The 1082092-nt window shown below is 44.2% G+C and overlaps 4 protein-coding genes and 1 pseudogene across 8 annotated transcripts in view; 2 read left to right on the top strand and 3 right to left on the bottom strand.

Annotated features, from left to right (window-relative positions):
- The first annotated feature begins 31924 nt into the window (after positions 1-31924).
- On the top strand, positions 31925-152772 carry LOC137379647 (adiponectin receptor protein 2). 2 transcript variants are annotated; one of them, XM_068050774.1, is made up of 8 exons: positions 31925-32068; positions 48898-49132; positions 108154-108267; positions 130483-130654; positions 138796-138982; positions 141142-141329; positions 148997-149190; positions 149826-152772. In XM_068050774.1, the coding sequence occupies exons 2-8, from the start codon at positions 49046-49048 to the stop codon at positions 149952-149954; spliced, it is 1071 nt and encodes a 356-aa protein (XP_067906875.1). In that variant the 5' UTR covers positions 31925-32068; positions 48898-49045; the 3' UTR covers positions 149955-152772. The 2 variants fall into 2 exon arrangements, with proteins under 2 accessions (XP_067906875.1, XP_067906874.1); XM_068050773.1 differs by lacking the exons at positions 31925-32068; positions 48898-49132; positions 108154-108267 and adding an exon at positions 108869-108956.
- A 99985-nt stretch (positions 152773-252757) lies between these two features.
- On the bottom strand, positions 252758-948427 carry cacna2d4a (calcium channel, voltage-dependent, alpha 2/delta subunit 4a). The gene is given in 39 exon segments (XM_068051265.1): positions 252758-253386; positions 254584-254671; positions 256540-256652; positions 362304-362421; positions 363399-363419; positions 367587-367642; positions 390886-390938; positions 392692-392767; positions 395481-395551; positions 414953-415015; positions 415128-415172; positions 424628-424642; positions 437023-437084; positions 635306-635386; positions 644030-644157; positions 652911-653006; positions 654171-654264; positions 663415-663512; positions 672758-672803; positions 685254-685321; positions 690732-690793; positions 696846-696917; positions 700413-700499; positions 726948-727022; positions 728772-728852; positions 733810-733887; positions 754848-754981; positions 766944-767022; positions 783831-783944; positions 790604-790693; positions 797950-798024; positions 800432-800582; positions 806428-806488; positions 830496-830627; positions 832918-833080; positions 868229-868288; positions 899266-899382; positions 947808-947889; positions 948291-948427. Coding segments are annotated over 39 exon segments (3474 nt in total). The 3' UTR covers positions 252758-253154.
- On the top strand, positions 544917-552008 carry lrtm2a (leucine-rich repeats and transmembrane domains 2a). The gene is made up of 4 exons (XM_068051126.1): positions 544917-545216; positions 545711-545786; positions 547403-547993; positions 551569-552008. The coding sequence occupies exons 1-4, from the start codon at positions 544917-544919 to the stop codon at positions 552006-552008; spliced, it is 1407 nt and encodes a 468-aa protein (XP_067907227.1).
- LOC137379768 (maternal DNA replication licensing factor mcm6-like) lies at positions 585663-589125 on the bottom strand (annotated as a pseudogene).
- Positions 948428-1070714: 122287 nt separating the features above from the next.
- The window catches only part of dcp1b (decapping mRNA 1B), a 144066-nt gene continuing 132688 nt past the window's right edge, over positions 1070715-1082092 (bottom strand). For all 4 annotated transcript variants that reach the window (XM_068050770.1, XM_068050766.1, XM_068050769.1 and 1 more), the window contains 2 exons: positions 1072691-1072951; positions 1070715-1071089 (listed from right to left, as the gene is read on the bottom strand). In XM_068050770.1, the coding sequence (XP_067906871.1) occupies positions 1071009-1071089; positions 1072691-1072951 (342 nt within the window). In that variant the 3' untranslated portion in view covers positions 1070715-1071008. The remainder of the gene's footprint in view (positions 1071090-1072690; positions 1072952-1082092) is intronic.

Here is a 1082092-nt window from a genome sequence, read left to right as displayed (position 1 = left end):
TCTTAACATCAGTTTATAGGTTTTTGTTGCTACCAACAATTTATAACTAATTGGACTATCTTACTTAGAGAAACCATTAAAATTAACCATTAGTGAATGAGAATATTATAATACTTCAGAACAGGTTTCTGTCCTTCACATCACCTAGGGTTAAGACAGATTGTCAGTGCTGTTTGGATCAGATCTATGCTGTAATGAAGTAATGATGTGCTTGATGGGGTCAATTTATGCAAGGACAAAAATTGTTCCAGTCCCTACCACTGCCATCCTTCTCATCATTTATAAACATTGTTTAGCTTCAGGTACACACTAGAAAATTATTCAGTCCGTTGCTGTAAGACCAAACCAATTGGGGTTGCACACTAATACAAAAACAAAAATACTACAGATGCTGGAAATCTAAAATAAAAACAGATAATGCTGGAAATATTGAGTAGGTCAAGCAGCATCTGTGGAGAAAGAATAGAGTCAACAGGCTGGAGTTTCCCTGTGGGCTTCTGAACCCCGCTGTCTGGCTCAAATGGGGGTCAGAAGCCCACACTGTGTGAGGAAATAGTCACTCAATGTGATTTTCTCTGGAGCGGCCAATTAATGGCCAGAGGGCAGGCATGCTCTTGAAGCTGGAGGGCCAATCAGAGGCCTTCCAGCTTGAAAGCAGCAGTAGGATGCCATATCAGGTAAGTGAGGGAGAGTCCTTCAAAAGGGAAGCACCTTCTCTCCAATCTTTTCAGAGTTTAAATAAAAAATGGCCTTTGCAGTCAGGCGACTACAATGGGGGTGAGGTGGGGGGGAACACGGTGGGGGGAGCCCCTCTACTGAGCAGCCTGTAGCTGCTGCTTCGCCCAGGTAGGCAGGGAGGGCCTCGCTCAGGGTCTGCTGCTGTGAGGCAACCTCCAGGCAGCTAAACTGTCCCCTGCTGCTTCCGGGAACCTGGAGGTCAACTGGAAAATCCCAGTCGACCTCCTTCAATTCGCCTTAAATGGCTCTTAACAAGTTAATCAGCTGTTGCCCCCCTGATTCCCCCACCACCAACCTGCCTCCAGGGAAATGGACCGGGGGGTGGGATGGAGGCAGGGAACTGGAACGCAAGGCAGTCGCGCTATTTTTAGTGCCTGACGGCCTCCGTTCTCGGCCCTGGTGGGGCTTAAAATCCAGTCCTACATTTCAGTTCGATGGCCTGATGTTTTGACAAAAGGTCATTGACCTGAAATGTCGGGCTGAATTTTCATTCAGCTGCAGAGGCTGGCGGGCCAGCAATTTCCCGCTACTGATCAACGTGCCAGTTTTCCAAAAGTGGCGGGTAGCCAAATAAACATCTAAAGAATCTACATTAAGGTGACTCTGTTGATGCTGACTGATCTTTGCTGATCTTTGAATTTATAATTTTGTAAAAAGTCTTCAGAGTGCGCCTCTCTTTCTCCTACCTACATCGGTGGCTCGCTCCTCTGACAGTGGAACTGCCGATTTTTCTGCTGGAGAGCTTCCTATTGTCCCCACAACCTCAGGAGCCTGCCCACCATCCTTTATTGTACCACTTAATTGGCTGCCTCCTCCAAAATTGCTTCCAGGGTCCCACTGCCAGCCTCTCCGGGTTCCCGACCTGGAATTCATCCCGGCATCAGGATTGGGCCCCTGGAATGAAAATCCGGCCCGTTAACTCTTATTTCTCTCTCCACAGATGCTGCCTGAATATTTGCAGCATTCTTTTGTTTTTATTTGGGGTTGCACACTATTTGGACTGGCGATTTATCTTTGGATTAGCAATATCATCGTGCATGCTGTAGACACAACAAAATCGAACTTGGCGAGAGAAAGCAGTAACACTGGAAGCCAGTGAGGGAACAGCTTTGGGACCTGATGGTCAGTGGGGCAGAGATTGATCTGCAACAATAGTGGACGAAATAGGTAAGGTACCTGAAACAGATGTAGTATGGATGATTAATCTGGTGTGGCTTTTGTAACATTGGATTGTACGGTCTACTTTGATTTTTTTTGCCCAAAGTAAGCAATGCAAATAACATAGCACAGGAATAATTTCATACTGGTGGAAAAAAATATAAATAATGACCAATTCAGATTGTGACTTTGAAATTAAACGATTGGACTAAATTTGGAAAAAAATGTAGTATTAAAATCAGTAATACCACATGACACTATGGATATGGGTGACAAGTGTCCAGGACGGAATTCCTTTGGTACACATTCCTTGTGTTCGATGCTGCACTAGGGTCGTACTTCTAATTTAGATTTAGTTTGCTTTCTTGAACAAATTAAACATTTTTCAAAACTATTTCTTCATCTTGGTTAAGAGATTTGCTCAATTAACCTGTCATGCAGCTTCTGGCACCCATTCTTTAATCTCTACAAATTAGTTCTATCTATCCTAAAGTACTCTACAGTAATTTCTTTGCATTGTGTTTCTTACTATGTTAGAGGTGTTTGGTTGTCAAAAATGCTTGGCTCATGGCAACTTTTACATAGAGGTTGAACTATGATGTCAGTGTTTTGGGAACCGGATCAGTGCATTGGCACATGCTGAACTAAATCAGTACAATTCGTCCTCTCTCTGCCTCACTCCTTTTTGTGTTTCTTCCAGCCCTAATTTCCCTGATTGTTGGCTCTGTATACTGGAGGTGGGCATTCTTACACAAACAAAGCTTGGGTGGGTATGTTGATAGGATCGAATGCAAGATGTGGAAAAGAGTACATGGTGGGAGAGAAAAGAGGAGGGTAAGGGGTGAGAATAACATGCGAGGGCAAAGCATGGCAAGCACAAGGGTCGAGAAGAGAATGGATCAAGAAGGGATGGGGAGTGGATGGCAGTGGGAAGAATAATCTGAAGGAATGAGAAAAGGGGAATGAAAAGGGAGAGAGTACAGAAATTGATGACAATAAAGAGGGAGGTAATTTCGATGCCGGTAAGAGAGAAGGGGAATTGGATGGTAATAAGTGAAGAAGAAATGGGGCAGAATTTAGGACATGCTATACAGCAAGGGGGAGAAGCTAAGCACAGCACTTTGGGAAAAGAGAGGAGAAACTGAAAGCAGTAATTTGGAATGGGGCCGGTGGTGGTGAGGAGAGTGAGTTTTGGTATGAACTTAGAGGAAGTGGGGAGGGAGGAAAAGTGCCATCAAGAACTGAGGGGAGGAAGGGGAAACTACCACCTTGAACAGGGAGAGTGGAACAAGAGCACCAAGTGAATTAAGTTGGCGGAAGAGAGAGAAGAGTGCAGATATGAATTAGGATTAGTAGAAGAGAGTGCTTCTGTGAAAGGACAACTAAACTCCCTCAATTCCATCTGTGCCCTATTCACTGTCTGCTGGGAAACAGCATGGAAAGAATCTAGGAACAAATAATCTGAAGGTACATGCCTCTGTTATGGTGTTGCAAAGTCAACCTCCCCCTCAGCAGCCCTCTCACCACACCCCACGTAAATTTGTGTGGAAAGCATGGGTTGTATGATAATTGAAATAGGCTATGGAGCGTGAGAATGCTACACAACTTGACCTCCCTTCCTTATGGCCCTCAAAGCTCATATGTCTCTTGAAAAACCACCAGAGGAGAACTGGTTAAAAGGAGAAATGGCAGCATTGCCCAATTCCAAACTTTGCATGGGGCACCAATTCAATCCAATAGTACAGGCATAGTAATGCAGCAAAACTTCTTTAAGTCTGCATTATTCCCCATGGAAGTACTTTTTAGAAGCAATGCTATTAAACTTATTATTTTAGTGCCATTCAACTAGGTACAATACAGAGCATTCGTAGAAATTGAAACACAGAAAGAGGTTATTCAGTTCTTTGGACATGTGCCCATGCGATATTCAACTATCTTCTCTAATCCAATTTCCTTAATGTTTCCCTGTACCCTTTTGTGTTCTTCCATATCAATATATGTCCTTGCAAAAATCATGAGAACAAAATGTACCAAGACATAATGAAAATTTATGTGACGATTCCAAAAATACAACTTACTTAAAGTTTAGTTTTAAATTATTCTGTACCACAGCTCAAGCATGTATTTATTATGCTGGTTACTTTTTCACCTTCATGTCAGAAATTTCTAATGTAAAAAAAGTGATGGCTTGGAAATATCTAACACGATAGCAGACTGAGAGTCCAGCACAATGTTTCAAAAGCTCTAAAAGCTTAAAACTATACTGTAGACTTCTTTAGAAGGAAATGTGCTAAAACAAGATGATTAACAAGATGGTTGTGGACAAATGAAAGTAGGCCATTGATAATAGCAATCACTGTAATCATTCATGTTTACAATAGAGTATGGAAATATGTCTTTAAGGGCAGGCCATAATTTTAAGACGTTACTGTGATGCAATTTGTCCTTCCAGTAATCAACCTACTAAAGTAGTATTGCATTTAAGCATAGTTTGGTCAGGCAACTCATTTGCCTGGCTAATAAAATGGCCCAAATATTGCCTCAAAAACAATGGCAAGTTCACGTGCACAGAGTTATTAATGCACAAAGCAGGCAGCAAGTTCAGGCGAAGAAGAGATACGCTGTGAGTTACAAATTGCCAAAATTTGCAGGTCAATTTATGCCGCTCCGCTGTTTGCCATGCACAAAAAGCAGCTCATCCTCACCCTCCCTGTTACTTTAAATAACTTGCTGGATTTGCACATTCATTTCTAATTCAATTCACTGTAAAAAAGTTAGAGTTGGTATTTAACAATGCAAGTATCATTTTAACAACGTTATTATTGTTAGTGCAATGCCAATCAACCTCTCCAGTCCAGAAAGAGATCTATTTAAACAGTTGAGTCTGATTCCTCCTGCATGTAGTACATTCTCCTTGGAAATTTTAAAAAAATTAATTTATCTCATACTTTTCCTTTCACTATATTTTTTTCTCTCTTAATTCAATCTTTCTTTCCCTCTCTTTCTGTACCTGATTTGACTTTAATAACCTGCTCTAATTCATCCCCCTTCTCTGTCATTTCACTGTTTCTTTCTCATTCTCATTTAAATCTCATTGGTTAAAGAGATACACATTTGGTCCCAGATGCTCTGTTGCCCTTGCTGTCTCATTATTAGCTTGCACTTCCAGCAACTTATGCGGCAAAAAAAATTTGTGTTGGAGAGTGCAGCAAAAAATCTTAACTAATGGTGCATGCTGTGCAATTGTGCTGCTCCGGCAAGATTTGGGCCTATGTATACTTGATCAGATTGCAAAGTTAAGACAGGGTCAAAGAAGGTGATCTAAAGCTATCTGTATTTTTCTCATTAAGAGCTGTGTATTGAACTAAAGGCATGTAAATAAAAGGGGATTTTTAACATTTGCACGTACCATAGGTTGTACATTAGCTGTCATGATCTTTTAGATTGTAGACTGAAACTCTATAGCACTCATGCATGGAGATAGAGTATCCAGGGGAAGACATAGACTCTACATATATTATTTCTGTAATACTTTATTTATCTACATTTTTATTCTGAAGGTGGCTTTGATTTTCTTGGCTCTCTCTGATATATCTTTTTCAGCCACCTGAAGGTTACTATTAATTGTACAGAAAGAGACAGGCACTCTTGTAAAACCTACATGTTGTGTAGCTCACTGATCATGTCCTTAAGTGCCATAGATACATTTCTAGCTGCATGTATTATCAACATTGCAGATACCACAAAGCTTTAACTAGATGCAGACATGTGTTTGAATAAATTTGTGAACTATTTTTGTTCAATGGCTCTGACGAGCAACAGAATTTTAATGATGTGTAAGTCTCTGCAAATTTTAAAAATGAGTTCTGATGTGCTTTTGTATCCTTTACATTGAAATTTTAACTCTGACATTTGTCTTTATGCCTGCCATTCATTTTGCATTTACCTATCACATTTAATCTATTACTTCTAAGTAACCTAGTATCATTTGGTTTTGGTGTGTAAGGACTCAATGCTGATTGGCTGTGCACTGTTGTGGGTATAACATTCACCCGGCACTCATATTGCTTGTAGGTCTGTCATGTTTTACTGACACATAAATCTTAGGGACAGAAATATGTTTGTGTTTTGTTCAGTTTTTGGGCACAAAATTGGCATTCCACTTACTTTTTTGACAGAACATGCTGTGCTGGATGCATGCACAAAATATGATGGCCAGTATATTGGTTAATGATGGCCTCTTTAAAAATATTTAAATAGGGGTCCTATACTTGCATTAGGACCCTTTTGGAAAATTGGTGCCGGGGACATTTTGATTAACTCATTCTTAAGCCTGTCCAGAAAAAACATGGCATGACCACTCAGGAAGCAGACTGAAGCAGCAATATTTAAATGGATCTACCCCTATTCCTCACTTACTGTAAGTCTCTGAATAGATGTTTTTAGCTGCTGGGGATTTTTGGATCATTTTTTATGGATGCTTTGCCTGACTTTGGAAAGTCCTTCTTACCAAGTAGCTGTTTCAGAGCTAACTTTTTCAGGGCTGCAGTGTACCCTGTCACTTCACTTCTTGCAGGAACACTGGAAAAGATGGGAATGTTGCTGAAATTACCACTGAGACTGTATCGCAGCAGTAACAGAAGCTGCAGTAGTGGCAACAATAGTAAGCATGGCAGCATAGACCTGTGAGACTCAAATAAGAGGGTGAAGGAGGTCTGACAGCATTGTGAGTATTTTGCAATAGGATGTCTTACCTCAACGTGACAGAGGAACAGTGTACAAACAGACTCTGCTTCAGCCAGCAGGCAGTCACTGACCTATGTCGCCTGTTTGCAGTAGGAATTGGAGCCAAACACCAGGGCATGCACAGCACTATCTGTGGCTATGAAGGTTAAGGTGAACTTAAACCTCTATGAAACAGGCACATTCCAGGTGGTAACAGGTGGCATAAGCAGTATCAGTCAGTTTGCTGTCCATGTAGCCATCAAACAGGTCACTGATGCCCTCTTCACAACAAATCAGCAATACATCACCTTCCCAATGCAAGCTCTGATCAGGAAAGAGCTGTTGAATTTGACTGCATCACTGGTTTTCTCGAGGTGCAAGGTGTAACTGACTGCACACATGTTGTCCTGCACTATCCCTGTTAGGAAATGTTTGGTTTGGTTGACATAAAAGACAATTTTCGTCATTCTAACCTGTGCTCCATTCTGTAAGCATATATCTTTATTTTCCTGTGGGTGTGTGGTCCTCACCACTAGAGGGAGCCAATATATTACAATCAGGTGAAGAGGGGTCGAAGGGGCTCCCCTCTTGTCCCTATCATTGTTTGACCACAACAGATTTATTTCTTTTTTAAAGTGGATACACTTATCAATTCAGTGAATGTTTAACTATTTATATGCTATGATCATAAAAGAAGTTGCTCGTGGGAGTGGTGTACAGGCCCCCTAACAGTAACCACACAGTAGGACAGAGTATAAAGGAAGAAATAATGGCAGCTTGTCAGAAAGGTGCGGCAACAATCATGGGGGCGTTTAATCTACATCTAGACTGGAAGAATCAGCTGGGCAAAGGTAGCCTAGATGAGGAGTTCATAGAACATTTACAGGATAGTTTCCTAGAACACAATGTTCTGGAGCCAACCAGAGAGCAGGCTATAGTAGACATGATATTGTGCAATGAGATAGGATTAATTGATGACCTCATAGTGAAGGCACCTCTAGGTAGCAGCAATCATAATATTATTGAATTTTACATTCAGTTTGAGGGAGAGAAGAATGGGTCCAAGACTATTTTTAAAACTTAAATAAGGGCAATTATGAGGGCATGAAAACAGAGCTAGCTAAAGTGAACTGGCAAATTAGGTTAAGAGATAGGTCAATAGAGATGCAGTGGCAGATATTTAAGGGGATGTTTCAGAATACACAGAATTCCAATGAGAAAGAAAAATTCCAAGGCGAGGACACACTATCCGTGGTTAACTAAAAAAGTTAGAGACAGTATCAAACTTATCGAAGAAGCATATAATTGTGCAAAGATGGGTGGTAGGTCAGAAGATTGGACAGAATGTAAAAAAAGCAAAGAATGATTAAAATATTGATAAGGAGGGAAAAATTAGAGTACAAGAGTTTCTATAGATATTTAAAAAGAAAAGAGTTAACAAAGTGAGTGTTGATCCCATAGAAAGTGAATCTGGGGAATTAATAAGGGAAAATAAGGAGATGGAAGATGAATTGAACAGGTATTTTGCATCAGTCTTCCCTATAGAGGATACAAGTAACATCCCAGGAACAGCTATAAATCAGGAAATGGAAGGGAGGGAGGAACTCAAGAAAATTACAATCACCAAGTATTGAACAAGTTGTGGAGCTGCGGGTTGACAAGTCCCTGGGTCCTGATGGATTTAATCCTAGGGTCCTAAAAGAAGTGGCTAGTGAGATAGTTGATGTGTTGGTTTTAAATTTTCCAAAATTCCTTCGATTCGGGGAAGTTTCCATTAGATTGGAAAATAGCAAATGTAACTCCTTGATTCAAAAAAGGGAGACAGAAACCAGGAAACTACAGGCCAGTTAGCTTAATATCTGTCTTAGGGTACATTTTAGAAGCTATTATGAAAGATGCTACGGCATGGCACTAAGAAAAATTGAAGGTAATCAGGCAGAGTCAACATGGTTTTGTGAAAGGGACATCATATTTAACCAATTTATTGGAGTTCTTTGAAGAAGTAACGTACTGTGGATCAAGGGGAACTGGTGGATGTACTGCACTTAGATTTCCAGAAGGCATTTGATAAGGTACCATATCAAAGGTTATTGTGGAAAATAAAAGCTCATGGTGTAGGTGGTAACATATTGGCATGGATAGAAAATTGGCTAGCTAATAGGAAACAGAGTAGGCATAAATGGGTTAATTTCTTGCTGGCAAGATGTAACAAGTGGTGTGCCACAGGGATCAGTGCTGGGGCCTCAACTTCTTACAATTTATATAAATGACCTGGATGAAGGGACCAATGGTATGGTTGCTAAATTTGCTGATGACACAAAGATAGGTAGGAAAGTAACTTGTGAAGAGGACATAAGGAGGCTACCAAGGGATATAGATAGGTTAAGTGAGTGGGCAAAGACCTGACAAATGGAGTATAATGTTGGAAAGTGTGAAATTGTCCATTTTGACAGGAAGAATAAAAAAGCATATTATCTAAATGGTGAGGGATTGCAGAGCTCTGAGATACAGAGGGAACTGGGTGTCCTAGTGCATGAATCGCAAAAGGGTAGTATGCAGGTTCAGCAAGTAATTAGGAAAGCTAATAGAATGTTATCGTTTACTGTAAAAGGAATTGAAAAGTAGGAGGTTATGCTTCAGTTATACAGGGCATTGGTGAGACCACATCTGGAGTACTGTGTACAGTATTGGTCTCCTTATTTAAGGAAGGATGTAAATGCATTGGAAGCGTTCAGAGAAGGTTTACTAGACTGACACCTGGAATGGACAGGTTGTCTTATGAGGAAAGGTTGGACAGGCTAGGCTTGTATCCGCTGGAATTTAGAAGAGTAAGAAGCGACTTGATTGAAACATATAAGATCCTGAGTCTTTGGAACTCTCTTCCTCAAAAGGCAGTGGAAGCAGAGTCTTTGAAAATTTTTACGGCAGGGGTAGATAGATTCTTGATAAGCAAGGGGGTGAAAGGTTATCGGGGGTAGACGGGAATGTTGAGGTTACAATCAGATCAGCTATGATCTTGGTGAATGGTGAAGCAGGCTCGAGGGGCCAAGTGGCCTACTCCTGCTCCTATTTTGTATGTTCGTATGTATGTTCATAACCAATCGCACAGAGTTTCTTGAGTTTAACAAAGAAGGTTAGCTTTATTGTACTTAAACCGATCTAAGTAAAATAATAAACTACACTCCAACCTTCACACACACACACACACAAATAGGTTACAGAGTGGGGAAGGATAGATTGGTAAGATTAGAGTCTGGAGCAATGAAGGAAAAGGTATAGAATCTGTGACTTGGTGACTTGGCTGGCTTTAGGCTGAACTCAGTGGTCCTGAGGCTTCCAGTATGTAGATGTGACCATCTGATTCTGTGGTTCTTCTGGAGACAACTATACAGATGATTTCCTTTGCGGCGTCTCTGTCTGCAGCAGTGATAAGCCTAGGTGGTTACAGCCATCAGGCAGGGTTCGAAGCTTGTAAGGTGGACTGGAGAGAGAGCTAGAGGGAGGAGGGACCTCACTTGGGTCTTCTCTTGTCACTCTCTAGCTGCTGCTGAGAAAACACCAGCTTAAACACATAGATGGTGGGCTGTCACATGACCATCACCCGGTGATTCAACATGATGGCTATTGGTGTACTCCCTTTTGCAACTTAATCAGTTCATGTCTAGGAATTCCTTTATATCAACCAGGTTCCATTGTTCAAGTGATTAGGTTTGAGTGGTTCATTTCCACTAGTTTAATGTCTTGCTCATGGGAGCAGACAGGTAATTCACTCAAATTCCCCAGGTCACTGTTTTTGAGGAGACTGGGCAGACAACTCGTCTTCACCTCGATGCATTGGAATGTGGAATATAGTGATGTAAATTAGGGTGGCCATCTTAGCTGCCAGTAAAGTAACCTTTTATCTGTTCCTTTTTCCTTTTTTAATATTTAATTCAGGTTTCCAGCTGGCGGGTTAAAATAAATTATCTTTCAGCATAGTACGTTTGTGACAATATGCTCACAGCAAGTCACACACAGGGTCTTGAAGTTGCCTGCTCTGGTTATCACAACAGCTCAGCAAACAAGTCATATTCTCCTCACGGACTGGCTGGAATTTTACGCCGCCCTAGTGGGTCGCATGGTGGCGTGGGGGCGGCGTAAAATTGAGCGGCAGTCTCCGGGAGGCCAACTTGCCCCGCTTCCGGACAAGTTTACGGTGGTCAGGCGGGGGGTGGGAAACGGCTCGCCCACCCGAGGCCAATCAAGACCCTTAAGTGGCCGCCCAGTGATAGCTGCTGGCCTTTCCATGCCCCGGGGTGGGGGGGCATGGTAGTCACACACAGGGTGCCTGATTGAGGGCCGCCCCACCTCCCAACCCATCCCTGGGACCCCAAACGACCACTCCAGCCTCATCAGGGAAGGACTGATCCCTCTGGTGAGGCCTGCCCCTACTTACCTCCCTCCAGGGTCCCTGGTGTCGGCTGAGCCGCAGTCCCAGCAGTGGCTACCGCTCCCGGTGTCGCTGCTGGGACTAAGAGCTGCCGGCCCGCTGATTGGCCAGCAGCTCACTGAGGTGGGACTTCCTCCCTCAAGTGGGTGGAAGTCCTGCCTCGGGACAAATAAAGCCCAGGGATTCGTAAAATACGGGACGGATCCCTGGGCTAGGCGGAAGCGGGTTCGCCACCAACTTTCACGTTGGAGTCTGGCTCCCATCCATCCACCGAAAAATTCCAGCCATCATAACAGAAAGGGTTACACTCCTGAATGTCCAGCTGATCTGTGACCTCAAATAGTAAATAATGCAGATCTATGCCTGGTTTTCTGGCAGTAGTCATGATGCCTTCATACTCCACTAGTCCTCAATTCCTCCCTGTCTTTGGGCTTTGACAGACCAGCTACAGACTGTTGTATCTAGATGCAGCCAGGCCAATCTGGGCCAGCTGCCTCTGCACAACAAACAAAGGCACTGGGTCAGGGGCTGGTGGGGAGCAGGTGTTCTATCAACCTCAGAGAAGACAGCTTTTGAGCTCCTCCCATGAAACCAATGCCACTGTCTCTACACTCCCTCTGCTTTGAATGAGAAGAGACTGCTGGATGTAGTGATACTTCAGAAATCCCTATTCATGCTTTCCACATTCCAATCCATGCTCTCCTTTGTGGATTAAAAAATTGAGATGCTAGAACCCAGAGCTGCAATGGCAGCAGTCTGAATTACCGTCGAAGCTGTCAAGAGCTGTCATCAGAGGCTCCGTCATTATGGGCTCCATTGCAGTGTTCATAGAGCTCACTCATTCCATGACTAACTGCAAGTTTTCAGTGCCATGCTGGATGACCCATCACAAGCTACAGCTGGAATCTGCTATACTTTCTACCAAACTCGCTGACAGGCTACCTAGTGCCCTTAACAGGTGCTGTTGTATAGCAATCAGTCTTTTAATGTAGGCTGTACCCTCGAGATCTTCATGTATGCCCTCTGCAGCAGGGCTAAGATATGAGTTCTCCCTCCAGCAAGCTGCTTCCTGGGGCTATCCCTTTTCTTTGTAATGCTCCTGCTCAGGGAGTTTCCCAGTGCAAACACAATTAGGATTAACATTTAGTGTCAACGATAAGCAGAGACATGAGAAGCTAGTGAAAGCAGCTACACTTTGTCATACGTAGGGCTGAATTTTGTAGTTCTGCTGCTGAGAGCGGCAGCAGGCACGGAACATGGCATTAGGAACAGAAGGAAGTGTGATGTAGTGAATGAAGGAGAGTGCTCGTAAGCTGGGAAGGGAAGGGTTGTGATTGCTGCAGCTTCAGGTAGTGCAGAGTTATATAGATCACTAAACTGTACTGCAGCCATGTTTTAGGAGAAATGCGCCTGGCACTGATGTGCACTGCCCCCATGTTCATTCTTGCTGAGCAGATTGGTAAGATACCTTCCTGTTGACTGAAACAGGATGTCCCTCCTCCTGTCAACCTCCTCAACCAAGAAGTTCCTTTCCATTTGGCTGCAGCCAAAGTGTACCTCCACTTTAACAGATACAGGCTGCCTTTAAATCATATTAAGGAAGCCCAATTTTAATGCCTTCCTCAATTAAATAGACAGGTTTGCAGCATTAGTCACACTGTTGATTGGCAGCTCACCTATTTAATGATTTGGGAGAAGGAAATGAGGCCAAACCACAGACCTACATGAGCCTTGTTTAAATAGGTCAAGATGTGTGCCAAATTATGTGACTTTCAGTAAAGGTTTGCCCGCAGCACGCACCTTGCCCATACAAAATGGAGACTGTTGAGGCTTTGCTTGCTTAAATAAGCATCTTGAAGTAAATTATAGGAGCAGTTACTGGTAAAAGTAATTTTTTGCATTTTAATTACATTTTTCTGCATACATTGGTTGGTTTTGTTGGGTAACCTTCCATTTCTTTTCCTGACAACACTTCCTTTCATTATTCGTTATTTCTACTACTATTTAAATTGCAAGGACAGTAATTCCTTTGGGAATGCCAAATATGTTGCAAGATGAGGAAAAGACATTCAATTACGGACAACTCACATAGCTCCAGTAAAATCTGTAGTTTCCACTTTGGGTGCAATTGGGAAATTGTGCCCAAAGTGCACTCACAATTATGTCTGCTAGGTCACAGCTCAAGTTTCTGATAAAATTCACCTGCATCTTTAAAATGTTCAATGAACCAGTGCAATCAATAAACGTAATAGAACTTATTTGTTTCTTCTTTCTTCTATCCATTAAAATGTATTCCTTGATGTATTGAAGAGCGGTAACCTGGTGCAGTTTTATTAATTCAGCTGAAAATAGGTTTATGACCAAAATTAAGCATTTTTAATAAGAGTGTCCAGTCCACCTGTGAGTTACCTGGTTTAAAATCACTGAAAACGACTTTAAAAACTATTATTACGATCCTGTTAGGGACCGTTAACTTTTAAAAAGATAAAGTCAAATTCCCAGTTATTACCGAAAGAATTATGCTCCAAGATTTTACGTTTTAAACAAAAACTTTACTGTACAAGAGTTAAACAAAGCAAAATACTACTAACAACACCACAACTTGAGACATTTATATTTTAAACTTCAAATCTTATACAACACTTCCATTTGACTTTTACTTCCACCCCAGGAGTTCCCTACACTTCTCCTGGGACCAATCCAAATACACCACAGCTCTTAGGAATTCACTTCAATTTCCTTAATTTCTCAGCTGTCTTCTGAGGTATGAGATCACCTCTGAATCTGGACTTCCCAGCTTGAGCATGGGCCTGCCTCAAAACAGATACGCCCCTAGTTCCTGATGGCCTCTTTGCTCCTGAGTCCAGCTGATCTCCAAAAGCCAACTGACTGATCGTGTCAGCAAGCATATCGATCAAAAATAACAACAGACACCCCTGCATCATCCATCTCCATAGCAATCTGATACACATGGGATGTCCCAGATAGCAATTTAAACTAATTATTTGCACCTCCAAATCTTCTCTTTGATCTGGGAAATTATACAAATAATTTAAACCCCTGACAGAGGTAGATGCAGACACACCATCTCCATCAACAAGTTAAAAGGGGTTCCCATTGTTTAGGGTCTTTACACTTCCTAACATGACCTTACTAAATAAACATGGACCACCCTTTGATTTGCAACAACCCTAGGTTTGTTTTCCAGCTTCTCATTTGTCTTGCATTAAAAAATTCAATTCCGAAATTAAAAGTTACTTTCAGAAAATTGCTACAAAGCATGAACCAGATGATCATAACACTATAGTGAACTAATTAATTTCATTGGCATACACTAATTAGTTTTGTGGCAAATAAAATATTTTTTGGTATGGAAAGACTTTTTAAATATGTGTACTAGTGCCTGTGCACCTAAGAAAATGAGTACAATTTGAAGTACCTCCCCGAACCAATGTAATCAGTGGAATCTTGCAATTTTGGATTGGGGGGTATGGACAGTTTTGTGGGCAGGGCCTTATTTGGGCAAATTGAATCTTCAACCATTATAAAAGATTGTGAATAACACAAAGGTAAGTGGTTTTGGATGTAACATATGTTTAAAAATCCCAATCTTTTGCACTGGTTTGGCTAATTCTGCCCAGATTGCGCTGATATTACTATTCTACTCCAAGGTACCTGGATTGCTTATAAACCAATTCACGTGCAGTAGAATTTTGTGACTTAAATCTATTTAGCCTGGAAGGCATTTTATTTTCATTCATGTTATATTGCAGTAAGGATCAGATTCAGCTTACAAGTATTAACTCCCAAAGATACGCAAGCCATTTGGAATGTTGATTGGCTCCAGACAGAAGAGCCATCAAGCCATGTATTTTCTCATGCTATATCAGCTGTGAGACAATGGAACATCTCTGAGTACCTTCGTACTTAAGATCCCCTGATATGAATAAATTACATTTCTTGAATTTCTATGCACTTTATGTCACACTTTCTTACTTTCTGTGTCACAATTTTGTTAAATTTTGTGGCACTTAGCAATGTTTAAAAATAACACCTGCTCACATTAGTTTTAATGGGTAATGAATGCCTCCTTCATAACACATGCCTTTCAATCCTCCTACACTAGGTGGTGGCACTACCGTTCTCTCTACTACCTCTAATTACCCGAAACATCTTTCCTCATTGCAACAAAGTTCAATGTATTTTATTTTAAATGGCCTGTAAATAGTTTAATTGATTTGTAAAGTTTATCACTCTCAACAAATATTTATATGACTCAGATTGCCTCAGTTTCTTCATATCTTTATACTTCCCATAAATAAATCAATGGTGTGTTGTTGTCACAACTACTGCCTAATGCTATATAAAACAGATCAGGAAAGTTCTTTCGGCATTAGGAGACCCTATAAATAACATTTATTGTATTTTATTTAATTTGCTGAAAAATAATTTTGTCCCTCATATTACTTAATTTTCAAAAGATACATCATGCGAAACTTACAAAGCGAAAGATTCATACTTCACCTTGGAAATTTCTTAAATAACAACTTGTATTTTCTAGTACCTTTAACATAGTAAAATGTATCAGGGAGCTTTGCAGGAGTATTATCAAACAAAACCGAGCCACCCAAAGCAATAGTAAGGCAGATGACTAAAAGATTGATCAACGAGGCAGGTTTTCAGGAGTCTTAAAGGAGTGAGAGGTGGAGAAGTTTATGGAGAAGATTCCAGAGCTTAGGTCTTTGACAGCTCAATGCACAGCAACCAATTGTGAAGCAATTAAAATCAGGGATGCTCAAGAGGCCAGAATTGGAAGAGTGCATATACCTCAGAGGGTTGTAACTGGAGGAAACTGCAGAGTTAGGGAGGGGTAAAGCCATGGAGGAATTTGAAAACAAAGGTGAGGACTTTAAAATTGAGGCATTGCTTTACCAGGAGCCAATGTAGGTCAGCAAGCACAGGGGTGCTGGGTGAACGTGACTTGATGCAAGTTAGATCACAGGTGGCAGGGTTTTGGTTGACCATACTCAAGAATAGTATATAGGTCATGGTATTTATCATGAGGGTTTAAAGGTTTCAATATATGGACTTCAATGTTCAAATTAGCAAATAGAAGGAATTCGTATTGTTATTTTCTGATTCCTTTTAAAATATTCACATTACATTTCTTTTCTTGTCAGATTTAGTATATATGATTACAACATTTTATTTGTTTGTCATCACTGATGATGCCTACTGATAATTTTCAATTACACCATTGAGGAAAATCAACTTGTTTCACTGTATGAATGGCAGTGTGAAAGTTTGTCAGTAGTGTATTGTGGTATGCTTATTATTGGTGCAATTAGGGTGGACAAGTGGTGTTGTCTGGTGTGCACAAACACAATTTTTTCTAGTTGCGGGTGGTGGAGTTGATACTTATTGCTTTGTTTGGGTTGAGTTTTTCTATTGTAGTTCTGTAGTAACAAAAAGAACAAAATAGCATTACACAGTAATTAAAGTTCTGCTAATTATTACGTTTTTTGATGTGTGTTAGAAATTTTGGGTCTGTATTAGATATTCCCTTATGTTTAGCTTTACTCGTCTGCCCTGTAAGAAGATCCCTCATCCTTTATGATCAGAAGCCTACCTTTCGTACACAATTGTCTAGTCATACGATGACCCCATGCTGTAACAATGAATTTGATTTGAACTTGATACTATAATCACACATCTTCCACCACATGTGTTTCTCTTATCTTTCAAAATGCAGACTGATTAACACTCTAGTGAGATGAGGTCAAATATAAATCAATAAGAACATAAGAAATAGGAGCAGGAGTAAGCCATTCGCTGATTTATTTTTCATATAATATGTGCATGAATAGAGTAACAATTTGCAATAAATTACAACTTACTTCTTAACACTCTTGGTAATGTAGAAAAGATAACAAAAGCTTGCCACACTACCCCAATGAGATGGCAAAATATAACTCACCTGGCTAGTATTCTCATTGAATCTAGTCAGTCCACTACTTAATGAGTGTTTTTTCTTTTTATTCTTGCTTCTCTACTAATCTTGCACACTGTCCCTGCAGATCTTTTGTTTTATTTGTGCCAATCTGAACAGGAAACCAAGAGCTGGACCTCTGATGCTCTTTTAGCTCTCTGTGTATTGGCTTGCTGCACTACCAATGAAACTACCTGTTGTCCCCACCCTTCCTCTTCTAGGTGAGGGTTTACTGCTAGCTATCCTGTGTTGCCCTTGTACGAATAGGGCCAGCCTGAGATAATAGGTGTAAATATTTATTGGGATATCTAAATATCACATTCTTTTGGAATATTGGTTCAATTGGCTCGTATTAAGGTAAAATGTTCAGTCTTTGTTGTTAAATTGGTTCAATATTGTAATTACATTAAGGCTTTATCATCTAAACCCTTTACTTACAATTTTTTTGGACATATGCCAAAAAGGTTTCCCCCACTGAATAGCTGTGCTACTCATTTCTCAATATTTTACTGATAAAAAATCAAAATACAATTTAATAATTTTCCAAAGGGCCAAAGCTGTTGTATCCACATCACTTTTTCAGTGGCTGCCATACTCCAGGACTTTGCTGTTCTGCTAAGTTCCAGCTACCTAAGTGAGTTAAAACCCCAGAACCCACAGGATCATGTGCCAAACCTCAGAACCCTTCTGCAATGCAAAATCTCAGGACCTGCTCTTGAAAAAAATCTACGATTCCATCACAGTGCTACCATCTTCCATGTTCTGCTAAACACAAGGTACAGTACATACTTCCAAGCTGGTAATTTTGCCTACCATCTTGTTTGGAGAAGACAATGCAAAAATGTCAGCATACCGAGATTATCCTCATCAAAGTGATTTGTTGCCAACACTCACAAATCCACCCAGGGAAAATAAAACATGTGGACTCCAATTTAAATTTCACCCTCCATGTTTTGGATCCATCTTTGAAAAGACCGTGCTTCTCCCATTTCATGTACTAATGCCTTCACACATTCCCCTGACTCCGAGAACCACACTAGAGTTTGTTTTGACCTCACCTTCCACCCAACTAGTCTCCAGATTCAATGGATCATCCTATGCAATTTTCAGCACAATGCCACCACCAAACACATCTTCTTTTCCCCTTTCAGTATTCTGAAGGGGCTGTTGCCTCTGCGACACCCTGGTCCACTCTTCCAACACCCCCTCCCCTTCCCACGCCACCTTCCTGTACATGCACAGGAGATGCAACCTCCTCCCTTCCCACCGTCCAGGGCCCCAAGCACTCCTTCCAGGGAAAACAGTGATGTACTTTGACTTCTTTTAATCTAGTATACAGCATTCGTTGCTCATGATGTGGTCTCCTCTACAGTGCAGATTGGATGATTGCTTTGCTGAACACTTCTGGTTGCCTACCATTATAATTATCCACCCACTTTTCACTCTGACCTCTCTGCCCTCAGCCTCCTACTCTGTTCCAATGAAGCTCAATGGGAGCTCAAGAAATAGCAACTTATCTTTTGATTAGGCACTTTGCAATCTTCCAAACTGAACATTGATTTCAATAACTTCAGCTCATTACCACTGCTCTTTTTTTTTAGGACAGCAGATGCTGCTAATGAGTTTGCTATTACCATTTACCTGCCCCCCTCCCCCCACAGCTATCTTTTGTTTCTTTACTTATCCCATTACCACCTCCTTTTGCTTTGCACCATCATCCCTTTTGTCATTTAATCTCTGCTGCCTTCCACCCTATCACGGACCCGCTGAGTGGTTCCAGCATTTCTTGCCACAGATGCTGCCAGACCTGCTGAGTGGTTCCAGCATTTCTTGTTTTTATTTCAGATTTCCAGCATCCGCAGTATTTTGCTTTTATATTACTATCACAGATCTTCCCTTTTGTTCTTTTCTCACCTCCTCCTCCTGTTCCCCTCAGCCCCTGCCTCTGTACTTGCTTAAAAACTGCTACCGCTCTAACTTCTTCCTATTCTGATGAAAGGCCACAGACCTGAAACTTTGGGCTGGATATTCATTACGGAGACGAGAAACAGGAACCGGGTTGGTTTTGGGTCAAAAACCTGCCTCCGGTGGGAAATTGATTCAGATTCAGATATTCAAATTGGTAATCCCTTAATTGGCATGGAGACTGGTTTCCTGTTTACTTACAGCCAGTGTGGGGCTGGGAATGGAGGTGAGTCAGATCAAGTGTGGGACTCATGTAGGCTCCCATAGCAGCCATCACTGAGGCCACTAGTTATCCTGAGGGAGAGCTCTGCCTTCCACAGCACCAGAGGGAAGCGAGATATCACTGGGGAGTTGGAGGCCTGCACTAGGGGCAGGGCAGACCCTCTCTTCATTGATGCAAACTGGATCTAATACTGGAGGCTGTGAGGGAGGGGAGGGAGGTCCTCCTCCCAGAGGTCAGCAGGAGGAGGCCACCTTGTTGTGCAGCAGGGGCACCTCTCTGTTCAGTGTTATCCCACTCCAACTCCTCTTCCCCCTCCTCTCTTACCTCTGCTCATTCCCCAACGAGCTATCTCCTTCCAGGACCTCTCTGTCCTCAAGAATCCACAATTCTCTGGAAGGCCATATTATGGAGAGTGCAGCAGACCATCACAATGACAGAGACCATTGCAGGAGGGTAGTGGAGGGCACCACCAGACTGATCCAGACTCTGGAATTGCATCCTCAGAAGCCTGCTGGCCCGCTGAACTGTTGTCCTGCTGAGCAGGTGGCATTGATTGTATCGCCTCTGTGCCTCTGTCTGGCGCTCCCACAGAGGGTCAAAAGCCATCTCTTCAAGGGATTTCCCTTGTACCCTAGAATCCATCCATGCACTTTGGGAGATGGAGTGAAGATCTGAGGCAGCCTGGACTGGCAGAAGATGAAGAAGTCATGGCAGCTGGCAGGAAAGCGAGTGCACACATGGAGGAAGCTCTTGTTGAGGTCGCAGACCAGTTGGACGTTGAGGGAATGGAAGCCCTTCCTGGTGTCTTATCTCACTAGCTGGTCACCGCGTCACTTGATGGCCACATGAGCTCAATCGATGATGCCCTGCACCTGGGTGAATCCAACAGTGGAGGCGAAATCCAGTGCCCTCTGTGCCTGTACAGGCCTATCTGTGTCAAAGTGGACGTAGTCCCTGCCCTCCTGAATGTGGCATCCATGACCTGCCTGATGGAGTGTTGAGCTGCCAAATGCAAACTGCTACCTAGGTCCACAGCTGATCCTTGGAAAGACCCGTTTGTATAGAAATTCAGGGTGACTGTGACCTTGACGGCTGGAGGTAAGGGACTGCCATGGGGGATGCGAAGCCTCAGGTCATTGTGGATCAGATTACAAAGGTCCGAGACAATCTGTCTGCCTCCTACGAAACTGACACTCTGTCATTTGCAGGTAGCTGACTCTTGGATGGTAGACCCGATGTCCTCTGTACCCCCTTCTTCCCCTTGCAACTCCTGCTGTCCAGGGGGTTGCATCAGCTGAAACGCATCCTGGCTCATCCCTCAGCTGGGCTTTGTGCATTCACCAGGCCTTCTAACCCTAGCTACCTAAGTGATGCCAGCGGCCTCCTGTCCCTCTCTAGATTCCTACCACTAACCACTGAGAAAAGCATGTTTTCCAGCTCCAGCAAAGGCTACTCTGTGGCACCTTTGGAACAGCTGAACTATATTTTGTGCCTCTGCATTATTTTAATCAGCCCTTCCCAAATCCCTCATGGCCCTCTGCATTGTTCATGTCTCCTAAACCCTGCTATGGACCAAACATGACATCGTCCCCATTCCCTTCCTTAAAATATTCAAAACTGCTTCTGACAAGCCTTTTTAGATCTCCTCAAGGAACTCAACAGGCACTTAATTGGAGGCGTGTGAGGTTGCCGGTCCCTCCCTCCCAGCATCCCTTTAAAAATGGCATCACGTTCCTGAGATGGCAGGATCCAGTGTTAACCTCCGAGAACGGGATGTTTAAATCGCACTGGCACCTCCCCCTGCACCCAGCGGGCTTTAATAATCTGGACCCTTAACTCTGATTCTCGTTCCACAGTTGCTGCCTGATCTCCTGAGTTTTTCCAGCATTTTCTCTTTCTATCTCACAAATCCTTTATGTTCATCCACAAATGTTTTAGAATGCTTCTGCAATAAATGTGGAAAGCGTTCATACATATTTGATCCAGACCCTAGCAGACATGGGTTTATAGACCAAAGCTGTCCTTAATTTGGCACAAATTGGCAATCTCATTCAGAGAGGCCACAGAATGGCTGCTATGAGAAATGGCTGAGGATGTCTCACGAGGGTGCCCTTCTGAAGTTGAGGCAGAGGCACATTGTTGGGTGCTGAGTAAGAGAAAGATTTACTCAATATTTGGCTGTTCTATTCCTGAGTCGAAGTGCTTATGTTTTAAACACTGCAGGGAATTGGCTGGTGTCCCAACGTCACCCTGCCTCCTTCCATTTTTCCCAAGGGCGGGTTGTGCACATTGTTGGCAACACACGCAGCAGCAGTGGGAAGGCAAGAAGTAATTAAGGAGCCAATTAAGAGCCATTTTCCCAAGGCAATGGCTCCTTACCAGCAATACACGGATAACCGACAGTGCCTGGAACTTGGCAGCTTGGAGGAGGTGAGTGAACAGCTGAAAGGCATTGAGACACTAAACTGACAAGCACTCAGTACTATAGGGGGAAAGCAGCAAGCCTAAGATTAGCCATAGGCAGAGGCTTGCCATTACAGGAATAGCTCATTGAAACTACTGTTACTGATAGTGTTCGGGGTAAAGAAATAGTTGAAAGTTCCTGCAACATTATTTGACACCTATGGACCCTTGTGTCTTTGAGCCTGCACAGGGACATGGTGTTCACCATTCTGAGGTCAGGTGGACCACTGAGGAAGGGCTGCAGTGTCACCCAACACAGCAGCCATAAGGGGAGGGCCAGCAGTTGCAGCATGCAAGGGATCCACATGGAGCTGGATACAGCACAGTGGTTGGACGAAGGCCAGGAGACAGAAGAACGTGCTACCCTCAGCACAGGGTTTACAGGCAGAGCATCAGCCTCTTGAACCCCACATGGCAGGTGGTTGCAGACCTTTGCGTCCTTTTGGAGGAGGACTTGAGGTCAGAAGGGGCAGATGGACACCCATTGCCTGTAGCTGTCAAGGTGACTGTCACACTGAATTTCTTTGAGTTTGGATCATTCCGGGGTTGACTGCTGACATCTGCAGAACCTTGCAATCTATCATTCATAACTGCATCACTCAGGTGATGGATGTTTTGTATGCAAGGGCATTAGACCAACATCAGGTTTGAAACTGATGCTGCAAGTCAAGCTCAAAAGGCTGTTGGGTTCACCTCCATGGAAAGATTCCTTCAGGTGCAGGGCATCACAGACTGCACCCATGTGGCCATCAAGGCACTATCAGGCCAGCCAGGTGCATTTGTAAATAGGAAGGAATTCCATCCTTTAACTGTGCAGCTGGAATGCAACTACTGCAAAAGGATCCTGCAAGTGTGTGCCATGTTTCCAGGTAGCTGCCATGATGCATTCATAGTGATGCAGCGTCAGGTTCCTCAACTCTTCAGCCTGTTGCACAGCCTCTGAGGATGGCTCCTGGGTGACAAGGGGTATTCGCTGAAGTCATGGCTGATGACATCAGTGCAGAACCCCAACACAGAAAGTGCCTCTGTGTTTTGTTAAATATATTTTTTGAGAATTCAGTTTTGAATGATTGAAGAAAAGTTAAACTATGGGGTTTTCAAAGGGGGTCATGTAAAGGCCACTTGACTTTGAAAAACAATCCCTGGAAATGTTTTTAAAAGGGGCACTGAGCATTCTTGTGAGGAAAACAAGCCTTTCCGGGAAAGCATCTGACTTCCAGCAACAACAACAAACCTTTCCAGGAAACCACCTGACTTCCAGTTCAATAAACAACAGAGAACTTTGGACACCTGGAGAAGTTGTTTACAAAGAAGTGACAGGTCAAGATTAATGAAGATCAAAAGGTTGACCTCCTGTTGGTTTTGCTTTTGAATTGTTTTGAGTTGGGGTTGAATTGTATAAAAAGGGAGAGAACTTCCAAGGGGAGAAGAGAACTTCCAAGGAGAGAAGAGAATTCCCAAGGAAGAAGAGAAGACCACAACCCAGCTCAGCTTTCCAGCACCTCTCTAAAAGACCTTGAGAAGTCCACTGTGTCAACTCATCTCATCTCCTGCCTTTGAAGAAAAGCCTGCTAGATTAATTCTCAACGCCACCTGAAAAGAACTGTTCTAAAAGATCCCAGTGACCTGCCTACATTTACTTGGAGGCCAAACTGTTACCAGTTTTGGAACACACATATCTCATCTGCGGTTTCTTCAGGAAAGAGCAGGTATTCAGCCCAAGTGTTTTTTTGTCTGTAATAGAGCTCTAAAAACAAAAAAATCCCTTTATTTTTCTGGTTAACCAGTGTATGTGAGTGTTACGGGGTTGAGGTAAAAAGGGAATTTTAATATTTTCATCTGTGTGTTTATGCTTTACTTAGTTACTGGTTAAGACTTGTTTTTATAATAAACTGATAATTTTGTTGTTTAGTAAAGAAACCTGGTTGGTGTGTTTTACTCTGGGATGAAAATAGAGTCTCTGACCGTATCGGTAATTGGGAAAAATTTCAATATATGTTGTGACCCGTGGAGAAGTGTTACTAGAATAAACAGTGCACTCCTCCCGTCTTGATCGTAACAGGAGGCAGACAAGAAATACAATCAATGTTATTTGACAACCAGGGCAACAATTAAGCGGGCCACTGATTTGCTGAAAATTTGATTCCAGTGCCTTGCCCTGGGACTGCATGTCAATATGGCCCTTCAAGGCTCTCGTGCATCGTGGTGGTATACTGCACTCTGCAGAGGGGAGTGGAACCAGCGCTGGACGATGGCGCTGCATGCTCAGTATCCTCAGAGGAGGAGAACGATAATAATTAGCCAGTGCAGCATTCCCTTCCAGAGGTCCCACTGGTTTCAGTGCCCATTGACCTGAATGCCAGGGAAACCAGCGATGCTCTCATCCAAGCAAGATTCACCTGAGCGTGGGGTGTGCAGGAATTCACAATTGGCACATGTACCCTTATGGCAGTAGTTGTTACCTCAAGTAGAACCCCATCCCAACATACAGATCCCCTTGCCTCAAGTTAATCCAAGCTGCCACACCTCCCAATTAACACTAACACCACATTCATTGAGCTCACATCCATTCAGCTCCTAAAGGTCAACGTGCAATGGGGCATTAAGAACTACACTTAGCAGGTGGCCAAGACAAACGGTTTAATTGTAATAAAGTTACTCATCATGACACTGACATTAATGAAGGCACCCAGGTGAATCTCATGTGCAACTAAGAGCACTTCTGCATTCTTTTCCTCGTACTTCTATGTGGTGCTACCCCTGTGGCTGGAGCAAATACGGAGGCACCCTGCTCGTTTCTCTGCTCTGGCGAAAGAGATGCCCGTGGCGCGCTTCCTCTGGGTTGCAGTACCTGTGAGGGCTCCGCCACAGACTGTCTCATCTGCATCTGTGCATGGACAGCTTCGGGCCTGGGGGCAGGATGCAGCTCTGTCAAAGGGACCAAGGGGGTGGCTAAAGACTGGGTGGCACCTTGAGGAGATCCTCCCCCATTGCCATCAACCAAGAACAGTTTAGCACCTGGCTGCATTTCCATGCAGTTCTGAGCCATTACTGTAACCGACCTATAAATGATACTCAAGGTTGCTGACATACTGTGCAGCCCATAGCACTGATCCTGCATTCACTCATTGGCCTGTCGCATATGATTCTCCATGAGGGTGGGAACTCTTTCAATGGAGGAGGCCATGTACTCATATGCCTTAGTCATCATGGCACTCATGGCATGGATGAACTCCTCCATCTTCTGCACAAGATGTGCACTGCCTTAAGAAACTCTGACAGATGACCACACATCTCCCTTTGCTGCTCCAGATGCACCCGCTTCATGTATACCCTCCGAGACTCAGCATCTGTCTCGAGCTGAGCATGGTTGGAGCTGTCCTCAGTCTTCCGATGAGGACTCCCCACAGCTGACACTGCCTTCATCACTTGCTTCTGCTCACATGTGAAGTGCTCCTCACCTTGTGTCACCTGTTCTATGTGACTGAGACCCCCACGGAGGTGAGTGTCTATGCGCTGGTGGAGGTTTCTTGTGATGGTGCTTCCTCAGAGTGCTGCTCCTCCTCTGAGGTCTGCGCTGCCTCCTCATGCAGCTCCTGCTGTGCCTTTGGCATTGCCCCTGCGGGAGAGATAAGACCCCAGTTAGTGAAGCTTGAAATATATACATAATTATCTCAATTGATCTCTGCTGCATCCCTATTCCCTTTCAGGGACTGCCTGCCACCCTGCCAATTTCCAGGCTTTCTTCTCCATTGGTGCTAGGATTGCCAGTAATGGGACTCTACCCCTGTTCCGTACCTCTCCCGAGAGTTATGCGTTCTCTTCTCCTGCAATGGGAAAATGAAGAGTGCTAGGAATATGAGGGATGCAATGTGCAGATATGAGGCACTTCCACATTTGATGAGCTTCACTGTGGAATGGGGTGCACAAAGTCATCACTTTATAGCTGAATAGGAGTGATGTCTGTATATGAAGGGTAATGAAAGGACCTTGTGAGACATTCCTCTGTGTTGCTGCAAATTGTGTGCCTTTCTACCTTCCTGTGCTGGGAGGACTGCTAAAGAGGTGAGAGAGTAATGGCTGCCAACTGAGAGCTGCAGAGCACTCACCTTGCCAGCCCTCAAGAGGTTATTGAAGCACTTTCTTGAACTGTGGCTGCTGACCTCCTCAGCTACCTCCATCCATTTCTGCTTGGTCATGTTTACAGGCCTCCTTCTCCCATCCTCCAGAAACAGCACCTGCCTCTGTGCCCTCACCACCTTCAAGGAGAAGTCGGCGAAACGTGGTGCAACCCTTTCCCTTTTCCTTCTCACTTTCATATCCTGCAGAAGTCGCTTCTCCAAATCCACCCAGCATTAACCCCACTGTAGCCACTGTGAAGGCTGCTGGCAGTCCTTTAAACCTTGAGCGCTCATTTGCGCTCCTGACCTTTCATCCCGCCCGCCGTCCCTAATTGGATGATGATTCTGGAGGCAAGTCCATAATTGGACAGCCTTGGGAAGATTGTACCAGAAGTCCTGCCAATCACGTGTCTGGGTTTCTGACCCAGAAATGACCCCGCCACCTGTGAAAAGCTAAGTTGGCAAGATTCCACCCATTTTGACTGAAATGGGATAAGTTCCATTCCCAGAACTATTACCCTAATCTTGATGAGCAGCACCTGTTTTTTAAAAAGTGATTGCATGGATATGGTGTTTGATTATGACTCTCCTTGATCCAGAAATATTTCAAATTGTATATGAACCACTCTCTAGGATTCAACTTGCTGTTCCAAAAGGTTGGACACTCCTGCATTTGTATATGTAGAAACAAAAGTACTTTAAGCATCCAGCAAAATATGAACAAACAGTTTTTTTATGTTCACTATTAGCTTTTCAACCTGTGTCAACTTGTCAGCAATGTGCAAGAAAAGATTTTTTTCTGTGGAATTGGAAGTTGTACCTCCTCTAAAGCCTTTCCTTTCCTAAATTGTGGTGCTCCGAATTGACCACTATACTCCAGCTGAGGCCTAACCCCCATGGTCTTTAATTTTACTTACAAGTCTTGCCAAATTTGAAAGCACAAATACACAACATCAATTATACTCTCCTCATCAAACCTCTCAGGCTCGAGGGACCGAGTGGCTTACTCCTGCTCCTAATTCATAAGGTCGTATGTTACTTCATCAAAGAACTCAATCAAGGGTCAAACACGATATGCCTTTAACAAATCCATGCTGGCTTTCATTTATTTGCACATCACTTTCCATGTGTCAATTAATTTTGTCCAGAATTATTGAAGGAGAAATTGGTTAACCTCTGAAAAGAGGCATTGAGATCCTGGTACGTGATTAACCCCTTCCTGCTAATAGCATTGCAGGTCATACATTGAATCAGTGGTGCTTGCTGCTCAACATGATTTCTGCATGGAGCCAGCGTTACCTGTACTGTTCAATGGCTGCATGCCCCAGCAGAGGGCCCAATATGTGAGTGGCTAGTGCTGCTTAAAGGCAGCTTGCACATCTTAAAAGAGATGCATTGTGGCTGCAAGAAGTGGTGGGAATTTTTCTCAAAATACAATCTGCGCTCTGATACTAGGCAACCTCTGAACATGCAAGAGAGTGAGCACCAAGGTTTTCAGACAATGCACTGGAGATTTTGGTGGAAGAGATGGAAAGGAGAAACATCATGTATCTGCAGGGGGCGCAGGAGGCCTACCAGACAGATGCTCAGGAGGCGGAGGGAACAAGTATTGGTGGAAACCATTGCCAGGAGTGTTGCTCCAAGGAAGAAGTTGAACAATCTCATACAAATTGTCAAAGTTAGTGAGTTCTTCTTCAAATGGCATACCCTGCCACTCGCCTCATCCACCCTACCCCTTTACCTGTTGCATGTTAGCCGCTACTATACACAAAGCACTGACCACTCAAGACGGGATCAGTTACGCAGTAATGTGGACTCTTTATTTAAGGATGGTTCTGCATGTACAGATAGGTCTTCACTGTACAGGTACTTATTTAAGACTGCCCCAACCCAGAGATCACATGGTGTATTACATCACAGCTCTTACACTGCTGGCCTGATAACATAGCCACACCCCTTTTCCCAAACAGAAACATATCCACCTCAAATAGGTATAGGTTAACTATATACAATTCAACAACTGTAATATTAACTATATACATGGTACAAAACAGCAAAATAAAAGCTGTGGATGCTGGAAATCTGAAATAAAAACAGAAAGTGCTGGAAATTCTCAGCAGGTCTGACAACAACTGTGGAGAGAGAAACAGAGTTAACACTGACGCTATTTCTCTCTCCACAGATGCTGCCCAACCTACTGAGAATTTCCAGCACTTTCTGTTTTTATTTATGGTATAAATCAGTAATAGAAACATGCAAGTACATCAGTCAAGGTAACGCAAGGCTGGTTTAATCAAACGGCCTGAACCCTGGAGACTTGTGCACTACTCCATGTACCCATTACTAGGATTCTGTATCATGACCTGTTGTCCTACTGCTAATTTGGGAAGTTCATTCCCAGCATGACTATCGTGCACTTCTTTCATCTTTCCCCATTGCTGTAGAAGAGTGTCCCTAACTTCAGGGTAAATTATTTTTACAGGGGTGGGCTTTGTTTTGAGTGACTGTGCACCGGGCTCTGAGCTGGAAATACTGTAGAGTGGGCAGTAACAGGCTGTACTTCTTTCTCAGTCTCTTTAAGGTCCCTTGAAGCTACATGATGGGCAAAAGTTGTAAACAGCTTCTATCTTCTGGCCACGTATGGGCAAAATTTAAAGATCATTCTGAGCCTGTGGCCTTCCGAGTCAGTGTCTAAGGCCTGGAGGGAGGTGGTGCTTGCTGCTGCCTGATGTTATGCATCATTATTAGGCTCAAATCCTTGCACACCTGTAATCCAGCGATAGCAGGTCCAGCCATTTGGACAATATAATGGGTGGAATTTCCAATCCGAATCACTGTATTGGCATTTAATCTTGATGGATCCTAAACACGGGATCGGGGACCCATTGTATGCAGTTAGCTGGGCATTCATCAGCGTCACCATAGCTCGCCATTTACCCGGATACATGCCTTTTAAGATGCATAGTGGTAAAATATTCATGCTGGCACCTGTGTCCACCTTCGCTCAGAGCACATGCGTGCCCTCCTTTTTCAGACAGAAAACATGAATAGATGAAAACCCCCTCAGTGGCATAATCGAATCAATGTGTTCGGTGACATTGACAACGTGAAATGACCATTCCTCTTGCCCACTTGAACTCTCACCATCATCATCACGAGTGTTGATGTCATCCACAACCTTGTGGATGCATCGGTTGTGATGTGAACTACGACTGCGAAGTTTGTCAGGGCCTGAAGCCTTCTTACGGTTTGCCCAACTGTAATCAGGACTCTTACCAGAGCATTTGTTTTAGCTTTCCGACACTGATGTTTCCAGTGACCCCTGACACCACATGCTTTGCAGATGTCATTGAATGCTGGGCAATATTTAGGCATATGCAAGAACCCGCGCCTTTTACATTGTTTCCTTACTCAATGCAGCAATGCTCGTCACAGCACATAGGGCTTGTAAACTCCATTGACCCGCAATGATGGACTCAAATTTTTGACCATCTTTGAGAAAGGCGTCCACTGTATACCACTTGAGGTTCTCCAAAAGATCCCTCTGGTATGCCTCTATTGTTGAGGATGCAGTCACAAGCTCGACAATGCGGTTTGCCAGCTTAGTCTCAGTGAAGTCACATTTGCAGCCCTTAGCTCACATTGACTGACAAACTGATCGATGGACTCAGTCGGCTTTTGTCGAAAGGACATGAATTCTAGTCACTGGACCCGAAAATTCAGGCAGAAAAGTAGCAAGTGGAATTCAATCTGGAGAAGAATGAGGTACTGCATTTGGAAAGGGCAAACAAGGCAAAGGAACAAAAATAAATAGTAGGAAACTGAGAAGTGTACAGGAACAGAGGGGCCGTGGAGTGCATGTCCACAGATCCCTGAAGCTAGGACAAGTAGACAAGATGTTTAAGAAGGCATATGGGATACCTTCCTTTATTGGTCAAGGTATAGAGTATAAAGCAGGGAGGTTCTGCTAGAACTTATAAAACACTAGTTAGACTGCAGTTAGAGTACTGCATATAGTTCTGGTCGCAACATTACAGGAAGGATGTGATTGCACTAGAGAGGGTACAGAGGAAATTTATGAGGATGTTGCAAGAAATGGATAATTTTAGCTATGTGGAATGATTTTAATAGGCTAGGGTTGTTTTCTTTGGAACAGAGGAGGCTGAGGGGAGATTTAACTGAGGTGTATAAAATTATGAGGGGCCTAGACACAGCGGATTGGAAGGACCTATTTCCATTAGCAGAGAGGTCAATAACCAGGGGGCATAGATTTAGGGTAAGAGGTAGGAGCTTGAGGGGGGATTCAAGGGAAGTATTTTCAACAGCTGGGGATCTGGAACTCACTGCCTGGAAGGGTGATCGAGGTAGAAACACACACTGCATTTAAAAAATACTTTGATATGCACTTGAAGTGCTGTAACCTACATGGCTACAGATCAAGAGCTGAAAGTAGGATTAGTTTGGACAGCTTTTTGGGCTGGCACAGACATGATGGGCTGAATGGCCTCCTTCAGTTCTGTGAATTTTCAATATTTCTATGAGGGTGTTTTTTTCAAAGAGGGATAATGAAAGAGAAGAGGATAGTACCTGAGGAGCTAGTACCATTTTTGGTGTCAGTGAAGCATGGGCACCAGAAAAAGAAGTTGGTTGATCAGCAGTTCGGTAGGAATGGGGTTAGGCAAGCAAGGAGTGGGTTTCTTGAATAAGATGAGCTCAGAGAGGGCAAGTGAAACTAAAGAAATTGCAGGTTCAGGGCTAAGACAGAGGAGCATCTTGGGCAAGGTGGAGGAATATTGTGTGTGTGTGTTTACCATTTACAATACAAAATAGGGGTATAGAGTACAAAAACAAGGAAGTTATGGTAAACCTGTATAAAACACTAGTTCGACCTCTGGAGTATTGTGTCCAGTTCTGGGCATCATACTTTTGGAAGGATGTTAAGGCATTAGAGAGGATGCAGAAAAGATTCAGAAGAATGGTTCCAGAGTGAGCAACTTCAATTACGTGGATAGATTGGAGAAGCTGGGTCTGTTCTCCTTGGAGGAGAATATTAAGAGGAGATTTGATATAGGTGTTCAAAAACATGAGGGGTCTGGACACAATACAATGAGAGAAGCTGTTCCAATTGGCCAAAGGATCCAGACCCAGAGGAAACTGATTTAACGTGATTGGCACAAGAAGCAACAGTGACATGAGGAAAAACTTTTTTTACACAGCGTGTGGTTAGGATCTGGCATGCACTGCCTGAGTGTGGTGGAGGCAGATTTAATCGAGGCCTTCAAAAGAGAACTGGATAATCCTATGAGGAGAAAAAAAATTGCAAGGTTACTGGGAAAAGGCAGGGGAGTGGGACTAGGTGAGTAGGACTAGGTGAGTAGCGGCACCGCAGCCTCACAGCTCCAGCGACCCGGGTTCAATTCTGGGTACTGCCTGTGTGGAGTTTGCAAGTTCTCCCTGTGTCTGTGTGGGTTTCCACCGGGTGCTCCGGTTTCCTCCCACCACCAAAAGACTTGCAGTTGATAGGTAAATTGGCTGTTATAAATTGCCCCTAGTATAGGTAAGTGGTAGGGAAATATAGGGACAGGTGGGGATGTGGTAGGAATATGGGATTAGTGTAGGATTAGTATAAATGGGTGGTTGATGGTCGGCACAGACTTGGTGGGCCAAAGGGCCTGTTTCAGTGCTGTATCTCTAATAATAAAAAGCTCTTGCAGAGAGCCAGCAATGGGCCAAATGGCCTCCTTCTGTCCTGGAACCATTCTATGATTCTAACCCATGTAGCTACTTATTTACACACCTCAACTCTGATTTTGAGTTGTCAACTTGTTTGAAGCTGTTGGGGCGGTTTTTACTAGTTTTCTGGATTGGGGCTCATCCCATCTTCGTTTTACTTTAAGCAAACAAAAGAACTCATTTTTCGGCCATGTGTTTTGTGAAGCAAAAATGAAGAATCCACTGGCTATGTTGTGAACAGTAAGAAACCATTGCAGTCTTTACGAAAACATCTGACGCTCCAACTCTCAAATAGCTTCCACCACTTCCTGTCCCTCCAGCCACTAGGCGGAAGTGATGTAACTCCTGGCGCCAACGATGCATTCCTATTGGCCAGGAGCTGCTCAGGAGATGTCTGACGCTACGGAGCAACCGAGTCAAACCAAAAGATTTAAGGATATGGAGCAGTGACTGGCCGCAGTTGTTTTTTTGTGCTTTAGAGGAAGTGGAATATAGAGACAGTTAAAGGCCTTTTTTTCGGAAAGGTAATGTAAACTTCCAAATGTATTAATAATTATGAGTAGTCAGTGCAATCGCATTGACGACTTAATTAGGTAGATGAAATTAGTACGAAACGGGATTCATTGTTGCTGAGGTCAAACGGTCTGAGAGAACCAGCTGTCACAAGGGGAGTGCGAGGGAGAGCACCAATTGTCACGAGGAGAGGGAGCGAACCAACTGACACAAGGGGAGTGCGAGGGAGAGCACCAATTGTCACCAGGAGAGGGAGAGAAACAGCTGTCACAAGGAGTGTGAGGGAGAGCACCAGTTGGCACAAGGAGAGGGAGAGAACCAATTGACACAAGGGGAGCGTGAGGACCAACTGGCATAAGCTGGGGGGGGGGGGTGGAAAGAGGGAGGAGTGTGAGGACCAACTGGCACAAGTGGGGGTGGGGGAGTGTGAGGACCAACTGGCACAAGTGGGGGTGGGGGAGTGTGAGGACCAACTGGCACAAGGGGGGGGGGAGCGTGAGGACCAACTGGCACAGGGGGGGGGGGGGGGAGCGTGAGGACCAACTGGCTCAAGTGAGGGGAGTGTGAGGACCAACTGGCACAAGGCGGAGGGAGCGTGCGGACCAACTGGCACGAGGAGGGGGGGGGGGAGCGCGAGATGAGATGGGGGAGGGAGGGAAAACAGAACGGGGACTGTGTCTGTTTGCAACACAAGTAGGGTAGACCATATTTCTGATTCCTCCTCTTGGAGAACAAGACACCCAACAGTTTGTATAGCATGTGTAATTTGATCTTGTCTGGTGTAAAGTAATTCATTCTTCTCTGCAATGTTTAATTTGATCGAGTCATTATCAGGTAGTCTGTAGAGTTCAGATAAGGCACAGTGCTAGCATTACTCCTTTCGGAGGACGCATGGTGCTCATGCTGACGAGTTCAGACCTGTAGGGGTCAGACTAAGGGATTTCAACATGAAGATGAAAATTTTAAAATCATGCTGTTAGTGGACTGTGAGCCAATGTAGGCCAACAAGCATGGGGTGCTGGGTGAACAGGAAAAGCTGTGAGTTGGGATACGGGCAGCAGAGTTTTAGAACATAAGAAGTAGGAGCAGAAGTAGACCAAACAGGCACTTGCCTGCTCTGCCATTCAATACGATTTTGGCTGATCTTCCACCTCAATTCCACTGTCTTGCTTGTTGCTCATATCCCTCGATTCCCATAAGAGATTAAAAGTCTGTTTATTTCACTCTTGAATATACTCAATGATAGAGCGTAAGAAATACGAGCTGGATGAGCTCAAGTTCATAGAGGGTGGAAACTAGGAGGCCAACCAGGATAACAGAGTAGTTGAATCTGGCACATACAACACACCAAGTGTTGGATTTTACCAGCCCTCGATGTCGGCTATTATGGTTGGCGGGGGGTGGGGGTGGCCCAGAAAATACCTCTGGGAGAGACCCGCCACGGGCCTTGATGCTGGGAAGGTCCCGCCTGGTTTTACTGGCAGCAGTGAGACCTTGTGGTGGCCCCTCCACTGCTTAGCGACAGGACTGTCATAAAAATATTTAAATCTATTCAAATTAATGAATTAATACTTGTCGCGACGGCTGTCCTGCTGCGATATTCTGGCTGGTTGCCGGAACTCCCATGCCTTCGGATCTTCTTCTGGAGATCCGAGGCAGAACGCTGGTTGGGAGGGGGGAGCAGGTAAGTTTTCAGGACAGGGGAGGTGGGGAGTGGGGAAAACCATTGCGATTGTTGGAGGGGATGCTGGGAAGGGGTTGAAGGTTAAAGTGACGACATTACGGGGGGAAAGGTTAGAAGCGCAAGTTTACTTTTATGGGGGGGAAGGGTTATTAATAAAGTGTGTAGTCATTAGTGGGAGGCGAGTGGGAGAGTAGACTGAAATGTTTAATAAACTTTTCCTTTTAATTTTTCGGGTCAGGTACTTTAAATATTTAAATTTAAATGAAGGGCTGGCAGCCCTTTAAAATTGGTGCCTGTGCAGTGGCGCCGGACGCTGTTGCCGGGTCCTAGCGCCCACCCCCTCTGTGTCATCGGGGGCAGTCGGACCGCCCTGGCCATGTAAATGAGTTGCCGCACTAAATATCACAGTGGCTCCGTGGCGCACATCTCACATGTGCGCCTCGCTGTTTTTGAACCTCGCTGCTGACTGGAAAAATTAAGCCCATAATGTCATCCATGTTGGTAGGACTGACATGGTGTATGTGCTCATTTAAAAAAAAAAAATTATATTTATATTCATTCTTGGAGTGCAGGCAATACCAGCATTTATTGCCCATCCCTAATTCCCCTCAAGAAAGTGGTATTGAAACTGCTGTCTTGCACTACTGTGGTCCATGTGATGATGGTGCTGTTAGGTAGAGATAGTCAGGAATTTAACCCAGTGACGATGAAGAAATGCGATATATTTCCAAGTCAGGATGCTGTGTGACTTGGAGGAGAGCTTGGAGGTGGTGGTGTTCCATATGCCTGTTGCTCTTGTCCTTCTAAGTGGTAAGGGCCGCTGTTTGGAAGGTACTGTTGAGGCCTTGGCAAGTGCAACTTGTAGTTGCCACATATGCCATTGTGCACTAGCGGTGGAAGCAGTGAATGTTTAACGTGCTGGATAGGGTGCTAATCAAGTAAGCTATTTCATCCTGGATGGTGTTGAGCTTCTTGAGTGTTAGAGCCACAGCCATCCAGCAATGTAAAGTATTCCAACACACTCCTGACTTGTGCTTTGTAGCTCGTGGAAAGGCTTTGGAAAGTCAGGAGGGGAGTCACTTGCTACAGAGTACCTAGCCTTGCTCTTGTAACCACAATATTTATGTGGCTGGTCCAGTTAAGTTTCTGGCCACTGATAGCCCTCTGAATGTTGATGGTGGGGGATTTGACGATGGTAATACCTTTGAATGTCAATGAGGAGGTGTTTAGACTCTCTTTTGTTGGAGATGTTCATTGCTTGGCACTTGTATGGTGCGAATGTTACTCGCCACTTAACCACCTAAGCCTGGATGTTGTCTAGGTCTTGCATGTGGGTACGGGCTACTTTATTATGAGGAATTGTGAATGGAACTGAACACTGCAATTATCAGTGAACATTCCCACTTCTGACCTTATGATGGAGGGAAGGTCATTGAGGAAGCAGCTGAAGATGTTTGTGCCTAGGACATTGCCCTAAGGAACTTCTGCTGTGATGTCTTGGAGCTGAGGTGATTGGCTTCCAACAACCAACAGCATCTTCCTTTAAGTCAGAGGAAAGTTTTTCCTCATTCCCAATTTTACTAGGGCTCCTCAATGCCACACTCTGTCAACTGCTGCCTTGGTGCACCTCACCTCTGGAATTCTCTTTTTTTTGTTCTTTTGGATCAAGGCTGTAAAGAATTCTGGAGCTGAGTGGTCCTGGTGGAACCCAAACTGAGCATTGATGAGCAGAATATTGGAAAGTGTCACATATTAGCACTGTCGATAATGCCTTCTATCACTTTGCTGATGATTGAGAGTAGGCTGATGGAGCAGTATTTGGCCAGATTGGATTTGTCGTGCTCTTTGTGTACAGGACGTACCTGGACAATTTTCTACCTACTGGAATACAAGCGCCATAATGTAGGGAATTGCCATAAGCAATGAAATTGTAGCAAATATATTTGATCATAGCATAAAGACTGATACTTGCAGGCTATTATCCATTTTAGGTGACTTTTTCAAAAAAGTTCATTCATGGGATGTGGACAACACTGGCAAGGTCAAGATTTACTGCTCTTGAAGGTGGTGGTGAGCCACCTTTTTGAATAGAACTGATGGGTTGCTAAAGGGCAGCTAAGAGTCAACCACATTGCTGTGAGTCTGGAGTCACATGTAGGCCAGACCAGGTGAGGACAGCAACTTTCCTTCTGTAAAGTGAACCAGATGGGTTTTTACAACAATCTGGTAGTTTCATTATTCATTCGTCATTAATGATACTGGCTTTTGTTCCAGATTTATTTAGCTAGCCGAATTTTAATTTCACCCACTGCCATGTATTTATTATTTAAATACATATTTATTTAAATGCAGGGAGTATAGCAAATAAAGCCGATGAGCTGAGGGCACAGATAAATAAATGGCAGCGTGATATCATTGCTGTAATGGAAACTTGGCTTAAGGAGGGGCAAAAATGGCAGCTCAACATCCTTGGATAAAGAGTTTTCAATAGGGGGGATAAAAAAGGAAGGGGTGTAGCATTATTGGCTAAAGAATCAATTACAGCTGTGAGGAGGGATGATATGCTAAATGAATCATCAAATGAGGCCATATGGGTTGAGCTCAGAAATAAAAAAGAGGCAGCCACACTACAAGGAGTGTACTATAGATCCCCAAATAGTGAGGGAGATAGAAGAACAAATATGTAGGCAAATTTCTGAGTGCAAAAACAATAGGGCAATAATAGTTGGGGATTTCAACTACTCTAATATCAGTTGAAATACAGATAGTCAGGGCACAAAATTCTTGAACTACATTCAAGAGTTTTTTTTAGCCAGCACATAACAAGCCCAATGAGAGGGGGCACAATTCTAGATTTAGTCTTCAGTAATGAAGCTGGGCAAGTGGATAAAGTAGCAGTGGGTGACCGTTTTGGAGATATTGACCATAATAGTTAGATTTAGCATTATTATTAGGATAGAACAGGAGCAAAAATTCTAAATTGGGGGAAGGCAAATTTGACAAAGCTGAGTGATGATCTGGCGAAAATGGACTGGATACAGCTACTTGAAGGAAAATCAGTGGCAAACCTGTGGGTGGCATTCAAAAGCAAGATTCTATGGGACAGAGTAGACATGTCCCCACAAACGTCCTGCCAAATCTATAGCCCCCTGGTTATCTAGAAGCATACAGGGTAAGATGAAGAAGAAAAAGAAAGCTTATGACAGTCGCAAAAAACTTAATATTTTAGAAAGCCTACAGGAGTATAGAAAGTGCAGGGGTGCAGTAAAAAAAGGAAACTAGGAAAGCAAAGAGAGGACATGATAAAATATTAGCAGGTAAAATCAAGGAAAACCCAAAGATGTTTTATCAGTACATTAAGAGCAAGAGGATAACTAAGGAAAGTAAGGCCTTAACGAGTACTTTGGCCGGAATTTTACACCACCCCAGTGAGCCAGATGATGGCGGCGGAGGGGGTGGTGGTGGGGAGAAACGGGCCGCCTGCCCCAGGCCAATTGTGGCCCTTAAGTAGCCGCTTAATGGCCACTTAAGGGCTTTCGCCGCCTCCATGGGTATTTTACCCGTGGCAAGCGGGTGTCCGGTTGACTTGATAGGCCGTCCAGTGATACCTGGTGGCCTTTCCAGTGCACTGGGGATGGGCCTGACAGTCGGGCATAGGGTGCCGATTGAGGGCCGCCCCTGCTTGCCTAACCACCCCCAGGACCCGAGACGCTGCCCTTCTCTTTCCCCCCACCCCCCGGCAAAACAAAACAGCCACCCTTGCCTTGCTGGGCTGCAACCCATGTGCCCAGTATGGCAAACCAAACTTACCTCGGTCCTGGCTCCATGTCCTCGGCTGGGCTGCAGTCCCAGCAGTGGTCACCGCTCGCGGTGGTGCTGCTGGGACTAAGAGCTGCCTGCCCGATGAATGGCTGGCAGCTCAATGAGGCGGGACCTCCTTCCTTAAGCGGGTGGAAGTCCCGACTCTGAACAGTTACAGCCCAGGGATCCGTAAAATGTGGGTCTGATCCCCGGGCTGGGTGGATGCGGGTTTGCCATCGACTTTTACATCGATGGCCAGCTCCAGAAGAGGGATGATGCAGACATTGTCGTAAAAGAGGAGTGTGAAATATTAGATACGATAATGAGAGAGGAAGTACGAGAGGGTCTGAAATCCTTGAAAGTGGATAAATCACCAGGGCCAGATGGATTGTATCCCAGGCTGTTAAAGGAAGCCAGGGAGGATATAGTGGATGCTCTGAGGATCATTTTCAAATCCTCGCTAGATACAGGCGAGGTGCCAGAGGATTGGAGGTTTGTGAACATTTACCATTGTTTGTTTGAAAAGGGTGCCAGGGATAGATCAAATAATTGTAGGCTGGTCAGTCTGACCTCAGTGGTGGGAAGATTATTAGAATCAATTCTGAGAGATAGGAAATGCTGTCATGAGAAAGGCACAGATTAATCAGGGATAGTCAGCATGGATTAGTTGAGGGAAGGTCGTGTCTTACCAACTTATTTGAATTTTTTAAGGAAGTAACAAGGGGGATTGATAAGGGTAGTGCAGTGGATATTGTCTACATGGATTTTAGTAATGCATTTGACAAGGTCCCACATGGCAGGCTGGTCAGAAAAGTAAAAGTCCATGGGATACAGGGGAATGTGGCAAGTTGGATCCAAAATTGACTCAGTGACAGGAAGCAAAGGGTGATGGTTGATGGATGTTTTTGCGAATGGAAAGTGGTGTTCCACAGGGCTCAGTGTTGAGTCCTGTGTTGTTTGTGGTATATATTAATGATTTGGACTTAAATGTGGGAGGCATGTTTGGGAAATTTGCAGATGACACAAACATTGGCCGTGTAGTTCATAGTGAAGAGGATAGCTGTAGACTCCAAAATGATATCAATGATTTAGTAAGTGAGTGGAAAATTAGCAAATGGAATTCAATCTGGGGACGAATGAGATGATGCATTTGGGGAGGGCAAACAAAGCAAGGGAATACGCAATAAATGGGAGGATATTGAGAGGGGTAGAGGAAATGAGAGACCTTGGAGTGCATGTCCATAGGTTCCTGAAGATGGAAGGACAGGTAAAGTGGTAAAGAGGGCATATGGAATGCTTTCCTTTTTGGCCCAGGTATTGAGTACAAAAGCAGGGATATAATGCTGGAACTATATAAAACACTGGTTAGGTCACAGCTGGAGTATTGCGTACAATTCTGGTCACCACGTTACAGGAAGGACATAATTGCTCTGGAGAGAGTACAGAGGAGATTTACAAGAATGTTGCCAGGGCTTGAAAATTCCAGCTATGAGGAAAGATTGGATAGGCTAGGGTTGTTTTCCTTAGAACAGAGGAGGCTGAGGGGTGACTTAATTGAGATGTACAAAATTATGAGGGGCCTAGATAGAGTAGACAGGAAGGACTTGTTTCCCCTCATGCAGAGCTCAATTACTGGGGGCACAGATTTAAGGTGATTGGTTGAAGGATTAGAAAGAACATGAGGAAAAACTTTTTCACCCAGAGGGTGGTGGGTCAGCAAGCACAGGGGCGATGGGTGAATGGGACTTGGTGCAAATTAGGACACTGGCAGCAGAGTTTCAGCTGTGCTCCGGTTTACAGAGGTTGGAAGATGGGAGGCCGGCCTGGAGTGTGTTAGATTAGTCAAGTTAAGAGGTAATAAAGGCATGGATCAGGGTTTCAGCAACAGACAAGATGAGGCAGGGGTGGAGTTGGGCGATATTATGGAGGAGGAAATAGACAGTTTTGGTGATAGCATGGGTATCTGGTCAGAAGCTTATCTCAGCATTGAATAAAACACCAAGTTTGAGAATGGTCTGTTTCAACCTTGATGGTTGTCAGGAAAGGGAATGGATTGGTGGCCAGGCAATAGAGTTTGTGGTAGGGACGGAAAATGATGGATTCTGTCTTCCCCCAATGTTTAGTTGGAGGAGATTTCTGCTGTTCCCGTACTGGATGTCGGACAAGCAGTGTGACAGTTTAGAGACTGTGGAGGGGTCGAGAGAGGTGATGATGAAATCGAGTTCTTATCTTCAGCTAAATGTGGAAACTGGCGTTGTACTTTCAGATAATGTTGCCAAGGGGCAACATATAGGTGAGAAATAGGAGGGAGCTAAGGATAGATCCTCGGGGGACATGAGAAGTAATGGTGTGAAAGCAGGAAGAGAAGCTATTGCAGGTGACACTTTGGCTATGACTGGATAGATAAGAATGGAACACGGCGAGGACAGTCCAGAACAGCTGGATGACATGCCAATTAGCTAGATCTATAGCGAAGACATGGCGCGGGATTTCAATTCCAGGATTGGGATCCTAATGTGGGTTCACTTCCAGGTCCCAACCCTGCACCATGTTGGCAACCTGTACACGTTGCTATTTTAATTGAAAATGAACTTAATTGGCTCAGAGCTGCATTCACCTTCCAATTAGGGGCGGCAGGCGCAGGAAAGATGCAGGACACAGGAAGCAGCAGGCCCGATTTAAAGGGCAAGCAGCAGCCGTTGCTGTTCTTGTTACTGATGGAAGGAGGAGCTGAGCAGAGGGCAGTGAGTAGGGAGGGCCTCTGTGCCAGGACAGCTCTCCTTCGCCTCTGTTTTTCTGACTCCTCTGACTTGATGTGATGCTGGAGGTGGTGACAGCACAGAGACGCATCTTTTTCCCTGCCTGTGGAACAAGAAAGCTTGTAAAGCAGACCAAGAAAGCATGGCTGGAGGTGGCTTATGAGGTCAGCAGCAAAGAAAAAACTGGGCCCAGTGCAGGAAATGTTTCAGTGACCTGCTTAGGTCTGGCAACGTGAGTCCAAAGTTAGACCCAGATGGCATGCCTCCTGGTCAGTAGTCAACAGGATGCAAAAGAGAGGGGCATTTTGAGGGCACATAGCATTCTCCTGACCATAGGAGAGATGTGTGTTCAGCAGCATTGATGACCTATAAGCATAGTTGCTTTTGGACAGTAGGCTACAGTGAAAGCTTCAATATCTTAGGTGAAGGAAGATCTACAATTGGTGAGGGAGACAGGTATAGCCCTAACAGCATCTATCTTCACCTTTTAGGCCAAGTGGGAGGGCCCGTCTGGATGGTGGGGTTCCCTAGCTTGTGTCATTGATGCATTTTGAGGAGCTGGCACTTGATTTGTCCAGAATGGCAAGCCACTGGGACATTGGAAACGGAGAAATGGGAGTGCAACATATACAGGGTGAAAAGTTCTCGGCGACGTCGGTTTCAGGAATGTATGGTAATCCTCCTGTGCAATGAGCTGTCAATGCATAAGCTGTCATCTCATTATTTTAAGCAGCAGAAGCATCTGTTGATTGTGCCAATTTAGGGCGGCACAGTGGTTAACACCGCAGCCTCACAGCTTCAGCGACCCGGGTTTGGTTCTGGGTACTGCCTGTGTGGAGTTTGCAAGTTCTCCCTGTGACCGTGTGGGTTTCCGCCGAGTGCTCCAGTTTCCTCCCACCGCCAAAGACTTGCAGGTTGATAGGTAAATTGGCCATTGTAAATTGTCCCTAGTGTAGGTAGGTGGTAGGAGAATGGTGGGGAATATGGGATTAATGTAGGAGGGGATGTGGTAGGGAATATGGGATTAATGTAGGATTAGTATAAATGGGTGGTTGATGGTCGGCACAGACTCGGTGGGCCGAAGGGCCTGTTTCAGTGCTGTATCTCTCTATGACTCTATGATTTCAGATGACCAGCTTCTGCTATGTCTCCCACAAAGCCAGCTGCCAAGGGGGAAGAGTTGACACAGCATCAACATGTTCTGGTCGAGTCAGAGGAGGAAGACACATTGGAGCCTGCACCAAATCATCTTGCACACCCTCCACCAGTGCAGACACTTGCACCTCAATGGGTCCTCGCACAGTATTAGAAACAGTGGCACAGGGTGAAGCGCATGTCACTTCAGGGCAAGAGGATATGGGAGAGGCAGTGTCGGCTGTGGGCACTCCCCCTTCCGAGGATGGAGAACTGGCCCAGCCCTGCTCAGCAGGGTGAAGGTGCAGAGCCTCGGGAGTCATGAAACAGTTAACTCTACCTGGAGAATCAGCGTGAGATGCGTGCCCATATGTCAGTGCTAGCTGAGCCACAGTGGAATCATGGGATGAGAATGGAAGAGTCTATGCATCTGGTGCTCCACAGCATCTCAGTGCTTTGAGCGTATGATCTATATTGAGCATTTGGCCAACCTCATGGAGAGCCATATGTGGCATCACTGTGGATATGAGAACAGTGCACTGATATGCACGGAATGCAAGCTGTGGTTAATAGCATTGGCGCAACAAAGTGTGGGATGGATGCCAGCTGTGCCCCTGCTGGTGGTTCCCTCTAGCAATCAAGGGTGCCATGAAAAGGTCAAGGAGGTGCCAAATGGTGATGAGGGGAAACCCCTGATGGGACTCGGTTGTCATCATCCGCCTCCATTACCCTTACAATGGATGAAGCATCTGTAGAGTTACATCCTGTGACAGAGGCTGCCCCTGCAGTGATGCTGGTGCAGCAACCTTTGAACGTGCCCGCCACCGGCACCCCCACAACAAGGCCAACCACCACGGGCATCTCAGTCCCAGACGGACATGAGTGAGCAGTCTGCCTCCACCTCATCCTCAGCCACAGGGGGAGCAACTTGTAGGATTGTCTGTGATTGGAGGCCATCGTGTCAGTTATTTCACTGTCGGTCACTTGTGTGTTTTTGTTGTGAATGATATTAAACTGTTATGCGATAAAGCACTGGACATGTTGTTACACTAAGGCTGACTTGTGTGTTTCCAGTTCATCATGCCAAAAAGCAGGAGAGTAGAAAATATGGGTTAGCAAAGGAAAGGATTATGTTGGGGAAGAGTGTGTGAGCTGGAGACTCTGGAGCCTTGGCAGTGTTTGTGCTATTGGAAGGTTGCTGACTTTTTTTGTTAAAGGTTGCTGCTATCACTGAGCTGAAGGAGAGTCTCCTCTCCAAATGTCCAGCAGACCGAGTCTTGCTTAGGTGAAGCATGTCTGGATTATAGTGGCCCTAATGTCCCTGTCATCCTGATAACCACTCCACCTCCTGACCCTACCACAATGACATCCCTGCAAAACATGGAGAGCGTTCTCCAGTTCTCCTTCAGCCTCCTCCTCCCTGTCTTCCTCCTTTCCGTAGCTACACCGTTTCAGCGCTACTCCCTTTTCAAGGCCCACACCCCTCTCTAGATGGCTGTATGAAGAGCTGTGGCACCTGCTATTGCCGCAGGATGAAAGTGTCATGGCAGCTACTAGGATAGTGTGTTCACACCTGCATAGAGTGCTTGTTGTGGTTGCATACTAGCTGAACGTGTAGGGAGTAGAATCCCTTTCTGTTGAGGAATCTCCCTGGCTGGTCAGTTGGTGCCTTGATGGCCACATGCGTGCAATTGATGATCCCCTGCACCTGAGGGAATCCAGCGAGGGAGGCAAATCCCATTACCCTTTTGACCTTGAGTGCCACTATCCACCTTGAATTCAATGTAATCCCTGCCCTCTCCAACCGGACATCCGTTGCCTCCGTGATCCAATGATGTGCTGCTGCCTGCAAGATGCCACCAATGTCTGTTGCTGCTCCTTGGAAGGAACCAGTTGCAAAAAAAAGTGCAAGGTCATTGTGACTTTTACAGCCAGGGGGAGGCCATGGCGACAGTTCCTGTGAACCCTTGGATAACCCTTAACGAAGGTACACATCAGCAACCATCTGCCTGGACAGGCGCAGACTTCTGCGGCACTGGTGCTCTGACATGTCCAGGTAGCTTTTGCTTTGGCGGTAGCTACTATGCTGAGGGTATCACCTTTGTTGCCTACCTGCTTCTCGTTCCTCACCCCTGTGCTCCTGTTGCCCAGGGGTCTGCCTCTACTCCTGCAGATGCTTCCCCTCAGCACGAGTCAATCCAATCTCAGAGCAGCTTAATCCCATTTCCTGTTATGTCCTTCCTTTCAATTGGAATATGGAGTCTTCCTGAACCCCACCCCCAATGAACCCGAGACCTGTATGCAGAAGGACCTATTTCACCCCCCCCCCCCCCCCCCCCCCCAAAAATGCACTTGTCAAGAGTGAATGGATATTACAGATAATTGTCTTGATGTTGTACCACTGGTTACCTATGATTGAGCCTTCCCTCTTCAGTGGTGCCTCTTGCTGCTATCCTGCTGTTCTCTCTCCCCGCTGTGACCCCACTTCTTCCTCCCTGTCATGGTTGAGACTCTGCGTGGATTCCATACATTATAAAGAAAATTCCAAACTGGCCCTTGTTAAGAGTCTTAACTGGCCATTTAACCATTTCGGGCAGGTTGTCTCCTCCCTCTGTCCTCTGAGCCTTTTAAACTTTGTGTCGGTTTTGTGTTGGGAAATGGCATGCCGACCCGAGGGCCGGTATAAGCAATCGCCACCTTCGTTTCTGACCTTTGTATTTAAAGTAAAACCCCATCCATGGTGTGCATTAAAAGTGTAGTAAGTGTTGCATAATCATGCAGCACCATTGTCTTTCTGTTTGCATATAATACAAGAGTAGTTTGACATTTTTGAGTTAGATTTATAATTGGATCAAATGGCCATGGATCCACGCACTAGTTAAATATCAAAAGCTTTTGTTGTATGTAATTGCTTTATTAGAGGGGTTTTGGGGAGGGGCGAGGGGGAAGAAAGATCTATTTTAATGTACAAATGCTTTTCTGCAGTGGGCGTACTTGTATCTTTCCATTCTCTAAACTGACAACATTGCAGATTGTCAGGGATGAGTGACATTGCGTTCTTGATCTGGATTAGAAGAAATTAGAATAGGGCGGTGCAGTGGCTAGCACTGCAGCCTCACAGCTCCAGAGACCTGTGTTCGGTTCTGGGTACTGCCTGTGCGAAGTTTGCAAGTTCTCCCTGTGACTGCGTGGGTTTCCTCCAGGTGCTCCGGTTTCCTCCTGCATGCCAAAGACTTGCGGGTTGATAGGTAAATTGGCCATTGTAAAAATTGCCCCTAGTGTAGGTGAGTGGTAGGAGAATTGAGGGAAGGTGGGGATGTGAGAGGGAAAAATGGAATCAATGTAGGATTAGTATAAATGGGTGGTTGATGGTCGACACTGACTCGGTGGGCCGAAGGGCCTGTTTCGGTGCTGTATCTCTCTATGACTCTGACTCTAAAGTCTGATCAAACAGAAGGGTTCCACCTGAAGCATTTAACTTATTCACTTTTAGATGCTGAGGCAAGTACTGTGCATTTTTGACTTCTTTTTACTTTAATAAAATTTGGTGTAATTATGGTAATATCCTGATGCTTGTCTGTCTTCACTAGAATTTATTAATCTGTACTATGGAAAGATTACTTTGAACATTGCTATTTAAAGGTCTATTGATACAGACACTATCACAACCACTATTTAATAATTTTTCAGATCCTTTCAGTGCTCCAGTGTTCTTTTTATATGTGAATTGTCTCTATGGTCGCCCATCGTCAGTTGGAGGATATCTGTTTTTATGACAATAAGGTTAATGTAATTTTTTTCAGCAGGGACAATAGTTAGCAGTGAAGTTGCAGGTTATTTTTTAAAGTTAGGAGCAGCAAACAGTTGTTGAAGTTAATGAGTGCATATTGCAGAAGAGGGAACAGGGCTGGAATTTTGGAACTTTTTTTTAAAAACAGTAAATAGCACATCTTGGAGTAAGGTTGCAATTTTATTTCCAGGGCTGGATGATGCCACATTTCAAATGGAGACAGTGTATGGGGAGTAGGTAAAATCTTTCAAGATAACTGGTTAAAGAGTAAACAGCAGGACAACATTTTTTTTTTCCTCTAGCTGGAGCCACCACGAATGCTGAGTGCTTTGTGACTGGGCTGGTTTAAAGCTTTTTTTCTGTTGGTATGAATGCAGATCATGTGGATTTTTTTTTCTACAGGTACAACAGTCAGTGTGTCTATGATGAGGCCATAATTTGTATTTTTTTTAAGAGGGAATCTGGGTTGGATTTCTAAAGCTTATTTTCCAGAGGCATCAGGAAATTGGTAGCAGGCTTGGATAAGGCTGCATGGGTGAATTTTTTTTTGAGGGAGGCTGGGCTAAAGGCTCGCAGTTTAAAACATTTTAAGGAACCAACTAGCAGGAAATAGGGCCATAGGATTCAGTTAGTAGGAGCAGAGTGGAACTGTAGGCCTGAAGTAGGTTTTCTGTAAAGAGCCAGCTAGCAAGAGCTGGTCCATAGGCTGGAAGTAAACTCTTTCTTAAAAAAAAAGTAGGGCATAAACAGATGCGGCTTAAATAGAGTGAGTGTTGGCAGGCGAGAAGGGCCAGAGGTACAGTGTATAAAAGTTTGAAAGAGTTGTTAGTGTTGAGTGGAATGGGAGAATAGGGCCAGGCAGCATGAATAATGAAAATAATTAAATATCATTTTTATAAAAGTGATAATGAAATTAAAATAAAATTTACATGTGGAATGAAGAAGGAAACAAAATAGTGCCACCAGTGGTGGAAGGCTTGTAGCTACATGGTGACAGAAACTTAACAAAGGGATTCCCATTGAAACTATTTACATATAAATTTCCATTATAAATGTTTATGCAAGCAGTTTCCGTTTTAAATGTGGACATTGGGATTTATAAGGGGGGAAAAGTGATGGGGTTTATGCAAATACAAGATTTTTTTATTATATTACAATAGATTGCTCAGTGAGTCAAAGATTCATTGCTTATGCAACGGGTGTTTTTGCCATATTGGGAGGAACATATGATCACTGACTTATAGTCAGATTTCATTATTATTGTGTTCTGATATTTTACTGATACTTTTGGGGATTGAATTTCACCACTGTATCTATTACACTGTTAAAAATGCTTCAATTTCAATGTTTCATTTGTACAGTTACCTGTATTTTTAATCCCTTACCATATTTAAAGTTGAGAATACGCAGCAAGATGAATTCTATGGCACTAGATATCTGATATTTGGCAGTATTTGCAAGGAGAAATGAAGTTTAGCAGCACTTGGCGGCAGTCCTGTGCTTGGATAGCACCAGGGAGTTGTCATCGGGTTTGACAGTTGGGACTGATGGAGTTTGGTTGCACAGAGGCTCCCTTTGATCTGGCATCACTGTGGAGGGTAGCCTCAGCTTTGGGAGAACAGAGAATATGACATTTGTTTTGATGAATTCCCAGTGTGTCCCAGCAGTGAGGGGAGGGATGGTCACGTGCCTCAAAACAGTGGGTGTCTTTTGGGGAGATTCAGTGTGTGTGACAGCATTGGTTTGTGATTTCTAATGGATCTCTATAAACGTTGAATTTGGTGTTCTGTGATTGGTTCCTCAGTATGTGCGTTATGGATATCTGTGTCTCATTCTTTGTTTTTCTTCAGTGTAATGCAAAGGCATGTCAATTATAGGTCCTTGATTTGATTCCCAGGCAATGGTGAGAAAACTGATCTCATAGAGGGTGCTACAGTTGCCCCTGCGATAGGCAGGAGGAAAATAAGCAGGATTCGTGCTACTAATTTCTATCCAGTGACCCCTGTTCAAAAGTTCTGAAAAACGTGTGATACCCTTCAACAGCGGAATAATTTGCTGACACTCACTGTGTAGGTTTACAACCAAAGTATTGCTAAGTTCCAGAGGGCTGTTGACACCAAATCAGTGCCTTTAAGAGAGAAGGTTTGGGAAGAGAGACTTTTTATCGGGTAATGAAGTAAACCCACTCAATAGTTTGGATCCCTTCATCACACTGATGGAGAATGCCTGAGAAGTTAACCCTGTATTAAAATCAGTCTTTTTCTTTTGTATGAGAACAGAAAGTGCCGGAAATACTCAGGTCTGGCAGCATCTACATAGAGAGAAGAACTGACAAAAGTTAGAAATGTAACAGTCTTTGAGCAAGTGAAAGGGGGGAAGAAGAACATGAAGGAAGGACTGTGATAGGACGGAGGGGGGGGCGAGATTAAATGACAGTGATGTCTTGGAACAAATGCAGTGCTAAATAGTTATGGCGAAAGACAAGCAGAGTCCAGAGAGAGTGCTAATGGCAGAATAATGAAAAGCTCTGTAAGAAAGCAAAAACATGAAAAATAAGTTTAAAGTTAGCACATGGTTAAAAAATAAATAAAAAAATATGTATATTTAAAAAAAAAAGTCAGCATCCCGAAGGGACTGTTCCCTCTGTGACACCCTGGTCCATTCCTCCATCACCTTGTCCCTTTCCCATGGCACCTTCCCATGCAATTGCAGGAGGTGTAATACCTGCCCTTTTACCTCCTCTCTCCTCACCATCCAAGGCCCCAAACACTCCTTCCAGGTGAAGCAGTGATTTACTTGTACTTCTTTCAATTAAGTATACTGTATTCACTGCTCACAGTGCGGTCTGCTCTACACTGGGGAGACGAAATGCAGATTGGGTAACTGCTTTGCAGACCCCACCTCAGCTCGGTCCGTAAGTATAATCCCGAGCTTCTGATTGCTTGCCACTTTAATTCACCACCTTGTTCTCATGCCCACATTTCTGCCCTCGGCCTGCTGCAGTGTTCCAGTGAACATCGATGCAAGCTTGAGGAATAGTGCCTTCTCTTCCGATTAGGTACTCTACAGCCTTCTAGACTCAATATTGAGTTCAATAATTTCAGACCATTGTCTCCAGAGTCTCGTTATTTTTTGTTTTTATATATATTTAACTATTTTTTAACCACACGCTCGTCTTAAACTTATTTTTCATGTTTTTGCTTTTGTACAGAGCTGTCTGTTTGTTCTGCCATTAGCACTGTCTGGACTTATGCTTTGTCTTTCACTGGAACTATTTAGCACTCCATTTGCATTCTGTTCCATGACACATCATTTAATCTCTTTCCCCCTTCGTCCTATCACAGTCCTTCCTCCTTGTTCTTCTTCCACTGCCCCCCCTCCACCACACTTTCACTTGCTCAAAGACTATTACATTTCTAACTTTTGTCTGTTCAGATGAAGGGTCACAGACCTGAAACGTTAACTCTGTTTCTCTGTACACAGATGCTGCCAGACCTGCTGAGTATTTCTGGCACTTTCTGTCCTCATTTCTGAGCTCCAGCATCCGCTGTATTTTGCTCTTATTTCTCTTTTGTATGATTAGCAACAAAAGATAGTCCCAATACTAGTACAGTATTAGCTTACTGCATGTAATAATACGAAATAACAAAAAAATTGTCTTTTCTTAAACAGGCTTTTGAAATCAACTGCATTTCTGAACAAAAAAAACCCAGTTATTTTTAAAGAACGACTTTATATTGTTAACAAACTGGAAGGCCCGTGGTTAGACGAGGACCTAAGCTCAGGCTTAAGGAATCGGAGGGAAGGAGTAAGAAACCTGATGTCATCTCAAAAACAGTGCGACACTCCAAGCTCAGAATTGAATGAAGTGAATTCATTTGTGAAACATGAATCTGACTTGCTGGATGTGAGTATAAAATGCAAATAGAAAATATTGTAACCTGTTGTTTTGTCAGTAATATGTATCATTTTAAATGATGTTTGATCCATTAAAAAGCATGATGGAGAATTTTAAATATAATTTAAATTACATGGCAGCTGATTTGTTGGTTGGCCAAAGGTTTAGGGATTGCAATATCCTGTGTTGAGTGAGTAGGGGAAAAAACAACTAGCTACCTTCTTTATTTTTATGAATACTATTTTTCAGTATAGTTTAATATTGAATCAGTTCAGCAAGTGTGTTCTTGGATTTTGATTGACATATTCTTGCAAAAGTGAGAAATACCCAGCTGACAAACCCAGTACTGCATCCTTGATCAGTTATTGAGTGATCTAATTTTAAAACAGACAAATCTGTTTTACGTGAAATTGAGGTTGGTTTCTAATGTGTTCTAAAGTGTAAAATTAGATAATTTTAGAATATTACATAAGGAATTAGACAAAATGTATACAAAGTACATTGTATGTAGTTTACTGAAAACAAATGATTCCTCTTTGTAAGTGAAATTTGGGCAGATTTGTACTTTTGGAATAATCTCATTAACAAAGTAACAAGTTAGTTTATAAATAAGTATATATTTTACATTTCTTGTGAGAATGCTTGAGCTTTTTTGTTGAATTGCTATGAAATAATTCTTGCACAAGATTTTTTTTTTTATCCCCCTTGAGTCTCAATGCATCATTCCTTGCTGAGTAGGTGCTTCCAGCTCTGTCACTGCTACTCTGAAGCTGCCTGCCATGGGTAAATGGAAGTAGCTGAGGGTCATTTCCTATTCCCAGTGGAAAACTGTCTGACCTTCAACTTGTACTTCCCAAAATGCTGTAGGTGGCTTTGAGGACGTATTGTTGGGAGGAATGCAGGGATCTATGCTTGTGGGATGCAATACAATTGCAGTTCATTCTTTAAGGTTTGCAATTTGTGACTTTTTCCTGTTTTGAAAGTCATTTTGACACCATGAAGAGGATAACTGAGCATAAAAGGGTAATATAGTAGATATAGTATATCTAGATTTTTCAAAAGGCTTTTGATAAGACACTACATAGTAGATTTAGAAGTAAGATTAGAGCATGTGGAGTGAGAGGACAGGCAGCAGAATTGATAGCAAGTTGGCTACAAAACAGAAAACCAAGAGTAGGGGTTAAGGGTAGTACTTGGACTGACAAAAGATGGGAAGTGGTGTTCCAAAGTCCTTTATAGATAATGAAGTACTTTTTGAAGTGTCATCAGTGCTGTAATGTGGGAAAAATGGCAGCCAATTTTTGAGCACAGCAAGCTCCCACAAACAGCAATGAAGTAATGACCAGATGATCTGTTTTTAGTGATGTTGATTGAGACATGTGAATAATGGTCATGACACTGTGATAGCACCTCTGCTCTTTGAAATAATGCCATGGGGTCTTTTATGAATACTTGAGATAGCTTCAGTTTAACATCTCATCTGAAAGACAGCACCTCTGACAGTGCACATGCTGTCAGTGCTGCACTGTGGTGTGTTACGACCAGGTGAGGAAGGGGTCTACGGCTCTCTTCTCGGCCTTTTCCTGGTTTGGCTGTAACAGGGTTTAACTTTTAAAACGGTGTTTTAGCTTCCCCTCAGTGAGTCCTTGTTCACTGCTTTCTAATTGTAATTGTAAAGAAATCAACCAGACACGTTTTCTCCGATTTAAACAAGAAAGGTGTAAGTTTATTAACCATAAAACTCTAGCTAAGAATATGCGATGCGACCACGCTGGCATGCATACATGATAAACACACACACAAATAGAGACAGAGGAGGAGAAAGAATTAAAGGGGAAAGGTTTGAAGTAGTAGATGGAATTCAGTTACTGGTTTTGGGTTGGATGTCAAGTCTTTGATTGAAGTTAAGTCTTGCAGTTCTCGTTGGGGCCCAGTGCACACTTTCAAACTTATTTTGCTGGTAGCAGAAGGTTGCATTGGGTCTTCTGTCTTGAGGCTTAAGTTACTGTATGACTTCCGTGGGTCCCTGGAGCTTTGCGTGAGAGAGAGAGAGGTGCTTTCTTCTTGGAGTTCAATTGCAGTCTCCCTCAAAATTTTACTGTGAGCACAATTCAGTCAACTCCAGGTTGGCTAGCAGGTCAGTCATGTGACTAGCTCCTTGTTTAAAACAGCCTCTCGTGCGAAGTTTGTGGATTCCTCCAAGCTTACCCGACACACACGGTGGGTGGGTGGGGTGGGGATGGGGGGGAAACTGGACGGGATGGGTGGAATGCTGGCACTTACACATATAATGACTGTCAATGTCTTTTGATCGTCAATATTGACAAAACCCATCTGGCTGATTGAATCAGGGAGTACTTCCGTTGTCTCTCTGGGCAACTATCTCTCAGAATGCAAATGTGCGGACATGTTTTCAGCCACTTAGTCCTGTGGTCGTTTTAAAAAAGTTTGTTCAAGGTTCAGTACCAGTTCAAATAATGTTCCATATGACAAAATTAATATGTTTCCATTTGGCAAGTGTTGTTTCCGTTACAGGTGTCAGCCTAGATTATTGTTCTCAAGTCTTTGGAGTGGGACTTGAACCCACAACCTTTTGACTTAAGTGAGAGTGCTACCAATACTCTTCTGCCCAAGAGTGGTGACAATGTGGAGTAGTTGAGGAAAGTAGCATAGATGCATTTAAGGGGAAGCTAGACAATAACATGAGAAAGAAAGTATTAGTAGGGTATGCTGATAATGTTAAATAAAGATGGGTGGGAGGAAGCTTGCGTGGAGCATAAACACCAGCATAGACCAGTTAGGTCAAATGGCTGTTTCTGTGTTGTAAGCTCAATGTAAAACTATTCACTCACTCTTCAGGTGAAATATTGGGTAGCTTCTCAAAATTTTAATACAGAAATTATGTTCCATAAATTGTGATATATCTGAATGTTATCAGTTTTTTTTTTAGGGAATTGCTGAGATGCCACTTCCTCTTGCAATTAATTTGCATTGCGATAATTCCATTGTATAAAGTGGTGGGTTGGATTTGGTATTTGTAATGTCCTCATTTGCTAGCCTGAATTTTAGCTCGGCCTTCTGAGCGTATAGGAGCTGGAATTCAAAACAATTTAAGAATTCATCTGGAAGCCAATGGTTTCCTATTGGTAACATTCGGGCTATTTTTGATGATTTCAGCATAGAATATGGTATATGGGCTGAATTGTTTCTGATTACTGAGCATGTAATTACATTTACAATCAGAACAGGTAAATGGCTTGCAAAGTTAAACACTATAATGTTGCTCATTACAGACAATGTGGAAATGAAGTAGTGGAAATCTGGGTGATAACACGCAACTATATTTCCCAATCCCTGTTGTAAACTTATTTAATTTTCAGCCATTGGAAGCAAAGCAGCGCTGATGGTATGGATCAACAGCTGTGTCTCTCGTAATGCTTAAAGTGGATTTTGTTAAGTCACATTTGCTCCCCTGCGACTCTGACCGTACCCAAGAACTTGGTCATAAGTGCTTGGTCGAACTCTCAAAATGAGAGCAGAGTAATTTATTAAAAATGTAACAAGTTTGTATTGATCTATCAATAGAAATTTCTTAGATTTCATGATATAAATCTAAAATCTTTTCATGAATTTATCAGCATACATTCTTCTTCTTCTTTGGCCTCCTTGTCTCGGGAGACAATGGGTAAGCGCCTGGAGGTGGTCAGTGGTTTGTGTAGCAGCGCCTGGAGTGGCTATAAAGGTCAATACTAGAGTGACAGACTCTTCCACAGGTGCTGCAGATAAAATTGGTTGTCGGGGCTGTTACACAGTTGGCTCTCCCCTTGCGCTTCTGTCTTTTTTCGTACCAACTGCTGAGTTTCTTCGACTCCCCAAACATTAGCCCCGCTTGTATGGCTGCCCGCCAGCTCTGGCGATCGCTGGCAACTGACTCCCACGACTTGTGATCATTGTTACAGGACTTCATGTCACGTTTGCAGACGTCTTTAAAGCGGAGACATGGACGGCCGGTAGGTCTGATACAAGTGGCGAGCTCGCTGCACAATGTGTCCTTGGGGATCCTGCCATCTTCCATGCGGCTCACATGGCCAAGCCATCTCAAGCGCCGCTGACTCAGTAGTGTGTATAAACTGGGGATGTTGGCCGTCTCGAGGACTACTGTGTTGGAGATGCGGTCCTGCCACCTGATGCCAAGGATTCTCTGGAGGCAGCGAAGATGGAATGAATTGAGACGTTGCTCTTGGCTGACAGACGTTGTCCAGGCCTCGCTGCCGTAGAGCAAGGTACTGAGGACACAGGCTTGCTACACTCAGACTTTTGTGTTCCGTGTCAGTGCGCCATTTTCCCACACTCTCTTGGCCAGTCTGGACATAGCAGTGGAAGCCTTTCCCATTCGCTTGTTGATTTCTGCATCGAGAGACAGGTTACTGGTGATAGTTGAGCCTAGGTTGGTGAACTCTTGAACCACTTCCAGAGCGTGGTCGCCGATATTGATGGATGGAGCATTTCTGACGCCCTGTCCCATGATGTTTGTTTTCTTGAGGCTGATGGTTAGGCCAAATTCGTTGCAGGCAGCCGCAAACCTGTCAATGAGACTCTGCAGACACTCTTCAGTGTGAGATGTTAATGCAGCATAGTCAGCAAAGAGGAGTTCCCTGATGAGGACTTTCCGTACTTTGGTCTTCACTCTTAGGCAGGCAAGTTTGAACAACCTGCCACCTGATCTTGTGTGGAGGAAAATTCCTTCTTCTGAAGACTTGAACACGTGTGAGAGCAGCAGGGAGAAGAAAATCCCAAACAGTGTAGGTGCGAGAACACAGCCCTGTTTCACGCCACTCAGGATAGGAAAGGGGTCTGATGAGGCCCTGCTATGCTGAATTGTGCCTTTCATATTGTCATGGGATGAGGTGATGAAACTTAGTAGCTTTGGTGGACATCCGATCTTTTCTAGTAGTCTGAAGAGACCACGTCTGCTGACGAGGTCAAAGGCTTTGGTGAGATGAATGAAAGCAACGTAGAGGGGCATCTGTTGTTCGCGGCATTTCTCCTGTAGCTGACGAAGGGAGAACAGCATGTCAATGGTCGATCTCTCTGCTCGAAAGCCACACTGTGCCTCAGGGTAGACACGCTCGGCCAGCTTCTGGAGCCTGTTTAAAGCGACTCGAGTGAAGACTTTCCCCACTATGCTGAGCAGGGAGATTCCACGGTAGTTGTTGCAGTCACCGCAGTCACCTTTGTTTTTATAGAGGGTGATGATATTGGCATCGCGCATGTCCTGTGGTACTGCTCCCTCGTCCCAGCACAGGCAAAGCAGTTCGTAGCGTGCTGAGAGTATGGCAGGCTTAGCACTCTTGATTACCGGGCAGCCCCCGGTCAATAAGGTTCTGTCCCACCACAGTCCACCTACTTCAATGGGTGCTTGGAGCTCAGGGTCATTGCCCGAAAAGTGGACTGCAACACCGCATCAAACAGCATGAAAAAAGGAAAGAAGGTACCAGCCCTTCGTTTTGCAAGCTGGAATGTCAGAACTATGTGTCCTGTCCTGTCGGAAGACCTTGCACAAATCAACGATTCTCGGAAGACCGCCATCATTAACAACGAGCTCAGTAGGCTCAATGTGGACATTGCAGCACTTCAGGAGACACGCCTCCCTGTGAGCGGATCTCTAACAGAGCAAGACTACACCACCTTCTGGCAGGGTAGGGATCCTGAAGAACCAAGACAGCATGGAGTGGGCTTTGCCATCAGAAACTCTTTGCTCAGCATAATAGAGCCACCTTCAAATGGCTCAGAACGCATACTGTCCATCCGACTGCTCACCGCCTCTGGTCCAGTACACCTACTCAGCATCTATGCTGCAGCACTCTGCTCCCCACCTGAAGCTAAAGACCAGTTCTACGAGGAACTCCATAATATCATTAGTAGCATCCCCAATACTGAACATTTGTTCCTGCTAGGGTCTTTAATGCCAGGGTTGGGGCCGACCATGACTCATGGCCCTCCTGCCTTGGGCGCTATGGCATTGGAAGGATGAATGAGAATGGACAGAGACTGCTTGAGTTGTGTAACTATCATAACCTCTGCATCACCAACTCGTTCTTTCACACTAAACCCTGTCACCAGGTTTCTTGGAAGCACCCAAGATCACGTCGTTGGCACCAGCTGGACCTCATTGTCACAAGGCGAGCTTCCTTAAACTGTGTTCAAATCACACGCCGCTTCCACAGTGCGGACTGTGACACCGACCACTCCCTGGTGTGCAGCAAGGTTAGACTGAAAGCAAAGAAGCTGCATCACTCCAAGCAGAAGGGCCACCCGCGCATCAACACGAGCAGAATGTTTCATCCACAGCTGTTACAAAAATTTCTAAATTCAGTTGAAAAAGCCCTTCAAGTCACTCCCACAGGGGATGTAGAGACCAAGTGGGCCCACATCAGAGACGCCATCTATGAGTCAGCCATGACCACCTATGGCAAACGTGTGAAGCGGTTTGCAGACTTGTTTCAATCTCACATTGAAGAGCTGGAACCTGTCATAGCTGCTAAGCACATTGCACTGTTGAACTACAAAAAAGCCTCCAGCGAATTAACATCCGTAACACTTAAAACAGCCAGAAGCGCTGCACAAAGAACAGCCAGGCACTGCGCAAATGACTGCTGGCAACACCTATGCAGTCCTATTCAGCTGGCCTCAGACAGCGGAAACATCAGAGGAATGTATGATGGCATGAAGAGAGCTTTTGGGCCAACCATCAAGAAGATCGCCCCCCTCAAATCTAAATCAGGGGACACGATCACTGACCAATGCAAGCAAATGGACCGCTGGGTTGAGCACTACCTAGAACTGTACTCCAGGGAGAATGTTGTCACTGAGACCGCCCTAAATGCAGCCCAATCTCTGCCGGTCATCAATGAGCTGGACGTACAGCCAACAAAATCGGAACTCAGTGATGCCATTGATTCTCCAGCCAGCGGAAAAGCCCCTGGGAAGGACGGCATTACCCCTGAAATCAGCATACATAATGCGTTGTAATTAAATGTGTCTGCATCCATAAAAAAAATCTGTACCCTCTTTCATATAGCCTCTCCCCTTTAAATAAATAAATCTCTTTCAATGGAATAGTCAGCCTTGAAATTAATTCATCCCAGCTTTGTCCTAAACCCAAGTTCTTCGAATGCTAACTGGGAAGGTGTTATTGTGGAGTTGTATCTGATTGGTGGGGGTGCATTTCCCACATTCAGTCTAGCAGCAAAACGGATGAGTGCAAGAGTGGCACTGTGGTGGGCGTGTTTTGTCTCATTAAGAAATGCTGCTGCCAAATTTGCATGCCTTAAGAAAGTTGTTTCAATTATGTCTGTTTGGCATATGTCTGCAGAAACCTGTTAAGGGTTGAAACGATAAACTTAATTACCCACTTTTAATGGGAAGTCATTGGTCTGGGAGTGCATGTAAGTTTCAGGATGAAGAAGGTGTGCAAAGTCTTTTTCTAATCATGCAACATCCAATGCCAAAAGAAAAAAGGACAAATTTGGAAACCTGGTGAGAAGATCAAGGCTAGTTACTTTAAATACTCTGATTTGAGGAGCCAGCAGTGTCTTCGACTCCTTGCTCTCGTGGTGTTTGCAATTGGAATTCCAAATTTATTTTGGCCACAGGTAGACTAGGATCTCTATCCAAGTTAGACATTGCTTCCACTGACAACAGGAAAAATCTGCAGCCAGATTAGTTAAGTTATGAGCATTTACTTTGTAGTAACTGCACTAAGGCCCTGCAGAAAAAATGAGTTGGAATGGGACAAGGTGTAATCAGTCTTTAATATGGTGGGAATGCATGGAGGATGAAGAAAATTTATTTGGAGCTTGGGGAGAATGAAAACAAAGTTTAAACATTAAATGACAAAGGTAGTTTATTTATATAAAACAAAAGACAAACATTGTTTAAAAAAGATTAGATGCTTGTGAGAGAAGGATCTGCTTTCAGAGGACAAGCTGCTAGCTTAATGTATCCTGTACTTATTCATATCCAAGCTGCTGAATTCTGCTTCCTTATCAAACAGGACTAGGTATACAAATCATTTGTTGATTTGCATTTTCACCAACATTTTAATGTTGGATTTTTTTGAAATATTTTTGTTCCTGTTTTGAACTCTGATCTTGTGCCTGCAGAAATGGTGCAATGTTGTTTTGCCTAACAGGCATATATATCTTTCTGTAGTGCCTGTTCATCTGCAGCCTTGTTTAGTCAGATTCTTTCTTTGGCACACTTGAGACTGAATCGCTTGTTCAAGGGCATTGGTGATAGCTGGAATCTGCTAATGTGGTGATATCCTTTAAGAAAGTTAAGGTGAATAGTTACTGTGTGTTTACAATTTTAAAGCTTAACCAAACTATAATATAACATGAACTGTACATAAAATAAGTTAAAATGATTAAAGAGGAACAATACGCTCTCTCTTTCCCTCAACAACTCAACGCAGAAAAACCTTGTCAAGATTTGAATACTTCTGCCTTATCTGGAGAGGCTTTTCTCACCGCTGTTACACTTCTGGACGTGAGGAAACAAGTGTTTGATCTTTTCCTCTTTTTCATTTGAACTCTTTCTTTATCATTCTTTAGTTTTATCTATAATACCATGTATGGTTTGTACGTTTGTGAACTTTTCAGCTCTCATTGTTCCCGAGCTCCCAATGTGCCATCATACGTATGGTGTTCCTTCTCATTGTGTTCATGCTCTGTTGCATTTAGGCTCATTATGTTGTTTTCTCACTCCCAGGACCTCAAAACTATTGAATTCCTTAACTTCCTCAGCTGCCTTCTTCCAGTCTATGAACGTTTAACGCCAAGGCTGCAGGACTTAATCACCCATGTTTTCATGACCTTTTTTCATCCTTGGTGTTGCATTTTGGGTCTGTCCTTTCACTTAGATTTCACAACTTTGAAATGTACAATTTAAAATTTGATGCAATAAAGACAACAGGGTGCATTTTGCAAGGCTGTGTTCCCAGTGCTGAGACTTGCTGTCCAGAAACTAGATTTCTCAAAGTACATGTAGCCATTTGACCAGCAGATTCCTGTTGCTCCTCCTCTCACACTGCCACTTTATCCTTCTCACCTGTGCACTGTACCTCAACTATTACTCCTTTCTCAAGCTCCACAATTTTCTGTTATGTGTGCAACTGAGGTGGATGCTGGATGCTAAGTGTCTCTGTTCTGGGTCACCAGTAGAGGAGCTGCATTTCCTGGCCTACAATGATGTAGAAGGCACAAAGGTTATACTGATGGCTACCTGGTATGGATTAAAACAGAGCCTGTATTGCAGGATACTGAGAGATATTTGTGTGGATGTGTGAATGCCTGCATGAGAGTGAATGAGAAGGGGGACAAGATAACTGCAGGTACTGTTGCTTCACCTTTCCCTATTACTTCATGTTTTGATCTGCCAAAATGTGAGTGTGGCATCTACCAAGGGACTTCAGGGCTGTGATTTGTAAGTCTGACCTCAGTTGACATATGCTCCTTGAATTTTGTTTCATTTTGATATGCAAATGTGTTTAATGATAGATATGGTCAACCTATGTGTGAACAAGTGATCATACATAATGCAACAAGATTGTGCTATATGATTTGATATATGAAGCTGTTGAAAGATGTCAGTGTGACTAAGCTATAATTTGTAGGTTGTATTCTGAATTTGCACCCTACCTACGTATACTTCTGTATGAGGTGGAGACAAAGTGTGAGCGGGAGGATCCAGTTGTGTGGTCCACGTAGGAACCAGTGACATAGGTAGAACTAGGAATGATGTTCTGCTGAGAGTTTGAGGAGTTAGGGTCCAAATTAAAATGCAGAACCTTAATGGTAATAGCCTCAGGATTGTTACCTGAGCCACATGCCAATTGGCATAGGGTCAATCAGATTAAAGAATTAAATGCCTGGCTCAAAGAGTGGCTTATGAAGAATGGGTTTTGATTCATGTGGCCCTGGCATCAGTACTAGGGAAAGAGGGAGCTGTTCCATTGGGATGGGTTCCACTTAAAACGGGCTGGGATCAGTGCCTTGACAAATTGTATAATTTAGAGCTGTGGATAGGCCTTTAAACTAAAAGGATGTGGGGGGGTGGGGTGGGGTAGTGATCAGGTGAAGGGAGATTTAGAAATCCTAAAGAGAAAGGTTGAGGCAATAGCGAAGTGTAGCGATTTGGGTAAAGACAAGCAGAGTGGAACTGGAAGGGACAGAGAGCTAATGGTAATGCATCAATGAATAAGGTTCATGTAAAGAATAGTAAAAAAAAAAATTACAGGCTCTTTATCTGAATGTGCGAAGCATTCGTAATAAGATAGATGAACTAGCGGCCCAAATAGAGATAAATGGTTATGATCAAATCGCAGTTACAGGGACATGTTGCAAGGTGATCAAGGTAGGAAAATAATTATTCCAGGGTATACAACATTTTGAAAGGAGACAGGATAGAAAAGGAGAAAGTTGCCCTTATAGTAAAAGATGACATAAGGCCAGTAGTGAGAAAAGATCTTGGCTCAGAAGATCAGGAAGTAGAATCAGTATGGGTGGAGATTAGGAATAACAAGGGTCAGAAAACGCTGGTGGGAGTTGTTGATAGGCCCCCTAACAGTAGTTGTACCATTGGATAGAGCATGAAGCAGAAATAATTGGAGCTTGTAACAAAGGCTATGTAATATTCATGGTGTCTTTAATCTTCATATAGACTTGACAAATCAAATTGGTAAAGGTATTCTGGAAGATGAGTTTTGTGGAATGCATTTGCAACTGTTTCCTGGAACAATAGATTGTGGAACTAACTAGGGATAAAGCTATTTTAGATCTAGTAATGTACAATGAAGCCGGTTTAATTAGTAAGCTCATCATAAAAAAATCCTCGGGGGAGGGGAGCAAGTGATCACAATATAGTTGAATTCTGTATTAAGTTGAAAGTGACATGCTACGGTCCCAAACAAGAATCTTAAAACTGAAATAGCTAATTACATGGGTATGAGGGGAGAGCTGGCTAAGGTTGATTAGGTAATTAGACCAAAGGGTATGGCGGTAAATAAGCAGTGGGAAACCTTTAAAGTAACCATTCAAAATGTTCAACAAAAATAAATTCCATTAAAGCACAAAAAGTCAGCAAGAAAGATCACCTGTGGCTTACTAGGAAAGTTAAGGATTGTATTAAATTAAAGAGTAGGAGTAAGCCTGAAGTTTGGGAGTGATTTAGAAACCAGCAAAGAGTGACCAAATAGTTGATGATAAGGGGAAAAATAGAATGATAGTAACCTAGCCAAGAATATAAAACAAATTTTAAAAGCTTTTACAAGTATATAAAAAGGAGAGTGGCTAAAGTAAACATTGGTCCCTTGGAGGCGGAGACACGAGAAATGATTATGGGGAATAAAGAAATGACAGAGATGTTGAACAAATATTTTGTGTCTGCCTTCACAGTAGAAGACACAAATTACATATCAGCAATGGAAGGTAACCAAGGGCCTAATAAGAGTGAGGAATTTGGGGGGAAAAGTATTGAAGAAACTTAAGGGATTAAAAGATGATAAATCCCCAGGACCTGACCTGATGGCCTGCATCCAAGGATTCTAAAAGGGTTCTAATTTTCCAAAATTTCCTAGATTCTAGAATGGCCCCAGTGGATTGGAAGTTATCCAATGTGAAACTGCTATTCATGAAAGGAAGGAGAGAGAAAACAGGGAACTACAGACCAGTTAGCCTGACATCAGTCATCTGGAAAATGCTGGAATCTATTACTAAGGAAGTCTTCACAATGCACTTCGAAAATCATTGTATGATCAGACAGAGTCAACGTGGTTTTACAAAAGGGAAATTGTGTTTGACAAATTTATTCAGAGATTTTGAGGATGGAAAGGGGAATCAGCAAATGTAGTATACTTGAATTTTCAAAAGGCATTCAATAAGGTGTCACAGAAAAGGTTTATTCGCATGATAAGGGCTCATGGAGTTGAGTACAAAATATTTGCATGGATAGAGGATTGGCTAAGGGACAGCAAGCAGAGAAAGGGATAAACGGGGCATTTTCAAGTTGGCAGGCTGTGACTAGTGGAAGCTGTAAGGATCAGTACTTGGACCTTGCTATATTCAATCTATATTAATGACTTGAGCAAGAAACTTAGACCGGGATTTTTCCCTTAGCGGACAGGAGCGGTCCACTGACTGAAAAGTCGGTGGCAATTCTGCCCCTTCCAGGCCTGGGGATCCAGTCCAGATGTTACAGTCCCAAGGCCCTTAATTGTGTCCTGCCTAATGGAGCTGTCGGCCAATCAGCGGGCCTGCAGCTCTCAGGCCCAGCGCCACTGGGAGTGGTGACTACTGCTGGGACTTCAGCAAGAACAGGAAGGATGGCTTCGAATAGAAGGTGAGTTTTTGAGGCCTCACCAGGGACGATTGGTCGGGCCCTGGCAAGGCAAGTGGAGTCAATTGGGGGGAGCGAGGGGCGTGCTGGGTATCGGGGGCGACCCAGGCCATCAGAAAGCTGCCTGCGTTTGTCAGGCGACTTTTCTCAGCCTTGGACCGCCCGACCAGACAAGAGTAAAATCCCCGTGTTGGCGGGTGGAGGCCCTTAAGTGGCTGTCAGCTGGCCACTTAAGGGCTTTGTTTGACCTGGGGCGGGCGGGCCGTTTCCCGCCGCCGCCCTGCGTAAAATGGAGGCGGGCGCAGGTTGGGAAGGGGACCCGAGCCTCCCACTCCATTTTACGCCCCCGCCACCAGCCTGCTCTTCTGTGGGGTGTAAAATTCTGGCCTAAGTAATGTATCCAAAATTAGGTGGGAATGTAAGCTGTGAAGGAGGACAAGAGGCTGCAAAGAGATATAGACAGGTTAAGTGAGTGGGCAACAAGGTGGCAGATGGAGTATAATGTGGGGAAGTGTGAGGTTATTCACTTTGGTAATAAGAGTAGAACAGCAGAATGTTTTTTAAAAGGCGTGAAACTTCTAAATATTGACGTTCGGAGTGACTTGGGTGTACTCGTACAAGGAACACAAAGTTAGCATGCAGGTACAGCAAGCAATTAGAAAGGCAAATAGCATGTTGACCTTTAATGCAAGGGGACAAGAATAAGGAAGACTTGCTACAACTGTAAATGTCTTTGATGAGACCACACCTGGAGAGTTATGCGCAGTTTTAGTCTCCATTTCTTAGGAAGCATATACTTGCCTTGGAGGTTCACTAGATTGGTTCCTGGGATGAGCGGGTTGTCCTGTGATGAGAGGCTGAGTAAATTGGGCCTTTACTCTCTGGAGTTTAGAAGGATGAGAGGTGATCTCATTGAAATGACAAGCCTCTGAAGGGGCTTGATCGGGTAGACACAGAAAGGTTGTTTCCCTGGCTTGGGAATCTTGAACATCTAAGTGTCAGGATAAGAGATTAATCACTTAGGACTGAGATGAAGTGAGATTTCTTCACTCAAAGGGTTGTGAATATTTGGAATTGCCTACCCCAGAGGGTTGTGGATGCTCCATCTTGAGTATATTGAAGCCTGAAATAGATTTTTGGTCTCTCGGAAACCAGGAATATGATGAGTGGGCAGGAAAAAGGAGTTGAGGCAGAAGACCAGCAATGATTGAATGGCGGAGCAGGATCGAGGGCTGTATGGCCTACTCTTGCTCCTATTTCTTATGTTCTAGGGTGCAATGAGAAAGTTTGTAAGATTTTTAGGAGGCCTTGCTTTGGGGCGCGCTGTAAAGGTGGAATCAGTTGGCAGGCAATACTTAGTAGTATGCAACTTTGGGTCTTTGACCTTGTAAACAGTACTGTTGGTTTGTCTCATCTTGCTGCATTCCTTAAAATATACTATTTTATCTCACTTCTATTCTGGCAGCCTGCACAGATTGTTGAACTTGGTCACTGTTCTTGCAGGGCATGTTGTACTCCTGTCCTCTGGTGATGATGCCAACTAGGGCAAACCCTCTTGCAGCACCTTTTGCAGGAGCTGTCTACTTTGCCAGCTATCAAATAGGTAGCTAGATGCTGCAGTGCCTTGCCGCTTGGGCACAGACTCTCGTCTCTGGCTTTGTATTGGGCGTCCTTTTACATCGGTAACTTTCCCTCATCATCCCCGAAACTTTGGAAAAGACAAATACTTAAAAGTTCATTTTGAGACTGTATAAAATGTGCCCCTGCATTTATTACAGGCCTGCATGACATGTTACTTCTCATGCTGCTTTCTTTAAAGACTCCATGCTTTTCTGCCAGTTTCTCAGTTTCTTGCATCTGCTCTGAAATGCACTTTTTGTTTATCAGCCACGCTTCCATCTCAGTGGTTAACAGGTTTCACAAGTCTGACCATTTCCTGTGCATCTGCTGTCACACCACCTCACCCCTCTACGAAGCACATCTTCCCCTCCTTTTGTTTGCTTTCTGGAGGGACTGTTCCATCCACGATACTTCAGTTCACTATGCAACCATCTGAACTTCTATCTGCCATTCCCCTGGCACTTCCTTGTAAATAAATAAATAAAATAAATAAAACTATAGCAGGTATAATATCTATCCATTTAGCTCCTCTCGCTTCATTGTCTTGGGCCACAAACACCCCTCCAGTGTGAGAGGGCAAATTACATGTCCTTGCACTATTCTAGTATTCAGTCTCCTGTATATTGGGGTCCTCAATGCAGAATAGATGCTCGCTTTGCTAAACAATTCTTTTTCATCTGAGAGCATGACCCTGTCGTCTTGTGGCTTGCCATGTTCATTCCCTCTCCTATTCCCATTCCTGATCTGACCCCTTGTTCTCTGGTCTTGTTTACTTATTTTATATTTAGAGATACAGCACTGAAACAGGCCCTTCAGCCCACCAGGTCTGTGCTGACCATCAACCACCCATTTATACTAATCCTACATTAATCTCATATTCCTACCACATCCCCATCTTCCCTCAATTCCCCTACCACCTACCTATACTAGGGGCAATTTATAATGCCCAATTTACCTATCAACCTGCAAGTCTTTGGCTGTGGGAGGAAACCGGAGCACTCGGCGAAAACCCACACGGTCACAGGGAGAACTTGCAAACTCCGCACAGGCAGTACCCAGAATTGAACCCGGGTCGCTGGAGCTGTGAGGCTGTGGTGCTAACCACTGTGCTGCCCCAACATAACAACTAGCCAACCAACCACAACTAAGCTTCAGGAACAGTATCTGGTGCTTCTGCTGGGTACTGTGCAGCCTCCTGGTCAGAACACTGACTTTATTATGGGGATTAAAGAAATGGCTAACCAACTAAATGCATACTTTGGTTCTGTCTTCACAAAGGAGGACACAAATATCAGACCAGAAATGTTGGGGAACACAGGGCTTAGTGAGCGAGAGGAACTGAAAGAAATCAATATTAGTAGAGAAATGGTGTTGGGGAAATTGAAGGCCGGTAAATCCCCAGGGCCTGATGGTATGCATCCCAGAGTACTTAAGGACGTGGCCCTAGAAATAGTGGATGCATTGGTGGTCATCTTCCAAGATTCTATAGACTCTGGAACAGTTCCTAAAGATTGGAGGGTAGCTAATGTAACCCCACTATTTAAAAAGGGAGGTAGAGAGAAAACAGGAAATTATAGACCAGTCAGCCTGACGTCGGTAGTGGGGAAAATTCTAGAGTCCATTATCAAAGATTTTATAGCAGAGCACTTAGAGAACAGTGGTAGAATCGGGCAGAGTCAGCATGGATTTACGAAAGGGAAATCATGCTTGACAAATCTACTAGAATTCTTCAAGGATGTTACTAATAGAGTTGATGAGGGTGAGCCAGTGGATGTGGTTTATTTGGACTTTCAGAAGGCTTTCATAAGAGAACCCACATAAGAGATTAGCATGTAAAATTAAAGTGCATGGGATTGGGGATAGAGTATTGCGATGGATAGAAAATTGGTTGGCGGAAAGGAAACAGAGTAGGGATAAATGGGTCTTCTTCCGAATGGCAGGCATTTACTAGTGGGGTTTTGCAGGGATCGGTGCTAGGACCCCAGCTGTTCACAATATATATTAATGTTATAGATGAGGGAACTAAATGTAATATCTCCAAATTTGCAGATGAGACAAAATTGGGTGGGAGGGTGAGTTGTGAGGAGGATGCAGAGAGGCTGCAGGGTGATTTGGACAAGTTGAGTGAGTGGGCTAATGCATGGCAGATGCAGTATAATGTGGATAAATGTGAGGTTATCCACTTTGGTGGCAAAAACAGGAAGGCTGATTATTATCTGAACAGCTGTAAACTGAGAGAGGGGAATATGCAACGAGACCTGGGTGTTCTCGTACACCAGTCGCTGAAGGTAAGCATGCAGGTGCAACAGGCAGTAAAAAAGGCAAATGGTGTGTTGGCCTTCATAGCGAGAGGATTCGAGTACAGGAGCAGGGATGTCTTGCTGCAATTATACAGGGCCTTGGTGAGGCCACACCTGGAATATTGTGTGCAGTTTTGGTCTCCTTATCTGAGGAAGGATGTTCTTGCTATAGAGGGAGTGCAGCAAAGGTTTACTAGACTGATTCCTGGGATGGTGGGACTGACGTATGAGGAGAGATTGTGTCGGTTAGGATTATATTCGCTGGAGTTCAGAAGAGTGAGGGGGGATCTCATAGAAACCTATAAAATTCTAACAGAACGCAACAGTGTAGATGCAGGAAGGATGTTCCCGATGGTGGGGGAGTCCAGAACCAGGCGTCATAGTCTAAGGATACAGGGTAAACCTTTCAGGACGGCGATGTGGAGAACTTTCTTCACCCAGAGAGTGGTGAACCTATGGAATTCGCTACCACAGAAAGCAGTTGAGGCCAAAACATTGTATGTTTTCAAGAAGGTGTTAGATATAGCTCTTGGGTCGAAAGGGATCAAAGGGTTAGGGGTGAAAGTGGATGATCAGCCATGATCATAATGAATGTCGGAGCAGGCTTGAAGGGCCGAATGGCCTACTCCTCCTATTTTCTATGTTTTTATGTTTCTGCGTTTAGCAACTTGAGACTTTAACTCGGTTTTCCCATTTTCTTTAACACAAAGCCTGCTGGTGATGGGGAAATGGGGCTGTCATAGTCTTGACGTTTTTGATTTGACTGCAGCTGGTTGTTTAGTTGTGCTGCTTTTAGTAGTTTTCCAAATGATTCGAAGCTGAGTTATTTTGAGAACAAAAAGAAGTCTTGCGTTCGAATGTTGTTCTGCTTCATGAATGAACAGTGGGAGCCTATGTAATAATTCAGCAAGGTATGGTAATGCTGGACAAGTACCCTGTGTTGTGCAAATTTATGCCTGACTCTATTGTTTACACTTGACTGCAGTGGGCGCTGCACATTTACAAGCATCATAAGGCTCCTGCTGAGGGCATCTAATCAGTTGTTTTGATGCTTTCATGCTTTTCCGACTGGGAGGCGACTTTCAGGCATTCAGTTGCCATCTTGATGACATTAGTTGGCAAGTTGTCGTCAACTCCCCAATGTCGCAAGAGGCACCTCACTTCTTCACTTGACATCTCAGGAGGCCATTGAATGGATAGCCAAACTAGACAGCCCATTATAAGCTTTTCCTGTCATACAAAAGTTGTATTAATCTTCTATGTTCTGGTGTCTGTGCATTGCGGTGTTGGCAGTGGGAGCATTTGTGATCAGTGTTAGTTTTTACTGGCTATATTTGCTGTGTTTGGTTTTGAACTGTCGCCCTTCTTATCTTGTCAATAATATGACTCTCAGATAGCTTTCTAGCTCATTTTTGTCAATGGCTGTAACCTCATTTTATAAATGCTTAACATTTACCATTTTGCCAATTCTGGGACATTTGTTTAAAAACTGCTACGTATGTACTGATAATTGGGAGCTCCAGTATCTATTCCAAAGATGCAAAACTTGTGCTCTCCTCCTAACAGTTATATTTCAAATATCTTGAGTGTATCATGAAGTGTCTGTGCTCTGTAAACATTTAAGACCATTTTAAGTTTTTTAAAAAAAATCCGAGGTAACTTGAAAACCTTTTTTTAAAAAACAGGTTGAACAGTGTTCTCCAGGTGGTGCGTGATCCATGTAATTTGAGACCGCTTCCTTTAGGAATAGGACTTGATTCCAGAGTAATGCTGCTTCACTAGTATTGCTGCAGAGCACAAAGCACTTTGTAGATGTGTTATAGTACAGTATTAACACATCCTTAGACTTGCAAAAAGAACTTTGAAATTCTTTAGTGTTTGAAATATAAATGAAAATTGCTCCTAATTGTGGATGTCAGGATATGTGCAATTTTTTTTAATTCTGTAGGTGTAGTGCAAAAAAGACAAGCAATTTTTCAGTAATGCTAAAGCAAAATATGCATGCTAGAAATCTGAAACAAAAACAGAAAATGCTGGCAATACTTAGCTGTTCTGTCAGCATCTATGGAGATGGAAACAGAGTTAATGTTACAGTCCAATGACCTTTTGGCAGAACTGGAAAAAGTTAGAGCTGTGACGTGTTTTAAACAAGTATGAAAGCGAGAGTATTTTAATTTTTAATTTTAATTTTTCATTAAATCAGTTGTGGAATAGTTGTCTTCATTAACTCTGTGACATGAGAAACTGAAGGGGAGTCTTGGAACTTCAATGAGGGTGCCAATTTGTTTTAGAACAAAGCTACTGATTTTTATCCCCTCCACAGATAGCTAGAATCCACAGATTATAATAGTGCCCTGCCAGTGCCCATTTCTACATGTTTGAGCACATGCCTTTCCAGTTCAACCTCAGAGACTTTTCTACTTGCTGTAAATACAAGATGCGATTTGATATTCCAGCTTGATAAATACTTGTATAGGTACCTAGACAGGTAATGTTTGTTTATATCTTGTCTGGAAGGCACTACCTTATACTCATTATGATTCCACAGCTCTCTGGTGCTTTGCCTAAGTGGTCATTCTTCTTGTGAGTCCAGATAATGAGTGACAGAATTCTGTTTGGGATGCATTTTATTCAAGCCTGTTGCTGTCCACGCATTTAGTCACCAGCAAAGGCCTGTGGATAGTGATCATAGGGGTCCAATTCCTCCTAATAATTATAGCAGAAAAGTCTCCATGACATTTTTGTTAAAATTATTACATGGGAATTTCGTCCCCAAGATTTGGGAATCCTGTTTAGTTTTAAAAAGTTTTTTTATTCTTTCATGAGTTGAGTGTCACTGCCAAGGGCAGCATTTGTTGCCCATCCCTAATTGCCCTTGAAAAGCTGGTGGTGATCCGCTGCCTTGAACTGCTGCAGTCCGTTTGGTGTACATGCACCCACAGTGTGAGGAAGGGCATTCCAGTATTTTGACCCGGCGACAGTGAAGGAACAGTAATATAGTTGCAAGTCAGGATGGTGTGTTGCTTGCAGGGGAACTTGCAGGTGTTGGTGTTCCCATGCATCTGCTGCCCTTGTCCTTCTTGGTGGTAGAGGTCGCGGGTTTGGAAGACGCTGTTGAAGGAGGCTTGGTGAGTTGCTGCGGTGCGTGTTGTCGAAGGTAAACACTGCTGCTGCTGTGCGCTGTTGGTAGAGAGAGTGAATGTTTAAGGTGGTGGATGGGTGCCACCTTTTCCATCTTTTCTTTCTCCTCCCTCCCCCCCACCCCCCCAATCCCCACAAAGATGGGGTATTCATCTCAATTGTAGCAACCCCACTGCCACCTGACTGAGATCCACCAATCCTGCATCAGGATTTAACCTAGGATTTTCTTGGTCTCTATGGTTGAGTACCATATCGTGTGATTTCTGTGAAGTGTGGGAAACAGGTAACTGATGAGGAATGTAGATTTAACTATCATTCTAGAAATGTGACCGTCATATGTTTTAGTGTAACAGTTTGCCAGTGTAGGTTTCTTGATTACCTCCAATTTAATACCATGATTTGTCTGGGTACAGTAATGTAGTGATTGTTACTGGACTAGGAATCCAAACGCCTGAACTAACATTCAAGAGCACGAGTTCAAATCCCAGTTTTAAATCAATTAAAAAAAAAGGAAATAAAAAGCAGATATCAGTAAAAGTGACCATGAAGCTGTTAAATTGCTAAAAACCCTACTGGCTTACTAATGTATTTTAGGGAAGAGAAACTTGCCTTCCTTGGTTTGGCCTATACATGACTTCAGTCCTGACAAATGTGATTGACTCAATTACCCTGTGAAGTGCCATATCAAGCTACTTTCAAGACAACTAGGGATGGGCAATAAATAACTTTTGCCAATGACTTCCCCAATCCAGAGAATGAATTAAAACATATGGGAAATGTGACGAAAAGCTTTGTGAACAGCTTTCAGCTTGCATGCAATTCCAAACCTCTTGATTTTATTGAGAATTGAACTTAGTGAAATATGTAACCAGCTCAAATTCATTAGTTGAAGGCTGCTTGTTGAAACACTGCATATTTTTAATTTATAAAAATACCAAATTAAAGCTGTGATGGTTTATGCAGTCAACATGCTAAATGTAACTTGGACATTTAACCCTTGTAGCGCTGGGAGCGCCATGCTGCCTCGATAGTCCATTTTGAATTTTCAGCGTAGGCACAGATGCTGCAACAACCCCCAGTATTATGCCCACATTACTAATGTCAGGAGCAGTTTTGTCATTGTGTTAAGTATTTAAACTATTGTATACTGTTGCGACCAGGTGAGAAAGGTGTCCAGGGGTCTTTTGTTGTCTTCACCTGGTCGTCTTGTAACAGGGTTTATGTTTTTAAACGCACTGTTTTGAGGTTCCCCCTTGGTGATTATAAGGCAAGGAAATGAGCACAAACAGGTTTTCTCAGGTTTAAAGCAGAAAAGTGAAACTTATTCAAACTTAAACTCTAATACGGTAAACACCTATGGATATACGCCACGCTCCACACTAGCATGCATACGTGATATACACATGCAAATAGGGACAGAAAACAGCAGAAGAAAAAATAAAGTAAAATAGTTTGGTACAATCTCTGAAGAGTTTTTACTGTGCTTCGAGCTCGCTGTAGTCCTTGATTGTAGGTAGTCTTGTTTTTCATTGGGGCCCAGTATTCTTCTTAAACCTTGTTCACTGTAGGAGACTTTTCTCTCTTGGGGTTCACGTGTCTTCAATGGGTCTTCAGTTCCGTGAGAAAGAGATGAGAGCAGACAGGAGAGAGGTCTTTTCAGTCCAGGAGCAAAGAGCTTTCTGCCTTTCAAACACTCTGTGGCAAGCTCAAATTCAAACAGCCAGTTAGTAAGGTGACTAAACTGGCCTGACCAGGTCTTCTGTGTATTAGAGAAGCAGGGACTGGGTCCTTCGTTCCAACACTGTCTGCCAGGATGCAAAGAAGGTCTTTCCGGCGAGGGGCCTGTCAATTCCTTGTGATAGGCCCTCTTTTCTTCCCAGCAGCAATTTTAAGTTTTAATGTGGCGAAATAATGTGTGCCTCATTCTAGGCAGGTGGGGGCCTGCATGACACCTCCACACCTAGGGGAATGAAATGCGATTTGAAAAAAAGAATAGTGCATTTCATTACAAGGTTTGAGAGAAATATAAGAAACAAAAAGAAAAACCATGCATTTCTCTCATTCATTTCCATTTATTCATCAATCTTAAAACCTATTAAAAATGGTCATTTCTGGGTGCCAGTGCTGCTTTAATTTCCCCCTTTTTTTGGCATCCCAGTAGCCATGTGGTTCTTAAGTGAATATTTTCTTTAGCTTGCCCATTGCCATAACTGCCTAGGGTTTTTTTGTTCCTGTTGAGGTCATTTTTTTTTCAGGAGGGTTAGGAGTGGGCGGGTCTATCCTGAACTCTGAGTCATGCAAAGACATTTGACTTCAGGGGATGGGTGGTTCCCTTTTCCTCTGACTGGGGGAGGATTCTTTGTTAATTTCCCCCGTTGTTCTCTAAGACACTTCTACCTGCAGGTATGTGTGCAGACTTGACTGCCCTCTCCTGTGGCACTTCGACTAGGTGAGGCATTCCCTCATGGTTTCTGTCCCCCCTAGTGGTCTCTCTTTGTCCTTGCAGGTTCCTGTAAATGCTGTTAGCAACTCAGGTGGGGTGCTTCTAAAGTCTGCATTTACGTAGGAGGATGTGGTGTCTAACTTCCATCCAAGTACTAAACCAGTTAAGTGTGCATCATGTCGGGGAATCCAGGTTTAAAATTTGAAAACATTTCAAGTCTATTGGGCTATCAATGTTATTTATCAGCTTGTTCAAGTCTATTGGGCTATCAATGTTATTTATCAGCTTGGTAACTAGGTTTCTTTATCAACTTCAAATTGTATGCATTGCAGCTTCAGAAAGTAAATTATGAAAAGTGTTCCTTCAGTCTTTTACCCAGTTTATTTTTAATGCAATTGTACTCCCAAGTTTTTTGTGCAATCATTAAACGAGCTCAAAATAATTGAAGTATTGCAGCCATTCTTCATTGATCATGTATGTGCTTGGAATGGATCTTTACCAAGTATAACAACAAGTTTTAGATAATGACAGACCTGCTGTAGTCCCTTTTGTCAGTGTTGATTTACTTGCTTTGCACCAACAGTTTCTTTTTCCCACTTGAGTGTGTTGATCTTTCCAAATAGTTTACTTTGAGTTGTGTCATTAAACCTGTGATGACCTTTATACACAGTGAACTTTGTTTCTGAAAGAAAGTTCAGTGATGTAATCTGTATGTTGTGTGCAAATGAATTTATTTCACTAAGCACCAGTGATTTGGCATTTTGCATGTATTGCTGAAGACATTTAATATCTAACAGCACTAAGGATGAGCCTCTGATTGCTTCATGTCCAGAAGATGATTCACTTTCTTGGACAAATTTCTAATGCAAGCTGTCCTGGGTTTTTTTTTTGCTTCATGAAGTGATTTAGGTCAGGGTTGTCCAACATATGGCCCACGGGCCAGAGTCCAGCCCTCCAAAGGTTTCCATCCGGCCTGGGGATGTAAACTGCCAGAATGTTAGGCACCGCGGCAGGCAGCTATCGGTTTGTTAGGACCCCGCTCCCACACAATATGGCTGCACCCAACAGAGAGGCAGTGTTCATAGCCTGCCTCTATAATCCACGGTTATGGTGAATGGGGAGCGGGCAGTGGAGAGCGGAGAGGCACGCAGAAAGCGAGGAGGGGGAGGGGGAAGTGAGAGACAGAGATGGGGAGAAGAGACAGACTGGGGGGTTGGGGGGGTGGTGGAGAGGAGACAGACGGGGGTGGGCGGTGGTGAGGAGAGGAGACAGAAGCTGGAATTTTACATTGGGTGGGTGGCCCTGCCCACCTGCTTCCGCCAGGCCTGGGGAGCCAGGCTGTGATTTTTTGCTCCCCGGGCCCTTAATTGGCTTGGGCGGGACTTCCTCCTCCTCGAGGCAGGATGTTTTGCCTAATGGAGCTGCCGGCCAATGAACGGGCCAGCGGCTCTTAGTCCCAGCAGTGCCATCAGGAGTGGTGGCCACTGCTGGGACCATACCCAGCCACCACAGCAAGAGGAAGGATTAGGTTTTTGGGGCCTCGCCGGGGACAATTGGCTGGGACACAGTGAGGCAGGGGGTGGGTGGGGGGGTGTCAGTTCTGGGGGGTGGGGGAGTGTTGATGGAATACTTTCCGCTTGCCTGGATGGGTGTAGCTCCGACAACACTCAAGAAGCTCGCTGTCATCCAGGACAAAGCAGCCCTATTGGCAGCCCATCCACCACCTTCAACACTCACTCCCTTCACCGCTGATGCACAGTGGCAGCAGTGTGTACCATCTACAAGATGCACTGCAACAACTCCGCAAGACTCCTTTGACAGCATCATCCAAACCTGTGATCTCTACTACCTAGAAGGACAAGGGCAGCAGATGCATGGGAACACCACCACCTGCAAGCTCCCCTCCAAGCCGCACAAAAATACTTGTAACTATATCGCCGTTCCTTCACTGTCGCTGGGTCAAAACCCTGGAACTCCCTTCCTAACAGCACTGTGGGTGTACCTACACTCCAAGGTCTGCAGCAGCTCACCACGACCACCCTCTTGAGCAATTGGGGATGGGCAATAAATGCTGGCCAAGCCAGCAACACCCACATCCCATGAATGAAAGAAAAAAAGACAGAGAGAGAGAAGTGTGGGGGGTGGTTGGGGGGCCGAGCGAGCGAGCGGAGGTGGGGCCGAACGAGCGGGAGGTGGTGCGAAGAGAGAGAGCAAGAGATAAATTTTTAATTCCTTTATCTCTGAAATTTTCTCACTGGCCCCCTATCTTGGGCAAAAATTATAATGTGGCCTCACACCCCCCCCCCCTCCCCCCCCATGCACTAAGGTTGGATATCCCTGATTTGGATCAACTTCCTTGCTGTTCTTTAGAAGGAACCGCTTGTGTCCACCTGAGAGCACATGGAGGGCCTTGGTTTAGTGTCTCCTCCTTCAGTGCAGTACTGTGGAGGTGTTGTGCTGTTGAAGGTGACGCTTTTGGATCTAGGATGTATACTTTCCTAACCAGTCTTTTTATTGTTCCCCCCATACTTGGGATATGGATGTTGCTGGTTAGGATGGCATTTATTGCCCATCCATAATTTCCCTTGAGAAGATGATGGTTAGCTGCCTTCTTGCTGCAGTTTGTGGTGAAGGGGCTCTCACAGCACTATTAGGTAGCGAGTTCCAGGATTTTGGCCCATCAACTATGCAGGACCAGCAATGTATTTCCAGGTCAGGATAGTGTATGACTCGATGGTGTTCCTATGTGCCTACTGCCCTTGTCCTTCTAGGTGTTTGAGGTCCTGGATTTGGGAGATGCTGTCAAAGAAGCCTTGGTGAGCTGCTGCAGTGGTACTTGTAGAAGGTATGCACTGCAGCCATAGTATGCCAGTGGTGGAGGGAGTGAATGCTTAAGGTAGTGGATGGGGTGCCAATCAAGCAGGCTGCTTTGTCCTTGATGGTAACCCAGCATGATGTTGATGGAGGAGGATTTGGTGATGGTAACACCATTAAATGCCAAAGGGAGGTGGTTATTCTCTCTCTCAGAAATGGTCGTGGCATGAATGTTGCCAGCCAATTATCAGCCCAAGCTTGAATGTTGTCCATCTCTTGCTGCATGAGGGCACGGGCTGCTTTGTTATCTGAGGAAGTGTGAATGGAACTGAGCGTAATAGGTGATTTGATTGAAACATATAAGATCCTGAGGGGTCTTGACAGGGTGGATGTGGAAAGGAAGTTTGCCCTTGTGGGAGAATCTAGAACTAGGGGTCACTGTTTAAAAATAAGGGTTCGCCCATTTAAGACACGGATGAGGAGAACTTTTTTCTCTGAGGGTCATCAATCTTTGGAATTCTCTTCCTCAAAAGGCGGAGGAAGCAGAGTCTTTGAATATTCTTAAGGCAGAGGTAGGTAAATTCTTGATGAGCAAGGGAGTGGAAGGTTATCGGGGGTAGGTAGAAATGTGGAGTAATCAGTTCAGCCATGAACTTATTGAATGGAGGAACAGGCTCGAAGGGCCGAGTGGCCTACTCCTGCTCCTAATTAGTATGCTCGTATGTTGGTATGTTCATTTTTCCAGTCCTGGCAACATCTTCGTAAATCTCCTCTGTACCTTCTCTAGTGCAATTACATCCTTTCTGTAATGAGGTGACCAGAACCGCACACAGTACTCAAGTTATGGCCTAACCAATGAGTTATACAGTTCCAGCATAACCTCCCTGCTCTTATATTCTATACCTCGGCCAATAAAGGAAAGGATTCCATATGCCTTCCTAACCATCTTATCGACCTGTCCTCCTACCTTTAGGGATCTGTGGGCATTCACTCCAAGGTCTGTCACTTCCTCTACTTTTCTCAGTATTTTCCCATTAATTGTGTATTCCTTTGCCTTGTCTGACCTCCCCAAATGCATCACTTCACACTTCTCTGGGTTGAATTCCATTTGCCAATTTCTGCCCATCTGACCAGACCATCAATATCTTCCTGTAGCATACAGCTGTCCTCCTCGCTATGGCCAATCTTTGTGTTGTCTGCAAACTTCTTGATCGTGCCCCCTACGTTTACTTCCAAATAGTTAATATATTGTCATGCTAGGCCCCCACCTGCCAAGAATGAGGCACATTAATTTTGTCATGCACATTGATTTTAAACTGTTACTGGAGTGAAGAAAGGACTTGTTAAACAGATCAGCCATGGCTGGAAAAGACATTTGCATATTTAACAGACAGTGATTGGAAGGACCATTCCCTGACACATTCAACAATGGACCTTGATCACCAGGTATTGTGGGCAAGAGGAGCATTCCAGAGACTGCTAAGGCGATACAATCCAAGACGTGGTCAGACTAGTTAGTAACATGATTAACCTGCTTGGCAAGATGGGTTTTTTTTTGAATTGTACAAACCGTTTGAACTCGGTGTCTGTTTGCTCCTGGACTGAGAGGATCTCTCCTGTCTGCTCCCATCTTTCTCACAAGCCTCTGAATCAGCTGAAGGCACATGAACTCCGAGAGAAAAGTCTCCTACAGCAAACAAGGTTTAAGAAGAATACTGGGCCCCAACGAAAAGCAAGGTCTACCTACAATCAAGGACTCTACAGTGAGCTTGAAGAACTGTAACAAAAACTCTTCAGATATTGCCTCAAATTTTTCCACTTAATTTTTCTTCTGCTCTGTTCTGTTTCTATCTACATGCGTGTATCACGTATGCATGCCAGCGTGGTTACATCGTGTATCCGTAGGCGCCAACTAAATTAGAGTTTAAGTTTAATAAATTTCAACTTTTCTTCTTTAAACCTAAGAGAGCCTATTTGTGTTGGGTTCTTTGCCTTATAATTGGAAAGCGGTGAACAAGGATTCACCAAGGGGGGGGGGGGGGCACTAAAAACACGGTGTATTTAAAATTAAACCCTGTTACAGTAAGACCAGGTGAAGGCTGAAAGGCAACCCTAGACCTCTTTCTCACCTGGTCGTAACAATATACTACAAAAAGCAGGGGACCTAGTACTGAGCCCTGCGGAACGCAACTGGAAACAGCCCTCCCCCTCCTTTCTTATCCCCCTCCCTATCACGTCTGAAAACCCTGTAACCGGGAACATTGAGCTGACATTCCTGTCCATCCTTAAGCCATGTTTCTGTAATAGCTATGATATCATACTGCCACGTATCTATCTGTGCCCTCAGCTCATCTGCTTTATTTGCGATAAAGGCCTGCTACCCGACCCAAACCCGACAGGACCCGACGACGTGTCTGGTTTGGTTTGGGTCGGGTCGGACCGCTCTTCCGGGTCCGGCCTTCGGGGTCGAATCGGGCCGGACCGGGTCCAGTTCGGGCCAGGTCTGGGTCGGGGACACACGTCAAGGTAAGTGATAAAAGTTAAAAACTTACCTGAGCTGCGAGTCCAGGACATTATGCAGGGAAACTCTGAGTCTGCGCAGTGAGCGTCTCTATGACGTCATCACGCTCATGCTGCAGCTTCCAGCAGATTCGGAATTGTAAGGTAAGTAAACGGAACATTGCAGGGGTTGGGGCGGGTGGAGTTGGGTTCTGGGGGAAAATGGAGGGACTCGGGCCGGGTCAGGCTTGGGTCCGATGTGGTTCCGTCGGGTTCGGGTTGGTTTTTTTGTGACTTGAGCAGGCCTTTAATTTGCTATACTCCTTGCATTGAAATAGATACCCTTGAGCACTTCCAAACTCTTTTATTAAAAAAAAATGTTCTAGTCTTTTTTTCCTCTGTCTTCCAGACTCCTCCGTTAATTTTCTGCCTTCCATTTTCATTTCTGATTTTGTCCCAACTGAGTCTACCCTCAGGTCCCCATCCCCCGCCAAACTAGTTTAAACCCTCCCCAACAGCATTCGCAAAACGTCCGGCAAGGAACTCAGTCCCGGCTCTGTTGAGGTGCAACGCATCCGGCCTGTTCAAGTCCCATCTCCCCCAGAGTTGGTCCCAATGTCCCAGGAATCTAAAGTCCTCCCTCCTGCATCATCTTTCCAGCCACGCATTCATCTGTCTTATCCTTCTATTTCTATACTCACCCGTGATATTGGGAGTAATCCGGAGATGACTACTTTTGAGGTCCTGCTTGCTAAATTCTTGCCAAGCTCCCTAAATTCCGATGTGGATCACGATTGCTGGCTGTTCACCCTCCTCCTTCAGGATGCTCGGCAGCCGCTCAGTGACATTATTGACCCTGGCACCAGGGAGGGAACACACCATTCTGGATTCACGTCTGTGGCCACAGAAATGCCTGTCTGTTCCCCTGACTATTGAATCATCTATCACTATGGCTCTTCCAGTCTTCCCTGTACCCCCACTGTAGTCTTGTTGGCCCTTCTTAATATTTCTCTCCGGTACCTCAGTGGCACCACTATCTGGTGAATTACTGTCCACTCCTTGCTCTCAGGTCTGTGAGGAGAACTCCATTTCCTCATCAGTACCTCATTCTTTAAATAGTAGCAGTCAGGGACTCCCTCTGCTTCACTTTCAGACTGGGCAGCCTGTGCTAACTCTTGCAATACTGGCTGAGTCGCTGAGCTTCACCTAGGGAAAATCCATTTAATTCATTCCCTGGGACTTTTAACTTTCCAAAGAAAGTCTTGGACAGGCAGACACCTCATGGTCATCTGCCTGCAGTGCCAATGCAGTCTCCTCTGGGGGAGCTGGTTTGATCATGGTCTGATCCACTGTACATTCAGGGAAACTGCAGGGGTCCATCTCCTGCCACCGCCCTGTCTCTGTGACCTGCAATCTTTCTTTCACTACTGGGGGTTACCACCTTCACCCCCGCCAGATCATTTTCTAGGAGCAGGGCAACCCCGTCCACAGGCAAACTAGGGACAATCCCTATGGTCACTGGTCCCAAAACTAGGTCGCACTCCAGGTGCACCCGGTGTACAGGTACAGGCATACACTGCCCTCCAATACCATTCACCATTCTGGTGTTCACTCTTGGGGGTGAAGGTCAGGCCTTTTCCCAGTAAAAGGGATCTCATGGCCCCTGTGTCTGAGAATCACCAGGCTTGCTTGCACCACTCAAGGGATATGGGATTACTTTCCCTTCAGACACAAAACTCTGATAACCTTCAGGAATCCTATTAAATTTTCCTGCACTTGCAGCCGTAAGCTTCCTGGGTCTCACTCTTGCTGTAGTTAAATTCACACCTTGTTCTGTTCTGTTTTCCATCAGGGTCCCTTCTCTTTCACTGAACGGGCATGCTCTGATTAACCCTGCAAGTTTCTCCTTTAGTTTCCAGCAGTCAGCTTTTAAATGCCCTGCTTTAAAGCAATGGAAGCACACGGGTCTCTGGGTCTCACTCTTGCTCACAGCACCTACCTTTTTGGCTAGAGGAGGGCCCCCTGTGTCTCCTGCTTTCCTTTCTCTCCCAGGATTGTTTGGGCTGCTATCAGCTTCCCACCCTTTGTCCCTTTTGGATTTGTGGGGGTGACTAGGAAAGGTTCTCCCCTGGGAAACTGACATAAATTAAAGAAAACTCGTCGGCCAGACTGGCCACTTGCCGGGCTCTCTGGACCCACTGCTCCTCTACATGGGTCTTTATTGAGAGTGGGAGAGAGTGTTTAAATTCCTCTAACACAATTATTTCTCTGAGATACTCATAGCTGAAATGTACTTTAAGAGCCCTTAGCCAGTGGTTAAAAGCCAGCTGCTTACTTCTTTCAAACTCCAGATAAGTTTGATTAGCTTGCTTCTTGAGGGTTCTAAACTTTTGGCGATAGGCTTTGGGTACTAATTCATATGTCCTGGGGATAGCATTTTTTGTCAGTTCATAATTTGATGAACTTTCATCTGGCAATGGGGAATAAACCTCATGGGCTTTTCCAGTTAGCTTGCTTTGCAGTGAAAAAGGCCAGGTCTCAGCTGGCCATTTTAGCTGCCTTGCCAGTTTCTCAAAGGACACAAAAGTGTCTCTACATTTTCCTCATTTAATTTTGGAATTAGTTGAGCTAGTTTTAACAATTCTGTACCCAGCCCTGAGAACATCAAATTGGGTGGGATGGTGGTGGTGGTGGGGGGTGGGGGGGGCGTCATTCCGCCACCATCCTGCCTCCAGCTGAAATTTAGTCCGGGGCGGGAAGGCCTGTGAATAGCCTTCCTGCCCCACTGCCAATTGATGCTCTTAACTGGGTAATTAACCTCCAATTAAGGGCTTCTTTCCACCGCAGCCACAAATACCTCTGTGACGGGTGGTTCTGTCACAGTACGGGAAGCGTGGCACAATCAACTGTGCGGGCTGCTTCCTCGTTCCTGGAGGGGTGGTGGGCAGCCTTGTTCAAAGACACTTAGTGCCTGACCGAGGGACCTAGCATCGGGAAGGGGGGGCCTGCTGAGAACCACTCCCCTGCCCTTGCTGTCACTCTGCATCTCCCCCAAATGTCCAGACCTACCTGAGGCCTGGCTCCAGCGATACTCCTCAGCCTCCAGTGGGGTGCAACTACAGCAGCAGCCACCGCCTCCGCGGTGGTACTGCAGCTGCCTACCTCTGGCTGGCAGCTCTGTAAGATCGGGACTTCTGGTGACAGGGTCCTAAATCCTGTGGAAGGCCTGCTGTCCAGTTAAGTGCCTGATTGGCACTAAATTAGGCAGGCCTTCCATAGAAGAGGCGATACGGGGATCTTTGCATTGGTTTCCTCTGACGTCGAGACCTCCACAGCCAGCATAAATTTCCCCCTGCTGAAACTAGTCGAAGCTGTTGATTAATATAGAAGGGTAGGATGTTCAATGTATTTAATAGTATAGCTATTACCTCATAGCAAATTGGAGTTGGGACTTGAGCTTTCTAGCAGAGGACCTGTACTTTGAAAGCTGTAGTCAGAGAAAGTTGTTTTAGTGCTATCTGTTTTTGGATAGCTTTAAACTGATTAAATAACTAAATATATACATGCCAATCATACTACAGGGTTTCTGAAGATTTTTGTGCTTTTAAAATTACTTATGGTGTAAATAGTAAACAGAACAAATTCTGTTCCTATTATGGCTCAACTGGTTGTAACAGAATATCTGACCATCCAGAGCAGGAAAAGTGCTAGGTTCAATCTTCAATCTGTGCCGAGTTCTCTTGTGTATTGCTGAGCTGTTGCAGTTTTGTATGCTTGGCTAATGACTGCAGAATTGGTCAATGATCCTGATCATAATTGGAAATGCATGAGTGGACATCAGATGAGTATAGGATTGGCCTCGGCTCTGATGCCATCACTAATGGAATAGCTTACTGATACTCACTGTTAATGATTGCACATGAAGAAAGGCTGCTTGAACAAGGTAATGCAAGGCAACTAGAGGCCATGGACTTGTAGCCCAGCAAGGAGTTTTCCATCTTAGTGGAAGGGAGATATCAAACAATTTTTGACTCAAAATTGCTTTTAAAACATCCGTTGTTGCCCTGCAAAAAGCTTAATTTTGTTTCTGGTGTATTGTGCATTGTCATTTCCACATTGGCTGTAAAAACAAACACTTTTTCAATAGAATATGCTTGTTTTATAACCATGCAAAGTGTGATAAAGCAGATTAAATTTATGCTAATACCTTTTTTTATGCTGTCTGCGATGGAAAATATAGAAAAGTCATTAACATTCTGCTTTTGGGCAAAACATCACTTAGACATCAACCGGTTTAAAATTTTAACTTCAAAGATAGCACTTTATATACCCAGGAGGAGAAAATTGCCTTATGTCTAAAGTATGTGGCAAGGCAGCAGAGAGGCTGCTGTGCATGCTGGCCTGAGACCTTGGCCAAATTTGGCATTGCAGCTCATCTGAATGGATGTAGTGAGGTGTGGGGGCCAAATGGGAGACCATTTGCCCGTATACAGACTTGCATCAGAAGGGCCTTGGGGCCTAATGTATTCTGGCTGGCTCCCTGTAGGTAGGTCCTTGGAAAAGTGAGGGAAAACCAAGGGGGAGGGCCCAGGCTACCAACAACCCATTATACCTTTGTGGAAAGGGAACCATTTCCTAGGAGACCGCACATTTATGTTAACTGTTAATCTATTTGCCTTTTATATGATCCAGTCTCCGTTTCTGTTAAGAACTAGCCCAGCTTCTTCTTGAAGACTTTCTCAAGCCTGCATCCCTTGGATTTGAGAGCTTAACCAAGAGGAATGACTGGATGAGACGATGGAGGTTTTGTTGTGAACGAGAGCATTGAAAGTGGTCTTGAGAGTTCAGCAAATAAACATTTACAGTCGTAATGTGGTGAATGAAGGCCCTAAGGCGAGACAGTTGGGACCTTGAAAGTGCAGTTGTAAGTGACTTGAGGGAGTGTTTTTTTTCCCTCAGGTTGCATTCAGCAGGAAAGAGGTTGAAAGAAGGTAGGGGAATGTGGGTGGTGACAGATACATGGAAGTGGTTGAACATGACCTCATTGCTGATCGAGACTATGATGGTGAAGTTGAGAGGATGACGTGAATATGGGTAATGTATTTTCCCAATACATTAAAGCCAATTTGCCCCTCATACCTTCATAATTTCCTTTGTTCAAATTTAAGACCCTGGCTTCAGATTGAACTACCTCACTTTCAAACTTAATGTAAAATTCTATCATATTACGGTCACTCATCCCTAAAGGTTCTTTTACAACAAGATTATTAATTAACCCATTCTCATTACATAAAACTAGATCTAAAATAGCCTGTTCTCCAGTTGGTTCCTCAACATTCTGCTCTACAAAACCATCCCTAACACGCTTCAGAAACTCGTCTTCCATAGCATTAGTGCTCATTAGGTTTACCCAGTTTATATGCAGATTGAAGTCACCCATAATTACTGTATTGCCCATGCTACATGCTTCTCTAATCTCCTGATTAATACCATGCCCACACTACCACTACTGTTTGGTGGCCTGTAAACAACTCCTACCAATGTTTGCTGCCCCTTGCTGTTTCTTAGCTCCACCCAAACAGATTCCACATTTTGTTCTTCCGATCTGAGATCCTCCCTTACTAATGTACCGATCCCATCCCTTGTTATCAGCGCAACACCACCATCTTTTCCTTTTTTGCCTGTCCTTTCTAAATGTCGAATATCCTTGAATATTCAGTTCCCAGTCTTGGTCACCCTGTAGCCACGTTTCCGTTATGGCAATTAGATCATACTCGGTTACCTCTATTTGGGCCTTTAAATCACTGATGACTGACTTACTGTAGCTTACATTCATTTCGATTGTTCTTAGTTATATTTCTTTCTTTGCCCCATTCTTGTTCTCTTCTCTCGTCTACCCCCCAACCCCCAAACAAAAAGGCTGGCTGCTTAAACTGAATATTGTCTTTTCAGATATGCACTCATAATAGTCAAAATGTTCTGTATTTTTCCACTGCTTTAGCAGAATGCTTCACCTTTGTGCATATCAGTGTTATGAATTTCTAATTACTTATGAGCCACAATGTTGTAACGAACATTTTAAGTGTGTGGCTTTAACTTTTCCACCTATTCAATCGATAAATTTCATCTTTCAACAGGGCAGCATCTAATAAGTGGAACATAATGGTAAGATGCTGAAGAGTGGGCACATTAAAAAAAAATCTAGGATTTGTTTTGTGCTGTTTCTGGCTGGGGTTGATGTGTGGCTATTTTCTTAATCTTAACTGAAAACAGATGGTGAGATAAAGAAGAGGTACTTTGAGGTACATAGTTGCAGTATAAAGTACAGTAAAACTTTTATTTCCTTTTGTTGTGTGGGAATTTGGCAGGTAATCAAGCCCCTGAATTTTGGTCTAGCCAGTTTGATTCAGCAGTATCTTAGGATGGAAAAGATGTGTGCAATAGAAATAAGGATGTTGAAACAATGGAGGAGGCATAGTACAGATTCACTGGGATATTTCTTGGTATGGGGAAATATGAATGCAAAGAAAAACTTGAAAACTTGGAGCTGTCATCGATAGTATAGAGATCAAGAAGTGATTTAATAAAGATGTTTAAAATTATGACGGGATGGGCCAGACCAGATGGAAAAAAAAATTGTTTTCAGTGATTGAGGTGACTTAAATCTAAGGTTAAATGCAAGACAGTTGGGACTAAGAGTAGGAGAAACCTTTTTTTAAGCAAAGGTTTGTGAAGCTGTAGAATGATCTACTGGAGTTAGTGATTAAAGCAGGGATGATGAACGCATTTAATGAACAGGTTAGGTAAATGTTTGAAGGAAAATGGGATTAAGGCAACCGAGTGCACGGAGGATTAGGACAACTGCTTACATGGAGGATCAATACCAACATGAATTGGTTGGGATGAATGGTCTGTTTCCGTGTTGTAATTACTATGTAATTCTGTGTAATCTTGCCATAAATCAGCTTCACCGCTTAATAAAAATTTATGTTAGATAGGAAATTAATGTTGGACATCTTGCACAAGATTTTGTCCTGTGAAATTCTGGAGGATGATTGGGGAGGTGGACAACTTGACAAGGCTTATTTGTGATCCACTTTATCTTTCTTTGCCTTTGGTGCAAAGTTTGAAAAAAAATGTAATTACTACTTAATCCTACCAATGTTTTTTTATCAATCTTCAGCAGCACACTCGCCCCTTAACCCATCCCTAAAGAGTATGTGATATTTCAGGTCTGGTAATGTGGCTCTTGTGTTGGGGAATGAACCACAGTTTTGGATTAAAAACAGAAAATGCTGGAAATACTCGGGTCAGGCAGCATCTGTAGAGAGAGAAACAGGGTTAATGTTTCAGGTTGATGACCTTTCATAGCTGGGAAAAGTTAGAAATGTAATCGGTTTTAAGCAAGTGGAAGGGGGGAGGATGGAAAAAGAATAAAAGGAAATGTCTGATAGGGTGGAAGACAGGAGATATATGACAAGTTGGTGCTGCAGGGCCAAGGGAGTGGTAATGGGCCAAGTAAAGAAACAATCTATGTGTTTGAAGGAGTCGTGAATGGCAGAATGATGAACAGCTGTTGTCGGAAAGCAAAATAAAGGGAAAAATTTGTCTACAACTGAAACCTGCAACGAAAAAGGAAACAAAATAGGGGCAGAGATTATAGCCTGAAATTGTTGAACTCAGTGTTGTCCAGAGGGCTTTAGAGTGCCTAATCAAAAGATTGTGCTGTTCCTCGAGCTTACAATGAGCTCCAGTGGAACACTGTAGAAGGCCAAGGGCAGAGATGTCAGCGTGACAATAAGGTGGAGAATTAAAATAACAGATGACCAGAAGCTTGGAGTTATGCTTGCATTCTGAGATATTCCTCAAAGCGGTCACCGAATCTGCACTGGGTCTCTCCAAGGTAGAGCAGACCGCATTGTGAGCAGTGAATGTGGTAGACTAAATTGAAAGAAGTACACATAAATTATTGTTTCACTTGAAAAGTGTGCTTAGGGCCTTGGATGTTAAGAAAGAAGGAGGTAAAAGGACAAGTGTTGTATCTCCTGCACTTGCATGGAAAGGTTCCATGGGAAGAGGAGGGGTTGTTGGGTGTGATTTGAGGAGTGGACCAGGGTGTCGCAGAGGGAATGGTCCCTTTTGAATTGCTGAAAGGGGAGAGAAGTTGGATATGGTGAAGGATGATCCATTGATTATGGAGGCTGGTGGGGTAGAAGGTAAGGACAAAGGGGAAACCCTATAATGGTTCTGGGAGGGAAGGAAAGGTTGAGAGCAGAAATCTGGGAAATAGGGTAGACGGGTCAAGGACCCTGTCAACCACAGTAGGGGATAAAAGGCGCCATATCAGAAGCGCTGGTATGGAAGGTTGCTGTCATCAGAACAGATGTGACGGAGAAGGAGAAAGTGGGAGAATAGAATGGAGTCCTTACAGGAAGCAGGGTAGGAGGATGTGCAGTTGAGATAGCTGGGAGTCGGTGGGCTTTATAGCTAATATTCGTTGATAGCCTATCCGTAGAAATGGAGACAGAGAATTCGAGGAAGGGAAGAAAAGGAGATGAATCATGTGACGGTGAGATGGGTGGAAATTGGAAGCAAAATTGGTGAAATTTTCCAGTTCAGGGGAGAGCAGTAAAGGGCACCGATATAGCCATCAATTTAATGGAAAAAGAGGTGAGTGGGAGTTGGGGGGGGGGGGGGGGGGGGTCCCTGAGTGGGACTGGAACAAGGAATATTCCACATATCCCATAAAAAGGCAGACGTAGCTCGGACCCATGTGGGTACTCATAGCAACACCTTTTATTTGGAGGAAGTGAGTGCAGTTAAAGGAGAAGTTTTGGATCAGTGTTCAAGTATGTGAAGGATATGAATCATCATCTGTCCATTCAGTAACATACTGCTGAACTTGTAGTTTTATTTGATCTGAAATGTGGAGTAAAGATTGTAGGGTGGGATCGAGTATTTTAAGTTTGAAAAATAACATTTCAACACCCGTTCAACTCTTCCAACCTACCCCACATCAACTTGCAGGCCTTTCCCTTTTAAATGAGCTAGAGATCTAGATATTGCAAAAAATTCTTTAGTACATGTATTAGGAAATCAGTTTAGCTACATTAGTAGCACCCTTGCATCTGAGTCAGCGGGTTCAAGCCTCATTCCAGTACTTGCAGATCTGTACAAGACTTGAACAAAGCTGGAACCGATGTCCTTGCATGGCAATTAAATAGTGGTGTGGGGAGATTTTAAACTAATTTGGGAGGGTAACCTGGTTATACCCGCAGAGACAAGGTGTATAGAAAACTAGGAGGGACAAACGGCAAAAGAATAAAGAATAGTGTAGGAAAAGCAGGAATAAGATGGAGGGAAAAAGTAAAGCGGTCTAGTAGAGTTTTGGAATGCATGCGTTTTAACACTAGATTGTTACTAGGTGGATGAGCTGTAGACACAAGATGCCTCATGAGGTTAGCTTTCACTGGTTATAACTGAGACCTGGTTTAAACATGGGCAGGAATAGGAAGTGCCATTCCTGGATACAATGTATTGAGGAGAAACGGGGAAGAAAAAAAGAAATGGAGGAGTGGCGGTGGCAGTATTGATCCAAGATAATAATGCAGTTCTGCAGAGGGACAATTTACCAGAAGGTTTAAAGACTGAATCGGTTTGGTTAGAGTTAAGGAATAGAAAAGTAACTGTTACATTGCTGGGTTGACTGTTTACTATGGACCCCCAAATAGTGCAAAGGAGATAGAGGACCAAATCTGTAGGCAAGTTTCAGCGAAATGTAAAAATAATAGAATAGTTAAAGTAACGGACGACAATTACCCAAATAGAGACTGGGGAAAAAAAAGGCAGTAAAGTGCCAAAAGGGTGAAGATTTCTTTAAAATGTTTACAGGAGATCTTTCTTAATCAGTGTGTTTCTAGCTCAATGAGGAAGAAAAATGTGCTGGATCTACTTCTAGGAACGAAGTAGAGCAAATGAAATGTGTTTCAGTGGGAGAGCATCTGGGTAATAGCAATCATAATCTAATCAGGTTTAAAGACGTTACAGAAAGGGACAAAGAAAAATTAATGGTGAAAATGACCAACTGAAAGAAGCCAATGATTTGAGAAGGGATCTAGAAGTGGACTGTACAACAAAAACTTGTATTTATATTGCACATTTAATGTAATAAAAACATCTCCAGATGCTTCACAGGAGCGTTAAAAGCAAAGTTAGACGTCAAGCCACATAAGATGATACTGGGGCAATAGCCAAAGGCTTGGTCAAAGCGGTAGGTTTTAAGGAGTGTCTTAAAGGAACAGAGAGAGATGGAGAGGTTTAGGGAGGGAATTCAGAGCTTAAGGCCTAGGCTTTCCAATGATGGAACAGTTAAAACTGGGGATGCTCAAGAGGCCAGAAGTAGGTGAGCGCAGATATCTCGGAGGGTTGTGGGGCTTGTTACGACCGCGGTGGGAACAATGCACTGTCAGTTAAATCCCGTCATTTCACAGGTCGCTGCATATTAGTAAGCTTTCACACCCAATCAGAAAACAGCCAAATTAAACACTCTAGTAACCCCAGAATGAAACAGACCAAACTCGGTATCTTCAGACAACAACAAATTAACTATTTATTAAAAAACTAAATCTTAAACACTATTAAGATAATCTAATGACTAAAGACCTTGTAACTTATTTTAACCTAACTCCCGCATTCTCTTACACTCAAAAACTAATAGTTAATCGGTTTTAAAAGTGGAGTTTTTAAAATTAGCTGTCTCTTAAGAATAAATAAAAGTTCGGTTTTGTAGGTTACATTCCTGATGGATGAGGTCTTCTAATGTGGAAATAGTCAAATGCCACTCGAAGTCTTCATCCGGATTTGATGAAAATAGTCCTTCAGTAGATAGGCATTCAATTCTTCGGCTGCAGCAAGCATTAAACATTTCTTTGAATGATGAGCACAGCAATACTAACGGTTTCTTGAAAAAGAAGGCTTTTCTTCTTTACTCAGGGAATTAACCTGGCTTGTAGCTCATTGTAGAATTTTTGCTGAGAGGAAATAGACCGCTTTCTTCTCTTCAGTATGCTTTGCTGGAAAGTCTCTCAAATCTAACTGGTTTCTGTCAGTTTTACACATGGCCAGGTGGAAACATTACCATGTGACCTGTCCCCTCTCCTGCTGTTGCCTAGGGTAGCAAAGATGCAGCTGTGACACACTGTGTCTCCAGAACTTACTCTCCCTTCAAGGTGCACTGTTTATAAGAGTCTTAAAGGCGCGTACACACTGTTTGTTTTTAATCCAAGGAGAAAAATAGTTACAAGTCCGTGACACCTCCGCCCTTGGCAAAATGAAATGCCATTCCTGAAATGTATTTCATTACAGTGCAGAAAAAAAAAGAAATTGGAAAAACACTCTGACATTTTTTCGCATTCACACACCATTCACTCTACTGATAATTTACAGCATTTTCTTTATACCATTGCCACCCATATAAGTTAACATGGTTAAATTCATTAAATGTCGGCAATAACATTATTTTTCCCCAAAATATGTATAATTTTTATATGATAAGGCTGTAACAACAATCTCCATCTAAATATTCCAGCATTTTGGTTTTTAAACATTTCCACAAACGCTAATGGGTATGGTCAATGTATATTAGTATTTCTTCATAGGCAAGGGCAACATATACTTCAAAATGTTTGCGAGCCAGCAAAAGTCCAAATGTTTCTTTTTCCACAGTGGAATACTTTTTTTTGATGGCAATTTCATTTCCTTGAAAAGTACCCTACTGGCTTCTCTATGTCCGATTTGTCATCCTGCAATAGGACTGCACCAACCCCTAAGTCGCCAGCATCGATCGCTATTTTAAAGGGTTTGGCAAAATTTGGAGCAGCCAACACTGGTTCATTAGTTAAGATTGCCTTTAGCTTTTCAAAAGCTGCCTGGCGTTCATTTGACCATACTATCTTTTTTTTTGTAGCAAATCGGTTAATGAAGCAGCCACAGTACTAAAATTCTGTACAGATTTCCTGTTAAAAACTGCATATTCCTAAAGACCTCATTTCCCATTTAGATTTAGCGATAGGGAATTCTACTAAGGCTTGTACCTTTGCCGTTTTTGGCAATACCTGTCCTTGCCCCATTATGTCTGAGGTAAGTTACTCTTGCTTTTCCGAATTCGCTTTTTGCCAGATTTATCACTAAGTCTACGGCTTGTAACTTTTTAAACAGAATTTTTAGTTGGTTGAAGTGTTCTTGCCAAGTATTACTGTATATTAGTACATCATCAAGATGCACTACACAGTTGGGAACACTGGCTACCACCTGATTCATTAATCTTTGAAAAGTGGCTGGGGCATTTTTTAAGCCGAATGGCATCACCCGGCACTGATGGAGACTGCAGGTGTTACAAAAGTTGATCTCTCTTTGGCTCGAGGAGTCAAAGGAACTTGCTAGTATCCCTTTAACAAGTCGATCTTGGTAAGAAACCTAGCACTGCCCACTCTGTCGATACAGTCTTCTAAACGAGGAATTGGGCAGCAGTCTACCACATTGACTTTTCTGTAGTCTGTACAAAATCGGGTTGACCCGTCAAGTTAGGGTGCTAGAACTATTGGTGAACTCCAGCTACTTTGACTAGGTTTGATCGAATTATTTTCCAGCTTGTACTGGATCTCTGTTTTTACTTGGGCCTGTTTGTCCGGACTGAAGTGGTAAGGATGTTGTTTTGAAGAAATGGTTTCCCCTATATGCACCTCATGTGTGGCTACGGTTGTATATCCCGGCCTATCCCTACAGGATAAATGTTGTGAAAAGCCTGGTTTGGTCTTCACTTTGTTTTGCCTCTAAGTGCAAAAGCATGTTGTCCAATTTTCCTAGCCATTCTGTATTCGCGAATCTAATAGTTGGAGGTTCAATCTCAGAATTTTCTAGGCCTGCTTCTGCCTCATCCTCACTATCTTTCCTTTTCAACAGTCCCGATTACCTGACATACCTATACTGGCTTATCCTCCTCCCTGCGATAATATTGCTTTAATATATTGAGGTGACTCAACTCATTCTTCCAAGCAATCAGGGGTGTCAATAAAGTAATCTACCTTGCCCACTCTTTTGATCAGTCTATATGGGCCACTCAACCATGCTTTTAATGGTTCTCCCTGTAACGGTAGCAACACCAATACTCAACCCCTGGTTGAAAATTGTGTGCTTTTGCATTTTTGTCTGCCCATTTTTTCATATTGGCGTGGGATGCTTTAGGGTGTTCCTGAGCTACACCACAAGCTTTCGTGAGCCTTTCCCAGAACCCAGATATATAGTTCAATATTCAAGATTCATTCTTTTGTTCCAAGAATCTGTCTTTTATGAGTTTTAGAGGACCTCTTACTTCATGTCCGTAAACCAGTTCGAAAGGACTGAAGCCTGTAGACTCATTCGGTGAATATCTGGTGGCAGACAAAGGAAAGTCTTGTCCTTTATCCCAGTCATGTGGATATTCGTGACAGTATGTTCTAATCACTATTTTGAGAGTTTAGTGGTATCTCTCTAAAGCTCCCTGTGACTGTGGGTGATATGCTGAAGATTTCAACGGTCTAATCCCCAAATTGCCCATGACTTTTTGAAATATCTTAGACATGAAATTAGAACCTTGATCCGATTGAACTTCAGGTGGTAACCTATATCTCGTAAAGAATTGGGTTAACTTTTCTATTTTAGCAGTAATTGTCCTTAAAGGAATGGTCTTTGGAAATCGAGCAGCCATATCCAGGATATAGGAGAAACTAATACTTTTGATCCAGTCAAATCATTTCCTAGGAGTAGATCTATTCCCTCTACTGGCAAACTGTGGACAATTCCTATGTATTGATGTCCCAGTTTTGTTTTTGGCAAGGGTCCTACACAGTCTGCCAATACCCTGCTAAATGATTCCTCAATCACTGGTATGAGAACTATTGGTGCTGGTTTTATGGTAGGTTGCGATTTTCCCACCATTTGACATGTATGGCATGCGCTGCAAAATTGTCTCACATCCTTTGTAAGACCTGGCCAGTGATAATGTTGGCTTATGCGTGATTTAGTCTTCTGAATTCCCCTATGTCCTGCAAAAGGAATGTCATGTGCTAACCTTATTAATCCCTGACGATATTTAGGTGGCACCACTATCTGTTCAACAACTGTCCAGTCTTCGTCCACAGGTCTATGAGGCAGTCTCCCTTTCCTCCTCAAAACCCAGTTTGCCATTTAATAGCCTTCCGGAACTCCTTTCACCTTAGCTTCTTTCAGAGCTGTCTGTGCTATTCATTATATCTCTGGATCAGCTTACTGTGTTGCAATGATAGAAGATCTGTTAAACATCTCATTTGGATTATCTAAATCTCACATAAGGTTTCAGATACTTGGCTATCTGCTTGTGGTGCCACTTTTACCTCTGACAATGGATCCTGTTTAGCCATTGCTCGGGCAACTGCACACGCAGGAAATATTCCTGGAACTTGTTCCTGTAATTGCTCCATTTCCTTAATTTCACTTGGTTCCTCTGTGATTATAGGAGAAACTGATACTTTTGATCCAGCCAAATCATTTCCGAGGAGTAGATCAATTTCGTCTACTGGCAAACTGTGGACAACTCCTACAGTTACCATTCCAGATATTAAGTCACTCTCTAGGTGTACTTTATATAAAGGTATGGGTATATACTCCTGCCAATTCCATTAACTAAAACTTTAGCGTTCAAGGCGCTCTCTGGTAGAAACGTTATGTTTTTCCCCAGCAAGAGTGTTTGGGTTGCTCCTGCATCCCTGAGTGTAATAGGTTTTCCTGCCTCAATTAAAGGAAATGGAGTTACTTTCCCCTTTGATAAAAATTCATTATAACTTTTGGTTATCTTATTCGTAATCTCTCCACTCATTTTAGTTTTTGTATCTGGTTTTACAGCTGCTGTTAAAGCGAAAGCCTGGTCTGCTGTACTCTCAGTAAGAGTCTTTTCCTCTGCATTAGCTTTGCATATCCCTAACGAGTCCTATGGGTTTACCTCGTAATTTCCAGCATTCTGAACGAAGATGACTCGTTTTATGGCAATGATAACACGTTGGCTCGTGGACCTCACTTCTACCCTCAGCACCTTCCTTTCTGGCCTGAGGAGGTGATCCTGGGGCATTCCCAGCTGTTCCTTTTTGTCCCCGGCTATTTGCCTTCCTTTCACTATCCCACTTTTTATCCTTCTCAGGTGTATGGAGATGATGGACAAAAGGTTTTGGCTTATTCACAAGCTCAAAATCATCAATTTCTGCTACTTGCCTAGCTTTCAAAACTTCCAGGTTATCTACATGAGTTTTCACTACTGAAGGCATGGAATTTTTTAATTCCTCCAAGAGAATCAACTCTCGAAGATTCTCATATGTGGCTTCCATCTTTAATGCCCGTATCCAACGGTTAAAATTAATTTGCTTCACCTCTCAAATTCTACATACGTCTGCCTAGCCAATCTCCGGAAGTTCCGAAACTTCTGACGGTAAGCTTCAGGACTAACTCATAGCGAGAATAGCCTTTTTTGCCATCTCATAATCTGCAGAAGTCTCTTCAGAAAGCATGGCATAAACTTCATGAGCTCTGCCTACTAACCTGTTTTGCATAAGCAGTGTCCAATTTTCCTTGGGCCATTTCATCAGTTTGGCTATTTATTCAAAAGATATAAAAAATGCCTCTACGTCCCTTTCCTCAAACTTGGGAAGTGCTTGTATAAATTTGAACAGCTTTTCTCTGGGTCCTGAGCTGAATTCAGATTCTTCCTGACCAGAATTTTCCCTGGAGTCAAGACCACCCCTTTGTCTTAGTTCCATCTCCTTTAGCCTAAATTCCCCCTCTTTTTCACTTTCTGAAGTTCAAGTTTTCTTATTGCTATTGCCTTTTCTTTTTCCCGTTCCCCTTTTTTCCAATTCAAGTTTTTTTCAAGTGTTGCTTGACTAGAAGCTTACGTAGGTCAGCAAGCACAGGGAACTGGAATTTGGAGCACAAACTGAAGGTAATGGCTTCAGTCTTTCCAATGTTTAATTGGAGGAAATTTCTGCTCATCCAATACTGGATGTTGGATAAACATTCTGATTATGTAGCAACAGTGGAGGAGTTGAGAGAGGTGGTGGTGAGTTAGAACTGAGTGTTATCAGTGTATATGCGAAAAATAATGCTGTGCTTTTGGATGATGTCACTGTGGGGCAGTGTTTAGATGAGAAATAGGAGGGGGCCAAGGGTAGATCCTTGAGACGTCAGAGGTAATGATATGGGAGCAGGAGGAGAAGTGATGCTCTGGCTATGATTTAGATAGATGAGAATGGAACCAGACAAGAGCAGTCCCACCCAGCTGGATAGTGGTGGAGAGTTGTTGGAGGAGGATGGTGTGGTCAACGATGTCAAAGGCTGCTGACAGCTCGAGTCAGATGTGGAGAAGAGTTTACCTGTCATAGAGTCACATAGGATGTTATTTGTGAATTTCACAGCCATTTCGGTACTGTGGAAGGGGTGGAAACCAGATTGGAGGGATTCAAACATGGAGTTCCGGGAAAGATGGGTTCGGATTTGGGAGGTGACAGAATGTTGGAGGACTTTGGAGAGGAAAGGGAGGTTGGAGATGGAGTGGTAGTTTGCATGGACAGTGAAATCGAGAGTTTTTTTTTGAGGAAAGTGATATCATGCCAGATTTAAAGGAGGGAGGGACAGCACCTGAAGAGAGAGAATGGTTAACAATATCAGCTAACATGGGAACCAGGAAGGAAAGTTGGGTGGTCAGCAGTTGGGAATAGGGTCAGGGAAGCAGGAGGTGGGTTTCATGGACAAGATGAGCTTGAGGTGAGATACGAGAGAAACTGGAGAAAGATATGAGTTCAGGACTTGGACAGGGGGGGATCATCAGAGGAAGTTTGGCAAGGTGGGCTAGTGGAAGGGAGGAAAGTGGCAGAAGCAGCTGATTGGATAGTCTTGATCTTGGTGATGAAGTTAAGGAGCTTTTTGTACTTGTATAATTGGAGGGGTTTGAGAAGATGGTTTACAGTAGCGAAAAGAAGCTGGGGTTATCTTTGCATTCCAGGTTGATCTGGACTAGTGAGAGTTTTAGCAGACAAGAACAGGATCTGATGGTGCTTTATGAGGTCCACCATATTTGTCGGTGAATGGCGAAAACTAGTTGTCCGCTTTTCAAGTCTGTGTCCCTGGGACTTGAGGGAGCGGAGATGAGGACCAAATCGGGGGAACGGTCAGAGTGAGGGTGAGATGGTATTGGTTTTATTGGGGACTTGGGCATCAGCGGTGGAGTTGAGTGCAGTTGAGCAAATCAGTAACTGCAGAAATGTTGTGGTGAGCGAAGACCAAAGATTGGCCAAGAAAACAGTACATGAGGAATGGGAGGATGTCAAGATGGAGATAGGTTAAGTACAAGCCAAGCATGTTCCCATAAGAGGGAAAGGTAGAGCATCTAAAACTAGAGTTGCCTGGATGACAAAGGAAATAGAGGTTTAAATAAACCAGAAAAGGTTGTTTATGTCAAATGTCAACTACAGAATAGAGTAGAAAACCAGGCAGAACATAGAAAAATCTGGAGAAAATTCAAAAAGGATATGAGAAGGGCATGGAGAAAATGAGAAAAGATTAGTGGGTAACAAAAAAGGAAACCCAATAATCTTTTATAAACATATTAAAAAGTAAAAGGATAGTTAAGGAATTGGTGAGGCTGATTGGGACAGTAAAGGAAATCTTCCTGTGGAGACAGAGGGCATGACTGAGGTACTGAATGTATCTATCATCATAAGTGGATGACGTTAATATTACAGTAGAAGAGGAGTGAGTAGATATTGGATAGGGTAAAGTTAGAAACTTATACGAAGTTAATAAGTCATCTGACACATATGGAATGTACCCTTGGTTGCTGAGGGAAACCAGGGTGGAGATGGCAGAAGCTCTGACTACAATCTTTCAATCCTTTTTGGATATGATAATTGTGCCAGAGGACTGGAGGATTGCAAATATTACACTCCTATTCTAAAAAGGGAAGAGTAATAAATCTGGTAACTACAGGCCAATTATCTAAAATCAATAATGGGGAAAACTACTGGAGACCGTTGTCAAGGACAAAATTAATTCTCACTTAGAAATGCATGGGTTAATAAAGGACAGCCAGCATGGATTTGTTCAAGGCAAATTGTGTAATTTTTAGACATAGACTGGTGAAATGGGCAGACACATGGCAGATGCAATTTAATTTGGGTAAGAATGAAGTGATGCACTTTGGGAGGAACAACACAAAGAGGCAGTATAATCTAAATGGTACTATTTTGAGAAGGGTGCAAGAACAGAGGGACCTGATTTGGGGGTGCATATTAACAAAGCTTTTAAGGTGGCAGGGCAAATTGATAAGGCAGTTAAGAAAATGCATAGGATACTTGGCTTTGTAAATAGCGCATTAAGTACAAAAATAAGATGTCATGCTAAACCTTTACAAATTACTGGTTAGGCCTTAGCTGGGCATACTTTTGAAGGTTATAATTTAATCTGTATCCACTACCTGAAAAGTGTGCATTTCAAATCCTAACTACTCATTGCGTGAAAAAGGTTTAACTCATGTCACCTTTGGTTCTTTCGCCAATCACCTTAAATCTTATTATTGACCCTTCAGCCATTGGAAACAGTTTCTCTTTATTTGCTTTAAAATCATGAAGGGTTTAAATATAAACACAGTTCTCAAATCTCCTCTGTCTTTTGTGCTTTAAGGAGAACAACCCCAGCCTGCCCTCCATAACCGTTGACTCCTTTGTATATCAAAAATCTAACTCCGCCTTGAATATATTCAATGACACAGCCTCCAGTGCTCTCTGGGGAAGACAATTTCAAAGCTTAATGCCCCTCTGAGAGAAGAAATTCCTCCTCAAAAGGGAGACCCCTTATTTTGAAACTGTGCACCCTAGTTCTAGATTCTCCCACAAGGAGAAACAACCTCTCAGCTTCTACGCTGTTAAGCCCTCCCTCAGAATCTTATCTCTCATTCTTCTAAACTCCAAAGAGCACAGGCACAACATGCTCAACCTTTCCTCATAAGACAACCCCTTCATCCCAATAATTAGCCTTGTGAACCTTCCCTGAACTGATTCCAATGCAAGCATATCCCTTGTTAAGTAAGGAAACCAAAACTGTACCGTTGCAGCAAGACTTCCCTACTTTTATACTCCAGCTCCCTTGCAATAAATACCAACATTCCATTTGCCTTTCCAATTACTTGTTGTACATTCATGCTAACTTTTTGTGATTTCGTGTACAGGGACAAAAGAACAGCACAGGAACAGGCCATTCGGCCCTCCAAGCCTGCGCCGATCTTGATGCCTGCCTAAACTAAAATCTTCTGCACTTCCGGGGACCGTATCCCTCTATTCCCATCCAATTCATGTATTTGTCAAGATGCCTCTTAAACGTCGTTATCGTACCTGCTTCCACCACCTCCCCCGGCAGCAGGTTCCAGGCACTCACCACACTCTGTGTAAAGAACTTGCCTCGCACATCTCCTCTAAACTTTGCCCCCCTCACCTTAAACCTATGTCCCCTAGTAACTGACCCTTCCACCCTGGGAAAAAGCTTCTGACTATCCACTCTGTCCATGCTGCACATAACTTTGTAAACCTCTATCATGTCGCCCCTCCACCTCCGTCGTTCCAGTGAAAACAATCCGAGTTTATCCAACCTCTCCTAGCTAATGCCCTCCAGACCAGGCAACATCCTGGTAAACCTCTTCTGTACCCTCTCCAAAGCCTCCACGTCCTTCTGGTAGTGTGGCGACCAGAGTTGCACGCAATATTCTAAGTGTGGCCTAACTAAGGTTCTGTACAGCTGCAGCATGACTTGCCAATTTTTATACTCTATGCCCCGACCGATGAAGGCAAGCATGCCGTATGCCTTCTTGATTACCTTATCCACCTGCGTTGCCACTTTCAGTGACCGTGTGGACCTGTACGCCCAGATCTCTCTGCCTGTCAATACTCCTAAAGGTTCTGTCATTTACTGTAAACGTCCCACCTGCATTAGATCTTCCAAAATGCATTACCTCACATTTGTCCGAATTAAACTCCATCTGCCATTTCTCCGCACAAGTCTCCAACCGATCTATATCCTGCTGTATCCTCTGACAATCCGCATCACCATCCGCAACTCCTCCAACCTTTGTGTCGTCTGCAAACTTACTAATCAGACCAGCTACATTTTCCTCCAAATCATTTATATATACTACAAAGAGCAAAGGTCCCAGCACTGATCCCTGCGGAACACCACTAGTCACATCCCTCCATTCAGAAAAGCACCCTTCCACTGCTACCCTCTGTCTTCTATGACCGAGCCAGTTCTGTATCCATCTTGCCAGCTCCCCTCTGATCCCGTGTGAATTCACCTTTTGTATCAGTCTGCCATGAGGGACCTTGTCAAAGGCTTTACTGAAGTCCATATAGATAACATCCACTGCCCTTCCTTCATCAATCATCTTTGTCACTTCCTCAAAAGATTCAGTCAAATTAGTGAGACACGATCTCCCCTTCACAAAACCATGCTGCCTCTTGCTAATAAGTTCGTTTGTTTCCAAAGGGGAGTAAATCCTGTTCCGAAGAATCCTCTCTAATAATTTCCCTACCACTGACGTAAGGCTCACCGGCCTATAATTTCCTGATTATCCTTGCTACCCTTTTTAAACAAAGGAACAACATTGGCTATCCTCCAGTCCTCTGGGACCTGACCTGTAGCCAATGAGGATGCAAAGATTTCTGTCAAGACCCCAGCAATTTCCTCCCTTGCCTCCCTCAGTATTCTGGGGTAGATCCCATCAGGCCCTGGGGACGTATCTACCTTAATGCTTTGCAAGACACCCAACACCACCTCCTTTTTGATAATGAGATGACTGAGACTATCTGCACTCCCTTCCCTAGGCTCATCATCCACCAAGTCCTTCTCTTTGGTGAATACTGAAGCAAAGTACTCATTTAGTACCTCGCCCATTTCCTCTGGCTCCACACATAGATTCCTTTCTGTGTCCTTGAGTGGGCCAACCCTTTCCCAAGTTACCCTCTTGCTCTTTATATACATATAAAAAGCCTTGGGATTTTCCTTAATCCTGTTTGCCAATGACTTTTCATGACCCCTTTTAGCCCTCCTGACTCCTTGCTTAAGTTCCTTCCTACTGTCTTTATATTCCTCAAGGGATTCATATGTTCCTAGCCTTCCAGCCCTTACGAATGCTTCCTTTTTCTTTTTGACTAGGCTCACAATATCTCGCGTTATCCAAGGTTCCTGAAATTTGCCAAACTTATCCTTTTTCCTTACAGGAACATGCCGGTCCTGGATTCTAATCAACTGACGTTTGAAAGATTCCCACATGTCAGATGTTGATTTACCCTCAAACAGCTGACCCCAATCTAAATTCTTCAGTTCCTGCCTAATATTGTTATAATTAGCCTTCCCCCAATTTAGCACCTTCACGCGAGGACTACTCTTATCCTTATCCACAAGTACCTTAAAACTTATGGAATTATGGTCACTGTTCCCGAAATGCTCCCCTACTGAAACTTCGACCACCTGGCCGGGCTCATTCCCCAATACCAGGTCCATCCCTAGTTGGACTATCTACATATTGTTTCAAGAAGCCCTCCTGGATGCTCCTTACAAATTCTGCCCCATCCAAGCCCCTAGCACTAAGTGAGTCCCAGTCAATTTAGGGGAAGTTAAAATCACCCACCACTACAACCCTGTTACCTTTACATCTTTCCAAAATCTGGCTACATATCTGCTCCTCTACCTCCTGCTGGCTGTTGGGAGGCCTGTAGTAAGCCCCCAACATCGTGACTGCACCCTTCCTATTCCTGAGCTCCACCCATATTGCCTCGCTGCATGACCCCTCCGAGATGTCCTCCTGCAGTACAGCTATGATATTCTCCTTAACTAGTAATGTAACTCCCCCACCCCTTTTCCATCCCCCTCTATCCTGCCTGAAGCTTCTAAATCCTGGAACAATTAGCTGCCAATCTTGTCTTTCCCTCAACCAAGTCTCTAATCGCAACAACATCATAGTTCAAAGTACTAATCCAAGCTCTAGGTTCATCTGCCTGACCTGTTATACTTCTTGCATTGAAACAAATGCACTTCAGACCACCAGTCCCGCTGTGCTCCGCAACATCTCCCTGTCTGCTCTTCCTCTTAGTCTTACTGGCCTTATTTACTAGTTCCCCCTCATTTATTTCACTTGCTGTCCGACTGCTCTGGTTCCCACCCCATCTTGGGTAAGATGAAAAAGATTGGAAAGTGAATTATGTGGAGCATAAACTGTGGCATGGACCTGTTAGACCGAATGCTGCAATATTTTGTAATGTTTGGAGAGATTCAAGAAATATATTTGCAAAATGTATAACTATTTGTTTTAGGTCACAAAGGGATTTTGTTGAACATCCCTGGGTCCTGCTGTCATGCAGTGTAAGTCAATGACTATAAAGGAAAGATGCTTTGACAGCTTATGGGAGCGACTAACACCACTGAACCCCAAAAAAGTCAGATTCTCATTCATAATTGTGGTATTTGTCGTCTTGCTACCTGTACTGTGACATTTAAATCATCTGTGTGAGAGCTGATAAACTGGATTTATCCTGTTCCATTTCAAACTTTGAAGTGGTTTAGAGTAATATATTTAAAACTTTATATTAAGCATTATTTTATGTAAACTTCTTGCTATTATGTAAATTTTAGCATTGCTAGGAAATCTTTTAGCTGTTTATGAATCCTTGTGACACCTTTTATAGGAATAATGCTGAGCATGCAGAATAAATACATTCCCCAAGCCAGCAGTTCCAATTAAGTGAATGCAACCTAAATAGATTAACAAACAGAAAAAACGGCTTGTACAAATTGTGCAGGGAAAAATTGGAAGGTACATACGAACATTTTGAATTAGGAGCAGGAGTAGGCCACTCGGCCCCTCGAGCCTGCTCTGCCATTCAATATGATCATGGCAGATCTGATTGTAACCTCAACTCCACATTCCCACCTAGCCCCAATAACCTTTCACCCCCTTGCTTATCAAGAATCTATCTATCTTTGCCGTAAAAATATTCAACGACTCTGCTTTCACGGCCATTTGAGGAAAAGAGTTCTAAAGACTCACGACCCTCAGAGAAAATTTTGCCTCCTCTCTGTCTGAAATGGGTGACCCCTAGTTCTAGATTCTCCCTCAAGAGGAAACACCCTTTCCACATCCACCCTGCCGACCCCTCAGAATCTTGTATGTTTCAATCAAGTCACCTCTTACTCTTGCCTAGCCTGTTCAACCTTTTCTCATAAAACAACCCATCCAGGACATTAGGACACCCAGATCCCTCTGCATCTCAGAGCTCGGCAATCTCACGCCATTGAGATAATATGCTTTTTTTATTCTTCCTGCCAAAATAAACAATTTCACATTTTCCCACATTATACTCCATTTGCCAGATCTTTGCCCACTCACTTAATCTATATATATCCTTTTGTAGCCTCCTTATGTCCTCTTCACAACTTACTTTCTTACCTATCCTAGGTGCTTGCTGGAATTGAAGTAAGAGAATGCAGAAACAGTTAAAAGGGTAATCAGAGGGGCAAAGAGAGACCTGACAAAAGACATAGCAGCTGAAACTAATGATAACTGGCAAAGAAACCAGAGGTGCCACGAGGAATTAAATTTTTACACCGCAAGTTTTGATCTGGAATGCAGTGCCTGAAAAGTTGGTGAAAGCAGAGGCAATAATAACCTTCAAAAGGGAATTGGATAAATACTGGAGAAAAATTTACAGGGCAGTGGGGAAAGAGCAGGGTAGTGGGACTGATTGGATAGCTCTTTCAGAGAGCTGGCACAGGGACGATGCGTCGAACCACCTTCTTCTATGCTGCATCATTCTATGATAACGTTAACAAGAAATCCTTCAGCACGACAACAGCAAGAGGGCAGTTACAGAAGAGGTGAATCTGTAAAAGATGAAAGAGGGCTTGAAACTGAGGATCATAAAATAGTGACTGACTACGTCCTCTGAATATTGTTGTGGCTAGATGGGTGATGGCGTGGTGGTTTCCACTGTTCACCACCTGAGTCAGAGGCATGAGTACTACCAACTGAGACATACTGATACATGGAAGGCTTAGTCTCCATCAGTTCAGTTGTCCCACTCCCCTGCCACCCCCCCTTCCCGCCTTTCTTTAAGGAAAAAGAATAAACATTGAACACTCATTTGGAGCTGATGGCAAGGAAGAACTGAGTATTGTAAGGGACTTGGATTGTCGAACAGTCATGAGTCTCCCCAACATCCTTTTGCAGGAAGAACAACAAACTGATTTTTGGTACAAATTCACCAGCTTGTTGATGTGAACCTGGTCTTTTGGAAAAATTAACAGCTTTATTTTAATTGGATTTATTTTGCATGTGACCGAATATTTATCTTAAATCGGAATGCTTGGTGCTGACACTTGATGCTAATATTTGGGGAAAAGTGTGGATGTCAAGTGACAACAGGATTATGCAAGACTGATGTCACTACCATCAATCTCATTTCTTGATTGTAAGTTACTCAATAGTTTCCTGATGATCCATGTTCTACTCGTACCATGGCTGTATGAAGGACATGAAAAACCCATCTGGTTCACTAATGTCCTTTAGGGAAGGAAATCTGCTATCTTACCTGGTCTGGCCTACATGGGACTCCAGACCCACATCAATGTGGTTGACTCTTAACAGCCCTCTGAAATGGCCTAGCAAGCCACTCAGTTGTATTAAACCGCTACAAAGTCAATAAGGAATGAAACCGGATGGACCACCCGGCCATCGACCTAGACACCGGAAACAACAACGGCAAACCCAGCCCTGTCGACCCTGCAGAGTCCTCCTTAGTAACATCTGGGGGCTTGTGCCAAGTTGGGAGAGCAATCCCACAGACTAGTCACGCAGCAGCCTGACATCGTCATGCTCACGGAATCCTACCTTATAGACAATGTCCCAGACACTGCCATCACCATCCCCGGGTATGTGCTATCCCACTGGCAGGACAGACCCAACAGACGTGGCGTCACAGTGGTATACAGTCAGGAAGGGGTTGCCTTGGGAGTCCTCAAAATTGACTCCGGACCCCATGAAGTCTAATGGCATCAGGTCAAACATGGGCAAGGTAACCTCCTGCTGATTACTACCTACCGGCCTCCCCTCAGCTGATGAATCAGTACTCCTCCATGTTGAACACCATTTGGAGGAAGCACTGAGGGTGGCAAGGGTGCAGAATGTACTCTGGGTGGTGAACTTTATTGTCCATCAGCAAAAGTGGCTCAGTAGCACCACTACTGACCGAGCTGGCTGAGTCCTAAAGGACATAATGCTAGACTGGGTCTGTGGCAGATGGTGAAGGAACCAACAAGAGGGAAAAACATACTTGACCTCGTCCTCACCAATCTGCCTGTCAGAGATGCATCGCTCCATGACAGTATTGGTAGGAGTGACCACCGCACAGATCTTGTGGAGATGAAATCCCTGAAGGCACATAGAAAATAGGAGCAGGAATAGGCCGTTCGGCCCTTCGAGCCTGCTCCGCCATTCATTATGATCATGGCTGATCATCCAACTCAAGAACCTGTTCCTGCTTTCTCCCCATATCCTTTGATCCCTTTTGCCCCAAGAGCTATATCTAACTCCTCCTTGAAACATACAATGTTTTGGCCTCAACTGCTTTCTGTGGTAGTGAATTCCACAGGCTCACCACTCTCTGGGTGAAGAAATTTCTCCTCATCTCAGTCCTGAAAGGTTTATCCCGTATCCTTAGACTGTGAACCCTGGTTCTGGACTCACCCACCATCGGGAATATCCTTCCTGCATCGACCCTGTCAAGTCCTGTTAGAATTTTATAGGTTTCTATGAGATCCCCCCCCCCCCCCCCCGCTCACTCTTCTGAACTCCAGCGAATGTAATCCTAACCGACGCAATCTCTCCTCATACGTCAGTCCCACCATCCCAGGAATCAGTCTAGTAAACCTTTGCTGCACTCCCTCTATAGCAAGAACATCCTTCCTCAGATAAGGAGACCAAAACTGCGCACAATATTCCAGGTGTGGCCTCACCAAGGCCCTGTATAATTGCAGCAAGACATCCCTGCTCCTGTACTCGAATCCTCTCGCTATGAAGGCCAACATACCATTTGCCTTTTTTTACCTCCTGTTGCACCTGCATGCTTACCTTTAGCGTCTTGTGTACGAGAACACCCAGGTCTCGCTGCATATTCCCCTCTCTGTTTATAGCCTTTCAGATAATCTGCCTTCCTGTTTTTGCTACAAAAGTGGATTACTGCACACTTATCCATGTTATACTGCATCTGCCATGCATTTGCCCACTCACTCAACTTGTCCAAATCACCCTGAAGCCTCTCTGCATCCTCCTCACAACTCGCCCTTCCACCCAATTTTATGTCATCTGCAAATTTGGAGATATTATATTTAGTTCCCGCATCTATTTCATTAATATATATTGTGAATAGCTGGGGTCCTAGCACCGATCCCTGCGGTAGCCCACTAGTCACTGCCTGCCATTCAGAAAAAGACCCATTTATTCCTACTCTTTGTTTCCTGTCTGCCAACCAATTTTCTATCCATCGCAATACACTACCCCCAATCCCATGCGCTTTAATTTTACGTGCTAATCTCTTATGTGGGACTTTGTCGAAAGCCTTATGAAAGTCCAAATAAACCACATCCACTGGCTGTCCCTCATCAACTCTACTGGTTACATCCTCGAAGAATTCTAGTAGATTTGTCAAGCATGATTTCCCTTTCGTAAATCCATGCTGACTCTGTCCGATTTTACCACTGTTCTCTAAGTGCTCTACTATAAATCTTTGATAATGGACTCTAGAATTTTCCCCACTACTGACGTCGGGTTCACTGGTCCATAATTTCCTGTTTTCTCTTTACCTCCCTTTTTAAATAGTGGGGTTACATTAGCTACCCTCCAATCTATAGGAACTGTTCCAGAGTCTATAGAATCTTGGAAGATGACTACCAATGCATCCACTATATCTAGGGCCAGTTCCTTAAGTACTCTGGGATGCATACCATCAGGCCCTGGGGATTTATCGGCCTTCAATCCCATCAATTTCCCCAACACCATTTCTCTACTAATACTGATTTCCTTCAATTTCTCCCAGTCACTATGCCCTGTGTTCCCCAACATTTCTGGTATGATATTTGTGTCCTCCTTTGTGAAGACAGAACCAAAGTATGCATTTAGTTGGTCAGCCATTTCTTTGTTCCCCATAATAAATTCCCCTGTTTCTGATTGTAAGAGACCTACATTTGTCTTCACCAATCTTTTTCTCTTCACATACCTATAGAAACTTTTACAGTCAGTTTTTATGTTGCCTGCATGCCTACTCTCATACTCTATTTACCCCTTCTTGATCAATCCCTTGGTCCTCCTTTGCAGAATTCTAAACTGCTCCCAATCCTCAAATCTGTTTTTTCTGGCAAATTTGTATGCCTCTTCCTTGGTTCTAATGCTATTTCTAATTTCCCTTGTAAGCCATGGTTTGACTACCTTTCCTGTTTTACTTTTGCGCCAGACAGGAATAAATAATTGTTGCAGTTCATCCATGCGCTGTTTGAAATGCGCCATTGCCTATACACTGTCATCCCTTTAAGTAACGTTTCCAAATCCATCATAGCCAACTTGCACCTCATACCTTCATAGTTTCCTTTATTAAGATTCAGGACCCTAATCTCAGGATCAGCTACATCACTCTCCATCTTGATGAAGAATTCTATCATATTATGGTTGCTCATCCCCAAGGGGTCTCGCACAACTAGATTGTCAATTATTCCTCTCTCATTGCACAATACCCTATCTAGGATGGCCTGTTCTCTAGTTGGTTCCTCAATGTATTTGTCCAGAAAATTATCCCGTATACACTGCATGAATTCCTACTCTACTGTCTTGTGACTAATTTGACCACCCTGCTAAATGGAATAGATTTCGAACAGATCTAGCGACACAAAACTAGCATCCATGAGGTGGGCCATCAGCAGCAATAGAACAGTACTCAACCACAATCTGTAACCTCATAGCCAGGCATATCCCCCACTCTACCATTACAATCAAGCCAGGGGATCAACCCTGGTTCAATGAAGAGTGCAGGAGGGCATGCCAGGAGCAGCACCAGGCATACCTCAATGAGGTGTCAACCTCGTGAAGCTACAACCCAGGACTACTTGAGTGTCAAATAGCATAAGTAACATGTGATAGACGGAGCAAAGCGATCCCACAACCAATGGATCAGATTTAAGCTCTGCAGTCCTGCTACATCCAGTTGTGATTGGTGGTGGATAATTAAACAACTGACAGGAGGAGGAGGAGGCTCCACACATATCTCCATTCTCAACGATGGGGGAGCCCAGCATATCAGTGCAAAAGATAAGGCTGAAGCATTTGCAGCAGTCTTCAGCCAGAAGTGCCAAGTGGATGATCCATCTTGGCTTCCTCCTGAAGTCCCCCAGCATCTCAGATGCCAGTTTTCAGTCAATTCGATTCACTCCATGTGATATCAAGAAACAATTGAGGGCACTGGATACTGCAAAGGCGATGGGCCCTGACAACATTCTGGCAATAGCACTGAAGACCTGTGCTCCAGAACTTGCCGCGCCCCTAGCCAAGCTGTTCCAGTACAGCAACAACATTGGCATCTACCCTGCAATGTGGAAAATTTACCAGGTATGTCCTGAACGCACAGTGCAGGACAAATCCAACCCTGCCAATTACCGCCCCATTAGTCTACTCTCGATCATCAGTGAAGTGATGGAAGGTGTCATTGACGGTGCTATCAAGCGGCACTTGCTTAGCAATAACCTGCTCAGTGATACTCTCTTTGGGTTCCGCTAGGGCCACTCGGCTCCTGACCTCGTTACAGCCTTGGTTCAGTCGTGGACAAAAGAGCTGAACTCTAGGTGAGAGTGACTGCCCTTGACATCAAGGCATCATTTGACTGAGTCTGGCATCAAGGAGCCCGAGCGAAAAAAAAGAGTCAATGGGAATCAGGGAAACTCTCTGCTGGTTGGAGTCATACCAAGCATAAAGGAAGATGGTTGTGATTGTTGGAGGTCAGTCATCTCAGCTCCAGGATATTACTGCAGGACTTCCACAGGGTAGTGTCCTAGGCCCAACGATCTTCAGCTGCTTCATCAGTGACCTTCCCACCATCATAAGGTCAGAAGTGGGGATGTTTGCTGCTGATTGCACGATGTTCAGCACCATTTGCGACTCCTCAGATACTGAAGCAGTCGATGTGGAAATGCAGCAAGACCTGGACAATATCTAGACTTGGGCTGATAAGTGGCAAGTAGCATTCACGCCACACAAGTGCCAGGCAACGACTATCTCCAACAACAGAGAATCTAACCATCTCCTCTTGATGTTCAGTGACATTACAATCACTGAATCCCCCAATATCAACATCCTGGGGGATTACCATTGACCAGAAACTGAACTGGAGTAACCATACAAATACAGTGGCTACTAGAGCAGGCCAGAGGCTAGGAATCCTGTGGCGAGTAACTCACTGCCTGACTCCCCAAAGCCTGTCCTCCATCTACAAGGCACAAGTCAGGAGTGTGATGGAATACTCTCCACTTAACTGGATGGATGCAGTTCCAACAACACTCAAGAAGCTCGATACCATCTAGGACGAAGCAGCCTGCTTGATTGGCACTCCATCCACGAGCATTCCTGCGACCTCTACTATCTAGAAGGGCATGCTGTTGCATGGGAACACTACCACCTGCATCTCCTCCAAGCCACACAGCATCCTGACTTGGAACTGTATCGCCGTTCCTTCACTGTCGCTGGGTCAAAATCCTGGAACTTGCTTCCTAATAGCACGATGGGTGTACCTACCCCACATGGAATGCAGCGGTTCAAGAAGGTGGCTCACCACCACCTTCTCAAGGGCAATTAGGGATGGGGACTAAATGCTGTCTTCGCCAGCGATGCTCACATCCCGTGAATGAATTATAAAAAAAAAAAATGAATGGTTCAGAAATGGGTAACGTCTGGTTCTTAGTGTGTATTAAAATTACCTTGGCTAGTTTCACAATTACCCAAGACTAGAAAGTAAATTAAAGCCATACTGTCCAGGAGCAGCAAAACTGCAAACTGGTTTTGTTTCTGGATCATGCATCACAGCTGTATTAATTCATGGATATAGTGCCATTGCATTGCATCGTACAATTTGCAGAATTTACATTCCGTAACAGACACTGATATTGAGGCTGAATGGAAGCCTGTTCGCTGATGTGAAGGTGGCTCTAATATTTAGTGCCTAAATAGGTTACTTGCTACAGTGACTCATTAGTATTATTGATGAAATGCGATTCTGATTGCTTTAGGATGCAACAGTTCATTTATAATGCGGTTTAATTCACCTTATACAGCCTTGAGATATTTCGGTTGTGACTGTTTGATTCTCCGATTTCAAAAATTATGTCTGGGGTCTTTGACGAGCGTTTGCCATCTGTTTCTGCTAAATGATCTTGTGAAGCCTGCTCCAAATAAACAAAATCATTTGGCCCAACTATTTCCCTTGCTTGGTCTAGAATATTGTGCAAATTTGTCTTTTCTAGGTTCAGAGATACAGCAGTTTTGAACGATTTGACCACGAAGCACACCTCCAGCTGCAGGTCCAATGAGTAATCCAGTGCAAGTCAATTTGTGCATTGTGCAAACAGCAGCACTCTGAGAAAGCTGCCCTAGCCAAGCAGCATTCTGTGTTGTTTTGGCCTGGCAGCAACCATTAAAACTTGTGATATGAGTTGCTCACAAAACAAAATCGGGTATTTTTTTCTTAAAAATCTGAAGGCAAAGTCTAAATCAACACAATAACACTGTAGATTGACAATTCATCACTGTGGTTGGGAGATATCAAAAAGTGTGCTTAAAAAAGAAATGTTGAAAATAGGTTTTTATATAGTGCATTTTTATTAATAGAGCCTTAAACTACATAGGTTATCTTGATGATTTTGTGGAAGCTTGCTGTTGTCCATTTGAAACTGCCTGAATACAAACTACTGTTTAAACTTAGCATCCAATGTAAACTTGATATTTGTAAGTAATTGCAGTTCCTATAACTTTCACAAGCTCACTATTAAGATTAATGCTATTTTCTAATTCCTTTTTTGTAAACAATATCCTGAATATTTGAGTATACATTATTGTGAATGTCTTGCCCGTATCCTGCTATTTAATGGCAAAAATTGTTCTGTTTGTGGCACTGTAATCGACTAATCCCCAATAATTGATCAAACTTGGCATCTGATTACTGCTCGGTACTCTTTAATCCTTGATCGTATCAGGAATGATTTCCCTCCGGTTCCCATAATTTCCATATGAACATACGAATTGGGAGCAGGAGTAGGCCACTCGGCCCCTCAAGCCTGCTCCGCCATGCCATAAGATCATGGCTGATCTGAAAACTGATCTGAATATATGGTCTGTGATCGTCTCAAGATTTCCAGTCTGCCCAGTTTTTTTATTTTGGTATGAAGCACCTTGAGTTCACAGGATAAATGATCTTGGTGTAAAGCAGTTGAAGTGGAAGTTATGACAACAGACAAGGGGCCTTAATTGGGAATTTGAGGAGTTTTGTAGAGATTTTGAAGGATTGGGGAAAGCATGTTTAACCTAATAGTCTAAACTATGCATAAATAGGATTTAACAAACTGCTGCTAAGAACTGGTTGGAACCAGGGTTTTGGTAGCATTTTTGAAAGTATGCTGTTGTCTTTCAGAATAACACTGAATCTGAAGAAAGTGAAACCATTGAAGAGGAGGGGTTCATGAGCATTGCACCACTGCTACAAGCCCATCATGCTATGGAAAAGATGGAAGAATTTGTTCACAAGGTAAGTTGTTCTAAGTAAAGACATGTAAATTCCATCATTCCTAAAGAATAATTATTGTCTTCAGTGAAAAGGATTTTTTGTAATTAGTTACATGAAATGCTCTTGTTGGGTGCTCTTCTAATAAACCCTTTTTCAAGAACAATGAGTATTCTAAATTTACCTATCGTTGGTATTATCTTGAAATGTTTGTTACTTTACATTATTTGTGTACTCTTAACAGTAATTTTGATTTTTAAAAAAGTGAAATATTAACATATCTAATTCTGCTTTACATGTTGCTGCTGAATTTCTCAGGAAAATCAATTTTGCAGATGAAAGTTTTATGTATTTTGTCACTGATGTGAGTCATGACTTATCCATGACTTGATGTTGGACAAGCAGACTGACGCTGTCAAGGTTGACAAAAATGGAGAGGTAGAGCTAGGTATCATCAGCATGCTTGATGTCCATTCCATCAATGTGAAAAGTGTTGCCAAAGAACAGCATGTAGGTAAAAGTGTGGATCCTTGGATCTCAGAGGTGACATTTGTGGGGTGAGAAGAGAAGTTATTGCTGGAGATGTGATAGCTGTATTCAGATAAGTATGAGGCTGAAGAAGTGAAACCATTGAAGAGGAGGGGTTCATGAGCATTGCACCACTGCTACAAGCCCATCATGCTATGGAAAAGATGGAAGAATTTGTTCACAAGGTAAGTTGTTCTAAGTAAAGACATGTAAATTCCATCATTCCTAAAGAATAATTATTGTCTTCAGTGAAAAGGATTTTTTGTAATTAGTTACATGAAATGCTCTTGTTGGGTGCTCTTCTAATAAACCCTTTTTCAAGAACAATGAGTATTCTAAATTTACCTATCGTTGGATGCAAGGATAATCCCTTGGAGATGCTCAACAATGGAGATGCTTGGAGGAGAATGGCATGGTAAACTATATGGAATACTTTAAAAGATGGAGGGAAGCAAGGATAGATTGTTCACAAGAGTATGTTGTCTGTGATTTTGGCTAGGGCTGTTTTGGTGCGATGAGAAGATCAGAACTGGACTGGACAGATTCAAACAGGAATTTTCAGGAGATATGGACAGAGAGGTAGGAGGCACAGATGTTTGAGGTCTTGAGAGGAAAGGGAGATGGGACAATGGTTGAAGAGTGCGATGCTGATGATGGTTTTGAAGGAGAGAGGAACAGTGCCTGAAAAGAGTAAATCATTTAAAAGTACATCAGCTTAGCATAGAGGCCAGGAAGGGAAGTTGAGTGGAGAGGGGATTGAGGGCGCAGATGATTTATTGTGAATAAAATGAACTTGGAATGGTCGGGGGAAGGTGGAGCTGGAATATGGATAAGAAGCTGCAACGAGTCAGGAGTATTGGTCTGAGAGTGCGAGCCTGGCAATGGTTGGGGTTTGGGAAGGGGAGGAAATGACAGAGGCAGCAGTATAAATGACCTTAGTGAAAGCAGCTGCACAGAAGTCTTGGTAGCCTGATGATGAGGATCCTAAGTCTGGCTGAAAGGGGAAGTTCAGCAGGTAGTTGTGGTCAAGGGTAACTGGTGGTCTGAACCTGTTAGGAAGTCACTCTGGCTGGTAGTGTGAGGCCAAGGGCTGGCCTTACAGTTTGGGCTCTGTTGATGATGACAAAATGCAGAAACAGAAGATATTTTTAGATGTATATATTTGGCTCTTGTAGCTTCTGTTCCTCCTGCTCTGTAGGTGAGGTTCCACTCAGCTGTTGAACTCTGTTCCATATGTACAGCAGCCAATCAAGTCTTGCATAGATCCAGTTGAACTAAAGAAAGTGAGTCTGTCCTGTACCTTTTTCAGCTTAGTCTCTCTTCCAGAATGCCTTCCAAGACAATGTCACACAATCATTTGACCCTAAATGCACATAGTTGCATTTTGTTTCACTTGTAATAAGGGAAAATAATAGCTGGGATAGATAGAGGACGAAAGACAGCTACTTCAAGTTTGGTCTGTGGTCAGGGACAGAAAGGTGTGACTGCAAGTGAGGCAGGTCTGGGGGATTCAGAAGGTAGCATTGGAGGAGCCTCAGCCTTTGCACGTCCAATAGGTATGAGGTTCTTGCAGCTTGTGTGGATAAAAGCAGGGGGTGCAGGGTGGGATGAGCAAATTGACCACCGCATTGTGATACAAGTGGCCATTCAATTTGGAGGAGCAAAAAGGAATGTCGTAGTGGCAGGGGACAGTATAGTTAGGGGGATAGATACTGTTAACGAACATACAAATTAGGAGCAGGAATAGGTGAGTCCAGAAGGCTGTGTTAACTGCCCGGATTAAGGATATTTCCTCGGTCGGAGACTAATTTGGAGTGAGAGGGGGAAAATTCAGTTAGGACTAAGGAAGAGGTTCTGCTGAGGTAGTATGAGCAGCTAGGGGTTAAATTAAAAAGCAGAACCACAAAGGTGGTAATCCAAAGAGCAAATTGGCATCGGGTCAATAAGATCAGAGAGTTAAATGCATGGCTCAGAGATTGGTGTGGAAGAAATGGGTTTCAATTTGTGGGGCACTGGCACTAGTACTGGGGAAAGAGGGACCTATTCAATGAGAACAGGTTTTTCTTGAACTGTGCTGGGACCAGTGTCCTCGTGAATCGAATAATTAGGGTTGTAGAGAGGGTTTTAAACTAAATATTTGGGATGAGGAACGGGTTCAAGTGAAGGGAAAGTTAAAGAGAAAGGACAAGGCAATAATGCAGGGGAGTGAAATGGGGAATGATGACCAGAGTGTGACAGGAAGGGACAGAGTGTATCAGCAAATAAGATCAGAGTAGGGAAAATTGGTAAAAAGACACAACTATAGGTTCTTTATCTGAATGTACACAGTATTTGTAACCAGATAAGATGAATTGATGGCACAAGTAGGGGATAAATCATGCCCGTATATTTCTGTCACCCCTGTGCTCACTGACCTACGTTAGCTCCCAGTCAAACAACATCTTGATTTTAAAATCCCCTAACTTGTTTTCAAATCCCTCCATGGCCTTGCCCCTCCCGATTTCTGTAATCTCCTCCAGCCCTTCAATCGTCCAGCATGCCGACGCTTGTCTAATTCTAGCCACTTGTGCATCCCTGATTTTAATTGCTCCACTATTAGTGGCTGGGCCTTCAGTTGCCTAGGCCCCAAGCTCTGGAATACCTTCTCCCTACCTCTCCACCTCGCTTTCCTTCTTTAAGATGCTCCTTAAAACCTACCTCTTTGACCAAGCTTTTGATCATCCTTTTGTGGGCTGGTGTCATACTTTGTTTTACAATGTTTCTGTGAAGCATCTTGGGACGTTTTATTACGTTAAAGGCGCTTTATAGATATAAGTTGTTGATGATCTCTGCTAATAAAGGATGAGAACAATACAGTAGTAAGAAATGATCCTGGCTTGGAATGTCAAGATGTAGAATCAGTTTGGGTGAAGATTTAAAAAAAAAAGCTAGGGAAGGAACTCACTGGTGGAGGTAGTCTATAGGTCCCCAACTGCTACACTGCAGGACATTGTATATATCAAGAAATAATGGGGGCTTTTAAGAAAGGTACTGCTGTACTTGTGGATGAATTTCATCTTCATATAGATTAGACAACCAAATTGGCAAAGGTAGCCTTGAGGATGAGTTAATAGAGTATATTCGGGACAGTTTCTTAGAACAATAAGTCGTGGAACCAACCAGGGAATAGGCTGTTTTAGATCTGGTAATATGTAATGAGATAGGCTGAATTAATCTCATAGTAAAGGATTCTCTAGGGAAGAGTGATCATAATATTATAGAATTTCACATTCATTTTGAGGGTGAGAAACCTGGATCTAAAACTAGTGTCTTAAACTAAAAGGCAATTAATTACAAGGGTATGAAGACAGAGTTGGCCAAAGTGGACTGGGACAATAGATTAAAAGGTAAGATGGTAGATAAACAATGGCAGACATTTCAGGAGATATTTCATAATTCAAAACAAAGGTATATTCCATTGAGTAAGAAAGACTACAAGAAGGATGAACCATTGTGGCTAACTAACGAAGTTGAGGGTAATATCAAATTGAAAGAAAAGGCATACAATGTTGTGAAGATTAGTGGTAGGCTAGAAGATTGGGAAAATTTTAGAAACCGATAAAGGATGACTAAAAATAATAGGAGGAGAACGTAGATTGAGAGTAAGCTAGCAAGAAATATAAAAGTGGACAGGAAAGGCTTCTACAAGTCTATAAAAAGGAAAAGAGTAGCTAAAGTAAACGTTGATCACTTAGAGGATTGAGACTAGGGAATTAATAAGAAACAGGAAAATGGCAGAAACTTTGAACAAGTATTTTGTATCTGTCTTCACGATAGAAAACACTAAAAGCATCCCAATAGTAGAAAATCGGGGCAAAAAGGAGGGAGGAACTTAAAACAATCATTGTCACAAGAGAAAAAGTGCTAGACAAACTTATGGAACTAAACTATGAGACCTGATGGCCTGCATCTTCAGGTCTTAAAAGAAGTGGCTGCAGAGATAGTGGATGCATTGATACATATGGCAGATAGCCAGATGGCAACATGATATTGTTAGAACGGAAACTTGGCTTAAGGAGGGGCAAGAATGGCAACTCAATATCCCTGGATATTGAGTTTTCAGGCAGGATAGAGAGGGGGGATAAAAAAGCAGGGGGTGTAGCATTATTAGTTAAGGAATCAATAACAGCTTTGAGGAGGGATGATATGCCAAATGAATCATCAGATGAGGCCATATGAGTGGAGCTCAGAAAGAAAAAAGGGGCAACCACACAACTATGTGTGTACTATAGACCCCCAAATAGTGAAAGGGAGGTAGAAGAACAAATATGCAGGTTAATTTCTGAGTGCAAAAACAATAGGACAATAATAGTTGGAGATTTCACTACCCCAATATCAAATGGGATACAAACAGTGTGAAGGGCACAGAGGGGACAAAATTCTTGAACTACATTCAAGAATATACACATACACAGGTATATTGCTTTGGATACTATTGGGTGGGGGAGGGGGGGGTGACCTCCCAGGGGAAAGCAGCAACAGCCAGGTCCGTGGCACCATGGATGGTTCTGCTGCACATCAGTGGCAGAAAAGGGTTGAAAGAGCTATAGTGATAGGGGATTCTATCGTAAGGGGTGCCGATGGGTGTTTCTGTGGCCACAAACGAGACTCCAGGATGGTATGTTACCTCCCTGGTGCTCGGGTCAAGGATATCTCGGAGTGGCTGCAGGACATTCTGAAAGGGGAGGGTGAGCAGCCAGAGGTCGTGGTCCATATTGGTATGAACAACATAGGCAGGAAGAGAGATGACGTCCTGCAAAGTGAATATAGGGAGTTAGGCAGAAGGTTAAAGAGCAGGACCTCTAGGGTTGTAATCTCAGGATTACTCCCTGTGCCACGTGCTAGTGAGGGTAGGAATAGGAGGATTAGGCAAATAAATGCGTGGCTGAAGAGCTGGTGTAGGCAGGAGGGCTTCAGCTGCTTGGATCATTGGGATCTCTTCTGGTGCAGAGGTGACCTGTACAAGAAGGACGTGTTGCATCTAAACTGGAGGGGGACCAATATCCTTGCGGGGATGTTTGCTAGTCCTACTCTGGAGGGTTTAAACTAGTCTTGTAGGGGGGTGGGACCCAAAGTAGTAGTCTCTCCGATGAGATAGTTGAGGCAAATGTAGAGGTACAAGCAAGCAAGTCCAGTAGGCAGGCCGGGCAGGGGCAGGACAGGGAACGTGGACGGTCTGATGGGCCAAACTGCATTTACTTTAATGCAAGAAGCCTTACAGGTAAGGCAGATGAACTCAGAGCATGGATCGGTACATGGGATTGTGATATTATAGCTATTACGGAAACGTTGTTGAGGGATGGGCAGGACTGGCAGCTCCATGTTCCGGGGTGCTGATCCATCCGGCGTGACAGAGGTGGTGGTAAGAGAGGAGAGGGAGTTGCACTATTGATTAGGGAGGACATCACGGCAGTACTTAGAGAGGATATCCCGGGGGGAATGTCCAGCGAGGCCTTATGGGTAGAAATTGGAAATAAGAAAGGGGTGACCACTTTGATGGGATTATACTATCGGCCCACCAATAGTCAGAGGGAAGTGGAAGAGCATATATGTAGGGAAATCACAGATAGGTGTAGGAATTATAGGGTTGTAATAGGTGATTTTAACTTCCCTAATATTGACTAGGACTGCCTTAGAGCGAAGGGATCAGATGGGGAAGAATTTAAGTGTGTCCAGGGTAGTTTTCTGAAGCAGTATGTGGATGGCCCTACTAGAGAAGGGGCTACACTCGACCTCCTCTTCGGAAATGAGGATGGGCAGGTGGTTGATGTGTCAGTGGGGGAGCACTTTGGGACCAGTGACCATAACTCTATTAGCTTCAAGATAGTTATGGAAAAGGATAGGACTGGTCCTCAGGTTGAAGTCCTAAATTGGGGGAAGGCTAGTTTCGATGGCATCAGACAGGAACTCTCAAAAGTTGAATGGGAGAGGCTGTTTACAGGTAAAGGGATGTCTGGCAAGTGGGAGACTTTTAAAAGTGAGATGGAAGAGTTCAGGGCCGGTATGTTCCTGTTAGATGATAGGGCAAGGCTGGCGTTTAGGGACTCTTGGTTGACGAGGGATATTGAGTGTCTGGTCAGGACAAAGAAGCAGGCATATGTCAGGTATAGGCAGCTGGGATTGAGCGAGTCCTTCGAGGAGTTTAGGGGATGTAGGAGTACACTTAAGAAGGAAATTAGGAGGGCGAAAAGGGGCCATGAGATTTCCCTGGCAGATAAGATAAAGGAGAATCCTAAAAGATTCTATAAGTATATTAAGAGTAAAAGGGTAGCTAGGGAGAGAGTAGGTCCCCTTAAGGATCAGTGTGGCAATCTATGTGTGGAGTCATGGGAAATGGGCGAGGTCTTAAATGAATATTTCTCGTCCATATTTACCATGGAGAAGGTCATGGAAGCTAGTGAGTTCAAGGGAGGGAACAGCGATATCCTGGAGAATATCAACATTACAAAGGAGGAGGTGTCGGAGGTTTTGAAGCGCATTAAGGTGGATGAAGCTCCAGGGCCTGACCAGGTGTATCCTAGGATGCTATGGGAATCAAGGGAGGAGATTGCTAGGGCCCTGGCAGAGATTTTTGTATCATCGTTAGCCACAGGTGAGGTAACAGAAGACTGGAGGATAGTTAATTTTGTGCCTCTATTTAAGAAGGGCAGCAGGGATAAGCCAGGCAACTACAGGCTGGTGAGCCTTACATCAGTGGTGGGAAAGTTATTGGAAGGGATTCCGAGAGACAGGATTTATATGCATCTGGAAAGGCATGGTCTGATTAGGGATAGTCAGCATGGCTTTGTGTGTGGGAAATCAAGTCTCATGAATTTGATTGAGTTTTTCGAGGAGGTGACCAAGAGGGTTGACAAGAGCAGAAGGATGGACATTGTCTACATGGACTTTAGCAAGGCCTTTGACAAGGTCCCGCGTGGTAGGCTGGTCCAGAAGGTTCAAACACATGGGATCCAGGGTGAGCTAGCAAATTGGATACAAAATTGGCTTGGTGATGGGAGGCAGAGGGTGGTAGTGGAGGGTTGTTTTTCAGATTGGAGGCCGATGACCAGTGGTGTGCCGCAGGGATCAGTGCTGGGCCCTCTGTTGTTTGTCATAGAGTTGTACAGTGTAGAAACAGGCCCTTTGACCTACCGTGTCCATGCTGACCATAATGCCTATCTATACTAATCCCACCTACCTGCATTAATTCCATATCCCTCTATGCCTTGCTCATTCAAGTACCTGTCCAGATGCCTCTTAAACGTTGCTACTGTTCCTGCCTCCACCACCTCCTCGGGCAGCTCATTCCAGATACCCACTATTATTTGTGTGAAAAATTTACCCCTTTGATCCCCTTTAAACCTCCTCCCTCTCACCTTAAATCTATGCCCTCTAGTTTTAGTCACCCCTATCATGGGAAACGGACTCTGGCTATCTACCCTATCTATGCCTCTCATAATTTTATATACCTCTATCATGTTCCCTCTCAGCCTGCTTTGCTCCAGGGAAAACAGACCCAGCCCATCAATCTCTCTCTATAACTCAAGCCCTCCAAACCATAAATATACTAAACTAGTCTACTGAGACTGGAATAACGCACCTGTGTCAGGAACACAGCCATAAAAAGAGATTTAAATGCCCGTTTTAAGTGTTCAAGTCTTAATGATATAAAAACTTGGAATAAAAAACCTCATGATCATCTCTACATCACACACATTTCACAAAATTCAAACTACTCAATATATTAATGACTTGGATGTGAATGTAGGGGGCATGATTAGTAAGTTTGCAGATGACACCAAAATTGGTGGTTTAGTGGACAGTGAAGAAGGTTGTCTAAGGTTACAACAGGATATAGATCAACTGGGAAAGTGGGCAAGGGAGTGGCAAATGGAATTTAATGCAGACAAGTGTGGTGATGCAATTTGGGAAGTTAAACCAGGGCAGGACAGTGAATGGCAGGGCCCTGGGGAATGTTCTTGAGCAGAGAGACCTTGGGTGCAAGTACATAGTTCCCTGAAAGTGGCAACGCAGGTAGACAGGGTGGTGAAGAAGGCGTATGGCATGCTTGCCTTCATCGGCCGAGGCATTGAGTACAAGAGTTGGGACGTCATGTTACAGTTGTACATAACATTAGTTAGGCTGCATTTGGAGTACTGTGTGCAGTTCTGGTTGCCGCACTACAGGAAAGATGTGATTAAGCTAGAGAGGGTGCAGAAAAGATTCACAGGGATGCTGCCTGGTTTGGAGGGCTTGAGTTATGAAGAGAGATGGGATAGGCTGGGTCTATTTTCCCTTGAGTGAAGGAGGCTGAGAGGGGACATGATAGAAATATATAAAATTGAGAGGCATAGATAGGGTAGATAGCCAGAGTCTGTTTCCCATGTTAGGGGTGACTAAAACTAGAGGGCATAGATTTAAGGTGAGAGGGAGGAGGTTTAAAGGGGATCAAAGGGGTAAATTTTTCACACAAAGAATAGTGGGTATCTGGAATGAGCTGCCTGAGGAGGTGGTGGAGGCAGGAACAGTAGCAACATTTAAGAGGCATCTGGACAGGTACTTGAATGAGCAAGGCATAGTGGGATATGGAATTAATGCAGGCAGGTGGGGTTAGTATAGATAGGTATTATGGTCAGCATGGACGCGGTAGGCCGAAGGGCCTGTTTCATTCCTGTACGACTCTATGACATTCAAGAGAACTTTTTTAGCCAGCATGTAACATGCCCAACGAGAGGGGGCACGATTCTAGATTTAGTCTTCAGTAATGAAGCTGGGCAAGCGGAGGAAGTAACAGTGGGTGACCATTTTGGAGATAGTGACCATTATACAATATATTTTAGCATAATCATGGAAAAGGACAAAGATAAAACAGGAGTGAAAGTTCTAATTTGGGGGAAGGCAATTTTTAAGAAACTGAGAGGTGACCTAGCGAAAGTGGACTGGATACAGCTACTTGAAGGAAAATCAGTGGCAAACCAGTGAGAGGCATTCAAAAGCTAGATACTATAGGCACAGTGTAGACATGTCCCCACCAAGATAAAGGATGGTACTGCCAATTCTAGAGCCCCCTGGTTATCTAGAAGCTTACAGGGTAAGTTTAAAGCAGAAAAAGAAAGCTTATGACGATCACAAAAGTCTTAATATTTTCGAAAGCCTAGAGGAGTATAGAAAGGGCAGGGGTGAAGTAAAAAAGGAAATTAGAAAAGCAAAGAGAGGACATGGAAAATTATTGGCAGGTAAAATCAAGGAAAAGCTGAAGATATTTTATCAATACATTAAGAGCAAGAGGATAACGAAGGAAAGGGTAGGGTCTATCAGAGATGTACAAGGGAATTTGTGCATGGATGCAGAAGATGTGGGCAGGGTTCTTAATGAGTTTTTTGTCTCTCTTCACAAAGCAGAGAGTTGATGGAGACATTGTAGTTAAAGGTGAGGAGTGTGAAATAGTAGATACAGTAAGCATAATGAGAGGGGAAGTACTAGAGGATCTGACATCTTTGAAAGTGGATAAGTCGCCAGGGCCAGATGGATTGCATTCCAGGCTGTTAAAGGAAGCAGGGAGGAAATAGCGGATACGCTGAGGATCATCTTCAAATCCTCACTAGATACAGAAGAGGTACCAGACAATTAGAGGTCTGCGAACATTGTACCATTGTTTAAAAAGGTGTGAGGGATAGGCCAAATAATTATAGGCCGCTCAGTCTGACCTCTGTGGTGGGTAATTGTTCGAATCTATTCTGAGGGACAGGAAAAACTGCCACTTAGAAAGGTACGAATTAATCAGGGATAGTCAACATGGATTTGTTAAGGGAAGGTCATGTCTTATTTACTTAATTGAGTTTTTTGAGGAAGTAACGAGAAGGATTGATGAGGGTAGTGCAGTGGATGTGGTCTACATGGACTTTAGTAAGGCATTTGACAAGGTCCCACATGGCAGACTGGTCAGTAAACAGAAAGCCCATGGGATATAGGGGAATGTGGCAGGTTGGATCCAGAATTGGCTCAAGGCCAAGAAGCAAAGGGTAGTAGTCGTGTTTGTGTTTTTGTGAATGGAAAGCTGTTTCCAGTGGCATTCCACAGGGCTCAGTGTTGGGTCCCTTGCTGTTTGTGGTATATATTAATGATTTGGACTTAAATGTGGGAGGCATGATTGGGAAATTTGCTGATGACGCAAAAATTAGCCGTGTAGTTGATAGCGAAAAGGATAGCCGTAGACTCCGGAAAGATATCAATGGTTTGGTTGAGTGGGCGGAAATGTGTCAAATGGAATTCAATGCAGAAAAGTGTGAGGTAATGCATTTGGGGAGGGCAAATAAAGCGAGGGAATGCACAATAAACTGGAGGATATTGAGAGGGGTAGAAGAAGTGAGACACCTTGGAGTGCATGTCCACAGGTCCCTGAAGGTGGCAGGACAGGTAGATAGAGTGATGAAGGCATATGGAATACTTTCCTTTATTGGCTGAGGTATAGAATTCAAAAGCAGGGATGTAATGCTGGAACTGTAAAATGCTGGTTCGGCCACAGTTGGAGTATTGCGAGCAGTTCTGGTCACCACATTACAGAAAGGACATAATTGCTCTGGAGAGAGTACAAAGGAGATTTACAAGAATGTTGCCAGGGCTCGAAAGTTGCAGCTGTGAGGAAAGATTGGATAGGCTAGGGTTGTTTTCCTTAGAACCGAGGAGGCTGAGGGGTGACTTAATAGAGGTGTACAAAATTTGGAGGGGCCTAAATGGAGTAGACAGGAAGGACCTGTTTCCCCTCATGCAGCGCTTAATTACCAGGGGACACAGATTTAAGGTGATTGGTTGAAGGATTAGAGGGTACATGAGGAAAAACTTTTTCACCCAGAGGGTGTTGGGTGTCTGGAAGTCTGGAATTCACTGCCAGGAACGGTGGTGGAGGCAGAAACCCGCAATTCTTTTAAAAGGTACCTGGGCATGCACCTGAAGTGCTGTAACTGGCAAGGCTATGGACCAGGTGCTGGAAAGTGGGATTAGATTGGGCAGCTAGTTTTTTTTCGGCCGACGCGGACATGACTGGTTGAATGGCCTGCTTCTGTGCCATAATTTTTCTATGGTTGTTCTCTTCTAAAATTCCCTAGATTCTGGAAAAGTCTTGGTGGATTGGAAAACAGCAAATGTAACACCTCTATTCAAGAAAGGAGGGAGACAGAAAGCAGGCAACTGTAGGCCAGTAGTCTAACATCTGTCATTGGGAAAATGCTGGAATCCATTGTTAAGGAAGTACTGGCAGGACATTTAGAAAATTATACAGTTAAGCAAAGTGAACCTGACTTTATGAAAGGGAAGTCATGTTTGACAAATTTATTAGAGTTCTTTGAGGATGCAAGAGCAGGGAGGATAAAGGAGAACCAGTAGATGCAGGGCATTTCGATTTCCAAAAGGCATTCAAGAAGGTGCCACATAAAACGTTACTGCTGAAGATAAGAGCTCATGCTGTTGGGGGTAATATATTAACATGGATAGAGGATTGGCACAGAACACAGAGTCAGGATAAAAGGGTCATTTTCATGTTGTCAAACTGCAACTAGTGGGATGCCACAGGGATCAGTGCTGCGGCCTCAACTATTTACGATCTGTATTAAGGACTGGGATGAAGTGACCGAGTGTATAAAAGCCAAATTTGCTGACAATACAAAGATAGTTGGGAAAGCAAGTTGTGAGGAGGACACCGAGTCTGCAAAAGGAAATGGAAAGTTTGGTGAGTGGGCAAAAAATTGGCAGATGGATTATAATGTGCGAAAATGTGAGGCTATCCACTTTGATAAGAATAGTAAAGCAAAATATTTACATGGAGATTACAGAATGCCGCGGTACGGAGGGATCTGGCTATCCTTGTCCATGAATCAGAAAAAGTTATCATGCAGGTACAGTAAGCAATTAGGAAAGCACATGGAATGTTGGCCTTTATTTCAAGGGAGATGGAGTCTAAAAGTAGGGAAGTCTTGCTAAACTGTATGGGACGTTGGTGGGACCACACACACAGTACTGCATACAGTTTTGGCCTCCTTTATTTAAGGAGGGATATACTTCATTGGAGGCAGTTCAGAGAAGATTCACTGGGTTGATTCCTGAGACGAAGGGGTTAAGGCTTTGTATTATGAGGAAAAGTTGAGCAGGCTGGGCCTATACTCCTCGGAGTTTCGAAGAATGAGGGGTGATCTAATTGAAACATATAAGATTCTGAGGGGGCTCGACAGGATAGATGCTGAGAGGATGTTCCCCCTCAGGGTTGCCCATTTAAGACAAACGAAGAGGAATTTTTTTTTCTGAGAGTCATTAATCTTTGGCATTCTCTTCCCCAGAGAGTTGTGGAGGCTGGGTCATTGAATATATTTAAGGCTGAGCTAGTTGTTTGTTCCATGAGGGAGTCGAGGGTTATGGAAGGCAGGCAGGAAAGTGGAGTTAAGACCACAATCAGATCAACCATGATCTTATTGAATGGTGGAGCAGACTCAAGGGGATGGCTTACTGCTGCTCCTATTTCTTCTTATCCAGTGTTTACAACAGATCACATTAAATTGCATCACCAATTGAATTTCCTGTGTCTGCATTTCCATGAGCAGGCTTCTTTTGTGAGTAATAACAATGACTATTCATTGTAATAACTAGAATATGATTGCATCTTTTAATAAAAATGACTGTTGTCACAAGGTTTTATTTTTGTACTAAAATTTTAGAATTCCGTGTGTTTTAAAAACACTGAATAAAGGATTTTCAGTGGACATGGACACCTGCAAATAGCTGAAATTTTTGGATGCTGACTTTGTATGCAAGAATAGGAAAAGCAAGAGGTTTCAAGGAAGCCAGCCTGGGGTTTTTGACCTCCTCAAAGCAACACTTTGAGCAACAGGGGAGACACTGTCTGGTCAGGTGGTTGGCTCAGGAAGGTTTACTTTTTTTTCCGGACCCTTTTTAAAGGGGCGGCGCAGTGGTTAGCACCGCAGCTTCACGGCTCCAGCGACCCAGGTTCAGTTCTGGCTACTGTCTGTGCGGAGTTTGCAAGTACTCCCTGAGACCGCGTGGGTTTCCGCCGGGTGCTCCGGTTTCCTCCCACAGCCAAGACTTGCAGGTTGATAGGTAAATTGGCCATTGTAAATTGCCCCTAGTGTAGGTAGGTGATAGGAGAATGGTGGGGATGTGGTAGGGAATATGGGATTAATGTAGGATTAGTATAAATGGGTGGTTGTTGCTCGGCACAGACTCAGTGGGCCGAAGGGCCTGTTTCAGTGCCGTATCTCTCTATGACTCTATAAGAGCAGGGAGGTTATATATTTTTAAAAAAACAGTGAGTTGGGCAAAGACCAGGCATTTGAAATTCAGTTTGTGACCTGCCTGGACATCAAAGTGGAAGATCCAGAAAAGACCTCTCTCTGTTAAAGAAATTCACATCTCTTGAAAAGAAACCCTGTATTTGAAAGGTGGAAGATTGCTATTGCCTCCTGTCTCTGAAGACTTCCTGCATCCAGTGTGGTTCCTGTTTCCTCCTGGGTTTTGGGAAATCCTGGAAGCTGAAGAAAGTTTCTACTGCTACACTGCTGCTGTGAGTCCTAAACAGACCTGTTGTTACACCTCTGCTGAAAGACCTATGTGATGTCTGCTATAGCCAAATTGCTTTGAACCCCTACCCGTAACAATCTGTTAATCAACGTCTCCTGGAGAGACTTCGAGTGGCATTCGACTCTGGGCCACCTCGCCCAACCGAAGAACTTCCTCCCAGAACATGACAAACGGAATTATTTTATTATTTTTATTCATATGAAACAGCTGTAAACCAGAATCTTTTTATTCCCCGATTAACCGTTTTTTTCCCCCCCAATGTATGTATGTGTGCATGAGGATCAGGGAAATGAGGATCTTTCATATATATATCATACATATATACATATATATATATATATCCTTATAGATTTATCTCATTAGTGGTTAAGACTTATTTTTTTTTTATAATGAATAGTTAATGTTTGAAGAAACCTGGTTGGTGTGCTTTTATTCTGTGGGACAAATAGTGTCTAATTGGCTATTCTTCGGTAGGTGGGAGAATTTATTAATCTGCTGAGACCTGTGGAGAAGTGGGACTGAATTAACAGTGCATTACTCCCGCCTTGGTTGTAATACTGTTAAGTGGCGATTTATGTGTAATCTGTTCCTGTATTCCAATAGTTCATATCTGTTTAGAAATGAATTCATGTCCAATTGTTCCTCTTCATTAAAAAAAAAAGCATTATGCTTAAAAGTTCATGATCAATAATTTGTACAGGCAAATAGTAAACGTCGTGAAACCTATAAACTATTTGTCTTTAGGCTTGCAGCCAATTTGATGGCGGTGTCAGTGTCTTCCTTGTACTGCAACGGTCTCAAGTTCAGCCAACAGTCATAGCAAAATGATTCTAATTCCATTCAGTTGCTGCACACTTAAATCACTGGTTCCAAAGTAAAATAAAATAGTCTGTTGCTGCTTTTGTCTGTATCTTGCAGGAGTGCATAGTGAAATGTACCAAAAGGGTTCTTATTTATACCATTGGATAAGAACTATTTATTTAAAAAAAAATTATGTGAAGGACCATACCTAAAGCTAAAGGAACTACCAACTGAATATGTTCCTCCATTTTTGTGTAATCCTGACTTTTGTAACTAAACTGCCATTTGCCAGTTTTCTCATTTATGCAGTGCACAAGCATTATAAATATTTGGACTTGTTCTGGCATGACCAATTGATAGGCACAACACTGTCACAGTACCAGGAAGGAACTGATTAATTGATTGCAAGGCCAAGGACAAATAATTCATACCTTTAATAAAGTTCATTATTTGTAGACTTCTCTTTCCAGGCAATTGAATAGCAATGAATAAAGTCAAGTCCTCTTTAACTAAGGTGGGATGCAACTATTGATTTTTTATTGAGTTGCTCAACTGTATTAAAATGGTGTAACCAAATGTGAGTGGTGTTTAAATCGATACATTGTATTACATAACTGATGTCATTCTGTTGAAGTAAAAATTGGGTGTGGGAGTAATCTTGATTTGGATTGCCAAATTGTGGGAATGATTCCCAGGAGGCTTTGTTGTTAAGAATACCATGATCTGTCCTGAAACAAGATCATGAGAAATGCAACAGCAATATTGACCCTGATAGAATTAATCTTAAATATTAATGCTTAATCTAGGCAAATACCACTTATTTTAATAGTAGTTTGGGGCCGTGTGTTATCAGTTAGAGAGTGGGGACTGGCAGAAGATGGATTGTTTCATGTAAGGGAACCCACTGCATATTTCTTCCTCATAACTAGAGCACTCATTATGTTGAGGCCACAAGTAAATGACCCAATACTGAGCCCTCTGAATTGGTGATAAAAACTGCAGATAGATATGGCAGGGAAGAAGTTGTTTCTCATTCAAGAAGTAAAAAGTTGCATATCTTGTGAGAAGTGCTAATCTACACTGGCAAAGGAGAACATAAATTGTTTGGGAATAGCACCAGCTGGACCTCATCATCACAAGGCGAGCCTCTTTAAACAGCATTCAAATCACACGCAGCTTCCACAGTGTATACTGCGACACCGACCACTCCCTGGAGTGCCGCAAGGTTAGACTCAAACCAAAGAAGCTGCATCACTCCAAGCTGAAGGGACGCACGCGCATCAACACTAGCAGAATTTCTCATCCACAGCTGTTACATAAGTTTCTAAATTCACTTGAAAAAGCCCTTCAAAACATTCCTACAGGGGATGCAGAGACCAAGTAGGCCCACACCAGAGACGCCATCTATGACTCAGCAATGACCACCTATGACAAATGTGTGAAGCAGAATGCAGACTGGATTCAATCTCACTCTGAAGAGCTGGAACCTGTCCTAGCCGCTAAGCGCATTGCACTGTTGAACTACAAGAAAGCCCCCAGCGAGTTAACATCCGTAGCACTTAAAGTAGCCAGAAACGCTGCACAAAGAACAGCCAGGCGCTATGCAAATGACTACTGGCAACACCTATGCAGTCATATTCAGTTGGCCTCAGACACCGGAAACATCAGAGGAATGTATCATCATACAAAGCATTAAGAGAGCTTTTGGGCCAACCATCAGGAAGATCGCCCCCTTCAAGTCTAAATCAGGGGACACGATCACTGACCAATGCAAGCAAATGGACCGCTGGGTGGAGCACTACCTAGAACTGTACTCCAGGGAAAATGTTGTCACTGAGACCGCCCTCAATGCAGCCCAGTCTCTGCCAGTCATGGATGAGCTGGACGAACAGCCAACAAAATCGGAACTCAGTGATGCCATTGATTCTCTAGCCAGTGGAAAAGCCCCTGGGAAGGATGGCATTACACCTGAAATAATCAAGAGTGCCAAGCCTGCTAGACTTTCAGAACGCCATGAACTGCTTTGCCTGTGCTGGGATGAGGGAGCAGTACCACAGGACATGGGCGATGCCAATATCATCACCCTCAATAAGAACAAGGGTGACCGCAACAACTACCGTGGAATCTCCTTACTCAGCATAGTGGGGAAAGTCTTCGCTCGAGTCATTTTAAACAGGTTCCAGAAGCTGGCTGAGCGTGTCTACCCTGAGGCACAGTGTGGCTTTCGAGCAGAGAGATCCACCATTGACATGCTGTTCTTCCTTTGCCAGCTACAGGAGAAATGCTGCGAACAACAGATGCCCCTCTACGTTGCTTTCATTGATCTCACCAAAGCCTTTGACCTCGTCGGCAGACGTGGTCTCTTCAGACTACTAGCAAAGATCGGATGTCCACCAAAGTTACTAAGTCTAATCACCTCATTCCATGACCATATGAAAGGCACAATTCAGCATAGCGGCACCTCATCAGACCCCTTTCCTATCCTGAGTGGTGTGAAACAGGGATGTGTTCTCACACCTACCCTGTTTGGGATCTTCTCCCTGCTGCTCTCACATGCGTTCAGGTCTTCAGAAGAAGGAATTTTCCTCCACACCAGATCAGATGGCAAGTTGTTCAACCTTGCCCGTCTAAGAGCGAAGACCAAAGTACGAAAGGTCCTCATCAGGGAACTCCTCTTTGCTGACGCTGCATTAACATCCCACACTGAAGAATGTCTGCAGACACTCATTGACAGGATTGCGGCTGCCTGCAATGAATTTGGCCTAACCATCAGCCTCAAGAAAACAAACATCATGGGACAGGGCGTCAGAAATGCTCCATCCATCAATATCGGCGACCACGCTCTGGAAGTGGTTCAAGAGTTCACCTACCCAGGCTCAACTATCACCAGTAACTTGTCTCTCAATGCAGAAATCAACAAGCGCATGGGAAAGGCGTCCGCTGCTATGTCCGGACTGGCCAAGAGAGTGTGGGAAAATGGCGCACTGACATGGAACACAAAATTCCGAGTGTATCAAGCCTGTGTTCTCAGTACCTTGCTCTATGGCAGCGAGGCCTGGACAACATATGTCAGCCAAGAGCAACGTCTCAATTCATTCCATCTTCGCTGCCTCTGGAGAATCCTTGGCATCAGGTGGCAGGACCGTATCTCCAATGCAGAAGTCCTCGAGGTGGCCAGCATCCCCAGCAGAAACATCCTACTGAGCCAGCGGCGCTTGAGATGGCTTGGCCATGTGAGCCGCATGGAAGATGGCAGGATCCCCAAGGACACATTGTACAGTGATCTCGTCACTGGTATCAGACCCACCGGCCGTCCATGTCTCTGCTTTAAAGACGTCTGGAAACGTGACATGAAGTCCTGTGACATTGATCACAAGTCGTGGGAGTCAGTTGCCAGTGATCGCCAGAGCTGGCGGACAGCCATAAATGTGGGGCTGAAGAGTGGCAAGTCGAAGAGACTTAGCAGTTGGCAGGAAAAAGACTGAAGTGCAAAGGGAAAGCTAACTGTGTAACAGCCCTGACAACCAATTTTATCTGCAGTACCTGTGGAAGAGTCTGTCACTCTAGAATTGGCCTTTATAGCCACTCCAGGCACTGCTTCACAAACCACTGACCACCTCCAGGCGCTGACTCATTGGGTTTCTAGCCAAGGAGGCCAAAGAAGAAGAAAGAAGTCCTAGAGAAAGTGGTATCCAAAAGTCTGACTGGGTAATGTTAGTGAAATTGAAAACCAAATTGTTTATAATGTCATAAGAACATTTACGGCACAGAAGGAGGCCATCTCGGCCCATTGAATCCATGTCGGCTCTCCATGGAGCTATCATGTCGTCCCACTCCCCCACTTGATTCCCATAGCCCTGCAAGTCTAACTTCCTCTTGAAGTCATTGATTATCTCTGCTTCCACCACCCTTTAGGACAGCGAGATCCAAGTCATTACCACCCACAGCTTAATAAAACTTCTCCTATTTCCCCTGCATCTCTTGCCCAGGGCCTTCAATCAGTACCTCCTAGTTAATGGGAACAGTTTTTCCTTGTCTAACTTACCTAAGCCTATCATAATCTTGTAGTCTTCTATTAAATCTCCCCTCAATCTCGTTCTAAGGAGAACGACGCCAGCTTTTCAAATCTAACCTTGTAACTAAAATCATCCATCCCTGGAACCATTCTGGTAAATCTCCTCTGCACCCTCTCAAGGACCCTCACATCCTTCCTGAGGTATGGTGACCAGAACTGGATGCAGTACGTCAATTGGAGCTTAATCAGAGCTTTATAAAAGTTCAGCATAACTTCCTTGCTCTTGGGCTTCATAAATAGAGGCATTGAGTACAAGATCCCAATTGCTTTACTAACAACTCTCTCAATATGTCCTGCCACCTTCAAAGATCAATGCATGTGCACCCCCAAGTCCCTCTGTTCCTGCCCACTCTTTAGAACTGTGTCATTAAGTCTATATGGCCTCTCCCTATTCCTTCTGCCAAAATGCATTACCCCTCACTTGTCAGTATTAAATTCCATCTGCCACCTGCCTGCCTATTCTGCTAGCCTATCTATGTCTTGTTGCAGGCGGTTCATATCATTCTCGCTGTTTGCCACATCTCCCAAGTTTGGTGGTATTGGCAAATTTTGAGATCCTACTCTGTATTCCAAGATCCAAGTCATTTATGTATAGCAAAAAAAGCAGTTTAATGTCAACTGAACTCAACTGAGTACACTGGCAACAATTTGTGAAGATGAGGTGCTGGAACAATTCGACAAAGAAGTTAAGATGGTGCTGAAAATGGTAATAAACAGGTGGTTATGAACAAAGCAAAGCCTAAAAAGACAATGAAGTGCGAATAAGAAATAAGGATGAAAGAGGAAGTTGGAAAAATCTTTATATAACTCAATACAAAATAAAAATGTTGTGCGTTGTGGATTATAACTCAGCTCACAACTCAAAGTACAGAAAAAGCATTAAGCTTGATTGCTAACTGGAGCACAACTTTTCTAAGGATTGGCCTGGTTTTAAAGATGATTAGAATTTATTTATTTTATTTATTTAGGGATACAGCACTGAAACAGGCCCTTCGGCCCACCGTGTCTGTGCCGACCATCAACCACCCATTTATACTAATCCTAAATGAGTAAGAGGCTTGAGGTATTTTGATTGAATATCAAAAGAGAAATGGGAGAAAATATTAAACAATTTCAAAACTATTAGTTAAGATAGTTCAAATTTTGTGGGTCCGGAGGCTTGCAAAGGACTGATTTTAGCATTGTTGTCTCTTTAGTGGATAAGTTCTAAATCAGAGCATTAAAATCTGTTATCAATCTGAAATAAATGGAAATTATTGAAACGCAGATTTGCAATTTATTCGTGGCACAAATGCACATAAGTAGACAAAAGCTTGGACACAATTTTCCAATCCCTGCGTACAAATGCTGTGCTCCTGGATACACTGAGGATCCATGATGGCCTACATATTATATTCTATGAGGATTTCTCACCATGCCACTCTGCATCTATCTTTAAAATGTAGATATTGTTAGTCTCCGCACTAAACTCTTGCAAGAATCAAACTCTGCTTACTCACTTTGCGCAGATTAATTTGAGGGAAAAGCCCCTGTCCTACTAAGAATATAAGAAGGAGGAGCAGGTGTAGACCATATGGCCCTTTGAGCCTGCTCTGCCATTCAGTACATTTGTGGCTGATCATCTGCCTCAACTCCACTTTCCTGCCCATTCCCCATATCCCTTGATTCTCGGAGAGACAAAAATCTCTGTCTCAGTCTGAAATATACTGAGCAATGGAGCATCCGCAATCCACTGGATGAAGAAATTTATCATTAGTTCTAAATGATCAACCACTTATCCTGAGACTGTGCCTCTGTGTTCTAAATTCCTCAACCAGGGAAAACAACCACTCTGTGTCTACCCTGTAAAGCCCCTTCGGGATCTTGTTTGTCTCAGTGAAATCACCTCTCCTTCTGAACTCCAGAGAGGATAGGCCTAATTTACTCAGCCTCATCATAGGACAACCCCCTCATCCCAGGAACTAATCTAGTGAACCTTCACTGCACCACCTCCAAGGCAGTACATCCTTCCTTTAAATATAGACACCAAATCTGCACCCAGTACTCCAGGTGTGGTCTCACCAAAGCCCTATACAATTGTAGCGACTACACTTTAATGCTGAGATCCCTCTAAGCTTAAACTCTTTTGATAGTAATTTCCAAGTTCTTATGGCCTTTCACTGTCCAGTGGTCTTTTGCAGTTTGAGATTGATCAATCCATACATTTCTAAATGTTCACTAGTTTTAGCAAGTTATTGATTGAAAGATTGTCCAAAGTTGATAAACCAGAAAACTATAGATCAGTTAGTCTATCATTCTCTCCTTTCTTGAACAGGTTTGTTACTCTACTCTCCAGTCAGAATGACATAATCTGCATATTTAAGGAGCCTTTGCTATCTCCTCTCGGACTATCAATGGTCTAAGGTGCCTGTTGTCGGGTCCCAGTGACATAAACTACCTTGAGTTCTTTTAATTTTTTTCAGAATCAATACTTTTTTCTATAGCTATCTCTAACAATTGTCCCATATTCCCATCCAGTACACCTACATTCTGTTTTTCACTGGCTATCACATAAAGCTCAATTTCTGTAATGGTCCAGACTAATAATAGCAGGAAGCCAAAACTGCCACATTAGGCAAAGAATCAATGTTTTCATTCCTAGGGTCTTCAGTCAATATGTGGAAGTGCACATATTTCACCATGTAAGAAATGAGCTAAGTTTCCTCAAACTAGCAACTGAGAGTTATAATGTTTTGCATACATGTATTGCACTTGATTTTTGCAAATTTCTCTGATTTGTGCAGAAAATGCTGTTAATTTGGTTGAAGATAATGCCTTTTCTTCAATCTGTAAAGTTTTGTTTCCTATCAGTTTATTTGTGTATTTTGCTTAAAATATGGAGTAAAGTTTGCACCTTACAAAGTTCACTGACTCTTGTGACTCATTTTAATATTTAAAATAATTTTTAGACTGATCCAACAACTGATTGGAAAACGTTGCTCTTTTTGACACATGAAGATAACATTCAACTTTGCTACCTGGATGGTTGCCTGGTGGAGGGGGATCACCTGCCTGATTTCATTCCGTTGATTTTGTTGGAGCTAAAATTAGGCACATTCTACAACAGGTGGATGATCTCCTCCACCAAGTTAGTTAAAAATTACCCTCAATCTCAGAATTAGAACTTGGAAAATAGGCTATATGTACTAAAGGGAATGTTACAGTGCTGTTTATTAAAGCTGTTCCTGTTGCAGGTGTGGGAGGGGCGATGGCGTGTCATCCCCCATGATGTGCTTCCTGATTGGCTGAAGGACAATGACTACCTCCTGCATGGCCACAGGCCACCTATGCCATCTTTTCGTGCCTGCTTAAGAAGTATCTTTAGGATCCACACGGAAACCTTAAACATTTGGACACATCTCATAGGTATAGTATACAGCAAAGCAGCTGACTCGGCACTAACCTACAAACCACTGGTGCATAATCTTAGAAGCGGCAGAATATAATGAATAGTTGGCATAGTTTGTTGGATTTTGTCAGTCTTGTTAATGCCTTAATCTAATTTTAGATTTTTAGATTTTTATGGTGTAATTTTGGGAGCCAATCAGCTGATGGAGCTGCAACAATAAGAACAAATGGCTCTGTAAAGATCGACATCCTTCTAGACCTGGATTCCAGTTCAGAGGCAATTGAGGGGGAATTTTCAGTACTGGCTGTGTGGTGCATTGGAGAAGAAGATTAAACCTGCTGATATCTGCTCTGAGATGAATGAATTCACACAAAATACTTGTTATGCCACAATTAAGGTTACTGTACAGCTTGGGACATCTCATTATATAGAAAGAACATTAATGTGATAGGGAGGGTACAGCATAAATTTACCAGGATGATGCCCAGGGATGGGAAACTATAGTTGAGGACAAATTTGAGATATTGGCCAATTTCCAGTGGAGCAAAGAATACAAAAGTAAGATTTAATGGAGATATTTTAGAATTTTTAAGGGTTTTAATAGTGAATAGGGAACGAATATTTATTATGGTTGGGGAGTCAGTGACAAGAGGTTAGAAGAAATATATTTACACAAAGGGTGTTCGAGCATGGAATGCTTTGTCACGGAGTGGTTAAGATAGAGACTATTGAATCTTTTAAGGGAAAATCAGTTAAACATTTGAAGCGCATGAAAATGCAAGACCGAGAGGTGAAAGTGTGGTAGTGGGATTAGTTTTGATGGCTACAGTGAAGACCGGGCATAGACACAATGGGTTAAATGGCCTCATTTTCTGCTGTAAACTACTACCATGGTTCTTGAATTGTCAGCTCGGCTCAGTGATAGCACTCTCACCTCCAGAAGATTTTGGGTTGAAGCCCTATCCTGGACTTGATCATGTGATCTAGACTGACATTTCACTGCATTGTTGAGGGAGTTCTGCATTTTTGGAATTGCCACCTTTTGTCCCATGGTACTATTGTCCTGTCCAACATTCATCTTTCAACCAACACCAGCAAAAAACAATTAACTGACCAGTTATATAATTGCTGTTTATGGCACTATTTTCTGTGCACAAAAGTAGCCATTATGTTTGTTTACAGAACAGCAGTACTATCCTTCACAAGTAATCAAACTGGTCTGTAAGGGTCAGTTATTCTTTGGATAAGCTTTCTGAGCAATTGATAGAAAACCTGAAATCAAGATATTTTTGCCATTTCAAATTCATCAAAATATCCAGTTTCAGATTCTAAAGGTGAATTGTAAACAATATAAATTTAATGGCAGCAAAGTAAGAAGTAAAACCAACTTAAACTTTGAGTCATTTAATAACCTAATTCAGCTTTCCAATTTCAAATGACTTATTTTAAAAGATTCTGTCATTTATATCCAAAAGCACAATTTATTGGGGAGAGTCTAGATTTTCCAATGTACATGTCTCACTAGGTGATTTAACCACTGGCGTTTGTAAAAATTGAAGTGATCTGGGAATTTTTAAAAATTCCTTCATGGGATGTGGGCATCACTGGCAAGGCCAGCATTTGTTGCCCAACCCGAATTGCCCTTGACAAGTGAGTGGCTTGCTAGGTCCGTTCAGAGGGCAGTTAAGAGTCAAACACATTGCTGGGGGTCTGGAGTCACATGTAGGCCAGACCAGGTAAGGACAACAGATTTCATTCCCAAAGGACATTAGTGAACTGGACTGGTTTTTACGACAATCAATGATAATTTCAGTAATGGTGCCATGAAACTAGCTTTCAACTCCAGATTTTTATTTATTATTTGAATAGTACGGGAAGATCTAGCTGAGGTAGATCATCAGTTATGATCTTATTGAATGATGGAACAGGCTCAAGGGGCAGAATGGCCTACACCTCCTATTTCTTATGTTCTTGTGTTCTTATGTTCACATTAACACTTAAATATTATGACCTATTAATGTGTGGCATAGAAAATCTCCATTATAACATTAAAATTTGTCATGCTGATTTGGTAGTGGGAAAAAGAAATGCACTGTACCATTATGCAGCTGTTTATTTCAATTGATAACCCATGGGAGAACTACATCATTGCTTATTTTGTATTTAACAATGACATTTGCTGCACGACACAAAACTAACTTTGTGGGTGGCGCAGTGGTTAGCACCACAGCCTCACAGCTCCAGCGACCCGGGTTCAATTCTGGGTACTGCCTGTGTGGAGTTTGCAAATTCTCCCTGTGTCTGCGTGGGTTTTCGCCGGGTACTCCGGTTTCCTCCCACCACCAAAAGACTTGCAGATAATTTGGCCATTATAAATTGCCCCTAGTATAGGTAGGTGGTAGGGGAATAGAGGGACAGGTGGGGATGTGTTAGGAATATGGAATTAGTGCAGGATTAGTGTAAATGGGTGGTTGATGGTCGGCACAGACTCGGTGGGTCGAAGGGCCTGTTTCAGTGCTGTATCGCTAAATAAAAAATAAAATATACATAGTGAAAATTGCATATTTTTCAAGGAATTCCCTTCATCTACATGGAGTTAATCATTTTAGTATGCAATCAGATAAACTGCTTAAACAAGACACGAGTTGAGTATTCCTGAATAGTAGATGATGATGAATCCAAGCCTGCTTTAACAGTCTTGTATTATGATCAGGTGAGGAGGGGTCGAAAGACTCCCCTCTTTTCCCCCTCCTTGTTCGACCACCACAGATTTTATTTTTAAAGTGGATATACTTGCCAATTCAGTGAGTGTTTAACTGTTTACACGCTGTGATCATAAAAAGATACAATCAGACATGTTTTCGTGGGTTTAACAAAGAGGTTATCTTTATTGTACTTAAATCGATCTAAGTAAAATAATAAATGATGTTCCAACTTTCACTCGCTACCTCACTACCCTCCCCCCACCTCGCTCCCCCCACCTCGCTCGCTCCCCCACTCGCTTAGTGGGGGGGGAAGTGAGGTGGGTGGGGAGAATGTCCAGCCATTGGAATTTCGTAGGCTGTTCTCAATATTTCCCTACAGTACCTCAGTGGCACCCCTGCCTGTTGGACCACTGTCCGCGCTTTGTTCGTAGGTCTGTGAGGAGGTCTCCACTTCTTCATCACCTCATTCTTTAAATAGTAGCACTCTGGAACTCCCTTTCCTTCAGCTTCAGTTTGGGCAGTCTGTGCTAACTTTTTTAACACTGAGTTGGCTTGCTGAGCCTCGGCCAAGGAAAACCTGCTTAACACTTCCTTTGGTTCCTCTAACTTCCCAAACAAGGTTTCGGATAGTTAGACTGCAGGATCATCTGTCTGCAGTGCCAGTTCAGCCTCCTGTGACGGAGCTTGTTTGGCTATGGATCGGGTCACCACACAGTTAGGGAAAACATCAGGGACCTTTTCCTGTAACAGCTCTGTCTCCCTGACCTTGTTCAGCCTCTCTCAGACCACTGGGGAAGCTACCACCTTCACCCCCACCAGGTCATTACCAAGGAGCAGGTCGACCCTGACAACAGGTAAACTAGGGATAATCCCCACAGTTACCAGTCCTGAAATAAGGACGTACATTCGATATAAAGGTGGGTTTTTATGGAAAGGGGAAGCAAGTTTTTGAGCTCCTCAAGGAGGATCACCACTCTTGAGGTTTTCAAAGGGGGACTTTATTTTAAGCAACTGTATACATTGGCTGAAAGCGAGTTGCTTAACCATTTTGAACTCTATGTAAGTTTGTTCAGGCCGTTTGGAGAGTTCGGAATTTTTGGCGGTACGCCTCCAGTACCAGCTCATATGCACTCAGGATACCATTTTTGGTCATCTCATATTTTGATGAAGTCTCATCAGACAATAGGGAATAAACCTCATGGGCTTTTCCTGTTAATTTGCTTTGCAGTAGCAGGGTCCAGTCCTCCAATGGCCACTTCAACTGTTTTGCAATCTTTTCAAGTGAGATGAAAAATGCTTCCACATCCCCCTCATTGAACTTTGCTATCAATTGGGAGATCTTGGGTGGCGCAGTGGTTAGCACCGCAGCCTCACAGCTCCAGGGACCTGGGTTCGATTCCTGGTACTGCCTGTGTGGAGTTTGCAAGTTCTCCCTGTGTCTGCGTGGGTTTTCTCCGGGTGCTCTGGTTTCCTCCCACAAGCCAAAAGACTTGCAGGTTGATAGGTAAATTGGCCATTATAAATTGTCACTAGTATAGGTAGGTGGTAGGGAAATATAGGAACATGTTTGGTAGGAATATGGGATTAGTGTAGGATTAGTAAAAATGGGTGGTTGATGTTCGGCACAGACTCGGTGGGCCGAAGGGCCTGTTTCAGTGCTGTATCTCTAATCTAATCTAATCTAATCTTGAAGAGCTCTGCACTCTGTCCTGAGCTAGGGGTAGTTCCCTCACTAGTGGTGCCTTCACTGGGCACTTGGATCTTCCCCTATTCATGTCAGGCTGCCTTAACTCTCCTTCCTACCTCTCCTTCTGGAAAGCTCTTTCTTTCTCCCTTTCCTGGAATTCTCTCTCTCTGTCTCCCTTCCGTTCCCCTCTCTCTCTTTCCTAGACCCCCCAAATTTCTATTATGATCAGGTAAGGATGGGGTCAAAGGGCTCCCCTCTTTTCCCTCTCCTTGTTTGACCAAGACAGTTTTTTTAAAAAGTGTGAATGGGGTGATTCGCACCAAAGTGCCAATTCAGTGAGCGTTCTACTGTTTACAAGCTGTGATCACAAAAAGAGCCAATCAGACAGGCTTTCTCGAGTTTAACAAAGAACGAGGTTCGCTTTATTGTACTTAAACTGATCTAAGTGAAATAATAAACTACGTTCCAACTTTCACACGCACACGCACACACACACACGCACGCACACACAAACACACACGTGAAATAGGTTACAGAGTGCGAAGGATAGATTAGTCAAATTAGAGTCCAGAGAAATAAAAGGGGCATACAATCTATGGAGGTTGGTGACTCTGCTGGCTTCAGGCTGAATTCGGTGGTCGCACAACTTACCTTTGGTGGTCCTGAGGCTTCCGATTTGAAGACAGCAGATTCGCTGGTTCTCCAAGAGGCAGCAATGCAGCTGATTTCCTTCAAGGGAGTCTCTGTCTGCTCTGTTTGGAAACTTCTCAAAACTTACTAGCTCCATCCTCAGGCTTAAGTAATTGAGCACAGTGGACATCGTTCGGTGAACAGACTAACACAATCAAACATAAATCAATTAAACCACTGATCGCTACAGTCTGCAGCAGGGGATATGCCTTGGTGATCACAGTCAGCAGGCAGAGTTCAAAGCTTGCAAGGTTTGAGTGGTTCGTCTTCACCAGTTTAATATTTAGGTTTTCAGTCGGATAAAAAAAAAAGCCACCATTCAACATAGCACGTTTTCGTGGCACTTGATTTTCTCATTCTTTTGCATCATTTCCTAACAAATGAAAAAGTGGATACATTGTTTCTGGTCCATTTTACTGTTAGTTGAAAGGTGAATGAGACTCTAGAATTGTGAATGCAAACCCATATAAGTCAATGCTAGTCATTGCTGCACATAGATGCATGCCAACTGTTAAACTCCAGAAAGCTTGTTTACTCCGTTTCACATTTATTGTGCAGTGTAAAAGGATTACAAACATATAGCTCCTCACTCAAACCCTCCACCAGTCTCACTGATTGTCTGCTTATAAGTGCTGAACTCAGACTCCCAATTAACACCCTTCACCTACATATAATCAAACCATTGATACGCAATTAACAGATTAACACCAGTGGCCTAATGGGTAAAGGCACTACTGTTTTGAGAGTTAAACCAAACAGATCTTTGGGTCCCACGTTCATTTTCTGCCCTGTGCTAAATCTGCTATTCTCAACTGGCCCGGTAATTGGGAATGCTACAATTAGCCTCTGCATTCCAGGGTTAGTGAAAGGAAAATAACCAAAGGTTTTTACTTTTGATTCATTCCAATTTCCCTGCTGGAAAGTGAATATCTTGAAGTCAGCTGCACTGCCTTTCACAGTCAAGTAGTTTAGACTTGCACTTGAAACATGGCCACTTACACAGGTGAACGTTCGGAGAGGGGGTTACTGAATAGCAGAAGAAAACACCCTAGCCAGTTTCTCCCTTTTCCAGCAAGGAAACATTGAGATCAATTGTAGCACTATGTTAGAAAATAACTTGTATTTATATAAACATCTAATTACATCCTCGTGATATCCCTAAAGTACTTCACAACCAAGTAATTACTATTAAAGCCTAATCATACTAGTGATGTAGGCAACTGCAGCAGCCAACCTGTGTAAAGCAAGTTCCCACGGTCGGCAAATGAGAGCGACTGACTAATCTATTTTTGATAGTCAGATATCAGGCGAATATTTAAACTGTAGAGCCATAAGAGAATCCGTTTGTAAAACCTATCTGAGCCAGTGTTTGAACTGAATTAAAATGAATTGTCGATAAAGCACCTTCTGTTTTTCGATAATATTGATGCCTTCTCTTTAACAACAAAACTACGAAACCATATTCTTCTATGTTACTGTTATCATTATGAAAAAGTAATACGCAGAGATCTGTCATCTTTATTTACAAGGCCTTGTTAATTACTGTGCCTCTTAATATTTAGTAGCTGAAATAAAGAACTAACCTGATATTTCTTGGGGCTAGGACCTATGAAAATAATGATGCTGTCGTCATCAGAACTTAGATTAATGAAACGTCATGGATCCCTTTCCACTGATCTGCCCCGAATTGCTGTTTGATCCCTGCTTTGCCTGCTACGCCATCAGTTCCTTCAGTCACTAAGCCCCTTGATGTATTTTTTTTTCCAAATAGCTTCAGCTTGGGTGGGAGCCTACATTGGAATACTGTGCTGGCAGGGCAGTCTGCATCCTTGGTGTCTGCCATTTATTCTTCTCGTGCTGCTGGATTCTATTCCGATTTACTAGCTTTTCCTGTTTCCATTTCAGACCTTCCTTACCTTCTAACACAAAAACAAAGTACTGCGGATGCAGGAAATCTGAAATACTCAGCAGGTCAGGCCTACTGCATCTGCTATTTCATGTTTTCTGTGTCTCTTAAATGTCTCTAATCACTTCAACCATTTAACTATTTCTTGTCTTTAAAGACCTTTACAGGTTTCCTCTCTCGTATGTGTTATTTTCTCTCCCTTCATTCTGTTTGATTATGATTAGAGATACAGCACTGAAACAGGCCCTTCGGCCCACCGAGTCTGTGCCGAACATCAACCACCCATTTATACTAATCCTATACTAATCCCATATTCCTACCAAACATCCCCACCTGTCCCTATATTTCCCTACCACCTACCTATACTAGTGACAATTTATAATGGCCAATTTACCTATCAACCTGCAAGTCTTTTGGCTTGTGGGAGGAAACCGGAGCACCCGGAGAAAACCCACGCAGACACAGGGAGAACTTGCAAACTCCACACAGGCAGTACCCGGATTCGAACCCGGGTCCCTGGAGCTGTGAGGCTGCAGTGCTAACCACTGCGCCACTGTGCCGCCCTTTTTAAATACTGTTGATTTGTAATTTTTTTTTCCAGTTCTGATGAAGAATTACACCTGGAAAGTTAACTCCAGAGATACTGACTGACCAGCATTTTCTGTCTTTGTTTTGGATTTCCAGCAATTTCAGTTTTTTTGACTTTCTATTGAACTTATTTTTCTTTCCTCTGTGCCTTCAGGAGCCTTGTAAATTATCTTCTCTATGAACTGACTTTGGGTCACTTTCCACCCAATGTTTTCGTCATTGCTCACCTTTTTACCTTGTTAAGTGCTCTGAGACTTTTCTTCTGCTGTGAAAAGCGTTGTTTAAATAACACAATTTCTGAACTTTTTGTATAACTATTTGAGAGATTCCACCTAGTTACCCTATTTGTTTTACTGGTGTGCTTATAAATCCATGTCCATTATCTCCTCTACATTCAGTAAGCATGTTACCTTCAATAAACTATGAAATGTGGTTCCTAAAATGTTTATGTACCACAAAATGTTAATCAACTAAATTATTTCTTTAGAAAGTATTCATTGATATATGGTGCCATCCGTTGCTTATTTCTGAGTGTTTTTGTTTACATCAGTTTACTATACATATTAATCCTTTCTTTTTCAGGTTGTCTTTTTTTCCTGGGTCTTGGAATTTTCTACATGTTTAGGCCGAACATATCTTTTGTGGCTCCTGTGCAGGAGAAAGTTGTATTTGGGGCATTCTTCTTGGGGGCCATACTTTGCCTGTCTTTCTCTTGGTTGTTTCATACATTCTACTGCCATTCAGAAAATGTTTCACGTGTATTTTCCAAGTAAGTAACCATTTGTAACATGAGAATTTTGAAGTAAACCGATAACCTGGTATTCGTAATTTTAAATTGCACTTGAGAACTGTACAATTGAGGGATATTTATTCTGGATATTTTAAACAGATTAAGGATCACTTTTCTTTTTCTGAAATCTACCTTGAATTGAAAGCAGAACATTTGGCTGTGGTTGACGAAACAAAAGCTCCACAATGATCTGTGATTTTTCCCTTACTTCACCCCCTCCTTCTCCCCACTGCCAAGAAAAGAAAAAAAATGTTTGGGCATTGAGCACCTATCATCTTACATTTTGCAGTTAATCAAGCCTGGCAATAGAAATTAGATGTCCATGAACAATGTTCTGTTATTGAGGTGTTATTGGATTTTTCAATCCAACTTTCCAATATTAACTTTGAACTATTAATGTACCTACTTGTAAGTGCTGCATGCAGAGTAAAATCCCCTTTGGGTGTGCATGCATAATTAACTAAATTTTAACTATTACAAATGTTTGGGTGTTTTTGGAACTTTGCTACTTTCTAGTTGTTCTGCCTAATTTGTGTTAAAATAATGGGCTGAGCTATAGACCTTCCCCAACATCAAAGAGTCTTTTATTGGTCTTTACTGCCACTGTTCTGTGGCCTATTCCATAGAAAATCTGTAAACACTAAGCTTTACTGATTAGGAGCTGCAAATTTGATTGTAGTCTTGCCTGTCACCATTACCTCCTGCCCTAATGCCTCAGTATGATGAGCTCCAACGTGCATGTTGTGTACCATTTAATACAATGTACCATGATTTCTCGCTAAGGTTTGTCAGTTTTTTTAAACTGAAGTTCAGTGAGGTAAGATTCAATACAGAGAGTGCTGCAAACTGATCTCCCACTGCCAGCATAATTTTTGTTTTCATTGATTGAAAAGGGCTGACTATCCTTATTGACTGCTTTGTCACTAAGTGTGAATGGTGGTTTAGTGAGCCATCAAAATTTGTTTTCACTTTAAAGCCTACTATTTTTGGGTCGGCATCAACATCTTGATTCTAATGGCCTTATTTCTCCTTTTGTGAGAAATTTCACATCTTAGTTTTCCTACTTGCCTACATTTCAGTAGCTGCCATTAATTCACTATGTTGACATAAGGCTGTAATATGGCAAGTTGAAACCTCGGGCTGAATTTTCCTGAGCTCCCACTTCTGGCTCCATGGGGTTGGGGGGGTGTGCGCGCCAGAAGATTGCAGCAGCCCACCACGGAGCCCAACACCAGGATTGCTGGGCCTGCTTTTGCGGCGGCGAGGTTCTGTGGTGGCCCTCCCCCATCCAGCAACGGGACCCAACTTTAAATATTACAATAAACCTCATGAATACATTTACCTTCAATTCCCCGCGATCTTACCGGCTGTCTGGGATCTTCCATGTGACGGGCGGCACTCTTGCCTTCATTTTGCAGTCCAGGGAAAGCTGGTGCCACCGAGGTGGGGAAGGGGGAGCTTAGGATTTTAGTGTAGTGGGGGGAATGGGGTCAACTCTGCATTTCTAGTGTAGTGAAGGGGAAAGGGTGACCTCTCACTTTGTGCAGTTGTGGGGTGGAGTCAACTATGCAGTTGAAGTGTTTTGGGGTTGTGGGGAACAGGGTGACCATTTATTTGCAGTGTACTGGGGGGGCAGCTGACTGGTCAGAAATTGATTTTCTGTGGCGGGGGGGTGGGGGGTGGTGGGTTCAAACCTACAATGTCTATGCAGGTCTGGCAGCCTTTTAAAAATGGTGCCAGCGCCTGCGCAGAGCTGCTGACGTGTTTACGCATCACAGGGCCTGACCCCACCATGTGATTGGGGAGGGTGACTGCCCTGCATATTTAAATGAGCCGCTGTGCGCTACATCGTGGTGGAGCATGGGTCGTGCGTGCGGTCCGCCATTTTTTTCGAGCGGCGGGGAAAGAAAATTCAGCCCATCCAGTTTGAACCTTGATTTTTTTCCCACTGTGATAATAAAATGAGTTAGGATTAGAAACCAGATATTTTAGAAATATTCACTGCAAAATGTGGTTGAATTTGGAGTTTTTTTCATGGGTTGCCTATTTTAATTTTTTTGGTGTTTGCTTCTCATTTGCACACAAATATATTCATTGCTACAATGAACCTAATGTATGTTCCTCTCTTGTTTCCTCAGATTGGACTATTCTGGTATAGCACTTCTAATAATGGGCAGTTTTGTGCCATGGTTGTATTACTCCTTCTACTGTAACCCCCAGCCATGTTTCATTTACTTGCTTGTTGTCTGTGTCCTTGGCATCACAGCAATTATAGTCTCCCAGTGGGACTATTTTGCAACACCACAGTACAGAGGGGTACGAGCTGGTAAGTTAATTGGAATTTCATCCTACTTTTTATAATGTTGTTTGCTGATGTACTCTTACCTATCTTTGAGTCTTCTGTTATATTATCACCAGAGTATTTATTATGAAAATGTAAATTTTTTTGAGGGGGAGTTGGGTTGGGTGAGGCACATTAGTTTTTTTGCCTTGTTTCAAAATGCTAGACTATATAAAAAAAATTGTTCGAGAGATTATTAATTCATGATGCAAGCTTGAAATGTTTAAACAAGTTTAATGTATCAAAGTCCTATACAATTTTTGAACTACCTCTATCAGGTCACTTCAGGGGGTATGATAGCATGTTGGTTATTTTACTGGACTAGTGGTGCAGAGGCTTGGACTAATGATCCAGAGAGACAAGTTCAAATCCCACCACGGCGGCTGAGGAATTTAAATTCAATTAATTAAATAGGATCTGGAACAGAAAGCTAGTATAGGTAATGGTGACCATGAAACTACTTGATTGTCGTAAAAGTCCATCTGGTTCACTGTTGTCCTTCAGGAAAGGAAATCTGCCGTCCTTACCTGACCTGGCCTACATGTGACTCCAAACCCATGGAAATGTGGTTGACTCTTAACTGCCCTCTGAAATGGCCTAGCAAGCCACTGAGTTGTATTCAAGAAGGTGGCTTACCACCTTCTGAAGGGCAATTTGTGATGGCCAATACGTGCTGATGTCCGCATCCCGTAAATGAATAAAAAATACTTTTGTTTAATTTTGTACAGTATTCTGGAATAATGTTCGAGCACATTATACACTGGAATAGGGGACAGAGATGATCTAAGCACTCAGCTGCATTTTGTACTTCTGTGTCATGCTTCATTGTAAAACATGTTGGTGCACGCAATTTAAAAAAAATAGTTAAACATATTACTTTTATCAGTAACACCTGCCTCAACTTCAGTAAAGAGCTGTAGTGTAAATGAAATTTCTCTGCTGCCACTGTCGCACACCCCAACTTCACAGAGTATTACTTCAATAAATGCTGTTTAGCTGGTTGCCTGAAGGTAGCAGTGCATCTCATAGCAAGTGTGACTGGCAGTTGTGCCATTAATTTTTCTCTGTCTGCTTAGCTTACCCCACAGTCTAGGAGTAAGATTTTCACATTTCTGTTCTAGACTTCCCCATCCATCTGGAGAGGTCTGGAGGGTAGAAATGAAGCATTTGATTTAATAAAAACACTTGTATACTTGCACATGGAATAAGGAAGAAGCTTGTGTGCTTGATGGTGTCTGTCAACCTTGTTCTATATTATGCTTTACAATTTCTCATTGCAATGTAACTGTGGTGTAGAATTCCCTCTGAAGTATCATTATGGAAGTATGGAACAGTCAATTTGTCCCATCATGTCTTCCCTTGTGAAAATAGAGTGGACAGAAGAAGTAAACACAAGTGATCATCTTCAGAAAGTAGTCCTTTCAGGTGAAATAGAGTTGATTTCTAAATTCAGTCTGTGCTTTCACAGTATTACTAAGTGTTTACAGCCTCCACATTCAACGAATCATCCTCCGGCATTTCTGCGATCTCTAGCATGGTGTCACCACCAAACACATCTTCCCCTCCCCTCCACTTTCAGCATTCCAAAGGGACTGTACCCTCCGTGACACCCTGGTGCACCTTCTCTTGCAAGCGCAGGAGATACAAAACCTGCCCTCTCATCTCCAGGACCCCAAACATTCTTTCCAGGTGAAACAGCAATTTACTTGTAATTCTTTCCATTTATTATACTGAATTAGCTTTTCACAATGCCGTTCCCTCTGCACAGGGGAGACCAAATGCAGATTGGGTGGCTGCTTTGCAGAACACTTCAGATCAGTCTCCAGGTGTGACCCAGAGCTTGCAGTCACCTGTTGTTTTAATTCTCCACCCTGCTCCCACTCTGCTCTGTAATTGGCTTCCAACACCCTTTCAAAGATGCTTATCATAAGCTCGAGGAAGGATACTTATCTCTTACAGTTAGACACTTTACAGCCTTCTGGACTCTATATTGAGTTCAACAATTTCAAATCACAACCTCTGCCTCCATTTTTTTGGATGGCAGCTGTTGATGATTCTACTATTCCCATTTACATAATCTCTATACCCATCTTTTTCTTTTTCTGACAATGCTGGATCAACATCCCACACAGAAGAGTGTCTGCAGAGACTCATCGACAGGATTGCGGCTGCCTTCAACGAATTTGGCCTAACCATCAACCTCAAGAAAACGAACATCATGGGACAGGACGTTAGAAATGCTCCATCCATCAATATCAGCGACCACGCTCTGGCAGCGGTTCAAGAGTTCACCTACCTAGGCTCAACTATCACCAGTAACCTGTCTCTCGATGCAGAAATCAACAAGCGCATGGGAAAGGCGTCCGCTGCTATGTCCAGACTGGCCAAGAGAGTGTGGGAAAATGGCGCACTGACACTGAACACAAAAGTCCGAGTGCATCAAAACTGTGTCCTCAGTACCTTCCTCTACAGCAGCGAGGCCTGGACAATGTATGTCAGCCAAGAGCGACGTCTCAATTCATTCCATCTTCGCTGCCTCCGGAGAATCCTTGGCATCAGGTGGCAGGACTGTATCTCCAACGCAGAAGTCCTCGAGGCTGCCAACATCCCCAGCATATACACCCTAATAAGCCAGCGGCGCTTGAGATGGCTTGGCCATGTGAGCCGCATGGAAGATGGCAGGATCCCCAAGTACACATTGTACAGCGAGCTCGTCACTGGTATCAGACCCACTGGCCGTCCATGTCTCCGCTTTAAAGACGTCTGCAAATGCGACATGAAGTTCTGTGATATTGATCACAAGTTGTGGGAGTCAGTTGCCAGTGATTGCCAGAGCTGGCGGACAGCCATAAAGGCGGGGCCAAAGAGTGACAAGTCAAAGAGACTTAGCAGTTGGCAGGAAAAAAGTCAGAAGTGCAAGGGGAGAGCCAACTGTGTAACAGCCCCGACAACCAATTTTATCTGCAGCACCTGTGGAAGAGTCTGTCACTCTAGGATTGGCCTTTTATAGCCACTCCAGGCGCTGCTTCACAAACCACTGACCACCTCCAGGCGCTTACCCGTTGTCTCTCGAGACAAGGAGGCCAAAGAAGAAGAAAAAGAAGATACCCATCTTTTTCTTATTTGCCTTTACCAATTCCTTTTGCCTTGCACCATCCACCCCTTTTGTCATTTAATCTCTCCTGTCTTCCACCCTATCTCAGACCTTCCCTTTTGTTCTCCTCCCCTCCCTCCACCTTCTCTGTACTTGCATAAAACTTGTTCCATCTCTAACTTTTTCCAGTTCTGCCGAAAGGTCATAGACCTGAAACATTAACTCTTTCTCTCTTCACAGATGGTGCCTGATCTGCTGAGTATTTCCAACCTTTCTGTTTTCAGATTTCCAGCATCCGTGGTATTTTATTTGTGTAACTGAGTTGCTGAGTATCAGTTTGGTAATTGCCACAGTGGCATTACGATGAACCTAAATTGGTATTCCATTTGCTGTGTTGGGACATGAAGCTAAATCTCATTCTCATGATGATTGGATGTTTTGCTCACCCTATATAGAGTTCTAAACACTTGGTAGAGCAGAGCTCTTTCTGTTCCCTAAACTGACTCTTAACAGAGCATAAACAGTTTTCAGATGAGTCAACTTGGACACTGGCCCAATCAAGACTTCCTTTATATTACAGAGCCACATTAAGCAGAAAGTGGTTCTATAATGTGTTGAGACTGCTAATGCTGTGATGTCAGTCACTTACATTACAGGATGAATTCCCACTCAGCCGTGCTGCAGCAAGTCCTGTTTGTGCTTTATTTTACTACTTTATAGTCATCAGGTGGATGGAGAAGATCTCTCTGTCACCATACTGAAAACCTCATTTCTAGCCTGTTTGGGTAGTCTAAAATATGATGCACACCCAATGACACCTGTTTACACTGGCCACCAGATGTGCTGCTACCTGTAGAAGACAAGCTAAACACCATCTTTTGAGGTAGTGCTCCATGCCTAGTGTATCTAGGCCAATTGTAATTCATAAACATTGATCACTTAGGTCTCTAGGCCTATAAGCCATAATCCAATTCTAAAGTTATCAGACCAACCACTTTATAATGGATTAAAATCTATATAGCATAAGTTATGTTTGATCAGATTATTTCTGTAATATCTAGGGAGGATTTTGTTTCCAGTTGCTTCCCTGGTTTCTTATAAGAATTCAAGCTGTTTAGCATTGTCGCAATTGAGCCCCAGTATAAATACTGACCCTATTTTAAGTGATATGTCTAACCAGCAGAGTAAATTAGTCTTTTTTGGTGACAGTTGATCACCAGGTTGCTAACATTGTTGTTCATCTGTATCTACATCTCTGTAGTGTAGATCCTTACAACGATCCTGCGTGAGCTGTATAGAAGTGTATATATATGGTGTTGGTCTCCAGTAGTAGAATTTACCCAGAATTGTAATCCAGTGCAAATTTTCACTTATAGGAACATAGGAACAGAAGTAGACATTTCAGCTAATGTGGTCCCACTATTTAAGAAAGGTTATAGAGATAAACCAGGGAACTATAGACCAGTGAGTCTCATGTCAGTGGTAGGGAAACTATTGGAGAAAATTCTGAAGGAGAGAATCTATCTCCACTTGGAGAGGCAAAATTTGATTAGGAATAGTCAGCATGGCTGTGTCAGAGGGAGGTCATGCCTAACAAATTTGATTGAATTTTTTGAGCATGTGACCAGGTGTGTAGATGAGGGTAGTGCAGTTGATGTAGTTTACATGGATTTCAGCAAAGCCTTTGACAAGGTCCCACGTGGGAGACTTATCAAGAAAGCAAATGCAGGATACAGGGTAACTTGATAAGGTGGATTCAAAATTGGCTTAGCTGTCGGAGACAGAGAGTGATGACAGACGGCTGTTTTAGTGACTGGAAGCCAGTGTCCAGTGGCATACCACAAGGATCTGTGCTGGGTCCCCTATTGTTTGTTATTTATATAAACGACATAGATGACTATGTGGGGGGGGGGGGGGGGGGGTGGGATCAGTAAGTTCGTGGATGACACAAAGATTGGCCGAGTGGTTAACAGTGAGGTTGAGTGTCTTGGGTTACAGGAAGATATAGATGGGATGGTCAAATGGGCAGAAAAGTGGCAGGTGGAATTTAATGCTGAAAAGTGTGAGGTGATACACTTTGGAAGGAGTAATGTGACACAGAAGTATTCAATGGGAATACACTGGGAAGTTCCGAGGAACAAAGGGACCTTGGCGTGTTTGTCCATAGATCTCTGAAGGCAGAAGGGCAGGTTAATAGGGTGGTGAAAAAGGCATATGGGACACTTGCCTTTATCAATCGAGGCATAGATTACAAAAGCAGGGAGGTCATGTTGGAGTTATATAGAACTTTGGTAAGGCCACAGCTGGAGTACTGTGTGCAATTCTGGTCGCCACATTATAGGAAGGATGTGATTGCACTGGAGGGGGTGCAGAGGCGATTCACCAGGATGGTGCCTGGGATGGAACATTTAAGCTATGAAGAGAGGTTGGATAGGCTTGGGTTGTTTTCGCTGGAGCAGAGAAGACTGAGGGGTGACCTGATCGAGGTGTACAAGATTATGAGGGGCCTGGACAGGGTGGATAGGGAGCAGCTGTTCCCCTTAGCTGAAGGGTCAGTTACTAGGGGACACAAGTTTAAGGTGAGGGGCAGAAGGTTTAAGGGGGATTTGAGGAAGAACTTTTTTACCCAGAGGGTGGTGACAGTCTGGAATGCACTGCCTGGGAGGGTGGTAGAGGCGGGTTGCCTCACATCCTTTAAAAAGTACCTGGATGAGCACTTGGCACGTCATAACATCCAAGGCTATGGGCCAAGTGCTGGCAAATGGGATTAGGTAGACAGGTCAGGTGTCTTTAATGCATCGGTGCAGACTCGATGGGCCGAAGGGCCTCTTCTGCGCTGTATTATTCTGTGATTCTGTGAGTTCCTCGAGCCTGTTCTGCCATTCAGTGAGATCGTGGCTGATCTGTATCTTAACTCCATCCACCTGATTTGGCTCCATATCCTTTGCTAGCAAAAAAGTCTATTGACCTCAGATTTGATTTAGTTGAGGTCGCATTTACTGCTTTTTGGGGCAGAGAGTTCCACACATTGAAAGCCCTTTGCCTGAAGAAGTGTTTCCTAACATCTCTCCTGAATGGCTTGGCTCTGATTTTAAGGTGATGTCCCCATTTCCTAGACTCCCTCACTCTCTATCTACCCTATCAAATCCTTTCAAAATCCGAAACACCTCCATCAACTCCTTAACCATCTATATTCCAGGGAATACAAGCCTAGTTTATGTAACCTTTCCTCATATTCTAACTTTTAAATCTCTGGTAACATTCTGGTGAATCTGCGCTGCATTCCTTCCAAGGCCATTATATCCCTTCTAAGGTGTGGTGCTCAGAACTCTGCACAGTACTCCAGATGTGTTACAACGAGGGCTTTACATAGCTGCAGCAAAACTTCCTTCCATCTATATTCTAGCCCTCTCGCTAAAAAGGCTAATATTCCATTAGCCTTTTTGATATTTTTTGTACCTGACTATTGCATTTTAATCATCTGTGTACATGGATGGCTCAATCTCTTTGGACCTCCATTGTTCCTTGCTTTTCACCATTTAAATAATACTCTGATCTGTCTCATTTTGGTACAAAATGGATGACCTCACACTTATCTGCATTAAATCATCTGCCACAGTTTCACCCACTCACACTTTATCAACGTCTCTTTGTAATTTTATGGTCCTGTCTAAAATACTATGTCATTACTCTTTGTGTCATCAGCAAGTTTGGATATATGACTCTTATTGGGCTATCTAAGTCATGAATAAATGTAGGGAACAGTTGAAGACCCAGGACAGATCTTTGTTGGACACCATTAGACACTTCCTTCCAATCGAGCACATATCCATTATCCCTATTCTCTCTCTTCTACCACCTAACCAGGTTAATAATTTGTCTTCAATTTCATGAGGCTATAACTGGAGATATTATCAGAGCAGCAAGCTTGAGTTCAAATTGATTTAACTCTCATTTTTAAAATTCCCTAACCAACATTTCTGGTTTCAACTGATGCGTGCCCATAGAGTCATCAGTTTTGTGCATTATCATGAAAAATTAAGATCATAACTTGCATTAATTGTAGATGTGAATAAGCTGCTTAAATAAAAGATAGTACTCTGAATTGGAATGAAGAGGTTACTTCTAAGATCATATGTCTATTTAGCACACCTTTGTAGTAGAGGCTGCAGGTTGGGTCAGTAAGAACAAATAAGGATTGACCCTTCGAAAGATGTGGCATAAAGCCTGTAACCTCATTCTGGAACTTGTCCTCTGGGAAGCCCAAATGTTCATCTAAAACTGGATTTGATGCCTGCTTTCTTACCTTGGCATCTTCACGGTTGTTCCCCAGATTGTTTTCGACAATAATTCATGTTGCAATACCACTGCTTTGTTAAATAGATATAAAACACTCTAATTCAAATTAAGTATCACTCCTGGAATAGTTGCCAAGCATCTGATATTGGTAGTACTTGGATAAGTAATGGGAAGCGAGTGGTTTAGCAATAAAGCTGTTCTAGTTTGATATTTTTGCGTTTAAACTGTAACTCATTATCTGTCTTCTGTTTACCACCAGGAGTATTTGTAGGATTGGGGTTGAGTGGAGTTGTGCCTACGCTGCACTTTATGATATCTGAAGGATTTTTCAGGGCTGCTACAATTGGACAGATTGGCTGGTTATTCCTAATGGCAACATTGTATATCACAGGAGCTGCCTTATATGCTGCCCGTATTCCTGAGCGTTTCTTCCCTGGAAAGTGTGACATTTGGGTGAGTAATTAGTAATTACTCTATTTGGCCTTCTGTTTCATTTCTGACTTTATAAATCTTTGGTACATTGGAGAATTTTCTGCTAAACCGTAATGGGTAGGCATCGCACAGAAATAAACTTTTATAATTCCAGAAGACATTTTTAAACTGTTCACTTTTTTTGGTGAAGTTCTAAGTAATCAAATCTGAGTTCCCCCACCTCGTTTCTGATATTTCCCTTAAATAGCATCTCATAGAGTTATACAGAACAGAAACAGGCCCTTTGGCCCATTGTGTCTGTGCCGGCCCTCTTACTACCTTTACAGAATGACCTGAAGCTCCAGTGGGCTTTGTATCAGTCACAATTCATGATATCACTAAAGAGGCAAAATAGGTGTTTCTCACATTTATCAGTTTTATGATGGAAAACACAGGAAGAAAAGGTTAACTATGTAAGAGTTACTATAGATATCTGAATTTTTATAACTTTTAAGTTCAGGTTCATATAAAAATTCAGATACTCTTAAGATGTTCGAAAACTAACTTATGGTAGAAAAGCTGCAGATTTAAAATTGGTGTGCTGCTTGGTCAGATAGAGACATTGATACCTTAGTTATGTTGAATCTTAACTGTTGATTCTGCTTTTGTTTCTACAGTTCCATTCTCATCAGCTATTTCACGTTCTGGTTGTAGCTGGTGCATTCGTCCACTTTCATGGAGTCTCAAACCTTCAGGAGTTTCGTCATGGTATTGGTGGTGGATGCACTGATAATGACTTGCTATGAAACTGATTTTCGATTAGATGTGTGGTGGAACTTTGATCAATGGTATTGGAATTGGTGATAGAATAACTGGAAGACCTGTTCTGATTCTTACCACAGTTGTAATTTGGGTCAATTAGACCAATATTGCGTGTTTCACGACTAGTGTCAATTTTCTCACCTGTTTTGGATGATGCTGTAATGTCCATCTGCACTAGAAACTAATGGTAACCAGATGAACAGGAACCAATTGGAAGGGTGAATAACTAATTTGAGCTTCATCGGGAATACAGGACTGCAGCTGCATCAGAATGATGTTTTCCACGGTGATCATAGGTGTTCAAAGGAAGCAATGCTTATAGTAGAGAAGGACAAAGCCATTATGCTTGAAGTCAGCAAACGAAGGGTTACCAATGCAATCGTCCAACTAGTCGTAAAGTTCCAATTAAAATGTGTAAATTATAAATGATAAGCTAGTATGTAATTTACATAATTGAATCTGAAGCAAAGTTCTGCTTTTACTGAATACCATATTTATTTCTATGAAAAAATATAAAGTGGAAGAAAAATTTGAAGGAGTTATACTTCTGAGCAGGGTCTGCTACTTATGACAAAAGAAGTTCTTGTAAATAAGATTTCTAACTTTCAGTTAATTAGAAAATTTATATTATAAAAGACTTTTGTACAGAAAGCATTCGCAAGAGTACCACACACTGTTAACTTACATTGCACAAATATTGGTAGACATCACTTCAGGTAGTAGAAAGATGCTAGTATACGAAGCAATGCAAAAAGGCCTTCCTTGTGATGGCTTGCCCACTAAGTGTGCTGTGAAGCCTGGTAATTTTATTTTCTATTCTGCCATATGCTATGTTAATAGATAGCAGTGACCGCTGAAATCAACTTGAAGTAGGCGTGCACAAATTTCGACTGTGCACCCACTTCAACTTATAAGGAATTACGTGCATATATATGTATACATATGTTTTATATACATATTCATGCATATAAGCAATTTTATTTTTTACTGTTGTGATGTTCTGTGCATCGGATGGGGTGGGACTTGTCACTACATTTGTTGGTTAGTTTGTAAATGGTTGGTGTAATGTGATGTAACTGGACTGATGCAGTTTGCTTTCAGGTTCAGTTAGAATTGGAAATCATCAGCTTTAAAACATATTTTCAGTTTATTTTGTCACTGTGTGGATGTTCCAGCAAATCTAAAATAAAGAAATAGGCAGGCCTGTTTATGGTTTCTTTTACTGTTGGAGTACTATGGTGCTAAATTGCTTCTTTACTGCTCTGGTCGGAAATTAGGAGTGAGGAAACTAAGCACCAAGGTTTCCATTTAAGATGCATGTTTTGAACAAATCTGAAATTTTTTTGAATCTACCCACTTTAAATCATTTAACTCATTCATTCCACTCCTATTGCATTCAGGTGCAACAGCTTCTGTTTATGTACACATCTGTAATAATTTTTTATGGTTGGAAGTTTTCAGAAATGAAGATTTTTACTCTGACAAAGGATTGTCTAGTTACTCAGTATTGAAAGATGATTAGTGTTTGCTTTGGCGCTGGATTGCTATGGGTAATTTTACCTTTTCTTCCTTCCCCCACTCTCTTCCACTTCTTCCTGAATTATTGAAGTTGCCCTTGTGTTTGGATTGGTTCAAGCTGGACTGCTGAGTAGAGTGCTTACCATGGAGGAGAAAAGACAAACCTAGTTTCTGTCTGCTGAGCATGAAGTAATATTGACTGCAATTATGAAGAAACTTGGAAAACTGACTAAAGTGATGCATTATGGGCAAAGGGGAGGGATAAAAAAGAGGAAGTAAAGAACTAAAATCTTAGCTCAGTAATTCCAACAATATAAAGTACTCTCAACTTAGAGGTACTTGGATCCAACTCCCACCGTCTAAAGTCAGCAGGTTCATAAAATTAAAATAAGAGGTGAGAGTGCTCTTTGAGGGGACTTTATCTTGGTTACTCTAACATATAATATACCTTGATCATCTTGTTTCCTTCTGCTCCACCCCATCTTAAAAAAAAAAAGAGATCATATATCATCCTGTCATGAAGCTAGAATGAGTGCTGGTGAAAGTATCAAACTTGGAATGTTGTCTTTAAACCTTATCCTACAGGGACAAAAAGTTGGTGTCAGGTTTTTGGCAACAGCAGATCTGACATGAATCTGAGCATTACATGTAATGGATGAATTCCTTATGTTGCACAGAATTGATTTGAAATGAGATATTGAGATATCTTGAGAGATAGGTAAAAATGTTTACAATCTCCTCAAGCGCCACTTGTACGCGCAAAGAAAAAATGGCACTTTTAACCCGTGTGAATTACCCGAGAGTAGGTAGTATCTGACTATTTCAAATCTAGACTTTCAGTGTTTTGGAATGTTGCCATGCTGTTTCCATGAGCGATCTGAATGGATCCCCGTTCTTTTTTGTCAAACACTACCTGGAAAAAAAAAAGCCTGCACATATGCACATCTGGTCTGGAAACGAATTACCTATGTTGAAAATGAGAAAATTACCAACAAAATACTACTGTACTGGTTTTCTTGTATTACATACACACTTGCTGCTTAGCTTGGATAAGATGTCCCAAGAGTTTGCCTTATGCCTTATTTGGATCAGTCTTTTGCTTGCTGTGAGGAGTGTTTTTATAGTTAATAATATTTCATTTTCAAATAAAAGGAGGCCTTGTTTATTTAATTTCCACTGCTTTAATTCGAGTGTCTCTAGATTATGTATTGGCTGAGGGTGCATAATTGGATTTTTACTTGATGTAACATTTAATTCATCTAATAAAAAAAATTATTATTTTTTTGTCTGGTTTTGTGGCATCAATTTGACTTAATAGCTACCAGTACTAATATATCTGGTAATTATTGAACTTATTGTCCTAGCTGTTCTCTTTCTCCTCCCTCCTCCAGCAAATTCCCAAATGTACAGTTATGAGCTCAAGCAAAAAATTACTTCCCAGATCCCAATGTTGTAGTAGAGGAGGAGGCAGGAGTAGAGATATTGGTTCGGATAAAGATAGATTAAAAAAAAGAGATGCTAAATAGGTTGATTTTACTCAGTTAATAAACCACCGGGTCCAGATGGGATGCATCCTAGTTTGCTAAGGTAAACTCAGATTGAGATGTCAGAAACTCTGACCACAATCTTTCAATCTTCCTTGGAAATGGGAGTAGTGCCACAGGACTTAAAGGATTGCAAATGTTGCACCACTGTTCAAAAAAAAAAAGGGGAGAGGGATAATCTTGGTACCTGCAGGCCACTTAGTCTAACATCAGTGGTGGGAAAGCTACGAGAGAAACTGGGATTTTTCTCCCAGTGCAGAGAAGGTTAAGGAGACACCTAATAAGAGGTATTCAAAATATTGTGGGATTTTGTTAGAGCAAGTAGGGAGAAACTTTGGCAAGCAGGTCAGGAACCATAGAGTTAAAATAATTGGCAAAAGAACTAGAGTAGAAATGAACATGTTTTCCACACACAAGGCTGTTAAGATCAGTGTAAGATTACTAGGTTGCTAAAAGTCTGAAGGAACAAGACACCTTTTTGGGAGTGTCTATCTTATTTGGAGGAAAAGCCCTGGGCAGCCACAAGACGGAAGTCATACAGCGACTGCCTCTCCCTGTCACCAAAACAGCAGTCCGTTCATTTCTGGGACTAGTGGGGTATCAGAGAAATGTCATCGTGGGATTTGCAGAGATAGCTCTATTGCCTGCTAAAAATAATGACAAACTTAAAACAGCTGTTATGCAGGCTGCTTGCCTCATTACTCGGGATCCAACTCAGCCCGTCCACCTTGAGGTAGGAGCTACCGACCAGGGTATCACTGCAGTTCTAGCAGGAACGAGTAGACAGGTTACAGACGATAGTGTTCACCTCTCTGATTCTTCGAGATCCTGAGATGACTTCTACTCCATGTGAGCGACATCTACTTGCGATGTTTTGGGGTGTGTGATGCTTCATTTGCATCACTGGTATACAGAGCCTGGTTATACACTCACCCCATTCACCATTAAACCTGCTACTAAAACTAAGGAACACATTGGTCTCACAACGGATCAGCAAATGGGCTCTGGCATTGTTACAAAGAAATATTGATATCACGCTGCGACAGACTACGCTTTTACCTGCGCTTCTGATGTATGAAGGGGACCCTCACGTGCCCACTGCCCCTAATGAATTTTGAATCACGCCCTGTTCAGAAGGAACCCATCACTGATGCCCCAGGTGTGTACATTGATGGATCCTCTTATGTGCGTGGTTCACCCCACACTGGATTTGCAGTTGTAATGCAGCATAAATGCAAGTGTCATTCATCACCATGTGCAGAGATTGCTACACTTGTAACTGCTTCATGGAAGCTGCCGATTGTGCTGTGAACATTTGGTCTGATAGTGCCTATGACATCAACACAATGGTATCTCTTCCCCTATATAGTAAGAATGCATATTGCACCATAGATGGGAAACCCTTCGTCCATGGACCATCATTCAGGTTATTATGGACATCTTTAAAGAACTGAATTCAGCCTTGTTTTATTGGTAAAATCTCAGCCCTGGTAATGCCCCACTCCTTCTATTGACCTGCACACTCTGCAGCAGCAGTACCCACCATATACCGCAGTGATATTGTGGCATAAGCAAGGTAGGCCTCTGCCGCAGCCCACTTTATGGGCCTCAGACACCATGCTGAGCCCTATTTTTGACTCCAGTCCCCAACTATTGATGTTCCAAAAGTTAGTCAGTGCGTTATGAGTGGCGTGTGTTCCACTGATGGTGGGAGAGAAACTGTTATTCTTTTTCCATTCACATCTGATGGGCGGCCATTATTCAGCTGAGACAACTTGGCAGAAGCTTGCCAAGGTCGCATGGTGGCCTAACATGGAGTGTACTGTGGAATCTGCAGTCTCACGGTTTGTCAACAACACAATCCCACTCCCAATACGAACCGGGCTTTCCTCCAGAGTGCCCCACCGCCAGAAGGACCCTGGGCGCATTTACAGATTGATTTCATTGGCCCCATGCTCCAGACGCCAGGAAATCACACTTATGCTCTGGTTGTGGTGGACCAGTTCACCAAATGGATTGAGGCCTTCCCTTGTCGTTCTAACACCGCAATCACTGCTGCGAAAATCTTACTGAGCGAGGTGATCTGCAGGTAGGGAGTGCCATTACAGGTTGATAGTGATCAGGAAATGCATTTTACTGGCGAATATTTCACTCACCTTCAAGAAATAATGGGGATAAAGCATAGACTACACATCTCTCACCGCCTCCAGTCTTCGGCAGCAGTGGAGAGGGGCGATAGGACCCTGAAGAACATGTTAAAGAAGCTATGTGCAGATCACCCCACTCTGGACTAACATGTTACCAATGTGTTTAATGGCAATCTGCTCCACGCCACATTTAACAACTGGCGTGTCTCCATATCAGGCTATGACTGGGAGAATGATGAGAACTCTGGGACATCTGACATTGCTATGTGCAGGACCTTTGCTACAAGGGTCATGTAGTTCTAAGTTGGCTGGAGCAGGTAATAGAACACACTCATCAGATTAATCAGTTTGTAGCACAAAAGCTGGGGAAGTCGAAGCAGCAGATTAAGAAATACTTTGACAAAAAAGTACGGTCCTTTGAAGACCAAGTGGGAGACATGGTTATGGTCCTAAATTATGGCAAAAAGGAGCATTCCTTTGAACTTAAATGGCAGGGGCCATACCCAGTTGTGGACTGCTTGAGCCCCTCAGTTTATCTGATGCATTTCCTAGGGAAAAGAGGTTTAAGGTGCATAAGGTGGTACCATATAAATCAGCTGAAAACTGTGGAAGAGTAAATACTTCATAATTTCTGTTTACAGATCAACAGACATCCAGACTCATCCCAGGACTGATAATGATCATTAACATCATCCAGACAACTGGTGTCGAAATCATGAGGCAAGGATCGACTCTACGGTACAGGAACACATCCGCACAAGAAAGCCAGGATTTAAAGAGACTACGGGGTTTTGACTCGGGATGGGTGTGATATGACAATCTGTTGTGATCAGTGCAGATGGGCGAGGCCCAATGTTAACGAACTGTTCATAGCATAGGTTCAAGAAGGGGAAGGAGTGAAGGTGGCATATCAATGTGCCAAAAATGGTATAAGGGTAACACTAAGGTTCCGACTCGGATGGGGGAAGTGGAGAGACCCGGGGTTTGGTTTCCTAAATTTTACCAAGATCACCCCAAAAAGTATGGGTATTCCATACTTAGGACGGGACCAGGAGACACTAAACTGGCCAATAACAAGCAAAAGAAATAAAGGGATGGTAGGATGTTTTAATGCAGAGTCAGGGAATAGACAAGGAGAGATCCAACAAATTGATGTATGCAAAAAGGAAAATAAAGGCAATGGAGGCTAGAAGGGAAGTAAGATAAAGACAGAGAAGTGTCCACAATTGAGCAAAGGGCCGGCAAACAGACTAATAGTTACTCCCAGTCGTACACGATTATACAACAATGTGAGATATGAGATAGTGCCTGCGATACTTCATTTTGGGGAGGCCCCATTTCCCCACGGATTGTGTTCTAAGCGTTATGAAATGTTTTACCATCAGTCAGTCAGGAAGGTGGTTGGGGATTTCTCGTTAAAGAACCAGGGACAAGACAGGTGGAGAGCCGGAACTGCAGATGAAATTTCAATAGAAGTAAATTCCACGGGACCACCTAGTAGAAAGAAAAGAGGGCTATGGGAATGGATGGGTTTTGGGTGGGCAGCAGGAACTGCTGCCTGGAATAGGGTAGACATTGAGGATATGTGGGAGCATAATGAGGCTATGAGAAGACAGCTAAAGGGAATCCTAACTAATGAAAACAAGGAGGATCAGGATGTGATTAAGGAGTTATCTTGGGACCTATTTACAGTTAAAGATGAGGTGAAAATGTTCTCAGAGATTCAGGCTAGCATTAACATTTTGATTAAAGACAAAAGAGAAGCTGAGGCAAATATATCCAAGGCTATTGTGTGCTCAATGTATGGGAGTTGTATGTTAGATCAAATAGTGACTGGGTTTGAAGATATTGGGAATAACTGTATCCACCCTTTTGTAAACGATAGTATGCTTAATGGATGGCTGAAGAACTACGATTATGTTTCGGGGCAAGACAGCATGGGTTGTCATACTTGGTTAAAGGAGACGGAATATGGGAGTGAGGCCATGGTTCCTGTTGTACTGTGGTTGCCCCGCCTATGGGTAGAAGATGAGTGGGAGATTTTAATGTTGAGTCAATTGGGACTATGGACCAAGATATTCACACCTCATATGAATCCCATCCATCCCTCTTAATCAAAAGGAATCTAACATGGGACAGTCCAAACATCGAGTGTTGTTCAGAGAGGGGAGGGCCATATGTATGCTGGTGTGACATCAGGCATCCAGAAGCCAGCATGCGGGATTACCTTGGACCAAGAGTCAACGACATGCAATATAAGTATCCACAGGTGGGGTAGTCATAGCACTAACTACATTTACCTTCGGATGGGCACATATTGTGTTACAACTAATGCTCAGACAATAGTCATGGAAGGAGAGAATGTCCCATTTTAGAGTCCATCTTTTGTTTTAAACCCACACAACTACTATAGGCGGTCATGTCATGTTTCTCGTAGTGACTTACAAAATGTCACTGAGCTAAGAGTTAATTTCTCCATGCAAGCAGAGCCCTTGGAGCTGTCATGAATCGTGGGCACCCCATACCTCTGTTGTCCCTTAGCCTACGGTCCATAATAGAAAGGACCACCACCTCACAGAAACACTTGGTAAAAATGATGCAGAACAATGACCGTAGAATGCAGGAAATACAACGGCTAGGCGACCACCAGTGGTGGGACACTGTATATAATGTAAGTCAACACCCATGGCTCCGGACTCTGTCCATGTTTCTGATACTAACCCAAGCCGTAGTGTTAGTAGTAGGACTCTTTATGCATTGCTATTTGAGGTGTCTTGTGCAACAAATGCATTACAAGACACGAAGCTTAGAGTTTGCAGCTTTTCTTGAAAATAGTAAAATGAATTAATGTGGGGTCGATAAGGATATCTCGCCCTCAACCGGGGGAATGTAAGATTATTAGGTTGTTAAAAGTCACTCAACAGTATACCAGTTGTTAACATCTAGCTATTACAAACTAACAAATGGCTTGTTATTATAAACTAACATTAAGCTTTATTAGAATCCTTCTCTGTAGTATAGTAAAGTGGAAAACTTAGGAAATAAGGTACAGTATGGACAAGATGTCAAGGCAGAGGGATTCTGGGAGATTATGTCAAGTTTTAAAATGCTTACTTGCAGCAAAAAGTGTTGGACCATGAGAACGGACAGTGCTGCATAGTTTTGTCTCGTAGTGATATAAGGCATCCTCGGGAAAGTACAAGCATTGAGATAAGGCTTTTTCTATGTATTAATTGCATAAATGAAAATCATCACAAAATGATCCTTAGGGTTGGTTAAGGAAAACGTCCTTTAATATAAGACTGATCACTGAGTGGTATGAGGGGAGGGTTAACTGGAAGGTTGCCAGAATAAGTTGGCTGGCGACTCTGCTCTTGCCACAGTGGAGAACAAGAGAAACTGCACGAGAGAGAAAGAGAGAGAGAGAGCCTGAGAAGCTTGTGGACCCAAAAGGCTGCAAAGAGACTAGTCGTGCTCTCCACCATCCAGCAACTAATACAGGTAGTATCTGTGTTAGACTGTTAATCACTGCCTGAATTTGTTAAGAATACTTGATCTGAGAACTTAACAAATTTGTCTTTATCTTTATCTCAATAAACAAGCTGTTGTGCTGTCAAGTCTATTCCCACCTTAGAAGGAGGCATAAAACACCCTTATCTTATCAAAAATCTTACATCTGGAATGCAGTACCTGATGGGGTGGTGGAAGCAGGTGCCATGGAAACTTTCAAAAGGCAATTGAACATGTGCTTGGAGAATTTGCAGGGTTATGGGGGAAAATATTGAGGCATGGGGCTAAAATGGAAAGGTTTTTCAAAGAAATGTCACAGGCATAACTGGCCAAATAGCCTCCTTCTGTGCTGTAAGATTCTATGAATCTGTGTTATGATTCTAGGTCTCTATTCCATTGTTTGTCTTGAGGCAAGTCCTTACAAGATGGTGCACAATTATTTTCTTGCTAACTACCCTCCCTGCATTCCTAGGACGAGACTGACATCGGGAATTCCCACAGGAGAGTTGCTGAGATAAAAACACGATCGGCTATTTTTGGGATGTTGTGTTGCTTGAGTAATATAATGTAGATCATGACAGTCCCTACCACTCAAAACGTCCATTAAAATGGGCAGTCATTAATCTCGGCCAAAACGTAATGATCATTAGCAATTTGCATTTACGTCAATTTCAACATTGCCAGTTACAGTGTCTTGGTGCTCCATTTATTTTGCGTAGAAACAGCTGTGTTTACAAATCTTGAAATACTCTACCCACTAACAAGCAATGTGAGGAATGTCAATCCTGAGGAACAGAACACTTGGCGAAGGAACCTGGTATTGGTTGGGCTAAAAGACCTTGAAGCTGGCAGATTGGTGTTAAAACTAATGGTGTTTACTAATGTCCTTTAGAGAAGGGAACCTGCTGCCCTTACTTGATCTGGTTCCTATCTCACGTGGTTGACTCTCAACTGCCCTCTAAAGTAGCCTAGCAAGCCATTCAGTTGTAACAAATTACGAGAAAGAACAAAATCAGACTGGCTACTCTGTTGTGACCTGGGCATTGAATCAGGATCTGATAAAGACACACACAACACAGTTGACCCTGCAAGGTCCTCCTCACTAACATCTGGGGACTAGTGCCAAGATTGGAGAGCTGTCTCACAGACTAGTCAAATAATAGCTTGACATAGTCATACTTACAGAATCATACCCATCTGCCAAAGTCCCATTGGCTGGACCGACTCAGAGGAATGCACCGTGGTAGACAGTTGGATGGGAGTGACTCTGGGAGTCCTCAACATTGACACCTGACCCCCATGAGGTTGCATGGCTTTAGGCCAAATGTGGGCAAGGAAACCTACAGCTGACTAGCACCGATTGCACTCCCTCGGTAAATGAATCGGTAATTCCCCATGTTAAACACCATTTGGAGGATATGCTGAGGGTAGCAAGGGCACAGAATATGCCAAGGGATGGACAATAAATGCCAGCCTTGCCAACTAATCCTGAGAATTAATTTAAAAAAACAGATTTCAGAGTTGGTTGCTTTAGTGACTTTTGAATTTCTGTAAATCATGAAATCTTACAGCACAGAAGGAGGCTGTTCAGCCCATTGTGCCCTTGCTGGCCTTTTGAAAAAGCTATCTAATTAGTCCCACTCCCCTGCTCTTTCCCCGTAGCTCTGCTGTTTATTGAAGAGAAATAACACCACTCGGGGTTCCCACTCCTATTCCCTACCTTTTTGGAGTAATTCAGGACAAGCAATAAATGCAACCTTGCCAGTGTTGCCAACTACCTGAGAACAAAGCTTTAAAAATCTGCCTTGAGGCATTATTTTCAAAGAGACACATTCAGTGAAGTATAGTAAAATAGTCAAACTTTTTCTTGTCAGTCTTATTTCTTCATAAAATGTATTTCATGTTTTGGTTTTGTAATCCATGGTGTGTCAAAGTCTTACTTGACTATCAGTCTGGCAGAGATCAAGAGTGATATCCCAAGCTGTTCCCTAAGCAAGGTTGCAATTCAGCACAATAATACTGCATTGGTGATTGTGCAGATGGACTTAGAGCACTAACCTCATAGGTGGAGATTGGAGTGCCACGTTACCCTGATAACATATCAATTCATGAGGGGTGCCTGGTACAGTGATGCTTCAACGCATATCTCAATCATGACCAGCAGTTTATATTTGTTAGTTGTTCTACGGAAGAATGCAAGGAGGTCACATAATTAGCACATTAGTTGGCAGCAAATCAAGAGCCACAAATGGCACACACGTGTTTGTGATGTGAGTTGGCCAAAGGGCAAACCCAGACAACGTGGTGCCATTACGATAACGCCTATAGTCTTGTCGTGTGGCATAAGTCTGCAACAAATGTAATGTGCAGAGGTTGTTGTGGAAGCTTGTCTTTTACTCATGATTTCATTTTTCCAGTTCTAGCATTTAAAGGGGTACTTGCCTGAGCAAGATGCAGGAAGAACCAGAGAATACCACCCCATAGGGAATGGATGTGATACCTCAAATCTGCCCCATTTAATATTATAAGAATCTCTATTTTGGGGGATTGTAACTGCTGGTTTGTGAATCTATTAAAGTTGGTTACTATTTGTTGGGAGTAACTTGTCAAATTGCATTATGTACTATTTGAATCAGGGTGCAAACGTCAGTTCTGATGACAGGTCACAGACTTGAAACTTTGACTCTGTTTCTTCCTCCAAGATGCTGCCATACCTGCTAAGTATTTCCAGCATTTTCTGTTTTTATTTCAGATTTCAATATCTGCAGTATTTTGCTTTTGTGTTGACATCACTCATTATATAGTGTGATTTTGGATTCCTTCTTAATTGCTTTTAATTACATTTGAGCAAATACATAAGAATGGGAGTGGCTCTGTGGAATGAAGGCTGTAAATAGAATTGTAATTACTTGTTGCATCTTCCTGTCAAGAAAACATGCTACAGCCAATAAGGATTTTTAATTCATCAGTTGGAAATCTAGATTAAATGATTTTTTAAAGAAGGAGCTGGGATCCTAGTTAATTTTTTTAAAGCTGGCAGCCAAGATGGCCACGACAATTTGCATCTGAAATACCTCACATTCCAGGATATCGAATTGGAGAGACATGCCTAACAAGAATCCCATTCAGGACAATGCTTTGGCTAACTGAGTAGATTATCCATATCACCCTTATTAGTGGGACATCCAAAGCCATCTTGAAGTATTCATGAGTGGGGACATCCCTCCAGAGGGTAACACTGACAATACCACCTGAGAGAAGTTTGGGTTTTAGACTTTGGACCTCATTTAAAAAAAGGGGATTGAGAGGACCATGTGACAGTCTCCCCAGGCTGTGCAAAATTGGGAGTTTCGTTACACACAGCAGACCAGTTCCTGAGACTTTGAAGCAGACAGGCTTCGAGTACAAACCGGGCAGAACCCCAGGGGGGCTGTGTGTATATCTCCCTCCCTCTCCAGATAACATCGCAAGTTTGAAAACCGTCTGTGACTGTGGACAGACAGACCCCAGGGGAAGAAAGCCACCGACAATTCTGTCTCCAAGAAAGCCCTGAACCAGGTGGACTGTGGTGCAATTTGACCTCCGACAACAGTACTTGTTTAGCCATTGCTTGGGTCACTACACATGAAGGAAAAACTCCTGGAACATTTTCCTGCAACTTCACTTGGTCTTTCTGTGACTACTGGAGAAGCTACTACTTTCGTTCTGGCCAAGTCATTCCCCAGGAGCTGGTCAACTCCGTCTACAGGCAAACTATGGACAACGCCTACAGTTACCTTACCAGACATTAGGTTTTAGACTTTGGACCTCATTAAAAAAAAGGGGATTGAGAGGACCATGTGACAGTCTCCCCAGGCTGTGCAAAATAGGTTACACTCCAGGTGAGCCCGATAGAAAGGTTTAGAAAAGTATATACTCCCTGCTTATACCATTCACTAAAACCTTGGAATTCAGTGCGCTCTCTGGTGGAAAAGTTATGCCTTTCCCCAGCAAAAGAGTTTGGGTGGCTCCTGTATCCCAAAGTATAACTATAGGTATACCTGCCTCACTTGAGAGATAAGGAGTTACTTTACCTTTTGACAAGAATTCCCTATAACTCTCAGGTATCTTGTTCACATCCCCTGCACTCACAGCGGTTTTTGTACTTGGCCTTTCAGCTGCAGTCAGAGCTAAAGCTTTCTCTGTTGTACTCTCGGTCAGGGCCCCTTTCTCTGCATTGGCCTTGTGTACCCCAATAAATCCCATCGGTTTACTCCGCAACTTCCCATGGTATCCCACCTCGTGGCAATGGAAACATTTAGGCTTGCAGGCCTCACTTCCATTGTCAGCATCTTTCTTTTGGAAAAAGGTTTTGGGCTTGTAAACAAGCTCATAATCATCAGCGATCTCAACTGCCTGTCTGGCTGTTGAAACCTTCTGGTTCTCTACATGGGTTTTTACTAACGGAGGGAGTGAATTTTTAAATTCTTCCAGGAGAATTATTTCCCTAAGGGTCTCATACGTGGTCTCTATCTTTAGTGCCCACATCCAACGATCAAAATTAATTTTCTTTACCCTCTCAAATTCTATATAAATCTGCCCAGGCTGTCTTCGGAGGTTCTGCAATTTGTGCCTTTAAGCTTCATAAGCAGCGAGAACAGCATTTTTTGTCATCTCATAATTTGCAGAACCCTTTTCAGAAAGCAAGGCATTAACTTCATAAGCTCTGCCAATCAACCTGCTTTGCATGAGCAGTGTTCAATTTTCTTTCGGCCACCTCATCTGTTTAGCTATCTTTTCAAAAGAAATGAAAAATACCTCTACAATGCTTTTTCTCAAACTTCGGGAGGGCTTACACAAATTTAAACAACTCTCCACTGGGTCCTGGGTTGAAGTCAGATTTTTCCTCCTCAGAACTTTCACTGGAGTCAAGGCCACCCTTTTGTTTTAGTTCCAGCTGTTATAATTCGAATTACCTTTCTCGCTCCCTTTCTCTCTTCTGCCTCTCTTCTCTTTTCTTTTGAAATACTCTCTCTTTTTTCTTTTCCTCTCTTTCTTCCTTTTTCCTTTCTCCTTCTCTTTCATGTTCAAGTTTTTCATTTCTTTTTCCTTTTCAAGGTGCTTCATCTGCAACTGAATCCTAGCTAATTCAAATGAACTACCATCTGGTTTGCCTTTTCCTTATTCCAGTTTCAAATGCTGTGCTATTACCTCAATTATGTCTCCTTTCTTAGCTCCTGGTTTTAACTCTAAGTCCAACTTTTCTGCCAATGCTTTTAGCATAGCCTTGGTTTAGAGTTGCAAATCACTCAGGGATAAATCCTTCCTCTCCAGAAACGTCATAGCAACTGACAAAGCCATTCCAGTAGTGTAAACTTTACTCTAATGCATAAGAAACCCAGTGTTTTCCATGCCCCTTTTACAATTATTATTATCCTACATACAACTGCACATCGTCGGCTTTGGGTTATCGCACACAGAGACCCCAATTATATGTTACGACCGAGGCAGGAGGAGCGCACTGATTTCCTCTAGTTCCACTTCTCCACGGGTCACAACATTATTTAATTTATATTATATTTAAATGTTTACCCAGTCAGTGATACGGCCACTTATATACTCTATTTTTATTTCAGAATAAAATCCACCAACCAGGTTTTTTTAAATAAATACCAAAATTATTAATTTATTATAAAACAAGACTTGTTCAGTAAAGATGTAAAGCACCCTTTAGATTACCCTAACACACACACGCACACACACATACACACACACAGGCTGTCACTGGCATCTTTTTGGAGCCGTTCTCTTCAGGTGACATCAAGGATTATTCTGGCAGGCTTTCCAGGAGAAATATATCAGGGGTTTCAACTCACATTGGATTCTCAAGGTTTCTCAAAGAGGTGGAGAAAAGATGAGATGGTGCCTTCTCTCTTAGCAGGCTGATCCCCAGCTGACTCAAAACAATCCAAAACGAAACCAACTCTTGACCACCATAAATCTTGACATGTCACTTCTCTGTAAACAACTCCCCCTAGTCACCAAGGCTTCTGTCGTTTATATAGCTTAAGACATGTGACATTCAGTAAGGGTTGTTTTTAAACAAAGGTCCCAAGCCCAAGTTTTCTTTTGAAAAGAAAAACAAAAGGCTGAATTTTACCTCTCCCCTGCCCCCCTCAAAGAGCGGGATGGTAGTGGGGGGGGGGGGGGGGGGTAGCATAAGATGGAGCAGGAGGTTCCAGGAGCCCCTCCCGATCCAGTCCTGCCTCCGCCGCCACTTTATGCAGGGCAGCAGTTGCGAAAAACGGCCCACCTGCCCCAGGCCTATCAAAGTCCTTAAGTGGCCAAATAACGATCACTTAAGGGCCTTTGCCCGCCTCCACGGGGATTTTACTCGTGGCTGGTTCAGCGGCCGAGGCCCGAGAGAAGCCGCCTGACAAAAGCAGGCAGTTCTCGAACGGCCCAGGGGTGCCCTCATGACCAGGCACTCTGTGCCCAATGGAGGCCCGCCTCCACTACCCCAACCACCCCTAACACCCAACACGCCCCCTTCCCCCCAATCGACCACCCTTGCCTTGCCAGGGCCTGACCGATTACCCCTGGCAAGGCGACCAAAACTTACCTTAGCTCCAGGCTCCCCGACATCTTTCCTTTGAGCTGGGCTGTAGTCCCAGCAGTGGCCACCTATTCCAGTGGCACTGCTGGGACAGTTAGCTGCCGGCCCGTTGATTGGCTGACAGCTCTATTAGGTGTGATTTCCTGCCTCAAGCACGTGGAAGTCCCGCCTCAGAGCATTTAAAGCCCAGCGACCGGCAAAATATGGGTCGGACACCCAGATGGGGCGAAAGCGGGTTCGCCACCAACTTTTCAGTTAGTGGCTGGCTCCCGTCTGCTTTGGGTAAAATTCTGGGGTACTGTTGTCATCGCTAAGATAATTGTTTTGTTAATTTACATGGTTCTAATCTTCTGGTAGATACACCTATCTGTTTGATGATTGTTTATTATTTCTGTGCATGTAAAGAAGCAAGACAGCTTTTGTTAGCTCTTGACACTGCTGATATCACTTCTGCGAAATGATAACCTAAAGGTACCTAAACTAATCAAAGGGTAACGATCGCTGAATGCAGGACATAGTGTAATGGCCTTTCAGCTGAAAGATAAAAGTGAGACAATTGCAGGAAGACCCCAGGGCTAATCACCCTGCGACTGAGTTCAGCCACTGTAATATGAGATCTCTCACAGCCTTTGCATTGTTGTGTGTGTTGTCTGTGAATATCATTTCCTCTAATAAATATCTTTATAAACAAAAGACTGCATCTAAAATTCTTATTCCTAGCAGAGACACAACAGCTCAAGTATTAATATAATATACATGATCTCAGTGAAGCTGATATCCTTGGACCCATTTCTGGGCCGGAATTTTACTGGCAAGCCCTGGTTCTGGTGGCCGAGATCAAGTGGTGGTTCCGAACCCACATGGACGAACAGCAGGGCCGCAGAGAAGATGTTAGCAGCAGTGGCCAATCAAGAGGCTGCTGCTGGGACTGCAGTCCTTCCCTCTCCAAGCTGCTGGACCAGTCAGAGGGCCAGCAGCTCAGCAGTGCTACCGATAGAGGTGGCCGCTGCTGAGGCTGCAGGGAGAAGGAGAGGCCGACTCCATGTTGAAGCCTACTTGGAGAGAATGTTTTTTAATGTGCTGGTGCCAGGCTGGCGGGTCCCGGCAATCAGAGGGGTGAACACTCCAACTGCAGCAGTGCCCCTGGAGGGGCCTTCCGTGGGATATGGAGCCCCTGGGAAGGAAGGCTGCCTCCTGGGAAGCTTCAATGTACCTGGCAGTCTCTCCTCATGACAGGAAGCCGTTCTGATGCTGGTAAAATGCCAGAGGGACATAAAATGGTGTTTAATAGGCCAGTTAATTACAATTACAATTCTGTTTTCAGCCTTCATTCCACAGAGTGATCCCATTCTTATGTATTTGTTCAAATGTAAATAAAAGCAACTAAGAAGGAACCCAATATTACATTATACAATATGAATGATTTATTTTGACACAAGGCAAAGTACTGCAGATGCTGGAAATTTGAAACAAAAACAGAAAATGCTGGAAATACTCAGCAGGTCTGGCAGAATATGTGGATCTTTCTGATATCTTGAGGCTGCATTGATCTCCAGGGCTGCCCAGTACTGTAAGTTAGCTATATAATGTAATTTAAATTTGGGGTACTAAAAAGCTGTTTTTCATGCATGGAACATGCCATAAGTAATCCTGATGAACGAAAAAATTAGATTATTTTCTCTGTTTTATAGCTGGTTTTCCTACTTGTTATTATTAGTAACCCTGAGGTCATCAGTTCAAATCTCACTAGAGCAAATTCCTGGGTACAAGGTGTTTAGAAAAGATAAGGAAGGAAAGAAAGGAGGGGTAGCATTTTTGATGAAAGGGGACATTACAGTACGAGAGAGAAAGGATGTTCTAGAGGGGTCAAGGACAGAATCTCTTTGGTTAGAAGTAAGAAAGAATAAATGTACCATGCCATTGCTGGGTGTATTCTATGGGCCACCAACTAGTGGGAAAGATATATAGAGCAACAAATTTGCAAAGTAATTATGGAGCGATGCAAGAATTATAGAGTAGTTATAATGGGGGACTTTAATTATCCTGGGATAGTAGTACTGTAAAGGGCAGAGAGAGGCAAGTGTTTCTTGAGAATGTTCAGGAGAATTTTCGACATCAGTATGTTTCCACTCCAATGAGGAAGGAAGCATTGCTGTGTTGTGGATGAGACTGTTGCCCACCTCCTTCTGGAATGTGCCTTTGCAAAGCAGGTGTGGAAAGAGATGCAATGGTTTTTGTCAAGGTTCATTCCAAGTAGCTCTGCAACACAGGAGCCTGTGCTCCACGGGCTGTTCCCACCGAGATAAACATCAACTGCTGCTGGAGGATTATCAATTCGATGAAAGATGCTCTTTGGTCTTGCTGGTCTTCCAGAGCAAAGAGTTGTCCATGACAGAGTGTTGCAGACTGGCACATTCCAAGGTCCAGGACTACGTGCTGAGGGACGCACTAAAGTTTGGGGCAGCTGTCGCAAAGGCTCAATGGGGAAAGACCACTGTGTAAAGTGCTCCCACCAAAGTGAACTGAGGGGCTGGACCCATGGAAAATTCCTCGGGCTGTATACACCGAATATGGTTACAGTTGACATCAAGGCAGCATTTGACTGACTATGGCATCAAGGAGCCCTAGCAAAATGGAGGTCAATGGGAATCAGGGGAAAACCCTGCACTGGCTGGAGTCATACCTAGCACAAAAGAAAATGGTTGTGGTTGTTGGTGGTCAATCATCTGAGCTCTAAGACATCACTGCAGGAGTTCCTCAGGGTAGTGTCCTAGGCCCAACCATCTTCAGTTGCTTCATCAATGACCTTCCTTCAACCATAAGGTCAGAAGTAGGGATGTTTGGTGATGATTGCACAATGTTCAGCGCCATTCGTGACTCCTCAGATCCTGAAGCAGTCCGTATAGAAATGCAGCAAGACTTGGACAGTATCCAGGCGTGGGCTGATAAGTGGCAAGTAACAATCGTGCCACACAAGTGCCAGGCAATGACCATCTCCAACAAGAGAGAATCTAACCATCACCCCTTGACATTCAATGGCATTACCATCGCTGAATCCCCCACTATCAACATCCTCGGGCTACCATTGATCAGAAACTGAACTGGAGTAGCCATATAAATACCATGGCTACAAGAGCAGGTCAGAGGCTAGGAATCCTGCGGCGAGTAACTCACCTCCTGACTCCCCAAAGCCTGTCCGCCATCTACAAGGCACAAGCCAGGAGTGTGATGGAATACTCTCCACTTGCCTGGATGGGTGCAGCTCCAACAACACTCAAGAAGCTCGACACCATCCAGGACAAAGCAGCCCGCTTGATTGGCACCCCATCTACAAACATTCACTCCCTCCACCACCATCGCACAGTGGCAGCAGTGTGTACCATCTACAAGATGCACTGCAGCAATGCACCAAGGCTCCTTGGACAGCACCTTCCAAACCTGTGACCTCTACCAACTAGAAGGACAAGAGCAGCAAATGCATGGGAACACCACCACCTGCAAGTTCACCTCCAAGTCACACACCATCCTGACTTGGAACGATATCGCTGTTCCCTCACTGACGCTGGGTCAAAATCATGGAACTCCCTTCCTAACAGCACTGTGGGTGTACCTACCCCACATGGACTGCAGCGGTTCAATAAGGCAGCTCACCACCAACTTCTCAAGGGCAATTCGGGATGGGCAATAAATGCTGGCCTGGCCAGCAATGCCCACATCCCATGAATGAATAAAAAAAAGCTGTAAAATGTGCATGGCATGTAAAATGGAATGGAAAGGTTGTGAGGCAACTCACTCCTACATTTAAGAAAACTGATTTTCTTTGCACTTTTTGGAATGTCAACTTGGTACTGTTTTGTAATGTATTGTTTACAGATTTTTATAAATAAAGTATATTTTTGGGAAAAAAAGCATTGCTGGATCTGGTTCTGGGGAATGAGTTGGGTCAAGGGAATTAAGTGTCAGTAGGGGAACATTTAGGGGACAGTCATTATAATACCATAAGGTTTAGGTTGGCTATGGAAAAGGACAATGAGCAATTCAGAGTAAAAATAATAAATTGGAGGAGGGTCAATTTCAGTGGGATGAGAACAGATCTGGCCCAAGTGAATCGGAATCAAAGATTGGAAGGCAAACTGTAACAGAACAATGGTCCGCCTTTAAAGGAGAGATAGATCGAGTACAATCAAGGTACAGTCTCACGAGGGGGAAAGGTAGGACAAACAAATCCAGAGTCCCCTGGATGACGAAAGAGACAGAGAGTTAGTAGAAGTAGAAGAAGCATATGACAGATGTCAGGCGATAATACAATTGAGAACCAGGCTGAATATAGAAGGTTCAGAAGGAAAGCGAGAAAACAAACGTAAGCAAAGGGAGAGTATAAGAAGAGACTGGCAGCTAAGATAAAAGGGAATCCAAAAGTCTTCTTTAGGCATACAAATAATAAAAGGGTGGTAATAAGAGGAGTGGAGCTGATTAGGGATCGAAAAGGGGATTTACACATGCGGGCAAGGGGCATGGCAGAGGTAATAATTGACTACTTTGCATCTGCCTTTACCAAGGAAGAAGATGCAGCCCAAGTCATAGTGAAAGAGGAGGTAGTTGAGACACTGGATGGGCTAAACATTGATAAAGAGGAGGTATTAGATAGACTGGCTGTACCTCAAGTTGATAAGTCACCAGGACCGAATGAGATGCATCCACGAATATGAGAGAATTAAGGGTGAAAATTGTGGAGGCACTGGTCATAATCTTCCAGTCCTCCTTAGATATAGGAGTTGCGCCAGAGGATTGGAGAATTGCAAATGTTACACCCTTGTTCAAAAAAGGATGTAAGGATCAGCCCAGCAACTACAAGCCAGTCAGTTTAATCTTGGTGATGGGAAAGCTTTTAGAAATGATAATTTGGGACAAAATTAACAGTCACTGTACAAATAAGCATTAGTTAATGAAAGCCAGCACGGATCTGTTAAGGACAAATCATGTATAACTAACTTGTTTGAGTTTTTTGATGAGGTAACAGAGTAGGTTGATGAGGGTAATGCAGTTGATGTGCTGTACATGGATTTCCAAAAGGCATTATTTGATAAAGTGCCACACAACAAGTTTGTCAACAAAGTTAGCGCACATGGAATAAAAGGGACAGAAGCGGCATGGATGCAAAATGAGCTCAGTGACAAGAAACAGAGAGTAGTGGTGAATGGTTGTTTTTGGACTGGAGGAAGTTATATCGTGGTGTACCCCAGGGGTCGGTTTTAGGACGCCTGCTTTTCTTGATACTTATTAACGACGTGGACTTGGGTTTACAGGATAGAATTTCAAAAGTTGCAGATGATATAAAACTTGGAAGTATGGTGAAATGTGAGGAAGATAATGATAAATTTCAAGAGGACATAGTCTGGTGGAATGGGTGGACAAATGGCAAATTAAATTTAATGCAGGGAAGTGTGAGGTGATTCATTTTGGTCGGAAGAATGAGGAGAAGCAATATAAAATAAAGGATACAATTCTAAAGGGGGTGCAAGAGCAGAGGGACCTGGGGTATAAGTGCACAAATCTTTGAAGGTGGCATTGCAGTTTGAGAAAGTAGTTAATAAAGTATACGGGATTCTGGGCTTTATAAATAGGGGCTCAGAGTACAAAAGTAAGGAAGTTCTGATAAACCTGCAAAAAACACTGGTTTGGCTTCAACTGCCGTATTGTGTCCAGTTCTGGGTACCACACTATAGGAAGGATGTGAAGGCATTACAGAAGGTGCAGAAAGATTAACGAGAATGGTTTTGGGGATGAGGAACTTCAGTTACATGTATAGTTTGGAGAAGCTTGGGCTGTTCTCCTTGGAGAAAAGAAGATTAAGAGGAGATATGATAGAGGCGTTCAGAGTGATGAGGGATCCGCACAGAATAGATAGCGAGAAACTGTTCCTGTTGGCAGAAGGATCGAGAAGCAGAGGACACCGATTTACGGTGATTGGACAAAAAAAAGCAATGGTGACATGAGGAAAAACTTTTTTACGCAGCGTCTGGTTAGGATCCGGAATGCTCTCTGAGAGTGTGTTAGAGGCAGATTCAATCAAGGCCTTCCAAAGAGAATTGGATAATTATCTGAAGAGAAAAGATTTGCAGGGCTACGGGAAAAAGACAGGGGAGTGGAACTAGGTGAGTTGCTCTTGCAGAGAGTCAGCATAGACACGATGGGCCAAATGGCCTTCTTCTGTGCTGTAACTTCTATGATTTTATGAAATTGTCAAATTGAGTTCAAATGCAAATGAAAGGTCTGTGATTAAGCAAAGGCTTCCTCATTAAAAGAGCATTGACAACTGCTTATGGACAGAATGGACACACCACCAGTACCAATTAGATTGGGGAGAGGGTTGGAAGAAGCATCACTAGCCATCACTCTTTGTTGTGTAGGTGCCACTGGTATGAAGAAATTTGGATTGGGCACATTTGCCTTCCTTACACTGGGGGCTAATTCCTCCACCGAGCTGGTAGCCTCATTTTGTCCAGGACCAGCCCTGGACCCTCAGGCAAGTTTTATAGTCACCAGCCAGGTGGCCAATAAGTTTGTTTTATTTAAGAGTTCCAACAACCTCGGCTGGTGTCAACAAAACTCTGGGAGTTATTTGGGAGTTCACTTCCCCTGGCCATGCACCCGCTGATGTAGGGGACTTAGAATGAAGCCAGTCCCCAATGCCATCTAATCCCAACCCAATTTCCAGGCTTTCCATTGAACTAATGAATTTACACTGGTAGTGTGCTAGAATGTTTGTGGCCAGTGTTTTACTTACCCATTGCAGGTTGATAATTAATGAAATACCACAGTAATACAGAGAAATCTGTACATATTCATGGAATGATAAAATCTTTCTGTGTTCTTTGGAGAAACAAAAATCAGGCAGCTAACACAACCATCTAGAATTAATTCCACTGAAACAGGGTAGTAGTCCTGAGGGATGGAAAGGAAATTCACTTAGGAGTGAGAGGAGCCTGTCTCTAAAACAGTAAAGAAATACATTACTGTTTTAATGAAAATCAATTGCATAAAAAACCGACTAAGCCCTACCTCAAAAAGGATTCTAAAATTTAAGCTCCCGCTTATTTGAAATAAATTGGGGGAAAAAAATGGTACTATTGCACATTTCTGCATATGCTAAGACTATATCATCCTGGGAATTGCAGGTGTAATTCATAACTTGTTTCAGCTGATGGTGATAGTTTTGACCTTGTGACTGGGGTTACTGCCTCCAAATAAAGATGTTATTAAAGGTATCTAAATTATAATTTTATAGAAAAGTTCATTATGCTACAGTGAAACCTGTTTTTTGTTATATTAGAAACATTATTTTGAACTCTAGAGTTTTGAATTTGTGGAACAAGAAAAGTGAGAGATGAAAGGTTATTGAGAATCCATTTTGAGCAATTTGGATCAGTTTCTATTCTTTCATTTGTTGGAGGATTTGTATCATTTCTCAAGGCTTCAGAGCTCTAATTTATTGTTTTATGAAAATGATATTTGAACCAATCAGAAGTGTGAAATCAGAGAGATAGTATTTACTAGTATTGCTTATGATAAACGACTACATTTGTTTTATAACAACTGGTGTGTATGCCATGTCGAGCACAGCATAGTTGTGGTTCATGTCAGTGCCAATGTTATCGGAAGGAATTGAATTAAAGTCCTGCAAATGGAATTTAGGAATTGGGGGTAGATTAAAGAATGGTACCTCAAGGGTAATTATGTCAGGATTGCTATTGGTGTTATTTCCTTGTTAGTATAGCAATAGTATAATGTGCTGGAGAGATAATGTAGAAAGGAATGGTTCATGTTGCTGAAACAAGACTGCCCTGGGTAGAATACACAGCCTTCAACTGAACACTTTTGTTGTCATCATCCTAGCCACAGTCCCAAAGAACCATAGGTATTTCTCTCCATTAGAGATGGACAGCTGGATAGCTTGAGGGGCACCACTCCTCAAGTAAGGGGCAAGGCAAGGACACAAGCCTCCATGAACTACAACAGCCAGTACACAGATTGAACCCATGCTGTTGGCATATTCCTGCATCACACACCAGCCATCTAAGCTAACTGGCCCCCTTGAGCACTGTTTAAGGAGAGGGGAAAATACAAAGAAAGAAGAAGAGCGAGGGCAGTATTAATCAAAGATTCCATTATAGCACTAGAAAGTAAGGATGATACAGGAGGTGGTGGACAAGCTGTATTAATTTAGCTAGATTTAGGGAATAAGAAAGGAACTGTTACTCTATTGGGAATATATTATAGATTGCAGAAGAATTATATCTTCCATAATTAACCCACCTAAAGGCCCATTGGATTTCCCTCCCTCCCATATGGTGAGGTCCCTACAAACTGTATGTTTAGCACTGGCAGCTTGCCACCTATATTTAAATGAAGCTGAATGATCAAAATAATTAGGCCTCCTGCAAGTGTCATTGGGCAGGTGAAGTGGAAACTTCACCCTAATTCACTGCAAATGAAATTGTCCCCAGAACATCTTACCTGAAACAATGATAGAAGCAGAATCCACGATTGCTTTTGAAAGTGATGTGGATAAGTATTTGAAAAAGAAGAAAAAGATTAAAGGATATGGGGAAAGGGCAGGGGAAAGGGACTAAATGACGATCTCCTTTAGCGAGCCAGGGCAGGGTCCAATGGCTCAAAGGGACACCTCTGCTGTAAAATTCTATGATTCCATTTACTTGTTTCATTTTATTAAATCTTATGTGATAACACGCATTTAGACGCTAGTTGTGAGCTTTAATGCAATTATGAAATGGAAAAATCATCTGAAAATGCCAATAGTTTTTATGATTTTCTAGTCATTGAAACAACAGGCTATGGAACTCAGACTTTTGCTTAGTGACATAATGCACACCTGGTTGTTGGCTGAGGGTATAACAAAAACAATTTGACTTACGTTTGAGCTATTGACTGTAGTCAGTAGTTATACAGTATGCACTTTGTTCAAAGAAACTACTCAGCTCAATCACTATTTAGTGAAAAGTTACTCTGTGAATAATTTTCAAACATTCTAGTGGTTTCCTTTCTAGAAAGCAGTTTGCTCCATTTCTGAGATTTCCACCAACATTAAGGTTACAGTGGGTGATCAAAAGAATCCTCACTGAATTTCCAGGTCCCCATGATTCAGAATGTTTATTAAGTTAGCAGTTGAGATATCAGGATCAGTCCCAAGTCTGTGCAGATTTAGATGATTAGATTTACAGAATATGATAAAACATAATCGTAAACCTCATGTAGGTTAAAGTTTTCTTTTGAATTTTGAGGTTAAATTATACTATTTACTGGAGATAAAGGGAGATGCATTGATATGTACAACGTTGAAATAAACCATCTAGTGCTCAGAAACAGAATTGATATAAAAACACTAAGGTAGGAAAATTGGCCTCTGCAGCACCACTGGTGTCATTGCTACAGCATCCCGGAGGTGCGACAAGTGGCAACCATTCTGCTTCCAGCCACTTCCAGCACAGCCTGCATGGTGTGCCATGCTTGGAAATGGGCATGCTGTGTGTATGCTGGAAAAATGTAGAGTGGGCAGATTGTGACGTCACTCAACATCTAATGTTGATTTGGCGCCTCATCTGCCATTTTGGACTTCACAGGTCCTGTTAAAACCCTCTCTAAACACTCTCAGCTGAGCAAGGAACTCCCAGGATATGCAGGCACCGTGTCTCAATGGGGAGATGTACCAGAACCGCAAAAGGTTGCCACTCGACCACACGTAGACGGTGTTTAGTTTAGTTTAGTGATACAGCACTGAAACAGGCCCTTCGGCCCACCGAGTCTGTGCCGACCATCAACCCCCCATTTATACTAATCCTACACTAATCCCATATTCCTACCGCATCCCCACCTGTCCCTATATTTCCCTACCACCTAGCTATACTGGGGGCAATTTATAATGACCAATTTACCTACCAACCTGCAAGTCTTTTGGCTTGTGGAAGGAAACCGGAGCACCCGGAGAAAACCCACGCAGACACAGGGAGAACTTGCAAACTCCACACAGGCAGTACCCAGAATTGAACCCAGGTCACTGGAGCTGTGAGGCTGCGGTGCTAACCACTGCGCCACTGTGCCGCCTGTGTGTAAAACAAAAGTCATGCTGCCACTAGGAATGTTGTGGAACAAACCATTGGCATCCTCAAATAATGGTTCAGCTGCCTGGACTGCTTGGGGGTGCCCTCCAGTGTTTGCCGGATGGGTCTCCAAATCTGTGGTGGTCTGCTGCGTTCTACACAAACTGGTTCTCATGAGGGTGCAGCCCTTGCCACCAGGCCTTTGATGACAACATTGGGAGGAGGAAAAGGAATAGGGGAGGAGAAAGGGTGAAGGCATTGGGACACCATGGCTCTGCATGGGCTGTCCGTGAGCAGCTATTCAGTCTCTGGTTCCACTGAAAACATTCCCACAACACTGTTACTTCACAATTCCCCACCTTTCCATCCCTCTGCTACAGACCATCACAGCACCCTCTTGGCCAAAATCATGCAATAAAAATCACCAAACAAAAAAAATTCCATAACAACTTTATCCAATAGTACATCCAGTAATACATACAAAACTAAACTATTCACCCTTGTGCATTCCCTTAGTGCCCATCTTATAGGTATCTTCTCCTGGTCTCATCCTCCTACACAGTGCAACCCCAGTGGCTGCAGCAAGGTTGGTGGAAGGCTGCTAACCTTCAGTGGATGATGCAGAACACCTTCGAGTAGCTCTGGTCTTCGGCTTCGGACTTCACCACCTTGGCATGGGTGGCAGCAGTCCGGGCTGGCTGGCTAAAAGGCAAGGGCACTGGTGGTGTGGCTGAGTTTCAAGGACGAATGCTGTCATCCTGAGAGAGCCACTGCCATTCGCTTGGAGCAGTGCCTCAGCCATCGCAGTAATCTGTTGGAGAAAGGTTGCTGGACTGCTGCAGAGTCTGCAAAGCTCTTTTAGCACTGACATCTGCAGCCATGATGGCGCAGTCTGAGTCTGCACGGCACCAAGCTGGGCTGGCATGGCAACCAGCATCGATCTCATGATTTCAGTCTGTGCGTTCACTGCAGCACTGAGTTGTTGGGTGGCTTCTGCCTGTTCTGCAATGGAAGTTGAGACCTCAACCACCAGACACTGCATCGTGGCTGGGTCTGCAAGTACTGTCATGGAGTTGGATATCACTTCCACACTGGGAAAGGATGGGCTCCAAGGTCTGTGCACAACACAGTGGAGTAGGACTCCTCCATGCTCATTGACAGTGACAACACTCTGTGGCAAGTGTGCCAGTGCATCAAACATCTCTGTATGCATGCCATCAGCATTCTCTAGTATCCTGCCCCATCAAAGTCCTCTGCAGCAGAACTCGTCTGTGACCTTGCCTGCTGGGGAGCTGGCACAAGCTCCATCCCTTCCGCTGGCCTGGCTGCAGCCCATTCATACCTGGTGATTCACCATGAGGTGATCTTGCCTCTATACTACCGTCTAAAGTACGCGCAGTTCCTGAATCTGAGCAACTGGCTGCGAGTGCCATACCAAGTGACGGTGCTTCTTCATCAGAAGTGTGATTTTGCTTGTGTCCTGCATGGTGAGGCTGCACTGGCAAGCCAAGTGGCAGTTCTTGGGTATCCGAAAGCATAAATGCAGAAGGGGCGGGTTGAGGAGAGGGAAGGGGAATTGGGTGGAAAACAAGAGGTCTATGGTCACACCATTCTGCATGGAATTGTGGACCATGGCTTATAGAACAAAAATAAATCTGGCTGCAGTACCAGCATAGGAGTTCAGATACAGGGTAAATGTTCAGAGTTCTTTTTGCATTTTTTCCAACTCACTCGATACTGTTCTTAAATTTTATTTTTTTTCCGGTTTCATTGAAGAATATACTTGCCCCAGCCTCCTAGATTTCATGTGATCACACATCAATTACTGATTGAAGGGCTTCCCAGGCCTCCACCAATGCCACATCTAAGCTTGCAATCAGAAAATGTACAAAATGCTGCCTTAGGTAACATGCTTTTGGAGCCTCCTCCATCTGGAAAGGTCAGACCGCTTCTCCATTGTCTCCTCATAATTGCGCAGGCCAAGGTTGGAATTGGCTCATACTAAAGGGCATGAACCCAAATTCTACTAACCATGGGACAGTGCACCGCAATTAATAAAATGAAACTTGAACTTAAATATAGATACTAATAGCCTCCACAATTAAACACTCATTACGTAAAACACATATCCAGAATGCCCTATAGCACAGACAGTGGACACTAAATGATGCTCTGTCAGCATTGTCCACATCCTGAGAGCAAATTAAAAAAAGGCCTGATCATGTAAAGTCAATTTGCTCTGTACAAATTACTTAATTTATTGTCACCTTTCACACACCAGATATTTTCTTTACCCATAGCTGCATGAATCTGCACAACTGCTAATTAGCTGCTCATGATCCTGTTTGTCAAAGCAAACTTTGCATTGCTGGGGTTAAACATTTCTCTAATTCAGCACCAAGGCAAGCAAAACAAAGTCTATTTTTAGGAGTAGGTGCTCTGCAGGGACAGCTGTGTACATGCAGCGACATACACACACTGTTTACCAGTTCCCTTGCACAGGCACATTGTGGGCTGGATTTTGTTCTCCCCCAGGCGTCAGGGTCTGTGGAGTGGGGTAGGCCTGAAGGTGCCTCCAGGAGAGGGCCGCCACACACCCCGATGCCGGATGGCCCAGCCTGATATTACCAGCAGCAGCGTGGCCTCGTGCTGGCCCCCCACCGCTCGGTTACGGACCCCCATCTGAATACTTAAATAAATTAAAATGAATGAATAAATGATACTTATGTTGCCGCCTGATGTCCCGCTGCTATCTTCGGCATGGTGGCTGGCACTCCCGCGCCTATGGATCCCAGTCCGGGGAAACGACGTGCCACACTGGTGGGGAGGGGGGAGGAAGTAGGTTTATCAGCGCGGGGGAACAAGGTCAAAGTAATGTCATGGGTGTAGGGGATAGTGGGAAGGGTTGGAGTTTAAAGTTTATGCAGTTTGTGGTGGAGGGAAAGGTCAGATGGACAAGGTAAGTGCTTTCGGGTGGAGAGGGCAAATAGTTAATTTAATTGTTATTGGGGAGATGGGAGAGAGGAAAAAGAAATGTCTTTATTTATTTTTATTTACTTTATCTTTAAATATTTAAATTTCCCGGTGGGGCTGACAGCCCTTTAAAAATTGCCGGGGACGGACAGCCAGCCCTCTCCATGTGATGGAGGGTGGGGGGGGGGGTGGGGGAGGAGGGTGGGGGGGGGGAGGGGGGAGGAGGGTGGGGGTGGGGGGGGGAGGGGGGTGGAGGGTGGGGGGGGGGGAGGGGGGCGGAGGGGGGGGGGGTGGGGGCAGCAGGCCGCCCCCGCTATTTAAATGAGCCACTGCACGGAAGATTGCAGTGGCTCCGCGACAGGGCGCCGTTTTTCTCGAAAACCGCCATCATCGGTGGCAGGCACAGAAGATTCAGCCCTGTAACTGCTCAGCACATTCTGATATCCTCTTCAGAAGTGGGTCTCCCTGTCATAGGTTCCAAACAAGTTGACCGGTAAGAGGAAGAGGTCATACCTGACCTCTCACTCATTCTCGGAACCAATTTCTGCAACATATTCAAAAATAATGTTTATTTTATTCCTAAAACACCATGGGTCTTATTTCGCTGTGACCTCACAAACATAAATAACTGCTCAGTTATAAATGAACCAAGAATCAAATATATACCAGTCCATTGTCTGTAACTTACTGCTGCGAGTAACTTCAACCGTAGCTTAAATTATTACAACATCTTTAACAACTTGGAGTGGCCAGTCCTATTGGCTTAATAGGTGAATGCACTACATTGGCTGTAAAATATCAGCCCACTCTTTGACATCGTTCGTATGGGGCAACCGACACCTCCTCCAAAATTTGAAAAAATGTACCAATAAGATCGACTTTTATAACTTCTCTATTAAGTAAGTAATATGATACAGCAAAGTATTTGACACCAGGTGTAAATTGTCCACTGTGCAAAATGAGTTCAAACCCTACCATAGCAAACTATGAAATTGAATTCAATAGATCCAGTAATCTATGGACAGGAATCAGATAAAATGACCATGAAAGCTGCCAGATTGTTGTAAAATTGCAACTCAGTCGCTGATATCCATCAAGGAAGGAAAACTGCCATCTCTACCTACATGTCCTGCACTATGTGGTTGACTCAATGCACTTGGAGCAACCAACAATGGACAATAGATTGTGGTTTGCCACAATCTTCCACATCCTGAGAGCAAATAAAAAAAAATCTGCCTGATTATGTAAAGCCAATTTTCAATGAATGATAACCTCGTTTACTTAAAAATAAAAGTTGCTGCCACTTCCAAAATGGATAGTATGAACAGGGAGGCAGAAGCATTAGAATAATTTCAACTTAGGAAAGTAAAAACAAGGTTAGAACAGATGGAGTACTGTATATCAGTTAGAAGTGAACATTAGTTAAAATTAAGGACAATAAAAGGAAAAAGAGAATGCAAAGGGAAAGACTATGAAGTAACTATACAACCATAAGTAAAAACCAATTGGCTCATTGAGCCTATCCTATTATATTATGGTGAGATTTCTACACATCAGCACCCCCATTTGCTGCTGTCTACTTCCACTAACTCTCTCCCCAACTCCCTCCCCTCGACTCCCATGAACCAGACACAGAATCACCTGAAATAAAAGCAAAATACTGCAGAATCACCTGGGTGTGTTATAAAACAGAGAAAAATCCTAAGCCAATTTACAAATAAATTCTGAGAAATTCCTCTCTGAGCCCTGATGGCAATCAAATAAGTTCTACGATACAACATTAACCTTTTTTACACCAGGGTTTCCAAAATGTTCCCAGTCTTGCCTTGTTGAGGGAGTTTGCAATAAAGTTAAACCATAGGAAAGTATTACTAAACATAGCAGCACCTCCACTGGACATCTCGTTGGCAGTCTCTCAATTTCAAGTCTAGACATTCTGAGCCTATAATTTAGAAAGTAAAGTTTAGCATTAGTACTGACTGAAATTATGACAGTTTTTGGCTCTAATATATGATTCAGGGAGCACAGCAGAGAGAGGCAGCATCCTCAGTGGAAAGTCATTCTGGGTTTTCCCAGCTTTGGAGCCTCCAGGAATATCTCAGGTTTCAGTCCTGGAGAAAATTTGTGCTACTGCCTGTGATTGAAATACAAATCAAATAATGATAATTTTCAAAATCTACTGCTTTTTCCCTTTATAATTATTATTCTGCAAGCAAGCAATACAACATCTACCTTCATCTTTCTTTCTCACCCCAAAGGCCAGATGATGTTCCAATGCACTTTGTACTTATTTTATTTTGATGTGTGTCTCAGATGAGGATAAACTCCTAATTAGAAAATCTGCTTCAATCTTATCCTTCCTCAGAAAGTGCACTTCCTTTTTACTGATCCTTCCTGAGCTGTCATATGCTATAAACATATTGTCATTTCCAGTTTACATTAACTTTAATAGACCAATATTTTACTTATCTGTGTGCTTAGAATACTGTGATATTACAAATGACTAATGGGCATAGGGCAAGAGACTCTCCAGTGAATGCCCCACAATCCAGGTGATTGAAAACCTTCTTGTTATATATTCCAGCACTTGATTAGTAATAAAATCACTTGAGGACCAAGGGGCAGTGTGTGCCTCTAACTCAACACAGAGGATATGTGAAATTGGTTCAAAGTCTCCGTCACAACCTCAGTGAGACTGTTAACATTAAAAATACAAGATCTGAACCTCCAGGCCAGTATAAAGAATTACACAAGATTTCACATTTTAAGACTTTTATGATAACAACTAAACTAAAAGAAGTCCCCATTAACTAAATAGTACTCTGTAAGTAGCTGTGAGTACAAAGAAAGATATTTTCTTTTCTTATTAAAATACTTGAAAACCTCACACCACGTTATGGTAATGCAAATAGGGAGCCGGGAGACTGCCTTCACATATTCTATCTCAGCAGCTGGCATTGTGAATGCAATAAGTCGTGCATGCCGTGAAGGGGAACTGTCAACCTGTGGGTGCAGTCGTGCTGCCAGACCCAAAGACATTCCCCGGGACTGGCTGTGGGGAGGCTGTGGGGGCAACGCAGAATATGGCTACAGGTTTGCAAAGGAATTTGTGGATGCTAGGGAGAGAGAGAAAAATTACCCAAAAGGCTCAGAGGATCATGCTAGGACACTGATGAACCTGCAGGACAATGAAGCTGGTAGGAGGGTAAGAAATGGATGGAGATGAGCGCTGTTTTATTATTTACTCTTCATTTGTAAGCAAGAAATCATTTTCCAACTCCATTAGGTTCCACAAACTTTCATCTGTCTCTCTATTTACCTGCCATTTTGTCTGTTTTGCTATTTCCTTATTTGTTTGGACGCTCTTCTATCTTTGACTTACCCACCTTTTTCCCTTTAACTATCTATGCATCCATCGATCTCTACACTTTTAATTTTCTGGTATTGCATTTTTGCTTATTGTGATGTGGGATTGTGGATAGTTTTGTTTCTTTCTACTTTGACACATTGTCCGTCTAAATTTTAGTATTTTCTCTATCTGAAGATGCACATTTACCATAGAATGTAATTTTTCTATGATTTTTATCTGTTTACTAAGTTGTTAAAGCAGATTAAAGTTTCACCAGGGTGTGAACTGCAACTTACCTATTAGCAAATGCAATGTTTGATTTTCCTATTTGTACATAACATGTATATGTTATCAACTTTTCATTCTATCCACTATTCTCTCTGAAGGAGATTTTATATTTTATACTGAAACCTGTTTATCATATGCTGCTTATGATTATTTATTAGTGTCCAGTCTATCCAGAAGTAAATATGTTGGATGTGGCATTGGGTTTGCATTTTATATTCCAAAACCTGATACACTGAAATTTAAAAAAATCAGAACTTAATTCACACTGGGATTATATACATTAGGGCATTTATTAGACGATGATTGAATCAGTGTGTTTGTTGATGTAATAGTGGGTGGGAGCGTGCAGGTAGAGATGCACCTTCTCTGAGGTTGTTGCTGAACTTCGTCACAATTATTGTGATGATTGGACTAGGTGATGATATGCTCCCATCTTTCCTCTCAGATCAATCTATTCCTCCCTATGTGGGATGCACATGTACTTCCGCTGGAAAAGGAGTTCTTACAACTTAGTAGCTTTTCAACCTAGGGTGGATGTCAAACATTACTTGTAATGAGTGCCATATGCCCTACAAATGCTTTCTTCACTTGTTTCTTGCTAAGTGAAAGTTGTGCCAATTGTGAAGACAGAGGCTTGTTATGGTCTTTGTGGCATCTTGTACTGATGTCCACAATGGCTGCATTTAGGGACAGGACCGAAGAAGTGTAGAGAATACTGGCTATTGCCTGTCCTGCACTTGTCACTCGGGTAGGATTATAATCTATGGAATATGTTGGGTGAGGTATATTTGGGGTACAGTTTAAACTGATATCCCTGAATTTTTACTGCATGTGGAACCCATCTGGTTCACTAATGTCTTTTAGGGAACGAAATCTGCCATCCTTACCTGGTCTGGCCTGTATGTGATTCCAGACCCACAGCAATGTGGTTGACTCTTAAATGCCCTCTGAAATGGCCTAGCAAGCCACTCAGTTCAAGGGCAATTAGGGATGGGCAATAAATGCTGGCCTAGACAGCAATGCTCACATCCCATGAACGGACAAAAAAAAAGTCCTCTTTGATGGTGAAATCTTTGCATTTAAAAGACCCAAACTCCTCCCACTCGCAGTGGGTTGGATCTCCCAAAATTTTTCAAAATCAATCGCCTCTTCGCTCACTACTCCAAGCACTTTTGACCTGGATGTCCATGAATAAGGTGATTTCTGGTGATCCTGCTGGTCTTCTACTTCTCTGCAGGCCTTAACTTTCAAAACAGGTTCAAGTCTTCACAGCCTTTCACTGTATCAGTGTTCTCTGACAGCAGGTTTTCCGTCTGTCTCCAAGGAAATTTCCTGCTTGCTTTTATTTTTTGTCCTTCTCTTTAGATCAAATATTTTCCTTCCAGATTGCCTGTTTTGCTCAGAGACCGGTTTCCTAAACAGTTGAGAATTACAGCAGAAATTTGAACTACATTTGCCTTTCTCCTTTTTCCTAACTTGCTACTTCCTCTGTTCTGACCCTGGTATAAAACAGTGTTACAGGGCAGTTTCCTCTTTCCTCCACCATTTGGTGACTGTCACCCTTCCACGGATTTCAACTGCTTTTGTGGTGTCAAGAGTGGCAACAGCTCTCTTCAAGAAAGTAATCATTCCTCATGACAGTGTTGGAAGACTATCCAATCATGAGGGACATCAGAGCCAAGCCTGATTCTGCTCTCACCCAATATCCACACACACATGCTTTCCAGGAGGAAGTCAATGGATAGTGATCAATAGTGGGAATCTTGGGTGAACGTTACTTAGCTTAGCGCAGAGATATGCAGACCAAGTGTATTGCTCTCACTGTCACTTTGGCCGAGATCAACAAACTCAACATAGACAAGATTTTGAATGTGGGAATTTTTCTGTCATACACTCTATTTTCTTACTAAGCTTTAACACAGGGTTGTGTGCATTGAAGTGATTTAGTTGCTTAAAATAAACCAAACAAAACTAATAAGCATATGTTTATTTCCAGCTAAGAAAAAACACTCAAAAGCAAACATTTGGTTAAGCCATAAATTGGGAAGTGTGATGATCGGATGTGGGATTACAGATTCACAATGGTGTCCTGGCTCAGTAGTATCAATGAGTTTAATGAAGATTAAAACTGTCTACTCCATTGTTATTGTAGTTGACATCAATGACATATTAATGAATTTCTGCGGCAAATTCCATTTCAACTAGGAGATATTGACATGGAGAGTGCACTTAGCTTAATTTAATTTGATGGAATTTTATTACAATACTGTTCCCAGTCATTATCACTAAAGAGCTCTGTCAGGAACCTGTGCTTAAGAGGAGGTTACTAAAATATATTTTGAGGACAGAATGAATTTGCCACTGAGCTGTGCCCAGGCGACAAACTATCTCAATCCGAAACAGATGTCTGAATACACCATTACGAATCTAACCCTGTCCATCTGTCCGTCTGAACTATCTATCTCCATCCACCTTTGTCATTATTACTATACAGTACTGAGGCCTGAATGGACTCACTAATAAACTGTCTCTATTCATTGGTGTCTGCCTTTCCATTCATATGCCCATATGTTTTCTTACCTGTTTGAATATTGGTATGTATGAGATGCTTGAAAGATGGCTTTTTCATGACATGGTTACACAATGCATACTTTACTTCTCTTGACTATTTAAAAGGGGAATATCATCACTGTAAAGTGGCTTGCAAGCCAATTTATCTTATTAGCAGATGAAGAAGAGAACAAGTCTTACCTTATCTTAGTGCTACTGATTTATGTCACTGTTAAATTACTTAGTTTTAAAATTGGGGCAATGCCATAGGATATCAAAGCCCCAGTGTACTGCAGGTACCAGGGACATCTGCAGATCTCAGCTGTGATGCCAGACAAAAGCGAATAGAAAGAAAGGAAACATCACAGGAAGAGTCATTATCAAGCCCCTGTTGCACAGATCCTGATAGGTTTACTGCCACTGGATGGCTGGGAAATACAGTTTAAGAAACAATTGGATACTACAATGGGAGAACTTGAGTGTCTTTCTGAATGGACGAAACAAAAGTTCGGAGAGAGTAATGCATCAGATAATTTCAATCAGCCAGTTGCATTGCGCACATAGTTTGTGGCCTCAGTTGAAACTCATGGTGTGTTATTCCCTTTGTCTCCACTCTGGTCTATGTGTTACGCTACATTCCACATACTTATTGCATCCACTACTAGAGTTGTCTTATCAGAAAAACCGAAAAGATCTTATGAGAAGTATTCAAATAAAAATCCTTTAACTAGGAAATTGTTTTCCCTTGTAAAAGACCTTTCTCAGGCCTCATTTGGAATACTGTCCAGTTTTGGTCTCCTCACATGGTAGGACTTTGGAAAGGGTGCAGAGAAGGACCACTAGACTAATTCCTAGTTTAAAACATCTTAGTTATCAAGATAAGTTAAAAGAGTTGTGATACTATGCTTTAGAAAAGCGTAGACTTAGGGGTGAGCTGATTGAGGTTTATAAGTTGACGAAGGGAATAGATTGTGTTCCAGTTGACAGTTTTTTCCAATTAATTAAGTTTGGGAGGAAGAGAAGGCACAATTTTAAGTTGTATAAGGCCAGATCTAGATTAGATGTCAGGAAGTGATTCTTTTCCCAGAGGATAGTGGACCTCTAAAACAGGCTGCCTACTTGTGTAGCGGACACTGATTGACTGAATTCATTGAAGCATGAGCTGGACCTGCTTTTGGTTGGCCAGAGATCACCTTGTAAAGAAGGTAGGTAACAAAATTAACAGGGCCAGAGTGATCTCGTGGATTCATTAGGGGGAATCAAAGAGAAATTTCCCAGAATTTATTTCCAAAATTTGCCGGGTTTTTATCTGATTTTCATCTCTCCCAGGAAATCACATGGTTTTGGGTGGGGTGGAGAATGTATCACAATTTTGTAGGACAGGCTGGATAGACCAAATGATCTTGCCCTGTGTGTCATACATGCATGCATAAATGTTACAGGTTAATAGTCAATTGATGTAGGGAACTTATCTCCATGATCCTATCTTTTCTCTTGCATGCCTGATTTGCATTATTGAAATTCATTCTGTCTTGAAGAAGTGTGTTGTCCCACTAGAATTTCTTAATGACCAATCAATGGAGTGTGGATGCGATGAAACATCGAATGTTTTTTGGTTTTTAGAGCTGAGGATCAAATTTTATGTAGGCTGTTGTTCCTCCACATTCAATCTAAGCCAATGTATATTAAACTAATTGAACATCTATAAATTAGTTATAAATCTAATTTATCTAAAACGGGAGGCAGTGGCATCGTGATATTTGTCACTAGACTAGTAACCCAGAGCCCCAGGCTAATGTTCTGTGGACATGGGTTTGAATCCCACCACAGCAGTTGGTGGAATTTGAATTCAAATAATAAATCTGGAATTAAAAAGCTCGTCAAGTGGTGATCATGAAACCATTGTTGATTGTTGTAAAAACCCATCTGGTTCACTAAAGTCCTTTAGGGAAGGAAATCTACCATCCATACCTGGTCTGGCCTACATGCGACTTCAGACCCATAGCAATGTGGTTGATTCTTAAATGCCCTCTGAAATGGCCTAGCAAGCCATTCAGTTGTATCAAACCACTACAAAGCCTAAGAAAAGGAATGAAACCGGACAGACCATCCGGCATCGACCTAGGCACCGGAAACGACAACGGCAAACCCAGCCCTGTTGACCCTGCAAAGTCCTTCTTAATAACATCTGGGTGCTTGTGCAAAAATTGGGAGAGCTGTCCCACAGACTAGTTAAGCAACAGCTTGACATAGTCATACTCACGGAATCATACCTTGCAGACAATGTCCCAGACACCACCATCACAATCCCTGGCGTGTCCTGTCCCACTGGGAGTGACTGGGAGTCCTCAACATTGACTCTGGACCTAATGAAGTCTCATGGCATCATGTCAAACATGTGCAAGAAAACCTCCTGCTGATTACCACCTTCTGCCCTCCCTCAGCTGATGAATCAGTGTTTCTCCATGTTGGACACCAATTAGAAGAAGCACTGAGGATAGCAAAGGCACAAAATGTACTCTGGGTGAGGACTTCAATGTCCATCACCAAGAGTGGCTCAGTAGCACCATTACTGACTGAGCTGGCCGAGTCCTAAAGGACAGAGCTGCGAGACTGGTTTTGCAGCAGTTGGTGAAGGAAACAACAAGAGGAAAAACCTACTTGACCTCATCCTCACCAACCTGCCTGTCGCAGATGCAGCTGTCCATGACAGTATTGGTAAGAGCGACCACTGCACAGTCCTTGTGGAGATGAGGTCCCGTCTTCACATTGAGGATACCCAACATCGTGTTGTGTAGCACTACCACCATGCTAAATGCGATAGATTTCGAACAGATCTAGCAACTCAAAACTGGGCATCCATGAGGCACTGTGGGTCATCAGCAGCTGCTGAATTGTATTCAACCACAATCTGTAACCTCATGGCCATCAAGCCGGGGGACCAACATTGTTTCAATGAAGAGTGCAGGAGCAGCACCAGGCATATCTAAAAATGAGGTGTCAGCCTGGTGAAGCTAAAACCCAGGACTGCTTGCATGCCAAACAGCGGAAGCAGCATGCAATAGACAGGACTAAATGATCCCACAACCAACGGATCAGATCTAAGCTCTGCAGTCTGTCACATCCAGCCGTGAATGGTGGTGGACAATTAAATATCTGACAGGAGGAGGAGGCTCCACAAATATCCCCATCCTCAACGATGGGGGAGCCCAGCACATCAGTGCAAAAGATAAGGCTAAAGCATTTGCATCCATCTTCAGCCAGAAGTGCCGAGTGGATGACCCGTCTTGGCCTGAAGTCTTCAGCCAATCCAGTTCACTCCATGTGGTATCAAGGAACGACTGAAGGCACTGGGTACTGCAAAGGCTATGGGCCCTGACAACATTCCGGCAATAGTACTGAAGACTTGTGCTTCCTAACTAGCCACACCCCTAGACAAGCTGTTCCAGTACAGCTACAACACTGGCATCTATTGGTAATGTGAAAAATTGCCCAGGTATGTCCTGTGCAAAAAAAGCAGGACAAATCTGACCGGCCAATTACCGCCCCATCTGTCTATTCCCGATCATCAGCAAAGTGATGGAAGGGATCGTTGACAGTGCTATCAACAATAACCTGCTCAGTGACGTTCAGTTTGGGTTCCGCCAGGGCCACTCAGCTCCTGACCTCATTACAGCCTTTGTCCAAGCATGGACAAAGGAGCTGAACTCCAGAGGTGAGGAGAGAGTGACTGTTCTTGACCTCAAGGCAGCATTTGACAGAGTGTGGCATCAAGGAGCCCTAGCAAATCTGGAGTCAATGGGAATCGGGGAAAAACTCTCTGCTGGTTGGAGTCATACCTTGCACAAAGGAAGATGGTTGTGGTTGTTGGAGGTCAATCATCTCAGTCTCAGGGCATTACTGCAGGGGTTCCTTAGGTGGTGTCCTAGGCCCAACCATCTTCAGCTGCTTCATCAATGACCTTCCCTCCATCGTCAGGTCAGGTGGGAATGTTTGCTGATGTTTGCACAATGTTCAGCACCATTCTCCCCTGCTCAGACACCACCTGTGTCCACATGCAGCAAGACCTGGACAACATCCAGGCTTGGGCTGATAAGTGGCAAGTAACATTCACGCCACACAAGTGCCGAGTAATGACCATCTCAAACAAGAGGGAATCTAACCAACCCCCTTTGACGTTCAATGGCATTACCATCGCCGAATCCCCCACTATCAACATGCTGGGGGTCACCATTGACTAGAAACTGAACTGGAACAGCCACATAAATGCTGTGGCTACTAGAGCAGGTGAGAAGCTGGGAATTCTGTGACGAGTAACTCACTTCCTGACTCCCCAGTGCCAGTCCACCATCTACAAGGCACAAATCAGGAGTGTGATGGAGTACTCTCCACTTGCCTGGATGGATGCAGCTCCAACAACAGTCAAACAGCTCAACACCATCCAAGACAAAGCAGCCTGCTTGATTGGCACCCCATCCACTACTTTTAACATTCACTCCCCCTACCACCGATGCACAGTGGCAGCAGTGTGTACCATCTACAAGATGCACTGCAGCAACTCACCAAGGCTCCTTCGATTGCACCTTTCAAACCCGCGACCTCTGCAACCTAGAAGGACAAGGGCAGCGGATGCATGGGAACACCACCACCTGCAAGTTCCCCTCCAAGTCACACACCATCCTGACTTGGAACTATATCGCTGTTCCTTCACTGTTACTGGGTCAAAATCCTGGAACTCCCTTCCAAACAGCACTTTTGGTGCACTTACACCCCAAGAACTGCAACGGTTCAAGAAGGCAGCTCACCACCACCTTCTCAAGGGCAATTAGGGATGGGCAATAAACGCTGGCACAGCCAGCAACGCCCACAACCCCCAAACAAATAAAAATAAATAAATAAATCTAATAATTTATTGTATTTTTATTTATTTTATTTAGAGATACAGCACTAAAACAGGCCCTTCAAGTCTGTGCCGACCAAGAACCACCCATTTATACTAACCCTACAGTAATCCCATATTTCCTACCGATGCTAGGGGCAATTTACAATGGCCAATTTACTTATCACCTGCAAGTCTTTGGCAGTGGGAGGAAGCCGGAGCACCCGGCGAAAACCCACGCAGTCACAGGGAGAACTTGCAAACTCCACACAGGCAGTACCCAGAATTGAACCCGGGTCCCTGGAGCTGTGAGGCTGCGGTGCTAACTACTGCGCCACTGTGCCACCCAAATGAAGGAAAGTTGCATTTGGTATGGTGGCACGCCACAGAGGCTGTTCAGTATGCTGTTCCAAGGCTCACTGAGATTCCCTCAGAGATTGAAATTTAGCTTTCCTTAAGTACAGATGCCAAATGTTTTCCGACAGGGAGGAAGAGAAAATTGGTGGATGTATCACCATGCACTCATCTCCTGCATTGTTGAGCGGTGGCTAAAGACTAGTAGTGGCAGAGATCTGGGAGATGCTCAACTACTCCCTTCATGGAGTAAGATAAACTTTATTCAAAGTTTAATCTCCGATCCTGCTGTCTTCACAGTCCAGAGTGTCTGCAGCCACGGCATGCGGTAAGTCCATTGAGGTGAAGAAGGAGCTGCGGGACCCGAGAGAAGTCCTGTGAAAAGGTGCCCCGAACACCCAAAACATCCACGAGCGGCCTCCCCGGCCGCAACTTCAAAGCGCCCGCGGGAGATGGCTCGGAGAGCATCTGCAGCACACTGTCGGCAATGCTGCATGCCTTTATTTAAACCACTGCAAAAAAAAAAAACCCTTAGCAAATGTAATCACCTCTAAGTCTGCCAAATGATGCTTCACCTCCCGAAGGACGTAGATGAGCTTTCCGGACGTCGATGGTGGGCACTGAGGAAATGGCTTATTACCTGCACCAGATTCCACCCCCCCTCCCCCCCCCCTTTACCCCCCTTCCACCTCCCCCCCACCCCCGTCCCCTTCCCTGCTCCACCCTCTCAGCTCACCCCCTCACAACCCCGTCCCAGCCCGCCCCCCCCCGCACCATCTTCACCCCGCACCCCCTTCCCTTGCACCCCCCCCCCCACCCCCTCCCTCTACCCCTCCCCCTTGCATCCCCTCCTCCCACCGGCACCATCCTACACCTGTGTAGGGGCCCCAACAACCCCACTGCCTTGTGGGCGTCTCGGGAGAGACCAAGGCTAAGGGAGTAAACCCTAACAGAAAATCCGGAGCGGAACCCCGTAGGCGGTCATGTGTCACCTTTGGCATGTTTCCGGCAGTTCCTGCAGCCATACTGGTGCCAAACGTCGTGTCCTGCACTCCTTTGGACCCCACCAGAAAGGCCGAGAGGGGGGTTTTGACGACTGGGCAACTCTCAACCTCCATAAATTTGCCCAGGCATGCGCCATGGAGAGGTCACTCCATAGTTGCCTCACAGCGACTGAAACAACACGGAAGGCAGCAGTTACGGGTTATAAGTCCAGATAAATTGGCGTAGAAACTGGGCGCCACGGGTTGCCTTTGTCGGTGGGAGAGGTCATTGCACCTCACTGGACAGCTACCGCCCGCCTCAAACCGGGCAGCCCCCGGTCAATAAGGTTCTGTCCCGCCACAGTCTGCCTGCTTCAATGGGTGCTTGGAGCTCAGGGTCATTGCCCGAAAGGTGGACTGATACACCGCACCAAACAACATGAAAAAAGGAAAGAAGGTACCAGCCCTTCGCTTTGCAAGCTGGAACGTCAGAACTATGTGTCCTGGCCTGTCGGAAGACCTTACACAAATCAACGATTCTCGGAAGACCGCCATCATTAACAACGAGCTCAGTAGACTCAATGTGGACATTGCAGCACTTCAGGAGACTCGCCTCCCCGCGAGTGGCTCTCTAGCAGAGCAAGACTACACCTTCTTCTGGCAGGGCAGGGATCCTGAAGAACCAAGACAGCATGGAGTGGGCTTCGCCATCAGAAACTCCTTGCTCAGCATGATAGAGCCTCCCTCAAATGGCTCGGAACGCATACTGTCCATCCGACTGCTCACCACCTCTGGTCCAGTACACCTACTCAGCATCTATGCTCCAACACTCTGTTCCGCACCTGAAGCTAAAGACCAGTTCTATGAACAACTCCATAACATCATTAGCAGCATCCCCAACACCGAACACCTATTCCTGCTGGGGGACTTTAATGCCAGGGTTGGGGCCGACCATGACTCATGGCCCTCCTGCCTTGGGCGCTATGGCGTTGGAAGGATGAATGAGAACGGGCAGAGACTGCTTGAGTTGTGTACCTATCATAACCTCTGCATCACCAACTCGTTCTTTCACACTAAACCCTGTCACCAGGTTTCATGGAGGCACCCAAGATCACGTCGTTGGCACCAGCTAGACCTCATTGTCACAAGGCGAGCCGCCTTAAACAGTGTTCAAATCACACGCAGCTTCCACAGTGCGGACTGCGACACCGACCACTCCCTGGTGTGCAGCAAGGTTAGACTCAGACCAAAGAAGTTGCATCATTCCAAGCAGAAGGGCCACCCGCGCATCAACACGAGCAGAATTTCTCACCCACAGCTGTTACAAAAATTTCTAAATTCACTTGTAACAGCCCTTCAAAACACTCCCACAGGGGATGCTGAGACCAAGTGGGCCCACATCAGAGACGCCATCTATGAGTCAGCTTTGACCACCTACGGCAAAAGTGCGAAGAGAAATGCAGACTGGTTTCAATCTCATAATGAAGAGCTGGAACCTGTCATAGCCGCTAAGCGCATTGCACTTTTGAACTACAAGAAAGCCCCCAGCGATTTAACATCCGCAGCACTTAAAGCAGCCAGAAGTACTGCACAAAGAACAGCTAGGCGTTGCGCAAACGACTACTGGCAACACCTATGCAGCCATATTCAGCTGGCCTCAGACACCGGAAACATCAGAGGAATGTATGATGGCATGAAGAGAGCTCTTGGGCCAACCATCAAGAAGATCACCCCCCTCAAATCTAAATCGGGGGACATAATCACTGACCAACGCAAACAGATGGACCGCTGGGTTGAGCACTACCTAGAACTGTACTCCAGGGAGAATGCTGTCACTGAGACTGCCCTCAATGCAGCCCAGCCTCTACCAGTCATGGATGAGCTGGACATACAGCCAACCAAATCGGAACTCAGTGATGCCATTGATTCCCTAGCCAGCGGAAAAGCCCCTGGGAAGGACAGCATTACCCCTGAAATAATCAAGAGTGCCAAGCCTGCTATACTCTCAGCACTACATGAACTGCTATGCCTGTGCTGGGACGAGGGAGCAGTACCCCAGGACATGCGCGATGCCAACATCATCACCCTCTATAAAAACAAAGGTGACCGCGGTGACTGCAACAACTACCGTGGAATCTCCCTGCTCAGCATAGTGGGGAAAGTCTTTGCTCGAGTCGCTCTGAACAGGCTCCAGAAGCTGGCCGAGCGCGTCTACCCTGAGGCACAGTGTGGCTTTCGTGCAGAGAGATCGACTATTGACATGCTGTTCTCCCTTCGTCAGATACAGGAGAAATGCCGTGAACAACAGATGCCCCTCTACATTGCTTTCATTGAGCTCACCAAAGCCTTTGACCTCGTCAGCAGACGTGGTCTCTTCAGACTACTAGAAAAGATCGGATGTCCACCAAAGCTACTAAGTATCATCACCTCATTCCATGACAATATGAAAGGCACAATTCAACATGGTGGCTCCTCATCAGAGCCCTTTCCTATCCTGAGTGGTGTGAAACAGGGCTGTGTTCTCGCACCCACACTTTTTGGGATTTTCTTCTCCCTGCTGCTTTCACATGCGTTCAAATCCTCTGAAGAAGGAATTTTCCTCCACACAAGATCAGGGGGCAGGTTGTTCAACCTCGCCCGTCTAAGAGCGAAGTCCAAAGTACGGAAAGTCCTCATCAGAGAACTCCTCTTTGCTGACGATGCTGCTTTAACATCTCACACTGAAGAGTGCCTGCAGAGTCTCATCGACAGGTTTGCGTCTGCCTGCAATGAATTTGGCCTAACCATCAGCCTCAAGAAAACGAACATCATGGGGCAGGATGTCAGAAATGCTCCATCCATCAATATTGGCGACCACGCTCTGGAAGTGGTTCAAGAGTTCACCTACCTAGGCTCAACTATCACCAGTAACCTGTCTCTAGATGCAGAAATCAACAAGCGCATGGGTAAGGCTTCCACTGCTATGTTCAGACTGGCCAAGAGAGTGTGGGAAAATGGCGCACTGACACGGAACACAAAAGTCCGAGTGTATCAGGCCTGTGTCCTCAGTACCTTGCTCTACGGCAGCGAGGCCTGGACAACGTATGCCAGCCAAGAGCGACGTCTCAATTCATTCCATCTTCGCTGCCTTCGGAGAATACTTGGCATCAGGTGGCAGGACTATATCTCCAACACAGAAGTCCTTGAAGCGGCCAACATCCCCAGCTTATACACACTACTGAGTCAGCGGCGCTTGAGATGGCTTGGCCATGTGAGCCGCATGGAAGATGGCAGGATCCCCAAAGACACATTGCACAGCGAGCTCGCCACTGGTATCAGACCCACCGGCCGTCCATGTCTCCGTTATAAAGACGTCTGCAAACGCGACATGAAATCGTGTGACATTGATCACAAGTCGTGGGAGTCAGTTGCCAGCATTCGCCAGAGCTGGCGGGCAGCCATAAAGACAGGGCTAAATTGTGGCGAGTCGAAGAGACTTAGTAGTTGGCAGGAAAAAAGACAGAGGCGCAAGGGGAGAGCCAACTGTGCAACAGCCCCAACAAACAAATTTCTCTGCAGCACCTGTGGAAGAGCCTGTCACTCCAGAATTGGCCTTTATAGCCACTCCAGGCGCTGCTTCACAAACCACTGACCACCTCCAGGCGCGTATCCATTGTCTCTCGAGATAAGGAGGCTCAAAAGAAAGAAAGAATTCAAAGTAAAAATAGTCATTTTATGATTTTTTTTCAATTAAAATTTCATTTTGTACTGTGCACCAAAGAACAGCTTAAGAGTAGAAGTTCTCTCCTGACATTTCAATGGAGTGAAATTCCAGCTGACAAAACTATTGCATTATATATTATTAATGATGTAATAAGGCACTTTATCAATGTACTTAAGTTAGTGTTTTAACATTGTAACTGCCTGATGCAAATAAAATTTGGGAATGTGTGATGGTTGTCTTTTCATCTCAGGGATCTAGGTAAAGATCAAAGTCAGACAGAAGGGATGTAATGAAGGCATCCTCAAGCGAGTGACTGTAAAGTGTATGGCACAAGCTGCATTACTTTAATGTTTCCTTTGATGCAATGCAGTTTATAGCCAGCTCCTTTTCATTGTTGACACCCTGCACATATTTAATTATTTAGTCAAACTCCTGGTTTCATTACACATAGAACCACAGAAACCACAGAAATTAAAGCACAGAAGAAGTCCATTTGATCCATCACACCTGTGCGGGCACTTACCCTTCAAATGGAGCTATCTACTCTTATCTCATTTCGATGCCCATTACTCATATCCGTTTACTGTCTTTCTTTTCAAATACTTATTTCATTGCCGTTGAATGATATTATAGTCACTGTTTCTGTAGAGACTAGTGGTGAAGCATTCCATGCTCCAATAAATCTATGTAACTCAAAGACCTTTTCTTTTAAATAGAATCATAGAATGATTACAGCATATGAGGAGGCCATTTGGGGCATAGTGACTATGCTGGCTCTCTGCAAGAGCAATTCACCTAGTCCTATGCCCCTGCCTTTACCCCATAGCCCTGCAAATTATTTTTCTTCAGATAATTATCCAATTCACTTTTGAAAGCCACGATTGAATCTGTCTCCACCACACTCTTAGACAGTGCATTCCAGATCCGAACCACTCGCTATATAAAAAAGATTTCTTCATGTCGCCTTTGGTTCTTTTGCCAATCACCTTAAAAATTGTGTCTTCTGGTTCTGGACCATTCCGTCAATAGGAACACTTCCACTCTGTCTACTCTATCCAGACACCACATGATTTTGAGCACCAGTTTACCATCTCCTCTCAACTTTCTCTTCTCTAAGGAGAACAGAACCAGCTTCTCCAATCTATCCATGTAACTGAAGTCCCTCATTCCTGGAACCAGTCTCGTAAATCTTTTCTGCACTCTCCACATCCTTCCTAAAGTGCGGTGCCCAGGACTAGACACAAATACTCCAGTTGAGGCTGAACTAGTGTTTTATAAAGGTTCACCATAACTTCCTTGCTTTTGTACTCTGCCTCTATTTATAAAGCACAGGATTCTGTATGCCTTATTAACCACTTTCTCAGCCTGCCCTGCCACCTTCAATGATTTATGCACATATACCCCAGGTCTCTCTGTTCCTGCACCACCTTTAGAATTTTATCTTTTATTTTATATTGCCTCTCATTGTTCTTCCTACCAAAATGTAACTTCACACTTCCCTGCTTTCAATTTCATCAGCCACATATCCGCCCATTCCACCAGCCTGTCTGTATCGTTGAAGTCCATCACGATTGCCCTCACAGTTCACAATACTTCCAGGTTTGATGTCATCAGGAAATTTTGAACTGTGCCCGCACACCCAAGTCTAGGTCATTAATATAGATCAAGAAAAGTAGTGGTCCTAATACCAACCCCTGGGGAACCCCATCATATCCCTTCCTCCAGTCTGAAAGACAACTGTTTGTCACTATTCTCTGTTTCCTGTCATTCAGCCAACTTCATTTCCATCCCCGTTTATTCCATGAGTTTTGACTTTGCTGATAAACCTGTTATGTGGCACTTTATCAAATGCTTTTTGGAAGTCTATGTACACCACATCAACTGCATTACTCTCATCAACTCTCTCGGTTACCTCATCATTTTCGTTAAATACGATTAGCCTTTAACAAATCCATGCTCTTCTTTGGCCTCCTTATCTCGAGAGACAATGGATAAGCGCCTGGAGGTGGTCAGTGGTTTGTGAAGCAGCGCCTGGAGTGGCTATAAAGGCCAATTCTAGAGTGATAGGCTCTTCCACAGGTGCTGCAGAAAACTTTGTTTGTCGGGGCTGTTACACAGTTGGCTCTCCCCTTGCACCTCTGTCTTTTTTCCTGCCAACTACTAAGTCTCTTCGACTCGCCACACTTTAGCCCTGTCTTTATGGCTGCCCGCCAGCTCTGGCGAACGCTGGCAACTGACTCCCACGACTTGTGATCAATGTCACAGGATTTCATGTCGTGTTTGCAGACGTCTTTAAAACGGAGACATGGACCGCCGGTGGGTCTGATACCAGTGGCGAGCTCGCTGTACAATGTGTCTTTGGGGATCCTGCCATCTTCCATGCGGCTCACATGGCCAAGCCATCTCAAGCGCCGCTGACTCAGTAGTGTGTATAAGCTGGGGATGTTGGCCGCCTCAAGGACTTCTGTGTTGGAGATATGGTCCTGCCACCTGATGCCAAGTATTCTCCGGAGGCAGCGAAGATGGAATGAATTGAGACGTCGCTCTTGGCTGACATACGTTGTCCAGGCCTTGCTGCCATAGAGCAAGGTACTGAGGACACAGGCCTGATACACTCGGACTTTTGTGTTCCGTGTCAGTGCGCCATTTTCCCACACTCTCTTGGCCAGTCTGGACATAGCAGTGGAAGCCTTTCCCATGCGCTTGTTGATTTCTGCATCTAGAGACAGGTTACTGGTGATAGTTGAGCCTAGGTAACTGAACTCTTGAACCACTTCCAGAGCGTGGTCGCCAATATTGATGGATGGAGCATTTCTGACGTCCTGCCCCATGATGTTCGTTTTCTTGAGGCTGATGGTTAGGCCAAATTCATTGCAGGCAGCTGCAAACCTGTCGATGAGACTCTGCAGGCACTCTTCAGTGTGAGATGTTAAAGCAGCATCGTCAGCAAAGAGGAGTTCCCTGATGAGGACTTTCCGTACTTTGGACTTCGCTCTTAGACGGGCAAGGTTGAACAACCTGCCCCCTGATCTTGTGTGGAGGAAAATTCCTTCTTCAGAGGACTTGAACGCATGTGAAAGCAGCAGGGAGAAGAAAATCCCAAAAAGTGTGGATGCGAGAACACAGCCCTGTTTCACGCCACTTAGGATAGGAAAGGGCTTTCCTTAATTAATCCACAATTGTCCAAGTGACTGTTAATTTTGTCCCGGATTATTGTTTCTATAAGCTTTCCCACCACCAAGGTTAAACTGACTGGTCTGTAGTTGCTGGGATAAGAGCAAAATACTGTGGATGCTGGAACTCTGAAATGAGAACAGAAAGTGCCGGAAATACTCAGCAGGTCCGGCAGCATCTGTGGAGAGAGAAACAGAGTTTATGCTTCAGGTCTGTGACCTTTCATCAGAACTGGCAGAGGTTAGAAATGTAACAGTCTTTGAGCAAGTGAAAAGGGGGAGGGGTGAAGAAGAACAAAATAGAAGGGCTGTGATAGGACAGAGGGCAGGAAAGATTAAATGACAGAGATGTTTTGGAATAAAAGGCAAACGGAGTGCTAAATAGTTGTAGTAAAAAAACAAAGCATTTGCTTAGAGAGAGTGCTCATGGCAGAATAATGAACAGCCCTGTCCAAAAGCAAAAACATGAAAAACAAGTTTAAGACGAGCACATGGTTAAAAAATAAATCAAATATAAAAAATTATAAATAAATAAAAATGAACCCATGGTCTGAAATTATTGAACTCAATATTGAGTCCAGAAGGCTGTAGAGTGCTGGGCTTGCTGTTACACCTTTTTGTGAACGAGGTGTAATATTTGAAATTCTCCTGTCCTCTGGAACCAAGGAGGATTGGAAGATTATGGCTGGTACTTTTGCAATTTCCACCCTTACATCCCTCAGTATCCTTGGATGCATCTGATTTGCTCCTGGTGACTTATCAACTTTAAGTATAGTCAGCCTTTCTAAAATCTCCTCTTTATTAATTTTAAGCAATCATCTATCTCCTCTCTCACTATGACTTGGGCAGAAGTCTGTTTTCTTCCCTCATTTCTGTGGAATTCTGCAACGTTTATGGTGCTAGCAGCAACTTGGTGTAATGTTGTTGTCTGGATGATAAAAAAAATGCCTTCTGATCTTCTGACATCAATGGTGATGTGCCATATGATTGGCTGCCACAGATTTAAGAATAATCAAGTTCAATTACACTAAGGGGAATTCATCCAATTTAAAATAAATTCTAAATTTTAAGTTTGCAATTTCAAGGTGCCTTCCCTCCCTCCCATTGAAAAACATCATAATTGGAGAAGAGATCAATATTCATTAGGATCATAGTTAATCAGGGCTCTTTGAATGTGCATTAAAAGAGATCATGTAACTGGGGCATTCTGTTCAAGATCGGTTTTGGATTTGGCAAAAGGTAGAAAGCCAAATTAAATGTGAGCGAAATGTAGCAGCAGTAGGTAGCTAAGGACTGGGACTTCAGGAAATTAGAAAAAGAAACTGACAGATTGGAGGAGGCTCGAGGAAGAGACATGAATAGTGATGGTACCTAACCTGTTGGGAAGTTGCTTTGCTGTTCAGCTATGCCAAAGCACCTTCTCCCCAATGAGATGTTGAGTGCTATTTACCAACACATTTAGTGAAAGAGGGAGAATCCTGATAAAGCATCTTCATAGTCTCTCCATTCTAAACTTCTAGGCTAGGGCATCGTTGTAGAACTAAAATATGTTAAGTCATACTAAGTTAAGTCATACTTGTCCTACATCCAAGATAAAATATGTTACATTTTCAAGTCTACTCTTCTGTCTCCCATTGAAAACCAACATAATTTGGGATGAAACCAACATTCATCTGGGGTGCAGGAGCAGGAGCAGGAGCAGAGGGACCTGGGGTATAAGTGCACAAATCATTGAAGGTGGCAGGGCAGGTTGAGAAAGTGATTAATAAAGCATAGGAGATCCTTGGCTTTATAAATAGGTACACAGAGTACAAAAGTAAGGAAGTTATGATAAACCTATAAAAAACAGTGGTTCAGCCTCAATTGCAGTATTGAGTCCAGTTCTGGGCACCACACTATAAGAAGGATGTGAAGGCATTGGAGAGGGTGCAGAAAGATTAACGAGAATGGTTTTGGGGATGAGGAGCTTCAGTTACATGGATCGATTGGAGAAGCTGGGGCTGTTCTCCTTGGAGAAGAAAAGAACAAGAGGAAATTAGATAGAGGTGTTCAAAATCATGAGGGGTCTGGACAGAGTAGATAGAGAGAAACATTGGCAGAAGGATCGAGAACCAGAGGACACAGATTTAAGGTGATTGGCAAAAGAAGCAACGGCGATATGAGGAAAAACTTTTTTATGCAGTGAGTGGTTAGGATTTGGAATGATCGCTGAGATTGTGATGGAGGCAGGTTCAATTGAGGCCTTCAGAAGAGAACTGGATAATTACCTAAAGAGGAAACATGTGCAGGGCTACTGGGAAAGGCAGGGGAGTGGGACTAAGTGAGTTGCTCTTGCAGAGAGCCAGCACAGACACGATGAGCCAAATGGCCTTCTTCTGTGCTGTAACCATTCTATGATTCTATGATTCATCAGGGTAACTGGCCTGGAAGGGGGTGGGGAGCTGCAATGCCATGAAGGGATTTAAACATGACGATGAGAGTTTTAAATTGGGGAGACAATATAGGTCAGTGAGGGCAGCTGTGGTGGGATTGGATATGGACAGCAGAGAATGTGCGGAAGTATCGGGTGGAAGATGGGAGGCCAGTGAGGGAAACATTGAAATTGTCAGTTCTGGAGGTGACAAAGGCATGATTGAGGGTTTCAGTGGTGGTTGGGATGAGGTAGGGGTGGAGATGGAAAAATGCTACCTTGCTGGAAGTATATGGTCTTTTGTGACAGAGGGAACAGCTTGAGCTTGAATAAGATGCCAAGTTTGTGAGCAGTTTAGTTCAGCCGAGACAGTGGCTGAGAGGGGAATGGAATCATTAGCAAGGGTACAAAATTTGTGGTGGGTTCTGAAGACAATGGCGAAACATATTGCACTGCACCATTTATCCTTATTTTCATTGGCACACCAAATAATGTCCATTATTCCTGAAAATACAGATTTATTTGCTGATCCGAACATGAAAATCTTTACTTCATTGAATTAAACAATTATGGAAACTCCTGCTGCATGAACATTCAGTATGCAGGTAAAATACATTCAGCAGAATGACATGCCTTCCATTTTAATACTGGGTCTCCACAGCCTCTGATTTAAGGCACAGTAGGGACAATTTTCTGAATGTGCATTCACTGCATGAAACCTCGCTTTCCTAGAACACATATCTGGAGATCTGATATGGGTTAGACTCTGTGTCGGGAATTCATATTTGGAAAATTGTCCCTAATATTTGTGGCTTCTTCAGAAACAGAGAAACAATTCAACACCCTTCTCTGTAATACACCTCTACCATTAATATGTTTTGATGCATACAATCTCTTCTATGGGACACACTGCTTATTGCTTCACCTGTGTTAGAAACTAGGTAACACTTCCTGTACCACAACAATCACTATTGGAATACTCTCTATATAAGTTAATTCACTAAGCATAGTTGCAAAACTCAGCATGAGCATAAAGCGAACTGAATAAGATATACCCATCTATATCATTAAACTCTGAACACAATAATAGCAATTCTTTTATAAGAATACCTCAATAATACTCTTTTTAGGTGGCTGCCAAAGAGACTGTGAAGAAGGTTCTGGTATGAATAAATATTTTAAGGATAAATTTACACTTTTCTAACTCCTTTCATGGAAAGATAGTGCAAGGGAAATTGCTCTTTAAGTGCTCATATAATGGTGAGTAAGATACAATTCATACCTGGAACTCTCTGCGTATTCATGACTAATTTCATAGGGAGAGATATGTGACATCCGCAGGTTGATTGCATCCCTCTGCAAGCTACATTTTCCTCTCTCAGTCTTATGCTTTGCCTCATTTCACCTTGGCTCCATCATAGTACCTCAGAGGGGATTTGCAGGAGCCCCATGACAAGTCACCCAATAGCACACGTGCTATCCTTCGCCCCCTACCCTGGTTGCAGCCTACTTGTGCCCGGTGACTCAACATATACTGATCCCGACACTATAACACCCTCTAAAGTGTCAGTATCTGAGCTGGTGGCTGCGAGTGTCAGATCAACTGATGGTGCTTCTTCATCAGACGTCTGCTCCTCATGGCGAGGCTACACTGGCTGGCCAGGCAACAGGTCTTGGGTATCCAAAAGCATAAATGCAGAAGGGGAGGGTTGGGGTGAGGGAAGAGGGGGTGGGTGGAAAGCATAAGGTCCATGGTCGCACCATCTGCAACTTGCACTTCATGCCAGATTACAGGATGAGGGTGAAATGGGATTTGAGAAGGTGCATAAGTCAGGAACATACCTTCATCCTGAACATTCTTGGTGACACTAGTTACAACAGCCTCACTGTTTGCCAGCCCTTTAGTGCGGAACATTGTCTCCTCCATATGGCTCAGGAAAAGCAGTCATTCCTGTCCACCCAGTTCTCTGCTGCTCCTTGTGGTTATGTGGAACTTTGTCCTGTAAGAGAGAAGGGAGAACTTCAGTGAGTATACTGTAATGTGTTTGGGTGATTTGTCTGCTATAGCTGAATAGCAGAAAGTATGTGGAAGCTGCGAGAGGTGGGTGTGAGGCTGACAAAAGTCAGGTCCCGGGGCCAGACTCCTGAGATTCACCTCCATGGCCACCTGCTTCCATTCCTTTCACAGATTATGCCTTGAGTGTCTGCTGGTCCACTGTGGAAATATGACCTCTCTTCTCCTCTTGATCTCCTGGACTAAAGCCTCCAGTGCCACATCAGAGACGTAGTTCCATCAGTTGCTTTGGCATGAGTGAACCTCCCCTTTAAAAGGGGCAGGTTGCTTTGAAGAAGTGTTGGCTAGCTGCATGTCATGTTAGCCATGCCTGCACTAGGGCCCCCTGCTTGGCATGCAGCCAGTTAGCAGTGTGTTTCACACTGGGCTGCACACCAGAATCATTGAATTGAGCAGGCAGCACAAAGTTTGTGTGTTACCTGTCTCAACTCTCCTGAGCACAGGGTGATTGTGCGTTGTGCTCTCCACGAAAAAGCCTAATCGAATTTTAAACCTTTGGTTTCTGCCGTGTGGCAACATTCCATGTTCTCAACATCTCTCTGCATCAAGAAATTTCTCCTAATCTCTGTCCTTACTCCTTTAGTAACTCTTGTATTATGTTCTTTTTTCATTCGCGCAAACATGAGACCTGCTTATAAGTATTTTCTTGCCTTTGCATCTTGTGGGGATGAAAATAGCAGAACAGATGTGTGAGCTCCCCCATTTCCTAACAAACACCCTCTGCAAAATCGTGGCTTTTGTTTCTGAGGACCTCTGCTGGGGGAATGAAGACATTTCCAATATGAATCTTTGAATTTGTCAGAATTTTTCAAAACAGGACAACATGCAATGTTTTGTAACAATTCATTTGAATTGAATTGTACACATTTACACACTTTCTAAGATTATGCAATGTTACCAAGTACATGCTACAGTAAATGCTGCATTTGATGGGACAGTACATTTACAATCTGGTTACAGAGCTGCATGACATCAAGAGAAAGACCTGACAGCAATGCAATATCAAAATTTCAAAGAGGCCTCCAAAGGAATACTGAGTTCAGCTTATGGCTGGAATAAAACAACAAATGCAACAACAAGCACCTCAGATAAAAGAACTCCTTCTCCCAGCTCCACATTCAGGTAAATTTTTTGAAGAATTTATCTTTTCGGTGGTGGCCTATAGCAATCCCTTGTTGGTTTTGCTGAACACAGCCATTCCAGTGCCAGTTGTGTTCAGGGTAAATCAGGTGGGTAAAGGAGATGTTAAAAAGGCAGTAGATCCCTTATTTGCATATGCAAAAGTTGAGATGCCTTTTTCAGGAGTGGGCCCTGGGAGCCTCTTTTAATGCTTATGCCAATATGGTAGAGGCGCAGTGCCAGTTCAGAATGTGTGTTGTGCACTCCACCTGGAATATTGGATGTTTCTGCATCCATTTTACACCTGTAAAATGGGCACAGTGTCATCAGATTTCTAGGCCTATGAGTTGTGCAGTGATAGGCATGTTATATTTTGTACAATGGATCAGCACACTGTCAATCCAAAACTGATAGAATTAAACTCTTTACTATATAATGTGGAAGAAACTTCCATCAATTGTGTCAATCTGCAATCTATCAACCAGCTGGTTGGGACTGCACTCTCCTGGTTCCATTCTTACCTAGCCAATCGGAGCCAGAGAATCGCCATCAATGGCTTCTCGTCCCACTCCTGCAGTTACATCTGGTGTCCCCCAAGGATCTATCCTTGGGCCCTTTCTATTTCTTATCTACATGCAGCTTCTCAGCAACATCTTTCGAAAATATGTCAGTTTCCACGTGTACTCTGATGCCTTTTGCTCACCACCACCTCTCTCAACACAGTCATTGTCTCTAAATTATCAGATTGTTCGACTGACATGCAATACTAGATGAGCAGAAATTTCCTCCAATAAGTTATTGGGAAGGTTGAAACCATTGTCTTCGGCCTATGCCACAACCTTTGCTCCCTCGCCACTGACTCCATCCCACTCCCTGATGACTCTCTGAGGCTGAACCAGACTGTTCGCTATTTCGGTGTCATATTTGACCCCGAGATGAGCTTTCAACTACATATCTGCACCAACACAAAGATTTTCACCTCCGTAACATCGCCCGTCTCGACCCCTGCCTCAGCTGTTCCGGTGCTGAAACCTTCATCCATACTGTTGTCACCTCCAGACTTGACTGTTCTGATGGACTCCGTGCCGACTTCCCACATTCCACCCGCTGTAAACTTGAAGTCATCCAAAACTCTGCTGCCCTTGTCGTGACTCGCACCAAATCCCGTTCACCCATCGCGTACTCGCTGACCTACATTGGCTCCCAGTTCAGCAATGCCTCAAATTTAAAATTCTCATCCTTGTTTTCAAATCCCTCCATGGCCTCGCCCCTCCCTATCTCTGTAATCTCCTCCAGCCCCACAATCCTCCGAGATATCTGTGCTCCTCTAATTCCTGCCTGATACAATCAGGGGTCTAGGGTTCCCTCTCAGCCTTCACCTGGTCTTACCATAACAGGGTTTAATTTTAAACACACCATGATTTTTTTAGCTCCCCCTTCATAAATCCTTGTTCACTAACTTCCAATTATAAGGCAAAGAAACGAGCCAAACAGGTTTTCTTAGGAAAGAAAAAAGGTTGAACTTTATTAAACTTAAACTCTAATTTGGTTAACGCCTACGGTTACGCAATGTGCCCACACTAGCATGTATACGCGATACACACATGCAGATAGAGACAGAAAAGAGTAGAAGAAATAAAGTGGAAAAGTTTGAGGCAAAGCTGAAGATGGTTTTGGTTGCTGTTCTTCGAGTTCGCTGTAAAGTCCTTGATTGTAGGTAGGTTTTGCTTTTCATTGGGGCCCAGTATTCTCCTTAAACCTTATTCGATGTAGGAGACTTTTCTCTCTTGAAGTTCATGTGTCCTCAGTGGGTCCAGAGGCTTGTGAGAAAGAGATGGGAGCAGACAGGAGAGGTCTTCTCAGTCCAGGAGCAAGCAGTCTTTCTTTTTCCAAAACTCTGTGGCTAGTCCAAAAAACCCTGGGCCGGCCAGTTAGTCATGTGACCAGCTGGTTTAACAGTCCTGGCTTTTGTGGATTGTATCACCTAAGCAGTCTCTTGAATGCTCTTCCTTACACCTTCAATGTCTGGTGATCAAAATCTATTGCGGGTTGAATGTGTCAGGGAATGATCCTTTTTGTCTCCACAAGCACTGTCTGTTAGAGAGGAGCTGTGGGGAGAACGCCGAGAGCGGAGCCGATAAATTGAGCCCGAGGATCGAGGCCCAGTCACTTACCTTCCGGGAGAGCAGCGGAGAGCAGTCCAGGCGCACCGGTGTTTGAAAACAAAGTGAGCAGTGACGTCACAGGAAAGCAGCAAGCTGATTGGTTGGTGAGTAACTGCTGTTAGGGAATAACTGTAAATAGCTGGGTAAGTAACTAAAAGTAAAGGGAAAAGTCTACAGTTTTTTTTAATATAGTAGGTAATTTTTTTTAGGGAATCAAGGTCCCTAGTGCAAAAAATCTAATTTTTGGGTAATTTAAGGGGATAAATTAAGAGTAAGTCATGGCAGGGCAGCTCGGCAACATGGAGTGCTCCTCCTGTGCAATGTGGGAAGTCAGGGCGAATACATGTGCAGGAAGTGTCTCCAGCTGCAGCTACTTGAAATTTGCGTTTCGGATCTGGAGCAGCGGCTGGAGACACTGTGGAGCATCCATGAGACTGAGATCATAATGGATAGCACGTACAGGGAGGTGGTCACACCACAGGTAAAGACTGCTCAGGCAGAAAGGGAATGGGTGACCGCCAGGTAGAGTAGAAAAACTAGCCAGTTATTCCAGGAGTCCCCTGGGTCCATCTCCCTATCTAACAGATTTTCCATTTTGGATACAGTTGGGGAGATAGCTTCTCAGGGAAATGCAGCGAGCCAAGTCTGTGGCACCACGGATGGCTCAGCTGCACAGGAGGAGAGGAAAAAGACTGGGAGAGATATAGTGATAGGGGATTCTATCGTAAGGGATACAGATAGGCGTTTCTGTGGCTGCAAATGTGACTCCAGGATGGTATGTTGCCTCCCTGGTGCTAGGGTCAAGGAAATCACAGAGTGGCTGCAGGACATTCTGAAGAGGGAGGTTGAACAGTCAGAGGTCTTGGTACACATTAGTACCAACGCCATTGGTAGAAAGAAGGATGAGGTCCTGCAACAAGAATTTAGGGAGCTAGGTAGGAGATTAAAAAGGATCACCTCAAATGTTGGAATCTCTGGATTACTCCTGTTGCCATGTGCTAGTGAGTAAAGGAATAGGAAGAGGAAATGGTGCAGGAGGGATGCTTTAGTTTCCTGGATTACGGGCTCTGTTTCTGGCAAAGGTGGGACCTATGCAAGTTGGACGGGTGGCTCCTGAACCGGAATGGGACTCACATCCTTGCTGGGCGGTTTGCTCGTGCTGTTGTGGGGGGCGGGATTTAAACTAATTTGGCAGGGGGATGGGATACAGAGTGGAGGTACAGTCGGGGGTGATGCACAGTCAAATATAGAAGAGAGACTGAGTCAGTCTGGAAGGCAGAGCAAATATAGACCTATTAAGGCACAAGTGAAAAATGCAATGCTGGATTGTATCTATTTTGATACAAGGAGTCTTACTAGTAAGGCAGATGAATTGAGGGCGTTGATTAGCACATGGAAATATGATATTATTGCTATCACAGAGACATGGTTGAGGGAGGGGCAGGACTGGCAGCTCAATATTCCAGGGTATAGAATCTTCAGGCGTGACAGGGGAGGGGGCAAAAGAGGAGGTGGCATTGCACTGTTGATTAAAGAGTCAATTACTGCAGTAAGGAGGGATGATATCTTAGAAGGTTCCTCAAATGAGGCCACATGGGTAGAACTTAAAAACAAAAAGGGGGCAATCACTTGGCTGGGAGTGTACTACAGGCCTCCAAACAGTTAGGGAGAGATAGAGGAGCAGATATGTAGGCATGTCTCAGAGAGGTGTAAAAATAATAGTAGGGGATTTCAACTTCCCCTATATCAACTGGGATAGTCTTAGTGCAAAAGGCTTAAAGGGGGTGGAATTCTTAAAATGCATACAGGAGAGCTTTTTGAGCCAGTATGTAGAAAGTCTTACAAGAGAAAGGGCAATCCTAGGGAATGAAGCAGGACAAGTGGTAGAAGTGCCAGTGGGGGAGCATTTCAGGGGTAGTGACCATAACTCTGTAAGATTTAAGGTAGTTATGGAAAAGGACAAAGATGGACCGGAAATAAAGGTACTGAATTGGGGGAAGGCCGATTTCAATATGATAAAACAGGAATTGGCTAAAGTGGACTGGGAGCAGCTACTTGTAGGAAAGTCTACATCAGACCAGTGGGATTCATTCAAAGAGGAAATAGTGAGAGTTGAGAGCCAACACGTACCTGTTAAGGTGAAGGGTAGGGCCAACAAGTCCAGGGAACCCTGGATGTCAAGGGATATAGAGGATTCGATCAGGAAATAAAAGGAGGCTGATGGCAGATTCAGAGTGCTGAAAACAACGGAGACACTAGAGGAGTATAGAAAATGTACTTTAAAAACTAATTAGGAGAGCGAAGAGGAGACATGAAAAAACACTGGCGGGCAAGATATAGGAAAATCATAAGGCATTTTATAAGAATATTAAGGGAAAGAGAATAACCAGGGAAGGAGTAGGGCCCATTAGGGACCAAAGTGGCAATCTGTGTGTGGAGCCGGAGGGCATAGGTGAGGTTTTAAATGATTACTTTTCATCTGTGTTCACTATGAAGAAGGACGATGTAGGTGTAGAGATCAGGGAGAGGAATTGTGAAACAAAAACAAGAAATGCTGGAATCACTCAGCAGGTCTGGCAGCATCTGTGGAAAGAGAAGCAGAGTTAACGTTTCGGGTCAGTGACCCTTCTTCGGAATTGTGATATACTCGAACAAATTAGCATTGAAAAGGAGAAGGTATTAGTGGTTTTAGCAGGCTTAAAAGTGGATAAATCCCCAGGCCCGGAAGAGATGCATCCCAGGCTGTTATGTGAGGCAAGGGAGGAGATAGCAGGGGCTCTGACACAAATTTTCAAATCCTCTCTGGACAGCGAATGTGGTACCATTATTCAAGAAGGGTAGCAAGGATAAACTAGGTAATTACAGGCCAATGAGTCGAACATCAGTTGTTGGGAAACTATCGGAAAAATTCTGAGGGACAGGCTTAATCTCCACTTGGAGAGGCAGAGATTAATCAGGGATAGTCAGCACGGCTTTGTCGGGGGAGATCGTGTTTAACTAACTTGATTGAATTTTTCGAGGCGGTGACTAGACGTGTAGGTGAGGGTAAAGCAGTTGATGTAGTCTACATGGACTTCCGTAAGTCTTTTGATAAGGACCCTCACGGGAGATTGGTTAAGAAGACAAGAGCCCATGGGATCCAGGGCAATTTGGCAAATTGGATCCAAAATTGGCTTAGTGGCAGGAGGCAGAAGGTGATGGTAGAGGGTTGTTTTTGCGAGTGGAAGCCTGTGACCATTGGTGTACCACAGGGATCGGTGCTGGGACCCTTGCTGTTTGTAGTGTACATTAACGATTTAGACGCGAATAGAGGAGGTCTGATCAGTAAGTTCGCAGATGACACAAAAATTGGCGGTGTCGTAAATAGTGAGGAGGAAAGCCTTAGATTACAGGATGATATAGATGGGCTGGTAAGATGGGCGGAGCAGTGGCAAATGGAATTTAATCCTGAGAAGTGTGAGGTGATGCATTTTGGGAGGACTAACAAGGCAAGGGAATATCCAATGGATGGTAGGACCCTAGGAAGTACAGAGGGTCAGAGGGATTTTGGTGTATTTGTCCATAGATCACTGAAGGCAGCAGCACAGGTAGATAAGGTGGTTAGGAAGGCATATGGGATACTTGCCTTTATTAGTGGAGGCATAGAATATAAGAACAGGGAGGTTATGATGGAGCTGTATAAAACGCAAGTTAGACGACAGCTGGAGTACTGCGTACAGTTCTGCCACCACACTATAGGAAGGATGTGATTGCACTGGAGAGGGTGCAGAGGAGATTCACCAGGATATTGCCTGGGCTGGAGCATTTCAGCTATGAAGAGAGATTGAAAAGGCAGGGGTGGTTTTCCTGAGAGCAGAGAAGGCTGAGGGGGGGCCTGATTGAGGTATACAAAATTATGAGGCGCATTGATAAGATAGATAGGAAGAAACTTTTTCCCTTAGCAGAGGGGTCAATAACTAGAGGGCATAGATTTAAGGTAAGGGGGCAGGAGGTTTAGAGGGGATTTGAGGAAATTGTTTTTCACCCAGAGGGTGGTTGGAATCTGGAACACACTGCCTGAAGAGATGGTAGACGCAGGAACCCTCACAACATTTAAGAAGTATTTAGATGAGCACTTGAAATGCCATAGCATACAAGTCTACGGGCCAAGCGCCGGAAAATGGGATTAGAATAGTTAGGTGCTTGATGGCTGGCACAGACAAGATGGGCCGAAGGGCCTGTTTCTGTGCTGTTTAACTCTATGACTATGACTTTATGACTCATTCATGGTAGGTGGAGGGCCTGCATGACACTGCCTCTTGAGCATCCCGATTTTAATCGCTCCACCGTTGGTGGGTATGCCTTCAGCTGTCTAGGTCATAAGCTCTGGAAATTCCCTACCTAAACCTTTCTGTCTCTGGACCTCCTTTCCTCCTTTCCTTCCACTCTCAATACCTACCTCTTTTGGTCTTCTGCCTTAATATCTCCTAATGAGACTCTTGTCATATTTTGTTTTATAATGTTTCTGTGAGGCACATTAGGACATTTTATTACGTTAAAGGCGCTAGATAAATACAAGTTGTAGTTGTTGTACTAAGTTGACCATCTAGGTGAATTTGGCTGGATAATAAACACATCTTTGCCCCTAAGTATGAGGCTGGGAGGAGCCTGCTCCATGGCCTTTGCCTCTGTTGCTCTGCGACTGACTGTTCGGAGATGGACCAGAGGGTCATGGTTATCTAACCTCCCCTCTGGTTTGGGAGGCACCAGCTCTTCTTTGCTGTCTTCTCACTGGGTGAAGAGACAAGGCACAAACCCAAGCCTGTGTATGGTTGCTGTATAAACTGAGAAGACAACTGAGCAAAATATATTTAGCTTGTTTATCTGGACTGCAGCAAACACATCACAAAGGAACTGCCATTAGTTGGTTCAGCCCCAGGGGAGTGAACAGAGTGCCTTACAGCAGGGGCTCTGTGAGCTTACACAGAGCCTTTGTCTTAAAGAGCTTCACTTGCTTTCTGCCAGTTGGCTGCACCAAAACTTTCAAACAGCCTTTCATTATTATACCATAAATAGCCAGAAGTTTGAAAAGAAATCTGATACTTATACAGTTTTTAAAGAACTGAGCAGCTTAACTCTTATCCCAACATGGACTTTAAAAAACACTGGTGGGTGTGGAACTTGAGCTGCATGGCTGAAGCTTTTCTGTTTTATTAAAACCAAACCAGATTGGATTCTTGCTATTTCGCAAGTGAATTGAGCACCATTTAATCAGGCTTTTAACAAAGGAGGGAATCTTTCTTTCTTTCTTTTGGGCCTCCTTATCTCGAGAGACAATGGATACGCGCCTGGAGGTGGTCAGTGGTTTGTGAAGCAGCGCCTGGAGTGGCTATAAAGGCCAATTCTGGAGTGACAGGCTCTTCCACAGGTGCTGCAGAGAAATTTGTTTGTTGGGGCTGTTGCACAGTTGGCTCTCCCCTTGCGCCTCTGTCTTTTTTCCTGCCAACTACTAAGTCTCTTCGACTCGCCACAATTTAGCCCTGTCTTTATGGCTGCCCGCCAGCTCTGGCGAATGCTGGCAACTGACTCCCACGACTTGTGATCAATGTCACACGATTTCATGTCGCGTTTGCAGACGTCTTTATAACGGAGACATGGACGGCCGGTGGGTCTGATACCAGTGGCGAGCTCGCTGTACAATGTGTCTTTGGGGATCCTGCCATCTTCCATGCGGCTCACATGGCCAAGCCATCTCAAGCGCCGCTGACTCAGTAGTGTGTATAAGCTGGGGATGTTGGCCGCTTCAAGGACTTCTGTGTTGGAGATATAGTCCTGCCACCTGATGCCAAGTATTCTCCGAAGGCAGCGAAGATGGAATGAATTGAGACGTCGCTCTTGGCTGGCATACGTTGTCCAGGCCTCGCTGCCGTAGAGCAAGGTACTGAGGACACAGGCCTGATACACTCGGACTTTTGTGTTCCGTGTCAGTGCGCCATTTTCCCACACTCTCTTGGCCAGTCTGAACATAGCAGTGGAAGCCTTACCCATGCGCTTGTTGATTTCTGCATCTAGAGACAGGTTACTGGTGATAGTTGAGCCTAGGTAGGTGAACTCTTGAACCACTTCCAGAGCGTGGTCGCCAATATTGATGGATGGAGCATACCAAACCAAACCAGATTGGATTCTTGCTATTTCGCAAGTGAATTGAGCACCATTTAATCAGGCTTTTAACAAAGGAGGGAATGGTTATAAATAATTAACAAACAAAAGCAACTCTCAGAGCAGACTGTGCTGAAGGACCTCAACAAGTTCACAATCAAAACAGGTGGGGGCAGCAGAGCTGAACAGGAACAGGTTTACATCACAGTGAACAGTAAGAGAAGATAAAGAGTGTGTAAGAAAATTAACAAAAACTAAATGAGAGATAACTTCACGACATCTAGAGTTCAGCACTATTCAGAAAGGGTGTGCATGACCAATACTGAGGCTCCAGCAGGGTTAAAAGACAAATGGTTCTCTATCACGAGCCTGCAGACTGCAGTCTTTCTGAGTAATGTGATCTTTTCTTCTTTTCCTCTCTCCAGGAACATGTTATTAATTTGATGGAGGATGACGTTATTTTTATAGCCCAAAGTGGCTAAATCAGTCATTTGTTTGGCCTGTTCCTACTTGTCAGCTCGACTGCTGATATTTGATAGCATATCCCATTGATTCAGTTTGACAGATCCGTGTAAAGTACAAACAGTACTTTTTTAATTATAACCATGACAACATTTTATAAATCCTAATCAATGACAGCTCCAGCACAGAACCCAGAGCTGTCAACAATGGACAAATTCGAGGTGTGAGATTTTCAGTCACAAATTAGCCGCATAGCCACGGTATCACCTTGTGCAAAAAACATGAAAATGGTTGAAAACGGATTTATCACAAATATCTCCGAGTTCAGTGCCTAGTTTATGAGCTATTTTTATTCGTTCATGAGATGTGAGCATCACTGGCAGGGTCATCATTTGTTGCCCATCCCTAATTGCCCTTCAGAAGGTGGTGGTGAGCTGCCTTCTTGAACCCACTGCATCTGGTGTAGGTACACCCACAGTGCTGTTAGGGAGGGAGTTCCAGGTTTTTGACCCAGCTATTGTATAAGAATGGTGATATAGTTCCAATTCAGGATGATGTGTGGCTAGGAGAGGAACTTGCAGGGCGTGGTGTTCCCATGCGTCTGCTGACCTTGTCCTCTTAGGTCAGGATTGTCCAAGCTTTTCGTGTGGGGGACCACATTATAATTTTTGTCTTACATTAAAATGTATCTTACTATTAATCAAAACAACAACAAATGTGCATTTTTGTGAAGAATCTTTAAATGAGAAGATTAATTTATTGACTTACTTTCGCATCACTATTTTGGACACTGATTTAATGAGACACTTGGCATTTTTTTTGTTTGCACAAGTAGTCCATGTTTGCCCGCACACTTGTAGCGATGCAGAGTATTCTGGATAGATGTCCATCAGTCAGCAGTGATATTGATCACTGTCTCTCTCTCTCTCTCTCTCTCTCTCCCTGTGTCCCCCTGTCTGTGTTGTTTCCCCCCTCTCTGTGTCCTCCTCGGTCTTTGTGTTCCCCCTCTCTTTGTGCCCCCCTCTTGCTCGCTCTGTCCCCCTCTCACTCTCTGTCCCCCTCTCTCTCTTTCTGTCCCCCTATTTCTCTCTCTGCCCTCCCCTCTCTCTCTCTTTCTGTCCCCCTCTCTGTCCCCCCCTCTCTCCCTCTCCCTCTCTCTCTGCCCTCCCTCTCTGATAATTGTGGGGAATGGGAGCGCTCAGCACAGCAGCTTTGTGGGTGGTCAGTTTTTTCAAAAAAAAATCACTTTCCCAGCTGACAGGTGCTGACATTGTGGACAGCAGTTTCTGAACTTCAGCCAGATTTGGGGTTTTCAGGCTGGCTTTTAAAAAAAAGTTGGAACCTGACGGAAAACCCCGAATCTGTCCGAAATTGGGAAACTGCTGTTCCCGATGTCAGCACTTGTCAGCTGGGAAACTGACAGCATGATGTTTTAAAAAGCCAGTCTGGAAGAAGAAGACAATGGGGAAATTTTTCATCCCTGAAATATATCCATTGAACGAGGCCTGCTGAGTTGCTGCAGTGCATCTTGTAGCTGGGACACACTGATGCCACTGTGCGTCAGTGGTGGAGGGAGTAAATGTTGAAGGTGGTGGAAGTGGTGCCGATCAAGCAGGCTGCGTTGACCTGGATGGCGTTGAGCTACTTGACTTTTGTTGGAGCTGCACTTATTCAGGCAACTGGAGAGTATTCCATCACACTCCTGAGTTGTGCCTTGTAAATGGTGGACAGGCTTTGGGGAGTCAAGAGGTGAGTTTCTCGTCGCAGAATTCCCAGCCTGTGAACTGGTGGTGCAGTACCTTTGCATCCAACCAGTTTAGTCCACGAGTCAATTCAGATAAATGTTTTTTACTGTCCTGTTGTACTCTCCATAATTGTTTTCTTTATAAAAGCTAATTAAGTTAGAGATGATAAACAATATCATCACATTACAAATCATATTGTGAGCTCCTCTTAACACAGAGTAGTTAAACTTTTAAAACAACTTGTCTTCACCCCCGACCCTGATAATTCTTGTGAACTGGATTCAGTCTGAATAGGGCTGAAAAATATCTTGAAAAGTTGGCATAATATTGTTACACATTTGAAACTAAATCACAGGATCACAGAATTGAAGGTCATATTAAACTTTATACATTCTGCAGAATGTTTATCTATCTGGGAATTAGCTTCTTGTCCAATCCAGAGGCATGATGTTTGCACATTGCGCTTTGGGACAGGATGTTTGGGTCCCGCTGAGGTCAGGATGGAGGCGGATGGGACCTGAAAATACTGGCACCGGCTGGTCTGCTGGTTTACTGACCCTGTTCACGGCATCGACCATTTTGGCCATAGCAGGTTCAGGGCCAGCAAGACTGTCTGCCCCCTCGAAATGGGAAGCCAATCAGGCTCATTAAGAGCCATGTTAATGGTAGGTAATGGAGACCAACTGGGATTTTCCAATTGGCTTCCAGTTTCCGTGATGAGCAGTTCAATTGCCTGGAGGTGGGCACCCAGCAGCAGGCCAGCGTGGCAGCTTTGGGCAGGCCTACAGGCCTCTGTGCCTGCCTGGGTGTGGCTGCAGCCAAAGGCTGCCTTGTCGAGGGATTGCCCCATCACAGTGGTGGCCTGGCTGCTTTTGCTATTATTAAATTAAATGTTTAAAGACATTTATGAGAGAGCACCTTCAAATTGAAGCCTCCTCGTAGTTGCTTACCATTCATTGCAGCCGGGTGCTTCTCTGAAGCTGGAAGGCCTCTGATTGGCCCTTCAGCTTCAAGAGCCCCTGCCCATCTTTCTTAATTGGATAGGGAATCTATCTCCATGCCAATTAAGGGGAACTCTGGTCGAAATTCCAATAAGTGACTGATTCCAACCTCCACACCCCCGCCCCCGCACCCACCCCACCACTGGGGATGGCTTCAGGACCTGGAAACAGTCCCAGCTCCTGTTTCCCACTCCTAAACAAGGAATTCAGCCCTTGGAGAGAGAACATGCCACATCAGGTCAGTAGCTGCAGCCCACTGAGGATTATGGAGATTAAAAAAGGCAAGCACAAATGATATTAAAGCAATGGAGCCACTGGAAGAGTCATTGGGCACAAGGCACATTCAGAGTCCTTCCCACATCCCCCACACAACTCACTCGTGATCCATTAAAATGCAGATGTATTGTAGAATTCATGAAGAAATAGGCCCATAGAATGTTAACACACTGCAATAATAATAATGCAAATCATAACTCAATGCAGAGAGTCCCCATATTTGCATGTGGTATGATAAATAAGTAAGTTTGCAGATGACACGAAAATTGGTGGTGTCGTAAATAGTGAGGAGGAAAGCCTAAGATTACAGGACGATTTAGATGGGCTGGTAAGGTGGGCGGAGCAGTGGCAAATGGAATTTAATGCTGAGAAGTGTGAGGTGATGCATTTTGGGAGCACGAACAAGGCAAGGGAATATACAATGGAGGTAGGATCCTAGGAAGTACAGAAGGTCGGAGGGATCTTGGTGTACTTGTCCATCGATCACTGAAGGCAGCAACACAGATAGATAAGGCGGTTAGAAAGGCATATGGGACACTTGCCTTTATCAGCCGAGGCACAGAATATAAGAGCAGGGAGGTTATGATGGAGCTCATATAAAATGCTAGTTAGGCCACAACTGGAGTACTGTGTACAGTTCTGGGCACCACACTATAGGAAGGATGTGATTGCACTGGAGAGGGTGCAGAGGAGATTCACCAGGATGTTGCCTGAACAAAGAACAAAGAACAAAGAACAGTACAGCACAGGAACAGGCCATTCGGGCCTCCAAGCCTGCGCCGATCTTGATGCCTGCCTAAACTAAAACCTTCTGCACTTCCGGGGTCCATATCCCTCTATTCCCATCCTATTCATGTATTTGTCAAGATGTCTCTTAAACGTCTCTATGGTACCTGCTTCCACCACCTCCCCCGGCAACAAGTTCCAGGCACTCACCACCCTCTGTGTAAAGAACTTGCCTCGCACATCCCCTCGAAACTTTGCCCCTCTCACCTTAAACCTATGTTCCCTCTGTTCCTATGTTCCACCCTGGGAAAAAGCTTCTGACTATCCACTCTGTCCATGTCGCTTATAACTTTGTAAACCTCTATCATGTCACCCCTCCACCTCCATCGTTCCAGTGAAAACAATCCGCGTTTATCCAACTTCTCCTCATAGCTAATGCCCTCCAGACCAGGCAACATCCTGGTAAACCTCTTCTGTACCCTCTCCAAAGCCTCCACGTCCTTCTGGTAGTGTGGCGACCAGAATTGCACACAATATTCGAAGTGTGGCCTAACTAAACTTCTGTACAGCTGCAGCATGACTTGCCTATTTTTATACTCTATGCCCTGACCGATGAAGGCAAGCATGCCGTGTGCCTTCTTGACTACCTTATCCACCTGCGTTGCCACTTTCAGTGACCTGTGGACCTGTACGCCCAGATCTCTCTGCCTGTCAATACTCCTCAGGGTTCTGCCATTTACTGTATACCTCCCACCTGCATTAGACCTTCCAAAATGCATTACTTCACATTTGTCCAAATTAAACTCCATCTGCCATTTCTCCGCCCAAGTCTCCAACCGATCTATATCCTGCTGTATCCTCTGACAATCCTCATCACTGTCCGCAACTCCACCAACCTTTGTGTCGTCCGCAAACTTACTAATCAGATCAGCTACATTTTCCTCCAAATCATTTATATACACTACAAACAGCAAAGGTCCCAGCACTGATCCCTGCGGAACACCACTAGTCATTTCCCTCCATTCAGAAAAGCACCCTTTAACTGCTACCCTCTGTCTTCTATGACCGAGCCAGTTCTGTATCCATCTTGCCAGCTCCCCTCTGATCCCATGTGACTTCACCTTTTGTATCAGTCTGTCATGAGGGACCTTGTCAAAGGCTTTACTGAAGTCCATATAGATAACATCCACTGCCCTTCCTTCATCAATCATCTTTGTCACTTCCTCAAAAAACTCGATCAAATTAGTGAGACACGACCTCCCCTTCACAAAACCATGCTGTCTCTCGCTAATAAGTCCATTTGTTTCCAAATGGGAGTAAATCCTGTCCCGAAGAATCCTCTCTAATAATTTCCCTACCACTGACGTAAGGCTCACTGGCCTATAATTTCCTGATTATCCTTGCTACCCTTCTTAAACAAAGGAACAACATTGGCTATTCTCCAGTCCTCTGGGACCTCACCTGCAGCCAATGAGGATGCAAAGATTTCTGTCAAGGCCCCAGCAATTTCTTCCCTTGCCTCCCTCAGTATTCTGGGGTAGATCCCATCAGGCCCTGGGGACTTATCTACCTTAATGCTTTGCAAGACACCCAACACTTCCTCCTTTTTGATAATGAGATGACTGGGACTATCTGCACTCCCTTCCCTAGGCTCATCATCCACCAAGTCCTTCTCCTTGGTGAATGCTGATGCAAAGTACTCATTTAGTACCTCGCCCATTTCCTCTGGCTCCACACATAGATTCCTTTCTCTGTCCTTGAGTGGGCCAACCCTTTCCCTGGTTCCCCTCTTGCTCTTTATATATGTATAAAAAGCCTTGGGATTTTCCTTAATCCTGTTTGCCAATGACTTCTCATAACCCCTTTTAGCCCTCCTGACTCCTTGCTTAAGTTCCTTCCTACTGTCCTTATAGTCCTCAAGGGATTCGTCTGTTCCCAGCCTTCCAGCCCTTACGAATGCTTCCTTTTTCTTTTTGATGAGGCTCACAATATCCCGCGTTATCTAAGGTTCCCGAAACTTGCCAAACTTATCCTTCTTCCTCACAGGAACATGCTGGTCCTGGATTTTAAGCAACCGACGTTTGAAAGACTCCCACATGTCAGATGTTGATTTACCCTCAAACAGCCGCCCCCAATCTAAATTCTTCAGTTCCTGCCTAATATTGTTATAATTAGCCTTCCCCCAATTTAGCACCTTCACCCGAGGACTACTCTTATCCTTATCCACAAGTACCTTAAAACTTATGGAATTATGGTCACTGTTCCCAAAATGCTCCCCTACTGAAACTTCGACCACCTGGCCAGGCTCATTCCCCAATACCAGGTCCAGTACGGCCCCATCCCTAGTTGGACTATCTACGTATTGTTTCAAGAAGCCCTCCTGGATGCTCCTTACAAATTCTGCCCCATCCAAGCCCCTAGCACTAAGTGATTCCCAGTCAATATAGGGGAAGTTAAAATCACCCACCACTACAACCCTGTTACCTTTACATCTTTCCAAAATCTGGCTACATATCTGCTCCTCTACCTCCCGCTGGCCTGTAGTAAACCCCCAACATCGTGACTGCACCCTTCCTATTCCTGAGCACCACCCATATTGCCTCACTGCATGACCTCTCCGAGATGTCCTCCCGCAGTACAGCTGTGATATTCTCCTTAACCAGTAATGCAACTCCCCCACCCCTTTTACATCCCCCTCTATCCTGCCTGAAGCTTCCAAATCCTGGAACATTTAGCTGACAATCCTGTCCTTCCCTCAACCAAGTCTCTGTAATAGCAACAACATCATAGTTCCAAGTACTAATCCAAGCTCTAAGTTCATCTGCCTTACCCGTTATAATTCTTGCATTGAAACAAATGCACTTCAGACCACCAGTCCTGCTGTTCTCCGCAACATCTCCCTGCCTGCTCTTCCTCTTAGTCTTACTGGCCTTATTTACTCGTTCCCCTTCATTTATTTCATTTGCTGTCCTACTGCTCTGGTTCCCACCCCCCTGCCACACTAGTTTAAACCTTCCCGAGTGACGCTAGCAAACCTTGCAGCCAGGATATTTGTACCCCTCCAGTTTAGATGCAACCCGTCCTTCTTGTACAGGTCCCATCTGTCCCTGAAGAGAGCCCAATGGTCCAGATATCTGAAACCCTCCCTTCCATACCAGCTGTTCAGCCACGTGTTTAGCTGCACTATCTTCCTATTTCTCGCCTCACTGGCATGTGGCACAGGGAGTAATCCCGAAATTACAACCCTAGAGGTCCTGTTTTTTAACTTTCTACCTAACTCCCTAAACTCCCCCTGCAGGGCCTCATCACTCTTCCTGCCTATGTCGTTGGTACCGATGTGCACCACAACCTCTGGCTGTTCCCCCTCCCCCTTCAGAATTCCCCTGTCCGTTCAGAGACATCCTTGACCCTGGCACCAGGGAGGCAACTTACCATCCTGGAGTCTCTTTCACGTCCACAGAAGCGCCTATCTGTGCCCCTGACTATAGAGTCCCCTATAACTATTGCTCTTCTGCGTTCTGTCCCTTCCTGCTGAACAACAGTGCCAGCCTTGGTGCCACTGCTCTGGCTGCTGCTGTTTTCCCCTGATAGGCCATCCCCCCAATAGTATCCAAAACGGTATACTTGTTCGAGAGGGGGATAGCCACAGGGGATTCCTGCACTGACTGCCTGCCCCTTCTAGCGGTCACCCATCTATCTGCCTGTAACTACTTCTCTAAAACTCCTGTCTATGACGCTTTCTGCCACCTGCATGCTCCTAAGTGCATCCAGTTGCCGCTCCAACCGATCCATGCGGTCTGTGAGGAGCTGCAACTCATTAGTTAATTAATATAAAATAAATAAATGCTTATTAAATCCTTACGAAATTGTTATAATTAACTATATGGTCCCTAGTGCTAGATTCCTACTATAAATATTAAATGCTAACTAAATACAGTATTCTCCTCCCTCTGGTTTAGTTACTCTACTTATTAATTAGTTAATAGCCTGGGCTGGAGTATTTCAGCTATGAAGAGAGACTGAAAAGGCTAGAGTTGTTTTCCTGAGAACAGAGAAGGCTGAGGGGGGACATGTCTGAGGTATACAAAATTATGAGGGGCATTGATAGGTTAGATAGGAAGAAACTTTTTCCCTTAGCGGAGGTGTCAATAACCAGGGGGCATAGATTTATGGTAAGGGGGAGGAGGTTTAGAGGGGATTTGAGGAAAAATTTTTTCACTAAGAGGATGGTTGTAATCTGGAACGCACTGCCTGAAGAGGTGGTAGAGGCAGGAACCCTCACAGCATTGAAGAAGTATTTAGATGAGCACTTGAAATGCCATAGCATACGAGTCTACGAGCCAAGTGCTGGAAAATGGGATTAGAATAGTTTAGGTTAGATTAGAGATACAGCACTGAAACAGGCCCTTCGGCCCACCGAGTCTGTGCCGAACATCAACCACCCATTTATACTAATCCTACACTAATCCCATATTCCCAACAAACATCCCCACCTGTCCCTATATTTCCCTACCACCTACCTATACTGGTGACAATTTATAATGGCCAATTTACCTATCAACCTGCAAGTCTTTTGGCTTGTGGGAGGAAACCGGAGCACCCGGAGAAAACCCACGCAGACACAGGGAGAACTTGCAAACTCCACACAGGCAGTACCCGGAATCGAACCCAGGTCCCTGGAGCTGTGAGGCTGCGGTGCTAACCACTGCGCCACTGTGCCGCCACTGTGCCGCAAGTTAGGTGCTTGATGGCCGGCATGGACATGATGGGCAGAAGGGCCTGTTTCTGTGCTGTCTAACTCTATGACTCGATGACTCTATGTGCTCCTGGGCATCGGCCCTAAAAACCTGTGTGTTAATCTGCTCCCAACACTGGGAGTGGATGGGTAGAGGAGCAAAGAACCACAGCAGGGACTTGAGGCAGGGAGAAAACATCAATGACTTGGGGTTATGGTACATGAGTAGAACATGACTTGTTTGCTGTACTGTACCTTTCAGACTTTGAGTGTGGCTTGATGTGAGTCTATTTATATTGGCTCCCTTTAGTGGCAAGGGCCACATACCGACAGAAGTACAGACAGAATAAAGATGGAAGCTTAGGGCTGAATTTTATGAGCCCCCCTGAGATGGGATCAGAGGCAGGGGGGCCCATAGAATTGCAAAGGGCGGCGGCGGGGTCGAGTGGTGGTGGAGGGCCCATTGTCTCCCTGTCTCAATGCAATTTTGTCAGGGGCGGGATAGCTGATGACGTCTTCCCACTCAGAGGCCAATTGAGACCCTTAAGAGGCCTATTAACAGCCACTTAAGGGCCTCTTCCTCGTCGCTGGCACGGGGAGGTCATCCAGTAAAATGAGGCGACCTCCCGGCGGGCTTGGCGGGCTTGGGGGGGCGCCCCTCCTCCATGGCCAATCTGTGGCCCACGGAGGACTCCTGCCAGCAAACAAAACACTCTCTGTAATCTCCACTGTACTCAAAGCGCACCCTCCCCACCCCATCACCGGGGCCTTCTGGACTGGCCCTGATGACCCCGCCTCAGTTACCTGAGGTCCAGGTCTCCAACGCTGGGCATGGGTCCAAGGCCTCTGCAATGCCGGCAGTGGCCACCACTCTCAGTGGAGCTGCCGATACTGCAGAGCTGCTGGCCCTGTGACTGGCTGGCAGCTCTTGGAGGCAAAATCCCCTTTTTTGAAGAGACAGGATCCCGGCTGTTAATTAGCCTGGCGCCCACGCCAGTGGGGGAGGGGGCGGGGGGGGGGTTGTGGGGGAAGGCTCCAACCGTCCAGCTAGCCAAAGTGGGATTTCCCCTGCCTTTTCAACCCAGTGCCAGGCGTCCAGCTGTGGGCAGAAAATTCAGCTCTTACATTGAGAAGCACTTGTTAGAATGCTGAATTGCGTGCGGTCTTTTTTGTGACAACCAAACCAAACTTGGTGTCAGAAATGGCAGATTTCGTTGAAAATGTGAAATTTTAGGATATTGCTGACATATCGGGAGCAGAGCTTTAGCAGCCTGAGTGATTTGCATCTTTTTTTTAATATGAAGTTTGTCAGGGTAATGGCGCATTGCCAGATTCCGGCACCTCAGCTGACATTTTTAAGTTTTTAAAGGATCCTGGCAGGATTATCTATTGGCTACAAAACTGGATACGAAGCCAAGTCCAGGTAGTTTCCCTAAGAGTTTCCCCCATGGGTCAGGAGTGCAAAAGGTGGTTGAACATGCTTGTATAAGTGGGGATGATGCAAAAGAACCAAGCAAGATAATTGACAAATAATCTGAACATTTCGCAGCTGCCGAATGAGAGTGTTGACCAGTATGTGGTATGTTTGAGATGGTTAGCTGAGCCCTGCAAGTTTGGTGTTTGGGATAGAACTGCAATATTCTGCACAAGTGTTTGGCTAGAAGGAAGCACAACAAGCAGGTACAGATGGCCACTGGAGAGATGTCAGCTGAAGATTCTGATGAATCACTATACACCATTCAACAGGTGGTTCAGCCAGGTCGATAGGTGATAAATGGCTTGTGACTGTTGGATGATGACTGCAGAAGGAGAACATCAAGTCAACATAAAGTGCCAGATAGACACCAGTGCGTCATGCAACATCATGACCTTCACTGACCTGTGCAAAGTGGCTCAACATGGCAATCCAAAAATGAAGCCCTCGAGAGTAAGGTTGAGGATATATGATGACACCATACTAGTGCCAAGAGAACAAGTTACTCTGAGAGCCCAATGCAATGGCAAGAACGACGATCTGGAGTTCCAGATCATAGACGCCAAGCAAAAGCCACTCATCTCAGCTGGAGCAAGTCTAAAGCTTGGACTGGTAACCCTCAACGTGCAAAAAGAATCTGACACGTGTCACAGCGCACCAAACCATTGACTGCGGAACAGCTCCTAGAGGAGTACAACGATGTGTTTACAGGTTTAGGATGTCTTCCTGGAGCATATCACCTCAAAGTAGATGAGCAGTTCAGCATCTGCCAAGGAAAGTTCCAGCTGCCCTCAAGACCAGCCTGAAAGACAAGATAGAAGAGCTGGAAAAGAAGGGAGTAATCAAGAAAGTGACAACCCCTACAGAATGGATTAGCAGCATGGTAGCGGTGAAAGCTGAGATATGCCTCAACCCAAAGGATCTGAATAAATCTCTGAAGAGATCACACTACCCCATGCCAACCATCGAAGGAATTTTGCCACAACTTGCAAGGCAAAATCTTCACTACCCTAGATGCGAAGGATGGTTACTAGCAAGTGAAGTTGGATGAAAGCAACAGCTTTCTAACCACATTCTGGACACCATTTGGGAGATACAGGTGGTTGCGCATGCCATTTGGCATTTCCATGGCTCCAGAGGAGTATCAACGCAGACAGCATGAGATAGTGACCTTCCCAGAGTGGAAGCTATAGTGGATGATCTGCTAGTTTATGGATGCGGAGACTCAACGGAAGAAGCCATTGCTAACCATGATCAAAATCTAATGCGACTGCTGGACAGAGCTCGCCAGATGAACCTGAAGCTGAACAAGAAAAAATTGCAATTAAACATGCCAAAGTCAAGTACATAGGTCATGTACTGACAGCAAAAGGTCTTCGCCCAGATCCCAAAAAGGTGAGAGCAGGAGCAGCGATGCAGCAAACAACAGATATAAAAGCTGTGCAACCATTTGTTGGATTGGCCAACTATTTAGCAAAATTCTTGCCCAATTTGTCGTCGGAGTGTGAACCATTACGCCAACCACTGCCAAGGACGTGCAGTTGTATTGGGGCACAGAACAAGAAGCAGTGTTCACTAAAATCAAACAACTAGTGACTGAAAAGCTAGTGCTGAAATACTATGACAGAAAAGATGAAGTTATCCTGCAGTGTGACACCAGCGAGACAGGACTTGGAGCAACCCTAATGCAGCAAGAACAATCAGTTGCATTTGCATCCAGGGCATTAATGCAAACAGAATGATGCTACGCCCAGATTGAGAAAGAGCTCCTGTCCATTGTCTTTGTTTGTGAACATTTTCATCAATACCTACTTGGAAGAGACAAAGTGACTGTCGAGTCTGACCCCAAGCCACTCTAAAGCATTTTCGTCAAGCCACTACTATCTGCTCCAAAACGTCCGCAAAGGATGTTACTCCGGTTACAGAGATATCATCTGGATGTGACATACAAGCAAGGGAAACAGATGTACATCACTGACATGCTGTCGAGAGCTGCACTCCCTATGAAGAAAGTAGTGGATGCTATGATGGAGTGTGAAATCTTCCAAATCCAACGTGAAGCTGCAGCTCGACATGCTGTGGACGTCATCATCCCAGCAGAGACATTGAATCTGACAGACATGTGCTTTGCTCAAATCAAGCGAACTACCCAACGAGATCCAACTCTACAAGTGTTGCAAGAAGTAGTGATGAAAGGATGGCCTGACCTCATCAAGGACACTCCTGTGGCCACAGGAGCGTATTGGGCTTATAGAGATGAATTGACAGCCCAATATGGCATCTTGTACAAAGGAAATAGAATCATTATCCCTAAAGAGTTGAGAGGAGAGATGCTGAAACGCATCCATGCAAGCCACCAAGGAATTGAGCCGAGTCTGAGGAAGGCAAGAGAAGTGCTCTACTGGTCAAACATGAGCAATGAAATCAAGGACCACATCAGCCAGTGCAGTGCGTGCAATGAGTACCAAGCTAAGCAAGCTAAAGAGCCGCTGATGACACATGACATCCCAGACAGACCTTGGATGAAGCTGGGAGTAGACCTCTTCACTCTCGGAGGAACTGATTATCTTGTCACCGTAGATTCCTATTCTGACTATTGGGAGGTAGACCAGCTGATCTCAATGACTGCCAGTGAGATTGTAGAATGCCTGAAAGCACACTTCAGTCTTTACGGCATTCCAGACATTGTGATGACCGACAATGGCCCTCAGCTCATGAGTGAAGAATTCAGCTGCTTCATAAAGGATTGGGAAATTCAACACCATACATCATCTCCACGCTATCCCCAGTCAAACGGAAAGGCTGAGGTGGCAGTGAAAATCACCAAAGGAATCATAAAGAAATCGAGCAAATTGGGCACAGATATATTCAAGGCAATCCTCGAGTAGAGAAAGACACCTACAGAAGGCATGGAAAGTCGTCCGGTACAAAGACTAATGTCACGCCACACCCAAACTACTCTTCCACTAGCCAAAAAGCTACTGATACCAGAAGTAGTAACAGGCGTGAGTGGCAAAATCAAGGTGAAACGGCAGAAAGTCAAATTTCACTTTGACAAAACTGCCAAACCATTGCCAGAATTGAGCATTGGAGAGCCAGTCAGGGTACAAACTTTCAATGCTCTCAACAAGGGTCGGCCCAAGTGGCAACTTGGGGCCTGCGTAGAGCAGTTGTCACCTCGATCGTATGAGGTGGAAGTGAACGACCAGATATACCGTCGCAACCGCAGGCACATAAACACAACTGGAGAAGCTGTTCCATCAAAGCAGGAGACCAATCAGGAAGATGTGAGCTCACCAACAGCACAGACCACAGAGCAACCATCAGCCCCAGAGGTCCACAGCACCCCAACAATGGAAATGGAGCAACAACAGTTACTGCGGCAACAAGTGACAACGGAATGACAATTGCCGGAGAAGGAAAATCAACCAGATGAACAACCAAGAACAACACACACCATTAAGAGATTGGCACAATTTAATGACTATGTGTGCAATGCATGTGCAGAGACTGACAAGAATGGCGAACTACTAATGCATGAGAACAGTTGAGTGCAAAGGGGCACAGTGGTTAGCACTGCAGTCTCACAGCTCCAGGGACCCGGGTTCGATTCTGGGTACTGCCTGTGTGGAGATTGCAAGTTCTCCCTGTGTCTGCGTGGGTTTCCTCCGGGTGCTCCGGTTTCCTCCCACAAGCCAAAAGACTTGCAGGTTGGTAGGTAAATTGGCCATTATAAAAATTGTCACTAGTATAGGTAGGTGGTAGGGAAATATAGGGACAGGTGGGGATGTTTGGTAGGAATATGGGATTAGTGTAGGATTAGTATAAATGGGTGGTTGATGGTCGGCACAGACTCGGTGGGCCGAAGGGCCTGTTTCAGTGCTGTATCTCTAATCTAATCTAATCTAAAAAAAAGTGGGTAACTTGGGCAACTCACCGTGTAAATGAAGATGCCTGCAAATATTTTTTGTTTTTTGGTATGAAAAGGGGTTGCTTGGGATAGAAATGCAATACTGTCCTAATGTGCCTCCTGGCTTGCCGTAATCATGTGATCACTACCATGAGGCACTCTGACTGGGGGCAGTCATCACAGGGAGTTTCATTAAAGACAGAGTCCACACCAGACTGGTGTCCTGTGAGCTCATAACATTTGGTACGCTACTTGATGAGATGTTGAGAGATTGGCTGGTGCTGGACTGTTGAAATCTCTAGAAGTCTATTGCAGTCCTTGAAGTTAGTGAGGCTGCTCATCAGCAACTCAATATTGTTGGAGGGCAAGAAGAGGTGCAGTACAGCCATGTCAAGTTACCTTCCAAGCCCAAGACAAGGTCAGCAGGCTCCTCAAAGCAGACTTATGGCGTGAAGAAATGTTAGCAAAAGACATCACACAGCCTAAGGCCCACTTACAAAAGCCACAAGATTTCCAATATGTGTCCCTACTCTGGAGGAAGTCATGGAAAAGAGTGAGAAAAATGTCCGCCATCTGGAAAAGTCTGCAGGAAATGTGACAAGGCGAACCATTTCCATGTTGTCTGCAAAAGGAAAGCTCTAACACTACATCAAGTATAGGATGATAATGACATGTCTGAGTCAGAGGATGAAACATGAGATGGAGGAATTTGGAGCTCTCCACATTCATGATGACAGAAAGAAATTGACCATACCATTAGTTTTCAGCAATCAAGTGATAGAGTGCCAAATTGATACAGGAGCAACATGCAATGTCATCTCATTCAGGCAGTTGTGTGAGATTGTCAAGGCAAGACAGCCAATGTTTAGATCTGGCAAGAAAAAGATCTGATTTTATGAAGGAACATCTACATCCATGTGACCTTGAGCAGAGAAATCAACAATCACATCTTTGATGGCAGCGCAGCAGAGATGGCCAACTAAATCTACTAGATTGAGGTAAAATATCAAGATGCCAGGCAAGTATGAGCAGTTTGTCAGCAAGTGAGCTAAGCATGCCTAAGAGAGCATTGGGAATTATTTTATGAAGCTCAAGTTTTTTTGAAAGGGTCTATCCAGGTTTGAGAACATGTTCGTCAAACGCTAAAGAAAACACTGGATACACATTTATTGATACACAAAGACTATGTTTTAATGATTCATTGAACGAAAAACAGCACGATAAACACTTAAGGACTCAGTTGAAAAAAACATATATTATACACATATACATTTGTTGCTTGTTACTGTGCTGTCATTGGAATCATTGCACAATTTTATTTTTATTCCTTTGGACAAGTAATTTAAAAAAAAAGGGAGATGTTATAGTATGTGAGTAGAATGTGACTTGTTTGCTGTCTGTATCTTTAGGACCCTGAGTGTGACTTGATGTGAGTCTATTTATATATAAACAGTTTGGAGTTTGGCAATAAATTGCCTTCACCATATGAGGACCTTTAATTTGATTGTTTCCAGTCTGAGGTTAATTCACTTGAAAGAGACAATGTGACTTTGATACAATGAATATCTGGCAGTTTAATTTGGTGAATGATTGAGGCTCGAGAAATTCAATTGCAATGCACGTGCTTTACAGATGTAAAATGAGTTCCTGTATAGCAGGTAGTGCTGAATGTACACTGGCCACCTTATTGGATTGTGCTGCTCAATAGGTATCCAGGTGTATGCAGGAAGTTTTAAAAATCCGCATTATAGTATTAAAGTAAGGTCCTTGGCTAGTTGCAAGATCCCTTTGTGAAATTTGTCAGTCCCAGTGTCTGACTTGCCACATGATAAATTTGCCCAGCAACTCAGGTTGTCAATAAAAACAGAGAACGTTGGAAATATTCAGCTGGCAGGGCAACATCTGTGGAGAGGGAAACAGAATTCAAGTTTCACGTCAATGACTTTTCGTCAGAACGTCTTAGGCTGCTGGTTAACTTCTGGGTAATCTTTTAGCTATTTTCATTGCTCCACAAGTCAATTCTGCACCCTGGGAACTTTGTGCTGGTACCAAACTGCTTTTATTTGCTTTGGAAAGATTTTTATTCCAGTCATAGGTGGTCAGGTAGGACTGCCTTTGGGGCTGAAGCACAAAGAGCAGGTAGGAAAGATAGAGGAGCAGGGCATTGTGCAGGTGGCCGTATACATAGCAGGTCTTCAGGGAGCACTTCTCATTGCTCATCTCACCAAGGAGTAATGTAAGATGTCTTCACCAAGGAGGCTGTCAAAGAGCTATGTCATCTGTTGCAGTGACATCTGGAACCTCAAATCAGGGCATGGGCAGCACTGCTGAGGTCAATAGTGGTGAGTAGGATGTGTAGAGTTTATGAGTAGGAGGAGATGAATGTGGAATAAAGTGTGTTGCCTGACCCATTACAATGAGCTGCCAGCATGAATTCCATGTTGTCCCTGTGCCCATGTCAACAAGCGTGTACGCCAGTTTTCTGACCTGATCAAATTTCCAGGCCTGGAACTTTCCACTACACTAAATCTCTGTCCCAGACTGCCCCAGGTGCAGAAACAATAAAATTGTAGCACTGTAAAGCACATTGCTGTCACTCAATAGTTTCAAACCCAGCATGTATCAAATGACAAGAGCAACTGTGAAGAACACCCAACATACACCCCCACACCAACTCAGCCACAGTCACACACACCCACACACATACACACATGCATACACACACGTGCGCATACACACAAACCCATGCATGCACACACACTCATTCACACTGACACACACATATATACATGCACATATAGGTACGCATGCACATACTGACTTACCCACACAGGCAGACCCATACACCTACATACACATATTTAATTTAACGTTTTGACAGGGCCATTAATCAACACTGTGATGGTTTGGCAGCTAACGTTTCCTCCTGGGGACTTTAACAACCATTTGCCATCAATAAAAATCAGCTGTTTTATGAAAAGCAGAAGAATGTGAAACATTTTTAAGCCAGGGTCCACAGGGATATAATTTACCATCATTTTGAGATTTAATGCCAAGGCTGGTTATAGATTTAAAATGAGTGACTAAGTGTAATCTACTGGGTGCAATTTATGAAAACATTTGATTTCTGAAGCAAAATGTTAACTTGCCTATGAAGCACAGAATCCGATGGACTTTTAAGGCTCAGTGCCATAGTGTGAAAGAGGTATTTGCAGCTTGTCAGTAGTTTTGTTGTCATGTTAGGGGTTGGTAAAACGGAGACAAGCATGATTAAGTTCTATACATCGTTCATAGTGTAAACTCCCTGATTGTGCACTGAAGCATTTGATGACAATTGGAAATGTCTGCTGTCAGCTGTAAAATCCTATGCACTAGCTGAGTAGTAACTGTAGTCTTCTGGCACTGCACGTGGATAAGAGGATAGGCAAGAGAAGTCACCCAGAACGGGTGCGCAGGGGCAAGGGCACCAGGGAGTAGGACGGCCCACGAATCAGCTCACTTGAATGAGAGCTCGCTTGCTTGGTACAGATAAACACATTGAGGGTGCGTCATACACAAAAAGATGATGGCAATCCACAGGGATTTTGTAAGTTCACTGGGCTGCCTGCCAGTGAGGTCATGCACAATGTTGAAAAGTATGGAAGGGTCCAGTTCCAACATATGTGCTGTCTTTGTGCGTGGATTGAGAACATGTGGTCAGCTCTGTGAACTCTGCAGGGGCACCCACAGCCACGAAGCCTCTGGTGACTGACTTGTCATGCACACCAGAAGTGCAATGATATAACAATCATGGACTAAACTCTGAAGAGTTATCAAAACTGACTTTGTCTTTTAAAAAATGGACCTTTATTTTAAAAAGTGAACAATGCATCTAAAATGACCACCAAAGTATTCAAACTGTTTGACAAGGACAAGGGACAAATCTTCAAAGATAGGAGGTGTCAATTGAACTCATCCTACACCCATCCTAAAACATTCCAGAATTGAATGTCTTCTTCTGAAACAACGAAGGTGTGAAGTAGCCACATCCTGGGCCATTGTGCGATCACCATGGGAGGAGACCCAAGCGTGTCCTACCAGGAGTTGAGAAGTAACCCAGCTTAAGCCTAGAGAGGGAGAGATGCCAGAGAGAGAGAGAGAGAGAGCGAGAGAGAAAGAGAGAAAGAACAACACCCAGTAGCTTGTTTTCCAGCAAGCCAGAAGGCACGTGCCCTGCTGTAGAATCCCACATCTATACTAGACAGCAGTGAACTAGAAGTGATCCACCCTCTTCAACAAGAGAGAAATCTGTAATTATCTCAGCACTCATCGTGACCTCCCCCCTCCCCACTAAAAATCAATTTCCCTTTTTTCCCTCTCTATGTGGTTGTTGGCCAGACTCAGTGGGCCGAAGGGCCTGTTTCAGTGCTGGATCTCTCCATGGCTCTGTGTGTTTCTTGTGTGTGTGTGCGCCAACAAGTGAGTGGATGCGAGTGCGACAATTTCGGGATAGGCATATTGATCAATAAACAATTGATTTTTTGTTTTTTAAATGTACAAGAAAATCTGTCACAGTCTGTTTTTTCACCAAAAGGGTGAAACCCTAATACAAAACACACTTTCTGCGGTCAGGTGGGGAGTTGAATAGTGGGAACCACCCACATCGCACCACGTGGCCGTAACAGACTGCTTTGATGGAAGGTCAGATTGCTCCCATCTTACCTCTGGGGTTCACCCTCATTTCCACCTTACAAAGCCTGAAGGAGAACATGGATAGGGGTTTCGAGAGCTTCCCATTAGGCCTGTGAGCAAATCTCAGTGTTATTTCTTCCTGTTTGTCAGCCTCCATGGAGAAGGTAATGAACTGTTGTAGTCTCACATACATGACCTGCTGGAACACTGCATACACAGCAAATTGACAGCAGTAGCTGATGCTACCAGAGCAGTTTGGAAGGAGCGAGAGGCGTAAAAATTTGGAGCCAGGGCAACCTTCACTGCCACAGACAGTGAACTTCTTGCCCTGTCTTCCAGTCAAAACACAGCCACTTTACATGCTACTCCTCTGTGAGGTTCAATCATGATATTTATTCTTGAACATCCACATGCTGTAAGGCTTCTTTTGCCCTTTTCTTGCAGCTTGTGCAAGTCATTGCTGCTACCCTTGCTGCTGCTGCTGTTCCTCCTGATTTGGGAGCTTCAGCAGTAAATCCACCAGCACTCTCATGTTTAGCAATTCAGAATAAGCAAATCCTATGATTTAGTTCTTGTCCTCCACAACCTCACACTGCAAAAATATTAAACTGAAAAACAGCTGCCAAAATATCCAAAAAATCTGGCCCAAAACTGCTCAATTAGCCTAAACTGACTAACCAGAGACTTAACTGGATGGAGGTGAAGGTTCCATTAGTTGCTGTTTCTGAAGGTTTCCTACTGACTGTTCCCAATGTGATTTTCTGAATGGGTTAAGGAAGTGATGTTTCAGGTGGACACAAACACCACTTTATCAAACAAGCCCTGATTCAGGCACAGGACCCTTATTATCATATTTAAATGATACCTATGCTTGTCGCAGGCAGACCCGTGGACAACCGTTGAACATCCAGATCAGTATGGTGTCATACAAGCTTCAGGTTGCCTTACGGTGAGAAATGTTGCATTGTTCTATTGGACTTTGTGGTGCTGTTTCAGATCCTGAAAACATGTGAGATGCATCGTGATGTTTACTTGACCGTCCACTGGTAGATCCAGGAATACAATAAGAGGAAATTGTTTCAGATCTTCCCAAGCAAAGCACGATGGAAATGGAGAAGTGTGAAAACATGGGAGAGAGTGAAGATCATAAGACAGATGTTACCTGCAGTTAAGGTACAGCTTTAAGTAGGAGTAGAGATTGCACTATTATCAGGAGCTTCAACCTTTCTACTTCATGGCATCACCTAACTTCAAGCATTCAGATTTTCTTCCCCTGTGATATTCCTTCCAACTTTCCCTCTCCTGAAGGCAGTAATTTATCCTGAAATACATTTCGGTTTGGTGTGGGCAGTGAGGCGGGAATGTGTGGGTTGTGTGGGGTGGTGTGGGATTTCTGACCCGCTCAGGACTTGACAATTCAATAACGCAGCAAAGCACCAGCTGTTTCAAGGCAGCTATATACATGAAGAATCTCAGGAGGCAAAAAATATTAATCCTAGTCACTTTTTTTTGTGTAGGGATGAGGTGGGGGGAGTGCTCCTGCCAACGAGAAACAATTTTGGAGCCTTGTCCTACCCAAGATGTAATGAATCTATCTTTATAAATCTGTATTTTTTGTGATTGATTAGTTTTCCTTGCAATAAAGTCAAGATCCTTTTCCTGAAGGCTTCTGATTTCAACATGTGTGCCACATGGATCTTTGAACAATATATGGCATTGCAATTTGGATCTTATCCATGGAAAATAAAAAAAAGCTGTTAATCTAAACTGCTGGAGTATTCCCATTAAACTTGGAGGAAAAAGTCAGGCTGAGGATTGAGTAAGAAAATCAGGACCATGTGCAGGGTGAATCGCTGTGATGACATGTTAAGTGTCAAGCAAAAACTAAATATTGTAGAAGCTGACATTGCTGTCGATTTTACCAGTGTGTTTTAATTTTTCTTAGCTTGAGGAATTGCATAACTAAAAAAAAAGCCTTGGGAAAGCAATTGTATCATGACAGGACTAGCTGATATAGCTGAAATTAGCCAAGTAAACAAAATGATTCACTACATGGGTACTAAAGCAGAAGGGATTCTTGTATCATTCAACTTGACAGCCAATGAATGTCAAACACACAACACACTAAAGGGAAAGTTCGAGAAATTGTTATTGCTCCAAAAAGGTGAATTCCTCATGAGCATCGCATGACACATGTCTATACATCCAGTCAAGTATACAGATGAAAAAGGAATAGTGTCAAGCCCAAGGAGATTTGTAATAAATCCAGCAAGTGTAATAGATGTGGCTACCCAACATAGCAGGGAGAAGCCCCATTCATAAATATGCAATCCCACAAGTATGGGGGAAAAGTAGACATTTCGCAATTGTATGTTATTCAAGCAAAAAATAGGTATACCAAGAGGAAATGATCCACATGTTGCCAAGAGAAATATCTTTAAATAAACTTGTATATTGGCTCTTTGTTGAAAATGATTATAATTGGTTTGAAGCTCTCGTGATTGGCAAACTAACACTGAGTTCAACACTCAGGCCAATGTCTTGATACAAATTTAACATGAAATGGCTCTGATGACAAAGACAAGTCATTGGGACCATTGCCTATGTTACGACCGAGGCAGGAGGAATGCACTGTCTTTTCTAGTTCCACTTCTCCATAGGTCACGACATATATTTAAATGTTTACCTGGTTATCAGTACAGCCAATCATACACTCTATTTTTTATCCCAGAATAAAATACACCAACCAGGTTTCTTTAATAAACAACAAAATTATCATTTTATTATAAAACAAGACTTAACCAGTAACGAAGCAAAGCATTAACACATTGATTGAAATATGAAAGTTCCTTTTTTCAAAATTCCCCAATTAAACTCACATACACACTGCAAAAAAAATAAAAGTTCTCTCTGCAGAGGTCTGTTACAAAAAAAAGACCAAAAAAAACTACTTTGGCCAAATACGCATTAATTCTTGACGGAACAAATAAGAGAAGGTATGGTCAGTTGTCTCTTTTTTGGTCTGACATTGGGTATATGGGTCACTGGGATTGTTACAGAAGCAGTCCATTCTGGAGATGTCGAGAATTATTCTAGTAGGATTTCTAGGATAAATGTGGCATCAGGGTTTTCTGCCAGCACACATTTGAATTGCAGGATCTTTTCAGTTTCTCAGGAGCATCAGGGATTTTAGCTCTCCCACACTGGATCTTTGCAGAATTTCTTCAAAGAGGTAGAGAAGGAGGTGAGCTGGGTGGTTTCTTTTTGTTCCCTGGCAGGTAAACACCAACTGTCTTCAAACAGTTCACACCCCAGCTGTACTGAAAACAATGTCCAAACCCTAAACAGAGAGTAGACCTCCTGATCTCCATAAACCTTGACATGTGGCTTCTCTGTAACCATTTTTCCCCAAGTCACCAAGGGTTCTGTGGTTTACTGAGCCCAAAGCACATGTCTTACAGCACAGGTGGCTTTCAAACAATGTCTCAAGTGTCCTTTTGGTGAACTTGGTTAAAAAAACACATCCATGGAATCTTTTCAGTTTTAACACAAGTCCTCAAAAAAATTTTTTTTAAAAATGAAAACACTTTCCTAACACCTACTAAACTTGGATCCAACACAAAGTGAGGCTAAACAGAGAAAAGAAACTGGCTGTGATCCACTGGGGAAAAATGTGTTTTCATATTTCATGTTAGTGAACTGTGACATTAAAGTGATTCTCAGTCAGAAATAATGTGTGGAACTAGGCATAGTGAGATGAGATGTAAATGTCGACCAAGTTCTTAAAACTTCACTCAGAAACACATCTTAAAAATACTGTAGTTTGGCTGATGGTTTTGGCTATATCCCAGCTGAAAATAAATGAAGTGAAATCCAGGAGTGCTATAAGTAGTCCACACTGTTGGAGAGTATTCCTAGTGCTTTGTGGGGAAAGAAGAAACCAGAATCTATGACATGAATGGGCAAATCAAAAGGTAACAATGCCAATATCATGGTAATGGTGTATTGATCCCAAGGACTTAAACTATTCAGTGCCTACAGTTTAAGGCATTACGTATAAACTTCCTAATGTTTAAGTCTTTTCCATTTTTGACGCGGTCAGGATACTGGCAAGGAGCTCTCGTCAATGAAAGCAGGAAGACAACTACATTAAATATCTTCTTTGGACAAAGGGGATTCACAGTCATGCTATTTGCAATCTTAGTACAGGAAATAATGAAAGTTTATGAAGCCCTAGTAGGTCTTAAGGATGGATTTAGGTGTTTGGAATTACATAAGAAACATGTGACAGAAGCACTAGAGAGATGCCTAGAGTATAGCATCAGATTCAATGAAGGCAAAATGCAAGTTGCAGTTCCAAAGTAATTTTGGACACAGATAACAGAATTTTTACTGATCAGCTGCAGGCAGAGGGTCAGTGAGAAAGCTGAGGGGAATCGGCAATTCAGAATTGCCCCACATGCTGTGGAGTTTCAACAGGTTACTGATCAGTTCCCTGCTTGGAAGCCCAGCCTAATTGACAGACTTGAACTCCAGTCAGGCTGGCAGCCAGTCAGTAACAGCCACAACAATCGACCCAACCAACCCAAACCTGCCTTTTTTTTAGGTTAAAATTTAGCCCATAGTTTTTTTATTTGTTCCTGGGATGTGAGCATCGCTAGCAAGGCCAGCATTTGTTACCCATCCCTAATTGCCCTTGAGAAGGTGGTGGTGAGTGGCTGCCTTGAATCGCTGCAGTCCATCTGGTGTAGGTACTCACCAGGTGTAGGTGCTGTTTGGTAGGGAGTTCCAGGTTTTTGACCAAGTGACAGTGAAGGAACAGTGATATAGTCCCAAGTCAGGATGGTGTGTGACCTGGAGGGGAACTTGCAGATAGTCGTGCCTGTTGCCCTTTTCCTTCTAGGTGGTAGAGGTCCTACGTTTGAAAGGTGCTGTCGAAGGGGCCTTGGTGAGTTGCGGAAGTGCAACTTGTAGATGGTACACACTGCTGCCACTGTGCGTCTGTGGTGAAGGGAGTGAATGATCAAGCGGGCTGCTTTGTCCTGGATGGTGTCGAGCTTCTTGAGTGTTGTTGGAGCTGCACCCATCCAGGCAAGTGGAGAGTATTCCATCACACTCCTGAATTGTGCCTTGTACATGGTGGACAGGCTTTGAGGGGACAGGAGATGAGTTTCTTGCCATAGAATTCCCAGCCTCTGACCTGCTCTTATAGCCACAATATTTATGTGGCTTATCCAGTTAAATTTGTTGATGATGGGATTTCAGTGATGGTAATGTCGTTGAATATCAAGGGGAGATGGTTAGATTCTCTCATGTTGGAGATGGGCAGATTCTCTCATGTTGGAGATGGTCATTATGATGGAGGGAATGTAATTGATGAAGCAGCTGGAGATGGTTGGGCCTATGACATTACCCTGAGGAACTCCTGCAGCAATGTCCTGAAGCTGAGATGATTGGCCTCCAACAACTACAGCCATCTTCTTTTGTTCTAGGTATGACTCCAACCAGTGAAGAGTTTTCCCTCGATTCCCATTGACTTCAATTTTACTCGAGCTGCTTGATGCTACACTTGGTCAAATGCTGCCTTGATGCCAAAGGCAGTCACTCTCACCTCACTTCTGGACTTCCGCTCTTTTGTCCATGCTTGGACCAAGGCTGTAATAAGGTCTGGAGCTGAATGACCCTGGCAGAACCTAATATGAACTACAGTGAGCAGGTTATTGCTGTGTAAATGCCACTTGATAGCACTGTTGATGACACCTTCCATCATTTTGCTGATGATTGAGAGTAGACTGAAGAGGCAGTAATTGGCCGGATTGGACTTGACCTGCTTTTTGTGGAGAGGACATAGCTGGGCTGATAATGATCTTAAACCAGACCATAAAATAATGAAACAACTGAAGTTATCTGAAAAACGAAACACCAAAGATAAATGCAGAACAACAACATGGGGATAGTGAACTATCTTATAAAATCTGCTCCAAGACTCAGGAAGGTGACAGAGCCCTCTTTTCAACGGGTTGCCAAACTTTATACAGTTATCAATGAACCAAAGTAACTTGTGTCATTTTGGCTCAGTTGGTCACACTCTCACCTCTGAATTAGAAGGTTGTGAGTTCAAACCTCCACTAATTTTTTGTTATTTGTTTGTGGGATGTGGGGGTCACTGGCATGGTCAGCATTTATTGCCCATCCCTAATTGCCCTTGAACTGAGTTGCTTGTTAGGCCGTTTCAGAGGCCAGTTAAGAGTCAATCACATTGCTGTGGGTCTGGAGTCACATGTAGGCCAGACGAGGTAAGGACAACAGATTTCCTTCCCTAAAGGATATTAGTGAACCAAATGAGTTTTTACAACAATTGACAATGATCTCATGGTCACCAGTAGACTAGATTTTTAATTCCAGATTTATTAATTGAATTCAAATTTCACTATCTGTCTTGGTGGGATTCGAACCCGTGTCCCCAGAGCACTAGCCTGGGCCTCTGGATTATAGTCTAGTGACATTACCACGACATTACTTCCTCCCCTCCCAGGGCATAATCTAGGCTGCATATCAGTGGCATTCAGGGCATTATCCTTCAGATCTGATGTTAAACCAAGCCCAATTTAGGTGGATGCCAAACACTCCCACTCCCACCATTCGATTAAAAAAAGAACAGGGATCTCTCCCAGCTAACATTTCTCCCTCAACCAACAGCACAAAAACACATTGATCATTTATCAAATGTTCTATTTGTGGGACCTTGATATGTGTTATTTTGGTTTCTGTTTGCCTATGTAACAACAGTAACTACCAGTAACACTGGCTCAAAGTGATTAGCTTGAAAAGACATAATCTGCAGCCTTACCACAGCTGAAGAATTATGCAAAATTCTGACATTGAAATTCAGCATCCACAGTTCCACTTTCCAACAACTATTAAAGGAGAGCGATCAACAGTAGCAACTACGGCTGACTTCAGCTCATTGAAATTGAATTTACTGTTGTCTTACCCATGCCTTGAACCAGGCTAGAAAGTTCCTGTTTCTTTTGATATGATCCCCATGGAGACCACCAACAAACCAAAAGAATCAAATCCACCGACCAACTCCAATTTAGGAAACAAAACCAAATATTTATAAATTTTACTTTCACACTCAAGCCAAAACCAACATAAATTAAACATGAAACAACAGACAGATCACAGTCATTATATATATTACAAATTACACCTTAACTATCAGATGCAACAGAGATGGATTTCACTGGGCAGTCCACCCAGCACATATGGCACCAAATTACAGTCACACCGTTCTTCACAACCTTGAAGTTCCTCAGATAGATTTTCAGCTCCTTTCTTCACGGATTTAGCCACTGTTCTTCTTCCTACAGTAGTTCCCCCTCAATCCGATCTCCACATGTGCAGTCTTCACCACAAAACGGACACTTCTCTAGAACCTCCTCAGCTCTGCTCACGACAGCTTGATGGCTTCCCTTTATCCGAATCCTTCAGTGACAACCTGTATGGCCGGGTGTAGTTAGTCGGCTACTTAAAGTAACAGAAACAGCTCCTGGATTCAGTCTTCACTTTCTGCTGCTTGTCAGTGCTCCACTCCAACCTGATCTGCCTCATGTGCCTGGTCTGCCTGATCTGGAGAGGACTCTATCTCCTTTTATCAGGTTCTGCAGTGTCAGTTTCCCTTCAAGTCTGAAGTTGTTTTTCCAGCGTTTGTTTCAGTTTTTAGGTTTTGTTTCTGTTTTAATTCTAGTTTTCCTCTCCGTTAGGGTCTAAAAAAAAACAAGCTTTGCAACCACAGATTCCATCACACTTTTCATATTAGTTTGACCTAAAAGTGCCAATCTTGTTGGGCAAGTTGCTGTTGCTTGATTACAACCCAGCAGTTTACTGTGGGTGATACAGTGGGTTTATTCCATCACTCTCCGTGTAGATGACTGTAGGTGATACAGTAAGTTTATTCCATCAATCCGTGTAGATTACTGTGGGTGATTGTTACAACCTCAGTGAGACTGTTGTTGTTAAAATACGAGATATGCGCCCCAGACCAATTTAAGGAATTACACAACAATATTTCACATTTTAAGACTTTTGTTATAACAACTAAACTAAAAAAAATCCCCATTAACTAAATAGTACCTTGTAGGTAGCTGATACCCCAAATTACAAAGAAAGGTATTTTCTTTCCTTCTTAAAATGCTTGAAAACCTCATGCCACACTTACACATTACACAGACCTCCTTCCTAGTTGGATCTCCCAGATCTTTTCAAAAATCAATATCCTCTTTGCTCACTTCTCCGAGCACTTCTTGAATGTCTGTGGATAAGGTGATTCCTGGTGATTGTGCTGGTCCTCTACTTCTCCTCAAGCTTCAACTTTTAAAACAGGTTCAAATCGTCACAGCCTATCACTGTATCAGGCTTCTGAGAGCAGGTGTTCCCTCTCTCTTTTTCTCTTGAGGCTTCCACTGCTGGTTGTCTTCCTTACAGCCTACTTGGAGGCTGCAACTGCTGGTGGCAGGGGGTGGGGGGGGGGGCCTAAAATTGAGCGGGAGGCTCCGGGAGGCCTTCCTGACCTCAACTGGCTTTTCCAAAACTACTGGAGATGCCAGTACCTTACCCCCAGCTAAATCATTCCCTGGCAACAAATCTATCCCTTCAATATGCAAATCTGGGATGATTCCCACTGTTACTGGACTGGTGACTTAATCACATTGCAAATTAACCTTATGCAATGGAATGGATAAATAACCCTCCTCAATGCCCCTTACCGTGATGTTCGCATTCATTGCTCTATTTGGGGGAAGATCTATATCCTTTGCTATCTTTAATGACTGAGCTGCCCCTGTATATCTATGCAGCACAATTGGCTTGCCTGCCTCATCTGACAAATATTGGGACACTGTACCCCTGAGCACAAAACTTTTATACCCTTCAGGGACCTTACCGAATTCATTAGCACCCAGGGGAGCACATTTCTGTTCATTGTCCAACATTACCAAAGCCACTGGCTTGTCAACAGCGCCACTTATTGGGGCATCCTATATAGTACAGGCTTTTGGTAAACCTACCAGAGCTACTGGCTTGCCCTTTAACTGCCAGCAATCTGATTTTATATGTTCTCTTTTATTATAAAAATAATACTTTGGTCCTTTTGACTCAATCCTAGTCTCCTGACTATCTGTTTTTTACAACTCTGAGGGTTGCCTGTATCCTTTCTCTCACCAAAACCGTATCTCATTTCATTATCCACCCTCCTATCTTTCCAATTCATCTGAAAGTTTCCAAACTGGGGCCTGTAACTAGTGCTTTTGTGGGTCAATTTGTAATCACCCACCATTTCTGCAGCATTCCTTATTTTATCAACTTTATATTCTTCCTAGTTGGAACATAACTTTATGTTCTTCCCGGTGTCCTAGGCCCAACCATCTTCAGCTGCTTTATCAATGACCTTCCTTCAATCATTAGGTGAGAAGTGGGAAGTGGGGATGTTCGCTGATGATTGCACCATGTTCAGCACCATTTGCAACTCCTCAGATACCTAAGCAATCCATGTAGAAATGCAACAAGACCTGGACAATATCCAGGCTTGGGCTGATAAGTGGCAATTAACATTTGTGCCACACAAGTGCCAGGCAATGATCATCTCCGACAAGAGAGAATCTAACCATTTCCCCTTGACATTCAATGGCATTACCATCACTGAATCCCCCATTATCAACATTCTAGGGGCTACCATGGACCAGAAACTAAACTGGAGTAGCCATATAAATACCATGGCTACAAGAGCAGGTCAGAGGCTAGGAATCCTGCAGCGAGTAACCCTCCTCCAGGCTCCCCAAAGCCAGTCCAGGCACAAGTCAGGAGTGTGATGGAATACTCTCCAAGTGCCTGAATAGGTGTAGTTCCAACAACACTCAAGAAGCTCGACACCATCCAGGACAAAGCAATCTGCTTGATTGGCACCCCATCCACAAACATTCACTTCCTCCACCACCGACGCACAGTGGCGGTAGTGTTTTCCATCTACAAGATGCACTGCAGCAACGCACCAAGGCTCCTTGGACAGCACCTTCCAAACCTGCGACCTCTACCAACTAGAAGGACAAGAGCAGCAAATGCATGGGAACACCACCACCTGCAAGTTCCCCTCCAAGTCACACACCATCCTGACTTGGAACTATATCACCGTTCACTCACTGTCGCTGGGTCAAAGTCCTGGAACTCCCTAACAGCACTGAGGGTGTAGCAACCCCACATGGACTGCAGCGGTTCAAGAAGGCAGCTCACCAACACCTTCTCAAGGGCAATCAGGGATGGGCAATAAATGCTGGCCTGGCCAGCGACACCCACATCCCATGAATGAATAAAAAAAACCTTATTCCTGAAGGGATAGGTTTTTAAAATTCCTCCATTAGGATTACTTCCCTAAGGTTTTCAAAGTCCTGTTCAATTTTCATGGACTAATGCCAACAATCAAATATCCTTTCCTTTTCTCTAGAAAATTCCATAAATGTCTGACCCTGTTTCTTTTTTAAATTCTTGAATTTTGTCCGTAAGCCTCTCGTACCAACTGATAAGCATTGAGAACTGCAGTTTTAACCACTTCATAATCACTTGACTGTTCCTCTAAAAGTGTTGAATCTACCTCAGTGCTTTCCCCACTAACACACCTTGTAATAGAATTGTCCAACTTCCCTCCAGCCATTGCAACTTTGTCGCAATTTTTTCAAAGGACACAAACTACGTTTCAACTCCTTCCGTACTGAATTTAGGCACTAAACAAATATCCCTTTCCAAATCAAAACCAGGAGTTAAACTGGATTCATCCTTAAACCTCTCTGTCAATCCCTGTACACGTAATCTTTAGCTTTTCTCTGTCCAGTGCAAATTTCCTGGCTTCTCTTTCTTTTTGTAACTCTCTTTTTCTTTCTTTTCAAGTTCAATCTTTGTTGTTTCAAGTTGTAATTGTCTGACTTTTCCCCTTTCTTTTTCTTTTCTTCGAATTCAAGCTTTCTCAGTTCAAGTTGTAATTGTCTGTCCCTTTCTCTTTCCTTTACTCTTCCTTCTTTTCAAGTTTCATTTGTAAATGAATTCTAGCTAACTCAATCAGAGAGCTACCAGAATCACCCTTTTCTTCCTCAAGGTTAAAATGCTGAACCAACAGTTCAACAATTTCCGCCTTTTTAGCTTCTAATTTTACACTGACCCCCCACTTGCTCTGCCAGAACCATTAACATATCCACTGTTAACTGTGTTAAATCATTGAGAGTCAAATCTTCTCTCTCCACAAAGGCCTGAGCATTAAAAGTAGCCAAGCTGACTTTTCCCTACGAGTATAGCAAAAATAATTGTGAAATCTTGTTTGTTTAAATTCTAGAAAATTCCAATGTACCCATTATAGAGCCTCAGAATTCGTATCCCGGACCCGAGTCCTCAGTTTGTTATGACCTCAGTGAGACCATTAACATTAAAATACGAGATATGCATCCCCAGCCCAATTTCAAGAATTATAAAAGATTTCACATTTTAAGATTATTATTCTAACATGGAAACTAAAGAAAAAATAACTAAATAGTACTTTGTCCCAAATTATGAAGAAAGGTATTTTCTTTACTTCTTAAAATACTTGAAAACCTCACACCACACTTATTTGTTACACAGTCCTCTTTGATAGTGAAATTTTTGCAGTTAAAAGTCCCAAACTCCTTCCAGTTGCAGTGAGTTGGATCTCACAGACCTTTTCAAAAATTAATGTCTTCTTTGCTTACTTCTCTGAGCATTCCGACCTGAACGTCTATGAATAAGGTGATTCCTGGTGATCCTGCTGGTCTTCTACTTCTCCCCAAGCTTCAACTTTCAATACAGGCTCAAGTCTTTGCAGTCTTTCACTGTATCAGGCTCCTGAGAGCAAGTGTTCTCTCTCTGTCTTTTGGCCACTGCTGCCTGGTTGTCTTCCTTAAAGCCTGGTCAGAGACTGCAACTGCTGGGTTCCCTTCTTACAACCTGTCTGCCTTTCGAAAACCAGCTAAATTTATCTGGTCTCAAAAGTCAACAGTTTATTATCCTGTTTCAATATGCAAAGCCTCGATGTCTGGTTTCACAGAGCCACCTGGGCCTTCCGTTGTTCCCAGGTGTTAACAGCTGCTTGGTGTCAGAATATGAACTATGTTCCAATTTATTTATCCATGCACATGTAACAATCAAGTGTATTTTGAAATCTTGCTGTCATATTTTTATACGCCATATTCTTATACATTGTTATACATCCTTGTTGTTATATGAATTAGCTTCTAGTTTTGTATTAGTTTTGAGATTACGTAACTTTTGGCATGGCTGAAAATATTATTCGCCCTTAATAATTTCATTTAGAAGATCATATGAGATGTTCAGACCTTTTCTTGGAAACCACATGATCTCCTCAGAGTTCAGATTCCTGGAAATCATGTGGTCTCCTCAGTTTGCAGTGATAAGCAGGATTCCTAGAAATCACATGACCCCAATTCCTGTAAAACACATGGTCCCTTATCTCTAGAGAACAAAGAGACAATGGATATTGCTGCCCTTGGTGTCTGTCACTTTAAGAAACTAATGACAGAGTGATCACACGCACATAAGACCAATCAAAAGAACTTGGGAGGGTCATTCGGTTAGGTTGTAAACCTCCAGGAAAGGGTTAAAAGACCATGCCCAGTAGCCTTTGGTACACAGCTGTACTGAAGAAAGAGGAAGAAAAGAAGAAAGAAGTATGAAGAGGCCAAAACTAGCATTGATCAGTGTCCAAGCGTCTGGAGAGTAAAGGCTGTGTATGACTTGAAACTATTGTCTTGTTGTTAGTTATAATTTTGTTACTTAACAAATCCTCTTAATTTGTTTCACCGGAACTACTGTCTGCAACTGTTTTGTCTTGTCCAAGAACCCAAATAGGGTTCAGATCCGCCCAGATCCTCTACATTCACATCTTCAGAATCACTGACTCCTTGTTTACAACCCGAAAGTCTGGGAGGGTGAAACCCATTGTTCTTCAGGTGTTACCCCTGCAGTCTCCATTTTTCCAAAGAACGTCTTTGATCTGTGTTCTTTGTTGTCCTGGTAACCAACATTTCTGTCTTGCCCTTTAGCAGAGTGGGTGTGAGGTTACCTGACCTTCTGGACTCCATTTTAAACTTTTAAAAATCACAATTTTTAAAACATAATGTTGTTACAAAGTCCAGCATTCATAACAGTGATACAATGTGCTTATTCTGTCACTCTCTGTAGACTCTATTATTGTGGGTGATACGGTGGGTGAATGGAGAACAGCGGAAATAGAATCATTTTGTGATTTCTGTCACTTTCCATTAGTTATGTCCTCACCTACTCTGTGAGTGCAAAGATATTTTCAATAAGTTACCTTTCTGTTGTGCACATTGGTCTGCCTGTTTGCTAAAGAAATATTATTTTACATCCTATCTTGTGCTGCAGGTAGATGAAGTGGAAACATTTGCTTGATTGTTTAGGTTCAACATGCTATTTTGTGTCAGATAAGGAACAAAATGCATTTCAAGAAAAATCATTTGGGTTGAGTGTTAATTAATGGTCTGTACCGTTCAGCCTGCTGTATTAAGCCTGCCCTGTCAAAATTGGCCCGATTTCCCATTTTCCATGGAATACTGGAAATTCTGCTGCTCCAGCGGGGACCATAGCCTCTTCTTTTTCTGGTGCCTCAAGAATGGATGTTTACAGAGAAATGGCATCATTTGCTGTCCAGACATTTTCTGTCTCTACTTTATGTGAACTTCAGGAATGTGCTCAGTAAAAACTCAATTTTTATTTTTATTTAGAGATACAGCACTGAAACAGGCCCTTCGGCCCACCGAGTCTGTGCTGACCAACAACCACTCATTTATACTAACCCTACAGTAATCCCATATGCCCTACCACCTACCTACACTAGGGGCAATTTATAACAGCCAATTTACCTATCACCTGCAGGTCTTTGGCATGTGGGAGGAAACCGGAGAACCCGGAGAAAACCCAGGCAGACACAGGGAGAACTTGCAAACTCCACACAGACAGTACCCAGAATTGAACCCGGGTCCCTGGAGCTGTGAGGCTGCGGTGCTAAACACTGCGCCACTGTGCCGCCCCATAAAGAACAGAGGAGGATAATACATGTTTTGATCGCAAGACCATGTTTTCACGAATTCCAGGAATTTAAAAATACTTTTCCCTGAATCAAAGCACAAAATTAAAGCAAAAGCCCCTGACATCTTCACACTGTGTAAAGAAAAACACAATAGACTCTGATCTTTTTGCTTTTTCTCTGGAATGGAGAATGACTAACTGCAAACAGTTGCATGATCTGCTGTTGCGTTGGCTGTGATGGGGGATAAAAACTTTAGAAATTCCCATTACTAGCGGGGAAACTGAAGCAATATCTGACCTTCTCAGATATGGATGAGCACCAAACTAAATGGAAAATACAAAAATGCTTGAATGGATTTTAAAGTAAAAAGTAGTACTCATATGATGGGGTGAAAAGCCCACCTTATTTTGAAGATACCATTGCCTTCATTGTACATAGCAACAGGCAAGCACAGCATGACCAAAGGTGCCTCTGTGCATGTGCAAACTCATTCACCATCTTTTCCAGAGTTCATAGCAGTTGCTGTATATTAGGCATTGACAGATTGCTCCCTGCTGTAACACCATCCCTCATGTGATGCACTCTATTATTTTGGGAATAATGGTTTTGGACATTTTGAGGGCTTTTTAAATTTCCTACAGTTTGGTACATGATATAAATTTGCAAGTGATTTTTCTTGAGTTTGCAGTTACATTTTTGTTTTAATTGTTACACTAGTTTATGAAGCTGCTGCTGCTAACTCATTGTTCGTGCTTTACTCTGGGTTTTGATGGCAATTTCCCTATTTACGTTTTACTCTTCTCACTCCACGACCGGAGCAAGCAAAAGGAAACCGAAGCATCTCACTGCACAAGTCAGAGAAACTGAGAGTACAAAGGATTAAGACTGGCGTGTGGACCTAACAGTAATGGTCACAAACTGTCCTCACTCAGAACAAAATCTGGAGTAGATTTTAATACTGAAACTCCAGTGAGTGGGAGCACCAAATCTGCATCTGCAGATCTGGCCAAGTCATTAGCCCTTATTTTAACTGTGGGCCAGTTTTCAGTGGGTGAGTTTGATGTCAGTTCAAAATTCAACCACTGCAGCAAAATAGAGGCCTGGGGTATTTTAACTCCCGGGCCTCATTTAAATTTCCTCAACAGACTTCCCACCTGTTTCAGGCAATTAGTTAGCAGGAAGCAGTCGACTGCCCACTTAGACCAGGTGAGTGGTGAGGTCAGTAGCTGCACTGTCCCGCTGGGACCTCATGATCAGGAAGAGGGAGAGATTGTGGCAGAGGAGGGCTAAGCTTTCATTTTGGGACCTGGAGGAGCACTCTGAAACCCAAAGCACTCAGTTCTATTTGTGTTCATACTTCTAATTTGCTGGTTCATCCTGTTTATATGTTGGACAGGGCCATTTTTACTGATGTTGCTTCATGGCTGGATAAATTCTAAATCAAGACTTGTTAGGATCAGCTTAAGACATCTGCAATTTAAAGGGAACATGGATTTAAACTTTTAGAAGGCCCCAAAACTTCATGATGCATAGTTTGCAGCCCACAAAAACAAAAAGCTTGGACACCCCTGAAGTAAGTCATCTGCTTCAACAGTTCCACGGGAGTGGATTTTCTGTTGGCTTTTGTCTAACACTTCAGAGATTACATACACATTAAATTTGCACAACATTATACAAGTCACCACGAGTGGAAAGGAAGTGAATTCCTTCCTCCGTTGCTGAATTTTCTTAGTCATCCCTTCATCAATCAACTGAAAAAGGATGTGAAAAACTAGTTGCCAGTAGAATTGTGACTGCTCTTTTATTTAAAACCTTAGTGTGTAGCAGGTGGAGGTCCTTATTGTCATATGTAACTTTTGCCTGTATTTCCAGAATGTTTTGGAAGCAAATTCTCGTGTTTTACTCACCGACCTGATTTCTAATGTAAAGTTCCACCTGCAATAGTTCAAAGAGTTAATTCCTGAGCTGTAAGTTTATTTTTATCCAGTTACTTATTTTACAGTTGGAAAATCCAAGCCCAGTGGCCTTGATACTCTAACCTGTCCTTTCAAGCACAGCTATCCGTTGGGAGAGTGAAATCATGGAATTGTCCCTAATATGGCTTTTAAAATACAATTATAGAGATAGAGATGGAACAAAACCAGATTCGCTCCGCAGAGGTACTACTTTGATTAGGTGATCTCTTTGCCTAAATTTTCAATTTGACTAACAGTTGAGTGGTGTAGATGAAATACCCTCCTAACCTTAATGCATTGACCCCCACATAGAATTTCATGGTCAACCTCATTAACATAATTGAGGTGAGCTTCTTGCATTGCAAATGTCTCTGATTTGGAGCTTGCCTAATACAAGACAGGAAATTGCCTGCTGTTGCACAATTTAAAAACCTGCAGCAACTTAAAAGGGGTATCCTTGTGGCTTTTGGCTTTGCAAGGCAGCAAGGTCCTTTCATGCTTCACAATGTATGGAAAGAATTCAGCGGCTCAGGAACATTCCAGTTTTCAGTTGAGGCCATGGGAAATCTGCTCCAGTAAATAAGTTACAGGAGGAAGGCTCTGTTTGTGTTGGAGTGCTGCAGGACCCTCAGGTGAACTGCACAATGAGAATGGCAGGAAGTGGCTACCAGAGTACATGCTATGAACATCATATTGCACGCCTGGAAATAACTCTGGGAGAATTTTACCAGGACAGGTGACAGAGTAATTCACTGTTACCTTACATTAAGGTAGTGCACTAAGCAACTCTGGCACTTTTTGTTCCCTCTTCCTCACTCTATTTTAACTTCAATGCATATACATTATAAAACAGGAAACACCGCCACATTCTTGCAGGCATTCAGCCAATGTAGCATAGCTGCATAATGCAGGGACATGCCAACATGCCCACCACAGGCTCATACTGACCCCTGAGCAGTGCTGTATATCATTATTTTCTTCTACCCATGTTTCAGAACCAGTCAGCCCATAATAAATGAGAGAACACACTCAAGAGGAGGATCCCTTAATATTTATCCTGCAGGATTGTTGGTAGAGAAAGAGAGGGTTGAAGAGCTGGTGAAGAGGGCTGGCCCCAGTTTAGATTCATGGTAGAATGCTTTCTCTTCTCACACTATTCCCTTATTCAATCACTGATTAGACAGATACTGATGCATTTTATCATGTTAGACTTTCTACTACAAACGTTCTGTGGAGGCTGCTCATAAGGATATCAATGTAATCTCTGCTACTCGCTGTTGCTCTAGGTGTTTCACAGGAACTGGAGCCAGGGCTCACTATGTCTAGCCATCGGGAGTTTCCTCGGTGTCCCATCCAATATTTATCCTCTAACCAACATTTGTACTATAATCCTTAGTGAGACTGCATGGCAGGTCTGCCACAAATTTGTCCAAGCATTTGAAGAGTCAATGATATGCTCAGTGATTATGCTGGTAAACGCAAGCATATCATTATACTTATTTACACTGGGTGTCTTTAAATACTGCAAACATGCCAACAGCAATGGATATGGAAAAGTTAGCCTTGATTTCCCAGAAACCATCCATTGACTCTGCAAGTCAAATGTTGGTGGGAGATGGATTGCCCTGAAATGAAGACATGGTGGTTAGTTCCCTTGAAGTGAATGTAGACTTACTGTGATGATGTTTGCAATCCTGCTGGACCTTTGAGAATCCTGCTACTTTGCAAAATTGCACAGCTATCACATGCTGTTGCTGGCTGTCAATGGGAAAGGGGATGAAATTATCTTCTTGAACAAACAAATCATCTGCCATTTTTCTACCATCTACTGTAGAATGACCAATGTGACTGATGCAACCAGTGAAATGATCCCGATACATAGTACTTAAAGGCTGTCGTGATCTTCATAGCCACTGTGTTATTAGATAAGTTTGGTTGCAAGTCACTTTGCAGCACACACACAATTCTGTCAATTTCTCTTGTGAATCATAGCCTGCACAAACATTGCTTCTCTGACAAATCAATGTATGTTCACCTTAGTATGTTAGTGCAGGTATGATGATATTGGTAAGTGAGCACTAAGTGCTTCTGGTGTAGCCTAAGTTACATTTCAACCCTCCATTGGTCCTCCTCTTCTATAAAATGCAAGTATAGGATACTTATGGGAAAATCCACTCTTACTATTCATGAATTGTGCCAACAATAGCATTAGCTTAACATTTGCTATAAAGATACCTTAACAGCGAAGTGAAAAGAAAAAAAACACAAAACAATACAGATATGGTTTAAATTCTCATTGCAGTCCTCAGGCAGGAACCTTTAAAACAAAATTCCCTCAATAGCTTTGGCTGTAGTAACCATGGAGAATGTGGATTTTTAAATGAATGATAACGTGCCGAGAATTGCACAAAGGATATTAATGTCATTCAGAGCTCATTTACATATCAAAGCAGTTGGATTCCAGAAAGAAATGCTGGCAAAAAATTGCTTAGGGCACTAAATGGATAGAGAACTTGCAGAACAGTTCTCCACCCCTATTTTCAGTCAGTTTTGCCCAATATACTTCCTGTTTTTGAGCAAATTTGGAAATCAAAACTCATATGTCCCCATGTGCTGCACTTATATTGTGGTGGTGCTACCAGAGGAGGCCCAACTCCTGGGAAACACTATAATATAAATAAGGCCACACTAGTGCTTTCAGTAACATGAGGAACCTTTTCTTCTTAGCATTCCCGAAACCCAACAAAATGTCTGGAATGAAGGGCAGGTGGTTGAATGGATGTACAAGCCCTGTGTAATTATTAGAATTATTAGCGATGCACCTAAATGTTGGAATGCAACTAAATGCAGAAAGAATGCTTGACCTGTCAACAGGTTTGTTATTGGAGTCAGTAGCCACGATGCCCCCAATAGCCCTCTTCTTCAAAAATATATCTGCCAATAATAAATCTCCTTCAAATAATGCAAGCACCATAGACTGCTGCACACTGAAGGCATCATGGCTTTTTCCTGGATATTAGTCACTGAGATTGCTAATGATGTTTATGTGTTCCGATACCAGCTAAACATTAATTGAGTGTAAACATCTTCTGTTTATAGAATAGTACCGCACAGAAGAAGGCCATTCGGCCCATCGAGTGTGCGCTGGAATTGCTACCGTTTGCTGGAAATTATTGCTCTCTTTTTTGAATATGTAATATTTTTAATGAGTTGCATTGACAGTATCATAGGGAACTGTTTCAGCAAATTATGCCATTTGAATTGCATGCATTAATTCAGCTCCATCACACCACTGGGCTTAGTAATTCTTCTCAATCTATTTCCCAAAAAGGTCACCACGGTGATCTTATTGGCATTATTTTAAGTGGCTTAAAAATGATGAGGAAATATATGCATAATTTAAAAAAAACTTCCATGTAAAATGATCATGAAGGACAGAGTCTGATCATATTCCTTTTTCAATGCTTGGTTTTTAATAGAGGCCCTTACGGAAAGGCTCTAGCTTTAGTGTGATCTTCAAATTTAGTTCTAAATTAGTTAGTCCATCTTTAAAGAAGGGAATACTTACATTTACATCGCATCTTTTAATCTCTTAGACACATCCCAAAGTGCACCACTCAGAATGAATTACATTGTGCTGTTACTCTTGATATGTGGGTGACCATCGCAGCCATTTTGCACTCAGCAGAATTCCACAACAGCAATGTGATCACTGACCAGTTTCTTATGGTTATTGTTTGGAAGATGTAATCATGGATGTGCTGTACAATGTAAATCAACTTATATCTTTTTGTGCAAAAAAGGATGAAAGAGCAAAATATCATCCAAATTACGGTAACTGTGCATTAGGGAACTGAGACTTAGAACCATGATATGAGCAATCTGCAAAGGTTCAATTTGCACTCTTAGCTGCCAAAATGAGCTGTGTCGAACTTTGAGACTGCTCCATCTTTTTGCAAGAGGTGGAAACACTGGTGGGGTGGCTGTTTGGCAGCAGCTCCTGATGGCTGATCACAGGTAGAATTGGCAGTAAGCTTGAAGCAGGCTAACTGTCTAGTCTTTTGTCAGCAGCAGTGGTTAGGCAGGAAGACGGTAGATAATTACAAAGAAGTACCATGTGTGATATTTTGCATTTGAGAAAACACTATTGCTATACCAGGTGAGAAAGGGGTCTAGGGCTCCCCTCTCAGCCTCTTCCTGGTTTGGCCATAACAGGGTTTAACATTTACAACACTGTGTTTTAGGTTCACCTCAGTGAGTCCTTGCTCACTGCTCTCTAATTGTAATTGCAAAGAAATCAACCAGACAGGTTTTCTCAGATTTAAACAATAAAGGTGTAAGTTTATTAACCTTAAAACTCTAACTTAGTTAAAACCACTAAAAATACACGATGCAACCACACTAGCATGCGTTTGCGAAAAACACACATGCAAATAGAGACAGAAAAGGAGAAAGAATCAAAAGGAAAAGGTCTGAAGCAATAGCTGGTGTTCAGTTACTGGCTTTGGGTTGATGTAAAGTCTTTGATTGCAGTTCTCATTGGGGCCCAGTGCACACTTTTAAACTTGCTTCACTGGTCTTCTGTATTGAGGCTTGAGTTACTTCTGTGGGTCCCTGAAATTTTGCGTGGGAGAGAGGGAGAGAGAGAGAGGGATGCTCCCTTCTTGAAGTTCAGTTGCAGTCTCTTCCCAAACTGTTCTGTTTCAGGCACAATTCAAAAAACTCCAGGTTGGCTAGCAGGTTAGTCATGTGACTAGCTCCTTGTTTACAGCAGCCTCGCCTGTGAGATTTCTGGATTCCTTCAAGCTTACCAGACATTTTCAGTGGTGGGGGGGGGAGGGGGGGGGAGCGGGGGAACGGGGTGGAATGGTGGCTCAATGATTTTCAATGTCTCTTGATCATCTCTATTTACAAAACACATCTGGCTAGTTGAATCAGGGGAGTACTCCCATTGTCTTCTTCATGCAACTGTCTTTTAGAATGCAAATGTGCAGCCATGTTTTCAGCCACTGTTGTGGTCTTTTTAAACAAGTTATTTCAAGTCCAGTAACAGTTCAAAAATAATTTTCCATACAAAGAAATTAATATGTCTCATTTTGGCAGGTGTGGTTTCCGTCACACAATCATCCTGTGAAAGCTGTGTTTCCTGCCTGGTTGATTCTTCCTTTTCATAGAAAAATTAATGAAGTTATTCCCACTCATAGACATAGCATTTAGTATTTGCTTGATATATGTGTGGGCTTGCAGACTGCCTGATTTGACAGATCTCTTCTATGGTGCTTTGCAAGGATCCAGTAACATGAAAGCTTGCTGCTGTGGTAAACATCACTTCTGTTAGAAAAGCTGTCCCTGATCCGGATGTTGTTTGCAACAGGGCATGCTGCTGATACAACTTTGTTACACAGCTTGTCTTGTGAAATGGAGGCACCATGGGCAGGGCTGTGCCAAATGAGCTTTATAAATATAGCTCTGTGTTTAAATGAGTTTTCAATCTGTGTTATACTCTCTGGGCTGGATTTTGTTCCCAGCCCAATGTCGGGTTCCGTGGCTGTGGTGGGGTGGGTGGGGGGGAGGGGGTGGGTGGGGGCGGAAAATCAGAGCGGCAGCAGCTGTCACGGAACTGGGATTGTCGGGTACAATCTTCTCGGCAGGGGGGATGTTCTGTGGCGGCCCCTCCACTGTTCAGCAACAGGACCCGATGTAACTTATTTAAATAACATATTTGCATGAATTAAAATATAAACTGAAGCAATCTTACTTTCAATTCCCGATCAGCAGTGTGACGAGCGGCACTCACGCGCCTTCACTTTCCCTTCCAGGGAAAACTGGTGCTACCAAGGTGGGGAAGGGATGAACTCTGCACTCTGATGGGTGGGGGCGGAAGGGTTAACACTGTGAACGGCGTCGCTGAGGTCGCCCACGCCACATGATTGGGGGGGCGGCCGTCGTGGTTATGTAAAATCAGTGCAGTGGCACGGGTCCCATTGGGCACGGCCGCCACGTTCCGTGCCCGCGGTGGGAATACAAAATCCAGACCTCTGAGTGCAGCGTTACTTAACACTTCCTCAATTTTGAAAACACTGTTACAAAAATGAGAATGACAAAAAAATGTCACACATAGAATTTATTCTGTGGAAAGACTTAAGCTCATAGTGAGTGAAGATTTTCATATAAATCTTCCCAGAACAAATGAAGGGAGCAAAGGGGAATTTTCCAGGTTCAATCCACACTACTGGGAAGAACAATTTGTGGTAACTCTACTACAGTATTACACACCAACAGGCTCTAGAAATAGAGCCACTCAGTTATCAAGCAGACAATATTTTCATTGACCAATAACAATTAATTTTCACAAATTAGAATCCCTTCTTGAGATTGTTGCTCCATGTCTTTGCAGGGAAGAATCCTTGTGCCGTTTCTCCAATTATACTATTCTGAAGGTAGGAGGAAAAAGCAGTACTTTGGTGAGCAAGAAAACAATTTGAAGTCAATCTAAGAAAGCTCTTTTCTGTCCTTAGCCCATCTTGTCAGGCCAATAGCATATGTTTGTTAACAATTCAATGGATAGGCTTGATTGATCTGTCTTGTGTGCAGCCGTCACAAAAACTTCTAAAACAATGTGGTGTATGGTAGTCATCATTTTGGCTTCATCATCTTAAAACAGCAGCAGCCATGCCCAGATTAAGTGCTAGCAATGCTCCAGCCAGAGAGATGCCTGATGTCCCTCCACACTCTTCTGCATTTTCCTGTGGAGATAATGGAACTTCCATTAAAACATTAATTTAAGATCCTATCCCTTTCTCTTACAATTTTCTTCTGCACACTCCTGAAGATACTGACTCATGCTGAGATACAATTCTGTGGACAATGGCAGCCCACCAGCACCTCACCTGTTCAGCATGCATCAGTCAAGATGGTGAGTATTGGCAGCCTATTCAGTCATGGACAACAATTAGAGCCAAGCTTGTTCCTGAGTCAAGATAATCTCATCCGCACAAATGGGGAAAAAAAATTGACAGGTAGTGGATCATCACTGATGCGGTTCCCAGCCCCTTGTTCAGAAGGCATGGAATAAGTCACTTGCCTTTCATTTTCCCATGTCTTGGTCAATGCACATATGTAAGGAACAGACAAAACTTGTGCTTGTAAGTGACACTGTTGAAGTGGCTCCATCCAAACTGCTCTTCTTCTCATGGAGACAGAACCTTTCACTTTACTGCCCATACTTGATATCTCTTAGATAAGAATTAAAGCACAATGTGCCAGAGAATTAAGGGATGGACAGGAAACGGTGCCCTTTTCATGGTGTTTAATCTAAAGGCCTGCTCGGGTCTGTAAAAATGAGACCCGAGCTGAGCCCGACAGAACCCCATCCGACCCCGAGCCCGACCCGGCCCAAGTCCTTCCATTTTTTCCCGCACCTGACCCGACCCGACCTGGCCCTACCATCAGTTAACCTACCTTCTGTTTTTCACTTTGTTCCTTATCCGCACAAGCTTAAAATAACTGTAGCAAAACCACCATTAAAGTCCAAAAAGTAAATTAACATTTAAGTCACTTACCTGAGGTGGTATTAGAGCATGTCCGATCTGGCCCGACCCGACCCGACCCGAGCCCGAATGCCAGACCCGGAGGTGTGACCCAACCTGACCCGAACCCGACACGTTGTCGGGTTCCGTCGGGTTCGAGTTGGGTAGCAGGCCTTTAGTTTAATCCACCAACACATTGATCCCCAGATATCCTCAGATGGTGTGCTTTTAAATTAAAAGTTATGTAAGATTTATAAAAGTGTTTGTCATGCTTTGAACACTAGGGTAACACAGCTATTAAAAAAACCAGCACCAAAGAGACAACTGCCAGATTGTAACACTATTTCACTTCATTGCACTCTATGCATGTGACTCTACTTTATGTGGTAGAACTGAGTTTGTCCTGAATTACACCTTACCTCAGGATGGAATGCATGACAGGTATTGGGTCGACGCCTTAGCTTTTGTGATCGCATACGGTCACACTTAACCGATGTGTTATTTACACTGGAGTTAAGAAAGAATAGTGGAATTATTGGAGATTATTAGTATATTAGTAGAGATTATTGGACATTTAACAGCACTGAGCCCTATACTGAGTTTGTCAAGATGAACACTGTTCAACATGGGGCTGATTTTTGCATGCTGCAAAGTTGCCTTATGTGCTACCGCATGGTACCATCCCTGTAAGCTTACACTGTACCATACCTGGGAAGAGATAAAGGCAGCTGGCTTGTAATGTCACTGCATTCCCAAGAAGTAGTTGACATACCTCTGCAGCTGGCTCTCTCTCAGGCTGGACCCCGTGAAAACAGCTCCCTCAGTTGTTGCCAGGGCCAATATCTGCAAATATGATTGATGGTATTTTGAGATGAGCAGCCAAATCAAGCTTTATGATCGTGGCTTCTTTCATGTTGCACCAGTGAAGGTATGATGTACTGTAATTGATGTGCTTCTGAAGAACCATCCAACATTATGTTTAATTAAGCATTCACATATCCTACTGGTGCCATTGGTATACCTGTAAGTCGTCCTTTAAGATTATCTGCCAAAGTGAGGTCTAGCCATCTATATATGTAAATACAGTTGTATCATATATGAGGATTTCAACTGGAAAACCTGTCGGTGCTAGTAATGCTGCTGAGGAAGGGAAGTACAATAGTAAGTACAATAGGCTCATGAGAACCTAAGTGTGAACAAATGAACATTGCAGAAATGGCCTTAGAACTCTTGAATGAATCTTCTTATTCGACTCTCAAAAAAAACTTACTGACATGCACCACTCAGCAACTAGCAACCCTGGACATACATTATTTCTATATGGGGTGTTTTAAAAGCATTGCTCAGACATTATTTTTAGATGGGGTTTGCATCTGGTGCTGACCCAGCATATTGGCCAAGAAAAGCTTTGTTATAATAATAGTATGAAGCTCTGGCCTGTTTCAGGTGGGATTTTCCTGCACCTGTTCCTCCACCTTCCAGACCACTAAGGGAGATTTGTATATTGCATGATCTTGATTTGCTTTCCCTGGTTAATGATTTGATAGCAGAACTGATTTTATATTTGATCAGCTGGGTTCCTGAATCTGCCTGGAACACCGTCATTGTGTCTAGGGATCGGCAAACCAAACTATTTAGAAATCCACACCAATAGAGTTTCTGTATCTATATATATAATACAGACTGCACACATTCTGCTGTATCGGCATGCCCCACTTACCTAAGTCCAAAGAGATTATGTGGAAGTTGGCATGAACCAAGGTCTAGGGACCCCACAAGTACGTGCAGTTGTACTGTTGGAGTTTACTGTCTAAACTGTGCAGCCTACTAGGACAAAACACTGGTTACCTTGTCACTGAACTGAATTTACCACAAGTGACTCAGGCATAACGCAATAAATCCACAAGCAGCTGATCTTTGAAATTGTTTTAAGTTTACTAAGGTAACTATAGTTGTAAATTTACTGACACAGTGCCTGTCAAATTACTTTTCAGGGGAGTGGGCTCTTCAAAGGAATGGCTTTTGATGACTCCTCTGTCCTACTTCATCATTCCTTTCAGGTGAGGGGCCTAATAGAAGGAATATCTCTCAGGTCAACCCATTGTGTGACTCTATAAGCAAAATACCGGCAAGGAAGTGTGTGTTAATTGGTTGAGTAAAGTAGTAGGACGTCCACTGAAATCATTTTTTGTCTAAATAAGCAGGAGATGGCAGTTCTGAAATATTTTTGCCCTCTTATTTAGGAAGAACAGGACCAAAATAATAATTCAATTTGTCACAGGTGGACAACAGATTCCACCCCTCCCCCATTTCTTTTGCCAATGTATGTTTTACATAGAGTTGTTGAGATATATGTTATATAAAGGATATATTTCACTTCTTTTGGTTCCAGCATGACTGGTGGGAAGATGCTGCAGTCACAGTATGACTCAGTCACCAGGAGAAGTAGATTACTGTTTTCAATGTGCTGGACCACAAACATCCTGGAAAAGAGAAAAGCACATAGCAACTTTTAAGCACAACATTTATCAGGGATGTTTTCAATAATGCTCCTATTAAGTATTCAGAACCATATTTTGCCTGAATTACTAATTACTCTCCCCATTTTAACTTCCTACTGTTATGTATTCACCAGTTTGCTGGATATTTTATATATCTGATTTGTCTCACAGCAATGCAGAGATGACTGTAGTTCTAGATCAACAACTAGTTTATTTACAGTACTGTAAAATATCTCAGCACTTACAAGATTTCAGCACATTATCTGTACTAGAACTCAGGTCTCTTTATCTGGAACCTTCTCAATGGTTTCCATTCAATAACTCTCAAACTCCACCCACAGGCTTAAGTAATTATGCACAGTAAACACTGATCAGTGAACAGACTAACATAATCAAACACAGATTAATTAAACCATTGAACACTCCATCTTTTCCCCCTTTTGACTAAAGGCATTATTTTTAATGAAAGCATTCTGAACAACAAACATATATACATAAAGTCTTTTCTTCGTGTTCAACTTGTCTGTTTTCTCGAAGTACAGAGGTAGTCTTTGAGATAGGAAGGTCTCTTTGGTCTGCGACAAAAGATTCGTGAATTTGAGTTTGTGATCCTGTGTGATCAGCTTGATGAGGCAGATGATCAATCTCACTCATGGGAAAAGGAAATATATTCTTGTAATCACTATCCTCAAAATATCTTGGTCTGCTCCCTATCAAGAAGTCTCACATTCCACTTGGTGTTGTCATCCAACAGATAAGCATTGGTACCTAACAAACACTTAATCTGCTTTGGACCTGATACTGATGAAGCAAGTTTGTGGTCATGATTTGGCCGTTTGATTTGAACCCAATCTCCAACTTTAAATCATGGTTCCCTTGTGCCTGTATGTTTATCAAAGTGTGCTTTTGCTTTACCTTGTCACCTTGCAATTTCATTTGCTTACACTCTGACATTGTATTATAGAGAGATACAGCACTGAGATACAGTGGCCCTTCAGCCCACTGAGTCTGTGCTGACCATCAACCACCCATTTATACTAATCCTACATTAATCCCATATTTCCTACCACATCCCCTCCTACATTAATCCATATTCCCTACCATTCTCCTACCTACACTAGGAGCAATTTAGAATAGCCAATTTACCTATCAACCTGCAAGTCTTTGGCAGTGGGAGGAAACCAGAGCACCTGGTGGAAACCCATGTGGTCACAGGGAGAACTTGCAAACTCCACACAGGCAGTACCCAGAACTGAACCCTGGTCGCTGGAGCTGTGAGGCTGCAGTGCTAACCACTGCGCCACTGTGCCGCCCCATTCTCATTAACTGGTAGTGTTAGCTTAAGAATGGTCAGTGGCATGCAAAAGTTATGACCTATCATAAGTTTGGCTGGTGTCTTTCCAGTCAGAGAGTGTGGGGTGGATTGATATGTGTGGAGTAGGATGTGAATGGATTGTTCAATTGTGTTCCCCTCCGACATACTTGCTTTCAGACTTTATCACCCTGTTGAATTATTCAACGCTACCATTCGATTGCATGTTATAGTGTGACATTGGACGGAGATGAATTCCGTAACTTGCTAGGAACTCAGTAAACTGCAGTTCATTGTTTGTAGTGATAGTCTTCGGCAAACTCCATTTTGTAAACAACTTGTCTGGAATGTTAATGACTGAAATCGTTGTAATGGAATTTTTTGTAGCGATTTCTGACCATTTGCTACGCAGATCATGAATAAAGAGCATAAAACGTTGATTCCTAGGGGCTGCTTGCACTTCTCCAAAAATATCAACTTGGAATTGCTGCCATAGTTTTGTTGGCCATGGGGTCGGTTGTAGAGGTGCGGGACACGGTTTAACAGATTTTTCACTGAGTGTATAAGCTATGCAATTCCTAATAAACTCTTCTTTACAATAATCTATTGCTGGCCACCAGACTGCTTCACGGGATCAATGTTTCATCCTAATAAAGATGTCCTTCTTGGGCAACACACAATACACTTTGCTGTAGCGCCTTTGGATTAACTGCTCGAGTTCTGCATGCAATATAGTTATCACCAAACAATGCGAGTTCATTGCATGCTCTGTAATACGGGACCAGTTGTAACCCTATATCATGAGGCCACTCAGTTTTGAGGTACTGACCTACATGCTGCAGTACACTGTCTGCTGCCGACTCTGTCTCCAACTCCTCTCGCATAACAAGATTCGCTGTTGCACGCGAAAGTACTGCGATCACGTAGTTTTCAACGTTGCTTTGCTATTGCTAACACTGTCCACAACAATAGTAACGCTAAGCATATCAGCTACTCAGTTGCGTTAACCTGCAAGATACTAGACCTCAAAGTTATACTGATGTAGACGATCTGACCATCTGTAGATGCTTAGAGGTCAATGACCTGATCCTGACGTAGCTAACATTGTAGTGAACGTTCGGTGATCGGTGTGGAGAGTAAAGATAAATGTGCCAATGTTCACATGCATAAATGCAGGCTAATGTTTCCTGCTCTCCAGTAGAGTATTTATGTTCAGTTTCCGACAACAGGCGTGACACTTAAACTATTGGTTGTTCACATCCTTCAATGGCCTGTGAGAGTACAGCTCCAATTGCAATTCCTGACCCATCTGTTGTGACATATGTTTCCATGTATGGGCTGAAATGCGTGAGGACTGGCAGAGATGCTATCTTCGCCTTTAACGTCTCAAAAGCTGTTTGCTGTATGGTTGTCCATTCCCATTGAGCATCTTTATGCAGTAGCTTCTGAAGAGCCGCCGCGATCTCTACGTACTTAGGAATGAATTTATGATAAAAGTTGGTAGTACCGAGGAATGATGCCAACTCTTATGGTGTTGGAAGCACGTGAAGGACTTTGACATTGTCGTGTGAAGGCTATACTCTAGCTGCTGTCACTCTGTAACCTAGAAAGTCAATTTCGGGTGCATTTGTCCTTGTTGAGCATCAAATTGTGTTTTGTGAGTCGAGTAAGCATAGTTGATAATCATTGATCATGTTCTGCTTTGTCCCATCCGTGGACAACAAAGTCATCAAGCAGGTTGAGTGTTCCCTCAACATCCAACAAGACTGATGAAACGATCTTCTGGAATGTGGTAGGTGCTGAACTTAGTCCATAGGGAATTCTGTGGTACTGAAACACACCTTCATGGGTAACAAAAGTTATAAGATATCAGCTTTGTCCTTCTAGAGGTATCTGAAGTTTGCTCTGTCGCATTTCGAGCTTTGTGAAGATTGTGGAATCATGAAATGATGCTGACAGTTCTTGGATTGTAGGAAGTGGATACTTGTCTGGTATGATAGCTTTGTTGACTGCCTTAAGGTCAATGCCTAGTCTAAGTTCGCCATTATTTTGTCGTGCAATTACCAGATTTGATATCCATGGCGATGAGTTGATTTTCTCAATGATACTATCTGTTTCTAGTCATTTCAGCCCCTGTGACTCTTCGGCACAGATTGCAAACGGTAACCATCTCAAATTTTGTGGAACTGGTTGAATTGATGTGTCAATGTGACGAGCATGACAGTACCCTTTGATCTCTTCAAATCCAGTAAATAAAGAAGGATACTAGCGTATATAATCTGCATCATCAGTCCCATTAATATGTGCTCCAGTGGGGTCTTCCAGTTTGAATCCAAGCCTATCAAAAAGGTTTTCCCCCATAAGGCTTCGGCCTTTGGCTATATCGAAAGTGAACCTGTCTAGGGTGACTTTTTTGTAGCATACTGGAACTGCGATCGTCCTCAAAACGGGAATAATAGAGTCGTCATAAACTTGAAGAGTGTCTGTTGCACGAGTGAGAGAGAATTGTGAAAAATACTGATGGTAGAGATTGTCACTCAAAAGAGACACTTACGTGCCAACATCGATTAGAAGTGACACTGACATGCCTGTGATCTCAAATGAAACTGCTTAAAGTGACCTGGTGCTTTACTTTTTGTGATGGTAAATACATGTTGTACCTCACTCTCAGGAAGAGACCCCCCCACGTGTTGAACCGATGAAGTCTTTTTCTTTAACAACCTGCACATCTTTGCAAAATGGTTCCACTTTAAACATGAGTTACACTTTTACCCTTGAGCGAGAGACGGTGTTGTGACACAATGAGCATTTCCACGATTTTGGCAGTTTCGAAGGTATCTGTGATGGGACACATTTTGATGAGCTTGCTGAGATCTCCTTGTCCATAACCCTTGCACTGAAGCTGGTTGGGCAAGCTGTGTCTGCAACCCTGAGTCTAAGGGTGCATGTGTGTGTAACCTCTTTGAATCTAACATAGCAGATGCGATTTGGACAGCCAAGGTTATGGCTTTTTCCAAGGTTAAATCATCATCCTCCGTGAGGAGACATTCCCTAGCTCGTGGAATTGAAGTTTTTTCAATTAATTGGTCACGACTTCATTTGTTTATTAACGTGCCAAATTTACATGTAGAAGCCAACTGCCGCAACACTGCCACGTATTGTTGAATAGGCTCACCTTATCCCTGTGATCTCTGGCGGAATGTGTTTCGTTTGATCATCACACTTCTCTTTGGCCCAAAATATTTCTTGAGAGCATTTACTGCTGTATCAAACATATATTCTGTGAGCTGCTCGAATATTCGCTGGCCTTCTGCTCCGAGACAATGTACAAGTAGCGCTTTCTAGCGGATAGCTGCTACATCTTGACTATGCATCCCCGTAGCAGGCAAGTGAGTCTTGAATCCCAGAATCCAGTGCTTTCAGGACATGCAAGGATCCCCCAGCGATGAAAGAAATCGTTCTAGAGCTGATAAAGTTAAACTTATCTCAGCCATCCTCGTAGCCAGTTTTTGTTATGTATTCCATTCATTAACTCTCAAACTCCACCCACAGGCTTATACAATTAAGCACAGTGAACACTGATCAGTGAACAGACTAACACAATCAAATCGAGATTAATTAAACCATTGAACACCACACCCACAAGACATCATCATGCTATCAACATCCTGGGAGTTACCATTGACCAGAAACTGAACTGGACAAGCCATAAAAATTTTGTGGCTATAAAAGCAGGTCAGAGGCTGGGAATTCTGCAGCAAGTAACTCCTCCGGTCTCCCCAATGCCTGTCCTTCATCTATAAAGGCACAAGTCAGGAGTGTGATGGAGTATTCTCCACTTGCCTGGATGGGTGCATCTCCAACAACACTCAAGAAGCTCAACACCATCCAGGACAAAGCAGTCCGCCTTAATGGCATAAAAACAAGAAATGCTGGAATCACTCAGCAGGTCTGGCAGCATCTGTGGATTCCACAGATGCTGCCAGACCTGCTGAGTGATTCCAGCATTTCTTGTTTTTATTTCAGATTTCCAGCATCCGCAGTATTTTGCTTTTACTTCCGCTTTAATGGCACCCCATCCACCACCTTCAACACTCGCTCCCTTCACCACCGACGCACAGTGGCAGCAGTGTGTACCATCTACAAGATGCACTGCAGCAACTCACCAAGGTTGCTTCGACAGCACCTTCCAAACCTGCAACCTCCATCACCTAGAGGGACAAGGGCAGCAGATGCATGGGAACACTACCACCTGCAAGTTCCCCTCCAAGCCACACACCATCCTGACTTGGAACTATATCGCCATTCCTTCACTGTCGCTTGGTCAAAATCCTGGAACTCCCCCCCCTAACAGGACTGTTGGTGCACCTACATTCCAAGGACTGCAGTGGTTCAAGAAGGCAGCTCACCATCACCTTCTCAAGGGCAATAGCGATGGGCAATAAATGCTGGCCTAGCCAGCGATGCCCACATCCCACAAACAAATTAAAAAACTCAGGGTGGGAAGGAAGGCAGTTAATTTAGCCTGGGAATGTTAGACGAGGTCACATGGGAGGCTAAGTGTAGAATGAGATGGAAAAAGACCTTAAGCCACAGAGGATAAGAAAGTAGCAGTGAAAGAATCAGAGGCAGATAAAAAGTTAAGAAAAACCAAACAGATGAGGAACATGTTTTCAGCTACTGTAGGCTTGCAGGTGGCTTTCATTTTGTTTGCTGACGATGGTGCTAAAACACCTAAATCATCGAATATATCTGGGCCATATGAGTGAAGCACACATTGTAGAGCTAACTGGTGACAGTAGAGAAATTGATGGCTATGGTAATAGTATAAAAAAATCAAGTTAGGCCAAGTTTTGAAAAGAATGCATCATGACAACTTCCAGCATATCTTGCATTGCCATGTAGGATCCATTACAAGTTGTCAGACACAATCTGTACACTCAGGGAGTGCAACCCTTCCTATTGAGGTCTCTGAGGAGTTGACTGTCAGAGCTCACAAAGCTATGCAGGTTGCACCTTGGGAAAATGAGCATCCCTGTAAAAGTGGGTGGCCCTAGGTTGCTGCTGCTTTGCTATGCTTTCAAAGGTGATGTATTTGCCAGATCTGCCGTAAATGTGTCAGCCACCCAAAAAATGAATGTTTGTTTTATACCCTGACTAATTTTATTGGACTCCCATGGCTGCCTGAAATTAGCTTGTCATACAAGTTAACTGTGGTGGTCACCTTCATAGTCACAGAAATGGCAGTGATGAAAGATATTTGTGCCTTTGGGTCTTCATCTAGTTGGTGATAGAGCTCCTCTATTATCTCTTTGGAGAAGCTCATTCTTTTTGTACACATGTGACGGAAATCACACATGTCCAAATGGAAATATTAATTTCATTTGGAACACGACTTGAAACTTTTACTGGACATTGCAAAAACTTTTTAAAAACAGAACTGAACTGTTAAAAAAATGGCCAAGCACATTTGCATTTTAAGAAGACAAAGGCTGGCTGAGAGACAGAAGTAAAGTACCAGCGTAGCTGGAACAATGGGGGTGCTCCCTGATTCAATGGGTAATCAAAAGACATCAACACCCCTTTGACTTTTTAAGAGCCAAACTTCATCCCCACTGAGTATGTCTGAAAGACTCTGAAATTCAAACAGTCCTCCCTCCCCAGGAACGGTTGTTTCAAACAAAGAGATGGTCACATGACATACCTGCTGGGGTAAGACTGAGGATTTTGAATTAGGCCAAAGAAAGCAAACAGACAGCATGTGAACTGGAAGAGAAAAGTCTCTCTGTCTCTCTCTCCAGCAAAGTCCCAGGGAAACCACAGTGGCAGCTTCTAAACCATAAGACTACAGAACTCTACAGATGCCCACCAAGCTAACAGTTGAAACCTCCCTTCGGACTTCTGGAACCAGAGAAGCAAGCCTGAAATTGTGCATGTGTCCCCCAGCGAGGACTCCTAGATTTTGACTTCAATTAAGGACATTACAACCCAGTACTTGCATCCCATTTATTGCCAACTTTACTTCAACCTCCCAACTCTTCCTCACCCTTTGTATCTATTTGTGTGTGTGTGCGCCTCTAGTATGCATGTGAGCATGGATGCGTTGCGTATTTTAGTAATTTTAACCGGTTTAGAGTGATTAGGTTAATAAACTTAAATCCTTCTTGTTTAAACTCAAGTAAACCTGTCTGATTGGTTAATTTGGAATTATATTTGAGGAACAGTGAGCAAGGGCTCACGGAGGTGGTAAGCTAAAATCACTGTGTTTAAAAAGATAAGCCCTGTTATGGCCAAACCAGAGAAGGGGTGAAAGGGGAGCCTGAGACCCCTTCCTCACCTGGTCATAACACACATCTCCTCACTAAGGTTCTCATATGACCTGTGTCACCTGTAATTTCTATGGAAGGGGTAATATTTGATGGTTTGCATCCTCCTTATATGCTGTCAAACTTTCCTTTGCTTCATCCTGTGCTGCTCCTCCTCCATGATAATTGAATACAAGGTTATGCCCTTAGGCAATGTCATAACTGTTCACGAGAAGCTCTCAAGTGGGAGGTGGAGGAGTGAAAATTTCACTGTGTTCTCACACTGTCAAAAGAAGGTCCAAGTCTGTGTAGGCAGAATGTTGAAACATTGCTTCAAAAAGTTACTACCAGCAGCAGAAGCTGCTACCAATACTCTCCACACTCTTTGGATTCACAAACTCCTTTCTCAGCTGATCCTGAAAGAAGCTGTATCTTATTCTCAATCTAATTTATCGCAAGTTCTGTGCGCGTGTAAAAGCAGGAAACGTGCAGCTGTGAAATCACTGGTCTCCAGTGTTATCTGTGGCGCAGCTGGTAGCACTCTCACCTCTGAGTCAGATGGTTGTAGGCTCAAGATTTGAGCACAAAAATCTAGGCTGATGCTCCAGTACAGTACTGAGGGTGTGCTGCACTGTTGGAGTGCTGTCTTTAGGATGAGATGCTAAACAGAAGCCCAGTTTGCTCTCACAGGGGGTGGACGTAAAAAATCCCATGGCACTATTTCAAAGAGTAGGGGAGTTAGCTGAGTGTCTTGGCCAATTTCTATCTCTCAATCAATATTACTAAAAAACTGATTATCTGGTCATTATCACATTGCTGCTTGTGGGAGCTTGCTGTGCAAAACTGGCTGCCATGATTCTTACATTACAATGGTGACTGCACTTCAAAAATACTGCACTGGCTGTAAAGCATTTTGGGACATCCTATGGTCATGAAAGGTGTTACATAAATGCAAGTCTTTCTTTCTTTATAGTACATGTAAGTGAGCTCACTTGCTGTTAACTGTATATTGTGTTTAATTGCATGGTGATGGAGGATAACTAGAGATTCACGTGCTCCTTTAATAGGAACAGAATTAAACTGGGGTTGTTGGGTTAGGAAGTGCAAGTTTGTAATGTATATCTCTCTAAATAAAAGGTTATTAAAGTGTAGAAAGATTGGCTCCAGTTCTATCCTTCATTGCTGGGCTTTCTGGAATGGAACACTTGGAACCTGTTGGACAGTTCGCAGGAAGGTCAAAAAAGCCCAAGGGAATTTGGGAGGATCAATCCTGGAGTGGAAAACAGTCAGAAGTGGCTTTGGCCACATTTTGCTTCCAACAAATTACTTGTCCTGACCTTACACTGAAATTATGTTGAAAACAATGTGAAACATCGAAGCCAAGGAATCTAAGATAATGACTGATCTGGGACATGTCTACTTGGTTCAGTACAGGGTGCTTTACTGAGGTTGGAACTAAAGCCTGTCAATTGAGACTGAGATGAGGGTGCTTGCAGCTGCCGATACTACGCCTGATCTGAGAGTATTTGTTGCTGACACTTTAAATGAGAGACTGTTGCATTCCCTGATGCTAACACCCTTTATCTTGATGAGCACAAAACAATTACAAAGAATAACATGCATTATGCTGGCTAATTAAATACAATCAAAATTAAATACTATTAAAGAGAGAAGTTTGATTTTGACAAATATTTCCTTCGACTGATTTCCTAGCTGTAACTGTTGACATTCAGTTCTCTGAGGACATTAGTGTTATTAGACATTCCTACAGCTGTGATATTACCCAATTTACCACATTAATCAGCTAGGAGGAAAAGCAATGGAATGTTTCCTATTTTTTTTAGTGCAGACAAGTTGTAAGTGGTTTTACTGCTAGACTTTGATCAGCTGCCCATTAGGACCTTTGCTTGCAGGGTGTGAGTGAAATCCGTCCAGCCACATCCTCCTGTAAACATTTTATAAACAGATATTATCTTTTACAAGCCAAGGTCCAAGGAGGCAATTTCCTTGCAGTGCCATGCTGCGGACAGTTTAGGAAATTCCTGAAATTGCAAACATTTTACTGGAACCTTTCAACTCTGCTTTTAAAGGAAGGAGTGTTGTTAAAAGGACCAATTACATCTTTCGACATAGGTGCAAGAAGGATAAATCTGCTGCAACCTCTGCTTAATGGAAGTAGATATTTGTAGCACAACTATGTACTTTTCACATGATTTCCCAATCTAGATTTCCTCTGCCACGAGATGGCTTTGCTATAGTTGAGTGTGAATTATATTTTTATTTTATATTTAGAGATACAGCACTGAAACAGGCCCTTCGGCCCACTGAGTCTGTGCTGACCATCAACCACCCATTTATACTAATCCTACATTAATCCCATATTCCTACCACATCCCCATCTTCCCTCAATTCCCCTACCTATACTAGGGACAATTTATAATGGCCAATTTACCTATCAACCTGCAAGTTTTTGGCTGAGGGAGGAAACCGGAGCACCCGGCGAAAACCCACGCGGTCACAGGGAGAACTTGCAAACTCCACACAGGCAGTACCCAGAATTGAACCCGGATCGCTGGAGCTGTGAAGCTGGGGTGCTAACCATTGCGCCACTATGCCGTATTAATTATTAATGTCTCCACCAAGTTTGAAAGCAAGTAGTTTTAGAAAAACAAATCTCTGAAATTGTTCACCTACGCCTTTAGTCAAAAAATTCATCTTCTGAATAGCACCAGCAGGCCAAACTGAACCATAATGATAGGAGTAAAATATTTTGTAGCAGGCATGTGCTTTGTTACAGCAAAATCATGGCTAATTCCAGGGTTGGCTCAAAATACGGGCCACACTTACATTGGGTGGTGAGATGGCCCCGCTGGATCCTGCAGTTTCAGCTAATTTAAATAATTTTTAAAATCTCCTTGCATGTATGTTGTAGGCAGCGAGAGTGCTGAATCACCTTTTAAAGGGCTGATGCACCAGTTTTGGTGGAAGATGACTATTGTTTCCAGCAGCTGGCTAGTGGAGCTGCAAGAATGGCTTATTTACTTACAAAAGCCTGAAAGGTCCTGCTGAAAGAGGTGGCGCATATATTTTTGGCAGAAAGAAAACCTCCTAATTGTTACTGTGCAACAGATATGACTATAGTTGGCCAATTATTTAAATGCTCCCTCCTCTGTAAATTGCTTATGGAAGCAAGTGAGGAAATGTTTTCTGGATTGAGGAAGTATGCCAAGGTGGAAAAAACCAACTGGTCCCTACACAAAGCGAGGGATGAGGCACACAGTAACTACATGATATGCTGGCAGTTCTGTAATACAGCACTGACTGTGGGCTGGATTGTTGGGCCCCTCCCAAAGTTGGGAATGAAGACAGTGGGGGTTTTAGGGGGGTGGGGGGGGGGGGAGGGGTGCGCGAAAATACAAATGCTAGCTGCCGTGTCAGTTTCAGGATGCCTTTCCTGGTGCCGCAATGTTCACCAGGACAGGGCAGGATAGGGATCCCGTTCTCCTCCCTATTGAGGCCAATTAAATTAGTTAAAAAGTTCACTAAGAACTTGATGGATGGGGAGGGTGGAATATTTAAAAGGGCACATGGTTTTCAGGAGCTGTCAGTTTCTGATTAGCTGAAGGGAGGTGGGTACAGAGTACGGAGCCAGCCAAGGCTCCCCAGGGCATCACCTCAGACCTATAAGAGGGTCAGCAAGGCAAAGGGGGACTCAGAATTTGGTAAAGAGATGCCCTTGGCACTGCTCAGGTGATGTGGAGAGTGGGCACTCAACATTCGGGCATTGAAAGGGGTCATAAAACTCCCTCCAAGCATTGTGGGGCAGAAAAGCAGGGAGCAAGGCAGCCAAGGACAGTTGGGTCCTGTTCAAAAGGAAGGCTGCAGCTGGCAATGGGGGTACGACTATCAGATTTTGGGCCCAGTGGCAATGAAGGAAAGCACCTCTGCAGGAAAGGTGAAAGCCCTAACAGCCGGAGGACATGAAAGAGGAGGGGCACGAAAGTAACGGCAGCCATACCTTTAATATAGGATTTACCGACAAAGATGGAGCTACCTGCAGATGATCAAGACCCAGGTTCGCAGAAGACTCTGACTCTCCAGGCAGATAGTCACAGACATTTGTGACCTTGTTGCCAAAGATCTCGCACTTTGCAGTACTGGACACCATGCCCTGCCAGTAGATGTCAAAGCCACTGTGGCCTTGAACTTCTTTGCTTCTGGCTCCTTCCAAGGATCAGCTGTGGACCTTATTGGCATTTCGCAAATGGCAACACAACACTGAATCTTGCTGGTCACTGATGCCCTCTTGGCCAGAGCTGGACAGTACATTCATTTCATGACAGACATGGCCTCACAGTGACAGAGGGCATTTGGTTTCACTGCTATCCATTGCTGGAATCCCTCAGGTGCAGGCCCTCATCGATTGAATCCATGTGGCCATCAAGGCACCCAATGATCGCCCAATCAGATTCCTCAAGAAGAGGGTTTCCATTCTCTCAACGTTCAACTGGTCGGTGACCACAGCAAGAACTTCTCCCATGTGTATGCTCACTTTCCTGGCAGCTGCCATGACTCCTTCATCTTCCATAGTCCTGGCTGCCTCAGATCTTCACTCCAACCCCTAAAGTGTGTGGATGGATCCTAGGGGACAAGGGCTATCCCTTGAAGAGATGCTCCTGCCCCAGATAGAACGAATGCCAGTTGCTCAGTTGGACAACCATTGAGGGGCCATTGGGCCTTTGAAGGTGTTCTTCCGGTGCCTGGACTGGTCGGGTGGTGCCCTCCACTACCCTCCTGCGAGGGTCTCGGTCATTGTGGTGGTCTGCTGTACTATTAATAACATGGCCTTCCAGAGAGGTGTGGACCTTGAGGATGGTGAGGCCCTGGAAGGAGACAGCTCATTTTCAGCAGGAGGTGAGAGAGGAGGAGGAGGAGGAGGTGGAGGGCAATGACACTGAACAGAGAGGTGCTTCGCTGCACGGGATAGCCTCCTCCTGCCACCCTCCGGGAACAGGACATTGCCTCCTCTTCCTCATGGCCCCAAACATTAGCTCCAGGTCAACATCGATGTAGCAGGGGGTAGCCCTGCCCTGGGTGCCAGGCTTCTGGCTCTCCTCCGACATCTCACTTCCCTCTGGTGCTGTGGAGGCTTTGGCACAATCAGCAGATTTCTCCATTAGTGTCGGAAGCCATGGGGTGTCTAAATGAGACCCACACTTCATCTTACCCAGCTCTATTCCCATCTCCACTGGCTCTAATTGGACAGGAAACACGTTTCCATAGCAATTAAGGGCTACCTTATGCGAAAATCTTAACTTTAATCAGTGTCCCACCAGAGGTGGGTTTCTGACCCAAAAATAAACCCAACTTTTATTTCCCGCCTCCGTGATGAAAATTCAGCCCTATATCTTACACTTATTAATCTAAATACTAAATCTGAAGCTGCACCTATAGCTTGCTAAAGGTATAGGTTTCTCTTTCACAAGTCTTGTGTAGTTCCTCACCAATTCACTATATAGCTCTGTTACAACTTTGAATCTGGATCTGGACTTTCTTGTGATCTCTTGCTATCATTCAATCCCACAAGTGGTTTGAACAGCTTACTTTTTTATGGAAGCTGAAATACACTGTCCTATATCTACCGTTATAAGAGCATAACCAGCGGATGTATCAATAATATTTTCTTGTGACCTGAAACAGATATTTGTGTACTTCACAAGAATACTTCTTCAATCTCTCCACAGGTGGACCAAGTAAATGTTTGGTGAAATGAGCTTTGATATGAATTGTTAATCTGCTCAGTTGTTTTATTTCACAGTGAGTGAACATGCAACGATATGATCGGCTTCACTTAGTTTGACCAGAGCACTCTTTCTTTGTGTAACGATATAAAACAAAGAACATGCTATGCTTCTCCACATCAGCAGGTCATCTTATTTGAAATAAACAAGATGTCTTCTTGGTATATTTCAGCATTTCTAACTTCTTTGGTTCAGCAAAGGCCCTCATTTGTTCCTCTCAAAGAAAATCTAACCACCCTCTCAGTCTGTTTCCAAGAGTCTGAATCTAGTGACATCATTTAGTCAAACTGACTATCCCAATCCATGAGTGGAATTCACCAACCCAACTTAGCGATTATCCCTGCTGAGTTCAAATTTCACCAATGAGTGTGAATGACCACACTATTTTTCAATGTCTCCAGCGTGCTGGTTTAGATATCCAATCTGAATTCTAATCTTCAACTCTTATCCTTATTCTTCTGCGAATGTAACCTGGAGAACTGAGATTTGCTCACCATTTAAAAAATATATATTACAACAATGTCCCATTGTAACAAAATTCATGAAATATGACAGGCTTCTAGAACTACTTGAATTTTCTCTGCAAACCCTCTCACATTGGTCCATATTTTCCTTGCTATAGTGTGCTGAGCCTTTGGTGGCATTTCCTATGCTAATACATATTCCCTTCCTCTTTGTGTAGGCATCTGCCAAGATAAGGAAGCTGATACCAGAAAGCAGCCCCATCACATGAGCACTCATCAAACATTCCAAAATTCACAAACACCAGGCCAGAAATATACATTTTAAGGGAATTACACAGGCAAATTCTGAAAGGAGTGTTGAGTGAAGAGCCAAGTACCAGGAAGAAGGAGCAATTGGAGATAGCACCAGAGTAGGGGACGGTTTGGGGGTAGTGTGGCAGCTGCTAAAGGACACACAGAATTTTACCTTACAGGGCTGCATGCAAGGCTGTACTGATTAATCAGGAGAAACTGTTCTTGCAGCCCTTCAGGAACCTTGAGAAGCTGTTTGGAATAGTGGACAACATGTGACAGTGCTACTCTTCATACGTGCAGACAGGAAAGGGTTTTTGACAATTTGTAGAGCATCGTGGACTTTGAATAAAGTGGTGTGCGGTCAGTCACAGCAGCTTCACCAACAGTCAATGGAGGATAATAATAGTGATGCCAACTCCATAGCATCCGACAGGGGTCATAAAAGCATTGCTGTAGCTTTGCTTATCATCAGTGTGTGTGCTGCTATTGAGACTTTGGGCTCCAACGAACAAGAGACTTTCACTTCTGATGTGGAATCGTAGAATAAAATCATAGAATCTTACAGCACAGAATGAGGCCATTCTGTCCATCAGCTGCCTGTTTGCAAGAGCAATTTAGCTAGTCTCACTCCCTGCCCTTTCCATATAGCCCTGCAACTTTTTTCCCACAAAGTGCTTATCCAATTCACTTTTGAAAGCTATGATTGAATCTGCCTCCACCACACTCTCGGGCACTGCATTCCAGATACTAAGCACTTACTGCATAAAAAGATTTTCCTCATGTCACCTTTGTGCTTTTGCCAATCACTTTAAATCTGTATCCTCTGGTTCTTGACCCTTCTGCCAATAGGAACAGCTTCTCTCTAACTACTCTGTCTCGACCCCTCATGATTTTGAACATCTCTATCAAATCTCCTCTTAACTTTCTCTTCTCTAAGGAGAACAGCCCCAGCTTCTCCAATATATTCATGTAACTGAAGTCCCTCATCTTTGGAAGCATTCTTGTGAATTTTTTCTATACCTTCTCTAAAGCCTTCACATCCTTCCTAATGTACATGCCCAGAATTGGACACAAAACTCCAGTTGAGGCCAAACCAGTGTTTTATAAAGGTTCATTATAACTTCCTTACTTTTGTACTCTATGCTTCTATTTATAAAGCATAGCATCCTGTATGCCTTTTTAACTGCCTTCTCAACCTTCCCTGCCATCTTCAACAATTTGTGCACATATACCCCCAGGTCTCTCCATTTCTGCACCACCTTTAGAATTGTACCCTTTCCTTTATATTGTCTGTCCTCATTCTTCCTACCAAAATGTATCACTTCGTACTTTTCTGCATTAAATTTTGTCTGCCATGTGTCCGTCCATTCCACCAGCCTATGTCCTCTTGAAGTGGATCACTATCCTCCTCGCAGTTCACAATACTTCCATGTTTTATGTCATCTGTAAATTTTGGAATTGTGCCCTGTACACCCAAGTCCAAGTTATTAATATATATCAAAAAAAGCAGTGGTGCTAGTATGGATCCCTGTGGAAGACCACTGTATACCTTCCTCCAGTCCAAAAAACAACTGTATACCACTAAAACAACCATTCACTGCTAAAAAAAATGTTTGACACTACTTGTTAGTTGATAGAGAGAACTAAGGGACTTTGCCTGGAGTCAGAGAGTGAGCCTCAGCTATTAAATATAGAGATTACGAGATCCAAATAAATGAAGGTACAGACAAATACTGATTCATATCCACACAGCACATTTGTTCATTTAATAGTCTGTTTGTTCCAAGTATCTGATCTTACCAAAATTCCTCGAGTCAGGTAATTTGCTTAAAACAAGCTGAAGTTTGCATCAGTATTAATATCCTACAGCAGGGCCTCCAAATCTTTAGTAGCATAGTGAGTGACGTTGTCCACCTATCCCCCTTGCTGCCCACATTAATCCACTTTTCTGTCAGCTCAACTCTTATAACAGTGAACAGCTGACACATGGGGTTTTACATTTCCCATTTCCCATCATGCTACAGACCAGCAAGCTCCCTAGGCAAACAGCCAGTAGCCTATTCATATTAGGGAGTGGAACTTCCATTGCAAAAGTTGGCATGGCTAGCCTACTGCGCTGCTGTTGCATGTGAACCTGTGTAGGCCAGATAAACCCTATTTTTACCATCGCAAAATCAGGGATAAAATGTTCATGAAGAAAGAAAGCTTTACTTTTCAGGAAGATGATTTCCAAGTGAAAATTCTTATTTTTCAATAATGTATTGCAGCATAACTGAGGACCCTTCTGTAAATAGGTAATATATTGTAATTAATTCCAAATATAAAGAATAGCTAGGTCAGAATGGAAGGAAAGATGCCTGTTTTGTTAAGGCTGATTGTGTCCATTTTGATTCTGTCCCTATCACATGAGAACTGAGTGTGTCGGCAGCGCATTCAAAGCATTTTACAAAAGAGCCGCAAGAGGTTCACATCCCCTGCTCTATGGTCTAGTGGGTTCTCAGCTGGAAGAGTGCAGTCCAAAAGCAATACAAAGATGCTTTATATTGACTGCACTAGACTGTGAGGTATGAATACAGGCCAGTGGTTGTTAAGAGGCAAGGTCAGTACAACACTGCTGAAAATGTTGAAATTATACTTTTTTCTTTTATAACTTTAATTATAAAGGGAAAATGCGAATAATTTTAACCTAGGTGAGGTTAAAACTGAAAAAATAAGAAGCAAAATACTACAGATGCTGGAAATCTAAAAATAAAATAAAAAAAACAGAACTCATAGGACTGCTATAGCTAAAATGAAGTCAGGGTGTGTGCACAAAAGCAGATCAAATTATTTGATCTTCGAATTAATGAGATAAGGGGAAACCATATTTGTATAAAGGGGTAGGTGATTCATTGTCTACAGCATTTAGTAGCTCCTTGAAATTTGAGGACTAGATAAGGTGCAAATCTGGCACTTCAGATGTTCAAAATGCTTCATGAACTAAGTCTGATGGACAGCCTGGAGACCTCTTAGACTGCAATAACTACAAAGGGTTACAGAAACAGAAAAGGTTTGAAATACTCAGCAGGTCAGGCAGCATCTATGGAAAGAGAAAAGAGTTAATGTTTCAGGTCAATGACCTGCCATCAGCATTGGAATTACAAATGGTTGCTGGCCAGCTCTTTCGTTTACATATTTTACCGAGTAAACTCCATGTCTCAGCAGTACAATGGAACACAAAGTGTCATGTTGACATCTACCCAAGTCTGAGTTAAAGGACTCTGAAAAAAGACAAAGATTCTAAAACATTTTGGCCCTGAATTTTTTTTGCTATCATCAGCACTTACTCTGTTATTATACCATTATAGCTTGAAATAGATTGAGGAAACCTATGTTCAGTGCATTATTCAATTTAAGTGCTGTTGATGTGCTCGATGTCAAATTCCTCAATCTCAGCTGGTGCACTATGCTCAAGAATTTCCTCCTTTTATGCCATTGCTGCATTCTAGGAAATTTAGACCCATATAAAACAGTCGCAGCTGCTCCCCCATTCACTATTTCAAGTGGAACTGAGGAGCTTTGGGAGCATTGAAAAGTCCTCCAAAGTCCCTTTGCTGATTTCTGGCTTCTGCTATGATCCTGTAGTTTTTTTGGAAGAATGTGTGTGCCTTTAAGGCTGGAAAGGGAGCAGTACTGCTTTAAGGCAGCAAGCTCTAAAAACTGAGTCAAAGAATACATTCTCGTTGCCCCAGGATACAGCCATTCAGAGACTGTGAGTCAAAAAGTGCATTCTCATTGCCCAGGATACAGCCATTCAGGGCCAGAGACTGAGAGATACATTGTTAGAATTTAAACTGGCTTATCATGGAAACAGAGTACTCTAACTCAGAGACACAGATAGACAGCTGGACCAGTAGGAACGGAACAGAGATTTTTTTTTATTCATGCATGGGATGTGGGTGTCGCTGGCCAGGCCAGCATTTATTGCCCATCCCTAATTGCCCTTGAGAAGGTCCATCCCTAATTGCCCTTGAGAAGGTAGTGGTGAGCTGTCTTCTTGAACCACCGCAGTCCATGTGGGGTAGGTACAACGACAGTGCTATTGACTTTGTATCGGTTAGATACAACTCAATGGCTTGCTAGGCCATTTCAGAGGGCATGTAAGAGTCAACCACATTGCTGTGGGTCTGGAGTCTCATGTAGGCCAGACCAGGTAAGGACAGCAGATTTCCTTCCCTAAAGGACATTAGTGAACCAGATGGGTTTTTACAACAATTGACAATGGTTTCATGACCATCATTAGACTAGATTTTTAATTCCAGATTTATTAATTAAATTCAAATTCCTCCTTCTGCTGTGGTGGGATTTGAACCCATGTCCCCAGAGAAATACCCTGCTCTCTGGGTTACTAGTCCAGTGACAATACCACTGCGCCACTGCCTCCCCTTAAATAATAATTTAAACTGAAGGAAGGGAAGTTAGACTGTGACAACCTTCAAAAATTCTAAAGCCAAATTGATTCATTAAAAAGTGTTTGCAAGTTATTAATTGTTGAAATTCATCGCTGGAGAAGGAAAGCATCACTTACTGCTGAATTAGTCTACGGACTGTTCTACTGTTGAAGAACCTTTTCTTTTTCCCCTATCGGACAGATTTGAGGACTTGAAGCAACCTTGGACTATTCCACATTGGAAGATTTCACTTCGGCAGGAGCGTAATGTGCAAGGACTCTAATTTTTCTATTTTTAAATGTTGTTTATATCTTAGTAGTGTTTAAGAATTTAGTTTTTCTAATTAAATAATTAATTTGTTGATTTAAAGACACCTGGTTTGGTTAGCCTCATTGGGTGGGGGGAGGGGGGTGTTAATAGATGATACAATTTGGCTGGGTCTTTCTTTAATTTGGAAAGTTTAAGATGATATGTTAGGTGATCTATGGAGGGACAGGATTGAATTAACAGTGCGTTTCTCCCATCACAATCAGAATCATATATTTTGATTGGGGGCTTTGACTGGAGTGGTCGGTCATAACACTTCACAGATGATTTTTTGTTTTAATCCATTTTTTCGCAGCTTTGCTCACTACAACTTGCACTTGACACTCCCTATCATAAACAACAACAACAACTTATAGTTATATAACACCTTTAACATAATAAAATGTCCCAAGGTGCTTCACAGGAGCATTATAAAACTAAGTATGACACTGAGCCACAGAAGGAGACATAGGCTGGAATTTTATGGCTACTCAATGAGTGGGCTGGTGGTGGTGGGTTTGAAAAATTGAGTGAATTTGGGGGTGCTGTTCCCGACGCCTTCCCGCCACTGCAATTTTATGCGGGGCAGCATCAGCCAGAAATGGCCTGACTGCCCCAGGCCAATCAAGGGCCTTAAGTGGCCAATTAACTGCCAGTTAAGGGCCTCCTCCCACCACTGCTGGTATTTTACCAAGAACACCGCCAGCATTCTTGCTGGCTGGTGGTGGGGGTGGGGGGGGGGGGTGGGGGGGCCCTCCTGATTGGGCAGCCTGTGCCCCACAGAGGACTATTCACAAAGCCCAAACCGCCCCCAACGCACAACACTCACCACCCCCCACAACCCCCCCCAACCAACCCCTCTTGTCTCACCAGAGCCCGGCTGCTTGTCCCTGGCAAGGGCTCAAATACTTCCCCAAGGCCCCAAGGGCATCCTTCCTATTGTCTCCGATGGCTGGAGTGGCCACCGCTCCCAGTGACGTTGATGCGACTAAGAGCTGCTGGCCCGCTGATTGGCCCACAGCTCCATTAGGCAGGAGTTCCTGTCTCAAGGCAGGAAGTCCCACCCAAGGCCAATTAAGGGTCTGGGGAGTGAAAAATTCTGGCATGGCTCCCCAGGCCCAGCGGATGACTTTTCAGCTAGTGGGTGGGGCCTCCCGCCCAACGTTAAATTCTAGCCATTAGGTTAGATGACCAAAAGCTTGATCAAAGAGGTAGTTTTTAAGGAGTGTCTTAAAGGAGGAAAGCGAAATGGAGAGGTACAGCAGTGTAGGGAGGCTATTCCAGAGCTTGGGACCGAGGCAACTGAAGGTGCAGCCACCAATGGTAGAGCAATTAAAATCAGGGATGCACAAGAGGCCAGAATTAGAGGAGCGTATTGTGGAGGGTTGTAGGGCTGGATGATATTACAGAGATAGGGAGGGGCAAGGCCATGGAGGGATTTGAAAACAAGGAAGAGAATTTTAAAATCATGACATTGCTTGACTGGGAGCCAATGTAGGTTATCGAGCACATGGGTGATAGGGCAACAGGACTTGGTGTGAGTTCAGACATGGGCAGCAGAGTTTTGGATGACCTCAAGTTTATGGAGTGTGGAAGTAGGAGACCAGCCCGAAGTGCACTGGAATAGTCAAGTCTAGAGGTAATGAAGGTATGAATGAGGGTTTCAGTAGCAGATGAGCTGAGACAGGTGCAAAATGGGGCGATGTTGCGGAGGTGGAAATAAGCAGTCTTGCTTTTGTTCCCACTCCCTTCCCTTACCTCAAACGTCCCCTTTCTGATTTTTTGCGATCAGACATTGAAAAACTTCCCAGTCACAGGACACCAGGAGGAAGAGTGTGAGCAACAGCACAGCACTTGTGAAGAGGCCCCGCTACTTGATCTGACACTCGCAGCCACCAACTTGGTGTGCATACTCATCAGCATTCGCCTGTAGGCCGCCCCATCAAGGTCCTCACCTGAGACAGTGGAACAAAATACATCTGATACCTTGCTCTCTGATGAGCTGGCACAAGAACTATGTGCAGTTACTGGCACTGCACATACCTTAGAGGTAAGTATAGAGTTGGGATCTGCACTTAGTGAGCCAGTGGGCAAGTGTGGGCTGCAGCCAGGCCAGGGAAAAAGGCCAGTTCTTGTGCCGACTCATCAGAGAGCGAGGTACCAGATGTACTTTGCTCCAATGTCTCAGGTGAAGACCATAATGGGGCAGCCTACAGGTGAATGCTAATGAGTATGCACACCCAGATACTGGGTCCATTAGCTGGCCTGCCAGACAGCCTCCTGTCACTGTCAAGGAGCAGCGAGGAGTCTGTCTCCAACTTGGCAGAGGGCATAGTGCTGAACTTGCCCTCTTTGCAGCCTCTGCTTCATAAGAACATAAGAAATAGGAGCAGGAGTAGGCCATTCAGCCCCTCAAGCCTGCCACGCCATTCAATAGGATCATGGCTGATCTGACCCAGGCCTCAACTCCTCTTTTGGGCCTGCTCTGCATAACCCTCAACTCCCCGAGATTTCAAAAATCTATCTACCTCCTCCTTAAGTACATTTAGTGACCTAGCCTCCACAATTCTATGAGGTAGAGAATTCCAAAGATTCACCACCCTCTGAAAGAAGAAATTCCTTCGCATCTCAGTTTTAAATGTGTGACCCCTTATTCTGTAACTATGTCCCCTAGTTCGAGATTCCCTCACCAGTGGAAACATATTCTCAACATCTACCCTGTCAAGTCCCCTTAGAATCTTATATGTTTCAATAAGATCACCTCTCATTCTTCTAAACTCTAATGAATAAAGGTCTAACCTGCTTAGCTGTTCTTGATAAGACAACCCCTTCATCCCGGGATTCAGCCTAGTGAATCTCTTTTGAACTGCCTCCAATGCTAGTATATCCTTCCTTAAATACGGGGACCAAAACTGTACATAGTACTCCAGGTGTGGCCTCACCAACACCCTGTACAATTGTAACAAGACTTCCCTATTTTTAAACTCTAACCCCCGGCAATAAAGGCCAAAATCCCATTTGCCTTCCTAATTACTTGCTGCACCTGCATGCTAACTTTTTGTGTTTCATGTACAAGAACACCCAGATCCCTCAGTACTTCAGTATTTTGCAATCTTTTGCCATCTAAATAATAATCTGCCTTTTTATTCTTCCTACCAAAGTGGATGACCTCACACTTTCCCAGATTGAACTCCATCAGCCAAGTTTTTGCCCACTCACTTAACCTATCTATATCCCTTTGCAGATTCTTTGTGTCCTCATCACAACACGCCCTCCCACCTATTTTTGTATCGTCAGCAAATTTAGATATACTACACTCTGTCCCTTCCTCCAAGTCATTAGTATAGATAGTAAATAGTCGAGGCCCTAGGACCGATCCTTGTGGCACCCCACTAGTTATGGCTTCCAACCTGAAAAAGACCCATTAATCTCGACGCTCTGCCTTCTGTGTGCTAGCCAATCCTCAATCCATGCCAACACATTACCGGCAATACCCTGAGCTCTTATTTTGTGCAGTAACCTTTTATGTGGCACCTTATCGAACGCCTTCTGAAAATCCAAATACACTACATCTACCGGGTCCCCTTTATCAACTCTGTTTGTTATATCCTCAAAGAACTCTCACAAATTTGTCAAACATGATTTCCCTTTCATAAAACCATGTTGACTCTGTTTGATTATATTATGTTTTTCGAAATGTCCTGCTATTTCTTCCTTAATAATGGACTCTAGCATTTTCCCAATGACAGATGTTAAGCTAACTGGTCTATAGTTTCCTGCTTTCTGTCTCCCTCCTTTCTTGAATAGGGGTGTCACATTAGTGGTTTTCCAATCCACTGGTACCCTACCAGAATCCAGTGAGTTTTGGTATATTATGACCAATGCCTCCACTATCTCTGCAGCCACTTCTTTCAAAACCCTTGGATGCAGGCCATCAGGTCCTGGCGACTTGTCTGCCTTTAGTCCCATCAGTTTGTCCAGCACCTTTTCTCTCGTGATAGAGATTGTTACAAGTTCCTCCCTCCCATTTACACCTTGCTTATCTATTATTGTTGGGATGTTTATAGTGTCCTCCACCATGAAGACCGATGCAAAATATTGGTTTAAATTATCTGCCATTTCCCTGTTCCCTGTTATTAATTCCCCAGTCTCATCCTCTAAGGATCCCACACTTATTTTAGCTACTCTCTTCCTTTTTATATACCCGTAGAAGCTCTGACTGTTTGTTTTTGTATTTCTTGCCAACTTACTCTGATAATCAATTTTCTCCCTCTTTATTAGTTTTTTAGTCATCCGCTGCTGGTTCCTAAAAGATTCCCAATCCTCTGGCCTACCACTAGCTTTCGCTGCTTTGTATGCCTTTGTTTTTGATTTGATACTCTCCTTAACTTCCTTTGTTATCCATGGGTAGTTCATCATTCTCATCGAGTCCTTCCTTCTGACTGGAATAAATATTTGTTGAGTGTTACGAAATATCTGCTTAAAAGTCTGCCACTGCTCATCTACTGACTTTCCCTTTAGTCTATTTTCCCAGCCCGCTTTAGACAACTCTTTCTTAATACCTCTGTAATTGCCCTCGTTTAAGTTGAAGACACTGGTTTGAGACCCGAGTTGCTCATCCTCTAACTGTATTTGAAATTCGACCATGTTATGATCGCTTCCCCTAGAGGATCCTTAACTATGAGATCTCTTATTAATCCTACCTCATTACACATTACCAAATCTAAAATAGCCTGTTCTGGGTAGGTTCTGAAACGTATTGTTCTAAGAAACAATCCCTGATGCACTCTACAAATTCGTCTTCCATCTCCCTGTTGTGCTGCTGTCCCAGAGGCTGTCAACTCAGCCCTCAATACCTGTTCCAGCCTTTGTGTGGACAGGTCACCAAATCCTCTGCCCTCCCTGTGAGAATGCAGCAACATTCCCTGCCAAATCCAGGAACTCACCACAGCACCTCCATACTCAATGCACAGTATTTCCAAAGACTTTGCAAGAGTTATTCTAAATTGGGTGCCTGGCCCTTTAAATAACCCTAGTGCAGGGCCCCTCTTCCAGCTGAACACATGTTCTTTGGTGGATGACAAGTGAATATGTTGACTGGATCTGCGTGGTCCAAATTCATGAAGTAGAGCAACAAATTAGCTGGTGGGGAATGATGTCATGACAGCACAGATCAGAGGCTTTGGGCACATGCTGGGGGGCTGCCCACATGAGCGCCCTTCCCAAGTTGGGGTGGTGTGCAGGCTCTGCTGGAAGTGATTGGAAGCCCCACTCAGAGGGCCTCCGGCTTCTGTAGCCCCATCTCCAGCTGCGCTATGAATCCGACTTTCATGCCCAGAGAATCTTATTTGGCTCATTACACCTGCACCGGCTCTTTAAAAGAGCTGTCCAATTTAGTGCCATGCACCAGCTTATCCCCCATAACCCTGCAAATTATTCCTCTTCAAGAACATGTCCAATTGTCTTTTAAAGGTTTCTACGGAATCTTACTCCATTATCCTTTCAGGTAGCACGTTCCAATTCTTAACAGCCCTCTATGTGAAGTAATATCTCCTCATTTCCCCTCAAGCTCTTTTGCCAATTGTTTTAAATGCATGACTTCTGTCAACCCTCCCACTTGACAGAGGAAGTAGTTTCTCTATACTTGTTCTATCAAAACCTTTCATTATTCTGAATACATCTGATGGGTCTCCCCTTAACCTTGGTTGCTCTAAGGAGAACAATCTCAGTTTCTCCAATAGCTGCACTCCCTCATCCCTGGTATCATCCTGGTCAACCTCCTCTGTCCCCTCTCCAAGCTCTTGGCATCTTTCCTAAAGTGTGGTGCCCAGAATTAGAACATAGAATATAGAACAGTACAGCACAGTACAGGCCCTTCGGCCCAAGATGTTGTGCCGACCCTTTAACCTACTCTAAGATCAAACTACCTACATACCCTTCATTCTACTATCATCCATGTACCTATCCAAGAGTCGCTTAAATGTCCCTAATGTATCTGCTTCTACTACCACCGCTGGCAGTGCATTCCACGCACCCACCACTCTCTGTGTAAAGAACCTACCTCTAACATCTCCCCTAAACCTTCCTCCAATCACCTTAAAATTATGCCCCCTGGTGATAGCCCTTTCCGCCCTGGGAAAAAGTCTCTGGCTATCCACTCTATCTATGCCTCTCATCATCTTGTACCCCTCTATCAAGTCCCCTCTCATCCTTCTTCGCTCCAATGAGAAAAGCCCTAGCTCCCTCAACCTTTCTTCATAAGACATGCCCTCCGTCCAGGCAGCATCCTGGTAAATCTCCTCTGCACCCTCTCTAAAGCTTCCACATCCTTCCTATAATGAGGCGACCAGAACTGAACAGAATATTCCAAGTGTGGTCGAACCAGGGCTTTATAGAGCTGCAGCATAACCTCGCGGCTCTTAAACTCAATCCCCCTGTTAATGAAAGCCAACACACCATACGCCTTCTTCACAACCCTATCAACTTGGGTGGCAACTTTGAGGGATCTATGGACGTGGACCCCAAGATCCCTCTGTTCCTCCACACTGCCAAGAATCCTGTCTTTAAGCCTGTATTCTGCATTCAAATTCGACCTTCCAAAATGAATCACTTCACACTTTTCCAGGTTGAACTCCATCTGCCACTTCTCAGCCCAGCACTGCATCCTGTCAATGTCCCGTTGCAACCTACAACAGCCCTCCACACTATCCACAAATCCAGCAACCTTTGTGTCATCGGCAAACTTACTAACCCAGCCTTCCACTTCCTCATCCAAGTCATTTATGAAAATCACAAAGAGCAGAGGTCCCAGAACAGATCCCTGCGGAACACCACTGGTCACCGAGCTCCAGGCTAAATACTTTCCATCTACTACCACCCTCTGTCTTCTATGGGCCAGCCAATTCTGTATCCAGACAGCCAAATTTCCCTGTATCCCATGCCTCCTTACTTTCTGAATGAGCCTACCATGGGGAACCTTATCAAACGCCTTGCTAAAATCCATATACACCACATCCACTGCTCTTCCTTCATCAATGTGTTTTGTCACATCCTCAAAGAATTCAATAAGGCTTGTGAGGCATGACCTGCCCCTCACAAAGCCATGCTGACTGTCTCTAATCAAACTATGCTTTTCCAAATAATCATAAATCCTGTCTCTCAGAATCCTCTCCAATAATTTGCCCATCACCGACGTAAGTCTGTAATTCCCAGGGTTATCCCTATTCCCTTTCTTGAACAAGGGAATAACATTTGCCACCCTCCAATCATTAGGTACTACTCCAGTGGACAGTGAGGACGCAAAGATCATCGCCAAAGGCGCGGCAATCTCTTCCCTCGCTTCCCGTAATAACCTTGGGTATATCCCATCTGGCCCCGGGGACTTATCTATCCTCATGTCTTTCAAAATTTCCAGCACATCCTCCTTCTTAACATCAACCTGTTCGAGCATATCAGCCTGTTTCACGCTGTCCTCACAAACGACCAGGTCCCTCATTGTACACAATGCTTCAGCTGAGGCCTGACCAGTGATTTTCATTGGTTTAGCATGATTTCTTTGTTTCTGTATTGAGTGTCCCTATTTACAAAGCCAAGTATCCCATACACTTTCTGAATCGCCTTTTCAACTTGCCCTGCCACCTTCAAAGATCTGTGACTATGCACCCCAGGTCCCTCTTGCACCCCCTTAAAATAACATCCTTTAGATTATAAATGATGAAAGGTCATTGACCTGAAACGTTAACCTGTTTCTCTCTCGACAGATACTGCCTGACCTGCTCAGTATTTCCAGCATTTTCTGTTTTTATTTCAGAATTTCCGCATCTGCAGTATTTTGCTTTTGTGCCATTTAGATTATACTGACTCGCCATGTTGTTTCTCCCAAAGTGCATCATTTCACACTTATCCACATTAAATTCTGTCTGCCATGGGTCTGCCCATTTCATCAATCTATCTATGAACTCCTGAAGTCTGCTACTATCCTGCTAAAAGTTTAAGGAAGGAATTAAAAATGACAACAAATCCAGTGGGTAAATATAATTACGTTATTGTGATATATGTAATTATTTAGCATACAATGTTATTTTGAATATTAGAACTTTCAGTTGCTGAGAAACAATTGGAGGGTGATAGTTTTTTTAAAGCATTTGAATTCAATTGTTGCACTTCTAAAAAAATGTTTTTCATTGGTAGGTTTTCCTGATCAATCATTTGAAATTAGTTCGACAGAATTTAATGAGGCCATTTAATGCAGGTCTGGGGGCATGAGGGGGGAAGGGAAATCGCGTCGGAACTGTCTTCCCCAAAAATCCGGCATCGTGATATTGTTTCCGAATTTTGTCAGTGGCGGGAAAGCACTAAGGAGGCAATGCCACCCTTATGCGACGGGAATCTATTTTAAATTGCTGAGAGGTTGTTTAGAATGAATTTACATATCATTATTTGGGATTTAATAGTTGGCTCTTGATTTAATGGCAGCGGGCAGCACTCATGTATTTTGGCTTTATGACTGTTAAAACTTGGTGGCACCAAGGTGAGAGACTTCAGAGCCTCGACAGGGAGGCAGACCTAGGCATTTTTGCATAGGTGTGGGGGAGAGGGGTGCGGTTCACAGGCCACTGTCGGACTGTGTCGCTATGTGCTCTGCAAGGGGGATTGGGAGCTTGGGGGTTCTGCTGGGATTTGCGTGGGTTAGGGGTGCTTGAAATGGGTTGTGAGACTGCTGTGTGATCAGTTTTCTCGCTCATACAACTGGAAGAGAGGGCCAGTGATCTGCAAGGTTGGCCTTTGAATACCATCAGGGATTCTGCCGAGAAATTTCTCAAAAGATCAGTTGCCAAGGCAGGGTTATTTCTGCATCGACAGTGCCCTGTAAGCCCACTGGTCGCCTAGCAAGGGTCTCATACACCCTGTCTTTTTGGATCCCTGTGGCATGATGCAGTGCCTCTGATGGAGGGAGGGCCAACAAGCTGCAGTGTAGTACAGTATACAGGACCCGAATCAGCTCCCTCCAAATGTCCAAGTGGCATTGTCAACGAAGACTGCGCCTCTCCAAGGAGGACATCACTGATCTATGTGCCTTGCTGCAGCACAAGTTGCAACCTTTGTGGGTTATCCTATGCCAGTTGCCCTGAAGATCACAGTGATACTAAACTTCTTTGCATTGGGCTCTTTCCAGGGATCCTCCGGGGACATGTGTGGGATCTCCCAGGCAGCAGCCCACCACTGCATCAAGGAGGTAACCAATGCCCTGTTTAACAGGGTCGGTGACTATGTGCACTATCCGACTGACGCTGACAGTCAGGCCAAGGAGGTCATCAGGCTCAGGGCAATTGCAGGATTCCACCGGGTGCAAGGTGTAGCATGTGGCCATCAAGGGGCAGCACAGTGGCGCAGTGGTTAGCACCGCAGCCTCACAGCTCCAGCAACCTGGGTTCAATTCTGGGTACTGCCTGTGTGGAGTTTGCAAGTTCTCCCTGTGTCTGCGTGGGTTTTCTCCGGGTGCTCCGGTTTCCTCCCACAAGCCAAAAGACTTGCAGGTTGGTAGGTAAATTGGCCATTATAAATTGCCACTAGTATAGGTAGGTGGTAGGGAAATATAGGGACAGGTGGGGATGTTTAGTAGGAATATGGGATTAGTGTAGGATTAGTATAAATGGGTGGTTGATGGTTGGCACAGACTCGGTGGGCCGAAGGGCCTGTTTCAGTGCTGTATCTCTAAACTAAACTAAGACTCCAACGGACCAGCCAGCCGCCTTCATCAACAGGAAATTCTTCCATTCAATCAATGTTCAATTAGTCTGCATCCGCTGAAAACGTTTCCTGCAGTTGTGTGCCCACTTCCCGGGAAGCAGCGACGGCATCTACATACTTCGACAATCCCAGGTGCTACAGCTTTTCAGGCCCCCATTCACCTTCAGGGATGGATTTGCTGGGACAAAGGCTCCCCATTGAAGACTTGGCTTCCTATGCTTGTGAGGAACCCTCACAATGCAGCAGAGGAGAGGTACAACAATTGCCACGGCTCCATGTGAGCGACCATCAAGCAGGACATGGGGCCGCTGAAGATGAGATTCCACTGCCTCAATCGATTTGATGGTGCCCTGCAATATTCCCCAGTGAGGGTCTCATGTATCGTGGTGGTCTGCTCTACTCTGCACAATCTAGCAGAGGGGGAGGCCTTACGAAGATGAGATGTCTGAGCAACACCCCTCTACTGATGAGGAGGGTACAGAAGAGTCAGAGGAGCAAAGAGCACTGGATGCTGAAGGTGTTGCACCGGAGGCCAGGCAGATAGAAGGATATGCTAAAGAGGCAAGAGACAACCTCATAAACACCCACTTCCAGCCATCCTGATGTTCAATCAAAGAGACTCCAATTAAGACTCACCTTAATACATGCAGTCTGTCACCTCCTTTCCATTTGTATTCCCTGACCTTTGACCAGTTGCAATGTGTGCTAGTGCCCATGGAAGAACGCATGTTAATGAGGGCTATGGTCACATTGCAATAAGGGGGAAGATCAACAACTCACAATAATGACGTCATGGAAAAATGCCTCCAGACAATGATCGTTAATGATTGTAATAAAAGAGCTTTTAATTAATCAATAAATTGCATATGTTCTATCCCGTGAGTCCCCATATGTATCTAAATGGAATTCTTAATACGTTTGTGAGAGCTCCTATGCAGTGTGATCCCTGCAACAGCAGCTGGGCTGGAGGCAGGCTGCTGATCTAGTTGCACCTTGGCCTGAGATGACTTTGGCAGCATCCTCTGGCTGCCTGAGGCCTGGAAGGCCTCGGATGTCTGAGGGTTTCCTGCACAGGTGCAGGATCTCCTCAGGTGTCATGGCTGCTGGAGCTGGGCTTACTGGCAGAAGGGCTGAGGAACTGGTGTCCACACTTGGAGCACCCTGAGGGGAGCCCGCAGATGTGGAGATCAGCCTCTCCTCATCCCTTTCAAGGCTCATTTGAACTTCCCTGCTCTCCAGGCTCCTGATCCTTCTCTCGCCTTGCCACTGCTGCATTGAGCTCATGGCCAAAGCAATGGTGTGTAAGTCTGCGTGCATCTGTAGGACCAGGCTGTCCATGAGGGTTGCCAACCTCTCAATGATGTGCTCGTCATAGTATGGATGGACCCCCTCCATCGTCCATTCATGACTGCGCATGGCCTCTGGCACCTCCACCAGATGTTACCTTATCTATATTTGCAACTCCAGCATGCCCTGTGCTGGCAATACTAGAGGCTCGTTATCATCCTGGGCTTAGCATGGGCCTGACCACCCACAGTCCTCTAACTGTCAGAGGGCTCAGCTGTCTCATCCTCAGCCAGCTTCTCGGGTATGTGTGCAGTGCTTTCACCAGCTTGTCATCCTGATTCTACAGCTGAATGCAAACTCACTGAACTGTAAGTATCTGTGTTGGTGGAAAGTGCAGGAGAGTCATGGGACGGTGCATCTTCTGACCGCTGATCCTCCTCAGAGGTGAAATTTGGGCCCCCTTCCAGTAGAGTCTCCTGCAGACGCCTGCCAACCATCCATGATGTGGGTCTCCAAAGCTGAACTGTATTTTCATGGAAGTCAATCTTCACTCTCTTGTGTGGAGATGCCAGTCTCCCCATCCGCTATGGAATGGCTATCCTTGGCCCCTGCCAGTTAAAGTGCCTCCTCCTCTGCTGTGGAGAGACAGCTAATGTTGGGGATCTCTCTGCCAGTCTGTGATGTTTCCCTCGTGTTGTGGGCTCTCTTGTCCTGCAAGTGGAAAGGGGGAGATAGTCATACTTTGCTGAAACATCAATGTGACTGTTCTGCTAGTGGCAGCCCCTCAACCCTTACTGGGCTTTCCCATATAGCCCATCCTCCTGTCAGCTTTCAGGGGCGTTAATGGGGTGAGCTGTGAAAGAGGGTGGCCTGTGGCCAAGATGCAGCCATGCATCTGTCAGGGGGAGGTGATGTTTGACCCTTTTTGCCAGTGCTTTTGTGATGTGTCCCTCCCCATGTCTCGCCTCCTACTGTGAAGCCTCATGCAAACCCTCAAAAGGATATATGGAGCATTCAGCTTGACAGAATGAATGAGGCTGTTGACTCTCTGCCTGCACTGGACCCATGTCTGGGGGTGGGGAGAGTGGGGGTGGTGACACCATGGCTGCTGACCACCTCAGCTATCTCTGTCCTGGCTTGCTTGGTCAAGTGGGAGGATCTCTTCTTGTCATCACTGGGGAAGAGGATCTCCCGCCTTTCCCTTGCAGCCTGGAGGAGAATCTCTAGGGAGGCATCGCTAAACACCCTATGTCTTCCTTCTGCCGTGGTTGGTTCAGGCTCTGTTTCAGCTTCCTTACCTATCAGTCAGATGCTGTGGCCCCGGGGTAGTAAGGGTTAGCTGGAGGGGTTCTGGGACAGCAAGCGCCACTGTGGAAGGCAGTTGTTCTCAAAAGGCAGTAGAGAATGCAGGGCTGGTAGGCCTCTAAATGTGGCACCAGCACCTGCTCTGGGGTCATCTGACAATGTGATGAACGTCTCACCTTGCGCCCCCGCCGTGTGTTTGGGGGGGGGGCCGGGTAGGGGAAATCGCCTCCAGTATGTAAAACAGCTGCCCGCCATGTGATTGTGGTGGGCCAGCTGTCCAAGTCACATTCGGGAACAGCACCCATTTCCGGGACCAGCAGCGGGCTCACTAAATTCAGCCCAACTCATTTGCTTAAGCTTCTCACTGGCTGTTTTCTACCCACTTACCTTGCTATTGATTAATATGTTTCATACTGCCTCAGTTACGATTTGCAGGTGCTTTACTTTAAGCAGATCAACAAAGTATGCTGATGAATACTGACACACTATAAATGTTGACATCTTACAAATGCTGGCAAATAAATTATTACTCAAATAATGTAACACAAGAAGTGAGGTTAATGTTTACAGGAAGTACCATGTAAATTTTATAACAGTATATTATTTCACCTGCTCATAAAAACACCATGGGGAGATTCACTAGTAATCACACACGAACATATGAAAATGATGGACAGAAAAAGACCAGCTGATCCATCAAGTCTGTCCAAAAAATTTATATATTAAAGATAGTGCAACTGCACATGCAGGCAACACACTACAGATGCTATGTCTGTCAGCAACCAGGTGAGCAAGCAGTTAAAATTAGCTGGGTGACTTACTCACTGATATTTTGTGCTGACCTCACTATCTGCCATTTTAACCTGTTCTTCTGAGTAGGTGGCAAGGACAGCCGCCTGAAGCCAACAGGGTCCTTTAAATATGTAGATCTGGCGCTGATAATGTTATCGGGCCCCGAGTGTAATTTTAACTAGTCTGAGCAAGGAAGCCATTGTGCTTTTTCTGTAAGATTACAACAGGGTAAAGACGAACTGGGACCAGAAGAGACGCAAATTCGTGTGTTTTAGACATATAAAACAACATTTCCTCATGGAGTGCCTGCGGCATACATGGGGGAAGTTATGTCACCCCTACCCCAGCCTTCCCTCCTTCCCACTCATCAGGCTCAAACTCGCCTCAACCTCCCCATGCATTTCTTAGAGGTGGCTTCTGCCAACTGAAATTCTGACGGTAAGCTGCCATCTCCCGCCTGTTTCAAATGGGCAGTTGACTGGCAGGATGCAGATGAGACTCACAATGCCGGGGGTAGTGGAGTTTGATGCTTGCCTTAGCTACCTCCCTCACCTGCTCAATTCCCGTTCAACATTAAAATTGGACTTTTTGTTATGAATGCAAAATAATTTTAAAATACTGTGTGACTGTACTATATAGCCTGAAATGGTGAATACATTCCAATCTACAGTTTCCTCACTAAAAAACTAAATTGAGTGACCTCTGTTTACTTAACAACAACTAGAGTTTGAAAAAAGCTAGACTGACCTGTAGTCAACCCAAACATTTGTTTAAAAAAATGCAGAGCAATTAAACATTGTAATCTTAAGGGAACATATACCTACTTTGGTGGAATAATTAATTGAGCACTATATGGTGTAATACACCAGTCCTTATAAAACAGCACATCCTCTGACTTGCTATGAGCAGCATTGTGGATAACTATATGTATGTGTAAGTTAAAATTATGTCATGATGTGGAGCTGGAGACTTACGAGCACCTGCCAATCTGTAAACTTGTCTCACCAGCAGCAATTAACCTATTACTGACCTCAGGTTTTAGAGCTTTTGGACTTTTGGCTTTAAAAGGTCAGGTTAGCTTTACCTTCAAAATAATACCCATGTGCAACAAGTTCATTACATCTTATAGTGCTGCTGTCAATTTAAATGTCTAACTTATTGTATGCACACCACAAGACAGCCATTAGTTTTTTTTTTAATAAATGATAAATGGTATATGGAACCTGTACTCCAGTAGAAATTTCTGATTAGGTGTGACTGTGGAAAAGAGGAAGAAGGAAAATCAGAAAGAAAGTGGAGCACAAAATATTAGAGGGGTGAGGAAAAGAATAAAAAGAAATAGTGGGAGGAAATAAAGTGGAATTGTAAGAATGTGATGGAATATAGGTATAATAAGCTTAATTAGGTAGAATTTAGATGTAGTTAATATACTATATCTTTTAGAATTAAAGATTGAATAAATGGTCAGTTTTCAAGCGTCACTGACATTCCCCTTTAAGAAGATAGAGTTAAAAATTTTAAGGTCCCTGTTCGAATAGAATTTCTATTGCCAGGGTCTTGGAAGATAAACACATGCATTGAAATATCCTGTGTGACATCAGTAAGAGATAACAATAAACTTAAATAGTTTATGGGGTTGTTGATGCAGACAGATCGGCCCAAAAGGTTGCTTTAAGGTATCATAAAAAGGCAATTATAGATAACAAAACAATAAATAGAATAGACTTACAGGAACAAGAAGTCAAGTAAACACAATTATAAACATTTTGACTAGATAAATGCTCACAACTTCAAGAACAGGGGATTTCCAGTAAAACATTAAGTGGAGAGTTAGTTAATGATGCTACTAAATATGGATTTTGAAAGCAAGAAAAACACACATAAAAAGGTAATACCTATATGCTAAAAGGTCAGATGACACCTAAGCAACAGTATAAACATGAGAGTTTTTGAAGTAAAGATTAGAAGTCTTGCATTCCTCAATACTTCTTACCCTATGCCTTACTCAGGGAATTTAAGGTAAAAGTTTACTTTAAATTTTGATGGATATTCTAAGATATCTTGCTGTAACGTTAGCAAGGTTAAACCTTTGGATTCTATGTTAGAAATAAGATTATGTGTTACATCTCTTAATAATATTTGATATTGTGATATATTTATCCACTTAACAGTGTATTGCATGTTAAATTCTTTAATATATAAAAGTTAATAAATCGTCTCATGTAGCATTCTGTATACAACTACAAGAACCCCCTTTCTGTGTCTCTTTAAGTGGAGAGACATGTATTGAAGAGAGTTTCCCAGACCCTTATAATATCTGGGATATTTCTGACTTAGCCATAATTATTAAAAATAGGCTATCTGAAAGATGGTAATATTCTCTGTTAGTTTTCTTTCTTCGCAGGAAAGCTAGTTCAATTCTATAAGAATTGGTCTGGTTGAACTTAATTAAAGGAGATTCATGGTGTCAGGCAAACCCCTCACTGGCCAAGATTGAGGCACACATTATTTTGCCGCATGAGCATTAAAACTTCAAAATTGCCAGTCCCTGACTGGAAAGACATTTGTATAGTGCCAGTTAGTGTTGAAACAAAGGAACCAGTCCCTGCCCCAATACACAGAAGAGACTTCGTCAAACCGGTCAGTCACGTGACCACCTGCTGGCCAACTAGGGGAGTCTTAAACTGGAAAAGCAGATTTTGAAATCAGAAAGCTCCTGGCTCCTGGTTTGATGACCCCTCTCCTGTCTGCCCTCATCTCGCTTTCACCAGCTTCGGAAACCATTGAAAACACGTAAACTCAAAGAGAGAACAAATCTCCTCTGTGAACAAGGTTTAAAAGAAACACTGAACCCCAACGAAACACAAGACCATATCTTCAATCAAGGAGTACAGTGAGCTCGAAGCACAGTAACAAGAGATTGCCTCAAACTGTTCTACTTATCTTTTCTTCTGCTCTTTTCTGTCCCTAGTAGCATGTGTATATCGTGTGTGCATGCTAGCATGGGCACGTCAGATATCCTTAGGCGTTAACCATATTAGAGTTTAAGTTTATGGTTTAATAAATCTCACTTTTCTCCTTTGAACAGAAGAAAGCTTGTTTATGCTAATTTCTTTGCCTTATAATTGGAAAGCTGTGAACAAGGATTCACAAAAAGGGGAGCTCAAAACACAGTGTGTTTAAAATAAAACCCTGTTACAATAAGACCAGGTGAAGGCTGAGAAAGACCCCTAGACACCTTTCTCACCGAGTCGTAACAATAGGGATGTACTTCTGAAATAAAAACAAGAAATGCTGGAAATACTCAGCAGGTCTGGCAGCATCTGTGGAGAGAGAAGCAGAGTTAACGTTTCAGGTCAGTGACCCTCTCCACAGATGCTACCAGACCTTCTGAGTATTTCCAGCATTTCTTGTTTTTATTTCAGATTTCCAGCATCCGCAGTATTTTGCTTTTATTTTAGGGATGTACTCCTTATTTGGTTTAGTCCCTATAAGGGGTTAAAGTCAAAAATTACTTCGACAGCAACATATTAGAGATGAATATGCATTAAATAACTTGAATTTGGTTGTTTAATCAGAATATTTCTGTTACATCATTTTCCTTTAAAGCTTTGCAAGCCCAGCATTTGTTGCCCATTCCTAATTGCCCTTGAGAAAGTCAGCCGCCTTCTTGAACCGCTGAAGTCATGTGGTGTAGGTACACCCACAGTGCTATTAGGGAGGGAGTTCTGGGATTTTGATCCAGCAACAGTGAAGGAACGGTGACATAGTTTCAAGTCAGGATGGTGTGTGACTTAGAATGGAATAGAATAGAAAGTTTACAGCACAGAAAGAGACCACTTGGCTCATTGTATCTGCACCAACTGAAAAATGAGCCACCAAATCTAATCTCACCTTCCAGCATTTGGTCCGTAACCCTGCAGGTTACAGCACTTGAGGTGCTCCAGTTACTTTTTAAATGAGTTGGGGATTTCTGCCTCTACCACCCTTTCAGGCAGTGAGTTCCAGACCCCCACCACCATCTGGGTGAAAACATTTTTCCTCATCTCCCCTCTAATCTTTCTACCAATCACTTTAACTCTATGCCCCCTATTCTCTTGTAGTTACAATATTTATATGGCTGGTCCAGTTCAGTTTCTGATCAATGGTAAGCCCCATGGTGTTGATGGTGGGGAATTCAGTGATGCTAATGCTGTCGAATGTCAAGGTGAGATGGGTAATTTCTCTCTTGTTGGAAATGGTCATTACCTGGCACTTGTGTGGTGCGAATGTTACCTGCCACTTATCAACCCAAGCCTGAATGTTGTCATGGTCTTGCTGCATCGGGACACGGACTGCTTCAGTATCTGAAGAGTCGCGAATGGTGCTGAACATTGTGCAATCATCAGTGAACATCCCCACCTCTGACCATATGACTGTAGGAAGGTCATTGATGAAGCGCTGAAGATGGATGGGCCTAGGAAACTACCCTGAGGAACTCCTGCAATGATGCCCTGGGGGTGTGCTGGGTATGACTCCAGCCAGTGAAGAGTTTTCCCCGTGATTTTCATTGACATCAATTTTGCTATGGCTCCTTGATGTCACACATGATCAAATGCTGCCTTGATGTCAAGGGCAGTCACTCTCACCTCACCTCTAAAATACAATTCTTTTTCCACATTTGGATCAAGGCTGGAATTGAGGTCTGGAGCTGAATGGCCCTGGCAGAACCGAAACTGAGTATCGGTGAGCAGGTTGTTGGTGAATAATTATCGCTTGATAGCACTATTGCTGGTGATTGAGAGCAGACTGATGGGACGGTAATTTGCCAGATTGGATTTGCCCTGCTTTTTGTGGACAGGACATACCTGTACAATTTCCACATTGTTGGGTAGATGCCAATGTTGTAGCTGTACTGGAACAGCTTGGCTAGGGGTGCAGGTAGTACTGGAGCACAAGTCTTCAGTACCACAACTAGGATGTTGTAGGGCTCATAGCCTTTGCAGTATCCAGTGCCATCAGTCGTTCCTTGATTTCACTTGGAGTGAATCGAATTAGATGAAGATTGGCATCTGTGATGCTGGGGACCTCAGGAGGAGGCTGAGATGGACCATTCACTCAGCACATCTGGCTGAAGATGCTTGCAAATGCTTCAGCCTTATCTTTCGTACTTATATGATGGCCTCCTCCATCATTGAGGATGGGGATATTTGTGGAACCTCCTCCTCTGGTTAGTTGTTTAATTGTCCATCGCCATTCATGACTGGACGTGGCAGGACTGCAGAGCTTAGATCTGATCCATTAGTTGTGGGATCGCTTAGCCCTGTCTATCATATGTTTCTTCCACTATTTGGCATGCAAGTAGTCCTGTGTTGTAGTTTCACCAGGTTGACACCTCATTTTTAGGTGTGCCTGATGCTGCTCCTGGCATGCTCTCCTGCATTTGTCATTGAACCAGTGTTGGCCTCCTGACTTGATGGTAATGGTCGAGTGGGGGATATGCCATGAGGTTACAGGTTGTGGTTGAATACAATACTGCTGCTGCTGATGTCTCACAGCATCTCATGGATGCCCAGTTTTGAGCTGCTACATCTGTTCTGAATCTATTACATTTCGCACAGTGGTAGTGCCACACAACACGATGGAGGGTATGCTCAGTGTGAAGACGGGACTTTGCCTCCACAAGGACTGTGCGGCAGTCACTCCTACTAATACTGGACAAATTTGTCATGGACAAATGCATCTGCAACAGGTAAATTGGTGAGGGCAAGGTCAAATAGACTTTTCCCTCTTCTTGGTTTTCTCACCACCTGCCGCAGTCCCAGTTTGGCAGACATGTCCTTCCGAACACAGCCAGCCTGGTCAGTAGTTGTGCTACTGAGCCACTCTTGGTGTTGGAGAATTGCAACAAGACAGTTGCAACAGTTGTGCTCAGCAGCATGGAAAAGTAACAGGATAGGAAAGAGAAGCAGAGAGAAAGCAAATGAAGCTGCAACAGAACAAGAGGGAGAGAGAAAGAGACTTCACTGACCTTATAAAAAAGAATTGAAGTAGAGTGCTTTTCATGACCTCAAGCCATCTCATAGCACTTTACAATCAATCAAGTACTTTTAAAGTGAAGTCAGTGTTAAAAAGTTAGGAAGTGAGACAGATAATTTGCACACAGTAAGGTCCTACAAACAGTAATGAGATAAATTAACAGATTATTCTGTGATGTTTATTGAGGGATAAATATTGACAGAATATAAGGAGAACTCCCTTAGCTTCTTTGAAGTGCCATGGGATCTTTTACATCCACCTGAGAGGGTAGACAGGGCATCGGTTCAACATTGTACCTGAAAGACAGCACCTCCAACTGTGCAGCACTCCCTTAGTACTGCACTGAAAGCTCTGGAATGGGGCTCAAACCCACAGTCTTCTGACTCAGAGGTGAGAGTGCTACCACTAAGCCAAACCTGACCGTGCCACATGTAACATCTGTCAAGCAACTACCTGGTTGATATCAATTCAGTTTTCTGAAACCACAGCCCTGCAATTCTTTAGGCTGTGATCCCAGCAGTTTTAAAATAAATGCCCCTTTTTCAGGTAACTGGGTCACTTCCCTGGCCTGGACCCTATTGGTGGGGCTCAAAGTTGCCCATCAGGAAGCAGGTACACCTGAACTTACTCGGTATACCTGCTTCAAACATATGCTGAGTCTCTACGAGTGGGATCTCCCAACCTAGCAAGTCCCTGCCCCTGGCTCTGCCCCCTGACATTTACCTTGTATGATGCAACCAGACATATTGCCTCACACGAGCAAGTTGAAAAATCCCAGCAATGGCACAACCAAGTCTCCACTATAATCTGAGGAGCTACATCAGTATCTGTCTTGATAGAAGACACAAAGAACATACCAGAAATAGTGAGGAGCCAAAGGTCTAATGAGAGCGAGGAACTTAAAGTAATTGGCATTAGTAAAGAAATAGTACTGGAGAAATTAATGGGGCTAAAAGTCGACAAATCCCCTGGACCTGATGGCCTACACCTTAGGGAGTTAAAGTGGCTACAGTGATAGTGGATGCATTGGTTTTGATCTTCTCAAAATCCTTAGATTCTGGAATGGCCCCTGTGGATCGGAAGGTAGCAAAGAAAGGAGGGAGAGAGAAAATAGGGAAGTATAGGCCAGTTAGCCTGACATCAGTAGTGAGGGAAATGCTAGAATCTATTAAGGATGTGGTAACAGGGCACATAGAAAATCGTAAGGCAGAGTCAACACATTTTTCTGAAAGGGAAATCATGTTTAACAAATCTATTAGAATTTTTTGGTGGTGGAACTAGTAAGATAAATAAGGGTGAACCAGTGGATGTAGCATGTTTGGATTTTCAAAAGGCAGTTAATAAGGTGCCGCACAAGAGGTTCTTATGAAAGATTAGAGCTCAAGGGAGTCGGGGTAATATATTAGCTTGGATTGAGGATTTGTTAACAGATAGAAATCAGAGCGTATGAATAAATGAGGTGTCACAAGGATCAGTGCTTGGACTTCAGCTGTTTACAATCTATATCAATGACTTAGAATGAGGAGACTGAGTGTAATGTATCCAAGTCTGCTGGATGGGAAAGTAAGCTGTGAGGAGGACAAAGAGGTTGCAAAGACATATAGACAGGTCAAATGAATGAGCAAGATGGATGTATACAGGGAAATGTGAAATTATCCACTCTGATAAGAAGAATAGAAAAGCCAAATCTTTTATAAAAAGTGAGGGACTAAGAAATGTTGGTATGTAGAAGGATTTGTCCCTGTATACGATTCACAATAAGTTAACATGCAAGTACAGCAAGCAGTTAGGAAGGCAAAAGATATGTTAGCCATTATTGCAAGGGGGTTAGAATATAAGAGTGAGGAAGTCTTTCTGCAATTAAATAGGGCTTTGGAGAGATGACACTGTGTACAGTTTTGGTCTTCTTACTGCAGTAAGGGTATACTTGCCTTAAGAGGGTGTAATGAAGTTTCACTGGGAAGTGAGGGATGTTCTATAAGGATTGAGTACAATGGTCCTATATTCTCTGGAATCTAGAAGCACGAGAGGTGATCATTGAAACATATAAAATTCTTAAGGGGCTTGATAGGGTAGATGCTGAGAGGATGCTTACCCTGGCTGAGGAGTCAAGAACTAGGGGGTCACAGTCTCAGAATAAGGGGGTCTGCCATTTAGGACTGAGATGAGGAGAAATTTCTTCACTCAAAACTTTGTGAATCTTTGGAATTCTCTACCCTAAGAGGTCTGTGGATCCTCAGTCATTAAATACATCCAAAACAGATCAATAGATATTTGAATATCAATTTGAAAAGAAATCAAACAGATTCTTGCCTCCAAGGGGCAAAATCGAATGTTAAAACAAGGTTAAAAAGTTTATAACAATTTCACCAATCCTTTTTTTCTCTTGTCTCTCTTTTTATGAAACAAATGCTTAACAAAAATTGATCTGTTTTCCTGGCATTGCAATTTGATGATACAAATCACATTGAATCAAACTCCTGAAGCGCAAAGTGCCCCATTGCTCCTGAACAAGATATCAGCAGGATGAAGATAATCTGGAATGTGAAATATTTCTAAGGGTTCAAAACACAAATTGGGTGTGTGACTCTGAGCACGGGCGATGTGAATGATTGGCAGTTGCTTTCCCTGTAAGGAGGGAAAAGACCTGAAAAAGCAGATTAAACACAGCCTCTCTTCCGTAGCTCCAGTTGACCCGTTCTGAAATAGGAGGTCAAACCAAATTCTCAGTCACAGAATGGTGCCTGCCACAAGGGGAAAAAGTATTTGAAAAATCATTTTTATTTGGAATTTTACTTCATAGATGTGTGACAAGATGAAGTGAAATGTTGAAACAGCTATCACAGGATTGTCCAACTTTTTCGCGTGGGGGGCCACATTACAACTTTTGTCTTACACGGGAGGCTAGTGAGACAATTTCAGAAAGATAAAGGCATTAAAAATTTCTTACTATTCATTAAAACAACAACAAATGTGTATTTTTGTGAAGAAGCTTTAAATGAGAAGATTAATTTATTGACTTACTTTCTTATCACTATGTTGGACACTGATTTAGTGAAACATGTGGCATTTTTTTGCTTGCACAAGCAGTCAATGTGTGCCCACAGACTTGTAGCAATGCAGAGTATTCCAGTTAAATGTCCACCTGCCGGGAGTGATCTTGATTCTCTCTCCCTCTTTCTGTCTCATACTCTCTCTCACTCTGACTTTCTCTCTCTCTCCCTGTGTGTTCCTCTCTCTCTGTCGCTCCCCCGCTCTGTGTCGTCCTCACTCTCTGTGTCCCCCCTTTTCTCTGCCCCCTGTCGCCCCTCTTTCTCTCTCTGTCCCCATCTCTCTTTCTCTGCCCCTGTCTCTCTCTGCCTCTCTCTCTCTCTGCCCGCCTCCCCCCCACCATCCCTCTCTCTCTTCCTGACAGTTGCAGGGAGTAGGAGCGCTCAGCATAGAAACTTTGTGGTTGTCAGTTTTTTAAAAAATCACGCTGAGTTTCACAGCTGATAGGTGCTGGGAGCGGGAGCAGTGGTTTCCCAACTTCGGATAGATTCGGGGTTTTCCGGTGGCCTTTTAAAAAAATGTCAGTAAACTCCGAATCACGGGCCAGAAGGAAATCTTTGATGGGCTGGCTCCTGGCCCGTGGGCTGTATGTTGGACAACCCTAATAGCTGATAAGATATGGATGAATTCAGATAGCAGCACCTATGTTATGGAGCTGTAGTCATGATCGAGAGATGGGAAAGGAGTGACTGAATCAGACTGGCTCAGCGGTGCTGGAAATCAAATGTTCTCAACTGGAAAAAATATTCTGACTTCTTGAACCAGACATGTGAAGCAATGTACAACAGAAATGATAATCTCATGCAGCCGAAACAGCTGAAGCATCTCTCTAAACACTTCTGAACAAGGGTCACTGACCTGAAACGTTACCTCTGCTTCTCTCTCCACAGATGCTGCCAGACATGCTGAGTGTTTCCAGCATTTCTTGTTTTTATCTCTAAACACTCCTCAGTTTGTGGCTCTTCAGCAGCACAATTCACATCATCTGCTTTGAAATCCAAATACTAATAGACTTTACAATAGTGGAGGCAACTTTCAACTGCCATTTACCTGCTTCTCACCTTTTTCTTGTTCATTCACTGGATGTGGGTGTCACTGGAAATGCCAGCATTTATTGTCCATCTTTATATAACTGAGTGGCTTCCTAGGCCATTTAAAAGCACAGTTAAGAGTCAGCCACATTGCTGTGGGTCTGGAGTTACATACAGTTTGGACTGGGTAAGGAAAGCAGATTTCCTTCCCTAAAGGATATTAGTCAACCAGATGGGTTTTTATGATAATCCAGTAGTTCATTATTAACACTAGCTCTTAATTCCAGATCTATTTTTAATTAACTGTATTTAAATTCTCTAGTTGCTATAGTGGGATTTAAACTCTTGTCTCCAAATCATTAGTCCAAGCCTCTAGATTACTTGTCCAGTAACATAACCATTATACAAACCCCTGTATAATTGAAAACATGTGGCCAACAGTTGAAGATTGAGGGTGCAGTCACCTTGGCTGTCCCACTGATGACCAGAGCCCATGGGCCTGCAAATGACCAAGCAGCCTGCCTGCCCAAAACAGGTGTAATGCAGCTTGAATATGCAAATTTGGGTCCTATGCTGGCTATGGGATCCCAATTGCAAATATCAGGTACAATTGGATGCAGTGTGGGCATGTACCAGGCATTAAGCAGTCTAATCAGCTTAAAAAGGTTGGAGGCTTCTCAGAAAATGGTGCTCCGATTTCCTCCCACATGCCAAAGACTTGCAGGTTGATAGGTAAATTGGCCATTATAAATTGCCCCTCATATAGGTAGGTGGTAGGGAAATATAGGGACAAGTGGGGATGTGGTAGGAATATGGGATTAGTGCAGGATTAGTATAAATGGGTGGTTAATGGTCAGCACTGACTCGGTGGGCCGAAGGGCCTGTTTCAATGCTGTATCTCTAAATCTAAAAAAAAAATCTATTTTTGTGACCCAGAAGAACAAGGAGAGTTCCCCCGAAAAACTCTGGCCTGCTCCCAGACTTTTGAGGATTTCACCCTAGTTTATTTAACTAAATGATAGGAATTGGGCACTGCATGGGCTGAACTTTCTCATCATGCCGCTGGGAGCAGTGGCAGGTGCGTAAAATGGCAGCACTCCTGCTTGTTCCGTGATCGGCTGCACCACAGTGTAAGCCATTTTGCATGATGGAGGCGGCCGTTCCACACCCCCCCCACCCCAATCATGTGGTGGAGGTGGAAATGGAGACGGTATTCACGGCATCACCTGATGTAGGACCAGATGCTGGCGTCATCTTTAAAAGCCTGCAGCTCTGCATTCTCTGTCTCCCTGCATTCTATAGAAGCTTATTGAAACAATTCTTTTTTGCTGTTTCAAAAAGTTTAAATTCAGCAAGCTGCCCCACTGGGCATCCTTCTGATCATGTCAGGGGTCCCAGCAAGGTTGGCCCCATGGTTCAGTGATGTCTCCCTGCTTATTCTCCCCCAGGCTACAAGGGAAAGGCATGAGGACCTTTTCCCCAGCGTCGACAAAGAAAGGTCTTCCTGCCTGATTATGCAAGCCTGGATGGAGATCGCGGAGGAGGTTAGTAGCCATGGGGTCACCAGTGCAACTGGGTTCAGTGCAGCAAGAGGGTCAATGACCTCCTGCGATCAGCAAAAGTAAGTAGCATGTTCTAAAATTGCTTCTTGTGATCTGGTTGGCACTACATGGTATGCCACATGGGTGCCACTGCCATTTCAAAGAGAGGGAGGTCATAGCAGATTGCTGACAGATGACTGGCTGCATATGTGGATCGAGTCTCCCTCGTTAATACCTCAGAGCAAGTTAGATCCGTGACTGGTTCAGTCAGTATGACAGACAAAGCATCCCCCAGGTGTTAATGAAGCTCCCATGTAAGGAGAACCATGGTATTGACGTTTGGCAATGCTCAATATCTGCATCCTTGCTCTTTCAGAAGAAGACGTCTCATTACAGGAGGGAGACGGCCAGGACCAGAGGCAGAGTGCCCGACCTGTGTCCTTTAAGTCAGGCCGAAGAGGAGGCACTGTAACTAGCTGGGAGCTAAAGAGGTTGCATCATTTCAGACATGGAGCTCAGGGTCCCAGCGCAAGACAGTGACTATTGCCTTTCAGTTAAAAATGCAATAGTCAAGGTAAATTAGCTCTGGCATGCTGTCCTTAATAGGATATATGTAGTCTAACCCACGCATATGTTGTTTGCATTGTATCTTGCAGGTTGCCATTCACAGGAGACCACAGACCCTGAGAGACTGACGACAACCTCTCAGGACGAGGAGCACTCAGAGAATGCACTGTCACATGACTCTCCCTCACCTTCCACCAGCGCAGGTACTTTCACCTTGGTGGGAATCCGCTCGGCTTTATAATCAGGGTCACAATCTGGTGAGATCACAACACATGTGCCCAAGCAGCTAGCTGTGGCTGAGACAGCCAAGATCTCTGACAGTTGGAGGACTGTGGGTGGCCAGGCCCAAACTGAGCCCCAGGCTGTTGATGAGCCTCTGGTTTTGGCAGCACAGGACGTGCTGGAGTTGTAGGGAGGGGTAAAGCAACATCTGGCGGCCATGCCAGAGGCCATGCGTAGCCTTGGGCGGATGGTGGGGGAGTCCATCCATGCCATGACTACTGGCCTGTCCCAGGCATACGAGTGCATGGCTGCATTCATTGCGAGGTTGGCGATCCTCTTGGAGAACCACATTCTACAGATATACCAGGACCTGCAAACCCTTGCCTTGGTCATGAGGTCCACTCAGCAGTGGCAAGGTGAGAGAAGGACCAGGAGGCCAGAGAATTATCCAGCTCCTAGTCCTTCTCCAGTGAGCAGGGAGGCTCCTAGGAGCCTCGAGAGGGCGGAGGAGAGGATGCGCTTCACATCTTGGGTCTCCCCTCACGGCAATTCGAGTGTGCACACTGACTCCTCATCCCCTCCGCCAGTGAGCCAAGCTCCAGCAGCTGCGACACCTGAGTGCACTCCTGCATCAGTGGAGGAAGCCTTCAGGCAGCCGGGGCCCTCCAGGCCTCAGGCACCCAGAAGATGGCTGGCGACGTCATTCAAAGCCAAGAGGAATCATGATCAGCAGCCTGCCTCCAGTCTAGCTGCTGTCGCAGGGGATGTATTAGGCAAGAGCACATGCAAACATATAACAAATACACCTTGACACACATGGATATTCACGGGTGAAACAGATATCTCATATTTAATGTAATTAAACGTTCATTGGTGCCAATCTTCAGACTTCATTGATGGATAACTGCATTCCACCATGGTGTCAGTGTAACTACTGCAATCCCCTCAAATGCCTCACTACCTTGGAGCTGTGGAAATCCCACAATGACTCCAAATCCGATGGTCCTTTCGGCCTAACTCTCAGGGTCTGTCTTGCAGCGCACATACTCACCGGCCCTCGTGAACAGAGGATTGGTGGCCTCCTTGAAGCAGTGGTGTGCTGTGGATTGACAGACACCACACATGTCCCCAGTGGATCCCTGGAATGATCCAGAGGCATAAATGGTAAGGGCCACAGTAATCTTCAGGGCCACAGGCATAGGGTAACCACCAAAAACCATTGGTCGTAAATCGTCTTTGAGCAGTGCACAGAGGTCTGTTACAACCTCTCTGGACAGCTGCAGTCTTCTCTGGCAGATCCACTCAGACATCTGTGGCTATGTCAGGTGAGTTCTATATACTCGCTGCTGTGTCTGTGCTCTTCATTACACTCTCGGCTGCTGTTGTTCACGTCTGGGAGGCTCTTGCACCGCAGCTGCCTCTTGGGCCCGCCTGTGGTGGATTCGCCTCAGCACAGCACCAGGATCCAAGAAAACAGGGTGGATCATACCCATGCACAGAGTGTAAAGTGGGAGTTAGTGCGTGAGGGAGTTCAGTGAGGGAGGGGGTCCTTTTTCTACCTTTTTTCAGCCTCCAGTGGCTGCCTCTCTCTTCGGTACAGGGGAAGAAACTGATTGGTGAGTAACTGGTAAGTTATTCTACTTCTAATTGTAATGAATAGTTTTTAAAGTTAAGGTATGGCAGGTCAGCTCAGCCAAATGGAATGAACATCCTGCGGTATGTGGGGAGTCATGGACGCACCATGTGTCCTAGACGAACACATCTGCAGGAAGTGTCACCAGCAGCAGAAGCTTGAGCTCCAGGTTTCGGAAATCGAGCAGCGGCTGGAGTCACTGTTGTGCATCCACGAGGCAGAGGACTACATGGATAGCATGTTTAGGGAGGTGATCACACCGCAGGTTAGGAGCATGCGGGCAAAGAGGGAATGGGTGACCGCCAGGCAGTCCAGGAGAACCAGTCTATCTTCTAATTGGTTTTCCATTTTGGATACTGGTGAGGGCGATGGCTCCTCAGGGGAGTGCAGCCAGAGCAAAGTCCGTGGCACCACTGGTGGCTCAGTTGCACAGGAGGGGAGGAAGAAGAGTGGAAGAGCAATGTCAGGGGATCAGACAGGCATTTCTGCGGCAGCAAATGTGACTCCAGGATGTTATGTTGCCTCCCTGGTGCCAGGGTCAAGGATGTCACAGAGCGGCTGCAGAACATCCTTCTGGGGGAGGGTGAACAGCCAAAGGTCGTGGTCCACATTGGTACCAATGACATAGGTAGGAAGAGGGATGAGGTCCTGAAAGCAGATTTTAGGGAGTTATGAAGGAAATTAAAAAGCAGGACCTCAAGAGCAGTAATCCCAGTGCCACATGCTAGTGAGCATAGGAATAGGAGGATTGATCGATTGAACACGTGGCTGGAGAATTGGTGTGGGGCATCAGATTTCTGAGGCATTGGGACCGGTTCTGGGGGAAAGTGGGACCTGTACAAGATGGACGGGTACACCGTAACAGGACCGGAACTAATATCCTTGTGGGAGATTTGCTGGTGCTATTGGGGAGGGTTTAAACCAGCTTGTCAGAGGGATCAGAACCTGAGGGGTAGCACAAATTGGAAGGAAGTAGGAGGTAGAAAAGTAGCAAATGACATTAGAAGGCAGGCGAAACAAAGGCAAGCATCAACTAGGTTTAGAATGCAGAATAATGTCAAGAAGACAAGGTTAAGGGGCACTCTACCTGAATGCACACAGCATTCACAACAAGGTAGATGATTTAAAGGCACAAATAGAGGTAAATGGATATGATCTAATTGCCATTACGGAAACATGGCTACAGAGTGACCAAAACTGGGAACTGAATATTCAAGAATATTCGACACTGAGGAAGGATAGGAAAAAAGGAAAAGGAGCTGGTGTTGCACTGATAATAAGGGATGGAATCAATACATTAGTAAGGCAGGATCTCAGATTGGAAGAACAAAATGTGGAATCTGTTTGGGTGGAGCTAAGAAACAGCAAGGGGCAGCAAACATGGTAGGAGTTGTTTATAGGCCACCAAACAGTAGTGGTAGTGTGGGGCATGGTATTAATCAGGAGATTAGAGAAACATGTAGCATCGGTAATACAGTAATCATGGGTGACTTCAATCTGCACATAGACTGGGTAAACCTAATGAGCAGTAATGCTGCGGAGGACAAGTTTCTGGAGTATGTTAGGGATGGTTTTCCAGAGCAGTATGTTGAGGAACTGATTAGAGAACAGGTTATTTTATATCTAATATTATGTAACAAGAAAGAGCTAATTAATAATCTTTCTGTAAAAGAACCTTTAGGGATGAGTGATGTTACGACCAGGTGAGAAAGAGGTCTAGAGTTCCCTCTCAGCTTTCACCTGGTCTCACTGTAATAGGGTTTAATTTTTAAACACATGATGTTTTCAGCTCCCCCTTGGTGAATCCTTTTTCACCGCTTTCCAATATAAGGCAAAGAAATCAGCACAACAGGTTTTCTCAGGTTTAAAGAAGAAAAGTGAAATTTTATTAAACTTAAACTCTAATTCAGTTAAAGCCTATGGATACATGACGTGCCCACGCTAGCATGCATACGTGATACACACATGAAGATAGAGACAGAAAAGAGCCGAAGAAAAAATAAAGCAGAAAGGTTTGAGGCAATATTTGAAGAGCTTTTGTAACGGTTCTTTGAGCTCACTGTAGAATCCTTGATTGTAGGTAAATCTTGCTTTTTGTTGGGGCCCAGTATTCTTCTTAAACCTTGTTTGCTGCAGGAGACTTTTCTCTCTTGGGGTTCATGTGTCTTCAGTGGATTTGGAGTTCTGTAAGAAAGAGATGGGAGCAGGCAGACAGGAGAGGTAGTGGCAAGCCAGCCAGGAGAGATCGTCTCAGTCCAGAAGCATTCTGCTTTCTCCCCAAGTTGTTTGTATAAATTCAAAAAACTCAGGTAGCCCAGCAGATGAGTCATGTGACTAGCTGGTTTGACCATGTCTGTTTGTGTAATCGGCCATCTTAGCGGCCAACCTGGAATGTGAGCTCCTCCACCTTTAACGTCTGGTGATCAAAAGTCCATTGTGGGTTGAATGTGTCAGAGAATGGTCCTTTGTCCTTTCCAAGCACTGTCTGTTAATATGCAAATGTATTTCCAGCCACGATCTGGCAACATTTTATAAAGCGTTCTTTCTTCACTCCAGTAACAGTTTAAAATCAATGTTCATGACAAAATTAATGTGCCCCATTCTTGGCAGGTGGGGGCCCAGCATGACAGTGACCATAAAATAATAGAATTTTACATAATGTTTGAAATTTTAATATTTTATATTTATATTTTTTATATTTTATATTTTTTATATAAATTGAGGTCGTTCAATCTGAAGCCAGGGTGTTAAATTTGAATAAAGGAAATTAGGAAGGTATGAGGGGCAAATTGGCTGAGGTGGATTGGGAAAATACATTAAAAGGTATGACAGTGCATAGAAAATGAATAGTCTTCAAAGAATTATTACATAGTTTACAGCATCTATACATTCCTTCAAGGCACAAAACCCCAAAAGTAAAGGCTAACAAAGGAAGGTAAGGATTGTATAAGATTAAAAGAAAAGGCCTATAAAGGGAGCACAATGGCGCAGTGGTTAACACCGCAGCCTCACAGCTCCAGGGACCTGGGTTCGATTCTGGGTACTGCCTGTGCGGAGTTTGCAAGTTCTCCCTGTGACCGCGTGAGTTTTCACCAGGTGCTCCGGTTTCTTCCCACAGCCAAAGACTTGCAGGTGATAGGTAAATTGGCCATTGTAAATTGCCCCTAGTGTAGGTAGGTGGTAGGGAATATGGGATTACTGTAGGGTTAGTATAAATGGGTGGTTGTTGGTCGGCACAGACTCGGTGGGAAAAAGGGCCTGTTTCAGTGCTGTATCTCTGAAAAAAAAGTTACCAGAAATAGTAGTAAACCTGTGGATTGGGAAGATTTTAGAATACAGCAAAGGAGGACAAAGAAACTGATAAAGAAAAGGAGAATAGAATATGAATGTAAACTAGCTAAAAACGGACTGTAAAAGCTTCTATAGGTACGTAAAAAGGAAATGTTTGGCTAAGACTAATGTGGGTCCATTACAGGCAGGGTCACGAGAATCTATAATAAAAGCAAAATACTGCGGATGCTGGAAATCTGAAACAAAAACAAGAAATGCTGGAATCACTCAGCAGGTCTGGCAGCATCTGTGGAAAGAGAAGCAGAGTTAACGTTTCGGGTCAGTGACCCTTCTTCGGACCCTTCCGAAGAAGGGTCACTGACCCGAAACGTTAACTCTGCTTCTCTTTCCACAGATGCTGCCAGACCTGCTGAGTGATTCCAGCATTTCTTGTTTTTGTGTCACGAGAATCTATAATGGGGAGTACAGAAGTGGCAGAGAAGCTAAATTATTACTTTATGTCTGTCTTCACTGAGTAAGATACAAGAAATCTCCCAGAATTAGAGATCCAAGGGACTAGGGAGAATGAGGAATTGAAGGAACTTAGTATTAGTACGAAGGTTGGATTGGAGAAATTAATGGGGCTGAAGGTTGTTAAGTCTCCAGGACCTGATAGTTTATATTCCAGAGTGTTGAAAGAGGTAGCTATGGAGATAGTGGATGCATTGGTGATCATCCATTGGGGAAGTGGTGGCGTAGTGGTAATGTCACTAGACTAGTAATCCAGAGGCCCAGGCTAATGCTCTGGGGACATGGGTTCAAATCCCACCACGACAGATGGTGAAATTTGAATTCAATTGGAATTAAAACCTAGTCTAATGGTGACCATGAAACCATTGTCGATTGTTGTAAAAACCCATCTAGTTCACTAATGTCCTTTAATCTGCCTTCCTTACCTGGTTTGGCCTACATGTGACTCCAGACATGTTGACTGTTAAATACCCTCTGAAATGGCCTAGCAAGCCATTCAGTTCAAGGGTAATTAGGGATGGGCAATAAATGCTGGCCTTGCAGGCATCGACCACTTTAAAGGCCAGCTTGGGTCTGCAAATGCCTAACAGAACCACATCCGACGTGGCCCGAGTCCTTTCACTTTTCCCGTGCCCAACCCGACCTGACCACCGGAATATTCAGTTAACCTAGCTTCCGTTTTCACTTTTTAAGCTTGTGCAGATAAGCAACAGAAACTGTAATTGGACTTGAAAGTTTGTTTAAAAAGTACATTAAGATTGGAGCCACATACCGGAGGTGGTGATAGAGTGTGTCCAACCCAACCTGAGCCCGAATGCCAGAACCGGAAGAGTGACCTGACCCAACCTGAACCCGACACATGTCGCCAGGTCCCTTGGGTTTGGGTCGGGTAGCCATGCTCCAGCCCACATCCCGCAAAACGAATAAAAAAAAATCTTCCAAAATTCTATAGATTCTGGAACGGTTCCTGCAGATTGTAAGGTAGCAAATGTCACCCCACTATTTAAGAAGGGAGGGAGAGAGAAAACAGGGAACTAGAGACCCTGTTAGCCTTACATCAGTAGTAGGGAAAATGTTAGAATATATTCTAAAGGATGTGATAAATGGACACTTGGATAATAATGATCTGATTGGGCATAGTCAACATGGATTTATGAATGGGAAATCATGTTTGACGAACCTGTTGGAGTTTTTTGAGGATGTTACTAACTTAATTGATAAAAGGGAATCGGTGGATGTGGTATACTTGGATTTTCAGAAGGCTTTTGATAAAGTCCCCCACAGGAGGTTGGTTAGCAAAATTAAAGCACATGGGATAGGAGGTAATATACTGGCATGGATTAAGGATTGGTTAACAGGCAGAAAACAGACAGTAGGAATAAAGGGTTCATTCTCGTGTTGGCAGGCTGTGACTAGTGGGGTACAGCTAGGATCAGTACTTGGGCTCCAGCTGTTCACAATATATATCAATGATTTGGATATGGGGACCAAATGTAATATTTCCAAGTTCGCAGATGACACAAAACTAGGTGGGAATGTGTGTTGTGAGGAAGATGCAAAGCAGCTTCAAGGGGATTTGGACAGACTTAGTGAGTGGGCAAGAACGTGGCAGATGGAATGTAAGGTGGGAAAATGTGAGGTTATCTATTTTGGTAGGAGGAATAGATGTGCAGAGTATTTCTTAAATGGTTCTTCTTTGGCCTCCTTGGCTTGAGAGACAATGGATAAGCACCTGGAGGTGGTCAGTGGTTTGTGAATTATAGCCTGGAGTGGCTATAAAGGCCAACTCTCGAGTGACAGACTCTTCCACAGGTGCTGCAGATAAAATTGGTTGTCGGGGCTGTTACACAGTTTGCTCTCCCCTTGCGCTTCTGTCTTCTTTCCTGCCAACTGCTAAGTCTCTTCGACTCGCCACACTTTAGCCCCGCCTTTATGGCTGCCCGCCAGTTCTGGCGATCACTGGCAACTGACTCCCACGACTTGTGATCAATGTCACAGGACTTCATGTCACATTTACAGACATCTTTAAAGCAGAGCCATGGACGGCCGGTGGGTCTGATACCACTGACGAGCTCGCTGTACAATGTGTCCTTGGGGATCCTGCCATCTTCCATGCGGCTCACATGGCCAAGCCATCTCAAGCGCCGCTGGCTCAGTAGGGTGTATATGCTGGAGATGTTGGCCGCCTGATGCCAAGGATTCTCTGGCGGCAGCGATGATGGAATGAATTGAGATGTCGCTCTTGGCTGACATACGTTGTCCAGGCCTCGCTGCCGTACAGCAAGGTACTGAGGACACAGGCTTGATACACTCGGACTTTTGAAGATTAGAAAGTGTAGATGTACAAAGGGACCTGGGTGTCCTCGTCAATAAGTCACTGAAAGCTAACATGTAGATGCAGCAAGCAATTAGGAAGGCTAATGGTATGTTAGCCTTTATCGCAAGAGCATTTGAGTACAGGAGTAGCAAAGTCTTGCTTCACTTGTATAGAACCTTGGTTACACTGCACCTGGAGCACTGTGTGCAGTTTTGGTACCCTTAGCTTAGGAAGGATATTATTTCCATAGAGGGAGTGCAACGATAGTTCACCAGACTTGTTCCCGGGACGGCAGGCCTGTCCTATGAAGAAAGATTGGGGAAACTGGGCCTGTATTCGCAAGAGTTCCGAAGAACGAGAGGTGATGAGAGGTGATCTCAATGAAACCTACAAAATACTTAATGGGATAGACAGGGTAGATGTAGGTAAGATGTTTCCCCTGGTTGGGAAGTCTAGAACCTGGAGACACAATTTCAAAATAAGGAGGAAGACACTTAGGACACAGATGAGAAGAAATTTCTCTCCTCACAGGGTTGTGAATCTTTGGAATTCTCTATCCCAGAGGGTTGTAGAAGCTCAGTCATTGAGTATGTTTAAAGTACAGATTGACAGATTTCTAAATATCAATGACATAAAGGGATATGGGAATAGTGTGGGAAAAAGACATTGAAATGGATGATCAGCCATGATCATATTGAATGGCAGAGCAGGCTCGATGGGCTGAATGGCCTACTCCTGCTCCTATGTTCCTATCTTTATCCTCTTTGGACCTTTGGCTTCCTTCAAAGGTTAAGTTTACCTATCTCTGCAAAGAGATGTTGGAATTTTGGTTCCGGGAACCCTACATTAACTCCATGGTATTGATTGATGTTGGACCTCCACCGTTTCCAAAAGTGCCAGCCATCATGAGCAAACCAACAACGCTTCAGTGTCCTGCACTGGCCGTCTGAAAGAAAACCATCTCTGCACTTGCAGAGTTCTCCCAACCACCCCCCACCCCCCACCCCTACAGACACCACTTGCAGAGTCTCCCAACACCCCTCCCCCTCACAGACACTTGCAGAGTTTTCCCAAACAACCACTTCCAAATAGCAGTGTTAGAGTGAATTACCCTTTCAATTCACTGAGGACTCTCGCCTTGGTGCTGCCAGCTTTTTAAAGACACAGATCTGAAGGCACGTGAGTGCCGCACGCCCAACATAAGATTGCGAATGCCTGGTAAGATCGCTATTAATTATATTCAGATATATGCTAAAGAGTGTTTAACAGGCATAAATACCAATGCCACAGCGGCAGTGCGGAAATGCCGCCATGGCACTTCATCACCTCCGACAGAATCAGAATGCAGCATTACGATGTTGAGTTCCGTGGCAGCCGAATCCATGCCGATTCTCCGGACCCCTCCCTCCCCGTCCACCTTCAAACCCGCTTTATAGAGGAGCATAAAATTCAGCCCCGTATGTGGAGGACTGTTTCCATGACTGAGAATAAGTACAACATGAACCAAGAACAGAGCCACAGGAAGTGGAAATCAGCATTACAAAAACCAGAAACATGTTACAATAACTAAGTGTACTATCAGGGTCTATAAAAAGCATAAAAGGAATTGGAGAGTGTTAGAGCAAAATGAGAGGAAATTACATCAATTGAGGTAGAGGGCACAGCACAAATGTATAATCAGTATTAAATGGCTGAGTAAGCTGCTAAACTGCTGCTGAGAATTTTCTTTAATTTCTTTATGCTAGAGCCTTACAACATCTTATTTACTTCCTATTTAAATATTGCGACTACTTTCCCCTCTCTCTTTTTAAAAGCAAATTAGAATCAGAGCAGTGTTTTCCTATCCCAATTCTATCGCCTCAAATCTTTATTAATTGACGATGGTAGAAATATGCAGCAATTCTTCATTTCTAAGGAGGCAGATCATTATCAGTGCAGCCTGCATTCATGTGAGAGACAGATACACAGCTGGAGAACTCAGCAGCTCTTTCCTGTTATATGTTGCTTCAGGTCTTTGCTGGCACTGACTCAGCTATGAGATGGAGCAGATGCCAAGAAGGCAGCTGAATCTTTCATATACAATGGAAACTCCACTCTTCCAAAACAAAATAAAAGTGGTTTCAGCTGAAGGGAATCCCAGTGGGAACACAGACAAGGACATCACATTCTCCAAAGAGTTCCCTCCCTACCTTGCATGTCTGATATGTGCCTTTCCTATTTTTGTTCCATTTTGCCACTTCCAAGTTAAAAGAATTTCCTTCTACTGTTTGTTCTCATCCAGCTTTTTCTCAAAGACTAAAAAGGAACTGGCATTGACACTATTTGGGCAGGCCAATTGGAATTCTACGGCCTCTGATATGGATTGTAGCCTTCATCTACACATTAACACTCTGCATGGCTCAGTGGGCCTTGCACAACAGGTTGTGTGCCAATTAGAGGAACTTGAAGCAGAAATAGCTTCAGTTGCAGGCTATGTCCATTCCAAGATGATCAGGGGCTGCTCAGCAATAGCAAGCTCTATCTTTAAAGAATGTATTACGAAACAGTTAAATTAGATTATTAACTGGAGCTGGAAGTTTATTTTTTTAATTTTTTGCTAGAACTCAATAATACAACAATTATTTCCATACTTTGATTTAAATGCATCAATCAGCACTGTAATATATATATATATAACTTTGCAACTGTGGCATGCCATTTGATTCTGAACTGATCTTCTGACCCCATATCCTCTTCATCATCAAGACCACCTACGTCCACCTTCATAACATTGCCCATCTCCACCCCTACTTCAGCTCATCTGCGACCCTTGTCCGTGCCTTTGTTACCTCTAGACTTGACTATTTCAATGCTGTCCTGGCTGGCCTCCCACTTTGCACTTTATGGAAACTTGAGCTCAACCAAAACTTTACTTCCCGTGTCCTAACTTTCACTGTCCCGATCACCCATCACCCCTGTGCTTGCTGAGCTACATTGGCTCTTGGTCCAGCTACACCTCCATTTCAAAATTCTTATCCTTGTTTTCAAATCCGTTCATGGCTTGCCCCTCCCTACCTCTATAATATCCTAGAATTCCACAACCCTCTGAGATCTCCATGCTCCTCTAATTCTGGTCCCTTGTGCATCCCCGATTTTGTTCATTCCACCATTGGCAAATATGCTTTCAGCTGCTTAGGCCCTATGCTCTGGAATACCCTCCCTAAACCTCTCCACCTCTCTACCTTTCTCTCCTCCATTAAGGTGCTTCTTAAAGCCTACCTTTTTCACCAAGCTTTTGGGCATCTGTCCTAATATCTCTTTGTGTGCCTCCGGTGAAGTGACTATATTACTATGTTAAAGGTGCTATATAAGTACAATTTGTTGTTGCTGTTACACATATTTATTTGAAAACTGTGCAGCCCTGCTCATGAATATATTGTTATGAAAACCCCACATGCTAAATGGGAAATATTAATTTCATCGATTGGAACTTTACTTGAGACTTTTACTGGAAATTGTTACAAATAACCTTTTAAAAAGAACAGCCAAGATGGCCATGGACATTTGCATTTGAAACACCAAAGGATCAGACTGGAGACAAACATGATTGACTCAGTCTAGCCATAACAATGGGGTGCTCTCTGATTCAATTACCTGAGATAACCTTAACAATGTGGTCATCAAGAGCCCTCAACACCCATTGACTTTGAAAGGGCCAACATCCCCCCACCCCAAGTATGTCTGGGCAGCCTGAGGGGAGAGTCTTGAATTTCAAAGAAAATTCCAGAAGAACCTCATTAGAACACAAAGAGGTGCTCATGTCATGTGAATGCTTGTGTAACTCTGGGAGATTGAGAGTTGTGACTCTGAAAGCAGAGAGTAACTGAAAGCCATCAAGGGAGCAGCTCTCTCTCTCTCCCTCTCTCCAGTAAAGATTCAGAGGAGCCTCAGCTGCAGCTGGTAAAGCCAAGTCTACAGACCCCTACAACCAACAACTAGGTACAAGCAAGTCTGCAACTGTACACATGGCTCAGCGAGGACTTTAGGACTACAATTTCAACTAAGAACTCTGGGACTACTGAGTTCTATTTAAATTCCATTTACTACAGACTCTACTCCAACCTCCCAACTCTGTTTTTCCCTCTGAAATCTATTTGTGTGTGTGTGTGTGTGTCTCTTGTGTGAACTCAAGTAAACCTGTCTGATTGGTTCATTTGCAATTATGTTAGAGGAACAGGAGCAAGAGCTCACTGAGGTGGTAAGTTCAATCACTGTGTTAAACAAGGATAAACCCTGTTGTGGTCAAACCAGAGAAGGGGTGAAAGGGGAGCCTGAGACCCCTTCCTCACCTGGTCATAACAATATATATGCGATTTGGGTCCTTTGCCTTTGCAACAGGAACAGCGTTGGCCTTCAAACTGCTGCAGACCTAGAGAACCTAGAACTTATCCACACAATGCAAATGAGACGAAACCCCCGAAACAGAGATGGGTTTGGTGGATTAACTGTTGGGTGTCTTCCAGGACACGCCACCTGAATGGAGGTCCCCATTATAAATTAGATCTTCCATCTTAGTCACAGCTAACTCAATTTTAGAACACATTAGGTTTATTTTAGAGGTATCTGCTTGACCTAAGTGGACAGCAGCAGCCTGAAAATAGCATTAGGTCATACTGTGCCAGTAATGTTGGCACTCTGGCCGCTGCCATCTTGGGATGGTTGGAATGCCTGCCTGTTTCACTTGCAATATGCAAATAAAGGCATGCAGCTTGCCAACTGCATGTAAATGAGGCCCTCATTTCAATATGGCTTAGGTCTCATGTCAGTAACAACAGACTGCTCATTGTTCCTCAAGTTAAAATCGCCCAAATATTCTGTCTATGGAAAACAAATATAATACACAAATTTCCCTGTTTGAGGAATGCTGTAACTCTGTTTTCATCACATTGACACCTGCATAGAGGCATATTCTAGCAAAATTCACTGGATAGCAATCAGCAGCAGCAACCCTGGTAGACTTTCCCCTCTTTAGCCTAAGAATGACAAGGCCAATGTGGCAATTCTACTGCCATCTCAACTGAGATCAGCTAACCTGTGTACACTGGCAATTTAATGTGGGACCTCCTGGTCTATATCGCTCAGTCAATGGAATTTTCAAATCTCTATTCCTTGAGACAATATTTGCCCACGCCAGTGTCTCAAACCCACCACAGCAACAGATACAGTGAGTTGAAGAGGACACTGATTTACAAAGATGTCAATCAGTGAACAGGATTATCCATTTCTCCATATAGTCCACTACTGCCACCATAGTCCCTCACCTGTACTGCCTAATACTAACAGGGATGCTTTCATAGTTGCTCTTCCACAAATTTCTGTATTACCAGAGATGTTTTCACTGTTCATCCACATTGTCCACTATTACCAGACATATTATCACTGTTTCTCCTCCACATAATCCAGTATTACTGGAGATACTATCACTGTTCCTCCTCTACACATTTCAGCACTACTAGAGATGCTATCAGTGTCTCTCTTCCACACAGTTCAGTACTATTGGCAATGCTGTAACTGTCCTTCCTCAACAAAGTCCAGCATTACTACAGATACTATCACTGCCTCTTTTCCAAACAGTCTGTATTACTAGATTATTATAACACTGTTCCACCTCCATGACTTTTTCATGAGCAGTCGATTCCACAGGAATCTCTGTATGTAAGGTATATAAATCGACTACTTTCTACTGATGTGTCTTGCTTGTTTTCAACTCTCAGATGCTGCATTCTCAACCCATTGAAAGACAATCTTATGCTGAGTAAACTTGAAAATCTTAGAGGTGAGCAATGTGGAAGAGAATGCTGTCATTTACATTAACTGTGTTAATTGTATTCAGGTGATGGGTATTAACTGAGGATTCACTTGTGCTCCTATATATAGGAGCAGACTAAAACTGTTGTTGGGTTTGGAGGTGCATGTTTGTAATAACTGTCTCTGTAAATAGAAGCTTATATGTGTGTGAAGCTTAGGCTCTAGTTTTATCCTTCACTGTCTGGCTGTGTGGAATAGAACAATCCGTAACCTTAATATTTTAGCATATTTTTGCACTGAGACAATAATCATATTCATGGATTCATGTACGAATACAACAAACATTATACCCACTCTCATTGAAAGGACTGGAAAAAATTCACTACCAAATAAGTGAGTAGGTGTTGAAAGTTAATGGTTTCAGAGAGTGTCCAAAATTGTGGGAAGACAAAATAACTTGCTTAACACAGAATCCTACCATCTTTCAGATGTGAGCTTGAATCCAGTCCACACTGACGGGACAAAGGTATCCTCTGCCTGCTGGTTGTAAGGTTTCTATATGAAATAGTATCACTCACTGGCTTCTAACATACTCTGTATAACACGCCCCACAGTGTATGTCTGATACATCACAGCTTCAGTCTTTCTTTATGAGATGTAGCATGGCAACACAACCCAAGAGAATGCAGAGAAAACAAATCAAAATATGTTAATGGTTATTAATAAACTGTTTACAGTAAATGTTCTGTTGAATGTACTGATGATCAAAAGATTACAGGAATGACTAAGGCTTTTGGCTGGGAATTTAGGTTATTTAAATAAACCAGAAGTGCAATATTGATTCCATCAACATCTGTTTTAGCTTATTCGAAACCTTTACTCATATATACAGCTGAGTGACAATTACCAGAAGCAGACTGAGTCTCCTATAAATCAAATTCTGAATCATTATTCTTAACCATAGCCCAGACCTAACCATTAACTGGGGAGATGGTGGTGTAGTGGTAATGTCACTGGACGAGCAATCCAGAGGACCAGGCTAATGCTCTGGGGACATGGGTTCAAATCCCACCATGGCATTTGGTGCAATTCACATACAATTAATAAATAAATCTGGGATTGACCAAAAGCTAGTCTCAGTAATGGTGACCATGAAACCATTATCGATTGTTGTAAAAACCCATCTGGCTCACTAATGTCCTTCAGGCAAGGAAATCTGCCATCCTTACCTGGTCTGGCCTACATGTGACTCCACACCCACAGCAATGTGGTTGACTCTGAAATGGCCTAGCAAGCCATTCAGTTGTACCTAACCACTAGAGAAAAGTCTAAAAGGAATGAAACCAGACGGACCACCTTGCATCGACCTAGGCACCGGAAACGACAATGGCAAACCCAGCCCTGTCGACCCTGCAAAGACCTCCTTACTAACATCTGGGGGCTTGTGCCAAAATTGGGAGAGCTGTTCCACAGACTAGTCAAGCAACAGCCTGACATAGTAATACTCACAGAATCATTCCAGACACCACCATCACCATCCCTGGGTATGTCCAGACCCACCAGAGGTGGCAGCACACTTGGGAGGGAGTGGCCCTGAGAGTCCTCAACATTGACTCCGGACTCCTTGAAGCCTCGTGGCATCAGGTCAAAAATAGGCACGGTAGGCACGACCTACCGCCCCCCCCTCAGCTGATGAATCAATGCTTCTCCATGTTGAATGCCATTTGGAAGAAGCACTGAGGGTGGCAAGGGCACAGAAAGCACTCTGGGTAGGGGAATTCAATGTCCATCACCAAGAGTGGCTCATTAGCTGGCCGAAACCTAAAGGACATAGCTGCTAGACTGGATCTGCAGCAGTGGTGAGGGAGCCAACAAGAGGGAAAAACCTACTTGACCTCTTCCTCATTAATCTACCTGTTGCAGATGCATCAGTATTGGTAGGAGTGACCACTGCACAGACCTTACGGAGACGGAGTCCTGTCTTAACATTGAGGATAACCTCTATCTTGTTATGTGGCACAACCACCGTGCTAAATGGGATAGATTCAGAACCAATCTAGCAACTCAAAACTGAGCATCCATGAGGCACTGTGGGTCATCATCAGCAGCAGAATTGTATTCAAGCACAATCTGTAACCTCATGGCCCAGCATATCCCCCACTCTACCATTACCATCAAGCCAGGGATCAACCCTGGTTCAATGAAGAGTGGCGGAGGGCATGCCAAGAGCAGCACCAGGCATACGTAAAAATGAGGTGTCAACTTGGTGAAGCTACAACACAGGACTACATGCATTCAAAACAGCAGAAGCAGCATACAACAGGCAGAGCTAAGCGATCCCACGAAACAGAACTAAGCTCTGCAGTCCTGCCACATCCAGTCATGAATGGCAGTTGACAATTAAACAACTAACAGGAGGAGGAAGCTCCACAAATATCCCCATCCTCAATGATGGGGGGAGCCAAGAATATCATTACAAAAGACAAAGCTGAAGCAGTTACATCCATCTTCAGCCAGAAGTGCCAAATGCATGATCCATCTCGGCCTCCTCCTGAAGTCCCCAGCATCACAGACGTCAGTCTTCAGCCAATTCGATTCACTCCACGTGATATCAAGAAACAGCTGAAGGTACTGGATACTGCAAAGGCTATGGGCCCTGACAACATTCCGACAATAGTACTGAAGACTTATGCTCCAGAACTGGCTGTGCCCCTAGCCAAGCTGTTCCAGTACAGCTACAACACTGGCATCTACCCGACAATGTGGAAAATTGCCCAGGTATGTCCTGTACACAAAAAGTAGGACAAATCCAACCCGGCCAATTAATGCCCCATCAGCCTCCTCTCAATCATCAGCAAAGTGATGGAAGGTGTCGTTGACAGTTCTATCAAGCGGCACTGATTCAACAATAACCTATTCAATGATGCTCAGTTTGGGTTCTGCGAGGGCATCTCAGCTCCGGATTTCATTACAGCCTTAGCCCAAACATGGACAAAAGAGCTGAACTCCAGAGGTGAGGCGAGAGTGATTGCCCTTGACATCAAGACAGCATTTGACCAAGTGTGGCATCAAGGAACCCTAACAAAACTGGAGTCAATGGGAATCAGGGGGAAAACTCTCCACTGGTTGGAGTCATATCTAGCACAAAGGAAGATGGTTGTGGTTGTTGAAGGTCAATCATCTCAGTCCCAGGACATAGAAACATAGAAAATAGGAGCAGGAGTAGGCCATTCGGCCCTTCGAGCCTGCTCCGCCATTCATTATGATCATGGCTGATCATCCAACTCAGTAACCTGTTCCCGCTTTCACCACATATCCTTTGATCCCTTTAAACCCAAGAGCTATATCTAACTCCTTCTTGAAAACATACAATGTTTTGGCCTCAGCTGCTTTCTGTGGTAGCGAATTCCACTGGTTCACCACTCTCTGGGTGAAGAAATTTCTCCTCATCTCAGTCCTGAATGGTATACCCCATCACTGCAGGAGTTCCTCAGGGTAGTGTCCTAGGCCCAACCATCTTCAGCTGCTTCATCAATGACCTTCCCTTACCATATGGTCAGAAGTGGGGATGTTTGCTGATGATTGCACAATGTTCACCACTCGCGACTCCTCAGATACTGAAGCAGTCAATGTCCATATGTAGCAAGACCTGGACAACATTCAAGCTTGGGCTGATAAGTGGCAAGTTACATTTGCGCCACACAAGTGCCAGGTAATGACCATCTCCAACAAAAGAGAATCCAACCATCTCCCTTTGACATTCAATGGCATTACCATCGCTGAATCCCCCAATAGTCACATCGTGGCAGTTACCAGTGACCAGAAACTGAACTGGACCAGCCGTATAAGTTCAGTGGCTACAAGAGCAAGTTAAAGGCTGGGAATTCTGCAGCGGGTAACTCACCTCCAGACTCCCCAAAGCCTGTCCACCATTTACAAGACACAACTCAGGAGTGTGATGGAATACTCTCCACTTGCCTGGATAAATGCAGCTCCAACAAAAGTCAAGAAGCTCGACACCATCCAGGACAAAGCAGCCTGCTTGATTGGCACCCCATGTACCATCTTCAACATTCACTTCCTCCCCTACTGATGCACAGTGGCAGCAGTGTGTACCATCTACAAGATGCACTGAAGCAACACGCCAAGGCTCCTTTGACAGCACCTTCCAAACCCGTGACCTCTACCACCTAGAAGGACAAGGGCAGCAGATGCATGGGAACACCACCACCTGCAAGTTCCCCTCCAAGCCACGCACCATCCTGACTTGGAACTATATCGCTCTTCCTTCGTTGTCGATGAATCAAAATCCTGGAACTCCCTTCCTAAAGGCACTGTGGGTGTACCTACACCCCAAGGACTGCAGCGGTTCAAGAAAGCAGCTCACCACCACCTTCTCAAGGGCAATTAGTGATGGGCAACAAATGCTGGCCTTGCCAGTGATGCCCATATCTGATGAAAGAATTAAAAAAAAACATTCTGTGATAAATTGCTCATTGAAGAATACAAGAAGTGCCCATTTTTTTTTTTAGATTAGAGATACAGCACTGAAACAGGCCCTTCGGCCCACCGAGTCTGTGCCGAACATCAACCACCCATTTATACTAATCCTACACTAATCCCATATTCCTACCAAACATCCCCACCTGTCCCTATATTTCCCTACCACCTACCTATACTAGTGACAATTTATAATGGCCAACTTACCTATCAACCTGCAAGTCTTTTGGCTTGTGGGAGGACATTTCATTCTTTATCTCAATCGCTATCTTTTTATACAGTATCATACAATAATATTAATCTTTAAAAAATAATACATAATTACATAAATCTTTTCAGATATAAAATAATTGCTTTTAATTGTCACAGTAACAGAACCTGATAGTAGCTATCATGTCACTGACACTATTCACAGATGACTAGATTGGCAACACAAAGCTACTTCTTCCCATTCAGATGAGGATTACAATCTACCATTTCTATCCCATAGCTTTCTCTTTTTCTCTCTCTTTCTCTCTCTCTCTGCCTTACCTATCCTGTTTCTCTCACCAGTTATATGCATTCGCCTCTCTGTTCAAGTCCCTTCAATCCACTTGCCCATATCATGAAGCTACCCTTGTTACAATTACCAAAGACATTCTATGAGGCTACAATTATGTTTTTTCTGTCCTTCCTTCTCCTCCTTGACATTTTTGCAGGCTTTATATTCATTTTCTTCTGCAGACAATCTCTATGCTACTGCCCCCTTGTAGCTCCATTTACATGTGGCTCAACCTAGACATTGCAGGACTGATTCCATGATACATACACAGGAAGTGTATTATTGGCAATCATGGCGATATAATCCATGATTTTCCATCCACTAAAGTAATGATGGAAAATCAAAGGCTGTACATGTATGATTTCCCTCCATGTTCTCCCTGTGAATGCTGTTACCCTCTAGGAGTGTTGAACCAGCCTTTATGTCTTCTTCAATGGATTCTGCTTTTGTACCCACGTAGTCATCTCTAATCTTTGGTCCCTTACTATTCAATAGAGTCAGCTTCCATGTGCATCCCAATGACACTGAGCTCTATCATTTACTTCACAGCTGTTGCTATAGTTTTGGATTCCCTATCTGACACCAAAGCAATTCCCTTCAGCTTAAGGTTGCCAAAACGAAAGCCATGTTTTTAGGCTTTCTCTTGGAGCTACTAAATGAATACTTTGCATCTGTCTTCACCAAGGAAGAAGATGCTGTCAAAGTCATAGGCAGTTGAGAAACTGGATGGGTTAAAATTGATAAAGAGGAGGTATTAGATCGGCTGGTTGTACTTAAAGTTGATAAGTCACCAGGACCAGATGAGATGCATCCAAGGATACTGAGAGGGAGGTCAGGGTGGAAATTGCGGAGGCACTGGCCATAATCTTCCAATTTTCCTTAGATACAGGAGTGGTGCCAGAGGACTGGAGAATTGCAAATGTTACACCCTTGTTCAAAAAAGGGTGTAAGGCTAAGCACAGCAACTAAAGGCCAGTCAGTTTAACCCCAAGCTTTGAGAAACAATAATTCAGGACTAAATTAACAGTCACTTGGACAAATGTGGATTAATTGATTAAAGCCAGCACAGATTTTTTTAAAGGGAAAATTGAATTTAATTAACTTGCTTGAGTTTTTTGATGAGGTAACAGAGAGGGTTGATGAGGGTAATGTAGTTGATGTGCTGTACATGAACTTCCAAATGTCATTTGATAAAGTGTCACATGACAGGCTTATCAGAAAAGTTAGACCACGTGGACTAAAAGGGACAGTAGCAGCATGGATATAAAAGTGGTTCAGTGAGAAGAAACAGAGAGTAGTGGTGAACAGTTGTTTTTCAGACTGGAGAAAGGTATATAATGGGGTTCTCCAGGAGGCGGTGTTAGGACCTCTGCTTTTCTTGATATATATAATGACTTGACTATACAAGGCACAATTTCAAAATTTGCAGATGACACAAAACTTGGAAGTATTGTGAACTGTGAGGAGAATAATGATAAACTTCAAGAGGACATAAACAGGCTGGTTGAATGGGCAGACATGTGGCAGATGAAATTGAATGCCAAGAAATGTGAAGTGATTCATTTTGGTAGGACGAATGAGGAGAGGCAATATAAAATAAAAAATACAATTCTAAAGGGGGTGTCGGAGCAGAGGGACCTGGATATGTGAACAAATCATTGAATGTGGCAGGGCAGGTTCAGAAAGCAGATAATAAAGCATATGGTATCCTTGGCTTTATAAATAGGGGCATAAAGTACAAAAGCAAGCAAGATATGATAAACCTGTATAAAACACTGGCTTGGCCTCAACTGGAGTATTGTGCCCAGTGCTGGGCACCACACTTTAGAAAGGATGTGAAGGCATTACAGAAGGTGCAGAAAAGATTCACGAGAATGGTTCCAGGATAAGGAACTTCAGTTATGTGGATCAATTGAAGAAGCTGGGTCTGTTCTCCTCGAAGAAGAGAAGATTAAGTGGAGATTTGATAAAGGTGTTCAAAATCATAAGGGGTCTGGACAGAGTAGCCAGTGAGAAACTGTTCCTACTGGTGGAAGGATCAAGAATCAGAGGGCACAGACTTAAGGTGATTGGCCAAAGAAGGAACGGCGACATGCAGAAAATGTTATTTTACGCAGCGAGTGGTTAGGTGCCGGAATGCACTGCCCGAGAGTCTGGTAGAGGTAGATTCAATTGAGGACTTGGAAAGAGAATTGGATAATTATCTGAACAGAAACAATTTGCAGGGCTACGGGCAAAAAGGCAGGGGAGTGGTAGGTGAGTTGCTCTTGTAGAGAGCTGACATGGACACGACAGGCCGAATGGCCTCTTTCGTACTGTAACCATTCTATGATTCTATGATAACATTATACTTGTGGAGTCAGTTGTAAGTGTCAGGTACTTCAGGTGTTAGCTTTTGCTCAGTGGTAGAATTTTGTCTCTAAGGTCATGAACAGTTCACGCCCTACTCCAGAGACTTGAGCACATAATGTTGTGACAGAGTACTGCACTGTCAAAGTTGCTGTCTTTCAGATGAGAAGTTAAACTCTCAGGTGGACATAAAAGATCCCATAGCACTACTTAAAAATGAGCTTGGGATTTTTCCTGATGTCCTGGCTAACATTTATCCCTCTAACAACACATAAAACAGGTGATCTGGTCATTCAATTCGTTGTTGTTTGTCGTACCAGTTGCTAACCTAATGTGATGTGCACCACTGGCTATTTGCAGCCCCAAAAAATCTGCTATATAGAACTATAACTGGGTTTCTTTACAAAATAATGGATCAAGAATACCACACAAGGACATGAAATATGATTCTATGAGGCAAACATAAACCATTCGTCTCCCTGAATTGGGTTATTTCAACAGATCATTTGTACAGAATCCATAATGCAGTTATCTTTGCCCAATTTATTTAATCGCCTGAGGGATGGCAATGAAAACAGGTCTCTTTCAAGAAGAGAAAGCTCACTGATATTTCTAATTGGTGTCCAAAGATAATCGGACAAAAGCTCCACAATATCAAAGGCCACTGTCTACATTACTTAGCTCTTAGTAGTTACTCTTTACAGGTGGAAATCATAGTATCAACAGTCAGTATTCCACAGTGTTTTTATCTCAGCCTCTATTTTACCCTACAGCCTTCAAAACCATCCTCAACTGGGCACTTATTCAGCTTATCTATCTAGGAGATAATTTAACAGAAAACGATTCCCACTCAGCAATACATTCATCTTCAAAGTGACGGTCAACCTGTGCTGCATAAACTTGTGTAGATCAGTCCCAAACTGCTTTTTCAACTTGAATACAGTGAGATAGCACAGCCTACTGGCAGCTTAATAAAGCTGCAATTCTGCAGAAACATAGGGCTGGATTTTAAGAGCTTGAAATGGCGGCACGTCCCGGGGCTGCCGCGATCTCCCATGCGGTGGCTCATTTAAATGGTTGAGGTGGCCCCCCCACCGCCCCAATCACGTGGGGAGGGGGGCTGTCGATGCCGGCAATGGCATTTTTAAATGGCAACCAGCCCTGCTGGAATGCCCCTTTCCCACCCCCCAATAAAAATTACAGTATTTGCCCTTCTCCCCCCAAAACACTTACCTTTGAATTCTGACCATTCCCCCCGGCGGGCATGGAAGATTGCTGGTAAGTCTATTTAAATTTATTTATCTCCTTGATTTAAATATTTAGATTCAGTCCCCGTCGGCCAGCAGCGGGGGGCTGCCATGGAGCATTGCTGCTGCCAGGAGGATCGGGCCGGGCCCTCCTGGCATTGACCTCCGTGGCGGGCCTCTGCCGGAACCACCTTCTGGCTCCCCCCACCACGGAGCACGACGTCGGGGCCTTAGTAAAGTCTAGCCCATAATTACTGATGTTTATATGGAAGAATACTTGCATTTACATCATCCCTTACCAGCTTACTGAAATTTTTTTTATTCAGTCGTAGGATGTGGGCATTGCTGGCTAGGCCAGCATTTATTGCCCATCCCTAATTGCCCTTGAGAAGGTGGTGGTGAGCTGCCTTCTTGAACCGCTGCAGTCCATGTGAGGTAGGTACACCCACAGTGCTGTTAGGAAAGGAGTTCCAAGATTTTGACCCAGCAATAGTGAAGGAACAGCAATGTAATTCCAAGTCAGGATGGTGTGTGGCTTGGAGGAGAACTTGCAGGTGGTGATGTTCCCATGCATTTGTTGCCCTTGTCCTTCTAGGTGGCAGAGTTTGCAGATTTGGAAGGTGCTGTCTAAGGAGCCTTGGTGCGTTGCTGCAGTGCATCTTGTAGATGGTACACACTGCTGCCACTGTGCGTCGGTGGTGGAGGGAGTGAATGTTTGTGGATGGGGTGCTAATCAAGCAGGCTGCTTTATCCTGGATGGTGTCGAGCTTCCTGAATGTTGTTGGAACTGCACCCATCCAGGCAAATGGAGAGTATTCCACCACACTCCTAACTTGTGCCTTATAGAAGGTGGGCAGGCTTTGGGTAGTCAGGAAATGAGTTACTTGCCACAGGATTCTTGGCCTCTGACCTGCTCGTGTAGCCACAGTATTTATATGGCTACTTCAGTTCAATGTCTTGTCAATAGTGACCCCCAGAATGTTGATAGTGGGGGATTCAGCGATGGTAATGCCATTGAATGTCAAGGGGAGATGGTTAGATTCTCTCTTGTTGGAGATGGTTATTGCCTGGCACTTGTGTGACGTGCATGTTACTTGCCACTTATCAGCAGAAGCCTGGATATTGTCCAGGTCTTGCTGCATTTCTACAAGGACTGCTTCAGTAGCTGAGGAGTCACGACTGGTGCTGAACATTGTGTAATGATTAGCAAACATCCCCATTTCTGACCTTATGAATGAAGGAAGGTCATTGATGAAGCTGGTGAAGATGGTTGGGCGAGGATACTACCCTGAGGAACCCCTGCACTGATGTCCTGGAGCTGAGATGATTGACCTTCAACAACCACAAACATCTTCCTTTGTGCTAGGTATGACTCCAACCAGTGGAGAGTTTTCCCCCTGATTCCCATTGACTCCAGTTTTGCTAGGGCTCCTTGATGCCACACTCGGTCAAATGCTACCATGATGTCAAGGGCAGTCACTCTCACCTCACCTCTTCAGTTCAGCTCTTTTGCCCATGTTTGAACACAGGCTGTAATGAGGTCAGGAGCTGAGTGGCCCTGGTGGAACCCAAACTGAGCGTCACTAAGCAGGTTATTGATGAGCAAGTGCCACTTGATAGCACTGTCGATGACACCTTCCATCACTTTACAGTAGACTGATGTGGCGGTATTTGGCCGGGTTGGACTTGTCTTGCTTTTTGTGTACAGGACATACCTGGACAACTTTCCACATTGCCAGTGTTGTAGCTGTACTGGAACAGGGCTAGGGGCACGGCAAGTTCTGGAGCACAGATCTTCAGTACTATTGCCGAAATGTTGTCAGGGCCCATAGCCTTTGCAGTATCCAGTGACTTCAATCGTTTCTTGATATCACGCGGAGTGAATCGAATTGGCTGAAGTCTGGCATCTGTGATGCTGGGGACTTCAGGTGGAGGCTGAGATGGATCATCAACTTGGTGCTTCAGCCTGAAGATTGTTGCAAATGCTTCAGCCTTATCTTTTGTACTGATGTGCTAGACTCCCCCATCATTGAGGATGGAGATATGTGTGGAGCCACCTCCTCCAGTTAGTTGTTTAATTGCCCACCACCATTCATGGCTGGACGTGGCAGGACTGCAGAGCTTAGATCTGATCCGTTGGTTATGGGATCGCTTAGCTCTGTCATATGCTGCTGGCACGCATGTAGTCCTGGATTGTAGCTTCACCAGGTTGACACCTCATTTTGAGATATGCCTGGTGTTGCTCCTGACATGTCCTCCTGCACTCTTTGTTGAACCAGGGTTGGTTTCCGGCTTGATGGTCATGGTAGAGTGGGGAATATGCCGGGCCATGAGGTTACAGATTGTGGTTGAGTACAATTCTGCTGCTGCTGATGGCCCACAGCACCTCATGGATGCCCAGTTTTGCATTGCTAGATCTGTTTGAAATCTATCCCATTTAGCGCAGTGGTCGTGCCACACAAAATGATGGAGGTTATCCTCAATGTGAAGGCGGGACTTGGTCTCCACAACAACTGTGCGGTGGTCACTCCTACCAATACTGTCATGGACAGATGCATCTGCGGCAGGCAGATTGGTGAGGACGAGGTCAAGTATGTTTTTCCCTCTTGTTGGTTCCGTCACCACCTGCCGCAGACCCAGTCTAGCAGCTATGTCCGTTAGGACTCAGCCAGCTTGGTCAGTAGTGGTGCTACCGAGCTACTCTTTGTGATGGACTTTGAAGTCCCCCACCCAGAGTACATTCTGTGCCCTTGTCACCCTCAGTGTTTCCTCCAAGCGGTGTTCAACATGGAGTACTGAATCATCAGCTGAGGGAGGGCGGTAGATGGTAACCAGCAGGAGGTTTCCTTGCCCATGTTTTACCTGATGGCATGAGACTTCTTGGGGTCTGGAGTCGATGTTGAGCACTCCCAGGGCAACTTCCTCCTAACTGTATACCACTGTGCCGCCACTTCTGCTGGGTCTGTCCTGTCGGTGAGACAGGCCGTACCCGGGGATGGTGATGGTGGTGTTTGGGACATAATAAGGTATGATTTCGTGAGTATGACTATGTCAGGCCGTTGCTTGACTAGTATGTAGAACAGCTCTTCCAACTGTGGTACAAGGCCCCAGATGATAGTAAGGAGGACTTTGCAGGGTTGACAGGGCTGGGTTTGCTGTTGTCGTTTCCAGTGCCCAGGTTGATGCTGGGTGGTCAGTCCAGTTTCATTCTTTATTGACTGCGTAGTGGTTAGATACAACTGAATGGCTTGCTAGGCCATTTCAGAGGGTATTTCAGAGTCAACCACATTGCTGTGGGTCTGGAGTCACATGTAGGCCAGACCAGGTAAGGACAGCAGATTTCCTTCCCTAAAGGGCATTAGTGAACCAGATGGGTTTTTACAACAATCGAAAATGGTTTCATGGCCATCATTAGACTAGCTTTTAATTCCAGATTTATTAATTGAATTCAAATTCCACCTTCTGCTGTGGTGGGTTTCAAACCCATGTCCCCAGAGAAATACCCTGGGTCTCTGGGTTATTAGTCCAGTGACAATACCACCACCCTGTCACCTCCCCAAGAAATGCCTCCAACCATTTAATACAATGAAATACTTTTGGAGTGCAGTATTGTGTAGATAAAAAATGAAATTAAAAAATGGACTTCAGCTTAGACAAATCTACATTGCATAAAGTGAGAATAGAGATAAAAGACCTTATCAATAAAAGTGTAAATACTGCTGCGATAATGACAAAAAATGTATTTTCAAACCTATTTTTGAGGAGGAAGAGTGTAATTTTTACTAGATTTGAGTTTTTAGAATACTATTTTCAGCAGCTTTTCACATGTTTAATTTTGATACGAGGTACAACTGTTTATCTGCTTGAATGCCATACTGGGAATTGTTTGCAATTTCTGGAAAAATAATCATTTTATAAGTATTATATAGAAACTTACATATCTTCTTTTAAACATTTCAATTAGATTCCAGCATGTAACTCATTCCCAGATATTGATTACCATATGTGCAAACTCTTTGGCTGTGAGATTCGACTCTGTGGCGTCTGGATTTGCAGCACTATGACAACCTTTTGACTCCAAAGTGACATCAGCGGCATGCATGCACACTTCCCGTGTGAACTGTACCAGATACCATTTTGGTGAGGGTATTAGTGCAAGCATAGGGAATGCCTGCTGGAAATATGCAGGACAGGCTGATCCATGTTGATTTGATGCCAATGCTGCCATTTTGGAGCTCTATGCTCCTGTTAATTCCCTCTCTTAACCTTGCACAACTGAACACACATTCAGCAGCAGGAAGGATCCCCTACCAGTGCTATTTAAAGGGATCGTCAACTACTTACAGGTTGCTGATTGAATGCAACTGGCTGTTGCTATGATTATTGAAGTCTTTGGTGCTTCTAGACTTCTTTAAAGTGGGTAAAGTCTACAGGACATGGTGTGGCAGAGCAGAAGGACTTTGTTATGACTTCAAGGATACTGCAGAAACCACTTGCTCCTAGACATGAGTGCAGTAGTAATGAATTCCCTTTGGACAATAGCATGACTGAGAGAATGAGCAGAGGCATCACAGAGTAGCACAAGCTGCTGGAAGAGGGCAGAGGAGGAGGGGGAGAAGGGCTCTCAGCAGGAGACCATATCTGCCCAGGGTTTTAGGGGAACAATTCTCCTGTCTGAATCTCAGTGAGGAACAATGTGTGTGAAGTCTCTGCTTCACTAAGGATGTCCTCATTAAAATCTGCCACCTGCTGCACCCAAAACTGCAGCCCCAGAGTCGGGCGAGTACTTAAGAACTTAAGAACATAAGAAGTAGGAGCAGTACTGGGCCATATGACCCCTCGAGCCTGTTCCGCCATTCAATAAGATCATGGCTGATCTGATCTTGGCCTCAACTCCGCTTTCCTGCCTGTTCCCCATAACCCTTGACTTCCTTATAGTTCAAAAATCTGTCCAAGTCAGCCTTGAATATATTCAATGACCCAGCCTCCATTGCTCTCTGAGGTACAGAATTCCAAAGATTAACGACTCTCTGAGAGACAAAATTCCTCCTCATTTCGGTTTTAAATGGGCAACCCCTTGTTTTGAAACTGTGCCCCTAGTTCTATATTCTCCCACAAGGGGAAACATCCTCTCAGCATCTACGCTGTCAAGCACCCTCAGAATCCTATATGTTTCAATAAGATCACATCTCATTCTTCTAAATTCCAATGAGTATAGGCTCAACCTGCTCAACCTTTCTTCATAAGACAACCCCTTCATCCCAGGAATTAGCCTAGTGAACCTTCTCTGAACTGCCTCCAATGCAAGTATATCCCCTCCTTAAATAAGGAGACCAAAGCTGAATGCAGTACTCTAGGTGTGGTCTCATTGGCATTGCCAGTGGTTATGAAGGCGACTGTGGTCATGACCTTTTATGTGGCCAGTTCCTTCCAGACTGGAACAGGCAATATTTTCAACATCTCTCAGTTTGCCGTCGACTATTGTGTAAAGGAGATCACTCAGGCTCTGTATTCCAAGAGAGCTGAATATTGCCAGAGAGAAACAGGCAGAGCATACTTGCCGCTTCGTGAGGATTGCAGCTTTGTGGGTGTCACATGTCAACTCAGATGTACCGCAACTGAAAGGGATTCCACTCCCTCACTGTCCAGAAGTGTATCATACAGCTCAATGCCTGGTATTCTGGCAGCAGTCATGATGGCTTCAAGCTGCAGCAGTCTGCTATACCATGACAAACTAGAGGGTGATGACTGGGTGACAACTGCTATCCTTTGACAGCCTGGCTCCTGACTCCAATGCACAACCCATGCACACATGGGCAGCATGCAAACAATGAAAGTCATGTGATTGCTCAGACTATTGGGGTGCTTAAACAACACTTCTGCTGCCTTTGGGAGCCCCGCGGTACTTGACAGAGCATGCATCAAGATTTGTGATGGTCTGTGTTGTATGTTTGTTTGGTACGCTGCTACCTCAGTTTGTCTAGCTTAGAGAGATTCTTTAGTCTTGAGTACTTAGAACATTAACTTTTATTACATCATGACCATGTACAGCTTCACGCCAGTCTATATGAGTCTCTCTAAAGCCACGCTGCATCTATCTTCAAGTCTCTCACATATGATCTCTTACATCATCATGGTAGGAGGTATTCTTTTTACTCTCTCAAGATTAAGCCTTTCAGACCCTTATACTACAGTCTGCTGTGTGCTGCTCAACGTTGCCATCATGAGGGCGCAACCTTTGCCACCAGCGATATGGCAACCAGCTGAGGAGCAGGAGGAGGAAGAGGAAGAAGAAGGGAGGAGAAAACCAACACATTCCATTTGTGGCTGGACTGTCTGGGATTGACTCTTCTGACTGCAATACCAATAAATGCAAGGCCAATTCCCTATTCACCAATGATCCCACACTTTACCTACCTTCTTTCCGTTACTGCTAAAATAAAGACCACCACTAAATAAACATTCTAAACCAACTTTGTCACTTAAACTATCCAATATTCTGTTGAGACATCTGCAAGGCTATTTGAATACTGGTATTTATTGCTATGATCGTACCAGTCTGAGCTTGCATGTGAGCAGTCTGAGCTTCCACTACAGCACTCAGATGTTGTGTGGCTTCTGCTTGTGCTGCAATGGCAGTTGAGACATTGGCCATCAGACACTGCATCATGGTTGAATCTGCAAGTGTTTAATGGAGTTGGCCACCACTTCCATGATGGAAGGGATGGGCTTCAAGCTCTGCGCAAAGCTCTGTATCAAGTTGGTACCAGACTCCATCATTCTCCTTGGAATTGACTGCAGGCTTTCTGACAGCCATATCAATGCACCAAGCATTTTATTGTGCATATCCATTAGTCTTCTTCTGTCGGCCATCACATTGAAGTGTTCATCTGAGTTCTCTGCAGCAGAACTCATGAGAAACCTTGCCCTCTGGAGAGCTGGCACCTATGCTACACTTATCCTCTGCCATGGCAGCGGGCCACTTGTGCCCGATGTCTCACCATGTACAGATGCCGCCTCTAAGCTCTAAAGAACGTGCAGTGTCAGTATCTGACCTGGTGACTGTGAGTGTGAGAGTGAGTGACTGTGTTTCTTCTTCATCATTGTCTTCCTGCTCTTACCCCTTATGGTCTTCCACCACTGCCTGGGCAGGTTGTAGTTCTTGGGTATTTGAAAGGAGAAAGACAGAAGGGTAGGGTGTGGGTTGGGTGTCGGGTAAGAAAGAAGTGCGTGCTTACACCATTTGCTACTTTTAAATCAGAAGAGATTGTGGGGTAAGGGGAAGAGGGACATGAGAAAGAGGATTAGGTATGAGGTTACCATCACCTTTGATGGTTTCAGCCCTGCCGCTGGCCATGGCCTCAGCAATGGCTGCTTCACTGACATCCACCGCCATCTTCTCTATGGGGGTGAGGGCATGCAGTTTGCCTGTCCCCTCCCGGTTAAGTCCTGCTGCCATTGGTTGTGTGCCACTTGTCCTGCAAGAGAGAGGGAAGTGGGTCAGTGTGTGTGGTACAATTTTCTTGGGTGATTGGTATGGCTGAATAGCTGGCAGTGTGTACAAACTGTGAGATGTGGGTGTGAGGCTTTAGCAGTGCTATGAGGCCGAGATGAACCTATGAATGTGAGGTATGTCATGGTTGATAGAAACTGTTGGTAGGTAAATAATGGATGTGTGGTGCATTGGTGCATTGAGCAGTGCCTGAGCCTAGTGGTGCTCTTGGTGTGATAGAGCATGTGATGATACATTCACTGATCTTGACCACTCGGGAGGTTATTGAACTTTTTGCGGCACTCCATCCAGATCCCAGGGTTGGACTCCTGGCATTGACAGCCACGGCTATCTGGTCTCACCCCACAAAGTTTATCTGGAGGGTCTCCTGGCAGGGGAGGGGTTGGGTTGGGGGCTGATCTGTACAATTTCACACGTATTTGGCATGAATTCATTAGGTAGCTACAACTTAAGAAAGTTGTGAATTCTTCCAGTTTGACGTTATATGAAGGCAGCAGTATGTTGGCCCATTCAGTTTTATCGCATTGCTTCCAAAAAACACAGAATAGGTGGCACCCACATATCATCACAAGCTGTACTGCTAATTCTTCCAACTTGCCTGAAACAAAATAAAAAATCCCTCACATCAATTCCAGGTTTGCTCGAAATAAATTGCCATGATGCATTGACCCTCTGCAATTCCACCCTCCCTGATCTCTTCAAGCATGACAGTCAAGTGAAAGCATGACTTGTACCAGTTGCTGATGTGGATAGTGACCCCACCTGGACTTGTAAAAATAGTAGCTGAGAGTCTCAACAGAATAATCTCAGCTAACTGATAGGGAGGGGAGAGGATTGGGGTAGAGGACCATTAATGCTCCTCTTAACCCCACAAAAATCATTTTAAAACATAATTAGATTTCAGCCTAGAATTAATTTCCAGATATTCATTGTTACTCTTCATATACAAACCATCAAAACCTTTCAGATCGATTGCAGCCTGCAAAGTACAACTCCTGGTATCCATTAATCATCTGCTAAAAAGTAATATGAAATCCAAGGTCAGATATCAAATGTCCTTGAAATGGAGCCATCCTATCAGCTGGATCAAAATAATGTAACAGAAAGCTGCTACTTTGGCTGATCAGTTTCAATTCCCTTCATCAACTTGTGGAAAGCCAATCTACAGTAAAGAATTGCTGTTAGACACGTAACTACAGATCAGTATCTACTGCCATTACTAGCTGTGCAGGAGAACACAGCAGTGTTTGTTTCGTTTGAATTTGGAACTGGGTGAGCTCAAGAAATGGTCTCAGATTCATCACTAACTATTAGAATTAAATTATTTTTTTCCAATTGTGAAATGAATTTTTGTCAGTATCAACCCAGCTCTGTGGGATTGTAATTCCACAACATCGAACTCAGGACATCACAAGGCTGGCTGGAATAAGAAATAGCAAATGTTGTAAGGTACAAGAGGGATTTAAACATGAGATTAAAGCACACGAGTGAGGCAGAGTGTAGGGAAGGGGATTTGAGCTTGTATAGTGCTTTCTATATTTAATCTGGAAATGCCTGATGCTGACACAAATTACTTGTTAATTCAAAATTCAGGAATGTGAGATACCTCTGGCAATCAGACTGTTAAATCTTTTTTCCAGACTGCTTGTCCAACAATAAATACTGGATGAGCAGAAATTTCCTCCAATTAAATATTGGGAAGACCAAAGCCATTGTCTTCGGACCCCGCGACAACACTGACCGTAGCCACTGACTCCATCCCTCTCCGTGGCAATTGTCTGAAGCTGAACCAAACTATTCACAACCTTGTTGTCAAATTTGACCCCAAGATGAGCTACCAACTACATATCCGTGTCATCACTAATACTGCCTATTTTCACCTTTGTAATATCGTCCGACTCTGTACCTACCTTAGCTCATCAGCTGCTGAAACCCCTCATCCATGCTTTGTTACACCTGGACTTGATTATTCCAATTCACTCCTGGCTGGTCTCCCATGTTCTACCCTCTGTAAACTTCAGCTTCCCGTGTCCTAACTCGCACCTAGTTCTGCTCACCCATCAACGTTGTGCTCACTGACCTACACTGGCACCCAGTTAAGCAACACCTCAATTTTAAAATTATCATCCTTGTTTTCAAGTTCCTCCCTATCTCTGTACTCTTTAGCCCCATAGCCCTCTGAGATATCTGCGTTCCTCTAATCCTGGCCTCTTGAGGATCCTCGATTTTAATCGCTCCATCACTGGTGACCATGCCTTCGGCTGCCAAGGCTCTAATCTCTGGAATTCCCTCTCTAAGCCTCTCCACCTCTTTCCTCCTTTAAGACATTCCTTAACCGTGTCAACTGTGGCTTGGTTGGTGTTGTGTGATTGCCTTTAAGAGTGATGTCCCTTTAAGATCTTAGTATGCTAATGAGCTAAGCGCCAAGACATAGTCATGTGACCACAAGCCAGCATCACTCTGCTACTGTAACACCAGGAGGCAAGTCTTGTAAATAGTTAGCTCTGCACTGTATATACTTGTTAGCTTTAATAAACCTGTTTGAGATCTTCCATCTACTGAACGCCACGTATCTCATTTATGTTGCATCAGACAACATAAAAAGCTTCTCACTACAGTTGGTAGCACTCTCACTGCTGAGTCAAAATGTTGTGGGTTCAAGTCTCACTCCATGACTTGAACACAAAAATCAAGGCTGACAATCCAGTGTGGTACTGAGGGCGTGCTGTACTGTTGGAGGTGCCGTCTTTCGGATGGGACATTAAACTGAGGCCCTGTCTGCCCTCTCAGGTGGATGTAAAAGATCCCTGGCACTATTTTGAAGAAGAACAGGGGAGTTATCCCCAGTGACCTGGCCAATTGTTTACACCTCAATCAACCTCACAAAAACAGATTATCTGGTCATTATCACATTGCTGTCTGTTGGAGATTGCTGTATGCAAATTGGCTGCTGCATTTCATACATAACAACAGTGACGACCCTTCAAAAGTGCTTCCTTGGCTGTTAAGTGCTTTGAGATGTCTGGTGGTTGTGAAAGGCACTATGTAAATGCAAGTATTTCTTTCTTAAAACCTATCTCTTTGACTAAGCTTTTGGCCATCTGCCCTATTATTGCCTTATGTGACTGGGTGTCAAATTTTGCTTTGTATTGCTCCTCAGAAGCACCTTGGGATATGTTATTATGTTAAAGGCATCATATAAGTACATATTGTTGTTGTTATTGTTGTTCTGTAGTCAGTTGGCTGTATGTAGATCTGGATAAAATGAGTACTGGAGTGCAGGAATCTGAATGAAAAGAACAATATAAAAAGTGTTCAGCAACCTCCCCCCACTGCCAGTCCACAACCAGCAATAACATCGTTCACCTCTATAAGCACAAATATGCAAAGAGCCAAAATATAAAATTTTTCCACTGCAGACTGAAAACAAAACAGTTTACCACTGCAAATGGTTTTACAAAATGATTCTTAACATGTGTAAAGTCACTTCATGCCCTGACATCTGCTCCAGATTAAAGTTCTCATGTCTTGCACTGATGAAGAGAAATTTTCTGATCCTGGGGCTAAAAGACATGAAACATTAGAACACTGAGTATAATGCTCACTGAAATCATGCAGTGTCAATCTCATGGGATTTCTTGAGGCTAGCCTCTTCAGATATTCATAGTGATCTCCCAGCCCAAATTTGACCTGCCTGTGGGAACTCAATCAATGGGGAATGGCAAATTGTGTGCAGCTGCAGTTCTTAAAGGCTGCAGTCGCTATTTTAAAGGGGATGTTTCATCTTTGCTGGGCACACAAGGAGAAAAAGATGGAGAAAGGTGACACACACTTGTATTTTCTGGGGCATATTTGCAGCTGCTTGTGAAAAAATTGCAGCCAAGGAGGATTGGCCACTTTGGCATTTCAGGACAACCTCCTCACAAAATAAAATCTAACTTGCTTGGCAGGAGTTGGTTATCAAAGTAAAAGTGAATTCAAAGATCCAAAGGATGTGGGAACAAATGAGGAAATGCGCTTAATGGTTTCAGCAGATTTGCCAAAGTAAGGCTAGCGGGCATCAGATCTACCAAGTTGATGGAAGCAGTATGCAGACCAGTAACTGTTTCCTTTCACCATGCCACACTTGACGGAAACTGCACACGAAGCCATCACAAAACAACTCTTATCAAACTTTATATGCATGCCCATACTTCAAAAGGACACACTTTATTAACTTATCTTGTAGTACCATTTGGAAATGAGATCCAACAAAGTGACAACTGTGGTCCAGTGTTACCAGCTTTGGTGAACAAAAATATATCCACTAACACCTTGATCGAATCCCGCTGTGAGGATATCATCAGGTGTCAACTGAAGGAAATGTAATAGCCAATGTCCACCCAAGTCAGGTGGTAAAGCTGAGGAAAATCCTGTCTGTTAAGTGCTGAATCTATTGTAATTCCCAGTCCCTTTAAAAGCATCTTCAGCTATTCTACATTGTCCACAGTATACTTATTTCACCATTTTGTATTTCCATTGTGCAGTGCTCTACAGCTACTGGGCTGCATAATTATTCCCTTACCCCCATTCAGTCTCCAGACTCAATTATTCCAAATCACTCTTGGCTGGTTTCCCATCTTCTACCCTCCATAAACTTCAGTTCATCCAGAATTCTGCTGCCCGTATCCTATCCTGTACCGGATCCCGCTCACCAAACACTCCTGTCCTTGCTCACCGATATTGGTTCCGCCAAGGACTCCTATTTAGAATTCTCATCCTCCTGTTTAAAACCCTTTGTAGCTGCCCCCACCCCCAACCCAGAACCCTACAACTCCAGAACCCTTTGGACCTCCAAGTGGTAATGATCTAGAACTCACTGCCTACAAGGATGGTGGAAATGGAGATGATCAATGATTTCAAAAGGAAATTGAATAGGCACTTGAGGGAAACAAACTTGCAGGGCTACAGGGATAGAGTGGGAAAATGGGACTGACTGGATTGCTCCACAAAGAGCTGACATGCACTTGATGGGCTGAATGGCCTCCTTTTGTGCTGTTATGACTCTATAGAGAAAACAATGTCACAAGAAACTGTTTGCAGCCTGCTGCAGAAAGTAAGTAGGTTCAGACAGCTAAATTCCTGTCTCAAGAGGCTCTGCATTGGGAGCACAACCTCACTGAAATCAACCCCAATTCATCTAGCCTAGTGGTTTCACAAGCTACTAATTAATCCTTAGGGCAGCTTGTCATTTACTGAATACTACTAAGAATTTAACCCTTTCCTACCTGCAATTCTCTGTTAAAATCATCAGGACAGGAAGGCTGTTGCAATGATTTAGGAAGGACGTGCAGCACAGTGGTTCAGTACACCACTGTCCTAAGGTTTGTGCCAGGTTTCTCAGCCACTGAGTGTTCAATTTCAGCTGTTGTGGTGAACACATTCCCCATCCCCCACCCACTCAAGGAAGGAAGAGAAAATCCAAAGGTCTGTCACTCTGGCCCAATTCACACACTCCCTAGCAGCCAGTATTAGAGCAGTATTTGTTCTATTTTAATGAACAGAAAATCTTGGGTAGTTCATCTGCAATTCCCCAGTGCAATGGGGGTAAGGGTCACCCCCAACCCTCCTGTAGCACTTATTCAAAAAATCTAACTTCTCATGTTTATGTTTTAACAACAATAGATGATTTTTGTCTGTGCGTTCATACTGTTGATCTCTGCGCACTGCGACTCTGCCATTTTTCAGGATGTTGAGCCGAGAAGCCCTGGCGTAACCACTGGGGTGGGGGTAGAAGGTCAGATGATGGGAGCATGTTCTCTCCTCGTAGTCATAGCCTGCAATTTTCCTCCCGATATCTGCTGCTAATTAGCTGGAAGGTGAGGGCAGGTGAGAATTGGAGGCGGGACATGCAAAGTGCGGGCCTGATTTTAAGGTATGATGGCAGCCATTACTATGGCAGCAATTTTTATTCACCAGGAAGAGAGGCAGAGGCCAGGCCTACGCTTCACAGATGCAGCCCTTGAGGTGCTGCTGGAGGCTGTGAGAGATGCTAGGTCTTGTTTCCGGAGGGTGGCAGGAGCAGGCCACCAAGCCAAACAATGCAGGCCTGGCTGGAGGTCACAGAAATAGTAAGCAGCCAAGGTGTCATGTGGAGGAGCTGGGTACAGTGCTGCAACAGTTTTAATGACCTTCTTAGCTCTGGCAAGGTGAGTGCAACATGAGACCCAAATAACAGGCGTCCATGTCTGAAACCACTAGCAGACACACCAGCTGTTGAGTAGGAGCTGTGTCGTTCTAGCACCTCACCCTCTTCAAGGTCCAGACCTCTCTGGAGAGCAATGTGATGGAGAGCGCAACAGACCACCACCATGCTTGGGACCCTTGTAGGAGTGTACTGCAGGGCTCCACCCGACTGATCCAGGCACCGGAACCACATCTTCAGACGTCCCGTGCCCTGCTCAGTGGTAGTATTTGTGAGCAGATGGCTTCAGTCGTAGCGCTTCTGTCGCTCCACCTCGGGGTCATGTAAAGGGGTGTGTATCCATCTCTTCAAGGGATATCCTTTGTCCTGTAGAAGCCATCCATGGACTTTCGGTGGTGACATGAAGAACAGTGGCACCCTAGACTGTCGTAGATTGAAGGTATCATGGCAGCTGCCAGGATAGCGAACGTACACATGCATAAAGCTCTTGTTGTGGTTGCAGACCAGCTGAACGTCAAGGGAGTGGAAGCCCTTCCTGTTGATGAATGTCACTGGCCACTTACTCGGTGCCTTAATAGCCACATGCGTACAATTGATGATTCCCTTATATCCAAAAAGACTTGCTAATGAGTGCATCAAGACATCGTATTTCAAAAAATATCATTTGAGAAATACATTGATTCAAAAACTCATGTAAAAACATGATTGAATGTTATGCACATTTTAAACTATTCTTCTGTAAAAGGAAGCAACGCTGAGAGGGACACTTAGCCATTGGCACACAGATGCCATCGGGTGAGCAGAGTTAGTGGAGCAAGTGGTCTGTATACGCTCGGTCAGTTGAGGGGGTCATGACCCTTCAGGGATCACAGGGCCATCAGAAGGGGTCCAGCGAACATTGTGAGTGCAGCTGTCCTCAAGAAGGCAACAGCTGGACGTGGGATTAAGGTATTTGGAGATCGGTTCAAATAGTGATGAGGATCAACGATCTCAGCAACAGAGGCAGCGCCCCGGGCATGAGGAGGGCAGAGGAGAGGAATGAGGGGCAAGAAGATTATGGAGGCCACACCCTCAGCATCAAGTATACCATCGAAGAAGCAGCTACCTGGACACACCAGAGAATCAGTGCCACAGGAGATTGTGGCTATCAGTAGATGGCCATTGAGATTTGTGCCCACATTGAGGAAGCATTCACAGCTCAAAGCACTGCTCGTCATGCCCTACCAGTAGTGATTAAAGTCACTGTGACCTTGATGTTCTTCGCCTCTGGTTTGTTCCGAGGATCAACTGCAGATCTTAGTGGCATCTCTCAAGTGGCAGCACGCCATTGCACCTTTCAGGTCACTGATGCTCTCTTTGCGAGAGTTGGGCAGTACGTACAATTTCAAACAAATGGGGCATCACAGGCACAAAGGATAGTGGGATTTGCCTCCGTCGCTGGATCTCCTAATGGGCTCAATTGCATGGAGCGGCCATGACTGGCTCCCCACTGTGTTGCTGCCTCCATGCACTTGGACTTTTCCTGATCCATCGTGTGACCCGTGCGCCCCTACCAAAATTTCAAACTGGCCCTTAATGAGCTAACAACTAGTTTGTAAATAAGAGCAATTGGCCAATAATCTGAATCGGGTGAGTGGCTGGTCTCCCCTTCCCCCTCCTGAGCAAAATCGCGGCCAGAACAATAACATCAAACAGGCACGCCAGTTGGTGATGCAAATTTGTGTGCTTGCCAATCACCGGAATCGGTCCTATCGGTGCCTAAAATCCTATCCACACACATATATCATTCATAGATATTATGAACAACTTTTTCACAATGGAATTGTTGTAACTGCAGATACCAAATACAAATATAGTAGATTTTCCGATTGCTTATGTCTGAATTTTGAGTGTAAATTGGATGTTACCGATCAGAAGATTGGTGAAGATCAGTAATCCTGAACCTCTGCCCATTTTCTGTTGCCTTTGATTTTGGAATTGGACTTTTGATGACTCCAGGAAGCATCTGAGTTGCATGTAGTGAGTGAGTGATGATAGATGATCCATCTCAGCCTCCTCCTGAGGTCCACAGCATCCCAGATGCCAGTCTTCTGCCAATCCGATTCACTCCACATGATATCAAGAAATGGCTGAAGGCACTGGTTACTGCAAAGGCTACAGGCCCTGACAGCATTCCGACAATAGTACTGAAGATTTGTGCTCCAGAAGTAGCTGCGCCCCTAGCCAAGCTGTTCTAGTACAGCTAAAACACTGGCATCTACCTGGCAATGCGGACAATTGTCCAGGTATGCCCTGTACACAAAAAGCAGGACAAATCCAACCCAATTACTGCTTTATCAGTCTACTCATCATTATCAGCAAAGTGATGGAAGGGGTTGTCGACAGTGCTATCAAGCGGCACTTGCTCAGCAATAACCTGCTCACTGATGCTCAGTTTGGGTTCCGCCAAGGCCACTCAGCTCCTGACCTCATTACAGCCTGTGTTCAAACATGGGCAAAAGAGCTGAACTGAAGAGGTGAGGTGAGAGTGACTGCCCTTGACATCAACACAGCATTTGACCGAGTATGGCATCAAGGAGCCCTAACAAAACTGAAGTCAATGGGAATCAGGGGGAAAACTCTCTGCTGGTTGGAGTCATACCTTGCGCAAAGGAAGATGGTTGTGGTTGGTGGAGGTCAATCATTTTAGTCCCAGGCCATCACTGCAGGAATTCCTCAGGGTAGTGTGTTAGCCCCAATGATCTTCAGTTGCTTCATCAATGTCCTTCTCTCCATCATAAGGTCAGAAATGGGAATGTTCACTGATGATTGCACAATGTTCAGCACCAATCGCAACTCCTCAGATATTAAAGCAGCCCATGTCCATATGCAGCAAGACCTGGACAACATCCAAGCTTGGGCTGATAAGTGGCAAGTAACATTCATGCCAAACAAGTGCCAGGCAATGACCATCTCAAACAAGAGGGAATCTAACCACCTCCCCTTGACATTCAATGGCATTACCATTGCTGAATGCCCCACTATCAACATCCTGGGGGTCATCATTAACCAGCCACATAAATACTGTGGCTATAAGAGCAGGTCAGAGGCTGGGAATTCTGCAGTGAGTAACTCATCTCCCGTCTCCCCAATGCCTGTCCACTATCTACAAGGCACAAGTCAGGAGTGTGATGGAATACTCTCCACTTGCCTGGATGAGTGTAGCTCCAACAACACTCAAGAAGCTCGACACCATCCAGGACAAAGCAGCCTGCTTGATTGGCACCCAATCCACCACCTTCAACATTCACTCCTTCCACCACTGATGCACAGTGGCAGCAGTGTGTACCATCTACAAGATGCACTGCAGCAACTTACCAAGGCTCCTTTGACAGCACCTTCCAAATCTGCGGCCTCTACCACCTAGCAGGACAAGGACAGCAGATACATGGGAACACTACCACCTGCAAGTTCCACTCCAAGCCACACACCATCCTGATCTGGAACCATATCGCCATTCCTTCACTGTCGCTGGGTCAAAATCCTGGAACTCCCTTCCTAACAGCACTGTTGGTATACCTACACCCCATGGACTGCAGCAGTTCAATAATGCAGCTCACCACCACCTTCTAAAGGGCAATTAGGAATGGGCAATAAATGCTGGCATAGCCAGCGATGCCCACATTCCCAAACGAATAAAACTAAATTCACTTGATTTTTCATTATTTGCCCCTGTTTAATGCAGTTTTCTTTACCTGCTCATGTAAACTGAACATTCAGGATTGTTTAGTGCAGAACTCCATAAGCTTAAAGGGCCCAGTTGTGAGTTTGTAATGCTGTCGGGCCATTGTAGAAGTTTTTCTCATATATTTTTCTTTTTGCTATTAATAACATAGGAACATAGGAATAGCCCGCATCGTGCCTCAAACCTGTTCTCTGCTCCATTAGATCATGACTGATGTGTACTTCAACTCCATTAACATTTTGTGGCAATTGCTGGTAGTGTTTTTTTGTTCCTACTTCTGTAGTGGCACACTGAGCTTTTATCTGGTAATTTCTCTTTATCTTTTTTTGGAGGAAGAAGAGGACCAACAGAGAGATGCCAGGAAGTCTGGCTGCATGAGAGGTGATTTGCACACACTCACCAGAATATACAGGCAGAGGTGGACATAAACCTCCATTTATCTACATCACAGTGTCTGCGGAACTAATGATTTGCAAGGTAAAGGCCTGCTCGGGTATGAAATTGAAACCCGACCCAGGCCTGACCCGACCACATCCAACCCGAACCCGACCCGGGCCAGAGTCCTTTGATTTTTTCCCACACCCAACCCGACCCCCGTAATAAAGTTAATTATATCAAACATACCTTGTCCAAACCAAATGTTGTGATCCTCTATTCCGTCAGCAGGCTAGTCCTGCAGAATCGGGCTGAAGTTCCCTCCCTGAGCAAGGCAGCACTGTGTCTGCCTCCAGCCCGACCTGACCTGAGTCCGAATGCCGGACCTGGAAGAGAGCCCCGACCCAGGCCAACACACATGTCGTCGGGTCTGGTCGGGTAGCCATGCTTTATTGCAAGGGCCAAAGCTGCATGCTCTTCGACTTGTAGGCAAGCTTCTCCACACTGCAGTGATTGCCAAAGATGCAGCATGTTACAGATTGTCTCCATGTGGCCCTCTGTGCTTCCTTCCACAATGCCACTATCTACATGAATAGGAAAGAGTTCCAGCCTTTCAATGTTCAGCTTACTTGCAATCATCAGCACCAGATTAAGCAAGGCAGTTCTTATTTCAGGTGGTCTTTGACTCACTATTATCTTTTTTTTTAGCTCAGAGTGGCTCCTGGGTGATCAAGACTGTCCTGTGCACTCATGGTTCATGACATTATGATATTTCGGAACACCAACTGAGATCAAATATAATCCTGGGCTATTATCTACCAGAATGCTCACTGGATATGTTAAAGTAGAGTTTCAAGTTCTTGGATAAATCTGGGGCATCCTTTAATATACTCTGCTGATGATTTCAAGGACTGTTAATGTATGTCACATGTTGAACAATTGCTGAAGCCCTGGAGGCAAAAAGCCCACAGCCACTCAAAAGTGACAAGCATGAGGAGCGTTTTAGCGGCCAGGGAGATAGAAAAATAGAGGCAGGTTTGGGGGAAAACGGAATTTGGGGAGGGGGATGGGGGCAGTGCTGGGTCAGGACAACAGATGCCAAAGAGGGAGATAGGCCCAGGAGAGGACAGGAGGAGGGGGAATCAGAGCCCCAGGGTGGGACTGGAGGGCACGTTGTGAGTGGGATCGGAAACCGCATTCTTTAAATCCAGGGTAAGGAGGAGCAGTCATACTCCTCTTGACTTCACATTCAGGTAAGTAAATATTAAAAAAGTACCTTTTTGGTAGCAGGTGGCTCCAATGTCTGGTGCTGGCTACCTTAAGGTAAAATATATTGTGGAGGGGTCCTCTTTATTTTCACATGTAAAGGGCCTATGCCTGTTTCATACCAATTCTTTTCCTTCCCAAATTGGCGAGAGCTGGACTTTTGGCTGGAAATGTGCACACACATTCTGCTTGCCATATTGGGGACTTAGTAGGTCAGATAGCACCCAGAACATGAGAGCTACATGACCAAATTTGTAGGCCTATGGCTTAGAGTCATTTCAAATCTTGTTCTTTTATTGGAAGGCTCACTATTTTGGGTTTGTTGGCACAATATCACTTAGAATAACACAAACTATCACTGACTTTCTTTAATGAATAAATAACTACTATTTCTGTGATGGAATATGCAGTATTACATTATAACTTTAAATTCTCTCACATATTAATGAGGAAAATACATTTTTGAAATAATTCCTGGAAAATGTATTGTGATTTAAAGTTTTAATGTTTAATAAAGTTATTTTTTACAAAGGAATAAGGTAAGGATGGGTCCAGCACAGAATTACTTTGCCCAATTATCTCACTTTGTTGTTGCAAGTGGTTGACAATATTATTATGGGAAAAATTGGCCCTCTCTTCCTCTTCCTCCCCCTGCCTCTGGGTATTCTGCATGTGTTTGCTTCAGATGGCTCATTCCCCCAGGATGCAGTGATTGTTGAATCTGGGTCACAATAAGTTAGTTATGATAGCATTTGATCAAAAATTTAAAATGATCAGAAAGAATCATCGAAGCAGTATCCAGCTATTAAAATCCCTCAGATATTGGTAAATTGATACACAGAGGCAGCATGAATAGTTTGCATTAAACTATATAATTTTAAACTTATAGAAATTCTTTTAAAAATACGTGTGATCTCTTGCTGTCTGTTCAACACTGTCAAGACTCCAAATTGATGAAGTATCCCATAACACTTCTGGAATGCCGCAGTAACCTACATTCTTTACATTGGAAAAAACATGATTTATGAAGTTGCTGAGAAAATAGGTTGCGCTATGAGAAAATAGGTTGCGCTATTAGAAAATGGTAATAAAAATGCTTTGTGGTAAAATAGTTTTGATTTAACAGTCATGTTAAATGCAAAATATGCAGGAGTAAATTTGGCATTAAACTGAGTACAAATCAGTCAAATTGGCATTCAGGATGGATGTGCTGGCTCCTTTCATATTCATCCAAGTCGGTAACGAGACCCACCCAAGGAGGTAAATGTGAAACTCTCATTGTGCCTTATTCTAAAGTATGTCACGGTGCCTTTTCAAAATGCCTTATACACTCATAAATGTGAAAAAAAACAGACTTTCATTTATATAGAACCTTCAATAACCTCAGGATGTCCCAAAGTGGTTTACAGCCAATTAAGTATTTTTGAAGTGCCGTCACTGATATAGTATAGGAAATGCGACAACCAATTTATGCACAACAAACTCCCACAAACAGCCATGTGATAATAACCAGATAGAGCAAGGGTGTCCAACCTTACTGTGTGAGGCACCTCATTACAACTTTTGTCCTACATGGGAGGGCTGGTGAGCAAATTTTGGAAAGATAGAGGCATTAAAAATTTATCTTACTATTAATCAAAAGGACAACAAATGTGTTTTTTTGTGAACAAGCTTTAAATGAGAAGATTATTTTATTAACTTACTTTCTCTTCATTATGTTTGTTACAACCAGGTGAGAAAGAGGTCTAAGGATCCCTTTCAGCCTTCACCTGGTCTTACCGTAACAGGGTTTAATTTTAAACACACCATGTTTTTAGCTCCCCCTTGGTGAATCCTTGTTCACCGCTTTTCAATTATAAGGCAAAGAAACCAGCACAAACAACCTTTCTTAGATTTAAAGGAGAAAAGTTGAAATTTATTAAACTTAAACTCTAATTCGGTTAACACCTACGGATACATGATGCGCCCACGCTAGCATGCATATGCGATACACACATGCAAATAGAGACAGAAAAGAGCAGAAGAAAAATAAAGTGGAAGAGTTTGAGGCAATATTTGAAGAGTTTTTGCTACGGTTCTTTGAGCTTACTGTAGAGTCCTTGATTGTAGGTAGATCTTGCTTTTCGTTGGGGCCCAGTATTCTTCTTCAACCTTGTTCGCTGTGGGAGACTTTTCTCTCTTGGGGTTCATATGTCTTCAGTGGATTCAGAGGTTGTGAGAAAGAGATGGGAGCAGACAGGAGATTGTCTCAGTTCAGGAGCAAACAGACTTTCTCAGTTCAAACTGTTTGTACAATTCAGAAAACCCCAGGTTGCCAAGCAGGTTAGTCATGTGACTAGCTGGTCTGACCACGTCTTGGATTGTATCACCTTAGCAGCTTCTGGAATGCTCCTCTTACACACATACCTGGTGAGCAAGGTCCATTGTGGGCTGAATTTGTCAGGGAATGGTCCTTTCTCCTTCCAACCACCATCTGTTAATATGCAAATGTCTTTTCCAACCGCGGCTGATCTGTTTAACAAGTCCTTTCTTCACTCTAGTAACAGTTTAAAATCAATGTTCATTCTTGGCAGGTGGGAGCCTAGCATGACAATGTTGAACACTGATTTGTTGAGATACCTGGCATTGTTTTTGCGTGCTCAATATCTGGCCGCACACTTGATGAAGCGATGTGGAGTATTCCGAATAGATGTCCATCTGTCAGTAGTGATCTTGATCTCTTTCCGTCTTACCCCTCTCTGTGTCTCCCCCTCTCTCTAAGTGAGATTGGAAACTACATTCTTTAAATCCAGAGTCGGGGTGAGCAGTCATACACCTCTCGACTCCATGTTCAGGTAAGTAAATATTAAAAAGTATCTTTTTGGTAGCAGGTGGTTCCAATGTCTGGTTTTAGTGGTGCTGGCTACCTGTGTCCCTCTACCTTCTTTGTATCTCCCCCCCCGTCTCTCTGTGTCTCCTCCCCGTCTCTCTGTGTCTCCGCCGTCTCTCTGTCTCCGCCCCCCCGTCTCTCTGTCCCACCTCTCTCTCTCTCTCTCTGTCTCGCCCTGTCTCTGTGTGTCTTCCCCTGTCTCTGTATGTTTCCCCCCTCTCTCTCTGTGTCTCCAACATCCCCACCAGTACTATACTCCAGTGTTATACAGTGACACCTGTCCCCACAAGTACTGTATCCCAGTATTATACAGTGACACCTGTCCCCACCAGTACTATACCTCAGTGCAATACAGTGACAGACCTGTTCCCACCAGTACTGCATCTCAGTGCTGTTATACAGTGACACCTGTACAGCAATGCAGTGCAACATCCATCAGTGCTGTAAATATTTCACAAGGGCAGTGTTTGCAATGTAGTGGGTTCTTAGTGGCAATAACAAACCAATTAGGAACAATGAGGAGGCTCCAGGCAGGTGCTGTGACATTACCCATCAGAAGAGAGAACTGATCAACATCGTCACTGCTTGGGTTTCTGTTGAGTCTCCTGTCCAACCAGCCTCTCGATTGTAGGCCTTGCCAGTGGGCTCCTTATTCCTACAGCATCAGTTCTCAGTACAAGCCCAATAACTCTGGTGAGACATAGCACTTCACTAGAGAGCAAGCAACCACAGGGGAACAAAAATAAGATGTTAAATCCCCATTGAGACATGTGCTTATTGCTGCTAGAAGAGCAACTGGCAGTTCTCCCCACACGCTCAGGTTAAATTGCTCACTTTCCTCAGCAGCTCGTGAAGTAGGTAGGCTAAGCGTGCGGTATCCAATGCTCCAGTCTGGGTGAGTGTAGTGACCACCGCTGTGCCAGTGCGGCCAAGCCACGGCCAGCCCGCTGTCAGTCATACAGGATTGGCAGGCCGGATTCAAGCCTTTGGCGGGCCGGATTCTGGCCCGCTGGCAATACATTGGACAACCATGAGATACAGTGATGTTGATTGAGGGGTAAATATTGGCCAGGCCACTGGGGATAACTCCCCTGCTCTTTTTTTGAAATAGAGTTATAGGATCTTTTTGTCCATTTGAGAGAGCAAACGGGGTTTCAGTTTAATGTCTCATCCAGAATATGGCACCTTCAACAGTACAACTCTCCCTCAGTACTGCAGTGGAGTGCCAGCCTAGATATTTGAGCATGAGTCTCTGGAGTAGAACTTGAACCCACAACCTGTTGACTCAGAGGTACGGGGGCTACCAACTGAGCCATGGCTGACACCAGACTGATACCAATACCAGGCTAAAAAATTCACTGATGTTAAAATAGAAAATGCTGGAAATATTCAGCAGGTCTGGCAACATATGTGGAGACAGAAGCAGAGTTAATGTTTCAGGTCGATGACTTTTCAATGTCACAGATACACAGACAATGCCAAACCTGCTGAGTAATTCCAGCATTTTCTGTTTTTATATAGAGGAACCTTGGAGTGCATGTCCACAGATCCCTGAAGGTGGCTAGACAGGGAGATAAGGTGGTCAAGAAGGCATACAGGATACTTGCCTTTATTAGCCAAGGCATAGAATATAAGAGCTGGGTAAGAACTGTATAAAACAGCAGTTACTCCGCAGCTGGAATACCGCATGCAGTTCTGGTCACCACACTATAGGAAAGATGTGATTGCACTAGACAGGGTACAGAAGAGATTTATGAGGAAGTTGCCTAGACAGGTCAATTTTAGTTATAAGGAAAGATTGGATAGGCTAGGGTAATTTTCTTTGCAACAGAGGAGGTTGAGGGGAGACCTCATTGAAGTGTGTAAAATTATGAGGGGTCTAGATCGAGAGGATAGGAAGGCCCTATTCCCCTTTGTTGAGGGATCCATAACTAGGGGTCCTAGATTTAGGGGAAGAGGTAGAGGTTTAGAGGGGATTAGAGGGGAAATTTGTTTCCACCCAGAGTGCGGTGGGGATTAGGAACTCGCTGCATGAAAGGGAGGTAGGTACAGAAAACCTCATAACATTTAAAAAGTACATGGTTATGCACTTGAAATGCTGTAACCAAGAGCTGGAAAACAAGATCAGCTGATGACTACTTTTATTTTTACTTATTCAGTCATGGGATGTGAGCATCGCTGGCTATGCCAGCATTTACTGCCCATCCCTAATTGCCCTAGTTGGCTGGTATGACACTATGGGCCGAATGCCTTCCTTCCCTGATGTAAATTTCTATGATTCGGACATCCATTTTCCAGCAGAGAGTGATCAGGAAGCGGAATCCTAGTTGACTTATTGCCCTCCCTAATCAAGGGACAGGAAGACCAACTCTAGTGTTCATACTGCTATTATGACCAGTATCAGCTAAGTCAGCATAGACCAGAAATTTAACCTTGGTTCCCCCTTGTCTGCATAACTTAGGAACATAGGAACATTTGGAACAAAAATAGGCTATTCAACCCCTCCATATGCTCCAACACTCAATAAGACAACTCCATTTTCCCACCATTTCTGCATATCCCTTGACATTTAACAAAAATGTATCTATTTCGGTCTTGAAAGCTCCAATTGTCTTATCATTCATAGTCTTTTGGGGAGAGAGTTCCAAATTTTAACTATCCTTTGTGTGGAAAAGGACATCCAGATTTTGCTCCTGAATGGCCTAGCACTAATTTAAATTTCTGTTCTTCATTTTCCCCACCAGAGTAAATGATTCTTCTGTATCTACCCTCTCAACTCATAGAATCAAACATCACAGAAGAAGGAGGCCATGTGGCCCATTGTGCCTGTGCTGGCTCTTTCAAGAGCTATCCAATCAGTCCCACTCCCCTGCTCTTTCCCCCAGCCTGCAAATTTTTGCTTTTCAAGTATACATCCAATTACCTTTTGAAAGTTACAGTTGAATCTGTTTCTACCACCTTTTTGGGCACTGCATTCCAAATTATAACAACTCGCTGTGTAAAAATATTTTGCCTCATTTCCCCAGTGGAAATTTAAACATTTTTAAAAGTCCTTTTAACATTTTAAGCACCTTCATCAGATCATCTCTCGATCTCCTATACTCAATGGAATAAAAGCCAAGTTTATGCAACTTTTCCTCATAATTTAACCCTCTAAACCCCAGTATCATTCCGGTGAATCGGTGCTGCAATCCTCCAAGGCCAATATTTCCTTCCTGTGGTGTGGTGCCCAAAACTAAATGGAATACTCCAGTTGAAGACTGACCAAAGCTCTGTGCAACTGAAGTATAATTTCCTCCCATGACAGCAGAGTCATTGGAGCAGTTCTTCACAACATGTTACTTTTAAAAATAAAATCAGATTCTTGGTTTTTTGATGGAAAGTTCGTAGTAAAAACACTAAGTTAGAGGCCTTCAAAACACATTTGAGTATGTGGTGTGTCTGGCTGGATGCACTCAGAAGTTTTGTCAATGTACAGTTGAAGCTTATGCAGCTGAAAATAATACACTGGGATGATCTAATTGCTGCTCAAAGGTTAAAATGATTGATGGTGGTAAATGCTAATAAAGTGATGAAAAATGTATTAACAAAGGAAACTTGCTAACCTAAAGATCCTGGCTGGGTTTTTGGAAAAGATTGATTTGTTCACCTGTTTTGGGTATGGTGGTGCAGTGGTTATATCATGGAACTAGTAATTCAGATGTCTGGACTAATAATCCAGAGAGTGTTAGGTCAAATTCAAATCTGAATTCAGCTCGAAAAAGTCTAGAAATAAAAATCTGATATCAGTAATAGTTGCTAAGAAGCTGTCAGATTGTCATAAAACTCCAACTGGTTCACTAATGTCCTTTATGAGACTAAACCTGTTATTCTTGCATGATCTAGCCTCTATGTGACTTCAGTCCTGCACCAATATGGTTGAGTTTTAGCTGGTCTAACAAGCCACTCAACTGTATCAAACTAAGGGTCATCAGGGATCGGCAATAAATGCTGGCTTTGTCACTGATGCCCACATCCTGGGAACGCATAAATAAAACTCTGGGATTAATTGTGGGTGTCAAAGGGAAAAATCTAGGTTAAGAAGGAAGAAGTTATACACTGTGTTTATATTGGATAAAAAAGTATAAAATAAGAAAAGAGGATTTTTGGTAGCAATTCATTATCAAGCTTGCTCCTTCTAACTGGTCATGTAAAGTTTGCACTGTGATCTATTTCATCTGGAAGATATGAATATTCAGAAGTAAAAGTTTGAACATGATAAAACTCTGTGAAAACATCAGAACAGGAGAAAAGACATTAAAATAAAAGTAAAATACTATAGATGCTGGAAATCTGAAATAAAAACAAAGTTCTGGAAATACTCCGCAGGTTAGGCAGCATCTGTGGTGAGGGAAGCAGAGTTAACATTTCAGGTCTGTGACCTTTCATCAGAATCATCAGAGCTAATATGGAGCTTCCAGCAGCAGCTTTTGAAAGGAATCCAAAGTTATCCCAAGTCACCACCTATGCAGAATGACCTTGTATGAGATATGAGTTGATGGCCGCAGGGAACAAGCTTAAATGCCAAATAGCAAAGAAATGGAAAGATAAATATATTCATTAATAAAGATGTTGGGAAGCAATCTTCTACCAAGTAAGACATTTCACAAGTGGCTTGTTAGAAAAATTCAGGCATACTACACAAGATTAAATGTAAAGTCTGTTGATACTCAAGAAAAAAAAAGATAGGGTAAATGGATGTTGTTCAGACTGGAGAAGGGTTGAAAGTACTGTACCTCCAGGGAGCAGTGTTGAGTCCACTTTTGTCCTCAAAAGTATATAAATCATTTGCACTTGGGTATATGGAACACAATCTTGAAATTTGTTGATGGTATATAGCAGACAGTGAGGAGATCATAAACATGTTAGCTGAATGGGAAAACAATTTTATGTATCTGCAGTCTAGCTGCCCAAAACAGTATGGACAGAATATCAATCAGATAATAAAGGTTTTGAAATGATGAAGAGCTTTGATAGAGTGAAAAGGGAAACATTTCTTTGTTGGGTAGTCAGAGACAAAGGGTCATCAATTTAAAATCATCACGAAGAGGAGAGAGAGTAGGACATTTTTGTTGCACAGAGGGTTGTTGGAGCTTGGGAGTGATGCTATTCCACAGAGTGGCTGAGGGAGATACAATTGCATCTTTTAAGGGAAAATTGGATAAATATTTGAAGCAGGAGTAGGCAGAGTAATATGGGAAAGAGAAAGACAATGACAGTATTTTTGGATTAGTCTAGCAAAGTGCTAGCACAGATATAATCGGCTGAATGTCTCTTTCTGTGCTGTAAACCTTTTTGATTCTCTGTTTATACCATAATGCACAAGACAAGAAGGATGAAAATGTACTGATATGGTTGCAATATTAGAATGGAGTCAAACATTTATGACGTGTCAGCACTCAAGGCTGCTGTTGTAAGAATACACTTACTTTGATTTCAAAGAATGAAAATTTTTCCCAGAGATTAGTACATGTGGAGCAGCTTTGTGCAGTGTTGAATGAGCCCTAGTGAGCAACTCTGCTGCAAAGTAAATCGTCACTGAGGTCGCTGGCCTATAGTTGATCAGTGAAACACTTATGTTTTGCAATGTTCCCCTATAGGGGGCACTGCAATCCAGGTTACCACAAATATCACTGGCAGGACTGAAGTAGTCAGATAACAGAAACAGAAAGAAGCTATGGATGCTCCAGGGTCTAGTTACAGGCACTGGACAACATCAATTAATATTAAATGAAAGCTGCAGAGAGGATTTATGTCTAGGGCAGGTATATCCTGGAAAAAATAGGGCAATTCTTTCTGCTAATTAATTTTTTGCTGTCACCTAGTTACAATCTGCCTTTTTTTTGCACATTGCACTTCTTCATATCCGGTAAGTTAAAAGCAAACTACAGCCTGTGTTGTCTGATGCTGAATTGAGAACCTGCATCAGCTTCTGTGCTTTCGTATACATACAGCCACGCCCGTATGTACAGCTACACATGTGGCACCTCATATACATTCAACAACAACCTATATTTATATAGTGCCTTTAACATAATGAAATGCTCCAAGGCACTTCACAGGAGCATTATAAAACAAAATATGACACCGAGCCACGTAAGGAAATATTAGGTCAGATGATCAAAAGCTTAGTCAACAGGTAGGTTTTAAGGAGTGTCTTAAAGGAGGAAAGTGAGGTAGAGAAGCAGAGAGGTGTAGGGAGGCACTTCCAGAGTTTAGGGACAAGGCAGCTGAAGGTGCAGCCACCACCGGTGGAACAATTAAAATTGGGGATGTTCAAGGGACCCGAATTAGATGAGCATAGGTATTTCGGAGGGTTGTGAGGCCAGAGGAGATTACAGTGATAGGGAGGGACGAGGACATGGAGGGATTTGAAAACAAGGATGAGAATTTTAAAATCAACTGATCTGCTGGATCAGTAGCCAATGTAGGTCAGTGAGCACAGGAGTGATATGTGAACAGAACTTACAGATTTAAGACATGGGCAGCAGAGCTTTGGATGACCTCAAGTTTATGGAAAGTAGACTGTGGGAGACCAGCATTGGAATAGTCAAGTCGAGAGGTATTAATGAGAGCTTCAGCAGCAGAGGAGCTGAGACAGGGGTGAAGTTAGGCAATATTACAGAGATGGAAATAGGTGGTTTTAGTGATGGCGTGAATATGTGGTCAGAAGCTCATCTTGGGGCAAATACTATACCAAGGTTGCAAACAGAGTGGTTTAGTCTCAAACTGTTGCCAGGGACAGCAACGGAATTGGTAGCTAGGGACCGGAGTTTGAAGCGGACACTGAAAACAATGGTTTCAGTCTTCCCAATATTTAACGGGAGGAAATTTCTGCTCATCCAATACTGGATGTTGGATAAGCAGACTGATAATTTAGCAACAGTAGAGGAGTTGAAAAAGGTGGTGGTGAGGTAGAGATGGGTGTTGTCACCATACATATGAAAACAACGCTGTGCTTTTGGATGATGTCGCCAAGGGGCAGCACCTGGATGAGAAATAGGAGGGGGCCAAGGAAGGATCCCTGGGGGACACCGGAGATAACGATGTGGGAGGAGGAAGAGAAGCCATTGCAGTGATTCTCTGTATACAATTAGATAAATAAGAATGAAACCAGGTGAGAGCAGTTCCACACAGCTGGAATACAGTGGAGAGGCATTGGAGGAGGATGGTGTGGTCAACCCTGTCAAAGGCTGCAGGCAGTTCGAGGAGGGATAGTTTACCTTTGTCACAGTCACATGGGATGTCATTTGTAACTGTGATGAGCCATTTCGGTACTGTGACTGGGGCGGAAACCTGATTGGAGGGAATCAAACATAGGGCAATTCTTTCTGCTAATTAATTTTTTGCTGTCACCTAGTAACAATCTGCCTTTTTATTGCACATTGCTCTTCTTCATATCCGATAAGTTACAAGCAAATTACAACCTGTGTTGTCTGATGCTGAATTGAGAACCTGCATCAGCTTCTGTGCTTTCGTATACATACAGCCACGCCCGTATGTACAGCTATACATGTGGCACCTCATATACATTCAACAACAACCTATATTTATATAGTGCCTTTAACATAATGAAACGCTCCAAGGCACTTCACAGGAGCATTATAAAACAAAATATGACACCGAGCCACATAAGGAAATATTAGGTCAGATGACAAAAGCTTGGTCAAATAGCTAGGTTTTAAGGAGTTTCTTAAAGGAGAAAGGTGAGGTAGAGAGGCAGAGAGGTGTAGGGAGGGTATTCCAGAAATTAGGGCCAAGGCAACTGAAGGCGCAGCCACCAAAGGTGGAACGATTAAAATCGGGGCTGCTCAAGAGGCCAGAATTAGAGGAGCGCAGATATCTTGGAGGGTTGTGGGGTTTGAGGAGATTAAAGCGATATGGAGGGGTGAGACCAAGGAGGGATTTGAAAATAAAGAGAATTTTAAAATCAAGACTTTACTTGACTGGGAGCCAATGTAGGTCAGCAAGCACAGGAGTAATAGGGGAACAGAACTTGACGCGAGTTAAAACATAGGTAGCAGAATTTTGGGTGACCTCAAGTTTATGGGGAGTAGAATATGGAAGACCAGCCCAGAGTGCTTTGGAATAGTCAAGTCTAGAGGTAACTAAGGCATGAATGAGGGTTTCAGCAGCAATGAGCTGAAAGAGGGGTGAAGTTGGGCAATGTTGCAGATGTGGAAATAGGCAGGTTGGTAATGTTGTGAATATGAGGTCTGAAGCTCATCTCAGGGTCAAATGTAACACCAAGACCAGAATTTTACTGCCACCACAACGAGCAGGCTGGTGGCAGGGGGGCCGTAAAATCGAGTGGGAGGGGGGGTAGGTGCCATTCCCGACGCTTTCCTGTCCCTGCTGCAATTTTACAGCCCCAGATCAATCAAGGCCCTTAAGTTGGCAATTAGCTGGCACTTAAGGGTCTTCTCCAGCAGCCGCGGGTAAAATACCCGCGGCAGCTGTACAGCAAAGATACCAAGCGGGCTGGGGGGGACCCTCCTGAGCGGACACCCTGTGCCCCACGGAGAGCCGCCCCCATAGCCCCAACTGCCCCAATCGCACAACACTCCCCCCACCCCCCTAACCGACCCCACTTGCCTCACCAGGGCCCGGCCAATTGTCCCTGGTGAGGCCCCAAATACTTACCTTAGTTCCAGGGCCATCCTTCCTCTTGCTACTGTTGGCTGGGTGTAGTCCCAGCAGTGGCCACCGCTCCCGGTGGCACTGCTGGGACTAAGAGCTGCCAGCCCGCTGATTGGCCGGCAGTTCCATTAGGTGGGACTTCCTGCCTCAAGGAGCCAATTAAAAGCCTGGGGAATGAAAAGTCCAGGCCCAAACATTTTCCCTATGACAGATGTTAAGCTAACTGGGCTGTAGTTTGCTGCTTTCTGTCTCCCTTTTTGAATAAATGAGCTACATTCACCATTTTCCAATCCAATGGAACCTTCCCCGAATCTAGGAAATTGTGGAAGATTAAAACCAATGCATCAACTATCTCACTAGCCACTTCTTTTAAGACCCTAGGATGAAGTCTATCAGGACCCGGGGACTTGTCAGCCTACAGCTCCAACAATTTGCTCAGTACCACTTCCCTGGTGATTGTAATTTTCTTGATTTTTCTTCCCTCCCTTCCATTTTCTGATTTCCAGCTATTTCTGGGATGTTACTTGTATCCTCATAAGTGAAGACCGATGAAAAATACCTGTTCAATTCATCTGCCATCTCCTTATTTTCCATTATTAATTCCCCAGACTTGCTTTCTAAAGGACTGACGCTGACTTTGTTAACTCTTCTTTTTTTAATATCTATAGAAACTCTTACTATCTGTTTTTATATTGCTAACTATATTTCTATAAGACCCTTTCTGTTGCTGAAGATACTTGCCTTGCTGTCTCCAGAGCAACCATCACCTGCTTCACTAGCAAAGGGAAGGGTTCCTTCTTGCAGCTTTTGGTACAATAGCTCCATTCCAAAATCAATACAAAATGCACCCTCCCATTAAACTTGTGCTATCCTCCTATTCCCAAATTTTAGGTATACACATCCACACCTGTTTTCCTTGCTCATCTGAAATTAAAAAATCATGAGTAGATCGCCTATTCTTTATCACCGTGGTGCTTCGTTCTTATCGAGTCTTTCTGTGGTGATGTTCTGTGTGTGTGGCTACCCATCCTAGAGCTACTTCTATATGAACTACTAAGACAGAGGAGAGTGAGGAGACTAACCTGTATCTTCAGTAAGTGGTGCTGGGAATGAAGTAAACCTCAATCTCTTGCACACAGACGCTGGAACATGTTGCACCTTGCTGTGAATTCTCCACAGCTATAGGGACAACTTGACCCAGACTGCCTTCTGGCTCTTACATCGTCATGAATGGCGGGCAAAACAGTCGAATCATAGAAAGTTTACAGCACAGAAAGAGGCCACTTGACCCGTTGTGTCTGTGCCGGCCGAAAAACGTTTCACCCATTCTAATCCCACCTTCCAGCATTTGGTCCGTAGCCTTGCAGATTACAGCACTTGAGGTGCATATCCAGACTTCTTTTGAATGAGTTGAGGGTTTCTGCCTCAACTACCCTTTCAGGCAGTGAGTTCCAGACCCCCACCTCCCTCTGGGTGATAAAACTTTTCCTCATCTCCCCTCTAATCTTTCTACCAATCACTTTCCAGCATCCGCAGTATTTTGCTTTTACTTTAAATCTGAGTATTGCTGAAAATAGAGACATGTTGTCGAAGCATTTTGTCTTGCACTCATCAGGACAATCAGCAAGAATAATCAATGTAAGGGAAAACAACAATTTATACTGCATGAGAAGAGAGTGCTGATTGGTTGGCAAGTGAACTCTGATTGGTAGAGGTGTTGCCATGGAGAATGCACCAGTTTACAGTGACTGACAGTTAACTGCCAAGCTTTGTTTGAAATTTAAACCAGGCAGCTTGACTGTGATTGGTCAAGGTATTGTCCTGAGGAATGAACCAGTGAATGGCTGTCACTTATTTTGTGTAGCTGAAACAGGCACAATGTTTGTACATATTCTTTCTGTCTGCAAAGAACAGGGCCCTATGTATTAAACTTTAAATCTGTGCCCCCTAGTCACTGACCTCTCTGCTAAGGTGAATAGGTCCTTCACCTCCAGCCTATCAGGCCTCTCAAAATTTTGTACATTTCAATCAGATCTCCCCTCAGCCTTTTCTGTTCCAAAGAGAACAACCCCAGCCTATCCAATCTTTCCTCATAGCTGCATTTTCCCAGTCCCGGCAACATCCTCATAAATCTCCTCTGTACCCTCTCTAGTGCAATTACATCCTTTCTGTAATGAGGTGACCAGAACTGCAAATAGTGCTCAGGTTGTGGCCTAACCAATGATTTATGCAATTCCAGGATAACCTCCCTGCTTTTATATTCTATACCTCGGCTAATAAAGAAAAAGATTGCATATGCCTTCTTAACCACCTTATCGACCTGTCCTGCTACCTTTAAGGATCTGTGGACATTTACTCCAAGGTCCCTCACTTCCTCTACACTTCTCAGTATTTTCCCATTAATTGTGTATTCCTTTGCCTTGTTTGATCTCCCCAAATGCATCACCTCACACTTCTCTGGGTTGAATTCCATTTGCCACTTTTCTGCCCATCTGACCAGACCATCAATATCTTCCTGTAGCCTACAGCTATCCTCCTCGCTATCTACCACATGGTCAATCTTTGTGTTGTCTGCAAACTTCTTGATCATGCCCTCACATTTACGTCCAAATCGTTAATATATACCACAAAAAGCAGGGGACCCAGTACTGAGCCCTGCGGAACGCCACTGGAAACAGCCCTCCAGTCGCAAAAACACCCATCAACAATTACCCTTTGTTTCCTGCCACTGAGCCAATTTTGTATCCACCTTGCTGCATTTCTCTGGATCCCATGGGATTTTATTTTTTTAACCAGCCTGCCATGAGGGACCTTGTCAAAAGCCTTGCTAAAATCCATGTAGTCCACATCAACTACACTACCCTCATCTATCTTCCTTGTTACTTCTTCAAAAAATTTGATCAAGTTGGTCAGACAAGATTTTCCCTTAACAAATCCATGCTGACTATCCTTGATTAATCTATGCCTTTCTAAGTGACAGTTTATCCTGTCTCTCAGAATAGATTCCAATAATTTGCCCACTACTGAGGTTAGATTGACTGGCCTGTAATTATTTGGTCTATTCCTCACTCCCTTTTTAAACAGAGGTACAAACTTAGCAGTCCTCCAATCCTCCGGCACCACACCTGTATCCAGTGAGGAGTGGAAAATGATGGTCAGACCTTCCGCTATTTCCTCTCTTGCTTCTTTTAAAAGCCTGGGGGACATTTCACCTGGCCCTGGTGATTTATCAACTTTCAAGGATGCTAATCCCATTAATACTTCCTCTCTCCCTATGTTTGTCACATCCAATACTTCACACCCCTCTTCCTTCACTACAATATCTGCATCGTCCCCCTCTTTTGTAAAGACAGACGCAAAGTATTCATTACGAATAATACCAACATCTTCCACCCCTACATATAGGTTACTTTTTTGGTCTTTTATGCGCCCTATATTTTCCTGAGATATCATCTTATTCTTAATGTATTGATAAAACATCTTTGGGTTCACCTTGATTTTGCTTGCCAATATTCATTCATGCCCTCTCTTTGCTTTCCTAATTTCCTTTTTGATTTCACCCCTCCACTTTCTATACTCTCTCAGCTTTCTGTAGTATTGAGTTCTCTGTGTCGGGCATAAGCTTTCTGCCTTATCTTACCCTGTAAACTCCTTGACATCCACGGGGCTCTAGATTTGGCCATACCACCATTTTTCTTTGGGGGAACATGTTTACTCTGAACCCCTTGAATCTCTCCTTTGCATGCCTCCCACTACTCTGACACTGATTTACCTTCAAGTAGCTGTTTCCAGTCCACTTTCGCTAAATCTTCCTCAGCTTGGTAAAATTGGCCTTGACCCAATTGAGAACTCCAACTCTTGTTCTTTCCTTGTCCTTTTCCATAATTATGTTAAAAGTGACTGAATTATGATCACTACTACCAAAATGCTCTCCCACTGCGACTCCTTCCACCTGCCCAGCTTCATTTCCCAAAACTAAGTCTAAAACTGCACCCTCTCTTGTTGGACTTGATAGATACTGGCCAAAAACATTCTCCTGAATGCACCTCAAGAATTCTGCTCCCTCAATTCCTTTCACACTAAAACTATCCCAGTTAATACTGGGGTAGTTAAAATCCCCTACTATTACTGCCCTATTGTTCTTGCACTTCTCAGAGATTTGCCTACATATCTGCTCTTCTATCTCCCTCTGACTGCTTGGGGGTCTACAGTACACTCCCAGCAGTGTGAGTGCCCTTTTTTTGTTCTTTAGCTCAATCCATATGGCCTCATTTGATGAACCTTCCAACATCGCATCCCTTCTCACAGCTGTAATAATTTCTTTGACCAAAATTGCCACTCCCCCTCCTTTCTTATCGCGTCTGAAAATACTGTAACCAGGAAGATTAAGCTGCCATTCCAGTCCCTCCTTAAGCCATGTTTCTGTAATAGAATTCATATCATACTGCCATGTGTCTATCTGTGCCCTCAACTCATCTGCTTTATTTTCTCTACTCCTTGCATTGAAATAGATACCCTTGAGCACTGCCAGACTCTTTTTTTTCATTTTCTAACCTTTGTTTCCTCTGTCTTCCAGACTCATCCATTAATTTTCTGCCTTCCATTTTCATTTCTGATTTTGTCCGAACTGAGTCTACCCTCAGATCCCCATCCCCCACCAAACCAGTTTAAACCCTCCCCAAAGGCATTCGCAAAACGTCCCACAAGAAACTCAGTCCCGGCTCTGTTGAGGTGCAACCCATCCGGCCTGTACAGGTCCCATCTCCCCCAGAGCCGGTCCCAATGTCCCAAGAATCTGAAAGTCTTGCTATTGAGCGAGAGTGAGAGTCAGTGACCCGACTTGCTCTCTGTCGCCGTGTTCTCTAATCTGCAGATGTATAGATGGTTTTAATATAATCATGGAAGTCCATCCAATCTCATGCCTCATTTGGCCAAGCTCATCATTAACTATGCCCAGGTATGTAGTCAGTGTGCAGCCCAAGACCTGGCATGGCAGCTGTCTGAGCTGTCATCATGGCCTCTCTGACGAGGGGTGGTGCTGCAGATGCCACTGGATTTGTCAATCTAACCAAGGATATCTGCAGGTTCTGTCTCTCCTGGTTGATTGCTGGATTACTCTATACTTGCTGCTATTTCTTAGAAGCTTCTGGGTAGCTGCAGCAATGACCCCAATAATCTACCATGCTCAGAAAGCACCTTTTTGTTAAAAGCTGGGCCATGAAGATCAGGTTCTCTGAGGTAAACAGTGTGGAAAAAGATCATTTCAATCTGCTCTTCTTCCACTTGCTCCTGCTCATGTCCACCTATGCTCGGGGACTCCCCACTTTTGCTGCCCTCCTGTTCTCTATCTAAACCTCCTGAGATGGATGTATCTGAACTGGTAACTCAGTAAACGCAATGAAAGGGTGCTGTATATTCTGCCATTTATCCTGGGGCTGTTTTTAGGCCAAACCTGGGAGGGGCTGGCTCTGGCAATCTGAGAAGATCCTTCAAAAACACAAAAAGGACAGAGTGACAAAAAGTAACTCGAATGGTAATACCGTGGGATGGTAATGGTACATTGGCAAGCACTCCACATTACTCTAGTGCTCCTGGAGAAATAATGTGAGTCCCTTTTGATTGGATGTGCTGTAGGGAGTCTTGGGATAATAATCTTTTGGTGGGACTTACAATGCTGGTTATTCTTCTCCCATAATCTTTAGAATCCTTGGATAAAGATGGCCTGCACTTCAAGGGGGCAAGATCCATAATGGAGGCTTCTTTTCCTCCCATTGCCAAGTGCTCTGTCCTTTGCTGGTCTACTGTTTCTTGTAACAATGGAAGTGGGATGAGGGTTAGAACATATGGAGAGAAGAGACACTAGAGAAAATATATGTTTCATGCACGTGAAGAGACATTGGGCTGAATTTTACCCGCATCAGACGGGAGCCATCCGCTGACTGAAAAGTCAGTGGCGAACCCGCCTCTGCCTGGCCTGCGGATCCGGAACGCATTTTAGGGTCCCCAGGCCTTTAACTGGTCTGAGGCTGGTCTTCCACCTCATTGAGGCAGGGAGTCCCGCCTAATGGAGCTGCTGGCCAATCAGCGGGTCGGCAGCTCGTAGTCCTAGAAGCGCCATCAAGCGTGGTGGCCACTGCAGGGACTGCAACCCAGCTTTGAGAAGAAGAGAAGGATGGCTCTGGGGAAAGTTACGTTTTTGGGGGCTCGCCGGGGGTGATTGGTCAGGTCCTGTTGAGGCAAGGGTGGTCGATTGGGGGGAAGGGGGGCGTCTTGGGGGTTGCCAATTTACTTTCATAATCAATTTTCTCCTTCTTTATTAGCTTTTTAGTCATCCACTGCTGGTTCCTAAAAAAATTCCCAATCCTCTGGCCTACCACTAGTTTTCGTCGCTTTGTATGCCTTAGTTTTTGATTGGATACTCTCTTTGATCACCTTTGTTAACCATGGGTGGTTCATCCTTCTCATCAAGTCCTTCTTTTTGACCGGGATAAATTTTTGCTGAGCGTTATGAAATTTCTGCTTAAATGTCTGCCACTGCTCATTCACTGACCCTCCCCTTAGTCTATTTTCCCAGCCGGCTTCAGACAACTCTTTCTTCAGACCTCCATAATTGTCCTTGTTTAAGTTGAGGACACTGGTTTGAGACCCGAGTTTCTCGCCCTCAAACTGAATTTGAAATTCTACCATGTTGTGATCGCTACCCCCTAGAGGATCTTTAACCACGATATCTCTTATTAATCCTGCCTCATTACACATTGCTAGATCTAAAATGGGCTGTTTTCGGGTAGTTTCTGCAATGGATTGTTCTAAGTAACAATCCCTGATGCACTCTACAAACTCGTCTTCCATATTACATCTGCCAATCTGATTTGACCAGTCAATATGCAGATTAAAATCACCCATGACAATTGTAGCGCCCTTCTTACACGCCTCTGTTATTTCCTGATTTATACTTTGTCCTACAGTGAGGCAACTCTTCGGGGGCCTCTAGATGACTCCCACCCATGACTTCTTCCCCTTGCTATTCCTTACTTCCACCCAAACTGATCCCACATCATGATCTATTGCACCTTATTCACTACTCACCACCGCACTGATACCTTCCTTTATTAACAAAGCTACCCCACCTCCTTTTCCTTTTTGCCTATTTTTCCGGAACGTCGAATACCCTGGAATATTGAGTTCCCAGTCTTGGTCACCCTGCAACCATGTCTCTGTAATAGCTATCAAGTCATACTTATTTATTTCTATTTGTGCCTCAACTCATCCATCTTGTTACAAATGTTGCGTGCATTCAGATAAAGAGCCTTAAGCTTTGACTTTTTACCATTATTACTCATTCTGGTTCTAATTTCTGCTGCACTCTTCTGCTCATATTTTCTGCCCCTTCCTGTCACACTTTGATTACGGTTCGCCTCTTCACTACCCTGCACCTCTGCTCTCCCATTTCGTTTTGATTTTTAAAACCTTCCCTTCAATTGAAACCTCTCCCCTACTAATTAGTTTAACATCCTATCTACAACCCTCATTATACAATTTACCAGGACACTGGTCCCAGCATGGTTCAAATGAAGCCTGTCCCAATGGAACAGCTCTCGTCTTCCCCAGTACTGGTGCCAGTGCCCCATGAATTGGAACCCTTTTCTCTCACACCAATCTTTGAGCCATGCGTTTACCTCTCTAATCTTATTTACCCTATGCCAATTTGCACGTGGCTCAGGTAGTAATCTGGAGATTATTACCTTTGTGGTTCTGCTTTTAATTTAGCCCCGAGCTGCTCATAGTCCCCGCCCCAACCAGGTCTCCAATTCTCCACCCTCGAACACCCAACCGTCCCACCCCAGGTTTGGCTGCCCACCTCCTCCTCCTGTCCGATTGGCCTCCCTTCCTCTCCCCCTCCAATTGGCCCCCTTTCCTCTCCCCCTCCAACCGATACCCTCACCCAGTCGACACTCACTACCCTGTGGTAGATACCCCAGTCCCCTTCCAGTCGAGCCTCTTTCCCCATCCCTGGTGCAGACCTACTTGTTGCTGTGATTGCTAATGATTGTCTCTCCATCTGACTGGAGGCCCTGTCTGTCAATCAGGCTGAGCCTCCAGGCTGGGGATGCATCAGTGACATCATAACTCCACAGTGTGTGGTAAAGTCCCAAACTGCACCTGTGGGTCAGGTCAGTAAAAATTCTGACTGGTGATTCAGAGGTATGACAGATAGATTATGCTATTTTCAAACATTGGTACCGGGAAGATGGAGTTAAACTGTCTCCTGGTCCTGTTACAGTCTTATCCTTCTCCACCTTGCCCCACTAATGAGCTGCATGCATTACAGTCCAACTGCAAACGTATATAAGGCAACGAAAGAGTTTCCTTACTTCTGACAGTCTCCACATTCAACAAATCCATTTGCTTCTTTGATGGTGTGGTCATACATAAATGCTGGGTACTCAGTGTTGCAGGGCTGGAAGGGCTCCACTTTCCGGTGCTTGTGACCTGTGACAGTTAAAGCAGCATAAACATGAGTCTGAAATGTTCAGCATGAAATTCATACCAAATTTGTCTTTAAAGGATTAAAAATTCAGGCATGCATATTTTTGAGATCGCAGTCAGCGGGGGCGGGGTGGGGTGCAGGAGTCACAGATGGGGGTGGGAGGAATTGGAGATCAGGTGACGGGAGTCGGTGGTTGAGAGAGATGGAGATGGGGAGCTGGGGGGAGTCGGAGATGGCTGGGGGGAGTCAGACATGTGAGGAGTGGGAGGAGTTGGAGATTGTGGGGTCTGTAAAGAGGTAAGATTGTTGAGCCTGGATGAAACACTCCTGCTTTTCTTGGCTCACAAGAATTGCTGTAAATGCACTTACCTCCATGGATCTGGCCCTTCCTACCTCCTTTTACCTGCCAGATTTCCCAAGCCATGTTGAACCCAGTCTCCATGGGCTTAAATTTAAATTCCTGTTAAACTGGAGGCACATAGTCTCCTTAAAAGCTTTTACTGACTGACCTGCCTCCTGAGAGTGGATTGATTGCCTGCCCACTGACCAACCTCCATTAAAACTGGACGTGGGAGGGTTGGAGGTGGGTTGGATTCAAGTTTGAGTTTAAAAAAAATTTTACTTTATACCAGTCCCCAAGCCACAGACTTGGGAGTTAAAATTCCCCTCTCAATGTCACCACGAAGACAAATATTAATGTTTTAAACAATAAGATGTAAATTGTAGCAAGTAGCAGGAAACAATAAACATTGAATTAAAAACTAAATTAAAATTAAATTAAAACGATAAACATTGGTTAAGTTACCCTCCTGAGGAAGTACTACAGAACTCATTAACACTCAATAGTTATTGGGTATTCCACATTCATGTAATTTCATTAGAATCTGATCAATTTCTACTTAATGGGAACCATTTGATTTTATTGTAATGCAATATGGATGAGGATGACCTTGCAAATGTTGAATGTACAGCCACTTACCAAAATGGAAGACTGTCTTGGCTGAGCAGATTACATGACACGTTAACAAGGGAAGACAGCACGCCATTTGATGATCACAGTCAGATGATGGGTGATAAAATAGATGACAATGATTCATGGAGAAAATATGTGTGAAACAGACAGAGACAACAGAAATCAGAATTAAAATGATAGACTGCCAGTCAGAGGCCTGAAAAAGGATTCTGTGTCTGAGGGCATCAGGAACTTACAGAATATAGATGAGAGGATCTTATTTATGTGCTTATATATTTATAAGTAATTTTTGGGTCAGTTTATTCTTTGCTTCAGTATTTTTGTCTCTTCATTTTGTTTCATATAAATATTCAAAATAACTAAGGTCGAACATTAATGCTCGAACTTTTGTTTTTGTGTCAGGTTCAAAATGCCTGTCTTGGTCTCCAAGTGTGAAGTTTTAAAAATCTATTTCACTTCTTTCTTATTTTGAAGGTATCTGTTTTCCACGTAACCTCTGTCAGATAGAACGGAGGAACACTCTAGAATGCTAACTCCTGTACAACCATTCTCAGAAGTGTTCCAGTACCAGTTGATGGATCCTTTTTACTGTGGTGATCTGCCTGGCAGTCTGATGAAGGCTTGATGACAAGTAAATGCCTATAAGCAGCAGCTGGATTGTCATGGTTATCCTTAGTTATGCCAGGAGACCAAAATGATCTTAATACCAGTATATAAAAGGCAGTTTAGACGTTTGCAGTCACAAGTATCAGGACTGTTCAAACTACAACAGACTCCAATAGTCTGAGTTAAGTCACAATACTTACAATTTATGGAGTACATAAAAACATGAGAACATAAGAAATAGGAGCGGGAGTAGACCATTTGGTCCTTGAGCCTACTCCGCCATTCAATAAGGTCATGGCTGATCTTCAATCCCAACTTCACTTCCCTACCCTATCCCCATATCCCTTGATTTCCTTAGCATCCATCAATCTATTGATCTCAGCTTTGAATATACTCAATGACTGAGCATCCACAGCTCTCTGAGGTGGAGAATTCTAAATATTCACAACTCTCCAAGTGAAGTAATTTCTCCTTTTCTCAGCCCTAAATCGCTGACCTCTTACCCTCTACAGCCAGGGGAAACAGTCTTTCAGTGTTTACCCTGTCAAGCCCTCTCCGTCTTATATGTTTCAATGAGATCACCTCTCATTCTTCTAAATTCAGAGAATATAGGTCTATTTTATTCAGTCTCCCTCACAGTACAATCTGTCATCCCAGGAATCAATCTAGTGAACCTTTGCTGCATTGCCTCTAAGGCAAGTATATCCTTCCTTAGGAGTGGGGGGGGAGGGGGCGGGAAGAGGTGGTAACATAAACTATGTCAGTTCCTCAGAGTCAGACAGCACCGCCGGCTGGTACCTGCATGGCCCATGTGGGTTTCCTCATTGATATCATTACCAAACACCGCACAGGCCACGTAGGTAGCACTCCAGTGCTGTCTGCTCCCGGGGAATCGCCATCACATGTGCGGTGCCACTGGAAGAGATGCTACGCAAACTAATTTCTTACTTTTGTACTCTAAACCCCCTGTAATAAAAGCCAACATACCATTTGCCTTTCTAATTAACTGCTCTAACTGCATGTTATCTTTCTGTGTTTCTTGTTCAAGGACACCCAAATCCCTCTGAACACCGACAATTAATAGTCTCTCACCATTTAAAAAAATTCTATTTTTTTAATTCTTCCTACCAAAGTGAATAAATTCACATTTCCTCACATTACACTCCATCTGCCACCTTCTTGCCAATGCGCTTAACCTGTCCACATCCCTTTGCAGACTTTTTGGGCTGAATTTACCCATAGGCGTTGGGACCCTGACATTGTGACCATTTGCAGGTCTCGAGCCCCTACATTGCCTCAGCAAGCCCGCTGGAGCAACTTTACATGAAACGGCCTCCTAATTGGCCAACTCCGTGTTCGCTGTCCAATTAAGGATGGTGGGTGGGATTGCGACGTGGGAGGCCCAATGAGAGGGCCTGCAGCACTGAACGACCGGCAGCCCCACTGGGAGAGGTAGGTGTTGTTGAAGGAGGTAGGTGAGCATGATGAGGCCTCAAAATGGAAGTGCTCTCAGATGTCTGCTGAAAATATTTTAGAAGAAGACTCAGATATGTTCGGGCTATCAGTGTGGAGGGGGAGCCCCGCCACGGGAATGATTGTGGCTGCAGCTGCTTCAGCCTTGTGGCTCCATCATTGGGTGTTTGAGAGGAGGCTCTGATGGCCCTCTGACCTGCCGCCGGAAGGTCAGTTCCATGCAGTTTACGGGCTCCAGTCTCAGTGGGGGCATGTCTGATGCTGGGAAAGTTCTGTCAGCATGTGAAAATGGCCCATGATTGGGGCCTTAATTAGAGCGATTGGATGCCCACCTCTGTGGAGCGAGCTGCCCATTCCCCTGGCAGCCTGCTCCTGGAAAAGTCACCCAGAGTCAGTCCTGATGGGGTTTGCCACTCCTTTCCCAGCCCCCTGCGTCCAAACCTGTCTCCACAGGCACGGGAAAATTCAGCTCTTTGTGTCGTCCTCATAACTTAGTTTCCCACCCAGCAAATGTGGATACATTACACTCTGTCTCTTCATCTAAGTCATTAAAATTGATAATAAATAGCTGAGGCTTCAGTGCTGATCCTTGCAGTACCCCACTCATAACAGCCTGTCAACCTGAAAATGACTTGTTTATTCCTACTCTTTGTTTTGTGTCCTTTAACCAAACCTCTATCCATGCTGACATATTAACCCCCAACCCCATGAGCCCTTATTTTGTTTAACAACCTTTTGTGGTACCTTATTAAATGCCTTTTGAAAATTTAAATATACTGTATTCAGTGGTTCCCTTGATATATCTTCCTAGTTCCATCCTCAAAAAGCTTAAGAGCTTTGTCAAACATGATTTCCCTTTCAATAAACCATGCTGGCTCTGTCTAATCATATTATGATTTTCTAAGCACTCTGTTACAACTTCCTTAATAATGAATTTCAGCATTTTCCCGATGACTAATCTAAGGTTAACTGGCCTGTAGTTTTCTGTTTTCTCTCTCTCCTTTCTTAAATAGTGAGGTTACATTTGCTACCTTCCAATCCACTGGGATTATTCCAGAATCTAGGGGTTGAATTTTACCAGCCCTTTGGAGATGGGCTGGGAGACAGAAGGTCTGGTAATATGGCAGGTGAGGGTGTTGGGAGGGGAGCCAAGGCATATTACCAGCAGTAGAAACCTCAGCATTGCGGCCGCCCATTGGGCGGCCAATTGAGCCACTTAAATGTCCAATTAAAGGCCACTTCCCACCATACTGGGAGGGCCTGCCACCGCAGGAGGTGACCAGGTAAACCTTGGAGACTTCAGCGGGTTCCCAGGAGGGTCCTCCTTTATGGCTGCTCCATGGCCCATAGTGGGGGCTCCTGGCAGCAATGGCCACCTCTGTGGCAATGGCAATGCTGCCTGTAGGTCATCACTACCCCACCTCCCAATCGCTGGGGCCTGCTTGCCTTGCCCCGGATGTTTGAAATTAGCTTACCTGGTCTTCGAGGGTGCCTCGCCATGGAGGCGCCCTTTCCTTCCTCTAGCAGCTTCAGCAGTGGCCACCGCTACTGGTGGTGCTCTAAGGCCACTGAGCTACCCACCCTCTGATTGGGCCGGCAGCTGTTGGGGGGTGGGCCACCATCCTCAATTAGACAGCCGCCCTGGCGGTGGCCTGTTAATTGGCTACCGCTGGTAATATGCCATCCCAGGGCCCCACTGCCCACTGGTGCATGGTCGGCTCCCACTTTCAGCCCCGGCGGCAGGACTTGATTGTCCCTGGCAAAAATCAGCCCTAGGGAACTCTGGAAGATTACAACCAGTGCATCCACTATCTGTGGAGCCACTGCTTTTAAAACCCTAGGATGTCGGCCATCAGGTCCAGGGGATTTGGCAGCTTTTAGCTCCATTAATTTCTCCAGTACTATTTCTTTACAAATATTAATTACTTTAAGTTCTTCACTCTCATTAATCCCTGTGTTCTCCACTATTTATGTTATTGACAGAAAGACAGATACAAAATATTTATTTAATGCCTCTGCCACTTCCTTATTCCCCATTATAATCTCTCCTGTGTCATCCTCGAAGGGGCCAATGTTTCATCATTACCTCATGCATATGAAAATTCTTTCACTTACCATTCACCACATTGTCCACATTCCACAGGCCACAGAAGTTGAATTCAACCAAAAATCTGCAACATTTAAGGAGACATTATTGTCCCTGAAAAGATGTCATACAAGCTTAATAAAAAAAATTAAGAACATAAGAAACAGACCATATGGCCCCTCAAGCCTGCTCCATCATTTAATATAATCCTGGCTGAAGTTCTGTTTCAACTCCACTTTCCTACTCGCTCCCCATTTACTTTGATTCCCAGAGAGACCAAAAAATCTGTCTATCTCAGCTGAGAATATATTTAGCAATGGACCATTCACGACCCTCTGGGGTAGAAAATTCCAAAGATTCACAACACTTTATTGAAGAAGTGTCTTCTTGGCTCAGTCCTAAATGATCGTCCCCTTATCCTGAGACAGTGCCCCTAGATTCCCCAGCCAGGGGGAACAACATCTCAGTGTCTACCCTTCAGAACCTTGGATGTTTCAATGAGATCACCTCTCATTCTTCTAAATTCCAGAGAGTATAGGCCCAATTTACTCAGCCTCTCATCCCAGGAACTAATCTAGTGAACCTTCTCTCTGCTGCCGCCAATGCAAGTATAACCTTCCTTAAATATGGAGACCAAAACTGCACACAGCATTCCAGGTGTGGTCTCACCAGAACCCTGTACAATTGTAGCAAGACATCTTTATTCTTGTACTCCAAAACTCTTGCTATAAAGGCCAACATGCCATTTGCCTTCCTAATTGATTGCTGTACCTGCATGCTAATTTTCTGTATTCCTTGTATGAGTACACCCAAATCCCTCTGCACATCAACATTTTGAAGTTTGATGCCTTTAAAAAGTATTCTGCTTCTCTATTCTTACTACCAAAATGAATAACCTCTCACACTTCATCACATTATACTCCATCTGCCACCTTGTTGCCCATTCACTTAACCTGTCTGTATCTGTATGGGGAATTATAGACCGGTTAGCTTAACCTCTGTAGTGGGGAAGATGCTTGAGTCTATTATCAAGGAAGAAATAGCAGGGCATCTCGATAGAAATTGTCCCGTTGGGCAGACGCAGCATGGGTTCATGAAGGGCAGGTCATGCTTGACAAATCTTTTGGAATTCTATGATGACATTACGAGCAAGGTGGACAATGGGGACCCAGTGGATGTGGTGTACCTAGATTTCCAAAAGGCCTTCGACAAGGTGCCGCACAAGAGGCTGCTGCATAAGATAAGGATGCATGGCGTTAGGGGTAAAGTATTAGCATGGATAGAGGATTGGTTGACTAACAGGAAGCAGAGAGTGGGGATAAATGAGTGCTATTCTGGGTGGCAATTAGTCACTAGTGGTGTGCCTCAGGCAACGGTGTTGGGACCGCAGTTATTTACAATTTATATAGATGATTTGGAGTTGGGGACCACGTGTAGGGTGTCAAAGTTTGCAGATGACACTAAGATGAGTGGCAGAGCAAAGTGTGCAGATGACTGTGAAACTTTGCAGAGGAACATAGATACATTGAGTGAGTGGGAAAAGGTCTGGCAGATGGAATACAATGTTAATAAATGTGAAGTCATTCATTTCGGTAGGAGTAACAGTAAAGAGGATTATTACTTGAATGGTAAAAAGTTGCAGCATGCTGCTATGCAGACGGACATAGGTGTCCTTGTGCATGAATCACAGAAGATTGGTCTGCAGGTACAGCAAGTAATTAGGAAGGCAAATGGAATTTTGTCCTTCACTGCTAAAGGGATTGAGTTTAAAAGCAGAGAGGTTATGTTGCAGCTGTATAAGGTACTGGCGAGGCCGCACCTGGAGTACTGTGTGCAGTTTTGGTCTCCTTACTTGAGAAAGGATGTACTGGCACTGGAGAGGGTGCAGAGGAGGTTCACTAGGTTGATTTCGGAGTTGAGGGGGTTGGCTAATGAGGAGAGACTGAGTAGATTGGGATTATATTCATTGGAGTTCAGAAGAATGAGGGGGGATCTTATAGAAACATATAAAATCATGAAGGGAATAGATAAGATACAAGTCGAGAGGATGTTTCCACTGGCAGGTGAAGCTAGGACAAGAGGGCATAGCCTCAAGATTAGAGGGAGCAGATTTAGAACTGAATTAAGAAGGAACTTCTTCACCCAGAGGGTTGTTAATCTATGGAATTCTTTGCCCAGTGAAGTAGTTGACGCTTCTTCAGTAAACGTCTTTAAAGCTAAGGTAGATATCTTGTTGAACAATAAAGGAATTAAGGGATACGGTGGGAGCGCGGGTAAGTGGATCTGAGTCCATGAAAAGATCAGCCATGATCTTATCGAATGGCGGAGCAGGCTCGAGGGGCCGGACGGCCTACTCCTGCTCCTAGTTCTTATGATCTTATGATCTTTGCAGCCTCTTAGTGTCCTCCTCACAACTTACATCCCCACCTAGCTTTGTCAGCAAACATAGATAGATTACTCTTGGTCTCTTCGTCTAAGTCTTAACACAGGTTGTAACTGGCTGAGAACCCAGCATTCATCCTTGTCACACTCCACTTGTTACAGCCTGCTAACTTGTAAGTACCCCGTTTATCCCTACTCTCTGCTTCCCCTTCATTAAACAATTTTCTATTCATGCTATCAAACACAATCAGGATACTACAATATTACTCAAGGGACAAATTCCATTGTGTTGCAACAAAAATCAATGTACTACAAGTATATGTTATCAGCTTGATGGAAATGGGATATACTCTTTTGGGCTCTTTCCTTTCCCAAACAATGACAATCTCCCAGTATTTGGTGCTAAAGAATATACTTGTCAGTTACAAGAGATCCATGCCCCAAAATTCTGTCATGTAGCACTTGTATTTTTGACGCTATGGGTTGTTTCTATTGCATTGTAGAGTTTATATTAGTCGCGTTGTAGGGCGTTCTAGGGAAAGTTTTAAACTCCGGTAAAGGTTAACTAACAACTCTTTATTATTTAGTTACTATATACACTCTCCACAAGCCACCTAAGCTAGCATCCGTCATGCTACTATACCTTCTTCTTCTCAAACCTATCTCATGTGACTGTTACGTCAACACTCATACAGGGGCAGGGATCACTCTCACTGTCTTCAGTATTACCCTTTAAATACTTATACTACATCTTCCCCCAAGTCTTCTTCCAACATTTTTCCAAACATATATACATTTATAACTTCTCTACTACTCTCTCTCCCCAAAAGTCTCTGACTTTACAGATTCAGTCTCATTGGAGGTTTGATAACTCTCCCCGATTTGGCTGTAATCTGTCTGGGGATGATCAGTAGTCTTACTAGGAAGTCTGGGTTGCTAACTTGGTTTTCGTTTCTACTGGTTATGGTATTTTGTTCGGTTTGGGTTTGTTCATCTTCACCTGGATCTTGTAGATGGATTACTGGCAGTTGCTTTTGCGGAATAGGAATGATATTCCTCCGATTCCTTTGTATGTTCCCTTCATTCATTCGTATAACATACAATCACTGATAGACCTAACGTTTGTGGATTACTGTACCGTCTCATTCCAGGTCACGCATCCAAACTTTTTGATCATTGTCTAATTTGGGTAAGCTTCTCACTCAAAATCTCCTTTTGTAATTCCTGGTTTATTTCCTTCTGTAGGAGTTTTCTCTTTCTTGAACTTTCTCATAGTCTTGAGTCTTCAATCCAGGCATTAATTGTTGAGGCAATACTAGAAGCTGTGTTCTTAACTTCCTTCCCATTAGTAATTCTGCTGGTGATAACAAGGAGTTGTTTACCTTTGCTTGCTTGATTTCAGCTACCTTTTCAATCAACTGCAGTTCCAAGCATGCATACCTGCTCAGTGAAGAAACATCTTGATTGTGTAGGACATATAAGGTCCCTACCAGTTGTCTGCCTTTATGCTGAAGAGTTGCTTGGAGTTTGCCTTTTACTTGCAGTTGTGTCCTGCCTGGACCATGCAACTGTATATCTGTCAGTTGCATGTAATGTCTCTGCACCCAAGGCTCTTGGTCAGACAATATCATGACAAGGGATCAATGAGGCTACTGATAAATTCAAAGAGGTACTCCAAGCCTTTGATAAATATTTTAACCTACACACCAATAAAATCTTTGGAAAAAAACAAATTTAATAAGTGGGCGCAGATGATTGGTGAATCCGTAAACTCCTATATTAATGACCTGTATAGATTGGCAGAAGGTTGCAAGCTGTGACAAGCTTAAAATTTGTGAGGTGTCCATTCACGTAGATGTCTGCTGTTCAGAAATCTTGGTCTGGATTATTAATTTCTCCCAAGAACTCTCCTGGTTCTTTCTCTTGTGGATATTGCTGTACTTGATTCACTGCTGTTTGTGTGAAGGTTTGATGCTTTGTACTTGTAAGAGAAGAAATTTTGCTGTGGCACATCTTCCCATCTTGTCCAATTTTTCCACACTTTAAACATTTAGCTTTACTTGCTGGGCACTGCTCTCATCCGTGGGTCTTGGTTCCACAATGTTGGCAAGGTTTTCCTATTACATGCCCCTTCTCATCTGTATGTTTTTTCTGTTCCTCAAAGTGTTTCCCTGGCTTTGGCTTAACCAGCTGGACGGGCATTGGAGTCCTTCTCATCCACGGCTTGTCTTCAGCTCGTGTAATGTCCATATTCTGTTTGCAAACTTCCACCTGTCTTACCATTTGAATGGCCTTTTCCAGTGTGAAGTCTTTCTTGGATTGCAGCAGGTCTGACAAGGATTCATCCGCTATGCCAATGACTATCCTGTCTCTGATTAGTTTTGCCTTTAAGCCCCCGTATTTGCAACCTTCTGCCAATCTATACAGGTCATTAATATAGGAGTTTACGGATTCACCAATCATCTGCGCCCACTTATTAAATTTGGTTTTTTTCAAAGATTTTATTGGTGTGTAGGTTAAAATATTTATCAAAGGCTTGGGGTACCTCTTCGAATTTATCAGTAGCCTCATTGATCCCTTGTTGGACAATTCCACCACCTGCAATCACTCCGACTGAATATAGGAGGGTGTTCACTTGTTCCACTTCAGATTTTGTACGGAGTTGTGAAGCAATTCTAAACCTTAGGAACCTTTTTCTCCACAATACCCAGTTTTGAATCTGATTGGGTCTCTCTTGACTTTGGAAACTCTCTGGCATTCCTAATTTTGGATCTATATTGCAGTATTTAATAGACTTTTTAGAGTGTTACCTTTTAAGAAACATTTTTCAGGGTAGCTTGCTTTAAAGGAGGTGTCACAGCTGTTCTTGAGTGTTCCCTGCTGTTTTAATTGGCTTTTTTACCATTTTCCCATTTGCTTGAGAAATTAATTTTGGTTTTTTTTGGGCTTGGTTGCCTTAATGGAGTGTCCCTGCTGTGTTCGGGGGTTTCCCACACTTTTTGGCAGTTTGCATGCTTTTCGGGGGTTTCCTGCTCTTCACCCCTGCATTCAGCCTGTTTGAAGGATTGGGTTTTTCCCGTTTTTCTTTCTCTTTGAGCATGATGCCTTAAGAAAATTACTTTAAGCTTCTCAAAGGGCTTTTAACTCACCCAATCACTGGATTCTATTTCCAGGCAACCACTCTTCTGTTCAGTGGTGCACTCTGTATTTCAGTGCTCTGACTGACCACAGCTGGGGAGCTCCACACAGCCTCTTCTGTAGCTAAGTAGTTTTCTTACTGTTCCGGGCCAGTATTTCTGTTTAAATTTCTCTGTTGTTCCCCAAGTGTTACTTCTTCAAGTAAGGAGATCTTCAAATTCTCCTGGTCGTTTTACCATTGCCACTATATTGCATTGTAAGGTTTATATTAGTAGCGTTATAGGGCATTCTAAAGAAAATCAGACTCTGTTAATGGTTAACCAACAACTCTATTATTTACAGTTATGATATACACTGTCCACAAGCTACCTAAGCTAGCATCCTTCGCGCTGCTATACCTTCTTCTCAAGCCTATCTCACGCAACTGATACATCATCACTCGTACAGTGGGAGGGGTGTCTCTCAATGTCTTCGGTATTAACCCTTTACATCCTTATACTACAGTTTTGGCTCCAAAATGGTGACTGCATTGTGTGTACACACTTCTGCTGCGAGCGATGCGGGATGGCATTATGGGGAGGTCACTAGCACAGGCGTTTGGAGCATGTATTGGAAGTATGCAAAGTAGGTAGATTGTTACATCATTCAGCACGTACCACTGATTTGACTCTAGTGGTGCCACTTTCAACCTGAATGCTCCAGTTACACTCTCTTTTAACCTCATAAAGCTGAACATGCTTTCAGCAGCAGGAAGGAAATTGCCACCAGCTCAATTTAAAGGAATCGTCCACTACTTTCAGGTCAGTTGCTGATTGATTTCCACTGGCTGGTGCTGACTTAGTAAAAATGTTTTGAGGTTTGTACTGTTATTTAAAGTTGCTAAAGTCTACAGGGAGTTCTGTGGCACATGGTGAAGGCATTGGTTCTGACTTCAAGCATTCTGCTCAGACCAGTTACTCCCAGTCATTAGTACTGTAGTTTCTAGCCTCCTTGGCCTGCAGCATTGCAGGGAGAATAAGCAAAGGCAACACAGAGGAGTGCAGTTGTTTGAAGAGGTAGGAGAAGGAGCAGGGGGAGGGCTCTCAGCAGGAGGCCATATTCACCCAGGATCTTCAGGGGGTAATTCGTCTACTTCAACCTCAGCGAGGAATAATCAGAATGCTGGAAGCTCAGCACTATCAGCAGTACCACTGGGAGCAGTGGCCACTGCTGGTACTACAGAAGGCCTGGGAACTATTCCCAGTGCCGGAGACCCAGACCAAAGATAAGTGAGGTGGGGTCACCAAGGCCAATCCAACAGGTCCTGGAGATCGGGAGAGGGAGGGTGTGGGTTGAGTGCAGGGTCAGTTGGGTTGAGAAAGGTGGGGCCCTCCGTGGGCCACAGATTGCTTGCCCCACAACCCCCCCCCCCCCCCCCCCCCACAGGCCAGCAGGAAGTCACCTTGTTTTACTGACAACTTCCCCGTGTGGCAGAGGCTGATAATTGGCCTCTTAAGGGCCTCAATTGGGCTCTGGGCGGGAAGGCCATCATCGGTCTATCCTGCCCCTGACTAAATTATGGTGCGACGGGAAGGTGATAGATCCTCCCCCGCACTCCCCATCTCCTGTCGCTATTATATGGGCCCTCCCACCTCCTAGCCCGTCTCCAGGGAGCCCATTAATTCCAACCATGTGTGCAATGTCTGCGCTTCACTGAAATCTGCCACCTGTTGCAGGCAAAACTGTAGCTTCAGAGCAGGGCAAGGACAGCATTGCCAGTGCCTGCAATTCTGACTGACGCCATGAACTTTTTTGTGTTGGGTTCCTTCAGGCTGGAGCTGGCAGCATCTCCAATGCCTCACAGTTTGCCAACCATTGTTCTATAAGGGATCACTGGCACTCTGTATGCAAAGAGAGGGGAATACATACCCCACTGTGCAGGGTAGTATTGACTGCACACAAGTCACTTTGTGGGTGCTGCATGTAAATTCAGAGATTCGTGAGTAATCGAACTGAATTTTCTAATTGAATTTTTTGATGAAGTAATAGAGAAGGTTGATGAAAGGAATGTAGTGGATGTTGTCTATATGGATTTAAGAGACCGCTTGATGAAGTACCATATAAAAGGTTGGTTAACAAAACTGAGGCTCATGGAATAGGAGGGTCAGCGTCCATTGGATAAAAAATTCAGCACAAGGACAGAAAACAGCAAGTCATGGTAAAGTTCCGATGAAGGGTCACTGACCCGAAACGTTAACTCTGCTTCTCTTTCCACAGATGCTGCCAGACCTGCTGAGTGGTTCCAGCATTTCTTGTTTTTATTTAAGTCATGGTAAATGGTTGTTTTTCAGACTGGAGGATGGTAGACAGTGGTGTTCCCCAAGGGTCAGTGCCAGGACCACTGCTTTTTTTGCTATATATAAATGATTTGATTCTTACAGTGTAGAATTTCAAAATTTGCCGATAATACCAAACTTGGAGGAGTGGCAAACATTGAAGATGTTATGAACCGCCTGCAACAGGTCAAAGATAGGCTTGTAGAAGGGGCAGACAAGTGGCAGATGGAATTTAATGCATGCAAGTGTGAGGTGATGCATTTTGGCAGAAGGGATAGGGTGAGGCAATATAAATTTAATGGCACAGTTCTACAGAGTGTGCAGGAACAGAGGGACGTGCGGTGCATGTACATCGATCTTTGAAGGTGGCAGGACATATTGAGAGAGTGGTTAGCAAAGCATATGGGATCTTGGGCTTCATTGAGGCAAAGAGTACAAAAGCAGGAAGTTATGTTGAACCTTTATAAAGCTCTGATTAAGCCCCAACTAGAGTATTGCATTCAGTGCTGACCATCTCACTTTAGGACAGATGTGAGGGTCCTTGAGAGGGTTTAGAGGAGATTTACCAGAATGGTTCCAGGGATGAGGGATTTTAGTTACAAGGTTAGGTTGGAAAAGCTGGGGTTGTTCTCTTTGGAGCAAATGAGATTGAGGGGAGATTTGATAGAGGTGTACAAGATTATGACAGGCATAGATAAGTTAGACAAGGAAAAACTGTTCCCATTAACTGATGGTTCAAAGATTAGGGGACACAGATTGAAAGTTTTGGGCAAGAGATGCAGGGGGAATGTGAGGAGGAACTTTTTTACGCAGCAAGTGGCAATGACCTGGAACTCGCTGTGCACAAGGATGGTGGAAGCAGAGACAATCAATTATTTCAAAGAGAAATTGGCTGGGCACTTGAAGGAATTAAACTTGCAGGGCTATGGGAATAGAGCGGGGGAGTGGGACTGACTGGATTGCTTCCTGGAGAGCCAGCATGGACTCGATGGGCTGAATGCACTCCTTCTGTGCCATAAATGATTCTATGATTCAATGTACCGCAACCACAATGAGGTCTATTCCCTAAATGTCCAGCTGTTGTGCGACCATAGTCAGCACATCATGCAGGTCAATGTCTGGTATCCTGGCAGCAGTCATGATGCCTTTATTCTGCACCAGTCCACTGTGCCATCAGCATTTCAGCCATCACGAGAAACCAGAGAGTGGCTACTGAGTGACAAGGGCTATTGGCTGACCATCTGGCTCATGACTCCGGTGCGTATAGTTGGGCAGTATGCATAGAACAAGAGCTATGCTGACACATAAGTACTCTCCAGAACAGGTGACACGATTCGTGGTGGTCTGCTGCATACTGTACAACCTCATCATCATGAGGGCATAGTATTGTAGCTGAGGAGGAGAAGGAAGGGAGGAGGCAACCAACACACCCCTTTCCTGGGATGTCCCTGATTGGCTCATACAATTGTGGTACCAGTGAACACAACCCCAATTCCACATTAACCAACAGTCCCACACTTACCTTCCCTCTTACTGCATCACAGCATCCTCTTGGCAACAATGTTCAAATAAAAGCTACCATAAAGCAAAGATTCCAAAGCAATTTTATCACTTAAAACATTCAATATTCCATACAAAAGTCAACACATCACCCTTGTGCTTTCCTTTCGTGCCTTTCTTCTGTGTGCCTTTGACTGTCCTAGTGTTCCTATGCAATACTATCCCTGTGGCTGCAGCATGGCTGGCATTGGAAGAGAAAGTAGATGGCCTTGCAGGATGAACTTGTGCAAATATGGTCCTGGAAGGTTGGCTTTGGACTGCACCACTTTGGCATGAGTGGCAGCAGTCTGGGCAACTGTCTCACAGGCAACAGCAAGAGCACTGATGGAGGACGAATGCTGTTATCCTGAGGGAAGACAGCAAGTTTATGCTCTGTGATGCCACCTCCACTTCCCTGAATGGGCACCTCAGCAATCCTAGCAATGTGTTGGAGGACAGATTGCTCGATTGCTGCAAACCTCTTTGCATAGTGGTATCTGCTTCAGTTGGTAGCACTCTGGCCTCTGAGTCACAAGGTTCCAGGCTCAAGTCCCGCTCCAGGGCTTGAACACAAAAAACAAGGCTAATGTTCCAGTGTAGTACTGAGGGAGTGCTGCACCATTGGAGATGCCATCTTTTGGATGTGGCATTAAACCGATACCCCATCAGCCTATTCGGGAGGATGTAAAAGATCCCATGGCACTATTTTCAAGAAAAGCACTGGTGTTATCCCTGGTGTCACGGCCAATATTTATTCCTTAATCAACATCACAAGAACAGATTATCTGGTCATTATCTGTTTGTGGAGTTGCTATGCGGAAATTGGCTGCCGTATTTCCTACATTGCAAAAATGACTGTGCTTCAAAAGTACTTTATTGGCTGTCAAGTGATTTGAGATATTGGGTGGCCATGAAAAGTGCTATATAAATGCAAGTCTTACTTTATCTGCAGAATTGCTAGGAATGCTGAGATGCCCATCCAGGGGAGTGGCAGTGGCGTCATAGAGCATGAACTTGCTGTCCTCCCTCAGGATCACGGTAGTCTGACTTTATGTGGCAGCAAGCTGAGCTTGCATGACTTTGTTCTGTGTTTCCACTGCAGCACTCAGGCATTAGGTGGCTTCAGCTTGTGCTGTAATTGAAGCTAAGACATTGGCCATCAGACGCTACATCATGGTTGCATCCACAACTATGATAACGGAGTTGGACACCACTTCCAACTCTGCATAAAGCCGTATGCAAGGTTGGTGCCTGAATCCTCTTTGCTGCAGAATGTGACTACAGGCTTTTTGGCAGGCCTGCCAATACACTAAGCATTTCTATGTGCACGCCTATCAGCTTTTTTCTGTATGTCATATCATCAAAGTCTTTCTCTGAGACTTCTGCAGCAGAACTCATGTGAAACCCTCTGGCAAGCTGGCACCTTTCTCCTGCCCTCGTTGCAGGCCAGTTATGCTCAGTGTCTCACCATGAGCAGATCCTGCCCTTAAGCTACCCTCCAAAGTATGCACAATGTCAATATCTGAGCTAGTGGCTGCGCATGTGAGAATGTGCGAGTGTTCCTTCAGCATTAGTCTCTTCTTCCTCATCCACTTCTTTTTCCTGCACCACTGCCTGACCAGGGTGCAGCGCTTGTGTATCTGAATGGAGAAAGGCACAAGAGTATGGCTGCGGTAAGGGGAGGTGGCGAAAGCAAGAGCTGCATGCTTAGACCATTTGCAGTGTATAAATCAGAAGAGATTGTGGGATGAGGGTGAAATGGGATGCGAGAAGGGGGATTAGGTATGAGCACAAAACGCCATCTTTGATGTGTTCAGCCCCACCGCTGATCTCGGCCTCAGTCATGGCCACTCCAATGGTGGTGAGCAATGTCTTCTTCATCAGATTGACCACATGCAGTCATTCCTGTCCCCCAACTGGTAAGTGTTGTTGCCTGTGATTTTGAGTCACCTTGTCCTGCAAGAGAGAGGGAAGTGTGTCAGTGAGTGTGGTGCAAATTGTTTGGGTGATGGCAGTTGTGTGCAAGCTGTGAGACGTGGGTGAGAAGGTTGCAGCAATGTGAAGTGTGTGAGGATGAGGTGAAACTATGAATGTGAAATATGAGTCGTGGTTGATAGAGATTGTTGATAAGCAAGTGAAGGTGGGATGGTGAATTGAGCAGTGTGTGAGGGTAGTGGTGTAATTGGTGAAATTTGGCATTTGAAGATGCAATCACTGACCTTGACCACTCGTGTGGAACTTTTTGTGACACTGCATCCAGGTTCTCGGGGCTACACTCTTGGCATTGAACACAACATCTGGTCCAACTGCTTTCAGAGTGTCGGTCTGGAGGGCAACCTCGTCCCCCATGGATAGAGGACCACTCTCCTCCTGCCCACCTCCTGCACCAAGGCCTCCAGTGCTACATACAAGAACCTTGGAACCTACTGTCTCTCTTCTTGTTCCATTCTTGTTCTTTTTCCAGGTTAAACTCATTTTTACAATGACTTCCAGCACCTGTTCAAGTCAAAATGCACCTCCTCTTTATGGGATGCAGGCTAGCTTGAATTTATGTTAGCCTCTCATGATTTTGCGCCCCTGCTCCGGCATGCAGCCACATAACTTAGTGCTGGCTGGACGCTACTATCATGTAAATGAGCAGGCAGTATGAAGTTTGTATGCTGCTTGCATTGGAAGGAACGGGCTTGAGTTAATCATGCATCGCTAGCCCCATACCCATTTTTGGGGGCTATCAAATTTTGTCCCTAAACTAAATTGCCTTGATTTTCCTGAAGCCTATGGAAATAAGTGCAATGTGATGGCAGCACAGAAAAATAATTCTGTGTTTGACATCAATGCTGCATTTTGTCTCTGGCCTTATTTGCATCTCTTGGATGTTATATGAACAGGCATTGAGGCCTCCTAATAGGAATGGCGAGGGTGGCCCACGAAATAAAAGTAGAGTTGCAAGCCTTCAAAGGTTGTGCATACTCGAAGGGGCAGATGTGCCTTAGGGAAGCCTAAGGAGGAAAGCATGAGTCTGGATGAACACTTTTGGAAGCTGTGTGAACTTTAAGTTCACAAATTGCAAGGAAATATTCTGCAGTGCTTCAGTGAACTTATTTATGTCAAAAGATAGTTTTACAATTGGCAGTGCCAAAGAGGGAGAAGTGGGAAAGCAGTATCAAATGATTCAGATTACCAGGAAAGAAGGAGGGCATCCTGTTTTGATGATAATGTCATTGAGCAGCAGCTACAGCAAGTGGGGAAATGGATTGTTTCCCTATCATGGAAGAAAGATCTTGAAAGCACTGGCTGCAGAGCATGGCAAGACATGACTGAAATTTTCAGTAACGCCAGTTACACCAACATCCTGCCAAGGACATGGCTGCAGTGCCAAAAAAAGTTTAATGACCTCACTGGGAGGAAGAAAGTAAGTGTGATGTTTTCATAGATGGAACATTGTTTGTTTAGCCTGTGGCTAATTTAGAGTGATTCATTCTTTGTTGTAATATTTTGTACGCATGTACAGTTTCCTTCGCACTTAGGAAACATCCACTGATCACAGGCCATGGAAACTCCATAAGTCAGAATAAATATATAATCTTTCCGCCCCTTCCAGACCTGGTCACCATGTTTGAAAATATTAATGTTCAGGACTTTCCCGTGCAGATCACAGTGAGATGATCCAGGCCATGAGTATACATGAACATTACTGTTCATGCAACTTTCTGTTTATCCATGTTTACATCTTCACAGGAACCATACCACAACCAGAGGCCAGGCCCTCCCTCCAAGGTATCAGCAGAAAGCAACTGATTTGGCACTCCATCACAATTTCAAAGCAAGGACCATTCCAGAATTTCCTACTCCTACCACTGTTCAGCAGCTCCAGAGACTCCTGGGAACGGTAAACCAACTAACAAATTTTACACTTCACATAGCACAAACAACTGATCCACTGAGACAACTCTTCAGAAAATAGCAAGCATGGTATTGGAATTCCCATCAGGAACAAGCCTTCAGGAGAATAAAACAGCTGCTTCTATCACCAGATATCTTGGCACACTACAACACTACACTACCTACAACGATGGTGGCAGATGCCTGCTCAACCAGTTTAGGGGCCGTTATTTTTCAGGAGCAACTTGATGGTTCCCATAGACCGATGTTCTGTGCGTCCAAAGTTTTGTCAGACACAGAGACATGGTATGCAGTAATAGAAGAAGCGCGAGCTGTTACTTGGGCATGTGAAAATTTTTCCAACGACATCGTTGGATTGAGTGTCATCATCGAAACAGACCATAAACTTTTGGTATCTTCGTTAGATGAGAAAGTGTCACGCCAGGCCCCCACCTGCCAAGAATGAGGCACATTAATTTTGTCATGAACACTGGTTTTAAACTGTTACTGGAGTGAAGAAAGGACTTATTAAACAGATCAGCTGTGGCTGGAAAAGACATTTGCATATTAACAGACGGTGCTTGGAAGAAAAAATGACCATTCCCTGACACATTCAACCCACATTGGACCTTGATCACCAGGTATTGTGTGTAAAAGGAGCATTCCCAGAAACTGCTAAGATGATACAATCCAAGACGTGGTCAGACCAGTCAGTCACATGACTAATCTGCTTGGCAACCTGGCCTTTTCTGAATTGTACAAGCAGTTTGAACTCAGAGTGTCTGTTTGCCCCTGGAATGAGAAGATCTCTCCTGTCTGCTCCCATATTTTTCTCACGGACCTGTGAACCCCAAGAGAGAAAAGTCACTGACAGCGAACAATGTTTAAGAAGAATACTGGGCCCCAACAAAAAGCAAGAACTACCTACAATCAAGGACTCTACAGTGAGCTCAAAGAACCGTAACAAAAACTCTTCAGATATTGCCTCAAAGTTTTCACTTTTTTTTCTTCTGCTCTTTTCTGTCTCCATTTGCAAGTGTGTATTGCGTATGCATGCTAGCGTGGGCGTGTCGTGTATCCATAGGTGTCAACCGAATTAGAGTTTAAGTTCAAATTTAAAAAATTTCACTTTTTCTTCTTTAAACCTAAGAAAACCTGTTTGTGCTGATTTCTTTGCCACGGAACACAAAAGTCCGAGTGTATCAAGCCTGTGTCCTCAGTACCTTGCTCTATGGCAGCGAGGCCTGGACAACGTATGTCAGCCAAGAGCGACGTCTCAATTCATTCCATCTTCGCTGCCTCTGGAGAATACTTGGCATCAGGTGGCAGGACCGTATCTCCAACACAGAAGTCCTCGAGGCGGCCAACATCCCAAGCTTATACACACTATTGAGTCAGCGGCGCTTGAGATGGCTTGGCCATGTGAGCCGCATGGAAGATGGCAGGATCCCCAAAGACACATTGTACAGCGAGCTCGCCACTGGTATCAGACCCACCGGCTGTCCATGTCTCCGCTTCAAAGACGTCTGCAAACGCGACATGAAGTCCTGTGACATTGATCACAAGTCGTGGGAGTCAGTTGCCAGTGTTCGCCAGAACTGGCGGGCAGCCATAAAGGCGAGGCTAAAGTGTGGCGAGTCGAAGAGACTTAGCAGTTGGCAGGAAAAAAGACAAAAGCGCAAGGGGAGAGCCAACTGTGTAACAGCCCCGACAAACAAATTTTTCTGCAACACCTGTGGAAGAGCCTGTCATTCTAGAATTGGCCTTTATAGCCACTCCAGGTGCTGCTCCACACACCACTGACCACCTCCAGGCGCTTACCCATTGTCTCTCGAGATAAGGAGGCCAAAGAAAGAAATAATTGGAAAGCAGTGAATAAGGATTCACCAAAGTGGGAGCTGAAAACACAGTGTGTTTAAAATTAAACCCTATTACGGTAAGACCAGGTGAGAGGGACCTCTAGACACCTTTCTCACCTGGTTGTAACAGAAGGAAGTTGCAAAAATGCCTCCACAAATACAAAGATTTTGTCTAAGGTTGATGTGGTATACATCCAAGGGAAGTTGCAATCATCAACTGATTGGCTTTCTAGAGAGGTGGTAGACCATCCAACACAGCAGGATGTGATCTTTGTATGTGAGATAGAATCATTTTCCCAACATTCAGCACAAATTGGCCAGTAAGCACACGCAAGTTGCAGGAAATATGCCAAGCCCAATAAAGTGACAAGGAATGCAGTAGAGTAAGGCTGTATTGCATACAAGGGTGGTGACAAAAACATCCAGGTGGGAGAACAATGAATACGTTTTATGAGTATCAGAAATACTTCACCATTATAGATGACTTGTTAGTATAGGTGTCAATAACCAGGGGGCATAGATTTAAGGTAAGGGGCAGGAGGTTCAGAGGGGAGTTGAGGAAAATTTTTTTCACCCAGAGGGTGGTTGGAATCTGGAACAAACTGCCTGAAGGGGTGGTAGAGGCAGGAACCCTCAGAACATTTAAGAAGAATTTTGATGAGCACTTGAAACGCCATAGCATACAAGGCTACGGGCCAAATGCTAGAAAATGGGATGAGAATAGATAGGTGCTTGATGGCCGGCACGGACACAATGGGCCAAAGGGCCTGTTTCTGTACTGTATAACTCTATGACTCTATGGGCAATGACAGACAAGTCTTTCCTAGTCCACTGAGATCAGAGATCTTAGATCGTTTACACCGAGGTCATTTGGGTATAACCAAGTGCAGAGCAAGTGCACAATCTTCAGTATGGTGGCCTGGAATAGCTAAGGATATCGAAAACGTGATCCAAAACTGTCAGACATGCACAATACAAAGACCAGAACAATGTGAACATCTATTAACCACACAGTTTCCAACCAGACCATGGCAAAGGCTAGGTATGGATTTATTTATGTTCAGCAGGGAGTCATACACGATCATCATTGATTACTTCTCAAGGTGGATAGAAGTCAAAAGATTGCAGAAATGATCATCAGAACTCTTGAAGACATCTTTGCGATGCATGGTATCCCTGTCGAAATATTGTCAGACAACGGACCACAATTTGCGAATGAATATTTTTCTCACTTTGCGATGAAGATGGGATTTCAACATCTCACGAGTTGCCAAGGTACCCACAGTCAAACGGTGAGGTGGGAAGAGGTATAAGAACCATTAAGTCATTACTAAAAAAGAATGAAGATCTTCCAATTTCATTTTTAATTTATAGATCTACGCTGCTGATGTGTGGATCATCACCAGCAGAACTACTGATGGGCAGGAAGATAAGAACACAGATTCCTATATTGCCGAAGAATTGCTTCCTAGATTGAATGTCCAGGCCTACGAAAAAGTAAGAGACAGGGAGAACTCTTACAGAAGACAACGAACCCGGAATTATAATAGAAGATTTCAAGCAAGTATCTTACCTGAACTAAAAAATGGTCAAAGAGTTATAGAAATAGAAGGTACAGTAATCCATAGACAGGAGAACTAGCAGTGATCGGCATGACTGAAGGAAACATTCAAAGAAATAGGAGAAGTATCATCTCTATTCCTCAAAAGCAACAGCCAGTCATTCAGTTGGTAGATCCAGATGATGAGGAACAAACCCAATCTGGACAGACGGCTACAATCTGTAGTAAAGAGCAATCAGCGATGCAGACTTACAAGGAAGACTACTGATCATCCCAGTCAGACTACAACTAGATCAGGGAGAGTTATCAAACCTCTTAACTGACTAAATCTGTGAAGTCAGAAACTTGGGGAGAGAGAGGGTAGTAGATAAGTCAAGTATGTAAATATGTTAGATAAAATGTTGGATAAAGTCTTGGGGCGAGATGTAGTATGAGGATGTAAAGGGTTAATGCTGAAGACAGTGAGAGCAACCCCTCCCATTGTAAGAGTGATAATGTTATAGTCACATGAGGTTAGGCTGGAGAGAAGAGAGAGCAGCACAAAGGATGCTCGTTTAGGAGGCTTGATGAAAGTGTATATAGTATTATGTAAATAATAAACAGTTTTTAGTTGACCTTCTCCTGAGTCTAAGACTTTCTCCAGAATGCTGTTACGCTACTAAATACAACAACAGCACAAAACAGAACTCACAGCAGAGCACTTTCTTGCTGGATTTGCTTCCAGCTCCCAGGAGAACAGACTATGGTGATGTTTGTCCTCATTCTTTCTTCTGTGTCTCCAGAGAGCTACTTTTAAGGTCAAAATGGTCTCACATCTTGCCTCTGTTGGGAGACATAGATCTTCCTCCGTGTGGTGACCAACAATGGCCCAGGATATGGCTACTTCACACCTTCTTTGTTTTCGAAGAACCCATTCAATTCAAAAATGTCTCTTGATGGGTTCAGAATGGGTGTAATTGACACCTCTCACCTTGGAAGATATCCTTTTGTCCTTGCCAGACAGTAAGACAGTTTGAATATACAGTTTGTCCTTTGGTGACCATTTTGAAGCACATTGTCCACTTTTTAAAGGAAAAGTTAATTTTTTATAACTCTTCAATTTGAGTTCTGTATTTTCAATCACTGTACTTTGTGTAAGCGTGACAGGAGCCCCTAGAAGAATTGGTCCTCTTGGCTCCGCAATAATACGATGGGCCACTGCCAGTTCAGGATTACTCAACTTCCATACACCCCACCCTGGACTTAAACCTGTAGGTGTCATTCCTGCTCATCTTCCTCTTTGTTTTTATATATTTGTCCTTGGAATGTGGGCATTACTGGCAAACCAATATTTATTGTCCATCCCTAGTTGTCCCCAGAGCATTAAGAGTCAATTATATTGTATGGGACATGTAGGGCGGACCAATTAGGCGTGGCAGTCCCCTTCCTCCTTCATATAGCATATTTAGAGGCTGATCCAAAAGGGTACCTCTTCCTTCATTTTGTGCTATGTCCTTCCACAAATAACAGGACAAAATATTCAAACAAAATGCCTTTTAATAGCAATTTGCCTTCATAAATGTACTGCCTCTTTACCTTTTCACAGTGCCCCATTTTTATGGGTCAGTTAATTTTGGGAAAAAAAAGTGTTCAGGATCAATTTCCAGGTGCAATCTCTTGTGTGTGACCTCCCCACAGCATATGGTTGGTGCTACATCTACAAATTAAGGTGTAGTTTCCTTTGATGTCATACATGTCCAACAAAAAGTTTAGACTTGCATCAGTGTGCTTGCCTGAGGTACAGTACGATGATGATTCTCATCAGTCTGGCAGCAAGTTTGTGGGGAGCGCTCTTGGAGCAGAGACCCAACATTGAAGGTCTCTGCCCATATTTCTAATTGCACTTCTTCTGTAGGTCCTCCTGGGGTGCTAGGGCTAAGACTATTAGGCTGAATATCTATGAATGAATATTTAAGCATGAGATACAAACTGGACACTAATCAAAGTTTGGATGATTTGTACATAGGATAATGAATGCTTAGGAGTCAGATATAGCTGGAATATATTCAAGGGACTCAATTTTTTATACTGTATATGTCAAAGTATGGATATTTAAGAGTGCGTTAATGGCTGGCATGTTATCTAGGGGTTTAGATAGCTTATACATAGAACAATGGATACCCAGGGATGAGTTGCTAACCAAGAGTTCAGGTGATATATACACTGAATAATATGTTTCTAAGCCTCTTCCAATGCTATTCTCTAACCAATCACAGGTATTATGTCAGCCAACTGGGGTGTCTCTCTAACTGTGATAGTTTTCCTTCCCTGCAGTAAAAATTCCTCACCTATATTCTTCAATGTCTCCTAAATTTAAAATTTCCTGCACAGCAAGTATGCACATTCTGCCAATGCTTTGCACAATTTGTCGGTGTGGCAATGTCCTTGACTTGTGGGCTGCCCACACAAATCATCATTACCAGGAATTGAGTGTGAGCAATAAAATAAGATATATATTTACTTGTTAGGAGTTTGATTATTAGTACTACAATAGAAAGATGACTGTCCAAGAGGAGGTAAGATCAATAAGTCTGAGTCACAACTGAGCCCTTCGATTACATTCTGGCCATATTTGACTCCCAAGTATTCATTATCCTACGTACAAAACATCCAAGTGGGATTGAAATTGAGGATCAGTGTTAAATAACAAATATTCTTAAATGACTGTTTACTCAAAGAATTCACAGGGGAGACACAAACATCATGAACCCTCCATCAACCCCCACAACAAAAACCGCCACAAAATCAAATACAATGACAAAATTTAGGACTTTGTTATAAAGGAGATTCAAATTTCAAGCAAATGGAAAGGGCTTTAAACAAATAAATCCTCATGGTTAAATGCTGTTTATTTCAGGGTGTTAAGAGAGAGTAGGGAGAAAACCTGTAAGGCACTGACAATCATTCTGAGGGAATCGATGTACATTGGAAAGGTACAAATAAAAGAGGAAACTGGTTGTGGGCTGCCCATTAAAAAGAAATAAAACAGCCAAAGACAATCACAGACCCATTCACTCTTATTTCAATTCTGCTCAAAATATGGATTATCAGGAATAAACTTTAAGATTAATTGCACAATTACCTAATTAACAGCAATCAACAGAGCTTTAGAAGGGAACTTTATGCTTGACAAACCTCTTTAAATTCTTTGAGGAAGTGACATAACAAGTCAACTATGGTAAACCCATCAACATTGTATACTTAAATTTCCAAAAGTAATTTGATAAAATTCCATGTGAAAGGCTACTAGTTAAACTCAAGACTATGTGAATTGAGGATAACATTTGGGAATGGATGATAAATTGGCTGAAGGGTAGAAAACATGTAGCTTGTTAGAGGAATAATGTCTGTGTGTGTTTTTCTGTGTGTGGGGGGCATGGGTGACGTGGGTAGTAACCCTGATTGGATGCCCCATTGTTAGGACTACAACTGTTTCCAATTTACATTAATGTCTTGGATTCAGAAATTCAATGCAAATTAGTCAAATTTGCAGACAGGATGAAAGTAGGATGGGCAATTAAATTGAAGGAGGTAGCCCTGAAATTTGAGAATAAGCTAAACAAAATGAGTTGGAATTTGCACTATTATCTAATGCATTACTGTTTCTGGGAAAGTATGGTGTGAATCATCTCCTGACTCCCCAAAGCCTGTCCACCATCTACAAGGCACAAGTTAGGAGTGTGATGGAATACTATCCACTTGCCTGGATGGATGCAGCTCCAACAACACTCAAGAAGCTTGACATCATCCAGGACAAAGCAGCCTGCTTGATTGGCACCCCCTCCATAAACATTCACTCCCTCCACTACCGATGCACAGTGGCAGCAGTGTGTACCATCTACAAGATGCACTGCAGCAATGCACCAAGGCTCCTTAGACAGCACCTTCCAAACCCGCAACCTCTACCAACTAGAAGGACAAGGGCAGCAAATGCATGGGAACACCACCACCTGCAAGTTCCCCTCAAAGTCACACACCATCCTAACTTGGAACTATATCGCCGTTCCTTCACTGTCGCTGGGTCAAAATTCTGGAACTCCCTTCCTAACAGCACTGTGGGTGTACCTACCCAACATGGACTGCAGCGGCTCAAGAAAGCAGCTCACCACCACTTTCTCAAGGGCAATGCTGGCCTAACCAGCGACACCCACATCACATGAATGCATAAAAAAAACTTCATCCCAATAAAGATCAATGACGAGATCAAGTTTGCTAAATTAAAGCCATTGAGATCACCACTGCTGCTGAGATCATTACAGAATGGAGCTGGAGGGGTGATATGCAGGATTTATAACAGGAACTCATTTAAAAGAGGCAGCGTTGCTTCTGGGTGTTATAATGCAGTTGTTATCTCAATTCTAAATTTTCTTGATCAGATTAACCAAAGCAGAGCCCACATTTTTGAAGGGTTTATGCATGCTAATGCATATTATTTATACTTATTTCTAGCATTGCTAAATACTGTCATTGAAAAAGATAGGGTATTCCTTGAAACACTGTGAAATTGCTTCTTGGGGTGACTGTTTTTTGCATTGCTTCAGAAATCACTTTCCTGTATCAATCACAGGTAAGTACAGTGCTCCTTTTACAATCCACATCTCATAACCAGAGCCCCTATATACAGTGAGAGGATTACAGAGGAACTGCTTGTTCTTGTGACAGTATTTATTAGTAATTTATGATTTAGTATTGATTAGTAATTTGCTGCTGTATATAAAAAAGAAAGAAATTGGTTGAAATTTTTGCAGAGCAATCAAAAGCAATTCTTAACTATCCATTGGCCTTGCTGCTCCTGATCCACCACTATGCTCACTGCAGCACATTCTAAGTATTTTTCCAGCATATTCTGGTGTAAATTTGCCACTGGATGATTGGAGTACACGTGTTTGTCACCAATTTGCAGCAAATTTTGGGCCAATATGTGAATTGGGCAAAATAATTGCTGGTATTTATATGGATTACATATTATCTGCCATTTATCAGCTCAAGCCTGGAAGTCGTCTAAGTCTGTTGACATGAACTGCTTCCGTGTTAGAGGAGTGATGAATAGAACTGAACATAGAAGAATTGCTAACTTCATCAATAACCTTATGTTAGAGGGAAGGTCATCAGTGAAGCAGCTGAAGATGGTTAGACCAAGGACACCACACCAGCAACACTGGCAGTGATGCCCTGAGGGTACAGGATTGACCTCTGACAAAGACTATCCTCCTGTGTGTCAAGTATGACTATAGCAACTGACAGGTTTTTCCTATTAACTTCCATTGACCTCAGTTTTCCTAGAGGTCTCTGATCCTATGCTTTCTCAAATGCTGTCTTGATATCAAGGGCAGCAATTCTCACTTTTTCTCTGGCATATAGCTCTTGCTCCCATGTCTGGATCAACGCTGATTGAGGTTTGGAGCCAAATATTTCTGATGCAACCTAAACTGAGCTTTTTCAAAAAGAGGAACATTGGCATTAAAAAAAGTTTTGTGACTCCTTAAAATTATGTTGCTACTGTTGATGGCAGCTCCAACTTCAGTTGCGCAAATAAGATGACTTTTCTGTCACTGCAGGAGTGGATAATTATAAGTTGGTTTTGACAGCCTCCTTAAGAAGCAGAATGCTGGTGCCAATTTCCATTTCTTCCTTGCCACTCAACATATGCAGGTCAGCAATTTGGTATCCCACCTGCTGTCTACATTGATCTACTCTAGCCATTAGGAAGGATTATGAGCCCAAAAATAAAAGTCAAGTTAGTGTATGAGCAGCTCTTTGTCTATTTGTGCTGTGGGTGTTTTTGGAGCTACAATACTGTAATACAAAGGGGTCATAAAACAATTTTCCTCTGTTTGTTGATAAATCAAACAACTCTGCAATAACAACGAAGAGCGAGTGCCAATTTCAAGTGATGCCAGGCACGTCTGGCTGTTCCTCTGCCACTGAAATAGCAGATCCTATTTAATAGGTTTTTAACTGTTTAGATGCTGGGCTGAAGGAAGTCTCAGCTCTCCTTAGCATCCTCTTCAAGTTCACTGCCCTTTTGCTTGGGGGTAAAGAGTTGAGGATCAGTAAGTTATTGTCAACAATAATGCTTAAGAAATTATCAAACGTGCACAAAGTCCAAGGCTTTGTGATGGTTCAGGTGCTTATTTCATTTTGCATAACCTTATCTGTTGAAGTTAACACTTTAATGGATTTGGAGCTTACTGCAGGAACCTGCTGCAAATTAACCTTGACTAATGCACTTGTACTCCCAGAAACATCTGTGATGATTGTCTCAAGCAGATATGTGTCCTATACAAACAACAAAAATTGCTATGGTGACATCATAGCATTAAAAAAAATTGGATAAACTTTTATGTACAGGGCAGAATAAAAACTGAAAGAACTGTGCATCATTATAGTCATATTGACGTCACATGAAATTAATATAATGATGTGCTTTGACAGAGTTTACATAATTTTGTTGTTGCCTGTTTGGTTTGCAAACAAATTTTAAAAGTATTTAACAAATAGTCTTAGTGGTCCCTTTAAGTTTGATGTTTCTATACAGAGTGGAATACATATAGAAATATCTGCCTCCGAAACATTTACCAAACTCATAGCAAGTTTTAAAATGTGTACATACATGAATAAGTTGCTCAGGAGCCACTTCAGAGCAGCAAGAAAAACATAGAAAGGCTAAAAAAAAAGAATCAAAGAAGAAATTAGACTGCTACTAAAATCTTAGATGTAAAATCTTAAATGCTTTAGATGTAAAACTACTGTGGATGGATTTAGGAGATTGTATCAACAAAAGTGAATTAATTATAAAGCCACAATTCTAATGAACAGCTTCTTCAATTGTTTTATATGGGGAGTATTCAAAACTGAATCCGAAAGCAATGAAATAATAGTGTAAATTCTGTACTCTCAGTAGAAAAGCTGTATTCTTTGTAGCTTCCAATTCTCCTTCAATTGTGGTTCCCCTGGGAGTGCAGGAGCACTGAATTTATAGAGTCAAAGAGTTATTAAGGCACAGAAGAAAGCCATTCGACACATCGAGTCTATGCCGGCTCCCTGCAGAGCAATCCAGCCAGTCCTATTCCCCCCCCCATTTCCCCGTAGCCCTGCAAATTTATTTCCCTCAAGTTCCCATCCAATTTCCTTTAGAAATCATTCATCATCTCCACTTCCAACACCCTTGTATGCAGCAAGTTCCAGGTCATTACCACTTGCTGTGTAAAAAAAAGTTCTTCCTCACATCCCCGCTGTATTTTTTACACAAAACCATAAATCTGTGTCCCCTAGTCCTTGTACCATCAATTAATGGGAACAGCTTTTCTTTGTCTACCTTATCTAAACCTGTCATAATCTTGTACATCTCTATCAAATCTCCTCTCAATCTCTTTTGCTCCAAGGAGAACAACCCCAGCTTCTCTAACCTGACCTTGTAACTAAAATCCCTCTTCCCTGGAACCATTCTGGTAAATCTCCTCTGCACCTTCTCAAAGGCCCTCACATCCTTCCTGAAATGTGGTGACCAGAACTAGACACAATACTCTAGTTGGGGCCTAACCAGAGCTTTATAAAGGTTCAGCATAACTTCCCTGCTTTTGTACTCAATGTCTCTATTTATGCAGCCCAAGATCCCACATGCTCTGCTAACTATTCTTTCAATATGCCCTGTCAGCTTCTCAGATCTATGCACGTGAACCCCCAGGTCCTTCTGTCCATGTACAGTCTTTAGGACAGTGTATTCTACCCTGGGGTTTCTCTCTCTATCCTGGGTTTTCTCTCTTTCTACCCTGGGTTCTCTCTCTGTCCCTGGGATTCTCTATTCCTGGGGTTTTCTCTCTATTCCTGGGGCTCTCTCTCTATTCCTGGGGCTCTCTCTCCCTCTCTCCCCAGTTCTCTGTCTCTCTTTCCATCGTGGGTTTTCTCTCTATCTCAGGTTTCTTTTTCTAGCTCAAGTTTTCTCTCTCTCTCTTTCCTGGGTTTTCTCACAGATTTTTCCTGCTCTCTCATCAGTTTATTTGTTGCTACTTAAGCTATTGCAGCGTTCATCCTTCTGTGGCCCCATAAATTTGTGCTCCTTGAATGAAGAGGACTGTCCATAATCCATTGCTCCTGTTTTTGATGTCACTCTGTACATAACTCCCCCACCCATACTGGACATCATTTCTGCAGCATAGGGTAAACAGCCCAATAGGTTTTTAGAATAGAATTGTTTGTAGTTGAGTGGGAGGGTTTTTATACTGCCACCCAAATTCTGATGGATCAAGCAGAGGGATCGGTGGTGATTTTTGGTAATCAAGAGATAATTTTGCTTGTTCAGTTGCTGCATTTGATTGGCTACCGGTGACTCACTACTCATACAAACCTCATGAATACAACAGCACAGTTAAGAGTTTTAAATTAAGCACAATAATGTTATTGTGGAATAGATACTCACACTGAGCATGGGCTTTGATCCACTGTGGTGATTAGTGGGTCCTTTGCACATAGCTTGGTAATCATAAAGTTTCACCCTAAGATTAGAAATAAGGACAGGTTTATTTATTAATACACAGTTCAAAGCCAAAACAGATGCTAATTTTGTTAAAGCATGAGAGAAATCTGGAATGTTATAGGTGGAGACTTGCATAAGACCACTGTGATAATTGTCTAGGCAGAACTGCTGACCGACTGCTGATAGTGAAATAATAACAGAAAATGCTGGAAATACTCAGTAAATCAGGCAGTGTCTGTGGAGAGACAAACAAAGTTAAACAGAATATTCCCAGTCCCGTGGAGGCGGGGTTGGAGCTGGGACTGGGAGTAAAATTTGAAGATAGTGTGTCAGGTCAGCTCCACAACGCATTACCGCCTCCAAGTGAACTTGCCAGAGGCAGGGTCAACATAGCCGTGGCCCAGCAGGTACCTGGAGGTGGCCACCTGGTGGCAGGCTGGGGAGCCATTGACATTTCCTATCAATCCCCCATCACGGAGCTGCAGGGATCAGACAGCCTCAGCGGTGGCCACAGGCAGTCTTGTGGAAGGTCTCCCCCTCCACAATGATGGTCTGACACCTGTGGCCATTCTTTATTTTTAAATTTGCAGAAGTCTTAGAGAGTGCCTCCATCATGAGGTGCCCTCGCTGTCCCCTACGTGCAGCAGCAGCGCCCACCTTACCCAGTGGGGCTGCCGGCCATTCACAACTTCGGGCCCCCGATTGGGCCTCCCGCCTCAGGAACCCATCTGCCATCCTTAATTGGATAGCGAAGACAGAGGTACCCTCTTACCAGCTGACACCATTGGGGTCTTGAGCCGCTCTTGGTCCCAGTGGCAGAAATATTTCAGAGGTGGTAAGATTCTGCCCAAGGTTTCAGGTCAATGGTTATTGACTTGAAATGTTAACTCTGTTTCTCTCTTCACAGACGTTACCTAACCTGCAGAGCATTTCCAGCATTTTCGGTTTTTATTTCAAATTTCTAGCATCCGCAGTATTTTGCCTTTGTATTGCTGATGGTGAAGCATGTTTAGGCAAGACTAGTGACAGATTTTAATAAAGCCTGTCAGACTATACTCACAGCAGAGCACAGTGAAACCTGCCAGGGTGATATTAATGGCAGATAGCAGCAAAGTCTGTCTAGATTAAACTTGTGTTAGACTACTGCACCATCTGTTTGATACTCTCTAAAGGTGCCATTATAATAGTTCTGTCTATAGTTGCTTTCCTACAATAAATCACTTCCTTCTCTGTAGGATATGGGAGAAATGCAAATGTAAAGGAAGACAAATAATCAGTAAAAAGATAATAACTGAAAAATGCTGCTAAATCTGTTTCTATATTAACATTGCTCCCAAACATTGCTGGGGAAATAGTAGATGGTGCAGAATGAAGCCTAACGGCATTAACCAGGTCAGTAATAGTCATAATCATATCAGAGGTATGAAGGGGTTGGTGATGGTGGTGGGAGTGGTTGGATGGATTGCACGTAACAATTTCTCTGTCTTCTTAGCTGTACTTCAGTAGGAGGGTCTGGATTACACTCTGTAAAATTCTGAGCAGTTCATCTCTGCATCTGCAATGTCCTGTTCCCTTCTTTGGGTGACTCTGCCAGTTCCTCCATTTGCACACATGCTTTAAAAGTGCCATAAAAATCACACACCAGCCCTAGATGGAGACATGTATCTGATAGTTACCTCAGTCTAGCAAAAATATCACTACTATTCCCTCAGCCTGGTGCTGCTGCAATTCTTGGCTAATTGTCAAGCTCCCAGGCATACTACTCCCATGTTACACAAGATTTTCACTAACAAACAGTCAAAGGTCATGCAAATGAGCTGGCTCTACAAATTACGGCAGGATTAGCACTGCAGAGGATTTGTGGTTGCAAGTCCTAACTGAGGGGTGAAAAACCGGCACAATTGGCCCTTTAGAATTTTGTGACCTGTGTGTTAATGAGTAGGTGAAAATTGTAACTTGGAGGAAGAATATGACAAAATGGCCAGGACTTCTTGCCCTCTCACCTATTTTTTGGCAGAACTGGCAAGAGTACAGGATATGGGTGGGTGAATTCTAAACACGTGTAAATGACAGAAATACTTCATCCAATATATTTTCTGTCATGCATGTCATAGAAACCTGTATGCCAGGGATGTCTCTTCACCCCTAATTCCCAGCATTGCTACAGCAACATGAGGGAGAAATTAATTTGTAAAATTGAGAACACCTATGCAATCGATTGCAGAGCAATTGATTCTACAGGGCATGGTGGCAGAATAAAAATGTTATAAAACTACTTCTCCAGTTTACTCAGCTTGGAGGCCCTGGTACTGCTATACAACAGCTGATGCCCCAGAAACTAATAAGGAGTCTACAATAATAGTTTAAAGCAAAAAGATCATTGGCGTCCATTTAAGTGGTGGTCCAAGGTGGAAATTCGCTCCAGTTCTGTGAAAGCAAAAAATCTGAACCAGTAAAGGTTTTAGAGGGGCTACATGAACTATAATTCCAGAAAAGGCACAAGGCATTTTCCTAGTTGGAGCACTTTACAAATAGATCTGTGTGCTAATGAATACTGCAATATCTGAAACAAAAATATGAAAAAGCAAACTTACCAAAGAATGCAGCTTCTATCCTCAGAATACTGACCCTGCTATCCAGCCAATTTTTTTTTTGAGTGAAACCCCACTCCCTGGCAGGCACACATTTAAGTTTTGATCACTGCAACAAAATGTGAGCAGACAATATCTTACTCATTGAACATCCCCATGTTCAGTAGTTGTGTCATCACCGACCCATCCACTTCTCCCAGAAACTTCCCTGTCTGAAAGAGAAAGGAAATGAATGAGGAAATTGCTTAATTTACAAATCCCTGATCCAGCTACTCTATTTAACAACCCCTTACTCAGCTAAAGGCCCTTTGCAACTTTCAAACCAATAACCTTAGGCTTACCAACTATAATTAACAATGTTAATGCCATTTTCTTTTCCAATTTTGCCTCCTTTTCTCAACTCCTCTTTTGAACAGTGACTCATAATGAGGTCAGGGATAGTGGCAGCCCTACAATATGTCAGCATGTGGCCACTCTTCATGTATGAGCCCCAAGACTGTGAGGGTGGCAGGTTATTTGATCATGGAAGCTATCACAGTTTTGCCCGATCTTGTACTGATCCAACATCTAAAAATGTAATTTTCAGAAGAGGATATCAGAGAGTGACCAGGAGTGAAAACTTTGGATGATCACCCCCATTCTAACCTAGGGGTGCTAATGCTATTTGCAATTCCCAGTTGCTGTGTAATCAGAGATTATCCAACTCAGCGCAGATTGGGAATCAAACCTGGGACATCTGGGCATGTATGGCTTAATACATCACTGGTTACTTGATGCCATATTCTTGATAACTGATCATTAATTCATCCAGTCTAATCAGCAGTCCCAGGCCCTACTAATTCAAATCTTAAACTCAAATTTATTTCCCAATGGCATATCCCTTTAACATGGGTCAAGAGGAATATCCAATTGTAACATCTAATTTGACATTAAAGGCAGGATTTTCCTGTGGGCTTCAGGACCCCACCGTCAGGCTCAGATGGGGGTCAGAAACCTGCACTGTGTGGGAAACAGTCACTTACCTTTTTTTCACTGAATTGGCCAACTAGTGGCCAGAGGGTCTCCATCCAATTAAGGATGGTGAACGGACTCTTGAAGCTGGAGGGCCAATAGGAGGTCCTCCAGCTTGAAAGCAGCAACAGGATGGTATGGCAGGAAAATAAGGGAGAGAGCATCCCAAAATAGAGGCGCTCTCTCTCCAGTTTTTTCAAATGTAAAATAAAAAAAGGCCTTTGCAGCAGGGTCACCATTGTGGGGGGTGGCACCAGGGTGGGACCCCCTCTACAGGGTGGCCTGCGGCTACTGCTGAACCCAGGCAGGCAAGGAGGGCATCTAAGCCTGCCTGGGGCTCTGGTCCGCTTGTCTGCTGCCGAGAGGCCAATTCCAGGCAGTTGTATTGTTGCCCGCCACCTGGAGGACCTGGAGGCCGACAGGAAAATCCCAGCCAGTCTCCATCAATAGTCCTTTAATTAGTTCAATTGGTTACCTGGTGTGTAGTCCTGCTGTCCCCATCCCGCCTCACGGAAAATGGCCCACGGGTGGGATGTAGTCGGAGAACCTGCACACTGGCCAGCAGCAGTATTTTTAGTACCTGTCCAACTCTGTGCCCGCCCCAAACAGGGCCTATAAATCCTGCCATAAGTTTTATATACCCACCTCACATCCCTTATGTAAATTTAGTGGTTTTGCTGCAATGTTGGAGTCATTTTTTCAAAATTCAACATGATTCTATCCAAATAACTTGTGAAATCCAAATAACTAATGAATCCTGATTGGACAAAGAATTATCACCTCAGGTTTGAGTGTTATCAAATATACTGGAATATTCCAGATATCTAAAATCTGGTTGAAATCTAGCCTAGGCAGGAGGGTTGAAAGTCTCCTCTCTGATGTAGAGTGAAACAGAGTTTAGAGCAGTATGACCCTAGTTCCTAATGGGTACAAACCTACAGTGCAGAACAGTCAACAGGTGGCACAAGTTGGCAATCTCATGAGGGAGGCCACAGGATGGCTGTTGAGAAATGGGAATATCATATTGTTTCAGTAGGTGATGTTTTCCTGAGATTGGGATGAGGCTAATTTTGGTTCTATAGGGAAATTTACATCTACATCTAACATGGTTGACTGATTCGAAACTAGTAATGAGTGGAAAATGCATTGTAAAAGTAGCCCAGTACTTGAGACAATGCTAGTTGATGTTCATGATATCTCACACCACTCAGTTGCCTATCTCTGCCATGCTTCCATTGAATTTTCCAAATCAAACTCTGCCTTTCCATGGGTAGAGAGGGAAAATAGGAGCGGGAGAGAAGTAGAGAGGGAGTGCAAGAGAAAGAAAAAAAGAGGAGGAGAGAGGAAGAATGGGGGAGAAGAAAAGAGTGGAGGAAAAAGAAAGAGAGGGAGAGAGGTAGAAAGAGAGAGACAAAGCGTAAAAGTTGTTTCCAGGCTACTCTCATGCCCATGTTCCAGCTCTTTACTCAAGTGCAAGATAGATAAGGGTCTGAGAAGAGCTAGCTAGCTGCCTGCCCATTTAACCACTGGATGGCATAATGGAAGGCAAGAGTGGGAGGAAAAAACTTCTTTTAAAAATAGGGATACATACCCTCAACAAAGAAAAGGCATTCCATTCCCCACCACTGATATCCCTAACTTTGAAAAGTGCAGAGATCAATAAAAACTGAATTATTACAAACTTGATAAACAGAAGAGAAGGGTAATATTTAATTCTCTAAAATTAAAATTATTACTTTGCTATTGATGCATTAAGAAAATTATTTAAATTTAAAATAATATGGATATAGAGAAGTGGGTTTAAAAAGAAAAGAAAAAAGGCAAGTATTACAGTTCTATCGGTCATAGGATGTGAATCATGTATTTATTTATGTTTACAAGCAATTATAATTTGACCTCAAACTGATGTTTCTTCATAACAAACAAGAGAAATTCAGGCAGCTACTTGGACGCCGCAGCCTGCATAACTTAATGACTTACTAGTTGAAAAGTGAAAAGATGTTCCTGTATAGTCTGTGTACATCAAACACCTGCAGCCAAACAACAGCGTGCCAAGAAACCATACTGACCAAACCACTAAGAATTTGTTGGAGTGCATTATTTAGCAGCGGGAATGGAGACCACTTTTATAGAAGCTCTTTTCTATTATCTTCCTACCTCTAAAGGCTCTACTCCCATCTCCCAGTTTGTCCACTTCTGCTTCAGCTGCTCTGATGTTGCTACCTCCATCTGAGCTTCTGAAACATCCTCCTTTATCCTCAGCCAAACATTTCCCTCCACTCTTATTGCCAAGGCATTGGATCAAGCCCATTCCATTGTCCTTGCTTCTGCCCTCATCCATAATCTTCCATCTCAGAATCATAATAGTGTCCTAATAGTTCTCAACTTCTATCCATTAGCCTCTGCATTCGATAGATCATCTGTCACCATTTCTGCCATCTCCAACGCAATCCCACCACCAAAAATATCTTGTCTTCCCCTCCCTTTTCAGCATTCCAAAAGAACGGTTCCCTCTGTGATACCCACATTCACTCTTCCATCGCCCTCAACATCTTCCTCTGGCATCTTCCCATGCAGGTGCAGAAGATGCAAAACTTGCCCATTCACCTCCTCCCACATCACCAGGGCCCTAAAACTCCTTCCACGTGAGACAGAAATTTACATGTACTTCCTCCATCCCAGTGTTCTGTACTCACTGCTCATGGTGTGCTCTCTTCTACATCAAGGAAACCAAACACATATTGAGTGATCACTTTGCTGAACAACTCCATTCTGTTTGGCGGTGTGATCTTCAAATGGCTGCTAATTACAGTTTCAATTCTTCATCCCACTTCCACTCTAACGTCTGTCTTTGGCCTTCTACACTGTTCCAATGAAACTCAATGTAAGTTTGAAGAACAGCACCTCACCTTTCTGCAAGGCATTTTGTAGCCCTCTGGCCTTGACATTGACTTCAACAACACCAGACCTCAATTACAGCTTCTATTTTCTCTCTGCTAGTAGGTGCTGGTAACGTGGGGTGGGTCAACCATTTTCAGTGATGGGGAGAGAGCAGGTTAGAAACATAGAAACATAGAAAAATTGGAGCAGGAGTAGGCCAATTGGCCCTTTGAGCCTGCTCCGCCATTCAATACAATCATGGCTGATCATCCAAACTCAGTAACCTGTTCCCGCTTTCTCCCTGTATCCCTTAATCCCATTAGCCCTAAGAACTATATCTAACTCTTTCTTGAATATATTCAATGATTTGGCCTCAACTGCTTTCCGTGTCAGAGAATTCCACAGGTTCACCACTCTTTGGGTGAAAAAATCTCTCCTAATCACAGTCCTAAGTGGTTTCCCTCTTATCCTTAGACTGTGACCCCTGGTCCTGGACTCCCCTACCATTGGGAACATCCTTCCTGCATCTAGTCTGTCCAGTCCTGTCAGAAATTTGTAGGTTTCTATGAGATCCCCTCTCATTCTTCTAAACTCTAGCGAATACAAGCCTAATCGACCCAATCTCTCTTCATATGTCAGTCTTGCCATCCCAGGAATTAGTCTGGTGAACCTTCGCTGCACTCCCTCCATAGCAAGACCATCCTTCTTCAGATAAGGAGATAAAACTGCACACAATACTCCAGATGTGGTCTCACCAAGGCCTTGTATAATTGCAGCAAGACATCCTTGCTCCTGTATTTGAATCCTCTTGCTATGAAGGCCAACGAGCAATTTCCAGGCACTAACAGCAGTTACTCACCAACCAATCACCTTGCAGCTTTCCTGTGATGTCACTGTTGACCTTTTATTTTCAAACTCTAGCGCGCCTGTACTGCTCTCCGCTCCGCTCCCGGAAGGTAAGTGACTGGGCCTCGATCCTTGGGCTCAATTTATTCTCTTCTCTTGCTCAGCGTTCTCCCCACAGGTCCACTCCTCTCCGCTCCACTCCCGGAAGGTAAGTGATTGGGTCTCGATCCTTGGGCTCAATTTATCCTCTTCTCTCGCTCGGTGTTCTCCCCACAGGTCCGCTCCTTTCCGCTCCCGGAAGGTAAGTGACTGGGCCTCCATTCTCGGGCTCAATTTATCCTCTTCTCTCACTCGGCATTCTCCCCAGAGGTCTGCTCCTCTCTGCTCCGCTTCTGGAAGTTAAATCCGGGTTGGCACTTGAAGCTGTGGACCTCTTCCTGGGGAACACTACTAGGGGAGTGAACTGCAACCTTGGGGCTGGATTTTATGGAGCCGGCAGGGGTCCTGACGTTGGGCCCAAAAGGCCAGGCAAACCCTGCCTCGGCCCTCTGGAGATCCTCCCTTGGCTCTATTTAATGGCTCTTGGACAATTAACTGCCCAGCGCCCGGGTCCCCAACCCTTTAAGGAAGGGGATCCCAACTCCAAGAGCTGCCGGCCAATCAGAAGACCAGCAGCTCAGTAGTATCGGCAGTACCACCGGGAGCGATGGCCACTGCCAATACTACAAGAGGCTCAGGACCAGGACCAGCGCTGGAGGCCTGGACCCCAGGTAAATGTGGCAGGGTTGCTGGGGCCAGACGGACAGGCCCCGGTGAGAGTGGCGGCGGGTGGAGGTGGTGAAGGTGACTGTTCAGGACAGGGTGGAGTTGTTAGCAGAGGCTGGCTGGCCACAGAATGCCCACAAATGCCCACAGCGGAGGCCCCCCCCCCCACACAAAGCCTGAAGGGAAGCCACCTGTTTTACTGGGCATCCTCTCCACATGGCAAAGCTCCCACTAGCTGTTAGTAAAATGCCAGCGGCGGCAGGAACCAGCCCTTAAGTGACCATTAATTGGCTGTTCACCCTTCCCCTTCAGAATGTCCTGCAGCCGCTCTGAGACATCCTTGACCCTAGCACCAGGGAGGCAACATACCATCCTGGAACCACCTACCCTCACTATTTTATGGGCCCCCCACCATCCTCCCATGGGCCCATAAAATTCAGCCCTTGGTGTCAACCTGCTTTAATTCTTTCACCAGATTTGTGGGCCATTGGAGCCTGGTCTGCTTTGCCAGTTCTCCATATTTCTCCGTTCACCTATTCTCCTTTAGCTATTCACAAATATGTCTCATATATATCTTTTATTTCTCTTATTATGCCTCCTTTAACTCATGCTAATATCACTTTTGTTCTTTAAACATCTCTTGTTCTCTACCCAAGCACTTCAGAGATCATTCTGTGTATCTTCTTTCTCCTACTTTCATCCTCCTTTCCCTTGTTTTGTTCCTTTTAAATTCAGTTCATCTGTAATATCTTTCAGCCCTGAGGAAGAATAGTCTATCTGAGTGTTCTGGTCAAGTCAGTGGCAGTTATTATTGAATAATGGACAATTTCGTGCTATAGACTTGAGCTCACTGCAGTGGGTTGTGCCTGTGCTAAACCCATTTCACTTAGTGGTGTTACAGTCAAAAGAGAGAAAAAGAAAACATTCATCCCACCTGATTTAATGGCACTGATGAAAGGACAATATATTGAGAAAATCCCATTTCCCTTCAATTCATACGACAAAGCACAGAAATTGCAACGGTTTTTGAGATTAATCCTCCCTTTTGAAATGATTTTCTCCTCCTCCAAGTTGGCCCTCATAACCTATCCCCAGGCAAGAGGGTGGCTGTGCCTTGCTTCCAGGCCTTTGCTAATGCTGCAAGGAAACAATTTCTAGAAGATGCTCCACTGCTCTCCATGTGGCTCTCCTTCTAATTTTCTTGATTTTGCTCCTGTCCTCTGTGCTGTGCTTTTCCCCAGTGATGGCCAGGATTTTATATTGGCCATGTCTCAGTAATGGTGCCATGAAAGTCTCAATTGTCGTAAAAACCCATCTGGTTCACTAATGTCCTTTAGGGAAGGAAATCTGCTGTCCTTACCTGGTCTGGCCTACATGTGAGTCCAGACCCACAGCAATGTGGTTGATTCTTAACTGCCCTCTGAAATGGCCTGGTAAGCCACTCAGTTCAAGGGCAATTAGGGATGGGCAACAAATGCTGGCCTGCCAGTGACGCCCACATTCCATGAAAGAATAAAACAAAACTTACACACTGAAGCAGATATACCAGCTCAACCACTGGTGGGATCTCCTGAACTGAAAAAGGTGATACTGCGCACAAGATGGACATGACCAGGAACCCAGATGTATGAGTCACGTGCTCAGGAGTGATACAAGCAAGTAACGATTAGGAATGGAACAACAATTAATCTGTCACTGCAAGCTGTCAACAGCTAAAAGGACAGTGCCAATTGGAGATCCATTCAATGCTCACTGAAGATAATTTAATCATACATCCTATGTATCTGAATTCAATGGTATAATACAGTATTAAGATTTTAGGTGGTACTGTAGTACGACAAGGCAGGGGCTAGTTAGACAAGATTGTTTCTGTGTGCTGATATATAACAAATAGCATAACTCTGTTATATCCTGCATTTGACTCCCTTTATATTTATTTAGGATCAAGCAAAGATTACTATTGGTGTTTACATAGCCTGTACGTACTGCTAAGCTCTAAAGCATTACCATCGTCAAATTCCCCATCATCAATATTCGGGGGGGTCACTGTTGACCGGAAATTTAACTGGACCAGCAACATAAATACGTTGGCCACAAGTGCAGGTCAGAGGCTGAGAAATCTGTGGTGAGTGATTCACCTGAATGCCCAAAGCCTGTCCATTGTCCACAGGCACAAGTCAGGAGTGTGATGGAATACTCTACAATTGCCTGGATAAGCACAGCTAACATTTGAGAAACTCAACACCATTCAGGATAATGCAACCTGCTTGATTGGCACCCTATCTACCACCTTAAAACTTCCCTCTCTCCACCACTCTCTTCATCTATGGTTAGGCAACAACTGGAGTATTGTAATAAAAGCAAAATACTGTGGATGCTGGAAATCTGAAATAATAACAAGAAACGCTGGAACCACTCAGCAGGTCTGGCAGCAGTGGAAAGAGAAGCAGAGTTAACATTATGGGTCAGTGACCCTTCTTCAGAACTAGCAAATATTAGAAATGTCAAAGGTTATAAGCAAGTGAGCTGGGGGTGGGGCAAGAGATAACAAAGGAGAAGGTGTAGATTGGACAAGGCCACATAGCTGACCAAGAGGTCATGGAGCAAAGGCAAACAATATGTTAATGGTGTGTTGAAAGACAAAGCATTAGTACAATTAGGGTGTTAACGAACTGAAGATTGAACAGCAGCAAGTACAAACATGAAAAAAAACAGTGGGTAAGCAAACTGAACAAACTACAATGAAATGAAATAAACAAAAGAAAAAAAATTGTAAAAAATGTAAAAAAGAAAAAAGAAAAAATAATTAAAAATTAAAGTAAAATGGGGGGCCCGTCATGCTCTGAAATTATTGAACTCAATGTTCAGTCCGGCAGGCTGTAGTGTGCCTAATCGGAAAATGAGATGCTGTTCCTCGAGCTTGTATTGATGTTCAGTGGAACACTGCAGCAAGCCCAGGATAGAGATGTGAGCATGAGAGCAGGGGGGAGTGTTGAAATGGCAAGCAACTGGAAGCTCAGGGTCCTGCTTGCGGACTGAGCGGAGGTGTTCCGCAAAGCAGTCACCCAGTCTGCATTTGGTCTCCCCAATGTAGAGGAGACCACATTGTGAGCAGCGAATACAGTATACTACATTGAAAGAAGTACAAGTACAACTGGAGTATTGTGTCCAGTTCTGGTCACCACACTTTAGGAAGGATGTGCGGGTCCTTGAGAGGGTACAGAACCGATTTACCAGAATGGTTCCAGGGATGAAGGATTTTAGTTACAAGGTTAGGTTGGAAAAGCTGGAATTGTTCTCCCTGGAGCAAAGGGGATTGATGGAACATCTAATAGAAGTGTACAAGATTATGACAGCTTAGTTAAGTTAGACAAGGAAAAGCTGTTCCTATTAACTAATGGTACAAGGACTAGGGGACACAAATTGAAGGTTTTGGGCAAGAGATGCAGGGGGAATATGAGGAAGCACTTATTTTACGCAGCAGGTGATAATGACCTGGTACTCACTGCCCATAAGGGTGATAGAAACTGAGACAATCAATAACGTCAAGAGTAAGTTGGATGGCCACTTGAAGGAAATAGACTTGCAGGGCTACGGGTTTCGAGCAGGGGAGTGGGACTGACTGGATAGCTCTGAGAGCCGGCATGGACTCAATGGGCTGAAAGGCCTCCTTCTGTGCAGTAAATGACTCTGGAACTTTGTGACTCTGACACTGGCACACTGTGGATGTAGCCTGTACCATCTAAAAGATGCATTGCAGCAACTCAGCAAGGCTTCTTTGACAGCATCTTCCAAACCTGTGACCTCTGCCACCTAGAAGGGTCGGGCCACCAGGAACATCACCAGTTTCAAGTTTCCCTCCAAGTTACACACCATCCTGACTTGGAAATATATCGATGGTTATTCATTGTCACTGGGCCAAAATCCTGGAACGTCCTACCAAACAGCATTATGGGAGTGCCTTCACTAGACTGACTGCAATGCTTTAAGAAGGCAACTCACCACCACCTTCTCAAGGGCAATTAGGGATAGGTAACAAATGCTGGCCTTGCTAGCTACACCTGCATCCGGTGAATAAATGACCAAAAATATTGTCATAAATCTGAGACAGGAAATATAGTTATTTTTATTTTTGTACATGTCCCTATAGAGTTTTATCATGACTTGGAACAGTATACGGGAGTGTTCTCCAATCCTGTCAAAAAGACCAAGACTTCAGTGCATTCCAGCACACTCTCACCACAAGAACATGGCAGCTCATTTAAATTTAGTAACATGCTCCCTGTGAATTTTCACATGCACAGCAAGCTCTATGATAGCAGATGGGTGGGGCTGTAGAATGCAGCAATTCTAAAGGACTGCTGCTTCTTTCTTTTGCTGTTGTTGTGTCTGACTGCTGGGAAGAAGATGGTTGTACTGCGGTGCATGCAGTTTGAGTGTCAATACTGGGTTCCTGTGGTGAGTGAACACCAGAGATCTGTGGGGTGAGGACACCTGCCTTTTTATCTTTTGCCTGAACTTCTCTTCCTGTTCCTAAATCCATAAATGGCATTGCCAGGTCCAATAGAATATTCATGCAGAGTACCGTGGTTGGAATTCAGATTTGCAGTTGCTGGCAGCAATAATTTTTTTCCTACGTATGTGGCTACAGATTTGTGATTCGATTTTACAAAAAATCAACAGGAATAGTTGGAAAAAGTATAGTTAAATCATTAATATGGAAACAGCACTATGGAAAGTCACACAGGGCAACAAGTTACAAATCATCAAAAATTGTAAATTTCAGTTTTAAAAATCCAAACTCTGAAGAAAGCACCATAGAAACAGAGAAGCTTTCTATATGGCAAACAGCACTTAAAAAGTAATGGGAACATTTGGAATTCACTGTGGGACCTATTTGATATCATTTTCATTAAACTTAGTGGTGCAATGAGGCCTCCAAAAACCAGGAAGATTATTGAATTCCACTGATAACTGCATATTGGAGTGCGTCATGCAGGCCCCCACCTGCCAAGAATGAGGCACATTAATTTCACCACATGGACAGTAAATTTCAAATTGTTACTGGGAAGAAAAGAAGGCCTATTACAAGGGGTTGCCAAGCCCCTGGCTGGAAGGACATTTTTGCATATTAGCAGACAGTGTTGGAACAAAGGAGCTATCCCTGCTCCCAATACACAGAACAGACCTGGTCAAACCAGACAGTCATGTGACCACCTTGCTGGCCAACCTGGGGAGTTTTAAATTGTAGAGACTGTGTTTGAACTGGCAGAAAGCTCTCTGCTCCTGGATTGAAAAGACCTCCTCCCCTCCTGTCTGCTCCCATCTCTTTCTCACCAGCTTTGGAGTCCATTGAAGACACATGAACCCGAAGAGAGAAAAGTCTCCTACAGTGAACAAAGTTTAAGAAGAATACTGGGCCTCAACGAAAATCAAGAATTACCTACAAGCAAGAACTACCTACGAAAAGACTCTACAGTGAGCTTGAAGCACAGTAACGAGAAACTCTTCAGATATTGCCTCAAACCTCTCCACTTTATTTTTCTTCTGCTCTTTTCTGTCCCTATCTGCATGTGTGTATCGCGTATGCATGCTATCGTGGCTGTGTCGTGTATCCATAGGCGTTAACCGAATTAGAGTTCAAGTTTTAATAAATTTCACTGTTCTTCTTTAAACCTAAGAAAGCCTGTTTATGCTCATTTCTTTGCCTTATAATTGGAAAGCGGTGAACAAGGATTCACCAAGGGGAAGCTCAAAACACAGTCTGTTTAAAATTAAACCCTATTACAGTGTCCTCAGTACCTTGCTCTACGGCAGCGAGGCCTGGACAACGTACGTCAGGCAAGAGCGACGTCTCAATTCATTCTATCTTCGCTGCCTCTGGAAAATCCTTGGCATCAGGTGGCAGGACCGTATCTCCAACACAGAAGTCCTCGAGGCAGCCAACATCCCCAGCATATACACCCTACTAAGCCAGCGGCGCCTGAGATAGCTTGGCCACATGAAAGATGGCAGGATCCCCAAGGACACATCGTACAGCGAGCTCGTCACTGGTATCAGACCCACCGGCCATCCATGGCCCCACTTTAAAGACGTCTGCAAACGCGACATGAAGTCCTGTGACATTGATCACAAGTTGTGGGAGTCAGTTGCCAGCGATCGCAAGAGCTGGCGGGCAACCATAAAGGCGGGGCTAAAGCGTGGCGAGTCGAAGAGACTTAGCAGTTGGCAGGAAAAAAGACAGAAGCGCAAGGAGAGAGCCAACTGTGTAACAGCCCCGACAACCAATTTTATCTGCAGCACCTGTGGAAGAGTCTGTCACTCTAGAATTGGCCTTTATAGTCACTCCAGGCGCTGCTGCACAAACCACTGACCACTCCAGGTGCTTACCCATTGTCTCTCGAGACAAGGAGGCCAAAGAAGAAGAAGATTACAGTAAGACCAGGTGAAGGCTGAAAGGGACCCCTAGACACCTTTCTCACCTGGTCGTAACGAGTCTCTTACTTGTAATCTAACTGTGCAATCTACGAAGCTGTTAAGTTAAATTAAAGTCATTTCTCAATCCTTATATAAGAAATTTGGTTGTGATTTATGAATTATATGTACATAATATGAATATTTATAGGAAATATTTATAGGAAGATGGAATGCAATCAAGAATTACAAGCTTTTCTGTCAAAAATACATATGGAAATTAAACTATTTGTTATGTACAGTTACTGCACTGCTTTTTGAAAGAGTTATCTGCCATTTGTGAACATTTTGCCTGAAGAAGCTACTAATTCAGTTTATCACACTTTGCTGTATTACCATAGCAACCATCAATTAGATATTTCCCATTTTGTTACTGTAAAATTAGTGTGACTGAAAGCGTGAACGTTCAGGGAAAGTGATCTTAATTTACATGCTTTATGATATATGGAGATGAGGTGTGACCATGGTAACAGCTAATTTCTATTCAATTCCCATAAATGCTGCTGACCCAAAGGAAAATCTTTGAAAATGCAATTATTCTTGCTTAAAGCACTCTTCAGTTACTTTCCTCACACATGAGCACACAGACATGGTATCACTTTCAATAATATAACTATAACAGAGCTATTAACAGCAGAAATGCTAAGAAATTAATAAGGAAGCCAACAATGGTATATTTTTCTTTTTTTTTTAAACAAACTTATCTTCATGTGCCAGGACGTGAGAAACACTAAAGCTGGGATGTTTGTAGAATCTAATAGAATTACTAATAAAACGTGTGCAGGGGGTGAAGTATTTACATTATCAACTGCTTACTCCTTTCATACTCCAAAGTGGTTTTGCAAAATGACCAAATGTCTGTATTCTGGATTTTGTTTGTTCTGTTGTGGAGCAAGCTTGAAGCCTTGCAGACACCCATATATGCATATGTAATTTGTGTCAAGTTGCATTTGAGATTTGACAGTTCTGGCCATAAGCTTTCCTGAATGCCAGAAGGGAGTCCATATAAACCAACAATGGTAAACATGCACTGGTTCCTGTGGTTGCGGTCCTAATGACAGCCATCATTAGGAGTTAGGACATGGGCAGTAGAGTTTTTGATGACCTAAATGTACAGAGGGTAGTATGTGGGAGGACAACCAGGATATGTAAAAATCGTCAAGTCTGGAGGTAACAAAGGCATGAATGAAGGTTTCAGAAGCAGAAGAACTGAGGCAGGGGCAGAAGAAGGTGGTGTTACAGAGGTGGAAATAGGCAGTCTTAATGATAGCACAGATATGTAATTGTAAGCTCATCTTGTGGTCAATTAAGACACTGAGATTGCGAACAGTCTGGTTGAGCCTCAGACAGACGCCAGGGAGAGGGATGAAATGGGTGGCAAGGGAATGGAATTTGTGGCAGGAACTGAAGACAATGGTTTCAGTCTTATCAATATTTAATTGGAGGAAATTTCTGATCGTCCTGTACTGGATGTCAGATAAGCAGTCTGATAATTTAGAGTCAGTGGAGAAGTCGAAAGAGGTGGTGATGTCATCGGCATACATGTGGAAACCATCGTCATGTTTTCAGATGATGTCATCGAGGGGCCGCATGCGGATGAAAATAGAAGAAATACTCCATTATACCACAGAATACAATAGATAAAAAAATCTAGTCCTATTCTGTCATTTCTAGATTGTTACTGTTTTCAATATGAACTTTTTGGTCACAAAAATAATGGATAACAAGACCAGCATCTTCTACTTTGTACTATGCATTTTCTATTTAAGTTTAAGTACCAGGAAAGAGCATGATGAGAATCTTCACATTCTAATGGAGACGGCTAGAAGAGACGATCTAGTGTTTAATAGCAAAAAATGTGCTCTCAAAGTGAGCCATATTAATTTCTTTGGTTCAATCTATTCTAACGCTGGAATACTACCAGATCCCAGGAAAGTTGAGGATGTACAATCAATGCCTACTCCTCAAGATAAGGAAGATTTACAGAGGTGTTTGACTTCTTCGCACTATATATCTCGAATTTCTCTGAGAAAGCATCATTACTGCGTGAACTTCTCAAGAAAGATATGCCATTCTTGTGGCATGAAGATCGTCAGCACACGTTCGATTTATTGAAACAGTCATTTCTGCTAAAGCATTTTTACAATACTACAACCCAAGGAAAGAAACTACACTTGAAGTAGATGCTTGACAAACAGGTCTTGGAGCATGTCTGTTACAGGAAGGTAGACCAACTGCGTTCAGTTCTAAAAGATCATCGCCTGCACAGGCAAACTATTCACGCATAGAATGAGAAACATTGGCATTAGTATTTGGTATCACCAGATTCCATACATACCTATATGGCAAATGCTTTGTTGTCAAGATTGATCACAAGCCGTTAGCAATAATTTGGGAAAAAAACACTCATCAGCGTGCCACCTTGACTCCAACGATTGTTAATCAAAGTACAGGGGAACAATTGCAAGGTCCGATACAAACCGAAAAACCTCATAGTTATGTCTGATACATTGAACAGGCTACCCAACCCCAAGAAGACAGAAGATGTACTGCTGGATGTCCAAGTGCATGAAGTAGGTGTGGAACTAGAAGATGTGTACAATTTTGACCTAATGTGATTTGGACAGAACAAACATGAAGGGCTGCAAAGAGAGACTCCCACAGATCCTGTCCTCAGGGCATTGCGACAGCTCATCATCAGTGGATGGCCAGATACAATGTAAGAGGTTCTCATAGACCTCAGAACATTTTGGCCATATTGTGATGAATTAGGAATATCAAGTGGAGTCATTTTCAAGGGCAGATCAGTATTGGTACCAAAAGCGCTTCATCAAGATATCCTAACCCAAATACATCAAGGTCATATGGGCATTGAAAGATCAGATGACACTCATGTGAGACAGTTTATTAGCCAGCAATTAATAATGACATAGAACGAGCAGTGAGGATGTGTGATGCATGTCAGGAGCATCAGTCGAGTAAACACAGAGAGCTACTCCATCCTCATGATGTTCCATCACAGCCATGGTCAAGAATAACCACTGACTTATTTACTGTCAGAGGTGACGACTTCTGACTTATTTCCACCTACTTCTCCAAATTTCCTATCATTCATCAACTGAGGGATACATTAAGTTGGTAGCAAACACAATGAGTTCAATTTTCAATCTTTTTGGTTCCCCGGAGGAGACAATGTCGCATAACGGTCCACAGTACACAGGTAAGCCATTTCAGGACATATACACAAAGTGTGCTGTAAATCACATTACATTATCTCCACATAATCCAAAGTCAAATTGAATAGCAGAAAGGATGTTGCGGATGGTAAAGTCACTCAGCTTGAAATATAAGAGGACCAATCAAGACATTGAAATAGCAATAATAAATTAAAAGCAAAATACTGCAGATGCTGGAAATCTGAAATAAAAACAAGAAATGTTGGAAATACTCAGCAGGTCTGGCAGCATCTGTGGAGAGAGAAGCAGAGTTAACGTTTCAGGTGAATGACTCTTCTTCAGAACAGAGCTATGTTGCACTTATGAGCAATACCACTAGATACGGGATTACCATCCTCAGCAAAGATCATGTTTGGAAGGCAAGTCAGGACAACTCTTCCAAGTCATCATTTGATCAGATCATTATCAGTCCAAGATAAATTGTTGGGCAGACAAGAGAAAATGAAAATCACACATGACAAATATGCAGGCATGGAGTTGCCTCCTCTGCATGTAGGACAGAAAGTCAGAGTAATCCACCCACAAGAGAATACATGGTTTCCTGCGGAAGTGTCAAAATCTGTAATGAGTCACGGTCATACGAGGTAACCACCCCGAATGAAGTGATGCTGAGGAGGAATCGATGTCAACTAAGAGAGAGTCATCCAACAGCATCATACCTAACACAGCTGTAGCATCAAGAACATGTTCACATTCAAGTGGAGTTAAGGAAGATGACACAACACTCAAGTGCATGATAATTGTCAGTCTAGACCTACGAGTCAAGAGAAAAGAAATGACTATTCCGGATCTCAACAGAGTTTCACTGTTAGCAGATCAGGTTGAGTCAGCAGACCACCTGTATGTTTCAGAGACACTTGAATAATTAATGTGAGAGTCCATAAATGTGTAAGTGCTTTTCACAATTATCTTATTTCATTATGTACAGAGCTTATAACTTATGTAAGTTTTCTTTAAAGGAAAGGGGGGGTGTTGTGACATTGCTTTAATTGCTTTAATACTGATTAATATGCTACTGAATATATAAATAGTGTCAGGCAAACCCCCACCTGCCAAGACTGAGGCACACATTATTTCACCACATGAACATTAAAACTTTAAAAATTGCAATCTCTGACTGGAAAGACACTTCCATGGTAACAGACCATGTGGAAACAATGGAGACTCTGCAGTGGCTCTCCAATACACAGAAGTGGCCAGACTAATTTCAGTCACATGGCTAGCTGGCTGGGGCAGAGAAATTTGAGCCTTCAACAAAGGATGTGAAGAGACTGTTCTATCTAAGGAACTAGTCACATGACTAACCTGCTGAGCACCCTGGGAATTTTCTCAATTTGAACTCCCAAACAAAGGAAGTGTCAGGCAGAATGCTGAGTGCTCTCCTGGAACTAAGAACACCTCCTGCCTGCCTATCTCTCAGGCAACTGAAACCACTGAAGACTTGAAACGCAAAGAGAGAAAGGTTTGCAATCTGAACAAAGTTTTAAGAAGATTACTGGGCCCCAATGAAACACATGAATATAACTTCAGTCAAGGACTACAGCGAGCTCAAAAAACAGTAACAAGATATTGCCTCAAACTGTTCTACTTATCTCTTCTTCTACTCTTTTCTGTCCCTATCTTGTACCTTTATATCATGTGTGCAAGCTAGTGTGAGCACGTCGTATATACGCTGGCGTGAACCGTAGTAGAGTTAAGTCTAAGGTTTAATAAATTTCATCCTTCTGTTTTAAACCAAAGAAAGCCTCTTTGTGCTCAGTTATTTGCCTGATAATTGGAAACTGTGAAAACGGATTCACAAAAAGGGGAGCTCAAAACACATTGTGGTTAAAATTAAACCATGTTACAATAAGACCAGGTGAAGACAGCAAGAGACCCCCTAGACACATTGCTCACCTGGTCGTAACAATAGTTTAGTATACAACATCACAGGAAGTGATGCAACTTAATATGCCATACAGTAGTTGGAGCAGCGTTGGTCAGCAGGTAGCATGCGCATTGAAGAGCTCGCCTAGAATCCTGTTACTCTTCAATAAAGAAACCTTTGTTAGTTCACTAATTTTTTTTTTTATTCATTCATGGGAAGTGGGCGTCACTGGCTATGCCAGCATTTATTGCCCATCCCTAATTGCCCTTGAGAAGGTGGTGCTGAGCTGCCTTCCTGAACCGCTGCAGTCCATGTGAGGTAGGTACACCCACAGTGCTGTTAGGAAGGGAGTTCCAGGATTTTGACCCAGCGACAGTGAAGGAACGGCGATATAGTTCCAAGTCAGATGGTGTGTGACTTGGACGGGAACTTGCAGGTGGTGATGTTCCCATGCATTTGCTGCTCTTGTCCTTTGAGGTGCTAGAGGTCGCGGGTTTGGAAGGTGCTGTCTAAGGAGCCTTGGTGCGTTGCTGCAGTGCATCTTGTAGATGGAACACACTGCTGCCACTGTGCATCGGTGGTGGAGGGAGTGAATGTTTGTAGATGGTGTGCCAATCAAGCAGGCTGCTTTGTCCTGGATGGAGTCGAGCTTCTTGAGTGTTGTTGGAGCTGCACCCATCCAGGCAAGTGGAGAGTATTCCATCACACCCCTGACTTGTGCCTTGTAGATGGTGGACAGGATTTGGGGAGTCAAAAGGTGAGTTACTCGCCGCAGGATTCCTAGCCTCTGACCTGCTCTTGTAGCCACAGTATTTATATGGCTACTCCACTTCAGTTTCTAGTCAATGGTAACCCCTAGTACGTTGATAGTGGGGGATTCAGTGATGGTAATGCCATTGAATGTCATGGGGAGATGGTTAGATTCTCTCTTGTTAGAGATGGTCATTGCCTGGCCCTTGTGTGGCGCAAATGTTACTTGCCACTTATCAGCCCAAGCCTGGATATTGTCCACGTCCTGCTGCATTTCTACATGGACTGCTTCAGTATTTGAGGAGTCGTGAATGGTGCTGAACATTGTGCAATCATCAGCGAACATCCCCACTTCTGACCTTATGATTGAAGGAAGGTCTTTGATGAAGCAGCTGAAGATGGTTGGGCCTCGGACACTACCCTGAGGAACTCCTGCAGTGATGTCCTGGAGTTCAGATGATTGACCTCCAACAACCACAGCCATCTTCCTTTGTGCTAGGTATGACTCTAACCAGCAGGGAGTTTTTCCCCTGTTTCCCATTGACTCCAGTTTTGCTTGGGCTCCTTGATGCCATACTCTGTCAAATGCTGCCTTGATATCAATGGCAGTCACTCTCAGCTCACCTGTTGAGTTCAGCTCTTTTGTCCATGTTTGAACCAAGGCTGTAATGAGGTCAGGTGCTGAGTGGCCCTGTCGGAACCCAAGCTGGGTGTCACTGAGCAGATTATTGTTAAGCAAGTGCTGCTTGATGCCACTGTTGATGACACCTTCCATCACTTTACTGATGATTGAGAGTAGACTGATGGGGTGGTAATTGGCCGGGTTGGATTTGTCCTGCTTTTTGTGTACAGGAGATACCTGAGCAATTTTCCACATTGCCGGGTAGATGCCAGTGTTGTAGCTGTACTGGAACAGCTTGGCTAGGGGCGCGGCACGTTCTGGGGCACAGGTCTTCAGTACTATTGCCGGAATATTGTCAGGGCCCATAGCCTTTGCAGTATCCAGTGCCTTCAGTCGTTTCTTGATATCACGTCGAGTGAATCGAATTGGCTGAATTATTGTTATCTATTTGGTACATTTGTGTTAAGAGCCAAAAGCACAATAGGTATCATTATACTAATTATTCTCAACAGTGAAAACTAACAGAATGTTCTTTTTAAGACTGAAACTAACACTGTACTCATGTCACAGTTAGTAGTACTTTGAGTGGCAACTTTTCCGAGGCCCTGCGCTGCTGGTGGAAGCTTGCACACAGCCAAGGCACATGGGAAAATCTCGGACTAACTGCTTGTTATTTTCCATCTATTGAAATATTCACAAAACAGCCTGTTTTACTCATCCCTGGCATCATCCTGATAAACATCCTTTGTACCCTCTGCAAGACCTTGATTGATATCCTTCCTAAAGTGGGTGCCCAGAATTCTACACTATACTCCAGCTGAGGCCTAACTAGTGTTTTGTAAAGGGTATGATTAAAACAATCTGCTCCGCTCTCATGCTCTGTTTATATTGTGGAATCACTTATACTGGAGATTGTAACCCTTTGTTATGGTGCTGCCATGTAGAAATACTAACCCTTAATTCCCTGAAAAAATTGACTGAAGGGATGGATATCTCATCAGCCAAATCCTTCCCTATCAATCCCTTCCATGCAGAATATCTCCTCAGCATTCTCTAGCATGCCCGTTTCTTCATATATCCAGCTCTTCAACCCAACTACACTGTGATCCTCTCACCATGCTCAACCCATATACCCTCTCCTCCATTTTAACAGAACACTTACCTCTTCCTCTTTCTTGGAGATCAGAATGAATCCATTGTTATCCATTAAGAAACAATTCAAAGCCTGCATAATAGATTAAAAGCTTTAGTTTATTTGAAATGTTTTTAGTAATTTCTCTGTAATTCATTGAAATAGTTTTTTTTCCAGCTCAACATATGGATTACTGGATACTCACATCATCTTCACAACTGATGGGACATCTCCCTTCTATATTGCTGCACTGGAAAATGAGAAGTGAAAATCTAAGATGGCAGAGCATTGCATCTAAGTTCTATTGAAAGGCACACTTTTCATGAAACGCGTTTAGCAAATATTTGCCTTTTTGTTTATAGACATGGTGTAAATTGTATTAAAATCCCTGATTAGCCATCTTGCTCATGGCATTAATGAAACAAAAATGAGACATGACTCTTTCGCTCTCCAAATAGATTGACAAGATTTATCTTTGCTTGCCATTATCAACAATCTTCAATGACTTGCCTGCAGTCAAAGTGCCCCTCCCCTTTAAGAGGTGCACTGCCCCATTAAGCAAGCTGCCAATGAACAGCACAAGTAGAGCTGGAAGCCAACCTATTTCATTTAAATTAATCAAGGGGACCAATTTCGTGGATTAGTTGTGTCCATGTCATTGAGCACCAGAAAGCAGTCTTAAGTCAAATTCTGCCCCTTTATGCGTAAACATTATTTTTAACTACAGCCATTGAATAATTATTTTTTTTATCCCACTTTCTCCATTACATTTCTTGGACTATATGAATCTCCCATCATATGTTTCGGCCTGGATTTTAGCCTGGAGGCAAGTTCTGTGCAGAGGGATCAGTTATGAGGGTGGGAAACCTGGAATAATGGTTTTCCTGAATGTCCTGCAGAATTTAACTGCAGGGCTGCTTTAATTTTTTTTGTGTGGTGTTCCCATTCTCAGGCAGCCTGTTGGACAGGCTGGAGGCCATTTGGACAGGAAGCCTTCTTAGAGGGCTGAAGTCTACAACAGTGGGTAGGTATATTGGGAGAGTGAGAGAAATCACGGGCAGGGAGGAAGTCCACCACTCCTCTTGACTACATGGATTTTAGCAAGGTTTTTGACAAGGTCCCTCATGGCAGACTGGTTAAAAAAAAAATCCCATGGGATCCAGGGAAATGCAACAAGGTGGATACAAAATTGGCTCAGTGGTTGGAAACAAAGGGTAATTGTTGACAGTTGTCTTAGCGACTGGAGGGGTTTCCATTGGCGTTCTGGAGGGCTCAGTATTGGGTCCCTTGATTTTTGTGATGTATATTAATGATTTGGATGTAAATGTAGGGGGCATGATCAAGAGGTTTGCGAATGACACAAAGATTGGCCGTGTGGTCGATAGTGAGGAGGATAGCTGTAGGCTGCAAGAAGATATTGATGGTCTGGTCAGGTGGACAGAAAAGTGGCAAATGGAATTCAACCCAGAGAAGTGTGAGGTGATGCATTTGGGTAGGTCAAACAAAGCAAAGGAATACACGATTAATGGGAAAATACTGAAAAGTGTAGAGTAAGTAAGGGACCTTGGAGTGAATGTCCACAGATCCCTGAAGGTAGCAGGACAGGTCGAAAAGGTGATTAAGAAGGCATATGGAATCCTTTCCTTTATTAGCCGAGGTATAGAATAGAAGAGCAGGGAGGTTATGCTGGAACTGTATAACTCATTGAGTACTGTGTGCCGTTCTGGTCACCTCATAACAGCAAGGATGTAATTGCACTAGCGAGGATACAAAGGAGATTTATGAGGATGTTGCCAACACTGAAAAAATGCAGCTATGAGGAAAGATTGGATTGGCTTGGGTTGTTCTCCTTGGAACAGAGAAGGCTGAGGGGAGATCTGATTGAAATGTACAAAATTTTGAGGGGCCTGGATAGAGTGGAGGTGAAGGGTCTATTCACCTTAGCAGTGGGGTCAGTGATGAGGGGGCACAGATTTAAAGTGATTGTTAGAAAGATTAGAGGGGAGATGAGGAAAGCGTTTTTCACGCAGAGGGTGGTGATGGTCTGGAACTCTCTGCCTGACAGGGTGGTTGAGGGAGAGACCCTCAACTCATTCAAAAGAAACCTGGATATGCACCTCAAGTGCCGTAAGCTGCAGGGCTACGTACAGACCAAATGCTGGAAGATGGGATTAGAATAGGTGGATCGTTTTTCGGCCGGCACAGACATGATAGGCCAAGTGGCCTCTTTCTGTGCCTTAAACCTTCTATTATTCTATGACTCCTGCACTGTTGTGAAATGATCAGACTGCTTATCTGATATCCAGTACTGGATGAGCAGAAATTGGGAAGACTAAAGCCACTGTTTTTGGTACCTGCTCCAAAATCCATTCCCTCATTACTGACTCCATCCCTCTTCCTGGCAACAGTCTGAGATTAAACTCATCTGTTCGTACCTTGGTGTCACATTTGAGCCCAAGATGAGTTTACGACCTCATATTCATGACATCTCTAAAACTGTCTATTTCCATCTCCGTAACATTGCCCAACTTTGTCTCAGCTCTTCTGCTGCTGAAACCCTCATTCATGCCTTTATTACCTCTAGACTTGACTATTCCAATGCACTCCCGGCTAGACTCCTACATTCTACTCTCCGTAAACCTGAGGTCATCTAAAACTCTGCTGCCTGTGTCTGAACTTTTAACAAGTCCCGTTCGCCTATCACCCTGTGCTGCCTGACCTAGAAGCAATGTCTTGATTTTAAAATTCTCATCCTTGCTTTCAAATCCTTCCATGGCCTCGCCCCTCCCCATCTTTGTAATCTCCTCCATCCCCACAACCCCCCGAATTATCTGCACCCCTTTAATTCTTGCATCCCTGATTTTAATCGCTCCACTATTGGAAACTATGTCTTCAGTTAGTTCCCAAGCTCTGGAATACCTTCCCTATACCTCTCTGCCTCTCCACCTCGCGTTCCTCCTTAAAACCTACCTCTTTGACCAAACTTTTGGTCATCTGACCTAATATCTCCTTTTGTGGCTCCATGTCATACTTTGCTCCTGTAAAGCACCTTGGAACGTTTTATTTTGTTAAAGGTGCTAGGTTGGCCTCAGCTGGAGTACTGCATCTAATTCTGGGTGCCTCGCTTTAGGAAGGATGTGAAGACGATAGAGAGGGTGCAGAAAAGATTTATGAGAATGATTCCAGGGATGAGGAACTTCAGTTATGAAGATAGATTGGGGAAGTTAGGACTGTTTTCCTTGGAGAAGGGAAGGTTGAGAGTTGATTTGATCGAGGTATTCAAAATCATGAGGGGTCAGGATAGAGTAGATGGAGAGAAACTGTTACCACTTGGGAAAGGATCGATAACGAGAGGGCACAGATTTAAAGTACTGGGTAAAAGAAGCAAAAGCGACATGAGGGGAAACTTTTTCACGCAGCATGTGGTTAAGGTTTCGAATGCGCTGCCTGAGAGTGTGGTGGAAGCAGGTTTAATCGAGGCATTCAAAAGGAATTAGACACTTATATGAAAAGGAAGAATGTGCAGGGTTATGGGGAGAAGGGGGAATGGTATAGGTGAAATGCTGATTGGGAGAAATGCTGATTGGCTGAATGGCCTCCTTCTGCACTGTAACAATTCCGTGATATAAATATGTTACTGTTGTTATTGCTAATTGTGCAGTGGGGGATCCCATGATGGTTTGGGAGTTCCCAATTGTGGAGGCAGTCAGATGATGATCTAGAGGTTTCAATCACGGGGTTAGGGTCCCATTGCGGTCCTGTGGGTCCCAATAGTGGCGCGGGGGGGTCTGATTATGGTCTGGTGGGAGGACCCTGATAATGGAGACCAGGGCGAGGGGCAGTTCCATGGTGGTCTAGTGATCCCAATCATGGTGGGGGGGGGGGCGCGGTGAGGAGTGGGGTTTATTTGAATGTGGTTTTGGGTTCCCATTGTGCAGGAAGTCCCGTGGTGCTCTGGAGAGTCCCGATTGTGGGAGGAGGATCCCATCATGATCCCACTGGTGCCAGTGATGGGGCAAAGGGTCCAAATGTTGTCCAGGGGTTGGGTGTAGGGGGTTACAGATTGTGTGGTGAGGGTCTTATGGTGGTACGGAGGCATTGTTATTGCGAAGGAAATGTCCCATGGTGATAAGAGTGGCCGACAATTGCGTGGAGTAACCAAATGTGGTCCATGGTGGGGTTCCTGAATGTGGGGGAGAGTGTAAGGATGGTCAGGGGAGTCCTGATCATGGAGGAGGGTCCCATTGAGGTCTGGGGTTCCCTGATTGCAGGTAGAGGGTCATATCATGGTCTAGGGGTCCCGATCATGGTGGGAGATGTGGGGGTCGGAGAAGGTCTGGTGGTGGTTGTGGGGGGGAGCAGACAGATTGCTGGTGGCAGTAGGGGATTTACTGGCAAGCTTGTTGGTTCCGGAAGAAGCACTCCTTCTCCTCTGGACCTCAAGCGATACTGCAAAGGCACTTAGCTCATGGATTCAACCCTTCTCGCCTTCTTTAGGCAGCTGAGTTTCCCAACTTCTATATTTCCAAACCAGTTGAAACAAGTTAGAAATGTCAATTGGTCTTAACTGGTCTTTTCTGGTCTCAACTGCAAGTAAGAGCTCTCTGCTGGTGTTGTCTGCATACAGCTGGGATAACTGGCAATCTTAACTGGTAACCATTTGGTATTTCCAGTTGCCCAGTCAACTTTAACTGGAACTATCTGAGCTCATCTGGTACCAGTTGGCTTGCTGACTTGTTCATCTGGAACTAATTGGTCAGCAAAGTGGAACCAGTTGGAATTAAGTGCAGCTTCAATTTAGTTGCTTCAACTGTAACCAGTTGGCAGACAGAATCTTTGAACTGGAATCCAACTGGAATGACTTAATCAAACCAGTAAGACTGCCTGCAGCTTAAAAAAATACCCCTGTGTCTCTGTCTCTGCCTGTGTGTTCTTTGGTTCTCAGGACCCTGCTTTAGTATCTTTCTTTTGGGCTTCCTAGGTGATATCCATTGAATTGGACTGTATTCTGCATCGCTGCACCTAGCTCTGTGAGAAGGTATAAAATATGTTTAAATTCGTGTTCTAGGTGTAAGTATATTTAAATTCATATTTTGATTGGAAAGACTGTAAAATATGCTTAAAGTCATTCGTTTTTTTTATTCATTCATGGGATGTGGCTGTCACTGGCTATGCCAGCATTTATTGCCCATCCCTAATTGCCCTTGAGAAAGTGGTGGTGAGCTGCCTTCTTGAACCCTGCAATCCTTGGGGTGTAGGTACACCTACAGTGCTGTTAGGAAGGGAGTTCCAGAATTTTGACCCAGCGACATTGAAGGAACGGCAATATAGTTCCAAGTCAGGGTGGTGTGTGGCTTGGAGGGGAACTTGCAGATGGTGGTGTTCCCATGTATCTGCTGCCCTTGTCCTTCTAGGTGGTAGAGGTCATGGGTTTGGAAGGTGCTATCAAAGGAGCCTTGGTGCGTTGCTGCAGTGCATCTTGTAGATGGTACACACTGCTGCCACTGTGCGTTGGTGGTGGTGGGAGTGAATGTTTGTAGATGGGGTGCCAATCAAGCAGGCTGATTTGTCCTGGATGGTGTCGAGCTTCTTGAGTGTTGTTGGAGCTGCACCCATCCAGGCAAGTGGAGAATATTCCATCACACTCCTGACTTGTGCCTTGTAGATGGTGGACAGGCTTTGGGGAGTCAGCAGGTGAGTTACTCGCCGCAGGATTCCTAGCCTCTGACCTGCTCTTGTAGCCATGGTATTTATATGGCTACTCCAGTTCAGTTTCTGGTCAATGGTAGGCCCGAGGATGTTGATAGTGGGGGATTCAGCGATGGTAATGCCATTGAATGTCCAGGGGAGATGGTTAGATTCTCTCTTGTTGGAGATGGTCATTGCCCGGAACTTGTGTGGCCCGAATGTTACTTGCCACTTATCAACCCCAGCCTGGATATTGTCCAAGTCTTGCTGCAAGTGTTGTAGCTGTACTGGAAAGGTTTGGCTAGGGGTGTGGCTAGTTCTGGAGAACAAGTCTTCAGTACTATTGCTGGAATGTTGTCAGGGCCCATAGTCTTTGCAGTATCCAGTGCCTTCAGCCATTTCCTGAGATCACGTGGAGTGAATAGGATTGGCTGAACACTGGCATCGGTGATGCTGGGGGCCTCAGGAGGAGGCCGAAACGGATTATCAACTCGGCACTTCTGGCTGAAGATGGATTGAAATGCTTCAGCCTTGTCTTTTGCACTGATATGCTGGGCTCTCCCATTGTTGAGGATGGGGATATTTGTGGAGCTTTCCTTTAGGACTCGGCCAGCTCGGTCAGTAGTGGTGCTACCGAGCACATTGAAATCCCCTACCCAGAGTACATTCTGTGCCTTTGCTATGCTCAGTCCTTCTTCCAATTGGTGTTCAACATGGAGGAATACTGATTCATTAGCCGGCGGGGGGTGGTAGGTAGTAATCAGCAGGTGGTTTCGTTGCCTATGTTTGACCTGTGCCCAGAGTCAATGTTGAGGACTCCCATGGCAACTCCCTCCCACCTGTATACCAGTGAGACAGGACATACCCAGGGATAGTGATGGTGGTGTTAGGGCCATTGTCTGTAAGGTATGATTCTGTGAGTATGACTACGTCAGGCTGTTGCTCGACTAGTCTGTGGGACAGCTCACCCAACTTTGGCACCCCAGATGTTAGCAAGGAGGACTTTGCAGGGTTGACAGTGCTGGCTTTACAGTTGTCGTTTCCAGTGCCGAGGTTGATGCCAGGTGGTCCATCCAGTTTCATTCCTTTTCTTACAATTTGTAGTGGTTTAATACAACTGAGTGGCTTGCTCAGCCATTTCAGAGAGCATGTGAGAGTCAACCACATTGCTGTGGGTTTAGAGGCACGAGTCACATGTAGGCCAGACCAGGTAAGATTGACAGACTTCCTTTCCTAAAGGACATTAGTGAACCAGGTGGGTTTTTACAACAATTGACAATGGTTTCATGGTTGCCATTAAACTAGCTTTTTTTAGTTCCAGATTTATTAATTGAATTCAAATTTTACCATCTGCCATAGTGGGATTCAAACCCTTGTCCCCAGAGCATTAGCCTAGGCACCTGGATTACTAGTCTAGTGACATTACCACTACGCCACCCTCTCCCCTTATGAAAAAGGTTTTTTGTATTAGTTTTTAAAGATGTTGTTTTATGAAAGTTCTGTTGCAAGACAGTGGCATTAAGTCTGGGGTGAGACAGGAGAAGCCAATCAGGTTAGGAGAAAAGTATCAATTGTTATAAGGGCAGGATAGGCAAGATGCACAGAATTTGTAATTTAGCACAAAGCAGCTCTGAAAAAAAGATACAACAGCAGGATCCTAAGAGACACAGAACAGGCAGAGACAGAGACATAGCAAGAACCACAGAAGAAAACTCGCACAGGAGAAGAAGCCAGAGCAGAAGAATACATTAGGGAAGGACCAAAGACAACATCACCTGCATCCAGGCAGCTATGAGGAGCAAGGATCAGAAAGTGCCTTGTCTACTATTGCGGATTGTTAAGTATTTTCTTTAAGCATTTATTCTGTTGACTTGTTGCACCAAAACTATTGTCTGAATGTAATTAATGTGCAAGTTTTGTATTTTGATTCCAGCTGTCATTTAATATTTTTGCACTTTAACTGCTGTGTTATCTTATTTCTTGATTTCTGCACTGTGTTTAATTTGATTTTTGCTATTTTACTGAGGTTTGTGTTTTTCTGCGTCACAATAAAATTTGAAACAAACAGCACAGTCAAGAGTGCTTTTAGCTTCACTGCATGATCACAGCATATATCACATAGGTAATTTTCACTTGTTAGTGGTACTTACGCTTTTCACAAGTTTATACTCTGATCTCAAATGGGACAAGTTGAGCCAGAAACCAGTCTAACTGATCACAACTGAAAGCAATATAATTTTCAACTAGAACCAGGTTCACTGGCCTCAACTGGAGATAATATAATTTTCAACAGGAACCAAGATTCCCTGGTCTCAACTGGAGCCAATATTTTTTTTTCAACAGGAACAAGTACAATTGGTCAAATGGAATCAGTACAACTGGTCCAGTTGTCCAAATTTCCATGGTCAACTGGTTCAAGTTCAAGTGAACCAGTTACAACTGGTTTGGATTTATGGGTAAAGCCTGGGAAACCCAGCCACCTGTGGTTAAAAATAAAATGACTGTTAAAATGAAGGCATGCAGCCTCATTCTAATATTTAAATGACCAACTACTTCCTGTGAGTGGGTTGGTCACCTGACCCTCATCCCACCTCTGTCAAAACCGTAACTGGCTGCATTTGAGAAGAGTTCTGTTCCTGTTCCAGGATTTTTGCATTTTAACTTCTGACCCCAACCCACCCATTTTTGGGAGTTAAGTTTCAGCCCTTAGTGTAGCACCGCATTGTTGTATATTTTTAGTGAAAAAGGAAATTAATTGAACAATTGGAATTTATAAAATTGTGGTGAAATATTCCTGGGAAAGGGAACGCGGAGATACACAGTACAAGTAATCTGCTTTGTAAAAAAAAACTGTGGCCAGAATTTTTTGTTGGGCGGAGGGGGCTCCATCCACCGGCCCAAAAGATGGTGGTGAGCATGCCTCCGCTGGACCTGGGGAGCCAGACCAGATTTTACCTAGGCCCTTAATTGGTCTTGGGTGGGATTTCCACCTCCTTGAGGCAGGAAGTCCCACCTAATGGAGCTGCAGGCCAATCAGCGGGCCGGCAGCTCTTAGTCCCTGCAGCGCCACTGGGAGCGGTGGCCACTGCTGGGATTACACCCAGCCATCGAAGGCAGATGAAGGACGTCCACGGAACAAATGTTAGTTTTTTAGGGCCTCGCTAGGGACAATCGGTCGGGCCCCGGCGAGGCAAGGGGGATTGGTTAGGGAGACGGGGGGGGGAGTGTTGTGCGTTGGGGGCAGTTGGGGCTTCGGGGGCAGCCCTCCAGGGGGTACAAGGTGCCTGATCAGGAGGGTGCCCCCCCACCCCGAGCTCGCAAGAAGGCCGCCTGGTTTCACCTGGTTATTTTTGAGGCCTCAGCCGCCCGCCAGCCAAGCGTAAAATACCATGGCGGAGGCCCTTAAGTGCCAGTTAATTCCCCGCGTAACTTTGCAATGGGGATGGGAAGGGGTCAGGAACGGCTCCCCCCACTCAATTTTATGCCCCCCCCCAACCCGCAGCCATCAGCCAGCTTGTTTGGGGGGTGTAAAATTCTGGCCTCTAGTTAACAAAATTAAATAAATTAGAATTAAAGTAAAAAAAGTCATTTGTTCACCTATTTTTTATTTTCATTTAGAATTAGTTAATTTCACAGAATCACAGAACTATTACAGCACAGAAGGAGGTCTTTTGGACCATCGTGTCTGTACCGCTCTCCAAATGAGCAACCCAAATTATTCCCCACCTCAAATCGCCTGCTACACTAAAGACGGTGAAACACTCTGGGTTGTAAAGCTGTTTGGTGATTGGATAGTAAGAGATGTAATTCTGGCAAGTCGAAACAAATTTGGTATATATACTTTTTAAGATGTCAATAATATATCAGTAGCCCTGCACCCTCTAATTGGCTCTTTTCAAGGTCTCTCAGATGCAACTTTCTCCTGTCTGAGCTTCCTTGATATTGATCAACAATACAGGAGATGTGCAGCATTAGCTGTCTCTGGCTGTACTTGTCCCACCAAAACTGTTTACTTACATCAGTATCATTGGGCTGCAAAGGGCAAAATGCAAGGCAGCATGCAAGAAGAAGAAAACAAGCTAAGCTAGTTTATAAACATCAGGGCAAATACACCAGTATACTTCAATATAAATCAGCATACTCTGTGACACCAACATCCCTGATCATACACAAATATACACCAATGTACTTCTCTGCACACCAATAAGTGTCAACACAAACCAACACAACCCAGCACATCTCAACACACTTGATCATACAACATTCATTAACATCCATCAGTTACAACACACACCAGCAGCTAACATTCCTCAATAAGCACCAACATATCCTCCCATGCATACTTATGGGGGATAATTTTACCAGGCTGGAGGAGGCAGTTTGGAGGTGGGAGTTGTGGGGGGGCTGGGGAGGTGGGAAAATTGCAAAAAATGCCGTCAGGCTGGTGTCCCAATGAGCTAGCTTCTCCTTCCAACTTTGCCAGGGATGGGTTGGGATTGAAGTTAGGAAACCCTGTGGCTGAGGCAGGAAGGCAATTAAAGTAATTGAACAGGCAATTAACAGCAGCACAGTCCCACACTGTATCTCCAACCTGGCAGGTTAGAGAAGACGACATTAAAGCGGGAAGGACTTCCTCAGTGAAACCGACCAACTGTGAAGGCTTTGATCAGTTACACTGAAGGCTGTAGACATGGTCAGGTGAGAGGCTGTCTTGCAAAGCACTCCATCTATTCACTCCAACTGCCTGGAAGGCACTTCTCCTGACCAGCACTTCACCCACCTTCAGCTGCATTTCCCTGTGGCCAGTCTTCAGAGTGGCATGGGAGCAGCCACATCCACCTCCTCTGCTGAGGGTCCAGGACATGGGGCTTACCACTGCTACAAGGTCCATCTGAAGAAAGAGCAACACCAGCAATAACAGCAGCTGCCTTCTCCACAGCCACATGTCCCTCCAGAGGGCAGATGGGATGACCAGAGATACAGCTGGAAGGAGGTGAGACCCCTAACAGAGGGTCTACAGGAAGAGGACAGCTACCTTGACATGTGCGATCACCAGTGCCTCAGGAGGCTCAGGATCTCACGGCAAGTCACCGCTGACATCTTCATCCTCATGGTGCAGGACCAGCTTTCCTGTGGACCAGGTGGGCATGCATTGCCAGTAGCCGACAAGGTGCTCGTCACTGGAGGCCCACGCTCTCTGTCTCCCACAATCCCATGTCTCTGCCTCTCGCTAAGTTGTGTGCTCTCTTCTCCTGCAAGCAGAGAGAGCAGGGAGGTGTGAGTGGTCGTAATAGCTTGTGTGCAGTGGAGTGAAGGAAACCATTTGTGAGGCATGTGTGCGAGAGGGCAATAGGATGAGGGTGAGTGTGAGTGCTGGTTGCTCAGATGGTGATGTGAGGTGCCTGCAGAGAGAGGAATGAGTGCAGCTGCAAGGCGTGTTGCCCTGAGGAATGAACAGGAATGCTGGGTAAGTCAGAGTGTGGGGGTTGGCACCTGAAGGTATTAGGCCACTTACCTGGCATGCCCTCTTGAAGTCCTAGATCCTCTTGGTGCACTGTCTCCAGGTTGGAGGGACCAAGCTGTTGCTGTTCAATTCCTCTGCCACTTCCATCCACCCCATTTTTTTTCAAAAAATATACTTTATTCATACAATTTATAAAAGTACATTACATAACAGTTCAAATTTGACATTATACAAACTGCAATACAGATCAGTTTCTTTCAATACAGTACATGAGGTGCCTCACTACACTTGCCATTACCGGTTATATTTACAATGTGCATTAAAATTAAATTTAAAAATTCTCTGCTGCATACAGCCTGAGAGGTTTTACATGGTTTCCAGCCCCTTGGTGTATTATGGTGGGAGGGCCTTACACAATGGCCTTTCCCCATTGGGCCTTTGCGGCAGCTGCCCCTAGCTTTAGTGCGTCCCTCAGCACGTAGTCCTCAATCTTGGAATGGACCAGTCTGTAACAAGACCAGCAACTTTCAGGCAGACCAAAGTGCATCTTTCCCCAAGTTGATGGTCCTCCAGTTGCATTTGATGTTTACCTCAGTGTGTGTCCCTGGGAACACAGCGTCCTGCGTTACGGAGCTGCTTGGGATGAACCCTGACAAAAAACGCTGTATCTCTTTCCAGACCAGCTCTGCAAAGGCACATTCCAAAAGGAGGTGGGCGATGGTCTCTTTCCCACCACAGCCTCTGGATAAGCAGGAAGGTTCTGATGGGGAGGCCCTTCTCACCGCCAGCCATGCAATGTCTTGGTGCTTGTTTGAAAGTTCTGGCGATGAGGCATTCTGCCAAATAAGTTTGACAGTCTGCTCAGGGATCCATCCAACAGGATCCGCCATCTCCCTTTTCCGCAAGGCCTCAAGGGTGTTGTGTGCAGACCACTGAATGGTGTAAAAACTTTTCCATGAGGGACTGGTGGTACAGCACGATCCAATTGAACAGAGCATTTCGCAGTAATGTGGCTGGACTCATCCTTCGCAACACTGGAGACAGATAGAATCCCAGCACGTAGTAACATTTGATGTTTGCATACCGAACTGGTCGCAGATACTAATCAGCCTATGAACCGACAGTAGATCCGAACAGAAGATAGCAACACTCAGGCTTTGGCCTGAGTGCCTCCGCTGACTGGGATCGTCATCCCTCTTATGTTTGCATCCTTCCTAATAGACTAATAGAAAATGGCTCGGGTGACCGCCACAGCGCAGGAGTGGGGTATGGGCCAGACCAGCGCCACGTACAGCAACAAAGTGAGCGCCTCGCACCTGATGACCAGGTTCTTACCCACAATGGAGAGAGATCGCTGCCCCCACATGCTCAACTTTTGTTGTACCTTGGCTACTTGTTCCTCCCAGGTTTTGGTGCACGCCCCGGCCCTTCCGAACCATATCCCCAGCACCTTCAGGTAGTCTGACCTGATGGTGAAGGGGACAAAGGATCGGTCAGCCCAGTTCCCAAAGAACATGGCCTCGCTCTTGCCGTGGTTAATTTTGGCTCCCGAGGCCAGTTCGAACTGGTCGCAGATGCTCATCAGTCTGCGCGCGGACAGCGGATCCGAGCAGAAGACGGCGACGTCATCCATGTACAGGGAGGTTTTCACCTGAGCGCCTCCGCTGCCTGGGATTGTCACCCCTCTTATGCTCGCATCCTTCCTAATAGACTCAGCAAAGGGTTCAATACAGCAAACAAACAAGACCGGGGAGAGAGGACAGCCCTGTCTGACTCCAGATTGGATCGGGAAACTTTCTGATTCCCAGTTGAGTCAGAAACTTTAGGGACTTTCAAAAGGCTTTTGGATAGGTATATGGATAAAGGAGAATGATGGGGTATAGATTAAATTGTCCTTGACAGAGGACAAAGGATCGGCACAACATTGTGGGCCGAAGGGCCTGTTCTGTGCTGTATGTTCTATGTTCTATGTTCACCCATTGATTGAGACTGTGCTACTGATGTTTGTGTAGAGCAGTTTGATCCAATTGCAGATTCCCTCCCTAAACCCCATTTTGGAAAGCACATCCATCATGTAGGTGTGCGATATCCTGTCAAAAGCCTTCTCCAGGTCCAGGCTGATGAGGCAGGTGTCCACCCTCCTGTCCCGTACATAGGCGATCGTATCCCTGAGTAGTGCGAGACTATCAGAGATCTTCCTGCCGGGTACAGTGCAGGTCTGATCCGGGTGAATCACCAACTCCAGAGCAGAATTGACTCGACTGGCTATGACTTTGGACGGAATCTTGTAGTCAACATTAAGCAGTGAGATGGGCCGCCAATTTCTGATTTCTGCCCTCTCCCCCTTCCGCTTGTAAATGAGAGTGATGATGCCTTTCCTCATGGATTCTGACATGCTGCCGGCCAGGAGCATACTCTCGTATACTTCCAGCAGGTCTGGGCCAACCCAGTCCCACAGGGCCGAGTACAACTCGACCGGTAAGCCGTTGCTTCCGGGGGTTTTACTCGTCTCGAAGGACTCGATAGCCTTTGTCAACTCGTCCAGAGTTAGCGGCTTGTCCAGTCTCTCCCTCCTGCTGTCATCTAAGACCTCTGTGATAGATGACAGGAAGGACTGGGAGGCTCTGCTGTCTTCACGTCATAAAGCCCAGTATAAAATGATTTGCTGATCCTTAGTATGTCGAACTGCGAAGACGTTACCGAGCCATCCTCTTCCTTCAGGCTGCTGATAACAGAGCTCTCTCTGTGTACCTTTTGGAAGAAGTAATGCGAGCACGTCTCATCCTGCTCGATGGAGCGGACTCTGGACCGGACGATGATCTTGGAGGCCTCCGTGGCAAAGAGCGAGGCCTACTGGCTCTTCACCTCTTGGAGGTCCTCCTTGACCTTGACCCCCATTGATCCGACAACACGTGTCGGGTTCGGGCTGGGTCACATCGGGCTTCCAGCTTCGGCATTCGGACTGGGGTTGGGTGTCTTTGCACACCTTTAGCTGAGGTGCAGTATTCTGCACTCCTGCAGAAACAGCAGGTCAGCTACACGTGACCTTAATGCTATGCATGTTAATGGAGACAATCTTTAGACACATTTAAACTGTGTGTTGCTTACCAGATAGCTGTCTATGCTAGTCCCAGCCCTTGGGTCTGTTTTTGCATACTCATCACGTGCACAAACTGTTCTTGGGCTGAGAAAACCTAGTCTCCCACAGTAGGGTTGCTATCAGCAGGGGGGTTTGGATTGTCCTCTGCTGGTGCTGTCTTTCCCCTCTGCTCCTCATTGAGGACATGGCTGCTTTCGGCTTCCTGGAGATAGGGTGCACTGGGCGCTTCACTACTCCTGGCTTTCTGGAGCTGGGGCGCACTGGGCACTTCACTGCACTTGGTGCTTTGGGGTTGGGTGTGTTGGGCCCCTTGCTACTTCCAGTGTTTCAGAACTGGGGTCTTCTACTCCTGCTCCTTTGCTTTTTGCCACTTCCTTTGCTGGTGTTATCTTTCTTGCCCTTCCTCTTCCGATGAGGAGCAGCCACTGTAGTCTGTTTCAGATATGAGCCTCCTCTTGCCACTGGCTTGGTTGGTTGTTAGCTCCCTTTTTTGGGCTTCCTTTTTTGTGGTTTTCCTCTTAACCACTTGCCACTCACCCGGTTGTCTCACTGCTGACTCCTCTTCCATTGATTCTCTCTGCTGAGGAGGAGGCTCAAGGTACTGTGTTGGTGTTTGGCAGCTTGCTGCAGCATCCTTTTCCTTCTTCTTGTCCCTCTCTGTGTTTTGTTATGTTTTATCACTGGATGTCTTGGTGGGGGGAAGGTTGCTGGTCTGCTTTACAGCAGCTATGTTTGCCATTCCTTCCTCATGCCTCTCCTTGATTCTCGCCTCGTGTGTAACTGAGGCAGCGTTTTGGGCAGGTCTTGTAGAGGTGGCCTGCCCCACCACACAGGTTGCAGTACTTTCTCTGCTTGCAGTCCTTTGTCTGGTGGCCTTCCTGCTTGCAATTCTTGTAGATTGTTATGACTGGGGCGGGAGTAATGCACTGTCAATTCAGTCCCATTACTCCACAGGTCACAGCATATTATTAAAGTTTCCCACCGACCGGAAATTAGCCGAATTAAAAACTTTGTTAACCCCCCAGAATAAAATACCTCAAACCAGGGTATTTTTAAACAACAACAAATTAACAATTTATTAATAAACTAAATTTTAAACAATACTGAGATAAATCTATATCTGAAAAAACTTTATCACTTCTTATTCCTCCTAACCCACATGCAGACACACATACATTCAAAAAATGATATTTTAAATTAGAGCTGTTTCTTAGGAATAATAAAACAACTGGGTTGTAAGTCTTGGTGGGTTACGTTCCCAGTTCAGTGAGGTGTCCCAGAGCTGAATAGTCAGATGTCACTCGAAGTCTCCAGGCGAGTTTGATCAGCAGTTTTAATGGATAGGTGTTCAAGGTACTCCGGCTGCAGTAGGCGTCATATAGATCTTTCAACAAGGAGTATAACAACAGGTCTATTTAGATTTTTGAATTAGCAGTCTATCAGTAGAAACTTTACTGAGTTTCCAGAACTCCCAGAAACATGAAAAGCAACAGAAAGTCACTCCTGAGGTAGAGTCATCTTAGAGACGTAAGTAAAAAGGAATTTGCTACCTCCAATAATGCAAATATTACTTTCCAAGGGTCTTTTCCTCTTTAGGCAAAACACAGCCTGTAGGCCAATGTAGATTTTCTGCTGAGAGAGACAAATCCTTCCTTCCTTGAAGGAGCACGCTTCGCTGGTCTGCCAGTTCAAACGGGTTCTAGCCAGTCTTTACACACAGTCTAACTGATACAATATGGCATGTGACCTCTCTCTCTTGCTGTTGCTTAGGAAACAGGCTTGCAGCTCACACACACTGTCTTCAGAGAATATAAAAACTGCTCCCAGTCTTAAAGGCACACATACTCCCTTTAGTTTTTAAAGAGGAAAAAAACACTTCCATGACAAGATGACTGTGCTGCAGTTGGCCACCACATGAACAGATTTACCACAGGTGTGACAAACTCTGGGTTGTCCTGCGTAGACCAAGTAGCCCCGACTTCCCCCCATAGCAAAGCTGCAGGGAAGATGGAGGATGGTTTCACTGGTGTCCGCTTCAATATAATCTTGACCTGCTGTTTGCTGTTCCAAATCCTGAATGGGTCCTTGACCTCAGTGCTGTTCCCAGCCATCTCAATGTACCTGGCGAGGAAAGTGAGCACATCCATGACAGGAATATGGGGGTTATGGAGATGGATGGTCACAACACAGTTCCATCACGGTGGCAGCATAAACAGCAGCTCTGCCATGAGGATCAAACAGTGTCGCCTGTTTCCTCTCTCCTTGAACACCTTGAGGAACTTCACACATCTCACAATGTTCTTAAACGTTACGTTGAAGTAGCTGCCACTGGGGAAATCCTGCAGGTAGAAGATTCCCACAGCTTCAAATCTACAGCATTTGAAAAGGACTTGCTTAATGAAGAAGGTCCGGTCCATAGTTGCATCCACGTCACTGTTTTTCATCGCCACCCTAATGGTGTTACATACCCCTTGGCTTGGAGCTCGAGTGTTGGTTGTAGCCATAGCTTACAGTTTTCACAGGACAGTCAACAAGGCCTGAGCTGTTGTGTGCTGTCGTTGTCACATAGCTAGGGCATACTTGAGAAAGTCTCAGAGTCTGGATAAGGTCAACTAATAACTCCTTTGTTATTTGCACATTACTGTATACACTCTCCTCAAGCCTCCTCAGCCAACATCCTTCGTGCTGCTACCTCTTCTTTCCCTAAAGCCCATTACCATGTGACAGTTACATCATCACCCTTATACTGGGAGGGGTTTCTCTCACTGTCTTCAGCGGTAACCCATTAACCCTTTACATTCTTATACTACACGAGCCAGCATGAAAACAACAACCATTCACCAACAGGGTGAAAGGCCAAAACCATTGCTGTAAACACCCCCCAAAAAAACTAAGATCCTAAGAGCCACAACTCACATTTGTCCTGGAAGAATCAGCAAGGTCTCTCCCCTGCCAGGTAATCCCTTACTTGGTTGGAGAGGTTTCCCTCTTCCTCCCGTCCTTGGGAGAGCCCATTTCACTTCAGCCCCCTCAGCTATCTCAGCTGGGCCTCCAGGTAAGAGGGGAGACCTGGGGGCCAGCCTTCCCATATCTCCTCTCCATTCCTGTGGGTGCTGCACTGAAACATCCAACTGCTGATGAGCTTCTCTGAAACATGCCCTAGTCCCTTTAACCAGAAATTCTACTCTGACAAAATGGTCATGGCATCCCGCCCACCCTCTCTAATTGGTCGAAGAGACTGGAGGCGGGCTCTTAATTGGTCATCTTCCAGAAAGAGCAACTGGAAGGCCTGCTCTTCCGATGTACAGGTTCCCAACGCTCCACCAAAACTAAGGTGGTAAGATTCCACCCATTGTTACCTCTGGACCCACTTATCTGAGGGCTACCATGATGCTATCAACGACCGAATCTTGTAGTCCCCTTAACTGTCAGGCCGTTACATCTCACTAGCTTCATTATAATGAGGCCTGTGGCCCAATGCCAGGGCCGACTTGGGCCGCACTATCCACCCACCCAAGAATGGGCTTGCACAATTTTCTAGGTTGGTGTGTGTGTGTGTGTGTGTGTGTGTGTGTGTCTGACTGAACTATACTTCAGCATGAGTCACTGAGTCAGCAACTTCTGAGGGAAAAAGTGTTATTTTGGCTACTCCTATAATTTCTCTACTTTTATGAGCTCTGGAGAGGATGATGCAAAATTGGACCTTGCTGGTCTTTTGGAGGTGGCATTGCAATTAAAAAACTGAGGTACCTGCAAGGAATAAATCTGGCCAAAGTAAGATGTTGATGCCATGTATATTTCAGTAAAGCTGTTTCCTTTTTGCCTGAGGAAAGAAACTCCCACTCTGCAGTGGTGTAGTCATTACTGCAGATCACAGGATCAACCTTATTAGCTCATGCACAAAACTGTATCAAATTACCAGCACTTGTTCCCATGGAAACAACTTGGTTTCAAAAGCTAATGCACCACATGCCTTAATGAGGACCTCTATTACCTTTCTTTAACAAAATAGCTTTTTTCCTTTAAAGGTAGTCTTATATTTAATTCTAGAAAAGTCTTACAAAACAGAAATTTAATGGGGTTATTTGAGGGGTTTATGAAAATGTCCAGGATTTAGTTCTTGAAAGTATTACTTGAGATACAAACGAATGACCATGCATATTAAATTCTTCCTTATTTAACCTGTTTAATATAAACAGTTAATGCATCTTAAAATAGCAGGGCAAGGAATTCCATGCTAATGTGTTAAGCATTGTGAGCAAGGAATTTCATAGGAACAGGAATAGGCCATTCAGCCCCTCAAGACTGTTCCACCATTCAATGAGACCATGGCTGATCTATCTCCTAACTTCATTCACTAGCCTTGGCTCCATATCCCTTAATACCCTTGGCTAGCAAAAATTTATCGATCGCAGATTTAAAATTAGTAATTTCGCTAGTATTTACTGCTTTTTGTGGGAGGTAGGGTAGAACTTTTGGTTACAAAGTGTCTTTCCCAACTTCGTTCATGATTGATCTGCCTCTGATTTTTAGGTTATGTTCCCTTGTCCTAGGGCTGAATTTTACAGATCCTCCAACATCGGGGGTCATGGCGGAGGAGGCTGGAAAATGCCTCCAGGAGAGGGCCATATGCACCTCAACGCGGTGAGGGCCTGGCCTGATAGTGCCGGCGGCAGCGGGGCCTCATGGCGGCACCGCCCCCCACCCCCCCCACCACCCCACCATCCCGCTGCTCGGTGACAGGACCTACATGAACATATGTAAATAAATTTAAATCACTGAATTAACTACCTTCATGTTCCCGTGGTCTGTCCCGGTCCGATATTTGTGCCGGTTGCCGTCACTCCCGTGCCTTCGGATACCTGTCCGGGAAACCGATGCTAACACTGGTGGGAGGGGGGGAGCAGGTAAGTTTCTCAGGGCGGCGGTGGGGGCGGGGAGTGGGGTAAAACTATCAGCATTGGTGTAGGGGATGGTGGGAAGGGTCATAGGGTAAAGTTTATGTACTTGGTGGGGGGGAAGGTCAGGTGGACAAAGTAAATCTTTTGGGGGGGGGAGAGGGCAAGTAATTAGTTCTATGGTTATTGGCGGGGTGAGAGAGGGGTTGGATAAAATAATTTAATTTTTAAAAAATCAATATCTCTTTACATATTTAAATATGTTACCGGGGATGTATTTTGCCAGACCTCTGGAGATGAACTGGGAGGCGGGAGGGCTCGTAAATTGGTGGCAAAAGGTGTCAAGAGGCAAGCCCGATGTCTTGCTGCCACCATGGGATATTGTCAACGACAGGAACAGCAGCAGCGTGGCTGCCTGTCAACCAGAGACAGGGCTCGAAATCCTTTAAAAATGATGTCAGCACCTGCGCATAGGCAGCTGACGCCATTGCCGCATATGTACAGCCCGCCCCCTCCACGTCATTGGGGGCAGTCCACCCTGGCTATTTAAATGAGGTGTTGCGCTGAATAATGTGGCAGCTTTGCGACGTGCAGCCCCCATGGGTGGTCCAACATTGTTTTCACCCGCCACCAACTTTGGCAGTGGGACCATAAATTGCAACCCCTAAACTCTCCCACCACTGGAAAAACGTTTCTTTCTATCTACCCGATTAGGTTCCAGTACCCCATATGTCTCTGGTTGACAGGCAGCCATGCTGCTGCTGTTCCTGTCATCGACAATATCCCATGGTGGCAGGAAGACATCAGGCCTCCCTCTTGACACATTTTGCCACCATTTTACGAGCCCTCCTGCCTCCCAGCCCATCTCCACAGGGCTGGTAAAATACATACGCTGGTAACATTCTAGTGCCCTGAACTGTACACAGTACTCCAGATATGGTGTAACCGGGTTTTTGTATAGCCTTGGCAAAACTTCTTCCTCTTTATATTTTAGCTTTCTAGATATAAAATCTAACATTCCATTAGCCTTTCTGATTTTGTTTTTGTTCCTGACTACTGCATTTTAGTGCTCTGTGTACATGGACCCCTAAATCTCTTTGGACTTTCTAGCTTTTCACCATTTTAGAAAATACTCCAGTCTATCCTTTTTTGGTCCAAAATGGATGACCTCACACTTACCTGCACTGAAATCTATCTGCCGCAGTTTTGCTCACTCACTGGGCTGGATTTTACAGCTCCCCTCGATGTCGGGGGTTGTGGTGGGGAGCGCTGGAAAATGCCTCCGGGAGAGGCCCGCCACGGGCCTCGAGGCCGGGAAGGCCCGGCCCGATATTGCTGGCGGCGGCAAGGCCTCGCGGTGGCTGCCCCGCCGCTCGGTGACAGGACCAGAATTTACATAAGCAAATTTATTTAAACACCTGCATTAATGAGCGTCTCACTCCCGACATCCATACCACACCGATATTAGTGCCGGTGGCCAGCACTCCCACGCCTTTGGATCTCTGTTCGGAGATCTGAGGTGTAACACTGGTGGGGAGGGGGTAGCAGGTAAGTTTCTCTGTGCGGGGGGTGGAGTGGGGTCAGCCTGTTCTGATTGGTCTAGGGGATGGTGGGAAGAGGTTGAAGTTAAGAGTTTATAAACTTTGGGGGAGAAGATTAGGTACACGAGGTAAGTATTTTGGGGGGGGGAGAAGGCAAGGAATGAACTGTATGGTTATTGGTGGGGGTGAGAGGGGCTAGAAACATTAATTAAATTTTTCTAATTAAATTTAACACTGCTATATCTTTAAATATTTAAATTAAGTTGAAGGGCTCGGAGCCCTTTAAAAATAGCTCGCCACCCACACAGTGACACCGGATGCCGTTGCCGGGGATGGAATGCCCGTCCCTCCATGTCATTGTGTGGTGGGGTTGGGGGGGGGTGTTGCGGGCCGCCTCGGCCATTTAAATGAGCCGCCGTGTTTAATGTCATGGTGGCTCCACACGAGCAGTCCGCACATGCGGACCACCATAGTTTACAGCCGCCGCCAAAATGTAAAATTCAGGCCACTTAATTCATCAATGTTGATTCACAATTTTATTTTCCCATCTACACTACTTACTATTCCACCAATCTTTTTGTCATTGACAATTTGGATATATGGCTCTCTATCATTCCAATGGGTTTTGCATCGTGAACAAGGAATTTCATATTAATGTGTGAATCATTTGTAGCCTAATATATTATGGGATAATTTCAAGTCTTTAGTGTAAAAATGCCTGATTGAAATGTGAAAATATTCTAAAATAAATACCGTAATTACAAAGATTACATTTGCAAGATCATTATGTCATGCATTGAACAACCCACTCCCTGTCCCACAACATCACCACATGAAGTATTTGTCTAACAAATGTATGCAAGTCGGTTTAAAAAAAAATCCGGACTCTGTAGAAATATATATAACTTTGTAAAATGTTTTTCTTTCTGCTTTAACTGGTGGTCTGACTGTGATGAATACTAAGTAAAGAACAAAAGCCCAATATAGGCTGGTACTGCAAAGGCAGTTTGCAGTGTTTAACTGTGTGGCTGATTTGCAATTACAGGAAGCTTTGCCAGGTCATGACCCTTGTGGATATATAAAATATCACAAAATGAGAATACTCTACTCACCCTATCAAATATGTTCTTTCCATAAATTTACTCATGACAGTTAATAGGAATTAACTGGAATTCTAGGACATAGGTCTTAATGTCACATATCTGAACAGAAAATACCAGTGGAACTTAGTGAAACAATAGGCAACCAAAGTGATGCTGGAGTCACAAATTAAATCAAAAATGACAACTAAATGGATTTAGATGGAAATGAACTTAGGGCAGCATCCAGGGCAAAGAGGAAACTAAGCAAAATACAACTCAAATGAAATAATCGGAGGAACCACTTATCTGCTAAAAGCTCATTTTTACCTGTTGGGTAGCCATCCAGAATTTCCGGCGCAGTAACGAAAGATTAATCTGTACGCCAACAGCTGAAAAAAATAAATAAATAATTAACCTTAGTTCAAAGAAACTAATTGCTTCTTTTCCTAGAATGGTTTCAAGTCACAACAACTCATAGGGTAAAAGAAATCATCCACACTCGGGAAGGGATGGTGAGAGAAATCATGATGGTGCAATAAATGAGTGCTCTGATGCTGTGTTCTGTGCAGTGATGGGGCATGTATTCTCTTTGTGACTTGTTCACACAAGTATTGGTAAGATATTTTCCTCTTGATGGAAAAAAATCTGTGATAGCCAACCTACTACCTCATAGGAAATGCTGTTTGCCACTTTCTGAGCTGGGGAAGGACTTAGCTGGTCATTAGTGAACCATTAGAATCAGGAAAAAATAACCATATGAAAGTTAGCAGAAGGAAGAAATGGCAACATTACAGACAGGGATTGTATTGTTGCAAAAAGCTTGAACACCATGCAGCAACAGCCTGCATGCTGCTAGACCTGGACAACATTCAGGCTTGGGCTGATAAGTGGCAAGTAACATGCGCACTAAACAAGCGCTCGGCAATGACGATCTCCGACAAGACAGCATCTAACCATCTTCCCTTGAACTTCAATCACAATGCCATTGCTGACTCCCCCACCATCAACATCCTGGGGGTTGCCACTGACCAGGGGGAGACGGTGGCATAGTGGTAATGTCAATAAACTAGTAATCCAGAGGCCTAGGCCAATGCCCTTGTGACACGGGCTTAAATCTCACCATGGCAGCTGCTGGAATTTAAATTCAACGAATTAATAAGTTCAATTATTAATAATAAAAAATCTGGAACAGAAAGCTCGTCTCAGTAATAGTGACATGAAACTATCATCAATTTTCGTATAAACCCATCTGGTTCATTAATGTTCTTAAGGGAAGGAAAGCTGTCATCCTTATCTGGTCTGGCCTACATGTGGCTCTAGACCCACAGCAATGTCATTGACTCTGAACTGCCCTCTGAAATGGCCTAGCAAGCCACTCAGTTGTAATGGGCAATGAGGGATGGGCAACAAATGCTGGCCTTGCCAGCGATGCTCACATCCCATGAAAGAATGAAAAAAAAAGAAACTTAACTGGATCAGCCATAAAAATACAGTGGCTACAAGAGCAAGTCAATAACTCACTTCCCGGCTCCCCAAAGCTTGTCCATCATCTACAAGGCACAAGTCAGGAGTGTGATGGAATACTCTCCACTTGCCTGGATGGGTGCAGCTCAAACAACACTCAAGAAACTCGACACCATCCCAGACAAAGCTGCTTGCTTGATTGGCACCTCATCCATAACCTTAAATATTTACTCCCTCCACCACCAGTGTACAGTGGCAGCAGTGTGTACCATCTACAAAATGCACTGCAGCAACTCACCAACAGTACTTCAATAGCATATTCCACACGCATGACCTCCACCATGTAGAAGGACAAGGGCAGAAAATGCATGGGAACACCACCATCTGCAAGTTCCCCTCCAAGTCACATGCTATCCTGACTTGGAACTATATTGCTGTTCCTTCACTGTTACTGTGTCAAAATCCTATAACTTCCTCCCTAACAGCACTGTGGGTGTTCCTACACCACATTGACTTCAGCAGTTCAGGAAGGCAGCTCACCACTACCTGCTCAAGGGCAATTAGGCATTGGCAATAAATGTCAGCCTTGCCAGTGATACATCCCAAGAATAAAGAATTAAAAAAACACTATTTTTCCCTCAGATTTGGGTTCAATAGCCATCTCAGCTGCTAATATGAAAGTTTCCTCTGCTTGCTGACCATAATGATCTATATGAAATCAATTTAGGGAAGTGTCATCCAATGGTACCCTAATGGATATGAGTTGACAATATCAACCTGCCCAGAATTCAGTACAAATTTGCACTAGTTGGGTATGACAGCATAGTGGTTATATTACTGGACTTGTGATCCAGAGGCCAGGATGAATGATCCAGAGGCATGAGTTCAAATACCACTATGGCAGCTGGTAGGATTTAAATTCAATTAAATAAATCTGGAGTGAAAAGCAAGTCTCAGTAATCAGGTTGGCATTATTCCATCTACGAAAGATGATGGACACGCTGCAAACATTCCATTTAGGTAGAGTGTCTTGTGGTGCACCTTTATTAATGGCTGTGAAGGCCAATCCTTGAGAGGCAGTTTCTGCCACAAGTACTGCATGTGAAGCTGTCAAGTGATGCTATGAGTTGTTGTTTTCAGCATTGGCGCCTCGCCAAGCTGCTGGAGCCACTGGTTGTCATGGTAGTGCACAACCGTCCATAGGATATGTTGCTATTTTTCTCTTTCACCAGCTAGTGACTCCTAGGTGCGATAGGTGACATTTATGGTTTCATGTCACCTTTGCAAGCATCCTGGAAGTGGAGCTTTGTGTGCCCCACTGGTCGTCTGGCTCTGACTACCTCACCATACAGAAGGTCCTTGTGTATGCGACCATCATCCATCCCGCGGATGTGTCCGATCCACCGAAGCTGTTTCTGTTTGATTAGTGCCAACACAATTGGGAGCTCTGCTTTTCAGAGGATTGCCGTATTTGTGACTTAGTCCTGTCAAGATACACTCATAATGCATCGCTGACAGTGACGATGGAAATTATTTTGCTTCATTTCCTAGTAGCTGTAAGTTGCCCATGTTTCACAGCCATTCAGCAAGATATTGAGAACACAGACCTTATAAACTTTCAGCTTTGCCCTAAGGGTCAGCTTGGTGTTATCTCATGCGTGTTTCGCAAGTTGGGCAAAGATATATGCTTCCCTATACATGTATCGAGCTCTGCATCAAGGGACATTCTCAGTAATGGTGACAATGAAACTACCTGATTGTTGCAAAATCTCCTCTGGCTCATTAGCATCTATTAGTGAAGGAAATCTGCTATCCTTACCTAGTCTGGCCTACATGTGACCCCAGATCCACAACTATGCGGTAGACTCTTAACTGCCCTCTGAAATGACCTAGCAAGACATTCAGTTTTATTCAAGAAGGTGGCTCACCACCACCTTCTCAAAAGCAATTAGAGATGGGCAATAAATTTTGGCCTTGCCAGCGATGCCCACATCTATGAATGAATAAATAAAAAAGTGCTCAGAATTTGCTGTGACAATAACATTGAGGCTAACTGTTAATTCATTGTCATTTATACACAAATCACACAGGTATTTTAGATGAGGGCCTCTTGTGTCTAACTTATCATAGAAATATATTGAATGGCATGAAGTTTCTATACTTGCACAGTAGATATGTAGATTCTGGCATTCCCCGGGGTGGGACTGAAGGTGAGTGGGGAACCCCCTTCAATCTGTCGGGTAAGTAATTAGGCAGTGGTTGAAGTAGTTATGGCGGCAATGAAGACCTGTTTTAACCCTGAATCCCAGCCAGTGGATCCATTTCCCGACCTATCAGAAATTCACCAGAGTTACCAAGGTGAGTGCAGACTGGGAAGAGCTTCTTCAGCAAAATTGACAAGATGGGAAGCCTTTGATTATTTAGACTGAAGAGCTCCAACCATGGCCATTGACAGACTGCTGTTCAAAACACTTCTCCTCTCAGAGTACTTTCACTTCTTGACAGGTGATTGCCAACTTCTTAGAAGGCACTTCACCTGTCTGGCATTTCATTTACCTTCAGTTGCACTTCCCTGCTGCCAGCCTTCAACATGGCATGGGAGCAGCTTATGCAGCTCCACCTTCCACCTCTGCTGAAGGCCAAGAGCTGAGGCCACACCACTGCCAACTGCTCCAACAGCAACAGGGGGAACACCAGCAGCAGCACCAGCTGCCTTCTCCTCAGTCACATGCCCCTCCACAGGGCAGATGGGATGGACACCGAGATCCAGCTGGAAGGAGGCAAGACCTCCAACACAGGTCACAGAAAGAGGATGAGTCTTAACATATCTGAGCACCAGTGCCTCAGGATGCTCAGGCTCTCACAGCAGGTTGCTGGTGACATCTGCAGCCTCCCAGAATGACTTCCATCCCAAGCATTGCCAATGGCTGACAAGGTGCTTGTCACTAGAGGGCCACCTGCACTGCTCCCCTCCACCACCCCCCCCTCCCCAGGTCTCTGCCTCTCGCCAAGTTGTGTGCTCTGATCTGCAAGGAGAGAAGGCAGAGAGGTGTGAATGGCTTAATGGCTTGTGTGCAGAGGGATGGACACCATTTGTGGAGGGTGACTGTGAGGTATGTTGTGTAATTGCCTTTAACAGTGATGTCCCTTTCAGATCTCAGTATGCTAATGATTGAAGTACCAGGATGCAGTCATGTGACTGCAAGCCTGAATCACTCTGCAACTGTAACACCCAGAGTCAGGTTCTGTAAATAGTTTGCTCTGTACTGTATATAATAATTTAGCTGTAATAAACCTGTTTGAGATCTTCAACGAACTGGACTCCACACATCTCATGTATGTTGCATCAGACAACATAAAGAACTAATTACAAGGCATGGGTGCAAGACAGCAATATGCTGAGGGTGTGTGTGAGTGTAGGCTGAATGGATGGGGATGTGAGGTGCCCGCAGAGAGAGGAATGAGTGCAGCTGCAAGGTGTGTTGGTCCAGGAGAATGTTGGGCAAGTCATAGTGTGGGGCTTGGCACCTGATAGTGTTACACCACTCACCTGTCATGCCCTCCTAAGGTCCTGGATCCTCTCAGTGCATTGACTCTAGGTTGGAGGAACCACACTTCTGCTGCTAACTACCTCGGTCACTTCCATCCACGCCTGCTTGGTTAAAGAGGTTGTCCTTTTCCTCCCATCCTTGGGAGAACTTACCTCACTGCAGCCCCTCAGATCCCACATTAAGACCTCCAGGTAAGAGTGAGAGACATTCCCAGATCTCCTCTCCATTCCTGTGGTTGGTGCAGCCTCAAAGATCTTTGTGCTGGTTAGTCCTTGTAACCATGCCATTGTCCCTTTAATTAGAAATCCTTCCTTTGACAGAATAGACATGTCATCTCACCTGCCCTCCCTGAATGGTTGGGGAGCCTGGAGGTGAGGTGATAATTAGTTTGCTCTGGAAAGAGCAATGGTTGGGCACTCTAATCAGTGAGTCAGGTTTCTGACCCAAAAATGGTCTTGGCGCTCCGGTAGGGACTAAGGTGAGAAGATTCTACCTGTTAACTCTGATTCTCTTGCCACAGATGCTGCCAGAACTGCTGAGCATTTTCAGCATTTTATGTTTTTATTTCAGACTGTACGCAACCTTGAGGCAGAATTTTGTGGGCTGATGGGGGCGGGAATGGAGACAGGCGAGTGCATAATTTCACTTCGCTGGTTGGAGTGGCCTGTTAATTACCCGCAGCGGGTAGCTAGTTAAGGTAATTAACAGGCCAATTAAAGCCATTGATCAGAGGCTGATTGAAATTTTCCAGTCGGCCTGCAGGCCCCCCGCAGTGTCTCGAGCACAGTAGCCACTGGAGGCAGCCTCTCGGCAGCAGACTGGCAGGCCAGGATGCCTTTGAGGCCTGCCCCACCTGCCTGGCTGCAGCTGTGGCTACAGGCTGCCCTGTGGAGGGTCACCCCTTCACAATGGTACTCTGGCAGCCGTGACCATTTTTGTTCAAATCTTTTAAAAATACTGAAAGGATGGTGGTGGCCTCTGTCTCCCTTACTTGCAATGGCAGGCTGCAGCTCCTTGCGAGCTGGATGGCCTCGTATTGGCTCTCCAGCTTTGAAAGCCCACCCACCATCCTTAATTGGATAACAACGGGCCCACTGGTCATTAGTTGGCTAATCAAGGTAAAATCAATGTCGGGTGTCTGTTCCTGACACAGTGTGGGGTCAAGACCTGCATTTGACCCGGACATTAGGGTTCCTACCCAAGATGCAAAGTCCTTCCCTTGGTGTCATATTTGACCCCGAGATGAGTTTCCAATCACACAACCGGTGCCATCACTAAGATCACCTATTTCTACCTCTATAACATTTCCCGACTCCATCCCTTTCTCAGCTCACCTGCTGCTGAAACATTCATCAATGCCTTTGTTACCTCTAGGCTTTATTATTCTGACACAATATTGGACAGCCACCCACATTCTACACTCCATAAACTTGAGGTTATCCAAAACTTTGAAATATTTATGGCACAGAAGGAGACCAGTCAGCCCATCGCATTTCTGCCTACCAAACAAGAGTCTGCCTAATCCCACTTTCCAGCTCTTGGTCTGTAGCACTGTAGGTTAAGGCACTTCAAGTGCATAGTGAAGTATTTTAAAAATGTGATGAGGGTTTCTGCATCTACCACCCTTTTAAGGAGTAAGTCTGGACCCCGACCATCAAGCTGCTGCCTGTGTCCTAACTCGCATCAAGTCCTATTCAACTATCACCCCTGCGCTTGCTGACCTACATTGGCTAATGGTTAAGTAACAACTCGATTTTAAAATTCTCATCCCTATTTTCAAATCCCTCCATTGCCTCGTCTCTCTCTACCTTCATAATCTCCTTCTGCCCCACAGCCCTCCACGATAATTGCGTTCCATTCTGGCCTCTTGAGCATCTCTGATTTCAATGATTTCACAATTGGTGGCCATGCCTTCAGCTGCCAAGGCCCTAAGCTCTGGACTTTCCTCCCGAAACTTCTCTGCCTCTCTACCCTTCAATCTTCCTTCAAGATACTCCTTAAAACCTACCTCTTTGATGAAGCTTTTTGGTCACCTGCCCTAATATCTCCTTATGCAGTTCTGTGTCAAATTTTGCTTATGCACATTTGAAGTGCCTTGGGACATTTTATTACTTAAAGGTGCTATATAAACACAAATTGTTGTTCTTATGTATTATGAGTCAATTTCTTATTTCACCTACATGATGTAATAACCATGTAGCAAACTGTGCTATTGGCCACAGGCACTTACAAACAAGTCATCAGTTTGGACTTGGGGACAATGTCAAGAAAGGTGTGATCCAAGAGAGCACTGACAATCATCTAACTTAACTGCTGCTAAAATTGGAAAAACATTCATTCTCTGACACTTGTGACCTTCATTTTGAGCAAGAAAACTGATCAGAATGTAAAAGAAAATAGAACAGACACCCAGAAGCAAAATAATCTAAATCATGTCACCTATGTCCTTACACAGTTGGGGATCCTTATAGGCCAAAGCAGTAATGTTGCCTCTTAATTATATCATAATCACATTGGATTGTTTTCTCGTCATTTTTTTATAGCAAGCAGGAAAGCATAAGACCAAGGGAGTTTAATGTTTCATCTAAATGATTGCATTATATTCAATCACATTTATTGGCTCTTAAAGTTAAGCACCTCCCCTACTGAACATCAAACACTTGGATCATTATTAAAACAGCACTTCTGGATAGTTAGTTGATTCCAGGACATTATACTCTGCTTCTTCCCATAACAGATAAGAATCAGTTGGGAAAAAAAGCATATAAGCTCTCCCAGTGGCTCAGTGAAATTTTTCCAGTGAGTAGCTTGGTTATATTGACCAGCAAGGTCAAAAGCAAAGTACTGTGGATGCTGAAACTCGGAAATAAAAACAGAAAATGCTCAGGAGGTCAGGTAGCAGAAACAGAGTTAATGTTTCAGGTCGATGACTTTTCATCATGACCTGTTTCTCTCTCCATATGTGCTGCCGGACCTCCTGAGTATTCACAGCATTTTCTGTTATTATAGACCAGGAAGATCCCAGGCTTCATTCCCAGTCTCTGATTTGAGCTGGTGTCAGCCAGGGCGATGATAGAAGCTCAGCTGTCCAAAGATCCCTGCTGGTAATATGGACATGTGCTGGTCAGGTAAATGCAGGATGCCGCTTGGCTCCGATGCTCCTTCTGAGTGAATAGCTTTCTGATCCTAACTGTTAATACCCACTCATTGATAACAATATTTGGGTGAGATACTGAAAGACAGCAGGTTTCTGTGGAACTACGTGTGAGCAAGGAGCTATAGTCTTCAGAAGGGGAAGGGAAAGGTGAAAATTACTGAGAAAAGAGGGAAAAGGTGGAAGAGGTACTAATTAACATGCATTTTAACATATTTAATACATGTTTATTAAAATAACACAATGAACATTTCACCTCAGAATTCCTGGGCAAGGATGGAAAAAAATTAGCTAGTGTTCCTGCTGTGAACGTTATCCGGTGACCCCTGGGGGAGAGTACATTTGAGTGTACGTCAGGTGAGGATAATTTTAGGCTCAACTCTGACATTCCCCCCCAACAGACCACTCAAATGGCCTCTCATTGTCTGGACTCATTCACAAATACTGACTGTTCAGACAAAACACAAGGGCTACTAACATTCACAGATGAGTCAGTGCCTTTCAGGAGAGGAGGGGAGCAAAGGGAAAAGTTGGAGAGGAAAATAAACACTACATGCAAATTCACGTGAACACGTTATTAATATAAATCTGTTCATGTTATCTATAGATTTATGATGGGCTTCAGATGAAATTAGAGCCCCTACAAGAGTTGGTAAACAACAGCCACAAAATCTGTCATTCTGCTCCCTTGATATAACAATAGTGGAAGGGAACTCCTAATTGACCAGAGACTTATTTGCCTGACTCTGCCAGAATTCCCTGTTTAGGCACATTGTTGGCAGGTACCCATGCCAGAATCAGCATAGGTGGAGATGGCTGGAATATGCATCAGTGGCCAGCAAGTCCAGCTGAAAATTGTACAAAAGAACAATAATGGTCCCTTTTCTAGAAAGACCATTTTTCAATACAGCAGCTAGTTGCTTTGAAAACCTTGTGGGTCCCACTACTGCCACTGTGAAATACTGTATTCCTGCTGCTTGCAGTATACGGTATGCTGGGGACACTGGAAGCTCACCAAGCAGGAATCCTTGTAGGTGATGCCATACCAACAGTTCGGCCGTCATATCTGATGTCAGACTGCAAGAGCCACTCACCCAGTACAACATGGAATGAGGCAGAGACCTGGCATAACCAGATTCCACTCAAGTTTCCATCCCTGCTAGTCCCCGTCTACCTAGAAAAGGCCACTCATTCAGCCCTATCACCAAGCAAATTCAGGACTACTGATTTCTTTAAATTTATTTTTTTGCCATTTCTAAAGAGCATGAACCTGGAAAGACAATGATGCAGTAGGCAAGCTACAAGTCCTCTAGAGGGAGTCCTTTAGTTCTTTTCAGTTTGGAGAAATAAATACTATGGAGCATTTCATGTCATTTTCTGAGGACAAATTACTTTGTCCTTACCAGAGCTCATTTTTTTGAAGGTGACAGCATTGAAATAAAACTTTTGAAATACTGGGTGATTTATTTGAGATCTCCAAGATTGTATGATGGAAATTTAAATTAACAAAATTGACCTTTCACTCTAGTCAATGATTGAATTACTTTTGGCACAAGTTAAAAATTGTACATTTAAAAATATAAAGAAAAGCCAGGCAGAATGCTTTTATCCAAAAAGCAAGAAAGGGAAACTTGTATTTATATAGCACCTTTAACAACCTCAGGACAATCCAAAGCACTTTACAGCCAATTAAGTACTTTTGAATTGTAGTGACTGTGACAGTGCAGGAAATGTGGCAGCCAATTTGTGCACAACAAGCTTCCACAAACAGCAATGTGATAATGACCATATAATCTGTTCCTTAGTATTGTTGATTGAGGGAAAAATATTGACCAGAACACTGGCGATGACTCGCCTGCTCTTCTTTGAAATAGTGCCATGAGGTAGTAAATTTATAGAATAAATGCTCATGTAATGTAAAAAGGTAAGGCAAGGCATTATTGTAATGTAGGAAATGCAGGAGCCAATTTACACACAGCAAGGTTCCACAAACAGCAATGAGATAAATGAACAGATGATCTGTTGTTGTGATGTTGGCTCAGGGACACTGGGAGAACTCCTCTGCTTTTTTCATAGTGCCATGGGATCTTTTATGCCCACCTGAGAGGACAGACAGGGTCTTGGTTTAACCTCTCATCCAAAAGTCAGCGCCTCTGAAGGTGCAGCACTCCCTCAGTATTGCACTGAAGAGTTAGCCTAGATTTTTTTGCTCAAGTCTTTGGAGTGGAACCTTTTGACTTAGAGGTGTGAGTGCTACCACTCAGCCATGGCAGACACCAATTGGAAAAGATGATATAAATGAGTCAAAAGGCAACTAGATAGGTTCCTAAGAGAGAAGGAATTGAGGGATATGGCTGGTTAAGTGCGATTGATCTATGTAAAAGGAAAACTTTGTGGGTCATTTTGGTCTTTTTCTGCTCCTAAAAATTCTTGTGTTTTCATCTCAATGGACAGGAGCAACCACTACCATTTTAAAGGAGCAAACTAGAAATTCCAGTAGCAGAATAGTGAGGCAGAACAAAGAAGAAAGTGGATGACCAGGAAATATTACTTAAAAAGAACATTTGTATCCAAATACTCTCTGTAAAGGCAGGGAAGACATTGAACCTGGCTGTGCTGCTCTCTTGAAGATGAGAATTCAAGGATAAGATACATAAAAAATTATACTATACTATATATTCCAGGTGCCAAATAAACTATAATAATAATAATAGCCAAATAAACTATGTTGCTCAAACAAATGTATTTGATTTAGTAAACTATTAACATTTTATTTTAAAAATTATGCAAACACTGGATTGTGTGTTCATTTTTGTCAGTGCTCATGATAACTAAATGCAGAATATTGCATCATGCATGCCATTTGTCATCTCATAACATTGTTACTGTATCCAAATGTATGAGACGCTTTCCGAAACTGCCACTCTCCTGTTTCTGTTCTTTCCCCCACAAGGCCATTACAACCATTGACAATATCATAAGAATCAGCTTACATTGGGTGTTATAAATCAAAAAATAATATAAAATCTAAGCTGAAATGCATTAAAAAAATTAACAACTTGCAAACACTTTTTAAATGAATCAATCTGACTTTAGAGTTTTTGAGGGATAAAAGATTGTCACAGTCTCACTTCCCTTCCTTCAGTTTAAATTATCAGAGATCTCCGTTTTGGCTTGACTTTTTTTTAGAAATTTATGAGAATAATAATTAAACAGATTAAATTCTCTTCCTTCATTTTAAATGGCTGAGAGCCCTTTTTTCAGGTGCTAACACCAGCTGTTTGTCTGTGTTCTCTGTTAGAACAGACTGTCTTCAACTAAAAAGCCAGTTCAAAATTGAATTGTAACAAATGTATCGCGTGATGCTCAGTCCAAGTGGCTGTATCCAAGGTAATGAGAATGCACCCTTAGAATTGCAGTCTCCGAATGGTTGTATCCACGGCAACCAAAAATGCATTTTCTCTAACTCCTGAGGCTTGCTGGTTCTTAAAGCAGTACTGATCCTTTGCAAGACTTAAAGACAAACCACATATTCCCTGGAGAGAAAACAAACTACAGGACCATGACAATATAAACACATTAAATGCTTGTGTGCTAATATTTGCACAGTGTAATTTTCAAGTCCTGTTGATTCCTGTTGTAAAGCATATGATCAAGTTATGGCCAAGTTAGTAAATTATATTAACAGTATATTTGCAGCACTGCTGCCAATTTGATATTCTCTATAAGGCAAGCCTCAGTATATTAAAATAAATGAATTATATCCTGTGTATCCTTTTTTTTTTTATAGAGAGATATAGCACTGAAACAGGCCCTTCGGCCCACCGGGTCTGTGCCAACCATCAACCACCCATTTATACTAATCCTACATTAATCCCATATTCCCTACCACATCTCCACCTTCCCTCAATTCTCCTACCACCTACCTATACAAGGGGCAATTTACAATGGCCAATTTACCTATCAACCTGCAAGTCTTTGGCTGTGGGAGGAAACCGGAGCATACGGCGGAAACCCACACGGTCACAGGAAGAACTTGCAAACTCTGCACAGGCAGTACCCAGAACCGAACCAGGGTCGCTGGAGCTGTGAGGCTGCGGTGCTAACCACTGCGCCACTGTGCCGCCCACGTCTGAGCACATTTGACTGGACTTCTGTTAATAAGGCAATCTCTGTTGACCCCTTGGTCTTTTCTCCTCCACACACCTTGAGCCTTTGAACTGGGTTCAAATCTTAGCCTTTTGCTGTATCAGTGATCTGAGAGCAGCTGTTTTCCCCAGGGAAACAAAAATTTAACACGGAGTCACATAAGGAGATATTAGCCCAGATGACCAAAAGCTTGGTCAAAGATGTGGTTTTTTTAAGGAACATTGTCATGAACACGTGCTATGCCGAATAATGATTTTTAATCCATCGGTTGGAAAACTAAATGAAACTTTTAGAATAACAGCAAAAATGGCCACAACAATTTGCATTGAAATACCTCACATACCAAGGTATCAAGGTGGAGATGAATGTCTAGATTAATCTCCCACCAGCACAATGGTTGGTGAATTTTTGAATGAGCTACCTGCCTCACCTCCATTAATAAGACATTCAAAGCCATCTTGGAATATTAACACTGATGTAGATGAACCTCAAAGGGTAAACACTGAAACAATGGGGCCCAAGAGAAAGATTGGAATTCTTAAGACTTGAACTAAATAAGATGCAAAAGAAAGAATACACTGGACAATCATGTGACAGTCGCTCCACCTGTGTGAAAATTGGCAGTTTCTTTTGGCTACAGCAGACAAATATCTAAGCTTAATCTGTGCCGCACCCATGTGGGGGGCTCTCTCTCTCTCTCTCTCTCTCCAGGCAATGCTGTAAGTTCTAATCCTGCCTGTGGGCTGCAAAACATCCAAGTCTATCATTGCTGCAGAAAGAGACCCAGGAGGAGAAAACCTTCTACATCACTCTCTCCAAGAAAATCTTGAACCAGGTGGCCACCTCTACCAGCCAGAAACATCAGGACCATGAGTTCAGTCAGAAAACAACTGAATTACCAGACTCCACAGACTGTATGTTCTTTTATTTGTTCTGGACTCTAATCCAACCAATCTATTCTTCTTACTCTGTAACCTATTTATGTGTGTGTGTGTGAGCATGAAAGTTGGAGCATAGTTTATTATTTTACTTAGATCGGGTTTTGATTTTTAAGTATAATAAACTAACCACTTTCTTGTTTAAACTCAAGAAAACCTGTCCAATTGGTTCTTTTATAATCATAGCACATAAAAAAATTAAACACCCACTGAATTGGTAAGCATATTCACTGTTTAAAAGAAATAAACCCTGTTGTGGTCGAACAAGGAGAGGGGCCGCGACCTCTCCTCACCTGATCATAACAGTACCTTAAAGCAGGAAAGAAAGGTAGAGGGCTGAATTTTACGCTGCCCCAGTGGGTCAGATGGTGGCGTGGGGGCGGCGTAAAATTGTGCAGGAGGCTCCGGGAGGGCTACCCACCCTGCTTCCACTTCCGGCCAAGTTTACGGTGTCGGGCAGGGGGTGGGAAATGACCAGTCCACCCGAGGCCAATCAAGGCCCTTAAGTGGCCACTTAACGGCCACTTAAGGGCCCTCGCCCACCTCCACGGGTATTTTACCCTTGGCAAGTGGGCGTGCTGGGGACGTGAACGGCCGCCCATCGATAGCTGACGGCCTTTCCATGCCCCAGGGTTGTGGGGGGAGGGGGGGGCGGTGCATGGCAGTCAGGCACAGGATGCCCAATTGAGGTCCCATCCCTGGGACCCAAGACGCCCCCCTCCCCCCAAAGATCACTTCAGCCTCACCGGGGAAGCACCAATCCCCCTGGTGAGGCAACCGCTACTTACCCTTCCTTTATGGATCCATGGTGTCGGCTGGGCTGCAGTCCCAGCAGTGGCCACCGATCCCAGTGGCACTGCTGGGACTAAGAGCTGCTGGCCCGCTGATTAGCCAGCAGCTAACTGAGGCAGGACCTCCTCCCTCAAGTGGGTGGAAGCCCTGCCTCGGGACAATTAAAGCCCGGGGACCCATAAAAATGTGGACGGATCCCCGGGCGGGGCGGAAGTGAGTTCACCACCAACTTTCACCTCGGTGGCGAACTCTTGTCCGCCTAAGGTAAAATCCAGCACAGAGAGTTGGAGAGATTTCGGAAGGGAATTCCAGGGTTAAGGGCCTAGGCAGCTGAAGACAAGGCCACCAGCAGTGGAGAGATTAAAATTGGGAATGCTCAAGAGGCTGGAATTGGCAGAGCGCAAATATTTCAGAGGGTCCCTGGGAGTGTGTCTGTATTTACAGTTCCTGGGATGAGAGAGAAAGGATTTGAAGTATATGCTGAGAGTGTGAGATGAAGAGAGGTGGGAGGAGTCTCATGTGGAGCATAAACACCGGCATGGACCTGTTGGGCTGAATGGCCAGTTTCTGTGCTGTACATTCTATGTAAATTTATATCAATACAAAGTAATCTCAGGGGCTATAAGACTGGAGGAGATCACAGAGGTAGGGAGCGGCAAATCCATGAAGGGATTTGAAAACCAGGATGAGAATTTTAAAATTGAGGATTTGCTTACCAGGAGCCAATGTAGGTCAGTGAGGACAGGGGTGAGTAGGACTGGGTGCAAGTTAAGGCATGGGCAGCAGAGTTTTGAATGACCTCAAGTTTATGAAAGGTAGAACTAGGGAGGCCATCCAGGAGTGCATTAGAAAAGTCAAGTTGTGTAAATATTTGGAAATACCAGATATATGATCTAACAGTATTTGTTAAAGTTTGTGGGTTCTGTGAAATAAAATATTTAAAAAAAAACATTGACAGAAAGTAGCAAAGCATAGTTACATTTTGAAAAAAACATTTTTGGCAAAGTTGGGCAGAAGTTTAAAAAAAATTCCTGCCAGCAGCAAATGGACAGACCTCAAGGAATAGTCCGAAGGCAGTCTGTGATTATTATAAGGTTAAAAAAAATCTTAAACGGAGTTTTTTGTCCTGCAATTTTGTCCTACTGTTAACTTGAATGTAAAAGAATTATATGTTCACTCATTCCAATAAAATGTGGTAGTTTTTGTTATCAAATTCCGACCTATGGCTGTAGCAGCTGCTCCCCACCATTAAGCTGAATGATGCTCAGCGTAATCTGCTTGCTACAGTACAGGAGCACTGATGTCTTATGCTGGAATCACAAGTGTTGATGACATTAACTTTTTGTTCACATTGATCCCCATTACAAACAAAATCCCACAGGCCATTAAATGATCATTGCTCTGCTAGCATTCACTTTGTTTCACTTAATAGAGTGTTTGAGGCTATTAAATCATCATTTGCAAATTGGGCTGCACTGGAAATAGAAACTGTACAAATGACAGCCTAAGTAGGCCATCCATGAAGCTGAAATTTCCCTTGGGGGACACCTGTCAGCCTCAGCTCAGCAGTCGGGAGGAAAGAGTGAAAGTTCCTGATGGGGAAGGGGATTCTTACATTCATCCGTTGGTATAGTCGACTAAAGAACAGGGGTCAGCTGGATGCACAGAGTTAACTGTGGTCTGAACATTCCTAAGCTTTCAAAAAGAGCAGTATAAGAGCAATGTTTAACACAGGGTTGTGATGGAGAGAGGGAGAAACAATAGCAGAGGATCAAATTTGATTTGGGAAAAGATATTCCACTGAATTATGCAATTTTAAAGCTTGCATCACCCTGGCTATAATATATGCAATATCAATGTAGCACACGGACCCAGTGTCACAGCTGAGTATGTCAGATTCAACCTGATTGCAGCTTTGTAACACTGTGGAGAAAGAAAGATAAGCTCACTTGAAATGTGAAAGTGGTAGCTTGTATCTCACCAGATTATTTTATTTGCGATTCACTGGTATATTTAGCAGTATCTTCATTCAGCTCAGCAACACTATCAGGAAAAGGAAGCTGCACTCGAGATCTAGGATGAGAATGGGAGTCTGTCGAAAAGGTAAGGCAATACATTTATTTATTAATTTATAAGACATGTACATTGTGCATTTATTGGGAGTTAAATAACACACTAAATATCAAAGTAAATATCTAGTAAAGGATGGCCAAAAAGAAAAATATGGAAATGTTTGACAGTTGGAAGAGGGGAGCACTTTAATCAATTGCGATTCTGAATTTAATGCGGGCTTGCAGTGGGGAGGGTGGGGTTTTGGGGGGGGGGGGGGGGTGGGGGTGGTGGTGTCACTTCTAACATACAATTTTTTTTTAGAAGTCTGGAGTGGGGAATCCCACATTCTACATGTGCAGTAAATGATACAGTCTGTGGTTGGCATCTTAATGTAAAGCAATAAGAACAGGCTTTGTTTGCTACCCAGGCATGCCATATTAGTAGCATTGATCACAGGGATCAAATATTGTTTAAATGGTCTTTTTGAGGTGCATTCCAGCCAATTGTGTGAGCGAATTAGTTTCACCAAATTCAATGTAAGATTGGTTTGCAGATTATGTTTATGTATCTGTATTTTAGTGAGAGACACATAGAACATGTGAGATTTTGCTTCCCAAATATTCTCCCCATTTCTTTTGAAAGTGGATACTGCAGATATGGCATAATTTCAAGGGCTATTAACCTGTCACATATGAACTAGGCTGATATGTCAGTGCAGTTCTGAAGGAGTTGTACATTGATCAAGGTGTCATTTTTTGGAATCGACATTAAACTAAAGCCTCATTTTTCTATTTTGTGGTTCAAGTAAACATTAAAGAACCATAGCACTATTTAAAGACGATAGGAAAATCTTCCAGTGTCGTGGTCCATGTTACTCCTTCAATCAACACCACCAAAAACAGATTCACTGGTCATTCATTTTTATCTTTATGGGAACTTCCATATAAAAAAGCCATATTTTTCTTTCTTTCTATTCAACTGTGAGATTATCTGTCTATCCAACATATCTACAGATAGATTTTCCAGCAAGGACCAGTGATTAATGACCGAGATCAGCTAACTAGATGCAGACTAGAAATCAAGCTTGGGATCTTTACAGCTCTGTACAATATCAGGTTATGCATTATCACTAAAGTATCGCATGTGAGTTTTGAACCAAGTTTGGGAAACACTAAGAAAACTCAGCAATGTATGTAAGCCAACTAAAGAGATATTTCCCCCTCTATGTTTTAAAGCATTACATCCAAAAACATGTGAGGATATTGATTGTCTTGGTTTAAAATATAATCTGTTGAATTTGAGCAGCAAGCAAAGAGTTAAAGATTTGTGTTATCTGCTGAATCCCTTTTCCTCCGATCACTAGAGCTAGATTAATGCTGCGTTAGCAGCTGTGATCCCGGCAGACTGAGAGCACAGTCACTGACAGCAACAGTACTGTAACACTTCCATCTGTCACACCATATCTCTATGTTCATTCTTCAGAAGAAAGGGGGTTTATATTATTTTTTGTTGGAGACTGTACAAGACATCACTGACTTGACGGCTCCATCGCATATCACTCTGTCATCACCCAGCCCAGCAAGAGGCAAGTAACTGTCAATGGTGAGGGTTGGGGGGAGGGGGTGGCAGCTGGGGAGATCCTTGCTCACACATACTGAATGTTATTAGGACTATGTGTGAGTTATGGAAAGCAATCACATGTGTGGTCAATCAGAGTGAGTACAGCGTTATATTTTTTCACTATGAATTAAATCGTTGGTTAGGTGTACATAATATCTAGGGCCAAGCATTTCAGGCTCTCAGTTTGCTTCTTAATGAATCATTTAAATCAGGCATTGAGGGTAGCAGTACCTGATAAGATGCCCTTAATACAACACCACAATTTCTAAGGGAGAGGGGATTCTATCTTAACTAAGGCTGGCATTGAGTCATTTTGCTTAAATTGATTCACATTCCAGTTTCAATCAAGGACAGTAACTCTCTCTCTAAAAGAATGTAACAGATTACTAATACAATGAAACATGGTAATTTACATTGCAAAATCTTTAACCCTTTAACTTATAACAAGTATGTGCTTAGTTTTCAATGCCACAGCCCTTAGTTTCTGTGAAGGTTGCCCCGATCTCCTGCTTTGGTGGAAGATCAGCAGAGCTGTTGTCAGCCACCAGTAATGGTAGAATATATACCTGCAAATTATAGTTACTAATTACAGAACATTTTTATGAAGATAAATAACTTAGACTTTATATAATTCAACTTTTTTGCAGCAAAAATGGAGTGGCTGTGGGAATTTTATATTTAATACTCAGGCAGCATTACTAATATACTTAAGAATCTGTAGTAGTTGATGCAAATGTGAGAGGAAAATACAGCTGTGAACAGTTTAAACATCAATTATTTAGTAAATTAGTATGACCAAGATACATTGTGAATAAAAATGTTTTAGATCATTTTGCTTTGCTCATTTAAAAGCCACACGGTTTTCTCAGGGATTCTGATGATCTCCTGAAGAAACAGCAGGAGATTCGGAGAAGCCCTGTGGAAATTCAGAGCCCACATTTGGTATAGAATTCTACTTGGCTTTTCCAGGGATGCATAACTATAACTCACTACAATGGGAGAACAGCACATTTTAAGTTGAGTCGCACCTCCATGTTGATAGGGAAAGCTGGGACATTAACCCTAAGAAGTTCCTGGGCTTTTCTCAGGAATAGCGATTGCTATTATCTATCCATTGTTTATTCATAATTTTATGACAATTTTCCAACCCATTTTCCTGAGGTTCATGCATATACTCCAGTGAGGAAAGTGGGATAGGAATGTAAGGAACAGGCAAAGAAACCAAGGAGAGTAGGGATGGGAAAGGTGGGGGGGAGAAAGCAATGGAAGAGGAAGGAGCAGGAGATGGGAGGGGGAGAGGAAAGGAAAAAGGAGTGGGCAGAAGGGTCAGGGAAGGAGGGACAGTGGGGGCTGGATGAAGGGACACGAAATGGGACAAGAAAGAGTAGACTAAGGAAAGAGAATTTAGATCAGTGGGAATAAAACTTGGAACAGTCAGCCATCAGGGAAGAGAAATGCAGTCAATGCGAGTTTGGGGGCTGTTGCTGTGGATGGGAAATGCCATGGGTGGTGGTTATTGGAAAAGGGGAATGTGAAGCAATGTACAGATAGCCTGCAATCAGTGGGAGGGATGAGGATTGAAATTTTGCTCAATGGGTGGGGAGGAGATGTTAAGGTCCAAAGTATTTTCCTGTGGGGATGGGGTTCTAAAGTCCTGTTTAACGAGGGAATATTTTTCAGTTATGAAGGAAGGGGGCGATCTTCATCAAGGAGGCTGTAGTTTGTTTCCTGTTTGTTAACCGTGTGTGCGCCACTTAACATTAGATCCAACGCCATCATAATCAATTCATTATATGACATTATGCTTACAAAACCATCCAAAGTTGCAATGATGTTAGAATTTTGAGATCACTCACTATTTTTAATATTTTATTATTTCTCACACTCAGCAGATTTAAAAAGGTAGTACTGTCCCTTAACAAAGAGTGTCCTGAAAGTTATGTTGAAGGAAATGCATTAAAGCCATTTTTGGGGCTGTGGGTCACTGACCTCAGAGGTCTACTGTCTGGGCTAAGTGGGAAGAGGACGCAGAGCAGGTGAATGCAGTTTCACATGTCAGGAAGTCATTGGCATAGATGCACAAAATGTTTTGCAAGGCAAATGTACTGTCAATGTAGTAGCTTCACATATAATAGCATGACATGGTAGCAACACACATTTCTACCTCATCCAGGTGTTTGTTGATTTTGGCTTGATGATTCTTCGAGAATCCCTTTGTCTTTCTCATGCAACCATAAGGCAGCCCATATTCATAAATAATGTAACTTCTAGCTTTCAAACGAACTTTTTCAAAGATATCAAAACTTATCAAAAAACACAGACCTAAAATTTTTCCACCAACAATAAAGCATGTGATGACTATTGGCGTATATTTTGGGTAGTCAATTGTCTAACAATATCAGGGCTCTTCAAACTTATAGGACCTTGCCAATGTCTTTATGAATGCAGCAAAAGAAAGTCCACAACAGAAGAGAGAGGTGAACAACTGGCAAATGTCCCTTTAACTTGAAGTCCATAAGCTTCTAGCCAGACTTGACCCCAAGTATTACTGGACTGGAGCCCACTGGGAGGGTTATGCAGGAGGCCATTCCCAGGTCAGTGCCCAGCCTTGTGCTTTTCCTTCCTGCCATGAATCTTTCATATACTCAAGCCTTGTGTAAATTCCAAATTTAGCAGGTCCATAACATCATAATGCAGCATGTTTTCGCAAATCATATTTGTTACTGATATTATGGGCGGCACAGTGGCGCAGTGGTTAGCACTGCAGCCTCACAGCTCCAGGGACCCGGGTTCGATTCCGGGTACTGCCTGTGTGGAGTTTGCAAGTTCTCCCTGTGTCTGCGTGGGTTTTCTCTGGGTGCTCTGGTTTCCTCCCACAAGCCAAAAGACTTGCAGGTTGATAGGTAAATGGGCCATTATAAATTGTCACTAGTATAGGTAGGTGGTAGGGAAATATAGGGACAGGTGGGGATGTTTGGTAGGAATATGGGATTAGTGTAGGATTAGTATAAATGGGTGGTTGATGTTCGGCACAGACTCGGTGGGCCGAAGGGCCTGTTTCAGTGCTGTATCTCTAATCTAATCTAATCAAAAAAAATCTAATTATTTAGTACGTGTTCCTCTTATGTTTCCATAGGTGTCCCAAAGAATGGTAAGCTGCAGGGCTGGAAGGTGTTGAGTCCAGCCTCTTACAGCTAAAGTGGTACTCACAACACACGTAACAAACTTCAACACAGCAGTATACACTCTGGGAGTTTCTGAATTTCAGTTAGTGTCAGTACCACCATGTGGAGCACACAGCACAAGTGAGGAGAGCAATTAGAGGTGAAGCAGGAGGTGGCTAGAGGCCTAGTTGTAGACCACCCTCACCTGTCAGGTTCTGGAATTGATACCAGCTAATGACTACTGACAAAAGAATACTGCTTTTTAAGAATCATCAATTCATATTGTCTTTTTGAGAATGTGGGAAGCATTCCTGAAAAGTATTTTGATTAATAGGGAGGAATCCACTGCACAGTGGTGTTTTACTGTGTGGCACCTCTAGTATGATTTGTTGCAGAGCACTTTGAGGCAGAGGTTTGTTTTTAAAAATATAGACTGGAACTTTAGCAGCTGCTGCAGGACCGCAGTCCAATTAAGGACAATGGTGTGCTTCCCTGAACTGCTGGCCCAATCAGAGGGCTGGTAGCTCTGCAGCCTCGGCCACTGCTCAGACTGCAGGGAGAAAAGAGCGCCTCTATGTTGAAGCATCCTCGAAGGGCCAGTGAGAATTTTTGAAGTCCATAAGCCAGAAATGACCCTGGCCTGAAAGGAAGACCCTCCCCCCAAGAAAGCCGCTGGGAGACTGCCTCAATGTACCTGATGGTCTCTCTACGTGGTGGTGGGGGTTCTTCCGATGCTGATAAAATGCTGGTGGGAGTTTAAAATGGCCATTTACAGGCTAGGTAATTGGACTAATTGGCCGCCTGCTGAATGGAGGCGGGTGGCTGAGCCACAGCTGTTCCCACCTTTGAAAATATCCCGTGCTGGTGGGAAGTCCCTGCTGCCCCCGCTGTTCATTGAGCTGGCTCAGATGTAGGGGTGGCTTCTTGGAGATAAGGGCTATCCTTTGCAGACATGGCTCCCAACACCGGTGAGAGACTCCACCACTGTAGCAGAGGAGAGATACAATGCCAGCCACTGAGCTACATGAGCCACCACTGAGCAGGAGATCGGTATGCTGAAAGAGCACCTCCAATGCCTGTATGGATAGGGTGATGCCCTGTACAACAGGCCAAATAGGCCAGCTCCTTTCTTTGCTGCTCTGCACAACTACGCACCCAATAGGGGACAGGCCTGACATGATGAGGAGAGACGCCAACAGGATTCCTCCTCGGACTATGAGGACCTACAACTTGAAAGACGCATGGGAGGGAAGATGGCACTCAGGCTCTGCATGCAGGGCTAACAGTGAGCTAATGATGTACAGAAGTGGTTTATCAGAAAAAGGCTGTCTGCTCCATAGGAACCAACATGAGCTCTGCAAGCCACACATCACCCTCGTTCACCTGCTGTGACCAGTCCACATCTGGAGTATCCCTGTGTAAACCATTCAAGGCAGCAGCTGACTGAGCCAATATTCATGTCGCTGCATTCATGGAGATGCTCATGAATAATGGTGGCATGGCAATGATGTTATTGCATACGTTGGCTCTCCTGAAGGACCAACGGTGCAAAGGGATGTGACATTGGCGCTGCATGCTGGAACACATCATTCACACAGAGAAAAGGACACACATGTTGGTGAGGAACATTTAGTGAAAGATGTATTTACATTGCTGTGACACTCTTGCCTTCCCATTTCTGTCAGTGTGTTCTCTGTAAACCTCTGTAATACTTTTTATGGTCTATTTAAGTCTCACGTCCTGGAATGAGCAAAATTAAGATTATTCACACAGGTGCGGCATGCCTACAAGAAGGAATGTTACACTTGAGTGGAAGAAGAGGATCGCAACTTCACAGGACACTGGGACACAGTAGGGTAAGTACGTGGCAGCAAAGCGGAAAGTGATGGGGTCACTCAGCAGGTCAGGCAGCATCTGTGGAGAGAGAAGCAGAGTTAACATTCAGGTCTGTGAACTTGGACAAGTTAACTCTGCTTCTCTCTCCACAGATGCTGCCTGACCTGCTGGATTTCTGCAGCACTTTCTGCTTTGCTGCCTGATTGACAGCAGCCCCACTCTTCAACAGTCAGGTAAATATTCTTTGACAGCTGTCACGAAGCAGGTGCTGGGACACTTAAAATAGGGCCCCAGCTCCTGCTGCACAACTGTCAAAAGGTCTCTCACTCCGCCAAATGTCCTGCCTCTCCTCACGTAATATGGGGAGGGTGGCTTGGCGCTGTGATGCTAATGAGCACCCATGCATAATATCGCAGGGGCTCTGCGGTGGCTGCTAAATGTGGACACCCCGCTGAGTTTAAAGGGTGCTGGCACACAGCGCGGCACCTGAATAAAATTCAGCCCATTAAGTGTGGTATCAGCAGTTTCTGCTCCATTATATGACCTACCTTAGAAAGACAGAGAACCACCACCATCCCTGGAAACACTTATGGACAAATAGCAGCTAAACAACTCATTCCATTATCCACTAGGATAGCACCTAAGAGCAATAGATTGAAGATTAGGATAACTCACCACAAACAACTGCTGACAGGAAACACCAGGGTAAAAAAAAACTCAACAAGCACTACTGCAGTAATACATAAATAGAATGGAATTTTAATTTGGAACAGAGAATTATTTGTAATGGAGCACATTTCTATAGCAGGAAATTGATAGATGGCCATGCATAGTGCTGAGGTCAAGTAAATGATCGTGGTGTCACTGAGGCTTGATGCAACAGTTCATTGTAGTAAATGCTTGTGCTGAAATGCCTTAATTTTAATTAAACTCGTTGTCTATTATATGCTGTCAAATTTGACGCTCTAGTGAACTTTAGACTTATTATCAATAGCTCCTTCATAGTCTTCCTGACCCTCCTCTTCCACCTGCTACATGGTGACTCCACTTTTGAGAGTATAATTATACAGCACACAGCACATTGCTATCATTCTGAGTTCCTTTATGATGCTGTACAATAGGACATTACCAGAACAATCAATGCAATAGATTCTTTGTTTCATAAAGCATTAGAATATTTCAAAACAGAAAGAAGCTATTCAATGCATTGCTCCTGCTCTCTGATTTAATTCAATTTGTGTGCCATTTCCCCATATACTTTAAATTTAACCTTTTCAAATATGTATCCATTTTTTTAAAAGTGATTACTGTTCTGCTTCTACCACTGTTTAGGGGCATTCGGTGTCCTAACAACCCTCTGTATAAACAAATTCCGCTCACCTCTCCCTTCATTCTCTTGATGATCTTAAATTTATACCCTCTAGTTATTGACTAATTGACTAGTGGGTCTAATTTTTCTCTATCTATTTTATTAAGGAGTATCATGTGGCAAGGTGACAGTGGAGGATGGAGGCTATTGAAATGGAACAGAAAGAGGAGGTGCTGGAGGCAGAGGAGACAGTGGAAGCAAGTGGCAGTGTCAGAGAAACAGGAGAATAAGGAGTAAGCTGGAGGTGAACCAAACTGGCAGCGGTGGGAAGAGAAAGAGAAGTTGTCGGAGGTAGCATATGATGGAGGCAGGGGAGGTAAATATTAATGAAAAAGAGCAGCAAGTGCAGTATAATAATAAAATGGATGCATTTCATTGTTAAAAATAAACCTTATACCCATTTTAGTACATGGTACGTCAAATCTGCAAGTGTTGATGTGATCACCCCCCTACATTTTCCTGTCACTGTGTCACAAATTCCAGTGTGTTCCTCTCAGAGGATTTACAACAATTAACTGATTCCATTTGGCTCACATCAGAACAACTTTCATCATCGCACAGCTTCTAATTTGGGCAAAAGTCTCACTTACATTCCAGTCTATATTACAACATGCCTATAAATGTTGTTTTGTGAGATACTTTTCATGTTTCACCAGGCTGTTATTTTGAGCATTCTTTAAAAAGTACTATTTGTAAAGTTTTACATATTTTAAAATACTGCTGAATTTTGTATGGCTTAGTTTTCAGCATATCTAGCACTGTGAATTGAGAGGTAGTTTCCATCTTTGGATGATATGAAATAAAGGGTAATTAGCAAAGAGTTTTGTCTTAAATGGTGGTGTTTGCATGATGCCAATGTCTGACTATTTCCCACAGCAAATACTGTTGTCAGGTTCATCAGATCGAGTGGAGAACTATTATGTAAGGGTCTCCGGACCACACTAGCTCTATCGCAGCATATAATAGCAATACAATTGGCAAACGTTTATGTTAATGGCCTGTGCCAAACAATTATCAAAAAGCAATCTACTTTCACTAAATATTAACAAGTTCAATGACTATAAATGGTAGGAAAAGAGGAATAATCATGAAATACTGATACTTTCAGCACTGTGATTTGGCATCTAGACAAAACATTACCCTGACAATGGGATAAACATGGTTATGGCAGATTAGAGATGTCTTGCATTGTTAATGAATGCCTCTTGCAACAGGAATGTCTTACTGCAACCAACTATCTGAATGACAGAAAGTAGCTTCAGTTTAAACTGTTCTATAGGCCAATGATTTTAGTATTGGTATATGAACGTATGAACACAAGAAAATGAAAGATGAAATGGTTTGTTCTGTCCATGCAATGTATACCTTTTGATAGAGTTAGACAATCACTGACTTGACACAACCCTCTTAATTTATTGGTGAAGGTAAATAGCCACATGTAAAACTTCCAAGAAGATTAACATTTGTGATATTTATCCCAAATCCTCAAATGAAATAGCGAAACTGCAAGATACAATTTAAAATGTTGAGTTTGCTGCCATCAACTGAGGCAGCAATTGGGGCTTGACAATTAGTCTGTGACATGGACGAGGGACAGGAAAAGTGGCCAAGATTATGAAATCCACTCTGACCAGTTTCATTCCACAGGCTCAGCACAGGAGCCACAGAGTGATCTATTCTTAAAAGCTTCACTGCTGTTATTAATCAATTTCAGTGAGCTCTTTGAAAGGAATTAATTGACAGAACATTCACTGCTTTTGTTGGTAGTCTATTCCATTTAGGAAGTGAATTATCTCTAGAGCAACTCTAAATTAAATAGACACTTTCAACATTGAAATGGAATCAACTGCCAAGATCATAAGCATCCAGTTATGTAGGATAAAAACTCTCATTTCTTAAATTTGCGCACAAAGGATTATATAGCTACCAGCTTCAGCCTCACCATGTAATCACCCTCCCATATTCCACTGTTAAGGTAGTGAAAAGCTGAGCCATAAATACCAAGAAGGGCCCAGGTTCAATCCCTGAATTGTGCTAATTTTGCTGACCTCAACTCAGGCAGCAATAGGGACACGGTGAGGCAAAGTGGCCGGGATTAATACTCCTGATCACTATTAAATGACTTGTGTGAATGTTAGGTGAGAACGGGATCAGGCCTCATCATGCTTTTACATCTTGCATACTTTTCTCTCATATCTAATTCACAGACAAAAGTCCAAATTGTTTGATCAGTGTTATTGCTGACATTAACCCATTTGAAAAAATGGATTAATGCTGGTCTTAAAATATGCTGATCAAAAAATCTAAACTAATGTTGAAAGGTCGTCCAACATTTCACAATCTAGCCCATTAGGGTAGTGACCGAGACTAGACCAATAAAAGACAACTTTGGTAGCAGGAGACCTCAATGGATAATAATCACCACAATGGATAATAATTCTAGTTCCTGTCTGGCCACAACAAGTGGAACTGAAACTAAACCAAAGAGAGGCCCATGGGTTGAGGGAAGGGGGAAGATATTGGTCAGGGACTCTATTTGTTACCTATCTCAATCTGAGATTGATTGATTCATCGCTATCTAGTACTGTTCATTACATTGATCAGCGGCCACAACATTCCTAGCTGCTCTCTTTATTTTTTTATGGCTCTGTACTTACTGGGCAATTTTCTTTGTGCCTCCAACAATGAGTCTTGTCTGCCAAAACTGCATATTGTAAATTGATGTACACATTGTGCATAATTACCTCAATGAGATCGTTAACGTGAAAAATATAAGATATGAACCCCCAGACCAATTTCAAGAATTATAAGACAGGATTTCATATTTTAAGACATTTATTCTAACAACTAAACTAAAAGAAATCCCCAATTAACTGACTAGTACTTTGTAAGTTGCTGATCACGAGAACACAAGAAATTGGATCAGGAGTCGACCATATGGCCCATCGAGCCTGCTCCGCCATTTAAACCAATCATGGTTGATCTTAGGATTCAACTCCACTTTCCCTCCCATTCACCTTATCCCTTGATTCCCTGAGAGACCAAACATCTGTCTATCCCAGCCTTAAATATATTCAACGATGGAGCATCCACAACCCTCTGGGGTAGAGAATTCCAAAGATTCACAACCCTATGAGTGGTAATGATTGTCCCCTTATCCTGAGACTGTGCCCCCATGTTTTAGATTCCCCAGAGGAAATAATCTCTCAGTGTCTACCCTATCCAGCCCCTTTATAAACTTATATGTTTCAATGAGATCACCTCTCATTCTTCTAAACTCCAGAGAATAAAGGCCCAATTTACTTAGTCTCTCATCATAGGTCAACCCCCTTCATCCCAGCGACCAATCTAGTGAACCTTAGCTGTACTGCCTCCAATGCAACTATATCCTTTCTTAAATGTGGAGACCAAAACTGTATACAGTACTCCAGATGTGGTCTCACTAAAACCCTGTACAATTGTAGCAATACTTCCTTACTCTCATGGCATTGGGGGTAATATATTAGCATGGATAAATAATTGATTAACAGACAGGAAGCAATGAGTGGACATAAATGGGGTATTTTCAAGTTTGACAGGCAGTAAATAGTGGTGTGCCACAAGGATCAGTGCTGCAGTCTCAGCTATTTACAACCTATATTAATGACTTAGATGAAGAGACAGAGAGTAATGTATCTAAGTTTTCTGATGACACAAAGGCAGGTGAAAAGGTAAGCTGTGGGGAGGACACAGAAAGGCTGCAAAGAGATATAGACAGGTTAAGTGAGTAGGCAATAAGATGGCAGATGGAGTATAATGTAGAGAAGTGTGAAGTTATGCACTTTGGTCATAAGAATAGAAAAGCAGAATATTTTTTAAAAGGTGTGCAACTTGTAAATAAAGGCCAACATGCTATTTGCCTTCCTAATTGCTTGCTGTACCTGCAAGTTAACTTTCTGCATTCCTTGTACAAGCACACCCAAGTCTCTTTGAACATCGACATTCGTTGCTTCCTGTCTGTTAATCAATTATCTATCCATGCTAATATATTACCCCCAATGCCATGAGCCCTTATCTTGTCTATTAACCTTTTATGTTGCACCCTATTGAATGCCTTTTGGAAATCCAAGTATACTACATCTACTGGTTTTCCTTTATCTACCTACTAGTTACACCCTCAAAAAACACTAATAAATTTGTCAAATAGGAGTTCCCTTTAGTAAAACCATGTTGACTTGTTGTAATCATACCGTGTTTTTCTAACTGCATTGTTAAGGCTTCCTTAATAATAGATTCCAGCATTTTCCCAATGACTGATGTTAGGCTAACTGGCCTGTAGTTCCCCGTTTTCTCTCTACCTCCTTTCTTGAAAAGTGGTGTAACACTTGCCAACTTCCAATCTGATGGGGGCCGTTCCTGAAACTAAGGAATTTTGGAAAATCATAGCTAGCGCATCCACTATCTCTGCAGCTATCTCTTTTAGAACATTAGGGTATATGCCATCATGTCCTACAGATTTGTCAGATTTTAGTCCCTTAAGTTTCTGCAATTGTTTTTTTCTGCTGATATGAATTTCCTTAATTTCCTCACTCTTTTTAGCCGCTAGGTTACTGCCTATTTCTGGTTTGGAGCTTGTGACTTCTGATACCCCAAATTGCAAAGAAAGGTATTTTCTTTTCTTATTAAAATACTTGAAAACTTCAGAGCACACTTATACTGTACACAGTCCTTTTTGATGATGAAATCCTTTGCTGTTACAAGTCCGAAACTCCTTCCAGTTGCAATGGGTTGGATCTCCCAGACTATTTCAAAAATCAATGTTCTCTTTGCTCACTTCTCCAAGCACTTCTGACTTGGATGCCCATGAATAAGGTGTTTCCTGGTGATCCTGCTGGTTTTCTACTTCTCTGCAAACTTCAACTTTCAAAACAGGTTCAAGTATTCATAGCCTTTTACTGTAACAGGCTTCTAACAGCAGGCATCTCCTCTCTCGTGCTCAAGCTGCCACTGCTGGTTCCTTCTCTGTGAGACTGCAACCGCTGATTTCCCTTCTTCCAGCCTCCCTTGAGGCCATTGATTTCTTCTCTTACATCCTCCTGTGAGGTCACAACTGTCAGTTTCTTCTCTTACAGCCTTTTTGCCTTCAGAAAGCCTGTTAAATTTATCTGGACTCAGAAGTCAATAGTTTATTGTTCTACTCCAAAATGCAGAATCCAGATGGCACTTGGGCCATCCATTGTTCCCAGGTGTTAACAATTACCTGGTACATTTATATTTTCTGAAGAACTGATTCCTTGTTTTACAACCCCAAAGTCTGGGAGGGCATATTCCCTTGTTCTTCAGGTGTTAGTGGTTATAGGCTCTGTTTTTCAAAAGACAGTCTTTGTTCAGTGTTCTTTGTTGTCCTGCTAACCTTTTGCAGAGTGGAGGTGAGGTCACCTGACCTTCCAGACTCCATCTTGAACTCTCAAAAATCATAATTTTTTAAAAACATAATCATTTTACAAGGTCCAATGTTCATAACTCAATCATTTAAATAATAGTTGTAAAATGATGTACAATGTATGCTGGGATTTCTGATTTGTGATTTAGGCACCTGAATTTGCCCACTGGAAGCGTAAAGTCAGAAAGTGACTCCTTTAGCGCTTTCAAAATTTTCACAAAAACGTCTCATACTAACATGTCAACAATTCATTGCATCGAATGCAGCTATAGACAAATCTTATGACCATTTCAATAAGGAATCTTTACCATCCCTACTTAATTAAAATACACTCTCCCAAATCGACTGGAATGCCTGTGTTTTATTGGAATACTTTGGGCAAGTTAGACTTAAGAAGAAAATAAGTAATGTATTGGGCTCCTGCAATTTTTTCCCAGGGTCCAGATTGGCTGCCTCCAGTTTGCAACAACAACAACAACACCAACTTACATTTATATAGCTCTTTTAACGTAGTAAAATGTTCCAAGGCCCTTCACAGGAGTGTTATCAAACAAAATTTGTCACCAGACACGTGAGAAGACCAGAAGTTTTGTCAAAGAAGTAGGTTTTAAGGAGTATCTTAAAGGAGGAGAGAGAGGTTGACAGGCAAAGAGATTTAGGGAGGGAATTCCAGAGTTTAGGGTCTAGGCTTCTGAAAGCACGCTGTCAATGCTGCAGCAATTAAAAAGGGGATGCGCAAGAGGCCAGAATTTGAGGGGCACAGCAATCCACTTTACCGGCCACAGAGCAGCTCCCCACTGCTTGCAGAGGCCACCAGCTCCTTGGAGGTGGCCCCCCTGCTGCAGAGCTCAGATTATGCCAAAGACTGTTAGATATTTGGAACATACATCTTTCTTTAGCACTTAGCAAAAGTTTACAACAATATCAATGTCTTTAAACAATTCACAGTGCTAGAAAATGAGTACAGAAAGAAAGATTACAGAGAAAACTGCATTGTGTACAGGAAAAGTATGATCCTATTGTGTGACTGGTCCCATTGCATTTACATTTTAACATAACACTGGCTCAAACAACAGCCGAAACCCTGCATTAAACACAAATATTATCAACAAAAAATAACAAATATTTCCCCCAAAATAAGCAGATTTTTTGGGGGGAGGGAAAGAGAGGGAAACCCAAACCATGCCAGGGATATCAGTGCTGATGCAATGAATCTTTTGCACCCAGTGCCAGCAACAAACACTCCTATGTCACCACATGTGGAGCATGGATCAAATCCTTTTGCTTTGTCCCAACAATGGCCTTTTAGAAGCCTATCCCTAAAAGAACCCATGTGATATTTTTAATTTACCATACCAGTTATCTTCATGGCATCTCTAAATCAGATTGTGAACTCACGCTAAATTGAATAGTTTTATGTAGTGGACTTGTGTCCTCTTCTAATTGAGTTGAGACTTATCCTGAACTTATTGCACATAGATCATTACAGTTGTCATAGAATGTTTTTATTCACATCAATTTTTGGTTGCATTCAAATCCAGGTACCAGACAAACGTATGCATTCTTAGCGTCATAGAGTCCCTAAACACTTTAAAAAGATCATTTTAGGGCTAATGCATTTATAAGTTTGTATGGGTTTGTGTGTGTATTTGCTTTGGAACATTGGACATATAAAAGTAGCACAGTAGGCCATTCAGTTCACCAAGTTTGCTGCATATTTTGTTAGCCATGGCAGCTCTGCCTTTTTAATTCCTATTTCTCATTTCTTCTCCATATTGCTTAATATCTTTATTTCCTAAGTAAATACCCATATCTCTCTGAAATACCTCAACTAATTTTGTCTATGGCCTTATGGGGAACTATGATCCAAATACTCTCAGTTCTCTGTGAAGATAAATTTTCTGGATGTTCAAATTTTAAGATTATGTCTTCTTGTTTTGGCATGCCCTACGAGAGAAAAGAGTTATCTCCGATCTGCACTGACAATTATCTTTGTTATTTTAAACACCTCAGTCAAATTACCCTTATCCTTTCCATTTCTAGTGTTATAGAGTCATAGTTATACAGCACAGAAACAGGCCCTTCGGCCCAAGGTCTCTGTGCCGGCCATCAAGCACCTAACTATTCTAAATCCCATTTTCCAGCACTTGGCCCGTAGCCTTGTATGCGATGGCATTTCAAGTGCTCATCTAAATACTTCTTAAATGTTGTGAGGGTTCCTGCATCTACCACCCCTTCAGGCAGTGCGTTCCAGATTCCAACCACCCTCTGGGTGAAAATTATTTTCTTCAAATCCCCTCTAAACCTCCTGCCCCTTACCTTAAATTTTTGCCCCCTGGTTATTGACCCCTCCGCTAAGGGAAAAAAGTTTCTTCCTATCTAACCTATCAATGCTCCTCATAATTTTGTATACCTCAATCATATCCCCCCTCAGCCTTCTCTGCTCTAAGGAAAACAACTCTAGCCTTTTCAGTCTCTCTTCATAGCTGAAATGCTCCAGCCCAGGCAACATCCTGGCGAATCTCCTCTGCACCCTCTCCAGTGCAATCACATCCTTCCTATAATCTGGTGCCCAGAACTGTACACAGTGCTCCAGCTGTGGCCTAACTAGCATTTTATACAGCTCCATCATAACCTCCCTGCTCTTATATTCTATGCCTCGGTTAATAAAGGAAAGTGTCCCATATGCCATCCTAACCACCTTATCTACCTGTGCTGCTGCCTTCAGTGATCTATGGACAAGTACACCAAGGTCCCTCTGTACTTCCTAGGCTCCTACCATCCATTGTATATTCCCTTGCCGTATTAGTCCTCCCAAAATGCATTACCTCACACTTCTCAGGATTAAATTCCATTTGCCACAGCTCCACCCATCTTACCAGCTCATCTATATCGTCTTGTAATCTAAGGCTTTCCTCCTCACTATTTCCGACACCCCCAATTTTCATGTCATCTGCGAACTTACTGATCATACCTCCTATATTCACGTCTAAATCATTAATGTACACTACAAACAGTATGGGTCCCAGCACTGATCCCTGCGGTACACCACTAGTCACAGGCTTCCACTCGCAAAAACAACCTTCGACCACTACCCTCTGCCTCCTGCAACTAAGCCAATTTTGGATCCACTTTGCCAAATAGCCCTAGATTCCATGGGCTCTTACCTTCTAAACCAATCTCCCATGCGGGACCTTATCAAAAACCTTACTGAAGTCCATATAGACTACATCAACTGCTTTACCCTCATCTACACATTTCGTCATTGCCTCAAAAAATTCAATCAAGTTAGTTAGACACGATCTCCCCCTGACCAAGCCATGCTGACTATCCCTGATTAATCCCTGCCTCTCCAAGTGGAGATTAATCCTGTCCCTCAGAAATTTTTCCAATAGTTTCCCAACCACTGATGTTAGACTCACCGGCCTGTAAATACCTGGTTTATCCCTGCTACCCTTCTTAAATAATGGTACCACATTCGCTGTCCTCCAATCCTCTGGTGCCTCTCCTGTGGCCAGAGAGGATTTGAAAATTTGTGTCAGAGCCCCTGCAATCTCCTCCCTTGCCTCACATAACAGCCTGGGATACATCTCATCTAGGCCTGAGGATTTATCCACTTTTAAGCCCGCTAAATCAGCTAATACTTCCTCCCTTTCAATGTTAATATGTTCAATTATATCAGAATCCCCCTCCCTGATCTCTACACCTACATCGTCCTTCTCCATAGTGAACACAGATGAAAAGTAATCATTTAAAACCTCACCTATGTCCTCTGGCTCGACACACAGATTCCCACTTTGGTCCCTAATGGGCCCTACTCTTTTCCTGGTTATCTTCTTGCCCTTAATATGCTTGTAAAATGCCTTAGGATTTTCCTTTATCTTGCCCACCAGTTTTCTTCATGAATGTTGGACTTTTAACATGATTATGTTTTAAAAAGTTATGATTTTTAAAAGTTAAAGATGGAGTCTGGAAGGTCAGGTGAACTCACATCGACTCTGCTAAAGGACAAGACAGATGTATTGGCTACCAGGACAACAGAGAACACAGATCAAAGACTTTTTTGAAAACAAACGGAGGTCTGAATTTTATTCAGGAGCCATACTGTGGTGCGGCGCCCTTTAAACTCAGCCGGGTGCCCGGATTTAGAGGTTGCCACATAGCATTAGCATTACAGCGCTGAGCCGCCCTCCCCACATTATGTGGGGAGAGGCGGGGCATTCGATACAGTGAGAGACCTTATTTTAAGCGCCCCAGCACCTGCTTCCTGACAACTGTAGAAGAAATACTTACCTGATTGCTGAAGAATGGAGCTGCTGTCAATCTGGCAGCAAAGCAGAAAGTGCTGCAGAAAACCAGCAGGTTAGGCAGCATCTGTGAAGAGAGAAGCAGAGTTAACTTGCCCAAGTTCACAGACCTGAATGTTAACTCTGCTTCTCTCTCCACAGATGCTGTCTGACCTGCTGAGTGACCCCAGCACTTTCCGCTTTGCCACCACATACCTACCCTGCTGTGTCCCAGTGTCCTGTGAAGTTGTGATCCTCTTCTCCCACTCAAGTGTAACATTCCTTCTTGTAGGCATGCCGCATCTGGGTGAATAGTCTTAAATTTGCACATTCCAGGATGTGAGACTTAAATAGACCATAAAAGGTATTACAGAGGTTTACAGAGAACACACTGACACAAATGGGAACGCTCAGTTGTCACAGCAATGTAAATACATCTTTCACTAAATGTTCCTCACCAACACGTATGTCCTTTTCTCTGTGCGAATGATGTGTGCCAACATGTAGCGCCAATGTCACAACCCTTTGCGCCATTGGCCCTTCAGGAGAGCCAACGTATGCAATAACATCATTGCCATGTCACCATTACTCATGAGCGTCTCCATGGATGCAATGACATGGACATTGGCTCAGTCAGCTGCTGCCTGTAATGATTTACACAGGGATACTGCAGATGTAGACTGGTGCACAGCAGGTGAGTGAGGGTGATGTGTGGCTTGCAGAGCTCATGCTGGTTCCTATGGAGCAGATAGCCTTTGTTTGATAATCCACTGCCGTACGTCCCTAGCTCACTGCTAGCCCTGCATGCAGAGCCTGGGTGCCATCTTCCCTCCCATGCGTCTTTCATGTTGTGGGTCCTCAGCATCCTCATAGTCTGAGGAGGAATCCTGTTGACGTCCCTCCTCATCATGCCAGTTCTGGCCCCTATTGGGTGCGTAGTTGTGCAAAGCAGCAAAGAAAGGAGCTGGCCTTTTCGGCCCGTAGTACAGGGCATCACCCAATCCATACAGACATTGGAGTCGCTCTTTCAGCATGCCGATCTCCTGCTCAATGGAGGTTCATGTAGCTCAGTGGCTGGCGTTGTATCTCTCCTCTTCTGCAGTGGTGGGGTCTCTCACTGGTGTCGGGAGCCATGTCTGCAAAGGATAGCCCTTATCTCTAAGAAGCCACCCCTCCATCTGAGCCAGTTCAGCAAACAGCGGTGGCAGCCGGGACTGGCACAAGACCCAGGGTATCATGACAGCTGCCTGAGAAGTGGTCACACATTCGCAGCAAGCATCTGCGGTGTTCACATTCCAGCTTCACCTAGATTGAGAGGGCTCCTTTAATGGTGATGTCTGTCGGTGATAGCCTGGCGGGAGGCCTGGTGGCCACATGAGTGCAGTCTCTGAACATTACAGCCTATGGTTCTCCGACAATGGTGCCAGAACCAATGGCCCTCTGGGCCTGGCTGTGAGAGTCTGTCCTGAAGCGGACATCCTCACTGACCCTCCGGTGCAAGGCATTGATGACCTCCCTGATGTAGCGGTGCACTGCTGACTGTGTGACCCCACAAAGGTCTCTGGTGGGTCCCTAAAAAGTTGCAGAGGCATCAGGCTTGAGAACCGCTGCCACTATGAGGAACAAAGGCAAGGGATGCCCACCAGCGACCATAGGCTGCAGGTCATCCTTGAGCAGGGCACAGAGATGTGTCACCATCCTCTCTACATGCGCAATCTCCTCTGACACTGGTGCTCTGACATCCGATGGCATGTCATGTGGGGCTTGTAGTTGCACGGCAACTGTAATGGCAAGCTTCCCTTGGGGGCTGCTCACGACCAAGGGCCTCTATGTGGATTGCATCTGCCTGTTGATCTTGCCTCTGGTGCATACGGATCCTCAGGAGCAGAGGATCACACAATGTAGGATGAGCCATACCTTTTTCCATGTGATAAATAAAGTTGAACCCTTCATGTATTCAAAGGTTCTTAACAGAGCAGGGGTTGGTGTTGACGGGTACGGTTTCCTGGATCAACTATGTGGTGTGCCATGGCATTCTAATTGTGGTGCCACCGCCGTGCGGGGGGGGTCGCACCGAGGTCCCCCCGCTGCTGGTAATTTGCGGTGTGTCCTTCTTGACGTCACATGGGTCGAGGCGGGCCACTCTCTGCAGAATTTTACCGGCCCCCGTGCCGTGACTCATGGCGTTGACGGGCCGGTAAAATTCAGGGTTTTGTTTCTTCTTTTGTAGGATTTGGGCGTTGCTGGCGAAGCCAACATTTATTGCCCATCCCTAATTGCCCTTGAGAAGGTGGTGAGTGCCTTCTTGAACCACTGCAGTCCTTGGGGTGTGGGTACACCCACAATACTGTTAAGAAGGGAGTTTCAGGATTTTGACCCAGCAGCAGTGAAGGAACGGCGATATCGTTCCAAGTCAGGATGGTGTGTGGCTTGGAGAGGAACTTGCAGGTGGTGGTGTTCCCATGCATCTGCTGCCCTTGTCCTTCTAGGTGGTAGAGGTTGCGGATTTGGAAGGTGCTGTCGAAGGAAACTTGGTGAGTTGCTGCAGTGCACCTTGTAGATGGTACACACTGCTGCCACTGTACTTCGGTGGTGGAGGGAGTGAATGTTTGTAGATGGGTTGCCAATCAAGCGGATTGCTTTGTCCTGGATGGTGTCGAGCTTCTTGAGTGTTGTTGGAGCTGCACCCATCCAGGCAAGTGAAGGGTATTCCATCACACTCCTGACTTGTGCCTTGTAGATGGTGGACAGGCATTGGGGAGTCAGGAGGTGAGTTACTCACCACAGAATTCCCAGCCTCTGGCCTGCTCTTGTAGCCACAGTATTTATGTGGCTGGTCCTGTTCAGTTTCTGGTCAATGGTGACCCCACAGGATGTTGATAATGGGGGATTCAGCAATGGTAGTGACATTGAACATCAAGGGGAGATGGTTAGATTCTCTCTTGTTTGAGCTAGTAATTGCCTGGCACTTATGTGGTGTGAATGTTACTTGTCACTTATCAGCCCAAGCCTGGATGTTGTCCAGGTCTTGCTGCATATGGACATGGGCTGTTTCAGTATCGGAGGAGTCAAGAATGGTGCTGAACATTGTGCAATCATCAGCCTTATGATGGAGGGAAGGTCATTGATGAAGCAGCTGAATATGGTTGGGCCCAGGATACTACCCTAAGTAATTCCTGCAGTTGTGTCCTGGGACTGAGATGATTGATCTCCAACAACCACAGCCATCTTTCTTTGTGCTAGGTATGACTCCAACCAGTGGAGAGTTTTCCTCCGATTCCCATTGACTCCAGTTTTGCTCAGGCTCCTTGATGCCATACTCGGTCAAATGCTGCCTTGATGTCAAGAGCAGTCACTCTCACCTCATCCCTTGATTTCAGCTCTGTTGTCCATGTTTGAAGCAAGGCTGTAATTAAGTCAGGAGCTGAGTGGCCCTGGCGGAATTGAAACTGAGCATCAGTGAGCAGGTTATTGCTGAGTAAGTGCCACTTGATAACACTGTCGACGACCCCTCCATCACTTTGCTGATGATCTGGAGAAGGCTGATGGGGCGGTAATTGGATTTGTTGCATTTGTCCTGCTTTTTGCGTATAGGACTTGCCTGGACAATTTTCCACATTGCCGGGTAGATGCCAGTGTTGTAGTTGTACTGGCACGGCTTGGATAGGGGCGCAGCTAGTTCTGGAGCACAAGTCTTCAGTACTATTGCCAGAATGTTGTCATAGACCATAGCCTTTGCAGTGTCCAGTGCCTTCACCTGTTTCTTGATATCATGTGGAGTGAATTGGATTGGCTGAAGACTGGAATCTGTGATGCTGCGGACCTTAGGAGGAGGCTGAGATGGATCATCCACTCGACAATTCTGGCTGAAGATGGATGCAAATACTTCAGCCTTGTCTTTTGCACTGATGTGTTGGTCGTCTCTATCATTGATGATGGGGATATTTGTGGAGCCTCCTCCTCCTGTCAATTGTTTAACTGTTCACCACCATTCACGATTGGATGTGGCAGGAATGCAGAGCTTAGATTTGATCCGTTGGTTGTGGGATTGCTTAGCTCTGGCTATCGTACGCTGCTTCCGCTATTTGGCATGCAAGAAGTCCTGTGTTGTAGCTTCACTAGGCTGACAACTCATTCTTAGGTATGCCTGATGCTGCTCCTGGCATGCTCTCCTGCACTCTTCATTGAACCAGGCTTGGTCCCCTGGCTTGATGGTGATGGTAGACTGGGGGATATGCTGAGCCATGAGGTTACAGATTGTGGTTGAATACAGTTCTGCTGCTGCTGATGGCCCACTGCGCCTCATGGATGCCCAGTCTTGAGTTGCTAGATCTGTTTGAAATCTATCCCATTTAGCACGGTGGTAGTGCCACACAACATGATGGTGGGTACCATCATTGTGAAGACGGGACTTCGTCTCCACAAGGACTGTGCGGTGGTCACTCCTATCAATACTCCATGGACAGATGCAACTGCATAGGTAGATTGGTGAGGATAAGATCAAGTAGGTTTTTCCCTCTTTTTGGTTCCCTCACAGCTGCTGCAGACCGAGTCTAGCAGCTATGTCCTTTAGGACTCAACCAGCTCAGTCAGTAGTGGTGCTACCGTGCCACTCTTGGTGATGGACATTGAAGTCCCCCACCCAGAGTACATTTTGTGCCCTTGGTACCCTCAGTGCTTCTTCCAATTGGTTTTCAATATGGAGAAGCACTGATTCATCAGCCGAGGGAGGTGGGTGGTAATCAGCATGAGGTGTCCTTGCCCATGTTTGACCTGATGCCATGAAACTTCATGGGGTCTGGAGTTGATTTTGAGGACTCCTAGGGCAACTCCCTCCTAACTATATATCACTGTGCCATCACCTCTGGTGGGTCTATCCTGCCAGTAGGGCAGGACATATCAAGGGATGCTGATGGCGGTGTCTGGGACATTGTCGGCAAGGTATGATTCTGTGAGTATGACTATGTCAGGCTGTTGCTTGACTCGTTTGTGGGACAGCTCTCCTAATGTTGGCACAAGCCCCCAGATGTTAGTAAGGAGGGCTTTGCAAGGTCGACATCTTCCATCCAAGGTGTACTACCTCACCTTTTGTTAAATTACATTGCATCTTATATTGTTTGGCTCAATCTATGTCCTTTTGCAACTTGGTACTCTCTTCACAATCCATTGTTTATGTTTATGTTTAGAGATACAGCACTGAAACAGGCCCTTCGGCCCAACGAGTCTGTGCCGACCATCAACCACCCATTTATACTAATCCTACACTAATCCCATATTCCTACCACATCCCCACCTGTCCCTATATATTTCCCTACCACCTACCTATACTAGGGGAAATTTATAATGGTCAATTAACCTATCAACCTGCAAGTCTTTGGCATGTGGGAGGAAACCGGAGCACCCGGAGGAAACCCACGCAGACACAGGGAGAACTTGCAAACTCCACACAGGCAGTACCCAGAATTGAACCCGGGTCACTGGAGCTGTGAGGCTGCTTTATCTCATAACTTGGTATCATCTGCATACTTGGAAATACAGCCCTCTACTTTGAAATTTGCATCATTTATACCTGAAGTAAAAAGCTGAAGACAGTTTTTTTACTTCTTGCACATGTGAATTTCATAAACATGTGTGCAATTGTTTGTTTTATACATGGACCTCATTCTATTCTTCATACACTGCTGTAAATAATAACAGCAGACAGTAGCAACTTGTATCATCTTCCCATGATACATATTTGAAAATGATACACTGCTTAAACTACTGCAATTCTGTGCATTCTGAGTGATTTTCCACTTGTATTATTCATGACTAAAATCTCAAGTGTCATGCCAATCTCAATAACCAGCAAAAATGGAACAGAGAATGGGCTGGACTTTCGCTGCGGGGGCGGAAAATGGAAGTTGGAACTGTTTCGCGTCCTGAACCCGTCCCTGATGGGAAACAGAAGTTAGCCCCAAGTTTCACGATGGCAATTACTTAATTAATATGGAGACAGGTTTGGCAGGAAATTATTGGTTGCGGGGGCGAGAATGGAGGTGAGTCAACTCAAGTGCAGGCCTGATTTAAACTCCCCACAGCAACCATTACGTGGCTACCATTTCACTGCTGTGTTTGCACAGTGAAGTATCACAGAAACTTCATTTCCACAATATCTCAGGACAGCCAGCGGCCTGGAACTCAGGGCAGCGCAGCCTCGTTTTTCAGACATGGACATGGAGGTGATGCTGGAGGCCCTAAGGGAGAGGAGGGTGGTCCTCTTCCCGGAGGGTGGTAAGAGAATGCACTCTCCCAGACCAAACAAGTGTGGATGGACATCGTTGCCACTGTGAATGGCAGATGGATGGTAAGAAGAACTTGGATCCAGTGCAGGAAAAGGTTCCAATGACCTGATAGACTCCTGAAACCCTCCAGCAGTCACATAAGCTGAGGAGACTCGGGGTGCATGCTGCTCCTGAACATGGGAGGGGTGTATGCGCAGGCCACTTACTGACCCCTCAGAATGGCTCAGAGCCATAGTACTGCTGAGGATTTAGCATCACTGATACACACACCCTCCAATGAATTGCAGCAGCTGCCATCGGTCACAGAGGACAGCAGTGCCTTATCTCACTCTCTTTTGTCCTTGCAGGAGAAATGGGCACAAAATTCCCGAGAGAGGGCCAAAACAAATGGAGGAGTACCCTACATTCACATCACACCAATGGAGGAGGGAGAGATGGCAATAGCCAAGATCACTGACCACGAGGGAGTTGGCCATGGCAAAATCAGCAACCAAGGTGGAAATGATGATTACAGAGGGCATCATGCTCATTAAGGGGGTGCATTACACTGCATCCTGTCCAAAGCATGCTGCACACTGAGTAGCATTGGGAATCCTCAACATTGCAGAGGTATCTGCTCTTGAAGACTAATGCTCATGATCTCTTCTTGTGTCTCCCAGAGCTGCAGATGCCTACCCAAGGAGACCTTCCCCCACTCCATCACTGGGCCAAGATGAGTAGGAAAGCTCTGAAGAAACACCTTCACACCTAACAAGCGCAACATCTGCCAACACAGATGCACTCACCTCAGTGGGTCCTGGCGCACGTTTAGATAGAGTGGTTCTGGATGAGCAGCATGGCATTCGTGTGCAGGAGGAGATGGCAGAAGCAGCTGTGGGCAGCTCCCCATGGAGGAAGGAGGACAGGAGGGAGCTCAGCTGGCCTCAGGAGTCACTGGAAAAGAGGCTCTACCTAGAACAGCAGTAGCAACAGATGTGCATCCCATGTCGGAGTTGCCTGAGGCCATGCAGGATCATGGGCTGAGAATGGAGGAGTCCATCCGGCTCATGTGTGCCACAATGTGTCAGAGCTTTGAGCGCATGAGCTGTTCCATGGAGATAGTGGTCAACGTCATGGAAATCCATATGCGGCAGCACTTAGAGCGAATGCAGGACCTTTGCACTGGCGTACGCAGGATGCATGTAACACTATGTAGCCTGGACTGATCAGTGGCGCTGGTGGGGCAGAGGTGTTTGGAGCAGCTGCCAGTTGTGCCCCAGCTTGTGTTCCCTCCAGCCAACCAGACCACCAGTCAAAGGCTGAGGATGTCACTGAGGAGGATGAGGGTGCCAGCCCTCATGGGATGCCTTCATTATCTTCAGTTTCCTTGGCTCCTCTGACAGTGGCAGCATGGCCAAGTGACGGAGAGTGCACTGGCAATAATACAGATGCAGCAGCCTCTGGAGATGTCCCCACAGGCACCTCCATGACAAGTTGCATCTCAGACGCAAGCAAAGACAGGTGAGCAGGCTGGCTCCACCTCTTCCGAGGCCACAAGGGGAGCACCATGTGGAAGTGGCCAAGCATGGAGGCCACTGCATCACACAGAGCACTGTGTGAGTCACTGGGCTGTCTTCTTGCAGTAACTGTGCACTATTTTTCCTTTCTGAGAACAATGTACATAATGAAACGTGAAGCCACACATGTGAGCCTCCTTTAATTGATGGCGGGACAAAAAAAGAGCTGTGAGGTGATGAAGGAGATAAGGGTTCCTCAACAGTGATGGCATCCTTCATTGGCGGTAAGATTTCACATGTTCCAGGCTGTGTCTTCAATGGATGTGTTAGCACAGACACATGCGTTCCATACCATGCCCTTCATCCTGGGTCAAAGGGGTTCAGTTGAAACGTTCCTGAATCAGTTCATTCGTGACACTCATGGCTTCCTGACAAGCCATTCAAGCCCCATACCGTGCTCAGCCACTTCCCTGAGCAGCTGAAGCACCATGGTGTTCTGCACCTTCCCCCTCTGCCTTCTCTTCCAAGCTCTGCACCTCCTCTTCCTCCAATGAGTTTTGCCTTCCAGGGCCTCACCATCCTCAAGGTCCATATCTCTATGGAAGGACATGTTATGGAGCGTGCAGCAGAGTGAGAATGAGTGAGAACCTTGCAGGAGTGTATTCCAGAGTGCCACCTGACCAGTCTAAGCATCATCAGAAGCCCGATGGCCTGCTCAGTGGTGGTCCTGGTGACAAGATGGCTTTGATTATTTTGCCTCTGTGCCTCTGTCTGGGTCTCTTGCAGAGAGATCAGTTGCCATCTCTTCAAGGGCTATCCCTTGTCTTCTGGAATCCAAACACGGACATTGGGGGTCAGAGTGAAGAACTGCGGCAGCATGGACTGGCGGAGGATAAAGGAGTCATGGCAGCTGTCAGGAAAGCAAGCAAATACATGCAAGAAGCTCTTGTTGAGGTCCCAGAGCAGTTGAATATTGAGGGAGTGGAAGCCTTTCCTGTGGATAAATCTCACTGGCCGGTCACTGGGTGCCTTGATGGTCACATGGATGCAATCGATGATGCCCTGCAGCTGGGGGAATTCAGCGATGGTGGTGAACCCCAATGCCCTCTGTGCATGCAAGGCCCCATCTGTTGTGACCTGCATGTACGATCTAGCTCTGGCAAATAGGGCGGCAGCAATCTGCGAGATCCAATGGTGTGCTGTTGTTTGAAAGATGCCACCAACATCCGCAGCTGATCCTTGGAAGGAGCCAGAAGCGAAGAAGTTCAAGGCCACAGTGACTTTGACGGCTACTGGCAGGGCATGGTAATCAGTGCTGTGAGGTGTGAGGTCTTCAGTGAGGAGGGCACAGCTGTCTATAACCATCTGCATGGAGAGTTGCAGGCTGTTGCAGCACCGGTTCTCGGTCATCTCCAGGTAGCTCCATCTTTGTTAGTAGATCCTATGTTGAAGGTATGGCTCCCTATCTTTCCTGCCCCTCGTTCCTCTCCTCTTCTCTAATGATGCCCGGCGCTCCACCATTCTTGTGGAGGGTGTTGTTCCTCATCGCCACTGGGCTCAGAATCTGAAAGCCATGCCTCCATTGCCAGCTGCTGCCTTCCTTGTGTTCAGGTGGTCCCCAATATCCTTGACAGCCTTGCCTTCTGCTCTTATGCCCCCACAATGCCAAGAGGGTGACGGCTCCTCTCCCCCCATAGTCCCCAAGCACTTACTGTCCACTCTCCCCGACACCTGCGCTGCTCTGATGGTACCTGTCTCCCAATGGCCAAGTCCGCCCTGCGCCATTCACCCATTTATGGGACCCAGCTAATTCTCTGGGGCGGACATGACTGGCTCCCCACTGTCTACCCGCCTCCCTTCGCATGCAGCCTGTGTGCCCTCGCAAAAATCACAACAATCCCATTAACGATATCTTAATGAGTTCCTTAACCAGCTTAATTGGCCTTAATCAAGGATCAGGCAGGATCGCAGGGCTGCTCTTGCCCCGCCCTGGTGAATAGGCTGGCATCGGGAACAGCATTGGGGAACAGGCACGCCAGCTGGTGCCGGATTTTGGATCCCTGTCTGACTCCCTTCCCAGCCCCGGCAGGACCCCAGGATCCAATTTATGGAGTTAAATATATACCCACTGGCTCAGGGAAAATGAGTCACTGGGTCAAATTTCTGGAACTCCCTCCCTAACAGCACTGTGGGTGTACCAATACCACAAGGACTGCAGTGGTTCAAGAGGGTGGTTCACCACCATCTTCTCAAGGGCAATTAGGGATGGGCAATAAATGCTGGCCAAGCCAGCGATGCCCACATTCAGTGAAAGAATTTAAAAAAGTTCTTCATGTGCACCATCCTCCCAGCTCCCTTCACAAACTGGATCTTGAAACACGCCGTGGAACTTTTACAAGTGTGAACACCTGCACCCAATATACTATTTGGGATGGGGTCATGATGGAGTCACACTGTAGGAGTATTAATACTATGTTATATATAATGTTCTGGTATACAGATGGTGTATTCTGCAATACATATGGCACAGTGGAACAATAGATGCTAATATTGTACCATATAGACAATAATACTATATAGCACAACTGCACCACATAAATACTGTACCATAAGGAAGGCAATAGTAATGTTACATTGTATAGCGAGAAATACACTGGCATGCTGATTACACTTATATCTATGGTGCTATAAATGTAGATAGCAATAGACAGACAGCAACTGCACCTATACAGTATAACTGCATATAGACAGTATAAGTGTACAGTAATGTTTATTATATAGTTGGGTATGCAGCACATATGATGGCAATACTGGAGTCTATTGATAAAAATGCACATGCATATAGTAAGTAATAATGGACGGCATATTATTCTTCAATTTTAAAATTGACTAATGAGAAGTAAAGAAATAATCTAATGAATGACTGTTCAGAGTTTAATTATTGAGAAATAAACAATATCCATTTGATATGCTGAGTAAAACAAATGAAAAAAATATATAAAGTGACATGTACATCTTTAACAAAATGCTGAAAATGCTTTACCACATGAAAAAGCACCATAGTCCTTATTTTATTTGACTTGACATACATTTCCGCTCTATTCAGTTACTGGTAATGTAATCAGTTGATAATACCAATACTATGAGCATGATCACAGACATCAGACATCATAATGATTGTGCTGAAGCTCAAGTCAATGTTTTTGTAACACTCCTATCTCTGTCTCATTGTTTCCACAGAGGGGGAGCGGTATTTAGGCTAAACAGGAAACGATTGCCAGACAGATGAAACAAGTGAATATTAAAAAATTAAGATTTACCTGCATTCACAGTAGAAGACAAAAATTACATATCAGAAATAAAGAAACAAAGAGGCTTAATATGCATGAGGAACCTAAAAGTAATTAATATCAGCAGAGACAAAGTATTACAGAAACTTAAGGGACTAAGAACCAACAAATTCCCAGGACCTGATGGCCTACATCCTAGGGTTCTAAAAGAGGTAACTGCAGAGATAGTGGATCATTAGTCATGATTTCCCTAGATTCTAGAACATTCCCAGTGGATTGGAAATTAGCAAATGTAACACCACTATTCAAGAAAGGAGGGAGAGAGATAAAACAAGAAACAACAGGTCAGTTAGTCTGAAATCAGTCGTCGGGAAAATGCTGGAATCTATTATTAAGGAAGTCTGAAACAATGCACTTAGAAAATCAGAGTATGATCAGACAGAGTCAACATGGTTTTACAAAAGGGAAATCATGTTTGACAAATTTATTAGAGTTTTTTGAGGATGTAACTGGTAGGGTAGATAAAGGGGAACCAGTAGATGTAGTCCGCATGGATTTCCAAAAGGCATTTGATAAAGTACCAGACAAAATGTTAATACACAAGATAAAGGCTCATGGAGTTGGGGATAACATGTTAGTATGGATGGAGGATTGGTTAACAGACAGGAAGCAGAGAGTAAGAATAAATGGGGTATTTTCAAGTTAGCAGGCTGTGACTAGTGGATGCTGCAAGGATCAGTGCTGGGGCCTCAGCTATTTACAATCTATATTAATGACTTAGACGAAGAGACCAGGAGTAATGTATCCAGGTTTGCTGATGATACAAAGCTAGATGGGAATGTAAGCTGTGAGGAGGGCACAAAGAGGCTGGAAAATGACATAGGTTAAGTGAGTGGGCAACAAGGTGACAGATGGAGTATAATGTGGGGAAATGTGAGGTTATTCACTTTAGTAGTAAAAATAGAAAAGCAGAATATCTTTTCAAAGGTGTGAAAGTTCGAAATGTTGATGTTCGGAGAGTCTTGGGTGTATCTGTACAAGGAACTCAGAAAGTTACCATGCAGGTACAGAAAGCAACTAGGATGGCAAATGACACATTGCCTTTATTGCAAGGGGATTGGAGCACAAGAATAAGGAAATCTTGCTACAGATGTACAGGGCTTTGGTGAGATCACACCTGGAGTACCGTGTGCAGTTTTGGTCTCCATATTTAAGGAAGATTATATCTCCATTGGAGTTGGTACAGCACAGGTTCACTAGATTGGTTTCTGGGATGAGAGGGTTGTGCTATGATGAGAGGCTCAGTAAATTGGGCCTATACTCTCTGGATTTAGACAAAAGAGCGGTGATCTCATTTAAACATACAAGATTCTGAATTGGCTTGACATTGAGAGGTTGTTTCTCTTGGCTAGGGAATCTAGAACATGGGTGCACAGGATTATTGGACAATTATTTAGAACTGAGATGAAGAGAAATTTCTTCACTCAGTGGGTTGTGAATATTTAGAATTCTCTACTCAGAGATACACAGATTTTTGATGTCTCAGGGAATCAAGGAATATGGGGAGCAGGCAGAAAAGTGTAATTGAGGCAGATCAGCCATGGTCGCATTGAATGGATGAGCAGGCTTGAGGGGTCATATGGTCTACTCCTGCTCCTATTCCTTATGTTCTTATGCTCTTATTAAATAATCACTTTTACACAAACAGATGTGTTTGGATAGACATGCATATGTTAATGAATATTTGCATATGCACACTCCAACCTGTGTACAAAAGTGATTCCCCATTTATAACAGGAAATTCTGTAGTGGATTTTTCTCTTGTTTATAATGGATTCCTGCAGGATATTTTTCATGTTAGCATTGGGAAGCCCTGAAGTGAGAACCTTAACTGCTTAGACATTTTATTGAAAAACTCAACATGGTCAAACTAAAAGGCAGGCTGAGATTTTCCTGACAGGGACACCTAAATTGGGACAATGTTCATATCGAGTGCATTTGAGACAGGAGCAATTACACCATTCCCCCAATGACTCCAGGGAGAAGACTGTAGCATTTTCATGGTCAAGACTCAATTGAATGGAATCAGCAGCTGTCAGCACGTAACCAGCCGAGCCAGAAGTCAAAACCTATAGGTTGGGGGAATGCAATTCTGAGGGGGAGATATTAAGTAGCCAGAAATTGGTGGGAAGATTTTGTGGGGCCAGGTGGTGCATTCATGCTCCTTGCCCCCAAAATGTTAGTGTCATAGGTCTTTTGGGCATTTTGGTGTGGCCTTCAATGATCCCTTTAAGGACCACTGGTCTGGCTGTTCAACATCCCCTATCACAGCTATTGGTACATGCAAATTGTGTTCAACTTCTAGAGCAGAGGACAACTATTTAAATAAGACTGCTGTGTCATGCACATAAGTGCTAGGATTTTACTGAGCTCCAATGTCAGACTCTGTGGTGGGGGTGGGGGTCGGGGGTGGAGTTGCCGGTAGATTGTTCCGGTAGCATCCTGCCATGGAGCCCAACGCCGGGAGTCCCAGGCCCAAACCCCCATTTGGCAGTGTCGAGGCTCTATGGCAGCCGCCCCGACGTTGGACGATGGGACCCGGATTAACATATTTAAATTAATGAAATTAATACATTTAAATAAAATTGACAGCAATCTTACCTTCGGGCCGCGATCTTCCCAGTGGCGGGCAGTACTCACATGCCTTCTCTTTCCTGTCCAGGGAAAGCAGGCACCACTGTGGTGGGGAAGGGGGGAACTTATGATTTTTAGTGTAGTGGTGGCGAGGGAGAGCGGTAACAGGTTCTAATGCAAATTACTAGTGTAGGGGAGGGTGGGAAGGGGAGACCTCTGCACTTTGATTGCTTTGGGAGGGGGGGGCGGCGAAAGGTCAAGTGTTGAAGGTAAGTGTTTTGTAGGGAAGGGGCAGAGGGCAAATGTTGAATTTAATTGTTATTGGGGTGGAAGGGGCAATAGATTTATCGGTGGTACATTGGGGGCATAGCCCTTTAAAAATTTAAATGACCCCGCAGGGCTGGCTGCCCTTTAAAAATGGTGCCAACGCCTGCTCACAGGCAGCCTACACCATTGCCAGTGTCAGAAACCCCTCCCCTTCTATGTGATTGGGGGTGGGGGCCTGACTGGCTCATTATCCTGGGCTGCCGTGAGGAAGATCGCGGTACACGAGCCACCATTTCCTTCACCCTCCGCCATGAGTGGCGGCAGGAGAAGAAATTCCAGCCCAAGAAGTGTGATGGTACAAATTAAATCTGAAGAGTTATAAAAACTGACTTTGTCCTTTAAAAAATGGACCTTTTTTTAAAAATGTGAAAAATGCTGCAAAATGGCCACCAAAGAGAAAAGGACTTGGCCTTTGTATATTCAAACTGTCTGACAGGGACAAAGGAAAATCTTCAGAGCAAAGAGGTGTCGATTGCACCCATCTTAAAACCTTCCAGAATTGAATGGCTTCTTCTGAAACAAAGAAGGTGTGAAGCAGCCATGTCCTGGGCTATTGTGTAATCACCATGAGGGAGAGACCAAAGCGTCGCCTACCAGGAGGTGAGAAGTAACTCAGCTTTACCTTAAAAATCAGTCTAGAGAGAGACACCCCAGAAAGAAAAAAAAAGCATGCGAAGCTTGGTTCCAGCAAACCAGAAGGGACATGCTCTGCTGTAGAATTCTGCATCTACACCATACAGCAGTGAACTAGAAGTGATCTACTGACTTCAGCTGAGCTTTCAACCAAGAGAGAAATCTACAATCACCTCAGGCCTGCAAGTAACGAGAACTTGATTTCCAAGAGAATTCAACAGGTGTACTGTGACCAGCCCCAAAACCTACCCCTTCACTTACAAACGCTTACCCCTTTCCACTCCATCTGTCTCTTGTGTGTGCGCGTGTATGTGTGCGAACGAATATGTGATTGGATGCGGTTGTGACAATTTCGGGATAAGGTGTAATGATCAATAAACAATTGATTTTCTGTTTATAAACCTACAAGAAAATCTGTCACTGTCTGTTTATTTGACAAATAAAACTCAAAGTGGTTAAACTCTAATAACAAACACACTTGTTCTGGTTAGGTGGTAATTGAACAGTGAACAACCCAAACCTCACGACATGGCCACAACAGCTGCCTATTTCAGCTGGGACTGTTAACCATCTCCTTCAAGGCCCACTTAAAAATTGAATCATTGGAGTCTTGTGTAGCCAGTGGGTGGGAAGTTTTGTTTTAATATATTTGTCTGGTGACTGTTTCCTTTTTCAGCATTAATAGAGTGGTAGACGGATGAAATTGTTCCCAAATAGTCTCCAAAGATTTAAGATCATGTAAAGGCAAAGATCATTATAAGGAAATGCATCTCAAGCTCTAGGGCAGCAAATGTCTACGTTTCACACACAGCGCTATCAATGTCTCATCATTCATTGTCAACGTTCCAACATTAATTATAAACTTGGTAACTTTCACTTTTAGCTTCAGCTATCAACTCCCTAACATCCACCATCAACTCTCCAATAATCATTAACGGTTGCCCAGTATTCATTGTCACTTTCTCAATATTCATCAGGCCGGTATTAATTACCCAAACTACAACATCCACCATCCGTGTAAAACTTTGAAATTTCTATGTCTTATTGACTAATATAAACTCGATTGACTAATTTGTCAAGAATAAATGGTACTGTACTCTATTCATAAAATACAAAGACATGAAAGTGTCAATTTAGCTCATCCATCCCAAAATAACCTACATTTCCACAGTACAACACTCAACTGTTTTTGGTTCCAATGATGTTACCCAAAAAGGAAATTTGTTCCAAATGTTGATCACTCCAGTATGAAGAACTTCCTGACATTAGTCCTTAATTATGTTTTTGACAGTTTGTACATGTGCTCCCTTCTCCTACTGTTACTGTTTAACTTGAAATGTCCAGATTTGTCTTTTTTAGGATGTTTACAATCTCATTTGCCTCCTATGTGGTTACATAGAAAGATAGGAATTGCTAAATGAAAAAAGACCAAGTTCACCTTCCACTATCCTGGCTTGAGGATGAGGCGAGCAAAACTTTTCACATAAGATAAGCATACTATTATTTTGATTCACTTAATAAACCTTCTTCTGATTCAGTACCAATTAAGCAGTTTTGGCTGTCATTAGCACTGTTTTAATTTTATTAATGTTATCATCTATGTAGCACAATTTAATAGATATTACAATGAATAAACAGCTATAATGATGTTTAGATGAAATTCATCAACCATTCAAGCTTCGTTCTAGTGGTTTTGTGACTCCACACCTCCATATTATACCCTATCTATCCTTTTTATTCCACTATTTTACATTCAGTATGCTCTGTATCCTACTGTGCACCATCTGCCTGCCAGGTGCTTCCTTTACATAATCTACAGCTGGTTGTGTGTGTTTCATTCATAGATGAATGAAACACACATATGAGAAATCTGAATCACTGTACAGAAGACAGACAGGAATTCAAGACCCGATGAAAAATATCACTTATGCACGTATTTTTATACCCAGCTGTAATCATAAAGATATATTTGAAAACTCCACTGAATAACATTATGCACAGAAGGCAACAGTAAAGAAACAGCACCTAGGAGACTTTTTGTGCTTTGACTAAGAAATAGGCAGTTTGGCAAAAATGGGATTCTATAGTTAGCCACTGAGTTTCCATTATTTTTACTATGTAGTTTCAGAATATTTCTGAATTAACTACAATGAATAAAGACGGTATGTGGCCAATACATTGAAAGAGCCCAAAGTAAGGATTTAAGCTAAATTGTTTGAGTTTTTGGAGATGTGGATTTTTCAGCAAGTGCATTTTTTTAATTCATGCATAGGATGTGGGAGTCGCTGGCAAGGCCAGCATTAATTGCCCATCCCTACTTGTTCTTGAGAAAGGGATGATGAGCTGCCTTCTTGAACCGCTGCAGACTTAGTGGTAAAAGACCTCCTATAGTGCTGTTTTGTAGGGAGTTTCAGGATTCTGACCCAACGACAGTGAAGGTATGGCGATATAGTTCTAAGTGTGCGACTTGGAGGGGAACTTATAGGTGGTGGTGTTCCCATGCACCTGCTGCCCTTATCCTTCTAGCTGGCAGGGATCATGGGTGGAATTTTATGCTCTCCCCTGGAGTGGGTTTGGAGGCAGGGAGAGCATAAATTTGGGTGGGATGGTGGTGGGAAGGATCCTGCCTCTGCCAAAATTTAGTCTGGGGCGGGAAGGGCTGTGAACAGCCTTCCTGCCCCGACGCCAATTGAGGCCCTAAGATGGGTAATTAACCCCCAGTTAAGGGCCTCTTCCCACCACAGCCCCAATTACCTGTGCGGTGGGTGGCCCTCTTACTGCACAGGAAGCACGGCACGAAAAACTGTGCGGGCTGCTTCCCAGATATGGGGGAGGGTCCCTCGTTCAAAGGCACAGTGCCTGAACAAGGGATCTGGCATCGGGAAGTGGGTGGGGGCCTGCTGAGGGCCACCCCACTGTTCTTGCTGCTCCCCCTCCCCCGTGACCCAACCCCGCGAGAACCTTCCCACCCTGACCTACCTGAGGCCTGGCTCCAGCGATGCTCCTCGGCCTCTGGTAGGTGCAGCTACAGCAGCAGCCACTGCTTGTGCAGTAGCGCTGCAGCTGCCAGCCTCTGATTGGCCAACAGCTCTGCAAGGCCGTGACTTCTGGTGATGAGATCCTAATTCCAATGGAATGCCTGCTGCAGTCCACTTTAGTGCCTAAGTGGCACTAATTTCGGTGGGCCTTCCGGAAAAGAGGTGACGCTGGAATCTCGGCATCGGTTTCCTCCAATGTTGAGATCCATGCCGCCAGCATAAAAGTACCCCCCCCCGCCCCCACCATGAGTTTAAGAGGTGCTGTCAAAGAAACTTTGGTGAGTTGCTGCAGTGCATCTTGTAGATGATACACTCTGCAACTATGTTGCATTGGTGGTAGAGGGATTGAATGTTTAAGGTTGTAGGTGGGGTGCTGATTAAGTGGGCTGCTTTGTTCTGGCTGGTGGCGAGTTTCTTGAATGTTGTTGGAGTGCCAACTGCCCAGGCAAGTGGAAAGTATTCCATCACACTCCTGACTTATGCCTTGTAGATGGTGTAAAAGCTTTGGGGAGCCAGGAGGTTAGTCACTCATTGCAAAATAGGGGCGGCACAGTGGCGCAGTGGTTAGCACCGCAGCCTCACAGCTCCAGGGACCCGGGTTCGATTCCGGGTACTGCCTGTGTGGAGTTTGCAAGTTCTCCCTGTGTCTGCGTGGGTTTTCTCCGGGTGCTCCGGTTTCCTCCCACAAGCCAAAAGACTTGCAGGTTGATAGGTAAATTGGCCATTATAAATTGTCACTAGTATAGGTAGGTGGTAGGGAATGTAGGGACAGGTGGGGATGTTTGGTAGGAATATGGGATTAGTGTAGGATTAGTATAAATGGGTGGTTGATGTTCGGCACAGACTCGGTGGGCCGAAGAGCCTGTTTCAGTGCTGTATCTCTAATCTAATCTAAAAAATATCCAGCCTCTACCCTGCTCTTGCAGCCACAGCATTTATGTGGCTGGTCCAGTTAAGTTTCTGGTCAGTGGTGACCCTCTGAATGTTGATGATGGATTCAGCAATGGTAATGCCATTGAATGTCAACAGGAGATGGTTAGATTCTCTCTTGTTAGAGATGGTCATTGCTTGGCACTTGTGTGGCGCAAATGTTAATTGCCACTTATCAGCCCAAGCCTGAATGCTGTCCAGGTGTTGCTGCATGTGGACATGGACCATGTCATTATCTGAGAATAATGCAAATGGACCTGAAGATTGTGCAAACATCAGGGAATATCGCGGCTTCTGACTTTTAAAAATTGTTTCATGGGATGTGTGTGTCGCTGGCAAGGCTAGCACTTGTTGCCCATCCCTAATTGCCCTTGAGAATGTGCTGGTAAGCTGCCTTCTTGAATCGCTGCAGTCCATCTGTTATAGGTATACCCACAGTGATATTAGGAAGGGACTTCCAGGTTTTTGACTCAGCGACCGTGCAGGAACAGTGACATAGTTCCAAGTCAGGATGGTGTTACAAGGATTTTTTTCTGCACTAAAACTTAGAATTCTGTGTTTTTAAAAACTGGAAAAGGACTTCAGTGGACATTGAGACACCTGCAAATAGTGGAACTTGATGGATGTTTTGAAAGGAAGTTCAACGAAAGCTGAACTGGTAAACAATGACTGGAATGCAGGTAATTTCAAGGGAACCAACAGGAGGTTGACCTCAGAGCTACCCTCTGTTATGACAAGAGAGAATTTATGACTTGTTTCAGGAAGGTTTTGGTTTCAGTTTGGAACTTTAAAAAGCTAGTGAGTTTGGACAAAAAGCAGGCATTTGAAATTTAATTTTCACCTGCCTGGAGATCAGAAAAAGTCCCAGAAAAAATATAACCTCTCTGTAAAGAATCCCTGCATCAAGTATGATTCCTGTTGCCTCCTGGGTTTAAGAAATCCTGAATATTGGAAGAAACCTTTTACTGCTATACTGCTGCTGCAAGACCTAAGAATATCCTTGTTGCTGCACATTGGATGGAAGACCTTATGTGAAGCTTTCTACTATTGAAGTTCTTTGAATACCTACCCATCACAGACTGTTCATCAACCTTGCCTGGAGAGACTTCGAGCGGCATCCAACTATTTGACTTTGGGACACCGAAGAACTTCCTTCCAGATCATGACAGACTAAGTCTCTTATTATTCTTTTCATTCCATTGAAACAGCTGTAAACCAAAATCCCTTTTATTTCCTGGTTAACCGGTTTTTGGATGTAAGTGCATGTGTATGAGGGCTGTTGTTGATTAAAGAAACTGGGTTAGTGTGCTTTATTCAGGAACAAATAGAATATCTAATTGGCTGTTTCAGTAAGTGGAAAAAATTATTGATATTCTGTGACCTGTGGAGAAGTGGGTCTGAATTAACAGTGCCCTCCTCCCTCCTCGGTTGGAACATATTAATTGGGGGCTCTTGTTGGCATTAAATCCAACGTCGATAATGTTTAAGGGGAGTAATAATAACTGGAAGAGGAAAATAAAAGAAGCAGGTTTCTTGTGTAATAGGGTAACGTCTATACCACCAGAATGTCTGTAGCAGGTGTGGAAACTTTTCTGGGGAAGGAGAATTTATCCCTCAGTGACTTGTGAATCATAATTAAGGTTAAATTAAAAGATTTGGCAGCACAATTGGGGTTAGAATTGAAATCAGGTGCTAAAAATGCAGAAATAATTGAAGTAACAGCCAACATTTGAAATTGAAAGAAGACAGTTAGTCAGAGGATAATGCAGTTTGAGTTAGCTAAAATTCAGACACAGATGAGGTAACTGGAGCTTCAGTGGGAAAAAGAATTGAAAAAAGTTGAATTTGAAAAAGAGGAAAGTGAAAAATAGAGAGCATTTCAGAGAGAAAGTGAAAGTGAAAGAGAATCAAGGGAGTTCAAATGAAGAGAGATAGAACTAAGACAAAAGGGTGGTCTTGACTCCAGGGAAAATTGGGTCAGAAAGAATCTGAATCCAGCCCAGGACCCAGCGAAAGGCTGTTTAAATTTATACAAGCTGTTCCTAAGTTTGAGGAAAGGGACATAGAGGCATTTTTTCATTTCTTTTGAAAAAAACAGCCAAACAAATGAAATGGCCAAAGGAAAGCTGGACACAGCTTATGCAAAGCAGGTTGATGGGCAGAGCTCATGAAGTTCATACCGTGCTCTCTGAAGAGGCTTCTGCAGATTATGAGATGGCAAAAAAGGGTATTCTCGCTACGTATGAGTTAGTCCCTGAAGTTTACTGACAGAAGTTTCAGAACCTCCGGAGATTGGCTGGGCAGACTTATATAGAATTTGAGAGGGTAAAGCAAATTAATTTTTATTGTTGGATACGGGCAGTAAAGATGGAGGCCACGTATGAGAACCTTAGAGAACTGATTCTCCTGGAAGAGTTTAAAAATTCACTGCCTCCAGTAGTGAGAACTCATGTAGAAAACCAAAAGGTTTCAAGAGCCAGACCAGCAGCAGAAATCGCTAATGATTTTTAGCTTGTGTATAAGCCCAAATCCTTTGTTCAAACCTGAGAAGGATAGAAGGAGGGAGAGTGAAAGGAAGGCAAGTAGTCGGGAACAAGAAGGGACAGCTGGGAACGCCCCAGGATTCCCTCCTCAGGCCAGAAAGGAACATGCTGAGGGTGGAAGTGAGATTTGTAAGCCAAGTGTTATCATTGTCACAAGGTGGGCCATCTTTGGTTAGAATGCTGGAAATTGAGAGGTAAACCCGTGGGACTTGTTGGGGTACACAAAGCTAATGCAGAGAAAGGGGCTCTGACTGACAGTACAGCAGATCAGGCTGTAGCTTTAACGGCAGCTGTAAAACCAGATACAAAAACCAATGTGAGTGTAGGGGTTGAGAATAAGATACCTGAATGTTATAGGGAATTCTTGTTGAAAGGAAAAGTAACTCCTTATCCCTCAAGTGAGGCAGGCAAACCTATCATTAAACTTAGGGGTAAAGGAGCAATCCAAACTCCTTTGCAGGGAAAAGGTATAACATTTCCACCAGAGAACACACTAAATGCTAAAGTTTTAGTGAAGGGTATTGGGAAGAAGTATATATCCATCCCTTTGTATCGAGTGCACCAAGAGTGTGATCTAATGTCTGGAATGGTAACTGTAGGAGTTGTCCATAGTTTGCTGGGAGATGGAATTGACCTACTCCTAGGGAATAATTTGGCCGGAGCAAAAGTATTAGTTTCTCGCGTAGTCACAGAGAAAACAAGTGAAGTTAAAGAAACAGAACAATTACAAGAAAAAGTTCCAGGATTATTTCCTTTTTTTTTAGTCATTCATGGGATGTGGGCATTGCTGGCCAGGCCAGCATTTATTGCCCATCCCTAATTGCCCTTGAGAAGGTGGTGGTGAGCTGTCTTCTTGAACCGCTGCAGTCCATGTGGGGTAGGTACATCCACAGTGCTGTTACAAAGGGAGTTCCAGGATTTTGACCCAGTGACAGTGAAGGAGCGGCGATATAGTTCCAAGTCAGGATGGTGTGTGACTTGGAGGGGAACTTGCCGGTGGTGGTGTTCCCAAGCATTTGCTGCCCTTGTCCTTCTAGTTGGTAGAGGTCACGGGTTTGGAAGGTGCTGTCTAAGGAGCCTTGGTGCGTTGCTGCAGTCCATCTTGTAGATGGTACACACTGCGACCACTGTGCGCCGGTGGTGGAGGGAGTGAATGTTTGTAGATGGGGTGCCAATCAAGTGGGTTGCTTTGTCCTGGATGGTGTCGAGCTTCTTGAGTGTTGTTGGAGCTGCATCCATTCAGGCAAATGGAGAGTATTCCATCACACTCCTGACTTGTGCCTTGTAGATGGTGGACAGGCTTTGGGTAGTCAGCAGATGAGTTACTCGCCGCAGGATTCCTAGCCTCCAACCTGCTCTTGCAGCCACGGTATTTATATGGCTACTCCACTTCAGTTTCTGGTCAATGTTGATAGTGGGGGATTCAGCGATGGTAATGCCATTGAATGTCAAGGAGAGATGGTTAGATTGTCTCTTGTTGGAGATGGTCATTGCCTGGCACTTGTGTGGCGTCAATGTTACTTGCCACTTATCAGCCCAAGTCTGGATATTGTCCAAGTCTTGCTGCATTTCTACACGGACAGGTTCAGGATCTGAGGAGTCACGAATGGTGCTGAACATTGTTCAATCATCAACAAACATCCCCACTTCTGACCTTATGATTAAAGGAAGGTCATTGATGAAGCAGCTGAAGATGGTTGGGCCTAGGACACCACCCTGAGGAACTCCTGCAGTGATGTCCTGGAGCTCAGATTGACCTCCAACAACCACAACCATCTTCCTTTGCGCTAGGTATGACTCCAACCAGCGGAGGGCTTTCCCCCTGATTCCCATTGACCTCAGTTTTACTAGGGCTCCTTGTTTCCATACTCGGTCAAATGCTGCCTTGAAGTCAAGGGCAGTCACTCTCACCTCACCTCTTGAGTTCAGCTGTTTTGTGCTTGTTTGAACCAAGGCTGTAATGAGGTCAGGAGCTGAGTGTCCCTGGCGGAACCCAAACTGAGCATCACTGAGCAGGTTATTGCTAAGCAAGTGCCGCTTGATGGCACTGTTGATGACACCTTCCATCAGTTTACTGATGATTGAGAGTAGGCTGATGGGGCGGTAATTGGCCGGGTTGGACTTGTCCTGCTTTTTGTGTACAGGACATACCTGGGCAATTTTCCACATAGCAGGGTAGATGCCAGTGTTGCAGCTGTACTGGAACAGCTTGGCCAGGGGCGCAGCATGTTCTGGAGCACAGGTCTTCAGTACTATTGCCGGAATATTGTCAGGGCCCATAGCTTTTGCAATATCCAGTGCCTTCAGTCGTTTCTTGGTATCACGCGGAGTGAATTGAATTGGCTGAAGTCTGGCATCTCTGATGCTGGGGACTTCAGGAGGAGGCCGAGATGGATCATCAACTCGGCACTTCTGGCTGAAGATTGTTGCAAATGCTTCAGCCTTATCTTTTGCACTGCTGTGCTGGGCCCCCCCATCATTGAGGATGGGGATATTTGTGGAGCCACCCCCTCCAGTTAGTTGTTTAATTGTCCACCACCATTCACGACTGGATGTGGCAGGACTGCAGAGCTTAGATCTGATCTGTTAGTTATGGGATTGCTTAGCTCTGTCTATCGCATGCTGCTTACGCAGTTTGGCACGCAGATAGTGTTGTATTGTAGCTTCACCAGGTTGACATCTCATTTTGAGATATGCCTGGTGCTGCTCCTGGTATGCCCTCCTGCATTATTCATTGAACCAGGGTTGGTCTCCTGGCTTGATGGTAATGGTAGAGTCGGGGATATGCCAGGCCATGAGGTTACAGATTGTGGTTGAGTACAATTCTGCTGCTGCTGATGGCGCACAGCGCCTTATGGATGTCCAGTTTTGCATTGCTAGATCTGTTCGAAATCTATTCCATTTAGCACGGTGGTAGTGCTACACAACATGAAGGAGGGTATCCTCAATGTGAAGGCGGGACTTCGTCTCACTGTGCGGTGGTCACTTCTACCAATACTGTCATACATAGATGCATCTGTGGCAGGCAGATTGGTGAGGACGAGGTCAAGTATGTTTTCCCCTCTTGTTGATTCCCTCACCACCTGCCGCATACCCAGTCTAGCAGATATGTCCTTTGGACTCAGCCAGCTCGGTCAGTAGCGGTGCTACCGTGCCACTCTTAGTGATGGACATTGAAGTCCCCCACCCAGAGTACATTCTGTGCCCTTGCTACCCTCAGTGCTTCCTCCAAGTGCTGTTCAACATGGAGGAGTACTGACTCATTAGCTGAGGGAGAGCAGTAGGTGGTAATCAGCAGGAGGTTTCCTTGACCATGTGTGACCTGATGCCATGAGACTTCATGGTTTCCAGAGTTGATGTTGAGGACTCCCAGGGCAACTCCCTCCCTACTGCATACCACTGTGCCGCCACCTCTGCTGGGTCTGTCCTGCCAGTGGGACAGGACATACCGGGGATGGTGATGGCAGAGTCTGGGACATTGTCTGTTAGGTATGATTCCGTGAGTATGTCTCTGTCAGGCAGTTGCTTGATTAGTCTGTGGAACAGCTCTCCCAACTTTTGCACAAGCCCCCAGATGTTAGTAAGGAGGACTTTTCAGGGTCGACAGGGCTGGGTTTGCCATTGTCGTTTCTGGCGCCTAGGTCGATGTCGGGTGGTCCGTCCAGTTTCATTCCTTTTTTGTTCTTGACTTCGTGTTGGTTAGATACAACTGAGTGGCTTGCTAGACCATTTCAGAGGGCATGTAAGAGTCAACCACATTGCTGTGGTCTGGAGTCGCATGTAGGCCAGACCAGGTAAGGACAGCAGATTTCCTTCCCGAAAGGACATTAGTGAACCAGATGGGTTTTTACAACAATCGACAATGGTTTCATGGCCATCATTAGAATAGCTTTCAATTCCAGATTTATTAATTGAATTCAAATTCCACCTTCTGCTGTGGTGGGATTTGAACCCATGTCCCCAGAGCAATACCCTGGGTCTCTGGGTTACTGGTCCAGTGACAATATCACTACGCCACCACTTCCCCTGTGTGTAGTAACCCGAGCAATGACTGAAGAAATTCCACTGTTGGAGGTAAAATTGGCACCACAGACAGACAGACGAATATCTGAAACTTTCCTTGGGGATTTAGATAATCCAAATGAGATGTTTAACAAGTCTTCTTTAATCATAGCACAACAAGCTGATAGAGAGTTAAATAAAATGTTACAATCAGCTCTGACAGAAGCTGAGGCAAAAGGAGTTCCATAAGGCTATTATGTTAAAGATGGGGTTCTGATGAGGAAGTGGAAACCGCCTCACAGACCTGCGGATGAAGAATGGACGGTTGTTTGACAGGTAGTGCTACCACCTAAGTATCGCCGGGAATTATTAAGGTAATCACATGAAATTCCTAACGCAGGATATATGGGGATCTGGAAGACCAAATCATGTATAAGTCAACATTATTACTGGTCAAGTCTTACAAAGGACATGCTGCAGTTTTGTAAAACATGCCATATGTTCCAGATTGTGGGAAAACCGCAACCTGACAGAAAACCGGCACCTCTAATTCCCATACCAGTTATTGGAGAACCATTTAGTGGGGTTTTGGTAGACTGTGTAGACCCTTGCTGAAAACAAAAGTGGGACACCAATATATACTCATGATCATATATATGGCTATTCGATTTCCAGAGGCCATTACCTTGAGGACAGATACTGCTAACGTGTAGTAGAGAAGTTAACCCAATTCTTTACGAGATATGGATTACTAATTGAAGTTCAATCGGATCAAGGTTCCAATTTTATGTCTAAGATATTTCAAGAAGTTATGGGTAATTTGAGGATAACACAGTTAAAGTCTTCAGCATATCACCCACAAACACAGGGAGCTTCAGAGAGGTACCATCAAACTCTCAAAACAATGATTAGGGCGGACTGTCATGAATATCCCCATGATTGGGACAAAGGGGATTTGCCAATAGAGATTCACTGAATGAGTCTACAGGTTTTAGTCCTTTTGAATTAGTTTACAGATATGAGATAAGAGGCCCTCTAAAACTAATCGAAGAAAGGTTTTTCGAACAGAGGGATAAGTCTTCTGTACTAGACTATGTATCCGTGTTCCAGGAAAGGCTCACAAAAGCTTGCAATATGGCTCAGGAACTCCTTAAAGCATCCCAAACCACTATGAAAAAATGGGCAGACAAGCATGCAAAGACCTGAACCTTTCAACCAGGGGACGAAGTATCAGTATTGTTACCTGTACAGGGTGACCCATTAAAAGCACGGCTCAGTGGTCCTTATAAAGTGGTCAAAAGAATTGGTCAGGTAAATTATTTGATTGACACCCTAGATCACCAGAAAAAGAGTTGACTGTGTCATATCAATATATGAAAACAATATTATCACAGGGAGGAGGATAAGCAAGTACAGGTATGTCAGGTAATATGGACAGTGAAGAATGGAAGGGATAGTGAGAATGAGGCAGTAGGAGGCCGAGACAATTCTCAAATTGAAACTCCTACTATCCAGTTAGCTAATACGGAATGGCTAGGAAGATTGGCACCATGTTTTTGTATTTAGATGCAGTACAATGAGACCTAACAAGGCTACTCACAGCATTTAAAAGTGTCTGTAGGGATAAGCCAGGATGTACAACCTTAGCCACACATGATATGGATGTAGGGGAATCCATTCCTATTAAACAGCATCCTTACCGCTTAAGTCCAGACAAACAAGCCCAAGTAAAAACAGAAATCCAATACATGCTGGAAAACAACTTAATGGAACCTAGTCAAAGTAGCTGGAGATCACCAATAGTATTACAGCCTAAACGTGATGGGTCAACCAGACTTTGCATAGACTACAGAAAAGTTAATGCAGTAACAAAGAAAGACTCCTACCCAATTCCTCACTTGGAAGGCAGCATTGACAGAGTGGGCAGTGCCATGTTTCTTACAAAGATAGATTTGTTCAAGGGACACTGGCAAGTTCCTTTAACACCCCGAGCTAAAGAAATATCAGCTTTTGTCACACCAGACGGTCTTTACCAGTGCCGAGTGATGCCATTTGGGCTAAAGAATGCCCCAGCAACCTTTCAGAGACTATTGAATCAAGTGGTAGCCAGTGTTCCCAACTGTGTAGTGTATCTTGATGGTGTGCTAATATACCGTAACATTTGGAAGGAACACTTGAAACAGCTAGAAACTCTGTTTAAAAAATTACAAGCAGCTGATTTAGTGGTAAATCTGGCAAAAAGCGAATTCGCAGAAGTGAGAGTGACCTACCTCGGACATATAGTGGGGCAAGGACAAGTGTTGCCAAGAACGGCAAAAGTACGAGCCTTGGTGGAGTTCCCTATCCCTAAGACTAAGCGTGAAATCATGAGGTTTTTGGAGATGTGTGGTTTCTACAGAAAGTTTGTACCAAATTTCAGTACTGTAGCTGCTCCACGAACTGATTTGCTGCAGAAAAAGAAAACCATGGTAGTGTGGTCAAGGGAGTGCCAGGCATCTTTTGAAAAGCTGAAGGCCATTTTGACTAATGGACCAGTGATGGCTGTTCCAAATTTTACTAAGCCCTTCAAGGTAGTGATTGATGCTAGTGACCTGTGGGTCAGTGCAGTCCTGTTTGAAGAGAGTGAATCGGGCATAGAAAAACAGTGGGATACTTTAAAAAAAATCTCAATTGCTACCAAAAAAAGTATTCCACCGTGGAAAAAGAAACGATGGGCTGAATTTTATTAGTGCGCCACACATTGCGGCGGCGCGCTTTGAACTCTGCAGCCTTCGCAATATTTCGGGCGAGGGCTCATTTAAATAGAGGGGGCGGAGTGGCCACCCTCGATGATGTAGAGGGGGCGGCCACACTGTCCCCTGTGCAGGCGCTGGCATCATTTTTAAAGAGCTTCAAGCCCTTAGCAAAAATTTAAATTTTTAAAGGTATATGACTTTTCATCTGTTTAAAAAAAATAATTAGAAGATGGAGACCCTTTCACAACCCCATCCCCCCCAATGGTTTATTTATTTCCCTATATTCAGAAAATGTATTTTATTCCCAACCCGACTTTTCCCCCAACCTTCTCACATTTGCCCTTCAACTGCTTCTCACCATCCCCACAGCCAATAAAAGGTGTTTTCCCAGCTCCCCCCTCTGCCCTGATAATTTCACTCCTTCCCCCCTCCCCACTAGTGTCTCACCTCGGAACTCTGACCGGGGTTCCGAAGGCATGCAAGGTGCAGCTGGCAGCCATAAAATCGACATGAGACGGCCACCAGGTAGTTTAATTTGCATTTCGTTTTACTTAATTTAAATATGTAAATTAAGGCCCCGCTGCTTGGTCCACACCAAGGCCTCGTCACCGCTGGTAAAATGCGGCAGGGCCTTCTCGATGTCAGGGGTCGTGGCAGGCTGCTGCCGCAAATATTTTACGGGCCCTCCCGCCATGACCCGCAACATCAAGGGGCTGATAAAATTCAGCTCGTTAGGTCCATTATTCACTCTTAAACATTTTGAATTTTATGTCCGCCACGCCAACAGAGAAACACTGATATATACTGACCATAACCCATTAACCTTTGTGGAAAAATTTAAAACCCAGAATGCCAGAATATTCCAATGGAGATTCTGTTACAGCCTTATCACTTAAAGATGTCCATATTTCAGGAAAAAATGTTATTGCAGATGCTTTGTTGCAAATTTAACTTTGTTGAGTTATATGAGTAAAGATGGTACAAAGCAAAATTGTGTTAACCACAAGTAAAGTGAATGGGGGCATGAGTGCAAGAATATGTTTAAAATGTTTTCAACTTTTTTTTTACATTGTAATAAAACTCATTCAAAAATGGTGTTTCAATTCGCCAAGGGCAGAGGTCTTACAAGGATTTTAGTTGCATTAAAACTTAGAATTCTGTGTTTTTAAAAACTGGAAAAGGACTTCAGTGGACATGGAAACACCTGCAAATAGTGGAACTTGATGGATGTTTTGAAAGGAAGTTCAACTAAAGCTGAACTGGTAAACAATGACTGGAATGCAGGTAATTTCAAGGGAACCAGCAGGGGGGTTGACCTCAGAGCTACCCTCTGTTATGACAAGCGAGAATTTATGACTTGGCATGTGACCTGTTTCAGGAAGATATTGGTTTCAGTTTGGAACTTTAAAAAGCCAGTGAGTTTGGACAAAAAGCAGGCATTTGAAATTTAATTTTGACCTGCCTGGAGATCAGAAGAAGACCCAGAAAAAATATTATCTCTCTGTAAAGTATCCTTGCATCAGGTGTGATTCCTGTTGCCTCCTGGGTTTAAGAAATCCTGAATATTGGTAGAAACCTTTTACTGCTATACTGCTGCTGTGAGACCAAAGAAGATCCTTGTTGCTGCACACCAGATGAAAGACCTTATGTAAAGCTTTCTACTGTTGAAGTTCTTTGAACGCCTACCCATCACAGACTGCTCATCAACCTCACCTGGAAAGACTTCGAGCGGCATCCAACTATTCAAATTTGGGACACCTCACCAACTGAAGACCTGCCTTCCAGATCATGACAGACTAAGTTTTTTGATTATTCCTTTCATTCCTCTGAAACAGCTGTAAACTAAAACCCCCTTTTTTCCCGGTTATCCAGCTTTTGGATGTATGTGCTTGTGCATGAGGGCTAGGAAAAATAAGGAGCTTTAAATCTCACTTCCTATATAGATTTACTTCAATACTGGTTAAGACTTGGTTTTATAACAAATAGTTAATTTTTTTGCTGTTGATTAAAGAAACCTGGTTGGAGTGCTTTATTCTGGGACAAATAGAGTATCTAATTGGCTGTTTAGGTAAGTGGGAAAATTTATTGATATTCTGTGACCTGTCAAGAAGTGGGACTGAATTAACAGTGCCCTCCTCGGTCGTAACAATGGTGTGTGGCATGGAGGGGAACTTGCAGGTGGTGGTGTTCCGATGCGTCTGCTGCCCTTGTCCTTCAAGGTGTAAGAGGTCGTGGGTTTTCTGATACAGGCACCAGTGATGAAGTGGCTGAGGATGGTTGGGCCTAGGACATTATCCTGAGGAACTCCTGCAGTAATGTCCTGGGGCTGAGATAATTGGCCTCCAACAACCACAAACATCTTCCTCTGTGCTAGATATGACTCCAACCAGTCAAGAGCTTCCCCCCAATCTCCATTGATTTCAGTTTTACTGCAGCTTCTTGGTGCCACACTCGGTTAAATGCTGCCTTGATGTCAGGGCAGTCACTCTCACCTCCCCTTTGGAATTAAGCTCTTTTGTCCATGTTTGGACCAAGGCTGTGATGAGATGGAGCTGATTGATCCTGGCAGAATCCAAACTGAGCATCGGTGAGCTGGCTGTTGTTGAGTAAGTACTGCTTGATAGGACTGTCACCAATACCTTCCATCACTTTGCTGATGATTAAGGGTACACTGATGGGGTGGTAATTGAGGGGTTAGATTTGTCCTACTTTTTGTGGACAGGACATACATGGCCAATTTTCCACATTGTCAGGTAGACGGCAGTGTTGCAGCTCTACTGGAACAGCTTGGCTAGGGGTACAGCTGGTTCTGGAGTTGCAAGTCAGGGCCCATAGCCTTTGAAGTATCCAGTGTGATCAGACATTTAAAAGAAAAAAAAGAAAGTCTTGCACGTATATAGTGCTTTTCATGACCACTTGGTGTCCCAAAGTGTTGTATAGCTAATGAAGTATTTTTGAAGTGTAGTCACTGCTGGAATGTAGGAAATGCAGCAGCCACCCTGCACACGGCAAACTTCCACAAACAGCAATGTGATAATAACAAATAATGTATTCTTGCGCTGTTGATGAGGGATAAAAATTGGCCAGGACACCGGAGATAACTCCCCTGCTTTTCTTCGAAATAGTGCCATAGGATACTTTATGTCTACCTGAGATAGCAGACAGGGCCTTGGTCTAATGTGTCATCTAAAAGACAACACCTCTGACAGTGCAACTCCCCCTTAGTACTGCACCAGAGCGTTAACCATGATTGTTGTGCTCAAGTCCTGGAGTGGGACTTGAACCCACAACCATCTGACTCAGATACCATGTGGAGTGAATTGAATTTGTTGAAAACTGTCTTCTGGGATGGTGGGAACCACAGGAGAAGGTCAAGATGTATCATCCACTTGAAACTTCAAGATGAAAATAGTTTTGAGCTCTTCAAAAGACAAAAGCCTTGTCTTTTGCATGCACATGCTGGGCTCTGCCATCATTGAAATGGGGATGTTCATGAAGCCTCCTTCTCCAGTTTGTTGTTTAATTGTCTATCAACATTCACAACTAGATGTGGAAGGACTTTGATCTGTTCAGTTGGTTGTGGGATTGCTTAGCTCTGTTTATAGCATACTGTAACCGCATCTAGCATGCACGTAGTCCTATGTCGTAGCTTCACCATGAGATTGCCACCTCATTTGTAGGTAAGCCTGGTGCTGCTCCTGGCATGTTCTTCTACACTCTTCATTCAACCATTGTTGGTCACCTGGTTTGATGGTAATGGTAGAGTGAGGGATATGCCAGGCCATGAAGTTACGGATTGTGGCGGAATACAGTCCTGCTAATGAGGCCCACAGAGCTTCACGGATGCCCAATTTGAGCTGCTAGATCTTTTCAGAATCTATCCCATTTAGCAAGGTAGTAGCACCACACAATACGATGGAGGGTGTCCTTAAAGTGAAGAAAGAACTTTGTCTCCACATAGACTGTGCAGTGGTTCCTCCTGTCATGGATAGATGTATCTGCGATGGGATATTCGTGAGTTTGAGGTCACGTAGTTTTTTCCTCATGTTGATTCTAACGCCACCTGCCATTAGCCCAGTCTGGCAGCTATTTCATTCAAGACTCGGTCAGCCTGGTCAGTAGTGATGCTACGAGCTACTCTCGGTGATGGACATTGAAGTCTGCCACCCAGAGTACATTTTGTGCCCTTGCTGCAACTGGTACTTCTTCCAAGTGGTGTTTAACACGGAGGAGTGCTGATTCACCAACTGAGGGAGAGTGTTAGGTAGCAATCAGCCAGAGGTTTTCTTGCTCATGTTTGACCTGATACTATGAGACTTTTTGGGGTCGTGAGTCAATATTGAGGACTCCCAGAGCCACTCCCTCCGAACTGTTTTCCACTATGCCGCCATGTCTGGTGTGTCTCTCCTGCTGGTGGGACAGTACATACCAAGGGATGGTGATGGAGGAAACTGGGATGTTTTCTGAAAGGTATGATTCTGTGAGTATGACTATGTCAGGCATTGCTTGATATAATGATAAAGCTCACTGAATCATTTTCAGAAGTATTCACTTGAAGCCAGTTCTTCATTCATCTTCATACTAGCCAGTGTCATGTTAATTTAGTTCTTCAAAAAAAAGATAAATGTAGCTAGGGGATTTGGTTATGAACAAGACTGATTGTTTACAAGGATAGATCCTGTTCTTTGTACTGCTTCTAGACACAAACCAGTTGCATTAAAGCTGAGAAATTCTGAAATCTCAATAAGCATATCTCAAGATTTATCTATGCAAGGAGACAGCTAAAGGTACGCTGCCATGGCTTCAGCTAACCATGGGAGGAGGCAGGGTGAGTCTCCTAAGTTCAGGCATTAATAATGGACAGCACAGGTCCACAGAATCATAACTTGAAACGTGGCTGGGCAGGAAGGCAAGTGCCACCTATCAGCACTCCAAGACTCATCTTCACAGAGTTCCCCGATTACCCAGAAAAAAACACTAGAAGCTGGAAAATAGCTAATAAAATCACTGGCAGTCACTGGGAAGCTGCACTAAATGAAGAAAATTTGAACAATCAGCACTATCTTTGCTGAGCTACATCTCACAGAAAGACTGATTACAAGAAGTTTCAAATGAGAGAGGAGAAGGGAAATACTGCAATAGGCTGGTGCTATTTCACAAGAGCAAGATCATTTTTCTCCAGCTGCTGGGTGACAAGTTCCATTGCCAACAGGACTTCTGCTACTTCCTGATCCAATACTAGCTTCACAACCTTTTTTACTTTCCAGAATCTAACACAAAATGACTTCATTAGCACTGTCCCTCAGCAATATGAAAAACTCCAGTAGACATGTTTCCTCTGTGTGGTCAAGTTTATTCTACATGGCACCAGAAAACATAGAAAGTCTTCACATTTCTTGGGAGATAGGACTGAACCACCCACTAACAATGGATAACTGGAAAGAGGTTGGAAGACTGATTTTCATGGCTTCTGTCTTCAGGAGTTGAGTAGACCAGTTCAGAATCCTATATTAAAAGAACCCTTCTCCACATAAACCCTCAAATTGTTGTTTCATCATCGAAGATGAGAAAACTACACCTGCATATATTCGGTTCATCTGCCCACCTCCTATCCTTCTGATAGAGGTTCAGCGATCCACTGAAGCCATATCTAACCTCACTATCTCCTCAGGACCAACCCCAACCTATTTTATCCTCCCAAAAGGAGACCTAGCTCTGCAAAAACTCAATTTTCTTCATGCACTTTCCCCCTTCCCTGCTTGACTTATGTTCCTGATAAGGAACAAACTCAGTCTTGCCAATGCCACTCAAATGTATAGAATTGTGTAGGAGCCTCAATGTTTGCATCTGTAAGTATCAGGCAATCTGTATTTTATTGCAAATTTAAAATAACTATAATATATATAGTGATGATCAAATACTGTATGGAATGCAATTGTTCCTGAGCTTTTGAAGTCATGGAAATATCATGTTGCGGAAAGCAATTGATCAAAGATGAATAATGTAGGATGTAAAGTTAGATGGTTGATCTAGAGTTGCACTCAGATTGTCTTTGTGCAGAACTTTGTTCAGGAGATAATGTAAATTAGATGGCGTCCAAGGCCTAGAAATTGGTTTGTGCTGACCTGCATAGAAAATGGGTGTAGCACCCTCAAATTTCTAGGATTAAATCCCTCAGTCTGGCTGACCTGGTTGCATTCTTACAGCTTGAGTTCAAGCTGTACCTTAATTTGACACTCAAGGACAATTTTGAGGGAGCTTTACATTGTTGGAGATACTGTCCTTCAGATCAGGTGTACACCTGTGCTGTATTCCAGTGGTTCGGTGGTGTGGGTGTTGGTGGTGGGGGGGATGGGGGGGGGGTGGGTTTGGGTGGGTGTTAATGTTAAAAATTGCATGGCAATATTTGAGGAGGAGCAGAGAGCTCCCCTAGTGTCCGGAAAACACCCTTGATCAACTTCATCAAAAATAGACAAATGGGACAATTTTCTCATTGATGTTTGTGGGAACTTGCTGCACATATAATGGCTACACTTTATTGTAAGACATTTTTAAATATTTGAGGAAAGTGATAAGGTGCTATATAAATGCAAACCTCAGCCTTTCTTTAATGAGGCAAACTATACACACTACGTACAAGCTGATTCGTTTTCTCATTCATTTTTTTTCTTAAAACTACACATATGGCTACATTTATGACATTGCACTTTGGAACAAAATATGATACTTTTGATGCTTAATGTGTAAATTGTTGGATATATAAAAACAGAATTGAATTTGAATAAATTGTATTTGGAAAGAACTTTGGGGGTGCTCATTGTAAAAAATAAACAAAAGGAACAGAAATGTCTCTAGGAACAAGTCAGATTCCTTCATTTTGACTCATTCTGTTACTAAAATATTAGCAAGTGACCAATTCATCTGTGAGGTCTCAGGTTTGTCAGCTGATCAGCAGTAAGTAGAGCAGGCAGCAGATCTCAAGTTACTATCTATAACATAGCAACAGCAGTAGTGAAACTGTACAGTCCCACTACCATTAGAGCAAGATACGTGCCAGAGGGCTCAGTGCAACACAGACAGCACCTGACAATGTGTTCACAACAAATGGCAACAAGAGCCAGCTGAGTAAGTAGAATGATTGTGAATATGGAAAATCAAGGTGGCATGTAAGTATGCTAAAATCTTTTGTTGAAATGTGAATGGTTCTGAGAATGGTTCGAAGACTAAACACTGGGCTGTGCCTTTTTCAGTATTTAGAGGATTCCTAACATAGAAAACATTCTGGATCAATCCACAGCAGATCTTGTTCTTCTGCACTATTAGATCAAATTTGTTGACTGGGCATGAAGTTGCAATGCAGGGATGAGTGGCAAGATGTAACCATGCTTTGTCAGGAATCTTTTATTCTTTAAATCGCTTGTTTCTAATGTCTGCATGCTTGAAAGTATTGTGATATTCCTGCTAAACCATACTGTTCTTTAGAACACTATACCCTCCAGTCACTTCATTTATGTCTATATATTTCTCTAAATATATTTCTGTGGTACAGAGATATGTACTGTACATCATATCTTAAAGGTCTACACATACCCTATCTGCTTATATTTATCTTTACTGCATATACATGCAACTTTCTGTACTCACGCTTTCTATCCTTCCCTATTTGCACACATAAACTACATATCCTATATTATGTATATTGTAGTGAATAAAGATCCAGACATTTGGCACGATCACAATAAATTCAATGCTGAATGTGCTTCTGTGATATAGCTGTCCCCTCACTGAGCTGAATAGTATAATGAAAATGTAGCTCAGCTACATGCATTCCTGCACATAACATTTTGTTTCATGTTTACTGTCAGAGATGCTCAAGTAAATGTTTATATTAACTAAGATTCCGATCCCAGGTTAGTTTTCAATATGTTACATGTATCTATCTGTCAATCTATCTGTACTGTACCAGCCCCAAGACCACCTGTACCTCTGTCTGTCCTTCTTTCAGTCTAACTGTATCTATCTTTATCTAACCTTTTGTGAGTCTACATGCCTGTAGTTACTTGCCTGCAGTCTGTCAATCTATTTATTTATACCTATAACAAACTGTCTATCAGTCTACACATCTGTTTATTGGTCAGACTACATGTGTGCACCAGTGCATCAATCAATCTATATTTTTGTACCTTTGCTTCTTTGTCTGTCAGTCTTTTTCTCTATACTTGTATTTGTCTGAATTCTATCTCTCTGTGCTTGTGTTCATCTACCCACACCTATATCTATTTTAATCTAATCATCAACGAGTCTGCCTAACAGTACCTATATTTATCTGTATCAATGTCAGACCTCCTTTCAGTACCTGTGTGTGTCTATCTTCTGACGTATCGCAACTCTTTGTACTTGTTCCGCAGTCATCTGTTCAGATCTACCCATATCAATGTCTGTGATGTCTAATTGTTTGAGGTTTCTTTGCATGAAAGTTTGATGATGCACTGTCTCAAAACAGGCTGCTACAATGAGAACTATTATATTGTGAGTATTTTCGATAGTTTGTGTATTAGAGAGACAGCTAAAAACAGTTTGCATTATATTAATGAGCGTTATAATGAGGGCTGTTAAACAGTTTGTATGTTACTAACGTAATAAAGAGTAAGTTATAGACAGCAGTTTACCTCATTTCTTGTTTGGAGAGGGAGCTATAAGCACAGTGCAGTTTGTTGATGTGATAAATAATATGGGGTTATACTAGAAGCTACAATGAAGCAGAAAATTATTTTGTGAGGCTCCTTATCAACTGAGTATTTGTGCACCAGTGACTTTTCTATTTGTTAGCAAGGCATGTAGAAGATACATATGTCAAAAGTCCTGTTGTTTCGTGGAATGGTATGGTGAGGGGTTTATGGTGTTACAATAATATTTGTAAATGGTGAGGTACATTTGGCACTCCCTCCAGCCATGATACAAATGCAAGTAGATGAACACACGGTCGAAGACATCAATATAATGGCATTTAAAACAGAAAAACAAACTTGTACTGCTTGCACTGTCTACCTGATTGCTGCTGAGAGATGAGCAGGTTTGTTTGGGTCATATGGGATTACACATCTGCCTGTGATCTGCATGAGGCATCAACCACCATGCCATTGCTTAATGAAATATTTAAAAATAGCACATTGAAATTAAACAAAATGCTGGGAATTTTTCAATTTCATCAGAATTGTGTCTTTTATCATAGAATCACATAGAACAGAAGGAAGCCATTCTGCCCTTTGTGCCTGTGCCAGCTCTTTGAAAGAGCTATTCAATTAGTTCCACTCACCTCCTTTTTCCTCACAGCCCTGCAATTCTTTCCTTGCCAAGTGTATCTCCAATTCCCTTTTGAAAGTTACTAATGAATCTGCTTTCACCACCCTTTCAGGCAGTGCATTCCAGATCATAAACAACTCACCGTATAGAAGAAATTCTCCTCATCTCCCCACCAGCGCTGTTGCCAATTATCTTAAATTGGTGCCCTCTCGTTACTGACCCTCCTGCCAGTGGAAACAGTTTCTCCAAATCTACTCCATCAAAACCCTTCACAATTAAAATCTCCCCTTAAACCTCTCTGCTCTGAGCAGACCAATTCCAGCTTTTCCAGTCTCTCGACATAACTCAAGTCCCTCATCTCTGGTATAATTCTGGTAAACCTCCTCTGCATCTTCCCCAAGGACTTAACATCCTTCCTAAAGTGTGGTGCCTAGAATTGGACAGAATACTCTTGCTGGGTCTAACTATGATTTATAAAGATTTAGCATAACTTCTTTGCTGTTGTACTATATGCCTCTATTTATAAAGCCCAGGGTCCAGTATGCTTTTGAGCAGCCGAAGCAACATCTTGCCACCTTTGCAGATTTGTGTAAGTAAATCATTAGATCTCTCCGTTTCTGCACCATCTTTAACATTGTACCATTTATTTTGTAATGCTTTTCCTCATCTTTCCAAAATGCATCATTTCACACTTCTGTATGCAGTATTTCATGCCAGGCCCCCCACCTGCCAAGAATGAGGCACATTAATTTTGTCATGAACATTGATTTTAAATTGTTACTGCAGTGAAGAAAGGACTTGTTAAACAGATCAGCCATGGCTGGAAAATACATTTGCATATTAACAGACAATGCTTGGAATGAAAAAGGACCATTCCCTGACACATCCAACCCACAATGGACCTAGATCACCAGGTATTGTGTGTAAGAGGAGCATTCCAGAGACTGCTAAGATGATACAATCCAAGACGTGGTCAGACCAGTCAGTCACATGACTAACCTGCTTGGCAACCTGGCCTTTCCTGAATTGTACAAGCAAAGAACAAAGAACAAAGAACAGTACAGCACAGGAACAGTCCATTCGGCCCTCCAAGCCTGCGCCGATCTTGATGCCTGCCTAAACTAACACCTTCTGCACTTCCGGGGCTCATATCCCTCTATTCCCTTCCTATTCATATATTTGTCAAGATGTCTCTTAAACGTCGCTATCGTATATGCTTCCACCACCTCCCCTGGCAGCAAGTTCCAGGCACTCATCACCCTCTGTGTAAAAAACTTGCCTCGCACATCCCCTCTAAACTTTGCCCCTCGCACCTTAAACCTTTGTCCCCTAGTATCTGACTCTTCCACCCTGGGAAAAAGCTTCTGACTATCCACTCTGTCCATGCCGCTCATAACTTTGTAAACCTCTATCATGTCGCCCCTCCACCTCTGTCGTTCCAGTGAAAACAATCCGAGTTTATCCAACCTCTCCTCATAGCTAATTCCCTCCAGACCAGGCAACATCCTGGTAAACCTCCTCTGTACCCTCTCCAAAGCCTCCACGTCCTTCTGGTAGTGTGGCGACCAGAATTGCACGCAATATTCTAAGTGTGGCCTAACTAAGGTTCTGTACAGCTGCAACATGACTTGCCAATTTTTATACTCTATGCCCCGACCGATGAAGGCAAGCATGCCGTATGCCTTCTTGACTACCTTATCCACCTGCGTTGCCACTTTCAGTGACCTGTGGACCTGTACGCCCAGATCTCTCTGCATGTCAATACTCCTAAGGGTTCTGCCATTTACTGTATACTTCCCACCTGCATTAGACCTTCCAAAATGCATTACCTCACATTTGTCCAGATTAAACTCCATCTGCCATTTCTCCGCCCAAGTCTCCAACTGATCTATATCCTGCTGTATCCTCTGACAATCCTCATCATTATCCGCAACTCCACCAACCTTTGTGTCGTCCGCAAACTTACTAATCAGACCAGCTACATTTTCCTCCAAATCATTTATATATACTACAAACAGCAAAGGTCCCAGCACTGATCCCTGCGGAACACCACCAGTCACATCCCTCCATTCAGAAAAACACCCATCCACTGTTACCCTCTGTCTTCTATGACCGAGCCATGTTCTGTATCCATCTTGCCAGCTCACCTCTGCTCCCGTGTGACTTCAACTTTTGCACCAGTCTGCCATGAGGGAACTTGTCAAAGGCTTTACTAAAGCCATATAGACAACATCCACCGCCCTTCCCTCATCAATCATCTTCGTCACTACCTCAAAAAACTCAATCAAATTAGTAAGACACGACCTTTCCTTCACAAAACCATGCTGTCTCTCGCTAATAAGTTCATTTGTTTCCAAATGGGAGTAAATCCTGTCCTGAATAATCCTCTCTAATAGGCTCACCGGCCTATAATTTCCTGGATTATCCTTGCCACCCTTCTTAAACAAAGGCACAACATTGGCTATTCTCCAGTCCTCTGGGACCTCACCTGTAGCCAATGAGGATGCAAAGATTTCTGTCAAGGCCCCAGCAATTTCTTCCCTTGCCTCCCTCAGTATTCTAGGGTAGATCCCATCAGGCCCTGGGGACTTATCTACCTTAATGCTTTGCAAGACACCCAACACCTCCTCCTTTTTGATATTGAGATGACTGAGACCGTCTGCACTCCCTCCCCTAGGCTCATCATCCACCAAGTCCTTCTCTTTGGTGAATACTGATGCAAAGTACTCATTTAGCACCTCGCCCATTTCCTCTGGCTCCACACATAGATTCCCATCTCTGTCCTTGAGTGGGCCAAACCTTTCCCTGGTTAGCCTCTTGCTCTTTATATATGTATAAAAAGCCTTGGGATTTTCCGTAATCCTGTTTGCCAATGACTTTTCATGACCCCTTTTAGCCCTCCTAACTCCTTGCTTAAGTTCCTTCCTACTGTCTTTATATTCCTCAAGTGCTTTGCTCTCTTTGTGTTTGTGTTTGAACTGAGAAAGTGTCTGTTTGCGCCTGGATTGAGAAGATCTCTCCAATCTGCTCCCATCTCTTTCTCACAAGCCTCTGAATCCACTGAAGACACATGAACCCCAAGAGAGCAAAGTCTCCTACAGCGAACAAGGTTTAAGAAGAATACTGGGCCCCAACGAAAAGCAAGATATACCTACAATCAAGGACTCTGCAGTGAGCTCGAAGAACCGTAACAAAAACTTTTCAGATATTGCCTCAAATGTTTCCGCTTTATTTTTCTTCTGCTCTTTTCTGGCTCTATTTGCATGTGCGTATCGTGTACGCATGCTATCATGGGCACGTTGAGTATCCGTAGGCGTCAACCAAATTAGAGTTTAATTTTAAGATTAATATGTTTCAACTTTTCTTCTATAAACCTAAGAAAGCCTGATTGTGTTGGTTTCTTTGCCTTATAATTGGAAAGCGGTGAACAACGATTCACCAAGGGGGAGCTAAAAACATGAAATAAAAACAAGAAATGCTGGAAACACTCAGCAGGTCTGGCAGCATCTGTGGAGAGAGAAGCAGAGTTAACGTATCAAGTCAGTGACCCTTCCAGACCTGCTGAGTATTTCCAGCATTTCTTGTTTTTATTTCAGATTTCCAGCATCCGCAGTATTTTGCTTTTAATTTAGGAGCTAAAAACAAGGTTTGTTTAAAATTAAACCCTGTTACAGTGAGACCAAGTGAAGGCTAAGAGGGAACCCTCGACCTCTTTCTCACCTGGTCGTAACAATTACATTTAATCTGCCATGTGTCTGTCTGTATCCTCCTGAAGTCTATTACTAGCCTCCTCATTGGTTGTGATATTGTTTAATTTTGGTGTTATCTCCAAATTTTGAAATTTTGCCCCCTATATCGAAGTCCAAGTCATTATTATGTATCAAAAATAGCAGTGATCACAACACCGAACCTTGGACCCACCAATGTATACTTCCCTCCAGTCTGACAAACAATTGTTCACTATTGTTGTCTGCTTCCTGTCTCAGCCAATTTTATATACATGCTGCCACTGCCACTTATATCCCATGGGCTTCAGTCCATTATGTGGCATTTTGTCCATATCCACAACATTAACCACAATACCTTCATCAGTCCTTTCTGTTATTTCATCAAAGAACTCAATCAAGTTTGTCAGAAGCTATTTGCCTTTAATAAATCTGTGCTAACTCGGATCACAGGGCTAAAATTTGGATAAGGCCCATTAATAGGGATCGTGATGCACGAATACCCACGGCTCGATGACAGTGCTGCCGGTAGCACACAAACTTCACGCCTCCTGCTCATCTCCATGACTGTGGCATGCAGTCCAGCATTAAATGTGGCTGCATGCTGAGCAGGGGGGCAGGTATATGTGAGGCTAGCAACAATTAAAACTAGCCTGCACCTATGAAAGGCAAGGTGCATTTTGACTGCTGCAGGGTCTTGACGTGCGAGACTTTCAGAGCAGTATGGCTCTGAAGCAATAAAGCAGCAAGCCAGAGCGAAGGCTCCCAGGTTCTCAGATATCCCCCTGGAGGCCTTAGTGCAGGAAGTGGAAGGGACGAGGGACGACACCTTTCCGCAGGAGGCCCTCCCGACATGAACTCAGAAAGGAATGGAAGCAGATAAGACATAGACAAGTTGGTGGAATGGGCAGACAGGTGGCAGATGAAGTTCAATGCACAGAAATGTGAAGTGATTCATTTTGGTAGGAAGAACATGGAGAGACAATATAGAATAAAGGGTACAATTCTAAAGGGGGTGCAGGAGCACAGGGACCTAGGTGTATATGTGCATAAACCATTGAAGGTGGCAGGACAGGTTGAGAGAGCGGTTAATAAAGCATACAGTGTCCTGGGCTTTATTAATAGGAGCATAGCGTACAATAGCAAGGAAGTTATGTTGAACTTGTATAAGCCACTAGTTCGGCCTCAGCTGGAGTATTGTGTCCAGTTCTGGGCTCCACACTTTAGGAAAGACGTGAGGGCATTGGAGAGAGTACAGAAAATATTCACGAGAATGGTTCCAGGGATGAGGAATTTCAATTATGAAGATAGATTGGAGAAGTTAGAACTGTTTTCCTTGGAGAAGAGAAAGCTGAGAGGTGATTTGATAGAGGTATTCAAAATCATGAGGGGTCTGGACAGAGTAGACAGAGAAAAACTGTTCCCACTCTTGAAAGGATCGAGAACGAGAGACTACAGATTTAAAGTATTTGGTAAGAGAAGCAAAAGTGACATGAGGAAAAGCTTTTTCACGCAGCGAGTGGTTAAGGTATGGAATACGCTGCCTGAGAACGTGGTGGAGGCGTATTCAATTGAAGCATTCAAAGGGATTTAGACATTTATATGAAGAGGAAGCATGTGCAGGGTTATGGGGAGAAGGCAGGGGAATGGAACTGAGGGAAGTGCTCATTTGGAGAGCTAGTGCAGACACGATGGGCCGAATGGCCTCCTTCTACACTGTAACGCTTTTGTGATTCTAAGATAGCCATGTAGGTCAATGCTAGGAGTCTGGCCCCGAGGACCTGGCTACAGTGTCAGAAAAAGTTTAATGATCTCACATGAGCGATCAAAGCCAGTGACTGCATCTTCAAATGCCATCACCTACCCACTGCACCTCAGACCTCACACAGCATTGGCCCTCTTATTTGAGGATCCCAATGGCCTGATCCATGATGCTCCTAGTTGCAGCAAGGCTGTAGTTGTAGGAGCTCTGTTCACTTGTGGTTGGGTTGTGAAGGGGAGTCGTTAGCCAAGTGTAGAGCCATTGTTGTCGAGCAGCCACCCTCTGGTGCAACGTGGTGACTTGAAGATGGTGGGAATGGCTGACTGGTGCAGGATGAAGGCATTGTGACCGCTGCCGGGAAAGCAGACATTCACCAATATGATACCAACTGCATGTTCAGGGAGTTGTACCCTTTAAGATTCCAGTATGTCTCCCATTGAGATGTGATGCCCGCAGAGCCACGTACATGCAGTCAATGGCTTCCCGCACCACTGGGAAGCCCGCAACCCTGACAAAGCTATGTGCCTGCTCCTCCTGCTTCATTCTACTTAGATGGAACACAATGAAGTTCTCTTTCCTTGTGTACAGGGCCTCCATGACCTCCCTGATGTAGCAATGCATGGCAAACTGAGAAATGCTGGTTTCAGCCTGGAATGATCCTACATGTAGAAACTGAGAACGATGGCGATTTTGCCATGCTCTGTGGTCGCACAGCTGGTTGGAGAAGGTGGCACAGTTCAGTGATCACCCCCTTGGTGAATCATAGCCGAGACACTGCTCTTGGCTGAGGTGGAGTTTTAAAGAGTGCTCTTTGAAGACCCTAGGTGGGCATGGCCTTTTCTTGAGAGCCCTCCTCCTTCTTACTCTGCAAACAGTTTCTCCTCTCTGCTACTTCTGCTCCATTTCCATATCATACTGCAGCTGAAGAGGAGCAGCAACTACAGCCCCCATGACAGATGCAAGGTTTCTGCTCAGAGTCATTCAAATCCACACAACTCCTTCCAAAGGTCCAGCATCACTCCCTTCTGACTGAAAGAACTTGTGCAGATGCATGGCTGGAAAGATGGTGCAGAAGGAAAGGCTTTAGATTCCTGGGGCCAGTTCTGGAGAAGATGGGACTTTACAGGTTGGACAGGTTGCACTTGAACAGAACTGGGACAAATTTCCTTGAGTGGCCATTTGCTAGTGTTATTGGGGAGGGTTTAAACTACCTTGGCAGGGGTGTGGCAACCAGGAGATAATACAAGAGAGGAACACAAAGATGCACAAAGAATTGGGAGAGACAGATTGTACTAGACTAGGAAATAATAAGTTATTAGGCGGGGTCAGAGCAAGAGGGGAAATAATAAATTCTAAATTAGGGTTATTATGCATGCATGTGAATGCACAAAGTGTGGTAAATAAGATCGGTGAACTGCAGGCGCAGAAAGCCACGTGGAAGTATGATGTTGTGGCAATAACAGAGACCTGGCTCAAAGAAGGGCAGGACTGGGTACTAAATATTCGTGGATACAAGGTGTTCAGGAAAGACAGGAAAGGAAAGAAAGGGGGAGGGGTGGGAGTTTTGATTAAGGAGAACATTGCAGTGCTGGAGAGAGAGGATGTCCCAGAGTGGTCAAGGACAGAATCTATTTGGCTGGAGCTGAGGAACAAAAATGGTGCAATTACATTGCTCAATGCAGTATATAGGCCACCCAACAGCAGAAAAGATGTAGAGAAACAAATTTGCAAGGAAATTACAGAGAGGTGCAAGAACTATAGAGTGGTTATAATGGGGGACTTCAAATTTATATCTATCCACATTTAGACTGGGATAGTGGTAGTGTAAAGGGCAGAGAGAGGCAAGAGTTCCGAGAGTGTGATCAGGAGAATTTTCTACAGTAGTATGTTTCCAATCCAATGCGAAAGGAGGCACTGCAAGACCAGGTTCCTGGGAATGAGGTGGCCAAGTGGATCAAGTGTCAGTTGGGAAACATTTAGGGGACAGTGATCATTATATCATAAGGCTTAGGTTAGCTATGGTAAATGATAGGAACAATCCAGAGTAAGAATAATGAACTGGGAGAAAGCCAACTTCAATGGAGTAAGAATGGATCTGACCCAGAGAAGTTGGAATCAAAGGTTGGCAGGAAAAACAGTAACTGAACAATGGGCTGCTTTTAAAGAGATAGTTTGGGCACAGTCAAGGCACATTCCCAAGCAGGAGAAAGGTATGGCAAACAAATCCAGAGCTCTCTGGATGACAAAAGAGATAAAGATTAAGATGAAGAAGAAAAAATGTGCTTATGACAGATGTCAGGTGGATAAAACAATGGACAGCCAGGCAGAATATAGAAGGTTCAGAGGGGAAGTGAAAAAGCAAATAAGAGAAACAAAGAGAAAGTATGAAAAGAGACTAGCAGCTAATATAAAAAGGAATTAAAAAGTCTTCTATGAGCATAGTTATAACAAAAGGGCGGTAAAAGGAGGAATGGGGCTGATTAGGGACAGAAAAGGGAACTTACACATGGAAGTAGGGGCATGGCTGAGTATTAAATGAATATTTTGCATCTGTCTTTACCAAGGAAGAAGATGCTATGCAGGTCATGGTGAAAGAGGAGGTAATTGAGATAAGCGAAGGGTTTAAAATATTTAAGGAGGACGTATTGGATAGGATAGCCGTACTTAAAGTTGATAAGGCACGAGGGCCTGATGAGATGCATCCGAGGATACTGGGGGAAGTGAGAGTGGAAATTGTAGTGGTTCTGGCCATAATTTTCGAGTCTTCCTGAGATTTGGGATGTTGCCTGAGGACTGGAGAATTGCAATTGTTACACCCTTGTTCAAAAAAGGGTGTAAAGTTAAGTTCAGTGACTACAGGCCAGTCAGTTGAATCTTGGTGGTCGGGAAGCTTCTATAAATGATAATTTGGGAGAAAATTAATATTCATTTGGGCAAATGCGGGTTAATTAGGGAAAACCAGCACAGATTTGTGAAGGGCAAATCATGCTTAACTAACTTGCTGGAGTTTTTTGATGTGGTAACAGAGAAGGTTGATCAGGGCAATGCTGTTGATGTGGTGTATATGGACTTCCAAAAAGCATTTGATAAAGTGCCACACAACAGACTTGTGAGCAAAGTTATAGCTCCTGCAATAAAAGGGACAGTAGCAACATGGATATGAAATTGCCTGAGTGACAGGAAACGGAGAGTAGTGATTAATGGATGTTTTTCAGACTGGAGGAAGGTTTGTCGTGGAGTTTCCCAAGGGTTGGTGTTAAGACCCTTGCTCTTCCTGATATATATTAATGACCTAGACCTTGATGTATAGGGCATGGTTTCAAAATTTGCGAATGATACAAAACTTGGAAACATTGTGAACTGTGAGGAGGATAGTTGAGAACTTCAAAAAGACATGGACAGGTTGGTGGAATGGGTGGACAAGTGTTGGATGAAACTTAATGCAGATAAATGTGAAGTGATTCATTTTGGCAGGAAGAATGCGAGGAAACAATATAAAATAAAGGGTACAATTCTAAAGGGGTGCAGGAGCAGAGGGACCTGGGTGTATATGCACATAAATCATTGAAGGTGGCAGGACATGTTGAGAGCACAGTTAATAGAGCATACAGCATCCTAGGCTTCATTAACGGGGGCATAGTGTACAAAGCAAGGAAGTTATGTTAAACTTGTATAGAACACTGGTTCTGCCTTAACTGGAGTATTGTGTCCAGTTCTGGACGCTGCACTTTAGAAAAGATGTGAAGGCATTTGAGAGAGTTCAGAAGAGGTTCACGAGAATTATTCCAGAGATGAGGAACTTTGCTTACGTGGATAGATTGGAGAAGTTGGGACAGTTTTCTTTGGAAAAGGCGATGCTGAGAGGAGATTTGATAGAGGTACTCAAAATCATGAGGGGTCTGGACAGGAAAGATAGGGAAATACTGTTCCCATTGGTGGAAGGATCGAGAACAAGAGGGCACAGATTTAAGGTAATTGGCAAAAGAAGCAATAACGACATGAGGAAAATCTTTTTCATGCAGCCAGTGGTTAAGGTCTGTAATGCACTGCCTGTGAGTGTGGTGGGGACAGGTTCAATTGAGGGAATTGGATTGTTATCTGAAAAGGAAGAAAGTGCAGGGCTATGGGGAGAAGGCCGGCGAGTGGCACTCGGTAAACTGCTCTTTCAGAGAGCCTGTGCAGACACATAGGGCTGAATGGCCTCTTTCTGTACAGTAACAATTCTGTGATTCTGTGAACAAAACAGTATTTCCACTAACTCTGAAGCAGCAAAAAAAAAGTCAAAAGCATCTCACCTTAAAGTTCCATTGTGATTGCTATATTTAGCACTCTTGGGGAATGTTTGAAATTGGACAGCCAGGCATTTTAGAACACTGGAGCCAAGTCTTTATACACTTACAAGCTTTTATTTATAGTGATACACATTGCATATCATGCACCTTCAACCAACAAACCCTCTTTCAGTTTGCTCTTATATACATGAGCACAGGTGAGTCCTCACTGCCTGAAGACAAGTATTCCCCAATTGATATACAATTAACAGGCTCTCCCTTCTCCCGAGAAACAAAGTAAAAGTTAGATTTTATATGTACAACAAAAATTTCAAAAGAAAATGAAAAACTTCCATATGCTATTGTCATGAAGACCCCACCTGGCACAAATGAGGCATATTAATTTCATCATATGAAATATTAATTTTAAATTGCTGGACTGAAAATATGACTTGTTTAAAAAGATCACAGCAATGGCTGGAAACATTTTCCTTCTAAGAGACAGTGCCTGGAGAAGACAATGGAACTGCTCCCTGATCCAATGAACCCAAATGTATTTTGATGACCAGACACTGAATGTGTAACAAGCCAGCATTCCATTCCACCCCCCCTCCCCACCCCACCCTACCGACCCCACTGAGGGTGTCTGTTACGATGGAGAAACCACAAAAAACACAGGAGAGTTTGTTGAAAAAACTTAGTCACATGACCATAATAGTCACATGACCAACTTGCTGGCCCAGGGTTTTTGAATTGTGCTCACAGAACAGTTTGAGAGACTTCAATTTGAAAACAAAAGAGGAGGAAGGTCTCTCCCTGGCTCTCTCTCTCTCACAAATTTCCAGATCCACTGAAGCCACTTAAACTTCAAGAGAGAAGACTCCTACATCGAAACAAGTTTGAAAGCATCCACTGGGCCCCAACAAAATGGCAAGATTTAACTGCAATCAAAGAATCTACATTGAACTCAAAAGGCATTTAATGTACTCCAGCTATTGCTTCAAACTTTTCCCCTTTATTCTTTCTCGTCTTCGTCTCTATTGGCGTGTGTGTTTATCGCATATGCATGCTAGCGTGGTTTTGTCGCGTATTCGTAGTTGTTTTAACCAAATTAGAGTTGTAAGATTAATAAACTGTTACCTTTCTCGTTTAAATCTAAGAAAATCTGTCTGGTTGATTTCTTTGCCACTACAATTGGAGAGCAGTGAACTAGGATTCACTGAGGCGCAGTAGGGCGGCACAGTGGCGCAGTGGTTAGCACCGCAGCCTCACATCTCCAGCGACCCGGGTTCAATTCTGGGTACTGCCTGTGTGGAGTTTGCAAGTTCTCCCTGTGTCTGCGTCGGTTTCCTCCGGGTGCTCTGGTTTCCTCCCACAAGCCAAAGACTTGCAGGTTGATAGGTAAATTGGCCATTATAAATTGCTCCTAGTATAGGTAGGTGGTAGGGGAATATAGGGATAGGTGAGGATGTGGTAGGAATATGGGATTAGTGTAGGATTAGTATAAATGGGTGGTTAATGGTCAGCACAGACTCGGTGTGCCGAAGGGCCTGTTTCAGTGCTGTATCTCTAAAATCTAAAAAACCTAAAAAAAACAGTGTTTTAAAAATTAAACCCTGTCACGGTCAAACCAGGAAAAGGCTGAGAGGGAACCCCGAGACACCTTTCTCACCTGGTCGTAACACTATACAAAGCATTACATTGAGAGACAACCCTCCTCCAGGACCCCTAACAATTTCTTTGTATTTGCATTTCTTTTAGTAAACCGATCTGACAGTTGACGGCTTGAATTTACCTGTTTGATTTTAGAAATTTCCTTCCTCTCCAGCATTTGTTTCAAGCCAGTAAGATCAATCCATAATCTTTTCTCACTCACATTTTTGTAGGATGTACAGTATCCCACAATGAACAATTATTTACATAACATTCAATGGGTCGACTAATTTCAATATGCCCATTGTACAGAATGTCACTTAAAGTACTTGTCAAATAGAATCCCATATCCACTGTCCCCACAAAAGTCAATATTTCATCAGCCAGGGTATTTTTAACAATCCTATTTATTTTCTTATCTTTCCAAGCTAAAGGACAACATTTCTCATTCTCACCCATCAGAAATAATATGAAACCAGCTGCAGTAGAATATTCCTCAGGACGATTAACGTGAAGCATCACTGAAGATAACTAGCTTCATGTTCTATGGGTCACCTCAGGATGGGAAATAAGGATACATTTTTCCATATTTAATATTCATAATGTTTTATTTCCCCTTAAAATATGATCTATTTTAGGGTAATTCATTGTAGTACTTAAATTCAACACATCAAAACTAGCATTTGGCAGAGTTAAAGTGCACAAACAGTTCAACTGACCAATCAAGTTTCGCAGTTGCTCTGTGAAGACCTAGTACGATTAACCAAGACGAGTGTAACGCTCTCAAATTAGGATTGTTGATTTAAAGTTATTCCAGATCGACTCTGCTTAAAATCTAAACCAATATATTTAAAAGCCTCACAAGCCTGACTCCCAATTTTAAATTCTACGCTAATTTTATTAGTAATGCATTTCTCAAATTCCACAGTACTACCCCATGAGAAGTTATCAACATGCATTATGAAGATGCCTAAAAATTTTCTTTTATGGTATGAACACAACCTATTTTCAGTAAAACAGATCTCACTGAAAAATACCACACCTGGTAGCATCATTCAGGCCATAGACACATTTGTTTAGTTTCCATAGTTTTCTTTCTGCATCTGCTACCTCTTTGGTCAGTTTCAGAAACATTTCTTTCTGAAAAGTATCACCCTGCATAAACATGGCTTTTCAGCCAATTGACATGAATCTGTGGCCAAAAGAGCCAAAGTGATTTTTAAGATTACTTTTCCAGCAGTGGGAGAGTCCACTCTAACATCTGCATCACCCAGCCTCTCTTTTAAACCCCTGGCGACCAACCTCGCTTTAGCCTTATAAGTCCCATCTCCTTGGACTTTTTCAGTACAAACCCACCTCTGACACAAAGCTTGTTGATCATTATCTGATGCTTCAGTATAAACTCCAAATTTTCTCCAACCATCTAACTCACTTTTTTGCCTCTCTTATTAATTTACCCTCATGTTTATTGGCAGCCATAAAAACTTCATGATCATGAGGACTTCTGCTTCTAGTTCTGTTACATGACTGTTCTGTGGTCTTCAGTCGCTCTGAACAGGCTCCAGAAGCTGGCCGAGCGCGTCTACCCTGAGGCACAGTGTGGCTTTCGTGCAGGGAGATCGACCATTGACATGCTGTTCTCCCTTCGTCAGATACAGGAGAAATGCCGTGAACAGCAGATGCCCCTCTACGTTGCTTTCATTGATCTCACCAAAGCCTTTGACCTCGTCAGCAGACGTGGTCTCTTCAGACTACTAGAAAAGATCGGATGTCCACCAAAGCTACTAAGTATCATCACCTCATTCCATGACAATATAAAAGGCACAATACAACATGGTGGCTCCTCATCAGAGCCCTTTCCTATCCTGAGTGGTGTGAAACAGGGCTGTGTTCTCACACCCACACTTTTTGGGATTTTCTTCTCCCTGCTGCTTTCACATGCGTTCAAATCCTCTGAAGAAGGAATTTTCCTCCACACAAGATCAGGGGGCAGGTTGTTCAACCTTGCCCGTCTAAGAGCGAAGTCCAAAGTACGGAAAGTCCTCATCAGAGAACTCCTCTTTGCTGACAATGCTGCTTTAACATCTCACACTGAAGAGTGCCTGCAGAGTCTCATCGACAGGTTTGCGGCTGCCTGCAATGAATTTGGCCTAACCATCAGCCTCAAGAAAACGAACATCATGGGGCAGGACGTCAGAAATGCTCCATCCATCAATATTGGCGACCACGCTCTGGAAGTGGTTCAAGAGTTCACCTACCTAGGCTCAACTATCACCAGTAACCTGTCTCTAGATGCAGAAATCAACAAGCGCATGGGTAAGGCTTCCACTGCTATGTCCAGACTGGCCAAGAGAGTGTGGGAAAATGGCGCACTGACACGGAACACAAAAGTCCGAGTGTATCAGGCCTGTGTCCTCAGTACCTTGCTCTACGGCAGCGAGGCCTGGACAACGTATGCCAGCCAAGAGCGACGTCTCAATTCATTCCATCTTCGCTGCCTTCGGAGAATACTTGGCATCAGGTGGCAGGACTATATCTCCAACACAGAAGTCCTTGAAACGGCCAACACCCCCAGCTTATACACACTACTGAGTCAGCGGCGCTTGAGATGGCTTGGCCATGTGAGCCGCATGGAAGATGGCAGGATCCCCAAAGACACATTGTACAGCGAGCTCGCCACTGGTATCAGACCCACCGGCCGTCCATGTCTCCGCTATAAAGACGTCTGCAAACGCGACATGAAATCGTGTGACATTGATCACAAGTCGTGGGAGTCAGTTGCCAGCATTCGCCAGAGCTGGCGGGCAGCCATAAAGACAGGGCTAAATTGTGGCGAGTCGAAGAGACTTAGTAGTTGGCAGGAAAAAAGACATAGGCGCAAGGGGAGAGCCAACTGTGCAACAGCCCCGACAAACAAATTTCTCTGCAGCACCTGTGGAAGACCCTGTCACTCCAGAATTGGCCTTTATAGCCACTCCAGGCGCTGCTTCACAAACCACTGACCACCTCCAGGCGCGTATCCATTGTCTCTCGAGATAAGGAGGCCCAAAAGAAAGAAAAGAAAAGAATTTCAATGTCTAATCTAATCAAGCTCCAGCCTTTACTTCCATTTTTATATCGGTAGGGACTACTACTGCAAAAACTCTCCTGTACTATCAGAGGTTCTTTCTGTAGTTCAGGATCGTTTGCTGACTTAAGCTCACTTCTAGACTCATTATCATTACTTGTATTGCGTTTTCTTACTTTCCACTTTTTCACCCCATTCTGCAAGTCCATGGACCTTGCTTATTGGTCATAATCGTGAACATTCAACCAAAAAATTAAACTTACCAGTAGCTTTTCCTGCACATTCCACATCATTGCATCTCTCCATTCATTAGATCCCCTAGAGCATATGCCATTCTTTTGCCCACTGTGGGTAATTGTCCTGTGGATGTGATAGCTCTGTCATGTGTGTCATGATCACACACATCGTCACTATCTAGCCCTTGATCTACTGCACTCTGTTTCTTGGGACTCTTATCACAAAAAATGATGTAAAAGGTGCCTCATTTACTTCTATCAGCTGTTCAGAGTTCGAGATTTTATAATTAATTCTGATTAATTGTGAAGAATAAACCTTAATAGTTTAATTGCCATGTTTGACAAATACTATCTTACCATTATGAGCTGTTGTCTTTTCATTGCCTATGACTCCTTCTTTTATAGTATGCTAAATCTCCTGAAGTGAACTCCATTTCGGATGATCCAATACAATGCCTCAGTGTTCTATGAATTTTCTCGGATACTTCAACCTTGATAAAAGCCTGTTTCCCTGCAAGCAAAGCATTTAAATGCTCAGAAAAAAATTGAACTAATTTTAGTTCCTTCTGGAGTAGGAGGATTATCCAAAAAACAGAAGTTAATTTTAGATTTCACCCACAGACTAATTGCTAAGAACTATATCCTTCAACTATTTATTTTATTTTTTATTTAGAGATACAGCACTGAAACAGGCCCTTCGGCCCACCGAGTCTGTGCCGACCATCAACCACCCATTTATACTGATCCTACACTAATTCCATATTCCTACCACATCCCCACCTGTCCCTATATTTCCCTACCACCTACCTATACTAGTGGCAATTTATAATGGCCAATTTACCTATCAATCTGCGAGTCTTTGGCATGTGGGAGGAAACCAGAGCACCCGGAGGAAACCCACGCAGACACAGGGAGAACTTGCAAACTCCACACAGGCAGTACCCGGAATTGAACCCGGGTCGCTGGAGCTGTGAGGCTGCGGTGCTAACCACTGCACCACTGTGCTGAAGAGAATTCTTTGCATGAATTGCCCATGCTAGGTTGGTTGACAATTTACACTCTGGTCAATCAGCCAAAATTTTATGCACTTTTCATCAATCCCACCATGATTCCTTTCACAAAGACCATTAATAAAAGGGCTCTCAGCTGTGGTGTATTCATGACAACGATATCCATATCTTTGAACTCCTTGTTAGCAAATTCACCTCCATTATGGGTCAAAAACCTTGCTGGTGTCCCAAGGTCCTAGCCCTATCCATTTTTCCATAATTTTATCAATTATAACTTTTTAGCCTTTACTATTCCTTACTATATATTAGTGTAGAAATACTAAACCTCGTAACCTGGTCAATAAATTGAAAGATGAAAACACTTCTGCCCATAGATCCATGGCAACTATGCCAATGGAAGGCTTACAATTGGACATGAGGGCATCCTACAATACTTCTCAGAGATTTTACAATTCTCACTAATCTCTTCTATTAGCCTTGTATGCTCCTCATCACCTGTATATTTTAGCAAGATTTTTAACCGTTGACAAGTAGGGTGAATATATTGTCTATGTAACTTTAAGACAATTTGTTTTTTTCTCTCTCTTATCCTTATCACCTGATGCCATTAATATTTACTTAACACTTTTGTTGAGATACACCATGTTTTGTTTAGGTGATACAATAATCTCGTGACTTGGTAAATTGCAGATCAACAGATTTCCCAAGAATAATTCTTATCTCATTCCATGTCAAGTTTCATTTGTGCCTTTTTCATAGAATGTTTACTCAACAGCATGATATCTCCCCAGAGACTACAACAGTACTTATAAAATTGCTCACTCCAGCTACTTTACATAGAATTATCATTCTCTTGAGTGACCTCAACATGTTGTCATCACTAAACTTAGGGCTGAAATTTATAGTCCCGCCGCTGATTTCTTTCGGGTGCAAACAATGGCAACCCGCCTTTGTCGGCCGTATGTTATGCAGCCACTGCAATATTAAGCATGGCGGCTCATTTAAATAGTTGGGGCGGACTGCCCCCCCACCCCCCGCCGATGACATGGAGGGGTCGGGCTGTCCGTCCCTGGCAATGTCATCAGCTGTCTGTGCGCAGGTACTGAAGCCATTTTTAAAAGACTTCAAGGCCAACCGTTCCATTAAAATATTTGAAGGTACACTGATGTAAAAAAATTAAATAAATTTATCTTGCCCCTCCCCCCCCCCCACCAATAACCATAGAATTAATTACTTGCCCTCTCCTCCCCAAAACACTTACTTTGTCCAGCTGAACTTCTCCCCCACAAAGTACATAAACTTTACACTATAACCCTTCCCACCATCCCCTACAACAATAATATGATTTGACCCTGCTCCATCACCCCCACTGCATTGAGAATCTTACTTGCTCCCTCCTCCCCACCGGTGTTCCCCCTCGGTTCCCCGGTCGGGAATCCGAAGGAGTGGGAGTGCCGGCCACTGGCACGAAGATCGTTCTGGGACAGACGGTGAGAGCGTAACAGTAATTAATTTGTTTATTTTAATTAATTTAACTATTTAAATTGGGCTCCCATTGCCGAGTGGTGGTTGGAGGGGGTGCCACCACGAGGCATCTCCGCCGCTGGCAATATTGGGCCAGGCCTTCCCGTCGTCAAGGTCAATGGCGGGCCTCTCCTGGAGGCATATTCTGGCCCCCCCCCACCCCCGCCATGACTCCCGACGTCGGGAGCTCTGTAAAATTCAGCTCCTAAAGTAAATAGTACTCTTATATTCTATAACCTGTGTCGATCTTCACTACTTTGTGATTCAAAATAACATTTTAACCAATCCACCCTACATACTGTTGAAGTACATGTACTACCTAATACCACACAATTAAAGGAATCTGTGATTTGTACATTGATCACAGGATTAAAACTCCTTGTGACCAGCATAATCTATTCAGATTCGTCATTATCTACATCTTTATCGTCAGAACTATCTTCTTCATGTACCATTTCAAAGACCTGGCCTCTTTGCTCTGGGCAATTTGTCACATAACGATACTTAGAGTCATCTATTAACTTTTCCTTGGGTATTTTCGGAATTCATTCGCCCATTAATGCGGTTCCAATTTCATCTTCTGCTGATATAACCAGATTTGTTGTCATCGCTATTCTGCTTCTCTTTAATCCTTCCATTGTAGTGATGCCTGTGTCCAGAATCTGGACTATTTCAAAACCTGGTAACCATCAAGTCTTCCATTCTTTGTGTCACCGCAGAATGCTGAAGGGAATGACTGCTTCCCCAGGAATTTTTTTAAGGCAGCAGACATCTTATCCAACAGAGTCTCCTTCTCTGAGAACTGAAAACCAGTTAGAACCAATTGCCTGTCCATATGAGACACCTTAGCATAATCCAGTAATTTAAACACTCATATCGATCCAGGGATCCCCAAACTGAACTTTGCCAACCTTTTGTACAATTTGTTGGAATCTATAATATATTCTTCCACAGAATGACCATTCATTTTCCAAAAGTTATCAAATTCTGACCAGGCCTCAGGCATTTAACGGGTCATCTTTCTTATAGATTTCATCCATAAATTCTAGCCAAGAATTTAACACTTCATCACTATCTAACAGAGTGGCATTCATCTCAGAAAATACATTGGGCTGAATCTTGTTCAGTTCCTGACATAGGACTCCATGGCGGGGGGTTTGGAAGATTGGAGCGTCAGCCGCCCGCCACGGAGCTGACGCTGGGATTGCCAGGCCTGATCTTCCTGGTTGTGGCGAGGCTCCATGATGGCCCCCCCATCACTTGGTGACGGGACCCGACTTTAAATATTTAAATAAACCTCATGAGTACATTTACATATAATTCCCCATGAACTTATCGGCTGTCCGGGATCTTCCATGCGACGGACGACACTCACGTGCCTCCACTTTCCCATCCAGGAAAAGCTGGCACCACTGAGGTGGGGAAGGAGGGAACATAGAATTTTTAGTGGTGGGGAGGGGAATGGGATCAACTCTGCATTTGTGCAGTTGCGGGGGAAGAGACCAAATCTTCAATCTAAGTGTTTTGTGGGGGAAATGGGGCAGCCATTTATTTTCATTGTATTGGGGGGAATGGGTTAGAAACTTATTTACAGAGTAGTGGGGGCACGGGATTCAACTCTGCAGTTACTGTGCAGTTCTGGCAGCCCTTTAAAAATGGCGCCAGCACCTGCGCAGAGGGAGTTGACGTTGTTCACAGCATCGCTGAGGCCGCGCCTGCTACGTGATTGAGGGGGGCGGCCCGCCCTGCGTATTTAAATGAGCCACCACACGCTAGATCGCAGTGGCGTGGCAGCATATGGCCACCATTTTTTTCATCCGCCGTTGCTCCCGGTGGCGGGAGAATAAAATTCAGCCCCTTATTTCTGATTTTCCTTCATGCAGGAAGCAACAGCGCCAAGGCCATGCCTTGTCTTCTTTTTTGTAGAGTAGTAAGTTGTGTCCATATATTAACATTATTCTTCCACTAGTCATATGGTTCGGACTCTGACAGCATCGAAGGGTAATCATACACCAATAATTTAAACTTGCTTTCTGCCATTTTCCACAATGGCCATGGGAATTTTAGTTTTATGTCCAAACAAAAATCATAGCGTCCAACCTTCACCTTTCGGCAACCATCCTGTGCTACTATGTTGGAACTTGATTCGGCAGATGGTGAAGTATAGAACACTGGAGCCCGGTCTTAAAACATTTAAGTGTTTTATTTATAGAGACATGGGCCGGAATTTTACGGCCCACAACGTGCGAGCTGGTGGCGGGGGAGGGTGGGTGGCGGGGTTGGCGTAAAATTGAGTGGGAGGCGGGTGCTCCGTTCCCAATACCAATTTTACACGGGGTGGCGGCGGCGAGAAATCAAGGCCCTTAAGTGGCCAATTAACTCAATTGAATGCCGTGGTTCCCCTGGCCCAGCGGAGGTGGGCTCTCCCTGACTTTTTGGCTGGTGGGCGGGGTCTCCCTCCCAACGTAAATTTCTGGCCATTGTGCACCTGCAAACAACAACCCCTCTTTCAGTCTGTTCCTTTATATATTATCACAGTTGAGTCCTCAATTCATACCCACCACCTGAATATAATTAACACCAACTGATGTAAGCAGGGAGTCCTTCATGCAGCTGAACACATGTTCAGCGGTGCGTGTCTAAGGGCTGGACTTTGTGAAGGAGATGGGGCTCCTGGTGCTGGGGCAATAAGGTAGGGGGGAGCCCCGCCTCGGCCTTTTTGCGTTCCCCCTCCCCCCAACTCCGGCACGATCTTCTGTTCTTCTGGAGGCGAAATTTCCAATGCTGAGATTTCCATCCCTTTAGAGATGGGGATCCCGCATCCAGGAGGTGCCGGCCAATCACATGATCGGCAGCTCAGCGGTATCGGCAGTGCTACCCTGGACTCAAGCCCAGTGCTGGAACTCCGAACCTCAGGTACGCGATGGCGTGGCCCGGGTCAGGCTGGAAGGCCCTGGCATGGGGGAGGTAGGGGGTGGTCGTAAAGTACAGGGGGAGGGGGGGTCCTGTGAGGTTCATTGTTTCCTTGGCCAGGGCCCTCCATCAGCCACAGATTGCCACAGAGCAGGGACCCCATTCCCCAAGCCTGCAGGGAGAGCGCCTTGTTTTACAAGGCATCCCCCCCACATGGTGGAGGCCCCACCCCCGTGCCACTGGTTAGATCCCTGCAGCGGGGGGAGAGGCCCTTAAGAGGCCATTAATAGGCCACTTAAGGACCTCAACTGGCCTCTGAGCGGGAAGGTGGTTGTCAGCCTATCACACTCCTGGGAAAATTGCTTGGCGATGGGGCGACAACAGGTGGTGCCGGGCCCTCTGCTCCCCTCCCCCAAACTCATCACAATTATAAGGGACCCTCGCCTCTGATCCCGCCTCAGGGGGGCCCATAAAATCCTAAACCCTAAGAGTGGGCGCGACCAGAACCTGCAAGATCCAAAATGACAAGTTGGGCACCAAATCCGTGTTAGACGGTGATTGATGCCATGATCTGCCCACTGTGATGCTTCTGGGGCATGCACGGCAAGCCTGCTCTATTGCCCTTTCTAACAGAACGATTGGTGTGGGCCATGCCAGAGGTCATCCGGGGCAGATTACCCTAACATTTTTTTCATCTCGGGGTTCTTGTTGCGCTGACACCAATGCACTATCCAGCCAAAATTTTACGGCCATGGTCTGAGGGTTTTCTGACCACTGACAATAGACTGATCAGTTACCAATTTTATCTCTCCTCTTTTTTGAAAAGATGTGTAACATTTGCAACCCTCCAGTCCTCTGGCACCACTCCTATATCCCAAAGATGATTGAAAGATTGTGGAAAGAGCCCCTACAGACCCATCCCTTTTGTATTGTAAAAGACGATTGTTCCTATGGACAGGCCTTACAGTGCCATCTCCTTTGTCCTGTGAAAGACTCCTTCTTCATAGACAATTAAATGAGTATCCCTCCTTCACAACCATTTCCCAGACCAACAAATTTTACACCATCTCCAAGTGACACTGCAAATTTGGGCTGAATTATGGAGTTTTGTACCATGGGTAACCATTAGTGTTAAGTTTGAACATGGCCAAACCCACTGACTCTTACAGTTGACAGAGACATAATCCAATTACCGTACCTGGAGTACTGTGTGCAGTTTTGGTCCCCTTATCTTAGGAAGGATATTATTGCCAAAGAGGGAGTGCAACGAAGGTTCACCAAACTTGCTCCTGGGATGGCAGGACTGTCTTATTAAGAGAGATTGGGGAAACTGGGCCTGTATTCTCCAGAGAATGAGTGGTGATCTCAATGAAACCTGAAAAATAATTAAAGGGATAGACAGGGTAGATGCAGGTCAGATGTTTCCCCTGGTTGGGGAGTCTGGAACCAGGGGACTCAATTTCAAAATAAGGGGAAGCCACTTAGGACCGAGATGAGGAGAAATTTCTTTACTCAGAAGGTTGTGATGCTTTGGAATTCTCTACCCCAGAGGGCTGTGGAAGCTCAGTCATTGAGTATATTTAAAGCAGAGATTGACAGATTTCTAAATACCAATGACATAAAGGGATATGGGGATAGTGTGGGAAAAAGGCATTAAAGTGGATGATCACCCATGATCGTACTGAATGGCTGAGCAAGCTCGATGTGCTGAATGGTCGACTCCTGCTCCTATGTTCCTATTAACATGGGCTTGATTCCAATCCATCTCAGAAGAGAAAGGACTATGTGCAAAACCACTGCACCCCACCATCCATCCCATTTATATCATACAAATGTGGGAACACGAACTCCATGGTGGCAAATTTGGGACAATGTTGAGTCCCTCTGCCTGGCTGAAAGTAGTAGTTGACTGAATATTGCTGTGCTGTACATACCACCCTGTTTCTGTTCCATTCTCACCTGCTGCCATTTTCTACAGGCAGCCTGGACACCTACATGTTTAAAGCAGGCGCCTCATTCAAATATGCGATTGGGATCCTTTGAAGTACAATGCAATTTTTAGATCCCACAGGTTGTGCACACTCCACCTATTGGGACCAGGCAGTGAGCAGCTTAACCATATGTCTTTAAAGGGATGGCTGAAGATCAGTCCTGAAAATGTAAATTCTTTTGCTTTGAGGTCCTAAAAGCAGAATATAGGGAGCTAGGAAGTAAGTTGAAAAGTAGGATCTCAAAGGTAGTGATCTCAGGATTACTACCAGTGCCACGTGCTAGTCAGAGTAGAAATAGCAGGATATGTCGGATGAATATGTGGCTGAAGAGATGGTGTGAGGGGGAGGGTTTTAGATTCCTGGGACATTGGCACTGGTTCTGGGGGAGGTGGGACCAGTACAAACTGGACGAGTTACACCTGGGCAGGACCAGGACTGATGTCCTAGGGAGAGTATTTGCTAGAGTGGTTGGGGAGGGTTTAAACTAAAATGGCAGGGGGATGGGAACCTTTGCAAGGAGTCAGAGGAGGGGGGAATCAAAGACAAGAACAAAAGACAGTAAGGGGAATAAGAAAAATGATAGGCAGAGAAATCAAGGGCCAGAATCAAACAGGGCCACAGTGAAAAATAGTGGGAAGGGGACAAGTAATGTTAAAAAGACAAGCCTTAAGGCTTTGTGCCTTAACGCGCAGAGCATTCGCAATAAAGTGGATGAATTAATCGCGCAAATAGATGTAAATGGGTATGATATAGTCAGGATTATGGAGACATGGCTGCAAGGTGACCAGGGATGGGAAATTAACATTCAGGGATATTCAGTATTTAGGAAGGACAGACAAAAAGCAAAAGGTGGTGGAGTTGTATTGCTGGTTAAAGAGGAAATTAACGCAATAGTGAGGAAAGATATTAGCTCTGACGATGTGGAATCTGTATGGGTAGAGCTGAGAAACACTAAGGGGCAAAAAACATTAGTGGGGGTTATTTATAGACCCCCAAACTGTAGTGGTGATGTTGGGAATGGCATTAAACAGGAAATTAGAGACACATGCGATAAAGGAACATTTGTAATTATGGGGGACTTTAATCTGCATATAAATTGGGCAAATCAAATTAGTCACAATACCGTAGAGGAGGAATTCTTGGAGTGTATACGGGACGGTTTTCTGGACTAATACGTTGAGGAACCAATTAGAGAACAGCCCATCCTAGACTGGGTATTGTGTAATGAGAGAGGAATAATTGACAATCTAGTGGTGCGAGACCCCTTGGGGACGAGCGACCATGATATGATAGAATTCTTCATCAAGATGGAGAGTGACGTAGTTGATTCTGAGACTAGGATCCTGAATCTTAGTAAAGGAAACTACGAAGGTATGAGGCGCGAGTTGGTCATGACAGATTGGGAAACGTTACTTAAAGGGATGACGGTGGATAGGCAATGGCAAACATTTAAAAGGCATATGGAAGAACTGCAACAATTGTTTATCCCTGTCTGGTGCAAAAGTAAAACAGGAAAGGTAGCCAAACCATGGCTTACAAGGGAAATTAGAGATAGCATTAGATCCAAGGAAGAGGCATATAAATTTGCCAGGAAAAACAACAGACCTGAGGATTGGGAGCAGTTTAGAATTCAGCAAAGGAGGACCAAGGGATTGATTAGAAGGGGAAAATAGAGTACAAGAGCAAGCTTGCGGGGAACATAAAAACTGACTGTAAAAGTTTCTATCGGTATGTGAAGACAAATGTAGGTCCCTTACAGTCAGAAAAAGGGGAATTTATTATGGGGAACAAAGAAATGGCTGACCAACTAAATGCATGGGGAACACAGGGCATAGTGAAAGAGAGGAACTGAAGGAAATCAGTATTTGTAGAGAAATGGTGTTGGGGAAATTGATGGGATTGAAGGCCGATAAATCCCCAGGGCCTGATGGTATGCATCCCAGATTACTTAAGGAAGTGGCCCTAGGAATAGTGGATGTGTTGGTGGTCATCTTCCAAGATTCGATAGACTCTGGAACAGTTCCTATAGATTGGAGGGTAGCTAATGTAACCCCACTATTTAAAAAGGGAGGTCGAGAGAAAGCAGGGAATTATAGACCAGTCAGCCTGACGTCAGTAGTGGGGAAAATTCTGGAGTCAATTATCAAAGATTTTACAGCAGAGCACTTCCAGAACAGTGGTAGAATCGGGCAGAGTCAGCATGGATTTACGAAAGGGAAATCATGCTTGACAAATCTACTAGAATTCTTGGAGCCAGTGAATGTGGTTTATTTGGACTTTCAAAAGGCTTTCGACAAAGTCCCACAGAAGCGATTAGCGTGTAAAATTAAAGCGCATGGGACTGGGGGTAGTGTATTGCGATGGATAGAAAATTGATTGGCAGACAGTAAACAAAGAGTAGGGATAAATGGGTCTTTTTCCGAATGGCAGTCAGTGACTAGTGGGGTACCACAGGGATCGGTGCTGGGACCCCAGCTATTCACAATATATATTAATGATTTAGATGAGGGAACTAAATGTAATATCTCCAAATTTGCAGATGACACAAAACTGGGTGGGAGGGTGAGTCATGAGGAGGATGCAGAGAGGCTTCAGGGTGATTTGGACAAGTTGAGTGAGTGGGCTAATGCATGGCAGATGCAGTATAATGTGGATAAATGTGAGGCAGTGAAAACAGGAAGGCAGATTATATCTGAATGGCTATAAACTGGGAGAGGGGAATATACAGTGAGACCTGGGTGTTCTCGTACACCAGTCGCTGAAGGTAAGCATGCAGGTCCAACAGGCAGTAAAAAAGGCAAATGGTATGTTGGCCTTCATAGCGAGAGGATTCAAGTACAGGAGCAGGGATGTCTTGCTGCAATTATACGGCGCCTTGGTGAGGCCACACCTGGAATATTGTGTGCAGTTTTGGTCTCCTTATCTGAGGAAGGATGTTCTTGCTATCGAGGGAATGGCGAAGATTTACCAGACTGATTCCTGGGATGGCAGGACTGACGTATGAGGAGATATTGGGTTGGTTAGGATTATATTTGCTGGAGTTCAGAAGAGTGAGGGGAGATCTCATAGAAACCTATAAAATTCAAACAGGATAGATACAGGGTAGATGCAGGAAGGACGTTCCCAATGTTGGGGGAGTCCAGACCAGGGTTCATAGTCTAAGGATACGGGGTAAACCTTTCAGGACTGAGATGAGGAGAAATGTCTTCACCCAGAGAGTGGTGAGCCTGTGGAATTCGCTACCACAGAAAGCAGTTGAGGCCAAAACATTGCATGTTTTCAAGAAGGAGTTAGATATAGCTCTTGGGTCTAAAGGGATCAAAGGATATGGGGTGAAAGCGGGAACAGGTTATTGAGTTGGATGATTAGCCATGATCATAATGAATGGCGGAGCAGGCTCGAAGGGCCGAATGGCCTACTCCTGCTCCTATTTTCTACGTTTCTATTTTATGGGATTTGAGCATTGCTGGCAAGGCCAGCATTTACTGCCCATCAGCAGGTGGTGGTGAGCCAGATATAACTGAGTGACTTGCTAGGCCGTTTCAGAGGGCAGTTAAGAGTCAACCACATTGCTATGGGTCTGCAGTTACCAGGTAGGCCAGACTGGGCAAGGACAGCAGACGTCCTTCCTTAAAGGACCTTAGTGAACTAGATTGAGTTTTACAACAATATGGTACTTTCATGATCATTATTGATAAACCTAGTATTTTATTCCAGATACATTAATTAATTGAATTTAAATTCCTCCAGCTGCCATGGTAGGATTTAAACTCATTTTTCCAGAGCATTAGTCCAAGTCTCTGGATTACTAGTCCAGTAACTTTAGCACTAAGCTATCACACCTCTCTCAGGAACAGCACTTACAACTTGATCCAATGTAATGAGGCCTGGACTGAAAATGGCTTCGATCTTTTGGCAGATATTTTATGTAGCGGTACAATCACACTGTCCAACACATGCTGAAACTTAAAATCAACCCCAACATGTTGGAATATGGGTTCCTGCCTTTGATTCTTCACATGCTATATTATTTATTTTCATCATGTTGCTGAGCAACAGCCTCTTCCTGGGTTTTTTAAATAGGGGTTTTAGGAAGAAGCTGATTTATTTTCCTGTTTAAAGTGTTTTTTCAACTTCACTCGCCTGTCTAGGCTTACACATAACACACACCAATCTGAAACCTATGCCAATGGTTCTTTGTTATTTACTGCTACAAGGTAGGCATGAGCAGACCAAACAAAGATAAAATCCCACACATGGGGCTGAATTTTATCTAGGCGCCACGCTTTGCAGCGGCACCCTTTAAACTCAGTGGGCTGCCCGCATTTAGCAGCCGCCGCAAAGCCCCTGCGATATTACGCGCGGGTGCTCATTAGCATCACTGTGCCGAGCCTCCACCCGCATATTACGTGGGGAGAGGCAGGGCATTCGGCGCAGTGAGTTACCCTTTGACAGTTGTGCAGCAGTTGCTGGGGCCCTATTTTAACCGCCCCAGCACCTGTTTCCTGACAGCTGTCAAAGAATACTTACCTGACTGCTGAAGAGTGGGGCTGCTGTCAATCTGGCAGCAAAGCAGAAAGTGCTGCAGAAATCCAGCAGGTCAGGCAGTGTCTGTGGAGAGAGAAGCAGAGTTTACTTGTCCAAGTTCACAGACCTGAATGTTAACTCTGCTTCTCTCTCCACAGATGCTGCCTGACATGATGAGTGACCCCAGCACTTTCCACTTTGCTGCCACATACTTACCCTGCTGTGTCGTAGAGTCCTGTGAAGTTGCAATCCTCTTCTCCCACTCAAGTGTAACATTCCTTCTTGTAGGCATGCCACAGCTGGGTGAATAATCTTAAATTTGCACATTCCAGTACGTGAGACTCAAATAGACCATAAAAGGTATTACAGAGGTTTACAGAGAACACGTTTTCACAAATGGGAATGTACAGGTGTCAGAGCAATGTAAATGCGACTTTCATTAAATGTTCCTCACCAACATGTGTGTCCTTTTCTCTGTGCGAATGATGTGCAAGCATGTAGTGCCAATATCACATCCCTTTGCACTGTTGGCCCTCAGGGGAGCCAACATATGCAACAACAACATTTCCATGCCACCATTACTCATGAGCGTCTCCACGGGTGCAGTGACCTGGACATTGGCTCAGTCAGCTGCTGCCTCTAATGGTTTACACAGGGATGCTGCAGATCTGGACTGGAGCACAGCAGGTGAGCGAGGGTGATGTGTGGCTTGCAGAGCTCATGTTGGTTCCTATGGAGCAGACAGCCTTTATCTGATAAGCCACTTCCGTATATCCCTACCTCACCGCTAGTCCTACGTTCACAGCCTGGGTGCCATCTGCCCTCCCATGCGTCTTTCATGTTGTAGGTCCTCAGTGTCCACATAGTCCGAGGAGGAATCCTGTTCTCTCCTCATCATGCCAGGCCTGGTCCCTATTGGGTCCGTAGTTGTGCAGAGCAGCAAAGGAGCTGGTCTTTTCAGCCCATAGTACAGGGCATCACCCTATACATCTAGGCATTGGAGGCACTCTTTTAGCATGCCGAACACCTGCTCAATGGTGGCTCATGTAGCTCAGTGGCTGGCATTGTATCTCTCCTCTGCAGCAGTGGTGGAGTCTCTCACCGGTGTTGGGAGCCATGTCTGCAAAGGATAGCCCTTATCTCCAAGAAGCCACCCCTACATCTGAGCCAGTTCAGTGAACAGTGGGGGCAGCAGGGACTGGTGCAAGACACAGGTGTCATGACAGCTGCCTGTGCATCCCCCCCTCCTCCTTTCCAGTATGCAAAGTGGTACCCCTGTAATCCCCCTTCCCTTTAAGAATGCTGTGGGACCCCTATAATGCCACCCTCCTTCCTCCCTTTATGAATGCAGAGTGAGATCCCTGTGTAACCCCCCCTCCTTCCTCCCTTCCAGTATGGAGTGGGATCCCTGTAATCGACCCCTCTCTCCTCCCTTTAAGAATGCAGAGTGGGACCCCTGTGTATCGCCCCCTCCCTCCTCCCTTTATGAATGCAGAGTGAGACCCTCGTGTATCCCCCCGCCCTCCTCCCTTCCAGTATGCAGAGTGGAACCCCTATAATCCTCCCTCCCTCCTCCCTTCCAGTATGAAGAGTGGGACCCCTGTAATCCCCACTCCCTCCTCCCTTTAAAAATGCAGAGTGAGACCCCTGAAAAGGAACTTACCTTCTGCCGTGAAACCTTCTGCCTCTGTGGACCCGACGGCTTTTCAAATTGTGAAAGGGACAGCCGTCCGTTCAGCGGAAAATCAGGAAGTGTCAATGGAGAGGCGGCGGCCTGCATAATCTGCAGAGGTAAGTACCGTTTAGCATATTGTAATTGGGGCCTGCCACCATGCAGTGGGGAAGCTGCACTGAGGTGCGCAGCGTCGATGGGCTGGTAAAATTCAGCTCATGGTGAGCCAGCTCCTTTTGGCAGCATGGCTGAGATCAGTCACTTTGAACTAGTGGCTTAGCATCTGGTGGTTTAGCATATCACAGCTTGTACATGTCGAGCCACGCGAAGATGGGACAGGCGCTCATGGTTGTGATTTCTATGTCTTCTGAGCTGGGCAAACGCCATGCAACTGATTCAATTACATAGCTGGTTATAGATATCTTATCCTATCTTCCTATGTTCCTATAACAAAGTTCATTTAAAAATAATCAACACAATAATGTCTTCTTCTAGTATTGGAGACCAACGTGCTGGTTTTATCACTGAGCTGTGACATTGGACACTACTGCAATTCCCATTCCACTGAACATCAGGCACAAGGCACAAACCAGCAACTCTAAGAGTGGAAGTCAGGATACCATATTAAATATGGAGCCTGTGACAAGTGCAATTGTGACGCAGGGGAGGAAGGCCTCCTGCACATGTGAGTATAGATTATCCCTTTTGATTATCCCTCTCTAATGTGTTTCTCGTTGTTCGCTACGACATGTTAGAGGTACTGAGAATGATGAAGGGAGGAGGAGACAAAAAGAATAGGAAGCACAATTTTAGCACAGAAGGAAACTATTCTTCTCAGTGTGCCTATACGAATGTGAGCTCCACATTTGAACTACCTATTCTAGTGCCTTTTTTTTGCTCTAGTTTTCTTCAACTGTCACTCTTCCCTCAAGGTCCCACTTAAATTTACAATTGACTCAGCTTCAGTAGTTGATTACCTTAAAGCATTCCATATTATAATTATGAAAACATTCCTTTTAGCTCCCCCTACATGCTTCTAATGTTACTTCTAAATTTAGACCATTTAGATGCCAATTCATGGACTAGTGGAAAAATCGTTATTATTTCCCCTCCCATAATGTTGACCAACTTTACTTCATCTCTCTTAACCTTTATGGTCCAATGCTGTCCTAATTTTTGAAGTCTAAACAAATGGAAAAAGGGAATAAATCAAACAAAATTCCATGAAAAGAAATAATAATGGATGCATTTGAAAAAAAACCTGGTAATAGGCAGATTGTCTGAGAGTGGATGGGCCCCAGAAAAGGCTCAAATGGTGAGCTGGATCACAGAATGTTTCCCTGTCAGTACAGTTTGGTTCCTTGTTGTACTGTATCTAATTAGTGAGAAGCGATTCATTCAATAGCCCTAATTGAGAAGAAGTGAAGCTGCTCTTTAACTACTTATTGAATGTGAAATAAGATGGACAGCAGATCATTTTTATTGTATGTAATTAATCAGTATCACATGGCTGTGTTGTAGCACTCCACCTCACAAATGTATTTTTACATGTTCTTGTCACAGATTCCAAAATTCAATAGGGTAAGCATCCTGGAGCAATTTCACAAATATGCAGGCAGAAATTGAAAATTAACCCTTCTCTCTCACCCTGTGGTCTTTGTGTTCCTTTATGGCTGAGCTGAAACTACCTGTTTGAATTCCTGGAGCTTCGGGGTAGGGAGTCGTTCCTGTACTGCTATTTGTGGATTTAAACTAAATTCAACCGAAACAGTCCAGATTGAAGCCCCTGGAATCTCAATTGATAGAACAGATTAAGTTCAACGAGAATTGAGCAGCTGCCAATGGACATAACTGCCAATCTACAGAGAAGAATCATGGAAGACAGTCGTGGGACAGAGTAGTGGCATCCCATTCTCTCCCACACTGCTTGCCTCAGAAATCTACCTCTCAAGCCTGTGCTCCACATATTTTGACCATTAGCCATGAACAGGTAATCTAGGGGCGGCACAGTGGCGCAGTGGTTAGCACCGCAGCCTCACAGCTCCAGGGACCCGGGTTCGATTCCGGGTACTGCCTGTGTGGAGTTTGCAAGTTCTCCCTGTGTCTGCGTGGGTTTTCTCCGGGTGCTCCGGTTTCCTCCCACAAGCCAAAAGACTTGCAGGTTGATAGGTAAATTGGCCATTATAAATTGTCACTAGTATAGGTAGGTGGTAGGGAAATATAGGGACAGGTGGGGATGTTTGGTAGGAATATGGGATTAGTGTAGGATTAGTATAAATGGGTGGTTGATGTTCGGCACAGACTCGGTGGGCCGAAGGGCCTGTTTCAGTGCTGTATCTCTAATCTAATCTAATCTTTGCTAGTTCACCAGCTTTTGATCCAAAAGTGTATATATCACCAATACTGGATGCCTTTATCTTCTGCTGCTCCTGGGCTATAAAAACTAGAGATATTGGGCTGGAGGCGGGACTCCTGGTGCTAGGCCGAAAAGGCAGGGGGAACTCAGCTTCTGCCTTTTTGTGCCCCTCCCACCCCGAGCGATCCTCGTTCTTTTTGATTCAAAGTTTTAGGAAGCACGATGCCCGTCCCTTTAAATACTTTAAAGGGATTTGAAGCTCACCTCAAGAGCTGTCGGCCAATCAGAGGGCTGGCAGCTCAGCAGTATCGGTAGTGCCACTGGGAGCAGTGGCCACTGCCAGTACTACAGAGGCCTTGGACCCAGGCCCAGCAGTAGAACTTCGGAAGGTAGATGAGGCGGGGTCGCCAGGGCCAGGGGGAAGGGGGTCCCAGAAGGATAAAAGCAAAATACTGCGGATGCTGGAAATCTGAAACAAAAACAAGAAATGCTGGAATCACTCAGCAGGTCTGGCAGCAACTGTGGAAAGAGAAGCAGAGTTAACGTTTCGGGTCAGTGACCCTTCTTCGGAACTCGAAAGAGAAGCAGAGTTAACGTTTCGGGTCAGTGACCCTTCTTCGGAACTGACCCGAAACGTTAACTCTGCTTCTCTTTCCACAGATGCTGCCAGACCTGCTGAGTGATTCCAGCATTTCTTGTTTTTGTCCCAGAAGGATAATGTTGTTCCCGGAGGGGGTCCTCTGTGGGCCACAAATTGCCCTCAGAGGACGAACCCCCCCCCACCCCAAGCCCACAGGGAGGGTGCCTCGTTTTACAAGGCCTCCTCCCCCTGCAGCGGAGGCACCCCCCGCCTTTTTTTAATTTGTTCGTGTGATGTGGGTGTTGCTGGCTGTACCAGCATTTATTGTCCATCCCTAATTGCCCGAGAAGGTGATGGTGAGCTGCCTTCTTGAACTGCTGTAGTCTTTCGGTGTAGGTACACCCACAGTGCTGTTAGGAAGGGAGTTCCAGGATTTTGACCCAGTGACAGTGAAGGAACGGCGATATAGTTCCAAGTCAGGATGGTGTGTAGCTTGGAGGGGAACTTGCAGGTGGTGATGTTCCCACGCGTCTGCTGCCCTTGTCCTTCTAGGTGGTAGATGTCGCAGGTTGGAAGGTGCTGTTGAAGGAGCCTTGGTGAATTGCTGCAGTGCACCTTGTAGATGGTACACACTGCTGCCACTGTGCGTCAGTGGTGGAGGGAGTGAATGTTGAGATGGTGGATAGAATGCCAAACAAGCTGGCTGCTTTATCCTGAATGGTGTCGAGCTTCTTGAGCGTTGTTGGAGCTACACTCATCCATAAGATGGTAAGAACCCAGCAGCGGTGGGAAGAGGTCCTGAATTGGCCGTTAATAGGCCACTTAAGGGCTTCAATTGGCCTCTGGGCTGGAAGGCTGTCATCGGCCTATCTGCTCCTGGGAATATCGCTGGGCAACGGGGAGGTGATGAGCCCTCCACACTGCCGCCACCCCCCCCCACCCCACCCCGATCCTGCCAATGGGGTGGTCCGTAAATCCCGGTCATTATTTCTGCTGAAGCAGATGAGACGAAGCAATCTTTAAAATCATGAAGGGTTTTGAAGGGTGAATAGGAAAACACTATTTCCTGTGGTTGCAGAATCAGTGATGATTCCTGTTTGATGATGGGAAACTGATTATCTACCTTTTAAAGCGCTCCTAACACATATCTGCTAAATGAAAATGATTTAAGATACTGTTACAAATTTTTGTCTGCTATAGATACCATTGCAAGTTGAGTAACATCAGTCACTCTAGTAAGCAGTTCAAGCAATTTATTTTTAACATAACATAAGAAATAACAGCAGGTGTAGAACATATGGCTCCTCGAGCCTGCTCCACCATTCGATATGATTATGGATGACCTTCTACCTCAACTCCACTTTCCCGCCTGATCCTCATATCCCTTGATTCCCTTGGAGTCAAAAAATCTATCAATCTCAGCCCTGGACGTACACAACAACTGAGCATCCACAGCCCTCTGGTGTAGAGAATTCAAAAGATTCACAACCTTCTGAGTGAAGAAATTTCTGCTCATCTCAGTCCTAAATGACCGACTCCTTATCCTGAGACTATGCCCTCTAGTTCTAGACTCTCCAGCCAGGAGAAACAGCTCTGTCAAGCCTCTAAGAATTTTATAGATTTCAATAAGAGCACCTCTCATTCTTCTAAACTCCAGAAAGCATAGGCCCATTCTACTCAATCTCCCTTCTTAGGGCAACCCTCTCATCCCAGCAATCAAGCTAGCGAACCCTCGATATACCCCTATTTAAGGCAGGTATATCTTCCTTAGATATGGAGACCAAAACTGCATAAGGTATTCCAGGTGTGATCTCACCAAAGTGCTACACAATCGCAGCAAGACTTCCTTAATCTTGTAGCCCAAACCCCTTACAATAAAGGCCAACTTTCCATTTACCTTCTTAATTGCTTGCTCTCCCTGCCTTTTGAAAATCCCAATCCACTGCATCCACTTGTTCCCCTTTATCTACCCTACTAATTACATCCTCAAAAAACTCTAATAGATTTGTCAAACATATCTTCCTGTTCATAAAACCATGCAGACTCTGCCTACTCATATTTTGATTTTCTAAGTGTCCTATTACAACTTCCTTGATAATGGTGTCATGCAGGTCCCCACCTGCCAAGAACAAGGCATGCTGGTTTTGTTATATGAACATTGATTTTTAACTGTTGCTGGAGCAAGGAAATGGCTTGTTGAACAGATCAGCCGTGGCTGCAAAAAAACATTTGCATACTAACAGACGGCATTTGTGTAGACAAAGGACTATTCCCTGATGCATTCAACCCACAAAAGATGTTGATCATCGGACAGTGAGGGGGTGGGGAAGTGCATTCCAGGGCCTGCTGTGGTGATGCAGCTGGTCATATGACTGACTGGCTGTTCCAGGGTTTTTTGGAACTAGCCACAGAGAGTTTGAGGAGAAAAGATTGCTTGCTCCTGGACTGAGAAGATCTCTCCTGTCTGCTCCCAACACTTTCTCACAAGCCTCTGAATCTTAACAAGGGTTAAGAAGAATACTGGGCCCCAACGAAAAGCAAGATCGACCTACAATCAAGGACTCTACAGTGAGCTCTTCAGATATTGCCTCACACTTTTCCACTTTATTTTTTTCTTCTGCTCTTTTCTGTCTCTATTTGCATGTGTGTATTGCATATGCATGCTAGCGTGGGCGCGTCGTGTATCCGTAGGCATCAACTGAATTAGAGTTTAAGTTTAAGAAATTTCAATTTTTCTTCTTTAAACCTAAGAAAACCTGTTTGTGCTCAGTTTGAACATTCCTATTGTGTGCTCTATAAGGATCCTGGTTGTGCCCTGCCTTTGATTGTATTTGTGTTGCTGGGGTTCTTTAGGGTTGTGCAGGGATGCCATCAACCAGGCCATCATGGAGTATCCCTTGTCCCCCAGCAGACATTCTGTCATATTGCTCAGAGAGTCAAACAGTGGAGAGATGGTAGACTGGTGGCATATGAAAGCATCTGGGTACCTTCCACAGCCCTGCATGATGCCGTTCCTGTGATTGGCTACAATTGTATGTTGATAGGGTGGTATCCATTTCTGTTAATATTCCAGTGCCCTGTGCAATGGTCAATGATGCCCTGCAGGTGAGAGATAGCAACAACTGTTGCAAAACCACAAGGTCTATCCAGTTGACTCAAGCTCTGTGGAGAAGGTGATGTACTGCTTGGACCTAGCAAATAAGGATTTGGTCACCAATATAATTCAGCTGTGAACTGAAGCCTGGGAGATGTACCTCACCCGTTGTGGACTGAAATAAGCTAGTGGTATAACAGTTCAGGGCTCAGATGACTCTGAGGGCCTCTGGCATTGCATGACCAATGATCCAGCAGACAACAGGTTGCAAGAGGATACAGAGGAGTGCGACAGCTTGCCTCAAGAAACCCTCCCACACAGATCCTTAGTTTGGTCCAAGAAAGTCAGGCTTGGTCTACAGACCCTGTGTGCTGGGTATGGTCTCCAGTCCAAACCCCCCCTCACCTGTTGTCTTCTGAGAGGCCCAGGTATTGGTGATGGTGGTTGCTGAGGCTACAGCTGCTGCTGCTCCTTCTCCTTCAAGTTCCAATGTTCAGAAATTTTGGTTCAGCCAGAAGTAGCAGGAATTGCAAGTAGGCTGCCAAAAGGATTATAATTCAACAAAGGTATAGAAGTCATGATCTGGAATCTGGAAACACTGCTGGAAATCCAGACAGCAAAAGATTCCATGATCCAGCAAGCTCCAGCTGATACCTCCATTTTATAGTGCTGCAAGAGCTCTTATGACACCAATCCCACAAAGCTTTGCTGGTGAGTCCAAGACTTGGCTGGACATACGTGATTTGGAGTTAAAATGCAAGCAGGGTGGCTACGATGTCAGAGCACGATTTTTTACTTTGACCCCGCTTGCCTGGGGTAGATGCCTGAGATACAGTCAGAACCAGGTTAATGAAAACAGGGTTGTGGTGGGCAGAGGGGTCCCAGAAGTGTGTGAAGGCACCCGATGCAAATTTAACCGCCTGCCCAATGGGCTGGGTTAAAATTATCCCTTAAATACAAGGTTTGAAAAATTAGATATCCCACAATCTGACCTATTATTCTCTATATATGATATACAGGAATTTCCTTTTTTGCTTGCTTACAGTTGATGATATAACCGTAAAGAAACCTTTTGACCTCATGCAATTTCCCACCTTCTTCCGAGCACGATTAAAGTCACATGGCAGAATCTCAAACTTACGAATTAAAAGTCATGAGCAACGCTGACGTAGGTACACTGAATGGAAGCAGCAATTCTATTGCAAATTTTTTTTTGTCACTCAGGATTTTTTGATATTCTACATATCAAGGGCATACCAACAGTTAGTCGCAACAAACAGCTCTAAAGAGCAGACCTAACATCTTGACAAAGCACAGAGATAGGTAAGCATTTGGTTGTTAGATTAGTCGAAGATTCATCCACCCACTCTCTGCAATATGTGACATTAATGAACTGACAAAACACAGCCTGCAGCTACCAGGATCCCAAACCTTCTTGTTTTATTGCTTTAAATTATCATTTACAAAAACTGTGAAGAGTTGGGTTACATGGCAAGAACAGCCAACGGTGACACATTTGAGAGATTTGGGTAATATCACAAATCACAAGAACAAAATGCCAACAGCTTATAAAATCCAGCTTGTCAGGTCTTTGTAAAACACTCCTGAGAATAGTTTGTTACTATAATTATAATCCATTCTGTTTACAATTATTCCTGTTATATCACTTTTGTGTCTTTCCTTTCTAATTGTGAGTTCATATTTTCCATTACTAATTCCAATTATTGGTCTCTATCATTGAAATAATTGAGTTTTGCCATGTGACTTTAATCGTGCTCGGAAGAAGGTGGGAAATTGCATGAGGTCAAAAGGTTTCTTTACGGTTATATCATCAACTGTAAGCAAGCAAAAAAGGAAATTCCTGTATATCATATATAGAAAATAATAGGTCAGATTGTGGGATATCTAATTTTTCAAACCTTGTAAGCCTAAAATATGCAGAAAAATAACATACCAAGGGGTCCAGATGGCACCACAGATGAAGAAAATTCTAATAGTTGATGGTCTGAACTCTGAGGGTGTGGTTAAATAACATGTTTTTGATCTGAGACTTGTATATTTGAATGTGCAACAGTTATATATTGGAATTATAAGGGACAGTTTAATGAACATATGCAACTAGCGCTCAGCCTGGTATGCTGGAAGTGCATACTAGGAAGGGCCAGCTGTGTTCCCCACAAATTTCCATTCATTAAAACAGTTGACAGAAAATTGTGGGGCGAGCAGCTGGGAGGCTCTGCATTGGAAGTCCACATTCGTAAAGCCAGCCTTTACTGTCCCTCTATTAAAGTGAATTTGTTACACTCTGAAAGCAGCTGCCTGCTTGCTAGAAATGTGTACATCATGGGGGAGTTTTCCCAGGCACGGGGAGGTAGGTTTGCATGAGTGTGGGGAGTTAAATCCCCTGAAATTGATGTTGGGTTGGGATCCTGACATCATCTCGCCCTCTTCCGGGTTTCACTAGGTTAGATAGAAGGCGAGTGGGAACACCTTGGATCAGTCAAATATGTAATTAAGGTACCTAAAAAGCCAATAAAGAACTGTTTAACCCTCAAAACTGGTTTTCACAGCCAGGGCACCTGTCTCATGACCTGCTGGCAACTTGCCAGGGTCACCAAGGCACAGAAGGAAGTGTTTCTTTAGTGAAACTGACAAGCTGGGAAACCTTTGATCAGTTATTCTGAAGTGCTCCAGCCATGGCCAGGTGAGGGGCTACTGTTCAAAGCACATCTCTCAGCGAGAGCTATCACTGCTTGACAGGTGATGACCAATTTCTTGGAAGGCACTTCACTCAACTTAATCTGCATTTCCTTGCTGCCACTTTCAACATGGCATGGGAGCAGCTTATGAAGCTATACCTTGCACCTCTGATGAGGAGCAAGAACAGAAGCAGCACCACTGGCATCAGCATCAGCAGCTGCCTTCTCCCCAGCCACACGCCACACCACAGGGCAGATGGGATGGACACCAAGATCCAGCTGGAAAGAGGCAAGACCCCCAACACAGGCAGAGAATCAGCTCTCTCGACATGTCTGAATACCAGTGCCTCAGGAGGCTCAGGCTCTCATGGAAGGTCACTGCCGACATCTGCAGCCTCCTGGAACAATACCTCCTTCCCAGTGGAGCAGGTGGGAATGCATTGCCAATGACCGACAAGGTGCCTCTCACTGGAGCGCCACTCACCCGCATCCCCCCCCACCCCTGTCTCTGCCTGACTCCAAGGTTTGTGTGCTCTCTACTGCAAGGAGAGAAAGCAGAGAGGTGTGAGTGTTCATAATGGCCAGTGTGGAGAGGAGGGAAGGACAACATTTGTGGAAGACTTTGAGGCGTGGCTGTGAAAGGGCAATAGGCTGAGGGTGTGTCAGCGTTGAGATGGGTATGTGAGGTGCTTGGAGAGAGAGGAATGAGTGGAGCTGCAGGGCGTGTTGGTCTGATGGTCTGAGGAGTGCTGTGCAGGAGAATGCTGGAAAAATCAGAGTGTGGGGCTTGGCACCTGGAAGTGTTATGCCACTCATCTGTCTGAGGCCCTGCATCCTTTTGCTGCATTGTCTCCAGGTTGGAAGGAACACACTCATGCTGTTTACTTTCTCGGCCACTTCCATCCACACTTGTTTGGTTGTAGAGGTCATCTTCTACCTCCCATCCTTGGGAGAGCTCACCTTACTGCAGCCCCTCAGATCCTGCAGCAAGACCTCCATGTAAGAGTGAAAGGTCTGGGGAGCAGCTGTCCCAGGTCTCCTCTCCATTCCAGTGGTTGCTGCAGCCTCAAAAATCCATGTACTACTGAGCTCTTGTAACCATGCCATGGTCCCTTTAATTAGAAATCCTTCCTTTGACAGAATGAATACATCATCCTGTCCACCCTCCCTGCTTGGTCGGGGAACCCCGAGGTGGGATGCTAATGCCATGGCTCAGTGAAAAAGCCTTGCAAAGTCTGCTCCTTCGGCAAATGGTCCCAACTTCCTACAGGGAATGTGTAGAAAATTCCGCCCTCTGAATGCCAAAGGGATCATTTATTAATAATTACCAAGATATTGCTCCTTTTTGTTACAAACCTGTTAATTGAGAGGAATAACACTACTTCATTATAAAACTCCTAATACTTGGCAGAAATAGCACCAATCTCGTACAAAATTGTTCATATTTACCAAAAATAACACCGCACTCTGATGCAAATTGCAAAATGCATTTCAGAAATGACATTACTCTGTATTATAAAGTTGTTCATGAATAACACTATTCTCCAATTATGATATAGCATATAGCATATTCATGACTATTGGGAATAGTGCTACTGTTCCAGAACAATTTTTGGACTAGCAAACTTATTCTCATTGGCATGATGTGAGCTTATAACATTTGGAAATGAGATATTCCACAATCTTACCCAGTGCTTAATTTCCTCTCTCCTATCCTTCCAACATATGATTCTGTGATGGGGCTTAATACAGTTTCAGTGAGAGTTTCACTATGGCTATACATGCAAATAAGGGCCAGCAACTGACGGAAAGATTTCCTATCATTGGGTGGAAGAGTCTCCCAGTTTTAGTTCCACCCAATTGAACTAAGTTAAAGGCAAATGAAAGGAGTTCTTAAGCGACACAGGGCTTTTTTGTTTGTTTTTCTGTGGCTTTTCTGTGTTTCTTTGTTTTCTTTTTGATTGTTATTATCTGGGAGATCTACGGAGGCCTTTAGTTTCGCGTTCTCTAGTCCCTTGATGCTGTTAGAGGAAAGATGGCCCCCCCTAAGAGAGTCAAGACCTACTTAATATCTGCCCCTTCTCCAATAAATATCCGTTCCCTTGTATTATGTGCCATCTTAGCCTCAGATACAGCACTGGTCTTGACATGTTGCAATTTGAACAAATATCACCCCTCTATTATAAAACTGTTGATAATTGCCAGGAATAACACTACTGTATATTATAAAACTTACATCAGTTTTCTCCTGCTTCCTGTGATCCATTCTTAGCAATTGTTCCTTCAGCCACCATGTTCATCCTTTGCAATGTTCACCTTCAACACCCCTGTCTTATCACCTCCTACTTGTTCCAATAACTTCCTAGTCCTGTCCTTGGGCATGAAGTTGGTGTCTGTGAAAGTGAGATGGGGAATCCCACTGTGGTTGGCTGTTGATCAAGGATATGCTGCAAGCAATTTTGCTTTGCTTTTTGCCAATTATAATGAACTGAGAATAGGGTCTTGAATGTAGGGAACTCCTTCAAATTCATCTTTCAGTTGTGAGACAGCATACTCATGCATCTAAAACAGCTGAAACTTCCGATTCAGTGACTTATGCTTCTTTTTCTCCACAGGTCCTTTCTGCTTATTTTTTGTGCTGCTGACTATTGTTGAGGCCTTGTTGGCATGCCCCACACACTGTTCTTGTAAAAAATATGAAGTGGATTGCAGCAATCTAGGCCTAGTGACCATCCCAACAGACATTCCGTCAAACATTAAATTCCTCTCGCTCAGCAACAACAAACTCAGCACCTTGCAGGCTCTCACATTCACTAATTTTACCACACTGGAGAAACTGGACCTGTCCAACAACTACCTGGATCAATTACCATCCAATGTATTTGAATATATCAGGAACCTGACTGACCTCAACTTAAGAAACAATAGCATCCGAAGCCTGGATAAAAGTATCTTCTATAAGACCACCAACTTGCAGAAGTTAGACCTTTCTGTTAATGGCCTCTCTCAAATTCCACTGCTCTTATTTGATGAAATGCAAAACTTGACTTGGTTGAATCTGGAAGAAAACAGGATGCCAAATCTTGAAAGGGAGGTCTTTGAGCCACTTGAACTTCTTCAGCAGTTACGACTGGGTGGGAATCCTTGGGAGTGTGACTGTGGCCTGAGGGACTTCAAGCACTGGATGGAGTGGTACTTGTACAAAGGTCAGTAGAACAAATTTGCAATTATGTACGTACTTTCTGCCACACTGGCTATAATTCGCATGTACCAAAATAAAATCAACATGAGGATTAAAACTGAACTCATCCCTATGTTATTGAATCTAAATGGGAAAATCACAGGCTTTATTCCTGATCTGTGTAAAGCCAAGTGATCTCATGCAGAACAGCAGCTTGACTAATGGGTCTTAGTAGCTCTGGCCAGGGGACATCAGGCAGAGTTCTTTCTCATGATTACTAAATAAATATTGGGAAGACTGAAGCCAATTTGTGTTCAATTCCTGTCACCATCTCCATTCTCTAGACACCAACTTCATCCCTCACCCAGCCACTGTCTGAAGCCGAACAAAACTGTTTGCAACAATGGTGTGCTGTTTGAACCGGAGATGAACTTCTGCTCCAGATCCTCACCTAGGCCACCTAATTCCACCTCCATAACTTCACCCATCTCCACCCCTGCCTCAGCTCATTTGTTGCACCATCCATGTCATTGTTATCTCTAGGCTTGACAATTCCAATGATCTCCTGGCCGGCCTCCCCCATCTTCCACAATAACAACAACAACAACTTGCATTTATATAGTGCCTTTAACAAAGTAAAAACATCCCAAGGCATTTCACAGGAGTGTTATTAAAAAAAACCTGACACAAGCCACATAAGATGGCAGGTGACCAAAAGTTTGGTCAAAGAGTTAGGTTTTAAGGAATATCTTAAAGGAGGAATGAGAGGAAGAGAGGCAGAGTGGTTTAGGGAGGGGATTCCAGAGCTTGGGGTCTTGGCAGCTGAAGGCATGGCTAGCATTGATGAAGTGATTAAAATCAGGGTTGCTCAAGAGGCCAGAATTGGAGGAGCGCAGATATCTTGGAGGGTTGTAGGGCTGGAGGAGATTACAGAGATAGGGAGGGGGGAAGCCATTCAGGGATTTGAAAACAAGGATGAGAATTTTAAAAATCAAGGCATTGCTGGAATGGGAACCAATATAGATCATTGAATAATTGAGGTGATGGCTGAGCGGGACTTGGGTGCGAATTAATGCACAAATAACAGAGATTTGGATGACCCCAAGTTTACGGAGGGTAGAATGTGGGAGATCAGCCAGAAATGCATTGGAATAGTCAAGTCTAGAGGTAACAAAGGCATAGATGAGGGTTTCAGCAGCTGATGAGTTCATGTAGGTGCGGAGTCAGGCGAGGTAATGAACATGGAAATAGACAGTGATGGTGCAAATATGTGGTCGGAATATCATCTCAAAGTCAAATATGACACCAAGTTTAAGAACAGTCTGGTTCAACCTCAGATAGTTGCCAGGGAGAGGAATGGAGTTAGTGGCTAGAGAATGAAGTTTGTGACAGGAACCAAAGACAACGACTTCAGTCTTCCCAATATTTAATTGGACGAAATTTCTGCTCATCTAGCACTGAGTGTCATACAAGCAGGAGAACACGTTAGAGATTGTGAGCAGCTGAGATAGGTGGTGTTGTGGTAAAGCTGAGTGTCGTTAGCATCTGTGTTTTCAGATAATGTCGTTGCGGAACAACATGTACTTAAGAAATAGGAGGGGGCCAAGGATAGAGAAGTAACAGTGCAGGAGTGGGATAGAAAGGACTGGATAGATAAAAGTTGAACTAGGTGACTGCAGTCCCATTCAACTGGACGATGGTGGAAAGGTATTGTAGCTGGATGGTGCAGTCAACTGTGCCAAAGACTGTAGACAGGTAGAGAAGGATGAGGAGGAATTGGTTACCTTTGTCAAAGTCACGTAAGATGTCATTTGTGACTTTGATAAGTGCTGTTTCAGGACTGTGGCAGGGTGGAAACCTATTTGGAGGGATTCAAACATAGAGTTCTGGGAAATCTGGACACAGATTTGAGAGGCGGCAGCGCATTCAAGGACTTTGGAGAGGAAATGGAAGTTGGAGATGGTGCAGTACTTTGCAACCCCTCCACAAATCTGAGCTCATCCAAAACTCTGCTGCCCGTATCCTAACTTGCACCAAGTCCTGTTCACTCATCACCTCAATTTTTCATCGACCTACATTGGCTTCTGGTCTGGCAATACCTCAATTTTAAAATTCTCATCTTTGTTTTCAAATTCCTCCAATTCTTGAGCATTCCCGACTCCCTTTGCCCCACCATTGCTGGCCATGCCTTCAGCTGCTGAGTCCCTAAGCTCTGGAATTGCCTTCCTTAACCTCTCCACTTCGCTACCCCTCTCTCCTCCTTGAAGATATTCCTTAAAACCTACCACTTTGACCAAGCTTTTGGTCACCATTCCGTAAATCTCCTTATGTGGCTCAGTGTCAACATTTGTTTGATAATGCTCCTGTGAAGCACCTTGGAATGTTTTACTAAGTTGCACTTTTTGTTGTTATATCTGGTGTTTCCTGCAGGAAAGCACATGTCAATTGGGCCAGAACAGCATCTGGTTCAACTGCTCACAGTTGGGAGCAGCCATGGGCAGTAACTGGCATACAGCCAATGATTTTCTTCCCATTAAGATCATGGAAAATATGGTTGAAAATCTCTGTGCCAGTGATTTCACATGATGCACTCCCTATGAGTGCTGTTTTCCACTGCAAATGCAGATTTAGCGCTTTGATGTATTCCCCACAATCAAATAACCAGATATGATATGGGGCAGTGAAAGAGAGGAGAAAATGGAAATAATTTAGGTTATGAATATTTGCTGAACAAATGCAAACATTGGGCTGGATTTTCTGCTCTCCCCCATGGCGAGTTTGAAGGTGGGGAGAGCATTTAATTGGGAGAGGTGGTGGCAGGTGGGGACCCTGCCACCTTCCCACATCCAACCCAATTAAGTCAGTGGCGGGAAGGCCTGTGGATGGCCTTCTAGCCCCTTCGTCAATTGAGGCTCTTAAGTGGGCCTTTAGGGGAGACAGTGGCAGAGTCACTGGACTAGTAATCCAGAAACCCAAGCTAATAATCTGGGGATGTGGGTTCAAATCCCACCATGGCAGCTGGTGGAATTTAATTTCTGGAAAAATCAGGAATTGAAAGCTAGTCTCAGTAATGGTGACCATGAAACTACCACTGATTGCCGTAAAAACCCATCTGGTTCACTAATGCCCTTTAGAGAAGGAAATCTGCCATCCTGGTCTGGACTACACGTGACCCCAGACCCACAGCAATGTGTTTGACTCTTAACTGCCCTCTGAAATGGCCCATCGATGATCCTGGGCACTACTGGCAGCCACCACCACCTCCATGGTGATGCTGCTGAGTAAAAATGCTGCCGGCCTTTGATTAGCTAGCAGCTCTCAGCGGGCGTGACTTCTGTCCTGGGGGTCCTTAATCCCGGGGAAGGCTCGCTGCTGCCAAGTTAAGTGCCTGATTGGCACATAGTGTGGCCGGCTTCCCGAAAAGAGGCAAAGCCCGGCTCTCGCCAGCTCTTCAGCCGGCAGGCGAGACCCCTGTCACCTCCATTAAATACTTCCCATTGTTACTTGAGGAAATGGTGACATTGGCAAGATACTCTGTAATGTATTGAGTGGTAGAGGGCCACAAGTTCTTATTAACTGATTACTTTGTCTTAAAATCAGGTGGAAAACTTGATGGAATTGAATGTTCTCTGCCGAAAGACCTCCGTGGGAAAGATCTCAGAGTAGTTCCCATAGAGATGTTCAACTATTGTATCCAACTGGAGGATGAAAACAAATCTTTGGTAAATGGAAAGGTAGTCACTAGTCCTCCCTGTGTGAAACACGAGGTCAGTACCCCAAGGCCACATTACTTTCATACCTCAGAGTGCGCCAGACAACGTTACCGTCCAGTCAGCGTCAGGCGAGCCATTGGAACAGTCATCGTTGCTGGGGTCTTATGTGGCATTGTTTGCATCATGATGGTGGTGGCTGGGGCATATGGTTGCATCTATGCCTCCTTGATGGCAAAATACCACCGAGAGCTTAAAAAACGGCAGCCACTGATGGGAGATGGTGAGCAAGAGCAGGAGGAGCAAAAGCAAACCTCCTCCATGGCATGAGACAGCAATGGTTTCAATGGGAAAAAGCTGCTTCAGTTTTCTCCAGCTCTGGCCTTTATGTGCTTGTTGCAGTGCTGATACAAATGTTAACTCGTTATTCTCAGAGGTACAGGGGAGCACGTAATGAAATGATCCTACAGGCCTGAATCCTGCTGTGTTTGTATCCTGGAGTTCTAGAGAATGTAGCAGCCTCTAATACAGGGGCTTCTACAACAAGGAAAGAGGTGGTCTTCAAAACTCCTTTGCATGTCATTTGTTTGTCAGGAGTATTTAGGATTCAACAGCAAAAATGGTTGTCTGAATCTTTGTACCTGCAGCTGGCTCTTTTTAGTTGGAGGATCAAGAACCTTTCATTTTCTTCTAGGTTTTTTTGTGCATGAAACAACTCTGAATTCCAGTGTCAACTGCTATTCAATATGGGAAATGTCACTAAGCAATTGTTATATTGTTCAGAAATAAAGCTGGTCCTCATTCCAGTAAGGTAATAGCTTCCTGTAATTGTAAAATGCTGTTTGGTACTTAACTGTACTGTTAAACTACAAAGATACACAACTACACTTTTCTAAGCATTTCTATACAGCAGCTTCAATTAAAGTTGCTAGTTAGTCCCTTGCCACTTTTAATACATGATTGTTTATCATATATCCATTTACTGCCCTACTTAATTTCAAATATGTTAAAATGAGAAAGCCTTTCTGGCCAAGTTAACACAACATATCGGATACGTGAGTGATTGCAAAGCTGTAATCAAGAGGTTTAGCAGCAACTTACACTTATATAGCACCTTTAGTATAGCAAAACATAGCAAACAGTAGTTAATGGCAATTGCTCAAGTAGGTACTCTGTACCCCATGGATAAAATTATTTTCTAGGGTTGAATGGGGAAACACTATAAAATTTTAATTTCTGACACTTCATTTGATGCATTTTTCAGAATTTTGGAGCAGACCATTAGATGCTTTAAAATATTTTCTGATATGTATACAAGATAATAAACCTCATTAAAAAGAACTGAAAACTATAATGGTGAATCATGTACCTTACGGTAATCCATTAACAAAATAATAGGGAGAATTTTAACTTTTTGAGATGCCGGGAACGTAGGCAGTGAGCGACAGTGGCACGAGGGAAACCTGGAAGTCTGGGTTTCCCCGCATGCTGCTCTGCACCATGTGATTTAGGTCATGGACAGGTTCCCCACCTGGAAGTCAGCTTGATTGGACAGGCTTGGCTTCCACTTGGGTGGGCAATGCTTGGGAAGAGGCTGCAGGACCAGGTATCCCCGACATCGAGGGGGTTTCCAAATCATGCTGGGGGATATCCGATTCCTGACCATAGGAATGGGGGACCAACCCCTGACCTTGGAGGGGGGGGGAGGGGTGGTGCAATCCCAGACCATGGAGGGTGGGGCAGGGGATGTGATCCTGGGAGGGGGTCCAATTTCTGACCCCAGGGATGGGGTCTGACCCTGGGGGTCCGATTCCTGATGCTGGGAGATACAGTCCGATCGCAGACCCCAGTGGGTGTGGGGGATGCTTGGGTATCTGGTAGGAAGTACAACTGCTCCTCCTGGCCAACAAGAACTGCTGTGAAGGTACATGTTTTTTCCCTGAGCCTTATTGCAGCTACTGAGATTCTTGTGGTCCAGGAAACCCCACCAGCCATAGTTAAACCTGCAAAGGAGGTTAAATCCAAGGCTGCCAGCCTCATTGACATACTTAGAATGTCAATCCAGCTCCTGGGAGCGGGTTGGCTGCTCACCCCTTGTCCCACCTCGGGAAAAGCTGGAAGTCAGCACGATCTAGCCGAACTCCCAACATGCTTCCACTTTTTGGCCATTTAACCACCCCCCATTGCACCCAATCCAACCCACTGACCCTTGTTAAAATTGTCCCATTATACTTTCTTGCTATACCTTTTTGAGCCCAGAAATTACAATTAGTGATATTAGTGGGATATTCCTCGGTTTGTCATTTTAGTACAGGCATTTACTCCTTTATTTTAAATATTAACACCTTCACTAAAATACCAGTCAAAGGAATATGGTACAAGTGCATTAACCACTCATTTTGCAAAAGTAATTTTTAGGCTTTGATCCCAAAATGAATCACCGATAACATAGTACAAAAATAGCTCTTAATTGCAGTAACTGCCACAGAACCTACAATCTTCATCGGAAGATTGCTGCCCATACTGTCTTTACCTTGGGTGGTTTGCTGTGTGTACTTTTGGAGTCAGGGCCTCCTGTGCTTTAGTTCCCACAAGCAAGAGATGGTACATTCCAATTCAGAACTCGATGCTTTTCATACTTGAGATGAGGAATACTATTCCAAGTTCATTTACCTTTACCCTTCATCACTTACTTTACTCTGCTACTGCAAAACTGGGTTTGAAAAAAAAATTAATGAGTATGAATAAGTCCACTAAGCAAAGCTGTATAGTTTCTTCTCAAAAAACCCATAAATTTAGAGCCTTATCCTCCAAGAGTGCTAATATGATTAAAGATGATATTTACATAAACCATTAATCAGATTGCAAGTTTGAGGAACAGGTACAAATATAAGTCAAAATATGGACCACAAACCACTCATAGTTACTCTTCAATAGTGGAATGGAATTCTTATCAGCCACACTGAAAATTAAGTTAGAAAGGCAGAAAAATTAACCCATGAAAATACAGAATTAATGATGATTAAGCATAATATGGGCAATTTCTACAGGAGCTCTCTCACTTGTCCGCTGTAACTACTGTGGAAGATCCTCGCAAACTCTGTAAAAACTGCATGCACACTGGGCTGGATTTTATCTTAGGCAGATGGGAATTCGCCACCGACGTGAAAGTTGGTGTCCGCCTAGCCTGGGGATCTGTACCGTATTTTACGGGTCCCTGGGCTTTAATTGCCCCGAGGCGGGACTTCCACCCACTTGAGGGAGTAGGTCCCTCTCAGTGAGCTCCTGGCCAATCAGCAGGCTGGCAGCTCTTAGTCCCAGCAGCGTCACCGGGAGCGGTGGCCACTGTTGGGACTGCAGCCCAGCCGACGCCAGGAACCCTGGAGGGAAGGTAAGTAGGGGTTGCCTCACCAGGGGGATCGGTCCTTCCTTGGTGAGGCTAGAGTGGTCGTTCGGGGGGAGGGGAAACGTCTTTGGTCCCGGGGGTGGGTTGGGAGGCAGGGGCGGTCCTCAATTGGGCACCTTGTGCCTGATTGCCATGCGCCGCCCCCCCCCCCCCCACCCCCGGGGTGTGGAAAGGCCAGCAGCTATCGCTGGTCGGTCTTTCACGTCCCCAGCACACCTGCTTGCCATGGGTAAAATACTCGTGGAGGCGGGCGACCGCCCTTGAGTGGCCACTTAAAGGTCTTGATTGGCCTCGGGCAGGGGAGCCGTTTCCCACACCCTGCCCGATGCCGTAAACTTGGCTGGAGGTGGAATCGGGGTGTGTAGGCCTCCTGGAGCCTCCCACTCAATTTTGCGCCATCTCCACGCCACCACCGGACCCGCTGGAGCGGCGTAAAATTCAGCCCACTGTTTTTCTAGGGTTTCTGCAATGCCTCAGGCAAAGTTATGGTAGACAATGTGAGAATCTACGCAGAATTTCACCCAATTATCTAAGGGTTTGGGCAATACATATGAATGTGAATTATATAACGAGTAGAATGATAATTGAGATAAAGTTTAAAGGAGGATTAAAGATAGTCTGTGGAAGATCTGTTGATGAGGAGAAGACATAACTTTCCAGAGTTATCTTTATGACTCTGTGTTGCCCACAATTTTACAAATATGATTAATCTTCACTCATGGCTGAACCTCCAAAAATAAAACAAGGGCATTCCTAGTATCACCTTGATTATGATATTATGATGCCTAAAATGGGCATAATCGTACCTTGAAAAAATGGTTATTCACTGCAGTCCTGAGCCCAAAGTTCATGATAGCAGGGTAATTTGGGTACTGACCAGTGGTTTGGAGATCAATTAGGGACCAAAGAGGCAGGTTTTGGGGAGGCTTTTAAAAATGATAAAGGATGTAATAGAGTGAGGGGTTCGGAACAGAATTCCAGACAGCAGGAGTGAGAAGGTTTATATGTAGTATAATAGATATCTGGCAGTGTTGCAGGCTGGAATCTAAGAAGGGTTTCATTTGGTGTGCATGGAGAAGAATGGATTATTGGGAATGGCTACAAATCTTTCATGCAATTGGGAAGATCCAATGTGAACTGCAAGAATGAAACTTGGGTCTTACAAACATTATCTGATCCCTGGAATTGGATTTCTACCTTCAATTTATTCCTTGATACTGTATTCTGATTTCTATTGTTACGACCAGGTGAGAAAGGGGGCTAGGGTTCCCTCTCAGCCTTCCCCGGTTTTACCGTAACAGGGTTTAATTTTAAACACACCATGTTTTTAGCTCCCCCTTGGTGAATCTTTGTTCACCGCTTTCCAATTGTATGGCAAAGAAACTAGCCAAACAGGTTTTCTTAGGTTTAAACAGAAAAGTTTGAACTTTATTAAACTTAAACTCTAATTCGGTTAACGCCTACGGATACGCGACGCGCCCATGCTAGCAGGCATATGCAATACACATATGCAGATAGAGACAGAAAAGAGCAGAAGAAATAAAGTGGAAAAGTTTGAGGCAATATCTGAAGATGGTTTTGGTTACTGGTCTTTGAGCACACTGTAAAGTCCTTGATTGTAGGTAGGTCTTGCTTTTTGTTGGGGCCCAGTATTCTTCTTAAACCTTGTTCGATGGAGGAGACTTTTCTCTCTTGAGGTTCATGTGTCCCCAGTGGGTCCAGAGGCTTGTCAGAAAGAGATGGGAGCAGACAGGAGAGTCTTCTCACTCCAGAAGCAAACAGTCTTTCTCCGTTCAAAAACTCTGTGACTAGTTCAAAAAAACGCTGGACCAGCCATGTCATTTGACCAGCTGGTTTAACCAGTCCCTGCTTACATGGATTGTATTACCTTAGCAGTCTCTGGAATGCTCTTCCTTACACCTTCAATGTCTGGTGATCAAAATCCATTGTAGGTTGAATGTGTCCGGGAATGGTCCCTATGTCTCTACAAGCATTGTCTGTTAGTATGCAAATGTTTTTCAGCTAAGTGTCTGGCAGTCCTTGTAACAGCCTTCTCTTCTTCCCAGCAAGTTTAAAATCAACGTTCCTATGACAAAATTAATATGCCTCATTCTTGGCAGGTGGGGGCCTGCATGACACCTCCACACTCAGCGGAATGAAATATGATTTAAGAAAAACGCATTTTATTAAAAAGGGTTGAGAGAGAAGATATAAGATACAGGAAAAAGTGTCTCTCTCTCTGTCATTCACATTCATTCATAAATCCTAAGACTTATTACAGCCTGTCTTTTCTTGGCAGCAGTGTTGCTTTAAACTGCCCTTTTTTGGTATCCCAATAAACATTTGGGGCGGTTTTTCTTCAGTTTGCCCATTTCCATGACTGCCTAGGTTTAATTAGCCCTGAGTTGGAATTTTTTTCCCCAGGAGAGTCAGTAGCGGACGGGTCTGTCCTGAACTCTCTTTCAGTGCTTTGCTGAGTCAGCTTTTGACGTCAGGGGATGGGTGCTTCTCTTTTTTTTGGACTGTGCGGGAAGATTCTTTGCTAATCTCCCCTTTGTCCTCTGGGACATTCCTGTCTGCAGGAATTTGTGCAGACTCTACTGCACTCCCCTGTGGCACTTTGACTAGGTGAGGCATCACTCTCACAGTTTCTATGTCCCCTAGGGGTCTTTCTTTGTCTCTGCAGGTTCTTGTAAATGTTATTAGCAACTCTGGTAGGGTGCTTCTAGTGTTCATGGCATGATTACACTTCGGTGTCAGGTTGATTTTAGAAAAATTTGATAGGAAGTACTACAGAAAATATGTGTGCGTGTGTGTTGGGGGGGGGGTGGTGGTGGTGGATGGGGTGGGTAGGAGGTAGGGTAGGTGGAACAGTTCACATTATGATAAATTCCAACCGTAATTGGGCAAACATTTCCATCCATGTACACTTTACATTTGTGATGAATATTAATCTGCAGATTACTGTTGCCTCCAAAACCCCTGTTGAGATGGAGGAGCCCTCTCTCTTTCTCAGAGACTGACCACATAAATTCTGATAATATATAGAGCACCTAAATTTTTTAATACATGCTTGATTTAGGAATTAGATCCTGCAGTGTGTGTATATATCATGCTGACATAGTTGAGAACTGATTGATCTTTTTTATTGATATATGCAAGAGAATGTTGAAGAAATCATTGCTTTGTACAAAGAAATTTGGATAAAATGTTACTTTTCTCCAGAGTAACGATAATTGTAAGCAATGCCTCTTCTAGAATGTTCTGGATTTTGTTTAAACAATCATTAAAGTTTGGATTTTCTTCTTGTTGCCTGTTCTCTGATTTTTTCTTAAAAAAGAATACGCGATATTCTGTGGTGTTGCATATGGGGAGTCAGTCCTGCAATTTACTTTACATGTTATATCGAAAGGTATCTAATGAACAGCTCCTGTGGTACAAAAGTAAAAGAAAAATCTAGGGAATTTACTGATAGCATAATAGCCCAGCTTATTCCTCATGGTAGCGCTGGCTCTTTCCTCAATCTGAATGTTATTGCCTCTTGAAGGCAGATGCAATCCCGATTTTCTTCTGTTTATGACTATACATTCCCTCCAAGACAACAATTTTAGCCTTCTAAGCTTCAGACTTGGCAGAGACAGCTTCCTTCTTGTATTAATAATGTTACAGGCAATTATGGAGATTGGCGAGCCAAGCCAGAGACACTGAGAAGAAATTGGAGAACAGAGCATCAAAAATAAATGTTTAGTTCAAAAAAAACATTATCTGGAGTTCACAGTTGGGTGGCCCTAGATCAGATGGTTGAGGCAGGTGATGCAGGAAGCAGAAATTGGCTTTGATGGAGAGCTACAGTGATGAGCAAGAAATAAGAAAATGGAAAATCTCAATATTCATTACTAAAATATTTACTAAGAAAGAATCTTAGTCGGCCATCTAAAACACAAACCTGGAAGGGAAGATAAAATGAAGGCACAGTGACAACTGAAAGTTAAAATTCCTATACAGAGCTACCTGGTAGGCAGAGGGTGGAACTGCAGTGTCACATTTCTTCATGCATTGTTACGTGACTGAAAAGTTTTTTAAGCTGGCATTAACATTAAAGGAAAAAAGGGTTACATAGGGCTTTTTAACGATTTTAATATTCTTTGGTCATCCCTTTAAAACAAATGGCTGCATGAACACAAACAGACCAAATAGTATCATACCACAGTGTGGCAACAGATTAGGCTGCAGCTAAAGATCGGAAATGCTTATGAAGATGTTTTGTTAAATACCACAACAGGTTTTGATGAAGAAAGAGTTTCATTCCATTTAATCTCATGTGCTCAGAAGACCAACATGAGCAAGGCATTTATTGCTTGCTCGCTATTAACCCAGTGTCAAGGCACAAGGCCTATCCTTGGTGGTAAAACCCATGTCTCCTCTCTGGCAGGCAAGGAAAAGCTGCATTTTAGTTGTATCAGTCTTCTGGAAAGCATGCATTTAATGATGCAGCCTGAAGCAGCAGCAGAGGGATTGAGGAATCTGATCCATTGAAAATTAGGGGTAGATAATGTTTTCATTTTCCTATAGCATCCAAACCTGCATAAAGGAGATTATGAACTTATTTGCCCCTATCAATTGGGAAGATAATATTAATTTTTAAAGATGATGGGACTTGGATGGTTAAATCATAACAGAGTTCAAACTCAGATCTCTGCTGGTGTTCCCAGAATACTGAAAAAAATCTCTACATTTTCATTGTTTCTTCTATATGCTTATGTAACTAAAGCTCTAGCAAGGGAAGTATGGAACAAAAGAAATAGTTACACTATTTGGCTGAGAAATTTTTTAAAGAAAGCAGGTTGACGCTAGAAGCTGGGATGATCCAATCTAAAACAAAGAGCACCATAATGTCCTATGCAAGATCTGGATTAGCCCTCATCTAGAATACTGCATCCAGTTCTGGTCCCCACACATGGGGCTGAATTTTAAGTACCCACTGCCAGGAGTGGCGACGGGCGAAAAAAAATGGCGGCCTGCAAGCCACCATGCGGCCTCGATTTCCTGTGCGGCAGCTCATTTAAATACACCAGTCGGCCTGCCTGCCCCGCCCACAATCATGTGGAGGGGGCAGGCTCTCCAATGCTGGCAATGGCGTCAACTGCCTGTGCGCTGGCGCCTTTTTTAAAGAGCAGCCAGCCCTGCAGGCTAATTTAAATTTTTAAAGGGAACCACCCCCACCCCCCACTGTTCAAATCAAAATCCTATTGCCCTTTTCCCACCCCCAATAACAATAAAATTATGTTTCTGCCCTATCCCCCCCCCGCCAAAATACTTAACTTTCAAATATGACCTCCCCCCAACAACTAAACAAAGTTCACAGTTCACCTCGTCCCACCATCCCCTACACTAATGATGAATGTTTGCCCCTGTTCCCCCCCTCCCCCCCACCACACTAAAAATCTTACATTCCCCCTTCCCCAACACTGTGGTGCCTACTTTCCCCAGATGGGAAAATGAAGGCGCGGGAGTGCTGGCCGCCGCTCTGAAGATCGCAGCCCGTTAGATCGCAGGTAAGTGTATTTAAATGTATGCATTTAATTAATTACCATATTGCTGAAAACAGAGACATTTTGTCGAAGCTTTTTGTCTTGCACTCATCAGGGCAATTTTCAAGGATACCAATGTAAGGGGAAACAACAAATTTATACTGTATGAGAAGAGACTGCTGATTGGTTGGCAAGTGGACTCTGATTGGTAGAGGCATTGCCATGGTGAATGCACCAGTTTATGGAGACTGACAGTTAACTGCCAGGCTTTGTTTGAAATTTAAGCCAAGCAGCTTGACTCTGATTGGTCAAGGTACTGTCCTGAGGAATGAAACAGCAAATCGTTCAGCACTTATTTCACTTAGCTGAAACAGGTGCAATGTGTATACATGTTCTTTCTGTCTGCAAAGAACAGGGCCCTGCGTATTCATATACATAGCTTCCAGTAGGTGCAAATGCGCCACACTGTGAGCCTGACTGACAATCTTAAATTGGTTGTCAGCCTAATTCTTAGCACATTGAAGATTATTTAGCAAATATTGTCCAATCGGGGAATCACATCTAATGTTGGACACTGTGTTTTGAGTTTTGCATGCAAGGGCTGGTTGGGTATGGTCTGTACCTTGCCCGTTGTGAACAGCGGAAGGGACATATTGTTTGATACGATCTGCCAGTCTTTGGGATGTACGGCCTATATACCTAGCATCACATTGGCATTAAAATTCAAATATCACCTTACTCATTTGTGTGATAGGCAGAATGTCTTTTTGGCTTGATGGCAGCATCCTGTTAGTGGTGAACACCATATGCGTTGCGACTGCATAGTAGCAGTGTGAAACAGCTAGCTTTACCTCTTGCTCAAGTTTTTAGGATACATTATCCTTCAAGGGTAATCTGATTTCAAACAAAGCTTGACAGTTAACTGTCAGTCATCATAAACTGGTGCATTCTCCATGGCAACGTCTCTACCAATCAGAGTCCACTTGCCAACCAATCAGCAGTCTCTTCTCATATGGTATAAATTTTTGCTTTCCCTTACATTGGTATTCTTGAAAATTGCCCTGATGAGTGCAAGACAAAAAGCTTCGACAAAATGTCTCTGTTTTCAGCAATACTCAAGTTCTTTACTATCAAACGAGTAACTATCATATGTTAATCCAGGGCCCATCGTCCTGCAGTGGGGGTGGGTGGCCGCCATGGAGCCTCGCGTCGCCGGTATGATTGGATCCGGCCCTCCCAGCATCGGGCTCTGTGGTGGGACACTGCTGGAATGATCTTCTGGCCTCCCCCCCAGCCACGGAGCCCGACGTCGGGAGCCCTGTAAAATCCTGGCCATGGTGGGAGATATATGGGGCTAAGTTCAATAGCCTCCAAAAACAGGTGTGGGTATCATGATGTACTATTAACATGTGCCCAATGATTTGATCTACAAGTGAGTCAACGGTTATGGTGGTGGGGGGGGCAGGCAGGAAAGTGGAGTTGAGGCCATGATCAGATCAGCCATGATCTTATTGAATGGCAGAGCAGGCTCGAGGGGCTGAATGGCCTACTCCTGCTCCTATTTCTTATGTTCTTATTGCAAAGCTGGCAGCGCACCAACTTTGTGCTGTTTGTTATTTCAATGATTTCAGCGTGCAGCTAACTGCGCTGTTGATTAGCTGAGCATATCAGTAGTGGGGAAATATCATCAGTGGCCAGTACCACTTGAAATTAGACTGCACTGCTTAAAACTAGCTTGCACCTCATAAAGGGGAGGTGCATTGTGGCTGGAACGGGTGCTGGCAGTCATGCAGGACTCTGACCTGGGAAACATTGAATAATGGCACAACATGGGAAAGAGTAGGCTCCAATATTATCAAATGCTGCACTGGAGGCCTTGGTGGAAGAGATGGGAAACAGGAGAGATGTCATGTGTATGAAGGAGGCTAGGAGGCCCTCCAGAAACACGATGAGAAAGCAATGGGAACAGATAGCCGTGAAGGTCAATGCCAGGAATCAAGCCCCGAGGACGTGGATGCAGTGCAGCAACAAGTTCAATAACGTCACAAGTGTTCAGGTTAGTGAATGCATTGTCAAATGCCATATCCTACCAACTGTCTTAGACATTGTTCAAATCACCACACCCCCATCACTCACCTACCAACAATCTTTATCAGACTGATATGACATTCATATGCTCCACCTCCCCTCACATACTTCGCACTGCTGCAAGGTTCACATCCAAATCTCACAGCTTGCACACATTGCCAACTGTTCAACCATGACAGCCACATCACCCAAACAGATTGCATGACAGTCACTGAATCACTTCCCTCTCTATTGCAGGACAAGGTGGCGCACAACCGGAGGCAGCAAGAGCTAACCAGAGGGGGACAGGTGTGCCTGCATGTCTTCACCCCCACCGAGGAGACGATGCTGGCAATTACTGGTCAGCCCATTGCTGAGGACGTGATCACCAGCAGGGCTGAAACCATTGAAGACGATGGTATCTTCATACCCTGTCACATCCCACCACCCTCTCATCCTACTCTCTCATCTGATTTACAAGCTGCAGATGGTGTCAACACGCAACTCTTATTTTTGCCCCCTCCCCTCACTACAACCTTACCCTTGTGCCTTTCTCCTTTCAGATACCCAAGAAGTGCAACCTGGCCAGGCAATAGAGGAACAACAAGAAGTCAATGAGGAAACACCCTCACTCAATTTCATACTTGCATCCATCAGGTACTGACACTGCACATACTTTAGAGAAGAGCATAGAGGCAGGATCGGCACATGCTGAGACACTGGGCACAAATGGCCCGCAGCCAGGGCAGAGGGCAAGGATAGCACTGGTGCCAGCTCACCAGAGGTCGAGGTCACACCGATTCTGCTGCAAATGGTTTAGATGAGCACTTCAATGGGGCAGCCTACAGAAGAAGGCTGATGGATATGCACAACAAAATGCTTGGTGTATCGCAGGCTTGCTGACAAGCCTGCAGTCAATGTCAAGGAGCTTGGAGGAGTCCTGCACCATGTTGGCACAGGGCTTTGTGCAGAGATTGGAGTCTATCCTTTCAAGCATGGAAGTGGTGGCAAACTCCATTCACAGAGTTGTGGATCCAACCATGATGCATCATGCAAGGTGAGCTTGCTGCCATGCAAGCACAGACTGTTATCATCATGGCTGTAGATTAGAGTGTGCAAAGGGGCTTGCAGGGTGTCACAGCAGTCTAGCAATCTGTCCTCCAACAGATTACGAGGATTTCTGAGGTACTGCCCAGTGGAGTGGCAAGGAACATGAAACTGTTGTCCTTTTTTTAGGAAGACAGTATTCAACCTGCCACTCTGCCAGTGTCCTTGCTGTTGCCTGTCAGTAAGGCAGCCCAAACTGCTGCCACCCTTGCTGAGATGGTGTAGCATGCAGCCGGGCTTTTTAGGCCCAGAGCTGCTCAAGAATGTCCTGCAAGGCCATCTGCAGTCTCCTTCACTGAAAGTCAGCAGCCTTCCACCAGCTAAGCTGCAGCCACTGGGGTAGCACTGTGTAACAGCACTCGGACAAGCCAAGGCATAAAGACAGGCAATAAAGGAAAGCACAAGGCTGATTAGTTGATTTCTCTATGCAATATCGCGTGATTCCATTTATAAATTTGGTTTGGAATGCTGCGCTTGCTTTTATTTTTGCTTTGTGGCCAAGTGGACTCTGTGATGGTCAGTGACGAAAGAAAGGTGTGGGACTGTTGATGAATGGGATATTGGAGTTGCGGTTACTGATATCACATTTAGATGAGTTCTTGAACGGCAGGCCGGCCAGAAAGGGACTGTCTAGGTTGCCCTTCCTCTTCCTCCTTCTCATGGTCCTGCTCCTCATCTGCTCACCATATAATTAGTGGCAAAGGCTGTCCCCTCATGTTGGTGAGGTTGTGCAGAATACAGAAGACCACAAGCCCACTACGAATCTGACTGACATCTGCTCTGCCAATTACTGCAGGACTCCTCCAGAGTGGTCCAAGCAGTGGAAGTGTTGTTTCAGCATGCCAATGGTCCTCTATCGCGTTTTGTGTGGCAGCCTGACTTTCATTGTATGCATGCCATTCACATTTGTGAGGGTTGCACACCGGAATCATCAGCCAGGTGGTCAGTGGATAGCCCTTGTTGACCAATAACCACCTTTTAATTTGCTTGGTGGCTCAAATGCAGCTGGCACAGCAGACTTCTGCAGAATGAAGACATCATGGCCAGAATTTTACGTTGGGCGGGAGGCCCTGCCCACCGGCCAAAAAGTTGGGGGGTGAGCCCGTCTCCGCTGAGCCTGGGGAGCCAGGCCGGGATATTTTGCTCCCCAGGTCCTTAATTGGTCCTGGGCGGAACTTCCACCTTCTTGAGGCAGAAAGTCCCACCTATGGAGCAGCCAGCCAATCAGCGGGCCAGCAGCTCTTAGTCCCAGCAGTACTACTAGGAGTGGTGGCCACTGCTGGGACTGCACCTAGCCAACAGCAGCAAGAGCGACAACGGCCCCGGAAAGAGGATAAGTTTTTGGAACCTCGCTGGGGACAATTGGCCAGGCCCCAGCAAGGCAAGGGGGGTCGGTTAGGGTATGGAGAATGGCAGGGCTAGTGTTGTGTAATGGGGGCAGTTGGGTCATGAGGAGGGCCCAATAAGGAGGGCTTCCCCCTCCCCCAGCCCCCAAAAGGGCTGCCAGTTTTTTCCTGATGGTGTTCTGGAGGCCTTTGCCACCCGGACGCCACTGGTAAAGTACCAGTGGCAGTGGGAGGAGACCCTTAAGTAGCAGTTAATTGGCCACTTAAGGGCCTTGATTGGTCTGGGATGGGTGGGCCGTTTCTTCCCACCGCCCGCGTAAAATTGCAGCAGGGGCGGGAAGGCGTCAGGAAGTCATCCCCCACCTCCCACTCAATTTTACAGCGCATCCGCCACAAGCCTGCCCCTGTGAGGGGCCATAAAATTCAAGCCCATGACTACAGCCTGGATACCGGGCACTGACCCGCATGCTTCTCCGTCTATGGTCACACACCAGCTGGAGTTTAAGGGAGTGGTATTCTTTCCAGTTCAGGTCCACGGCAGAGTTGGTAGGTGGTGCCCACAAAGTAATATGCATGTGGTCAATGGGACCCTGCACCATGAGGAAGTCTGCAATCCTAGCAAAGCCATGTACTCACACTGGGTACTTCTGTCTGGCAAGAGAGAATGAAATGTAAGTAGCTCACGTTGAGATGAGTGCCTCAGTGACTTGCAAACTGCGAGTTGTTGAGTTCTACGGCCCCAAAAGCCGGGCACAGCCTATCACAATTTCTCACCCATAAACTTCTCTGGTCACCATTACTTCATCTATTCTGGCAGACTGCTTGTTCAGCATCCAGTCCTGGATGAGCCGAACATTCCTCCATTGGGAAGACCAAAGTCATTGGGCTGAATTTTCCCAGGCCTATGGCGATGGGCTGGGAGTCAGAACATTGCAAGAAAGGCATTGGGATGGAACTGTGACATCGGTACATTGCAACCAGATATTCTGGAGGGTGGGCAGCAAGGCAGGAGGACCTCATTCCCAAATGCAATGGGATGGTAATTAAGCCTGTTAAACAGGCAATTAACTGCAAGTTTATCGGGGTTTTCAAATTTTCCAAAGAGTGCATGGGAACCATGTGTCTTCAGAGCCTCGCCAGGTATAAGGAAGAAGTGATTTTTTGGGAGGTCAGTGCTGGCTCCAGACGGCAACCATCATGAAAGCTAATGTGCCTTGGAAGGCAGAGTGGAACAGCATGGGCATTGGCAGTTGGGAGCAGGGACAAACCTGCCAGCACACTGAGGGCAAACTGCGACAGTGTAATTTCAGATGTGGCACATGTGAATAAAGCAGGGGATGGGGGGGTGGGCGGAGAGTGAGAGGGCCTGGAACCTGAGTGCAGCTACCTGCCATGGGCCACGTTCACTCAGGCTTCAGGACTTCCAATGAGGAGTAGTATCAGAGAGGGACAGAGCAGCAGCCACAGGAATGGGGCAGCTAGCAACCTGAGGGCCCTCACGAGCTTCAGCCTCAGTGGGGGCAAGCGGGGACACAGGAGGAGGGCACAGAGGGGCACATAACCAGCCTCATGTGTGCAGAAGAGGATACCCACAAGAGAGGGTCTACCATCAGTGGATCACCTACCTTCAAATGTAGGGGCAGCAGTGTTGCCAAAGACTGTGCCTCTCCGGGGAGGCCTTTACTGAGTTGTGTGTCATGATGGAGGGCAAGCTGAGCTGCATGGGAAGTGGCCACCCTATGCCAGTGGTGCTGAAGGTCACCGTAGCAGTAAATTTCTGTGACTCAGGATCATTCTGGGGATCCACTGGAGATATGTGTGGGATCTGCCAGTTTGTGGCTCAACGATGATCAAGATGGCCGCCAATGATTCTTCAAGAGATCCAGCCAATACGTGCACTTTTGTACTGATCCAGACAGTAAGGCTGAGAGGGCCATTGGATTCAGTGCCATCGCTGGATTCCCCCAGGTGTAGAGTGTCATTGACTGCACGCATGTGGCCATCAGGGCTTCCACCAACCAGTCTGCAGCCTTCATCAACAGGAAGAGCTTTCACTTGCTCAATGTACAACTGGTCTGCGACCACTGCAAAAGATTCCTGCAAGTATGTGCATGGTTCCCCGGAAGCAGCTACAATGCCTACAAACTAAGGCAGTCCCAGGAGCCAGACATTTTCATAACCCCCACATGCCTTCAAGGATGGATACTGGGTGACAAGGGATATGCACTGAAGACGTGGCTATTGATGCCTGTTGGGAAACCAAACACTGATGCAAAGGAGAGGTACAACACCTGCCACAATGCGAGCAACCATCGAGCAGGCCTTCGGGCTTCTGAAAATGCAGTTCAGATGCCTAGGTCAATCCAGTGGCATCCTTCAGTATGCCCCAGTAAGGGTATCGCATATCATGGTGGCGTGCTGTGCTCTGCACAACCTGGCACTACAGAGGAGAGAGGCTTTGACCAATGAGGATATTGTGGAGCGCGATGCCTCCTCCAATGATGAGGGTACGGAGGAAGATGATAACCAGGCACTGCATGATGAAGAACTCCAGGGACCACAGGCAAGGTGCAGTGAGATATACCTAGATATACGCAAGGGAGGCTTGGGAAGCACTAATACAGACATGTTTCAGATGATCCTTACTAAGAGATCCATGTAATCCAATAAAGGCCCAGCTTTGTGTAGCCCTGTTGCTCCTTCCTTCACTGCCCTTACCATGTAGCTGCACCCAGTAAGACATTAGACTGCGGGATGGGGAATGCCTTGACCTCACATGGTGAGGCCCCTTCCATCACACCCTTTGAGGGAGCCAAGGTACTCCTGAAGGCCCAGAGGCCTGCAAAAAATGTGAGAAGTACTCCTGCCTTGCCACATTCCATATTTATTGGAAAACAAAAAGATTGTAAGGCAGCATGCTTTAACAAAATGTTAACTCATAAACCCCAAGTGTAGCTAGGTGCTCTTCTTAAATCCATGCCAGCTCTCCGTGGAGCAATCCAGCCAATCCCACTCCCCTGTTTGATCCCCATAGCTGTGCAAGTTTATTTCCTTCAAGTGTCCATCCAATTTCCTTTTAAGATCATTGATTGTCTCCACTTCCACCACCCTCGTGGGCAGCGGGTTCCAGGTCATTATCACCCACTGCATAAAAAAGTTCTTCCTCACATTCCCCCTGCATCTCTTACCCCAAACCCTCAAGTTGTGTCCGCTAGTCCCTGTACCATCAGTTAATGGAAATAGCTTTTACTTGTCTAACTTACCTAAGCCCGTCATAATCTTGTACACCGCCATCAAATCTCCTTCAGAACATGGCCAGCTTGATGAGTAGTGGTGCTGCTAAGCCACTCTTCGTGATCAGCAGTGAAGTCCTCCACCCAAAGTACATTTTGTGCCCTTGCTACCCTCAATGCTTCTTCTAAGTGGAAATCAACTGAGGGAGGGTGGTAAGTGGTAATCAGCAAGTGGTTTCCTTGCCATATTTGACCTGATGCCATGAGACGTCATGGGATCCGGAGTCAATGTTGAGGACTCCCAGGGCCACTCCCTCCTGACTGTATACCACTGTCCACCACCTCGAGTGGATCTGCCCTACCAGTGGGACAGGACATACCCTGGGAAGGTAATGGAGGAGTCTGGAAGATTAGCAGAAATATATGATTCTGTGAGTATGACTACATCAGGCTGTTGCTTCACCAGTCTCTGGGACAGCTAGTTTTGGCAAAGGTTCCCAGACTTGTAAGGTCTTGTTGTGTTTTAGGGTCGACTGAGCTGGGTGTGCCTTTGTCGCGTCAGGTGCTTTGGTCAATGTCAGGTGGACTGTCCGGTTTTAATTTTATTGGACATTTTCGGAGCAGTTTGATACAACTGAGTAGCTTGCTAGACCATTTCAATTGGCATTTATGAGTCAACCACATTACTGTGGGGATGGAGTCACGTATAGGCTAGATCGGGTAAGGACAGCAGATTTCTTTCTCTGAAGGACTTTAAAGAACCAGATGGGTTTTTATGATAATCCACTATTTTCATGGCCACCATTACTGATACCAGCATTTTATTCCAGATTTATATAATTAATTGAATTGCAAGAAATTGATAAAATGATACTTCTCAGAGTAATATAGAATTCGTATAGTAACAGTAGGCATAGTATGAAACAGACCCACAGAAAAGCTGTTTTCTCTCTCAGATGGGACAGGGAAGCAGCTCTTTGCAGCCAGGGTCGTCATGGGTATAAACAAATATAGGGGCCGCAGTTTATAACATTCCCGAGGGGGTCATATAAAAGTCACTGGACACCATAGCCATTCTTAAGCTGATGGGAGGCGATTGTCTGGCGCCTTTTGTACCCTCTTATCTGTGCAAGTGCCTGATAAAGGCTGACAAATGTCCTCCAGTAAGAGGTAAACTGAAAGATGACCTCGAGCTAAAGTGATGGAGAAGGAGGAGGTGACCACCCTGACACCTCAGGTACCGCTCCTGTAGTCATTGGTTAGAACAGTTTGAAAAAGTGATTGACATAGGATGAACTAGCAGTCCCGAGAAATAAAGTAGATAAACAGGTGCTCAGGAGGGAAATCGTCAGTCTTCTTTCGACAGAAGGAAAGTTTCCCGAAGCTCAACTTAGGCCGAGTGTTTGGCTTTGGCCTAATAGTCTGGTTAGCTCAAGAAGACTGAGGACCCCGAGGACGGAAAAGACCACCAACACCAATTGCCAACACCATTCTGCCCCACCATATGATCCGGGGTCGGTAATCCGTTCAATCTATTATGGGTCGTATGTCTTTTCTGTCTATTTAGCTTAAGCATCATCATATTTAAACTGCTACTTAATAAATATTATAGCTAACTTGTTGCTTCTTAATAAACTTCTTTCAAATTATTTATGAGTTTTCGACCGCCTATTTTGGGTAATCTCTGACTCTTGAACCTAAATCTTACAGAATTTAAACTCCCCAGCTGCCGTGGTAGGAATTGGAATTCATGTCTCTGGATTTTTAGTACAGGCCTCTGGATTACTAATCCAGAAACATAACCACTATGTTACCATTCACTGAATACATATCATAAGATCATAAGATCATAAGAACTAGGAGCAGGAGTAGGCCGTCCGGCCCCTCGAGCCTGCTCCGCCATTCAATAAGATCATGGCTGATCTTTTTGCGGACTCAGATCCACTTACCCGCGCTCCCACCGTATCCCTTAATTCCTTTATTGTTCAAAAAGATATCTACCCTAGCTTTAAAGACGTTTACTGAAGAAGCGTCAACTACTTCACTGGGCAAGGAATTCCATAGATTAACAACCCTCTGGGTGAAGAAGTTCCTTCTTAATTCAGTCCTAAATCTGCTCCCTCTAATCTTGAGGCTATGCCCTCTTGTCCTAGCTTCACCTGCCAGTGGAAACATCCTCTCTACTTGTATCTTATCTATTCCCTTCATGATTTTATATGTTTCTATAAGATCCCCCCTCATTCTTCTGAACTCCAATGAATATAATCCCAATCTACTCAGTCTCTCCTCATAAACCAACCCCCTCAACTCCGGAATCAACCTAGTGAACCTCCTCTGCACCCTCTCCAGTGCCAGTATATCCTTTCTCAAGTAAGGATACCAAAACTGCACACAGTACTCCAGGTGCGGCCTCACCAGTACCTTATACAGCTGCAACATAACCTCTCTGCTTTTAAACTCAATCCCTTTAGCAATGAAGGACAAAATTCCATTTGCCTTCCTAATTACTTGCTGTACCTGCAGACCAATCTTCTGCGATTCATGCACAAGGACACCTAGGTCCCTCTGCATAGCAGCATGCTGCAACTTTTTACCATTCAAGTAATAATCCTTTTTACTGTTACTCCTACCGAAATGAATGACTTCACATTTATTAACATTGTATTCCATCTGCCAGACCTTTGCCCACTCACTCAACGTATCTATGTTCCTCTGCAAAGTTTCACAGTCATCTGCACACTTTGCTCTGCCACTCATCTTAGTGTCATCTGCAAACTTTGACATCCTACACGTGGTCCCCAACTCCAAATCATCTATATAAATTGTAAATAATTGCGGTCCCAACACCGATCCCTGAGGCACACCACTAGTGACTGATTGCCAACCAGAATAGCACTCATTTATCCCCACTCTCTGCTTCCTGTTAGTCAACCAATCCTCTATCCATGCTAATACTTTACCCCTGACGCCATGCATCCTTATCTTATGCAGCAGCCTCTTGTGTGGCACCTTGTCGAAGGCCTTTTGGAAATCTAGATACACCACATCCACTGGGTCCCCATTGTCCACCTTGCTCGTAATGTCATCATAGAATTCCAAAAGATTTGTCAAGCATGACCTGCCCTTCATGAACTGCCCTTCATGAACCCATGCTGCGTCTGCCCAACGGGACAATTTCTATCGAGATGCCCTGCTATTTCTTCCTTGATAATAGACTCAAGCATCTTCCCCACTACCCATCTGACCACACCATCAATATCTTCCTGCAGCCTACAGCTATCCTCCTCGCTATTTACCACATGGCCAAACTTTGTGTCATCTGCAAACTTCCTGATCATACCCCACACATCTGCATCCAAATTGTTAATATATACCATAAAAAGCAGGGGACCCAGTACTGAGCCCTGCGGAACGCCACTGTAAACAGCCTTTCCCTGGATCCCATGGGATTTTATTTTTTAACCAGTCTGCCATGTGGGACCTTGTCAAAAGCCTTGCTAAAATCCATGTAGACAACATCAACTGCACCACCTTCATCTATTTTCCTTGTTACTTCTTCAAAAAATTTGATCAAGTTGGTCAGACAAGATCTTCCCTTAACAAATCCATGCTGACTATCCTTGATTAATCTGTGCCTTTCTAAGTGACAAATCCATGCTGACTATCCTTGATTAACCTGCGCCTTTCTAAGTGACAGTTAATCCTGTCTCTCAGAATAGATTCCAATAATTTGCCCACTACTGAGGTTAGACTGACTGACCTGTAATCATTCAGTCTCTTTTTAAATAGAGCTACAACATTAATGGTCCTCCAATCCTTCGGCACCACACCTGTATCCAGTGAGGAGTGGAAAATGATGGTCAGATCTTCCGCTATTTCCTCTCTTGCTTCTTTTACCAGCCTGGGGTACAGTTCATCCGGCCCTGGTTATTTATCAACTTTCAAGGATGCTAATTCCATTAATACGTCGTTTCACCTTATGTTTATCACATCCAATACGTCACACCCCTCTTCCTTAACTACAACATCTGCATCGTCCCCCTCTTTTGTGAAGACAGACACAAGGTATTCATTACGAACAATACCAACATCTTCTGCCCTTACACATTGGTTACCTTTTTGGTCTTTAATGGACCCTACTCTTTCCTTAGTTATCCTCTTACTCTAATGTATTGATAAAACATCTTTGGGTTCACTTTGATTTTGATTCTTTCAAGTCCTCTCTTAGCTTTCCTAATTTCCTTTTAGATTTCACCCCTCCCCTTTCTATACTCCTCTCAGCTTTCTGGAGTATTGCATTCTCTGTGTCGGGCATAAACTTTCCTTTTCTATCTTACCTTACCCTGTAAGCTCCTTGACATTCATGGAGCTCTAGATTTGGCCATCCCACACTTTTTCTTTGTGGGAACATGTTTAATCTGAACTCCCTGAATCTCCCCTTTGAATGCCTCTCACTGCTCTGACACTGACCTTCAAGTAGTTGTTTCCAATCCACTTTCACTAAATCACTCCTCAGTTTAGTAAAATTGGCCTTGCCCCAATTGAGAACTCTAACTCCTGTTCTATTCTTGTCCTTTTCCATCATTATGTTAAAACTGACTGAATTATGATCACGACCACCAAAACGCTCTCCCACTGCCACTCCTTGTACATGCCCAGGGATCTATAGACCAGTTAGCTTAACATTGGTTGTAGTAAATATAGAATCCCGACTAAAGGAAAAAACAGAAAAAAAATCTAGAAACCAAAAATATAATCATTCTTAGCCAGCATGGATCTCAAAAGGGCAAGTGTTGCTTGACCAACTTCATTGAATTCTTTGAGGAGTTAACCGAGAGAGTAAACACGGGTAATGTAGCAGATATAATTTATCTAAATTTCTAAAAGGTCTTTAATAAGGCACCACTTAATAAACTAATATGGTCAGAGCATACAGAGCCAGGGAACAAGTACAGAATGGATAACTAACTTGCTGCAAGACAGAAAGCAAAGAGTAGGGGTAAATGGTAGTTATTCAGAGTGGCAGAAGGTGGCAAGTGGGGTCTCACAAGGATCAGTGTTTGGACCACTGTTGTTCACAATTAGATTTTGCAATCAAAAACATGATTTCTAAATTTGTGGATAACACCCAACTGGGGGAATAGTTGATACTGAGGAGGACTACAACAAATTATGAGTAGACATGAATAAACCTGAAGAATGGGCATATGATTGGCAAATCAATTTCAACACAGATAAGTGTGTGGTTTTATATTTTGATAAGAAAAATAAGTAGAAAAAAAAAATAGAAAATAAGGGCAGGATTTTGCCTCCGTGGTTCAGAACCTGATGTTGGGACCATTTCCAGGTCCTGATACCGTACCAGGGTGGGGGTATGGAAGAATAGTCACATCCTGCAATTTTCACAGAAGTGAGCTGCTAATTGACTGGAGGGTGTGTTGTGCAGCCAATTAGTGGCAGTGGATACAGAATAGAGGCAGGACTTCTAAAGTGCAGGTCCAATTTAAAGGTATCACAGTAGCCATTCAGAGGCAGCCATTTGGAAGCAGGATGCAAGCACTAGTGTGACAGGAAGAGAGGCAGAGGCCTGGCACCTGGGCTTCACTGATGCTGACCTTGAGATGCTACTGGAGGCTGTGAGGAAGAGGAGAGAGGTCCTTTTTTCAGCGGGTGGTAGGATAGGAGCACCCAGCCAAACAGGACAAGAATGGCTTGAGATGGCTGAAACTGTCAGCAGCAGGAGTGTAGTGTGGAGGAACTGGGTGCAGTGCCTCAAGAGGTTTAATAACCTTCTTCACTCTTGCAAGGTGAGTGCAACACAAGACCCTGATGACAGGCCTCCAGGTCTGCAGCCTCCAGCAGACAAACCAGCTCAGGAACCTAAGGACACCTGATGCCGCTGAACATGGGGCAAATGTGTGTCAGGGTACTTACTGACCCCTCAGCAAGGCCCAGAGCTCGTGTTGTTGAGGGTCTGGCAGCACTAATACATGCAGCTTCTTATGTAAATGAGCCAGTGACATTGGTCAAAGGCTGGTTCTCATGATCTCTTCTCATGTCTGCTATGGGGTCAGTTGTGGAAAGCGAGCAGCTGAGTTCTGTCAAATCGCCAGGGCCATCTCAAGAATCTGAAACAACGGAGCCAGCACCATCACATCTTACAGGCTGTCATGTCCAGTAAAGACATATCATATTCCTAATTTTAAGATACAAAGTTTGTTCAATGTAGACTCTTTGAAATTGACTTTTCCTTTTAAAAAAATGAGCTGCGAAAGATGGCATCCAAAGGTCAGATGACCTGGCCTATGTATTAAAAAACTGTCTCACTGTCTCGAAAGGACAAAAGGACATTCCAGACTAAAAGGTGTTGACTACACTCATTCTAAAACCATCAAGAGACATTCCTGAATTGAATGGATTTCTTCTGAGACAAAGAAGGTGTGAATTGGATACATCATAACAGAATGATACTCATCCAGATATTAATAGATAGCCATGGATTCCACATCCTGGGCCATTGTGTGGTGACACTAGGGGAGAAGGCCATGTGTTAACTCACAGAAATGCTAATATGATGAATTGTAACCTTAAAAGGTAACCCTCTGGAGAAAGAAAGGTGGAGATCACAGAATCCTCACAGAAGACAGTCCAGCCAGGGGCTGTGGCAAGATTCAGCCTAGATTAGACGAAGAAGCCCTGATGCTAATTCTACACTTCAACTTGGTGCAGCAGAGAACTGAAAGTGACTGCCATCTCCAGTCTGAAATTTTAACCACCAGAAAGCTACAACATCTCAACAAATTCAAGATTACAAATACACAGGCCTGAATCTTTAAAAGAGACTGTCCTAATTAGAAGATTCAAAAACAACTACCGCACCTTGAACTCTTACTCTTTACCTTCTATCTATCTTCCCTTGAGTGTGCATGTGAGAGTGAATGCGTGTGTGAGTGAGTGGTGCTGCAAACAGTTTGGGGAATGAATATTGTTTAATAAATAGTTAATCTTTTTTAAACCTACAAGAAAACCTATCACTGTCTTGATAATTTGGCAAATAAAACACTCAGGGGCTAACTATCATTTTAAACAAAACACGTGTGCGGTCAGTTGGGAGGTGACCAATAGGAACCACCTACACACCTTACCACCAAAGCGCGCTCTCCACCAGCACAGATACATTCACATCGGTGGGTCCCCGCGTGTGCTTAGGAAACGACCTGGTCGTTTGTGAGGACAGTGTGGAACAGGCTGATATGCTCGAACAGGTTGAGGTTAAGAGGGAGGATGTGCTGGAAATTTTGAATGATATGAGGACAGATAAGTCCCCGGGGCCAGACGGGATATACCCAAGGATACTACGGGAAGCGAGGGAAGAGATTGCTGCGCCTTTGGCGATGATCTTTGCGTCCTCACTGTCCACTGGAGTAGTACCGGATGATTGGAGGGTGGCAAATGTTGTTCCCTTGTTCAAGAAAGGGAATAGGGATAACCCTGGGAATTATAGACCAGTCAGTCTTACGTCGGTAGTGGGCAAATTATTGGAGAGGATTCTGAGAGACAGGATTTATGATTATTTGGAAAAGCATGGTTTGATTAGAGACAGTCAGCATGGCTTTGTAAGGGGCAGGTCATGCCTCACAAGCCTTATTGAATTCTTTGAAGATGTGACAAAACACATTGATGAAGGAAGAGCAGTGGATGTGGTGTATATGGATTTTAGCAAAGCATTTGATAAGGTTCCCCATGGTAGGCTCATTCAGAAAGTAAGGAGGCATGGGATTCAGGGAAAGTTGGCTGTCTGGATACAAAATTGGCTGGCCCATAGAAGTCAGAGGGTGGTAGTAGATGGAAAGTATTCAGCATGGAGCTCGGTGACCAGTGATGTTCCACAAGGATCTGTTCTGGGACCTCTGCTCTTTGTGATTTTTATAAATGACTTGGATGAGGAAGTGGAAGGCTGGGTTAGCAAGTTTGCCGATGACACGAAGGTTGCTGGAGTTGTGGATAGTGTGGAAGGCTGTTGTAGGTTGCAACGGGACATTGACAGGATGCAGAGCTGGGCTGAGAAGTGGCAGATGGAGTTCAACCTGGAAAAGTGTGAAGTGATTCATTTTAGAAGGTCGAATTTGAATGCAGAATACAGGCTTAAAGACAGGATTCTTGGTAGTGTGGAGGAACAGAGGGATCTTGGGGTCCATGTCCATAGATCGCTCAAAGTTGCCACCCAAGTTGATAGGGTTGTTAAGAAGGCGTATGGTGTGTTGGCTTTCATTAACAGGGGGATTGAGTTTAAGAGCCGCGAGGTTATGCTGCAGCTCTATAAGGCCCTGGTTCGACCACACTTGGAATATTGTGTTCAGTTCTGGTCGCCTCATTATAGGAAGGATGTGGAAGCTTTAGAGAGGGTGCAGAGGAGATTTACCAGGGATGCTGCCTGGACTGGAGGGTATGTCTTATGAAGAAAGATTGAGGGAGCTAGGGCTTTTCTCATTGGAGCGAAGAAGGATGAGAGGTGACTTGATAGAGGGTTACAAGATGATGAGAGGCATAGATAGAGTGGATAGCCAGAGACTTTTTCCCAGGGTGGAAAGGGCTATCACCAGGGGGCATAATTTTAAGGTGATTGGAGGAAGGTTTCGGGGAGATGTCAGAGGTAGGTTCTTTACACACACAGAGTGGTGGGTGCGTGGAATGCGCTGCCACCGGTGGTAGTAGAAGCAGATACATTAGGGGCATTTAAGCGACTCTTGGATAGGTACATGGATGATAGTAGAATGAAGGGTAGGTAGTTAGTTTGATCTTAGAGTAGGTTAAAGGTTCGGCACAACATTGTGGGCCAAAGGGCCTGTACTGTGCTGTACTGTTCTATGTTCTATGTTCTATGTTCTAAATGTGGCACTAGGTGAAGAGCAGGAGGAGGTGATACAGGCAGAGGCAGCTGTGGGCAGTCACCCTCAGAGGATGCAGGCCCTTGGGAGTCACAAAGGTGGCTCTACTTTGACTAGCAGTGAGAGATATGTACCCACGTGACAGAGTTCCCTAGGGCAGTGCGGGGTCATGGGCTGAGAATGGAGGAGTCCATTCAGCTTATGTGCATCACCTTGGCTCAGGGTTTTGAATGCGTGAACTCCTCCATTGAGACTGGCAAATGTCTTAGGGAGCCACATGCAGCAGCACTCAATGCACACTGACATGCACAAAATGCATGGGCTGGTCAGTGGCACTGGTGCTACAAAGATGCATGGAGTGGATGCCAGTTGTGCCCCAACTGGTGGTCCCCTACAGTCCTACAGTGATTGAAGCACCATCCAAGGGCTGAAGCAGTCACCGATGAGGATGAGGATGAAGGCATCATCATCATCATCATTGGCCTTCTTGGCCCGCCCCCCACCCCCCCATCTGAGGGACCATCTGTACAGCAAAGCCCTGTGACAGAGGCTGCCCCTGCACTGATGACGGTGCAGCAGCCTCTGGAGGTGCCCCCACAGATATCTCCATGACGAAGACGACTGCCATGGGCACCTCAGCCACAAGCAGACACAAACGAGCAGGCTGCCTCCGCCTAATCTGTGGCCACAAGGGAAGCATTGTAAAGAAGTGGCTGAGAGCAGAGGCCACTGCATCAATCATAGTACTGAGTGTTCACTGGGGTTTATTTCACTTGTAAATTTGCACTTTGCTACTTATTGACCACATTGTAAATATTGACACATGACTCCAGACATGTGAATTTCCATTGTTTAATGGCGAAACTGGAAAAGACAGATGAAGTGGTGAAGGGAAGCAATGGTTTTTGAAGGGGTGCTGAGAAACCACTGGACAGATGTGCAACATTCATTGGCGGTAAGAATGGATCCATTCAAGGCTGCATCTTCAAAGTAAATGTTCTCACCAGCAGCTCAAAGTGAGTTGCAGAGTATGCAGTCCTCTTGGGTTAAAAGCGCTGCGACAAAAGGTTTTATTTTTGTACTAAAATCTTGGACTTCTATGTGTTTAAAAAAAAAACTTAAAAAAGGATGTTGCTCAGTGAAAGACACCTGCAAAGATAATTGGAATTCCAGCAATGTTTTGAAAGGAACTTCAGAACAAAGAGTTGAACTTTATGGGTGTTTTGAAAGGGTTAAACTTGTAAAAGGACAGGAAGGTCAGCAGTTTCAAGGAAATTACAAGGGTTTGACCTTTCTTCAGAGCAGCTTTTGGAACCAGGGGGAGACACTGTGTCTGGACATGTGACCATGTTGAGGAAGGTTCTTTTTTCACTTTGGACCCTTTAAAAGCCTGTGAATTGAACAAAGAGCAGGCAGTTGAAATCTTTGGCCTGTCTGGAGCCAGAGAGATCAGACCCAGAAAGGTGTTACCTCTCTGTGTAAAGGAGACTTGAAAAGGAATCCTGCTTTTGAAAGGTAGCAGATTCCTATTGCCCCAGTCTCTGAAGAATTTCTGCATCCAGTGAGATTCCTGCTGCCTCCTGTGTTCTAAGAAAATCCTGAAATCTGAAGAATTCTACTGCTAGACTGCTGCCTCAAAACCCAAGTAGACCTGTTGCTACACCCTGATGGAAGACCTATGTAACGCCTGCTGTAGTTAAATTGCCGTGAACACCTACCCATCACAGACTGTTCATCAAATTTGCCTGGAGAGACTTTGAGGGACATCTGACTATTCGATTCTAGAACACCTCACCGTACCAAAAACATCCTACCAGAGCGTGAACATCCATTATTTTTATTATTCCTCCTATTCCTAAGAAACAGTTGTAATGTAAAACACCCTTTTGAGACCAGTTAACCATTTCTTTTTGAATGTATGCATGTCTGCATGAGGGTTAAGGGATTAAGAAGTTTTTTCATATATATAGATTGATCTCATTAATAGTTAAGACCTACTATTTCTTTTTGAATAAATAGTTAATGTTATTGTTCTTGAAAGAAACCTGATGTTGTGTGCTTTGTTCTTGAGGGGAAAATGCAGTGTTTAATTTGGCTAGACTTCGGTAGGTGGGAAACTTTATTTGATATGCTATGATCTGTGGAGTGGTGGGACGGAATTAACAGTGCATTACTCCCGCCTTGGTCGCAACATATTAATTGGGGCTATTGTCGGGATCATTTCCAGCACGAATTGCGTCAATTGTGAGGGGAGTAATAACTTGAAAGAAAAAAATAAAAGAACCAGGTTTCTTGTATATTAGGGTAAAGGCTATACCATCAGAATAGCATTAGCAATTGCTGCAGCTTCTTTGGGAAAGGAGAATGTGTCCCTCAGTGACTAGAAAACTTTAACCAAGATTAAACTAAAAGATCTGGCAGCACAATTGGGGTTCGAATTGAAATCAGGTGCTAAAAAAGCAGAGATAATTGTCGTAATAGCCCAACATTTGAAATTGGAGGAAGAAGATAGCAAGTCAGAGAGAAATACAGTTGAATTGGCTCAGATTCAGTTATAAATGGAAAACCTTAGGCTTCAACAGCAAAAAGAAAAAGCAACAGAACGAAGAAAGGTTGAGGCTGAGAAAGAATTGACAATAAAAAACTTGAATTTGAAAAAGTGGAAAGGGAGAAAGTCAGAGCACTTCAAAGAGAAAGTGAAAGAGAAGAAAGGAAATTAAAATTAAAAGAGATGGAACTAAGACAAAGGGTTAATCTTGACTCCAGGGAAAGTTCTGCTCAGGAAGAATCTGAATCCAGCCCAGGGCCCAGCGAAAAGCTGTTTAAATTCATACAAGCTCCTCCTAACTTTGAGGAAAGGGATGTAGAGGCATTTTTCATTTCTTTTGAAAAAATACAGCCAAACAAATGAAATGGCCAAAGGCAAGCTTATGCAAAACAGGTCAATGGGCAGAACTCATTAAGTTTATGCCATGCTTCCTGAAGAGGCTTCTGCAGATTATGAGATGGTAAAAAAGTTATTCTTGCTGTGTATGAGTTAGTCCCTGACGCTCACCGACAGAAGTTTCTGAACTTACGGAGATTGGCTGGGCAGACTAATGTCGAATTTAAGAGGGTAAGGCAAATTAATTTTGATCGTTGGATATGGGCAGTAAAGATGGAAGCCATGTATGAGAACTTTAGAGAATTGATTCCATTGAAGAGTTTAAAAATTCACTCTCTCCAATGAGTGAGAACTCATGTAGAGAACTGAAAAGTTTTAAAAGCCAGACAGGCAGCGGAAATTGCTGATGATTTTGAGCTTGTCAATAAGCCAAAACCTTTTGTCTGTCATCCCCAAAAACCCGAGAAGGATAGAAAGTGGGAGAGTGAAAGGAAGGCAAGTAGCCGGGGACAAGAAGGAACAGCTGGGAACGCCCCAGGATCTCCTCCTCAAGTCAGAAAGGAAGGTGCTGAGGGTAGAAATGAGGTCCACAAGCTGAAGTGTTATCATTGCCACAAGATGGGACATCTTTGTTCAGAATGCTAGAAGTTGTTGGGTAAACCCATGGGGCTTGTTGCGGTACACAAAGCTAATGCAGAGAAAGGAGCTCTGACTGAGAGTACAACAGACCAGGCTGTAGCTTTAACGGCAGCGGTAAAACCAGATACAAAAATTAAAGTGAGCATAGAGTTTGAGAATAAGATTCCAGAAGTTATAATGAATTCTTGTCAAAAGGAAAAGTAACTCCATATCCCTCCAGTGAGGCAGACAAACCTATCGTTATACTTAGGGATACAGGAGCAACTCAAACTCTTTTGCTGGGGTAAGGTATAGCATTTCCACCAGAGAGCGCACTGAATGCTAAAGATTTAGTTAATGGTATTGGCATCGAGTGCACCTAGAGTGTGATCTAATGTCAGGGATGGTAACTGTAGGAATTGTCCATAGTGTGCCAATAGAAGGAATTGACCTACTCCTAGGGAATGATTTGGCTGGATCAAGAGTATCAGTTTCTCCCGTAGTCACAGAGAAACCAAGCGAAGTTAAAGAAACAGAACAATTAGAGGAACAAGTTCCAGGAATGTTTCCATTGTTCCATTGTCGGAGGTAAAATTGGCACCACAAACAGATAGCCGAGTATCTGAAACTTTCCTTGGGGATTTAGATAAGCCAAATGAGATTTTTAATAAGTCTTCTTTAATTGCAGCACAATAAGCTGATCCAGAATTATACAGAATAGCACAGTCGGCTCTGACAGAAGCTGAGGCGAAAGGAGTTTCAAAAGGCTATTATGTTGAAGACAGGGTTCTGAAGAGGAGACCGCCTCATAGACCTGCAGACAAAGACTGGACGGTTGTTCGACAGATAGTGGTACCACCTAAATATTGCCAACAATTATTAAGGTTAGCACATGACATTCCTCTAGCAGGACACATGGGGATCCGGAAGACCAAATCATGTACAAGTCAACATTATTACTGGCCAGGCCTTACAAAGGACGTGAGGCAGTTTTGTAGGACATGCCATACGTGCCAAATGATGGGAAAACCGCAACCTGCCAGAAAACTGACACCTCTAATTCCCATACCAATTATTGAGGAACCATTTAGTAGGGTATTGGTAGACTGTGTAGGAACCTTGCCAAAAACAAAAGCAGGACACCAATATATATCCACTATCATGGATATGGCTACTTGATTTCCAGAAGCCATTCCCTTGAGGACAATTACTGCTAAAGTAATAGTAGAGAAGTTAACCCAATTCTTTACGAGATATGGATTTATGGATTACCACTTGAAGTTCAATCAGATCAAGGTTCTAATTTCATGTCTAAAATATTTCAAGAAGTCAAGGGTACTTGGGTATCAAACAGTTAAAATCTTCAGCATATCGCCCACAGACAGTGCCCCTCTCAACTCTGCTCCCTTTTATGGGCCCATTTACTTTCATGACATGGCCATAACTGGCTGCCTGCTGTGTTGGCGCCTCCATGCACCTGCACTGGAGAGTGTGCAAAAAATATTTACAAGGATAATACCAAAAATGTGAGGTTATACCTAACAGGAAAGGATGAACAGACTGGATCACTTTTCTTATGGAAAGAGGAGACTGAGGGGTGACCGAAGAGGTATTTAAAATTTTGAAAGAATTTGGGGAAGAGCAAAACTAGAGGCCATGTATATAAGATAATCACCAAGAAATCAAATGGGGAATTCAGAAGAAAGTTCTTTACCTAGAGAGTGGTGAGAATGTGGAACTTTCTACCACAGAGAATGGATGAGACAAATAATATAGATGTATTTAAGTGGAGTCCAGATATGCATGTGGGGCAGAAGCGAATAAAGGTTTATGCTGATAGAATTAGATCAAAAAGGATGTGAGGAGGCACGAGTGGAGCATAAATGCCAGCATGGACTGCTTGGGCCGTATGGCCTGTTTCTGTGCCATATATTCAATGTAATTCTATGCCACAGTGACTACACTTCAAAAGTACTTCATTAGTTGTAAAGCACTTTGAGATGTCCTGCGGTCATGAAAGGCATAATATAAATATGTGTACTTCTTTTCTTTCTTCCCACGACTGGCACTTGAGCCTGGATTTTCATATCAGGATTTAAGTAAGGCAGACCTGATAGGAAAAGTAAACAGAAATCTGTAACATGCAATATACATCATATGCCTATTTCCAACATTTGGAAAGGGCAGGAAGTACCATCTGAACTAGTTGGAAGATTCATTTAAAGATTAATATGTGAGCAGGTCAACCTGCTTTCTATTTCCTTGCATACAGAATCTCTGTTTATAATTAGCATGGAATGAGCGGTTGCTGGGCAGTAGTAATTAAAGGATATAGTAATGTTAAGATCTGCTGCAGTCATTTCTTGGATAAATTGTTTTTTTTCTGCTGGCACTTAGGTTCTCATGAACTTTTATGCTAATTGCTATAATTGTTTTGGTCCAGCATAATTACTGACACAAACAGACTTCCCAAATAGGTGTCAACCTTAACTCAATGGCAACAGAAAGTTGCTACTCAATGATTCTTTATGTGTCTACTCATGAACTCTACTCAGAAATTTGAGCATATAATCCTGTCTGATATTTCAGTGCAATACTTAAGGAGTGCTTTACTGTTGGAGTTGATATCTTTAGGATAAAATGTTAAACCAAAGTCTTATCTGCCCTCTCAGGTGGATGTAAAAGATTCCATAGGACTATTGGTGATAAGCAGGGGAGTTGTCCTGGCCTACATTTATTCCTCAGCCAACTAAAACAGATTACTTGGTCTGATTGTTTCACTACTGTTTGGGGGACCTTGCTGTGTGCAAAGTTGACTGCTGCGTTTCCCTGAATTACAACAGTGACTGCACTTCAGAAGTACTTAATTAGCCAGAAAAAAAATCTTTGGGACATTCCAAGGTCATGAAAGGTGCTATATAAATGCAGTATTTCTTTGTTATTACTTGATCTAATTAGGCTGAATTTTATGGGCCCCCTAGGAACAGAAATGGAGGCGGGGGTCCATAAAATTGCATTGGACGATGGGGAGGTGGAGTGCCTGTTGTCTTCCCGACACCTTTCAATTTAGTCCAGGACAGGGAAGGCCAAGGACGGTCTTCCCCGCCCCAGGGCAGCTGAGGCCTTTAAGTGCCACTTAAGGGCCATTTCCCACCTCTACCTCAATTTAATGGAGAACGGAGGGGCCCACTGCCATAGAGTGACACCATTAGGTTTTACCTGGCAGCCGCCTGGCAGGGTTGCAGGGGTCCTCCTTTGGGGGCAATAGCAGCAATTTCTGCCCCCTGGGAAGACACCCCTCAACCCTCACCAACCCTCCATCCTGCCTAAGTGGCCCCGGAGACCCCGACCCCAATTACCTCTCCTGGGATCACCGACATCCTCCTGCAGTACTGGCAGTGGTCACCGCTCTCGGTGGCACTGCCAATACTGCAGAGCTGCTGGCCTTCCAATTGGCTGGCAGCTCTGGAGGTGGGCGCTCATCCCTTAGAGGGGTGGTGTCCCCGACAGCAGGCAGTTAATTGCCTGCATACTGTGGAATTGCCACGAGGGTCTGATGGGAGGCTGAGGTGGGGTCTCCCCCCATCTTCCAGCACACCACTGGGATCCCCGTCGTCAGAACAAATTTCAGCCCAATGTGTTTGAAGAGGCGGATCAAGAGGCTACATGAATTGTGCAGTTGTTCATACCAGCATACCAGCTTTGGCAGACAGAGATGCATGCAGAGACTGCTATTCTCAAAAGAAGCTGTTACACCACTACTGATGGCATAGCCATAGATATGTGAATATGTGACCATGATGTTATCATAATGTTGAATGTCTCCTCAGAAGTACATCAATCATAGTACATCATATATTCAGCAGCACAGCATGAAAGAAGCCAAAATGCCCTGATTAGCCACTATCTCAAAGATACCACTAATCATATCTGTAAGCTTTGGTGTGTCTGACTGGTGACAACCATGGGCAACAGTCTTCACAGATTCCAGGACATCAAAGTTTTTATGTAGAGCTGTTCCATCTGCTGATAGAGCATCGCCAGTTATCATGCAACATAGAGCTGGCACATCCAATAAAAATATTGGTCCAGCTGTGGCCTGAAACTTCCCACCAGATCCTTCCAAGCATGCTGCAATGCTGACCTATGAGGATTAATGGCATAGGTGGTTCTTCTCGCAATCTTGTTTGGTAACCACCAAATCGACTTTTAGTTGCTTGGCTACTCCAACGCTTGCCAGTAAATTCATATCTGCACCTTGGGTTTTCTTTCCCTTTATTTTCGCTTGTCACTTCCAAGTTATTTTACCTTTAGCTTTGGCAAAGGCTGACATTGTGTTAAGAGGTCTTTTAAATCATTTTAAAGACTTTCTGAATTTTTCTCAACCCTGCCCCCTTCCCCCACTCCGATTATGATGTTACCTTTTAATTGTCCATTTCAAATTTCAAGTACACATGATTTTCTGCTCACATCACTGGTGGACTTCCTGGACTTGTTAAAATTTACACCTGTAATTATGCATAATTACAATGAATGGGTAAAAACAGCACACTTTAATTTTGCCTGGCTGGAGCCCATTTCTAGTTGTTTGGGTGTAATCTGTTCCCTATTGGAAAATCTAGGCTCTCGACTGCCATAATGAGTAAGAATAATGTCTCACCTCTATACAAACAACACTACAAAAGATTGTTTTCTTCAAATGTCTTAGAGATGTTCTTACTACTTTCTGGTAAAGATATCAAACACTAGTGGACTGATTCAATCTTAACTGTTTTCTAAACAGTCCTGCCATCAGTATCTTGCTGTGTTTTTCTCTTTCTATGTAATTATCTTACTTGAACAAAAATGTGATTGTTGATTTTAGTCTGAATGCAACAGTCAGATAGTGTGGCCTTTTTCCCCTTTCAAAGTTGACGAGGAAATGTGGTGGGCATCCCATATGGTGTGCTTACATTCACACTATTCACATCTCTCAGCATCTTAAAGGCCTTTCCAAATCTTTTCTTTAACGGAAACAAAGTTAAATTCTGTGAATCACTTCCTTTAAGTTAGAGCCCTGTGTTTCAGAAAGTTAGAGCCCTGTGTTCCAGTCTTATTGATGTTTTTTTTCTAATTTTGTACCATTGCCTTTTTTGAAGCAGGATGTGTAAAATTGCTCACTATCCAAATGTGTACCCATCAGTGACCTGCAACGTGTTGATTTGCAATCCAATACCCTTGAAATGTATTTTTGTGTCTGATTAGCTGTACAGATGACAGCTTTGCAGTCTTTGAAAATTTTTAATGAATGATTAATACTCATACTCCTTTTTTCCAGTTGTTACACCATAGAACCAAAGAAAAGTAACAGCACAGAAGGAGGCCATTCAGCTCATCGTGTCTGCGCCGGCTGAAAAAACTAGCTGCCCAATCTAATCCCACTTTCCAGCACCTGGTCTGTAGCCTTGCAGGTTACAGCACTTCAGGTGCATGTCCAGGTACCTTTGAAAAGAGTTAAGGGTTTCTGCCTCCACCATTGATCCAGGCAGTGAATTCCAGACACCCACCACCCTCTGGGTGAAAAAGATTTTCCTCATGTCCCCTCTAATCTTTCTGCCAATCACCTGAAATCTGTGCCCCCTGGCAATTGTCCTCTCCACTAGGAGAAACAGATCCTTCCAGTCTACTCTACCTAGGCCCCTCATAATTTTGTACACCTCAATTAAGTCATCCCTCAGCCTGTTCTAAGGAAAACAACCCTAGCCTATCCACTCTTTCCTCATAGCTGCAACGGTCAAGCCCTGGCAACATTCTTGTAAATCTCCTCTGTACTCTCTCCAAAGCAATTATGTTTTTCCTGTAATAAAAACAGAAAGTGCTGGAAATACTCAGCAGGTCTGGCAGCATCTGTGGAGAGAGAAGCAGAGTTAATGTTTCATGTCTGTGACCTATCATCAGAAATGACCTGAAACGCTAACTCTGCTTCTCTCTCCACAGATGTTGTCAGACCTGCTGAGTATTTCCAGCACTTTTTGTTTTTATTTCAGATTTCCAGCATCTGCAGTATTTTGCTTTTATTATGCTTTCCTGTAATGTGGTGACCAGAACTGTACGCAATACTCCAGCTGCAAGCCTAACAAGCGTTTTATACAGTTCCAGCATTACATCCCTGCTTTTGTATTCTATACCTTGGCCACTAAAGGAAATCATACCATATGCCTTCTTCACCACTCTATCTACCTGTCCTGCCACCTTAAGGGACCTATGGACATATACTCCAAGGTCTCTCACTTCTTTTACCCCTCTCAATATCCCCCTGCTTATAGTGTATTCAAAAAAAATTTCAGCATTTACAGCATTGTTCTCCACATTACTGCCAATTGCATTATCACCATTTAGTTCATTTTCTTCTTGATCAAAGTTGACATCTGGAGTCTCCAACGGAATAATTGATTTGTTCAACAGTCTAACTGACTCCATAACATGCTTTGGCTGTACCTCATCCTTGCAATGTATACGAGCCATGGCCTCAGATAATCTGATCAGGCTGTCCAGCTGACAAAAAGTAATGCGCCATGCTGATTTGACAACTCCACAACCATCACGCTATCTTAGGAGTCTGTACTGTTGAACGATGAACTCTTCAGCTTCTCTTGATATCTTTGGTTGAAACTGCCGAGAAAACAGCAAATATTGGCTAGCATCCTCTAGAAAATACACTCTATGAAATATTTCTTCACTTCTCGCATGAAGGTCCACAATCCGCCTGGCAATTGCATAGTCTGTAACCTCACTGCATTCATCGACCAGGATAAAGAATAGGTCAAATCTCGACATAATCGGAGCAGTAAGGTTTACATTCTGTTTCAGAGTCTTGGATCAATCATACTTCCCACCTATCGGATTTGCTGCTGCAAGTATAGAAGCTCGGGCGTTCAACACAGCCTTTACATCAGCCTTTGTAATTGAAATGGTTTGCTGCTCCATAGCTTCATGAATCGCCACTTGATCTTTCACATCCATTTTGTCAAATTCATCAATGCAGCACACTTCATTGTCAGACAACATCAAAGCACCAGCCTCAACCTATATGACTCTTCATCCTTTACTACAGCTGCAGTTAGGCCGGCAGCACTGCTGGCTTTCCCACTGGTATGGACAGCATGAGGACTGAACTCTTACACATGTTTAAGAAACTGGCTCTTGCACATGCTGGGGTCACCAACAATACAGATATTAACATCACCACGAAGTGAAATGCCATCTTTCATAGTCTTTGCAACCCCACCAAATAACATCAATGAGATTCCTCTCTTAATTTCATCACTAACATTGGGTAAAGGCTGATGCAAATATTGTGATACAGATTTTTATCCAGACTCATTTCAAACACTTTTTCCCACTCCTGCAGAGTCAATTGGGTTTTTGATATTTTCTGCTGTCTGATTTTCCTCTCTGAACAATGACCCACCAAACCTTGGGTTAGTAGGTGCCATGTAACAAACCAAGAAGGCCAACTTGTAGGAAAGATCTCAAACTCCCAGACCTTTCAGGCCCTGTATGCCATCAATATCAGACCCTTGTGCCCCTGAAACTCGACTACTCGTCTCTGTTCTTGTACCTGGCGTAGCTAGTTGGTGAACATCAGGGACTATAATCAGTGTACCTGTGAAGTCATATCTGTTCCCAGCCCGAGCCATTTCCACAGCCTCTACTCTCATTATGACCTCCACACTACCTTGAATGCTGCCTCGAGGAAGCTCTGCCTGCGTTTCCTGAATTCGTAACTTCTGAAAATCCACAAAACGAGACTTGCTGGTATCCAATATAAACCTGCGGCAATTAGCACAAACTGGGTTCTTGCAGATGGCTGGCTGTGTGTATTTGAACTGCTGTTCCACATCCTTGGTAACCGACTGACAGTCCATACATAGGAAAGTACCATTCACCAACTCAGGGTGAACAGGATGCGTTCGTACCACATGCCCATTAATACGCAAAATTGTCCAAATCTTTGCTGCTGTAAGTTCTCGAATTTTGTGTCTGGCTGGAAAGTCTTGAAAAGCCACATAAAATTCCTTAGAAGCAGGGATGTTTCCATAGTCTCGAAAAGTTTCGCACAGCTCGACAAATGTATGGATAAATTCTGTAATACTCACTCCTGAATGGTTGTTGCCAGCTGCTGATTGTAATATTCTATATCGGTGAAGCTCACAAATGAAGTTCTGTTCACATAAGCTCTTGAGCGTCTTTGAGATACTTAACATCCTCATCAACATTTTGACACACTTCTAAAAATTCCAAGAAAAGCTTCTGGCACTTTTCAGCCAGCTCGTCCTTAACTTTTTGCTTCGCGGCATTATCTACCAGATCCTGATCCACATCCATCGCTCTCTCAGGGACAGTACAAACCAGCTGCTGGCAGCCCCATTTCAAACTTCCCGACCCGGCAGCCCAGGCTGACGGCCCACGCAAACCCATTGGTCGCAGCTGCAAGACCGATGATCGAAAGATGGTCTTTACATTCTGTGCTTTATTTCATGCACACAGTTGATATGGACAAGTCAGTGTGAAAATGATTTTTCACATGAAGCCACAAGGATATTTATTTGATAACTTCTGTCACAATTCGATCGTCAGATGACCTCCAACCTGTTAGTACACAAATTATCTAGCGTAACCCACCTGCCCTTCCTTTCCACTTACCCTTTTGTTCCAAGAATCTCTTTTTTTCTCTTTAACCTTGACCTCTATACCTGATCAGTTCATCTGCTTTCTCTTGACTTTCTCTTCATGCTGCATTCTATCTTTTCTTTATCCCTCTCTCAACCTGCTTTCTCCTCCAGTATCTCCCTTCTGTCTTTCAGTTGACCCGTTTTATATAATTCTTTTACACAACTCAATGCATGGGGTAGAATTCTAAAATTTATCCTTTCTCTTTCTATATTTTACTGCCTCTTTCATTCTTTATCTTTTCTCCAAATATTTTTGCTTGTAGTTCTAACATATCTTCCTCTGTTTTAATTTGAAATTTTTTCTGGAAAATGCAAGAATTCCTGAAGGTATTGAAACATTGAAGTGCCATGCTGAAAGAGAAAAAAAACTTTATAAAAACATTTTTCTTGTCATCAGGGCATCCCAAAGCACTTGAAAAAGTACGTTTCAAGCGTAGTCACTTGTATTATAGGGAAAATCAATTGGCACATGGTAAGGCCTCACAAACAGCAATGAGATAAATGATCAGTTAATTAGTTTTTGTGATCTTGATTGAGGGATACTTGTTACATGGATGCTGGGAGAACTTCCCTGATCTTCTTCAGATAGTGCCATGGGATTTTCTACATCCAACCGAGATTGCAAACAGCATCTCAGATTAATGCTCCATCCAAAAAATGGCCCCTCTGACAGTGCAGTATTGCCTCAATGCTGAACTGAACTACCTGAACATAGATCATGTGCTCAAGTTTCCCACCCAAGTTCAATCCCTATTTGATTTTTTTTTTCATTTGCTCCTGTTGGTATCTAGCAGGGAACAATGGAAACTCTACACCACTAATCTTTTATCCTATGTTTACATGTGCCAACATGATAAGACAGATATGCCAGTTGAGAAGAATGGGAGTGCTTTAAGTCAAAAGAAGTCAGATTGAATTATGCCTTCTATCCCTTCGTCATTTTGAACCCTTTATATTAGATAGCATTTGCTATTTCTCACTGGCAGATTGGGTTGGGTTTACTTATTGGCATCAGCAACCTGTGTGGGGAAAAAGGAAATTGTCCGGAGTAATGTGGAAGAAAGGGTAATAAATGGTGAGCGATATTGTGTCTGAAGTTATGCATCATGAATCAAATGTCTGGTACCATATACTTAAATGGGGAACATGGATTTAACTATTTAAAAACTGACTCTCATGGTGTACCTCCGGCACACCATGGCTACAGTGTGTACTATTTACAAGATGCACTGCAGCAACTCGCCATTACTGCTCAAAGCCACAAGATCTACAGCCTAGAAGGACAAGGACAACAGACCCTTGGGAACACCACCACCTACAGGTTCCCCTTCAAGTCACACACATTGTGACTTGGAAATATATGGCTGCTTCTTTCATCATTGCTGGGTCAAAGCTCTCTGGAACTCACTACCTCACAGTACTATGGGTGTAACTTCACCACATAAACTGCAGTACTTCAAGGAGGAAGTTCACAACCTTCTCAAGGGCAATTAGAGATGAGCAATAAATGTTGGCTTTGCTGGTGACAATCTCATCCTGTGAATGAATAAAATACATTTGAAGAATTTCTGCACTTTGGAGCTCTGATCTGTCAAATCAGCTTGGGTCCGGCTTACGCTGCCTTAGATTGGACATCAGATGAGGACCAAGGTGACCACCAACAGCACCAGAAACAGCAGCAGCAGGAGCAGCAGCCTGCTGATAGTTCAACAGGAGTAAGGGCAGTAGCAGAGAAGTGCAGCTCACAAGAAACTATACCGAGCACACTTGCCTGGATGGTTGCAGCTCCAACAACACTAAAGAAGTTTGACACCATCCAGGACAAAGCAGCCCGCTTGATCGGCACCCCATCCACCACCTTAAACCACTGAAGCACAGTGGCAGTAGCGTGTACCATATACAAGATGCACTGCAGCAATGCACCAAGCCTCACTTGACAGCACCTTCCAAACCCACGCCCTCTACCACCTAGAAAGACAAGGGCAGCAGATGCATGGGAACACCACCACCTTCAAGTTCCCCTCCAAGCCACACACCATCCTGGCTTGGAACTATATCGCTGTTCCTTCATTGTCGCTGGGTCGAAATCCTGGAACTCCCTTCCTAACAGCACTGTGGGTGTACCTACACCAGATGGACTGCAGTGGTTCAAGAAGGCAGCTCACCACCACCTTCTCAAAGGCAATTAGGGATGGGCAACAAATCCTGGCCTTGCCAGTGATGCTCAAATCCCATGAATGAATAAAGACAAACACAAAGTCTACAGGCAGAGGATGAGCTTCCTTGACATGTCTGAACACCAGTGCCTAAGGAGGCTCAGGGTCTTGCGTCAGACATTTTCAGCCTGTTCGAACAAGACTGCCTGCCAGATGAACCTGGTGGCCATGCTTTACCAGTGGTTGTCAAAGTCATCACGGCCCTCAACTTCTTTGCCTCTGGATCCATCCATGGTCAGCTGGAGACATTTGTATGATCTCTCAGTCAGTGGCACACAAATGTATCAGACAAGTGAATGATGATTTGTTTGCCAGGGCTGACAATTAGGTCAACTTTGTCTGCAATGATGCCAATTGAAATTAGTGGGCCTTTGGGGTTTTGGCTCTGGCTGGTTTCCCACAGGTGCAGGGCATCACTGACTGCATACATGTGGCAATTAAGGTGCCCATAGGTCACACAGGAATATTTGTCAACTACAAGGGCTGCCACTCCCTCAATGTGCAGCTGGTGTGCAAACACAAAAAGATCTTTATGCAGGTGCGTACAGGATTCCTGGGCAGCTGGGATGATGCTTTCATCCTGCGACAGTCCACTCACCCTTGTCTCTTCAGATCTGGAAGCAGAGCTACCACTGACTGCTCAGACATAAGGATTACCCACTTAGAATGTAGCTGATGACCCTCATTCCACGGGTTTCAAAGGGGGCTCAGAAGCGCTACAATGAATGTCATATGGCCACCAGAAGTGTCATTGAATAATCCATCAGCATGCTGAAGATATGCTTCAGGTGCCTGGACAGATCCGGAGGCCCCCTTCAGTACCTACCAGCCAGGGATTTCAGAATGGTTGTGATGTGCTGCACTCTGTGCAATTTTCCCCAGCGGCAAGGTTTGGACCCGCAGGAGGACCAAGGTGCAGGGCAGAGAACCTCTGCAGAGGATTCAGAGAAGGAAGAAGATGAGGAGGAGGAAGATGGGGAGGCAGAAGGTAATGAGGGCAATGCCCCACTTTGAATGCACATTGCTGTCCAGGATGTCTGAGATGCCCTCATTATTGCAAGGTTTTCTGACGTTTCACCAGTGCACCATCTCACAACCCCATGCAAAAGCCACCTTTTGCCGCAACCCCCCTCCCCCACCTTGTATAACACTACCTCAAAACAATCCTGCAAACAACCATGCATCGCTTTCACATTTTCCCCCAGTCACTGTCAATTTAGGTCTTCCCTTTCATCATCATATAACTGAAAAGGCCACTTTGGAGACAGCAACAAAGAATGGACAATGCAGGAAAGTGGTTCAAAATAATATTTATGTGCAACAAATGAAGAAATGAGACTTAACATTACAAAATGTGTTAGAAATGCATGTGCAGACCATGTGTAACTACAAATCTTTACTCCTGCTTTTGCAATGGCTTCTACATGGTGCAACTCCATGACATTTCATTTATTTAGAGATACAGCACTGAAACAGGCCCTTCAGCCCACCTAGTCTGTGCTGACCAACAACCACCCATTATACTAATCCTACATTAATCCCATATTCCCTACTACATCCCCTACCATTTACCTACACTAGGGGCAATTTACAATGGCCAATTTACCTATCAACCTGCAAGTCTTTGGCTGTGGGAGGAAACCAGAGCACCCAGAGGAAACCCACGCGGTCACAGGGAGAACTTGCAAACTCCACACAGGTAGTACCCAGAACTGAACCCGGGTTGTTGGAGCTGTGAGGCTGCACTGCTAACCACTGCGCCGCCCGTAGAGTTTAGTAGAGATAGAGGCAGGTTGCTCAGATCTCTGCTCTGACTATTGAGTTCCTCTTGGCTGACATCCTCTTGGTTGTGAGGGCCCTACCAAAAACTCCTCCACCTGCATCTGTGCAGGAGCAGACTCGGCCATCAGGACAAGTGGCACTAACTGAAGGAGTGGGTAGCAATATTTGGGATGCTGAGGTGCTTTGAATGGAGTCCCCACTTCCATGTCCCCTTTCACCACTGTCCCTCTCTTGGCCCAGCTGTGCATCCCTGCTGCCACTGTGTTGGAGAACTCTGCAGATCAGTGGGGTGCTGAAAGGTCAAGGCTAGGGTATCATTCATCCTATTTAAGGTGGCATTGAAAGTGTGCAATCCCTTGCTGAAGGCCTGATGCAAATTGGATAGGACACCCAGAAAGCAGATGTTAATAAAATGGCTGTGTTAAAAAGCCACTGACAGAGATGCTGCATATATTTCCATGTTTGCTACACGCTATCAGAACCGCACTGCGCCTATTCTCAGCGCACCTGCAGATTAAAATCCAGACCTATGGAACTGATATTGGCATCAGCATAAAACATAAATTAGCAAGAAGAACATGCCACTTTGTATGGTAGGGGTGTTCCAACAAAGCAGTAAAGTTTTGAAAAAGGCAACATTTGAAAGCTTTTTCTTGGATGACGTAATTACAAGGAAATTATTTTAATTAGGGAAAACATATGAAGAGCACATAAAGAACATTGCTACTGAATAGGATTTGCAATCCAGGCTGGGCAAGCCAACAAGTAAAAGACCTAGTTTCTGGAAATGTTAATTTATCTCCTCAAGCAAAATGCTTGTTCAGACATTTGTGTTTGTTAACATTAGCAGAAGCAAATAGACTTGTTAAATCAAATATCACTCATTCAGTTATTCTGTCCCCAACAGCAGATTGTCTGATATTCCTCACTCAGCTTACACAGCAAACAAAAAAAACACACTTGAAATAAAGGCCGCAAAATTTGATAAGAACTGAAAAAAGGATCTGGCATCTCAATGTGCGATTATTTGTGCACAATTGCTTCTGATGCAGGCAGCACACAAGCTTTGTGCAGCACGCTCATTTAAATAATTGTAGCATGCAGCCAGTGCTAATTTCACTGTTGAATGGATGCACACCTGAGGAGGTCAGGCAAAATCATGAGAAGCTGGCACAAGTTCAGGCTAGCCTGTACTGCTTAAAGCCAGCTCAGCACTCTTAAAGGAGAGGTGCATTATGGCTGCAGCAGGTATTGAAAGTCATTGTAAAAGTGATTTTGTCCTGGTAAAGACAGAAGAATGGCATAACATGGCCGAGAGCAGGCTCCCAAGATTTTCCAATGCTACACTGGAGGACTTGGTCGAGAAGATGCAGAGGAAGAGAAATGTCATCTACCACAGGGGGCCAGGAAGCCCTCCAGACAAATGGAGATGGCAATGGGAGCAGATAGCTGTGGCGGTCAAATCTAGGAGTCTAGCTCTGATGCTGCTGAAAAGTTCAATAATCTTACATGAGTCGTCAAGGTCAGGAAATGCACCTTCAAATGCCATTTCCTACCAGCTGAACCACTAGCCTCATACACTGCTCAATGTACCACACTCTTATTACTCACCAACAAACAATCTATATCAATCACGACTCATACCTAACATTCATAGCTTCACTTCACACTCACGCATGTAGCACTCTACAAGCCTCACGCACATATCTCACAGCTTGCACACACTGCCAGCTATTCAATCATCACAGCCACATCACCTAAACACATTGCACCACACTGACTCACACACTTCCCTCTCTCTTGCAGGACAAGGTGGCACATAACCGCAGGAGCAGAACTTAACCGGCAGGGGACAGGCATGTCCTCACCCCCATGGAGGAGATAGTGGTTGCCATCATTGGAGCAGCTGTGACTGAGGCTGTGGCCAGTGATGGGGCTCAAACCATCAAAGATGAATGTATTTCAATATCTAATTCTCTTTCTCACAACCCACATTTCACCTCATCCCACAATCACTTCCGGTTTACAAGCTACATATCTGTAAGCATGCACTTCTTGCTTTACCTCCTTCTTCCCCTCACCCCTAGCCTTGTGCCTTTCTCCTTTAAAATACCCAGGAGCAATGTAGCAATCTGTACACAAAAAGCAAGAGAAATCCAACCCGGTCAATTACTGCCCCATCTGTCTTCTCTTGATCATCAGTAAAGTTATCGAAGGTGTTGTCGACAGTGCTATCCAGCGGCACTTGCTTAGCAATAACCTGCTCAGTGACGCTCAATTTGGGTTCCACCAGGGCCACTCAGCTCCTGATCTCATTACAGCCTTGGTTTAAAATGGACAAAAGAGCTGAACTGAAGAGGTAAGGTGAGAGTGACTGCCCTTGACATCAAGGCAGCATTTGACCGAGTGTGGCATCAAGCAGCCCTAACAAAACTGGAGTCAATGGGAATCAGGGGGAAAACTCTCCACTGGTTGGAGTCATACCTAGCGCCAAGGAAAATGGTTGTGGTTGTTGGAGGTCAATCAGCTCAACTCCAGGACATCACTGCAGGAGTTCCTCAGGGTAGTGTCCTAGGCCCAACCATCTTCAGCTGCTTCATCAATGACCTTCCTTTAATCATAAGGTCAGAAGTGGAGATGTTCGCTGATGATTGCACAGTGTTCAACAACATTCCCGACTCCTCAGATACTGAAGCAGTCCATGTAGAAATGCAGCAAGACCTGGACAATATCCAGGCTTGGGCTGATAAGTGGCAAGTAAGTGCCAGGCAATGACTATCTCAAACAAGAGAGAATCTAATCATCTCCCCTTGACATTTAATGATATTACCATCGTTGAATCCCCCACGATCAACATCCTGGGGGTTACCATTGACCAGAAACTGAACTGGAGTAGCCATATAACTACCATGGTACAAGAGCAGGTCAAAGGCTAGGAATCCTGAGGTGAGTAACTCACCTCCTGACTCCCCAAAGCCTGTTCATTATCTACAAGGCACAAGTCAGGAGTGTGATGGAATACTCTCCACTTGCCTGGATGGGTGCAGCTCCAACAACACTCAAGAAGCTCAACACCATCCAGGACGGTGATTGGCACACCATCCACAAACATTCACTCCACCACTGAAGCACAGTGGCAGCAGTGTGTACCATCTACACGATGCACTGTAGCATTGCACCAAGGCTCCTTAGATAGCACCTTCCCAACCTGCGACCTTTACCACCTAGAAAGACAAGGGCAGTAAATGCCTGGGAACACCACCACCTGCAAGTTTCCCTCCAAGCCTCACACCATCCTGACTTGGAACTATATCGCCGTTCCTCCACTGTCGCTGTCAAAATCCTGGAACCCCCTTCCTAACAGCATTATGGGTGCACCTACTCCACATGGACTGCAGCGATTCAAGAAGGCGACTCACCACCACCTTCTCAAGGGCAATTAGGGATGGGCAATAAATGCTGGCCTAGCCAGCGATGCCCACATCCCATGAATGAATAAAACAAAAACAAGTAAAGGATCTTCCCAATATTGTTGTGAATGTTAGTATCTTCAATAGAAGAACTTACCTTTTGGATTCACTGATCGGGTTTGTGTGAATTGCTTAACATGGTGGCATCGGGTGAACGTTGAAGATACTTCAAGTTTGCACAAAGTCTGGAAAGCAGAAGCCACCCGCTCGCTACAGAAGCTCCGGAATGAAGGTTTACAAGCTCATCTGGTTCATCTGCGATCCTTGCAGCAGCATGGCAGTCATTTTAAGTCACTCAGCACCATTGTTGGCATCCAGCACACAGCAGGTCCACATCGTCGGGATTGAGATCTACAGCTCTAAGGGAACGAGTTTGAATTAAGCTGCAATTACGGTTTGCACCAGAAGCAATCCAATAAAAGTCCACTCTGAGAGGTATGCGCTGGGTGGGTGCACCATTTTCGCTGACGGGCCACCGGATTGGGAATTCAGGGGGGCAACTGATCTATCGTGATACAGCCAGGCAGAATCATCCATGCAGATAAACCCCCACACAGTTGAGAAGACCAGACGACCTTCGTAGCCATTTTCCTTCTTCTCCTGAAGGTCTCAGGCAAGCCACAAAGAGAAAAGCATAAAAAAACTTCAGCTCCATTACTGACCACTCCATCAATCGGGAGAGCTTTAAAGAAAAAAATATCACTAACCCTTTCTTCCCATTGCCATTACAAAGCCATCTTTGTCTTTTTCGCCCCAACGCACCCCTTCCTAATCACCCCCACAAATCCGAAAAGGACAGGGGGTGGGAAGGTGATAGAAGCCCAAGCAGTCCTGGGAGGGTAGGAAAAGCAGGAGACATGGGGGGTCCTCCTCCAGCCAAAAAGGAAGGTGCTGTGAGTAGGTGTGAGACCCGGAGACCTGTGTGCTTCCATTGTAATAAAGCAGGGCATTTAAGAGCTGACTGCTGGAAACTAAAGGGAAAACCTGTTGGGTTAATCAGGGCACACCCATTCAGTGAAGATGGGACCCTGATGGAAAGCACAGCAGAACAAGCTGTGGCTTTAACTGCAGTAAGAGTAAGACCTAGGAAGTTTATGGCTGCAAGTGCAGGAAAATTTAATAGTATTCCTGAAGGTTATCAGGGTTTTGTGTCTGAAGGGAGAGTGACCCCATACCCCTTGAGTGGGGCAAACAAGCCCACAGTAATTCTCAAGGACACAGGGGCCACTAGATCCCTTTTACTGGGAAAAGGCCTGACCTTTCCCCAGAGAGTGCAGTAAACCCCAGAATGGTGGTGAATGGTATTGGAGGGCAGTGTATGCCTGTACCTTTACACTGGGTGCACTTGGAGTGTGACCTAGTTACATATGAACATACGAATATACGAACATAAGAATTAGGAACAGGAGTAGGCCACTCGGCCCCTCGAGCCTGCTCCGCCATTCAATAAGTTCATGGCTGAACTGATTACTCCACATTTCCACCTACCCCCGATAACCTTCCACCCTCTTGCTTATCAAGAATCTAGCTACCTCAGCCTTAAAAATATTCAAAGGCTCTGCTTCCACCTCCTTTTCAGGAAGAGAATTCCAAAGACTCACGACCCTCTGAGAGAAAGAAAATCTCTCCTCATCTCTGTCGTAAATGGGCGACCCCTTATTTTTAAACAGTGACCCCTAGTTCTAGATTCTCCCACAAAGGGAAATATCCTTTCCACATCCACCCTGTCAAGACCCCTCAGGATCTTATATGGTTCAATCAAGTCACCTCTTACTCTTCTAAATTCCAGGGGATAGAAGCCTAGCCTGTCCAATCGTTCCTCATAAAACAGCCCGCCCATTCCAGGTCTAGTAAACCTTCACTGTATTGCCTCCAATGCATTTACATCCTTCCTTAAATAAGGAGACCAGTACTGTACACAGTACTCCAGATGTGGTCTCACCAATGCCCTGTATAACCTCCCTACTTTTGTATTCAATTCCCCTCACGATAAACAATAACATTCTATTAGCTTTCCTAATTACATTCTGCACCTGCATACTAACCTTTTGCGATTCCTGCACAAGGAGACCCAGATCCCTCTGCATCTCAGAGCTCTACAATCTCTCACCATTTAGATAATATGCTTCTTTTTTATTCTTCCTGCCAAAGTGGACAATTTGACATTTTCCCACATGATACGTCATTTGTCAGGTCTCTGCCCACTCACTTAATGCACCAAACCTATCTATATCCGTTTGTAGCCTCCTTATGTCCTCTTCACAACTTACTTCCCTACCTATCTTTGTGTCATCAGTAAATTTAGCAACCATACCTTCAGTCCCTTCATCTAAGTCATTTATATAAATTGTAAAAAGTTGAGGCCTCGACACAGATCCCTGTGGCACACCACTCGTTACATCTTGTCAACCAGAAAATTACCCATTTATGCCTACTCTCTGTTTCCTGTTAGCTAACCAATTTTCTATCCATGGCAATATGTTATCCCTACACCATGTGCTTTTATTTTCTGCAATAACCTTTGATGTGGCACCTTATCAAATGCCTTCTGAAAATCTAAGTACAATGCATCCACAGGTTCCCCTTTATCCACAGCACATGTAACTCCCTCAAAGAACTCCAATAAATTGGTTAAACATGATTTCCCTTTCACAAAACCATGTTGACTCTGCCTGATTACCATGAATTTTTCTAAATGCCCTGCTACAACATCTTTAATAACAGCTTCTAACATTTTCCCTTAGACACATGTTAAGCTAACTGCCCTGTAGTTTCCTGTTTTCTGTCTCCGTCCCTTTTTGAATAAAGGAGTTACATTCGCCATTTTCCAATCTAACGGAACCTTCCCTGAATCTAGGGAATTTTGGAAAATTAAAACTAACGCATCAACTATCTCACTAGCCACTTCTTTTAACACCCTAGGATGAAGTCCATCAGGACCTGGGGACTTGTCAGTCCGCAGCTCCAACAATTTGTTCAGTACCACTTCCATGGTGATTGTAATTTTCTTGAGTTCCTCCCTCCCTTCCATTTCCTGACTTCCAGCTAATACTGGGATGTTACTTGTATAGTGAAGACCAATGCAAAATATCTGTTCAATTAATCTGCCATCTCCTTATTATCCATTATTAATTCCCCAGACCCACTTTTTATAAGATCAATGCTCACGTTGTTAACTTTTCTTTTTAAAATATCTATAGAAACTCTTACTATCTGTCTTTATATTTCTAGCTGGCTTTCTCTCATACTCTAATTTTACCTTCCTTATCAATCTTTTAGTCATTCTTTGCTGTTTTTTATATTCTGTCCAATCTTCTGACCTGACTCCCATCTTTGCGCAATTATAGGCTTTTTCTTTAAGTTTAATACTATCTTTAACTGTTTTAGTTACCCACGGATGGCAGATCCCACCCTTGGAATTTTTCTTTCTCGTTGAAATGTATCTATTCTGTGTATTCTGAAATGTCCTCTTGAATGTCTGCCACTGCATCTCTATGGATCTATCCCTTAACCTGATTTGCCAGTTCACTTTAGCTAGCTCTGCTTTCAAGCCCTCATAATTGCCCTTATTTAAGTTTAAGATACTAGTCTTGGACCCATTCTTCTCTCCCTCAAACTGAATGTAAAATTCAATCATATTATGATTGCTGCTACCTCGGGGCGCATTAACTATGAGGTCATTAATTAATCCTATCTCATTGCACAATACCAGGTCTAGTATTTCTAATATATCATTCTGGTTGGTTCCAGAATGTATTGTTCTAAAAAATTATCCCAAAAACATTTTATGTACTTCTCATCTAGGCTACCCCTGTCCATCTGATTTTTCCAAGGTTAAAATCCCCCATAATTATCACTGTACCTTTCTAACAAGCTGCCATTATTTCTTCCTTTATACCCCGTCCTACAGTGTGGTTAATGTTGGGTGGCCGTACACCACTCCCACAAGTGACTTATTGCCTTTATGATTTCTCATCTCTGCCCAAACTGCTTCGACATCCTGGTCTCCTGAACTTAGGTCATCCCTCTCTATTGCGCTAATACCTTCATTAATTACCAGAGCTATCCCTCCATTTTTTCCTAGCTTCCTGTCTTTCCTAATGCCATGTACCCTTCAATATTCAGGTCCCAATCTATGTCGTCCTGCAGCCATGTCTCTGTAATGGCTATCAGATCATACTTATTTATTTCTATTTGCACTCTCAGTTCATCCATTTTGTTTCAAATGCTACATGCATTCAGATACAGAGTCTTTAGGTGTGTCCTTTTATTATTTTTGCAACTTCTAGCCTTATCTGTTGATTTATTTGATAGATTTGTATGCTCTGTCACTTCCTGTCACAGTCTGTTTACCATTTCCCATATTAATATCTTTCTCTCTTGCCTTGCCTTAACTCCTTAATTTACCATATCTTCCCAAATTTGATCCCTTGCCCCCACTATTCAGTTTAAAACCCTCTCTACTTCCCTAGTTATGCGGCTCACTAGAACACCAGCCCCAGCATGGTTCAGGTGTAGACCATCCCAACAGTACAGCCACCACCCCAGTACTGGCACCCAGTTCCACACACTGACTATGCAGAACCTCTTTCCTTGTCCTGCCTATGTCATTGGACCACGATGACTGGATCCTTCCCCTCCCATTGTAAGTTCCTCTCCAGCCCTGAGCAGATGTCCTGAACCCTGGCACCGGGCAGGCAACACAGCCGTCTGGACTCTCGCTCTTTGCTGCAGAGAACAGTGTCAATCCCCCTAACTATACTGTCCCCTACTACCACTACATTTCTTTTTTCTCCCTCTGCTTGAATGGCTTTCTGTACCATGATGTCATGGTCAGGTTGCTCATCCACCCTGCAGCCCCCACTCTCATCCAAACAAGCTGAAAGAACCTCAAATCTGTTGGACAATCGCAAAGGCGGAGGCTCCTGCACTCCTGCCCTCTGGGTCCCCTTACCTGCCTCGGCTGCAGCCACACTCTCCTGTCCCTGACCACTGACCAAATCAGAAAACCCTATCCTAAGCTGTGTGACTGCCTCCTGGTACAAAATGTCCAGGTAACTTTCCCCCTCCCTGATGTGTCGCAGTGTCTACAGCTCGGACTCCAGTTCAATGACTCTGAGCCGAAGCTCTTTGAGCCGCAAACACTTACTGCAGACATTTGCGCCCTGGATCACACAGAGCAAGGGAGACACAGTGAGGGGGGAACACAGAGAGGGGGAGACACAGGGAGATAGAGAAACAGAGAGAGAGAGACAGGGAGAGAGAGTGATCAAGATCACTGCGGACCGATGGACATCTATTTGGAATACTCCACATCTCTACAACAAGTGTGCAGGCAAACACTGACCACTTGTGCAAGCGAAGAAATGCCAGGTATCACACTAAATCAGTGTCCAACATAGTGATGAGAAAGTAAGTCATTAAATCAATCTCCTCATTTAAAGTTTCTTCACAAAAATGCACATTTATTGTTTTGATTAATAGTAAGATAAATTTTTAATGCCTTTATTTTTCCGATATTGTCTCACTTATCCCCTATGTAAGAAAAAAATTGTAATGTGGCCCCCCCCACACGAAAAGGTTGGACAACTCTGCCATAAATGCTTCAGTGTTGCTTTAAGGGGCGTATCTTAAATGGTTGTCCACCACCCAGACAGGATATGATGCACAGACCCTTGTGACCTCAAAGCACTCACTGCAAGCAGCGAGAGCAGTAGCAACCAAGTAAAGAACCTTCCCAGTGTTGTTGTGAAGTTAGTATTTTCAAATAAAGAACCTATCTTTTGGATTCACTGATCGTGTCCCTGTGAAACACTGTCACTCACTCTAACACTCGCAGCCACCAGCACAAATACCTTTTTTATTCTTTCAGGGATGTAGTTGTTGCTGGCAAGGGCAGCATTTGTTACCCATCCCTAATTGCTTTTGAAAAGGTGGTGGTGAGCTGTCTTCTTGAACCGCTGCAGTCCATCTGGTGCGGGTACACCCACAATGTTGTTAGGGCGGGACTTCCAGGATTTTGATCCAGCGACAGTGAAGGAACAGCAATATATTTCCAAGTCAGGATAGTGTGTGACTTGGAGGGGATCTTGCAGGTAGGGGTGTTCCCATGCATCTGCTGTCCTTGTCCCTCTAGTTGGAAGACGTCGCAGGTATGGAAGGTGCTGTCGAAGGAGGCTTGGTGAGTTACTGCAGTGCATCTTGTAGATGGTACACGCTGCTGCCACTGTGCACCTGTGCTGGAGGGAGTGAATTTCTAAGGTGGTAGATGGGGTGCCAGTCAAGAGGCCTGCTTTGTCCTGGATGGTGTTGAGCTTCCTAAGTGTTGTTGGAGCCGCACTTGTCCAGGCAAGTGGAGAGTGTTCCATCACACTCCTAACTTGTGCCTTGTAGATGGTGGACAGACTTTGTGGAGTCAAGAAGTGGGTTACTCACCACAGAATTCCCAGTCTTTGACCTGCTCTTGCAGCCACAGTATTTATGTGGCTACTCCAGTTCAGTTTCTGGCCAATGGTAACACCCAGGATGTTGATAGTGGGGGATTCCTTGAGGTAATGTCGTTAACTGTCAAGGGGAGATGGTCAGATTCTCTCTTATTGGAGATGGTCATTGCCTGGCACTTGTGAGGCGCAAATGTTACTTGCCACTTATCAGCCGAAGCCTGAATATTGTCCAGGTCTTGCTGCATATGGACAAGGACTGCTTCAGTATCTGAGGACTTGCTAATACAGTGCATATTTTAGAGGATAGCTTCGAGATAGGATCTGCACGTGGTGAGACACCAAGTAGGAGTGAGCTGCAACCAGGGCAGGGGACAAGAGTGGCACAGATGCCAGCTCTCTGGAGGACAAGGTCGCACACAAGCTCTGCTGCAGAGGACTCAGATGAGGACTTCAATAGGGTGGCATACAGTCAAAGATGGAAGGGTATATACACTGAAATGCCTGATGCATTGGAGGTTGGCAAGAAAGCCTGAGATTAATATCAAGGAACATGGTGAAGTTTGGCACCAACTTGGCACAGGGCTTTGCGCAGAGCTTAGAGCCCATCCTCTCCAGTGTGGAAGTGGTTGCCAACTCCATTAGAACACCTGTGGACGCAACCATGATATAGCATCAGATGGGTGATATCGAGCTTCCATTTCAGCAAAAGGAGCAACCATCCAACGTCTAGGAACTTCAGTGAAAGCTCAGACTGCTCTCATGCAGGTTCAGCTTGCTGCCATAAATGCTCAGACTGCTGCCATCATAGCTGTGGATACCACTGTTCAAAGGGGCTTGCAGGGTCTTACAGCAGACCAGCTGTTCTCCAAAACATTGCTAGGATTGCTGCAGCGTGGCCCTGGGGGATTGACAGTGGCTCCATGGACAATGAACCTGCTGTCCTCCCTCAGCATGATAGCATTTGTCCTCCAACCACTGCCACTCAGCCAATGCCAGCTGGCCCAGACTGCTGCAGTACATGTTGAGATGATAATGTCTGAAGCCGGGCTTCTAGGCCCAGAGCAGCTTGAGGCTGTCCTGCAAGGCCATTTACAATGCCTGCCATTGAATGTAAGTAGCGTTCCACCAACCATGCTGCAGCCACTGGGGTAGCACTGTATAGGAGAACTAAAACAGGCACAAGGGAGATTAGTTGATTTTTGTTGCAATCTGACATGGTCATCCTCTTCCTCCCTCTCCTCTCCCTCTTCTTCTACCTCCTCTCCTGATCCCTATACAGTCGGTGGCAAGGGCTATGGCGGCAAGGTTGTGCAGTGCAGCAGGCCATGACAAATCTTTGCATATGCTCTGCTGCGTACTGCAGGGCTCCTGCAGAGCAGTCCAGATTGTGCAAGCGCTGCTTAAGTGTGTAGCTTTCATTACATGCATGCTGCCCATGTGTGCATGGGTTGCACATCAAAGCCATGAACCATGTAGACAGCGGATAGCCCTTGTTGCCCAGTAACTATCCTCTGATTTAGGAACATAGGAGAAGGAGTAGGCCATTCAGCTCATCAAGCCTGCTGCGCCATTCAATACAATCATGTCTGATAATCCACTTCAATGCCTTTTTCCCACACTATCCTCATATCCCCTTATGTCATTTATATTTAGAAATCTGTCAATCTCAGCTTTAAACATACTCAATGACTGAGCTTCCACAGCCCTCTGGGGTAGAGAATTCCAAAGATTCACAAACCTCTGAGTAAAGAAATTTCTCATGTCTGTCCGAAGTGGCTTCCCCCTTATTTTGAAATTGTGTCCCCTGGTTGTAGTCTCCCCAACCAGGGGAAACATCTTAGCTGCCTCTACCTTGTCTATCCCTTTAGATTTTTGTAGGTTTCAATGAGATCACCTCTCATTCTTCGAAACTCTAGAGAATACAAGCCCAGTTTCCCCAATCTCTCTACATAGGACAGTCCCGCCATCCCGGGAACAAGTCCGGTGAACCTTCGTTGCACTCCCTCTATGGCAATAATATCCTTCCTAAGGTAAGGGAACCAAAACTGCACACAGTACTCCAGGTACTGTCTAACCAAGGTTCTATACAATTAAAGCAAGACTTCACTACTCCTGTACGCAAATCCCCTTGCGTTAAAGGCTAACATACCATTAGCCTTCTTAATTGCTTGCTGCACCTGCTTATTAGCTTTCAGTGACTTATTGACAAGGCCACCCAGGTCCTTTTGTACATCTACACTTTCTAATCTCTTACCATTTAAGAAATACCCTGCACATCTATTCCTCCTGCCAAAGTGGTTAACCTCACATTTTTCCACATTATATTCCATCTGCCACATTCTTGCCCAATCACTAAGTCTTTCCAAATCCCTTTGAAGCCACTTTGCATCTTCCTCACAACACACATTCCCACCTAGTTTCATGTCATCCGTGATCTTGGAAATACTACATTTGGTCCCCATATCCAAATCATTGACATGTATTGTGAACAGTTGGGGCCCCAAGCACTGATCCCTGCGGTACCCAACTAGTCACAGCCCGCCAATGCGAGAATGATCCATTTATTTCTACTCTCTGTTTTCTGCCTGTTAACCAATCCTTAATCCATGCCAGTATATTACCTCCTATCCCATGTGCTTTAATTTTGCTAACCAACCTCCTGTGGGGGACTTTATCAAAGGCCTTTTGAGAATCCAAGTATACCACATCCACCAAATCCCCTTTATCAATTCTGTTAGTAACATCTTCAAAAAACTCCAATAGGTTCGTCAAACATGATTTCCTATTCATAAATCCATGTTGACTATGCTCAATCAGATCATTATTATCCAAGTGTCCATTTATCACATCCTTTTGAATAGATTCTAGTATTTTCCCAATGACTGATGTAAGACTAACAGGTCTGTAATTCCCTGTTTTCTCACTCCCTCCCTTCTTAAATAGTGGGGTGACATTTGCTACCTTCCAATCAGCAGGAACCATTCCAGAATCTGTAGAATTTTGGAAGATGATCACCAATGTATCCACTATCTACAGAGCTATCTCAACACTCTGGGATGTAGAATATCAGGTCCTGGGGACTTATCAACCTTCAGCCCCATTAATTTCTCCAATACAACTTTCTTACTAACACTAATTTCCTTCAATTCCTCATTCCCCCAATCCCTTGGATCTCTAATTCTGGGAGATTTCTTGTATCTTCCTTGGTGAATACAGACACAAAGTAATCATTTAGCTTCTCTGCCATTTCTATATTCCCCATTATAAATTCTCCTGACTCTGCCTGTAATGGACCCACATTTATCTTAGCCAAACGTTTCTTTTTTATATACCTAGAGAAGCTTTTACAGTCCATTTTTATATCTTTTGCTTGCTTACATTCATCTTTTTTTTTTAGAGATACAGCACTGAAACAGGCCCTTCGGCCCACCGAGTCTGTGCCGACCATCAACCACCCATTTATACTAATCCTACACTAATCCCATATTCGTACCACATCCCCACCTGTCCCTATATTTCCCTACCACCTACCTATACTAGGGGCAATTTTTATAATGGCCAATTTACCTACCAACAAGTCTTTTGGCTTGTGGAAGGAAACCGGAGCACCCGGAGAAAACCCACGCAGACACAGGGAGAACTTGCAAACTCCACACAGGCAGTACCCAGAATTGAACCCGGGTTGCTGGAGCTGTGAGGCTGCGGTGCTAACCACTGCGCCACTGTGCCGCCCTTCTATTCTCCATTTATTTCTCAGTTTCTTCATCCTCCTTTGCTGTTTTCTAAAATCCTCCCAATCCTCAGGTTTACTACTATTTTTGGCAACTTCATAGGCCTTTTCTTTTAATCTTATACAATCTTTAACTTCCTTTGTTATCCAAGTTTAACTGCCTTTACTTTTGGGGTTTTTGGTGCCGTGAAGGAATGTATAGTTGCTGTAAACTATGTAATATTTCTTTAAAGACTATCCAATGCCTATGTACATCACACCTTTTAATGTATTTTCCCAATCCACCTCAGCCAATTTGCCCCTCACACCTTCATAATTTCCTTTGTTCAAATTTAACACCCTGGCTTCATATTGAACTACCTCACTTTCAAACATAATGTAAAATTCTATCATATTATGGTCATAGAGTCATAGAGTTATACAGCGCAGAAACAAGCCCTTCAGCCCACTGTGTCCATGCCAGCCATCAAGCCTATCTATTCTAATCCCATTTTCCAGCACTTGGCCTGTAGCCTTGTATGTGGTGGCATTTCAAGTGCTCATCTAAATACTTCTTAAATGTTGTGAGGGTTCCTGCCTCTACCACCCCTTCAGGCAGTGTGTTCCAGATTCCAACCACCCTCTAGGTGAAAAATTTGTTCCTCAAATCCCCTCTAAACTTCCTGCCCCTTACCCTAAATCTATGCCCCTTGGTTATTGGTCCCTCCGCTAAGGGAAAAAATTTCTTCCTATTGACCCTATCTATGCCCCTCATAGTTTTGTATACCTCAATCAGGTCCCCCCTCAGCCTTCTCTGCTCTCAGGAAAATATCCCTAGCCTATCCAGTCTCTCTTCATAGCTGAAATGCTCCAGCCTGGGCAACATCCTGGTGAATCTCCTCTGCACCTTCTCCAGTGCAATCACATCCTTCCTATAGTGTGGCGACCAGAATTGCTCCATCATAACCTCCCTGCTCTTATATTCTATGCCTCAGCTAATAAAGCCAACTATCTCATATGCCTTCCTAACCACCTTATCTACCTGTGCTGCTGCTTCAGTGATCTATGGACAAGTCCCTCTGACCCTATATACATCTTAGGGTCCTATCACCCATTGTATATTCCCTTGCCTTGTTCGTCCTCCCAAAATGCATCACCTCACACCTCTCAGGATTAAATTCCATTTGCCACTGCTCTGCCCATCTCACCAGCCCATCTATATCATCCTGTAATCTAAGGCTTTCCTCCTCACTATTTATGACAACACCAATTTTCGTGTCATCTGTGAACTTACTGATCATACTTCCTATAGTCTTATCTAAATCATTAATGTACACGACAAACATCAAGGCTCTCAGCACCGATCCCTGCAGTACACCACTGGTCACAGGCTTCCAATCGTAAAAACTCAAGGTCACTAATCCCTAAAGGCTCTTTTACAACAAGATTATTAATTAGCCCTTTCTCATTACGTAATATTAGATCTAAAATAGCCTGTTCTCTAGTCAGTTTCTCAACATACTGCTCTAGAAAACCATTCCTAGCACACTCCAGAAACTCGTCCTCCACAGCATTAGTGCCCATTAGGGTTACCAGGTCTATATGCAGATTGAGGTCACCCATGATTACTGTATTACCCATGCTACATGCTCCTCTCATCTCCTGATTAATGCCATGCCCCACACTACCACTACTGTTTGGTGGTCTATAAACAACTCCTACCAATGTTTGCTGTCCCATGCTGTTTCTTAGCTCCACCCAAAGAGATTCCAGATTTCGTTCTTCTGATCTGAGATCCTCCATAACTAATGTACTGATCCCATCCCTTCTTATCAGCACAACACCACCTCCATTTCCTTTTTGCCTGTCCTTTCTAAATGTCAAATATCCTTGAATATTCAGTTTCTAGTCTTGGTCACCCTGTAGCCACGTTTCTGTTATGGCAATTAGATCTTACCCATTTACCTCTATTTGGGCCTTTACATCATCTACCTTGTTGCGAATGCTGCGTGCATTCAGGTAGAATGCCCTTAACCTTTTCTTCTTGACATTCTTTACAAATTCACGATAGCTCAAATGCACATGGTACAGTGGACTTTCGGAGAACGAAGGCATCATGACTGCTGCCAGGATACCGTGCACTGACTTGCATAACACGCTGTGTATGGTCACACACCAGCTGCATGTTGAAGGAGTGGAAAACCTTCTGTTTGTGGTACACCTCAGAATTTACATGTGGTGCCCAAAAAGCAATTTGTGTGCATTCAATGGTACCCTGCACACTGGGAAAGCCTGCAATTCTCCCGAAGCTGTGTTTCTTTCTGGCAAGAGAGAATGAAATATATTCAACTGTTCTGGAATTCAGAATCTCAGTGACCTCCCTTATGCAACAGTGGATGGTGAACTTGAGTTGTTGCAAATATCACCTGCTCCTGCCTGGAAGAAGACAGCTGCACAAAAGTTTATGGCTACCTTTGCAGACACTGGCAAACCATTCTTACCCTCCTCTGAGGCTGCAATTGTGGCTGCAACAGGTGGCAGATTTCAGTAAGGACTTCCTTACTAAAGTGGAGATGTCTAACACTGTTCCTAGCTAAGATTCAGATTGGAGAATTGTTCCCTGAACATTCTGGGTGGATATGGTCTCCTGATGAAAGTCCTTCTCCCCCTCCTCCTCCCTCTTCCAGCAGCTTGTTCTGGTCCATGCTGCGTCTGTTTATTCTCCCTGTCATGCTGTAGGGCAAGAGGAATGCAAACTATTGCACCCATGTCTGGGAACAAGTGATGTGCAGAATCCTTGAAATCAGGACAAAGTCCTTCAGCACGTGACACATCTTTCCCTGTCTTGGTCACCCTGGATACCACCAAAGACTTCTACAATTGCAGTAAGAGTCAGTTGAAATTAATCAGCAACTAAATTGTGAATAGTTGATGATCCCTTTAAATAATATTGGTGGCGGGGTGGGGGCAGCCTTCCTGCTGTCGAATGCATGTTCAGCTGTGCGAGTTCAAGAGAGGGCATTCGCTGAAGCAGCTAGCTCCAAAAATGAAGTGTCAAAAGCATCAAAACAATATTGACATCACAATCTGCCTACTCTATGTACTTCTGGTGGACGCTCTCTACATGCACACTAACACCCTCACCAAAATGGCGTCCAATGCAGCTAGCTCCAGACGTCTGCGCATGTGCCATGGATGTCATTGTGAAACAAAACGGCACTTGTAGGCTGAAAAAACAGGCACTATGCATTCAAATTTTGCAGTCAAAGTACTTAAACCAGCAATGATTACACAACAGAACTCATATTTTATTGTGACACTCATATCAGTGGAAATTTACTACAGAAAGGATGGAGGGAGAAATCTCAGAGATTCAACATTTCAAGTTTGATTACTGATGAAGAGGTGTTATGATGATATCAATATCTGGCTCTATTAATGAACATATCTATTAAATTAGCAATGACCAGTATTTTTTTTTTTGTCCTGGGTGCTGACCCTAAGCCATCACTTATCTTTAAAGTTCAGTACCAGTCATAATACTACTGCATACTGTACTGTGATTTAATCCGGAAAAAATAAAATCACTGTCAGTTTTGCATCACCATCCAGAGCTGAATAGTAGGCCCATCTATTGGTCACACATGGATACAGCCTGCCAGCTGTATCAGTAGCAATTCAAGAGTCAGATATGTTCAGTCAGCACAGTGAGACTGTACACTTGCGACTACCCACCTACCCACCCCCAGCACTTCCCTGTGACACTTGGAGCACTGAAATTTATTCCTACAGTTCAGGTATGGTCATTGGAAAAATTAATGGAGATAGGGCTATTGGTAACTGTGCCCCAGCATGAATTATGAGACAAAAGAGAAAATGATTATTATTGCACAAATTAGTTCCTGCTAAGAGTGATGCAGCAGCGCTGAGGTCTAAAGCATTAACTCTACAAGTCACAGAGAGAGGCTGAGCAAGGAATACATATCAACTCTATTTAGCTTCTGATCTGAGCTGTGCTGATTATGGCACAACTAGCTGAGGTTGCAGCATCTACCTCCAGGGAAGAAGGAAAATTGGAGAGAATCATGGCCTGGCAGTATCGAGTGATTCCTGGGATCAGCCACAGGGACAGTAGGTGCAGGTCAGCCACCCCCCAATCTCTCAATGACAGAAATCTCAGAGGCTAGCAGACCAAATATTTGGAATAACTCAAGAGACAACATTTAAAACTGTCCTCGAAAATTCATTTATGCCAACTTCTAATTATACAGTGTCAGACACAGCAAAATGCAGAGAACGCTTTTCCCTCTTTGAAGGTGTTAATGCATGGTAAATATGTTGCCACAGCCATTGGGAGATTTCCAGTATCCTGTAAAGATGTCCAGTCTTTATATTGAACTTAGATTGTGATTTTCAGCAGATTATTGATTCATAGGGCACATTTCAGTCAAGCATTTTCCTTTTCTTACCCGATGTCAACACATGCACATATCCAGCATAATAATAATCAGTGATGGGAATCCAGGCTGATTGTTCTACCATCCCTAACCCAGACATATTAAAGCAATTGTAATGACCTCATTGCAGTCACATTTTACTGCTAAAACCAACAAAAAGGGTTTAAATTTATAACTTTTCAATCCTCTGTGGCATTTCACATGGCAAGTCAAAGAACATGGTCATTTTCTTAGCTATTTTTGATGTCTTTGTTTTGCTGATTCCCTGCCTCTTTCTTTTCTTTGCTTGCTCTCTCCCTGCAACTCTTCTCTGTTTCTCTCTGTGTCCTTTTCTGTTCCCCTCACTGTCTTTTTTTTCTGTCCTTTCAGGTTGAATGTGATAGGTGGTATGGTGTAGTAGAGTGAAAGAAGGAACCACCAATGGCTGCAAGCTGTATTTGCAATGGATTTCCCAATTCCCAATCATTTATTCATGCTTCCTCAAGCTCTTTGCCCCACTACATCCCCTACCCCTTCACCATTTCACTATTCATTCCCTTTCCTACCATCGCCTCTAGTCCTATTGTTAACCCTATCTCTTCCCTCTCGAACTAACTACTCAATCCCTGTACAGTCCCTTACCCCTGGCTTCAGTCACTCACCTCATCTTAATTTTCCATCCACTTCCCCCCACTCACCTCCCCTAAGGGTACCAAAAGTCTAGAAGGTCTCACATGGAGTAGCTTACTTCCTATTCTCCTTTTTCATCTTATACTGTCACAGAAGCTTTGTTTGCTTTCAAAATTAAACTTTGAAAGAAAAGAAAATTCAAATTAGAATGAGGGAAAGTACTGCTTGCCTGCCTTACTCTTTGTGTCTTTCTCTCTTGTCTCTATTTCTCCCTCCCTCCATTCAAAAGGCTTTAGAAATTGACATCTGTCTCACAGGTTGACATGATTCATATCAAACTTTTCTTTCCAAAAAAAACACAGGTGAGTATCAATTGGCTTCAAAACTCAATTGTTTTTTTCAAAAACTGAAATAATATTGAAAGAAAGCACCTACTTTCTCTCATTCTCCTCATTGTATCTAACTTGAGTCTGTCTGTCTCTCTTTTTCTCTCTCCCTTAGTTTAATAAACTGCTTAAGGAGTGTAATGAGAACAGCCATTTTTTCTTTCTCTCACCAACACATACATTGGGCTGAAAATTATTTGACGACAGCGCCCTTTGAACTTGGTGGCGCGCCGCATTCACCGGCGCCGAGCACCACCACCCCCCCCCCCCCCCGCCCCCACAACATATTGTGTGAGGAGAGGCGGGTCATTTGTCGCAGTAAGGGAGGTTCTGACAACTGTGCAGCAGGTGCTGGGGCCCTATTTTAAGTGCCCCAGCAGCTGCTTCTTGACAGCTGTCAAAGAAATGCTTACCTGACTGCTGAAGAGTGGGGCTGCTGTCAATCTGGCAGAAAAGTAGAAAGTGCTGCAGAAATCCAGCTGGTCAGGCAGCATCCGTGGAGAGAGAAGCAGAGTTAACTTGTCCAAGTTCACAGACCTGAATGTTAACTCTGCTTCTCTCTCCACAAATGCTGCCTGACCTGCTGAGTGACCCCAGCACTTTCCGCTTTGCTGCCACATACTTACCCTGCTGTGTCCCAGTGTCCTGTGAAGTTGTGATTCTCTTCTCCCACTCAAGTGTAACATTCCTTCTTGTAGGCATGCCGCACCTGGGTGAATAATCTTAATTTTGCACATTCCAGGATGTGAGACTTAAATAGACCATAAAAGGTATTACAGAGGTTTACAAAGAACACACTGACACAAATGGGAATGCACTGCTGTCACAGCAATGTAAATACGTCTTTCACTAAATGTTCCTCACCAACACGTGTGTCCTTTTCTCTGTGCGAATGATGTGTGCCAGCATATAGCGCCAATGTCACATCCCTTTGCACCGTTGGCCGTTCAGGAGAGCTAACATATGCAATAACATCATTGTCATGCCACCACTACTCATGAGCATCTCCACAGACTCAGTGCCATGGACATTGGCTCAGTCAGCTGCTGCCTCTAATGGTTGACATAGGGATGCTGCAGATGTAGACTGGTGCACAGCAGGTGAGCGAAGGTGATGTGTGGCTTGCGGAGCTCATGTTGGTTCCTATGGAGCAGACAGCCTTTGTCTGATAAGCCACTTCCGTACGTCCCATGTCCCTAGCTTACTGCCAGCCCTGCGTGCAGAGCCTGGGTGCCATTTGCCCTCTCATGCATCTTTCATGTTGTAGGTCCTCAACGTCCTTATAGTCCGAGGAGGAATCCTGTTGATATTTCTCCTCAACATGCCAGGCCTGGCCCATATTGGGTGTGTAGTTGTGCAGAGCAGCAAAGGAAGGAGCTGGCCTTTTCAGCCCATTAGTACAGGGCATCACCAGTGGTGGAGTCTCTTACTGGTATCGGGAGGCATGTCTGCAAAGGATAGTCCTTATCTCCAAGAAGCCACCCCTTCATCTGAGCCAGTTCAGTGAACAGCGGTGGCAGCCAGGACAGGCGTTAAGACCCAGGTGTCATGGCAGCTGCCTGAGAAGCGGTCACACATTCGCTGCAAGCATCTGCGGTGTTCACATTCCAGCTTCACCTGGATTGAGAGGACTACTTTAATGGTGATGTCTGCAGTTGGTAGCCTGGTAGTAGGCCTGTTGGCCATATAAGTGCAATCGATGAACATTATAACCTATGGTTCTCCGGCAATGGTGCCAGAACCAATGGCCCTCTGGGCCTAGCTGTGAGAGTCCGTCCTAAAGCGGACATCCTCACTGACCTTCCGGTGTAGGGAATTGGTGACCTCCCTGATGCAGCAGTGCTCTGCTGACTGTGTGACCCCACAAAGGTCTCTGTTGGGCCCCTATAAGGCTGCAGAGGCGTCAGGTTTGAGAACCACTGCCACTATGAGGAACAAAGGCATGGGATGTCCACTGGAGTCCATGGGCTGCAGGTCATCCTTGAGCAGGGCACAGAGATGTGTCACCACCCTCTCCACATGCGGAATCTCCTCTGACACTGGTGCTCTGACATCCGATGGCATGACATGTGGGGCCTGTAGATGCACGGCAACTGTAATGGCGAGTTCCCCTTGGGGGCTGCTGCTCATGACCGGGGGCCTCTACATGGATCACACCTGCCTGTTGATTTTGCCTCTGGCGCATATGGATCCTCACATGCAGAGGATCACACAATGTAGGATGAGCCATACCTATTTCCATGTGATAAATAAAGTTGAACCCTGCATATATTCGAAGGTTCCTAACAGGGCATGGATTGGTGTTAACGGGTACATCAGCTGCTTTCTTGGATCAGCTGTATGGCGTGCCATGGCATTGCCCATCTTGGCCAACACTCAGAGTGGCACAGTATGACCATATCAAGATCCTACTAGCAGAATTGATTGCCCCCACCGTCCATAAAACCATAATGCTCCTGCCCTTTCTGGTACCCTCCCCACACACAGGGTGCCTTGTGTGCCATTGCCCCCTCAAAAACACAGAGCGTACACTGTAAACGGAGGGATGGTACATGTAGCTCCCTTCATGCCAGCACAGCTTTCCCTCCAGTAATCCCAGAAGTCTTCCCTTTCAGACCCCTGCATATCCCCTCTCCCTCCTCCCTTTAAGAATGCAGAGTTAGACACCTGTGTATTGCCCCTCCCTCCTCCCTTTCAGAATGCAGAGTAAGACCCCTGCATATCCCCCCTCCCTCCTCCCTTTAAGAATGCAGAGTTAGACCCCTGTGTATCCCCCCTCCCTCCTCCCTTTAAGAATGCAGAGTTAGACCCCTGTGTATCGCCCCTCCCTCCTCCCTTTAAGAATGCAGTTAGAACCCTGTGTATTGCCCCTCCCTCCTCCCTTTCAGAATGCAGAGTAAGACCCCGACATATCCCCCCTCCCTCCTCCCTTTAAGAATGCAGAGTTAGACCCCTGTGTGTGGCCCCTCCCTTCTCCCTTTAAGAATGCAGAGTTAGACCCCTGTGTTTCCCCCCTCCCTCCTCCCTTTAAGAATGCAGAGTTAGACCCCTGTGTATTGCCCCTCCCTCCTCCCTTTAAGAATGCTGAGTTAGACCCCTGTGTATCCCCCCTCCCTCCTCCCTTTAAGAATGCAGAGTGAGGACCCGGCGGCTTTTCAGATCATGTACGGAAAGGCACATGACGGCTGCCAGTTCAACGAAAAATCCGGCAGTGTCGGTGGAGAGGCGGCGAGCTGCATAATCAGCAAAGGTGAGTAATCATTACTATATGTTGATTGTGGTGGCGCCGCCGTGCAGCAGGGGGGCCGCACCGAGGTCCCGCTGCCACCGGTAATATGTGGCGGGCCCTTCTTGATGTAGCGAGTCGACGCAGCCTTCTCCCCGCAGCATTTTACCAGCCCCCACGCCGCGACCTGCGGCGTCGAGGGGCCAGTAAAATTCAGCCCATTGCCTGCCTCTTTTTAAAATAAAATCCAATATAAATTTTACCTCAGTGAAGCTTTTTGAAATTTGTCCTCTTGTTTTCCAAAATTGTCTAAAGGAAAGCTACTGGGCAGAAAGTGTGAGAAGGTGAAAAATGAAACTATAGGAATGGACCACAGCAGAGTATGTGGGAAGAGCAACTTTCAAAAAAGTTAGGAATAGGAATAGGAGATGCAAGAGAAAAGGAGGTGACTGTTAATAATGTAGTTTATATGGGGGGAAAAAGAGCATGTACTGTGAAGCTGTTGCTATGGTAACTCCTACTAATTGCTCCAGTCTTATGTGTGGGGATAGTGCAGGAAGATGGAGTTGAGACAGATATCATGATTGTATTGAGTGGCAGAGCAGGCTCAAAGAGCCAAATGGCCTACTCGTGCTCTTATTTCTTATGTTCTTAGGCACATGTCATCCTTGATTCAGTGCAAGCATTATATCCTCTGCAACAGAAGACCATGAGTTCACGCCACACTCCAGACTGTTCAGTACATAATCTAGGCTGACATTTCGGTGCACAAACTGAGGGAGTGCTGCTTTGCCAGAAGTACTGACTTTTGAACAAGACGCTAAACCAAAGCCTCGTCTACCCTGTCAGGTGGACGTAAAAGATCCCATGGCACTATTCGAAGAAGAACAGGTGAGTTCTCTTCAGTTTCCTGGCCAATATTTATCCCTCAACCAACGTCACTAAAAACACTGGGCTGGATTTGAAGCGTCCGCGCCAGGAGTGGCAACAGGTGAAAAGAATGGCGGCCCACAAGTGTGGGCCGTGTGCCGCCTTGCTGCAATGATTTCCTGAGCAGCGGCTCATTTAAATACTCTGGTTGGTCCGCACTCCCCCCCAATCACATAGCGGCAGCGGGCTCTCCGACACTGGCAATGGCATTAGCTGCCTGTGCGCAGGCGCTGGCGCCGTTTTTAAAGGGCAGCCAGCCCTGCCAGCTAATTTAAATTTTTAAAGCGGATAACCCCCCACTGTTCAAATCAAAATTCAATCGCCTCTTTTCCACCCCCAATAACAATAAAATTAAGCATCTGCCCTTTCCCCACCAAAACACTTACCTTTCAAATATGACCTTCCCTCCCCAAACTGAACAAAGTTCACAGTTCACCCCTTCCCACCATCCCCTACACTAATGACAAAAGTTTGAACCTGTTCCCCCCACCACACTAAAAATCTCACGTTCCCCCTTCCCCACTACTGCAGCGCCTGCTTTCCCCAGACGGGAAATTGAAGGCGCGGGAGTGCCAGCCACTGTTCTGAAGATCGCCCCCCCGACCGTTAGATCGCAGGTAAGTGTATTTAAATGTATGCATTTAATTAATTACTATATGTTAATCCAGGTCCCATCACCCAGCGATGGGGGTGCCGCTACGGAGCCTTGCCGCCACAAGGAAGTTCGGGCCTGGCCCTCGCTGTGTCGGGCTCTGTGGCGGGCCACTGCTGGAACGATCTCCTGGCCACCCTCCGCCATGGAGCCCAACGTCAGGAGCCCTGTAAAATCCCGGCCACCATTTCTGATCATTATCTCATTTCTGTTTTTGAGATCTTGCTGTGTGCAAATTGTCTGCTGCATTTTTCTACATTACAACTGTGATTACACTTCAAAAGTACTTCAATGGCTGTGAAGCATTTTGAGACGTGACAGGCACATATCACACCTAAAGATCATTTCTTGATATTTGGGCATGTAAAACATCCATTAACAATCATGCCCATGTGAAGCCAATGGCTAGGATTTCTAGGCCATAAGATGAAAAGCATATAGTAATGTTCATTTCAGTCTCTTCTTAATCAGATTTCTTTCATTTCTTTCTTTTGGCATTTGAGGTCTCATTAGCTTTTGAGCCAAAATATCTTCTGGCATCAATGGAAGTTTCCTGATCTAAAATGTCTGGGAAAAGAGGAGACCTGTGGAGGGATGCTAGGCTGCACAAGAGCTGATCTGTGTCCAGAGGATGGTACTCACACCTACAGGCAGTTGATTAGTGTATGTGGAGTTTCCTATTTCCAAGGGGAGTTGGGAGAGCAGATCTTGTAGCACCACTAAGACATGTGAATGGCTGGCTAACCACAATGTTCAATAGCTCCTTAGAAGGATCTTGCTTGTCGTGATCAACAGCCAGTCTAACCCAATTCTTTACACATACTCAGATGCCACCCTCTACATGTGCAGCATCTAGCAAACCGATCTGCCAACAACCATGAGCAACTGTTTTCACAAGGTCAGGGACATCAAAGGGCCAGGTGCAATGCTGTTTTAATTGCTGCACAGCCATCTACTGTTGTCATATAGCATAAGATTTGAACATCCAGTGATAACAACGGTCAGCTGCAGTCTGAAACTTGACTCTATCTGTAATATTACTTGTCCCTTTGATATGTGAACTATTGTAAGACTCACAGGAGTACAAGTAATATCCAAAGAAAACGTGGGTCTTTATTATAACTTAACTTGAGCATACATAGATACAAATAGCTACTGCACGAGCCACATCTAAACATATCTCACTCTGTTGGGTTACACCCATGACATCACTTCCTCCGGTGAACACAGCTTCTTTAAGTGGTCCTCTTAAGGTCGTCCCACAACACCAGCTCCTTGCAAGTGTGTCACAAGTCCGACTTAATAGAGTGGCGGTATTCATAATCCTCTTTGCAATCACCTCATTTAGCACCACCTCCAGTTAGCAGTCATCAAACAGACTTCATCACTTTCCTGAAAACGCACGCCTATATTTTGGGTTTCAATTTCTTAAATATTTGCCTGTCATTTATAAGACCTTTCACTTTTTGGCTTTAGTAAAAGCTGTCAATGGTTTGAAATGGCTTCTGAGCTTCTCCAAAGCCTGTAAGGATGTTTTATCCCTTATTCTGGCCCTTCTTTTGAATTGCCTATATCCCTTCAGATTTCAATTGTGTGCGATTTTTTGATTCCACTGCACATTTGTTCCCTGAAAAGCTGGACCTGAAGCTATTCAAAATTATAATAATGAACTCACCATGAAAAAATGACTGCAAACGGCCCTGTGCCATTTGGGTTTGTCTAATAACCATTTCAATCCATTCTGGTGTAAACTGCATCCACAATTTTAAAAATCTCAGTTACAGCATTCTCCAGCAGTTGATGAAATTAAATTCCGCACTCATTATAGTGGTGTTCACCATGTTTGTTCTGGTATTGATAAAATACTAGTTTCAAAGGTTGAACTGCAGAAGCTTGGGTGGCACCCATAGAACTATACCCCAACATATGTCAGTGCTTTCAGGAAAGGATAGAAAAATGAAAGTGAAATTGTTGCACATGTAACCAGAACTACAAGAGCTGCATCTGCCTTGTAAAGTTTCTCGTATGCAGTTTTGTTGGGTTTGTAAACAGAAGTGTGCAGCACTACAATGATATCATTAGATAATTGCTGCTTAAAAAAAAAATTGAAAATGTATTACTTTCTTCTAGAAAGCAATATAGTAAATCTGAAATAAAACTCCTGGAAATGCACTTCCTTCCCCTCAAAAACAGAAACTCAACTAATGGCAATACTTCTTTTGACAACCAGAAACATGATTTATATAACTGACTTAGGCCCTTTAGAATCCCAATCCTACCCACCTGGCTTAAAGCTGGGTCCACACTTGCAGGACTGGGTGTGAAATATTCCTGGATACAAGGTGTTCAGGAAAGATAGGAAAGGGGAGGAAAGGGGAAAAAAGGGGGAGGGGTGGCAGCATTGATTACGGAGAGCATTGCAGTGCTGGAGAAAGAGGATGTCCCAGAGAGGCTGAGGACAGAATCTATTGGGCTCGAGCAAAGGAACAAAAAAGGTGCAGTTACATTGCTGGGTGTTCGATAGGCCATCAACTAGTGGGAAGGATGTAGAGGAATAAATTTGCAAGGAAATCAGAGAGGTGCAAAAATTATAGGGTAGTTATAATGGGGGAATTTAATTATCCAAATATAGACTGGGATAGTAGTAATGTAAAGGGCCGTGAGGGAGTAAGAGCTCCTAGGGTGTTCATGAAAATTTTCTACAGCAGCATGTTGCTAGTCCAGTGAAAAAGGAGGCACTGCTAGACCCGGTTCCTTCGGAATGAGGGGGGCCAAGTGAGCAAGTGTCAGTCGGAAAACATTTAGGAGACAGTGATCATTGTATCATAAGGTTTAAGCTGACTATGGAAAAGGACAAAGAATAATCCAGAGTAGGGTGGTGCAGTGGTTAGCACCGCAGCCTCACAGCTCCAGCAACCTGGGTTCAGTTCTGGGTGCTGCCTGTGTGGAGTTTGCAAGTTCTCCCTGTGACCGTGTGGGTTTCTGCTGGGTGCTCCGGTTTCCTCCCACAGCCAAAGAGTTGCAGGTTGATAGGTAAATTGCCCCTGGTGTAGGTAGGTGGTAGGAGAATATGGGATTAATGTAGGATTAGTATAAATGGGTGGTTGTTGGTCAGCACAGACATAGTGGGCCAAAGGGCCTGTTTCAGTGCTGTATCTCTCTAAGAATAATTAACTGGGGCAAAGCCAACTTCAATGGAGTAAGAATGGATCTGGGATGAATAAATTGGAGCCAAAGGTTGGCAGGAGAAACAGTAGCTGAACACCTTCAACGACAAGGTATTTTAGGCAGTCAAGGTATATTCCCTTAAAAGGGTAAGGTAAACAAAGCCAGAGCTCCTTGGATGATAAAAAATTAAGTTAAGGAAGAAATAGTGTGCTCCTGACAGATGTCAGGTAGCAAATACAATTGAGAACCAGGCTGAATATAGAAGGTTCAGAGGGGAAATGAAGAAGCAAAGAGAGAGTATGAAAAGAGACTGGCAGTTAACATAAAAGGGAATCCCAAAGTCTTCTATAGGCATATAAATAGCAAAAGGGTGGCAAATGGAGGTGTGGGGCTGATTAGGAACCAAAAAGGGGGATTTATGCATGGAGGCAGAGAGCATATCTGAGGTATTAAATGAATACTTTGCATCTGGCTTTACCAAGGAAGAAAATGCAACCCTGGTAATGGTGAAACAGGAGGTAATTCAGACATTGGAAGGGGTTAAAATTCATAAGGAGGAGGTATTGGATAGGATGTCTGTACTTAAAGTGGAAGTGGCACTAGGACTGAATGAGATGCATCCAAGGATGCTGAGGGAAGTGAGAGTGGAAATTACGGAGGCACTGGCCATAATTTTTCAGTTTTCCTTAGACTTGGGAGTGGTGCCAGAGACTGGAGAATTGCAAACATTACACCCTTGTTTAAAAAAGGGTATAAAGATAAGCCCAGCAACTACAGGCCAGTCGGTTTAACTTTAGTGGTGGGGAAACTTCTAGAAAGAATAATTCAGGACAAAATTAATAGTCACATGGACAAATTTATTTCTTAAGGGAAAATCATATTTAACTAACTTGCTGGAGTTTTTTGAGGGGGTAACATAAAGGGCTGATGAGGGCAATGCAGTTGGTGTGTTGTATGTGGACTTTCAAAAGCCGTTTGATACAGTGCCACACAACAGACGTGTGAGCAAAGTTATAGCTCGGTGAATAAAAGGGACAGTAGCAACATGGATACGGAATTGGCTGAATGACAGGAAACAAAGAGAAATGACTAATGGATGTATTTCGAGCTGGAGGAAGGTTTGTAGTAGAGTTCCTCGAGGTCAGTGTTGGGACACTTGCTTTTCCTGATATATATTAATGACCTAGAACTTGGTGTACAGAGCACAATTTCAAAGTTTGCGGATGATATGAAACTTGGAAGCATTGTGAACTGTGAGGAGGATAGTGGAGAACTTCAAAAGGACATAGACAAGTTGGTGGAATGGGAAGACAGGCGGCACACGAAGTTCAACGCGGAGAAATGTGAAGTGATTCATTTTGGTAGGAAGAGCATGGAGAGGCATTATAAAATAATAGGCACAATTCTAAAGGGGCTGCAGGAGCAGTGGGATCTGGGTGTATCTGTACATAAGTAATTGAAGGTGGCAGGACAGGTTGAGAGCATGGTTAATAAAGCATACAGTATCCTGGGCTTTATTAATAGGGGTAAAGGCATTGAAGCGAGTAAGAAAAGATTCATGAGAATGGTTCCAGGGATGAGGAACAACAGTTATGAAGATAGATCAGAGAGGTTAGGACTGTTTTACTTGGAGAGAAGAAGGCTGAGAGGAGATTTGATCGAGTATTCAAAATCATGAGGGGTCTGGACGGAGCAGATAGGGAGAAACAGTTCCCACTCGTGAAAGGATAGAGAACAAGAGGGCACAGATATAAAGTAATTGGTAAAAGAAACAAAAGTGGCATGAGGAAAAACTTTTTCACGCAGTGAGTGGTTAAGGTCTGGAATGCACTGCCGAGAGTGTGGTGGAGGCAGGTTCAATTGAAGCATTCAAACGGGAATTAGACTGTTATCTGGAAAGGAAGAATGTGTAGGGTTACGGAGAAAAGGGGGGAGGTGCAGACACAGTTGGGCCAAATGGCCTCCTTCTGCGCTGCAATAATTTAGTGATTCTGTGATTGTTATCTTTGCACAAGACTATGGATACCAGTGCCACAAAGTGCCTTCAGTTCAAATTGCAACAGTAACTAACACTAAAGGGAGATATGTGTTGTGTGATTACCTTTAAGAGTGATGTCCCTTTAAGATCATAGTATGCTAAAGAGCTAGGTACCAGAATGTGGTCATGTGACTACATGCCAGTCTCACTCTCTAACTGTAGCACCAAGAGGCAAATCCTGTAAATAGATAGCTCTGCACTATATATACTTGTTAGCTATTAATAAACCTGGTTGAGATCTTCAATCGACTGAACTCCATGCATCTCATTTATGTTGTATCAGACAACATAAAAAGCTTCTCATTACATGGTGGCAGCTGTGGTGAAAAGCTAAGATCTAAGATTGAAGATCATAGGAAAACAGCTTTAAAAACTACCTACAGCTAAAAGAGAAAAAGTTAAAAGAAACACTGGCCAAACAGTGTAAAGAAAAAAAACCTAACCTCCAGCTGTACAAGACAGAGCTGAAGAACAGGCTGCAAGTCAATCACAGTCTGCCATCCGTACAGGAGCCCCAGTAAAAAAAAAGCCTTGAGGTGCTTTAAAAAAATCAATTCTTTTCAAAGTCTCAGTTGGAGAAAAAAAGCAGGGAAGACCCAATTCCTCCCCCAGGCTGATGAGGTTAGAGCCATACGGGAGGAATCCTCCTTTCATGCAGCTCACAACTGAAGTCATAAAAAGAAACCTATTAAATAACTCCAGCCTGAAGAGCTTTCATTCACTCAGCCTGAGATTTAAAAATACTCATAAAACCACTCAAGCATGAAGAATTGCCTCTTGAACGGCTGTATAAACAAACTCTAGCAAAAAGACCACTTGAAATGCCTATTGCACAGCTGTATAAACAGTCAGACTGGAGTGCTGGAAGCTAGATAAACAGAGAAGCACTGTTAAACACTTGCTTCTGTCACTCAAAGCAGCTCGTCTAGATAACAGTTTTTTTTAAAGGGGAAAAAAGTACAGAGTCATAAAGCAAGGTCTTAAAGCAAAAGAACAGCAGGAACATGGATACGAATTTTCCCAGCATGAATTGGAAAGTCTTGGCTATCCTATCCGAGTTCAAACTGTTCCAACAGAGAATGCAATGATGCTTTACAGACCAAGTAATTGTAGAACCAGGAAAACAGCCTATAAAAATAATGATAGCAATTGGAAATGAGGGATTATACAGAATCAATACCTCTGGATTATCTGAACAGGATCAGAAAGATCCCGCAAAGATATGGAAAGTGCTGGAAGGTCAGTTTCGATTGAGAGTGAATTTTTGAATTCACCGCCTGGAATTGATGTCCTACAGACAGCAGCCACAGGAATCAATAGACCAGTTCGTCAGTAGATGCCATAGCAAGGGCAACAAATGCGATTTTTCAGAAGCTGAGCTGTCAGCCCGAATAATGGAGTTGGTGATTGCATCTTGAGTTAAAGAAAGTTCACGGCATTGATGCACTACAGGAAGATGGCAGGAAATACAAAGCCATTGTAGTTGGACAACAGCACCAACAAGCACTAGTTGCAACCAACAATATCGGCACCATAACCGGGTCAAAAAGGGCAAGCAAGCTGTGTGTTAAGTGTGGTTGGTCCCACTCACAGCTAAGTTGTCCTGCATTTTGAGACCTGTGTAAGGCAGGTGGTGCAAAAGGATACTGGGCCCACCTGTGCAGGAATTCTGGTTCCAAAGACGCAGCTAGATGTCACGGTCAGACGCAAACAATCAGACAACAGGGCAACAGCAGCAAGGAAAGCACCAGAGACCTGTGTAAACGCAAGCCAATACATGAAGTCACCAGCGAAACAAAACTGAGACAAGAAAGAAGTAATTCTCAGCGAGAAAAGGAGCAGACGTTAAACATTGTGACCCTGACACATCGTGCTGGTGAAGTCCAATAACTGGAAGCTTTCCTCACTATTAACATCATGACGTCGGTAGTGGGGAAAATTCTAGAGTCCATTATCAAAGATTTTATAGCAGAACACTTGGAGAACAGTGGTAGGATCGGGCAGAGTCAGCATGGATTTACGAAAGGGAAATCATGCTTGACAAATCTACTAGAATTCTTCGAGGATGTAACGAGTAGAGTTGATGAGGGGGAGCCAGTGGATGTCGTTTATTTGGACTTTCAAAAGGCTTTCGACAAAGTCCCACATAAGAGGTTACTGTGGAAAATTAAAGCGCATGGGATTGGGGGTAGTGTATTGCGATGGATAGAAAATTGGTTGGCAGACAGGAAACAAAGAGTAGGGATAAATGGGTCTTTTTCCAAATGGAAGGCAGTGACTAGTGGGGTACCACAGGGATTGGTGCTAGGACCCCAGCTATTCACAATATATATTAATGATTTAGATGAGGGAACTAAATGTAATATCTCCAAATTTGCAGATGACACAAAACTGGGTGGGAGGGTGAGTTGTGAGGAGGATGCAGAGAGGCTTCAGGGTGATTTGGACAAGTTGAGTGAGTGGGCTAATGCATGGCAGATGCAGTATAATGTGGATAAATGTGAGGCTATCCACTTTGGGAGCAAAAACAGGAAGGCAGATTATTATCTGAAAGGCTATAAACTGAGAGAGGGGAATATGCAGTGAGACCTATATGTTCTCGTACACCAGTCGCTGAAGGTAAGCATGCAGGTCCAACAGGCAGTAAAAAAGGCAAATGGTATGTTAGCCTTCATAGCGAGAGGATTCAAGTACAGGAGCAGGGATGTCTTGCTGCAATCATACAAGGCATTGGTGAGGCCACACCTGGAATATTGTGTGCAGTTTTGGTCTCCTTATCTGAGGAAGGATGTTCTTGCTATAGAGGGAGTGCAGCGAAGGTTTACCAGACTGATTCCTGGGATGGCGGGACTGACGTATGAGGAGAGATTGAGTCGGTTAGGATTATATTCACTGGAGTTCAGCAGATTGAGGGGGGATCTCGCAGAAACCTATAAAATTCTAACAGGACAGGATAGATGCAGGAAGGATGTTCCCGATGGTGGGGGAGTCCAGAACCAGGGGTCATAGTCTAAGGATATGGGGTAAACCTTTCAGGACTGAAATGAGGAGAAATTTCTTCACCCAGAGAATGGTGAGCCTGCGGAATTCGCTACCACAGAAAAGCAGTTGAGGCCAAAACATTGCATGTTTTCAACAAGGAGTTAGATATAGCTCTTGGGTCGAAAGGGATCAAAGGGTATGGGATGAAAGCGGGAACAGGTTACTGAGTTGGATGATCAGCCATGATCATAATGAATGGCGGAACAGGCTCGAAGGGCTGAATGGCCTACTCCTGCTCCTATTTTCTATGTTACTATGTGCCCAAAGAAAGTTGGCAAATATACACTCGGGGTCAAGATTGACACCGCAGCTAGTGCAAATATCCTATCAGTCTGAATCCTCAAACATATGTACCAGATTCATTGGAAATCAATGATATAATCAACGACTGGCAAGTTATCCGCATATAATGAGTCACCCATCCCATGCAGTGGCGCAGTAACAATGCAATGCCGCTATGGCAAGTTGGCTTGGAAGCCACAAACATTCTACCTAGGAGACATGAGCAGTACAGCAGTGGCAGGACTACTGGCATGTAAAGACCTCAACATCATAACTATCCACAAGAGCATTGCCAAGGGGAAATATCGAAGGGCCGGAAGCAAATTGCAGACTCTGACCAGCAACAAAAGGTGCAGTCTGGAAATGCAGCAACAGCACAAATATGCCACGCCTTCACTTCTGCTATCTAAAGATCCGCCAGCACCACAACGAGCCAGAATGGACAGGTATCTCCATGAGACGAGTACTCTTCCCCTAACAAGTCCATCACAAGGCAGAGCAACAGAAACCGAATGCAGAGAGGGAGAAACTTCAGAAAAAACAGCAACAGATGAGTCACAAATTCCCAGAGCAAGAGTTGTCAAACCACAGATGATGTAGGGACTGTTAAGCCTCTATATTTGTGAATTTCATAATCTCCATCCATGTGCAGCTGCTGCCTGGGGAAGACAATTTTGGTAAAATAGTTTTTTTCCAACCATTGGCTTTGGATCGAGTATTTTGTTTCTTGCTTTCTTCCCACTCTCCCAAATCTGGGAAGATTGTGTCTGTCACCTGATTCAGTTTTATCCTTGCAAAGGTTCATTGAAGACTTGATTTGTTTTTTGCACCCACCCCCCACAAAAAACACCCCCTAAATAAGAAAAATCTTATCAAAATAAATAAAATGAGCCAGGCATCAGTCAGTCTGCAGCCCGCACAGGCTGTGCCAGTGACTGAGGACTGGCAAATACAGATACAGAGGAACTCTCGGAAAGGGATGTTTCACTAATAGTTGCAGATCAATCATAACCTGTGGTTTCCCATTTCACTGATTGAACGAACTTTCATTATTTCGCCCTCGTCATAAATGGTCATAACATCCCACCAAAGCAATACAAAAGCCAAGAAATGCTTCATGAAGTACTTACTACCTGTACCATTCCCATTATCTTTTCCATTCGTAACAAAAAACATTTTATGATAAATCACAGAATCACAGAGTTGTTACATCGCAGAAGGAGGCCATTCGGCCCACCATGTCTGTACCGGTTCTCCGAATAAGCATCTACTCTGTCCAGACCACTCATAATTTTGAATACCTCTATCAGATCTCCTCTCAGCCTTCTCTTCTAGGGAAACAATCCCAACTTCTCCAATCTATCTTTATAACTGAACTTCCTAATCCATGGAACCATTCTCGTGAATCTTTTCTGCAACTTCACATCCTTCCTAAAGTGCAGCACCCAGAACTATACGCAATACTCCAGCTGAGGCCGAACTAGTGTCTTATACAAGTTCAACATAACCTCCTTTCTCTTGTACTCCATGCCCCGATTAATAAAGACCAGGCGATTCTGTGTCCTCGCTGGCATTTTGCCAGCGGTGGAACGGGATCCACCACTTGCAGAGGCCACCAGCTCAATGACAGCAGGTGGCCAGGGAGGATAATTCCCAGAGTCTTAACCCAAGGACCTGGCAGCAGGGCTGCAAGAAGTTCAATGACCTCAAACGGATGGTCAAGGTCAGTGAATGCATCTTCAAAAGACATCTACTCATCGCCCAACAAACCTCTCATGCTGCTCAATGCACTATACTCACCTGTTAGCAGTCCCTAGCAGCCAGGATTCACGCATAACATTCAGATGCTTCACCTCACCCTCATACACCCACCAATGATGCCAGCCTCACACCCACCTCTTGCAGCTTCCACATACCTCCAGCTATTCAGCTATGACAGACACATCACAACAACACATTGCAACACACTCACTGACATTCTTCCATCTCTCTTGAGGACAAAGTGGCCCAGAACCCCAGGGAGCAGAGCAGAACCAGAAGGGTTCGGCATACCTGCTTCACCTAAGCCTGCTATAGGAAACTCTGCTGAGCATCATGGGAGCAGATGTGACTGCGGCCATTGTAACTGGCACCACCGAGAACATTCTGGATGACAGTATGCTCCTGCCTTTTGCCTCTTCTCAAATCCTACCTCATCCTCATCCTGGCATGAGGTGCAAGCTGCAGATGTGTGGCCATTGTCCTCTTGCTTTGCACCCCACTCTACTTCTCTAACCCAACCCTGTCCTTCTGATTTTTTGCTTTCAGATACTCAAGAACTACCACCTGGCCAGCCACTGCAGCCTCATGAGGAAGTCTGAGAGATGCACCACACCTCTGATGAAGAGGCACCATCTGCTACTCACAGCCACCAGCTCAGATACTGTCTCTTTGTGTACCTTAGAGGGTAGTATAGAGTCAGGATCAGCGCATGAGTAGGGTGCTGCCAGGCCAGGGGATAGGACAGTTTCTTTGCCAACTCCCTGGAGAGTGAGGTCACAGTTGCGTCCTGTTACAGGGGACCTAGATGAGAATTTTGATGGGGCTGCCTACAGGAGAACACTAAAAGGTAGGCACACTGAGATGCTTGGTGTATTGGCAGCCCTGCCAGACTGTGGAATGTTGGCAATGCCACTTTCTTCCACTTGGAAGGATCCAGTTGCATAGAGTTTGAGAGCGATGGTGACCTTGTCGGCCACTGGCAGTGCCATCCTTACCCTGCTATGTAGCTGTAGGTCCTGTTGAAGGTATAGTTATGTGACCACCTCTTTGGTGAATCACAGGCACTTCAGGCATTGTTCCTGGCTGAGGTGGAGATAGAAGTGCTCCCTAAAGACCTTGGGGGTAGGGCTTTCCATGGAGAGCCCTCCTCTTCCTCCCTCCGTGCATAGCTTCTCCTATCTGCGGCCTCAGTTCCATCTCCCTGTCATGTTGCAAACCAAGAGGGACTGCAAAGCTTTCCTGTTGAAACGGCAGAAAAACCCTCCCAGCTCCCTGTCAGGATGCAGCAATGCTTCCTCCAAGATCAAACAAGACACCAAAACTCCTCCAAGAATACACCACAGTTCTTCCACAAACTTTGCAAAAGCAAAATAAGTCAAATGTACCTCACCTGTAAGTTAGATGGCTGGACCTTTAAACAGCAGTAGTGAGGGGGTCCCTCATGCAGCTGGGAGTGTTTACGACATGGCATTCAATGGATTTGCAATGACCAAATTAGCAGAAGGTGCATCAATTCAGCCTGAGAGGCTGTTTGATATCACAATCGGCTCACTGTCAAAGTTTTTGGTGCATCCACAGCAAACCGCATTAGTGTGCTTACTAGCATAGTGTGCTGGAAGTGGCCAGAAGTGTTGCCCCTGTAATTTTCAGCAACTCTGGAACATAATGTTTTGGCTTTAATCTCTCAGCATTATTTTAGACTTTGTGGTTAACCATTTCCCACATTTTTTACTCATTTTTATCAAAGATACTTTCATTTCTTGGCAGGATTTATGCTCAGCACCAGCAACAAATTTCACAATAAGTAATAAAACAAAAATGATAAATTTATGTTTAATTGTATAACTAATTTTTATACAGAAAAAATACTTGTGTTACAGGGTGGTTCATGGAATTTTTATAACATAGGAGACGGGCCTCAGAAGCAAAAAGGTTGAGAACACCTGACCTAAGGGACCATTACACACAATTGCTTTTTTCACAAATCTGTGCTTCTTATTCTGTAGTTTTATGCTAAGGAAACAGGGTGGCAAGAGAAAATAACAACTAAAAAATATTCAATAATAAAATGTTTATTCAAAGTCAGTTCTGAGGGAGACTGCCAGGGGCATGCAAGCTTTAAGAGTAAACAAAAAAAGAAAATTGTCATTTGTCTGTCAGGATGTCAGCACAGTGCACTCACACTGCTGCACATAGCAAAAATTACTGACAAATTGCTTTCACTTCAAGACCCCAGGCATATATCAAACCTGTCAGAGGTTTAACTTTGAGTGTTCCCTCAGGGAGGATGGCAGAAAAAAGCAGAATTGTGATTTTTCAAAAGCTATTGTAAAATGCAAAAAGCAAAGCTTGATCCTGTCTGATGCCATAGACCATATGACCAGTGAGTCATTGAGATTAATCAAATTGACATAATTCCATTTTTTCCTGAAGCGTAAATAGTGATAATTGTATATGACTGTGCTACCCGTATCATCATTTGTCTTTAATTTTAAGTCAACATTTCATTTTGGTTCCATTGCTGGTTAATGAGCCATTGATATTTGGCTCCTGTCAAGAAATACCAACAGAACAGACTAATGAATGCGAATAAGAGAAAAAAAAAGCTGGATTTTTTTAACATTTTATCTAGCTGGTGAGTCTAGAACCAGAGGACATAGTCTCAGAATAAGGAGTAGGCCATTTAAGGCTGAGATCAGGAGGAATTTCTTCAGTCAGTAGGTGGTGAATCTTTGGAATTCTCTACCCCAGAGGGCTGTGGAAGCTCAATTATTGAGCATGTTCAAGACAGAAATCGATAGATATCTGGATACAAATGACATCAAGGAATATGGAGATAGTGTGGGAAAGTGGTGTTGAGAGAGATGATCAGCCATGATCTAATTGAATGGTGAAGCAAACTCGATGGGCTGAATGGTCATCCTACTCCTATGTTCCTATATTATCAGGCTAATAAGAGCCTTCTTGCGGCCAAGAGGATGTCTAGTGCAGGCTCAGCAATAGCTGGAATTTTAATGTTGAGCTGTGAAGAACACTCATGCTTCTTCTAACTCCGCATTTAGTTAACATTTTTTTTAACTTAATATTTTGGTGGCAAATTCCAACGGTCCCTTTAGGAACTGGTGGTTAGGCCACATGTAAACCAGGTAAACCTGAATGCAGTAGACATCAGCCAAACCAATTTTCAGTTTGGGCCTTAAAACTGGTATTAAGCCCCCATGAACATATACAAAGAGCTTGATGCCTGTTTTGGGAAACCGACAGGCAGCAGCAGAATAATACAGAGATGGATATGTTTTTGGCACTGTTCGAATATGGGAGGTTGGCTGTCCCTTTGCATCTGTTTTTTGCCCAGAAAATGGGCACAACACGGTCCAATTTTTTGACATCCATCTAGAAAGAAATGCAGGCAATTATCTTTTTAAATGAATGAATCAAATAAGATCTGAACCTGTTGCTTCTTTCACCTGGATGGAATTAATGGTAATAAGGATGTTCCACCGGGTATTTCACAAAATATGAGGGAACCAGAGGAGTGGGAAGTGGCTTGAGATGTACCATCTTTCCAGCAGAGACTGATGAGAAGACTGCCAGTGCTTTCATAGGCTAGGATTTTTCCCTCAGCAGAAGAGAGCCATCCACCGACTGAAAAGTCGGTGGCAAACCCGCCTCTGCCTGGCCTGGGGATCCGATCTGCATTTTACAGTTTCCCGGCCTGCAATTGGTCTGAGGCAGGACTTCCACCCGCTTGAGGCAGGAAGGCCTGCTGATTAGCCGGCAGCTCTTAGTCGCAGTAGCGCCACTGGGAGCAGTGGCCACTGCTGGGACTGCAATCCAGTCATCGGGAAGATGCTGGGGAGCCCGGAGAATGACGCTAAGTTTTTGGTGCCTCGCCAGGGGTGATCGGTCGGGCCCCGGCAAGGCAAGGGTGGTCGATTGGGGGGACAGGGGGGCCTGTTGGGTGTTGGGGGTGGTTGGGACAGCGGGAGCGTCCCTCCATCGAGCACAGAGTGCCTAATCATGAGGGCCCCCCCCCACGCCTGCTTTTGTCAGGCGGCTTCTCTCAGGCCTGGGCCGCCCGACCAGGTAAAATCCTCGTGGAGGCGGGCTGAGGCCCTTAAGTGGCCACTTAAAGATCTTGTTTGACCTTGGATAGGCAGGCCATTTTTCGCCTTAGCCGCCCTGTGTAAAGTGGCAGCAGAGGCGGGAGCTGGTCAGGAAGGGCCCCCCATGCCTCCTGCTCCATTTTACGCCTCAACCTCGCCACCTTCCCATCTTTAGGGAGGGGTGTAAAATTCTGGCCATAGTCATGGGACCCAGAACTCATTGGTATTCCTTGAAAAGATGAATGTTTGAAGAATATAATTCCTACATGTAAGCTCCCAGGATCATTTTCAAGGAGGTGATGTGACTCTTGAGTTCTTTGCAGCAACATCACAGAGGTTTTCTCTTCCTTGCAGGCACCAAAGAAATAAATGGCAGGTTCTTTAAAATCTGCAGCAGATTCCCCAGTTAAGAATTGGAAGTGGCCATGAACCAGTTGGTGTCTCCATCTCCACAGAAGCACAGTCTGCAGGACTGGAAGATATACAGGACCAATTAGAGTAGAGTGTGAATCATGGCTTCCGGACCGTGGCAACCACTGTTTTTCAGGTCTTCAGATCTGATAACTGCCATTAGAACAGCCACAAATTCAGGGCCCTGGTGACAGCTGGAGTCCATCTGCCTGATACGGTTGACATCCAAGATAGCAGCATATGCCATGCCTTCCTCTCAGAGCAACACATCAGTGGAAAATGGGATGTGATATCAGGTTGCTCAGGAGCAGCCTCTAAAGATGCAGCAAGCAGCAGCTCCATGTCAGGAGGCAGCTGCCATGAAAATAGGAGATAGGTAGGTACCCAGGGGAAGCAGGAAAGAGTTGGACTTATGATTTACAATTATTGCATTAAAATAGACTGTGCACTAACATAGTTCTTTGTTATTCATGAAGGTGCTGACTTCTTCACTCAGATTATGAATAACTGGTACAATCATGTCCAGACAAAGGAGGCTGATGTATCATGTGGTATGATGTGTAGTGGATTGAGGGAATGTTTCTTTATTTTTAAATGGAGGAGAAGGAGGTCAGGCTGTGGTGTCAAACGTAGACAGTTAGACAGAGAAGAAGACTGATCTGGCCTCTGATGCCTCTTGCAGCAGTCAGTTAGGATGCCTTTGAGTGCACACCATCCTGCTACATGTAATTTTGGATTAACCAAAGGCAGAGACCCTCCACACCACCCCCACCCCCCCACACCACCCCCCCCCCCCCCCCACCACTCCCCAGCTAGGTCAAAGTGTAGCCCTTCTTGAATAACAAAGTTGTAAAGAGCATAGCAAGCATTCCCTATTCTGGAACATACTCTAGATCATTCCCAATCAGTCCAGGCAGCAAAAGTGTGTCTAACACCCAAATTCTCCACTTGATCACTAGCCTGGAAGCTGCATGTGTTTCATTGTAGCACTCCTCTCCTCTTGTTTAGCACACTTTCATTAGGGTCATGGCTGTGGGAGCAGGAAGTATGTCTATTGCCAAGAAGTCATCTGTGGATCTAATTTTCTTCCCAAAAGAGGTCAGGGAGAGTGAAATGATAAAAAATGAAGCAATCATGGCAATTTTTTGCATATTGGATGTTGAATGGCAGATCTCCTGATGACATCTTGTGACCATTCCAGACAATCACCACCAACACCATGTAGGTGTCAGGATACCTCAACAAGCTCATCACCACCTTCTCAAGGGAAATTAGGGATGAGCAATAAATGCTGTCCAAGCCAGCGACAACCACATCCCATGAACTAATAAAAAAATACAGAACCAAGCTCCACACACTTGCAATGGTGACACAGTACATTGAAGAGTCATCCCAGGACTCAGAAGTCCTGACACAAAATCCATATCAGCGTCAAAGATTGCATGATACCATAGTGTAGTCAATCATCATTTGTGTCCCTCAGGAAGCAGCTTGGCAGAGCACCAAGACATATTAGAGTTCAGAATTAGAATAGGATTTTGCAAGCTGTCTATTGGCCGTTTTTTTTTAGAGGTACAGCACTGAAACAGGCCCTTCGGCTCACCGAGTCTGTGCCGACCATCAACCACCCATTTATACTAATCCTACACTAATCCCATATTCCTACCACATCTCCACCTGTCCCTATATTTCCCTACCACCTACCTATACTAGGGGCAATTTATAATGGCCAATTTACCTACCAACCTGCAAGTCTTTTGGCTGTGGGAGGAAACCAGAGCACCCGGAGAAAACCCACGCAGACACAGGGAGAACTTGCAAACTCCACACAGGCAGTACCCAGAATTGAACCCGGGTCGCTGGAGCTGTGAGGCTGCGGTGCTAACCACTGCGCCACCCTGTTTCTGACAGGGAAATCTTTTTCTTCCTACCCTTCCATCATGAAGTCCTACTATGAGGTTTGTTATGATCATTCCCACTTCATTACCCCAAAATGCCAGAATTTCAGGCCCCTGATATTTAGCAAATTATTCCCTACAAAGTTATGACTAAATGAACTGCACATTCTGTGCCAATTCAAGACCATGTTGATACTGTACCTCTTCCTCTGTTTCATGATGTTATTGTTTCTCTTGTTCTACAGCTTTGTGTAAATGCTGTTCCCCCTATCAAATCTGCAGCATTTATTCTTCTCCTTGCATTGTTCCTTCACAGTTTCAAGTTTCGGCAACTCCAGCTGGCATGTATGTTCATTTGCTCTTTTCCTTAGGAATTATGCAAGCTAATACTATCACTCTGTTGATGTTATTCTAAGCCCTTGTAGGTATTATTAACTATTGTTGTCCTTTACTACACTACTTACTTTAAATTTAGCTTGTCGATCTGCAAGTAATATTCCATCTCATTTAAGATGTCAGCACTGTTCATATTGGTTTTCTTTTTCTCTTCTTTACTCTTTCATCTTTTCTTTCTGGATATCAGTTTTATAGGGTGAGAAGCGGAAATAATGGAAATTGGTTGTATGATAACCCAATCAGAAAAATCTAAGCTTTGGTGTTCAGTATACAATCAAAAACCAGACCACTCCGAGTTCACTCAAAGCAACTGGATGGCAACCGTACTAAAAGAAAATCACTGACTGGTTAACTTTCCAACCAAGTAATTATTATACAGCCTGGGCAAATCAGCAATCTCACCTCTAAAATGTGTAGTAAACATATACAGGTGATTAATTTATTACTTTCATAACTTCATACTTTTTCAGTTGAGTCCAGATAGGATCGCGAAAGCTGAAAAAAACACTGCAAGCTTCAAGTGACACTGCGTCCAGAGAAAGCCAACTTCACTCAGAAATGCTCAGTATTCTGTTCGGACAGTGTACAGAGTCTTATTAATTCACTCCAATTTAGATGTAAGAAACAGAATCAAATCCCACAAAGTCTCACTTTCAGTTATTGTATGAAATATGATGATTTCTCTTTAGCATACCAATGACAGGTTATACATTATTGTGAAAGATAAGTCTGGGCAAATTGAGTGATTCTGTACAAAAATAGAAAGGAGTTGTTGATCACCAAAGCAAAACTGAGAAGATTTTGCACCATAAAGTCAAATTTAATTCCAGTTCTAGTTCAAGACTTCCTACCTGCTGCAATGGCTGTCTTTTTGCTCACAGTAACACTCACTGCTGTACTTGCTGTTACTGTTATACTTCTGCTCTTCTTTCCTGAAAGAAATCGTATTACAAAGAAAAACTTATCACCAAAAAATTACCTTTAAATGATACTTAGAATTACATAGAATATGCAGCACAGAAACAGGTCATTCAGCCCAACAAGGCTATGCTGGTGTTTACATAGTCTCCTCCCATTCCAACAATTTTATCCCAGCTTTTAAGGATATATTTCTATTCCCTTTTCTCTCATGTACTCATCTAGTTTCCTTTTAAAAGCACTTAAACTATTTGCCTCAATCACTACCTGTGATAGCAAGTTCCATATTTTTAAACACTCTGAGTGAAAACATTTCTCCTTATTTCTCTATTGGATTTAATAGTAACTATCTTGTATTTATAAACCCTAGTAGGTGAGATCATCCACAAGGACAGCATTAGTTTTTACATGTCTGCTGAGGACACCCAGCTCTACCTCGCATCACCTCTCTCGACTCCTCCACTGTTGCTAAGTTATCACACTGCTTATCCAACAACAAGTACTGGAGCAGCAAACATCTCCTCAAATTAAATATTGGAAAGACTGAAGCCATTGCTTTTGGCCCCTGCTCCAAATTCCATTCCCTAGCTACCAAGTCTATCCCTCATCCCGGCAACAGTCTGAGATTAAACCAGACTGTTCACAACGTTGGTGTCATATTTGACTGAGATGAGCTTCTGACCACATATTCACACCATCATTAAAACCGTCTATTTCCACCTCTGTAACATCGCCCGACTTCACCCCGTCTCAGCTCATCTGCTGCTGAAACCCTCATTCATGCCTTCATTACCTCTCGACTTGACTTTCAAATGCACTCCTGGCTGGTCTCCCACATACTATCCTCTGTAAACTTGAGGTCATCCAAATCTCGGCTGCCCATGTCTTATCTCGCACCAAGTTCTGTTCCCCTATCACTCCTGTGCCGGCTGATCTACGTTGACTCCAGGTCAAGCAATGTCTTGAATTTAAAATTCTCATCCTTGTTTTCCAATCCGTCCATGGCCTCGCCCTCCCTGGGCTGGATTTTGTTGTCCCGATGCTGGAGAAAATGCTGGCTGCCCCACATGCTGGCAGCCACTTAGCATATAGATGGCAGTTGTCCCCCCCCCCACCCCAATCATATGGCAGGGGTGGCATTGGCGACACAGTTCATGGCGTCACCTGATGCAGGAGCAGGTGCTGGTACCATTTTCAAAAGGCTGCCAGCCCTACAAACACTTCAACCTAATGCAGAGTTGACTCCTTCCCCATCTCGGTGGCACCAGATTCTCCTGAAGGTGAAGGCGCATGAATGCCCCACAACAAGCTCAAGATTGGGAACTGAAGGAAAGATCATGGCAAATTAAATTTAAATTTATGCAAAGAGGTATTTTAAATATTTAAAGTAAGGTCCTGTCGCAGAGCGGCGGAGATGCTGCCACAGAGTCTTGCTGCTGCATGAAGATTGGGCCCGGCAATCCCAGCGTTGGGCTCCATGATGGTCGAGGCCGCTCCAATTCTCCACCCCCACCATGACACCTGACATCAAGTTAAGAACAAAATCCAGTCCCCTATCTCTGTAATCTTATCCAGCCGCACAACCCTCCATGATATTTGCACCCATCTAATTCTGGACTCTTGAGCACCCCTGATTATAATCGCTCCACCACTGGTGGCTGCGCCTTCAGTTGCCTAGGCCCTAATCTCTGGAATACCCTCCTTATATCTCTCCACTTCTCTACTTCAATTTCCTCCTTTAAAACACTCCTTAGAACCTAATCCTTTGATGAAGCTTTTGGTCATCTGACGTAATATCTCCTTATGTGGCTTGGTGTCATAATTTGTTTTACAATGCATCTGTGATGCGCCTTGGGACATTTTATTATATTTAAAGGCCCTTTATAAATATAAGTTGTTGTTGCTGTAGTTTTAGATTTACGCATAACTGGAAACATGCTCTTCACATTGTTACGCCAAGGTGAGAAAGAGTTCTAGGGTTCCCTTTAAGCCTTCACCTGGTCTTACTGTAACAGGGTTTAATTTTAAACACACCGTGTTTTAGCTCCACCTTGGTGAAGGCGCATGAGTGCCCCACAACAAGCTCAAGATTGGGAACTGAAGGAAAGATCATGGCAAATTAAATTTAAATTTATGCAAAGAGGTATTTTAAATATTTAAAGTAAGGTCCTGTCGCAGAGCGGCGGAGATGACGCCACAGAGTCTTGCTGCTGCAGGAAGATTGGGCCCGGCAATCCTGGCGTTGGGCTCCATGGCGGTCGAGGCCGCTCCAATTCTCCACCACCACCACCCCCCCCCCCCCACCACCCCCACCATGACACCTGACATCAAGTTGAGAACAAAATTGGTGAATCCTTGTTCACCGCTTTTCAATTATAAGGCTACGAAACCAGCACAAACAGGCTTTCTTCAGTATAAAGAAGAAAAGTTGAAATTTATTCAAACTTAAGCTTAAACTCTAATTCGGTTAATGCCGACAGATACACGACGCGCCCACGCCAGGACGCATGCGTGATGCATATATGCAGATAGAGACAGAAAGAAAACAGAAGAAATAAAGTAGAGAGGTTTGAGGCAAGATCTGAAGAGTTTTTGTTATGGGTCTTCGAGCTCACTGTAGAATCCTTGATTGTAGGTAGATCTTGCTTTTTGTTGGGGCCCAGTATTCTTCTTAAACCTTATTCGCTGTAGGAGAATTTTCTCTCTTGGGGTTCATGTGTCTGCAGTGGATTCAGAGGCTTGTGAGAAAGAGATGGGAGCAGACAGGAGAGATCTTCTCAGTCCAGGAGCAAACAGACTTTCTGCCCAAACTGTTTGTACAAATTCAAAAAACTCAGGTTGCTCAGCAGGTTAGTCATGTGACTAGCTGGTTTGACCATGTCCATTTGTGTATTCGGCCATATTAACAGTCAACCTGTAAGACAAGCTCCCCTACCTTCAACGTCTGGTGATCAAAAGTCCATTGTGGGTTGAATGTGTCAGGGAATGGCTGCTTTGTCCTTCCAAACACTGTCAGTTAACATGCAAATGTATTTTCCAGCCACGGCTGACCTGTTTAACAAGTCATTTCTTCACTCCAGTAACAGTTTAAATTCAATGTTCGTGTCAAAATTAATGTGCTTCATTCTTGGCAGGTGGGGGCCTAGCATGACAACATCTATCTTGTCCAATCCATTCATAATTTTAAAGACCTCCATCAGATCACCTTCTTCTTTTCGTCTTCTCTTTTCTGAAGTAAAAAGCCTCAACCTGCACAATCTTTCCTAATCTCTCAGTACTGGTACCATCCTTGGAAACCTTTTTTTGCATTTTCTCCATTGCTTCAATGCTCTTTTTATAATATGAAGACCAGAATGGTGCACAGTTATCTGAAGGACAAAGTTGTTTGCTCAGTGTCACTTCTCGCAGCGCTACGCAGAATATGTTGATTTCCCAGGGGCAGACAGCACCGTTGGCCACTACAACATTCAGCAATAATATCAATGCGGAAACCTCAAAGCCCGTACAGGTAACGGCTGGCACCGCTGTCTGCCCCTGGGGAATCGACATAGTCTGCATAGCTACACTTCGAACTAGTGTTACGTGAATGAATTTTCCCCCCTCTAAGCTTGGCCTGACTGGGGTCTTACACAAGTTTATTAGGACTTCACTGCTTTTTAATTCTTTACCCCTAGAAATAAATCCCAATGCTTTGCTTACATTTGTAATTGCATTGCTGCCCTGCGATGCTGTCTTTAATAATTAGTTCACCTGCATCCCTCGATCCCTATGCTATTCTATCTATGTAAAGTTGCCACTTAATTACCAATCTGCCAGTTTTCTAATGTCTTCTTGTATTACGTTGCATTCTTCCTCAGTGTTAGCAATACCAGTTTGGTATCATCAGCATTTTCTTTGTACTGGATTACTTGTTCCTAAGTCAATTATTGTAAATTATAGGCAACAGTGGTCCAGCACTGATCCTTGTGGAATACCCAGCTTCTACCTTTCTCCAATCTGAATAACTACCCTTTGTCCCTATGCTCTGCTTCCTATTTTGTTTTAGCCAATTTGCTAATTGTCCCTCAACTCTATGTGCTGTAAGCTTTGTCATCGACCAACTGCCTGGTACCTTATCAAAGGTTTTTTGAAAATCCAAGTACATGACATCTACTGTATTATATTATGTCAGCCATGGCTCAGTGGGCAGCACTCTTACAACTGAGTCACAAGGTCCTGGGTTTGAGTCTCACTCCTGGACCTAAGCACAAAATTCAAAGCTGACGTTCCTGTGCAGTACTAAAGGACTGCTGCACTGTCAGAGGCGCCATCTTTTGGATGAAATGTCTGCCTTCTCAGGTGGATGTAAAAGATCCCACAGCACTATTTCGAAGGAAAGCGGGGAATTATCCATAGTATCCTGGCCAATACTTATTCCTCAATCAACATGACTAAACGTATTATCTGGTCATTATTACATTGCTGTTTGAGGGAGCTGGCTATGTGCAAATTGGTCATTGTGTTTCCTACATTAGAACAATGACTACATTTCAAAAGTACTTAATTGGCTGTAAAGTGATTTGGGATGTCCTGTGGTCATGAAAGGGACCATATAAATGCAACTAGAACCATAGAACCATAGAAAAGTTATGGTACAGAAAGAGACCATTCAACCCATCATGTCTATGCAGGCTGAAAACAAATCTGCCCAATCTAATCTCACCTTTCAGCACCTGGTCCGTCGCCTTGCAGGTTACAGCACTTCAGGTGCAGGTCCAGGTCCAGGTACCATTTAAATGAGTTAAGGGTTTCTGCCCCCACCACCGATCTGGGCAGTGAGTTCCAGACACTGGACCCAACACCCTCTGTTTGAAAACATTTTTCCTCATGTCCCCTCTGATCCTTCTACCAATCATCTTAAATCTGTGCCCCCTGGTAATTGACCTCTCCGCTGGGGGAAACAGGTCCTTCCTGTCTACTCCATCTAGGCTCCTCATAATTTTGTACACCTCAATTAAGTCATGCCTCAGCCTCCTCTGTTCTAAGGAAAACAACTCTAGCCAATCCAATCTTTCCTCATAGCAGCAATTTTCAAGCCCTGGCAACATTCCTGTAAATCTCCTCTGAACTCTCTCCGTCTTGTAATGTGGTGACCAGAACTGTATGCAATACTCCAGCTGCGGCCTAACCAGCATTTTATACAGTTCCAGCATTACATCCCTGCTTTTGAATTCTATACCTCGACCAATAAAAGGCCATATGCCTTCTTCACCACTCTATCTGCCTGTCCTTCAGGGACCTATGGACATGCACTTTAAGTTCTCTCACTTCTTCTATCCCTCTCAATATCCTCCCCTATATTGTGTATTCCCTTGTTTTTTGTTTGCCCTCCCCAAATGCATTACCTCACACTTCTCCGGATTGAATTCCATTTGCCACTTTTCCACCCACTCAACCAAACCATTGATATCTTTCTGGAGTATATGGCTATCCTCTTCACTATCAACGACACGGCCAATTTTTGTGTCATCTTCAAATTTCCCAATCATGCCTCCCACATTCCAGTCCAAATCTTTAATATATACCACAAACAGCAAGGGACCCAACACTGAGCCCTGTGCAACGCTACTGGAAACTGCTTTCCAGTTGCAAAAACATCCGTCAACCATTACCCTTTGTTTCCTGTCACTGAGCCAATTTTGGATTCAACTCACCACATTCCCCTGTATCCCATGGGCTTTTACTTTTACACTACTCTTTGACTAAGTGATTTGCCCTAATATCTCTTGTGCGGCTCAGCGTCAAATTCTGTTTGATAATGCTCCTGTGAAGTGCCTTGGAATCTTTTACTACACTAAATGCAACATGCTGTTGTTGTTCTTGTTGTTGCTATCTTCTCCCTAGTTTCCATCAGTATGCATGGATCCATACCATCCACACGTGAGGTTTTATTCTCTGTTAATTTTGACAGTTTGTCAATTATTTTCTCCCTTTCTATCCCAACAGTATTAATATTCTTTTTAAGCTCATCCTCTAGTGAACTGTTTCTTTCGTTATCTTCTTTAGGAGAAACTGAGACAAAGCAGTTGTTTAATATCTCTGCCATTTCTCTATCATTACCTGTGAGTTTATCTTGCCCACCCTTTAGTGGTCCTATTCTTACTTTAATTTTTCTTTTGTTATTTATGTATCTACAGAACACTTCATTTTTTATATATTCCTTGATAATTTGATTTCATAATTTCTCTTTGCCTTCCTGGTCCTTTTAAAACTTCTCTCCTAAGTTCCCTTTTGTCCTATTTTTAGTATCTAAGTATGTGTTACATATATTTTCTTTCGATTCAATTTTTCCTTTAGTCGTTTATTTATCCACAACCCCCATAACTAGTTTGCTTGTTTTTGGCTTTTAGTGGCTCTTGAACTTTATTGATTACCCTTTTAAAGATTTCCCAGTTTTTTGTCTCTTTGTTTTTTCAAGATTTTCTCCCTGCTTTCCTTGTTTAGATCCAGTCTCATTTGCTCATAATTTGCTCTTTTCCAATTTATTACCTTAATCTTTGTCCTACTTATGTGACTTTCAATACGAATCTTGAACCCTACTATGTTGTGATCACTACTAACATGTTCTCCTGTTTTACTTCTCCTATCTGTCCTGGAGGCATCGGGTTTTAGAGACGACCTTTGGGACTGCGATTTTTAAATCGCGTCCACACCAGCTCCTGACCCCATGACCCTTTCAAAATCCAGTCCTGGCTCTTGTGGAGGGCGTGCATATGGGATTCGATGGGCTGGATTTTACCAGCCCCCTGATGTCGGGAAGGCCCGTTTCATTTTATCAGAGGCGGTGAGGCCTCGTGTTGCCCCCGCCCCCACTGTGCCCCCCCGCCGCATGGCGATGGAGACTTAATTTAAATATTAAAATAAATGGTAATTAATAAATACTGACTTACCTTGTAGCGGCAGCCATACCGCTCCGATATTCCAGCCGGTTGCCAGAACACCCGCGCTTTTGGATCTCCATTTGGAGATCTGAGGCGGAACACTGGTGGGGAGGGGGCAGAAGTGAAATTTTCAGGGAGGGGGAGCGGGGAAAACTCTTCCGATTGGTGGAGGGGATGATGGAAAGGGATTGAGGGTTAAAGTTAATAAAGTTTGGAGAGAAAAGGCTGGGATCGGAATAAAACATTTTTGGTGGGGGAAAGGGCAATTAATGAATTGATTAGTCATTGGGGGTGAGGCAGAGGGGATTGAAAATGTGAATAAATATCTAACTTTATTTTTCAGCATTCTGTGACTTTAAAAATTTTAATGAATCTGAAGGGCCTGAAGCCCTTGAAAAATGACGCCGGCGCCTGCATGGTGGTGCCGGACGCCATTACCGGGGTCAGAGCTCCCACCTCCTCTATGTCATCGGGAGTGGGCGTTCCGCTCCCTCCATGTAAATGAGCTGCCATGCTAAATATTGTGGCAGCTCAGTGGCGCACATCTCATGTGTGCGCTGTGCTGTTTTCGCCGCATTGCTTTGCTGAGATTGGCAGAAAGCTTTAAAAGTTCTGCCCTATTTGTCAAAACTTTTAACCTAGATTCTGTATAACGGGCGTACTGAAGATAGCATACCCATTGTATGATGTGTAGATAATTGCTCACTGTTGGATAATGCACACACTCTGAAAAGTGTAACTGAGGAAAGGTTATGTATTAATCTTGCTGGCTTGAAACAAATGCTGGAGAGAGGAAATCTCTAAAATTAAATCGGTGGATAGAAGTCAACAACTGTCAAGGTTTAACAAAAAGAAATACATGTACGAAGAAATTGTTCGGGATCCTAGAGGAGGAGGGTCTTGCAATGTAATGTTTTGTACAGAATATTAATTCCAATTTTTATTTAAACAGAGGGAAGGGAATCTGCTAATTGTATTTTAATTGTGTTTAATTGTGTGCAGGTGGTGGGTATTAACTGGGGATTCAGTTGAGCCTCTATAAAAAATAAACGCGGATTAAAACAGCAGTTGTTGGGTTTGGAGGTGTATCCTTGTAATGTGTAACTCTGTAAATAAATATAAAAGTGTGGAAATATTGGCTCCAGTTCTATCCATCGGCAACTGGCTTTCTGAAATAGAACACCAGTGTCCCATGAAATGAAACTCCACCTTCCCACATCACTCCTTCAGCCAAGTGTTGACTTCCCTAATCTGTTTGTCACTCTGCCAGTTTTTAGATAATAATCCCAAGATATTGACACCATCATTATATTATTTTATGATACATGGAGCTACAGCTTAAAGGGACAATGTTGCCGTGATTAAATAACACAGTTGTGGCTTTTATTAGGTTAAAGAGAGAAATACAATGATGTAATTGGTCCAATGACTATTCTTTTAAATTCTTAAAAAAATTAATTCAAAAAAATTTATAAATTCTGCGGCAAGACTTACCTGGACAATAATAAAGCAGCATTAAAACAGAGTTTTCAAAGTAGGCTGATCCCAGGACAGAGGCACACACACACACACGAACACACACAAGCAAGTAAATGTACAGACATACAGAGGCTCACACAAATGAAGCAACATGCACAGACATAAGAAGACATATATACAAACAAGCAATGACACGTAAATACCAGCAAAAACACATGTAGCAGTATTTGAGCAAAAATGCTTGAGGAGAGCACTAACCCATGTCTTCCTCAAACGCTATGGAGTAAACAAAATGTCCAGCTGGGTTCTCAGCAGCCCGTCGGTACCAGAGTGGGAAATGGTCCATTGTGAAAATACTATGTTTATCCTGAGTCGTGAAGAACTTCCTATAAAATAACAAAAATAATCAGAGATTATCTAGATATTAGCCCCAATTTTAATTCAGGCTGAGTGCAGGGCCTGGGGCTCATTAACATGTTTCAGGATGCACTCCCATCGAAATCTGGTAAGAATATCTTGTTGGTTAGAGGGTGAAAGTGTGTTTTGCTCAGCAGGAGGCAGCCATCTGAGACCAGAGGGAATAGTCTCTGGCATGAGGGAGGGGGCAGAGTTGATCATGGTCAGAGGAGGAGAAGGGAAGACCAGAGCAGCGAACACACCTCTCCAGCTACTACTCCTCCTGATCCACAGGAAACCAAAAAATAAAAAAAATGCAAACTTACTTGTCCTTCTTCGGATCATGATGCTGCTTGCTGCCAGGTTTTACTGGCAAGCCCAGTGCTGCACATCACTGCCACAATTGGCAATTAAAATTGCATCAGGGTCTAAATGACATACCCAGTCTCAGCTTTTAAATATCAATGAGATCCCAACATTGCCAATAGTTCAGCAGTTAAAATGGCCACAGACATGAATGTGGTGGGAAGCACCTGACCACATACTGACCTTTTCCCACCAAGGGGGTGAGATAGAGAAAGGGGCAGGGTTAATATCTGCCCACATATTTCTCAATTACTGGAGATGGTGCATTCATAATGAAACAATCTATATTTTACACATTTACAGTACCTGTATGCAGAAGCCCTTGCAGGAGCAGACTGCATGATTATATAATCCAGACTATTTATAGTACACAGACCCTGGGAATGTCTCTATTCACAAAGCCCATCTTTCATCAGAACAGTCTGAGGGAAGGAGGAAATGTGTCTGAATTCTCTGAGAGTAATGGGGTGGGGCATGTGTCCAAATTTCTTGGTAATGTAAGAAGGTACGAAGGTTTGTGTACAAATTCCCTGTTTGTGAAGTCTGTGAGATGTGTTCTCCAGTGGACAAACTGTGCGATGAGTGATTGGGAGATGTGTCCAGTTTCCTTTGCAGAGAAGTGGTACACCAGTGAAAGTGGAGGGGAAATATAGCCGAATTTCCTGGCAAAGTAGTTAGAGTGGTCAATATTGGGGAAACGCTCAGTGTGAAATTTATAATAAAATATCGAGAAAGGCAGAAAATCTATATAATCATACGGAGCTTTAGTCATCTTTAAGAGGAAGATTGCCAAGAATCGGGGACATGATTGAACTGCAATGAACAATCCAGGAGTAATGCAAGAAGAATGTCCTTTTAGCTGAATCCCCTATAATTCATGTATAAGTGCGCATGGGAGGATAAGCAGAGAGAGGATGAAGAAAATATGTCCAAGTGAAATAGTGGAGCAGCGATCCTTCTATCCTTGATCATCTCTGTACTCGTCTCATTCAATGGTTTATTTTGGTTTTCTAGAAGGATGTGGACCATTCAAATTTCTAGGTTCCCTGAAACTGGTTTCTTGCAACAGCATGTTCACAAGAAATGTGTAACAATGCATATTTACACATCTCTCTTTAAGTTGAATTACAGAGCTTACTGGATTCTTCAGACCAAATTCAACACCCACCCAAATCACTGTTTTTTTTGTGGATTTAATTTGTTTCTAAGTTTCTATCATTTTCCTGCAGGTGGAGCCATTGCTATAATAAAAATCTGTAATGGGAGCTAAGTTTCAAAATATTTCATACTGTAAGATACCCCAGTCATGTACACATATATATGTAGGGTTTGGATTTGGTTTCATCTTCTATGATTAAGGTTTTTGCTTTCTTTTTACTTATAAATGGCTTGTGGATTTGTACTGTAGCTAAAAATAATAAAATGGCTAGAGTTCTTTCTTCCCAGGATGGTTTAGCGTTCAATGTGTCAGGGTACTATTTAGCTGACTGCACTGTTCAGCTTCGACTGAAGTGTAGGATGTGGGCTGCAGGATGTGTAATTCGTGCATGTTGATTGTCTTTTGTCACCACATTGATAAGGGAATAAGCTGAGCATGATTAGTTATACACTTAGATGATAAATAGATTGACCATCTGGAAGTGTGTTGGAACACTCTCATTCCTCGAGGTCTTGTTTACAATAACATTTGTCATGCCATAATAAATCAACAAGGACAGTGTACATGCATAGAGACCTATAAAGATCTTGAGCTTCTCTTAACAACTTGTAGAGAGTCAGGATGAAAAGGACCAAAGAATGTTATGTCTCTACCCAGAGGGAAACAGGGTATTATCCTTTATTTCTCTGTATGTCTATTACTTAGAGACTTTGGGCTACATTTTTTCCGTGGAGGTAGGGAAGAGAAACTGGGATTGTTTTCGGGTCAGAAACCCAACTCCAGTGGGAAACTGATTAAAGTCACAATTTTCACATAGATGAGCCCTTAATTGATATGGAGACAGGTTTCCTCTCCAATTAGAGCCGTGGGGGTAGGAATAGAGGTGGGTAAGGGCCGGATCTGGTGTTTGTCCGGAAGGTGGGTTTCGTGGTGGGGGGGGCCCGGAGAATCGGAGCGGACCCGCCCATCAAGGAACCCGGTTCCAATCTTCCAGGGGGCGGGATAGGCCAACAACAACCTTCCTGCCCAGAGGCCAACTGAGGCCCTTAAGTGGCCTATTAACAGCCAATTAAGGGCCTTTTCCTGCCGCTGCTGGGATCTTAGCAGTGGCCAGGTGGGGGAGGGGGGCTGCCTCCATGCACGGAGAGGATGCCTTGTAAAACGAGGCTCTCTCCCTGCAGGCTTGGTGGGGAGGGGGGGGGGGGGGTGTCCCTCCTTCGTGGGCAATTTGCAGCCTGGTGGTACTAGTAGCCCCTGGTGGCACTGCCGATACTGCTTAGCTGCTGGCCGTCTGATTGGCCAGTAGCTCTTGGAGGAGGGAGGAACATCCTTATAAAGTCTTTTATGGGACGGGGATCCCGCCTTCTAAAACTTTGACCCAAAAGACTGGAGGATCGCTCTGGGGGGCTGAAAAAGTGCAGAGGTAGGGTTTCTCTGCGTTTTTTGGTCCAGTGACAGGAGCCTGCTTCCTGCACAAAATCCAGCCCCAAGCGTGGGACTCATTTAGAGCCCCAGGGCAGCCACCACTGAGGCTGCTGGCTGTTTGAAAGAACTGTGGTTCATGCAGAAGCCTTCCAATACTCCAAAAGAGGGCAAAATGAGTGAAGAGAGTTGAAAGCCTGGCACCCGAGGCAGGGCTGCCTCTTGATTCATTGATATGGACCTGAATCTCATATTGAAGGCTATGAGGGAGAGGAAGGAGGTCCTTTTCTCAGAGGGTGGCAGGAGGATGCTATTATGGGATGACCTTAAGAAAGGACAATCTTAACAGTGAGCCACCTTAAGAACTGTAAGCGAAGATTATCAGAAGACGTAATGTTGGGTCACGCGTGACCAGGGAATAGTGGGTGCAGCCCACCAGAGTAAAAGGTGCTCAAATCTAGCTCCTAACACTGCAGCGAACCAGCACACAGACAGGACTCTAAGGGGCTGGAACTGTGTGTGCACAGCTTTTACCTATCTGGCAGTGGGTTGAAAAATTTTAAAAGCAGTAGTTGAAGCCATTACTATTTTAACTTCCCATATTTTTTCCCTTTCTGTGCAGGGCCTAAGCGCAAAAGAGCAGGAAGACAGTGACAATGGAGGTCCAGCACAAAGTAAAAGCCTGGTTGTGGCAGCTGCAAGTACTGCAAGCTGCAGCCCATTTAAAAACCTCATTGTTTAAAAAAAGGCAGTTCACAGTTCTAAAAAAAAACTGCTATGTCAACAAACAGCCTGTCTGTGCAAACATCAAAAGCTATAGTCTATCACTCTTAAAAGGGGCTGATACTGAATCAGTCTTAAAAGGGAAATGAAAAACACAACCTGTAAAAGTCATATTTTTATTAAGAAAAAACAGGATCATTATGACAGTGGCTTTCAGATATCCAGTTATGGACTGGAAGGTGTCGGATACAGCATCTGCAAATGGAGCTGTGTTTCCTGGACCTAAAGGTGTATGAGCCAGAGCAACAAGCTACCAAAATTAACAGTGCACTGGGCAACAGAGGTCTGAAATGGCTCAATACCTCAGGACTGTCAAATGAGAATCTGAAGAACCCTGGTAAGATCTGGACATTCCTGGAGCAGCAATTGAAGGTAAAGCTACATTTCCGAATACATGAGCTTGAGCTTATCAACATTCTGGAGGTTAACACTGACCAGAAACTGAACTGGAGTAGCCATATAAATACTGTGACTACAAGAGCAGGTCAGAGGCTAGGAATCCTATGGCGAGTAACTCACCTCCTGACTCCCCAAAGCCAGTCCACCATCTCCAAGGCACAAGTTAGTAATGTGATGGAATACTCTCCACTTGCTTGGATGGGTGCAGCTTCAACAATACTCAAGAAGCTCGACACCATCCAGAACAAAGCAGCCTGCTTAATTGGCACCCCATCCACAAATATTCACTTCCTCCACCACTGACGCACAGTGGCAGCAGTGTGTACCATCTACAAGATGCACTGCAGCAACGCACCAAGGCTCCTTAAACAGGATCTTCCAAATCCCCGATCTCTACCACCTAGAAGGACAAAAGCAGCAGATGCATGAGAACACCACCACCTGCAAGTTCCCCTCCAAGCCACATTCCATCCTGACTTGGACCTATATCGCCGTTCCTTCACTGTCACTGTGTCAAAATCCTGGAACTCCCTTCCTCACAACATTGTGGGTGTACCTACCCCACATGGACTGCAGCGTTTCAGGAAGGCGGCTCACCAACACCTTCTCAAGGGAAATTAGGAATGGGCAATAAATGCTGGCCTAGCTAGCGACGCCCACATCCCATGAACCAATAATAAAAAAAAGCTTATGACCTACCGATATAAGCAAGATAAGTCCATTGACCAGTTTGTTGCAAAGTGCCAAGACAAAGCTCAATATAGTGACTTTGCAGATATCGAATTGTCAAAATGGGTTCTAGAGCTAGTGATTGCGTCTACCCCATGAGACGTCTTTCACAAAGACCTGCTAGAAAAGAAGAAAGGGCACACCATAGATGTACTGCTCAATGATGGAAGGAAATTTGAAGCCATCATGGCTGGAAGCCAACAGTTACAAGTGTTGAAGGTGGTTACAACAATCGGTATAGTAAATAAGGCTCAGAAGTCTGCTTAGCCTTGTGGCAAATGTGGCCTGTCTCATCCAGTTCGCAGTTGACTGATGTACCGAGACCTGTGCAAAGTTTGTGGCATGCAAGGACATTGGGCAAGGCAGTGCAGAAGGCTAAGCTCAAATATTGCACAGAAAAATGGTGGAAGAACACAGGCAGAGAGAATGTCTGCAAGCCAGGATGGCAAGTGCAACAAGAGGTATGCCAACACACAATAGAAGCCTAAGCAGGTATATCAGGTCAGCAGAGGGACAGATTGCCAGGAGGACACTGATGAAGAGTGCACTCATGCAAACAGTGAGTAAGCATTTCACATGATCAATTTGGATCAGCATGTCAATGATACTACACAATCTGAGGCATTCACCATGATCAGGATTGTATGTCCACAGAAGAGTAGCAAGTACAAGCTCAGAGTAAATTTGACACCGGAGCAAGTGAAAATATTCTGTCCTTTCGTATACTGAAGGACAGGCACTCCAAGAAATGGGAATCTATGGTGCAACCCACCACAGCTAGGCTGACGGCCTACAACGGTTCTTCAATCAAGTGCATTGCAACAATAACCTTACAGTGCAGCTACGGGAGCTCTCAATGGTTACCACAAATGTTCTACATTGTAGACATAACTGGACCAGCTGCAGTAGGACTTCCAGTATACTGAGGTCTACGAATTGTCACAATTCATGAAGTCAATAACGCACCGAAGATGGCAGAAAATATCCAGGTCAAGTGAATCGGGTCGGTTTATGTAAAGGACAACAAAAAGGCTGGCAGTCTTGACATGAAGAGGTGGTACGACTGGTAGACTGTATGCCTTCTGGAACATAACATATTCTTTTTCTTCAAGAACTAACAAGTACTTTGGCCAAAGCATCTTTATTTTTCCTTTAACCATTTTGTGTCTGTGTGTTGTGTATTTAGAAGGGATATGTATATATTTACTGTCATATTTCAAACTGTGTGTTAAAGCTTTGCATCTTTATTGACTAAGTCTCATTTTATAATACATTAATACTTTTGTTGTTTTTTAAAAGAAGACTGGTTGGTGGATTTTATTCTGAAACTAAAATAGAGTATATAATTGGCTGCACTAGTAACTGGGTACACATTTAAATATAAGTTGTGATGTGTGGAGAAGTGGAACTAGAGAAAGAAGTGCACTCCTCCTGCTTTGGTCGTAACAGTGTTAATAAATTCAACAAATAGATAAATACAAATTAGGCTTCAGAGGCAGTGTGCCAGCTACAAATAAATAAATTAAATGTCCCCTTAGCACAAACAATGCAATTTTCGGCACAGCCAGCCAGTTGCAAACTAATTAAATATATGGCATAGAATAAATTTTTAAAAATTAGGCTTTGGGTCCAGCACGATAGCCACAAATGAATCAATTAATCCTTACAATAGGTCATCAAACTGAAATATTAAGTCTATTTCTTTCTCCACAATGCTACCTGATCTGCTGGATGTGTCCAGAATTTACTGTTTTTATTTCAGTTTTCCAGCATCTACAGTATTTTGCTTTTGAGTTAATTAATATTTTTGCTTTCCATGACCGGCACCACCCCATGTCGCCTTTGTCATAAAATCACTGAGCTTAAATTACATCCCTCCCGCCTGGTGAAAACGGGATTGGAGTGTCCTGAGAAGGTAGCGTGGATAATGGTCTACTGCCCCAATGTTGCCATTGTGGCAATATTCCCTGAGTCTACCGTCGGACAGCTAGAGCTTCCCTGAATCAAATTGGGGTCATATGACAATACACAGAACCTAATTACAGTTTTTGGACTGAATTGGTAGGAGCGTGACCAATATCAGCTGGTGACTCGGTTGAATAGAAGACACTAAAGTCAGCTCCTCTCCATCTTTGTGGGTCCAGGAGGAGCAGAAGTGTTCCTGATGGCAGCTTATGAACTTTCCAGTCAACACCCTCAGATATTTACTCATCTAAGTGGCATGTTGCAGGAGTAGGCTGTCATTCCACCTGCAAAGGCAATATAGCATTGAGAACAGTTCTCCCAGGACTCCAATGCCCCGAGACAAGGGCTACTTTCATTAAAAGTGTTATGTGCCACAGTGTAGCCGAGACCCTCAGATGTCCCTGGGTCTCAGAAAGCACTGAAATGGTATAGTAGAAAAGGGTTAAGAACATGAAGAGACACCAAGAGGAAACACAGTGAGAAAAGGAAGGATTTGTTGTAAATATTAATGTATACTTTAAATTGGAATACTTTTGAAAGTATTAATACACCCAGTACAAGAAGGAAGTACTTGGTGTAATTATTAATGTGCACAGCAAAATCAGGTGAAATGAAGGCCAGAGTTCAGAAGTCTGTCTGCTCTTTGGATTTTTTGTTTCAGATTTTTGGGAAGATTTAATTTCGAAAGGACTGACAAGGAGAGCAGAGTTTATTTGCTTTGCAAATAGTTGAAGGGAAAGGGCAAGATGTTATATTGATGTCAGGGACAAGTATGTTTGTGTCAGCGTAAAGACCACAAGAGTGGGCCACCTCATTATGTATAGGTTGGAGAAAGCAGTGTTTTAGTAGATGTTGTCCAATCTATCGAGGTTCCATTAATTCGTTCTTCAGCTGTTCATATGGGTTCTCCATTGCAAGGCCCTTCATCAGACAAGGTTATGCAAAACCCAATGTGCCACCACTTTTGTGGAAACCTTGGAGACAAAATTCTCCCCCAATCTATAGAGGCAGTGGAAGTGCACCTTCAGAACGTTTATGGTTGGTTCCACAACAATACAAGACCTGGCACGGACCTCTTTATACTCTGCATAGTGAAGCGGATATGGACAGGAGTCATTAGCCGAGGCAGCAGGGGCTATCCCTTGCCACAATGAATTTAATAATGCTACTTTGGGATAAATACCAAATAGCAAACATAGAACCATGCAAGGAGTCAGATAAACAAATAAGCAAACTGTAATTTAAAAAAAAATTCTAACAGAATTAAACCTCTTAGGAGCAAACTGGAAAGTTATGGTAGTGGAGTTGTAAAAGCTGTGAGGAAGTTGCCAGCCAAAATCTAAGTGCACGGTGGAACCATACAAGTTATAAGGAGGGATCAGGGAAACAAATGCTTAAGGTTTAGAAAATCCATGAAAATTGGGACTGTATCCCAACTAAAGGAGTACAGATGTTAGGTTTTGTGGGAGGAAAGGGAAACCTGACTGCTTTTCCCTCCCAATTGTACCCATATGTGGCTGCATCCAATTTATAGAAATTTGTCAAATGTTCAACTAACTCTTCTGCTGTTAACTGGGACTATCTCCTGTTTTTGGAAATGGTAATAAAAATGTAAATGTATTCTTTAAATATCATTTTATTATTTTGCTGCAAATAGCAAATACAGAAAAGCTTTCTCAATTACAACTAACTCAGTAACGCCTGCAATGTATTGTCAAGTTGCCAGCATTACCAATAGTTGCTATGAATATTTGATTAGCTGCTTTAATGCTCAATAGAACAGTTTGACACTTTTTTTCCCACGTTCTTGAAAAATATATTTTGTTGATTTTCAGTAAATTATGAAGTCACCTCTATAACCTCTCTTGCTTTTGCAAGGATGGGAAGGTGAGGGTACACCTTTTAATGATTTGCACCTACTTGTTTGAGCACTTCTCTTTTCCTACAAAGAGATTGCTTCGCATCAGGCCTGCACGAGTGCCCAGGAAAGCCATTTCAATGCTGTCCTCATTATTTCTGTATAAGGGTCAAAGAAAGAGGTCTCAGATGAAGTTGACAAAATATGTGCTCATCTGTACATAACATCAGGATAACAAGATCTGTCTACCATCCCATCTATTCTCTCATGTCTCTTTAAAATCTTTAACTTTCTGTAAAGGCGATGAGGAGCTGGTCCAGTAAGTTCCCTTTGATGCTGTAGTAACTGCTAAGTAAAGCTTACTGGACAGCCATAACCACGAACATTTCTGAGTAAGTATAACTGATACTGATGAAAGGTCACAGACCTGAAATGTTATCTCTGTTTCTCTCTGCACAGATACTGCCAGACCTGCTAAGTATTTCTGGCACTTTCTGTTCTCATTTCAGAGTTCCAGCATTCACAGTATTTTGCTTTTATATCAGGATAACAAGGCTAGAGAAACCTCACAGAGCATCTGGCCTACACCAGACAATAAAAAAATAATGGTTACAGTTATTAAATCAAAGTAAATCTGATGATATCATGGAAGCCTACACAATTAGAATATCATCAGAACCTTCCAGATTCTATTTTTCAATCTGCCAAATATATTTTCTACTCTTTGCAATTGCACTGTTTACAATTTAAGACAATGTAAGTAACCCAGTACCTGAATGGGTACTTGTACCATAGTAGACACCAGTGACTTAATGATTTAACAGAACATTAGACATACGAACAAATCAAAATTTGGCACATTATGGAGCAATGGGCACCAATGAGTGGATAAATCAGTAGCAGGTACATTAATAAATTAATAGAAAATTTGCAAAGCAACAAATGAATAAATTAATGGAATAGTGGGCACCAATAATTTAATGGAACAGGAGTTAAACTAACAAATTAATAATGGGCACACCAAGAAATCAATAATTAATAAAACAGCAATCACCCATAATTTAAAACATTCACAGTACAGCAGGCACACTAACAATAAATCATTAGACCATCAGGCATACAAACACACCAAAACAATAATTGACCTGGGGCACACAACGAAATTAATAAATTTATTGAGTAGAGAAACTCCAATGCTATCCCTTTTTTAAAACTTCTGTTCACTTTTATTTAAAAGTAGTGAGACGTCAAATTCCGATAATTAAGGTATTTATAAAATATACTTTATTATTGATAAAACTTTTTGTAACAGTTATACTTACTCAGAAATGTTCATGGATATGGCTGTCCAGTAAGCTTCAATTGGAGCAGTTACTACAGCGTCAAAGAGAACCTCCTGGATCAGCTCCTCATCACCTTCACAGAAAGTTGAACATTTTAAAGAGACATTAGAGAAGAGATGGGATGATAGATTTAAATAGATAAGTGTATAGAAAAATAGATTTATGCAGACTGACATACAAAGTTACATAGAGAGCTGGATTAATAGGCCACTCAAGGGCCTCAATTGGCCTGGGGCGGGAAGGCCATCCTTGGCCTTCCCTGCCCTGGACAAAATGGCAGGGGACCCAGGCAACTTCGGGAATGGCACCCTCTGCCATTTTGTTTGGCCCCCAGCCTCTGTGCCCACCCCCAGTAGCAGGGCTGAAACAATTGAAGATGGTGGTATCCTCATATCTAATCCTCCTCACACCCCACTTCCCACTCATCCCACAATCTCATCTGCTTTACAAGCTGCAGGTGGTCTAAGCATGCACCTCTTGCTTTCCCTCCCTCCCCTTCCCTTGTGCCTTTCTCCTTTCAGGTATCCAAGAACTGCAACCTGGCCAGGCAGTGGTGAAAAAGCAAGAGGTGGAAGAGCAGGAAGACAGTGATGAAAAGAAACACTATAGCTCGCGCTCACACTTGCAGCCACCAGCTCAGACAATAACACTGCATGTAATTTAGAGGATAACTTAGAGGTGGGCTGTGTACATGGTTAGGAGCCATTCATAAGTGGCCTTCGGCCAGGGCAGGGGACAAGGGCAGCACAGGTACCAGCTCATCAGAGAGCAAGGTCGCACATAAGTTCTGCTGCAGAGGACCCAGATAAGCATTCAATGGGGTGAGCTACAGAGGAAGGTTGATGGATATGCACAATGAAATGCTCAGTGCATTGACTGGCCTAGAGGAGTCCAGCACCAACTTGGCACAGGGCTTTGCACAAAACTTGAAGCCCATCCTTTCCGGCATAGAAGTGGGGGCCAACTCCATCAGCACACTTGTGGACCTAACCATAATACGTCGTTTGTTGTCTGATGTTGCAGCTCCTGTTGCAGCACAAGTAGCAGCCATCCCAAGTCTGCAATGGAAGCTCAGACTGCTCTTATGCAAGGCCAAATTGCTGCCATGCAAGCTCAGGCTGCTGTCAACATGGCTGCAGATACCAGACAGAATTCAAAATGCCTTGCAGTGTGTCACAGCGGTCCAGCAATCTGTCCTCCAACAGCGATTGCTGAGGCGCTGTCCTGAGGGAGTGGCAGTGGCTCTGTGGAGCATAAACCTGCTGTCCTGTCTCAGGATGACACCGTTCGTCCTCCCACCCTGCCACACCACTAATGCCCTTGCTGATGCCTGTCAGCGAGCCAGTCCAGACTGCTGCCACCCATATCAAGATGGTGCAGTATGAAGCTGAGCCTTCTAGGCCCAGAGTTGCTTGAGGTCATCCTCCAAAGCCATCTGCAGTTTCCCCCTCTGAATGTCAGTAGCTTTCCACCAGCCATGTGCAGCCACTGGGGCAACACTGCATAGGAGCATTACGATAGGCAAAGGCATACAGGAGACAGGCACCGGTAATTCACCAGGGTGACTAGTTGATATTTTTATGTAATATGGCATGATTTGATCTATAAATTTGGTTTGGAATTTTTATTTGAATTGGCTTTTACTTTTGCATTGTGGTCAAGCAGATACTGCAATTGTCTGAGAAAGTGGTAAGGACTAGTATGGAACTCAGTTGAATGTGGGATTGGAGTTGCATTTACTGGAATCGCTGTTGGATAAGTCATTCATGGACAGCTGGCCAGAAAGGGGCTGTGTTGGTTGCCTCCTACCTCCCTCAATCTTCTCCTCCTATTCTTTAGCTGGGTTCTGTAAAGCTGGGGGCAAGTGCTGTGCTATGCATCCTGCAGCAGATCACCGTGAACCTTGACGCACACTCTTCTGAGTATTGCAGCGCTCCTTCAGAGCGGTCCAGGCAGTGGAAGCTTTGGGCAGAATTTTCTTGCACCCTGCGTGACGAGCTGGGAGGCGGGTAGGAAGACAAAATGGCAGGGGAACGTGTCGGTATGGAAGCCCAAGGTGTTCATGCCACTGGTGAATTTTGTTAGAGGTGGCCAGGCTGCTAGGTGGAGGTCGCGCTTCTCAGCAGCAGGCTGGCAATTGAGCCTGTAAAAAGGAGCCAATTACCAAGTATTTTCCGGAGGATTTCAGATTTTACCAGGGGTGCACATGAAGAATGGAGCTTCAGAGCCTCACCAGCTATAAGGAGGTGGGAGCTCATCTGCAGGTCAGTGTTGGCTGGAGTGGGCAGCCATTGCGCGCAGCAGTGTTTCAATGGAGGGAGGGTGACGCTGAAAAAAATCACAGCAGGAACAAGCTGGAGGCTGGGAAAACTTGTCGAGCACATCGGAGACATATAGATTGAATGTTCTGTCCGAGGTGCACCTTATGTATGCAAAGTAAGGGGGAGGCAGTGGTGGGGGTGACAGGCCTTGAGAATTGAGCACTGCAAGTTACAATGAGTCTCATGCACTCTGGTTTTGAAACCTCCAGTGAGCAGGAGCATAAGAGAACTAAGTTGAAGTTGTCACAACTCTTTCATTCTAAGGCAGTCTCAGGTGCCCAAGCCTTCCAGGCTGCCTGCGTGCCTTCAAGGATGGATACTGGGAGCGGAGTTGCAAAACCCAGAGGGCCAGGAGGATCATGATTGTGGAAGAGTGCGCGGACGAGGAGGGCGCAGAGGGGCACGCAACTAGCCTCATATATGCAGAAGACACTAACCACCAGGGAGGGTGTCAGAGCATGAGCGTCGCCGAGGAAAGTGCCTCTCCCGGAAGGATGGTCACTGAGCTGTGCACGATGATGGAGGAAGATCTGAGCCCAATGAGAAGTGATAGGCACCCATTGCCTGTGACAGTTAAAGTCACAATGGCACTGAATTTTCATGCCTCAGGATCATTCCAGGGATCCTCTGGAGATATCTGTGGGATTTGACAGCCTCCGGCTCTATCGCTGCATCAAGTGGGTCATGAAAGCCTTGTTCAAGAGGGTTGGTCAATATGTGTGGTTTCATACCCATCCACCATCAGGCACAGAGGGCTGTAGGATTCAGGGCCATCACTGGATTTCCCCCAGGTGCAGGGTATAATTGACTGCATGGATGTGGCCATTAAGGGTCCTGCAGACCAGGCAGCAGCCTTCATTAACAGGAAGGGCTTCCACTCGCTCAATGTACAACTGGTGTGCAACCATCACAAACAGTTCCTTTAGGTTTATGCAAGGTTCCCAGGAAGTTGTCACGACTCTTTCATTCTAAGGCAGTCTCAGGTGCCCAAGACTTTCAGACTGCCAGCGCACCTTCAAGGATGGATACTGGGTGACAAGGGCTAGGCACTGAAGACATGGCAGGCACCTTGTACCTGTGCAGAACGCTGCTGACCAGATGGACAATGGCAATGCATCTGGGGGACTACAGGCAATGCAGCAATGACGTACATGCTAGGGAGGCTCGCAAGTCACTCATACAGATTTGATTCTCATGAGCCTTCCTTAACTGCCATTGTAAAAAATTAAATCTTCTCCCTCCTATAGCCCTGTTGGTCTTTCCTTGACTGCCCTTAACATCTCATTGGGCCCGTCATGACATCAGGCCAGGTATGGATAATGCATTGACCTCATGCTGTCCGGACCTTTCTATCACATTCTTCCCAAAAGCACTCCAGCTGTTAAGCGCCTAATAGTGCAGAAATAAGTACAAGACTCATTTTGTGGTGCAATAGACTACATTTCATACATGATTTAGACGTGAATATAGGAGGTATGATCAGTAAGTTCGCAGATAACATGAAAATTGGTGATGTCGTAAATAGGGAGAAGGAAAGCCTTAGATTACAGGACGATATAGATGGGCTGGTAAGATGGGCAGAGCAGTAGCAAATGGAATTTAATCCTGAGAACTGTAAGGTGATGCATTTTGGGAGGACTAACAAGGCAAGGGAATATACAATGGGTGGTAGGACCCTAGGAAGTACAGAGGGCCAGTGGGACCTTGGTGTATTTGTCCATAGAAGGCAGCAGCACAGGTAGGTAAGTTGGTTAGGAAGGCATATGGGATACTTGCCTTTATTAGCTGAGGCATAGAATATAAGAGCAGGGAGGTTATGATGGAGCTGTATAAAACGCTAGTTCGGCCACAGCTGGAGTACTATGTACAGTTCTGGTCACCGCACTATAGGAAGGATGTGATTGAACTGGAGAGGGTGCAGAGGAGATTCACCAGGATGTTGCCTCGGCTGGAGCATTTCAGCTATGAAGAGAGACTGGATAGTCCAGGGTTGTTTTCCTTGGAGCAGAGAAGGCTAATGGGGGGCCTGATTGAGGTATACAAAATTATGAAGGTCATTGATAGGATAGATAGGAAGAAACTTTTTCCCTTAGCGGAGGGATCAATAACAAGGGGGCATAGATTTAAGGTAAGGGGCAGGAGGTTTAGAGGGGATTTGAGGAAAATAAATTTCACCCAGAGGGTGGTTGGAATCTGGAACACACTGCCTGAAGGGGTGGTAGAAGCAGGAATCTTCACAACATTTAAGAAGTATTTAGATGAGCACTTGAAATGCCATCGCATACAAGGCTATGGGCCAAGTGCTGGAAAATGGGATTAGAATAGATAGGTGCTTGATGGCTGGCACAGACACGATGGGCCAAAGGGCCTGTTTCTGTGCTGTATAACTCTATGACTCTCTATGACTATTTCATTTCATAATTTAGGCAACGATATGACAAAAGACTATAAACTATCACCCAGAGATACCCAAGTGCAGCTAGGATTTGCTTGAGCGCTTTCGGGTGCTCCTACATTGTGCTCTCCCTGTGCAAGCAGCTGATGTGGGGGCAGGCTGCTTACCTTTCTGCTCCATTGCTTTCGATGACTGTGGTCATTTGCTGGTTGCCTGAGGTCGAGAGAGCCCCGGCACATGGTGTGCCTCCTGAACCTGTGCAGGAGCTGCTTCTGACTTTGCAACCCAATGAGGCATGGGTATCATGGTCAGAGAGGTTGAGGACCTGCTGTCCATGCCAGGAGTGCCTTAAGAGGAGCCCCCAGAGACATTAGGCAGCTGCTCCTCTACCCTTTCATGGCACACAGACCAGCATGCTAACCTGAGGAGCATGAACATCTGGCAAGGACTCCAGGCATCTCATGTCCCTCTCGTCCAGCCATTGCTCCACAGAGCTCAGGGAAGAGCACATGCAGGTCAGCGCGACATTTCCTGCATCCACTGGGTGGTATGCTGGATATGGCTCTCCATGAGGGTCTCCACTCTCTCAATGGAGGAGGCCATGCACGCATATGGCACTCATAGCCTGAACATGGGTGCAGAAAGCCTCTGGGATCTGTGACAGATGCCCATGTCCCTCGTGCTGCAGCTCCAGCATCTGCCATGTCACCAGACTGAAGCTGAGCATTGCCGTGCGCTTCCACAGTCCTCTGAATGTGAGTGGCTGCAACTGTCACTACCTCCATCAGCTGTTCGGGTGCGCGTGTGCTGTGCTCACCAGATGGCTCCACTATTCCTACACACGATCGAATGCCCACCAACATGAGAGTATCTGTGCTGGTGGAGGTTGCTGTTGAATGCTGTGATGCTGCCTCCTCAGATGTATGTCTCCTGCTCCTCTGAGGTGTCAAGCTCTCCCAGAGGTGCGGCTGCTGCCTCATCTTCTACTTGACCTGCGACCAGGTTTGTCATGATGGCCCAAATACAGATGGTACAATGGACTGCCACAGAATGCAAGCATCATGACCTCTGCCAGGATATTGGGCATTGACCTGCACAACATGTTGCTGCATGTTGAGGGAGTGGAATCCCTTGCAGATGCAGTACATGTCAGAGTTGACATGTGTTGCCCACAAAGCGATGTATGTGCAATCAATGGCATCCTGCACCATGGGGAAGCCTGCAATCCTCGCAAACCTAAGTGCTCGCTCCACCTCCTTCTCTGTAGCAAGAGTGTAAGACATGTGATTAGCTGTCTTGGCATACAAAACCTCTGTGATCTCCCTTATGCAGCAATGGACAGCAAACTGCGAGATGCTGCAAATTTCGCCTGCGCCAGCCTGGAAGTAGCCAGATGCATAAAAGTTCATGGCCATGGTCACCTTCACATGCACTGGCAATGCTGTCCTTGTTGTGCTGAGGTTGTACTTCTGGTTGCAGCAGGTGGCAGATTTCAGTGAGGACATCCTTACTGAAGTGCAGATGGCTGACACACTGTTCCTGGCTGAGGATCAAGTGAATTGCTCCCTGAACACCAGGGGCAGATATGGCCTCCCGCTGAGAGCCTTTCTCCTCCCCTCCTCCTCTTCCCACTTCCCAGCAGCTTGCCCTGCTTTGTGTCACCTCTGCTTATTCTCCCCTTCAAAGGGAATGATACTACCATACCCATGTCTGGGGGCATATGGTTTGTGCAGAATTCTTGGAGCCAGGACAAAGTCCTTCAGCAAGTGCCATTCCACTCCCTGTAGAATTTAGCAACATGACAGAACTCTAGAAACCACCAAACACTTTTACAATTGCAGCAGTTGCTGGAGCAAATCAATCAGCAACTCAACTGAAAGTGGTTGATGTTCCCTTTAAATAGGAATCATGGAGGATCCTTCCTGATGCTGAACACATGTGGAGCAGTTCTTGTTTAAGAGACGGCATTAGCTAAAGCCTTGAGCTCCAAAAAAATAGGGTTGGCATCAAATCAGTGTCACACACTGATTAAGATCACAATCTCTCTACTCTGCATATTTCCAGTGGATGTACTCTGCACACACGCTAATGTCCTTGCCAAAATGGCCTCTGGTGTGGCTCGTACGAGGGGTTGGATTTTACAGATCCCCTGACATCGGTGGTCGTGACGGGACGTTCCGGAAAAAGGCTCTGGGAGAGGCCATGGGCCTCAACGATGGGAAGGCCCTGCCCCATATTGCCGACAGTAGCGGGGCCTCATGGTGGTCACCCACCGCCCTCCCCACCGCCGCTCAGAGATGGGACCAAAATTTACATAGTCAAAAAAATGTCGATCAATGAATTAAATACTTACCCACTTCCGACATCCGTTCCGGTGCCATATTGGTGGTAGTGGCCGGCACTCCCGTGCCTTTGGATCTCGGTTCTGAGATCTGATGTGGGACACTGATGGGGAGGAGGGAGCAGGTAGGTATTTCAGTGCGCAAGGAGGGGAGTGGGCCCAAACTAATGTGATTGGTGGAGGGGATGGTGGGAAGCGGTAAAGTTAAAAGTTTGTGAACTTTGTGTGGGGGGCAGTGGGGGAAGGTCAGGTACACAAGGTGAGTATTTTGGGGGGGGGGCAGAGGGCAAGGAATTAGTGTATTGTTATTCGGGGGGTGGTGGAAGGGGGGCTGGAAACATGTATGTAATTTATTTCAATACATTTTAATGAACTATCCCTTTAAAATTTAAATTGTAATGATAGGGCTTGAAGCTCTTCAAAAATGGCATTGGTGCCTGTGCAGTGGTGCCTGACGCCATTGCCGGGGACTGACTGCCTGCCCCCTGCACGTCATCGGGGGGTGCAGTTCGCCCCGGCCACGTAAATGAGCCGCCGTGTTTAATATCGCAGCGGCTCCGCAGAGTAAAGCTTGCGTGTGGGAGCTGCAATTTTTTATGGCGCAACATAAAATTCAGCCCCAGAAGGGTGCACGTGCTCCACAGACTCTATTTTGGGGCCAAAACGGCAGTCTTTGCACTAGCAAACCAAGAGCTAAGGAACCAAATTCTGCATCTGCTGTCTATAACACAAGCCTCATTATAACACTTCTATCCTGGGAGCTCTAATATAACTTGCTTATGTATTAGTCTTTCCTTTGCCACACATAGGAGCTGCCACTTCAGAAAACATGCTGGGCAATTATGGATAAATGAACATTTTCTATATAATTCATTTGGAAGTGAAGACAGCAGCTAAGTATAGGTGTAAGCAGAACCCGAACTGCATAAACTACTTGTTATATTTTGAAGCATTTACCTCTACAATGAGAATGTCAATGTGTCAGACCTCTTGGCTCATAATTTGCTGTCAAAATAACCTCCAGCTAATAGCATTGCCCTTATTTATGCATAAATGGCACAGGAACATCAAGTGAGGGCATATGTACAGTTAAACATGGAAATTGAAAAGTTCCTGTCCAAGTGTATCACTCCACTATCTGTGAAAACAGCATCTTGCTATCTGTCTAGCCATTGAAATACATTGAATGGCGTGAAGTGGCTGTACTTGTGCAGTAGATAGAAATGAAACTCACCACAGAAAGTTAAGTTCTGTCCATTTCAGTCCATGTACCCTTTAACTGACATGTTAAATGTTAACTATTGCCTCTCTGGTACTGAAAATTAACTATTACAAGTGTGGAATCACATTCCTTCAGGATTTAATTGTTGTTGGATATTTTTAAAAGGTCAAATTTAAAAATACAATTTTTTTAGAAACACTTTTCCTCTGTCTCTTCTTTCTCGCTCTCTTAATCCTATATTCTTTCCTTCTCTTTATTTCTCTTTCTGTACCTGATTTGACATTGAATTCACCCACTCTAACTTACGATCTCTTCTCAGTCTTTCTCATATGGTTAAATTCACAATCCTTCAATCTAACTAGTTAAGGAAATATGCTTGCCATGTTTACTCATGTCCCAGATGCTGTTCCCCTCACTGCAACATTAGCTGCTAGCACTTTTCATCAATCTGGCATGCAAAAATTTATAGAACCTAAATACACAAGACTAACTAATGGCAGGCATTGTTAGATGCTGTGCCACAGCAAATTATGGCCCCTTATGTTCTGGAACTTACAGCATAGCAGCTCTAGCATGTGGGAATTACACTGTATATTTCCTGTCAATATCAAAGAAAGCCATCTCAACTACTGTTATTTTAACACATTAACTTCCAGACTCCTGCCAGATCCAGATCTCTTGTTGCATGCCACCCAGGGACTAAATATTCATTGAGCACCAAAGGAAAATCTCCCTCAAGACATTTAGAAGTTTAGATTCGCGTACCATTTCATATCAACTAGCCGCTTAATAGGCAAAGCTTCACTGAGCCTTTCCTGTATTCAGTGTCTTTCAACTGATGACGCTGGGCATCTTATTTTGATGAGAAACATATTGAGTTTGGCAATCTATTCTGCTGCTGTCGTACAAATAAATTGATAAGTTTTAGAAAATATTGTACTCACATTCCAGATCTGGTTCCTCTCCAGAAAGATAGCGAATTACAGCCTCTTTTTGCGATAGTTTGCGGTGGGCTGCATCAATGTCGGTTACACAATAAATCCTGTCAGGAAGGGAAAAGCAAAGACCCCTTCAGTTACAGTACAATTTTAACCGAAGTCTGAATTTTTATGTCCATCAGGTTTCAGAAACATATTACAGCATCAGATAACTTCAAACATGACATCTCACTAATAAATGGATGTATAAAATAATAATTGGAACAATTTGTTTAAATCACTGGGGTGTATTTAATATAGCATGCCATAATTAGTCACGATTCATTGGTAGCACTCTTGCCTTTGATCAGAAGGTCACTAGTTCAAGCCCCACGCCATGAATTGAGCACATGATCTAGGCTGACACTTCAGTACGGTACTGAGAGAGTACTGCACTGCTGCAGATGACATGAAACACAATGTATGAATTAAAGTTTGCTCTTTCTTTTTCTAATACAGACCTGTTCAAGACTTGCTAAAAGGAAACTTGATTCTATGTAATGGAATAAAAACATAAGAACATTAGAAATAGGAGCAGGAGTGGGCTATTAAGCTCCTCTGCCATTCAATAAGATCATGGCTAATCTGATCTTGGCCTGTTTCCTGCCTGTTTCCCATAACCTTTGAATTCCCTATAGTCAAGAATCTGTCTATCTCAGCCATGATAGTCAATATGTCAGCCTACACTGCTCTCTGATGTAGTGAGTTCTAAAGATTCATGACCCTCGAAGAGAAGAAGTTGTTCCGGTTGGGGGCAAGCCCGCCTCCACTTGGCCTGGAAGCCAAGCAGTGATTTTATGTCGCCCAGGCCCTTAATTGGCATTGGGTGGGACTTCCGCCCCTCTGTGGCAGAAATTCCTGCCCCCAACAGCTGTCAGCCAATCAGTGAGCTGGCAGCTCTCAGTCCCAGCAGCAGCCACTGGGAGTGGTGGCCGCTGATTGGACTGCACCCAGTGTGAGGAGCAGAAATGGAGGAAGCCCAAAAATAGAAGTAAGTGTGTGGGGCCTCGCCAGGGACAATCGACCAGGCCCCGAGGCAAGGTGGGGGAGGGTCAGTTGAGGAGGGTGGAATGTGCTACAGTGCTTGTGCCGTGGGGGGGGGGGGGTGTCCGATCAGAAGGGCCCCCCTGCCCAGCCCGCAAGGAGGTCACTAGGTTTAACTGGGCAGCCTCCTGATGTGCTGAGCCACTCGCCCGCCGCTGGTAAAATACCAGTGGCAGCAGGAGGAGGCCCTTAAGTGGCAATTAATTGGCCACTTAGGGGCCTTAATTGGCCTGGGGCAGGTGAGCCATTTGTCACCATTGCCACTGCTCGTAAAATTGCAGTGGGGACAGGAAAACGACGGGAACGGCAACGCCCGTCTCCCACTCAATTTTACGACCACCGCCCTCCCATTCCAGCCCTCTCCCATGGGGGTGTAAAATTCCAACTCTTTTGTCCTTTAATGTCTCCCATCTTCTGCCCTATCACAGTCCTTCCCTTTTCTTCTTTTTCCATGCTCCCCCATTTGAGCTACTTAAAACCTATTATATTTTTAACTTTTCCCAGTTCTGATGAAGGGTCATCGACTTGAAACATTAACTCTGTTTCTCTCCCCACAGATGATGTCAGACCTGCTGAGTACTTCCAACATTTTCTGTTTTTATTTCTCTCAGCATTTACCCTGTCAAGCTCCCTCAGAATCTTATATGTTTCAATAAGACCACCTTTCATTCTTCTAAACTCCAATGAGTATAGGCCCAACCTGCTCAACCTTTCCTCATAAGACAACACCTTCATCTCATGTTCAACCTCGTAAACCTTCTATGAACTGCTTCCAATGCAAGTATATCCCTTCTTAAATAAGGAGACCAAAACTGCATGCAGTACTCTAGGTCTGGTCTCATCAATGTCCTGTACAGTGGTAGCAAGACTTCCCTACTTTTATACTCCATCCCCCTCGCAATAAAGGGCAACATTCCATTTGCCTTCTTAATTACTTGCTGTCCCTGCATGCTAACCTTTTGCGTTTCATGTACGAGGACACCCAGATCCCACTGTACCACAGCATCATAGAGTCATAGAGTCATACAGCAGGGTTAATGTTTGGGACAGTGTGACTAACACCTCCCACTGTGATGAGGTCAGAGTTCACATGTGGCAGGTGCTGGCGCCACATTTAAAAGGCTGCCAGCCCTGCACCTGTAGTATAAGAGTCTGAAAGGGTTAATGTTTGACACAGTGTGAGTAACACCTCCCACTGTGATGAGGTCAGAGTTCACATGTGGTAGAGACTCAAGAAGGAGAAACAGCATCTTGTCAGCAGAGGGTCAGACCTGCCTAAGAGAAAGTGTAAATAGTTCCTGAAATGTAATAAATGAGTTATTGTTTAAAACCTTACAAAGACTCAGAGATCTCTACAAGTTAAAGGAATCAAACTTATCTCCTCGTAGCAACAATATACAACAGCATCTACTGCTGACTGCCTGCTATTGACTGCTGTCTGTCTGCTTTTGACTGCTGACTACCTGCTATTTGCTGCTGTCTGCCTGCTATTGACTGCTGACTACCTGCTATTTACCACTGTCTTCCTGCTATTGACTGCTGACTACCTGCTATTTACTGCTATTGACTGCTGACTACCTGCTATTTGCTGCTTATGCCTGCTATTGACTGCTGACTACCTGCTATTTACTGCTTATGTCTAATATTGACTGCTGACTACCTGCCATTTACTGCTGTCTGCCTGCTATTGACTGCTGACGACCTGCTATTGACTGCTGTCTGCCTGCTATTGACTGCTGACGACCTGCTATTGACTGCTGTCTGCCTGCTATTGACTGCTGACTACCTGCTATTTATTGCTCATGCCTGCTATTGACTGCTGACTACCTGCGACTGACTGCTGACTGCCTGCTATTTACTGCTGTCTGCTTGCTATTGACTGCTGATTGCTTGCCTGTATCTGTTGCTGACTGCCTGCCATTGACAGCTGCCTGCCATTGACAGCTGACTGCCTGCGTGCCATTGTCTGCTGTCTGCCTACAACTGACAGCTGACTGCCTGGCATTGAATGCTGACTGCCTGCCTGGACAGCTGAACATTTAAAGGAAACCTGTAGCCACAATGGAAGAAGAACAACCCCAGGTGGCTCCGTGGTTCAGTAATGACCCCTCCAGGCTACAAGGGCAAAGCGGGAGGTCCTTTTCCCCAGGGATGGGAGCAGGAAGAATGGCCCAACACCAAGCAAGTCAGGATGGAGATTGCAGCAGCCGTGGGATCACTCCAGGAACCTGGATACAGTGCCGTAAGTGCTTCAATGTCCTTTATTCGGTCTGCCAAGGTGAGCAATCCATACCACAGTGGCGCAGTGGTTAGCACCGCAGCCTCACAGCTCCAGCGACCCGGGTTCAATTCTGGGTACTGCCTGTGTGGAGTTTGCAAGTTCTCCCTGTGTCTGCGTGGGTTTCCTCCGGGTGCTCCGGTTTCCTCCCACATGCCAAAGACTTGCAGGTTGATAGGTTAATTGGCCATTATAAATTGCCCCTAGTATAGGTAGGTGGTAGGGAAATATAGGGACAGGTGGGGATGTGGTAGGAATGTGGGATTACTGTAGGATTAGTATAAATGGGTGGTTGATGGTCGGCACAGACTCGGTGAGCCGAAGGGCCTGTTTCAGTGCTGTATCTCTAAACCTCTTTTCCTTTGGGCCTTGCATGTCGCAATGGAAAGGGAGTGCCCCCCCCACCCAGTCAGTGACAATGGGGCTAGGCAGTAGCATATGCTACCAGGGCATAGCTGCATCTCGGTGAGAGGCACCTAGCTGTTATTGCTGACACCCACAAGGTCCCTCGAGAGTGGTTGCATCTAGGAAGCATTCATGTACCCCCACCATGGACAGCTGGTCTCCCCCCAGCAAAGGTGCTGTGCTTGTCTCCATGGGGAAACTGTGTTCATCTATGTGCTTGCAGGAGAACACAGCCCATAACATAAAGGAAAGGGCTGAGACAGGTGAATGGGTGCCATTTCTTTCCATCCTGACGTCCATGGAGGAAGAGGCCTTAGAGGTGGCAGGATAGCATGGTGGCTGCTCCATTGCTGATGATGAGGCAGGAGTGCCCACCCAAGAGGGTGAGTGGACAAGTGTAGGGGCACAAGGGTACATCTGGCACACACGAGACATAGTGTCCATGTGTCCACCACTGGACAGATGGAGCTCCACAGTAGAGAATAGTTGGAATGATGCATTGGGAAGCCCATAATCCTTCAACCTATCTGTTCTCTCATTCAGGTCCAGATCTGGCCAAGGAGCAGAGAGCAGGAGAGAGCTGCCGCCTCTGAGGAGGAGGAGGGAGACTCAGAGGATGCACCATCACATCATTTTCCACCACCAGCACAGATACTCTCACAACGGTGGGTATCAATTCACGCATAGATTCGGGTACAGAACCTGGTGAGCACAGCACAGACATGCCAGAGCAGCTGACGGAAGCTGTGACACCCAAGGGCACTGACAGTTGGAGGACTGTGGGAGGTCAGGCCGATGCTGAGGCCGGGCTGATGACATGCCTCTGGAGTCGTCAGCAACATGGACAATGCTGCAACTGCTGCATGAGGTAAGGGAACATCTGGCGGAGTTTCCAGTGGCTATGTGCACCCAAGCTCGGAAGATGGAGGAGTCCATCCAGACCTTGAGTGCTGCCATGTCTCTGGTGTGTGCATATGAACATGCGTACATAGGAATTAGGAGCAGGAGTAGGCCACTCGGCCCCTCGAGCCTGCTCCGTCATTCAATAAGATCATGGCTGATCTGATTGCAACCTCAACTCCACATTCCCGCCTACCCACAATAACCTTTCACCCCTTGCTTATCAAGAATCTATCTACCTCTGCCTTAAAAATATTTAAAGACTCTGCTTCCACTGCATTTTGAGGAAGAGAGTTCCAAAGATTCACGACCCTCTGAGAGAAAAAATTTCCCCTCATCTCTATCTTAAATGGGTGACCCCTAATTTTTAAATAGTGACCCTAGTTCTAGATTCTCCCACAAGGGGAAACATCCTTTCCACATCCACCCTGTCAAGATCCCTCAAGATCTTATATGTTTCAATCAAGTCACCTCTTACTCTTCTAAACTCCAGCGGATACAAGCCTAACCTGTCCAATCTTTCCTCATAAGACAACGCGCCCATTCCAGGTATTAGTCTTGTAAACTTTCTCTGAACTGCTTCCAACACATTTACATCCTTCCTTAAATAAGGAGACCAATACTGTACACAGTACTCCAGATATGGTCTCACCAATACCCTGTTTAGCTGAAGCATAACCTCCCTACATTTGTATTCAATTCCCCTTGCAATAACCAATAACATCCTATTAGCTTTCCTAATTACTCGCTGAACCTGCGTACTAACCTTTTGTGATTCATGCACTAGGATACCCAGATCCCTCTTCATCTCAGAGCTCTGCAATCTTTCACCATTTAGATATGCTTCTTTTTCATTCTTCCTGCCAAAATGGACAATTTCACATTTTTCCACATTATACTCCATTTGCCAGATCTTTGCCCACTCACTTAACCTATCTATATCCCTTGTAGCCTCCTTATGTCCTCTTCACAAGTTACTTTACGACCTATCGTTGTGTCATCAACAAATTTAGCAACCATACCTTCAGTCCCTTCATCCAAGTCATTTATATAGATTGTAAAAAGTTGAGGCCCTAGCACTGATTCTCTGGGGTACATCACTTGTTACATCTTGCCAAGCAGTGCTTGGCTTCTTTCTTCGAGAGATTGGCAACCATCATAATGAGGCAGATCCAGAAGACCAATGAGTGGATGCCAGAGATGTGCACTGACCTGCATGCCATTGACTTGTCCATGAGCTCTATGGAGCAGTGGCAAGGTGAGGAACTCAAAAGGGATTACAAAGGTTGGAGGACCATGAAACCCCTCTTTGAGTCTCCAGTTCACTGGTGGGAGGCGATCAAGGAGAACATCAAGAGGTTCTTTATCTTCAAAGATGTTCAGAGGGCAAGAGAGAGACAGAGAGAAATGTCCTGACTCCAGAGAAGTATGCAAAATCTGCTCCGGCTGCAGACAATGGGGGTCGAGGTCAAGGAGGGCCTCCATGAGGTGAAGAGCCAGCAGGCCTCACTCTTTGCCACGGAGGCCTCCAAGATCATCTTCCAGTCCAGAGTCCGCTCCATTGAGCAGGATGAGACGTGCTCGCGTTACTTCTTCCAAAAGGTACAGAGAGAGAGCTCTGTTATCAGCAGCCTGAAGGAAGAGGATGGCTCGGTGACGTCTTCGCAGTCCGGCATACTAAGGATCAGCAAATCCTTTTACGCTGGGCTGTATGACGCGAAGCCCACAGACAGCAGAGCCTCCCAGTCCTTCCTGTCATCTATCACAGAGGTCTTAGATGACGGCATGAGGGAGAGACTGGACAAGCCGCTAACTCTGGACGAGCTGACAAAGGCCGTCAAGTCCTTCAAGACGAGTAAAACTCCCGGAAGCGATGGCTTACCGGTTGTGTTGTATTCGGCCCTGTGGGACTGGGTCGGCCCTGACCTGCTGGAAGTATACGAGAGTATGCTCCTGGCCGGCAGCATGTCAGAATCCACGAGGAAAGGATCATCACCCTCATCTACAAGCAGAAGGGGGAGAGGGCAGAAATCAGAAATTGGTGGCCCATCTCACTGCTTAATGCTGACTACAAGATTCTGTCCAAAGTCATAGCCAGTCGAGTCAAGTCTGCTCTGGAGTTGGTGATCCACCCTGATCAGACCTGTACTATACGCAGCAGGAAGATCTTTGATAGTCTTGCGCTACTCAGGGATATGATCGCCTATGTACGGGACAGGAGGGTGGACACCTGCCTCATCAGCCTGGACCAGGAGAAGGCTTTTAACAGGATAGTGCACACCTACATGATGGACGTGCTTTTCAAAATGGGATTTGGGGAGGGAATCTGCAATTGGATCAAACTGCTCTTCACAAACATCAGTAGCACAGTCTCAATCAATGGGTGGGAATCAGAAAGTTTCCCGATCCAATCTGGAGTCAGACAGGGCTGTCCTCTCTCCCCTGTCTTGTTTGTTTGCTATATTGAACCCTTTGCTGAGTCTATTAGGAAGGATGCGAGCATAAGGGGGGGTGACAATCCCAGGCAGTGGAGGCACTCAGGTTAAAACCTCCCTGTACATGGATGATGTTGCCGTCTTCTGCTCGGACCCGCTGTCTGTGCGCAGACTGATGAGCATCTGCGACCAGTTCGAATTGGCCTCGGGAGCCAAAGTTAACCATGGCAAGAGCGAGGCCATGTTCGTTGGGAACTGGGCTGACCGATCCTTTGTACCCCTTCACCGTCAGGTCAGACTACCTGAAGGTGCTGGGAATATGGTTCGGAAGGGCCTGGGCGTGCACCAAAACCTGGAAGGAGCGAGTAGCCAGGGTACAACACAAGCTGAGCATGTGGGAGCAGCGATCTCTCTCCATTATGGGTAAGAACCTAGTCATCAGGTGTGAGGCGCTCACGTTGTTGCAGTATGTGGCGCAGGTCTGGCCCATACCCCACTCCTGCGCTGTGGCGGTCATCCGAGCCATTTTCCGCTTCATCTGGGGATCCAAAATGGACCAGGTCCGGAGGGACACGATGTTCAAACCTCTGGATAAGGGCGGGAAAAATGTACCCAGCATCGCCCTCATCCTGATGACTACCTTCGTGTACAGCTGTGTGTAGACCTCCAGTACGCAAACTCCAAGTGTCACTACGTGCTGAGGTTCTATCTGTCCCCGGTGTTGCGAAGGATGGGCCTGGTCACATTGCCGCAGAACGCTCCATCCAGTTGGACTGTGCCGTATCACCTATCCTTCATGGAACAGTTTCTGTGGAAAAACACCTTTGACCACCAATCCATCAGGCAGTGGTCCGCACAGAATGTCCCCAAGGCCCTACGGGAAAAGGAGATGGTGGATCATGTCGGATGGTTCCCCGAGCAGACTGCCAAAGTCATTTGGCGGAATGCCTCATCACCAGAACTTTCAAACAAGCACCAAGATGTAGCTTGGCTGGTGGTTAGAAGAGCACTCCGCATTAGATCCTTCCTGCATGCCCGAAGTGGTTTGTTGTGCACTGCACAACCTGGTGCTGCTGAACAATGAGGATGTCATGGATCATGAAGCCTCCTCTGACAATGAGGATGTGGAGGAGGCTGCTGACCAGGCGATGCAAGATGAAGGACCCCAGGGACCACGGCAAGGCGCAATGAGATACATGCAAGGGAGGCACGGGACGCGCTTTTACATAGACGTTTCATTTGACCTTTACTACCAGCTGGAGAAATAGCAATAAAGCCTTACCTTTATGCAGCCCTTTATCTGCACTGTTCTTTACATCCTTTGCTGTATTCTAAAATCCTCCCAATCCTCAGGTTTACTACTATTTCTGGCAAATTTATAGGCCTTTTCTTTTAATCTTGTACAATCTTTAACTTCCTTTGTTAGCCACAGTTGACTTCCTTTACTTTTGGGGTTTTGTGCCTTGAAGGAATGTATAGTTACTGTAAACTATGTAACAATTCTTTGAAGACTATCCATTGTCTATGCACTTGTCATACCTTTTAATGTATTTTCCCAATTCACCTCAGCCAATTTGCCCCTCATACCTTTATAATTTCCTTTGTTCAAATTTAACACCCTGGCTTCATATTGAACTACCTCACTTTCAAACAATGTAAAATTCTATCATATTTTGGTCTCTCATCCCTAAAGGTTCTGCTAGATATTAAACCTCATGTTAATTAAACAATTAATTAAATACCTTGGCTAGCTCAGTTCATCGCATTCTCACCTCTAAGACAGAAGATTGCAAATTCCAGTCCCACTCCAGGGACTTGATCACAAAATCTGACACTCCAATCTGGTACTGAGAGTTGCTGCACTGTCAGAGGTACCACCTTTCTGATGAGGCATTAAACCAAGGCCTCAACTCCCCTCTGAGGTGGACATAAAAGATCCCATGACACTATTTTGATGATCAGGGACCTTCTCCCTGGTGTCCCTCAACAAACACTTAAAAACAAAATTGGCCATTGTCACATTGCAGTATGTGGGCCCTTGCTATGTGTAAATTGGCTCTGTATTCCTACATTACATTAAAATGTTTCAGGACATCCTGAGATTGTGAAAGGCACTCTATAAATGCAACTCTTTCTTTTCTTGTTCTATGAATACTAATCACAAATAAGCAACAATAGAATGCTAGCCTGCTTGGCTGCAGTCTTATAGGAATGTGGAGCCTATAGCATGTTGTCAATACCATCTTACCATTCATTTGCAAGTGTCAGGTCAGGCTGGACAATGTCATGCAACCCTGAAATTTAAAATAAAAGTAAATTAGTGATTCAAAATTAGTCTATGGGTGGAATCTTATGAGTGCCACAGTGTTCCCGATGGTGGGACTGGAAGTTATTGTAACTTCCGCTCCCGCAGCAAATCCCGTTGCCCACAGGATTTTGTATTTAAATTAGCCATGCAGCAACGGGCACAGGGAACATATGGGATCATGCGGCGGGGGCAGCCTTTCATTGGTGGAACCCACCATCACTGCCCCAAGCGACATGATCACCACAGATTTAAAACATTCTGTGCTTGCAGCCTCCAGGATCAGCAGCCTTCCTTTCATGTAAGTATCTTCAGAATAATTTAAATTGAAGCTTTCACTTAAATCCAAGTGTTTTGCCTCCCTTATTTTGTGAAAGTTACCACCAACTTCATATCATTTATTTTCCCTTCAGCCAAAGTGAATCAAATGGCAGCCAGCAGGCAGTATCCTGTCCCACGGTTCAGTGATGCCTCCCTGCAGGTTCTCCTCCAGGTGGAGGTCCTCTTCCCTGCAGCTGGAGTGCGCAGACCCTCTCACCTCATCAAGGCAACCTGGATGGAGATAGCAGAGGAGGTCACAAACTGTGGGGTAACTCTTTGTACATGGGTACGGTGCCGCAAGCAACTCAATGACTTGCTCAGATCAACGAGGGTAAGTGGTCCTGGCGAGGCTGCTCCATTGATTTCTTCCATGGCTCTGTATCTTCAAGGCGGAGGGTATGCAAGGAATGCAGTGGAATTCGTGAGCAGCCTTGGTGCCATTTACTAAATGATGAAGATTGGCATTGTTTATGTCCTTGGATGTGTAGTGTGAAAGCCAATGCAGAATGAGTAATGTTGATGCATGTGTGCAATGGTTGTGATGCATTATTTGCCATGCCATTACATCTGCACTGTCTGTTGCAGGATAAACAAAGCCATAACCAGTCCGAGCATGCTCAGAAGGGAGGAGGGGTCCCTGACATCAGGCTGATGATCGCGGCTGAGGAGGAGGCTTCAGAGATGGCGAGAGAGGAGGGAGGCACGGTGAGCGGAGATGGCCAGGGGTAGGAGCCACAAGGCATAAGGATGAAGTGTCATCTCTGCTCTTGCAACCAAATGTTGAAATTGAAGGAAATTGTGTGAACTCATGTGAAGCACATGCTTAAAGTGCCTCTGTTTGTGTCTCCACTGCATTCAAGTCGCAAAATGCCACGTGGCCCAAGAATCCTCCTCTGGGGAGGAAGAAGAGCCAATGCCCCAGTGGGTTCACTGTCACCTGCCTCATCTCTCACTTCCGCCAGCACAGATACATCCACACAGTTCACGGGGGGTTTAAGATTAGAATCTGGGTCACAAGCTGGTGTACACAGACACGTCCCAGCAGCTGAGGGAGCATGTGCCAGCTGGGTCCCCTGATAATCGAAGGACTGCTGGAGACCAGGCCCCTGCTCAGCCCCATGCTCATTATGATCCTCTGTCTGTTGCTATGTGAAGTCTGCTGGATGTGCAGCAAAGCCATGTGGAAAATATGTCAGAGATGCCTGAGGTCATGCGTGGCTTTGCGCGTGCCATGGAGGAGATGTCTATGACATCTGCCATGTCAAAGGCATTTAAGCATATGGCTTCCTCTGTAGAGAGTCTGGCGAGCTCCTTGGCGAGTCTGGTGACCACTTGAGCCATATGCGATCTGACCTGCACTCCATCGCTGTTGCCGTATTCCATGCAGCAGAGTCTAAGCAAGAGGAAGATGAGGAACCTGGACCTCCCTCCAGGTGCTCCTTCCTCTCAGGGAGATAGGCAGGTGCCATCGTACATACAGATGGAGAGCAACGTGTGCCAGCTACCCCAGAGCCTTCCTCTCAGGTCACCCCCGGGGAAAGCGGTGTCTCGTCCTCTCCCCACCCCCCACCGACAATGACCCCCTTACCTCCAGCAGGCGAGCACATGGGGGATACTCAAGCACCATTACTGCAGACCCCCAGTAGGATGGAGCCATCAAGGCCCCATTCCTCTAGAGAACACCTGCCACGGTCATCCACAGCAACAGGGCAGCACACTGAGCACACTGCCTCCACTTCAGCTGCTAATGTCAGGGTAGCACCTAGTCAGGGAGAAAAAGAAAATTGAAACAGTATTGATCACGAAGGTGATGTACAAATTGTCACGATTGCAAAGATCTATTAAAACAATTTTATTTCATGCAAAATTTGATCCACTCTCAGTAATACTTTGCTTGGTTACAGGTGGATACAAAGAGGTTTTTTGGAAGTCTATGGCAAGAACGCAATGATGTTTGCAAAGCATCTCAGGAAATGTCTAGTACCCATATCTCATTGGAATTTGAGCCTTCATTCTTCAATGATGGCTGTTTTCCTATTGATGATTAATAACCTTTTCCACTACTTTTTCTACGGTCATAATGTAACACTGCTTGCAGTGGTGTGCCGTCGCCTTCATTGTAGTCCATAGATGATTTCAAATGCCAATGACATGAAAGTGCAGCAATGCTTTGTTAAGATTGCAGTGATGAATAAGACCTCAAGCAAAAGGGAATTTCTGTGGGGAATTATTATGTTTCTCTTCCCAATGTTCCTTGATGATGTGGCTTATTGTTAGCTGAAACGTGCATAAATTAGGTTCTCCCTGATGTCCCTTGCATGTCTCTCCACGGCCCTCAATATTGAGGATGGTATCATTGTCCTCCTCCTCACCCTCTTCATAGTCATCTTCATCTGAGGAGGGCTGGTGTTCATCCTGTTCCTCTGCCTCCACAATGTTGCCATGTCTAATTGCAAGGTTGTGCAAGACACAGCAGACAATTATTCGTGACACCCTCTGTGGCGCGTACTGAAGAGCCCCTCCAGACCGGTCAAGGCAACGGAATCGCATTTTCAGCATGCCAATAGTGTATTCAATAATGGCTCTGGTGGAGCATGAGCTGTATTGTAGCTCTCTTCAGCAGTGCTTTGGGGATGACGTACTGGTGTCATCAACCATGTACAAAGGGGGTAACCCTTGTCACCCAGGATTCATCCATCCACTTTGGCTGGTTCCTTGAAAACTGTTTGCAGCTGGGAGTTCCTCAAAATATAGGAGTCATGACAGGTCCCTGGGAAACATTCTTCTGTAGTTGCAAACCAGCCGTGCGATTAAAGAGTGGAAGTCTTTGCAATTAACAAAGACAACAGGCTGCTCCCAGGGGACTCTAATGGCCACATGAGTACAGTCGAGCACCCTTTGCACTTTAGGGAAACCAGCGATGGTGCCAAAGGGTGCAGACCTTTCTGCCTGGCTGTCCTCGGCTACAGGTAAGTAGATGAAATCTGGCACATTGAAAAAGGGCATTGGTCACCTCTATGATGCACCTGTGGGTCGCAGACTGTGAGATGCCACATATGTTGCCCGTGGATCCCTGGCAGGAGCCGCTGGAGAAAAATTGAGTGCAGCAGTCACCTTGAGGACAACTGGCATGGGATTCCCACTGAAGCCGAGCAGCTGCAGGTCATGCTGCAGGATCCTACAAATTTCTGTGCCCTTTGCACATGACATCGTTAGGCATCTCAGGCATTGCCTCCCTGACATTTGAAGGTAATTTGTTCTGGTCCTGAGGATGCGATGACATGCCAGCGCCTGTCTTTGATAAGGTCGTTCCTGGATGTTATCATTAGGAGCATTCTCACCTTCCTGTTTTGCCTGTTGCTGGTGCTCAGGCATCATGAGTTGAGGGTAAAGAGCCCTCCCCTGCTCCTCCATGCACCCGATCAACCCCACCCTTTCCTCCTTGATTACCCTGCCCTGCTCCTCCTTGCACCTGATCAACCCCACCCTTCCCTCCTCTGCTCCTCCATGTAGCCCCCGCCCATGCTGTCACTGCCATGCCCTGAAATGATTCAACCTTGCTAGTGCCGAGCCTGGAGGCAAACATCCATTCCAATGCTGGCGTTAGTTTAACGCCTGAGTGAAAAAGAGAAGAGCACAGTCCTGAGACTTAACTGCGTAAATCCAACTGTTGCATGCCATATTGAAATATTTGTGAACCAGGTGGCATGGGAATATTGCTCACCCTTCACTTAATCTGGCAGGTTGGACTAAATTGTAACGATGCATAGGGTAATGAGCATTCATGTTATTTAAATGATTGCAAAGCTGCAATCCACCACCGCGCTGGGGGAGCCCCAGAGCACTGCAAACCCACCAATGACTTAATTCCTCTAAAATATCCCGCTGTCGGGAATCCGAAAAAACACTTCCCCCCCTAATTATATCACTCCTCTTGCCGCCAAATCCGCCACAGCGGACTGCATAAAATACCACCCACCCCCATCTTAATTTTTTCTTTAAAGATCAAAACTGCTCCCAATTGTACTGGGGGAAAGTTGAGAGTACAGAATCGTAGTTATGGAGACATTCTAAACTACCCAAAAAATTACAGGTAGGATTAAAAGGGACTGATCCCCTCCCTTCACCGTGTACCCATCTGGTGCTGATGGACTCTTTGGAGCAGATGGAAGCTCCAAATGAAGTCTCACAGTAATTGTAGGAAAGGTCAAGACTTGGTGTATTCAAGACCTGGCCTAATTCCCAGCCCAATTCCCTGTCCATCCACTGTACTCCAGTCAGACTTACAGTGGAAATGCTCCGGAAGGGTCATAAATTTTTGGCCCTTGTCTATTTTAATAAAATGTAAAATAACACATTATTTTAATAAGAAATAGACCTACAGAGCCTCAAAAGATCAATTAAGAAAGAAGAGTTGAGCTTGACTGAAGAATATACAAAATCTAAATTGATAGTTTCAGTAGAAGAATGTAGGTAGCGAGATTATTTGAAGAAGTTGAGGGAACAGAAATGGAGAAGGATTAAGTGATTAGATAAGAGGCTTGAGAGTATCAGAAATAAACACAGGTCATTAACAGATTAAGAAAGAAGCTTCAGGAAGATACCATAAGACTTCAGTTCAACTAAGGGAATAGTCAAATAATGGTTTTACACCAACTAACTCTAGAAGAGTAAAAAATGTAAGGATCTTAGCCAAAAAAACAGAAAGACATCAGATGGACAGGAAAAAAAGGAACAATATGCTGATGCTGTATTCTAGATGCTGAAACTAGCACCTGATATTGCAAAAAAAGCCAAAATCAATTCACCTGTGAGAAAGGAGTTCTGAAGTAACTAGGACCAGGGAAGAAGGGCCGAGAGTAATTGATATTATTTGATATTAAGATCTTCCTAAAGGTTTAATTTAAAGGGTTAAGTCATGGCAGCAGAGCTCAAGCTGTGGTGTGCTCCTCGTGCTCTATGTTGGAAGCTGGGGGCATTTCCAGTGCCCGGGACCAGCATGTGTGCAGGAAGTGTCTCCAGCTGCAGCTCCTGGAAGCCCGGGTTTCAGAGCTGGAGTGGCAGCTGGGGACACTGTGGAGCATCCGTGAGGTGGAGAATATCGTGGATAGCACGTATAGAGAGGTGGTCACACCGCAGGCTCAGACTCCACAGGCCGGAAGGGAATGGGTGACCACCGGCAGAGCAAGAGGACTAGGCAGGCAGTTCAGGAATCTCCTGTGGCTATTCCCCTGCAAAACAGATAAACTGCTTTGGATACTGTTGGGGGGAATGGCCTCTCAGGGGAAAGCAGCAACAGCCCAATTCATTGCACCACGTTGGCTCTGCTGCACAGGGGAGGGGTAAAAAGTGTGGGAATGCAATAGTTATAGGGGATTCAATTGTACGGGAAATAGATAGGCGTTTCTGTGGCCGCAAAAGAGAATCCAGGATGGTATGTTGCCTCCCTGGTGCTTGAGCCAAGGATGTCTCAGAGCGGTTACAGGACATTCTGAAGGGAAAGGGTGAACAGCCAGTGGTCGTGGTACACATTAGTACAAACGACATAGGTAAAAAAAAGAAGGTCCTAAAAGCAGAATATAGGGAGCTAGGAAGTAAGTTGAAAAGTCGGACCTCAAAGGTAGTGATCTCAGGATTACTACCAGTGCCACGTGCTTGTCAGAGTAGAAATAGCAGGATATATCGGATGAATACGTGGCTGAAGAGATGGTGTGAGGGGGAGGGTTTTAGATTCCTGGGACATTGGGACTGGTTCTGGGGGAGGTGGGACCAGTACAAACTGGACGGATTACACCTGGGTAGGACCGGGACTGATGTCCTAGGGGAGGTATTTGCTAGAGTGCTTGGGGAGGGTTTATACTAAAATGGCAGGGGGATGGGAACCTTTGCAAGGAGTCAGAGGAGGGGGGATCAAAGACAAGAACAAAAGACAGTAAGGGGAATAAGAAAAGTGATTGGCAGAAAAATCAAGGGTCAGAATCAAACAGGGCCACAGTGAAAAATAGTGGGATGGGGACAAGTAATGTTAAAAAGACAAGCCTTAAGGCTTTGTGCCTTAACACACGGAACATTTGCAATAAATTGGATGAATTAATCGTGCAAATAGATTTAAACGGGTATGATATAGTTGGGATTACGGAGACATGGCTGCAAGGTGACCAGGGATGGGAAACAAACATCCAGAGGTATTCAGTATTTAGGAAGGACAGACAAAAAGCAAAAGACGGTGGAGTTGCATTGCTGGTTAAAGAGGAAATTAACGCAATATTGAGGAAAGATATTAGCTCTGTCGATGTGGAATCTGTATAGGTAGAGCTGAGAAACACTAAGTGGCAAAAAACGTTAGTGGGGGTTGTATATAGACCTCCAAACAGTAGTGGTGATGTTGGGAATGACATTAAACAGGAAATTAGAGACGCGATAAAGGAACATCTGTAATTATGGGTGAGTTTAATTTTTTATTTTTTTTAATTTTTATTTAGAGATACAGCACTGAAACAGGCCCTTCGGCCCACTGAGTCTGTGCCGACCAACAACCACCCATTTATACTAACCTTACAGTAATCCCATATTCCCTATCACCTCCCTACACTAGGGGCAATTTACAACAGCCAATTGACCTATCACCTGCAAGTCTTTGGATGTGGGAGGAAACCGGAGCACCCGGTGAAAACCCACGCAGACACAGGGAGAACTTTCAAACTCCGCACAGGCAGTACCCAGAATCGAACCCGGGTCCCTGGAGCTGTGAGGCTGCGGTGCTAACCACTGCGCCACTGTGCCGCTAATCTGCATATAGATTGGGCAAATCAAATTAGTCACAATACCATAGAGGAGGAATTCTTGGAGTGTATACGGGATGGTTTTCTGGACCAATACATTGAGGAACCAACAAGAGAACAGGCCCTCCTAGACTGGGTATTGTGTAATGAAAGAGGAATAATTGACAATCTAGTGGTGCGAGACCCCTTGGGGATGAGTGACCATAATATGATAGAATCCTTTATCAAGATGGAGAGTGATGTAGTTGATTCTGAGACTAGGATCCTGAATCTTAGTAAAGGAAACTACAAAGGTATGAGGCGCGAGTTGGCAATGACGGATTGGGAAACGTTACTTAAAGGGATGACGGTGGATAGGCAATGGCAAACATTTAAAGAGCGCATGGATGAACTGCAACAATTGTTTATTCCTGTCTGGTGCAAAAGAAAAACGTGGAAGGTAGCCAAACCATGGCTTACAAGGGAAATTAGACATAGCATTAGATCCAAGGAAGTGGCATATAAATCTTCCAGAAAAAACAACAGACCTGAGGATTGGGAGCAGTTTAGAATTCAGCAAAGGACCACCGAGGAATTGATTAAGAAGGGGAAAATAGAGTACGACAGCAAGCTTGCGGGGAAGATAAAAACTGACCGTAAAAGCTTCTATAGGTATGTGAAGAGAAAAAGATTGGTGAAGACAAATTTAGATCCCTTAAAGTTAGTAACAGGGGAATTTATTATGGGAAACAAAGAAATGGCTGACCAACTAACTGCATACTTTGGTTTTGTCTTCACAAAGGAGGACACAAATATCATACCAGAAATGTTGGGGAACACAGGGCTTACTGAAAGAGAGGAATTGAAGGAAATCAGTCTTAGTAGAGAAATAGTGTTGGGGAAATTGATGGGATTGAAGGCCGATAAATTCCCAGGGCCTGATGGTATGCATCCCAGAGTACTTAAGGAAGTGGCCCTAGAAATAGTGGAGGCATTAGTGGTCATCTTCCAAGATTCTATAGACTCTGGAATAGTTCCTACAGATTGGAGGGTAAATAATGTAACCCCACTATTTAAAAAGGAAGGTAGAGAGAAAGCCTGACGTCGGTAGTGGGGAAAATTCTGGAGTCAATTATCAAAGATTTTATAGCAGAGCACTTAGAGAACAGTGGTAGAATCAGGCAGAGTCAGCATGGATTTACGAAAGGGAAATCATGCTTGACAAATCTACTAGAATTCTTCAAGGATGTAACTAGTCGAGTTGATGAGGGGGAGCCAGTGGATGTGGTTTATTTGGACTTACAGAAGGCTTTCGACAAAGTCCCACGTAAGAGATTAGCATGTAAAATTAAAGAGCATGGGATTGAGGGTAGTGTATTGCGATGGATAGAAAATTGGTTGGCAGACAGGAAACAAAGAGTAGGGATAAATGGGTCTTTTTCCGAATGGCAGGCAGTGACTAGTGGGCTACCGCAGGGATTGGTGCTAGGACCAATATTAATGATTTAGATGAGGGAACTAAATGTAATATCTCCAAATTTGCAGATGACACAAAAGTGGGTGGGAGGGTAAGTTGTGAGGAGGATGCAGAGAGGCTTCAGGGTGATTTGGACAAGTTGGGTGAGTGGGCAAATGCATGGCAGATGCAGTATAATGTGGATAAATGTGACGTTATCCACTTTGGTAGCAAAAACAGGAAGGCAGATTATATCTGAATGGCTATAAACTGAGAGAGGGGAATATGCAGCGAGACCTGGGTGTTCTCGCATACCAGTCGCTGAAGGTAAGCATGCAGGTCCAACAGGCAGTAAAAAAGGCAAATGGTATGTTGACCTTCATAGCGAGAGGATTTGAGTACAAGAGCAGGGATGTCTTGCTGCAATTATACAGGGCCTTGGTGAGGCCACACCTGGAATATTGTGTGCAGTTTGGGACTCCTTATCTGAGGAAGGATGTTCTTGCTATAGAGGGAGTGCAGCGAAGGTTTACCAAACTGATTCCTGGGATGGCGGGACTGACGTATGAGGAGAAATTGAGTTGGTTAGGATTATATTCACTGGAGTTCAGAAGAGTGAGGGGGGTCTCATAGAAACCTATAAAATTCTAACAGGATTTGACAGGGTAGATGCAGGAAGGATGTTCCCGATAGTGGGGGAGTCCAGAACCAGGGGTCATAGTCTAAGGATACGGGGTAAACCTTTCAGGACTGAGATGAGGAGAAATGTCTTCACCCAGAGAGTGGTGAACTTGTGGAATTCACTACCACAGAAAGCAGTTGAGGCCGAAACACTGTATATTTTCAAGAAGGAGTTAGATATAGCTCTTGGATCTAAAGGGATCAAAGGATATGGGGAGAAAACGGGAACAGGTTACTGAGTTGGATGATCAGCCATGATCATAATGAATGGCGGAGCAGGCTCGAAGGGCTGAATGGCCTACTCCTGCTCCCATTTTCTATGTTTCTATGAAGAGCAATTTTCTCCCAGATTAAGTAGAAATTTCATTGAGTCAAGTTGGTAGGAGTTCATTTTCATGACTTGGGGCCAAAATTATGGGGGAAAGAGAGGGTGGAGAATGGACGCATCGGGAGGTGGGGGGGGGGGGTTAGTGGGAGTGCTCCAATTTGGAAGGAACCCAGTTCCATACAGATTCTGCTCCCCACAGTTCAGTCCTGTGCAAGAAACATTGAAATTCCAGTTGAGTGGAGCAGGAAATTATTCCTGACGCAGACTAAATTCATTGGGGGACATGTCATCCGCACATGATCTGATTTATATTGCGGCAGGGCGGACATGGGAAATGTTGCACAGGTTTCTTTGTGATGGAGAGGATATGGAGTCAGAAGCTCAGGTCACAGTCAAATTGGATGTTGAGGATAAGATAGTCTGGTTCAGTCTGTGACAATGACTGGGGTGGGGAATGATAGTGAGGATAAAGAGTTTGTTGCAGGTCGGGAAGGCGATGGTTTTGTTCTTCCCAATGTTTAACTGGGCGAGAGTGTGGCTCCTCCGTAACTGGATGTTGGACAAGCAGTCTGACACACAGTACAGTTAGAGTGGTCAAGAGAGATAGTGCGGTCAGTGAACATATGGAAGCTGATTTCTGAAGAGGGAATGAATAGATGAAGAAGAGGAGGAAGCCAAGGTTAGATCTTTGGAGGACTCTGAAGATAATAATGTGAGGATAAGAAGAGAAGCGATTGCTGGAGATGCTCTGACTTTATTTTATTTGAGGCAAGAATGGAACTGAACGATGACAGTTCCATTGAGCTGGACAACATTAGAAAGATAAAAGCAAAATACTGCGGATGCTGGAAATCTGAAATAAAAACAAGAAATGCTGGAAGTACTCAGCAGGTCTGGCAGCATCTGTGGAGAGAGAAGCAGAGTTAACGTTTCAGGTCAGTGACCCTTCTTCAGAACTCAGGGTTCTGAAGAAAGGTCACTGACCTGAAATGTTAACTCTGCTTCTCTCTCCACAGATGCTGCCAGACCTGCTGAGTATTTCCAACATTGGAAAGACATTGAAAGTGGATGAAAGAGGTCAACTATGATGCAAACGTGGAGTTGGGGAAAGATGGGCACTGGTTTAGCAGGTGCGAAGATCCCATTACAACAATGATATTGCTGAAGTCCCTATCAACAGCTCTCTCAATTCAACCAAGCTGATCTAGGATGAAGCAGCAACGTCTACATGGCAGCAGTCTGAATATTCAAAAGAGATACAAAGATTGTATCAGATGGCTCTTAAACTACATACTTTTGTGGGTTATGGAATCCACATCCCTACCTGGGATGTTATGAAAGCTGCTGGGTACTTCTGCCAGTGTTTCTGATCTCATGCTCTGAAATCATTGTGCAGATCTGGATTGCTGTTCTCACCAGCAATGGAAGGATACAGTTTAGCTCTCTGCTGATGTGCTTTCTGTTCTTCTGCTTACACTTTCAACTGCTCTTGTTCACTTGTACTTTGCATATCACCCAGTGTGCTGTCCTCTAACTTGCTACCTCAGCTTGATGGCTCTGTGCTGGTGCTTGGGACAGTGAGATCCAGTGATATGGTACCAGGTGAACAGTTGGAAGGGATCCACTAATCCTCTCTCTGTCATACATGTAAAGTCGGGAAGAGAAAACTGTTAGGAAAAGGAACACAACATGTTTTAGTGTAGAGCTGCCTTGGGTAAGCAGCAAGGTGCTGTCAGCATATATGTCAGCGCTTGCAGGAGGATCAATGACGGACTTTGTAGCAAGTTTCTTTGGCTTAAAATCTTGTGCTTCCCTATTCCTGGCCTCCTTTGGGAAGTCCGCTCTGTATATTTGCAGGAATCGCTCCTCAAATGGGGCGAACTTGTGAACTACACCAAGTCACTCCTGCAATTATCGTGAGCAAGTTATATTTTGCCTATGCCATGTGTCAAGCTGAATACCATCAGGCTTGTGAGAACAGATATATGCAGCATGCAGGACATTTAATGGAAAAGACGACAGCAGTGTATCATAGACACATATTCAACGTCAGGGCTAGAATCCCTGATACAATATCTTACTAGCTTCAAGGAACATAGCAAATTTGTTGAGAATGAACAGATAAAATATTTTTCCCATTAAATAAGCATCAGTATTAGTCATAAGAAAAATATAACATACAATATAACAAACTATCGAGAATAATGGAAATAAGCGATTGGATACACCATCCTTTCATTTCTCCTAGCTGGGTTCAACTCCAGCCTAGACTGATGGCATCAAAGCTTCCATTATCTGCCGACTGCACCTACGATGGTCCCCAATCTTTATTCCTTTCTGCTTACACAACTCTCACCTATGGCTCCAGGTAATAACTTGTGCCTGGCAACAACCACACCCCGGGAAGCTGCTGACTAAATTAGGTGAGGGTAACCGATGAGGTTGTGTCCCAGTTCCAATCTCCTCAGTGTAGAGCGAATGCTGTGGCGAATTTGGCAGACTGGGGAGATATGCTAACTTTTCTAGTTAAGAAAGCATGGTGTCAAGGCTTTATGGCAAGCTTAGCTCTTTGGTACACATGCATCAGATACTGCAGGCCTTCCCATCCCCAAAGGTCTCACTTTTGTCTTCCCACTGGATTCAGATGTGGGAGGCAAAAAGAGTAAGACAAACTTACTTAAATCAATCTCACGAACAAATGCTATTCATCTCATGTTTTTTATATTCCGTAAGTAAATAACCATGGTAATAAAGAGCTCAACTTTCTGATGCTGAATACACAGTAATATAATCGATCTACTGTACTGTTGATCGTGACATCTTTAATTGGACTCAATGCTAATGGCTCACAATCTAATGATAATACATTATGATCAAGCAGTATACTCCCACCTTCTTCCACAGATATATTTCCAATGAATAGAGATTCACCATGTCCTCTCGTAAGAACAATACACAGACTGAAAGAAAAAGAATTAAATTATAAACATAAATATAAATATTCAGCTGAATCTGTCAGAACCTTTACTATGAGCTGCATGAGATGTTTCTGTTTGTACTCAGGGTATGCAGAAGATACTTTAAAATAAACCACTGGCTATAAAGGTCCTGCTTTCCTCTCTGTAGTGAAAACAGAGAAAGCAGGAAACACTTGGCATCTGTGGAGAAAACAGACTCTGTTTTGATGAAGGGCCCTACTGTAAATGTCAATGTTTCTGTTAACTCCACAAATGCTGCCCGACCTGTGAGCATTCTCTGGGGTTGATTTGAACTGTTCTGCCAGGTGGGAAATGGACAACAGCGGGCAGGTCACTCAGTGGGAACAGTTCAAATCAACGACTCTTGTTTTTGTTTCAGATTAAGATTGGTAGTATTTTGATTTATGTTCCTCATTATAGTGCATGGAGAATGCACAGTTACCAGCAGCAACACAAAAGAAAAGGGGCAGAAACTCATCACAAGGTCTGTACCCTCCTTGGGAGAGAGTGTACACTCTATCAGGGAAACAGAACTTCTACAGGGGTAGGTTTTTCAGTAGCTTTGGTTATAGACTCTTAAACATAGCGATGGGTGTCTACATATGTCAGATACTCAGCTGACTAAAACAAATTACTTTCTGTTTTACATTTGCTGGTACAATCATAAACTCTTTGACATTGCCTTGGGATTCTGGGCCTTCCCTAGAGAAGCAGATCTGGGCCTGTCCCTATAACCATGGAAAGGAGGCAGTGGGAGCATTCCAGTCTTACTGTGCGATGAAAAGATGTTGATTTTGAGGGACAATCGATAAAGCTGGCATGACATTAGGTTTTGTACTTAAGTTCCCTAATATCAGGAGAGTGTGAGAGGACAAGGCAACAAGCGAGACTTGATAAACATAGAAACATAGAAAATAGGAGCAGGAGTAGGCCATTTGGCCTTTCGGGCCTGCTCCGCCATTCAAAAAAGATTATGGCTGCTCGTCTAATTCTGTACCCTGTTCCCGCTTTTTCCCCGTATCCCTTGATCTCTTTGGCATTAAGAAATATATCTATTTCTTTCTTGAATATATTTAATGATTTGGCTTCCACTGCCTTCTGTGGTAGCGAATTCCACAGATTCACCACCCTCTGAGTGAAGAAATTTCTCCTCATCTCGGTTCTAAATGGCATACCCCATATCCTGAGACTGTGACCCCTGGTTTGGGACTCCCCAGCCATCGGGAACATCCTCACTGCATCTAGCCTGTCTGGACCTGTTAGGATTTTATAGGTTTCGATGAGATCCCCTCTCATTTTTATTTTTATTTAGAGATACAGCACTGAAACAGGCCCTTCGGCCCACCGAGTCTGTGCCGACCATCAACCACCCATTTATACTAATCCTACATTAATCCCATATTCCTACCCCATCCCCACCTTTCCTCAATTCCCCTACCATCTACCTATACTAGGGGAAATTTATAATGGCCAATTTACCTATCAACCTGCAAGTCTTTGGCTGTGGGAGGAAACCGGAGCACCAGGCAAAAACCCATGCGGTCACAGGGAGATCTTGCAAACTCCGCACAGGCAGTACCCAGAATTGAACCTGGGTCGCTGGAGCTGTGAGGCTGCAGTGCTAACCACTGCATCACTGTGCCGTATTTTTCTAAACTTTAGTGAATATGGGCCCAGTCAGCCCAATCTCTCCTCATACGTCAATCCTGCCATCCCAGGAATCAGCCTAGTAAATCTTCTTTGCATTCCCTCCATGGCAAGAACATCCTTCCTCAGATAAGGAGACCAAAACTGCACACAATACTTCAGATGTGGTCTCACCAACGCCCTGTATAACTGCAGTAGGACATCCTTGCTCCTGTACTCAAATCCTCGCAATGAAGGCCAGCATACCATTCGCCTTCCTAGTTGCTTGCTGCACCTGAATGCTTGCTTTCAGCGACTGGTGTACAAGGACACCCAGGTCTTGTTGCACCTTCCCCCTTTCCCAATCTATCACCGTTAAGATAATAATCTGCCTTTCTGTTTTCACAACCAAAGTGGATAACCTCACATTTATCCACGTTATACAGCATTTGCCCACTCACCCAACTTGTCCAAATCACATTGGAGTCTCTTTGCATCCTCCTCACAGCTCACATTCCCCCACCCACACCCCCCACCATCCCCCAGCTTTGTGTCGTCTGCAAACTTGGAAATGTTAAAATTAGTTCCCTCACCCAAGTCATTAATATATATTGTGAATAACTGGGGCCCTGGCACTGATCCTTGCGGTACCCCACTAGGCACTGCCTGCCACTTGGAAAAAGACCCGTTTATTCCTACTCTCTGTTTCCTGTCTGTCAACCAATTCTCAATCCGTGCCAGTATATTACCCCCAATCCCATGTGCTTTAATTTTGCATACTAACCTCTTATGTGGGACCTTATCAAAAGCTTTTTGAAAATCCAAATACAGCACATCCACTGGTTCTCCCTTATCTATTCTACTAGTAACATCCTCAAAAAACTCCAGTAAATTTATTAAGCATGATTTCCCTTTCATAAACCCATGCTGACTTTGCCCAATCCTGTTTATGCTTTCCAGATGTTCTGCTATCATATCCTTTATAATAGACTTTAGCATTTTCCACACTACTGATGTAAGGCTCACTGGTCTGTAGTTCCCTGTTTTTTCTCTCCCTCCTTTTGTAAATAGTGGGGTTACATTTGCCACTCTCCAATCTGTAGGAACTGCTCCAGAGTCTAAAGAATTTTGGAAGATGACCACCAATGCATCCACTATTTCCAGCGCCACTTCCTTTAGTACTCAGGGATGTAGATTATCAGGCCCTGGGGATTTGTCAGCCTTTCACCCCATTAATTTCCCTAGCACTATTTTTTTACTAATACTGATTTCCTTCAGTTCCTCCCTCTCATTAGACCCTTGGTTCCCTAACATTTCTGGGAGGTTATTTGTGTCCTCCTTTGTGAAGACAGAACCAAAGTTTGTGTTTGATTGTTCTGCCATTTCTTTGTTCCCCATTATAATTTCCCCTGTTTCTGACTGTAAGGGACCTACATTTGTCTTCACTAATCTTTTTCTCTTCACATATTTATAGAAGCTTTGACAGTCAGTTTTTATGTTCCCTGCAAGTTTACTTTCATACTCTATTTCCCCCCCCGCTTAATCAACCTCTTTGTCCTTCTTTGCTGAATTCTAAACTGCTCCCAATCCTCAGACTTGCTGCTTTTTCTGACAATTTTATATGCCTTCTCTTTGGATCTAATACTATCCCTAATTTCTTTTGTAAGCCACGGTTGAGTCACCTTTCCGGTTTTATTTTTGCGCCAGACAGGAATGAATAATTGTTGTAATTCATGCACATGCTCTTTAAATATTATCCATTGCCTTGCCACCGTCAACCCTTTTAGTAAAGTTCCCCAATCTACCATGGCCAACTCGCGCCTCATACCTTCATAGTTTCCTTTATTTAGATTCAGGACCCTAGTTTCGGATTCAACTACTTCACTCTCCATCTTAATGAAGAATTCTATCATGTTATGGTAGCTCCTCCGCAAGGGACCCCGCACAACAAGACTGTTAAAAAATCCTTTCTCATTGCACAATACCCAGTCTAGGATAGCCTGTTCTCTAGTTGGTTCCTCAACATATTGGTTTAAAAAACCGTCACGTACACACTCCAGAAAATCCTCCATAGTATTATTGCTAACGTTGCTAACCAACTGCCCCTTGGTGTTTCTTAGCTCCACCCATACAGATTCCACATCATGATTTGCCTAGCCAATATCCTTCCTCACTACTGCATTGATTTCCTCCTTTACTAACAACATTACCCCTCCTCCTTTCCCTTTTTGCCTGTCCTTCCTAAATACGGAATACCCTTGGATGTTCAGTTTCCATCCTTGGTCACTTTGCAGCCATGTCTCCATAATCACTACTAAATCATAACCGTTTATATATATTTGCGCTATTAATTCATCTATTTTATTGCGAATGCTCCACGCATTAAGACACAGTACCTTTAGACTTGTCTTTTTAACATTGTTAGTCATCTTAGCTTTATTTTGCACTACGGCCCCATTTGTTTCTCACCCTTGTTTTCTCTGCCTTCCACTTTTGCTTCTTACCTTTCTGTCTTTCATTTCTATCCTTGTTTTTCTCTCCTCTGTCTCCCTGCTCAGATTCCCATCCCCCTGTCCAGATTCCTAAATTCTTTTCCAGCTTCCCCGTGGAACTTGGTGCCTGGAGACCTCCTGGCTGCTGCTATCTAAGAACAGCCAGAAGCCCCAGAGGCCAACAGTCCATCCCATAGTTGAAGATCTCTCAGGCCAGCAGCTATCCATGTGTTCCCACCTCCATATACAGCACAATGCCATGCCATGCTCAAAATGTCATTTTCCTGGTTTGGGAACATATGACATCATGATCTAGATAATTGTCCGCATCCTGCCCAAAATCAGGCAGAATAATAACAGAAAATGGTTCATAGTAAAACAAAGAGACCTATTGCTACCTCCTCACCACAAGCTCCATTTTGCTCCTTGGCTGCCCCTCCCACCATCACCACTAAAACCCACCCACCCCGACCCCCCCCCCCCCCCCCCCCCACCCCCTGCTGCCACCTACCAGCTCTTACTTTCTGCAGATAAATGGCAGTCAGGATGTGGAGCTTGGCTTCACAGCTTTCCCTCCAGCCCTCCAACTGCTGAATCCCAAAGCTGACAGATGAAATATGGTAGTGGTGACAATGGCCTTGAATAGAGGGAGAGACCATATTAGAGGCCATTTCAGCCCAATCTCCAACCTCTGGGTCTAGGCTAAGGCCATCAACAGACATTTGGTTCTACATCTTTGTGGCTTTTCTGCCCCAGTAATCTGGCTTCCTACCTTTTCAGGTTTCCCATTGCTGCACTGCTACGATTTTGCTCCATGGCAGCAGTGAGCTCCCTCTTGATGATAAGACTCCTGCTAGAAGTAGATCCTACATGCCAGTTCAACAGGTCAGTGTTATGGGGCTTGGAGGGGAGGGGTGTTGGAGTAGTGCTGAAAAGAGGGAAAGACATTTCTATGTCTTCTGAAAAGCGTACCTCAATGCCACATCACCTTAGTCAGCGATGAGCCCACATTATTTTCATTCCTTTTAAAAGTCAGTTTAAGCTAAAAATAAAACTTTATTTATAAAGTGGAAATACGTTAGGATTGCCTGGACAGGATAATTATCAAACATACACAATGCAAGTAACTTCCTTGTTTGTTCTTTGCATTAGATTGGTTCACCCAATTGAGTAAGTATTGTTTTCCACAGATCACCTGCTGTGTATCCTCTGTTTTCAAAAGCTACCTTTTTCTAGAAATCAACAGAAGCACAAAGCTGGAAGCAGAATGTCACCTGAAAGGGGTATCATCGATGTGTGTGTAGAAATAGTCATTGGTTAGAAACAAGATGCGTTTCTGCAAGTGCAAAAAGAGAAAATAGATTTAAAATTGGTATTAATTAAATATTGTAGCAGAGAACTGAAGAAACACATTCATATTATATATGGAAATATATGCAGAAAGCTGTGCATAACAGCACATTCAGACTATGCAGATACCCTGACCTGTGGGCGATCATGTGATCCTCTCATCCTTGTCCAGGTAATGTACAAATCAATGAGGTATGCAGCTAAAGCAAGAGAATCATACACTCTGTTGGAATAAGTAGTGCCAATCTAGACCATGATCTGCATATGTCCTGTTTACCGACGAGTCACAATCCTCCTTATGGTGAGGTAAATGATGTCTATTTAGGGATGAAGTAACACCAAGATAACATTCCACACAATGCAACTTTGGAATTGCATTAACATGATATGCAACAATGGGTATGCCAGTCAGCAATGAGTACAGTCGCCTCGTGGTTTTGGCACTGGATTAGCAATCCAGAGGTAGTGAGTTGAATCCCACCATGAAAAATTGGGAAATTTTATTCAATTAATCTGTTAATTTGTAGACAAGCACAAGAAAATGGCAGTGAAAGCTGCCAAATTATTGTGAAAACCTACCTGCTTCACCAGTGTCCCCACCTAGAAGTGACACCGGTTCCATACTTTGTGGGTGACTCTTAATGCTCTCAGGTCAACCAGCATGGGCAATTTATACAAATTGAACAATTTTAGCCAGATGAATTCTAGCAGTATCTCTGAATAAACTGCCAACCTAGATTTCGGTAAATGTTGCTCGTCCCTAGGGGAGAGAATATACACTCTGTATTGGGTAAACACATTTTTGGTAGGGGTAGATTTCTCAGTAGCTTAGGTTAGAGATGCTTAAACATGGTGGGCTGAATTTTAATGGCTCACCGCCATTCTTGGTGGCGAGCTTGAAAACGTGCACGGCGCACGCACGGGACATGTGCCTCGAAGTCGCCGCGATATTACGTTCGGCAGCTCATTAGCATTGAGGGGGCGGAGCGCCCGCCCCCAATGACGTAAAGGGGGCGGGCGCTCCGTCCTCAGCAACGGTGTCTGGGCGCCATTTATAAAGGGCTTCAGGCACTTCAGTTTCATTTACATTTTTAAAGGTCCCGTTTTAATAAAAACTGCAGAAATATTATAACTTAACTTTGAATCCCCTCTCCCACCCTCTCACTGAGTTCTCATTTAATAAATTGACATATACCCCAAAAAAAACCTTTTGATATTTATCCCCCTAACTTCAGCACCTTTGACCCTCAATTCCTTCCCATCATCCCCATAACCAATAGGAGTAGTTCTCCCCACTGGCTGGAATATCGACGTGGGACAGCCTTCACTGCCAGTTAAGTGTTTATTCATTCATTTTAATTTCATTAGCATATGTAGATTAAGGCTCCGCCACCGAGCGATGTGGGTGTCACCCCGAGGCCTCACCGTCGCTGGTAAAGGGTGCATTCTCGTTACCATAGATACAGCCACTGGGAGTGAGTATTAAGCGATACATTTGTTACAATTCAATTTTGAATTGGCTTTTTAGTTGAAGACAGTTTGTTCCAGCAGAACACAGACACAGAGGATATGCAGACAGACAGCTGTGGTGGCAGCACCTGGTAAAAGAGCTCTCAACCATTCAAACTGAAGAAAGAGGAGTTTAGTCTGTTTACTATTATCTCTCAAAATTCTAAAAAAAATCAAGCCAAAACAGAGATGTCTGGTAATTTAAACTGAAGGAAAGGAAGTTAGACTGTGACAATCTTTTATCCCTCAAAAACTCTAAATTCACATTGATTCTATTGAAAGTGTTTGCAAGTCATTAATTGTTGAAATTCGATGGAGAAGGAAAGTATCACCTACTGCTGGAGTTAGACTATGGACTGCTCTACTGTGGAAGAGCCTTTTTTTTGCATCAGACAACTGTGAGGACTTCAAGCAACATTCTGTGAGGACTTCAAGCAACATTGGACTGTAAATTTGCAAGGACTCTAATTTTTTCTATTTTAAATGCTGTTTATATCTTCATACTGTTTAAGAATTTAGTTCTTCTAATTAAAGAGTTAATTTGTTGATTTAAAGACACCTGGTTTGGTTAGCCTCATTCGGGGGTTAATAGATGGTACAATGTGGCTGGGTCTTTCTTTAATTTGGAAAGTTTAAAATGATATGTTAAGCGATCTGTAGAGGGACAGGATTGAATTAACAGCGCATTTCTCCCACCACAATCAGAATCATATATTTTGATTGGGGACTTTGACTGGAGCGGTCGGTCGTAATACATCGACATTGCATACTTAAGTAACTTCTACCAATCCCAAACAAAGGAAATCAAAATCAATCTGCTGATTCAGTGACAGTTTGGAAACGGTTACTTCATGCCCCATACAATGTCAAAAACATTGGAGGACACGGTGTGTAATTAAGAGCCAGTTGTCTCACCTCTATTGATAATCAATCTCCAGCAATTGCTCCCTGCTACAGCATCCACTTTAATGATTCTGCAGCTCCAATAATGAATAGCTGGGGTTGTTATATGAAGTAGGTGGGGGGGTGGGGGGAACTAAATGAAGCATCTGTGCCAGTCTAACGAACTTGGTAGTTAGAAAAAAACATTGGTAGAGATCTGAGAGCAAGACACTTAAGATGGCCTGCCTGTCATAAATTTATTTATTTATTTAGAGATACAGCACTGAAACAGGCCCTTTGGCCCACCGAGTCTGTGCCGACCAACAATCACCCATTTATACTAACCCTACAGTAATCCCATATTCCCTACCACCTACCTACACTAGGGGAAATTTACAATAGCCAACAGTCTTTGGCTGTGGGAGGAAACCGGAGCACCCGGCGAAAACCCATGCGGTCACAGGGAGAACTTGCAAACTCCACACAGGTAGTACCCATAATCGAACCTGGGTCCCTGGAGCTGTGAGGGTGCGGTGCTAACCACTGCGCCACTGTGCCGCCCAGGCCTCAGGCAGCCAGAGGACAGCCGCTAGAGTCATCACAGGTTAAGCAGAAGTGTGATCAGCAGCCTGCCTCCTTTATTCTTTTGACTCTGAGTGGCCATCAGGGTGGCTGGAGGCTGCTAAGTATGAGATTGTCTCTTGCCTCCTTAACCTGTCGCCCAGTTTGTCTGGCCTCTAGTGCAAAGGTTTCAACATCCAGCGCTACTTGCGCATTTCCCTCCTCCGCGTCCTCCTTGTCGGTGAAGGTGTGTCGTTCAGTCATGTCATTGTCATGCAAGGCTTTTCTCCTCTGCAGTGCTAGCCTGTGTAGAGCACTGTAGACTACCACAATATGTGAAACCCTTGCTGGGGCATAGTGCAGGGCTCCACAGAATCGACCTAGGCAACGGAATCTCAGCCCAATGGCCTGCTCGATGGTCATTCAGGTAGAGCCGTGGCAGGTGTTGTACCTCTCGTCTGCTGCACTGTGAGGGTTTCTCACAGGCATCAGTAGCCAAATCTTCAATGGGTAGCCTTTGTCCCTGAGAATCCATCCCTGAAGGCGAGGGAGGGTGGGGGGGGGGGGGGGGGGCAGTGCCTGAAAAGCTGTAGCACCTGGGTCTGTCCAAGTATGTAGATGTCATGGTTCCTTCCCAGGAAGCGAGCACACACCTGCAGGAAACACTTTCAGTGGTTGCAGACCAGTTGAACGATTGAATGGAAGCCCTTCCTGTTGATGAAGATGGCTGGCTGGTCTGTTGGAGCCTTGATGGCCACATGCCACACCTTGCACCCATGGGAATCCGGCAATGGCCCCGAACCTGATGGCCCTCTCGACCTGACTGTCAGGGTCAGTCCGGTAGAGCGCATAGTTGCTGGCTCTCTTTAACAGAGCATTGGTCACCTACTTGATGCAGCGGTGGGTTGCTGCTTGTGAGACCCACATATGTCCTCGATGGATGCTTGGAATGATCTAGATGCGTAAATGTTTAGTGCCATTGTGATCTCCAGGGCCAATGGCATAGGGGAAAATCCGAATCCCATAAGTCACAACTCGTCCTGCAGCTGGGCACATAAGTCGGTGATGTCCTCCCTGGAGAGGTGCAGTTTTCATTTGCAATGCCACTTGGACATTGGGAGGTAGCTGATTAGAGTCCAGTACACTCTCTGGCACAGGTAATCCTTATTGGCATGGCTGGCTGCTGCTGCTCTCATTGTGGAGCTTCACAGGCAGGGGCAGCTGCCTCCTGGACCTTCCTTTGTCAGAGGCTCTGCCCACTCCCCCTATGCAATGCAGGACATGGCTGCCTACCCGTCATGACACTGAGGCCTCATCTCAGTACAGCCAGCTTTTAATGGTTGGGAATCTGAAGGCAAGGGAAGGCCACCTGCCATCCACTTTAGCTCAAGCCCCCCACTGGATCACGATAAATAATATGCTAATGTTATTAAAAGTAAGTGCTCTACATTTTAAATTACTTTCCCGTCGTGTCGGGACGGCAATGCCATCTTGGTGCTTTCCCACCGCTGACTAAATCCAGAACTGACGTAACAATGCTAGATTTCCGGGTAGATGCTGCCGACGCCTCCATTCCCGCTCCAAATGGCCACACTAAATTCAATCCTAACTGTGCAGTCACTTCACTGAAGAACTCAACGATAGCACCTTGACCATTACTCATTTGTAACAATCCATGTTGTTATCCTGCTAGTTTCGACATGGTGAAACACCCACACTCACTCCCATAGTTTGCATGCTCAGTGGAGTGCCAACCAGAGTCAGTTCCTGCCCAAACCTGCCTCTTTTGCACTGATATTCAGACAGACTGTGATTGAATATTCAGGTCCGCATTTTCAGTGCACGATACGACCGAGCATTTGATCATAGGTTTGTGGCTAAATTTCCTGATAAGATCTCAATTGTGCCATGGTAGGCAATGAAAAGGCTTGCACTTACCCATAGGTTGGGAGAGAAGTAAATGATGCTGATGTTACGGTCACATGCTGTGATGTGGGTGTTTCCCCCTGTTCAACTCCCCACCTGACCGCAGAAAATGTATTTCTATTAGAGTTTAGCTTTCTGATGTTTTATTTCTCAAATAAACAGACAGTGACAGGTTTTCTTGTAGCTTTAAAAAAAGAAAGTCAATTGTTTCTTGATCAATACCTTATCCTGAAATTGTCACAATCGCACCCACTCACGCATTCGCTCGTGCACACACACACAAGAAACAGATAGAGCAGGGAAAGGGGATAATGGTTTTAGTGGGGGGAAAGGTTACGATAAACCTGTTGAATTCTCTTGAGAATCAAGTTCTAGATGGATGCAGGCCTGAGATGATTGTAGATTTCTCTCTTGACTGAAGGTTCTGTTGAAGATGGTGGGTTACTTCTAGCTCTCACTGGTGTATACTGTAGATGACGCATTTTCTTCAGTAGGGCACTGTGCTTCCTGGCTCAGCTGGAACTCAAGCTGTTACAAAAAGTTTCACCTTCTGGGACAGTCTCTCTCTCTCTAGGCTGTCTTTTTAAAGGTAAAACTGTGTCACCTCTCACCTCCCGGGAGGAGACATTCTCCTCTCTTATCCATGGTGATTGCACAATGGCCCATGGTGTGGCTACTTCACGCCTCCTTTGTTTCAGAAGAAGTCATTCAATTCCGGAATGTTTTTAGGATAGGTGTAATATGGATTTCATTAACACCTTTTGGCTTTGAAGATTTGACCTTTGTCTCTGGCACACTGTTTGAATACATGAAAGGGCCAATTCCCTTTTCATCGGCAGCCATTTTGGACCATTGTTCACTTTTTCATAAATAAAGGTTAATTTTTTAAAGACAAAGTCCGTTTTTCATAACTCCTCAGAGTTAGTCCATGATTGTTGTATCATCCTACTTCCAGTGTGCGTGACACTTAACCTGTCTAAGATCTGAAATATCCTTGTATGGAACTACGGATTCACAGGGTAGTTTGACAGGAAGTAAAGTGTCCAATAAACCATATCTGGTGAGTGGAAGTACACTAATTGTAGCTTCCAAAAGGTGAAAAGGATCTCAGATTGAGTGTAACACAAAAAGAACATGATAAATATAAATGTATCTCTTACCCCATCATCAACTGGTACTTTCACATTCATTGACAATGTCCCGGTCTCACCATTCACCATAGCTGTTCTGAGCTATACATGAAAAATAAAATTGCTGTCAAGTGTAAGTTATTTCCGGAGTGTAGCACAGAGCTAACTTGGCACACTCCTGAAACCCAACACAGTAAAATATTACACAAGGAGTGGTTTAAATGCAGTTTGTATAAACCTTGCCTCTGTGAGTGGCTTGTGTGGTATTAAACAGCATTACCTCAGTGTGGAGATCGCGCTCGAAATAAAATGGCAGTATGGTGCCTGCAATCTCTTATAATTCATGAAGGGTCCAGAAAAGTATGCAGTGGATGACAACCTAGACTTGGGAGAATACTGCAATCACTGCAAACACCAGAGCACTCTACTGCTGTCTCCAAATATTCATGGGTAAAGTGACAAAGGTTTTCGCTTCTGCAAATAAGGCATCAGTCATCTATTTGATACTTAAATGGATTGCACAGTGCCTAATATTAATAATGTCCCTGACTCAGAAAAATCCAAAAACAACTTTCATTGACTAAAGGGCTAGATACTTGCTACAAAGCTGCAATAAAAACCTAATACAAAAGTAAAATACTGTAGATGCTGGAAATTTGAAATCAAGACAGAAAATGCTGGAAATACTCAGCAGGTCAAGCAGCATCTGTGGAGAAAGAAACAGAGGGCTTATCGGTAGTGAGCTTCAAAAATGGCAGGGCGCACACGCGAGAATTAGTCCGCGGAGCTGCCGCGATATTTAGCGCAGTGGCTCATTTACGTGGCCGGGTGGACCGCCCCCCACCCCCGATGACATGGAGGGGGTGGGCGCTCCATCCCCGGCAACGGCAGCTGGCGCCACTGCGCAGGTGCTGGCGCTATTTGTACAGGACTTAGAGCCCTCACTGACAGTTTCAATCTTTAAAGCAACAATGCATTATAAAATTTTAAAAATAATTGGAGAAATCTTTCTGACCCCTCTTCCACCCCCCAATAGCCTTACATATCATTCCTGCCTTCTTGCCTCCCCAAAATACTTACCTTGAGTATCTGACCTTCCCATCTCCCACCACCAAAGTTCAGAAACTGTTACCTTTACCCTTCCCATCATCCCCTCGATCAATCAGGTAAGTTTTTTTCCCTCTACCCCCCTCCCCTACTGAAATACTTACCCTCTCCCCCCTCCCCACCAGTGATGGTGCTGTCGCCGAGCAGCGGGGGGGGGCTCACAAGGCCTTGCCGCCGCCGGTAATATGGGGCGAGGCCTTCCCGGCGTCAAGAACCATGGCGGGCCTCTCCCGGAGGCATTTTCCAGCCCCCCCACCCCCACAATGTTGGGGGGCTGGTAAAATCCAGCCCAGAGTTAACTTTTCAGGTTGATGATCTTTCATCAGAACTGGAAAAAGTTGGAGATGTAATAGGTTTTAAACAGATGAAATGGGGGAGGGTGGAAAAAGAACAAAAGGGGTCTGTGGTAGGGTGGACGACAGGAGAGATTAAATGACAAAAGAATTGGTGGTGCAGGGCCAAAGGGAGTGGGAATGGGACAAGTAAAGAAACAAAAGATGCGTCTAGAGGAGATGTGAATGGCAGAATTATAAACAGCTGTCGTCGTAAAGCAAACAAGAGTAAGATATGAAAAAAAAGGTAACAAAATGGGGGCAAAGATTATGGTCTGAAATTGTTGAACTCAATGTTGAGTCCAGAAAGCTTAATCGAAAGATGAGGTCCATTGGAACACTGGGGGAGACTAAGGACAAAGAGGTCAGCGTGAGAACAAGGTGGAAAATTAAAATGACAGATCACTGGAAGCTCGGGGTCTTGCTTATGGACTCAATGGAGGTGCTCCGCAAAGTGGCCACCCAATCTGCGTTTGGTCTCCCCAATGTAGAGCAGACCACATTGTGAACAATGAATACAGTATAATATTTAAAGAAGTACACATAAATCGCTGTTTCACCTGGAAGGAGTTTTTGGGGTCTTGGACGGTGAGGAGAGAGGAGGTAAAAGGGCAGGAGTTGCAGCCCTGTGCATACACGGAAATGTGCCGTGGGAAGGGGAGGGGGTGTTGGGGTGATTGAGAAGTGGATCGGGGTGTCGCAGGAAACAGTCCCTTTGGAATGCTGAAAGGCGAGGGGACAGGAAGATGTGTTTGGTGGTGGCATCACGCAGGAGGTGGTGGTGGAAATGGCAGAGGATGCTGCGTTGAATACGGGGGAGGGGCGGTGGAAGGTGAGGACTAAAGGAACCCTATCGTGGTTCTGCAAGGGAGGGGAAAGGGTGAGAGCAGAAGTGGGATGGACACAGTTGAGGACCTCTTCAACTACGGTGGGAGGAATCTTTGGTTGAGGAAAAAGGAAAACATATTAGAAGCACTGGTATGCTCTTTCATTTGTAAAATTTAATAAAATTATAGCTTCAAAAGTCAAATATTATCTACTCAGTTGTTTTGAATAAACAATGCCACTATGGCTCAGCAGTAAGTTCCAAATGGCATCACCCTGCCAGGAAAAATACTGTGTCAGATACCCTGGAGTCATGATGCAATTGATGATATAATCATGTCAGACAATTTTGTGCAGGCAAGATAACATGACACTGAATGAGTAAACTGCCTTTAAGGATCTAATATTTGCAAATGTTATCATGAAGAATAAAAATGGTAATGAAAGTGCACTGACGTATGTAGTGAGATTTAAGGGTTAAGACATTTAGTACATAAGCTAAGCAGCTGAGTGGGATGCACAATAGCAGTGTCCTGAAAATATGATAGTAATGGAAATCCAGTGAGATGTTTATGCTTATGGTGTTGGCGGGGGTGAAGTTTAAATATAATCATTGGCAGCCTGTTGATTTTCTTGGAGTATTTTTTCTCCTTTAACTCTCAATGAAAAAGGTTATTTAAAATAAGAGCAATAACCTATGTTGTAGCACTTTTAAATATCCCAAGGTGCCTCACAGGAGTATATTTAGACAAAAAAAGACAGAGCCAATGAAAGAGATATTAGGGCAGATGACTGGCTGCTTTGTCAAAGAGGTAAATTTTAAGAAGGGTGTTAAAGGAGGTGAGGGGTGGAGAGATAAAAAGATGTAGGGAGGGAATTCCAGAGCTGAGGGTCTAGATGGTTGAAGGCACAACTGCCAATGGTCAGGTAAAGACAGTGAAGGATGCAAAAGAGTTCTCAGAGGACTGTAGGGCTGGAAGAGATTACAGAGATTGGGAAGGGCAAGGTCATTGAGGCAATGGAACACAAGAATGAGAATTTAAATTTGAGGTGTTGGTGCACTAGGACCCAATGTAGGACAGCAAGCATAGGGGTGCTGGAGGGCAAGACATAATGTGGATTAGAACACAAGTAACAGAGTTTTGGATAAACTCGAGTTTATGGAGGGTGGAGTACACGAAGCCAGCAGGAAGAACATTAGAATAATAAAGTTTGGAAGTAGCAAAAGCATGGATGAGGGTTTCAGCAGCAGATAAGTTGAGGCAAGGCAAAGACGGACAATGTTACAGAGGTGGAAGGAAATAAAGAAAAATAAAAAGACAAAACAACTCACAATCTCATCTGTGTCTTCCCATTCCACTTCCGAGAGATCCACACTGTTATAATTTGGCTTTGGCTTTATTTTCCTTCCATCTTTGTACTATAATTAACAAGAATGAATCAAAATAGATCCAGAGACCAAGAACAGACAAGATCATGGCAGTACCATGGCACAATGCATTGAAACTCAAACATACTTTACCACAGTCAGACACAGTTTCTCTCCAGCAATTCCATTTCATACTAAGTTCCCAATCTCACCAGTTGTTGTCAGGGTGGGAAGGGAGGAGGGAAGTGCTGAATAAAAGTTCAAAGTAATTCATGACAACGCTCCGTTCTGGCATACGTCATCAGGATGCGCCGCGGTGCGCACATGCGCAGACGGTCTCATGCCCACTGCGCATGCGCTGCGGTACGACTTGCCAGGACTGCTTTGCGCATGCGCAGATGACTCGGCACACGCATGCGCACACATTCTCCTGCGCATGCGCTGTGGTCCGACATGCCAGGACCGTTGTGCGCGTGCGCAGATGACGTCATCGCGTTACGTCGTCTTCCTCGGGCAACGCGCCCGGTTGGCCTCTGCGCATGCGTCAAAGCTTCGGCGCGACTTTTTGAAAGTGGAAGGTGGAGAGGTTTCGTCGGGCATTTTCTCGCATTTTATCTGAATTATTTATTCGTTTTGGAGACTTGCTTCATTTTTATTTGACACAAGAGATTGTTCCAAGGTACGTTGCTCTGCCTTTGTAAGTTGCTCAGTGGCGGCCATGCATATTTATAAGGTAAATTGCACTGGGCACCATATTGGTGAGGGCATTAGCATGCATGCAGTGATCATCCACTGGAAGAATGCAGAGCAGGCATTTCATGACATCAATCACTGTGCAATGTTGATGTGACAGCAGTGGGACTATTTTAGAGCTAAATGATCCAGCTAATACCCTTCCCTAGCCTTGCACAACTGAACATACATTAAGCAGTAGGAAGGACCCTCCCCCCGCCCCCGCCACCCAAACAGTGCTGTTTAAAGGGATCATAACTACTTATAGGTTAGTTTCTGATTGATTTCTTCTGTCTATTGCTATGATTGTACAAGTGTTTGGTGCTTTCTGCAGCTGTTTCAAGTTGCAAAAGTCTACAGGGAGTAATGTAGCAGGTGCTGAAGGACTTTTTGGTAACTTCAAGGTTTCTGCACAAACCAGTTGCTCCCTGACATGAGTGCACTAGTAGACATTCCGCTTGGAAAACAGCATTACTTAGAGAGTAAATAGAAGCCATGCAAAGCAGGACAGGGTGCTGGAAGAGTGAGGAGGGCATATACGCACAGGGTGTTCAGGGAGCAATTCTCCTACTGAAACTCAGTGAGGAACAATGTGTGAGACGTTTGTGCTTCACTAAGGATTTCCTCACTAAAATCTACCACCTGCTGCAGCCACAACTGCAACCTCAAGCAGGGCAAGGACTGCATTTGTCAGTGGCTGTGAAGGTGACCATGATGATGAACTTTGATGTATGGGGCTTCTTCCAGGCTGAAGCTGGAGATAGTTGCAACATTTCACAGTTTGCTGTCCACTGTTGGGTAAAGGATGTCATGAGGGAAAAGGAAGAATGTGCAGAGTTATGGAGAGAAGGCAGGGGAATGGGACTGAAGGAATGTCCTCCTTCTGCGCTGTAACAATACTGTGATTCTGTGATTCAAAGAGAGCTAACTACATTTCATTCTGTCTTGCCAGAGCCAAACAGGTGAAGCAAGCACAAGTGGTCATGAGAATTGCAGGCTTCCCCATGGTGCAGGGTGCCAGTGACTGCACGCAAAACGATTTACGGGTGCTGCATGCCAATTCTGCTCTATATCAGAACCGAAAGGGATTCTGCTCCCTCAGCATCCAGCTAGTGTGTGACTGTGCATAGCGAATCATGCAGGTCAATGCCCTGTAGCCTGGCTGCAGTCATGATGCCTTCATTCTGTGCGGTTCGCTGTGCCAACTGCATTGAGCCACTATGGCAAACCAAAAGGTGTGTACTGGGTGACAAGGCTACTTGCTGATGACATGGCTGATGACTCCAGTGCACAACATATGCACACGTGCACAACACTTTTTTTTTAAAAATTCATTCATGGGATGCAGGCATCACTGGTAAGGCCAGCATTTACTACCCATCCCTTGCATCCATTGCATGCATACAATTAAAGTCATGCTGCCACACAAAATGTGATAAAGCTTTTAATTGACTTGCTGAAACAATACTTCTGCTGCCTGGACTACTCTTAAGGAGCCCTGCAGCACTCTGCAGGATGCATGTCAAGATTCGTCATGGTCTGCTGCATGCTGCACAACCTCGCCATTATGAGGAGACAACACTTTCCACCAGCTATACGGTGAGCAGCTAAGGAGCAGGAAGAGGAGAAGGAGGAGCAGGAAGGGAGAAAGCAACCTAGGCAGCCCCTCTATACCTAACTGCCTGTGAAGAACTCATTCAAGTGCAATACTGGTGACTACAACCCCAATTCCCCATTCACTAACAGTTTCGCATCTTACCTTCCCTCTGTTACTGACAATCACAGTGTCCACTTGATCACATTGCAAAAATAAAAGCCAGCACAAAATAAACATGACAACCAAATTTATAAAATTTGGTGCTGGTGTCCTCCATGGTGCTTGACAGTGACCGTGGATTTCTGGCAGGCCTGCCAATGCACCAAGCACTTAGTTGTGCAAACCCATCGGCGAAGTGAAGATCCGAGTTGTCTGCAGTAGAACCCATGAGCGACCCAGCCTTCTGGAGCTGGTTATCCTTGCCCCCTGCTTTGCGACAGCTCATTCATGCCCAGTGTCTCACCATGTGCAGATTCCGCCTCTAATCTATTCTTCAAGATACACGTAGTGTCAGTATCTGAGTTGGTGGCTGCAAATGTGAAATCGTGATGATTTTGGGTGTTCATCATCACTATCTTCTTGGTGTTCCTCCACTGCCTGGCCAGGTTGCACCTCTTGAGTATCTGAAAGGTAAGAGGCACAAGAGTAAGATTGTGATGATGGGAGTGGAGTGGGGGGCAGAGGGGGGATGTAAGAGGTGCAGGCTTACACCATCTGCAGCTGGTATATCAGAAGAGAGTGTGGAATGAGGGAAAGTGGGATATGAGGATTAGATATGAGGATACGATGGTTTCAGCCCCATGCTGGCCACGGCCTCAGCAATTGGCATCCCAATAATGGTCAGCGCTGTCTCCTTCATGGGCATTAGAACATGCAGGCGCGCCTGTTCCTCTCTGATTAGCTCCTGCTGCCTCTGGTTGTGTGCCACCTTGTCCTGCAAGAGAGAGGAATGTGAGCATCGCTAGTAATGCCAGCAGCTGTTGCTCATCCCTAATTGCCCTTGAGAAGGTGGTGGTAAGCCGCCTTCTTGAACCGCTGCAGTACATCTGGTGCAGGTACACCCACAGTGCTGTTAAGAAGGGAGTTCCAGGTTTTTGACCCAGTATTGTGTAATCTGTCGGCTGATGCGGCTGTCATAGTTGAAAAGCTGGCAGTCTGTGCAAGCTGTGAGGCTTGCAGCAATTCTAAGTGTGTGAGAGTGAGGTAAAGCATATGACTGTAAGGTATGAGTCATGATTGATGGGGGTATGGTGATTTGAGCATACACTGACCCTGAGCACTTGTGTCAGGTCACTGAACTTGCAGCACTGCGTCATTGTACTTGGGCTTTACCCGTGGCATTGACCTCTGTGAATTTCTGATCCGACTGCCTTTAAAGCGTGTGTCTGAAGGGCCTCCAGTGGGTACAGGACATCTCTCCTACTTTCCACCTCCTCCACCAAGACCTGAGTGCAGTGTCAGAAAACCTTGGAACCTGCTCTCTCCCTTGTTGTGTGATTCTTCACTGTTTTCCAAGTCAGATTCACTTCCTGCACAACTGGTCCAGCCTAGCTTTAAGTGGTGCTTGGAAGTTACGATTTTGGGCCACCTGCTGATGACTGCAATCAATGAACAGAATGGTTGGTGCTGGCTGCATGAAGCAATCATTCAAATGAGCAGGCAGTACAAAGTTGGCATGCTTCCCACATTACATTGAACAGGCACGGGTTAATTGTGCAGCACGATCCCCATACCTGTTTTTGGGGGCTGTTCAATTTAGGTCCCCTTGTCTTTCCAAGAAGTTAGTTGTACATGTTGCATAGCGCTGTGTGTAGAGAAGAACAGTTTAAAAAATATAAAGTTTGTAGAATGTGTATCTCTGTGAATATATAAAGGCTAACTGCTGGTAATTTATCCTAGTGGTTATGATTATCGTAGAATCATAGAATGGTTACAGCACAGAAGGAGGCTATTCAGTCCATTGTGTCCATGCCGGCTCTCTGTAAGAGCAACTTACCTAGTCCCACTCCCCTGCTTTTCCTCGTACTTTGCAAATTTTTTCTTTTCAGATAGTTATCCAATTCTCTTTTGAAGACCTCGATTGAATCTGCCTCAACCACACTCCCAGAGATCATTCCCGATCTTAACCACACGCTGCATAAAAAAAGTTATTCCTCATGTCACTGTTGCTTCTTTTGCCAATCACCTTAAATCAGTGTCCTCTGGTTCTGGATCCTTCGACCAATGGGAACAGTTTCCTCCCATTAAGTCTGTCCAGACCCTCATGATTTTGAACACCTGTATCAAATCTCCTCTTCATCTTCTCTTCTCCAAGGAGAACAGACCCAGCTTCTCCAGCCTATTGACATAACTGAAGTTCCTCATCCCTGGAATCATTCTCATGAATCTTTTCTGCACTCTCTCTAATGCTTTAACATTCTTCCAAAAATGTATGCCTAGAACTAGACACAATATTCCAGTGAAGGCCAAACCAGTGTTTTATACAGGTTTATCATAATTTCCTGTTTTTGTAATCTATGCCCAGGATCCCATATGCTTTATTAGCCACTTTCTCAACCTGTCCTGCAGCCTTCAATGATTTGTGCACATATACCTCCAGGTCCCTCTGCTCCTGCCCCTTTACAATTGTGCCCTTTAATTTATATTACCTTTCCTCGTTCTTCCAAGCAAAATGAATCACTTCGCACTTTTCTGCATTAAATTTCATCTACCACTTATCCACCCATTCCACCAGCATATTTAAGTCCTCTTGAAGGTTTATCACAGTCCTCCTCGCAGTTCACAATGCAGTGTTATGAGAATTGCACCATACATATTCTTTACTTGAGGCTACCTTGCACACATGAGCCAGCAGAGGGAGATGAAGCAAAAATAAAAGTAGAACAGAATAAAGAAGATTCCATTATGTTCAACAGCTTGCTGCCTTTGTCTCAGTCTTTGCCTCATATTTCTTACGAAACTCGGCTAAGCCTCACTCCAGTCCCGAGAACATCACAATGGCGATGAGGTAAAAAGAAAACAGATGGTAAAAACAGGAAACACTGTTTTCAGGTATGAAATTTTTGGAAGGTTTTTGTCTGCCTTTCTGAAGACAGCATTTAAGTTGGCGACTGTGTTAGTGACGCACAGGGAGCTTGCACAATGTATGCACACACACTAGAAATAACCATCCAATTAAAAAAAAATCTCCAGTCATTGCAGAGAAGTTTCCTCTGAAAGGAATGCGATCCCGGATCCTGATCACGCACTATCACTGCGTTGCTGATCAATATGCCATTATGTATGCCTAATCTACCACCCTTTGATGCGCATTCAGAGCCATCACCTGTATTCCCATGTTGGCCAAAGTGGAAGGCGCGATGGCAGGTTTTGCAATCACAGGCGACACAAGGAAAAAGGCCATGCTTCTACACTAGAACAAAGAACAAAGAACAGTACAGCACAGGAACAGGCCATTCGGCCCTCAAAGCCTGCGCCGATCTTGATGCCTGCCTAAACTAAAACCTTCTGCATTTCCGGGGACCGTATCCCTCAATTCCCATCCGATTCATGTATTTGTCAAGATACCTCTTAAACGTCGCTATCGTACCTGCTTCCACCACCTCCCCCGGCAGCAAGTTCCAGGCATTCACCACCCTCTGTGTAAAGAACTTGCCGCGCACATCCCCTCTAAACCTCGCCCCTCTCACCTGAAACCTATGTCCCCTAGTAACTGACTCTTCCACCCTGGGAAAAAACTTCTGACTATCCACTCTGTCCATGCCGCTCATAACTTTGTAAACCTCTATCATGTCACCCCTCCACCTCCGTCGTTCCAGTGAAAACAATCCGAGTTTACCCAACCTCTCCTCATAGCTAATGCCCTCCAGACCAGGCAACATCCTGGTAAACCTGTTCTGTACCCTCTCCAAAGCCTCCACGTCCTTCTGGTAGTGTGTCGACCAGAATTGCACGCAATATTCTAAGTGTGGCCTAACTAAAGTTCTGTACAGCTGCAGCATGACTTGCCAATTTTTATACTCTATGCCCCGACCGATGAAGGCAAGCATGCCGTATGCCTTCCTGACTACCTTATCCACCTGCGTTGCCACTTTGTGACCTGTGGACCTGTACACCCAGATGTCTCTGCCTGTCAATACTCCTAAAGGTTCTGCCATTTACTGTATACTTCCCACCTGCATTAGATCTTCCAAAATGCATTACCTCACATTTGTCCGGATTAAACTCCATCTGCCATTTCTCTGCCCAAGTCTATATCTATATCCTGCTGTATCCTCTGACAATCCTCATCACTATCCGCAACTCCGCCAACCTTTGTGCCGTCCGCAAACTTACTAATCAGACCAGCTACATTTTCCTCCAAATCATTTATATATACTACAAAGAGCAAATGTCCCAGCACTGATCCCTGCGGATCACCACTAGTCACAGCCCTCCATTCAGAAAAGCACCCTTCCACTGCTACCCTCTGTCTTCTATGACAGAGCCAGTTCTGTATCCATCTTGCCAGCTCACCTCTGATCCCGTGTGACTTTACCTTTTGTACCAGTCTGCCATGAGGGACCTTGTCAAAGGCTTTACTGAAGTCCATATAGATAACATCCACTGCCCTTCCTTCATCAATCATCTTTGTCACTTCCTCAAAAAACTCAATCAAATTAGTGAGACACGACCTCCCCTTCACAAAACCATGCTGCCTCTCACTAATAAGTTTGTTTGTTTCCAAATGGGAGTAAATCCTGTCCCGAAGAATCCTCTCTAATAATTTCCCTACCACTGACGTAAGGCTCAGCAGCCTATAATTTCCTGGATTATCCTTGCTACCCTTCTTAAACAAAGGAACAACATTGGCTATTCTCCAGTCCTCTGGGACCTCACCTGTAGCCAATGAGCATGCAAAGATTTCTGTCAAGGACCCAGCAATTTCTTCCCTTGCCTCCCTTAGTATTCTGGGGTAGATCCCATCAGGCCCTGGGGACTTATCTACCTACTATGGAGATAAAAAATTAGAAGGTAGCTTTGAGACACTTATGCCTGAGCAAAATGACTTCAACTCAGCAAAACATGCGCTGACAAGCTATGTTACACCCAAGAAAAACACCATAGATGAAACCATTGTCTTCCAACGCACTAAGCAAGAAACAAACGAGACAATTGATCAATATTGCATGTGATTGAGACAACAAGCAACCAAATGTAACTTTGGTGATGTTGAACGGGAAATCAAAACACAAATAGTCAAAGGCTATCTCTCTAGTCAACGACATCGAAAAGAACTCAAGAAAGACAAAAAGCTGTCAGAGCTGCTGGAGTTAGCAAGATCACTATCACTCTCAGAGTCCAGAGCTACTGAAGTTGAGGCTGCCAACAGTAACTACTACACTCCAATTTCAACTCCTGTGAACATTATTCATCGCTCAGGTGCCAGAAAACCACCTGCAAAGCAACAACAGTTGTCTCACAAACAGATTTGCAACTTGTCCAAAGAATTTTTCTATTGTGGTGGTGCTTATCCACACTGGACACATTGTTCTGCTACTGGTAAACAGTGTAAAGCCTGTTTGTCGTTCATCAGCAAAATCAACTACTGAGATCAATTCCAACAGAAGGATGCCATGTATGTGTACCACAGCAAAAGAACAAGAGAAAGTAGCCAAAGTAGAGGCGGATGACCCTGAACATACTTCTTTCCTTCTGTTATTCACAGCAAACAGCCAGGTGTGACTGTGACCATTGGCTGCTCAAACATAGATGCTGTCATAGATACAGGAGCATCTGTCAATGTCATGGGAGACAAAACATTCCACAAACTTCAGGACTGCCCCATTCTCTGCAAACCAGGGAATACGAAAATTTTCCCTTATAACAGTGACAAACCACTGAAAATCCTTGGTACTTTTGAAACGCCAGTCTCATTCAAAGACCCTAGAATTAAAGCTCTATTCCATGTCATATCTGGAGAATGTGATACACTTATCAATTTCCACACATCAACAGATCTGCAAATAATTGCATGATTACTTCACATAACAAAACATTCTCAAACTGTATGCTGATTGCTTCACTGGTATCGGCAAGCTGAAAGGTGTTACATGCAAGCTGCATGTAGACCCTCGTGTGCCCCCAGTTGTGCAATAGCAATGAATACCATTTCATGTCAGGAAACAGACAGAGAAGGAACTTCAATGCCTACTTGACCTTGACATTATTGATAACGTTGGGGATGAGCCTACCCCTTGGGTCTCACCTATACAAGTCATCAAGAAACCCAAGAGTGAGAACCAGATTAGAATCTGTGTTGCTATATGATCACCAAACCAAACCAGCGAAAGACACTTGACACCACTATCAACGACATCATAGAGAAAATGAATGATGCTAAACGCATTGCTACACTTGACCTCAATGCAGGCTACTATCAAATCAAGCTTGCTGAAAAATCAAGATATCTTACTGAATTCTCCATTCACACCTGACTTTTCCAATACAAGAGGCTCAACTTTGGTGTCAGCTCAGCAGCTGAGGTATTTCAGCACTTGATTCAGGCTAAATATAAGAGAAGCAAAGAGAGAGTATGAAAAGAGACTGGCATAAAAGGGAATACCAAAGTCTTCGATTGGCATATAAATCGTAAAAGGGTGGTAAAAGGTGGAGTAGGGCTGATTAGCAACCATAGGGGGGATTTACACATGGAGGCAGGGGAATAACTGAGGTAGTAAATGAATAGCCTTGCATCTGTCTTTGCTAAGGAAGAAAATGCAGGGTGAAAGAGCAGGAAATTAATGCACTAGAAGGATTTAAAATTGATAAGGAGGAGGTATTAGATACAGTGTCTATATTTAAAGTTGATAAGGCACCAGGACCGGACGATATGCATCCAAGGATACTGAGGGAAGTGAGAATGGAAATTGTGGAGGCACTGGCCATAATTTTCCAGTCTTCCTTAAACTCGGGTGGTGCCAGAGGACTGGAGAATTGCAAACATTACATCCTTGTACAAAAAAGGATGCAAAGATCAGCCCAGCAACTACAGGCCAGATAGGTTAACTTTGGTGGTGGGGAAACTTCTAGAAACAATAATTCGGGACCAAATTAATAATCACATGGACAGATGCAGGTTAATTAAGGAAAGCCAGCATGGATCTGCTAAGGGAAAATCGTGTTTAACTAATTTGCTGGAGATTTTTCTTGGATAACCGAGAAGGTTGATCAAGGAAATGTTGTTGATGTAGTGTACATGGACTTCCAAAAGGCATTTGATACAGTACCACACAATAGACCTGTGAGCAAAGTTATAGCTTATGGAATAAAAGGGGTGGTAGCAACATGGATATGAAATTCGCTGAGTGACAGGAGACAGAGAGTAATGATTAATGGATGCTTTTTGTGCTGGAGGAAGATTGATAGTGGAGTCCCCCAGGCGTCAGTGTTGGGACCCTTGCTCTTCCTGATATATATTAATGATTTAGACCTTGGTGTACAGGGTACAATTTCAAAATTTGTGGATGATATGAAATTTGGAAGCATTGTGAACTGTGAGAAAGATAGTGTAGAACTTCAAAAGGACATAGACAGGTTGGTGGAAGATGAAGTTCAATGTGAAAAAATGTGAAGTGATTCATCTTGGTAGGAAGAACATGGAGAGACAATATAAAATAAAGGGTACAACTCAGAAGCTTTTTCCCAGGGTGGAAGAGTCAGTTACTAGGGGACATAGGTTTAAGGTGCGAGGGGCAAAGTTTAGAGGGGATGTGCGAGGCAAGTTTTTTACACAGAGGGTGGTGAGTGCCTGGAACTTGCTGCGAGGGGAGGTGGTGGAAGCAGATATGATAGCGACTTTTAAGAGACATCTTGACAAATATATGAATAGGAAGGGAATAGAGGGATATGGGCCCCGGAAGTGCAGAAGGTGTTAGTTTAGGCAGGCATCAAGATCGGCACAGGCTTGGAGGGCCAAATGGCCTGTTCCTGTGCTGTACTGTTCTTTGTTCTTTGTTCTTTAACTCTAAAGGCGGTGCAGGAGCAGAGGGACCTGGGTGTATATGTGCATAAGTCATTGAAGGTGGCAGGACAGGTTGAGAGAGTGGTTAATAAAGCATACAGTAACCTGGCCTTTATTAATAGGGGCATAGAGTACAAGAGCAAGGAGGTTATGTTGAACTTGTATAAGACACTAGTTCAGCCTCAGCTGGACTATTGCTTCCAGTGTTGAGCGCCACATTTGAGGAAAGATGTGAAGGCATTGGAAAGAGTGCAGAAAAGATTCACAAGAATGGTTCCAGGGATGAGGAACTTAATTTACAAAGATAGACTGGTGAAGTTGGGACTGTTTTCCTTGGAGAAGAGAAGGCTGAGAGGACATTTTATAGAAGTATTCAAAATCGTGAGGGGTCTGGACATAGTAGATGGAGAAGACACTTTTCCCACCAGTGAATAGATCAAGAACGAGATGGCACAGATTTAAGTTAATTGGCAAAAGAAGTAATGGTGACATGAGGAAAATCTTTTCACTCAGCGAGTGGTTAGGCTCTGGAATGCACTGGCAGAGAGTGCGGTGGAGGCAAGTTCAATCGAGGCATTCAAAAGGAAATTAGATAGTTACCTGAAGAGGAAGAATATGTGGGGTTATGGGGAGAAGGTGGGGAAATGGGACGAAGTGAATTGGTCACTCGGAGAGCCGGTGCAGGCACGATGGGCCAATGGCGTCCTTCTGTGCTGTAACAATTCTGTGATTCAGTCGACACTTGAAGGACTTGAAGACATTCTGAACATTAGTGATAACATTCTCATCCATGATCACACTTAAAGGGAACTCAAGCATGCCTAAATGCATGTCTACAACGTCTCAGAGAATGTAACCTAACCTTGAACAAAGACCTGTGCTTGTTCAAGTGCTGGCGATGTCGTAGTAGTGGTAATGTCACTGGGCTAGTAATCCAGAGTCCAGGCTAATGCTCTGGGGACATGGGTTCGAATCCCACCACGGCAGATGGCGACATTTGAATTCAATGAATAAATCTGGAATTAAAAGCTAGGCTAATCGTGACCATGAAACCATTGGCAATTGTTGGAAAAACCCATCTGGTTCACAAATGTCCTTTAGGGAAGGAAATCTGCTGTCCTTACCTGGTCTGGCCTACCTGTGACTCCAGACCCACAGCAATGTAGTTGACTCTGAAATGCCTTCTGAAATGGCTTAGGAAGCCATTCAGTTCAAGGGCAATTAGGGATCAGCAATATATGCTGGCCCAGCCAGTGACCCCCACATTCCACAAAATGAACGAAAAAAAATGAAAGCAAAATTGAATTCTTCAGGCATGCGTTCAGTGCTGAAGGAGTATTACCTGATCCATGGAAAGTTGAAGTCATTGTAAATGCTGCAGATCCTACAAATGTGCAAGAAGTCCAGAGTCTGTTCGGACGCGTCACGAACTGCAGTCGTTTCATTCCTGACATTGCTACGCTACCTGCCCCCCTACCTGATCTATCAAAAGAGTCCACCAGTTGGGAATGGACTAAATCACACAAACAGGTGCTACACCAGATCAAACAACATTTGTCAGCAAATTTCACAAATGCCTATTTCTCTAGAGTTTTGAAAAATCAGAGGTGTTCTCATTGAAACTTACAAAATTCTTACAGGGCATGACAGGGTGGATGTAGACAGGATGTTTCCCCTGCTCCGCCGTTCATTATGTGTCTAGAACCAGGGGACATAGTCTCAGAATAAGGGGTAGGCCATTTAAGACTGAGATGAGGAGGAATTTCTTCACTCGGAGGGTAGTGAATCTTTGGAATTCTCTACCCAGAGGGCTGCAGAACTCTATCATTGAGCGTGTTCAAGACAGAAATCAATAGATATCTGGATACGAATGATACCAAGGGATATGGGGAAAGCGCAGGAAAATGGCATTGAGGTAGATGATCTAAGTGAATGGTGGAGCAGGCTCAACAGGCTGAATGGTCTACTGCTGCTCCTATGTTCCTATTTCAACCCCGAGAAAACCACCCAGCTAGTCGTGGTTGCAAGCCCAGTTGGCTTAGGTGCAGTTCTCGTACAGAAAGACAAGACAGGTAACCCATCAATCGTTGCATTGGCAAGCATATCATTAATGCCTGCAGAGCAATGTTATTCGCAAACAGAGAGAGAAGCACTCCCAATCACATGGATGTCTTACACTTTCTCTCTACTTATATGGAAGCGAGTTTAAAGTAAAATCTAGTGAGCTTGTTCAACAATCCACATGGCAAACCACTCACTCAAATAGAATATTGGATATGCAAACTACAAGAGTATGAGTTCCACGTTGAGTATCAGCCAGGCAAGCTCAACCCACCGGACTACCTTTCACGACATCTGTTGCTGACAGTCAGTCCTACTAGTCATGAGGATAAGGTTGCTGCACAACATCTTAACTACGTAAGCATAAATACAGTGCCAAAGTCACTAAAACTACTAACAAAGCAGCAACAAAACACAATGAGGTTTTCCATTTATAGATGAAGGATATGGAATCCCGAAACTGGAAAGGCGTGATTGAGAAAGTGTCTACAAATGAAATAGCTCACATGCTACAAGGTCTTCACAATGTTCAAAATGAGCTCACCATTACAACCACATCTGATCTCGTATTACGCAACAATTGTATTACAAAGGAACATAGAAAATAGGAGCAGGAGTAGGCCATTCAGCCCTTCGAGCCTGCTCCGCCATTCATTATGATCATGGCTGATCATCCAACTCAGTAACCTGTTCCCGCTTTCTCCCCATATCCTTTGATCCCTTTCACCCCAAGAGCTATATCTAACTCCTTCTTGAAACATACAATGTTTCGGCCTCAACTGGTTTCTGTGGTAGCAAAATTCCACAGGGTCACCACTCTCTGGTTGCAGTAGTTTCTCCTCATCTCAGTCCTGAAAGGTTTACCCCGTATCCTTAGACTATGATCCCTGGTTCTGGATTCCCCAATCATTGGGAACATCCTTCCTGCATCTACCCTGTCAAGTCCTGTTAGAATTTTATAGATTTCTATGAGATCCCCCCTCACTCTTCTGAACTCCAGCGAATATAATCCTAACCGACTCAATCTCTCCTCATACGTCAGACCCGCCATCCCAGGAATCAGTCTGGTAAACCTTTGCTGCACTCCCTCTATAGCAAGATCATCCTTCCTCAGATAAGGAGACCAAAACTGCACACAATATTCCAGGTGCGGCCTCATCAAGGCCCTGTATAATTGCAGCAAGACATCCCTGCTCCGGTACTCAAATCCTCTCGCTATGAAGGCCAGCATACCATTTGCCTTTTTTGCCGCCTGTTGCACCTGCATGCTTACCTTCAGCGACTGGTGTACGAGAATACCCAGGTGTCGTTGCATATTCCCCTGTCTCAGTTTATAGCCATTCAGATAATAATCTGCCTTCCTGTTTTTGCTACCAAAGTGGATAACCTCACATTTATCCACATTACACTGCATCTGCCATGCATTTGCCGACTCACTTAACTTGTCCAAATCACCCTGAAGCCTCTCTGCATCCTCCTCACAACTCATCCTCCCACCCAGTTTTGTGCCATCTAAAAATTTGGAGGTATTACATTTAGTTCCCTCATCTAAATCATTAATATATATTGTGAATAGCTGGGGTCCTAGCACCAATCCTTGCGGTACCCCACTAGTCACTGCCTGCCATTCAGAAAAAGACCCATTTATTCCTACTCTTTGTTTCCTGTGTGCCAACCAATTTTCTACCCATCGCAATACACTACCCCCAATCCCATGTGCTTTAATTTTATACGCTAATCTCTCATGTGGGACTTTGTCAAAAGCCTTTTGAAAGTCCAAATAAACCACATCCACTGGCTCCCCCTCATCAACTTTACTAGTTACATCCTCGAAGAGTTCTAGAAGATTTGTCAAGCATGATTTCCCTTTCGTAAATCCATCCTGACTCTGTCCGATTCTACCACTGTTCTTCAAGTGCTCTGCTATAACATTTTTTATAATGGATTCTAGAATTTTCCCCGCTACCGACATCAGGCTGACTTGTCTATAATTGCCTGTTTTCTCTCTACCTCCCTTTATAAATAGCGGGGTTACATTAGCTACCCTCCAATCTGTAGAAACTGTTCCAGAGTTTATGGAATCTTGGAAGATGACCATCAATGCATCCACTATTTCTAGGGCCACTTCCTTAAGTACTCTGGGATGCATACCATCAGGCCCTGGGGATTTATCGGCCTTAAATCCCATCAATTTCCCCAACACCATTTCTCTACTAATACTGATTTCCTTCAGTTCCTCTCTCTCACTAAACCCTGTGTTCCCCAACATTTCTGGTATGATATTTGTGTCCTCTTTTGTGAAGACAGAACCAAAGTATGCATTTAGTTGGTCAGCCATTTCTTTGTTCCCCATAATAAATTCCTCTTTTTCTGACTGTAAGGGACCAAAATTTGTCTTCACCAATCTTTTTCTCTTCACATACCTATAGAAACTTTTACAGTCAGTTTTTATGTTCCCCGCAAGCTTACTGCCTCATGGATGCTCCACAGTGTCCCCAGCCGCCGCTCCAGTTCTGAAACCCGGGCTTCCAGGAGCTGCAGCTAGAGACACTACCTGCACACATGCTGGTCCCGGGCACTGGAATTGTTCCCGGCTTCCCACATAGAGCATCAGGAGCACACCACAGCTTTGATCTCTCCTGCCATGACTTAACTCTTTAATTAAAACTTTTTGGAAGATGCTTAATATCAAATAATATCAATTACTCTAGGGCCCTTCTTTCCTGGTCATCGTTACTACAGAACTCCCTAAAAAACACTACTTACTATATATGAAAATAAACTGTCGACTTTTCTTACCTTAGTTACTAAGCCAGCTATTTAGAGCTATTCCCTAACAGCAGTTACTCACCAACCAATCACCTTGCAGCTTTCCTGTGATGTCACTGTTGATGTTTTTTTTCAAACACTCCGGACTGTGTCAGTGTTGATCCTCCCAGGTCCGCTCCACTCCGCTCTTCCAGGTAAGTGCAGGCCTTGAGCCTCAGGCTGGATTTATCCTCTCCCTCTCTGATGCCAATTCCTCCCAGGTCCACTCTTCCAGGTAAGAAGAAATTGTATGTATTGTCATTCTACACTCAATGTGTTGGCGATATAGCACATGAAGGACACCAGGAAATAGTCAAAACCAAGCAACTCCTTAGGAAAAAGGTATGGTTCCCAGGAATCAACCGCCTGGTAGAGCACAAGATCAATCAGTGTTTGCCATGTCAAGCAACCACAATGTCAAATCTTCATGATCCTCTTAAGATGTCTGAACTACTTCCGGGACCATGGATTGAAATTAGTGTTGACTTCACAGATTTTCCCACAGGTGAATACCTGCTTATTATCACTGATGGCTGCAGCAGATTCCCAATTGTGGAATTAGTTATGTCAACTTCAATAAAAGCAATCCCAAAGCTTGGCCAGATCTTCACCTTGTTTGGAGTCCCTCAAATGGTAAGAAGTAACAATGGCCCCCATTCAACAATGATGAGTTCAGCAAATTCGCAAACTATCTAGGGTTCACTCATAGGAAAATCATACCCGATTGGCCAAGAGCTAATGGAGAAGTCAAGAGATTTATGTGAACTTTGAAAAAAGTGATATGTACAGTTACAGCTGAGAACAAGTCATGTAGCAAGAGCTATATCACTTTCTACGTAACTACAGAGCGACTCCTCACTCAACTACTGGAAAACCTCTAGCTACACTCATCTTTGCACATCTTATACGCACAAGTCAACCTGAGATACCCTGCGGAGCTAATGATCAACATGTACATGAATGTGATTGAGAACAGAAGGATCGAATGAATGTAAGTGCACTGAAGCAAGGAAATAAAGTACTTGTGAAATGTGATGGTTATGTTGGAAAGCAAACAACTCCTTATGACATCCAACCATTTGCTGTGACGAACACAAAAGGATCAATGATCACTGCTAAGCGTGGTTCACAAATCATCACAAGAAACAAATCATTCTTCAAAGCCCTGAAAACACCACTCGCAAGCATTGAATGCGATTCTGACATTGAACATGAGTCAAATGAGACTACATCTGATGTCAGACGATATCCTATTTGTGAGAGAAAACACCCACCATACTTAAGTGACTATGTTATGAAGTGAACCATTTATGTTTAAGTTTATTGTTTACATTTTTTGGAAACAAACCATTGAAACACGCTATTTCTCTCATTTACTAAGAAGGGAAGAAATGTAGTGTTTTGAGAATTGCAATGTACATATTGTTCACTTGAGCCAGCAGAAAGAGCTGAAAGAGAAAGTGAAAGCAGAATAGAATAAAAGGACTCCATTATGTTCAGCAGCTTGCTGCCTTTGTCTCAGTCTGTGCCTCATATTTCTCACTAAACGCGACTAAACTTCACTCCAGTCCTAAGAACATCACACACAATACTTCCAAGTTTTGCGTCATCTGCAAATTTTGAAATTGTGCCCTGTACACCCAAGCCTAGGTCATTAATATATATCAAGAAAAGCAGGGGCCCAACACCAACCGCTGGGGTACCTCATTATATTACTTCCTCTAGTCCAAAAAACAACCATTCACAAATACTCTCTGTTTCCTGTATCTCAGCCAATTTTGTATCCATGTTGCTACTGTCGCATTTATTCCATGGGCTCTAACTTTGCTGACAAGCCTGTTATGTGGCACTTTATCAAATGCCTTTTGAAAGTCATCAACTGCATTACCCTCAACAACCCTCACTGTACTTCATGATAAAACTCAAGCAAGTTAGTTAAACACGATTTGACCTGAACAAATCTGTGCTGGCTTTCCTTAATTAATCCAAATTAGTCCAAGTGACTGCTAATTTTGTCCTGAATTATCATTTCTAAAAGCTTTCCCACCACTGAGATTATACTGACTAGCCTGCAGTTGCTGGGCTTGTCCTTATACCCTTTTTTGAACAAAGGTGTAACATTTGCAGTTCTATAATCCTCTGACACCACACCTGTATCTAAGGAGGATTGGAAGATTATGGCCAGTGCCTCCACAATTTCCACCCTAACTTCTGTAAGTATCTTTGGATGCATGTCATCCGGAGCTGGTGACTTATCAACTTTAAGTACAGGCTATCCAATACTTCTTCTTTATCAATTTTTAGTCCATCCAGTGTCTCAACTACCTCCTTTTTCACCATGACTTGGGCAGTATCTTCTTGCTTAGTCAAGACAGATGCAAAGTATTCATTTAGTACCTCAGCCATGCCCCCTACCTCCAAGCATAAATCTCCTTTTAGGTCCCTAATTACCACACTTTTACTACTGCATGCCGATAGAACATGTTTGGATTCCCTTTTATGTTAGCTGCAATTCTCTTATACTCTCTCAATTTAGTATACTGCATTCGCTGCTCACAATACATTGGGGAGATCAAACGCAGATTCGGTGATTGTTTTGTGAAACACCTCCGCTCAGTCTGCAAGCATGATCCCGAGCTTTCAGTTGCTTGCCATTCTAATTCACCAAACTGCTCCCATGCCAACATTTCTGTCCTTAACCTGCCACAGTGTTCCAGTGAACCTCAATGCAAGCTTGAGGAACAGTACCTCATCATCCGATTAGGCACTCTACATCCTTCTGGACTCAACATTGAGTTCAACAATTTCAGAGCACGACTGCCATTTTTATTTATTTTTTAACCATGGGCCTGTCTTAAACTTGTTTTTCAGGTTTTTGCTTTTGGACATAGCTGATCATTATTCTGCCATTAACACTTTCTCTGGACAAATAATGTCTTTAATTGGACTAAAATTGTCTTTTAATATAACTATTAGCACTCCCTTTGCCTTTGTTCCATGACATCTTTGTCATTTAATCACTCCTGCCCTCTGCCCTATCATACACCTTCCCTTTTGTTCCTTATCCCTCTTCCCACTTTTCACTTGCTCAAAGCCTGTTAATTTCAACTTTTACCAGTTCTGATGAAAGGTCACAGACCTGAAACGTTAACTCTGCTTCCCTCTCCACAGATGCTGCTAGACCTGCTGAGTATTTCCAGCACATTGTTTTTATTTCAGATTTCCAGCATCCAGCAGTATTTTGCTTTTATACAGGAGTGTTCCGCCATTGTGTTTCAATAAAATAACAACAACTTGTATTTATATAACTCCTTTAATGTAATAAAACATCTCAAAGAGCATTATAAAGCAAAATTTGACACCAAGCCGTGTAAGGCGACATTAGGGCAGCTGTCCAAAAGCCAGGTCAAAGAGGTAGGTTTTGAGGTGTGTTTTAAAGGAGGAAAGTGACATTGAGAGGCGGAAAGATTTAGGGAGGGAATTCCAGAGCTTAGGGCCTAGGCAGCTGAAGGCACGGCCACCAATGGCGGAGCAATTAAAATCAGGAATGCTCTCAAGAGGTCAAAATTAGATGAGTGCAGATATCTTGGAGGATTGGGGGATTGAAGGAGAGCACAGAAATAGGGAACGGTGAAGACATGGAGGCATTTGAAAATAAGGATGAGAATTTTAAAGTCGAGGTGTTGCTTAACCGGGAGCCAACATAGATCAGCGAGCACCTGGGTGATGAGTGAACAAGAATTGGTGCAAGTAAGGGTATGAGCCACAGAGTTTTGGATGACCTCAAGTTAACGGAGAGTAGAATGTGGAAGGCTGGCTAGGAGTGCATTTGAATAGTCAAGTCTAAATGTAACAACATCATGAATGAGGGTTTCAGTAGCAGATGAGCTGAGCCAGGAGCGAAGTCAGGCGATGTTACAGAAATGGTAATTGGCAGTCTTAGTGATGGCGTGGACATGTGGTCAGAAGCTTATTTCGGGATTAAATATGACACCAGAGTTATGAAGATGTCTGGTTCAGCCTCAGAAAGTTGCCAGGCAGAGGGATGGAATCGGTAGTTAGGGAACACAGTTTGTAGTGGGTACTGAAGACAATGACTTTGGTCTTTCGAATATTTAATTGGAGGAAGTTTCTGCTCATCCAGTACTGGATGTCAGATAGTCTGATAATTTAGCAACAGTGGAAGAGTTGAGAGAGATGGAAGTGAGGTAGAGCTGGGTGTCATCAGCATACATGTGAAAACTAACACTGTGCTTTCAGATGATGTCGCTGAGGGGGTAGCATGTAGATAAGAAATAGGAGGGGGCCAAGGATAGGTCATTGGGGACCACCAAAGGTAACGGTGCAGCAGCAGGAAGAGAAGCCATTGCAAGTGATAGTCTGGCTACAATTAGATAGATAAGGAATCCAAGACTGTTTGGAATGTACTGTTCTAGCCATCACCCAGCTGAAGAAAGAGACCTCACCCCTTTAAGATAATAGCTTGGGATCAAAAGGATACAAACTGCATTGAAATGCTTTCCTTCATTAAAGCAAGATGTGAATTCTCACACAGTCTACACTTAAAAGGTGATATGTGAGCCAAATGCAGCTTCACAGCTGCTTTTCTTCACTAAGTCAAAGACTGACAACATGACTAGAGGAAATCTTGAAAATACTCTGCAGGTCAGGCAGCATCTGCGGAAAGAGAAACAGAGTTAATCTTTCAGGTCGATGACTTTTCATCAGAACATGACTCAAGGCTTACTTAGGTTGCAGGACTCCCCCATACTGCTGGGCTATCATGGAGGCGCTCACAAATGTTGACGTTAAGAAAAAAGTCTCTGAACCACAGTACCTTTCTAAAATAAAAATGATTTTAATAATCAAAATGAAAAGTAAAGTAAGCTACATTTACAAATTAAGGGAAGAGTATGGTTTACTTGTCTCTTAAAACAAATGAATCCCATAAAAGGAAGAATTCTGAATGTTCCCTGCTTTTTCAGGCTTATTTCTGTTCCATACTGTCAGCAATACACAAGATGTTATCTTCTAATTGTTAATTACAGTAATGCTATCATCTCCCTCCCCCACACTTCATGCTTGAGATTTTCAGTGGCAACATTTTTTTTCACACAACACAAACTCAGTTTGACAGGAATACAATGCTGATACAGCCAGTAGCACCGCATTTCAAAAACATTCCAAGAATACCACCAAAGAAGGCTGCTTTATTTCGCTGATGAGGTGGTTTGTAAAGATGATAATTCTGTCATTCTCCACCATCTCACATTTTAATTAACTATATTCCAAACGTCACCATGTCTGTGAATTCCAACAAAACATCTTTAGCACGGTTGTCGCACCCTGTGTATGTAGTAAGTGCCTGATCTCAGCCATTTAGCCATTAGGTAAACCAGAATGTCGGTGGCAGAGGACTGGGTGGTTTACTTTTTCTTTTGACTGACAAATGGTATTTGGAATAGGAGGGCAGGAAAGCAGTGGCTGAGAAATTCCTTAGAACTTCCTTCACTCTGCTGCCATAACTTCACTGGAAGTGTGGCAGAAATTCCATTTACCTAGCAGATCCGAAGCAGCTCTGAGAAAATTACTGGCCAATGGCTCAAAAAATAGAGGATAAAATAAATATAAAGAGCTAGAAATTTGTTTGCCCCTTTTTTGGGCGCAGGAGCCATGATGTGTGACCTGCCTGTGCCCATTCAGATCGACGTTAGCAGCACACAAATTTGGTACACGCACCTCATCTGAATGATTGTAGCATATGACTGTGTCGGTCCCGCACTACTGCTTTCTTCTTAATGCTGCCAGCTTCCTCTGTGTCCAGCAGAACAGCCCAGTAGCGATGTTCAGAAACCACGTGGTGCAGCCTGCCTGCTCTTCTTAATGGCAGGCTGTTCCTCTTAAAGCACCATTGCCTGAAGAATATTGCTGCAATTTGAACAATGGCAAAGTGGGCATCAGGGCAGAGATAAGGTTCCAGGGTTATGGGTGCAGTGCTGGAGGCATTAGTGGTGGAGGTGGGCATGAGGAGAAACACCATGGTTCTGTGGAGGGCCTGTAGGCCCTCAAGGAACACCCTCAGAACAGGATGGGAGCAGATGGCCAGGGAAGTCATCTCCCAGAGTCTGGACTCAAGGACCTGGCAGAAATGCTACAAGAAGTCTAACGACCTCACGTGGGTGATCAAGGTCAGTGAATGCAACTTTGTGTGACATCTCCTACCCACCACAACACCAACCTCTCACGCTAATCAATGCACCACACCCCCATCACTCAGGATTCAGGCCTGATATCCAGATACTCCAGCTCACCTTCACACACATTCTAATGCTGCCAGCCTCACACCCACCTCTCAATACCTCCACATACCCCCAGCTATTCAGCTGTGGCAAGCACATCACCTAAACACAGCATTGCACATTCATCGGCATTCTGCCCACTCCCTTGCAGGACAAGCTGGCTCGCAATAGTGGGGAGCAAAACCGGCAGGGGACAAGGACGCTGCATCTCCTGAACCCTACTGAGTAGATGGTTGTCCGCATCACAGGGCCGACTGCAATAGGTCCCCTGGCTTCCAGCATCGCTGAGAACATTGAGGATGATGGTATGTTCCTGCCTGTTCCTGCAGACCAAGGAGGAAGAGGGAGAGCAAAAGCACAATGATAATGACAAGGCCCTATCACTTAATCTTATACTTGCAGCCACCAGCTCAGATACTGGCACTGCACTTATCTTGGAGGTAAGTATAGATTTGGGATCAACATGTGGTGAGTCAGCCAGGCACGAGTGGCTGCAGCCAGGCCAGGGGGAAAGGATGGCTTGTTTTCCAGCTCACCGGAAGGCGAGGCCACAGATGAGTTCTGCTGCAGAGGTCTCATATAAGGACCTCGTTGGGCCAGCATACAAGGGAGCGCTGATGGGTGTGCACACTGAAATGCTGGGTGCATTGGCTGGCCTGCCAGCAGCCTCCTCGGACTGTCAAGGAGCATGCAGGAGTCCAGCTTCAAGTTGACAGAGGCATGGCACAGAGCTTGCCCTCTCCACAACTTCTGCTCCATCTCCCCGTCGTCCTACTGAGCCAGAGGCACTGACACTGTTCTTCCCATACCTATTGCTGCCTTTTTGTGGACAGGTCATCTATTCCTCTGACAGGATGCAGCAGCAACACTCTCTGGTAAATCCAGCAATTCACCACAGCACCTCCAAAAACACTCCTGAATACTTCCAGAACTCTGCAACAGAAAATGTTCTTAAGAATTCCCTTAACTGTAATTTGGGTGCCTGGCCCTTCAAATAACACTAGTGCAGGCCCATTTGTAACAGAAAACTCCTTATTTGCAGAGTGATCTACGAAGTTGCTGCTTGGGCCTGTATGTTCCAAATTTTAATGTCAAGGCATCACATCAGCTGGTGGGCTGTGTGAAGTCAGGATAGCATTGATTCACAGCCTTCTGGTATAGGCAGGGGGCACCCCTGAGTGCACCCTTCTCCTCACAGAATGCTGCATGGGCTGTGCAGAATGCAGCCGGCAGTGCAGGGCACCCCACAAAAATAGTGCTGGAGACAGCATGATGCAAAGGAATTTCGCGCCCAAAATTTTAACAAGTCAATAAAATCCTATCGTTTTGAACCCCAAACTACGTCATGGGAGACTTGTTAGAGAACATATAGTGGATTTTCCCGTTTGCTCCTGTAATTTACTTATGATGATTTGTTATTATTTTCAGTGATAATCAATGTCTTTTGATTAAAGATATCATTCTTTTCTTTGTTTCAAAGTTAAAAAAAATGAATAAAATAAACAGCAGCATTTATTGCAATGGAAATGCAACCCATATTTTTTCTTTAAAATAATTCACTGGTGCTTAAATTGGATAGCTGCTGAAAACGGGTACGAGGATCATGAGGCGTGATTAACTCACACTTGCTCAGTAGAATGCAGGCAGCATGGCAACTTCATGCTGCCTACTCATTATAATTATTTCTGCATACAGTCAGCACAACCTGAGCTGTTCATTGGCTACACACATCAGCAGAAGAGGGCCCGATATTGTTACTCACTTGCTCTACTTAGGGGCAGTGCATTGTGGCTGCAGCAGGTGCTGAAAGTCGTTCAGCAACTGAATCTAGCCTGAGAAAGAGTGAAGAATAGCTGATCATGGAAGAGAGCAGGCACCCAGGTTTTTGAACACTGCAGTGGAAGTCTTCTTGGAGAAGGTGAAAAGGAAATGTCCCATATCTTAACGGGGGCGGAAGGGCCTCCAGACACAAGACGAGAGGGCCAGTGAGAACTGATAGTCAGGATGTTAATGCCAGGAGTATAGCCCGAAGTACTGGTATGCAGTGCCAAAAATTGTTTATCTCACACAAATGATCGAAGTCGGTGAATGCATCTTCAAATGTCATATCCTACCAACTGCAGCACAAGTCTCAGCCACTGTTCAATTCACCACACTGCCATCACTCACCTACCAACAATCTATATCAATCAGTTCTCATATCTAGCATTTATACATTTCACCTTTCCATAACACATTTAGCACTGTTGCAAGCCTCACACCCAGATCTCACAGCTTGCACACTGGAATTTATTCAACCATGACAGCAACATCACCCAAACAGATTGCGCGACACTCACTGACACACTTCCTTCGCTCTAAAGCAGGAGAAGGTGATGCACAATCAAAGACAACAGGAACTAACTGGAGGGGAGAGCTGCACCTGCACGTTCATTAGCGTCATCCTGGGAAGGGCCATCTATGAGGCTATGGCCACTTGTGGAGTTGAAGCTATTGAAGATGATGGTATCCTCAAACTTAATCCTCCTTCCCACATCCCACTTCTCCCACATCCCTAACTCCATTTTGATTTATAAGTTGCAAATGTTATAAGCATGCACTTCTTACTTTCTCCTCACCCCTCACCACAGCCCAATCTTTGTCCCATTTCATTTCAGATACCCAAGAACTGCCACCTGCCCAGGAAGCAGTGGTTGAGCAGGAAGGCAATGAAGATGAAGACATAGCGTCCCTTGATTTCACAGTCGCAGGCACCAGCTCAGGTATGGTCACAGCATGTAATTTAGAGAACAGGATAGAGGAAGAATCTGCACATGACGAGACACTGGGAACAATTGCACTGAAGTCCGAGCAGGGGGAAAGGATAGTGCAGGTACAAGCTCATTGGAGGGCAAGGTTGTACACTAGTTCTGCTGCAGATGAGAATTCCAGTGGGGTATCCTACAGAAGAAGGCTGATGGATATGCACACAAAATTGCTTGGTGCATGGGAAGCCTGCCAGAAAGCCTTTGTTCAATGACAAGGAGCAAGGAAGAATCCAGCACCAACTTGGCAAAGGGCTTTGGGCAGAGTTTGGAGCCCATCCTTTTCAACATGGAATGGTCACATCCATCAAGACACCTAAGGAGTCAACCCTGATGCAGTGTCTGACGATCAATGTCTCAAATTCCATTGCAGTACAAGCAGCATCCACTCAACATCTGAGTGCTGCATGGGAAGCTCAACTGATGTCCTGCAATCTCAGCTGCTGCTATGGAAAATTAGACTTCTGCCATCATGGCTTTGGATGTAGTGGTGATCTGCCCAAGGGTATGTCCTCTCTCATTTCTCCATGCCTCTCAGTTCTGCGCTTTCCTTTTCAATTGCTCATAAGAGCCTCCCATTTTTAACTTCTATGAGAAATGAGCAATGTGACTAGGGAAAAAGTACGAGGTGGTTGTCTTCATCATATGTTCTTTAAATAGAGCACAAGTCCTCATACCAAAGGATCCTCCACCTGTATCAGCACCATCTTTCAGCACCAGCCAAACCATTCCTTGTAGGCTACTGAAACTTTTGAGAAGTATGAAAAGCACCCAAAATGCGTAGAATTGTAGCAAGAGCCAGAATAAATAAATAGCAACTAATCCGAGGTAGTTGATGATCCCTTTAAATACCACTAATAAGGTCTCCTTGAATGCATGTTCAGCTGTGTGAGGTTAAGAGGGGTGTAGGTTGGAGCATGGAGGTCCAAAATGACAATGCTAGCATCAAATCAGCACTGCATTCTGATTCATGCATGATCTGCAGACTTCCAGCAGACGTCAGGTGTGCGCACTAACACCTTTACCAATATGTAAGCAGCCATTGTCCTTTGAGGTTTTAACTCTTCTGCCATCACCACCAAAAATCCGCTGGTTCCGCCATTGGTCAGGGCTCGTAATCATGAGCATGGGACCCCTATCTTGGCCTGGGGCAACTCACAAAAGGGCAGAGATGACATCACATCGGAAGTGTGTGGACACCTTTTTAGAACCTTAATGAGCCTCAGTGCCCAAAAAACGGATGCTATTGAGCCCAATTTTACCAGCAGTGTTTCTGAATGTTTTATACTTTCGTATTTAATCAGGAATCTCTGCCCTCAGTTTTGCAATGGAACCCAGAAAAAGCATTTCTAACATTCAAGATAGAAATTATTTCATATATATTTAAATGTAAATACTTACATAAATATAACCTACCTATGTTTTTACCATACGTCTCAAAAGAAAACCCTGGCAAGTTTGTATGTATGCTGAAAGCATGTGAATGTGAGATAATGAGAGTATGTGATGGAAAATGCTTGCAAGATATCTGTTTAACATAAAATGATGTACCAGTGTCACCTGGTGCTGTACATACATTCAACCCCAGGTTGGAGTGTGTCTCTTTCCGCTTTCAATGCTCATTCCACAAAAGCCATTTCTTTCACAAAACCTACTTCCACCTCAAGCTGACCTGCATTCAGTGGCTCAATAGGATTTGAGGACAGGAAGGCAGCAGACTGCAAAAGGAAGTGTTGCTGATCCTGACACAGTGAAAGTTCCCGATACAGCAGCGGCAGTCACAAGGTGACATTTGCTGACTTTGCAAATTTTTCTCTTCGCTTGCTCACGGCAGTGCCCAGGAGATCAATACTCAAAGCAGAGAAACTCCTAAAAAATCGGAAGGATTGGCAACCCTAGTGCCAAACGAAGAAATTTACTCTAAGAGGACTCTGAAACAGATATCTACTCACTTATTTTATTGTGTAGTGTAAATATATCCCTTTAAGTAGCAGTTGCAGTCTTTAAGAGCCGTCAATGCACATTATTTCCTACCCTGCCATCAAGCCACACTTATTTAGCATGTGACCAGAGAATTCACTCTGTTCAATAATATTTGTGCATTTATCCATCTCAAGAATGACTGTCTTTTCTTCTCTATTCTTCCCCATTGTACAAAATTGTTTACATCAACATAGAATGATTGAGGTTACTTACTAAAGGTCGGAGATCAGGATGGGCAAGTATATAACCATTGTTGGTATTCAGAAATGCGTAACCATGGACTCCAAGCTGCAGGATAAACATGTTGAAGGGAATAACAATTTCAAAAGCAATGTCACAACAATGAAATTTATTTGCTTAAGACAATGCTTCTTTTGTTATGTGTCTTTAAGCTTTAGAAGTGCAAGAAAGCAAACTGGTCAGAAGCAGCACTAGTTGAGCGAAAGTAAAATGCCAACATGAAATGGAGCTGGTGAGATAAAAATGCCAGCATGAAATAAGGGGCAGAATGCCAGGTTGAATGAAAGGTGCCAAAATGAAGTGAAAAGTGAAGGTGTTGGAGGGGAAAAGAAATTCAGTGAACTGAAGTAGAGGTGTAGAGCGACAGTCCTTCTGTGCGAGGGGAAAACTGACTGTTGAGATAACTTTTGGATAAGCTAGATCTGGTTGGTCTATTGAAAACCCAAGTAACCCAAATGTCACTTTAGTTTATCTAATTTTTTAATAAAAATCCATCAATTCAGAAATATAGCAGTGTTTAATAGAGACTCAGAAGCAGTCTTGTTTACCATAGAGTGTTCCAATCATGCTGTTGGCAGCATATTTAGAATTGTGGACACACTCCAAAATTATGGTTGACATAGCTTTTGGGAAAGCTGGGCCTGGTCCTGTCCTCTAAGAGAGGTCTGGGTCATGCTGCTAGGAAAATTTTGTTTTTTGTACATTAAAATTGTGTATTTTGTAGCTCAAAATTAAAAGTCCAAAATTATGGAGATAGAAAGATCTTTAAAGTCTCACGAAAAGATTATAAAACATTTGCATCCTTTGGAAAGGCTGTTGGGGGGAGTAATAGGAGGGGACGAAAGGCTGGACAATCAAATATAGAGGCATGAAATTGTGTCTATTGGTAAATAGCAGAGTGGTGTGAAGAGAGTTTCCCTGTGTGGTGTTCTAGGAACCATCCCCAGCATAAGACAGTACACCATGTTTGGGAGGAAGTTGTGACTGGGCTCAACTGTCGTATCAGCAGTATTTACAGGACTTGGGAAGAGATGTGGGAGAAAATGGCAAAATTTAAGGAATCTAGCAAGATAACACTACCCAACAATACCATGTACCAAGTAGTTTCCCAAGATCCCACACCACAAATTGTTACCACATCTATTGCTCATTTATGCAAAGCTCTCACACAACCTTCATTGCCTCTCATGCATACCCATATCTCATCAAGGCACATTGCCAAGATGCAACTTACAACTGAAAGCCTCACTATATTTATATCTTCCAAGGACTTCACACAGCAAACCATTGCAACAAAAACATGCTCACTTATTGAGGTCTTCAAGTTGCCTGTTGTTCCACGTGAAGTAGCAAAATGCAAAATATCATTAACCATTGTGGCAGAACAAGAACAGCAAGTCAAATAGCGTTCTGTGAATGATTGAATATTCACTACACCACATAGGACACAAGAGCAGAGGATAATGTATAGACCCGCTGACCACTCAGTTTCTTGTCAATAAAGTGTGTTAAAAGTGTGAGGAGGACAGGAGTATAAAACAGCACCCGTTTTTGAATGGCACCTGAAATATATGATGTCACGGAGCATTGCTTACATCTATTTACTCTGAATTATCAAATCTGAACCTATGGTTATTCCTGCTTAGCTGGCATTCAAAAATTTATGTGGTTTGTTAACTAATGAGGTGCTGTGGTTTATCTTCAAATAATTTGCATGTGTTCTATTGATCAGAACTTCAAACAAGCATATCATCTTATCCTCACTGATCAATGGCATTAATGCAGTTTAGGACTTACCTTATACCTGGGAGCTAACTTTAACAGCTCTTTCAGTGGAACATCTGAACCTGCAACTCCTAGGAGAATACCATGTGCTCTCTACAGAGAAACAGAGATGTGAGAGGACAGATTCAGTCACAAACAAACAAGCATGTTTGAAGCTCTTCACTACTTACATTACTTCTTATTGCTTCTATTATAAACAGCCGTCATTACATTGAATTTGAACACTTCATAATGGGAGTACAGTGGGCTGAATCTGGGGTGGTTGCTACCTTGGTGAACTTATGGAGGAAGGGATCCAGGTACACCTAGTGAAATTAGATCTAGGAACCACAGAGGAGGCTGTGACATGTAGTCTGTGAAATAGTGGTGAGAAATCTGGGGTTTGGGAACATTAGTAATCAGTGGTAACCTGGAAGCATTAGGGGGATGTCTGATCTTTGGAAAACGCATATGGTGGGGACGTGAGCGTACTGAGAGGGCCTGTGAGCATTAAACTGATCCGAGATTTAGCAGCACTGAGGATGTCGGAGGTTTGACAGCAATGGAGGTATCCAGGATTTGGTAACACAGGGGAAGGGTTCTTGGGTTTGGCAGCAATGGGGAAATATTAATATGTATACCCATGCCCTAACCCCAGATGCTCTGCCCTCTGCCTGGGTCAAGAGCAAAGATCACTGAAACTTATTCTGTTAAACTTACACCGGTGAAACAGGGCCAAGGATTTTTGGGACACTGACTTTTAAAACAGCTTTCAAAACTAAGATATTCCATTTTTTGTCAGTTAATACTGGGTGAAGGCGAGTGTCTGGGGTTTGGCAGGCCTTGTGATCAGGACGTTATTGTGTTCCGTAGAATTCGAAGTCTGAGGATGGTGAGGATCTGAGATTTTTAAGCACCTTGGGGAGCCTGGTGTTTAGCAGAACCACTGAAGGGAGGTCTGTGGTTTTGTGGCGTTGGGGATATTTGCAGTTTGGCAGCTTTGGGACGGGATTCCTGAAAATTGCCATCACTGGGGTTCGGTAGCAGTCTGGTGGGAAACACCCAGAGCAATCAGAGAACTTGAAAAGCATCTGACATTGAAAAGTTAACTTTTTTTTTGTCTTTTTAGATGATTCTTCCACAGATCCTATTTATTCTCATGAAAATGGGAGGTGGAAAATTAATGGATGAGTCTGGAAGACAGAAGAAACAAAGGTTAGAAAATTTAAAAAAAGTTTGCCACTGCTCAAGGGTATTTATTTCAATGCAAGGACTATAGCAAATAAAGCAGATGAGCTGAGGGCACAGATAGACACATGGCAGTGTGATATCATAGCTATTACTGAAACATGGCTGTAGGAGGGACAGGAATGGCAGCTCAACGTTCCTGGTTACAGCGTTTTCAGACACGATAGGGAGGGGGATAAGAAAGGAGGGGGATAAAGGAAAATATTACAGCTGTGAGGAGGGATGGAAGGCTCATCAAATGAGACCATATGGATTGAACTAAGGAACAAAAAAGGGGCAGTCACACTGCTGGGAGTGTACTATAGGCCCCCAAATAGTCAGAGGAAGATAGAAGAGCAGATATGTAGGCAAATCTCTGAGAAGTGCAAGAACAATATGGCAGTAGTAGTCAGGGATTTTAACTACCCCAATATTAACTGGGATAGTTTTAGTGTGAAAGGAATGGAGGGAACAGAATTCTTGAGCTGCATTCAGGAGAAACTTTTTGGCCGGTATGTAGCAAGTCCAACAAGAAAGGGCACAGTTTTAGACTTAGTTTTCGGAAATGAAGCTGGGCAGATGGAAGGAGTGGCAGTGGGAGAGCATTTTGGTGGTAGTGATCATAATTCAGTCAGTTTTAACATAATTATGGAAAAGGACAGAGATAGAACAGGAGTCAGAGTTCTCAATTGGGGCAAGGCCAATTTTACTAAACAGGAATGATTTAGCGAAAGTGGACTGGAAGCAGCTACTGGAAGGTAAATCAGTGTCTGAGCAGTGGGAGGCATTCAAAGGGGAGATTCAAGGAATTCAGAGTAAACATGTTCCCACAAGGAAAAAGGGTGAGATGGCCAGATCTAGAGCCCCATGGATGCCAAGGAGCTTACAGGGTAAGATAAGGCAGAAAAGGAAAGCTTATGTCTGACACCGAGAACTCAATACTACAGAAAGCCGAGAGGAGTATAGAAAGTGGAAGGGTGAAATCAAAAAGGAAATTAGGAAAGCAAAGAGAGGGCATGAAAGAATATTGGCAAGCAAAATCAAAGTGAACACAAAGATGTTTTATCAATACATTAAGATTAAGAGGATAACTAAGGAGGGAGTAGGGCCCATAAGAGACCAAAAAGGTAACCTATGTGTAAGGGGGGGGGGTGGGTGCAGGGAAAGATGTTGGTATTGTTCCGAATGAATACTTTGCATCTGTCTTCACAAAAGAGGGGGTCGATGCAGATACTATAGTTAAGGAAGGGAGGTGTGAAGTATTGGAGGTGATAAACATAAGGGAAGAGGAAGTATTAATGGGATTAGCATCCTTGAAAATTGATAAACCACCAGGGCCGGATGAAATGTACCCCAGGCTGTTAAAAGAAGCAAGAGAGGAAATAGCGGAAGGTCTGACCATCATTTTCCAGTCCTCACTGGTGCCGGAGGATTGGAGAACTGCTAACATTGTACCTTTATTTAAAAACGGAGCGAAGAATAGACCGAATAATTACAGGCCAGTCAGTCTAACCTCAGTAGTGGGCAAATTATTGGAATCCATTCTGAGAGACAGGATAAACTGTCACTTAGAAAGGCGCAGGTTAATCAAGGATAGTCAGCATGGATTTGTTAAGGGAAGATCTTGCCTGACCAACTTGATCAAATTTTTTGAAGAAGTAACAAGGAAGATCGATGAGGGTCGTGCAGTTGATGTGGTCTACATGGATTTTAGCAAGGCTTTTGACAAGGTCCCACATGGCAGACTGGTTAAAAAATAAAATCCCATGGGATCCAGGGAAATGCAACAAGGTGGATACAAAATTGGCTCAGTCGCAGGAAACAAAGGGTAATTGTTGACGGGTGTTTTTGTGACTGGAGGGATGTTTCCAGTGGTGTTCCACAGGGCTCATTACTGGGTCCCCTGCTTTTTGTGTTACATATTAACGATTTGGACAAAATATAGGGGGCATGATCAAGAAGTTTGCAGATGACACAAAGATTGGCTGTGTGGTAGATAGCAAGGAGGATAGCTGTAGGCTGCAGGAAGATATTGATGGTGTGGTCAGATGGGCAGAAAATTGGCAAATGGAATTCAACACAAAGAAGTGTGAGGTGATGCATTTGGGGAGGTCAAACAAGGAATACACGATTAATGGGAAAATACTGAAAGGTGTAGAGGAAGGGAGGGACCTTGGAGTGAATGTCACAGATCCCTGAAGGTAGCAGGACAGGTCAATAAGTGGTTAAGAAGGCTTATGGAATCCTATCCTTTATTAGCCAAGTATAAAATATAAGGGGAGGGAGGTTATGCTGAAACTGTATAACTCATTGGTTAGGCCACAACTTGAGTACTGTGTGCAGTTCTGGTCACCTCATTACAGAAAGGATGTAATTACACTAGCAAGGGTACGGAGGAGATTTACGAGGATGTTAACAAAGAACAAAGAACAAAGATAATTACAGCACAGGAACAGGCCCTTCGGCCCTCCAAGCCTGCGCCGATCCAGATCCTCTCTCTAAACATGTCGCCTATTTTCTAAGGTTCTGTATCTCTTTTCTTCCTGCCCATTCATGTATCTGTCTAGATACATCTTAAAAGAATCCATCGTGCCCGCATCTACCACCTCCGCTGGCAATGCGTTCCAGGTGCCCACCACCCTCTGCGTAAAGAACTTTCCACGCATATCCCCCCTAAACATTTCCCCTTTCACTTTGAACTCGTGTCCTCTAGTAATTGAAACCCCCACTCTGGGAAAAAGCCTCTTGCTATCCACCCTGTCTATACCTCTCATGATTTTGTACACCTCAATCAGGTCCCCCCTCAACCTCCGTCTTTCTAATGAAAATAATCCTAATCTGCTCAACCTCTCTTCATAGCTAGCGCCCTCCATACCAGGCAACATCCTGGTGAACCTCCTCTGCACCCTCTCCAAAGCATCCACATCCTTTTGATAATGTGGCGACCAGAACTGTACGCAGTATTCCAAATGTGGCCGAACTAAAGTCCTATACAACTGTAACATGTTGCCAGGACTGGAAAAATGCAGCCGTGAGGAAAGCTTGCATAGGTTGGGGTTGTTCTCCTTGGAACAGAGAAGGCTGAAGGGAGATCTGATTGAAATGTACAAAATTTTGAAGGGCCTGGATAGTGTGGAGGTGAAGGGCCTATTCACCTTAGCAGAGAGGTCAGTGACTCAGGGCATAGATCTAAAGTGACTGGTAGAAAAATTAGAGGGGAGATGAGGAAAACGTTTTTCATCCAGAGGGGGAATGGGTGTTGGATACTCACTGCCTGAAAGGGTAGTTGAGGCAGAAACCCTCAACTCGTTCAAAAGGAGTCTGGATATGCACCTCAAGTGCCGTAATCTGCAGGGCTACGGACCAAATGCTGGAAGGTGGAATTAGAATGGTTGGATCATTTTTCAGCCGGCACAGACAAGTGGCCTCTTTCTGTGCCTTAAACTTTCTATGATTCTATGAGGCAAAGTGATGCATAAATGCCACAATGTAAACTAGATGGATTTGTCAAAGCTGGCTGGCATGAAGATCTAGTCAATGTAGTGAATCCAATAGGTTTCCATTGCTGTCATTCCATCAGATCTGTGTGTCATCAATGCCATCATTCACCTAAGGCTTGGCTGAAAGTACCTTTCCTCTTGGATGGGCTACAAATGCTGGCCTTGCCAGCAATGCCCACATCCCATGAAATGAATAAAGTCTATCTATTCCTGTAACATCCAATTCAAATTCCAAGCTAAAGAGGTATTTACTCTGTTTGTATTGGTATTGTCTGATGTTTAATAATGCAAATCATATACAAATAAATGCTGAACAGAGATAAAAGGTGAATAAAAGTACTCACAGTCTCATTCTTTCTGCTAAAGACTGGCATTGCCACTGTTGTCATAAGGAGCAGACCGTGTGCTGCTGACTGAAATAGCTGTCATATAAACAGATGATCAGATATTAATGAAAGGAAAAAATGAATATGAGCAAGGACAACAACAGATGGACAGGGCATGAAAATTGCATTTCAACACAACTGGAAATAAAATAGGTCTCAAATAAAATGGATGAAACTAAATTATGTCTAAGTTAATACTTAAAAACGTCAGTTAGAAGAGATGTGAAAATGTTCTAAAGTAATAATACAATCACACTATGCATGGAAAACTATTCAGGAGATGTAAGGCAGCACTTTCAGGAGGGTTGGGAATACTTTCACTTCATGCAGTGTCGTGATTAAACAGTGGTTGAAATTCCTTGATAAAAAGGTTCCCGTTTCTTTTGCCAAATCCCCAGGTAAGATGCATGATCCAGATGCACTGAGTTGCAAAACACTGCATCAGCTAACAATTTATAGGATTGCTTTCTGAAACCCATACTGTTAACAAGCCTATGTACACCAAACCTGCAGTGAGAAAAAGGAAAAGAAAACAATGACATTTGTTGTCGAATTGCTGTGTTGCAAGATGACTTTCTCTACGACAGCTCAGAAAGGGTTGCATTGTTGTGTTACCTGCAAAACGTGTTACTTTGACTTTCCTTTCTTTCAGTAAACAAAACTCTCTTTGTGACCTGTTTAAACGTTCTAGCCACTTTATGAATGAAATATTGCTCCTGCCTTGAGCTGTGGATATACACAAACAACTTTCTGCAGTTCACACTATTCACATACAGCACAATGTTAAATACAAACAACACAGCACAAAGCAATGACTACTGGATTCAGAACACAACAAACGATAATGACAGCATATGCTGTGAGTAATGGTTACCTCCTTGGACTGTAGCAGTTAGCAGTGATGAGGGTAGCAATGAGGGATAGTGATGAGGTGGAAGCAGAACAGGATGATGATGGTGGGGGGATGTGGAACCATGAAGGGGGAAATAAATTACATGTGAGAAGAGGAGACAGAATATAAGGTCAAATTAAACAGCAAAGTGATAATAAAACAATAAAAATGAACAAGCAAATGCAATAGAATGTGACATTAAAATGCACCATAGGCATGTTCCACCTACCTTCCAGGAGGAAGATACTCATATTAGCTATTCTCTTTTAAGTTATTAATAAATGCAGCCATCATACAATAAGCAAAAGAACTTTAAAATGCATAGGACTCCCCTTTCTCAGGAACCATCAGCTTGCTTTCCTCTCTATTTCCAGAACCTGCTGGATTGGTGGAGCTACTGGGAATTGACTGCACAAAACCCAGGGCCCAACTTGCCCTGTTGGTTCATAACAATTGTACATGCAGTTATTGCAGTCCTGGTGTTTTCTCCTCATTGTTACATTTACTGGAAGGCTTCATCACCTCGGCTACACAATGAAATGACACCCCTGACTCATTACAGTCCAGTACCAGAGGAGCACAGCCACCACCAAGTATGATAAGCTGATGTTTTCAGCTAGTCCTAATCTCCAGAAAAGCTGGACCATCCATGCAGTAAGGGACCTGTGGTGAATGGGAGGCCAAGTGTTGCCTATTGAGTGCAGCAATTCTTCAGAACCAAGTGCTGGACTGTACTATTAGCCCTCTTACAAAGCAAAACATAATGGAAAATGTAATGGAGGATCCTGGGAATAGAGTGTCAACAGGACAGAGACCTGCTCCAGTACAGCTACAACACAGGCATCTTCCCGGCAATTTGCAAAATTGCCCAGGTATGTCCTGTACACAAAAGGCAGGACAAGTCCAACCCAGCCAATCACTGCCCCATCAGTCTTCTCTCAATCATCAGTGAAGTGATGGAAGGTGTCAACGACAAAGCTATCAAGTGGAACTTGCTTAGCAATAACCTGCTCAGTGATGCTCAGTTTGGGTTCCACCAGGGCCACTCAGCTCCTGACCTCATTAAAGCCTTGGTTCAAACATGGACAAAAGAACTGAACTCAAGAGTGAGGTGAGAGTGACTGCCCTTGTCATCAAGGCAGCATCTGACCGAGTATGGAAACAAGGAGCCTTAGCAAAACTGGAGACCGGTCATCTGAGCTCCAGGACATCACTGCATGAGTTCCTCAGGGTAGTGTCATAGGCCCAACCATCTTCAGCTGCTTCATCAATGACCTTCCTTCAATCATCATAAGGTCAGAAGTGGGGATGTTCGCTGATGATTGCACAACGTTCAGCACTATTCACGACTCCTCCAATACTGAAGCAGTCCATGTTGAAATGCAGCAAGACCTGGACAATATCCAGGCTTGGGCTGATAAGTGGCAAGTAACATTCGTGCCACACAAGTGCCAGGCAATGACTGTTTCAAACAAGAGAGAATCTAACCATCTCCCCTTGACATTCAATGGCATTACAATCGCTGAATCCCCCACTATCAACATCCTGGGGGTCACCATTGCCATGGCTACAACAGCAGCTCAGAGGCTAGGAATCCTGAGGCGAGTAACTCATCTCTTGACTCCCCAAAGCCTGTCCACCATCTACAAGGCAGGAGTGTGATGGAATACTCTCCACTTGCTTGGATGGGTGCAGCACCAACAACACTCAAGAAGTTTGACACCATCAGGACAAAGCAGCCTGCTCGATTGGCACCCCATCCACAAGATTCACTCCCTCCACCACCAACGCACAGTGGCAGCAGTGTGTGCCATCTACAAGATGCACTGCAGCAACGCACCAAGGCTCCTTAGACAGAACCAAGCCCATGACCTCTACCACCTGAAAGGACAAGGACAGCAGATGCATGGGAACATCACCACCTGCAAGTTCCCCTCCAATCCACACGCCATCCTGACTTGGAACTATATAGCCGTTCCTTCAATGTAGCTGTGTCAAAATCCTGGAACTCCCTTCCTAACAGCACAGTGGGTGTACCTACCTGACATGGACTGCAGAGGTTCAAAAAGGCAGCTCACCAGCACCTTCTCAAGGGCAATTAGGAATGGCAATAAATGCTAGCCTAGTCAGCAATGCTCATATCCCATGAAGGAATAAAAAAAATGACAACCATTCTGGGAGTCACAAAAATTAATTGAACCAGTGAACCTAAAGGGTAATTGAAAAGTTTAATGGACGTTTCTGAATTCCTTTTGTAAATGCCTGGTCAATGGATGTTAGCACATTTCTTGACTATGAAGGGCATCACAATCCACCGAATCCTGTTCTCACCCACTGTCAACATACATCTACTCCCCAACAGGGTCACTGGGAAATGATCAGGGGCAACAACATAAATTGTTTTTGTCATCTAGAATGGAGGAATATTGAGGTTGACCTTAGAATACACACCATACCAAAGTTGAGCTCAGCTTTGTCAGAACTAATCAATAACAACAATGATACCCATATAATCACTTTCGTGCAAGTAACCAGTAGGAATCGTAGTAAGATCAGTTCAAGGTTATAATAAAAGCAAAATACTGAGGGTGCCAGAAATCTGAAATAAAAATGGAAAGGTCTGGCAGCATCTATGGAGAGAGAAGCAGAGTTCTGATGAAAGGTCACGAACCTGAAACGTTAATTCTGCTTCTGTCTCCACAGATGCTGCCAGACCTGCTGAGTATTTCCAGCACTTTCTGTTTTTATATCAGTTCAAGGTTACTGGCCAATTTCAGAAAGAGCGATCATGATTAAGATCAAAGGAAAGCCTTTTGATCTGGTCGTCATTCAAGTTTATGCCCTGACACAAGATCACAATGAGTAGGAAATAGAGGATTTTATGGTGACATCTTGAAGATTTATTGTTATATATTTGGTTCTGTATGCTGCGACCTTATTGAGTCTACTAGAGAGGTTCTTAGACTGTAGCATTTAAACATTAATATTTATTTCATAACAACTGTGTACACTCCACACTAACCTGTGTGTCTCCTTCAAAAGCCACGCTGTATCTGTTCACGAGTCTCTCCCATACGATCTCTTACGTAATCATGGTGGGTGGCAATCTTTACATTCTCTCAAGAGTAACCTTTCATACCCTTATACATCTCCCCACCCACCCCCCAGCCCCCGCCAAGTCTTTACCTCAAAAGATATTTACAAACATTCACTTTATGTTGTCAGGAGTCACTTTGTTTCACAAAACCACAAAACTATTCCTGATTACCTTGGGTTTTTCTAAGTGCCCAGCTATAGCCTCCTTAATGATTGATACTAACACCTTCCCCAGACGTCAAGCTAACTGGCCTATAGTTACCTGTTTTCTGCCTCCCCACCTTCTTGAATATTTGGGTTATATTTGCTACTTTCCAGTCTGATGTAACCTTTCCAGAATCTAATTGGAAATCTTGATTTTTGTTGATTTTTCTTCAACATCGCTTTAATGGTTCTGACTACTCACTCAGCTTCTCCATTTGATTGTGGATACTTAGGAGAACTTGTTAAATGAACAAATCCCCAATTTTCTGCAAAATGCATGAAGTAATCGTTTGCAAATTGTGGTCCATTATCGGATATGATCTGATTAGGTGTTGCAAAAACTTCTTGCAATACTCTGATGACTGCTTCAATTGTTGTGTACATCCGTTTAACTGGTGCACAAGGACACCCAGGTCTTGCTGCACCTCCCCCTTTCCCAATCTATTGCCGTTCAGATAATAATCTGCCTTTCTGCATTTGCCACCAAAGTTGATAACCTCACATTTATCCACATTATACTGCATCTGCCATGTATTTTCCCACTTACTCAACCTGTCCAAATCACACTGGAGCTTCTCTGCATCCTCCTCACAGCTCACACTCCAACCCAGCTTTGTGGCGTCTGCAAACTTGGATATATTACATTTAATTCCCTCATCTATATCATTAATATATATTTTGAATAGCTGGGGTCCTATCACTGATCCCTGCGGTACCCCACTAGTCACTGCCTGCCACTTGGAAAAAGACCCATTTATTCTTATTCTTTGTTTCCAGTCTGCCAACCAGTTCTCTATCCATGTCAGTACCTTACCCCCAATCCCATGTGCTTTGAGTTTGCACGCTAATCTATGTGGGACTTTCCCTCCAAATGCTGATTTCATACAGTTCCTCCTTCTCACTAGACCCTATGCTTCCCAACATTTCTGGGAGGTGATTTGTGTCCTCCTTTGTGAAAACAGAACCAAAGTATGTATTTAATTGGTCTGCCATTTCTTTGTCCCCCATTATAAATTCTCCCGTTTCTGACTGTAAGGCATTTGTCTCCACTCTTCTTTTTATCTTCATATATCTACAGAAGCTTTTACAGTCAGTTTTTCTGTTCTCTGCAAGCTTTCTCTCATGCTCTATTTTCCCCTTATTAATCAATCCCTTTGTCCTCCTTTGCTGAATTCTAAACTGGTCCCAATCCTCAGATTTGCTGCTTGTTCTGGCCATTTTATATTTCTCCTCCTTGGATCTAATACCTAATTTCTTTTGTAAGCCACAGTTGAGCCACCCTTCCCGTTTTATTTTTGCGCCAGACGGGAATTAACATTTTCTGCCCCTTGGGTGTTACTCAGCTCTGCTCGTACAGATTCCACAGCAGGATTCTCTGAGCTTTTATCATTCCTCACTATTCTACTGATTTCCTCTTTTACTAACAACGCTACTCCACCTCCTTTCCCTTTTTGCCTGTCCTTCCTAAATACTGAATACCCTTGGATGTTCGGTTCCCATCCTTAGTCACCCTGCAGCCATGTCTCCGTAATCGCAACTATATCATATCCATTTACATCTATTTGCGCGGTTAATTCATCTATCTTATTGTGAATACTCCACGCACTGAGACACAATGGCTTTAGGATTGTCTTTTTAACATTCTTACACATCTTAGCATTATTTTGCACTATGGCCCTATTTGTTTCTTGCCCTTGATTTCTATGCCATCCACTTTTGCCTTTTTGTTTCCTGTCTTTCGTTCCTATCCTTGTTTCCTCCTCCTCAGTCTCCCCGCTCAGGTTCCCATCCCCCTGCCATTCCAGTTTAAATCCTCCCAACAGCACAAACAAACGCCCCGGCGAGGACATCGGTTACAGACCAGCCTGGGTGTAACCCGTCCCACTTGTACAGGTCCCACCTTCCCCAGAACTGGTCCTGATGTCCCAGGAATCTAAATCCCTCCCTCCTGCACCATTCCTCCAGCCACGCATTCATCTGGTCCACTCTCCTGTTCCTATATTCACTGATACGTAGCACAGAAAATAATCCTGAGATTACTACCTTTGAGGTCCAGCTTTTTAATTTAACTCCTAACTCCTTAAATTCATCTTGCAGGACCTCATCCCTTTTTCTACCTATGTCGTTGGTACCGACATGTACCACGACCACTGGCTGTTCAACCTCCCCCTTCAAAATGTCCTGCAGCTGCTCCAAGACATCCTTGACCCTAGCACCAGGGAGTCTCGTTTGTGGCCACAGAAATGCCTGTCTGTTCCCTTTACAATTGAATCTCCTATCACTATGGCTCTCCCAGTCTTTCCCCCCACCCCCAGCTGTGCAGCAGAGCCATCCGTGGTGCCACAAACTTGGCTGTTGCTGCTTTCCCCTGGGAGGCCATCCCCCCGAACACTATTCAAAGTGATATATCTGTTTGAGAGGGGGATGGCCACAGGGGACTCCTGCACTACCTGCCTGTGTCTTCTACTCTGCATGGTGGTCACCCATCCCTTTTCTGCCTGTGCAGCCATACCTGCGGTGTGACCGCCTCGCTAAACGTGCTATCCACGACGTCCTCAGCATCGTGGATGCTCCACAGTGAATCCACCCGCAGCTACAGCTCTGTAATGCGTGTAGCCAGTAGCTGCAGATGGATACACTTCCTGCACTCATGGTCGTCAGGGACACTGGCAGCGTCCCTGATTTCCCACATAGCACAGCAGGAGCATATCATGGATGCGAGCTCTCCTGCCATGATTTACCTTTAGATTACTTAGTTACTCCCTTTATATAAAAAATACTAATTACACTAGGGGCCTTGTTCTACTCCAAACACCGCCCACTACAATCTGAAGTCCTTAATAAATTACACTAATTAAAAAAAACACATTTTAGTAGTACTAACCTTATCACTTATATGGTAGGTTTAAAAAAAGAACATTCCCCTGATTTTTTAAGCTATTTCCAGGCACGAACAGCAGTTACTCACCAAGCAATCACCTTGCAGCTGCCCTGTGATGTCACTGATGACATTTTTTTTCAAACTCCGGCATGCCTGGACTGCTCTCCGCTCCACTCCCAGAAGGTAAGTGACTGGGCCTTGATCCTCAGGCTCAATTTATCCTCTTCTCTTACTTGGCGTTCTCCCCACAGGTCTTCTCCTCTCCGCTCCGTATCAGAAAGTAAGTGATTGGGCCTCGATCCTCGGGCTCAATTTATCCTCGTCTCTCACTCAGCATTTTCCCCACATGTCCACTTCTCTCCACTCCGTTCCTGGAAGGTAAGTATCCCTGTGGACGAGGCACCAGCTGTGATTGTAGTTAGAAGTGAAGGGATATAAAGGGCTAAAACATCCAGCAAAATCAGCATTTCCTTGATCCATTGGAATGCTTGTTTCTGATGTGCATCACAGCACCATTACTGAGCTTTTCTCAGCAGTTGTCGCAAAGGTTCAGTAACTTGCGCCAAGTTAGGTAGGAATTTTGCAAACTGATTGGCCATACCAAGAAACCGTTGAAGATCATGAGTTGAATTAGGAAGTGGAAATTTGCTAATGGCTCTCGTCTTTTGCGGGTCTGCCATGACGCCGCTACTGCTGACAATGTGTCCCAAAAAAATGAATGGACATTTTTGAAAACTCGCACTTCTGATTGAATGTTACGCCTTCGTCCTACAGATGATTCAAAAATGCTCTAACCCTTTGGTTATGTTCTTCTATGAACTCCCCATGAATTAGAATGTTGTCCATGCGGCAGATTACACCTTCAAGGCCCTGTAGAATATTTGATATTGTTCTCTGGAATATTTCCAGTGCTGATGTGATACCAAATTGAAGATGGGAAAGACAAAATCTTCCAAAGGGAGTAAAGAAGGTCGTCAATAACCTTGACTTATCATCTCATGAAACTTGCCCAAAGCCATTGATCGTGTCAAGATTCGTGAAGGTAGTTCTTCTGGATAACTTTGCCAAGCTTTCATCCACTGAGGACATCAGATGGACTTCTCATGCCACCACCTTATTAAGTTAAGTCTACACAAATGCAAAGATCCCTGTTTGGTTTAGGAACTGGAACCATTCTTGAACACCTATCTGTAGGCTCAATAACAGGAGAAATGACTCCCATCCTGGTCATGTTTTCCAGTTGATGTTGAACTTGCTTCATTAGTGGGAATAGAATCTTCCTCAGCGTGAGGAGACAGAGTGGTTTAGCGTCTTTTCGCAAAGTAATACGGTATTCAGTCTCCCTAAACCAGTGAACAATTTTGGGAATTCCTCGTGTAAGTGACTCCTGGATTCTTGTTGTTTAATTTCTTCAATTTTCTCCTTAAGATGAAGGTCAATACAAGCTCTTCTGCTTAAGAGTGAGAACTTCTGATTTCTTAAAACATACAGTGTTTCTAATATCTGCTTTCCCTTCTACTGAAGTGTTGCCTGTAACTTCCACTTTGCTTCAAGTTCAACCCCTCCTGGGTCATGTAACTGAGTTTCTATTGGCTGTAGAAAGTGTGTGGAAAGTCACGGCTCTTTGTCTGATAAGACACTTGCTCCAGTGTCGAGTTTGAAATCAGTGAGATGTCCATCGAAATATATGTCTGCTGACCAAAATGCTTCATTCGGCTCATTGATCTCACCAAGACTGGTCTGCTGCAGGAAGTTGTTTAACTTCCTTAACCTCTCTAATATTAAATGCTTTTCCTTTGGAGCTTGATGTAGTCGAGAATTTATTTACGAGCATACGAATTAGGAGCAGGAGTAGACCACTCGGCTGAAGATCACTAAGCTCATGGCTGAACTGATTACTCCACATTCCTGCCTACCCCTAATAACCTTCTACCTTGCTTACCAAGAATCCATCCACTTCTGCCTTAAAACTATTCAAATTCTCTGCTTCCACCGCCTTTTGAGGAAGAAAGTTTCAAAGACTCACAACCCTTTGAGAGAAAAAATTTCTCCTCATCTCTGTCTTAAATGGGCGACCCCTTATTTTTAAACATGGACCCCTAGTTCTAGATTCTACCACAAAGGGAAACATCCTTTCCACATCCACCCTGTCAAGACTCCTCAGGATCTTATATGTTTCAATCAAGTCACCTCTTCCTGTTCTAAATACCAGCGGATACAAGCCTAGCCTGTCCAATCTTTCCTCATAAGACAGCCCACCCATTCCAGGTATTAGCCTAGTAAACCTTTTCTGAACTGCTTCCAACGTATTTACATCCTTCCTTAAATAAAGAGACCAGTACTGTAGACAGTACTCCAGATGTGGTCTCACCAATACCCTGTATAGCTGAAGCATAACCTCCCTGCTTTTGTATTCAATTCCTCTCGCGATAAATGATAACATTCTATTAGCTTTCCTAATTACGTGCTGTACCTGCATACTAACCTTTTGCGATTCATGCACCAGGAGACCCCGATCCCTCTGCATCTCAGAGCTCTGCAATTTCTCACCATCTGGATAATATGCTTTTTTATTCTTCCTGCCAAAATGGACAATTTCACATTTTTCCACATTATACTCCATCTGCTAGATCTTTGCCCACTCACTTAATCTATCTATATCCCTTTGTAGCTTCCTTATGTCCTCTTCACAACTTACTTTCCTACCTATCTTTGTGTCATCAGCAAATTTAGCAACCATACATTCGGTCCCTTCATCTAAGTAGTTTATATAAATTGTAAAAAGTTCAGGCCCCAGCACAGATCCCTGTGGCATACCACTCGTTACATCTTGCCAACCAGAAAATAACCCATATATGCCTACTCTCTGTTTCCTGTTATCCATGCCAATATGTTAAGCCCTACACCATGAGCTTTTATTTTTGCAATAACCTTTCATGTGGCACCTTATTAAATACCTTCTGAAAATCTAAGTACAATACATTTTTATGTTCTCCTTCATCCACAGCACATGTAACTCCCTCAAAGAACTCCAATAAATTGGTTAAACATGATTTCCCTTTCACAAAACCATGTTGACTCTGCCTGATTACCTTGCATTTTTCTAAATGCCCTGCTATAACTTCTTTAATAATAGCTTCTAACATTTTCCCTGTGACACATTAAGCTAACTGGCCTGTAGGGTTTCCTGCTTGCTGTCTCCCTCCCTTTTTGAATAAACTAGTTTCCAAACTAATGGAGGCTTACCCGAATCTAGGGAATTTTGGAAAATTAAGACCAATGCACCAACTACCTCACTAGCCACTTCTTTGAAGACCCTAGGATGAAGTCCATCAGGACCCGGGGACTTGTCAGCCCGCAGCTCCAACAATTTGTTCAGTACCACTTCCCTGGTAATTGTAATTTTCTTCAGTTCCTCCCTCCCTTCCATTTCCTGACTTACAGCCAATTCTGGGATGTTATTTTTATCCTCTATAGTTAAGACTGATGCAAAATATCTGTTCAATTCATCTGTCTTCTCCTTATTTTCCATTAGTAATTCCCCAGTCTCACTTTCTATAGAACCAACGCTCACTTTGTTAACTTTTCTTTTTTAAATATCTATGGAAACTCTTACTATCTGTCTTTATATTTCTAGCTAGCTTTCTCTCGCACTCTAATATTTCCTTCCTTATCAATCTATTAGTCATTCTTTGCTGTTCGTTTTATATTCTGTCCAATCTTCTGACCTGCCACCCATCTTTGCGTAAATATATGCTTTTTCTTTAAGTTTGATACTATTGTTACGGCCGGGTGAGGAAGTGGTCTCAGGCTCCCCTCTCACCCCTTTCCTGGTTTGGCCGTAATAGGGTTTCACTTTTAAAACACAGTATTTTTAGCTTCCCCTCAGTGAGTTCTTGTTCACTGCTCTCTAATTGTAATTGTAAAGGAACCAATCAGACAGGCTTTCTCAAGTTTAAACAAGAAAGGTGTAAGTTTATTAACCCTAACACTCAGTTAAAGTTATTAAAAATATGCAACGCAACCACACCAGCATGCATACTCAATAAACACACATTAATAGATACAGAGGAGGAGAAAGAATTGGGGGGGGAGGTGTGGTTGTAGTAGTAAATGGAACTCAGTTACTATCTTTGTTATGGATGTAAAGACTTTGATTGGAGTTATGTCTTGCAGTTCTCGTTGGGGCCCAGTACACACTTTAAAACTTGCTTCACTGATACCAGAAGGCTGCAGAAGTCTTCTGTCTTGAGGTTTAAGTTGTTTCCGTAGGTTCCTGGAACTTTGCGAGAGAGAGAGAGATAGGGAGAAAGCAGTGCTTTCTTCTTGAAGTTCAATTGCGGTCTGCCCCAAACCTTTCTGTGAGGCACAATTCAATCAATTCCCAGGTTGGCCAGCAGGTTAGTCATGTGACTAGCTCTTTTTTTGAAACAGCATCGCCTGCGAGGGTTGTTGATTCTTCAAAGCTTGCTAGATACACTCAATGGGCGGGGGTGGGGGTTGGAGTGCTGGCTCTTACACAGCCGTTGGCTCTCAATGTCTTTTGACAATGACTGTTGCCCAGCCCAAACTTGCTAATTGAATCATGGAGCACATCCATTGTCACTCTATTCAACTGTCTCTCAGAATGCAAATGTGCAGCCTTGTTTTCAGCCATTCAGCTCTGTGGTCTTAAACAAGTTATATTCAATGTCCAGTAAAAGTTCAAATTGTGTTCCCTATGATGAAATTGATATGTTTTCATTTGGCAGGTGTAGTTTCATCACACTATCTTTAACTTTTTTTCGTTAACCACAGATGGCGATGGAATTTTTCTTTCACGTTCGAATGTATCTATTCTGTGTATTCTGAATTATCCCCTTAAATGTCTGTCACTGCATCTCTATTGAACTATCCCTTAACCTAATTTGCCAGTTCACTTTAGCTAGCTCTGCTTTCATGCCCTCATAATTACCCTTAATTAAGTTTAAAATCTTGGACCCACTCTTCTCTCCCTCAAACTGAATGTGAAATTCAATCATATTATGATCGCTGCTACCTATGGGCTCCTTAACTGTAAGGTCATTAATTAATCCTATCTCGTTGCACAATATCAGGTCTAGTATAGCCTGCTCTCTGGTTGGCTGCAGAATGTACTGTTCTAAGAAATTATCCTGAAAACATTCTATGTACTCCGCATCTAGGCTGCCTCTGCTTATTTGATTTTTCCAGTCTATATGTAGGTTAAAATCCCCCATGATTATTGCCGTACCTTTCTGACAAGCTGCCATTATTTCTTCCCTTATACCCCCTCCTACTGTGTGGTTAATATTAGGTGGCCTGTACACCACTCCCGCAAGTGACTTATTGCCTTTTTGATTCCTCATCTCTACCCAAACTGCTTCTACATTCTGGTTTCCTGAACTTAGGTCATCCCTCTCTATTGTGCAAATACCATCATTAATTAACAGAGCCACCCCTCCACCTTTTCCTCGCTCTCTGTCCTTCCTAAATGCCATGTACCCTTTAATATTCAGGTCCCAATCTAGGTCATCCTGCAGCCATGTCTCTGTAATGGCTATCAGATCGAGCTTATTTATTTCTATTTGTGCTCTCAGTTCATCTGTTTTGTTTTGAATGCTATGTGCATTCAGATACAGAGCCTTTAGTTTTGTCCTTTTAGTATTTTTGTAAGCTCTAGCCTTATCTGTTGATTTACTCTTAGATTTGTATGCTCTGTCCCTTCCTGACACAGTCTTTTTATCATTTCCCATATTAATACCTTTCTCTCTTGCCTTATCTCTACTCCTTGATTTACCATATCTTCCCAAATTTGATCCCTTGCCCCCACTATTCAGTTTAAAACCCTCTCTACTTCCCTAGTTATGCGGCTCACTTGCCCAAGCATGGTGCAGGTATAGACTGTCCCAACGGTACAGCCACCACTTTCCCCAGTACTGGTGCCAGTGCCCCACGAACCGGAACCCACTTCTACCCCACCAGATTTTGAGCCACAGGTTAATTTCTCTAATTTTATTTGCCCTACGCCAATTTGTACGTGGTTCAGAGATTATTACCTTTGAGGTTCTGCTTAATTTGGTGCCTAGCTCCTCATACTGACTATGCAGAACCTCTTTCCTTGTCCTGCCTATATCATTGGTACTTAAATGGACCACGATGACTGGATCCTCACCCTCCCACTGTAAGTTCCTCTCCAGTCCTGAACAGAGGACCCAAACCCTGGCACCAGGCAGGCAACACAGCTGCAGAGAACAGCGTCAAACTCCCTAACTATACTCTACTTTTATTTTGGCACATCTTACTGAAACGCCCTATTTTTCTGCAATAAAAGCATTCTGTTCTATTGGCAGGACATTGTTCGTGCCTATGGATACTTTTGGCACCACATCGCTAGCAGGGTTTAATGCTGTCTTTTGCTTCCCTCCCAGTGTATCTTTTTTCCTGGTGCCTCTTTTTCAGACCTCTGCTGAAGGAACTCAACAGTTGCAGGAGGTGTCCTGAACCAAAGTCTTTCTTCACCTCACAGGATTGGTCTCTTATTCTTCTTGTCCTCAGCTTGCCTCACCAGCTGAATAGCTTTGTCCAGGGTAAGACCTTCTTTAGACTGTAAAAGGTCTGGTATGGAATCATCTGCGACACCTACAACAATATGATCTCTTATGAATTCTTCTTTAAGGTCTCCATACTTACAACCCTCTGCAAATCTGTAAAGGTCACCGATAAAAGTATCGACCATTTCTCCTGGTTTCTGAACGCTTTTGTTGAATTTTGCTCTTCCAACAATCTTATTGCTGCACAGATTGAAGTAGGAAGTACAAGCTTTTAAAATGTTGTCGAATTTGGCAGATGTTTCATTTATGCCTGGTCTTGCTATTATCATCACCTATAGCACCAATTGGATATAATATTGTATTCACTTGTTCTGCTTCAGATCTGCTGTCCAATTTAGATGCAATTCTATATCTGAGAAACCTTTTCCTCCATAATACCCAGTTTTGAGTCTGATTGGGTCCCTCATGACTTTTGAAACTCTCTGACATTCCCAATTTTTGATCTATTTTTTTTCATTTTGTCGACTTTTTTTTAAAGAATGTTCCTCTTTAAGAAACTCTTTTTTCAGGCTAGCTTGTTTTAATGGAGTGTAGCAGGTGCTTTCGAGAGTCCCCTGCTGTTTTTAATAGGCGGTTCTAGGGTTTTCCTCTTTGCTTAAGCACTTCACTTTATTTGTTTACTCAGCTTGTCCAATGGAGTTGACACAGCTGTTTGAGAGATCCCTGCTGCTTCAATAGACTGTACGAGGGTTTTACCCTTTGCTTCAGAGCTACACGTTATTTCTTTTTCTTTTTCAGGCTTGGTTGCGTTAATGGAGTTTCCCTGCTATGTTCGGGGGTTTTCCCACTCTTGGTCCTCGCATTCAGCCCAAGTGAGGGATTGTGCTTTCCCCATTGTTTTTTCTTTCACACGATGCCTTTAGAAAATTAATTTAAGCTCTTCAAAGGCTTTTTTTTTACGGGGATTCTTCGACCGTCAGCACTTTGACTCACCCAATCGATTGATTTGCAGGCAACCACGCTTCCATTCTATGGAGATTCTCTCTGCTTTTTAAGGTCTGAAGTCTTTTTTTTCAGCTAATTGCTTTAAATTTTCTCTTCTGGTTGAAGGATTTTAGGTGCTTCAAACTTTTCACTGTTCACTATCCCACCGCTGTTCACCATATTATTATGTTTGGTTCTGTATGCTGCCACCTTATTGAGTCTACCAGAGAGGTTCTTAGACTGTAGTATTTAGACATTAATATTTATTTCATAACAGCTATATACACTCCACACTAACCTGTGTGTCTCCTTCAAAAGCCACGTTGTATCTGTTCTCGACTCTCTCCCACATGATCTCTTCCATCATCATGGTGGGGGAGGTATTCTTTATATTCTCTCAAGATTAACCCTTTCATACCCTTATACTACAGTTATGATCAAGTCAAATCAACTGATGTGGTAATTGTAATGGTTGACTTAAACACTAAAGTCAGTGAAGAAACATCAGGAACACATGTCAGTCAATATGGCCTTGGATTGAGAAATGAAAGAGGAAAGACACTGATACAATTTTGTCAAGAGATGATCTGATGGTGGCAAACACCTTTTTAAACAACCAAAAAGACTGTACACTTGGAGAAGTCCAGGCAATTTGTATAGAAATCAAATAGATCATGTGATGGTGAATCAACGCTTTAGAAACAGTATAAAGAACATTCATATGTATCCCGGCATGGATATAAATTCAGCTCATTGTCTCCTTGTGGCAAAAATTAAGATGAAACTGAAAATACCAAAAAGGAAAAGATGTGGGACCACTTAGACCTTGACATGTTGAAGGATGAGAACATCAGAGAGGCATTCACACTTAAAGTAAAAAACAAGTATGAATGTCTCAGGATTAAGGAAACAGAACAAACAGAGGTCTCAGAACAAGAAACAGAAAACAAATGGAAAAACATGACAGTATACAACATGTTGCAAAGGAAATATTACCAAAATGGAAAATATAAAGAGACAAGGAGTGGATGACAGATGAGATATTAGCAATGATGGTAGAAAGGGGAAAGAAAAGAAACACATTTGAGTATGATTAAATTGAAAAGAAAAGAAAGAATACAATTAGGCAGGCTATAGAGAAATGATATAATGAGATGTGGATGAAATATTGGAACTGGAAAGAAATCACAAAATGAGAGTTGTGCACCAGAAGACTCTGATTCTAAGGTGAAATCTTTGACAGATAGAAAGAAAGGGATAACAACAAATAGTGGGTGCATAAAAGACAAAGATGGTAAAATATTGTTTGAAAGAGATGCAGTAGCAAAAAGATGGACAGAATATATAAATTAATCATATGATGATCCAAACTGATGGAGTCCTCAAGATATAGAGGCAAAGGAAGGACCAAACATTATGATATCAGAGGTAAAGAATGCTTTGAAATTGATGAGTACAGGAAAAGCTCCAGGCATAGATGAAGTAACAAGAGAACAACTAAAAGCCCTTGGAGAAACAGAATTAGAAGTGATAACAGAGATTTGTGATCAAACATATACAAAAGGATACATTCCAAGTGACTTGAGACATTCATTATTTGTTAAGATACTGAAGAAACCTAAAGCAAAGGAGTGCAATCAGTTTATTTATTTTTATTTAGAGATACAGCACTGAAACAGGCCCTTCGGCCCACCGAGTCTGTGCCGACCAACAACCACCCATTTATACTAACCCTACAGTAATCCCATATTCCCTATCACCTCCCTACACTAAGGGCAATTTACTATGGCCAATTTACCTATCACCTGCAAGTCTTTTGGATGTGGGAGGAAACCGGAGCACCCAGTGAAAACCCACGCAGACACAGGGAGAACTTGCAAACTCCACACAGACAGTACCCAGAATCGAATCCGGGTCGCTGGAGCTGTGAGGCTGTGGTGCTAACCACTGCGCCACTGTGCCGCCTGAACATTTAGAACTATGAGCTGAATGAGTCATCTTATTAAAGTGATCTTGAAAATCATAATAGAAAGAAATAATAACAAAATTTGAAGCAAAAATTGGGGAAACAGTGTGGATCTAGACCCATAATTTCCTTGAAAAGCCTCAATGGAAGCAGCATGAGTAATATTGAGGTCATTGTAAAGGGTCCAGGACTTTGCCCAATTAAGAACCTGGAAGAGGAATAATTCCAAGTAGCTAGTGTTACGACCAAGGCGGGAGTAATGCACTGTTAATTCAATCTCACTACTCTACAGGTAATAGCATATTAGTAAAGTTTCCCACTTACTGGAAAGTAGCTAAATTAAACACTCTATTTGTCCCCCAGAATAAAGCATACCAAACCAGGTTTCTTTAAACAACAACAAAATTAACTATTTATTAATAAACTAAGTCTTAAACAGTAATGAGGTAACTTTATATGTGAAAAAGAGTTTTTTAAAACTTCTTATTCTTTCTAATGCATACACACATACATTGGAAAAAAAAAGGTTAACTGGGGGAAAAGGCTTTTTCGGTTTACAAGTGTTTCTTAGGAATAATAAAATAATTGGTTTGTCACAGTCTGATCGGATATTTCTGGTTTGGTGGGGTGTCCCAGAGTCGAATAGTCGGATGCCATTCGAAGTCTGTCCAGGTGAGGTTGTTGAACAGTCTGTGATGGGTGGGCTTTCAAGGCAATTCATCTGCAGCAGGTGTCACAGATCTTTCAGCAAAAGGGTGTAGCAACAGCTCTACTTAGGTTTTGAAGTAGCAGTCTAGCAATAGAAGCTTTCTTGAGATTTCAGGATCTCCCAAAACACAAAAGGCAACAGGAATCATTCTTGAGGCAGAGATTTTCCAGAGACTGGAGACAATAGGAATTTGCCTTTCAAATTGCAGGGGCTTTCTCTCTGCAAAGCTGTTTTCCCCCACAGAGTAACAACTCCCTTTTTCCTGGGTCTTTTCGCTCTCCAGGGATCGTTTCCTCTCTCCAGGCATACTACAGCCATCACCTCAAATGTAGGATTTCTTTCCAAGAGATTCAAGTTTTCTTTTACAGACAATAGGTCTTCTCTGGTCTGCAAACAGGTCCCAGCCAGCTCAGTGCATGCTGCTGGTCCAGCCCACACTTCATTCACAATGCAAAAGTGAAACTAAAACCCACAATCAAGTCATGTGACAGTCATAAATCGTCCTGTCATTTCCCTGTTGAGTTGCGATGAAACAATGCCTTGCAGTCTGTGCACACTTCACTCAGTCCACAATTCAAATTTCAGCTCTTAAAGCACTTTTTAGCAAATTTCAGCTCTTAAAGCACATAACAATAGCTATAGAAAGACTGGCAGGCATCTGCAAGCAGACCATTCCTGTATTCCCTAGACTAAAGTTGGGAAATGGTTTACAATGAAAGAAGAATACCACATAAAAAGAAGGCATTGAAATTTGTGCACATTGAATCATTTTGGAGCTCTGAAGAGGCATTTAACTGGATGGAGAAGACGTAGAAGGGCTAAATATAATCAATAAGAGTGAGCAGAGGAAGGCAGCAGCTGTCCTCCCTTTTCCCCCTTTTCCACATACACCTGTGCCTCAAGTTAGTGTTGGAGTTTCCAGAGCTCAGTGACCTACAAATTGTTTTGTATCAGATTTAATCTACTGTACATGAAAAGGATTTAAAGAATAAGAGGATTTACTGCAGAATCTGGGTCACAAGCAGGTTACATTTCATCATTACAAAAGTTAGCAGCCATTTCAGAAATATTTTGTGTTGTCCTGCAGGAAGCATAGTTCCTCCCCCAACTATCATCATATTATAGCTAGTGAAGAGCTAAAAATGATTTAATGAAGGATACGTTTGGCAAGTTTTGGGAACCTTGGATAATGAGGGACATTGTGAGCCTAGTCAAAAAGAAAAAGGAAGCATTCGTAAGGACTAGAAGGCTTGGACCAGATGAAGCCCTTGAAGAATATAAAGAAAGTAGGAAGGAACTTAAGGAAGGCTAAAAGGGGTCATGAAAAGTCATTGGCAAACAGGATTAAGGAGAATACCAAGGCTTTTTATACATATATAAAGAGCAAGAGGGTAGCCATGGAAAGAGTTGGCCCACTCAAGGACAGAGGAGGGAATCTATGTGTGGAGCCAGAGGAAATGGGCGAGGTACTAAATGAGTACTTTGCATCAGTATTCACCCAAGAGAAGGACTTGGTGGATGATGAGTGTAGGGAAGGGAGTGTAGATAGTCTGGGTCATGCCAATATAAAAAAGGAGATGTTGGGCGTCTTGAAAAACATTAAGATAGATAAGTCCCCAGGGCCTGATGGGATCTACCCCAGAATACTGAGGGAGGCAAGGGAAGAAATTGCTGGGGCCTTGACAGAAATCTTTGCATCCTCATTGGCTACAGGTGAGGTCCCAGAGGACTGGAGAATAGCCAATGTTGTTCCTTTGTTTAAGAAGGGTAGCAAGGATAATGCAGGAAATTACAGGTAGGGAAATTATTGGAGAGGATTCTTCGGGACAGGATTTACTCCCATTTGGAAACAAATAAACTTATTAGCGAGAGGCAGCATGCTTTTGTGAAGGGGAGGTCGTGTCTCACTAACTTGATTGAGTTTTTTGAGGAAGTGACAATGATGATTGATGAAGTAAGGGCAGTGGATGTTGTCTATATGGACTTCAGTAAAACCTTTGATAAGATTCCTCATGGCAGACTGGTACAAAAGGTGAAGTCACACTGGATCAGTGGTGAGCTGGCAAGATGGATACAGAACTGGTTCGGTCATAGAAGACAGAGGGAAGCAGTGGAAGGGTGCTTTTCTGAATGGAGGGTTGTGACTAGTGGTGTTCCACAGGGATCAGTGCTGGGTCCTTTTTTGTTTGTAGTATATATAAATGATTTGGAGGAAAATGTAGCTGGTCTGATTAGTAAGTTTGAGGACGACACAAAGGTTGGTGGAGTTGCGGATAGTGATGATGATTGTCAGAGGATACAGCAGGATATAGATCGGTTGGAGACTTGGGCAGAGAAATGGCAGATGGAGTTTAATCCGGACAAATGTGAGGTAATGCATTTTGGAAGGTCTAATACAGGTGGGAAGTATACAGTAAATAGCAGAACCCTTAGGAGTATTGACAGGCAGAGAGATCTGGGCATACAGGTCCACGGTCACTGAAAGTGGCAACGCAGGTGGATAAAGTAGTCAAGAAGGCATATGGCATGCTTGCATTCATCAGTCAGAACATAGAGTATAAAAATTGGCAAGTCATGCTGCAGCTGTACAGAACCTTAGTTAGGCCACACTTGGAATATTGCGTACAATTCTGGTCGCCACACTGCCAGAAGGACGTGAAGGCTTTGGAGAAGGTACAGAAGAGGTTTACCAGGATGTTGCCTGATCTGGAGGATATTAGCTATGAGGAGAGGTTGGATAAACTCAGATTGTTTTCACTGGAATGACGGAGGTGGAGGGGCGACATGATCGAGGTTTACAAAGTTATGAGTGGCATGGACAGAGTGGATAGTCAGAAGCTTTTTCCCAGGGTGGAAGAGTCAGTTACTAGGGGACATAGATTTAAGGTGCGAGGGGCAAAGTTTAGAGGGGATGTGCGAGGCAAGTTTTTTTACACAGAGGGTGGTGAGTGCCTGGAACTTGCTGCTGGGGGAGGTGGTGGAAGCAGGTACAATAGCGACATTTAAGAGGCATCTTGACAAATACATGAATAGGATGGGAATAGTGGGATACAGACCCTGGAAGTGCAGAAGGTTTTAGTTTAGACAGGCAGGCTTGGAGGGCCGAATGGACTGTTCCTGTGCTGTACTGTTCTTTGTTCTAATGCTACATGAATTGAAATTCTTTATTTGCCAGGTCGATTGTACAATACAGTTGGCTATGGAGAGCAGAACAATTATACAGTACAAACTGAAGACGGTAGATCGGTTGAATCAGGATGAGTGTGCAGTACAGGCAAGTAAGTGTACCAGGATTATTATGAAGTACTGAGGCTGCAGATAGCAGAATGATTTGATGACTGCACTTCTGACCTTAATCTTCAATCGAGCTGCCTATCCCGGAGTTTCCTGTTGTAGTATAAAGGACAGTCCATGAAACTGTCACCTATAGCAGCTAACAAGTACTGTAGATTCCTCTGAATCTATATATGAAGTTACATTCCACTGCAGACAACATTTATTACAATTACCAGTGCAATTTTGTGATCCTATGACAGATGCCAGATGTGCTCCATTAGTACAGATCAACAGACAGCAAAGTTGTGAGAAGGAACAATCTAAAATTCATTAAGCTTCCATAATGAAGTACATGTAAAGAGTTACACTCACAAATGTTCACATACATTTGATTATATAAAAGCAATTCCATAGCAATGATTGAACAGGAAACTTACAGCATTGTCTATGTATGCTTCTGTCCATATAATGTCATGATCATGATCAATGACCATTGGACGGCTGAGAACATGAAGGTATTCCATGACATTCTCCTGAACATCAGCCAAAGTCGAGATGTGAGTATAATATCCTGCAATAGGGTAACAGATGATTGTCTGGTCATTTTTATAATGACAATAAAAGTTAAAATGGACAAAACAAAAACAGTGATAGGTTCTGACTGCTGAAGTTAATGCCTGCAGTGACTTATCATCTAATCTTTTAGTGTAGTGCCCAAACAAATGCACTGCAAAGTAAGATAAAACAACCTGCCCAAAACCATACATTTCTCTGTTCATCCAAATTCATATCAGACATGAGGCTCACAGATAAGTTTTCTCCATATTACTGAATTCAGATATTTTTGATTGAACTGAAATAGAGGAATGGAGTCAGCTCAGGGTGGAGGAGGAAGGAAAGGGCAGTGGTAGGAAAGCCATTACTGCAAGGTAGAAAGTCTGCAACAATTTAAAGTGGCAGCGGCGCTACATTTTTCAGCATGTTAACTTCTCCATTTTTCCTGAAGTTTAACAAAGAGCAGCAGCAGCAGCAGCAACAGCTGTATTTCCTGCCGATCCAAGATAGAATCATAGAGCTCAAAATTCTGATTGGGCCCTGAGTAGAGCTGGGGTAAATTGCCCACGGGGCTCTAGTATCCTGATAAAGATGTTAACAAGAAAATGTATATCGCCTCCCTGCATTTACAAATAGAGGTATAGAGTATAAAAGAATAGAGATCATGCTAAACCTATACAAATCATTGGTTTGGCCACAGTTGGAATATTGTGTCCAGTTTTAACAGTCCTACTGTATGAAAGATGTCAAGGCTATGGGACAGTGAAGAAAAAATTCATGATGATGATCCAAAAGAAAAGAGGCTTTAGTTATGAGGAGAAACCAAAGAAGTTTGGCACTTTTCCTTACAACAAAGAAGGCTAAGAGGAGAACAGCTGGTGTTCAAAATTAAGAAGGGTTTTGATAAATCTGCAGAAACATTTGTAGCTCTTGGTGAGCCGGTAATTAGGAAGTATAAATTCAATATTATTGTCAAAAGAATGTAGGAAGAGTTTAGGAGAATTTTTTTATTAGAGAAATGTTCGGACCTGGAATGTCCTACCAGAAAAAAGGATGGAAATAATAATTGCTTTAAAAAAGGGCAGCTAACAAATATTTTAGATGAAAAAAAATAAGAGTATAGGGAAAGGGTTGAGGAATGGTATTATGTGGGTTGTTCTTTTAGAGAGCTGGCACAGGTGTGAGGAGTTAAATGGCTTCCTTCTGTCCTGTAAAGTTTTTTGATTCGCGGTCATCTAGAGCTTCCTTTCCTACAATACAACAGTGAATATATTTCAAAGTAATTCATTGGTTGTAAAGCACTTTGGGATGTTCTGAGATCATGAAAGCTGCTATATAAATGCAAGTTCTTTCTTTCCCTGGGAAATCAAAGTGTCTTGTGGCACAACACCTCGCTCATTGTTTTATATGCTCTAAGGCCTATAAGGGGATATTGATGGGTTGGATACATCATTATCCTATACAGTCAGATGTGTCTTTGGCATTCTTCCTCCTCTTCCATGAAGAGAGCATAAAGAAGGAACCCATCTTTACCACTCGTTCACTCTATTGGACCAATATTTGGAGGTCACCAGATATTCTAAAACTACGAAGAAAACCACACTAGTTTTCCAGAAAAAAATCTAAACAATCCACAAACAGTTGAGATAGCAGCAAAAATTGGTCACAGTTTTTAAGCTCTTTTACACAAAGCACTTTTGCTAGCCACACAGTTTGAGTGGAATTTTCAACTTTGCTGAGAATCTAAAACAGATGATACCGGATTAACCTCCCACTATCCACCATGCCTGATTATGCCGGAAAAGGAAAAGACAATGGGCTGAATTTTAAGGGAATGATGTGGATGGGTATGGAGGCATGGGGGACTTAAGATCGGGACGGGACACGTCAGTTAGGAAGTCTGGCATCGTGATGTCCCATGCAGAATTTGTCCATGGTGACAAACATGGAGGGCGGAGGTCCAAAGGCGATGTGGCGAATAATTAAGCTAGTTAAATGGCCAATTGAAATCGATTTTATATGTTGGATGCAGTTTATAAATGGCGCACGGCTCTCACGGGGCTTCAAAGTCTGACTGCCTTAAAGGAGGCAACGTCGAAGCGGCAGATCATGGCTGCCTGGAAGGGGAGCCCAGCAGAAGGGCAAATGTAGAACCATAGAAAAATTACAGCACCTTCCAGCACCTGGTCCATAGCCTTGCAGGTTACAGCACTTCAAGTGCAGGTCCCAGTACCTTTTAAATGAGTTGAGGGTTTCTGCTTCCACCACCATTCCTGGCAGTGAATTCCAGACAACCACCACCCTCTGGGTTAAAAAGTTTTCACTCATGTCCCCTCTAATCCTTCTACCAATCACCTTAAATCTGTGCCCCCTGGTAAGTGACATCTCCATTAGGGGAAACAGGTCCGTTCAAGGGCCTGGAAGGGTCACAAAGGGAGGGCTGAGCTTAGCATGTCAGGAGTAAGGGGAAAGTTGGCTGCACTGCAGGGAGTCCAATTCAAGAGGGCAACGGGCAAGTAACACCTGGGCAAGGGTCTCAAGTTTGGGTAAGAGAGAACACTGGCTGGAGAAGACTGCCTTTAAGGGATAGGATATTTATCATGGGCCTCATTCACCCAGGCTTCGGGGACCCCGTTGAAGACAAAGTTCACTTGAGCAGAAGAGAGTTCCAGACACCTTCAATGGCACCGCAACAGACTATGAGCCCATGGGGGGGGGGGGGGGGGGGGGGGCGGGGGGTGGATCCTCAGCGGCTGATGGAGAAGGAGGTACCCTCCAGAAAATGTGTACGGGTTGAAGCTCAACTACCTTCACATGTCTGAAAGGTAGTGCCAACAAAGTCTATGGCTCTCCAGGGAAGCCATCACTGACCTGTGTACAATGATGCATAATGAGCTGTGCCCCAGGGGACTGGGTGGTAATCCAATGTCAGTGGTGCTGACGGTCACTGCGACACTGAACTTCTATGCCATCGGATCAATCCAGGGATCCACAGGGAATATTTGTGGAATCTTGCAATCTGCGACACATCAGTGCATCAAGGAGGTCACCAATACCCTGTTCAGGAGGACTGGAGATCATGTGCCCTTCTGCAAGGATCTCAATTCACAAGCAGAGAGGGCCATTGGTTTCTGGGCCATCGCTGTATTCCCCCAGGTGCAGGGTGCCATCGACTGCACACAAGTGGCCATCAAGGCTCCGAAACACCAGCCAGTGGCCTTCGTCAACAGGAAAGGCTTCCACTCCCTAAATGTACAACTGGTCAGCAACCACCGTAAACAGATCCTGCAGGTCTGCACATGCTTCATGTAAAGTTGCCATAATGCCTAAATTTTGAAGCAGTCCCGGGTGCCTGAACTTTTCTGGCCTCCCTCCAGCCTTCAGGGATGGATCCTTGGAGACAAGGACTACCCATTGAGGACAAGGCTGCTGACTCCTGTGAGGAATCCACACACAGCTGCAGAAGAGAGGTACAAAGCCTGCCATGGGACCACGTGGGTAACCATCGAGCAGGCCATGGTCTGCTGCAAATGAGATTCAGGTGCCTAGATGGGTCCAGTGGATCCCTCCAGTATGTCTGGAGAGGGTCTCACATATCATCATGGTTTGTTGTGTGCTGCACAACCTTGCTTTGCAGAGGGAGGAGCCAATGAGCAATGAGGAAAGTGATGAGCAGGATGCCTCCTCAGATGATGAGGAGGTGGAGCAGGAAGATGAGCACGTTTGACCAGATGAAAGGTCCCAGGGCAGCACAAGATTGGACACGAGAGACATGCAAGGGAGGCTCACGATGCTCTTATACATTTGCATTTCATTTGATCCTTTATGGCCCTTGTACCTCATCCAATTAAGACCTTCCGTTATGCAGCCATCTTTCACCATTCCTTCCTTAATGACGCATTGTCTTACTGAGCATTCCCACATATTTGATCTGGTGAGGCTTTAGAGTTGAGGCCTGGCAGCATCAGCGATCGCATCCAGCTTCTTACTAGAGGCTGGGATGCAGTGAAGGGTCAAGCCTTTGATGGATGAAAAAGGGATTGGGTCCATGCCTCGCAGTAAAGACTTATTTATGTTCATAATGTAGGCGGACAGTGTAACCATAGACAAACGCTCACCCATGAAAACTCAGTGATTTTTGATTCACTTACGCGAACTCCTATGCGGTGCTGCCCCTGCCCTGTCAGCTGAGGTGAAGACTGTCTGCTGACCTTCATGCCCTCTTGTTAAAGATAACCTTGGTGGCCGTCGTCAGGATGCCTTGGGCTGGAGAGCCCGGCACGCTGTGGGCCTCCTGCAAAGAAGCAGTACCGTCTTCTTTCAGCTGGGATGTTGGATGAACTGGCGACACTGGCAGAGGGGCAGAGGAGCTGCTGCCCACACCAGCAGCACCCTGAGAAGAGCCCCGAACTGCAGGATGCATACACTCCTCCACCCTAACAAGGCAGACTTCTGCCTCCCTGCGCACCTGAGAGGACAGAAGACCTGGTGGTGACTCAATGACCCCTGTCTCTTTCTTGCCTTGCGCCCATAGTCAGGATGAGGGTATGGAGGTCTGCACGAATATCTAGCCTCACCAGATCAAATATGTGGGAATGCTCAGTAAGACAATGCGTCATGAAGGAAGGAATGGTGAAATATGGCTGCATAAAGGAAGGTCTTTATTGGATGAGGTACAAGGGCCATAAAGGATCAAATGAAATGCGAATGTATAAGAGCATTGTGAGCCTCCTTTGTATGTCTCTCATGTCCAATCTCGTGTTGCCCTGGGGCCTTTCATCCGGTCAAACGTGCCCATCTTCCTGCTCCACCTCCTCATCGTCTGAGGAGGCATCCTGCTCGTCACTTTCCTCATTGCTCATTGGCTCCTGAGTGCTCTGCTGGATGTGGCTCTCCATCAAATCCACCAACCTCTCAATGGAGGAGACCACTCGTGCATCAGTCAGAGACATTTTTTTCATTCTTTCATGGGATATGGGTGTCTGGCAAGGCCAGCATTTGTTGCCCATCCCTAATTGCCCCTGAGAAGGTGGTGGTGAGCTGCCTTCTTGAACCACTGCAGTCCATCTGGTGTGGGTACACTCACAATGCTGTTATGGAGGATGTTCCAGGATTTTGATGTGGCGACAGTGAAGGAATGACGATATAGTTCCAAGTTGGGATAGTGTGTGACGTGGAGGAGAACTTGCAGGTGGTGGTGTTCCCATGGTCTGCTGTCCTTGTTCTTCTAGGTGAAAGAGGTCGCAGGTTTAGAAGGTGCGTGGTGAGTTGCTGCAGTGCATCTTGTAGATGGTACGCATTGCTGCTACTGTGCATCAGTAGTGGAGGCAGTGAATGTTTAAGGTGGTGGATGCGGTGCTGATCAAGCGGGCTGCTTTGTCCTGGATGGTGTCGAGCTTCCTGAGTGTTGGAGCAGCACTCATCCAGGCAAGTGGTGAGTATTCCATAGTATCCCTGACTTGTGCCTTGTAGATGGTGGACAGGCTTTGGGGAGTCAGAAGGTGGGTTACTCACTGCAGAATTTTTTTTTATCCATTCATGGGATGTGGGCGTTGCTGACTAGGCCAGCATTTATTGCCCATCCCAAATTGCCCTTGAGAAGGTGGTGGTGAGCCACCTTCTTCAACCGCTGCAGTCCATGTTGGGTAGGTACACCCACAGTGCTGTTGGGAAGGGAGTTCCAGGATTTTGACCCAGTGACAGTGAAGGAACGGCTATATAGTTCAAGTCAGGATGGTGTGTGGCTTAGAGGGGAACTTGCAGGTGGTGGTGTTCCCATTCAACTGCTGCCCTTGTCCTAGGTGGTAGAGGTCATGGGTTTGGAAGATGCTGTCAAAGGTACCTTGGTGCATTGCTGCATCTTTCTAGATGGTACACACTGTTGCCACTGTGCATCGGTGGTGGAGGGAGTGAATGTTTGCGGATAGGGTGCCAATCAAGTGGCCTGCTTTGTCCTGGATGGTGTCAAGCTTCTTGAGTGATGTTGGTGTTGCACCCATACAGGCAAGTGGAGAGTATTCCATCACACTCCTGACTTGTGTCTTGTAGATGGTGGACAGGTTTTGGGGAGACAGGAGGTGAGTTACTCGCCGCACGATTCCTAGCCTCTGACCTGCTCTTGTAGCCATGATATTTATATGGCTACTCCAGTTCAGTTTCTGGTCAATGGTAACCCCCAGGATATTGATAGTGGGGGATTCAGCGATGGTAATGCCATTGAATGTCAAGGGGAGATAGTTAGATTCTCTCTTGTTTGAAACAGTCATTGCCTGGCACTTGTGTGGCATGAATATTACTTGCCACTTATCATCCCAAGCCTGGATATTGTCCAAGTCTTGGCTGCATTTCTACATGGACTGCTTCAGCATTGGAGGAGTCGCATATGGTGCTGAACATTGTGCAATCATCAGCGAACATCCCCACTTCTGACCTTATGATTGAAGGAAGGTCATTGATGAAGCAGCTGAAGATGGTTGGGCCTATGACACTACCCTGAGAAACTCCTGCAGAAACTCCTGCAGTAATGTCTTGGAGTTGAGATGATTGACCTCCAGCAACCACAACCATCTTCCTTTGCACCAGGTACCAACCAGCAGAGTGCTTTCCCCCTGATTCCCATTGACTCCAGTTTTGCTAGGGCTCCTTGATGTCATACTCGGTCAAATGCTGCCTTGATGCCAAGGGCAGTCACCCCCACCCCATCTCCCAGCCTCTAACTTGCTCTTGTAGCCACAGTATTTATGTGGCTGCTCCAGTTCAGTTTCTGGTCAATGGTAACCCCCAAGATGTTAATAGTGGGGCATTCAGCAATGGTAATGCCATTGAATGTCAAGGTGAGATGGTGGAATTCTTTCTTATTGGAGATTGTCATTGCTTGGCACTTGTGTGGCATGACTGTTTCTTGACACTGATCAGGCCAAGCCTGAATGTTGTCCAGGTCTTGCTGCATATGGACATGGGCTGCTTCAGTATTTGAGGAGTTGCGAATGGTACTGAACATTGTATAATCATCAATTATGATAGAGGGAAGGTCATTGATGAAGCAGTTGGAGATGATTGGGACTAGGACACTACCCTGAGGAACTTCGGCACCAATGTCCTGGGCCTGAGATGATTGGTCTCTAACAACCGTGACCATCTTCCTTTGTGCTAGGTATGACTCCAATCATGTCAAAGTCAAGGCTTGGATGGATTCCTCCATCCACTGTGCTCAAGCATGCATAGCCTCTGGCATCTCTGCCAGATGTTGCCTCACCTGGCTCTGCAGCTCCAGCATTTCCCATGTTGCTGCCTAAACCAGAGGCATGTCATTAGCCTGCGCTCAGCATGGACCTGGCCTTCCACCATTCTCCAACTGTCAGAGGCATGGGCTGTCACTGCCTCCGCCAGCTGCTCAGGCACATGTGTGTAGTGCTCGCCAGAGTCTGTGCCCAGATCTAAACTTGAGCGCAAACCCACCAAGGTGCATGTATCTGCACTGGTGGAGTGTGGAGGAGTATGAGGTGTTGATGGACCCTCTGAGGCTTCTTCCTCCCTCTCAGAGGTGGCAAGATCTGAAGCATTTTCTACTGGTATCCAATTTGGCACAGCTTGGCCTGCATGACAGAACATAGATATGTAAAGGTTAAGGGCCTGCCATCCCTCCATTGCAGACAGACCCCTGTGTACACTGCATTCCTGATGAGCAGCATGGCTCCATCATTGCAGATACAGCACTGTGTCCCATGTAGACCCTACTTACTATCTTGGGAGGGTGTCCCTGTCTCTCCATCCACAACGCTCCTTCCATCCTGTGGTCTGGCAAGATCCATGGCCTCCTCCTCCTTTGGCGTAAGGACATGCAGTGATGGCAGCCCGTCTCTGGGCCTTCACCTGCTGCCCACAATTTTGTGCTATCTTCTCCTGTAGACAGAGAGAGGGAGATGTTGGACCCCTAGCGACATAATCCCAACACATGGCTGCTGGCAGTGCAGTTACTACTGATGGGTGCATACAGACGTGTCCTGCCTGTGTTCCCTTCCCAGGGATTTCATGAGATTCCACTATGACAGGGGGCCTGCTTTCAGGGCCACCATGAAAGGCCGTTGACAGACATGTTGCATCCCCTGTCCCTTTGCCCACGTCTCGGGGGTAGATTGCTCTCGTCCCAACACAATGTCCTATTTCAACAGATGCAAGGCTCAAGAGGATGAAGGGATTAAATGGTTCTCACCTTTTCAGCCCAGATGAGGTCATTGAGCCATGTGACACTGTATCCATGTGTGCAGGGCTACGCCACGACAGCTGACCTCCTCAGCGATTTGGAGCAAGGCCTCTTTGGTCTGGCTCGCCAGTCTTCTCCTTCCACCCCTTGGGAACAAGATGTCCCTCCTCTCCCTGACAGCCTGTAATAGCACCTGGAAGGAGGCATCAGGAAAGCATGGAGCTGCATGGGGTCTTCTGTCAGCTATCTGTAATCAACCAATATCACCTCCTCCTCTTCCAGGCCTTCACAATGCAGTGTTCACTGCAGGGCTGGCAGGCCTTTCAAAATGGTGCCAGACTCTGCCGAGGCCGCGCTCCCCATCACTGGGCCCACTCTGATCATGCGATTGATTGTTCAAGGCTCATTAGTCTTAATTGGCCAGCCGCTATTGAATCACGTGTAGCTGGCAGCTCCATCCCTCGACATGCCTTGTTCCCAACTCTGCAACTGACAGCTGGACCAGCATTCAAAACATAAAATTCAGTCCAATGACGTCCATGTTACACCATCACCGAAGTTGATAGATCCAGGGTTTAGCTGGTATGTAAGAACATTCTTTAAGAACAATCACATGGGAGTAGAATGCCAAGAATTTAATGGAGTATGAGGCCATTCTCCTATTAAGGGGCATTTGTTTCTACTCCAATGAAAAAATTTCAGGGCAAAACTGGGCAAACATTCTGTGATACTGGATCCTGCCCCAAAATCCATTACTATTCTCTGCTGTCATTGTGCCCTAATCCTGTGAAAAGCAGCAAGGAAATACTAAACCTAGATGACTGCATAGGCTGGAGCATTATCTTTTCATCTTCAGAATTTGAGTTTTTCCACCAGCTATAAAAATTCGAAGTGAAATGTGAGTGAAACCTGTTCCTGTTCTAAGTGTACACAGGTCAACAACACAAAACAATGTGTAATTCACAAGTAATTCTCACTTCTATTCAAGGCCATAGAGATGGCAATATGTTACTTGAGGAAAAAGGCTAATGGAATGCTGGCCTTTATGTCCAGAGGAATAGATTACAAGGGGGGCAGAAGTCATGCTTCAGCTATACAGGGAGTGTGGCCAAGATTTACCTGAATGATACCTGCACTCAAAGTGCTAATCAAAGAGGAGAGATTAAACAAAATAGCGTTGTATTCCCTGGAATTTATAATTTATGGGGTGATTTGATCGACGATTTCAAGATATTAAAGGAACAAAATAGATTGGAAGAAACTATTTTTAAGTTAGTTGGGGCGTCTAAAACTAGGGGGCATAGTAAAAATTAGAGCCAGACCTTTCAGCAGTGAAATTAGGAAACATTTCTTCACGCAAAGGATGGTAGAAGTTTGGAACTCTTCTACAAACATCAACTGATGCCAGATCAATTGTTAATTTTTAAACTGAGACTGATAGATTTTTGTTGGTCGAAGTGTTAAGCAAGTACTTCCATTTTTTGTTAAATTTTGAGGACTTGTGTTTTATTTGAGAAAACTGAAAAGGGTTCCATGGATGCTTTTTTTCACCGGAGTCAGTGAAAGGACTGAGAGGTCTTGTTTGCAAACATGTACTGGAAGTCACTTGTCTTCAGATAAATACACAGCAGGGGGCTTTTTTGACTTGGAGAAGTTGTTTACAGAGAAGTGACAGGTCAAGATTTATAGGGGTCAGGAGGCTTGACTCTTGAGATTGTTTTTGGTTTCACTTTGGACAGTCAGTTGGAGTTTTAAAAATCAGCCAGGACAGCAGTTATCCTAGCTCAGCTTGTTCCATCTCTTTGAAAAGCCTGCCAGTTTTTCCATCTCTTTGAGAAGCTCTTAGAAGCAAGTGTAAGAAACAGAGAAATTGATGCTACATTCGTCCTGAAAGGCCTGATTGAAACCCCTGTTACCACATTCACCTTGAGACGCTGGAAAAACCTGCCGGATAAATCCTAGACGCCGCCTGAATGAACTGCTCCAGAGAAAGATCCCAGTGACAGCCTTCTACCAAAAAAGGAACAACTGACATCTTTCCATATCTTCTCTTTTTTCTTCAAGAATTAGCAAGTATTTTGCTCGTATTCTTTTTTGTCTTTTTTGTAACAGAGCTCTAACAAGAAAATCTCTATTTTTTCTGGTTAACCGGTGTGTGTGTGTATGTGTATGTGTGAGACGCTAAGGTAAAAGGTAACTTTCATATTTCAATCTGTGTGCTAATGCTTTACTTTGTTACTGGCTATGTCTTGTTTTATAATAAACTGATAATTTTGAAACCTGGTTGCTGTATTTTATTCTGGGATAAAGACTAGAGTCTATGATTGACTGTATCGGTAACTGGGTAAACATTTAAATATATATTGTGACCTGTAGGGAAGTGGAACTAGAAAACACAGTGCACTCCTCCCACGTTGGTTGTAACTAAAGGTATTCAGGGATATGAGGCAAAGGCAGGAATATGGAATTCGCCATGATCTCATTGAATGGCAGAACAGGCTCGAGGGGCTAAATGGCCGACACCTGTTCCTATGTTCCTTTGACTGTTGTAGAAAATTGAAACGTTATTTATATAACACACCAACCAGTTCACTGATTTACTTTCCCTCTCTGCAAGAAAGTACTTTGCCTCTGCTTTCTTACCCCAATCAATAATTGAGAGCAATTATTCACCACGTGGAGGATAGGGGATGTAAATCTACATCTGCTGCACAATTCTGCTTAAAGGTGCTGTGCAATTGTGCCATATAAATTACATAAGATTTTGACAAATTGAGACATACAGACAAGGATGATCCCAGTTTTATTTCTTTATGCAGAGTTAGCTGAGTTAAGCACATACTAGAGCTAGAATCTGCAGCCCTCGTCGACTGTATGGCTAAGCATCCTATCATGTGGTGTATTTACCCAATAATGAACCGACACATATATAATTATTTTCCACTGTTGTGCTGACAAAACTTCCTTATAATACCTGTACATTTTCAACTGAAAAAGAAAAAAATAATGGATATATATATTTGTGTAGATTTACAAGGCTGAAGAAGATCAAATTAAATAGTTTTGTGGAGCACAAACTGGGAACAGGAAATTGTTCACCCTCAGTCCATGATTTTGTGGCCATTAAAATTAGTAAACAGAAAAACAGGGACTAGTGAACAGAACTTTCCAATTTCTTTTCCTGGCCTGTGCTAAGAGCACTGAAGCAGAAATCTCCAGCAAAACATGTATAGAAATGAGAGTCCTATTTTCACTGTTTTACAGTACACAAGTGTTATAAATTCTAATGTCCATCGAAGGCTGACCTTTTTTAATTCATTCTTGTGTGCGTCACTGACAAGGCCAGCATTTAATGCTATTCCTAATTGCCCTTGTGAGGGTAGTGAATAGCTGCCTTCTTGAATACAACTGTGTGGCTTGCTCGGCCATTTCAGAGGACAGTAAAGGAGCACTCACATTGCAGTGGGTGTGGAGTCACACATAGGCCAGATCAGATAAGAGCAGCAGATTTCCTTCCAAAGGACATTAGTGAACCAGTTGGGTTTTTATAACAATCCAGTCGCTTGATGGTGACCATTACCTTTACTAGCTTTTAAAATTTCCATTTCATTTAATTAATTGAATTTAAATTCCCAGCTGCCATGGTGAATATGAAACCATGTTCTCCGAATCATTAGTCCAACCCTCTGGATTACGAATCCAGTAACATAATCACTATGCTACCATACCTTCTGCAAAAGTAGCAGAGGTAGCTGTTTAAAGCTAGATTTCTTACCTTTATTGTTACACGCTATCCATTTAACATATTCTGCAAACGTTACCTCCCGGCCAATCAGATATGTAAATATACGCACCTGTTAAGGATAGTTAAGCATAGTGACTGTAATGCATTGCAAAGGTGCTTTAATGAAAAAGACAAAAGGTTTGTATACTGTGTTGACCCTGTTGTTGCAGGTCTAATCACTTAAAAAAACAAATTAATTCCCATTCCAACATTTAGTCAATCTAGCTTGTTCTGCTAATCCTCTTACTTTCTACCGATTCCTCTCCATTAGGGTAAGATCTATACTTCTGTTGCCACCTACTACTAGTCAAAAAGAAAAAGGAAGCATTCGTAAGGGCTGGAAGGCTAGGAACAGACGAATCCCTTGAGGAATATAAAGACAGTAGAAAGGAACTTAAGCAAGGAGTCAGGAGGGCTAAAAGGGGTCATGAAAAGTCATTGGCAAACAGGATTAAGGATAATCCCAAGGCTTTTTATACATATATAAAGAGCAAGAGGGTAACGAGGGCTAGGGTTGGCCCGCTCAAGGACAGAGAAGGGAATCTATGCGTGGAGCCAGAGGAAATGGGCGAGGTACTAAATGAGTACTTTGCATCAGTATTCACCAAAGAGAAGGACTTGGTGGATGATGAGCCTAGGGAAGGGAGTGTAGATAGTCTCAGTCATCTCATTATCAAAAAGGAGGAGGTGTTGGGTGTCTTGCAAAGCATTAAGGTAGATAAGTCCCCAGGGCCTGATGGGATCTACCCCAGAATACTGAGGGAGGCAAGGGAAGAAATTTCTGGGGCCTTGACAGAAATCTTTGCATCCTCATTGGCTACAGGTGAGGTCCCAGAGGACTGGAGAAGAGCCAATGTTGTTCCTTTGTTTAAGAAGGGTAGCAAGGATGATCCAGGAAATTATAGGCCGGTGAGCCTTATATCAGTGATCGGGAAAAGAGAGGATTCTTCAGGACAGGAGTTACTCCCATTTGGAAACAAACAAACTTATTAGCGAGAGGTAGCATGATTTTGTGAAGGGGAGGTCGTGTCTCACTAATATGATTGAGTTTTTTGAGGAAGTGACAAAGATGATTGATGAAGGAAGGGCAGTGGATGTTATCTATATGGACTTCAGTAAAGCCTTTGACAAGGTCCCTCATGGCAGACTGGTACAAAAGTTGAAGTCACACGGGATCAGAGGTGAGCTGGCAAGATGGATACAGAACTGGCTCTGTCATAGAAGACAGAGGGTAGCAGTGGAAGGGTGCTTTTCTGAATGGAGGGATGTGACTAGTGGTGTTCCGCAGGGATCAGTACTGGGACCTTTGCTCTTTGTAGTATATATAAATGATTTGGAGGAAAATGTAGCTGGTCTGATTAGTAAGTTTGCGGACGACACAAAGGTTGGCGGAGTTGCGGATAGTGATGAGGATTGTCAGAGGGTACAGCAGGATATAGATCGGTTGGAGACTTGGGCGGAGAAATGGCAGATGGAGTTTAATCCGGACAAATGTGAGGTAATCCACTGTGGAAGATCTAATACAGGTGGGAAGTATACAGTAAATGGCAAAACCCTGAGGAGTATTGACAGGCAGAGAGAGCTGGGCGTACAGGTCCACAGATCACTGAAAGTGGCAACGCAGGTGGATAAGGTAGTCAAGAAGGCATACGGCATGCTTGCCTTCATCGGTCTGGGCATAGAGTATAAAAATTGGCAAGTCATGCTGCAGCTGTACAGAACTTTAGTTAGGCCACACTTAGAATATTGCGTGCAATTCTGGTCGACACACTACCAGAAGGACGTGGAGGCTTTGGAGAGGGTACAGAACAGGTTTACCAGGATGTTGCCTGGTCTGGAGGGCATTAGTTATGAGGAGAGATTGGATAAACTTGGATTATTTTCACTGGAACGACGGAGGTGGAGGGGTGACATGATAGAGGTTTACAAAGTTATGACAGAGTGGATAGTCAGAAGCTTTTTCCCAGGGTGGAAGAGTTATTTACTAGGGGACATAGGTTTAAGGTGAGAGGGGAAAAGTTTAGAGGGGATGTGCGAGGCAAGTTCTTTACACAGATGGTGGTGAGTGCCTGGAATTTGCTGCCAGGGGAGACAGTGGAAGCAGGTACGATAATGACGTTTAAGAGGCATCTTGACAAATACATGAATAGGATGGGAATAGAGGGATACGGTCCCCAGAAGTGCAGAAGGTTTTAGTTTAGGCAGGCATCAAGATCGGCGCAGGCTTGGAGGGCCGAATGGCCTGTTCCTGTGCTGTACTGTTCTTTGTTCTTTGTTCTGATGCCTGATTGGCCTTCCATTGATCCAGGGTACAAGGTCTATGTACACCAACACGGTGCACACGCAGGCCACTTCTTTACTCTGTCCTTTCACTTAACATCTAATTAAAATATAAAATAAATGGAGAAATGTATATAATTCTACTACCTCACATAATAAATACAGGTTGCAAGATACTGCAGTCAGCAAAAAATACGGATTGTATGAATAGTTTAAGAACTAATCAAAAGGTGGCAAATTTTATCATTTCCATCGACGAAGAAATCATTGCCCGCAGCCTTATACTATCCCTGGGCTCTACAAAATTCAGCATTATATCATTTCTGAGCTCTGCACTGGACCTACAATGGGTTTTGCAAAACCAACACAGGGCCCCACATTATACTCACCCATGCATTAGCATTCTGCATGCACACTGCACTAAACGGTTCAAAATACATTGTCTCTTGCTTCTAAATTATACAGATCCGGGCCCCTGCATTGCAGTGACCCGAGGATCCACATTATACTAACCTTGGACTCCATGTTATACTGGCCATGGCTTTCATGTTACATTGACTCTGGTGTCCACATTGTACAAACACTTGGCTTCTTGAAATTAACTATCAGCTCCACATTATATTGACCCTGGACTCCGCATTATGCTGATCTGTATGTCTGCACCATACCTTCTACTCAGTCAATTATACAAACCTCGGCTTGACCAATCTATCGTCTCCGGGATTCACATTGTCAGACACTTGGGCCTGGATTTTCAATCCGGGGTCAGGAACCCGTCCCCACATTGCGTCAGCGTCAATGATGCGACGCAATTTTAAAATCCAAAGGGCCTAATTGGCCAAGGGGCGAATTTGGCACCCAATTAGCTGCACCAGGAGCTGCCTGGAAGTGGGAACTAGAAATGCAGGGCCCTTTGAAAAGGCAAGCGGCAGCCATGACAGGGCTTGCCATTCACTGAGGAGATGGCACAGGAGGGTTCATGGAGGGCCAGCGTTAGCAAATGCAAGCGTTCATGGGTGGCCGCCAAGTTCTCAGATGCCTCTCTTGAGGCATTAACTAAGGCAGTTGCTGAGAGGCGAGAGATATTGTTCATGGCGTCTGGTAGAAGAAATCTGCCTAGAAACATCAAAAGGGCATTGATGAAGATGCGACAGAGGTCAGCAGTAGAGGAGTGACCAGAAGGACATGGGTCCACTGTCCGAAAAGATTCAATGACCTGACAAGGTCTGGAAAGGTGAGTGGCAAGCAACACCAATACTTGACAGACCTTTAACTCTGTATGCAGCAGCATGCGCAATAGGTAAGCAGACTGAGTGCCTGGAAGCGGGAGCTAGAAATGCAGGGCCCTTTGAAAAGGCAAGCGGCAGCCTCACCTCTGTGGCCTCTCCAGCTGAGGAACCATCCATGCCACAAGGCCCTGTGAGAGGGGTTGCCCCTGCAAGCACAGCAGCCTGTGGAGGAGTCCCCACGGGCACCTCCACAACCAGGAAGGAAGTCACAGGCATTTCAGCCAGCTGCAGATACAATGGAGCAGGCTGCCTCCACCTCATCCTCAGCCACAGGGGAGGCACCTCCTAGGAGTGGGTGTGAATGCAAAACCACACCTTTAGTTACACTTTTTGGGTCACCTGGGTGAAATGCTCTCAATTTGTTTGGTCATTTATTTCTCGTTTAATAATAATAATTACCTATGATCTTCAACAGACTTGTGTCTTAGCCGTGCTTGATGACAAAAGTGAAATGCAGGATGGGGGGAGGGGTGCCAGGGGTGGGGCCTGGGTCTGGTGCAGTTCATGGTCTGTGATGTTGGAGAATGTTGGCGATGGAGACCCCATTCTCAAACCTTTTGTGTGGCAATGGGATTTTTCAGATGTGTGCGCTTGCTGGATAATTTATTTCTCTGATGGAGGTTGAGTCAGTCACCTATCATAAGGGATGAGAGACACTAAAGTAAAATATTGCTGAATCAGCATCGCCTTTGCAGCCAAGCCAGCCTGCTGATCGCTGTGAGGACTGGGACCACATGGGCAGTCTTCGTCCAATGCCTGGGCACCAGGATCCTCAGCAGCAGCCCTCTCGTCCTCTTCTTCTTCCTCCTCCTGTCTTCCTCCAAGGAAGAGTGGCATTCCAGGGCCTCCTCTTCATCCAGCCGCCTTTGTATAATTGTGCAGCGCGCAGCAAGCGACCACAATACAAGACACTGTACTGGAGGGAACTCTGGGTACTGCCTGTGTGGAGTTTGCAAGTTCTCCCTGTGTCTGCGTGGGTTTCCTCCAGGTGCTCCGGTTTCCTCCCACAGCCAAAAGACTTGCAGGTTGATAGGTAAATTGGCCATTATAAATTGCCCCTAGTATAGGTAGGTGGTAGGGGAATATAGGGACAGGTGAGGATGTGGTAGGAATATGGGATTAGTGTAGGATTAGTATAAATGGGTGGTTAATGGTCGGCATAGACTCGGTGGGCCGAAGGGCCTGTTTCAGTGCTGTATCTCTAAAGCTAAATCAAACCACCCGAACAGCAATGGAAGCACATCTTTTCAGTGCACATTCGTATTAGTAGATGGCTCTGGTTGTAGCACCTCTCTGCTTCCCTGTCTGGGTACTGGATAGATGTCAGGAGCCAACTCTTCAGGGGATAAGCCTTACCCTCCAGCAGTCACCCATGGACTCTGGATGTTGGCCTGAAGAACTGTAGTACCTGGGTCTCTCGCAGGATGAAGGCATCATGACAGCTACCCGGGAACCAGGTGCACACCTGCAAAATGGGCTTCCTGTGGTCACAGACCAGCTGGGCATTCATTGAGTGGAAGCCTTTTCTGTTTAGGAATCTGTCTGGCTGCTCTGTCAGTGCCTTGATAGCTACGTGGGTGCAATCGATGACCCCTGGACCTGAAGGAATCTATCGATGACGGCAAATCCCAATGCCCTCTGTGTCTGCACTGGTCCATCTGTCTCAAAATGGATGTAGTCCTCCGTCCTCCAGAGTAGGGCATCCGTGACCTGTCTGATGATGTGATCAGCTGCTACCCATGTCTGCAGCTGAGCCATGGAATGACTCAGAAGCAAAAAGATTAAGGGCGACAGTGACCTTAATGGTCGTGAGGCCTCAGGTCATTGTGCACCAGCACACAAATGTCTGAGACCAACTGTCTGGATAGGCACAGTCTCCTATAACACTGATGCTCTGTCATTTATAGGTAGCTCGCTCTTGCGTAGTACACCCGATGTTTTCGGTAGCACCTTCTTCCCCTTGCAGCCCCTCGCTATGTTCCTCTGGCTTCCTCTTAAGGTTCCCCACGGTAGGCTATTGCAGAAAATACGCAAGTATGGGGTTGAAGGTGATTTAGAGCTTTGGATCAGAAATTGGCTAGCTGAAAGAAGACAGAGGGTGGTGGTTGATGGCAAATGTTCATCCTGGAGTTTAGTTACTAGTGGTGTACCGCAAGGTTCTGTTTTGGGGCCACTGCTGTTTGTCATTTTTATAAACGACCTGGATGAGGGTGTAGAAGGGTGGGTTAGTAAATTTGCGGATGACACGAAGGTCGGTGGAGTTGTGGATAGTGTCGAAGGGTGTTGTAGGGTACAGAGGGACATAGATAGGCTGCAGAGCTGGGCTGAGAGATGGCAAATGGAGTTTAATGCGGAGAAGTGTGAGGTGATTCACTTTGGAAGGAGTAACAGCAATGCAGAGTACTGGGCTAATGGGAAGATTCTTGGTAGTGTAGATGAGCAGAGAGATCTTGGTATCCAGGTACATAAATCCCTGAAAGTTGCTACCCAGGTTAATAGGGCTGTTAAGAAGGCATATGGTGTGTTAGCCTTTATTAGTAGGGGGATCGAGTTTCAGAGCCACGGGGTCATGATGCAGCTGTACAAAACTCTGGTGAGGCCGCACCTGGAGTATTGCGTGCAGTTCTGGTCACCGCATTATAGGAAGGATGTCGAAGCTTTGGAAAGGGTGCAGAGGAGATTTACTAGGATGTTGCCTGGTATGGAAGGAAGGTCTTACGAGGAAAGGCTGAGGGACTTGGGGTTGTTTTCGTTAGAGAGAAGGAGGAGGAGAGGTGACTTAATAGAGACATACAAGATAATCAGAGGGTTAGATAGGGTGGATAGTGAGAGTCTTTTTCCTCGGATGAGGATGGCAAACACGAGGGGACATAGCTTTAAGTTGAGGGGTGAAAGATATAGGACAGATGTCAGAGGTAGTTTCTTTACGCAGAGAGTAGTAGGGGCGTGGAACGCCCTGCCTGCAACAGTAGTAGACTCGCCAACTTTAAGGGCATTTAAGTGGTCATTGGATAGACATATGGATGTAAATGGAATAGTGTAGGTCAGATGATCGGCGCAACATCGAGGGCCGAAGGGCCTGTACTGCGCTGTAATATTCTAATTCTAATTCTAATCTGCTGAAGGTCCTCCTTGCTACTCTGTCCAATGTCAGAATAGTCTGCTCCCATGTCAGCTTCCTGAGCTGGTGCTTGTTCGTTCACCAGGGTTTCCTCTGCCAACCTCTTCTGCCCAAGTGATGCCAGCAGCCTCATATCCCTCTCAGGAGACCTACCACTCACTGCTCAAAAATGCAAGCCTCTCAGGGAGGGCAACTCAGTATCACTGGTTGACCAGCTGAGCATTATTCTCCACTTCTTAAGTTTGTTGATCAGTGCATCCATTAGCCCTCATGATTCCCCGCTGTGTTCATCACAGCTGCACACTGACATGTCCTAGACACTGCGTGTTCCCCATGCATCTCAATTGAAAATTTAAAACTGCTCCTCTGAAGCCTACTAATTAGCTTATCAATGAGATCAACAACTAGTTAATTGGAGGTGTACAGGTTCCTCGCTCCCCCACTTTTGCCCTCCCTTTGAAACTTGCGTAGTGTTCGGTAGGTGTCGGGATCCAGTGACAATTTCCAGGGATACGATTTTCAATGTGCAACTGACCAAACAACAAGCATAATACTTAACATTTGGCTGATCCTGGGCTCAGTATTATACCAACCCTGGGTTGGTCATTAAAAACACCAGGTTTAGTATCATGCTGAGGATTATACCAACTCTAGGATGAAAATTATATCAATCCTGGGCTTCACAGTTCACCAACCCTGGATGCAGCCTTATACCGACCAAGGTTGAGCATCATATCAGGTGTTTTACCAATGTTGGACTCATCATCATACTGATATAATATCAACCTAGACTGAGCATTACACTCAGGGTGGGCCACACATACTGACCAAGAGAATTATATTGAGCTTGGGCTTAGTATTATTTTGAGCATTGCACCAGCCCTGAAAGAGGGTGAACAGCCAGAGGTTGTGGTTCACATTGGTTAATGACATAGCAGGAAGAGGGATGAGGTCTTGAAAGCAGAGTTAGGGAGTTAGGAAATAAATTAAAAAGCAGGATCTCAAAAGCAGTAATCTCAGTACTCCCAGTGCCACATCCTAATGAGCATAGGAATAAAAGGATTGAGCAATTGAACACGTCGCTGGAGAATTGGTACAGGAGGAAGGACATCAGATTCCTGAGGCATTAGGACCTGTTCTGCAGCAGGTGGCACCTGTACAAGACGGATGGGTTGCACCTTAGCAGGACCAGGACTAACATCCTCGCATAAAGATTTGTTAGTGCTGTTGGGGAGAGTTTAAACTAGATTGGCAGGTGGTTGGGAACCGAGAGGGAACTCAGATTATAGGGAGGCAAATCTGGTAACAGGAAATAGAAAAGTAGTAAGCGAAATTAGAAGGCAGACAAAATAAAGATAAACATGAAATAGGATCAGAATGAGGAATAATGTTAAGACAAAGTTAAGGGAACTCTATCTGAATGCACCCAGTATTCGCAACAAGGTAGATGATTTGAAGGCACAAATAGAGGTAAATGGGTGTGATTTAATTGCCATTACAGAGACGTGGTTACAGGGTGACCAGGACTGGGAATATTCAGGGACATTTGTAATTTAGGAAGGCGAGACATGGGAAAATGGAGTTAGGGTAGTGCTGTTAATGACAGATGAGATCAGTACATTAGTGAGACAGAATCTTAGAATGACGGATAGGAAACTATGAAGGTATGAGGTACGAGTTGGCTATGGTGGATTGGGAAAATACATTAAAGGATTTGATGGTAGACTGGCAATGGTTAGTATTTAAAGAAGTATTACATGGTCTACTGCAAATATACATTCCTCTCAGACACAAAAACCCAACAGGAAAGGTGAATCAATTGTGGCTAACAAAAGAAGTTAATGATTGTATTCGATCAAAGGAAGTGGCTTATAAGGTTGTCAGAAAAAGTGGTAAACCCAAGGAATGGGAGCAATTTAGAATCCAGCAAAGGAGGACCAAGAAACTGACAAAGAAAGGGAAAAGATAATATGAATGCAAGCTAACGAGAAGCATAAAGGTGGATTTTATAGCTTCTTTAGGTACGTGAAAAGGAAAAGATTAGCAAAGACAAATGTCGGTCCATTACAGGTGGAGGCAGGAGAATTTGTGGTGGAGAATGGGGAAATGGCAGAGAAACTAAACGATTACTCTGTGTCTTTCTTCACGGAGGAAGATACAGAAAATCTCCCAGAAATAGTAGGGAACCAAGGGACTTGTAAAAATGAGGAACTGAATGAAATTAGTATCAATAAAGATACTAGTACTTAAAAAAGTAATTGGATTGAAAGTTGATAAATCCCTTGGACCAGATGAGCTACATCCCAGAGTACTGAAGGAGGTGGCTATAGAGATAATGGATGCATTTGTGGTTATCTTTCAAAATTCTATTGATTCTGGAAGGGTTCCTTTAGATTGGAAAGGAGAAAATGTAATCCCATTATTGAAGAAGGGAGGGAGAGAGAAAACAGAGAATTAGTTTGATGTCAGTAGTAGGGAAAATATTACAATCTATTATAAAGGATGTGATAACTGGACACTTAGAAAATAATGATATGATTGAGCAGAGTCAACATGGATTTATGAAAGGGAATTCATGTTTGACAAACCTGTTGGAGTTTTTTGAGGATGTTACTTGTAGCATAGACAAAGGAGAACCAGTGGATGCTGTATATTTAGATTTTCAGAAGGCTTGCAATAAGGTCCCACAGAAGGTTAGTAAACAAACTTAGAGCACATGGGATTGGGGGTAATATACTGGTATGGATTAAGAATTGGTTACCAGATAGAAAGCAGAGAGTAGGAACAAACGAGTCATCCTCAGGATGGCAAGCCATTACTAGTGGGGTACTGCAAGGATCAGTGCTTGGGCCACAGCTGTTCACAATCTATGCAAATGATTTGGATGTGGAGACCAAATGTAATATTTCCAAATTTGCTGATGCCAGAAAACTAGATAGGGATGTCAGCTGTGAGGAGGATGCAAGGAGGCTTCAAGGGGATTTAGACAGGCTAAGTGAATGGGCAAGAACATGGCAGATGGAATATAATGTGAAGTGTGAAGTGATCCACTTGGGTAGAAAAAACAGAAAGGAAGAGTATCTCTTAAATGGTGAGAGGTTGAAAAATGTTGATGTCCAAAGGTTCTTGGGTGTCCTTGTTCACGTGTCACTCAGGGCTCGTATGCAGGTGCAGCAAGCAATTAGGAAGGCAAATGGTATGTTGGCCTTCATTGCAAGAGGATTCAAGTACAGGAGTAAAGATGTCTTGCTGCAATTATATAGAGCCTTGGTGAGACTACACCTGGCGTATTGTGTACAGTTTTGGTCTCCATATCTAAGGAAGGATGTACTTACCATATATGGAGCACAATGGAGGCTTCCCAGACATATGAAGAGAGATTGCAAAAACTGGGTGTGTATTCTCTAAAGTTTCAAAGAACGAGAGGTGATCTCATTGAAACTTATAAAATTCTTACAGGGTGTGACGGGGTAGATGCGGATAGGATGTTTCCTCTGGCTAGTGAGTCTAGAACCAGGGGACACAATCTCAGAATAAGGGGCAGGCCATTTATGACTGAGATGAGGAGGAATTTCTTTACTCAGAAGTTGGTGAATCTTTGGAATACTCTACCCCAGAGGGTTGTGGAAGCTCAATCATTGAGCATGACAGAAATCAATAGATTTCTGGATAATAATGACATCAAGGGATATGGGGATAGTGGGGGGAAATGCCATACAAATAGATGATCATCCATGATCTGTTTGAATGGTGGAGCAGGTTTAATGGGCTGAATAGCCTACTCCTCCACCTATTTCCTATGTTCCTATTATACCAACATTAGGCTAATCATCATACTGACTCTGGGGTTCATACAACAGCAGTGGCTCCTGTTTAGAGAGTACTTCATGGCTGTAAGTGTTTTGGGATGTCCTAAAAGGCTAGATTGTGAAAGGTTGTCCGAGATTTCACATTATATTGACCTTGGACTCCATATTATATGTTTTTTTATTCATTCATGGTATTTGGGTGTCGCTGGCTAGGCCAGTTTATTGCCCATCCCTAATTGCCCTTGAGAAGGTGGTGCTGAGCTGCCTTCTTGAACCGCTGCAGTCCATTTGGGGTAGGTACACTGACAGTGCTGTTAGGATGGGAGTTCCAGGATTTTGACCCAGCGACAGTGAAGGAACAGCGATATAGTTCCAAGTCAGGATGGTGTGTGACTTGGAGGGGAACTTGCAGGTGGTGGTGTTCCCATGCATTTGCTGCCCTTATCCTTCTAGTTGGTAGAGGTCGCGGGTTTGGAAGGTGCTGTCAAAGGAGCGTTGGTGCATTGCTGCAGTGCATCTTGTAGATGGTACACACTGCTGCCACTGTGCGTCAGTGGTGGACGGAGTGAATGTTTGTAGATGGGGTGCCAATCAAACAAGCTGCTTTGTCCTCGACGGTGTCGAACTTCTTGAGTGTTGTTGGAGCTGTACCCATCCAGGCAAGTGGAGAGTATTCCATCACATTCCTGACTTGTGCCTTGTAGATGGTGGACAGGCTTTGGGGAGTCAGGAGGTGAGTTACTCGCCTCAGGATTCCTAGCCTCTGACCTGCTCTTGCAGCCATAGTATTTATATGGCTACTCCAGTTCAGTTTCTGGTCAATGGTAGCCCCTGGGATGTTGATAATGGGGCAGTCAGCGATGGTAATGCCATTGAATGGCAAGGGGAAATGGTTAGATTGTCTCTTGTTGGAGATGGTCATTGCCTGGCACTTGTGTGGCGCGAATGTTATTTGCCACTTATCAGTCCAAGCCTGGATATTGTCTAAGTCTTGCTGCATTTCTACAAGGATTGCTTCAGTATCTGAGGAGTCATGAATGATGCTGAACATTGTGCAACTATCAGCGAACATCCCCACTTCTGACTTTATGATTGAAGGAAGGTCATTGATGAAGCAGCTGAAGATGGTTGGGCCGAGGACACTCCCCTGAGGAACTCCTGCAGTGATGTCCTGGAGCTCAGATGATTGACCTCCAACAACCACAACCATCTTTCTTTGCGCTAGGTATGACTCCAACCAGCGGAGGGCTTTCCCCCTGATTCCCATTGACCTCAGTTTTGCCAGGGCTCCTTGATGCCATACTCGGTCAAATGCTGCCTTGATGTCAAGGGCAGTCACTCTCACCTCACCTCTTGAGTTCAGCTCTTTTGTCCATGTTTGAACCAAGGCTGTAATGAGGTCAGGAGCTGAGTGGCCCTGGCAGAACCCAAACTGAGCATCACTGAGCAGGTTATTGCTAAGCAAGTGCCGCTTGATGGCACTGTTAATGACACGTTCCATCACTTTACTGATGATTGAGAGTAGGCTGACAGGGCGGTAATTGGCCAGGCTGGACTTGTCCTGTTTTTTGTGTACAGGACATAAGTGGGCAATTTTCCACATTGCAGGGTAGATGCCAGTGTTGTAGCTGTACTGGAACAGCTTGGCTAGGGGCGCGGCAAGTTCCGGAGCACAGGTCTTCAGTACTATTGCCGGAATATTGTCAGGGCCCATAGTCTTTGTAGTATCCGGTGCCTTCAGTCGTTTCTTGATATCACGCGGAGTGAATCGTATTGGCTGAAGTCTGGCATCTGTGATGCTGGAGACTTCAGGAGGAGGCCGAGATGGATCATCAACTCGGCACTTCTGGCTGAAGATTGTTGCAAATGCTTCAGCCTTATCTTTCGCATTGATGTGCTGGGCTCCCCCATCATTGAGGGTGGGGATATTTGTGGAGCCACCTCCTCCAGTTAGTTGTTTAATTGTCCACCACCATTCACAGCTGGATGTGGCAGGACTGCAGAGCTTTGATCTGATCCGTTGGTTATGGGATCGCTTAGCTCTGTCTATCGCATGCTGCTTACGCAGTTTGGCACGCAGATAGTCCTGTCATGTAGTTTCACCAGGTTGACACCTGATTTTGAGGTATGCCTGGTGCTGCTCCTGGCATGCCCTCCTGCACTCTTCATTGAACCAGGGTTGGTCTCCTGGCTTGATGGTAATGGTAGAGTGGGGGATATGCCGGGCCATGATGTTACAGATTGTGGTTGAGTACAATTCTGCTGCTGCTGATGGCCCACGCGCCTCATGGATGCCCAGTTTTGCATTGCTAGATATGTTCGAAATCTATCCCATTTCGCACGGTGGTAGTACCACACAACATGATGGAGGGTATCCTCAATGTGAAGGCGGGACGTCATCTCCACAAGGACTGTGCGGTGGTCACTCCTACCAATACTGTCATGGACAGATGCATCTGCGACCGGCAGATTGGTGAGGATGAGGTCAAGTATGTTTTCCCCCCTTGTTGGTTCCCTCACTACCTGCCGCATACCCAGTCTAGCAGATATGTCCTTTAGGACTCTGCCAGCTCGGTCAGTAGTGGTGCTACCGAGCCACTCTTGGTGATGGACATTGAAGTCCCCCACCCAGAGTACATTCTGTGCCCTCGCCACCCTCAGTGCTTCCTCCAAGTGGTGTTCAACATGGAGGAGTACTGAGTCATCAGCTGAGGGAGGGCGGTAGGTGGTAATCAGTAGGAGGTTACCTTTCCCATGTTTGATCTGATGCCATGAGACTTCATTGGGTCCAGAGTCGATGTTGAGGACTCCCAGGGCAATTCCCTCCTTACTGTATACCACTGTGCCACCACCTCTGGTGGGTCTGTCCTGTCGGTGGGACAGGACATACCCGGGGATGGTGATGGCAGTGTCTGGGACATTGTCGGTCAGGTATGATTCTGTGAGTATGACAATGTCAGGCTGTTGCTTGACTAGTCTGTGGGACAGCACTCCCAACCTGATTCCAATATTGGTTATATTTGACCTACATTACAGAGACACTGGGCTTTGTTCATCCTTGGCACCATATATTAATCTTGGCTTTTGCATTATGTTGCCCTGGGCCTTGTTACAACCTCTGCATGGAATAGACCCTAAGCTCCACATTATGTCAACCTTGACATTTGCATTTGCCAACAATAGCTGAGCACTGTTACAATTCAGGCTTTCTCCAAAAATGTAAAACTTAAGTTCACAGCAAAAGGTAACTTTCAAAATCATACCTGTCACCTCATATCTGAATAGGAAGTATTTCATTCCATTAATGTATACGTGGTGTTAGACTAAAGAACAGAACAATGTACGTAAATGCATGATATCATGGCAGCAGCAATATTTTCATTTTGTGCCAGTCACCATGCCACTATAATTGGCGGGCAGAGTGGAATCCTAACTGTGGATGCTCACTGCAGCAATGGCTAATGATTCTGCTGAAAACCTCATACAAGGATACAATGAAGGTCATGCTTCCATCCAAATTCAGATGGTACATACAAATGGAATATTGAAGTAGATATCCTGCTGTTTGGGCAGATCAGGGGCAGAATACTGCTTTATAGCCCTGAAAAGGTTTCACACATTATCTAAGTGCTGCACAATTTTGTCATTCTCAGAGGTGATAACCATGTAGAAAGTGGACAACAAATAGCAGCCTAAAACCTTGGCAAAAAATGAAGAGAACAAAGTGGGAGAAGAAGAATGATTGAAGGCAACATGCAATGGGGAGACTAACACATCAATGATTGACAAAACTTATATTTAATTTTGTAAATGTACTCCTGGATGGACAGTCCTATGGCAGAGGTTCCCAATTTTTTTTGTCAAGCCCCCTTTTTGTAAGAGATGGTGGCGATGAAATTAGTCTTCGCCAGTAGCACAAAATGGATGATAGCAAATCAGCAGTCTGTTTGACACCATGCCTCATTTTCTTTGGCAATTAAGTCAATGGTCCAGTGTGGTGTCAAACAGGCTGCTGATTCTGTATGAGCCCCGTGCAGATACTGGTGAAGACCAGTTCCATTCCCCGTTTTTAAGTAGAAGAAGATTTTATTTTCTCGACTAACATAATATATTGCTTAAGACAGAAAGCAACATAAATAGAATAGTATCAGTACTATATAACTGAATAAACTTGAATATAAAAGAATACTTGATAACACCTTTATTTCAATGAGTAGGATGAGCCCAGCATTTCTTGTTTTTATTTTGCTTTTATTTTAGAGTAGGATGAGCCTATTTGGTGGTGCACAATTTGTGAAATCTTGGTTTGATTTTGGAGAGTTTAAAATGCAAATTAGTCTCTACATTCAAACTGCTTAGATACTTGTTTTTGATCAAAATAAGTGAAGATATTCCCACTTTACACAGCCAAAGTGGACAAGTATTTCAATGGGTCTTTGGGTTAACTCAGAGAACTCTTAGCACCATCAGTCAAATTCTCTTTTAAATTCACAGCAAGCTTGGACTTCGCTATGAAATCCTTTGAAAAAAGATTAAGAAATTATGCTTGCTACATAATAATATTATGAAAGCAAAGATAATAATAACAATGCAGTAACGGACAGCTATCCATTCAGAATTTCACATGCCATCATCCAACTAAAAAAGGTTTAACATGCATGGAAATGAACTCTGAAGTCTATGTGGTTAAGCTGCGTCTACTTTCCAGAACTACATTAACCAAATCATGCCAACAAATCCATATGCCTACCAATTTATTTGTTCTAGGTTATAATCTGCTACTTCTATGAGTGCTCAGATGAGCTTGAGCAGTCAGTGGCTAGAAAGGTTCCCCTGGAGTATTAGTTGTCTGAGGTAACTCTTGTCTCAGTGAAGCAGTTGTCTCAGAGGGATCAGCTTTCAGCAGACTTTCTCCTGCAGTGTCAAGGTGTGCTGAGCACACTTATTTGTAAGCATTGCAGACGATCTTAGGAAGTAGGCTCATTGTTACTTACTGGAAAGACAGTATGTACTGTGTCTACAGCTCACTTGTGCAGTGCACAGGCTCTGAGGTGCTTCTGGTAGGTATGATAACAGACCAAATAGTCCCAAGCAAGTTCTGGAAGCTCGATGAAACGCTGCTGCTTCATAGCAATTCCTGAAATAGTGATAGCTACCAGTCTGAAAGCCATCCTTAGTAGCTCTAATCCATCTATTTAGGGGCTCCTGGAGGAAAACTAGTGGATTAGCGGTGGAGTCATATGGTGGCGGGGCCCCGAATTCCCGCCCCATCAATAAAGCACTAATCAGAGGAAAATCTAGCCTTGTGTAAACAGAGGAAAGAAATGTGGGAGGTCTTAGAACAGCACTTGCATCAGTTCAATATTAAAACATCTCTCATCTCTCCTAGCATCCAGAAATGCATATCAGGCACTACTGCCACAGAGACTGTAGACATGGGTCTTCACCCATTCTGCCTTATTGGATATCCCTGCACACAGGCATTAACAGACAGAAAATCAGGCTCAATGGCTGTGCTGATGCTTGCCTGAGTAAGATACAGTGAAGAGGTACAAGCTGAAGTGCTCGTGAGAATGCTCTGTTGCATCTTCTGGTGTTATACTCGAGGCAACCACCGAACCCAAATTCTTTGTCCCACGGATATGGAGACACTGCTATTATTGCGAGATAACAGAATTTCCCTCCTGCACTCTATTTCCTCAGACATCTCAATTTCTTTTCTTTCTTTTCTCTCTCTCTCTTCATTAGAACACTTGGCCTGCACATACTTCAGGCATGTGTCCTCTGATGTCAAATGGGAAACCAAAGGGAATCCTTGGCAACATTATAGAACTTCCCTTCTTTTTTGTTTTTTTCTGCACCTGAGGAAGATATATTTCATCGCAAACAAAATCCACCCTCCTGTTTATAACCTTAGTATTACTTATATTCTGGGCTGTCTCATCAGCTACCAGGTTTGGTATGCATTTGCACAGGACAATATGAAAAGTAAAAGCACTTCCAACTCACACTTGTATTTCACAATGTAAATCACATATTATTTAACATGGTATCTATATATCTTCATGTGTCTGAAACCATCACATTCAGTTAATAGCCAGAAAGGAATATAGAGCAGAAATTAGTGTGAAACAGTGGCGCACATACAGCCTCTGGAAAACTGCCTTACAATGGAGGGAAACACTTCCATGTAATAAAGACAGTTTCTCTTGCCTCCATGAAGGCAGGGGAATATCTTGTTCCACTTCTGCAGCTTCACCAACTTTGTGTTGGCATGCATGAGGGCCCCACTGACTTCTGTGTTTGCATTGCTGTGTTTGTCTTTAAATTAATACAGCACAATATTATTCAAATGTCACCACATTGTTTATGCACGTACCTTACAGTCAGGCCAATTGTATTGCTCAAATACTGGTTCATACTCCTCAACTGCACCATCTGTGATCAGCATGATGGCCTGGTTACATAGGCTGCCTTGTCCTGTCTCATTAAACTGACAGAAGGAATATAAATATCAGGAGGTGCAAAGAGAACAAATCAGAGAAAATCAAAGAGCAACAATCAACACAATAAAATGTATGCATAAATTATGTTTCCATAAAATCCTAAGTAATTTCTGAATAATTGTATTGTGTAAATTCATCTGCATATGGGACAAGTAGGTTTTCCAGTTAGATGTGCAGCACAGAAGTAGGAAATATGATAGCACCTGCAATTTATTGCACCATCAGCTCCCAATCTCAGCTGTTCTGTCAAAAGAAAATGTCATGTTAATACAGGACATGCCCTACCAGAGGACAGATGTAAAAGGGTGACATTGGGTACATGGGTGGAAGATCCATCATAGAACCACCATTGGAAAATTACTCTCTGAGATGTGGGGCAGAGTCCTGGTGGGTGGGTTACTCCCCATTTTGTAGCCCCCAAGCTGAGAGATTACCTGGATTCTGTATTATTTTGATAACTTTTAAGGCTTAGTACAGAATATCTAAGAGACTGATGGTTACAGGAACAAGAGTTTATTTACACATATCTTGCATCGATGGCTTCCACTTACACTCTACACGAGGTTCTGTACAAGTTCTATTGCATCACTTCCTGTGATGATGCTCACAGACTATTTACATATTCTGCCCCTTAACAACCCTATATTACATTATACTACATCAACACCCAAGTCTCTGATTTCTCTTTTCAGATTGTTAGCTGCTGTAGTGTTTTTCCAAGTCTGCCTTAATACGTTCTTCTTTCTTTCGAAGAGGTTTGAGGTTTTGAGTCTTCTAACTCCTCCTTCTTGTCCTTTTGTACTTCAGCAGAACTATTGGGTGACTCAGGTTCTTCACTCAGGTTGTCTTCTGGACTGATGGAGTGCAACATCATTGGTTCATCAATTTCTTGATGATTGGTCCTCTTGTATTTGCTGCTTCTCTGGTATCACCACGATTGACCTTCTATTTCTTCTTATCGTCCCTTGGTCAGTTTGGAAAATGTATGAACGTGGATATGGTGATTGTTCTATCACTTCTCCATACCGATTTTGGTCTCTAACCCAAACTGATTCCCCAAATTGGATGTCTGACAAGTTTCTGGTTCTGTCATAATTTTCTGATTAATTAGACTGCTGTCTATCCTCTCTCTCCCTCACTTTCTCCAAAGTTTCTGCACTCACTTGTGGTTTGAGTGTTCTTGGGAGTACAGGAAGTTGAGTCTTCAACCTTCTTCCCATTAACAATTCGCATGGGGCTAAACCATTCTGAAGTGGTGTTGATCAATAACTTAGAAGTGCTAATTGAAGATCTTCATTCTTTTTAACAATGCCTTCATAGTCCTGCACTTCTCTCTGCTTCACCATTAGCCTGAAGTAGTGATGTAGATAAAGTGGTATCCTTCTGCAAACTCTGAAGCATTCATTTGCAAATTGTGGCCCATTGTCAGATATTACAATATTTGGAATTCCATGCGTAGCAAAGATTTCTCTTAATGATGTGATTACAGCCTCTGAACTTTGACCTTGCAGTTGTTTAACTTCAATCCACCTCGAAAAATAATCGACTATTATTAAGAACAGTTTACTTTTATGCTCAGAAAGATCCATAACTAGACGCTCTCATGGTCTGGGCAGAAAAGATGAGGCCATGAATGGTTCCTTCATCTCATGATGATTGATAGCACATGTGATAAACCTCAATATCGTCTTTTCAATTTCTTTCGATATACCAGGCCACCATACTGACTGTCTTGCCCTGGCTCTACACTTAGTTATTCTAGTTGCCCTTGGTGTAATCTATCCAAGATCTCTAATCTTAGTATACTAGGGATAACTAATCCCTCATTGTAGATCAATAAGTCATCAACAATGCTTAGGTGACCTCTCTGTTCATAACATTACCTTAACACTGTTATGCTGCAATTATACAATTATACAAGGCCTTGGTGAGACCACATCTGGAGTACTGTGTGCAGTTTTGTCTCCTTATCTGAGGAAGGATGTTTTTGCTATGGAGGGAGTGCAGCGAAGGTTCACCACTGATTCCTGGGATGGCAGGACTGACATATGAAGAGAGATTGCACCGATTAGGTTTGTATTCGCTAGAGTTCAGAAGAATGAGAGGGGATCCCATCGAAACCTACAAAATTCTAACAGGACTGGACAGACCAGATGCAGGAAGGATGCTCCCGATGGCGGGGGAGTCCAGGACCAGGGGTTACAGTCTAAGGATAAGGGGTAAGTCATTTAGAACTGAGATGAGGAGGGATTTCTTCACCCAGAGAGTGGTGAACCTATGGATTTCTCTGCCACAGAAAGCAGTTGAGGCCAAATCATTAAATATATTCAAAAAAGAGTTAGATATAGTTCTTAAGGCTGAAGGGATCAAGGGATACAGGGAGAAAGCGGGAGCACGGTACTGAGTTTGGATGATCAGCCATGATCGTATTGAATGGCGGTGTAGGCTCGAAGGACCGAATGGCCTACTCCTGCTCCTATTTTTCTATGTTTCTATGTCACATGTGCACTGGCCATTCATGATTGCTGCACATACTTCATCTGCTTTCTGGCCATTCCGATTAAACTCGGTTTCTGAGCTGTAGCAGGTAAAGTTGCTGTCACCGTCAAAGCAAAAATTCTACTTCATCAAGAAATAAAATATCACCTTCTTCAGGTCTTGTTGATGAAATACGTGATAAAGCATCTGCTGTTTCCCTGGAATGTATTTGGTTTTTGCATCAAATCTCATCAATTGTAATCTAAACCTCTGTACTGTTGGAGGTAACTTCGCTAGCTCTTTTGTGTTTAGAAAGCAACTAACGGTTTATGATCAGTTTCAATTTTAAATTGAAGGCTTAAAACGTAGTCATAAAATTTCTCACATGCCCAATGTCCTGCCAATGCTTCCTTTTTGATGACTGCTGATCTCTGCTCTGTTTTTTTTTAATAAATAAGAAGCAAAATATACAGCTCTGAGTCTCCCATCTCTCTGCACCTGAAATAAGAATGCTCCTAGTCCTGTAGAAGATGCAAATGCTGCTATGGTGGTTGATAGCTTTGGGTCATAATATGCTAACATTTCTAAAGATACTAGCATGTTCTTGATTTTCTCCAAGGATTCTTGTTCGGCTTCTCTCCAACACCAGACATTGTCATTTTTTAATAACTGTCATAGTGGTTACATTCAGCAGAAATTTCCCTACTTGATTCACCATTCCCATAAACCTTTGCAACTCTGTAATATTGTTAGGCTCTGGAAAGTCTTTTATCACTTTTGTCTTTTGTGGATTTGCTCTGATGCCAGACCCATCAATAATATGTTTAGAAATCTCAACATTTTCTGTGAAAAGACACATTTCTCATTCAATGTGAGATCTGATTCCTCCAATCTCTGCAATACTGCTCTCACTCTCGTATCATGTTCCTGCTGAATGGCACCATGGATTAACACATCATCCATGTGGCAGATCACCCCATCTAATCCTTCCAGGATTCTCAACATCGCCCTTTGAAAGATCGCCGGTTCTGATATAGTTACGAATGGTAATCTATTAAAACAGAATTTTCTAAATGGTGTTATAAATGTTGTTAAGAGTTTAGATTCTTCATCCAATGATAATTGCCAAAATCGTCAGTTAGCGTGTAATTTGGTGAACATTGTGCTTTTTTCTAGCTTTGCCAAACTCTCATCTCCTAATTGCATTGGATGTATTTCTGTTTCCACTGCCTTATTCAGTTGTGTGAGGTCAGCACAAATTCGAATGGACACATTAGGCTTCTTCATTGGAACCATACCTGAGCACCATCCTGTATGTTTTGTTACAGGTGAAATGACTCCCTGTTTTGTCATTAATTTGATTTTTTTTTAACTTTCTCTAAGAGTGTATACAAACACACAGGATCTGCATCCTTTCTCAAAGTAATGTGGTATGCTGTTTTTAGTTTTCCCAATCCTTTGAATAATTTAGGGAATTCAGCCCTAAAATTTCTTGGCTGCTCCTCTGTATCTTTATGCTCTTCTACTCGACATATTAGCTGTATGTCTATGCAAGCCTTTCTGCTTAGGAGTAAACAATTCTGATTCTTGATCATATATAAGGTCTCAGGAATTTCTTTTTTGTGGTAACTCAGAATTGATTTCAACTCTCCTATTACCTTCAACTCGATGCTTCCAGGCCCATACAATTTTTTTTACATGCAGGTATAAGGCTTATCTTCTTCAGCCACGGTTCTGAGTCTGACAGTACTGAAACTGCTGCTCCAGTGTCCAGTTTGAATTTTGTCTTGTTGCCTTCTACAAGAATTTCTGCCGCCCAGCAATTTTCACTTGTTCTTTGGATTTCCCTTAGAAACAGTATTTCAATACATTGTACATCCTGTAATTCGTTAACTTTTTAAGTTTTCTTTGGATTTCCCTTTAATATTTTGCAGCGCTGGTTTCTTACTGCAGAATATGAATTGGAACTATCCCCTCTTTTTACATAAGAAACACTCTGCTTCTCTGGCGGGGCAATTTTCTCACTCGTGCCTCACTCAGCCACACCTACTGCAATTAGATGCTACTGCCTCTAGATGCTCTTCCCGCCTTTCCTGTCTTTGACCGCCAGTTTTGCTTTCACTTTCTTTACATTTTCAATGGAGTCTGCTACTTTTGAGATTGGACTCTCCATGTCCCCTTGAGCAATGAATCGGTTACATTTTCTAACCTCTGCTTGCCTGCTCAACTGAATCGCTTTTGTTAACATAAGATCATCCCTTGACTATAGATGATCTGAGAGGGCGTCATCTACTACTCCGACCACAATCCTGTCACTAATCAGCTCTTCCCAAAAACTGGCGTATTTGCATTCTTCAGCAAGGTTATATAAATCATTGATAAACAAATCAATGCTCTCCCCTTTCTGCTGAGTATGCTTATTAAATTTGGCACGCTCCATGATTACGTTTTTCCGTACATTAAAATCTCAAGTGCCATGCCTTAATGACTTCTTCATAAATAGCCTTCTCTTCGTCCATGCCTTGAGTAATGAGGAAGGCGTCTGCACACTCCCCCATTGCATGCAATAATGTACTGACCTGTTCCTTGTGTGGCTTCTGCACTAGATGCAATGTAATACCTTGCAACCTCCAGACCAATTTTGGCCACGCCTTGGCTTGGTTCTGTCCAGCTACTTTTTTGATGTTCTCCAGTAAGGGCAATGATTTTTCCATCTTTTCTTCAGTTTACTCTTGCCACCATATAATATTCTGCTAACTATTAAGGCTTAGTACAAAATTTCTAAGAGACTATCGGTTACAGGAACAAGAGTTTATTTACATACGTCTTGCATCTACGGCTTCCACTTACACTCTACGCGAGGTTCTATACAAGTTCTATTACATCACTTCCTGTGACGATGCTCACCAACTATTTCCATATTCTAACCTATATTACATTTTACTACAGATTCCACCTAGGTGTCATTCAAAATTTTGAGGTCTCAATACCTGATTGGCACCAAGGGTAAAGAGTAGACCACAACACATGACAAACACAGTAAAGTTGATATGGTTGCAAAGGATAATTGTGCTTCTGTTTCTTTTGAGAGACACTGCCTTTTATGCTGTAATGTATGCTTGGCTGTGCAATGATAGTGGCTCCAGGATAGTAGGGGTCCACTATAGAATGTGTTGGCATCAGACCATGCGATGCATGATCCATAAGCGTTTCTGCAGGAGGTATTGGCCTTTCGCATTAAGTAGGTACATATTAATCGTTGACTCCAGTCGCAAATATGTCACTGCTCAAAGGGTGTTGACAAGCCCACTTCCTGCGTCTCTTGTTCCTCAAATCAATTGAGGTCTCTTCCTCTGCTTCTGCTGCTGCATTTCCTTCAGATCTTCCATTTGAGAAGACCCAATGAACTTCCTAAAGGAACACCTATGGTGTGGGTGAAGTTGCCTGGGTTAGCCAAGTTGGCTGGATATTTTAGAGTGGGGAAGTAAAGTCCCCAAAGAGATGGCTTCACCAATCCAAATTAAATAGAAGAAAACATAAATTCATAACTCTGAAAATAAGTTAAAAAAAAGAACTACCAAAGCACAGAATATGCAACGAACGAGACAATGTCAGATATTAAGGGACTGCGATATTAAGAGTTTCTGGTGGATACTGCACTGGCAGGCCTGGCCTTTATTTCAGCTTTTTGTGCTGCACCGGAATGAAATTAAATCCAATGGCACAAAGGACCACAATTTTCTGTACCTGCCCCCTGGATTGATCCAAACACATATAATATGAGAATAAACACAAAACCCAAAATCCTGATACTATTACCCTTCTCTTCCACTTGTGCCTGTGCCACCAGTACAAAGGAGCACAATTTCAGGCCCTTTGTGTAGAATTTCCCCAAATGCAACATTGGAAATGAACTGCAATGATTTTAAAATATAAAACATGGTAGCCATTGGTTGCCTAGGGGCATTAGAAAATAGAATATGAGAATGCCATTCAGCCTTTTGAACTTGCGCCTTTCACCAGACAATGTAAAATTTGTGCCATCACTGACATCAGTAAATATCAAAGCTACAAAGCTTTCTAACACTCATTATGTAGCAGTCCAACAGAACACATCTCCCCATTAATTCCAGTCAATTTTTGATAAGAATGCTAAAATTATACAAACCTTGTTCAAGATTATGAAGGCCTCGATGAGCCCCTTATTTACAATTCCTGTTCCTTTGGCATTAAGTTTATCAACCAGCTGTTTGAAATGCTGAAGAGGAAAATAAAACAACAGAAAATCCAAATATTCTGTGCAGTCATTGGTAACTAATAAAAAACATTAATAAAACCTATTTTTACACTAGCACCCCAACAGCTTAGTAAGTTTACATAATGAGTAGCTGAGAATTACACAACATTGTAAATCTCCCATGGCACTGTTCCTGGTGTCAGCAATTTGTCAAGTAGTATTATCCGGGACAGTAATTTCCCATCATTAGGCCCCCAACATCTGGCAGTAATGGAAGGGGGGAGATCAAGGGCCTGGGAGCACTAAGAAAGGAGTGTTGAGGTTCTAGGTATACACTGGTGGCAGATGAGAAGACCAGGACAGATTCTAACAGTATGCTATATTGAAGGGTGTTAGAGTATGGGATGTCAATGTTATAAACCTTGGCATGGAATGAGACCTCTTACTCCCAGCTTACAGGCAGAAGATGGGTACTCCCATTTTACAGGCAGAAAATGGGTGCAGAAGTTCAATTTAGGGATCTAACCTTCTCCACCGAGACAGCATTGGATACATGTCCACCACCATATAAATTTGGGCTCTGTGGAGACATTCCTGGTAGCCACTTAAAATGGCCATTAGCCTCTTTGAATATAGTAATAAGGGGTTGATACCTGTTTAGAGACCCAAACTGCAAATTGGCATACCAATGAACGCAGTTCAACATGTCACGTAATGAGCAGTCCTTAAAAGGGACTGCTGGAGGCTGACATAAAGTGGGTACATTTTAAGCGTATTTGAATGTAGATCCAGAAGGAGTAGAAGTGCTCTTTGTGGCTCCACATTAAAACAGCGGGCCACTGCCTACCACTGTTCATCACCCTTCCTGATTGCCTCCCCGCCACCCTGCAGACATGCCTGAGGACCTCGACCAGTGTTACAGACAGACAATTTTCCTAAACCTCCCCTCCCCCACCCCCTGTGACTGTTGAGCTGCCTCTGGACAGCTCGCTGATACTATCCTATTGAGGCCAGTGGACCAATTTGTCATGATTCTATCACCAGCCTTATTAGATGTATGCAGTATGCACTGAACTGGGATTGCTCACCCCTCACCCTGGTTAGGATTGTGATCTAATTTCTAGGCTGCTATGTCTGAGGGTGTTATATAGTCAGAAGTATTGTACATTAGGGAGCATTGTACATTGAGGAGCACAATATAGTAAAGCATGTTTTATAGAAAAATGATTTGCATTTTAATAACATTTCTAGGAAAGGCTTCAAAGTACTCTGCATATAACTTTGAAGTTTACTGAGTGTTGTGCAATAGGAAAATACAACAGCCATTTTGTGCACAGAAAGATCACAAAAAAACAATGGAATGGATGACCAGTTAATCTGTTTCGGGTGTCACTATTTGAGAGAGATGTTGATCAAAGACCATGGCAGACTTCCTGCCCTTCTTCAAATACACTTGCAATATCCACAAATAACAGTGAGGTATCAGGTTATGTGCTCAAGCCCTGGTTGGGCTTTCCAACCATCCTGACCCAATTGTGTCCTAGTGTCTTGAACATTCACCTGATCCATTTGAACAGGCAGCTGGGATCTCAGTTTAATGTTATATCCAAAGAATGGCAATTCTGACAATGCAGCACTTTCCTGAGTACTTCATTGGAATGTCTATTCACTCATGTCTGAGTAGAGAGAAGTGTAGTGCATTAGAGAGTGCTCTATAGAAAGAAGCAAGGTATGTCAGGATGTATTATAGCTATCGGCTGAGGTGATATTCAGCATATTCATACAGATAGAATTAAAGAACGGCACAGCACAGAAGGAGGCCATTTGGTTCATCGTGCCTGTGCCGGCTCTTTGGTAGAACTATCCATTAAGTCCCACGACCGTGCTTTTTCACCATAGCCTTGTAATTTTTTTTTCCTTCAAGTATTTAACCAATTCTCTTTTAAATATCACTAGTGAATCTGTTTCCACCACCCTTTCAGGCAATGCATTTCAGATCACAACAACTTGCTATGTAAGAAAATGCTTTCTCATGTCGCCTCTGGTTCTGCATGATTTTGAACACCTCTATCAAATCTGCTCTTAACCTTCTCTGCTCTAAGAAGAACAACCCCAGCTTCTCCAATTTATCCACATAACTGAAGTCCCTCATCCCTGGTACCATACTAGTAAATCTCTTCTGCATCCTTTCTAAGGCTTTGACATTCTTTTTAAAGTGTGGTATCCAGAATTGAACACAATACTCCAGCCTAACCAGTGTTTTATAAAGTTTTATTTTAACTTCCCTTGCTTTTGTACTCTACAGGTCTCCTCTCTACTTTCTACGTTAGTTCTTTTCTGTATTATGAACCTTAAATTTATCATAAGTCTTAGTTTTCTTTCTCATTTAATGTTCAAATCTATGCCTTATATATCTTTAGCTATCCAGGGAACTCTAGCTTTGGATGCCGTTTCTTTCTCCATCATGGGAATGTGTCTACTCTGCCCTTGAACCATCTCTTTGAATGCCTCCAATTGTTCAATTAATATTTTGCTTATTTCATGTTCCTTTTTAGTTGTATTAATTTATTGATATAGGGTACAGAACAATACTGAACATCTGATCCTGCTGGGGGACTTTAATGCCAGGATTGGGGCCGACCATGACTCATGGCCCTCCTGCCTTGGGCGCTATGGCATTGGAAGGATGAATGAGAATGGACAGAGACTGTTTGAGTTGTGTACCAATCACAACCTCTGCAACACCAACTCGTTCTTTCATACTAAACCCAGTCACCAGGTTTCTTGGAGTCACCCAAGATCCCGTCGTTGGCACCAGCTGGACCACATCGTCACAAGGCGAGCCTCTTTAAACAGCGTTCAAATCACACGCAGCTTCCACAGTGCGGACTGCGACACCGACCACTCCCTGGTGTGCAGCAAGGTTAGACTCAAACCAAAGAAGCTGCATCACTCCAAGCAGAAGGGCCGCCCGCGCATCAACACTAGCAGAATTTCTTATCCACAGCTGTTACATAAGTTTCTAAATTCACTTGAAAAAGCCCTTCAAAAACACTCCCACAGGGGATGCAGAGACCAAGTGGGGCCACATGGGAGGCGCCATCTATGACTCAGCATTGACCACTTTTGGCAAACGTGTGAAGCAGAATGCAGACTGGTTTCAATCTCACTTTGAAGAGCTGGAACCTGTCACAGCCGCAAAGCGCATTGCACTGTTGAACTTCAAGAAAGCCCCCAGCAAGTTAACATCTGTCGCACTTAAAGCAGCCAGAAGCACTGCACAAAGAACAGCCAGGCGCTGCGCAAATGACTACTGGCAACACCTATGCAGTTGTATTCAGCTGGCCTCCGACATCGGAAACATCAGAGGAATGTATGATGGCATCAACAGAGCTTTTGGGCCAACCATCAGGAAGATTGCCCCTCTCAAGTCTAAATCAGGGGACACAATCACTGACCAACGCAAGCAAATGGACTGCTGGGTGGAGCACGACCTAGAACTGTACTCCAGGGAAAATGTTGTCACTGAGACCGCCCTCAATGCAGCCCAGTCTCTGCCAGCCATGGATGAGCTGGATGAACAGCCAACAAAATTGGAACTCAGTGATGCCATTGATTCTCTAGCCAGTGGGAAAGCCCCTGGGAAGGACTGCATTACCCCTGAAATAATCAAGAGTGCCAAGCCTGCTATACTTTCAGCAATCCACGAACTGCTTTGCCTGGGTTGGGACGAGGGAGCAGTACCACAGGACATGCGCGATGCCAATATCATCACCCTCTATAAGAACAAGGGTGACCGCAGTGACTGCAACAACTACCATGGAATCTCCCTGCTCAGTATAGTGGGGAAAGTCATCACTTGAGTCGCTTTAAATAGGCTCCAGAAGCTGGCTGAGCGTGTCTATCCTGAGGCACAGTGTGGCTTTCGAGCAGAGAGATCCACCATTACATGCTGTTCTCCCTTCGCCAGCTATAGGAGAAATGCCGCAAACAACAGATGCCCCTCTACATTGCTTTCATTGATCTCACCAAAGCCTTTGACCTCGTCAGCAGATGTGGTCTCTTCAGACTACTAGCAAAGATTGGATGTCCACCAAAGCTACTAAGTATCATCACCTCATTCCATGACAATATGAAAGGCACAGTTCAGCATAGCGGCACCTCATCAGACCCCTTTCCTATCCTGAGTGGCGTGAAACAGGGCTGTGTTCTCACACCTACACTGTTTGGGATCTTCTTCTCCCTGCTGCTCTCACTTGCGCTCAAGTCTTCAGAAGAAGGAATTTTCCTCCACACAAAATCAGATGGCAGGTTGTTCAACCTCGCCCGTCTAACAGCGAAGACCAAAGTACGGAAAGTCCTCATCAGGGAACTCCTCTTTGCTGACGATGCTGCATTAATATCCCACACTGAAGAGTGTCTGCAGAGACTCATCGACAGGATTGCAGCTGCCTGCAACGAACCTGACCTAACCATCAGCCTCAAGAAAATGCACATCATGGGACAGGATGTCAGAAATGCTCCATCCATCAATATCGGCGACCACACTCTGGAAGTGGTTCAAGAGTTCACCTACCTCAGCTCAACTATCACCAGTAACCTGTCTCTCGATGCAGAAATCAACATGCGCATGGGAAAGGCTTCCACTGCTATGTCCAGACTGGCCAAGAGAGTGTGGGAAAATGGCGCACTAACACGGAACACAAAAGTCCGAGTGTATCAAGCCTGTGTCCTCAGTACCTTACTCTACGGCAGTGAGGCCTGGACAGTGTATGTCAGCCAAGAGCAACGTCTCAATTCATTCCATCTTCGCTGCCTCCGGTGAATCCTTGGCATCAGGTGGCAGGAATGTAACTCCAACGCAGAAGTCCTCGAGGTGGCCAACATCCCCAGCATATACACCCTACTGAGCCAGCGGCGCTTGAGGTGGCTTGGCCATGTGAGCTGCATGGAAGATGGCAGGATCCCCAAGGACACATTGTACAGGGAACTCGTCACTGGTATCAGACCCACCGGCCATCCATGTCTCTGCTTTAAAGATGTCTGCAAACGCGACATGAAGTCCTGTGACATTGAACACAAGTCATGGGAGTCAGTTGCCAGCGATCACCAGAACTGGCGGACAGCCATAAAGGCGGGGCTAAAGTGTGGCGAGTCGAAGAGACTTAGCAGTTGGCAGGAACAAAGACAGAAGCGCAAGGGGAGAGCCAACTGTGTAACAGCCCCGACAACCAATTTTATCTGCAGCACCTGTGGAAGAGTCTGTTACTCTAGAATTGGCCTTTATAGCCACTCCAGGCACTGCTTCACAAACCACTGACCACCTCCAGGTGCTTACCCATTGTCTCTCGAGACATGGAGGCCGAAGAAGGAGAAGGGTACAGGATGACCTGAAACAAAAGATTAGCAGGTCTGTTGGGGTGGAGTTTAATCTAACTGGCCATAGATAACCATATTATGATCCATTAGCAAGTTAAGAAGAGGAAAGATAAATGTTAACACAGGTTGAAGAATAAATTAAAAGATAATTATATAAGTTAAAAGAACATAAAAATTCTTCAGAAGAGCTGTAAACAAATAATTGCAAACAATACTTAATAAAAAAAATTGCGGCATAAAATTCCTGGTAATCAAATGCAAATTATTCCTCAATAAACCTGTCATCATGCAAATACTACATGTATGAATGCCATCAGGCATCACTGACATTGAGCATACAGGCAGAAGCCATCTGGACCACTAGACAGCAGCACAAAAGCTACCCCAAAACAGGAATAAGATCCCAAGTAAATTAATATGTTATGCATGTATGACATTCAGAGAGTGATTTCAAGGTAGTGATCGAATCCTTGACTCATATGATGGTTCTAAATTACCTTCTATTCCTGGAATTTACTACAATATACCATGATGTTATATGAACTTTCAATTGGATTACAATGTGCAACTATCTCCTAGGTGGGTATTATTCTATATGTAAACAACCAAACATTTTTCCAGTCTTTAGCTCACTACTGAATCCATTATTCTATCTGTTAACACCCAAATACTTTGGTTAGATTCCAGCTTGCACCTTTTGTGACAAAAACCACACCTGCCAAAATGAGACATATTCATTTCGTCATATGGACTACTATTTCTGAACTGTTACTGGATTTGAAATAACTTGTTTAAAGAGACCACAGCAGTGGCTGAAAACATGGCTGCACATTGACATTATAAAAGACAGTTGAATAAGTGAGACAATGGAACTGCTCCTTGATTCAATTAACCAGATGGATTTTGATCAAGAGACATTGAATGTGTAAAAGGCCAGCATTCCACCCCCTCATCACTGCCCCCCCACCCCCACCCCACCGAGAGTGTCTGCTAAGCTTGGGGGAAAATGCACAAACCTCGCAGGGCAGGTTGTTCCAATTAGGAGCTAGTCACATGACTAACCCACTGGCCAACTTGGAGTTTTTTGAATTGTGCCACACAGAAAGAGAAGAGACTGCAAATGAACTTGAAGAGAGAGCAACTCTCTCTCTCTGTCTCCCTTTCTCTCACACAAAGTTCCAGGGACCCACGGAAGTAACTCCAGCCTTAAGAGAGAAGACTCCTGCAGCCTTCTGGTGCCAGCTAAATAAGTGAAAGTGTGCACTGAGCCTCAACGGAAACTGCAAGACTTAACTGTAATCAAAGGCTTTCCATCAAATCCCAAAATGAGTAACTGACCTCCATATTACTTCAAACCTCTCCTCTTTAATTCTTTCTCCTCCTCTGTCTCTATTTGCATGTCTGTTTATCGCATATGCATGCTAACATGGTCGCATCACATATTTTTAGTAGTTTTAACTGAATTAGAGTTTTAAGGTTAATAAACTTACACCTTTCTTGTTTAAATCAAAGAAAACCTGTCTGGTGGATTTCTTTGCCATTACAATTAGCGAGTAGTGAGCAAGGATTCGCTGAGGGGATGCTAAAATCACAGGTGTTTTAAAAAATTAAACCTTGTTAAGGCCAAACCAGGAATAGGCTGAGAGGAGAGCCCTAGACCCCGTCCTCACCTGGTTATAACACTTTCTTCTGGATATATTCATTATTCTGCAAGTAAGCGATTAGAACATCTCCCTTGCCCCACCAGCTCTGAATTAGATGTCAGCTTGCAACTCAGTCACAAGTATCCATTAATCCGAAAATCATATTTTAGCAATTGCTGCATAAAATGCAGACAAGGATTCTCAACACTTGTAACAACTCACTTAACAGAACTGGGAAAATCCCTTGACACTCACCTCTCGGTTGTCTCTGTCAGCCTGCACCAGTGTTCCTTTGAAGCAGGGCTCAACATAATGGACGTAATCATTGTACTAGAGGAAGTGCAGAATAAACTCACTATTAAGATATACATTCACAATGTGGTCATTCATTATTGAGTGGCTTCCGAAAATTATTAGGACAGACAGGGTGGAGTCCAGTGATGGTAATATGAAGTGATGTTGAGATGAATAACGCATGAGTGCTTCAGTAAGTACATTCTATAGAAGGTCAATATCACAAGTGCTTTATTTCATCTCATACTTAACATCCAATTACAATGTTTGCAAATACTGCTTTTTCGTTGTGTATGCAATATTCGATTGATGGACCCGACAGGCAATTTACTCATTCAGCCACTTCAATTAATCTTTACTACTCCTCCATCCACCTTTCTCCAGCATGTCACAGGTCTGATGAGCTCTGTACTTCTGTTTGAGCCCATGGGGCAGTGCTTTTTGAAAGCTCCAAAGGATCAAAGAAATATGACAGTGAATCAAACAGAAAAATAAACTGGAATTAGTCAGTAATAATGGATGGCAGCCTTGGGAATTGAAGATGGGGATGGAAAATGAAGGATGCAACCATTAGGTACATCTTTTAAATCATCCAGCCCATCCTTAGCTTCTCTGTGCAGTATGCATCATCACCCATTATTCATTAATGGGGCATAACTTCATCGGAAAGATTTTGCCAACATTTTCATGGTCTGTTTGCAAACAGACAATGGAATTATGTAAATTGCACTGAAATGCATACTTGTGTATGCTATCCCCAAGACTAAAATGATAGCAGCTTTTCAGAATCTTCTCCATCCCTAAAACTAAAAATGAAAATTTTAACACATTTTCATGAAAGTAGTGCCCTCCTAAATACAAGACCATTCCCTTACAACCTCCTGTTGCTCCTCTTCCTCCAGCATATATATCATGTAGCATGAGATTCCCAAGGGAAGTCAATTTTGCAGCCTTTAGATACCACCTTTTTAGTCAATACAATATTCTCCCAAAAAATGCAGAATGTAGGGAAGCCTTCCTGAATACAACTACGATTTTGTTTAAATTATGCGATCAATACCAAGATATAGCCAAAGGTTTCTACAAACAATCGCAATTTAGCAGTTTTCCTTTAAACAAGTATTTCTGCCTGAAAAACTTTGCCTTTTAAGTAGCTGAGCATTCACAAGTGGAGGAAAAGTGGAGGTCACAGAATTTAGGATGTTTGATACTAACTCCATGATTTACACAAGGCTACCACTGAGGGAACGGCAATTTTTGAATTTATGCCAGCGTGCCTCTGAGGCAGAAACTGGTGCACCTCGAGCCCAATCAAACTTCTTGCCCCCACAAAGTTGCAAACATGGGGCTGGATTTTACATCTGGCGGACAGGAGCTGGCCTCCCGCTTCAGGGAGGAAGTCCCATCTCACTGAGCTGCCGGCCGATCATCGGGCTGCAGCTCTTAGTCCCAGCAGTGCCACCAGGAGCAGTGGCCACTGCTGGGACTGCAGCCCAGGCGAGGACATGGAGCCAGGACTGCAGGTAAGTTTGGGTTGCTTCGCCGGGGTAATTGATCAGCCCCCAGCGAGGCAAGGGTGGTCGTTTGGGGGGAAGGGGGTGTCTTGAATCCTGGGGGTGGTTGGGGAAGCGGGGCTGGCCCTCAATCAGGCACCCTGTGCCCGATTGTCGGGGTCCCCCCCGGGGCGCAGAGAAGCCAACAACTCTCACCGGGCGGCCTTTCCCAGCTCCAGGATGCCCGCTTGCCACGAGTAAAATCCCTGTGGAGGCGGGCGAAGGCCCTTAAGTGGCCGTTAAGTGGAGCAGGTCGGGAAGGCCTCCCTCTGCCATTCGGCTCGTTGGGGTGGCGTAAAATTCCAGTCATGGACTTGCACCTTCCCACATCGCATTAATTTCAAGGGCAATGCTCTTTCTACAAGCTTGCTCAGTTAAATCTGGCTGCAGTTACCTGGCACAAGTGGAATATCTTAAGTTAATTAGCTAATATAGAAAAGATTTCGCAATCTCTTCCTATCTTGGGCTCATTCCTACAAGCCTATGTGCTCAAGATGGTGGGCAGCATGCACCAGTAGATCGTGCCCCAAGTTCTGACAGTGCATGAATAAATAATGACTACTGCCAGAAAGCCAGAAACCTGCATGATATTAAAGGTGTTATTGAATGCTTTTGGTGTGTGTCCTGAGAACCTCATCCAATATGACACGCAGCAGCTGTTAGTGCGGACAGATATACACATGCTGCCCACCATATTGGGTTCTTAGGTGTCTGTTTTATGCCTGAAAAACAAACATGGTGCTACGTCTTTCACTTCTAATAACTCAGCATAAAAATAGATTACCTAAGTACCTAAAACACAAGTATCATGTTCAGCAAACACAACATGAGGCAGACAGAATTTCAAACTGTGAAAGAGACATTGAAATTTTCTTGCCTGTCTTACTTACAGCAATAATATTGACAAAATCATTTTCACCCAATGTGTCCAGGATGGTATTGATGGTATGTTTGGCTATGGTCATTCTGAGACCTTTCATACTGCCACTGATGTCTAACAGTATGATGATGTCCTTTGGGGAAGTTGCAGCCTGAATATACCTGTACATAAGAACAAACAAAATTACTCTGCAGGAGGACTGAGGGCTGCAATGAATCAGTACAAACTCTTTCATCTCTCCAGTCAAAATAAAATCCAAACCAAAAGTCTTCACCAGCCATAAAATGAGCTTATGTGGTCACAACCCAATTTCTAGTGGCTATCATTCCACATAATTCTGTACTAATTGGCAGTTTTACTCAAACAGATCACAAGGATGGCTGATATGGGAAATAGAAATATCACAATAGTGCAGGCAGAGGGGCTTTTATGAGGTCACGGTTTAGGTCAAGGTTACGGCATATTACCAGGGCAAAGTTGGAGATAGCCTGTACTGTACCTGACCTGAGAGTGTTTGATAGTGACACCCTCTGCAAAATAGAAAAACAAATTCCCCATTTTGACATAATTCACAAGAATAAGCATAAATTTATCAAAATTACAAAATAAAGAAATAAATGATGGATTTTTTTATGTTTGTCATGGGCATTTGTCATACCAGACATTTAGCAGCAATGTGGCACTTTACTCAGAGAACTCTGACATGGTCCCACCCAGTGTTGCAAGTCTAAGTTTCATAAGACAAAACTCAAGAATTTTTAAAACCATAATTTTTGCATATTAATAACATTTTAAAAACTCCAAACATATTAAAGGTGCTAACTCATAAATATGGGCTAAATAAGGGGTTTTAACTGAAAGGATCACTGTAATGTTCAGATGTTGCATTTTTCAGCAGCTTTTCAAGTCGTCTTCTTCAAAAAAATAGAATAATAAATTTTCTGTATTGCAGCACTAAATCACAGGCTTAAGCCTAAATATTGAAGGCTCAAAATTCTACGGTCCTCGCTCTGTCCCCCAGAAGTCTGTACACTCCTGGAGCCATAGACACAGATCCTATTCCAAATCCTGAGACAGTATGCATACAACAGAGGCACCCACCCTGAAAGCCTACCTGAAAGCATTAAGGAAGCAAAAGGTACTTATTGAACTAATGAAAAACTGGCTTTTTATTAAAAGTTCCCTGAAGGGAAAAGTGCGTACAAATTTTATAATAATCAATGCACCTGGGATTAAGGACATATTCTAGGGATTATTTTGAGTTGGCATGGCTAATGCTGGATCTTAGGAGGGTGAAATATGCGGGATTCCCAGGGTAGCCTTAGACTGCCTGCAGGCATACCCCAAAGTTGTCATCTGACACAGGAGGAAAGGGCGCCAGATTTAACTGTGACCACCACCCTCCACCCACAACTGAAATTTTTGTCATGCTTTGGGTGGTGTAGAAACCCAGTGGATCCAGGTTCCATTCCAAATAGCACGCTGCCTCCTACTGGGATATTGGCCGGAATTTTATGGTGGTTGGATGGAGCCGGACTCTGACGTGAAAGTCGGTGGCGAACCCGCTTCCGCCTAGCCTGTGGATCTGTCCCGTGATTTACGAATCCCCACTTGAGGGAGGAGGTCCCACCTCAGTGAGCTGCCGGCCAATCAACAGGCCGACAGCTGTTAGTCCCAGCAGCGCCACCGGGAGCGGTAGCCACTGCTGGGACTGCAGCCAAGCCGACGCCATGGATCGAGGAGGGAAGGTCAGTAGGAGCATGCCTCACCAGGGGATCGGTCCTTCCCTGGTGAGGCTGGAGTGGTCCTTTGGGGGGAGGGGGATCCCTGGGGTGGGTTGGGAGGTGGGGGCAGCCCACCACCCTCCCCCAACCCCCCGGGGCATGGAGCACCTGCCATGCCCACCACCCTTCCCCACCCCCCGGGGCATGGAAAGGCTGGCAGCTATCGCCGGGTGGCCTTTCACGTCCCCAGCACACCCACTTGCCATGGGTAAAATACTCATGGAGGCAGGCAAGGGCCCTTAAGTGGCCGTTAAGTGGCCACTTAAGGATCGTGATTGGCCTCGGGCGGGCGCCATCCACCCCCACCCCCACCCCCACCCCACCCCTGCCTGCTGCTGTAAACTTGTCCGGAGGTGGAATTGGGGCGGGTAAACCTCCCGAAGCCTGCCGCTCAATTTTACGCTGCCCCCACGCCACTATCCGACTCGCTGGGGTGGCGTAAAATTCCGGCCATTACATTTGTTCTGTGTCCTTTTATAGTTATATCCATTTATTGCAACTCACTTAATTGCATTCCCATTTTAATGAACCCATGTATAAAGTCACATTTTTCCCCCAATACCTGTGTTTTTTATTGCAATTCCATTTATTTAATTTCCCACTATATACAAGTATGGCATCCTACTTTAATGAGACTCGACACCTTTGAACTTGAGATTTTGTTGGGATTGACGGTTCGTGTGCCTAAGAACCAGTTTGTCCTGGTTAGTCTTGCATAGATGAGGAAGGAATGGAAGTCAAATTTCCAGATGATGCAACGAAAAAAGGGTTATAATTTGCTCCACAAGCAAGTGGATATTTTGAACAGTTTGAAGGAAATAAGGATTCAAAAGTTTATTGTATAGAAGCATGGCCTTTCTGAATCTCAGGCTTCCGAATTTCTGAAAAGAAAAGCAGACGCCTTAAAGGACTGTGAAAATAATGATAACCGGGAGAGGAAACAGAAGTGTGAAAGCAAGGCAGCCAATGATGATGAAGCGCTACCTAGGTAGTTTAATCACAAAAGAGCTCGGAAAATCGCATTTGATGGCTGTCTGTAAATCGCTAAAGCTCATGAGCTGCCAAACAACTTGGCATGGAAAGCTTTAAAACGTCAAATAGCACTGAAACAGGCCCTTCGGCCCATCGAATCTATGCTGACCATCAACCACCCATTTATACTAATCCTACATTAATCCCATATTCCCTACCACATCCCCACCTTCCCTCTCCTACCACCTACCTACACTAGGGGCAATTTACAATGACCAATTTACCTATCAACCTGCAAGTCTTTGGCTTTGGGAGGAAACCAGAGCACCTGGCGGAAACCCACGTGGTCACAGGTAGAACTTGCAAACTCCACACAGGCAGTACCCAGAACCGAACCCAGGTCGCTGGAGCTGTGAGGCTGCGGTGCTAACCACTGTGCTGCCCCTTGCTGGGTTTCTTAGTAGAGTATGCAGCCATCAGCATTTACTATTACAACGAAACTGGATTTTTCTATTGTGCCCTGTGGTCAGTGGGCAGAAAGGCACATTGCTCAATATATTTATGAATAATGAAATATATCAGGTAATGGGTTAAATGTGGATGAGCATCTAAGGACATACATTACAATAATGAGAAATGAGCTATATGAAGTGAATTGAAAATAAAAATTGGCACACAGAACCACAAATCAACAATGGGATGTTTTTACGAAAGAGATTGGAAAGGTATAGAATAAATATATAACTATCAAAGAAGAAGATAACTTTAAGTTTCAGGATATTTTGAATAGAAATGTTAGAAACAAAAGAGAACACAAGAAAATAAGGAAAAAGAGACGGAGGAGGATCCAATCTAGATCACAGGGGATGCTATTGTTACCTCCCTAGATTATGCTATCATACAAGCAGATTTATGGTTGTGTAAGTCAACTCCCAGAAAAGTAAGACACTCAGGCAGCTTAAAGGAGCTATTAATATAATTGAACCTGAGAATGTCTCTTTGGCAGACCTGAATTCTTAACAGTGGGCTTCCAAGGAAGCAACCAACATTGCGTGGACTGCAATGGTTCAAGAAAGCAGCTCACCACCACCTTCTCAAGGGCAATTAGGGATGGGCAATAAATGCTGGCCTAGCCAGTGATGCCCATATCCTGTGAAAGAATCATTTAAAAAATTACTTTTAACCAGACATTCATAAATCATAATGGTGCCATTGGGTATGCTGACATAAATTCCTTTGGGAATAGGAGTCTACACACACACTAAGCATCTGCAAAGTGAGGTGTCTTCACCCCTATCTATAGATGTGGTAAGTGGATATCAGGGGTGAGCACAGAGCACCTCTTGTGTAGCCTGATCTGCATGACTTTCCTCATCCAAACACTGCAGATAAGGGGATTCATGAGAACCTAAGTGCCAGCAAAGAAGTTTTTAAAAATAAAAATTGTTAATAAATGAATGAATTACCTTAGAATCACTGTATCCCTTCCATGGCCTTCTGTATACTTACCATTATCTAGCAAATAAGGGTACCCATTCACAAGCCCATGATTACAAAAGGACATCTACACAACTAAAAATTTAGAAATGGCATTCAAGATGTATTCGCCCACTATATATTTAAATTAAACAGATGCCATTTGAAGCAAGCACTTCCAGTACCAGCATTTCCATCCATGTAATGTAAAGAGGAAAGAGATATTTACACTATGAAACTCCTCCCACTTTTCCAATCCTGATTGGCAAACCTAGATTCGTGTGACAGAGACAACAGCTCAGCTCATTCAGGTGATGCCAAGGAGTAAACCTAAGGAGCTTTCATTTCACACCTCATAATAACCTACATCCCAAGGACTGCAGCGGTTCAAGAAGGCGGCTCACCACCACCTTCTCAAGGGCAATTAGGATGGACAATAAATGCTGGCTTAGCCAGTGACGCCCACATCCCATGAACGAATAAAAAACACATTACAATATTGGTTCGAATATGGACAAAATAGCTGAATTCTAGAGGTAAGGTGAGAGTAACTGCCCTTGACATTAAGACAGACTTTAACCAATTCTGGCATCAAGATGCCCGAGTAAAATGAAAGTCAATGGAATCAAAGGGAAAATTCTTTACTGGCTGAAGTTATACCTAGCAAAAAGGAAGCTGATTCTAGTTGTTTGATGCCAATCATCTCAGCATCAGGACATTGCTGCAGGAGTTCCTCAGGGTTGTGTCTGAGGTCCAACCATCTTCAGCTGCTTCATTAATGACCTTTCTTCTGTCAAAAGGTCAGAAATGAGGATGTTTGCTGATGATTGCAGTGGTCAGTTCCATTCGCAATTGCTCAGATAATGAAGTAGTCCATGCCCACATGCAGTATGACCTGGAGAACAGTCAGGTTTGGGCTGGTAAGTAGTAACATTCGAATCACACAAGTTCCAGGCAATAACCATCTCAAACAAGAGCGTGTAACCACCTCCCTAGTTCAGTGGCATTATCGTCGCTGAATCCCCCATCATCAACATCCTGGGTGTTACCACTGACCAGAAACTTAACTGGGCCAGCCATATAAATACTGTGGCTAAAAGAGCAGGTCAGAGGCTGGGAATTTTGTGGCGAGTAACTCACCTCCTGACTCCCCAATGCCTGTCTACCACCTACAAGGTACAAACCAGGACTGTGACAGAATACTCTCCATTTGTCTGGACGAGTGCAGCTCCAACAACACTCAAGAATTTTGACATTATCCAGGACAAAGCAGCCCGCTTGACTGGCACTCTATCCACCACCTTAAACATTCACTCCCTCCACCACCGGTGCACAATTGCAGCAATGATAGACTGCAGCAACTCACCAAGCCTCCTTCCAAACCTACGACCTCTACCACCTAGAAGAACAAGGGCAGCAGACACATAGGAATACCACCACTAAGTCATACACCATCCTGACTTGGAAATATATCGCCATTCCTTCACTGTCACTGGGTCAACACCCTGGAACTCCCTCTCTAATAGCACTGTGAGTGTACCTACACTGCATGGACTGCAGTGGTTCAAGAAGGCAGCTCACCACCACATGCTCAAGGGTAATTAGGAATGGGTAATAAATACTGTCTTTGCCAGTGACATTCACATTCTATGAACGAATAATAAAATACACCACTTGATATATTTCTTCACTGAGGTACCAGAGGACTAATTTCAGCAATCATGCTTAGCCCTTGAAAGCCATTTAGGCAGTCAGTAAACAATGCTTTTCTTACCAGCCTCGGTTCCTGCAGTCAAAAGAGATGACTCCATTCCCATCTGGCATCCATTTTATACCTGAGAAAGTGGGCAAGAACATGCTTATTGACTGCCATTTACCAAGCAGCTATTAAGAGCTGTTGTAAGATTTAACATTGTATCACAAAGTAGCATGATGCACAATCTTTCCCCACCCCGCCCCGATCTCAGACAGTCCCACCCTTCTCACTCCAACCATATCATTTGGATACAAGAATGAATGAAATATTTTAATGAGAGTTAAAAGACCAACGTGGCGAGAGGCCTGCAAGCAGGGCCCATGGCTGCTCTCTTCTTCATCCCCAAATTAATATTTAAATAAAGCTTCCCTGTCGATGCACACATTTCCAATGCCAGTATCCCTGCCTCAAACTGGTGTGAGCTTCACTTAAATATGAATTTACACATGCAGATGTCAAGTGGCCTCCTTCAGTGCGGTATATATGTTTATGCTTCTAGTGTTCGAGCTCCCCAATCGATGAATTACCCAACCTATGTCATACAGCAGAAACATCTGCGGGCTGATTCTACTTTGCCAGCTTTCATGCAGCAGAAGACAGATGTGGGGATAAGTACCCACCTGGGTTGACTGGATCAGAACCCAAATAAGCTTGTAAGCGTGGCGGAGCATTACTTATACTCACTGAAATCAGAGAAGGCTGACCCTGTCAGAAATTCTGGGTTCAGTTTATTTAAAGAATACTGGCAGGAGAACAGTGGCAGTCTTGCCATTGGAGGCCTATTAAGTCAGAGTAGCATTGAAAATTTGCGAAAGGGTGGAGCAATGGTGTATCTTCCTCATTTACAGTGCTCCATGCAGTTAAAGGGCTGAACAGGCTAATCGAAGAGTGACTGAGCTGGCTGGAATTTAAGATGGAAAAAGACAAGCATCTAACTTTTCAGAGACTAATGTATATGTGCTGCTGCCACAAATTAGAAAATGGAGGAATACTTTGTTCAGTACTAGGGAAGAGGCCATATGCTGCTTCATCAATGACCTTCCCTCCAGCATAAGGTCAGAAGTGTGGATGCTCGGTGATGATTGCGCACTACTTAGTACCATTTGTGACTTCTCAGAACCTGAAGCAGTCCATGCCCGCATGCAGAAAGATCTGGACAACATTCAGGCTTGGGCTGATAAGTGGCAAGTAACATGCCAGGCAATGACCATTTCCAACAAGACAGAATCTAACCATCTCACCTTGATGTTCAATGGCAATACTATCACTGAATCCCCCACCATCAACATCCTTGGAGTTAGTCTTGACCAAAAACGTAACTGGAACAGCCATATAAATATTGTGGTTACAAGAGCAGATCAGAGGATGGGAATTCTGCAGTGCGTAACCCACCTCTTGACTCCCCAAATCCTCTCCCCCAAGGCACAAGTCAGGAGTGTGATGGAATATTCTCCACTTGCCTGGATGCATGCAGCTCCAACAACAATCAAGAAGCTCAACACCATCCAGGACAAAGCAATCCACTTGATCAGCACCCCATCCACTACCTTAAACATTCACTCCCTCCACCACCAGTGCACAGTGTGTTTAAGAGGTACTGCAGCAACTTGCCAAGCCTCCTTTGACAGTACCTTCTCAACTTGTGACCTCTACCAGCTAGAAGTACAAGGGCAGCAGTCGCATGGGTACACGAGCATCTGCAAGTTCCCCTCCAAGCCACACACCATCTGGACTTGGAACTATATCACCATTCCTTCATTGTTGCTGGATCAAAAACCTGGAATTCCCTTATGAACAGCAGTATGGGTGTACCTACACGGGATGGATTGCAGCATTTCAAGAAGGTGGCTCATCATTACCCTCCCAAGGGAAATTAGGAATGGGCAACAAATGCTGGTCTTGCTAGCAATGCTCATATCCCATGAAAGAATAAAAAAATGCAGCAGCATGGGCCAAGTGAAAGAAGGTAGATACGGTTGCGAGTGGCACTTCCATAACCCCAATGACCCCCTTGCAGGATTGGAAGGAATTTAATGACCTCACTAGGCCAGCAGACGTAAGTATATTTTAAAATGAATAACAGGACAGTCCACTGATTTCCTACAGAAATGATCAAGCATTGCTCTTTAGGGTATCACATTGCACCAAATCTTTGTCCTATAAGTAGTCACTTGGCAGCGCTCAATTCACATCCTGTAATGTGTGCAAGCACATTGAAGTCTCATAAGTTATGTCCTTGCTCCCAGACACCTACCATTACTACCATCGATTCCATGAAACAAAAGTTCCAGTGAATGCAGGATCTTGAGACTGCAGCAGCCAATTTACACAATGCATTTCTCCTGCACGAGCTATCAGCACCCCGTACAGACTACTGGAGGAGGACCAGTCCATGTTTGGCATTTGACACCCCATGAAGAGTAAACAAAGTTCATAATTAGCATCAACTATGGCTAGCAGTTGGACATGCAGATGTGAGGGTTTCTGGGGACTAAATTGGATAGCCCTCGAAAACGGGCGTGCAATCGCAATGCAGGATTAACCCTAGCCTGTTATTTGAAATGCAGGCAGCACGCCAACTTCGAGTTGTCTGCTCATTAGAATGATTGCTGCTTGCAGCCAGCACTAACCATGCTATTCATTAGCTGAACACTTCATAGGGGTTCAAGATCATACCTTACTAGCAGTACTTAAAGGTAGCCTGCATGGCTTAAAGGAGAGGTGAATTGTGGCTGGAACAGGTTGTGGAAATCATGCAGGAACAGTTACAACCGACCGCTCCAGTCAAAGCCCCCAATCAAAATATACGATTCTGATTGTGGTGGGAGAAATGCACTGTTAATTCAATCCTGTCCCTCTACAAATCACCTAACATATCATTTTAAACTTTCCAAATTAAAGAAAGACCCGGCCACATTGTACCATCTATTAACCCCCGAATGAGGCTAACCAAACCAGGTGTCTTTAAATCAACAAATTAACTGTTTAATTGGAAAAAAACTAAATTCTTAAACACTATGAAAACATAAACAACATTTAAAATAGAAAAAATTAGAGTCCTTGCAAATTTACAGTCCAATGTTGCTTGAAGTCCTCACAGCCGTCCAATGGGGGGAAAAAAGGTTCTGCCACAGTAGAACAGTCCGTAGTCTGATTCCAGCAGTAAGTGATGCTTTCCTTCTCCAGTGAATTTCAACAATTAACGACTTGCAAACACTTTTTAAATGAATCAATTTGACTTTAGAGCCTTTGAGGGATAAAAGATTGTCGCAGTCTAACTTCCCTTCCTTCAGTTCAAATTATCAGAGATCTCCATTTTGGCTTGACTTTTTTTTTAGAATTTTGAGAGATAATAATAATTAAACAGACTAAAAATCTCTTTCTTCAGTTTAAATTGCTGAGCGCTCTTTTTTCAGGTTCTAACACCAGCTGTCTGTCTGTGTTCTCTGTTAGAACTAACTGTCTCCAACTAAAAAGCCAGTTCAAAATTGAATTGTAACAAATGTATCGCGTGATGCTCAGTCCATGTGGCTGTATCCAAGGAAACGAGAATGCACCCTTTGAATTGCAGTCTCCAAGGCAACGAAAATGCACCTTCTCGGTAATTCCGGAGGCCTGCTGGTTCTTAAAGCAGTAATGATCCTTTGCAAGCCTTAAAGGTATACTGCATATTCCCGGAAAAAAAAACTACAGGACCATGACACAATGAAGAAGAGAAACATAGAACAAAGAAACATAGAAAAATAGGAGCAGGAGTAGGCCATTCGGCCCTTTGAGCCTGCTCCGCCATTCAATATGATTATGGTTGATCATCCAAACTCAGTAACCTGCTCCCGCTTTCTCCCCATCTCCCTTGATCCCATTAGCCCTAAGAACTATATCTAACTCTTTCTTGAATATATTTAATGATTTGGCCTCAACTGCTTTCCATGGTGGAGAATTCCACAGGTTCACCACTCTCTGGGTGAAAAAATCTCTCCTCATCACAGTCCTAAATGGCTTACCTCTTATCCTTAAGACTGTGACCCCTGGTCCTGGACTCCCCTGCCATCGGGAACATCCTTCCTGCATTCAGTCTGTCCAGTCCTGTTAGAATTTTGTAGGTTTCTATGAGATCCCCTCTCATTCTTCTAAACTTGAGCAAATGCAAGCCGAATCAACCCAATCTCTCTTCATACATCAGTACTTGTATCAGTCTGGTGAACCTTCGCTGCACTCCCTCTGTAGCAAGAACATCCTTCCTCAGATAAGGAGACAAAAACTGCACACAATACTCCAGATGTGGTCTCACCAAGGCTTTGTATAATTGCAGCAAAACATCCTTGCTCCTGTATTCGAATCCTCTCGCTATGAAGGCTAACATACCATTTGCCTTCTTAACTGCCTGCTGCACCTGCATGCTTAATTTCAGCTACTGGTGCACAAGGACACCCAGGTCTCGCTGCACCTCCCCCTTTCCCAATCTATCGCTGTTCAGATAATAATCTGCCATTCTGCTTTTGCTACCAAAGTGGATAATCTGACATTTATCCACATTATACTGCATCTGCCATGTATTTTCCCACTCACTCAACCTGTCCAAATCACACTGGAGCTTCTCTGCATCATCCTCACAGCTCACACTCCCACCCAGCTTTGTGTCGTCTGCAAATTTGGATATATTACATGTAATTCCCTCATCTATATCATTAATATATATTTTGAATAGTTGGGGTCCTAGCACTGATCCCTGCGGTACCCCGCTAGTCACTGCCTGCCGCTCAGAAAAAGACCCGTTTATTCCTACTCTTTGTTTCCTGTCTGCCAACCAGTTCTCCATCCATGTCAGTACCTTACCCCCGATACCATGTGCTTTAATTTTGCACGTGAATCTCTTTGTGGGACCTTATCGAAAGCCTTCTGAAAGTCCAAATACACCATATCCACTGGTTCTCCCTTATCTATTCGACTAGTTACATCCTCAAAAAATTCCAGCATGATTTCCCTTTCATAAATCCATGTTGACTTTGTCCGATCCTGTCATTGTTTTCCAAGTGCTCTGCTATTACATCTTTTATAATGGACTTTAGCATTTTCCCCACTACTGATGTCAGGCTAACTGGTCTATAATTCCCTGTTTTCTCTCTATCTCATTTTTAAATAGTGGGGTTACATTAGCTACCTTCCAATCCATTGGAACTGTTCCAGAGTCTATAGAATTTTGAAAAATGACCAGCAATGCATTTACTATTTCGAGAGCCACTTCCTTAAGTACTCTGGGATGTAGATTATCAGGCCATGGGGATTTATCGGCCTTCAATCCCATCAATTTCCCTATCACCATTTCCCTACTAATACTGATTTCATACAGTTCCTCCTTCTCACTAGACCCTGTGTTCCCCAACATTTCTGCGAGGTAATTTGTGTCCTCCTTTGTGAAGACAGAATCAAAGTATGTATTTAATTGGTCTGGCATTTCTTTGTTCCCCATTATAAATTCCCCTATTTCTGACTGTAAGGGACCCACATTTTTCTTCACTAATCTTTTTCTCTTCACTTATCTATAGAAGCTTTTACAGTCAGTTTTTATGTTCTCTGCAAGCTTACTCTCATACCCTATTTTCCCCTTCTTAATCAATCCCTTTGTCCTCTTTTGCTGAATTCTAAACTGGTCCCAATCCTCAGGTTTGCTGCTTATTCTGGCCATTTTATAATTCTCCTCCTTGGATCTGATTTCTTTTGCAAGTCACGGTTGAGCCACCCTTCCTGTTTTATTTTTGCGCCAGACAGGAATGAACAATTATTGTAATTCATCCATGAGCTCTTTAAAAGTTAGCCATTGCTTATCCACTGTCAACCCTTTAAGTAACGTTCCCCAATCTATCATAGCCAACTCACGTCTCACTGTTTCCTTTATTTAGATTCAGGACCCTCGTCTCGGAATCAACTCTCTCACTCTCCATCTTAATGAAGAATTCTATCATGTTATGGTTGCTCTTCCTCAAGGGATCGTATCTATATCGTATCTATTTACATCTATTTGCGCAGTTAATTCGCCTACCTTATTGCGAATACTCAGCGCATTGAGACACAATGCCTTTAGGCTTGTCTTTTTAACATTCTTAGTCATCTTAGCATTATTTCGCACTGTGGCTCTATTTGTTTCTTGCCCTTGATTTCTATGCCATCCACTTTTGCCTTTTAGTTTCCTATCTTTCGTTTCTATCCTTGTTTCCTCCTCCTCAGCCTCCCTGCTCAGGTTCCCATCCCCCTGCCATTCTAGTTTAAATCCTCTCCAACAGCACTCGCAAATGCCCCCGCGAGGACATCGGTTCCGGTCCTACCTGGGTGTAACCCGTCCCGCTTGTACATGTCCCACCTTCCCCAGAACTGGTCCTGATGTCCCAGGAATCTAAATTCCTCCCTCCTGCACCATTTCTCCAGCCACGCATTCATCTGGTCTATTCTCCTGTTTCTATACTCACGAACACGTGGCACAGGAAGTAATCCTGGGATTACTACCTTTGAGGTCCTGCTTTTTAATTTAGCTCCTAACTCCTTAAATTCATCTTGCAGGACCTCATCCCTTTTTCTACCTATGTCGTTAGTACTGACATGCACTACGACCACTGACTGTTCACCCTCCCCCTTTAGAATGGGAGAGAGTGGGCTTCAAAGTTTTCTGATGATGCACTGGAAAGCTTGGTAGAGGAGCTGGAAAGTCGGGGAGGTGCTGTGTACCGCAGAAGACCAGGAGGCGCTCCAGATGGGTGTTCAAAAGGCAGTGGGAGCAGATATGTGGCTGTGGTGGTCAATGCCAGGAGTCCAGCCACAAGTACTTGGATGCAGTTCTGCAAGAGGTTCAATGACCTTATACGAGTGGTCAAGGTCAGTGAATGCATCTTGAAATGCCGCACTTTTGAATGCATCTTGAATTGCACTGCTCATCTCAGACACTCCTCAATTCACCACATCCCCATCATTCACCTGCCAACAATCTCTATCAATCAGGAATCATACCTAACATTCATAGCTTCACTGCACCCTCACATACTTAGCGCTGCAGCAAGCCTCACACCCACATTTCACAGCTTGTACACACTGCCAGCTATTCAACCATGACAGCCACATCAGCCAAACGGATGGCACGACACTCACTGCCAAACTTCCTCTCCCTTGCAGGACAGGTGGCATTTAACCAGAGGGGACAGAAGCTCCTGCCTGTCCTCACCTCCATGGAAGAGAGGGTGCTGACCAATTTGGAATGGGAACTTCTGAACTCATGGCCAGCAGCAGGGCTGAATCAAGCGAAGATGATATTCCCATGCTCAATCCTCCCTCTCACATTCCACTTCCTCCTCATCACACAATCTTAAAAGCTGCAGATGGTGTAAGCATGCACCTCTTACTTGCCCCCCACCCTCCATTCCTGACCAAAACTTTACCCTTGTGTCTTTCTTTTTCAGATACCCAAGAAGTGCAACATGGCCAGGCAGTGGAGGAACAGCAAGAAGACAGTATTGATGATGACACAGTCACAGTTTCACACTGGCAGCCACCAGCTCACATATTGACATTGCACATAATTTAGAGGATGGTATCGAAGCAGGATCTGCACTTCATTTTTATTCATTCATGGGATGTGAGCGGCACTGCCTAGGCCAGCATTTGTCGGTCATTCCTAATTGCTCTTGAGATGGTGGTGGTGAGCTGTCTTCTTGAACTGCTGCAGTCCATGTGGTGTAGGTGCACCCACAGTGTTGTTAGGAAGGCAGTTCCAGGTTTTTGACCCAGCAACAGTGAAGGAACAGCAATACAGTTCCAAGTCAGGATGGTGTATGTCTTGGAGGGGAACTTGCAGATGATGTTCCCATGCGTCTGCTGTTCTTGTCCTTTTAAGTGGTAAAGGTCACAGATTTGGAAGGTGCAATCGAAGGAAGACTGGCAAGTTGCTGCAATGCATCTTGTTGATGATACACACTGCTGTCACTGTGCGCTGGTGTTGGAGGGATTGAATGTTTAAGCTTGTGGATGGGGTGCCAAATCAGTGGCTGCTTTGTCCTGGATGGTGTCGAGCTTCTTGAGTGGTTTTGGAGCTGCACTCATTCAGGCAAGTTGAGGGTGGTTGATCGTGGAAGCGGACTCGTTGGGCTGAAGGGCCTGTTTCGGTGCTGTATCTCTCTATGAGTATTCCATCACAGTCCTGACTTGTGCCTTGTAGATGGTGGACAGGCTTTGGGGAGTCTGGAGGTGAGTTTCTCACCACAGAATTCCCAGCCTCTGACCCACTCTTGTAGCCTGAATATTTATATGGCTGGTCCAGTTATGTTTCTGGTCAATGGTAACCACCAGGAGGTTGATGGTGGGGAATTGAGCGATGGTACAGCCATTGAATGTCAAGGGGAGATGGTTAGATTCTCTCATGTTGGAGATGGTCATTGGCTGACACTTCTGTGGCGTAAATTTTACTTGTCACTTATCAGTCCAAGCCTGAATGTTGCCCAGGTCTTGCTACATGTGGACATGGATTGCTTCAGTATCTGAGGAGTCGCGAATGGTACTGAACCTTGTCCATCAGCAAAGATCCCCACTTCTGACCTTATGTTGGAGGGAAGGTCATTGATGAAGCAGCTAAGATGGTTGGACCTAGGACACTACCCTGAAGAACTCCTACAGTGATGTTCTGTGGCTTTGATGTTTGGCCTCCAACAACCCGATTCTTCCTTTTTGCCAGGTATGACTCCAACCAGTGGAAAGTATTCCCCTGATTCCCACTGACTTGAACTTTGCTAGGGCTCCTTGATGTCACACTCGGTCAAATGCTGCCTTGATGTCAAGGGCAGTAACTCTCACCTCATCTCTGGAATTCAGTTCATTCCTGGTGAGACGCCAGGAAGGAATGCCCTACAACCAGGTCAAGGGGAAAAGCAGAGAGCAGGGGCCAAGTCGCACATGTGTTCTGCTGCACAGGACTCTGAGGAAGAATTTGATGGCGCAGGGAACAGAAGAAGGTTGATGGGTATGCACAATTAAATGCTTGGTGCATTGGGAAGCTTGCCAGAAAGCCTACAGTTGATGTGAAGGAGCACTGTACGGGCCCAACTTGGAGTGAACCCATCCCTTCCAACATGTATGTGGTGGCCAACTTCATTAGCACACTTGTGCACCTGACCATAATGCAGCATCTGATGGCCAATGTCTCAGCATCTATTACAGCAAAGAAGCTTCTACCAGAAGTCGTGCAGGGTCAGCTTCCTGCCATGCAAGCTTACACTGCTGCCATCATGACTGTAGATAGCAATGTTCAAAGGGCTTCCAGGAAGTCATGGCAGTCCTGCACAATGTCCTCCAACTGATTACTCGGATTGCTGAGGTGCCGCCTTGGGGGGAGTGGCAATCTTTCCACGGAGCATGAACCTGCTGCTTCTATCAGGATGACAGCATTTGTAATCCCACCTCTGCCACTCCATCAGTGCCCTTGCTATTGCCTGTCATTCAGCCAGCCCAGATTGCTGCTGCCCATGCCAAGATCATGCAGTGTGAAGCCTAGCTGTCTCAGCCCAAAGCTGCTCGAGGTCGTCCTCCAAGGTCAATTGCAGTCTCCTCCACTGAAAGTCAGCAGCCTTCCACCAGCTATGCTGCAGCTACTGGCATAGCTGAATAGGGGCATTAGGACCCTTTTTTTTAAATAGTAAGGAGTGGTTTTGAGGGAATCAAGGTCCCGAGTGGAAATAATCTCAAATTTTTGAGTAAATTAAGGGTAAGTCATGGCAGGGCAGCTCTGCAACGTGGAGCTCCTCCTGTGCAATGTGGGAAATCAGGGACACTTCCAGTGTCCAGGGTGAACATGTGTGCGGGAAGTGTCTCCAGCTGCAACTACTTGAAATCCACGTTTCAGATCTGGAGTGATGGCTGGGGACACTATGGAGCATTCTTGAGGCTGAGATCATCGTGGATAGCACGTACAAGGAGGTGGTCACACCGCAGGTAAAGACTGCTCAGGCAGAAAGGGAATGGGTGACCGCCAGGCAGAGTGGAAGAACTAGGCGGATAGTGCAAGAGTCCCCTGGGTCCATCTCCCTATCGAAGAGATATTCCGTTTTGAATACTGTTGGGGGAGATAGCTTCTCAGGGGAATGCAGCAAAGGCCAGGTCTGTGATACCATGGGTGGCTCAGCTGCACAGGAGGGAAGGAAAAAGAGTGGGAGAGCTATAGTGATAGGGATTCTATTGTAAGGGGTACAGATAGGTATTTCTGTGGCAGAAAATGTGACTCCAGGATAGTATGTTGCCTCCCTGGTGCTCGGGTCAAAGATGTCACGGAGCGGCTGCAGAACATTCTGAAGGGGGAGGATGAACAGTCAGAGGTCATGGTTCACATTGGTACCAACGACATAGGTAGAAAGAGAGATGAGGTCCTGCAACAAGAATTTAGAGAGCTAGGAAGCTGATTAAAAAGCAAGGCCTCAAAGTTTGTAATCTCTGGATTACTCCCGGTGTCACATGCCAGTGAGTATAGGAATAGGAGGATAGAACAGATGAATGCATGGCTGACGACATGCTGTAGGAGGGAGGGCTTTAGTTTCCTGGATCACTGGGTCTGTTTGGATCACTGGGTGGGACCTGTACAAGTTGGACGAGTTGTACCTGAACCGGAACGGGACCAACATCCTTGCTGGGAGGTTTACGAGTGCTTTTGGGTGGTTTTAAACTAATTTGGCAGGGGGATGGGATACAGAGTGGAGGTACAGTAGGGAGTGATGCGCAGCCAAATATAGAAGAGAAATTAAATCAATCTGGAAGGTAGCGCAAATATAGACCTGTTAAGGCACAAGCGAATAATACAAGGCTGGATTGCATCTATTTTACCGCAAGGTGTCTTTCAAGTAAGGCAGATGAATTGAGGGTGTTGATTAACACATGGGAGTATGATATTATTGCTATCACAGAGACATGGTTGAGGGAAGGGCAGGGCTGGCAGCTCAATATTCCAGAATATAGAATCCTCAGGCATGACAGAGGAGGGGTGTAAAAAGGAGGTGGGGCGGCGGTGGCATAGTGGTATTATCACTGAACTAGTAACCCAGAGACCCAGTGTATTGATCTGGAGACATGGGTTCGAATCCCACCACAGCAGAAGGTGGAATTTGAATTTAATTAATAATTATGGAATTAAAAGCTAGTCTAATGATGGCCATGAAATCATTGTCGATTGTTGTAAAAACCCATCTGGTTCACTAATGTCTTCTAGGGAAGGAAATCTGCTGTCCTTACCTGGTCCGGCCTACATGTGACTCCAGACCCACAGCAATGTAGTTAACTCTTACATGCCCTCTGAAATGGCCTAGTAAGCCACTCAGTTGTACCTAACCGCTACAAAGTCAATAAAAATGAATGAAACCGGACGGACCAACCGGCATCGACCTAGGCACCAGAAACGACAACGGCAAACCCAGCCCTGTCGACCCTGCAAAGTCCTCCTGACTAACATCTAGGGGCTTGTGCCAAAGTTGGGAGAGCTGTCCCACAGACTAGTCAAGCAACAGCCTGACACAGTCATACTTCCAGAATCATACCTTACAGACAATGTCCCAGACACTGCCATCACTATCCCTGGGTATGTCCTGTCCCACCGGCAGGACAGACCCAACAGAGGTGACGGGACAGTGGACTACAGTAGGGAGGGTATTGCCCTGGGAGTCCTCAACATCAACTCTGGACCCCATGAAGTCTCATGGCATCAGGTCAAACATGGGCAAGGTAACTTTCTACTGATTACACCTACCGCCCACCTTCAGCTGATAAGTCAGTACTCTTCCATGTTGAACACCACTTGGAGGAAGCACTGAGGGTGGCAAGGGCACAAAATGTACTCTGGGCGGGGGACTTCAATGTCCATCACCAAGAGTGGCTCTGTAGCACTACTACTGACCGAGCTGGTCGAGCCCTAAAGGACATAACTGCTAGACTGGGTCTGCGGCAGGTGGTGAGAGAACTAACAAGAGAGAAAAACAAACTTGACCTTGTTCTCACCAATCTGCCTGCCGCAGATGCTTCTGTCCATGACTGTATTGGTACGAGTGACCACCGCACAGTCCTTGTGGAGACGAAGTCCCGCCTTCACATTGAGGATACTGTCCATTGTGTTGTGTGGCACTATCACCGTGCTAAATGGGATAGATTTCGAACAGATCTAGCAATGCAAAACTGGGCATCCATGAGGTGCTGTGGGCCATCAGCAGCAGTAGAACTGTACACAACCACAATCTGTAACCTCATGGCCCGACATATCCCCCACTCTATCATTACCAGCAAGCCAGGAGACCAATCCTGGTTCAATGAAGAGTGCAGGAGGGCAGGCCTAGAGCAGCATCAGGCATACCTCAAAATGGTGAAGCGACAACCCAGGACTACTTGCATGCCAAACTGCATAAGCAGCATGCAATAGACAGAGCTAAGCGATCCCATAAGCAACGGATCAGATCTAAGCTCTGCAGTCCTGCCACATCCAGCCGTGAATGGTGGTGGACAATTAAACAACTAACTGGAGGAGGTGGCTCCACAAATATCCCCATCCTCAATGATGGGGGAGCCCAGCACATCAGTGCGAAAGATAAGGCTGAAGCATTTGCAACAATCTTCAGGCAGAAGTGCCGAGTTGATGATCCATCTCGGCCTCCTTCTGAAGTCCCCAGCATCACAGATGCCAGACTTCAGCCAATTCGATTCACTCCGCGTGATATCAAGAAAGGACTGAAGGCACTGGATACTACAAAGGCTATGGGCCCTGACAATATTCCGGCAATAGTACTGAAGACCTGTGCTCCAGAACTTGCTGCACCCCTAGCCAAGCTGTTCCAGTATAGCTACAGCACTGGCATCTACCCGGCAATATGGAAAATTGCTCAGGTATGTCTTATACACAAAAAGCAGGACAAGTCCAAACCAGCCAATTACCGCCCCATCTGCCTACTCTCAATCATCAACAAGGTGTCATCAACAGTGCCATCAAGCAGCACTTGCTTAGCAATAACCTGCTCAGTGATACCCAGTTTGGGTTCCGACAGGGCCACTCAGCACCTGACCTCATTAAAGCCTTGGTTCAAAAATGGACAAAAGAGCTGAACTAAGAGGTGAGGTGAGAGTGACTGCCCTTGACATCAAAGCAGCATTTGACCGAGTATGGCATCAAGGAGTCCGAGCAAAGCTGGAGTCAATGGGAATCAGGGGGAAAACTCTCTGCTGGTTACAGTCGTACCTAGCACAAAAGAAAATGGTTGTGGTTGTTGGGGGTCAATCATCTGAGCTCCAGGACATCACTGCAGGAGTTCCTCAGGGTAGTGTCCTAGGCCCAACCATCTTCAGTTGTTTCATCAATGACCTTCCTTCAATCATAAGGTCAGAAGTGGGGATGTTTGCTGATGATTGCACAATGTTCAGCACCATTCGCGACTCCTCAAACACTGAAGCAGTCCGTGTAGAAATGCAGCAAGACCTGGACAATATCCAGGCTTGGACTGATAAGTGGCAAGTAATATTCGCGCCACACAAGTGCCAGGCAATGACTGTTTCGAACAAGAGAGAATCTAACCATCTCCCCTTGACATTCAATGGCATCACCCTCGCTGAAACCCCCACTATCAACATCCTAGGGGTTACCATTGACCAGAAACTGAACTGGAGTAGCCATATAAGTACCGTGGCTACAAGAGCAGATCAGAGGCTAGGACTCCTGCGGCGAGTAACTCACCTCCTGACTCCCCAAAGCCTGTCCACCATCTACAAGGCACAAGTCAGGAGTGTGATGGAATACTCTCCACTTGCCTGGATGGGTGCAGCTCCAACACTCAAGAAGCTCAACACCATCCAGAACAAAGCAGTCCTCTTGATTGGCACACCATCTACAAACATTCACTCCCTCCACCACCGATGCACATTGGCAGCAGTGTGTACCATCCACAAGATGCACTGCAGCAACGCACCAAGGCTCCTTAGACAGCACCTTCCAAACCCGCGACCTCTACCACCTCAAAGGACAAGATCAGCAGATGCATGGGAACATCACCACCTGCAAGTTCCCGTCCAAGTCACACACCATCCTGACATGGAACTATATCACCGATCCTTCACTGTCGCTGGGTCAAAATCCTGGAACTCCCTTCCTAACAGCACTGTGGGTGTACCTACCTCACATGGACTGCAACAGTTCAAGAAGGCATCTCACCACCACCTTTTCAAGGGCAATTAGGGATGGGCAATAAATGCTGGCATAGCCGGTGACACCCACTTCCCATGAATGAATTTTTAAAAAAGCAGGCATTGTACTATTGATCAAGGATTCAATTACTGTAGTAAGGAGGGATGATATCTCTGAAGGTTCCTCAAATGAGGCCATATGGGTAGAACTTAAAAACAAAAAGGGGCAATCACTAGGCTGGGAGTGTACTACAGGCCTCCAAACAGCCAGAGATAGAAGTGCAGACATGTAGGAAAATCTCAGAGAGGTGTAAAAATAATAGGGTAATAATAGTAGGGGATTTCAACTTCCCCAATATTAACTTGGATAGTCAGTGCAAAAGGCTTAAAAGGGGGAAGAATTCTTAAAGTACATACAGGAGAGCTTTTTGAGCCTACACATGGAAAAGTCCTACAAGAGAAGGGGCAGTATTGGGCCTAATCCAAAGGAATGAGGCTGGACAAGTGGTAGAAGTGTCAGTGGGGGAGCATTTCTCGGATAGTGACCATGTGGAAAAGGAAAAAAATGGACAGGAAATAAAGTTACTGAACCGGGGGAAGGCCGATTTCAATATGATAAAACAGGATCTGGCCAAAGTGGACTAGGAGCAGCTACTTGTCGGAAAGTCTATATCAGACCAGTGGGAGTTATTCAAAAAGGAAATAGTGAGAGTTCAGGGCCAACATGTTCCCATAAAGGTGAAGGGGAGGACCAACAAGTCGAGGGACCCATGGATGTTAAGGGATATAGAGGATTGGATAAGGAAAGAAAAGGAGGCTTATGGCAGATTGAGGGCTGAAAACAGCAGAGGCCCGAGAGGAGTCCAGAAAGAGTGAGGGGGTACTTAAAAAAGTAATGAGGAGAGTGAAGAGGGGGCTTGAAAAAACACTGGCGGGCAAGATAAAGGAAAATCCCAAGGCATTGTATAAGTATATTAAGGGCAAGAGGATAACCAGGGAAAGATTAGGGCCCATTGGGGACCAAAGTGGCAATCTGGGTCTGGAGCCGGAGGACATAGGTGAGGTTTTAAATTATTACTTTTCATCTGTGTTCACTATGGAGAAGGACGATGTAGGTGCAGAGATCAGGGAGGGGGATTGTTATATATTCGAACAAATTCGCATTGAAAGGGAGGAGGTATTAACGGTTTTAGCGGGCTTCAAAGTGGATAAATCCCCAGGCCCAGATGAGATGTATCCCAGGCTGTTGTGTGAGGCAAGGGAGGAGATAGCAGTGGCTCTGACACAAATTTTCGAATCCTCTCTGGCCACAGGAGAGGTGCCAGAGGACTGGAGGACAGCGAATGTGGTACCATTATTCAAGAAGGGTAGCAGGGATAAACCAGGTAATTACAGGCTAGTGAGTCTAACATCAGTGGTAGGGAAACTACTGGAAAAAATTCTGAGGGACAGGATTAATCTCCACTTGGAGAGACAAGGATTAATCAAGGATCGTCAGCATGGTTTTGTCAGGGGGAGATCATGTCTAACAAACTTGATTGAATTTTTCGAAGAGGTGACTAAATGTGTAGATGAGGGTAAAGCAGTTGATGTCGTCTACATGAACTTCAGTAAGTCTTTTGATAAGGTCCGACATGGGAAATTGGTTAAGAAGATAAGAGCCCATGGAATCCAGGGCAATTTGGCAAATTGGATCCAAAATTGGCTTAGTGGCAGGGGCGGCAGAGGGTGATGCTCAAGGGTTGTTTTTGCAATTGGAAGCCTGTGACCAATGGTGTAACACAGGGATTGGTGCTGGGACCCTTGCTGTTTGTAGCGTATATTTATAATTTAGACATGAATATAGGAGGTATGATCAGTAAGTTCGCAGATAACATGAAAATTGGTGATGTCGTAAATAGTGAGGAGGAAAGCCTTAGATTACAGGACGATATAGACGGGCTGGTAAGATGGGCAGAGCAGTGGCAAATGGAATTTAATCCTGAGAAGTGTGAGGTGATGGATTTTGGGAGGAATAACAATGCAAGGGACTATACAATGGATAGTAGGACCCTAGGAAGTACACAGGGTCAGAGGGACCTTGGTGTACTTGTCCATAGATCACTGAAGGCAGCAGCACAGGTAGATAAGGTGGTTTGGAAGGCATATGGGATGTTTGCCTTTATTAGCTGAGGCATAGAATATAAAAGCAGGGAGGTTATGATGGAGCTGCATAAAACGCTAGTTTGGTCACAGTTGGAGTACCGTGTACCATTCTGGTCACCACACTAACGGAAGGATGTGATTGCATTGGAGAGGGTGCAGAGGAGATTCACCAGGATGTTGCCTGGGCTGGACCATTTCAGCTATGAAGAGAGATTGGATAGGCTAGGGTTGTTTTTCTGAGAGCAGAGAAGGCTGAGGGGGTCCTGATTGAGGTATACAAAATTATAAGGGGCATAGATAGGGTAGATAGGAAGATATTTTTTCCTTTAGCGGAGGGATCAATAACCAGGGGGCATAGATTTCAGGAAAGGGGCAGAAGGTTTACAGGGGATTTGAGGAAAAATGTTTTCACCCAGAGGGTGGTTGGAATCTGGAACACACTGCCTGAAGGGGTGGTAGAGATAGGAACCCTCACAACATTTTAGAAGTATCTAGATGAACACTTGAAACACCATAGCCTACAAGACTACGGGCCAAGTGCTGGAAAATGGGATTAGAATAGAGAGGTGCTTTATGGCCAGCATGGACACGATAGGCTGAAGGGCCTGTTTCTGTGCTGTATAACTCTATGACAGGCACTAAGGGAATGCACAAGGGTTAATAGTTTACAGTTGTATGCACTATGGCATGATTTTGTTTATACATGTGTTTGTAATGTTTATTTTCAAGTGGCTATTATCTTTGCATTGTGGCCAGGGTGGCAATGGTCAGTGGCAGAGGGATGGTATGGAGTCTGAAACTTTGTGAATGGGGAATTGGGGTTACTGGTATCAAAGTAATTCATGCAGATTGCAAGCTGAGTGTGGAGATTCGAGTTTGGTGTGTGGCATGTTCGGTGAAGAGTGAGGAGCTGCTCCATTTTTCTACTTTTTTCTACATTTTTAACCCTCCAGTGTTAGGTTATTGCTTTGCTGCAGTGGAAAGAGCTGGTTGGTGAGTAAATGTTAAGCTCTTCTACATATAATAAATAGTCTGTAATGTTAAGCTATGGCAGGGCAGCTCTGCCGAGTGAATCTATAGCCTGTGGCATGTGGGAAGACATGGATGCACCAGGTGTCCTAGACAAACACATCTGCAGGAAGTGTCACCAGCTGCAGAAGCTTGAGCTCTGGGTTTCGGAACTCGAGCGGCGGCTGGAGTCACTGTTGTGCATCCGCGAAACGGAGGACTACATGGATAGCACATTTAGGGAGGTGGTCAAACCACAGGTTAGGAGCAATCAGGCAGATAGGGAATGGGTGACCGCCAGGCAGTCTAAGAGAACCAGGCAGGTAGTGCAGGAGTTCCCTGATATGATCTCACTCACTAATCAGTTTTCCATTTTGGATACTGGTGAGGGTGATGGTTCCTCAGAGGACTGCAGTCAGAGCCAAGTTTGTGACACCACAGGTGGCTCAGCTGCACAGGAGGGAAGGAAGAAGAGGGGATTCGTTAGTTAGGGGAACAGACAGGCATTTCTGCGACAGTAAATGTGACTCCATGATGGTGTGTTGCATCCCTGGTGCCAGGGTCAAGTATGTCACGGAGCAGTTGCATGACATTCTTCTGGGGGAGGGTGAACAGCCAGAGGTCGTGGTCCACATTGATACCAATGACAGAGGTAAGAAGGGGGAATGAGGTCCTGAAAGCAGATTTTAGGGAGCTAGGAAGGAGATTAAAAAGCAGGACCTCAAAAGCAGTAATCTCAGGATTCCTCCCAGTCTCATGTGCAAGTGAGCCTAGGAATAGGAGAACTGAGTGATTGAACATGTAGCTGGAGACCTGGTGTAGGGGGGAGGGCATCAGATTTCTGAGATATTGGGACCAGTTCTGGGGCAGATAGGACCTGTACAAGATGGATGGGTTGCATCTTACCAGAACTGGGATGAATATCCTCGCAGGGAGATTTGCTAGAGCTGTTGGGGAGGGTTTAAACTAAATTGTCAGGGGGATCGGAACCTGAGAGGGAGCTCAGGTTGGAGGGAAGCAAAACTGGTAACTTGTCAAGGGTGTGGGAACCAGGAGCAAGTATCAGACAGGAATACCAAGGAGCACAGAATACTGGGGGAGATAGACAGCACGAGAGTAGGGAATAGTAAGTTATTAGATGGGGTCAGAGTAAAGGAGAAAGTAATAAAGTCTGAATCAGGGTTAATGTGCATGTATGTGAATGCACAGTGTGTGGCTAATAAGACTGGTGAGGTACAGGCACAGATTGCCATGTGGAAATATGATGTTGTGGCTATAACAGAGACCTGGCTCAAAGAAGGGCAGGACTGGGTGTTAAATATTCCTGGATACAAGGTGTTCAGGAAAGAGAGTAAAGTGAAAAAAGGGGGAGGGGTAGCGATATTGATTGAGGAGAGCATTGCAGTGCTGGAAAAAAGGATGTCCCAGAGGGGTCGAGGACAGAATCAATTTGGCTAGAGCTAAGGAACAAAAGAAATTGTGGTTACATTGCTTGGTGTTGTCTATAGGCCACCAGCTAGTGGGAAGGAGGTGGAGGAATAAATTTGCAAGGAAATTACAGAGGTGCAAAAATTATAGTGTAGTTATAATGGGGGACTTTAATTATACAAACATAGACTGGGATAATAGTAGTGTAAAGGGCAGTGAGGGGCAAGACTTCCAGAGAGTGTTCAAGAAAATTTTCTACAACAGTATGTTGCTAGTCCAATGAGAAAGGAGGAACTGCTAGACCTGGTTCTTGGGAATGAGGTAGGCCAAGTGGATCAAGTATCAGTAGGACACCATTTAGTGGAAAGAGATCATTGTATTATAAGGTTTAGGCTGATTATGTAAAAAGACAAAGAGTAATCCAACATAAGAATAAGTAACTGGGGGAAAGCCAACTTTAATGAGGTAAGAATGGACCTAGGGTGAATAAATTGGAGTCAAAAGCTGGCAGGAAAACTCGAAGAAGGACAATAAAGAGATCATTCCGGCACAGTCAAGGTATGTTCCCTCGAAGAGGAAAAGTAGGGCAAACAAATCCAGAGCTCCTTGGATGACAAAAGAGGTAGAGATTAAGATAAAGAAGAAAAAGTGTGCTGATGACAGATGCCAGGTAGAAAATACTATTGAGAACCGGCTGAATATAGAAGGTCCAGAGGCGAAGTGAAAAAGCAAATAAGAGAAGCAAAGAGAGGGCATGAAAAGAGACTGGCAGCCAGCATTAAAGGAAATCACAAAGTTTTCTATACGCATATAAATAGTAAAAGGGTGGTACAAGGAGGAGTGGGGCCAATTTGCTGAGGTATTAAATGAAAACTTTGCATCTGTCTTTACCAAGGAAGAAGATGCAACCCAGGCAATGTTGAAAGAGGAGGTAAGTCAGACACTAGAGGGGTTTAAAATTGATAAAAGAGGAAGTATTAGATAGGCTGTCTGTACTTAAAGTGGATAAAGCACTAGGACCAGATGAGATGCATCCAAGGATATTGAGGGAAGTGAGGGTAGAAATCACAGAGGCACTGGCCATAATTTTTCAGTCTTCCTTAGACTCGGGAGTGATGCCAGAGGACTGGAGAATTGCAAACATTACAGCCTTGTTCAAAAAAGGGTGTAAAGATAAGCCCAGCAACTACAGGCCAGTCATTTTAACTTTGGTGGTGGGAACACTTCTAGAAAAAATAATTCGGGACAAAATCAATAGTCATAAGGAAAGCCAGCATGGATTTCTTGAGGGAAAATCATGTTTAACTAACTTGCTCGAGTTTTTTGAGGAGGTAACAGAGAGGGTTGATGGGGGCAATGCTGTTAATATGCTGTCCATGGACTTTCAAAAAGCGTTTGATACAGTGCCACACAACAGACTTGTGAACAAACCTGTAGCTCATGGAATAAAAGGGACAGTAGCAACATGGATACAAAATTGGCTGAGTGACACGTAACAAAGAGTAGTGGTTATTGGATGTTTGTCGGGAGGTTTGTAGTGGAGTTCCCCTGGGATCAGTGTTGGGACACTTGCTTTTCCTGAAATATATTAATGACCTAGACCTAGGTGTTCAGGGCACATGATACGAAACTTGGAAACATTTTGAACTGTGAGGAGGATAGTGTCGAACTTCAAAAGGACATAGACAAGTTGTTGGAATCGGCAGACAGGTGGCAGATGAAGTTCAATGTGAAGTGATTCATTTTGGTAGGAAGAACATGGAGAGACAATATAGAATAAAAGGTACAATTCTAAAGGGTTGCAGGAGCAGAGGGACCTGGGTGTATATGTGCATAAGTCATTGAAGGTGACAGGATAGGTTGAGAGAGTGGTTAATAAAGCATACAGTGTCCTGGGCTTTATCAATAGGGGCATGGAGTACAAGGGCAAGCAAGTTATGTTGAACTTGTATAAGACACTAGTTCGGCCTCAGCTGGAGTACTGTGTCCAGTTCTGGGCACCGCACTTTAGGAAAGACGTGAGGGCATTGGGAGAGTACAGAAAAGATTCACGAGAATGGTTCCAGGGATGAGGAATTTCAGCTTTGAAGATAGATTGGAGAAGTTAGGACTGTTTTCCTTGGAGAAGAGAAGGCTGTGAGGTGATTTGATAGAGGTATTCAAAATCGTGAGTGATCTGGACAGAGTAGAGAGAGAGAAACTGTTCCTACTTGTGAAAGGATCGAGAATGAGAGGGCACAGATTTAAAGTATTTGGTAAGAGCAGCAAAAGTGACATGAGGAAAAATTATTTCACGCAATGAGGGTTAAGGTCTGGAATGCTCTGCCTGAGAGTGTGGTGGAGGCAGGTTCAATTGAAACATTCAAAAGGGAATTAGACTGTTGTATGAAAAGGAAGAATGTGCAGGGTTATGGGGAGAAGGCAGGGAAATGGAACTGAGGGAATTGCTCTTTCGGAGAGGCAGTGCGGACACAAAGGGCGGAATAGCATCCTTCTGCACTGTAAGGATTCTGTGATTCATCAGCCCAGGCAGAAAAGGGCTGTCTAGGTTGCCGCCTTCCATCTGCTACCTTTTCCTCCTCTTCCTCTTGCTCCTCTTCCCCCTCCCCCTCATACCTCTTTATGCAGCTTGTCCTGCTCTGCATGGCCCCTGCTCATTCTCCCAGTTCTATTCCAAGTGGAAAGCCTACTAGTGTACCCATGTTTGGCAGCAATGGTTTGTGCATGAATTTGAAGTCAGGAAAAAATTCTTCAGCAGTGCATTAAAATCTGGGGCTGCAAGAACTGGTTCCTTCATCAAAATGGCCTTTAACTTCTCAAATGCCATCTGGCATGACTCTGACCATTCGAATTTCACCTTTATCTTTAACAAATTTATTAATGGGGTGACTACTTTGCTGAAATTGCAGACAAATTTCTTGTAGAACCCACAAATACCCAGAAATTGTAACACTTCTTTCTTTGTCTTGGGAAAGTTTATACTGCCTGAATCTTGGCCTCTTGTAACACTTGACATTGACCTATGATATGTTCTAAATAAGTGACCTTGGCCTTACCAAACCCACTCTTTGCCAGGTTTATGACAAGGTTAGCTTTGGCCAGCCTGTTAAATAGAGCTCTCAAATGTCTGACATGATCACTCCAAGTGTCATTGTATGCCAAAAGGTCATTGATGTACAATTACTCAACCCAGCAATCACTTGATTGATTAATTTTTGAAATGTAGTTGGGGCATTTTTCATACCAAATGGCATGAGTTTACATTGGAACAGACCATCTGGTGTCACAAAAGCAGAAATTTCTTTGGCTTGGTTAGTCAAGGGGACTTGCCAATATCCCTTAAGCAAATCAATCTTGTTAACAAAGGTCAAGTTCCCCATGCTATCAATACAGTCCTCGAGCCTTGGGATCAGATATTAATCCATCTTAGTTACCACATTAACCTTTTGGTAATCAATGCAGAATCTTTCAGTACTGTCTGGTTTTGGTACCAATGTGACAGGAGAACTCCTACTACTTTGACTGGGTTCAATTATATTATTCTTTAACATGTATTGAACCTTCTCCCTGACTTTGACCAACTTGTTGGGATTGAGTCTGTAGGGCTTTTTTTTAATTGGTTTAGCTTCCACTCCATCCACCTCATGAATTGCCAGAGAATTACGACCTGGCTTATCTGCGCATACAGACTTATAGTTCTTCAATAGGTCAGCTATGTCTTTCCTCTGTTAATCAGGTAGATGGTGTAGCACCTCATCCAGACACTCCAACACTTCTGCATTCACCCGCTTCACCACAGGAGGCTCAATCTGAGAACTCTCAGATCCTGACTCATCATCTGGTTCATCACATGCACCAGTATCACCATCTACTTTCTCAGATACATTAACTTTTTGTTTCAGTTTCTGTTTCAGTTTTAGTTTCCCTTTCAGTTAGGGTCTGTCTCAGAACAAAATAGCTTTGAAACCAGGGTCAGTGCACCTAACAGAACATTCGACAAGTCATCTGTTCAGAGAACAGCTCACACACGCTCCCCCACTGGCCCAGAAGACTGTGGACTTCATCACAAGGCAAAGGAGTTTAAGACAGGGTGTCAGCTGGAGTACTGAGCTCAAAAATGGCAGCAATGGCTTCAAATCAGTGTTGCACACTAACTGACACCATGATCTGCCTGCTCTGTGCACTTCCAGTGGATGTTATTTGTGCGTGCACGGACGCCTTCATCAATATGGTGTTGTTGTGGGCACAAGCAAGGCTAATTATGCATCCTTCATGTCTTCAGTGGTATTGTAACAGTATATACCATTTGTTTTTTAATGTTTCTATGTTATCGTCAATCTTTTCAAGGTTAGGGTAGTGGTGGCGTCCACAGTCATGCAGTGCATCAACATTCGAGAGGGTTCAACTCATTTCAGAGAAACCTGGAGAAAGTGGCAGCCTCAGGAGCATAAGCAAGCCTTCCCCCACTTTATGAGAGATCCAGCAATTCAGTCACTTCAATACTGAGACACTGAATTAATAATTGCAAGTCTTGGAGGACCATCTGGAAATGTGTGAATCAGATTGCAAAGTTTACAGAGCAATACCTTGAAGGAACTAAACAATGTTTAATCGACTCTCCCATAAGACGCAAGTATCTTTCTGATTTTGTGAGGTCCATTCTCCCATTAATCACTAGTAACCAGAATCCTTTTTCCAACATCATTAGAGAAACTGATGTGAGTGGCCCTCATAGCATCACTGGAAAGGAGCAAACCACCAGCACCTTGTTAAAGCATGTTTGCAGGATCAGGTTGCCGAGGAGCCCATGACGTCTCAAACATCTGTACTGAAGCACTGTCAAATTGTATAAATTGAGGTGGCCTGGCAAAGACAACATTGGTGCCTTACCTGGCAGCGCAGTGCATAGCAAATTGGTTGATCTGACAAAAGTTTGATGTGGCATTAAAACTGAGAGCTGTCGTCACTTGCTATGCCACAGAGTCCGTGATGTGGATCTTGGATGCAGATCTGACTACAGCAGCAAGCAGAAATGAAGCCTCCTGAGATAGAGCTCCTGGGAAAGCTCTGACAAAGTACATTCAAGTCAATATATCCTGCTGCATGGCTAGTGCAAGGATGATCTTGTGCTCCTCTGGCACAGCCTGATTAATCTGCCTTCTCTTATAGCCTCCTGATGCTCTTCTTTCTCCATCATATAGATCATGTAAAGTGGGATTCCTATTGGAAGGGTTATTGTGCATAAATGGAATCCCTTCAATCCCTTGTTTGTAAAGCAATCCCTTCAAAAATGTTAACATTAGTGTTTTATAGAGTTTTAACAAGGTTACCTGGGTATAGTCTAAAGAAACCTGTGGAACTTCCAAAATATTGCCAGGTGAGAGTTGGATCTTGCATGAAGTTTTCATAAAAGACTGTGTTTAATGCTTGCGACCAGTATGCTCCATTCAAAATATTAGGATCTGTGATAAAGGTATAAGGTAAGAGTTAAGTGATGTGCGCTTCTATAATTACTGCATTATTGAATCATTCAGACTAGAGTTCCTTTCGGTATCATTCTTACTACAGTCACTGTGACATCAGATGCTGCTGTTACTGCAGTTATGTAAAGTGAGGATAGGTTATAGTAACATGTTTTGTTATTAAAACCAAGTGTGACAGATATTAGTAAGCCCTCACTTCTACTCCAAATTCCATCTTATGACTCATAAGAGCTGTTGAAATTCCTCCAGTGGGACAGGAGTGATAGGCAGCCTGTTACTCAATTCACTGACATTTGCTGTACCATCTGTACTATTTTAGAAAATTGTGCTTTCTGTGTATTTCTTATTATTGGAAGCATTGTAGCAGTTGGTTCATTTGAAATCCAATGATTGTGTTATATAAAAACTGTTGTATAGGCATTACACGGATATACAGGAAGTCTATGTCATTTTTTCAGAAATGTACTGTTTCAACAGAAAATATACCCTATTTGGCTGATGTTCCTATCTAAGGTACTTGCCAAAGAAATTCTTTTTTGCTTCATGACTTCTGCATCACTAGCACCGAACTAATCCTCTTATCAGAAACAATCTCTCAAATGTGTTGGTTACACAATTTATCCAATATATTATAATTTCTCCAGAAAGAAATTTGGGTAATGTAAACCTTGCAGGATGAAGCATGTGATTAGCTTTGATGCTCAAGGGCTTTCACTAAAAATGGAGCACTTTCAACTGCAAACCAGAAATTCACAGTGAATCAACAACTGCTGTCTGACAGAATCCACATACTTCAAGGCTGCAGATAATCAAGAAGCAATGTCAGATCAAGCCATCTGTCTAAATGCATATTTGGCCATTCCAAGTCGACAGCATAGAAAGCATTCCAGTCAAGAGGCTGTCGCTACATGAAAATAAAAGCTGATGCAGTGTTGATGTCCTGTCACTAGATGCCACTAACACATTTATAAAATATATGTTTACAAAGAATATGTTTAATGGTGCTCAGACAGTTTTTTGCAGTAAAATAATTCCCATTGCTACTTGAGTTTTGTGGAATTTTCAAAATGTTAATCTGAAGATGACACTAACGATTGTTTGAAGATATTCCAAAGTTTAATTTTTACGATGATTTCATGCCTGTATCATTAGGCTAGAAACTGGTTTAGGATCATTTACAGGCTTGAATTAGGAGATGTACTCAGAGTGCTTTCCAGATGCTGGAGGCTCAAGGCTCAAAAGAATTGGGCCTCAGACCTCATCAGCATAATTTTAGCCGTTATAGGTGTCAACCAGGGGTCCAGTGGCTATTCACCTGTTGGGTCCTCACCATTTTGTGCTGGCTGTGATGCCAGCAGCAGACCTCAGTCATTCTGGGAGGGGAGAGAAGAAGAGGGAAGATGGTATGATGGGGTGCAAGAGCAGAGGGACCTGGGGTTTTATGTGCATAAGTCATTGAAGATGGTAGGACATGTTGAGAGAGCAGTTAATAAAGCCTACAGTATCCTAAGCTTTATTAATAGGGGCATAGCGTACAGCAAGGAGGTTATGTTGAACTTGTATAAGACACTAGTTCAGCGTCAGCTGGTGTATTGTGTCTAGTTCTGGGTATTGCACTTTAGGAAAGATGTGAAGGCGTTGGAGAGAGTTCAGAAAAGATTCACGAGAATGGTTCCAGGGATGAGGAACTTCAGTTAGGAAGATATGCTGGAGAAGTTAGGTCTGTTTTCCTTGAAGAGAAAGCTGACAGGAAATTTGATAGAGGTATTCAAAATCATGAGGAGACTGGACAGAGTGGATAGGGAAAAATTGTCCCCACTCGTGAAAGGATCAAGAATGAGAGGGCACAGATTGAAGTGATTGACAAAAGAAGCAGAAGCAATATGAGGAAAAACTTCTTCAAGCAGCGAGTGGTCAGGATCTGGAGTGCACTGCCTGAGAGTGTGGTGGAGGTAGGTTCAATCAAGGCATTCAAAAGGGAATTAGACAGTTACCTGAAAAGGAAGAATGTGCAGGGTGACGGGGAGAAGGCGGAGGAATGGAACTAAGTGAATTGCTCATTCGGAGAGCCAATGCAGAACCATGGGCTGAATGGCCTCCTTCTATGCTGTAACAATTCTGTGATTCTGTGATTCTATGGGCCAGCAGCAGTCCTCAGGAGTGCTGAGGAGCCAGGAAGAGCAGAAAATGACAAAAACAAACAAGTCTATCAACATCTGAAAAGAGAAATGATAACAAACATACTAAAGAATAAACTGGCTTACTTTACCTTTATTATACACATTAGTTGGGACTTGTATATTACTGAGTGAGGTGTTCACAGGCAAATTGTTGAAATGTTCATTTTCTTCCAAAATAAACTCATTTCCAAGTTCCACATAATTCTTATTTTCATCTATTTCATTGATTAGCACAGAATTGTAATAATCAAACTGCAGGGAAGAAAGAAATATTTGTTAATACAAACCATGGATACATTTTTTTTGCAGTTTCACTGCCCAGCTGTCAACATATAGCTACAGTTCACCTTTCAGCCGACATTTGGAATCCATTCAATAATCGAAGTTTCTGGATGGTGATCAGAAGTGGGATCCTGGGTAGTTTGTTTCCTCATTAACCTGAGGTTCTAGGCCAAATGATGCACCCTTGATCACTTCGCCCAACTCAATATAGATCATGGATTGAACCCGGTCTATATAGCTCAACTACTCAATGGATAAACTTACATAATTTTTGTACAAGAGCAACAATATACTTGTGTTAAGTAGAACTTTAACAAACTAAAGATAGGGTGAACAGTCGGTGACAGGAATGAAAGAAGTCCTTGAATCTTCAATGCAGCCTCAATTTTTAAAGACAAAGGCTGGAATTTAACGTTGGGTGGGAGGCCTGCCTACTTGCCAAGAAGTCAGTAGCGAGCCCACTTCCGCTGGGCCTGGGGAGCCACGCTGGGAGTTTTTGCTCCCCAGGCTCTTTATTGGCCTTGGGCAGGACTTCCACATCCTTGAGGCGGGAGGTCCCACCTAATGGAGCTGCTGGCCAAACAGCGGGCTGGCAGCTCTTAGTCCCAGCAGTGCCACCGGGAGGGTGGCAGCTTCAGGAGGAAGGACGGCCCCAGAAAGGTGAGTTTTTGTGGCCTCGCTAGGGACAATTGGCCGGGCCCCGGCGAGGCAAGGGGGGGTTCGGTTAGTGGGAGGGGGTAGTGTTGTGCATTGGGGGCATTTAGGGCTTCGGGGGTAGCCCTCCATGAGGCACAGGGTGCCCGATCAGGAGTGGCCCCCAGCCCGCAAGAAGGCAGCCAGATTTTACTGGCAGTGTTCTTGGGGCCTTTGTCGCCCACCCGCCACAGATATAATACTGCGGCGGCAGGAGGAGGTCCTTAAGTGGCAGTTAATTGGCCACACAAGGGCCTTGATTGGCCTGGGGTGGACGGACCGTTTCTCGCCGCTGCTGCCCCACGTAAAATTGCAGCGGAGGTGGGAAGGCATCTGGAACAGCACCCCCTGCCTCCAACTCAATTTTCTGGCCACCGCCACCAGCCCACTCATTGGGGGGCCGTAAAATTCTGGCCAAAGTTTTCTTTTTTATTTCATTCACAATTTTACAATTCCAACTTCTTTACTATTTGATAAATTTTGCATCTCAACTGTCTGTTGTGAAAACTCACATAAACACTGGATGACAGGGTCTTCTTCTACTTCTAAACAAAACTCCAAACATTAAAATGGATATCGAGCAGTGTGTATTAAATAATAACTGGTAACAATGACTCAAACCAATAATTGGAACAGCAGTTTGTTTTCTGCTTTTGTCTCCCCCTCTACAATAGGCCTATTAGGTTTTGCTTTATATATCCAAGTTCCTTCTCTCCTCCCACAGAGATAAGAGGAGATACAATGCTATCTGGCCACAGAGCAGCACCTCAGGATCATAACACTAAGGATACATCCAGTAAATTATCCCATCTCAATGAAATCATCAAGATTCATTATCCTCAGCTAATCTCATAAATACAACAAAATTAGATTCAACAACTATCTACTGATTAGATATTAAGTGCATCATCATTTTTTCATCAATGCTATGTGGATAATTTACACAGGAAAAAGGCAGAAACACAATTTCATTGACGATTCTTGTTCAGCAATATTTTTTACTGATATGGAACCAAAGCAGGTAAATAAAATTGAGATATAGATCAGCCATGATCTAATTGAATGGTGAAGCAGGTTTGAGGGGATGAATGGCCTACTCTTGTTCCTATGTTCTTTCCTATGTTCCAATTCATTCAGCTGATGACTCAGTGGTATTACTCTTGCCTAAGTCAGTAGGTTGTGGGTTTAAGTCCCACTCCAGAGACCTGAGCACAAAATGTGGCTGACACTTCAGTGTAGCACTCAGGGAGTGCTGCATTGTCAGAGGTGCCATCTTTCGGATCAGATGTTAAACCGCGGACCAGTTGTCTCTCTCAGGTGGCCATGAAAGATCCCACGGCACTGTTTCGGAGTCTTGGGAGGGTCTTGGCCAAAATATATCCTTCAACTAACATCACTAAAATAGATTATCTGATCATTATCTCTTAACTGTTTGTGGGAACTGATGATACACAAAGGCACAAACACTATCACATAGAAATTCATCCACACAGCAACCATTTTAAGGCACTAAAGGAGCAGGACTCATTATGAGCTGCAGGTGTACCTTCTGCCATATTAATACAGTTCTTGTCCTGCGAGGTTGCTTTCACTACTTTAGAAGTGATTTTCATTCCTTTGGAAGTTTTTACGTGTCATCTTCATTTTGAGGCTGTAATCTGTCAGATCAGCATGGGTATTGCTTATACTGTATTAGCTTGGACCTTAGATGAGGACCAGGATGACTAGCCGCATCAACAGCACCAGCAGTAGCAACAGCAGCAGGAACAGCACCATCAGAAACACCACCAAAAGCACAGCAGAAATAGCAGCAACCTTCTCCTCACAGACCACAGGACAAAGAGGTTGAGCAGGAGGCGATACCCACAACACAGATCCTCAGATACTGAAGCAGTCTGTGCCTGCATCCAGCAAGTCCTGGACAACATTTAGGCTTGGGCTGATAAGTGGCAAGCAACATTTGTGCCACATAAGTGCCAGGCAATGACCATCTCCAACAAGAGAGAATCTAACCATCTCCCCTTGACAGTCACCATCATCATCATTCTGGAGGTTACCATTGACCAGAAACTTAACTGGACCGGCCATATAAATGCTGTGGCTACGAGAGTGGGTCAGAGGCTGGGAATTCTGCAGCGAGTAACTCACCTCCTGACTCCCCAAAGCCAGTCCATCATCAAAAGGCACAAGTCAGGAGTGCGATGGAATACTCTCCACTTGCCTGGATGAGTGCAGCTCCAACAAAACTCAAGAAGCTCGACACCATTCAGGACAAAGCAGCACGCTTGATCGGCACCCCATCCACCACCTTAAACAAGCACTCCCTTCACAACCAATGAACAGTGGCAGCAGTGTGTACCATCTACAAGATGCACTGCAGTAACTTACCAAGGCTTCTTCAACAGCACATTCCAAATCTGTGACCTCCATCACCTAGAAGGACAAGGGCAGCAGACGCATGGGAACAACAACACCTGCAAGTTCTCCTCCAAGCCACAGAACATCCTGACTTGGAACTATATCGCCATTCCTTCAATGTCTTTGGGTCAAAAACCTGGAACTCCCTTCTTAACAGCACTGTGGGTCTACCAAAACCACATGGACTGCAGCGGTTCAAGACGGGGGCTCACCATCATCTTCTCAAGGACAATTAGGGATGGGCAACAAATGTTAGCCTTGCTAACAATACTCACATCCCATGAACAAATAAAAAAAAGCATTGGATGTGCAGGCAGGGAATCAGCTTCCTGGACATCATTGGATCACCAGTGTCTGAAGAAGATCAGGGTGTCATGTCAGATGGTGGCAGATATTTGCAGCCTGCTGGAAGAAGACCTGCTACAAGTGGATCTATGCTTTACCAGTGGCTGTCAAAGTCACCACCTCCTTCAACTTCTTTGCCTCTGGGTCCTTCCAGCGACCTGCTGGAGACATTTGCGTGACATCGCAGTCGACCGCCCAAAAGTAAAGGCAGTCAACCGTGGATAACAAAGGAAGTTAAGGATTGTATAAGATTAAAAGAAAAGGCCTATAAAGTTGCCAGAAATAGTAGTAAACCTGAGGATTGGGAGGATTTTAGAATACACCAAAGGAGGATGAAGAAACTGATAAAGAAAGGGAGAATAGAATATGAATGTGAGCAAGCAAAAAATATAAAAACGGACTGTAAAAGCTTCTACAGGTATGTAAAAAGGAAACGTTTGGCTCAGATAAATGTGGGTCCATTACAGGCAGAGTCACGAGAATTTATAGTGGGGAATAGAGAAATGGCAGAGAAGCTAAATTATCACTTTGTGTCTGTCTTCACTAAGGAAGATACAAGAAATCTCCCAGAATTAGAGATCCAAGGGATTAGGGGGAATGAGGAATTGCAGGAAATTAGTATTAGTAAGAAGGTTGTATTGGAGAAATTCATGGGGCTGAAGTTTGACAAGTCCCCAGGACCTGATAATTTACATCCAAAAGTGTTGAAAGAGGTAGCTATGGAGATAGTGGATGCATTGGTGATCATCTTCCAAAATTCTCCAGGTTCTGGAGCAGTTCCTGCAGATTGGAAGGTTGCAAATCCCACTATTTAAGAAGGGAGGGAGAGAGGAAACAGGGAATTAGAGACCTGTTAGCCTTACATCAGTCATTGGGAAAATGCTAGAATCTATTCTAAAGTGACATGCAGACTCCCACCTGACAAGAATGAGGCATATTAATTTTGTCATATGAACATAGATTTTAAACTCTTGCTGCAGTGAAGAAATGACTTGTTAAAGATATCACCACACCTTTGACTGGAGGACGTTTGCATACTAAGAGACAGTGCTTGTGGAGTCAAAGATCTACTCCCTAGGCGAATTAACCCAAATGGATTTTGATCACCAAACATTGAAGGTATAAGGACACTCGTATTCCAGGAACTGCTAAAATGATACAATCCACAAAGGCAGGACTAGGTAAACCAGCTGATCACATGACTGACTGGCTGATCCAGGTTTTGAATGAGACATAGGACAATTTGAATGAGAATAGAGTTTTCAACTGAAGCTGGAACAAGGAAGCCTCTCTCCTGGCTGTCTCTCTCTCCCTCTCTCGCTTTCTCCCAAGCCACTGGACCCACGGAAGAAACATAAACCTCAAGAGAGAAAAGACTCCGACATCAAAACAAGTCAAAGCGTGCACTGGACCCCAACGAATTGCAGGACCCACCGGCAACCAAAGACTCCACATTGAATTTAAAGGACTGTAATTATAACCCAGCTATTGTCTCAAACTTTTCCCCTTTATTCTTTTCTACTTTTTCTGTCTCTATCTGCATGTGTGTTTATCGCGTATGCATGCTAGCGTGGTCGCTTTGCATATTCGTAGTCGTTAACCGGATTAGAGTTTAAGATTTAAAAACTTCCACCTTTCTTGTCTAAATCTAAGGAAACCTGTCTGATTTCTTTGCCTTACAATTGGAGCAGTGAACAAGGATCCACTGAGGGGGAGCTAAAAACACCGTGTTTCTAAAATTAAACCCTGTTATGCTTAAACCAGGCAAAGGCTGAGCGGGAACCCCTGTATCCCTTCTCACCTGGTTGTTACAAAAGGATGTGATAAATGGACACTTGAATAATAGTGATCTGATTGGGCATAGTCAACATGGATTTATGAATGGGAAATCATGTTTGACGAACCTGTTGGAGCTTTTTGAAGACTTGCAGGTGATAGGTAAATTGGCTGTTATAAATTGCCCCTAGTGTAGGTAGGTGGTAGGGCATATGGGATTACTGTGGGGTTAGTATAGATGGGTGGTTGTTGGTCAGCACAGACTCAGTGTTTCAGTGCTGTATCTCTAAATAAAAAAATAAAAATAAAAAATGTTACTAACAGATGATAAAGGGGAATCAGTGGGTGTGGTATACTTGGATTTTCAGAAGGCTTTTGATAAAGTCCCACAGAGGAGATTAGTTAGCAAAATTAAAGCACATGGGATAGGAGGTAACATACTGGCATAGATTAAGGATTGGTTAACAGGTAGAAAGCAGAGAGTAGGAATAAATGTGTCATTCTCGCATTGGCAATCTGTGACTCGTGGGGTACCACAGAAATCAGTGCTTGGGCCCCAGCTGTTCGCAATATATATCAATAATTTGGATGTGGGACCAAATGTAATATTTCCAAGTTTGCGGATGACACAAAACTAGGTGGGACTGTGTGCTGTGAGAAAGAGGCAAAGCAGCTTCAAGGGGATTTGGACTGACTTAGTGAGTGGGCAAGAACGTGGCAGATGGAATATAATGTGGAAAAATGTGAGATTATCCACTTTGGTAGGAGCAATAGATGTGCAGAGTATTTCTTCAATGTGAGAGATTAGCAAGTGTAGATGTACAAAGGGACCTGGGTGTCCTTGTCAATAAGTCACTGAAAGCTAACATGCAACTGCAGCAAGTAATTAAGAAGGCTAATGGTATGTTAGCCTTTATTGCAAGAGGATTTGAGTACAGGAGTAGTGAAGTCTTGTTTCAATTATATAGAACCATGGTTACCTGGAGTACCGTGTGCAGTTTTGGACCCCTTACCCTAGGAAGGATATTATTGCCATAGAGGGAGTGCAACAAAGATTCACCAGACGTGTTCCCAGGATGGCAGGACTGTCCTATGAAGGGAGATTGGGGAAACTGGGCCTGTATTCTCTAGAATTTTGAAGAACAAGAGGTGATCTCATTGAAACCTACAAAATACTTAAAGGGATAGACAGGGGAGATGCAGGTAAGATGTTTCCCCTGGTTGGGGAGTCTAGAACCAGGGGACACAATTTCAAAATAAGGGGGACAGAGATGAGGAAAGATTTCTTTACTCAGAGGGTTGTAAATCTTTGGAATTCTCTACCCCAGAGGGCTGTGGAAGCTCAGTCATTGAGTATGTTTAAAGCAAAGATTGACAGATTTCTAAATACTAATGACATAAGGGGATATGGGGATAGTGTGGGAAAAAGGCTTTGAAGTGGATGATCAGCCATGATCATATTGAATGACGGGGCAGGCTCGATGGGCTGAATGGCCGACTCCTGCTCCTATGTTCCTATGTCCCTATAAGTGCATGACACAGCTGACTAATGCCATGTTTGTCAAAGCAGGCAATTATGTACACTTTGCCACCGATGATGCCAGTCAGAATGAGCGGGTGCTCAGGTTTGCAGCTATGCCTGGCTCCCCACAGGTGAAGGGCATCATCGACTGCACTCATGTGGCAGCCCAGGCACCTCCAGATCACCCAGTAGCAGTCATGAACTGCAAGGGCTTCCATGCCATCAATCTACAGCTGGTGTTCAACCACACAGAGATGATTATGCAGGTGTCTGCATGATTCCCAGTCGGCTGGCATGATGCTTCCACCCTCAGTTCCAGCCCACCTGCCCTGGTTTCTTCGCATCTAAAAGCAGAATTATCAGCTGGCTGCTTGGAGACAAGGGTTACCCAGTTAAAACAAGGCTGATGACACCTGTGATGAACCCAACAAATGGGGCCCAGGGACGCTGCAATAGAAGTCATATGACAACCTGATGCATCTTTGAGCAAAGACTCAGCACGCTGAAGATGTGCTTCAGGTGCCTTGATAGATCTGGCCCTTCAATATGCACCTGCCAGGATTTTCAGCATGACCTTGGCGTGGAAGTGAGCAGAAAGGCATGGCACTAAGCTTGTTTTTGTAGGACAAGGAAATAGATCAGCAGAATTCAGCATCTGTATTTGTGTAGTCACGCCGGCAGGCTGCAGGCAGTTAATTGCACCCCTTACTGGAAATAGACTTTAGAATAGACTAGACATAGGTAGATTGTGCAATGAGATTAAGAACACGATGGGCTGTTAACCTCAGTAATTAGTATGTAAAATGAACAGAATGTGCTGCTAATGTGCTGTTAACCTGTACCGGTAACCTCAATAATAAGTATGTAAAACGAACAGAATGTACTGCTAAATGTGCTGTCAACCTCAATGAATGGTTTAACAAAGAGGTATAGCACGAAGCTGAGTTGTATCGCACTGATTGGTTGAACAAGGAGGTATAGCATGAATCCTAAATGTATAAACGATAGTATCTGTAACACGAGGGCACTTACTCTGCTGGACCCGACAGACTCTGTTGGAGTCAGTACCGCTGTACCAGACTAAGTCCGCCGGCTAGTGCGCAAATAAAGTAATTGATTTTAAATGGTGTCGAGACTTCTTTACCTATACAGGTCTGAACCGATTCTTACATTTGGCGCTGCGAGCAGGGTCCCAATATATGGTTGACCCGCCGCAGGGAGTCTGAGTTAGTGGTGAACCAGCAGTTACGATCGATCATAACAGACGGGCCCACAAGGTAAGGCTTTAACCTTGGTCTCTTATTGACTGACTGTAATTCTGGTTCATCCCTCATCTTCTTGCGAGGTCGGCCGTTGACGGGACCCTGTCAAAAACTAGGTGAGAAGTAGAGAGGCAACGTTCCTCTCAGGGTTATCAAAGGGCGGGTTCGAGTCCCCCCTCTTGTAAGGATTCGAGTCCCTTACCGTGTGTTTTTTGTGTTCCCAAAGGGCGGGTTCGAGTCCCCCCTCTTGTAAGGGTTCGAGTCCCTTACCATGTATTTTTTTTGTCCTCAAAGGGCGGGTTCGAGTCCCCCCTCTTGTAAGGATTCGAGTCCCTTACCGTGTGTTTTTTGTGTTCCCAAAGGGCGGGTTCGAGTCCCCCCTCTTGTAAGGGTTCGAGTCCCTTACCATGTATTTTTTTTGTCCTCAAAGGGCGGGTTCGAGTCCCCCCTCTTGTAAGGGTTCGAGTCCCTTACCTTGTATTTTTTTTGTCCTCAAAGGTCGGGTTCGAGTCCCTTACGTTATTAATTTTAGCTTCATTGTGGAAGTTTTGTTTAAAATTTCAAATGTGTAAAAACAAGTTTCTGTCTTTGATTCGACTGTGAGAATGTTGGAAGCTTCCGTGAATGAATTGAATGTCTGGGATGTACAGCTTGTGTTCTGTGGAACTTGTGTTCTGTAAAACTGACTGTCATTAACTCTTTGTTGTCTGGCTTTAATGTTGAAAGCATGAGTCTATTAAGTTGTTTGGAATTGAATGAGTGTGAAAAGTGATTGTTGAGTGTGTTCATTTCGACTTAAGATTGTGCACCCAGGAATGGGATATAAAATTGAATTATATTTTAAGTTAAAGTTTTATTTTTTAATTGGTTTTGCAACTGTGAAAAGGCAATGAACGATTTTCTAAGAGATAAGCTTCAGCCTTGAAGGTCTAAAGATGTCTGGCAGAAATCCAATTTGAAGTTTAAAACATTGCTTTAATTGGAAACTCTGCTATCGCTTTATTTTGCAGTCTAAACTTGAAGACATGTTTTACTGACTGTTTTTAAGCAGCAAATGTCAAAAGATTGAATATAACAATATTAAGGGAGAGAAGGATAAGCAAAGGAGATAATGGGAAAGATTAAAGTTTGTGTAAGGAGCTGGTGTTAAGTCTTTTGTTGTAAGAATGTTAAATAATTTTTTCTTAAGTTTTTGGTTTTATTACAGTCATTTGAAAAGGCGCCTGAAGAAAGAACAAGAAAAATGACGTAATTTACCTATCTTTTAAAAAGCACGTGCTGTTCTGTTCTGTGTGTAGTTAATAAGTAGTATAAGTTAATAAGTCTGAATTAAATTAATACTGTTAAGGTTAATTGACCTGTTTAGTTAAAAAAAAACTTGAAACGTCATTTGCAACCACAATGAACTTTCAAGTTTAGCATGTCGAGTTTTGGGGGAGTCTTAAGTTCCGGACATAGGACTCACTCATATAACATTGGCAGTTTTGATTTTTAAATATTTATTGCAGTGAATTGGAATTTGGAAGCATCTTTGTTATAAAAAAAAAATTCCTGGCATTAGAAACCTCTTATAAAAGATGAAAAAAAAATTGAAAACAATTGCAGTTTGATCTAAAATGCTGTCTTTCCTGTTGGAGATGTTTTCCTTTGAAGTTGATAATGTTACTAATGATTTTGTTGTTTTCAAATCCTAAGGATACCAAAAGGATAGAGAAAAAAAAAGTTTAAAATGTAGTTCTTTTCGATCAGAAAAGAAAGGTTACGTAAAGTGACGAAGCTGAGAATGTTTTGCTCCGCCCCCTTGGAGACAAACAAAGAACTTAACCCTCTGCAGCTTTTTGCATTGCTGAGAGTCAAATTTATACATATTGGACATTGTTAAATTTTACATTTCTAAATTGACAGTTGATAAAAGTGGACCACGTAGTTCAATGGTTGGCCTTGCGTTGACAGAGGTAGATGATGATTTAGACAATTGGACTATGAATCAGACTAAACGCTCCGACAAAAGCAAGCAAGCCTGTCTCTGAAAAACCAATGCCAACCATCCAAGACGTCATAAGGTTACAGGAGGACGCTCCTGATGCTGATAAACAATTGTGGGAAAAACTGGGTTGTAAATATGATTTTGTATCTTGTTTATGGACCACACCAGCAAATCAGACTTGTATGCCTGATGCGCTGGCCTTGTGGGTTGTTCAATGTGTACACTTTGCAACTCATTGTGGAGCCCAAGGGACCAGCGATTTACTGTTGGCCACTTGGTGGCACCCCAAAATCCAGATGCTGGCTCAAAACATAAGTAATCGGTGTTTGATTTGCCTGCAGCATAATACCGGCAAGGGAATCCCAAGTGAATTGGGGAAAACCCCTCTGCCCAGTGGTCCCTTCGAAACGCTCCAAATGGATTACATTGAGTTGGAAAGATGTCAATGTTATAAATATGTAAATTTGTGTTAGTGATTATTGATGTGTTTAGTAAGTGGATCGAGGCATATCCAACCACTGATAACAAAGCCGCTACTGTAAAAGTTTTAATGAGAGAAATCATTCCCAGATATGGGATACCGGCTCAGTTAAGTTCTGATAACGGACCCCACTTCATTGGTCAGATCAACAAGGAATTCTGCCTTCAACTGGGAATACGCCAGCAGTTGCATTGTGCATGTAGGCCACAGGCCGCTGGACTAGTTGAAAGAAGCAATCAGACTCTTAAAACAAAGCTGGTTAAACTAAAAGCAGAAACTGGGCTAACATGGCTTAAATTACTCCCCATCGCCTTATTCCAGATGCGGTTTACGCCAGCAGGACCAGCTCGACTCTCTCCCGCAGAGGTCATTTATGGAAAGCCCCTACAAACCCCCTGGAACCAGAAGGTTCCCAACTCGGTCCAGTTTCACCATATGACAGAAGAAATGACCAATTACGTCTTATCCCTGACGAAAGCCCTAAAGGAACTCCATTCACAGGTCAAGATGGCCCACCACGATCTACCCTTACTGACTAGCCCGTCCAAAATACAACCTGGAAGTTATGTAATGATTAAAAACTGGGTAAGGAAAGGGTTGGAGCCTCGATGGGAAGGGCCCTTTCAGGTCCTACTCACCACGCCCACTGCAGCTAAAATTGAAGGGAGGAGTGCTTGGGTCCACCTGCACCACTGTATGATTGTTAGCCAATAAATTATTAAGAAAGGTTGTTAACCTACTCCTATCCCCAGCACTGTTCCCTACAGGTATTAAAAGGTGACGAGCCAAGATGAAGCCCATCCTGATTGTCCCCTGCATGGTTATAATCAGAATCCTCTTGGCGGAAGGGACGAAAAATGCCTGTCGTCGCAACCAGCCTCAAGACATCTTCCACCTGTGCCAGGATGACGTCCTCCGTTGCCCCCATCCACGGAGACAAGGAGTCGGCTCATGGAACGTGACGGGATTGGCCGAAAATGATGGACTGCTGAGGCAACCCAACCAATCTAAACGATTGAAAGGACAATTTGTATGGACACTGCCTTGTTTCCGGACTAAGTGTAAATTTGATTTTATATGCAAAAGGGCCACCCAAGCAAAGGTAAGACCATGCTGGACAGAGAGGGAAGTTAGGGAAACAGAAGGGAATCTTGAGGAAAGACAAGGGAGTGATAGGCATAGGCCCCGAAGGAAGCGTAGTCCACCAGAAAATACCCTCTCATCCCTCTTGACCCAGAGGGAGAATACCACACTAACAAAAACCATGAATCTTTCTCCGAACTCACCGACGCCTGCATGGGCCAGGACAAATTGTCTGTTATCCGGATCCCTTATCTGTGGCACAATTGTTTTCAGTCTCGCCGCCATGTGGGCGCACTGAGAGAGTGGTTCACTGCCAACACGACACGTTGATGCCAGACCAGGTCACTATCCCTTATGACTCCGATTCGGCCCCTCCGGCAAACTGCCTTCCCCTTCCCTGGGACAACTCCCATTCACATGATGGCATGATTGCTAACTACAAATATTTACCCAGGAATTTTACCAACAATACGGACTCACGGTCCTATGAGAATTGCTTCCACGGGAAAGGGTATGGGTGCATGCCGGTGGATATAAAAGAAAACATAACATGCCTGTACACCACCTGTACTGATCGGCAATGTAGGGTAACTCGGGACTCGGGCCAATGCATCTGCTATGACATGACCTGTATCCCGCTGACTGCGGGCCTCCAAGTACTCTGCGGCCAAGCGAACGGCTCCCACATGGTCATCAAAGACAACTCATTCCCCATTACCTCGGATTCACAGTGGATCTCGGAGAATTGGAGGGATTGGGCCACAGGGGGATCCCTGGTGAACACCTATGCCGGCTGCAATCACAGCTTATATACAGACAAAGGATATTTCTTCTTCTTTAATGGTACAGCCACCAACATCTTATCACCTCCGTTCCCGAGACAAGTCGCGATCAGAACCCTGGTCCCCACCACGGTACCCTGCCCCTCAAAATGGAACCCTCACAACAGGTTGGTGTACCGGGAGGCATCAGCAGAGTTTTGCGAAAACTGGAAGAAACCCCCAATCTTGGGACCAACCCGAGGACATTCGGCAGGATGGGGGATTCTCAGTGTGATTACGATAGGAGGCGGAGGGGGTGGCTTAGCTGCTAACAACCGTAATTACTTGATCTGTGGCCTTACCATCCTGGGGAATGCAACATTGGGAGCTCTTAAGGCAATAACGGAGGAATTGTCCGAGTTGAGATTGTTTACCATGCAAAACCGGTATGCCCTTGACTACCTACTAGCCCGCAAAGGAGGGGAATGTGCAATAGTAAAAGGGAAATGCATCATGGGAGTCCGGGATCAAACCGCGAACATTACTAAATTTATGAATCATATTCGAGACCAACTACACGATCTGAAAGACCCTGGCCCCTGGGGAATGTGAGGATTCGGGGGATGGACAGATTGGATCATAAACATGGCCATGTATTTGGTCGTTGGGATCGTTTACATCTTTACAGGCATAGCCATTCTCAAATGCGTCCTGGGACGAATGCAGGCAGCTTTGGAACAAATAGGTGCCCCAAGAATCCTAATGGTACGCACTCACGAACCAAACACCGGCGATGCAGAGCTACAGCAAGAAATGGAGTTACAACGGAATGGATGACGACGAATAGGACAGTAGGGACTGGTACCCTCCGGGTGTTGAAGGCTGTTTCTAGACAAATAGAGACCATCAAAGGCACCTAGGTGGGATCAAGGGAAGGATTCTTAAAAGGGTTTTGAAGAATCTTAGGGGGGGCTGTGAGAACAGAATTTTAGATTTTAGAATTTTTAAGAACAGAATTATATGGGGACATTTAAGATGAAATAATTAATCAATCATGTATCGCTAACAAGCTAGCTTCAGTGCTGCAGGGAGGGACAGCTTATCAGTAATGACTTCATAATTTCAGGGCTGCAGAGGCAACTGATCAGCAGAAAGAGACATTAAAACTAGATCAGCAGAGAGAAGGTTATCATGGAATAATAAAAGGAGGGAATGTGAAAGTGAGCAGAAAGGCATGGCACTATGCTTGATGGGAAATTTAGCCAAGTTAGGAATATAAGCTTGTTTTTGTAGGACAAGGAAATAGATCAGCAGAATTCAGCATCTGTATTTGTGTAGTCACGCCGGCAGGCTGCAGGCAGTTAATCGCACCCCTTACTGGAAATAGACTTTAGAATAGACTAGACATAGGTAGATTGTGCAATGATATTAAGAACATGATGGGCTGTTAACCTCAGTAATTATTATGTAAAACGAACAGAATGTGCTCCGAAGAAGGGTCACTGACCCGAAACGTTAACTCTGCTTCTCTTTCCACAGATGCTGCCAGACCTGCTGAGTGATTCCAGCATTTCTTGTTTTTGGAACAGAATGTGCTGTTAACCTGTACTGGTAACCTCAATAATAAGTATGTAAAACGAACAGAATGTACTGCTAAATGTGCTGTTAACCTCAATAAATGGTTTAACAAAGAGGTATAGCACGAAGCTGAGTTGTATCGTACTGATTGGTTGAACAAGGAGGTATAGCATGAATCCTAAATGTGTTAACGATAGTATCTGTAACACGAGGGCACTTACTCTGCTGGACCCGACAGACTCTGTTGGAGTCAGTACCGCTGTACCAGACTAAGTCCGCCGGCTAGTGCGCAAATAAAGTAATTGATTTTAAATGGTGTCGAGACTTCTTTACCTATACAGGTCTGAACCGATTCTTACATTGGTGTGCTGCACACTGCACAGCATTGCACAATAGGGTGGTTTGGGCCTCCAGGAGAAGCAAGGCACAGAGCATAGAGCCTCTTCAGAGGAGGAGAAACATGATGTTGTCAATGAACCACCAGCAGCACACATTGCTGCCCAGGTTGGCTTGGATGGCCACATTATTGTGAGGTTTCACCAGTGCACTAATCTGGCAGTCACATGCTAAACCCACCTCCCCATCATTACCTCTGCCAACACAAATCAGTCCTGAAAACAACAAAGCATCCCTGCCACAGTCTCTCATTGTTCAGTGTCGATTCTTGTCTTACCATTCATCACAAGTGAAAAGGCCATTTGTCAGGCAGCAGCCAAAAATGGGTGACATGGGAAAGTGGTGGACCCAAATAATATATATATGGCTCAAAATAAAACAGAAACTTAACAATCTATCATTGTGTAACACACCCATGTGTGAACCCTTGCACAACTACAAATCTTTAATCTTCCTCTTCCTCACGCTTCTATATGGTGTCGTCCCTGTAGCATCAGCAGAGGTAGAGGTAGATCCCTACTGAAATACACTTCGCTAACATCATATGGGCTTTGGAGCCTGTGAGGTTTCCTGCATGCACTCCCCCCACTCCTCATCCCCACTGCATCTGTGAGGACAGACTCAGACGATGCAGCTTGTGGGGTACTGACTCAGGCGGACAATGGGTGAGAACTAGAAGCATCTTAAGTCGAGTCCCCACTTCCATGTCCCATTTTACGTCATCCATCTCATGGCCTACCCCCACTTCCCTGCTAGCAATGAGCTGGAGAACACTTCGCTGCAGATCAGTGGGACGATGAATGTTGAAGGTTAAAGGTTCAATCCTATTTAAGGTGACATTCATAGCATGCAAGCCACTGGTGAGGACCTGAATGCCCTCATTTGATTGCTGCATTTAATGCAGCATTCACAGTGTGGCTATAAAGACTGCCAGTACATCGCACATTCCTTTCTGCTGCTCCAGAATATTCTCTCTGTCAACGGCCCCTGAGGTACAGCATCTACATCCAGCTGAGGTGCAGCATCTACATCCAGCTGAGCAGAGCTTGGAACATCCTGCACCCTCTGGCACTGACTCTCCACTGCTGTCCCTGTCTCCACCATCTACTCTTACTCATTTGTGAAGTGTGAGTCACCAGGTGAAAACCTTACTATCTTTCTTACCGGTCCCACTGAAGTGTGAGTATCTGAGCTGCTGCATGGTCTGCATGATTCCTATGATGGTGCATGCTCTGACTATGTGACTCCTCTGAGGAGTCATCATCATCCTCCTGGATCACCTCCTGCAGGACTCTTAAAGGCCCTATGGGAGATTAAAGATTTGGATCAGAACTGTCAAGGTAAGAATGTATTAACTGATCATTATGCACATGATCATATTTCACTGGCTGCTGACCACAAGTCGACATGGCTGAGTTTTATGTTATGCCATGTGACTGTGTGATATTTAATTCTGTCACCAGGTACCTGGGAGCCCCCATCTCCCCATCTCTGACGGCCAGACATGCTGAAACTCCACTGATTTCCGGTGCCTCCTCCTCTAAAGATGTTAATTGTGAGATGGATGGAGAACCACCTCTAGTCCTCTGCCCCTCCTTCCTGTTCTGTGCTCTCTTCTCCTGCAGAGGCAAAGGAAAGACCTTAGAGTGAGACTAATGGCACGAGTTGAACAAATGGAAAGCCAACATTTGTTGAGCATGACTATGATGGAAAGGCATGGCATTGGATTAAGGTGAGGGTGGATGTCAGTGATGGGGATGTGAGGAAGTGCATAGACAGAGAAGAATGGGTGCATCTGCAAGATAAGTTGGTATGAGGAGTGATGTGCTGGAGTTGGCTTGAGAAGGCAGAGTGAGGGGGTTGGGGTAACACACATATCAGGATGTAGTTGAATGTACCACTGTACTCACCTTTCCTGCCCTGCTTAGGTCATTAAACCACTTTCAGCACTAAACACAGGAGTGTAACACCACACTTCTGCTGTTCACCTCCTCAACAACCTCCACCAATCCTTCTTGCTTTCACTGGCATGCTTCTTCCTACCATCAGTAGGGAACAGTATCTCCCTGCAGGCCCTTACAACACTCAGCATCATATCCAGGGAGGAAGCCATCACTAAAATGAGGTGCAGACTTGGAATGCTGGGACTCCATTCTGACAGTTCCTTTTTTTGTTCTCCGACCTCCAGAATCCATCAAGTGTCATCTTTGCAGAGTCCATTTAAGTACTGGACTTGAAATCGACTCATGCAGATCGTCATCATGCCTGCTCAACCTAATTGGTCAGGAAACCCAGAAGTCAGATGCAAATGCAGCGACTGGGTTAAAAAGCCACTCCTAGAGGTCCTGTACTTGCCGGGTTCCCCATGCCTCACCAGACACCCCAGCCTTCCGCTCCCAGCATGTCATCAAGTTAAAATACGCTCCCCCCACCCCAAATTCAGCAAAACTAGGACCTACTCGTTCAGGTGCAGAGATTGATTTGTAGGAACAGTGTCCCAATAATTGCCAAAGGGGTGTCTTCAATGCTCTTTGGGAAAATTACCTAAAAGGTACCTAAAATGGAGTTTTAACTTGAAAGTTGACCACACAAATTGAAGTTCAGCTGGAAAAAGACTATTAGCTAACTGAAGCTAAGCCAGGCTTTTGGCCATGAGATTTCCCAGACAATTTGGTCCTAAAATCTTCTAAGCTAAAGACCATAAGCTAGTTAAAGCCATAAAACCTCTAGGTTAATTGCACTAGGAAGATCTGTGCTTTTGCTAAGAGCATCCCTTGTTATCTCTAACTCAAACCACCTAGGTAGCATCTAATTGAATCTTTAAAGATGCCATCTCTTTCAATCTGTATTTTAAAAAATCTGTTGAGAAATGCATAGTCAGTAAAGGGGTCATTAAAATCATAAACATTCCCTCATGCAGGGTGTTTACCCTACACACAAATAGTTGGGTCTCAAGAGCCGCGGAAATTATGCTCTGGACCCCAAGCCCATATCAGTGCCGCTACGGGAGGAGACCATGCAGGTAAGCGATGTAAGTTTGAGCTGCTTCTAGTGCCACAGGATGCATGGGTAAGTGATCAGTGGCTGGGCAGACAGTGGGCCTCGGGTAGATGATTGTGGATCTTGGGGGTAGGGGGGGCGTGGGGGGCAAATGTGGAACTCAGGGGAGAGGATAGTGGGTCTGGATAGTGTTCAGTGGCTGGAGGCTTGGTTGGAAGGATAGTGGGGACCATGGTGTCGGGGTCAGGGCCAGGGCCTGGAGGTCAAGGACCTCACCAGGGTAAGAGAGGTCAGAGATGAGGCCATGGCTTTGAAGGTCTGGGGGTGGGGAAAAACTAGGAGCGGTGATGATCAGAAGGTACATAACTTACCTTTTTCCTTCAGGTGATCTATGGGGTTGGTTTTCCTAAGTGCAGCCAGCAACCTATACTCACCAGAATTTAGAAGAATGAGAGATGATCTTATTGAAATATACAAGATTCTGAGGGGGCTTGACAGGGTAGATGCTGAGGGGATGTTTCCCCTCATGGGGGAATCTAGAATTAGGGGCGCGGTTTAAAAATAAAGGGTCTCCCATTTAAGATGGAGATGAGGAGGAATTTCTTCTCTCAGATGGTCATTAATCTTTAATCAGAATTCTCTTCTCCAGACAGCAGTGGAGTTGGGGTCATTGAACATATTAAAACTGAGTTAGACAGATTTTTGATCAACAAGGAAGTCAAGGGTTATGGGGGACCGGCAGGAAAGTGGCGATGAGGTCACAATCAGATCAGCCATGATCTTATTGAATGGCGAAGCAGGCTCGAGGGGCCAAATGGTCTACTCCTGCTCCTATTTCTTATGATCTTATGACAGTGCTGGGTGCCTCAAGATAAACCAACATTGTAAACCAATGTAGCAGCAGGGACCTCAAGCAGGTAATTAGACCTAATGCTTATTTCATGTATGGGTAAAATACATTACTTGTTTGTCTTTAGCCAATATGGAAGGTGGCGCATTTCCAGTTGGAAGTGGGTGTGTGCTTCCTGCTAGTTAGTTTGGGGTCTTAACAGGCCATGTAGCACCTGAAAAACAGGCATTACGTGAAACAATTTCTAGGCTAAAGTCTGTCTTGCTGGGGAAAAAGCCATACCCACTGACTAAATGACAGCCACATTTATTAAGTTTTAGTGGCAGAAGGGGAGCGAGTCTTTCTGGCAGCATTGTCACCCTGATTAAGCGAATGTAGGGAGACCTCCCTTTAAAATCAAGATATAAAAATATAGGGTTCTGCAACCCTCAAGTTGATCAGTGTTACGAAATCGATAGTCAGTAGTTGTGGCAGTAGTAGACAGTGGGCTGAAATTTACAGACCCCCCGTTGTCGGGGTTCGTGGCGGGAGGGAGGCCGGAAAATGCCTCCAGGAGAGGGCCACCACTCACCTCGACGCTGGGAGGGCCCAGCCTGATATTGCCGGCGGCGGCAAGGCCTCATGGCGGCCCCCCCGCTGCTCGGCGACTGGACCGCCATTTAAATATTTAAAGAAATTAAAATTACTGAATTAATTATACTTATGCCACTGCCTTCCGTCCCGCATCTTCGGATCCCCGTCCAGGAAAACGAGGAGGAATACTTGCGGGCAGGGGGTGAGGAAGTAAGTTTCTCAGTGCGGGAGTGGGGGAAATGGAGTCAAAGTAACATCAGAGGTGTAGGGGATGCTGGGAAGGGTTTTAGGTTAAAGTTTATACACTTTGTGGGGGGGGGGGGGAACATCAGGTGGACAAGGCAAGTGTTTTGGTGGGGGAGAGGGCAAGTAATTAATTTTATGGTTATAGGGGGATGGGAGGGGGCATAATAAATTTAATCATTTTTTAACTGCATCTTCAAATATTTAAATTTAACGGGAGGTCTCAAAGCCCTTTAAAAATGGCCTCAGCGCCTGTGCACAGGCAACTGATGCCATTGCCGGGGATGGACAAACCGCCCCCTCATCATGATCGGGGAGCGGGCGGCCCGCCCCAGCTATTTAAATGAGTTGCCGCGCTTAGGATCATGGCGGCTCCGTGGTGCGGGCCACCATTGTTTTCGCCTGCTGCCAATTGCAGCCCAGTCTGTTTTAACCTTTACCTAGAAAGAGCAAGTTGTCTCTCTCACTTTGTCTTTGTAGGAGTAGCAGTCTCTCTCTGTACAGAATTTAAAGAACCTTTCCCTAACAGTCACAGAAAGGTGCCTTCACAGGTACAGCATATTAGGACAAGAAATCAATATTGAGTTAGCTTGCAAGGCTTTCAGCCACTTGTGTGGTTGAATTTTATGCTCCTCTGTAAGGCGGGTTTTTAGGTGGGGAGGCAGAGAATTGAAGTGGATTCATCTGCCTCGGAACTTGATGCCGTAATGCTGCGTTCCGATTCTGTCAGAGGCGGCGAAGTGTTGTGGCGGCATTTCTGCACCACCGTGACGGCATTGGCATTTACCTATGTTAAACAACTCTCTAGCACACATCAGAATCTAATTAATAGTGTTCTTACCAGGCATTTGCAATCTTGTGTTGGGCACGCTGCACTCACATGCCTTCACTCGCGTCTTTAAAAAGCTGACGGCACTGAGGCGAGAGTTCTTGGTGACTCAAAAGGGTAAATTATTTTAATGCTGTTCTCTAGGGGAAGTGGTTGGTTGGAAGAAGCAGGCATGGAAGATCCTAGCAGAGTGATGGAGGGCAGACATCTTGAGCAGCACGCAAGGGAGGCAAGGCAGAGCCTTATAATGGAGCATTTCTGAAATCCATAACTTGCAATAAATATACTTCTGACCAAAACTCACCCTTGTGTTTGTATTGTCAAGTTTTCTGCCTCTGTACTATCTTGCCCTCCAGCATGAATGGCAACATCCAATTCAGAAAATCATGTGACATCATTCGAATAATTAAACAATCATGCTCATAGGCATATTAATGGTGTCAGTGGTCACTTTGCCAACGTAGTAAGGTGTTTCAGGGGATTGCAGGAGTCACACTCATGCCATGGTGGAATGCTGTTACCCATCAATGAAGACTGAGGATCTGCACCAATGAACTTTTAATTACATTCAATATGAGATATCTATTTCACCAGTGAATACCCATCTGTGTCAAGGTGTCTTTTTTATACATTTGCATGTGCTCCTGCCTGGTACATCACCTGCAACAGCAGCTGGACTGGAGGCAGGCTGATCGTGATACCCCTTGGCTTGGGATGATTTCTGCAGACATCCTCTGGGAGCCTGAAGCCTGGAAGGCCCCGGCTGCCTGAAGGCTTCCTCCACCTCCACAGGAGTGCAGAGGCATCATGGCTGCTGGAGCATGGCTCACTGGTGGAGGGGATGAGGAGTCAGTGTGCACACTTGAATTGCCCTGAGTGGAGTCCCAAGATGTGGAGTGCATCCTCTCCTCCACTCTTTCGAGGCTCCTTGGAACCTCCATGCTCACCGGAGAAGGACTAATGGACCTCATGGCCAAGGCCAGCGTTTGCAGGTCATGGCGCATCTGTGGAATGTACTTCTCCAAGAGGGTCGCCAACCTCTCAATGGGTGATGCCATGCGCTCATATGCCTGGGATATTGCAGCAGTCATAGCATGGATGGATATCCCCACCATTCAGTCAAGGCTACGCATGGCCTCTGGCATCTCCACCAGATGTTGCTTTACTCCTCCCTGCAACTCCAGCATACCCTGTGCTGCCGAAACCGGAGGGTCATCATCAGCCTGGGGCTGAGCTTGGGCTTGGCCACCCACAGTCCTCCGACTGTCAGAGGTCTCGGCTGTCTCAGCCACAGCCAGCTGCTCGGGCGCATGTGTTGTGCTCTCACCAGATTGTGACCCTGATTATTAAGCCGAGCAGATTCCCACTGAGGTGAAAGTATCTGCTCTGGTGGAATTGCAGGAGAGTCATGGGACGGTGCATTCTCTGAGTGCTCTTCGTCCTCAGAAATTGTCGTCAGTCTCTCGGGGTCTGTGATCTCCTGTGAATGGCAACCTGCAAGGTACAATGCAAACAACATGTGTGTGGGTTAGGCTACACATATCCCATTAAGGACAGCATGCCAGAGCTAATTCTCCATGACTATTGCATTTTTATCTGATTGGCAATAACTACTCTCTTGCGCTGAGAGCCCGAGCTCCACGTCTAAAATGGCGTGTCTTCTTTGGCCCCCAGCTAGATGCAGTACCTCCTCTTCAGTTTGACTTAAAAAATGCAGGTTGGGCACTCCACCACTGGTCTTGGCTGTCTGCTTCCTGTTATGGGCCCTTTTCTCCTTAACCAGCAAGGATGCAATTATTGAACATTGCCAAACTTCAACATTACAGTTCTACTAACATGGGGGATGCTTTGTCTGTCATACTGACTCAACCTGTCATGGATCTAACTTGCTCTGAGGTATTAACGAGGGAGACTCGCTTCACATATGCAGCCAGTCATCTACCGGCAATCTGCTATGACCTTCCGGTCTTTGAAATAGCAGTAGCACCCTATGGCATACCATGTGGTGACAACCAAATCACACCAAGCAATTTTGGAACGTGCCACTTACCTTTGTTGAACACAGGTCATTGACTTTCTTCCTACACTGGACCCAGTTTTGTTGGGTGACCCCATGGATACTAACCTCCTCTGGGTCTGCATCCAGGCTTGCTTGGTCAGACAGAAGGACCTTTTCTTGCCATTGCTGGGGAAATGGACCTCCCGCCTTTCCCTTGCAACTTGGAGGAGAATAAGCAGGGAGGCACCACTGAACAGTGGGGCCAACCTTGTTCAGACTTCTGACACGATCAGAAGGATACCCAGTGGGGTGACGTGCTGAGTTTTAACTTTTTGGAACAGCACAGAGGTGTTGCTTCAGTAAACTACTATAGTATGCAGGGAGATAGTCAATTCAGGGCTGGCAGGGTTTTAAAGATGGTGCCAGAACCTGGTCCTATATCAGGTGATGCTGTGAAGGCTATCTCCATTTCTGCCCCCGCCACGTGATTGGTGGGGGGGGGGGGAGTGGCTGCTTCAATTTTTCAAAATTGCCGCTGATCACGGGACAAGCGGGAGCGCTGCCATTTTATGCATCCGCCACCGATCCCAGCAGCGTGATGAGAAAATTCAGCCTGTTGTTTCAGTACCTGAGATCAGGAGAAGGTGAGAGTAAAACCAGCTCAGATATTACTTATGTGTAAGGTATCTTCAGTTGGAACTGAACTGTAGATCCAACTGGACTGGAGAACTCTGTTGCTACAAAGAGGTTCATTGACTCATCACTAGAGAAGCTAACAGCTGCATCCCAGGGAAAGAAGGAGTTTGACTCAATCGTGTAGCTCGTAAAGATGAGGGTGTATAAGATCTAGGAACATAGGAACGTAGGAACCGGAGTAGGCCATTCAGCCTGTCGAGCCTGCTCCACCATTCAATTCATGGCTGATCATCTACCTCAATGCCACTTTCCCGTGTTATTCGCATATCCCTTGATGCCATTGGTATCCTGATATCTATCAATTTCTGTCTTGAACATGCTCAATGATTGAGCTTCCACAGCTCTCTGGAGTAGAGAATTCCAAAGATTCACCACCCTCTGAGAGAAGAAATTCCTCCTCATCTCAGTCTTAAATGGCCTACCCCTTATTCTGAGATTATTTCCCCTGGTTCTAGACTCACCAGCCAGGGGAAACATCCTATTTACATCCACCCTGTCACACCCTGTAAGAATTTTGAAAGTTTCAACGAGATCACATCTCATTCTTCAAAACTCTATAGAGAATACATCATTAATCTCAAACGCTGACTTGAGCTGTTTAATAGACTGGCTACTCAAAGTTGTTAATAGATCAGCTACCAAAGGAATTACTCTTATAGTAATCATACCAATTTAGAATCTCGGACACTGGCTGTTGATATAGTTATTGCTGATTTACAGTGATAGACCGAATTGCCTATGTAACCTTTGCTACTTGTTTTAGTAACTTGTTAAGTAACTCTATCCATTAATATTTTGCTGCACAACTGATAGATAATTCTGATTACACTTATGCATGTCTATTAAGCATTTGTGTATCCAACTTTAAGTTGTGATTTGTAACTAATAAATAATGTTTAGTGCAGGATGATTTATCAAGGAAGTATTCATTCTCTCACTCAGCTACTCGAGGGCAACCTAACCAAGGGTAGTAAATTCAATTCATTTTTGATCCAAACTGGGTAAAACGTAAGACAGATTAGGAGCTGAGTCAGGCAAAATTCATCCCTACAGCTAGATTGGAAGGTGAAACCCCTGGTGGTTCCTCAGGATTCATCTGGTTCCTCAGCAAGTATTGTTAGGATAGCAACTTTCTTATAGACTGATGGCAAAATCAGGTGGCAGGACTATATCTCCAACACAGAAGTCCTTGAAGCGGCCAACACCCCCAGCTTATACACACTACTGAGTCAGCGGCGCTTGAGATGGCTTGGCCATGTGAGCCGCATGGAAGATGGCAGGATCCCCAAAGACACATTGTACAGCGAGCTCGCCACTGGTATCAGACCCACCGGCCGTCCATGTCTCCGTTATAAAGACGTCTGCAAACGCGACATGAAATCGTGTGACATTGATCACAAGTCGTGGGAGTCAGTTGCCAGCATTCGCCAGAGCTGGCGGGCAGCCATAAAGACAGGGCTAAATTGTGGCGAGTCGAAGAGACTTAGTAGTTGGCAGGAAAAAAGACAGAGGCGCAAGGGGAGAGCCAACTGTGCAACAGCCCCAACAAACAAATTTCTCTGCAGCACCTGTGGAAGAGCCTGTCACTCCAGAATTGGCCTTTATAGCCACTCCAGGCGCTGCTTCACAAACCACTGACCACCTCCAGGCGCGTATCCATTGTCTCTCGAGATAAGGAGGCCCAAAAGAAAAAGAAGAAGATGGCAAAAAGATCTTATTCTCTTAAGGATGTTTAATTGAAATTAATTTCCATCATTATGATTCCAAGTCTATGGCACAAAACTGTCCATACTTTGGCACTAACTTGCACTTCCAGTAACTGAGCTGTTGTTAACTTGGTTCAGAAATACTATTAGGATTCTCATTTTTATGTGCAATCGTATTACTTTTTTTTTAATCAAAACTGATTTCCAACCACTCAGCTTTAATCATTTATGTACAAAATATACTTATGAGTACCTAAAGCATTCATGGATATCCATCTACTAATAACCTATTAAGGCAAATTCAATGATACTATGCTCCCATTAGGGACCTGTGCTCAAAGGGAGCTATAGCTACAGCCCTGAATTCAACCAACGCTCTCTTTGATTGCGGTTGAAGAATGGGAGTGAATTGATTAATTTACCTTAATGTATGTTTGGAGTGAGGGATGAAGTGTACTACAATCATTTCATCAGGATACTGCCCTGATGTAATTTTATAATGAGCATGATTAACCCTGTCATTATACTATCACTGGTTGCTAGGAATGAGTTGTGTATTTTGTATTATAATCAAATGATAATCATTCTTAACAATTTTGAATTGGTATGTGATTAACTGCAGAATCATATTATGAAATTTATTTCCACTCATACTTAGAATAAGGTGTGACTATCACAGTAACCATATCATCATACTGTTATTATATACCCTCCAGAATGAGTTGTGAGATACCACTGTAATAATATTAACATGGTAGTGAACCATTGTGTCACTGTGCCTGCAATGAGATGTAAATAGCACAGCTGTGCCAGCATAGTTCCCAGTTATGAATTTAGAAAGAGCTGTAACAACACAGTGATCATGACATTATGACAGCTCCCAGTTGTGTCCTTGGAATGAGGTTCCAATTGAATATATTATAGGTGGTCCCAGTGAATAACCAGGGTCAGATTCATGAGACAGCTGTGTTTCAGCTGTCTTTGGCTTTGTTCTGCTCTTTTCCCATCTCCTGCACAGGGGAAAAAAATCAGATGTACCTGTAAATAAATAGAATCACCAGAATCACAGAATTGTTACAGTGCAGAAGGGGGCCATTTGGCCCATCGTGTCCACACTGGCTCTCTGAAAGAGCAACTCCCTCAGTTCCATTCCCTTGCCTTCTCCCCATAACTCTGCATATTCGTCCTTTTCATATAACTGTCTAATCCCTTTTGAATGCTTCAGTTGAACTTGCCTCCACCACATTCTCAGGCAGCACATTCCAGACCTTAATCGCTCCCTGCGTGAAAACGTTTTTCCTTATGTCATTTTTGCTTCTCTTGCCAAATACTTTAAATCTGTGCCGTCACGTTCTCGATCCTTTCACAAGTGGGAACAGTTTCTCTCCATCTACTCTGTCCAGACCCCTCATGATTTTGAATACCTCTATCAAATCACCTCTCAGTCTTCTCTTCTCCGAGGAAAACTGTCCTAACTTCTCCAATCTATTTTCATAACTGAAATTCCTCATCCCTGGAATCATTCTCGTGAATCTTTCCTGTATTCTCTCCAGTGCCCTCACGTCTTTCCTCAAGTGCGACGCCCAGAATTGGACACAATGGGCTGAATTTTACCGGCCCCTCGACGCAGTGGGTCGCGGTGCGGGGGCCAGTAAAATGCTGCGGGGAGAGGCCCGCCTAGTCCCCCGGCGTCGAGAAGGGCTCACCGCATATTACCGACGGCGGTGGGATCTCGTTGCAGCCCCGCCCCGCCGTATGGCCGCAGCAACACAATTAGCATATGGTAATGATTACTTACCTTTACTGATTACGCAGCCCGCCGCCTCTCCACCAACACTGCCGGATTTTTCGTTGAACGGGCAGTCGTCACGTGCCGTCCCGTTCACGATCTGAAAAGCGGCCGGGTCCTCACTCTGCATTACGGAAGAGAGGTGGGAGGGGGGCTACACAGGAGTCTAACTCTGCATTCTGGAAGGGAGGAGGGAGGGGGGAGACATGGGGATCTAACTCTGCATTCTTAAAGGGAGGAGGGGGGGTTACGCAGGGGTCTAACTCTGCATTCTGAAAGGGAGGGGGTCTGGGATAACTGGAGGGAAAGCTGTTCTAGCATGATGGGAGGTACCGTGTACCATCCCTCCCGTAACAGTGTACGCTCTGTGTTAGTGAGGGGGCAATGGCACACTAGGTACTCTGTGTGTGGGCAAGGTGCCAGAAAGGGCAGGAGCATTAAGGTTCTATGGATGGTGGGGGCAATCGATTCAGCTAGTCGGATCTTGATGTGGTCACGCTGTGCCACTCTGAGTGTTGGCCAAGATGGGCAATGCCATGGCATGCCACATACTTGATTTAGGAAAGCAGCTGATGTAGCCGTTAACACCAATCCATGCCCTGTTCGGAAGCTTTGAATACACGCAGGGTTAAACTTTATTTATCACATGGAAATAGGTATGGCTCATCCTACATTGTGTGATCCTCTGCACGTGAGGATCCGTATGTACGAGAGGCAATATCAACAGGCAGGTGTGATCCATTGAGAGGCCCCGGTCATGAGCAGCAGCCCCCAAGGAGAGCCCGCCATTACGCTTGCCGTGCATCTCCAGGCCCCACATGTCATGCCATCGGATGTCAGAGCACCAGTGTCAGAGCAGATTGCGCATATAGAGAGGGTGGTGACACGTCTCTGTGCCCTGCTCAAGGATGACCTGCAGCCCATGGGCTCCGGTGGACATCCCATGCCTTTGTTCCTCATAGTGGCAGCGGTTCTCAAGCCTGATGCCTCTGCAGCTTTTAAGGGGCCCAACCGAGACCTTTGTGGGGTCACACAGTCAGCAGTGCACCGCTGCATCAGGGAGGTCACCAATGCCCTGCACTGGAGGGTCAGTGAGGATGTCCGCTTCAGGATGGACTCTCACAGCCAGGCCCAGAGGGCCATTGGTTCTGGCACCACTGCCGGAGAATCATAGGTTGTAATGTTCATAGACTGCATTCAAGTGGCCATCAGGCCTACTGCCACGATACCACCTGCAGACATCACCAGTAAAGGAGCCCTCTCAATCTAGGTGAAGCTGGTATGTGAACACTGCAGATGCTTGCAGCAATTGTGTGACCGCTTCTCAGGCAGCTGCCATCACACCTGGGTCTTGCGCCAGTCCCAGCTGCCACCGCTATTCACTGAACTGGCTCAGATGGAGGGATGGCTTCTTGGAGATAAGGGCTATCCTTTGCAGACATGGCTCCCGACACCAGTAAGAGACTCCACCACTGCTGAAGAGGAGAGATACAATGCAAGCCACTGAGCTACATGAGCCACCATTGAGCAGGAGAATGGTATGCTGAAAGAGCGCCTCCAATGCCTGTATGGATAGGGTGATGCCATGTACTATGGGATGAAAAGGCCAACTCCTTTCTTTGCTGCTCTGCACAACTACGCACCCAATAGGGGCCAGGCCTGGCATGATGAGGAGAGATGGATTATGAGAACGCAGAGGACCTACAATATGAAAGACGCATGGGATGGCAGATGGCACCCAGGCTCTGCACGAAGGGCTAGCAGTGAGGTAGGGATGTATAGAAGTGGCTTATCAGGCAAAGGCTCTCTCCACGATAGGAACCAACATGAGCTCTACAAGCCACACATCACCCCCGCTCACCTGCTGTGCACCAGTCCACATCTGCAGCATCCCTGTGTAAACTATTAGAGGCAGTAGCTTACTGAGTCAACGTCCATGTCGCTGCATCCGTGGAGACATTCATGAATAATGGTGGCATGGCAATGTTGTTGTTGTATACGTTGGCTCTCCAGAAGGGCCAACAGTGCAAAGGGATGTGACATTAGCACTACATGCTGGCACACATCAATTGCACAGAGAAAAGGACACACATGTTGGTGAGGAACATTTAGTGAAAGACGTATTTACATTGCTGTGACATCTGTGCATTCCCAGTTGTTTCAGTGTGTTCTCTGTAAACCTCTGTAATACCTTTTATGGTCTATTTAAGTCTCATGTCTTGGAATGTTCAAATGTACGATTATTCACCCAGGTGTGGCACGCCTACAAGAAGGAATGTTACAATTGAGTGGGAGAAGAGGATCACAACTTCACAGGACACTGGGACACAGCAGGGTAAGTATGTGGCGGCAAAGTGGAAAGTGCTGGGGTCACTCAGCAGGTCAGGCAGCATCTGTGGAGAAGAAACAGAGTTAACTTTCAGGTCTGTGAACTTGGACAAGTTAACTCTGCTTCTCTCTCCACAGATGCTGCCTAACCTGCTGGATTTCTGCAGCACTTTCTGCTCTGCTGCCAGATTGACAGCAGCCCCACTCTTCAGCAATCAGGTAAGTATTCTTTGACAGTTGTCAGGAAGTAGGTGCTGGGGCGCTTAAAATAGGGCCCCAGCACCTGCTGCACAACTGTCAAAGGGTTCCTCACTGCGCTGAATGTCCCGCCTCTCCCCACGTAATATGGGGGGAGCGGCACGCGGCCTCTATGGAAATGAACCCCCGTGATTGGCGGCGGCTGGGGAATGAGTTCAAAGGGCGCCACCGCAGAGTGCGGCTCCCCAATAAAATTTAACCCATTGTGTGTGCCACGGTAGAACTAGACGTGTCGTGCAATTGACAAATAATGGGAAATTTGGAAAAATAATCGGTTACAATCAGAAAATCACCACCATGTTTGTGGAAGCGGTCAGTGGCTATTTTGGCCCATAGATATGTGGGAACTTCGTGTGACAGAAGTGTCTCCCTATGCTAACTAGGCATGTTGGATTGGCATGCCTGATTCTTTGACAACAGATTCAATGTCATTATTCATACCAGGCCAATAGATTGTCTCACTTGCTAGTCTTCTGCTCCTATCAATTTCCGTATGTGACAGGTGCAATTGTTGTAAATTATGTCAGCTGCAATGATTCCGGAATAAGAACTTGCTTGCCCTTGAAAGTGACTCCTTGGGAAATCCCAAGCTCATCTCTATAAGCCCAGAATGTTCTGACAATTGTTTAGACCATGGTGGGAGGAGTGCACTGTCTTTTCTAGTTCCACGTCTCCACAGGTCACAACATATATTTAATTGTTTACCCATTTACTGATGCAGTCAATCATAGACTCTACTCTTTATCCAAGCATAAAATACACCAACCAGATTTGTTTAATAAACAACAAAATTATCAGTTTATTATAAAACAAGACAAGACGAAGAAAAGCACTAACACACAGATTGAAATATGGAAGTTCCCCTTTTTAAATTCTCCAAATACAAACTCTCACACACACTGAAAAAAGTACAGAAATTCTCTTTGCAGAGGTCTGCTACAAAAAAACCAAAAAAGAATACTTTAGTCAAATACTTGCTAATTATTGAAAAATAAAAGAGATATGGAAAGATGTCAGTTGTCCCTTTTTGGTTTGGCATCCCAAATACGTGTAGATGGCTGTCACTGGGATCTTTCTAGAACATGATTCAGGCGATGTTGAAGATCAGTCTGGCAGGTTTTACTGGCGAAATGTGGCATCAGAGGTTTCTGGCAGGCCTTTCAGGGGGAATGCAGCATCAACTTCTCTATTTCTTATACTTGCTTCAAAGAGCTTCTCAACGAGATGGAAAAGCTGGCAGGCTTTTCAAAGAGATGGAAAAGGCTGAGCTGGAGGTGACTGCTCTCTTAGCTGGTTTTTTGGACACTCCACACCCCAACTCACTGTCCAAAATGAAACCAAAACATCTCAACAGTCAAGCCTCCTGACCTTTATAAATCTTGACATGTCACTTCTCTCTAAACATCTCCCCTTAGTCCAAAAAGCCCCTGTTGGGTATTTATCTGAAAACAGGTGACTTCCAGTAAGGGTTGTTTACAAACCAAGTCTCCTGAGTGTCCTTTCAATGACCCCATTGTAAAGAAATCCATGGAATCCTTTTCAGTTTTCTCAAATAAAACAAAGTCCATAATTCTAAAATACATGAGTCCTCAAAAAAAAACACTTAACAAAAAATATACAAGCACCATCATAACACCTCCTTCCTTGGAGGAATGGAACGCCATTTTCAAATGCGTCTCGTTACAAATAGTGGAGAAAAAGCAGAAAATCTTTGCACTCATAACTCAAAGCAAAGTTAAATCCTAGGCAATGCATCGCAATTACATTGTTTTTCCCGCAATATGGATAATCTTAAAGTGATAAGATTGCAATAGTAAACTCCATCGGAATAGTCTGGAATTCTGGTTTTTGAATTTTTACGCAAAGGCTAGGTGGTTGTGATCAGTATATACCAATGTGTCTCTGTAGTCGTGGTGAACATAGACTTCAAAATGCTTAAGAGCTTGTAATAAGCCTAGGGTTTCTTTTCCACTGTTGAATATCTTTTTTGGTGTCAATTTAGCTTTTTGGAAAAGTAACCCACTGCCTTTCTATACCTGAATCATCGTCTTGTAACAGGACTGCACTGACCCCCAAGTCACTGGCATCAATTGCTACCTTGAAGGGTTTAGTGAAAAGCCAACACTGGTTCATTAATCAAAATGGATTTCAGCCTCTCAAAAGATACTTGGCACTCCCCTAACCACACTACCTTGGTTTACTTTTTTTGCAGTAAATCTGTCAGTGGAGCAGCAAGAGTACTAAAATTTGGTACAAACTTGCAGTAGAAACCACACATCCCCAAAAACGTCATGATTTCTTGTTTAGTCCGAGGGGTGGGGATCTCCACCAATGCTCGTACTTTGCTGTTCTTGGCAACACTTGGCCTTGCCTTACTATATGCCCAAGGTAGGTTACTCTCTGGCTTTTGCAAATTCACTTTTGGCAAGGTTTATCACTAAATCGACCAATCGTAATTTTCTAAACAGAGCTTCTAGTTGTTCCAAGTGGTCCTTCCAAGTGTTACTGTCTACCAGCACATCATCAAGATAAACCACACAGTTAGGAACACTGGCTACCACTTGGTTCATTACCCTCTGAAAAGTGGCTGGGGCATTTTTTAGCCCGAATGGCATCACTTGGCATTGGAAAAGACCGTCTGGGGTGACAAAGGCTGATATTTCTTTACCTCGGGGTATTAAAGGAACCTGCCAGTATCCCTTTAACAAATCTATCTTGGTAAGAAACATGGCACTGCCCACTCTGTCAATACAGTCTTTCAAGCAAGGTATTGGGTAGGGGTCTGTCTTTGTTACTGCATTAACCTTTCTGTAGTCCATACAGAATCTAGTTGAACAATCATGTTTAGGCATTAATACCAATGGGAAACTCCAGCTGCTTTGACTGGGTTCAATTAGGTGGTTTTCCAGCATGTATTAGATTTCTGCTTTTATCTGGGCCTGTTTCTCTGGACTTAAGTGATAAGGATGCTGTTTTATAGGAAAGAATTCCCGTACATCCACATCATGTGTGGTTAAGGCTGTACATCCTGGCTTGTCCCTACAGACTCTTTTAAATGCTGTAAGTAGCCTTGTTCGGTCTTCACGTTGTTCTGCATCTAAATATGAAAGCATAGTGTCCAATCTCCCTAACACTTCAGTATTAGCTAAACGGATACCAGGAGGCTCAATTTGAGAATTGTCTAAGTCACCTTCCGCCTCATCCTCACTCACCCTTTCATCCTTCACTGCCCTACAACCGGACATACCTGTGCTTGCTTATCCTCCTCCCGGCAATTAATATCATATTAATATGATACAGCCAATTCTTTTTCCAGTGATCAGGTCGAATACCTTGACTTGAATAAATCAACCCAAAAAAGTTATTTGGTGTACATTAATATCAAACTTGTGACTATTGAGCACAAGCCCCTCTCCCTGCCACCTGCATGAGAGAGTGTAAATTGCGGTCATGCTATTGTTTGGTCTTCCTCACAACAGCAATGTCGTCTGCAATGCAAATACATCCAGGTATTTGGCTGGTAATGCGATCCATATTCTGTTGAAAAAGATCTTGGCTTATGGAAAGCCCAAAAGGAAGTTACTAAAAACAGTAACAACCAAACGGACTGTGGAATATGGTCAACTCCTGGGAATGTTTTGCCAGGTGGACCAACCAATACCCATTTTTAACATCAAGTTTGGAAAAGACCTGCACTCCTGCAAATCTTGGAATTAGTTCTTCCAGAGTGGCGATCATGTGCGGGCAACGTTTGAGTGTCCTGTTCAATCTACGAGGATCCAAACAAACATGAATAGCTCCATCCTTCTTGATGACACAGGTAATTGAACACCAGTCAATGTGCTCTTGTACCTTCCTAATGATTCTGTCTGCTTCCATTCGGTCAAGTTCAATTTTGAGTTTGCTCTGTATGTGCACGCTGCATTTGTAGGGTGGATCAATTGATGATGTTGCATCATCGTGTAGATGCAATGTGGGCGTCCCCTTTGAACCTGCCAATTCTATTGAAATGGGCAGGGTACTGTGAAGTACCAATGGAACTGATCGGTTTGTCTTCTATGATCAGTCTGCTTCATTGCTGATGGTTAATCCCATGTATCGTAACGAGAGTTAGGTCCTATATGCCTGCAGGCCTGCAATTGCTGGTCGGGTAGTTTGAATGATATAGAATACTTGAGATGTCTACGTCAATTGATTGTATTGCCAGAATAGCATGATGGAACTCAAACATGGAATTGCTGACCCATTATATGCTGTAAGACGGGTACTCGCAGGTGTCACTATGGCTTGCCACGCCTTCGAGTACATATTCTTGAGAATTAGTAGAGGGAGTATGTTCGCACTCATCCCTATATCAACGTTTGCCTGTAGCACGTTTGCCTTCTTTCCTAGGACATATAATCTGGATGGATGCAAATGCTTCAATGGTGTGATGGAGTCAACACATTCAGTGACAATCACTATGTGAAAGGTTTATTCCTCACTTCCTGTGGAATCCTGATGACCATCATCATCATCATCTCTACAGTCATTTCCATTTGCTACCTCATGGATTAGTCTTCTTTTGTGTCCAGCATGGTTCCTGTGCTTATTAGGGTGTGGTACCTTCTTGTTGTCTGCTTGACTCTTGTCACGATTCTTTTTCACCCCATCAGGTTTGGCTGTCTTGCACTGTCGCTTCCAGTGCCCCTTTGTGCCACATGCTTTGCACACATTATAGAATGCTGGACAGCGCATATAGGAGTCCACATCTCTTGCATGTTTTTCCAGACTTAGAACCTTTGGCCAATGTACCAAATGTTGGGGTAGAACACAAAGATTGCAAATTTCATTGTCCTGCAACAATCACTTCGAACTTGCATCCATCCTTGACTAGGGAATCAATGGTGTAACCTTTAGGTTTCTCCAAGAGATCTTTCTGGAATGCCTCGATCATTGCATATTGATGCAATGAGTAACTCAGTGATTCACTCTACGAATTCTGCTTCTGAGAAGTCGCAGTCATGTCCCTTGTCTCAGTACCTGCTCACGAAATGCTCAACAGCTTTGTGTGGTTGCTGAGGAAAAGACATGATCTCAAGCTTGATTCTCAGTTGATCTTCCAGCATAGACCAAATCTTATCAGGATCTTTTAGTTCCTCTTTTGTGAGCCCAGATGTATTCAGCCATGCAAATCTTCGTTGCCTATAGCGATGCAAATTTTCACAGCTTGCTTGTCTGGCTCAGATTCTGCTATGTCAACGAACCACAACTCAACTCGCTGTTTAATCAATTTGAACTCGAAGACAAGATCAACTGCTTTCCAATTTATGGATGGGAACCTGGTAGTCATCCTTGCAATGTGTCTGATAATATCGGCTTTCTCTGCAGTTAAAAGAAACTTCCTTGCTGTTCAGGAAAAAACAGTACTGCAGTAGCAACAAGTTGCCACAGCCCAGTAGAATGGTATTGTAAAGTTTGGAGTGAATGGCGCTGTCTCAAGGTTCGCGTGTTTTCTGGTGGCCCCACTCATGAAGGGTGGTTTTGGTGCCAAACAGCTCAACAACCAAAAAGACAGTAATGGCACTTTATTTTCTAACAGTCCGTGGAGCTCGCCTGATTCCTTCGTTCAATCGCCCGATCTCAGCACAATGAACGCTATGCCTTGCTCTGTCCCCCTGCCGATCCGATGGCCCGATACAATTATCCGGTGTCTCTGCCCAAATACCATTTTGGCGCTACACCTCTCGATGCAATGTGTAGAGGATCTCCCCTAACTTACAGATTCCCTCTGTAGGTCCAGAATGACTCTGATGTACTCTTATATGTGGGTGCTTTCTGAGAACTTGACTCACTGTCGGAACTGAGCCCTCTACTCAAGTCTGTGACTGTCCTATTTAATAGCGAAAGTGCAAACAACCTTACCCTACATGAATGCAAAGCTGCCTACAGAGGCTGCCGTGGTGTTGCAAATGATGCAATCCAAAAGTCAGGTCCCTCTGAGTCTTGGAGGATTTTCTTATATCTGTGAATTGGCAGCACATTGTAGAAGGTGGAATTTAAAATTGGAAAATCTCCACCCCTGCCACCATATTGTATTTTCTTCTCCTTGTGTTAGTGTTGACTATACACAAGTAGAAACCATGCATAAGGGATCATTTAACACGTAAAGTAGGGTCTTTATTGATGACCATGCTGCATATGTACAACTAGGAGTAATCTTACTTAGGTTTGGTCTACACAATTATCCATTACAGACTCATGCACAGAGATATGGTATATTACATGGTATATTACATAATTTCCCTTACACTGTTGTACATTAAAAACATAACCACATCTGCTTAAACGTTTACCACAACAGTTTCTATGATTCTAATTTACTCAAGCTTTACAAAGATGCTTATTCAGTTAGTTAAACTGAAGTTTTTACGAAATCTCAATGCCAAACAGAAAACCAGATGGTTAAGACTTACTGGTGTAAATTCAGACTATTACACACATGCTGTTTTCACTTACAACGTAAAAATAACCTTTTAGCTCTGCTGCATGGTCAGTGCACTCACCTCCAAATTCATATCGTACTTGTGGTATAAATCAGCTTCTTCAGCAGCATCCACCAATCTCTGCACAGAAACAAATAGGAAAATGTATTGTTATCTTCTTTTTCATACCTACCCTCTTCAGCTTCACACTTCAATGAGAACTCAAAACGAAAACAGAAAATGCTGGAAACCATCAGCAGGTAACCAACATCTGTGGGGAGAACAGACAAGATAACATCTGAACTGTTCTCTCCAAAGATGCTGACTGACCTGTTGATTATTTCTGCTTGTGTTTCCGATATACAGCATTTGCAGTTTTGTTCTCTTTTAGAATGAGAACCTAATTTTAATCTGAATTAATCTAATAAGGAGAAGTGTTGACCAACACTGGACACTGACTTCATGAAAATTAAATAGCTCTGACCATAGGATGTATAATAAGAAATGCTGGGGTCAGTAGCTGCCATTAACATTAAGAGATGTAGTACAGGGAGCACTGGCCACTAATTTTTTCAGTTAGTAGGGCACACAGCAGATTAGAACAACAAAAGGCAAAAAGCAATTTCTTGCTCACAATCCACCAAATGCTGAGTAACTGATTTAAGCTGTACCACCTCCAGGTGTACCACCACAGACCACCTCCAGGCGCTTACCCATTGTCTCTCAAGATAAGGAGGCCAAAAAAAAAAGATTTAAGCTGTATAACTTGAAACGCCATAGCATACAAGACTATGGGCCAAGTGCGGGAAAATGGGATGAGAATAGTTAGGTGCTTGATGGCCAGCACAGACACGATGGGCTGAAGGGCCTGTTTCTGTGCTGTATAACTCTATGACTCTATAACCATTGATGAATAAAAATTTAGACAAATATTAGAAACCAAAGCTAAATCAGCAGAAATCTGATTGTCCCGAAGCTGATCACAGTACAATATTATAAAGACTTAAGTATTCAAGGAGACAATTGTTTTAAAGCAGTTAAAGCCTGTGGTATGTCTTTAAATTCTGAGCAAAAGAACCAAATATAGAATACAACTAAAACTGTATACAAGTATGAAACATAAAGAAAGCAATACATAGTATGTATACTCTTTCATTGCTTTTATTTTATCCAGATCAATCTGTCTCTCCAAACTCAGTGATATAATGAGGCTTTAGAATTGATAATAGGAAGGTTTGCATTCTCATGTGTATAGTTCTATAGTACAGCTCCCTGTTGGGAGTGCAGGATTGCTGGATATACCCTATAAGGCGTTCTTACTTAACTTTTAAAAATACAGTGTAGTGACAGTAAGGACTTGTGGAATTAGTAGATCAAAGTCAACTGGAACTGGAAAAAAAATATTGCACACATAATACAGAGAATAGATATAAATGGAAATTCTTGGTGACACGTCATCTTAGAATAATGACCCATTACATAGCAGAGAAATAGGACATGAACCCTCTTCTGAAAATGCACACCATGGTCTGGATTTTTTGGGTTCCCCTCAGGCAAGGTCAGAGGCAGGGAAGCCCCAAAAATCGCGACAGGTGGGGGGGAGCATTGAGGACCTGTTGCCACCCCATCACCAAGCAATTTTGCCAGGGGCAGGATAGGCCGACAATAGCCTTTCCACCCACAGACCAATTGAGACTCTTATGTAGCCTATTAATGGCCACTTAAGGGCCTCTTTCCACCACTGCTATGATCTAACAAGTGGCAGGGGGTGCCTCCACCATGCGGGGAGGGCACCTTGTAAAACGAGGCACACTCACTGAAGGCTTGGTGGGGGGGGGGGTGTCCCTCCTCCATGGGCGATCTATGGCCCACGGAGGAGCGACCGCAAAATGCACCACCTCCATAGAACCCTCTCCCCGTGAACTTCATACCCACACACCCCCACCGCCACTTGCTGGGGCCTTCCGGACTGGCCCCAGCGACACCACCTCACTTACCTAAGGTCCAGGCTTCCAGCATTGGGCCTGGGTCTAAGGCCCCTGCAGTAGCGGCAGTGGCCACCACTCCCAGTGGTCCTGCCGATACTGCTGCGCTGCCGACCCTCTGATTGGCCAGCCGCTCTTGGAATCGGGTTCCCCATCTTTAAAGGGATGGAGATCCCAGCGCCGGAAACTTCGCCTCCGGAACAACAGAGGATTACGCCGTGTTTGGGGGTGACGGGGAGGGGAGGGGGGAGGGGCACGACAAGAACAGATCTAGCAGCTCAAAACTAGTGTGGCCCATCTGCAGAAGCAGAAATGTATTCAACCACAATCTGCAACCTCATGGCCCGGCATAGCCTTCACTCTGTTATTACCATCAAGCCAGGGGATGCACCCTGGTTCAATGGTGAATGTAGGAGAACATGCCAGGAGTAGCACCAGGCATACCTAAAAATGAGGTACTAATCCGCAGAAGCTTCAATACAGGATACATGCATGCTAAACAGCAGAAAGTTAGCATACTATAGACAGAACTAAGTGATCTGACAACCAACGGATCAGATCAAAAGTCTGCAGTACTGCTGCATCCAGTTGTAAGAACATAAGAAATAGGAGCAGGAGTAGGCCATTTGGCCCCTCAAGCCCACCCACCATTCAATAAGATCATGGCTGATCTGCCCCAGACCTCAACTCCTCTTTCGTGCCAGCTCCTCATAGCCCTCAACTCCCCAATATTTCAAAAATCTATCTACCTCCTCTTTAAATACTTTCAGTGATCTATCCTCCACAACTCTCTGGGGTAGAGAATTCCAGACATTCACTACTCTCTGAGAGAAGAACTTCCTTTGCATCTCAGTTTTAAATGAGTGCCCCCTTATCCTGTAACTATGTCCCCTAGTTCAAGATTCCCCCACTAGTGGAAACATCTTCTCAACATCTACCCTGTCAAGCCCCCTTGGAATCTTGGACGTTTCAATAAGATCACCCCTCATTTTTCTAAACTCTCATGAATAAAGGCCTAACCTGTTTAACCGTTCTTGATAAGTCAACTCCTTCATCCCAGGAATCAGCCTAGTGAATCTCTTTTGAACTGCCTCCAATGTCAGTATGTCCTTTCTTAAATATGGGGACCAAAACTATACATAGTACTCCAGGTGCGACCTCACCAACACCTTGTACAGTTGTATCAAGACGTCCCTATTTTTAAACTCCAACCTACTAGCAATAAAGGCCAAAATTCCATTTGCCTTCTTAATTACTTGCTGCACCTGCATGCTAACTTTTTGTGTTTCATGCACAAGAACACCCAGATCCCTCTGTGCTGCACTTTTTTGGAGTCTCTCTCCATTTAAATAATAGTCTGCCTTTTGATTCTTCCTACCAAAGTGCGTGACCACACACTTTCCTACATTAAACTCCATCTGCCAAGTTTTTGCCCACTCACTCAACCTATCCATATCCCTTTGCAGATTCCTTACGTCCTCATCACAACATGCCCTCCCACTTATTTTTGTATCGTCAGCAAATTTGGATATATTACACTTTGCCTCCTCCTCCAAGTCATTAATATAGATAGTAAATAATTGAGGCCCTAGGACTGATCCTTGTGGCACTCCACTAGTTACGTCTTTCCAACCTGAAAAAGACCCATTAATCCCGAATCTCTGTCTTCTGTGAGTTAAACAATCCTCAATCCATGCGAGTACATTGCCCCAAATACCCTGAGCTCCTATCTTGTGCAATAATCTTTTATGTGGCACTTTATCAAATGTTTTCTGGAAGTCCAAATACACTACATCTACCAGTTCCCCTTTATCAACTCTGCTTGTTATATCCTCAAAGAACTCTAGCAAATTTGTGAAACATGATTTCCTTTTCACAAAACCATGTTGACTCTGTTTGATTGCGTTTAACTTTTCTAAATGTCCTGCTATTTCTTACTTAATAATGGACTCTAGCATTTTCCCAACGACCGATGTTAGGCTGAGTGGCCTATAGTTTCCTGCTTTTAGTCTCCCTCCCTTCTTGAACAGGAGCATCACATTAGCGTTTTTCCAATCCGCTGGGACCCTCCAGGAATCCAGTGAGTTCTGGAATATTTCGACCAATGCCTCCACTATCTCTGCAGCCACTTCCTTTAAAACCCTTGGATGTAGGCCATCAGGTCCTGGTGACTTGTCTGTCTTTAGTCTCATTAGTTTGTCAAATATTTTGTACCTCGTGATACAGACTGTTACCAGATCTTTCCTCCCATTAGCTCCTTGCTTATCTGACATCTGTGGGATGTTTACAATATTCTCCACCGTGAAGACCGATGCAAAATATTGGTTTAAATTACCTGCCATTTCCCTGTTCCCCGTTATCAATTCTCCAGTTGCATCCGCCAAGGGTCCCACTCTCACTTTAGATACTCTCTTTCTTTTTATATACCCGTAGAAGCTCTTGCTGTTTGCTTTTATATTTCTTGCCAATTTACTTTCATCATCAATTTTCTCCCTCTTTATTATCTTTTTAGTCATCCACTGCTAGTTCCTAAAAAATTCCCAATCCTCTGGCCTACCACTAGTTTTCGCCATTTTGTCATAGAGTCATAGAGTTTTACAGCACAGAAACAGGTCCTTTGGCCCAACGCGCCTGCGCCGACCATCAAACTAATCCCACTTCCCTGCACTTGGCCCATAGCCTTGTATGCTATGGCGTTTCAAGTGCTCATCCAAATACTTCTTAAATGTCGTGAGTGTTCCTGCCTCTACCACCCCTTCAGGCAGTGTGTTCCAGATTCCAACCACCCTCTGGGTGAAAATTTTTTTCCTCAACTCCCCTCTATACCTCCTGCCCCTTACCTTAAATCTATGCCCCTTAGTTATTGACCCCTCCACTAAGGGAAAACGTTTCTTCCTATCTATTCTATCTATGCCCCTCATAATTTTGTATACCTCAATCAGGTCCCCCCTCAGCCTTCTCCGCTCCAAGGAAAACAACCTCAGCCTATCCAGACTCTCCTCGTAACTGAAATGCTCCAGCCCAGGCAACATCCTGGTGAATCTCCTCTGCACCCTCTCCATTGCAATCACATCCTTCCTATAGTGTGGTGACCAGAACTGCACACAGTACTCCAGCTGTGGCCTAACTAGCGTATTATACAGCTCCATCATAACCTCCCTGCTCTTATATTCTATGCCTTGGCTAATAAAGGCAAGTATCCCCGTATGCCTTCCTAACCACTTTATCTACCTGTGCTGCTGCCTTCAGTGATCTATGGACAAGCACCCCAAGGTCCCTCTGACCCTCTGTACTCCCTAGGGTCCTACAATCTATCGTATATTCCATTGCCTTGCTAGACCTCCCAAAGTGTATCACCTCACACTTCTCAGGATTAAACTCCATTTGCCACAGCTCCGCCAATCTTACCTGCCCATCTACAGTGGCGCAGTGGTTAGCACCGCAGCCTCACAGCTCCAGGGACCCGGGTTCGATTCTGGGTACTGCCTGTGTGGAGTTTGCAAGTTCTCCCTGTGTCTGCGTGGGTTTTCTCCGGGTGCTCCGGTTTCCTCCCACAAGCCAAAAGACTTGCAGGTTGGTAGGTAAATTGGCCATTATAAATTGTCACTAGTATAGGTAGGTGGTAGGGAAATACAGGGGCAGGTGGTGATGTTTGGTAGGAATATGGGATTAGTGTAGGATTAGTATAAATGGGTGGTTGATGGTCGGCACAGACTCGGTGGGCCGAAGGGCCTGTTTCAGTGCTGTATCTCTAATCTAATCTAATCTATATCATCCTGTAATCTAAGGCTTTCCTCCTCACTACTTACAACACCACCAATTTTCGTGTCGTCTGCAAACTAACTAATCATATCTCCTATATTCACGTCTGAATCATTAATGTACACTATAAACAGTAAAGGTCCCAGCACCGATCCCTATGGTACACCATTGGTCACAGGCCTCCACTCGCAAAAACAACCCTCTACCATCACCCTCTGCCTCCTTCCACTGAGCCAATTTTGAATCCAATTTGCCAAATTACCCTGGATCCCATGCCTTATTTTTTGATTGGATACTCTCCTTGACCACCTTTGTTAACCACGGGTGGTTCATCCTTCTCATCGAGTCCTTCTTTTTGACTGGGATAAACGTTTGCTGAGTTTTATGAAATATCTGCTTAAATGTCTGCCACTGCTCATCCCCATGACCTTCCCCTTAGTCTATTTTCCCAGCCTGCTTTAGACAACTCTTTCTTCATACCTCCGTAATTGCCCTTTTTTAAGTTGAGGACACTGGTTTGAGACCCAAGTTGCTTGCCCTCAAACTGAATTTGAAATTCTACCATGTTGTGATCGCTAACCCCTAGAGGATCCTTAACCATGATATCTCTTATTAATCCTACCTCATTACACATTACTAGATCTAAAATAGGCTGGTCCCGGGTAGGTCCTGTAATGTATTGCTCTAAGTAACAATCCCTCATGCACTCTACAAATTCGTCTTCCATGTTACCTCTGCTAATCTGATTTGTCCAGTCAATATGCAGATTTAAATCACCCATGACAATTGTGGCACCCTTCTTACATGCCTCCATTATTTCCCAATTTATACTTTGTCCTGCAGTGAGGCAACTCTTCGGCAGCTTCCCACCCGTGACTTCTTCCCCTTGCTATTCCTTATTTCCACCCAAACTGATTCCACATCACAATCTATTACACCTATATCACAACTCACCACCGCACTGACATCTTCCTTTATTAATAAGGCTATCCCAGCTCCTCTTTCTTTTTGCCTATTTTTCCGGAACATCGAATACGCTTGAATATAGAGTTCCCAGTCTTGGTCACCCTGCAACCATGTCTCTGTAATAGCTATCAAGTCATATTCATTTATTTCTATTTGTGCCGTTAACTCATCTATCTTATTACAAATATTGCGTACATTCAGATAAAGAGCCTTAAGCTTTGACATTTTACCATTATTACTCATTCTGGTTTTAATTTCTGCTGCACTCTTCTGCTCATATTTTCTGCCCCTTCCTGTCACACATTGATTAACATTTGCCTCTTCACTATCCTGCAGCTCTGCTCTCTCGTTTCTTTTTGATTTTTTAAACTTCCCTTCAACTGAACCCTACCCCAAACTAATTAGTTTAAAGTCCTGTCTGCAACCCTAGTTATACAATTTACCAGGACACTGGGCCCAGCATGGTTCAAATGAAGCCTGTCCCAAAGGAACAGCTCTCTCCTTCCCCAGTACTGGTGCCAGTACCCCATTTCTCCCACACCAATCTTTGAGCCATGCGTTTACCTCTCTATTCTTATTTACCCTATGCCAATTTGTACGTGGCTCAGGTAGTAATCTGGAGATTATGACCTTTGAGGTTCTGCTTTTTAATTTAGCCCCGAACTGCTCATAGGCCCTCAGCAGAACCTCTGTCCTAGTCCTACCTATGTCGTTGGTACCTACGTGGTCCATGACAACTAGATGCTTCCCCTCCCACTCCAAGTGTGAATGGTGGTAGACAATTAAACAACTAACTGGAGGAGGAGGCTCCACAAACATTCCTATCCTCAATAATGGCGAAGCCCATCATGTCAGTGCAAAAGACATTGAAGCATTTGCAACCATCTTCAGCCAAAAGTGCCAAGTGGATGATCCATTTTGGCCTTCTCCTGAGGTCCTCAGCATCACAGATGCCGGTCTTCAGCCAATTCAATTCACTCCAATTGCTATCAAGAAATGGCTGAAGGCATTACAGCAAAAGTTATGGGTCCTGACAACATCCCGGATGTAGTACTGAAGACTTATGCTGCAGAACTAGCCGTGCTCCGAGCTAAGCTGTTCCAGTACAGCTACAACACTGGCATCTACCTGACAATGTGGAAAATTGCCCAGGAATGTCTGGTCCACACAAAGCAGGACAAATCTAATCCAGCCAACTATTGCCTCATCAGTCTACTTTCAATTATCAGCAAAGTGATGGAAGATGTCATCGACAGTGCTATCAAGCGGCACTTACTTAGCAATAACCTGCTTACAGATGCTCAGTTTGGGTTCCACCAGGGGACCTTGGCTCCAGTCCCTGTAAGATCTCACATTGTAGATCTGCTATTGTAAATGTCTTTTGGATTGCTGCTGTTACTGAAACTTTATTGACTCCCTCTAGTGGCACACTTGCTACACCAAGCATGTATGGTCGCCTCAAATGAACAATACACAACATATCAAATGAACAATAAATGAATAATACACTACTTTCATCCTCTTCTTGGTAAATGAGAGTTTCAATGGTTTGTTTACATTGTTCTGTTTGTACATTACTTCAGTTTTTAATATAATTGCTTAAATATGGCGGATGCTTCCAATCTCGAGCAGGATATCGACGTTTGACATCGAGTGTTGTTTCATTTAACTCATGTGCTTCATCAGACATGTCGATGTCTGGATTGGACACAACGCATGTGGATGGTGTTTGCAACACGTTGAAGAATGACGTGTTTTGTGTGATGATTTGTGAACCACACTTAGCAGTGATCAGTGATCCTTTTGTATTGATCACAACAAATGGCTGGATGTCATAGGGGGCTGTTTGATTTCAAACATAACCATCAATATTTTACAAGAACTTTTTCTCCTGGCTTTAGTGGTGTAGTTCTGTGTTTGCTTTCATGCGATCTTTCTGTCCTTGATCACGCTCATGTATGCTTTGAACAAAAGCTTTGTGGGTTAGCTCAGGAAGATGTGTGCATATAGGATATGCGAAGATCAGCGTAGCTGGAAGGGTTCCAGTGGTCAATTGAGGAGTCGCTCTGTAATTGCAAAAAAAAGATACAACTCCTGCTTCCATGACTTGCTGTCAGCAGTAGCTGTGTGGATCACTTTTTCCAAAGTACGCATGAATCTCTCAACTTCTCCAATAGCTCTTGGCCAACAGGGTGTGATTTTTCAGTGAGTGAAGCCCATGTAGTTTGTGAATTTACTGAACTCATCGCTGTTGAATGGGGGTCCATTGTCACTTCTCATTGTTTCAGGGACTCCAAACAAAGCAAAAATCTGGTCTAGCTTTGGGGACAGCTGTCACTGAGGTAGGCATAACTATTTCTACTAATAGTTTTTATTAACTATTTCTACGACTGGGAATCTTCTGTAATCATCAGTGACAACAAGCAATTGCTCGTCAGTGGGCAAGTCTGCAAAGTATACACTAGCTTCAGTCCATGTGCCTGCAGGTAGCTCAGACATGTTGAGCGGATCACAAAGATTTGACATTACAGTTGCTTGACATGGCAAACACTGATTGGTTTTGTGCTTCACAGTACAGTCAATTCCCAGAAACCATACATTTTCCTGAAGAAGTTGCTTGGTTTTGATAATTCCCTGGTGACCCTCATGTTCTATTTCTATAACACATTCTCTCAATGACTGTGGAATGACAACACAGTTGACGTGTAACACTAGATCAGAAGTGGTTGCAACTGCGAGCTTATTTCGAATATTGTACCACACCAAAAGGGGGAGAGAATGCAGTCAATGTAGAGATAGAGGACCCTAAATATACTTTTGTGCTCTCTTCCAGACACAGCAACCAGCCTTGTGTGACAGTGGCCATTGGCTGCTCTCATAGATACAGGGGCATCTGTCAATATCTTGGGAGATCAAACGTTCAACAAACTTCAAGACTAACCATCCTCGTTTTCATTGTAAGATCTCACATTGTAGATCTGCTATTGTGAATCTCTGGAAGAAACACACAGCACTACCTTCGGGATTACAGCTGTAAACTAAAACTTTATCAACTCTCTCTAGTGGCACACTGCATATGTTACATCAAGTGGCCTCAAATGAACAATACATATCAAATGAACAACAAATGAACAATACACTAAAGTTCCCATTACAGATAAGGTCCAACTATGGACAAAGGAACTGAATTCCAGAAGTGAGATGAGAGTGACTTCCCTTGATCGAGTGTGGCATCAAGGAGCCCTAGCAAAATTGAAGTCAGGGGGAAAACTCTCCACTGGCTGAAGTCATACTTAGCACAAAGGAGGATGGTTGTGTTTGTTAGAGGCCAATCATCTCAGCCCCAGGACATCACTGCAGGAGTTCCTCAGGGCAGTGTCCTATTCCCAACCATCTTCAGCTGCTTCATCAATGACCTTCCCTCCAACATAAGGTCAGAAGAGGAGATGTTTGCTGACAATTGCACAGTGTTCAGTTCCATTCGTAACTCCTCAGATACTGAAGCAGTCCGTGCCTGCATGTAGCAAGACCTGGACAACATACAGGCTTGGGTTGATAAGTGGCAAGTAACATTTGTGCCACACAAGTGCCAGGCATTGATCATCTTCAACAAGAGAGAATCTAACCATCATCCCTTTATGTTCAAAAGCATTACCATCGCTGAAGCCCCCACCATCAATATTCTGGGGGTACCATTGACCAGAAACTTAACTGGACTAGCCATATGGTGGCTAGAAGACCCAGTCAGAGACTGGCAATTTGGCAGCAAGTAACTCACCTCCTGACTCCCTAAAGCTGTCCACCATCTACAAGGCACAGGTCATGGATCTGATGGAATACTCTCCACCTGCCTGGATGAGTGCAGCTCCAACAACACTCAAGAAGCTCCATCCAGGACAAAGGAGCCTGCTTGATTGGCACCCCATGCACCACCTTAAATATTCACTCCTCCACCACTGATGCACAGTGGCAGCAGTGTGTAGTTTCTACAAGATGCACTGCAAAAATGTGCCAATGTTCCTTCAACAGTATCTTCCAAACCTGCAACATCTACCACTTAGAAGGACAAGGGCAATAGATGCATGAGAACACCATTATCTGCAAGTAGCCCTCCAAGTCACACAAAATTGTGATTTGGAACTATATTGTGTCACACTCACACAAGGAGCAATTATGAAATATAAAATGAACTGAGGAATCGAACTCCAAAATGGACATTTTGTTGCAAGACAAAATGGAGTAAGAGGTCAGGTGACCTCTCCAGTACTGCGAATACACATGGTAAATGCTGGAACTCTGAACCAGAAGTCATGTTTGGTCAAGTGTTGAACAAACATTAGAAATGCTAATGGCTATTTCAATGTTAATGGCTAACTTTTTCAACCAATTGGACTAACAATTACTTTGCAGACATAGACATTCCAGACTCAAACTCAGGATAATAGGTGTGAAAAAGCACAAGTATATCAAGATGGCATAGCGATGCGCAATATACAAATCCGTTGTCTAACAATGGCCACACCATCAAACCATTTATGAAAAGACAATGAGAGAGAAACCTTGGTCACCTGACAGAATCAAGTCTCTGATAAGGAGGTTTTAATAAGACACATGGCTGAGCCAGAAAGACAGAAAGCTAGAAACCAGGAGGCTGAGAGAGATCTATTCCAGCAAAGAAGAAGAAGCTCCTGAATACCATTTTAAAATTACCTCGAGGCAGAGATGGAAAGTGACCTTGGAAACTCCCTATCTGAGAGATTGTAACAGGATTTCTCCCCAATGGACTGTGACTGAGATTTAACCAAAGAAGTCTGCGGCAAAGTATCCGTCCACCTGAAACTTTCCAAGTTTGACTTCAGTGAATCAGGAAAAGAATAAACAGGCCTGCACCATTTAAATTTTCCTCCCAGGAAAACAAACAGGGTTTGACAACAAACTCTTCTTAGAATTACCAGACCTAAATGCATGCTATCTTTTAATCTCTATCTGTTCTTGCGTGTGTGCATGTGCGTGCGTGTGTGACCAGGTGAAGTTGCAATATTTTGGATATTGTTTAATAAACCTTTATCTTTCTTTGTCAACCATTTAAATGTTCAAGAATTAACACACAATTCTTATAAAAACACACTGTCTTTGGTCAGTTGAGAGGTGAAAAGGGAAACCACCCCGATCATTTCCCACCTGTCTGTAACAGATTGGGGGCCGCATGAGCCAGGATTTGAAACATCAGATTGAATGAGTGATTTGGAAATAGAAGGAAAATTGATCCCTAAAATTGTAAAAAAAAAATCAACAGGTTTTCTTGTATTATTTTTACTGTGCTGAAACAGCTAAGACATGGCCACGTTTGATGCCAAAGCATTTGTTGAACAGGAAGACTTAACATGGGAGGCACTAAATTCATTAAATATTGAGGACTTAAAAGCTGTAGCTACCCAGGTGAGAGTAACTTTAAGACAAAAAGCAAGGAGATCCTCAAAAATCTGGCTAGTTATTTTAAAATTGTCCCAGAAATAGAAGAAACAGTCATGGAACCTGAAACTGAGGAAGTAGCCCTAGCTAGAATTCAATTGGAAATGCAAAAATTAGAATTAGAGCTTCAAAGGGAAAGAGAGAAAGAAGAACAAGAAATGCAAAGAGAAGCAGTGGAAAGATGCAAAGGGAGAGAGAGAAAGGAGAGTTTGAACTAGCTAGGAAAGGCTGAAAGTGCAAGGTGGGGATACCGCCAGCAATTCAAATACGGATCCTAATTCGGAGCAAAGCTTTGATAGTATGAGACACAATTAGTGCAAACATTTAATTAGGATGAGGTCAAATTGTAACTTATCGTTCGAGAAAATTACTCACAGGTCAAATGGTCAAAAGAATCTTGAACCCTCCTTTTACAAGGCAAATTGTGAAGGAGAGCCCGCAAAACTTACTCCATGTTATCAGACGACCACTCCTTAGATTGTGAGCAAACCAAAATTGCTATTTAAAACATACAAGTTAGTTCCTGAGGCATATTGGCAAAAATACAAGAATTTGTGAGAGGTGATTCTATTACAGGAATTAAAAAATAGCCTTCCCATTATTATAAAGACCCATATGGAGGAACAAAGGATCACAAGGGTGAAGGAAGCTGCTGCAATGGCAGACAATTATGAGCTCAACCATAATCCCTTTTATCAAGGAAATCCTTTCCATATTAATCTCTAGAGGTCCGGGAAGAACAGAAAGTGGAATAGTGATAGAAGACGGGGTGATAGTGAAAGGGAGAGTAAAAGTGAGAACGCAGGAGGCCCTCCTCAAGTCAGGAAGGAAAGTGCAGAGGGTAGAAGACTGTTTTCACTGCAGTAAAGCAGGGAATGTGAAAGCTGGCTGCTGGAAGTTGAAGGAGAAGCCAGTGAGTTTTGTTGAGATTCACAAGGCCAGTACAGTAAAGGGTGCCCTAACAGATGGCAAGATGGACCAGAGTGTGGCCCTAACCCTTCTAGGAATTCCACCATGGGTGTGGTAGAAACAGTCAAAATTCCTGACAGTTGCTAGGATTTTGTCTTAAAGGGACAGATGTCCCCGTACCCCTCTTATGAAGCGAGAAAGCTAATTATCCTGCTTAGGGATACAGGGGCCATTCAATCCTTAATGCTAGATAAAGGCATGACCTTCCCACCAGAGAGCTCAGAAAATGCAAAGGTTTTGGTGCAAGATATTGAAGGTGAATACATGCCTCTACTCCTATACAGAGTCCACTTAGAATGTGACCTAGTCTCAGGACCGGTTACAGCAGGGATTATCCCCAGTCTGCCTATGGCTGGAATAGATTTGCTATTAGGCAATGATTTGACTGGAGGTAGAGTGATAATCTACCCGGTAGTATTAGACAAACCAAATGAGGCCAAGGAGATGGAACAGTTACAGGAGGAAGTCCCTGGAACCTTCCCTGACTGGTCCATGGCTATGTGAGCTCTGCCAGAGAGAACTGAGCTAGTAATTCAGCCAGAGGACCCAGAGGTCTGTCTGGCTCAAACCTTTTTCGGAGATTTAGGAGAGGAGAAGGAGGTGTACAGTAGATCCTCCCCAACAAGCTCAGCAGGCAGACCCTGATTTAAAAATAGCCCTGACCGCCTGTTCCAAATCAGTGGCAGAAAGAGTGCTTGAATGTTATTACTTTAAAAATGAGGTAGTGATGAGAAGATGGAGACCTCCACAGCGACCTGCAGAGGAGGAGTGCAACAATTGCCATTCCTTCACTGACGCTGGGTCACAATCCTGGAACTCCCTCCCTAACAACACTGTGGGTGTACCTTCACCACATGGACTGCAACATTTCAAGAAGGCAGCACACTACCACTTTCTCAACGGCAATTAGGGATGGGAAATAAATGCTGGTCCTGCCAGCAATGCTCACATCCCATGAATTAATAAAAAAAATCACAATTTTAGTTGGGGAACATGTCGGGGAGATATTGGCCAGACCCTGAAAGCAGGCGAGGGGATTGTGGCATGTCATTGGCATGCATTGCACTGCAGGCAGCATTTAAAGTTGGTTCTCCCTGCTCTTTTCAATAATTTAAACCAGCGCTCCCCACGTCAGCAGGGGAGTCAAGATAAGTGAGCTCATCTTCAAATGATATATCTTACAACTGTAACATTAGCTTCATGCACTGCTCAATTCACTACACCGTCATCACCACCTACCAACAATCTCTATCAATAAATACTCAACCCTAAAATTCAAGCACTTTACCTCATCCTTACACTTAACACTGCTGCACTCGCACCCACAACCCGCAGCTTACACACACTGCCTGTTATTCAACCGTAACGGCCACATTACCCAAATATATTGCACAACCCACACTGACCCACTTCCCTCTTTTATGCAGGAGACAATGGCGTACAGGTGGCAGGAAAGAACTGGAGGAGGAAAAGCATACCTGCATGTTTTACCCCCATGACTATCATGCAAAGGGGCATCGCTGAGGCTGTGGCCACCAGCCGGGACTGGAGGGATCAATGATGAGTGTATCTGCATACCTAATTCTCCTTCTCATATCCCATATCTCCCTCGGCCTGAAATATCTTCTGACTGTATATGGTGTAAGTACGCATTTCTTACTTTCTCCTCACCCCTCAACACAACTGAATCCTTGATCATTTTTCATTTTAGATACCCAAGAACTGAAACCTTCCCAGGCAGTGTAGAAAGAGGTAGAAGGCAAAGAAAATAAAGAGCCGCCCGCCACTGGCATCTCACTCCCAGACAGGAACTAGTGAGCAGTCTGTCTCCACCTCATCCTCAGCCACAAGGGAAGCAACTTGTAGAAGTGGTTGTGAATGCAGGCCACCATATCAGCAATGTCACTTTGTGGGTCACTTGGGTGTTTCTGTTATACATAATATGAAGCTATAATTCAATAAGGCATTGGGCATGTTATTACACTAAGACAGACTTGTGTGTCTTCATTTCACCCATGGCGAAAGGCCGTGTCAGGGAAAATAAGGGTTAGCAAAGTGAAGGAGTGCATTGGGAAACAGTATGTGAGGTAATCTGGAGCAGTTCAGTGTTTTTGCCATTGGAAGGTTGCTGAGTTTTGCTCTTAATGGATGCTTGCTCTTACTCAGATGAAGGAGAATCTCCTCTCCTAATATAAAAACAGAAAGTGCTGGAAAAACTCAGCAGCTCTGGCAGCATCTGTGGAGACAGAAGCAGAGTTAACGTTTCAGATCAGTGACCCTTCTTCAGAACTGGCAGATATAAGAAATGTAAAAGATTTCAAGCAAGTAAAGCAGGGGTGGGGCAAGAGATAACAAAAGAGAAGCTTTTGATAGGACAAGGTCACAGAATAGCTGACCAGAAGGTCATGGAGAAAGGCAAACAATATGTTAATGGTGTGCTGAAAGACAATGCATTAGTACAGATAGGGTGTTAATGGACTGAAACTGAATAGCCACAAGCACAAACATGAAAAAAACAGTGGGTAGGCACAGTAGAAACAAACTGAAAAAACTAAAATAAATTAAACACAAAAAATAAAAGAAAAAAGAAAAAATAACTAAAGATAAATGTAAAATGGGGGGCCCGTCATGCTCTGCAATTATTGAACTCAATGTTCAGTCCGGCAGGCTGCAGCACGCCTAATCGAAAAATGAGATGCTATTCCTTGAGCTTGCGTTGATGTTCCCTGGAATGCTGCAGCAATCCCAGGACAGAGATGTGAGCATGCTAGCAGGGGGGTGTGTTGAAATGGCCAGCAACCGGAAGCTCGGGGTCATGCTTTCGGACTGAGCGGAGGTGTTTCGCAAAGCGGTCACCCAGTCTCCGTTTGGTCTCCCCAAAGTAGAGGAGACCACATTGTGAGCAGCGAATACAGTATACTACATTGCAAGAAGTACAAGTAAATCACTGCTTCACCTGAAAGGAGTGTTTGGGGCCTTGGATAGTGAGGAGAGGGGAGGTAAATGGACAGCTATTACACCTCCTGCGCTTGCAGGGGAAGGTGCCGTGGGAAGGGGGCGAGGTGGTGGGGGTAGTGGAGGAGTGGACCAGGGTGTCGCGGAGGGAACAATCCCTTCGGAATGCTGACAGAGGAAGGGAGGGAAAGATGCCTTTGGTAGTTGCATCACGCTGGAGGTGGCGGAAATGGCGGACGATGATCCTTTGGATATGGAGGCTGATGGTGTGGAAAGTGAGGACAAGGGGAACCCTGTCACGGTGCTGGGAGGGAGGAGAAGGGGTGAGGGTAGAGATGTGGGAAATGGGCCAGATACGGTTGAGGGCCCTGTCAACCACAGTGGGGGGGAGTTCTCGGTTGAGGAAAAAAGAAGACATATCAGAAGCGCTGTCATGGAAGGTAGCATCATCAGAGCAGATGCGTCGGAGACGGAGAAACTGGGAGAACAGAATGGAGTCCTTACAGGAGACAGGGTGTGAAGAAGTGTAGTCGAGGTAGCTGTAGGAGTCGGTGGGCTTATAATGAATATTAGTAGACAGCCTATCCCCAGAGATGGAGACAGAGAAGTCGAGGAAGGGAAGGAAGTGTCGGAGATGGACCATGTAAAGGTGAGAGTAAGGTGGAAATTGGAAGCAAAGTTGATAAAGCTTTCCAGTTCGGGGCGGGAGCAGGAAATGGCACCGATACAGTCATCAATGTACCGGAAAAGGAATTGGGGGAGGGGGCCTGAGTAGGACTGGAACAAGGAATGTTCGACATATCCCACAAAAAAACAGGCATAACTATGACCCATGTGGGTACCCACAGCAACACCTTTTACTTGAAGGAAGTGAGTGGAGTTGAAGGAGAAGTTGTTCAATGTGAGAACAAGTGCAGCCAGGCGGAGGAGGGTGGCAGTTGGACTTCAGTTCAAGGAAGAAGCGGACAGCCCTCAAACTGTCCTGGTGGGGGATGGAGGTGTAGAGGGATTGGACGTCCATAGTGAAGAGGAGGCGGTTGGGGCCAGGAAACTGGAAATTGTCAAAATGACGTAGGGCGTCAGAAGAGACACGGATGTAGGTGGGAAGAGACTGGACCAGGGGAGAAAAGATAGAGTCAAGACAGGAAGAAATAAGTTCAGTGGGGCAGGAACAGGCTGAAACAATGGGTCTGCCGGGACAGTCCTGTTTGTGGATTTTGGGAAGGAGGTAGAAGCGGGCTGTCTGGGATTGCGGGACTACGAGGTTGGAAGCTGTAGAGGGAAGATCTCCAGAGGAGATGAGGTCAGTGACAGTCCAGTGGTCAGTCGCTTGATGTTTGATGGTGGGGTCATGGTCCAGGGGGCAGTAGGAAGAAGTGTCGGAGAGTTGGAGCTGAGCCTTTACAAGGTAGAGGTCAGTATGCCATACAACAACTGCACCACCCTTGTCTGCAGGTTTGATGACAATGTCAGGGTTAGACCTGAGAGTACGGAGTGCAGCAAGTTAAGAGGGGTACAGGTTAGAGTGAGTGAGGGAGGCAGAGAAATTGAGATGACCAATGTCTTGCTGACAGTTTTCAATGAAAAGATCAAGAGCGGGTAAGAGGCCAGTGGGAGGGGTCCAGGTAGAGGGAGAATGCTGGACGCGGGTGAATGGGTCTGCTGCTCGGGGGGAGGACTCCTGGTCAAAGAATTGAGCCCGGAGGTGGAGGCGACGGAAGAGAGCTCAACGTCATGCCAAGCGCGAAATTCATTGAGGTGGAGGCGTAAGGGGAGAAAACTGAGTCCTTTGCCAAGTACAGAGCATTATGCATCAGAGAGGGGGAGGTCAATACACGGCAAGGGGTCAGATCAGAAGGGGTGGGGTCAGTGGGAAGTGAAGGGGAAGAAGGATCTGGAGGGGCATTAGTTGGAGATTGCGTTCCTTAACACCTGAAAGGAAGAAAAAAAGTTTTTTGTTAATTCGTCGGATAAGACGAAGGATGAAATGAAACTGTGGAGTAGAACAGCTTTGAAATAAGGTGTGGCGGTGCTTCCGGAGAGAGAGGTCCAGTGTGTGCATGTGGCGGCGCATAGCACTCAGTGCGGATCTCAGGATGCGGTGAGAGCAGCAGTCCGAGGAACATTGTATTTCTCAGATACCTGTAATCCTGGGTGGATTCAAAACATCATGGGTGAAACTCCACTCTCCTAATGTCATTTTTCAGGCAATTTATAGTGCATTTCCATACAATCCCTCCTTAAAATGATATGTTCTATTTTACAAAGGTGTACTTTAGCACAATAGATTCCAATGCATGTGTCACACTATTATTACCTATAATACATGATGGTTTTTGAATAAAACAATACTAATCCATTCACTAAAACAAGTTACAGAATCCATTTAGGTATACTGGCTCTAGTCAAATCTCTCGTTAGAGGAATACTGGTAAAATCACTTTATGAGGCTAACAAGACTTAACATTAAAATGGATTGAGTTCCTTCACAAACTGTTTGGCGGTGATTTTTGACATCTCCTTCAGGTGCTAAAGAGCTTCCGAGGTGGCCAAATGTAATCTTGAGTTGCAACACAGTTTAGCCCGCATTTAGCGCAAGACACCATCTTGATATAACAGTTGAATCTTGTGCTAGGAACAGTGGCCTGGAGGATGGTTGAGGAGCTGATTGCCACTTAAATTGCCTGCTCGCGCTCATTAATGAAGCTACATGACATTTTGGTGGATAGTGCTTGATCAAACATCTTCTCTGAACAGTGACCAGCTGATTGAGAGTAAATATGTCATTGCTGAAGATTTTGAGCATTATTTAAAAGTGTATCATCTTTTACTGTTCACTTACTGCTGGAGGCTTGAAGAGGACTTTTGAAGCACATCAGGAGACTTTCCAGGACATTTTGTTAAGACTTCACCAACATTATATCACCATTTATTTCAGAAATTCTCTGAGGTCTTCACCTAAAAGGACTAAGTGCTCTACCTTATCGGACACCTTGTCTGAGTCACCAGGAGAAAGGGAGTGCTTGGTCATGGGCATCTTGCTAGGGGTCCTCCTTGGTCTACAGGAAGAATGGGAGGAGGACACGAGACCAGGCAGAGCAGCACCAGCTGCCGCAGGAGAGAGGGGCAGGAGGGACAACAACAACTGCTGATGTTAATATAGCACCTTTAACATAATAAACATCCCAAAGCACTTCATAGGAGCATTAGAAATCAAAACCTGACACCTCCCCATAAGGAGATATTAGGACAGATAGCCAAAAGCATGGTCAAAGAGATAAGTTTTAATGAGTGTCTTAAAGGAGGAAGAAGAGATTGAGAGGCACACAGGTTAATGGAGGGAATTCCAGAGTTTAGGGCCATGGCAAATGAAAGTACAGCCACCAATGATGAAGTGGTTAAAATCAGGGATGCTTAAGAGGCCAAAATTAGAGCAGCGCAGATATCTTGGAGGGCTGTAGAACTGGAGGAGATCACAGAGATAAGGAGGGGTGAGGACATGAAGGAATTCAAAAATAAGGATGAGAATTTTTAAATCTAGGCTTGCTGAACTGGGAGCCAATATAGGTCAGCGAGGACAGACATGGTGGGTGAAGGGTATTTGGTATGAGTTAGGATGCGGGCAGCGGAGTTTTGGATGACCTCAAGTTTACGGAGGGTATAATGTGAGATGCCAGCCAGGAGTGCATTGGAAAAGTAAGTTTAGAGGTAACAAAGGCACGGATGAGGGTAATAGCAGCAAATAAGCTCAGACAAAGTTACAGAGGTGGAAATAGGCTGTCATAGTGATGGCATGGATACATGGTCAGACGTTCATCTCGGGGTCAATAATAACACCAAGTCTGGTTCAACCTCAAAACGTTGCCAGAGGAGGGATAGAGTCGGCTAGGGAACAAGGTTTATGGCAGGGTCCGAAGAGAATGGCTGTGGTCTTCCCATTATGTAGTTGGGGAAAATTTCTGCTCTTCTAGTACTGGACAAGCAATCTGCCAATTTAAAGACACCAGAGGTAATGGTGCAGGATCGGGAAGAGAAGCCATTGCAGGTGATTCTCTGGCTACAACTGGGTAAGAATGGAACCAGGCCTCTTGCCACTGTCAGGGAGCATGGAAGAGTCCAGTTCCAACTTGGTACAGGGTTTTGCACAGAGCTTGGAGCTCCATCTTTTCCCACGTGGAAATGGTGGTCAACTCCAGGACAACACTTGCCGACCTGCCCACGATGCAGTGTCTGGTGGCAGACATCTCAACTTCCATTGCAGCACAGGTAGAAGCCTCCCAACATCTCAGTGCTGCAGCAGAAGCATAGACTAAGGTCATGCAATTCATCCTAGCTGCCATGCAGACTCAGACTTGTACCATCATGGCTGTGGATTTCAGTACTCAAAAGGGCGTGCAAACTCTCAATTCAGTACAGCAATGTGTCCTCCAACAATTTACTAGGATTGCTGAGGTGCTGCCCCAGGGCAGTGGCAGTGGCCCGTGGTGCAGAAACATTCTGCCCTTTCTCAGGATGAAAGCATTTGTGGTCCTATTGTGCTTCCCCGCCTGTATCCTTGCTGTCACTGCTCAACCATCCAGCCCAGACTTCTTCTTTTGGGCCTCCTTATCTCGAGAGACAATGGATACGCGCCTGGAGGTGGTCAGTGGTTTGTGAAGCAGCGCCTGGAGTGGCTATAAAGGCCAATTCTGGAGTGACAGGCTCTTCCACAGGTGCTGCAGAGAAATTTGTTTGTTGGGGCTGTTGCACAGTTGGCTCTCCCCTTTCGCCTCTGTCTTTTTTCCTGCCAACTACTAAGTCTCTTCGACTCGCCACAATTTAGCCCTGTCTTTATGGCTGCCCGCCAGCTCTGGCGAATGCTGGCAACTGACTCCCACGACTTGTGATCAATGTCACACGATTTCATGTCGCGTTTGCAGACGTCTTTATAACGGAGACATGGACGGCCGGTGGGTCTGATACCAGTGGCGAGCTCGCTGTACAATGTGTCTTTGGGGATCCTGCCATCTTCCATGCGGCTCACATGGCCAAGCCATCTCAAGCGCCGCTGACTCAGTAGTGTGTATAAGCTGGGGGTGTTGGCCGCTTCAAGGACTTCTGTGTTGGAGATATAGTCCTGCCACCTGATGCCAAGTATTCTCCGAAGGCAGCGAAGATGGAATGAATTGAGACGTCGCTCTTGGCTGGCATACGTTGTCCAGGCCTCGCTGCCGTAGAGCAAGGTACTGAGGACACAGGCCTGATACACTCGGACTTTTGTGTTCCGTGTCAGTGCGCCATTTTCCCACACTCTCTTGGCCAGTCTGGACATAGCAGTGGAAGCCTTACCCATGCGCTTGTTGATTTCTGCATCTAGAGACAGGTTACTGGTGATAGTTGAGCTTAGGTAGGTGAACTCTTGAACCACTTCCAGAGCGTGGTCGCCAATATTGATGGATGGAGCATTTCTGACATCCTGCCCCATGATGTTCGTTTTCTTGAGGCTGATGGTTAGGCCAAATTCATTGCAGGCAGACGCAAACCTGTCGATGAGACTCTGCAGGCATTCTTCAGTGTGAGATGTTAAAGCAGCATCGTCAGCAAAGAGGAGTTCTCTGATGAGGACTTTCCGTACTTTGGACTTCGCTCTTAGACGGGCAAGGTTGAACAACCTGCCCCCTGATCTTGTGTGGAGGAAAATTCCTTCTTCAGAGGATTTGAACGCATGTGAAAGCAGCAGGGAGAAGAAAATCCCAAAAAGTGTGGGTGCGAGAACACAGCCCTGTTTCACACCACTCAGGATAGGAAAGGGCTCTGATGAGGAGCCACCATGTTGAATTGTGCCTTTCATATTGTCATGGAATGAGGTGATGATACTTAGTAGCTTTGGTGGACATCCGATCTTTTCTAGTAGTCTGAAGAGACCACGTCTGCTGACGAGGTCAAAGGCTTTGGTGAGATCAATGAAAGCAATGTAGAGGGGCATCTGTTGTTCACGGCATTTCTCCTGTATCTGACGAAGGGAGAACAGCATGTCAATAGTCGATCTCTCTGCACGAAAGCCACACTGTGCCTCAGGGTAGACGCGCTCGGCCAGCTTCTGGAGCCTGTTCAGAGCGACTCGAGCAAAGACTTTCCCCACTATGCTGAGCAGGGAGATTCCACGGTAGTTGTTGCAGTCACCGCGGTCACCTTTGTTTTTATAGAGGGTGATGATGTTGGCATCGCGCATGTCCTGGGGTACTGCTCCCTCGTCCCAGCACAGGCATAGCAGTTCATGTAGTGCTGAGAGTATAGCAGGCTTGGCACTCTTGATTATTTCAGGGGTAATGCTGTCCTTCCCAGGGGCTTTTCCGCTGGCTAGAGAATCAATGGCATCACTGAGTTCCGATTTGGTTGGCTGTATGTCCAGCTCATCCATGACTGGTAGAGGCTGGGCTGCATTGAGGGCAGTCTCAGTGACAGCATTCTCCCTGGAGTACAGTTCTAGGTAGTGCTCAACCCAGCGGTCCATCTGTTTGCGTTGGTCAGTGATTATGTCCCCCGATTTAGATTTGAGGGGGGTGATCTTCTTGATGGTTGGCCCAAGAGCTCTCTTCATGCCATCATACATTCCTCTGATGTTTCCGGTGTCTGAGGCCAGCTGAATATGACTGCATAGGCGTTGCCAGTAGTCGTTTGCGCAACGCCTAGCTGTTCTTTGTGCAGTACTTCTGGCTGCTTTAAGTGCTGCGGATGTTAAATCGCTGGGGGCTTTCTTGTAGTTCAAAAGTGCAATGCGCTTAGCGGCTATGACAGGTTCCAGCTCTTCATTATGAGATTGAAACCAGTCTGCATTTCTCTTCGCACTTTTGCCGTAGGTGGTCAAAGCTGACTCATAGATGGCGTCTCTGATGTGGGCCCACTTGGTCTCAGCATCCCCTGTGGGAGTGTTTTGAAGGGCTGTTTCAAGTGAATTTAGAAATTTTTGTAACAGCTGTGGGTGAGAAATTCTGCTCGTGTTGATGCGCGGGTGGCCCTTCTGCTTGGAATGATGCAACTTCTTTGGTCTGAGTCTAACCTTGCTGCACACCAGGGAGTGGTCGGTGTCGCAGTCCGCACTGTGGAAGCTGCGTGTGATTTGAACACTGTTTAAGGCGGCTCGCCTTGTGACAATGAGGTCTAGCTGGTGCCAACGACGTGATCTTGGGTGCCTCCATGAAACCTGGTGACAGGGTTTAGTGTGAAAGAACGAGTTGGTGATGCAGAGGTTATGATAGGTACACAACTCAAGCAGTCTCTGCCCGTTCTCATTCATCCTTCCAACGCCATAGCGCCCAAGGCAGGAGGGCCATGAGTCACGGTCGGCCCCAACCCTGGCATTAAAGTCCCCCAGCAGGAATAGGTGTTCGGTGTTGGGGATGCTGCTAATGATGTTATGGAGTTGTTCATAGAACTGGTCTTTAGCTTCAGGTGCGGAGCAGAGTGTTGGAGCATAGATGCTGAGTAGGTGTACTGGACCAGAGGTGGTGAGCAGTCGGATGGACAGTATGCGTTCCGAGCCATTTGAGGGAGGCTCTATCATGCTGAGCAAGGAGTTTCTGATGGCGAAGCCCACTCCATGCTGTCTTGGTTCTTCAGGATCCCTGCTCTGCCAGAAGAAGGTGTAGTCTTGCTCTGCTAGAGAGCCACTCGCGGGGAGGCGAGTCTCCTGAAGTGCTGCAATGTCCACATTGAATCTACTGAGCTCGTTGTTAATGATGGCGGTCTTCCGAGAATCGTTGATTTGTGTAAGGTCTTCCGACAGGCCAGGACACATAGTTCTGACGTTCCAGCTTGCAAAGCGAAGGGCTGGTACCTTCTTTCCAGCCCAGACTGCTGCTACCTAAGCCGAGGTGGTGCATTCTGAAGCTGGGCCCACTACACCTAGGCTGCTCAAGAGCGTCCTGCAAGGCCATCTGCAGTTTCCACCAGTGAAAGTCAACAGCCTTCCACCAACCATGCTGTGGCCATTGGGGTAGCACTGCATAGGGGCACTGCGGCCAGAAAAGGGACCTGCAAGACAGACATACGAACATATGAATTAGGAGCGGGAGTAGGCCACTCGGCCCTTGGAGACTGCTCCGCCATTCAATAAGTTCATGGCTGAACTGATTACTCTACATTTCCACCTACCCCCGATAACCTTACATCCCCTTGCTTATCAAAAATCTATCTACCTCTGCTTCAAAAATATTCAAAGACTCTGCTTCCACCACCTTTTGAGGAAGAGAATTCCAAAGACTCACGGATGAAGTCCATCAGGACCAAGGCACTTGTCAGCCACAGCTCCAACAGACATTAAGAGAAAGCACAAGGATGCATAGTTTATTTTTGTATGCATTATTGGATGCTGTTGGATAAAGTTGTTATGGAATGGATTTTTGTTGGTGGCTTTTATTGCAGGATTTTAGCCAAGAGGATGTAGCAAGTGGATGGAAAGGTGTGGAACTGTGGATCAATGGTGGTGATGGGATGATGTCCGAAGGAAACCTAAATCTCAGTTGGTGCTCACAGACAGCCTGTCTGGAATGAAGGGATCCTTGCTTGCTCTTCCACTTCCTCCTCCTCCCCGCAAGGTGGTCTTTGTATGCCTGGTGGCAAGGACTGTGCCCTCATAATAGTGAGGTTGTGGTGGATGCAACAGACCACCACAAACTTGGAAACATGCTCTGACAGGTATTGTAGAGCTTCCTCAGAGCAGTCCAGACAGCTGAGCTGTTGCTTGAGAGTGCAGAAAGTCTACTCCACAATGTTCCTGGTGGCAGTATGGCTCTTGCTGTAAATGCATTATGCCTGTGTGGTCAGGTGATGGAGGGGAGTCATGAGCATATGTATAGGGGGTATCTCTTGTCTCCAAAAAGCCAGCCTGTGGTTCTTTGTGGTGGTGGCAGCGGGAATGGAAGACCGCCTCAGGATGAAGGAGGCATGACTGCTGCCAGGATAGCAGGTGTTCACCAACATGATGGTCCAGGAATTGTCACACACCAACTGCACATTAATGAAGTGGAAACCTTTGCGGTTCCTATACCATTCCCCACTGCCATGTGAGGCTCACTGGGCCACCTGTGTGCAGTTGATGGCTCCCTGTACCATTGGGAATCCCACTACTCTGGCATAGCCACATGCCTGCTCTCCTGGTTGTCTCTGGTTCGGCCATAGCTCAAGAATTCCCTCCCTAAACCTCTCCTCATCCCTCTCCTCCTTTCAGACACTCTTTAAACATACCTCTGTAATAAAGCTCTCCTAATCTCTCCGAAGCTTTCTTGGCTCAGTGTCAATTTTTGACTGATCATGCTCCTGTGAAGTGCCTTTGGATATTTTACTATGTTAAGGGAGTAATATAAGTGAATGTCATTGTTAATTTATCAGTTCATCATGGATTAATATCACCAATTTATATCCATCTCTGACACTGAACTCAGCTGTAATTTAATAATGACTGATCTAGATAATGCTGAATTACAGTGACATTACTGAATTGCTTTTACCAGCTCTGTTATTCATTTTAAATAAATCTGTTTATTAATTATTTGATACTCACTTTGTGAGGTGATACTGTCTACAACTATTTAAAGCTATTAATTATTTATATACTTAATCTTTAAGATTAAATAGTGATAATTATGTTCCTACAATCAATAAATAATTGTGAGTGCATGACTTGTTATCTGACCTCTTCTTTGACTATACCATCCTCCTCCAAAGCCTCTCCACCCAAGTCCAACTGGGTGGGACTGCACTAGTCTGTTTTCATTCTTATCCATCTAATCACTCCCAGAGAATCACCTGCAATGGTTTCTCTTCCCACTCCCACACCTTTACCTCTGGTGAGCCCCAAGGATCTATCCTCGGCCCCCTTCCATTTCTCATCTACATGATGCCACGCGGAGACATCAAGCAAAAACACAGCACCAGTTTCAACATGTATGCTGAGGATACCCAGTTCAACCTCATCACCACCTCTCTCAACCTTCCGTTATCTCTAAATTGTCATACTGCTTTTCCAACATCCAGTACTGGATGAGCAGAAATTTTCTCCCGCTAAATATTGGGAGGACAAAAACCATTGTCTTCAGAGCCTGCCACAAACTCCATTCCGTGGCCACTGAGTTCATCCTTCTCCCTGGCAAATGCCTAAGGCTGAACCAGACTGTTCGTGACCTTGGTCTCATTTTTGACCACAAAATGAGCCGTCAATCACATGTTTGCATCACCACTAAGACCGCCTATTTCCACTCTACAACATCACCCAACACCATCCTTGCCTCAGCTCATCTGATGCTGAAACCATCATCCATGTCTTTGTTACCTCTAGACTTGACTATTCCAACTCACTCCAGGCCAGCCTCCCACATTCTACCCTCCGTAAGGTTGAGGTCATCCAAAATTCTGCTGCTTGTGTCCAACTTCCACCACATCCTATTCACCAAACATCCCTGTGTTTGCTGACCTACATTGGCTCCCGGTTATGTAACACCTCAATTTTAAATTCCTCATTCATGTTTTCAAATCCTTCCAAGGTCTCATCCCTCCCTACCTCTGTAATCTCATCCAGCCTGACAACTCTCCAAGATATCTGCACTCCTCTTATTTTGGCCTCCTGAGCATCCTTGATTTTAATTGTTCCACCATTGGTTGCCTGTGCCTTCAGCTGCCGTGGCTTTAACCTCTGGAATTCCCTCCCTGAACCTCTCTGCCTTTCTACCTCGCTTTTCTCCTTTAAGATGCTCCTTAAAACCTACTCCTTTGGCCAACTTTTGGTCATCTGCCATAATGTCTTATGTAGCTTGGTGTCATATTTTGATTTATATTGCTCCTGTGAAGCACCTTGGGATTTTTTACGATGTTAAAGGTGCCATGCAAACACAAGTTCTTGTTGACAATTAGACAAGAAAGGATTAATTCATTCTCATAACTTGAGGATATCTCAACTGAGGATTGGCAAGGTAAACGCAAACTCAATCCACAATGGGGATCAAATATTGTCAAATTTTGTTTAATAGCACTCCTGTAAAGCACCTTGAGAAGTTTTACTGCAGTAAAGGCACTGCATAAATGTAAATTGTTGTTCTTGTTGGGTGATGTAAAACAGTTCAGTGTGCCAAATTTAGGCACCATTTACTCTTAGACTTAATCTGGCTGTTTATTTAGTTATTTTCACTAATCAAATGGATGTGGGCATCGCTGGCTAGGCCAGCATTTATTGCCCATCCCTAATTGCCCTTAGGAAGGTGGTGGTGAGCTGCCTTCTTGAACTGCTGGGCTCCCCCATCATTGAGGATGGGGATATTTATGGAGCCACCTCCTCCAGTTAGTTGTTTAATTGTCCACCACCATTCACGGCTGGATGTGGCAGGACTGCAGACCTTAGATCTGGTTCATTGGTTATGGGATCGCTTTGCTCTGTCTATCACATGCTGCTTATGCAAATAGTCCTGTGTTGTTGCTTTACCAGGTTGACACCTCATTTTGAAGTATGCCTGGTGCTGCTCCTGGCATGCCCTCCTGCACTCTTCATTGAACCAGGGTTGGGTCTCCTGGCTTGATGGTAATGGTAGAGTGGGGAATATGCTGGGCCATGAGGTTACAGATTGTGGTCGAGTACAATTATGTTGCTGCTGATGGCCCACAGCACCTCATGGATGCCCAGTTTTGCTTTGCTAGATCTGTTCGAAATCTATCCCATTTAGCACAGTGGTAGTGTCACACAACACAATGGACGGTATACACAATGTGAAGGCGGGACTTCATCTCCACAAGGACTGTGCGGTGGTCACTCCTACCAATACTGTCAAGGACAGATGTATCTGCAGCAGGCAGATTGGTGCGGACAAGGTCAGGTATATATTTCCTTCTTGTTGGTTCCCTCACCGCTTGCCACATGCCAGCCTAGCAGCTATGTCCTTTAGAATTCAGCCAGGTGTAGTGCTACCGAGCCACTCTTGATGATGGACATTGAAGTCCCCCACCCAGAGTACATTCTGCACCCTTGCCACCCTCAATGCTTCTCCCAAGTGGTGATCAACATGGAGGAGTACTGATTCATCAGCTGAGGGAGGGCAGTAGGTGGTAATCAGCAGGAGCTTTCCTTGCCCATGTTTGATCTGATGCCATCAGACCTCATGGGGTCTGGATTCGATGTTGTGATCTCCCAGGGCAACTCCCTGCCAGTGGGGCAAGACATACCCGGGGATGGTGATGGCAGTGTCTGGGAGACATTGTCTGTAAGGTATGATTCCGTGAGTGTGACTATGTCAGGCTGCTGCTTGACTAGTCTGTGGGACAGCTCTCTCAACTTTGGCACAAGCGCCCATATGTTAGCAAGGAGGACTATGCAGGGTCAACAAGGCTGGGTTTGTCACTGTCATTTCTAGTGCCTAGGTCAATGCCAGGTGGTCCGTCCAGTTTCATTGACTTCATAGCGGTTAGATACAACTGAATGGCTTGCTAGGCCATTTCAGAGGGCATGTAAGAGTCAACCACATTGCTGTGGGTCTGGAGTCACATGTAGGCCAGACCAGGTAAGGACAGCAGATTTCCTTCCCTAAAGGACATTCGTGAACCTGATGGGTTTTTACAACAATCGACAATGGTTTCATTGCCATCATTAGACTAGCTTTTAATTCCAGATTTATTAATCGGATTCAAATTCCACCTTCTGCTCTGGTGGGATTCGAACGTATGTCCCCAGAGCAATACCCTAGGTTTCTAGGTTACTAGTCCAATGACAATACCACTGTGCCACCGCCTCCCTAACTTCAGATGGTTCTATAGTGACGAATTAAGGTGAAAGGAGTTCAGAATTCATCAGGTTCTAGGCATATAATTGTTGGGATACCAAGTCCAGGATGCCTACAATTATCACCCTTCAAATTGTGCTTTTAAATCTGCTTCTTAATCTCTTAAACTCTTTTTGCAGGATTAGGAAACAAAGCTTGGTCGAAAAATAAATTTGAGAAGATTCTTAAAGGAGGAGAGAAAAGTGGAGAAGCAAAGGTATTTAGGCAGTGAACTCCTGATAGTGGGGCTAAGACAGCTGAAGGCCTTGGTAGAAGAGAAGGAGATCTGCAAAAGGTCCAAGTCACATGATCAGAATGGCAAAGGTGGGGATGTAAGCAGGTAAGGACAGCAAGGCTATGGAGGGATTTAAAGATGAGGACAAGGATTATAAATTTGATATGTTTAGGAACAGTGAGAGCAAAGATGATAATGAAAGAAGGTATGTCAAGGAGATTAGCAGACAGCAGAGAATATCTGCACATCTAAATTACTCAGCCTACTCAGGTTTAGTTGGGAGCCGGTTGTCGGCGCTTTCCATTTGCATCAAGGGCATTTGCCACCAATTTGTAACAAGGGCTAGAATGGCAGTTCAACATTCTTGATTACAAGGTTTCCAGATGGGATAGAGTGGGAAATAAAAAAGGAGGGGGTTCACAACGTTGGTTAAAAAAACAATCTCAGCTGTGAGGAGGGATGATATGCTAGAAGACTCATCAAATGAGGTCATATGGGTTGAGCTGAGGAACACAAAAAATGACTATCACACTGCTGGAAGTGATCACCAAACAATCAGAGAGAGAGATAGAGGAGCAAATATGTAGGCAAAATGCTGAGCGGTGCATAACAATAGGGTAATAATAGCAGGGGATTTCAACTGCCCGAATATTAACCAGGATAAAATCATTGTAAAAAGGTGTAAGAGGGCACACAATTCTTAAAATACATTCAGGAGAACTTTTTTTTAGCCCTTATGTTCAGTACTGCGCCACCTAGTGTTTGCATTGTCAGCAAACACAGCCTTTAGGAATAGTTACACTGGTTTTAGTTTGGACTGGAGATGCAGGGCAGATTTTCCTGTTCCTGATATTGCGGCTATTGAATGCAACATTTGGTGGGGAGGAGCAGATGCTTGTAAGGAAGCCCATGCAATTTTTCATCCATTTCAATGAATGGAAAGAAAGTCTGTTGGAACATCTACTCCTCCTGTGCAATCTGATGTGATGTGCCTTCCTCTGATCATCTTTCTCCTGTTCTTGTTCTTCCTCCATCACGAAGAGTAAATAGGAAGTCCATAAGGAACCTATGGTTTCTGTGAAGAAATTAACATTTGGGCTAGGCAATACCCTTTTGCGAAAATGTTTTCAAAATGAAGTTGATCTAGAAATACCAGATAAATGAGCAATATTTGAGGAACAATCACAGGCAATAAAAAGCCTCATTTCCACCTTGATTCACTCATACTAGCTTCAGACAGTCATGTGTTAAGTCCATGATTTCTGGTAGATGTTGTCCCACTGTTATTTGCACACATTCTTCAGTCTGGGGCAGGTGCTTTTTAGCAATCCCCACTAACACTGGAATGTTTCATGTGAAGTAGAAGTGGCAGAATTTTGCTGTATTTGGCCCTGTCTTGTTTTCTGACGCCCCACTTAGAATTATGCTATTTTTGGCCAATTTAGATTCCACAAACGAATACAGTAATTTAATCTAACAAGAGCGAAAAAAATTGAAAGGTGAGAAAATGAACTTGCATTTGTACAGTGCCCTATCATATCACTCAGAAATGACTCAAAGCACTTCACAAAGAATAATTTTGAAATGTAGGAACTGTTGTTATGTGGCCAAATATGACAACCAGTTTGAGCAGAGCAAGATCATACTAACAATAATAATTAATGTTAATACGTTTTTGATGGCTGAAAGAAGACACTGGGAAAACTCCCAGCTCGTCTTTGAATAATTCATGGAATCTATGGAATTTAACCATTGTGTAACATCTCATTCCAAAAGACAGCAGCTTCAACAATTCAGCACTAATTCTTTGGAACATCAGCCTAGATTATGTGAGGTAGAACTTTCAAACCTGAGTATAACAATTATTTAGGAGCTTATTGGCAAGTTGCCTGCTTTCCCCTTGAATTGAATTATGCAACATCTGAAAGGCCCACATCGATAGGAAAAGACTGGTGGGTTACAGATAATGTGTGAGTGGAGTGAATTAGTTTGTACCTTCACTGCCTCAACTTTCCTTCCTAACATCTCTTTCATCTTCTTTCCAAACTGCATTACCAATTCCATGCCATCCACTTCTTCAATCCTTATAAAGGATTCTACATCTTCGTATTTCTAGATAGGAAGAAAAAAATATCAGCAATGATTACAACAAACTTCAGTGAACCAAAAGGCAACAATCATCTACATTTCCTAAGCCTCTATTCACCAGGTAGATCCCATGGAATATTGAATGTGAAATAGAATCATGGATGTTAAATAAATATCATAAAATGCCACATTTTCAGTTTACTATTAAATCTCCTTTTGCCATATCCACAGCTCCATAGAAGGGTATACTGTTTTGAAACTTAGAGGTGTATATGCTTTATAGGGAATACCGTGAAAACCACTGATTTACAGTGACTGAATATGCCAAATTACATATTTATTAACTGACAGATTAGGATTTTTACTGCTGCTTTGCAGATTGACTTACACAGCTCTATCCCTTATTCTGTGAAAACTGAAAATGAGTGGCCTTTTATTTGATTTTTATGGCTTAGCACTTTTAAAAATGAGAATACACAGCAAAGTCGATGCAACATGTACCAGTTGGAAGTAGATATCTAACATTTTGCAATACTGGGGAGAAGAGTGGGATTTAATTCAATACCTACCCATTCCACCTCTGACTGCTGTGAGTACATGGCTTACTATGATAGAACCTATCATCCCATGGTCTATAGTATGCAGAAGGGCAATAGCACCCATGTAATGGTAACATTATTACTTCCAAGTCATACAACACTTTGATCATATATCACGTTTTTGCACCGTCACTGGGTCAAAATCCTGTAATTCCTGAATTAACAGCAGTGTGGGAGCACCATCACCACAAAGTCTGCAGCAGTGCAACAAGACCCAATAATGCCTTCTTGTGGCAGTTAGGGAAGGGCTGTAAATGTGGCCATGCCCGCAGTACCTACATTCTGGAAACAAATATGAAAACAAATAGGAAAATATTGGTATACTGTACTTGGGGGCAATACGTTGCTTTGGTAGAAATGGAAAAATCCTGATTTTTGATAACAATGAGGCATTTTTCTGGCTTTGGTAGAACTGGGGCCTGGTCCTGGGTTTGATTGAATTGAGGGGTGGTCCTGGAGTTGTCAGTACTGCAAAGAAGCTGCTGGTCTGGAATCGCTGCAGAGGGAGAATTGGGGTTTGAAAAAACCATGGAAGGCAAACTTGAGCTATAGTATAACCAGGATTGGTATGTGAGGTGTGGTATGCTGGTGAATTCCTGATGTCTTTCATCAGCTAGGAAAGTGCCATAAAATCATAAGATCATAAGAAATAGGAGCAAGAGTAGGTATCCTTGTGGGAACACTGCTGGTGGGCCAAGCAGTCCGATGTTCATCCTGTTAAAATCAGTGAGCTATGGAAGTTCAACAGGTACAGGAAGCTCTCCCAAATAATAATAATAATGAGGTCTGACAACAGACTCCCAAAGCAGCTGTTCTACTCAGAACTTGGTTGTGACAAGACACTCCCAGGAGGACAGTGGAAATTGTTATGGCCAGGTGAGGAAGGGGTCTCAGGCTCCCCTTTTGTCCCTTCTCTGGTTTGACCGCAACTGGGTTTATCTTTTAACACAGCGATTTTAGTATACCATCTTAGTGAGCCCTTGCTCCTGTTCTTCTAATTACAATTGCAAATGAACCAATCTGACAGGTTTTCTTGAGCTTAAACAAGAAAGATGTAAGTTTATTAAGCTTATCACTCTAAACCGATTAAAATTACTAAAATACATGATGCATCCATGTTCACATTCAAACGACAGGCACACACACACACAAATAGATACAGAGGGGAAAAGTAGAGTTGGGAGGTTGAAGTAAAGTCCATAATAAATGGAATTCAAATACTAAGTTTCAATGTCCTTTGTTGAAGTTAAAGTTTTGAAGTCCTCACTGGGACCACGTGCGCAATTCAGGCTTGCTTCTCTGGTTTCGGAAGGCGAAGGAGAAGCTTTATCCATCTATAATAAAAGCAAAATACTGCGGATGCTGGAAATCTGAAATAAAAACAAGAAATGTTGGAAATACTCAGCAGGTCTGGCAGCATCTGTGGAGAGAGAAGCAGAGTTAACGTTTCGGGTCAGTGACCCGAAGAAGTTCCGAAGAAGAGTCACTGACATGAAACATTAACTCTGCTTCTCTCTCCACAGATGCTGCCAGACCTGCTGAGTATTTCCAGCTTTATCCATCTTCTTGGTTGTTGTCTGTAAGGTCCTGCAGTCTTGAGGATTAGTAGCTGTAGCTGAAGTTCCCCGGGGACTTTGCTGGGAGGGAGTCAGAGAGAGAGGTGCTTTCTTCTTGGAGTTCAGTTACAGTCTCTTTCTTTTCTTTCTGAGGCACAATTCACCAATTCAGTGTTATACCAGCAGGTATGTCATGTGACCACCTCTTTTTTTCAAAGCAGAAGTTTCTGGAAGGTTGTTTGGAATTCAAAGTTCTTCACACATACTTGGTGGGGGGGGGGGGCGCGGTTTGTCTCTTTCAAAGTCAAAGGGTGTCGATGGCTTTTGATCACCATGATTGAAAAAAACATTCTCATTAATTGAATCAGGGAGTACCCTCATTGTTCTAGCTAGACTGGATAATTTCCCTCTGTCTCTCAGCCAGCCTTTGTCTTCTCATATGCAAATTGTGCTTGGCATCTTTAGCTGTTCTGTTCTGCTTTTTTAAAAGTTATTTGTGATAGTGTCCAATATAAAGTTTTCAATCAAAGTTTCATATGATGGAATTAATATTTTCCATTTGGCATGTGGGCTTTTCCGTCACACCTCCGTAGAACGTCGAATGAAATGTGACAATGGGGAGCATTTCATTATAAGATTTAAAAAAAGAGAAAATACAGGAAAACAGACATGCATTTCTCTCATTCATTCTCATCCATTCAGAAATCTTAAAATTGTTGCAGCCTGTCTTTTCTCTGCAGTAGTGCTGTTTTAAACTGCCCTTTTCCCTTGAGGTGGGTCTGAATGGTTAGGTGTTGCCCAATGGGTTTAAAGTTGTGTTAGTATCAGCTTCTGATAAGCTGGCAATGGGCATCCCAATAAACATGTGGTTTTTGGGGGAGTTTGATGCCTGCAAATTTCCATAATTGTCTCAGGTGAGTTCTTCTTTGTGTACAAGCTTTACCCCTCAGCTGTTATTTCTGCAACATGTGATTCTAACCCTTTGGTTTTCAGTACCTTGTTAATGTTTCTCCCCATGGTAGTAGTGAGTGATACATTGGTTTTAAGCCGATATGAGGTGTCTGAGATTTCCTCTGGGCCTTTGTTCTGGTTGGGGTCTGCAGGGAGATTGTTGGATTTAATTAGCTCTGGGCTTGAGCTCTGATCATGGGAGTCTGCAGTGGATGAATCTACTCTGATCTCACTTTCAAGGTTCTGGCAAATCATGCAAGTGCTGCTCACTTCAGGGCATTGTTGTTTCCCTTTTCCCCTGACTGTGGCGAGGGTCCCTTTGTTAATCACCTCCATGTCCTCTGGGACATTTCTGCTCACAGGTATTTGTCCAGATTCCACTGCACTCCCCTGTGGCACTTCGACTAGGTGAGGCATCACTCTCACTGTTTCTCTGCTCTCTTGGGGACTTTCTTCGGCCCTGCAGGTGTCTGTAAATGTGGTCGGAAGCCGTGGTAGGGTGCTCGTTTTGTCTGCATTTACGTAGCGGAATGTGGAGTCTAATTTTCCCAACACTTCAGGGTTGGGCTGACCAGACAGCAGGGGTTTTCATTTGGGAATCCTCCCAGACCTCTTTTAACCTATACTCTTTGTCCCTTTTCTCTCTAACTCTCTGTCAGACCTGAGCTTGTCTGTCCCCTTTTGTTCTCAGCAGGGGTCCCTTACAGTTCACCTGCCCTCTGCTGGAGGGTCCTCCAAACACCAGTACAGGAATTAGGGGTGCAGATTTCACTGCAGGTTGGGACTTTCTCACAACCTGGCACATGTGGCAAGTTCTACAGTTCTCCACTACATCTTTGTGGAATTTTGGCCAGTGAAACTGCTGTCTTATGCGGGCTTTGGTTTTTCGTACACCGACATGTACAGCCATTGTAAGCTCATGGGCCATTCTTAAGACTTCTCTATGGTTATCTGTGGCACCACTAACTGGTGAACCACTGTCCACTCTTTGTCCTCAGGTCTGTGAGGAGAACTCAATTTCCTCATCAGCACCTCATCCTTTACATAGTAGCAATCAGGGACTCCCTCTGCTTCAATTTCAGTTTGGGCAGCCTGTGATAATTCTCTTAATACTGGGTCGGCTTGCTGAGCCTCAACTAGAGAAGATTCATTTAATCCATTCCCTGGGTCTTGTAACTTTCCAAAGAAAGTTTCAGATAACCAGACAGTCTGGTCATCTATCTGTAGCACCTCTGAGGCAGCTGGTTTGGCCATGGCCCAAGTCACTACACATTCAGGGGAAATGCAGGGGACCGTCTCCTGCCACTGCCGTGTCTGTTTGACCTCCTTCATAAAGGGTCTGCAAATGAAACCCGACCCGAGCCCCACAGAACCACATCCGACCTGAGTCCGCCCCGGCCCGAGTCCTTTAATTTTTTCCCCCGCCCGACCAGACCTGACCTGACCACCGGAATGTTCAGTTTACCTAGCTTCCGTTTTTCACTTTTTAAGCTTGAGCAGATAAGCAACAAAAACTGACTTGAAAGGTTGTTTAAAAAGTACATTAAGATTGGAGCCATGTACCGGAGGTGATGATAGAGTGTGTCCGACCTGACCCGACCCGAGCCTGAATGCCGGACCCGGAAGAGCAACCCGACCTGAACCTGACACGTGTTGTCGGGTCCCGTCGGGTTCGGGTTGGGTAGCCATGCTCTACTCCTTCGGTCTCTTTACCACTACTGGGGAAGTTACCACCTTCGCCCCCGCCATATCATTACCTAGGAGCAGGTCAACCCCGTGCACAGATAAACTAGGGACAATCCCTACGGTCACCAGTCCCGAAACTAGGTCGCTCTCCAAGTGCACCTGATGTAAAGGTACAGGAGTACACGGCCCTCCAATACCATTTACCATCATTCTCGCATTTACTGCACTCTCTGGGGGAAAGGTCATGCCTTTTCCCAGCAAAAGGTATCTGTTGGCCCCTGTATCCCTGACTATGACTATGGGCTTGCTTGCCCCACACGAGGGGTCTGGGGTTACTTTCCCTTTGGACACAAAATCCTGATAGCCTTCAGGGATCTCATTAAATTTTCCTGCATCTACAGCAGTATTGTTTCTGGGTCTTACTGCTGTTGCAGTTAGAGCCACAGCTTGCACTGCTGTGCTTTCCATCAGGGTCCCTTCTCCTGCACCAGGCGGGTGTGCCCTGATTAACCCCACAGGCTTTCCTTGTAGTTTCCAGCAGTCAGCTCTGAGGTGACCTGCCTTATTATAATGGAAGCACACAAGTCTCTGGGTTTCATTTCCTGCTTTCAGCACTACCCTTTTGCCTTGAGGAAGGTCCCTTGTGTGTCCTGCTTTTCTTTCTCTCCCAGGACTGCTTGGGCGCCTATCACCCTCCCACCTCATTTCCTTTTCAGTGTTGTGGGGGTGACTAGGAAAGGTTTTCCCTTGGGGAACCGACTTGAGTATGAGAGCAAACTCATCAGCCAGAACTGCGGCTTGCCTCGCTCTGTGCTTTTTGTTCCTCCACATGGGTCTTTATAGAGGAGTGGGAGAGAGTTTTTAAATTCCTGGAGAAGAATCACCTCTCTGAGGTTTTCATATGTGGGCTGCACTTTAAGGGCCACTGGTCAAAAGCCAGCTGCTTACTTCGCTCAAACTCCAGGTAAGTTTGATCAGCTTGTTTCCGGAGGGTTCGGAATTTCTGGCTGTGGGCTTCCGGTACTAGCTCATATGCCCCGAGGATAGCATTTTTAGTCAGTTCATAATTTGATGAACTTTTTTTTGGCAACAGGGAGTAAACCTGGTGGGCTTTTCCTGTTAGCTTGCTTTGTAGCAGGAGGGTCCAGCTCTCGGCTGGCCATTTTAACTGCCTTGCAAGCTTTTCAAAAGTCACAAAAAATGCTTCCACGCCTCTCTCATTGAACTTTGGGATCAATTGGGAGAATTTTAAAAGCTCAGCAAATGGTCCTGAATTAATTGTAACCTCCATACTGGCCATGCTTTCACTGGGGTTACTCTGTCACCCCCTAGCTAACTCAAGCTGCTGTGGCTCCCTTTCCGCCTGCTCCTTCTGGAAAGTTCTTTCTCCCTCCTGTCTCTCTCTTTCTTTCTCTTCTCTCTCTCGTTCTCTTTTTCCCTGTCTTCCAATTCAAGTTTCCTCTGCTACAATTGTATTTTTGTTAATATTACCTTGTCTGATTCTGACTCCAACCCTGTCTCTGACGCTTCAAGTTTGAGTGAAAAATGGTTGACCACAAGTCTTAGGATTTCAGATTTCCTAGCTTTGGCACAGAAAGTGATCCCACACTGCCCAGCCATATTCCTCAACTCTTGCATAGATAGTGCCTTTAACTTATCCCAAGTTAATTCACCCTGGCTTGGGGAGGGACTGGCTTCAGATGCAGACATGTTAGTATTCTAGCAAAACAAATCACAAGAAAACCTGTATTGAAATCTTTTTTCTTTGATTGGGATCAATTTGATTTCCCACTTCAAATTTCTCGTATGTCTGTGGGTCCAATGTCGGACGAGAGCCCTCAAATTTCTGTTACGACCAGCTGAGAAAGGGGTCTCAGGCTTCCCTTTTGTTCCTTCTCCGTTTGACTGCAACAGGGTTTATCTTTTAACACAGTGATTTTAGTGTACCACCTCAGTGAGCCCCTGCTCCTGCTCCTCTAATTACTGTTGCAAATTAACCAACAGGTTTTCTTGAGTTTAAACAAGAAAGATGTAAGTTTACTAACCTTATTACTCTAAACCGATTGAAATTACTAAAATACGCAATGCATCCATGCTCACATTCATACAAGAGGCACACACACACAAATAGATACAGAGGGGAAAAGCAGAGTTGGGAGGTTGAAATAAAGTCCTTAATAAATGGAATTCAAATACTGAGTTTCAATGTCCTTTGTTGAAGTTAAAGTCTTGAAGTCCTTACTGGGGCCATGTGCACAATTCAGGCTTTCTTCTCTGGTTTCAGAAGGTCAAAGAGAGGCTTTATCCATCCTCTTGATTGTTGTCTGTAAGGTCCTGCAGTCTTGAGGATTAGTAGCTGCAGCCGAGGTTCCCCGGGGACTTTGCTGGCAAGGGAGATAGAGAGAAAAGTGCTTTCTTCTTGGAGTTCAGTTACAATCTCTCTTTTCTTTCTATGGCACAATTCACCAATTCAGTGTTATACCAGCAGGTTTGTCATGTGACCACCTCTTTGTTTGAAAGCAGAGGTTTCTGGAAGGTTGTTTGAAGTTCTTCACACATACTTGGTGGGGGGTGGGGGGGTGGGCACGGTTTGTCTCTTTCAAAGTCAAAGGATGTCGATGGCTTTTGATCACCATGATTGAAAAAAACATTCTCATTAATTGAATCAGGGAGTACCCTCATTGTTCTAGCTAGACTGGATAATTTACCTCTGTCTCTCAACCAGCCTTTGTCTTCTCATATGCAAATTGTGCTTGGCATCTTTAGCTGTTCTGTTCTGCGAGTGGCGAGTCAAAGAGACTTAGCAGTTGACAGGAAAAAAGACAGAAGTACAAGGAGAGAGCCAAATGTGTAACAGCCCCGACAACCAATTTTATCTGCAGTGCCTGTGGAAGAGTCTGCTTTTTAAAAAGTTATTTGTGATTCTTCTTTTGGGCCTCCTTATCTCGAGAGACAATGGATACGCGCCTGGAGGTGGTCAGTGGTTTGTGAAGCAGCGCCTGGAGTGGCTATAAAGGCCAATTCTGGAGTGACAGGCTCTTCCACAGGTGCTGCAGAGAAATTTGTTTGTTGGGGCTGTTGCACAGTTGGCTCTCCCCTTGCGCCTCTGTCTTTTTTCCTGCCAACTACTAAGTCTCTTCGACTCGCCACAATTTAGCCCTGTCTTTATGGCTGCCCGCCAGCTCTGGCGAATGCTGGCAACTGACTCCCACGACTTGTGATCAATGTCACACGATTTCATGTCACGTTTGCAGACGTCTTTATAACGGAGACATGGTGATAATTTGTGATAATATCCAGTAAAGGTTCTCACTCACAGTTTCATTCAACAGAACATTTTCCATTTGGCATATGGATTTTTCCATCACAAAATGCTTTAGAGATGTCCTCAAAGCATCCCTGAAGAGATCAAACATCCTTGTCAACTCATGGGAGTCCCTGACTCGTGACTGTCCTAGATGGAGAAAGCTCATTCACGAAGGCACCTTGAGGGACTTCGTTGAGAACATGCGAAGTCGAGGTATCGGAGGGAGCGTACAAACCTCCAAACTACTCATCTACCTGAACCTTCATGCACCACCTGCCCCTCAGATGGCAGAGTCTGCAGATCATGTATGGACTTATTAGCCATCTCAGAACCTATCAAAACGGAGTGGAAGCACGTCATCCTTGATCCCGAGGGACTGTTTAAGAGAGAGAAGAGGCCCAACAAGGATACCCCTACATGTCATGTAACCAAGATTCTATATAATTTTAACATTAGCCCCCTTTTATATGTTCTTTTTCTAGGCACGATCCTCAGTGATTTGTTTGTACTCATTATGACCTTAGCAACTTGCATTGCTACTTATAGTAATTTATGAATCTGTATTAGCAGAACTTTGCTCCTATACCCTATTCAGTTTCTTACCTTCCAAGTGACCTCCTTATTCTTTGTTATTCTGTTGCAGTCTTCTACTTTATGAACTATAGCCCATCAATTTGGTATCATTTATAAATTTGGACACTTCTACTTCCAATTCCTAAGTTCAAGTCACTTATGTATTTGTATGATTAATATCACTGGGAATAAAGTTACTATTGTAACAACCCGGTTGTATTTAAGTGCACACCTTACTCCACCCATTTTTCCAGAGCCACTAAAACTACAATTTCCACTTCTGCCTCCGCAGAATCCCCCATTGCCTCTGAATCTCCCTCTTCCATGAAATTCATTACCTACATCACCATAATTAGTAAAAAAAAATTAAATGACTGCAAGTGGACTCAAGCAGCCAGATGCAATAAGATTCTAACCAACCAGCCATGTCATTATGAAAGCAGACTGTCGATCTGTCAAAAACATGAACAGTTTCACTTTATTGGATTTGTGTGAGGGCACAGCCTTCCTTGTTTAATTGTCCCGGGATCTTCACATTGCACTAAATTAGGACTTGAAGCTATAATGAATTTACACTGTTATACAAAGCATTAAACCTTCAGTGCATCACCTCTTAAAAAGTCCCAACTAAACCAGGTTCTAGATCTTACTGTTTTGTTCATGGTCTGTGTTTCTATTCTTCGTGTTTGCAGGATATATTGATAACTATACCTGACTAATATGGTCTTATAGGCTTAGAGATATTGCATAATCCCTACTGTTGAAAGTAGAGCAGCACTGATTTCATCTTACATGCAGGATTCCTGGTAACATTGGCAATAATGCGCATCAGAAAATCAGGAGTGTCTTTATAATAGTATGGACAGCAGCATAATTACAGCTCTATTTGTTTAAATAGTAAATGCAAAATAAACATACAAACTGCTTTGCAAAATATTATGTTAATTATTAAAGCATACTGTACCCATTGGGATGCATTTAATTTTCTAACTGTTGAATAATGACCATCTCAAAGTACAGATATCATGCAGAATCATAATGAATAATAAATATCAAATGAATACTACACTAAATATCAGCTATCATTCACTAAGATATGGGGCTGAATTTTATGGGGCCTGCAAGGTGGAAAATGGCGAATGAGGGCAGGGTGGCCTACCTATCACTTTGTGCCGCCATGGCATTTTGCCAGCGGTGGTGAAGGTGGAGGACAGCCCTCCCTCCCGGAGGCCAATTGGGCCACTTAAGTGGCCAATGAAAGGCCTCATCCTGCCACCACTAGCATTTTACCAGCCATGTGGGGGAACCATCTTGTGAACCCTGGTGACCTCCCTGTGGACTCAGGGAAGGGGCCCTCCTATTTGGGCACTCTGTGACTCATGGAGGGCCCCCGTTCCCTCACCAACCACCCCCATCTTGCCAAAACCTGTCTGACTGGGCTCAGCAAGCCCTGGCCCCACTTACCTTGCTGTGAGGCCAGCGTCCATTGATGAGTCTCACAGCTGGGTGCAGTCCTGGGAGTGGCCACCATTCCCAGTGGCACCGCTGGGACTGAGGAACTTCCGGCCCTCCGATTGAAGGCAGAGCCCCAATGTCAGCTCATTATCTACTAGATTGCTAGAAAATCTGGCAGGGTCTCCCAAATGGCCGAGGTGGGCTTGCCCTGGCTTTCCTGCCAGTCGTCGGGGCCCCGGCCACTCCAATATTATGCTGCAACTTATATGGTAATAGTAACACTTGACATCATGAGCAAACTTACACTGAATATCATATTGAATGTTACACAAATTCCTGAAAACAATGAGTAGCATTATAAACAATGATTATTTTAATTACTGAATACTACAAGAAATATGAATACTATAAAAGTTATGAAAACTACGAAAAGTATTTAATATTATACTGAATATTACATTGAACCACAGGATTTTCCATGCTGTTGTCCGCAGGCACTGGCCAACAGGCAAAGCAGAGAACATGGCGCAGAGCTCTGGGAAACAAACTGAACATTTCTTCCCAATCAGGACCAAAGGGCACTGCAGTTTTATATAAGCAAAGACCTGAAATGTTCCAAGTTTGCCACAGACTTTGAGATGAAGGAAGAAGACACAATTTTTCTTATGACAAGACTAAGTGCTGCATTGTATTCAGCAGCTTTTTTTTTAAAGCAAACAATCACATATCCCTTTCTTCTGGACACCAGCCTACGAGGTTGAGAGCAGGTTGCGGACGTGAGGCAAGTCTGAACCTACTAAAACCATGCCTAGGCTATGCAACAAACAAAGAAAGGCAACCTTTCAGCTTGGAAGCTGGAATGTGAGGACTACGTGCCCTGGACTGAACAACAACCCACACTCCACAGCAAGTGTACACAAGCTTGGTGTCAACATTGTCGATTAGCCGACACAGGCTCGATTCAAGAGGCTAATTACACCTTTTAATGGCATGGAAAAGTGCTAAAGATCGCCTTGAACATAGTGGATGCTTCACAGTGAGCAACTGGCTGACACAGTCAATTGAGCCACCAGTAGCAACCTCGGAGTGCCTCATCTTCCTGCGCCTATCATCTGATGGAGGCACAGACAACATCATGTGCATCCATGCACCAACTTTAAATGCCAGCATCTCAGATAAATAGCATTTCTATGACTCCCTTACTGACGTTCTGAGGAACCTCCCAAATGGTAAGAGGCTATTTATCCTGGATGGCTTCAACTCATGGGTTGGAGCAGACAGTGATTCATGGTCAATGTACCTCAGTTATCATGGGGTGGGCAAAATCAACGATAACAGACAACGCCTTCTTGAGCTTTGTGCCCTGAATGAACTCTGCATCACCAACACCTTCTTCCAGGCTAGACATCACCACAAGGGATCATGGCATCACCCAAAGTCTGGGTATTGGCACCAACTAGACTTAGTCATCACAAGAAGACGTGATCTGCCCAGTGTTCTTCACACCCGGACCTACCACAGTGCAGACTGCAACATTGACCACTCTCTTATCAGCAGCAGAGTGAAGGTGCACTGACAAATGTTCCCCAGCTCTGAACACGACAACCTGCCACACATCAACATCCCTTGCATAAGTTTTGATGCCAAATACCAGCTCTTCGTACTGTCGCTCGAACACTTGCTACCCACCAAAGCCTCAATGGGAAGCACCAATGCTGGCATTGATGAAGCTTGGAAGTCACTAAGCTCAATCATCTATGAAGCAGCAGAAGCATCATTAGGTAAAGGCGGAACCCATTACAAGGACTGGTTTGATACCTGCTCAGCTGAAATTATATCTGTTATTGATGCAAAAAACAAAGCCTACACGATGCACAACATAAGCCTAACAGCTAAGACACTATGACCTGAAAGTAACCAAGACAGCCGCGCAAAGGAGAGGGAGGTACTGCACAAACAAACACTGGATCAGCTTATGTCAAGAAATCCAAACTACATGCAATAAAGGAAATCTATGAGCTATGTGCGAAGGGATCAAGAGGGTGCTTGGCCCTGCCATCATCAAAGGTGCTCCCCTGAAGGCAGCAGATGGTGACGTACTCATTGACAGAAGTAAACAGAGGTGAGCTGTACTCCTGTGGGATGGACATCTCCCAGTCTGCGCTTGACACTCTCCATTAGATGAAGAATCCTCATCCCTGGATTTCAAGAAGGCCATAGACCACCTAGTGAACGGAAGGGCACCTGGCAAGGATGGAATCTCAGACCTCCTCCAGCACGGAATGTCAAAAGGAGGTAAAGAGTCTACAAAGGATAAAGATAGGTTAAGTGAGTCGGCAAAAATTTGGCAGATGGAGTAAAATGTGAGAAAATGTGAACTTGTCCACTTTGGCAGGAAGAATAGAAAAGCTGTATACTATTTAAATGGAGAGAGATTGCAGAACTCAGTGGTGCAGAGGGATCTGGGTGTCCTGGTACATGAATCACAAAAGGTTAGTATGCAGGTACAGCAAGTGATTAGGAAGGCAAATGGAATGTTGGCATTTATTACAAGGGGAATCGAGTATAAAAGTAGCGAAGTTTTATTGCAGCTGTACAGGATGTTGGCGAGTTTTAATCTCCTTATTTGAAAAATGATATCATTGCGTTAGTAGCAGTTCAGAGAAGGTTCATTCAATGAATTCCAGGGATGAAGGGCTTATTGTATAAAGAAAGGTTGAACATGTTGGGCCTATACCCATTGGAGTTTAGAAGAATGAGAGATGAACTTATTGAAACATATAAGATCTTGAGGGGAATTGATAGAGTGGACACCAGAAGGATGCATCCTTTTGTCGGGGAGACTAGAACTTGGAAACACAGTTTAAGAAGAAGTGGTCTCCCTTTTAAGATGGAGTGAAGAGAAATTTTTTTCTCAAAGGGTCACTAGTCTGTGGAATTCTCTTCCCCAGAAAGCAGTGGAGGCTGGGTCATTGAATTTATTCAAGGCTGAGTAAGGTAGATTTATTATAGACAAAAGGAGTTAAGGGTTATGGGAGCAGACAGGAAATTGGAATTGAGACTGTAATGAAAAGCTTTTTATGTTGCCTGATGCAACATAAATGAGATTCGTGGCATTCAGTTGGTTGAAGATCTCAAACAGGTTTATTTACAGCTAACAAGTATATACAGTGCAGAGCTAACTATTTACAGGGCTGGCCTCTTGGTGTTACAGTTACATAGTGACTCTGGCTTGCAGTCACATGACTGTATCCAGGCACGTAGCTTATTAGCATACAAAGATTTTAAAGGGACATCACTCTGAAAGGCAATCACACAACATTCCCCTTCGTTCCAAAGATAAGTCTCGTATGCTAAAAGCGAAAACACATGAAATTAGATAACATCAACTTATTTACACATGGATAGAGGTTATGAACTTTACAAGCATAGAGGCTCAAAAGTACATATATCATCTCGGTGGTTTGACAACTCTTGCTCGGGGAATTCGCGTCTCATCTGTTGCTGTTCTTTCTGAAGTTTTTCCCTCTCTGCATTTGATTTCTGTTGCTCTGCCTTCAGCCTGTTAACATATTCTGCTGCTTTTCTCAAAATGACCACTTCTCAGGCACTGACATTCTTGGAAAGCTCTGGCACCTCATTTCGAAGAGCCAATAGACAATGCTTCAACTCATGCCTCCTCTGCCTCTTCAGGACATTGCATGTCCTTTGCCTCTCCTCATCCCCCACGTCTGAAGGCTTGGGGCTCGTTGAGGACTTGTTGGAGGAAGAGTACTTAGCCTCATGGAGACACCTTATCTCAGTCTTATCTCAGGTCTGCTTCACTGGTGACTTCGTGTATCGGCTTGTGTGTCGTCTAGTCCTTCATGCTTTCTTTTATCTGCCATGTTTCTGGAGGCCTGGAAAACCTGGCCAGCATGGGTTAAAAATATAAACCTTGTTAAATAGCCGGCCTGCCTCCTGAGAGCAGAATAGTGCCCTCAATCCTCCATTAAAACAGGAAATGGGCAAGTTCAAAGCCAGTTAGGTTTTCGTTTCAGATCTTTAACATTTAACCTCCCACCCAACCCACTCCAACCTGTTTTTGGGGTTAAATTTATGCCCTGCATGTCTGATAAAACAGAAAAGCTGATACTCCAGACTGGGAAGAACAACTTTCGGCATAAAAGAGTGAGAAACTGAATAAGGGTCAGTTATAATGACAAAGAAGATGGTATTTTGTTTCCAAACATGAAGGTGCAATTCACATTTCAATCTTACAAATGCTTAATGTACAATGTATTCCGGTCATACTCATATAAATGATGCAAGATTAATGAAAACAGCATTGATTTTTCATTCATTTATGAAAAGAATAGGGCCACCATGCCATTAAAATAGAATTGCACGCTAGGGAAAGTACTTTCAAATTAAAATATTGAACTAGTAGGTGTCAGACAAAATAGAAAGATAGAGGAAATGAAAGGAATTGCAATTATATAGAGCCTTTCCTGTCCCAAAGCGCTTTACAGTCAATTAAGTGCTCTTGAAGTGTAGTCACTATTTTACCGTAGAAAGTAAATTTGCTCACAAAAAGGACCCTCAAATAGAAACGAGATACATCGCCAGATAATCTGTTTCAGCTACCCTGGTTGGGGAATAAATATAGACCTGCAGACCAGGAGAACTCCCCTGCTCTTCTTCAAATAGCACCATGGGAATTTTTTACATCCATCTCAGAGGGCAGTTTAACATCTCATCTGAAAGAAATTGTCAAAGCAGCCTGAACACCATCCCATGAGACTGCAACCAAAGCTCTCTTAACCCCAACCATTCCACCCTACTCCAATGTATTTTTTTCTCAATGTAACCTGTGGTACTGCTGTGTTCCGAGTTCTGCTCAAATCTGTCGCACACAGACTCTGCATCACTGCCAAAGTTTCTCCTTCCTGGTCCACATAGCCAACTCCAATGTACCCTAGAACTTCATTCTTGGCCTCTCTCTCCTCATCATTTACATGCTACCTCTTGGAATGCCATTACATACATGTCTGCCTAGGCAACTAGTAAAAGTTGATTAAAGCTTAAAAAGAGTTGGCATGGCATTGGATAAGTTGACAACTCAAAAACACAAAGTATTCAACTATCAGGAAGGATGGCGTCGGCTGGTGTTCACTTCTCTAGAAAAGAGATGACCAGAAGAACTCCTGAGAAAGGTTTTTAAAATTATGAAGGGGTTCAATAATGTAGATGTGGAGAAAACATTTCCACTTGTGGGTGAGTCCAAAAGGGAGAATAAATATAAGATAGACACTAATAAGAGGTAGAGTGGGGCCTATTTGGGACAAAGAGGGTAACATATGCTCAGAGGCGGAGGGCATGGCTAATATGCTTAATGAGTACTTTATATCAGGATTCACTAAGCAAGTGGAATCTGACAAAATATCAGTCAATGAGAAGAAAGTAGAGGCAACGGATAGGGTAAAAATTGAGATGGTAGAAGTACTAAAAAGGCTGGCTATGCTCAGGGTAGATAAGTCACCTGGTTCAGATGGCTTGCATCCGAGGGTGCTGAAGGAAGTGGGGATGGAGATAGCAGAAGGGTATGCCATAATCTTCCAATCTTTCCTGGATACGGGGGAGATGTCAGAGGATTGGAGAGAGGCAAATGCAACACCCTTATTCAAGAAAGGGTGGAAGGACAGTCCTAGCAACTACAGGCCAGTTGGTTTAACATCAGCAGTGGGTAAGGTTTTAGAAACAATAATCGCAGAAAAAATCAACACACACTTGGAGAGGTGAAGGATAGCCAGCATGGTTTTGTAAAAGGCAGATCACGCTTGATAAATCTAATTGAATTTTTTGATGAAGTAACAGAGAAGGTTGGTGAAGGGAATGCAGTGGATATTGTTTATATGGATTTTCAGAAAGCATTTGATAAGGTACCACATAAAAGGCAGATTAACATAACTGAGGCTCATGGAATAGGAGGGTCAGTGTCCAATTGGATAAAAAATTAGCTTAAGGACAGAGAACAGCGAGTCGTAGTAAATAGTTGTTTTTTTAGACTGGAGGATCGTAGACAGTGGTATTCCCCAAGGGTCAGTGCTGGGATCACTATTTGTTTTGCAAAATATAAATGACTTGTATCTTGGAATACAGAGTAGAATGTCAAAGTTTGCCAATGACACCAAACTTGGAGGTATGGCAAACAGTGAGGATGATATGAACTGCCTGCAACAGGGCATAGATAGGCTAGCAGAATGGGCAGAGAGGTGGCAGATGGAATTTAATACTGACAAGTGTGAGGTGATGCATTTTGGCAGAAGGAATATGGAAAGGCAATATTTACTTAATGGCACAGTTCTAAAGAATGTGCAGGAACAGAAGGACATGGGGGTGTATGTGCATTAATCTCTGGGTAGGAGGACATATTGAGAGAGTGGTTAGTAAAGCATATAGGATCTTGGGCTTCATAAACAGAGGCATTGAGTACAAAAGCAGGAAGTTATGCTGAACCTTTATAAAGCTCTGGTTTGGCCCCAGCTGGAGTACTGCGTCCAGTTCTAGTCACCACACTTTAGGAAGGATGTGAGGGTTCTTGAGAGGGTGCAGAGGAGATTTACTAGAATGCTTCCAGGGATGGAGGATTCTAGTTACAAGGTTAGGTTGGAAAAACTGAGGTTGTTCTCCTTAGACAAAAGGAGATTGAGGGGAGATTTAATAGAAATGTACAAGATTATAACAAGCTTAGATAAGTTAGACAAGGAAAAACTGTTCCCATTAACTAATGGTACAAGGACCAGGGGACACAGATTGAAAGTTTTGGGCATGAGCTGCAGGGGAACTATGAGGAAAAAGATTTTTATACAGTGGGTGGTAATGATCTGGAACTCGCTGCCCACAAGGATGGTGGATGCAGAGACAATCAATGACTTCAAAAGGAAAGTAGATCGCCACTTGAAGGAAATAGACTTGCAGGGCTACGGGGATCGAGTGGGGGGTGTAGGATTGACTGAATAGCTCCGTGCAGAGCTGGTATGGACACAATGGACCAAATGGCCTCCATCTGTGCCTTAAATGACTTTATGATTTTGTGACTAACAAATCAAATTAAAATTTAGGAGGAATTTCTGAACATACGGAGTGGTGAAAATGTGTAACTTGCTGGTTGAAGGAGCTGGAATTTTGCAATTGAGGTAGGCTTGTGTGTGTGGGAGAAAGGAATAGGGGGATACAGGGGCAGGATAGGAAGAGGTAATAACATTGGGAGGAGACGTGTATGAAGTATAAGCAACATAGACCAGTTAGACTTAAGGGTCTGTTAATGTGTCATTGATTCTATAAAATTTTATGAAAAGCCCTGAATATAGACTCATGAAATGTAGTTACACTGAAATGCAATAGGCGATAACCTAAGCTTCAGGTATACCCAGCATAATGATAAATGATTCTGGAAATATTGCAGGGATTTTCTCTCATTTCTTATTGAGAAATTGGAGTTATACATTGCATTTTCTTATTAAATTATTTCTAAACTGCTTCTGTAATTGTAACAGCAACATGGAATTACTCCTATCCTCCCTCCCCACAGCTCAGAGAAGTTCTCTTCTTCTCCAACTTGTCTGTACTTATCTCCATCCCCCAACATTGATGCACTCTTCTGCTTCCCTCCCATGTTCAAACTGGCACTCTTCTTCTCCCTTCCATACTCACATTGTTCTTTTTCCAGTTCAACATGGCACTCTTGCTGCTCAGTTCAACCCTTAATACTGCTCCTGGCTCCTACCTGATGCTGCTGCTTTGCTCTGGGGATCAAAATCTGCTGTAAATTGGGCAGAAATTCATGATCTTGCAAAACTATTGGGAGATAAGGAATTAAGCTTCATGCCAGTGAAGGTTATTTTGTAATTAAATATTGGTAAGTAGGTTGCTTGCATTTGACATTGTTTTCAGTCACCATATTTTTTTCTTCCCCTGCAGCTAAACTCAACCCCAAGAATATCAGCAGAAGCAGCAAGATGATTACAACTGGCCCATAGTGGCTCATGAGGCAACGCCTGCACGGAACTCAGGTGGTTCCCATACAGGTTTGTGATCAATGCACCCAGTGGCAGGTATGTCTGTGAGTGCTTCAAACCAACATAATCGATAAAGCATGATAATGCAGTCCCTATGCAGTGATGGCAGGACGACGGTTGTTGGTAACTGCATGCATCTGTAGTTCTGAGAGTTAAATTCATGCTATAATGCAAGGTCAGCCTAGTTACATGATATTGCATGGTGCACTGCTCAGGATGTGCTGGGAGTACACAAAGGTTAAGGGATGAGTTATTTAGAGCTAGCAGCTCTTAAAAGGTTGGTTGTTACTTACTTGTAAAACTATCCTGATAGTGAGGAGGAGAAATAGCTTCAGCTACTCAATAAGGCAGAGGAACTTTGTTTCAGTGTTTAGCTTTGAAGGTCCTACTGTAGGAGGTTCTACAAAGAAGGGTAGTTCTTTTTGGAGCTAGGGATATCATAAGTGCATATGTAATTTTTGAAGGGATGTACATGATACCAGAAATGCAAGAATATCTGCTTGGGTGCGCATTTCTGCTGTTATATGACACCAAGTTCATTTTTACCCCATCTGCCCAATTTCCATTTTTTCTTCAGTGTATCAACAGAAGAAAGCCTTGTCTATAAATTTTAGTTACAGAGTTCCTGGATATCATCCCCAGATTATGTAGCAAGAAACCCCAGATCGATCTAGGCAGAATTTTAACTGCCAAGGTGTGGGGGTAATGGGGTTGGGTTCAGGTGTGGGCAGGGGTTTAAAGCCCCAAAAAGTGGCGTCGGGTCAGGAGCCTAACATGATTCCGCTCACTTCCGCTTTAGCCCAGGTGGGTTTGCAGGACAGCGGAAATCCCCGTGGAGCTGTATGGTAAGTAAATTCAATATTTAAATCCCAATTAACTGAGGATCTCACTCTTAATTCTGGATTTAACAGCTAGCGCATGGGTTTCCAAACTGTGTGGAACTTGCCATGTTCAACCAGGCAGCAGCACAGTGAGGAGTGCTAGTTCAGTGAAACTCTCAGGCTGAGAAGCTTTCAACCAGTAAAACTGACTAGCTACAGCCATGTCTAGGTGAGAGGCTAGTGCTCACAGTATTTCTTCTGACAGTGTGCTTTTACTGATTGACCAGTGATTTCCAACTACTTGGACATCAATTCACCTTCATCTGAACTGCCCTGGCGTCAGTCTTCACTGCAGCATGGGAGCAGCCTATGCAATCTACCTCAGACCTCTGATGAGGAACAAGAGGAGCAGCACCAGCAACACTAATAGCACCAAGAGCAGCAGAAGCAGCAGCACCAGCTGCCTTCTCCTCAGTCACAAGTCACTCCACAGGACAGAGGGGATGACAAAGAGATCTAGCTCAAAGAAGGAAGACCCCCAACATAGTGTCTACAGACAGACCATCAGCTCTCTTGACATGTGTGAGCACCAGTGCCTCAGGAGGCTCAGGCTTTCACGGCAGGGCATTGCTGATATCTTCTACAGCTGCCTGCAACAAGACCTCATTCCCAGTGAACCAGGAAGGCATGCATTGCCAATGGATGTCAAGGTGGATGTCATTGGACGGTTCCCCCGTCCCCACCCAGTTCTCTGTCAAGCCCTAGAATTCTGTGCTGTCTTCTCCTGCAAAGAAAGAAAGCAGAAAGTTGAGAGTGTGAGAAATAGATTGCATGGAGAGGAGGGAAGAACAAGATTTGTGGAGGGTGACTATGAGGCATGGGTCTGAGATGGCACAAAGATGAGGGTAAGGGTGAGTGTTGACTGTTCAGATGGGGATGTGAGGAGGTGCCTGAAGAGAGAGGAATGGGTGAAACTGCAAAGCATGTTGGTCTGAGGGGTGTTGTGTAGGAGAATGTCATGTAATAACTTAGCGTAACAAATGCATCATTTGGTCATACCCCCTTTACAGTGTCCACTGATATTTTCAAGTTATGTCCCCTGTGATCCCGTAAAATCCTCCATTGGCATAGGAACTAAGTATCAGGGTGACTGCCCTTGCACAAACAGTGCAGCAAAGGCTCAGAACCATGATTTCAGGACCTGTCTCAGCTGCTGGCAGACTCTATTATGATCTCCCTAATAAACTGCACTGTCCAGAGGAATTACACCTCACTAAGTCCAAAATGTCCAGTACGGTAAATAAACCCATTCAGTTGGGTATCTTTCAGTTGGTGCTCTTCTGCTCTGGTGCTGCTTTACTGCTCATGCATCTAAATGAGCTTCCAGCTCATGTTGCTCCTCCTCCTCCAAAGGTTAGAGGCATTCCAAAGGGAATATCCATCCTGCAGTAGAGACAATTGTCCTCATTACAGCCAAACTCTTGGGAACCACATTCTGGTCTTTAATGGCAGTGATGACATTATTCCACTACCTCAAATTTTAAATGATACAGGCCTCAGAGTATTTAAAAAGCTTTATTTTTTCTCTCACCTTTTTATGTGGGCATTGTGAAAACTTGGATAGCTTGGCTGGAAGCGCTTGGAGGCGGGATCCCCATCTTTAAAGGGATGGGGATCCTGCCGCCTGGCACTTAAGTGCCACAACAACGCAAGGTAGTGCCAGGGGGGTGGGTGGCAGCTCAGAAAGGCCGAGGCGGGGTTCCACACACCTTTTTGGCCCGGCACCGGAAGCCCCATCGGCACCACAAAATCCATCGCAATATATTTAAAAGCCCACGAACCTGACTCCCAATTTTACTCTAATCCATTAATAAAGTTCTCACATTCTGCAGTACCACTTAAGAAATCAACGTGCATCATGAAGCTGCCTGAAAAATTTCCTTTATGGTACTAATAAAACATTCTGGGATCTGATTTTAGTTGAACACAACCTATTTTCACCAAAAAAATAGCAAACCGTAGAAGCATCATTCTGCCATAGACGCATTTGTCTAGTTACCATAGTTTTCCTTCTGCATCTACTACCTCTTTAGACGGTTTCAGACACACTTCTCTCTGAAAGTATTGTCCTGCAGAATTGCTGCTTTTCTGTGAATTGATTTACACTGTCATGAATATGTAGCCAAAAGATCGAAAAAGGTTCTTAAGGTTACTTTTCCAGCTGTGGGAAAGTCCACACTAACATCTATAGCACCCATCCTCTTTTCAAAACCCCTAGTTACTAACCTTGCTTTAGCCTTATATTCCATCTGCTAGACCTTTTCAGTACAAATCCACCGATGTGGCAAAGCTGGTCGACCCTTATCTTACCTCATAATAAACTCCAAATTCTCTCTACCTACCTAATTTCCTCTGCTTTTGGCTCTCAGTTATTTATCCTCAAGTTTATTTATTTTGTCTTTATTTTATGTTCTGACTTATTCAAACTACAGCCTCTGCTTCTACTTTTATGGCTGCAGGGACGACTACTATGAGATCTCCTGCTTACACTATCAGAGGCTCTTTTTCTAGTTTGTGAGTGTTTTCTGGCATAAGGATCATTGCCGGGCTTACTATCACTACTTGCACTGCGCTTTCTTACTTTCCACTCTTTCACCCCATTCTACCAGTCCATGGACCTTGCTTCTTGGTTATCATTCTGAACATTCAACCATAATTTAAATTTATCAGTGGCATTTTCTGCACATCCCACAGTCATCACATCCCTCCATTCATTCGACCGCTCTGGAACATATGCCACCCGTGTACTGACTGTGGGAAATTGTTCTGGTGGGGCGATCTAAAACGAGAGGTCATAGTTTTAGGATAAGGGGTAGCAGATTTAAAACAGAGATGAGGAGAAATTACTTCTCTCAAAGGATCGTGAGTCTGTGGAATTCACTACCCCAGAGTGTGGTGGATGCCAGGATATTGAGTAAATTTAAGGAGGAGATACAGATTTTTAATTAGTAATGGGCTGAAGGGTTATGGAGAATGGGCAGGAAAGTGGAGTTGAGGCCGAGATAAGATCAGCCATGATCGTATTGAATGGTGGAGCAGGCTCGAGGGGCTGAATTGCCTACTCCTGCTCCTAGTTCTTATGTTCTTATGAAATGTGGTAGCTCTGTCATGATCACTCGCATTATCACTATCCAACCCTTGAATTCAGGACCTCATCAAAACATTTGAGTATTTGAGGTACAAGTTATAACATTACTTCTTTCTTTAGAGTGTGATCTGTTGTAAGAATCACAAGACGACAAGTAATATCCCAATAAAATGTGGGTTTTATTGTAACTGAACTGGAACGTAGAGATACAAATAGTTGCTGCATGAGCTAGATCTAAACACCTCTAACTCTTGCCAGGTTCCACCCACAACTGCCTGGTCATGTGTGACATGACATCACTTCTGCTGATGATCTTCACTTGCAGCTCTTACGGTGGTCCATTCCTAAGGTAGTCCCTTCTTAACATTGCCCCACAGCATCTTCCTTTCTTTCCAAAGATAAAAACATACGTACAATATACAGTGAGGTTGTGGTTCAGACTAACTATACATTATTCAACAAAACATTATTTACAGGTAAGCACATTTAACACTCTCTAAAACATCATCCCGATCTGGTTATCGTGAATCTCTTCCCTCTTTTGGACAGTTTAGAAAAATGATGACCGGCGACATAGCCAATCAATGACAACCCTCTGGCCTCTGGATACTCGCTGCAATGAACTGAAGTCGGAGTATGCTCTCCTGGTCGCATCGCCTTTTCACGTCAAGACTCCCAGTCTTTGTGTCGTCCTTTATATGGACTGACCAGATACACTTGACCTGGATATTTTCTTCCATCTTCGGTGCGTTACTGACTTCATGAATTGTGACAATTCGTAGACCTCAGCATACTGGAAGTCCTGCAACAGCTGGTCCAGCTGTGTCTACAATGTAAAACATTTGTAGTAGTCTTTCGGAGCTCCCATAGCTGAACTGTAAAGATATTGTTCCAATGCACTTGATTGGAGAACCATTGTAGGCAGTCAACCTAGCTGTGGTGGGATGCACCATAGATTCCCATTTCTTTAAGTACATGTCCTTCAGTATACGGATGCGCAGAATATTTGCTCCAATGTTGATTTTTACTCTAAGCTTATGCTTGCCACTTTTCTGCAGACATGCAATCACGATCATGGCGAATGCCTCAAATTGCATCATAGCATTGAAATGTTGAATCAAATTAACTTTGTGAACTGCTTGCTCACTATTTACACGAGTGCACTCTTTGTCCATGTCCTCCTGGCAATCTGTGTCTCTGCTGACCTGATGTACCTGCTTAGGCTTTTGTTCTGTGTTGGCATACATCTTGTTGCGTTTGCCATCCTTTCTTGCGGACGTTCTTTCAGCATGTAATCTGTCACCATTCCTGTGTGCAGTATCTGAGCATAGCCTTCTGCACTACTTGTCCAATGTCCTCGCATGCCACCAGCTTTGCACAGGTCCTGGTATGTTGTACATCTGTGAATTGGGTGATTCAGGCCGCATTTGCCACAAGGCTCAGCAGACGTCTGAGCCTTGGTCACCATCCCAATTGTTGTAGCTGAACGCTTGTAACTGTTAGTGCCCAGCTAAGATTGCTTCAAATCTCCTTCCATCATTGAGTAGTGCATTCATGGTGTGCCCTTTTTGCCTTTCTAGCAGGTCTCTTTGAAAGGCTTCTAGTGGGAGACGATGCGATTACTAGGTCTATAACCCATTCTGACAATTCGTTATCTTTGAAGTCGCAATCTTGAGCTTTGTCATGACACCTTGCGATAAACCGGTCAATGGGCACATCTTACCTTTGCCGGTAGATCATAAACTCAAGCCTATGTACTCAGAAATTAAGCTTTACCTTCAGTTGCTGCTCCACGAATGTCCAGATCTTGCTAGGGTCCTTCAGATCCTCAGCTGACAATCCTGTGGTATTGAGTCATTGCAAACTTTGTTGTCTAGTGCGAGCTTAATTTTTGTAGCTTGTTTCTCTGGTTCAATCATTTCTTGGTCTAGGAAACACAGTTCCATTTGCTGTCAGAATAGTTTAAATGCAGATGTGATGTCTGATACCTTCCAGTCCATAACCAGATATCTGAAAGCCAGATGTCTTAATGATCCTGATTTTTTATTTATATGGGCATTTTGCAGGTTGTATTTTTCAGAAGCACACTTCTGTTCCTTTCCCTTTTAAGACAGATCTGTTTTTTTTTTAAGATCTTCTCCTTTTAAGAGTGAGACAGTCTGCAGCCTTGGTTGATTGCACAGCTTGTTTTATTTTGAAACCAAGAAACAGGCCTTCTGTTGACACAGCTTTCTGATGATATTTTGTTAAACTATGAGCTTTTTTTTTTAAACAGAGAGCTTTTTCTGGCCAACCAGCTGCAGCTTGCAGTATTAGCAGCTGCCACAACCAGTCTTTTGCTTTATGCTGGACCTCCTGTAGCGCTATTGGACCCTTTCTGCTCTTTTTGGCTTCGGCCCCACCCATGAAACAAAAAATATGGGAAAGCTAAAACAGTAATGGCTTCAGCTACTGCTTTTAAACTTTTCGACCCACTGCCAGATTAGGTGAAAGCTCTGATCTCCTGGCAAATTACCTGCCATACTCACAGATTTTCAACACCTCATGGGGTCCTGCCCGTAACCTGGTTCACTGCAGTGTTGTGGGGTGTCTTGCTAGCTGCTCCCCTGCTGGATTTTCAACCACGCAGGTAGGCAACCTGCTTTTCTTGGTTCTCTCACTTGATGTGCTCTTTAGGAAAAATCAAACATTGCCACGATGTGATATTTGGTAGTCTTCAGATAAAATATATCCCACCATTGCCACCATATAATATTACTTGTCCCTTTTGTGTGTGGTCTATTGTAAGACTCACAGGAGTACAAGTAGTATCCAAATAAAATGTGGGTTTTATTATAACTGAACTGGAACATATAGATACAAATAGTTACTGCATGAGATAGATCTGAACACTTCTCACTCTACCGGGCTGCACCAACAGCCTGCTCATGTGTGACATGACATCACTTCCTCTGATGATCGTCACTTGCAGCTCTTAAGTTGGTCCATTCTTAAGGTCGTCCCACAACAAAAGATGCCTCATTTACTTCTATCAACAGCTCACTGTCCACGATATTATAATTAATTCCAATTAATTGTGAGAATTGAACCTCAATAGCTTGACAGCTTAGGCTGAGGCAGCAGAGTTTCTCCCTGAAGACCCTGGGTGATATGGCCACAGATGAGAGCCTTCCCCCCCCCCCCCCCTCAAGCACCTTATGCTGCTCCAGGTCACCTCTGCTTACTCTCTCTCATACTGCAAGCTGGGGTGATAGTCGTTATGGCACCCATGCCTAGGAGCAAGGGGTCTGTGCAAAACTCTTGAAGTGAGAACTCAGGCCTTCACTACATGCCACACCATTCCTGTAGACTTCAACAGGATGAAGCAGTACAAACCTCCAAGCACTCCCACAAACTGAGCAACAGCCAATAGAAATCAATCAGCAACTAACCTGAAAATGTTTGATGACCCTTCTAAATAGCACTGGTGAGCAGTCGTTCCTGCTGCTGAAGACATTATCAGTTGTGTGAGGTAATAGAGGGCAACCGCTGGAGATTTAGATCAAAAGTGGCACCACTAGAATTAAATCATGTGGACTGATGTCGCAATCTGCCTACTCCACAATATTTCAGCGCAAACCTGCAGCACCCATGCTCATGACCTAGCCAAAATAGCACCTGGCACAGACTGCACTAGACGTGTGAGAGCATAGCACAGATGCACTTTGGACCCAAAACAACACCAATAGCACTGAAAATATGAACACTGCACAATCGAATTTTCCAACGATAGACTTTTGGAATCTGTCACTAGGAAAGCCCATTGACGCAAACAACAATGATGATAACAACAACTTGCATTTTGTTACAACCAGGTGAGAAAGGTGTCCAGGGATCTTTTACTTGTTCACCTGGTCTTATTGTAACAGGGTTTGATTTTAAACACACTGTGTTTTGAGCTTCCCCTTGGTGAATCCTTGTTCACCATTTTCCAATTATAAAGCAAATAAATGAGCATAAACAGGCTTTCTTAGGTTTAAAGAAAAACAGTGAAATTTTAGTAAAACTTAAACTTAAACTCTAATTTGGTTAATGCCTACGGATACGGATGTGTGTGAATGCATATGATATCAGAGTTATAGAAATAGAGAGTTGGTGAGGGAGGAGATTATAGTGCTGTAGGTTTCTACAGAAATAGGAAAAAGTGAAACCATGGAGTGATTTAAACACATGGTTGAGAATTGAAATTTGAAGGAGTTACTGAACAGTTAGTCACAAATCTGGGAGGCAACAACACATTCAAGGACATTAAAAAAAGAAAAGAGGTTAGAGATGGGGCAGTAGTCTGCAAAGATGCAGAGTTGAGGTTGAGTTAATGGAGAAAGGAGAGTGACGATGGCAGTTTTGAAAGGGAGGGGGCAGTGTCAGTAGAGAAGGAACCAGTTATAATGTCAGCGAGCATTGGGGTCAGGAAAGGAAGTTGGATAGTCAGCATTTTAGTGAAAATTGGATTGAGGACACAAGAAGTGGATGAGATGATTTCAGAGAAGGCATAGGGTAAGATGGGAGACAAACTAGAGAAACACAACATAAATGGGTTCAAAAAGCCATTCGAAATGTTTCTGGAGAGAGGGATTATCGATAATGGTGAAGAGATGTAGAAGCACAACCTGAACAGAGGGGAGTGGGTAGGGAGGGCCCCCATGCAAAGGCAGACCCCTTTTTGCTGTTGACTCCTTGGAGGTGCTGCTGGAGCCAGTGGCTCCTTGCAGGAGCATTTTCTTCCCTGCCAGCAGTAGCAGAGGCCTGCAAGACTCACCAAGAGGGTATGGCTGGAGGTGGCACACGAGGTCAGCAGCACAGGAGTGGTGAGGAGGAACTGGGTGCAGTGCCAGAAATGCTTCAATTACCTTCTTAGATCTGGAAAGGTGAGTGCCAAGCGAGACCCAGATGGTATGCCTCCCAGTCAGCTGTCATCAGAGCACAGAACAGTGCTTAGGGTGCATAGATTTCTCCTGGCCAAGGGAGAGTCGTGTGCTCAGCAGCCTTGCTGACCCTTGGGCATAGGTCAGATCCCCAGTGCTGCTGGTCAGGAGGCTGCAGTGCGGATTTCAATATCGTGCGAAGCTGCAAGTGGACGGAGAGGGAGGCGTTGTTCTTCACCTTCCAGGCCAAAAGGGAGTTGAATGATTGGGGGAACGAGAGGGCATGCCTGGATGGTGGGATGCCCCAGCTCACAGTACTGAAACAATTCAAGGAGCAGGCCCTTGATGGGGCCAGAGTGTCTGGTTACAGGGCTGCTGGGGACAAAGAAGCAGGAGTCTGCCACAGACAGGGTGAAGACATCTCAACATCTCCAAGTTCAGGGGATGCATGGCAATGCTCTCCGTGCAACCAGCTGTCAATACATAAGCTGCCATCTCATTGTTTTAAGCAGCATAGGCATCTGTTGACTGCCCTGATCTCTCATCACCATCTTCTCTCTCATGAGACCAGCTGCAGAGGGGCAGCACTCCATGTTCCGAGAACATGTTCCAAAGGAGTCAGAGGAGGAGGAGATCTTGGAGTCTGCACCATCACATCTTACCTGCGCACCCTCCACCAACACAGACACTCGCACCTCGGTGGGTACTTGTGCATTGTTGGAGAGGCTGGCACAGGGTGATGCATACCACACAATAGAGCAGGAGGATTCAGGGGAGGCAGAGTTGGCTGTGGCCAGTCCCCCTCGGAGGATGGAGGACAGGTGCATCCCTGTTCAGCAGAGTGGTGATACATTGCCTCATGAGCCACGAAACAGGTGGCTGTACCTGGAGAACTGGCATGAAATGTGTGCCCACATGTCGGAATTACCTGAGGCTCTGCAGAGTCATGGATGAGAATGGAGGAGTCCATTCATCTCAAGTACTCCACAATTACTCGGTGCTTTGAGCACATGAGTTCCTCCACTGAGAGAGTGGCCAATCTCATGGACAGCCATATACAGCATCACTCAGAGTGGATGCAGGAACAGCGTACTGACATGCCAGACTCAGAAGCATTGACCAGTCAGTGGCACAAATGGTGTAGAGAAGCTTGGAGTGGATGCCAGCTGTGCTCCAGCTGGTGGTGCCCTCCAGTGTTTTGGGTATGAAAGGGCTAAGAAGGCAACAGATGGTGAGGAGGGGCCACCCCTCACAGGCACCTACATCCTCATCCGCCCCTATGGCCCCTTCCTGCCCTCTGCTCAGGTTGTGCTTCCAACTTTTGGATGAATGGCAGCCTCAGTAATGACTGCTCCGCCCTTTAAATTGGACTCACTGCTGCCTCAGTTGCGCCTCCTTCTCACATCCGCCACTGCTAATTTGGCAGCTAGTGTGACTCCTGGCTCATTAGCTAGTTTGCAACTTGTAATTGCGCTGTGTGCGCGTTTCTGCATCAGCACGGATTCAGGACCCAGAAGTCATTGTGATGTCAGTGTTCCAACCCGCGATTTGAAATCCCACACTGGGAGCGGATAGCCATTGCGGTCAATGCCAATAGTCTATCTCGGAGGACCGGGATGCTGTGCCACAGAAAGTTCAATGACCTCACACAAGTGGTCAAGGTCAGTGAATACAGCTTCAAATGCCATATCCTTACAAATGTACCACTACCCTCACACACTGTTCAATTCACCTCCTCCCCCTTCACTCATCTTCCAACATTCTCTATAAATCACGACTTATTTTTCATACTCATAGCTTCCCTTGAGTCTTATACCCGCATCACTGCTGCAAGTCTCACACCCACATCTCACAGTTTTCACATATAACCAGCTGTTCAACCATGATAGCCACATCGGCCAAACACATTGCGGCATACTCGCTGACACATTTTCCTTTCTTTTGTTGTACAAGGTGGCACATAACCAAAGGCAGCAGCACCTAATTGCTTGGGGCAGGCACAGATGCATGCCCTCACTTCGATACAGGAGACAGTGCTGGCCATCATTGGAATGACAATGACTGAAGCCATGGCCAGCAGCAGGGCTGAAAACATTTTGGATGATGGTATGTTCCTACCTAATCCACCTTCTCACATCCTGCTCCTCCCTCATTCCACAACCTCTTCTGAGATGCTGCAGATGATATAAGCATGCACCTCTTGCTTTCCCCCTTCCCTCACTGCAACCCTACCCTTGAGCCTTTCTTGATACCAAAGGACTGGTGCCTCACCAGGCAGTAGTGCAGGAGCATAAAGTCCAGAAAGAACAAGAGACTAATGATAAATAAAAATAGAAAATGCTGGAAATATTCAGCAGGTCTGGCAGCATCTGTGGAGAGTGAAGCAGAGTTATGTTTCAGGTCTGTGACCTTTCATCAGATGGTTTCATAAGCAACTAATGATGATGAAACAGCATGACACGATCTCAGACTTGCAAACCACCCACTCAGATACAGGCACTGCGCATACTTTGGAGGGTAGCATACAGGTGGGATCTCCAGATCGTCAAACATGAGTGGCCTTCAGCCAGCGCAGGGAGAAAGGGTCGCACAGGTGCCAGCTTCCCGGAAGGTGAGTTCACATCTTAGTTCTGCTGCAGTGAACTCAGATGAGGGCTTTGATGGGTGGTTTACAGAAAAAGACTGATGGGCATGCATAGTGGTAATTTACTGGATTAGTAACACAGAGGCCTGGACTAATGCTCTGGAGACATGAGCTCAAATCCCGCCATGGCAGCTGGGGGTATTTAAATGTATTAATTAATCTGGAATAAAATGCTAGTCTCATTAATAATGACCATGAAACTATTAGGTTATTGTAAAAACCCATCTGATTCATAAATGTCCTTCAGGGGAGGACATCTGCCATCCTTACCTGGTCTGGCCTACACGTAACTCTAGACCCAATGTGGTTGACTCTTAGCTGACCTCTGAAATGGCCTAGCAAGAGACTAAGTTGTAGGTGGCTCACCACTACCTGCTCAAGGGCAAACAGTAATGCTTACATCCCAAGAATGAATAAAAGAAAATGAAATGCTTGTTGCAAAGGCACGCCTACCAGAAAGCTTGCTGTCGCTGTCAGGGAACATGAAGGAGTCTAACATCAACTTGGCACAGGACTTTGAACAGAGCTTGGAGCCCATTTTACCAGTGTGGAAGTGGTGGCCAACTCCATTCCCACATTTGTGGACCCCACTGTGATGCAGCATCTGATGGCCAATGTTTTAGCTTTCATTGCAGCACAAGCAGACGCCACCCAATGCATGAGTGCTGCAGTGGAAGCTCATACTTCTGTCATGCAACCTCAGCTTGTTGCCATGCAAATGCAGCTGGCTGCCATGCAAGTTCAGACTGTAGCAATCATGGCTGCGGATGCCAGTGCTCAAAGTGGCTTGCAGGATCTCACAGCAGTCCAGCAATCTGTTGTGGGATCGGAATTCCTCCCCTCCAACTGGACTTTAAAACTGGACTTTGTGGAGTATGGGGAAGGAACACCAACCCCCATGTACTATGAATGAGAGCCAATACTCAACACAAAGCATACAGAGGCAGGCTGCATTCCAATGGGTCAATTTCAAACATTCCAACATCACCACAGAACTGATACTGGTAAAGGACTGGAATTTGGGACATTATCATAACAGTGACACAACATAACTGCCATTATGTAACCCAATTAAGTAATTGGAGAGGCTATTGTGTCAACTAACTGGCCCAGACTACAGCATTCACTCCTGTCAAGACAGGAGAGAAACCTTTTTCATGTATATCAGCTATGGAGCCTGGAATACCTAATCTTGGTGGAGTTTGTTGTTCTCGGTTGTGGAAATAATATCAGCACAAAGTGGATCTGTCTGGACCAAGCAAGTAACAGACAAAAGGGATTAAAAGGTGCTGAGTGCTGACCATCCAGCAGGATGGCTTCAGAAGATGTGTTTATGATATTTTGATAAGGATTATCATAAAGAGGACAAGATCGAAGGGTTTGGCACTGCAGTCAAGAAGGAGGGTTGGGAACAGTCAACCTGGCTCATGGACCTAAAAATTCTCACTGGAAGGACCAGCTTCATGGAGTTAGTTATCAGCCAAATCTGAGGGATATTTGGGGCTGAGATTTTAAAGCAATTTTAAGTGTAACAACCAAATCCTGGGAGGGTTTGGGGTTTTGAATTGAATGAGTTTGGGGCAGAAAAGTAAGGTTTTGTCTGTGGTTTTCTGAAAGTCGTGGTAACTTGTGTGTTTGGGTGGGAGCCGAGGTTAAATCGTGGAGGGATTTTTATTGGACTAACCAATCGAGGTATTGTGTGTTGCCATTTAAATTAGTTTAGAGGTCTTTGTATGAGGGTGTTAGCAGGGTTTTAATAAACAAGTTTGTGGTTCAGCTCAACCCTGTGTCTGTGCAATTTGTCCTTTATAAAATCCTTAAGTCAAGAACCATCAGTAAGGGAGAAAACATGAGCGGGAACCTCTTACACTGTGCTCCAGCAGATTACAAGGATTTCTTAGGTGCCGCACCAGGAGTGGCAGTTGCTCTGAGCAGCACGACCCTGCTGTCCTCTCACATATGACAGTATTTGTCCTCCACCACTGCCAGTCTGCACTCCATCACCCCATCAGTCTACTCTCAATCATCAGCAAAGTGATGGAAAATCATTGGCAGTGCTATCAAGCGGCACTTACTCACCAATAACCTGCTCACCGATGTCAGTTTGGGTTCCGCCAGGATCACTCAGCTCCAGACTTCATTACAGCTTTGGTCTAAACATGGACAGAAGAGCTGACGTCCAGAGATGAGGTAAGTGTGACTGCCCTTGACATCAAGGCAGCATGCTCTCCTGCACTTCTCATTGAACCAATGTTGGTCCCCTGACTTGATGGTAATGGCAGAGCTGGGCCATGAGATTAAAGATTGTAGTGGAATACAATTTTTCTTCTGATGATGGCTAACAGCACCTCATGGATGCCCAGTTTTGAGCTGCTAGATCTGTTCTGAATATATCCCATTTAGCCCATGGTGGTACTGCCACACAACTTCATCCTCACAGGGACTGTCTGGTGGTCACTCCTACTAATACTGTCATGGATAGATGCATCTGCGACAGGTCGATTGGTGAGGACAAAGTCAAGTAGATTATTCCCTCTTGATGGCTCTCTCACCACCTGCCATAAGCCCAGTCTGGCAGCTATGTCCTTCAACACTTGCCAGCTCAGTCAGTAGTGGTGATACCACACTACTCTTGGTGATGGGTATTGGAATCCCCAACCCAGAGTACACTCTGTGTCCCTGCTCAGTGCTTCTTCCAAGTGATGTTTCATATGGAGGAGTACTGATTCAACAGTTGAGGGAAGGCAGTAGCTTGTAATTAGCAGGAGGTTTCCTTGCCCATGTTTGACCTGATGCCATAAGACTTCATAGGGTCCAGAGTCAATGTTGAGAATTCCCAGGGGCAATCCCTCCAAACATTATACCACAGTGCAACCACCTTTGGTGGATCCATCCTGCCAGTGGGACAGAACATACCCAGGGATGGTGCTGGAGGAGTCTGGGACATTGGCTGTTAGGTATAATTCTATGAGTATGACTATTTCAGGCTGTTTCTTGACTAGTCTGTGGGACAGCTCTCCCAATTTTGGCACAAGTCCCCAGATGTTATTGAGGAGAACTTTGCAGGATCGACTGGGCAGAGTGTGCCTTTGTCGTATTTGGTGCCCAGGTTGATGCCAGGTGGCCTGTCCGGTTTTATTCTTATTTGGCATTTCTTGTGGCACAGACAGGAGGGGCTGAATGTCCTCCTACTGTGCCATAAATTTTCTACATTTCTATGAGGCCAGGGCCGATATCTCAAGTCAGGAGTGGCAGGGATAAAGAAGCATCAACTCTGAAGCTTTCATTTAATGTGGGGTCAGGAGGAGCACTCCTGCTCCTCCAAGCTCCTCATTCAGATTAGCAAGTAAGTGCCAAATAATTGCAAGTATTTCTTTTTTATGGAAAACTTACCCTGTAAGTCGCAAACAAGCCTAAGATTTGGTTTCCTTGAGAGCAGCTGGTGTTGGCATGTGCTGGCTCTGGTTTTACCGATCTAGAAGCGGGAGTCTCAAACAGGCATTAGGCGGCTTATTTGCAAATGCAAATGGGTCATAACACCTGCTTCAGGTATGGACAAAGACCAAATGTTTATTTTCCTTTTCCCACTATGACGGGAGCTAACCTTCTGGCTTGGAATGTGCACACATTTCCTGCCTGCCATATTTGGGTCAGATTAGCCATGTAGCACGCAGAAAAAGTGTGGCTGAATTTATGGACCTAATATAATGAACATCTGGGAGTAATAGTAAGGCTTTCACATACTATAATGAAGATGCTCAGATGGTTTGGGTTTGGGTTCATCAATAATGAACATTTTTATGTAAGTTGCAATTTGGAATCGAATTATAGGGTTGAAGTACTTCAGATGCCAAACAGCTAATACCTAGAGGTAAGTTGCAGGCGAGATTCTAACTGAAGGATTGACATAGTTTATACTTCATAGAATGATAATGAGAAATCACAAATAATGACAGCACAGCTTAAGTTTTGAAAACAATCACCTAATCCACAAGAAAACAAAATTATTTAAAGATATTCTCTTAAAATTCTGGTGGAGAATATCATAATGAACACTGATATGTCAGTACTCTGTGCAGTTAGCACGTGGTAACATCTAGACATTAAAGGATCAGCAATTGGCACATAATCACTGCCACATTAAGCAACAATGACAGGACTGATAACACTATTATACTAATACTGTTTATAAATAATACAAGATCATTACTGTTCTATGCAGTAAATCTAGACTCTCATATTAAGGCCTCATTTTTTTTTCCCTACAAAGAAAATGACATTAAACATCTAGTCATGACTGAAATGAATTGTTAGGTTTCTGTCAAGCAGCTTTGACTAAAGGAGTACGAAGTGAAAGACACAGTTCAGTAGAAGAAATCCTGATTTTAATTTAGGGAGAAAATCAGTCAGCTGGGGACAGGGTTGACGGAAAGCCAATAGGATGCTGCTAGCATGAGGCCCAGATAATTTTAATTCCTCGGCCTCATTTTAATACGATTGATGTACTTCCCAGCTGATAATGTTAGGAATGGTATCATTGGTGTATCTTTGAATGCATCTTTATGGAATTGGAGTGAAATCAAACTTCCAGGCCAGGATTTTACTGGCAGCAACTAAGTCCCAACACTGGGACATAAAGTGGGTCGAGTGGCTACACAGGCAGGGGCCAGAAGTGAGAGAACTATATTGTTGGGTTTGTTCAATTAACAGCCGGCAGGCATGGGAGCTGAACAGTTCGGAGATGCAGGCGGGAGGAAGTACTTGGCAAGGTTGGCATCATCTTTAAAAGACAGCCAGCTGTAGTTTTAAAGGCAGCAGCCCCAAACAAAACTGATAGGCAGTCCTGTCAATTGGAATGATTGGGAAATGGCAGAAGGCAGAGCAAGGGTGTCACCCAGGTTCTTTGATGCCTCCCTGAAGGTATTCCTCCAGGCAGCATGGGCTCAGAGGGAAGTCTTTTCCCTCAGGACAGGAGGAGGAGACAATCACACCAGATGAAAAAGGCACGGATGGAGATAGTGGAGGAGGTGAACAGCCGTGGGGTGGTCCCATGTACATGGCTGCAGTCTAGAAAGACTAACCTGATGCATCCTAGCAGGGTGAATGCAGTGCATAACATTAAGCTCACAGCCTTAAATGTGACTGAAAATGAAAATGAATTTGGAGAATGGGGTGCCCACCCAGTCAGCAGCAATTCCCAGGCAGCAGCATTGACTGCCACATGCATGGGAGCCTCACTGAAGAGGACACCTGTCAGTCAGAGTTGACCCTTGCACTGTCAATACTGAATGGTCACATGCAGGAGGCATACCTGTGGCACCATGATGGACAGGTAGGCTGCCACCAACATAGGCATGGTGCGTGTCAATGATGGGTGAGTGACAATGTTAATTTATATATTTTCAGGAGATTCACTCAGTAGTGAAGATCAACACAAGGTTAAGGAATATAAAAGTACTACCAGCTTTAGGTTTGGTGATGACAACACATTGAAGTTAATGAAGAGAGTAGTAATTCCATGTAAAATAGCTGGGGTAAGCCACTTTATCAGGACTGATGTAGTCTCTAGTGAGATACCTTTATTGTTGAGTAAACTTTCAATGAAAAAGGCACAAATGAAACTTAACATGGAGCATGATAAGGCAATTGATTTTGGAAAGTTAGTGAATTTGCAGTTTACCCAGTTATTGTATCCCATTAACAAAACCTGATGTTTCTAGTCAGATTGTTAAAGAAGTATTAATGGCATCAGGTGATAAGAATCAGAGAGATAAAAAGCACATTGTCTTTGAGTTACACAGACAATTTTCTCACCCTTCTTGTCAAAGATTAAAGACCCTGCTAAAGAATGCAGGTGTGATTGATGAAAAGTATATGAGGATAATAGGAGAGATTAGTGGAAAGTGTGAAATCTGTAAAAAGTATTGGAGGACACCATCACAACTTATTGTAAGCCTTCCATTGGCACGTGACTTTAACAAGGTTGTTGCCATGGATTTAAAGGTATGGTACAAGGACAAGAATATTTTCATGCTACATTTTATAGACCTAGCAACTAGATTTAGTCTTTCTACAATAATAAATAGCAAGGACAAAGGGTGATTACAGATGAAAGCATGGGGAAATGGATAAGGACTGGACTTGGGGCACCAGCTAAGTTTCTGACTGATAATGGAGGGGGATTTGCCAATGACGAGTTCAGAGATATGAACATTATGGTTATGAATACTACAGCTGAAAGAAGGTACTACAATTAGTCCCATTTTTTTCTGCACATTTGAATGCTTTACAGGCAGGGATACAGGCTTTCATCAAGGCTGAGGTCTCTGAGAAAATTCGGAGAGCTCTCAGGCATCGTATAAGGCCATCTGAGGTGGAATTTAATTAGGAGATTTGGTGCATTATAAAAGAAAGGATCATAAGAATGGAAGGGCCCTGGTAAGATAATCAGTCATGATGGTAAGACAGTAGTTAGCAAGCATGGAAATCAAACTCTTAAGGTTCACTCCTCACAATTAATCAGGGTTGATTACAAAATCACAGAATCTGAGCAGCTGATAGAAGGAAAAGAGGCACCTTGTACCTCAAATGATCATGTGTTTTGGGATGAAGGTCCTAAGGAACAGAATGAGGTAGATCAAGGATTGGATAGTAATGCGAGGGATCATGATGCTCAAGAAAGAGCTATCGCAGCCAATGGACAATTGCCCCGTGGAGGTTCTCGGGTGACATATATTCCAGAGGGGTCTAATAAATGGAGGGATGCAACAATTGTGGGATGTGCAGGAAAATCTATAGGCAAGTTTAAATATTGGTTAAATGTTCAAGATGATGGCCAAGAAGTAATGTCCATGGACTGGCAGAATGGGGTGAAAGAGTGGAGGGAAATAAGTGCAGAGCAAGTTCTAATAGTGGGTCAGGAAGTGACTCTTGCGCCAGGAAATGATCCCGTACTGAAGAGCCTCCAATAGTGCATGAGGGAGATCTTATAGCAGTAGTCCCGAATGACATCACAGTGCTAATAGAGGCCGTAGTTTGAACAGATTCCACAATGAAACCAAGGCTAGACAGCAGTCTTGGAATAGAACTGTATGCAGAAGTCCTCATGACCATGAAGTTTTAGCAGCTGCCGTTAAACTTGAGGATAAACTAATAAGAGAAGCAAAACATAAGGAATTAGAGAGTTGGAGAGAACTTGGTGTTTATTCTGAGGTACCAGATAGGGGACAGCCAGCCTTATCACAGATGGATTTGTACTGAAAAAGACCTTCCCGATGGGACTTATAAGGCTAAAGCGTGGCTTGTTGTAAAGGGTTTTGAAGAGCAACTGGGTGATACCGATGTTAGGGTGGACTCTCCTACAGCTGGAAAAGTAAGCTTTAAATTTTTTTTTAGCTCTTTTGGCTACATATTCATGGGAGTGTAGAACCAGTGACAGAAAAGCCGCATTTCTGCAGGTGACACTTTTCAGAGAGAAATGTTTCTGAAACCACCTAAAGAAGCCGCAGATGCAGAAGGAAGACTATGGAAACTGAATAGATGCGTGTATGGCCTTCATGATGCTTCCAGGGTGTGGTATTTCTTGGTGAGATCTGTTTTGTTGAAAATTGGCTGTGTTCAACTAAAAGCAGATCCTGCAATGTTTTATTGGTATTACAAAGGGAAATTTTCAGGCATCTTCATGATGCATATTGGTGATTTCTTATGGGGTGGTACTGTGGATTTTGAGAAATATGTTATCAATAAGATTACAGCAGAATTTAAGGTTGGGAGTCAGGCTTGTGGGGCCTTTAAATATATTAGTTTAGAAATTAAGCAGACTAAGTCTGGAATAACTTTAAATTAGCAATCCTATTTAGAGAGTGTTACTTCCAGCCCAGTTAATTGTGCTAGATCATCACAGAAAGATGATGATGATATAACTAAAGCAAAGACTGAGCAATTGTGAAACAGAATTGGTCAATTCAATTGGTTGTGCACTCAAACTAGACCTGATGCTAATCTTGATGTGCTGGAGCTAAGTATGATGATGAAACATCCGAAAGTTGAGAATGTTTTAAGGGCAAAAATTTTTTTTTAATTAAATCTGGAGAAATGTGTACTGAAGTTTCCATCCTTAGGTGACCCAAGGAACATGAAACTAGTCATTTTTAGTGATGCTTCACATGCTTATTTTCCTGATGGGTATTCGAGCGCAGCTGGTTTCATAATATTTCTGATGGGTGAAAATGGGAATGTTATCCTTTAGCTTGGGAAGCTAAAAAAAAAAGGGTCAATGAAGCACTTTAGCTGCAGAAATACTGAGTCTTGTGGAGGCAGTGGATATGGGGTTCTATTTGTCAAATATTTTAGGTGAAATTCTGAACAAAGGACATACTGAAGCTAGGATGCCCATTGAATATTATGTGAATAATCATTATTTATGGGACAATGCACACTTTACAAAAAGTGTGAGTGAGCAAAGACTACGTATGGCCTTGCTGGATTGAAATAAATGCTGGAGAGAAAGGAAATCTCCAAAATTAAATGGGTAGATGCAAGTCATCAGCTATCCGATTGTTTCACAAAAATAAAATGTTAGGAGTGCTCGAGGAGGGGTGTCTCGCAAAGTAATACTTTATACCTGATACGGAATATATTTTGATTTATTTTGAAATGTTCTTTGAGCATATTAATCTAAGTTTTATTATAACAGAAAGAAGGGAATCTGTTAATTGTGTATCAATTGTTCAATTATATGTAGCTGGAGGGTGTTAATGAGGGTCTTACTTAAGCACCTTTAAAAAGCCTTACTGAGACTGGGGAGGGTGGGTTTGAGTAAGGAGCCACATGTTTGTAATCCTTTTACTCTGTATAATAAATGCGAAACTGAGTAAATATAGGCTCCAGCATTATCCTTCCACAACAAGCTTTCTGGAATTTAACAATGGGTGTGGTACTCACTGGTCACATAGACCTCCAGAATATGAGTAGGCAGAAGGACATTTTGGAACAGGCATTGCCCTCTCATCATTCTTTCTCTCTCACAGGTTATGTATAAGAGCAGGCAGCTGCAGAGCCTGCAGGACAGCCATCCACCTCTGAGGAGGGGGGAGAAGACCTCAGAGGCTGTAGCATCATATCATTCCCCTACACCCTCCATCAGCGCAGATACTCTCATGTCAGTGGTAATCCTGTGTGAGTAGCAAAGGGGTGACAATCTGGTGAACACAGCACAGACGCACCCGAGCAGCTGATGGAGGCCTTGACAGTTGTGGCCGCCCGCACTCGGAGAACTGTGAGAGACCATGACGATGCTCAGCATCAGGTTAACGACATGCCTCTGGAATCATCAACGACGAGGCAGCAGGTCCTGGAGCTGCAGCTCGATGTGTGTGAACATCTGGCGAAGCTTCAAGAGGCTTTGCGCGCCCATGCGCAAATGATGGAGGAGTCCATCTTGGTCATGAGTGCAGCCATGTCTCTGGCATGTGCATGCACGGAATCCTTCAATGAGACAGTGGTGACCCTCATGGAGTGCCATATCTAGCAAACCACCCAGTGGATGCCAGAGATGCGCACGGACCTGAATGCCATTGCTTCCTCCATGTGTTCTGTGGTGCAATGGTTGAATGAGATGGGGGTGTGTGAGAAGCCTGGTGTCATTGCCAGGTGCTGAAACTCCTCAGATGAGCATGAGGGATCAGTGTGCCCTGAAAGGGTAGAGCAGCGGCTGCCTGAAGCACCTGGGGGCTCCTCTCAGTTCACTCCTGGAATGACGGTAAGTCCTTGTTCCCTCTGACAGTGACACCAATGCTTCATGAAGCTGTGAAGACAGAGGCAGCTCCTACACCTGTGCAGGAAATCTACAAAATGCCTGGGCCCTCAAGGCCTCAGGCAAGCAGTGGATGATCATCATGGCCATCGAAAGCTACGGAGCAGAAAGGTCAGCAACCTGCTTCCAGCTCAGCTGACAGCGCAGGGGTGCACCACGTAGTAGCACCAGCAAGCCTGTGAGAAAGTCCACCGAGCTGCACTTGGGTTTCACAAGGTTACATTATGTAGTTCAATGTCACCTTGCTGTTTATTTGTCTTTATTGAAATCTGCTGGACTGCACCACAAAAAGAATGTTTTACTCATTTATCCACTACTGGGCCATTAACAATTCAATGGCTCTTGCAAAGGGTATGATGGGAAGGACCACACTGAATGAGGTCAACCCATATACATGCTGTGGCCTGATGTCATGACGAGTCCAGCGAGATAAGAGCATTCAAGGAAAGGGCAACAGGGCTGTAGAAGATTTATTTTCTTGCATGGGGTGTGTAAGGAAGACTCATGAGAAACATGTCTGTTAGTGAGTCGTGAGCCTCCCTTGCACGTATCTCTTTACACCTTGCCTGCGATCCCTTGGGGTCATCATCATAGTCCACCTGATTAGCAAGCCCCTCAAAAGCCTTATCCTTGACGGAGACATTGTGCTCCAGGATGTCCTCATTGTACTTCTCCCCTCTCTAGCGCCAGGTTGGGCAGAGCACAACACACCACAACGATATGCGGGACCTTTGTTGGGGCATAGAATTATATAAAGTTTAAGGCACAAAATGTAGCCACTTGGTTCATCGTGTCTGTGCCAGGAAAGAGGAAGAAATTAAGCAGCAAAAATCCAGGAGTCACTTCAAAGACGACTTTGCGAAATTATTTACTAGTCTAGGAAGACTAAAGACCAAATACAGTCTTACTTTGCAAAAAGATGCTAAACCTGTATGTCTTTTCACACTTGGGAAGATACCACACCCACTAATGAAGCAAGTCCAAATTCAGCTAGAAGAGATGACCAGGATGGGAGTCATTTCTCCTGTCACTAAGCTTACAGAATGGTGCTCTGGAATGGTTCTGGTTCCTAAACCTAACGGTACTCTTCGCATTTGTGTAGACTTAACCCAGATTAAGGCTGTCACAAGAGAAAATCATCCGATGTCCTCAGTAGACAAAAGCTTGGCAAAGTTATCCAAAAGTCTGTGTAAACAAACCAGGATGCAAACAGTGGCTTTTGGCAAGTCCCTTTGGACGAGAAGTCAAGGTTACTGACAACCTTCATCACTCCATTCAGAAGATTTTGTTTCAATCGTTTATCATTTGGTTTAACATCAGCACCTGAAATATTCCAGAGATGTACATCAAATATTCGAGAGGGCCTTAAAGGAGTAATATGCCATATGGACAATATCTTAGTCCATGGTGAATCCATCGAAGAACATGTCCTGAGGGTTAGAGCGGTTTTGAATTGTCTACAAGAAAAAGGCCTGACACTTAATGAAAAGTGTGAATTCTCAAAAACATCTATTCATTTCCTAGTGCATATTGTTAGTAGCAAGGGCATAGTGGCAGACCTGCAAAGGCAAGAGCCATTAGTGAGTTCCCAATTCTTACTTCTGTCCAAGATCTTCAACGATTCCTTGAATGGTTAATTAGTTGGCAAAATTGCTGCCTAATTTAGTGCAAGTTACTGAACCCTTCAGACAACTATGAAGGAAAGCTCGAGCATGGTGTTGGAATGCACAACAGCAGCAGGCGTTTCAAAGGATCAAGGAAATGCTAATTTTGCAAGATATCTTAGCGCAGGGTTGTACAACATAGGGCCTGTGGACCAGGATCCGGCCCAGAGATGCATTTCACGTGATAGTGAAGCGAGGAATAGGGAAAGAGAGGAGTTGAACACGTGGGATGGTGCAGGAGGGAGGGTTTTGGTTTCCTGGATAATTGGGGCTCTTTCTGGGGTAGGTGGGACCTCTACAAACAGGATGGTCTTCACCTGAACCAGAGGGGTACCAATATCCTGGGCGGGAGATTTGCTAGTGCTCTTCGGGGGGGTTTAAACTAATTCAGCAGGGGAATGGGAACATAAATTGTAGTGCCAGTGTACAGGATGTTGAGAGCAGTGAGGTCAGGGATATGGTTACAAGGACGCAAGAGGGCACTGGCAAGCAAGAACCTGGTTTAAAGTGTGTCTACTTCAACGCCAGGAGCATCCGGAATAAGGTGGGTGAGCTTGCAGCATGGGTTGGTACCTGGGATCTCGATGTAGTGGCCATTTCGGAGACATGGGTAGAGCAGGGGCAGGAATGGATGTTGCAGATTCCGGGATTTAGATGTTTCAGTAAGAACAGAGAAGATGGTAAAAGAGGGGGGGGTGTGGCATTGTTAATCAAGGAGAGTATTACAGCGACAGAAAGGACGTTTGAGGACTCGTCTACTGAGGTAGTATGGGCCGAGGTTAGAAACAGGAGAGGTGAGGTTACCCTGTTGGGAGTCTTTTATAGACCTCCGAATAGTTCCAGAGATGTAGAGGAAAGGATAGCGAAGATGATTCTCGACAGGGGCGAGAGTAACAGGGTAGTTGTTATGGGGGACTTTAACTTTCCAAATATCGACTGGAAATACTATAGTTCGAGTACTTTAGATGGGTCAGTTTTTGTCCAGTGTGTGCAGGAGGGTTTTCTGACACAGTATGTAGACAGGCCAACCAGGGACGATGCCACATTGGATTTGGTACTGGGAAATGAACCTGGCCAGGTGTTAGATTTAGTTGTAGGTGAGCACTTTGGTGATAGTGATCACAATTCGGTTAGGTTTACCTTAGCGATGGGCAGGGACAGGTATATACCGCAGGGCAAGAATTATAGCTGGGGGAAAGGAAATTATGATGCGATTAGGCAAGATTTAGGATGCGTAGGATGGGGAAGGAAACTGCAGGGGATGGGAACACTCGAAATGTGGAGCTTATTCAAGGAGCAGCTACTGCGTGTCCTTGATAAGTATGTACCTGTGAGGCAGGGAGGAAGTTGTCGAGCGAGGGAGCCGTGGTTTATTAAAGAAGTTGAAGCGCTTGTCAAGAGGAAGAAGGCGGCTTATGTTAGGATGAGACGTGAAGGCTCAGTTAGGGCGCTTGAGAGTTGCAAGCTAGCCAGGAAGGATCTAAAGGGAGAGCTAAGAAGAGCAAGGAGAGGACACGAGAAGTCATTGGTGGATAGGATCAGGGAAAACCCTAAGGCTTTCTATAGGTATATCAGGAATAAAAGAATGACTAGAGTTAGATTAGGGCCAATCAAGGATAGTAGTGGGAAGTTGTATGTGGAATCAGAGGAGATAGGGGAAGTGTTAAATGAATATTTTGCGTCAGTATTTACAGTAGAGAAAGAAAATGTTGTTGAGAATACGGAGATTCAGGCTACTAGGCTAGATGGGATTGAGGTTCACAAGGAGGAGGTGTTATCAATTTTGGAAAGTGTGAAAATAGATAAGTCCCCTGGGCCAGATGGGATTTATCCTAGGATTCTCTGGGAAGCTAGGGAGGAGATTGCAGAGCCTTTGTCCTTGATCTTTATGTCGTCATTGTCGACAGGAATAGTGCCGGAAGACTGGAGGATAGCAAATGTTGTCCCCTTGTTCAAGAAGGGGAGTAGAGACAGCCCTGGTAATTATAGACCTGTGAGCCTTACTTCGGTTGTGGGTAAAATGTTGGAAAAGGTTATAAGAGATAGGATTTATAATCATCTTGAAAAGAATAAGTTCATTAGAGATAGTCAGCACGGTTTTGTGAAGGGTAGGTCGTGCCTCACAAACCTTATTGAGTTTTTCGAGAAGGTGACCAAACAGGTGGATGAGGGTAAAGCAGTGGATGTGGTGTATATGGATTTCAGTAAGGCGTTTTATAAGGTTCCCCACGGTAGGCTATTGCAGAAAATACGGAAGTATGGGGTTGAAGGTGATTTAGAGCTTTGGATCAGAAATTGGCTAGCTGAAAGAAGACAAAGGGTTGTGGTTGATGGCAAATGTTCATCCTGGAGTTTAGTTACTAGTGGTGTACCGCAAGGATCTGTTTTGGGGCCACTGCTGTTTGTCATTTTTATAAAGCATTTAAGGGCATTTAAGTGGTCATTGGATAGGCATATGGATGAAAATGGAATAGTGTAGGTCAGATGGTTTCACAGGTCGGCGCAACATCGAGGGCCGAAGGGCCTGTACTGCGCTGTAATGTTCTAATTCTAATTTCAGAGATGAGAAATTTTCCATTGTCGCCTTTCAGACCGGCTTTTAAAAGAATTGCGCTATCAGTTTCACAGCTGACAGGTGCTGACATCGGGAACAACGGTTTCCCAATTTCAGACAGCTTCAGGGTTTTCCTGCCTGCCAGAAAACCCTGAATCTGCCCAAAGTTGAGAATCCACTGCTCCCAACATCACCTGTCAGCTGTGAAACTGACGGCATGATTTTTATTTAAAAAACTGATCAACCACAAAGCCTCTATGCTGAGCATTTCTACTCCCTGCAACTGTCAGAGGGAGGGGTGAACAGAGAGGGAGGGGTGAACAGAGAGGGAGGGGTGAACAGAGAGAGAGGGGACCAGAGAAAGAGAGGGGACAGAGAGAGGGAAGCACAGAGTGAGGACGAAACGGGAGGGAACAACTCAGGGGAGGGAACAGAGAGGGGGGAGAGAGAGAGACATAGAGACAGAGAGAGAGAGACAGAGAGAGTGATCAAGATCACTCCTGACAGATGGACATCTATCCAGAATACTCTGCATTGCCACAAGTGTGCAGGCAAACATTGACTACTTGGTGCAAGCAAAGTAATGCCAGGTATTTCGCTAAATCAGTGTCCAACATATGAGGAGAAAGAAAGTCACAAAAAAATCTTCTCATTTCAAGTTTCTTCACAAAAATGCACATATGTTTTACATACAAATATACATATGAACATACGAAGCAGGAGTAGGTCACTCGGCCCTTCGAGCCTGCTCCGCCATTCAATAAGATCATGGCTGAACTGATTACTCCACATTTCCACCTACCCCCGATAACCTTCCACCCCCTTGCTTATCAAGAATATATCTACCTCTGCTTTAAAAATATTCAAAGACTCTGCTTCCACCGCCTTTTGAGGAAGAGAATTCCAAAGACTCACGACCCTCTGAGAAAATTTCTCCTCATCTCGGTCTTACATTATTTTTAAACAATGACCCCTAGTTCTAGATTCTCCCACAAGGGGAAACATCCTTTCCACATCCACCCTGTCAAGACCCCTCAGAATCGTATATGTTTCAATCAAGTCGCCTCTTACTCTTCTAAATTCCAGCGGATACAAGCCTAGCCTGTCCAACCTTTCCTCGTCAGACAGCCTGCCTGTTCCAGGTATTAGTCGAGTAAACCTTCTCTGTACTGCCTCCAACACATTTACATCATTCCTTAAATAAGTAGTAAGATCAATTTTAAATGCCTTTATCTTTCTAAATTTGTCTCACCAGTCCCCTAAGTAAGACAAAAGTTGTAATGTGGACCCCCAGGCGAGAAGGTTGGACAACCCTGTCTTAGCACATTATAACTCCTCACTAACGACCACAATTGCAGCAGACGCCTCATTTACAGGGTTAACGGCAATCATTTTTCAAGAACAGCCAGATGGATGTCGCAGACCAGTTTATTATGCATCTTGAGCATTATCTGAGACTTGATGTGGTACGCTGTCATAGAGAAAGAAGCTCTCGTAGTCATGTGGGTTTGCGAAAAGTTTTCAGATTATATCATTGGCTTCAAGGTCGTCATGGAGATAGACCACAAACCCCGAGGTTACTTACTTGATGAAAAGGAACTTGCTGGAATGCCTCTGAGAATCCAGACATTCCAGTTGAGGCTAATGAGATTCACTTATGAAATGGTAAATATACAGGGGAAGCTGCAAACGACAGCAGGTGCAATGTCCAGAGCTACTGTTGATCATCCTACCCAACAGGATGTTTAAATCTCATTAATGAAGTTAAGTCATATTCTCAGTTCATGGCATCACAATGACCGACAAGCTCAAAAAAGCTCCAAGAAATTCGTCATGCTCAGATGCAAGATGAGGAATGCATCCATATCTGCCAATATTGTACGCAAGGTCGGCCACAGCAGCGTCCCAGTGGTACGGTGATGAAAATCTTCTTTGAGTACAGAAAGCATATTATGCTTGTGAATGGCATATAACGAGAGGCTGGTGATTCCAGTCTCACTCCGGGCAGACATCTTAGAGAAAATACACCAGGGCCACATGGGTATCACGAAATGCAGAGCATGGGCTCAGTAACCCATGTGGTGGCTAGGCGTATCGAGAGATATAGAACAAATGATTTCTAATTGCCTGGTATATGGAGTGCACAGACCAGACCAGAGGGAACCCTTTATCTCGACTCAATTTCCAACCAGACTGTGGGAACGTCTGGGGATGGATCGTTTCATGTTTAATGGGAAATCCTACCTGATTGTCAGTGATTATTTTTCCAGGTGGATTGAAGTCAAACATTTGTATACAATGACTACTGAGACAGTAATTTGAGCTTTAATGGAAATCTTTGCAACACATGGTATTCCTGGCCAGATTGTTTCTGATAATGGTCCACAATTTGCAAATGACTACTTCACGCACTTTGTGGAAAACTGCAGATTTGTACATCTTACAAGTTCCCCTACTTTTTCTCAATCTAATGGTGAATCAGAAAGAAGAGTCAGAACTATCAAAGCACTGTTACAGAAGAATGAAGATTTTCAAACAGCACTCCAAAACTACAGATCTCTACTGCTATGTGCATTAGCACTGTCAGAACTGTTGATGGGAAGGAAGCTCAAAATACAACTCCTGTCCTACCCAAAAAATTACTTCCATGGCTAGAAGTCCAGGATTATCAGAGTGTCAAGACAGGGAAAATTTTTTTTTTTTAATTATTTTAATTAGAGATACAGCTGAAACAGGCCCTTCAGCCCACCAAGTCTGTGCCGACCATCAACCACCCATTTATACTAATCCTACATTAATCCCATATTCCTACCACATCCCCACCTTCCCTCAATTCCCCTACCACCTACCTATAATAGGGGCAATTTATAATGGCCAATTTACCTATCAACCTGCAAGTCTTTGGCTGTGGGAGGAAACCGGAGCACCCGGCGAAAACCCATGCGGTCACAGGGAGAACTTACAAACTCCACACAGGCAGTACCCAGAACTGAACCCGGGTCGCTGGAGCTGTGAGGCTGCGGTGCTAACTACTGCACCACTGTGCCACCCAAATTCTTATTGAAAACAAGCTTATATCTATAACAGGAGGTATTGTACCAGGAACCTACCTAAGTTGATGGAAGGAGAAAGGGTAGGGGTACGAGACTAAGGCAGAGAAGGATTAATCGTCCAGAGAGATGATAATCAACAGAGATCTTATTTAGTATATACTTCAGAAGGTACTATAAGAAGAAACAGGAGAAATCTTACTTCTAATTATCAAAGACGTCAATCAGTCATATATTTGGATGAATCAGATGTTGATCCTCAAATTCAGAAAGCACCAGATACTACAAACCTCAATGAAGGCCATCCAAGTCAAGATACAAGCATTCAGAGAAAGACTACTGATCTTCCGAGTCTGACGATAACACGATCAGGGGGAGTTGTGAAGCCACCTGACAGATTGAATCTGTGATGTCAGAGACTTGGGGGGAGTTGAGGTAGTATGTAAAAGTAAAAAAAAAAATGGAGAAAGACTTGGGGGAGATGTAGTATGAGGGTTTGAAAGGGTAAATGTCTGGGACAGTGTGAGTAACACCTCCCACATTGATGATGTAAGAGATCACATGAGAAAGAGACTTGAAGAGAAGAAGTAGCATGGCATCTGTGGGATTAGACATACTTAAGTCAAGCTATATATAGCTCTTTAATATGTAATAAACTAGTTTTCGTTAAAACTTACCAAAGATTCAGTAATCTCTCCTAGCTAGACTAACCAAACATACAACAGTAACCATAAAAGACTAAGTCCCCCACATTGTTTCCTTCAGTAAAGCAGAAACCTTGACAGCAGCACAATGACAATGAAGATGAAGAGGAAACAGACACATGAAAATAGGGAAATGGAATAAGTTTTAAGTGAACTCACAACAAAAAATGGTTAAACTAGGGTAGAAAATGCTATAATTGTATTACTTTTATACAACATAAAATTTCTGGAGGAAAAGTATAACAGGAGTATGGTGTCATGGACCATAATTCCTTATGCAAGACTTCTGCTGTTTTCACTGTCAACCATAATAAAGTATCAATGAGAAGGTCAAATAACCATACAATAAACTAAGAAATCTTTACCAGTACAAATTATGTCACAAATGAAATATAGGTCTTCTATCACTGAGTTAACCTACTGTTGCCTCCATCACTGAGTTAACCTACTGTTGCCTCTCTGCTGTGTTAACATTAGATGGGTTTATATGAAAATAACAAATCCAATGGAATACATCAATGACAACTGGCACTCTTACATCTTAAATCCTTTTACTGTAATAGATTTCAATTATGTTTATTATTTTCAATTGAAGCTGGCTGCCTATGCTTTGGCCATTTTAATATCAAATTCTAGTGGTTGAAAACACAACAAAGCCAGTGCTGAAAAAGTCAAATTCAGTTTCTTAACATAGATGAACAGTTTTAGGGGCATCATATTTCAATATTTCCACCATTTATACTGAGGGCCACTGGTCTATGATGACTGAATAAATTAAATTCTATTTTTATTACAAGGAATTCCAAGATTTTTTACAGATGTTTTAGGAATCCCTCTCTGTGATTTCATTCATTTTTCCATGAAGCCCATATATCATTGGTCTTGCCCACATGTGCTGCTCCAAGTTTAGTTACATTTCTTATTTGAAAGATTTAAAATATTTGATTTTGCTTACTGACCTTCTGTAGCAATAAGGAGCCTGAATACTTTGTTACAATGGAATTCAGCTCTCCACCAAATTCAGAAGCCCACAGTTGCACACTAATAATAAAAAATGGATAGTAAGTATATTTGTGCTCTAACATACTATTAGTTACAAAAGCTGTGCAGAAGAATGTCAAAAACTTTACACTGACAACTTATTTTAAATACTGTATACTTTTAACAAATGCTCACTTCAAAAGAATGCATACTATCCAATGACAATTTTTGAGATGGAAATTAATTATTTGCAAGAGGTTTTACAGATTTTGGATAGGTGGAAAAAATCAATACTTTCATCATTGTGTTAGGTTCAATGAGAATGTTAATGTTACTTTGGACAAACACAAAATATAAAGTATGAAAATAGAACAATAAGGGGTCTAACTTAGTTTGGCCTTATTAGAAAACATATATTCATTTTTCAATTAATATTTAATGCAATAAATCTGGGTGCTTACATTTCAGTTGGGATTCTACTTTGGGCTTTGACCGAATAAGGGAGACAGCAGCTGGAGCAGATAATCCACAGAGTAAGGTGCAGTCTCAAACTGTTCCCGAAGCACCATCTGAGATTTAGTAGCATTCTCTTTTCCATCAAAGCAAAATATATAGAACAACACGAAGAACAAGCCACCTTGATCTAATAAAAAGTTGCAGATAGGTTGTTCACATGCTGGCCTGAAGTAATGGTGTCTTCCCAATGAAGACTGTTCCTATAATAAAAAAAAACTAAGTGATGAGTACCACATTTTGTTTCCATTTACTGTCATGAACAATGAGAATTTCCCTGCCTCTGCAAGTCAGTCATGAACATTTTAACAAGCTCAGAAGATCATCGGTGTGTAAGCATGCAACATAGGATCCAAACAGCATCCATTACTTTCCACAATAAGGATATAGGGGGAACAGTCAGAGTTAAACTTGTTGAGTCCCGCTGAGAGTGGTCCTCTGTCTTCAAAGCACACTATGAACTGAGCATGTGGGTCACAGACTGAAGTGAAAAAATGAGAGAGAAATGTTGCAACATCACAGCTGGTGTATAATCCAACCAGATTTAATCTTTAAATGGCTGCAGATTTATGGTGGTGGCAGTACTGGGGGAAGGGAATCACACCGGATTATTCTGATTTCTGGAGACAGGCCTGCTTATCCAAACAGCAGATAAAAAAAAAAGTTATTGCATTGACTGATTTATTAAGGGGTGGGGGTGGTAGTGTTCAGCTGTATCTTTTATCCAGTTACTCTCCCTTCTTTCTCTACTCTCCAGTTAATAGCCAAAATCAATTGTAAAACGCAGTGAGATAAACTGAAGCAGTGAAGAAGTACCTGTGAAAAACTGAAGCAAGCATATAGGTAGTCCATGCTGTAACACAGTTGTATGGAAGGTATCAGGTCTTTAAATCAGACTAAAGAACAGACATAGACTGATCTGGTAGCAAAGGTTGGGTCTGCCAGATGTTAACATGTCCAGAAAAATGTTAAATGCTTTCCAGACAAGCACATATTAAATTTTTAAAAACTGGCAATAATCCTCTGATTTTATGCTTAGCTTTGATGAGAACTTTTGCAGTTACTTTGGTCCTGAAAACCATGGGCTGCAATCCTGGTGGTTACACCAGAATTGTGCCTTCCTGCGTTTCTGAGGTCACAGGAGAGCACCTAGTTTGCATGCAGCCAACAGGTGCTCATGACTCCAGGTGTATCTGCAGTTTTTTTTATTTATTCATGGGATGTGAGGATCACTGGCAAGGCCAACATTTATTACCCATCCCTAATTGCCCTTGAGAAGGCAGCGGTGAGGCGCTGTCTTGAACTGCTGCAGTCCATGTTGTGTAGGTACACCCACTGTGTTGTGAGAGAGGGAGTTCCAGGAATTTGACCGAGCAACAGTGAAGAAGTGGTGATATAATTCCACGTCAGGATGGTGTGTGATTTGGAGGGGAACTTGCAGGTAGTGGTGTTCTGATGTGTCTGCTGCCCTTGTTCTTCTAGGTGGTAGAGGTTGCAAGTTTGGAAAGTGCTGTCAAAGGAGCATTGGCGAGTTGTTGCAGTGCATATTGTAGATGGTTCTCCCTGCTGCCACTATGCACCAGTGGTGGAAAATGTGATGGATGGGGTGCCGATCGAGCAGGCTGCTTTGTCCTGGATAATGTCGAACCACTTGAGTGTTGTTGGAGCTGCACTCATCCAGGCAAATGGAGAGTATTCCATCACACTCCTGATTTGTGCCTTGTAGATGTGGACAGTCTTTAGGGAGTCAGGAGGTGAGTTGCTTGCTGCAGAATTCCCAGCCTCTGGCCTGTTCTTGTAGCCACTGTATATATATATATAGGGGTTGGTCCAGTTAAGTTTTTGGTTAATGGTATCCCCCAGGATGTTGATGGTGGGGGATTCAGTTATGGTAATGCCATTAAATGTTAAGGAGAGATGGTTAGATTCTCTCTCATTGGAGATGGTCAGTGCCTAGCACTTGTGTGATGCAAATGTTACTTGTCAAATATCAGCCCAAGCCTGGAAGGTCTTGCTGCATGTGAGCACAAATTGCTTCAGTATCTGAAGAGTCGTGATTGGTACTGAACACTGGGCAGTCATCAGCAAACATCACCACTTCTCACCTGATGATGGAGGGAAGGTCATTGATGATGAAGCAGCTGAACACAACCCTGAGGAACTCTTGCAGTGATGTCCTGGGGTTTAGATGGCTGGCCTCCAACAACCACAACCATCTTCCCTTGTGCTAGGTGTGGCTCCAGACAGCAGAAAGTCAACTCTGATTCCCAATTACTTCAATTTTGCTGGGTCTCCTTGATTCCACACTTGGTCAATTGCTGCCTTGATGTCAAGGGCAGTCACTCTCATCTCATCTTGGGAATTCAGCTCTTTTGTCCATGTTTCGACCAAGGCTGATATGAGGGTCAGGAGCCAAGTGGCCCTGTCGGAACCCAAACTGAACATCAGTGAGTAGGTTATTGGTGATTAAATGCCGCTTGATAGCACTGTAAATGACACCTTCCATCGTTTTGCTGAAGATTGAGAGGAGACGGATGGGGCGCCAATTGGCCGGATTGCATTTGTCCTGTTTTTTGTGGACAGCACCTACCTGGGCAAATTTCCACTTTGTAGGGTAGATGTCAGTGTTGTAACTATATTGGAACAGCTTGGCTAGGGGTTAGGCTGTGCTCCACTGATCCCTGCAGCAATGACCCCATGGCCAGCTAAAGGCACGCTGCTTGCAGGCACCTGCTGGTCTCTGGCCTCAGCAGGGACCTGATCTTCTTGCTTGTGTACTGGCTCTGCCCACAATTGGACACTGAACAATGAAAATTGGTTAACTGCTGCTGCTGAGCAGATAGCCCTTACCACTTCCACCCTGCCTCTGGCAAGGTCTTACCAGAAGTGGGGACTCATCAGCCCACCAACCCAATGCTCTCCCATCCTACCTTCCTCTCGGTCTCACAGTGAAAGCTGCCTCACAGGACCGGTAATATTCTGCCCAAGGTGTGCCAGTTTCTTCAATGTCTGTTCCAGATCTTGTGGGTACTATACACAATGTTAAGCATGGTCACCACCTCCCGCCAGATGCATCACACTGAGTGCCAAACACAGCAAGCTTTCACCTCATGTAGCAGCAACTTCACTACACCAGCCAGCAAACAGGATCCAGGTGCTGCACCATTTCATGACTTGCCCACAGTCTCTAGTTATTGCCTCCACATTTATTATATATATGGGTGAAGCATGTAAACTGGATCCAGCAGTTGAAGTGGAAAGAGACTTACCGCCTGGATCCAGAAGTCCTTGCCTCCTTTTAGCTGCTGAGTTAAATTTAAAATGGTGGTTAATTCTGAGGCACAGAAGTGCCTCCGACAAGTGAGTTGGTCGCCCATCCCTCAACCAATCCCCTCCAACCCAGATATCCCAGAGGGGTCGAGGACAGAATCAATTTGGCTAGAGCGAAGGAACAAAAAAGGTACGGTTACGTTGCTCGATGTTGTCTATAAGCCACTAGTGGGAAGGATGTGGAGGAACAAATTTGCAAGGAAATTACAAAGAAGTGCAAATATCATAGGGTAGTTATAATGGGGGACTTTAGTTATCCAAACATAGATTGGGATAATAGTAGTGTAAAGGCAGTGAGGGGCAAGAGCTCCGAGTGTGTGTTCAGGAAAATTTCCGACAACAGTATGTTGCTAGTCCAATGAGAAAGGAGGCACTGTTAGACCTGGTTCTTGGGAATGAGGTAAGCCAAGTGGATTAAGTATCATAGAAAAACATAGAAATATAGAAAAATGGAAGCAAGAGTAGGCCATTCGGCCCTTTGGGCCAGCTCCATCGTTCAAAAAAGATCATGGCTGATCGTCTAATTCAGTACCCTGTTCCTGCTTTCTCTCCATATCCCTCAATCCCTTTGGTATTAAGAAATATATCTATCTGCTTCTTGAATATATTTAATGACTTGGCCTCCACTGCCTTCTGTGGTACAGAATTCCACAGGTTTACCACCCTCTGAGTGAAGAAAGTTCTCCTCATCTCGGTTCTAAATGGCATACCCCGTATCCTGAGACTGTGATCACTGCTTCTGGACTCCCCAGCCATCGGGAACATCCTCCCTGCATCGCGCCTGTCTAGTCCTGTTAGAATTTTATATATTTCTATTAGATCCCCTCTCATTCTTCTAAACTCGAGTAAATATAGGCCTAGTCGACCCAATCTCTCTCCATACGTCAATCCTGCCATCCCAGGGATCAGCGGAGTAAGTCTTCTTTGCACGCCTTCCATGGCAAGATCATCCTTCCTCAGATAAGGAGACCAAAATTGCACACAATATTCCAGATATGGTCTCACCAAGGCTCTGTATAACTGAAGTAAGACATCCTTGTTCCTGTACTCACATCCTCTTGCAATGAAGGCCAACATAACATTTGCCTTCCGAACTGCTTGCTACAACTGAATGCTTGCTTTTGGCGACTGGTGTACCAGGACACCCAGGTCTCACTGCATCTCCCCCTTTCCCAATCTATCACCATTCAGATAATAATCTGCCTTTCTGTTTTTACAACCAAAGTGGATAACCACACATTTATCCACATTATACTGCATCTGCCTTGCATTTGCCCACTCACCCAACTTGCCCAGATCACATTGGAGCCTCTTTGCATCCTCCTCACAGCTCACATTCCCCCCCAGCTTTGTGTCGTCTGCAAACTTAGAAATGTTACATTTAGTTCCCTCACCCAAGACATTAATATATATTGTGAGTAGCTGGGGCCCAAGCACTGATCCCTGCGGTACCCCACTAGTCACTGCCTGCCACCCGGAAAAAGACCAGTTTATTCCTACTGTTTCCTGTCTGTCAACCATTTCTCAATCCATGCCAGTATATTATCCCCAATCCCATGTGCTTTAATTTTGCACACTAACCTTTTATGTGGGACCTCATCAAAAGCCTTCTGAAAATCCAAATACAGCACATCCACTGGTTCTCCCTTATCTATTCTACTAGTGACATCCTCAAAAATCTCCAGTAGATTTGTTAAGCATGATTTCCCTTTCATAAACCCATGCTGACTTTGTCCAATCCCATTTATGCTTTGCAGGTGTTCTGCTATCACATCCTTTATAATGGACTCCAGCATTTTCCCCATTGCTGATGTAAGGCTAACTGGTCTGTAATTCCCTGTTTTTTCTCTCCCTCCTTTTTTAAATAGTGGGGTTACATTTGCCACCCTCCAATCTGTAGGAATTGCTCCAGAGTCTATAGAATTTTGGAAGATGGCCACCAGTGCATCCACTATTTCCAGGGCCACTTCCTTTAGTACTCTGGGATGTAGATTATCAGGCCCTGGGGATTTGTCAGCCTTTAACCCCATTAATTTCCCGAAGCACTATTTTTTTTACTAATACTGATTTCCTTCAGTTCCTCCCTCTCATTAGACCCTTGGTTCCCTAACATTTCTGGTAGGTTATTTGTGTCCTCCATTGTGAAGACAGAACAAAAGTATGTGTTTAATTGTTCTGCCATTTCTTTGTTCCCCATTATAATTTCCCCCGTTTCTGACTGGAAGGGACCTACATTTGGCTTCACTAATCTTTTTCTCTTCACATATTTATAGAAGTATTTACAGTCAGTTTTTTATTTTCCCCTGTAAGTTTACTCTAATACTCTATTTTCCCCCGATTAATCAACCTCTTTGTCCTCCTTTGCTGAATTCTAAACTGCTCGCAATCCTCAGACTTGCTGCTTTTTCTGGCAACTTTATATGCCTCCTCTTTGGATCTAATACTATCCCTAATTTCTTTTGTAAGCCACTGTTGAGTCACCTTTCCGGTTTTATTTTTGCACCAGACAGGAATGAAAAATTGTTGTAATTCATGCACACGTTCTTTAAATGTTATCCATTGCCTATCCACTGTTAACCCTTTTAGTAAAGTTAACAAATCTACCATGGCCTCATACCTTTGTAGTTTCCTTTATTTAGCTTCATGACCCTAGTTTCGGATTCAAATACTTCACTCTCCATCTTAATGAAGAACTCTATCATGTTATGGTCGCTCCTCCCCAAGGGACCCCGCACAACAAGATTGTTAATTAATCCTTTCTCATTGCACAATACCCAGTCTAGGATAGCCTGTTCTCTAGTTGGTTCCTCAACGCATTGGTCTAAAAAACCATCGCGTACACACTCCAGGAACTCCTCCTCCACAGTATTATTGCTAATTTGGTTTGACCAATCTATATGTAGATTAAAGTCATCCATGATTACAGTTGTACCCTTATTACATGCGTCTCTAATTTCCTGTTTAATGCCATCCCTGACATCTTCACTACGGTTTGGGGGTCTATAGACAACCCCACCAATGTTTTCTGCCCTTCGGTGTTTCTTAGCGCCACACATACAGATTCCACATCATGACTTTCCAAGTCAATATTCTTCCTCACTATTGCATTGATTTCCTCTTTTACTAACAACACTACCCCACCTCCTTTCCTTTTTTGCCTGTCCTTCCTAAATATTGAATACCCCTGGATGTTCCGTTCCCATCCTTGGTCACCCTGCAGCCATGTCTTAGTAATCGCAACTATATCATCACCGTTTATATCTATTTACGCTGTTCGTTCATCTAACTTACTGCGAATGCTCCACGCATTAAAACGCAATGCCTTTAGACTTGCCTTTTTAACATTGTTAGTCATCTTAGCTTTATTTTGCACTATGGCCACATTTGTTTCTTGCCCTTGTTTTCTTTGCCTTCCACTTTTGCTTCTCACCTTTCTGTCTTTCATTTCTATCCTTGTTTCCCCCCTCCTCTGTCTCCCTGCTCAGATTCCCATCCCCCTGCCATTCTAGTTTAAACCCTCCCCGACAGCACCAGCAAACATCCCCCTGAGGAAACTGGCCCTGGTCCTGCCCAGATGCAACCCATCCAGCTTGTACTGGTTCCACCTTCCCCAGAACTAGTCCCAACGTCCCAGGAATCTGAATCCCTCCCCCTACACCATTTCTCCAGCCTCGTATTCATCTGATATATCCTGCTATTTCTGCTCTCGTGAGCAGCTGGCACTGGTAGTAATCCTGAGATTACTACCTTTGAGGTCTTACTTTCTAATTTATGTCCCAACTCCCTATATTCAGCTTGTCGGACCTCATCCCTTTTTTTACCTATGTTGTTGATACCAATATGTACCACGATAACCGACTGCTTGCCCTTCCCCTTCAGAACGCCCTGCAGCCGCTCAGAGACATCCTTGACCCTAGCACCAGGGAGGCAACAAACCATCCTGGAGTCTCTTTTGCGGCTGCAGAAACACCTGTCTGTTCCCCTTATGATTGAATCACCTATCACTCTTCTTCCTCCCCTCCTGTGCAGCAGAGCCACCCATGGTGCCATGAACTTGGCTCTTGCTGCTTTTCCCTGAGCCATCTCCCCCAACACTATCCAAAGTGGTATATCTGTTAGAGAGGGGGATGACCACAGAGAACTCCTGCACTACCTGCCTTCCTCTACTCTGCCTGGTGGTCACACACTCCCTTTCTGCCTTTGCGGCATTTGCCTGCGGTGTGCCCACCTCGCTAAACATGCTATCCGCAATGATCTCAGCATTGCGGATGCTCCACAGTGAATCCACCCGCAGCTCCAGCTCCGTAATGCGGGTAGCCAGTAGCTTCAGATGGATACACTTCCTACACATGTGGTCGTCAGGGACACAAGCACAGGAGGAGCATATCACAGGTGCGAGCTCTCCTGCCATGACTTACCTTTAGATTACTTAGTTACTCCCTTTAATTAAAAAATACTAATTACGCTAGGGTCCTTATTCTACTTCAAACACCACCCACTAAATCCAAAGTCCGGACCTTTACTTTTGAAGCTAATGCATTGGTATAAATAGTAGAAAAAGTAGAGAAACTCACCTGAACCTACTATCAATCAGCTGCTTCCCTGCACCTGCGTCACTTTTTGAATCCTGATGTCACTTGGAATTCTGCCGTCTGGGTCCTCCTCTCGTCTGCTCTTTTATGGCTGCTGCCACCGGTCTCTGGGTCCTCCTCTCTCCTGCTCTTTTATAGCTGCTGCTGCCAGTCTCTGGGTCCTCCGCTCTCCCGCTCTTTTATGGCCGCTGCCGCTGGTCTCTGGGTCCTCCTCTCTCCCGCTCTTTTATGGCTGCCGCCGCCGGTATCAGTAGGAGAACATTTAGGGGATAGTGATCATTGTATCATAAGGTTTAGGCTGACTATGGAAAAGGACAAAGAGCAATTCAGAGTAAGAATAATTAACTGGGGGAAGGCCAATTTCAATGGGGTAAGAATGGAGCCGGGGCAAATAAATTGGAGTGAACTTACATATTCAGGCAGTGGCTAAACCCGAAACACTACGTGTAGTGTCTCCCACCCATCCTCCTCCTCTAACCAAAAAAAAAAGGACTCGTGTGTGGAGGGTTTGGTAAGGTAAGGTTTTCCTTTATTTTTTTTTTAAATCTCTTTTGTCAATTTGGAGCGGAGGGGATGGAAGCTAGGGCAGTTGCATGCTCCTCTTGCAGGATGTGGGAGGTAAGGGTCACCACGTGTCCCTGCTGACTTCACCTGTGAGAAGTGCACCCAACTCCAGCTCCTCACAGACCACGTTAGGGAACTGGAGCTGGAGCTGGATGAACTTCGGATCATTCAGGAGGCTGAGGGGATGATAGAGAACAGTAATAGGGAAGTAGTGACACCTAAGTTTCAGGATAAAGGTAGCTGGGTGACCATCAGGGGAGGGAAAGGGAATAGGCGCACAGTGCAGGGATCCCGTGGCCATTCCCCTCAATAATAAGTATACCGTTTTGGATACGGTTGGTGGGGGGGGGACGACCTACCAGGGGAAAGCCACAGCGGCCAGGTCTCTGGCACTGGGCCTGGCTCTGTGGCTCAGAAGGGAAGGGGGGAGAATAGGAGAACGATAGTGATAGGAGATTCAATGGTTAGAGGAACAGACAGGAGATTCTGTGGTCGCGAACGAGACTCCCGGATGGTATGCTGCCTCCCGGGTGCCAGGGTCAGGGATGTCTCAGATCGAGTCTACAGGATTCTTAAGGGGGAGGGGGAGCAGCCAGAAGTCGTGATACACATCGGTACCAATGACATAGCTAGGAAAAGGGATGAGGACCTGAAAAGCGAATATAGGGAGTTAGGTTGGAAGCTAAAAGGCAGGACGAGCAGAGTAGTAATCTCAGGATTGATACCGGTGCCACGTGCTAGTGAGGCTAGAAACAGAGAGATAGTGCAGCTGAACACGTGACTACAGAGCTGGTGTAGGAGGGAGGGCTTCAGATATGTGGATCATTGGGATACCTTCTGGGGAAGGTGGGACCTGTACAAGAAGGACGGGTTGCATCTGAACTGGAGGGGCACCAATATCCTGGGCGGGGGGTTTGCTAGAGCTCTTCGGGAGGGTTTAAACTAGTTTGGCAGGGGGATGGGAACCAGAGCTACGGATCAGTGGATGGGGTAGCTGTTGAACAGGCAGATACAGAGTGCAGAGAGTCTGTGAGGAAGCTTAGACAGTTGACAGGGCAAAGTTGCAGCCAGTATGATGGGTTGAAGTGTGTCTATTTTAACGCAAGAAGTGTCAGGAATAAGGGTGATGAACTTAGAGCATGGATCAGTACTTGGAGCTACGATGTTGTGGCCATTACGGAGACTTGGATATCACAGGGGCAGGAATGGATGTTGGAAGTTCCAGGGTTTAGATGTTTCAAAAGGAATAGGGAGGGAGGTAAAAGAGGTGGGGGAGTGGCATTGCTGATCAGGGATAGTATCACAGCTGCAGAAAGGGAGGTCGTCGAGGAGGGTTTGTCCACTGAGTCAGCATGGGTAGAAGTCAGAAACAGGAAAGGAGCAGTCACTTCATTGGGAGTTTTCTATAGATGCCCCAATAGCAACAGAGACACGGAGGAACAGATTGGGAGGCAGATTTTGGAAAGGTGCAGAAGTAACAGGGTTGTTGTCATGGGTGACTTCAACTTCCCGAATATTGATTGGAACCTCCTTAGTGCAAATAGTTTGGATGGAGCAGATTTTGTCAGGTGTGTCTAGGAAGGTTTCCTGACTCAATATGTAGATAGGCCGACTAGAGGGGAGTCTATGTTGGATTTGGTGCTTGGCAACGAACCAGACCAGGTGGCAGATCTCTCGGTGGGAGAGCAGTTCGGTGATAGTGATCACAACTCCCTGACCTTTACGATAGTCATGGAGAGGGATAGGAGCAGACGGGATGGGAAAATATTTAATTGGGGGAGGGGGAATTACAATGCAAGAACTGGGGAGCTTAAATTGGGAACAGATGTTCTCAGGGAAATGCACGACAGAAATGTGGAGGTTGTTTAGGGAGCACTTGCTGCGACTGCTGGATAGGTTTGTCCCGATGAGGCAAGGAAGGAATGGTAGGGTGAAGGAACCTTGGATGACAAGAGATGTGGAACAGCTAGTCAAGAGGAAGAAGGAAGCTTACTTAAGGTTGAGGAAGCAAGGATCAGACAGGGCTCTGGAGGGTTACAAGGTAGCAAGGAAGGAACTGAAGAATGGACTTAGGAGAGCGAGAAGGGGACATGAAAAAGTCTTGGCGGGTAGGATTAAGGAAAATCCCAAGGCGTTCCACACTTATGTGAGGAACAACAGGACGGCCAGAGTGAGGGTAGGGCCGATCAGGGATAGTGGAGGGAACTTGTGCCTGGAGTCGGAGGGGGTAGGGGAGGTCCTAAATGAATACTTTGCTTCAGTATTCACTAGTGAGAGGGACCCTGTCGTTTGTGAGGACAGCGTGAAACAGGCTGATATGCTCGAACAGGTTGATGTTAGGAAGGAGGATGTGCTGGAAATTTTGAAAGACATGAGGATAGATAAGTCCCCGGGGCCTGACGGGATATCCCCAAGGTTAATTACGGGAAGCGAGGGAAGAGATTGCTGCGCCTTTGACGATGATCTTTGCGCCCTCACTGTCCACTGGAGTAGTACCGGATGATTGGAGGGTGGCAAATGTTATGCCCTTGTTCAAGAAAGGGAATAGGGATAACCATGGGAATTACAGACCAGTCAGTCTTATGTCGGTGGTGGGCAAATTATTGGAGAGGATTCTGAGAGACAGGATTTATGATTATTTGGAAAAGCATAGTTTAATTAGAGATAGTCAGCATGGCTTTGTGAGGGGCACGTCATGCCTCACAAGCCTTATTGAATTCTTTGAGGACGTGACAAAACACATTGATGAAGGAAGAGCAGTGGATGTGGTGTATATGGATTTTAGCAAGGCATTTGATAAGGTTCCCCATGGTAGGCTCATTCAGAAAGTAAGGAGGCATGGGATATAGGGAAAGTTGGATACAGAATTGGCTAGCCCATAGAAGACAGAGGGTGGCAGTAGATGGAAAGTATTCAGCCTGGAGCTCGGTGACCAGTGGTGTTCCGCAGGGATCTGTTCTGGGACCTCTGATCTGTGATTTTTATAAATGACTTGGATGAGGAAGTGGAAGGCTGGGTTAGTAAGTTTGCCGATTACACAAAGGTTGCTGGAGTTTTGGATAGTGTGGAAGGCTGTTGTAGGTTGCAACGGGACATTGACAGGATGCAGAGCTGGGCTGAGAAGTGGCAGATGGAGTTCAACCTGGAAAAGTGTGAAGTGATTCATTTTGGAAGGTCGAATTTGAATGCAGAATACAGACTTAAAGACAGGATTCTTGGCAGTGTGGAGGAACAGAGGAATCTTGGAGTCCACGTCCATAGATCCCTCAAAGTTGCCACCCAAGTTGATAGGGTTGTTAAGAAGGCGTATGGGGTGTTGGCTTTCATTAACAGGGGGATTGAGTTTAAGAGCCGCGAGGTTATGCTGCAGCTGTATATAGCCCTGGTTAGACCACACTTGGAATATTGTGTTCAGTTCTGGTTGCCTCATTATAGGAAGGGTGTGGAAGCTTTAGAGAGGGTGCAGAGGAGATTTACCAGGATGCTGCCTGGACTGGAGGGCATGTCTTATGAAGAAAGGTTGAGGGAGCTAGGGCTTTTCTCATTGGAGCGAAGAAGGATGAGAGGTGACTTGATAGAGGGGTACAAGATGATGAGAGGCATAGATAGAGTGGATAGCCAGAGACTTTTTCCCAGGGCGGAAAGGGCTATCACCAGGGGACATAATTTTAAGGTGATTGGAGGAAGGTTTAGGGGAGATGTCAGAGGTAGGTTCTTTACACAGAGAGTGGTGGATGCATGGTTGTAGTAGAAGCAGATACATTAGGGACATTTAAGCGACTCTTGGATCGGTACATGGATGATAGTAGAATGAAGGGTATGCAGGTAGTTTGATCTTAGAGTAGGTTAAAGGGTCGGCACAACATCGTGGGCCGAAGGGCCTGCACTGTGCTCTGTTCTATGTTCTATGTAAAAGCTGGCAGGAAGACCGTTAGATGAGCAGTGGGCTACCTTCAAAGAAAAGATAGTTTGGGCACTGTCGAGGTATGTTTTCTTGAAGGGGAAAAGTAGGGCAAACAAATCCAGAGCTCCCTGGATGACAAAAGAGGTATTAAGATTAGGAACAAAAAGTGTGATTATGACAGATGCCAGGTCGAAAATACTATTGAGAACCAGGCTGAATATAGAAGGTCCAGAGGGGAAGTGAAAAAGCAAATAAGAGAAGCAAAGAGAGAGCATGAAAAGAGACTGGCAGCTAGCATTAAAAGAAATCCCAAAATTTTCTATACGCATATAAATAGTAAAAGGGTGGTAAAAGGAGGAGTGGGGCTGATTATGGAACAGAATGGGGATTTACACATGAAGGCAGAGGGCAAAGCTAAGGTATTAAATGAATACTTTGCATCTGTCTTTACCAAGGAAGAAGATGCAACACAGGCAATGTTGAAAAAGGAGGTAAGTCAGACACTAGAGGGGTTTAAAATTGATAAAGAGAAAGTATTAGATAGGTTGTCTGTACTTAAAGTCTTAAGGTGGATAAGACACCAGGACCAGATGAGATGCATCCAAGGATAATGAGGAAGTGAGAGTGGAAATTGCAGAGGGACTGGCCATAATTTTTCAGTCTTCCTCAGAGTCGCGGGTGGTGCCAGAGGACTGGAGAATTGCAAATGTAACACCCTTGTTCAAAAAAGAGTGTAAAGATAAGCCCAGCAATTATAGGCCAGTCAGTTTAACTTCGGTGGTGGGAACACTTCCAGAAAAAATAATTCGGGAGAAAATCAATAGTCACATGGACAAATGCGAGTTAATTAAGGAAAGCCAGCATGAATGTCTTGAGTGAAAATTATATTGAACGAACTTGCTGGAGTTTTTTTGAGGAGGTAACAGAGAGGGTTGATGAGGGCAATGCTGTTGATGTGGTGTACATGGACCTTCAAAAGGCATTTGATACAGTGCCACACAACAGACTTCTGAGCAAACTTGTAGCTCATGGAATAAAAGGGATGGTAGCAAAGAACAACAAAGAACAGTACAGCACAGGAACAGGCCATTCGGCCCTCCAAGCCTGCGCCGATCTTGATGCCTGCCTAAACTAAAACTTTCTGCACTTTCGGGGTCCGTATCCCTCTATTCCCATCCTATTCATATATTTGTCAGGATGCCTCTTAAACGTCTCTCTGGTACCTGCTTCCACCACCTCCCCCGGCAACAAGTTCCAGGCACTCACCACCCTCTGTGTAAAGAACCTGCCTTGCACAACCCCTCTAAACTTTGCCCCTCTCACCTTAAACCTATGTCCCCAAGTAACTGACTCTTCCACCCTGGGAAAAAGCTTCTGACTGTCCACTCTGTCCATGCCGCTTATAACTTTGTAAACCTCAACCATGTCGCCCCTCCACCTCCGTCGTTCCAGTGAAAACAATCCGTGTTTATCCAACCTCTCCTCAGAGCTAATGCCCTCCAGACCAGGCAACATCCTGGTAAACCTCTTCAGTACCCTCTCCAAAGCCTCCACGTCCTTCTGGTAGTGTGGCAACCAGAATTGCACGCAATATTCTAAATGTGGCCGAACTAAAATTCTGTACAGCTGCAGCATGACTTGCCAATTTTTATACTCTATGCCCCGACCGATGAAGGCAAGCATGCCGTATGCCTTCTTGACTACCTTATCCACCGGCGTTGCCACTTTCAGTGACCTGTGGACCTGTACGCCCAGATCTCTCTGCCTGTCAATACTCCTAAGGGTTCTGCCATTTACTGTATACTTCCCACCTGCATTAGACCTTCCAAAATGCATTACCTCACATTTGTCCGAATTAAACTCCATCTGCCATTTCTCCGCCCAAGTCTCCAACCGATCTATATCATGCTGTATCCTCTGACAATCCTCATCACTGTCCGCAACTCCACCAACCTTTGTGTCGTCCGCAAACTTACCAATCAGACCAGCTACATTTTCCTCCAAATCATTTATATATACTACAAGCAGCAAAGGTCCCAGCACAGATCCCTGTGGAACACCACTAGTCACATCCCTCCATTCAGAAAGGCACCCTTCCACTGCTACCCTCTGTTTTCTATGACCGAGCCAGTTCTGTATCCATCTTGCCAGCTCACCTCTGATCCCGTGTGACTTCACCTTTTGTACCAGTCTGCCATGAGGGACCTTGTCAAAGGCTTTACTGAAGTCCACATAGATAACATCCACTGCCCTTCCTTCATCAATCATCTTTGTCACTTCCTCAAAAAACTCAATCAAATTAGTGAGACACAACCTCCCCTTCACAAAACCATGCTGCCTCTCGCTAATCAGTTTGTTTGTTTCCAAATGGGAGTAAATCCTGTCCCGAAGAATCCTCTCTAATAATTTCCCTACCACTGACGTAAGGCTCACCAGCCTATAATTTCCTGGATTATCCTTGCTACCCTTCTTAAACAAAGGAACAACATTGGCTATTCTCCAGTTCTCTGGGACCTCACCTGTAGCCAATGAGGATGCAAAGATTTCTGTCAAGGCCCCAGCAATTTCTTCCCTTGCCTCCCTCAGTATTCTGGGGTAGATCCCATCAGGCCCTGGGGACTTATCTACCTTAATGCTTTGCAAGACACCCAACACCTCCTCCTTTTTGATAATGAGAAGACTGGGACTATCTACACTCCCTTCCCTAGGCTCATCATCCACCAAGTCCTTCTCCTTGGTGAATACTGATACAAAGTACTCATTTAGTACCTCGCCCATTTCCTCTGGCTCCACACATAGATTCCCTTCTCTGTCCTTGAGTGGGCCAACCCTTTCCCTGGTTACCCTCTTGCTCTTTATATACGGATAAAAAGCCTTGGGATTTTCCTTAATCCTGTTTGCCAATGACTTCTCATAACCCCTTTTAGCCCTCCTGACTCCTTGGTTAAGTTCCTTCCTACTGTCTTTATATTCCTCAAGGGATTAGTCTGTTCCTAGCCTTCCAGCCCTTACGAATGCTTCTTTTTTCTTTTTGACTAGGCTCACAATATCCCGCGTTATCCAAGGTTCCCGAAACTTGCCAAACTTATCCTTCTTCCTCACAGGAACTTGCTGGTCCTGGATTCTCATCAACTGACGTTTGAAAGACTCCCACATGTCAGATGTTGATTTACCCTCAAACAGCCGCCCCCAATCTAAATTCTTTAGTTCCTGCCTAATATTGTTATAATTAGCCTTCCCCCAATTTAGCACCTTCACCCGAGGACTACTCCTATCCATATCCACAAGTACCTTAAAACTTATGGAATTATGGTCACTGTTCCCTAAATGCTCACCTACTGAAACTTCGACCACCTGGCCGGGCTCATTTCCCAATACCAGGTCCAGTACGGCCCCATCCCTAGTTGGACTATCTACGTATTGTTTCAAAAAGCCCTCCTGGATGCTCCTTACAAATTCTGCCCCATCCAAGCCCCTAGCACTAAGTGAGTCCCAGTCAATATAGGGGAAGTTAAAATCACCCACCACTACAACACTGTTACCTTTACATCTTTCCAAAATCAGTCTACATAGCTGCTCCTCTACCTCCCGCTGGCTGTTGGGAGGCCTGTAGTAAACCCACAACATCATGACTGCACCCTTCCTATTCCTGAGCTCCACCCATATTGCCTCGCTGCATGACCCCTCCGAGGTGTCCTCCCGCAGTACAGCTGTGATATTCTCCTTAACAAGTAATGCAACTCCCCCACCCCTTTTACATCCCCCTCTATCCCGTCTGAAGCTTCTAAATCCTGGAACATTTAGTTGCCAATCCTGTCCTTCCCTCAACCAAGTCTCTGTAATAGCAACAACATCATAGTTCCAAGTACTAATCCAAGCTCTAAGTTCATCTGCCTTACCTGTTATACTTCTTGCATTGAAACAAATGCACTTCAGACCACCAGTCCCGCTGTTCTCCGCAACATCTTCCTGCCTGCTCTTCCTCTTAGTCTTACTGGCCTTATTTACTAGTTCCCCTTCATTTATTTCACTTGCTGTCCTACTGCTCTGGTTCCTACCCCACTGCCACACTAGTTTAAACCCTCCCGAGTGACGCTAGCAAACCTCGCAGCCAGGATATTTGTGCCCCTCCAGTTTAGATGCAACCCGCCCTTCTTGTACAGGTCCCATCTGTCCCTGAAGAGATCCCAACGGTCCAGATATCTGAAACCCTCCCTTCTACACCAGCTGTTCAGCCACATGTTTAGCTGCACTATCTTCCTATTTCTAGCCTCACTGGCACGTGGCACAGGGAGTATTCCCAAGATTACAACCCTCGAGGTCCTGTTTTTTAACTTTCTACCTAACTCCCTAAACTCCCCCTGCAGGCTCTCATCACTCTTCCTGCCTATGTCGTTGGTACCGATGTGTACCACAACCTCTGGCTGTTCACCCTCCCCCTTCAGAATGCCCCCATGGATACAAAATTGGCTGAGTGACAGGAAACAAAGAGCAGTGGTTAATGGATGTTTTTTGGGCTGGAGGAAGGTTTGTAGTGGAGTTCCCCAGGGATCAGTGTTGGGATCCTTGTTTTTTCTGATATATATTAATGACCTAGACATTGGTGTACAGGACACAATTTCAAAGTTTGTAAATGATACAAAACTTGGAAGCATTGTGAACTATGAGGAGGATAATGTAGAACTTCAAAAGGACATGGACAAGTTGGTGGAATGGTCAGACAGGTGGCAGATGAAGTTCAATGGAGACACAATTTAGAATAAAGGATACAATTCTAAAGGCGGTGCAGGAGCAGAGGGACCTGGGTGTATATGTGTATAAGTCATTGAAGGTGGCAGGACAGGTTGAGAGAGCGGTCAATAAAGCATACAGTGTCCTGGGCTTTATTCATAGGGGCATAGAGTACAAGAGTAAGGAAGTTATGTTGAACTGTTGGAAAGACACTAGTTCGGCCTCAACTGGAGTATTGCATCCGGTTCTGGGTGCTGCACTTTAGGAAAGACATGAGGGCATTGGAGAGAGTACAGAGAAGATTCATGAGAATGGTTCCAGGGATGAGGACTTTCAGTAATGAAGATAGATTGGAGAAGTTGGGACTGTTTTCCTTGGAGAAGAGAAGGCTGAGAGGTGATTTGATAGAGGTATTCAAAATCATAAGGGGTCTGGACAGAGTAGATGGAGAGAAACTGTTCCCACTTGTGAAAGGATCGAGAACAAGAAGGCACAGATTTAAAATATTTCGTGATATGATAAAAACTTTTTCACGCAGCGAGTGGTTACGGTCTGGAATGCGCTGCCTGAGAACGTGGTGCAGGCAGGTTCAACTGAAGCATTCAAAAGGGAATTACACATTTAAATGAAAAGGAAGAATGTGCAGGGTTATGGGGAGAAGGCAGGGGAATGGAACTGAGGGAATTTCTCTTTTGGAGAGCCAGTGTGGACAAGATGGGCTGAATGGCCTTCTTCTGCACTGTAACGATTCTGTGATTCTGTGAACCCCACATCCTGCCTCTGTTAAAACCAGAAGTGGGTGAGTTGGGCTTCAGAATTTTAACATTTTTAAATCCCATGTTTCCCCTGGTTGGGGAGCCGAGAACTAGGCATCACAGTCTCAGAATGAGGGGTCAATCATTTAAGACTGAGAATGAGAACTTTCTTGATTCAACGGTTGTGAATCATTGGAATTCTCTCCTCCAGAGAGCTGTGAATGCTCAGTCACTGAGTATATTCAAGACAGAGATCAATACATACTAAAAGAATTAAGGGCTATGTGGACAGTGTGGGAAGGTGGAGTTGAGGTAGCAGATCAGCCATGATTTTATTGACTGGCAGAGCATTTGTAAAGAGCCAAGTAGCCTACATCTGCTCCTATTTCTTAAGTTCTAATGTTCTTGAGTTAAACAGGGGCTGTAAAAGCTGATGTCCATTTCAAAAGTGGATAATTCACAAAAATGACTGTCTAACTCCTTGATGCATACAATTTTGCTCCCTCTTGGTCCTAGTCTTTGACTTCTCCTAAATGCTCCGTCAGTAATGGAAGGTTGTGAGTTGAGTGGCTGGTGCTTTACTATCGGAGGCCTCAGGTCCAAAGGTAAGGCAGATGAGACACCCAAGGGCCTGCTACCAGCAGCATCTTCCTTGCTATGACAAGGTCAGCCCCGGTCTGGTAACTAACTTCCTCCTATGCAGGCATAAAAGTGGTCTGAAGTGCATGTAAGTGGGTTGTCGTCCTGAGAGATAGCATCATTATGTACGTCCAAACCTGCCAAGCTTTGCTATTAGTAAGTAGGAACACAGGCAGAATAGTACTAATCAAATCTTTGAAACCTTGTGAAATAGCAGTTTCTACTTTGTGGCATATGCATCAATGTCAGCATTTACCAGTCGAGAAACTTCAAGTTTTTTTTTGGTATCAGCCTTTTGCAGATCTCTTCAGGGTCAACTGCATGGCTTTGTATGTGTCCCTCCTGATACTCTAGATGTTGTGGTGAACTCCTCCAACTTATCCACAATCTGTTACACATTAGTGAACATTTTGTGCACTGCCTACACGTATATTTAATGACTGACTCAGGTCTCTGGAATTCCAGTTAGTATAAATACAGGAGGTTTTACTAACTGTCATGCCAAATTGCTTTGTTAATTGATAATTTTCTTTAATCCACTGACTGAAGATCTGAATTTATTGGCCGAATTTTATGTGTGGCGGCTCATTTGTATAGCCCGGGCGGGCTGTCCGTCCCCGGCATGGCATCAGCTGCCTGTGCAGAAGCGCTGACACCATTTTTAAAAGGCCATCAGCCCCAGTGGCTAATTTATATATTTAAAGAGAAATTGAATGAAATTCAATAAATACATTTCTTTTACCCCTTTCCCACCACCCCCCCCCAGTAAAAATTAAATTACTTGCCCTCCCCACCAAAACACTTACCTTTGCCATCTGACCTTCCCCCACCAAACTGCACAAACTTTAAACTACAGTCTGTCATGCAGACCCTCACATGCCAATAATGAAGCATATTAATTTTGTCTTACGAATATTGATTTTAAACTGTTGCTGGAATGAGGAAATTACTTGTTAAACAGATCAGCCGTGGCTGGAGGAAACATTTACATACTAACAGACAGTGCTTAGTCAGAGAGATACAGTACTGAAACAGGCGCTCGGTCCACCGAGTCTGTGCCGACCATCAACCACCCCATTTATACTAATCCTACATTAATCCCATATTCCCTACCACATCCCCTCCTACATTAATCCCACATTCCCTACCACCTACCTACACTAGGGGCAATTTACAATGGCCAATTTACCTATCAACCTGCAAGTCTTTGGCAGTGGGAGGAAACTGGAGCACCCGGCGGAAACCCACGCAGTCACAGGGAGAACTTACAAAGTCCACACAGGCAGTACCCAGAACTGAGCCTGGGTCGCTGGAGCCATGAGGCTGCGGTGCTAACCACTGCGCCACTGTGCCGCTGTGCCGCCCTACTTGTGGAGCCAAAGGACCATTCCCTAACGCATTCAATCCACAATGGACTATGATCACCAGACGTTGAAGGTGAGGAAGCTCACATTCCAGGATGACTGAATCCACAAACAGACGTGGTCAAACCCGCTAGTCACATGACTAACCTGCTGGGCAAACTGAATTTTTTTGAATTGTACAGACAGTTTGAGAAAGAGAGATTGTGTACTCCTAGACTGAGAAGACCTCTCCTGTCTGCTCCCATCTCTTTCTCACAAGCCTCTGGACCCACTGAGGACACATGAACCTCAAGAGAGAAGTCTCCTACATCGAACAAAGTTTAAGAAGAATACTGGGCCCCAACATAAAGCAAGACTGACCTACAATCAAGGACGCTACAGTGAGCTCGAAGAACAGTAACCAAAACCATCTTCAGATATTGCCTCAAACTTTTCCACTTTATTTCTTTGGCTCTTTTCTGTCTCTATCTGCATGTGTGTACCACGTACGCTTGCTAGACAGGGTGCGTCGTGTATCTGTAGGCGTTAACTGAATTAGAGTTTAAGTTTAATAAATTTCAACCTTTCTTCTTAAAACCTATGTCATGCAGGCCCCCACCTGTCAAGAATGAGGCATATTAATTTCGCCACATGGACATTAAATTTCAAATTGTTGCTGGGAAGAGAAGGCCTGTTACAGGGGGTTGCCAGGCCCCTGGATGGAAGGACATTTTTGCATATTAACAGACACTGCTGGGAACAAAGGAGCTATCCCCTGCTCCAATACAATACACAAAGCCAGAAGTGGTTATACCAGTCAGTCACATGATGACCCTGCTGTCCAACTTGGGGAGTTTTAAATTGTAGAGACAGTGTTTGAACTGGCAAAAAAACAGAATGCTCCGGAACTGAAGCAGACGTCCTCTCCTCCTGTCTGCTCCCATCTCTTTCTCATGGAACTCCAAAAACAGACTGAAGACACATGAACCCCAAGAGAGAAAAGTCTCCTGCAGTGAACTAGGTTCAAGAATAATACTGAGCCCCAGTGAAAAGCAAGACTTTACCTTCAATCAGGGACTCTACAGCGATCTCAAAGCACAGTGACAAAAAACCTTCCTCAGAGATTGCCTCAAACTTTTCCACTTTATTTTTTCTTCTGCTCTTTTCTGTCCCTATCTGCATGTGTGTATCGTGTATTCATGCTGGTATGGGCATGTCATGTATCCGTTGGCGATAACCGAATTAGAGTTTAAGTTTAATAAATTTCAACTTTTCTTCTTTAAACCTGAGAAAGCCCATTTGTGCTGGTTTCTTTGCCTCATAATTGGAGAGTGAGGAACAAGGATTCACCAAGGGGGAGCTAAAAACACAGTGCTTAAAAAAATTAAACCCTGTTACAGTAAGACCAGGTGAAGACTGAAAGGGAACCCTCGACCTCTTTCTCACCTGATCATGGGGTTCCCTCTCAGCCTTCACCCGGTCTTACTGTAACAGACCCTTCCCACCATTCCCTAAACCCTTGACGTTAATTTGATCCCACCCCCCCCACCGCACTGATAAACTTACCTCCTCCCCACCAGTTGCCCCACATTTCCCTGGACCGGGATCCGAAGGTGCAGGAGTGCCAGCCGCTGGGTCAACGATCGCAGCGGGACATCAAGATTAAAGGTAAGTACATGCAAATCTATTAATTTACTTTGTTTGCATATAGTGATTGTGCTCCCATCGCCATGTGGTGGAGGGCTGCCATGCTGCCCTACCACCACCAGGAAGTTTGAGCCGGGCCCTGCCTGCGTCGAGGTCCATGGCGGGCCTCATCCGGGATCATCAGGCTCCCCCCACCACGGATCCCGACATTGAGGCCTCCTTAAAATCGAGCCCTATATTTTTTGAAGAAATTTTAAAAAGAATTAAAAAAGAGGACTTTCCTGGCAGCTACCTGGCAAGGCCTATGGGGAGAGAGAAAAAATATCTGCTCATTTCCCAGCAAAAACTAAGATCCATGAAGTTTAAGGGAACTACCTGTTCTTTTTAGCAAAAAGAGAAACACTGCTACTATGTTTGAATCACTGGGTGACTCATGTGCCAAGCCCCTCCTCATCTATGGTTTTAAGCTTGTTTTTCTCTGCAGCAGATGAGAAGCTTCTGGACTCTGACATGTGCAGAACCAAGTGGAAGGTCCCTCTCTCTCTCTCTTTCCATTTCAACTTACAAGCTTTGAACTCTGCCTGTTGACCGACCTCCTTTGCATACTCTGGCAACAATCACAAACGCTGTTGGAGGAAATCATCGGCAGTGCTGTCTCCAAGAGACCCACTGAACCAGTCATCTACCTCTTCAAACTAAAAGCCTCAAGACCAACGAATTCGGCTAGAAGCCAACAGAATCACCAAATCCCACAGACCCCTTTTTTCTATGGACTCTAACTCAAACAATTTACCTTTCTCCACTCTGTAACCTATTTGTGTGTGTAAACATCTAGTGTCTGAGTGAAAGTTGGCGCGCAGTTTATTATTTTCATTAGTTCAGTTTAGGTACAATAAAGTTAACCTCTTTCTATGTTAACTCAAGAAAACCTGTCCAATTGGTTCTTGTTATGACCATAGCAAGTAAGTAATTAAACGCTTACTGAATTGGCCAGTACATCTGCTTTAAGAAAGAATTAAATCTGTCGTGGTCAAACAAGGAGAGGCAAAAGAGGGAAGCCCTTCAACCCCTCCTCACTTGACTATAACTTAACGCACAAAGTAAGTAGCTCTACTGAGTCCTGGGAGACAGAGTACTTATCTCGGGAATTTGGTACGTATGAGAATTTCAAAGGTTGATCTCTTTCTAAAATCTTGTCAAGTTTGCATTTAACATTTAACTTAACTTTAACATTAAAGTGCAGTTTCTTTCAGTCTTAGTCAATAGTAAACAAACTGCCTGCTAGTGTCATCTGCACAGTTAGTTCATTAGGTAGCTAGTTAGAGCTGGTTCCCTCATCAGCAGGGCCTGACTCAGATGTCTGGAATTCCAGCTAATATAAATACAGGAGGTTGTGCTAACGCACAAAATAAGTAGCACCAAGATCAGCTTGACTGAGTCCTATGAAACAGAGCACTTCACTCGAGAATTTGGTAAGTATAGGAATTTGGTGCAGTGAGAGAGAGGGTGCTGTTCTGGTCTTTTACAGAACAAGGAGTGAGGCTGAGAGAGGGAGCTGGAGACACTGAGACCTGAGATCTGAAGCCCAGAAGCATTAATTAGGTGAGCAGGCAGATGATAGGTAGGGGAGTTTTCCTTTTTAACCTGGGGCAGTAGTTTAAACTGGCACTGGGGGGATATAAGTATGATTAAATTTGTAGCTTAACTAGTTAAACTACTTAATATAACCACAAATTATTTCTAAATTTGAAATCTACTTAGTTAAATAAAACAAAATAAAGATGGCAGTGCAGGTGATGTGTTGCAGTTGGAATATGCGGGAGCTGGTGGACACTAGCGCGATCCACAGCAAACACATCTGCAGTAAGTGTCTGCAGCTCGAGGAACTGTGTACGGCTCAGAGTTGATGAGCTGAACTCTGAGATTTGGACATTGCAATGCATCAGGGAGAGGATATGTTACCTGGACACCCCTTAGGTTAGGTCACAGGATCACAGAATTGTTACAGTGCAAAAGGAGGCCATTGAGCCCATTGTGTCCGCACTGGCTCTCCGAGTGAGCAATTCACCTAATGCCATTCCCCCGCCTTCTCCCCGTAACCCTGCACATTCTTCCTTTTCAGATAACAGTCTAATCCCCTTTTGAATTCCTCGATTGAACCTGCCTCCAGCATTATGTCAGACAGTGCATTCCAAACCTTAACCACTTGCTGTGTGAAAAAGTTTACCTCCTGTCATTTTTCCTTCTTTTGCCGATTACATTAAAACTGTGCCCTCTCATTCTTGATCCTTTCACAAGTGGGAACAGTTTCTTCCTATCTACACTGTCCAGACCCCTCATGATTTAGAATACCTCTATCAAATCTGCTCTCATCCTTCGCTTCTCCAAGGAAAACAGTCCCAACTTCTCCAATCTATCTTGACAAATGGAGTTTCTCATCCCTGGAACCGTTCTCATGAATTTTTTGCATCCATCTTCAGCCAGAAGTGCCGAGTGGATGATCCATCTTGGCCTCGTCCTGGGGTCCCCAGCATCACAGATGCCATCGTCAGATCAGCCGATTCACTCCACATGATATCACAAAACGGCTGAAGGCACTGGATGCTGCAAAGGCTATGGGGCCTGACAACATTCTGGCAATAGTACTGAAAACTTGTGATCCAGAACTTGCCGTGCCCCTAGCCAAGCTGTTCCAATACAGCTACAACAGTGGCATCTCCCTGGCAATGTAGAAAATTGCCCAAGTATGTCCTGTACACAAAATGCAGGACAAATCCAACTCGGCCAAATACCGCCCTATCAGCCTACTCTTGATCATTAGCAAAGGGATGGAAGGTGTTGTCGACAGTGCTATCAAGCGGCACTTGCTCAGCAATAAACTGCTTAGTGATGCTCAGTTTGGGTCCTGTCTCGGCCACTCAGCTCCTGACCTCATTACAGCCTTTGTCCAAAAATGTACAAAGGATCTGAACTTCAGAGGTGAGGTGAGAGTGACTGCCGTTGACATCAAGGCAGCTTTTGATCGAGTATGGCATCAAGGAGCCCTAGCAAAACTGGAATCAATGGGAATCAGGTGAGAACTCTCCACTGGTTGAAGTCATGTCTAGCACAAAGGAAGATGGTTGTGGTTGTTGGAGTTCAATCATCTCAGCTCCAGGGCATCACTGCAGGAGTTCCTCAGGGTAGTGTCCTAGGCCCAACCATCTTCAGCTGCTTCATCAATGACCTTCCTTCCATCATAAGGTCAGAAGTGGTGATGTTCGCTGATGATTGCACACTGTTCAGCACCATTTGCGACTCCTCAGATAATGAAGCAGTCCATGTCCAGATGCAGTAAGACCTGGACAACATCCAGGCTTGGGCTGATAGGTGGCAAGTAACATTCGTACCACACAAGTGCCAGGCAATGACCATTGCTACAAGCCTCATATTTTTGTATTGAAAACTTAGGATTTTTCAGTGGACATTGACACCTGCAAATAGCTGAAATTTCTGGATGTTTTGAAAGGAAGCTGAACTTGTATACTGTCACAAGAGTTTTCTTTTCTTAATTCGAAAGCTTGGAATTCTGTGTGTTTTTAAAAAGACTAAGAAAAAAAGGATTTTCTGTGAACAATGAATGCTGAAACTTGGTGTTTAAACTGAGTGGGATAGACTGCAAGACACTTGTTCTAAACAACAGCAGAGGGAATGGCAGATCACATAACTTATTGTTAAGAGTTTTGGTTTCACTTTTGCTGTGTGAAGACCAGTGCAGGACAGGCAGGAGGAAGAACAAACTTGTGTTTTGCAGACCAAGAGAAAAAGACCTCTCCCTGAAATAGAAGGCTTGCCTCTCCTAGAAAAATAAATTCTACATCTGAGGTGGTGTCTTTGTTCTGCCTGGAGAGAGGAAAAGACCTCTGGAGAGGATAAGACCCAGGAAAAGGGGAGTTGCTGCTCTCTGTGGAGAAAGGCTTCTTTGTTAAGACCCAACCATTTCAACCAGAGGATGAAGTGTTAGTATTATTACCTTTACAGGGTGAACCATTAAAAGCACGGTTCAGTGGTCCCTATAAAGTGGTCAAGAGAATTGGTGAGGTGAATTATTTGATTGACATCCCAGATCACCGGAAAAAGAGTCAACTGTGCCATATTAATATGTTAAACAATATTATCGCCGGGAGGAGGATAAGCAAGCACAGGTGTGTCAGGTAGTACGGACAATGAAGAATGAAAGGGCTAGTGAGGATGAGGCAGAAGGAGGCCTAGACAAATCTCAAATTGAACTTCCTACTATCCAATTAGCTAATATTGAATTGTGAGGAAGATTGGACACGGCACTTTTATATTTAGATGCAGACAATGAGAAGACCTAACAAGGCTACTCAGAGCCTTTTAAAAGAGTCTGTAGGGATAAGACAGGATGTACAACCTTAGCCACACATGATATGGATGTAGGGGAATCCGTTCCAATAAAACAGCATCCTTACTGCTTAAGTCCAGACAAACAGGCACAAGTAAAAGCAGAAATCTAATATATGCTGGAAAACCACCGAACTGAACCCAGTCAAAGCAGCTGGAGTTCACGGATAGTATTAATGCCTAAACCTGATGGTTCAACTAGACTTTGCATAGATTACAGAAAAGTGAATGCAGTCACAAAGGCAGACTCCTTCCCAATTCCTCACTTGGAAGACTGTATTGACAGAGTGGGCAGTGCCATGTTTCTTATAAAGATAGTTTTGTTAAAGGGATACTGGCAAGTTCCTTTCACACCCTGAGCTAAAGAAATATTGGCTTTTGTCACACCGGACAGTCTTTATCAGTGCCAAGAGATACCATTCAGGCTAAAAAAATGCCCCAGGAAGCTTTCAGAGACTAATAAATCAAGTGGTAGCCTGTGTTCCTAACTGTGTAGTTTACCTTGATGCTGTGTTAGTATACAGTGACACTTGGAAGGAACACTTGAAACAACTAGAAACTCTGCTTAAAAAATTACAAGCAGCTGATTTAGCGGTAAACCTGTCCAAAAGTAAATTCGCAAAAGCGAGAGTGACCTACCTCGCGCATATAGTAAGGCAAGAAGTGTTGCCTAGAATGGCAAACATACAAGCCTTGGTGGGATTCCCTACCCCTAAGACTAAGTGAGAAATCATGAGGTTTTTGGGGATGTGTGGTTTCTACAGGACGTTTGTATCAAATTTCAGCACTGTAGCTGCTCCACTAACAGATTTGCGACAGAAAACAAAAACCAAGGTAGTGTTGTCAGGGGAGTGCCAGGCATCTTTTGAAAACCTGGAGGCCATTTTGAATAATGAACCAGTGTTGGCTGCTCCAGATTTCACAAAGTCCTTCAAGGTAGCGATTGATGTCTGGGGTTAATGCAGTCCTGTTACAAGATGATGAATTGGGCATAGAAAGGTCAGTGGGATGCTTTTCAAAAAAGCTAAGTCGACACCAAAAAAGATATTCCACTGTGGAAAAAGAAACCTTAGGTCTATTATTGGCTCTTAAACATTTTGAAGTCTATGTCTGCCACAACTACAGAGAGACGCTGGCATATACTAATCATAACCCCCGAGCACTTGTGGAAAAATTCAAAAACCAGAATGCCAGACTATTCCAATAGAGTTTACCGTTGCAACCCTATCAGTTAAAGATCGTCCACATTTCGGGCAAAAATAATGCTATTGTAGATGCTTTATCGTGAATTTAACTTTGTTTGAGTTATATGAGGAAAGATGGTACAAAGCAAAATTGTATTAACTACAGGTAAAGAATGAATGGGGGATGAGTGTGAGAATGTGTTTTAAAAGGTTTTCGACTTTTTTTATACATTGTATAAATGGTATTACATTTCTCCAAGGGTGGAAGTGATATGGGGGTTTCCATTTTTTGTTGAAATTTGAGAATCTATATTTTAAACACTGACAAGGATCCCATGGATGCTGGAATCTTGAAGCTGAACTTTGGGTGTTTTTCTTAAAAGTTACCAGAAGGTTTGGACTGAATGCAAATAAGTGTTACTGGAAGACACCTATTTGCAAAGAAAGCAGCACAGAGTTGTGTTTTGACCTGAAGAGCTTTTTGCAAGGAAGTGACAAGCCAGGATTTATAGCTATCACACGACTTGCCTCAGGAAAGGTTTTAGTATCATTTTGAACTGTTAAAAATAGGCAGGAGTTTGTTATTGACCTGCCAGGAGGACAAAAGACGATCCAGCCAGCCCATCTTTCTCTTGAAAAGCAAATCCTGTGTCAAGTGTGTTGCTGTTGCCTCCTGTATTTGAAGAAATCCTGCATGTTTGCAGAAACCTTGCATCTTTGAAGGAACTTTGCATTGAATGTGTGAGAATTGAAATCTTTGTTGCTGTACACCTGATGTAAGACCTATGTGAAGTCTTCTGTAGCTGCATCTCTTGAAAACCTACCCAGACTGTTCATCAATATCGCCTGGAAAGGACTGTTCTAGGAAGATTCTATTGACAGCGCCTTTGGGACACCTCATCAAAACAAAGGACTTGAAAAAGAGCAGGGAGAGGCTTCATTTTAAAAAAAAGAGAGCAGGGAGAGGCTTTACTTCAAAAAAAAAGGGCAGAGAGGTTTCACTTCAAAAAGAGTGGGGAGAGGCTTCACTTCAAAAAGAGCACGGAGAGCGGGGAGAGGCTATCCTCTATCCAATCCAGTTCAACGGAACGAGCTCGTTCAAGAAAATCAAGTGTGACATCACAGGTAAGCTTGTAGGTGATTGGTTGGGGAAGAAGCTACTTGTTTGGTGAGTATCTGGTAAGTAGTTAAGGTCTACTCTAATCCAAACATTTAAAATAGTAAAGGAACTAGTGATAAGCTGAATAAAATATATATTAGAAAAGGAAAATAAAATAATTGAATAAAATAATTTAGTTAATTGAAACACATTAAGGATGGCAGAACAGGTAATGTGCCAAGGCTGAAACGTGTGGGAGCTCCTGGATGCCAGAGTGATCCAGGGCAAGCACATTTGCAGTGTTTGCGGCTTGAAGAGCATTGGCTCAGAGTCATTGAACTGGAAGTTGAGCTGCAGCCACTGCGACACATTAGGGAAGGGGAAAGATACGTGGACACTTTGTACCAGGAGGCGGTCACATCCCTTAGGCTAGGGTCTTCTGATTTGGTCAGTAGTCAGGGACAGGAGAATGTGGCTGCAGGTGAGGCAGGTAAGGGGACCCAGAGGGGAGGAGCCTCAGCCTTTGCGATTGTCTAACCGGTCTGAGGTTCTTCCAGCTTGTTTGGATGACAGTGTGGGCTGCAGGGTGGATAAGCAACCTGACCATGGCACCATGGTACAGGAAGCCATTCAAGTGCAGGGAGAAAAAAGGAATGTAGTGGTAGTAGGGGACAGTATAAGGAGAGGGATTGACATTGTTCTCTGCAGCAAAGAGCAAGAGTCCAGACGGCTGTGTTGCCTAAAGCTCTGCAAAGGAAACGCGACCCGAGCCCGAATGCTGGACCTGGAAGCCCAAGCTGACCCGACCCGAACTTGACACATGTCGTCTGGTCCCATCGGGGTTGGTTCGGGTAGCCGGTCTTTACCCATGTACTGATGTAAAGGCCTGCTACCTGACCTGACCCCGACGGGACCTGATGACACGTGTTGGGTTCGGGTCGTGTCGGGCTTCCAGCTCCGGCATTCGGGCTCGGATCGGGTTTCCTTTGCAGCCCTTTAGTGTTGCCTACCTGGTACCAGGGTTCCGGACATCTGCTCAGGGCTGCAGAGGAACTTACAGTGGGAGGGGCAGGATCCAGTCGTCCTGGTTCATGTAGGTACCAACGACATAGGCAGGACAAGGAAAGAGGTTCTGTATATCAATATTAGGAACTAGGCACCAAAGTAAGAAGCAGAACCTCAATCTCTGGATTATACCCTGAGCCACGTGCAAATTGGCATAGGGCAAATAAGATTAGAGAAATTAATACGTGGCGCAAAGACTGGCGTGGTAGAAGTGGGTTCTAGTTCGTGGGGCACTGGCACCAGTACTGGGGAAAGTGGTGGCTGTACCATTGAGATGGTCTACAACTGAACCGTGCTGGGGCAGGTATTCTAGCGAGCCACATGACTAGGGAAGTAGAGAGGGTTTAAAACTGAATAGTGGGAGCAAGGGATCAAATGTGGGAAGATATGGTAAATCAAGGAGCAGAGACAAGGCAAGAGAGAAAGGTATAAATATGGGAAATGATAAACAGATTTGTACGCTCTGTACCTTCCTGTCACAGTCTAAGAGTAAATCAACAGATAAGGCGAGAGGTTACAAAAATAATGACAGGACAAAACTAAAGGCTCCGTATGTGAATGCATGTAGCATTCGAAAGAAAACTGATGAACTGAGAGTGCAAATAGAAATAAATAAGTATGATCTGATAGCCATTACAGAGACATGTCTGCAGAATGACAATGATTGGGACCTGAATATTGAAGGGTACATGGCATTTAGGAAGGACAGGAAGCTAGGAAAAGGTGGAGGGGTAGCTCTGTTAATTAATGATGGTATTACCGCAATAAAGAGGGATGACCTAAGTTCAGGAAACCAGGATGTGGAAGCAGTTTGGGTAGAGATGAGAAATCATAAAGGCAAGAAGTCACTTGTGGCAGTGGTGTACAGGCAACCTAACATTAACCACACTGTAGGATGGGGTATAAAGGAAGAAATAATGGCAGCTTTCCAAAAAGGTAAGCCGATAATTATGGGGGATTTTAACCTACATATAGGCTGGAAAAATCAGATGGGCAGGGGTAGCCTAGATGAGGAGTACCGAGAATATTTTCAGGATAATTTCTTGGAACAGTACCTTCTGGAGCCAACCAGAGAGCAGGCTATACGAGACCTGGTATTGTGCCATCAGATAGGCTTAATCAATGACCTCATAATGAAGGCGCCCCCTTCGTAGCAGCGATCATATGATTGAATTTTACATTCAGTTTGAGGGAGAGAATAGTGGGTCCAAGACTAGTATTTTAAACTTAAATAAGAGCAATTATGAGGGCATGAAAGCAGGGCTAGCTAAAGTGAACTGGCAAATTAGATTAAGGGATAGGTCTATAGAAATGCAGTGGCAGACTTTAAGAGGATATTTCAGAATACACAGAATAGATATATTTCAACGAGAAAGAAAAATTCCAAGGGTGGGACCCGCCATTCGTGGTTAACTAAAACAGTTAAAGATAATATCAAACTTAAAGAAAAAGCATATAATTGCACAAAGATGGAGGCAGGTCAGAAGATTGGACAGAACATAAACAGCAAAGAATGACTAAAAGATTGATAAGGAAGATAAAATTAGAGTACAAGAGAAAGCTAGCTGGAAATATAAAGATAGATAGTAAGAGTTTCTATAGATATTTTAAAAAAGAGAAGAGTTAACAAAGTGAGCATTGGTCCTATAGAAAGTGAGTCTGGGGAATTAATAACGGATAATAAGGAGATGGCAGATGAATTGAACAGGTGTTTTGCATCAGTCTGCCCTATTGAGGATACAAGTAACATCCCATAATTAGCAGTAAGTCAGGAAACGGAAGGGAGGGAGGAACTCAAGAAAATTACAATCACCAGGGAAGGGGTACTGAACAAATATTTGGAGCTGTGGGCTGACAAGTGCACAGGTCCTGATGGACTTCATCCTAGGGCGTTAAAAGAAGTGGCTAGTGAGATAGTTGATGTGTTAGTTTTAATTTTCCAAAATTCCCTAGATTCTGGGAAGGTTCCATTAGATAGGAAAATAGTGAATGTAACTCCTTTTTCAAAAAGGGAAGGAGACAGAAAGCAGGAAACTACAGGCCAATTAGCTTAATATCTGTCTTAGGGAAAATCTTAGAAGCTATTATTAAAGACGTTATAGCAGGGCATTTAGAAAAATGCAAGGTACTCAGGCAGAGTCAACTTGATTTCCCTTTCACAAAACCATGTTTAACCAATTTATTGGAGTTTTTTGAGGGAGTTACATGTGCTGTGGATGAAGGGGAATTGGTGAATGTATTGTAGTTAGATTTCCAGAAGGCATTTGATAAAGTGCCACATCAAAGGTTATTGCTGAAAATAAAAGCTCATGGTGTAGGGAGTAACATATTGGCAAGGATAGAAGATTGGTTTGCTAACAGGAAACAGAGAGTAGGCATAAATGGGTCATTTTCTGGTTGTCAAGATGTAACGAGTGGTGTGCCACATGGATCGATGCTGGGGCTTCAACTTTTTACAATTTATATAAATGACTTAGATGAAGGGACCAAAGGTATGGTTGCTAAATTTGCTGATGGCACAAAGATAGGTAGGAAAGTAAGTCGTGAAGAGGACATCAGGTGGCTCCAAAGGGATATAGATAGATTAAATGAATGGGCAAAGATCTGGCAAATGGAGTATAATGTGGGAAAATGTGAAATTGTCCATTTTGGCAGGAAGAATAAAAAAGAAGCATATTATCTAAATGGTGAGAGATTGCAGAGCTCGGAGATGCAGAGGGATCTGGGTTTCCTAGTGCATGAATAGCAAAAGGTTATTATGCAGGTACACCACATAATTAGGAAAGCTAATGGAATGTTATTATTTATTACGAGGGGAATTGAGTACAAAAGTAGGGAGGTTATGCTTCAGCTATACAGGGCATTGGTGAGACCACATCTGGAGTACTGTGTACAGTACTGGCTGGTCTCCTTATTCAAGGAAGGATGTAAATGCGTTGGAGGCAGTACAATGAAGATTTACTAGACTAATACGTGGAATGGGCGGGCTGTCTTAATAGGAAAGTTTGGACAGGTTGGCTTGTATCTGCTGGAGTTTAGAAGAGTAAGACGCGACTTGATTGAAACATATAAGATCCCGAGGGGTCTTGACAGGGTGGATGTGGAAAGGATGTTTCCCTTTGTGGGAGAATCTAGAACTAGGGGTCACTGTTTAAAAATAAGGGCCGCCCATTTAAGACAGAGATGAGGAGAGATCTTTTTTCTCTCAGAGGGTCGTGAGTCTTTTCAACTTTCTTCCTCAAAAGGCTGTGGAAGCAGAGACTTTGAATATATTTAAGGCAGAGGTAGATAGATTCTTGATAAGCAAGGGGGTGAAAGGTTATTGGGGGTAGTCAGGAATGTGGAGTAATTAGTTCAGTCATGAACTTATTGAATGGCGGAGCAGGTTCGAGGGGCCGAGTGGTCTACTCCTGCTCCTAATTTGGATGTTCGTATGACTTCCTTCCAGACCTTCTTCACAGCATGTGTTTTTTTTATTCCTTCTCCTTCTTTGGAACAGCTGTAAACAAAAATCCTTTTTTTTCCCCCCAGTTAACCAGTTGTGTATGCACGTGTGTGTGCATGAGGACTAGGATAAAATAAGGGGCTTTAATATTTCAATTCGTACGCATGTTTACTTAATTATTGATTAAGACTTGGTTTATAATAAATGGATAATTTTGCTGTTTATTAAAGAAACCTGGTTGGTGTGCTTTATTCTGGGGAAATGTAGAGTAACTGATTGTTTCAGTAAGTGGGAAAATTTTAATATTTGTTGTGACCTGTGGAGAAGTGGGACTGAATTAACAGTGCACTCCTCCCACTGTGGTCAAAGAACAAAGAACAGTACAGCACAGGAACAGGCCATTCAGCCCTCCAAGCCTGCGCCGATCTTGATGCCTGCCTAAACTAAAACCTTCTGCACTTCCGGGGACCGTATCCCTCTATTCCCATCCTATTCATGTATTTGTCAAGATGCCTCTTAAACGTCGCTATCGTACCTGCCTCCACCACTTCCCCCAGCAGCAAGTTCCAGGCACTCACCACCCTCCGTGTAAAGAACTTGTCTCGCACATCCTCTCTAAACTTTGCCCCTCTCACCTTAAACCTATGTCCCCTAGTAACCGACTCTTCCACCCTGGGAAAAAGCTTCTGACTATCCACTCTGTCCATGCCGCTCATAACTTTGTAAACCTCTATCATGTCACCCCTCCACCTCCGTCCTTCCAGTGAAAACAATCCGAGTTTATCCAACCTCTCCTCAAAGCTAATGCCCTCCAAACCAGGCAACATCCTGGTAAACCTCTTCTGTACCCTCTCCAAAGCCTCCACGTCCTTCTGGTAGTGTGGCAACCAGAATTGCACGCAATATTCTAAGTGTGGCCGAACTAAAGTTCTGTACAGCAGCAGCATGACTTGCCAATTTTTATACTCTATGCCCCGACCGATGAAGGCAAGCATGCCGTATGCCTTCTTGACTACCTTATCCACCTGCGTTGCCATTTTCAGTGACCTGTGGACCTGTATGCCCAGATCTCTCTGCCTGTCAATACTCCTAAGGGTTCTGCCATTTACTGTATACTTCCCACCTGCATTAGACCTTCCAAAATGCATTACCTCACATTTGTCCGGATTAAACTCCATTTGCCATTTCTCCGTCCAAGTCTCCAACCGATCTATATCCTGCTGTATCCTCTGACAGTCCTCATCACTATCCGCAACTCCACCAATCTTTGTGTCGTCCACAAACTTACTAATCAGACCAGCTACATTTTCCTCCAAATCATTTATATATACTACAAACAGCAAAGGTCCCAGCACTGATCCCTGCGGAACACCACTAGGCACATCCCTCCATTCAGAAAAGCACCCTTCCACTGCTACCGTCTGTCTTCTATGACCGAGCCAGTTCTGTATCCATCTTGCCAGCTCACCTCTGATCCCGTGTGACTTCACCTTTTGTACCAGTCTGCCATGAGGGACCTTGTCAAAGGCTTTACTGAAGTCCACATAGAAAACATCCACTGCCCTTCCTTCATCAATCATCTTTGTCACTTCCTCAAAAAACTCAATCAAATTAGTGAGACACGACCTCCCCTTCACAAAACCATGCAGCCTCTCGCTAATAAGTTTGTTTGTTTGTTTCCAAATGGGAGTAAATCCTGTCCCGAAGAATCCTCTCTAATAATTTCCCTACCACTGACGTAAGGCTCACCGGCCTATAATTTCCTGGATTATCCTTGCTACCCTTCTTAAACAAAGGAACAACATTGGCTATTCTCCAGTTCTCTGGGACCTCACCTGTAGCCAATGAGGATGCAAAGATTTCTGTCAAGGCCCCAGCAATTTCTTCCCTTGCCTCCCTCAGTATTCTGGGGTAGATCCCATCAGGCCCTGGGGACTTATCTACCTTAATGCTTTGCAAGACACCCAACACCTCCTCCTTTTTGATAATGAGATGACTGGGACTATCTACATTCCCTTCCCTAGGCTCATCATCAACTAAGTCCTTCTCTTTGGTGAATACTGATGCAAAGTACTCATTTAGTACCTCGCCCATTTCCTCTGGCTCCACACATGGATTCCCTACTCTGTCCTTGAGTGGGCCAACCCTTTCCCTAGTACCCTCTTGCTCTTTATATACGGATAAAAAGACTTGGGATTTTCATGACACCTTTTAGCCTTCCTGACTCCTTGGTTAAGTTCCTTCCTACTGCCTTTATATTCCTCAAGGGATTCGTCTGTTCCTCGCCTTCCAGCCCTTACGAATGCTTCCTTTTTCTTTTTTAGAATCTTTTTTTGACTTGGCTCACAATATCCCGCGTTATCCAGGGCTCCCGAAACTTGCCAAACTTATCCTTCTTCCTCACAGGAACTTGCTGGTCCTGGGTTCTAATCAACTGACGTTTGAAAGACTCCCACATGTCAGATGTTGATTTACCCTCAAACAGCCGACCCCAATCTAAATTCTTCAGTTCCTGCCTAATATTGTTATAATTAGCCTTCCCGCAATTTTGCACCTTCACCCGAGGACTACTCTTATCCTTATCCACAAGTACCTTAAAACTTATGGAATTATGGTCACTGTTCCCGAAATGCTCACCTACTGAAACTTAGATCACCTGGCCGGGCTCATTCCCCAATACTAGGTCCAGTACGGCCCCATCCCTAGTTGGACTATCTACATATTGTTTCAAGAAGCCCTCCTGGATTCTCCTTACAAATTCTGCCCCATCCAAGCCCCTAGCACTAAGTGAGTCCCAGTCAATATATTGGAAGTTAAAATCACCCACCACTACAACCCTGTTACCTTTACATCTTTCCAAAATCTGTCTACATATCTGCTCCTCTACCTCCCGCTGGCTGTTGGGAGGCCTGTAGTAAACCCCCAACATCGTGACTGCACCCTTCCTATTCCTGAGCTCCCCCCATATTGCCTTGCTGCACAACCCCTCTGAGGTGTCCTCCCGCAGTACAGCTGTGATATTCTCCTTTACAAGTAATGCAACTCCCCCACTCCTTTTACACACCCCTCTATCCCATCTGAAGCTTCTAAATCCTGGAACATTTAGCTGACAATCCTGTCCTTCCCTCAACCAAGTCTCTGTAATAGCAACAACATCATAGTTGCAAGTACTAATCCAAGCTCTAAGTTCATCTGCCTTCCCTGTTATACTTCTCGCACTGAAACAAAACAACTTCAGACCACCAGTCCCGCTGTGCTCCACAACATCTCTCTGCATCCTCTTCCTCTTAGTCTTACTGGCCTTATTTACTCGTTCCCCCTCATTTATTTCACTTGCTGTCCTAATGCTCTGGTTCCCACCCCCCTGCCACACTAGTTTAAACCCTCCCGAGTGACGCTAGCAAACCTCGCAGCCAGGATATTTGTGCCTCTCCAGTTGAGAGGCAATCCGTCCTTCTTGTACAGGTCCCATCTGTCCCTGAAGAGATCCCAATGGTCCAGATATCTGAAACCCTCCCTTCTACACCAGCTGTTCAGCCACGTGTTTAGCTGCACTATCTTCCTATTTCTAGCCTCAATGGCACGTGGCACAGGGAGTAATCCCGAGATTACAACCCTAGAGGTCCTGTCTTTTAACTTTCTACCTAACTCCCTAAACTCCCCCTGCAGGACCTTGTCACTCTTCCTGCCTATGTCGTTGGTACCGATGTGTACCACAACCTCTGGTTGTTCACCCTCCTCCTTCAGAATGCCCCCTGTCCGTTCAGAGACATCCTTGACCCTGACACCAGGGAGGCAACATACCATCCTGGAACAAAAACAAGAAATGCTGGAATCACTCAGCAGGTCTGGCAGCATCTGTGGAAAGAGAAGCAGAGTTAACTTTTTGAGTCAGTGACCCTTCTTCGGAACCATCCTGGAGTCTCTTTCACGTCCACAGATGCGCCTATCTGTGCCCCTGACTTTAGAGTCCCCTATAACTATTGCTTTTCTGCGCTTTGTCCCTCCCTGCTGAACAACCGTGCCAGCCATGGTGCCACTGCTCTGGCTGCTGCTGTTTTCCCCTGATAGGCCATCCCCCCCAACAGTATCCAAAACGGTATACTTGTTAGAGAGGGGGATAGCCACAGGGGATTCCTGCACTGACTGCCTGCCCCTTTTATCAGTCACCCATCTATCTGCCTGCACCTTGGGCGCAACCACTTCTCTAAAACTCCTGTCTATGATGCTTTCTGCCACTTGCATGCTCCGAAGTGCGTCCAGTTGCCGCTCCAACCGATCCATGCGGTCTGTGAGGAGCTGCAACTGGGTACACTTCCTGCAGATGTAGTTGTCCGGAACGCTGGAAGCATCACGGACCTCCCATATCTCACAGGTGAAGCACTTCACCCCTCTAACTGACATTTCTAGCACTAATTAATAAATTAATTTAAAATAAATAAATACTTAATAAATCCTTACTAAATTGTTTTAATTAACTATCTGGTCCCCAGTGCCAGATTCCTACTATAAATATTAAATGCTAACTAAATACAATAATATCCTCCCTCTGGTTTAGTTACTCTACTTATTAATTAGTTAATTAGGGTTTTAATCAATTTTCATCAATGTTTCATTTTCAAATTCAGTTAAAAAAAAATTGCCTACCAGCCGATCAGGTCACAGCTTTCCTGTGACGTCACTTTCAGTTTTTTTTATACTTACCGGTCCAGAACTCCACCCTCCGAGTCTTCTCCCAGTCAGCTGTGCTCTTTGGAAGCTCTCAGCTCCCCTCACTGAGGTCAGGTAGGAAGTGAAAGGAGCTCCTTGCTCCCTCCTTACCGAACTTCATCAGTTACCAAACTTCCACTGTTGCACTCTAATGCAACCCAAGTCAACACTCTGGTGCAACCAAAGTCAGCACTGTAAGATGGCTCACTTTTATACTGACTGACTCTAGCCCCCTGAAAACTGGTTTCCGCCACTTCTCTAATTAACAAGGTGCAGCTGCAAGCAGAGCCTGAGTGAACCCTGTTTAAAGCTGGTCTAAAACTCACCTTCTCCAACCCTAACAGCAACTGTTAAGTTAATCTTCAAAATAAAAGACAGATTAGATTTAAGATAAAATTAACTCTTAATTATCCTCAGTTACCAAACTTCCACTGTCGCACTCTAATGCACACCAAGTCAGCACTGCAGTGCAAACAAAAATTGTCGGAACAATATACACCCAGGTCCCTCTGCTCCTATACCCCCTTTAGAATTGTACCCTTTATTTTATATTGTCATTCCATGTTGTTCCTACCAAAGTGAATCACTCCACATTTCTTTGCATTGAACCTTGAGCCACTTGTCTGCCCATTCCGCCAACTTGTCTATGTCCTTTTGAAGTTCTATACTATCCTTCTCAAAGTTCACAATGCTTCCAAGTTTTGTATCATCTGCAAATTTTGAAATTGTGCGTTGTACACAGAGTCTAGGTCATTAATGAATATCAGGAAGAGCAAGGGTCCCAATACTGACCCCTGGGGAACTCAACTACAAACCTTTCTCAAACTGGAGAAACAACCATTAACCACTACTCTGTTTCCTGTCACTCAGTCAATTTCGTATCCATGTTGCTACTGTCCCTTTTATTCCATGAGCTATAATTTTGCTCACAAGTCTGTTGTGCAACGCTGTATCAACTGCCTTTTGGAAGTCCATGTACACCACATCAACAGCATGGCCCTGATCAACCTTCTCTGTTACCTCTTCAAAAAACTCCAGCAAGTCAGTTAAACACCATTTTACCTGAAGAAATTTCCCTTGTGAGGAAGGTTAGACAGTTGACAGGGCAAAATTGCAGCCAGTATGATGGGTTGAAGTGTGTCTATTTTAACGCAAGAAGTGTCAGGAATAAGGGTGATGAACTTAGAGCATGGATCAGCACTTGGAGCTACGATGTTGTGGCCATTACAGAGACTTGGATATCACAGGGGCAGGAATGGATGTTGGATGTTCCGGGGTTTAGATGTTTCAAAAGGAATAGGGAGGGAGGTAAAAGAGGTGGGGGAGTGGCATTGTTAATCAGGGTTAGTATCACAGCTGCAGAAAGGGAGGTCGTCGAGGAGGGTTTGTCTACTGAGTCATTATGGGTGGAAGTCAGAAACAGGAAAGGAGCAGTCACTTTGTTGGGAGTTTTCTATAGACCCCTCAATAGCAACAGAGACATGGAGGAACAGATTGGGAGGCAGATTTTGGAAAGGTGCAGAAGTAACAAGGTTGTTGTCATGGATGACTTCAACTTCCCTAATATTGATTGGAACCTCCTTAGTGTAAATAGTTTGGATGGAGCAGTTTTTGTCAGGTGTGTCCCGGAAGGTTTCCTGACTCAATATGTAGATAGGCCGACTAGAGGGGAGTCTATGTTGGACTTGGTGCTTGGCAACGAACCAGGCCAGGTGGCAGATCTCTCGGTGGGAGAGCAGTTCGGTGATAGTGATCACAACTCCCTGACCTTTACTATAGTCATGGAGAGGGATAGGAGCAGACGGGATGGGAAAATATTTAATTGGGGGAGGGGGAATTACAATGCTATTAGGCAGGAACTGGGGAGCATAAATTGGGAACAGATGTTCTCAGGGAAATGCACGACAGAAATGTGGTGGTTGTTTAGGGTGCACTTGCTGTGACTGCTGGATAGGTTTGTCCCGATGAGGCAGGGAAGGGATGGTAGGGTGAAGGAACCTTGGATGACAAGAGATGTGGAACAGCTAGTCAAGAGGAAGAAGGAAGCTTACTTAAGGTTGAGGAAGCAAGGATCAGACAGGGCTCTAGAGGGTTACAAGGTAGCCAGGAAGGAACTGAAGAATGGACTAAGGAGAGCTAGAAGGGGACATGAAAAAGTCTTGGCGATTAGGATTATGGAAAATCCCAAGGCGTTCTACACTTACTTGAGGAACAAGAGGATGGCCAGAGTGAGGGTAGGGCCGATCAGGGATAGTGGAGGGAACTTGTGCCTGGAGTCGGAGGAGGTAGGGGAGGTCCTAAATGAATACTTTGCTTCAGTATTCACTGGTGAGAGGGACCTGGTCATTTGTGAGGACAGCGTGGAACAGGCTGATATGCTCGAACAGGTTGAGGTTAAGAGGGAGGATGTGCTGGAAATTTTGAATGATATGAGGACAGATAAGTCACCGGGGCCAGACGGGATATACCCAAGGATATTACGGGAAGCGAGGGAAGAGATTGCTGCGCCTTTGGCGATGATCTTTGCGTCTTCACTGTCCACTGGAGTAGTACTGGATGATTGGAGGGTGGCAAATGTTGTTCCCTTGTTCAAGAAAGGGAATAGGGATAACCATGGGAATTATAGACCAGTCAGTTTTACGTCGGTAGTGGGCAAATTATTGCAGAGGATTCTGAGAGACAGGATTTATGATTATTTGGAAAAGCATGGTTTGATTAGAGACAGTCAGCATGGCTTTGTGAGGGGCACGTCATGCCTCACAAGCCTTATTGAATTCTTTGAAGATGTGACAAAACACATTGATGAAGGCAGAGCAGCGGATGTGGTGTATATGGATTTTAGCAAGGCGTTTGATAAGGTTCCCCATGGTAGGCCCATTCAGAAAGTAAGGAGGCATGGGATTCAGGGAAAGTTGGCTGTCTGGATACAAAATTGGCTGGCCCATAGAAGTCAGAGGGTGGTAATAGATGGAAAGTATTCAGCATGGAGCTCGGTGACCAGTGGTGTTCCACAAGGATCTGTTCTGGGACCTCTGCTCTTTGTGATTTTTATAAATGACTTGGATGAGGAAGTGGAAGGCTGGGTTAGCAGGTTTGCCGATGACACGAAGGTTGCTGGAGTTGTGGATAGTGTGGAAGGCTGTTGTAGGTTGCAACGGGACATTGACAGGATGCAGAGCTGGGCTGAAAAGTGGCAGATGGAGTTCAACCTGGAAAAATGTGAAGTGATTCATTTTGGAAGGTCGAATTTGAATGCGGAATAAAGGCTTAAAGACAGGATTCTTGGTAGTGTGGAGGAACAGAGGGATCTTGGGGTCCATGTCCATAGATCGCTCAAAGTTGCCACCCAAGTTGATAGGGTTGTTAAGAAGGTGTATGGTGTGTTGGCCTTCATTAACAGGGGGGCTGAGTTTAAGAGCCACGAGGTTATGCTGCAGCTCTATAAGGCCCTGGTTCGACCACACTTGGAATATTGTGTTCAGTTCTGGTTGCCTCATTATAGGAAGGATGTGGAAGCTTTAGAGAGGGTGCAGAGGAGATTTACCAGGATGCTGCCTGGACTGGAGGGCATGTCTTATGAAGAAAGATTGAGGGAGCTAGGGCTTTTCTCATTGGAGCGAAGAAGGATGAGAGGTGACTTGATAGAGGGGTACAAGATGATGAGAGGCATAGATAGAGTGGATAGCCAGATACTTTTTCCCAGGGTGGAAAGGGCTATCACCAGGGGGCATAATTTTAAGGTGATTGGAGGAAGGTTTCGGGGAGATGTCAGAGGTAGGTTCTTTACACAGAGAGTGGTGGGTGCGTGGAATGCGCTGCCAGCGGTGGTAGTAGAAGCAGATACGTTCGGGGCATTTAAGCGACTCTTGGATAGGTACATGGATGATAGTAGAATGAAGGGTAGGTAGTTAGTTTGATCTTAGAGTAGGTTAAAGGTTCGGCACAACATCATGGGCCGAAGGGCCTGTACTGTGCTGTACTGTTCTATGTTCTATGGAACCCACATTTGTCCATGTGATTATTAATTTTGTCTCGAACTATTGTTTCTGGAAGTTGCCTCAACACTGAAGTTAAACTGACTGGCCTGCAGTTGCTGGGCTTATCTTTACATCCTTTTTTGAACAAGGGTGTAACATTTGCAATTCTCCAGACCTCTGGCACCACCCCTGAGTCTAAGGAAGACTGGAAAATTATGGCCAGTGCCTCCGCAATTTCCATTCTCACTTCCCTCAATATTCTTGAATACATCTCATCTGGCCCTGTTACCTTATCCACTTTAAGTATAGACAACCAATCAAATACCTTCTCCTTATCAATTTTAAATCCTTCTAGTGTATTAATTACTTCCTCTTTCACCATGGCCTGGGTAGCAGCTTCTTCTTTGGTCAAGACAAATGCAAAGTATTCATTTAATACCTCGGGTATTCCCCCCTCTTCCATGCATAAATCACCCTTTTGGTCCCTAACTGTCCCTCCTCCACCTTTTACCACCTTTTTACTATTTATTGCCTGTGGAAGACTTTGGGATTCCCTTTTATGTTGGCAGCTCCCTTTCTGTCTCTATCCCTCTACCCCTCTCTCTTCACCCTCTCCCTGTTCCTCTCTCTCTCTCTCTCTCTCTCTCTCTCTTCACGCCTTCTCTCTCTGTCTCTCAATTTTCCACCTTCTCTCTGCCCGCCACTGTCACTTTCTGTCTCTGTCTGTCACTTCCACCCACCTCTGTCTCTCTCTCTCTCTACCCCCTTTCTCTGTCTTTCTCTTACTTCACCCCTCTCTCTCTGTCTCTGTGCCACCCTCTCTCTACCCTCTCTCTGCCTCACTTACTCTGCGCCCCTCTCCCCGTCTATCTCTCTCGTCCACCGCTCTCTGTCTCTCTCTCTCTTTCCCCTCTTTCTCTCTCTCTCACTTCAACCGTCTCTCTATTTTCCCCCCCCCAATCTGTGCTCTCTCGCTCTATCTCTGTGTCTCTACCCCTCTCTTTCTCTTCCCTCCTCTCTGTCTGTCTCTCTTCCCCCCGCTCTGTCTCTCTCTCTCTCTCTCTCCCCTCTCTCTCTCTCTCTTCCCCCAACTCTGTCTGTCTGTCTCTCTCTCTGCCCCCTTTCTCTGTGTGTCTCTCTCACTTCACCCCTCAATCAGTGCCCCCTCTCTATTTCTTTCTCTCTCGCTTTACCCCTCTGTCTCTCCATCTCTTTTTCTCTTCCCCTCTCTCTCTCTCCCCACCCCTCTCTGTCTTCATGCAGTCTCTCTGTCCCTCTCTCTCTATCAGTCTCTCTCTCTCTTCCGCCCCTCTCTCTCTCATTTCACCCCTCTCTCTCTCTGTCTCTCTCTTCTCCCCCTCACTCTGTTCCCCTCTCTATCTTTCTGCCTCTCTCTTTACCCCTCTCTCTCTTCCCCCCTCTCTGTCTATCTCCCTGTCTCTCTTCCTCCCCTCTCATTCTTCACCCTCTCTCCCTCTCTTTTCCCCCTCTCTCTGTCCCTCTTTCTCCCTCTCTTTCTCTGTCTTTTCCCCTTTCTCTGTCTCACACTTTCTTCCCTCTCTGTCTCTTTCTCTCTCTTCCCCTCTCTCTCTTTGGCTGTCTGTCGCTCTCTCCCCCGCTGTCTCTCTCTTCCCCCCCCCCCCTCACTCTGTCCCCATCTCTCTTTGTCTCTTTCTCATCCCCCCTATCTCTCTCACTTCCCCTTATTTCTCTGTCTCTCTCTTCCCTCTTTCTCTCTCTTTCTGTCACTATCTCTTCACCCCTCTCTATCTCTCTCTTCCCCCCCTTTCTCTCCATGTATCTCTCTTCCCTCCTTTCTCTCTGTCTGTCACTTCCTGTCTCTCTCTATTCCACCGCTCCTTCTCTCTCTCTTACCCCTCTCTCTCTTTCCATTCCCCCATTCTGTCTCTCTCTTTCTAGTCCCCCCTCTCTCTCTCTCTCTCTCTCTCTCTTCCTCCTTTCTGTGTGTGTGTCTCTCTCTTCTCCCCCCTCTCTCTCTTGTCCACTTTCTCCATCTCTCTCTTCCACACCTGTCTCTCTCTCTCTTCCCCCTTTCTCTGTCTCTCTGCACCTCTCCCTCTCTTTCCCTTCTTTCTCTGTCTTTCTTCCCCCTTTCTCTGTCTCTCTTTCTCTCTCCCTTTCTGTCCCCCCCCCCCCTCTCTCTCTCTCTGTCTGTCTCCGTCTCTCCCTATCTTCCCCTCACTGTCTCACACTTTCTTCCCCCTCTGGCCCTCTCTCTCTGCCCCCTTTCTCTCTGTCTCTCTCACTTCACCCCTCTCTGTCTCTCTCTCTTCCCCCCTCACTCTGTCCCCCTCTTTCTCTTTACCCCTCTCTCACTCTTCCCCCTTTTTCTCTGTGTGTCTCTTACCCTCTTCCCCACCCTTCTCTGTCTCTCTCCATCCCGTCTCTCTGTCCACCCTCTCTCCTTCTGTCTCTCTCTCTCTCTTCCCCTCCCTCTGTCTCTCACGCAACCCCTCTGTGTGTGTCTCTCTCTCTCTCTCTCTTCCCCCTCTCTTTCTCTCTTTACCCCTCTCTCGCTGTCTCCCTCTCTCTATCTCTCTTGTCCACCCTCTGTCTCTCTTTTCCCCTTCTTTCCTGGACTCTCTCTCTTCCCCATTTCTCTCTCTCCCGCCCTCTTCACCCCTTTCTCTGCCTCTCTCTTCCTCTCTCTCTGTCCAACTCTCTCTTTCTCTTCCCTCCTCTCTGTCTCCCCCTCTCTCTTCAGCCCACCTCTCTCTCTTCTCCCCTCTCTCACTCTTTTCCCCGTCTCTCTCTGGCTCTGTCTCTCATCTCCCTCTCTGTCTCTCGCTCTCTCTCTTCCCGGTTTGTCTCTCTCTCCCCCTCACTTTACCCCTCTTTGCCTCTCTCTTCCCTCCTGTCTTGATGCTCCTCCCTCTTTATTCCTCCCCCCTCTCTTTCTCTGCTCCTCTCTCGGTCTATCTCTCTTGTCCACTCTGTCTCTCTTCCCCTTCTTTCTCTGTCTCTCTTCCCCTTTCTGTCTGTCTGTCTCTCTCTCTCTCTCTCTCTCTCTCTCTTCCCCCTCCCTCACTCTATCCCTCTCTCTCTTTCTGTATATCTCTTTACCCCTCTGTCTCTCTCTCTCTCTATTCCCCTTCTTTCTGTCTCTCTCTTCCCCCCTCCCCCAAAAACCTTACAACTTTCTCTCTCTCACTCTTCCCCACTATCTGTCCAACTCTCTCTCTTTCTGTCACTGTCTCTTCACTGGTGCTTCTCTCTCTCCCCCAACTTTCTCTGTCTGTCTCTCTCTCTCTGTCCGCCCCGCTTTCTTTCTGTCTCTCTCTCTCTCTCGCTCTATTGCACCCCACTCTCTGTCTTTCTCTCCAATCCCACCTCTCTCTCTCTTTTCCCCACTCTCTGTCTGTCTCTCTCGCTCTCTTCCCCCTTCTCTGTCTCGTTCGCTCACTCACCCATCTCTCTTCTCTCCCTCCCTCTTCCCCCTCTCTCCTTTTTTCTATTAACCCTCTGTCTCTCTTCCCACCTTTCTCTCTATCTCTCCCTTCCCTCCATCTCTCTATCCCACCTCTCTTCCTGTCACTCTCTCACTCTTCCCTCTCTCTCTCTCTCTCTCTTCCCCCTTTCTCTTTGTCCCTCTCTTTCTCCCACTCTCTTTTCCCCCACCCCCGTCCCTCTCTCTCTGTCTCTGTCTCTCTCTCTCTCTCTCTCTCTCCCTCCCCCCCTCTTGTCCACTCTTTCTCTCTTTGTCTGTCTCTCTCTTCCCCCCTCACTGTCACCTCTCTCTTTCTGTCTTACTGTCTCTCCCCTCCCCCATCTAGCGCTCTCGTCCATCCTCTCTCTGTCTCGCTGTCTCTCTTCCCCACCTCTGTCTTGCTCTATTTCTCTTCCCCTTCTTTCTCTGTCTCTCTCTTCCCACCACTCCCTCTCTCTGCCCCCTTTCTCTCTATGTCTCTCTCTCACTTCACCCCTCTCTGTCTCTCTCTTCCCCCCCCCCTCACTGTGGCCCCTTCTCTATCTAGCTCTCTCATCCACCCTCTCTCTCTGCCTCTCTTCTCCCCTTTCTCTCCGTGTCTCTCTGTCTGCCCCTCTCTTTGTCTCTCTCTCTCTATTCCACCCCACTCTGTCTCTCTCTCCCTCATTCTTTGTCTGTCTCTCTTGCTCTCTTATCCCTTCTCTGCCTCTTTCTCTCACCCATCTCTCGCTGTCTCTTTCTCCCCTCTCTCTCCGTCTCTCTGCCTCTCTCTCTTCACCCCATCTCTGTCTCTGCCTTCCCTCCCTCTCTCTGCCCTCCCTTTCTGTCACTCTCGCTACAGCCCGTCTCTCTCGCTACAGCCCGTCTCTCTCTCTCTCTTCCCCTTCTTGATCTATTTCTTTTACTCCTCTCTTCCCCCTCTATCTCTATCTTCACCCCATCTCTCTGTCCCCGCTCTCTGTCTCTCTCTCTGTCTCTCTCTCTGTCTCTCTCTCTGTCTCTCTCTCTGTCTCTCTCTCTGTCTCTCTCTCTGTCTCACTTCACCCCTCTCTCTCTGTCTCTCTCTTCCTCCCTCACTTAGTCCCCCTCTCTCTTTTGCTGCGTCTCTGTCTCTCTCTCTCTCTTTCCCCTTCTCTGCCTCCCTCTCACCCATCTCTCTTCTCTCTATTGCCCTCTCTCTCTTCCCTCCCACTCTCTCCCTTTCTGTCACTCTCTCTTCAGCCCCCCTCTTTCTCTCACTCTTCCCTCTCTCTCTTCCGCCTCGCTCCCTGTCTCTCGCTCTCTCTTTCCCCCTTTTCTCTGTCCCCATCTCTGTCTGTCTGTCTCTCTTTCTCTCGCTCTTCCCCTTTTTCTCTGTCTCTCACTCTCTCTCACGTCCCCCTCTGTCTCTCCCTCTCTTACTGTCTCTCTCTCTCTCTCTCTCTCTCTCTCTCTCCACCTTTCTCTGCCTCTCCCTTCTCTCCCTCTCTCTGTCCCACTCCCTTTCTGTCACTCTCTCTTCAGCCCCCTCTTTCTCGCTCTTCCCTCGCTCTCTCTTCCCCCGCTTTTTCTCTGTCTCCCTCTCTTGCTTCCCTCTGTTTCTCCCTCTTTCCCTCCCCCCTCTCTCTCTGTCACTCTCTTTCCCCCTCTCTTTGTCTCTCTCTCTTCCCTCCTGTCTGTCACTCTCTCTTCCCCTCTCTCTATATCGCTCTTCCCCTTCACTCTTGCTCTACCACAACTCTGACTTCCCCATCTCTCTCTCTTCTACATCTGTTCCTCTCTCTCTGTCCCCCTCTCTATCTATCTCCCTCTCTTCACCCAGTTGCCTGTCTCTGTCTCTCTCTCCCCTCCCTTCCCCCACTTTCTCTATGTCTCTGTCACTTCCCCCTCTGTTTCTGCCTTCCCCCTATCCCTGTCTGTCTCTCTCTCTCTCTCTCTCTCTCTCTTCCCCTCTGTCTCTCCCTCTTCCACCCTTTCTCTCTGTCTCTGTCTCGCTCTTCCCCCTCTCTGCTTGTCTCGCTCTCCCCCCCTTTCTCTGTCTCTGTTGTCTTTGACCCTCTTTCTATCCCCACCTCCCTCTCATTCTGTCTCTCTTAAACTCTCTCTCTCCCTTCACCCCATCTCTTGCCCTCTCTCTCTCTTTCTGTCTCTTTCTTCACCCCCTCACTCTCTGAATCTCTCTTCCCCCTCTCTCTGACTCCCCACTCCCTTTTTGTCTCTTCCCCCTCTCTGTCTTCCTCCCTTTCTCTCGGTCTGTGTTTCTGCACCACCACCACGGCCCCCCACCCCCACCCCCTTCTCTCTGTCTGTCTCTCTTCACCCCATCTCTGTCTCTCTCTCTGGCCTCCCGCTCTCTTTCTGTCATTCTCTTCAGCCCCCCCCCTCTCCCTCCCTCATTCTCTCTGTTCCCCCCCCACCCCTGTCTCTCTCTCTCTTCCCCTTTCTCTCTGTCTCTCTTCCCCCTTCACTCTGACTCCCCTCTCTCTTTCTCTCTCTCTCTCTCTCTCTCTCTTCCACCACTGTCTCTTTATCTCTTCCCCTCTGTTTTTCTCTTCCCGTCTTTCTCTCTCTCTTTCCCTCTGTCCATTTCTCTTCCCCCCTCACTCTGTCTCTCTCCCTCTTCCCCCCCTCTTCCTGTCACTCTCTCTTCAGCAACCCCCCTCTCCCTCCTCCTTTCTCTCTGTCCCCCCATTTCAGTATGTGTGTCTTTCTCTTCCCCCCTCTCTCTCTCTCTCTCTCTCTCTTCCCCCTCGTTCTCTGTCTCTCTTCCCCCGTCTCTCCCTCTCTTCTCCATCTCTCTCTCTCTTCACCATTTCTCTTCCTGCCCCTCTCTTCCTGTCTCTTTCTCTTCACCCCCCTTTCTCTGTCTCTTCCCCCTTTTCCTCTGTCTCTCTCCTTCTCTTCCCCTCTTTGTCTTGTTCTCGCTTCCATCCTTTTCTCTCTCTCTCATCCCCCTCTATCTCTCTCTTCGCCCCCCCCCTCTCTCTCTCGCTTGCTCCCCTCTGTGTTTCTCCCTCTTTCCCTCCCCATCTCTCTCTCTCTGTCTCTCTTTCCCTCTCCCTCTGTCCTCCTCTCTCTCTTCCCCCTTTCTCTCCATCTCTCACTCTCTTCCGCCCTCTCTCTATCTCTCGCTTCCCCTTCACTGACACCCCTCTCTCTTTCCCTCTCTCTCTTCCCCTCTGTCTCTCTCTCTCACCCAGCTCTCCTCTCTTATCCTTCTCTTTCTATCCCCCCTCTCTCTCTCCCTCTCTGTCTCTCTTCCCCCTTCTCTGCCTCTCTCTCTCTTACTCCCTCTCTTTCTATTCCTCCCCCCCTCTCCCTTTCTGTCACTCTCTCTTCAGCCCCCCACACTCTCTCTCCCCTTTCTCTCTGGCCCCCATTTCAGTATGTGTCTCTCTTCCCCCATCTCTCTCTCTCTCTCTCTTCCCCCTTGTTCTCTGTCTCTCCCTCTCCTCTCCATCTCTCTCTGTATCTCTCTCTCTTCACCATGTCTCTTCCTGCCCCTTTCTTCGTCTCTCTTTCTCCACCCCCTTTCTGTCTCTTCCTTGTTTCCTCTGTCTCTCTCCTTCTCTTCCCCTCTCTCTCTGTCTTGTTCCCGCTTCCATCCTTTTCTCTCACTCATCCCCCTCTATCATCTTCTCTCTCTCTCGCTCCCCTCTGTGTTTCTCCCTCTTTCCCTCCCCCCCTGTCTCTCTTTCCCTCTCTCTTTGTCCTCCTTTCTCTCTTCCCCGTTTCTCTCCATCTCTCACTCTCCCGCCCTTTCTCTGTCTCCCTTTCTCTGTCTCTGTATCTCTCTCGTCACCCCCTCTCTCTCTCTCTCTCTTCACTTCTCCCCTGTATCTCTCTTTCTCGCTCTCTTTCTTCACCCCCATTTCTCTGTCTCTCTCTCTCTCGCTCTCTCTTCCCCCTTTCTCTCTCTCTTCACCCTCTCTCTCTCTCTCTCTCTTTTCACCCGCTCTCTCTCTCTCTCTCTCTCTCTCTCTCTCTTTTCACCCGCTCTCTCTCTCTCTCTCTCTCTCTTCACCCTCTCTCTTGCTCCCCTCTGTTTCTCCCTCTTTCGCTCCCCCTCTGTCTGTCTCGCTCTGTCCCCTTCTTCCTTTGTCTGTCTCTCTTCCCTGCCCTGCCTCCCTCTCTCTTCCACCATGCTCTCTGTCTCACTCTCTCTCTCTCTTCCCCTTCGCTCTCTGTCTCTCTTTCCCCTCTGTCTCTCCCTCTCTCTCTCCCCCACTTTCTCTGTACCTCTCTCTCTCTTCACCACTTCTCTCCCTCTGTCTTCCCTCTTTCTCAGTCTCTCTCTCTTCACCTCCTCTCTGTTCCTGTCTCTTCCTCTGACTCTCCTTCTCTTCCACCCTCCCTCTCTCTCTCTCATCCCCCTCTCTATCTCTCGCTCTCTTCACCCTCTCTCTCTCTTGCTCCCCTCTGTATTTCTCCCTCTTTCCCTCCCCCTCCCTCTGTCTGTCTGTCTTTCCCCCTCTCTCTTGGTCTTCCTCTCTCTTCCCCCACACTGTCTCTGTCTTTCTCTTCCCTGCTGTCTCCCTCTCTTCCCTGTCCCTCTCGTCCCCCTTTCTCTCCGTCTCTCACTCTCTCTTCCGCCCTTTCTCTCTGTCTCTCTCGTCTCCCCTCTCTCTGTTCCCTTCACTGACTACCCTCTCTCTTTCTGTCCCTCTCTCTCTCTCTTCACCCTTCTCTGTCTCTCTCTCTCTCTTACCCAGCTCTCTCCTCTCTCTCTTACTCCTCACTCAGTTTCTATTCCCATCTCTCTCTCTCCCCCCCCCCCCCCTTTCTATTCCCCCTCTCTCTCTGTATCTCTCTCTCTCTCTTCTCTCCCTCCCTCTCTGTCTGTGTGTGTGTGTCTCTCTCTCTCTCTTTCCACCTTTCTCTCTGTCTGTCTCTCCCTTCCCTCCCCAGCTTTCTAGCTAACTCCCCTCATACTATAATTTCTTTCTCTTGATTAACTTTTTAGTCATTCTCTGCCGTTTTTTATATTCTGACCAATCATCTGACTTGCCACTCATCTTTGTGCAATTATATGCTTTCTCCTCAAGTTTGATACTTAAGTTTGATGCTTTCCTTAACTTCTTTAGTTAATTACGATGGTGGGTCCTCCCCTTAGAATTTTTCAATCTATATTAATGACTTGGATGAAGGCGCTGAGTGTTTTGTAGCCAAATTTGTGGTTGATACAAAGATAGGTAGGAAAGCAAGGTGTGAGAAAAACACAAAGTGTCTGCAAAAGGGTATAGATCAGTTAAGTGAGTGAGAAAACATTTTGTCAGATGGAGTATAATGTGGGAAAATGTGAGGTTCTCCACTTTGGTGCAAAGAATAGAAAAGCTAAGTATTACTTACCTGGAGAGAGACTGCAGAATGCTGTGGGACAGAGGGATCTGGGTGTCCATGTACATGATTCAAAAGGTTAGCATGAAGATACAGTAAGTAATTAGGACAGCAAATGGAATGTTGCCCTTTATTCCAAGGCAGGTGGAGAATAAAAGTAGGAAACTCTTGCTGCAACTGGACAAGGCATTGATGAAATAACACCTTGAGTATTGTGTACAGTTTTGATCTTCTTACTTAGGGAGGGATATACTTGCATTGAAAGCAGTTCAGAGAAGATTCACTGGGCTGATTCCTGGGTTGAAAGGATTGTCTTATGAGGAAAGGTTGAGCAGTTTGGATCTATACTCATTGCAGATTAGAAGAATGAGAGCTTATTGAAACCTATAAGATTCTGAGGGGGCTTGACCAGATAGATGCTGAAAGGATGTTTCCCCATGTGGGGGAATATAGAACTAGGGGACACAGTTTCAAAATAATGGGTCTCCCTTTTAAGATGGAAATGAGGAGGAATTTCTTCTCTCAGAGGGTTGTTAATCTTTGGAATTTTTTCCCCAGACATCAGTGGAGGCTGGATCATTGAATATATTCAAGGCTGAGCAGGACAGATTTTTGATCTACAAGGGAATCGAGGATTATGGAAAGCTAACAGGAAAGTGGAGGTAAGGTCACAATCAGATCAGCCATGATCTTACTGAATGACAGAGCAGGCTCGAGGGACCGAATGGCTTATTCTTGTTCCTATTTCTTATGATCAAGAAGCATCTATCTTTTAAATACTGGCCCTGAGAACTGGGTCTTGAGGTTCTTTACTAAATAATTCTCTACATGGCTGTTTTTGGATAGCTACTTACAAAAATTACATGCCGGGGAAGGATTGGTGTGAAGGATATATGCACAGGCAAAATAGAAAAGCCAGAATTCTCTTCCTGATAACCCCAGACTAGTTGCTATGGCACGCCTGTTAGGGTGGAAAAGGAAGGCTGAAATTTTACACCTCCCCAAAGGGCGGGAAGGTGGCGGGAGGGGCGTAAAATGGAGTGGGAGGCTTTGGGTGCCCTTCCCGATCCGCTTCTGCCTCCGCTGCCACTTTAAGCAGGGCGGCGGCAGCTAAAAACGGCCCACCCACCCTGGGCAATCAAGGCCCTTCAGTGGCCACTTAAGGGCCGCCGCCCGCCTCCACGGGGATTCTACCCGTGGCTAGTCGGGTGGCCCCGTCTCCCCCAATCGACCACCCTTGTCTCGTGGGGCCCAACTGATGACCCCCAATGAGGCAACAAAAACTTACCTGCATTCCAGGGTTCCCCGACATCTTCCTCACAAAGGTGGACTGCAATCCCAGCAGTCGCCACCGCTCCCGGTGGCACTGCTGGGACAGAGAGCTGCTGGCCCGCTGATCAGCCGGCAGCTCTATTAGGCGGGACTTCCTACCTCAAGCGGGTGGAAGTCCCGCCTTAGACCAATTAAAGCCCGGGGACTAGAGGTATGTAAAGGAAACCCGACACGAGCCCGAATTCCGGACCCAGAAGTCCGACCCGACCCGAACCCGACACATGTCGACGGGACCCGTCAGGGTCGGGTTGGGTGGCAGGCCTTTACATCAGTACAAAAGAGGGGCTATGATGCATGTCAGGTGAGACCCAAAGATCTTCTACTGGCATGTAAATAGTAAGCGAGTAGTAAGAGGAGGAGTGGGTCCTATTAGGACAGAGGGGGTAATATGTGCTTAGAGGTGCAGGGCAAGGATAATATACTTAATGAGTGTTCACTAAGGAAATGGAGGCTGACAAAATATCAGTAGAAGCAAAGAGAGTAGAGGCAATACAGGGTAAAAATTGACAGGGGAGAGGTATTAAAAAGGCTGGCTATGCTTAAGGTTGATAAATCATCTGGTCCGGATGACTTGCATTCCAGGTTGCTAAATGAAGTGGGGATGGAGATAACAGAAGGGCTTACCATAATCTTGCACTCTTGCCGGGATATAGGGGAGGTGTCAGAGGATTGAGAGTGGCAAATGTGACACCCTTATTCAAGGAAGGGTGTAAGGACAGTCCTAGCAACTACAGGCCAGCTAGTTTAACATCAATGGTTTTAGAAACGATAATCAGGGAAAATATCAACAGATACTTAGAGAGGTTTGAGTTAATTAAGGATAGCCAGCATGGATTTATAAAAGGCAGATCATTATTGACTAATCTAATTGAATTTTTTGATGAAGTAACAGAGAAGGTTGATGAAGGGAATGCAGTGAATGTTGTTTATATGGATTTTAAGAAAGCATTTGATAAGGTACCACATAAAGGGCTGGTTAAGAAAATTGAGGCTCATGGAATAGGAGGGTCAGTATCCAATTGGATGAAAAATTGGCTGAAGGATAGAAAACAGCAAGTCGTGGTAAATGGCTGCTTTTCAGACTGGAAACTGGTAAACAATGGTGTTCCCCAAGGGTCAGTGCTGGGACCACTGCTTTTTTTGAGATACATAAATAACTTGGATCTTGGAATACAGAGTAGAATCGTAAAATTTATTGACGACACCAAACTTGGAGGTGAGGCAAACAGTGAGGATGATATGAACTGCCTGCAAGAGGACATAGATAGGCTAGCAGAATGGGCAGAGAGGTGGCACATGGAATTTAATACTGACAAGTGTGAGGTGATGCATTTTTGCAGAACTTAATGGCACAGTTCTAAAGAGTGTACAGGAACAGAGGGACCTGGGGGTGCATGTGCATAGATCTTTGAAGGTTAGGACATATTGACAGAGTGGTTAGTAAAGCATATGGAGTCTTGGGAATCATAAACAGAGGCACTGAGTACAAAAGCAGGGAGGCTATGCTGAACCGTCATAAAGCTCTAGTTAGGTCCTGAATGGAGTACTGCGTCCAGTTCTGGTCACCACACTTTAGGAAGGATGTGAGGGTCCTTGAGAAGCTACAGAAGAGATTTACCAGAATGGTTTCGGGGATGAAGGATTTTATTACAAGGTTAGATTGGAAAAGCTGGGTTTGTTCTCCTGAGAGCAAAGGAGATTGAGGGGAGATTATGACAAGTTTAGATAAATTAGACAAGGAAAAATTGTTCCCATTAAAAAATGGTGCAAGGACTAGGGGACACAGATTGAAAGTTTTGGGCAAAAGATGCAGGGGGAATATGAGAAGCACTTTTTTACGCAGCGGGTGGTAATGACCTGGAACTCACTGCCTACAAGGAGGGTGGAAGCAGAGACTATCAATGACTTCAAGAGGAAGTTGGATGGCCACCTGAGAGAAATAGACTTGCAGGGCTACGGGTTCAAGCCGGGCAGTGGGACTGACTGCATAGCTCTGTGGAACATGGACTCGATGGGCCAAATGGCCTCCTGCTGTGCCATAAATGACTCTCCGATTCTATGACTCAATGGGCTGAATTTTATGGGCCCCTTTGAAATGAGAATAGAGGTGGGGGGGGGGCCCCATAAAATTGTAAAGGAAGGTAGGGGGCGGAATGCCCATTGCCTTCCCGACGCCTTCCAATTTAGTTTGGGGCGGGAAAGCCAAGGACTGCCTTGCCACCCCAAACCAATTGTGGCCCTTAAGTGGGCCTCTTATGGCCTCCACCTCAATTTAATAGGATGTAGAGTGACCCGCCGCCACGAAGAAATGCCACCAGGTAAAACAGGACAGCCTCCTAGCGAGGTCAGGCGGGCTCCCTCTTAGGGGCAATCCAGGGCCCCCCCCGGCAGTGATGGTCACAACCCCAGCAAAGACCTCCCCCACCCGCACCAACCACCACCCCACCCGTCACCAGAGCCTGCCTGAACGGCCCTGGCGACCCTACCCCCAATTACCTCTTCCAGGGTCTTCTCTCTCCTCGATGCTGCCTCCTGCAATACCAGCAGTTACCACTGCTCCCAGTGATGCTGCCGGCTCTCCAATTGGCCAGTAGCTCATGGAGGCAGGAGCTCCTCCTTTAAAGGGATGGCAGGCAGTTAATTGGCTGCCTGCCATGGAATTGCAACGGGGGTCTGACGGAAGGCCGAGGTGGGTTCTCCCCACGCCTTCCAGCCCGTCACCGAGACCACCCCCCTCAGTACAACATTCAGCCCAATGTAAAAACCAAATGTTCAAAAAGTAATATATGGATTATTTATAACAAAAGAGCCCTTCAGTCTGAAGGAAATGTTAATCACAAGGCGACAGCAATGTAATTTTGCACAAACACAGCTTTAGTCTACTAAACAAATCAAGCATTTTTTCAATATTGACAAAGTACCATTTTAAAATATGAATACTTACAACTTCTTGTGCTCGTAGTCAAATTCAGTGTTCATAGAAGTCCACTTCCAGGACCTCACATCCTTCGCATGCTCTGTTCAGATTGTTTTCAGTAACAACAAAAACACAGGAAGCTGACAATGATTACACAGGCCATTACCATCAACATTAAACAAAGAAATTATGGCCGGGATTTCACGTTGGGCGGATGGGAGCCGGCCACCGACTGAAAACTTCCGCCTCGCCTGAGGATCCGACCCACATTTTATAGGTTCCCAGGCTTTAATTGTTCTGAGGCGGGACTTCCACCTGTTTGAGGGAGGAAGTCCTGCCTCATTGAGCTGCCGGCCAATGAGCTGGCAGCTCTTAGACCTAGCAGCGCCAATGGGAACGGTGGCCACTTCTGGGTCTGCAGCTGAGCCAAAGGCATGGAGTCGAGAAGACAGGTAGGTTTTGGTTGCCTCGCCGGGGGTAATTGGTTGGGCCCCTGCAAGGCAAGTGTGGTCGGTTGGTGGGAAGGGGGGGTGTGTTGGGTACTGGGAGTGGTTGGGGTAGCGGGACGGCCCTCCCGATGAGCAGGGCCCACCCCCGACACGATCGGAAGCTGTCTGGTTTTCACAGGCGGCTTTTCCAGGCTCCAGGATGCCCGCTTGCTACATGTAAAATCCGCGTGGAGGCAGGCGAAGGCCCCTACGTTACCATTAAGGGCCTTGATTGGCCTGGGGCAGGTGGGCCGTTTTTTGACACCCCCCCCTCCCACCCCATGTAAAGAGGGGGGGGCGGAGGCGGGTCGGAAAGCCTCCCGCTCCATTTTATGCTACCTTCCCTGCTCATTGGGGTGGTGTAAAATGCCGGCCTGTATCTGTACTTTTTGGTGGGAGTAACACTCAATCTTATTCAATTACTTCTCTTCTCTTCCCTGGTCCTTTTGCATCACATAACCACCATCCCCACTCCTTTGGTGTCACTCTGAAATTTGAAACTAGAAGGTGTGCAGCAGTTTGTTAGGGTAACTATAGGTGTTCCAATACCCTGCCATATTCTGCGGTAAACCCAGAACGCATACCTACCAAGGACTGCTCATTACCAACTCTGGTTACAAGGAAGAAAATAATTCAATTTCCTATCACTAGCCTCACAACCATCCTTCACATGAGCATAAAAATTATCGAAATGCATGAACAACAAATGGATCCATGAACAAATTAGCAGCCAATTCCCAATGTGCTCTGAGTGTGGCTACCCACCAGACACAAAGCGAGGCAATGGAATCAGAAAGGAACACATCAACACAGTCTGAGTTGAAATCCTGATGTCATAGTGTCATAACAGCACAGAGGAGGCCATTTGGTCCATCGAGTCCATGCCAGCTCTCTGCAGAGCAATTCAATCAGTCCCATTCTCCAGTTCTATCCCCATAGCCCTGTAAATTTATTTCCCTCAAATGCCCATTCCAGTTTCCTTTTGAAATCATTCATTGTCTCCACTTTCCCTTGCCCAAAGCCTTCAATCTGTGTCCCTAGTCCTTGTGCCATCAGCTAATGGGAATAGCTGTTCTTTGTTTACCCTACCACAGGAGAAGTTGTGCAAGATTTTGAGATTGTGCAATGTGTGTGTACTAAATTAAAATTGGGCCTATGATGAATACACTGTGTGTTTCTACAGCAAGCTCCTCACTGAGCCATAGAATAGGTGCTGAGAGACTTCCAATCTTTCAATCCACAGTTGCACCTCTTAAAGCTAAGTTACAATATTTGTGACATTTGTATTTTAATAACAACCACAACTTGTATTTATATAGTGCCTCTAACATAAAATGTCATAAAACAAAATGTGACACCAATCCACATAAAGCGATATTAGGCCAGATGATCAAAAGCTTGTCAAAGAGGTAGGTTTTAAGGTTCTGATGAAAGGTCACAGACCTGAAATATAACTCTGTTTTTCTCTCCAGTATTTCCAGCATTTTCTGTTTTTAATTCAGATTTCTAGCATCCAGAGTATTTTGCTTTTGTAGTAGGTTTTAAGGAGTGTCCCAAAGGAAGAAGGAGAGATGGAGAGGTTTAGGGAGGGAATTCCACAGCTTAAAATCAGGGATACTCAAGAGGCTAGAATCAGAGGAACGCAGATATCTCCGAGGGTTGTGGGCTGGAGGAAATTACACACAAAGAGAGGGGTGGGGGCATGTAGGGACCTGAAAACAAGGATAAGAATTTTTAAATTGAAGCATTGCTCGACCGGGATCCAATGTAGGTCAGTGAGCTCAGGAAAGATCTGGATTTGGCTAGAGTAAGGACACGGGAAGCAGGGTTCTGGATGACTTCAAGTTTATGAAGGATAGAATGTGGGAGGACAGCCAGGAGTGCATTGGAATAGTCAAGTCTAGAAGCAACAAAGGCATGGATCAGTGTTTAAGCAGCAGATGAGCTGAGGCAGAGAGGGAGATAGGAGATGTTACATAAGTGGAAATAGATGGTCTTAGTGATGGTGTGGATATCTGGTCAGAAATTCATCTGAGGGTCAAATATGACACCAAGGTGGCGAACAATTTAGTTCAGCCCCAGACAGTTGACTGGGAGAGGGATGGAGTCAGTAGCTGGGACCAAAGACAACTGCTTCAATCTTCCCAATATTTAATTGGAGGAAATTTCTGCTTGTCCAGTCATCATGGTAGACTCCTTGTTGTTCAAGTATGTCCAAGCTGTAAATTATTTCAACGTCTTTTGTGGGTCCTCTCATGACTGAGGATCCAATGCGGGATTGGCATGGACATCCACAGAACTGGCAGTTCATATTGTAGTTGTTGGTGTTTGGAGGAACTTCCGTAGCTCCGCCACCTCTGGGCACATCGGATTTTGTCAGTTTAGTCCTTGAAACATGCTGTACCAAGTTTCTGTGCTTGCCTCCATGTGGGCCAGTTGGCTGCAGTGTTTTCTCAAGAGAGGTGGTCTGCAGTGCGGAACTTTGTAAGGCTCTTTTTTAGGGTGTCCTTATATCATTTGTACTGACCACCTTGATGTTGTTTGCCCTGAGATAGTTCTCAATGGAAGATCTGCTTGGGGATTCTGTTAGCATCCATGCGGGAGACATGGCCTACCCATCTAAGTTGAATTTTCTGAAGGGTGGTCTCCATGCTGTTGAGCACAGCATGATGGGGGACCTTGTTGTTTGTGATTTTGTCCTGTCATCGCATTTTCATGGTGGAACTTAGGTGTCTTTGGTGGAAGTTTTCCAGAGTTTTGATGTGGTGCCGATAGCAGACCCAGAATTCTGCATGATAAAGTAGGATGATAAGGATCATGGCCTGGTAGAGTTTATTTTAGTCTTCAGCTTAATGCCCTAGGCAGAGCTTGCCTTCTGGATGCATGCAGGGATATCTTCATCAATAGTGGCATCCCTAGAGAGCACACGACCAAGGTATGAGAATTTTTCCACAGCTTTGACACTGGTGCCATCAACGGTTATGTCTGGCACTTCATAGAGTGTGCCTGGTGCTGGCTGAAACATAACCTCTGTCTTGGAGACACTGATTTGGAGACCAAAGAATTTGTTTGCCATAATCTGGATGTCTTCTTTGTTGTGGGCAGCTGGGGTACAGTTATCTACATACAGAAGCTCTCTGATTACAGCCTCTGACTTTTGTGGAGGCATGCAGTCTGGAGAGATTGAAAAGCTTCACTGAACAGAACCTGATGTTGATGGTGGCTTCCTTAGGGATTGCAGCAAAGAAGAGATTGAAGAGATGGGGAGCCAACGCATCTTGGCTTTACACCGTTGATTACTGCAAAGGCATCAGACATTTCAACCAAGCACAGGCATGTCCAACCCTGGCATCATGCAGTAGGTGCAGGACTTTGACAAACTTGTTTGCACATCCTTGCTTGGAGAACAGGTGCTATAGACCAGGTTGACCCACACTGTCAAAAGCTTTAGTTCGGCCTATGAACAGCATATATAGATCCAGATGATGCTATCTGCACTTTTCTTGTAGTTGTCTTGCTACAAACACCATCTCGAATGTCCCACAGTTAGCTCTAAAATCACACTGATTCCAGGAGGACATTAACTATGAGGATGTCGAGTAGATTGTTTAATAGGTGAGAATCATTCCTGCGATTTTTAGTTTTTTTTAGTTTTAGAGATACAGGCCCTTCGGCCCACCGAGTCTGGGCCGACCATCAACCACCCATTTATACTAATCCTACACTAATTCCATATTCCTACCACATTCCCACCTGTCCCTATATTTCCCTAGCACCTACCTAAACTAGGGGCAATTTATAATGGCCAATTAACCTATCAACCAGCAAGTCTTTGGCATGTGGGAGGAAACCGGAGCACCCGGAGGCAACCCACGCAGACACAGGGAGAACTTGCAAACTCCACACAGGCAGTACCCAGAATTGAACCCGGGTCGCTGGAGCTGTGAGGCTGCAGTGCTAACCACTGTGCCGCCCTTACTGATTGAGAGAAGGCTTTTTCCTCACTTGTTGCTGTGTACATTTTTGGATCCTTTCTGCTTCCAGAGGCTGACCACCTTGGCATCCTTGATGTCCTGTGGAACTTTTTCCTGATCCCAGGTACTTTTGACGATAGCTGTAAGTTTGTTAATAAGCTCTGTACTATTGCACTTCCAAATTGCTGCTGGAATGCCATCTGGGCCAGAGGCTTCGCCTTGTTTAATTAGTTTGATTGCCTTTATCGTCTCTTCAGCGGAAGGTGGAAGAGATAAGCTTTCTTTCTCAATTCTTGCTCAATTTGCTGCAGAGGATCTGCTGAGATGTGGGAGTCTCTATTGAGGAGCTCAGCGAAGCGCTTACGCCACTTTTCCATCACAGTTGGGGTTCACAGGTTGGAAGGTGACTTTCATCTCACTTACGAGTTGGGTCATAGCTAATGCTTCTGAAGGGGTTAAGCAGAATTAAGCAACGTATTAGAAAGGCAACTCGGCAGAATACAATTAAGTCAGGAGGAGAAAAGAAACAGACAAGCTGTTAAGGTAAAGGCAGGATTAGGGAGTGAAGGTTGATAGCTGGGATCAGTCCAAGCCGCACAATCAGCAAACTATGGAATGTTTGACTAATGTGAAACAAAGTGATAATGGGCCCAAACTACAGACATCTGGTGTGAGCACTGATAAGACTAGAACAGTGTATTCATTAGAGTACATGATCAATCATCCATTGTTTGACCATATTGTCTGACAAGAAAAGTATATAAGTTTGTATCTTTGTGTGTAAAATCAGAGCACTATCTCAGACTGCCCAAGGTGGTCTCTCCTAGCATATGTTTGAATAAGTGATCAAAACATGTACCTGAATCTCCTCGAGTGGTGATTGAGTCATCCCACAACACTTCATTAGCGAAAAGGGGTTAATCTCTGATCGGAAGTCCTCTCTGGATCTACAGCCTCTAAGTTCAAGTCCTATCCACCTCTTCTTGCAGTGAACCCTGTTAACTTCTACTTCATAGTGGAGGGACACATGTTGGAAGGGCGAAACAAAGTCCATTGTGGCATGGAAGGCGACACCTACAAGTATTTGGTACTTTTGGCAGATTTGGCACAATGGTAATGCAGTGTGCACTGTGGAAAAGTACTAGCCATTCATGGCAATTGCCAAGCTACCTAGATGTCTTGGATCCTCCTCACCTCTGGGATCATGCAAAAGCAGCTGAGAGTTTGGGGGCAGCAGCATGCACCCTTCCTCCTCTATAATCAAACTCCTTAGCATAGGTTTAGTTGTAAAGTGTGACCAACAGATATACAACCAAGTCCTAATGGGAAGCAGGCAAAGCGAGAGGTGCAGACCTACTGGAAGTCGCAGACCTCAACTTGCATGTAGGCACTCCTTAGATGATGGTCAGTTGCTAGATGTACCCAGAAGCAGCATCAGCATCAGGCAACACTGTGATGACCCAACTGCACTATTTAGGGATCCATAGCTAGTTGATTTTCACTGGAGGGACGATAAAAAGAGGCCTAAACAAAGCCTGCTTCTTATGTTAGTACCCAACATACTGTGACTGGGAATGACTCAGTCTAATGGCAAGAAACTACAAGAGAAAACAAATACAAACACAAAGCCACCAACCATGACAGTGGCATTCTGGAATGTCCGCATCCTACTTGATCATCAAACTAGCAGCAGACCTGAATGTCGTTCAGCTCTAGTAGCCAGGAAAGTCAGACGGTATGGTGTAGACAGAACTGCCCTTAGTGAGACAAGACGACCAGGAGAAGGCCAGCTTGAAGAAATAAGAGCAGGATACACTTTATTTTGGTGCGGTCTACCTCCTGCAGAATGTAGAGAGGCAGATGTTGGTTTCTAATTTAAGATCGTCAGTGGGGCTCACAGTGTGGTGCATTTGCGTGTACTGGAAGCTACATTTTTAATACACAGAGCCCTGTTCTTTGCAGACAGAAAGAATATGCCTGTTTCAGCTGAACAAAATAAGTGACAGCCATTCGCTGGTTCATTAGTCAAGGCATTGCCCTGAGGAATCAGTCAAGCTGCCTAGTTTAAATTTCAATCAAAGCTTGGCAGTTAACTGTCAGTCACTGTAAACTGGTGCATTCTCCATGGCAGTGCCTCTACCAATTCACTTGCCAACCAATCTGCACTCTCTTCTCATGCAGTGTAAGTTCTTGTTTTTCCTTACGTTGGTTTTTCTTGCGAATTGTCCTGATGATTGCAAGATGAAAGCTTCAACAACATGTCTCTATTTTCAGCAATACTCAAGTTCTGTACTACTAAAGGACTACTCCCTCTATAGTTCAGTTGTTAAATCAGTCGGTGGATAAACCATAATGTCCAGAAATGTACAAGGTTTATTTTGCCATTTCATGCTGAATGCTACAAGTGGCGTTAGTATCTCTGGGTTAGTTCCTGTCCCTGAATTACTATTTAATACCAGCTGCTGAAAGTGGTGTGTTGGTGCAAGGATGTGGATACAGACTGGATTGCAAACCAGCTGGTTGTCAAATACTTATCAACATTCACTGTCCAAATGGCCATTGGAAATGATCCTAAGCAAGGAGTTAATGCCTTTGGAGAAGAGAAAACAAACAAAAAAAAAACCTCATTACAAATACGTGGAGGCTCACAAAACAGCATTTTATTTTTCCGTCTCTCTTCTGCTAAATCTGGTAATAAGTGTGTTGGATGCCATCCAGTACCTTGCCATGGTTGAAACTAGGCAGCAAATGTCATCAAGCAGAGTGAGTCCCTCCCTACAGAAAAACATTTCCTGTAGTCAATCATAGACAGATTTTGATTGCAATGAGGAAATAATACACATCCTGTCATGCTGAGCAAGCAGGAAAGTAGGACAGTGACAGCCAAACATGTCTGCCTGAGAAGAAAAGTACTTGAGTGTGAGAAAAGGGTCTTCTAATTAGCAATCTTAAAAAATTAGAGAAGTTCAAAAACCAAGTGTTCTGTGCTCTTCTCTAATTGTGTGCCATTTGTTTCACAGATGGTTTCGGCTCTATATTGTTAGTTTGCTTTAAGTTTGTGTAATTTTTAAGTAAACATTTTAATCTTATTTTATTTAGAGTCAAATGAAACAATAAAAACCATGAAAAATAACATGATTTGCAGACAATTTGGAGGAGCAGCACCATTAAAATATGGTCAAAATAGGTGTTGTGTAAAAATAATTGATTTTGCAAAGTATGTATTTTTCAGTTATATTGTCTTTTTTTCTGTTTGCATTTTAAAGGGATATTCTGGTGCAAAATAAGTCCACAGTCATGCTACAGCCACATGGTGAGGGGTGTGGTTGGTTCCCACTGTTCAACTCCCAGCTGACCGCAACAAGTGTTTTTGTTATTAGGATTTTAACCCCTTTGTGTTTTATTTGTCAAATAAACAGCAACAGATTTTCTTATCGGTTTAAAAGCAGAAGATTAATTATTTACCGAGCAATACGCCTTATCTTGAAATTGTCACAATCGCACCCACTCATGCATTCACTCACACACTCACACACACACACACACACACACAAAAGACAGACAGAGCGGAAAAGGGGTAAGTGGTTTGAAGTGAGGTAGAGTTGTGGGGTTCATGGTAAACCGGTTGAATTTTCTCAGAGATCAATTTCTCTTTAGTCGCAAACCTGGGGAGTTTGTAGATTTCTCTGTTGGTTGAAAGTTGAGTTGGAAGACAGGGGATCACTTCCAATTCTCTGCTGCACAAGCAGAAATGTAGAATTCACAACCGGGCACCTTCCTTTTTGGCTTGCTGGATTTTCTCCCAGCTGTCAGCTGGATAAGCTCGGGTGACTTTTTTTTCCTGGATCTCTCTCTTGCTCCAGACAGCTACCTTTTAAGCTAGAAGTCTCTCACATCTTGCTTCTGTTGGGAGACACAAATCTTCCTCCCTGTGGTGACTGACAATAGCCCAGGATGTGGCTACTTCACACCTTCTTTGTTTCAGAAGAACCCATTGAATTCAAAAATGTATCTTGATGGGTTCAGGATGGGTATAAATGACAGCATTTAGCTTCACAATGAATCCATCTGCCGTTGTCAAACAGTAGATAGTTTGAATATATAAGGCCAGATCCCATGCCCTTCGGTGGTCATTTTGAAGCACATTGTCCACTTTTTAAAAAGAGTCCATTTTTATAACTCTTCAGGTTGAGTTCTTGTATTTTCAATCACTGCACTTTACATGAGCATAACACCGCCCCCAAAAGGGAAAAAATGAACTTCCTTGGATTTAATTTTTTTGGATTTAGAAAGAAAGAAAGAAAGTAGGAATGTTTAGGCGTCACACCACTGCACCTCAATCTCACAACTGCTACAGCAGGCATTATCAGTAACAGCCATTTCTTGTTCAAGTTTAAGTTTCATATCAGCCTTTCTTTGGATAACGCACAATTACAACTGAACCTTTCATTTTGGGCATTAAAGCTTTTGCCCAGGAAAGCTTCTGTTTAGAATATTTGTTTTTTTTTTATCCGTTTCCCACTTTCTCTGTTCCAAGGCTGGTAATATGCAAATTTCCATTCCTGCATTATTCTTGGTTGTTTGCAAATTCCACTGCTTGTGCAAGCTTTAACCTCTTTATTGCTGTTTCTACAACACATGGGTTTAATAGTTCAGGTTCTGGCATGTTGATAATTCTTCACCCTAGGGTGATAAATTGTTTTTTTTTTTAGCCCCTGTGAGGCATCTGGGTTCTCCTCCTGCACTTTATCCTTAGTGAGTTCTGAATGTGTTGTGTTCGGCTGGGTTTGGTTAGCTTTGGATTTAGAACCTGACCCTTTGATTTTTCAGTGGGCACATCCACACTGACCTCACATTTAGTTTTCTGGTGGCTTTCACAAGTGTTGCTTACCTTAGGGCATTGTACCTTCCCTTTCCTTTTACTCTGGTGATGGGTTTTTCCTTCATCTGTCCCACGTCCTCAGGGACACGACTGCTCGCAGGTGGTTTCCCAGCTTCTGCTGCACTCCCCTGTGGCACTTCAGCTAGGTGAGGCATCTCCCTTGCTCTTGGCTTGCCTGTTTGGTAACTTTCTCCCTGTTTAAAGCTTTAAAGGTTTCAGCTAACCATATCTCTGGTGCTTTTCCTTCAACATTTGCTGTTTTTATCTCAGCTCCTTTAAAATCCTCTGGTTCTATTTTGGCCTTTTTAAAAATTCAACTGGCTTTCCCTTACCCTCTTTAATCTTTACTGGCCCTTTTGCCACTGTGGTATTTCTGGGACTTCCTCAGCCCTCTGCAGCTTTGCAGAGTGTTGTTTGTTCCCATCAGTTTCTCAAGTCTCTGTGGACCTCTCTGGATACAATACAGTGATTCCTGCCAAGTCATTGCCCAACAATAGGTCGACCCCCTGCATTGGTAAGCTGTCATTATCCCGATGACCAACTTACTCTGTAGGTAAACTTCAACTAAGGGAACCTTCAAGCATTTGCCAGTAAGCCCTTTGACCAATACCATAGTATTTGTTCGGCTTTCAGATGGCATTTCTGTAAACTTGGCTGCCAGTAGGGTTTGAAAACAACTAGTATCCCTGAGGATGGTTATCTCCTTGACTGGTACCTGAGACACAAAAGGAGTCATTTTCCTTTGTGTAAACAGTTCTGGTATGTGCTGTGTTCTTGAGTTATGTTGGATCACATGCTTACCACTTTCATAGCTACGGCAACTGGTTTGACCACAGTGCCTCCTGTTGTTGTTTTGGAATACCAACAATTTGCCTGGACATGGCCAGATTTCCCACACTGGAAAGACTTCAGGTTTGCCCCTACTGGTTTATCACCTGGGCTCCTTCTTTTGAAAGTTGAAGACTGCTCCGGTTTTCCTTCCCGACTCTCCGTTTCTCTCGAGCCTATTTCGGCTTCATCTGCATCCTTGTTTTCTCTCCCTAGCCTGTAAGAGTTACTCGACCCAAATTTATTATGAGTTAGGGATTTGTGTATTAACTCATAATCATCAACCATTTCTGCTGCTTCTCTTACCCTTGCAACTCATTGTTCTTCAATGTGGGTCCTTGCATTAATTGGGATGCTATTTTAAATTCTTCCAGCAACATCACCTCTCTCAAATTTTCATATGAGGGTTCTAGCTTGAGAGATCATATCCAGTGATTCAAAGCCATATGTTTAATTCTTTCAAATTCAGTGTAAGTCTGTGCAGGTCTTTTCCCGGTGTGCCTGAATTTCTGTCTATAGGCTTCAGACACAAACTCATATGCACTTAGAATTGCAGTTTTAGTTTGTTCATAGTCAGAGGAATTCTCTTCTGATAACAGAGAAAAAGCATCACAAGCCCTACCCACAAACTCGCTTGGTAATAGAAGAGTCCAAAATTCTTTCAGCCATTTTAGCCTGGTAGCTATTTTCTCAAATGAGATAAAATATGACTCAACCTCCTTCTCATTAAATTTTGGTACTAGCTTTGAGTATTGCAGTACATCAAAGTTTGCTCTGCATTGGGGATAAGGTTTGAGTGGCTCACCTTGTGCTTGTAGCCTTTCTAACTCAAAATTTCTTGCTGCTTCCTCTTTTTGCTTCTCTTTCCTTTATTTCCTTCTGAAACTGCATCTCCTCTATTTTTAGCTGCAGCTCCTGTTTTTCAACTAAAGTCTAGCTAAAGCTATCCTTTCAGTTTCAAATTCCATGCTTGCCTCTTCTTCGGGCTCAGGGGCAAGTTTACAGTGGTCAGCTCGACTCTCTACCAGTTCAGATTTGTTTGCATTTTGTTTGAAAGTGATTCCCACCTCTGTAGCTAAGCTTTTTAAATCTTCAATACTTAATTTATTTAACTTATCATGGAATATGTTTCCCTGCAGTACAAACTCTTTAGCATTAAATGTGGTCATCTCTTTTGTTTCTAGCACCATTGAGAAAAAAAAAATACAAGAAAACCTGTTTGTTTTTTTCCACAATTTTAGAGGTCAATTTTCCTCCCGTTTTCAAATCTCTTGTTTGTCTGGCAGTTCAAATCATGGCTTAATTTGTTATGGTCACGTGGTGAGGGGTGCAAGTGGTTCCCACTGTTCAACTCTCACCTGACCGCAACAAGTGCTTTTGTTATTAGGATTTTAACCCCTTTGTGTTTTATTTGTCAAATAAACAGACAGCAACAGGTTTTCTTGTAGGTTTAAAACAGAAGATTAATTATTTACTTTGCAACATGCCTTATCCCAAAACTGTCACAATCGCACCCACTCACCCATTCACTCACGTACACGCACACATGCACAAACAGAAAGGAAAAGGGGAAGTGGTTTGAAGTGAGGTAGAGTTACGGGGTTCATGGTAAACCTGTTCAATTTTCTTGGAGGTCAATTTCTCTTTAGTTGCAGGCCTGGGGAGTTTGTAGATTTCTCTGTTGGTTGAAAGTTCAGTTTGAAGACAGGGAATCACTTCCAATTCTCTGCTGCACAAGTTGAAATGTAGAATTCACAGCAGGGTGCCTTCCTTTTTGGCTTGTTGGATTTTCTCCCAGCTCTCAGTTGGACTAGCTTTAGTGATGCTGTTTTCCTGGATCTCTCTCTCTCTCTTTCCAGAGAGCTAGCTTTTAAGCTAGAAGTCTCTCACATCTTGCTTCTGTTGGGAGACACAGATCTTCCTCTCTGTGCTGACCAACAATGGCCCAGGATGTGGCTATTTAACTCCTTCTTTGCTTCAGAATTGTCTCTTGAGGGGTTCAGGGTGGATGTAATTGACACCTCTTAGCTTTGGAATGCATCCTTCTGTTGTTGCCAGACAGTAGACAGTTTCAATATACAGGGCCAAGTTTGTGACCTTCGGTGACCATTTTGAAGCACATTGTCCAATTTTTTTTTTAAAAAAGGTCTATATTTATAACACTTCATGTTGAGTTCTTGCAATAAACTGAGGCAATGCACTGAAACTATTGCAAGTCACAATCGATTCCTTATCTCCTCAATTACAGTAAAGGAGGCACAACATAAATGCACAACGCGAGCTCGAGGAACAGAACCACATCTTTCGATTGAACACGGCACAGCCTTCTGGACTCAACATTGAGTTCAGTAATTTGAGATTGTAACTCTGTCCCTAATTGTTTCCTTTTTCTTTGCTGGTTTGATTTTTTCCTCTCTCGTTTCTCTTTTTTTCTTTCCTGACATTTACGCCTCCTCAAAACACCTTATATTTCTTTGTGTTCCATTACCACTTCCTTTGGCTTTGCACCATGAACTCTTTTGTCATTTCATCTCTCCTTCCCACCATCCTATCACAGGTCTTCCCTTTTACTCTTTTTCCCACCCTCCCCCCCGTTCACTTGCTCAAAACCTATTACATTTCTAACTTTCCCAGTTCTGATGAAAGGTCACAGACCTGAAACATTAACTCTGTTCCTCTCTCCACGGATGCTGCCTGATCTGCTGATTATTTCTGGCACTTTCTGTTTATATTTCAGATTTCCAGCATCCACAGTATTTTGTTTTTGTCTTGTTCTGTCAAACCTAGATAAGATCTATATTTTCCCGATGAGTTCTGCATAAAGTCTCATTCTTAACAGTAACTAAAAGCTGAAAAATTAGTAACAGTCATTCATATCAGGAAGTGATTGAGAAGGTGAAAGTCATTATCAGACAAGCACAAAATATTAAAATCAAAACTGTCACACTATTAGTAGACACACAATGCAACACAATTAGGTGGAAGACGTCAACTAAGTCACTAATGCTGTGATTATAACAGACTGGCTGTTATATAAATAACTTATCCCTATGTCTGATCTATTACTTAATGGAACTATAATGCTCCCTACTGGTCAATCTTCTCTTGTCATTTCTTCGCGGACAACGATTTTGGGAAGGTTGCAGACATCGGTTGCAGGCCTGCTGGTGGCTAGTCAGGCCTATCCGTGACCGGCAGATTCTCCCACAGTGGGTATATGTGAAGGTGTAGTTGCTGCTGGGGGCAATTGCATCTATCATTCTCCTCCTCTTCTCTTTCATGCTTGTTCTTTGATCAGTCTCAAAGGTGTCTGTAGCCCTTCTGATATAGCATCTCCAGGCATCACGATCTATGGCCTGCGCTTCCCACTGGCGATGGTTGATGTGGCACACAGAGAAGGACTTCTTGAGGGAGTCCTTGAAACGTTTGCACGGGGCCCCTCTGTTCCTTTTAGCCGTGGTCAGCTCGCCATACAACATGACCTTGGGCAGGTGACTCTCGTCCATCCAGGCAACATGACCCGCCCAACGCAGTTTGGCTTTGCAGGAGGATGGCCTCGATGCTGCAGTTGCTGGCTGTTTCCAGGACCTCAATGTTTAAGATGTGGTCCTGCCAGCAGATCTTGAGGATGCTGTGGAGGCAGCGCTGATGGAAGCGCTCTAGAAGATGTACTTGATGCCCGTATAGGAGCCATGACACAGCGCCATACAGAATGGTGGTGAGGACTATGGCTTTGTACACTTTTGAGTTTGATCTGTGCTCTGAGGCTGTGGTTGCTCCACACATGTTTGTAGAGTCTGCTGAATGTACTGTTTGCTTTTGAGAGTCTATTGTCCACTTCCTTGTCTATGGTGGCATCAAACGAGATGACGCTCCCAATAAGTAAATTGCTTGATGGCATTTAGCTTGGTTCCCTCGATGACAATGCTTGGTGGTCTATATTCTTCTTGGGGTGCAGGCCGATGCAGGACTTCATTAGGACATTAAAACATTAGAACATTACAGTGCAGTACAGGCCCTTCGGCCCTCGATGTTGCGCCGACCTGTGAAACCATCTGACCTACACTATTCCATTTTCATCCATATGTCTATCCAATGACCACTTAAATGCCCTTAAAGTTGGCGAGTCTACTACTGTTGCAGGCAGGGCGTTCCACGCCCCTACTACTCTCTGAGTAAAGAAACTACCTCTAACATCTGTCCTATATCTATTACCCCTCAACTTAAAGCTATGTCCCCTCGTGTTTGCCATCACCATCCGAGGAAAAAGACTCTCACTATCCACCCTATCTAACCCTCTGATTATCTTATATGTCTCTATTAAGTCACCTCTCCTCCTCCTTCTCTCCAACGAAAACAACCTCAAGTCCCTCAGCCTTTCCTCGTAAGACCTTCCCTCCATACTAGGCAACATCCCAGTAAATCTCCTCTGCACCCTTTCCAAAGCTTCCACATCCTTCCTATAATGCGGTGACCAGAACTGCACGCAATACTCCAGGTGCGGCCGCACCAGAGTTTTGTACAGCTGCAGCATGACCTCGTGGCTCCGAAACTCGATCCCCCTACTAATAAAAGCTAACACACCATATGCCTTCTTAACAGCCCTATTAAATCCCTGAAAGTTGCTACCCAGGTTATGTACCTGGACACCAAGATCTCTCTGCTCATCTACACTACCAAGAATCTTCCCATTAGCCCAGTACTCTGCATTCCTGTTACTCCTTCCAAAGTGAATCACCTCACACTTTTCCGCATTAAACTCCATTTGCCATCTCTCAGCCCAGCTCTGCAGCCTATCTATGTCCCTCTGTACCCTACAACATCCTTCGGCACTATCCACAACTCCACCGACCTTCGTGTCATCCGCAAATTTACTAACCCACCCTTCTACACCCTCGTCCAGGTCATTTATAAAAATGACAAACAGCAGTGGCCCCAAAACAGATCCTTGCGGTACACCACTAGTAACTAAACTCCAGGATGAACATTTGCCATCAATCACCACCCTCTGTCTTCTTTCAGCTAGCCAATTTCTGATCCAAAGCTCTAAATCACCTTCAACCCCATACTTCCGTATTTTCTGCAATAGCCTACCGTGGGGAACCTTATCAAACGCCTTACTGAAATCCAAATACACCACATCCACTGCTTTACCCTCATCCACCTGTTTGGTCACCTTCTCGAAAAACTCAATAAGGTTTGTGAGGCACGACCTACCCTTCACAAAACCGTGCTGACTATCACTAATGAACTTATTCTTTTCAAGATGATTATAAATCCTATCTCTTATAACCTTTTCCAACATTTTACCCACAACCGAAGTAAGGCTCACAGGTCTATAATTACCAGGGCTGTCTCTACTCCCTTCTTGAACAAGGGGACAACATTTGCTATCCTCCAGTCTTCAGGCACTATTCCTGTCGACAATGACGACATAAAGATCAAGGACAAAGGCTCTGCAATCTCCTCCCTGGCTTCCCAGAGAATCCTAGGATAAATCCCATCTGGCCCAGGGGACTTATCTATTTTCACACTTTCCAAAATTGCTAACACCTCCTCCTTGTGAACCTGAATCCCATCTAGCCTAGTAGCCTGAATCTCAGTATTCTCCTCGACAACATTTTCTTTCTCTACTGTAAATACTGACGAAAAATATTCATTTAACGCTTCCCCTATCTCCTCTGATTCCACACACAACTTCCCACTACTATCCTTGATTGGCCCTAATCTAACTCTAGTCATTCTTTTATTCCTGATATACCTATAGAAAGCCTTAGGGTTTTCCTTGATCCTATCCGCCAATGACTTCTCGTGTTCTCTCCTTGCTCTTCTTAGCTCTCCCTTTAGATCCTTCCTGGCTAGCTTGTAACTCTCAAGCGCCCTAACTGAGCCTTCACGTCTCATCCTAACATAAGCCGCCTTCTTCCTCTTGACAAGCGCTTCAACTTCTTTAGTAAACCACGGCTCCCTCGCTCGACAACTTCCTCTCTGCCTGACAGGTACATACTTATCAAGGACACGCAGTAGCTGCTCCTTGAATAAGCTCCACATTTCGATTGTTCCCATCCCCTGCAGTTTCCTTCCCCATCCTACGCATCCTAAATCTTGCCTAATCACATCATAATTTCCTTTCCCCCAGCTATAATTCTTGCCCTGCGGTATATACCTGTCCCTGCCCATCGCTAAGGTAAACCTAACCGAATTGTGATCACTATCACCAAAGTGCTCACCTACATCTGAATCTAACACCTGGCCGGGTTCATTACCCAGTGCCAAATCCAATGTGGCATCGCCCCTGGTTGGCCTGTCTACATACTGTGTCAGAAAACCCTCCTGCACACACTGGACAAAAACTGACCCATCTAAAGTACACGAACTATAGTATTTCCAGTCAATATTTGGAAATTTAAAGTCCCCCATAACAACTACCCTGTTACTCTCGCTCCTGTCGAGAATCATCTTCGCTATCCTTTCCTCTACATCTCTGGAACTATTCGGAGGTCTATAGAAAACTCCCAACAGGGTGACCTCTCCTCTCCTGTTTCTAACCTCGGCCCATACTACCTCAGTAGACGAGTCCTCAAACGTCCTTTCTGCCGCTGTAATACTCTCCTTGATTAACAATGCCACACACCCCCCTCTTTTACCATCTGTTCTTACTGAAACATCTAAATCCCTGAACCTGCAACATCCATTCCTGCCCCTGCTCTACCCATGTCTCCGAAATGGCCACAACATCGAGATCCCAGTTTTCTTTAAACTGATTTTTAGTCTGAAGAGTTATGCCGCCTTGGAAAAATTTGTTGTTATGCGTTGTAGGTCTGACTGACTGTGGACCAGGAGAGCACAGTCATCGGCGAAAAGAAGTTCACAGATGAGTTTTTCTTGTGCCTTTGTGTGAGCCTGAAGACGCCTGAGGTTGAAAAGGCCTCCCTTAGTCTGGAAGCATACGTAAAATCCCCCCTTAAGGTCTTGCATTGCCTGCTGCAGCATCATGCTGAAAAAGATGGTGAATAGGGTCGGGGCCAGCACACATCCCCGCTTCACGCAATTGGAGGTACGGAAGGGACTTGAGAGGTCCCTGTTTTGCTTGACTTGTTCATACTGATTTTCATGAAACTGCTTCACCACAGCCAGGAACCTGGGTGGACATCCAAGTTTTTCAAGGATTTTCCAAAGTCCATCTCTGCTCACAGTGTCGAAAGCCTTGGTGAGGTCAACAAAAGTGACGTACAGGTCTTTGTTTTGCTCACGACACTTTTCTTGTAATTGTCTGAGTGCAAATACCATGTCTGTGATGCCTCTGTTTGTTCTGAAACCACACTGGCTCTCTGGGAGGTTTTCTTCCGCAATGGTAGGCACAAGCCTGGTCATAAGTATTCCAGCCAGGATCTTCCTAACAATAGAAAGGAGGGTGATCCCATGGTAGTTGGTGCAGTCTGATTTTTCTCCTTTGTTTTTGTACAAGTTGATGTTAATGGCATCATGAAGATCTAGTAGAATCCTGCCCTGTTCCCAGCAGGCCGTGAATAACTCATGGAGCTTGATGTATCGGGCAGGGCCACCATGTTTGAAGGCTTCAGGTTGAATTTCATCAGCTCCGGGAGCTATGCTGTTCTTCATTTGGTTGATGGCAGTCACAGTTTCCTCCAGAATTGGGCTCTCACCCAGTTCTTCTTTGACAGGCTGTTGTTGGATGCGATTGATGGTAGTATCATGCACTTTGCACTTGGTGTTGAAAAGAGTTTCAAAGATTTCCGACCAGCAATCCAGGACTGACTCCTTGGGAAATCATTATTGCAATATCATGGATGAAAATGTCAAACTTTTCATCTACTACTGTATTAATTGCAGTAAAACAGATATTCATTGGACAAATAGAAATGGTCATAAATCTCAGCTTGACCATGTCAAATCTGTTATGTATTATTCAGTATGTGGGGTATCCATTTATTTCAAAGCTTGTTATAAGTACATGTCCCCTTGTCTACACCCCTCAAATTAGTTCAGCAATGATGGTTCCTTTCACACACAGCATCATCCCTTTCATATGTTGACATGTAATTTTCCCCAATAAATGTGGACTGCTCCAAACAACCCAATATCTACAGCACATTCTGTGAAGCCATCCCCACTGCCTGGAAATATGTTTAATGCTCTGCAAGCATCTTTCTTTTAAATGCCAGATCTTAGGATGGAAATAACTGCCTCATTTTTACTGAAAACCCCTCCTCACTTCCTCCCTGCTATTGTGTATGATCTCCATTCAGTTCCACTAGCTGAGCCCTCTGGTAGTGTCTCTGAGTTGCAGCTTGCAAGGGTGAGATGCAGTGACAGGGTGCCTCCAAAGTTTAGACCCCCATCTTTCTGAAGCTGGTCCTCCTCTGTCTGTTGCTGAGGCTCCCCTTGAAATCTTTCATTAGTTTCACTGATTATCACCAATATTCTCACTTGGACATGGCAGGGCTACTAAAACTTGCGCTTATACATTGCCTTTAACATAGTCAAATGTTCCAAGGTGTTATACAGAAGTGTAATCTGAAAAAAATGACAGAGTTAAAGGAGGAGCTATCAGAAGGGGTGACTAAAGGTTTTGTGGAAGAGGTAGCTTTTAAGAAGTATGTTAATGAAGGAGAGGTAGAGAAGTTTAGAGAGCGAAATCCACAGCTTTGGGCCTAGACAGTGGGGCAAAGGGATGCATAAGAGATGGAAGTTGGAGGAATGCAGAGATCTCGGAGGATCGTAGGGCAGGAGTCACAAAGATAGGAAGTGGCAAGAGTTGGAATACAAAGAGAATTTTAAAATGAAGGCATTAGTAGAATGGGAGCCAATGCTGGTTTTGTGAGCACAAGGGTGATGGCTAAATGGGACTTGGTGCAGGTTAGGATAAAAGCAGCAAAGTTTTGGATGATTGAAGATTATTGATGGTTGAAGATGAGAAGCTGGTCTGGTGCATTGGAATAGTTGAGTAAGGGCATGACAAAAGCAAAAATGAGGATTTCATCAGCAATTTATGATGGGCTGAGGTTGAGGTGGAAATATGTGATGCTGCAGAGCTGGCAGTAGGCAGTCTTTGTGATGGAGAGGATATAGAGTCAGAAGGTCAGCTTGGGGTCAAATAGGGTTGCAAACAGTCATCGACCTGAAACGTTAGCTTTCTTCTCTCTCCACAGATACTGCCAGATCTGCTGAGTATTTCCAGTATTTTCTGTTTTTATTGCAAACAGTCTGATTTGACTTGAGACAGTGGGTGGAGAGGTGGATGGAATTGTTGGTAAGGGAAAGGAGTGTGTGAGTGTGGGAGCAGGGGCAAGTGGCTTTGGACTTCACAAAGATTAGCTGAAGGAAATAATGGCTCATCTATAGCTTTATGTTAAACAACCAGGCTAACAACACAGAGAAAGTGGAGGGGTTGAGAGAAGTGGTGGAAAGGTATAGCTGGGTGCTGTTAGCAAACGTATAGAACCTAAACCATGGGGCTGAATTTTGTGCAGACCTTGGGGACAGGAACGGAGGAGGTGGGGGGCATAAAATCGGGATGGGAGATGTCAGACAGAAAGTCCGACGTTGTGATGTCCCATCCCGATTTGTGCATGGCGGCAAATGTGGATGGCAGAGATCAGAAATCGATGCAGCGGGCAGGCAATTAAAGTACTGAAGCGGTCTATTGACAGCGATTTTATTCTTACTTTTTTTTTATTAACGGTGCATGGGAATCACAGGAATTCAGAGTCTCGCATAGTTCAGGGAGGTGACATGGAGGCTGGAGCTCATTGCTGGCTGCAAAAGGAGGCCATCATAGTGCATAGGTCAGAGCCTCCCTGGAGTGGCAACATTGACTTACAGGCAGAGTGGAGAAGGGAGGGCATCGGGCATCATCTGAGGAGTGGAGGCAAAGGTCCAGAACTGCAGGATGACAGTCCAGGGGGGCAATGGTCAAGTGCCATCTCATTAGAGGTAACATGGGGAGAAGGAGGGGGGCCGCTAGAAATGAAGGCCTTGTACATAGGAAGAGGCCACCTATCCTGGGCCTCATTCATCCTGGCTTCGGGGACCCTGTTGAAGAGGAGGTGGAACAGAGTGGAAGGGAGGTCCAGGCACCTGCAGCAGTACTGCAACGAGCTGAGAGGCTACAGGAGGATCAGCAATGGCCTCCAGATGGTGGTGAAGGCGGGAGAGGAGATATTTAGGTGGCTCCCCCATGCAGAGGATACCCTCTAGAGAGGATCCACCAGTCGAGGCTCAACTACCTGCAGATGCCCGCGAGGCAGTGCCAATGAAGACTCCGCCACTCCAGGGAGGCCATCACTGACCTATGTGCTATGATGCAGGACGAGCTGTGCCCCAGGGAACTTGGTGGAAATCCAATGCCAGTGGTACTGAAGGTCACCATGGCACTGAACTTCTACACTTCTGGATGATTCCAGGATTCCACTGGGGACATGTGCGGGATCTCACAGTCATCAGCTCATCGGTGCATCAGGGAGATTTCCAATACCCTTTTCAGGATTGCAGGCGACTATGCGTCCTTCTGCATGGATCCCAACTCTCAAGCTGAGAGGTCCATCGGGTTTGGTGCCATCACTGGATTCCCCCAGCTGCAGGGTGTCATTGACTGCATGCACGTGGCCATCAAGGCTCCTGAACAGCAGTCAGCAGCCTTCAGCAACAGGAAGGGCTTCCACTCCCTCAACGTACAACTGGTCTGTGTCCACCGTAAATAGATCCTGCAGGTCTGTGCATGTTTCCTGGGAAGTTGTCATAATGCAATCTCAGGTGCCAGAGCTTTTCTGGCCACCTGCGCACCTTCAGGGATGGATCCTTGGAGACAAGAGCTACCCACTGAAGATATGGCTATGGATGCCAGTGAGGACCCCTTGCACAGATGCAGAGGAAAGACACAACACGTGCCATGAGACAACACGAGCAACAATGGACTAGGCCATTGGTCTCCTGAAGATGAGATTCAGGTGCCTGCATTTGTCCGATGGAGCCCTTTAGTATGCCCTGGCGAGGGTCTCATGTACCATGGTAGTCTGCTGTGCACTGCACAACCTGGCGCTGCAGAGGGAGGAGGCAATAAACAATGGGAAATGCGAGGAGTGTGCTGCCTCCTTGGACGATGAGGATGCAGAGGAGGAAGCTGGCCAAGCTTTTCCAGATGAATGACCCTAGGGACAACAGGTGTGATGCCATGAGATACATGCAAGGGAGGCTCATGATGCCCTTATACATTTGTGTTTCCTTTGATCCTTGCTGCCAGTTGGATATTGACCGATAAAGTCCTACCTTTATGCAGCCCTGTTGTGATCTTCTTTCCTTCAGGAAATAATTACTCATTGATCAGTTGAGCAATGCTCAGCTGGCAAGGCTCTAGACTCGACCCCTCACAGCATGATCTCTCGCCATGAGCCTCTTCACAGAGGCTAGTTTGAAACAAAGCGCGAAGGCCATACAGAATAGGAAGGAGATTTTGTTCTTTAGAAAAAAATTCTTTACTGACCATAAGAGCAAACGCTACCCTTTCCATCTACAAAACACATTCACCTGTGGATACCCCGTGCTTCTAGGTGCTCTTCTTCGTTCATTTGCATGCACTCCTACGAGTTGCTGCTCCGACCCTGTCAACTGAACTGGAGACAGGCTGCTGACCCTGCTGCCCCTTGGCTAGGGATGACCTTGGTGGTCGTTCTCTGGTTTCCTTAGGCCTGGTGGGGACCTCCCACACAGAAGCAGTAGCACCCTGTGTCATCAGGTTTTATGGAGGCCCTGATGTCACTGGCAGAGCAGCAGAGGAACTGCTGGCTGCACCAGGAGCACCCAAAGAGGAGCCCCAAGCAGCAGTGGGCAGCCGCTCTTCCTCCCTTGAAAGGAAAACATGTGACACCCTGATGACGTGGAAGGATAGAGGACCTTGTGGTAACTCCAAGTCACCTGTCCCTCTCGCCTTGCCACTGTTGCCTTGAGCTCATGGTTAAGAAGTGGATAGGCAGGTCTGCACGAATGTCCTACAGACACTGAGTGCTCTGCTGGATGTGGCTGTCCATCGGAGCCACCAATCTTCCAATGCAACTGTCAGAGACCCTGTCCCCCTCTGAACTTGCCACACTCCGGTCTCTCAGGTATAACCCCGACATTGTCATCAAACCTGCAGACAAGGGTGGTGGTGCTGTTGTTGTCTGGTGTACCGACCTTCACCTTGCAGAGGCTCAGTGCCAACTCTCAGACACTTCTTCCTACTGCTCACTGGACCATGACCCCACCACCGAACATCAAGCGACTGTCCACAGGACTGTCACTGACCTCATCTCCTTGGGAGATCTTCCCTCTACAGCTTCCAACCTCACAGTCCCGCAATCCCGGACAGCCCGCTTCTGCCTCCTTCCCAAAATCCACAAACAGGACTGTCCCGGCAGTCCTATTGTTTCAGCCTGTTCCTGCCCCACTGAACCTATTTCTTCCGATTTTGACTCTATCTTTTCTCCCCTGGTCCAGTCTCTTCCCACCTACATCCGTGACTCTTCTGACACCCTACGTCATTTTGACAATTTCCAGTTTCCTGGCGCCAACTGTCACCTTTTCACTATGGATGTCCAATCTCTCTACACCTCCATCCCCCACCAGGATAGTTTGAGGGCTCTCTGCTTCTTCCTCGAACAGAGGCCCAACCAGTCTCCATCCAGCACCACCCTCCTCTGACTGGCTGAACTTGTTCTCACATTGAACAACTTCTCCTTCAACTCCACTCACTTCCTTCAAGTAAAAGGTGTTGCTATGGGTACCAGCATGGGTCCTAGCTATGCCTATCTTTTTGTGGGATATGTCAAACATTCCTTGTTCCAGTCCTACTCAAGTCCCCTCCCCCAAATCTTTTTCCAGTACATTGATGACGGTATCGGTGCCGTTTCCTGCTCCCGCCCGGAACTGGAAAACTTTATCAACTTTGGCTCTAATTTCCACCCTTCTCTCACCTTTGTATGGTCCATCTCCAACACTTCCCTTCCCTTCCTCGACTTCTCTGTCTCCATCTCTGGGCATAGGTTGTCTACTAATATTTATTATAAGCCCACCGACTCCCACAGCTACCTCAACTACACTTCTTCACACCCTGCCTCCTGTAAGGACTCCATTCCATTCTCCCAGTTTCTCTGTCTCTGACGCATCTGCTCTGATGATGCTACCTTCCATGACAGCGCTTCTGATATGTCTTCCTTTTTCCTCAAACAAGGATTCCCCCCCACTGTAGTTGACAGGGCCCTCAACCGTGTCCGGCCCATTTCCCGCACCTCTACCCTCACCCCTTCCCCTCCCTCCCAGACCCGTGACAGGGTTCTCCTTGTCCTCACTTTCCACCCCACCAGTCTCCATATCCAAAGGATCATCCTCCGCCACCTCCAGCATGATACCACTAAGAAACGCATCTTCCCCTCCCCTCCTCTGTCAGCATTTCGAAGGGATTATTCCCTCCACGACACCCTGGTCCACTCCTCCATTACCTCCACCACATGGCACCTTTCCCTGCAATCGCAGGAAGTGTAATACCTGCCCATTTACCTCCTCTCTCCTCACTATCCAAGGCCCCAATCACTCCTTTCAGGTGAAGCAGCGATTTACTCGTACTTCTTTTAATTTATTTTGTTCGCTGCTCACAATGTGGTCGTCTCTACATTGGGGAGACCAAACACAGACTGGGTGATCACTTTGCGGAACACCTCCATTCAGTCCGAAAGCATGACCCCAAGCTTCCGGTTGCTGGCCATTTCAACACTCCCCCCTGCTCTCATGCCCACATCTTTGTCCTGGGATTGCTGCAGTATTCCAGTGAACATCAACGCAAGCTTGAGGAACAGCATCTCACTTACCGATTAGGCACGCTACAGCCTGCCAGACTGAACATTGAGTTCAATAATTTCAGAGCATAACGGGCCCCCCTTTTTATTTTTAGTTCTTTTTTCTTTTTTATGTGTATATTTTATTTTAGTTTGTTTAGTTTCTTTCTTTTGTGCCTACCCACTTTTTTCATGTTGGTGCTTGGGGCCAGGCTGTTCAGTTTTCTGTCTATTAACACTCTCTCTGTACAAATGCATCGTCTTTCAGCACACCATTAACTTACCGTTTGCCTTTTCTCCATGACCTTCTGGTCAGTTATCCTCTGTGACCTTGTCCTATCAACACCTTCTCTTTTGTTATCTCTTGCCCCACTCCCACTTTACTTGCTTAAAACCTTTTACATTTCTAATATTTGTCAGTTCTGATGAAGGGTCACTGACCTGAAATGTTAAGTCTGCTTCTATCTCCACAGATGCTGCCGGACCTGCTGAATATTTCCAACATTTCTTGCTTTTATGTCAGACAGTGCAACACTCAAGGCCTTGATGGACTCCTCTATTGTTTGCACTTGGGCATCCATAGCCTCTGGCATCCCTGCCAAATGTTGCCTGACCTCTCACTGAAGCTGCAGCATTCCCATGAAGCTGGCAACACCAGAGGTTACGGACCAAATGTTGGAAGGTGGGATTAGACTGGGTGAGTTGTTTTTCGGCTGGCACAGACATGAGGGGCCAAGTGGCCACTTTCTGTGCCGTAAACATTCTATGATTCTATGAGCCCGGGGCTCATTATGGGCCTGACCTCCTACATTCCTCTGGCTGTAAGAGGCCTGGGCTGTCACAGCCTCCATTAGCTGCTTGGCCGCGTGTGTGATGTGTCCACCCAACTGTATGCCAAGTCTAACCATGAGTGCATACCCACTGATGTGAGAGTGTCTGCGATGGGGGAGGGTGAAGGGGTATGAGGTAACGATGGACCGTCTGAGGCTATGTCCTTCCCCTCAGAGGTGGCAAGCTCTTCTACAGTCTGGGCGGTTCTTCAAGTAGGTTCCCCGTGACCCACATGAGAGAACAGAGACATTGAAAGATCAAGGACCTCCCCTCCCGACATAGCACACACTCCTACCTTGGAGATCCCTGCAGGCACAGGATGCTTGATGATTGGTATGGTTCCATCACTGCCGATGTACCCTTGTGCCCCATGATGACCTTACTCACCGCTTTGGGAAGGTGCCCCTGTCTCTCTATCCGCAACACTTCATCCACCCTGCGGACCAGCCAACTCTATGGTCTCCTCCTCCATCGGGCTCAGGAGATGTACAGTCAGCATCCCAGAGCCGGTCTTGGCCAGCTCTCTGCAATTATTTGCAATCTTCTCCTGCAGACAAAAAGATGAATGCTGTTGATCTTCCAGTGAGAATCACCCTAAGACATAGGCTGGTGTTTGTCCATCGGTTACAGATGGGGACACACAGATGCCTCCTGCATCCGGACCTCGTGAGGGTCTCCAATGACAAACAGCCTTCTTTCAGGGCCATTTTGTCATGCATCAGGCAGTTTGTCTGCATCCCCGACCCTTTGCCCATATCTGGCTGGACGCTCCCTCTCCACCCATTGCACCCTCGTCCTCTGACAGATGTAAAACCCAAGAGCTGAAGGCTTTAAGGGGTACTCACTTTCATTGCCCGGCTGCAATCTGCAGCCAGGCTTGCTTAGTCAGCCTCCCAGCAATCCTCCTCCTGTCCCAAGGGAAGAGAATCTCCCGCTTTTCCCTGGCAGCTTGTAAGAGCACTTGGAGGGATGGCATCAATAGAGTGTGGGGCCACCCGGCGCCCACTGTCTGCCATTATTCTGCAGCCTTTCAGTACTCTGGAAATCCTATTAAAAGACAGCAACATTGAATGCAGATCTGGCAGCCCTTTAAAAATTGTACCAGCACCTGCTGTGGTGTCAGTTGGTGGGGATAGTGCATGATTATCAAAGTCATAGAGGATGTCATTTGTGACTTGAATTAGAGCTTTTTCAGGGGCAAAAGACTGATCCAAGAGGTTCAAACATGAAGTTGTGGATAAAGTGGGTAAACAATGAGAGGTGATACACCAAGGATTTGAGAGAGGAAAGGGAGGTTGGAAATGGGGCAATAGTTTGCAAGGACAGGGTTAACGGTGGTTTTTCGAAAGGCTGCATTTGCTGATAACGCAATCACTTGGTGGTGCTGTACTAGCACATGCGCAAATGCAGCCTGTTCCACTGAAACGTCACTGTCTGCAACATTCAGGCAGCTGCCAGGATTAAAGATGGCGCTGCTCAATTTATCACAGAAAAACAACTTCAACCAATGGGAGTACACAATGGACGTTTGAAACTCAGAGAACGTTGCACTCATAGAGTGAGGCAGCACTTCAGCCCACCAAGTCTGTGCCAACCACCCATTTATACTTATCTTTGGCCTCCTTATCTCGAGAGACAATGGATAAGCGCCTGGAGGTGGTCGGTGGTTTGTGAAGCAGCGCCTGGAGTGGCTATAAAGGCCAATTCTAGAGTGACAGGCTCTTCCACAGGTGCTGCAGAGAAATTTGTTTGTCGGGGCTGTTACACAGTTGGCTCTCCCCTTGCGCCTCTGTCTTTTTTCCTGCCAACTACTAAGTCTCTTCGACTCGCCACACTTTAGCCCCGTCTTTATGGCTGCCTGCCAGCTCTGGCGAACGCTGGCAACTGACTCCCACGATCCTACATTAATCCCATATTCCCTACCACATCCCCTCCTACATTAATCCCATATTCCCTACCATTCTCCAATCCACACTAGGGGCAATTTACGATGGCCAATTTACCTATCAACCTGCAAGTCTTTGGCAGTAGGAGGAAACCAGTGCACCCGGCGGAAACCCACACAGTCACAGGGAGAACTTACAAATTCCACACAGGCAGTACCCAGAACCAAACCCGGGTCGGTGAAGCTGTGAGGCTGCGGTGCTAACCACTGCGCCACGATACCACACTGTTTAAAGTCTCATCACAGTGCTATACACCCTGTGCAATTCAGTGAGGTTTCAGTGCCATCCCACTCTCCAGCCGCTCACTCCCCGCTTCCCCACCCCCCCCACCCGCCCATCCTGCTCTTCGGCTGCTCACTCCACGCTTCCCACCAACCCCCACCCCCAGCCCTCCAGAAGTTAACTCTAGGACGTGGGTTCTGCCACTTCCCTCCTCTTGGCCACTCGCTCCTACGTCGCTCCTCGCGGATCGCCTTGCTTCTTTGGGCGGCGCAGTGAGGAACGATTGAATGTGGGAGTGAGTGGCCAAAAGGAGGGAAGTGGCACGGCCCGCGGCCTAGAGCAAGCGTCTGGAGGACGGATGGGGGGACAGGGGAAGCGAGCAGCCGGAGAGCCGGCGGGGGGGGGGGGAGGGGAAGCGGGGAACGAGCGACCTAGAGGGAGCAATGACTGATTGGCCGGAAAGCGGGAGCACGGGGGAGGGGAAGCAGGGAACAAGTCACCTGAAGTGAGCGGCCTGGAGTGAGTGGCCGAGGGGGGAGAGCATTTTCCCGCGCATGCACCAGTTAGCATTTTGCTGCGCATGTGCCAGTAAGTCCTGGCAAGGCAAGATGTAAACTGCGCATGCGCAGCATCTCAGAGCGCAGGAGACCATTTGCACATGTACGCATCTTGGAGCACTCTGATGATGTCAGCGGGCCGCTGTGTTGTCAGGAGTCACTTTGTTTTTGAAAAGGGGCGATGATGACAGTTTTGAAAGGATGGGGTCTATTTACATTATTAGCTGGCATTGAGGCCAAGAAGGAAAGTTGGTCAGTAGTTTAGACGAAATGGGTTGAGAGAACAGCATGTGGTCCTCATAGACAAGCTGAGCTCAGAGAGGGCATATGGGGAGACAGGAGAGAAACTAGAAAAGACACAGGTTCAGTGCTCAGGCAGGGGCAAGTTTGGCTTGGTGGCCGAGGGAAAAAAATGCAGCAGAAGCAGCTAAACAGATGGGCCACATTTTTACCTGTCCCTGCGAGCCTGCAGTGCGGGAGGCAGAAGCAGGTGCTGAAGTCACTCACACTCCACGCTCAGCTGTCGCCCTAATCAAGTGCTAAGGGTCCAATTAGCGTCTCGGCGACGGATTACTGGCTGAAAAGGGCATGCCGGGAGGGAAGGTGAGTGCCGGCGGGAGCAGGGCTAGAGCCGGAAGACGGTGCTGAAATCCATTTAAAAGGGCTTTCAGCACCTTCCGTGGCTCTGAGAAGGCTACTTACATCAAGGATGACGATGAGAGGAGCTAGAGATGAGCACAAGGAATATACCTGGCTGAGGGGGAAAGGAGTGTCATTGCAAATAGAGGCATGATCCATTCGATATCCATAAATCTACCGGAGACTTGGAGGACCAGAACCCGCTTGCGGCAATGGCAGAGAGAGGCAACCGTATGGCCCCAAGGTACTCAGAAGACTCCCTACATCTCCTCCTCCAGGTAGCTGAGGCAAGGTGCGAGGTCCTCTTCCTAGCAGATGGAAGGAGGAGGCCTCCCCAGGTCACCAAGAAAGCATGGTTGGAGGTTGCGGAGGTCAGCAGCCACGGGATTGTGAGGAGGACATAGCTCCAGTGCTGCAAGTAGGTCAACAACCTTCTGCGCTCTGCCAGGGTAAGGGGAATGTCGCAGTCATCGTTGCTTTGAACTTACACGGAAGGATCACCAGGTGTTGATGCTGCAAAGTCAAAGCCATCCATCTGGAGTGAATGGCTGCAGCCCTGTAATGGGCCATATGCTGGGCACACCTGAGACGCACAATGCTCCAGAAGTGTGCCAACCGTACACTTTAATGGCAATGTTTCCAGATGCAGCATGCAGCACAGGGGATGAGCAGGTACTCCTTCAAGTCAAGGAAGTGAACCGATTATCATGTATTTCCACAGGAGAAGAGGGCACAGAATGCACGAGAAAGGTCACTGACCGGTGGCAGTGTTGCCAATAACACAATTCTCTCGAGTTTGGAGAAGGATGCATTGCTGCTTGCTGGGGAGGACAGAGGGCGCTCAGTAGCCGATAGTGAGGCCGGAGCATCTGGCCAGGAGGGTGTGTTCCCCAGCGACTGGAGGGTGGTGGGGGCGGGGTGGTGGCGGCTGGCTCAAGCAAAGAAGGTTGCTTGTGAGTTCAAAGTCACACATACGTGGCTACACTGCAGTCTATGACATGTCCTTCAGTCCGTAGTGTTGATCGCACCTGATCATTCTGTTTTCCCCTGCAGGTGAAACACAGATGCGGCAACCCACCTTTGAGGAGGAGGAGGGGACTTCAGAGGGTTCAGCGTCACATCCTTTCCCTGCACAAGGCACCACCTTAGAAACAGTCACCTTGGTTGGGCTGTTAGCATCACAGAATCATAGAAAGTGGCCACTTGGCCCATCCTGTCTGTGCCAGCCGAAAAACGATCCACCCAGTCTAATCCCACCTTCCAGTATTTGGTCTGTCGCCCTGCAGATTATGGCACTTGAGGTGCATATCCAGACTCCTTTTGAATGAGTCGCAGGTTTCTGACTCAACTACCCTTTCAGGCAGTGAGTTCCAGACCCCCACCACCCTCTGGGTGAAAGAATTCTTCCTCATCTCCCGTCTAATCTTTCTACCAATCACTTTAAATCTGTGCCCCCTCATCACTGACCTCTCTGCTAAGGTAAATAGGCCCTTCACCTCCACTCTATCCAGGCCCCTCACAAATTTTGTCCATTTCAATCAGATCTCCCTTCAGCTTTCTCTGATCCAAGGAAAACAACCCGTGCCTATCCAATCTTTCCTCATAGCTGCATTTTCCAGTCCCAGCAACATCCGCAGATATCTCGTGTACCCTCTCTCGTGCAATTACATCCGTTCTGTAATGTGATGACAGAATTGCACACAGTACTCAAATTGTGGCCTATCCAATTAGTTATACAGTTCCAGCATAACCTCCCTGCTCTTATATTCTATACCTCAGCTAATAAAGGAAAGGATTCCATATGCCTTCTTAACCACCTTATTGACCTGTCCTGCTACCTTCAGGGATCTGTGGACATTCACTTCAAGGTCCCTCACTTCCTCTACACCTCTCAGTATTTTCCCATTAATCGTGTATTCCTATGCCTTGTTTGACCTCCCCAAATGCATCACCTCACACTTCTCCGAGTTGAATTACATTTGCCACTTTTCTGCCCATCTGACCACACCATCAATATCTTCCTGCAGCCTAAAGCTATCCTCCTCGCTATCTACCACACGGCCAATCTTTGTGTCGTCTGCAAGCTTCTTGATCATGCCCCCTACATTTACATCCAAATCGTTAATATATACCACAAAAAGCAGGGGACCCAGTACAGAGTCCTGTAGAACGCCACTGGAAACAGCCCTGCAGTTGCAAAAACACCCGTCAACAATTACCCTTTGTTTCTTGCCAATGAACCAATTTTGTATCCACCTTCCTGCATTTCCCTGGATCCCATGGAATTTTATCCTTGCCCCCTCTGATTCGTGGTCACAACCTGGTGCCAGCACAGCACAAGCATCAGACCAACTGCCAGAGGCAGTACTGGCCAAAGTCTCTGACACTAGGAGGACTGTGGGAGGCCAGGCCAGTGCTGATGATCCATTTGGTGGGAGATACTGCAGGTGCAGTGTGTGGTCCGTGGAGATCTGGCGGAGTTACCTGAGATGATGCATGCTCTAACTTGGACTTTGGAGATCTCCATCCAGGCCATGTGTACCGCACAGTCTCTGTCATCTGTGCAACTAGCGTCCTCCATTAACAGATTTGTGGCTGCAGTGGAGGGCCTGATCCAGCAGGCCCTGCAAAACCTCACAGAGAAAGTGAGCTCTATGGATCAGTGCCTCAGCGAGCTGTCGATGAGGCTCCTGCGACATCCAGCAGCTGCTCATCTGAGGGCTCCTCGCCAGGTGCTTTTTTATTTCTAACCCCATGCTGTACCTGCCCTGGGAGTGTTTGATGGGGGTAGTGTAGAGGGAGCTTCACTCTGTATCAGGGCACGCTTGATGCGTGCAGCAGCTCCTTGTCCCCTCTGCCAGTGACATTAGCATCTCAGAATCCCAGGGTGACAGAGGGTGGTCCTGAGACTGCTCAGGGTCACCTCAACATGCCTAGCCCTCACGGCCTTGGGCAGTAAGAGGATGCCCACCAAGGTCATCCCAAGTCACAGGGCATCCTGAGCAGTCACCTGCCTCTGCCATGGCTGGTGGCGAGGGGCCGCCGACATGCGTGAGCACTCGCAAACGTTTTAAGAAATCACATTAACTGCACTTAGGGTCACTGGTGCGATTTAGAATTATTTATTTGTTGTTCGACTTAACACAAAACTTATTAAATTTCTCACTTGGCATTTTTATTTGTCTCAAGTCAATGATGATGTTTTAGGCGATCTTGCTGTTCTGCATGAGATGGAGGCTTGGGGGAGGTGGTGTGCTGTGTTTGAGAGAAAGGTGGACTGTTGCAGCTGAGATTAGCACCTGCAAGTGAGTGCTTTAGCGCTTCAAGCTGATGTGAATGCCTGAATTCAGATTAACAGGTCAGTCGCTGGATGATGAACCTCCAATCAGGAGAAACGCCTGGGTATTACAGCCTCCCTTGCTGTCAACTCCTGCAAACCTCCAACCCCTTTCCTCCTATGTTCAGGTGGCTGTGCCCCCTCCTCCTCAACCCTTTCACCATCCTCGTCTGAGGATGCCTTTTGCTGAACAATGTCCTTATCCTCCAGGGCTTCCCCCTCTGCAGCGCCACGTTATGTAAAGCGCAGCGGACGACAACAATACGAATACTGAAGGGCACCACCTGAGCAATCCAGGCACCTAAATCTCATCTGCAGAAGGCCTATGGTCTGCTCAATGGTGACTCTGGTGGTCACATGGCTCGCATTGTACTGTTGCTCTGCTTCATTCCATGGGTTCTGGGGCGGCTGAATAGAGTTGGCACCTGGGGGTTCCGGAGAATGAATGCATCGTGACTGTTTCCTGGATAATGAGCACACATCTGCAATATACTCTTATGGTGGTCACAGACAAGTTGTACATTCATTGCGTGAAACTGTTTTCGTTAATGAAGGCTCTGACTGACCTGCAAGTGCTCTAATGGCCACATGTGTACAGTCAATCACACCTTGGACCAGGGGGAACCCAGCAATGGTGCTGAAGCCCCTGATTCTCTCGGTCTGACAGGCAGAATCTGTCTGGATCTTGATGAACTGGTTGGCACACCTGAATATGGCATCAGTTACCACCTTACTGTGGTGTTGCACTGATAACTGTGAGATTCCACACATGGCTCCTGTGGAAGCCTGCAAAGAGCCTGATGCATAGACTTTCAGAGCGACTGTGACCTTTAGTGCGAACTGCACTGGATGGCCATCCACACAGTTGGATGCGACCTCCGCTGCCAGCATCTCACACAGAGATGTGACAGTCTTTTGGCACTGGTGCTCCGACATCTGCAGGCAGCTCAACCGCGGGCTGTAATCCCTGCTTACTGGGTAGACTCGTCTCCTCACAGGTGGTTGCTCCCGGCGCCCTCTGTGACGTTATGCCCCTCGCCCATTACCAGGCTGCTGTTGGCTAGCAGGTCGCTGATTTCCCTGGCCACTTGTCCTCCTGTCCCTCCTTGTGGCATTCTCTTTCTCACTACAGGAGCCACCTCCAGAGTGGACAATTCCCATGGCTGCAGTGTCCCAATGATGTAATGAAGACAACTATTTTCGGCCTGCTGCAATAACAGGCACTTGCAAACGCTGTCCCCTACACAGCAGAATTCATTAATGCTGTAGCCCTACCAGAAGTTTAACTCACTCAGGTGAACCTTGGACAGCAGCAATGTCAGCCCCGACCTTGCAATCAACTCAGAAATCTACCAGAAATAAACTAAAAACCCAGTACCTCCAACTCCTTCACAGACACACAGGTTGCCATTCTTTTAAAGCCGCCGGGTACCCGACTCCCCCTTCGACCTGTTTGCCAGACGTAAAATGTGACAACTGACGTAAAAAGGCTGTCAGTTGGATTTTCAAGTACTTCAATTGGCCCTTAATTGATGTAAATCGGCGGGCGAGCAGCGCCTCGATCTCGCCTGCTGTCCGACTTGCATAAGATGGGGAGTGTGCGTAATGACGTCGGGGACCCAACCTGCGTCATCGCCCTCCATTTTTCAGCTCTGCTGCCTCGGAGGATGCCCGATTTCAGCAGATAGAATTCCAGCCATGGTCTTAATCTTACACACAAAGTCAATGATCTCCTCACACCTATTGTTGGAACTGAAGGCGGGAGGGGTGAGAGGGAGGGGATTAAGGAAACAATTGGTGATGGAGAGTCAGCTTTACATTCCAGGATGAATTTGGAATACTGAGCAGTTTTCATTGAGGACAGCAAGGCCCAATAGAGCTTGATATGGTCCAAATAGATCTGGCAAAGAATGGCCAAACAGGTTTGCTCTGATTTGTTGATTGTGGACTGCTTAGCTCTAGCTATAGCCTGTTGTGTTTGTTGTTTAGTAGGTTCAGGCCTGTCTGGTGCTGCTCTAGGCATGCCCACATTGAATAAGGGTTGATCTCCTGGCAAGATGGTAACACCGGACCATGAGTTTATAAATTGTGGCAGAATATAATTCTGTTGTTGATGGCCTGCAGTACCTTACAGACACCCAATTTTAATTGTTAAATCTATCCTGAAACTCCTACTTAGCAAAGTACACAATGAACATAAGAAATAGGAGCGAGTGTAAGCCATTTGGCCCTTCAAGTCTGCTCCACCCTTCAACCTCAACTCCCTTTTCCCACACTATCCCCATATCCCTTAATTCCCTTCTTACCCCCAAAAATCAATTTATTTCTATCTTGAATATACTCAACGACTGAGCATCCACAGATTCAAAATCCCTTGAGTGAAGAAAATTTTCCTTGTCATAGTCCTAAATCGCCAACCCCTTATTCTGAAACGGTGATCCTGTGTTGTAGATTCCCTAGTCAGGGGAAACATTTTCTCAACATCTTTCTGGTCAAACCCCTTAAGAATTTTATGTTTCAATTAGATCACCCCTTATTCTTTTAAACTCCAGGGAATATAGGTCGAGTCTACCAAATCTCTCCTCATGGGACAATCCCATAAACTAGTATAATGAACCTTCATGCACTCCTTCTAGGGCAAGTATGTCGTTCCTTAGGTAAGGAGACCAAAACAGCACACAATACTCGATGTGAGACCTCACCCATGCCCTGTATAATTGTAGTAAGACTTCTTTACTATTATATTCCAATCCCTTTGTAACAAAAGCCAACGTACCATTTGTCTCCCTAATTGCTTGTTGTACCTGCATGCTAACTCTGTGATTTATGCACAAGGACATCCAGAATCCTCTGAATTTCCCAGTCTCTCACCATTCAAAAAATATTCTTTACTTTTTTTACCAAAGTGAATAATTTTGTATTTCACCACATTCTATTCCATCTGCCATGTTCTTTCCCACTCACTCAACCTGTTTATATCCCTCAGCAGCCTCTTTGCATCCTCCTGAGTGCTCACTTTCCCATCACCTTGTATCATCAGGAAGCTTGGATATGTTACACTTAGCCCTTTATCTAAGTCATTAATATCGATTGTAAATAGTTGAGGCCCAATGTACGGCCAAGGTGGGAGGAGTGCACTGTCTTCCTCTAGTCCCACTTCTCCATAGGTCATGACATATTTAAATATGAGCCTTGATCAGAGAAGATTTACCGAACATTTCCTTTGGATTATCCAAATCCCCAAAGAAAATTTCAGATATTCAGCTATCTGTCTGGTACCAATTTGACCTCTGACCATGGAACTTGTTTAGCCACTGCTCATGTCACTACACATGAAGGAAAAATTCCTGGAAACTTTACCTGCAACTGCTCTGTCTCTTTGACTTCACTTGGTCTTTCTGTGACAACTGGAGAAGCTACTACCTTCACTCTGGCCAAATCATTTCCCAGGAGTAGGTCAACTCCGTCTACAGGCAAACTATGGATAACTCCTACGATTACCATTCCAGACATTAGACAACACTCCAGATGCACCCGATACAAAGGTACGGGTATATACTCCATACCGATACCATTCACTAAAACCTTGGCATTAAGTCTGTTCTCTGGTGGAAAAGTTATGCCTTTCCCCAGCAAAAGAGTTTGGGTTGCTCCTGTATTGCTAAGTATAACTACAGGTTTACCTGCCTCACTTGAGGGATAAGGAGTTACTTTTCCTTTTGACAAGAATTCCCTATAACTCTCAGGCATCTTGTTCACGTCCCCCGCACTCACAGCAGTTTTGGTACTTGGCCTTACAGCTGCAGTCAGAGCTACAGCCTGATCTGTCGTTCTTTCGGTCAGGGTCCCTTTCTCTGCATTGGCCTTGTGCACCCCAATAAGTCCCATGAGTTTACCCTGCAACTTCCAGCATTCTGCACGAAGGTGATCTACCTTGTGGTAATGGAAACACTCAGGCTTTCAGACCTCACTTCCACGCTCAGCATCTTCCTTTCTGGCCTGAGGAGGAGATCCCGGGGCATTCTCTGCTATCCCTTCTTCTCCCCAGCTACTTGCCTTCCTTTCACCCTCCCGCCTTCTATCCTTCTCTGGTTTGTGGGGGTGACAGAAAAAGGGTTTGAGCTTGTAAACAAGCTCATCAGCGATCTCAGCTGCCTGTCTGGCTTTTGAAAGCTTCTGGTTCTCTCCAGGGGTCCTTACTAACAGAGGGTATGAATTTTTAAATTCTTCCAGGAGAATTATTTCCCTAAGGGTCACATACGTTGCCTCTACTTTTAGTGCCCGCATTCAACGATCAAAATTAATTTGTTTTACCCTCTTAATTTCTATATAAGTCTGCCCAGGCTGTTTCTGGAGGTTCTGAAATTTCTGCCTAGAAGCTTCAGGAACTAACTCATAAGCAGTGAGAATAGCCTTTTTTGCCATCTCATAATCTGCAGAAGCCTCCTCAGAAAGCATGGCATAAACTCCATGAGCTCTGCCCATCAATCTGCTTTGCATAAGCAATGTCCAGCTTTCCTTCAGCCACTTCATCTGTCTAGCTATCTTTTCAAAATAAATGAAAAATGCCTCTATGTCATCAAACTTCGGGAGGTATTGCACAAATTTAAACAGCTCTCCACTGGGTCCTGAGCTAAGGTCAGGCCTTTTCTCACCAGAATTTTCACTGGAGTCAAGGCCACCCTTCTGTTTTAGTTCCAGCTTTTTAAATCCAAATTCCCTTTCTCGCTTCATTTCACTCTCCTGCTTCTCTTCTCTTTTCTTTTGAAATTCTGGTTCAAGTTTTCTCATTTGTCTCTTTCAAGTTCAGTTTTGTTGTTTCCTTTTCCTGTTCAAGCTGCTGCATCTGCAGCTGAATTGTAGCTAATTCAACTGAACTACCATCTGGACTGCTTTTTCCTTCTTCCAATCTCAAATGCTGTGCTATTACCTCAATTATGCCTGCTTTCTTAGCTCCTGGTTTTAACTTTACCTCCAACTTTTCTGCCAATTATTTTAGCCTGGCCTTGGTTAAGATTTGCAAATCACTCAGGGATAAGTCCTCCCTCCCCAGAAAGGTCATAGCAACTGACAAAGTCATTCCAGTTGTGCAAACTTTACTCTAATGCACAAGAAACCTGGTATTTTCCTTTTCCCCTTTTCAATTATAATTACCCCACTTACAATTGCAAGTCGTCGGCTTTGGCTTAGCCTGCACAGAGCCCTCAATTACATGTTACGACCAAGGTGGGAGGAGTGCACTGTCTTCCTCTAGTTCCACTTCTCCACAGGTTACAACATATATTTGATTGTTTACCCAGTAACCGATACGGTCAATTATATAGTCTATTTTTATTTCAGAATAAAATCCACCAATCAGGTTCCTTTAATAAACAACAAAATTATTAATTTGTTATAAAACAAGACTTATTCAGTAAAGGTGAAAAGCACTAACACACTGATTGAAATATGAAACTTCCCTTCTAAAATTAGCCCAACACACACACACACACCAGTTAAAGAAAAAATAGAGGTTTTCTCTGCAGAGATCGCTTCACAAAAAAAGACCGCAAAAAAATACTTTGGCCAAACACTTGTTAAATCTTGAAGAGGAGAAGATATGGCAGCTGTATAAGGTACTGGTGAGGCCGCACCTGGAGTACTGTGTGCAGTTTTGGTCTCCTTACTTGAGAAAGGATATACTGGCACTGAGAGGGTGCAGAGGAGGTTCACTAGGTTGATTCCGGAGTTGAGGGGGTTGGCTTTTGAGGAGAGACTGAGTAGATTGGGATTATATTCATTGGAGTTCAGAAGAATGAGGGGGGATCTTATGGAAACATATAAAATCATGAAGGGAATAGATAAGATACAAGTAGAGAGGATGTTTCCACTGGCAGGTGAAGCTAGGACAAGAGGGCATAGCCTCAAGATTAGAGGGAGCAGATTTAGGACTGAATTAAGAAGGAACTTCTTCACCCAGAAGGTTGTTAATCTATGGAATTCCTTGCCCAGTGAAGTAGTTGACGCTTCTTCAGTAAACGTCTTTAAAGCTAAGGTAGATATCTTTTTGAACAATAAAGGAATTAAGGGATACGGTGGGAGCGCGGGTAAGTGGATCTGAGTCCACGAAAAGATCAGCCATGATCTTATTGAATGGCGGAGCAGGCTCGAGGGGCCGGACGGCCTACTACTGCTCCTAGTTCTTATGATTATGATTTATTCTGGTATCCCAAATACACGTAGACGCCTGTCACTGGGGTCTTTTTGGAGCAGTTCTCTTCAGGTGATGTCGAGGATTAGTCTGGCAGGCTTTCCAGGAGAAATGCTTGAGCTCACACTGGACTCTCAGGGTTTCTGAAAGGTGGAGAAAGGATGAACTGGTCTTCTCTCTTAGCAGGCTGACCCCCAAGTGACTCAAAACAGTTCAAAATAAAACCAACTCGACCACCATATATCTTGAAATGTCACTTCTCTGAAAACTTCTCCCCGTAGTCACCAAGGCTCCTGGTGTTTATTTAGCTTAAGACATGTGACATCTCGTAAGTGCTGTTTTTAAACAGAAAGCTCAAATCCCTAAATCCTTCAAATGACCTTTTTTTAATATTAAAAAACAAAGTCCAGCATTTAGTCCACAATTCTAAAACATGAGTCCTCAAAAAATATTTTTAAAAATGGAAGCACTTTCATAACACCAAGTAGTAATCCTTGGAGTACCCTGCTAATTACAGCCTGCCAACCAGAAATGTTCTGTTTATTCCGACTGGTTTCTGTCCATTAACCAATCCTCAATCCATGCTATTACCCTGAGTCCTAATTTTGGGTAATAACCTCTTGTGTGGCACCTTGTTAAATGCTTTTTGAAAATCCAAACACACTACGTTCACTGGTTCCCCCTATCGATCCTAATTACATCCTCAAAAAACTCATTTGCAAAACACAATTTCCCTTTCATAAATAAAAGCAAAATACTGCAGATGCTGGAAATCTGAAACACAAACAAGAAATGCTGGAAATACACAGCATCTGTGGGGACCGAAGACCCCAAACACCCCTTTCAGATGAAGCAGCGATTTACTTGTACTTCTTTCAATTTAGTATACTGTATTCGCTGCTCACAATGTGGTCTCCTTCACATTGGTGAGACCAAACACAGACTGGGTGACCGTTTTGCAGAATACTTCCGTTCAGTCCGAAAGCATGACCCCGAGCTTCCGGTTGCTGGCCATTTCAACACTCCCCCCTGCTCTCATGCTCACATCTCTGTCCTGGGATTGCTGCAGTGTTCCAGTGAACATCAACGTAAGCTCAAGGAACAGCATCTCATTTACCGATGAGGCACACTACAGCCTGTCGGACTGAACATTGAATTCAATAATTTCAGAGCGTGACGGGCCCCCCCTTTTTATTTCTTTTTTATGTGTTTATTTTATTTTAGTTTGTTTCTACTGTGCCTACCCACTGTTTTTTTCATGTTTGTGTTTGGGGCCAGGCTGTTCAGTTTTCTGTCCATTAACACCCTCTCTGGACTAATGCTTTGTCTTTCAGCACACCATTAGCATACCGTTTGCCTTTGCTCCCTGACCTTCTGGTCAGTTATTCTCTGTGATACTGTCCTATCAACACCTTCTCTTTTGTTATCTCTTGCCCCACCCCCACTTCACTCACTTAAAACCTTTTACATTTCTAATATCTGCCAATTCTGATGAAGGGTCACTGAGCTGAAACGTTAACTCTGCTTCTCTCTCCACTGATGCTGCCAGACCTGCTGAGTTTTTCCAGCATTTCTTGTTCCATTTCATATATCTGTGTTGCCACTGCTTAATCACATTATGATTTATAAATGTCGGAGCCACATCCCTAACAATAGAATGTGGTTATTTTGCCTACTACTGATGTTAGGTGAACTTGCCTATAGTTTCCTGTTTTCTCTCTTCCTCTTTTCTTAAATAGCGGGATTATGTTTGCTACCTTTCAATCCTTGGAAATGATTCTACAATCTAAGGAATTCTGTAAGATCAAAACCAATGCACCCACTATCTCTGCAGGTACTTCTTTTAAAACCTTAGGATGAAGGTCATCAGGTCCAGGGGATTTGTTGCTACTTAATCCCATTAATTTCTCCAGTATTATATCTTTACTAATGCTGATTTTTATTTAAGTTCCTTATTTTCGTTAGACCCTTGGTTCTCCATTATTTCTGGAAAAGTATGGCGTTGTGGTGCCAACTACATTTGTCTTCACAGGCACTGTGCAGTAGTCACCTGCGAATGCTCTCATGGACAACTGTGTACTGTAGATTGTTGAGGATGAGGTTAAGTAGATTTCTTCCTTGTGTTGGTTCCCTCACAATGATAGGCCGAATTTTGCAACCATAGCCTTGATCTTAAGTCAGGGTGGGATCAGTCCATGCATCAGATTTTAATTCCCAGGGCTTATTTTAATACCTGGGTTCGATTTTCCACCCAGACCCAGCAGAAATCATTGCCTGGCCAGCAGGTGAGAGGGGAATTCGGGCAGTAGAAAAGGACCTGCAGGAATGATCGAGTAGATAGATCGGGGGTGTAGTGTTGTAATGTTTTGAAATTGCAATGTGCATTGTGTACACTTGGGGCTGCTGTAGAAAACACATGCTCGAAAAATGAAAGTAAAAGGACAACAGAATAAAGAAGACTCCATTATGTTCAACAGCCTGCAGTCTCTGTCTCACATATCTTATACCTAAGTTGGCTAAACTTCACTCCTGTCCCAAGAACATCACAAAGACGACAAGGTAAATAGAAAAGGATGGTGTAAAACCAGAAACATTGCTTTCAGGTATGACATTTTAGAAGGTTTTTCTCTACTTTTACAGGCAGTATTTTAAGTTGTAGACTGTTAACAGCGACATACAGGGAGCTTGTACAGTGTATACACACAGTGATCTCTCCAAAATAACAAGCAACCCCCCAAAAAAATCTCAGATCATTGCAGAGAAGTTTCCTCTGGCAAGGAATGAGATCCCAGATCATGCACTATCACTGTATTGCTGATCAATATAGCATTGGCTATGCCCAACCTACCGCCTTTTGGTCTGCATTCAGAGCCATCATCTGTATCCTCACATTGGCAAAAATGGCTGTGATGTTTTGAAGGCACAATGTTAGGTGACAATCACAGGTGACACAAAGAAAAAGGCCTTGCTTCTACACTATGGAGGTGCAGACTTAGAAGATATCTTTGAGACACTTATGCCTGAGCAAAATGACGACAACTCAGCAAACAAAATGCACTGACAACCTATTTTACACCCAAGAGAAAACACCATAAATGAAACTGTCGTCTTCTGATGCATTAATCAAGAAACAAATGAGACAACTGACCAATATTGCACACGATTGAGGCAACTAGCAACCAAACGTAACTTCAGTGATGTTTAACATGTCAAACAGGAAATCAAAGCACAAATAATCAAAGGCTGTCTCTCCATTCAATTATGCCGTAAAGCACTCGAGAAAGACAGAAAGATGTCACAGCTGTTGGAGATAGTAAGATCACTATCACTCTGAGTCCAGAGCTAATGAAGTTGAGGCTGCTAACAGTAACTACCACTTCTGTGAACACAACTCATCACTCACATGCCAGGAAACCATCTGCAAAGCAACAACAGCTGTCTTACAAACAGAGTTGCGACTTATCCAAAGAACGTTTCCACTGTGGCGGTGCTTACCCCACCAGACAGTGTGTCCTGCTACTGGTAAACAGTGTAAAGCTTGTGGAAAACCCAACCACTTTGCTCGTGTTTGTCACTCATCAGCAAAATAAATTACCAAAACCAATACCAACAAAAGGGTGCCACATACGCGTACCACAGAAAAAAGGCGAGAAAATGTAACTAATGTAGAGGTGGATGACCCTGAACATACTTTTGTCCTCTCTCACAGACACCACAAACAGCCACGTGTGACAGTAACTACTGGCTGCTCAGACGGAACATCAGTCAATGTCATGGGAAACAAAATACTTAAGAAACTTCAGGATTTCCCAACTCTCTGCAAACCAAGGAAGATGAAAATCTTCCCTTATAACAGTGACAAAACACTAAAAATCCTTGGGACTTTTGAAATGCCAGTCTCATTCAAAGACTCTAAAATGAATGCTGTATTCAATATCATACATGGAGAATGTGACACGCTCATCAGTTTCCACACAGCAACAGATCTGCACATGATTGCAGTCACATATGCGATTCCTACACATTAGAACATTCTTGACCTGTATGCTGATCGCTTCACTGATATCAGCAAGCTGAAAGGTGTTACATGCAAGCTGCATGTAGATCCTAATGTGCTCCCAGTTGCACATCAACGACGACGAATACCATTTCATGTCAGGAAACAAACAGAGAAGGAACTTCAATACCGACTTGACCTTGACATTACTGAGAAAATTGGGGATGAGCTTATCTCTTGGGTAGCACCCATACAAGTCATCAAGAAACCCAACAGCGAGAACCAGATGAGAATCTGCATTGATATGCGATCACCAAACCAAGCCATAGAACGAGAAAGACACTTGTCACGCTTACAAGTGTGACAATGAAAATTACAAACTGAAGAGTTAATAAAAATTGACATTGCCTTTTAAAAAAAAAATGGACAATGCTGCAAAAGATGTCCGCATGTGCATTCGAAATGCCACACCGTCTGTTTACAACAAAAGGTGCTTAACTAGGTTATGAGTTGTCAATTACACCCATCCTACAACATTCCTGAATTGAATGGGTTCTACTGAAACAAAGAAGGTAAAAAGTGGAAACATCAGAACCAGATTATTCTCATTCTGGGCCATTGTGTTATCACCATGGGGAAGAAATCAAAGCATCTCCTACCAGAATATGATACAACAAACCCTTATCTTAAAAGTAGCCAGACAAAGACCCAGAACGAAGCAGCACCAAGAAGCGTGTCCATCCAAGAGCTGATGAGAAAATCTAGGAAGCCAGAAGGGAGGCACCAAGCTGTAATTCTACATTTTAAACTTATGCAGCAGTGAATCAGAAGTGATCCTCTGTCTGCAAACTGAACTTTCAACCAAGAGAGAAATCTACAAACACCTCAGGTCTGCAACCAATGGGAACTTGACATCCGAGAGAATTCAACAGGCTTACTGTGAACCCTGAAGCCCTACATAACTTGAAAACCATGTACCCCTTTTCCTCTCTATCTGCCTCTTGTGTGCGTGCACCAGTGAATGCAAAAGTGGATGTGGTTCTGACAATTTCTGGATAAGGCACATTGCTCAATAAATAACCTTCTGTTTTAAACCTACAAGAAAACCTGTGATGTCTGTTTATTTGACAAATAAAACACAAAGGGGTTAAACCCTAATAACAAAAAACACTTGCTTCGGTCAGGTGGAAATTGAAGAGGGGAAATCACCCACACCCCTCACCATGTGGCCGTAACACACTTGACACTGACAATCGATGATATCAGAAAGTGAATGGTGCTAAACACTTCACGAAACTTGACCTCAATGCAGGCTACCATCAAATCGAGCTTGCAGAGAATCTACATATATTACCGTATTCGCTACTCATATCAGACTTTTCCGATACAAGAGGCTCAACTTTGGAATCAGCTCAGCAGCTGAGGTATTTCAGGACGATTCACTCTGTCCTTCAAGGACATGAAGGCATGCTGACCATCTGTGATGACATTCTCATCTGCGGCTGCACTGAAAAGGAACTCGAGCCAGGCCTACATGCATTCTTACAATGTCTCAGAGAATTTAACTTTGTCTTGAACAAAAATAAGTGCTTGTTCAATGAAAGCAAAATTGAATTTTTTGGTCGTGCGTTCCATGGTGATGGAGTAACACCTGATCCACAGGAAGCTGAAGCCATAGCAAGCACTGCAGATCCCACAAACATGCAGGAAGTCCAGAGTCTGCTGGGACTCGTCACGGACTGCAGTCACTTCATTCTTGACCTTGCTACGCTGTCTGCCCACCTACACGATATGACAAAAGAATCCACCAAGTGGGAATGGACAAAATCACACAAACAGGTGGTATACCAGATCAAAAGATGTCTGTCAGCAAGTTGTACAAATGCCTATTTCGACCCTGAGAAAACCACCCAGCTAGCTGTAGATGCAAGTCCGGTTAGCTTAGGTGCAGTTCTCAAAAAGAAAGACAAGCCAGGTAACCAACCAATCATTACAATGGCAAGCAGATTGTTAATGCCCATAGAGCAATGTTATTCACAAACAGAGAAGTGCTTTCAATCACAACAGGTATCTTTCACTTTCATCTCTACCGATATAGAAGTGAGTTTAAAGTAATAAGCAATCATAGACCACTAGTGAGCTTGTTCATAATCCACATAGAAAACCACCCACTCGAATAGAACATTGGATACTCAAACTACAAGAGTACAAGTTGCATGTTGACTATCAGCCAGGCAAACGCAACCAAGCAGACGACCTTTCACAATATCTGTTGCCGGCAGTCAGTCCTACCAGTCGTGAGGAAAAAGTTATTGAACAACATCTTAACTACGTAAGCCTAAAAGTGGTGCCAAAGTCGCTAAAACTAGCCGACAGCAAAGCTGCAACAAAACAAGATGAGGCTTTGCAATTATGAAGGCTGTAAAATCACAAAACTGGAAAGACATGATTGAGAGAGCGTCACAAATAAAATCGCTCACACACTGCAAGGTCTTCACAGTGATTAAAATGAGCTAACCTTTACAATAACATCTGATCTCATATTACATAACTGTACTGCCATTCCACACTCAGTGAGGTAATGTGTTGTCGAGATAGCACATGAAGGACACCAGGGAATAGTCCAGACCAAACAATTCCAAAGGTATGGTTCCCAGGAATCGACTGCATGGTAGAGCACAAAATCAATCAGTAAAGCAACCATAATGTCAAATCTTTATCATCCTCTCAAGATGTCTGAACTACCTCCAGGACCATGGATTGAAGTTAATGTTGACTTCACAGATTTGCCCACAGGTGAACACCCACTTGTTGTCACTGATAACGACAGCAGATTCCCAATCATGAAATTAGTTATGTTAACTTCAACAAAAGCAGTCATCCCACAGCTTGACCAGATATTCACTTTGTTTGGAATCCCTCAAACAGTAAGAAGTGACCATGGACCCCCATTCAATAGTGATGAGTTCAGTAAATTTGCAAACTACCTTGTTGTATGATCGCTTCAAGAGTGATGTCCCATTAAGAACTCACTATGCTAATGAGCTAAGTGCCAGGATGTAGTCATGTGACTAGCAGCCATAGTCTCTCTGCAACTGTAACTCCCTAGACACAGGTTCTGTACATAGTTTGCTCTGTATTGTATATAATAGCTGTTAATAAACCTGTTTGAGATCTTCAAGGAATTGGAATCCATGTAACTCATTGTATTACTTAAGGCACTACAAAGAACGCAAGAGAACACACAAAGAACACGGCAGCTGTGGTGAAACAAATAAGCTATAACCTTGAGGAGTATGGGCAAAAACAGCAAAGCAGAACAAAGAACAATACAGCACAGGAACAGGCCATTCGGCCCTCCAAGCCTGCGCCGATCTTGATGCCTGCCTGAACTAAAACCTTCTGCACCTCCGGGGACCGTATCCCTCTATTCCCATCCTATTCATGTATTTGTCAAGATGCCTCTTAAACGTCGCTATCGTACCTGCTTCCACCACCTCCCCCAGCAGCAAGTTCCAGGCACTCACCACCCTCTGTGTAAAGAACTTGCCTCGCACATCCCCTCTAAACTTTGCCCCTCTCACCTTAAACCTATGTCCCCTCGTAACTGACTCTCCCATCCTGGGAAAAAGCTTCTGACTATCCACTCTGTCCATGCCATTCATAACTTTGTAAACCTCTATCATGTCGCCCCTCCACCTCCGTCGTTCCAGTGAAAACAATCCGAGTTTTTCCAACCTCTCCTCATAGCTAATGCCCTCCAGACCAGGCAACATCCTGGTAAACCTCTTCTGTACCCTCTCCAAAGCCTCCACGTCCTTCTGGTAGTGTGGCGACCAGAATTGCACGCAATATTCGAAGTGTGGCCTAACTAAAGTTCTGTACAGCTGCAGCATGACTTGCCAATTTTTATACTCTATGCCCCGACCGATGAAGGCAAGCATGCCGTATGCCTTCTTGACTACCTTATCCACCTGCGTTGCCACTTTCAGTGACCTGTGGATCTGGACACCCAGATCTCTCTGCCTGTCAATACTCCTAAGGGTTCTGCCATTTACTGTATATCTCCCACCTGCATTAGACCTTCCAAAATGCATTACCTCACATTTGTCCGGATTAAACTCCATCTGCCATTTCTTTGCCCAAGTCTCCAACCGATCTATATCCTGCTGTATCCTCTGACAATCCTCATCACTATCCGCAACTCCACCAACCTTTGTGTCGTCCACAAACTTACTAATCAGACCAGCTACATTTTCCTCCAAATCATTTATATATACTACAAAGAGCAAATGTCCCAGCACTGATCCCTGCAGAATCCCACTAGTCACAGCCCTCCATTCAGAAAAGCACCCTTCCACTGCTACCCTCTGTCTTCTATGACAGAGCCAGTTCTGTATCCATCTTGCCAGCTCATCTCTGATCCCATGTGACTTCACCTTTTGTACCAGTCCGCCATGAGGGACCTTGTCAAAGGCTTTACTGAAGTCCATATAGATAACATCCACTGCCCTTCCTTCATCAATCATCTTTGTCACTTCCTCAAACAACTCAATCAAATTAATGAGACACGACCTCCCCTTCACAAAACCATGCTGTCTCTCGCTAATAAGTTTATTTGTTTCCAAATGGGAGTAAATCCTGTCCCGAAGAATCCTCTCTAATAATTTCCCTACCACTGACGTAAGGCTCACCGGCCCATAATTTCCTGGATTATCCTTGCTACCCTTCTTAAACAAAAGAAGAACACTGGCTATTCTCCTGTCCTCTGGGACCTCACCTGTAGCCAATGAGGATGCAAAGGTTTCTGTCAAGGCCCCAGCAATGTCTTCCCTTGCCTCCCTCAGTATTCTGGGGTAGATCCCATCAGGCCCTGGGACATCTACCTTAATGCTTTGCAAGACACCCAACACCTCCTCCTTTTTGATAATGAAATGACTGAGACTATCTACACTCCCTTCCCTAGGCTCATCATCCACCAAGTCCTTCTCCTTGGTGAATACTGATGCAAAGTACTCATTTAGTACCTCGCCCATTTCCTCTGGCTCCACACTTAGATTCCCTTCTCTGTCCTTGAGTGGGCCAACCCTTTCCCTAGTTACCCTCTTGCTCTTTATTTATGTATAAAAAGCCTTGGGATTTTCCTTAATCCTGTTAAATCCAGTGAAGAAACATTTTTTAAAAAGTACCTGAAAAGAGTGAAAGAAATACTGGCCCAAACAAGTGGAAAGAAGAAAAAACCTACCTCCAGCTGCAGGATACAGAGCACCGAACGACAGGCTGCAAATACATTCCTGTGATCGGGTGAGTCAAGGAGTCCCGGTTTTAAAAAAAGCTTTGAAGTGCTTTAAAAAAAATTGATTTTTCAATGGCCCCATGGGAGAGAGAAAAAAAATGGGGGAAACCTGATTCCTCTCTCAGGCTGATCGAGGTCAGCGCCATTACAGGAGGCATCTAAAAAGCACGGGAAACCCCTGAACCTTGTAAAGAACCACTGAAGCAGTCAAGCTAAAAAAAAATCATTAAACCACTCAAGTGTGAACACAGCAGAATCTCCATTCACCCAGTCCAAGCTAAAAACAGTCAAAGTGAAGAAGATATATAAACTCTAGCAGCCAAAGCTAAAAAAATTTAAACCACTCAAGCGTGACAAACAAACAATATCTAGCAAAAAAAGCAAAGGTGCAAGCCCTGGAACTACCTATTGAACTGCTGTGTAAACATACAGGCTGAAATGCTGAAAGCAAAGTAAACAGAAAACACTGTCAAGAACGTAGTACTCTCCATCAAAGTAGCTAGTCTAAATAAAAGAGAACCTCTTAAAGGGGAAACAATGCAGAGTAATAGAACAAAGTTAAATACAGAGCAGAAAGCAAAAGAACAGCAGGAAGATGGATATCAACTTTCCCAGCATGAACTACAGGGCCACTGATATCCTATCCAAGTTTAAACCTTTTAAACAGAGAATGCAGTTATGTTTCATAGACCAAGCAGTTGTGGAACCAGAGAAGCAAGCTGTGAAAATATTGATAACAGTTGGCAATGAGGGGCTATAAAGAATCAACACTGCTGGTTTATCTGAAGAGGACCAGAAAGATCCCACAAAGATATGGAAAGTGCTAGAAGATTAGCTTCGGGTAAGAGTGAATTTTAGAATGCATCACCTGGAATTGATGTCCTACAGGCAACAGCCACAGGAATCAATAGATCAATTCGTCAGCAGATGCCGTAGTAAGGGCAACAAATGCAATTTTACAGAAACTGAGCTGTCACGAGCGAATAATGGAACTGGTGATTGTCTCAATGCCTACTGAAGCGTTTCAAAAAAACCTCTTGGGAAAAGGAAAGGTCACAGCATTGATTCACTGCTAGAAGATGGCAGGAAATATGAAGCCATTGTAGCTGGACAACTGCAAGCACTAGGTTAAACCGACAGTAACGGCACGATAACCAGGTTGCAAAAAGCAAACAAGCTGTGCATTAAGTGTGGTCTGTCCCACTCACTGTGAAGTTGTCCTGCATTTCAAGACCTTGCAAGGAGTGCAGTGCAAAAGAACACTGGGCCCACCTATTCAAGAATTCTGGCTCCAAGGACACAGCCAAAAGTCACAGTAGGACACAAACAAACAGAAGACAGGCACAACAACAGGGAAACAGCAGCAAGGAGAGTGCGAGAGACCTGCGTTAACGCAAGCCGATACACGAAGTTCACAGAAAAATAGACCCGAGATGAGGCTCAGAGTGGAGGGATTCTCAACCAGAAGACAATCAGGCGTTTCACATTGTGAACTTGACACAGTGTATTGATGAATTCAAACAACTGGAATCTTTTGCTACTATCAGTATCATGCCCAAAGAAAGCTGACAAACACACTCCGGGCTAAGATTGACACAGGAGCTAGTGCAAACATCCTGAAGGGTATGCACTGGGGTCGTTGGAAATTAATGATACAACCATCAACTCAAAGTTAACTGCATATAATGGGTCACCCATCCCTTGCAGTGGCACACTAACAATACAATGCAGTTAAAACAAGTCGGCATGGAAACCACAAATATTTTACCTGTTAGATACGAGCAGACCAGCAGTGGCAGGACTACCAGCGTTTAAGGACATCACTATCATAACCATCCATGAGGTCACCAAGGTACACATTATGGCAGAAGAGACCAAGGGTACCCGCATTGAGTCACAGTCCTTCCAGGATCTCAGTAGTTCTGGTTTGGACAGTATCAGCAACCCCCTCCCCAGAGACGCCACATCCAGAAAATGAAGGTCCAAATTAAGATGGTGGAAGTTCTTTGTCAATAGGCAGTGTTTCTTTGTGCTCCAGCGACTCGGAAGAGGAGACTGACGTAACCACTAAGAAACAAATGCTGTCAGTGGGGAGTACTGCCAAGGAGAAATCTCAAAGGACCGGAACCCGCTCGCAGACTATGGCCAGCATTAAACGGTGCAGTTTGGAAACCAGCAACAACATAACTATGTCATGCCCTCACCACTGCTATCCAGAGAATCGCCAGCACCAAAACGAGCCAAAACAGACAGGTACCACCATGAGGCCAAGTACTCCTTCCCCAACAAGTCCTCAACCTTGATCCCCAGGCCTTCAAACGCAGAGGATTAGGAGAGGCGAAGGACACATAATGTGCTGAAGAGGCAGAAGAGGAATGAGTTGAAGCATTGCCTGTAGCTTTTCGAGACGAGGTGCCGGAACTTTCCAAGAATGACAAGGCATCAAAAGTGGTCATCCTGAGGAAAGCAACAGAATATCTTAGCAGGCTGAAGGTAGAGCAACAGAAACTGAATGCAAAAAGGGAGAAACTTCAGAAAAAACAGCCACCGCTGAGACGCAAATTCTCTGAGCAAGGGTTGCCAAACCACCAAAAAGATACATGGACTCTTAAGCTTCCGCACATGTAAAATCATAACCCCTTTCCCTGTGTAAATAATTTTGATGTTATCCAATTTTGTGCTTTTACTTATAGCATATTTGATTTATCTTTGGAAAGAAGGGGGATGTTGTATGATCGCTTCAAGAGTGATGTCCCTTTAAGAACTCTGTATGCTAATGAGTTATGTGCCTGGATATAGTCATGTGACTAGGAGCCATCGTTTCTCTGCAACTGTAGTTCTGTACATAGTTTGCCTGTATTGTATATAATAGTGAGCTGTTAATAAACCTGTTTGAGATCAGGGAATTGGAATCCACATAACTCATTGTGTTACTTAAGACAACACAAAGAACGCTTGACAATCTAGGGTTCACTCATCAGAAAATCACACCTCATTGGAAAAGAGCTAATGGAGAAGCCAAAAGATTTATGCAAACTTTGAAAAAAGTGATACATACAGCTACAGTTGAGAACAAGTCATCACTTTCTTCGTAATTACAGAACGACTCCTCACTCGACTAATGGAAAACCTCCAGCTACACTCATCTTTGCACATCCTGTGCGCACACGTCTTCCTGAGCTACGCTGCGGAGCTAATGATCAACATGCGTGTGAACATGACTGAAAACGAAAGGATCGAATGAAGGTAAATGCAGAGCAAAACATGAAACTTACAGCTACACTGCTTAAGCCAGGACATAAAGTATTTGTGAAATATGATGGTCATGTTGGAAAGCAAACAACCCCTTATGACATCCAAACATTTGTTGTGACCAACACAAAAGGATCAATGATCACTGCTAAGCGTGGTTCACAAATAATCACAAGAAATGAGTCATTCTTCAAAGCACTGAAAACACCACTCGCAAGCACTGAATCCAATTCCAACATCGACACCTCAGATGAAGAACACGAGTCAAATTAGACCAAATCTGATGTTAGACGATATCCTACTCGTGAGAGAAAACGCCCACCATACTTAAGTGACTTATAGAACATAGAACATACAGCACAGAACAGGCCCTTCGGCCCACAATGTTGTGAACTATTTATGTTTATTGTTTACATTTTAGAAACAAACTATTGAAACATGCTATGTCTCTCATTTACTAAGAGGAGGTGGGATGTAGTGTTGCAGTGTTTTGAAATTGCAATGTGCATTGTGCACACTTAGGGCTACTGTAGAAAACACATGCTAGTAAAGTGTGAGTAAACAGAATAAAGAAGACTCCATTATGTTTAACAGCCTGCAGTCTCTGTCTCACATATCTTATACCAAAGTTGGCTCAACCTCACTCCAGTCCCGAGAACATCACGTGTGGGGGTTCAAACATATCTGAAGGAGAGGGAGGAAGCCCCAGGGCAAGGGAGACCCAAGATTTCCTTGTGGGGCCTGGAGGAGAAAAATTACTTGTTTTTTTAAACTTTCCTTACTATTACAGGCATCAATCCAGCTCCTGGCAGGGAAGCAACCCTTGTTCCCCTTCTCAAGCCTCAGGTTAAAATATCAGATTCATATTTAAAAAGGACTCTGACAGCTTCAGCAGGTGTCCTTGTAATCAAGAATATAAAATTACAGTCAGTCTGCTCATGATGGGAAAGGAATAGTTAAATCTCCCACTTCATTTTAACTGCCTTGTTTACCACAAAAGCAGCAGTGGTGGTGGCGGTGGGGGGTGGGGGGAGTGTGGTTTAACGAAATCAGTGCCTATGCAATTTAAGATGGCCATTTTGGTTAGTGATGGTTCTTTAAGTGATACACATTGAACTCCCTACAGTACATTCAGTGCCTCTGCTTTCCTCAGAGCTCCACCCAAGTGATGTTAAATATCAGTTGAGGGGAAATAGCTGGTGAACAGCAGGAGGTTTCATGGCCAAGATTTTATGGGTGCAGAGTTAATGTCAAGGAGTACAGACTCAACGGCATCACAATGATCCCAGCTTAGAGTATCTACTTTATCTCCAGGGCAGAACATCAGAGCATGGCTACCCGACCCGAACCCGACGACGTGTCGGGTTCGGGTCTGGTCAGGTCGCACTTCCAGGTCTGGCATTCGGGTTCGGGTCGGACACACTCTACCACCACCTCCGGTAAGTGGCTCCAATGTTAATATACTTTTTGGACTTGAAAGGTGGTTTTGTTACAGTTTTTTTAAGCTTGTGCAGATAAGTAACAAAGTGAAAAACGGAAAGTGGTGGTTGGGTCAGGTCAGGTGCTGGAAAAATGAAAGGACTCGGGCTGGGTCGGCTCGGGGTCAGATGTGGTTCTGTCGGGCTCGGGTGTGGGTTTCATTTGCAGACCCAAGCCAGCCTTTGCAGAGCATAGCCTGAAATGATGGTGCAGAAGTACGGAATGTTGGGAAATCAATAGGATAGTTGCACTCACACAATCAGGTTGTTGCTTAACTAGTCTGTGGACAATACTCCAACCCTGAGCGACAACCCATACATGTTGGTGATGAGGACATTGCAGGGTTGACTCAGATTGCTATAGTTGTATCCAGATACGATATTTGGGTCAATGCTAATACTTCTGTTCGATTTTCTTCTTCTTGAACTTACTCGCACATATTGAGGGCATTAAGAGTCAAGCATGTAGTGTTGGAATAGGGTCACATGTGGGGTAGGGGGTAGTAGGCTCCATACCCTGAATGAAATTAGTGGAACACAGATTTTTATGACAATCTGGAGGCTTTCATGGTCATTTTTCATACACTAGGCCACAAATTATCAGAATGATGGAAAAGCAAAATACTGCAGATGCTGGAATCGTTCTGATGAAGTCACAGACCTGAAATGCTGGGCTGGATTTTTTCCTGCCCTTGGAGATGGGCACAGAGGCGGAGGGGGGGGGGGAGCAAACAAAATGGCAGGGGTACAGTTCCCAATGATGCCCTGGCCCCCTGCCATTTTGTCTGGGGGAGGGGGGATGGGGGTAAGGGTGAGGAATGCCTTCCACTCCCAAGCCTCTTCCTGCCTCCACTACAATTTTATTGAAGGCCGATGGGCCTGCCACAACAGGGAGACGCCGCCAGGTAAAGCCTGTCAGCCTCCTAGTGGTGTCAGGCGTCTTCCTCCTTTGGAGGAAATCCAGGACCCAGGAGGACCTTACCTCTCCTGGGGTCTCCTCCAGTCTTTGGTACTGCAAAGCCTCCTGCAATACCAGTAGTAACCACTGCTCCCAGGAGCACGGCCAGTACTGCAGAGCTGCTGGCCTTCCAATTGGCTGGCAGCTCTGGAGGCAGGAGCTCATCTCTTAAAGGGACGGCATCCAGTTAATTGGTAAGATAGCAACAGGGGTCCGACGCAGGGCCATGGCAGGGTCTCTTCCCCACCTTCCGGCCCGCCACCGGGGTAAAATCCGGCCTGTTAGCTCTATTTTTCTCCACAGATGCTGCCAGACCTACTGAGTATTTCCACTAGAATGATGTGAAATCAAGTTCAAACTCACAACCTCTGGGTTTGCTAGTCCAATACCATAACCACTGGGTTACTCTGAGTTTAACTATCAATTTGTACATTCATTTACTGTCTGTAAAACAAAGCGGCTAATCTTATTGGCTCTTAATTCACTAACGTGTTTTTAGTATGCCTGCTAAAAGATTGAAGAAGGGCATATAAGGACAAGTATTAAAGATATTCAATTCAGGTCACAAAGGACCATTATTGTAATTTTCCAGGTTATGCGATAGTATGTTCAGATACTGAATAGTGCACACTCTGGAACAAAAGACACAGGGAGCACCTATGGAAGTGACCAGCACCATTGAACACAAGAGAATATGTAAGGTGGACCTGAAACTTGAAACAGAGGCTATGAAGAAATTTACAAATACATATAAGTAAAAGAATAAAGGAAGGATAAGGCTAAAGATGGAAAATAAATGGTCATAACAGAGAACACAGGATTGACAGATTTTAAATGAGTATAATGCATTTGTTTTCACAAACGAGTATGATAGTCGGAATGAAAGGGTGAAAGCAGTATTAATGAAAAAATTATGGTGGAACTCAAAGTAGATAAGGCATAGGACCATGATGGTAACAAGTTAAAAAGAGCAGGAGATTTAGGCATTAAGATACATAAATGATGAAAAGTGAGAGGTCAAACTCATAAAGTAGTTAAACATAGCATATGATGGGATCCCAGGTGCAGAAGTATAAAAGCTATCATTAGTTAGGCTCAGTTATACTATTGCACCCAATTTTAGGGGCCCTATATTACAAAAATCATCAAGGCCATGATGTGCCAATATTGAAGCTATAGTTATCAAAGCCCACTTTCGCTGGTCTGGTCACTTTTTTTTATTCATTCATGGGATGTGAGCATCGCTGGCTAGGCCAGCATTTATTGCCCATCCCTAATTGCCCTTGAGAAGTTGGTAGTGAGCTAACTTCTTGAACCGCTGCAGTCCATGTGAGGAAGGTACACCCACAGTGCTGTTAGGAAGGGAGTTCCAGGATTTTAACCCAGTGAAGGAACGACGATATAGTTCCGAGTCAGGATGGTGTGTGACTTGGAGGGGAACTTGCAGGTGGTGGTGTTCCCATGCATTTGCTGCCCTTGTCCTTCAGGTTGGTAGAGGTCGTGGGTTTGGAAGGTGCTGTCTAATGACCCATGGTGCATTGCTGCAGTGCATCCTGTAGATGGTACACACTGCTGCCACTGTGCGTCAGTGGTGGAGGGAGTGAATGTTTGTAGATGGGGTGCCAATCAAGTGGGCTGCTTTGTCCTGGATAATGTCGAGCTTCTTGAGTGTTGTTAGAGCTGCACCCATCCAGGCAAGTGGAGAGTATTCCATCACACTCCTGACTTGTGCCTTGTAGATGGTGGACAGGCTTTGGGGAGTCAGGAGGTGAGTTACCCGCCTCAGGATTCCGAACCTCTGACCTGCTCTTGTAGCCACGGTATTTACATGGCTACTCCAGTTCAGTTTTTTGTCAATGGTAGCTCCTAGGAACTTGATAGTGGAAGATTCAGCAATCATAATGTCATTGAATGTCAAGGGGAGATGGTTAGATTCTCTCTTGTTGGAGATGGTCATTGCCTGTCACTTGTGTAGCGCGTATGTTACTTGCCACTTATCAGCCCAAGCCTGGATATTGTCCAGGTCTTGCTGCATTTCTACACAGACTGCTTCAGTATCTGAGGAGTCGCAAATGGTGCTGAACATTGTGCAATCATCAGCGAACATCCCCACTTCTGGCCTTATAATTGAAGGAAGGTCATTGATGAAGCAGCTGAAGATGGTTGGGCCTAGAACACGACCCTGAGGAACACCTGCAGTGATGTCCTGGAGCTCAGATGATCGACCTCCAACAACCACAACCATCTTCCTTTGCACTACGCATGACTCCAACCAGCGGAGAGTTTTACCTGATTCCCATTGACCTCAGTTTTGCTAGGGCTCCTTGATGCCATACTCTGTCAAATGCTGCCTTGATGTCAACGGCAGTCACTCTTACCTCACCTCTTGCGTTCAGCTCTTTAGTCCATGTTTGAACCAAGGCTGTAATGAGGTCAGGAGTTGAGTGGCCTGGCGGAATCCAAACTGAGCGTCACTGAGCAGGTTATTGCTAAGCAAGTGCCGCTTGATGGCGTTGTTGATGACACTTTCCATCACTTTACTGACGATTGAGAGTAGACTAATGGGGCAGTAATTGGCTGGGTTGGACTTGTCCTGCTTTTTGTGTACAGAACATACCCGGGGAATTTTCCACATTGCAGGGTAGATGCCAGTGTTGTAGCTGTACAAGAACAGCTTGGCTAGGGGCGCAGCAAGTTCTGGAGCACAGGTCTTCAGTACTATTGCCAGAATATTGTTGGGACCCATAGCCTTTGCAGTATCCAGTGCCTTCAGTCGTTTCTTGAGATCACGCAGAGCGAATTGAATTGGCTGAAGTCTGGCATTTGTGATGTTGGGCACTTCAGGAGCAGGCCGAGATGGATCATCAACTCGGTACTTCTGGCTGAAGATTGTTGCAAATGCTTCAGCCTTATCTTTCGCACTGATGTGCTGGGCTCCTCCATCGTTGAGGATGGGGATATTTTTGGAGCCACCTCCTCCAGTTAGTTGTTTAATTGTCGACCATCATTTGCGGCTGGATGTGGCAGGACTGCAGAGCTTAGATCTGATCCGTTGGTTATGGGATTGCTTAGCTCTGCCTATCGCATGCTGCTTACGCAGTTTGGCATGCAAGTCGTCCTGTGTTGTAGCTTCGCCAGGTTGACACCTCATTTTGAAGTATGCCTGGTGCTGCTCCTGGCATGCCCTCCTGCACTCTGCATTGTACCATGGTTGGTCTCCTGGCTTGATGGTAACGGTAGAGTGGGGGATATGCTGGACCATAAGGTTACAGATTGTGGTGGAGTGCAATTCTGCTGCTGCTGATGGCCCACAGAACCTCATGGATGCCCAGTTTTGCACTGCTAAATCTGTTCGAAATCTATCCCATTTAGCACGGTGGTAGTGCCACACAACACAATGGAGGATATCCTCAATGTGAAGGTGGGACTTCGTCTCCACAAGGACTGTGCGGTGGTCACTCCTACCAATACTGTCATGGACAGATGCATCTGCGGCAGGCAGATTGGTGAGGACAAGGTCAAGCATGTTTTTCCCTCTTGTTGGTTCCCTCACCACCTGTCGCATATCCAGTTTAGCAGCTATGTCCTTTAGGACTCGGCCAATAATGGTGCTATAGAGCCACTCTTAGTGATGGACATTGAAGTCCCCCACCCAGAGAACATTCTGCGCCCTTGCCACCCTCAGTGCTTCCTCCAAGTCGTGTTCAACATGGAGGAGTACTGACTCATCAGCTGAGGGAGGGCAGTAGGTGGTAATCAGTAGGTTTCCTTACCCATGTTTGACCTGATGCTACAAGACATAATGGGGTCCAGAGTTGCTGTTGAGGACTCCAAAGGCAACTCCCTCCCATCTGTATGCTGCCACTCTGCTGGGTCTGTCCTGCCGGTGGAACAGAACATACTCGGAGGTGGTGATGGCAGTGTCTGGCACATTGTCTGTAAGGTATGATTCCGTGAGTATGACTATGTCAGGCAGTTGCTTGTGGGACAGCTCTTCCAACTTTTGCACAAGCCCCCAGATGTTAGTAATGAGGACTTTGCAGGGTCGACAAGGCTGGGTTTGCTGTTGTTGTTTCTGGTCCGTCCGGTTTCATTCTTTTATATTGACTTCATAGCAGTTAGATGCAACTGAGTGGCTTGCTCGGCCATTTCAGAGGGCACGTAAGAGTCAACCACATTGTTGTGGGTCTGGCGTCACATGTAGGCCAGACCAGGTATGGACAGCAGATTTCCTTCCCTCAAGGACATTAGTGAACCAGATGGGTTTTTACAGTAATCGACAATGGTTTCATGGCCATCATTAGACTAGCTTTTCATTCCAAATGTATTAATTGAATTCAAATTCTACCTTCTGCTGTGGTGGGATGTGAACCCATGTCCCCAGTGAAATACCCTGGGTCTCTGGGTTACTAGTCCAGTTACAATTCTACACCACCACCCCCCCTACATGCTGAATGGATGACTCCATACTCTCAAAACATCTACTTTACTCAGAACTAAGCTTCAGCTAAAGAAATGTTGACGACCAGAAAGACATAAAGCTGGATTAGAATCCAACCTGAAGAAATATGGTGCAAGCAACAGGTTTTGAAAAAGTTCGGATTGTCAAAAGAACAAAAATGGAGACAGAGGAAACAGTGTCTGTCTGCTAATGGTTATCTTTTATGTCATCCTTGGAGTAAACTACATCTCTCTCGGATGGTTTACCCATCTAGATACTCATCAAATCTCAAAGCTTGCATGTTTTGTTTATGATGAGAAACAATCTTTCTCAATATTTTGAGGGATTGCTAGGGGGAGAAAAGTGTTACTCAACCACATCCATTGCTATGGGAAATTTCACAAAAATGCAAGTTTCAATTTGACCCCCATGGCTAATAATGCTACATTATCAGATATTGTGCACGTAAAGTCACACCTTGGCTTGTGGGGAGATGCAATTTGCTTTTGGTTACTGATGGGGGTGAGGGAGGAGCATGGGGGCTGGGAGTACTGATTCACATTTGCTTAGATATATAAAGACCAAAAACCTGTATGGCCAACCGATGATCTGGTGTAAGGATTTCTGGTTGAAAGATTTCTCTTTGCTTTAGGGATCCAAGCCACAATTTGGTGCTGGACCTTCAGGTATGCCACACTTCCATAAGTCAATATTATCCACTCTTACTTGGCTCAAGACCCCATCAATTCAACGCCGTACTGAGGATGAGTGAGCCCACACCCTGACCTATGTCAACATGTTTGTTTGGGACAGGCAGAGGTTCTGTCCTTCAAAGGTCATTTGGAAATTACATTATAAGGCCAGGAATTGATTTATCCAGGCCCTCGCTTAATTTGAGGCCTTCCTCAATTTTGTGCTGGAGTGTATCAGAGGAGCTGGGGATTTTCTGCCACACACACTGTGGCTTGCTCTGTCCACGTTTGATCAGGGAAGGGGGAAAAAAGGCATGAATAGACATAGCCCTTGATTATGTCTCAAAATTTTTTTTGCATACAATTATTTTCATTTATTTTGATTTAGGCCAATGTGTAACTATTTTGTGTATAGCATGATCCCAAAGACTAAAAGATCAATTAATCTATTTTTTATGGGTCCTAAAATCCACAACCTTCTGACCTAAAGCTGAGAGTGCCATCAAACTGTGTCAAAATGGAATACTTACATTTGGAATTATGCTGCATTTAGACTATTCATATTCATATTAATATGCATTCTAAAAGAAGCCAAATTGCTGGAATAACCTTGAAAAACTTTCCATGTGTGAACTTTTTTTTTGGTGTTAGTGTCCTGCAAAGGTGGCTCCAAACAACTAGGCCAAAAGAAAGGATGGGCTTACATTATTCACAAGCAAAACACTGCAGTTGCTGGGAATCTGAAATAAAAACAGAAAATGCTGGAAGTACTCAGCAGGTCTGGCAGCATCTGTAGAGAGAGAAACAGTTAACATTCAGAACGCTGATGAAAGGTTGCAGACCTGAAACATTAACTCTATTTCTCTCTCCACAGATGCTGCCAGGCCTGCTGAGTATGTCCAGCATTTTCTGTGTTTATATTGGCCTATGGCATATTTGGTACTCTGTCCTCAGCATTGCCTAGTGCTAGCAGGTACCTGGTGAAGAATATTTTGTGATGATCAATTGGGAGTCGTCAAATTAGTGAGATCAGCAATGACTGATTTGAAAAGACATCCTTTTGTGTTTCTCTATTTTGTTCTCAGTAACCAGGGATAGACAGAGCAGCTGCTCTTTACAGGTATGTCTGAAAGCATTAGACAAATGTGGCAGGCAATGATGTTAAGCTTTGGTAACATGCATATTTTTTCCATCAATCATACCCATCACAGACTATCAATGGGCTACTGTATTTTGCACTGTATTTGAAGACCTTAGTTTAGGTTCATGTCAACATAATGCTCCAACTGTGGAGGTAATTTGTTCATATTGATACAAGCATGGATTCATGACAGTAGACATACCGGACGATAATATATTGTCTGTGCTCAGCCTTAAACTACAATTTTGTACACAGTTCATTTTTCTTGCTTTATCGCTCTCTTAGAAATGGCCACCTAGAAAGCATGTGATTAGTCAATCGTTGTTACCAGATCACCTGAACAGAGCATTGGTTGTCACTGAGCCTGTAGACAAGCCAACAGCGTCAGTCTAATTTTTCTATATTTTACTCACATACATATCCTATTACGGTCAATATTACATTAATTGTTCATTCTAAAGATTAACTGGCTGGTGGGATCAGTGCTGGTGCCCAGAGCTGTAGGACAAACCTGAAAAAGAAAATGCAAACTTGCATGTTTTGAAACAGAATACACCTGTGAAAACAATAAAGACTAGCTAATCTATCTACTTTTGAGGCTTATTCACAATATAATGAAAGGTGCAATCTGAGAAGCAGAGAATGCAATAATTATACCTGCAGAAAATAACTTGATGCAATAGTATATGTCCTGAGGCTTTACATAGCACAGGAGTAGGAAACCAAGTGCAGGTCTACCTATTTACAATGACAGGATAGCATTTTGGTGCATCTGCTTAGCGCATGGTTTCCTCCCAGAACCAATCAAATTAGGCTTTACTCAAACAGTGTACAGGTTGCCGAGATGAAGACCCTTTAAAGGATTTACTTCTGCGCAATCTTAAGGGATAGTGGGGAATAAAACAGATAGCATGAAACTTTGGCAGGTAAGTAAAAGTGAGTTTTGCTTTACCAATGTTCGCATAAGGTGGCTAATGAGGCAATAGATGCATGCCTGTTAATTTTTCAAAATTTGCTGGATTCTGGAAAGGTTGCATCAGACTGGAAAGTAGCAAATATAACTCCTCTAGAAGAAGGAGCAGCGGGACTCTAGGGAAATAAGACTATCACAGAGGGGAAGCCTTGAGAAAAAGGTGCCCCGAACACGTAAAAAGCCACGAACGGCTCCTCGGCCACAACTTCAAAGCGCCCGCGGGAGATGGCTCGGAAAGCATCTGCAGCGCAATGTCAGCGAATTCCTGCTGGTACCGGCGCCCGAGTTTGTCGCTCACCTCCCGGAGGACGCCGATGAGCTTTCCCGGCGTCGATGGTGGGAACTGATGAAATGGTTTATTAACTGCACCCCCTTTCCCCTTCCCAGCTCACCACCCCCCCCCGCACCCCCTTCCCCCACCCCTTCCCAGCTCCCCCCTCGCACCATCTTTCCCCTGCACCCCTCCTACCCCCTTACAGCCCCCTTCCCAGCTCCCCCTCGCACCTGCTTCCCTCCACCGGCATCCTCCTACCTGTGTAGGGGCCCTAACAACCAAGGCTAAGGGAGTAAACCCGAACAGAAAATCCGGAGCTGAACCCCGTAGGCGGTCATGTGTCACCTTCGGCATGTTTCCGGCAGTTCCTGCAGCCATACCGGTGCCAAACATCGTGCTCTGCACTCCTTTGGACCCCAACAGAAAGGCCGAGAGGGGGGTTTTGACGCTTGGGCAACTCTCAACCTCCATACATTCGCCCAGGCATGCGCCATGGAGAGGTCACTCCATAGTCACCTCACAGCGACCGAAACAACACGGAAGGCAGCAGTTACGGGTTATAAGTCCAGCTCAGTTGGCGTAGAGATTGGGCGCCATGGGTTGCCTTTGTCGGTGGGAGAGGTCATCGCACCTCAATGGACAGCTACCGCCCGCCTCAAACCGGGCAGCCCCCGTTGAATAAGGTTCTGTCCCGCCAGAGTCCACCTGCTTCAATGGGTGCTTGGAGCTCAGGGTCATTGCCCGAAAAGTGGACTGCAACACCGCACCAAACAGCACGACCAAAAAAGGAAAGAAGGTACCAGCACTTCGTTTTGCAAGCTGGAACGTCAGAACTATGTGTCCTGGCATGTCGGAACACCTTACACCTCTTGGAAGACCGCCATCACTAACAACGAGCTCAGTAGACTCAATGTAGACATTGCAGTACTTCAGGAGACACACCTCCCTGCGAGTGGATCTCTAACAGAGCAAGACTACACCTTCTTCTGGCAGGGTAGGGATCCTGAAGAACCAAGACAGCATGGAATGGGCTTCGCCATCAGAAACTCCTTGCGCAGCATGATAGAGCCACCCTCAAATGGCTTGGAACGCATACTGTCCATCTGACTGCTCACCGCCTCTGGTCCAGTACACCTACTCAGCATCAATGGTCCAACACTCTGCTCCCCACCTGAAGCTAAAGACCAGTTCTACAAGGAACTCCATAATATCATTAGTAGCATCCCCAACACTGAACACCTGTTCCTGCTGGGGGACTTTAATGCCAGGGTTGGGGCTGACCATGACCCTCCTGCCTTGGGCACTATGGCGTTGGAAGGATGAATGAGAATGGACAGAGACTGCTTGAGTTGTGTACCTATCACAACCTCTGCATCACCAACTCGTTCTTTCACACGAAACCCTGTCACCAGGTTTCATGGTGGCACCCAAGATCACGTTGTAGGCACCAGCTGGACCTCATCGTCACAAGGCGAGCCTCCTTAAACAGTGTTCAAATCACACGCCGCATCCACAGTGCGGACTGTGACACCGACCACTCCCTGGTGTGCAGCAAGGTTAGACTCAAACCAAAGAAGCTGCATCACTCCAAGCAGAAGGGCCACCCGCGCATCAACACGAGCAGAATTTCTCATCCACAGCTGTTACAAAAATTTCAAAATTCACTTGTAAAAGCCCTTCAAAACACTCCCACAGGGGATGCTGAGACCAAGTGGGCCCACATGAGAGACACCATCTATGAGTCAGCTTTGACCACCTACGGCAAACGTGCGAAGAGGAATGCAGACTGGTTTCAATCTCATTTTGAAGAGCTGGAACCTGTCATAGCCGCTAAGCGCATTGCACTGTTGAACTGCAAGAAAGCCCCCAGCGAGTTAACATCCGTAGCACTAAAAGCAGCCAGAAGCACTGCACAAAGAACAGCCAGGCGCTGCGCAAATGACTACTGGCAACACCTATGCAGTCATATTCAGCTGGCCTCAGACACCGGAAACATCAGAGGAATGTATGATGGCATTAAGAGAGCTTTTGGGCCAACCATCAAAAAGATCGCCCCCCTCAAATCTAAATCAGGGGACACAATCACTGACCAACGCAAGCAAATGGACCGCTGGGTTGAGCACTACCTAGATCTGTACTCCAGGGAGAATGTTGTCACTGAGACTGCCCTCAATGCAGCCCAGCCTCTACCACTCATGGATGAGCTGGACGTACAGCCAACAAAATCGGAACTCAGTGATGCCATTGATTCTCTCGCCAGCGGAAAAGCCCCTGGGAAGGACGGCATTACCCCTGAAATAATCAAGAGTGCCAAGCCTGCTATACTCTCAGCACTACATGAACTGCTTTGCCTGTGTTGGGACGAGGGAGCAGTACCTCAGGACATGCGCGATGCCAATATCATCACCCTCTATAACAACAAAGGTGACTGCGGTAACTGCAACAACTACCGTGGAAACTCCCTGCTCAACATAGTGGGGAAAGTCTTTGCTCGAGTCGCTCTAAACAGGCTCCAGAAGCTGGCCGAGCGTGTCTACCCTGAAGCACAGTGTGGCTTTCGTGCAGAGAGATCCACCATTGACATGCTGTTCTCCCTTCGTCAGATACAGGAGAAATGCCGCGAACAACAGATGCCCCTCTACATTGCTTTCATTGATCTCACCAAAGCCTTTGACCTCGTCAGCAGACGTGGTCTCTTCAGACTACTAGCAAAGATCGGATGTCCACCAAAGCTACTAAGTATCATCACCTCATTCAATGACAATATGAAAGGCACAATTCAGCATTGCGGCACCTCTTCGGACCCCTTTCCTATCCTGAGTTTGGGATTTTCTTCTCCCTGCTGCTCTCACATGCGTTCAAGTCTTCAGAAGAAGGAATTTTCCTCCACACAAGATCAGGCGGCAGGTTGTTCAACCTTGCCCGTCAAAGAGCGAAGACCAAAGTTCCTCATCAGGGAACTCCTCTTTGCTGACGATGCTGCTTTAACATCTCACACTGAAGAGTGCCTGCAGAGTCTCATCGACAGGTTTGCGGCTGCCTGCAACAAATTTGGCCTAACCATCAGCCTCAAGAAAACGAACATCATGGGACAGGACGTCAGAAATGCTCCATCCATCAATATCGGCGGCCACGCTCTGGAAGTGGTTCAAGAGTTCACCTGCCTAGGCTCAACTATCACCAGTAACCTGTCTCTAGATGCAGAAATCAACAAGCGCATAGGAAAGGCTTCCACTGCTATGTCCAGACTGGCCAAGAGAGTGTGGGAAAATGGCGCACTGACACGGAACACAAAAATCCGAGTGTATCAAGCATGTGTCCTCAGTACCTTGCTCTATGGCAGCGAGGCCTGGACAACGTATGTCAGCCAAGAGCGACGTCTCAATTCATTCCATCTTCACTGCCTCCGGAGAATACTTGGCATCAGGTGGCAGGACCATATCTCCAACACAGAAGTCTTCGAGGCGAGACATTGATCACGAGTCGTGGGAGTCAGTTGCCAGCGATCGCCAGAGCTTGCAGGCAGCCATAAAGGCGGGGCTAAAGTGTGGCAAGTCGAAGAGACTTAGCAGTCGGCAGGAAAAAAGACAGAAGCGCAAGAGGAGATCCAACTGTGTAACAGCCCCGACCAACAAATTTTTCTGCAGCACCTGTGTAAGAGTCTGTCACTCTCGAATTGGCCTTTATAGCCACTCCAGGCGCTGCTCCACAAACCACTGACCCCTCCAGGCGCTTACCCATTGTCTCTCGAGACAAGGAGGCCAAAGAAGAAGAAGATTCAAGGCGGCGGGGGTGGCGGTGAGGCAGAAAACAGGTAAGTGTAGGCCAGTTAGCTTGACGTATGTCATGGGGAAGGTATTAGAATTGATCATTAATGAGATTATAGCTGGGCACTTAGAAAAACTCAAGGTAATCGGGAATAGTCAGGATGGTTTTGTGAAAGGGAAATCATGTTTAACCAATTTATTGGAGCACTTTGAAGGAGTAACATGCGCTGTGGATAAAGATGAGCCCGTTGATGTACTGTACTTGGATTTGCAGAAGGCATTTGACAAAGTGCCACATAAAAGGTTTTGCACAAAGTAGGAGCTCATGGTATCAGGGGTACCATATTAGCGCGGACAGAAGATTGGCAGGCTGGCAGAAAACAGAGAGTATGCATAAATGGGTCCTTTTCTGAGTGGCAGAATGTGATGAGTGGATTCCCGCAATGGTTTGTGCTGGGGCCGCAACTTTTTACAATTTTTATCAATGATTTAGATGAGGGGAGCGATGGCGTGGTAGTTAAATTTGCAGATGACACAAAGATAGGACGGAAAGTATGTTGTGGAGGACATAAGGAGGTTGCAGACTTAAATAGATAGGTTAAGTGAGTGAGCAAAAATCTGGCAGACGGAGTACAATGTGGGAAAATGAGAAGTTGTTCACTTTGGCAGAAAGAATAAAAAAGCGGAGTATTACTTAAACAGAGAACGACTGCAGAATTCCAGGGTGTAGAGGGAATTAGGTGTTCTAGTTCATGAGTCACAAAAAGTTGGTATGCAGGTATAGCAAGTAATAAAGGCGGCTAATGGAATGCTATCCTTTATTATTCGAGGAATTGAAAATAAAAGTAAGGATGTTATGTTTCAGTTACACAGGACATTGGTGAGACCACATCTCGAATACTATGTGTAGTTTAGGTCTCCTTATTTAAGGAAGGATGCAAATGCGTTGGAGGCAGTTCACAGGTTTACTGGATTGATACCTGGAATGAGTGAGCTGTCTTATGAGGAAAGGTTGGACAGACCAGGCTTGTTTTCACTGGAGTTTAGAAGCAAGAGGGAAGACTTGATTGACGTATATAAGATCCTGAACGGTCTTGACAAGGTGGATACGGAAAGGATGCTTCCTCTTGTGGGTGAGTCCAGAACTAGGGGACACTGTTTTAAAATTAGGAGTCTCCTTTTAGGACAGAGATGAGGAGAAATGTTTTCTCTTAGAGGGTTTTGCGACTTTGGACTCTGCCTCAGAAGGTGGTAGGCACGGGGTCATTGAATATTTTTAAGGTAGAGGTAGATAATTTCTTGTTAGGCAAGGAAATCAAAGCTATTGGGGGTAGATGGGAGTGTGAAATTCGAAACACAAATAGATCAGCCATGATCTTATTGAATAGCAGAGCAGGTTCAAGGGGCCGAATGGCCTACTTCTGCTCCTAATTCGTATGTTCGTAAATAGTTGAGGTCCCAGCACTGATCCCTGAGGCACTCCACTAGTTGCAGTTTCAAACCTGAAAATGCTCAATTTATCCCGACTCTGTTTCCAATTAGTTAGCCAATCCTCTATTCGTGCTAATATATTACTCCCACACCGTGAGCTCTTATCTTGTGTAGTAACCTTTAATGTGGCACCTTATCAAATGCCTTTTGGAAATCCAAATGCACTACGTCTTGTTGGCCAGGGGCTGCAAGAAGTACTGAGTCTGATACAAACTGCTGAACAGCTCATGAACAGAAGTAACCTGAGCTCAGACACTGCTGAACAGCTCGTGAACTAAAGTAACCTGAGCTCAGACACTGGCCTGTGCTGGTCAAAACCAGTTTGAACTAATTAATTTATGTGAAAGACAAGGGAGAGATCACAAGAATAGAGCCTTATTTGGACACAAGTGATACCAGGGTCTTTGGGCCTGGGCCAATAAGGAGAAGATACAAACGAGGTGAGCAGGCCTAAACCAACAGGAAAGAGACAGCACAGCTCGAAGAGATAAGAAAGAGAATAAGTATGGAGAATCTCGGGCATAGAGCCAGCGAGAAACCCCAGAGACCAACCATCGCGGAAGTGGAAGACCCTGCGTCAGCAACGCGGCGACGACGTAAAAGAGAGAGAACGGAACGCTTGGCCAGCGTCAGCTCTCCCCTTTTTCAGGTATTATCCTTTGTTTTCTGTGACTAGGTCAGGGAAGGTCAGAGGAACCTAGTGGGTGTGCATATTTTTTCTAGCTAGCTTTGTCATTAACTATATAACCCAGTTTGAGTTGCATGCTTTTGTCTAACCAAGTGTATAAGCCTTATTCTTACATTGTACAATGATGTGAATAAAGTAAATTGATAGTTAAAGAAAGGACTGAGTTTCCTCCTCTTTATACTAAGCCATTAACCGTAGCCGGTGGATTAGGTGGAGGGTGGCTCTCCTGTAACCCCGATATCCCAAACACCAGCCTGAGCCTGAATTCAGAGGACCTAGTCCCACGTGATGGCCAGGATCAAGTGGGTGAAGAGAATAAAGGGGCCAAGGGGGAGTCGACTCCGTGCCACGGTTTACAGTCTACTGGTTCCCCTTTATCCACCCTGCTTGCTACATCATGAAAGAAGTCTAATAAATTTGTCAAACATGATTTCCCTTTCATAAAACCGTGCTGACTCTGCCTGATTGCATTACGATTTTCTAAATGTCCTGCTACTACTTCCTTCGCAATGGATTCTAGCATTTTCCCAATGACTGATGTTAGGCTAACTGGCCTATACTTTCCTGCTTTCTGTCTCCGTCCTTTCTTGAATAGAGGTGTGACATTTGCGGTTTTCCAACCCACTGGACGTTTCCAGAGTCTAGGGATTTTGGAAGATTCCAACCAATGCATCATTATCTCTTCAGCCACTTCTTTCAAGACCTTGGATGTAGGCCAGGGGACTGGTCAGCCTTTAGTACCATTACTCTTCCTAGTACCTTTTCTCTAGTGATAATGATTGTTTTAAGTTCTTCCCTGCCTTTTGTCTCTTGATTTTCTACTATTCTTGGGATGCTTTCTGTGGATTCTACTGTGAAGACAGATACAAAATACTTATTCAAAGTCTGCCATTTCCTTGTTTCCCATTGTTAATATCTCAGTCTCATCCTCTAAGAGACCAATGCTTACTTTAGCTACTGGCTTCCTTTTTATATTGTTATGCTGACTGGCAGAAAACAGAGAGTGTGCACAAATAGGTCCTTTTCTGAGTGGCAGAATGTGATGAGTGGAATCCCGCAATGGTTTGTGCTGGGGCCGCAACTTGTTACAATTTTTATCAATGATTTAGATGAGGGGAGCGATGACAATGGTAGCTAAATTTGCAGATGACACAAAGATAGGTAGGAAAGTATGTTGTGAGGCGGGCATAAGGAGGTTGCAGACCAATATAGATAGGTTGAGTACTGTGTGCAGTTTTAGTCTCCTTCCTTATGGAAGATATGGAATGCGTTGGAGGCAGTTCAGAGGAGGTTTACTAGATTGACACCTGGAATGAGTGAGTTGTCTTATGAGGAAAGGTTGGACAGACTGGGCTTGTTTTCACTGGATTTAGAAGAGTGAGGGAAGATTTGATTGTATACAAGATCCTGAACGGTCTTGACAAGGTGGATGTGGAAAGGATGTTTCTCCTTTTGGCTGAATCCAGAACTAGGGGGCACTGTTTTAAAATTAGGAGCTGCCCTTTTAGGACAGAGATGAGGAGGATTTTTTTCTCCCAGAGGGTTTTGCGACTTTGGAACTCTCTGCCTCAGAAGGTGGTGGAGCGGGGTCATTGAATATTTTTGAAGCGGAGGTAGCTAGATTCTTGTTAGGCCAGGGAATCAAAGGCTATTGGGGGTAGATGGGAGCGTGGAATTCAAAACACAAACAGATCAGCCATGAGCCGGAGCAGGCGCGAGGGCCGAATGGCCTACTTCTGCTCCTAATTCAGATGTTCGTATGTATATAGATGGCAAGTTGTTGATCGTTCACAATGACAGACTGCTATTGCATTTTTATTTGCTGAATCAATGAAAAAATACAATATTAATTTCCAATGAATTAAAAGTGGTCTTCAGATAAAATTGATTCTTCAGAAATTTCAAATAAGCCTGATCAGCAGTAAAACTTATCCAGTGTGAAAGGTAGTCCTTTAAGCCACTCCAAGCAAAGCCAACATAATTTCAAAAATAAAAGACTCTTTAGAAAATAAAAACAAAATAATTCCTATAGCTGTGTGTACCATCTGATTATCTTAACTAAATTATATATTTTACATCTTATGTCAAAAATTTCAGGCTTTCTTCTCTGCTGCAGTGTTTGCCTGGCCTGTGAGGTAGGCTTCATAAATGACATTCACAAAGTTGGGATCATTCTGAAATTCAAGATAACATAAATGCAAAAGTTAGAGAACATTCAAAATAAATTGTTTAAAAAAAGATACAAAATAATTTGCCCCGTAAAATTATTTCAACAGGACCACCACACATTACAGGATCAGGAAACAATGGGCTGAATTTTACAGCCACCCCCCGCCGTCAGGCGTCATGGCAGGGGGGTTGGAAAAATGCCTCTGGCAGAGGCCTGCCACGAGCCTTGACGTTAAAAGGCCCAGCCCAATATTGCCGGTGGCAGTGGAAAGGCCTCGTGGCGGCCCCCCTGCCACTGAGCGACGGGAACAAAATTTACATATTTAAATACATTTAAATAAAGGAATTAACTACCTGCTTGCCTGTGCCGTCCGTCCCGCTGCGATATTGGTGCCAGTGGCCAGCACTCCCGTGCCTTCAGGTTCCCATCCGGGGATCCGAGGCGGGACACTGGTAGGGAGGGGGGGAGCAGGTAAGTTTTTCAGTGCGGGGTGGGGATGGGGGGGGCGGGGAGTGGTGGAGAGTGGCGTCAAGGTAATTTAATTGGTGGAGGGGATGGTGGGAAGGGGTAAAGCTTATAGTTTATGAACTTTGGGGGGGGGGGGGGAAGGTCAGGTGGGCAGTGGAAGTGTTTTGGGGGGGAAGGGCAAGTAATGAATTGCATGGTTATTGTGGGGGTAGGAGAGGGGCAAGTAAAATGTTTTTAAAATTTTGTGCAACATCTCTCTTTAAATATTTAAATTAAATGGAAGGACTCGAAGCCATTTAAAAATGGTGTCAGCGCCTGCACAAAAGCTGCTGATGCCATTGGCAGGGATGGACCACCCAGCCCCTCCACGTCATCTGGTTGGGCGGTCCGCCCCAGCCATTTAAATGAGCCACCGCGCTGAATATCGTGGGCTTCCTGTGAAGTACAGCCCGCACGTGTGGGCTGCCATTGTTTACGCCCGCCGCTGTAAAATGCAGCCCAATGTCTTTTCAAATAAAAAGAAATACTGATCCCAATCAGTTAACACATCTCTTGAATTCCCAAGAAATTAAATTATTGCCTCAACTTTAACAGAAGGTTTCCAATAGATGAACGTGGAATTATTTATTAGAATTGTTACTAATTTACTGTCAGATCTACTTTTACAATTATGTAACACTCAGTATTCAACCCAAGAGTCACATAGCATTTACAAATTTAAAAAAAATCTTGCCATGCAATTTACTTGAAAACTATTCATGTCTAAGAATCAAACAATGGATCAATTATTACTGAACAAGAACTGTTGAACCAAGGTAACAACTTCAGCTGAATTATGTTTTCTAAATTAACTTTTATATTTGAACTCAAAGACTGATGCTTGAGTAACTAAAAGAAAATTCATATTAACTGGACCAGCTCAAGTGAGATGGTTGAATAGCTTCTGAATTTTAAAAAAAGCTATTTGCTTTAGACATTAATATTAAACTTCAAACCAAAAACAGAGGAGAAATAATTGCTAAAGTCTCTGTGTGTAGTGACATAGTTGAATATATGATTTCTAAATTAATTTACAAGGTCATTACATGCAGTGACCAGAGCAATTCTTCCTCCAGAAGGTGTTAAATTAACTTATACCTGCAAAAGGTACAAAAGGGTTTCCTGTAACTGAGTCTTGGTAAGCACATTTGGTGTTTTATTAGTCAGCTCTGCCATCTGTGAAGGTGGATGCAAACAACTGTGCAGCTGTTTATGAGTTGGAATGGTGTTTGTCTGTGGTAAAAGTATGGCACTTGCTTCTACCATCATTGGCTTCCCCACTGCAGACTGGACGAACACCGTGGGTGACATCAATAGGGATGGCACCACTGTAGCTGGAATGCGCTGTGGGGAAATTGCCTAATCAAGAAAGAAAACAAACAAACAGTTAAGAGAAACACTAAAGTAAAATTGTAAATAAAAACTATAAATAGTTCATTACTACTTAAATTAGGGGTTTCTAATAATATGCCACTTTATCTTGTGCTGTCTTTCTGAGAAGTAACTTCTATTCAGTTGTGCCCTATTTTTAAACTTTTTCTCCTTGAGGGTTTCTACTGGTTTCCTTTTCCTTTGACTCCCACTAATCTTCTCAGGACTTGTTTGGATAAAACAATGGAACTGCTTTTCAATTTCAGAATTGGGAGATGCGATTAAAAAAGTAGGACCACAAGGGTGATAATCTTAGGATTACCCACAGTGCCATTCAGGATAGACATAGTAAGATAAAGGAGGTGAATGCTTGGCTGGAGAGTACATAGAAGAGAAAGGACCAAATTTCTAGGACATTAGGATCAGTCTTTTACAGTTCTACTCACTAGTTTTTTTTCTGTGTCATTAGTAAATTTCGTGATTGTGCTCCCTATACCCAAGTTCAGATTCCTATATCTAAGTTCAGATCGTCTATATATACCAGTGGTAAAAATGGGGCCATTACTGACCCAAGGTACACCAGCTCCAGATCTTCTCCAATTTGAGCAACATCCATTTACCTAAACTCTTGTTGCATATCAACCAACTTTCTATCAATGGGGCTACATTTCCTCTTGTACCATATCCTGGAATTTTATTTAAACAAGCCACTTGTGAGACACGTTATAGAACATTTTCTGTAAATTAATATTCAGTGCATCTACTGTATTCTAAGGAATAAAAATCTGGGTCAGTTTTTAGACCCAACATTCGCATTGTGCAGGCAGTCACATGCATAAACGGTGTGGGAACAATTAGTAGGCAAAGTTAGTAAGGGGTCCTCATTATAGTTATCAAATCAACGAGCTGCCAGCGCTACGAGCAGCTCATCTAATTGGAGGGAGAATATCACTGGTCCCTGATGCAATTCAAAGGCAGCCTATACCTTTTAAAAGGGCATGCACTTTGACTACAAGCAACTTCTGAACATAATAGGTCAAGTATTGCAGTCCTGTGTTTTTTTTTTCTCTCCTCGGAAATATTGCAGTGCGCCTTTAAGACTGTAAAAAGAACAGTGCACCTTTAAGAACTCTCCAGAGGCACAGTGAGCCAGGGTGCATTCTGGTTGCCAAGCAACAGCCAGAGAGAGACAGCGAGAGAGACTGTTCCAGCAACTGAAGGAAGAAGCAGAGCTCTGAGACAATTTAAACTGAAGTAAGAAAAGTTGTGTTATTTCTCTCTCAAAATTCTACAAAGCTTCAAGCCGAATCAATTCCCTTAAAAATAAGAAAAAAGCTTTTTCCTTTCATAACAAATTATTGATATTTGCTGTGTTCATCGCAGGGCAAAAAGAAGAGTTTAATACTACAACAGCTGAACTGTTGAACCCCTGTCTTTGGAAGGACCTTCTGTTTTCATCGGGCCTTGGTGGACTGCAAGTAAACTTTGATTGTGTTGTATTGGAAGACCATTCATCAGGAACGTAATTTGTAATGACTATTTTTTTCTATTTTATCGGTCAGCTAATTTGAAACTGAATATATGTCTGCGAATGCGGGAGTTTGATTTTTAAGTAAGTTATAAGGTCTTTAGATATTGGTTTATCATAGTAGTGCTTAAGATTTTAGGTTTTTTAAATAAATAGTTAATTTATTGATATCTAAAGATACCTGGTTTGGTTCGCTTCATTCGGGGATCACTAGAGTGTTCAATTTGGCTGCTTATTTCTTCGATTTGGAAAGCTTAAAGAAATATGATGTGACCTGTGGAGCGAAGGGACTGAATTGACAGTGTGTTGTTCCCACCACGATCAGAATTATATATACTGATTGGGGGTTTTGTCCTGAGCTGTCGTAACATATTTTAATTGGGGGCTCATCCGTGGTCGAATCATATTTAATTAGGCGGCTCGCGCCTGGGATCAGAATCAGACTAATTTGGAGAGCTCGCGTTTGGAATCATATTAATTGCTCGTCTCCGGGATAACATACAAATTGGGGTCTTGCGACTGGCATCATATTAATTGCTCTCACGTCTGGGATCACATCAATTAGAAACTCGATTGTTGGGATCTAAATCTAACGCCAATTACAAAGAAATAAAAGGAACCAGGTCTCTTGTATAATAAGGCAGAGTCAATACCATAGTAATGGCATTAGCAGTTGCAGCAGAGTTTTTGGGAAAGCAGAATGTTTCCCTCAGTGACTTGATAACTTTAATTAAGAATAAATTAAAAGAACTGGTGGCAAAGTTGGGGTTAGAATTGAAATTAGGTGCCAAAAAAGCAGAGATAATTGACATAATAGCCCAACATCTGGAATTAGAAGAAGGTGACTACAAGGAACAAGAAGGTCGTAAGCCAGAGAGTGATGCAGTGGTATTGGCTCAGATTATTAGAAACGAAAAAACTTGATGATGACAAAGAAAAAGCAATAGCAATAAGGAAACTTGAACTTCAGAGGGAAAGTGAAAGAAGCGAGGGAATTTAGGCTAAAAGAGATGGAACTAAGACAAAGGGGTAGTCTTGAATCAAGGGAAAACTCGGGTCAGGAAGAATCTGAATATAGCTCAGGACCCAGCGAAAACTGTTTAAATTTATTCAAGCTCTTCTTACGTTCGAGAAAAGGGACATAGTGACATTTTTCATATCTTTTGAAAAAAAAGCCAAACAGATGAAATGGCCGAAGGAAAGTTGCAAAGTGCTTATACAAAGCAGGTTGGTATGCAGAGCTCATGACGTTTATGCCATGCTTCCTGAAGAGGCTTCTGTAGATTATGAGATGGCAAAAAAGGCTATTCTCGCTGCACGAGTTAGTCCCTGAAGCTCACTGTCAGAAGTTTTGGAACCTATGGAGATTGGCTGGGCAGACATATGTAGAATTTGACAGACTGAACCAAATTAATTTTGACATTTGGATACGGGCATTAAAGATGGAAACCACATGAGAACCTTCAGGAATTTATTCTCTTAGTAGAGTTTAAAAACTCCATTCCTTTACTCGTGAGAACTCATGCAGATAACCTAAAAGTTATGAAAGCTAGGCAAGCAGTGGAAATTGCTGATGATTTTGAGCTTGTGAATAAGCCAAAACCTTTTGTCCGTCACCCCCATAACCCCGAGAAGGATAGAAAGTGGGAGAGTGAAAGGAAGGCAAGTAGCCAGGGACAAGAAGGAACAGCTGGGAATGCCCCAGGATCACCTCCTCAGGTCAGAAAGGAAAGTACTGAGGGTAGAAGTGAGGTTCGCAAGCCAAAGTGTTATCATTGCCACAAAACGGGTCATCTTCGTTCAGAATGCTGGAAATTGCGAGGTAAACCCAAAGGACTTGTTGGGGTACGCAAAGCTAGTGCAGAGGAAAGGACTCTGAGAGTATAGCAGACCAGGCTATAGCTTTAAACAACAGTTGTAAAACCAGATACTAAAACTAAAAGGAGTGTAGAGGCTAAGAATAAAATACCCAAAAGTTATAATGAATTTTGTACGCAAGGCAGGAAAACCTATCATTATACTAAGGGATAGAGGAGCAACCCAAACATTCTTGCTGGGGAAAGATATAACATTTCCACCAGAGAGGGCCTTGAATGCTAAAGTTTTAGTTAATGGAATTGGCATATACCTGTACCTTTATATAAAGTACGCCTAGAGAGTGACTTAATATCTGGGATGGTAACTATAGGAGTTAGTACAGTTTGCCAGTAGAGGGAATTGATCTACTCCCAGGAAATGATTTGGCAGGATCAAAAGTATCAGTTTCTCCTATAATTACAGAGAAACCAAGTGAAATTAAGGAAACGGAGCAATTACAGGAACAAGTTTCGGGAATATTTCCTGGGGGCATAGTCACCCAAGCAATGGCTAAACAGGATCCATTGTCTGAGGTAAAAGTGGCATGACAAACAGATAGCCAAGTATATGAAACATTATTTGGGGACTTAGATAATCCAAATGTGATGTCTAACAGATCTTTTATCATTGCAGCACAACAAGCTGATCCAGAGATATAACGAATGGCACAGATGGCTCTGACAGAAGCTGAGGCGAAAGGAGTTCCGGATGGCTATTATATGGCGACTGGGGTTTTGAGGAGGAAATGGAGACTGCCTCATAGACCTGCAGACGAAGGCTGGACAGTTGTTAAACAGATAGTGGTACCATCTAAATATCGCCAAGGATTATTAAGGTTAGCACACGACATTCCTTTTGCAGGACATAGGGGAATTCGGAAGATCAAATCACGCATAAGCCAACATTATTACTGGCCATACATGTCAAATGGTGGGAAAACCACAACCTACCATAAAACCGGCAACACTAGTTCGCATACCAGTGATTGAGGAAACATTTGGCAGGGTATTAGTAGACTGAATATGACCCTTGCCAAAAACAAAAGTGGGACATCAACACATACTATCATGGACATGGCTACTTGATTTCCAGAGGCCATTCCTTTGAGGACAATTACTGCTAAAATAGTAGTAAAAAAGTTAACCCAATTCTTTACGAGATATGGGTTGCCACTTGAAGTTCAATCAGATCAAGGCTCTAATTTCATGTTTAGGATATTTCAAGATGTCATAGGCAATTTGGGATTAGTCAGTTGAAATCTGCAGCATATCACCCACAGTCACAGGGAGCTTGAAAGAGATTTCACCAAACTCTCAAAACAATTAGAACACACTGTCACGAATATCCACAAACTGGGATAAAGGACTAGATTTTCTTTGATTTGCCACCAGAGACTCACCGAAATAGTCTACAGGCTTCAGCCTTTTTGAATGGGTTTGCAGACATGAAGTAAGAGGTCCTCTAAAACTTATAAAAGACAGATTCTTGGAACAAGAGAATGAATCTTCGACACTGGACCATGTATCTGTGTTCCGGGAAAGGCTCACGAAAGTTTGCGGTATAGCTCAGGAACACCTTAAAGTATCCCAAGCCAATATAAAAACTGGGCAGACAAGAACACAAAAGCCCTCAATTTTCAACTAGGGGATGAAGTATTAGTGTTGTTACCATTACGGGGAGAACCATTAAAGCACAGTTCAGTGGCCCATATAGAGTGATCAAAAGAGTAGGTAAGGTAGATTACTTGATTGACACCCCTGATCACCAGAAGAACCGGTTGCGTTACATCAATATGCTGAAGCAATATTATCGCAGGGAGGAGGATAAGCCAGTACAGGTATGTCAGGTAATTGGGACTGTTCAAAAGGAAAAGGATAGTGAGGATGAGGCAGAAGCAGGGCTAGGAAATTCTCAGATTGAACTTCTAACTATCAGATTAGCGAATACAGAATGGCTAGGAAAATTAGACAATATGCTTTTGCACTTAGAGGTAAAAAACGTGAAGACCTAACTAGGTTTTTCACAATGTTTACAAGAGTCTGTAGAAATAAGCCGGGATGTACAACCTTAGCCACACATGATGTAGATATGGGGGGAACCATTCCTTTAAAACAACATCCTTGCTGTTTAGGTCCAGACAGATAAGCCCACGTGGAAGCAGAGGTCCAATGCATGCTGAAGGGCAGCTTAGTTGAACCTGGTCAGGACAGCTGGAATTCGCAGGTGGACTTGATGCCTAAACCTGGTGTGTCGGCACAAACTTGCATCGACTTTCGAAAAGTCACTGCGGTAACGAAGGCAGAATCCTACCCCAATTCTCACTGAAAAGATTGTATGGACAGAGTGGGCAACACCATGTGTCTTAAAGAGACAAATGGGCGGCACAGCGGCGCAGTGGGTAGCACCGCAGCCTCACAGCTCCACCGACCCCGGTTCAATTCTGGGTACTGCCTGTGCGGAGTTTGCAAGGCCATTGTAAATTGCCCCTAGTGTAGGTAGGTGGTAGGGAATATGGGATTACTGTAGGGTTAGTATAAATGGGTGGTTCTTGGTCGGCACAGACTCGGTGGGCCGAAGGGCCTGTTTCAGTGCTGTATCTCTAAATAAATTAAATTAAAAAATGAAGTATTGGAGGGATGCTGTCAAATTCCTTTGACACCCCAAGATAAGGAAAAATCAGCTTCTGTTGCACCGGACAGGATTTTCCAGTATCAAGTGATGCCACAGGTTAAGAGGTACTCGAGAAACTTCTCAGAGAATAGTGAACCCAGTAGTGACCAGTGTTCCTAGCTGCACAGTTCACCTGGCTGAGGTGATGGGCAATAGGGACACTTGGAAAGAAAACACAAAACAACTGCAGACTATGTTTGGAAGGTTGAAATGAGCTAATTGGGACAACCTTTGTAAAATTTAAAGCCAAATATGTTTTGAAGGAACTTGTTGCTGTTGTCTCATCACTTTAGAGAACTGTATACATATTTTGGGGAAAAATATTATCGCCGCGCTTTGTCATGGATTTAACCATGCTAACTTACATGCAGTAACGAGGACCAGGGAAGAAGGGCCCGAGAGTAATTGATATTATTTGATATTAAGCATCTTCCAAAAGGTTCAATTTAAAGGAGAGCTCAAAGCTGTGGTGTGCTCCTCGTGCTCGATGTGGGAAGCCGGGAACAATTCCAGTGCCCAGGACCAGCATGTGTGCAGGAAGTGTCTCCAGCTGCAGCTCCTGGAAGCCCGGGTTTCAGAACTGGAGCGGCGGCTGGGGACACTGTGGAGCATCCGCGAGGCAGACAGTATCGTGGATAGCACGTATAGACAGGTGGTCATACCGCAGGCTCAGACTCCACAGGCAGGAAGGGAATGGATGACCACCAGGCAGAGCAAGAGGACTAGGCAAGCAGTGCAGGAATCGCCTGTGGCTATTCCCTTGCAAAACAGATATACTGCTTTGGATACTGTTGGGGGGAATGGCCTCTCAGGGGAAAGCAGCAACAGCCCAATTCGTTGCACCAGTTGGCTCTGCTGCACAGAGAAGGAGTAAAAAGTGTGGGAATGCAACAGTTATAGGGGATTCAATTATAAGGGGAATAGACAGGCATTTCTGTGGCCGCAAATGAGACTCCAGAATGGTATGATGCCTCCCTGGTGCTAGGGTCAAGGATGTCTCAGAGCGGTTACAGGACATTCTGAAGGGGGAGGGTGAACAGCCAGTGGTCGTGGTACACATTGGTACAAACGACATAGGTTACAAAAAAAGGATGAGGTCCTAAAAGCAGAATATAGGGAGTTAGGAAGGAAGTTGAAAAGTAGGACCCTCAAAGGTAGCGATCTCAGGATGACTACCAGTTTCACGTGCTAGTCAGAGTAGAAATAGCAGGATGAACATGTTGCTGAAGACATGGTGTGAGGGGGAGGGTTTTAGATTCCTGGGACATTGGAACTGGTTCTGGGGGAGGTGGGACCAGGACAAACTGGACGGGTTACACATAGGCAGGACCAGGACTGATGTCCTAGGGGGAGTATTTGCTAGAGTGGTTGGGGAGGGTTTAAACTAAAATGGCAGGGGGAAGGGAACCTTTGCAAGGAGTCAGAGGAGGGGGGGGGGGATCAAAGACAAGAACAAAAGACAGTAAGGGGAATAAGAAAAGTGATAGGCAGAGAAATCAAGGGCCAGAATCAAACAAGGCCACAATGAAAAATAGTGGGAAGGGGACAAGTAATGTTAAAAAGACAAGCCTTAAGGCTTTGTGCCTTAACAGGCGGAGCATTTGCAATAAAGTGGATGAATTAATCACGCAAATAGATGTAAACAGCTATGATATAGTCAGGATTACAGAGACATGACTGCAGGGTGACCACGGATGGAAAATGAACATCCAGGGGTATTCAGTATTTAGGAAGGACAGACAAAAAGTAAAAGGAGGTGGAGGTGCATTGCTGGTTAAAGAGAAAATTAACGCAGTAGTGAGGAAGGATATTAGCTCTGATGATGTGGAATCTGTATGAGTAGAGCTGAGAAACACTAAGGGGCAAAAAACATTAGTGGGGGTTGTATATAGACCTCCAAACAGTAGTGGTGATGTTGGGAATGGCATTAAACAGGAAATTAGAGACACATGCAATAAAGGAACATCTGTATTTATGGGTGTCTTTAATCTGCATATAGATTGGGCAAATCAAATTTTTCACAATACCGTAGAGGAGGAATTCATGGAGTGTATACGGGATGGTTTTCTGGACCAATACGTTGAGGAACCAACAAGAGAACAGGCAATCCTAAACTGGGTATTGTGTAATGAGAGAGGAATAATTGACAATCCAGTTGTGCGAGACCCCTTGGGGATGAGCGACCATAATATGATAGAATTCTTCATCAAGATGGAGAGTGACATAGCTGATTCTGAGACTCAAGTCCTCAATCTTAATAAAGGAAACTACGAAGGTATGAGGCGCAAGTTGGCTATGATGGATTCGGAAGCGTTACTTAAAGAGATGACGGTGGATAGGCAATGACAAACATTGAAAGAGCGCATGGATGAACTGCAACAATTGTTTATTCCTGTCTGGTGCAAAAGTGAAATGGGAAAGGTAGCCAAACCATGGCTTACAAGGGAAATTAGAGATAGCATTAGATCCAAGGAAGAGGCATACAAATTCGCCAGGAAAAACAACAAACCTGAGGATTGGGAGCAGTTTAGAATTCAGCAAAGGAGGACCAAGGGATTGATTAAGAACGGGAAAATAGAGTACCAGAGTAAGCTTGCGGGGAACATAAAAACTGACTGAAAATGTTTCTATAGGTATGTGAAGAGAAAAAGATTGGTGAAGACAAATGTTGGTCCCTTACAGTCAGAAACAGAGGAATTTATTATGGGGAACAAATAAATGGCTGACCAACTAAATGCATACTTTGGTTTGGTCTTTACAAAGGAGGACACAAATATCATACCAGAAATGTTAGGGAACACAAGGGTTTAGTGAGAGGGAGGAACTGAAGGAAATCAGTATTAGTAGAGAAATGGTGTTGGGGAAATTGATGGGATTGAAGGCCAATAAATCCCCAGGGCCTGATAATCTACATCCCAGAGTACATAAGGAAGTGGCCCTAGAAATAGTGGATGCATTGGTGGTCCAAGATTCTATAGACTCTGGAACAGTTCCTACAGATTGGAGGGTCGGGAATGTAACCCCACTATTTAAAAAAGGGAGGTGGAGAGAAAACAGGGAATTATAGACCAGTC

The sequence above is a fragment of the Heterodontus francisci genome, chromosome 18 (assembly GCF_036365525.1).
Source record: "Heterodontus francisci isolate sHetFra1 chromosome 18, sHetFra1.hap1, whole genome shotgun sequence".
NCBI classification, from domain to species: domain Eukaryota; kingdom Metazoa; phylum Chordata; class Chondrichthyes; order Heterodontiformes; family Heterodontidae; genus Heterodontus; species Heterodontus francisci.
Note: the sequence above shows the minus strand (reverse complement) of the source record. Positions and strands in the feature narration are given on the sequence as shown.

Bases quoted from the DNA above. Each gene is read 5' to 3' on its own strand.
- LOC137379647 (XM_068050774.1), top strand. From the start codon at position 49,046: ATGTCATCTCAAAAACAGTGCGACACTCCAAGCTCAGAATTGAATGAA. The intron at 49,133-108,153 runs GTGAGTATAAAA...GTTGTCTTTCAG, and splicing joins ATGAATCTGACTTGCTGGAT to AATAACACTGAATCTGAAGA. The intron at 138,983-141,141 runs GTAAGTAACCAT...TTGTTTCCTCAG, and splicing joins GTTTCACGTGTATTTTCCAA to ATTGGACTATTCTGGTATAG.
- lrtm2a (XM_068051126.1), top strand. From the start codon at position 544,917: ATGGCATGGGAGCAGCTTATGAAGCTATACCTTGCACCTCTGATGAGG. The intron at 545,217-545,710 runs GTGGGAATGCAT...GTTTGGTTGTAG, and splicing joins CCTCCTTCCCAGTGGAGCAG to AGGTCATCTTCTACCTCCCA. The intron at 545,787-547,402 runs GTAAGAGTGAAA...TTTTCTCCACAG, and splicing joins TCCTGCAGCAAGACCTCCAT to GTCCTTTCTGCTTATTTTTT.